At 40.7% G+C, this 1,153,433-nt stretch overlaps 6 protein-coding genes, 1 long non-coding RNA gene, 2 other non-coding genes and 1 pseudogene across 21 annotated transcripts; 4 read left to right on the forward strand and 6 right to left on the reverse strand.

Annotated features, from left to right (window-relative positions):
* Positions 1-334: 334 nt before the first annotated feature.
* On the reverse strand, positions 335-67,610 carry MCF2 (MCF.2 cell line derived transforming sequence). The gene is made up of 28 exons (XM_045880331.2): positions 67,526-67,610; positions 61,351-61,465; positions 59,908-59,998; positions 44,380-44,499; positions 43,473-43,589; positions 41,787-41,936; positions 39,821-39,954; positions 39,185-39,299; positions 35,982-36,101; positions 33,427-33,618; positions 32,294-32,485; positions 30,819-30,990; positions 29,491-29,538; positions 25,999-26,036; positions 23,111-23,199; positions 21,884-21,950; positions 21,062-21,177; positions 20,878-20,947; positions 18,763-18,855; positions 15,525-15,617; positions 14,731-14,856; positions 13,842-14,063; positions 7,984-8,076; positions 6,775-6,853; positions 6,151-6,217; positions 3,377-3,486; positions 1,626-1,738; positions 335-379 (listed from the first exon to the last, which is right to left on the reverse strand). The coding sequence occupies exons 1-28, from the start codon at positions 67,548-67,550 to the stop codon at positions 335-337; spliced, it is 3,012 nt and encodes a 1,003-aa protein (XP_045736287.1). The 5' UTR covers positions 67,551-67,610.
* Positions 67,611-128,648: 61,038 nt separating this feature from the next.
* ATP11C (ATPase phospholipid transporting 11C) lies at positions 128,649-306,293 on the reverse strand. 10 transcript variants are annotated; one of them, XM_064574641.1, is made up of 31 exons: positions 306,276-306,293; positions 305,284-305,382; positions 223,100-223,219; positions 216,716-216,805; positions 214,066-214,146; positions 212,085-212,192; positions 200,031-200,159; positions 198,147-198,250; positions 195,984-196,034; positions 195,005-195,069; positions 194,594-194,675; positions 193,477-193,627; positions 192,688-192,885; positions 186,959-187,120; positions 186,121-186,272; positions 184,843-184,914; positions 182,682-182,755; positions 180,645-180,748; positions 180,046-180,227; positions 178,567-178,830; positions 174,986-175,160; positions 170,322-170,424; positions 169,004-169,149; positions 162,936-162,995; positions 153,409-153,536; positions 147,947-148,082; positions 145,583-145,648; positions 143,212-143,315; positions 140,174-140,327; positions 134,014-134,118; positions 128,649-131,403 (listed from the first exon to the last, which is right to left on the reverse strand). In XM_064574641.1, the coding sequence occupies exons 2-30, from the start codon at positions 305,308-305,310 to the stop codon at positions 134,017-134,019; spliced, it is 3,390 nt and encodes a 1,129-aa protein (XP_064430711.1). In that variant the 5' UTR covers positions 305,311-305,382; positions 306,276-306,293; the 3' UTR covers positions 128,649-131,403; positions 134,014-134,016. The 10 variants fall into 10 exon arrangements, with proteins under 10 accessions (XP_064430711.1, XP_064430705.1, XP_064430706.1 ...); XM_064574635.1 differs by lacking the exon at positions 306,276-306,293 and adding an exon at positions 265,727-265,819 and having other exon boundaries at positions 305,284-305,489; XM_064574636.1 differs by lacking the exons at positions 134,014-134,118; positions 306,276-306,293 and adding exons at positions 134,791-134,881; positions 265,727-265,819 and having other exon boundaries at positions 305,284-305,489.
* Positions 270,313-270,437, forward strand: LOC123851766 (U6atac minor spliceosomal RNA). The gene has a single exon (XR_006792704.1). It is a non-coding gene; the product is annotated as a U6atac minor spliceosomal RNA (small nuclear RNA).
* On the forward strand, positions 305,603-714,854 carry LOC135361971 (uncharacterized). 3 transcript variants are annotated; one of them, XR_010406271.1, is made up of 4 exons: positions 305,603-307,589; positions 448,924-449,058; positions 630,367-630,446; positions 714,320-714,854. It is a non-coding gene; the product is annotated as an uncharacterized LOC135361971 (long non-coding RNA). The 3 variants fall into 3 exon arrangements; XR_010406270.1 differs by lacking the exon at positions 714,320-714,854 and adding an exon at positions 653,502-653,629; XR_010406269.1 differs by lacking the exon at positions 714,320-714,854 and adding an exon at positions 632,192-632,361.
* Positions 325,880-330,237, reverse strand: CUNHXorf66 (chromosome unknown CXorf66 homolog). Its single transcript, XM_045880449.1, has 3 exons — positions 330,150-330,237; positions 328,873-329,029; positions 325,880-326,940 (listed from the first exon to the last, which is right to left on the reverse strand). The coding sequence occupies exons 1-3, from the start codon at positions 330,235-330,237 to the stop codon at positions 326,025-326,027; spliced, it is 1,161 nt and encodes a 386-aa protein (XP_045736405.1). The 3' UTR covers positions 325,880-326,024.
* HAPSTR2 (HUWE1 associated protein modifying stress responses 2) lies at positions 440,922-442,275 on the forward strand. The gene has a single exon (XM_045870210.3). The coding sequence runs from the start codon at positions 441,103-441,105 to the stop codon at positions 441,976-441,978; it is 876 nt and encodes a 291-aa protein (XP_045726166.1). The 5' UTR covers positions 440,922-441,102; the 3' UTR covers positions 441,979-442,275.
* A 41,360-nt stretch (positions 714,855-756,214) lies between the features above and the next one.
* Positions 756,215-757,667, reverse strand: SOX3 (SRY-box transcription factor 3). Of its 2 annotated transcripts, XM_045870376.2 has the most exons (3): positions 757,407-757,442; positions 756,661-757,343; positions 756,215-756,573 (listed from the first exon to the last, which is right to left on the reverse strand). In XM_045870376.2, exons 1-3 carry the CDS (start codon positions 757,440-757,442, stop codon positions 756,330-756,332), a joined length of 963 nt encoding a protein of 320 aa, XP_045726332.1. In that variant the 3' UTR covers positions 756,215-756,329. The 2 variants fall into 2 exon arrangements, with proteins under 2 accessions (XP_045726332.1, XP_045726266.1); XM_045870310.2 differs by having other exon boundaries at positions 756,215-757,667.
* Positions 757,668-799,051: 41,384 nt separating this feature from the next.
* On the reverse strand, positions 799,052-799,155 carry LOC123851582 (U6 spliceosomal RNA). The gene has a single exon (XR_006792646.1). It is a non-coding gene; the product is annotated as a U6 spliceosomal RNA (small nuclear RNA).
* A 195,848-nt stretch (positions 799,156-995,003) lies between these two features.
* Positions 995,004-996,552, reverse strand: LOC123848290 (uncharacterized; annotated as a pseudogene).
* Positions 996,553-1,067,736: 71,184 nt separating this feature from the next.
* LOC123848345 (melanoma-associated antigen 10-like) lies at positions 1,067,737-1,068,825 on the forward strand. The gene has a single exon (XM_045880685.1). The coding sequence runs from the start codon at positions 1,067,737-1,067,739 to the stop codon at positions 1,068,823-1,068,825; it is 1,089 nt and encodes a 362-aa protein (XP_045736641.1).
* Positions 1,068,826-1,153,433: the final 84,608 nt, after the last annotated feature.

Consider the following 1,153,433-nt stretch of genomic DNA (forward strand, 5'->3'; position numbering starts at 1 on the left):
CATCTCTACACCCAACATGGGGCTTGAACTCACAACCCTGAGATCAAGAGTCACACGCTCCCCCGACTGAGCCAGCCAGGTGCCCCAAGTCCAAAAGTATTCTGAGATGAGGATTTTTCTAGCACAATATCTTACACACTGAATACGTGAATTTAAAAGGAGTACCGTGGCTAAAAATCTTTTAAATGAAAGAATTATGTGGCATTGATTCTGTGCACATGCAAAGGAGTTAACCTGAAAACAATATCCACATCACTTGGGCTTAAACGTCTTTTGAGAAGTACTTTTATCAAATGGGCTGAGGAGCAGATAGGGAAGAGCTACCTGCCATTTCCTAGAGTAGCTTCATCGAATTAGGAGCCATCTCTGACACCGGCCTCTCCAAGGAAGGCAGCACCCATTCTTTCTTAGTTTTTGACTTGATAAAGTGAGGCTAAGAGAGCATCTCATTCCAACCTGTTTTGCTTTTTGGCTTTGGCGATATTTGGGGGGAGGGGCGTGGTACAGGTGGTAGGATCTAGAATGCACTGTATTGCTCTTTTGTATGTTTTCTTTAGTAGCACAAGTCAGGGAGTGACGGCAAGAAGAGAGAGCTTATGGGGTTTTCTACATTCCCATCCTCGAGGATTAAAGTAGTCATCAACTCTGCATATTTGCTTTATTTTCTGACACCCGAGCTGGGAACATGCTGACTCAAGACCTAGCAGAAAACATTTAAACCCAAACTGGTTTCCTCTGATTTTCGGCTTGCATCTGAACAAGTGCCTCTCCCATCTTCAGACAGAATTCACGAGGGAAACCACCCTACACGTACGTATTATGCTCACTGTATTATTAAGAGAAAGAGTATTCTGTTACTTTTTTAAAGAAAGCATTCCAGAGTCGATGCTACGCAGCTTTGCGACTCCATTACACCAACATTAGAGCTGCCAAACTGAATGTGTTCCTCTGACGGGCACCAAGGAGCATCCCACCCTCCGAGCTGCTGACTTCAGGAAATTGCAGGTATATCCTAAACGGTCCTAACCCCCCCAAAATCTACTAGGATCCTAACCATACTGCACACTATTTCTTCTATCAGTTACCTTTACTCTAAAGAAAACTCCTTTAGTTTTACGGGGTGCTCCCTTGCTCTGTTAGGCCGATTTGGTATCACTAACACGTGTTTTGGCAGCCCACGAAAATATACTCCCCAGATGTTCTCAAGTAGTTTCATACGTGTAAAGTTTATTCCCTAGATTTGCCAATCTGGCATCTAAGCTGATTTTTAAAGTATATCTGACTCTCCTTCGTTCTCTGATTTTATCCCCTATGCTTAGATTGAAAACACAGTGGTCAAGTTCAGCTAAGATAAAACTGGTCGATATACAGAGACTGGAATGATGGACCATTTGTCTCATCAACTTCAGGAGGAGCACCACGTATAGCTCAAACGAGCTCTTGCAGACAGAAGTGCTTACTACTGAGTGTTCGTGGTAAGACTGGTTTCGAATCTTCTGGCGATGACATCTACCTAAATGACCTCGAGGACACGGACAAAAGATTGCCCCCGCATGCCTGCCTACTGCATCAGTAATACTGCCCTGAGAGTTTTTATTTCTTTATTTGAATATGTCATCACTAACCATTAGGGGCCTTTCTTCTTCTTCATTGTCATTGTAAGAAGTGAAGAAATAGTTGCTTGACCATTCCTCGGGGTCTTCAGAGATTTCTGCAGGTGAGGACACCTGGGTCCAAACTATAAGAAAAACATGGAAGGGGGCAGTTACTTAATGGTGCTGGGCCAACATAGGGAGAGAAGTAAAACTAACTATAATAATCAAGGCTGTCACCTTCAATGGTCCAAGAATATTATCTTTATATAATAAAGCCTCTGATTAGCCTGCACTATTTTAGAATTTCTGAAATTTCAGAAAAGGCCTGGAATGTCATATACTCCTTTTACTTTTTAGGATGGTTTCAAGTTGGAGTTGGTGGGACAGTTATCAAAAATAATAAGTTAATGGGGCGCCTGGGTGGCTCAGTCGTTAAGCGTCTGCCTTCGGCTCAGGTCATGATCCCGGGGTCCTGGGATCGAGTCCCGCATCGGGCTCCCTGCTCAGCAGGAAGCCTGCTTCTCCCTCTCCCACTCCTCCTGCTTGTGTTCCCTCTCTTGCTGTCTCTCTCTATCAAATAAATAAAAAATTAAAAAATAATAATAATAAGTTAAACAATGTTCCAGAGAATATTTACCCTTTCTTACAGAAAATAATCCCTTTCCCAAATTTTTTCTAGGGCATTTTTATCGGTCCTACTCAAATAGCACTTAGACCATCCTACCTAGTAATATTATTATCTTTAACTTGTCTTATCTCTCTTATTAGGCAGAGACCATGCGTTATGCATTGTATGTTCTCTAAGAGCCTTATGTGTAAGAGGTACTTAATTCATACAATATATTGAATTGACATAGATTAAGCAACCTAACATAGGCAGAGAATTAACAGAATCTCATCTTGGCCATACTAAACCATTCATGTTGTCTTGGAAAAGTCATGTCAGCTTTTTCTGATTTGGTTTCCTCATCTGTCAAATGAAGGTATTGGTACCAGGCTCTCTGCTGACTGCTCAGGGGGCCACCACGCAGATGACCCAAGGGCAGTGGCTTTCCGTTGACCAAGATTGTCACTTATTTCTCTTCAACGAGTAGAGAACCCCTCCAGACTCAGGCACCTTGCACTTCTCTAACAGTGATCACATTTAATTTTAATTGCTTGCTGAATTCTCTTCCTCCCCTCCTGGCTTCGTAGGGATGGCAGCTGAGTGTCTCTTAATTAGACTGTATGCCCAAAGCTCTGCACAATTCCCGGCACCTGGGCTGCGTTCTATTTGTTGAATTAAACACCTTGTTTGAAATCAGCTTAAATGAGATAAGGTGCAAAAGAAAAAATAAATATTCCAGCTGTAAATGACTCTTCTCTATTCATAACAGCTATGGTGTATGGGTCTTGTTCATCTCTGCACTATATAGCAGGGGTTCCCCCACACTTGAGCATGCATCAGAAAGAATCACATGGAAAACGTGTGAAATCACAAATGGCGGGGCCTCACTCCCAGAGTTTCTGTCTCAGGTCTGGGGCAGACCCAGAAAATCTGCCTTCCTTACAAGTCCCCACGTGATGCCAACACTACTGGTCAACCACCCCCCCCACCCCACCCCCACCTGCAGTGCCCACCAGAGTATCTTGCATATGGAAAACAAAAGAGCCTTATAAAAATGGCTTCACTCTGGTTTCTTTATACAAAGGTAAGAGAGAGGTAGATTTCCCGAGCTAACAATGGCAGAAAACAACGTGCACAGCCATGGGCCTCGCCTCCCTGGGGCGGTTACGCATACTTGTGTTAGCTTCAGCTGGAACCGATGCACCTGCCTCCCGGACTTCCACCAGAGCGCCACTGGGTTCTGGCTCGGTTTCCTCGGCTCCCAGAAAAGATCCGTGCTGCCTTCTGAAATAGTAAATGTGTAAAAATAAGTGAGCTTTTATCCAGTTTAAGAATAACAAGACATTAAAAATGGTATTTTTTCCCCACTGATACCGTATGTTAGGAACATGCTCTGAGGATCATTCAAACACAGCTGATTTCCCCCTTCATTTAAGTCTGTAGAATGATAGTTCACAATATAACAAAAGTTTAAATTTTAGGCTCCAAGCCAGCAAGGTCTCTCTTTAATATGCAAGGAAAAAATGCCTTCTGGACCCACGGCAGTTATATTGTTTAAAATTCCTATTGTGTGTTGTATTATATACTTGAAATTTGCTAAGAGGTAGATCTTTTTTTATTAATTATTCTATTGTTTATTGTTGTTAGCCTTTGCTTTTATTTTTTTTTAAGAGGTAGATCTTAAGTGGTCTCACCACACACACACACACACATAGAAGGATGGTTGGGCTTAATGATTCACAATGCATATGTATATCAAATCAAGTTTTACTCTTTAAAGATATACAAGTTTTAAGTGTCAACTATAATTCAATACAGTTGGGAAAATGTAAACAAAAAAATCCCATAAAAAGAGGAATGTATTGGTTCATGTAACTGAACGTCTAAGGATTAATGCTGAACACATACGGATCCAGGTGCTTAAGTAATGTCATCAGGAATCTGTTTCAGCATTGCTTTTTCTCTGTGTAGGTTCCCATCTCTGCTTCCCCGTTCCCCCAGTCACATGTGGAAGGAGAAATGGCCCTAAGCTCAGAGGCTTAATAGAACTTTTCATTTCAAAGAACAAAACCTCCTTCCTGATAGCTCCGATAAAAGTTGTGGCAATGCCCGTCGTAGTCTAGGTCGGACTACATGTCCATCCCTGAACTAGGAGAAGATAATAGTCTAGTCATCTGAGCTATATGGGCTGAATAGAGCAGAGAAGGTTCTTGAAGGGAACCTTCAGAAGGGAAAATCAGAAAGCTATAAAAAAAAATCCCTGTTGCTTGCTGTATGATCTTTTAACCTCAATGAATTAGGTAAGGTGTATATAAATGTCACTGAAACCTTAATCTGATTAATACTGTTGGGTTGTATCACCTACTGTAAAGTCAATTACTGTATGAAATCTAAAGACTTTCCTTCCGTGATCTATGACAAAAGATTGAGTATTGTGACTCTGGAAGATAAAGACTTCCACTGTGACTTTTAAATGATTTTCCTAAAGCCCCAGATGGGACCAGCACACTTTGATCCTGATTTTTAGCTACCTCTGAAAGGTAGTATGCAACAAAGAGAAAAAGAGTATTTTTATTTTATTTTAAAATTTTTTGAAGATTTTATTTATTTGAGAGAGAGAGAGAGAGCACAAGCTGGGGGTAGGGGCAGAGGGAGAGGGAGAAGCAGACTCCCCGCTGAGCAGGGAGCCTGACTCAGGGCTTGATCCCAGGAGCCCGGGATCATGACCTGAGCTGAAGGCAGACACTTAACTGACTGAGCCACCCAGGCGCCCCTTTATTTTAAATTTTTTAAAAGAGTATTTGGGGGGGGCAGCTGGTGGCTCAGTTGGTTAAGCTTCCGCCTCTTGATTTCGACTCAGGTCATGATCTCAGGGTCATGAGACTGAGCCCCGTGTCAGGCTCTGCACTCAGCATGGAGTCTGCTTAAGACTCTCTCTCCCTCTCTCCCTCTCAGAAAAAACAATCTTAAAAAATTATTTTTAATAAACCATTCAATGATCCCTATATCATGCAGATGCTGCATGGTGAATTTCTGTGCAAAGGCTTTGGAATCAGTGTGGGGATTCTTTCTGCATATATGCACATGATCTATGGGCAACTCCATCTTTTAGGATTCCTAGAGGCAGAATATGAAGACATCTCTAAACCAGCAACAGTGCTATCATTTAGGACCGCTACCTTCCTCAAAGATTTCACGGTTGTATGCAGGCACAGTGCCCTCCCAGGACCCATACCTCCTCTCTGACCACATAGAAAGAGAGGCCAGGGCGCCTGGGTGGCTCAGTTGGTTAAGCGACTGCCTTCGGCTCAGGTCATGATCCCGGAATCCTGGGATCGAGTCCCACATCGGGCTCCTGGCTCAGCGGGGAGCCTGCTTCTCCCTCTGATCCTCTTCCCTCTCATGCTGTTTCTCTCTCTCTCTCTCTCTCTCTCAAATAAATAAATAAATAAAATCTTAAAAAAAAAAAAAAAAAGAAAGAGAGGCCAAGCTGCCAGCCAGCGGTCTCCATCTAGGGACAGTGGAGTTGTGGGGCCAGCAGTGACTGCCAGTCCTTCATCACTCGTACCACTCTCTTTCTCCAGTCAGATGGGAGGTGACCAAAAATATTTTGAAGAGAAAACCTTGAGAGTGCAGCCACTTTTCACCTACATGCCCCTCCCCCCAGGATATACCGAGAACAAAGCATTTGTGATCATGTTTAAAAAAATTAGCCCAAACTCTCGTATTATTTTTAACATCAGGGGGAACAATGGGATAATGATTAAGGACTATCAGGCTCCAAGTATAAGGACAAAGCTGAGAAGATGATGCATTTAAGGAACCTGATGAGTTATTGCTAAAAGGGAGGGTAGTCTGTGTCCGAACTACTTGATAATGACGTTGACTCCTGTACATATGGAAACAGAAGATTGCAGGAGTGATATTTCTTAAAGAATAATCACTTACTCATCATTCCGCTGAGAAGAAAGCTGATCCTGTTCTGTTAACGGATTATGTTGCTTTCGTTTTTTAACTGTGAAAGAAAACAAAGCTTCTGAAAGCATCATTGAGAAGCCACACTTCTTCCTTGGAAACCAATGTCCTTCACATGTGCAAGTGCACGCACACACACACACACACACACACACACCATTCCTGTTAGAGTTAACCTTCGCAGGCTTGAAATAACCAGACGAAAGGCCAGTCTGGATTTCAAATATGGAAAAGGACTGAACTGTGTAATATTTTATCAAGAAATTCAGGCTTATAACCATCACCATGCCAACACTACCAAGCACTGATTCCTTGAGGTCCTTGGTAGAGTTGACTCATAAGAAGGGCTTAGAATTAATTTAACACAGTTCGTTTGCTGTATTATTTTGCAACTGCTTCTCAAGCACCAGGGTTCTCTTTCTAGTGTAAAGTTCATTTTCCAAAATAGTTTAAACAACCCCTTGAATCTTGATCTTCTTCTAATTAGTTTAACAAACCCTTTCGTTATAGTCTAAAGTAAGTATCAGCCCCATTCCCTGTACCAATTATCACAAAAGCTGAGTCAATGAGCTGTCACTGTACTTATTCTGAAATTACCTGTCATAAGTTCCTGTTGTTTCAGCAAAATGCTTCTTATTTCTTTTAACCATGTCATCTTCACGTCTACGTTTGGAGCCTAAGGATTTTAAAAGGGGAGGAGGGGAGGACATGTTTCCTTTGAAAAAGAACCCTTTATAATGAAATAAACGTCACTATGTATATCAAGCATGATCTACATCCTAAACCACTATATTCAAGTTCTGCCATTTTGCTTCTTAAAACTTCTAAGAAGCAAGTAAGTAGCCATCGGTTAGATGAAATAATAGTCAAAACCATTTCGAAACTGCCCTTAAAAAATAATGCTCAGAGAAAAAGTGAAATATAACCTAACTTCTTGTTTCTTTGCAGGAGGGTTCCTTTATTTTTTTATTTATTTTATTGGGGGGGGTCCTTTTAAAACTATAAATGCTTTTTATGTCTCATTTGGTAAGATAAAACAAGTTCTCTGTTTCTGAAAAGACAATCTGCTGCAATCTTGATAACTTACAAGGTTGTAGAAGGAGAGCAAGAAGTCTTATATCTAAATCAAGCCAAGAAAATGTGTTTCTATGGATTCTTATCACCTAATACAGAATTAAAACAAAGAAAAAACACTGAGCACTTTCGACAGGGTAACAGCACATTCGCCGGTCACAAGTCCTGATACAAATACTTATTGAGATGACAGCATCCTCTGGAAATTTTCTCATTCCTCTCCCCTTCCCTGAAACAGGTTGGACCGTACAGCACATCAGGCCAGGACTTTAAGGATATTTTTATTTTTTTTCATCATGATAAGTGTAGTCTTAAGCATATTTTTTAGAGACAAGGATCAAATGTGAACTGTCCCATCCCTGTGTCCCACATCAGAATGCCAAGCACAAGAGGAACCCAGAACCATTCTCAATCGGTAACTCTAGAAACCTGATGGGGACAGAGGAGCCATGTTCTTGGCTATCAAGCTAGAGTCGATAAGTATCCTGGTGTAGTTGTAAAACCTCAAAGCCCTAGACAGCCCCAAAGGCACTTCTCAAGTCAGAGAGAACATGTGCTACCAGAAAACTGTGTAACTGCTTCACAAAGATTACTAAATAATCTTTAAGTGATCTAGATGAAAGGAATGAGAACTTTTATAATAACGTAACCAACATTGTTTTTGGTTGCAAATTCAGACTTTTGTGTCTTAACACAGGTTATGGTTTCTAGAATAATATTTCAGTGACCAACCTGGACAATATAAACTTCTTCCTTGCCAGCATACCAGATTTCAAACTTGCGGTTATCACCTTTTACATATTCGGTGATGCCAACTTCATCCATCTGTAATATTTTGGTCAAAATTTTCATGAGCATTTTACTTGGAATATGAGATTACATTAAATCTACCCCCCCCATCATCTTCTAAGTGAACCAGAATTTCTCACTTGGCAAAATACACATTTTATATTCAAGAATATGAAATGATAAATACAATGACAGCCCTATTTAAATGTTTTCACTGAACCATGCACTTATAGCAGAGATTACATGCTCCATTCCAGTGATCGAAACAAATGTCATAAATCTGAACATCCAACTAGTCCCCCTATGATTGAATCCTACTATAAATTAACTGCACACAATTAAAACAAATTATCATGTCAAACACAGGACTAAAATTAAACATCAATAAAAAAGCTCATCCAAAATTAAGTTAAATGGTTACTTTTAAAAATCATTTGTCAGATAAATTTATCTTATAGATCATTACTTATCTCTATAGAAGTTTTATAAGTGACAAACATCCAATTTATGGGGTGGGGGAAACCAGCTGGGTACACAAGGCTCTCCTCTATTTCTACCAACCTCTCAGCTTCTCTAGAAAACAAATGATCTGTCATAGGAGAGTGAGATCTTGTAGCCAGTGAAATTTTTATACGCAATATCCCTTCCTTACCATGATTTTTCTTCTCTGTATGATTGTGCAGAGCACAAACTCTTCCATTTTCTTTCATCCTGTGCTGCTAATAGCTTGGTTAATTCCATTTTGAGCAATTTCCTTCCCTCATACACACATTCTCTTTTAGTCCTCTTCTGCCTCCTCTTTTTGTTCAATTCCAGTCTAATTATCTAAAGGAATATCTCACTCTCTGTTCCACTTACAAGCCCTCCAAACGGCCCTAACTGGAGCTGATAAGCATGAAAAGTACTGCTAGTGAGATCGCATAGCCAGGGAAAGAAAAGGGATTGTATTTAGAAATGAAAGGAGATCTATACATACAAGAGTCTCTGACACCTATCCTGAATGTAATCAGCAGTGACTTCCAGAATCTCCAAAAATATCTTCATATTCCTACTCAACTGCTCTAGCTAAACCTACTCTTGCTCCAGCATCAGGATTTAAGATAAATAATAATCTCATGTTCAATCTCTATTTCAATTGTGTTTCAACACATACTTTTCTCTCGGTAGCATAAGATGGATAGTGTGCGGGGCTCTGGAGTCTGAGAGGCCTGGGTTGGAACTTCATCACTGACCATTAGGAGCTCTGTGTTCTGGTGCAAAGTGCTTAACCTTTCTGAACTACGGTTTTCTCAATTATAAAATGGGAAGAATACCTACTTCACAGAGTTTATTAAGGGATTAAATAGCTTGCATTAAATGCCTAGATCATATAATGAGCTTTTTTAAGTATATGAGTTTGCTTTCTAAACTTTCCCTTATTTGAATTGCAAAACAGTTTTGTGATTTTTCATTGCATACATAGAGCACATCGTTATAGATTAAATGAGCTTTTTTGAGTTACCCTGGAAATCTAACCATGATGTCTATCAGACAATACCGTCCTGAGTTCCAAATGATTCACTTACTTCTTCCACTGGAATACAGTCCATTTGTATTTTGTGGATGTATATATTTTCTCAAATAACAAACTATAAAGGTTTTATTGAAAGGCTTTTAAATGTTATTAAATGTGACTATACCATGAAATGTTCACTATACCATGAAATTCACCCAGTTTTAGAATCTAGAGGCAGTTAAAGGTCTAACTATATGAGTATAGTTATATAATATACTATATAACATACTATAATAAAATAGCAAGATAACAAGGCTGATTCTATAGTCACATCCTAATTGTGGCCTCTGCCTTATCTTTCACATTTTCATTGATATTCCTGGTAGCTATGAATATAAATGCTTTATTATAAAGCATTTGATCTGAAGACATCTTGTTAAAAGTCACCCAGGGGGTCAAGAACTCTGCAGTTATGACCAACAACTACCAATCTTAAGACTTTTATTTCTATCTCTGGAATAGAGTTTATTTACTTCTTGGATTAGTATAATTTTAAAAATTGACTTTGAATCACATTAACAAAAAATATAGCTAAACTTAAGTGCTACGAAGCAGTTAGAAGCAAGATACTGTGTATAAACCAGTCACGTGGCTCTATCTTAAGAACAGTTTCTGAGACCAGAAAGAGTAGAAAGAAAAAGAGGATCATAATAGAATACAATTTATGAAAATTAAACTAGATGTACACAGAACATTAATATGCATTTAACAAAAACACACAAACTAAAGGGCATACATCAAATAAATTAGAATGGTTGCTAGAGGGGTAGAGAGGAAATTAAGTGTGGAGAATAAGGAATGAAGGAAGGAGTAAAAGAAGGAATGAACAAAACACAAGGCCTTTCAGCAGGGTACAGTAATTAAGAGCATGGACTCTAGAACCATCATCCTGGGTTTGAATCTGCGCTGAGCAGCTTACTAGCTATGTGCTCTTGGACAAATTACTCACTTCTCTGGAACTTGGCTTTCCCATCTTCAAAATGGAGTTAATAATAGTTCCTACTTCATATAAAGTTGCTATGTGGGTTAAATGAGTTAACATTGCTATTTATAAACACTTAGAAGAGTTTCTAGCAAATAGTAAGCACTGTGTGTATGTTTATTAAGTTAAAAAAAAAAGATGATAATAAATGCATGAACTGAGGAATCCAAAGAACTCAAATCTTGGCATTTGACTGTGACCTTAGGGCCTTTCCTTGGCATAGAGGTGGCCGACTTAAAATACAGCATGCAATCATCAGGCCATGGGGTTCTAGCCTGATAGGATGAAGTCAAGACAAGAGTCCACTAAAAGGGACAGGGAAGCGGCTCAGCAGTGGAGAGCATTCTGCATCCATCCTCTCTACCAAGAAGAAAACTCTGAAACCAGTAACCCTGATGGTTATGTCACACACTGACTAGTATTGCTGGCCAGCATTTAATCCTGGAATCTCACAATAGGAAAGCAAGAGGGTAAGCAGAGTGAGGCTTAAGAAGTCCACCAAACTTCCATCTTTCTCTGTCAGCAGAATCACCATTTTCCTAGTACACCTGGTCTAAATCTTTGCAGGCATCACTGAATAATCTTTTTTTTTTTTTATTAGAGAGAGAAAGTACAAGCAGGGGGAGCAGCAGGTAGAGGGAGAGGGAGAAGCAGGCTTCCTGCTGAGGGATGTGGGACTCGATCCCAGGACCCCGGGATCATGACCTGAGCCGAAGGCAGATGCTTAACCGTCTGAGCCACCCAGGCGCCCCCTGAATAACCTTTCTTATTAAAAATGCTAGGCGTGGGACGCCTGGATGGCTCAGGTAATGATCTCAGGGTCCTGGGATCGAGTCACTACATCGGGCTCCCTGTTAAGCATGGAGTCTGCTTCTCTCTCTCCCTTTGCTGCCCCCCGCCCCGGCTCATGCGTGCTCTCTCTCTCTCTGTCAAATAAATAAAATCTTTAAAAAAAATGCTAGGCATTTTTGGGAAACCAAAGAAAAATCACACTGATTTTTGTTCCTTCAACTGTCAGGTATTATTTCTTTCCTGTATCTAGTAAGTCACCAAGCCCATCTGTCCACCTTCCACTGAAATGTGTCTTGCAACTATCCCTCCGTTACCATGGTAACCATCATAGTTTGAATTCTCATGACTTAGTACCCTCTTTCCAGTCCTTCCTTACTCTATTGTACTTTAGAAACATTCTGTTGCCCATAATTGTGACAAATTAAAGGTAAAAAAAAAATCAATACAAACTGGAGATACTACATCTGGTATTGACTAGGTCACTCCACAAATACGAAGTTAACCAAATGCATTTGGGTCCAACGTGCCTATGGAGGTCAAGTCTCTTCCCCAGAAACAGATATATAGACAGCAAGAGATCTAAACCCCAGCTGAGATCAACTATAAAATCTTGGTTCTCTGTCAATGTTTATTAGAGACATAAAATAGACCAATGGAGATTTTGGGGACGTGGAGGTGGGTTGCTAATAGCAAAGGAGCAACTGGGCATCTGTTGTAAAAACAGCAAGTTTTAAGGAAACGTGACAGCAGGGCAAGTGGACAGTAGGAAGAAGTCCGAGACATAACTCTGGGCAGGAACTTTGTTACGAACAGCATGGGACTGTTGACCTTCTGGGGAGAAACAAAAGCGGGGCCTGCTTATCTGGTAGACTCCTGACACAAACACCTCAGGACACATTGCTTGTCCTCTTTATCACTGCTGCTGAAAACGTCATCAATTCGCAAATGGCTGCCAACAATGAAAGAACACGCTCATAAAAAATGACTCAAGCGATGGTGGTTGGAGAATCGAGGTAATAGTTTTCTCTATGTTCCAATTTTTCTATAACCACTATTATGTTGATTTTACACTTTATTTTTTTTAAGGTTTTATTTTTAAGTAATCTCTACACCCAACATGGGGCTCAAACTCACAACCTCGAGATCAAAAGTCACACACTTCACTGACGGAGACAGCCAGGCACCCCCGGATTTTACAATTTAAAACTTGAAAGATAAAATTAACTAGGATATAAAAAATATCAAATTCGCCAGCTATAGGTTTGTATGAATTGGAAGTTCCTCTTGTCAAATGTCAAAACCTGCTGGGAATATCACTGGATTGCCAATGACTCCCTCAAACAACGCTGACCTCATTTTAATACCAAACTAGTATTAGGACAAAAGGACAGTTTGGGTTATAGGAGAGAAGTTATAGGAAGGAAGAAGATGTGGGCAGGATTCAGCTGTAGGTGGCTTTGGACACCCAGGAGGGAAAGGGCTAAGGAATGGAGGAGGGATACAAAAAGAAAGGTGGGAGTATACTAAGCACAAAAGTTACCCACTTTTATTTATTTATTTTTTAAAGATTTTATTTATTTATTTGACAGAGAGAGAGAGAGCACAAGTAGGCAGAGAGGCAGGCAGAGGGAGAGGGAGAAGCAGGCTCTCCACTGAGCAGGGAGCCCGACATGGGGCTCGATCCCAGGACTCTGGGATCATGCCCTGAGCCGAAGGCAGCCGCTTAACAGACTGAGCCACCCCGGCACCCCAAAAGTTACCCACTTTTAAATTGCGTGGAGAAAAAAGAAGAAACTCCTTCCTCATCTCTCCCATACAATAAAGGCTCCCTGCTACCAAGACCATCAACTCTACCCAGTACCACTGGTAAGAGAGTGCTCATGGGAGAACCTGGGTCATTTCAAGTCCTGGGATTGGAGTGAGAGAGGAAAGGAAGGAGGTAAGGCTCTGCTCTCCCTCACTCTTATTTCAAAAGTTCTGTGTTACCTGACTTCAACACAAGACGTCTGCTTAAGCTTTTGTGGGCTGGAGGTGGATGAAGCAGGTGAAGGGGGTTCAAAGGTACACATTTCCAGTTATAAAATAAGTAAGTCCTGGAGATGGAATGCACAGCATGGTAACTTTCACTAACAATACTCTATTGCATATTTGAAAGTTGCTAAGAGAGTAGATCTTAAAAGCTCTTGTTACAAGAAAAAAAAAATTGTAACCATGTGTGGTGATGGATGTTAACTGGATTTACTGTGGTGATCGTTTTGCAATATATACAAATATCACATCATTATGTTGTACACCTGAAATGAACATAGTGTTGTATGTCAATAATACCTGAATAAAAAGATTTCATTTAAAAAAAGGGGTACACAACTAAAGTATAAAACCATTCATTTCACTTGCAAAGGTGTACAAACTTTATATATATATATATATATATATATGAAATATTATGTTACACAATTTAAATTGTCTTACTTTCAAACAGTGCTTAAAACTGTATGACGGGTATCTATCAGAGCCTTCTCCACTTTCAACACGCCTCTTACAAAAAACGATGGCTTTTTCATACAAGAAGAGATGCCGCTGCATTGGTTTGAATCTAGCAAAATCCTTCATTTTTGTAGCGCCTTTCTTGTGTCCAATCCAAACACTGAATGCGCCCTGCATTATCATCTTGCCCAGTTCATTTAAGTTTCCCTATGAAGGAAAATCAACACTCATCAGTACAAAGCACAGCTACATTCAGACCTCTGCCATCAACATGATACCGTTTAGCATGAGCCACTAAAACCCTGAAATGCAATTTGTACAGGTTTTACAATTTTATTCATCATAACTGTTTACATTAACACATACCCTGTGTCACACAGGTACAAAATTACAGCAGGAACGAGAGGCAGAAGAAACCTCCTTTTCCCTGGCTTCCTATCTCCATGTGGACTCTTTCAACTAGGGTAGCTCTGCCCATCTTCTCAAACCTGACTGGCGACTGACATCTACCAGAGCAAGCATCACAATTGGGCAGAGCTTACTCTAAAGACTTGATTTTTTTTTCCACATTTATCTTGGATTAGGGCAAGCAGCAATTCTGGGACAATACATCTCCTTAGAAGACCCCAACAGTTCCTTCAATCAGGGTATCTCAAGTCTGGAGCTGGAGGTAGGCTTTTAGGGACAAGGGGATATCACAAATCCATTTGGCTGCTGATCTGAAGCCAGTTCTTCATCTAGCACTGTCAATAATGCTGACATTTGGATCTCCATTTTTCTGCCCTTTTTATTTCTCACTTGGTTCCAGGAGACAAAGAAAGAGCTCTTAACATGTTTACCCACAAAACTGCAACAAGCATTAAAATTTACTCACAATATAGCCATTTATTGCAATCTGATGCATAGAGTCATTAACTGACTTCAGTAAATCCAGCATTGTGTCAAGTGCCTCCTTCAATTGTTCAAACCCTTGGCAGCCTTTGCTATATTTCAGTAGCTCCTGTAATTAGAAGTCAAGAATTAAACTTAATATCAGGCAGATATTAATAGCTGGAGAAAATGAATACATTTTTGGCTAACATGCTTTCAAGGAGGAATCTAAAGACAATGTCATTTTTGGAGTCATATCTTTCATTTGCTATTTGTCACATTAACCCTCTATTTTAAAAACTGTGTCAAAATTTGGGAAGAAATGGAATAGTGACTAAACAGTATCAAGTAAAGGGCACTCAGTGCTCTTGGAGCTGCAGAAAAACAGCCATTAGGACACACTAGAGATTGATTTTTAAAATAATTACACTTTTTTGGCCCTCCAAATGCAACAATTTGTTTTCTTTGTTTTGCATAGACCATAGAACGTGGTGAACATGTATAATATTTGTTTAGTTAATGATCGTAAAAGTTCTGCATTCGTTATACATACATCAATGTAACTTGTGTGGATAATTAAATAGCTAAAAAGACTCTAGAGAGTCTCTGCTTACATCTAGGCATCGGGCACTTGATCACCACAGTGAAGGAGGAAGCATACTGTTAACTCCAGCCTTCCCGTTCACTGAGCCTCCCTGCTCCTGGGGCTTCCTCACCAGCCGCTTCCTTTTTAATGGCTTTGCCACATCTGACCCACAGCAGTAAGTAAAGAAAGAAACAAATGCTTCGCGTAATTACCTTTAACAGTAACTGATATTTAGTGATTCGTTGCACGGGTTTGAGTAAATAGGAATCCAGACCAAGTCTGTGTTTTAATTTTCTTTGACATTCCTGTCATTAAAATATAATTATCAGTAAATTTAAATTAAGACATGTACCTGTGAAAATGCCAAGTGTACACTGATTAGACCCAATGCATGCAGGTTTCTTACATCTCAAGGAAAATCTACCAGGAAAGCCGCTGTTATGGACCGTATGGAAATTATAAGCGGCCATAAATGTAAAAAAAAAAAAAAAAAAAACTACTGTAAACATTATTTCAAGGATTTGAGAGGTAGAAAATGCTAAAATTTCAAATACAAATAAGTTTTTACATAAAATGCACATTGATGTGGAATGCTTGAAAGATGAGAAAACAATGAATGGCCAGAAATGAACATGATTAACGAAACATGACTAAAAATGTATTTAAGAAAATTAACAAAAGGCTCAGCTCCACAGGCCAAGGCCCAGAATATAAATCAAACTGGGTATGAGATTTTTTTAATATCACAAGAAAAATACAGACCTCATCAACTGGTGCTATAGTTCATCTGATTATTGGCTCAATGCCATGATAAATATCAGGGTCGTGACTTTGGGTCCTGGGAACGCTGTAGGGTCCATAATGACAGCAAGATGGGGCCGATTAGGATGAAATGTGCATTTAAGAACTACAGAACGCAAAGGGAGTAGGAGAGGATATACATGTGTAAGATCTGGGACCTGCCTCTGGATATGGATAAAAAACAATATACAATCTAATTCAAACAGTTAGGGGGTGTCTGGCTGGCTCAGTCAGTGGAGCATACGACCCTTGATCTCGGGATTGTGAGTTTGAGCCCTACGTTGGGTGTAGAGATGACTCAAAAAAAAAAAAATAAAATCTTTAAAAACAATTCAGTTAGCAACTTATGGTTAAAGATCATGGACTGATACATGCATGTAGCTCTCCTCACTCATGAAGCCCAACCAAAATGATTTTTAAGAGTCATTTTTACAAGACAAAACCCAAGGTTACAAAGATGGGAGAGGAAAAACCATCAACCAAATCTGGAACCTGGAAACCAAACTGACAGGTGGTAAGCAAGTGAGCACGCTAGAGAAAAGTGAATCTCAAGCTGACAGAGGGAAAAACTAAGGTACAACTAACTCAGTTTCCCCCTCCCTCCACAAAGAGTCCAGAATCACAGACATCAAGTACCCCTGAAAGTGAGAGATGAAGGTGTGTTTGAAAAAAATATGGTTGTTGAAAGTCTGTTTAAGTAGATAATTGTGTAAGACTGATGAATCACAGACCTGTACCTCTGAAACAAATAATACATAATATGTTAATAAAAAAATAAAGAAGGAAAAAAATAAATAAAATAGATGTCTAGGAAAAAAAAGAAGTAGATACTGGGAGAGGGGGCTAAAAAAGAAGTAGATACTAACAAGTGTTGGTGAGAGAGTGGAGCAATCAGGACCCTCATACACTACCAGAAGGAATATAAAATGGTACAGCAACTTTGGAAAACAATCCAACAGTTCTTCAAAAAGTTAACAGAGAGTTACCAAACGACCCAGCAATTTCATACCCAGGTATATGGCTGAGAGAAATGAAAATATATGTCCACAGAAAAAACTTGTACACAAGAGGTGGAAAAGAACCAAATTACCATCAACTGATGAATGGGTACATAGAAGGTCAAATACCCATACAATGGAATGAAGAACTGATAACGTGCTACAACGTGGATGAACTGCAAAAAAATGATGCTATGTGAAATCAGTCAAACACAAAAGATCACATATTTTGATTCCATTTATATGAAAGTTCAGAACAGGCAAATCTAGCAAGATAGAAAGTAGCTTATTAATTGCGAAGGCTGTAGGGGTTGGAGGAATGTCGGAGGTGTTTACTAAAAGGTATGGGTGGGTTTTTTGTGGAGTATGAAATTGTTCTTAAACTGACTGCAATAATGGTTGCACAACACTGTGGATATAGTAAAACTACTTAATGGCACATTTGGAAAGGGCAAATTATTTGGTATTTTCATTACATCGCAATAAAGCTGTTACAAAAAAAATTAAATGGGCATAAAAAGTATTTTTAAAAAGGGAGAGAAAGGGGGCACTGGGTGGCTCAGTTAAGCATCCAACTCTTGATTTTGACTCAGGTCATGATCTCAGGGTCGTGGGATCGAGCCCTCTATCAGGCTCTGTGCTCAGTATGGAGTCTTCTGGGAATTCTCTCTCTCTCTCCCCCTCTGCGCCTCCCCCTGCTCACACGCTCACACACTCTCTCTCAATAAATAAATAAATAAATAAATAAATAAATAAATCTTTATAAAACGTTTAAAATGGCAAATTAAAAAAAAAAAAAAAAAGGTGAGGAAAGAGAAGGCTCTCCAAAAGCCATGCCGCTATACATAACAGGATGGATGCCTCTCCCTCTGGAGAGCAGAAGAACGGATGTTTATCTGAAAAGAATGAAACGGAAGGCCTTTGAGCTGGGGAATAGCAGATCTAGTTGAAGACAGAGTACCATACTGAAAGCAAAGAGATTACTTGAATATTTATGTAGCCAATTAAAGACTCCCAGCCTTTTCCCCCAGCTTGGCTACCAGAACACTGACAACCAGATCCTTATTCACCAGGAAGCTCAGTGGGGGCTCTGCTTCTCTTCCTCCACCCCTCCCCCTGCTCATGCAGGCGCTGGCTCACTCTCTCTCAAATAAATCTTTAAAAATAAATAAATAAAATTAAAAAAAAATAAAAATTAAGTGAGTAAAAAAGACAATTGCAAGAAAAACGAAAGGGATGGAAAAGCAACCATCTTATACCACACGATTCATCTGAGCATAGGAATTACATAGTCTTAATAATTTAACACCATATATCTATATAACTATAACCATAGCGGATGTTTTGGAGGAAAAGAAGTCTGTGTATGTGTCCAGTGGTGAGGCAGAGGCAGTGAAGAGGGCTGAAGTAGCAATATAAACATGTTTTTTGGAAACATGGAGGTAAATACCAAAGGAAGTAGCTAAAAGAACTGAAAGTGATTGCCTCTGAGAAGCAGCATATATATTTGTGCGCATGTGCGTGTTTTGCAACAGGGTCAAATTGTTCTTTGATCTGTATTGTATATAACCGAAAGTAGAAAAGGAATTTATAAGAAATACCCCAGTATCTTCCAGAAGGAGTATATCCAATACCTAAATAATTACTATACCTGGAAAAAGGCGCATTCTGAATACTTCTTCCAAATTGCCTCTGATCTGGGTTTATTCTGACAGTATTTTGCATACATCTGAAAATCATCTTTCTGTGATAAAAAACAAATTCAAATGTATTATCAATTTGTGAATATGTTCTTTTCTTATCAAGAAAGGCTGAACAAGAATGAGTGGGGCCAAGCATTATAGAGAATGTGGCCTGAAGGACCTGCCACACTGGAGCCCTCTTTGTATTCCAAGCAAAGCATGCCCACCAGACTGAGTAGAGGGACACATAATTATCCCAGTAATTCCCTAACTTTCACTTACCAAGTCTGAGAGTTAGAGAGAGAAAAACCTTTTCCGAACTATAAAAACAGACGAATTTTTCTCATAATTATGAGCTAACAGGTTACAAAGAAACATGCTCTTTCCATGCTACTAGTCTCTCAGTTCCCTACTGAACGAAGCTGGAGCTAACTTCCAAGGTCCTTGATTCATCACTGGGGTATCATCATCATATTATAACCCCACTAGGCATCTGCCCATGCTATTCTCTCTGCTTGGAATCATCTCTCTCTGACCCTCATCTACCGGGCTACCTCCTACTCACTCTTTAACATCCTTCTCATGAGTCGTCTCTTCTAGAAAGCCACCATTTATACCTCCAGTCTGCGTAAGATGCCCCTCTTCTTGGCTCCTACAGGATCCTTTGTATATCCTTGATATAGCACAACTCACACTGAATACAATTATTTTTCCCCCTTTTTCTGTGGGAACAGTCTTGGTCTTGCTATCCACAGTGCCTAGCACAGTGCTTGGTGTATAGTAAGCGTTCAGTAGATGGGTACTGAATGAATGAACATTATCAATAGGCATTTACCAAACCAACAGTGGTTGCCAATAACTCTGCTCACCTTATGAGAGATACAAAGATATATAGGATACGGACCTTGCCTCAAAGAGTTTTTCATCTGGTTGAGAGACAGAATTCACAAATATGTGTCAAAATGCATAGCAGGGGCGCCTGGGTGGCTCAGTCGTTAAGCATCTGCCTTCGGCTCAGGTCATGATCCCAGGGTCCTGGGATCGAGCCCCCCATCGGGCTCCCTGCTCCGCGGGAAGCCTGCTTCTCCCTCTCCCACTCCCCCTGCTTGTGTTCCCTCTCTGGCTGTCTTTCTCTCTGTCAAATAAATAAAACCTTAAAAAAAAATGCATAGCAAATATAAAATCCCCAATGAGTAGCACAGACATTAAGTACTACACAAGTCCAAAGGAAAGAGACTGGTGTTGCTTAGGGAAGTCAGGGAAGAATCTGGCTATCACTCAAATGTGTTTAAAGTTAGAATATATTGAGAAATGTAATGACAAATAGTTTTTTCTTCACCTTATTGTATTCTGAGTCCACTAACACTCTCTGGGATAAGACATCTATTCGGAAGCTTTCAATGACCACCATTATCAAATTGACTCTCAAATCAAGATGGAACTGACTTTTTAGGAAGAGGAGGAAATAGATAAGCAGAGAACAGTCTAAGAAAAAATTCTAATGGAGGAGAGGTATGATTACAAAGTCTGGGAAGTCAATTGTGCTAAGCGTTCTCTTGAGACATGGAGAAATGAGCCTCTCTGAATGATCTCATAGAATAAAAAGAACAGACAGCCCTCTGTTTCACAAAGTTCCTGTGACAGATACCCTGGTGCTGAAAGCCAGACTACGTTTGAGGCTAAGCCTTTACACGTATTCGAGGGGAATGCCAAGGCATCTCTGAGGCTAAAAATTAACCAAACCAAGAATGGTTATGCGAAGGCGATTCCAAGTCTCACATCTTCCTAGCCAGGATGGTCCCTGGACTCCTGGGATCACCCAAAGGTCAGTGGTCACAAGCTGAGCCATTGAAGCATTTGATACCACGGAAGACAATGGCCATTTGCATGCTCTGGATACTTCACTGCATCAACTTCTGTAACAAAACTTGGTCTAACATTAAATACTTGCTGGAGTGAAACATAAACAAAAACATAAAGACATAAAAAAACAATACCTACTTTGTCTCTAAATCTGGTCCTATTAAATGAGCTGCTATTTTAGTGGCCCATATTTATATATTTTAAAATAATAATTAACAAACCCTTTCCAGGAAACAAGGTCCCACTCTTTCTGGAGCGTCAATGCAATTTTCCAGACTGTTCAAGAAAATGCTGTAAAAATTTCAGAGAAAAAAATGAGATAATTTTATGTGAAATACAATAAATTGGTCAATAGCCCTTTAAATAATAGGATGAAAAAGAAAATTCAATTCAGTGATTACATACTTGTTATGGAATTCATATATTTCTGCCATATTTCCAAAGAGAATATCCTTTTTATTTCTCAGGAGAAGTGGCATAAGATCAAACATCTCAGGATTATCCATCTCTGCTCTATAGCCCTACCCAAAATAAATACATTTATTCATTTAAAAAATATTCACATTAACATTTGTTTGGGCCACCAAAGCCACAGATACAGCAGAATGTATAGGGGATGAGTGGGTAAAGCTGTTGGTAATTTTAATAATCAAATCTTCCAGTACCCAAAGTTATCCATTTAAAAAAAAATTTTTTTTAAGAAAGCAAGACAAGGGAATCATGGTTCCCCACTCAACAGGTAGAATAAAGTGACTCTCTGGCCTTCAGAGTAGCTTATAGTGTAGGAAACAAAACAGAAACCAAGCATGAAAAAAGTACATTACAGGTCATTAACCTCTCCTCAAACTGGCAATACATGTTTAGGTTTTTCAGACCAAATCAATATTATGACATTTGTATCAAATGACTGTTTTACTCCTACTTTTAGTTCTTTACATCACAATCTCTAAATAGCACCCTGGGAATAATTATAACAATCTGCTGGATCCTTAAGAAAACAGCTTATCTCTTCTATAATAAAATCTGGGTTCCACAATTCTCACTACTGAGGGAGAAGCTGAACATGCACATTTCACACACACGCAGACTCAAACAGTGGGAGAAGGACCTACTGCTGGTGTATGACAATCAAGGAAGCAGATAGCAAGAGAAAACTCAACACCTCCTACTGAATGTAGCAGGAGAACATTTGGGCAGAGATGGGAAAATATCATTTGAGTCACTTACCAACAAAACAGTAAACAGCTCGCGAACATACACCCTCTCTGTCTGTATCAGTTCATTTAGGACATGGCTAAAGTGAAAAGACAATATTTATCAGTTATTTTGTTGCTTTAGAATTTTATTATGACCTTTCAATCATTCTCATTATAAATTGTCCAACGTAAAAATGGTTAATGCGTAGGAACTATCAATGGTTTTGGTTTTATCAACAAAAGACAAAATTAATTGTATGGTTTCTAGAATAAGTACCACCCACAAGACTCTAAAATACATTTAGAAGAAAGGAAATGGGGCTCAGGGCTTATTTTTAAATGAAAAAAAAAAAAACCACTTTATTTCTATCTCACTAAGCTTAAGAATCAATTTACTGGGCACCTGGGTGGCTCAGTTGGTTAAACATCCAACTCTTGGTTTCAATTCGGGTCATGATCTCTGGGTTGTGGGATCAAGCCCCGCCTCGGGCTCTGCACTCAGTGGAGAGTCAGCTTGAGATTCTTTCCCCTCCCTCTCCCTCTGCTCCGCCCCCCACCACTCTCACTCTTAAATAAATAAATTAAATTGGTTTTTTTTTTATTTGTGGGGTTTTTTTCCTTCTTACCACTGAGCTGTAAGAGTTGGTTTTTTTTAAGGTTTTATTTATTTATTTATTTATTTATTTATTTATTTATTTATTTGAGAGAGAGAGAGAGTGCAAGTGGGGGAAGAGGCAGACGGACTCTCAAGCAGAATCTCAAGTAAACTGAGCACAGGGCCTGACGTGAGGTTTGATCTCACAACCCTGAGATCGTGAGCCGAGCCACAATCATAAGTCAGTCACTTAACTGACTGAGCCACCAGGTACCACAAATAAAATCTTAAAAAAAGGTGAATATTCTTATGTCTAGAATAGTAACATAATTATATAAAAGTAAACATTCATAAAATAACATTTTATATCTACATAACCCTTATAGTTTTTGAAACATCTGTCTCATTCACTTTTACCTCTTTTACAAAAGAGAAAATGAAGATTCTGGAAAACTCTAGTTAATTTTTGAGTCACACAAACAGAGCATAGGTTAGCCAGCTCTAATTCTAGGACTTCTGACACCTCATCTAGTGCTCCTTTCATCAACCTAACAGAACCCCATTTTGTGATTTCAAAATCCAAGCACATTCGCCTTCAACACGGAATCAGAGATTCCTACTGGTAGATGTGTATATGAGTATATGTCAACAAAGAAAAGATACTTCTGTAAAACATCCAAGCTATTGTCATTGTCCAAACTGGAGGATTGACCAGAACTTCTCTTCTCCCGACAACCATGCACCACTTCAATCTGAAATGATGAAAATAAAAGTTAAATTAGCATCTATGTAAGTACAGTTCTTCTTGAAGAAAATCTAGCTCAAATTAAGTTTTCTCTAGGTCCTGTGTAGATAACTTGAAAACACTAGGATTATTTTTTTCAGGAATGACTTTGATATGTACTGGTAAAAAAAAATCTGTACTGGTAAAAAATTATTATAAAATTATTTGAGGGGCGCCTGGGTGGCTCAGTCGGTAAGCGTCTGCCTTCGGCTCAGGTCGTGATCCTGGGGTCCTGGGATCGAGCCCCGCAGCGGGCTCCCTGCTCCACAGGAAGCCTGCTTCCCCGTCTCCCTCTCCCACTCCCCCTGCTTGTGTTCCCTCTCTCGCTATGTCTCTGTCAAATAAATAAATAAAATCTTAAAAATAAATAAATAAATAAAAATCATTTGAGTTGCCAAAGAGGACGGATTTAAGATACTAATTAGAATTTATTTTACACACGGGGCGCCTGGGTCGCTCAGTCGGTTAAGCATCTGACTCTTGATTTCGGCTCAGGTCATGATCTCAAGGTCGTGGGATTGGGCTGGGCGTGGAGCCTGTTTAAGATCCTCTCTCTCCCTCTCCCTCTGCCCCTCCCACCACCTTCCCCCAACCCCCACTCGAGCTCTAAGAAAAAAATAATTTATTTTACACACTAAATAATGTCTCATTTATTTGGCACTTTGGGGAGGTGAGGTTAATTTGTAAAAAGTTGAGTTTCCAGATAACTAAAGTTTACTCATTGAAGAAAAAAACCCAGCTTTTTAACCTTAATGATTTTTGATGGAAATTTTCTAGGAAATATTACATGAATCCTTGAATTCTTTAACCAAGGATACACAACATCATTGACTCTCTAATGCTTCAGTGGTATCATCAGGAACATGAATGATGTGATAAAAATCTGATGATACACCCCAGGGCTAATAACATGTGGGTAACTAACTGTCTATTCTTTCTTAAAATGTTGATCTCTGTCTCTGCTCTCTGCCACATGTCAGTTTTTGCTACAAGTAACTTCCCTGGTCCTAAACCACTGTCTTATTTTGAAGGCTCTATAGGACTTGGACTGGCCTACTGAGTCAACTACATGAGACTTGTGGTGGTTATTTGTTCTTCAGAAGCCTTAGAATTATTTTCCAGGGATCCTGGCTGTATTTGGACTTCTGAGCCAGCAAAATGCCTGAACTCCAAGTAAAGGTAGTATTACTTTGTCACAAGTAGAACCCCAAATGAAGTATGAGATCTGTCAGCTAAAATGCATTTCCACAAAATATTACAAACACATGTGGAAAGGAACAAACATTTATTGACTATTTCCTATACATTGTGCAGGCACAGTTGTAGGTACTTAACACAAATCATTGTATCCAATCTTCCCAGCATTTGAGCAAGCTATGGCATACTTATCCTCATTTTACATATGGGAAAACTGAGGCTCAGAGAGGTTTAGCAACCGGGCCCAGGTCACATACCTAATAAGTGATGAAACAGAGTCAAGCCCATGGTGTGCTACCATTATGCTCCCTCTTTTTAAGACTATGCTTTGATTCATTCTATCTGAATGTACCGACTATCATCATTTTACTACTATAACTAAGACTGATGATAACGGTGCATACTTCTTCACTCATCAGATAGGTATGTATCATTTATTCCTAACAGGTTTCTGAAATACAAGTTTGGAAAGTTTCAAAACATAAATTTATACTTGTAAATGCCTACGGGTTGTGCAAATTGACTTGAATTGGAAGAACGTGTGCATTTTGGACCTCGGTTCACTAGCTACAAATCTCACCAAGAAAATGTACAAGAGCCACAGCCTCCTATTTCCCCCTGGAATATGTAAACGAATAAATCCACATAGAGGAACGTTAGGGTGCCATGAGTGGAAACTGGAACCGAAAGGCCCGTAAGACTATGGAATTTGGTATTCAGCCTGTTTCCTTCTTGAAAACAGAAGTTGTGGCTGTACAACGGGCCATTCACTAGCCTGCTCACAATGGTATACAACATGAAGAACGCTACCATATGCCACGCTTTTATTCGAAATACTTCCCAAATATTATTTTATGTTTACATGAACTCTATGATGAGGGTGATCTGTTATTATCCCCATTTTATAGATAAGGAAATGGAGTTCCAGAGAACTTACCCTAGGTTATATAGCCAGTAATTGATGGAGTTGGGATTAAAAGCCAGGTAGTCACTATCACTGCTATACTGTAACCACTTGGAGATATATGTTCTTGTCCTTATTTACCATCAGGAAGACACAAGGAAAATGTAGGGCCCTACAGTGATGATGAGGCTACTCTCTGCAGATACCAGAATATCATGGACAACTAAGAAGGAGTCTTGTATCAATCAAGAAACGAATAGATGTCTTTTTTGAGTCCAGCGTATGGACCATTAGAACCTGTCCTTTGTCCATGTCTTCTACTTACAGGAATGTAATCAGTTATGAAAGAAACCTCCTTTTGTAGAAAGATGCAATACTTATTTAAGTTTATTGAGGTGGAGTGGGGGGAAAGAGAAGCTGGGACTTATAGATGTTTTACGGAAATTAATTCTGAACTTGAGCCAAGACCTGAGAAACTGCTCATACACCTGGGGATATGCCAGGACTGCAATTAGACACAATGCAGCAACAGCTTTTTCTTTTAGATTAAACAGGCTCCCGAATGTACAATATTGGTTTAGTGGATTAAAAATATGGTTTCAGCCTCCATTCCAATTCTGCAACTACAGCCATAAAGCTAATTTTGAATTAATTAATGGTATTTACTTTTAAGTTGCTCTCATTTTGTCTCCAACTCTTCTTTCCTAGTAGAAAAATATGAAAGAGGAATTTCAAGCCAGAATTAAAATCAATACTTTTAATTAAAACGCATGCATGTTTATTAAATAGAGAGCTATGAATATTCTAACATATTTATATTAGTATTTTTAAATCACACTATACAAAACAGTTGACTGGTTAGATTCATCTATATGATTTCAACTTCTTACTGAGCATCCACTTTGCTACATCTTCACACATTCTCTGACTCATCAAAATTCCACATGATTGCCAAGCGAGCATGAAGGTGTTAGTATTTGTAATTATCTGCAGATTTAGTGTTCATTTTGACACATAAGCATTTAATCAGATTGTAGCTCACTAACTAACTGTATCCAAAAGAGTTTGGAAAAACATCTGTATTTAACTAATAACTACATGCCAGGCAGTTCTAAGCCCTACACACCCATTTTGGTTTTTAATCCTCAAATCAACCCTAACAGATAGTACTATTTCTATCCCCATTTCATAGATAAGTAAGTAAGGTTAGTGTCTTGTCCAAGAAGCAGAGGTAGTGTTCAACAACTTCATCAAAATTCTAAGCTTTAATCTTTCTGTTCTTCCTGTTTCATCTCTCCTTTTTTTTTAACATGTTGAAAGTGAAGTTATCTGTATTTTTTTTAAAGTTTATTTATTTGTTTTTAGTAATCTCTACACCCAATGGGGGGCTCAAACTTACAACCCAAGATCAAGAGTTGCATGCTCTTCCGGCTGAGCCAGCCAGGCACCCCTCCTTTTCTTTGTTTTGTCTTTCTGTTCTATTTACAGTGGGTGAGCCCCTATATTATTAAGCAAGGAGTCCAAATGTTCCTACAAACCCCAGGGCATGGTCCAGTGCAAGACCAGGTCATTTGAGTTCCTTATTTTCAGTGCTGCTAAAAAAGGCTGCCACCCACACAGGCTGCAGGGGTCTCTTCTCTCTCTGGAAGAAATATACTTTTTGCCCTTTCTTCCTTGGCAGGAACCACTGCAAGGCACACTCTGGGAAAGGCTACGCTATTAGGTTCTCTAAATTTTATACTTCACTTTCATTATTTAAAAATATATTTTAGGGGCCCCTGGCTGGCTCTTCAGAAGAGTGTGCGACTCTTGATCTCGAGGTCATGAGTTCGAGCCCCACATTGGATGTAGAGATTACTTTACATAAATAAACTTTCTAAAAAAAAGTAAAAATAAAAATATATTTTATAGGGGTGCCTGGCTGGCTTAGTCAGGAGCACATGCAACTCTTGATCTCAGGGTCATGAGTTCAAGCCCCACGTTTGGAGTGGGCCTACTTAAAATACATACATATATATATATATATATATACATATATATATATATTTTATGTATAGAACATAGCATAACATATGGAGATGCTGAATCACTATGTCATATACCTGAAACTAAAGTAACATTGTGTGTCAACTATACTCAAAAAAAAGTTAAAAATATATATATTTTATATACAAGCTTTATGTTTATAGCATAGTATATATAAATATGTAAGTTAGACTTAGTGGCAACTTACCACATAAAATCAATTTCTCAATGAACACTGATGTTCACCACTTTAAAGACACCTGATACACAGAGATCCAAACTTATTTATAAAGGTAACTGAGGGAGCCTTACTAATTAGCTTTACTAGTTAATTCTTTGCAACTACATTAAAAGATAAAAAAAGGAATAGATACACAACTCATGAGGAATGCAGCTTTTTCTGAAAAGCAAGGTAGAGAAATTCATTCTTTCAACAACATAAATAGATACATGAATAATGGTGCTGGGGATACAAACATGAACTGCACACAGGCCCTGTCCTCACAGAGTTTCCAGTCTAACAAGAGAGATGGAAAGCAGGCAACTACACGAAAGCGGTGAAGACACATGGCTGGACTTGTTACCTCACAGCACGGTCACTCAACCAAACTGGGCGCCAAGGAGGAGAGGCAGGAAAGAAACGCTTCCGTGAAGGAAGAGGACTAGGGACAGGAAGTCTGCTAGAGGAAAAGAAGCCGGCAAAGGGGAAAGGGAGAGGGAAGGAAATAGTGTCCCAGAGAGAGAACAGTAAAGTCTGATGGGCAAGGCGAGTAGAGGCATGTGAAAGGGAAAGTGGGGAGACAGGGAGACCGCTGCGGTTGTCAAGGCAACAGATGACATGAGCTTGGATTAAGAACTTGGCAGTGGGGATGGAAAGCAGCAGATTTTGTGACTGGTTAAAGGTGGGGCATGAGTGCAAAGGGGAAGCCAAGGCCCCCAGACTGGGACGACCAGGGGGAATCAGAATACTATTCACTGAGATGAGGAACAGAGGAAGAGGGGACGATTTGCAGGAGAGGCTATCAGGCTGGGCTATGTGGAGTCTGAGTTGCCTATAGGAAATTCAAGGAGGCAAATTGTAAATGGAGCTCTGAAGCTTACGAGAAAGATGCAGACTAGAGCTACAGATTTAGGAGCTCAAACCACATTTTACCCCTCACAATGTTCTTTGCTAACTTCCCTCTGTATTAAGTATTAATTCAGGGGTTAAGCGACTGACTCTTGATTTTGGTTCAGGTCGTGATCTCAGGATCGTGAGATCGAGCCCCGCATGGGGCTCTGTGCTCAGCGTGGAGTCGGCTTGAGATTCTCCCCCTTTGCCCCTCCCCCCGCTTGCACTCTCTCCCACTCTCTCCCTCTCAAATAAATAAAATCTTTAAAAAAGTTAATTCAACAAATATTTATTGCGTCCTGCTAGTTGCCAGGCACTGTGCTAGATATAGGATTCTGTTTGATGCAAATTAATAAAAATAAACAAACAAAAACAAACAAACAAAACCAGTTTGACTTACTGCATGAAAGATTAACACAATCTGATTTGACCAAATCTTATATATTTGGCTTAGCAATTAAAAGTCTTGAAGAATTATTTAGACCTGATTGTTATAATCCCCATTACTCACAGAGCAATGAGGTAAAAAGAAACAATGTAGCATAAATGATGTTTTGGTTTACTTTAGAAACCACGATAAATAATGGGTGAAATCATTTATCCAACCATATCATTTATTCAGTCAGCTGTCTTCTTCCACATAAATACATTAGACAGTCTTAAACTGAAGAAAATTCAAGCTACTCCCAACAAACGGTTGTACTGTGGTAGACGCAAGAGTCTCTAAAATGAAAGAAAGCTTGATTTATTTTAACATAGCCAATTGTTTTCCTTGGTTTCTTTTTATGGGTGGTCATTTGATGAGATTAGAGTTTAGAAGCATAAGCTACTTTTCAGATAGTCATTTTCCAAGGTAAGTTTAATGCTGGGAGAATACGGATGATTATTACAAAAAACAGGGAGAAAGTTAATTGTGGGCAAAATTCAAGAATGAACTGCTGCTGGTTTTAGATGTCAAACTGGTTTTTCACATGGACACAAACTCAGAAAATGTACAGAAGAAAAGTAATAAAGATGGGTACCTTGGGAAAAAAGTTTACATGCTTGAAAGAAAGAGTATCCAACTCCCACTGCAGAAAAAAAGTGTAATGCCATTAAATAAGAATACTGTAAGGTTTTTTCCTCTTTGTCTTCACAGCAACCCTTTCAAGTCACTAGGCATTATTGGTCCTATTTCACAAACAAGGAAACTAGGCTAAAAGAGGTTAAGTGAACTGCCCCAGGTCACACAGCCGATAAACAGAGCCAGACATCTAACTGTGCCCTGTCCTCTGCTAAGGAATATAAACCTATCCTATTTTTATTCCCATAGCTGTGGCTCTGTAGCCCTTTATTGGTTTTTTGGGTTGTTTTATTCTTTTGCCCTGTATCTTCTTAGTCAATATTCTTCACTTACGGCACTGTTCATAGTTTCATTTGTGAGTATATTTTTATATTTAATAACTATTAACTACATAACTTCTAGCGTCCTGAGTGACATGCTTTCGTCACCTCATTTTCATATGATCCATGCGGGGACTTGACCGAGGTTTTTATGCTCCTTATGCTTGATTCAAGCTTTCTCCGAATTTCAAAGCACTTCCCATATATTAATGAGGTCTCTGATCCTTCAGATCAGACAGACAAAATTTAGCTCCATGTTCACCCGTTCAACTAACTTAGGGCCCCAAAGGTCAAATTACTCTCCCCTAAGAGGCCCTGGCCCCAGAGGCAGCTCAAGGGAAACTTTGGGCAACAGAATCATCTTACTTCCAGATTAGTTCACCACCACAGTCAGGATAGCTATTTTATCCTACAGAACGTAGAAAGGAAATGGATATCACATGGTTAAAACTAGTCTACAAAGATTAAAACCAGAAAATGGACTCTAACTGTTAATTACTAGCAAAATTACTCTGTTTACCTGCACTTACTTAGAAAAGGCAATCCATTCTATTACCGAAGCCATTCACTTACTAGAAGCTAATAAGAACCAAGTAATAATCTATCCACGTAAGTAGTAAATATGTGTGTGCGTATGCACACACATACCCGTGTGTACCAGATTCATATGCTTTCCTCCACCTGCAGAAGAAAGGGGTGGGCTTGATGCCTGTAAAATGTTCACGCTCGTTGCAAAGTTGGGCCATTCAGTCCAGACTATCCTCATTCTGTACTACACTACGTTACTATGTTTTACTGTCATACAATAATCTTGACCATGACTCCTGCCTTGTGCAACAGAGTGTAAACGTGACCAAAGATGCTTAAATAAAATTTCAATTTATCAGGACTGAAGAATGCGTTCAGTATTTACATCAAGAGTAACAGACAACAGCAGGAAAAGAAGAGTGAACGTAAGATACTTTACCATGTTTAGGTGAAAACAATGATGCTCTAGATCTCATCAAATTGTCAGAAGCAGGTACCACAAACTGGACTGGCTTTACATGCCTGTCCGTCAGGTTCTTGAAACCGGCTTGTTGGTTCTCAAACACACTTCGGATGTGTTCAAGCTTCAGTTGTACAGTCTGCATTTGAACCTGCAGGTTGCACGAGACTTCTGTGAAATACTTTCTGAATTGAGGTCATTACAAATCTTATGACATCTCTCAGACCCAGACGGTCAAAAAATTAATTTAGAGTTTAAAATAGAACTAGAAAAAATTAGGAAAGCAACAGAAAACAGATGGATGCACTACCTTCACATGGTCATAAAACCAGAAGATCTCAACCAAAACAACTCGAAGAAATTGATCAAGCAGTCATGAAATAGGTCACTGTCTAAAGTGCGTTACCCATCATGGCTGGAAGGAGTAAGGGCTGGAAAAGGAGGCACGTTTAGCACAAGAAAGCCACCAGTTAAGCACTGTCAGAGCAGTGTGTGATGTGTTATCCTGCAGGACGTTCTACAGTTCTCTGTGTGGTGTAAAAAGCTCCTCCTAGACCCTCCTAGATGATTTGAGGCAGTTAGAGATTCGCTTGGTTGCTTCCAGAGAAATCACTTGGTTGTTGTGGCCACGTTTCTGATTTTCTGGGGTGTCCCCTAAGATCTGCAGCTAAGCATGGTTTTAGATCCTCTTCCAAACTTAAGAGTCAACTACACATTTTGGCAACAAATAGCATCACAAAATCTCTTAACTACAACGTAGTGAGAGTGCTTCATGACATCTCCAACAGGGTGGTCTGCAGTAACCCGTAGGTCTCTACCTTGTTAATACCAACGTCTGCTTGCACCCTGCCCCCAAGAAGCCCCAGATCATTTCTTTATCCCTTCAATCTCAAACTCAGTAGGAAAGCCAGATGTGTGTCCACACAGCATCTGTTGGTAGTAACTGCAGCAGAAAGACAAGACATTTGGAGTAGAATGCTCTTGACAAGGGCCCAGTATTGTCCTAAGATAGCTTTAGCCCCTTCTCTAAGGATGCACAGAACGATGTATATGTAAGAACTCCTAGTACGTGAAAAGAGTTGAAAAATAATGGCATCACAGCTCAAAGAGGATTTATTCTTCATTATATAGCAAGCATAAAGCCTTGGGATGCTTTTTTTTTAAAAAGTCTATTTATTTTTAAGTAATCTCTACACCCAACGTGGGGCTCAGACTGGGGACCCCGAGATCAGGAGTCACATGCTCTACCAACTGAGCCAGCATGACGCTTCAAGCCTTTGTATTCTCTGAGGCTTACCAGTGGTACTAATATCATGCCTCATCCTTAAGAAAAGCATGTAACTGCAATTTGACATAAAGTCAGCTGTGAAGTAGTAAAACTCTTGCCAACACTACTAGAATTACAGTTTTAAAACCATTTGTTCATTTGAAAAAAAAAAAACAACACCTCTTACCTTGAGTTCAGGAGATAAAATTACATCAAATTCATACTGTAGGGTATCAGGATCATAATTTATAAAGGGCAAAGCCATCTCAAGGAAGTTTTCAATGTCTCGGAGGGCTTTCTGAGCATCTTCTTTAGACTGAAACTTATCTATTTCCTGATTAGCTAGAAGGCATTCTCCTTCATCACAGCACTGACGAGCCTGATGAGCAAATCACACAGACACACACACACACAAAACCCATGAATGAATAAATAGAAATATATTTGTCCTTTAGGAGTGTTTACCAGCCCTGGCTTCTGTGAATCAGAGTTGTTTTCAGAGCTGTTAAAAATAAAGATATCTGGGTTCTGCCCCCAGAAATTCCGATTCAGTAGCTCTGGGCCCTAAGCCAGGCATTTCAATTTCTGCAGAGCTTCACAGGTATTTCTGAAGCACAGCCAAGGCTGGGAAGCACTGTACTTGTTTCATAACAAGGAATTCATTCTGCAGTGAAGAGTCTGACCATTCTCTCAACACTAAGACTTCAGCTGCATGCTATTTTTTCCCCAAATCAATAAGTGAAATATGAAATGCCTCGCAAAACATAAAGTGTGATATAAATGTGTAGTGACTGTCAAGGACAAGGATAAAAGTTTCCCTGCCAAAGAAGGAGATGTACAGATTAAAATGTTCATGTTCAGATATGACGTCTGTAAATGATATCCTCATTTGACATTCCACTTCCGAGGCCAGCTCTTCTCTTCACTGCCTAATTCTGAAAGGGGTCAGACCGCCAAGCCATGGAGCACTATCTTCCCGTCACTGTTGAATTTCTTATTGCGGTAACTATGAAGTGTGGGAGGAGTTTCTGGCTTTAGCAAAATGCCTCTAGGGCTTTGAAAAGTATGCTGCCTGCAAACTATCACCAGAGGAGAGGATTCAGAGATGTACCCGAAACCGAAAGGAAGCCATCCCAACCAGAAGCCAAAACTCTTACAATACTTGACTTGCCACGAGTACTGCAAAGGTACGTGGATTAAATGAATGTCATCAGAGCCAATCCTTCAACGTCTTACAAATATAATTCCAAAGCTCTCCCAGACAGACCTTTACCCTGTAACCTCTAAGAAAAAAAAATGATCTTCTTGCTCAGACACTACCTGCTGTAGGAGTTTGTGCATTTTGAAGATCCTGCTGAGTTGTATCCTTTTGGCTTTGATCTCATTAACCAAAATATCAGAAAGGTAACGTAGTTCATTGCACCTCTGGCAGATCAAATCAAGGGCATAATGGTGATTTGCAGCAAGTCTGTGTCCGTGTAATATCACAAACCGGGCCTTTGCTAACAGATCCTAATTTTAAGAAAGAAGTAAGACAAGAACTGTATGATATCTGTTCAAATAGAGAAGAAACAAGAAAGTAATTGTGAAGCAAATTGGTTTAGCAAGGCACAGAGAGTGCCAAAAATACGATTTGATGTCATACTTCTGCGGGCTCTAAGAAAGCTTCCAGTCACAGTCATTAGTTACTGCAGTGACGCCATCAGAAACATACGTATTTCTGGCACCAGAAACAGAAAATTAACGAGCCCGCTCAGAGTGTGGATGAGGTTTGCTTCTCCTGGTATGTACAGATTTAGAACAGAACTGCATCTATCCAATGAGGTACACGGGGGCCAAAGGAAAGCTAACGGATTTCATACCATCTCAGCCTTGGAAATCTCATTAGTCATCATCTACCTGACAACTTTACATACCTGAAGTGAACACCACCGGGTCTCCAAGTCAAAGGGGATCTTAGTGGCCTTGCCCCCACTCTATCAACTACTGGCATCCCCCCTCCCACCCTGGTCCCCCACTTGCTCCCGACATAGTGACTGAAATAAGTAGGTGGTCGGGAGTATCTGTCAAGGTAAAATAAGAAAAACTGAAACCCATAATGATAAAGTGACTAGCCTACCTAGCTGGCGGGAAACCCAGGGTTAAAACAGGGAGTTTTTTTCTTCTTTTTTTAAATGGGTACAGTTTCGGGGCGCCTGGGTGGCTCAGTCGGTTAAGCGGCTGCCTTCGGCTCAGGTCATGATCCCAGGGTCCTGGGATCGAGCCCCGCATCCAGCTCCCTGATCAGCGGGGAGCCTGCTTCTCCCTCTCCCTCTGCCTGCCTCTCTGCGTACTTGTTCTCTCTATCTCTCTGTCAAATAAATAAAAATAAAATCTTTAAATGGGTACAGTTTCAGATTTGCAAAATGAAAAATTTCGTTCTGGCAATCTGTTGCACAACAATGTGACTATAGTTAACACTACTGAACTGTATACTTAAAAATGGTTAAGAGGGGGAGCACCTGGGTGGCTCAGTTGGTGAAGCACCTGACTCTTGATTTTGGCTCAGGTCATAGTCTCAGGGTCCTGAGATCAAGGCCCGCATCAGGCTCTGTGCTGAGCGTGGAACCTGCTTGAGATTCCCTCTCTCTTCCCCTCTGCCCCTCCTCCCCCAGTTCATGATCACTTTCTCTCCCTCCCACTTTTTCTCTCTCAAAAAAATAATGAAAAAAATGGTTATGATAGTAAATTTCATGTTATGTGGGGTTTTTTTTACCACAATTAAAACTAAAAAAAAATTAAAAACAAACAAATAAAAACCTCAAAGTCCCCTCATTTCCAAGCCAATTTGCCTTCTCTTTCTAGTATGCCACAGAGATTTATAAACTGCCCCACAGTCACAACAACCTACAAGCATAATTCTAGAACTGGTCACCACAACTGTGGTCTCTCAAATTTCACTTTTAGATGCTTACGGTATACCCATGAATCTATTTGTTTGCTGGGAATGCACCTTAAAAAACAATGGCCTTGCTCTCACATATAAGACAAAAGAGCAAAGCTAGTTTGTTAACTATTAAAACTATGAGTCCAAGCCTTTAAGACCAGCAAAATGATAATTGTTGGCTCTTTTGATTACTTATTATCTAATCACCTATCCCAGGTACTGTGCTAAGTGTTTTGCCTACAACATCTAAAAGAATCCTCATAATCATTCTGCAAAGTAAGTCACTTTATCCCCAATTTATAGATGAAGACATTAAGGCTTAGAAAATTTAATTTACCCAAGGTCACACAGCTAGTAAGACTAAGCAGATTTATCTGTCTGAATCTATGTTTGCTTCAACTGCACATCCACATGATGGATATTTAAGGAATTAAGCTCTTGTATATTTCCATCATTTCCAAGTACCAAATAGCATTCTTTATTTTAAGATTTTATTATTTACTTGAGAGAGAGAGAGCACGAGCAGGGGTAGGGGGAGAGAGAGAGAGGGAGAAGCAGACTCCCCAGTGAGCAGGGAGCCCGACATGGGGCTCAATCCCGGGACCATGAGATCCTGACCTGAGCCGAAGGCAGACGCTTCACTGACTGAGCCACCCAGGTGCCCCCCTCAAATAGCATTCTTGATAAGACAGTTTCTAGCTTCTTCAAAATGATTTACACCTTTGTTCCTAATGGTGGGCCTGAAACCATTCACATCATCATCTCAGAAGCCACCTGTTACAACTACATGACTTGTCTGGCTCACATTGATCAGAAAAGAATACAGACCAGTATTATTAAACCAATTATACAGACTGTTGCTATGAAAGGTGGCCCATAAGGGTTGGTACTACTGAAAACTATCAAAATGTAACTATTAGAACAGTGAACATCTGAGATGTAATCTTACCTGAGAATTTCCATCTAAGTTTTCCAACTTCTTTATTTTTTGTTTTACTTGACCTATGTTCCCTGTTACGTCTGCCAACTCTGCTTGTTGGTTTAACATAAGTTCGACTTCACTCACAAGCTATAAACAGGAAAAAAAAAAAAACAAGTCTTAAAAGCATACAAGGTATTAGGCATTTTCCCTTAATCCAGTTTGATAGGAAATGCTATTTAAAAAAATGCAACATGGAAAAATGGCACATGTGGAGAATACTTTGTTATTTTATTCCTAGAAATTGATATACTCTATTAAAATCTAACCTCCTAGATCTCAGTGTGTGCTTATGATATATAAGATATCACTATGTACATAGGCTGGCAGGTATATGCGGACATGTACAGAAGCATATGCATGAGTATATACTTGCATATTATATTCCCAGGCTCTGTGGTCAGTGGTCCTCGGAACAAAGACCCTCTAGTAGTAATGAGCATACCTGGAACCCAGAAAAAGAAACCAGGGCTCCTCAGGCAAATGGCTGGTTCCCGGGCTAAGGCAGAGTAGGTACAAGATGAGCTTGGGATATCTCTTTATGCCAGAAAGTAAAGAAGTGATAACAACAAAAAAAGTCTGGACATGTCACAAGGACACAGTAGTCAGTCTGAAACACCAAAATAGTTAAGAACAGCAAAGAATTATAAACCATTACATAACTAGGAATTAATGAACCCCAAAATCAGATAAATAAAGAAACAGGGAGAAGGGAAGACTCTTGCGCCCAGCAGCACGCCTATGGGAACTGGGAAATATGGAGGGAACAATGGAGTTGGAAAGTAAAGACTGGTTGAAGCAAGCATCATAGTAAAGACTGGTTGAAGCAAGAATCACTAATTGATGCTAAACCTATGAAGAAATTTTGATAAGCAGCAAGATGTTTGCATGACCTTAAATTTTCTCCCCACCCATTTCCTACTAGTTACACGTGGGAGGAAAGTAATAATACAGTGGAGAACTGGGTAATCAGAGTGCACATCAACAATGAGGGGCAGGTGGACCTCACTTACCACCAGATGCGATACCCTCAGAAGAACACATCACTTATATAGTATGCTTGCTGGGTACACAAAGATTAATCTAATCGTGAGAAAATGTCAGACAAATGGAAAAGGAAGAGCATCTTATGTGAAAAAAGAACTGGATTCTTCAAAAATGGCAGTGTCATAAAAGACAAAGAAAGGCTATGGAAATCTTCTAGACTAAAAGTGACTAGACATGACAACTTATGCAATACCCAACCCTCTAAGGCTGAATCCTGTACTGGCGGGGGAAGAAATGATAGAAATGACATTATTGAATCAATTGATAAAACTGGAATACCAACGGTAGGTCATAGAAAGTGCTGCATCATTGTTAACTGTACTAAATTTGCTAACCGTACTGTGGTTATGCAAGAGGATATTCCTATCCTGTATATTCAGAAATATTTCAAGTTTGAGAATATTCAAACTTTTCTGTATGGCTGGAATTTACAAATAAGATTTTTTTAAAGTTAAGTTCCTACATATATATAGAACCTATTTGCAGGTGACCATGAGACACAGATCACATCAGTGAAATTCCAATCCAAGGTCAACGACAACAACACTGATTAGAGGCAACAATGATTTGAAGAAACAAAATAGCTACAGGACAAGAATTTTTTCTGGGTACAAATTAACATATAAGTAGAGGCCCAATGGGTGTGTTTGGGAAGAGCATGACTTTTGCATGTATTCGGTTGGGGAGGAGGGAAAGACACAAATACCTGGAAGGCCCGAGAGCAACTTGGCCTACTCTTTCCTTAAGGAAGGTTTCACAGAGAGCACCGCATTCCCAAATCTGCTGGCATCACAGAAGGCAAAGGGCTGGCAGGACCTGAGCCCCGTGTCCAGAACAAATGAAATACCAAGCATGTGAGAAAGTCATGGGTGGAAAACAGGCTGGCCACATGCGAGAGAGAAAAGCAGTGAGTTTTCCTTGGACCTCCTGGTAAAGTACTATGATAGAGACTGTGAGGAGCCTGACCATGTGTGATGTATTTTCCAGAAGCATCCAACTAGAAGGTACTTTTTTGTAACCTTTAAAATAATGTATAATTAGGGCGCCTGGGTGGCTCAGTTGGTTAAGCGACTGCCTTCGGCTCAGGTCATGATCCTGCAGTCCCTGGATCGAGTCCCGCATCGGGCTCCTTGCTCGGCAGGGAGTCTGCTTCTCCCTCTGACCCTCCCCCCCTCATGTGCTCTCTCTCATTCTCTCTCTCAAATAAATAAATAAAATCTTTAAAAAAAATAAAAATAAAGGGGCGCCTGAGTGGCTCAGTCGGTTAAGTGTCTGCCTTCGGCTCGGGTCATGATCCCGGGGTCCTGGGATCGAGCCCCGCATCGGGCTCCCTGCTCCGCGGGAAGCCTGCTTCTCCCTCTCCCACTCCCCCTGCTTGTGTTCCCTCTCTGTGTCTCTCTCTGTCAAAAAAATAAATAAAATCTTAAATAAATAAATAAATAAATAAATAAATAAATAAATAAAAATAAAAATAAAAATAAAATAAAATAAAATAATGTATAATTAGACACGATGCCGCTTCATACATCAGGCTTTTCATAGAAATAAATTACTGGATCCAAAAAAAAAATGTTTTTGTTACATCGTATTAAATATAGTCAGTATAGGTATATGGTATTAAAAAAAAAATCAGGAAGGAAGTGGGTATTATTTCCTTGGAAAGCTGAAAGGAAATTTCAGGCTGAAAACATTTTATATGTAAAATAAATTACAATAATAAACATCAGGGTGAACGGCAACTTAGTCCTGTCTTATATGTTAGCACTTAAATGCTTTCTTATAGGAAATAAGTAAGCAAGAAAGACAACCTGGGGAGGCAGGTGGGGGGATGGGGTAACTGGGTGATGGGCATTAAGGAGGGCACGTGATGGAGTGAGCACTGGGTGTTATATGCAACTGATGAATCACTAAATTCTACCCTGAAACTAATAATACACTATATGTTAACTAACTGGAATTTAAATAACTTTTTTTTTTTTTTAAAGAAAGACATCTGGGCAGGGTTCACTCACATTTGCCCCCTTTCCATCTCTCTCTGGGTATAAATGGGCATCTTGTGAGACTATATTTCTGATGATCAAGGAGTAAGAACCTCTGGCATAATGAAAAAAAAAATGTTAACTGACCTCTTGAAAATCCTGCTCGAACTTCCACAGTTGCAGATACTGTTCCATTTTTAATTGGTGTTTTTCCCAAAATCCATCAAAAGCTATCTCCATATCATGTACTTGAGTCAGCAATCTTAACAAAGAAAAGTCATTAGAATTCCTTCACAACAACGATTTGTCTTGTAGGTATGTACACAAACTTGGTCTGGACATTAAGAATTACAGGCAATGTCAGGGCGCCTGGGTGGCTCAGTTGGTTAAGCAACTGCCTTCGGCTCAGGTCATGATCTTGGAGTCCCAGGATCGAGTCCCATATCGGGCTCCTTGCTCAGCAGGGGGTCTGCTTCTCCCTCTGACCCTCCCCCCTCTCATGTGCTCTTTCTCATTCTCTCTCTCTCAAATAAATAAATAAAATCTTAAAAAAAAAAAAAAAAGAATTACAGGCAATGTCAGACACCGTGACACGTGGTCCATGAAGAGACCATTGATGTCCACGGAACCTCTTTTACAAGCAAACTACTCTCTTCCAGGGAAGGTGTTCTCAGGTTCCCAGAGGTCCAGGAATATTTTCCCACTTAACAGATGGCAGCAAATGTATAATTCCCTTTCAAAAGTATAAAATAAGTAACTCCAAACCAAAAGGAGAGTACTCACTTGTTAACAGTCTGCCAGTCACCGTTTACGTGGTGACGGTGTTCAAGCCTTGAACCGACAGCGTCTTCAATGCCAGGCACTTCCAGACTTGTGAGGAGGATTTTTCCCTCTTTGGTTACTGCTGTAATATCATTCTGTAAAAAAGCGCGATGGGACGAATTAGCCCGCTAGTCCCCTAATCTGAATGACCTAAAGAGAAGGAAGCATACACCTACAGCACGCAGAAGAGAAACAGCCGTTCTAGAACGGCCTTTACAGAGTATGTCAGTCCCACAGAATCTAAAACCCATGAGGATCTCCAAGAAGTCTCCGCCTGCTGAGATGGATGTTGCAATCAGTATTTTTATAAGATCTTTATGGGCAGAAGTACCTGGTGCTCCATTTGTAGTCTCCTCTTACTGGTAGAAAGTTCTCATTTATTCTATTCTACTAATATTTTTAATATGCTCCAATAAAGCAGAAGTAGCATAATGAAGTCTAGTACACTAGAAAGCATACAGCTAAAATAATATTTAATGCATATTCAAATAGAGTCTGATGCCTTTCCTACTAAGCCTTAATCATTACCAATTAGTGCCTGCCATACGTATGACGTTACTTCACGTTTGGATTAATTAATTCGTCATGAAGCATATGCTTCTTTCTATTCAGAAGGTCTTAACCTTGGTGGGTAGATTCTTCAGGCATCTAAGAGTGATCTATGACTTCCTTCAGGAGATCCAAGGGTCCTCTGAAATGTTAAGCAAAAAATTCGGGCGTACGTGTATTTGGGAACAAGTTTCAGGACACCACCACCAATATGAATAAGAACACAGACATGAAGAGCAAGTACTTATGAAGTACCAGCTATGTGCCAAACACTGTTGTACATACATCACATACTCCATTTCATCCTCACAGCGAACCTACAAGGTATGCATGCATCATCATCATCAACCTCATTGTGCACGTAAGGTAACTCCAACTCAGAGAGAGGGTAAGCAAATTCTCCAATCACACAGCTTAGGAGGGACAGAGCTGTCTTTCTTTGAACAGTTTTACTTTTAGATTATGATTCAAAATTTCAGTTTCTCTCCTCTTCTTAATTTAAAAATGTCACCTCAAAAAAATAAAAAAATAAAATAAAAATGTCACCTCTACATAGAGCTTGTACCTGTGAGTGCCCCCCAGCAAGCCTACTATCCTATGAAGGACATGAATTACTATACAGGTGCTTCTTTAGATCAATCTCTTTTTTTTGTTCAGATCATTCTTAAACTTTCTGGGGAAGGTGAATCTCAAAGTACTTGGTGATTGTCTGAATGGTGACTCAGAATCCTTCACAAGCCAACACTCCAGACAACTGGGCAGGAGGGCAAAATCAACTTGCCATCTAAGGTCTATTGTACAAAACATCAAAAACTAGTACTCTGGGGGCACCTGGCTGGCTCAGTTGGCAAAGCATGCAACTCTTGGTCTCAAGGACATCAGTTCAAGCCCCACGTTGGGTGTGGAGCCTGCTTAAACAAACAAACAAACAAACAAACTAGTACTCTATGGAAAAGAAAGCTTGTAATCATTTAGCAATGTTTGCCTTGGTCACAGGCCCCCTGACTCCTCCTCAAGTTCTCCTTCTCCATTTCACGTTGCACCTGTGGTGGATATTAAACTAGAACACCCGTCTGCCTTTTGATTCTCCAGCTTTCTAAATGAGAGGGCCTTTTGATAAGATAAAGAATACACAATAACAAAGATCACTATGGATTTCTACTTCCGGGGCACTTAAAAACTATTCTATCAACAAATAAAGAACTTCTCAAGAGAAGGCACCATTTGCAAAGGGGACACTTACATTCAACACATCCAGGACGTTCTCCCCTGTTGTCTCCCTATCCACCAATCAGCATGAAAAGGACATACACTGAACACCTTTCTAGGAAAAGAAAGACCATGGATAACTTTTGTTTGTTAACTCTATCAGACATACCTTTAACATGTGATACCTTTCAGCACGAACTGCAAGAATTTCTTCTATTGAAGGAATATCATCTGGTAGTTCTGTCTCAGCCAGTTCGGTTCCAAAGGACTGTAACACCTGAGCCATTTCTTTCACTGTGAGAGCAAAATTTTCTATAGCCTGCAAAGAGCCAGTGATCCTTTTAATTCCATGGAAACTGACAGCGTATCAATACCTGGATCAGTAATTGTGTTTACTTTTATTTAGCTCTGACAACACACATATACTATGACCTCTCCTCTGCTAAGGAAAGTTGGCATTGCCCTTGGCAATCAACTCTAATTTTGCATCTAAGCCTCTACAAAACTAATGTGAGGTTAAGAGTCTTCGTGAATGTCTTTTACCCAAACATCTGTACTTATTTCTTGAACACCATTGAAAACAATTTCTTTTTTTTTTTCAAGTTTCTTTTTTCTAGTAATCTCTACACCCAATATGGGGCTCAAACTCATGACCCCTGAGATCAAGAGTTGCATGCCCCTCCAACAGAGCCAGCCCGGCGGCCCTGAAAACAATTTTTTAAAGATGCCATGTACTGAGAAATTTGTTTTCAGCCTTTGTTTAGGCCTATCCTATTAAACTCTGCAAGTGTAAAATTGCTTTATACTAACTTTACTTCTGAAGAGATGAGAACATCAAAGCCACTTGACATTCCTTTATTATAACTTATGAGCAAGCATTAACATTCCAAACACAGCAAAGGACAAAGGTGATGGGGTAACAAACTGGTCACAACAATTCATTCAGGCAGAAGATTTGAAATTGTGATCCCAAAAGCTCTGTTGCCCTAAAATGTCAAGTAAGGTTGTGTTGTTGATTGTTTCCAAAATTAGTGACTCAGGAAAAAAAAGGGCAACATGTAGAGACCATATAAACCCTCTGTTTCCCATGCAGCTCAAGGTTATCTGCTCTTTTATTTACAGTTTCATAGGTAATTAAAGGCTAGACACCACTAACTTTGACAATACACTTCCATACGAGTGAACAGAACTGCTGAATGACAAATAAAGATGAGGAAAAAAGAATCCTGATTTAATTAGATATCATTTCCTTCAGAAGCGTTCCCTAATCTCTGGGATTTGGAGTAAAGATTCTTATACTATAAACTCACACCTTGAGGCATGGGGCCCTTGCCTATTTGTAAATTTCTAGAACAGAAGGAATCTCTGCTATAAATCTGTCTCAAAAGCATCACTATAATGAGATTAATAATATTACTTGCATTTTTGAGGGCTTATCTCATTTGATCTTCCCAATATCCCTCTGAGCTAAAGTACTATTATTTCCACTTTATAATTGGGTAAACTGAGAATCAGAGAGGTTCTATAACTTGTGCCAGGTTGTATAGCTAACAATAGCAGTGCCACGATTTGAACCCAAACCCTTTGTTTCTTCAAGTTACTACATGGCCACAGGAGGGGGTGGGCAGAGCATCATCTCCTTATTCCCTAAGCCTTTCCTTCAATTGCCATCCTCAGTGACTCTTCATCATTTCTAGATTATTCCCTATGGAAGAAAATCAAGATGTTGAATTATATGTTTTTGAAAAATGGGAGCCCCAGAAATCTGTTTTTCCCCAAGAGGAGAAAATTCTAGAACTAGATTTAAAGGTGAATATGAACTATAGGCTCTACAGTAAGGGCAAAAGCAACATACATTTCTGAAGATGATCCATTCACTGTGGCAGTACTGCAAGGTGCCGCCTAACTCAGGGGTTAATTGCTTGTCATCAATGTATGTCAGCAAATCACTAACTGAGCTCAGCATAACCACCTATATAAATAAGCAAGAAAGACACTGTTAACTGCCCTTCATGGCATCCCTCCATTCAACTGTACAATGAACTTTAGCATTCATTAGCACAAAGTTATCTTGTATAAATGGTTCCAACAGTTCTCTCCTGTACATCCCCCCACAGACGTATGCACTACTTTAAGTAATCACAGTTTTCATTTACAAAACATTTCTCTGTAAAGCAAAATTAATCTCCATAGAAACCCAAAGGCCTAATTCTCCTTGATCTAAAATTTTGCACCTTCTGAAAGAATGTTACGCCTACACCAAAGTAAAAGGGCTTTAATGTGGTAAGTTAGAACTTAGGAGGAGGGACTAATCTTGGCAAAAGTATCATAATTTATGAGGACTCTATTCCTGACCCTAAAAACGTATAAAAATAGCTTTAAAAAAAAAAGATCATAGTACTATGAACTAGCTCAGGATGTAAGTTCATGGGAGTCAAATACATAAAACACACACTCAATTTTTTTTTCTAAAAATAAAATGTCCTGATTTTATATACACACATGCACGCATATACACACACACATGTAACGTATGTGACATAGATCTTTTTCAAAAGGAATTGCTTGTTACAAACTGATTAGACTATTCCTTTATTTTAACAACAGAAGCAGAAGACTTTTAGGCGTTTCAAATTTATAGTTTGGGAAGACAAATTCTTTTTCTTTTAAATGCTCTGTGAGCACAGGTAAAACATCAACAGCATGGTACAAAGTCTTCATGAGAACTAAAGAAAGAAAACATTTAAATAATATACTCTTACTGGTAATTTGAGCATGAAGTCTTCCTGGCTAAATCGAAATCCAATGTCTGTGAAAGTTCGCTGAAGAAAACTGGTAGGACGCAGAACCAAAACCAAGTGCAAGTTCCCAGGAAAGGAAACCTGCAGAAAGAAGAAACACAGGAAAGAAAGAAAAAATTGTCAAAACATGCACTCAACTGAGCACGTAGCAGAAAATATGCAATTAAAGGAAATGACTTTGAAAGTAATAAAGGCCACTAAAAGAACAAAACTTTAAAAATGGATATTGATAGAATCTAAAAACACGGAAACAGAAATAAAACTAGTGTAAGGTCATCAGATCAGACCCTCGCAACGTCCACGGCATGGAATTTTCTCACACTACAGTAAATCCCAAGTTACAAAGAATTCTACCCTTGAACTTCATTTTAAAGTTAGTCATTTGCACTTGAACTGCATTTATTCCCTGGGAAACAGAATTAGGAGGCAGGCTCCTGGGATAACCCTAAAAGCCAAAGGGAGCTTCAACATTGTGTACCTGCACTAAACGGTGGAAGAAACCTGTTCTGTGGAATCCTATTTTTATTTTCATCCAAGCAACATTCACTGAGTATCATCTACGTGTCCGCTCCATGTAGTTAAGTGCACGCACTGTTAGCATTCAGTGTGCCCAAATTAATAAGATGTAGTCCCTCCCCAGCTTGCAAGAAAATGACAGTCTAATAGTGCAGTCCATCAGTAACTGTTAACTCTATAACCCAAGTTGATAAGTGAAACAAAGGAATTATAGAATAATATGCAACAGGAAGTGGTAGCACAGAGCATCCTAGACCTAGAAAGGTCAAAATGGTCTCTTTGAAGCATAAAAAGGAATTAACTGGATCAGAATTTCATTCCAGAGCACCAATGTTTCCCCCAGTTTCTAGAATACTGACAGGCAGTAGGTGGTCAAGGCATAATTGCTACAAGGAAAGCACTAGGTAAAATTAGTGAGAGAGAGAATAGTGTGGCCCAATATTAATAATAAACCACCACATATCAAATGCTTACTGTGTCAAGTATTTTGCCAACATTATCATAGAGCCTCTTCATAATAATCCTGTGAAGTAGTTAGGCCATCCTCTCTTACAAATAAAGTGAGGCTCAGAGACTTTAAGAATATAACTTGCCCCAGCTGGTGAGGTCTTAATCTGCACCCGAGTCTGCTCTTAATCACTGTGCACTGCCCCATCTCTTCAAGAGGTCCCAGTCAGGAAAGGTACAGGAAAATGATGCAGGGGAGTGTGGCAATGGGAGGTGGTATTAGAAAGATGGGCAGGAGCCAGATCAGGAAAGACCTTGGATTTTTCCCTGGGGGAAAGGGGAAACTCTAAGAGGTTTTAGGCAGCAGAGCAAGAGAATCAGATCTGCATTTTAGAAGGATCACTTTGGCCTTAGGAAAGGACGGATTTGGACAAGAGTGGAAACAGCCAGATGAGCTATGAGGCCGGTCCAGTAATCCAGACCAGGGTGGATGAGTTTAGGAGGTGCAATCTGCAAGACATGATGACAGAATGTGTCTGATAAGAAAGGAGAGACTGGGCCAGTCAATAACCAATCGCTCGAGTAATGGGGTGCATGGCATGACCCTTGCTGACATGGGGAATGCAGGAGAAGCAGGTTTTTTAAGTTTATTAATTTTTTTTTTTTTTTTTAGTAATCTCTGCACCCAACATGGGGCTCAAACTCACAACCTTGAGATCAAGAGTCGCATGCTCTTCCAACTGAGCCAGCCCGGCGCACCAGGAGAAGCAGGTTATAAGGAGGGGGACAAGATACTGATTCCCCATTCCTGGACACATGGGGCTGGAAGGGTCAGCAGGACATCCAGATGATGTCCATCAGACAGACGTGTGGACAAGTCCAGAGGGAAAGAAGTCTGGCCTGGGAATGTTGAGCTGGAAGTCATCAGCCCCCAGACAGCGTATTAAAGCAGAACAAAGACAAACATGACAAAAATGCTTAAAATAGAGCCATCTTTTAGGCATGCTGCAATATTAATAACGGAACAAAACTATAAAACAAAAATTAATAAGATACGGTGGAGACAGGGTTATATGGGAACTCTGCACTTTCTGTGCTCGATTTGCTGTGACCCTAAACCTGCTCTAAAAAATAAAATCTCGTAACAAAAAGAGTAACTTTCACTCAGGTATAAGACCTAGACTCTCGGGTAAAACACATTTGAAACTGGGGATTTTGGGAGGGGTGCCTGGGTGGCTCAGTCGGTTAAGCCTCTGACTCTTGATTTCAGCTCAGGTCTTGGGACTGCGCTCCGTGTCGGGCTCCGCACTCAGCACAGAGTCTGCTTCTCTCCTTCTCCCTCTCCCTCTGCCCCTCCTCCTGCTCTCTCTAAAATAAATAAATAAATCTTTAAAAAAAAAAAAACTGGGGAGGGGCGCCTGGGTGGCTCAGTCATTAGGCGTCTGCCTTCAGCTCAGGTCATGATCCCAGGGTCCTGGGATCGAGCCCCGCATCCGGCTCCCTGCTTGGCGGGGAGCCTGCTTCTCCCTCTGCCTCTCCCCCTGCTTGTGCTCTCTCTCTCTGTCAAATAAATAAATAAAATATTTTAAAAAAAATAAAAATAAATTGGGGATTTTTTTCTCTCCAAAAAAAAAAAAAAAAAAAACAGGGGGGCGCCTGGGTGACTCCATCAGATAAGTATCTGACTCTTGATTTCTGCTCAGGTCATGATCTCAGGGTCCTGGGATCAAGCCATGTGTTGGGCTGTGCACAGAGTCTGCTTGGGATTCTCGCTCCTTCTCCCTCTGCCCCTCCTGCTTGTGCACTCTCTCTCTCTCTCTCATTCTCTCTCTCAAATAGATAAAATCTTCTTCAAAAATTTTAAAAATTAAAAAAAATTCAATTTGAGGGTGCCTGGCTGGCTCAGTCGGTGGAGCATGGGACTCTTGAGCTCAGTGCTGTGAGTTCAAGCCCCACGTTGGATGTAGAGATTACTTAAAAAATCTTTAGGGGCGCCTTGGGAGGCTCAGCCGTTTAAGTGTCTGCCTCTGGCTTGGGTCATGATCCTGAAGTCCTAGGATCAAGCCCTGCATCAGGCTCCCTGCTCAGCAGGGAGTTTGCTTCTCCCTCTGCCCCTCACCCCACTCGTGTTCTCTCTCTCTCTCTAAAATAAATAAATAAAATCTTTAAAACATAAAATCTTTAAATTCAATTTGAGACGGTAATAAAACAACAACAGTTAAGTGGCAATGAGAACCACAGCAGGCAAGAGGACTGTGAGACTCACAAATAGGTGAAAGAGGTTAAAATCAAATCAAATTAATCAGTGATTCTAAATAGACACAAATGGTACAACTCATTACTCCCCCAGATGGCCATGTGTGTGCTACCCTCTCCCTTCATGAGAAACCTTTTCCCCTCTGCTGTATACTAAATGGTTATGTCCCTCAAAATTCATGTTGAAACCTAGCCCTCAGTGTGAGGGTATTAGGAGGTGAGGCATTTGGGAGGTGATTAGGTCATGAGGGCGGAGCGAGCATAAGGGCGTAAGTGTCATAAAAGAGACCCCAAGGGCGCCTGGGTGGCTCAGCCATTAAGCGTCTGCCTTTGGTTCAGGTCGTTGATCCCAGGGTCCTGGGATCGAGCCCCGTGTTGGGCTCCCTGCTCCACGGGAAGCCTGCTTCTCCCTCTCCCACTCCCCCTGCTTGTGTTCCCTCTCTCGCTGGGTCTCTCTCTGTCAAATAAATATATAAAATCTTAAAAAAAAAAGAGAGAGACCCCAGAGAGACCCCTCACCCCTTCTGCCACGTGAAGACGCAGAGAAAAGACAGCCGTGTCTGAACCAGAAAGCAGGCTCTCACCAGATACCGAATCTGCCAGCACCCTGATCTTGGACTTCCAGCCTCCACAGCTGTGAGAAATAAATACCTGTTGTTTATAAGCCAGGCTATGCTATTCTGTTACTGCAGCCCAAACGGACTGAGATAGCCTCTTATTAGTGTTAATATGGGTTCCAAATGAGAACTGCCATCTTTCTACCTGACCTTGCCCTCCCAAGGCACCTCACCGTGATTAGCAGTGGGATGAAAAGCTGATGTAAGGAGGACCCAAGTCCCACCCTGGGATTATTCAAACTGGTGCTGCCGGAGGAAAACTTGGAGGGGGCAGTTCCAGAACTGCCGGTGGCCACAAGCCCTGCGGCAAGAGGAAGCTTATCTCAAAGAACACAGCTAACATGGAAAGAGAACCAGAAGTAGAGACAGAGAGCCCCAATGGGATATATATCCTACCCTATAGTATGTACATAATGTGTATTTTATTTTATGCTAAACAGGGTACATACGTCCTATAGTTATTGTAAGGCTTAAAATAAACAATGAATATAAAGGCATCTGTAAACCCTAAAAAAATAAGAGCATTTTTAAATTTTACCTTGGATTCTTGGATCTAAAGGCAAGTGGGTTTAGGTAGAAAACTTGTGGAATATCGATAAAGGCTTGCTGATGGGGAGACTCTGACAGACTTGTAAGAACTCTGGACCTATTTTTAGATTGAGAGCATAGATTCTACTTCTATCCCATTCACTTTAGGAGTGAAGCCTTTCCTTCTTCTTCAAATAGGTAGATTCCCAAAATCATTATGATACTTACCTGTCTTGACCCAGCTTGCCTTTTCACTTTTTTTTTCTCTTAAATGAAATTGAAAGCACCCTACTTTTGCCAACACTTCAAGCAAAATTTGTTTTATTCTTTCATGGACTCTAGGTTGACCTGATCTCATCATCTTTTTCTGACTTTCCTTAACATTCATATTCTCTGGTATCACATAGGAAATCTCTAGATGCAAGGCCCTAGGGCTGACCAACTTAAAGCCTGGAATACTCCCCCACCTCCCAAATTGTCAGGGGGTACAGAGCAAAAAAGCAGGGTGAGGATACTATTAGAAACACAGAAGGCCATGTGGCAACTCTCTGCCCTAAGGTAAGGCCCTGGTCTCCAGCTTGCCATTCCTAGGAGAGCAACGCTGTCCCAGCAGCTAGGTCCAAGGACAACACAGGAAGGAACAAAGTTGAGAGGAGAGAAAAGCAGAAGCACTGCCCACAGAATCCATAGGAAAGCAAGTACAGACAGGGTTTGGGGGTATTCAGCTGCTTATAAGTCAGGGATCTTATGTTAGCTATTTTTTTTTTTTTAACATTTTAACCATTTTATTTTTCAAAGTTATTTATTTTTATTTTTACTTTTTTTTTTAAAGATTTTATTTATTTATTTGACAGAGAGAGACACAGCGAGAGAGGGAACACGAGCAGGGGGAGTGGGAGAGGGAGAAGCAGGCTTCCCGCCGAGCAGGGAGCCCGATGCGGGGCTCGATCCCAGGACCCTGGGACCATGACCTGAGCCGAAGGCAGACGCTTAATGACTGAGCCACCCAGGCGCCCCTATTTTACTTACTTTTAAGTTATCTCTTACACCCAACATGGGGCTCAAACTCACGACCCTGATATCAAGAGTCACACGCTCTTCTGACTGAGCCAGTCCGGCACCCCTGTTAGTTGTTTATTAAATCAGTTATTGCTTATAGGGTGCCTGGGTGGCTCAGTCAGTTAAGCATCTGCCTTCGGCTCAGGTCAAGATCTCAGACTCCTGGGATCAAGCCCTGCGTCAGGCTCCATGCTCAGTGGGGAATCTGCTTCTCCCTCTCCCTCTTCCTCTGTGCCCTCTCTGAAATAAATAAATAAAATCTAAAAAAATCAGTTACTGCCTATATTTGATAAAGTGGTTTATCCCAAACACTGACACCTGTAAAAAAAAAATCCTTCTAAAGATAATTCTACATTCTAATCAGATCATTCTTAAAACTTCCTATTTTATCATTCTCCTTCCTTAATTCCTTCAAAATGCTTAGTGATTTGCTTGTCACAAAAAGCCCATAAAAATTAGCATTTTTAAAGAAAATGTATTTTCAAGGATGAAAACTTCAGTTATTGCCTGTATAATTACATTTACAATGTTTTTCATTATATGATAATTTTAGAATCTTTATTTTGCTACCATGCAGATCTTCCTAGAACACATGTGCTCTGTTAGACTAATAGCTACTCTCAAATTTAATAGCCATTTGGAGCAATAAATACCTTGTAGGCAATAGCTATACAACCACCAAACAGCTGGGTAGCACTCCAACAATTCCATCTGAATGGTCAGTTATGTTTTTTCAGAAAATGAAATCACAAAGTTCAGACCCTGTATATGGTTTCTATCCCTCACGCCCATCAAATCCCACGTGCAAATCAGATATACTGGATTTTTCAATCCCGGTCCCCTTTACTTATCCCAAACCTAAATAGGTGCTTGCCATATTGTGCAGTTACAGCAAATCCACAACCTCACATGAATGACTACTTTTCATAGCTTTCTTTAGCAAAAAAAATGTATATATATGTAGCACAGGGAATATAGAAAATGAGATCGTATAGCATTGTACGGTGACAGATGGTAGCTACACTCATCGGGAGCACAGCATAACCCAAAGAAGCGTCCAATCGCTATGCTATACACCCGAAACTAATGTAACACTGTGTGTCAACTAGACTCAAATACAACATTTTTTAAAGTTTTTTTTTTAAGGGACGCCTGGGTGGCTCAGTCGGTGAACTGCCTTCGGCTCAGGTCATGATCCCAGGGTCCTGGGATCGAGCCCCACATCGGGCTCCTTGCTCAGGAGGGAGCCTGCTTCTCCCTCTGCCACTCCCCCTGCTTGTGCTCTCACTCTCTCTCTCAAATAAATAAATATATTTATTTTAAAGATTTATTTATTTGACAGAGAGAGACACAGCGAGAGAGGGAACACAAGCAGGGGGAGAGGGAGAGGGAGAAGCAGGCTTCCCGCCATGCAGGGAGCCCGATGCGGGGCTCGATCCCAGGACCCTGGGATCATGACCTGAGCTGAAGGCACGCTTAACGACTGAGCCACCCAGGCGCCCCAATAAATATTTTTTTAAAGAGTTGTTTCTTTAAGATTTTATTTTTAAGTAATCTCTACATCCACCATGAGGCCCAAACTCATAACCCTGAGATCAAGAGTCACATGCTCTCCCAACTGAGCCAGCCAGGCGTCCCAAATACAGAATTTTTAAAATACAGACACACACACACACATTCATATATACTCAGGACCTCTCAAGGCCTTATGGTAGAGGAAAGGAGACTGGCTAGGTGGCCATGGGTGAGAGTACTGCCTTTTATTGAAAGCGCTATTATAAGAATTATGATCATCATGAGCATTATTATGACATTGCGCTAAGTACTTTACATACATTAGGTTCTATTTTAATACTCATTTCACAACTAGAGAAACTGACTGTGGTAGGCAGAATAATGATTCCCCAAAGATGTCTACATCTTAATCCCTGGAACTTATAAATATGTTACTTTATAAGGCAAAAGGGACGTTGTAAATATGATTAAGGATCTTGAGATGGGGAGATAATCCTGGATTATTGGGGTGGGAACAATGTAATCACAAGGATCCTTATTAAACAAAGAGGGAGGCAGGAGAGTCAGAGAAGATGTGACACCAGAAGCAGCGGTCAGTGATGAGGATCATGAGCCAAGGAATATGGGCAGCCTCTAGAAGCTGGAAAAGTCCAGAAAATACGGATTCTCCTCTAGAGCTTCCAGAAGGAGCACTGCCCTGCTAATAACACCTTTCTTTTAGCCCAGTGAGACTCATTTTGGACTTCTGATCCCAGAACTGTTAACAGAATATATCTGTGTTGCTACTTTGGAGTTAAATTGTTACTTGTAGCTTGGGAGTGGCAGAATGAAGAACCCAGATTCATCTGACTGCAGAGCCAGACTCTTAAACAAGCTATGATTGAAAAATAAAAAGAAGATGAATTTTTTCATTTTAGCTTTCCTTCCTCTGGAGAAACTCCTAATGGACAGAAAAAGTAGCAACAGGAGGAATTTGGAGAAGCATAGCAAAGATGGTATAAGGATCAGGTTCAAGGTCGAGAGTCTAAACCTGAAACCTACAGCAAAGGTGACAAACATGAATGCCTACCATGTGTTAGGGGGACCACGTAAACATGTGAAGTAGGCAGGGCTTAATCAAAAGACAGCCTGAATGAGGTAGAAAATGACAACTCACACTCTCCCTAGATGATGAGAAGTAACAGGAAATGGTGGAGGTTCTGGTGAACTGAAAAGCTCTGGGGCTTGGGGGAGGGAAGGCACTCACTAGTCAGTTTCAGCTAAATGTAAGACAGAAAGTGGGCTTTGCCAAGTCATTGATTTCTCAAAAGAAGCCAGAAATCCAGATTCGTGTGAAACTTCAGGATTTTTAAAGATGGTGAACAAGTTCAACGTTTGTTAAAACAAACCCAACACATGTGCTCGCTTCGGCAGCACATATACTAAAACAAACCAGACACATCCTTGTATTTAGACACATTTGTCTAAACAAAATACATCTTTGGACTACCAGTTTGCAACCTCTGAACTAAAGTTTCGAGTATCTGAACATGGGCCAGTATCGATAATATGTACTCCTCTGTGATCGCTGGCTAGGAGAATCTTGAGGGGACAGAGCACTTGAGAAATTTTAACGTGAAAGGCCATAGGGATTTAAGATCGGGTTGCATGTATTCGAGTGTGAGCATACACATAGGTATAGAGAGTGCTTTTTTTCTATATGCAGATATTTGTCTAAAAGTTTCAAGATAATCCATTTTAAAACTAGCGTTTAAATGAACAAACAGCCTACCACCTCCCATAGGGCGTATCCAATGCACCTATCTGTCAGGAAAGACCACGCAAGACCATTGAGCTTTTCCATTTCAGTTTGGGGATACTGTATTTCTAAATTCTTTGGTATGCTGCTTTAAGAATCTCTAATCTGTATGGTTATATAAACATGAAAAAGCACAATTTCTATTTTTTCCACAAACTCTACATTTTAAAACTATAAATCGTTTTTGAGAACCTGTCAAAAAAGCAAAGGGATGTGGGCAAAGGTCAGCCTTATTTTGTTTTTATTTTCATAAAAAGAAAAAAGCATGAGAGAGGAAACAGTACTGCTTTTAAAAAGCTTCTTGCAGGCTTTTTTTTTTTTTTTTTGGAGTTTCAACATGTGACTGCTTAAAGGCACCTCAGTAAAATGAATATGCTGCCCACCTTCACAGGGCTCAGAGCCATTTCTCTAGTCACTGTGCACAGCCCCTCCCCCAGCCCTCCCCCAGCCCTCCCCAGCCCTCCCCCAGCCCTTCCCAGCCCTCAGTAGCAGCTCTTACTGGTTCTTCAAGTTAATGGGTACAGAATTAGCTAGCTCTCACCTTTCCCACCTAGAGAAAGTTTACTCCCTTCTCAAGCCTACCCTCAAATTCTCCAGTTACATGGCCCTTACAGCGGTAAGGACACCAATAACAACAAAAGGCATAAACTTGATGCATCATTTCACTACTAAAGTCTGGAAATTAACCTCATTTAAATCCTTTGTGCGGTATCTAAGAGAGGCAGTTCATACACCCTATACACACTTGTCAGTTACTCTAGTTATTTCTTTGAAAATGTTTTATACATCATGAAAGTTTGGTTCCTTTACTATAAAACAACTTCTGTTCCCACAGACTTTTTTTTGATCTTCAGGGCAAGGGAATGCAGTAATAATCAGAGGAACTCTTGATTGATAGCCTAGGACCCATGTCCCAGGCTTGGTACGTATACTATCCTATGCAGCGTTGGTAACACTGCAGTGAAGTAGGTAGTGTGGCCTTTCTACACATGAGCTAACTGAAGCACGGAGTGGGGCAGGGACGCATCCAACATTGCAGCTGGTGAGCGGCGGCACTTGGGCCTTTGTGAATCCTAAGGGTAAGCTCTTTCCAAGACATGTAACACTTCCCGGGACGTGTACTTAACAACGCATAGACTGAACGCACACTCAGACTTGCTGCCTAGCATTATAAGAACGACTTGACCTTAACATCTACGAAATGGGACAAATGTTAACAGTCACAACAAATTGTTGGACAGAGTTTAGCATCATGGAGCCCACTAAATAGAGACTATTATAATCCAATATCAAAACAGAATATAATGTTGAGGTGTGGGCATGTGATTGACCTTGATAAGGTCCAAACTATCTCTTCAGAATACCCTGGGAGAAATCTCATGACCTCAAACTATAAGAAAAGAATTTCCAACGTCATGAACTACTTATACACTCTTCTCCCATACCCCACCCTTAAAGAGTACAGAAAGTATGAGTTACTCCACAGACCTCCAAACAACTTGCCATGTAACCTCAGGGGCAGAAGAGTCCTGGGCGATACTCCTTCCTTGAGGTTTGCCCTTCTTTTCTGTTCTCATCCCCTCCCTCTCGATGGCCACTGTCTTTGCAATTTCCACCGAGTAACCCGTTTAAGCCCCTCTTTGGACTTTAAATCCACTGTCCCATCTTTTCAGGTGCTACCTATCTCAGCCTCCAAAATTGGCCCAACTCCAGAAATCCCGCAAGGTCAAACCACTGTGTCACCAGTGAGTTTCAGATTTTTCACTCTGGTCAAGCCTACCCATGTAAACAGAACAAATGTATCTTCCACTATAGTTCTGGACTTTGAACTTACTCCAATAAATTTCAGTTCAAGACATGTATTCGTAGGGGCCACTTAAAGTAATTCATTGAAGAGAAAAATGGAGGACAGAAACAAAGAAAAGTAAGAGAAACATACGCTCTTGTTTAAGGTCCAAACAAATGTCATCTTCATGGAGCCTTCCTCAGCGCCTAGAAGTTCTTTCACGATAGTTATTTATGAACGTGTCCTACCTTCTCTAACTAGACTGGAGCCCTTTCACCTCAGTAGCCATGCCACGGTCACCTTTGTAACCTACATTGTGTGTAGACTAGATAGGTCTATTCAATGAGTACTCGTGTGCTGTATTTGTGTGTATATTAACATATGTTCATATAGATGTTTTCTCAGTGCCAAACCTAGATTCATCTATGCATATAAAGGAATCTAGGTTTGGCACATACACAGGCATTTCCTGTGAGTTAGAAATTTTGTTAAAAGTCTGAAACTATTTATTCCCATAGTACAAAATCACGTGTAGAGCTGAAGATACAATTTCGTCAAAAGAAAAAGGATTCCGATCCTAAACTGCAATTTTTAAAATATCATTCTGTCCTAAAAGCTTTTTCAGAAAATAAATCATTCACTCACCCAATGATGTTAACACTCATCCAACACCAATAAAACTCTTACTGGTTTAGTTCCCTTATCTTACTTTTGATTCCAAATGTCATTTTTTTCCGAAGGCTGATTTTTACTTTCTTATGTTTTTGAGTGTTGTCTCGATTTTTTAAACAAGCAAGTATTGTATTTTGAATCATAACATCAAAATGTTGTTTTCAAAGAAAAAGAGTGGCATTTAAAAGACGACCAGTTATTAAATTAGCAGTGTTCTTTCACATTTCCCCAAAATACATCTAAATATCACTTTAGAAACTTGCTGGGAATCTAGTATTCAAGTGAAACAATGAAGGGAAAATTTTAATTAGAAAAGTGTTTGAAACCTATCTGACAGGAGAGATTTCTAAATTCTAGTCTATAATGAAAAGCGAGTCACTTTTTTCTCTTAAAAAAAAAAAAGAGTTGTCAACAGGCTAGAATTCTGCATCTTTAAAGTTTGAATTTGGAGAACAGAGGAAATCTGAAAGATTTCAAATCATTAGACTTAAAATTTTTCACTTGAACAGTAAGTAACACCCAGGAAGGGCTGCCTTTTCAGATGCTAATGAAGTCGGCTCCAGACCTTTCCATGATATCACACTCTACTTGACCATGGTGAAAGAAAGGATGAATCCTTTTGTTAGATATTATTTTCACTAGTGATTTAAAGCTACCCTGCCCAACAATTCAAAACTGTTCATATGGTCTTAAACAAATAACATGACTAATGAGGTTTTCTCATCAACTTGATCACATTTAGATTTTGAAATCACATTCAACCTCCTGGACTCCTTTCCATTTCCCTGTCAATATCTCAGTAATCACATCAATGCAATTCATACAAATACACATTTCCATTCTCTCTATCTGTCCTTAAAAGCCCCATTCAGCATCAGTTTGTGCTCTAACACCATGCTGCAGCATCCCTGCACTTGAACTTGGGAATACAGGCTTTCCAGGACTGCAGGCAGAGCCCTTACCGCATTCCTTCTGAACCTCATCTTGCCTCTCGGGGGAGTTGCTTCTGCCATCTCGCCTATATACAAGAACACTCTTCTTTTCCAACTGTCAATGCAACATTGATGAAATATGAGCTGCTTCTGGGGTAGTATTTAAAAGCGGCAGCCAAAAATCTCTATCAAACAAAGCTACGGTAGCTGCTTCCATTACCACCGCGGCAGCACTGCAAAAACCCCACTATCCCTGATTAGTCAGCTGACAGAGCCTTCCCGGCTGCTCATTGTAATTCAGAGTTGACACATTCCCCCAATTACTTAGCCAGATTGAGCCACATGGATTAGCTGGTGCCGGACTGCTCTAGAAGATCAGGCATGTCCTAAGAGTGGAGGAAGGAAGAAAAAAAAAAACAAAAAAAAAAAACGACTCTCCTCCTAGGGGCTTGCTGGGACTGGCTTTCTCCTCTGCGCAGTTTGATTTTTAAGGTGGAATGCTAAGAATCTTTGTGAAGGTAGTATTAACTGATACCTTTATTCTTGTCCTACCCGGATCAGTAACTTAAAATTCACTTCAGGATTTGGTGTTGTTTTTTTTTTTTAATTATTAAATTCTATTCAGAGTTTAAGCCTTGTGAAAGGTCAACGGTTTATGAAATTTTGATAATAATCCAGGAAGAACACACAAACTTTCTAATATGGCTAGGATTCTCTCCCAAATTGACATTTCCCCACACTGTAGAACTAAAAAAAAAAAAAAAAAACTTGTTTCCCAGGGCACCTGGATGGCTCAGTCTGTTGAGCAACAGTCTCTTGGTTTCAGCTCAGGTCATGTTCTCAGGGTCCTGGGACTGAGCCCCACCTGGGCTCAGGCTCAGTGCGGAGTCGGCTTGGGATGCTTTTGCTCTTCCTCTCCTTCCTCCTCAGCCCCTCCCCCAGTTCATGCTTGCTCTCTCTCTCTAAAATAAATAAATAAAAGCTCTTTAAAAAAATCTTGTTTCCCTATCATTAATTATGAAGTATAACCTAACTGCATAGTTTATTTTGGAATTTACAAATTAAGGTCTTCAAATTGAGCTGTATAATTATTTCAAAGATACTTGTTTAAAGTAATATACCAAAGATAGTTACATCTATCTATACAGTGGCAATTTTCACCAGAAATCTTTTCTGAATGTAACTTTTGCTCTTGAAATCAGCTTGCATTCATTATTTATCTTTAATGCAAACAGTGCCCAGTGGCTAGTCATGGTTGGGATGTAATTAATGTGCTCTTGAGTATGGGTATAGAAACTATACCACAAGTAGAAACATTTAACATGTTAAAAAGAAACAATGCTTAATCTATAGCCGATTACATGTCATCATCACTGGTGCCCCCAATCTTGCCTAGCACCATCAATTTGGCAGTTAAGAGAATGAAGGGACCCTGAGTGCCAAGCTCCATGCTGAATATGGTTCATACTTCCCCACTGAAAGACCATCCCTAGGGAAACAGAAAGGGGAGCTTCACCTCTCAAGAAATAAATCATTATTGCTCTGTTGACCCTCAACCAACAGAATCAAGACCAAATCTTATATTTCTCTTTTAGGAAAAAAAACAAGACTTGTTCCAAGTGGCCTATTTGATTAATAAAAATAAAACCTTAACAAGAAACTAATGCCATGTGCCAAACGGTCACTCAGTGAAATTTAATTTAATCAGGCAGATAGTTTTGGCCAAAAGAAAAAAGCTGGGCTGCATTTAAAAAAAAAGTTTTATTATTAAGAAAGTGTTTTATTTAGTATAAAAGAATCATGAACTGAAATCTCAACAAGCCCAAGGACGGATCTTAAAAGGCCAGAGCAAGGTAAATAAATAGCTTTTACTTAACTTTGACCCATTGACAGGGCTCAACAGTATATGCTGGGCAGATTTACTCTCTCCAAAGGAATTTTACTTTTTTATAAAAAAAAAAACACTGAATGTATTTGTCTATGCACAAGTCATTTGGAAAATGATAAAAAGCAGCAGGTGGAAAGAGCACCCATTGAAGTTCATGAAAATTCAATTCTTGCTCCGCCTCTTTTTGTTCCTTAGCTATTTGACCTCGGATTTATCACAAAACCTTCCCCTAAGTGTGTATACTAATGTAGTTCTCTCATCTATGGGACAATTATAATAATACCCGCCTGCAAAGCAAAAATATATTACATGAAGTCAAGGTTTTGCTATTTTATTTTAGTAACTTGTGTGAATTTCGTGTTAACTCTTCTCTCCATTGCTTATCGTTACACACTTCTGTTAAAGAAATAAACAAAAAAACCACTTTGATTTGCTAAAGATGAAGAATAAGCGAGCTGGGTATGAAAATAATGATCTCATCCATTTTACCATGTGAGCGCCAGTATATTTCTTATGCTCATTAGCTAGGTTAGTGTAGCAAAAAGAACACTTGGCTCAGAAGTCCAACAACTTAGATTTTTGGCTTGCCTTCACAACCAAATCAGCTTCCTCTGGTGAGAGTGGCCTCCCGTGTCAGTCAGGAGACAAAGAATTTCTGATGACTGATGATGTTGGGCTCTCAAAGAAAAAAAAAACATATTGATTCCCAGCTACTCTGGTCTGATAGAGGAAGTTAGCCACACGGTACTTCTGCAGACAGCCCCAGTCTTGCCAGCTCAGTAATCTACGGGCTCCTCACCTCCCTCCTCTTCTATGAAGAATGTCAGAGAACGCCGCTATAATCCAGCTGAGCCTAACACTGTGAAAGATCATCTTGGCTGGGGGCAGGACTGCAACTCTCGTATTTTTCTCTTAGGGAAACTGTTTCCTCTATCTGGGTCTTGGGAAGCTGGGGGCTAGATTCCGAAAGGGGAGATAAGTCATATTGCAGTTGAGTCACTTCCCTACTCTATCCCAGGGGGAGAAACGTCTAGAAAGACACACATCAAAATGTTAAGAGGTGTTTATATTTATGGATGGATGAATTACTGACTACTGTTTTAAACTTTCTTCTTTATACTTTTCCATATACAGTGAGTATACAACAGAGCTATTTCCATTAAAAAAAAAAAAAAAAGCTCGCATAAAAACTCACCTCGCTCTGAAAGGCATAGGGAACCATGAGTCTCTTCTCACTCATAACTTGAACCACTAACTACTCATTCTTTCCCATTAGGTTTTATTTTGGATGAGTTGTCCTCTACCAGCCCTTCTTCCCACTTTCCCATCTCACCATCCCATCTTTTTTTTATTGTTTCCATCGTGTACTTTTATTGTCTTCATTGCCTAATACCAAAATATTCTGTACTCCCACAAACAGAAAGCATTATGTAAAACAAAAATAAAAAGTTACTGAAGAATGCGTTGGTGCTTACTGAGATTTTCTGGAGAGAAATTTTGAGAGAAGACCATGTATCCAATCTTCGATCAAGAATAATAGTAAACCGGGAGTCAGATCCATTTTGCCTGCAAGATAAGAGGAAATAATGTCTTTCTTAGTAACTATCCAAATTTGCTAGGTTGTGTCCTTAATTCTGACTATTTCATTTACATTTGATGTCTTAACTGAAGATAAATTTGGATTGGGAAAGCTATCACAAAGTGCTATGCTGGAAAACCAATTTAATTCCATGTTCTACTACTCAATATTTAAAATTTCTTTTTTGGCACTAACATCATTCTTTTAAATAGTCAAGTGATAGGATAATGCCGATAGGTCACTAAAATGAATTTGACATACTGCAATCTTGGGTATGAGACAACCTTATAGACAGCTGTCCTTTATGATATCAGATTTAACTTTTCATGGCAATCCATCAAGAACTAATGATCCATCCATTCATTTATTCACTCAGAAAAACACTATTAAATACAGGTTTCTATCTCGTCTGTGCCTTAAGAAGGCAGTTTTATGAATAATAAAACTTTTATTTGCCCTAAAAAGACCTAAAAGACTTTCAAGCTTTAAGGGATGCACTACAAATTCAGTTTTCTGTGATATGACTTTTGTTCATGAAACTCTGTATTTTTACCATTGTAGGTTTATGGCCTCTTAGTCTTCAGGGTTAATAAATGGAAAATGTTTCCTTTAAAAATTTTTGTTTTCAACCTGGGGGCGGCCTGGGTGGCTCAGTCGGTTAAGCATCTGCCTTTGGCTCAGGTCATGATCTTGGGGTCCTGGGATCAAGCCCCGTGTCAGGCTCCTTGCTCAGCAGGGAGCCTGCTTCTCCCTCTGCCTCTGCCCCTCCCCTCCGCTCATGTTCTCTCTCTCTCAAATAAATAAATAAATCTTAAAAAAAAAATTAAATAGATAAGAATTTTATTTTCAACCTAAATAAAATCTTCAAGGAAGCTTTTGAAACTTACCTTTTAAAGCATTCTAGTCTCAAATGATTTCTAATATCAAGAAGTTCCTCCTAATAAATTCCAATATCACTTTTGAGTCCATTTAACATTTGGTCTTCATATTTTACCCTTGGAAGAATAGCTACCCTCACTCTGGGCTAGGAAGATTTCCTTTTACGCAAATCAAAGGTTTTACGTATGATCATCATTTTCAACCTACGTTTTTCTTCATGAAGACAAATATTTCTAGACTCCCAATTTTGTTTTCATAGATCCTCAGTATAATTTCTATAGCAACTTAGGTAGCTGTCGGCTTCCCGTTCTAAGTTTTATTTCTTATCTACTCTGAAGGTGAGTCTTATAATCACTTACAATAATAATAAGAGTCACACTAAAAAGCCATTTTCCTGTTATACATTCAAATGGGTATCTAACATGTAACAAATTCAAAGAAATGTAATGAAATGCTATACCTTGCAACAGATGTCAAGTAAGTCAGCACTTTTGCTATCACTTCTTCTGGTATACATCTGAAATTACAATTTTCTGGAAAAGTAATGATCCAATCATTATCCTTTCCCCGGCCACCTAAAACCGTATTAAAAAAAAAAAAAATCAACCAAATTAACAATTCATGTGACAGCAATGCAAGAAAGAGGATTTGAGAGGGGCAGGTTTGGGCCAATGTAACTTTTATAAGGATGATGGCCTCCACATAAAACAAAATGGCACCATGCCCCTAAGTTTAAAAAAAAAAAAAAGTAGCCAAGGGGCACCTGGGTGGTTCAGTCGGTAAAGCATCCGACTCTTGATCTCAGGGTCTTGAGTTCAAGTACCACAATGGGCGTGGAGCCTACTTAAAAAAAGAAGAAAAAAAGTAGCCGAGTAGTTTCTAAATGAAAACAGAATGTAATAAAGAAAAAAAGAGAGAGAGAGAAGGCAAAATGAGTGATTATAGTCAGAAGAAATTTTCATGGAATACATATAATAAATATAATTAAAAACACAGCTGACCCTCATATTGGACAACCAAGGATATTGGGAAATAACGGTTTCTATACCAATGCACGGGCCTCAATTCAAACTGGGCAACTTGATATAATCAACCACTTACAGCTATGGTGAGCCTGAAAGAATACAGGATATAAACTGCAGGAAATAAGTGCTGTTCTAATGGATTTGTCGAAGAAACAACATAAGCAGTAACAGCAACAATGGTTTAGGACTCTTACTAATGCAAAAAAACAAAGACCATGAATTCTCTGTGGGTTAAAATTCAGTGTGCACCCTACTCTAGAGCCCTCTACACAGCTTGGAGGATAAGGAACATTGAGAATGAAAGCCACCTAAGTACAAGGATGAGCCTCATACATGTTCAAGGTCCCACCCTACAACAGCTGGCCCAACAACTGGGCACAGAGTAGGTGCTCCATAAATATTTAGTGCTAAATGGAAGTTGAACGATTATTTTAGGAGGAAAGTTACAGGGTGGTCTTTGAATTTAGCTTGCTAATAGAAATTTTTTGAGAAGTTTAATTGTAATTCTCATTTGGCTGAATTTAAGTGAATAAAGATGTAAGGCTATAAAAAAATTAAATGTGCGGGCGCCTGGGTGGCTCAGTTGGTTAAGCGACTGCCTTCAGCTCAGGTCATGATCCTGGAGTCCCGGGATCGAGTCCCGCATCGGGCTCCCTGCTCGGCAGGGAGTCTGCTTCTCCCTCTGACCTTCCTCCTTCTCATGCTCTCTGTCTCTCATTCTCTCTCTCTCAAATAAATAAATAAAATCTTAAAAAAAAAATTAAATGTGCAATAAAAATATGTCAATTGCAGGGCACCCGGCTGGCTCAGTCGGAAGAACATGTGACTCTTGATCTTAGGGTGGTGAGTTCAAGCCCCACGTTGGGTATAGAGATTACTAAAAAAAAAAAAAAAAAATATATATATATATATATATATATATATATATATATATATATATAAAGAACTTTAAAAAATAAGATAATGGCAAAGGAGATAAAGTGGACTGATAGAAATACTTAACCCAAAATAAAGCAAAAATGGAGGGAAAAAAAAACCAAAGAACTAATGGGACAAATAGAAAACAAATAGTAAGATGGTAGATTTAAACCCAACCATATGAATAATCACAGTAAATGTAAATAATCCTGACATCCCAATTAAAAGTTGGAGATGATCAAATTGAATTGGAAAAAATCAAGACCCAACTATATACTGTCTACAAGAAACACACTTTAGTTTTTAACGTGATTTTATTTTTATTTTTTTAAGGAAGCTCTAAACTCAATGTGGGGCTTCAACGCAGAAACCCCAAATCAAGAGTTGCACGCTCTACCAAATGAGCCAGGCAGCCACCCGAGAAACACACGTTAAATATAAAGCACAAATGCATTAAAAGCAAAAGGATGGAAAAAGATATACCATACTAGTATTAGTCAAAAGGAAGCTGTCTAATTTTAGACAAAATAGATTTCAGAGTCAGGAATATTACTAGGTATTAAGAAAATCATTTGATAATCAAACCGTGGTAAATTCATCAGGAGAATATAACAATCCTAAATGCCTATGTACCTGATAACAGAGCTTCAAAATACATGAAACAAAAAAAATGATAGAAGTGCAAGGAGAAACAGTCAAATCCACACCTTCAGTCAAAAAATTTCACCACCAGGGCACCTGGGTGGCACAGTCAGTTAAGCATCTGACTCTTGGTTTCGGCTCAGGTCATGATCTCAGGGTCCTGGGATCAAGCCCTGAGTCAGGCTCTGTGCTCAGTGGGGAGTTGGCTTGAGATTCACTCGCTCTCTCTCCCTCTGCCCCTCCCCCTATTCATGTGTGTGCTCTCTAAAATAAATCTTTTTTTAATATATCTTTTTTAAAAATTTAATAAAAATAAAAAAATAAAAAATAAATTTCACCACCCCTCTCTCAATAATTGATAGAACAAGTAGACAGGAAATCTGCAAGGATACAGTACACCTGAGCAACAATCTTAACCAACATTTACCTAATTGACGTTTATAGAAGATTCCATCCAACAAAAGCAGAATATACATTCTTCCCTAGTGCACTTGGAAAAAAATCAAATTCATTCACTATCTTAATCTTTACCAAGGGAAACATGAGGGAGAGTCCCCATCCCCAAGTCATCTTTTTGAATCAAACTAGTTCAAAGTATTATATCAAATGATAAATCTTCTAGGCTTAGAGAGCAGGATGAAGATTATTATGGACAATGACAGCATCTACCCAAGAGTTTCAAAGGAACTCAAAGGAGAAACTGTACAACTCTAAACCAAGAGATACAGCAAATCATTAAACAAAGGGCCTCTATGGGTAGAGTATGGTAGGGTAGAGTATGGTATAGAACTAGTAATATGAGTAATATATAACAAGGGCACCTGGCTAGCTCAGTCGGTAGAGCATGTGACCCTTAATTTCGGGGTCATGAGCTCATTTATTTTACTTAAAATAAACACGTACAAAATAAATAATATGTGACATATAATTCAACATATATATGTATATATATAATATTTAATATAACAGACTTGCCAAGCAAGCTGGTAAGCACTCCAGTTAAAGACAGAACCAGCTAGCACTTAGGAAAGCTATATCTATCAAAGGAAAGAATGCTTATAAGTTCTTATAAGGGTAAATTATCATCAATCAGTCTATAAACTGTTATTACCACTGAGTGTTGCACTAGGTAGTAAATGTGTGAGAAAAGAACGAGAAGGGTTTATATTCTAAATTGGGAGGTTTTAATTATTTTTCCCACTGGAAACCCTTTCTTCAAAAGAACCAATATACTGAAGCATTTTGAAAACATCTACCAAAAGCAGATAAGGAAATTGTGGCAGAGGTCTGGGTGGGGGAACAAGCCTTGAGGGTCGTTGTGTATGGAACACAGTTGGGGATTTGGGGAAATCTCAAGAGTGACAGTATGTCACACATTTATAGCACTTATAAAATAAAACATAAAGCCACATTAAGTCACCACTAATTCACAATTACCGTTAATTATAATCACTAAAGCAGAGGCCAGATGAAAGTGTCCAATTAGGATCATCTATAAAGTAAAGGCTTGTTTAGTAAACTGAGCATGCTGATATCACTTTGGGAGCAATAATTAAACTACTTAAAAGGAATAAGATCATTTCTTATACTCTCAACTCCTAAGAAGCATTCATTTTCATGCAGACAATGCAAACTCATAAATTTTTCATATCTGTTTAATATAATAATGTTTAATGGTATAATTCAAATTAATACTTGAAAGTCATTTGCTTGTCTTTAAGCAAAACTTTCCCTAGATTTCTGAATGAGTCAAAAAGAGAGAGATGGTTTACCAGTTATATCTCTAAAAATAAGTAAGGCTATTGAGCTGCACTACTTAAAATAGCCAAAGGGTGGAAGCAGCCCAAGTATCCATCAATGGATGAATGGACAAATGAAATGCAGTACATACGTGCAATGGAATATTATTCAGTCTTAAAAAGGGAGGAAATTCTGACATATACTGACATACACAACTCGGATGGACCCTGAGGATATTATGCTAAGTAAAATAAGCCAGTTACAAAAAGACAAATCCTGTATGATTCCGTTTTATGTGGTACCTAGAACAGTCAAATACCCAGAGACTGAAAGTAGAATGGTAGTTGCCAGGGGCGACGGGGAGAAGGGAAAGGGGAGTTACTTTTCAGTGGGTACAGAGTTTCAGTTTTGCAAGATCAGGAGTTCTGGAGATGGATGGTGGGGATGGCTGCACAACAATGTGAATGTACTTAATGCCCACCAAACTGTACATTTAAAAGTGGTTAAGATGGGCTCTCTCGGGCCCTCGCTTCCAAGATGACCAAGAAAAGGAGGAATAACGGTTGTGCCACAAAGGGCCTCAGCCACGGCAGCCTATTCACAGCACCAACTGCGCCCACTGCGCGCCCAAGGACAAGGCCACTGGGAAGTTCATTATTCGAGGGCGCCTGGGTGGCTAAGTCAGTTCAGCATCCGACTCTTGGATTCAGCTTGAGGCATGATCTCAGGCTCCTGGGATGGAGCCTCGCATCAGGCTCTGCTTTGGGAGGGGAGTCTGACTGCGGAGTCTCTCCCTCAGCCCCTCCCCAACTCATGTGCATGCGCATGCACGCACAGTCGCTCGCTGCTCTCAAATAAATTTTTTTTTTAAGATTTTATTTATTTATTTGCGAGAGAGAGAATGAGAGAGAGCACATGAGAGGGGGGAGGGTCAGAGGGAGAAGCAGACCCCCCGCCGAGCAGGGAGCCCGATGCGGGACTCGATCCCGGGACTCCAGGATCATGACCTGAGCCGAAGGCGGACGCTTCACCGACTAAGCCACTCCGATTTACACCCGCGGGTGCTACCCCACCACCTCCACCGAAGCTCGGGTAAGGAATTAAGTCCTTAAGGACTGAAGAATAACTGTTCTCTGGAAAAAAAATAAAGTGGAGATCATACTTTAAAAAATGGTTAAGATTGGGGGACCTGGGTGGCTCAGTCATTAAGTGTCTGCCTTCAGCTCAGGTCATGATCCCAGAGTCCTGGGATCGAGCCCCGCATCGGGCTCCCCGCTCAGCGGGAAGCCTGCTTCTCCTTCTCCTTCTGCTGCTCCCCCTGCTTGTGCTCTCTCGCTCTCTCTCTGTCAAATAAATAAAAACAAAATCTTTAAAAAAAAATGGTTAAGATGGTCAATTTTATGAGTATTTTACCATAATTTTTTAAAAATTATATATAGGGCGCCTGGGTGGCTCAGTTGGTTAAGCGACTGCCTTCGGCTCAGGTCATGATCCTGGAGTCCCGGGATCGAGTCCCGCATCGGGCTCCCTGCTCGGCGGGGAGCCTGCTTCTCCCTCTGACCCTCCCCCCTCTCATGTGCTCTCTCTCATTCTCTCTCTCGCAAATAAATAAAATCTAAAAAAAATAAATAAAAAAAATAAAAAAATAAAAAAATAAAAATTATATATAAAATACACATAAATATACCAGTGCGCATATATATATATATATGAAAAGTAAACTTACTTTATCATGTGTAAATGAAACCCTAAAAAAACTCAGTATGTGCTCTTAATTAGGGTGACTTGACAGCATTTGCAAGAAACACTTAAATAATCAGAGCTATGGTGGAGGAGAAAATCTCCAAGAAGTCACATCAGTTGCCACCCTCTCTCTCAGTCTGCACCCACCCAGATGAACTCTACTTGCACCTATCATGGATTTCCAAAGGTGTGCCTGGAAGTCAAATGTACGAGGGTGGTAAGATTGTTTTCATCACATATCTAAACACACTTAAAACCTCCATCCTCTAAATGTCTATTTGTTTAGCAACTACGTGCACAATGCATAAATGTTTATCAAAATAGTGCTTCTCAGCATGCGACTCTTGATCTCAGGGTCTTCAGTTCAAGCCCTACATTGTGTATAGAGATTACTTAAATAAATAAAAACTTAAAAAAAATAAAATAGTGCTTCTCAATCTCTGTGTGTGTGCACATGCACACATGCACACGCATGTGTGTATGGCTACTTATTATATAAAGACCACACTCATTTTGCTAAGAGGTTCATACATTTATATGGTCTAAATACATGAAAAGTCTGCTTACCAGACAAGAAGGCGATATCTTGCATTAAGAAATGACTGATGTCCTTTGCACGGAGAAGCAGCTCAGTTTCTATGACAAACGAGAAACGGAGAAAGATGACACGAACGTTAGAGCACAGCTGGAAGCATCCACATGATTTCTCATTATGCTGAAAGGAACCCTGGGGAACCCGCAGACACACTGCTGATCTCCTCTCTCCTCCTCCCAACTACATGGCAAGCAAATCACACCCTTGAAAATATCACTGGGTAAGTAGGACCAGTGTCCTAGTTCTCAGAATCTATACCTAGGACATAAACTACTCTCACTCACCAGAAAGCCAGGGGCAAAGGTCCCAACTCCACAGGACATCCAGATTTATTTAAAGGGTAGATTGTCACATAGACACACGGTGGCAGACTGTCTTCTACTTCTGAGAATGCCTTTCATTCTGCAAAGTTTATTAGCAATTACAAAGCACTTCTCGGACCTTTTTTCTTATTGGATCCTTAAAATAACCCTGAAGAAGGTGTTCTTATTCCATCTTGGAAGTCAGGAAAAGCGTCAGAGAGAGTACAGTGGAGTGGTCAAGCGTGTTGCTTCAGGGCCAGACAAGCACAGGTTCAAATCTCAGCCTGTTGCATTTACTGGCCGTAGAAACATGTCCTTACCCTATAAACTGGGCAAGACAATAACATCTACCTCACAGGGTGCTGTGCCAAGTAGCTGCAAAGGAACTGGCATAGTAGTTGGTGTTCTGTCAACGGTAACCTATGAACTTGTCTTTGAGTATCATGGGTAGGACAACATCCACGCTTTGCTCAATATGTTTTAGTTGCCCCAGATCTCAAGGGCTAATTTGTAATGTTCCATTCCAGGGCACTCTCCAGGGGCCAAAAATCAAAGTCTACTACCTGCCTCTGGTCCATGAGCAAGGATAACTTTTTAAAGAAAACGGGTCATCAAACAAGGCTATTTTGGATGGTTGGTTTTAATGCCTGTGGTTCCACATCTCTGATAGAAGCCATATTTTCCACTGCTCTCTGATACAAAGGGCCTTCAAAGGCCTGGTATCGGGTGGGGTCAGGCTGATGACACATTACCCTCCTTAGTGCTCCTCAAATCGTACCACATGGATGCGGTTTACCAGAAGTAATCCTGCTCAAGGGCATTAGAAAAACAAGTTCCCCGTGAGTCCACAGTCGACAGAGGAATGGGTATCTGTTGCAGAATGATCCTCCCCTCACCTAAATACTCCTGATTTGAAAGGTAAAAAAAAAATTACGTGACATATTTATCTTCCTAAGACACAGACCATTAAAAATCTGCAATTTGTCAGGACATAAAAATCAATTCCTAAAACTGCCTTGTAATTACGAAAACAAGTAGACTCCTGATATGTCCCAGGCCAAGGCGCGTGCATTCACATTTCTGAGCCTCTACATCCAGACTGCTGAACAGTTATTCTTTTTTAACGCTGTAGGTCGCCTCGGCTAAAAGAATGTCTTTGTGGCAGCCGCACATGTGGGTCCCACGCTGACATGCTTAGGTATGGCGACGTGGAGAAGGGGTGAGAATGGGGAAAACGCAGAGGACTAGAAGTCTCTGCCCTTAGAGGCCTGCAAAAGTGGCAATGCTCCACGGGTGTCGTACTATTCCAATGACACGGCATTAGACATTAAAACATTCCTATATAGTAAGACCAAAATTTCTCCCCCATCCTGATCAGTAGGAAGATCTCTCGAGAGAAATCGATGAGTTTTATGTCAGATGACGCCTCTGGAAGTACTAACATCTGCAACTTGACTCCTCCCATTACCACTCAGGCTCGTGCACAACTCCAGAAACCGCGTCCACCTACTGTACAATTCTTTAATCCAGTCATGTAATAAGAAACACCAGGGCATAAAATAAAAGGCCAAGGGCTGAGAATGGAAAGACCTGGGCCTAGTGCTGGCTCAGCCACCGAGCAGCTGTGTGATCCTGAGCAAGTCACGCCCCACCACTTGCCCCACTGGCCCCCATCTCAGAAGTGAGGGCACTACAACAAATGCTTTCTCGGGCCCCTCACGTTCTAGGAGATTCAAGAGCAGGCAAAATCCAGAGTTACAAGGAAAACATACTGATGTTTCTGTAGTAAAATGTCTCCCATGACTGGGCCAAAACAAGTCACATTTCCATACTAATGGAAAAGGATGAGATAATGGTTGAAAGAGAAGATGTCACTACTTTAAGAAATAATCAAGTTCTGGATGGGAAACGGACTGAAGAGAGAGGAGACAGCAGAGGAAAGGAGACAGAAGACACAAGGTTATCAGTGAGTAGTCGCAAACACAAGGTGAGATGGTTGCTGGGAACAGAGAGAGAGACAAGGGACTCGGGACAAAGCTGACACTGAGTTACAGCCAGCTTCATATCTGACCCTCTTGAACTTCCACACACACTTCCTCCTGAAATATAAAAGTGAGAAGAAATATGATTTATAACGTTCCTTTAGCTGAGCCTTTAAACTCTTTTCATCTGGGCCTGAGAAATAAATAGCCTAGGTCACCAAAGCTGGATCAAGTTTCCTTTACAGCATGTTCCCAGTTGGCCAGATTCACATTTGACAGGGGCTTGTCAGGCTGGCCCATGTGGAAAGCTCAATTACACACAAATCAAAGGCATGCATTCTTATTTTGGACTAGTTGCTCAACCAAAAAAAGAGCTGAGTGGGAAGCCAAAAAAAGGGCACTAACTCCATAGGTAATCTGACAAACAGCCTAAAACCCCCCCATGGAGGAGTTCTGCAGCAGAGGTGAAGAACAGTTGAGCACGATCAAGTACAAACTGCAGACAAAAGACAAGAAAAGTGCTTGCCGACTCATTCAATCTACACATAGGATTAGGAAGCAAGAGAGACAAGCTTTTACTGCCTTGACCATAAATCACAAACTCATCAGTAATATTTCTTTTTTTTAAGATTTATTTATTTTAGAGACAGAGCGAGGGAGAAAGCACAAGTGGGGGAGGGGCAAAAGGAGAGGGGAAGAGAGAATCCCAAGCAGACTCCCTGCTGAGCGCAGAACCCGATGCGGGGCTCAATCTCACAACCCAAGTGAAACCAAGAGTCAGACGTTCCACTCACTGAGCCACCCAGGCGTCCCTAATATTACTTTTTTTTTAACTAATATTTATTTTATAGAACATAGTTGTACAGGAGCACCTGGCTGGCTCAGTCAGTGGAGCATGGGACTCTTGGTCTCGGGTCATGAGTTTGAGTCCCATGTTGGGTGTAGAGATTAAAAAAGAAAAAAGGATTGGGGCACCTGGGTGGCGCAGTCAGTTAGGTGTTTGACTCTTGGTTTCAGCTTGGGTCCTAATCTCAGTGTTGTGAGATCGGGCCCTGCACTGGGCTCACACTCAGCACGGAATCTGCTTGAGATTCTCTCTCCCTCTTTCCTTCTGTCCCTCCTGCTCGGGGTCTCTCTCTCTCTCAAATACATTAATAAATCTTAAAAAAAAAAAAAAAAGGATTTGTACAAATGAGGAGACAAGTTCAGAATTCAAATATGAAGAATTTAAAAGTCCTAAAAGGTATGGAAATAAATAATATATTTTAGATTAATGGTTCACAGAGGAGGCAGGTATACCCATCCAATTAGTTGATTCATTTTGGTTGTGTCACTTGCAGAGATGGAGAACACTTGTCACCTTGATACAAGGTGCCCTTCATAGTTTTTAAAGATTGATTTTGTATTCATTCACTTTTTTAAACAAACATTTATTGAGTACCTACTCTATGTTAGATACTGTTGAGTTTGGATAGTACAGGTTCCTGATCAAATACGTTTGTGAAATACTGAGTATTAAGCACACTGCAACACTTCCCAGCACATACACATACACACAATGCAACTCCTTGGGCTATGCATGCAGTATGCATACCTATTTGATGTACTCTTTTGGTTTATTAGTTGGTTGGTTAATTAGGTAGTTGGTTCATTGGTTTGTTGGTTTTTCCCCTCAGAGAGAGAGAGAAAAGACAAAGCAACAGAGAGAGAGAGCTATCGAGACTCCATGTAAAGAAGCATTTTGTTCTAAAAGTCAGATCTATTTGTAGATGAAATGACTGCCATGGTAGTACAGAAAGCAGCCCTTCCCTATCACAAATAGTGTTTGAACAAAGCCCAAGCTGCTTTGTAGTAAGGAGGCTAGCGAAGACAATCAAGTGTGTAGTTGGGTTAGAATAAATGATCTTTCATGTCCTACTTCTTCAAAAGTCTGCCTCCATGATAGTATCACCTTTCCAAGGAATTTAAATTCTACTGAGTTTATCAACTCCTATAAGGAAAATGATAGTTTAGAAAGTTAAGTAAAGGGCGCCTGGCTGGCTCAGTTGGTTAAGCGACTGCCTTCGGCTCAGGTCATGATCCTGGAGTCCCGGGATCGAGTCCCGCATCGGGCTCCCTGCTCGGCAAGGAGCTTGCTTCTCCCTCTGACCCTCCCCCCTCTCATGTGCTCTCTCTCTCTCTCATTCTCTCTGTCTCAAATAAATAATAAAATAAAAAAATCTTTAAAAAAAAAAAAAAACCTGTCCATTCAGCATGATGTCAACTATGTACATATTTAACAAAATCTGTAAAGAAATATACTTCAGTATTAATAGGGTTTTTCCTCTGGGCCATAAAATTCATTTGGGGGCCATATTTTCCACTTTTCTTTTGCAATGATCAAGTTCACTTTTTTAAGACTATTTTTTAGGGGCACCTGAGTGGCTCCATTGGTTAAGCATCTGCCTTCGGCTCAGGTCATGATTCCTGAGGAGTCCCAGGATCTAGCCCCGCATGGAGCCCTACATCCCCGTATAGGGGTCCTTGCTCAGCAGGGAGCCTGCTTCTCCCCCTCCTTCTGCTCCTCCCCCTGCTATGCTCTCTCTCTCTCTCACTTGCTCACTCTCTCAAATAAATAAAATCTTTTTTAAAAAAAGACTATATTTTTGGAGCAGTTTTAGGTTTACAGGAAAATTGAGGGGAGAATACAGAGAGTTGCCATATACCCCTTACCCCTACATATGCACAGTCTTTGCCATTGTCAACATCCCCCACCAGAGTGGTACATGTCACAATTGAGGAAACTAAACTGACACATCATTATCAATTGATTTTTGACAAGGACAAGACAATTCAATGAGAAAAGAACAGTCTTTTCAACAAATGGGGATGGAACAACAGGATATCCACATTCAAAAGAATGAAGTTGGGGGAAGAAAAGAATAAAGTTGGACCCCTACCTTACACCATATATAAAAATGAATTCAAAATGGATCAAACATTGAAACGTAAGATCTAAAACAATAAAACTCTTAAAATATAGGAATAAATCTTTGCGACCTTGTGTTAAGCAAAACCTTCATATGTATGGCATCAAAAGCACAAGCAAGAAAAGAAAAAAACTGTTAATTTGACAAAGTCAAACAATCCACAGAAAGGTAGAATATATTTGCAAATCATTTATCTGTTAAGGAATATGTATCTAGAATACATAAAGAATACTTACTAATCAATAATAAAAAGGCAAATGACACAATTAAAAATGGGCAAAGGATCTGAACACATATCTCCAAAGAAGATATAAAAATGGCCAATAAGCACATGCAAAGATGCTCAACATCATTTAGTCATTATGGACATGCATATCAAGACCACAGTGAGATACCACTTCACACTCATAATCAAAGATGGACAATAACAAGTGTTAGCAAGTATGTGGACAAATTAGAAGCTTCATAAACTGTACATAGGAATATAAAATGGTTTAGCCCCTGTGAAAAACAGTTGTGCTTAATTCCTTAAAAGGTTAAATGGACAGTTACCATATCGCCCCGCAATTTTACATGTAGGTATATATCCCCCAAAACTGAAAACAGGGGTGCCTGCCTGGCTCAGTCGATGGAGTATGCAACTCTTAATCTCGGGGTTGTGAGTTCGAGCCCCACACTGGGTGTAGAGATGACTTAAAAATAAAATGAAATATAATGAAATAAATGAAATATAATGAAAAAGAAAATGAAAACATACATCTACACAAAAACATGCAGAGGAATGTTAATAGCATTATTCATAATAAACCAAAAGGTAGAAACAACACAAATATCCATCAACTGAAGAATGGATAAACAAAACGTGATATATCCATACAATGGAGTATTATTTGGCAATAAAGTAATGAAGGACTGACACATGCTACAGCATGGATGGATCTTGAAAATACTTTACTGTGAAAGAAGCCATAAATTATATTATTCCATTTATAGGAAATACCCAGAATAGGCATAGAGAGAGAGACAGAAAGTAGATTCGTGGCTGCTTAGGGCTAGGAAAATGGGGCATTTGGGGGCATGACAGCAGAAGGATACAGAGTTTCTTTTAGGAATGATGAAATGTCCTAAAATTGATTGCAGTGATAGCTACACAACTCTGTGAATGTGTTAAAAAACACTGAATTTTAGACTTCGAATGGGTAAATTGTGTGGTAAGTGAATTATATCTCAATAAAACTGACAAAAAAAGAAATGAGGGGAAGAATTGGTGTTTGTAAGAAAAATGTTCCCTAGAGCAAAGGATGCACCTTTTCTACTTCCCCTTCCTACGGAATTTAATCATGAAAAACAAACAGAAGCCCAACTTTTGGAAATACACGTTAAGGAAAAAAAAAAGATGAAGGTTGTGCATAAAGATAAGCCACAGTGACATGGCAGCTGTATATGGCTTTTATCTTAGGTGATGTATATACACAAAATTCTGATTTTTTTTCACAAAATAAATATTTCTTTTTTTTTTATTTTTTTTTATTTTTTTTTTAAAGGTTTTATTTATTTATTTGAGAGAGAGAGTACATGAGAGGGGGGAGGGCCAGAGGGAGAAGCAGACTCCCCGCCGAGCAGGGAGCCCGATGTGGGACTCGATCCCGGGACTCCAGGATCATGACCTGAGCCGAAGGCAGCCGCCCAACCGACTGAGCCACCCAGGTGCCCCAATAAATATTTCTTATAGAGGTAATACAGCATAGTACTTCTGAGTACATGCTCCAGGGACAAAGTGCCTGGATTCCAATTTCAGCTCGAGCACTTGCAAGTTGTATGACCTTAGACAACTTGCTTAAACAGGTGCCTCAGTTTCCTTTATTGGTAAAATGACGAAAATGATAGTCCCTGTTTCACAGGGTGATTGTAATGAGTAAATTTGTTAATACAAAGACAAAGACTTGGAACACTGCCTAGTATGTGGTAAGTGCTCAATAAATATTACATTGTTAAAGAATAAGGAAAAACCAACATAATTTTTTTAAAGATTTTATTTATTTATTTGACAGAGAGAGACACATCGAGAGAGGGAACACAAGCAGGGGGAGTGAGAGAGGGAGAAGCAGGCTTCCCACCAAGCAGGGAGCCCGATGCAGGGCTCGATTCCAGGACCCTGGGATCATGACCTGAGCCGAAGGCAGACCTTAACGGCTGAGCCACCCAGGCGCCCCCAACGTTGTAATGTTAAAGGTTTCGTGTACAAGGGAGCATTCAGGAAGCGGCAGACAATGACTGGGTTAGCAGTGCGGTCCTACAAAGATTTAAATTCTCCCCTTCCCCAGTCACAAGTGCGCAGGGGCCAAAATACCACTTCCATCTTTTAGTTCATCTGCAAATAGGGGAATACGTCATGGTTCCTCGTTCCTATCTCAGGTCTTGCATACAGGAAAACTCTTAGAAGATCTCATATTTGAACATAAAACTTGAACTTTCGGGGCACCTGGGTGGCTCAGTCGGTTAAGCGTCCTCTGACTTCAGCTCAGGTCATGATCCCAGGGAGGGGGGCTCCCCAGGTCAGGCTCTGAGCTCAGCGGGGAGCCTGCTTCTCCCTCTCCCTCTGGCTCTCCCCACCGACACATGCTCTCGCCCCGCTCCCTCTCTCTCTCATCTCTCAAATAAATAAATAAAATCTTCAAAAAAAAGTAAAAGACTTGAACTTTCAAGTTTAAAAAACAGAGGAGCTTCCCTTATTGGTTACACGGGGAACTAAAAATGTTGAAAAACCTTCCTGTTACAAAACACAAAAGCATGGTGGGAAAAACAAAATTAAATTTCCTTTCAAATGCATGGCTAAACTGGCAGGAAGACAAGGAAACCCTCAGGCTAAAACCATTTCAAGGGCGCATATCCTGAGAGAGAAGCCAGTGGAGAATGATAGCCACCCTAGGGCATCGGCATTGGCCAGTTCCCAGTGACTTCAAACTTGGTTCAAACGGTCATGCGCTGGTGAAGATTCAAAGCCTAGAGCACTGGGAATCAGACCAGAGAAAATATAGGAGAGTATCTGTACCACCTGCAGACAGAACTTCTTATATAAACAGAATACAAGCAGTACAAAGCATAAAAGACTGATAATTTAGGCTACATGAAATTCAAGATTTTCTTTCATCAAAAGACATCATAAAGAAAATGATGAGATAAGCCACAAATCACGCGCAGATATATGCAATGCATACAGTGGCGAACAAATAGAATCAAGGATATATGAAAGATTATAAGTCAATAGGAAAAGACAAATCACCTCATAGAAAAGTGAAAAGATAACACAAACAGGCATTTCACAAAGAAGAAACATTTAAAAAGATCCTTGATTGCATTTGTAATGTGTGAAATGCAAATCTCAAGGACAATAAGATAATCTTTTATGCCAACCATTTAGACAACAATTTTTAAAAACTCAACATTAGCAAGCACCGAAATGTGCAACAACATAATCACAGATCTATTTTGGTTTTGGCCTTGGTTCTTACCACAGATTTCTTTTCTCATGAAGCATCCGTTTTGAAAGACCACCTTAAAAGTTGTTTTAGTGACAACAGTAACAGTAAGAGAACAAATCAGGTAGAGTTTTTACCCTGATAGAGCTGAAGAGTAAATACGATGACTTGGCCAGTCTAAAATGGAAAAAAATCAGATAGGGCAACAAAGACCAAAGAACTCTGAGGGTGCTTTAAAGACACTGTTGAATGTCCAATCAAACATTGGGAACTGTGGGCTGAGTACCTACTATGCATTCAACGTCGTTTTAGCACTTGTTTACACAGCCCATAATAATGAATAGGTTCCAGTTCGGGGAAGAACATCCACAGATCGGGCAGTCCTCAGATGCTCAACCTTTTAATTGCACTTTGAAGGAAGGAACCATGGGATGATTTTACCCCCAGTAGCACAAGGTGGAATTCTAGGGGAATACGGGAAACGGAAGGAAGAAATGAGAGGAGGAAGGAAAGAAGAGGAATACAAAACAGGAATCCACATTTCAACACGTTAGGTGTCTTTCATTTACCTATCAGCCACTCTAATCACTCATGTATTTCTTCTTTCAACAAACCTTCATTAGACTCCTATCTTATACCAGGCTCTGTGCGCTGCCGGGGTCACAGAAACCAGTTAAAACATTGGCCTGGGGGGCGCCTGGGTGGCTCAGTTGGTTGGGCGACTGCCTTTGGCTCAGGTCATGATCCTGGAGTCCCGGGATCGAGTCCCGCATCGGGCTCCCTGCTCGGCGGGGGGTCTGCTTCTCCCTCTGACCTTCTTCCCTCTCTTGCTATCTGTCTCTCATTCTCTCTCTCTCAAATAAATAAATAAAATCTTAAAAAAAAAACAACAAAAAAACCATTGGCTTGGATCCCACAGGGCTCTTCACCTAGGAGCAAGAGGCAGTGACAGCCCAGGGTGCGGAGTTAAAATAGTACTGAGCCCAGGCTGCTGGGTGCACACTGAGAAAGGACACCTAGCACTAACCCGATAAAAGGGATCACATGTAAAAAAAGAATAATAAAACAAAAGCAAAACCAGAAACAAATGGTTTGATGCCCTAACCTATGCTGAATAAATATCTCTTGGGACTCAAATTTCAGCATATGAGTTTCAGGTCATGACTCCATGTTACTCCAAGGTCGATGGACTCTGCCCTGCTTCCAAGGAGGAGAACAACATGGCGGTGGGCTGCCCCACCTTTTCACAGATGAGACACACTTGTGACCGGGTCCTGCAGATGAAGGGGAACTATTCATTTCTGCAACTTTTGCAAACACTGATGTTTATGTGTTTATGCACATGCATGTAGTACACGAATGTGAAAATTTTAAGTACTGCAGTTAAAATGGCTGGTTTTGAAAGTGCCCTCTTCCACCTTTAACATCACTTGCAAAGTCTGTCAGCAGCATGACGAAGCTCACAGTGACGGGAAAAGGTAAAAACTGCAGTGGGGAGCCTCTTCTTACTCTTCCAGCACGAAAGCTCTTTCATGACTTGATCGCGTATCTTAAAATTTGCAGCCCCTTAGGCAACTATACTCAAAAAATAAACGAAATAAAATAAAATAAATTTACAGTCCCCCCAAATTGACATAAGCTTTGCTGATGCCACAACTATGGTTTTTAAAAGCACTTTTAAAACTGTATTGGCATCATCTTCAAAACTGTAAAACTGTTAGGAAAATAAATGTCTTTGAGGGGTATCTGGCTGGCTCAGTCAGTAGAGTATGCGACGCTTGATCTTGGGGTTATGAGTTCGAGTCCCACGTTGGGTGTAGAGATGACTTAAAAATAAAATCTTTGAAAATAAGTATCTTTGAGGGGCCCCTGGGTGGCTCAGTCAGTTAAGCGTCTGCCTTCGGCTCAGGTCATGATCCCGGCGTCCTGGGATCGAGCCCCATGTTGGGCTCCCCCCTCAGCGGGGAATCTGCTTGTCCTTCTCCCTCTGTCCCTCCTCCAGCTTGTGCACTCTCTCTCACTCTCTCTCAAATAAATAAATAAAACCTTAAGAAAAAAAGAAGTATCTTTGAGTATTAGCTCCCTTGGATACTTCTGAAGGCACAGTTAAAAAAAAAACCCTCCTCATCACACAATTTTAAATGTTCCAATTTATTCCTTAACAAAAGAAATTTGGGGAAAAGGCATGTGAATCAAAGGGGCATCATCCTATTCATCCAAATCATCCTGATTCACTACCCGCGGTACAAAGGAGCAGGGACATGTTTGAACATGAGCTTCAAGACAAAATTTTACTACCAACCCTACAGCCACTGCCACCACTAGATAATTCAGAACACACTAGCTTGGCAATAAGTAAATATTAACACTAGCCTCTTCTTAAATTTTTATTGTAACTTCAGGCCTCTCGAGAGTAGCTATTTAAAGCACAAGCTATAAAAATAGACAAGATGACCCACTAATGTCAGAACTCACAATATCCGTGTAGACACAGGACTAAATGCCAGATCTCCTATGCTGTGGCTATTCACCACCTCTTGGGTTCAGAAAATCTAATTTTGAAATACACAGCACCTGCAATGGTAAATCCAATTAAAATGACTCACTTTGGCTCATAAGGCATGCAGAAGAACACACAACATCTGTTCGTGGTCCTTGGAATGTGTTAACTAAGGAAGCAAACCTGACCCTCTTTTGTGAACTGTCAAGTACAAAATGGCAAATAAAAACCAGGCTGGCTGCTACTTTTTGCTGTGATGACTCACGTGACCCAGCTTGCAATTGCACACTCAAAGCTGTCCCTCAAATACACGTAAGTGTAGGTGTCATCAAAGAGCCTAAGAATATCTAATCACAGCGCTTCCATTTAAACAGAGGAAAGATCATTGAAAATCATTCCCTATGGTTTTTCTCATCAGAGTGTATATTGAATAGCTGAAGAGCCAATGCTCCAACCCAACTAACAGTGGCACAACGGTGCAGATGAAGGCTTGAGGAAGCGAAAACCCACAACATCTCCCGAACGCGACAGTAACTGGCTGGCTGACAGAAGCAGGTGCCGACGCAGCCAAAGTATATTCGAAAAGGCAGCTCAACCACGATCGGACCAGACTTTCTGGCCGCAAAGTTATTTAAAATGAATACTCCAGTAGCATCTACAAGCTTTCTATTTTGCCTAGAAGCTTTACAAAGAGAGTCGTTAGCAACTTACTGAAAATGAAGTCAGTACATAACGATATGTAATACAGATGAAACATGTATATAACGATACACACATATGCACACACATATAAAAAAATCTATATAACTTGATTTTAAAACTCGATTTCCAGTGAAGAAAATGTTATCAGGGAACTGTCTTGGGCGGGGGGGGTGGGTAGTGATAAGTTGATTTTTTAAAGTTCGAACTTCTACTTCTTACAAAGTGAGTAAGAGATCATTTGACTATCAATAAATTAATAATGGTGACACTGAAATTAGATTTTTAAAGCCACTGGCTCTTTACATCCATAAATATATATCAGACAAATGAGGATCAATTTCTTAAATAATGTCTGTATTAGAATCTCCTGTTTAAAAAAAAAATCTGCCATTAATGTTCATTATTTTCCTAAGTAGAGGGAGGTGGTCTCAATATAAAATTGGGCCAGTCTCTATCAAGGAAATACAGAAAGATTAAATAAATTGTATGTACTGATTCAGACATAAGCAGTGTGAATAACTGTGGAAAGAATGCATCATTCTCGAAAACAACAGCTTCTCCATGGGTTTACTGAAAATATGAGCCCACTAAGACAAAAACTGGACAAATGCTTTCTTCAGGCTGGGAAGATGCAGTAGCGTCTCTATGCTCTATGCAAGGGAAATGTTTAAATAACACAATAGACTGACTTCACATATTTTGTTTCCTGTACTCTTACATCAAAAATTTCATGATGAAATCATTTAAAAATAAACACATTCACATGTAAGCCATGTATCAGCATACGGGGTATGAGCCGAGGTTGGTAAAATACCTAGATATATGTGGATTCTTTCATTGTTGTTCTCACCAGTTAGCAATAAGCTCCCTGAAGGCAGGGATTTTTGTCTGTTTTGTTGACTGAAATATCCCAACAGTGTCTAGCCCATAGGAGGTGATCAATTATTGAACTGAATTGAATTGAATCGATATATCTGTGTCCACAGAAAATTTCCTATGGCCACAGACCTGAACTGTTAGTAGTGTTTTCTTCCAGAGAGTAGGACTGGGCTAGGCACAAAGGTGACTTCCACTTATTAGTTTATGGGCATATGTTGTTTAGATGTTTTACAAAGATCAGATAAAAATAACTTAATTTAAACAGGGGCACCTGGCTGCCTCAGTCAGTGGAGCCTGCGACTCTTGATCTCGGGGTTGTGAGCTCCAATCCCACACTGGGTGTAGAAATTACTTAAAAAATAAAACCTTGAAAAAAATTTTTAATTAAAAATAAACACAGAAGAAAATGGAAAAATAAAAGATACTTCCTTTCCAAAAGCAAACAAACAAAAACCACTCCATCCAAGGGGAAAAATGAGTATCTAAGGCACTCGGCAAGGAGGAGAGAGCTAAAGAGAAGAAACAAGGTGAGAAAGGGATGAAGGGCTGAGGAAAATGAGGTGTGGCACGTGGGAAGGGACGGGGGAAGACCTCCACCCAAGAGCTTGCTGCCCCAGGTAGCAGGGCCTGGCCTAGCCTAGATCTCCAGCAGGTGTTTATTTCTGAGCAAGGCTATGGAGCTTTTCCATCCTCCTCCCCCACTTCAGATTAAAAACCACCCAATGGAGACAGTGGGTTTTCCTAATACAACAGCATCATGAATTCATTACTCGGAAACCCAATACGTGGAGGGAAATTTTCAGAGGGACTAAATCATTCCAGAAAGAGAACTACACATAGGAGGTGATTTACTGTAAGTAAAAATAGGGACAAATCAGTGTTTTTTCCTTCTTCAAGCAACAGCAGAGCTGGCTTAAGCTTACCTGTGTAGGCCCCGCGATCTATTTTCCTAAAAGACTGATTTTTTAAAGTTCGAACTTCTACTTCTTACAAAGTGAGTAAGAGATCATTTCACTATCAATAAATTAATAATGGTGACTTCTGCCACAGGGATGGGGATCACACACTTGACTGACAAATGGTCTTGTCCAGCCCGGAAAGGTCTTTACAGATTCCTAGTCAATGTGGTATCAAAACGCATGCCTCTCATTTGCCCCAATGTTGTCCCATCCTGGTCCCACACACACTTGCATACTGGATGCTGAACCACAAACACTAAGTCAATTGAGTTAGTGATTATAGTTCACTGTTTTTGTCTTCATTTGTGCTTTTGTTTTTCCTTGGAAAAACTCTTGTGGATATTTACATTTTTGCCTCTTAAGCTTTTAGCAGGGTCTCTAGAATAAGCCTCCTAATAGGAATGAGTTAATACACTGGAATCCTTCTACACTCATGAAAAACTACAGATGAATAACCACCCTAAATGAGCACTGAGGGGCCAGCATGCACCACAGTAAATAATTCCCAAATACCTTAAATGTGAATACCCCATATTTAGGAAAACCTCAATTGGTACAACTATAAAAGTGAAGAGCAGACACTCCCTAAACTGATCTATAAATTCAATGCGACTCCCGGCAAAATCCCAGCCATTTTTTTTATGCAGAAAACAACAAGCTAATCCTAAAATTAACATGGAAACACAAGGGTCCCAGAATAGCAAATGACAATCTTGAAAAAGAAGAACAAAGTTGAAAAATTCACACTTTCTGATTTCACATTTTCGTATGACGGCTACAGTAATCAAGAGAGCGATATAGGTATAATGATAGACTTAGGGATAGATCAGTGGAATTAAACTGAGAGTCCAGAAATAAACCCTTACATTATGGTCAATTGATTTTAAGCCAGGGTACTAAGACATTTCAGTGGGAAAGAATATTCTTTTAACAAATGGTGCTAGGAACACCTGGATATATGCACACGCAAAAGAAGAAACCCCTAACTCACATATAGTGCACAAAAATCAACTCAAAATGGATCAGACCTAAATATAAGAACTGAAAGTATAAAACTCCGATGAAAACATACGTGTAGGGGCGCCTGGGTGGCTCAGTCGGTTGAGCAACTGCCTTCGGCTCAGGTCATGATCCCAGGGTCCTGGGATCGAGCCCCACATCAGGCTCTCTGCTCAGTGGGGAGTCTGCTTCTCCCTCTCCCTCTGCTCATGCTCTCTCTCACACTTGCTCACTCTCTCTCTCAAATAAATAGACAAAATCTTTAAAAAAAAATAGGTGTGATTTTGTGACCTTGCATTAGGCCAGTGTTTCTTACATAGGACACCAAAAGCTCAGGAGACATAAGTCAAAAATAAGCCAACAAGTACATAAAAAGGTGCTCAACAGTAACTAATCATCTGGGAAATGCAAACCCAAACCACAGTGAGCTATCCATCCCCTCACACAGTCAGGACTGCGATTACCTAAAAGACCAGAAATAACAAGTACTGGGGAGGATGCAGAGGAAAGGGAGCTTCTGTGTGCTGTTGGTGGGAATGCAAACTGCCGTGGTCACTATGGAAAACAGAATGGAGGTTCCTCAACAAATTAAAAATAGAACGACCATAAGATCCAGCAATTCTACTTCTGGGTATCTATCTGAAGAAGACAAAACACGAACTCAAAAAGATATCTGCACCCCATTTTCATGACAAGAGCCAAGATATGGAAGCCACTTAAGTGTCCACCCACAAATGAATGGATAAAGAAAATGTGGTGTACATATATATCATGGAATAAATTCAGCCCTAAAAAGGAAATGCTGCCATTTGTAACAACATGGATGGACCTTGAAGGCATTAGGATGATCTCACTTATAGGCAGAATCTTAAAAAAAAAAAAAAAAAAAAAAGCCAGCTCATAGATACAGAGAACAGATTGGTGGTTGCCAGAGGTCAGGGTGGGGGCGGGGGGGAGGGGGGAGTGCATAGTATAAGGGGAGTCAAAATATACAAACTTCCAGTTACAAAATAAATAAGTCATGGGGATCTAATGTATAGCATGGTGACTATAATTAATAATACTGTATTGCATATTTGAAAGTTGCTAAGAGAGTAAATTTTAAAAGATCTCATCCTAACAAGATTTTGTAAACTATGTGTGGTGACTGATGTTAACTAGTGATCGTGACCATTTTGCAATATACAAACATCGTTATAGACCTGAAACGAATACTGCTACATGTCAATTATACCTCAATAAAAAAATAATTGAAAACAGAATCAAAACAAAGAAAGAGAAAAAGGGAAATTTGACTTCAAAGTTAAAATTGTTTTGTGCTTCAAATAAAAGCATCAAGAAAATGAAAAGACAGCCCACAAAATAGGAGAAAATATTTACAAATCAAATATTTGGTAAGGATTTTGAATAAGGACTATAGAAAGAACTCTTATAAACAGTAAAAAAAAAAAAAAAAAAAAGGAACAGCCCAATTTAAAAATGGGCAAAGAATCTGCATTGACGTTTCCCAAAGAAGATATACAAATGGCTAATAAGCACATGAAAAGGTGCTCAACATCACTAGGCATCAGGGAAATGCAAATCAAAACCACAATGAGAAACCACTTCACACCCACAGGGATGGCTAGAATCAAAAAGACAAGATTAACAAGACCTGGGAAGAAGAAATTGGAACCCTCACGCAGGGTTGGCTGGAATGTAAAATGTTACAGCCGCTTTGGAAAACAGTCTAGGAACTCCTCAAGAGATTAAAAACACACCCACTCTACCACCTAGGAATTCCACTCCTAGATATATGCTGAAGAGAAATGAAAACATATGTCCACACAAAAACTTGTATAAGAATGTTCACAACCATATTATTCACGACAGCCAAAAAGGTGGAAACTCGGGGCGCCTGGGTGGCTCAGTCGGTGAAGCATCTGCCTTCAGGTCAGGTCATGATCCCAGGGTCCAGGGATCGAGTCTCGCTTCGGGCTCCCTGCTCAGTGGGGAGCCTGCTTCTCCCTCTCCCTCTGCTGCTCCCCCTGCTTGTGCCCTCTCTCTGTCAAATAAATAAAAATCTTAAAAAAAAAAAAAAGTGGAAATTCAAATGTCCATCAACTGAAGAACAGATCATTAAAATATGGTGTATCTCCATACAACGCATTAATATTCAGCCATATAAAAGAATGAAATGCCGATCCATGCTACAACATGGATGAACCTTTAAGTGTTATGCTAAGAGAAAGAAGGCAGCAACAAGAGATCACATATTATACGATTCTATTTCTCTGAAATGTCCCGGATAGACACGTCTAGAGAGGTAGAAAGCATTGTATAGCATTGGCTACCAGGGGTTGGTGGGAAGAGCTGCGGGGAGGAAATGGGGAGTGCCACGTTTCTTTTTGGGGTGCTAGGAATGTTCTAAACTTCTGGTAATGATTGCACAAGTCTGTGATTATACTAAAAACCACTGAAATGTATACTTTAAATAGGTTAATTGCATGGTATGTGAATTATATCTCAATAAAGCTGTTTAAAAAAAGAAACTTGAATGAGATCCTGGCTCTCTTACATGGCTCTCTTGTTAAGAAAACTCCTTTCCGGGGCACCTGGGTGGCTCAGTCGTTAAGCGTCTGCCTTCGGCTCAAGTCATGATCCCAGGGACCTGGGAGCGAGCCCCCCACATCAGGCTCCTTGCTCAGCAGGAAGCCTGCTTCTCCCTCTCCCATTCCCCCTGCTTGTGTTCCCTCTCTCACTCTCTCTGTCAAATAAATAAAATCTTTAAAAAAAAAAAAAAAACTCTTTTCTGCTCCTCCTTGCTAGGAATTGATCTTGTTCCCTTTTCAAAATAACGCAAAAAAAAAACAACCCCAAAATCATGCAAAAATTTATCTGAAAACAGAGTAGACACATCTCCATAAAGTTTCTTTTTTTTTTTTAAATATTTTATTTCTTTATTTTGACAGAGAGAGACACAGCGAGAGCAGGAACACAAGCAGGGGGAGTGGCAGAGGGAGAAGTAGGCTTCCCCCGGAGCAGGGAGCCCAATGTGGGGCTCGATCCCAGCACCCTGGGATCATGACCAGAGCCGAAGGCAGACGCTTAATGACTGAGCCACCCAGGCACCCCTCCATAAAGTTACTTGAACGTAACTTTCCAGAGACAGAATACACATATGTAAATAGCATATATCTGTAAGTGTGGCTAAAAAGTCTGCTTTCCCAGAATCTGCAGGGTTAACAGCCAACTTAACTTCTTCATGGCAGAGATGACAATATCATCACGAAATATTTGAAAGGAAGTCAAAGAGAAGATACTCGATCCTTAAGAGTACATTTCAGGATATTAAAATGTCACTGTGCTATCTGGGGTACCTTGGAAAACCACGACTCAACTATTAGCTAAGCCCCAAACTTTACTGTGAGTGTTAAGTGGTCCTTCTTCCCAATATGCCATCAGCCTTTGGTTTTTCCATTAAAATATAATTTTTTAAAGAAAATTATACCACGTATTGAAAATGACAGGAGATAAATGAATAAAGGTCTTCTCGACTGGAAAGCAAGAGTGGCTGCTTAATATTTCTACTGGAGGAAGAGTAAGATGGGAAGGGATTCATCTATGGCATGAATTTAAACCACAAAACACTCAACTATGGATTTCGTGAAGCCAGAGAGGAGGATCAGTTACCACTGAAGCCGTGCTTTCTGTCCTCCTCACATAAATGTTGCTTTGGGGAGAGGTCATCCGCAAGCCTTCACAGTGGGCCACAAACAACAGTCTCTTCTGACTGATCTTTTCTCTCTCTGTGCTCACTCCACCAGGCTGTCAATACCACCCAGAAGCCTGATGGCTCACCAGTCTATATCCCCATCCAAGATCCCTTCCTTAAACGCCAGATTCCTATATCCAATTGCCCACTTGACACCTCCACATGGATATCTAATAGGCACCTCAAAGTTAACAGGTCCCAAACCACACTCCTGCTCCTCGTGATTTTTCCCACAGACCTGCTCCTTCTGCACGTATCCCGGTCTCCAATGATGACAATTCCTGCCATCCTGTTGCTCGAGCTAAAATTCTTAGAGCCAATCCCTGACTCCCGCTTTCTCTCATACCTTATAACCAAACCATTAGCAAATCCTTTTGGCTCTCCCTTCAAAATATTTCCAGAATCTAAGCACCTCCATTACTACCGCTCTGGTTCAAGCCAACATCATCAATGCTAACTGGTCTCCCTGCTTCGGCCTCTGTCGTACTTTTGACCTAGTCTCCACACAGCACCCAGAGGGACAAAAGTCACTCCTTTGCTCAGCACCTTCCTAGAGCTCCTCAACTGACTCAGGGTAAAAGCCAAAGTCCTTACCAAGTCCTATATGATCCAGACCCGTTAACTTTCTCACTTCACCTCTGTCTGTCTCTCTGTGTCCCTCACTGTCACTCTCTGTCCCTCTCTCTCCATCTCTGTCTCTCTCTCTCTCACACACACACAGCAATGTGAACACACTGCTTCACCTTGTCAGTATTCTCTCATCTTGGGGCCTTTACACCCACTGTCCCCTCTGCCTGGAACACCTCTGAGGACTCACTTCCTCACCTCTGTTAGGTCTTTGCTCAATGTCACCTTGTTGGTGCCAGAAGGAGCCAACCGGTCAGATCCTTACTTCTGTCAGACATAATACAATGAGGGGATGGTTTGGGTGAAAAATAAATAGTAAGAAGTGCTGTGACGCTGGCCTCTTGCCAGGAGCTAACTGCCTCCAAGACAAGCCGTTGGCAGCAACAGAGAGGGGAAACTCACCTTGGCACCAGTCAGATAGCAGGCATCTCCCCTTAAGGGGCTTACCTGTGCTTCTGCCCTGGGCCAGGTGAGGTACAGCTTTCTCACTGAGCCTTCAGAGGGTGCTTGTTTGAGAAGATGCTAGAATAGAGACACGTGCTTTCCTTGGGGGCAACTTCTAAGACTGCCATGCCTCCTCCGCCAAGCGCTTACAGGCACGCCTGAGAAATGCAATGGGGAAAATGCATCTTGATTTCCTGATAGATTTTTTTAAACATTTATTTATTTATTTGAGACAGAGCGAGAGCGGGGTGGGGGGAGGGGAGCAGAGGGAGAGGGAGAGAATCCCGTCAGACCACCCGCTGAAGCAGGGGGCTTGATCTCACGACCTTGAGATCATGACCTGACTTGGACGCTTAACCAACTGAGCCACCCCGGCGCCGCCCCCGATAGATTTTGAACAAACTTCGTTTGTTTTACGAGACACTAAAATATTACAATTTCACATACTGTAATATCTTCACTTACAGGAGAAACATAGGTTTTACCGATAACTTATTTAACATCATCAACCATCCAAAACACAACTAAGAAGTAGAAAAACAGAAAATAAAAGGCTTTTATGCAATCAGAATAGACAGCACAGAGTCCATGTGTTAAAGTTCATATACGTGAGTAGAAGTAGACCCCTCATGGCCCTACTTGTGGTCTACTTATTCATATTTTGCAGACGATTCTAACCGGTTATCTCCAGGCCCAGCTCATAGCGACACATTAGAAGGAGCAAGGGCAGAGGGGCCCGAAGATTAGGCACGAACTGCTGGTTGGCAGAAACAGTTAAAATAACAGCATCAAGAAACGACAGCTAACGGGCGCCTGGGTGGCTCAGTCGTTAAGCGTCTGCCTTCGGCTCAGGTCATGATCCCGGGGTCCTGGGATCGAGTCCCACATTGGGCTCCCTGCTCGGCAGGAAGCCTACTTCCCCCTCTCCCACTCCCCCATGCTTGTGTTCCTGCTCTCACTCTCTCTCTGTCAAATAATTAAAAAAAAAAAAAAAAAAAAGAAAAGAAAAGAAACGACAGCTAACGGAGAGGGGATATATGAAAAGATTAGAAAAACAGGCTTTACAAATTAAGGGGCAGAACCATCTGTGCCCAATTCAATGCAGGGACAAACAGCCCTCCAGACTTTAGGAGCCTTTGAGGCAACACCGTATACGGCACATTGAAATAACTAATGTTATTATAAGGATCATCTTGAATCCTCAAGAAAAGATGCAATTATTACCAGGTTCAGGAGTCAGCTGAGGAAATAATCTTTCTGAAAAGCTTCCCACCCAAAATGGTTACAGATTTGGGGACGGAGGATGGGGGGAGGAAGTGATCGAGTCCCCACAGTACTAAACCTCAGTGACTTTGAAAAATCAGTTATATGGAGCAACTCAGAGCACAGTGCTGCCTGGTAAATTACTCCCCGTCAGGGGAATACACTTGTACACCATATACCACATGTATAATGAATAATTAACTCCTGTTGTGATTTATACATCTTCTGAAGCTAAACTCTTACAAAATAAACCTTGCAGTGAACAGGTTTTCACAACTACTTATCTGAGTTATCTGAGGTTACCTTAGATCAGTATAGTTTGCATTCTTTTGTCCTGTAAGGAATGTAAAACATTTCTTTTCTTTTTCCCTTTTTTCCTCTTTTTTTTTTTTCCATCATCAGGTAAGGAGAGTGTGAGGGAGGGAAAAAAAACCTTTATCTGAGGGCAAGTTCAAAAGGTAGTTTTATAATAAATGTGGGCTACTTCTATGCTAGACTTTCTGAGTTATCAAGATAACCCATCTCATAGGTCCATTTGAGGAAAGAACTTCAATGAACTTCAGTGCCAGGATGGATGCCAGAGGTGAGAGTAAGAAGGAAGATTCCCTTCTTCCCAGCTCCAGACCTACGGGTCAGCTCTCTCTGAATGTTCCACAGAAAACACATACCCAAAATTGAACCCAAAATGTGCTCGTCCTCCTCCATCCAGTCACCCTAACCAGAAACCTGGAATTAACCCAGTCTCCTTCCCTGTCCCTCAAACCTCACGACCAGGCACCAAGTCAAATCTCTTCTACCCTCTCAATTCCCCAAGCTTGTCCTCCTCACCCAGGTCCCAGGACAAGTCAAGTCCGTGCCTTCACGCAGGCTTACTCAGCCTTCTACAGATGCCTTCTAACTGGCCGCCCTACTTCCGGGCTCCCTCTCTACCTCAGTCCACACGCTGTGGCCTCTGCGCAAACGCCAGAGCAAGAGTCATAAAAACAAGAGGCCCCACCAGGCACTGCCACTGTTGACCATGGTGCACACTGTCCACCGTACAACCCTAGCAAGGGCATTGTTCATGATGCAGTCTGTGTGAATGGAGCCCCCAAGGGTTGTGCAGTGCACAACTTGTACAACCACATGCAGCAACCTTGCTGTATTCCTCTGCTTCCTCCATTGGCTCCCCATTGCTACACAAATAAAGTAAAGCCCTTTAGGATGCATTGCAAGACTCTGCTTGATCCAGTCCCTGCCTACCTCTGCAAACTTATCTCTCTCCTGTACTGTCTACGCTTTATACTCCAATCATTAAAAAACAAAACAATTCCCCAAACCTACTATGCTGCTCCCTTTCTGCTTATTTTTGTTAACTCTTAGTTCCTTTGCCTCGAATACCCCTCTCCCTACCTATCCCCACCACACTCCATCTCCTATCCCCAATCCACCTGGAACTGGGTCTCCCTGAAGACTCAAAAAGAGGCAACCATTTCCTCTCTGGCTGCCCCCCCACCAAGCAGATACTGCACAAGCACGTGTAATTCAGTTTATTACACAGTACCATTTTCCTAGTAGTGAGTAGTTTATAAATGATCATTATTGAAACCATCTTTCAGAAAGTTCTGCACCACAATGAAAAGCTTTGTAAACATATTTTTAAAATATGTGAATATTTTTTAAATATATGAACTATATGTGAAACCCTTTTCACATGTAAAATGATTGTACTCTGGCATGTGTTCTAACAGGCCGGGTACACACCACTTCCAGGACACTTTGTTGGTGCGTTAAGGTGGAAGACGTGACTGCTAAAAAAGGCTGAAAGGCAGAAAACTACTGCAAGCCCGTGTAAAAACAGCCACATGCAGGAGCCTTCAAAACTTTGGAAAGGATGAAACTTCACCAACTATAGAAATAAGAGAAATGACTGGCTGTAGAAATGTCAGCTTGTATTTTCATAGCATAGCTAACTTAATTTTTGTGATAAAGCATACATATCTCCTATGGAGTTTTTTGGTTTGTTTTTTTGGAACCCTCAGGAAGATGCAGAGGGTAATGAGAACAAGACACAAAGTACTTTCCACTTTTCACTGAGCTGCACACGATTTTGTGTAGCATCCAAAAACCATTTCAGTTGCTTAAGACCTGAAAGAGTTTGTGTCCCATCACCACACTCCCCCTTAATGATGTATTACATATATAGAGAAAATACTACTGACCACCTCCAAAACCAAACAGGCAAGACCAGCAAGTTCTGTGTTACGAAGATGCATAGACGGATCCGGTGCATGGCCTCCTTTGGATTCGTGGATGATCCGGAATAAGGAGGAATATTTGGAACGTGTGTTGTGGCTACGTGCTTTGCAGAAAACTGCCAACTCTGTTTTTCGGACGCCAAAACTCCCCTTGCAGGGCTGAGCATCTGCTCAACGAAAACCACAACGGAGCGGAGGAAGACACGTCCATCAACAGCGGTACCTCGCAGACCTGTCTGAAAAGCCCCGGCTGAACTTAGGGTCCCAGAGTTGCACCCTGTTCGCGGGGTGCCCCCGCGCCCCAGTCTGCACGGTCCCACGGGAACGTAGCTCCCCAAGAGCCCCGGAGCCTGGCAGCTCGGACGAGGTAAACGCGGGTGCCTCGCAGCCATCCGGTGCCCAGGTCCACGTGACGCCGCTCACACCCCTTTCCCAAACCGCTGCAGCGGCACTGAAAGTTCTGTGACTTTGTTGGCTTTCTTGTTTGTCCTGTCAGCCAAACAAAAACTTCTGCCTTTGTAGCGAGGACCCCAGGAGGCAGGAAGCTCGCGGACCCAGCCGGAAAGATGCACGGCTCTGGGGGAAAGCCCCGTTTCTCCACCCCTCCTCCAACTGCGGGTCTCGGATTCCTGCGCCTTTTTGGACTCGGTTTCCCCCGCACGTGTTGCTCACCCCCCGCCCGCCCCGCTTTCCCGGCCTTCAGGGACTATTCGAAGGGAAGTGCAGGCCGGGGGAGGCCGGCTTCTGGTCGGCGGGATGCGGGCTGGGAAGAAGCCGCCCGGCCCCACCTGTCCGGTGCCACACGGCAGCGCGGGGGCCGGTGGAGGTGGGGGGGCACCCCGGCCCGGCAGCGGCGGAGACCTCCCCGCGCCGCGGCCGGCCCGAGGAACAACGGCCGCTGGCGGCCGGGGGCGCCCCTGCAGTGGGGAAGGGGGTGCAGGGTGCGAGCGCAAACAAAGTGTGCCCGCCTGGCGGCCGGGCCGGGACCGAAGCGGTGAGCGGAGGCGCGGGCCAGCCGGGCGGGAGCCGAGGCCGCCGGGGCGGCGTGCGCGGGGAGGGCACTTACCTGCGACGAAGACCGCTTGCAGGAGGCAGAGGTAGCTCTGGCCGTACTTCTCGGAAATCCTCACGCGCTGCAGGGCCATGGCCATGTCCACCTGCAGAGGGATGGCCTGGGCGGCCGGCACGAACGTGTAGCCGTCCTGGCTCGGGGGCAGGCCCGGGGTCCCGCCGCACGGCCCGGGGGCCTGGGGCCCCGAGGCCTGGCGCGCGTCCCGGGCCGCCAGCGTGGGCGAGCCCAGGTGGGGCCCGGAGCCGGCCGCCGCCATCCGCACGCCGGAGTCCCGGACTGCACCACCGAACTCCGCCCCGCGTCCGCCCCGGCGCAACCAGGCAGAACCGGAGGGGTCCCGCCGCCCCGCCGCCCGGGCCTGCCCGGCCGAGCCCGCTCGTGGGGACCGAGGCGCCAGAGGCCGGAGCGCGCGCGCGCCCAGGGCCCGGGAACTTGCGGGGAGTTTGGGGCTCCGGGGCACTGCCTCTGGCCACAGCCGCCGCGAGGGCAACTCCTGCCGGGTGCGCACACACGCCCCCGCTTAGCTTCGCGGAGGCTGAGAGGAGGCGGGGGAGGTGGAGGAGGGACTCAAGGAGCCTAAAGGGAGAACCCCTGCAGAGACGCCCATTGTCAGGGGAGGGGAGGCTGGGCTAGGCTCGCACACGTGGTGGGAGGAGACGGCCGGCCTCGCACTCCCATGGCAACTCTTACGAGTCTTGGCGGTTCCTCGCATCCCGGCCGGCACCTGCCAGGCAAAGACTCGCCGCGCGGGGGCGTCGCTCAGTGCGCGCACAGGCAGGTGGCCCTTTCGGGACGGCTGCCCTGGGGGGCGCCGGGAGACTAGCCCTGGACGGTCGGAAAGGGTCTGTGCTGAAGCCGGAATATGCCCTCCCCACCCCCAGCGCAAACGCGCGCGCGCGCGCCCACACACACACACACACACACACACACACACACACACACACACACACTCCGATTTCCTGGGAATGCTAAATCCCTTGCCGTCCAGATCCCTCATTCTCAAAACGCTGGGGTCCTAGGAAGCACCCGGTATAGACACCTGGGCTGCCATCCCACAGGGACTTGGGAATCTGAACACGTCTTAGAGCACAAGAGGATAGAGAGCACAAGAAAACAAAGGCAAGAGGAAGCGACTCCTTAAAGAAGCCAAGTGGGAAATGTAAGGAGCTAGAGCTCTTTCCTTTCCCCAAAGCCCCCCAAAATGGGGCAGAGGACAGATGGAATTCCACAGTGCTTGGAAGAAAAGGCGTGAGCAGGGCCTGTGGGAGCCCTCCCCAGGAACCTGCAGCCTGCTGAGGAGAGGCCAGGGGATGTCAGCATAAACACTGTTCCAGTCTGAAACCGAGTCAATGCCATAGGGATTCGCCCCAATTTTGCTTCAGTGCTAAAAGTCTTTATGGGAATTGCGAGTGCCATTTCTTTCTTTAATCCTTCTTCTTTTCAACGTTTTCTGTCAGGAAGGGTGGTCTGATGTTGTATATGCCAATTATTCCAGATGGATCTTTTAAACACTCTTGGGGAATCACTGATTTATACTTGAGGAAAATGGGTGCAGGCAAGTACACACAGCAAGAGTAAGCGAGGAAACGCGCACGCGCGCTCACACACCTCTTCCTTTAGCCCGTTTAAGCTCTGTCTGAACGTGTCAACAGGCAGACTGTTTTCCACCCCCTCTCTTGAATATGTGCAGAGGGGAGAGGAGCGACGGCTTATAATTGTCCCCTGTGTGGGGGCTAAGATGACAGTAAGCGTACCACCAGTGCTACACTTGCTGATCTTTTACAACTTTAAGTTAAAAATAAATAAGACCAGCATTCTATAAAAGTACTAGATGACTATACAAGAGGATATTTTTACAATCATGGGGTGGAGAGCCTTCACTTAGCATAATAAAAAAAGTATGTGATCCACATATGGAAAGATGCCCTGCTATATTGTCAAGTGAGGACAGATGCAAAACAATATTTAGAGTTGGATCCCACTTTGTTAAACACTACCCATGCATAGGCATAGAAAATGGTTGGGAACGGTATAAAGAGCTAACAGTGGTGATCTCTGGAGGGTGAGATTGGGAATCACTTGGTTATGGGGGAGCTCTTGCTTTTTGCTTTATAAGTAATTATGTTAAACTTTTTCAATGGCCAATTGGTAAGAATGTAGAGAATATTGAACCCTTTTCATTGTTGATAAGAGTAAAATATTTCAGTCACCGTGGGAAACAGTCTGGGAGTTCCTCAAAAAGTTAAATATAAAGTTAGCACATAACCCCAGCAATTCCTCTCCCAGGTAGCTACCCAAGAGGAATGAAAACATGTCTACACAGACTTGTACACAAATGTTCATAGCAGCATTATTGATAATAACCAAAAGGTTGAAACAACTTAAATGTCCATCAACAGATGAATGGATAAACAAAATGTGGCATATCCATACAGTGGAATATTATTTGGCTTTAAGAAAAAGAATGAGGGGCGCCGGGTGGCTCAGTCATTAAGCGTCTTGCCTTTGGCTCAGGTCATGATCCCAGGGTCCTGGGATCGAACCGCGCATCTGGGCTCCCTGCTCAGCGGGGAGCCTGCTTCTCCCTCTCCCACTCCCCCTGCTTGTGTTCCCTCTCTCGCTGTGTCTCTCTCTGTCCAATAAATGAATAAAATCTTTAAAAAAAATAAAAAAGACTGAAATTCTGAAACATGCTACAACATGGGTGAGCATTGAAAACAATCTGCTAAAGTAAAAGAAGCCAGCCACAAAAGACCACATATTTTATGATCCTGTTTACGTGAAGTGTTCAAAATAAGCACGTAGGTAGAGACAGAAAGTAGAATAGTGGTTGCCAGGGAATGGGGAGGATGGAGGGATTGGGAGTAAAAGCTAAGGGTATTAGAGTTCCTTTTTAGGCTAATGAAATGTTCTGAAATTGTGCTGATGAATGCTCAACTCTGTAAATATACTAAAAGTCATTAAATTGTGTGTAGTTTAAATGGATAAAATGTATGGTATTTTAATTTTATCTTAATAAAGCTGTCAAATAATATCCTTAACATGTAAGGAGTATTTATAAACTAATAAGAAAATGCAATGGAAATGGTCAAAAAATAGGAACAGATAACTCTCAGGAGAAAAATTTAAAAAATCTATATGTAAATGTTTACCTTCAATGATAATAAAAATTAACTTTAAAAATCCCAAGATACCATTTTTCACTCATCAAATTGGCAAAGACTTCTAATGCTCAACACTGGTTAACGTGGTCAGCCAAGAACGGCAGGAGTATAAATTGGTACGACCTTTCTGGAAAGTAATGGCAGTCAGTATTGAGAACCTTAAAATGTACATATCCTTTGACTCAGCAAATCTCCTTCAAGGAATTTCCCCTACAGAAATAATCAGCTATTTTGGCAAAGATTTACATATAGGGATGCTTTTCTACAAGATTATTTATCATAGTCCCAAATGGGAAGCAACCTACATGTCAAAGAATAGCAGGATTAATAAATTATGATATATTTATAAATTGGATTATTAAGCAGTTAATAAAAATGACATTCCCCCCGTGGTGATGAAATTGTTCTGTATCTTGATTGTATCAATATCAATATACTGGTCACAATATTGTATTATAGTTTTGCAAGGTGATGTCACTGGGGGAAGCTGGGTAAAGGGTATATGATAGCCTTCTGTATTCTTCCTTACAACTGCTTCTAAATCTACAATTATCTTAAAATAAAAAAATCTAGGGGCCCCCCGGGTGGCTCAGTCGGTTGAGCAACCCACTCTTGGTTTCAGCTCAGGCCATGATCTCAGGGTTGTGAGATCCAGCCCTGTGGCAGGCTCTGAGCTCAGCACAGTCTGCTTGGGATTCTCTCCCTGTCCCTCTGCCCCTCCGCTCCCCCCGTTTGCCTGCTCCCTCTCTAAATAAATAAATAAATAAATAAATAAATAAATAAATAAATAATCTATTTTTTAAATGACTTTGTTGAAGAATTTTTAAGAACATGAGAAAGTGTTCATGTTATATTATTGATTGGATTATCTGTATGCAGCATGAATATGAAGTATAATCTCAACTACATGCCATCTACAAGCATTGAAAAAAATGTTGGAAGAAACATGGAGTAAACAGATAGATAGACAGGAGATAGATAAATACATAGACAGGCAAATTGATAAAAGAGCGAGAAGACTGGGCTTGCATTAGCTCCTTCTGTGTCATCCATAGGACGGTAACAGTTTAATTTTACTGCGGACCCTTATTCGAAAGAACACTAACCTCAGGGGTTCTCAGGGCTGAAGAAGGAAATGCAGACTTATGACTGACTCTGTCTTCCCCAGTTTGTATAGTATGTCACTTCCCTATACCGAGTTGTCCTACAGAGCAGTCTTTGGGACCTTTGCTACAGGCCTTAAACATAACTAACATCTTTGGAAATAAGGTCCTTTGGGATTTCATTAATGTCCTTGGATGAAAGCTAAGGATGAACTAGATTTATAACAAATTCCTTTCTCTAGAACAGTGATTTGAAACAACTTCATCTCATTTAACCTGAATCCATAAATCTCATCCCTCCTAGGTAGAACAGAGGGAATTTGAGTAACAGGAAATATTATTTTATTATAGCAAATTAGACACAGGTTTTGAGAAACCAGAATCTCCGAAAGCTGAAAGTGGAAGGGGACAGTAAAATTAAAAGTTATCCTTATTTGCTCCTTATTACCTTTGATTTTGAGAAGATTCCGCAGAATTCAGGAAGTCTATTGACATGTGACAGGATTACCAAAAGAAAGCTCATTCAGAGAATAGAAATAACAGCAACCTCACAATCTGTATAGATTAAATATGATTATATATATATATTATCTATAAAGGGCTGCCACATTGTGCTACGTTCTTTGCCGTGTATGTGGAGGGTATCTGTCATTTTTGCCTGCCTAGCATTTATGTATTTCAATATTCCTATGGAGAATCTTCCCTGCCCCATTATATATTTTTTTAAGTTTATTTAAGTAATCTCTATACTTAACGTGCGGCTCAAACTCACAACCCTGAGATCAAGAGCTGTATGCTTGGCCAACTAAGCCAGCCTGGCACCTCTTCCCTGCCCCACTCTAAATCCATGTGTTGCAGGCAAGATTGCCAGTAACATACACAAAACACCCTTAGGAAGGTGACCCAGGTCTAGTAAATCAGTGTGTTCTGCCACTTGGCCACTGTGCTAGGCTTAAACCAATGAGATACCATCCCAGGGCTTTTGGGAACCAGTAAAAGGGAGAATACCTCTTCGCTGGGATTGTCAGTTACAGGGGTGAGATATGCCTGGGGCTGCAAACACGGCTTGCTGGAGAATGAAACCAGTGTGATGAATGCAGTTATTGGAACATCTGGATCCAGCCATGTCTGAAAAAAATACTCACCCCCTGGATTTTTCAGTTACATAGATCAATACATTTTCTTTTATGCTTAAACCTATTTGCAGTTGCGTTTCTATCATTTGCAACCAAAAGAACCCCAACTATATATCATGATTAATGCAACATATAATCTCATTTAATTCAGGATTGGCATCATGAAACCTAGATGCATGTATAAACCCAGAATAGCATGTTAAATACAGAAGAGCCTCTTTGACACCCTGGGCTAAGTAAATTCAAAGAAATTAAGTAGTTGATCTGAGTTCAGTCCTTGACATTGATTTAAAGTTCACCCCTTCTCAGGAAATTCCACAGAAATCTTTTCATTTGTTATTATTTTAAAAAGTTTTCAGTAGTTGCCATTTTAAAAGCCAAAATTTTGCTTCCCAAGGAAAACATTGTTTCAGAGGCAGATATTTTAATTTCTGTTGTTTGTTAAAGGAAGTGACTGCTTCTAACTTTGCTCTGTTCTGATTGCCTAATGCTTTTTCTTTTTTTTTTCCAGCTTTGAGTTATACTTGACAAATAAGTCAAATGCTTCTAAAATGCTTTAAGACTATTTCAAATGTAGTTATACTTTTGTGCAGCAAACAACTGCTCCTGTAAATGTTGGCAGTCCTTTTATGAAATGCTCTGGTACCTTCTCAGACTATGAGAATATATTGGGAATGTAGATGTCAAGTACTTGGGACAAAATTTGAGTCAGAAGTAGAAATTTGGAATCATTACTTCCCAATTCTTTAATTTCTAACTAGGACTGCCTCTTTCCACATCAGCTATGATGAGTTTCAGCCTAAACAATGAATTAGAAAGAGATTGTTTTCTGCTGAATTTCTATACTGTACAAACATTTATTAATATTTATTTACTTGTTTATTAAGGTGATTGGAACTCAAAACTGGCATCTGAAAAGGTGATCAAGTTAAACAGCTTGATTTTAAGAAAACCACTTTCACCAGAGTGGTTATATGGCTCACATGAGGATAAAAGAAGTAATAAATCCAAGCTAAGGTCCATAATTATACATATTACCTATTTTTTGTCTCAAAAATATATATCATTTGGTAACAATGACCAATGAAAAATACAAGACAAGTTATTTACTTCATATAATGCCAAATTTAAAGATCCAAGTCTACAAGATTAGCAGGTCATCATCTTTTTTTTTTTTTTTTAGCGATTATGTCTCTGGGGCGCCTGGGTGGTGCAGTTAGTTGGGTGACAGACTCTTGGTTTTGGCTCAGATCAGGATCTCGGGGTCATGAGATCGGGCCCTGCCTCGGGCTCACGCTCAGCACAGAGTCTGCTTAAGACTTTCTCTCCCTCTCCTTCTGACCCTCCCCCCTCTCTAAAATATATAAATAAATCTTTTAAAAATCTTAAAATAAAGATTTTATTTCTAAGTCATCTCTATACACAATGTAGGGCTTGAACTCACAACCCCAAGATCAAGAGTCACGCCTCCAGCGACTGAGCCAGGGAGGCGCCCCAGCAGGTCACCATCTGAATCTGATATAAGTGGAGTTGCTGTTATTAGCAATAATAAAAGTAATAAATGTACCTTCTTCACTTTCACACTTCATCTTCTTTCTTTTTTTTTTTGTAGGCTCCACACCCAGTGTGGGGCTTGAACTCTTGACCCTGAGGTTAAAAGTCCCATGCTCTCCCAACTGAGCCATCCAGGTGCCCCCTCACACCTCACCTTTATTCACACTTGCAAGTACTTCATCTGTCATCTCTTTTGGTCCTTCCAACAAACCTGTAAGAAAGACGCAGTTTGTTTATCCCCACTTTCTAGATGAGGAAACAGGTTTTGAGAGACTGAGAGTTGCTTAAGTTCATACTATTAGTTTGTAGCATAACTACAACTAGACTACAAGTAAGTCTGTTGACTAAATCTTAGCATTTTTTAAGATTATTTTATTTATTTATTTATTTATTTATTTATTTATTTATTTATTTATTTAAGAGAGAGAGAGAAAGAGAAAGCAGGAGCACGGGGAGAGGGAGAGGGAGAAGCATGCTCCCCGCTGAGCAGGGAGCCCCATGTGGGGCTCGATCCCAAGGCCCCGGGATCATGACCTGAGCCGAAGGCAGAAGCTTAACTGACTGAGCCACCCAGGAGCCCCTTTATTTTATTTTTTTTATATATATATATATATATATATTTAAAGATTTTATTTATTTATTTGACAGAGAGACACTGAGAGAGGGAACACAAGCAGGGGGAGTGGGAGAGGGAGAAACAGGCTTCCCGCTGAGCAGGGAGCCCCATGCGGGGCTCAATCCCAGGACCCTGGGACCATGACCCGAGCCGAATGCAGACACTTAACAACTGAGCCACCCAGGCACCCCATTATTTTGTTTATTTTTTAAAGATTTTATTTATTTGAGAGAGAGAGAGAGAGCATGTGCATGCATGAGCAACGGGGAGGGGCAGAGGGAGAAGGAGAAGCAGACTCCTCACTGAGCAGGGAGCCCAACGTGGGACTCAATCCCAGGACCTGGAGATCATGACCTAAGCTGAAGGCAGACACTTAACCAACTGAGCCACCCAGGCGCCCCTAGATTTTATTATTTTAATTAATCTCCACACCCAAGGTGAGGCTCAAACTCTTGACCCCGAGATCAACAGTCGCATGTTCTGCCAACTGAGCCAGCCAGGCACGCCAAATGTTAGCATTTCTTAAGTGAAAACAATCATACAAATGAATTGTGGTTTTCAAATCTGGAGCTTGAAAATATTATTCCAGACCAAAATTCTGTATTTCTCAGGCTTCCTCTCTCATAAAGGAATGTTAACACCTACAAAGTCTTGTCTCCCAGAATACCTGGCTGGCTCAGTGAGTAGAGCATGTGCCTCTTGATCTTGGGGTTGTGAGTTTGAGCCCCACTTGGGTGTTGAGATTACTTAAAAATAAAATCTTAAAAAAAAAAGTCTTGTTTCCCAATCCACGAAGAAATTCACCTATTAGTGATTGCAATGTCAGCGTTAAATATTCTAGTTAGTATACTATGTCTTTTTTTTTTTTTTGGTGACAACTTTATTGAGATACAATTTCACTTACCATCCAACCTTCCTACTTAAAGTATATAATTCAATGTTTTGTTTTTGTTTTTTAATTTTTGCCGGCGCATTTTATTAAGAAGGCTCATGGGAGGGGCCTGACTGGCTCAGTCAGTAGAGCATGCAACACTTGATCTCGGGGATTTAAGTTCAAACCCCACACTGGGTGTACACATTACTTAAAAAAATAAAATCTTTTAAAAAACAGAAGAAGTTTCATGGAGTAGGATCAATGGTTTTTAGCATAGTCACAGAGATGTTCAACCAGCACATACATACATATATACGTACATACATACATACATTTATTTATTTTTTTATAGTAAACTCTACTCCTAATGTGGGGCTAGAACTCACCACCTGGAGACCGAGTCCATAGCTCTACCACCTGAGCCAGCCAGGTACCTCATAATAATTTAATTTTAGAACATTTCATCAGTCCAGGGATACCTGGGTGGCTCAGTCGGTTAGGTGTCTGACTCTTGGTTTGGGCTCAGGTTGTGGTCTCATGGGTTGTGGGATTGAGCCCCACGCTGGGCTCCTTACTCATTGGGGAGTCTGCTTGAAATGTTCTCTCCCTCGGCCCCTCCCCACTCTCTCTCTCAAAATAAATAAATACATCTTAAAAAAAAACAAATATTTCATCACGCCAAAGAGAAAACCATACCCCTTTTAGTCATCACTTCCCAAGTTTCCCATCACCACCAGCCCCAAGCAACTACTCATCTACTTTCTGTCACTATGGATTTTCCTATTCTGGATATTTTTATGTAAGAGGAATCATATAATACGTGACCTTTTGTGACAGCCTTCTTTCACTTAGCATAATGTTTTCAAGGTTCACCCACGTTACATAGTACTGCATTCCTTTTTAAAATTTTTTTTTAAAGATTTTATTTATTTATTTGACAGAAACACAGCAAGAGAGGGAACACAAGCAGGGGGAGTGGGAGAGAGAGAAGCAGGCTTCCCGCTGAGCAGGGAGCCCGATGCAGGGCTCAATCCCAGGACCTTGGGGTCACAACCCAAGCCGAAGGCAGACGTTTAACGACTGAACCACCTAGGCGCCCCTTAAAAATACTTTTAAGTATTTATTCATTTACTTAAGTAATCTCTACACTCAATGTGGGGTTTAAACTCAGGACCCTGAGATCGAGATTCACATGTTCTTCCAACCAGAAGCCAGCTAGGTGCCCCAGTACTTCATTGCTTTTATGATGAATAAGATTCCATTGTATGTGTAGGCCACATTTTGTTTATGCATTCATCAGTTGATGGATACTATACTTTTTAATGCATAAATACTGAAACCTTGATATTTTTGCACTAACAAAGTATTTTTCTCCTTAGAATACTGTCATTTAAAAAAATCTAATCTTGAGATGTCCACAGAGAAGTATATCCTGCCTTAAAATTTCAAACCAGAGATACATTCTTTTTCGAAGTATTTTGATAACCTCTCTCCTCTGTGTAAACCCTTCCAAGGTTTCTTGCTGTTGTTGAAATGACTGATTCTGGGTTACTTGTGAAGTTGAGCATCTTTTTCTGTTTCCTAATCATCTATGTGTTCTCTCAGAATCTGTTTGTACTCTTGGTCAGCTTCCAGATGTCTCTTAGAATGGGGTGGAGGAAACTTAGAATGGGGTGCATATGTTTAGAAAAGGGCTGGGGGAGGGGCACCTGGGTGGCTCAGTTGGTTAAGCATCAAGATTGTATTTATTTATTTGAGAGAGAGAGAGAGAGAGAGCATGAGCAGGGGAGAGAGGGGGAAGCAGGCTCCCTGCTGAGCAGGGACCCCGACGTGGAGCTTGATCCCAGGACCCAGGGATCATGACCTGAGCCAAAGCAGATGCTTAACCAACTGAGCCACCCAGGCGCCCCTAAGCAACTGACTCTTGATTGTGGCTCAGGTCATGGTCTCAGGGTCCTGGGATTGAGCCCCAAGTAGGGCTCTGCACTCAGTGGGGAGTCTGCTTGAGATCCTCTCCTTCTCCCTCTGCCCCTCCTCCCACTCACACACTCTCTCTCTCTCTAATAAATAAATCTTTTAAAAAGAAAGAGAAGGGTTGGGGGAGAGGGAAGCTATGATGGGGGATTATGAGAGGAGAAAGATGGGTGTCTGGGAGGTTCTTAGGCCCAATTCCCAGCTTTTCCCTTTGAACTTGACCGCCTCCTTTTCCCTGATTTAGGTTCCCTCTGTTTCCCTCCATGCTTTTCACCCAAATCAGATCTCTTTTCTTAGGATCCTATCCCTCCTCTTCTATGATAATTTATTCTACTCAGGGGTCGCCTGGGTGGCTCAGTCGGTTAAACGTCTGACTCTTGATTTCGGCTCAGGTCATGCTCTCAGGGTTGTGAGATCGAGCCCTGAGTTGGGCTCCACGCTTAGCGTGGAGTCTGTTTGAGATTCTCTCTCTCCCTCTGCCCCTCCCCCTGCTTGTGCTCTCTCTCTTTCAAAATAAATAAATAGAATCTTTTTTTTTTAAGATTTTGATTTATTTATTTGAGAGAGAGAGAGAGAGCACAAGCAGGGGAGGGACAGGCAGAGGGAGAGGGAGAAGCAGGCCCCCCGCTGAGCAGGGAGCCCGATGCAGGGCTGGATCCCAGGACCCCAGGATCATGACCTGAGCCGAAGTCAGACGCTTAACGACTGAGCCACCCAGGCGCCCCAATAAATAGAATCTTTAAAAAAGTATTCTACTCAGAACCTTCTTTCTCAGTCATCCTAGCTGAAGGCAGTCAACCCAGAAGGTCAGACTGGCCTCATCCAAGCCTCCCCCAGGAGGAACAGCAAGTTTTAATAGTGCGAAGAAGATAACCATATCTCAATTTTTAATAAAATACTGATAGTTAGGTGTGACTTGCAATACCCTTGCAGCTGGAGGAGAGTTCCACCCCACTAACAGGCCATGGAGCCAGAGGCCTGGGATGTGGATTAAAGCCTGGACAGCCTGGAGCACTGCGCTGGGTCTCAGCCGCCTGCCCTGCGTCTGTTTCTGGCTGTTTCCATTGCAGACCCCTGCCGGGTCACTGTGGTTCTTAGGGGGCTGAGGACAGTCCTTTCCTCACCACCTTCCCAGTGTTCAACTGAGGCTATTTCATGCAAAAAGTAGCCTGAGTGGTTTGAAATTGCAGATGAAATGGTGCTATTTATTTCTCTTCTGTTCTAAGGGGCCACACTATTTTTGTTCATTAATTTTTAAGTCCACAACAATGAAGAGAATGGGAAAGGGTCTTTGAAAGGAGAAGAGATTTCAGTACAATTTGAAAAAGTCAAAAGTTGATAAAGACGAGCTTAAAAGCGAGAGAGCCGCAGAAGCAGGAGTGGATCAAAGGGAGCCCGCGTGCCCGGCAGAGGCCTCCAAGTCCTGGCATGTGGGACTGTCTCCCCAGTTGCAACCCTTACGCCTTACACCCCATTCCCACAGCACTCCTCACTCTTACCAGACAGCATAGACTTCTGGGCGGGGGGTGGGGATTGAAGGGCCTTCAAAAAAAAATTCCAAATTCGGCTTTTTAGGGGTCTCCTAGGATATGATTCTACTCACCTTAAAGCGAAGGCTTCTGGTTTCCCAGCCCTTCCAGTAAAGTCCCCAGCCAGTGTGCAGCCCCTCCAAGTAAACCCCCATAAACCTGGGCCTCTTTTTTAAATATTGAGCAGGCTGGCAAGAGTCAGTCAATGTTGAGGCAAATCACTGTAACGGTTGCTTTTATGTGTCACTTTGGCCAGGCAACAGTTACTCAACCAAACACTAACCTGGGGGTTGCTGTGGGGTATTTTGTAGAAGTGGTTAACATCTATCGTCAGCCGACTTGAAGCAAAGTAAATTGTCCTTGAAAACCTGGATGGCCTTAGCCCATCAATTGAAAGGCAAAACAGGTTTCCCCCAGGAAGAAGGAATCGGCCTCAAGCCCGGAGCATTAATGCCCGCCGAGACCTTCCAGCCCGCAGGCTCGCTCTGTTGATTTCAAACCTGCCTAGATAGACCCCCCAGTTGTGACTGCCTAAGCCAATTCCTTGAACTAAATCCCCGTTTCAGTCTCTGTCTCTAGGTCTCGACCTCTAGAAAGATAGGTAATTTCTATATGCATTACACACACACACACACACACACACAGCCCACTGGTTTCGCTGGTAGAACCCTGCCTCTAACTAATGCAAGTCACCAAACGCAAAGGGAGACCGAGCTCAACCCCGAAAACGGTCTGGCCACGCCCCTGCCTCCGCAAACTCCTCCCCTCCCGCTGTGCCGCCCTTGTCGCGCTTGGCTCCAGCCCCAGGGCCTCCCTGCTGCTCCTGCGACCCAGCATGCTTGGCTTCCCAGAGCCCAGGCCCCCTGGGGCTGCCTCCCACTGCAAAGGTTTGCCTGGCTTGCTCCTGGCTTGCTCCTGGCTTGCTCCCCCAGTGTACACGCGTCTCTGCTCAGATGTTCCCTCTTGCAGCGACACCTTCCCAGGCCGCTCTAACTTAAAACCGACACCCCTCCCCCATTCCCACATGCTCCATCTGTTACATTCATGGCAAAGACGACTTCCTGAAGTGATATATTTGCACACTTATTACTTCATTATCTGATACCTCCACTAGCCTGGAAGCGCCGGGACAGGGACCCTCTGTGTCTTGTTCACTGTTGTTACACCATCCCCTAAAACAGTGCCAGGTCCTTTATGTGAAGAGTCGATATATGGATGGATGGCAAATGAACAACTCTGTGGAACAGAGAACTTTAAAAACAACTCTAATTGCAAAAAAAAACCAAGAAACAAAACCACGAATTGATTATACACTGAAAGATTCAAGTCATTATTACAATCTGTAAACAATAATGGAATACTAGGAAAAGGAAAAAAATCGGAGCACAACAAAGAGCTTTTAGGAAGGCACCTGGCTGGCTCAGTGGGTGGAACCTGCGACTCTTGATCTGGGGGTTATGAGTTAGAGCCACGTTGGGGATAGAGATCACTTAAGAATAAAATCTTAAAAAAAAAAAAAAAAAAAGACAGCTCTTAGAGCCGAAAATGATTGGCAAAACTTCAAAAATTCCATGAAAAAGGGGCACCTGGGTGGCTCAGTGGATTAAGCATCTGCCTTCCGCTCAGGTCACGATCCCGGGATCCTGGGATTGAGTCCGCATCGGGCTCCTTGCTCAGCGGGGAGCCTGCTTCTCCCTCTCCCTCTGCCTCTCCCCCTGCTTGTGCTCTCTCTCTCTCTCTGACAAATAAATAAATAAAATCTTTTAAAAAATACAAATAAAAAAATAAAAATTCCACGAAAGGGCCAATTTTAAGCTGCCAACTCGATGTTACTGCACACTAGTTGGGAAGAGCGGCGCAGAATGGGCTCTCACAGGTGGTTTGAGCTGCTTCCAGCACACCATTGACAGGTGCAGGTAGGCTGATGTGTTAGAAGCTGTGATGTGCCAATCAGATCTCCCTTCAGGAAAGGATTTATTCTCCCATCTGTTGAAAATGCAGCGAGATAAAAGTCCCCAGCTGTCAGCCCCCTGTAGGGGTTGTCTCAGCGGAAAAGAGCCACCTAACTCAGAGGAAAAGAGCCACCTAATCCTGCCCAGGGCAACCCATATTCAATGAGTGAACAACACAGGGGATTAAGGTCCAGCTCCCTTGCCCCAAATAGGGACCACTCTGACAAACGACCCAAACTTCCAGTCGGGTTGGATGAGGAGACTTTACAGTTTTGACTTCTTCCTCTGGCCAGTCATCTTCCTTCTCTTAATACCCCTCCTGTATCTATTTTCCTTCTGATGGCATGAAGTCATCATATGTCAGCAAAGAGAAGAACGAGGAGCCGGTGTAGGAACTGAGGAAAGAAGGGAGAAGTGAAGTGGTTATTTTAGAGTGGAAAACTAGGTTTCTAAGAGAGTATAGTGGGATTATCTGACAGTGTTGAGAGAAAAGAGACACAGAGAATCAATTCTGGAGTCCCAATGTCACACAGGAACCCAAAAAAGAAAAAAGAAAAAAAAAAAAAAAACAGCAAATGAGGAAGGGCATTTCAAAAAAAACAGAAGAAATAAAAATTTTCTAGAACTGAAGAACATGAATGTTTGTATTAAAAGGGCTCATCAAAAGTAAAATGAGATGACAGGCACCTGGCTGGCTCAGTCAGTGGAGTGTGCGACTCTTGATTCCGGGGTTGTGGGTTCGAGCCCTGCATTGGGTATAGAGATTACTTAAAATCTTAAAAAAAAAAAAAAAAAGTAAAATTAGATGATTTTTAAAAAGAAGTACATTGGGGGCACCTGGGTGGCTCAGTCCATTAAGCATCTGACTTCGGCTCAGGTCATGATCTCAGAGTCTTGGGATTGAGGCCTGTGTTGGGCTCCGAGCTCAGTGGGGAGTCTGCTTGAGGATTCTCTCTCTCCCTCTCCCTCTGCCCCTCCTTCTGCTCATGCCCTCACATGCATGCTCTCTCTCATAAAGAAAAATAAATAAATAAATCTTTAAAAAACACCCTTATGAATTTTTAAGGACACCAGGGATATGGAGGAAAACCTAAATATTTGCAGAGGGAAAAAATCCCTTGCAAAAGAATAAGAATTAAAATGGCATTGAAATTCTCAGTAATAATACTGGATTTTAGAAACTAACAGAAAAATCCATTCAAAAATATGAAGAAAACATTTTTCAACTTAGAATTCTTTACTAAGCCAAAATCTCAAACAAATATGAAGGTGGACTAAAGATATTTTCAGACATCCAAATAATAGTACATCAAAAGCTCATCTTTCATAAACCTGTCGTAGAAAGTTACTAGAGAATGTATTCCCCCAAATGAAGTAAATCAGTAAAGAGGAAGACAAGGAATCTAGGAAATAATGATCCAGTCCAGGAGCTGAGATAAAGGAAATTCTAGAAGGAGAGATATACAGCAAGCCTGGAAGACACCCAGCTCAGATGGGAGAAGGACAGAGGCCTCTGAGAGAGCTGCTCCCAACTCTTTCCACCTCTTTCTGCCAAGTTTGGTGAACCTTAATTGGGGTCTTTTTGATCCACCTAAACAGGCTTTAAGAACTTTGTATATCAGAGAAAGAAAAATTGGAGTTTCCAACCCTTCATTCGTAGAAGACCTCCAGGCTCCTTACATAACTGTGCCCACTCCCTCCCCAGAAACTTTCTACCTCCACAGTCAATACTATAGAGCAAAAATAAAATGTAAAGCTTTTGTCTCACTAGACCCTCTGCTCAAAAAACAGAATGTGAGAAAAATCTAGGCAAATTCTAGTTATCCATCCAATGTAGTCCATACATTAAATCCCTCAAATCTATCAAAAACCTTGGTTTCATCATGATAGGGGGAAAAATCTGGGTTTTTTCCTCAATAAGAAAATTTTGGGGGGCGCCTAGGTGGTTCAGTCATTAGGCATCTGCCTTTGGCTCAGGTCGTCATCCCAGGATCCTGGGATTGGGCCCCGAATCGGGCTCCCTGCTCCACGGGAAGCCTGCTTCTCCCTCTCCCACTCCCCCTGTTTGTGTTCCCTCTCTCACTGTGTCTCTCTCTGTCAAATAAATAAATAAAATCTTTTAAAAAAAGAAAATCTTGGGGCACCCGGTGGCTCAGTCGGTTAAGTGTCTGCCTTTGGCTCAGGTCATGATCCCGGGGTCCTGGGATCGAGCCCTGCATTGGGCTCCCTGCTCAGCGGGAAGCCTCTTTCTCCCTCTCCCTCTGATCCTCCTCCCCGCTTGTTCTCTCTCTCTCTTTCTCAAAGAAATAAATAAAATCTAAAAAAAAGAAGAGGGACTCTCTATTTGGGCAGCTACCCTGTTACATTTTTCATGAACTTTAATTTTTAGGGGTATCGATTACTGTAGAAAGTACTACTAGGAATGAATCATGTCGTTCTGGCTCTAATATTCAAATAAATGAAAATAATGGTGTCATAAAAATGTGACAAGTGATATCATATCCTCTTAGAAGACTGTCCTCAAGACACTTGATTTTTGTTTGCTCTCTGAGGCTGTGCTTCTCAGCCACCTTCCAGGGACCAAAGTAGTTTCCAGGCATTGCGGTTCTGGAAAAATATTGTGTTGAAAATGAACTGGACAGAATTAATGAAAAGGCCTCTTTCCCACTGAAAATGAATAATTTGGTGTCCAAATTTACAAGCCAATCTTGGGTAGGTTCAGGCAGCACGGGACAGTTTCTCACATTCTAATCACTGTAGGGCTCAGAGTCCAAGACCCTTGGATTCCATGGGGACCCCACCATGGTACAGCTGTCCCACGAAGCCCAACAGCAAAGAGTCAGCTGAGCAGATCTGTTACACTAGTAACCCCAGCTTTACTACTGGCAAAGCCCTAATCCAGAATTGGGAAATCCCTGCCTTCCTTTCTCTGAGGTCCCTAACTATTGTAGAAGACACCAGAAGAGCAGACAAAGAACTGGCAAAGAAAGTTGAAGTTGGTTACCACAGTTTGTGTGTATGGATGCACCTTCACGAGAAGTGCACCAAGTCCTACAAATCAGTGGCCCTCGAACTGTGCGACTCTGGGGAACAGAAATGGAAGTGACCAGAATTCTATCCATGGTGGATACAATATTCCAGGCTGGACCCACTCTTGCCTAAATCCATTTCTTATCTTCGTCTAAGGCAAAAAATTCCTTACCACAAATGTGTGTCCTTAAGACAGTCGCTGCTTGCAATGTCCACAATAGCCAAACTATGGAAAGAGCCAAGACATCCATCGACAGATGAATGGATAAAGAAGATGTGGTATATATACAATGGAATATTATGCAGCCATCAAAAAGAATGAAATCTTGCCATTTGCAATGACGTGGATGGAACTGGAGGGTATTATGCTGAGCAAGATAAGTCAGTCAGAGAAAGACATGTATCATATGACCTCACTGATATGAGGAATTCTTAATCTCAGGAAACAAACTGAGGGCTGCTGGAGTGGTGGGGGGTGGGAGGGATGGGGTGGCTGGGAGATAGACATTGGGGAGGGTATGTGCTATGGTGAGCACTGTGAATTGTGTAAGACTGATGAATCACAGACCTGTACCTCTGAAACAAATAATACATTATATGTTAAAAAAAAAAAAAGAAGAAGAAGAAGAGAGCAGGAGGGGAAGGATGAAGGGTTGGGGAAATCGGAGAGGGAGATGAACCATGAGAGACTATGAACTCTGAAAAACAAACTGAGGGTTCTAGAGGGGAGTGGGTGTGAGGATGGGTTAGCCTGGTGATGGGTATTAAGGAGGGCATGTACTTCCTGGAGTGCTGGGTGTTATATGCAAACAATGAATCATGGATCACTACATCAAAAACTAATGATGTAATGTATGGTGATTAACATAACATAATAATAATAAAAAAAACAAGACGGTCGCTGCTCAATTTCTGTTTCCTCAGCCAACAGTAACCACAGTCCATCACGGCCTGCCTCTCTGCCTTCTCTGGGAGCAGACCCGTTCTTGCTCTTCAAATTAAACATGAAGATTTGGAAAAATGTTTCAAAACCAACCTGCTGTCAGCAACTCAAAACTTAGAGAAGCCTTGACTTGAAGGAGAACTCAAAACAATTTAATAAACCATACACTGTATCACAGTAAAGGAAGGGGCCCACAATTGTTTTATTTACAAGGACAACATTGGGGAAATGGAGCTTCCATTAAGAAGAGTTAGCCTGCCAGGTTCAAAGTAAAATATTTTTGCTCAAAATATACAAGAGGCTGGAACAGAAGATCTTTAATGTAGCTCCTAAACTTACTATATATATATATATGTATATACACATATGTATATATATGTATATATATATATGTATATACACACACACACACACACATATATGTATATATCCCTAAATGCTTATTTTTAAAAAATATTTTATTTATTCAAGGGCGAGCAAGCAAGAGAGAGCACGTGTGAGCCTGAGCAGTGGGGAGGGGCAGAGGGAGAGGGAGAAGAAGGCTCCCCGCTGAGCAGGGAGCACGATGCGAGGCTTAATCCCAGGATCCCGGGATCATGACCTGAGCCGAAGGCAGATGCTTAACCGACTGAGCCACTCAGGTGCCCCATCTCCCTAAAGGCTTATTAAAATATTATTGCCTTTACTTGGTTCTTTATACTTTTCTGTATTATCTACATATTTTAAAATGGTCATAGATTTAGCTTATAACAAGAAAATAGAAAACATATTTAAAAATAGACAACAAAATTAGACTCAAGTGATCCTTTTCTAACTTGTCAGGTCATGTCACTCTGTTCCTAATGCTCCAAATGTTCATAAAGTCCTTACTGAGGTTCTAGATGATTCCAACCTTCCCTACCTCTCTAATTTCAACTCGGACCACTCTCCCTTCATTTTGGTCACATCATGTTCCTGGTAGTTCCTCCAATGAGCCGTATAAGCTCTATCTCAGGGTCTGTGCGTTTGATGTCTCCTATACCCAAAGGGCTCCCTCTCTTGCTCATTTCAATTCTCGGTTCAAATGTTACCTTGTCAGAGAGAACTTCTCTCCAAACCATATCTAAAATAGCAGCTTGGGGTGCCTGGCTGGCCCAGCCCACAGAGCATGTGGCTCTTGATCTTGATCTATCCCCCAGGTTGGGCATAGAGATTACTTTAAAAAAATAATAAAATAGGGGCGCCTGGGTGGCTCAGTCGTTAAGCGGCTGCCTTCGGCTCAGGTCATGATCCCAGGGCCCTGGGATCGAGCCCCGCATCAGGCTACTTGCTCGATGGGAAGTCTACTTCTCCTTCTCCCACTCCCCCTGCTTGTGTTCCCTCTCTTGCTGTGTCTCTCTCTGTCAAATAAATAAATAATATCTTTAAAAAAAAATAAAATCTCTAAAAATAATAATAATAATAAAATAGCACCTGCTATCATTCTGTGAACATTTGCATTGATTACGTACTCATTAAAATTTCCTTTGTAATGTAAAAATATGCCATACATAATGGTAATTTGACAAAGAAAAACACTTGCAAAAAATATGATAAGATGTGCATTTTCTGTGGTGCTTGGCTGGCTCAGTCCGTAGAGCATGTGACTTGATCTTGGGGTTGTGAGTTCAAGCCCTGCTTTGGGTATAGAGATGACTTTAAAAAAATAAAATCTCGGGGCACCTGGGTGGCTCAGTCAGTTAAGCGTCCGACTTTTTTTTTTTTTAAGATTTTATTTATTTATTTGACAGAGAGAGGCAACACAAGCAGGGGGAGTGGGAGAGGGAGAAGCAGGCTTCCTGCCGAGCAGGGAGCCCGATGCGGGGCTCGATCCCAGGACCCTGAGATCATGACCTGAGCCGAAGGCAGACGCTTAACAACTGAGCCACCCAGGCGCCCCAAGCGTCCGACTCTTGGTTTCGGTTCAGGTCATGATCTCAGGGTCGTGAAATCGAGCTCTGCGCTCAGCAAGGAGTCTGCTAGAGATTCTCTCCCTCTGCCCCTTCCCCCACTCGCACGTGTGCTCTGTCTCTCTCAAATAAATAAATCTTTAAAAAAATAAAATAAAATCTTTTTAAAAAATGTGTATTTTCTTAATATGTACATTTGGTCATATATTTTGCAAGTGCTTTAAGAATGAGCAACCTATTAAGAGAATGGGCCAAGGAAATGTCATTGACAAAAGAAGAAATACACCTACATGTTTAAAATATTTAAAATACTTATTAATATTAATATTTATATTTATTTATAAATATTTTAAAATTCACAAATAAGCCAAGAAAAGCAAATACCACCAAGAACAAGAACTACTTTTTCCTCTAAACCAGTGGTTGGCAAACTTTTTCTGTAAAGATCTAGAGAGTAGAAATTTCCGTTTTGTGGGCCACATAATAGTCTCTGTCACACATTCTTCACTGTTTTTTTTAAATTTTATTTTATTATTATTTTTTTAATTTTATCATTTTATTTATTTGTCAAAGAGAGAGAAAGCACAAGCAGGGGGAAGGGCAGCAGAGGGGGAAGCAGATTCTTTGCCGAACAAGGAGCCCGATACGGGACTTGGTCCCAGGACCCCGGGATCATGACCTGAGCCAAAGGCAGACGCTTAACAACTGAACCACCCAGGTGCCCCTGTCTTTTTTTTTTTTTTTTTTTTTTACAACCCTTTAAAAGCAAATAGGTTGGGGCGCCTTGGTTGTTAAGCGGCTGCCTTCGGCTCAGGTCATGATCCCAGCCAGGGTCCTGGGATTGAGCCCCGCATTGGGATCCCTGCTGGGTGGGGAGTCTGCTTCTCCCTCTGCCACTCACTCCACTCGTGTTCTCTCTCATTCTGTCTCTCTCTCAAATAAATAAATAAAATTTAAAAAAAAATAAAGAGTCAACTGTACATGAAATCAATAAAATACCACCCAATGATTTCAAAGGATGCTGTATATCTGAATTAATTAATTCAAACATAGGAAGATCTTCATGGCTTTTCTTGGTTAGAAAAAAATATAAATATAGATCACATAAAATAGCATATAAAACATGATTCAGTTTATATAAAATTATACATATGTATGTATATATGTGTATATATCTAAGTTACACATATATATGCATAGAGCAATATTTGTGAAGACTATGGTTAGCTGGGGTGTTAGGACATTAAGTGACTCTCTTATATTATTAGGTATTGCTTGATTTTAAGTAGGTATCATCATTTTAATAATAAAAAAATACTTGGGGCACCTGGGTGGCTCAGTTAAGCGGCTGCCATTGGCTCAGGTCATGACCCCAGGGTCCTGGGATCGAGCCCCGCATTGGGCTCCCTGCTCAGCCAGGAGCCTGCTTCTCCCTCTCCTCTCTGCTTGTGCTCTCTCTCTCGCTCACTCTCTCTCGCTATATCTGTCTTTCTCTCTCAAATAAATAAATACAATCCTAAAAAAAGAAAACAAAACTCACTAAATTAGGAAAACTTCACATCAATTGAAATGCATTTTTGTGTGAAATGCAATAATTTTCTAAAACTATCCTTCTGGGGTACAAGGTGGTTCAGTCGGTTAAGCATCCGACTTTTGATTTTGGCCCAGGTCGTGATCTCAGGGTCGTGAGATCGAGCCCCTGCATTTGACTCCATGCTGGGCATGGAGCCTGCTCAAGATTCTCTCTCTCTCTCTGCCCCTCCCACCCTCAAAAATAAAATAAAATAAAATAATCCTTCTGAAATTATTCTTACAATACAATAATGGTAAGTATCTTTCACCATTTGAACAAATATTGTTATGGGTTTTGTTTGCTCTTTGGTTTGTTTCTTGTACTAACAGTAAAAAGTTACTCATCATCTTATGAATATTCTTTTAGGTAATCTAGGATCATGCATTTTAATCTCTGCCACCCCTTTTCTCAAACTCTCTGTGAACAATCACTGGCATCATGGTACCATGATATTCTCAAACCCAGGGCACAGAGCATAGAACTAGACGAGACTCAGCGCGTTGACCACTGTATAGGAGAAGCTAGGGGAGCAGAAGAGCAGAGAGAAGGTAGATGGTGAAGGGCATCAAAGTGCCCACTCAAAAAGTGCCCTGGGAACTCATATCACTATCTGTCATTTGCAGCCAAGCAGTCTTCATTTACCCCATCCTGCAAGCTTGCCACATTTAAAAATGAACATGTAGGGGCTCCTGGGCGGCTCAGTGGGTTAAGCGACAAACTCTTGATTTCGGCTCAGCTCATGATCTCAGGGTTGTGAGCTCGAGCCCCGTGTCGGGCTCCACGCTGGGTGTGGATCCTACTTAAGAGTCTCTCTCTCGGGGCACCTGAGTGGCACAGTCAGCTAAGCAGCCAACTCTTGGTGTCGGCTCAGGTCGTGATCTCAGGTCCTGGGATCGGGCCCTGTGTTGGGCTCTGTGCTCAGTGCAGAGTCTGCTTGGGACTCTCTCCGTCTCGCTCTGACCCTCCCCCGCCGCACGTACTCGCTCTCTGTCTCTCAAATCAATAAATACATCTTTAAAAAAAAGGTTCTCTCTCTCTTCTTCTCCCTGTGCCCCTCGCCTCCCTCTAAAAAATAAAATATAGGGCACCTGGGTGGCTCAGTCGTTAAGTGTCTGCTTTCGGCTCAGGTCATGATCCCGGGGTCCTGAGATCGAGCCCCGCGTCGGGTTCCCTGCTCCGCGGGAGGCCTGCTTCTCCCTCTCCCTCTCCCCCTGCTTGTGTTCCTGCTCTCGCTGTCTCTGTCTCTGTCAAATAAATAAATAAAATCTTTAAACAAACAAAAAACCATATATATCTATATATATGTAAAAAGAAAACAAACATGTAAATCAACAGAAATATCACAGCCCTGGTGTTCGGCATAGCACCTAACTTGCACCATGTTTCCCGCAAATGAGCAGCTTTTATGGATCAACACTGGTTATTTTAGTATTCAGATAAAAAGGGTTCACTGACAAAGTGGTAACAAGACTTTTCATTAAAGCTTTTACCTAAGAAATGGAAGTATTAAACTGTGCAAACTTGCTATACTTTTATTCTTTGAGAATAACTGATTTATTTTTGTGTTTGCATTTTTTGGATTATGAGACTAACACATGCTCATTGTAAAAGATTTCCAAACTATGGAAGAGTATAAAGAAACAGAAAAGCAAAACCCAGCCTCCATTGTGTTATTCAGTGACCACCATGGTTCATATTATAGCATTTTTTCCCAGTCATTTTGAGATCATAGTGTATAATTTTTAATATTTTATTTTTACTAAGCATTAAAGTGGACTCATATCCCAGTGGCAATAGCATCTTAATAAGTGTGAAGAAAACCATGTCTAGGCTTTCGATATCAAACTAGTGATGAAATTAGGTTAATAGATTACATGTGTACAATGTGTTCTTTCCTACCTCTGTCGTTAAAAATTTCACATAGACAAAAATTGCGTTTTCCATACCGCAAGAATAATCAAGGTAAAAAAAAAAAAAAGACGCTGAAATCCAAACATTGGATTATGCAGTACTTTCTTTCTTTTTTTTTTAGAGAGGGGGATGGGCAGAGGCAGAGAGAGACTCTTAAGCAGCCTCGATGCCCAGCGCAGAGCCTGACTCGGGGCTCCATCTCACAACCCTGAGATCATGACCTGAGCCAAAATCAAGAGTCAGACGCTTAATCAACTGAGCCACCCAGGCGCCCCGGGCAGTACTTTCCATCAAATGGCCAGAAGACTTCTAATAATCAAAAGGAGGGTCTTTGTGTGTGGGGGGGGAAGGGAGTATGAAATATGCTACCGGTGAACAAAATGTTACACCTTTTGATGACATTTCAGTGATTGACAAGAAAGTTAAAATTGCTATTTAAATTTTATATATAGGCCAATTTTAAGGCATGAAACGAAAGCAAGATAAAAATCTGTCATCTCTTTCTAGTTCCAAAAGTATTCAATAGAACAGATAATTTAAATGTCAGGAAAAGGTTTTTCAAAAGCTTCCAGAAATATTGACAAATTGCATAAATAACCTTTGCTTGACTAATATTTTTGTCATTTAAGACATATTCTTATCTTATTAAAAAAAAACACTGAAGTCTTTACATCAGTTTTACCTGTTAAACAACAGTACTGTACTATTCATAAAAGTTAAAGCAAATTTATATTTAGATTTCAATAGTACATGTTCATCCTTAAAGGTTATAATTTGTTTTAAATAGCACAGCCATCTGTCCTGTGATGGCTCACATCAGTTTAATTATTGGAGAATTCTAAGTGACATTTCTCCCACAAATGCGTGTCCTGCTCAACTGTACTGAAAACACGAGCTTTGACCCCATACTTCCCCCTTACCAGCAAATTACACTCTTGAGTTCACCATTTGTTAGTAGTATAATTCACGAGTGCCTGTCACCTTATATACTTATATATTCTATCATAAAGCAGTTATTACTTCTAGAATTTTCCCATTCATAGTTGTTGATCTGTTATTGTAATGAATACATATTTGCCCCATACATAATTTTCAATATGTAGAGCTGTGTGATAGATTGCCAGTAAGCAAAGTTGGTTATTTTTTTTAAGTAATCTGTACTCACAATGTGGGGCTCGAAGTCACGAGCATGCTCTACCGACTGAGCCAGCCCAGCTCCCCTGTGATACAATTTTTAAATGAGCTGGTGTGACCTAGGAAGACCAACAATAAATAAAACATGGGTAAATTAAAGAGCCCTGCATTTGCGCTCCAAAAACAATTGTACAATTATGGGATGGAGGTTGTAGTGTGTTCAATGGTGACCCCCAAAATATATGTCCATATCTTAATCCCTGGCACCTGTAAATGTGACCTTATTTGGTAAAAGAGTTTTTGCAGATGAAATTAAGGATCTCAGGATGAGATCATCCTGGATAATCCCTGTGGGCTCTAAATTCGGTGACAAGTCTTCTTATAAAAGAGATACAAAGGAGAGACATAGGGAGAAGAGAAGACCATGTGAAAATGGAGGCAGCAATTTGGAGTGATGCAGCCACAAACCAAGAAACTTCTGGAACCACTGGAAGCTGGAAGAGGTAAGGCAGAATTCTTTTTTTAAAAGACTTATTTATTTATTTGAGAGAGAGAGAGCGCGCGCACATGCAAGTGGGGGGAGGGGCAGAGGGAGAGAAGCAGACTCACCGCTGAGCACAGCACCCAACGTGGGGCTTGATCTCACGACCCTAAGATCATGACCTGAGCTGAAACTGAGAGTCAGATGCTCAACTGACTGTGCCCCCAGGTGCCCCAAGGCAAGGAAGAATTCTTATGGAGCCTTCCTAGCGAGTATTGTTATGTCAACACCTTGATTTCAGACTTCGAGCCTGAAAGAAAGAATACATTTCTACCGTTTTTGTTTTTGTTTCTTTTTTTAAGTAGGCTCCATGCTCACTATGGAGCCCAGTGTGGGGCTTGAACTCATGACCCTGAGATCAAGACCTGAGCTGAGATCAAGAGTCTGTCGCTTAACCGACTGAGCCACCCAAGTGCCCCACATTTCTACTGTTTCAAGCCATGAAGTCTGTCGTATTTGTTACACCAGCCCTAGGAAATTAATATAGGGACACATGGCTTGGCAACAGTATATGTGAAAATATCTGGCTGATAAAGAAAGCAAATGCAGGCTTTAGCCATAGCAATGGAAACAGTTAATAGATCAAGCGAAGTAACTTGTTTTACCATAGAGCTGAAATACTGGACTCTGTGCCTGGTGCCACATTTTAGGAGGGACGTGGATAAATGGGAGCCTTGTCAGAAACAAGTGACCAGGATAGTGATGGTTCTGGAAGGCTTGCCATACAAAAGATGAGTTGACAGCATTGGAGATGGGTATCCTGCAAAAGGGGGTGGATGAGCAGCCTGAAACACGTGAAACGCTGTCTTGTCAGAGGGAGACATCTTGCTTTGTGTCGCTCCAGGAGGCAAAATTGGGTCCAGCAGGTGGAAAGTAAAAACAGAAGAAAAGTTGTCTAACAAGTGCTGATTATAGAAATTCAACACACTGAAAGCATTTCAAAAGGGGAAATGTATTGGCTTCCTAATTCCAGACATATGGCATCTGGTTCTGCCTCTGCAGTTCATTGGTTTTTGTGATTCTGGACATATCATTTCCCCTTCTTTGGATCTTGGTTTTCTTTTCTTTTTTTTTCTTTTAAAGATTTTATTTATTTATTTATTTGAGAGAGAGAGAGAGTGTGTAAGCTGGGGGGGAGGGGCAGAGGGAGAAGCAGACTCCCCGCTGAGCAGGGAGTCGGACATGGAACTCCATCCCAGGATCCTGAGATCATGACCTGAGCCGAAGGCAGACGCTTCACTGACTGAGCCACCCAGGACCCCCCGGAAAGATTACTTTAAAAAAATTATACGAGGCACACCAGGGTGGCTCAGTCGGTGAAGCGTCTGCCTTCGGCTCAGGTCATGATCCCAGGGTCCTGGGATCGAGCCCTGCATCGGGCTCCCTGCTCAGTGGGGAGCCTGCTTCTCCCTCTGCCTGCCTCTCTGTCTCTCCCTCTCTCTGGCAAAATAAATAAAAATCTTTTAAAAAATTATATGAAAGGCAGCTGTTAAGGAAATGCAGCGAATGCAGCAGGGAGGCACTCAGTAAATACACTTAAAATTAAACTTCTGACTATGCCTAGCCCCCATCCTCCTGGGCTGCCTAAACAAATGAGTGAGTGAATGAATGAATGAAAAGTGTCCTTCTTTGGGTCCCCCTCCCCTTAGGGGGTATTCTATAGTTCTTGGAGCTAATGCAGTGTCGAGGAGTTGGAGACAGGGAAGGGTACCTATCCGGGCCTCAGTCCATCATCCACAGTTTACCACCCGAGAGGTCCATCATCCCAATTGCCATGATGTCTCCTATAGCCCGAAGGTCTCCTGGCTCTTGCCATGTTGAGGCTTGGAAGTCTTCTCCAAGGCTGGCTGGAAGGGAACCTGTCTACCGGGAGGTACCCTGCTGTTGTCCTCTGTTTCTGCTGTTTTCCTGAAAGCGCTGCTCGACATGACAGCCGAGGTCCTGCCTGCACTCCGCCCTCAGAGACCCCTTTCTCATTTCTCCTCCCAGCAGTCCGTGGAAAGGCTTCGGTAATCATATAATTTTCTAAGGCACTGCATGCCCATGATTCCCCTTTTCTCTCTCCTCTGAGAACCTTCTACATTCTTAATGATCTGCCTTTGGAACACAAAAGCCAAAGGTAAGCTACGCAGGTAATTTTGTTTTTCTGGTGCTATATATTTTTAAGGTAATGAGCTGGGGCTGGTTATCTGTCTGAAGATGGGGAAGGTAAAGGGGGGAAATGTGAAGAACAGTCTCCCCATATATTGTCATTTCTCTCTCCCCTCTGAGTTCAAAGCCAGTTGGGAAACAGGCTCAGGAATCAATCAGAGATAAAATGTATTCATTCAACACAAATTTGTTAAATACCATCTACCGTCCCAGCATTGCTTTAGGCACTAAAGAATACAGCAGTGCCCAAAGCAGACAAAAGAGCTATCTAGGATTTGCAAAGTTACATTTTATTTTCATTTATTTTTATTATTTATTTTTTTTTACAAAGTTACATTTTAAAACCTGACCTAGCCTGGGGTCAAAATGACCTTTCCTCAATTGAATTTATCCATTTAGTCAGATACTTAGTGGCTGAAAGACTGAACAAGACTCTACTGTTTCCTTTGCTGTGCAGAAGCTTTTTATCATTTTTTTAAAAGATTTTATTTATTCCTTTGAGAGAGAGAGAGAGCACATAAGCAGGGGGAGAGGCAGAGGGAGAGGGAGAAGCGGGCTCTCTGCTGAGCAGGGAGCCCGATGCGGAACTCGATCCCAGGACCTGGAGATCATGACCTGAGCCGAAGGCAGACGCTCAACCTTCTGAGCCACCCAGGTGCCCCAGAAGCTTTTTATCTCGATGAAGTCCCAATAGTTATTTTTGCTGTTGTTTCCCTTGCCTTTGGAGATGTGTCTAGCAAGATGTTGCAGCTGAGATCAAAGAGGTTGCTGCCTGTGTTCTCCTCTAGGATTTTGATGGATTCCTGTCTCACATTTAGGTCTTTCAACCATTTTGAATTTATTTTGTGTATGGTGTAAGAAAGAGGTTCAGTTTCATTTTTCTGCATGTGGCTGTCCAATTTTCCCAGCACCATTTATTGAAGAGACTGTCCTTTTTCCATTGGACATTCTTTCCTGCTTTGTCAAAGATCAGCTGACCATAGAGTTGAGGGTCCATTTCTGGGCTGTCTATTCTGTACCATTGATCTATGTGTCTGTTTTTGTGCCAGTACCATACTGTCTTGGTGATGACAGCTTTGTCATAGAGCTTAAAGCCTGGCATTGTGTTGCCCCCAGCTTTGGTTTTCTTTTTCAACATTCCTCTGGCTATTCAGGATCTTTTCTGGTTCCATGCAAATTTTAGGATTGTTTGTTCCAGCTTTGTGAAAAATGTCAATGGTATTTTGATAGGGATTGCATTGACTGTATAGATTGCTCTGGGTAGCATAGACATTTTAACAATATTTGTTCTTCCAGTCCATGAGCATGGAATGTTTTTCCATCTTTTTGTGTCTTCCTCAATTTCTATCATGAGTGTTCTGTAGTTTCTAGAGTACAGATCCTTTACCTCTTTGGTTAGGTTTATTCATAGGTATCTTATGGTTTTTGGTGCAGTTGTAAATGGGATCAACTCCTTAATTTCTCTTTCTTCAATCTCATTTTTAGTGTATAGAAATGGAACCGATTTCTGTGCATTGATTTTGTATCCTGCCACATTACTGAATTCCTGTATGAGTTCTAGCAATTTTGGGGTGGAGTCTTTTGAGTTTTCCACATAAAGTGTCATGTCATCTGTGAAGAGTGAGAGTTTGACTTCTTCTTTGCCAATTTGAATGCCTTTTATTTCTTTTTGTTAGCTCATTGCTGAGGCTAGGACTTCTAGTACTATGTTGAACAACAGTGGTGAGAGTGGGCATCCCTGTTGTGTTCCTGACCCTAGCGGAAAAGCTCTCAGTTTTTCCTCATTGATTGCAAATGACATAACAGATAAAGGGCTGGAATCCAAGATCTATAAAGAACTTCTCAAACTCAATACACAAAAAAACAAATAATCCAGTCAAGAAATGGCCAGAAGACATGAACAGACATCTCTCCAAAGAAGACATACAAATGGCCAACAGACACATGAAAAAGTGCTCAATATCGCTTGGCATCAGGGAAATCCAAATCAAAACCACAATGAGATACCACCTCACACCAGTCAGAATGGCTAAAATTAACAAGACAGGAAACAACAAATGTTGGTGAGGATGAGGAGAAAGGGGAACCCTCCTACACTGTCGGTGGGAATGGAAGCTGGTGCAGCCACTCTGGAAAACAGTATGGAGGTTCCTCAAGAAGTTAAAAATAGAGCTACCCTAGGACCCAGCAATTGCACTACTGGGTATTTACCCCAAAGATACAAATGTAGTGATCTGAAGGGGCACCTGCACCCTAGTGTTCATAGCAGCAATGTCCACAATAGTCAAACTATGGAAAGAGCCGGGACATCCATCAACAGATGAATGTATAAAGATGTGGTATATATATATACAATGGAATATTACTCAGCCATCAGAAAGGATGAAATCCTATCATTTACATCAACGTGGATGGAACTGGAGGGTATTATGCTGAGCGAAATAAGTCAATCAGAGAAAGACAATCATATGGTTTCACTCATATGTGGACTATAAGAAACAACACAGAGGATCATAGGGGAAGGGAGGGAAAACTGAATGGGACGTCATCAGAGAGAGAGAGACAAACCATGAGAAACTCTTAATGCTAGGAAACAAACTGAGGGTTGCTGGAGGGGAGGGGGTAACTGGTTGATGGGCATGGGGGAGGGCACGTGATGTGATGAGCACTGGGTGGTATACACAGCTGAGGAATTATTGAACACTACATCTGAAACTAATGATGTACTATGTGTTGGCTAATTGAATTTAAATTAAAAAAAAAAAAAAGACTGAAGCCGCCTCCTCCACCTGTCAATCTGGTTTCCTACCCCCAATGGGCTTACTGCATGGAAGATCCAGGAATGGAGATAAGAACACCTAGTAGCCTGCAAGCTGGCAGCTCTGAAAGAGAAAGGGCCAAAGTGGGCTGAACACACACACACGCGCGCGCACACACCCAGAGAGAGCAAGAGAGTGAGCGAGAGAATACCCCCTTCTCCAGGCTCACCAGTTAGCTACTTGAGTGGGTGGAAAGAGGAGCAGAAAGCCAATTCTACATACTTCATAGAGATGAGTTACCATTTTATGGCTGGAGGTAGGAACATGGAGAGGGAAAGTTATTCCCTTTGCAATTAATATTGTAGCTTTTTATCCAGACCCTCATGAATTGTTCTTGACTTTTGAATAAGATGTGCGTGAATTTATCTAGATACGCTTACTCTTCATTTAGCTCTAGTTTTTAAGCTCATTTTTTAAATGCCCAAGTGTCTCTGTTGTTACTAATTGAGAAGGCTGTATTATACAAGGGCCTTTTACTTCCATTAATCTGTGCATCCACAAAACATTATCTCTATCACATTAAATATATTATAGGAGTGAGTTCAGAATAGTTTCTCCACATTTATTTTCTTCATATGGGAAACACAAGGGGTGACATTTATCAAGTGGCTAAAATCTAGCTCCTTAAAGTTTTATCTTTTATGTTTATATACGGTTAATGATATGAAATTTGAACCTGGCTCCTTAAATCCTTGATGTGCTAGTTCTGAGCCTGCTTTCTCTCAGAGGCAGTCCTCACCCTTCCCTGCTCTGCTCTGTCCTGTAGGGATAGGGAATGACCCCCTCAAGCTGTTTCCCAGGCTCCCATGTTAGCTGGCTTCCGGCTGGGTCCAGCCAACAGGAAGCGCTAGCTGGAGGCTTGGGGGCAGGTGGGAGCCCAGTGTCTCTACCTCAGGCTGCAGCTCTAACAGCGGCTGAAACTGCTGTGGTCCCAGCTGCTCCAGACAGGCCCACCATGATTCCCATTTCTGCCAAAAGACCAGGCCAGAGGCTGCAGGATCTTTACCTCCTCTCTGTCCCCTCAAGCCTAAGAGTGGTTTTGGCCTCCTACTCTAATCTCTGGGTTGCTTTCCATAGAGCTCCAGTTGGCTTTTTAGCTCAGCCAACGTGTATGTAATCAATTCCCTGTATTACGTTCCTTTTATTTTTTAAAATATTTTATTTATTTATTTGACAGAGAGAGAATGAGTACAAGCAGGGGGAGTGGCAGGCAGAGGAAGAGAGAGAAGCAGGCTTCCTGCTCAGCAAGGAGCCTGACGCAGGGCTCGATCCCAGGACCCTGGGATCGTGACCGGAGCCGAAGGCAGGTGCTTAAATGACTGAGCCACCCAGGCGCCCCCATTTATTTTAAATACATGTAATGGTCTGTTTTCCAGTTTGGACCTTGGCTGTTGCTTTTGGCTTGAAAACGGTCTTCAGATCATGAAGATCAACTCCATCGAGTGAGTGGGGAGGAGTGTGAGTCACAGCAACCAGGGTAAGGAGCCTAAGATCATGACCTGAGCTGAAACTGAGAGTCAGATGCTCAACTGACTGTGCCCCCAGCGGTGATTTCAGGGAACCCACTTTTTCAAGGAATACCTAATAACATTTCCCAGGACTCTAATGTTTCATACAACCCAGTTTGGAAAATGCCAAATAATAATAATCTCAGCCAGGCTTTTGATAGGTGCGGGTGGAATCATTTCAGATCAATAATGCTGGCCATATTCCCATGTTCTTGTTTAAGTGATGTACATACTTTACCTTTTTTATTTAAAAGATTTATTGAGAGAGAGTGCGCAAGTGGGGAGAGGGAGAATCTCGAGCAGGCTCCCCAGTGAGTGGGGAGCCTGACTCGGGGCTCGATCTCATGACCCTGAGATCAGGACCTGAGCTACAATCACGAGCTGGTCGCTTAACTGACTGAGCCACTTGGCGCCCCAGTGATGTACATACTTTAGATACCAGGTGTAGGTGGCTAACTTGATGCCTCATTATTAAAATTGTAGGAGCATGCTTGTATTCTCACTCAGATGGCAGGCAACAGGGGTAGGAGGATAAAACATACCTTGGGAAACACCTGATTTAGTAGCACTGGAAGGAAACCCAGTTCAACACCATCAACTTTGATGAAAGGGAAAACCCAGGCCTGGGGCATTTTCTTTCTTTCTTTCTTTTTTTTTTTTTTTAAGGATTCTTAAGTAATCTTAAACGTGGGGCTCAAACTCACAACTCTGTGATCAAGAGCCACACTGTTCCACCTACTGAGCCAGCCAGACGCGCCAGGACCTGGGGTAGTTTGAGACTACCCACTTCAAGACTAAGAGCACTGGCATGAGCCCTGTTCATGGCTTCATTTGGGGTACAATGGCATCTGGCCCACAGGAAAATGATTACAGAAAGATTTGCTTTTTGATCATTCTAGACTCTGCAGGACATGCTTTTGGGGTTCTGCACAAACTGCACAGTGTGGTGTGGCAAGAAATGCATTGGTTCAGACCTGGGTTCTGTCTTGAGGGGTCAGGGCAAGATAATTAGCTCGACTGAGCCTCAGTGTTTTTTTGTTTTTTTTTTTTTAAAGATTATTTATTTGAGAGAGAGAGCACGAGAGAGCAGAGCGAGCACACGAGTTGGGGGTTGGGGCAGAGGGAGAAGCAGACTCCTCCTTGAGCAGGGAGCCCAACGAGGCGCTCGTTCCCAGGACCCTGGGATCATGACCTGAGCCTAAGGCAGATGCTTAACCAACTGAGCCACCCAGGCACCCCTGAGCCTCAGTTTATCTGTAAGAATGTGGAGTTTAATGATCTCCACATAGAGCTGTTGTGGAGATTAAATGAGGTATGTAAAAGCATTCCATGAAGTGTTATGCAGATAATAGCTAACAGAATTTATTTTAGTATTCTACAGTCAGCTCAATTTAATGTCCTCTCCCATTAATATTTTTATGCTTTGTGTTTTTTTTTTTTTTTAAAGCTCTACACCCAACGTGGGGTGGGGTTTAAACTCACAATCCCATTATCAAGAGCTGCGTATTTTATTAACTGAGCCAGCCAGGTGCCCCTGCTTTATTGTGTTCTATTTTTCAAATTATAACTTAGAAATAATTTCAGGCTAAGTTGCAAAATAGTACAAAAAATTCCCCATATACTCTCTATTCAGATTCCACAAAATCTAAGTCACAATTTCAAAAAATCATTTAACATTGATATAACCTATGATAGTATATAGCCTATATACCTTAGGTAAATTCACCAATTACCCTACTCATGTCCAATTTCTGGTCCAGGATTGAACTGAGGACAACATGGAGCACTTATTTATGTCATCTTCATTTCCTTTATCTGGGTATTCCTTAGTCTTGGTCTTTCATCATCTTTATACATTTTTTTAAAGTAGGCTCCATGACCCACATGGGGCTTGAGGGGCGCCTGGGTGGCTCAGTTGTTAAGCGTCTGCCTTCGGCTCAGGTCATGGTCCCAGGGCCCTGGGATTGAGCCCCACATAGGGCTCCCTGATCAGCGGGAAGCCTGCTTCTCCCTCTCCCACTCCCCCTGCTTGTGTTCCCTCTCTCACTGTGTCTTTGTAAAATAAATAAATCTTAAAAAACAAACAAAAACCCAAAAAACACATGGGGCTTGAACTCATGACCCTGAAATCGAAAGTCGCACGTTCTACCAAGTGAGCCAGCTAGGTGCCCCAATCTTTGTAATTTTTTTCTTTTAAATTTTATTTTTAAAGATTTATTGGAGAGAGGGAGAATCCTAAGCAGACCCCCCCCCCCAATTAAGCAGAGCCCGGTGTGGAGCTCAATCCCAGGACCCTGAAATCATGACCTGAGCCGAAGTCAGACACTTGGCTGAGCCACCCAGGTGCTCCATTAAATTGTTTTTAAAATCTGCTCGTTTACTATTGTTTTTTTAAGTCAGCTCTATACCCAATGTGGGGCTTGAACTCATATAACACCAAGATCAAATTGCATGCTCTACCACCTGAGCCAGCCAGGAGCCCCCATGATCTTTGTAATTTTGAAGATTACTGGTCATTGTGTAGAATTATCCCTCAGTTTTGGTCTATCATGCTTTCTTATGGTTAATATTAATAATTAGCATTAATATTGTGATGGCTTGTTTATTCATGCCATCACGGGTGGTATAATGATGGAAATAGTGTCCTGGTTAAGTGTATGGACTCTAGTCAGAATACCTAGGTTCAAAATCTGGCTTTGAGAGGGATGCCTGGCTGGCTCAGTTGGTGCAGCATGTAGTGAGTTCGAGACCCATGTTGGGTGTAGATTCCTGAAAAAGAAAAAAAAAAATCTGGGGCTCCTGGGTGGCTCAGTTGGTTAAGCAACCGACTCTTGATTTCAGCTCAGGTCATATTCTCAGGGTTGTGGGATTGAACCCCACACTGGGCTCTGCTTTCACACGTAGTCTGCTTGAGATTCTTTCCCTGGCTCCTCCTGCCACTCGTGTGTGCACTCACGCATGCTCTAAAGTAAATAAATTTAAAAAAAAATCTGGCTCTACCAGGTAGTGCAGGGTGGGACTGCTTAAAGGTTAAAGGTTGCTTTTCTCCTAAGTACTATTATTGGAAAAACACTGTTTTCTTTACAGCTCTCTTATGTGTATCCATCTTTTCTCTCCACTTGCCCCACGAGTCCATAGAAGTATCTTCCTGGAACAAGGGCCCCTTGCTAAGGGCAACCAACCTTCCAGGCTTGCCTGGAACTTTCCTAATGTCAGTAATTAAAGTTCCATGACCTGAAAGACCTTTCGGTCCCCAGCTGAGATGGTGTGGTATGCTGAGTAACAGCCCTCCAAAGATGTCCATGTCCTTCCTAATTCCTGGAACCTGTCGGTGTGTCACCTTACCACGGAAAAAGGGACATTGCAGATGTGACTTAAAGATCTCGAGATGGAGATTATCCTGGATTATCCACATGGATCTGACGTAATCACAGAGGGAATGCAGAAGGGTCCGATTCAAGAGATGTGACAGTGGGAGCAGAGAGATTTGAAGATGGACCAGGAAGGGATCGTGAGACAAGTAATCACATTTTTTTTTTCTTCAAGATTTTATTTGAGAAAGAGAACACAAGCCGGGGCGGGGGGTGAGGGGCAGGTAGGAGGGGTAGAGAGGGAGAAGTAGGCTCCCTGCCAATGTGGGGCTCCTTCCCAGGACCCCAAGATCATGACCCACGCCGAAGGCAGACGCTCAACTGACTGAGCCACCCAGGCGCCCCATCACAAAACCTTCTGAAAGCTGGAAAAGGCAAGGGAGGAGCTCTCCTCTAGGGAAAACACCCCCTGATTTTAGGATTTCCAGAATTATTATACATTTGTGTTGAAAACAAAACGAAAAAAACCTGGCTCTACCAGACGGTGTGACCTTGGTTTGTGACTCAGTTTCTTTATCTGTCAAATGGAGGAACATGAGTACCTACTTCATAGGACTGTTTGAATTATGAGAGGCACGAATATCTGTTGTACGTCATTAGAACACCACCTGGCACACAGTAAGTGCTGTTTAAGTGTTAACCGGAGGTAGTTGTGATTTTAGTGGCTTTACTGGAAGGAGGTACATCCTGGCAAATTGACGAAGAGACCAAAGCAGTAGCGAGCATTTTAACCATGAACATCCAACAAGCAAAGAGCCAGGGCCAAAGACCCTCTGGTCCACCAACAAGTGCACTGTCCCTTTCAGCCAGAGGCCGGCTCCTAGCACCTGCTCTTGAGGCTCAGAAGATGAGGACTTGCTTGAGTCCCAAGCAGTATTTCTTCAGCATAATAGGTCCACATACTAGGAACCGAGCCCGTGTTTCCTTGCCCAAAAGTTGCTGGGAAGATGTGTCAAATTAATTTCACAAAGTTGTGAAATAATTAGCCCCTGTTTTTCTATTTCCAGAACTCAGGCCTTCAAGCTTCATTAGTATGCGTCCAGCACATCAGCCATGGACACATCCACTGAATAACCATAGTGATAACCTCAGCCCCTAACCTTTGCATGTGCTTCTTGTTGAAGGGGCCAAACCACTCAGACCCTCACAATACTTACTTGACTGGCCAATCCTGGATAGACTCAGCAGTGAGGCAGCTCCCGGCAAAGCTGGATGGGGGAAGGGAAGGAAGCTTGCACAGACTAATTCTAAGAAAGTAGAAAGAATCTACCATACTTACGTCTCTAAAAATTTGGTAAATGACAACTACTCGTTAAAAAGATCAAAGCAATAAAACATCCCTTAATATAAAAATAGCAATGATTTCATCTGAATAACAAATGATATTTTACAAAGCAGTTTTGATCCCTTTACCTCGTTTGACCACCCCGACCTCCAAGACACCATTTTACAGGCAAGAAGAGGACCGAGAGGAAAATAGCTCGAAGTGACAACGCTGAACCCTTTAACTCACGTCTCACCTCCAAATACAGCACATTTCCCACTTACCAAAAAATAAAAAGGAGACACCTGAAACTAATATAACACTGTATATTAACTATGTTGGAATTAAAAAAACTTAATTAAAAAAAGGAAATTCACTAAATGTAGGTCAAAGACTTAACATGATCAGAAGGCTACACAAACATGGAGACTTAATGAAATGCAACCAGCCATGGTGGAGAAACTTTAGTTTTTTATGCGTGCACGCGCACCTTTGGACTAAATTTCAAGCGACTGTAGAATCGCTGCATGTTTGGATACTTAAGAATCAAATGATTTCAATGAGATGGAGACACAGACCATATATCACACTACCTCCAATGTGTGGGCAGCAGAAAGCACACTGCCAAGCATACACTAGATTTTCAATATGTATTTACTGATTTGGCTGCACTTTTCTCTATCAAAACTCCCACAAAAACTGTAACCTCCCCAAATTAGGTATTGCCCTAAAATGCCAGTCGAACGCATACAGAAACAGGCAAAGAGAAAGTTAAAAAACTATTCCCCATCACCATATTGCTTCCGTATTTTTATGTCAAACTGAGACCTTTCCAAAAAAAAGAGGCTAAAATATCAATCATATCATACCAAAGTTTATTGATACATCAAACAAAAATTTCTGTAATGAAAAAGGCAAGTTGCATTCATAAAAGATGGCATTCACAGTCATTATAGAAAGCAACGACATAGATGTAAAAAATTGCTTAAGTGAAAAATGTAATTTTGCAGTCCCATTTTGCAAGCTGAAAAATGATTTTGTTAACACTTGCATAAAATCTGCACATTTATATACTGCATGTTATTAAAAAATTCCATCACTAAATTATTATGAATTTTGCAAATTTAGGCCTACATTTATACTGTTGCTGGTGCAGATGTTGTAGATACGGAATCTATGTTTTACGTTTAGTAGGTTACACCTTCAAACAATGGACAACAGTTGTGAAAATTACAAGGACATCTTGATAGTTCAAAGTTGTTCAAATGATGGATATGTGATCCCATTATTACATTTTTCCCCATTCTCTGTCACAAAATAAGGTGGTTAGGTTGTAGTGCTAGGAATACTGTGGAAAGGCTTACTTTGAGTGATTACATCTGCTAACCCATGCTAGCCATTTTTTAGCTCATTAATAAAATATCTTTCAAAAAGGAAAGTCAGGTCCCTCTCAAGGATCTAGGCCATGATTTTCACCGTTGTGAATTTGAGCTACAGTGTAACGTGTAGCTGAGACAGGACTTTAAATCCCCCTTAGTCACCTTTCTTCCCGGCTGCGAGGAATTTTACATGCCACCAGTTATATTTCCACTGCCCTGGATGTTCTGATTATGGCAATCTCCAATGGTTTGTGCTCAACGAGCCTCTCTCTATATTGTGGATCTCTCATTTGTATTCACAGTCCCTGTAGTACTTATGTGAAACAACAATAACAACACAGGAACGACTCTACCACGAACAAGAACAACAAAAAACATCAAAAGCTTTCCTGGGTCTGATTTTTTTTTTTAGCTCTTTGGAATAGGCAAAGAATACACAGACTTTGTTTTCAGTAGATTACCTCAAATACAGGCGACCAGAACACAGCACACTTGGGTAAGCTGTGAATGACATCTAACAAAATACTCAAAAATAATACTGATAGATGAGAACAAATGAAATAATGAAAAAGGGGCATAATGATGGATAGGTTTCTGATATTTGAAATTATGTCCTTCCTAGAATTTAAGAAAAATTACACCTGAACATTAACACAAAATATATATGGAAGAATCAAATGTGCCATGTGGACCATATAAATACACTGGTACAGATTGAATTCAATACTTTTCTAAATCAAGGTATGATATAAACACTAATAATAGTACAGGCATGCCAGAAAGACAACCAAAAATGGAAACCGGTATGAAAACACTTTTTTTTTTTTTTAAAAAAGTAATCTCTATGCCCACTGTGGGGCTCGAACTCATGACCCCAAGATCCAAGAGACACATGCTTCACTGACTGAGCCAGCCATGCGCCCCTGAAAACACTTTTTAAGAGCCCATTTCAATCTAGTAGTCAAATGTAGCCATTTATATCCAAAAAAAGTGTGTTTAACATTTAATAAAAACATTCCACATTTATGTTTATGTTTTAAGTGAACTAATTAGGAGGCTAAAGCCTCCTTCTAGTCCAGTAAGTTGAGGACTTTACCAAGGTGAATCTCATGGTTTAAAGTTAGACCATCACCCAACCATGTTTGCTAAGAGAGAAAACATTCATGTTCAGAGTCACAGCTCTGCAGGTTGAATCACCACCGTCTTGGGATCGATCCCTCTTTCCCAAATTGGCAAGTTAAAAAAAAAAAAAGTGCTGCATGTATGCACAAAGACAGCCTCTTTCAAAAAATAACCATTAACAGTTATAAGCTATTTTTTCCCTCTCCACAAAAAATTATAGAAGATTGATGTTCAGATGGCTTTATTTTTTATGTAACTATGGTTTTGCCTATCTCACCTCAGATCCCAGTAAAACTAATATTGGAAAAAATCTGTTTTATCTTCACTCTCTTGACGGGCTACTTACTAAGCGATTGGAAATGTTTTTATTTTCAAATCCAGTAGCCACACACCCATCAAGTGGGATTTAATTCAGAAGAACAAAAATAAAATGAGCCATTTTTTTGATTCTCACAAAAATATCCAGGATGAACATTCTTTCCACATAAGGGTTCAAGGTATTTTTTGGGCAAGGATATTCTATGAAGACAAAATTAGCATGTGGGTGAACAGAAAGGATTAACCATTTAGTCTTCTTGTATGTTCAAGTATTCCTTTCATATATTTGAAAAAAAAAATAATTTAAGATGATCATTCAGCAGGAACAAGAAATGTGATCCAAACAGCCTATTTCTTCTGCCAGGCAAAAAAAGTAAGATTAGCAAAGTCTATTCATTCCCATTGTATGACTTCTACTTTATACTATTATATTTAGATCCATTCACAGAGTTCATGGGTTAAAGGAGCACCCATTGGGTAGTTATATTATTCTATCTAAAGCCAGAAATTCTAATTATTGGTGCTTTCAACTTTCACATGATTCATAACTTAGAGCTTTGGCCATAGCGGCTACTTAACAATAACTGCAAATGCTTGAGAGAGTCATTTGGTATTTTAATGGACATTGATTCTGAACCCTAGACATAAGAGAGTGGTTTAATTTGTTGCATATTGAGTATCCTGAGATGATAACTTTTTGTAGTTGTTTCTTCCTGCTTTCTTTTTTAGCTGTAACCATTGTCAATATGCTTGTAGGACAATAACATAGGCAGTTCAAGATTCGGATTCTGAAAAATTTAAAATATACAGAGTTAAAAGGTTTATTTTAACAATAATGTGAAGCCATCTGTTTAGCATTTTCAAAAATAAATCAAGTAGTAAATTTTGTAATGAGAGTAAAGGAATGATTTTAAAAGTGCCAAGTTTTATTCACATGCAGGGGAAAAAAAAGTGACACAATAACCAGTTTTTAATCCTTTCTTCATTTGTTAGCTGAATAGATTCAGACTTGCTTTTTGCTTTTGGAATGCTCCAGGGCTCTGCTGTCACTGTTCCCATAAGGACTCTAGTCCATGAGCTCCTTGAAAACAGGGACATTTTATTCTCCTATCTCCAGCACCTAGCCTAGTGTCTGGCACATAGCAGGTACTCAGGACACGTTGAATGAATGAATTGATTACTGGTTTTTTTTGAGGATGTGTAAATTTTGACAGAGGAAGTCTAAAGACATACTCAGTTTTGAAAGGCTGTTGTAAAAGTATTTTTCCTTTACTGAAAGCAACATGTTTCTTCACCATATAACGCTGAAGTTCATTTTCTTTTTGGTAGATCACATATCTATGAGTCAACGGATGCTTCTGTTTGTCTTATCATCTTTTTAGAAAAGCGACCACCAAAATGTCCCGAAATCTGTAGATTCTTCTCTGTCCTCTGAACATTATCAAATGCTATTACAGGGATAGGGCGTGGTAGGCCACCTGATCACAGAGTATAAATCAGGTATGTTGAGAAGTGGAACTCTTTGGTGTCGGGAGGGAGCCTTTCATTCTACACTCTAAAATCCAACCTTTTAAAACAGGAGTAGTGGAGGGCCTTAAGGGGTTTGCTATTTTCTTCCCATTTTGGTGCACCTTCCTTGCCATGACTGGACTAGAAGTCCTCTAGAATACGTCCCACTTCTTTCATGTTCCCTATTTTCCTAAGAGTCCTTCAGGTAGCAGGGTCATGGTGACTAAGCCTAACCAAAATAAGGTTGCTGTTCACATTGAGAACTTACAAAAGGAGTCACACAGTTCTCTCATAAAGGGACAAACTCGGTGGCTGAACTCCTTGCCAAATATTTTCCTCGGAGGAAAAATAAGGCTACGTGAAAAGATATTCGTGGAAGAAAGAACCACGTTCAAACAATTGTTTAAAAAATGAAACTTCCTCAATTCTATGTTCCTCATCCTTTGTCACTGTAGGATTTTAGGCCCTGGAGAGGCCAAAAGCAGAAGCAGTGTCTGCTGCCCAGCCTAGTCTCCCAAACCACAGACCAAGCTAAAGAAAGCAATCCAGGGGGATACAGAATTAGCTGGCAACAGTATAGCTAAAATGCACCATACAGCTTAGGACAAGGCCATCTGGGACGAAAGGGTCAAAGACTTTGAAGGCTACCAGGAAGCAGATCATTACTGAGGGAAGATATAAGCAGGTGAGTCACTCAATATGGGGAAAAAGATGCTGACTGGGGCAAAATGAGTCTGCTTCCCAAAGAATACCGTGGATGCAGACTGTGATAAGGCGTAGGAGATAGAAGAACCAAAGTATTCATGCCATTAGCTTAATTTTTATTCTTTGCTCGGGGGTGGGGGGGGGGTTGACAGCTGACAAAAACATGGGCCTATGAAGAAGACTCACACTTGTTAGCTCTAAAGAGAACTGAACTGCAATTTCATTCCTGATGATCACTAATATTTATGTGTGCATGAAAGATGGCCCTGCCCTAAGCTGTACTGAGTTTTTTCCAAGCTGGTAAGCTTGTAAACTTCATTCACGAATTACTCTGAATTCCTATGGGTGGAACAAGGGCCTCTCAAGGTCTGGGATGACAGAGGCCCCAGCAGTGGGAAACAAAATACACACAGAGGAGTCATTCTGAGTTCAAGGACTCCTCCCCATGGCTTATCAATTCTTCCCGACTATTTTTTGGGGGTAAATGAAACAATAGGTTATAAAATGAATTCACTCATTTTTGGAAAAAACAGTTCTGAAGCATTCTACATAATTAGGCTAGCATCCCCCTGAATAGCTAGGAAAGATTTTACCTTTATCTCTGAAAGTTGAAACATTTAGCTTGAATAAAACTTGACATTAAAAAAAGTGATTAGATTGGTTCATTAATTTTGGGGATCAGACATTTACGAGTACATTAGGTGTATACCTGCAAACACACAGACACGGCACATGGAGGTACAAACACACTGGATTATTTCCACATACTTCCCAAGAGAACATGCAATGCTTAATCGACTTGATATTATACAGATGCAATTTTGGAATATTTATTTTCAATTTTCTAAATGATCTTTTAAAATCCAAATGGAATTTCCTAATCAGTATTAATGAATACTGCCAGGACAACTTGCCCCTTACAAATTCAATGTATTTTTATTATATTTTTATTGCCCTTCAAGTTCTGCAAAATGCCTAACATTTTGTTGGGGGCTTAACAAATTTCAAATATAGATTTTCCCATATTCCAAGTAATGCATCTTTATATTTTTTTGTAAAGAACTGTATAAAGTTCACCACACCAACAGCAGAGAAAATTTAGAGAGTGGTATTTTCATTTTTTTCTTTATAATGCTGTTAATCTGTTTCTTTAAAAGCCAGCCCGCTTGTTTAACACTAGGTACCTGTTACAATATATTAGATTCATCTGAGAATGTTCGTAAAAGAAGAGGTCTGACTGAAGGTCTGGCGGATAATGAGTCAGATGCCCTTTTACAGCTCAGATTTCTCTGTAATAGTGAGGTAAAGATACTTAAAGCATTTGAAGACTGGTTAACCTACCTGGTGATAAAAACGTAGAAGAAAAAAATCATTTCCTATAGACTACTCTTTTGGCCAAAAGTACAAATGATTACACTACAGCAAATGCATAACATTTAAATGAATACACTGAAAGACCTAAGAAAGTCTCCAACTCGAACTGAATTGTTTTCATGGTAGAAGTATGCAGATATTAGTAGCATATGGCAAACTGGGGTTTTTGAAATGACACCAGTAGGTTGGTTATGTGGTAGATGAGTCAATATGGTTTGATTAGTAAACCTTACCATCCTTTTGGTGAACACCTCTGAGAGTTGTGCTGGTGCGTGAGTGTATCGAACAAAGAGAATTTGTGCAAAACATTCCTGTCTTGGTGAACAGACTAGCCGTGGCTTCTACCGCAGACCAGGAATCAATGGGACTAGAGATTCACAGTCCAAACATTTGAAAAGCACTTCCTCTCCAGTGTGACAATTTGAGAAGGTGAACAAATGATTAAAGGAAAATGACAAAATATTCTTTTAAGTATCAACAGAAGATATAAAAATGAGTAATGAGAAGTAATTTTTCATAAAGAGTCAGAAAATGGTGTCAAGCAAATGAGAATGCAAGCAAGTTGGTACATTAAGAAAGGAAATCACCTTATTCACTCCAAGAGAAACTGTGATTGCTGGAAGTTTGAGAAAGCATGAAGATAGTAGATGTTCCTGAGGAAGGGAGGCGTTTCGTTACCTTGATCACAATTGCACAAAGGGTGGAAAATTGCAGTAGAAGAAAGAGAAATGCGGAAACCAAAAAAAAAAAAAAAAAAAGTAAATATTCTCTGAAATGTAAGACATTTAAAAAGAAACCTTGAGAATTTGAAGTCGAAATGACATTAGTTTTGAAGGCATTACTCTCTGAAGTAACAGTCAAGTTAGAGTTAGGAATAGTCTCTATTATATGTGCAAACTACTATTTCTCTGTTTAACAGTTTAAAATTATTTTGTAAATGGGAAGATTGACTATTTAGAATAAAATAATTTTAAAATATGCTTCTCATTAAGGCTTATTTCTAATCATTAATTCACTAACCTACATTGTTCAGAATCCATTGGTCAGAGGGCTATGTTCAGGGTCCATCGGCAATCTAATTTTGAAGGAACTCTATGTCCTATCCAACTGAGCAGATACAATATGAAGGGACTGACTGCTCTTGGGCCCTTACAGGTTAAAAGCCTAACAAAACTAACATAACGGGAAGACATCTGGTGAAACCACACTTCAGTTCCATTTACCGCTGGACCCATGTTTAACTTCCTTTATTCTAACATAATTTCTTTGGTTTCCCCCTTTTCTTACAGAGACCTCTTTAAAAGGGTAGGCTAAAGAGCTATGAATTTCTCCTTTAAAATGCCTAGAAAAAGTAAAAATTGATAACTTAGAGTTTAATCAGAAAACCCAACAGGTTATTGTTTTTCTTTCTTATTCCATGCCTGAAGTTATAAGCTAAGTCACAGACTTGGTTTTGGCATTGCCCAAGCAAAACAGAAGATGAGCGGTCAACTACAGGGACGAGTTTAACAATTCTGCTAATTAAGATTACCCATATTATCCACTTAGTGACTAACAAAAATAGGTGTTAAAAAAAGAAACCAGCTAAAGTATCGTATGTATCTAGCAGAGTCTAATTAACAATAAAACTTTTAAAGGCAAATACTTTGACTTATTCATATATGTTTTAACATAACTGTATTTTTTTCCTGTTCATATTTTACCTTAAATAAAGTTGGTGACATGTTGGCAACATGCAAATTACCAATATATAGTTTCTGAGAAAAAAAATTTAAATTGTTCTGCCTTCTATTTTGTGGGCGAAGATCTCGCAACAAGATTAACACGATACCAAGTCCCCCACCCCCATGTTTAATATACAAGCCTAATTATTTAAGACTGCAACTATAAGCACATTTTGGTGCACTCAAAACCTTACATCCAACCGTCAGAGATAAAAGTACTTCTATGAAGCAGAAATTTTAGAGGTTAATAGATTAGGTTACTTTATAAAGGAAAAAGAAAGGGAATATGAAAGTACAGAAGGCAGTGGAGAGCATGGAAAGAGTATCTGAAGCAATCAAAAACTCATATAGCCAGCAAGTGGGGGGGGGGGAGAAGGGGAGAGAAAGAAGCGAGATAATGAGCTAAAAGAGGATGAAATTTCCACATTCCTTTGCAGTCATCTAGAGAGCTTTGACACCAGCTCAGGCTCAATGAGCAGTATGTCAAAGAGGCCAATGCATAAAGGTCCATCTCAACAGCCACAAGTTAGGATCCAACTTTTTGTCTAATCCAGTTAACAGGGCCATTATCCTTAGAACCCATGGTTGTATGGGACACTGTCAGAATTGCAATAGCAATCATCCTTGGCACCATTGTTATTAAAAGGTAAGTTATATTATCCAAAATTTTCAAAGTGCTTTCTCTGGGAATTTTGCTCAGACAGCTGACATTCTTCCTTTTCCTGTCCTCTACTCTGAAAGAGCTCCCTCCAGAATGGAGTATTTCTTCTTGTTTGTGCAGACATCCCATGCTAGGCATGGCCATGTGGCTAGGTCTATTCCCATTAGATTATAGTATTCCAGGGTCTAGTAGGCAAAGTCAAGCCTCCCTTCTGATAGTGGTAGTTTACATGGGAAAACTTCCATAAAGTTTGGAGGAGAAGTCCTCCATTGGAAATGGGAAGTGGTATTTACTACTTGGCCAGAAAGTTTAGGTGTTACTTCACTGATTATGAGAGAGCCCCCAACAATTGTGCTAGGAGGAGACTACAACTTTTTGAAATACCAGATATCCTAAACTTTAAATTTCCTTTCAAGTGTTATCTTGCTGTTCCACTGTTCGGTGCTCAGTGGCGGTTTCACCATAGCCTGTCAGGAGCACGGTGATGTAGCTTTGTCAATTTATAAGCTAAAGAAAAGCCTTATGATCCTTAATGACTGGATTTAACTCAAAAATTAACCACACTTGCTGAAAAGATAGCTGAGGAATAGGTAGCTTAAGCTATCCTCTGAGTTAAATGACCGAGGGAAACTATTTTTGAAGAAAGCAGAATTCTTTACAATGCTGACATCATGACAGAACTCAGCTGGGGTGGAGGCTGCCATCCCAGCCTTTATACTGGAGGCCATATCATCGACTCTCCTATCCTGCTTTATACCTGCTTACAGAAGAGCTCCGCATAAATCCCCTTTGTAACTTGAGAGCTCCCTGTGAGCTGGGGCCACATCTGACTCCTCCCTGAGTTACTGAAACCTAGCATAGTAGCTACCTTATAGTGGCCCCTCAGGCAACGTGTGCTGAATTGAACGGAATCTGACAGAAGGCTGCTTCTGTAATTGTTAAACGTAAAAGGCTTAGCACCCTTTTCCAAACGCCAGAGACATTTTCACTACCCACTGCTGAGTTCCCTTCTGAAAGCAACTGCCAAGACCCATAGGAGGACAGCACGGGCAGCCTAGTTGCCACAGGTCTTTCTGGCTATGTGCACAAAGGATCCAAGATGCTAACCGGTTGGAGTCAGGGGGATCTTCTACCTCTAGGTAGGGACACACACTTTACCCCAGTGGGGAGCCTGTCAGGTATGAGGCTAACCCAGTGTAAAAGAATTTTTTGCCTCTCTTTAAAAGTGAGGCCAATGCCTTAGCAAGGGATATTAAACCAAGTAGGAAGTCACCCGGGATGTCAAACTGCTGGTGATGGATACTCTTTCTCCTTCATCTTCAAAGTGGCTTCTGCTTCTTTGATATGGCCAAACAGGGCCTTATATAAACAGATGTGACATCAGAATAGCCTTGGCTGCCAGGTTTCCGTTGGCCTTTATGCATTCATATGCACTACTTTGCTCTTGCATTTTCTCACAAGGGAAAAAAAAAGGGGGGGGGGGCTAGAGCTGCTGAGTGCCCACAACTTTTTGTCTCATCTGCAACTCTGAAAAATCCTACAGTCTGAAAAACCATGTAGCCTTTCAGACATTGGATGTAAAGAGAGATGTTCATCAGTAGGCGGTTCAACACATGTTCTGGTTCAATGAGGGTAGGAATAAATGAATGAATGATCGAATGAATGAAGGTGATTATGGGAATTTTCCTGATTGTTCTAGCACACCAGCATGCCAAGCTATAGCACAGACACTAGAATTCCTCCTATCACGGACATAACCCATAGCAAACAAATTTCATGCTGAACCTCATGCTTTCAACAGAAGTTTGGAATCTCCTGTTTGCATGGAAAGAAAATGTTTTACGTCTTTATCCGTGACTGCTTTGTAGCATCCCTCCATTTAATTTATGTAAAAGTCACTGCCAGCCAGTGTCTAATTTTGTTTTTAAAAGAAAGGGCCTCGGGAAGAGGATAAAGATGGTATGTTTGAAGGTTTTGATTTCGGAGATTTTTGTATCATCTTTAGAGCATGAAGCCGGGAGTGAGCCATTACTTAGCATGAGCTCCATTAACCCAAATAAGAAAAACATTTAGGAGCATCCCAAAAGTGTACTCCCAAATAAGGGGGATAGAAGAGCACCTCAGAGATCCTTCCCAAACTGTCTAGGGTGACAAGGCACCAAACCACTTTTTCTAGGGACAATTTTTATTTGGCTTGATATAAATGGCCACTTGAGCCATTCTGGGAAAAACCTGTTGTATCATACCTGTTTTAACCCTGTTCAACTGGTATTAAGGTCTACGCAGACAAGTAAATGCCACTTTCCCATCCTAAGACTAAACAGCAGGCTGGAGGGAGTTAGTCAGGGGTCTACTGGAACTAGCTAGGCTCATATTAGTGGGTGCAGTGCAGAAACAGCGAGGTAAGGCCAGGTCTGACCACCTAACTGTACAGGAATCGGCTTGGTATACCCAAATCAATGTGGCTTATGCCAAGGGTAATCTATTGACTTTCTCACTGGGGCTGATACTGACTTATTGATCATGAAGGTCCTCTTTAACACAGCCAGTCACTAAAGATGTCCTCATTATAATCATTTTAGTTCCCCACATCTACATGATGCCAACCACTGGATTCTCTCAAATCAATAGGCCCAAACCAACATCAGAGAAACCAGTTCTGTGGCTAAACTGGTTGGCAAGTTTGATCGAGTGGGTCCAGGAGATATACCTTAGACTATTTCCTGAAAATATTGCCTTGGAGGGGCCATATGATGGAGTTGGTGTCAAGAGGATAAAAACAGGGTTCTGTTTGGCAAAATGAGTTAAGTGTTGGCAGGAATATGACATATTTAATTAACCTGTTGGTCAAAATTTGCCAGAAGTCTTCTTTTCCAAGCTAATCTACCCCTTTCACTTTAAAGGCTTTTTAGAAATGTTTAAAAGATATCAGACAATTAGGCTAGCAGATGGTAGTAATGTCTCAGTCCCACAAGGAATCAACAATTTAAACAGCAAAAATAAAAACACACTCATAAAACAAAATTTTCGCAAGTGTGTTCAGGAGGGTAAGGATGCAGAAATCACATCCAGGGATTTCTCTTTGGTTCAAATATACTTCTGGACAGACAGGGCTAGAAGCGACAGAGATTAAGCAGCACTATAATTAAAGGAAGGGGAAAGGTTTGAAAGAAGCAAATTGGGATTATTAACTGAAAAAAAAATCTGCAAACAACCCACAGGGAAATTTCTAAGGTTAAAGCTGGAATGTTGGTGTGGAAATTCCTGGTGTGAAAATTCTAGGCTAAAAAAAAACCCCAAACACCCCATTTTTTCCATTTAAAATTCCATATGGAGCATATGAGATACTCCATATGGATTGCTAAAGGTCACATAGAACACTATTAAGGAATCTACTTACCACCTGCATTGGATAACGAAGTTTTTACTATACTTTTTATGCAGAAGAGGAAATTAAGTGATGAACCTGTAAGGAGGGGTTTAACATGCTGTAACTAATGCAAATCTCTAAGCAAGGTTTTTAGTTCATGGCAGATACTGACGCCCCTTCCAAAAATAAACTTATAATATAAACTTAGTTCTTACCCTGGCACTTCTTCTTCTTACATTCTTTAATACTATCAGGAGAATCTCAGGGAAAAGGCTGATAAATATTAGAAGAACTATGGCCAACCATGTAGATACAGAAGACAGCATTTGAGCAAATACGAAATACATTCTCTGTTGTTTGAGAAAAGGCCTAGAGTGGAAAGAAAACACAGAATGGAAAAGAAATCAGTTCCTGTCATATGAAGCAGATGTGTAATTGAAACTATCTTTTGTATTTAAAGGGACTCTTCTAATTATACACATTAATAGAAATAATTTTCTTTAAGAATATCCCAAAAGTACTGAACAGATTTCATTTACTTAATGTTTAGGGAAAAAAGGAACGATAATTAAAGGGGAAGAATGACAGGAAAATGCATCTGACTTGAAAACAACCAAGCAATCAATTTTAAAACTGCCAAGTGGAGAATATTTATTTGCGTTAGAAAATACTGGAGCTTCAAAGATATTCAAGAGCAACGGTTAATTTTTATGCTAACAAGCATTTTATTTCCTCAGCTGTTTTGTTAATATGAGAATGGACTGTGCTCTACATTCAGAAATTTAAGACATTTTTATAGGCTCCCCCCCCAAAACTCTACGTAAAGATAGAAAGGACTGTTCAACTTCTCTCTCTACCATTCTTATCCACAAATATATACTGAGTATCCAGTGTGTGCCAAGTAGGTTGGCAGAAGAATACTGCTAAGAGGACATTAAGTCTTGGAGTCCAGAAATCTAGGACCCCTCGTTCTGATGTTGGATTTCATTCTAAGTCATCCACTGAACTGTTTGGTGGCCATAGAAAAGCACAGCCAGTTCCCCGAGCTGAGCCAGAGAGAGCCTCACTAGGCTAAATGTTGCTGGAAGCAGAGGGGGAGGAAGTGCAAGGTGGCTGATCAGGGTTGGGATGCACAACAGACTCTCCTTGGATTAGGAGCTCTAGGCAGATAATTCGTTGTCTCATTTATTATATTACGCACTGGGCTCACTGAAGATAAACTGGTTTCTCGTTAAAAAAAAAATTGATGTTTGTGCACTCTTATGTAACGTTAATAAAATCAAGCTTTTGGCTCTAGGTGTATGGGGACAGCGAGATGGAGAATTTAATGAAGTCTGGGCTAAAAAGGTTTTCCAGGGTCCCTACCATCCAAAAAGGAATTCTGCAGAACTCTACCCTCACTCTAATTCTGAAGGGCACCCTGACTTATTTTCTAGGCAGTTAACTGACCATAAGGGTCCAGTAGACAACGAACAACTAGTCATAGGATATTCCACACAGTACCCACAATACTCTGTGATTAACAGCTCTAGATTTTTCTTTTCTTTTTTTTTCCGTTTCCCCTGCCCTGCAGCTCTAAATTTTTCTTTATCTTGACACCTATGGTGCTTTAGAGGGGAAGAGTAAAAAACAAAAGATACTATTCTTGGATTGGGTTTAGAGCTTAGAAATCATCATTCTCAGGGCCAAACCCCAGAGGGGTGTGTCACAAATGCCTCACGGTTGAATGTGTCCAGAGATAATAGCTGAAACCAGCATCCAGCTGAAATCTCACACAGTTTCTGGTCATATTTTGCTAGTTGCTTTATAATTTTATATTCATGTAGTAGCTCAACTCAGCTCTACTTAAGGATAGCACTACAGGCAACAAAATAAAAATAGATATATTTCATTTTTAGCAAGCAGCGCTAATGACTAGAAACAGGTGTGACAAGGTCTTAATCATTTAAAGGATTTATTTTAATTAATAAGGAATAGTCTGTGGTAAGAGAAATTAGTTTGCTAGAAACATTTTATTCTTGCAGAAATTTTGCATTAGTTCATCGGATGTTGATTACACAGATTTATAGACAGAACTATGGTGCTCTGGGCAGAGTTACGGTTGTATATTACATGTGGTTAATCAACTTTGATTAATTTGTATATTATTAAAGAAAAGAGAGACTTTTGTCAGCTTCACCACTTCAGTAATTACCTCTATAGGTGCCCAATATATGCGTGATTACACTTTTTAGAACTGCTTAAGTGATTAGGTATTTCATATTTTTATTTCTTAAGGCTTTTATTTTAAAAGCTTTTCAAAACAGTAAGAATTTTTTCTAATTAAAGCTCAAGGGACAATAAACATGGCCTCACATCTCCGTGATACCATGGAATGTTTTGTCCAGTGAGAAAATGTACTCCTAGAATCGCAGCCTATGGCTTCCCCTAGCTATGCTCTCTGCTGCTGGCATCCTTGTCAAGAGAAGCCACTGATAAATGAAAACACCTATGATATTTAAAAACAAAATATAGGACTCTGGGCATAAGAAAAGGAGATGACAATCTAACTTATTATTTTCATTCCTTTTAACTCTCCCAATCACAGCTTATGTGTCCCTCTCACTAGATCCTAATCTCCTGGAGGGAGGCGTACAGTCTATTCATCTTGGTTTCCCAGAGTGCCTCACACTCAACAGATTCAGAATAAACATCTATTGAACCAAGATGAACTCAATGAACTTTAAGGCCACATTGTAGAGTCCGCCTTTACCCCACCCAAAACAATGAGATGTGATTTTAAGATACAACCCTCTGAATATTAAGTGGTATATATTCTTTACCTTGAGCACAAGTATAGTGGCAAGATTGACAGTAATATACCATAAAGACAGAACAGAATCCAAATGGATAATAGGGTATCTACTGGCTACTGTATCCTGTAGAAACTTCAGAGGATGACTATTTCCAGTGGAAATCACATCGAAGGGCATGCTAGAACTTGCAGTTTCACTTCACAGACAGATGTTTACATACCTTCAAGTGGAAAGATTTGGACAGGGGCTACATACTTTTGAATAACTTGTGTAAGTTGATATACTTGCATTTGAAATCTTACCTGAAATTAACTTCCAGCCCTTTAATACAGAAGACCTGCCATCTTATACAATCAACACTTTAAAAAAGTATAATTAATTTTTGCAGAGACAATGTACATATACATATATCTACTTTGTTATTTTTACATATTATTCACACATATACAGCTGCTTACCAAATAATTCCTCCCCAGAAGAATGAGAAAAATACATAAAAGGCTAAAGAACCCCAAATCACAAAGTGATTTATCCATGTCCAGAAACGAGTATCCAAGGCGAGCTGAAAAGATACAACACAGGAGATTTCATGATGGGTACATACTACACCAGGCAGTTAAGTACACTATGCTATCTGAGAACTTGCATACATTATGATACCTATGGGAGGATCTCGCTTGGGCCAGGCAACTAGAAGAGAGGGAAACTAAAAGAAGAACAGAATCCAGACTTTTCAAAGAGCTAGGGTAAGAACGAGCTAAGTTCTGTTCCAAGGTCTCCAGACCCAAGAGGACAGGCTTGGAGGTGTGATCAAGCAAGTAGCAGGTAGGTATGGGGCTGCAGATTCCTCACTACTGAAGGAAGGGCAGGCATTGAGGTAACTGTAATATCCTCAGACTGGAGCCCCAGGTCCTCAGGTGGTGGTGGCTGGGAAGCTGATGATAAAAGCAGAAGGCCTAGCTGGTGGAGGCAGGTATACTGAAAAGCAGTAGGAGGGGGAAAGGTTAGTTAGGAAGAATAGACAAACTACACAAAGGAGTCTTGATAGCTCAAACACAACAGACGGGGGTTATTAAATGCAAAGGCAACTAGCTCTATACACCTGGCACCATGTAGCAATGAATCATGGGCCTGACTATGTAGTGTGCCTTTCAATTACAAAACCGCTATCTAATCCATTAAATTAATAACATTTTCAGTTGCCTTAGATTTTAATCCCTCCCTGTTTCTGCCAGGGCTGATTGTTTCTTTAGATTGTGGCACCTGGGATTTTCAAATGCAATCTAAAAATAAAGAAGTATGTGGTCTGTTCTGCTTGTTTAAAATTTCTGGGCCACATGGACTGACATCCAGGGCATTTGATTCTTGAAGAGGAGGTGGTGTCTCCGTTTTTTCTTTTTCTTACTTGCTGTGACACCCTGGTCCTCGACTCCCTGTTCTAAGTTTCTTGTTCATAAGCAGGATGTTGAGAACATCATTAATGTAGACCAGGCTTGAATTCCCACCTCTGGGCTGCTAGGGAGAAGGTCACGATAATATCCATCCGAAGATGAGAGAATGAATGTCTTTTGAAGGACACATGAAAGATGCTACAGTAAGGCCAACTTTAACTACGAAGGCCACTTGGGAGCCCTGGGGCCATATGCAAGACCAGGGGAAACAAAGGTGGAGAAGCTTCCGTGTCAAATCATGATCCTGTGAAAGGTAATAATAAATAGCAACAACTAGCATCTATTGTTCTGATCACATTCTATGTGCCAGACACCACTCTAAATGCTTTATGTGTATTCACTAATTGACTTCCCACCAAAAATCCTAAGAGAGGAAGGTACTACTTTTATCTCCATTTTGTAGAAAAAGAAGAAATGAGGGTACTGAGAAACGAAGTCACTTGCCCCAAAATAGCAGCTAGTAAGTGGCTAAATGGAGATGAATTGTTTAACATCTTCTTTTGCAGTCCTACAATATTACTGAAATAGTAGATGAAAAATGCAAACATATGTTAGTTCTATTTGGTATGAGAAATGAATCAGGAATAAAAACTTAGAGGGGAAATGACTAGAGGTTCTTTGTCAATCATACTTCTGGGATTCTAGTTTTGACCACTGGGCATACTGGAATGCATTTATTCATTCTTGGATCCCAGGTGAGGTGCTTATTACTGGAATGATCATCAAAAGAATTTGATTATGCTTTCAAGTATAAGAGAGTCCCAACTCATAAGTCTCAAGGGTAGAATTCAGCAAGGCTTCAGAGTATATTACATGGCTGCATGTTAATGCCAATGATTCTTGTATGTTACCTGCTGTATATTGTTATGCATTTCATCACTAATATGGATAAATTTCAGTGATAAATACATTATATGAAATTTCATCACTACTGAGCTCTTTTGCACACATATCTTGCTCATGGATACCTATTCAACGGTCTTAAGTACTCCCATTCCTTTGAGGCCTGGTGTTTGTAAACATAATCTTAAAAACTATTCAAGTATTTAACACAGAAACACACACACACGCATGCACAGCCTATTTATATACTACTTATACTGTCCTGAAAGAAGAAACAGATTTTCAACTATGGTATATGAATTTTTTTTTAAATGAAACAAATTAAAGAAGATAGACAATATTCTGGAAAAAAAATGGATCACAAATAGCATACAAATGTCTAAATATCTAATATCATACATATTTTAGTAAGTATTCAGACTTGAATAACAACCTGCAATACAAGTAAAGAGAAGACAAAAAAGAGAGAATAGTGTGAGACCGGAAAGAATTACAAAAGTGGTGTTAAATATATTTGAATAAATAAAAATCTAACCTTCAGAGTTACAGTGAATACTAAGACTGTAAAAACAATGGTTCCAAAAGTCCAGTTTCCATATACCTGCAAAACATTTAACAATTACACGCACCATGAATACACAAGCCTGCTTATGAAAATAAAAAGGCAAATTTAATCTTGGGTGTAACTGCTAAAAATATGGCTATAAAATGTTTAGGGAAGTATCTGATCAAAAGATCAGGCCAAAATGTTGGATTTTACTGTGACCCTAAATTTTCTTGGACAGCTACAACACACTTGCAGTTGGTAGGGTTTACTTCCATTACTCCATGTAGTACCGAACAGGGAACACACTGGTATAATAAAGGCAGGAAAAAAACCCCTATTCCACTAACAGTAATGTTCCTCAAAACAAGTCATTTGAATGATTCACGGCTCTACAGAGTTTGATATGGGCTTTCTCTGTAATAAAGAACTAAAGCTCTCAAATGAGAACTAATTTGTAGACAAATGGACTCTTATTTTAAAAATAGAGTCTAATTTTTTGGCGGTAAATATTAAAGCTGTCAGCATGTGCACATTAAAGAAAAGCAGGGAGCATGTACAAGTCAATAACTATGGCAATGAATGGCACATATGCTTACCAAATGCTGTCAAGATCTGAATGCATAACATTAAAACAGAAAATGAAATGTAAAACGTTTTAAAAAATAATAAAAAAAACTAAGATTAACAGAAGCAAAAAAAAAAAAGGATTTGATCAAATCATACATGGTGCTCTGTTTAATCACTGATAGCAGTTCTTACACTTACTGTAATTTTAGCAAACATTTAGAAGGATGGTGACATCTATGGTCAAGTCTAATTTGGTTTTCACAAACCCAAAATGGGTAATGGATAAGACATAGGCTGGGCTGGAGCTCCCTAGGCGCCACCCAAAGAGTTTGCTGAGCAAATGAACCAGGTCAACGGGAGCGCAGGAGAGTACCCACCTGCTTTGCAGCAAGCTCTTTTTAAGAAATCATCAGCTCTTTATCATTTATGCGCCAAATAAAATCAAATGTGAAAGTCACAGAATCAGCCATAATGCTAAAGGGACCTGAGAGATCACAGAATCTAATCCCTTCTTAACTGACGTCCAAAGCTGACTTGGAAGGCTGAAATGACTGGCCTGCAGAGATTTAGCAGGGTACTTTCCTTGACCAGTGCTACGTGCATCTCCTTAAGTACTACATCTATTTCCTCCACAGTTACTCAGTGATTAATACTTTTTTTAAAGTAACCTTTATGCCCAATGCCCAAAGTGGGGCTCAAACTCACGACCCCGAGATCAAGAGTCCCATGCTCTATTGACTGAGTCAACCAGGCGCCCCCAGGGATTAATATTTCTAAGGGATTCATATTAAACGGACTTGTGTTAGTCTAAATTAGAAAGGCTTTGGACTGTAGTACCTAATTTCAGAGTATCTTTCATATTCATTGGGCCTATTACTTCTGTAACAGATGTTGACTGTGTAGGTTCTGGACAGTTACTGTACTCAGTAAATTATTTTTGAACCTTTGCTTTGCTTCACGTTATAAGGATACAGAATGAGTAACCATTAAACAAGAACCCCAGAAATAGCAAAGAACGAACATAGTGAAAGCAGAGGTGAAGCGGTGGGCTCAAGTCTCATCGTGTGGCTGTGGTAAGACCTTGGCCTATCAGCCGTGCTCTCCCAGAACACAGCCAGGGGAAAATCATCCCACTGCAGGTGCTGACTTATGTAGTCGCTGGCTAGGAAGGCACTGGTAGGATGAGTGTAGTCTTTCTGGAAAACACGATGCTCCCATGTGGAAGGGAAAGAGGAAGAGAAGGGAATCCGTCCCTTTAACTATCGGGCTAACGCTGCAAAGACAGGGTAGCTATGCCCTTCAACTCCAAGCATGAAAGGCCACTATCAATAGGAAGTGAGTGGGGCCAGACTTTTAAAACAGGAAAAGTCTGGGGGCGCCTGACTGGCTCAGTCAGTAGACCATGCAACTCTTGATCTTGGGGTCCTGAGTTCAAGCCCCATGTTGGAGGGTAGAGTTTACTTAAAAAAAAAAAAAAAAAAAGAGGAAAAGTATAGGAGGTCTAAATTCTGAGGTCCTAAGAACTCTGTACATCTATTAAAAATTACAGCCAAGTTAAGCTTCCAGAAGGTTTGCACAGAAGCTCTCTAGTTAGCCACGCACACGGGAAGTGGTTTCTTACTTCAATACTTCTGTTCTAAAAAAGTTCTAAGAACTAAATATTGTACCTCAAGAAAAAGTTTACAAAATGATTACAGCTAGATTATGTGTATGATAAATCCAGTACCTATAGAAAAAGAATAAGCCATGCTTACTATACCGAGATGTAATGAAGCATTTTTTTACCTTTGCATTTTCTTCTAGGGATGAAGTCTGAAAAAGAAAGTAAGTACCAAAGAAGAACATTGTCCCTTCAAATGCAGCTAGAAACGTCCAATATAAGAAGGGTCCCAACTGTAGCATGGCATTGCCAGAAATTTTCCTATTGAGAAATGGACAAAGAAACCACAGGTTAATGAATCTCTGTGAATCTCTGTAGGCTGTCTATTTAAAGATCCGGTGAAATGCCAAAAGTGCACACAGGTGTGACCCTGTTATAATGAAGAGAGGCATCCCCGAGGGACTGGAGGGCCATACTGATCTGCAGGTTCATCTCCGTGCAATTGCCTCTGGACTGAGGCACTGAGTAAATAGTCAAAAGCACTAAGTTTAAAATCCTGGCCACAGACAACAGTAACAACATCAAAAATAATTAGCTCCCATTTATTGAGTACTTCTTTTATGTCAGTAAACTGGGTTAAGAGTTTTATATATATTGTCCATTTTTATCCACGAAAAAACCACACGAGATAGGTATTTGTCAGTCCCATTTACAAATAATGAGACTCCGAAAGATGTATCAGAATGGTTCCCAAACTATGGTGCACACTGGAATCACTTGGGGGATCTTTAAAAACACTGATGCCTGACTCCCACCCTCATTCTGATTTAACTGGCATGAGGCGTAACCTGGGCATAAGGATATTTCTGAAGCTCCCCAGGTGACTCTAATGTGCGGAAAATTTAGAAACACTAGTGCAGGAGTGCGCCTGAGTTCATTCAGTTAGTAAGGGGACGCATTGATATACCGCCATAGATTGACCTGACTTCAAGTCATATGCATATGCTCTCAACCAAGCTACCATGGCTTTTCCAACTACAATTGCTAAGATATTTCTTTTAATCAAGATTTCTTCTTGGGAATGTAACCTTTTTTAGGTCTCAAGGTACCCTTTATATTTTTTCAATTGAGTCAAATGTTTCAAGCTGTAGAGTCATGTTTTCATAAATACTAGGTGGATCGAAACTTTAAAATCTGTTAAAATAACACAATCTTCTAGGCACAAGTCAGAGTGTTAAATATGGCTACTAATTCTAATGGAGCAGAGGTGCAGAAAGAAGATGGGCTTGTGCAAGGAATTCTTTTGGCTTCTATTTCAAATTGCTCTTTTTATTTAAGAGAGAGAGAGTGGGGCAGAGAGAGGGAGAGACAGAATCTTAAGCAGGTTCCATGCTCAGTTGAGGAGCCCGACGTGGGGCTTGATCTCATGACCCTGAGATCATGACCTGAGCCAAAATCAAGAGTCGATTGCTTAACCGACTGAACCACCCAGGCCCCCCTCAAGTTGCCCTTAACATTTATCAGAAGGTAGCTCATCACTCACACTGTTGCCAATACCATATAGAACATCTCTTGGCTTTATCGAATAAACACCTTTATAATGTAAATGCAAGTGATCCTTGTTCACTTAGTATTGAGTACTGCGGGGTTTTCTGAAAACATGGCAATTATGTAACTTTTACCTAATAGGATTTCCAGGTGCATGAAGGAATTTGAAATTCGGGGGATGCATGATGGCAATGTGTCAGTGTTTGCCCTAGAAAAACTGCAGAAGGAAAGAGGTGGCTGCTTCTCAGAAACAAGCTCCCCCCACACATAAGTCACATTGTCAAGGCAACTGGGAGCCACAAGGAAAGCACCTTCCTAAAGATTCTTTTTTTTTTTTAAGATTTTATTCATTTATTTGACAGAGCGAGAGAAGGAACACAAGCAGGGGGAGTGGGAGAGAGAGAAGCAGGCTTCCCGCCGAGCAGGGAGCCCGATGCGGGGCTCGATCCCAGGACCCTGGGATCATGACCCGAGCTGAAGGCAGATGCCCAACGACTGAGCCCCCCAGGCGCCCCCTTCCTAAAGATCAATGAGTGCCCAGCAACCACCAGTCCATGAGGCTTTTGCGAGTCACTGAATTTGGGCTGAGGCAAGAGTGAATCCTGTGTTTCTAGACTGTCTCTGGGAGCTACCTTACACACCGTGGGAAGTAGGGCAGGGCATCATGGTATGTTGGGTGACAGTCGAAGCTTTCTAGCTGCCCTCAAACGGATGACAAAGCTGTTGGAAACCCAGAGTATGACAGCTGCCATGACTGAGAACATGAGAGAAAATGAAGATTTGGGGGGCAGTCGCCCTGCCGCACAGGCCTGAGCACCTCCGTCTGATGGGAAGCGGCAGGTGTACCGGAACCTTTCTTTCACCTTTTAAAGCTGTAGAAGAAACAAACTATGCCTCTTCCCTCTCTAGAACAACAGTTTACTATTTAAATTTCTCTTAAAAGCATGAAAACATCCGAATAGATCGTTTCGTGTCACAAAATATTTGACAAGTGCCTGAGTCACTACGTCCCTGCAGGTGAAATTTGTAGTATGCCACACGATGCCAGCCACAATATTAAGTGGTACGGCTGCAGAGAGGGCCACAGAGGGTGACTAGGGCTTCATGTTTCCAAAGGAATAACTGGAGTAACAGAGCACTCTACAGTACAGTGACAGGCTGAGATCCGTGTAGCAAGTATACCCTCTGGAAAATCACCTCCACCTGTAGTTCCCTACCTCAAACTTCATGGACACCCTTAAAATAATTGGTACTCAACAGCTTTCTGCAGGTTTTCAACATTCTTGATGTATGAAAACGCTCAGCACAGCCCTGAAGTTACGTGGAGGAGGGTGTTAGAATAAGATTAATAGCTCCCATCTAATTGAAAACTATGTGCCAGGGACTGTTTTAAATTGTTTAACATGTAGTCACTCACTGAATCCTCACAAGAACACTGGGATTGGCTGCTGTTACCCACATTTTACCGAAGGTGAAACCGAGGCACATGACAAAGTCACACAGTTAGACAGGAGTGAGCGGGGACTGGAGTGCGGTCTGCTGGCTGGAGCTCTTACTGGGACTGAATGGGAGGGATTCCGCCCACTGCCGCCCGAATCCCACGTTAGCCGGAGCAGCTGCACTAGGGAACTTCACTTTAGTTTTGTCTGGAGACAAACACTGCTGGTCAGTGTTTGAAAACCGCCACGCAGCTGGGAAGCGCATGGGGCTAGTCATCAGGGGAACTAAATTCCGATCTTGATTTGGCCTCTAGTTACACCATGTGTCCTCAGGTGAGTCATTTCTGGCCCGTGGTTCCTCATTTAAAAAAGGCCATGGGAGCTGATGCTCTGTCAGATTTCTCCCAGGGCTTCTATGATTCCCCTCTAGATATAACTATCCCCTTGCCACAAATGCAAGGAAAAGAAGAACATGCTAATACCAGAAGAATGCAATCAGCAAACTCCAGATTGGGGTAAACGCTGCAAGATAAATGACCCAGTTTTGTCAACAAATAAATTGCCAGGTTAACCGACAGATCAAAACAGACTCAAGAAGCGTATTAACTAACTACAACATATGGACCTTATATTCTGATTCAAACAAGCATGCTATAAAAAGAAATGAGTCAACCTGGGGGCACCTGCATGGCTCAGATGGTTAAGCATCTGCCTTCAGCTGAGGTCATGATCCCAGGGTCCTGGGATTGGGCTCCCTGCTCAGCAGGGAGTCTGCTGCTCCCTCTCCCTCTGCCCCTCCCCACCATTCATGCTCGAGTGCTCTCTCTCCCAAATGAATAAATAAAAAATCTAAAAAAAGAAATGTGTCAACTGGAGAAATTTGAACCTTGACTGGATGTATGATAATATTATGGACTTTAACGTTAAAGTTTTAGGTATGACAGGGTACTGTTATTTTTTTTTTAAATATTTTATTTATTTATTCATGAGAGAGAGAGAGAGAGGGAGGCAGAGGGAGAAGCAGGCTCCCCGCTGAGCAGGGAGCCCGATGTGGGACTCGATCCCAGGACCCTGGGATCATGACCTGAGCCGAAGGCAGATGCTTAACCATCTGAGCCACCCAGGCGCCCCAGGGTACTGTTATTTTTTTAAGTCCTTATCTTTTTAGGAGATACTTACTGAAATAACTATTTTGTATAGTGTTTGGTACTGTTATTTTTTTAAAGTCCTTATCTTTAAGAGATACTTACTGAAGTAACTATTCTATATAATGTTTGGTATTTATTAAAAAATAAGTCTGCAATAGAGCAAACAGGGTTACTCATGAAATAGGATAGACCCTGAACTGATAATTATTGAAGCTATGAGTAGTGAGGATAGGGCAGTTCACTCTATTAACAGTATTTTTGCTACTACTGTGCATGTTTAAAATTTTCAATTTTTCCATCTTTAAAATAATGACAAACTTCATAAAGCTAGTTAAATCCAACAATTACTAAATGTAACTTTTATGAGTCATATTGGTTAAAGAAATCCCTTAAATTTGTGCACCTTAACTTCATACAAATAAACCACCTGAGTCGCTCTACTGCACTTGCTATCCATTATTTAGCAATGATTATCATCTGCTATAAATTAACATCTTCATCCTTAGGTGCAGGCTTAACTTATAAAAACCTAATTAAATCGTATGTTAAGCAACTGGCCAAGTACCCCATCCATAGAGAAAAGCATCCATTTACAACTGACACAAAATGGATATAATGGCTTGATGAGTTATTTTCTTCAGCAATACAGTTTTATTTATTTTTTTAAAAAGATTTTATTTATTTATTTGACAGAGACAGCGAGAGGGAACACAAGCAGGGGGAGCGGGAGAGGGAGAAGCAGGCTTCCTGCTGAGCAGGGAGCCCGATGCGGAACTTGATCCCAGGACTCTGGGATCATAACCTGAGCCGAAGGCAGATGCTTAATGACTGGGGCACCTGGGTGGCCCAGCAATACAGGTTTTAGAACGGCGCTAACAAAGTAGAGGAGGCTACGCTTCTGGGGCAGTTTAAGTCTCGGAGCACTTGAGTGGCTCAGTTGGTTAAGCAATCAACTTCTGGTTTTGGCTCAGGTCATAATCTTGGGGTCGTAAGATCGAGCCCCGCGTTGGGTTCCACGCTCACTGAGTCCGCTTCGGATTCTCTCCCTCTCCCTCCCCTTCTGCCCCTGACCTCACCCACTTGTGCGCACACACTCTCTAAAATAAATACATAAAATCTTAAAAAAATAAAAGAAAATCTAACATTATATCAGTTCAACCCATTATAGGTAGGAATCAATACTCTATAAATCTTCGTGTGTGCCCCCCCCCCTTTTTTGGTAGTTAAAATAATGTGTCTTCGTGTGAGACTCCAGAACTCTATGACAATGTAGGTTCAAGTTTTAGCAGTTAGTGATTTTGAACTAGATGGTTCACATACATTCATGGACAGGACCTACATCTAGGACATACACCATTTTCCTATTGAATGGTAGAGTTTAAGTAGCTAAAAATTCAGAACAGAACCATGCAATCAAATCAGGTGGGCAATTGTGTCCTTCCTACCTGTGGATGAAAAGAAATCCACGATTTTGAAAGTCTGTAGTGGTTTTTAACAGCGTGCTCTACTTACATATACAATCGGGGATCTGAGGTCAGAGTGTCAATGTTGACGTGCTGCTCCAGCAGGCTGTAGGCCAGGATGGGTAAGGATGTGAAGCAGATATTGTACATTGTAAGGTAAGCGGCATCATACAGTGGCTGAAATGACAAACAACAGAAGAAAAAACGTATGTGTTTGGAAAAACCACAAGCTGAATCCAGACAGTTTCCTTTCACGTTTGTCGTGATAGCAAAAGAAGTTTATAAATAAGGCCACTCTCACTGATAACTGTAGAAAAGAAATGAACATATTGTGATATATCATATTAATATATCCTCCCTTTCCACAGGATCTTATTCAGAATGTATACATGCTATAAGGTCTATTTCTAACAAATATTTACTAACAGATTTTGAAAAGATTTCTCAGTGAACAAAGACCAATTAAATATAAGCCTGGAACCCCTCAGGGAGACTGTGTCATCGTGGTTTTGTTGTTGTTAATATTTTACATAGTTTTAAGTATCACTATAACTTTCTCTAGGCTGTATTTATGATATTGAATGTGGCCATTTACTAAGGATTAAATAAATGTATTTGCAAAAACAAAGCTAAAAATAGGTACACAGGCATGACTTCCTTAGGCTCCAGACCCAAATCTCCACCTTTCTGTTGGCTGTCCCATAGGCATCTGCAACTCAAAATGTCTAAAACCAAACTCATTAACTTTCCCCTTAAATTTGCTTTCTCCTATGTTCTCTATCTCAGTGAAGAGCCCCTACAATGTTGCAACCAGAGTCCCTATCTTGGTGCCTGGCACCATCTGGGTGCTCAAGAAATATTTTGAAATTAGTGATTCTTCTATCTCACTAGCCATTTCTTTAGTCTCCTATTCTGCCTGAGCCCTCTGCTGGAGTGTTCCAGCACTCAAGTGTTTGGAACTTCATACTCACTCTCTAGGTGATCTCACCAGTTCTGTGTTTTAACACCATCCATTCACTGAACATTCCCAAGTATTTATCTCTGGCCCAGACCTGTCCCTGCGTATCTAGTTACCCACTTGTTACCTCTTGGAAATGTATTTCAAACCTACATCCAGAACTGAGCTCCTTAGCTCAAACCGGCTCCTCTTGGAAGTGTTCCCCATCTCAGGAAAGGGCAACTAAATCTTGGTGATCAAGCAGAACCAAAATCTTAGATTCATCCTTGACTCTTTTCTTTTTCATACCCACATCCAGTCAATTCAGGAGTGTTTACTGGCTCTACCTTCAAATATATTCAGAACCAGATCACTTCTCAGCATCTCCACAGTTACCACCCTGCAAGCTTCCTAAATGGCTCCCTACTTCTCCCCTTGATCTCCAGTCCACACAATGGCCCGAGTAGTTCTGTCAGAAAGTAAGCCAAATCAAGTCATTATTTTGTTCAAACTTGGCAGTGGATTCCTTTATCTCTGTTAAAAAAAAAAAAAAAAAAAGGTTCCTACAAAGGAGTGGCTATCCAGTCCCACTTCATCTGGCTTCTTCTGTCTGGCCTTCTCTCTTAGATCTCTCCTGCTCCTTGCTCATTCCACTCCGGCAGCAATGCCTTCCTCACTGTACCTCCAACATGTCAGGCACACTCCTGATTTAGGACTTCCTTTGAACTTGCTGTTGCCCCTGCCTGGAACACTGTTCCCTGCCTGGAACATTTTTCCTTTAGAGAGCCTCATGGATTACTCCCTCACTCACAAATATCAGCTCAAATGTCACTTTCTCAGAGAGACCAACCTTGATTTAAGTTGCTACTCCCTTTCTCACGGACATATTTCCCCTGTTATCTTGTTTTTTATTTTCCTATAGTACTAATCACCTTTTATCTTGTTACACATTTATTATTTTTACTGTCTCTCTTCACACTAGAATTCAAGCTCTACACGGGCAGGGATTTTTATCTACTTTATCAACAGGCATAGACTGAGAGAAACAAGGCAGCCCCTAACATCTAGAAACTGTCCTGGCACTCACAAGCTAGGCAATGGTGTTCTCCTGTCGAACACGAACAATTTCATCGAATAACAACATCAAACAAGGCTATTCTGTCACCATGACGGATCGAGACAAGAACATCAACCCATAATCACGTTGAACACAGAATATGAACATTGTCCAAATCACAACATTAACCAATATCCCTGTTCTGGCAAATATGGGTGACTATTGTTTCTTCACCAACGACAGTGGTAGCCTCCTAGTCTTCAAGCCTCCTGGTAAGATGCACTGAAATGCTTAGTCATAAAATTACCCCCACTTACTGATAGCACCCAATCTAGAGCAAGCCCCACTCATCTTAAACTTTTCCCCAAATAGGGGCGCCTGGGTGGCTCAGTTGTTAAGCGTCTGCCTTCGGCTCAGGTCATGATCCCAGCGTCCTGGGATAAACCCCGCATCAGGCTCCCTGCTCAACAGGAAGCCTGCTTCTCCCTATCCCACTCCCCCTGCTTGTGTTCCCTCTCTCACTGTGTCTATCTCTGTCAAATAAATAAATAAAATCTTAAAAAAAAAAAAATTTCCCCAAATGACCTAATTCAAGCCCAAATCTTTTTTTTTTAAAGTATTTTATTTTTAAGTAATCTCTATACTCAATACGGGGCTCGAACTCACGACCTTGAGATTAAAGGTTGCACACTCTACTGATGGAGCCAGTCAGGTGTCCCAAACCCAAATCTATGATTTTTCTAATACTCTATTCCCGAGAGGCTTCACTGTTCCTCATGTTACTTTCACTAATCTGTTTTTGTTTTGTTTTTATATCATTTATTTCTGCTGTAATTTTTATTATTTCCCTTCTTTTGCTGGCTTTAGGCTTTATTTGCTATGTTGTTCCTTTTCCAGCTCCTTTAGGTGTAAGGTTAAGTTGTGTATCTGAGACTTTTCTTGCTTCTTTAGGTAGGCCTGTATGGCAATATACTTCCCTCTTAGAACTGCCTTTGCTGTATCCCAAAGGTTTTGGACTGTCATGTGTTCATTTCCATTTGCTTCCATGTATTTTTAAAAATTTCTTCTTTAATTTCCTGGTTGATCCATTCATTAAGTAGGATGTTCTTTAACCTCCATGTGTTTGTGGTCCTTCCAAATATTTTCTTGTGGTTGACTTCAAGTTTTAATGCACTGTGGTCTGAAAATACGCATGGTATGATCTCAATCATTTTGTACTTTCTGAGGCCTGTTTTGTGACCCAGTATGTGATCTATTCTGGAGAATGTTCCACGTGCACTCGAAAAGAATGTGTATTCTGCTGCTTTAGGATGAAATGTTCTGAATATAGCTGTTAATCCCATCTGGTCCAGGGTGTCACTCAAAGCCCTTGTTGATCTTCTGCTTAGAGGATCTGTCCATTGTTGTGAGGGGGGTGTTAAAAGTCCTCTACTATTACTGTATTACTGTCAATGACTTTCTTTATTATTAATTGACTGATTTATTTGGGTGTTCCCAAGTTGGGGGCATATTTACAATTGTTAGATCTTCTTGATGGATAGACCCCTTAGTTATGATATAATGACCTTTTCCATCTCTTTTACATCTTTATGTATTTTTTATTAAAGATTTTTATTTATTTGACAGAGATAGACACAGCAAGAGAGGGAACACAAGCAGGGGGAGTGGGAGAGGGAGAAGCAGGCTTCCCGTGGAGCAGGGAGCCCGACGCGGGGCTCGATCCCAGGACGCTGGGATCATGACCTGAGCTGAAGGCAGGTGCTTAACAACTGAGCCACCCAGGCGCCCCACAGTCTTTGTTTTAAAATCTAGTTTGTCTGGGGCACCTGGGTGGTGTAGTTGGTTAAGTGTCCGACTCTTGGTTTCGGCTTGGGTTGTGAACTCAGGGTCATGAGTTGAGGCCTGTGTTGGGCTCAGTGATCATTGCAGAGTCCACCTGGGGCTCTCTCTCCCTCTCCCTCTGCCCCTCCCTTCCATGCTCTCTCTCATTCTCTAAGATAAATAAATAAATCTTAAAAAAAAAAAATCTAGCTTATCTAAGTATGGCTACTCCAGCTTTCTTTTGATGTCCATTAGCATGACAGATGGTTCTCTATCCCCCCACTTTTTTTTGAGAGAGAGAGAGAGAGAGAGAGAGAGTGTAAACGGGGAGGTGGGGAGGGGCAGAGGGAGGGAAAGAGAATCTGGTTTTTTTTTTGAGAAAGAATCTCAAGCAGGCTCCACACCCAGTGCAGAGCCCAACATGGGGCTCAGTCTCACAACTCTGAGATCATGACCTGGGCTGAAATCAAGAGTCAGATGCTTAACCAAATGAGCCACCCAGGTGCCCCCATCCCTTCACTTTCAATCTGCAGGTATCTTTAGGTCTAAAATGAGTCTCTTGTAAGCAGCATATAGATGGATCTTGTTTTTTTATCCATTCTGATACCCTATGTCTTTTGATTAGAGCATTCAGTCCATGTACATTCTGAGTGATTATCGAAAGAGATGAGTTTAGTGCCATCGTGTTACCTGTATAATTGGTGTTTCTGGTGATGTTCTCTGGTCCTTTCCAGTCTTTGTTGATTTTGGTCTTTTTTTTCCTTCCACTCAATGAGTCCCCCTTAAAATTTCTTTGCAGGGCTGATTTAGTGGTCATGAACTCCTTTTGTTTTTGTCTGTCTGGGAAGTAATTTCTCTCTCCTTCTATTCTGAATGACAGGCTTGCTGGATAAAGAATTCTTGGCTGCATATTTTTCCCATTTGGCATGTTGAATATTTCCTGCCACTTCTTTCTGGCCTGCCAAGTTTCTGTGGACAGATCTGCTGCAAACCTGATCTGTCTTCCCTTGTAGGTAAAGGACTTTTATCCCCCGCCCCCACTGCCCAACCTCACTGCTTTCAGGATTCTTTCCTTGTCTGTATTTTGTGAATTTGACTATGATATGCCCTGGCGATGGTCAGCTTTTGTTGAATTCAATGGGAGTTCTCTGTGCTTCTTGGATTTTGATGTCTGTGTCCTTCCCCAAATTAGGGAAGTTTTCAGCCATAATTTATTTGAATAAACCTTCTGCCCTTTTTTCTCTCTCTTCACCTTCTGGGACTCCTATGATACGAACATTATGTTTTAATAAGTCACTTAGTTCCCTAACCTATCTTTGTGGTTCATTACCTTTCTTTCTCTCTTCTTTTCAGCTTCATTATTTTCTGTAATTTTATCTTCTATTTCACTGATCTGCTCCTCTGCTTCGTCCATCCTTGTTTTTACGTCCTCCACTTGGGATTGCATCTTGGTTATATCATTTTTAATTTTGGCCTGACTAGATTTAAGTTCTTTTATCTCCACAGTAAGGGATTCTCTAATCTTCTATGCTTTTTTCAAGCCCAGCTAAACGTCTTTTTAAAATTCTAGTTCAGACATCTTAATTATATCTGTACTGATTAAATCCCTTGCCCTGAGTTCCACTTCCTGTTCTTTCTTTTGGGGTGAATTTCTGTCTCGTCATTTTGTCCAGAAAAGAAGAAAATGAAACAAAACCCCCCACAAAAAACAACAAAGAAAAACCCCCAAAAACAAGAATTCCCCCCCAAACCCTAGATCCTGGGTGTGTTTTGGTCTGCTTCTTAGAAGAATCTAGATCCCCAAATAAATAAATAATAAAAGTAAACAAAAAATACAAAAATATAAAGTATATACAAATAAAAATTTGAAAAATTAAAAAAATTTATAAAATGAATTGAAAAGAAAATAAATGAAAAAACAAAAAAATAAAAAGTAAAAAGGAAGCTAAATCCTATTTTCCCCTAGAACTGAAGCTTTGTAGCACTCTATGATCAGTAAACTTGGTGTAAGTGAGTTGTTTGTGCCGGTCTTCTGGGGAAGCAGCCTGTTGGGATGATTCTAAGGTGGACCTGTCCTAGTGGAAATGCGCCTCCAGGGCGTAGTGGGGGCGGGGCTTGGTGTAAGCAGCTCCGGATTCCACTAGGTGGTGCTGTTTTGCTCCCTGAAGGCTCTCAGCACTGATGGGTGGGATGAATATGGTAGTGTACCACTCTCTAGCCCTAGAGCTGAAAGTTCCCACCCCCCACTCCTCAGTGAGCCCTCAGAGAAGAGCAGTCAATCACTGATTTCTGTCAGAACCCTGCGTTCAACTGATCTGTGTCCGAGTTTTTTTTTTCCGTTAATCTCAGGCACACAACTGAGTTTCAAAACTCTGAATTTCAAGGACTACCACAGCACAGATGTGCGCTGCTCTTCTGGGGGAGGGTCTTGCCACACTTTTGCAAGTTGCTGGCCCCTGCCAGGAAAGTGGTCACATAAACGTGCAGGGGTTTGCAGTTTATGGCAAAACAGGGCAGAAAGCTGGCACCAAGAATCACTGTTCTCAGCTGGCTTCTATGTTCCTATGCCTGGGAACAGTGCAACCTGTTCTTGCGATCCAGGGGATCCTCAGACCATGGTGTCCCTCCTGGGATTCCACCCTGCTTTGCCACCTGAGCACCTTTAAGCTGGGCACATCCCCCACTGTAGCAGACTTCTAAAAGTTCTGATTTTTGCACTACGGTGCTTATAATGTTTTGCAGTAGCCTCCATAAACAGGCTCCCTCCCCGCCACTGTATCTACGGCTATATCTCCCCCAATTCAAATCTCTGCACCTCCTACCTTCCAAAAGGTGGTTGCTTTTCTACTTGTAGACTTGCAGTTTTTGTTCTCTTAGACCTCTGATTGATTTCTTGGTTGTTCAGAATGATTTGATAACTATGTAGCTGTGTTCAAGGGACAAGACATGCTTAGGGTCCCCCTAATGCTCCACCATCCTAACTCCCCTAGATTTAAACTCAGCAAAAATTATCTTCTGAATTGAGAAGAACCCCCAAATAGGTGTTTTGTTCCTTTTCATTTTCAAGGGAGAGGATTAGTTTGTTGGCACACAATACTATATTTTCATTGGAAACTACCCCATTTTCATAATGAGAAAATTGAAAACAACAACAAACATACAAACAAAAAGATTGCCTGGTGAGTAATTTCATCTTGAATTTCATTCAAACAAAAGAAGCATCAATCTACTTTTTTTCCATAACGGTACTTCAATGTTACATGAGAGATAATTATAATTCTTAGATGCATAATTAGGAGACAGAATGTCCTCAAAACAAACAACAGGTTTAGTTGATAATAGTTTCTTATTAAACCTGCTACAAATGTTTTCTTTTCACATAGGAAAAAGACCAGTACTATCCTAGCTTTGCTAAAGAAAGAGTTGCTTTTTGCTTAAAGAATTTGAATCCTGGTCCCATTTCTACATTCTCTGTAGCTTGCTCTCCAATTTCCAGGGTTGGAGAGAACATGTGACATGGACTTGAGTTGAAAAAGGCTGCCTACCTGTATGTACTCTAAACATATTTGCAATAATGGTTCCTACATCCAGCACTAGCACAAGGCCAAAGTAAAAAATAAAAATATTGCACATCACGCCACCACCTGAGAGAGACCTTCTTTTTACCCGATACACTTTTCCTCTAAGATGTCTGACAGTTCCCTCCCTCCTCTCCTTCAGATCTCTGCCCAAATGTCAACTCAGGGAGAACTTTCCAGATCATCTCTAAAATAGCAGACTTCTGCATTCATGCTCCACCAGTTTATAATGCTTTACTTTTTCCTTTGGAGCCTGTATCAGTACCTGACATATTTGTATGATTGCAGTCTCACCCCCTAACACTATACTGCAAGCTCCATGGGTAAGACTTTGTTTTGATCACTGTTATATCCCCAGCACTTAGCCTGGCATACAGTAGGCACTCAAGAGATACTCATTAAATGAACGGACCTACCATCTGAGCAACTGAGGAAGCCAAACATCAACTCCTATGGAAACCTCAATAGCTAAGGTAACCTAAGCAGACTCCAGGCAGACTAGGGTCTGAGTCTCAGATGGCTTTATAAGGAATAAGTCCTTTCCTCATATAACTTGTGAACACACTCCTTTCAAACTAAAAACAATGTTTTAACCAGATTAAGCCAATTTCCCTTTAGCATTCTGCTACAAAATTTGAAATGTCTTTTTATTTTTTGAAGATTTTATTTATTTGACAGAGAGAGAGAGGGAGAGAGGGAGAGAGAGAGACAGAGAGAGAGAAAGTACAAGCAGGGGGAGTGGGAGAGGGAGAAGCAGACTCCCGGCTGAGCAGGGAGCCTGATGTGGGGCTCGATCCCAGGACCCTGGGATCATGACCTGAGCTGAAGGCAGATGCCACCCAAGCACCCCTGAAATGTCTTTTTAATACCTGCACTCATCCACGAAGTGAGCATTTGACCAGTAGTAATCTGGATGTTCAGACAAAGCAGATTCATCAGAATTTAGAAAACTCTCTGTAACTAAGACTGTTAGTTTTTTTTTTTTTTTATTTATTTGAGACAGAGAGAATGAGAGAGAGAGAAAGAGCACATGAGAGGGGGGAGGGTCAGAGGCAGAAGCAGGCTCTCTGCCGAGCAGGGAGCCCGATGCGGGACTCGATCCCGGGACTCCAGGATCATGACCTGAGCCGAAGGCAGTTGCTTAACCAACTGAGCCACCCAGGCGCCCAAGACTGTTAGTTTTGCATACAAGAAGGCTGATGGCACTTCCTACAGCTGGTAGATGATTAATTCATAAAGCAACTCTGCTGAACTGGCACCACGGGCTTGACCACAAGACACTGATGTAAGAAAGAGCATACCCAATGAAGAGGCAAGTTCTAGGGAAAGAGAGCAATCACTTTCCATTCAGAAGAACATACTGTCTTAAAAATACTGCCAAGAAATTAGAAAAAAAATCTCTTCCTAGCAGGAGGAATGAAGTATGCCTTGAAATTTAGAAACTCGGTCTCTAATATCTGTGGTGATGTTACCACTAGCTCAGCATGGCAAAATCACTGAACTGTTCACAGATTAACTGCAAAATTTCTCAGTCATTGAGCATTCCAGCTCCTGTACTGGGCTATCCTTCCACTAGAAGTGACACAAGTTCCATTCCAGTTGTTAAAGCTATAAATGTGCATGCCCATCCCACCACTTAGGTATCAATATAACATATATCCTATTCTTTATGTAATAATAGATGTTCAGAAAACAATAAAGGACAAAAAAATGTAGAGTTGCTCAAGTAATCCAAGGCTCTATCCAGGGATCACAGCTTCTTGGCCAGTTGAAAGATCAACATTTTTCTAGAAAATCAAACTGAGAAACTGCAAAGGTGTGAGATTTTATTTGATGAAATATTAAACTACACCATTTTAGGATTATTGGAAAGCATGGTTTACACTGATTAAAAGGAATACTCTTAGGGTTATCTCCTTAAGGTATCTCCTCCAACAGGAGGTACCAAATAACTTTCAAGAAGAAAGGAATAATAAGAACATCACTAAAGCAAAGACATAAACATTTGCTATTGTCAAAAACCAGGGCAAGAAGATCAGCTGTTGAACCAAAGAATAAAAAAAAATAATAAAATTGTTTTACTTTGAACATACCTCTCTCATCTCTACAATCCAATACATAAAAAGGTAATTTATTAATGGCCAACATAAAGTACATTATAACAAATAACTAGGGAAACAAACCTGTTGTGAGAATCCACAGAAGAACTGGTACAAAAATTGTGGCAAAATGAAACAAAGGTTCTGGAAAAAAAAAAATGTAAAAGAGAGTTAGTTTTCACTTGAACTGTCTAAACTAACACAGGATATTGTACTCCAAATAGTCTACAGTCAATCCCAAGCCCTTCTAATCATAACACAATAAATCTCTATTACAGTTATAAGCAAACAACTCAAAGACAAATGATTAACTCATATTAATACCAACTTTTGCCTTACCAAGCAGAAAGAGGATCTCACCTTATGAGAACCTCTTGCTATTCTTCCTTGAGGGAAGACATAAGCTCATACAAACACAAACATTTAGGTATTACCCCTTAAATGCCAATCTGATTTGCAAAATCAACATAAGGCAGACTGACATAAAGCTCAAAGTGTACATTTAAATTAATGCCCATAAACAGCCAGGATGTTGTTACAGTGTATGTTGACACTAACAGTATCAACTAATGCTTTACTGTCTTTATTACTGCCTCATCAAACAACTGACGTATTATTATTGATCACCTATTATATGCAAAGACGGTACTGTGGGTAATATAAATAAATAAATAATAAATAAATAAATAAATAAATAAAAAAACCAAAAACCCAGAGCAAAGCTTCTTACTCCTAAGGGACTTATTTAATTGGGAGAACACTAAAAACAAACAGGAAAAAATGAAAGCTGAGAATTCATAACACAGTAAAAGCCACTAGGTAGGACTATAAATACGGAAATTAGTGTCTTCAGGCAAAATCACCAGAACTAGTATTTTCCAACGAGTGCCACCCGTCGTGGTAGGATGGGACCTTATTTGAGAGCTGTTCTCACTTGTTCATGATGTCTCTGGATGTCTCTTTGGGTAGCCCTTCAAGAGCCCGTTTTCGGGGTATGTCAGAAAACTAGTCTCTTTCCTTCTGTCACACATTCTCACCTAGCTAATTTACCAGGCTAGGAGGCTTGAAGCTGTTTTTAAAAATCCAATGCATCCTCGAAGGATGAACATCTGCTATAGCTGAGGGTATTTAGGTGAATATACTACAGGCTCTGGAAGCTCTTCCTAAAGAAAAGTGCTATACATGTATTGAATTAAGACCTACAGCATCGGCGTGTCAGAGCTCCCAAGGTCACCTCTTGAAAGGGGGACACTCACATGTATGCATCAATTTTGGGAGAATGCAAAACCATACTTAAAAAAAAAAAGTGCTCTGAGGTTGGAGGAGGCAGTACTCAGGGGAGTTACGGGGCTGCTTTGTGGGAAGGGAAAGTCTGACTCTCCCACTAGAATGTAAGTCCCCTGAGAACAGAGACTTTGCCGTCTTAGTCCTTATGAATCTTTAGGTCTTAAAATGGTGCTTGGCACATGGTAACACATTCAAACGTATCTACTGACTGCATAAATAAATAAATTAGAACTTGAACAAGGTGTTACAGATGGATAGGATATGTTGACAGCATGAACCAAGGCAAGGTGCATGTATTTTATTTTTTTATTATTTATTTTTTAAAAAGATTTTATTTATTTATTTGACAGAGAGAGACACAGTGACAGAGGGAACACAAGCAGGGGGAGTGGGAGAGGGAGAAGCAGGCTTCCCGCAGAGCAGGGAGCCCGACGAGGGGCTGGATCCCAGGACCTGGGATCATGACCTGAGCTGAAGGCAGATGCTTAACGACTGAGCCACCCGGGCGCCCCAAGGTGCATGTATTTTAAACATATAAGGTAGGACAGGGTCAGACCGTGGGGTGCCTTAAAAGACAGGCTAATCCTTAGACAATGGAGAGTGAAGTTTCTGGAGGACAGGTTAAATAGTGGCAGTTTCCCAACGTTGACTTGGCTGAATTATGCAAGGTGGATTGAACGGAGAAACAGATGGCAGGAACACCTGTCACTGAAGCACTTCAGGAGTGAAGCAACTGTTATTTGAAGATGCAATGGCAAGGTAAGAGGAAGGAAGGCTTTTCAGCCCAGCTCAAGAGGGTTGAAAGTATTAGAAATCACCCTGGGATAAAAGGCAGCCGTGGAAAAGGAATACTGCTAAGTCAGTAACTAAGGTGATAATGAGCGCAGAGATCCTAATGAAGACAAGAGGGCATTAGCTACACGAATAATTCCCTAAACTGGGAACAGGGATATGTTAATTACTGACCACAGGTAAACAGCCATTTTAACGCTTGTTTTGTTTTCCTTAACAGAGCATTCCTTCCATCTGGTGGTAAGTGCTTGAATTGCAGGCCAAAATCTTGAGGCAAACCAGGCCTCAGGAATGGGATCAGAGTGTTAGGCAGATATGCATGGCAAATCTTCATGGGCTCGCCTACTAGAGATAAGTAAGAGAATAACCACCTGTCCCCAAGTGGGGTTGTTGAATTACTTAGTTCAAGGCCTGACAGACCCTAACTGTGATGTACAAAAAGCCTTGGACTGAGAGTAAATAATCCTATTGTGGAAATCTAGCTCTGCCACCTTTGAGCTGAGGAGGGAAAGGCAAGTTTTGTAAGCTCTCTGAGCTCTGCTTTCCACATATTTTAAATGAAAATAATAGTAATTGCTCAAAGGATATTTGTGAGAACTAAGAAAATAATGTGCTTTTGTCAACAGCAAGTATCTTACACATACTGGGTTAATCATCATTATCATCATCGTCTATGTTTGGCCGGGATACCAGCTGATACTGGATGACAGGGTCCTGGCAAATCTGTAAACCTGGGTTCACACTTATGTATGTATGTATTTATTTTTCAAATTTTATTTTTAAGTAGTCTCTACACCCAACGTGGGGCTCAAACTCACAATCCCGAGATCAAGAGTCACACGCTCCACTGAGCCAGCTAGGCATCCCAACACGTATTTTTTTGAAAACGTTTTTTTTTTTTTTAAAAGTAGGCTCCATGCTAAACGTAGGGCTCAAACTCACAACCCTGTGATCAAGAGTTGCAGCCTCTACTGAATGAGCCAGCCAGGTGCCCCTCACAGTTATGTAGGTCTTTTCGAAAATAGAAAGCTAGTAAGAACAGGGATTGATCACAGAAAACTGACACACAAAAACAGTTGCTGTGCTTTCCTTTCTGAGAAATATAGGGCATGAAATCCAAACACCGTAACGGTTTGAATCATTTAACTTGCACACAAACTTGGTAATGTACCTACAAACTAGAATCTAATTAAGAGCTTTGGTAAATTCTCTCCCCTAGTAGACAAAAATGATTAGGCAAGCTCAGTCTAACATGAACTCTAATGCTCGGTGATAAAAGAAAACCAAGGTATTGTTGGGGAAATGACCTCAGTGTCCACCCATAGGGGTTTGGGATTCCACACCATTATCATGTTTTAGGTGAATAATTAACTGGGTGAGAAAACTGTTCACAATATATTATTAAGTGAAAAGGGAAAAGTGCAAAACAGTATGTTTTGGGACTGACTGCTAAAAGTATGGGGCTTCTTATGGGGTGATGGAAATGTTCTGGAATTAGATAGTGGCAATGGTTGCTCATCATAGCGAATACACTAAAAGACACCATATTGTACACTTTGAATGTATGATAGTGAATTTTGTTATGTGAAATATATCTCAATATAAAAATTGAAAAAAAAAACCAACCCAGTAGTGTATAAAAACAATATAGGGGCACCTGGCTGGCTTGGTTGGTAGAGCATGTGACTCTTGATCTTGGGGGTTTTGAGTTTGGGCCCCAGGTTGGGCGCAGAGCTTACTTGGAAAAAAGAAAAAAACACCAAAAAAACCCAAAACCCAAAAACAATGTCAACACAATTTAATTTATATAGAACAGGTCACATAAAATGTCACCATTGGTTCTCTCTGTGGGTATGATTATAATTACAGATGACTTCAAAACCTTCATTTTGGAAAAAGAGTTATATATAAGAGGGATTTGAGAAAAATCATTGTTGCATGAGTTTCCTTTCGATCACTAAGCAAGATTCTCAGAGAACCTCGTCTTGAGGAGAACCATGCCAATGTTTTACATACTTAAAAAATAATTAAAATCAATCAGGATTAGAGAGGAAGGACCAAAATGGTATGCAAACAAAAATTTAACCTAACTCTATTACAAATAAATAACATAACCACAATGAAATGGTGGAAAAGGAAAAAAAGTAATTTTGGAAATAGTATTTTGACTGTATACTCTAAGGCTAAAGACAAAAAGAAGTATATAACAAATAACTTCCTGTTACTCACAGGATTATGATAAAATAAATAATAAATAAACTGGCCAGTTTGTAGAATGTCCCTCAATTTGGGCTTGTCTAATGTTTGCTTATCATGAGAATCAGGTTATGCTTTTTTGGCACCAATACCATAGAAGTAATGTTGTAACCTGCTCAGTGCATCATATCAGGTATTGGTGCCAAAAAAGCATAAACTGGCCAGTACTCTTCGAAAATGTTAAGATCACGAAGACAAAGAAGATAGCAGTATTCCAGTGTAAAGAAGACTAAGGAGGGGGCGCCTGGGTGGCTCAGTCCATTAAGCGTCTGCCTTTGGCTCAGGTCATGATTTCAGGGTCCTGGGATCGAGCCCCGTGTTGGGCTCCCTGCTCAGTGGGGAGTCTGCTTCTCTCTCTCTCTCTGCTCCTGTCTCCTGCTCATGCTCTCTCTCACACTCTCTCTCCAAAATAAACTAAAAAAAAAAAAGACGACTGAGGAGGTAAGACAGCTAAATGAAATCATGAGCCTGAAACAGACCTCAGAGACTACCAGTGGGACCTTTGGCAAGATTCCAAGACTACATGTAGACTGGTTAATAATGTGCCAATTAATATCAATTTATGGGTCTTGATAACTATACTGCGTGTTATCTAAGGTGTTAACAGCAGACAAAGAGTATATGAAAATTATTTCACTAATTTCGCAATTTTTTTAAAGTCTGAAATTATTTCAACACAAAAAGTGAAAAAAATTTTAAAAACTATACTGAACAGAACACAGAACAAGAGATCAAGTTCTGGCCCTTGTCGGCTTAAAATGATTTTCATACTTTAGACATTATTTCACCTTCATGTATGCCAGGTTCATTAGGCATAAAATGAGTGGCTTGTACTATATTCATGGGACTCCAAATTGTGCTCTGAGGAATCTCTGGGCAAGACAAGGAGACTGAGCAAGGAAATAGCCCTGGACTCATCATCCTTCAATGAATGCAATTTTGCTTCTGCTTTACCTGTATAATTCCACTTGAAAAGAGTAGTTCAGAATACTCTTTAGGATAAAAAGGGAACCAACTATTGATAATACGATGTAACATGGATGAAGCATAAAAACATTATGCTAAGTGAAACAGGCCAGACACAAAAGAGCACATATGATTTTATTTATATGAAGTTCTAAAACAGGCAACTCTAATGTGCATACTGCATAAATTATACCTAAATTTATATATTTTATGTTGTAAGTATCACTATATATTGTATAACAATACAAATCAGATTAGTCATTGGTGCAAGGTAGAGGAGACTGGGAAGGAGCACATGGGAACTTTCTGGGTTGATGGTTACATGGATGTATACATGTGTCAAAATGGAAATGTGCACTTTTAATGGGTACATTTTACTGTATTTAAACTCCACTTCAAGAAAGTTGACTTAAAAATTTCATCCCAAATTGCTCGCATTAAAAGGAATTTCTAGTTTCTTTTTTAAAAATATTTTTTATTTGAGAGAGTGCACGCCTGTGTGTGGGGGGGGAGAGGGAGGGCAGATGGGGAGGGAGAGAAGCTCAAGCAGACTCCCCACTGAGCGCGGAGCCCAAAGCAAGGCTCGATCTCACGACCCTGAGATCACGACCTGAGCAGAAAGACCTGAGCCGAAATCAAGAGTCGGACGCTTAACTGAGGGCCACGCCACCCAGGTGCCCCAGGAATTTCTAGTTTCTGATTCATTAGATAGATTATGTTTTGTAGACCACAAATCTCAGTACTAAGACAGCAAAAGAACCGTGAAAAATGGGAGGAAAATCCTATGACCAAGCTGAGCCAATGCTGGGTTAGATGGTGATAAGTTCAATTACAAATATTTTGTTCCATACCTTATAGAAGAAATACTGTACAAGGTGTGCTATTCTCACATAATATAGATGTCCGTGAGCCAAGAGCAGTTTTTTTAAATGTTTAAACTTCGGAACAGCATAATCGCTATTCCTGGCTGCTTGCCGACCTTCTTTGCCTTTAATACCTGAAAAAGAGAAAATCTCTCTATTTTATAAAATAAACAACCTCCTGATTTGTTATTTTCACACTTTTAACTTGTTTATGTGGCACAGTTCACTCTGTAGTTTAAATTTTTTTAACCAAAAAGTGCTGTAACAGTGACAATGAGTCTTACCAATAAAAAGTAAAACTTAACTGGTAATTACTTATTTATAACATGATATAAAACAAATAGAATCATTGTTTTAATCATTACAAGGCAAAAATTAAATCTGAAAATTTATCTGAAAAAAAGGCACTTAGTAAGTGCATAAATGTACATGCTCCTAGACAAGGGGCTGTATCAAAGCAACTCAGAGACCTGGGGTTTGTGGTCCAGGAGCTCAAAACTGAGAGTTACAATGAGATGGTGAAGTCCTCTCACTGAATGAAACTCTGAGTAGTAGCCCAAGTGGTTCCATGAGCTCAAGCAGCTTTAGGCCATTTCCACACTGAATAACCAATGAGTACAACTGAGAGTTCCACACTAAATAGGGTTACTTCCAAATGGAAAGAATTTGGGAATCCAGAGTGCAGTAATAATAATTCCCAAGATACCTAGACCATTATTTCTTCCCTTCAAAAAAAAACAAAAACAAAAACAAACCAAACCTCCTGGGGTGTTAGGATTGCTGCCTATCAGCAGCCTGACATGGGAAAAAAATGGTGCAGGCAGGAGAAAAAGCTGTTGTTGCATGCCAACATATAAATTCGACACTACAGCCCAAAGCACCCATAAATATTGCCATGTGGAAAACCAGCCAACCAATTATCATTTCTTAGTCCCAAATAGTTAAGAATCTCAGAAGATAGAGTGCAGCAACATAAGCAGGCGATGTGGCCAGGGGCAGAAAATCAATAAAATTTCATGCATGCTGTTAAAGTGAGAGCTAAATGATCAATTGCACCGCCAGTAGGCTTGGGAAATTCACTTTACTTGGCTAATATAAAAATATCCTCTAACTTTGTATTGCTACGTTCCCACCGGGGCAGGACTTTGGGATGGACGTGTTAGATGAGGACCTTCATCAATGATTATCATCCCCAAATTAAAATTCAAGAGGAGTAACTAAGACATTCTCTCTAGAATATAAGACCACGCGACCTAACAAGCGATATGGATACCTTACAGCTGCCATCTCATTAGGTGGTTCTTACCTATTCCCACATGGGATTCCAAGATCATACTAACATCATTGGCACCATCACCTATCGACAGCGTTATTGGGCTGCCTTTTAAATTCTTCACCATTCTGACAATCTAAACATTAAATACAAAAGAGGTACAGAAAAGGTCAAAGCAGAATGTGAGACTACTACATTGTGGGTATATGCCTCGTTCACACTTGTAAATGGAGGCCTTGCAAACAAATAGAAAGGTAGTTTATGCGTATTACATACAATAGCCTTGAATTCTCAGAGGTAAAAGAATGTAGCATTTTAAATGTAACACCAGTGCCCACTATTTTTTTTTTTGTTTCCATGCATATACGAAGTGTCAGAAAACCTTGCCTCCTACCTATACTAAGAGGCCAACCTGTTTCCCTCTTTTGTCCTTGCTTCACGTGTCCTTTCAGATGGGGTGTTGAGTGTGACAGCGGAGACCAGAAAGCTGATTTGAGGTACCATGCATTAGGGCTACTGGAATTAAGAGTAGGAAGTGAGAGAACCATGCTTCTAGACCCTCTCCATCTCTCCTCCCAGCAGATACAACCACTCCCTTCGGCGCATTCCCCTATTCCCAGGGACTTCTCCGATGATAAATTCTTACACCCATCTAGCTGCCAACTAAACTTTACTAAATCTCCCAATGCCCAATATGATCTTACCTCTTCTACAGGTAGCTGCGTTTTTAAATGGGGGCATCTTAAAGGTGGTGAGATTTGCAGAAAGTTCTCTTGAGATATGTGTATAAAGCCTGTCACCACTATTCCCTGAGTGTCTCAAGATGTGTCAACGGCACAATGCAGCTCACTGCTGTGTTCATGGCGGGTACCGAATAAAAGAAATCTTCTGGTGGAGTCACTTTGTGCAAGTATTTGGGTAGGCAGCCACCCTCCCACCCCACGTTTTAGATAATGACTGCTTTATGTGTCACCCCTCAAAACCCTCTAGAATCTGGCAGTTTTTAAAAAGTGTATATAATTCAGAAGCTAACTAATGCCTTGCAGAAATTCTGTTCTCCGAATTGCTTTCACCAGTTAACATAAATAAAATCCATTTTCAACATAAGTGATTAAAAATAACTGACCCCGAGGCTAAGCCACCCCACAGTCTTTTCTTTAAACAAAATTCGGTCAAGTTTTAGTTGTACTAAATAGCATACAAAAAACCCCACATCCAATTCCATTTAACACAAAAATGCTGTTATTGTGAGATGCTGGCTTTCCCCCATTCCCTCCCCTCAACTTGGTTCTTTTAAAAAATTTTTAGAGACTCTCAGAAATAATCTGTAAATCAGTCAAAGACAAACTTAAAGAACCCGCACTAAACTTGTGTTTGACGGGCTACAATTCTGGTTAACCTAATTGCACCTGTGAAACTTGGGCAGCAATGATTTACACCTTAAGGAAGAAAAGGTGCAGCCAGGAAAGTTCTAGGGAAGGTGATAAAATTAGCAAGGGTGACAGCTTCTGCATGAAAACATGGATTAAGAAGATTAAAGGTCGTCCTTGGGGAAAGATAAAAAGATATATAGTCATGGACTATAAAATCATGAAAGATCTAGATAGATAAACATTTTTTTTTTTTTTAATGTGCCCCGGGTCACCTGGATTAAGAACTTCTCTTCAATCTCTAAAATAGCTTCATGCGAAAGAAATCAATTTGCCAAAAACTACTTATCGACCAAATACAACTGCACACAATACAATGTGCAATGTCATGTGCAAATATCCAAGAAAGACAGGCTGGTCACACACCTTAAGAAACATCTAATGGAATAGGAGAGATAGGGAATGAATACAAGAATATTAGATAATCAGATTAACAATAAACACTAACAGTGTGAGGTATCTGTGCAAGGGAATTTGTAACATTGTCGTCTAAGTTGTCCACATAAAAAGGCCCATGATGGCAGGAAGGGAGAGGACTCTACGTGCCACAGTAATCAGGAATGATTTTATAGAAGGAAGAGTCATTTAATCTAAATCATGAAAGATGGTTAAAGATCTGCGTGGATGGGGAAAAGGGGCTTGGAGGAGTATTCCAGAGGGAATGGCATGATCTAAGGCACATAGCCAGGTTAGGTACAATATATGCTCAGAAGACAGACTGGCTTGACCAGATCAATGAGTTTTCATATAGGGGGCATGGACAGCCATATCCGGGTCCAGATCAATAAGGACTGATGTTATGAAAGTGGTCACAGGCTGCAGGAGGAATAGGAAGAAAAGGCAAGACTGCAGGCAAAGAGCCAAGTTAGGTGGCTAGTTACAGGTGGAGTTCAACGAGCTGTTAAAGGAATCTGCATCTGCCAGGAAAGAAAAGATGAAAAAGACAACGTACTAGGAAATGGACAGAATTTGGTGACTGAAACCACATGGAAGGGTAAAGCATGGGGGGGAGTCACCAGAGATTTCAAGGTTCTGAATCTAGAAACCCGGAAGTACAGTGAGCTCAGTAACTGATGCAGAAGACAAGGAAGATGATGGGCTCTAAAGAAAGCTGAGTTGAGATGGTAATTACAACACCCAAGAAGACGTGTTCAGTAAGCAGCTAGAGAAGTAAAGTAGAAGCCGAAGTATTTGGATTGGAGAAGTGACTGGAAAATCACCTGCATGGACCTGACAGAGGAGTAGGTGATATCCTGGAAGATGGGACTATAGCGAAGGAAATAAAACGGGCCAAGGACTGAACTACAGGGAGGCTCCATATTCTGGCTAGGAGAAGCTGGGAGAAACAGTATGGGGTCAGGAATTCAAGTAATTGCCTGGGCAGTGGAGTAGCCAGAATCCTAGTGATCAATTTGAGCAACAGACAATAAATGTGGGGACGGGGCGGGGAGGGGGGGGAAGAGAGATTGCCTCTGACTAAAGGGACAGATTTCTCTGGCTGTGGTTCTGGTAGGATCCACTTCCTCAACTGGGGTTAACCAAGGCTCTGAAGGTTGAAGAAAAGAAAGAAGAGCACCTGATTGTGGTGGGGATTGAGAGTGAGAAGAAAGTAGACAGAGCAATGCCCTAAGTTAGGATGGGCTGTGTGTGGGCGCATGTGTGTGCGTGCGCATGAAGTAGGGGGTAGAGTTTGTGTAAAGGACAAACCAAGGACACAGCCATTCCTTGGGTCTAGAGCAAGCAGTTGAAGAATATGAAGAAGCAACACTAAGGCATGTGAAAGAATATAGTGTATACAGAAGTGAAAAGGTTTGTTAACTGTACTAAGGGCAAAAAAGCAAGCAAGGTGAAGCAGATCAACTCGAGCTGGAGGAGCTGGAAAAAACAGCCTATGGGAGGTGGCTCTTGAATTGGGTTTAAGTATGAGTAAAATTTCTGTTAGGCCAAGAGGAATTCAGAGAGAATTCCAGATGAGGAAAGCTTGGGAGGAAAGGGAGTACCAACCAACAGGAGTGGAGGATTCAGGTTGGACACAGAGTGACAGTGGAGTGACAGTGGACACAGAGCACGTAGAGACAAGACAAGGGCCAACAGGGATGAGCCTGAATGTCAGAATGCCCGTCATCCTCAGGGACTAGGAAACTATGAAAGTATCTGAGTAAGAATATATAATGGAAGAAGTGGTGTTTTAACAAGATTAATTTGGGAGCATGGCAAGAGATTGAAGGGGGATGGGTGAAAGCCAGGAGACTGACAAGGAAGCTAAATCACAGAGTCTGTGTGTGAAGTCATAGTGCTTGGACTGGGATGGAAGTGAAAGGTTTAAAAAGACGGCACCCAAATGAGACCTATGACAAAAGGTAGGATCAACGGGGCACCGTGACTACATAAAGAGTGCAGAAGAAGAGAAGGGTCAAAGGTCATTTGGTGACTTAGGGAGCAAAAAAAAATGTGGCGCTGGTGACAAGACTAATGAAGACAAGGGAGAAAACAAACTGGTCTGAAGGAGAAAATGACAAGATCGGTCTTGGACACTAGAATTTAATATGACAGCGGGGATTCCACATACAGCTGTCTAGCAGGCAGCTAGAAATACGAGGTTTCACGTAAAGGGAAAGTCAGTACCAGAGACTATCAATGAGAGTCACAGAAATTCGTGTTTAGAGAGACAGGCTATAAGCGAAAAGCAGAAGGAAGACTTAGCCCCAGAGAAAGATGATAATTAGTGAGAAGTGAGAGGATGACACAAAATAAAAAGACACTAGGTTGCCAAGTAGGACAAAAAAAAAAAAAAAAAAAGGCAAGATTGTGGACTACAGACAGAAACTCAGGGAGGAAAGTTTTAAGGAGGCTATGACTGACTGCGGCAGAGAAACGAGGAGAACAAAAGACAGCGCAATGGATTCGGCAAGGAGGTCACTGCTCTTCTCTAGGCGATCCAACGGATGTGACGCCATGACGAGAAGACAGAACACACGGGGCTAATGTCACAGGGGAGCAAGGAGCAGTGCGATGGATGCAGCACGCACCAAGCACTCATTAGAGAAGCTTGGAAGGCAAGGAACTGGACAGCCAGCTTGAGGGGACAAGAAGCATGGGGTCATTCACATGGGTGGGCAGAACTCTGAATTTGACTGCAAAGAAGCAGCAGCGTGGGAAGATGTAATAAGGTAAAAAGGGCTCTTTGAAGAAACAAAAGTGAAGTGAACATCTGCACATATGTGTATAGAAATCCCCGGAACGGAACATTAACTAATATCCAGTTACCTGGGCTTTCTGTAAAGGCGCCATCCGACAGCAGAGCACTGCGGTGCACTTCATACATATCTGCAAGAAAATGCTTTTGTAATTGTTAGAACTGGAGTCTTGACTAGAATTTAGTATGAGTGACAATGTGGAGCCATCGATGATTAATCCATATTCTTGATGTTCTGTCCATGCTCTGGAAAAGAAAAACAATGCTATAACTGAATCTCCTATATCTTTCTATTTTGAAAACTAATTGTTTTTAAAATCACAAAGAGGGTCCCGCATAAGAGTCATCATCAATCTGGTTCCCGAACCTATAAACTGCAGAGAAGCAACTGTCTCTAATGATGGCACAACAGAGATTTTTCCATGACATCTTTGAGACTCGAGCTGCCCATATAGATTCTAAATTCTAAAAGGTATTTAAAAATAATGGGCATTTAGCAGCTGGTCTCTGTGAAAGAAACTCAAGGGGAATTGTGGAAATTACAGTCAGTCAGTCAAACTCTGATATGAAGACAAATAATCAATTTCAAAACTTCTTAATAATAGAGGAAGAAGACAAAATGGCTTTGGGCATACAAATCACAGAAGACCTTTTCCTGAATGACAAAGCCTGTCAATAGACCTGGCTTCTCAAAAATGATGGAGAGCCTAAAAGACACAGTGTTCATTAAAAACTACCATACAATAATGATGTATGTTCCTTAAATCAGTATCATTTTATACTGGATTAGTGGTTCTCAACCATAGCCTTCCCATTAGAATCATCTGGGCAGCTTTAAAAAATTGCCCACGCCTGAGGTCTATTCCCAGACAAATTAAATCAGAGTATCTTGGGCAGTGCTTGGTTATTTATAGGTTTATGTTTCAGAAAGCTCTGTAGGTGATTCTCATGCATAGCCAGGACGACTAAGAGATATTACATTCCAGGAGAGACAAATATAACAGGTACAAGTACTTAAGAAAAACACATGGGAGGGGCTCCTGGGTGGCACAGTTGGTCAAGCGACCGACTCTTGGTTTCGGCTCAGGTCATGATCTCAGGGTTGGGAGATTGAACCCCATGTTGGGCTCCGCTCTCCCTCTCCAACCCCACCCCCACCCCCAGCATGCACGCCCTCTCTCTGTCTCTAGAATAAATAAATCTTTAAAAAAAAACATACGGGGGAAAACTTACAACTGAGAAAATTCTACCAATTAACATTTCATTTGTTTGTAATTAAGAAAAAAACAGTGATTAATCAATTTTTGTTCAGGGAATCTTGGGTGCCATTTGAACATGATCTCATCATTATCGATTCATTTGTCTAATTTTAGGCTTCTTGAAGCTTAATGTTGAAGGGAGTCTTGTTAAAATTCCCGAGAATTTTGTTCAAGTGTAGATTCTGACTCACTAGGTTTTCGGTGGGACAGGAGATTATGCATTTCTGACAAGCTCCTAGTGATAATGGAGCTGTTACTCTATGGCCCAAACGTTTGAGTCCTGAGAGCCTAATATGCTTCCTCATTCCTTTATTCCATATTCCCTTGGTGTATACTGACACTATGGTATTTTGTACTTGTCCATATTCTGCTTCATAATTTTAGAGGCATGTTTTATTCACTAATTAAAAAGATATCAATCATGTGTTCTCCTTTGCTCCTCTACTCACAGAGCTGACTTAATGTGCAGAGAACAGTGGCTCAATAACAAATCAAGCAATATTTATAAGCATCAACTCTTAAGTAGGACATAAAAGAAGAATGGGAAGAATCATTAACTCATCTTCCCTGGGAGAACAGAGAAACCTCCTTGAGGTGACAGAAATATACATGAGAGAATATACGCAAACAAACGAGATACTAAATGGCTAATATCCAGAGGTTGGGACAATACACACACCCAGGAAAGACCAGTGGAACTGAAAGACAGGGCAGAATGAGGCGAGGGGAGAGTAGTATGCGGAGGTGTGCTAGGAAAGCAAGGTGCAATGGTCCCTTGAGGTCTTTGCTGCGACCTCATTCTGTGTGTAATGGAAACCACTTCCCTGGCAGAAGGACTTAAGGGATTCAAGGCATGAGTTGCTAGGAATTTGAAGTGCAGCGCTAGTGGGGAGAATAGAAACCTGAATAAGGCTCGGTGGCTGACATGAAGCAGAAGCTGACAAAAGGGATTCTGGGTCTGATGCTTACTTATAGAACTTGAGGGAAGTCTGGGCCCAACTCCAAACAGATGAACCACAAGAGGGAATGTTCTGAGATGGTGAGTTCAGTTTTTCAGAAGCCCTGGCCTTTACAAAAGTACCCCAGAGCCGCTGAATGGTGCTGTGGACTGAACTGTGTCCCATGCCCTCCCCCCTTCCCAAATCCTATGTTGAAGCTCTAACCCCCGATGTGATGGTATCTGGAGATGGGGCCTTTGGGAGATGACTAGGTCTAAGTGAAGTCATGAAGGTGGAGCCCTTATGATGAGATTAGTGCCCTTATAAGAAGAGACACCAGAACAGCATCTCTCTGAGCCATGAAAAGACGCAGTGAGAAGGTAGCTTTCTATAAGCCAGGAAGAGGGACCTCACCGGAACTCGACCCCAGAAATATGAGAAATAAGTTTCTACTGTTTCAGCTGCCCAGTCTATGGTTATTTTGTTATGTTAGTCGGAACAGATTAAGATAAATAGGCAAGTAAAAATCCCGAGAACACAGTTGTTAAAAGCATGGGCTCTGGAAATGGACAGACTTGTTCTACCCCTTATTAGCTATGTGATCTTGAATTCAAGTTACTGCATCTCTCTGAGCCTTACTCTATCTGTAAAGTGAAGAAAATAAGAGAGCCATACTAGGTTGTGATGAGGACTTAGTGAGAATAATTATATGAAGTGCTAAATATGGTTCCCGAAACAAAGTGTATGCTCAAGAAATGCAAGCTAATATCATCCAGGAGGTCTTTGGATTTACTACGGGCCTATCCTGTGGCATTCCAGAAGAGGCAGTCGATTTGCTGATGGCCATAGTAAATTCCAGCAACTGGTTTAGACAAGGCTAAGTCTTGGTCAATGATTTCTGGGCATGGAATTATTATGCATCAGTGGCTTTCCTTGAGACGCTTAAGTTCTATAAGTTGTTCCTAAGCAACTAGTTGGAAGCAGAGTCGAAATGGCCATGTTATTAACAAGTATTTGGTTCCCTTCGGAGTTCTGGGCCATGAAAATCCAGAGAGAAAATGGCTCTAGGACCTCAAATTACAGGCAAAGTGTTATAGAGATCAGTTTCTTTACATTCAATTTAAGAGACCACAAAAAGGAGCATTTTTTTTTTTTCTTGACATGGACCAGGCCAGAGCTTCAGTGCTAAATACCCACACCCTAAACATGAAGAAATTGAACTACTTTTCTAAACCTGGAGAAATACAGGATTTTCTTTTAAATTAAAAGAGAGGTGGAAAGTGACAAATAACCTCAAATGAGCCATTGGCCAAGTCCTCAGGGAAGGTTTTAACTTATAAGGATAAAACACCTGCAGACAATGATAAATCATAGAAAACAGAGCCTTCTGCATACATAGCTGTGATTTACATTTATACTCATGCCTAAGTATAAGAAACTGATGCACTTTCTTACTTTTTAAGGCTTCTACTACTTCTAGGAAAATCATGCAGCAACTTCTTACGATATTCTATCAACAATTCATGTAATCGATCTTCTTTCCTTTCACTTTCTTCGATGGTTTTTGTAGTCAGTTCCAAGAGCTCAGTGCTGGTTTGGAAGAGGCGGCACGCATAGCAGGTGGATTTGGCTGTCTCCATCTTGTCCCCAGTAAGCACCCAGACTTTCAGACCTGCTGTATGCAGAGCTTCAATGGTCTCAGCTGCTTGATCTTGCAGCCTGGGAACACAAAGGAAACCTTGTTATCCTCAAAAATTCCTGACAGAGATTCTGTAAGAAGGCTTGCAAAAGAGAGTATTTTTATAATTCACAGCAATGCTGGAGTCCTGACATGTTATCAGTTGGTTTTCTTATATACCCTCTACTCCTTCTGGGACTGTTATCTCTGGCATGGTTTTACTTACTAAAATGAATTGCAAGCAGTGAGGTTTGGAAAAGCCAACGACATCTCTTTAGGTAAATGGTATCCAATGGCATAATGGAGAATCATCCCTCTTAGTTAAAATGTTCATAAACTCACCAAACATGCACTGTCACTTTACTGTATTTCATTAAATTTTACATCTCACCATACAAATACTTAACATGGTTCAAAACGGAAAGGGCCAAACACATTCCAGTGAGATATCGAGGGAAATTAGTGAATCCCCATTGCTGAGGAGCTTTGAGAATAGGAAAGCCAACCATCCCGAGTGAGAATTTAAGCATAAATCCGAAAGGCAGAGAAGAATACTTTCTTTGAGTTCCCTTTGGTCAGAGAGTAGGAAAGAAAAAGACTAAATGAATCCCACTGAAATTTCAAAACCTTCCGATGTGGCTGAATATATATATATGTATGTATGTATGTTTGTAACTTTTTTTTGGTTAAGTCTCAAAATTTGCATTTGTAATTTCTTAAAAACCCCTAAAATATTAAGAGTGTAAAACCTATTCTTTCAGGCAGATCAATGCTGAAGCCCTACAATCCTGTCTAGTAGAGCTCAGCCTGGAGAGTTAAAGCAAATTATTTGACAGTATGCAAAAACATGCTCTAGCCTGTTGAACCAGGTTAGAATGAGCTCTCATGTTGTCTGCTCTAACCCGAATTTCCTTTCTGCTCATTTCTGTCTGTCAAAATCTTACCACTTCTATCAGGCACCAGTGCAAACGATGTCTAGCACAAAGCTCTCAATACATCACAAGACTATTTCATAAATATCTGCATAAATAAATGGATGGCTTTGTAAACATTCAAAATATCTTAGCGATGACAGATTTGTTCTTCTAAGCCACAAATATTTGAAAAAAAAATCATTCCCACGAACAGTTCAAAGTCTGGTCTATCAACAGATCTGAATAGAAGATTTCAAAATTTGAGAATAAATTACCAATCTGAACAGATACCACCCTAAATGACTGGTCATTAAAATGACAAGAATATCATTTTGTAATTACTTGTCTTCCACTGCAGTGGCTCCAATTAAATTCATGTTTGTCTCAATATCATCAAAAACCTTTTCCATTTTTTCTTCTCTGTCTTGTAAGGCCATTTTTGCCTCGATGAGCTGTCTGTTAATTCTTTCATAATCATCTGGAGCGATTTCTTTGAAGGCTACACAAAGTGTCCGATACCCGTCCTAGGAAAAAAGTAGGAGATCTCTAGTTATCCAAATAATTGAAAAAAAAAAAAATCCCACATCGTTTCACCGCACAAAAGAAATTCTGATATGTTAGTTAGAAAAAAAAACACTAACAGACTGCAACTAAAAGGGTAACATTCACTTAGGTTCGGAATAGCAAAATAATAATAGCTCTTAGAGAAAAAAAAAAAGCAGAACATAAACCAAAGATTCTTGAAAAGTCTTCAAATCTACCAATTCTGAACAGAAACTTGCTCCAGGATACTGTTTTACATTAAAATAAGGAAAATAATATTACTAAATCCCCCAATATAAAAATAGACAATAAAAAATAAGCTAAAATTCATTCAAACATTTAAATAGCAATCCCATCAAATAGTCATCTTTAGCATTTCTAGAGAGATGTAGGCTCACCATTGCATTACGTTCCACATGGGCTTTAGTTAACTCAATTTCATGATTTTGCACCCTGGGGAAGACTGCTGAGTCTGCTCCTTTACAAAAGAGAAGTATGTCTCCTAAAATAAATAAAAAACCAAGTTCTCAACCTAGAATTTTAAGACCGGTATTGGGATTTTAATAACAGGTAACCATTAAGGTGGCCTCTCCCACTCAGCTACTGTGGATCCTGAGCCTGCCTGGCAATGCTCCCCCAAATGGAATGAGACATCTTGACCTTTACTCTCATAGGACAATGCCCACTACCTCTTAAGACCAAGATGGACACAAATAACTCAGGAGTGTACAACAAGTACCTCTGTTAAGATGTACTTCCTTTAAAAAAAAAAAAAAAAAAAAAGACGTACTTCCTTTCAGGGATCATGGGAGACTGTCCTTATGTCAAAGAGCTCCTTCTGAATTCTCTTTGAAAACGTTGTCAAGCATGTTCTAAAGTGCATACATGGCATCTACTGATGTCAAGGACCAAACCCACATGCAAATAAAACCATTTTGAATGAACTACAGAGGTTCCTTTAAAAAACAGTGGCTTGGTAGTTTGTACTGGAAACTTGAAAATAGCACTGTAGAATGTTAGTATAAGTATGGCCTTATATCAGTCCGTGCATCCGGCAAAGTAGTCACCGTTGAGCATTAAGAAAGACACTTCACCCTTATAAAGCAAAATGCTGAGTTCAAGAAGTTAAAAAGAAGTGTAGCTCTGAGGTCAAGGCCCTCAGCAGACCACTTCCCCAGATGTCACACCATTTGAGTAGAACACCAAGTATTTCAGATGTTAAGTGGTTTTCTTTTTTAATTTTCTCTCACACATCCAGTGTTTAAAAGTCACAAAACAAATTCGGCCTTCACATAATGAAATCAATTTCATGACCTGGCAGTCACATCACAAAGTATGAATAAAGTGGGAAATGTTCCCTCAAGGGTCTGTCTGTATCTTCCCATTCTCACACTGAGGAATTTGGGACAGATTTAATAAAAGGTAAATTACTAGGATATAAACCAAGGAAAATTTGAAAAACCACCTAGAGACAGTCACAGTCTCTCTCTCTCTCTCTCTTACATACACACACACACACACACACACAGAGGCGTATCTGGGAGCCTGCATATAAGGCACGAGTGCTCCCCCATGGCTCTTGCTCAGTCCGAGCAGAAGGTATCTCAGCTACCATGGCTCCTCCGAAGGACATGGGGGAACCCTGGGATGATGGTACTGCTTCTGATACAAAGGGCAAGCTTCCTTACTCTGTCAAACAAAGAGCCCAGCATGCTAGAGTAAAGCCACCATACCCTTTCCCAGAAGTCTGGCCCTTAGTCTGCCTGCTACCTGGAAGTAAAAAGCAGCAGAGAATTAGGAAGGTCAGGCAGGGAGAGCCAGTGACTCTCTACACTCGAGAATTCTACTGCTAGTTAATCTCAAACCACCCAACTGTACTGGGCTGCCACATGTAGACATTACTGGTGATTGGCCAGTACCACGAACTATAAAAAAGTCACCCTTTCAGTTTCTGTTTGGACACTCAGGACTGAAGAGTTCAGTTTCCAAGAATATGCATATACTATCCACTGACAATTTGGCAAACTGAACATATGTGCTTATATAAATACCTTAAGGCATACACAGAAGTTACTGCTTTGCATGACTTTAGGTAGTCATCTATTACTACATGAGATATTTTCCTTTTTTAAAATAACTGATCAACATACAAATCTACAAATGGAAAAAGAAGAGAAAGAGAAGAGAAGAAAAAGAGAAAAAGTCAAGTTTTTAAAAAGTATACCTGCGGGCGCCTGGGTGGCTCAGTTGGTTAAGCGACTGCCTTCGGCTCGGGTCATGATTCTGGAGTCCCGGGATCGAGTCCCGCGTCGGGCTCCCTGCTCGGCAGGGAGTCTGCTTCTCCCTCTGACCCTCCCCCCTCTTGTGTGCTCTCGCTCATTCTCCCTCTCGCAAATAAATAAAATATTTTTTAAAAAAAATTATAAAAAGTATACCTGCTTGAGTCTTCACAATGACACTCATACGACGACGGACAGAATCAAAGTTTAAGGTGTGAAGAAGTTCATACCTTTATGAGGAGAAAAATGAGAAAAAGAAAATACCTAGACCACACTGGGAAAAACAAACCGCCACAGAAACATGCTGAATAGAATTCTCCCCTTTTGGTAAGGGTTGCTGGCTGAGTGCGCGACTGGCACTTTCCGTTGGGACTCTGAAATTTTTCTGCACTTAGAATGTGGTGTCAGAGGATGCCAGTGTTGCTTAAGGGCTATCTATATCCTCGCATTAGATTACTGCAAATGGGAAGGGGAGAGTGACTACATAGACAAAGAGCTGCCCAGCCATGCCATTTCTGGAGGGGTCTAGAAATAGTCCCACCCTGCCGATTACTTTAATCATCGATGGGGTGCTTACTATGTGTTGAGCACAATGCTAGGTACTGGAAAATAGACATGAATCTGCCTGAGTTTCTTCCCTCAAGAGGCTCATCGTGTGATTAAGGGAAGTGGAGGGTAATGAGATGACTAACTCTCAAATCTGCCATACACTGTAATAAAGGAACTCACTGGGCAGATATGAAAGCACAGAAGGAAGATATCTGAAGGAAGGCTTCCTGGAAGAGGTAGTGTCTGGGTTGTGTTCTGCAGGAACGACATGATGAATAAAGGGTGTCATGGCATTGTGAGTAGAGAAAAAGGCATGTGCAAAAATATTTCACTAGGGGCGCCTGGGTGGCTCAGTCGTTGAGCGTCTGCCTTCGGCTCAGGTCATGATCCCGGGGTCCTGGGATCGAGCCCCACATCGGGTTCCCTGCTCTGCGGGGAGCCTGCTTCTCCCTCTCCCACTCCCCCTGCTTGCTTTCCCTCTCTCGCTGTGTCTCTCTCTGTCAAATAAATAAATACAATCTTTAAAAAAATAGTTCACTAAAGCTTGAAATCTAGTCGATAGCAGCACAGCAAGAGGGGTAAACAAGGGCTGGGAGCTGAGAACATTGTAGTCCATTTCAGGGATCTGGAATTTTATCCTAAGAGCAACAGGAATTTACTGAAGGGTTGAAACAGTGGAATGATATGATCAGATTTGTACTAAGCTAATAAATCAGATGAAACAATGCAGAAGAGTAAAAATAAGAGTTAATTATTACAAAAACATGGGGAAATATTTTCTGAAAATGAGCAACTTGGACGCACATATTTGACCTAAGAATATTTACTATGAAGCCTGTTTGTGATGGGAGTGAGCAGGTCACCACTTCTGGGATGTGTGTATGAGTAAGAGATCTACGTGTAGCAGGTCACCAGTTCTGGGTTTTGTATATGAGTAAGAGATCTACATGTAGCATATCATTTGGTGTTGACCAGATGGGGGCACTGTTGTGAACCGGCTAGAATCTGGACTCTAATAATGATCCGGGCTCCTGGCAGGCCAAAGAGCCTTCGCCTGGCTTTTAAGCATCACTTCCCAAAGGGGTACATTCCCCAAACACATCTACACATATTACAGGTTTCTGAGATGGGTCTCATGAGATGGTAGGGACCAGAGTAGAAGTCAGATAATTACATTTCAAGTTCAGATGAAGGAATTCAAATTAATCACAGAACCTAATTAAAACCTGCTATTAAGCCAAGGTGGTTTTGTTCATTGGGATCTCTGTAGAAAAAAAAACCCCAAAAAACCCCAAAACACTGCTGCATCAGGGTACTTGCCCTGGGGCTCACACTTGAGCACAGAGAACAAGACAAAGCTTCTGACACCAAAGCTGCCATGACTGGCTGAGCTTGCAATCCCAGTGACTGGCTGGGTTCTAGACAGCAGAAGGTTTCATGCAAGTTCATGGATTTTTTTTGCAATGTGTGCTGGAGACCTAAAATTGGCATCCATGTTTCAGAAAGAAAGTCCAGGCAGATTCTCACTGGGGCTATTGGACCCATATGTGAACCAAATAGGAATAATTTCCATGTCAAGTCCCAGTTTCTACCCCTCTATGAAAAATATCTTCTACTCCAACTATATTTACATAAAACTCCAAGTGGGAAAGCACAGTCTTACACATTTATGGATGTAATAAGTTTCCTTTGTTGCCCTTCCTAAATCCACCCAAGGTTAACTGTGGGGTTAAGACGTGATAAACATCAAACACACAGTGCTACTTACTCTTCTATTTCTTTTCTTTGGTTCTCTACTCTCATATGGCCATTCCGAATTCCTACAAATGTGAACCCATACCTGTCAAAAGCAACAAAAACACCTCTGTGTATCTCTAAAGAATGATTAATTTTCCCTTGCACTGGGGATACTCATACTTGTTTATTGTTTTCTTCTCTTTTGTGTGGGGAAAAAAAAATCAGTCTATAACTATACTTCCCTTTACTGGCTGAGATGACAGGAAAGAGGAAGTCAAAGCCCAGTCACGACTTGTAATCAAGAGGCAATTTGTAATTCCAATTCTATAGCAAACACATTGGGTGACCTTTTAACCACTTAATCATCTCAGGCCTCAAGGGTAAAACAGGACTGTCAGTTACAAAGTGATGCCAAGGGGTGCCTGGGTGGCTCAGTCGTTAAGCGGGTGCCTTCGGCTCAGGTCGTGATCCCAGGGTCCTGGGATCGAGCCCCACATCAGGCTCCCTGCTCGGAGGGAAGCCTGCTTCTCCCTCTCCCACTCCCCTTGCTTGTGTTCCCTCTCGCTGTCTGTCAAAATAAATAAATAAAATCTCAAAAAAAAAAAAAGTGACGCCAAAATTGCTAACAGCACTTCAGAAATAACATATGTTGTACAAAAATTGGCCATTGTTATAGAATTTGCAGAATATGAACATTTGGACTTCTAGTTGGTATGCATAAATACTAATGCAAGTTACATCTATGCATTGCTATTTTCTTATTGGTCTTAATTGGCTAGGTTTGGGGAATTTTTCACAAACTTTCAAATAAAGCAGTTCGGCTTTTTATTAAAGAATATTTATAAGATAAGGTTATTGAAGCAAACAGAGAAAAAACAACTCCAGTCCTCCTGTGATTTCACTTTCTCAGGAGAAGTACAAAAAGTGCTTACTTTTTTTTTTTTTACCCTTCAAAAATGCTACTGTATTTCTCTACAACTCATCTCAGGGTTTTTAAAACAGCCTTACTAAGGTATGACTGATACACAAAGAACTATACATATTTAATGTGTCCAATTTGAGAAGTTTGGACACGTTCAAACACCCGTGCGATCATTACCACAAACAAGGTAAGAGACCTATCCAACACCTCTCAAAGCTTCCTTGTGTCCCACTGGTGTTCTGTTGCTTGTGGTAAAGAACACTTAACATGAGATCTACCCTCTTAACAAATTTTGAAGTGCAAAACACTGTGTTGTTAACTATGGGTACAATGCTGTACAGCAGATCTCTAGAATTTATTATTCATCCAGCTAACAGAAGTGCTTACTTTTTAGCTCCTTTCACCAAAGCTATTTCATCTGGTGAAGAGGACATGTAAGTTAATTCAGCTGATTCTGTAGGTCCATCAACAGCATCATTTGTTTTAATTTCTACAGTATGACATAAACACAAGGCACGCAGAAAGAGCTCTTCTCGGTTCTGTTGAACAGTAACAGAAAAATGACTCTATTATATTTTCCCCTTGATCACCTGGTAGTCAGTGAACAGAGAAAGGGTATTAATGCGAGAAAATGTTGTAACCTCCAGCAAACTGAGTAGCAGAAATTTCTAAATCCCTAATACTCAAATGAGCTATATATCCTCCCTTGTACCTAACAGCATCCCTGGTTCTCAGCTAAAATACCCTAGAGGCTGTGTTAACTCATTCAGGCTACTGTGGTGCCACCTAATACTAAATCAGTGAATTCTTTATGGCCTAAAAGAGTTCATTCAGTATCCAATTCACAATCTGGCAATAGCTCAGGTGCAGGGAGACTTGGGCCCATTTAATGTCTAGATGCTCCTGGGACTTGAATGATTTGAAAAGACTTCATTCTCGAAGCAGCTCATATTTTTAAAGACAAAGCATAAAGAATTATGATCATACAGCCAGGAAAGTGAAATTTTTGCCCAAAAGCCATTTTCCACAATCCTCCCTATTTATAAATTCTACTCTTTAACAATTTCCAGAGGTGTTAGTGAAATGAGAAAGTTGAAGTCAAAAGAGCAAATGGTTATTCCAAAGTTGGTGTCATACACTCAGTCTTCATTTCTACTACACAAACTTAACACATGCACACATACATTGATTTCTCAAGGTAAAATGGTAATTCAGAAAATGCCACCTTATCTGCTTTGTCAAAATACGTTAAGGGTCCATCAGTTTGAGAGAGTCCATCAGTCTCCTGAGCTGCACCTTTGTACTTGTGCCCATCGATGCAGCACTCAATGAATTCCATGCTATTTTCAGTGAGTGTTCCAGTCTTGTCTGTAAATATATAATCCACCTAAAAACAAGGACGCAAACAGATGCAGTTTTACCTTCTTTAGTGTGATTAATTTTTTGTTAAGCTGTAAGGCAGGGCTCTTTTCATATCCGTAGCAAATCACTGTTTCTAAGACTTCTTGTCAAATGTCAGGTAATTACAAAAGCAATATTATGAAAAGAGTGGGACATGAATAAGAATATTTTTTTAAATTAAAAAAAAGTTTTTATTTTAAGTAAACTCCATACCACATGTGGGGTTCAAACTCACAATCCCAAATTCAAGAGTTGCATGCTCCACTGACTGAGCCAGCCAGATGCCCCTGAATAAGTATTTCTTTTTTAAAGATTTTATTTATTTGACAGAGAGGGGGAGGGAGGGAGGGAGGGAGGGAGAGAGAGAGAGCGAGCGAGCACAAGCAGGGGGAGCGGCAGGCAGAGGGAGAAGCAGGTTCCTCACTGAGCAGGAAGCCTGATGCAGGACCCAGTCCCAGGATCCTGGGATCATAACCTGAGCCAAAGGTGGCCGCTTAACTGACTGAGTCACCCAGGTGCCCCAAGAACAAGTATTTTTAAAGGCAGTGAAATAGTATCACATGTCCAAGGTAGACGCACTCAAATACAGAAGATAAATCGTAAAGATAAATGTGGCTATTTTATCAAACTAAGAAACTTACAGTTTATTACTTATCTATTTTGATGTAAAGAAGTTCTAAAATAAAAGTCAATTATCCAAGTGGGAAATAAGAATATACTGACCACTTATTACACACACACACACACACAGAAAAAATATTTGACAGGAACTAAAATTAACTAGGATGTAACAAAACTTTTCCTTGAAAAGTAAAATTTTCCATGAATATACTGGGTTGAAGTAAAATGCACTGTGTTCTATACTGCAGATAGAATCACAGAGTATGGATGGTCAGGGAAAATAATAGTATCAACAGTTACTTAATTAGGAGACACAGTAAGTCTTAAATGTTCAAAAACATAACTGAAGTTTCTTTCCACGTACTGTGTATATTTTTAGATACTCCTGAAAAAAGTTTCCAAGTTAAAAAAAAAAAAAACGGGGTTTATAATAATAGGTTAAAGTATAATGTAAGCAAAAAAAGTATAATACAAGCATTCTTTCATAAATAATGGAAAAAGTAACCATGCAAAATAAACCATTTTGAGCATTTCCATTTTATCTCAGTTTTTATCTCTTCTATTTATAACATCTGGCTTTTGGAAACCCACAATTTTATCTTCCTTTTTGGCAATTTACGCTTAAATAGTTAAAATTATGGGCTGACAGGAACAAGCATAAGCACAAGATGAAGGTTTTCATTATGTAAGGGAGAAAGAGATGAACTCCAGCAGTAGTTGCTTTCTAATTATTTTTCAAAGCTTTTCACGGTAGCAAGCACTGACACAAATATAGCATTTCAATCTTCCTTTTTTTGCTCTGTTAGCCAGCCAAGTTTGAATTCTCTCTTTAAATTAATCCAAGTGGTATTATTCCTGTATCATCTAGATTTTTCCAGTTCAAACAAAACTCTCTGGGACTTTTTTTCTGATCAAAATTAATTTACCGTCCTTTCCCCCTGAAGGTTCTCCTGGGTTACTGCACCTCCTACACTTGGATGAGCATTAACCCATTTAGAAATCTTTTATAAGTGTTAAAGGTGATAGTTTACAAAATATATCGCGCAATTGTTTCCCTACATATAACGTTTTGTGCAGTATGGATCTGCATACAATTACTCTCACAGGTATAGGCCAACAAATTATACCCTAACACAGTAATTATCAAATCATAGCATGCATCACACTCACTTGGAGGGCTTGTTAAAACTCAGATCGCTGGCCTCTATTCCCCAGTTTCTGATTCAGCAGTTCTGTGGCAGGGCTAGGTAATAGGCATTTCTAATTAAGTTCCTAAGTGATGCTGATGCTGCTGGTCCAAGGATTGTACTGTGAGAACTACTGCTCTAATATGTGCCCTATGCTCGGCAAAGGGGGAGGAGAGGATCAGCTGTTACTAAAAAGTATTCTCATATTTAGACGAGAAAGAGGACTAATAAGAGCGAGAGGCTGCTGCTTGACCAACTCTCAATAGTCTCTTCCTCTCTAGTGGTGGGTTTGAGCCTGCTGGAAAGGCACTTCTCTATCAGCAAGCTCAAACTCATCATCTTATGGATGTAAAGCCTAAAGTGAGACAGCTGTTCTAGGGTGGAAAGAGCCCTGAACTAAAGGTTCATGAAGGCATGGAAATGCCTATTTTGGTCAAAAGTTTTCATATCGTTCAACCTAATGGAACATTTGGACTGGTGTCTTGGCTTCACCACCTACTAACTTTGTGACCTTGGAAAATTCTCATCTCTGTAAACTTTAAATATTAACCTTAAATAACCAAGCCTGCTGCATAAGGCTGTAAAGAGTGGAAAATAAAGTATAATAATAAATGTTTATAAATTATAAGGTATCATATAGATGCAGATAGTCATTGCTGTTGACTTGACCAAAATCACACAGTACTGGACTCTTTCCACCATCTCACATGCCCTATTTTTCTAACCAATTATGATCACATTGCTATAGTTAGGTACAATATTTGTGTTTCCCTAACTGAATGGTGAACAACTTGAGGGTTTCTTGTTTACTTTGTAATAGTAACCTCAGTACCACCAACATATTCTTGCTATATAGTGTAAGTTCAATACATTAACGGTGGGATTGGATTATTGGAATCAGAGTATATACCCAGACACACCATGAGGCATAGCTGTAAGACTTGAAGGGGATATAAAGCAGGAGGCTGGGGTGCCTGGGTGGCTCAGTTGGTTAAACGTCTGCCTTTGGCTCAGGTCATGATCCCAGGGTCCTGGGATCGAGCCCCACATCGGGCTCCATGCTCCGCGGGGAGCCTGCTTCTCCCTCTCCCACTCCCCCTGCTTGTGTTCCCTCTCTCGCTGTCTCTCTCTCTGTCAAATAAATAAATAAAATCTTAAAAAAAAAAAAAAAGGCAGGAGGCTACCCCAAAATATTTTCAAGATGGGTTGAAACCATTTGGTTGCCTAAAGGACTGATGCCTGATCATAAAAGACTCCATTCTTTTCCAACTGCACAGTCTACTTCCTTTTTTTTTTTTTTTTAAAGATTTATTTATTTTAGAGGGAGGGGGAGAAAGAGTGCACGGGCAGGAGAGGCAGAGGGCAAGGGAGAGAGAATCTCAAGCAGACTCGACGCTGGGCACAGAGCCCGACTTGGGGCTGGATCTCACAACCTGGAGATCATGACCTGAGCCAAAACCAAGAGTCAGTTGCTCAACCAATTGTGCCACCCAGCCGCCCCTACTTCTTTTTGTTTCTCAAGTCAAACACTGTCCTAAACATATCTTCCCATTTTAAAAATATCAGTGTGGGTCAGTTTTTTAAAGTAGGCTCCACACCTAGCATAGAGCCCAATTCGGGGCCCAAACCCATGACTCCGAGATCAAGACCTGAGCCAAGACCAAGAGTTGGCCACTCAACCAACTGAGCCACCCAGGGGCCCCTCAATGTGGTTGTTTTAAAAGAGATTAAGCAAGTATTTGCAATGGTATTGATGGGACCTAATTGACACTGCTTTTTATAACATAAAAAGTCCTACAGATCTGAAATTATGACTCATCAAGGAGGAAACCAGTTACACTTAATTTTGTGTGTACTGGTCCATTGAATGCTAAATGGCCCAGGAAACTATTTCAAGACTTCGCATTTTCATTCAGGTAGTTTCCACACATATAACCTGATAATGAAGGCAAGTTGTTTTTACACCATATAAATTAAAGTGGTGGTCTGGCTATTAACTTAGTGATTTGACTAAATGACAATCACAGCCAGAAAGGCAGGTTTTGGTAGGGTAAAGAAGTGGTGGTTGAAATGAAAACTGTAGTTTCTTGTCACTGATCAAATTTACCAGATCATTACCCAAAGCTCTACTTTACTTTCGGCAGTGTGAGTACAGCCTGAATGATAGAAATAAGATTACATTGCTGAGGTGGGGATCTGAGAGATGTAAAGAATCTCATTTAGTGGCATCTGCCCTGGAGATCCTGCCTGTCTCTAGGGAGCATTAGGAGTCACGTGCGCCATGATGGCTGTTCTATTTGCAGTACCCGGGGCTATCGCCACATTCATCCTTGGGTAGGTGAATCCAGAGAGCCAGGCACTGGATCTAGAATAGGCAGATTTACTCAACTAAATCACCTGTCAGGGAAAGTTCACCAGAGGTGGCTTGTAACTCAATTTTTTTTTCATGCAACAATGCTGTAGATGGATGCTTCTTATTGGGACTAGAGTAGTTCTATTCAGACAGCTCTGTTCCTGGATGAAAATTTCTGGTTTAAAAAGGCTAACTAAGGTCAGCTGTGGCAGCTGAAGTCACCTTCAAAAGAATCTTCTGGGAACAATATCTAAGGGGAAAAAAACATTTGTTCATTCATTTCTTGTTCTATCCTTAGTGACTCAGTATCTCTGTGGGATGCAGATTCCACAGTCTGGGATCCTGGAGTCATGTAGTCAGGGCTCAACAAAAATGCTATCTGGAGTGTCCTTTCACCCTTTTGACTGTAGTTGCTAAGATGGCACTTCAGTTTAGGTAAGGCTGGGTAAAGAACAGAAAGAGCGGGGGCAGCAGGGGGCTAAATTCAGGAAGCGAGTTTTGAGGTATAGATGCAACTTGGCACCATTTAAAACAAGTGTGAGGCCCTGTTCCAGCCACACAGTTCCATTAACTGAATTTGCATCTCCCAGTCATAGAAATGACATTTCCACAGCCTTGACATTCTAAATATCATGAGAATTAAATGAAAGCCAAAAAATTCCCCCAGCTTGTGAAGATCATTACGTGACACACAGTAAATTCAGACAAAGGGAAAAACTTTCTCAATACTGATGAGAAAAGCACCTATGAAGTCATCATTTGAAGAATGACAGCTAGACTGCACTGCATTGGAAAACAAATGCACCTGGGTTAGAAATGAGGCCACAGCCTGGGTTGTGCTGGTATATAAAGCAAAAAGCATTTTGAGGAGTACATGCCCTCACATTTTGCCTTCATTTAAATTCCTGCACTGGAATCAACAACTCTGCTTGCTAGGAATGTATTCCGTCTGATCAGAAATGTACCAAGAAACGTCAATAGGACAACTCTGGTCAATGTTGCTTATGGAACAAAACCCAGTTACAAAATAGCTTTATTTACTACCCAATAGTCTATCCCCATATGGTAACAGACAGTGATGAAGACTTAACTACATGTGTCTGTTCCAAAGCAACAGCCCATAATCTTACACCATCACCAGGTGAGTTTTAAAGAAAATTTCCGTAACATTCAAATTTAATATACAAACTGGGATACTCCTCAAAAATGCCAGCAAAATAATTAAGGCTACAGCTATGAAAACATTGCTTGTCTTCATTATATGCCTGCTTTATAAAGGAATATCTGAATCACGTTTCCAAATGGGAAATGGTCACATATATTGGTAAGCCAGAGTACAAGAACAGGTATTTTCAAAATATTAACTTATTTTAAGTAAAAATACATTCTAACCTGACCAAGTTCTTCATTAAGGTCTGATGTGTTAACCAGGGCTCCTTCATTAATTTCGTCATCATAAAAGTCCTTATCCCATGAAATGAAGAAGGAGCCCAAGAATTTCTGCATTTCTACCGTGACATACATGGATACAGGAATGATAAAGTTGAATAGAACCATAAATGACAGGAAGTCAGTGAACATTTTCAAAACCTAAAACAAAAGAAATAGTTCGTGCAGATTAGATACACAGTTCTAGCAAACAAGTACAAAATAAAGAACTAGTTACCTTTCTATCTTTTTATATCAATGCTGAAAGCACTGCTCTTGCTATAAAGACAGTATGTGAAAACATTTAAAAACACCCTCAATTTTATCATTATACTTCAGTAAATGTGCCTGTTGACTTAACACTTTTTCACTTCCTTAAATTCTCTGCCCTCCCCCAATATGAATGTAGGATCAAAGTTTCTGTGTAGGAATCTATTTATTATGTTCTTATCATGATATATCACAACCTCATCATATATAGTCACATGCCAGAGATTCTTGCTCAGTTGTTTAAAAGTCTTAACTAAAGAGCTAAAAATAAGCACAGATGCCTAAAGTAAAAGAAAAAAAAAATACTATAAAACTTCTTAAATAGCTAATAGCTTAGGGCTACCATACAACCAAGAGAAAACACGGAAGCTAACAAAAAGTATCATAATCTGAACAACATTTCAATAAAGCGTGGCTTGGTCACAAAGTGCTAGAGTTAAAATTTTTAGCAAGAGTTAAAAGTTTCAGCATAAAACCAATTACCTTCAAAGTTTCCCGCTCTTTCTGAGTCTTTTGGTTATACCAAGGTTCATCGTTATAGGGGTTACTTTGCCAAACATACTTTAGAGTAGTGCATACTGCAGCTTTGGTCAGTAAGATAAATAAATACACAATCAGGAAGGCATTAATGGATCTGAAAAATAAGATATTATGGATTTAAAAACTATATATTTAAGATATCAACCACGTATAAATTAAATGGTTCAGTTTCCTTAACCAACTGAGCCACCCAGGCACCCAATGGTTCAGTTTCCTAAAGCTTCTCTCGTGTACAATGTGTAACCACAGCACAAGCTTGTACATATGAACTGCAGTTATCACTGCAAAAGCCTTATTCTCAGCTGGTAAAGTGGAAAAGCCAGTCCTGACCTGTTTGTTGGTCACCAATGCTCCCCAAAGTGCAGTGGCTGACTAGCTTAACACACCTTTTAAAAAAAAAAATTAGGATCCTATAAAGTGACAGGAGACACACACGCATACACAGTACCTACTCAACCCTTACAGAAAGAGTAGGTTGTTTCCATTTCCCCAAATCCTAACAATTTGCAGTAGAGGGTGGGGGAGCAAATGTGAAATCCTCAAATTTAGTATGGATTCTTCTAATCTGAAAGTAGGGCTATGGAGAGGGTGCCACTGATACATGGGATATCCATGGCAACGACAGAGCAAGGTCCATGCTGTAGCAATTGGCCTGAAGCTCTAGCAGGAGACTATTATCTACATTGTTGAACTTCCTTACACAAAGCAACTAAAGGAACCCAAACCACTATCTAGCAGCAAAAGGGAGTAAATTTGTATTTCAACTAAACTTTGCCCTTGAATAGCTCCACAAGCTTCGGTAAGTCACTCATCTCGGAGACCATTTCTTCATCTGTAAAGCAGACAGGCTAATAGGAGTTACTCTATGGAGCTGCTCAGAGGATTAAACAAAATCAGACATACAAATCACTGAGCACAATTCTAGAACATAAAAAGTGCTCAATGTGGTAGCTGCTATTATAATTGATGCTGTTTTTTGTTATGGTTGTTATTCGGAATTACTGAAAACTGACTATATCACAGTTTGACTGCTACTAAAGAAATGGTGGTGCACACTCACTTTTCAACAGCAGAACGCTTCTGAGATTTTCCTTGGTAGTTCAAAGCCATTTTGGTTTCCATCCCAGTGTAAACAGCAACTCCTAAGGAATAAAAGAAGGCAATGAAAACTAGGTGCCAACGAACTCCCCACCAACTTGGGTCTATCCATTTTTCCCATCTATAAAAGTAGGCATTCTTAACCTTAGTCTAGTCACCAGTTGACATATCATTTATAATATAATTTTAATTCTACATACTTTATTTGTCATATTTAAAGTTAGTTTATTTCCCATCTTATAAATTCCTAACACCTAAAAATAGGCTTAGACTGAATGGCAATTATCAGCAACGTCCAATTTGTAACATGCACTATTTATGCACAGGCTTTACAAAGCATATTTCTGATAAGGAGATCTTAAGAATTGTTCACCATATATCTTCTTGGTATTTTTTAGTGTGGCTCCTTTCAACAAGAGATTTTCAGGTCCCAAAGACCTAAATGAAAAATGAACACAGCTTATCCAAACAGCCCAATAAATATAGCATCATCAACTCTGCCCTAACACACATCTATCTCCAAGGGGTTCAAAACGTATCCTTCCACTTATATCATTATGCTTACTCCCCAGGATGAGCTGAAAGATCTTTCCCTCTGAACTCACTTGAGGGCACAGCACAGTTGGAAGCAGAGCACAAGAGTGGCCAGCAACACGCAGAGGTAATGAGGTGCACAGAGATAAAAGGATTCTGAGTCACAGACAGCAAGAACAGTACAGAGCAGTAGACAGCAAGAAACAGAAAAGGCGACAAATAAAAGACTGGGAAGCAGCCATCAAGGTGGGAAAGACACACTGACGTATTTAGAGAGAGTAAACCCGCCTTTGGGGCAATCATTGGGCGCCTGGCGTTTAAATTCCTTTTCAGCGTGTTTTATAAAGGCCAAGTGGAAAAATTGAGGTAATTAACTGGATGATAGAAGAGGGAAGAAAATATCCCTTTTTATATGAATTGCTTCATTATAAATGATTAGCCTTTCATTTTGCTTCAGTCCAAGTAATTCTCTCAGCTTTTTATCTACCGCCTTATCCCTCAATTACTCTCCCTTAGCCACTGTTCTCCAGGTGTACTCCCAATATAGTCTGCCACTGCACAACCAAGAACAAAAAGCACAGTGCCCAGGACAGATTTGGGAGTATCAGTCCAAGGGCCTGGAGCTCTGTGATTTTGGACACCATCAGCATCACCTGCAACACCACCCCCCTACTGGGATGCTGGCTGGTTAATCCAGGTTTATTCACCTCTACATCCTTTTCTATAAAGAAAAGTATCTGAGTATTTTAAGGGGCTTTAAAGAGAAATATACCCGGCCTCCGCCCGAAAAGGACAGATGAAAGGAACAATAAACTAACCTGGCAACCGCCTCAAGACTATTACTGTAGATATTGATTCGTCCAACAAACCTGCAAAAAGAACATAATGGCAAATATGTCTTCTATATCAAGGTAAAAATCTATACACCATGTAAATGGGAATGAATCAAAATACAAATAATACAAAAGAGGTAAGACTGAATGAACTACAAAAACCTATTATATTTCTGGAAAAAAAGTTATGCTGAACCAACAAGATGTGTAACATTTTCATATTATTTTAAAAATAATATTATGGATTATAAGAACACAAAGATTCGAAATCGATTTTCCAACCCTAGTTGGCACTGTGCATGCACAGAACACCCCCGCTCATTTATACGTTACATAAATAATTAACCTATTTTAGATTCATGTGAAGAGAGGTTTCTGGTGCTGACACACAACTTTCAAAACCCTTAGTTCAGTGGTTCTTTCACTCGTGCATGCATCAGACTCACTGGAGTGCTTATTAAAGTGGGGATTTCGGGGCCCCATCCCCAAGCTTTTGATTCAGGTGAGAATCTGCATTTCCAACAAGTTCCCAGGTGATGCTGTGCTGGCCCAAGGTCACCCTTTGAGAACCATTGCATGAGTCTTAGAGGGCAAACATTTTGATTACCATCTCAGAAATTTCCAACCTGTGTTTTTCGGCTGATCTCAACACTGAGCTTGATCTGATCACTTAATATGGTGAGGCACACCATAATCTGCATTTCTCAAAAAATGGCCTAAGGCGGCCTAACTCCTTAACAAGAGTTATGAGTATTTTATAATTTGCATCATTGTTTTTCAGAAAAATTGAACTATGATTACTATATAGACAAAGTATGATGGTCTCCTCATTTATTCACTGCGTATTAATAGTGCCAGTGCTGTGGTAGGTGCTGGAGACACACAAGTAAGCCAGAAAGACATGTTCCTTCCACTATAGACAGACAAGTTAACAGGGAATTACAATGTAAATGATCACCATTCGGGTGGTGGAAGTACAGGTATTCTCAAGTCACAAAGCAAGGGCACTCAATCTAGTCCAGAGAAATCAGGAATAACCTTCCCTGCCCTAAAATTCTCCTTCATATTTAAGGTAACTGAAAAATTTAGGCATTGCCATATAAACATGCAAAAATATATACTGGTCTCTAACACAGGCAGAATCAGTCACTCCTTTTTCTGTGACCCCATGGGCCTTTTACTCCATTCTATTGTGTCACTGTACTATAAGCCTAGCTTTAATATTTTATCTGCCCTGCAAAGTCTGAGCTCCCTGAAGGCAGGGAACAGCTGTTTTGTTTTATGGTCCCTGTTCCTACTCTCAGGGTGGATACAGAAGAAAGGAAAGAGGAAAGAAGGCCTGATGGGAAAGAGGGAAGGCATTGTTCTCGTAGTAGGATGAATACTTTGTTTTTCCACTACTGTGCGTTGGTGTTAAGCCACATCCAACCATTTGGTCCCCCATTATGACCAACAGAATTCATTAACAAGATGCCTGGCGTGGGTAATTGATGCCATCTGTAAGAGGGAATAGAATGAGATTAATTGGCCCACGTGGGGATTAAACTTGTTACTCTATCCTCATTAACAGCATGCTCTAATCAACCAAACTAACCAGTCTTAAAAATCAAATGCCAAATTTTTGACAACCCACAATGACGGTTAATCAGCAAATCTACTCCAGAAAGCCTAAGAATAGTAAAATAGGGGAAATTACACCATTTCATGGGTCCCTCAACTTAACTGTTTACCGCAGACAAAAAGCAGCCTATTTGCAATACTCAGTTCATCATAATCATCATAAAAAAGGATAGTGCATGGCCCCATATCCCCTTCCTCTCTTTAATGTTGGATGACATATCAAGTGGTTTATTTATGTTTTAATTAACTCGGATTAATGCATGAATCTGATAGAGCAGCCTTATGGGATAACATAACCTTAAAATTTGATATATGGTCATGTTTACAAATAACAAAAATAAAAGAAAAATCCTAAGTAAGGTGTCTGGGCCCACAATGATTTATCTTAGGCTGGTAGTGAACAAGGCTGATTTGATTCATTTCCCTGCCAGAAGGAAAGAACAGCTCATAAAAACACGAATGAAGGAGGGCTGGAAAGTGGTGGGTGTTTCTTTGCAATACTGGTGGCGAAGAGCAGGTGATTCTTACTTGTAGAGGTCAGGCTGAGGCTGCTCACATTCAATTGCTGCTCGGAGGGTATCAATGGACTCGGCTGTACATAGGGCAGTGGTATCCCGTACTGCATAATGTGTCTAGATGCAAAAGGCAGAAGAAAAAGCAAAACCAAGAAAAAGGGATTCTTTTCATAATCGTACACCCACCTTATTCCAGTAACAGTATGTTTTAGTAAGAGGCTTTGGCAGAATAATACAAATACTGATGCACATTTCCCACTAACTAAATTTTATGGTATTATTCTTCAAATATATTACAAATAATTAGAAAGATAACCCTGCTGCAAAGGGATTTAAAAGGTAATGAAAAAACTAAAAGCTTTTACTGATAGTGACAGCAGACAGAATTCCATTTGTAGCATGCATATCCTTAACTGAAAACCCAATGAAAAATTTAATCTATTTACTTTTTCTTCTATTTATAGAACTGAGACCTGTTATTTTGCTCACCATAGAGTATGGTGATATCAATGTATACACATGAATTGAACATAAATAACCACCCTTCGGGTCATAAGAAGGCTAACATTTTGTTAATAGAAAGAAAAAGCCTCATTAATACTTCCACTACAAAAATAGCATAATTAATGACTTTGAAAATGCTCAAAGAGGCTACATTTCATAGGAGGAGCAGTGATATGATGTGTCTTGCTTTAGTCAGACAGTTGGGATATTCTACTAGGGTATATTATGCACTTGATTTCCCCAGAACTCAAGGCAGGCTCCAATAAACCCATTTATAAATCATCAAAGGAGGGCTAACACAGACTCGAAGACTGCACCACTTACGCAGAAGGGAAAGCTGTTGCGTGGTCTTCTGGGAATATTACGGAACTGCCTGAGCTCTATTTAAAGCTCTCCCCTGATTGTGAAAACCTATGCACTTTTAGCTGATTTGATCGGATCAACTTAATTGAAAAAGAAATCACTTAAAAGTTTTCTTCCTCTAAACAACTTTTTCCCCTATTAGGGAATCTTTAGGTAGATTTCTTGATTTTTATCTTGACATTTCCTCAAACTTAACTTTGTTTTTGAACACTTTAAATGCACTAATGCATCACCATGCCCTTGAAGTACAGCTTTAGTCATCTAACAGGCATTTCAGTTCCTGTTTCACATACTGAGTCCTGGTTCTTGACTCCAGATGGAAAAAACAAGCAGAGAAAAGCCCTCAAGGATATATACAGAGGTGAGCACATTAGTGCCCTTCCTTAAAGGCAGCATATATAGGATACATCTTTATGCCCTGTGGAGCTCTGGACAACGGCCAAGAACTGATTGCCAGAAAGTACCACAGAAATAAGTTATCCTCCACTTTGAGCAAACTTACTTTAGCTTATTTATAATTCTTCCTAGTTGCAATGAACAAACATTTGCCAAACAAAACCCTAAGGTATTTTTTTAAAAAGCAATCAAACTACTCCAAGTAAGAGTTTCTATATGCCATGAATAAACATTTTTAAAGAAAATATTCACCACTTTTAAAATAAAAATAGACTGACGGTTAGAATACATGAAGTTATTTTTACAGTTACATAGTTTAAGCCTAGAACGACATTCATTTTAAAAAGCCAAAATAAAACATCGAATTGGATATGTCAGTATCAAATGCAAACAGTGCTACAAAAAAAAAAAAAAAAATGGGGTGGCTTTTATTTGGGGCATGGCTTTTCCTCACCGAATACCACACTTTTTCCCTAAAGTTGAGTAATTGCTTAGAAGTTCAAACACAATTATATAAAAGCTGCCTTCAAATACAAAATTTGCACAAATAGGAAAATATAAGATAAAAGACAGGAGCAGTACTGTATGATTATCCTGAGCTTGAGATGTTTACGCAAGGTTTACTTTCCGTTACCTTGCAATTGGATTCCCCATCAAGACTGGCTGTAGTAACGTAACAGGTTCCATCACTAGTGCAGGATGATAGAAGAATAAGATCACAGGGGAAGGTTTCATTTGCCTGTACTTCTACTACATCACCAACCTAGTAGAGAGAGAAAAAGAAATATAAATATTCTTAATTCTAAACAAAGCATTCATCATACCTCAAACTAAAGCCAAAAGAGTAGCAAGAGACCGCTCCTGCTCCTAGAAGAGTGCCTCAGCATCCCATGCCACGTGAAAGATGATGGAAGAATATTATTCAACATTCAGAATCCTCGGTAAGGTCACAAGGACTTATTGATGCAGTCAGATTACCTTACTACTGAACTTTAATTTCAAATAAACGATTTCAGTACCCGGGGACCCGTCTGCTCTCTGACATTTTTTGGCACTGCTGTTCGATAAACAATGACCGTTATCAGTTCATGAACGAATCCAGAAAAATTGCATGCCTCAACCCGAGCACTTCCTGAACACTGGGCAGCCACTGTCCTACCCTGCATCGTGCATCTTTCACTATGCTTTGCCTTCCATGTGCTAACGGCTATTACTGTTGGGTGCTGGTTCCCTCTTCAGTGCTCAGAAAAACTTAGCCGACTGGAGAGGCATCTGTTTTTCCCATAACATTCGACAAAAAAATAATTTTCAAATAGGTCACTTTCCAATAATTCATCTGCTATCAGAAGAATCCATTAACGGGCGCCTGGGTGGCTCAGTTGGTTGGGTGACTGCCTTCGGCTTAGGTCATGATCCTGGAGTCACAGGATCAAGTCCCGCGGCAGGCTTCCTGCTCAGCAGGGAGTCTGCTTCTCCCTCTGCCCCTCCCCTCTCTCATGCTCTCTCTCTCAAAAAAAAAAAAAAAAAAAAAAAAAAGAATCCATTAATATAGCCATGAGAAACGATTTCTTCTCAGCAAGTACACGAAGCTCAAGTATAGGAAAAACATGAGAAGAAATCATGAACCATTTCTAGTGCAGATGATTTAAAATGTAGGGAATAAATCATAATGGTTAAAAGGTAGAACTTTTTCTTAAAGATTTTACTTATTTATGTATTTGAGAGAGAGAGAGCAGGGGGAGGAGCAGAGGGAGAGGGACAAGCAGATTCTGTGCTCAGCGCGAGCCCAATGTGGGCCTCGGTCTCATGACCCTGAGATCATGACCTGAGCCAAAATCAAGAGTCAGACGCTTAACCCACTGAGCCACTCAGGCGCCCCAGAAGGTAGGACTTTGTAACGTGACTTTATGGCCCAGCTCTGCTGCTTCACCATATAAGCTCAGGGTGAGAGCCACAGATGATTAGAACTCCCTCACAGGATTGGTTTGAGCACAAAATGAGGACAGGTAAAGTGGTTAGCCAAGTACCTGGCACATTTTCACCATTTGATAATTATTACGAATACACGGCAACTACTTTACTCCCAACCTATGAATAGTCCTAACAGGTTTGGGGAAGGATATAAGAAATCGTCCAGAGTTCAGTGCTTCCCAAACTTTTTCATACTGTGGCACGGAGAGAAAATGCTAAGTGTCAGTTTTGTACAGTACCTCAGATAAAGGGAGGAAGCTGCTTGTGGCAGAAGACAACCCACTCTGGGAGGGAGTCCATATCTAGCACACCAACGTGGACACACTGGTTGTGAAATGCTGAATAAATGACACACACCTGTCTTCTATTTGCTACAGGATTTGGCAGAGAAAGATGGGGATTTCAAGACCTATTCCGAACAATTTTATTTTCTTGCCAATCTCAATCAGCAGCCAAGAGCGACAGCATCAGTAACTGATTTAATTTGTAAATAATATTTTGTTGGAGCTTTCCTTCCTCACTTACATAAACACTTATGTTGCTTACATAAAAAACCACAATCTACGATTAAATACACAGAAGAGAAATAACAAACAAAATCCTAAATCATCTTAAAAGAAGGAAACACCCATTAAAGGATGGAAGAGGATTCTTAGGCACCTAAAAACCACAAATAGACAATTTCTTCTACAACGTGTACGATTTGCTCAGATATGAACTATAAAGGTTCTGTACCTGGAGTGCAAGTTGAGGCTGGTGAGATGGCCAGAGGGCAGATCTCAGAGGGCTGGCAGGCCAGGCTCAGGGGGTTAGGCCTTACCCTAAGGCAAGGGGGAAGTGGGAAGGGGTTTTTAAAGAAAAAGAACAACAGGGTACACCGAGACATTCAACTGGGGCTGTTTCCATTTAGCATGCTAAAAACAATAAGAGAACAGATAATCTACAAAATTATGTGTTTTTTTAGTTCATCAGTGAGCTGAGGTTGCGAGGCAACCGAGTGAACCGAATTTCAAAGGGCGGAAAGTCCTTCTGAGGACAGACAGGAGAAATGAACTGTTTCACAACTGACAAGGCACAGGAGCCAGAGATGACTGCCATAAAAGGGCAGAAGAAGAAAAGCAATTAGATTTTGAACCGATTCTTAAAGGCTTGGTAGGAGCTAATGTGACAGTTTGAAATGTGCAAACCTGAGAGAAAAGAGGAGATCATAACCACTCATCATTTCTTCTTTACAGGCATCCATTGGGTGCTGGTGAGAAAACACGAGCACAGGAGACCCACAGGAGCCTGCCCTTACTGTATAGAATCGTGGACCCTTCTCTCGATTTGAGGCAAAAGCCATCTAGGTCTAGGAGAAAGGCAAGAAACCTTCCCTGGGCTAGTCTCAGGAAAACACCACTGCTAGAGGAGACACAGAATAAACACCATCTGCTGCTCGGGATGGGACAGAAAACCCACAGATATGGGGGCCCTAGCACTAATAAAAGGCGAAGTTCAAATGCCACTGGAGGTGGGGTGGGAGTACTGAGACCAAGTATTCAGTAGTGAGGCAAAGGTGCTTAGGCCCTGCTTAATACTGAGACTGGAGCAGGAGAACCAAGAAATCACTCTGTTCCTCCCAGGAGACTTGCAATATGAATAACAATAAGAAATAGCAATCTACTGGGGCAGGAGAGAAGAGAAAAGGCAGAGAGGGGCATCCAGTCTCAGGGACACAGACCTGCTGGAAGCAGCGGGTGGAACAGAAGTACTGAGCTAGGCCCTCTGGGCCCCTAGGCCCTACACAAAGCACGAGGCAATGGCAATGGAGCGCTCCTGGGATTGGAATTTCCAGTGGGATACTCAAAACAGCAAAAGCTACAACCCGACTCCCGACTAGACTGACTTACCCTTCACATTCATGGGCTGACAGAAGAGGCGTGCCCATTTGAGATCATAAATACTATTTACCTTGGTCTCTAGCACTGTTTCACATTCAATGTCCAAAAATCAATAAAAAAAAAAAAAAACACAAAAAAACAAGACACATAGAACACAAGATCAAAATGACCTAAGATCAAGATATAAAGGAGTCAGCAAAGGACCAGTCCAGAAATGTTGAGATTTTGGATTATGAAAAACAGGCATGTAAAAATAAAAATAGCTGTGATTAAGATATTAAAGTATTTCGTGGAAAAGGCAGACAACATACATGTGCAGGTGAGGAATTTGGGCAGAGATGGAAACTATAAAAAAAAAAAGGCAAAAGGAAAAGTTAGAAAAAAGATGTCCTTCCATGTGTTTATCAGCAGACTGGATACAAAAAAGGAAGTAATCAGAAAACCTGAAGAAACTCTTCCAATATTTCCAATACCAAAACCCATATTCTCTTCCTTACAAAGAACCATGCTTTTTACCTTGGAATTCCTCAAGCTCTCTTTGTCAGCTCTCTTCTCTATATTCTAGGATTTGATCCAGTCCCATGGCTTCATGTGCCATCTACATGTTGACGAAATCCAAATTTCAATTGCTAGCTCAAACATATCTAAGCTCCAGGCTTGACAATTCCATCCGGATGTCTAACAGGTATCTCAAAATGAACATGGCTAAAATGGAATTTTTGATTTCCTTTTCACTCCCACATCTGTCATTAAACCTATTCTTCTCCCGGTCTTCTCCATCTTATTTAATAACCAGCATTTTTGTTTAATAGCTCTATTTAATTCACCCAGTTGCTCAGGCCAAAATCAAGAAGGCTATCTTTACTCTTTTTTGCTTTGCTCTTTTTTGCTCCCTACATCCAGTACATCACTAAGTCCTGATGATTCTACCTCCAAAAAATATCCTGAATATATCCATATATCTTCACCATGAGACAGGTGGTACAAAGTTGTGGTTATGAGCACAATTCATAACCCAAACTTGTTTCAAATCCCAGGTTTTCCACTTACTCGTCATGGACAAGTTTCTTAATCTCCCTGTGCCTCGGTTTTAATATTTGTAAAGAGGGAATAATCAAAGTACCTATTTCATAGGACTGTTATAAAGTAAGGATTAAATCAGTTAATATAATGTGAAGGGGAATGCCTGGCATATTTATGTTATATATAAATGTTAATTACTATTTTATTATTGTCATCTCTACTACTGTCATCGTAATACAGGCTCCTACCCTCTTCTGCAAGTCACTCCCTGGCTTTGAAACCCTTCAAAAAATTTCCACTGCACTGAGGATACACACCAACTTACTCTCTTACTCAACAATAATCTACCCACTTCCCCAGGCAAGCAAGCAAACACTTACTTTTAGTTTATAGGCATTTCTTGCCACACACAAGTATTCCAGAAAGGGCCGAATCAAACAGCACTTTACACAAGAGCATCAACTGATTTAATTAAGATTATACCTGGTTGAGATCAGCCTCAATGCAAAGAAGCCTGATGAACAAAAGGTGGAAGATGGGGAGGGGGTCTTTCTAAGAGGGTGGGGGGTGACAGCAAAATCAGAAAGAGGAAACAAGAGAAAGGGAGAGATGTGGGAAACATTTACTTGCTTCACAATTTTACTTAGTGCCCTGGGAGCAACAGATTTAATGCTATGAATCATTTAGGCTGCATTTGGTTCTTATTCTGAGTTTCTAAGACCGGTTTGGCAACTTCGATCCTAACCACTCTAGTTGAGGGTCTTCTATGGGATGCAGAGAATGCAGAAAAGAAAAACAGGTGATATAAAGACATTCTAGGGGCGCCTGGTGGCTCAGTCGTTAAGCGTCTGCCTTTGGCTCAGGTCATGATCCCAGGGTCCTGGGATCGAGCCCCACATAGGGCTGCCTGGTCCACGGGAACCCTGCTTCTCCCTCTCCCACTCCCCCTGCTTGTGTTCCCTCTCTCACTGTCTCTCTCTCTCTGTCAAATAAAGAAAATAAAATCTTAAAAAAAAAAGACATTCTGGGGCGCCTGGGTGGCTCAGTCGTTAAGCGTCTGCCTTTGGCTCAGGTCATGATCCCGGGGTCCTGGGATCGAGCCCCGCGTTGGGCTCCCTGCTCTGTGGGAAGCCTGCCTCTCCCTCTCCCACTCCCCCTGTTTGTGTTCCCTCTCTCGCTGTCTCTCTCTCTGTCAGATAAATAAATAAAATCTTAAAAAAAAAAAAAAGACATTCTATGTCAATCTCAGGTAACTCTCCCACTCTATGCAGCCTTTTCCCCATTATTACTAAAAGAAGATGCAAGACAATTTACCTATCGCTCTGAATATGGAGAACTTATGTCCAACAATTCCCAGTATTTAATAAATAATTCAGCACTGATAATGCTTGATAAAAGTACAGGGAGGAGAGTATCATTTTTAAGCAATTCCTATCACAATCCTGAACCCTTCTGGAATGGTATTTTCACCTACCCTCTTCTCTTTCTGTTCCACCCATCTTCTTCCCTTGTTCTAGAGAATTTGATTTCTATTACCTTTCATATTTTAATCCATATTCATATAGAAATATTCTTTTAAAAATAATATCTTGCAGAGGGGCCTGGGTGGCTCAGTCATTAAGTGTCTGCCTTCAGCTCAGATCATGATCCCAGGGTCCTGGGATCGAGCCCCACATCAAGTTCCCTGCTCAGCCTGCTTCTCCCTCTCCCTCTGCACCTCCTCCCGATTATAAGAGACTACTACAAACAATTATATGCCAACAAATAAGAGAACCTAGAATAAATGGATAAACACCTAGAAACATACAACCTAACAAAACTGAATCATAAAGATATAGAAAATCTGAACAGACCCAAAGCTAGTGAGGAGACTGAAGCAGGAATCGAAAACCTCCCCCCCCACAAAAAACTGCAGGGCTAGATGACCTCATAGGAGAATTATGCCAAACATTTAAAGAAGTAATAACACCAATTCCTAAACTATTCTGAAGAATCGAAGAGGAGGGAACACTCCCAAACCTGGTGTATGAGGCCAGAATTACTGATACCATTTTACCAGGAAAAGACAGTATAAGAGAAGAAGACTAGAGACCAATATCTTCAATGAATATTGATGAAAAAAAAATCCTGAACAAATACTACTCAACCAAATCCAACAGCACATTAAAATGATCACACATCATGACCAAATGGGATGTATCCTTGGGAATGAAAGGATATACACAAAAATCAATCAGTGTAATGCAACACATAACAACAACAGACAAAACCTATTTAAATCATCTCAATCAATGCAGAAAAAGCATTTCGCATAATTCAATACTCTTTCATGATAAAAACACTCAATGAACTTAGAGAAAAAAAAAATGACCTCAACATAATAAAAGCCATATATGAAAAGCCCACAGCTAATTATCATACTCAGTGAGGAAAGAGCGAAAGCGTTTCCTCTAGTATCAGGAACAAAGCAAGGATATCCACTCCCAGCATGGCTATTCAACATTGTACTGGAAGTTCTAGCCAGAGCAATTACACACACAAACACACACACACACAAAGGCATACAAGTTGGAAAAGCAGTAAAATTATTCTGGTTTCCAGATGACATAATACTATACATAAAAAACCCTAGATTCCACACACACAAAAACCTGTCAGAATTAATAAATGAATTCAACAAAGTTGCAGGATATAAAATCAACACTCGAAATCATTTGCATCTCTATACACTAACAATGACCAATCCAAAAAGGAAATTAAAAAAGCAGTATCTATTTACAGTAACATCAAAAAAGATAAAATACTTAGGAATAAACTTAACCAAAGAAGTTAAAGACTTGCACATTGAAAGCTACAAAGGATTGCTAAAAGAAATCAAAGATAAAATAAATGGAAAGCCATTTCATGTTGAATTGGAAGACTTAAGACTGTTTAAATGCCTATACCATTCAAGCAATCTGCAAACTCAATGGAATTCCTACCCATATGCGAATGACATTTTTTGCAGACATAAAAAAAATTCCTATAATTCATATGGAATCTCAAGGGACTCCAAATAGCAAAAACAATGCTGAAAAGAAAACAAACAAACTTGGGGAGTCTCCACACTCCCAGATTTCAAAACATACTACAAAGCAACAGTAATTAAGATGGTATGGCACCGGCATAAAGACAAATATATAGACCAACGAAGAGAGAGCCCACAAACAAACCCTTGCATATATGGCCAAATGATTTTCAACAAGGGTGCCAAGACTATGCAATAGGGAAAGGATGGTCTCTTCAACAAATGGTGTTGGGAAAGCTGGATAGCCACATGCAAACAATGAGGTTCGACTCTTACCTTACACCACATACAAAAATTACTCAAAATTAATTAAAGACCTAAATATAAGGGGCACATGGGTGGCTTAGTCGGTTAAGCATCTGCCTTCGGCTCAGGTCATGATCTCGGGGTCCTGGGATCAAGCCCCATTTCGGGCTCCCTGCTTAGCAGGGAGTCTGCTTCTTCCTCTTCCTCTGCCCCTCCTCCCTGCTCGTGCTCTCTCTCTCAAATAAATAAATAAAATCATAGAAAAATAAAAAGGCCTAAATGTAAAACTTTTTAGACTCCTGGAAGAACATCAGGGAAAAGCTTTAGGACAATGTATTCGGTAATCATTTCCTGGACATACACCAAAGTACAGGAAAAAAAACCCTCAACATTAGAAATGGAAATATATTGGGGTGCCTGGGTGGCTTGGTCAGTTAAGCGTCCAACTCTTGGTGTTGGCTCAGGTCTTGATTTCAGAGTCGTGAGTTCGGGCCCTGTGTTGGGCTCCATATGCTGAGTGTGGAGCCTACTTAAAAAAAGAAAAAGAAGAAAAAAAAATGGAATATACCAAACTTAAAAACTTTGCACCAAAGGAAACAATCAACAGAATGAAAAGGTAACCTATGGGAGAAAATACCTGCCAATCATATATCTGATAAGGAGTTAATATTCAGAATCTATAAGAGACTTCTACAACTCAACAAATACCCCAGTTAAAAAACGGGCAAAGGATCCGAATAGACATTTCTCCAAATAAGATATATAAATGGCCAAAAAGCATGTGAAAAGATGTTCCACATCTCTAATCATTTGGGATATGCAAGTCAAAACCACAATGAGGGGCGCCTGGGTGGCTCAGTTGGTTAAGCGACTGCCTTCGGCTCAGGTCACGATCCTGGAGTCCCAGGATCGAGTCCCGCATCGGGCTCCCTGCTGAGCAGGGAGCCTGCTTCTCCCTCTGACCCTCCTCCCTCTCATGCTCTCTCTCTATCATTCTCTCTCTCTCAATAATAAATAAATAAAAATCTTAAAAAAAAAACAAACCACAATGAGATATTTCACACCCATTAGGATGGCCACCATCAAAATAACAGAAACTAACAAGTGCTGGAGAGGATGTGGAAAAGTCTGTAACCCCTGTACACTCTAAGTGCAAAGGTAAAATGATATATCCATTATGGAAAACAGTATGCAAGTTCCTCAAAAAATTAAAAACAGAATTACCATATGATTAAGAAATTTTATTTCTGGGTATATATCTAACATAATTCAAAGCAGGATCTCAAAGAGTTATTTGTATACTTGTGTTTGTCAGCATTATTTACATTACTAAGAGGTGGAAGCAACTCAAATGTCCATCACCAGATGAACTGATAAAGAAAAGGTAGTATAGGCATAAAATGGAATATTATGTAGTCTTAAAAGAGGGGAATTGCTGTCACATGCTACAACATGGATGAACCTTGAAGACATTATGCTAAGTGAAATAAGCCAGTCACAAAAGGACAAGTACTGTATGATCCCATTCATAGGACGTAGTTCTTGAAAGCAGTCAGTCATAGAAAGAGAGAGTAGAAAGGTGTTTACCAACGGCTGGAGGTAGGGGGAGTTCATGTTTAATGGGTATGAAGTTTTAGTATTACAAGATGAAAAGATTCTAGAGATTTGTTGTACAACAACGTGACTATACTTAACACTAATGAATTGTACACTAAAAATGGTTAGTTAAATGAGGGGGATGCCTGGCTGGCTTAGTCGGTGCAGCATATGACTCTTGATCTCAGGGTTGTGAGTTCGAGCCCCACAATGGGTGTAGAGATTTTTTTAAAACAATAAAATCTTAGGGGCGCCTGGGTGGCTCAGTTAGCTAAGCCTCTGACTCTTGGTTTCACCTCAGGTCATACTCTCATGGGTCCTGGGATGGAGTCCTGGCCTTGTGGGGTTCCGTGCTCAGCAGGGGGTCTCCCTTAAGATTCTCTTCCTCTGTTCCTCCCCAACCCCCCCAAATAAATAAATAAATCTTTACAAAAAATAAATAAAAACTAAAAAAAAAAAAAGGTTACATTGGGCCCTCTCGGGGCCTCACTTTCAAGATGACCAAGAAAAGAATAATGGTTGTGCCACAAAGGGCCATATTAGGCTGCACGTGGCCATGGTCCTCTGTGGCGCAACCACTGAGAAGTTTGTTACTGGGACCACAGTAGAGGCCACTGCCATCAGGGGCATTTCCAAAGCGAATGGCTTCCAGGCGTATGTGCGTCCCAAGCTGTGAGACTACATTACTGCGCGAGCGGCGCCATTCACAGCAACGTAGTCCAGGATGGCTCTCCTGAAGCATGGAAGGACCCAACACCCAACCCCCACCCCGATTTAGACCTAAGGGTGCTACCCCACCACCTCCACCAAAGCCCACGTAAGGAGCTAAGTCCTTAAGCACTGAAAAAAAATTGTTCTCTGGAAAAAAAATAAAATGGAGATTATACTTTAAAATAATGGTTAAGATGGTCAATTTAATGTTACATGCTTTTTTATCACAACAAAATGAAATAAAAAAAATAATACTTTGAGACTGGGATAAAATATTTATAAAAGACCTATCTGATAAAAGACTGTTATCCAAAATATTAAAAAAAAACTTTTAAAACTCAACAATAAGAAAATGAGCACTCTGATTAAACAATGGGTACAGACCTGAATAGGCAACGTCATGAAAGAAGATATTCAGATGTCAAGGACGCATATGAAGAGACGTTGAACACCATTATGTCATTAGGGGAATGCAAATTAAAACAAAAATGAGATACCACTACACACCTCTTAGAATTGCCAAAACCCAAAACACTGACAACGAATGTTGGCCAGGATGTGGAGAAACAGGAACTCATTCGGTGCCGATGGGAATGCAAAATGAATAGCCTCTTTGGAGACAGCTTGGCAGTCTTACAAAATTAAACATGCTTTTACCATACAATCCAATAAGCACAAATCTTTAAATAAATTAAAATCTTATGTCCATGCAAAAACTTGCACATAAATATTTATAGCAGCCTTGTTCATAATTGCCACAACTTGGAGGCAACCAAGATGTCCCTCAGAAGGTGAAATACATAAACTGGTCCATCTAGACAATGGAAGATTATTCAGCGCTAACAAGAAATGAGCCATCGAGACATGAAAATACACGGCATAAACTTAAATGCACATTGTTAAGTTAAAGAAGCTAATCTGAAAAGGCTACATACTGTATATGATTCTAACAGTATATTATGGAAAAGCAAAACTATGGAGAAAGTAAAAAGATTAGTGGTAACCTGGGGTTGGCGGGATGAAGGGATGACGAGGCAAAGCACACACAAAGGATGTTTAGGGCAGAGAAACGAGTCTGTATGATACTAATAATGGTGGATACTTGTCATTAGACATTTGTCTAAGGCCACTGAATTTGGAACAAGAGTGAATCCTAATGAAAACTATAGACTTTGGGTGATAATGATGTGCCAGTGTAGGTTCATGGATTGCAACAAAAATACCACTATGGAATGCTGATAGTGGGGCAAGTTGTACACATGTGGGAAAAGGGGGTATATGTGAAAACTGTACTTTCCTCAATTTTGCTGTGAACCCACAACTGCTCTAAAAAAGTAAGGTTTATTATCAATTAAAATACAATCTGTTAAAAAAAATACAATCTGTTAGGAACAAAACATATTGTCTGATATGGACAGGTCTAAAATCTTAATCAACTGGGATCTTATTAGGTAATAATCAACAATGATTAATTTGGGTTAAAAAATAACTCGGTTGATAGTAAAAAATAATACTATCTTAGAATTCTCATACATTGCTGGTGGAATGTAAAGTGGCACAGCCACTTGGTGGTTCATGAAAAAGTTGAACGTAGAACGACCATGTTATGTAGCCATTCTACTCCTAGGTGTATATCTCAAATAATTGAAAACAGGTGTTCAAACAAAAACTTGACCATGAATGTTCATACCAGCAATGTTCATAATAACCAACAGGTGGGAAAACTCCCAAATGTCCATCAACTGATGAATGGATAAAGAAAAGATGGTATAGCCATATGATGGAATATTTAGCCATAAAAAGCAAGAATTACTAATATATGCTACAATAGGAAGAGACCTTGAGAACATTACATTAAGTAAGAGAAGGCAGACCTTGAGAACATTACATTAAGTAAGAAAAGGCAGACAGAAAAGGCCACATAGTGTCTGATTCCATTTACATGAAATAATCTAGAATAGGTAAGTCCATAGAGACAGAAAGAAGATTAGTGGTTGCCAGGGCCTGGGAGAGGGAGGAAAGTGGCATGACTACTTAATGCCTATGGGGGTTATCTTTTGGGGTGATGAAAATGTTCTGGAACTAGATAGTGTTGAAGTTTGCATAACAATGTGAATGTATTAAATGTCACTAAACTGTGTATTTTAAAAAGCTGTGTTTTTACCACAATAAAAAAGATGAACCACAAAAATACCTTGATTTTTTCACTCTCTTTTCTCACTCGCTTTCCATTTTCAATAATGTAAACAGTGCTCTTGTTGACTTCATTGTCAGCTCTGTGTCTTAGCCAATCCTCATATCCCTAGAATAAAAATAACTACAGTCAAGCTCACATAATGCAGTGAAGTTGTTAATAAATTTCTATAGCTCCCTCTATGAGTCACCAGCAGATATTGATACTTATAGAATTAATCTCAACTCACAGTGCTAAAAAGACAACATTGTTCATTTTTACAGCAAAAACTAAGACACATTTTCAAAATACCCCTTAGGTAAATATTTACTGTGTTAAAAGGTTTCTCCATTCTACAGAGAAGTATCAATGAAAACACAGGCATCAGAACCTTAATATTCTTCAACTGTGAAAAGCTATAATTTATTCTTCTAATTCTACTTATTCAAATTAATGTTAATTTCTCTACTTTTTAATGTGACAATTTTTTTTCTGGGTTTTATTTTCTTACAGCTCTAATCACTTAAATATATTATTCTGTAGTAGACTGTTGGGAGTGATCATCGCTGAGGAAATCTAATTCCTCCCCAGGCAAAAAGAATAGAAAAGGCAAGTTAGGATTATTTTGGCACAGAATCCATGATAAGTTTTGGAGGTCAACTTCTCCACTGATTTGGTGGTAAAGGAAATCATAAACTGGTATTCATTTTTTAGAGTTAAAAGTAATCAGGGAAAGGTCTAATGGCTCATTTTAGTTTGTTTTTTTTGTATGAAGTAAATTTAAGCCAAAAGAACTAAGGAAGGAGGATGTTCATTTGTTTGAGCATGACCTCTTCTCCTTTTTTACATCACATTGCTTTTTTTCTTGAGAATAATGTCTGTACCTTTTCAAATGTAACTGTTTGAAAAAAATCTCTTGATCGCCTTCCACTTTTTTTCTCCAGTGCTATATTCATTCCTGTTCTGTCCCTCTTTATGACAATGCTAGGCTATCACTTCCTATGGCACTTTCTGTGATGTCAGTGAGGAAAGAAAGGCCCTAACATGAACTAGTATAGGGAGTAAAATGAATCAGTAAGAGCTTTTGTAAACCATACAGGCTATTCTTGGAACCAGCAATTCTATGATGTTAAAGAAAATAATCCTAACAGCCTAAGGCAAAGAACATTCCAAAAGTCTTTATTTAGCAACCAAACACTTGAAAAAATATTCTTGCAGTTTCTGGTAGGCAAGATAGAAGACCAGATAACCCCAAGAGGAAAGGTAACCTTGTTCAAAATAAAATTAAACAGACCTTCATTTTCGAAGTTCTTGAGGATAGTTTTTAAAGCTCTTTGGTAAGTACTGTCTAAAAGTATGTTTGCAATTAGTCAGGTCCTGTGGACTGTCCCAGTACATGATAAACGTTGCTAACCCACCCTTTACCTACCAGTTTCCCATTTGCAGTTTCAATTTTATGTGGAATTTTTCAAAGGTACCATCATATAGAATGGTCAAAATACTTCAAAGACATCAGCATCAGAAACCATGGCAATTGTCAGCTTTGATGAAAAACAAGAATAAAAGCCACCTCTGCCCACCACCCACTTTGGCAGCATCAGCGAAGAAAGACAACAAATTATCAAGTACTTGTGCTCTTGAGTTCTCTGCTTTAGGCATCAAGAAAAATTCACTAGAATGGGAATTTTTCAGAAAGATATGCCACACTGAAAAAAATTTATACACATTAAAAATTCACCTCTCATTTCCTGACTGAGCTGTACCTTCTACCTTCTTTCTTTTAAGGTTACAACCCCATAACACAAATACTGAGGAAAAAAGGGGCAAAAGAAATTAAAGATGTACCTTATGGTCATTTTAATATGTTTTCAATAGGAATCAAATATAAACTAAATCCATCAAGGATGCTGCCCACTATATAAATATGAAAAAGGACCTTTGGCAATGAAATTCAAAGCAGATGGGACTGAAATGCAGGCATAATTGTAAATAAGAAATTTACCTGCTTGATGGCTGTAACAGTTATAACAAAGAAAAGTGGAAGTCCACTGGTAACCGGGCTAGTCGGTGTGTCTACTGTGACCTAGGTAAAGAAATTAAATTGAACGTAAAAGGAAAATAAGCCATTCACTTATATGCAGGACTCATATGCTACAACCATTTCAGGTAGAAAAACAGACAAAACATATCCTGGTAACAGGGTCAATGTTGACTTTCATTAAAACAAAAGCCATCCACAGAGCAGTTAGTGTAAGGAAACAGTTCTAATTCAGGCTTAGGTTTCATTCCAGTTTGGATTAACGCCTTCCATGAAATAGAACCAATCATTTACCATCTCTTTGTTGAGTACCGTTCTTTCAGCCCCTGTGCTATCATTAGCCAGGCTCTAGAGATGTTGCTTTAAATTAGAGAATAGTCCCTGCCCTTGTAAAGCTAGCAGCTTACGGGAAAACAGTCAACCAAGTGAAATGCTGAAATCTTAAGAGTAAAGCTGAGTTAACTAGATGAAGTATGAGCTTTCAGGCAAGCACAGAGGACCGCATATACAATGTCTCTATGGTAGGAGCGTGGGGGTGGGGGGGCACAGGTAAACAAATAAAGGAAGCCAAAGGCAGGACAGAGTGTGGTGCAAGATGGGGCTGGAGAGGGGGACAGAGGCAAACCCAAGCAGGGTCCTCTAGGCTAGAGCTCATTGTTTATCCCACAGTGGGAGAAAACTAAAGCTTTTAGGCAAGGAGAGGTCCCATGAACAGAACTACATTTTGAGAAGATCATCCTCCCCAGTTTGTGGAAAATAGAATGTAAGCGGGGAGTCCATAATGCGAGTACAAGATGATGGCTTGGACAAGGGGGGCAGCGGCAGACATGGAAAGAACTTCCAGGGATAGTTCAGGGTTAAAATGGTAGGAATGGCAAGGAATTTTTTGTCGGGGTGATGAGAGATGACTTCTAAGTGTCTGGTGAACACGGCTGGGTAGATGTTGTCATTCACTAAAACAACAAATACTGAGAGAGGACTAGACCTGAGGGACAGAGGACCAGGAGTTCAATCTGACCCCACAACTCGCTCTCTTCTCTAATCCCCACCCAGGCCGGGCTCTGCCACATCCCCCGAGTTAGAGACACAGGCTTTTATGTGGCTGTGGGCCTTCGTGCACAGCCTGAGATACCCATCTGGCATTCTTCACCAGGTTAACTTGCGCTAATCTTTCAAGGTTTAGTTCAGATATCATCTAGTCTTTGAAGTCTCCTTAAGCTCCTCTTGGTTAGAAAGACATATTAACTTCCACTGTATCCACACAGCATGTCGCTCATGCTACTTTTATGACTTGTACCACATTAAATTAAATGGATACATGACTGTAACATACATTCCTTAAGGACAGAAAAGCCATATCTTGATCGTCATTGTATCTGCTAGAATCTTTGTTATCTGGGATACTGCAAGGCACACAGTAGGTGCTTGGTATACATTCGCTGAACCAAACTGAACTGCGTGGCATGCGACAAAGAATGACTCTTCTGAGCATAATTTTGTATGCAGTTTATTTTATGCTGTTTTGTAAGATATCTTACGACGGATCACTAGAGTAGCTCTTTTTCAAATGACCCATCATTTAAGACTGAAATTAGCTCTTTTCCATATCACAACCCAGATTGGTTTTAAGTAGCAGGGCTAAATTAAATTATAGCACCATTTACTCAAAGCCTCAAAGTGGATAAACAGAAGCACTTAACATTAACAAGGCATTTGATTTGAGCAATTTCATTGGGATGTTTCTGCTTCGTTTAAAAAATGAAACGAGGAAAAAATACCCTTACTGTAATAAAATTTTCTGGGGGTAATTCTGGTGAGGGAAAACTTATAATAGCTCATAGACTTAAAAGATGGAAGAGGCAATTTAAGATGCCTAAAATTCAAAACACAAAAAAAACATTAGCAGGAACATAGAGAAGATCAAGTCTACCAGGCTTTCACACTTAAAAGTAAATGAATGAGGAAGAGCAAAACTGGTATCAGGAAGAAAAGTGATAAATTTTCAATTAAGCTGAATCTGGTGTTTAATGAAGTAAAACTATTAATCTGAACTATTTTCAATTTTAATATATGCCACTGTATTTAATGGTACACAATATATGTCCTTCTAGGATGAACAAAGATATGAAATCCATGAAAGTTTTTAAAGAAAGTAACAAATTCTCAACAGGTTTTCTAATAAAAATGCTACTTTGGAAACATATAAAATCATGTAAATCTTAAACTGTAATATTAGTACTTTAAAAAGTTTTATTAAAACAAGCCCTGAAACACCTTTTTACACACAGGGCATTTTTTTTTTTTTTTTTTTTTTTAAGAAATGGATTGAAAATTTCTTTGGGGGGAAAAATTTGATTGGAGTAATTTTCTTTTTTTTAAAAAAGATTTTATTTATTTATTTGACAGAGAGATAGCACAAGTAGGCAGAGTGGCAGGCAGAAGGAGAGGAAGAAGCAGGCTCTCTGCCGGGCAGGGAGCCAGACGTGGGGCTCGAGCCCAGGACCTTGGGATCATGACCTGAGCCAAAGGCAGCCGCTTAACCGACTGAGCCACCAAGGTGCCCCTGGAGTAATTAAGTTTCTAAAAGGGGAGTGGTTGTTTATGGAGCTCTTACCTGCACAAGGAAAATGATGAGAAAATAAAAATTTGCAATTCTTCTAAACTGTTCGAACAGATTCTTTGGGAGGAAATTCCAAAGTGTATACTGTATGGGAGGAGGAAAAAAAGTATTATTAGAAAGGAAACTTGAAAAATCCTAATAGCAACTCATATGGGCCAGACTATCACAGTAATTTGAAAACATGTTAAAACCCAGACCTCACACATACAAATAAGCATACACTTAGAGGTATACTACATAAGAAATGAAGTTTTCATCTGGAGCATCACGATTGGGCCATCTAGTCCCCAACCTTTGCTTTCCCTGACCTGATCTAAATTAGGTTCCTTGTTAGGTGTTCTCAGGTCATCCTATACTTCCTTGACAATACTCGATACAGTGAATAACTATAGATGTGTGCATTTTTTATTAAAGTTGCTCCCTCAATAGGCAATAAGTCTCATAAGGACAGGTAATATTACTTTTCCCCCAACACCTAGCAGACACAAAACAGACATTCAATAAATTAGTTGGACGAATGAACGAACAAATTAATTCCTCTGGCTAAGCTAACTACTGGAGTCTGGATCATCATCACTGATATAACTCTGTCCCTATCAGTATCACCCCCACCTCCATGACATCTGAGGTGTACACATAACCCTGGGACATAGAGGGCTTTCACTTTAATCAACAACATACCACACTGGGCTTTGGTAAATGGTAACAGGTTAAAGGTTCAATGCTAAATAGTACATGGGCAGGAGAAGAAAACTCTTGGGCCAACTGTTGAATCACCGAGACTTTCTCACTAATATCTTAAGCTCAAGGACGAGGTCATCTAAAAAATCACCAAGAGAAGATGCATTTTCTAGATATCTTAATAAAGACCAGAAACCAGAAAGAAAGGTTTCTTAACCTAAAAGATCTAAATTATACTTAAATGATCTCCACCACAAATATGGTGAGAAAGTATCTATTCGGTAAGGTGACTGAAATGCCAAAGTTGCAGAGCATGACACAATATATGTGAATTTACTACTAACCTCTCTTTAGAAGGCTTATGGGCTCAAAAATTAAGGAATCCCAGGAAAATGAAGATAAATGGAGGCAAAAATATTCAGTAAAGGAGCTGCATTACAACCAACAGCCAACCTAGAAGATTCTTCCCCCCCAGGAGTCATGGAAGCGCCTCAAGGAAGCTCATTCAAAATGAAGTTCAAAATTACAATGAGATATCACCTCAAACCTGTCACAATGGTTAAAACAGAAAACACAAGAAACAACGGGTATTGGCGAGGATGTGGAGAAAAAGGAACCGTTCCTCTTGCACTGTTGGTGGGAACACAAACTGGTGCAGCCACTGTGGAAAACAGTATGGAGCGTCCTCAAAAAGTTAAAAATAGAACTACCCTATGATCCAGTCCTTGCACTACTGGGTATCTACTCCCAAAATACAAAACACTAATTCAAAGGGATACATGAACCCCTATGTTTATTGCAGCATTATTTACAAAAGCCAAACTATGGAAGCAGCCCAAGTGTCCATCGATAGATGAATGGATAAAGGAGAGGTGGTATATATACACAATGGAATATTACTGAGCCATAAAAAGGATGAAATCTTGCCATTTACAACAACATGGATGGAGTTAGAGAGTATAAAGCTAAGTGAAGTAAGTCAGAGAAAGACAAATACCATGATTTCACACATATGTAAAATTAAAGAAACAAAACAAAGGTAAAGAAAGAGAGAGAGAGAAAGACAAAATAAGAAACAGACTCTTAATTACAGAGAACTGATGGTTACTGGGGGGAAGGGGTGGGGGGATGGGTGAAATAGGTGATGGGGATTAAGGAGTGTACTTGTCCTGATGAGGACTGGGTGATGTATATGGAAGTGGTGGATCACTATATTGTACACCTGAAACTAATATAACACTGTATGCTAACTATACTGGAATTTAAAATCTTAATAAACAACAATGAAAAATAAAGAACTGTGTGGATATGCATCATTTGGGGAAAGAGAATCCACACTTTTTATCAGGTTCCCAGGCAGCTTGTAGTCAAAAACAAAAGGGATCAAAACCACTGATCCAGTCACGTTGAAGCTGATGTAGTCCAGGATCAGCACTTAACTGTCCCAATTACTTAAGATCAATTTTCTAAAACAATAAGCTAAACTCCCACAACAAGCTAACAGCTGAGTTTCTGCCTTGTTGACCTTCTGTTCCCTAACTAAGGGGTTTTTAATTAAACAAACAAACATTAGGGTCTGTTAAGAGTCCTCTATGGGGTGTTAATACATCAAAAGGGAACATTTTTGTTGTTGTTTCTAGGCCCCCACTGTTTGTTTACCACTGTTTTAACTTATTAAATTAACTGCTTCCTTGGGGAACTCTGATTATTACCATTATAGGAAACTATTGCTATATGCCCTCTTCTGTATCAGGTCATAAGCTATTAAGAGGTCAGGGAACATATCATAAGCCCTCTTACCACAGCTGCCTAGAACAATGTTTGGTACATCGAAGGCACAAGAAATCTTGATCTTAAGTGTTGGCCATTTACTCCACTGCTCGTTACCCATGTGAAGCAGAACTTTCTCTTTTTTAAAGTATCACTCTTTCTCCCATAAATTCGAAAGTTTAAGTAAAGGGAGTTACCAGGACACTCCCCCACTAGGATTTAGTAACTTTAGCTAAAAAGGTACCGTCCAGGGAGTTTGAAAAGATTCAAAGAGATGTCCAATAAATTCTACTGAAAATCTGAGTTTTAAAAATGAGGGAGAATGCTAGTGTAATTTTAGGCTTGAAGCTTTAATTCAAGACAGTCTTTCACATAGGAGTTCTAAATTTAACCTTGGGCATACCTTCAAAGAGTTAGGTGGAGCTCACAGATTCTTAACCCACTAAAGTGCCTTCAAGATTGAGGCTCTGAATTTTTAAAGAAAAAAAATGTGTAACGGGGAAATATGACGGAAACTAAAGATCCTAGCAGCAAGCAATCAGTGCTCATTTTGCTACAGAAGGGGATTTCCAAATTTCATACCAGCTACAAAATTCTGGTGATTCCCAGAGGTTCCTGCTGATTGTATTAAAGTAGGAAGTTTGCAGAGAACACGTTTTTCTATGGAAAGTATTGTGTTCCCCAAGAAGAAAAGAAGACTAATTTTAAAGATTGATTGATTGATTGATTGATTTGACAGAGAGACACAGCGAGAGAGGGAACACAAGCAGGGGGAGTGGGAGAGAGAGAAGCAGGCTTCCCGCAGAGCAGGGAGCCCGATGTGGGGCTTGATCCCAGGACCCTGGGATCATGACCTGAGCCGAAGGCAGACGCTTAACGACTGAGCCACCCAGGCACCCCAAGACTAATTTTAACAGTAAGTAAAATTTAAGGTAGGTCAAAGTGTTTATCTTCAGTGTTCCCTGCATTAATAAGACTTATTCCCAGTCTTTACTGGGAATTACTGGTGGCATTGGTAAACAGAAAGCACCTATTAAGGGAAAGGTATTTTTATCATCAAAGGGTTAAAAAAGGAAATCAACACTTGCTACGAAGTTGGAAGGCAGCTAACATATGCTATAAATTGTACATTTCTTCAATTAAAAGATTCTGGTGAAAATACAAACAGCCAAAAGACAATGTGAGGAAGGAAAAGTTCAAATTATGAAAATATTGGGGCGCCTGGGTGGCTCAGTCATTAAGCGTCTGCCTTCGGCTCAGGTCATGATCGCAGCATCCTGGGACCGAGCCACACATTGGGCTTCCTGCTCAGCGGGGAGCTTGTTTCTCCCTCTCCCACTCCCCCTGCTTGGGTTCCCTCTCTAGCTGTCTCTCTCTCTCTGTCAAATAAATAAATAAAATCTTTAAAAAAAAATTTAAAAAATTATGAAAATATTGTTCTCTCCAGAATGGACCCAAAGGCCTCTTTTAAAGAGAGATCATTCCACACAATCAATCAAAACACATGAGACTGAGGCAATCACTAGTACTGCTCAGGACTGTAGTAATACTAATCACAGAAATATAATTTAACAATACCACCTACCATTTACTGAGTCATTACTATAAGCCAATCACAGTGCTTAAACTGTGGATTACTTTACTTTATCCTCACCACAGGCCTCTGAGGTAAGTACTGTTAATATCTCCATTTTACAGATAAGAAAACTGAGACACAGAAGGGTTCGATGCCTTACTTTAAATTCAAACCCAGGTCTTCTGTCTACAAGGATGAAGCTCTTTACCACTACACTGGATGCTATCCTCTTCTAATTATTCATTGTATTAAGATTTCATTCTTGGGGCGCCTGGGTGGCTCAGTCGTTAAGCGTCTGCCTTCGGCTCAGGTCATGATCCCAGGGTCCTGGGATCGAGCCCCGCATCGGGCTCCCTGCTCCGTGGGGAGCCTGCTTCTCCCTCTCCCACTCCCCCTGCTTGTGTTCCCTCTCTCGCTGTGTCTCTCTCTGTCAAATAAATAAATAAAATCTTAAAAAAAAAAAAAAGATTTCATTCTTTTTCTGAAGTTAGTATACTGTCAATTCCTCTTTTTCTGCGCTAGAGCTTTTAGGAAAAAGCAGATCACTGGTAAACTAGATGACAGGTAAATTAGCAAAACTGTAAACATATAATATTTACAGAGAAAAGAGAAATGTTAGTCTATTCAATGTACAAATGTTCACTTCTTTATTCTGATTTCTAAAAGATATATACAGATACAGAGACATATATGCAAATCTGTTCAGAAACAAACTTTATTTGCCTCATGAGCTCTTAACTATTTAAAAAAATATCCTAATGTATCGTTTTGCCTATTGGCAAAACTGAAGCTAGATAAAATACGAGAAATATATTAAATATGAAAAGATTTGACAATTAAACAGAGTGTTCTAGTTCTTTTACAATGTGAAATCGTCAAGTATATTACAACAAAATGGTTATAGTTAGTTCAACGAAAGTCACTTTCCCATCAGTGTGTTACATTATCATCTTCCACATAAAACACTGTGGAAAACAGTACTTCCCTAGAAAGTATTTTAGATTTTGATGCAAAATGTGAGAGAAAACAGAGAAAGGAGCCCCAATAGCACAATGACGTGAAAAGGGCTTTTTATTCAGAGCCACTAGACCTTATAAAGCAGTTCTGCTCCTGACTTTATCGCTCACTCTGCTTGGTGACCATGGCACTAACTTAATTTCTCTGGGTTTGCTTTCTCCATCTGTAGAGTCAGCAAGTTGAACAGATAATCTCGCAGGATCTTTCAGTTCTATACGTCTATGATTCTGAGTCAAAGGACTACTACTGTTGTCTTGGATCCTACAGGGGAGTTACAATTTTCAATCAAAGGACTAGTCACTATCCTGGGCACAGGTATGAAAACTTCTGGCTGATGAGAGATTTTCTGCCATAAGATTCAAGATGAACAGGAAATAACAGACATTTTATCCAAAGACAGAGTGTTCTATAGGCCAATAGATACATGCTCATCAGGCAACAGTTTTCACTCATTCTGTCCATATTTTACATGTTAATCTCCTACTTAAGTATAATCTGTATACATCACTAGCTCAAGAGAAATCACACATGTGTTTGAAAACCAAATGTTAAATTTTTAAAGGAAGGCCATAATTTTGTTTCAGGTCCTAGGTGTTTGCAAACTTGCAGTGATCCAATTGTCACTAACATTTTATATCTGCCTTGCCAGGCTACGTGAAGTAAGGAAAATCTATCAAGATCTGTCAATCTATCAATTATCTGCCATTTAGCACCTAGTACCTAACCTGGTCAGCCAAAGGTAAAGATTAGCAAGCTAATATTAGTAGAATGAAGACGACTGGTACTAGGGACCAAAGAGAATGCTTTTACGTATGGAACATCAGCTCCATTTCACTGTTGAGGACATACAGACTTGGAGATTAATTTGGCCAAGGTCACAAAGCTAGTAAATGGTCAGGCCAGGAGTGTACTTGACGAGCTCCCCAGTGGAAGAGAAAGAGATATAAATGTCATTCTAGGATAGAACCCTCCAAAAGAATGTAAATTATTTAGGACCTAGTCCAAGCACTTAAGAGAAATTCAGGAAGATTTGGGCAAGTCAATAATTCCTAGTTTTAGCACCCTTTAAGGCTTAACGTAATATGTATCATCAACAGGCACTAGGAATGATAATGGAAAGCAAGTGACTAATATTTCAGCTATAACAAGACAGAGTGATACTTTTTAAGAAAAACAGCCTTTTGGTGGAATAATTACCACAGTTGGTATACGGTATAGGTGCGCATCCATGTATGCCTATATAAATAAACCAGCTTCCTTGGAAGCACAAGTGCATTATCTGGCTCACTATATGAATCACTACACGCATCTATTGAATTAAAAAAACAACTTACCTTAGATGAGACTATTCTATTATCACAAAATCTTTGTGCAATGTAAGCTTCTGTTTCTGAAACTGGATGATTGCCAACAAACACTGTGCGTGTACCAACTCTTTTCTCTTCTCCAGCACACTGACCAAGAAAAAGGGAGGAAAAGTCAGTTTATCACATTTGTCCACGCTTCTACTGAGCTCAGAATTCTTGCTTAAGCACATCTGACAATCCCCTAGAGAGACAAGAGTACCAGGGAGGGGAGAAAACCTTGTTAGGCTACTCAAACTCCAGTAGGCTCTTGGTTGCTGACTTAGTGAAGATTAGTGGAAGGGATGCTTGAGACAACTGTTCTGAGGCCAACCCTACTACTTTAAAATGTTTAAATTAAAAGAAACCCTAGAAATAAGTCAATCAGAGAAAGACATGTACCATATGACCTCACTGATATAAGGAATTCTTAATCTCAGTTAACAAACGGAGGGTTGCTGGAGTGGTGGAGGGAGGAAGGGATGGGGCGGCTGGGTGATGGACACTAGGGAGGGTATGTGCTATGGTGAGCGCTGTGAATTGTGTAAGACTGATGAATCACAGACCTGTACCTCTGAAACAAATAATACATTATATGTTAAAAAAAAAGAAGATAGTAGGAAGGGAAAAATGAAGGGGGGGAATCAGAGGGGGAAACAAAGCATGAGAGACTATGGACTCTGAGAAACAAACTGAGGGTTTTAGAGGGGAGGGGGTGAGGGGGTGGGTTAGCCAGTGATGGGTATTAAGGAGGGCACGTACTGCATGGAGTACTGGGTGTTATATGCAAACAGTGAATCATGGAACAATACATCAAAAACTGATGATGTATGGTGATTAACATAATAATAAAAAATAAAGTTTAAAAAAAATAAAAAAATAAAAGAAATCCTAGAAAAACAGTATTTTTACTGCCATTTTTCTTTCTTCCACAAAATCTCAACCATCACCATCACAGCAACACACTCCAAAGGTCAGATTGGGAATATTTAATTTATCACACAACAACTACTGAAGACCATCTTGCTAATTCCTTACCAGAGAACACAAAGCAGAATGCAAATTACTTCTGAACGGAAAGTAATTACTTGTAAGTATAGAGAAATAGAATGGCTGTCTTTAATGATGATCAACTATTTCTACAAAGAAAAGCTGTAGTTCTTTGGTTTAACAGGAAAGACATCCTTTGTGATTTCTCAGAGCCTACTGTCAAAAAGTCCCATTTCACACACTGTATCTCTAATGCCCCTTTTATTTTATTTATTTATTTATTTGAGAGGGAGATGGGGGGAGGGGCAGAGGAAGAAGGAGAGAGAGAATTCCCGAGCAGGTTCCACGGCCAGCACAAAGCCTGAAGCAGGGCTCGATCTCACAACCCTGAGATAACGACCCCTGCTGAAATCAAGAGTCAGTTGCTTAGACAACTAAGCCACCCAGGTGCCCCCCACTTTTATAATTTTTTAAAAGTAAGTTCTAGAAGTTCTAGAATCTACAAGTTCCAAGGTTGAGCTCCATTTTACCTTACCTTTTTATTTCACTGAGGCTTTACTCTGTTTTTTGTTTTTTAAAGATTCTCCAAGAAGTTTATTTTGCAAATTTTTTTGCATTTTATGTTTTTGGCTTACAGTGTTATAAAGAGAAAAATGTATACAATTTTGAACACTGAACTATTAATCATTTTCACATGAATTAAGATATACTTTATTTCTAATTGACCTTCAAATGCAGCAGCAGCTCATGAGTTTAGTGTAAGTATTCTTGCTACCCCATCCTACCCTGTCATTGAGTCAGAGTTCAAGATACAGATACATATACAAATACAAAACAGACACAAACAAGCCTTTTATGAAGTGAACAAATCTTTTATAATGTAAATAACGGTTCCCTTTTGGAACTTTCTATATCCAGTTCATGCCTTTTCTGAAATTGGGACATTCACACTTATTAGACACAATCTTCATAAAGCAAAGTGTTTATCTCTTTGCAAACTCAGGTAATTCTTTTTTTTTTTTTTTAAAGATTTTATTTATTTATTTGAGACAGAGAGAATGAGAGAGAGAGAGCACATGAGAGGGGGGAGGGTCAGAGGCAGAAGCAGGCTCCCTGCCGAGCAGGGAGCCCGATGCGGGACTCGATCCTGGGACTCCAGGATCATGACCTGAGCCGAAGGCAGTCGCTTAACCAACTGAGCCACCCAGGTGCCCTGCAAACTCAGGTAATTCTTGAGAGCAATATTTTTCTTATTGATCTGAAAAGAACAGTGTGTGGAAGGTCAAAGAGGAAAAATCACTTCAAATGATCAAAACAGAAGAGGTCTGAAAAATAATATACTTAATAGTGTAGGGAGAAAAATTTTAAGTATAGATTCTATGAAAATATTGATATTCAAAGGAATAGCTTTGGACCCATTGCCAAAAACTCAGATTTTTTTCTCAATTAAAACCAAGAGTATTTATTTAGGAAGATACATTAAGTCTTTGAAGTAAGAATGAAAGAATTGTACAATTTAATTTCTATATAAATGACTGAATATACAAAGTATCAAATATAAACAGTAGTGTAGCAAGAAAATAAATTGGCAGAAATAATCACTCAACCAGTAGCAATAATTAAGACCACCATTTGAAAGATCTTCTATACACCAAGAACGAAAAAAATGTTGTTATACGATTTTACAGCATACAACTGAATTCAATTCTAATTCATTACTATTATACTTTTTTCTTCTTCAGTATTAGTAGACCCACATCATCTCCTATCAATTCATTGTGTTTATTACGTGAACCATCACATGCAGGAAAGTCTTAGAATGCCAACACCGACAATAAGCTGCTTCAGTAAGACACAAATCTTCAATGTTTATTTCATTCACCACTTTGGGATTTTCCTCTTGTATTTTAAGATTAATCAAGCTTGGGGGTCCTGGGTGGTGCTGCCCATTAAGTGCCGGACTCTTGGTTTCGGCTCAGGGTCATGAGATAGAGCCCTACCTCGGGCTCCCTGCTCAGTCCCAAGTCGGCTTATGTTTCTCTCTCCCTCTCTGCCCCACCAAAACCCCATGCTTGCTCTCTCTCTCACATACATGCGCTCTCTCTCTCTCACACACACATAAACAAATAAATCTTAAAAAGATTAATCAAGCTATTGTTCTGTTGCTTTTCTTTGAGAGGAATGGACGAATTGCAAGGTAGCTAAGTAGTGCAAGTACACTAAAGAAAGGCAATAACCGAAGCCATTCTGAAACTGTGAGCTGAGTGAACCAGTAATGCTCTTGGGGACAGGGAGCTGCTTTAGATACGGGAAGCTGCACCTTCAGGATGTGGGCCAGCTCTCCAGTACCATCCTCCCTGCCAGCGACCACTCCTCTCTGAGACCCACCACTCTCCAGCTGAGCTGCCATGCCTCTACTCTGTTTTCTTACCTTAAATCAGGACAATACACATTTATTTTTTATTTTTTTTAAAGATTTTATTTATTTGACAGAGAGAGAGATAGCGAGAGAGGGAACACAAGCAGGGGGAGTGGGGGAGCCAGAAGCAGGCTTCCCACTGAGCAGGGAGACCGATGCGGGGCTGGATCCCAGGACGTCGGGATCCTGACCTGAGCCGAAGGCAGATGCTTAACAACTGAGCCACCCAGGCACCCCAAGATGTTTTTTTTAAAGATTTTTATTTATTTGACAGAGAGAGAGATAGCGAGAGAGGGAACACAAGCAGGGGGAGTGGGGGAGCCAGAAGCAGGCTTCCCACTGAGCAGGGAGACCGATGCGGGGCTCGATCCCAGGACCCTGGGATCATGACCTGAGCCGAAGGCAGACGCTTAACGACTGAGCCACCCAGGTGCCCCAGGATAACATGCTTTTAAAAAAAGATTTTATTTATTTGAGAGAGAGAGGATGGGGGTGGGGTGGGGGCAGAGGGAGAGGAAGAAGCAGACTCCCCACTGCAGAGGGAGCCTGAGGCGGGGCTTGATCCTAGGACCTTGTCATGACCTGAGCCAAAAGTAGACTTTTAACCAACTGCCACTACACCACCCAGGCGCCCCTGGGATAGTCTCCTTTGATGGTACTATATTATCATGTTTGAGACAGCCATATATTTAAGTCAAAAAAAGATAGGAACCAATATCCACATACATATTTCCATTATTTTTTAAAGATAATTCCCTAGCCCAGAACGTTTTAAAGTATGTAGGCTCAAGGATTTTCCTTCCTTTCAATGATCTATTTAAAAGCCAAAGATGTAATAATCCTGACCCCAAATAATCATTTTAAGCAAGACTACTTAGGGATTGCAAAGTTCTCCAAATGTCTGTTTGGATGTATTTCAACCTGAATTTTTGTACCTTTTATCAATATTATAGGGAAAATGATTTTTTAGTTTAAAAAGGTAAAAATCAACCAAAAGTATAGATAAGACCTCTTGACTCATCACTTTCATTAAAACTTATTAAATAATTATTTAGTGGGGTACTGCTTTCAAACTCTGAATCAATCAAAAAATGACTGGGATAAATTCAAGTAGGAGAGATTTAGCCTATATATATATAGGCTAAATATGTGTATATATATATATATATAGGCTATATATGTGTGCATATATATATATATATATATATATATATGTAACTTCTGGAATTCTACCCTGGCATGGGTGATAGAATCTCCATCCATGGCAATGTGGAAAAAGTAAGTATCTGTGGTAGACAGCTTAGCTGTTTACCCACTTGGCCAAAGACAGGGTATTATTAGAACTGACCATACAAGGTCCTTCTCATGCTAAGATTCCATGGTAAATTTTCAGACAGTTCCTGGTTATTGTTTCAATAAACAATACCTTTATCAGAATGGCAGCTACAGGGGGTGCCTGGGTGACTCAGTCAGTTAAGCACCTGCCTTCGGCTCAGGTCATGATCTCATGGGTTGTAAGACCACCCCACCCTGCACTGGGCTCCCGGCTCAGCGGGGAGTCTGCTTCTTCCTCTCCCTCTGCCCATCCCCCCTGCTCCTGCATGCAGTCTCTTTCTCCCTCTAATAAATAAAGTTTAAAAAAAAATGAAAAGAATGGCAGGTATATACATTTTGATTCAGGGACTGACTTCTTTTTTTTTTTTTTTTAAGATTTTCTTTATTTATTTGACAGAGAGAGACACAGCGAGAGAGGGAACACAAGCAGGGGGAGAGGGAGAGGGAGAAGCAGGCTTCCCGCCGAGCAGGGAGCCCGATGCAGGGCTCGATCCCAGGATCCCGGGATCGTGACCTGAGCCGAAGGCAGACGCTTAACGACTGAGCCACCCAGGTGCCCCGGGACTGACTTCTTTGTTTGCAACTATAATATACAAGGTCTGACATGGTTTACTGATAAGAGCACTAAATTTTCCATAATCTCCATTTTGCAAAATGTAAACAGAAAGTGAATACACCTTGCTAAAGTATAGCTCATTCTGCTTCACCCTTACCCTCACCTTCTGTTGCAAGTTATGATCTTTGCTGTAGTCTCTACAACAGACCTGAACCTTACAATGTACAGATCTGAGTTACAGAAATTGTCAAATTACTTGCCAGTTCTGCATATGCATATGTATTTACAACCTTTAATATTTGTATGGTTGTTTAGTTTTTCACACAACCAAGAAGAGGCTATAGAGTAAATAAGGAAGTTACCTTTTATGTCAATTCTCAAATCATTCTACAAATGGAAAGGAGGAAGAAAAGGAAAAGAGGTAGAGGGTCAGTGAAGCGGGATGTTTCCCGCACTGCTAATATAGATTGTTCCCCTCGGTTAACAGTGGCCACTGATTAGCTTAAAACAAAAATGAACTAGTAGTTCCTCAATTCTGAATTGTCTTCAACTTTCTTCTCTGGCAGGAACAAGCTTAACACAATTTGTCAGGCACATAATATTTTTATGAATGCCTTACATTTGAATGGCATTTACAGTTTTACTAAGAGCTTTCCCCATACATTATTTCTCTGATCACTTTCAAATAAGGCCTACCTGACCTCTAACTCTATTAAGTTGGAGAAAACGGATTGAAATTGCTGTGTAGGTCTGGGAGGCCGGGGGGCAGGGGGAGCTCCTGGCAGTGATCATTGTTAGATGATGAAAAGGGGGCCTGAGAGGAGCTGTATCATGTCCATTCCTGAGCATTTTTTAAAAAAGGGCAAAGTCTCCCCAGCCCAGGCAGATTTGGGTTTGCAGCTGCCTGGGACTGGGGCTGGAGTGGGGTGAAAGAGGACTTTTCCATGCCTGCTTCACCCTAAAATCTGAAGAACCTGCAATTTCTGTTGGAATTTGCTCTAACTTATAACACTGTTTAGTTTGCATAAGAATGGCAGTGCTGAACTCATGCGTAAATTTCACTGTAATTTTCCACTTGCTGCCAATGTTGAGTGTTAAAACAGTGGTTTTAGGTTCCTGTGATTGTGAATAATGTAGGTGCCTTAGCCAGGGCGGAGAAACTCCCAAGTAGGAATTTAAAAAAATTTCCCTTTTGGATGGCACACGATGTAGTCTGGAGTAGGAGTGTATGATTCCTGCCACCTCATAATGAATTTTAATTCATTAAGAGTCCATCCTGTGTTGAACTGCTTCCCATCCAAATGTCCTTAGAAATGACATTTTTAAAAACTGAAATATGCTGGCACAGATTCTATTTTAATGACACATCATACACTACAATAAAAAGTATGGGAAAATGTTAAAAATACATACTTATAATATATGAGTAACAGAGAGAGCAATTGTTTTTTTCAAGATAAAAGGCACCCTTTTGTGCCCTTGATTTATACTTCCATTGTATAAACAATATTGTGGTGGGGGGGAAGGTACCAAAACATAGTATCTCAATAAAATCAGTGAAATGGCACTGTTGTTCAACTAGTACCATCTTAAAATCCCATGCCTTTGGGGCGCCTGGGTGGCTCAGTCGTTAAGCGTCTGCCTTCGGCTCAGGTCATGATCCCAGGATCCTGGGATCGAGCCCCGCATCAGGCTCCCCGCTCAGTGGGAAGCCTGCTTCTCCCTCTCCCCCTGCTTGTGTTCCCTCTCTCGCTGTGTCTCTCTCTGTCAAATAAATAAATCTTAAAAAAAAAAAAAATCCCATGCCTTTGCTTGTCATAACACATAAAAAGCTGTTGAAAGTGTAATTTGTTTCTTGATTGCCTCTAGACTACTCAGTAAGAACTGAGAGAAAATAGAGACCTCAATATAAGACTGTCACTATAGAAGCTGGCACAGAATCTAAAGCAGAGCTCACATCCCCACCCTTTCCAGGTGCTTGCAGACTTAAAATTTATCACTTAGTTTTAGATCAGTGGTTCTTAATTCTGGCCACACATTGGCTTTAAGCACAACACCAATGCCTCGGTCTTTTATTTAATATTCAATTTTTCTGGAAGCTCCCCAGGTGAAAATACTAATTTGTAGCCCATGCCTGTGAAAACTGCTATACAATCTTTCACTTTGAATTAGTGACTGCTCTTACCTAAGATCCTACAAGTTTTTAGTATACCAGCCATAATCCATTTTTAAATTAAAATAATTTAAACAATTTGCTTTTCAAAGCATAAAAATACAAATAACCCTCAAATAGTGCCCCCTCCAATCACTTTGAGCTGTTCACAAAATGAGATTTCCCTTCAATACTTATTTTGCATGTGGTTAATCTACTATCAATTATTTAAATCACAGATGATGAAAATTACAGTACTTGATATAATGCAAAGCTACTCAAGTTATCAGCAAATCATCACTGATGTCATCCCTGGCAATTACAGCATTGTTTTTACTTATTTTTATATTTAAAAAATTTTTTAAGTAAGCTACACGCCCAGCATGGAGTCCAACATGGGGCCTGAACTCACAACTCTGAGACGGAGACCCAAACCGACATCAAGAGTCGGCTCAACCTTGGGGCACCTGGGTGGCTCAGTCGGTGAAGCATCTGCCTTCAGCTCAGGTCATGATCCCAGGGTCCTGGGATGGAGCCCCGCCTCTGGCTCCCTGCTCAGCAGGAAGCCTGCTTCTCCCTCTCCCACTCCCCCTGCTTGTGTTCCTTCTGTTGCTCTCTCTGTCAAAAAATAAATAAAAATCTTAAAAAAAAAAAAAAAAAGTGTCGGCTCAACCCACTGAGCCACCCAGGAGCCCCACAGCATTATTTTTATTGGTCATCAGACTGCTGAGTTATTAAAGCAAGTGTTAAGTATTTGCTCAGAAATGAACAAAAATGGATTATTAAAATTCTGAAAAGCCTGGCAGTGATTTAAAACTGTTCTCTGGGGGCGCCTGGGTGGCTCAGTCGTTCAGCGTCTGCTTTCGGCTCAGGTCATGACCCCAGGGTCCTGGGATCGAGCCCCGCGCATCAGGCTCCCTGCTTGGCAGGAAGCCTGCTTCTCCCTCTCCCCCTGCTTGTGTTCCCTCTCTCACTGTGTCTCTCTCTTGTCAAATAAATAAATAAAATCTAAAAAAAAAACCTGTTCTCTGCACCCCAGCCCTAAAGCTATTTTCTTTTATGAAGCACTAGTATTTTTGAACAGCATAATCAGCCCTAAAAGGGTCAAATGAATTCAAAATTCAAAGAAAGAACTAGCGTTTCATCAAAACTTCAGGTGTCTACTAAAATGCTCCTAAAAGTCAGTATTTTCTGTCCTAGGGTTGGAGGAGTGAGGTGCAGGGAGGAGAGCACCACAGTGCCAGGGAACATTTCCAGTGTATTAAGCCTCTTGGTTAAAATTGCTACAATGTATTCAGTGATCACATTGCTGAGGTTTCCAAGCCCACTCCATTATAACAAGCCAAGAAGAATAATCTTGATGTGTAATTGACAGTCATAACTGGGCCTTAAAATCGCACTTTTCAGATTTTGCTTTTGCAGCATCTTAAGTGATTAAGCTGTCTCTCTCCTTTGCCAGGGGTAGTGAAGCAAGACCAGGACAAGACACTTTGTGTTGTCTTGCCCTTAAAGCTTAATTATGGTCATATTAACAGAAAATCTCAAACACCTGATCAAAAGATAACTGAATATTCAAAGTACATCCCGAGATACAAAGATTGTCTCTAATTAGGCATTACCTGATGGCAGCACATTTAATTGAATAGAATCTGCTATAGGAAATGGATATTAAACCCCACAAAACCAAAAATCTGTATCAGCAGGCACAATGCTTAGGACTTAGGTAAGAACAATGCCTTCTTTGGAAACTCAAGAATCAGACTTAGGTTATCTAAATGTGATCCACTGAGCAGTTTAATTCCACCAGGGACAATTCTAAGTGTTCTCAATCTGATACCCCTCCCCACCATGTCTTTACTCCAAGAACCTCAGGGCTACAAAACTGTGGCTTTAAAGATGAAATATAGCTGTCTTTAGGATGGCTAATAATCGACAGATCAAAACTGCTGTAAGCATTCAGTAATTCAAGACTCTAACAGGGATTTTCTTAATGATTCAAAGATTCCTCCATTTACAGAAAGTAACCTGAGATTCTTAAAGTTCTGGCTGGGGCTCAGCAACTCCAATTTCCTTGTTGACAGCATTTCTCTTACCCTAGAGCTTGACACTATGCACACAAACTTGAGATGAACTCAGCATACAGGTCTATAAGGCTTGAGAAGTTACTTTTTCACTTTCACTATCCATAGCTACATACCACCTTGTACTCCAAACACTTAACAAACTTTAAAAAAGCTAAATAGAGGGGTACATAACTTCTAAGGATAGGAACAACACAGTGACGCTGACTGATAATCCTGCTAAGCCTTTACCATAGCCCTGGGGAAATGGATAAAAATGTATATGCAAATAGAAAGCAACAAGGCCCCAAGACCTCAAAGCCCAACCTGGCTGAAAAGAGATCAGAATAAAATATAGATCACAAACCTCAGAGGCAGGAGGGAAAGATGGGACCATCTGCATACCGACATGTGAAAATGTGCTAACACAAAGGCAGCTAAATCGCAGAGAAAACGCTGCAGATTATCAAGCAACTTGTACCAACCCCTGTGATCCTTGTGAAGTTTCTCTGAATACGGGAAGACAGCCAACTGTGGCTTGCGAGTTTCTGTACCTCCAAGGGAGGCGGCAAAAGAAAGCACTAGAAGGCTGGTTTGTTCCTTAAGACTCTGAAGCAACATGCTGGTGTCCTGGCCTCTGTTATCACACCATTTGACATCTTTTATGTTACTCTTCTCCCAACACCTGATTTGCCTTTGCAACTTTTGATTTCAAAGTATCATTTTAAAATATTAGTGTCTTGCACCACATAGTATTTTTTTTCATCTTGTAAAGTTCTTTTCTAATCCATGCCATAGATGGACCATGACAAGAAGTGGAAGTAAAAAAATCAAACTTTAGACAAAATTTCAGTTGAACTTTGGGTTCTAGTCAGGTAAATAGTTTAAGAGGAAGAGATACAATCTAGGCATTCGCTATGATACACTGAGTCACCCCACCACCAGAGAGTGACTATTACTGTATGTTGACATTTCAAAAATGTATAGCAAAATAGCTATATATACACACACACACACACACACACATATATTATATAGCCTAAGCAGATGGTTTTTGTGAAGTCCCTTGGGGCTGAAGGATTTTTTATCACTTTTTAGAGCTCTCACAGGTAAGGAAGTTTTATCTCAGCAGCAAACAGTAATGCCTAACAATGGCAAGGAAAGGAACCACTGGATATTAGGGTGAAAAATGCCTTTACCAATATCTACCTAGAAGAGACAAATTCTCATCCAAATACCACTTTCTAGGTCACCAGTGAAGAATTTTCATTACACTGTAGGAAAAGATAAACCCTGGCTAGAACAAAAAAATATATTGTAAAAGAGGTGTCTGAAGTCCCGAACAGGGTTTTATCTCTCATTTCAATGATAGAATCATTATTATAAAGGTGATGCTAAGTTTCTAGAAAAGTCTAACAGTTCAAATGTATGCTGGAGTATGTCCAGTGGAACCAATGAATGCATTTCCCCCCTGGTATTGTTAAATACTATACAGAAAGCAAACTAGCTAGAAAATAAATGTCCAGGATGTATATGTAATTGGTTTAAATAGCACATCCAAGGCTGTAGGTGTTATTTTAACATCCCCAACAAAAGAGGTAGGTAAAAAACAAGATTCCATTCTGGAGGAAGGTTGAGTTGAATAACCAAGAAAATAATGGGGAGGGGCTGAGTTGTGACTCAAGCCTCACAAAAGGTAGCCCCTTCTACGGTAAAGTATTTCTAGCCTTCCATTCAACCATGTTCTTGCGGCAACTTCTTGGCTCAAATTACAATGTCTTTAAAGAAATCTGTTCTTGAAAACAGCACCTTCTCTGGAGGTGAAGGCTTTTAGGGCAAGGAACAGGAGAAGCAATAAAGACATGACCCTGGGAAGTACTGTTGATACTTATGCTTATATTATACACCATATTATATCCCTATGGCTTAGGTGAGCCTCCACTTTCTTAACAGTAAAGAACTTAAAAGACTGCCTATTGTAGGATTAACAAAACACCCAGAGATCATCTTAAAGGACTGTAAAGGATATTTACTTGAGAAGAGGATGAAGCTTGCAGGTACTAACCAACTATGTGAATATTAAAATTCCAGGAACTGGGTCAGCAGCACAGAACTAGGCAATGGCCTCAACATAATTCAGGTGTAAATGTGTTATTTACAGGAAGAAAGTTTCTGGCTCTACAGAAGAGATGCAGGCAATTCTGAAGTCACCCCTATACAAAGGGACGGGGTGAATTATGGCCCACTGGCAGAGAATGCTTAGCCCTGAAAATACTGTTCCGTAACTTGCATGAGGAGGACTACAGTTGGCCAGGGAGGTTGTCAGGGGGCATGTTAAGTGAGGGCCACTCAAGGAGTCCGCTGGAGGCCGCTGTCTATAACATAAGCCATTAGTCCTTTGGAACTGTTGATCTGATGTCATGGATGTAAAATTAGCAAGCCATTTCTCCCTTTGTGGCAGAGCATATGGTCACTGATGCTGTCTCTAAATCTCCCTTCTCTCCTCCCAAAAGCTTTGGATTCGAAACTGCTGTGCACTATAAAGATTGGGTGCTGCTATAAATTTAATAGGTGACCTGTAATTATTCCTAAAACATGCTTAAAAGATTCATCATAAATTAGCAATGTGTAACTTTCAGTATATTGAAGAAAGACCACATCAAATAAATACTTGTTTTATTTATGGCTTCACTGCATTATTTATGTATATGATTATTTGTGTATAATAAAAATTGATTTGTGAAAAAAAATTTAGGGGGCAGGAGGGGTGGGAGGGAGACAGAGAGTATGAATCTTTTTATTTTTTAAAGATTTATTTATTTGACAGAGAGATACAGCGAGAGAGAGAGCACAAGCAGGGGGAATGGGAGAGGGAGAAGCACACTCCCCGCTAAGCAGGGAGCTGGATGCGGGGCTTGATCCCAGGACTCTGGGATCATGACCTGAGCTGAAGGCAGACGCTTAACGACTGAGCCACCCAGGCACCCCGAGAGAATGAATCTTAAGCTGGGTGTGGAGCCTGACTTGGGGCTCCATCTCCCAACCCTGAGATCATGACTTGAGCCAAAATCAAGAGTCAGATGGACACTTAACTGACTGAACAACCCAGGTGCCCTATTTGTGAAATTTTAATATACCTTTGGGTAGTGCCAACTAGGAATGCCACCATAAGATGGACTGGAAAGAATATCAGAATACATCACACAATGTTTCTCAAACTGCAGTACATGGGACAATAATGAGGTCCCTCAGACAAGGGGAAAGGCTGCTCCTATAATCCTCCCTCCTGGGCAATGCTATTCCTTTTTCTTTTTTCTTTTTTAAGATTTATTTATTTTAGAACAAGAGTGAGCACACGAGTGGGAGGGGCAGAGGGAGAGAGAATCTCAAGAAGACCCCAAGCTGGGGCACCTGGGTGGCTCAGTCGTTAAGCATCTGCCTTCGGCTCAAGTCATGATCCCAGGGTCCTGGGATCGAACCCCCACCTCGGGCTCCCTGCTCCGCGGGAAGCCTGCTTCTCCCTCTCCCACTCCCCCTGCTTGTATTCCCTCTCTCGCTGTGTCTCTCTCTGTCAAATAAATAAAGAAAATCTTAAAAAAATAAAAAAAAAAGACCCCAAGCTGAGCACGGAGCCCAACTTGGGGCTCGATCTCACAACTCTGGGAACATGACCTGAGCTGAATCTAAGAGTCGGACACTTAACCCACTGCGCCAGCCAGGTGCCCCTGGGCAATGCTATTCTATTTCTTACCTCTTCACGATCAGTAATATCGGCGAGGCACTCAGAGTATGAGGGGAGAGAATTGTTAAATTTGTGACAAATTCTCTCCATCTATGCCAAAAATAGATAAGGAAAATTAAGTGTTTGGCCATGATCCCAAGTGGGTGCTTCTGCTTCTGAGGCTTAATTATGAGAGGCAAGAAACCAGGAGATCTTGGTTCTAATTGCCTTCTACCGATTAGTCTGTGTGTGTATCGGGGAAGTCCAAGAATTGATGTCTTCCTAGGTAACTCAAGGAGAGCTTGACTAAGTAACCTAAAAAGATAAGGGGAACTGCGGCCAGATTTCTAGCAATAAAACATGAAATGTGGTTTTGGATATTGCGTCATTTGCCACCCATTTCAGCCCAGACCAAAAGAAACGAAAAAAGGGTGGCTCAGTCGTTAACGTCTGCCGTCGGCTCAGGTCATGATCCCAGGGTCCTGGGATCGAGCCCTATATCGGGCTCCCTGCCAGGCGGGAAGCCTGCTTCTCCCTCTCCCACTCCCCTGCTTGTGTTCCCGCTCTTGCTGTGTCTCTCTCTGTCAAATAAATAAATAAAATCTTAAAAAAAAACAAAAACAAAAAACTGTTCAAGGGTGGGAAAGAGATTACATATGAGGACAGAGTAATTTACAAACCAATACACATGAGAAGATAATGTATTCAGTATGAAAATTTATTCATAGGCTTCAAAGTAGTAAAGGAGGGAAAAATAAAAGAAACACAAGTCACCAAGACCAAGGAAAGGCTCATGTGCCTTAAGGGTGCTAATCTGGTACACTAAAAGGTACATTAGCTTTTGGGGGCTTTAAGGATGCCCATTTAAACCACCACAGTGTCGATTTATTTATTGGTAACCTTTACATGTAAGAAGATGAATGCCTTCTCAAATGTGCCTGTGACCCAAGGGAAACAGTTTACTCTTCTGATAAAATAGAATGAACTTTATGTCCCGGCAGTCAAGATACAAACAACCTCAAGTTAAAAACAGGTTAGGATTAACCGCCATTAAGAACAATTTAAAAAATTAATGGACCACTTAGAATTACAAATTTTACTTGTACAAAGGCTTTTTTTAACTATAAAATGAAACACACAGATATAAAACCACTTGAAGGAATTTTTATTAGAGCAGACACATTCAAAATGTATGACTTCTCAAAAACAAGCACTACTCACACTGAAGGTCATACCACCCCCAGACCAAACATTTTTTTGTTTTGTTTTTTACCAAATAGGACAAACAGTAATTTGAGGTTTTGTTCAAGTACATGATTGAAAATAGCAGTGAGATATTCCCAAAGCACACATAGGGGGTATTTAGAACAATTATAAGAATTTTACAGCCAACATTAAAAATACCTGGCAAGCTTTGAACAGGAAAAATGCTTTCAGCTAAATCATGAAACAGCACAGTGGTTGTAGCATTAAGTGATTGTTGCTCAGTGGAACACAGTAGATTAGTCGTGACGAGTACTCGATAATTAAATGTGCACAAAGACTCAATTCTCCTGATTGCAATGCATTTCACTCTACTTCACATTATTATAAAAGGCATATGTGTATGCAAATGTGTTAATACATTTCTAAGTCTCTTCTTACTCTACTTTGTAAACTCAGATATGATGTAAAACCTTCTAAACACCAACAAAGAAAAAACAATTACAGCATTAGTTAAGGGTAGAAAAATGGCAGAACCCAACAGAACACAGATAATTTTCGAAGGTTAGAAATTAAAATGCATCTGCACATGTTAGTATTATTACTGAGGGCCAATTATGGTGGACTGATGACTGTGGATGGGCAGGAATAATCTTATCGTGTACCTGAGTATTCTAAGATGGCCTGCTTCTATCCCTGTTTGGTTCACAGCCATTTGCTACAGTCTCTGCCCTAGATGAAAGGCAAGTAGGTACATTTCTTCCCTGGGTGCTGGGCACAGTTAGCCAAAAAAAAAAAAAAAGAGGAATAAAGGGAAACAGCAAGGAAATGGATAGAAGTATAAATGTGTTCACAAGGAAATGGATAGATATAAATATAAATGTGTCAAAACAAAAGAAAATTACTTGTGATGAGAATAGTCTTCTGTAAGATTGCATGGGGCTTCCTCATCATTCTCAATGCAACTCTCAAAAGATAACTCCAACGGAAGAGTTTGTAAGCAACATTATGGTGGGTAAGAGGAAAAGGTGGGGTTCTCCTAATAGTTGCAAGCTTTTCTTAGAAGGCAATGTACCAGAATGATGTTGGACACTGATTTTATGGATTTAGAATCCAATTCAGTCCAGTGTACACCTTTGAGCTTCACTGTAACTTTTCATAATATTGAGCAACAATGTGATAAGGTATCAAAGAATGAAATATTCACTGCGAATAAGAGGAGGTTCACTCATGCATTTAATTAATTAAATTAGATTATATTTATTTGAGAGAGAGAGAGCACAAGGGGGGGAGGGAAAGGGAGAAGCAGTCTCCCTGGTGAGCAGGGAGTCAGACACGGGGCTCGATTCCAGGATCCAGAGATCACGACCCAAGCTGGAGGCAGACGTTTAACCGACTGAGCCACCCAGGAGCCCCTCATTCATGTATTTTAAAGGTAACGTTCCTCTAGGATGGCTAGAATTTTAAAAAGACATGGAAAATAAAAAGTGTTGGTGAGGATGTGAAGATATTAGAACTCCCATACATTGCTGGTAGAAATATAAAATATAAAATAGTTCAGCCTCTGTGGAAAACAGTTTGGTGGGGTTCATCAAAAGCTAAACAAGGAATTAAGCATGAGCCAATTTTACTCTTATGTGTATACCCCAAAAGAACTTTTCTGAAAAGAGGTGTTCAAACAAAAACTTGTGCATTGATGTTCATAGCAGCACTATTTTCAATAGAGTCAAAAAGTCAAAACCACTCAAACATCCATCAACAGATGAATGGATAAACAAAGTGTGGTCTCTCCATCCAATGGAATACTATTCAGGCATAAAAAGGAATGAATTACTGATACATGCTACACAACAGGAATGAACCTTATAAACATTACGCTAAGAGAAACCAGACACAAAAGGTCATATACCGTATGATTTCATTTATATAAAATATTCAGAACAGGTAAATCCATAAAAACAGAAAGCAAGTTGGTGGTTGTCAGGAGCTGGAAGGAAGGCAGACTGGGGAGTGACTACTTAATGGTTATGAAGTTTCCTTTTGAGATGATGAAAATGCTACAGGATATGACAGATTTGGTGGTGTCACATGTGAATATACTAAATGCCACTGAATCATTTTTAAAATTATTAATTTTATGTTATGTGAATTTCACAATAAAAAAAAAGTAACACCTGTGCCTTATAGCAGGTCATGAGGCAAAATTGTTAATATAGTTGATGTCTCCATTCAACCAGTATTTACTGAGTCCCTACTATGCAAGATACTGTAAGTGATGAATAAAAAAACTGACACCGTTTCTGCCTTCAAGGAGCCTGGAGTGTAGTGGGGGAGACCAGATATTAATCAAATACTTACACAAATCAGCTAAGTAGCAGGATGGAAGGCTACACAGTGTTCGGAGAGCTGACCCAGCCAGGGCCACATGACCACCACACACAACACAAGCCTGATCAGACAGACCGCTCCTCCAGACCCCACTTAATAGTTTCCCACTGATCTTAAAACTGAAAATTAAAATCCTTACTCTGACCTGCAAGGTCTTGCAGAGCCAGGTCTCTTCCTCCTGCTTCTCCAACCTTGTCGTGCCCCAACCAAGCCTCTCCGCCTTGTTTTCTCTGTTACAGCCCACTGACCTTCCTTCCATCCCACTTCCATTCTTCCTGCTCCAGGGCTCCTACTCCACATCGAATACTCTTCCCTCACCCCTGTACCTTCTTAACCTGTAGTCACCCTTCAGATCTCTCAACTGTCACTTTCTCCTGAAAGCCTTTCCTGATGGCAACTCAAATGAAAAGAGACCAATAACCTTTTCTCCAAAGTCTGCTACAGAGAATTTACAATGAACAAAACAAAATCTCAATTCAGGTTTTCAAAAAGCCCTAACTCCAAGTCTCCCCAAAATTCTCCTCCGACATTCTGCCGAAGAAATCCTTTGTGAATTCCTTGACTTTGCATAAAGTGTGTTTTCTTAAACCTTCTGATTAGTTTCAATAAAAACAAGGCAGTGATTGTGACAATAAGAACTCTGTATAGTCTACTGACACAAGCTCATTAAACATAATTCAGTGTGGCTGGTTATTGTGATGCTTTGTTAACTGATTTATATACACTTCAGGCAATTTTATGCAGAGCAGTATTCAGATTCATCAATTCCAGTTGATTAAACAGTTGATTAAAAATGGGTGTTTATGGTCATTTCTGTTAAAAAAAAAAAAAAAAAAAGTCAGGCATCAGGCCAGGAATATAATCCTCAATGTAATATTGTTTCTGTGAAGAAAATCAGATTAGACTTCTATTACTTTGACTTCCATGAATATAACCTGCCATAATGTACAAGGACAAGTTGTAAAGGGTTTTCAGGAGGGCCCATCATCTAGCTAGTATGCACTGTGGAACAGAGGCTTGGTCCAAGGCAAACACAATTCAGATTGGCCAGCCACGCACTGTTCTCTTTTCAAGTCTACCTCATTTGATAATCATAAACTGGGGCAGGGTATTTTTTGCAGCATTGATTTCTCTGCAGGAAGAGCGCAGAGAACTATCACTAACATACAGAAAGTCCCCACACAAAAAAGACTCTGCTAAAGCTGTCAAAGGACATTTATACAATATTAAGATTATCCTGATGCTTCTGGGAAGTGAAAATAAACTGCATTTTAAAAATAACATCTCAATGATTAACATATTATTTATATAGTATTTGATGTAACAATTCGTAATGAAGCTTGCATAAAGGGTTTACTAATAAATAAGTAAACAACAGCATGTAACCAGCACAACTATTTCTTGGATCATAGCTTCCAGTCTTAAAAAACACTATTGAGAAATCAACACAAAATCCAGATACCCTACTCCCAGTGAAAACCAAGGCTAGTTTGTTTTTTTCAGTAGTTTTCAGGTTAATATGGCTGCTGGTACAATGGGCTGGGAAAGAAATCTATTTGTTCCAATGAAACGTCAAATAAGAAGATTAAAGCCCCACATTCAAGAGCAGCACAGCCATAAGGAAAATCTCTCCTTTCATCAATATTCAAAAAACAATCTAGCGAATAGTTCTCCCTTCAGTCTTTGCTATTCCTATGCTGAGGCTATAGTGGATCTTTTGTAGAAAAACAACTCAAACACACAAGTGGTATATTTCAAAATTTTTAGCCATTCTGATAGAAAAGGCAAAGAGCCAAAAAAAAAAAAAAAAAAAAGTTAAATGCTCTGGAGCTGACAAATAGTGGAACCTAGTAAGATTTTTTCTTTCTTTCTTTCTTTTTATTTTTTTTTGGTAAGTGGTAAGTAATTTCCCGAGGCGCGCCTGGGTGGCTCAGTCGGTTAAGCATCTGCCTTGGGCTCAGATCATGATCTCAGCATCCTGGAATCAGCCCTGTTAGGCTCTGTGCTCAGCAGGGAATCTGCTTCTCTATCCCCCTGCCCCCTTCTCTGATTATGCTCAAACAAACAAAGTAAGTGGTAATTTCCCTAAGGAAAAATCCCTCCTTTCTTCCTATTTCCCCTAGCTACCTATGTTTCTGAGACTGGGAAATCTCAGGTTATAACTCAAAGAAAATGAGCCCATGGCTTCCTAGGCCCCCACAAAGCCTGCCTTGCCCAAAATACACGAGCACATTTGCAATTCCAGACCCTCTACCTGACCCCTCCAAGGTTACCTCTCTTCCCTCTGCCACCCTGCCAGTCAACAACTTTCTCCCTTCTTTGACTCACCATTTGCCACCACGGGAGGTCATTAGTCAGCAAGAAGGGGCAGACTGGAGTACATCCCAATCATTTAGCTCCTCTGTCCCCTGTGTTAACTTCTCACTGACCTCTTAGCTGGGGTTGCACCCCAATTCCTGACACATAATTTCATGGGGTTGACCAGAGAACACAAGTAGGACATAAGAGAAGGAAGCATATAAATCCACATGTGGTACACTGCTAAGTAAATACAGAAGTAGGAAGGAAGAATAAGGTTGGCTGAAATGCAGAGGCTGACTAGGGCCAGATAGAGTTAGTCTAGGAAGATTTCCAGATTAATGCATGTGAGAGCCTTGGGGAACTTTGGCCTCTTTTAATCCAGACTATGATTAAATTCATTTTCAAATCTATTATATATTTCACATGTGCCATGTTCCAAAACTAGAATAGGGATACAATGACAAGAGGATTTTATTTTTAGCCACATACTGTGCTTGGTTTCAGGACTTCTCTAACACAAGCCTGACCTTTCCTATCCATTCCAACTACATTTTCTACTAGTAATCCTGGGCAAGGCGGCTCTGTTCCTACCAAACTGGTCTCCCTCCTCATTTTCTCTTATTATCTCAGTTTATTCCCAACTGCTGTTCCCCTGGACTGAAATTACCCACATGAGTCTCCTTGAAAGTAAACTGAAGGTTCAACTATGCGAAATTCAGCAGTCTAATCAAGAGACCCTGTGACATATGGAGGGCTGTAGGTACATAAAATTGGCAAACCTTTACATACTGACTTTTCCCTCAAGGTGATTACCCACTGGTTCTTGGAGCTCTTTGTCTTATTTTCCTAGATGGACAGAGTGACAGAAGGATTACAAACGATATGGCTCATCATTTAACTAAATAGCCTGGCCCCCAAATCAGTGTATCATTTAGAGCCATTTGAGATCACCAAGCTATAAACTGAGACAAGAATATAATTTGATCAAGTCTAGAGTCTCAAAGTTTAACTATCTCATAAATATCTTCTAATGGGTCTACTTTTGATGTTCAAAAATCAGAGGCACTCTGACACTTTCCATCCTAATGACGTTCTTTCAGAGAGCCTGGGTTCAAATCCTAGTTCTGCCCCTTACTAGCTAAGTGATCTTGGGCAAATTCCTTAACCACATCATGTCTCAGTTTCCCTATCTGCATAAATGTTGACAATTTATGAGACAATTAAGAGACAGTGCCTTCAAACACTAAATACGCAAATGTTAGTTGCTGTTATTACAGCACAGGGAAATAGCAAATTCTTTTGCTGCCACAACCAGTTGCTTCCAACACAGATAAAACATATCTACATAAAAAAAGATGTAATCCTAATACAAATAACTGAAATACATCTGCAGGGTTATTATACTTGCAATACAGTGGCACAAATGAAATCAACGTGAACATTTTCATAACCAGAATAAAAAGAGAGATACAATCTTTGTAAAATGGTAGGAGAGAAAGAAAGCATGCTTATAAAATCAAAGTGTTCATGGATATTTAAGTGACCTATGCCACACTGACCAGATAATACTTAATTAGCTAGCATATGAGCATAAGACAGAATAGTACATTTTGACTTTACTTAGGATTTCAATGGAACTAGAAGACCTATAGGTCATTCACAATGCTTGCAAAAAAAAACTAAAGCCAATTTCAAAAGGCTCCTCAAAGGTTATGGTAAATGACTCAGCTTGGGGTTGGAATTCAGGGAGAATCAGAGAGTGGAGGGCTCTGGCTTAAGCACTGGGTTGAAAGCAGAAATAAACAGCAAGTGTAATTAAATGTACACAGCTATGAAATAGCACACGTCTCTGCAACACCTGCAATGCAGGGAAGGCTGGGTGCTGAGAGTGAGAGTGTGAGAGGAAAGCACATACACAGGCAGACGGGGTGAGAAAACCTCCCATCCTGCCCTTTAGTTAGGGTAGGAGGACGTGGTCAGAGCAGCGACCTGCTGTGGACAAAGAGAGGCTGGAAACAGCTGGCCTCAGACATTCACCTTCGCCCATTGTTCCTTCACAATAAATCAAATGATATGTGCAGAGGGGGAGAGCCCCTAAACCAAAGGCCTATCCTTTTCTAAAACAAACAAATATTTAAAGAGCATCAAAAGAGCTAGGCACAGTGATAACCATCATTCCTATGCTAAACTTCTGCTTTGAAGAGATTTAGAGAAACTAGGGCGCTTGGGTGGCTCAGTCGGTTAAGTGTTTGACTCTTGGTTTCAGCTCAGGTCACGATTTCAGGGTGGTGGGATGGAGCCCAGAGGTGGCCTCTGTGCTGGGCGTGGAGCCTGCTTAAAATCCTCTCTCCCTCTGCTCCTCCCCCACCTCAAAAAAGTGAGAGAGATTTAGATAAATCGCCATAAATATTTCTGCTTTTCCATGAATGTGTTTAACAGTTAATCTTTACAAATCTTTGAAATCATTTTTAAAACATGCTTTTGCTTGCCAGATAGGCTGTCCCATTCATTTTTGATGTTTGAATGCATTTGCTTTGGGAATAATTAAGTTTAAGAAAGAAAACTCCTACAGCAAGAGGGAAGTTGTAGGTCTGTTGTGTGATAATCTCTACCATATAAATTTCATTATGAATCTTCTAATTTTAATGTGATCTTCCAAAAGGAAATTTGTCTTATACATTTATATTTAAAGGTTTATAGTAAAGGAGAACACATAGCTTTACCTCAGCCTCTAGCTGTTACCTGGTATATAACAAACTGGAGAAAGATTTGCCTTCTTAAATAATAGCCCCACCCCTAGAATTCCTTAAGAGCTAAATTGTAAGATTTTGTGGTATCAGTGGCTATAAATCTCAGTAATAATCACCACTGGACTTGGTTTAGCAGACTGAAGTCTATCTGATAATCAGGATTAAAGAGCTAATCAAAACTGGCTTTGTAAATGCTTAAGTAAGGCTGGGTTCAGCAATTGTCCGTGGCATAATGCAATCCACCAAGTAACTCCTAAGGTTTACTTTTGCCATCATTCTTTCTTTTTTCTTTATAAATAAATAAATAGATACATTTCTTTAAATGAATAAACACCCAAGCACCCAGTTGCTATAGTGAAAACAGGATTTGGGTTCTGATGGTGACCATAAAATACTATGAAGAAATTCCTTCATTTACTCCCAGAATAAACATTTAAAATTTGTAAAAAAAGAGAAGAAAAGAAAAGAAAGAAAGAAAGAAGAAAAAAAATTTGTAACTATGCGAGGTGATGGATGGGTTAGCTAATTTTATTGTAGTAATCATTTCTTTTTTTTTTTTTTAAAGATTTTATTTATCCATTTGACAGAGAGAGACACAGTGAGGGAGGGAACACAAGCAGGGGGAGAGGGAGAAGCAGGCCTGTCGCTCAGCAGGGAGCCCGATGCGGGGCTGGATCCTAGGACTCTGGGATCATGACCTGAGCCGAAGGTAGGCGCTTAATGACTGAGCCACCCAGGCGCCCCTGTAATCATTTCTTAAAGATTTTATTTATTTGACAGAGAGAGACACAGCAAGAGAGGGAACACAAGCAGGGGGAGTGGGAGAGGGAGAAGCAGGCTCCCACTGAGCAGGGAGCCCGATGTGGGGGCTCGATCCCAGGACTCTGGGATCATGACCTGAGCCGAAGGCAGACGCTTAACGACTGAGCCACCCAGGCGCCCAATCATTTCTTAATATATACATATTTCAAATCATTATGTTGTATGCCTTAAATTTACACAATGTTAATTTTTTTTTTAAGATTTTATTTATTTATTTGACAGAGACAGGCACAGCGAAAGAGGGAACACAAAGCACGGGGAGAGGGAGAGGGAGAAGCAGGCTTCCCGCGGAGCAGGGAGCCTGATGCAGGGCTTGATCCCAGGACCCTGGGATCATGACCTGAGCTGAAGGCAGACGTTAACGACTGAGCCACCCAGGCACCCCAAGAATTATTTTTTAAGATTTATTTTTATTTATTTAGAGAGATGGAAGAGAGCACTAGCAGGGGGAGAGGGAGATAAAGAATCTCTATGAAAAAGTAGACTTTTTGCTGACCATGGAGCCCGACGCGGGGCTCGATCCTAGGACTCTAGGATCATGACCTGAGCCGAAGGCAGACGCTTAACGACTGAGCCACCCAGGCGCCCCTGTAGTAATCATTCTTAAAGATTTTATTTATTTGACAGAGAGAAACACAGCAAGAGAGGGAACACAAGCAGGGGGAGTGGGAGAGGGAGAAGCAGGCTCCCACTGAGCAGGGAGCCCGATGTGGGGGCTCGATCCCAGGACTCTGGGATCATGACCTGAGCCGAAGGCAGACGCTTAACGACTGAGCCACCCAGGCGCCCAATCATTTCTTAATATATACATATTTCAAATCATTATGTTGTATGCCTTAAATTTACACAATGTTAAATTTTTTAAAAGATTTTATTTATTTATTTGACAGAGACAGGCACAGCGAAAGAGGGAACACAAAGCACGGGGAGAGGGATAGGGAGAAGCAGGCTTCCCGCGGAGCAGGGAGCCTGATGCAGGGCTCGATCCCAGGACCCTGGGATCATGACCTGAGCTGAAGGCAGACGTTAACAACTGAGCCACCCAGGCACCCCAAGAATTTTTTTTTAAGATTTTATTTTTATTTATTTAGAGAGATGGAAGAGAACACTAGCAGGGGGAGAGGGAGATAAAGAATCTCTATAAAAAAGCAGACTTTTTGCTGAGCATGGAGCCCGACGCAGGGCTGGATCTCATGACCCTGAGATCATGACCTGATCTCATTGAATTTAATATAGTTGGGAAAAAAAATAAAACTTGAAAGTAACACAAAGTATACCATAACTAGGGATTCTGGCTGCACTTCTAAAACAGCATGTTTATTGTTACAATTTATAATTTGAACAAAGCAGATTCACATTAATTAAAATAAATGTCAGGGTTGGGGGCAAGAGACACATAAACTAGAACTCTAGTCAGGCTCAGACCCAGACAGCATCTGCAGAGGGAAAAGACTGATGGGAGCAATTTCCAGGTCCTCCTGTGGCACTCCAGACTACTCATGTGGCATTTACTACAGATGTCTATCAAAAAAATTTGGGAACCCCCAAACCAATTACTTCAACCCAGGACTCTCATCCAACTGCCCTTCCTCATCTTCCGCCTCCTCTGTCCTTCTTTTCTCCATCTCCTCTTCCTAACTTCACTGCTCCACTTCCCTCCCTCTCTCCTAAACCACTGATTAAACTGTGGGCTATAGCATCTGCCATCCTTGTTAATCAAACCCTCTATATCCTTAACATCAGAAAACCTTCCCTATAAATACTTGGCTTCCCGGAGACTGGCTTTCTTTTCTTTTCTTTTTTAATAGAAACATCACTTGTATTGACAAGGTAGGGCCACAATGGACAGCTTCCAGAACAGAAACAAGACAGTGCCAAGATAATGGAGTATAAAATTGCAGCAGACAGGTTAATACTCTTCACTCTCATCCTCTCCCTCGCCACTATCCGCCCCAACCTCCTCATAATCCTTCTCAAGGGCAGCCATGTCCTCCTGGGGGCCTGAGAAAACTCTCCTTCCTCCATGCCCCACTCACATACAGTGAACAAAGGCACACTTGGCATACATCAGGTCAATCTTTCAGTCCAGGCAAGCCCAGGCCTCAGCAACGGCTGTGGTGTTGCTCAGCATGCACACAGCTCACTGTATTTTGGGAGACCTGGCTCTCTTCTGAAGACTCTTTCTCAAAGGGGTAGGAGTCAACCTCCTCTTGCCTCCCCACTGCTTATAGCGTCCATTAATCCAACCTCATGAAAAGTCCCTCCTCCCTTGGGGCTCATGCTATCTAGAGATACAAGCTTTTAACCCCTCTTTGTCAAGGATATCATGTCTCCTGGACATTTCCCTTCATGCATTTGGGTCACTGGCAGCCTTTCCATCCTATCCCCTGCCATTATCCTATGAAATTTTAATGTTCATGTGAATGGCCTACTCCATACTCCTTTCATAGTTCTTGGAATTCTCTATCTCTAGTGACCTTTACTATCCTTCATTATCTCTATCATGATCACATAGTGACAATGACTGTACACTTTGAAATGTGGCTTTTAATCTTACTCTCTATGCCAACTTTTGCCACACTGTTAGAAATTCCATCATTCACATGGTCAACTCACCCAAAAAGCTAGATTTTCAAGTCCCAGGCTTTGGAAATTCTATCATTCACAAGGACAACTCACCCAGAAAGCTAGATTTTCAAGTCCCAGCCTTCTTTTGCTCTAAGGATCTTCACCTCTGCTCTAGTCAACTACTCTTTGAACAGACTAGGATTTGTTATTACCTCCTGTTTCACCTCTGATACCTCAAAAAACAATAGCTCTCTCTCAGCTTTTCAGCTCTTTCACTCCCACTACAAAAGCTCTTTAAAATCTCTAGTCTCTTGATCCCACCCTATTTGTCAAACTCCTTACCTTCACTTCCCCTATGAAGTCTGAACACCATGCTCAGTCACGGAACCCATTCTCTCACTAGCCTCCTCAATTCCTTCCCAAACTGGCTTTCTGCCATGATTGACCATAAAGCCTTAAATCCAGGACCAATCATCTCAGAAACTGCTTTCTTTATTCCTGCATGAAGGAGTGAGAACTGCTTTGATAAAACCACACCAATATGAAGAATGATGCCATTACAAATTCCTCAGTGTCACTCCACAAACCTACTTGTCCTTGCTCATCTCACTATCCACTTACACTAAATGCCCAAAGCTTACCACACTCCTCTCTATACAGGAGACCTTGCTCCTACACCCCTTTAAAAAATCAGGGTCATCTGGTAGGCCTTTCTTCACATTTCCTTGTGTGTGCACATCAGTTTCCCCCCCTCACTTCAGAAGAGGAAATCTCCTCTCCTGTTTAAGACGGCTACTAAAGAGCTTCCCCCTATGTTCTCGATCACCATGTTCCCATCTTTTTGCACCAATAATTATCCCATCTCCCCTATATTGTTAATCACTTCACATCTACTCTCTATCTCCCCCATGGCTCCTTAGCTTAAGTATGTTAGGGTCCTTATTTTCTTACACTTCACACACTTTCCTTGACAGAAAACCCTCTTCCAGCCTTATCTCTCTCCTTCCCTACACAGGCCCAGTATTAAAGGTAAAGCTCCTTTAGGGCAGGGATTTTTTGTTTTATTTTTTGTTCACCGGCATACCACTAACGTAGAGCAGGGCCAGACACATAGTAGGAGTTCAATAAATAATTGAACGAATAAGTAGCGCCCTCAAAAGAATACATGCACTATGTCTACTTTCTCACCTTCTTTTCATTCTTTTAGCCCTCTGTCTGTAAGCTGGTTCCGGTGCCCATACTCCCACAGCTCTAACTTAATAAATTGAATGGACAGTTCCTTATTTAACCTCTGTAATACTGACACTATTAAACTATTATCTCCTTCTTGGAAGACCGTTTTCTCCTTTGCTTTCATGACATCACATCTCCTCTTACCTCTCTGGACATTCCTGTTAAGTCTCCTTTGTCAAATCTGCTTGTCCAGCCCCCCATCTTAAATGTCTAAATGCTGGTATTTCCCTAGATTCAGCCCTCAGCTCTCTGTCCTCCACCATTCTGCATGCTCTCTGTAGGTAACCTAATCTACATGCATGGCTTTAATCATCATCTAAATGCTGATGACACCAAAAAAAGGTATATTATCTTCAGCCCAGACTTCTCTTCTGAGCCCTACACACATAGGAAAACAATGACAACCACTGGCAATCTTGAGGGCTTACATTCCAAAGTATAATTCTAAGTTCTTTACATATATTTACTCACTTAGTACTCACAACCAACCTATTAGGAAGGTACTATTATTCTCACCATGTAAAGTTAAGGAAGTCAAGGTACAGAATGGAAAGGAACTTGCTCAAGGCCACAGAGCCAGCTAGTAAGCGGTAAAGCTGGTAAAATAGTGCTAACGAGTACTTTTCAAAATAAGAGTTTTATTGCTATATAATTCACATATCATAGAATTCATTTGTTTAATGATCCAATAGTTTTCAATATGTACAGTGTTATGCAACCATCCCCACAATCTAATTTTACAACACTTTTTTTCTTTAAGATTTTATTCATTTATTTGAGAGAGACAGAGAGACAGCACGAGTAGGAGGGGCATAGGAAGAGAGAGAGAGAGAGAATCCCAAGCAGACTCCATGCTGAGCATGGAGCCTGACTCGGGGTTTGATTGATCCCAGAACCCATGAGATCATGATCTGAGCCGAAACCAAGAGTCAGATGCTTGACTGACTGTGCCACCTAGGTGCCCCATAATTTTAAAATATTTTCACCACCCCCAAAAGAAACCTGGTACCCATTCATTAGCAGTCACTGATATGAGTACTTAAAAAAAAAAAAAAAAAGATTTATTTATTTATTTCAGGGAAAGAGAGTGAGAGAGAGGAGGGGCAGAGGGAGAGAATCTTCAAGCAGACTCTCTGCTGAGTGCAGAGTCCAACGAGGCGCTCAATCTCCTGACCCATGAGATCATGACCCTGAGCTGAAACCGAGTCAGACGCTCAACTGACTGAGCCACCCAGGTGCCCCATTTTCAATAATCTCTACACCCAATGTAGGGCTTGAACTCACGACTCTGAAATCAAGAGTCGCATGCTCTTCCAACTGAGCCAGCCAGGCACCCCTGATGAGTATTTTTAAGCTTTTACTTTAGAAACTGAAACTTTTTAAGATAATTACATTCAAGATAATTATATTCAAAAAACAAATAAATACAATCAGTTAAGCCAGTTAGGACAACAATAGTTTCTTTTTTTAAAAAAATGTACATATATTAGCTTTTACAATACAAAAGATTATTTTTTTCCATTTAAAAAGGGAGTCTTCTACCAGGATTGGATTTATGCATAAGCTACAAGAAATTCAAACAAGAAAGAGCTAAATATTCCTATACTTAGACAAATATTGCAGCCTTAATGTGTTACCAGAAGGCAGACACACTCAATCCTCACATGAATTAACAGTGAAAAGGAGAATATCTTTAGTAGACTGAAAAATGACCTCTCCTTACATGCACAATTTTACATGATACATGTGTCTAGTTACATGAAAAATGAAACCAATTGCTTAAAGGCAGAAGAGTGTGTAGATGGCAATTATCAACTGCATATATGACACAAAGGAAAAGAAACTGCTTAAGAGAATAAGGTGAAAAGGCTTTTTTAAAACAGAAGAGTTCATTAGCCTTTCAATGACTATAATTAGAGAGGGTATTCCCATGCTGCTCCAGGTGCAGAGATGCAGCAAGAGTAAAACTGTACTGTTGACCCCAGCTTTCCTGGCCCAGTGACTGAAAAGCACTAATGAGTGATTTCCAGTCTAATTTACCATTTAAAGGCTTGGGAAAGACCAAGAAAGAAAAAGCAATAGAATAGATATATAGTTTCTAAGTGATAGGAGAAAAGAACCACCACTAAAGAAAAGCATCAGTATCTAATTCTATGAAACAATTCTTTCACAGGTCTTATTTCTGGCTCTTCCCTTTCATATATATCGTGCTTCATTTGAGGTTCAAAATGTGTTACTTCCAGGTAAATCAGATTCAGATCCCACAACTCCTAATAACCTTGAAACCATCATTGGTGTGAAAGGGCAGCTCTTTATTCCCATCCGGAATGAAGTGTGATGAGGATGAACTCATCTACTGGAGACGGGAAGACACTTTGTTCAAGTCAACAATCATTAATTGAGCACCCTACTATGTCCTAGATTCTGCACTGGGTGCTGGAGACTAGAGAGGAAGAAGACGCTACCCCTTACCTCACAGTTAAGTAGGGGAGGAGACCTATATTTAATAAGGCAGAATATCAGGCTATAAGTAGTACAGCACGGATTTAACAAGATTGTTCTGTTTTTGGACCAAGTTCAAACTCCAATTTTTGTTCTAGAAAACATGGTGAGCCCAGCTGCAAAAACCATGTGAGTCATGGTAGAAAGAGATTAGTTCCAAAAGAAGTGGAGGGGGGGAAAGGGTAAATCTGAGAAAGCATGACGGTATTCCTTCACTCACTAATTCAGCCATTCCAAGTATCTTAAAATTAAGTACCTACGATCTGCCAGGTCCAGAGGATATAAAGAATAAGATTCTGTCTAATCTTCCAAGGAGGTCACAATTTAGTGAGCACAGCAAACAAACACTGATACTGCATGCAGACAAGTGGAGATAACAATAATAACGATAATAATGGTTGACATCTATTGAAGACTTACTGTATGCCAAAGTACTGTCCAGTGCATTTCATACATATTAACTCCTTTACTCCTTACGACAAACCTATGAAGTAGGTGGCTCTTAGTTTCCCCATTTTATAGATGAGGCAACTGAAGCACCAAGAGATTATATGACTTCTCTTACGTCAAGTGGCCAGAAAGGAACAGAGCCAAGATTTGCATGTTGATAAACTGACTCAAGCCTACCACCTTCACCCCAATACTACACTGTCTTAAACAAATGCATAAATCAAGATCACATCATCCTGGATAATAATCATCACAGCAAAGCTATGAAGTAGGTTTTATCATCCTCAATTTAGGAAGGAGGAAATTGAGGGGCAGAGAGGATAACTAAATCACTCAAAGTCTTCCAGCTGAGTAGCAGAGCCAGAATACAAATTGGAATCAGCCATAAATCTCTTTCTATATTAGAAACAGCAGCTCTAACCACACTGGAAAAGTAAACCACTAGGTATAGAGTTCTTCCAGAGTAGCAGCATTATACCGAAAACATATTAGAGTTTTAAAAATGCCTTAGGCACACAGTACCTCGGGGAGTCACACAGCAGTCACTAGTAATTCTTCAGGACCAGCAATACACACTACACTTTGATTTGTTTTGGTAAGAACAGACAGCCCCGGAGGAGAAGACAAGCAGGACAAAGGACTGACATCACGGTTCTGTCGACAGTATAGTTGATCTGCTGTAATTAGACTGTGTGCCACACAGCCCCTTGTTTGGTGACGAGAATCCTCTATTACTTGTGGACTTTAATTTCAAAGTGATTTTATCTATGAATTCTACCACTTAGGAAAACAGATTTGTTTTCATCATTCCTGAGAAGCATATCAAAATAGCACTCATTGGGGCCACACAGCAGCCTAAGTGGTAGGCAATTACGAAGATGCTTTAGTCAAAGGTAAACAACTGATGATACATCAAAATCCTACTTCAGAGCGAGAGGGGAAACTAAGAAGATTGTGTTTTTTTTTAAGATTTTATTTATTTATTTGTCAGAGAGCATGAGACAGAACAAGCAGGAGGAATAGGACAGAGAGAGGGAGAAGCAGGCTCCCTGCTGCCTGGTGCGGGGCTCGATCCCAGGACCCTGGAATCACTACCTGAGCCGAAGGCAGATGCTCAACCGACTGAGCCACCCAGGAGCCCCACTAAGAAGATTGTATTAATGGAAAATGCCACATTTCCAAAAATTGGTGAAGCCACAAGAAAAAAGAAACTCCTCAAAATACTTTTTAAAGGAAAAGTATTAGCAAAAAAAAAGTATTTTAACATAACTAAAACATATGTAACCATGTTGAAGATTCTTTGCATATCTAAAATAATTATGTAGTTTATATTACATAAAATGAATCACAGTGTATGTGTGATATACACATTATCGTTTTAGAGCTATTAATTTTTAATTTACGCATTGAATATCCTTTCTGGTATATTTTTAACTGCTTACGAATACTGCTACAAGTTTCTGAACTTTAAGAAATGCAAGGTTGTTTTTACTTTGTGCCAAGTTTTGAGAATTAGCAAAAACTTGCCAATCAGGACAAATTATCAACATCTGAGATGAATGACAACGGTCTATGATTTCTTACCCAAGTGTGTCACAGATATAAGACACTGGAGGTCAAAAACACCTTGGGTCAAAACCCTGGCCCTGCCTCTTAATAGCAAATTATGTCGTATTCGGCAAGTTACTTAACCACTCTGTCCCTCACTTTTCCTATATGTAAATTGGAGCCATACTATATTCCTAGAAGGATTCAACAAAATGACACACGTATAGTGCCTGACCCATACACAGTTGGCACTCAGTAAGTGTTAATTTCTATCACCCACCACCCACGTCTCCATTTTCTGGGGAGAAAAAATTAAATACTACTTTGCCAGATGGAGCTTAGTACACACACAGTTCCACTTTCCAAAATACCAAGATGAATAGTTTCTGCCTTTTCAGCATCAGGTTTCAGGAAAAAGAGTATTTGCCTATTCTGACTAGATGCCAGTCTTTACAAGCCTGGAACAATTTCTTTCCTACCTGCAAGAGATGGAGGGCTTTGAAGCTGGTGAAAATGAAGCAACGTGGGGCACCTGGGTGGCTCAGTCAGTGAAGTGTCTGCCTTCGGCTCAGGTCATGATTCCAGGCGAGCCCCGTCTCCAGCTCCCTGCTTAGCGGGGGTGGGAGGTGGGGGGGGTGGTGTCTGCTTCTCCCTCTCCCTCTGCCTCTCCCCCTCCACTCATGCTCTGTCTTTCCCTTTCTCTCTCTCAAATAAATAAAAAAAAGAAAACAAGAAAATGAAGCAATGAGTTAAAAAGGATCTCAAGTGACAGATCCACTAGCCCAAGCCCAGCCTGGAATTCTGTAACAGCATCAATATTCCTCAAAAACCGAAGGGGCTTCTTAAGCTCAGACTCTGAGTGGGCTTACTACTCTACTCTAATAAAAGACACAGTTCAAACATTCCCATTTTTGCCTAAAAGATTTATGGTTTTCCTTGAGGTATTCACATTATCTAATTATTTAAACACGGACTGCTATAGTAATTACTAAAAATCCCAAACACTAATATAAGTATGACAAAAGAGTTTGGATAAATCTTTTTAAATTCCATTCAAACATTTATTTCACAAAGAATTATTTGATACTTTCAAGTGTACAATACTAGACCTGGCTCTGGAAATGCAAAGATAAACATGTAGCTATACCGAGTATCTCTCTAAGGCCAACACCCTAAGAGAGGAGTAACAATAATACTTACCGAACACATACTATATACCAGGTACTCTTGTAGTATGTTATATAGGCCTATTTAACCTTCATGATAACTTTGCAATAAATATGACTATTAGCCCCATTTTACAGAAAAGGAGACTGAGGCATAGAGTAATTATGTAACCTGTCCATGGTTACAGATAAAAGGTCATGAGCAGGATATGAAGTCAGCAGTCTGGCTCCAGATAGTATACACTTTTTTTTTTTTTTTTTTTTTTTAGAGAGAGAGAATGAGCGCACATGCAGGGGCACAGGGAGAGGGAGAGAATCTTTTTTTCTTTTTTAAAGATTTTATTTATTTATTTGAAAGAGAGCGAGAATGAGAGAGCAGGAATGAGGGGAGAGGCAGAGGGAGAAGCTGACTCCCCGCTGAGCAGAGGCCCCGATTCGGGACTCGATCCCAGGACCCTAGGATCATAACCTGAGCCAAAGGCAGACGCTTAACCAACTGAGCCACCCAGGAGCCCCTGAAAACAATATTTAAACACATTTTTAGATATATATGTTCAAGTATGTGATGATGGTTTTCATTCTTATTGTTCCAAAAGTTCTTTTTACACTGGCTTTATTTCCACTAGTTCCATGAACTATCAAAATAAAACTTTTAATAATAATATCATTAGTCCAATTTTTTTTAAGATTTATTTCTTTATTTGACAGAGAGAGACACAGCAAGAGAGGGAACACAAGCAGGGGGAGTGGGAGAGGGAGAAGCAGGCTTCCCCGCGGAGCAGGGAGCCCGATGCGGGACTCAATCCCAGGACCCTGGGATCATGACCTGAGCCGAAGGCAGACGCTTAATGACTGAACCACCCAGGCGCCCCTCATTAGTCCAATTTTTAAAAAATAGCTTGCGTGGGGGCGTCTGGGTGGCTCAGTTGGTTAAGCGTCTGCTTTCAGCTCATGTCATGTTCCCAGGGTCCTGGGATCGAGCCCCACGTCGGGCTCCCTGCTCAGCGAGGGGTCTGCTTCTCCCTCTGCCCCTGCCCCCCACTCGTGCTTGTGCTCTCTCTCAAATAAACAAAATCTTTAAAAACAAAAATAGCTTGTGTGATTCTACAAATAAAAGTAAATAAAAATGTAGAAGAATGTTTAATAGCATTGTTCATAATAGTAGAAAAAGTAACTAAATAATTCCAAATGTCCATCAGGAAAGTACTATTTAAATTATGGAATATCCAAATAACGGGCTTCTGTGCAACTGTTAAAATACATGAGTAGCTTAATATGTACCAATATGAAATCATCTCTAACATATAGTAGGTGAAAAAGCAAATTGAAAAATATGATATATTGTATGACACCAACTGTATAGAAAAAATACATGCGTGTGCATGTGTGTGTTTATACACACACAAACAAATACAATCTGAACACCTAGACAAGAAATTTAACAGTGGTTATCTCTGGGGAATAGGGTTGCAACTGAAGCAGTGATGTCAACTTTTTTTTACCTTCTAGCTTTTTTTTTTTAAGATTTATTTATCTATTACTTGAGAGAGAGAAAGAGAGCTCGCACGCCAGTGGGAGGGGTAGAGGGAGAGAATCTCCAGTAGACTCCCCACTGCGCGCAGAGCCTGAGGCAGGCTGATCTCACAACCTGAGCCAAAATCAAGAGTCAGAGGCTTAGGCTTAACAGACTGAGCCACCCAGGCGTCCCTATATCTTCTAGTTTAAAAAATGTTTAACCACATATAATACTTTTAAATTTTAAAAAATCCTAAATATTGATTGCCAAAGAAATTTTTCTCAAACGTATCTATTCTAGTTACATAACATGCAAATTAAAGAGAAAGACCCTGGATTAAAAGAAATCAGTTACTGATTTTAGGATTAGATAAAAATTGATCTAAATTTTGTGTTATTAATAAAGTGCACTTTAGTCTGTGCTTGGCTGACACAACTTGAGTATTTTAAGACAACCCAAGGAATTCAAGTACGGGAGTAATATCTTTAAACAACTAAAAATGGATTCTGACACAGTAACTTTCAAAACAACAACAGCAGCATCTGAAATGATCAACAGTAAGCTTGATGTAGACTGAGACTCACCAAGATACCAGATAAAAATCCAACTTCATAACAGTTCCTATAATCTACCAAATACTTCCCCCCAACCCCCCCACCCCGTGGGTTTCTTGTGGTTCTATTGTACTGTCATCTAACCTGCTCTATGACAATTTTAAAGGAAATTTCTACTTTCAGGATTTTCCATGAAGGAAAATAGGGGTGGGGTGGGGGAACTTTATCTTCAAATGCTTGAAATTAAAGTATTATACCCCTATATCTACACAATACAATCTTCTAAGTATTAGTTACTTCTGGGCAATTCACTTAAAAAATTTATGGGAGGAAAGAGTGAAGGGGGGTGTCAGTGAAAAAGTGGGGCTTCAGCTTTCATAATCAGCACTTTTAGCATATAATGCTTTGCCTTGTCCAAAGCATCCCCAAATATACAATCTAATTATTTAAAGTTACTGAGCGTAATGGACTTTTAGTCTGATGCAGCAATTTGCATGAATTCATGTGACCAGAAATGTGTTTCTTTTCCAAAGAAAATGACCTCCCAAGAGTAAAGGAACCACCCAGCTATAGGGTTTGTTTTTCTTTTCAATGCAGCTTTCTTATCTCCAAGTTGCCAAATATGAATCTCTGTAGTTTTATATAGCAGGGCGGACCTCAAGTGCGTTAAGAGATCGAGTCGCACATTGTTTAAGGCATGCTAAATTCTATTTAAAATGTCTATGGCTTTTTGTTTCAACACTGAGTACATGTTTGTAAATCTGGGTTTGAGCTGTAATATATTTTTAAGGTTTTATATATTTATTTGAGGGAGAGAAAGAAAGAGCATGAGCAGGAGGGGAGGGGCCGAGGGAGAAGCACACTCCTGGCTGAGCAGGCAGCCTGAAGGCAGGCTCCATCCCAGGACCCGGAGATCATGACCCAAGCCAAAGACAGATGCCCAACTGACAGAGCCACCCAGGTGCTCCTTGATTTGTATTATTTTTACCTAAAAAATCAATAGCATGACAATGGAGATTAATGGTGTACTCTTAACATAAAAGTTAACTGGCTCCATCATAAGGACAGCAAGTAGAGTGGTAGTTGATAGGAGTTAGAGGGATGGGAGAATGGGGAATTATTTAATGGTACAGTTTTACAAGATAAAAAGAATTCTGAAAATGGACAGTGGCGACCTTGCAAAACAGTGTGAATGCACTTAATGCCACAGAAGCATACACTCAGAAGTAATTAAGATGGTAATTTTTGTTATGTGTATTTTACTAAAATTAAAGTACTTTTACAAAACTGAATTGGCTTGTTTCTGAAGCATTACCAAAAAAAGTTGATTGGCTCCAAGGACATTGGGGTTAGAGTGCCTCCAATGACTCCTGAACCAAGGCTTACTATGATTCCAATTCCTTGAGCCTGAAGACCATTAAGAACAGAAATAGAGTGCTGATGGGCATAGCTTGTCTGGATAACTTCCAGCTCTGCTCCTACATGACTTGGACAAGTCATTTAAACTTTGAGCTTCAGTTTCCTTCTCTGTAAAATATGGAAAATAATCCTACTTAAATCTTACCAGGTTTTTCTTTTTTAAAAAGATTATTTATCTGAGGGCGCCTGGGTGGCTCAGATGGTTAAGCATCTGCCTTCGGCTCAGGTCATGATCCCAGCGTCCTGGGATCAAGTCCCGCATCGGGCTCCCTGCTCCTTGGGAGCCTGCTTCTCCCTCTGCCTCTGCCTCTCTCTCTCTCTGTCTCTCATGAATAAATAAATAAAATCTTAAAAAAAAAAAAAAAAGATTATCTGAGAGAGAGCACGTGCACACATGTGAGTGGGGGGGTGGGGGTGGGAGGAGCAGAGGGGGGAGGGGAAGAAGAGGGAAAGAATCTCAAGCAAACTCCCTGCTGAGCACAGAGCCTGATGTGGGGTGATGTGGGGGCTCTATCTCACGACCCTGAAATCATGACCTGGGCCGAAGCCAAGCCCAGAGTTGGACGCTTAACCGACTGACCCCCCCAGGAGCCCCCCCCACCAGGTTTTTCTGCAGATTTACTGAAAGAATACCTGTGAGTACACATGATACTCAGTAAACCCTAGGTATTATTAGCAACCACATGAATATACAAAGTTGATTTTCCCAGACTGAAGAGAGAGGCATTGGTGCGCATTTTGGCAAAGGTGTTACAAGAGGACAAGCGGATGTATGTGGCTGTATACCAATACTCAGTACTGATTCCAGGTGTTCTCCCCAACAGCTGACCAATTATGGCGTTTGTGGACTCTAGGTTGAATCCAGATTTTCTCAAAGGATGCTTCTGAGAAGGTCAGCAAGAGAATCCCCAGGGAACTTGGTCAAAATGCAGAGCTCTCTGTCCCAAGCCAAACCTAGTGAATCCCAATCTCTGGGGGTAAGACTTGGGGAATCACATCCATATCTGGCTCTAATCAGACAAAATGAGGGGAAAGGGAAACCAAAGGGGATCTGGCTCTGCAGTAAGGCTTCCTCTCTTGCTTTGATTAACTTTACTAGCAGATGGTACATGGATCTTGACATCTATTTCCATGACCAGCCAAATGTCTTGTCTAATTTAATTTTTCTTCCCTCTCTTACCACCTCCTCCTCCTCCTCCTAATCTCATTCTTTGATGGAAAAGCATACCAGCCAAATTTATGACTCAATCCGCTTGCCATCATACCACTTTCATTACCAGTTTATTTACTTCCATTGTGGGAAAAGAAGATGAAACCAAATGTCATGTACTCAGAATAAAATTGCACAAACTTAGGTATATACCCGTTTCTGGGATCTACCTGGTTTATCAGCTGGCTCTAAAGTCTTGGTATTGGTCTTCTCATGCTCTTTAACCAAGGAAAGAAAAGCAACTTTGAAAAACCTTCCTCAGAGAAAACAAGATACCAACCTGGGGATTCTTTTGAGAACAATGACAATAATCCTGGAACATTATTAACCTGAAGAGTATCCTGGCCTTTGGGAATGTGTGGAATTTTCTTTAGGACACAGGAGGACAAGGATGGAAAATGAAAAGGGAAAAGTCACAAGCTGTCTCTGAAATGCTTTTCTCCGAGAAGTGCTTCTAGCTCATTCTTCCTGTCAAGTGAACAGCAGCCTTACACATTTTACCTGACAAGAAAACACAGTATTTCCTCTGCAGTTATCAGGAACTGACAAAAGAGCCAAATGGTCTGCCATCAGCCACTAAAACCTTCCCTGGTGCTTAGACTGTAACAGTAAGTAGGGCCATCTGGGGAAAGAAACAAAAGCAACAACACATCACCTTGAACCCCCGCACCCAACTTACTAGAAAAGTTATTGATAAAGTATCAAATGGAAGAAAACACCACAGCCACTTTTCTAACAGAGGAACATCAACAAAAATGGTCTTTTTTTCTGAAATGATTACATATACGCGATCCGAGAGAAAACCATTATCTCCAGAAGCACCCTACTAGCCACACCAAGTTTTTCAAGCTATCTTTCCACACAAAGCAGAACCTGAGGCAAAAAGTGCAGTTCAAATTCCTAATACAATGAACTTCTTAAGAAGAAGAAATCTAAGGGGCGCCTGGGTGGCTCAGCCGGTTAAGTGTCTGCCTTTGGCTCAGGTCATGGTCCCAGAGTCCTGGGAGCGAGCCCCGCGTCGGGCTCCCTGCTCCGCGGGAAGCCTGCTTCTCCCTCTCCCACTCCCTCTGCTTGTGTTTCCTCTCTTGCTGTGTCTCTCTCTGTCAAATAAATGAAATCTTAAAAAAAGAAAAAAAAAGAAGAAATCTAAGCTGCAAGTGATAACACATTTGCATCCAGAGCTTTACAGCAGGAATAATATTACGTATCTCAAAGGGCACTTTTAAACAGCACCTAGCATTTACTACAACTTAAAAATGTTAGCTGCTGTTATTGCTGTCAGTTTTAAGAGAAACTTACATGCAATAAAGTTTAACACAACCAAACATTCTAGATCAATCGTGGTAATTTACTGAAATGGAAAGTTGACTTTAAAAACCAAAATGCACTAAGAGAGTTCTTTAAAACAAGAAATGCTAGCAGGTGAGCACTGACGTATCTACAGACATACTAACAAGAGAAAACACACACACACCCCACCCCCCAACATCGTGCATCTGTGTTCCTCTCTGCCCATCTGCCCAAGACCAGCAAGGGCTTGAGGCTCTGCTGCTGCTGTCCCAGACAATTCCTCCAGGGTCCCTGCTCTGGGTTTCTGTAAGGCCCATGGCCCATGTGTGGTTATCAACTATTAAACCATTCCTGGGGGCACCTGGGTGGCTCAGTTGGTTAAGCTGTGTCTGACTTCAGCTGAAGTCATGATCCCAGGGTCCTGGGATCAAGCCCCATGTTGGGCTCCATGCTCAGCAGGGAGCCTGCTTCTCCCTCTGACCACACCACTCCCTCCTCGTGTGTGCTCTGTCTCTCAAAGAAATAAATAAAAGCTTTTATTTTTTTAAAGATTTTATCTATTTGACAGAGACACCCAGATGCCCCAAATAAAAGCTTATAAAAAATAAAAAAAACCATTCCTCTACTGACATTCTTAATGTCATTAATTGTTTATACTTGGATTTCCTTTTAGCACCTCAAACGGAAGTTAATAGCAATTAACATTAATGACTGCGAGCACCTGGGTGGCTCAGTTGGTTGAACATCTGCCTTCAGCTCAGGTCATGATCCCAAAGGTCCTGGGATCGAGCCCCACATCAGGCTCCCTGCTCAGCGGGGAGCCTGCTTCTCCCTCTGCCTGTCACTCCCCCTGCTTGTGCTGTGTCAAATAAATAAAAAAATTTTAAAAAAGAAAAAAAATTAATGACTGATATCATTTTAAAAGACACAACTTATCACCTTGCCAAGCACAGGCTGTATCCTTTGTGGTGATAACAACCTTTAAGGCGGCAGCCATAGGATAAATAATACCTGGGGCTGAGAAGATCCACAGGTCAATAAAAGAGCAATCTCCTTATTTGTGGCTCAATGAGAACCACTGACTAGGCTGCGGCCCATTAACCACAAGCTAAACATACCTAGTGACAGTACAGCTGACAGAGTCCTGAACAGAAGCAATAAAGAAGTTAACGAACTGACCAGAATCCAGGAAGATAATAGGTAACACACTTCCACAAACAAGCATGTGCCACAGATGTTTTGCAAAAGCCCACTGTGTTGCAACTGGGAACATGTTATCTTTCTTATCAAGAGGTAACACAGGCCAGTAAAAAGAACAAGAGTTATACATTTATAGTCAGGCTGCTTGGGTTTGAACCCTAGCTTTACCCCTTGAAAGCTTTAGGACTTTCCCTTGTTTTAACTTTCCTAAGCTTCCGTTTCCACTGAAAATATGGAGGGGAGTCAGGATATAATGCACATACAGGTCTTGGCACAGTGCCTGACACATAGCTGGTGCTCAATAATTACTAGTTGTTACCATGGAAACAATAAAAATGGTGTGTAAGTAGCCAGAAAAACCCCCAAAAGGCCTATTTTACCAATAATGTGGGCAAAAAGCAAACACTAAGAAAAAAACGGTAAAACCAAATACTGGAAATATTTGTTACTAACAAAATAAAATCAAATTTTCTTAAATGTGTTAACAGGAATACTTAAGGAAAAGCAAGCTTGATCACATGATAAAAGTATATGATTTCTGTGTCACTTCTGAAGAAAACAGGACACCCTGAAAGAGCTTTAAAAATTAGCTGCATAGGGGGCGCCTGGGTGGCTCAGTCGTTAAGCATCTGCCTTCGGCTCAGGTCATGATCCCAGGGTCCTGGGATCGAGCCCCGCATCGGGCTCCCTGCTCGGCGGGAAGCCTGCTTCTCCCTCTCCCACTCCCCCTGCCTGTGTTCCCTCTCTCGCTGTTGTCTCTCTCTGTCAAATAAATAAATAAAATCTTAAAAAAAAAAAATTAGCTGCATAGATTCATTCATTCAACATTGAGAATTTACTATACACTAATCAATGTTAGGTACCAGAGACAATGATAAATGGTAAAAACGGAAGTATGTGTAAAATGCTACAATGGGCACAGAGGTGGAAGGGATTCATTCTGGCCCAGGTATGTCCGAGAGGGGAGACTCAGGACAGCTTCATAGAAGAAATGACATTTGAGTTGGCTCCAGGACTTCATCAGGGAATGGGAAGAAAGAGAACTTCAGAAAGAGGGAAGAGCAGGAGCAAATACCTAGAAGATATCTGGCAAACCCCTAGAGGCATCTGAGTTACCTGGGAGCCTGCAAATAATCCAGTATTGCCAGAGACTAGGCTATTGGGAAAGAAGGAGTCATGGAAAGGAGGCTCCACTCCACGGAAGGCCTGAGAGAACCTGAGAGGAATTTCAGCACCCTTAGGTTTTAGCATAGAGGTAATCGAATAGGGCAAGACCGAGGTGTTTTAAAAAACAACCCCTTGGGACGCCTGGGTGGCTCAGTCGTTGAAGCGTCTGCCTTCGGCTCAGGTCATGATCCCGGGGTCCCGGGACTGAGTCCCACATCGGGCTCCTTGCTCAGTGGGGAGCCTGCTTCTCCCTCTCCCTCTGCTGCTCCCCCTGCTTGTGCTCTCTCTCTCTCTGACAAATAAATAAATAAAAATCTTTAAAAAATAAAAAAATAAATAAAAAACCACCTCTTGATAAAGAAATGCAAAAAAATAACTACTTTAAAAGTCAGGATAAGGGCGCTTGGGTGGCTCAGTTGATTAAGTATCTGCCTCCTGGTTTTGGCTCAGGTCATGATCTCAGGGTCATGAGATGGAGCCCTACCTCGGGCTCCACACTGGTCTGCTTGAGAATTTTTCTCCTTCTACCCCTCCCCCCCACTTTGAGAGCTCTCTCTCAAAATAAGTAAATAAAATCTTTAAAAAAAAAAGTCAGGATCATAGTTATTTTGGATGGAGGATGAGTTTATGATTGGGATGGGGCACCTGGAGGGACTTCTGGGCTGGCTTCAACATTCTATTTTTTTGATCTGGATGGAGATTTTAAGTATGCTTACCTTGTAATATTGTATTAAGTTACATATTTGGCTGTTTGGTTTTCTGAACCCTCGTATAATTTTATTTAAAAAAAGCTGAAAAAGCAAACACCCTCTTGTAACACTACGGTCAGACTGGGGAAAAGAGGGAACTCGAAGGAAGATAAGGAAAGAAGTATTGACTCTACATAAAAGATGAAGAGGGTCAGGGGAAGGACAGTGGGAGTGAGGAGGCGATACATCTTAAGAGTTGACTGCCAGAGGCTTAGAGAAGAGATAAGTAAGTTCAGGTTTGGACATACTGATACCTTTGGGACTTTGACTACTACTTTCCTCCCTTTTAAATTTATGGCTTTCCTTTGCCCTGGTACACATCTATTGACAGTAATATTCGATTCCCTATCACTCATAATTCATTTCGATTCATATTTTTGGCTTTCAAGTAGAAAAGACAGGAGTAGTTCTTGATGTAATGGCAAGATGTGGAAGAAAGGAGGAAGATGGTTAAGAGAGGAAAAAATGAAACAAGACGAAACCAGAGAGTGAGACAAACTGTAAGAGACTCTTAATCTCAGGAAACAAACTGAGGGTTGCTGGAGTGGAGGGGGGTGGGAGGATGGGGTGGCTGGGTGATGGACATTGGGGAGGGTATGTGTTGTTGTGACTGCTGTGTGTTGTGTAAGACTGGTCAATCACAGACCTGTACCCCTGAAACAAATAATACATTATATGTTAACAACAACAAAAAAATCTGTTTTCTGGGGGGAAAAAAAAAGAGAGAGAGAGATGTGTATAGACACACATAAAGGAGAAGCTCTTTGGTGAAATTAACAACCAGTAGTAATGAAAGACAGAGTAAATGAGTAACATCCCAAGTGAACTATTCTACTAAAATGGAAAAGCTATGTAAGGCAAAGGCTAGTAGGTCAAACTTCCCAACCACATCAACAAACACCAGGGAAGGGAATGCACCATGCAGCCATCTTTTTTTTCACATGTCTGGGACACAGGAGTTATCCGTACCTCAAGAATTACAATAGAAATTTGAAGGGGAGAGAGACAGGTCAATGAGAAAAAGAAGAGGTATTCCACAGCAGGTCAGAGTACAGGGTAGGAGCAAGTGGCTTTGCTTATATGTAAGCCAAAATGAACTGTCCTCACTTGAGAGAAGAGATGGATATCAGCAACTGTGTTAGATTAATTACTCTAGAGTGCCTTGCTGCTTTATCACAGAACAGGCACTCACCAAATGCATGAAAAACCAACTTGGATAATACTCATAGAGAAATATTAAGATTTTGCCCTCAGACCCCTGCTTCTACTGCATAATAATAAAACCTAGCTACCATTTATTGGAGAAATACTCTATGTTAAGCACAGTCTAAGCCCTTAGCATGAATTACCTGGTTGAATCCTGACAGCAAGCCCGTGATGGAGGTGCCATTATTCATCTCCAGACTGCAGGTAAGAAACCTGCATCCCTTCAAGTGGAAACTCTGGAGAAAGAAGACATGAGGGAGAATGCATAGGACAGACACAGACCTGGGCAAAAAGGAGCACCTGCTTCATACATGCTCCAACCCAGGGCACCAGGGTAGATCACTACATAGGGATAAGGGGCTAAATCTCTAGTTGCTAGTAGTGATTTTGTAGGACCTTCTCTTCAGCATGTCTCTTTCCTCTGGCAGTATGTGCTGGTGGCAGGCCGTTAGTGGTACTGAGATTTGGGATCCTGGCCAGCTGTTTCTTTCCATCAGAAATATGACCAACATCTGGCAGTCAGCAAACGTCAAGATGAATGAGTCTCCACTAATTCATACATTACTAAACTGGAGTGTCAAAACTGGTCAAATTCCATTACAGAATTACAGTTCAGCTGCAATGAATACTAAATACATATGAGCCATTGGGTGGGAATTTGAAATCTCTTTGCTCTATGGAAATTTCTATTCTGGTAGTAGTTGTATGAGATTTGATCTTTATCGCACTTTTCCTGGCAGCAGTAAAATTCCATTTCCATCAACTGTTTCCTCTCAGGAAAGAAGTCTCTCAGGAAATATTCAAAACATTGTTCTCAACAAAGTTCTCAAATATGAATCATTTTCAAGTGCCAGGAAGATACTCCTTCCCCCAATGTTTTGCATCATAATATACTTTCCCTAAAATGATGGTTTTTGGACACATTTGCAAAGAAGAAAAAGGCAGAATAAGTTCTTCATTCTTCTCCCGATATGGCTTTGCTCAAGCAGTTCACTTTGCCTCAACTTATCTTCTCCTTTAAATCTGTTCGTCCAAGTCCTACCAATTCATTCATTCAAACAATTATTTCCTGAGCACCTACTAGTTTTTTGGTCCCATAATACGTGGTAGGGGTTCAAATAAGTGTATTAGGAACCAGGCAGAAATTAGGGGACGGTCATTATAGGCAGTGAGGACCATCCTGTGACCTGCTGAGAATTTCCTTCAAGGAGAAGTTCCCTAGAAGAGGAAACATTTAAAGCTGGCCTTTTAAGGACACGTGAGAGGAGTAAGATGGAAGAAAGGCATTTCTGGAGGCTAAGAGGAAGGCCTCTAATTACAGGGAGCACAACTGAGCTGCTGCATCAGAAATTCATCCTAGGGCGCCTGGGTGGCTCAGATGGTTAAGCGTCTGCCTTCGGCTCAGGTCATGATCCCAGGGTCCTGGGATCGAGTCCCACATCGGGCTCCCTGCTCCTTGGGAGCCTGCTTCTCCTTCTACCTCTCTCTCTCTGTCTCTCATGAATAAATAAATAAAATCTTTAAAAAAAAAAAAAAGAAATTCATCCTAATGTCTGTGCTGAAGCTATACTTCCAATGGGCTGCACCTGACCCATGAGTGAAGACAGCAGGGGTAAGACTCCACTGACCTGGATTACCCAAAGGTTTTTCTGAACCTTCCTTCAACTGCACAGCAGCCTAGAAATCTTCTGCCTAAGCTACTCTCTCTTCTCTTCACTAGGGGTCAGACTTGCATCATGGACTATGGCACTCCCATCCTTCCCGTCTCCCTCCTCGTGGTCTCACACAGGTGGTGGTTTCCCTTAATAAAATCAATTTCTGCTTCTCAGAGGACCCAGACTAACACAGCATTCTCCAGAGCGCCCAGCATGAGTAGACACTCAGAGGCATGAAAAATCATGAGCTGCTCTGAGTATCCCAAGGAGTGTGGTATGTGCCTGGGGCTTGCTGTGGAGGTGTGGGTACAGAGGGCGAATAATCTGGGCCAAATCAGAGAAGGCTTTGTATGTCTGGTAAGAAACTTGGACAAGGTCCTCTGGGAGACAGGGAACCACCAGGAAGTTTTAAGCAGGGAAAGGGTATGTGTTTTCAAAAGATTGTTCTACTGGCAGAATGGAAGATGGACTAGAGGAAGAATAATATGGAAACATCTTTGTGTACGCTTCCATCTTGTCTGCTAGCTTGTGAAGTCCTAATGGGTGGAATAATACTTTTTTAAATTTTGTTTTAATCTCTATGCCCCTGTAATGATTAGAATAGTGTTTAACACAAAGCAGCTACTCAAGAGGCCCCAGCAAATCTATCAGGCTGGGCCTCACCTTACTGCCCAACATTTTAAATTAAACCACCTTTCAAAAGTTTAAAGACCAGCCTTTGAACATTGCTGCTGGGACACTGGAACTCTGTCTAACCAATCTAGAAAAAAGAGTTACATGTATGAAGGGTAGAAGTTACTCCCCAAACTTTATCCTCCGCTAATTAGTTATTTCATGAACTCTCTTTGAAGTCCGGCATATAATCACATTTGTTGATCCTAATTTTAAGGACAAAGGTCATTAGATATTTAGTTTTTGAATGTTTACCAGGTCAATGAAGTTTGGCATCACATCAGGATCAAGGCCCAGAGGTCTTATGCAAAGAACACTGAACAAAAATCAGAACTGGGTCCTGGATACTGGTACAATATTTAATAGTGATCTTTGAGAAAACATATTGCTAAGGTCTGGTTTTTTTTTCATCATAAAGGAGAAGACCTACCTTAATTTATAAGGTGAAAATTAAATTAGAAGATGTGGTCAGTGTGCTTTGAAAACAGTGTATGCAAAATATTGTATTGTCACTAATTTGTTAGCATGGTAAATCTCAAGTTAGGAGTTCTTACCCCCCACACCCCAAACAAACATAAGGGCAGTGGGAGGAGCCTTTTACAGATGATGAATATGTACATTACCCTGACTGTGGTGATGATTTCAAGGGTGTATGCATATGTTCAACCCATCAAATTGTGTACATTAAATATGCACGGTATTTTGTATAATGATCACAGTTCAATAAACCTGTTTTAAAGAGACTAATGATTACCAATTCTGATTTACACCACCACCACCAAGCAATGGTGTGATATTATACAAAAATTCCCCAAATACAATAGATTGTCCTTTACTTTCACCTGTCAAACAGCACACTTTTAGTTGGAAGGGTACTGCTAGGAAATCAAATAACAATGAGAATCAGTTCCCAGAAGCTATGGATTGCTGGAGCTGGAGCCAGAGTTGGAGTCAACAGCCCTCCTGAGGTCCTAGACACTGAAAGGTCATTTGACGATGGCCTGAGGCCCTTTCTTAGACTTAGCCATTTTTCTCATTGTTACCTCCCTGACTTGACTGGTGAAAACACAGCTCTTGGGCCCTACTTGTGATAATCAAAACAACCTTACTGAAAAAAGGAATCATTATCTTCAAACAGTCTGAAGTGACTTGTGTAAGTTAGAGAAGTGAGTTTCAATGACTCAGAAATGGTCAGACCTGCATGAGCCAAGGGACTAGAGCTAGCTATCCATGGTTGGTTGCCCATGTAAAATGAAAATGGCATCTCTAGTCCTCCTGGCTGAGACAATCACTTCTAGACCACACAAAGACCTACACAAGCACAGAAGTGTGCACATACTCATTTCCAGAGCCTAAAGCATTCAGCTGTATCTTTTAAGCCTTCCAAATCTGCAAAATGATTTAGTAAATTGGTATTGTTTTGACTTAGGGAGGAGGTAGGTAAAAAGTACAGGAAATTAAGTCCATTTTTATAAAAAGGAACTTGCTCTAGGCTATTTTGATAAAAGAACTAAATAAACTACAGAAATCATCCTAATTCCCATTTGGCATTTTCCAAACCCAAATTAATTATTTCCAGTTATAAAATGCATTTCATGGTAAGAAATTAATAATAATGATAGTAATAGATACCACTATATTGAGCACATTCTATGTGCAAGGCACTTTACAAATATCATCTGTATTCCTCATAACAACCTGTGCTAACAGTTTATATTTCAGATTTTTAAAAAGATTTGAGAGAGAGAGTGAGAGAGAGCGAGCACGTGTGTGAGTGGGAGGGAGGAGCAGAGAGAGAGAATCTCCAGCAGACTCCCCTGCTGATCACGGAGCCCAATGCAGGGCTTGATCCCAGGACCCGAAGATCATGACCTGAGCTGAAATCAAGAGTTGGATGCCTAACCGACTGAGCCACTCAGGTGCCTCTACATTTCAGATTAAAAAAAAAGAGTCTCAGGGAGACAAATGTGCCACAAATCAAGTAAATAACAGAAGAGAGATATAAAACCAAGATATCTAAGAGCCCAGATTTTCAAATGGCAATAAAGGGTGGTAGAACATTTCTCCCTTTCCTAATCTCACTCTCTCTCCCACCCTCCCTTGTCTCTGTCCCCCTGCAACACCCCCTACACATACATTCATTACCAGAGAGAGGCAATATAATCTAGTGGGCTGACAGGGGTTTTACCAAACAAACCTGCATTTAAGTTCTGACTAACCATTTACTGCAAGACTTCAGTGGTACAAAATATTTGTTGGACCTCAATTTCCCATTAAATAAGGTTAAATTAAATAAATGTACTCATTGCCTAGTACAAAGACACTTCCTATATTTGTTGCCCATCCCCTTGTTCTTTTGATAGCTTAAAGACCAAATGAAGATGAAGAAAAGCGCTCTACCTATATTACATTATAGGTAAGGTTAGAACTTCCCTTAATAAAGATGGAGGTGGCTCTAGTGACCTATAAAACACACATATGATTAAGGAATTGCCAACAACTTTGTGGCATCTAACCACGATTTTTATCTATAAAATGTAAGAGAATAGTATATAATGGTCACATGGGATTTAGTCTAGAAAAGCAAGGTTGGTTCAACATTCATAACTCAAGCAATGCCACTGACAATATGAACAAAGGAAGAAAATTCATACAATTTTTATATAGATGCAGAAAAAGTATGACATTTGTTCAACAGCCATTCATGATTTTTAAAAATACTCAGTTAACTAGAAATGAAAGGTAACTTCCTCAGCCTAATAAAAAACATCTATGAAAAAACCTATAGGGTCGCCTGGGTGGCTCAGTCGTTAAGCGTCTGCCTTCGGCTCAGGTCATGATCCCAGGGTCCTGGGATCGAGCCCTGCATCAGGCTCCCTGCTCCACGAGAAGCCTGCTTCTCCCTCTCCCACTCCCCCTGCTTGTATTCCCTCTCTCACTGTGTCTCTTTCTGTCAAATAAATATTAAAAAAAAAAAAAGAAATCAAGATACAAGTAGTTAGTTACATGTTCATGGATCAGAGGACTCAATATTATCAATATTGCAATTCTCTCCAAAATTCATCTATAGATTCAATTCAACTCCAACTCAGTATTCAATTCAACACTCAATAAAATCCAAGCAACCTTCTTTTTGAAGAAATTTACAAGGTGATTCTAAAAGTTATATGGAAAAACAAATAATCTAGGACAGCCAAAGCAGTTTTGAAAAAGAAGAAAGTTGGAGGACTCAAACCCACTGATTTCAAGACTATTAAGCTACCACTATTCAAAACAGTGTGATATTGGCAAAAGAATAAACACATAGATCAATGGAGCAGAGTAGACAGTCCAGAAATTGATCCACCCATATACACTCAATTGATTTTTGACAAAAATGCCAACTCAATTAAATAGACAAAGGACAGTCTTAGTCTTTCAATAAATAATGATGGAACAATGGGGTATATTTATATTTAAGTGAACCTCAACCCAAACCTCACTCTATACATGCAACTTGAAATTGATCATAGACTAAAATGTAAACCCTAAAGCTAAAAAACTTCTAGAAAAAAACTGAAGCAAATCTTCATGATCTTACATCTACTAATTACATACAGAACAGAAGAAACACAAACCATAAAAGAAAAAAATTGATCATTTGAATTTCATCAAAATTTACAACTTTTGCTCTTTGAAAGATAGTAAGAAAATAAAAAACAGACAAGCCATAGACTGGGAAAAATATTTGGAAAACAAATGTGATAAAGGGCTGATAACCAGAATATATAAAGAACCCTTAAAACTGTGTTAAAAAAAACTTGCCCAATTAAAAACAATTAATAAACACTTGCTCAAAATCATTAGTCATTAGGAAAAATGTGGAATTACAAAAAGATATCACTAGCTATCTACTAGGATGTCTAAAATTGAAATAGATACACAATAAGGATGGTGTCAAGGATATGGAGCAACTGGAACCTTACATTGCTGACAGCAATCAGCAACAGTACATTTGACATTTCCTTATAAAGTTAAAAACACACTTTCTAAAACCCAGGGATCCCACTCCTTGGTATTTACCTAAGAGAAATAAAGACATATATCCACATAAAAACCTGAATATAAATGTTTATAGCAACTTTATTCGTAATATAAAAAATTTAAATTATCCAAATGTCCATCATGGTGAATGGATAAACAAATTTTTTTTTTTTTTTTTTGGATAAACAAATTTTGATACATTCATATAATGGAATTCTACTCAGCAATAAAAGGCAGCAAACTATGGATAAATGCAACAACATGGATGACTCAAAAGCATTATGTTAGGTGCACCTGGGTGGCTCAGTTGGTTAAGGTTCCGACTCTTGATTTCAGCTCAGGTCATGATCTCAGAGTCGTGGGATCGAGCCCCATGTTGGGCTCCATGCTCAGCGGGGAGTTGGCTTAGGATTTTTCTCTTTCCCTCTCCCTCTGTCTCTGCCCCTCCCCTTGCTCACACTTGCTCGCTCTCTCTCTAAATAAATAAAATCTTTTTTAAAAAAGCATTATGTTAAGTGAAATAAGCAAACTCAAAGACTACACATTTTGATCCCATTTATATCAAATTTATATGAAATTTATATGAAATTCTAGAAATGACAAAACTATTATAGAGACAGAAATAAGAGCAGTAGTTGGCCATATAGGGAGGGGGTTAACTACAAAGGAGCATGAAGGAATATTTTGGGTGACAGAAAATTCTATTATCTTGATTTCAGTGGTGGCACAACCTATAGAATTTTGTCAAAATTCATAGATTCTAAATACCTAAAAAGGGTGAATTTTACTGTATGTAAATTATGTCTCAATAATCCAGAAAAACAAAACAAAAATGCATACCATCTCAGAAATGGCCATCTATTTTAGGCAGAGATCTACAACTAGTCAGAATGAAAAGTGCTGAGTTTTGATCATAAGTTTAAGAATCATGATTAAAGGACAGAAAGACAGGGAAGGCTCACAAGGATCATGACAGATTTGTCTGTGTCTCTTTCACTGCTCATTGATATGTAAAAAAGGGCTCGGTTAGGAAGTTGATTAATGCATAATTTAGGACTAAAATACCCCATTTGCTATTTATTTGAAACAAATCAACTTAAAATGATAAATGGCCACTAACTGTCCTTACCAACTGCTTGAGTTTGTAGAGGACTCACTTAAAACGACTGCTTGAGGAGACAGGAATGTTAAAGTACTAATTTTCTTCATTTTACAACTGTTCTGATTTACAAGAGCAGGGAAGCAGCATTTTCATTCTATGCAATTTCTTTGTCTTGATTTGAATTTTTTAGACTCACAGAAGCTTATCTTGGCAGCAAAGGCTGCAGGGTGCAAGAAGGTGAAGAGTTGCCCCAAACCCCCCAAAGGGCCTTTCTCCCTGTTTGACAAGTTATTCAGTGATAGTTGCAGGCAGGTGTCTAGTAGTGGATAAACCAGCGTGCAAGGTCCTGGGTTTGCAGGGAGCTCCTGTCAAAACAGTGGTAGGAGTCTTGTAAGCAAGCATTCTCAGAGCCCAAGACAGACCTAAACTGAAAAATAAACTGCTGGTGGTTACAAGCTACTCTAGACCAGGAATTGATCTCTGTTTTCAGCCTGACCAGAGCCTGTGCCAGAATGGGCAGCCAGGAAATATTTGTTGGATGAACAAATGAGTGAAGAAATGATTTATTCCTCCTTGTACACCATTTTCTCTCAGCTCTCAGTGCCCCAGAGTTCACCAAGAAGACAAGACTGGCAGTCGATCCAGGTAGCAGGAACAGCATATATGACAGAAAGGTAAGTAAGCACGATATAGCCAGGAAACTGCGCGAAGTTCTGGGGCACTGAGAATCTGGTGAAAATGGTGTAGATGAGACCAGAGGTAGGCATGAACCAGAAAGGCTGAGGTTTTGTAAGTTGTGCCAAAGAGTTAGATGTCAGTTTGAAGGGGAGACAATGTGAAGCCTATTAACAGAGGAGTAACACACCAAGATTTGCATTTAGAAAGATGATTCCAAGGGCAAGTCAAGGATAGACAGAGGCAGAAGGTAGAAGCAGAGGCATTCCCCGCCTTTCTTTTTTAGGTAGTTGAAAAACTGGTGGATCAGAAAGATGGTATTAATTGAGGCAGCAGAAAGAGACCCTTCACAAACCAAACCTTCAGTCGTGCAGAAGAAATGACCCATTCTCCTACCCATGGTATATCTCTAGTTAGTGATCGCGATTGCTTATTTCTCTATACCCCACTACAGTAGCATTTCCCGAAGGACAGGAATGGTGATACACACACACACACACACACACACACACACACTTACTTCCAGTGCTTGGCTAACAATAGATGTTTTAGTAACTGTGTTGGCTGACTGAATGAATGAGTAAATGAATGAATGAATGAATGGATAGTTTGGGCCCAAGAAACCATTAGAGAGCTTCTGTAAAATGTCACTGATGGGTTATTTTGAAAGTTGATAAGCTACCCATTACATGGAAAGTTGAACTGGATACCTTTGGAAGTGTCTTCCAATGTAAGGATTTTAGGATTCAAGGCCACTCTCCTGTGAAAGTAACAAATGGCTGAAAAGGGGCTATGTGAGATGTTCCAAAGAAAGCTAAAAAATTGGTCCAATGAAAAATGTCAAGGGGTGAGTTTGTTATATCAGGAAATAAAACAGCTAAAAGCTGACAGATTTTTTTGGGGTGCCTGGGTGGCTCAGTTGGTTAAGAATCTGCCTTTGGCTCGGGGTCATGATCTCAGGGTCCTGGGATCAAGCCCCATGTTGTCAGGCTCTTGGCTCAGCGGGGAGTCTGCTTCTCCCTCTCCCTCTGCACCTCCTCCTGCTCATCTTCTCTCAAATAAATAAAAATCTTGAAATAAAATGAAATAAAAGCTGACAGATTTTTTTTATAAAGGTCCTAGAGAAAGAAAACAACTGATTGTCATAATTAAGCTTCTGAAGGGAGGCAGTATGGTACACATCAGGCCCCTCCACATTAAAGGGAGGGAATATCAGGTGCTTGGAGTGTAAACCCAGAAGCAAGATCTAGAAGGAAATCGAAGTAGGCAAGAGTGCCTAATTAGAAAAGGAGAGCAGGCAGCAATAGGCAGAGGTCCACGTAGGTGAGCAGTGAGCACCAGGATACTGAGCAAGGAGAAAGCAGACAGAAGATGACAATAGGGAAAATATGGTAAAAAGCAATTAGTAAGCATCAACATCACCATCAATGTTCAGCAAAGTCCCAATGACAGGCATGGGTCTAGGCAAAGCTTAAGTTCCCAAGAGGCCTGGCTAAAAGAAAGCACATTCCTACCCTGGGGTACTGTACCTAGATTAGGACTTCACAGGGGTGAAAGAGAAGAGGGCTCAGTTTCTGGCACAGAAATACAAATCCAGTCTTAATCACAAGGAACTAAGCAAGAGAAGTCTTACAAAAACCTAAGCACACAAAGTCAGAATGAGACTAGCAGACATGCTGACCTGCTGAGCTAAGCAGCTTAAGGTTCCTGAAATTCTCCCCACCTCAGGACAGGCTGGGGCCCAAAGCCTGGTTCAGGGCTGACCTGTCCCAACTCTGTCCACCGGAGAGCTGTGAAGACATGGAAGTCAGCAGGGATCAGAGCCTTCCCAACATCTGACAGCATGAAGGCCATGAGCAGAAAATACCAATGAAAGAGAGAGACAGTAAGGAAGAGTAATACAGAATTCCGATTATAGACATCTCTTCTCTGTCCACCTTCTCCACCCACCACACTTCCCTAATCCAGAATACATTTTTTTAAAAGATTTTATTTACTTGACAGGACGAGACAGAGAGAGTACGAGTAGGCAGAGCGGCAGGCAGAGGGAGAGGGAGAAGCAGCTCTCCGCTGAGCAGGGAGCCCGATGTGGGGCTCGATCCCAGGACTCTGGGATCATGACCTGAGCCAAAGGCAGACACTTTAACCAACTGAGCCACCCAGGCGCCGCCAGAATACATTTCTTAAAAAGCTCTATGGCCCATAGCTATTACCCGGAAATCTATTCATTTTTATATCTGTGGCCATACCTAGAAAAAATAATTATTAGCCATCAGTTCCTTGGTCAGGACCCATGTCCCCAACTGCATATACAATGTTTTGTGGGAAGATTCCCACTACATTTTTCCCTAATGTACCATATCATGATCATGGAGGATCATGAATGTATAATTGAGGGGACAGTCCATATTGCTACTCTTCTTTCCCATTCTGAAACTCAGACTTACACATTCGTAAGGGGTTTAAGCAATGCTCTGGCCTATCTACTCTCACTGTAAAGATGAAAGTCTGAGGGCCACTGAGGAAAGTTACATAAAAAACTACCTCAAAAATTACACAACAAACTAGTGGCAGAGCCAGCGATACTATCCAGATGCCTTTGCTCCTTCCATGTTTGCCGTGTCAACAAATCTGGTAGAGATGCCAGTCATCAGGAAGCAAAACTGAGTTAAATGCATTCACTTCTAATTTTTAACCCTTCGCACTGAGCTCACACATAGCCCAACAGAAAATCTCTTTCCATCTGCACAGACATTCTTTGATACACTGACAGAATGGAAATCCACTAGAGGTTACACAATTTAGATTATCCAACTCGAAAGCAAGAGAAAGCCTCAAGCAACACCATCTGATTATGAGATTTTGCTGCTTTGGAGAATTAATCAAATTCATCCTAGAGGCTCATCTGCTGCGTGACACACTCATTCCTTGATATCGACACTCCCTAACAAATTTCAACACAAGATGTGCTGGTGACTTCTTTTCCTAGTACTTTCTGATCTTCATCTGTTACTATGACTAGCATTTGAAGAAATGTAAATAAGGAGGAGGTTGCTTGATCCCTAATATCTATATAATCCTTTGTACTTATATGAAAAGCTGGGGAGACAGGGTCTCATTTACAGGTATACTTTTCACTGTTATTTCTGAATATAAAATAAATGAAAAGAGAAGGTGAGAAAGTCTAATAACTGGCAAATCATGAATAACTGAGTTGCTATAACATTTGAAGAATGTGACTTAAATTATTTAACCATACTCATCTGTAATCAAATAGAATTTTGTTGAAAAACTTGGTATATTTAGAAAAGCTAAACAAATATACAGGGCACACCAAAAACTTAACCTTGACCAACTTTCATTACCTACAAAGTATAGGCTGTTCCTTAAGTATGGTTTATTTTTCCAATGAGTGGGCCTTGAATACAAAACCCTAAAATTCACCTAAAACCGCATTTTCTTTAACTCCCAATAATTTCTGTTGAATAAATAAGTGAAATGAACCACATTAATCTCCAGAATCACCGAGGTAAGAAAATCAATAAAAACCTCTGTTTTAAAAAAAAGAGTATCTTTACAGTGAAGAAACTTGACAAACACTGCCCCAGCCAGGTGATCAAGTTCATATATACATGATATATGATATATGATACTATACATGGTGGATATGATGCGAGAATAGCCCTTTACTTCTCTAGTCTTCTTCATAAAAAGCCATAACCCATGTCTTACCTTGAGGAAAACATTAGACAAATCTTAACTGAGGGATATTCTACAAAATCCCTAAACACTACTCTTCAAAACTGTCAACGTCATCAAAACCAAGGAAAGTCTGAGAAACTGTCACAGCTAAGAGGAGCCTAAGGAGATGTGATGACTAAATACAATATGGTATCCTAGATGCGATCCTGGAACAGAAAAAGGATATTAGGGACAAGCTAAAGAGAAAAGAAAGAAAGTATGGACTTTATATAATATCAATATTGGTTCATTAATTGTGACAAATGTACTGAACTAACTGATGTAAGATATAGGGAAATGGGGTGTGGGGCGTATATGCAAACTCCCTGTACCATCTTTGCAAATTTCCTGTAAATCTAAAACTATTCTAAAATAAAAAGTTTACTAACAGAAGTCAAAAACAAATTTTGAAAATGAGTACTGGAGGGGCGCCTGGGTGACTCAGTCATTGAGTGTCTGCCTTCGGCTCAGGTCATGATCCCAGGGTCCTGGGATTAAGTCCCGCATCAGGCTCCTTGCTCAGCGGGGAGCCTGCTTCTCCCTCTGCCTCTGCCTGCCACTCCCCCTGTTTGTGCTCGCTCTCTGTCAAATAAATAAATAAAATCTTAAAAAAAAAAATGAGTACTGGATTCTTAAATGTAGTGAATAGCTATGATATATAAAAGATATTAGACAGTGACATTGAGCAATCAAGAGTGTAAACCTAAATATTCTTTAGCTCTCTCTCCCTTTTTGGCATCTCTCTCAAATTCAGGGAGTCCTCTTAGATCCTATTAGCATTAATAAATACATGCAGCAAAAAAAAAAAAAAATCCCCAATTTTTTCTATTTGCCTTATGGCAGATGTGTTGTTTTCGGTTATATGAAATATATCTAATCATACTGAGGCATTCTGCGCGTTTTTTCCTCTACTGAGGAGTCAAACTAGCACCCCAAAACTATTAATAATGTACTAAAGGTTAACTTCAGCAAAAAGCTAATTGTTTACTTTCTGTGTGCCTTTCCTTCTGGAACCATCTTTCTGAGAAGTGCTTTAAATGTCTGTCAGAAGCCAAGAACATGAATTAGGGATTGGTGGGGAAAGAGGGAGTGAGGCTGCTGCAGGCCATGTTCCCATGTAGCTGACCCTGGTCATCTGTCTTTGAGCAAGTATTATCACTTGCTTGAACTCTTTCTCCATCATCCTTTGCTCCCTCTGAATCTGGTGATTTCTAGTAATGAACTTTGTTTATGACACATGCTGTATATTATTGGGTTTGAAGAAGCTTTGTGTTTATGTGAAGTAAAGCAATGTTCTTTTTCAAAGCTCTCAGTTCTTAAAATATCGGGACTTGCAAAAAGCACATTCAGGGTTGTTATTATCCCTTCAGATCAATAACTCAGTCACTGCTACGATATATTAAAAAAGGAGTTAGGAAGACAAGCAAATCTTTATAGAGTTGCATCTATTCTGGCAAAAGAAGCAGAGTAGAGAGGCACAAACATATTAAAGACCATTCTAGCAAGTGAGTTCCTGCCAAGCAAACAAATCCTGGGCCACTCTACCTACCTAAGTGTTTTCACAGTGGTTTTAGCTAGCCGGCAATTGAATTCTAGGCACAGCTACAGGCAAACAGAGGTGTGGAGGTTGAGGAGTGAGAGTGGATGTGGGCAACAGCTGGACACGGAAACATTTGCAAAACACATGAACTAACTGCCCCCAGCACAAATATTCATAAAAATATTCGTTAATTTCACATCCCTTCACAACTGAATACACTTCACAATTTAAATAAGCACTTGAAATATGTCAGTTGCATATACCTGTCTCTGATTAAAGTAAAACTTAAAGATACCACAAAATAATGGAGGAGATTCCACTCAGTAAGAAAGATGTTATCTGGAATCTCACATTTAAAAAACAATCTCTTGGGGCACCTGACTGGCTCAGTCAGTAAAGCATGTGACTGTTGATCTCAGGGTCATGAGTTTGAGCCCCATGTTGGGGGGTAGAGTTTAAGAAAAAATCTCTTAGGGGGCGTGCCTGGGTGACGCAGTCGGTTAAGTGGTGGACTCTTGGTTTCGGCACAGGTCACGATCTCAGAGTTGTGAGATCAAGCCCCACATGCCCTGCATCCCCCAAGTCGAGCTCCGCGCTCTGCCGGGAGTCTGCTTGAGATTCTCTCTGCCCCTCCCGCTCATGCTCTCTCAAATAAATAAGTTTTTAAAAAAAAATCTCTCAGAATATACTTAGTGTCTTATTTCCAAAGAGTTCAGTATGGAAAGGAGAAAAAATAGCAGCTTTACAGTGGCGGAATCCGGTAAACACTGCTTTAGACAAGTGATTTAAGGTCAACACCAACAGTGATTATGTTGAGGATATGTACTCTTTATATGGTGTGATGAAAATGGCACTTAACCTACCTCTCCAATCTTCCTCCCAAAACTCAATAGCCCCAGTCTAATCATAAGGAAAACAGTCAAATCCTAGTTGACAGACATAGTATAAAATACCTGACCAGTACTGCTCAAAACTGTCAACATCATCTAAACCAAGGGAAGTCTAAGAAAGTGTCACAGCCACAAGGAGTCTAAGAAGAAATGGTAACTAAACATGATGTGGTATCCTGGATAGGATCCTAGAACAGAAAGATATTAATGGAAAACTGAGGAAATATAAAGTATGGGCTTTAGTTAATAATACATCCTTATTAGTTCATTAATTGTGACAAATTGGGAAACTGCATGTGGGATATATGAAAACTCGACTACCTAAGCAACTTCCGTAAATCTACAACTATTCTAAAACTAAAAGCTTTCAAAAATATTTTAAAAATCTTTTCTTGGTTATCTCCCATCCCCATTCAAATCTTGTACTTCTAACCAATTATCAGAAAGAGAATCAATGAGCCTTGGACACCTGCTGTGTGAGAAAAAAACCTGAAATTAATTTTCTATGGATCACTTAATAGTGATTCCCACCAGGTGGAAATGGTTTGTTAAAATAGTGGCCTGGAGTCAAACAAGAAGCAAATTTAAAAGGCAAGGGGCACTTGGGTGGCTCAGTTGGTGAAGCATCTGCCTTCGGCTCAGGTCATGATCTCAGGGTCCGGGGATTGAGCCCCATATCGGGCTCCACACTCAGTGGGGAGTCTGCTTCACCCTCTCCCTCTGCCCCACCCCCAGCTTGGGCGCCCATGCTCTCTCTCTCAAATAAAATCTTAAAATATATATATATATATATATATATATAAAGTCAAAATCAAGGATGAGTGACCTTTAACAATGCAGTCAATCCATCAGCCCCCAAATCTAATCATAGCCAAGAATATGCACATCCAAACCTTGCTAATACTTCAAAATGCTTTAAATGTAAGTCTAGAAACTACGACATCCTAAGCTTTAGCAAAAAAACTTTTGAACCTGTATAATAAACATTAAAACAATTTCAAAAACAGAGCCCCAACAGGGGAATCGTGGGCATTATCAGTTTTACGATCATTTAAAAGTAGTTTATGGCCTATTGTTGGTCAGAAACAATGTAACTTAATTTCAAAATTGGTTTAAAACAGCACTTTCTATTTTATTTAGCTAGAGTCCATCTTTAGTTAATATACTTATAGAACACTGGTTCTCAAACATTATTATGCATCAGCATCACCTGGAGGGTTTGTTGAAACAAGGGTTGCCAGGCCCCCCACGCCAGAGGTGGTGATGCAGCAGGTCTGAATCAGAGGCCTCACAACTGCATTTCTGACAGCTCCCACCGTGAGCTGCTGTCTTTTGTCAACATTCCAACATTAGAAAACCTGTGATCCTAAATAAAATCCAAAACCAAACTGAAATGATTTGGAAATTTTCTGCTCTTTTTCTTTGGCAACAAATATTTTTTGAGCGTTTATTCCAGTGCCCAGCATTACACTAGACACTAACTCTAGATTTAGAGCAGCAAATAAGTACAAGCACACATGTCCTCTTAGATCTGGTTCTACAGGAGGAGGCAGCTAATAACCAGTTCCAAGACTCATTATTAATCACAACTGCAGAAAGACCTACTTAAGAGAAGTACAAGGGGCTATGCGACCCTGTGAGACTGGGTGGCCTGACCTCGGAGGCGGTAAGGGAAGGCTTCCTTTAGGAAGTGATGCTTGAGCTTAGTTCTGAAGGAGGAATACAAATAGGGTCTTTGGGGAGAGGGTTCCACACAGTGGGAGCAGTGTGCAGTAGGAGGGTAGAACCCTGAGGGAAGGCTGGTGTGACTGCAATGCACAAGGCAAGAGTCAGAGGTCAGAGATTTGCACAGGCAGGCAGAGCCTGGCAGGTCTGATAAGAAGGAGTTTAAATCTCGGAGTGCCTGGGTGGCTCAGATGGTTAAGCATCTGCCTTCGGCTCAGGTCATGACCCAGGGTCCTGGGATCGAGCCCCGCATCGGGCTCCCTGCTTGGCGGGAAGCCTGTTTCTCCCTCTCCCTCTACTGTTCCCCCTTCTTGTGCTCTCTTGCTCTGTCAAAAAAAAAAAAGAAAAAAAGAAAAAAAAGAAGGAGTTTAAATCTCACCCTAAGTGTGAGGGGAGCCACAAGGGAGTCTTAGCATGAAAATGACTTTAATGTAAGTTTTAAAAAATCAGTCTAGCTGCTTTGCAGAGATGGGTTAAGAATGGCAAGAGTGGATCTGAAAAATATTCAGGAGGCATAGTGTTGGAATTTGGTGATGGACTGCATAACATGGAATGAGGGAGAGAAGAATCAAGGGTAACTTCGACTGTATCATATGCTGTGAAGTGATCAGTGCTTTTCCAACCGGACTTGCGTTTTTCTCTGTGCCTAGGAAGAGACAACTCACAAAAATAAACAGTAGGATGACAGATCAGATGCTTTTCTTTTCCAAGAAGGGAAAATTCCTTTTGAGAGCATTCTATATTAAGCTCAAAGTAAACCTTATTGTCTCCTTTCACTATTGTGGAAGCAAAGACCAACAGGGTTACTCCTCACATTTAGAAGAGCATTTAATTTTTACCTTTTTGCATGGCATTTATCGCTTTTTGCCTTGTATTTTTGTTACATATTCTATGTACCTCATTCTCTTTTTCTAAACTGTAAGTTCTCTAATGAAAGACAATAATTACTACAACAATAAGAAATTCCAGAGACAATCTATGTACTGAAATCTAGGGGTGCTGGATGTGGGAAGGAGATTAGAGAAAAAACAGAAAATCCTTTTCTTTTGTCCCATTAACCAAATGCGTTGTCCTTTAAAAATGGTGCACAGGAGTAGAAAAAGGTGCTCATTATGTATTTTACATTGAAATATACTTAAATCAGCACTGGAATATAATGAAAAACATAGTGAAGGGTTGTAAAGCATTGCTTTCTGTAGCTGGAAAAACAACATCCTTTGGATGATCAAGGGGGAACACAGAAAATACGTCCATTCTTTTTAATGTCACCACATCCTTAAACCTGCACTGACAACAGCTGACTAAAATTCATGAGAGTTCTACAGCTGGCTCAGACCATAAATAATTCTTACTCTTAGGAAAAAAAATCCCCTCCCTCCGCAAAGCCCCCCCATAAAACAAGTATGTGCAACACTCTGAACTGAGTGTTGCAAAGGGATCTTAGTTCCTTCTTTCTCAGGGAGCCAAGCTTACCATCTTTTGAAGAGTCAAGACAAAATCCCGTAACCCAAAATCTGTTGACAAATGTCTCAGTCCAGGTCCCAGCATTATAACCCATCAATCCAGCATTCACTGGTTAAGACCTTCTTATACTGCTTGCTCTAAGTGAAACTGGCATAATGGTGCCTTTCCACTAACTACTTTCAGATAAGGTCTAAGGTTCGAGCATGTTAAAACCAGAAAAACCAACTCAGAATGGTTTTTCTTGCTCACAGACTTCATTCAGGGCTTTGTTCAAATGGCATCTTCTCAGTGAGGCTTTTCTTTGTCACCCTGTGGAAAACTGCAACCTCTGCCACCTGATCCTTCCTATCTTCCCTTCCCTGCTTCATTTTCCCTTCTTCACTCATCACCCGCATACAAGAGATTCCATCATTTATCTTGTTTATTGTCTGTTTCCCTCTCTACTGATTGTCCTCTCCTCCCAAATCTGTTCTTCCATTCTTCCTGAGCACCTGGGTTTTCAGCTAGAAACTACATTTTGTGTCTCCCTTGCAGCTAGGGTGGGCTGTATGAAAAGATTTCTCCAAAGGTATGTGTGTAATAGTGATGTGTGAAACTTCACTGGCCATTTTCATAAAGAAGTTTGCACAGAACCCCCTCTTTCCTTCTGGCTGGCTGCAACTTGAAAATCAACTGCTGAGGAAGGTAAAACTGCCCCATTAGCCTGGGACCCTGAATGACCTCACGGAACAGAGATGTCTCTTTGCTCCAGGCTATTACACCGGGGAAACAAACGCTTACCTTTTCTGGCCACTGCATTTTGGAGCTGTTAGATCAGTTTATCCTTTGCCCTAACAACACCCCCCCCCACATTAAAATGTAAGGTCAGGGGCACCTGGCTGGCTTAGTCAGTAGAGCATGTGACTCTTGATCTCGGGGTCGTGAGTTTGAACCCCACATTGGGGGAGGAGATTACATAAAAAAACAAAATCTTAAAAAAAAAAAAAAAGGTCCATGGGGGCAGACGTTTTTGTCTGTCTTGCTCACCAGTACAAGCTAGTAGAATAGTGCCTGACACTTAGTAGAGTATTCAAAAAGTATTTATGAATTGATTATTAGACTTTATTGTCACTACCCCTCCACATCTCCCAATCACCTTCATGGCTTCAAGAGGTCCAGATTACAAGATCCAAATTGCTCCCAAGACAGTGACCCAGAAGCTTCTATACCCATTTGCTTCCATGTCCCCACTCCGCCTCTGAGTGTGCCCTTTAGCCCCATGAGCCTCCTTTCAGTTTCCCAGTGTGCTGGGCTCTTGCCCAACTCCAGGCCTCTGAACAAGCTGGTTCCAGTATCTACTCCAAGTAGTCCCTCATTCCTTCAATTATCTGTTTAAATATTATCTCCTCAGGTGGAACTTGTTGGCTACTATTACCAAAAACAGACCCTATTTCTGTTTCTATTCATTTTACTCACAACTTATGAAAATGAGTTAAGTATAATATTTGTTGGCTTATTTTTAAATTGTAAATTAGATTATAACCTCCATAAGGACACGGACCACTTCTGTTTTTATACCACTTGGTTCCCGGTGCTTAGCATAGTGCCAGGCTGGTGAGAAGTCAATAAAGGGGTGAATGAATGAATGAATGAATGCACTAAAGATGACTGTTTGTTTTTAAATATTTTGAGGTAGACACGAGTTAAAGCATATGTAGCTCTCCATAAATGCAGTCTTCAAATGTCCTTGACTACCAGCCTGACAATAATGTAGGTTTCTATTTATGGGGATATAAACTAATGCATGTTCTGGTACACCTTTAAGTGCCAGAAAAATTATCATTCCTCCCTTCCACTTCAAGTTTTTAGCTGCTAACAACCAGGTGGAATTTGAAATGACTCCTATTGGTATGATGGACCAAGAGCAGCTTTTACCAGGATATCAAACTCAAACCCACACACCCACGAATATAACTGGAAAAATCTGAGTAAGATTGGTGGCTATTATCAATGTCAACACTCTGGTTTTGACATTATACTGGTTTTGAAAGATGTTACCTTTGGGAGAAACTGGGTAAAGGGTACATGAGGGCTCTCTCTTATTTCTTACAACTGCATGCATAGCTACAATTATCTCAACACAAATTTCAACTTCAAAATGCCGCTTCAACATAGAAACTCCAGGATGCTGCAGAATTCAACTGGTTACATTTCTGAAGAAAACCGGAAGGAAGAGGGTGGGGAAATGAGTGAAAGAGAAGTAAAGTAGGAGTGAACATGAAACTTCACAGTGGGAAAGATTATTACATTACACTGCACTCTCTGAAAATATAAGCACATATCCTCACCGTCTACTTCAGGTCACAACGTCAAAGAGTAAAAGTTTGTTATTAAAGAAAACCTAGTTCAAGCCCCTGCATTTTAAAGATCTGAAAAAGGAGGCTCAAAAAATAACCTGCCAAACTTGAAAACTTTTAGGAAAAAAAGGAGACTAGCTTTCCAATTTTGGCATAGTCAAGGATTGCTTAAACAAGATAAATAAAGCACTAACTTGTAAAGAGACTGAAATTTTAACTACATTAAAATTAAGAACCTGTTTATTAAAAGACACCAAACAAAATAGTAAAAGGACAAGTCACCGAGACAATATCTGCAACAAATATAACCGACAAAGGATTAATACCCTGAATATAAAAAGGATTCATAGGGGCACCTGGGTGGCTCAGTTAAGCGTCTGCCTTCGGCTCAGGTCATAATCCTAGGGTCCTGGGATGGAGCCCCATGTCCGGCTCCCAGCTCAGCAGGGAGTCTGCTTCTCCCTTACCCTCTGGCTCTCCCCCTGCTTGTGCTCTGTCTCTCTCTCTCAAATGAATAAAATCTTAAAAAAAAAAAAGGATTTGTAATTACAAGTCAGTCCAAAAAAGGTAAACAACCCAATAGGAAACAGTCAAAAGACATAAATATTTCAGGAGGGAAACATAAATGGCCCATAAACATATGCAAAGATGCTTAACTTCATTAGTCATCAGAGAATTGGCAAATAATAAGTCAATACCAAGTGTCGAAAAATATGAAGAAATAGGAATTCATACATTGTTAATGGGAGTGCATACTGGTAAAACCACTTTGGAGGGTAATTTTACCTCTTCTTGTACAGCTGCACATTTCAAGACCTGTCATTAAGTGTGCATGTCTTCTTATATTTACGCCCAAGTGTGTGTGTTTGCATGTGTATATGTGTAGCCTATACATACACATACACGGACTCACAGAGTTTCCATTATGAATATACACCAAAAGACACATATTTTCTGATAAGAGAAAAAAAACACTTGCAAACAACCTAAAGGTCCACTGACAGAAGAATGAATAAATTCTGGTATATTTCCAAATGAGTATTATTCTGTAGTGACATTGAATGAAACATAGCTACATAAAACCTTATAAGGAATCACAGAAATACAATACTGAGTAAGAAAAAAAACAGTATACCATTTCTATAAAGCTCAAATTAAGAAAACAAAACAATATAGGGGCGCGCCTGGGTGGCTCAGTTGGTTAAGCAACTGCCTTCGGCTCAGGTCATGATCCTGGAGTCCCAGGATCGAGTCCTGCATCGGGCTCCTTGCTCAGCAGGGAGTCTGCTTCTCCCTCTGACCCTCCCCCCTCTCATGCTCTCTCTCTCTATCTCATTCTCTCTCAAATAAAGAAAACAAAACAATATATTATCTAGGTTTGCATACATAGGTGTTAAATCCATTTTTTAAAGCAATGGAATGACTCCTAGAAATAGTTAATTGTTAGAGTAGAGGGGAGGCAGGAGGATGTGGAGGGGAGACAGGGGGATGAGACAATAAGGTAACACACAGGTAGACAGAATTATATTGGTAATGGTCTCATTCTCAAGTTAGGTGTTAGGTATACAGGTATTCATTTTATTATTATGCACATATTTCACATATATTTTGTATGCACCAAATATTACATTTTGCAAAGATAATTTCTTTAATATGGAAGTGATTTTCCTAAGGCTATACTGCTGGTGAATGGAGGCACCAGAACAGAAAAGTTTCCAGTCCCATACCTCAGAAAACTTCCACAATGCTAGCTGTATATTGGGAACTAAAGAGACAACTGTTGATGCAACATGAATTTCATGACTAAATTATTAATTCCAAACATGTATTCTATAAATCCATTAATGTCTTTTGACTGATTTCATTTGATTTTATTTTGATTACATTGCTTTCATTAGTATCTTTAATAAGTCATATGTAATGTGTCTAAATATGCACAAGAATTTTTAATTGCACTGCCTTATATTTCAAAACAGGGATATATATTCTACTGATAATTTCCATTAAGGTCTAGGGTCTAACCTAAATAAACAAATGATTATGACTTTTAAAATAGGTTTATAGAACTCCATTTCATGAAACTGGTCCCTTGCCATGGCTATTATCCTCTGGTTGAAACACTGGCTATAATAGACACAGCAAGCACCGAATTCTACTCCACTATACTACTGGTTCTAAAATTTATACATACAAATTGTCTACTTACTGCACCCTACTGTCTCTTAGCAGCTGCCACTCAGCCAATCCAAGGGCTGCCTGTCTATCTACTACTGTGCAGCTAATTGTGTTCATGAGTACACACGAGTAACAGCGTCCTTGGGAAATAATGTCAGGTGGCCACTAGCAAAAAAGACAGGGGTGCTGCTCCCCAGGAAGCCTGCCCATCATATTTTAGCATCACCAAAAATGCTCTCCTCCATTTGAGCTGTTAGCTAAAGGTTAATATAATCAGAGTTGAGTTTAATTCTAGAACATAGTACTAACAAAGGCACAGGTCTACATTTGATCCCTATTCAGGTCAGTGTAAAACCAAAAACTACAACCACTATTAAAAGCTAATGAACAGCACGAACAGCCTAAAATTTGTCATTGTTCCCATTCAAAGTATAGACAATTTAGTCTACACTCATTAAAGAAACTGAAGTTCGGGGTAGAGTATAATCAAATGAGCAATCAAGGGATGGAGACCTGAAGAATAATACTGATAAACAACCCAATAGAAAACATTAAAAAAATTCCACTGCTTGACTGTGAAGCTTAAAACATATACTACAAAATTATAAAGCTAGGAGAGAACTTAAATATAGATGACCCAAGAGCGCTCACAGAAGAGGAAATTGAGGACATAGATGACAGAGCTGGGCCTGGAATTCCGTATTTATGAACCTCCATTCACTGAATAATCTTGGACAAGCCACTTGTCCTCTCTCTGTCCATTTCCTCTGCTGTAAAATGAAGAGGCTGGACAACTGGATGGTCTCTAAGACTCTTTACCAGTTCTGGGACTCGCTGAGCCTTTACAGACCATGTAGCAGTCTGAGCCCCTCATTTGATAGATGGAAAGTGTAGCAAATTAGTTATTTATGGTAAGGTCTTTCATTCCTGATCTATATATACTTTAGATTGTTCGTTCATCTTCACATGATCACATAAGTGTGATGGTTAATTTTATGCATTATCTTGACTGGGACATGTAGTTCCCAGATATTTGGTCAAACATTCTGGGTGTGTCTGTGAGGGTATTTCTGGATGAGATTAATATCTGAATTGGCAGAGAGAGTAAAGCAGATTGTTCTCCATAATGCTAGTGGACCTCATCCAAAAATCAACCGAAAGCTTGAAGAAAACAAAATGACTGATTCCCCTCCCCCGCCTCCCCTCTCTCCCCCAGTAAGGGGGGGAACTCCTCCTGCCTAATAGCCTTTTGAGATGGGACATTGGTTTAACCTGCCTTTGGACTCGAACTGAAACACTGGTTCTCGAATTCAAACTTCCACTGTCAGCTCTCCTGGTTCTCAGGCCTTCCCACTTGGACTTTACACCACTGGTGCTCTTGGGTCTCTAGGTTGCTGACTGCGGGTCTTAGGACTTGTCAACTTCTATAATCGTAAGTCATTTCCTTAAATTAAGTTTATATGTATACATATACACATATACATGAAGTTTTAATATATATATGAAGAAACTTATTTATATATACCCATATAAATGACACCAAACATTAAATATATAGGTATTTACATGTCTGTAAACATACACACACACACACACACACACAGCCTGTTGACTCTGTTTTCTCTGGAAAACCCTATCTACAATAAGCAAATGCATATAATGAACGAATGCTTGTAAAGCACTTAAAACAATGCCAGGAACTTACCACTCTGGTTTTAGCTGTTATTATAATGATAAGACAAAGACAACTTACAACTAAATTCCACAAACCTGCAATGTATCACTGAAGCCAAGAATCAGTAATTCAAGGCACTGACTGGAATGATTATTTCTGCACACAGACAGCCTAACAGAACACAAATGCCTGTATTGAAGGCAAAATGAAAAATCAAAAAATAATAAAACCCATTTCAAATTTTGATCCATATAAAATAATAAGATTATTTCCATCCTCGTGTATTAAGGGCTTAAATCAGGCACTGAGGCATTAGTGACACAACAATAAGCAAAAATGGTCACAGTTCTTACCTTCATGAAACACTATGTAGAGGGAAGGTTGATACTAAATATGTTAGCAAAGGAATTTAATATACAAATGTAAAGCCAATTGTGGTAAGAGTATAAAGGAAAGGTTCATAATGCTATGAGAACCTGCAAACCTGGCACTGTCCGAGGGAAGGACAGGGACAGCTTCCTTGGGGAAATGATGATTAAGCTGAGCTCTGAGAAATGAGTAAGAATTGAGGCAACTGACTGCCATAGAGAAGTTTATCAGACAAGAGAGATGATATATACACACACAAAGGTCCTGTGGCAGACGGAACACAAAAAATTAGGAATATTTTTTGCATAAATAGAAAAACGCATCCTAAAATCCATACGGAATCTCCAGGGACCCTGGATAGCCAAAACAATCTTGAAAACGAACAGGGGCACCTTCGTGGCTCAGTCGGTTAAGATTCTGATTCTTGATTTTGGCTCAGGCCATGATCTCAGTCGTGGGATCAAGCCCCATGTTGGGCTCCATGCTCAGCATGGAGTCTGCTTGTCCCTCTCCCTCTGCTCTTCCCCCTGTTCTCTCTCTCTCTAATAAATAAATCAAATCTTTAAAAAAAAAAAAAAAGAATTAAGAACAAAGTTGGAGGCCTCATACTTTGTGATTTCAAAAGATATTACAAAGCTACAGTAATTAGAACAGTGTAGTACAGGCATAAAGACAGGCATACAGGCCAATGGCATAAAACAGAACCCAGAAATAAACCCTCACGTATATGGTCAAAAGATCTTCAAGAAGGACACCAAGGCCTCTCAATGAGTAAAAGAGAATCTTTTCAACAAATGGCACTGGGAAAACTGGATATCCACATGCAGAAGAATGAAGTTGGATCCTTACCTTACACCACATATAAAAGTCAATTCAAAATGGATTAAAAACCTAAATGGAAGACCTAAAATGATAAAAATCGTAGAAGAAAACAAAGGGGAAAAGCTTCAGGACACACTGGATTTGGTAATTATTTCTTGGATATATCACTACAAAGCCCAAGAAACAAAAGCAAAAAGACAAATGGAACATCAAATTAAAAAACTTCTATGCATCAAAGGAAACAATCAACAAAGTGAAAAGGCAACCTATGGAATAAAAGAACGTATTTGGAAACCACATATCTGATAAAGGGTAAATATCTAGAGTATATAAGAGTTAATATCTAGAGTATATAAAGAACTGCTACAACAGAACAACAAAAAGCCAAATAACTTGGTAAAAAATTGGGAAACCACTTTGAATACACATTTCTCCAATGATATACAAATGGCCAAAAGCATGGAAAAGATGCTTAACATCACTAGTCATCTGAGAAATGCAAATCTAAACCAAAATGAAATATTACCACACACCAATTAAAATGGCTATTAAAAAAGTGTTGGCTAGGATGTGGAGAAGTTGGAACCCTTCTGCAATGGTGATGGGAATGTAAAATGGTTCAGCTACTATGGAAAACTTCAGAGGTGCCTCAAAAATTTAAACATAAAACTACCATATGTTCTAGCAATTCTTATTCTGGGTATATAGCCCAAAGAATTAAAATCCTTAGCCTGAAGAGCTACTTGCACACCTCTGTTAATAGCAGCATTATTCACAATAGTCAAGAGGTGGAAACAACCCAAATATTCACCAATGGATGGATGGATAAACAAATGTGGTATATACATAAAGCCTTAAAAAGGAAGGAAGTCCTGTCACATGCTACTGCATGGATAAACCTCGAGGACATTATGCTAAGTGAAATAAGCCAGTCACAAAAAGAAAAATACAGTGTGACTCCATTTATACAAGGTATCTAAAGTAGTTAAATTCATAAAACAGAAATTAGAATGGCAGTTGCCAGGGGCTTGAGGGGAGGAGGGGTGGGGCAAATGAGAGAAATGAGGAGTTGTTGTTTATAAAGGGTATAAAGTTTCAGTTTTGCAAGATGAAAAAGTTCTATATATCTGTTGCACAAGGGTGTGATTATACTTCACTACAGAACTACACACTTAAAAAAATTTAGGATGGTAAATTTTATGTTACATGCTTTTCACCACAATTAAAATTTTTTTTAAAACTTTTTAAAAGATTTATTTATCTATTTTAGAGGAGGGAGGGGCAGAGGGAGACAGAGAGAGAATCTTAAGCAGACTCCAAGCTCAGCACAGAGCCCCATGCAGGGCTCGATCTCATGACTCTGAAATCACGACCTGAGCGGAAACCAAGAGTCGGATGCTTAACTGACTGCACCACCCAGACGCCGCCTCCCAAATTTTTTTCTCTTAAAAAAAGTAAGAATTGAGGAAGAGCTGTGGGACAGTTTGGCAGTTCCTCAAAAAGTTAAACACAGAATTACCATGTAACCTAGCAATTCCATTCCTAGGTATATACCCAAGAAAACATATGCCCACACAAAAACATGTACAAAAATGTTCAAAGCGGCAGCATTATTCATAATGACCATAACGTGTAAATAATCCAAATGCCCATCACCTACCTGATCAATGGACAAACAAAATGTGGTATATCCATTCGGTGGGTTACTGAGCCACAGAAAGGGATGTAGTACTGATACATGCTACAACATGGATTAAAAAACCTTGAGAACATCATACTAAATGAAAGAAATCAATCACAAAAGAGCAAATATTATAGGAGTCCATTTACATGAAATGTCCAGAATAGGCAAATCCACAGTGATGATAAAGTAAATGGGGGGTTACCAGGGTCTGGAGGGAGGGATTGGGACTAACAGCTAATAGGTACATGGTTTCTTTTTGGGGTGATGAAAATGTTCTGAAATTAGATGGCAGTAATGGTTGCACAAAATAGTTAATATGCTAAAAAATACTTAATGATGAATCACTAAATTCTACACCTGAAACCAACATTATACTGTATGTTAACTGGAATTTAAATAAAAACTTGAAGAAAAAAACAAAAAAAAACACTTAAATGTACACTTTAAAATGGTGAATTGTTGGGGCGCCTGGGTGGCTCTGTTGGTTAAGCGTCTGCCTTCAGCTCAGGTCATGATATTAGGGTCCTGGGATGGAGCCCCGTGTCAGGCTCCCTGCTCAGTGGGGAGTCTGCTTCTCCCTCTCCCCCTACCTGCAGCTTGTGTTCTCCCTTTCTCTCAAATAAAATCTAAAAAAAAATAATAAAATGGTGAATTGTTTGCTATGTGAATTGTATCGCCATTTTAAAAAGTGAACAACAACAACAAACAGTGAAGAAGAGTACAAGCTTATACTGGTCAGGTTTTTATCCAGGGAGCAGAGGAAAGTCACTGAGGGCTTTCAGACAGGCATTTGTAAAAGATCCCTCTGGTGCTGTGTGGAGGATACACTGGAGAGGGCAGGAGTGGATGTGATCATCTAATGCAATGGCCTGGGTAAGTGACAGTGGCAGCCTGAACTTGGATGGCAGTAGAGGTGGATATGCAAAGAAGTGGACAGCTTTGAGAGCTCTTTCAGAAACCAAACCTACTAGATTTGCTGTGAGATTAGATGTGGGAGATGAAGGGAAAGGCGGTATTAAGGATGACTGCTAGGTTTCTAGCTTGAACAAGTGGGTCAGGAATGGTGTCATTTATTGAAAGAGGAAGACTGAAGGAGGAACAAATATGAAAGAGGAGAGATGTTGATGGTTTAGACAAGAGTAACAGTCGTGATGTGAAAAAGAAAAGTACATCAACGTCGTCTGGAGATACACTGGTTGAGAGAATAGGATGTAATTCATGTTCCGGGAACACACAATGATATGGTCAAGTCTGAATGTCTACTAAAGAGCCTTGTTGTCTAGCGGTAGTGAAACAGAAGGGTACTGTAAGGAATGTGCTCCTGGACCAAGGCCTGATCCCCAGCTTTTTAAATCCAGTCATACCTTGGAGATATTGCAGGGTCAGTTCCAGACCACAACAATAAAGCAAATATCACAATAAAGTGAGTCACATTCATTTTCTGGTTTCCCAGTGCATATAAAAGTTACGTTTACTAGGGCACCGGGCAGGCTCAGTGAGTACAGCAATGTGACTCTTGATCTTGGGGTTGTGAGTTTGGGCCCCATCTTGGGCATAGAGATGACTTAAAAATAAAATCTTTAAAAATTTATGCTTACAGGGCGCCTGGGTGGCTCAGTTGGTTAAGCGACTGCCTTCTGCTCAGGTCATGGTCCTGGAGTCCCGGGATCGAGTCCCGCATCAGGCTCCCTGCTCAGCGGGGGGTCTGCTTCTCCCTCTGACCCTCTTCCCTCTCGTGCTCTCTCTCATTCTCTCTCTCTCTCTCAAATAAATAAATAAAAAAAAATTATGCTTACAATATACTGTAGTCTATTAAGTGTATAATAGCATTAACAATGTACATACCCTAATCTTAAAATTTTATTGCTAAAAACTTTTTTACTAAAAAAAATGCTAACCATCATCTGAGCTTTCAGCCAGTCATAATTACTTCACAGATTACCATAACAAACATAATAACGATGAAAATGTTTGAAATACTGTGAGAATTACCAAAATGTGACAGAGACACAAAGTGAGCAAGTGCTGTTTGAAAAATGGTGCTAATAGGCATGCTCAACCCAGGGTTGCCATAAACATTTGATTTGTAAAAACACACAATATCCGCAAAGCACAATAAAATAAAGCACAATAAAACGAGGTATGCATATAAATGACCATCAGTACTCAAGATAATAAACTATCTACCACAATGTCCCCACGTAGTAAAAGTTTCTGAAAGTAAGCATTATATAAGCAGGACAAATAACCATATACTACATGAAGCAGTGTCTTGAAATATTACCCCAGGTGCTTCCACCCTAGTTCCTACCTTATTGCTTCTGCACCAAGTCAGAAGACTGATGACCACCATCACTGAAGTCATGGATTTCGGAAAAGAGCCACAGAAGATTCCTGTGGCTATTGTTTTGAAGACCGAGAGCTGCCTGAACTCCCTTTTTAGTTTTCCCTCTTTTAAAGTTTAAATCTCACCACAGCAAACATAAGGCATTGAAGACCAAGGTTTTGGTCTTTCTCCAGCATTTGGAGGTGGAACCCATGCCCTCTGTTGACTTGTTCCACTGCTCTAAGTACCATAAGCAATAACAGGGTCTAATTGCTCCGGTAGATTGCTTCTTCCTGTAATGAGGTTGCCTGGCCCTAAAATTCCATGAACTTCAATACTTTGGGTCCCTTACCACCCAGTTCATATGCTACCTCCTCTACCAATCCCTCCCCCAGCCACAACAGAGTGAGATTCAGCGCCCTCTTCTGAAAGGCGGCCACACTTACTGTGTGTGCCTCTATAAAAGGAGAGCAGCACTGACTGATGACCAAATGCCTTGTAAGGAGGCTGGTCTTGTATGTAATCTTCTGTCTCTATACTAGACTGCAAGCTACTGGAGAGCAGGGCTGTGCCTTACATACTTCTACAGCACAAGCAGGGCACGAGTGTTCAAAGGAAGCCTGTGATTCACATGAATGTTTTCAGAAAAGAAGCCAAAGTTAATTGTGCACTATACTATAGACCCCTAAATCCATATTACTGCAAACTACATTAATTGTGAGGCTTAAAGAACATCCCTGCTGCTTACACAACAGGTGTAGCTTACATAATCTGCTCTACCCAGCTGTTACTTACTTGTGACAGTTCGCCTCTGGCTTCTGCTCCCTATTGATCTGTAGGATTACTACATCTTTCAGTATGAGTTTCTGATTTATTCCTTGCCCAGATCATAAAACAATTATTAATTTTCCTTTTTGATAACAGCAAAAAAAAAAAGAAGACTGAAACTTAAGAATAAGCAGAGATATCCCTGCGGTTTTTCATGACTGTAAAACTCAAAAAAAAAAAAACCACTCCTGGGTTCAAACAATATAAATATTGCCATAAAATGCATTAACCCAAGAATTTTATTCTTTTTTTCTTTTGGCAGGTTTTCCCTCCATAGTCATCCTTCACTAAATACTCTTCAGTATGCCTGCACTTTGGCATTGTGTTACCTCCCACCCCCAAATTTTTAAATCAGCTGCTGCCTATGAGCTAACAGCTAGCCATGTACAGAATGCAATGAGGTAATGATGCAAATGAGTGTTGGGACTATGGGTAAATGAATGGAACAAGGAGGGATGGGGTCGTTAACAAAAATCCAAAAGTCAGGAAAAAATGAAAATCCACGAACTTGGTGATGCTCCAGAGAGGAAACCAGCAAGTGTTGACGCTAAACTGGCAGAAACATCAATACTTCCTGGCTCCCCCACTGGGTGCATCAAGTTACCAGCGGGCAGGCTGCTCTTCTGCTGCAAGTGACAAAAAGTGAATGCATTCAACAATATGAAAAAGGATGACCCATAATCCAGAAGCATGGCTGCATGCAGCAAAGAACAGGGGTGGTGACTGCTGGGAGTCTCAGTCTCAACTCTGTTGATTAGCTTAACGACCATGGGCAAGTCACTTCCCTCCACTGAAAAATACCAGTATTTGTAACATTACTGTTAGGAAAGGGTTAACCTAGCAGGCCTGAGACTGCTGTTCTTAAAAAAAGGCCTGCTCACAAAGCTCGAAAGCAGCTGGGGGTTTGGATTTTGGGAAGGTTCCCACCACCCTAAATGGTTAAGAGTAGCCAGCTGTGCCTAAACTCTTGGTACAAACAATATGGTTTATGCTAAATCCTGTTTTCCTTCTGGGAGTCTGGAATTTTGGCACATACCAGGCAGAGGGGGTCTACATGACCAAGTCCCTGTAAAAACCCTGGGCACGGAGTCTCTAATGAGCTTCCTTGGTAAACAACATTTTATACAAGTTATCACAACTCGTTGCTGGAGGAATTAAGCACAACCCTTGTGACTCCAGTGGGAGAGGACCATTGGAAGCTGCACCTGGTTTCCTCTGGACTTGGCCCCATGTGCCCTTTCCCTCTGCTGACTTTGCTTTGTATCCTTTTGCTCTAATAAATCATAGCTGTGAGCACAACTATATGCTAAGTCCTGTGAGTTCTGCCAGTAAACCATGAAACCTGGGAGTGGTTTTGGGGACCTCTAACACAACTGGAATAGTGTGAAATAGTCTACCAAACATTTTCCCAACAACCTGATGAAGTATTATCAGATTCATTCTGTAGATGAGGAAAAGTAAAGACAGGTGAACAGAGAATGTACACAGAAAATAAATATTTCAATGTTTATGACATGGGTGCTCTTAAATTTTAGTGAATTTCAGAACCATCTGGAGTGCTTGCTAAAAATGCAGTTTTTCAGGGACCTATCACCTGAGACTTGGATTCAGGAGACCTGAGTCCTAGGAATCTGTTTACAATAAGCAGCCCAATGATTTTCTTTTTTAAGATTTTATTTATTTTTTAGAGCAAGTGAGAGAGAAACAGCACGAGAGGGGCGAGGGTCAGAGGGAGAAGCAGGCTCCCCGCTGAGCCGGGAGCCCGATGTGGGACTCGATCCCAGGACTCTGGGATCATGACCTGAGCTGAAGGCAGACGCTTAACCATCTGAGCCACCCAGGCGCCCAGATGATTTTTTTTTTTTAAGATTTTATTTACTTGACAGAGAGAGACACAGAGCGAGAGGGAACACAAGCAGGGGGAGTGGGAGAGGGAGAAGCAGGCTTCCCGCCGAGCAGAGAGCCCGATGTGGGGCTTGATCCCAGGACCCTGGGATCCTGACCTGAGCCGAAGGCAGACGCTTAACAACTGAGCCACCCAGGTGCTCCCAGATGATTCTTATGCAAGGAGTCCAAAGATGACATTTTGATCAACACACTGATGTCTATGAACCACAGTGCCCAATTTCCCAAGCTGGGCAGTAAATGGCAGAAACAGAATTTGCACCAACCCTTTTAACAAGGCTGAGTCTCTTTTCACAACAAAACTGCTTCCAAATCCCTTAAACTCTACAGTTCCTCTGGTCTGCTGTCTTCTTGCTAATGGAATCCACCCAACTAATGGCAATGAGGTACAAACAGGAAAGTATTTTACATTCCCAGCACCAAATACTAAGTGATATCCTGAATTAAAATAATGCACACTTACCAGGGAAAGCCAAAGACATACAGCTCTTGAAGAGTTAACACTGCAGCTTTGTTTTTCAGAAAAGACTTGATGTGCTGGTGGCAACAGAAAATATAAGCTAATGAACGGCATTTAACAGAAAGAATGTAAATTTGCTTATAATTTTAGAAGTTGAGGACAGTACATTAATTACAGCTTTTTATGTATGGCCAAGGAAGGGGGAGGTGCTAAAGATAATGTTTTGAATTAAGAAAACAGCCTCATGTAAACGCTAGTTTTTCTGATTACTTTTTAAGCAGGCATGAAATTACTTTTTTCTGATCATTTTCACCTGTGACCACAGAGTCAGACTGTGTTAACAATTCAGTTCAAAACAATACCGAAAGTATTTATTGAGCATCTACTGTTTACTTGATGCTACACTAGCTGCAAGATCATTATCAAGAAGATGGTTTGGGGGCGCCTGGGTGGCTCAGTCGTTAAGCGTCTGCCTTCGGCTCAGGTCATGATTCCAGGTCCTGGGATCGAGCCCCGCATCGGGCTCCCCGCTCCGCGGGAAGCCTATTTCTCCCTCTCCCACTCCCGCTGCTGTGTTCCCTCTCTCGCTGTATCTCTCTCTGTCAAATAAATAAAATCTTTAAAAAAAAAAAAAAAAAGAAGATGGTTTGATTTTTCCAGGAATACCTAGGCAAAGAAGAGACTAGAAAAGTACAGCTACCATAATACTTTAACATATAATGAAGGAGGCTAAGAAAACAAATAGATGCTTGAACAGGACAGGCCTCACTAATCCTCCTACATTCTATTTTTTTTTTTAAGATTTTATTTATTTATTTGAGAGAGAGAGAATGAGAGACAGAGAGCAGGAGAGGGAGAAGCAGACTCCCCGCCGAGCAGGGAGCCCGACGCGGGACTCGATCCCGGGACTCCAGGATCATGACCTGAGCTGAAGGCAGTCGCTCAACCAACTGAGCCACCCAGGCGCCCATCTCCTACATTCTATTAAATATATATGGGGCAAAAAAAATTGATGGCAATCTGTACTTCACAAACACAGATTAACCTCCCAAATCTGGATATCCATGGTCCAACATTATCTATAAGCCAGATAATCAAGAAGTCAGCCAAACCAGCAATCCATCCATACACTGCAGTCATCAAGGGGCTGTCTGCCAATGTGCTGGCATAGGGCAACCCACACCCATATCTGCAGTGCCGAATGCTCATTCATCATTAAACTGCAGTAGTGTTAACATATGCTGCAGTCATGCTAATGTTTGTTTTACAATCACCACTGATCCACCCTTGTACCAAGCCAAGAAGGTTAAGTGTGAAGTGAACAGAAATAAACTTGAAAACGGCACCTAGCTCACTTATGGAAGCCCAGAAACTCCCTCCACCCAATCAGAAAAGTTCTCTCAATCTCACAGTCCAGATGCAAAAGATTAATCCGTATAAAGCACTACAGATGTACAGGAAACTCCACCTCCTTGATGGAAAAAAAAACCCAGTTATTTTGTGTCCCATGCTTTCACCCTCTTTGGGGAGAACTGATCAACCATGTTAGACGAGCAATCAGCCTTGATGATTTTTTCCATAAACCAGTATATGAATTCACTCATGGGCTAGTTCTCTGCATATCATCCAGACACAGGGAAGTTAGTCATGGCTCTCCCAGGGGCCATTGGCCATCTTTTACCTCCCAGAACCCACTGCCCAGCCGGTGGTTAACTGGTAGAGTAGGTGAAGAAAACAAGCTCATTTGGAGAGCTGCATCAATATGAAAATGGCCAGTTTCACCTGCCCAAATCTCACCTCTGCTGAAAGTTCATTAAGAGCACGGGAAACTACCTGATTTGTAGGCACTCAATACTGCCCACTAATAAAGGGTTGAATTGGGGCGCCTGGGTGGCTCAGTCGGTTAAGCGACTGCCTTCGGCTCAGGTCATGATCCTGGAGTCCCGGGATCGAGTCCCACATCAGGCTCCCTGCTCAGCGGGGGTCTGCTTCTCCCTCTGACCCTCTTCCCTCTCGTGCTCTCTGTCTCTCATTCTCTCTGTCTCAAATAAATAAATAAAATCTTTAAAAAAAAAAAAAAAAAAAAAAAAAAAGTATTAAAAAAAAAAAAAATAAAATAAAGGGTTGAATTATGAGCTGTAGTCATAAACAGGAGCAAACGGTAAACCTATATAGAAGGTATTTAGAAGACTTTCAGAATTTTATGTTGCTTAATCAATAAAAAAAAAAAATCAGGAAAAAAGAAATTTGTTTTCAGGCTATTTAATATATAATTTAACAGCAAGTAAATAAATAGTATTTATTTCAAGTAATAGTGACTCAACCCTAAATAGGTTTCCCACCTTACACAGAATCAGACTAGCATCTATTTGCAAAAGAGCAGTTTGCCATGTATAGGTCACATTGAAGGGTCAAACGCAACAAATTCCTTTTTACCTGAAATCCAAACAACCAGGATATAACTGAGATTGTACACTCTTATTTTTGGTAGAAAAACAAATGATAAGTAAGCATACAACAGTAACTTCTTCATGAAAATCAAGTTTCACGGTACGTTATAGATGTGTTAGAGACAGTGTAGTCACCATGTCCTCTCTATCTATTGCCATGCATGTAATGATAATTAAAGCTTCTGAAGACAGGGACTTTGACTTGCTCACCCATGTGTCCACAGGGTCTATCATAGTGCCCTACACATAGTAGGTGTTCAGTGAATATTTGTTGAATGAAATAACGCTCTGCAAGATCATAAAATAACATAACCATCTAATAAAGATTATACTATGGTCAGCACAGGGCAAGGTCTGGGCTAAGGGTGCACCACTATCCCAAAATTTCCACTTGTTCACCAGCCTGAAAGGTCTCCAAACCCTGTCCTTTTGGGCTTTTAATGGAGGCTTCGTTACAGAGGCACGACTGATTAACTCATTGGCCAATGGCAATAGAACTCAATCTTCAGGCTCTCTCCCCTCCCCAGAGGTCAGGGGGTGAGACTGAAAGTTCCAACCCTCTGATCACAAGGTTGGATTCCCCCAGGCAACCAGCCCCCAACCGGAGGTGCTTTCCAAAAGTCGCCTCATTAGCATAACAGACACCTTTACTGCTTTCGTCCCAGGGAATTCCAAGGATTTTAGGAGCTCTGTGCCAGAAACTGGGAGAGACCAAATATATATATACATACATACATATGTCTTCTTATAAATCACAGTATCACACCTAATTAACTAGAACTCATTCTTCATAAGAAGGAATTTGCTACAAATATCACTGTCTTTAAGTAATAATTATTTATGTGAAACACATAAAAGCTGTTCATTCAAAAAATATTTATCGAACTCCTACTATGCACCTGGTACGTTGCTAACTGTTCCTGCCCCGAAGCTTTCAGGCTAGGGCAGCCTTTCTCAACTGAAATTCCTCATCTGTGGATGCATGCATAGGAGATAATTTATTATATGCAATGGATGCCCTAGGGCATGAGGGCTTAATTGTTAAAAAACTGATCTAGGGTGCCACACAAGTTAAAAGGAGATTACAGTAAGATAAAAAAGGTTGCTTTTAGTAAGGTCAAATTCAACTGTTAAACCTAGCCATGTATGGGTGAGTGGAGGGATGGGTGAAAAAGGTGAAGGGGAGGAAGAGTACACTAATCTTGATGAGCACTGAGTAATATGTGGAAGTGTTCAATCACTATATTGTACACCTGAAACTAATGTAAGACTGTACGTTAACTACCCTGGAATTAAAAAAAAAAATAACCTAGCCAGGTATGAACTACCTGGTAGGAGCCAAGATGCACGGACTATTTGTAAGGCTTGTGTGAATGCAAAAATACTGCAATACACACATCTGAATTAATTTCTAAACATAATAAAATGAACTCATCAATATTTTCCAGGCTCAGCAATGTCAGGCCAAGGGTTTTAGTAAAGTGAAGCAGGGGGGGAAACAAAAGCTTAATTACCCTGATAATTGAAGGAAACCGAGAACCTTCTTGCTGCAAAAAAGAAAAAAAAAAAAAAAAAAAAACAGCAATTACCTGAATTATTTTATTAACTGCCTCCAATATTGCTTCACTGGACTGGCCTTGCCTTGGACTCAAAGTAATAAATTAGTTATCCATTTCACTAATTATTTTAAATATTTTTGGTCTGATTTTGAATTTTCATTCCACCTTATGCAGTCTAATTGCTTTCTAGTCCTGAGCCTCTTTGATTCGACATTTTCTGTGTGATATTACTATATGCTGCATGCTTCATGGAACCAAAGCAGTTTGAGAGCTTCTAGAATCAGAGACAAATTTTTTCCAGTATTTCACTCACAATTTAAGCTTTCATTTATCAATGACATAGAAATTCATGCCTGTTTGATATCATTCTGACAAGCTAAATTGACAGCATCTACTTGGCCCAACTCCTCTGAATCTACTTTATCAAGGAATGTCTTCTTTTGAATCTTTAGCATGAAATAATGTCAAAAAGGTCTGGGGGCAGGGCACCTGGCTGGCTCAGTGGAGCACGCGATGACGCTTGATCTTGGAGTTGTGAGTTGGAGCCCCACATTGGGTGTGGAGCTTATGTAAAAATAACATCTTTAAAAAAGGGGAGGGGGTAACTCATTGTTTAGACTCTCATTAAGTCTTTAAACCCATGTGAAAATGCTCCTGCAATCATTAGGAATTTTATGAAGAGTAAAAGGATAATATAAAAGTCCCTGACCCCTAAGTCTCAACTAGTCCAGACTTCCAATTAGACATGCCTTTAAAGGAAATAAATTGTATAGACAAAGCTACTATTTTTTATTATATTTATGGAAAATGGAGATTTTGATTGGGAATAAGTGGTGCTTTTATTATACTCAGACACGCAACTCTTAAATCTTCTAAGACACCCCCTACATGCCTAAACCCTAAAATCCTACACCAAATCCACCAAATTTCTACCTCAAAACTGTCAAAAGAAAAGTCATAATTCATCAGAAAAAAAAAGTATTATTAATGGCAAGGAAGTCAAGGCCATATCTTTAAGAAATACAATGAAGTACTATTTCTTTTAGCTTGAAATTGGAGAACCTGAGGAGATGGCATTTTTAAGACGATTCAGCAAACACTACTGAGCTACAGAAGATGATGCTACTCCCAAAAAATATTTACTTCCCACCTCAGGTTTAAAATGTAAAGCCCTATGGCAACATGTATCTAGTTTTCAGTGACCAACAACTACAATCAACACCACTGTAATTTCTGTCATGTTCAAAGTCTATTTGAGATACATATAGGTACACACAGAAAACCACTTAATTTTGAAAGGAATTCACAGCCCTACTTCTGAAATACAAAAGCCATCATAAGACAGCACCCAACTTGGACTATATCTACATTGCCATGCAAGTCTCAAAGTCCAACCTAAATCTCAAACTGTAGCCTTCCAGTGATTTAAATAGGAGTGCTCTTCAAATAATCTCTACCAGGCAAAAGATGAGGACAGCAGACGTACTGATCTAGGGGAGATAAAATTTGCCCCCCTCCCATTTTCCAAGTCATCTTTAGCAATGAGTATTCAAGAACATATTTCACATTCAGTCCAATGGTTTGCAGATTAATTCCTTGCCCGAGGCCTCCGGCTCAGATACAACTCCTGAGAACCTTACAGCTTACTGCACTGGTACAAATTCCCAAGACTTCCCATAGTCATGGTTGCGCAGGAAAACGTGAGCAGTCGGGTATTTCAGGCGAACAATGAGGTCAAAGCTCATTTCAGTGTGAGCGTAAGTGATTCTCTGCAGAGATCTTGGTCGGGGATGCAAAGTACTAGCCTCAAACCTGCAGGCTGGCACCTCAACCACTGCTGCAAATTCTACTGCGTGCCCTAGCTTCCTGGGCCAGCACTGCTTAATTACCAGACCCTGATACAATGCAGATCATTCTTAGCAAAAGAAAATCAAAGGCGGCTTTTAGACCAATAGTTGGGTTGTATGGTTTCAAATGTTCAAACCCTTAAAAAAAATCGGGGATGTCAGCATCTCAATTTTAAGATAATGAATTCATTATGAACCAGAGTCCAGTTGTTTTCGCCTATTCAAGTGCCCTGTGAAAAGATTATCCTTCTCCAATTATTACAGTTCGCTCTGTCACCTTTCCCTTTTTGTCAGCCCCAACAACACTCCCAGATCACAAGAATCTAATGTGAAATACAACTATGAAGGACAATGCTTTTGTACCTTCTCAGGCTAAATGTGAGAAACCAATTTTCGTCCCTTGCTTTGGCAAAGCATCCAGTACAAGCCAATTCCTATAGATTTCAAGATGCTGGATATGTACAACCTCTTTTGCTCTGTGCCACAGGTAATCTCCAATTGCATAAGACAGGTTTCTGGGTGAGGTAAACATTTAGAAAAACATTAACATAGCACTACTGTGATAATATCCTCAAAAGGGATGTACAATTATTTCTTTTAGCCAGGGTTCATTCGTGAAAGTTTCAAATGCAGAAAAAAATGAGAGCAAATTCATCCGACGCCTGAAAAAAATGTTAGCAATGCTTTGATAAGGAATAATCACATGAAAAGGGCCAAATCGACAAGTTCTCAAACATATATTTTAATGGGGGTGGGTGGGAGCGCACAGCACTGAACCATTTTTCTGAACGACTGAAAAAAATCAAAATTTACAGATGAGCCCTTTCCTTCACATCATTGGCAGAAATAAAATCCTATTCCCGCCACCTCATCTTGCAATTAAGGAAGTTGCTACAAATAGCAGCACAGAAGTAAATGGTCCCGGCTTTGCTCCATTCTTAATGTACTCTCTAGGAGTAAACAGGTTACTCAAAAAAGTCAGTAGCCAGAAATCGCTTTTCTCGAATGCCAAACTCCCACGGAAATACAGTTCCCTTTTCTGGGGATTTGCAAGGGGTAAACGTGGACGGAGGAATTCAGCCGGAGCCTGCCTTTTCTCACGGGCTCGAAGTACGGGGCGTTCAGGGCTCGGTGAGGTTTCAGACGCCGCCGTGCAGCCTCCTCGCGTCTCCACATCCACCCAGCCCACCCTGACAATCGCCTTCGCTTTTATTATACCCTAAAGGTGAGCTTCTTAGGCTGGGTCTCCAAAGTTTGCTCAGCCTCTGGTCAGCAGACCCCCTCCCGGCCGATCCCCGGGCAAGGCTGAGTCCTGCCCTCGCCTCCAGCTCCCTCACTCCCCAGGTCTTTTTTTTGGGACACAGTGACAGGTCTAGGTTTACCTCCATGTGCTCGTGGCAGAGGAAACAAAAGAAAGCAACCTCCCTGATAATAAAACGCCATCTTCGACTAACTGGCAAACCGAGGGGCCCCTGGACCGGTCCCCCCACGAATCCCACCACCATCCAGCCGGAGGGCGGCCCCCGGTCGGAGACAGAGTTTGCAAAACCCCGGGAAGCTCTGGTTAAATTGTCCGGGGGGAGGGGGACTCTGGGAGCCTTACCTGCCTCCCCACCCCGGCCGCCCGGGCAACGTGGTTCAGTTAAAATCTAAAAGAGGGTGGTGGTGGTGGCTCCCACCGATGCAATTATCCCCTTAGAAAATTGCTCCGAAGGACCCAGCGAACGGCTGGCGAGCAAGCAAACCGCACGCGTGGAGCCGCAGCGAGTGTACTTACAAAACGATTAAAGCTCCGGCGGAACATCGCGACGAAGGCTGCCGGGCGCCGAGCTGGGCTCTACTGAGCTGTCTGGGAAGGTGCCGTCCACAAAACACACTGCGGCGTGGGCCGGCGGCGTGAAGCGGGCGGCGAGGCGGGCGGCCCCGCCACCGCCTGCCCTCCTAGGCTCTCCGCGCTTCCCCCGCCCCCCAGCCGCCCGCGCCCTCGCGCCCCCCCCCCGCCCCGCTCCCGCCCCACTCACAGCCCGCCCCCGGCCCGCCCGTCTCGGGGGCGGCGGCCCCGCCGCTCCCCCTGGTCTGGCCCCAGTACCGCCGCCCCGCCGCTCCCGCAGCAGCCTGCTGAGAAGGCGAGCCTGGCGCGCGGGGGAGGGATGGCGGAGGAGCACTAGGCTCCTCCCGCGGGGAGGGGGGCGCCCCAATCTCTCCGCCTGCGCCGGGCTCGGCACCCCGCTGTCTGCACTCTTCCCCGGCACAGCGCCACCGCCCGCCCTCCCTCCCCGCCGGCCTCGGCAGCTAGCACGCGTGCTTCCGCCCCACTTGGGGCACGGGGGACCCTCCCGGGGCACCCCGCGCCTCACCTCGCCTCAGCACCACACTACTTACTCCCCTGCCCCGGCCCTAACTCGTCCGCGGCACCGCTTCGCTCGCAGCCCTTTCTCGGTCCGCGGCAGCCGCTCTGCCCCGCGCTTTCGTCCCGCACCCGGGCTGGGGAACCACTGTGCAGTCCGCCGGCCCGCCCCGAGCACGCGAGGCAGCCGGGCTCCCCGCTACGCGGCGGGGAGGAGCCGGGCTCTCAGCGAGGAGTGGGGACAGGCAGGACACTGTGGAGACCCCAGCGGGGGCGGAGCGGGGGGATTAGTTATGAAAGCCGCCCCCTCCTCATCTGCAAAGGCGCGGGTCTCCCCACCACCCTCGCTTCGCTCCCACCTACGCAGCTTTCCCTCCTCCAGTTCTTTCTCCCGTCCTGCCTCCCCGCCTAAGCCGTCTTACTTCCACTTTCTCTATGAGGTTGTAAAGTCAGGCTTTGTGTCGCTGCCGCTGCGCAGCGGGGCGGGATTTCCCTCCCACCCCCCCACCCCAAGCCCCTCCCCCTGGCCCCCTCCTCCGCGCATCTCCCAGAGCATCCTGGGAGTTGTAGTCCAACCGTGCCCCCGTTCCGCCTCGTACTGCGGGCTGGGAGCTCCCCCACTCGCCCGGACGGGGTTTGCCCAAAGGGTTGAAGGAGGAAGCGGCTGAGACCGCTGCGCCGAACCGCGGTTCTCGGCTCCGGCTGGATGTGGTGGCCCGGAGTGCTCCGTAGATTCCCGCGGTGAGAAATGTGAGGAGGATAAATGAGGCAAAGCCCTGAATGCTGGGAGCCTTGCCTAGGACTCAAAATTTATGCTCCAGGAAACCCTCTACACTCTCGGCTCCTAGTTTGGAACTGGAATTTGTGAAACTTCAAAAATTAAATATAAAACCTGAATCTCGAATTGCCACGAGACCGGGCATCCCAACCCCCACCTCAGCCGGTTTGCACCGCCCTGTTGGCTTGCCCCGAGGCTGCTGGAGAAGAACTTTCAGATTCCTCTATAAAAGTAAAGATGAAATAAGTAGAGAGTTGAGAAACATTTACCCGAGCCTCCTGCCGCGCCACATTCTCCTGCCAGTTTCGAGCTGGGTTCAGGGTCAAGCTACACCACAGGCCTCCCCTCAGGTCGTGAAGGGCCTTTGCTGCTGGGCACAGGCGCTTCTTTTCCTCTCTCGGGTTTAGATTTATTTCAACAAATCTTTACTGGGCATTTTCTTTGTACCAGGCACTGTGCGAGGGGCTGGACACGGCGACTACTTAAAAAAGACCTCCCCAACAGGGTGCTTGCAATCTAATGGGGGGTGGGGGGGATAGCGACAGGCAAAAACCACGTTTGAAAGTAATGACTGCTAGAGTAGAGACTCCCAAGTGCTGAGGGAAATTCAGCAGAGCGATACTGCATCCCAAAAGGGGCTGGGGAAGCTTTCCTGAAGGCTCTGGAGATTGAACTGGACCTTGCAACGTGGGAAGGTTGTAGAGGGTGTGACCGAAGGAGCCCAGTGGGCAAAGTCCAGGCCGAGGGAGAGGTCGGTGAGAGGTCGGTGAGAAGGCGCAGTGCAAGCTAAGAAAAAGAACACATCGTCTTGGCAGACGCCCGGGATGTGTGGGTGGGGCGGCCCAAATGAACATTAAAACCCAACAGGATCTTCAGAAACACCCTCCGAAGTTCGAACTTGATTCTGTGAGCAATGAGTAGCCCATCCCCAATGAAGTGCCAATGCAGGAGACTTAAGGTACGTTCCCAAATAGTCTTAATTGCCAAGAAGTAATACGATTGGAAACATTCGCAATTCTTTCCCTATCACGGTTCCTTCTGTTTGTTCACACTTGAGGCTATATCTAATGATTTTTAAGATTTATGTTAGATGTATATTAATCAGATATTAGGATATTTATTTTATTGGCAAAATGGATCTAAGGTTTTGTTCTGTACTATTTCAAAGATTTATTTTCGAATAGAGTTTATTTTCTGGCTTTACTTTATTGAACACAGCAACTAATATAATTTAATTCACTAATTGTTGAACACCTACTATGTGGCAGGCACTTTTCTAGATACTGAAATTTGGAGGTGGAAGCAGTGATTATCATTTGTTCTAGGAATAAGTATAGAATTCTTATCAATAAAATACATCCTTATCAATAAAATAGGTAATAGAAAATGAATTTAGATGTTGGAGATGCAAGTACTTACTAGTAAATAATAAGTAATATCTTTCCATATACAATTTTGTTAAACAAAAGGAAAAAATGTACTTACAGATCCAAACAGATCAACTTCTAAAAAAAATTTTTTTTTCTTTTTTTAAGTAATCTCTACACCCAATGTTGGGAGGGTTCAAACTCACGACCGGGAGATCAAGAGTCACAAGCTCCAACGGCTGAGCCAGCCAGGTGTCTCTCAAACTGATCAACTTTTAAAAAAACTAGAGAATTAGGGGCACCTGGCTGGCTTAGCCCATAGAGCAAGTGACTCTTGATCTCCGGGGCATGAATTTGGAACGCCCCCCAACACTGGGTGTAGAGAATACTTAAAAAAAGAAAAAAAATTAAAAATTAAAAATTAAAGAACTAGAAATTATTTTGCAGTATTCTCTCACACACCATTGTGTATTATGTCACATGCCATTGCTATGTTGTCCAGCTTAAAAGCAAGGCATTTTGATCCCCCAAGATATAGCAATATTGCTCGTCTAATTTTCATTTGTTATTGTAATTCTGCTATCTCTGTGTCCTAATTATTTCATCACAACACCCATACTCATGGGTCCAGACTAATTTGCTTGACTATAAAAATGCAATACACAAATCAAAATATGCTCAGCAAAACACGAAATTTATGCAAGGTAATTTTTTCCCATATCCAAACCCAACTTGAAATTAGTTACTCTCATAAGCACCCTTTAGAATTACTTTCCTTTGTGAGCTTCTTTAAGACCAGAAGAAATTATTTTTCTTCTTTTCAGTACCTCTTCACAGTTTCCAAAGAAAACCTAGGTGTTGTAGAAAGCTGTTGTCGATGACTATGAAAAGCAAGCCCATCAGCCAGCATTTTTCATTTGGCCAACTGCATAAACAGAACTGCAAAAACTAACTTCCTCCTGACTAAACTGTCAGAACCCGTGGTATACAGCAACTCTTGTGGTGTTATCAGCTGACTTCAGCAGAAGCCCCAGTCTCCTGCAGGCAGGAATTCTGAGGAAGCAGTCTTCTGTCCTTATTACTATCGTGACTACATATAATGCTTACTGTCAGAAAAAGGGAAAGTGTTCTTCCTCCACTATTTCAATTCTGCTGCCCATTTCTATGCAAGCCCCTCAGAAGCCCTTCTCTATTGCTTCCCTTACTCTTTCCCACCTTCTACCTCAGCCCCTCAGAATTCTCACCATGGCAAATGGGCAGAACAACCACTAGGGCACAGGATGGCAGTCCACACTTGGGAAGGAGGGGAGCAAACTGCTTCTGGGATCAGTCAGTTGATCAGCAATTCAGGATCCCATCAGGAAGGGAATGGTGAGAAGGAGACACTTTTTCCATCTAATACTAAAAAAAGAAAAAAAAGAAAAAAAATTGAAGCTGTTATATCAGCATCTAAATCACTGCCATCAGCAAGTTAAAGAAATTTAACTGTCTGCTGAGCTTTCAAACATACTTCATAAGACTACCTTTTGCCCATTTGAAATTTCTTTCTCCCTTCCAAGTCTGGCCCTAACACTTACTTAAAACTGATTTTATCCATATCTTCCTAATTATTGGCTCTCTCCAATTCATTCTGCACACTGCAACCCCAGAAATCTTTGGAAGACAGATCAAATCACTCCCCTACTTAATGACTTTTCAGCAGCTTCTCATCACTCTTAGGATAAGTCCCGAATCTTGCCTGAACATCACCTTCTAGGCCCTGAATTCTCTGGCCCCTGCCTTCCTCTCTAGCATAAAGGTGGGCCTACTCTCCCTCTTAGTCACCAAGCTCCACCCCACTGGCCACCTTTCATCCCTTGAGTTCCCAAAGTTTCTTTTTCCTGGGCAGCTTTTGCACATACAACCATCCCCACTGGAATGCTTTCATGGACTTTGCCATTCACCCTTCAGATCTCAGTTTAGGTGTCACTTTGTCAGATAAGATCAGGGCTCCCTGTTGTAGTGCTCCAAATAGCCCATATTAATTACATCGAGGGCACTGACAAATGAGGTTAGTAATCATGGAGAACAGCAGAAGTCCAAAGGGACTGTGGATGATCTAATGTTGTTTTGCTTTTCAAAATGGAGAAGTAGGTATATTTTAGTAATCATGATACCAAAGGCACGCAAGTTAGAACTCTGACTATTAAAAGGATACCAAAGGCATGCAAGCTAGAACTCTGACTGTTAAAAGGATGGGGTATTTTAGTACAGTGGAAGAGAAGAGGCAATCTCTAGGAATCACAATGAATTCATTGAGATATAGTTTGGCCTTTAAGATTCTGAGAAAATGATTTCTAATTCAGAATTCTACATCCTCTCAAGCTACATGGGGAAGATAGACAGAGACTAGAGACAGAGAAGATGGTATGGCATAAGAAGAGTAAATCTTTATCTTCCATAATGAGTCATTAAGTCAAAATATATCAGTATAGTTATATTATTTAGAAATAAGGAGGTAAACATCAGGAGAAGCAGCTAAAATAATGAAAAGTACTTGCTTCTAGATGCATAGATTGAGAATGGAAAAGGATGGGATAAGAGACTTTTCTGTTTTCTCTTTATAAGTCTTATAACTAACTTTTAAACTATGAGCATACACTATTTTCATAAAAATAAAAATAAGTTTGAAAATACAAATAGCATTTGGACACGTAGACAGGAAGTAGGAGAACATTCTAACCAAGATAAATGGCAAAGATGTGGAGGTGAAAATATTCCAGTAAATGGTAAGTAGACCTGCCTACAGGAGCAATGGGTCCATGTTGAGGAGTAGTAAATGATATAAAGTTTATTTTATTATTTATTTATTTTTTAAAGATTTTATTTATTTATTTGACAGAGAGGGACAACAGCGAGAGAGGGAACACAAGCAGGGGGAGGGGCAGAGGGAGAAGCAGGCTTCCTGCAGAGCAGGGAGCCCGATGCGGGGCTCGATCCCAGGACCCTGGGATCATGACCTGAGCCGAAGGCAGATGCTTAACGACTGAGCCACCCAGGTGCCCCAAATGATATAAAATTTAAACCTCCCTTCTCAGGAAGCAACTAAAATATACATTCCATCATATGAGAGAGTAAAGCAAGAAAGAAGAATTCATGAGATCCAGAAAATGGGATGAACATAAAAGAGAGGTGAAGGAAATTCCTGGTATGATAATGAAAGAAAGTTTGAGGTAGACAGCTGTGTGGCACACCTAGGGAGCAGCCAGGCTAGTGGAGAGTGGGAAGATGGAGGGATACAGGAGGGATGTCTCTAGAGAAAAAAATTTTTGAAAATTAACTGATAGATTACCTGATGTGTTTGACCATGTTAAGAATAGTATTCAGAAAGGTTTTACAGTTGAATGGGAAATTAGTGAAGAATTAGTGACTGATACATAGAAAATAAAGCCAACTAGGAAAAACCAAGGCTTGTAACTCCAGGAAAAACTGAAAGTTGCACAAAAAAGTAAATGAGTCATGATAAAATGCTACTTGGCGGGGCGCCTGGGTGGCTCAGTCGTTGGGCGTCTGCCTTCGGCTCAGGTCATGATCCCAGCATCCTGGGATCGAGCCCCACATCGGGCTCTCTGCTCGGCGGGAAGCCTGCTTCTCCCTCTCCCATTCCCCCTGCTTGTGTTCCCTCTCTCACTGTGTCTCTCTCTGTCAAATAAATAAATAAATTCTTAAAAAAAAAAAAAATGCTACTTGGCTTCAAAGTGAAAGACATTTACATAGCCATAACAATGAAAACACTATCTTACTGATTTACCAAATTGCAAATCTTTTGTAGAATGAAGGGAACACAAGTTGGAAAGGGTGATGTTGTAAGAGGTCTAAATCTGTATCTTCCATAATAAGAAGACAGTCAGTACTATCTAAAACTTGAAAGAGCAAGAAACATCAGTATAAGTATATTATATAGAAATATATAAGTAAATACTAGAAGAAATAGCTAAAATTATTCAAAGTAGTTGCTTTAGTAGTATAGATCAGAAATTGGGAGAGATGAAATAGGGTTTGCTTTTTTTCTTTATAAGTCTTATTAATCTATTTAACTTTATGAGTATGCATCACTTTCAAAAATAAAAATTAATAAAAAGAGTAAATTGCATTTTGAAAGGGCAGAAAGGAAAGAGAGCATTCTAGCCAAGAGAAACAGCAAAGATATGAAGTAGTAAGTAGACATCCCTAGCAGAGTGTGGGTTCACAATGCAGAGCAGTGAAAGATAATTTTAATAGCTATCATTTATTGAGTACTTGCTATGTGTTAGGTACTGTGCTAAGCACTTTATATTACATTATCTCATTTATTCTCACTAACCCCATATGGTACCACTATTATCCTCATTTTATAGATGAAGAAATGGAGAAGTTAGGGAACTTGCCCGAAGTCACAGCTAGAAAATAGTAGAGCAAAGAGTCAAAAAGATCTACTAGACAGCAAATCCATACCCTTAAACACCATATTTTGAAGGCATAATTAACAACATTTGATCACTGATTTAATTTATGGGACAAAGGAAAGAAAGAGGTGAATTCAAAATGACTCTAAGGAATTAAGGCTCTGTGAGCGGGAGAATGATGTTTATTCATTTTAACAATTGACTACATCCAAGCAGCATGACGAAGCTATAGCAATGAATGCGAGCGATGTGATCCCTGTCTCATAGAGCTTGCCATCAGTCATACATAGGAGAATCATTTGTGGGAATATCAGGGGAGAAAATTGTGAGTTCAGTTTTAACTATGTTGAAGTAGCAATAGAATGCTTGAAAATGTCCAGTATGCATGGAAAATGTGGTATAAGATGCTCTAAACCTCAGAAATCTATCCCTGGTCAAGGGAAATCAGGACTAAGAAAAGCTATTTCATTTAATGCTTCAGAAACCATGCATGAGCTTTAAGAGTGCACTTTCAATGGTAGTCGGGCCAGAAGCCAGATTGTAGCTTATAGGTAGGTATAAACCATTCATTCTCAAAGCTTGATGGTTTAAGAAGGAAAAAAGATTGTACAATAATTAGGAGGGCCATAAGGATAAGCAACTTTTTTTTTTTTTCCCCAAATGAAAGGAGACCTATATATGTGTAAAAGCAGAAAGGAAAGGATTCTGTAGAAAGGAGAAGCTAAAGATTTCAGAAAGAGAAGATAATTGAGGAAGCAGGGTGTGAAATGAGGTAAGGGCATGTGGCTCAGGTTTGAGGGGTAAGGAGGGACACTTTTTCCTCTAAGATAGTAAAGAAGGCTGACAGGGGAGAGAGCGAATCAAATGGTCTTAGATTAAGAGGATGCATTGGAGTGAGCATCTATTTTTGAGCAGAACTTAGTTTTTGTGAGAAAGATCAATTGGGGAAGGAGGTGTAACCTCATAAGGAACCAAAGAATAAAATTTGAAGTTCAGATCTGAAAATTAACAAGCCCTTTGGGTACTCAACAGTCCTATTTCACCACTTTCTACTGTTTAAAATAATTGCAGATTGCACCATCCATCAGTCTTCCTGATCACTTAATTCAAATTTTATCTCACCCAGGCTAACATTTAGGTACTAAGACTCAGGCAGGATGCCATCAAAATCCATTAAAAATTGCTCTCTTCCCAGCAGTGATAGTGATGTAAACTCCCCTTAACAATCAAATCCAACCTTGAATTAATTAATATTTCTGTTGGTGTCTGTTTTAAGTAATATAGTTCTTACTGGCTCACTTTCTAGCATTTTTAATTTCATTTGGCACTCTTCAGCAAGTATTTAGTCTGTCCTACTTGAAGAAGTATTTGCCATTTTGGTTTCACTTATTTCTTGTCACAGGATGTAACTATAATACACTCACATGCACAAAACACATAACAAACATAAGAGCTTCTCGAGGGCAGGGCCATGCCTTATTTATCTGTATCCCTATTTCCAGGGAAGAGCATGACGTGTTGTTGAAGTTCAAGAAATGCTGACAAAGGAATGAATGATAATCTGTGTGCTGTTCTGGGGAGAGCCCTAAACTGAGATCCAGGAGATGTCAATTCTGGCTGTTACCTAGAGCTTCCCTTGGACCAATCACATACATTCTCTATACCTTATTTTCTCCATGGGAAGATGAGGGGATTGAATGATTTATTAAATTATTTCTGACTTACGAATTTTACATACCATTTTTAAGATGATAAAATTTCAGTTTTCCAAGTGGCACTATTTGGATTGCTATTTGAAATTTGTTCTAAGTCCCTGGCTAACCCATTGGTCACACTGCCTGTGAGTCAGAGTAGATCTGCCCCTCAGGTCATCTCTCCCAGATATAATAGACAATCAGATGTGCTATTCAAAGCTCTGTTCACTGGGAAGATTTCCCTTCCCTGGTATCTTTTTGGGGTACCCCATGGTGGGGTTGTAGTGCTGCAGTCATCTACTTTTACTTTCAGATGGTGCCAGGTTAACTATGCAAAGTTATGTGTAAACCAAGCTGATGTATTTCTTTTTTATCTTGAGTCATTTGGTCATAGGTAACTTACCAGGGGGCCACAGGTATGGATTGAGAAAGGGGCAGCCATATGGCAGGAGGAGGTGCCGTGGGAGTCTGGGCCACCTGTGCATGAAACTAACATATGCCTTCAGGGCTGCTCAGGCTCTGTCACCAGCTAGACCCCAAGACCTGATCTACTGCTCACCTGCTTAGACCCACCAACATTTGTCCCATATTTTTCCTTAAGCTCTTCTTTCCAGCTTATCTTTTAACAAGAGACCCAAAGGGCACAGCATCCTGTGGTGGAAACCAAAACTACCACTCAAGCAAAAGCAACTGCCTGGACAAAAGGTTACCCGTCAGCCCAGAACACCCAGACCAGCTGGAACTTAACTCCCAACTCATACCTGCACAGATGGACCATGGAGTGACCGACAGTTACCTTTACCTCATTATAATACTAAAAATCTCTGCCCAAGGAGGAGCACAAACCTCATTTACATAACATACAATGTATGTATAGGCATGTCTCCTTAAGGCTCATACGCCACCTTATGCCCACCTCTACATATGATGACAGGGCTCCCCTATCTCAATATTCATCCTAACCCTAAATTAAAGGGACCCACTCATCCTTGCTCAGGGAGTCACAGCTTTGGAAGTTATTCCCTGTGATCTCCCTATTTGCTGCAAATCAAGGTTCCCTTGTGCTACCACTCTACCTCGTGTAGTTTCTGTGATTCACCAAGGAGCAAACTCATATTAGTTCGTTACAACTCTATCCCACATATACACCTTCCACAGGATGATGGAATAGTTCTCAGCACACCAGACTTTATGGGCAGGCAGATTAGATGACACTGTTTATGATGTGCAGCCTGTGTCTTTATCCTCGCCTAGCCAGGCATTCAGTCTCCCCCAGAAAACTATCAGCAAACCAGAAGATTCTTCTCAAAAGGAGAGCTCCCAGCAAAATAGGAAATCAGTAGAGGTGAGCAAGACAGACATCCCAGCAGGTGTCTACTAGACTTTCTCAAACTCCCATGCCCTTCATTTTCAAACTGCCTCTTCCTAGCCCCTACCTAAAGAGCCCAGGGCTCTTCTGCAATCCTCCCTTATGAATAGAGGAATGGGATCTGATAAACCTCTTCAATCTAAGAATTTGGAGACTTTGAAATGTGTTTAGATGTTTATAAAGAACCACGGGGAATGAGCAATGCTGAACCAAAGTAATGAGTCTATTGTGATTGGGATTTAAGTATCAATAGGTAAACTATTTGGGTGTGTAGTGAGGTTTCACTCCCTGCTTTTCGGATCACACCTTGTGACTGCCAGCTACTCTGCCCAATACCTTCTTTACAGTTGTGGGGAGAGCCACATGTCATCTCTGCCCCACTCAGCCTACTTTTTGAGATTCAGTACCTCCTTACTCCACCCTCCTTATACCACACTACCATATCTGTGGTTTATGAGAATCTTCTTAACCAATCCTGGGTAGAACAGAGAACACCTACCAATTAAAAAAAAAAAAAAAAAAAAAGACCAAACCCACCAAATAAATTAAGTACTTACACAGTACATTTCATTAATCTTCAGAGTAAAACTGCTTCTTTTTCTATGTGTGTACATACATATAGATGGGACAGAGTCACCCAGGCAACCAGATAGAATGTGGACTTCAAAGGAACAATGGTCTTGTCATTCTTCACAAGAAGTTAATTAGCTCCTCTCCTACAGATCGCTTCTAAGACTCTGATTGGTAATGTCTCAACTCCTGCTCAGCTATAAAGTCATAATTAATAATTAGTCTATTTCTCTGGTAGCTGTCATTTCATGACTACTGGGCAATCTCCTATCATTAATGACTGTTTTACATTACCATGGGGCAGGCATACTTTTACCGACCCTCAGGCTTCCACAGGACGTTTTAGCCAGGTATAATCACTATGAGGTTCCATCACACACACTCCCCTCCCCAACCCAACATGGTTATCCAAATGAAATTCAATTAAAGGAATAGAAAAATTACAAAAGGGTTGATAGACCAATGAACCAAATATGTGTATATTTGTCAGGCAATAATTTTTTCTTTTTAAGTGCTCACTAGATCATTATCTCCTTTGGGCTGCCTCCATTAATTATTTCTCAGTCTACCACAAGTTTGGTGTTCCCTAAAGTGTAGGACTCTCGATAATTGCCCTGATTCACTCCCAATTTAGGGATAGTGCTTCCTGGATGGTGTATTTGTAATATGTACAGAGTCCCTGACATCAGCAATTTTGTATTTAATAGAGAGATGTGAGACTATTTCACTTTTTGGCAGTCTTTGAAGTGCCATATTTGTCAACGGTGAGTCCCTTTTCTGCCTCCATGCCAACCTTCGTTCTTGAGTTTGGCCAAGAAAGAATTCAGAGCCAAACTCTCAAGTAAGCAAGAGTTTAATAGCAGTTAACAAGAAAGTACACTCTCAAGATGGGAGAGTGGGCAGGCACAGAGATGGCAGTTGCACTGGGGGCTCAGGGTTGTCTTTTCTTTTTATGTTTGCATAGGCTATGGGTCATAAGTAGGGTGGTCTCTGACTGAGGTTGCTTCCAATCATCTAAGGGACTCCTCCTACTGGTCTGGAGGGGGAGTTTCTTGACCCTATATGGTCCTTGTTGGGACTGTCATGGCAGGCATCCCCCTTGAGGGTGGGGGGGTGGGAAGGTCAAAACTGCAGTGTATATGTATTTTAATGAAGCTCTAGGTTGCTGGTAGGGCAGTGGTTATAGGAAAGGATGCATGCGTATTCCGCCCCCCATCTCTCCCTGTAGTTTGGAACTTGGTTTCTTCCCTTTTAATCTATTGGAAAGTATTTGTTCCCTGCTCATATCTAACTAACTGCCCACTCTATCATATTAATATTAGTTATTGTTATTCATTATTATTATTCAGTGGGAAAAATCACTATCTTCTTTGGTTTAAACCAAAGCTATCTCAGGAATATATGGTAATTTCCCTAATCAGCTTTTGTTCTTGGCCCAGATCATAAACAATATTCATGATCTCGAATGTACAGAGAATTTATTTATAGCCTTGACATACTTTTCCATGAACTGTTTAAATATCAACATAGTCCAAACGAAGCCTGCCAGGAAAATAAATGATTTATATTCATTTCTGTGGGTGACCTTCCATAGAAAGAAATTAAGGATTGCATAACTATAAAGAATAGATAGAAACAGGCAAAAGTTCAACAAACTGCTGTGATTATAGGTGATGAAATTACACATGTTTGGGGTTTTTCTGTGTATCTTACATTTCCCTCATGTAGTTACACAATGACCTTTGGCATAGTTTGAGGAAGACGTATGCTTATTTCAATTTCTTCCTCAATTGTAGGGATGGCAAATATATGGCACATATGTTGTCACTCCCCACTCCCAAGTTCATAGCAGACAATGCTAGTCAATCTTGGTACTCTTTGTCACTGAATTTGGAAGTAATCCCATGATCTTTTGCAATCCTGCCTTCTGCACAGCTGTGTGACTAGATCAGAGTAATCACCTGAGATGGAAGCCTTTTGTCATTCTTGTTCTAACCTTTACAGTTCACACCTGTCTTAGTCAAGGATCAGTGGTGACAAGGAGTACAAACTCATTCAAACCAGTTTAAGAAAGGGACATTTATTTTAAGAATACAACAGACAATATTACAAATGTCTGGACTATGAAGAACAGTCAAGCCATAGAGTGATCGAAACTAGAATTGGCAAGCAGAAACAGCTTGCTTGCTCTTTCTCTCAGTGACCACATAGTGTCTCTCTTCTATGCTTCTCTGTCTCCTCTTTCTTTTGACTATTATCTACTTTCTACCTAACATGCCTTCCCAGCCCTACTCTACATGTTATTTAATTCAAGCATCCTCATAGTTCTCTCTCTAGAGTTTCTGTGTCTCTTACTGAAAATCCTCAAGAAACCACATCTGATGACCAACTAAGTTTTGGGCTTCTAGGAAGTAGCCAGTTGTCTACTTTTGGTTCTTCAGGGGAGTGGCTGTTAGGGGAGTGGAATCACATTGTAGGAAGGGCTGTCCCTCTCAGAAGCTATAAGCTTCTCCAGGTTAAACCTGAAGAAGTTGACAAATTGACTATCTAATCTGCTTACATATATTCTCCTATTTGTACCCCCTGAGTTGCCAGATAAAATACAGGATACTCAATTAAATTTGAATTTCAGGTTAATTGTGAATATTCTTTGACATATGCATACCAAAAAATTATTCATTGTTTATATGAAATTCACACTTAACTGGGCATCCTGTATTTTTTTTAAGATTTATTTATTTTAGACAGAGAAAGAGAGCATGAATGGGGGGAGGAGCAGAGGAAGAGGGGGAGAGAGAGAGAGAGAAGCAGACTCCCTGCTGAGTGCTGAGCCTGATGCAGGGCTTGATGTGGGGCTCCATGCAGGCCTCCATCTCACTACCCTGAGATGGTGACCCAGGCTGAAATCAAGAGTCAGCTGCTTAACCAACTGAGCCACCAGGTGTATTTTTATTTGCTACATCTGTCAATCCTATCCCTGAGTCCTCCTCCTTTGGACTCACTCCTTGAGCTGTTACAGTGACATTTTTCCAGTAAGTCAGTAGCTGTTATCCTTAGAGTGTGGGTAAAAATCCTAAACTAAAATATCTCTATTAGAGATTCAGTGTGGCCACAGCAATAGTGCAAGCTTAGAATATTGCACGTTTTACTATTATTGGCTCTATATTTGAAGACTTGCTATTTTCTTTCAGGCTGATCTTAGTAGAGATTTTTTTGGGGGGGTGGACTATCTCTTCCACAGAATAGAAGCTGGGGGCGCCTGGGTGGCTCAGTCGGTTATGCATCCGACTCCTGGTTTTGGCTTGGGTCATAATCTCAGGGTTGGGGGGATCCAGCCTCTCCTCAGGCACGGTGCTCTGTGCTCAGCAAGGAGTCTGTTTGAGATTCTCTCTCCCTCTGCCCTTCTCCCACCTCAAATAAATAAATAAATAAATAAAATCTTTGATAAAAAAAAGAATAGAAGCTGTTTGGGGACAGAGTCTGACTAATGTTACTTCTGTGTACATCACTCAATAGTGTTTAGAGCATCATGAATATATAACAAATGTCACAGTTGCAAAAAATAACTTTCCTGTAAGAGTTTCTTAAAAGAAGTTAAAGTGGTGTTGACCAGGACTTGTGGCTCTTGGGTAGGATTTGTTTCAGGTTTTCAGGACTACTCCTTCCTGTTCAATAACCAAATCAAAAACAATATAGTGATTACAGAGGCCTGATTTATTCATTCGTGGCTGGCTAAGACCCAATAACCCAACACCACGTGCCATTATGAGGTTGATTGTAGATGCCACTTACACTTTCCACTTAGGAAGGGGGCCTCCCACTTTCCACTAGAATTGTAATCTTGGGGCCAACCTGTATATTCGTGTATGGAGAGAGTGTCTACTTGCCCAACCCGCACAATGGATGAGGACCCCAGAGCTGTCTCACATACCCAGTCACAGGTTGTGCAAAGAGCAGGGCAAACATGAATCACCCTTCAAGGCAGTGACCTTATCTGCTAGTGACGTGTGACCTAATGCATGTTAACCTCTGAATAATCAGATTAGTCACTCCTTTTCCTAGGGGGAGGAGTCAGTGCAATTGATGAGTGTAAAGGACACATTCCTTCTTAAGCACTCCCCTCATATTTTTCTATTATTTGATCTTAACTATTTTTTAGGCAATAGCAACCTTTTTTTTTTTTTAAGATTTTATTTATTTGAGAGAGAAAAAAGAGAGAGCACATGAGTGGGGGTGGGGGAGGGGCAGAGGGAGAAGGAGAAGCAGACAGCCGCCTGAGCGGGGCTCGATCCCAGGACCCTGAGATCATGACCTGAGTTGAAGGCAGATGCTTAACCGACTGAGCCACCCAGGCACCCCTAGGCAATAGCAATCTTCACCAAGTATATTAGTTTCCTAGGACTGCCATAGCAAAGTACCACAAACTGGGTGGCTGAAACAACAGAAATATATTATCTCACAGTTCTAGAGGCTAGAAGTCTGAAATCAAGGTGTCAATAGGGTCATGCCCCCCTCTGAAGGTGCTTAGGGAAGGATCTTTTCCAGGTCCCTCTCCCAGCTTCTGGTAGTTTCTTGGCTTGTAGCAGCATAACTCCAAACTTCACATGGCATTCTCCCTGTTTGCTTGTCTGGGTCCAACTTCCCCCTTTTATAATAGCACCAGTAATATTGGATTAGAGGCCCACTCTACTTATGGTATGACCTCATCTTAACTAATTATACCTGCAATGACCTTATTTCCAAATAAAGCTACATTCTGAGATACTGGGGGTTAGGACTTCAACATATGAATTTGGTGGAGAGACATAATTCAGCCTATAAACCATGTATCTCTTGCAGCATCTCCTGGATTTCTTTCTCCTCTTATTCAAGTACTTCTTACAAAGTGTTTCAATGTGGAGGTTTGTGTGGCAGACCTTCTGAGGCCTTATGCTTGAATAAAACTTGATCCATATTACCTTGGTACAACAGAGGTATATAACAAAATGTGAGCTTTAGAAAAAGAAACTAACAAATTCTGGCATATATACCGGACCCATGGGATGTCATAGCCACACAAAAATATTTTTTCCATCCCGTCCAGCAGCAAGTACCTACTTAATGAATAGGGGAGGTGTTCTTTGGGAGAGTGGCTACAACATAAAAGTGATTTAAAGCTCTAGAGCACCATCAGTCTCTATTTTATACATGTATTGTTTGGTGCATGGTAACAGTAAATGAAACAAGAAAAGTGGCTTGAATTAAAGTATAGTAGTTCAGACTGATTTGCTGATAGTCTACTAGTCTAGCGATTGTCATATGGATCCTGAAATAGCTTACCCCTCATCACTTCAGTTTTTTAAGTGGGTATGTAATATGCTGTTATTATTTCTTTTTTCTTAAGATTTTTAAAATTTATTTATTTGAGAGAGAGAGAACACAAGCGGGGGAAGGGGCAGAGGGAGAGAGAGAGGGACAAGCAGACTACCCGCTGAGCAGGGAGCCCAACATGGGGCTCGATCCCAGGACCCCAGCATCATGACCTGAGCCAAAGGCTGACACTCAACTAACTGAGCCACCCAGGCACCCCTGCTCTTCTTATTTCTTATAGTAACCTCAAGTGATCAACATAGAAAGCTTTATTTTTACAATTCCACTCTTTGTCATTGCCGTTCTTTCAACAAAACTAAGGTTTATAAAAGAGACTTGTTTACACAACAGAGATATATTCCTTTTGCCAACAACTATCACTTTCAGAAGTTGACTACCTTTATTGTTAATAATCTATAATATCTACCGTTAGTTTTATAGTACATTAGAATTCTATTTAACTTAGCTGTGAATGCCTTTATATTTATTTAGATGAACATGTGGAAATTAAAGATAAAAACCTCAGTCACATTCTTATGTTCCAGTTTGTAGTCAAGCAATTTAACATTGATTTTCTTATTTATTTATTTTTTATTTTTATTTTTTTAAAGATTTTTTTTCATTTTTAAGTTATCTCCACACCCAATGTGGGGCTTGAACTCACAACCCTGAGATCAAGGGTCGCATACTATACTGACTGAGCCAGCCAGGCCCCCCTTGATTTTCTTATTTTGCAAAATGGCAGAGAGATACAATCCACTCTTAATATTTCCAGGACTGGGGCGCCTGGGTGGCTCAGTTGGTTAAGCGACTGCCTTCGGCTCAGGTCATGATCCTGGAGTCCCTGGATCGAGTCCCTGGATCGAGTCCCTGGATCGAGTCTCTGGATCGAGTCTCTGGATCGAGTCCCGCATCGGGCTCCCTGCTCGGTGGGGAGCCTGCTTCTCCCTCTGACCCTCCCCTCTCTCATGTGCTCTCTCTCTCTCATTCTCTCTGTCTCAAATAAATAAATAAAATCTTTAAAAAAAAAAATTTCCGGGACTAATTATTCCAACCATTCATCATAATAGGTCTTTGTTTCTTCTTTTACTCTTTGCAGTTACCTGCCTTTGGTCATTTCAATAAATTATTAAAAAATAGTCCATTTTGCTAGGAAAATAGGTGACTAAGGGAAGAGATTGATGATAGAGGATATATATGAATTTTTTTATTATCAGTAAATTTCTACTATTCAGAGAAAATGGCTATATTGTTTCTATATTTTATTTTTTAAAGTAAAATACTTATATATGACATTTGTCGCAATTTATTTTTTCTCCTTCCACAGTCTTTTCAATGTGTTTTTTTTTTTTTAAAGATTTTATTTATTTATTTGACAGAGAGAGAGACACAGCGAGAGCAGACACACAAGCAGGGGGAGTGGGAGAGGGAGAAGCAGGCTTCCCGCCGAGCAGGGAGCCCAACGCGGGGCTCGATCCCAGGACCCTGGGATCATGACCTGAGCCGAAGGCAGACGCTTAACGACTGAGCCACCCAGGCGCCCCTCAATGTGTTATTTTGATTCAGGCACATAAGGGGATAATTCTAAACAAGTAGAGCTCTCTGAAAGTTCTTAGATGTAAGCTATAATTAGCCCTTGCTTATTTTAAAAATGGCCCTTCCATGCATTATATAAATAATTGCAAAACTAATTAATCATGCTTAAACCTTGTTTTCTAAGGTCACAGCAGCACAGGAATAATTGAGGGTTGTATATTGAGTTCCAATTAAGGAGATACTTGGCTGAAGCTCCAACAGAGCTTTTTTCTGACTTCTCTTTTCCTTCCTTTGCTACTTTTAATTTTTAGGGGTTGCACGCAGTGTGGCAGGGACTGCAGGATTTGGGGAATTGATAAAGCTGAAGACTTTTACTAAGTCCCTGCTTGACATTATCATAAACATCCCATCTGCGGTGTATCACTTCTTTCTGGCCACTTAAAGATCTGTGATCCCTGGCACCATGCCATGATCATCTGGCATCCCCACCCCTGATAAAAAGTGGTCTTCTTGCTGAATGAAAGTTCCTTCAGCTCTTTAAGCTCCCCTTTCCCACTGGAGGATAGAAGGGAGGATCTCAAAGCATCGTTTCAGCTCCATGATGATATAGTTTCATGTAGAAAATATATGTGAGAAATGTTTGAAATCTAACCTTTTTAAGTGATGGGTTTTTAGAAAGAGCTGTACTAAATAAAAGGAGCAAAATATAATTCATTTCAGTCCCATAGCCAGGAGCAAGGTATAAGTTGTGGAGATGAGTGTTAAGGAAGGTGGATTCAACAGGAAGAGAGTGGGGATGGTCTGAGAGGGAAGTGCCACGTTTGAAATTGGCTTCACGGTGCCTTCTGAAGGGAGAATGGAAATGTAAGGAAACCATGGGCCCACTGAACACATGATCCTGACTTGCTGAACAGCGGAAAAGAAAAAAGAGCGAGATAGAAGGAAGGAATAAGGTACCATGAGAGATGAGACAATGCTGTAAGAAAGCCAGGAAGTAGAAGCTCTCTTACTTAAATCAGGACATTTCCAAGAAATACTGAAGACTGTCTGTTAAAGTGATAGGACTTAGTTATTTTAATTATTAGCTTGGGTGAGTTTCCACTAGTAAACTTTTTTTTTTTTTTTGCTAAAGTTCTTCTCTGACTCATAGTACATATTTTTATTACTTATTTTATACTGGCCTTAGTATGGAGCCCCCATTAATGCATTAGAATTTTGCATATTGAATGAGCTTCAAATATTCTATAGAATCCTACTCTATAATTAAATGTGGTTTAGAAGGGAACATAGATACTCATGCATATAACTTGTTCTTAAGATGTCATTATCATTGGTTATCACTGGCAGTTAGTCATTTTAATTAGATATTAATATTCACAGATTTTAAAGTATTACAAATCTCTAGGCTTCAAAATGGGAAAGGGAATAGAGCTTAGATTATTTGGTTTTGCCTACTAAGATGTTGGTTGAATTTAAACTGAAAACCATACAATTTCAACTTTTACTATTTTCGAGGCTACTAACAACTCAGATTAACTCCAAAATCTTTGCACAATATGAAGACAGATTAGCCAGTGAAACTGTAATTTTGAAACTCAGCCTCAGATGCTGTCAAATGCTGGTCAGATCATCTGAACAGAGCAGCCATTAAAAAAAAAATTAGGAGATGGATGGGGAAAATTGAATACTGACTGGATAATTGTTATTAAGGAATTATTGTTAATTTTTAGGTGAGATAATGGTAGTGTGTGCATGTACTTTTTTAAAAGTAATCTCTACATCCAACATGGAGCTCACACTCACAATCCCAAGATCAAGAATCACAGGCTCCACCAATAGAACCAGCCAGGCGCCCCTGTGTGTATGTATTTTTTAAAAGTCATCATCATTAGAGATATAAATGGGAAGGGGAATGGATAAGAGTATAAATGAAATAAGGTTGGCCACGTAATGATAACTGTTGAATCTGAGGAATGCTTATATGGGCGTTCATTATACTACTTGCTCTATCTACTTTTGTATACATTTGAACTTTTAAAAATAGTAAACAGTTTAAAATTTTAATCAGAACTTTCACTTGTATCTGTGAATTTTAAAAAGACCAGGCTTTCTAACCGAGAAAAATTCTAACCCTTTCTAGTTTGTCTTTTAAAAAAGGGCAATACCAGTAGGAAATCAAGTCCATAGTGCCCACAATGCTTTTTTTTAATTTATTTTTTTGTTAACGTGACCTGATTAATTTTTTTGCATTCAATATTTCTTTTTTTTTTTTAAAGATTTTATTTATTTATTTGACAGAGAGAGAGAGTGAGAGAGGGAACACAAGCAGGGGGAGTGGGAGAGGGAGAAGCAGGCTCCCCGCTGAGCAGGGAGCCCGACGTAGGGCTCGATCCCAGGACCCTGGGATCATGACCTGAGCCAAAGGCAGACGTTTAACGACTGAGCCACCCAGGCGCCCCACAATATTTCTTTTTTTAATTAAAGAATAACTGACATACAATATTGTATTAGTTCCAGGTATACAGCATAGTGACTCCATATTTGCATACCTTATTAAATGGCCACCGCAATAAGTAGCAGTGAAGGAGACAGTGATGTTAGAAATGGCTATCAGGAGTTTCCCTAACTCCACCAGAACTAAGCACACAAAAGCCGTTTCTGCCAAGCACTGGGCACTACAGGAAGACAGTCTTAAACTGTGAGGACTGTGTGTAACTATTAAAAAATCAACTTAAAAAAAAACTTAATTGGGTTGAGACTTCATGTGAGGGCTAATCCAAGGGAAATAGGAGTCCAGGGTACCCATCTTGCAATTCCTTTTTAGATTTGCATGTACGTGTATACTCATGGTTCCCATCCAAGTGACCAGATCTAAGTAAGACACATATAAGGAGCCTTTTGCCTCTAGAATGCAATAATAATTACAGTCAAGTCATTTGTTATGTCATGCATTTAATTACTATTTTTAAAATAAGTTGCTTCCAAGATGGGTAAGACTAATCTCGATAATGATTGCAAATAGACTTCCTGCTATCAGTGTTTTAAAGGTGGTGAGCATAAAATAGTTGGTATAAGTTTGCTTTATCACATGTGGTTTTTATTTTTATTGAGTCCTGAATTATCTTGGATGCCTTTAAGGATAACTTCATTGCATTTTATGTTGCAAATAATGGTTATCTCCCTATCACTGTCATCACTGTCATATGTCAAGATATCACTGCTGCTCACATTGTCACAGGATACATTGTCTCTGTAATCTCCCTTATGAAAGGACTTGGAAAAAGACTTCGCTTCACTTGGAAAAGGTGAGTTTTGAACATTTCTGTCCGTTGTCTCAGAAATATTGACCAAAGGCTCAGAAGAATTTCGGCAAACTAGGCATTTTTCCTTATAGCATCGACAAGTCTTGATTAACCGAGGCCTAGATAACATGCCTGCCTTACCTGTACTAACTGACCTTTTTAGATTACGATGTCTAGGGGATTTGGTTAGTTTCTGTAAACTGGATCGCCTGGGTGGCAAGGTTTGCTTTTGTGAATGGGATGGCTTGGTTGGCCTGACTGGATATTGTAGACTGGCTGGCCAAGGTGACCTCACTGCCTTATTTGGATAGGATGAACAGGCCTGGCCACCTAGCTTATGGGCATGAGCTAGCTTATGTGGCTTTTCTAGATTACGTGTTCTATATGACTTCCTTGGGTGGGTTGACCTGAATGTTTTTTGTGGGCTTGATGGCTTATGTAACTTTTCTCGACTTGATAGCCTGTTTAACTTTTCTGTACTAGATGATATACATTGCTTTCCTGGACTCGAGGGCCTGATTAACTTTTCGGCACTGGATGGTATGGATGACTTTTCTGCACTTGAGGGCCCAGAAAACGTGTCTGTACTAGATAGCATGGATTGTTTTTCTAGACTGCATGGACTGGCTATCCTGTATTCATTGAATGATATTTTGGATGATCTGGATGACTTGGCTGTCACATCTTCTTTCTTGAGCCTGAAAATATAGAAAATTTGGAATATGACATCTTAAAACAAAAGAGTACTATTGCTATCACCAGAAAACACAGGCTATTATGTCAGTTTAGACTTACTGGTTTTTTTTTTAGCTCTGGTAGAAAAATTGAACACAGTAAGAATTGGAGTATGGTAAAAGCCATGACTTGGGTTATAGATATGAACTCATGCTGAATACTTTTTATTTTTCTTGAGAGTATATTTCGGATGCATTAGATAATCATATAGCCTACATATGGAAGGACACAAAGTTGTTTCAAGTCTACTGTTGAGAAGGAGAGAGAGCTTCACTTATTCTAGAAATTAAACTTTAAAAAAAGTCACAGGGGGCGCCTGGGTGGCTCAGTCGTTAAGCGGCTGCCTTCGGCTCAGGTCATGATCCCAGAGTCCTGGGATCGAGTCCCGCATCAGGCTCCCTGCTCAGCGGGAAGCCTGCTTCTCCCTCTCCCACTCCCCCTGCTTGTGTTCCTGCTCTTGCTGTCTCTGTCTCTGTCAAATAAATAAATAAAAAAAATCTTAAAAAAAAAAAAAAAGTCACAGGTTGGGGGTGCCTGGGTGGCTCAATCAGTTAAGCATCTGACTTTGGCTCAGGTCATGATCCCAGGGTCCTAGGATGGAGCCCTTCGTCAGGTTCCCTGCTCATCAGGGAGTCTGCTTCTCCCTCTCCTACCCACCCCCCCGCCCCGTGCTCTTTCTCTCAAATAAATAAAATCTTTTTAAAAAAAGTCACAGGTTGATATGCAACTCATAGACAACTGTCACAACTTGTCATCAGGAAAGAATAAACTCTTTAGACCATATTCGCTGTTTCCTTCCTATCATATTTACACCATCAAGTTATCTATCCATGCATACTTATATTCACAATATTCCTCTAAAACTAAAGGAATAGAGCACTGGTGTATTTTAGTCATTGGTCCTTATATTGGGAAATTTTTAGGGAACCACTATATCAGGGCCAGCCTGATTCTCCTGTGTGAAAGGGAATGAGACAACGAGAACAACAGTGAATAATTTTTGCTATTATGTCTTAAAATGGTAGATTATCCAAAATGTTTTATTGTTTTTGGAATACAGAGACCCAACTCCCTCTCTCTCCCCTTCTTTATTTTCTTTTCAAAATTTTTTTTATTTTTTTAAAAGATTTTATTTATTTATTTGACAGTGAGAGAGCACAAGCAGGGGGAGTGACAGGCAGAAGGAAAGGGAGAAGCAGGCTCCCCACAGAGCAGGGGGAGCCCTATGTGGGATTCGATCCCAGGACCCTGCGATGATGACCTGAGCCGAAGGCAGTCGCTTAACCAACTGAGCCACCCAGATGCCCTCTTTTCTTTTCTTTTTTTTTTTTTTTAAAGATTTTATTTATTTAATAGAGAGACAGTGAGAGAGGGAACACAAGCAGGGGCAGTGGGAGAGAGAGAAGCAGGCTTCCTGCTGAGTAGGAGCCTGATGCGGGCCTCGATCCCAGGACCCTGAGATCATGACCTGAGCCGAAGGCAGATGCTTAACAACTGAGCCACCCAGGCGCCCCCAGATGCCCTCTTTTCAAATTATTTATTTAAATTCTAGCTAGGTAACATACAGTGCAATATTGGTTTCAGTCTCTCCCCTTCTTTATTCTCCCTGTCTTATTCGGATAGTCAAGCCCTCTTTTCCTAGACTCAATTTATAATGAAATTAATAGCCTGGGGCTCAGCTGAACCCTCAGTTAAGAGATAGCTTTAGAATACGCTAAAATTGATAACGTACTTGAGAATATTTAAGAGCTGATATTATTGAAGTGAAGGTATCCACCCACAAGATTAACTCTTTAGAAGTCTGGGGTTAACATTAAGTAACCACAACAGCAATGAAATCTCCACTATATGTATACACACAACTTACATTCTTAATTTAAGGGTGTAAAACTTACGTTCCTGCTTTGGGTGCCTCGTCGCTCATATAATTGTAATGGAGAAAACAAAAACAGGTAAAGACAAAAGCTATGATCATAATACCAATTATGATAACAAGTAGACATCTCCTAAAGTTGTCCATTTTAGTCTCCATTGATTCAACGTGCTTAGCTCCTGTCAAAGAGATTGTTTCACCAGAAAATGTGTTATCTTCCATTTGATAGTGATTTGCCACTAAAGGTCAAAATCAAATCTTTTTACCAGTGATTTTTTAAAGCATGATAAGTGTTCCACTGTCATTTTCCTCCCTCTATCACATCCCCAGCCACAGTCTAGATGCCAGATCTCTGGCTAATCAGTACAATTACCTTGGTTACCCCTGCATCATGGTTTGCTCACCCCATTACCTAGGTTTTTGAGTGTATGTATGTCTTGCACATGTGAATGAACTTGAGCGTTAATGTTTGTGTGTGAATGTATATGGTGGAAAAGGGGGTAGGACAAGAAAAAACTCTTGTTGAAGCCTACTATATGTTAGGTACCATACTAGATTAGTTGAGGGCAGGGGTTGGTGGATTTGGGTGGGGAAGGGGAGTGAAGGGGGACAATATGTCTATACCCTATGCTTCTGTGCTGCTTGGATTTTTCACACAGAAGTAAAACTCTCAGGTGTTTTCCTATAAATTCTTTTTTTTTCCTATTTTTTTTATGTTATGTTAATCACCATACATTACATCATTAGTTTTTGATGTAGTGTTCCATGATTCATTGTTTGTGTATAACACCCAGTGCTCCATGCAGAACGTGCCCTCTTTAATACCCATCACCAGGCTAACCCATCCTCCCACCCACCCCCAGAACCCTCAGTCTGTTTTTCAGAGTCCATAGTCTCTCATGGTTCGTCTCCCCCTCCGATTTCCCCCCCTTCATTCTTCCCTTCCTGCTATCTTCTTCTTTTTTTTTTTTTAACATATAATATATTATTTGTTTCAGAGGTACAGCTCTGTGATTCAACCGTCTTGCACACTTCACAGTGCTCACCATACCCTCCCCAGTGTCTATCACCCAGCCACCCCATCCCTCCCACCCCCCACCACTCCAGCAGCCCTCAGTTTGTTTCCTGAGATTAAGAATTCCTCATATCAGTGAGGTCATCCTATAAATTCTTAAAGACCTACTAATGGTAACATCCAAAAAACAGCAGATTTCTTAAACACAACTAGCTTGTCTAATTAAAGCTCAAGTACATAATATAATAGATCCTAATTTCTAAATTTTAAGGTTAAGCACATACCTGTAGTAGAAGATCCATTAGTTTGGTTTGTATTTAAACAACTGTTTGTCCAAATGGACAAAAGTAGGACATAAATAAAAAGATTCATGTCCAGGGATTTGTTCAAATGTTTCTTCTACCAAGGAAACTACTGTATTTGATAGGGTTCAGCCTGTTCTAGGAGTTTATGACATCATTATCATTTTGTGTCATATTCTGACAACATAATCTCACCATGGAGAAGCCCAAGCTTCTGTGTATAAATACTGTCAAATGATTTTTAACAATTTATTTCTCCACATCAAATATTCTATTAAATTCAAATCAAGAAGTTTGGGGCATTATTAAAAGTGTAGAGGGAGATATTTAGAGAAAATAAGGAAAATGGGATTGCTTTAGATATTGAAGAACTATTTCTCCTTATTAAATGGTAAGGGGACACTTTTCAGCCTTGTAGTAATTCTTAAGTGTTATAGGGATTAAATCATCCTGGGGTATAAGTCTGTAGGATTTTGTTGTTGTTGTTAACAAAATTAAGATATTGTAAAACAGTAGTAGTTAAAACAGTATGGTACTGGCATAAAAATAGACACATAGATTCAATGGAATAAAACAGAAAACCCAGAAATAAACCACAATTATGTGGTCAATTAGTCTTTGACAAAGGAGGAATGAATATACAATGGGAAAGCTGGACAGCCACATGCGAAAGAGTGAAACTGGACCACTTTCTTTCACCATACACAAAAATAAACTCAAAATGGATTAAAGACCTAAAAGTGAGACCTGAAACCATAAAAAATCCTTGAGGAGAGCACAGGTAATAATCTCTCTGACAATGGCTATAGCAACACTTTTCTAGATATGTCTCCTGAGGCAAAGGAAATAAAAGCAAAAATAAACTATTGGGACTACATCTAAATAAAAACTTCTGTACAGTGAAAGAAACAATAAAAACAAAAAAAACCCTTAAAAGTCAACCTACTAAATGGGAGAAGATATTTGCAAATGATTTATCCAATAAAGGGTTAGTATCCAAAATATATAAAGAACTTAGACAACTCAACACCCAAAAAACAAATAATCCAATTAAAATATGGGCAGAAGACATGAACAGACATTTCTCCAAAGAAGACATACAGATGGCCAATAGACACATGAAAAGATGCTCAACATCACTCATCATAGGGAACTGCAAATCAAAACCACAATGAGATATCACCTCACAGCTGTCAGAATGGCTAAAATGAAAAACACAAGAAACAAGTATTGGCAAGGTTGTAGAGAAAAAGGAACCCTCTTGCACTGTTGGTGGGAATGCAAATTGCTGCAGCCACTGTGGAAAGCAGTTTGGAGGTTCCTCAAAAATTAGAAATAGGGGCGCCTGGGTGGCTCAGTTGGTTAGGCGACTGCCTTCGGCTCAGGTCATGGTCCTGGAGTCTCTGGATCGAGTCCCGCATCGGGCTCCCTGCTTGGCAGGGAGTCTGCTTCTCCCTCTGACCCTCCCGACCCTCCCCCCTCTCATGTGCTCTCTCTCAAATAAATAAATAAAATCTTTAAAAAAAAAATTAGAAATAGAACTACTCTACAATCCAATCATTGCACTACAAGGTATTTTCCCCCCAAAATACAAATACACTAATTCGAAGGGATACAAGCACTCCTGTGTTTGTTGCTGCATTATTTACAATAGCCAAACTATGGAAGCAGCCCAAGTGTCCATTGATAGATGAATGGGTAAAGAAGAGGTGGTATATATATACAATGGAATATTATTCAGCCATAAAAAAATGAAATCTTGCCATTTGCAATGATATGGATGGAGCTAGAGAGTATAATCCTAAGTGAAATAAGTCAGTCAGAGAAAGACAAATACCATATGATTTCACTCATATGTGGAATTTAAGAAACAAAACAAATGAACAAAGAAAAATAAGGCAAACCAAGAAACAGACTCTTAAATATAGAGAACAAACTGATGGTTACCAGAGGGAAGGTAGGTGGGGGGATGGGTAAAATAGGGGATGAGGATTAAAGAGTACACTTATCATGATGGAAAAAAATAATAAACTGATAAAAAAGGGTGAAAGGAAAGTAACAATTACAATTCATATCAAGGTTTGGTATGATACAGAGAATCTCATCTTTTCCTCAAGATCTCATCTTTTCCTTGTGAACTATTAAGTTTCAGAGTGCCCAAAACTATTCTTTTATAATACAGTAACTGTTTTTTCACTTAAAAATAAATTGTAATGGGGTGCCTGGGTAGCTCAGTCAGTTAAGTGTCTGACTCTTGATTTTGGCTCAGGTCATGATCTCGGGGTCCAGCCCTGCATGGGGCTCTGTGCTGGGTGTGGAGCCTGCTTAAGATTCTCTTTCTCCCTCTGACCCTCCCCCCAAATTGTAATGATTAGTGAATGCCAGTGAAAATAATGATGTCTGTGGTTAATATAAGGCAGTAAAGATTAGAAATCAGTGTTCTTTTTTAAAAAAGATTTTATTTATTTATTTGAGAGAGAATGAGAGAGAGAGCACGAGAGGGGGGAGGGTCAGAGGGAGAAGCAGACTCCCCGCTGAGCGGGGAGCCCGATGCGGGACTCGATCCCAGGACTCCAGGATCATGACCTGAGCTGAAGGCAGTTGCCCAACCGAGTCACCCAGGTGCCCTAAAAAAGATTTTATTTTTAAGTAATCTCTATACCCAACGTGGGGTTCAAACTCACAATCCCGAGATCAAGAGTTGCATGCTCTATTGACTAAGCCAGCCAGGCGCCCCTAGACCTCAGTGTTCTTAATGCTTTGAAATTAATGTTGAAAAGCTGAAATTCATTCTTTTGATTAACTTGACTGCCACACTGAGCATATCTGTGTATTGCTCCCTTAAAATGTTCAATATTTGGTTGCTGATTAGAAGCTGTCTGTATTCAACTCCTCTATTGTTAATTCTGAAGTGTTATTTACACATTGTTATGGTGCACCTTACCTTGGTTCCTTTCTCTGTTTATTAAATCTACCATTTGACAGAATAAACACCAGGTAAATCAAAGAGGTGCCTTTGTTCTGTGTGGTTATTGTGCTGCTAAAGCAACTATGGCTGCTGCCACAAGTCTCCAGAATAAAACCTGACTCTGAGCAAGTATAAAACTCTAGGGACAAGCATAACCCTACCCAGGGTGGCTATCTATATTTTCCAATGTACAAGTCCTCAAATATACTATTTGAAAGGCAATTTAATGTTTTGGCAAAAAAAATGAATATTACTGAGGGATTGGGTCTTGTCAATTTTCCTAAGCCACAATAGCCACTCACAAAATTTAAGTTTTCTTTTTAAAAAAAAAAAGATTTTATTTATTTATTCGAGAGAGCGAATGTGAGTATGAGAAAGTGAGAGAGGGCACAAGCAGGGGGAAAGGGTAGAGGGAGAGGGAGAAGCAGACTCCCCACTGAGCAGGGAACCCGATGGGGGGCTCGATCCCAGGACCCCGAGATCATGACCTGAGCCAAAGGCAGATGCTTAACCAGGTGCCCCAAAATTTAAGTTTTCAAATAAAATAATTGAAATTAATTTTTCCCACCTCTTATACTTCAGTAACCTTATTTATCTGTCAGGAAAAAAAATTAAGGTTTGAATAGTTTTAACCTTTTTATTGAGCTGCTGCTAACCATCAAGCTGAAGCTCAGTCCAATCATTCATTTATTCAGTAAACATTTATGGAGTGTTCCTATAATGCAGATACCATGCTTAATGCTGCAGATCCCAAAATAGGCCAGATAAAAATTCCTGTACCCCTGGAACTTATATTCCAGCACAGAATACAAGTAATTACAAGATAGTGTGAAGTGGGCTATATTAAGACTAAGCACAGTCCTTGGGGAGAGAAAGATCATTCTAACAATGATTGGAAAGTATGGATTAGAAGGGAACTCAGTTTGTTGGGGAGACCACTAGGAAGAAGAGAGAAGATGGTTACCAAAATTGAGGTACTGAGGATAGAGATAAATGGATGAATTTTTAGAACTATTAAAAGAGATTGAATTGACATGATTTGGTTTGTGACTGTTCAAGGGAAGGAAAGGGAAGAGTTGAGGATAGTTCAGAATTCTGGCTCAAATAACTGAGTGACTATTGGTCCTATTCATTGAGACAGAGGACACAGGCGAAGTTGGAGCTTTGAGGAGAATGGGGGTAGTAGAAGTTGATGAGTTCAGTTTGGGTTATGTTGAGCTTAAGGTTTTTATAAGATATCCAAGTACACATGTCCAGAAGCCAGTTAAATATATGGACTTGAAGTTCAGAAGATGGATTCCAGGTGGGAGTCATCAGCATCTAGAACAGGCTTCTTAACACTTTTTGTGCCATTGGCAGTCTGGGGAAGCCTGTGAACCCTGTCTCAGAATAATATTTTTAAATGTACAAAATGAAATGCATAGGATTATAAATGAAGTGAATTATACTGAAATAATTATCAAATACAAAAATTGTGATGTAATACATGTAATTATTGACCCATTAAATAAAGAGATCTAGCGGTGGATCTAATAACTACTATGAACTGAAATAATGATAAGCATAAAAAATATTTTGAGATATTTGTAACAAATATAATATATTAAACTATATATGATTTATAATAATGGCAAAGTCACAGACTTTGGTTATACTACCATGGTTTGTTGCCTACATTCATAATTGGGAGAAATACTAAATTTTCATTAGAAATTGGTGAAAATAAAAAATCTGTTGGGGCACCTGGGTGGCTTGGTCGTTAAGCGTCTGCCTTTGGCTCAGGTCATGATCCCAGGGTCCTGGGATTGAGCCCCGCATCGGGCTCCCTGCTCAGCGGGAAGCCTGCTTCTCCCTCTCCCACTCCCCCTGCTTGTGTTCCCTCTCTCGCTATGTCTCTCTCTGTCAAATAAATAGATAAAATCTTAAAAAAAAAAAAATCTGTTTCTACCCGTTCAAGTTTACAAATTGTCTGAATTTGATTCATGTACCCAAGTCAGAAACCCAGTCTAGAAGGTAACTGAAGCCCACTGGAATGGATATGATCAACCCAAGGAGAGAAGGTAGAGAGGGAAAAGTGCCTAGGACCAAACCCCGAGGAACCTCAACATTTAGAAATTGAGTAAAGGAGGCTGATCTAGCAAAGAAAATCAAGAAAATCCATATGATTTCACTCATATGTGAAATTTAAGAAACAAAACAAAGGAGCAAAGGGGGAAAAAAGGAGAGAGGCAAACCAAGAAACAGACTCTTAACTCTAGAGAACAGACTGATGGTTACCAGAGGGTGGGCGGTCAAGGGATGGGTGAAATAGGTGATAGGGATGAAGGAGGGCACTTGTGATGAGCACCTGGTGATGTATGGAAGTGTCGAATCACTATATTGTACACCTGAAACTAATATTACACTGTATGCTCACTAACTGGAATTTAAATAAAAACTTAAAAAAAAAAAAAGAAGTGGCAGAAAGGTAGGGAGGAAAACCAAGAAAGTATAAGGTCCTAGAAACCATGAGAAGAGAATTGTTTAAGATATAAAGAGTAGTCAACATGAAAAATACTACTAAATGTCTGCAAAGAAGTTAAAACGGATTGAATAACGGAAAGGTCACTAGTGATCTAAGCAACAGCACTCTTTCGGTGGAAAGGTAGAGCCAGAGGCCAGATTTCAGTGGGTTGAAGAGTAATTGAGAGCTAAGTGAAGTCCGTTGGTGTAGACAATTCTTTCAAGTTTGACTGCCAAGGGGGAAAGTAGGGCGATTGCTAGAGGGGTATGGTAGCCCTAGGGAGTACATTTTGTAAAATGGAGAAGCCCAGCTCAAATAAAGCTGATGAGAAAGAGCTAGTATGGGGGAAGGTGGTGAAGCCACCAAACAGAGAGGAGATAGAGGCAGGCTCCTTAGTGGGGAAGTATAGAATGTGATGGTCAGAACTTCACTGCTCACAGTGGACAGAATTGCAGATCAAAAAGCTGTAATCTGATACAGAGCCATTGAAGGTGGGAGTAAGGATGGGAATAGGGGCTGGGGGAGGAATTTGAAGAATTTCTATCTGATGGCTTCTGTTTTCCTAGTGAATGACAAGGGGACTCATCCTTTGCGAGTAGAAGGGGCAGAGGTTTGAGGACTGGGGAGAGTTTTGGATTGATGCTATGGATAACAGAAAGACTGAAGAAACTATCTGATGAGATATGGTTGGGATTTTTGCCCTTTCTCTGGCTTAGTGAGAAAAATATGTTTCCCTTTAATGATAAAGTTATTTCTATGGTAGTTGATGTGTTTATTAAGCTAAAAAATTAATCAGCATAATGAATACTACTTGGGAAGTAACTAAGGGCTGCTACATAATGTAGCAGTCAACTTTCTAAAAAGTTTTCCCTGACAACCATATTCTGTGGATATATAACTAGTGGACCAGTACATACTGTTCAAGGAGCTGAATCATCTTGGAACTCTGAAGTCTAGGCCCTTAAAGCAGGGTAACCACAACACCTTTGCTTGGTAGATGCTCCAGTCTCCCTTTGTTCAGCCTGTCCTCTGCCTGCCTTAATTTCAGCTTCACATATGAACAAGGACAGTCTATTTGTAGGAAAATTTCCCTGAGAGGTGTGTGTGGTTGGAGGATTCTGTGGCAATGGGGAAAGCACAGTGCATTTTCCCAAATGGACTGGCTCTTTCAATTTTGTGTTGCATGACAATAAGTCATTCTCAAACATTTATTGAGGGCTTCTTATGTGCCTTTGGCATTTCAGTGGTAGAGACAATTGAGGGGAGTGGGAAAGGGACATTAAAAAAAACAACAGGCAGTGATAGATGCTATAAAGTTTCTGGGAAAGTCAATAACAAGTTTGATTTCATCAAGAGGGTCAGGGAAAGCTTTCCTAAGGAAGCAACACTAGGGCAGAGTTCTGAAATATGAGTGAGAATGAATTAAGAAAAGAATGTCCTAAGTGGAGGAGACATATAGGCAAAGGCCCTGTGGTGGGAGGGAGAGGAGCAAGTTGGAGACCCCAAAAGAAGGTAAGAGAGTGGAGACTAGAGAAGTTTGGGCCTTGTAGGTCAACTTAAATGCATTGGCCTTTATTCTAAGAACAGTGGGATTTCATTGAAGAGTTTCTGGCTTAGAGAGTGACATAATAAGATCTGCATTTTAGAAAAATCGCAGTAGCTGTTGTATGGGGAATAGATCGGAGGGGCACAAGTAGGAGAAAGTAGTAAGATAATTAGGAGGCTGTTACAGTAGTGATAGTAGATGGTGGCTTGAAGCATAGTAGTGTTGGTGAAGATGGAGAAAAACTGATGAATTTGAGAAATAGTTTGATGGTGGGTAGGACTTGATGGGTTTGCAATGGGACATGAGGTGGAGAGGGGTATCAAGGTTGATTATTCGTTCAACAAAAAAACTTGTCTATTATGTGACAAGTAGCTTTGTGTTAGGCACGGAGCATTCAAAAAGACATAGTTCCTACCTTCAAGGAGTTTGAAATCTAATGGGAGAGACAAGTAAATAACCAATCACTATGCAGCACGTGACAATGTCATGCAGGTGTGATGTCACAGGAACACACAAAAAGAGTATCTATTCAGAGTGGGGACCCCTGGAAGAGATGACCCTTGAGGTGAGATGTGTGGTTTTTTAAAAAAATTTTATTTATTTGAGAGAGAGAAAGAGCATGCGTGCGCAAAAGAGCACACACGAGCAGGGGGAGGGGCAGAGGGGGAGGGAGAGGGAGAAGCAGGCTCCCCACTGAGCAGGGAGCCCTATGCCACCCCGGGCTCAATTCCAAGACCCTGAGATCATGACCTGAGCCAAAGGCAGACACTCAACCAACTGAGTCACCCAGGTGCCCCTTGAGATGTGGTTTTTAATTCATTTGTTTTTTAATATGAGTAGGAATTCCTTGAACCCAAAAAGGAGGAAAAGAATGTTGCATTGCAGACAGATAAATCAACATGTGCAAAAAATTGTTGAGGGAATTTCTTTTACATGTGGCCAAAATGAAGAATGTGGGGAGAGATAGCAGGAAATGAAGCTGCAGTGGGTGAGCAGTGTAACCCTTACAAAAGGCCTTTCTTTAAGTCTTTTTCCTCATCTCTAAAATGAATAGAAAAGCAATAAAAAGACATGGCTTATAAGGGTAGCAGTCTTTGAAATCATACTTTTGGGATCATTGGAATAGAACAAAATTAAATATTCTTTGGAAAATGCAACTCACTTTTGCCCTGAAGCTCTAAATAATTCTGCTCAAATACCTTTTAACAGTATAAAGATCAGAAAATGTTATTTTTATACAATGTTATATATCAGTTATATCTCCGTAAAGACAGAAAGAAAACTAAAAAAGCAAAATTTTATTTTAGTACTTTTTAAATAATATGATCTTAATTTAGTGCTTATAAAGTTAAAGAATATATTTGTCAACTCTAAGATCAGTTCTTCTTCTAGTGATGAGTAGTTGGTAGACAATATCCTTTTTTAAACAGTATCATTGACTGTATTCCCTATGGTGTACTTTTCATCTCCATGACTTATTTATTTGACAGCTGGAAGTTTGTATTTCTTAATCCCCTTCATTTAGCATAATACCCCTCACATCTATCCATATTGTCACAAATGGAAAGATTTCATTCTTTTTTATGGCTGGGTAATATTTCATTGTGTGTATGTATATATACCATATCTTTTCTATCCATTCATCTATTGATGGACACTTAGGTGGCTTCCATGTCTTGACTGCAATAATGCTGCAATAAACATAGGGGTGCATATATCTTTTCAAATTAAGGTTTCATTTTCTTTGGGTAAATATCCAGAAGTGGAATTACTGGATCAGGTGGTATTTCTATTTTTAATTTTTTGAGGAACTTCCATAGTGTTTTCTATAGTGGCTACACCAATTTATATTACCACCAATAGTGCACCAGGGCTCCCTTTTCTCCACATCCTCACCAACATTTGTTATTTTTTGTCTTTTTGATGCCAGCCATTCTGACAGGTGTGAAGTAATATTTCATTATGGTTTCTCTTTTTTTAAAGATTTTATTTATTTATTTATTTTAGAGGGAGGGAATGTGTTCATGAGCAGAGGGAGGGGCAGAGGGAGAGGGAGAAGCAAACTCCCCACTGAGCATGGAGCCCAACATGGGGCTCCATCCCAGGACCCTGGGATCATGACCCAAGCTGAAGGCAGAAGCCTAACCAACTGAGCCACCCTGGTGCCCCCACTGTGGTTTTGATTTGCATTTCCTGATAATTAGTGATGTTGAGCATCTTTTCATATGTCTGTTGGTCATCTGTATGTCTTCTTTGGAAAAATATTATTTAGGTTCTCTGCCCATTTTTTAATCTGATTTTTTTTTTTTTTTTTGGTGTTGGTTGTATAAGTTCTTTATATATTTTGGATATTAACCCTTTATCAGATATATCATTTGCAAATATCTTCTCCCGTTCAGTAGGTTGCCCTTTTTTGTTGTTGTTGATGGTTTCCTTCACTGTGCAAAAGCTTTTTATTTTGATGTAGTCCCAATAGTTTATTTTTCTTTGGCTTCTTTTGCCTGAAGGGGCATATCCATATATATATTGCTAAGGCTGATGTCCATGAGATTAGTGCCTGTGTTTTCTTTTAGGAGTTTTATGGTTTCAGGTTTCACATTTAGGTCCTTAAATCCATTTTGAGTTCATTTTTGTGTATGGTCTGGGAAAGTGATCAGTTTCATTCTTTTGCATGTAGCTCTCCAGTTTTTCCAGCATCATTTATTGAAAAGATTGTCTTTTCTCCATTGTATATTCTTGCTTCCTTTGTCATAGATTAATTGACCATATAACTGTGGGTTTCTTTCTGGACTCTTTATCCTATTCTGTTGATCTATGTGTCTGTTTTTGTGCCAGTGCCATACTGTTTTGATTGCTATAGCTTTGTAGTATATACTGAAATCTGGGATTGTGTTACCTACACCTTTGTTCTTCTTCCTCAAGATTGCTTTGGTTATTAGGGTGTTTTGTGGTTCTTATAAATTTTAGGATTATTTGTTCTAGCTCTGTGAAAAATGCTATTTGGTATTTTGATAGGGATTGCATTGAATCTGTAGATTGCTTTGCGAAGTATGGACATTTTAACAATATTCTTCCAATCCATGAGCATGGCATATTTTTCTATTTGTTTCTGTTGTCTTCAATTTCATTGTTTAGTGTCTTATAGTTTTCAGAGTATAGGTCTTTCACCTCCTTGGTTAAATTTATTCTTAAGTATTTTATTATTTTTGGTGCAGTTATAAATTGGATTGTTTCCTTAATTTCTCTTTCTGTTACTTTATTATTAGTGTATAGAAATAGAACAGATATCTGTATATTAATTTTATATCCTACTTCTTTATGGAATTAATTTATTTGTTCTAATTTTTTTGGTGGAGTCTTTAGGGTTTTCTATATACAGTATCATGTCATCTGCAAATAGTGACAGTTTTACTTCTTCCTTACCAATTTGGGTACCTTTTATTTCTTTTTCTTGTCTGATTGCTGCAGCTAGGATTTGCAGTACTATGTTGAATAAAAGTGGTGACAGTGGACATTCTGTCTTATTCTTGATCTTAGAGGAAAAAAATTGAGTTTTTCACCATTGAGTGTGATGTTAGCTGTGGGGTTTTTTTATATATGGCCTTTATTATGTGAAGGTATGTTCCCTCTAAACCTACTATTTTTTTTTAAAGATTTTATTTATTTATTTGACAGAGAGAGACACAGCGAGAGAGGGAACACAAGCAGGGAGAGTGGGAGTGGGAGAAGCAGGCTTCCCGTGGAGCAGGGAGCCCGATGCAGGGCTCGATCCCAGGACCCTGGGATCATGACCCGAGGCGAAGGCAGACGCTTAATGACTAGCCACCCAGGTGCCCCTAAACCTACTATGTTAAGAGTTTTTTTTTTTAATATTTTATTAATTTATTTGACAGAGAGAGACACAGCAAGAGAGGGAATACAAGCAGGAGGAGTGGGAGAGGGAGAAGCAGGCTTCCTGTGGAGCAGGGAGCCGGATGTGGGGCTCCATCCTAGGACCCTGGGATCATGACCTGAGCTGGAGGCAGATGCTTAACGACTGAGCCACCTAGGCGCCCCAAGAGTTTTTTTTATCATGAACAGATTTTGTATTTTGTCAAATGCCTTTTCTGCATCTACTGAGATGGTCTTATGATTTTCATTCTTCCCCTTGTTAATATGATGTATAAGATTGATTGATTTGTGAATATTGTACCATCCTTGTATACCTGGAATAAATCCCACCTGGTTGTGGTCAATTATCCTTTTAATGTATTGCTGAATTTGGTTTGCTAATATTTTGTTGGGGATTTTTGCATCTATGTTCATCAGGGATGTCGGCCTATAGTTTTCTTTCTTTTTTTTTTGTAGGGTCTTTGTCTGGTTTTGGTATCAGGGTAATGCTGGCTTTGTAGAATGAAGTTGGAAGTTTTTCTTACTCTTCTATTTTTTTTGGAATAGTTTGAGAAGAATAAGTATTAACTTTTATTAAATGTTCCATAGAATTCACTTGTGAAGCCATCTGGTCCTGGACTTCTATTTGCTGGGAGGTTTATGATGACTGATTCAATTTTATTATTTATATTCAGTCTGTTCAAATTTTCTATTTCTTTCTGTTTCAGTTTTGGAAGATTGTTTCTAGAAGTTTATCCATTTCTTCTAGGTTGTCCAGTTTGTTGACATACAATTTTTCATAGTATTTTCTTACAATTATTTGTATTTCTATGGTGTTGGTTGTTATTTTTCCTCTTTTATTTCTGATTTTATTTATTTCAGTCCTCTCTCTTTTTTTCTTGTTGAGTCTGGCTGAAGGCTTGTCAACTTTTTAAATCTTTTCAAGGAACCAGCACTTGGTTTTGTTGACCTTTTCTATTGTGTTTTTAGTTTCTATTTTATTTATTTCTACTGTAATCTTTTTTTTAAAAGATTGTATTTATTTATTTGAGAGAGAGAGAGAGAGTGCATGGGGGCGGAGGGTCGGAGGGAGAAGCAGACTCCCGGCTGAGCAGGGAGCCCGATGCAGGACTCCATCCCAGGCGCCCTCTACTGTAATCTTGATTTCCCTTTTTCTACTAACTTTGAGTTTTGTTTGTTCTTTTTCTAGTACATTTAGCATAAGGTTAGATTATTTATTTGAGGTTTTTCTTGTTTATTGAGGTAGGCCTGTATTGCTATAAACTTCTCTCCTAGAACTGCTTTTGTTATTTCCCAAAGATTTTGGACCATTGTGTTTTTATTTTCACTTGTATCCATGTATTTTCTATATTCATTCATTCATTCATTTATAAGTAGGCTTCACACCCAGCGTGGAGCCCAACATGGGGCTTGAAGTCACAACTCTGAGATCAAGACCTGAGCTGAGATCAAGAGTTAGATGCTTTACTGACTGAGCCACCCAGGTGCCCCCGTCTCCATGTATTGTTTGATTTCCTTTTTGATTTGTTCATTGACCCATTGGTTGTTTAGTAACATGTTGTTTAGCTTCCATGTGTTCGTGTTCTTTCCAGTTTTTTTCCTTGTAATTAATTTCTAGTTTTATGCCATTGTAGTCAGAAAAGATGCTTGATATTATTTCAATCTTCAATAGGCAATATCTTAAAGCCAATATTTCAGAAATAGCTTCCAAATTAATTTGAATATTAACATCATATTCACAATGGCTACAGAAACTTGTCTTTTTTAAAAATTTTTATTTATTTTTTAAACTTTTTATTTATTTATTTGACAGAGACATAGCGAGAGAGGGAACACAAGCAGGGGGAGTGGGAGAGGGAGAAGCAGGCTTCCCGCTGAGCAGGGAGCCCGATGCGGGGCTCCATCCCAGGACCCTGGGATCATGACCTGAGCCGAAGGCAGACGCTTAACGACTGAGCCACCCAGGTGCCCGACACTTGTCTTTTTTTAACACAAATACATATGATTTTATTTGTAGGTTTACATGACTGGCGTGTTAGAGAAATTCATTTCACTAGAAATTCTGGGGTAGGATTTTGGGGGCACCTGGGTGGCTCAGATTGTTAAGCATCTGCCTTCTGCTCAGGTCATGATCTCTAAGTCCTGGGATCAAGCCCCAAGTCAGGTTCCCTGTTCAGTGGGGAGTCTGCTTCTCCCTTTCCCTCTGCCTCTCCCCCTGCTCATGCTCTCTCTCTCAAATGAATAAATACAATCTTTTAAAAAAAAAGAAATTCTGGGGTAGAATTTTGATTAAAATTGTGCATAAGAGATATACTTTAAAATCCCATTTGTTGCTTTGGATTTATTATTATTATTATTGTTGCCAGAGCTAGGCTGATGCCCAGTGAAGCACTTGCCTCTGGCACAAAATTTAAGGGGTGCTCAAACACTCAATAATACAGATAAATAATATTTTAATGCAATATTTTAAAATCAAAATTAATGTAAAAAATCCATGATGTACAAAATATCAAACATTTTAAGTAAAGATAAGATCTGACCCTGTACTTGCTCCCTAGTTCTGTCTCTACATCTTCATCCTGCAGAGCTATCCTTAGTCTTGTCCACTTTAGGAACATTTTTGTAAAAGATTTATTTATTTATTTGAGAGAGAGAGAGAGTGCTGCATGGCGGTGGGAGGGGCAGAGGGAGAGAATCTCAAGCAGACTCCCCGCTGAGCACGGAGCAGGACTTGGGGCTTGTTCTCTTGACCCTGAGATCAGGACCTGAGCCGAAATCAAGAGTTGGACAGTTAACCGACTGAGCCACCCAGGTGCCCCAACATTTTTTTTTTTTTTTTTAATATCCTTGTCCACTTTAAAAAGCAGAGGGGCAGGGTCAAGGACTCAGCCAGTGCTTTCAAACAGGGCTTTATCCTCAAGACCTCGAGAAATCTCTCTAGGTCATCTTCCCCAGGGCTGCGCTCCTGGGCTTCTGTTTGCTGATTTTCTTTTCTTTTCTTTTTTTTTTTTTAAAGATTTTATTTATTTATTTATTTGAGACAGAGAGAATGAGAGACAGAGAGCATGAGAGGGAGGAGGGTCAGAGGGAGAAGCAGACTCCCTGCCGAGCAGGGAGCCCGATGCGGGACTGGATCCCGGGACTGGATCCCGGGACTCCAGGATCATGACCTGAGCCGAAGGCAGTTGCTTAACCAACTGAGCCACCCAGGCGCCCTGTTTGCTGATTTTCTATAAAGAATGCCTCTTTCTGCTTTCTTTCTCGTTGGCTGTCCACAGCCGAACCCTTGCCACTTTCCTGATTTTCCCCCTTTTATATGATTGTCTTGCTCCCGAAGTTGGCCAGCATCGTTCCCATTGGAATCAGTAGTATTCAAGCTTGTCGTAGTTCCCACAAGGCAAGTTTGAATCCTCTGCCCTTTTCCTGGTGAGACACAGGAACAACCGGGCTGTGGTTTCTACCTCATGGTTTTCTACTGCCCTCCTCTGGGCCTTAATTGCCAGTGCAATCCCATCTCTGGCTTTCAATTTTTTTCCCATTAGATTTTTTTAATTAAAAAAATAATATATGCACCTTATAAAAATCTCAAGCCACACAGATGTATTTCAGCATTCCTTTATCCCTTTGGTTCTTCTGACCCCTTGAAAATTGTTCTAAATACTCCTTACTCATGGCCTGCCAAGATGCCTGAAATCTTCATCTTTATTTTTAATTGCATTTTAAAATTGCATGAGGAATATATTAGTCTATTCTCATTATGAAAAATAAAAAATACAGAAATATGCAGAATGAAAAATTATAGAATCCTTTCCTTTACTATGCCACTCTTTTGCCCTTCTGGAGATAATGACTCAAAGTTTCAGGTGTGTCTCTCAGATCTTTTTCTATACATTTACATATGTAACATACCATGTACATAAGGCACACACACATACTAAACAGAAATGGGATCATCCTGTAAGTATTGTTTTTTAGTGTTTTAAAATTTACACAACTGTTTGGACCCCCATGTTCACAGCAGCATTATTCACAATAACCAAAAGGTGGAAACAACCCAAATGTTCATCAACAGATGAATAGATAAACAAAATGTGGCATATGCATACAGTGGGATATTATTCACTCTTAAAAAAGAATTAAATTCTGAGATATGCTACAATCTGAAAGAATCTTGAAGATCTTATGCTATGAAATAAGCCAGTCACAAAAGGCCAAATACTGCATAATTCTACTTATATGAGGTATCTAGAGTAGTCAAATTCATAGAGACAGAAAGTAGAATGGTGGTTACCAGGGGCTGGGCAGAGGGGAGAATGCAAAGCTATTATTTAATGGGTACAGAGTGTCAGTTTGGGGTGATAGAAAAGTTCTGTAGATAGTTGTACAGCAGTCTGAATGTATTTAATGCCACTAAATTCTGCACTCAAAAGGGTTTAAATGGTAAATTTCATGTTGTGTGTATTTTACCTCAATAAAAAATAGAAAAAATTGCTCAACTAATACCTAAATGATTTCCTTGTAGAAGACTCACATGTAAACATTATATAATGTGTAAGGCACGAGTGACCCCATTGACTGCTTTCCCTCCTCCATCCTATTCTGCTCTCCCCAGATAATGGCTTTCAGACAGTCTGGTGTGTGTCCTTTCAATTACTTTTTTGTGCATTTACATACATTACAGAGCGTAGGTCTGGAGCCAGCCTGTGTTAATAGGGGCTTCTGAATGGGGGCTGCACTGAGTATTAAGTTAACTAATACATGTATAGCAGATAATACCTGTGACATTAAAAGCAGAAAGCAGGGACTGGAAGGAATTTGAGGATGGGGGCCAGAAAGGACAGCAGAGGAGCCCAAGAAAAGAAAGTGAGAGGCTGCCAATCAAATCTAACATTCATCTTTATGGAAAAAAAAAGTAGAGGAGATACAAGGAAACACAGATTGAAGCATAGTAATAAAGGAGAATTTAATACACTACTCTCATTACAAGACAAATCAAATAGACAAAGTTATTAAGGAGGTAGAAGCCACAAACGACATAACAGAGTCGATCTTGTCGATACATATGGAACTTTGCACCCCCTCTTTTTTCTCACAGCGTGATGACTTTTTTTAAATCTGCTTTGAACAGGGAATCCATTATTTTGGAAAAGTACTTTTCCACCCCTCAAGCTAGTCCTAATAAGGCCCAGCAATCATAAAATTCCTCCCTCCAAGCCATAAGGGTGGGCATGTAGCTCAGGCTAGACCAGTAATAGTTTTCTATCTCTGGCCATAGTGATTGGTTTGTAGCTGGCCATATGACCCCAGAGAGGCCAATCAGAGGTCTCCACCCAGTTTTTTCAAACAACTAGGATGTGAATTCAAAGTTGCCTGTGCCTTGGCCCCTGCTGGCTGGAGTAAACTAATTTGAAAGAATAAAACTGTCATAAAGAGAAACATCAACATGGATGATGGAGAGAGTTTTCCAAGGAGAGTCACAATTCCAGTTGTTCCTGAGGCCACTGCATCACTGCCTTTTTGGTGGCCTGATTATATGTATCCATATAGTCCCTCTTTTTATTTTGCTGATTGGAATTGGGCTTATGTCAATAGCAACCACAAGATTTTGAACTAATATAAATTGGTGTAGTGTGTGTGTAAACAATAGGATGATACCACAGGGGTCCCTGAGCTATAAATTCAGATCAATAGGCCAAAGGCAGGCCCAACATGCTTGGTCTCAGGACAGTAGCCCCCCATTTCACCTCTGTAGCACAGGACAAGCTACTGACTTAGAATGAAATGAGGCCAGTGTTTGCTGGAATTTCAAATTCCTCCCACCAGCAGTTACCAGCACACTTCCTCTTTGCAGACTTGAGCGTTTCAGAAAAGAAGACTGTTATCAGCTTTCCCTTCTTATGCCCCTGTGCTTGCCAATAAGACTTTCCTGCCAGTGCAAATGCATGTGTGTTCTCTCCTACACACACTCACAACATGTGTCCAAATGTGTACCCTCAAGGGCCTTCACAAACATATACATAAATATATGACACCTCTGGTGAGAACTTGGAGGAAGTATCTGTAGGACTAGAAATTATGTTTTGTTTATTTTTTGATCTCATATGCCCGTTAATGTGCTCTAGTTATTACCACATAAAGGGCAGAAAGCAATTTTGATCTCAACTGCCTGTCCAATCTCAATTTATTCAGTCACAGACATTAATGAGTTTGCAATAGGTCGTTTTCTAGAAGGTCTTGAACATCCCCAAAAGATCTTGACAGTCCAGTATCCATTTAACTGTTCTTTGCCTGTTCTGCCATCGTGTGGACAAGGAACACAAATGCTATGGAGATAATGATCCAACTTTCATTTGAAAAGTGTTCTAATGATTAGAGATATTTTTCCCTTCAGGGGTGGAGGAGAAGGGGGAAGGACACTGGGAGAAAATATGAGTCCCAAATCGAGGAAGATTGCTTGCTTTCACTGAATCTTTACAACCGGTTCAGGCGGGAGGGTTTGCTCAACTGAACGCAGCGTCTCTCTGAGGAGCTAGCACTTAGTGCTACCAGGTGTCAGGCAAAGAATTCCTACAGTAGTCTTTCCAGTGGCCAGCTAGGTAGGCATTATTACTGCATTATTTTCATTTTCAGATGAGCCTAGTGAGGCTCGGAATGGCTGAGTAGTATGCCCCGGTTCCCAAAGCTAGTAAGTAGCAGAGCCAGGTTGTTTTGAAAATAAAGGGGAGGGAAATACAAATAAAAAATTTTATTAGGACCTTACATACAAAGGAATATAAGTGATGTGTATATCAACTATGAAGTTAAATAATAAAATGAATGCTCATGAATCCACCAACTTCAGAAAAGAATACCGTCAATGCCATTGAGGTTCCTTGTGTGACCTTATGCTCCTGCCTCCCTGCCCTTGGATCCTGACTTGTTTTCATTTCCTTGAATTTCGTTAACATTTTATTCCAGAAGCATGTGTCCCTAGTTTTGCTTAATTCTGAAATATATAAAAATGGAAAGATATTTTACATTTCCTCTGTGACTTCCTTTATTCACTCATAATTGCTTTGACTTCCATCTGTGTTGCTGCATGTATTTGTAGTTCTTTTTTTCACTGATGTTTAGGCCTCTATTAAATGAATGTACCAGAATGTACTCATCTATTCTCTTATTAGTGGACACTTAGCTTGTTTTCCAGCTTTCCACTGTTACATCCAATGTTGCTATAAATGTCCATGTACCTGACTCTTGGTGCATGTGTATAAGAGGTCCTCTAGAGAATATACCTGGAGGAGAATGGCTGCATGATAGGGAATGTAAATATTCAACTTTTACATGATAATCTAAAATTCTTTTCTAAAGTGGTTGTATTAATTTATGCTCCCACCACAGTGTGTGAAAGTTGCCATTGGTGTAAATCTTTGCTATCATTTGAAGTTGCCAGAACTTTAAATTTTGGCCAAATTAGTGGGTGCAAAATGGTATGCCAGTGTGATTTTTAGGAGTTTGTAAAACTTGTATGTTTTCAAGTTTAGTGGCATGAAGCTGGATCACTAGATGAGGCAAAGAGACAGCATTTAGACCGAGGAAACCACTTAGGAAAATATCTTTGTCTATTCAAGTTGCTGTAACAAAATACCACAGACTGGGTGGCTTAAAAAAAAATAAATTTATTTCTCACAATTATGTGGGCTGGAAGTCTAAGATCAGAGTGCCACCGTGGTTGGGTGAAGGCCCTCTCCCAGGTCACAGACTTCTCATTGTGTCCTCACATGGCAGAAAGGACTAGGGCTCCCTGAGCCTCTTCTAGAGGGTCACTAATCCCATTTATGAGGGCTCCACCCTCATGACTTAATCACCTCCCAAAGGTTCCACCTCCTAACACCATCATATTGGGCATTAGGATTTCAGCATATGAATTTTGGGGAAACATAAACATTTAGTCCATAGCAGAAAGGATTCTCAGTCAGGGAAGAGGGTGGTGCATTTACAGAAAAGAAAAAAATTCACTAAGATAGCAGAATAATGAGTTTGACCCTGCCTTGTTAGCTAACGTCTCAGTACCTCACATCTTGCCTGACTTGACCTGTGGAATCTGCCAGAACCCACCTACCAGTCCTGATCTTTTCTGATCAGCTCTCAATTATTGCATCATATAATATGGTGAAATTGTGTTTTAACTTTAACCAAGCTGATTCATACTGGGTCTTATGTTTCTTATCTTTTATCAGATAGCTGTAACATTTGGATGAACTTCCAGAAGTTTATTTCAAAATATCTTTCTTATCATTCCATCACTAGTTCATTGCCAGTTCTTCTTTGATCATCAAGCAACTATTTATTTATTTGTTTTTTAGTTTTATTTCTCTACACCCAATGTGGGGCTTGAACTCATGACCTAGAGATCAAGACTTGTAAGCTCTACTGACTGAGCCAGCCAGGCATCCCTGATTATCAGGCAACTGTAAAATTGATTTTTGAAATGCATGTGGATTCACATGTGGAGTTCTGAAGGATGTGTGAGAATGAATTTTCAGGAATTTATTTTAGAACTAAAAATTATCTTTCATTTCTTTGGCCTAGAACAGGGAGAGTCCCTGTAAACTCAGCGGTTGTGAATTATGGTTATCTTTGTTCTTTGGGAGATTGAGATGCTGGTCAAGTGAGTCTGATGGTCTAGCTCAGGTTTTCCCCATTGGATTGCAACATATAGACGTAAAAAACAGAACCCAAGATAAGGATTTTAATGATCATGAACTAAGTGATGTTTGCCTTTGGCTCTCCATGGTAGCTAGAGTCTGATGATGTCCCTCAATGAACCACACTATCTGGTATTCATGTCCTTGTGCAATCCCGGCCACATTGACCTGTGGCTGGTGCTAACCAGTAGAATGCTGTGGAAAGGATACTGTGTTGGTTCCAGACCCCGTCTTTTTTTTTTTTCATTCAATATTTTTTCCAGATTTATTGAGATATAATTGACATATAACACTCTGTAAGTTTAAGGTGTACAATGTGATAAATTTGATATATGCATATATTGTGAAATGATTACTGCAAAATAAGATTATTTAACACAGGGGCACCTGGGTGGCTCAGTCGTTAAGCGTCTGCCTTCGGCTCAGGTCATGATCCCGGGGTCCTGGGATCGAGCCCCGCATCGGGCTCCCTGCTCCCGCGGGAAGCCTGCTTCTCCCTCTCCCACTCCCGCTGCTTGTGTTCCCTCTCTTACTGTGTCTCTCTCTGTCAAATAAATAAAAAAATCTTAAAAAAAAAAAAAAGATTATTTAACACAGCCGTCACCTCACGTAGTTACCTTTTCTGTGTTTGTGGTGAGAACTTTTAAGATTTACTTTCTTAGCAACTTTCTAGTATACAGTACAGTATTGTTAACTATAGTCACCATGTTGTTCTACCTTAGATCTCCAGAATTTATTCATGGTATAACTGGAAGTTTGTGCCCTTTGACCACTTTCACCCATTTCCACCAATCTACTCTGTTTCTATGAGTTTTTGTTTTTTTAATTCCTCATGTAAGTGAGAGCATATAGTGTTTTTATTTTTCTATCTGACTTATTTCATTTATTATAATTCCCTCAGGGTCCATCCATAATGTCACAAATGGCAGGATTTTCTTTTTTATGGCTGAATAATGTTCCATTCCACCCCCTCCCCCCTCCACTCTCTTCATCCATTCATCTGCCAGTGGACACTTAGATTGTTTCCATGTATTGACGATTGTAAATAACACTGCAATGAATATGTGGGTATAGATATTTCTTTAGGATGGTAATTTCATTTCCTTTGGATATATTCCCAAAAGTGGGATAGCTGTATCATATGGTAGTTCTATTTTTAATTTTTTTGAAGAACCTCCATATTGTTTACCATGGTGGCTGTATCAATTTACATTCCCACCAACAGTGCATGAAGGCTCCCTTTTCTCCACAGCCTCTCCAGGACTCGTTGACTCATTATCTCTGGTCTTTTTGATACTAACCATTCTGACAGGTGTGAGATGATATCTCATTGTGGTTCTAATTTGCATTTCACTGATGTTTAGTGATATTGTTCACATTTTCATGTACTTGTTGACCATTTGTATATCTTCTTTGGGAAAATGTCTGTTCAGCTTCTTTGCCTATTGTTAAATGTGATTATTTTTTGCTACTTAGTTGTATGAGTTCCTTATGTATTTTGGATATTAACCCCTTATCAGATAGATAGTTTGCAAATATTTTCTCCCATTCCTTAGGTTGTTGTTTCATTTCATTGATTGTTTCTTTTGCTGTATAGAAGTTTTTAGTTTGATGTCTCACTTGGTGATTTTTGCTTTTGTTTCTTATGATTTTGGTGGCATATCCAGAAAATCATTACCAAGACCAATGTCAAAGAGTTTTGTCCCTATGTTTTCTTTCAGGAGTTTTGTTTCAGGTCTTACATTTAAATCTTTAACCCACTTTCAGTTAATTTTTGTGAGTGCTGTAAGATAGGGGACAAACCCAGCTTTTTTTTTTTTTAAGATTTTATTTATTTGAGAGAGAGAGCTCATGAGCAGGGGGAGGGGCAGAGGGAGAAGCAGACTCCCTGCTGAGCAGGGAGCCCAGGCTTGATCCCATGACCCTGGGATCATGACCTGAGCTGAAGGCAGACTCTTAAGCGAATGAACCACCCAGGTGCCCCCAGACACAGCTTTTAAGAGGACTGGCCATTTCTGCTTCCTGTCTCTTATAATTCTCAGTTTGGGGAACCCTAAGCCAACATGTAAAATATTTAGCTACCCTTCTGTAGAGACCATGTGGAGAGGTCATAGGGAGGGGAGAGGTCCTGAGATCAAATGGAAAGACAGAGTCCAGTTTTATCAGGGTCCCAGATGACTCCAACCCCCGTTATCACGTGACTGTGGCTGCATGAGAACTCCAAAGTGAGACCAGCAGAACTTTCATGAAACCATGATAAATAATAGAATGGTGATTATTTAGAGCTACTAAGTTTCTGGGTGGTTTGTTATGTCAACCAAAATAGCAATCAGTATGTAAAAGTCTGGACCCAATTCCAGTGTGTATGTGTCTTGTTTGGGGGCAGGGAGGGTTCCCGCACCACCAAGCAATTCTTGGGTACCAGCTGGGTGTCCTACAGTTCAACACAACTCTGAGACTACCTACTCAGAGAGAGTGTCAGACTCCCCAGGTTTAGGGTTCAGTCCTGCAAGACTGCACCCCACCACCAATTGTAACTGCATCAACATGAGTTTGCTCCTTGGTTAGTCATACATAGAAACTACAACGGGTGGAATGATCGCAGAAGGGAAACTTGATTTGCAGCAAGTAAGGAGATCATGGGGAATAACGTCCAAAGCTGTGACTCCCTGAGCAAGGGTGAATGGGTTCCTTTTATTTAGGCTTAGGATGAATATTGAGAGGGGAGCCTTGTCATCGTATGTAGAGGTGAGTATAAGGTGACACATGGGCCTTAAGGAAACATGCCTATGCATACATTGTATATTATGTAAATGAAGCTTGTGCTCCTCCTTGGGTGGAGATTTTAGTATTATAGTGAGGTAAAAGTAACTATCAGTCACTCCATGGGTCAACCCATGGTCCATCTGTGCAGGCATGAGTTGGGGGTTAGGTTCAAACTGGACTGGGTGTTCTGGGCTGACTGGAATTCTTTTTTTTTTTTTTTTTTTTGGCTGGAATTCTTCATCAGGGCAGTCATTATTGCTTGAGGGGTAATTTCAGTTTCCATCACAGGGTGCTCTGCTCACTGGATCTTTCATCTGATTTAAGAGATAAACTGGAAAGAAGAGCTTAAGGAAAAATGTGGGACAAAGGTCAGCAGGTATAAACAGGTGAGCAGTGAAGGTCAGGTTTTGGGGTCTAGCTGGTGACATAATCACAAGTACAGATTATTACCTGTACTTCTGACTGACTGGCTATAAATCAGAGGTTCCCACAACTCCTTCCTTGGGTTTGATTAATTTGCTAGAGTGGCTCCCAGAACTCAGACAAACATTTTACTTTCTAGATCACTAGTTTATTTTATTTTTTATTTTTTTTTTAAGTAGGCTCCATGCCCAATGTGGGGCTTGAACTCACAACCTTGAGATCAAGAGTCACATGCTCTACTGACTGAGCCAACCAGACACCCCAAGATCATTAGTTTATTTTAAAAGGATACAGGTACAGCCAGATGGAGGAGATGCATAGTACAAGGTATGGGGAAAGGGCACAGAGCTTCCAAGCATGCCACTTTTCCCAAATCTCCACATATTCATCAACCCAGAAGCTCTCTGAATCCTGTCCTTTTGGGCTTTTATGGAGGCTTTAATACTTAGGCACTAGGCACGATTGATTAAATCATTGGCCATTGGCGATTGAACTCCATCTCAAGCCCCTCTCCTCTCCCCGGAGGTTGGGAAAGTAGGACTGAAAGTTCTGACTCTCTAATCACTTGGTTAGTTCCTCTGGGCAACCAGTCCCCATCCTTAAGTGCTTTCAAAAGTCAACTCATTGGGGCGCCTGGGTGGCTCAGTTGGTTAAGCGACTGCCTTCGGCTCAGGTCATGATCCTGGAGTCCCTGGATCGAGTCCCGCATCGGGCTCCCTGCTCGGCAGGGAGTCTGCTTCTCCCTCTGACCCTCCCCACTCTCATGTGCTCTCTCTCATTCTCTCGCTCTCAAATAAATAAATAAAATCTTAAAAAAAAAAAGTAAACTCATCGACATAAACACAGTTGTAGTGGAAAGGGGAGTTATGAATAATAAGACACTCATTTCACCTTTATGCTCTGAAACTATTTCAGGAACTGAGGACAAGAGACCAAATATTATGACAAAAGATGGTCCCATTGTTCTTATCACTTAGGAAATTCCAATTCTGGCTTCTGGCTTTCATTGTTCCTCTATTCCTTTAAACAAAATGACCTCATGCTGCCATATATATATATTCAGGACCCATAGCCATAAAGTACCTCTATATAAAATAAAAAATAACTGTAAAACAAATAAATCAAAATAAAAATAAAATGAGTGAAAAATAAAAAAATATAATAGAAAAATTAGTAATTCAAAATATTAAAAAATAAATTAAATAAAGGCTTTGGCAGTGCAACAGATAATCCTTAAGGTCTAGGTTGTGGAGTCAGATGGCCCTCACATCAAATTCCTGCTTGAAACTTTGGTAGGTCATTTAAGCATTTTGTGACTTTAATTTGTTAATCTGTCAAATGAGGTGTCAGATGGCAAAAATAATACAATTTAGTAATGAGTTTGATGTTCTTTATTTTTTCCTTATTTTTTAAAAATTCTAATTATTTTTTAAATTTAATTTCAATTAATTAACATATAGTATATTATTAGTTTCAGAGGTAGAGTTCAGTGATTCATCAGTCTTATATAACACCCAGTGCTCATTACATCCCGTGCCCTCCTTAATGTCCATCACCCAGTTGCCCCCCCCCCGCCAGCAGCCCTCAGTTTGTTTCCTATGATTAAGAGTCTCTTATGGTTTGTCTCCTTCTCTGATTTCATCTTATTTTATTTTTCCCTCCCTTCCCCTATGCTTCTGTTTTGTTTCTTAAATTCCACATATGAGTGAAATCATATGATAATTATCTTTCTGTGATTGACTTATTTCACTTAGCATAATACCCTCTAGTTCCATCCACGTCGTTGCAAATGGCAAGATTTCATTTTTTGATGCCTGCATAATATTCCATTGTATCTATATACCACATCTTCTTTATCCATTCATCTGTTGATGGACATCTGGGCTCTTTCCATAGTTTGGCTATTGTGGACATTGCTGCTATGAACATTGGGGTGCAGGTGCCACTTGATGTTCTTAAGGGCAAACATTTAATGGGTCGGGGGAGTACAGTGCCTCAGAGTGCAGTGGAGCGCTCTTCCCCAGGGATTTTGGGCAAGAGTGAGTTTTTTTTTTTTTTTAAAGGTTTTATTTATTTATTTGACAGAGAGAGACACAGTGAGAGAAGGAACACAAGCAGGGGGAGTGGGAGAGGGAGAAGCAGGCTTCCCGCCGAGCAGGGAGCCCGATGCGGGGCTCGATCCCAGGACCCTGGGATCATGACCTGAGCTGAAGGCAGACGCTTAACGACTGAGCCACCCAGGCGCCCCGCAAGAGTGAGTTTTATAGAACGTTAGAAGAGGCAATGTGGAAACAGCATGATTGCCTTGGGATTTCCTGGTAAGGCTAGCAGGACCTGTTTTATAGGGTAAGGTGAACTAGCTAAAGCTGAGTTGGAGGATCATGCTTGGTGTATGTTAGGTTTCTGGACAGTGAGGCATTCCCCATATGTGTGGGCCGACTTAGGTTTAGATTTATGACGTGGGCAAGGCCACTGGGAAGCATCCATTTTGTGGGTTCTGATATACAGATTTCCTTTATTAGGACAAAATGGTACCTATCTCTTCCCAGGTTTGTTATGCAGATAAAATAACCATAAACATCCTGATTGCTTTAAAGCTATAGAAATAGGAGCACATGGGTAGCTCAGTTGGTTAAGCATCCAACTCTTGATTTCAGCTCAGATCATTATCTCAGGGTCATGAGATTGAGCCCTGCATCAGGCTCTGTGCTGGGTATGGAGCCTGCTTGGGATTCTCTCTCTCCCTCTCTCTCTGCCCCTCCCCACTTGCATGTGCGCTCTCTCTAAAAAAATAATAAATAAATAAAATAAAGCTATAGGAATAAATGTCATTTAAAAAAACTATAATTCATTAATTTTTTGTTTTTTTCAGGAGTAGAATTTAGTGATTCATCACTTACATATAACACCCAGTGCTCATCACAACATGTGACCTCATTAATGCCCGTCACCCATCTAGCCTATCCCCCAGCCACCTCCCTTCCAGCAACCCTCAGTTTGTTCTCTATAGTTAAGAGTCTCTTTTGGTTTGTCTCCCTCTCTGTTCTTTTTTTTTTTTAAAGATTTTATTTATTAATTTGAGAGAGAGAATGAGAGAGAGAGCAGGAGAGGGAGGAGGGTCAGAGGGAGAAGCAGACTCCCTGCCGAGCAGGGAGCCCGATGCGGGACTCGATCCCGGGACTCCAGGATCATGACCTGAGCTGAAGGCAGTCGCTTAACCGACTGAGCCACCCAGGCGCCCTCCCTCTCTGTTCTTATCTTATTTTATTTTTCCTTCCCTTCCCCTATGTTCATCTGTTTTGTTTCTTAAATTCCACATATCAGTGAAATCATATGGTATTTGTCTTTCTTTGACTGACTTATTTCGCTTAGTATAAAACCCTGTAGTTCCATCCACATCGTTGTAAATGGCAAGATTTCATTCTTTTTGATGGCTGAGTAATATTCCATTCTATTTTATACACACACGCACACACACACACACACCCCACATCTTCTTTAAAGATTCATCAGTTGATTGACATTGGGCTCTTTCCATAATTGGGCTATTGTTGATAGTGCTGCTATAAATATTGGGGTGCATGTGCCCCTTTGAATCAGCATTTTTGTATCCTTTGGATAAATACCTAGTAATGCAATGCTGAGTCATAGGGTAGTTCTATTTTTAACTTTTTGAGGAACCTCCATACTCTTTTCCAGAGTGGCTGCACTATTTTGCATATAGGAATTTATTTTTATTAGATTATCAGCAATTAGCCAAACTAGCCTCTTGTGAAAGCTGAAAATTACTCAACCTATCCTCTCTCTGAATCCCAGTTTACATATAATTTGTAAGAATGCTGGCTATCTATTGCCTACCCACAACAAGCAGGTTATGGTCTGAAGAGTCACCATTCACTTGTGTTACTGTTACTGACCTATCTCCTATAGTCTTTGGCTTTTGTCCCTGCTTCAGGCACTGCCTGTCATTTGGGGACCTGCTTCACATTCAGCTCCAAGCCATTACCCTCAAGTATTTCATATACCTCGTCACTCATCTGTCACTACCTAAGACAATTTTTTTGATATTTGTTCATCTTCAAGGAACTCCCCAACTGCACTCTTGAGAGAGTGAGGGGAGGGGCAGAGGGGGAGGGAGAGGGACAAGCAGACTCCGTGCTGAGTGCGGAGGCTGATGCAGGGCTGGATCCCATGACCCTGAGATCATGACCTGAGCCAAAATCAAGAGTCAGATGCTTAACTGACTGAGCCACCCTGGTGCCCCAAGAAACCTACTTTAAATATAAAAATACAAATAGGTTAAAAGCAAAATGATGGAATAAGATATACCATGATAACACTAGACAAATGAAAGCTGGAATGGTTATATTAATATCAAAGTAGATTTAGGACCAAAGAATATTACCAAAGGTGAATGAAGTTGCTTCGTAATCATAAAAGGGTCAATTCATCAAGAGGAAAAAATAATCCAAACATTTATGTGCCTAAAACCAGAGCTACAAATATATGAGGTAATACCAGAGGAACAGCAAAGAGAAATGAAATTATAGTGGGAAATTGTAGTTCTTCTTCAATTATTGATAGAAGAATCAGGTGAAAAATCTGGAACATGTAGAGGAATTAAGCAATACCATGAACCAATTTGTCCTAATTGCCATTTATAGAAGATTCTACCCAACCACAACAGAATATACACTTTTTCAAGTGTCCATGAAACATTTACCTACATAGAACATACACCATGTCACAAAATAAATGTTAATAAATTTAAAAGGATTTAAACCATGCTGTTTTACAATAATGGGACTGAATTAGAGATCAATAACAAAAATGTATCTTGAAAATCTTCCATATAATTGGGAACTAAAGAACACATTTCTAAATAATCCATGGGTCAAAAAGAGATATCAGACGAGAAATGGGAAAGTATTTTGAAATGAATGAAAATGAAGATACAGCATACCAGAATTTGTAGGATGCTACTAAAAAGTGGTGCTTCAGGGAAATTTATAGCAGTAAATGCGTATGTTAGAAAAGGAGAATTGTCTCAAGTCAATGACCTCAGCTTCTATCATAAGAAACTAGAGAAAGGAGAAGAAATTAAACCCAACATAAGCAGAGGAAAGGAAACAATAAAGATCAGAATAGATGTAAATGAAATGTGAAACAATAACAAAACAATAGAGGAAAAGTCAATGAAACCAGATGCTATTGATTCTTTGAGAAAATCATAAAATTGATAAACCACTAGCCAGACTTAGCAGAAAAAAGAGAGAAGACACAAATGACCAATAACAGGAATGAGAAACGTTCTATCACTACAAATTCCACAGATACTAAAAGGATAATAAAGAAATATTACAAACAAATGTATGCCCATAAATTCAACAATTTAAAAGACAGAAATAACCAAAGCTCCACCAATTATTAGACTGAAGCCTTCAAGAAGTTAACTCCAGTGGCTAAGCATTGGTTTCTTTGTAAAATGGTGGGGTTGTTGAGGAGTAAATGAAATTCTTAGTTGCTATCATCATCATCATGATCATGATCATCATCATCATTTGGAATTCAGACTTGTATAGCAAATGAAGATCTGGATGCAACTGAGAAGAAACCATGTGATCCACAATCAGCTACTTTAGGAGCTGTTTGATTTGGTAAGCCATTCTCTTTGGACTCTGATCTTATTCAGTCTCCTCTTTCTATCTAAAAAATTTTCCTGCTCACTTGGGAGTTCTTACTGGTGCTTTGTGCATTAAAATCCTGACTAATCACATCAATAAATTGTGCTGATAAAAAGGTTTGTCATTTAAGCAACTGGAAATTTCAGTAATTCAGAATACCCAGGAAAAATAATCTTTAAAGCATTCTGTGTACATTCCTGGAACCTAGAGTGATAATTAAAATTCATTCAAAACATTTTGCTAACCTGTGACTCAAAAGTGTAATTTAAGACACTACTAATCAAATGATCACGTCTGGGTTTGTTTGCCTGCTGTGTATCTTTTTTCACCTGGGATTCCTCAGCTGAACATTGAACACAGAAATGTTTGAGTGACTATTTCCTCAATTTCTCCCAAGGAGAAATGACTCCCAAGGAGAAATGACTAATGCCACTATAGATACATAGGAGAAAAGTTAGTTCATAGGAGGGATGTCTTAGGGATTAGGGATTAATTTCCTTGCAGAACTCCAGTTGAAAACTGTTCATTTACAGAAATGAGAGACCATCCACCAACGTCACAGGGATGCTCTGGGGATTATCAAGATAAAGTCTTAAACTCATGAGAAGCAAACTTAATGCTGTACTCTAAGATGTCTTAAGTTTCTGATTCATTATGATTAGACTGAAAGTTTAGAAAAGGTTTATTTTGGGGGGCAACTGGGTGGCTCAGTTGGTTAAGCATCTGACTCCTGATTTCAGCTCAGGTCATGATCTCAGGGTCATGGGATTGAGCCCCGCATCTGGCTCCATGTTCAGTGGATGGAGATTCTTTCTCTCCCTCTTCCTCTGCCCATTCCCAGCTCACGGGCATGTGCTCTCTCTCTCTCTCTCTCTCTCTCTCAAAAAAAAAAAAGTTTATTTTTTGAATAAAGAACCTATGTTCACAATTTTATTTACTTTTGAAATAATTTGTTCATTGTAAGAATTTGTTTAATGGTTCTGAATTGTTTTTAATCTCTCAAATTAAAAAAATCTCTTTCTCTTTGATAGAGATGGCACTGTTTTTATTTTTTAATTTTTAATTTTATTTTTAGAATAATTAACTTAATTTTAATTGAAGTATAGTTGGCATACAATATTATATCAGTTTCAGGTGTATAGCATAGTGATTTGACATTTATATACATACAAAATACTTATAATGATAAATAAATGCAGTTACCATCTGTCACCATACAAAGTTATTACAATGTTATTGACTTTATTCCCTATACTGTACTTTACATCCCCGTAATTTATTTATTTTATACCTGGAAGTTTATACCTCTTAATCCCCTTTACATGTTTTGCCCATTCCCCCACCTCCTTCCCCTCTGGCAACCATAAGTTTGTTTTCTATTTATGAGTCTATTTCTGTTTTCTTTTGTTTTTTAGATTCTACATATAAGTGAAATCACATGGTATTTGTCTTTCTCTGACTTACTTCATTTAGCATAATACCCTTTAGGTCCACCCATATTGTTGCAAATAGTAAGATCTCATTCTCTTTTATGGCTAGGTAATATTCCATTACTCCCATATCTTGGCAATTGTAAATAATGCTGCAATTAACATAGGGGTACATATATCCTTTCAAATTAGTGTTTTTGTTTTCTTTGGATAAATATTCAGAAGCAGAATTCCTGGATAATATGGTATTTCTATTTTTACTTTTTGGAGAAAACTTCTTACAGTTTTCCACAGCAGCCGCACCAATTTGCATTCCCACCAACAGTGCATGAAGGTTCCCTTTTCTCCACATCTTTACCAATACTCGTTATTTCCTGTCTTTTTGATGCTAGCCATTCTGACTGGTGTGCAGTGATATCTCATTGTGGTTTTTATTTACATTTCCCTCATGGTTAGTGATGTTAAGCATCTTTTCATGTGTCTGTTGGCCATCTATACGTCTTTTTGGAAAAATGTCTATTCAGGTCCTCTACCCATTTAAAAAAATTTTTTTTCATTTGACTATAGTTGACACACAATGTTGCATTAGTTCCAGGTGTACAACACAGGGATTCAGCATCTTTATATGTTATGCTGTGCTCACCACAAGTATAACTACCATCTGTCACCATACAACACTATTACAATATCACTGACTATATTCTCTATGCTGTGCCTTTTATTCCCGTGACTTATTCATCAGATTGTTTTTTGGTGTTGAGTTGTATGAGTTCTTTGTGTGTTTTGTTTTTTTAAAGATTTTATTTATTTTAGAGAGAGAGAGAGAAAGAGAGAGAGCGTGCAAGTGTGAGCTGGGGGAGGGGCACAGGGAGAGAAAGAGATAATCTTAAGCAGGCTCCACACACTGAGCGCAGAGCCGGATGTGGGGCTCTATCTCAGGACCCTGAGATCATGACCTGAGCTGAAATCAAGTGTCCGCTGTTTAGTGGACTGAGCCACCTACGCACCGCTCTTTGTATATACATTTTGGGTATTAACCCCTTATTGGGTATGTCATTTACGCATATCTTTTTCCACTTGGTAGGTTGCCTTTTCATTTCATTGATAGCTTCCTTTGCTGTGCATGTTCACTATTTTAAAAACTGGAAACACAAAAAATATTGCTCAGAAACACACCACCTAGAGATAGTCAAATTAGCATTTAAGATGAATATCCACCCTGGTTTTTGAAAAATCATTTATATATATTTTTAATACAACTGATAACCTAGAGGTTTGAAATTTAAAGAATAGTTTTCCCTTAACATCATTCAGCACACAGACTTTTAAAGATGAAAGGGATTAGGAAGAGAAAACTGAGACCCAGGGATTGGAAATGATTTGCTCAAGGCAGAACTGAGCCAGGGCTGAGACTGCAGACTTCTGCTGTGTAGCCTAGAGAGATTTTTTGCTCTCTCTTCACTGTGCTGTCCATCATTGGAGGTCTGCTAACTTTGGGCTTTAATTGAGTATCTTTCTCCTTAAAATATCTTTCTCTTTTCCTGTCAAGTATGCTTTAGAGAAATCGGTTGGAAATTAGGGGCAGAGGGAATTTGGTTAACACACTGTTTAATTAAGCCCTAATATCATCTGTTCATTCAAAACAACTTTTGAGAACCTGGTTAGTTAGATTTTTTTCTGGCTCACTTTTTTTTTTTTATTAAAAATGTGTATTGGAAGGTCATAGTGCTAGTGAGTGAAATAGGCCTAATTGCTTTATAACATGTTTTTAATTTAATGTTCAACAAAGGCCAGTTACCCTACATGCAAATCAATAAACAAACAACCAAAGCTGATTGTCAGGCAGCGAAAAACACTGCAAGTTGATTGCTGCTGGCTTGGTTTCCTAAGCACAGTCTAATGCAATTTGAGATAACCTTGAAGCTTTACACAAGTCTTATTGAAATAGCTATTTTGAAATAGTTTAGAGTGGCTTGTAAGTGATTATAAATTGTGTCAGACATCTAAGAGTGCCTTTCCGAATTCTGACCATGTTTAGCAAGAGTTGAAGATCAAGCTCAGAAATACATCAGTGGGTAATAAAAAAGAAAGTGGGAAGGACTAAAACTGTGTGGTTTAAGGGGCACCTGGAAGGCTTTCTTGTCCAAAAAGCTCTTTCTCATCCCATGTCAAGTGCCTGAAATTCTTTCATTATCGTCTCAAGCCATGTGACTAAGCAACTGCCTTAGTGGGGATTAGTTATGGGAGCCTAGGTGAGGAGACCAAGAGGGACACAGTTGCTATGAAGGGCAGGTGGCTTCAGTAGGTGGTCTCCTTGGGTTCTTTCCAGCTTTGTGGAGACAGAGGTGTAGAGGCTATTGTCTAAAGTTTATTTTCCTTCTAAATACAGTTTACTTCTAAAACAAGTCACATTTTTTTTTCCCAGTAGAGGTTTACTTTATTTAATACACAATTCTCATGTACTATGTAAAAATGTTATGCTTTGCAACTCAAATTGTTTAAATGTACTGCTCTGCAAGTTCAATTGTGGATTTGAGTTTGCTTAAAGTGAGAACGATCTTAAAATTTAAAAAATGAATGCATTTTAGTAAAAGAAAAGAATTTCATCCCTATCTGAATGACATATATTTCAAAAGTCTTAAATTGCCCTCCTGAATCCTTAAAGCGTCAGAACAAAATCTATCCTTACAGCAATGATAACAGCTGTGTCCTAAAACTCACCTTCAATAGTGAGAAAGTAGATTAACATCACTGTCCAAAGGGTTAGGATGTGACCTGCGGTCTTTTGTAACTGCATTTTAATAATGTACGACCCTCCATATCTGTCTTCACCCAGCTTTGATGTTTTCTTACAGTGTGAAGGCATGAATTTTAAATGATCCATTAAAAAATATAACGAGTTACAATCTAGATATGTTCAAAATGTCTGATGGTACAGATTTAAACTAGTAGTGAAGACAGGCAGAATGAACTACTTTAAGAAAAAGAGCATAAGGGGGTGCCTGGGTGGCTCAATCAGTTAAGCATCTGCCTTCAGCTCAGGTCGTGATCCCAGGGTCCTGGGATGGAGCCCTACATCGGGCTCTCTGCACAGTGGGGAGCCTGCTTCTCCCTCTCCCTCTGCCTGCTGTTCCCCCTGCTTGTGCTCTCCTGCTCTGTCTGTCAAATAAATAAATAAAATATTTAAAAAAAAAGAAAGAAAAAGATCATAAGAATAGTGAATGTGACAGTAAGGTGTTTGTGGTAGATGAAATTATGCTATTTGTAGACCATTAACCAAGATGCTGTCTTAGAACAGTGACTTCATGGTTTATGTTTCCCCTCTGCTTTCTGAGTTTTCTTTTAATGCTGTTATAACATTTTTGTCAGTAGCTATGTTTGTATGTATGTATATTCTACATTGATTTATAAGGATACAATATTGTTTTTGCAAATTATAATTTTAAAAGTTGTCAGCAGGGAGACATTATGATGCAGTTGAATGAGGATTGGTTTGAGAAATCTGGGGACCTGGATTTTAATCCCAGCTCTGCCACCATGGTCAAGTGATATCCCCATTCTGTGCCTTTGTTTCTCCATGGGTAAAATGAAGAGGGTGGGCAAGTCTCCAAGATCTCTTTTTTAGCTTTAGTCCTTTTTTCTGTACATGTATTTAATGATCACTCAAAGTACTTAAGATTTTAAAAGGTCAATATAAGTTTAAAGATGGTCTCTACCAGAATTTTTGTTTGTTCTAGTTGGAGCAGGAAAAGTAACCCCATCTTTCTTACAGCTAATGCAACCATGCCAGAGCAGCTCTGACAATAGGCAAATACCATAGTGGAAGGGAACAATTGATAGGGCCTTCTCTTTATTGCACATATCCACTGAAAATGGTAACACTGCAGAAATAGACCAGCAAGAGGGAAAAGGGGACCAGTGTGTAAACATCAGCAAGCTCATAGAAGAAAGAGGAGAGATGTGAGTCTGGGCATGTCACTTGATAAATTCCACTTAAAAGCTGCCTTCTTTGTCAATAGTATGAAAGAAGGTGTGGGCTTTCAGCCCCAGGGCTGACACTGAGAAACTTCTCTGGGTTTAACTGCAGGGAGAAGATAGATAGAAACCTTTCATTTAAGGATGTAATATTAAGGTTGGTACTCTGAATTCTGAAATTCAGGTGTAGGGGCACCTGGGTGGCTCAATCGGTTAAGCATCTGATTCTCGATTTGGGCTTAGGTCATGATCTCAGGGTTGTGACATGGAGCCCCATGACAGGCTCTGCACTGGGCATAGAGCCTGCTTAAGATTCTTTCCTTCTCTCTCCCTCTGCGCCCTGCCCCCCCACCCCCCCGCTCACGTGCACACTGTTTTTCTCTCTAAAAAAAATTTAATTAAAAAATAAATAAAATTCAAGTGGAGAAAATGACAAAGTATGCTTCTATGATCTGAGTATTGTAGTCATGTTTGAACTCTTCTCATCTATGAACAAAGAAAGGGTTCATATTTGACTTTTTTTTTTTATTATAAGTGCCTTTAAACACATGGGGTTGGTTGTTTTTAACTTTCTATTTTGATATAATTTCAAACTTAAAGAAGGGTTGCAATAATATTAAAAAACTCCTATGTACCCTTTTCCAAGATTTACCAGTTACATACATCTTCCCCCTGGGTTAATCCAGATCCTCTAAAAAGCAGATGCCAATGAAGGATTAAATGTGCAAGAATTTTACTAAGGAAAATGCCTGTATGAAAAGAAATAAGGAGGGATCTTGGAGAATCTGAGAGTGTTATCAGACTGCAATGCAATTCTGACTCTGGATGAAGGAGACTAGGAGAAAAAGTTGAGTGAAAGTTTAATAGATTGCTGTCTGGTCTGAGAAATTCCCTGTCTTCAGGGAGTCTTTGAGCCAAAGTCAGTTGACAGAGGAGTTCTGCTCACTCAGTCCCACTAAGTCAGCATTGGGTAGTGGCCAGTGGGAGGCGTGGCCTTAGTTCAACAACCTCCCATAGATTGAGACCAGCAGCTGAGGCCCTTGGTTAATTATGTTCCCTGTAGTAGGAGGTCTGTGAGGTACACTCTATGGCCACCACCATCGGTCACACAGATAAACTCCACACGTTTGTGGAGTCGCTTCTGTGTAGTTCCCATGGACATTTCTTTCCAAGGGAGAGCTCAGAAGAAGGTAGAGGGATGGACTACAACCCGTGATTGCAGTGGGTCCTGGGGACACAACTGGCATTCATCCTCTCCCTCGTGTACTACCCATTCTAAATTTACCTGGCCCTCAGCTGTTTCTACTGCAGATCTTGGTCCTTACCTGGTTGGGACCCAAACCTTCGTTCTTGAGTGGTATGACTTTCTCTGCCTGGGCTTTCTGTATTTCTCTGTTCACAGTTACAGTGGGGCAAGGTAGTAATAGGAGGTATCCATATGGACCACCTGGGATACACACGTAATTCTTTCCGGCCGCCATTGTGTAAAAGCCGCCCTGCCTCCTCCAGAACACCGGGATCCATTACCCTTGCCGGGACAGTGACTCCTCCTCTTACCTTCTGGCCCCTGGGCACGAGGAATCCAAAGTGCCATAGAATCATCTCTGACTTGTAGTTCATTGGGAACCTTGCTGTGTCCCCTGGAAAAGTGTACCCACTTTGGGAAACAAAACATCCAGCCTTACAGAGCCCAGAGTTGAGGGGCCAGAAAGCATAAGTCCCTCGGTGGGTCATTAGGAGTAAAGGTAATTGGCACCACTCTACTTCCAACTCTAGGTTCCTGGATTCATGTATCCTTAATACTGGGGTAGAGCACCATAAAGAGGTCTGTGATTTAATAAAGACACTCTACCTTCAAGCTTTTCTCTCTGTTTTCAGAGTGTTTCTTCTAAGCTGACACTTCAGCAGTATCTTTAGAAAACTGTTCCAGCATTGTTTGAGACCAGCTACCTCTGCCTGGTATGGTATTTCATGTGACCAGTGGACCCCATGATCACTGGTCCATTCCATCACCTCCTTTGCTATAAGGGGGTAGTCTGGTTAGATGCTATGCTGTGTGGATATCAGGCCTATGGATCAGAAATTCTATAAGCCCAGAGATAGTGGAGCTAGCTGAAATTTCACAAGTAGGAAAGGCAAACTCATGTCTGGATAAGTACTTATCCCTGTGAGGATGAACTGCTGGCTCTTTTAAGATGGTGGGGGGGCCAATATAGTCCAACTTGCCACCGAGTGGCCAGTAGGTCTCTTCAAGAAATAGCATCATACAATGTTGGTCTGTATTGCAAATAAGTTGAGTGTTTAGAGGTAACAATACTAGATTGGATTTCTTAGGTAGGAGTTCATACTGCTAGGCTCATATGTACCTTCTGTCTTTGCCACTGTGACCATTCCATTCATATATCCATCTTGGAAGTTCTGGAGTAGGTGGTGACAATGGCTGGCTAATGTTAACTTGTTATCTTGCCTACTAGGTTGTTCAGTGCCACCTCTGTGGTGCCTATTTGTACTCATTCCCATATATCCATCCACATGCCTCTATACAGAACTACTTATCCCTGATCTTCTAGTCCTTTTCCTTTCAGGTCCTTGACACATGGTTAGCCATTGACCACTGCCTGATAATCTGTATATATTTTCACCTGAGGCCACTTCCTCATCTACACAAATTGGTTGACCAGGTATGCTGCTTGGTCAGGTATGCTCCCTAGTGTAGGCAGTCTGTGAGGCACAGTTACTTTATCATTCTGTCTCTCTTCCATGAACCATTTGAAAGTAACAAAGACTCATGTTTATTTACTCCTAAATACTTTAGGCTGTATTTCCTAAGAACAGGGACATTCTGTACATAACCACAGTATGATGATCAAAACCAGAAAATGTAGCATTGAAATAGTTCTATTATCTGAACTATAGTTTATATTCAAATTCAATTGTCCCAATAGTGTTCTTCACAGCTTCTTTTTTTCTGGGTCCTGGATCTAATCTAGGATATGCATTGCAATTATTTACCATGTCTCCTTAATCTCCTTTAATCTGGAACAATTCCTCAGTTTCTCTGGGTTTTTTTAGACCTTAGAATATTTGAAGAATATAGGCCTGTCATTTTGTCTCTAAATTTGCATTTTTCTGCTGTTTCCAAATAGTTATATCAGCAAGCGTAACAAAAGTAAGATAAAGTCATATAAAGAGGTACATGACCAAGGTCAGCCTTAGTCTCCTGGTTTAGGTAGTGTTATGGTCTGAATGTGTCCCCCTCAAATCCACATGTTGAAATCCTACTCCCTGAGGTAATGGTATTAGGAGGTGGGGCGTTTGGGATGTAATTAGATAATGAGGGTGGAGCTATCATGACTAGGATTAGTGTCCTTGTAAAAGAGGCCCTAGAGAGCTCCCTTGCCCTTTCTGCCATGAAGTTTACAGTGAGCAGGCCACCTAAGAGGAAGCAGGCCCTCACCAGACACCAGATCTGCCAGAGCCATGAACTTAGACTTCTCAGGCTCCAGAACTGTGAGAAATAAATATTTATTGTTTGTAAGCTACCCAGCTTATGGTATTTTGTTATAGCAGCCCAAATGGACTAAGACATGTGGTAACTACCAGGCTTCTCCACTGTAAAGTTACCATTTCCCTTTTGTAATTAATAAGTAATTGTGGGGAACTACTTTGATGTTAGATAAATATTCTTTTCTTTATCAGACTTTCACCCACTAGTTCTACCATCCATTAATGATTTCCTAACTCCCTCATTCCTTCTAGGTTTGCATTTTACTCTAAGGAAAAGCTTTTCCCTCTCACCCAGTAATTAACAATTTAGTTAACTAATGTTAAGTATGGACTCGTGTGTTCTTATTTTATTTAATGCATTATAACCCATTACTATCATTATTTGTTTTGATGAATAAATTATTCCACATTTAACCATTGGAAGCCCATCTGTAAAGATGTCTGTATCATTCTCTGACATTAGTTTCTGGCAGCACAAGAAGCCAAGGGGAAAGGATTGTTGCTTTTCTTTGTTGTTGTTGTTTTTTTTTTAGTGTAGTTGACACACAATGTTACATTAGTTTCAGGTGTACAAATTAGTGATTTGACAAGTTTATACATCATACTGTGTTCACCACAACTATAGCTACCATCTGTCCCATTACATTACTATTACAATGTCATTGACTGTATTCCTTAAGCTCTGCTTTTTATTCTTGTGACTTTCATTCCATATCTGGAGGCCTGTATTTCCCTCTCCTTTTTACCCATTTTGCCCAACCCTCCACTTCCTTCCCCTCTGGCAACCATCAGTTTGTTCTCTAATAGTTCCAATTCTGCTTTTTGTTTGTTTATTCATTTATTTTTTTTTTAGATTCCATTTATGAGTAGAATAATATGGTATTTGTCTTTCTCGGTCTGACTTATTTCACTTAGCATAATACTTTCCAGGTCTGTCCATGTTGTCTCAAATGGCATGCTCTCATCCTTTTTTATGGCTGTGTAATATTCCATTGTGTTTCTATACCATATTTTCTTTATCCATTTGTCTATTGAAGGACACTTAGGTTGCTTCCATGTCTTGGCTATTGTAAGTAATGCTGCAATAAACATAGGGGTGCATATATCTTTTCAACTTAATGTTTTTGTTTTCCCTGCCTAAATACCCAATAGTGGAATTATTGGATCATGTGGTATTTTAATTTTTAATTTTTTGAGGAAACTTTATACCGTTTTCCACAGTGGCTGTACCACTTTATATTCCCACCAACAGTGCATGAGGGAGGGTTCCTTTTTCTCCACATCCTCACCAACACTGTTGTTTCTTGTCTTTTTGATATTAGCTATTCTGACAGGTGTGAGGTGATAATCTCATGTGGTTTTGATTAGCAGTTCCCTGATAATGAGTGACATTGAGCATCTTTTCATGTGTCTGTTGGCCATCTGTATGTCTTTTTTGGAAAAATGTCTATTCAGGTCCTCTGCCTATTTTTTAATCAGATTGTGTTTTGGTGTTCAGTTGTATAAGTTTTTTATATATTTTAGATATTAATCCATTATTGAATAAATCATTTGCCTGGCTTCTGTGAGAGCTTACTGCCTTTGTGGGTGGGCCATGGCTTGTTTTTTTTTAACCACTCACTGCTTCTATAGTACCCATTGTTCCTGAAAAAAAAAAAAAAAGGTGTAAGAGATGTTCAACCCCATTTATAATGGGAAAAATGTAAATTAAAACCATGGTGTGTTGGAATAGGAGACAGAATGGTATAGTGTTTAAAAGCATGGTTATTGGAACTAGACTGCCTCTATCCAGATACAAGCTCTGTATCTTGCTAGCCATGTGACTTTGGGCAAGTCACTTAACTTCTCGTAGCTTCTGTTTCCTCATCTGTAGAAAGGAGTATAATAGTATTTGCTTCCTATGGTTGTTATGAGGATACAACGAGTTAATACATGTAAAGTGCTTAAAACAGAGCAAGTGCTTTGGAGAGCAGCTTGGCAAAAATCTAGTAAATTTGAAAACACGTATATCCTATGACCCAGCAATTTTGGATATTGGAATTGTACTAGAGATGTACAATTCCTAAGTACCTCTCTAGTGAAACTCTTAGAAATGGGCACAAAGAAACACGTATGAGAGTGTTTTTTCAGTACTCTTTGTAATAGTAAAATATAAAATAAAAATTAAAAAGTAAAACCACCCTAATTATCCCTCAGTTGGGGAATGTATAAGTAAGCTGTGATTTAGTCATAGAATGGAATGCTATATAGTTGTTAAAAATGAATGAACTAGGGCACCTACCAGGGAAACATTAATCAACATGAATAAAGTTTAGAAATAATGTTGCATGGAAGGTACAAAAGGGTAAAATATGGATCATACAATTTAAAATTTTTTGAGGCTGGGGCGCCTTGGGTGGGTCAGTCAGTTAAGCATCCAACTCTTGATTTCAGCTCAGGTCTTGAGCTCAGGGTTGTGAGTTCAAGCCCTCCATTGGGCTCCACCCTGGGTGTGGAAGCCTACTTAAAAAAATTTTTTTTTGAGACTACATGAAACTATATATTGCTTACATTCATAAGTATGAAAAGTACAAAAATATTCACAAAGATGATTCATGGCAACTGCAGGACAGTAGTTACTCCAGGAGAGAGATGAGGGGAGAGTGATGGGGTGTAGGGTTTTTACTGTATTTCTAATATATTATTTCTTTTTTAATTGAAGTATAATTGATATACAGCATCCTGTTATTTTCAGGTATAGTGATTCAATATTTTTATACATTATGAAATTATTTCTACAATGCCTTATTACCATCTATCAGTATACAAAGCTATTACAGTATTATTGACCATATTGACCATTGAACAACACAGGGGTTGGGGCACTGACCCCTGACACAGTCAAAAATCAGCATGTAACTTTTGACTCCCCCAAAACTTAACTACTGATAGCTTATTGTCAACCAGAAGCCTTACCAATAACATAAACAGTCAATTAACGCATATTTTGTATGTATGTATTGTATTACGTATTATATGTATGTATCATAATATGGCATATTTTGTATGTTATAAATTATATACTATATTTTTATAATAAAATAAGCTAAAGAAAATCATGAGGAAGAGAAAATACATTTACAGTACTGTACTGTATTGACACTGTAAATTTATGTTTTCTCTTTACAAGATGAATCATCCGTCAGTACCTACATCAATATTGTCTTATTTTTTAAAAAAATTTATTTATTTGAGACAGAGAGAGAGCATGTGTGTGTAAGCGAGGGGAGGGGCAGAAGGAGAAGGAGAGGGAGAGAAGCAGACTCCCCACTGAGCACGGGGCCTGACGTGGGGCTTGATCCCATGACCCTGAGACCATGACCCGAGCTGAAATCAAGAGTTGGACTCTGAACTGACTGGGCCACCCAGGCGCCCCAATATTGTCTTATATGATACAAAACGCTGTAGATAGTATATGTATTACTAACACTACACATCCAAAATGAAAAGATAATGTCTGAAAGAAATTTGTATTTACTTACTGGTATAATTATTCATGCATTGATAATGTAGGAGCAGCAATATTATTGCTTTCTGGTAGCCTAATGTAATTGATACGATTACTTCATGGTAGCCTAGCCTATACATTAATGAATGAATCATAATAAGATATTTATGACATACAGTATTACAGTCATATTCATAATACAGTATTGGAAACATTGTTACATTTTAAAATACAACCACTTACCTGTGATGGTAGTTTCTTCAATTATGAGAGAGGCATACTATACAGTAATGTAATTCTTTGAAAGCCAAGTTACAAAACAGTAAGCAAACTAACATATTATCAATTTTATATTAAATATCACTCACCTTATGCCTACATAAGGATACATACAGGTCTTGCACATGATATTCCACATGATGAAAACTTAGATGATGACACAAAAATGTCGCATACAATTGTTGCCATGCAGTGATTAGATTTTTCCCATGGAGACACACAAATACAACAGATAAGTTTATTAACTATACAGCTTGATGATTATTTACTGTTCATTAAGTGGAAGCGAATCATCATAAAGGTCTTCATCCTTGTCATCTTCATGTTAAGTAGGCAGAAAGGGTAGGAAGAGGAGGGCTTGGTCTTGCTGTCTCAGGGGTGGCAGAGGTGGAGGAGGTAGAAGGGGAGGCAGGACAAGCAATCATTTGGTGTAACTTTATGGAAATACATTGTGATTTCTATCTGACTTTTTTTGCTTTTTCATCTCTCTAAAAATGTTTCTCTATGGTACCAATCCTTCTTCCACTGTTCACTTTAGTTTCGGTGCCTGTGTCAGAAAAGGGTCTGTGTTGTAAAAGGAGTCAAAAGCAGTCTTGAATAATTGGACCCCTTCTGCCAGATTGTCTAATGTCAAATTGTTTTCCAGCATTGCTTCTTCTACATCTTGCTCCTCATTGTCTGGCACTCATTGGGAAGCACTCACCTCCATCAAGTTGTCTTCTGTTAATTCTTCTGGTGTGGTGTCTGTTAATGCTTGAATTTCTCCAAGATCCATATCTTTTTTATTTATTTTATTTTATTTTTTTATTCTTATGTTAATCCCCATACATTACATCATTAGTTTTAGATGAAGTGTTCCATGATTCATTGTTTGTGCATAACACCCAGTGCTCCATGCAGAATGTGCCCTCCTCAATACCCACCACCAGGCTAACCCATCCTCCCACCCCCCTCCCCTCTAGAACCCTCAGTTTGTTTTTCAGAGTCCATCGTCTCTCATGGTTCGTCTACCCCTCCGATTTTCCCCGCTTCATTCTTCCCCTCCCGCTACCTTCTTCTTCTTCTTCTTTTTTTTCTTAACATATATTGCATTATTTGTTTCAGAGGTACAGATCTGAGATTCAACAGTCTTGCACAATTCACAGCGCTTACCAGAGCACATACCCTCCCCAGTGTCTATCACCCAGTCCTCCCATCCCTCCCACCCCCCCCACTCCAGCAACCCTCAGTTTGTTTCCTGCAATTAAGAATTCCTCATATCAGTGAGATCATATGATACATGTCTTTCTCTGATTGACTTATTTCGCTCAGCATAACACCCTCCAGTTCCATCCACGTAGTTGCAAATGTATTTTTTAAAATATTTTATGTATTGATTTGAGAGAGAGAGAGATCATGAGTGTGGGGGGGAAGCAGCAGGCAGAGGGAGAAGCAGACTCCCCGCTGAGCAGGGAGCCCATCGCAGGATTTGATCCCAGAAACCTGGGATCTGACTTGAGCCGAAGGCAACTGCCCAACCGACTGAGCCACCCAGGTGCCCTAATTCTCCAGCTTTAGATCCTTCACCTTCCTTTTGCTTTAAGTTATCACAATGACTGCTTTTTCTTGAGTCATATTAGAGTCTATAGGTATGCCCTTCTTATAGCAATCCTGCACCCATGTAAGAGCTGTATTTTCTTTTTTTAAATAAAGATTTTATTTTTAAGTAATCTCTGTGCTCAGTGTGGATCTCAGACTTCCAACCCTGAGATCAAGAGTCACATGTTCTACCAACTGAGCCAGCCAGGTGCCCCAAAAGCTGCATTTTCAACACAAGATAAAAAGTTATTTCAGAAGAAGTGCAAAGTTTTCATGCCTGTTGGTATAGCTGCAGTAATGGCTTCACAATTTTCTTTTCTTTCTTTCTTTTTTTTTTTTACAATGGTCCTTATGCTGGATCCATTTATGTTGAAATGGTGGGCAATGGCAGCTGCAGACCTCAATCTATGGTACAAATCAAGCAATTTGACTTTTTCTTGTAATGTCATGACTTTTCTCTGCTTCTTGGGAGCACTTCCAGCAGCACTAGTGGCATGTTTTGTTTTGTTTTGTTTTTTAAGATTTTATTTATTTATTTGACACAGAGAGACACAGCGAGAGAGGGAACACAAGCAGGGGGAGTGGGAGAGGGAAAAGCAGGCTTCCCGCCGAGCAGCGAGCCCGATGTGGGGCTCGATCCCAGGACCCTGGGATCATGACCTGAGCCGAAGGCAGATGCTTAATTGACTGAGTCACCCAGGTGCCCCACTAATGGCGTTTTGTATGGGTCCCATGGTGTTATTGAAGGTTTACGGTATTGCACTAAACGTGATGGAAAATACACAAGAACTGCGAGAGATCACTTTTTACTGCTACATGCAATTTACTGGAAAGACAAATTGCTCATGTAGAGATGATTAGTGTCACATGGTATTTTAAGCAGATACAACACTTGAGGTCACCACAATAGCAACAGGAGGTGGCTATGAATTTATTACGGTAGTATAGTATGTACTACTGTCAGTTTTATGCAGTTATGATTTAATACTGCATCTTAATGAACATAGTGTTACATTTGTTTCAGCTGTACAATATAATGATTCAACATTTCTTATTTTTTTTAAAAGATTTTATTTATTTGACAGAGAGAGAGACAGCTAGAGAGGGAACACAAGCGGGGGGGGGGGGGGAGAGGGAGAAGCAGGCCTCCCGTGGAGCAGGGAGCCCGATGCGGGGCTCGATCCCAGGACCCCGGGATCATGACCTGACCTGCAGGCAGACGCTTCACCAACTGAGCCACCCAGGCACCCCATGATTCAACATTTCTGTACATCACTTAGTGCTCATCAAGATAACTGTGCTCCTAATCCCCTTTATCTTTTTCACTCTTCTTCCTGCCTACCTCCCCTCTGGCATACCTTTTTCTTAATTCCTCTGTGAGTTTTTTCAAATTGTCACAAACCTCCAAAAATTTTTTCAGTGTATTTGTTGAAAAAAAAATTCATGTGTAAGTGGACCCAAGCAGTTCAAGCCCTTGTTATTCAAGAATCAACTGTATTCTCTGTGCTGTTCACTATATTCCCATGATTTATTTATTTTATATCTGGAAGTTTGTACCTCTTAATGTCCTTCACTTATTTTGCCCACCCTCAACCCCCTCCCCACTCTGGTAGCCAATGTTTCTTCTATCTATGAGTCTGTATCTGTTTTGTTTTGTTTGCTTGTTTGTTTTATTTATTAGATTCCATATATAAGTGAAATTATATAGTATTTGCCTTTCTTTGACTTATTTACTTAGCATAAATATTCTCTAGGTCCATATATATGTTGTCACAAATGGCAAAATTTCATTCTTTATTATGGGCTGTGTAATATTCCTCTGTGTGTGTGTGTGTATTTGTGTGTCCCATATCTTCTTTATCCATTCATCTATTGATAGACACTTAGGTTGTTTCCATATCTTGGCTATTGTTAATGATGCTGCAGTGAACATAGAGGTGCATATATCTCTTCATATTGGTGTTTTTGTTTTCTTCAGATAGATACACAGAAGTGGAATTGCTGGATCATATGGTAGTTCTGTTTTTAGTTTTTTGAGGAAGCTCCATACTGTTTTTCATAGTGGCTGCATCAATTTACATCCCCACTGACAGTGTGGGAGGGTTCCCTTTTCTCCACATCCTTGCCAACACTAGTTATTTTTTGTATTTTTGATAATAGCCAATCTGACAGGTGTGAGGTGATAGCTCATTGTGGTTTTGATTTGCATTTCTCTGATGATTAGTGATATTGAGCATCTTTTCATGTGGCTGGTGGCCATCTGTATATCTTCTTTGGAAAAATGTCTGTTCAGGTCCTCTGCCCATTTTTTAAATTGGGTTGTTCTTTTGATACTAAGTTGTATAAGTTCTTTATATATTTTAGATATTAACCTCTTATTGGCTGTATGATTTGCAATTATCCTCTCCCATTCAGTAGGTTGTGTTTTCACTTCATTGATGGTTTCTTTTACTGTGCAAAAGCTTTTTAGTTTAATGTAATCCCATTTATTTTAGCTTTTGTTACCTTTGCCTGAAGAGACTGGTCCAAAAAAATGTTGCTGAGACTGATGTCAAAGAGCTCACTGCCTGTGTTTTCTTCTAGGAGTTTTATAGTGTCAGGTCTTACATTCAAGTCTTTAATCTATTTTAGTTTATTTTTTTTACATGGTATAAGATAGTGGTCCAGTTTCATTCTTTTGCATGTAGCTATCCAGTATTCCCAACCCCATTTATTGAAGAGACTGCCTTTCCCCCATTGTATATTCTTGCCTCCTTTGTCATAGATAAATTGACCATATATACTTGGGTTTTTTCTGGGCTCTCTATTCTATTTCGTTGATTTATGTGTCTGTTTTACATTATTTCTTAGAGAGAGAAAGAGCCAAAGCAAAAAAGGTAGAACAGTAACATCCAGTTAATTAGGTGGTGTGATTATAAGTGGCTATTTTAGCATTTTCTGTTTTTTTTTTTAAAGATTTTATTTATTTATTTGATAGAGAGACACAGTGAGAGAGGGAACACAAGCTGGGGGGGTGGGGTGGGAGAGGGAGAAGCAGACTTCCAGCTGAGCAGGGAGCCTGATGCGGGGCTTGATCCCAGGACCCCGGGATCATGACCTGAGCCGAAGGCAGACGCCTAACGACTGAGCCACCCAGGTGCCCCTATCATTTTCTGTTTTTTTCTATATGTCTGAAATATAATTAATTTGTAAATGTAATGTCTATAAAATGTGGTTTCTAAACTGGAACACATTATACAAATGTTAGACTATTATTATTAATGTGAATACTACCATTATTCAGGCAATATATGGATATGCCTTGACATGATAATGCTTAAGTCAGGAGACAGCAGGTACATAGTCCTGTGTAATGCAGGTACATAGTTCTAATGTTGTAATTTCCAATTAGCTGTTTCTTTAATCACATGTGGATAATGAAGGGTGATTAACAAAAAATAAAATGGCCCCAACCTGGAAAATTTCACTTAATGCTGGGAGCAGCAGTGGAGAAAACTTGGAGAAGATCAAACAAATGCCAATACAATTTTCCATCCTTAAAGTCTGGCTCAGCTAGCTCCTCCTCTATGAACCCTTCAGTGACCACCCTTCACCCCAGTCAGAATGTGCTTTCCTATGCTCTTGCAGCATTTCATCACATGTTGTGTTATTAGCTTTTTGTGAGTTCGTCTCCCCTGCTGGACTATGAAACTGAAAGCAAGGATATTTCTGTTTCACCTCTTGTATCCCCGGCTGAGAAGATCCTTCCTTACCCATACTTTAAGCCTCTGGTCAGGTATCACCTTGTTGAGGAAGCATTTCCTGGCTCACCTAATTTAGGTTAATCTTCTTCCTCTGTGTTCCCATATTACCCTATGCCGACTTCTGCCACAGTGTCTATCACACTGTATTATTATCCCATGTTTATCTTTCTCTCCATAGAGACTCTGAGCTCCTTGAGGTTAGGAACTGTATTCTCAAGTGTCCAGCAAAGGGATTGGACCATAGAAGGATCTTAGTAACGGTATATTGAATTGTATTTAGTTAAATAAGAAAATATACTAATCAACTAAAAGTCTTAATCTGTACATATGTAGCAGATGCTGTGGCTGGATTAGAGCTGAGATATAGCTGATGTGTGGAGTTGAGTTCTAATTGTCATTATTAATCTGGTTCTGAGCATAGAAGCACCTTTAAAAAAAAGCCATAACCTAGTGGAGGGTCTATACAGAAGTGACACTTTTCAAAGTTATCATAATTAACAGGGAAGAGTAATAATTTTGTGATGATCTTTTGTTTTTGTTCCTTTTTCTCAAGCCCTATCTGATCAACTGTTTAGCAGTAATGTATAGAATACACTAGCTGGTTAAACTAAATATCTATTCTGTTAGCTTTGGAATAATATTAACTAATATTTATTACACACCCAGTAAGTTCAAAGGAAGATAAATATATAGATATTCATATTTCATCCTTCCCAAAATATCTCCCAAGTACTTACTTAATGTTACCAAGTAATTACTTAATGTTAAAGATGAGGAAACAGACCCACAGTAACCTGCCCAAGTTACTCAGCACTTAAATTTGGGCAGGCTGAATACAGAATCAATGTTCTGAAACATCTCTACTATACTGCACTTTCTTTTTGGGGTGCCTGCCTGGCTAGGCTGGTGGAGCATGTGGCTCTTGATCTCGGGGTTGTGAGTTCAAGCCCCATGTTGGGTGTATCGATTACTTAAAAATAAACTCTTAAAAAAAATACTACACTTTCTTGTTAAGATATATGGTCAACAGACTCTAAGATGGCCTCCAGCGATCCCTGTGTCCAGGTAGTCACCCCCCTTGTGTGTGGGCTGGCTTAAGTGACTTACTTCTAACCAATAGAAAATGACACAGATGATGAGATATCACTTCTGTGATTAGGTTACAAGAGATTGTAACCTCTGTCTTTCTAGCTGACTCTCTACCTTGCTGGCTTTGATGAAGCAAGTTGCCATGTTGAGGAGTCCCATGTATTAAGAAACTTAGGATGGCTTCTGGCCAATAGCCTAGCTAGAAACTGGGTCCTCAGTTCCACAGACAATGACAAAGAAATGAAACTTGCTAACAATCATGAGTTTGGAGCAAATCCTTTCCTAGTCATCCTTCAGAAAGGAACCCAAGCCCAGATCAACACCTTCATTGCCGCCTTGTATGAAACTCTGAGGCAGAGGACCCAGTTAAGCAGTGCCCATATCCCTGACCTACAGAAATGGTGAGATAAGAAATGGATGTTGTTTAAATCTGTGAAATTGTGACAATTTTTTTATGCAACAACAGATAATTAATATGGCCATTAAAAATACTGGTGAAACTGGGGCACCTGGATGGCTCAGTCAGTTAAGCATCTGCCTTTGGTTCAAGCCATGATCTCAGGGTCCTGGGATTGGCTCAGGTCATGATCTCAGGGTCCTGGGATCGAGCTCCATGGTGGGATTCCTGCTTAGCAGGGGGTCTGCTTCTCCCTCTCCCTCTGCCCCTCTCCCCCACCTTGCTCGTGCTCTCTCTCTCTCAAATAAATAAATAGAATCTTTAAAAAATACTGGTAAAACTAAGTTATATGATAAATATCACACTTACACGAACTTACTATGTTATGCACTATTTTACGTGCCTCACATGTATTAACTCACTTAATCCTCCCAACTACACCGTGATGTAGGTAGTGTTACTACCTCCCTTTTCTTTTTTCTTTTTTTTTTTCTAAGAGAGAGAGAGGGGTGGGGAGAGATAGAGGGAAAGGGAGAGAGAGAATCTTAAGCAGACTCCACACCTAGTGTGGAGCCCAATGCGGGGCTCAATCTCATGATCTTGAGATCATGACCTGAACCAAAATCAAGAGTCAGGTGCTTAACTGACTGAGCCACCCAGGCATCCACTACCTCCATTTTCTAGGTGAGAAAACAAGAGGTACTGAGGTGTTTAGTAACTTGGTCACACGTCTATAAAATGGCAGAACTTGGATATTCATCCAGGCATTCTGGCTTTAAAAATCACATGCCTCAACCACTCTGCTATATTGATTCCAACGTCATACTTTCTGAAAAAGGTGAATGAGAGAACTTAGCTACTAAACTTTAATTAGAAATGTTATTCATGGGGCGCCTGGGTGGCTCAGTTGGTTAAGCGACTGCCTTCGGCTCAGGTCATGATCCTGGAGTCCCGGGATCAAGTCCCGCATCGGGCTCCCTGCTCGGCAGGGAGTCTGCTTCTCCCTCTGACCCTCCTCCCTCTCATGCTCTCTGTCTCTCATTCTCTCTGTCTCAAATAAATAAATAAAATTAAAAAAAAAGAAATGTTATTCATGAACATTTATTTTGAAATCATAATGTCTTAAAAACAGATATCATAAGGAAATCTGTTTTCATCTGTCACAGCTTTAGCAAGTAAGGTCTCCCCAAACGTAACCATGGCGTATGGGAGATTGGTATCTAAATAGATGAATCTTTGAACAAACTCTTAGATATGTTATCTCTTCTAATCTAACTAAACACTCAACTAGAATGACAGGCTCTACTGCACTTAACTCCTGAAATTCATATTATACTGGAGATAAAAACTGAAATAATTTACATATTTAGAATCTTGGTGTTTCATATTTAGTGCTGGTAGTTGGGAGGAGAGGGGAGGCGTTTGTATCCCAAACAAAACATTGAGATTGAAAAGAGGATAAAAGAAACATTAGCATAGCCCTGGGAAAATTATACATTATTTCCCACATCTTCCCTAGTATAAATATCTTTATACTAAGAAACACTTGTAGTCACCATAAATAACATCCATTATGATGGAGCATTTCTGTGTAGCTGACAACAGTGGCAGCCATCTACGGTCCAATATTTCAACATTTCTTCCAAAAGCAACATAGAACAAAAAGAAGAGAAAAATAAAACTACACCAAGTCATACCCTCACCATAACTGGAAGAAAAACAATATGTAAACTTCAAAATAATTGTAAGTAAAAGGAGAGGTAACACCAAATTATAGTGTGTTATGTCTCATGTTTCCTTGCCCTTCCACCTGCCCTCTTACAAGGTTTTGTGGTGAGCAAGTCTGACTGAGAAAACCTGAGGGGAAAACAGAAGAGGGAAAATAGCTAAAAAGCCTAAAGTTATATAAAAACCACCACCAGAAAGACCCAAGTTCACCCTAAATTTTTAAAACTGGTTAGGTGGAACAGAGCATAAAGTACAGGAAAGAAACTTACAAGCATGTGTGATTTGAAGGGGCAGTGTTTGAAACACATAGAAACACATAGATTCTGGGAAAGAAAAAAGGTAAAAAGCAACGGAGAACGCTTTGTCAATTGAGTGGTGAGGGGGAAAAGAAAAAGGGCAAAAGTTAGAGCTAACATGATGACAGAGAACCACAAAATCAGAGAGCACATGAACTCTCCCCATCACAAACGGAAACACAAATTTATTAAATATCTGGACTTTGTTATGCTGACAGAAGAGGGCGCCATTAAAGTAGGAATCTCATAAAAAACCACAATATAATAAATGAACAGCAACAAAAAGATTAGCAGGTCTGTACAGAGTTGTTGCTGAGAGAGAAATTTATAGCACTAAATACGTAAAATAAAAAAGAGGAAGGACCTCAAATCAATAATCTAAGTGACCACTTGAAATAAACTAGAGAAAGATTAAAATAAAACCAAGGCAGGTTCAAGAAATGAAATAATAAAGAGCAGAAATAAATGAAATTGAAAATAGAAAAACAGTAGAGAAAAATCAATGAAACAAAAGCTAGTTCTTTGAGATTATCTAGCAAGACTGAAAAAGATAAAAAGAGAAGATATAAATTACTAATATCAGATATTAAATGGGGGATATTATTATAGATCCTTCAGTCATTAGAGAATAGTAATGCAATACTATGAACAACTCTACTGACATAAATTTAAAAATATGGATGAAACGGAACAATTCTTTGAGAAATACAACTATCAAAACTCACATAATACAAAATAGATAATATGAATAGTCCTATAACTATTGGATTTGTAATTTAAAAGCTTTCATAAAGAGGGGCACTTGGATGGCTCAATCAGATAAGCTTCAGGACTTTTGATTTCAGCTCAGGTCATGATTTCATGTTCCTGAGATTGAGCCTCCCCCTGCTCGCACACTTTCTCTCTTTCTCTCTCTCAAAATAAAATAATAAAATCTTTAAAAAAATAAAAAAAAAATAAAAGCTTTCATAAAGAAATCTGACCCTAATCATTTCGCTGGACAATTCCACCAAACATTTGAGAAAAATTAGTATGAGTTCTGCACAATTTTTTCCAGGAATATCAGAGGACAGTACACTTGCCAACTCATTATATGAAGTCGATATAGTACCGTAATAACAAAACCAGACAAAGGCAGTACAAAAAAGGGAAAAGCACAGACCAGTATATCTCATGATCTTAGATGCAAATTTTCTCAACAAATCTTTGCAATTCTTTTTTTAGATTTATTTATTTATTTATTAAAATTTTTTTTTAAATATTTTATTTATTTATTTGACAGAGAGAGGGAACACAAGCAGGGGGAGTGGGAGAGGGAGAAGCAGGCTTCCTGCAGAGTGGGGAGCCCGATGCGGGGCTCGATCACGGGACCGTGAGATCATGACCTGAGCCAAAGGCAGATGCTTAATGACTGAGCCACTCAGGCACCCCTAGATTTATTTATTCATTTATTTTAGAGAGAGAGAGAGAGAGAGAGTTCACAAGCAGGGGGAGGGGCAGAGGGAGAGAGAGGGGAAGCAGACTCCCTGCTGAGCTATGGAGCCCAATGCAGGGCTAGACCTCAGGACCCTGAGATCATGACCTGAGCTGAAACCAAGAGTCAGACTTTTAACTGAGCCACCCAGGCGCCCCTCTTTGCAATTCTTACATAAAGAAAAGAATTATACATCATGATTAAGTGGGATTTATTCCAGGAATACAAGGCTGGGTCAATACTGGAAAATCAAAGTAATTCCCTATAACAGGCTAAACGAGAAAAATTCCATGATCATATCAATTGATGCAGAAAATGCATGTAACAAAATTCAACACTCATTCATGAGGAAAAAATAAAAACTAGAAAATTAGATATAGAGAAGAACTTTTTCAACTTGATAAAGAGTTTTATAAAAATTTTGCAGCTGTCATGATACTTAATAGCAAAAAATTGAGTGCTTTCCCCTTAAGATCAGGAACAAGACGAAGGATGTCTGCTTTCTCCGCTCTTTATTCATCATAGTAGCAGAAGTCCTAGCCAGCTCAAGAAGGCAAAAAAAGGAAATAAAATGCATACATATTGGAAAGGAAGAAATAAAACCAGCTCTGTTTTTAGGTTACATGATTGATTATCTATATAGAAAAGGAGTATAAAAGAAGTTTCTAGGGGCGCCTACCTGGCTCAGTCAGAAGAGCATCAGACTCTTGATCTCAGGGTTCTGAGTTTGAGCCCCACATTGGGTGTAGAAATTACTTAAATGAATAAATAAATATATAAACGTTTTTAAAGAGTGAAGATTTTTTTAAAAGTTTGTAGGATTAATGAATGATGCCACAGTGTACAAGATCAATACACACAAGTCAATCATATTCCTATATACTAGCAAAGAACATGTGGAAACAAAAATTAAAAATATATGCCATTTAAATCACTCCAGGGTGCCTGGGTGGCTCAGTTGTTAAGCATCTGCCTTTAGCTCAGGTCATGATCTCAGGGTCCTGGGATTGAGTCATACATTGGGCTCCCTGCTCAGTAGGGAACTTGCTTCTCCCTCTCCCACTCCCCCGGCTTGTGTTCTGTCTCTTGCTGTCTCTCTCTCTCTGTCAAATAAATAAAATCTTTAAAAATAAATAAATCACTCCAAAAAATTGGAATAGATATAAATCTAATAAAACAATTACAAGATCTATATGATGTATGCCGAAAATTTTAAAATACAAATAAAAGAAATCAAATAAATGGGAGATATAATGTGTGCATGGATTGGAAGATTCAACATAGTAGACATATCAGTTCCTCTCAAATTAATCCATAGGTATAATGCAATTCCTATCAAACCCCCAACAATATATTTTGTAGATATAATCAAGCTTATTTTTAAAACTGAAAAGGAAAAGGAACTAGAATGGCTAAAAAGAAATAAAGTGGGAGGAATCACTATTCCTATTTTTAAGACTTAGTATACAAGTACAGTACTTAAGACAGTGTGGTGTTGGCTGAGGAAGAGACACATAGATCAATGGAATAGAATACAAAAATCCCAGAAATGGTCCAACACATACCCTCAATAGATTTTTTGTTTATTTAAAAAAAATTTTAGTATAAAATTCAGTGGTTTTTAGTATATTCACACAGTTGTGCAACAATTACCATTATCTAATTCCAGAACAGTCTCATCACCCTAAAAAGAAATCAGGTACTCATTAGCAGTCATTCTTCATACCCTCCTTCTCCAATCCCCCAGACTTTGGCAATGATTAACTTACATTCTGTCTGTAGGGATTTGCTTATTCTGCACATTTCATATAAATGGAATCCTAAACTATGTGTCTTTTGTGTCTAGCTTCTTTCACTTAGCATTATGTTTTCAAGGTTCACCCATGTTGTAGCATGTATTAGTACTTAATTCCTTTTTATGGCTGAATAATATTCCATAGTATTCCATTTTGTTTATCTATTTATCAGTTGATGGACATTTGCACTGTTTCCACTTTTGGCTATTATTTTTTTTTTAAGATTTTATTTATTTATTTGACAGAGAGAGAGATAGCAAGAGCAGGAACACAAGCAGGGGGAGTGGGAGAGGGAGAAGCAGGCTTCCTGCCGAGCAGGAAGCCCGATGTGGGGCTCGATTCCAGGACCCTGGGATCATGACCTGAGCCGAAGGCAGACGCTTAACGACTGAGCCACCCAGGCGCCCACTTTTGGCTATTATTAATAATGCTGCTATGAACATTTGTGTGCAAGTTTTTGTGTGGACATATGTTTTGAATTCTCTTGGGTATATATATATATTATATATATGTTATATATAGGGGTATACATATGTATGTATTTTGAATTCTTTGGGGGTATGTGTGTATATATATATGTATATATATGTGTGTGTGTATATATATATAGGTATATGTATGAGTGGAATTCTTGGGTCATGTATGAACTCTATAACTTTCTAAGAAACTGTCAAACTGTTTTCCAAAGCACCTATAGCATTTCACCTTCCCACCAGCAGTATATGAGTGTTTCAGTTTCTCCACATCCTCACCAACACTTGTTATTGTACATCTTTTTGTTTTTTATAGGCATTCTAGGGGATATTAACTGTTATCTCATTGGGGTTTTAATTTCCATTTCCCTAATGACTAATGTTATTGAGGTTTTGTTTTTTTTATTTTTTGATATTGAGTTTTTAAAATGTGCTTATTGGTCATTTGTATATCTTCTTTGGAGAAATGTCTACTGAAATCCTTTGCTCATTTTTCAGTTGGGTTATTTGTCTTTTTATTATTGAGTTGCAAGAGTTCTTTATATATTCTGAATATAGATGTATGATTTTCAAATATTTTCTTCCATTCTGTGAACTATCTTTTCACTTTCTTTTTTTTAATATATATTTTTAAAGATTTTATTTATTTATTTGACAGAGAGATACACAGTGAGAGAGGGAACACAAGCAGGGGGAGTGGGAGAGGGAGAAGCAGGCTCCCCGCAGAGCAGGGAGCCCGATGCGGGACTCGATCCCAGGACCCTGGGATCATGACCTGAGCTGAAGGCAGTCGTTTAACCAACTGAGCCACCCAGGCGCCCCTCTTTTCACTTTCTTGATGGAGTCCTTTGAAACACAAAATTTTTAATTTTGATGAAGTCTAGTTTATCTTTTTTCTTTGTTTTTTGCACTTTGGTGCCATATCAAAGAAATCATTGCCTAATGTAATTGGTTTTTGATAAAGGATCAAAATCAATGAAGGAAGGATATTGACTTCGTTTTAAAAAAATTTTTTTTATTAACATATACTGTATTATTGGTTTCAGAGGTACAGGTCTGCGATTCATCAGTCTTATATAATACCCAGTGCTCATTACATCACATGCCCTCCTTAATGTCCATCACCCAGTTACCCCATCCCTTTACCCCCCTTCCCTCCAGCAACCCTCAGTTTGTTTCCTATGATTAAGAGTCTCTTATAGTTTGTCTCCCTTTCTGGTTTCATCTTGTTTTATTTTTTCTTCTCTTCCCCTATAATTCTGTTTTGTTTCTTAAATTCCACATATCAGTGAGATCATATGATAATTGTCTTTCTCTGATTGACTTGTTTCACTTAGCATAATACCCTCTAGTTCCATCCACGTCATTGCGAATAGCAAGATTTCATTTTTTTGATGGCTGAGTAATATCCCATTGTATATATATACCACATCTTCTTTATCCATTCATCTGTTGATGGACATCTGTGCTCTAGGAAGGATATTCATTTCAACAAATGGTGCTGGCACAGTTGGACAACCATAGGGAATAAAAAAATGAACCTCCATGTAAAGCTCACACCATATACAAAAATTAATTCAAAATGGATCATATATTTAAATGTAAACATAAAACTATAAACATTTTTACAGAAAACATAGAAGAGCATCTTTGGAAAATATGGCTACATGAAGAGTCTTAGACATAACACCAAAAGAACATTCCATAAAATAAAACATTAATAAGTTGGACTTCATTAAAATTAAAAGACTGTGGGGGCACCAGGGTGGCTCATTCGGTTGACTGTCTGACTCTTGGTTTCTGCTCAGGTCCTGATCTCATGGGTCATGGGACTGAGCCTGTGTTGAGCTCCGCACTCAGCAGGTGTCTGGCTTGGATATTCTCTCCCTTGCTCCTTCCCCCACTCATGTGTACTCTCTTTCTCTCTCTCTGAAATAGATGGATAAAACCTTTTTTTTTTTTTAAAGATTTTATTTATTTATTAGAGAAAGAGAGTGTGTGAGGTAGGGAGGGGCAGAGGGAGTGTGTGGGGGGGGTAGGGAGAGGCAGAGGGAGAAGCAGGCTCCCCACTGAGCAGAGAGCCCAATGTGGGCCTCGATCCCAGGACCCTGGAATCATGACCTGAGCAGAAGGCAGACACTTAACTGACTGAGCCACCCAGGCGCCCCGGATAAAATATTCTAAAAAAAATTAAAATACTTTGACACTGCAAAAGACTCTGTTACGAGGATAAAAAGAAAGTTACAGACTCTGAGAGAATATTTGCAAAACACATATCAACAAATGTCTTTTTTTTTTAAGATTTTATTTATTTATTTGACAGAGAGAGAGAGCACAAGCAGGGGAGCAGGAGAGGGAGATTCAGGCTCCCTGCTGAGCAGGAAGCCTGATGCAGGACTTGATCCCAGAACCCTGGGATCACAACCTGAGCTGAAGGCAGATGCCTAACCGACGGAGCCACCCAGGCACCCCTCAACAAAGATCTTAATACTAGCATATATAAAGAACTTTCAAAACTCAACAGTAAAAAAAAAAATCCAGTTGTAAAATGGACAAAAGACATGAACAGATATTTTACTAAAGAAGTGATACAGATAACTAATAAACATATGAAAAGATATTCATGCAAAGAAAGAGTGGTTGAATAAACTATGTTATCTCCACGAAATGGAATACTATGCTGCTGTAAGAAGTTCTGTGTGAACTGCTACCCTTATATAATAAAGAAGAGAATATAAGAAAATACATGTTTGTGCTCATTTATGAAAAAGAAAAACAAGAAGGATAAACCAGACACTAGGGAGATTGGTCACCTATAGGGGAGTGTGGGAACAGAGTGGAAAGAATGTAGGAATGGAAATGGGGTAGTAAGGATGGAAGAGAGTGACACACGTCAGAATATATCTTTTATATGGCTCTGGTTTTTATTTTTATTTTTTTGAGGTAGGCTCCATGCCCAATGTGGGGCTTGGACTCACAACTCTGAGATTAAGAGTTGCATGCTCTACTGACTGAGCCAGCCAGGTGCCCGTGGCTCTGGTTTTTAGAATCATGGTAATATTTCACATTATTCATCATGAGTGGATGCTGAAATAATGTTTCTTTTTTTACATTTATTTTTAATTTTTTTAAGATTTTATTTATTTGTCAGAGAGAGAGAGAGAGTTCACAAGCAGGGGGAGGAGCAGGCAGAGCAGGCAGTGGGAGAAGTAGACTCCCCGCTGAGCAAGGACCTGATCCCAGGACCCTGGGATCATGACCTGAGCTGAAGGCAGACACTTAACCAACTGAGCCACCCAGATGACCCTGAAGTAATGTTTCTAACATAATTTTCTCTCTACAATTCTTCCTTTAAAAACTTTTTTTTAGATCATAAAAGTAGTATAGGGCACAAAAATCTTCATAGCATTATTATTCATAATATCCAAAAAGTGGAAACATCACAAATGTCTACTAACTAAAGAACAGATAAACAGATGTGATAAATCTATACAGTGGAATATTACTCAGTCATAAAAGGGAATGATGTGGATGAATCTTGAAAATATTATGCTGGGACGCCTGGGTGGCTCAGTCATTAAGCATCTGCCTTCGGCTCAGGTCATGATCTCAGGGTCCTGGGATTGAGCCCCGCATCCGGCTCCCTGCTCGGTGGGAAGCCTGCTTATCTCTCTCCCACTCCCCCTGCTTGTGTTCCCTCTCTCACTGTGTCTCTCTCTCTTTTAAATAAAATCTTTTAAAAAAAATATTATGCTAAGTGAAAGAAGCCATTCACAAAAGGCCACATGTTGAATAACTCCATTTATAAGAAATCTCCATAGTAGGCAAATCAGTAGAGACAGAAAGTACATTGATGGTTGCCATGGGCTGGTGGGGATAGGAGGATTGGAGAGTAATGGCTTAAAAGGTACAAGATTTATTTTGAGGGTTATGACAATGTTCTAAAATGGATTTTTGTGAGTATTGCACAACACTGTGAATATACTGAAAACATAATTGAATTGTATACTTTAAATAGGTGAATTTTATGGTATGTGAATTATAGTTCAATGAAATTATAATAAAAATTAGTCATTGCTCACTGTCTTTTAGAATCCAGTGTTGCTATTCAATACATTTCTAATTTCCACCCCTTTGAATGTGACCCTTCTTTTCTTCAGAAGTTTTTAGAATCTTCTCTTTATCCTCAAGGTTCTGAAATTCCAGTGATGTGCCTTCATGTATTGTTTCATTCATTCTTTGTGATGGACAGCCCTCAGTTGGTCCTTTTAATATGGAGAGTGATATCTTTCAATTATGGGCAATGCTCTTGATGATTTCTTTGATGATTTCCTCCCTTTTATTTTCCCTACCTTTTCTTTTGGGAACTTCTAGGAGAGGTGGTATGATTAATGTTTAAGTGTAATGTGTGTGTGTGTTTTTTTAAGATTTTATTTATTTATTTATTTATTTATTTATTTATTTATTTAAGAGAGAGAGAGAGAGAGAGAGAGAGCACAAGCGGGGTGAAGGGCAGAGAGAGAAGCAGACTCCCCACTGAGCGGGGAGCCCAATGCAAGACTCAGTCCCAGGACCCTGGGATCATGACCTGAGCTGAAGGCAGACGCTTAACCAACTGAGCTACCCAGGCGCCTGAAGTGCAATGTTTTTGAAGCCAGGCTGCCTAGGTTTTAGATCCTGAATTTATCACTTACTAGCCATATCACCTTGTACAAGTTGCTTAGCCTTTCTGTGCACCCCCCACATCAGTAAAATGTGGATAATAATAATAGCATCTATCCCATAGGGTTGTTGAGAGGATTAAATGAGTTAGTCCATATAAAACATCTATGGCAGTAATCAGGACAGCATTTGCTATTATTATTCTATTAGTCCAATGTTAAATCTGGAAAGATCCCCTAAGCTTTTTATAATTTTTTCCTCCAATTTTCCATCTCTTTGGTATGTTCTTCCTTCCTTTCTTCCTTTCTTTTCTTTTTACCTTCTGGGAGAATTTTCTATCTTTATCTTCTAACTCTTCTATTTCAGCTATCATATTTTTAAATTTTTAAAGAATATTTATTTATTTGACAAAGGTGGGGGAGAGAGAGAGAGCACAAGCATGGGGAGCGACAGAGGGAGATGGAGACTCCCCACTGAGCAGAGAGCCTGATGCCGGGCTCAATCCCAGGACTCCAGGATCATGACATGAGCCAAAGGCAGACACCTAACTGACTGAGCCACCCAGGCGCTTGTATCATAATTTTAATTTTTAAGACATTTTCTTGTCCTAAAATATTCCTTTTCTATATAGTATTCTATACTTTTGATATGAGTAGAATACTTTCTGTTATCTCTAATGAGGATATCAAGTATAATGTTTTAAAGTTTTCTTCTGCCACCTTTATTGTTTGTGTCCTCAGAACCCCTTTGATTCTGTTGTTTGTTTTGTTCTCTCTCTTTAGCATTGGGAATTTTCTTCAAATGTCTAATGACCATGAGCTTATATATAAGCTTCAAATGTTGTATCTTGGGATCTTCTCTCTGGACCTATTCCTTTTTTTCCAGAGAAGACTTCTAAGCTCTCACCTGGGGTAGAAGGTGGGGTGGGAGAAATATCTGGGTGCTGACAATCTGGGAGCACGGTGGGAAAAAGGAGACTGAAGGTCCTAATTAGTCCACCCACCCACCTTCCTCCATTTTGAAGCCTGGGACCAGCCTTCTCTTGGGCTGTTGTTCAAGTCTGTGGCTGTTCTTGCTTGTCACCAGAAAATCAATTTCAGGTTTCTTGGATGTGGAGATTGGTGAGGGATAATGGCCAGGCTCTGAAGTTGGGGAAAGGGACCTTAGGGTTCCACTGTTTGTATTTTGACATTTAAATGTCCTTTATAAGTTTGAGCCCTGTGCTTCATCCCTGTTTTCCACTGTAACCCATGCCTCCATATCTGAGCCTCCTCACATCCTACAGGGTGAGCAGTTTACCTTCTGCTTTGTCCCTCCACCTCTGCAGATGCTCCAGCTATAGTGCCCTCCATGCCACCAAGTCAGTTACCTTCCTCCAGCCACAGTCTGTCTTTACAATTTTTGTTAAACCTTCTCTTTGGCTGTTTCCTCTCCTGTTCTATTTATCCATGTGCATATGTGTGTATATTTGTAATTACAAAAACAGCTTGGGGCGTCTGGGTGGCTCAGTTGTTAAGCTTCTGCCTTCTGCTCAGGTCATGATCCCAGGGTCCTGGGATCGAGCCCTGCGTCAGGCTCCCTGCTCGGTAGGAAACCTGCTTCTCCTTCTCCGACTCCCCCTGTTTGTGTTCCCTCTCTCGCTGTGTCTCTCTCTGTCAAAATATAAATAAAATCTGTAAAAAAAAAAAAAAAAGCTTTATTTTTTATTAAAAAAATTTGAATTTCATCCCTTCAAATCTGTTCAGGTTAGATAACCTTTCCTCTGGGGCGCCTGGGTGGCTCCGTTGGTTAAGCGTCTGACTCCTGATTTCAGCTCAGGTCATGATCTCAGGGTTGTGAGATGGAGCCCCATGTTGGGCTCTGTGCTGGACGTGGAGCTTGCTTAAGATTCTCTCTCTCCCTCTACCCCTACCCCCCTCTCCCTCTCTCTCTCAAAAAAAAAGTCTTTTCTCTGCCTTTCAGTGAAAACTCAAAACTGTCCCAGTGATTTTCTGATCTCTTTTTGAGGGGACGATAGTTAATGTCCTTTTTATCTTCTTAGTATCATGTTTATAGGATTTGGGGGAGGAAGGGGAGAGGATAAATGTAGTTGAATCATCACATTTAACCATATGTTCCTATATTGTATTGTATTGTATTACTTTTCTAAAGACAGTTTTAATGAACTATAATTCACATACTATAAAATTTACCCATTTAAAATTATACAAGTCAGTGATTTTTAGCACATTCATGGAGTTGTGCAACCACCACCACTATCTAATTCCAGAACATTTTCATCATCCCCAAAAGAAACTCTACCCATTAGCAGTTACTCCCATTTACCCCATCCCCCCCTCTCTCCAGCCCCTGGCAAACACTAACCTGCTTTCTGTCTGTATTAATTAGCCTACTCTGAACATCTCCTATAAATGGCATCATATGATATGTGACCTTTTTTGTCTGGCTTCTTTCTCTCAGCATAATGTTTTTGAGGCTCATCCATATTGTAGCATGTATTACTACCTCATTCCTTTTTATAGCTGAATAGTACCCCATTGCATAGATATGCCCTATTTTGTCCATTTATCAGTTAGTGGATATTTGGGTTGTTTTCACTTTTGGGCTATTATGAATAATGCTGTTATGAAGAGTAATGTATACATTTTTGTGTTGACATATGTTTTTAATTCTCTTAGGTATATACCTAGGAGTGGAATGCTGGGTCACACGGTAATTCTATCTTTAACTTTTTGAAGAAATGCCAAACTGTTTTCCACAGTAGCTGTACCACTTTTCCTTCCCACCAGCAGTGTATGAGGACTCTAATTTCTAATACATCTTTGCTAGCACTTGTTGTTGTTGTTGTTATTATTGTTATAGCCATCCTAGTGTGTGTGAAGCAATTATCTCATTGTGGTTTTAATTTCCATTGCCCTGATAACTACTGATGTTGAGTTTCTCTTCATCTGCTTATTGACCATTTGTATATCTTCTTTGGAGAAATGTCTATTCAAATCATATATCCATTTTAATTGGATAATTTATCTTTCCATTATTGAACCATAAGCATTTTTTATGTATTCTAGCTACAAGTCCCATATCTGATACATTTGCAAATATTTTCTCCCATTCTATGTGTTATCTTTCACTTTGTTGATAGTGTCCTTAAAAGCACAAAAGTTTTAATTTTCATGAAGTCCCATTTATGCATTTGCTTTTTGGTTGTGTGGGCAAATGAAACCATTGCCTAATCCAAGGTGATGAAAATTCATACCTATTTATCTTCTAAGAGTTTTATAGTTTTAGCTCTTACATTTAGGTCTTTGATTCATTTTGAGTTTATGTGTATGGGAAGATTTAAGGGTCCAACTTCATTATTCTGCTTATACATATCCAGTTGTCCTAACACTTGTTGAAAATACAACTCTTTTCACATTGAAGGGTCTTGGGACCCTTGTTGAAAATCAATTGACCATAAATGTCTAATTTTTTAATGGAATATGATTCTCATCTTAAAATTACATAGCAGTCCAATCATGCTCATGTTAAATATTAGAGTAGAATATACAAAGTCTCAAAATATTCCTCTTATGAACACTTTCTCTGGAAGCTATTGGAGGTTGTACTCTACTGAAATAAGAGAGTAAACCAAGAGAAAGGAAGACACAGTATAAGATCCAGGAAACCAAGAATCCAACTCCAGAGAATGGTGAGGAGAAGCCCCAGGAGTACAGTCATGTTCCAGGCCATAAGATAACTGGCCTAGTATAGTTGGAGAACAGAGAGCTGAGAGAGGGCAATCTTCAGGGGGAATATGGAACCAGCAGATTTTAGATGGGTTGGAGTGTTTGGAAAAACTATTGATAGGTATTTTACAGAACTGTTAAAACACTTGGATAAAAATAGCATTAGAAATCAGAAATCTTGGGGTGCTGGGGTGGCTCAGTTGGTTAAGTGTTCAACTCTTGATCTCAGCTCAGATCTTGATCTCAGGGTCATGAGTTCAAGCCCCGCATTGGGATCAATATTGGGCATGGAGCCTACTTAAAAAAAAAAGAAATTCAGAAATCTCAAAAAATGAAATACTGAAGCACTTATTAACTTTGGGGAAAAAATCAAAAGACTAACAATAATATGCTAAGACTAATAATAATATACTATTTTGCTTAGCAGTGACCAATAATTACATAGTCATAATCATATAAACTTGGCTACTCATTTAACCAAGAATTGTGAGAAATGGATTGAGGGAAGTGAAGGATGTGGCATTGTGTGTGGGAAGTATAAGAAAGCTAAATTCTTAATTATTGTAAAAGAAAGTTAATAGATACCATCTAAAATTGTTAAATACATAGATGTTTAGGCATACTGTTTAGATTACATAATATATAAACCAGAAAAAACAGTTAAAAACATAAAAATGTGTTGCTTCCTGTGAGGATGATGGGTAATGGTAGAGCAGCAAACTGCTGTTATTTGCTATCAGCCATGCCTCAGTATTATTTTAACTATGTGTATGTATTACTATGACAAAAAACGATTATTCTTTAATTCCCAAGAGGTCAGGAACCACAAAAGATCGCCCCCTCATAACATGGGCAAACAGCAAACCTAAACTTCACCATTGGTTTTCTGAGCTTAGCTTCTACGTGGGTGAAGTAGGTGGCAGAGAGGACAGGGCCTTGAGCCTTCTAGATGCCAACCTCTGATGATGTGAATTATGCGTGCAGGTGGCTTTCAACTGGCCAGCTAATTTCTGCAATATAGGAAATGACTGTAATTTCTGTTTCTGCATCTGGTCTCAAAAGAGAAAGTGGCCCCAATTGCCTATTGAATTTATGGAGATGAGATCTCAAGTATCTTAGGATAATTGTTGGATGAAGGGACAGGCTTTGCCAGAAAAGCAATTTTAGTACTTCCCCTCTCATAAGGTACTTTGAAACAATTTTTCTATTTAAAAATTTTAAAGTACCATATCTTAAAAGTCTCTTTTCTCGCCTATAACTGGCTTCTCTTTGTTAATGCATTTTAGCTTTAATTTTAGTTTACAATTTCACCAAAACAGGGTTCTATGTCCTTTCTTATTTGCCCTGCTTTATTGCTATGTGTTTGTCTTTCTACCTATGCCCCACATACATCTCCTGTTCTTGATCATTATATTTCTGTGCCTGTTTTTCTATTTCTCATCTATCTCTTTCATCACCTCCCTAAACCTTTTTTTTTTTTTTGTGGTGGTTGTTTTGCTTCATACTCCCACATTTTTCTCTCCATTGTCCATTCATTTAAGAAGTATTCATCGAGCAGCTATAATATGCATTAAAACATGACACTCCCTTAGACACAGGCTCTTAACAGTCTAATTGAGGTGACATACAAATGATGAATAGAAATAGTAATTAACTATACTTAATGATGTAATGACAAAATTATTTCTATACATGATGAATGCTACAGGATTAAAAAATAAAGGTAATACATGCTCATTGTAGGAAATTTGCAAAGTATAGAAAATATAAAAAAATGAAAATTGAGGCAGACTCGTTGGGTTGGAATCCTAGGTCTACCCTTATTAGCTCTATAGCCTTGGGCAAGTTGCTTAACCTCTCTGAGCCCCACTTTCTTCACCCATTAAATGGGGATAATAGTATTACTTCCCTACCTCAGAGGGTTAATAGGCTTACCACAGAGCCTAGTAAATTAAAGTGGTAGTAGTTGCAGTTGCATTACCACCCCTGCCAGCTTCTTGGTATATGGCCTTTTAACCTTTTTTTTCCTGACATAGGACTCTTTACTGTGGTTTAACAGGTTTTTCTCCAGGTTTCCATTTTTTTCCTAGATTATGCTTTATTTGCTAAGCTTATTAATGTTATTTCCTCTTCCTTTGTGTATCTAATTTCTCCTTTTTCTTTCTACCTATTTTTATTCTTTCTTTCCCATTATTTGCCAGTAGTCAGGCAAGAAATATTTACTGAGCTGATACAAAGTACAGATACGTTGTTAAGTCCCAGGGAGATTGGAAATAGGAGGTGAAGAAATTCATTCTTTTTTGGTAAATTTGCTTACATAGGGAGTCAGCCCTGACATAGGAAACAGGAGGACTAGGCTTTAGTCTCTAGTTTTGTCTCCTCTAGCTAGTGTGACCCTTAGAGGCCTCACCTTCTCATTCGTACAAATGGGTACATGAATGCTAGTCCTACATATGTCATTAGACTGTGGATCGTGAATGTCGATGAGCATTGTAAACTAGACACACATGGGAAAAATTGCAAGTACTCAGGTTTAGGGAGAAATTGGTTCCTGCCTTCTTTCCTGAGTGGGCAGGACAGCTCATTTTTATTTCTTTTAAAAAAATTTCTTCTTGGGGCGCCTGGGTGGCTCAGTCGTTGGGCGTCTGCCTTCGGCTCGGGTCATGATCCCGGGATCTGGGATCGAGCCCCGCATCGGGCTCCCTGCTCAGTGGGAAGCCTGCTTCTCCCTCTCCCTCTCCCCCTGCTTGTGTTCCCTCTCTTGCTGTGTCTCTGTCTGTCAAATAAATAAATAAAAAATCTTTAAAAAAAAAAAATTTCTGGGCGCCTGGGTGGCTCAGTTGGTTAAGCAACTGCCTTCAGCTCAGGTCATGATCCCAGCGTCCTGGGATCGAGTCCCGCATCGGGCTCCCTGCTCTGCGGGGAGCCTGCTTCTCCCTCTCCCACTCCCCCTGCTTGTGTTCCCTCTCTCGCTGTGTCTCTCTCTGTCAAATAAATAAATAAAAAATCTTTAAAAAAAAAATTTCTTCTTGAAGAAGATAGTTTTAATTAGTCTACTTGCCTTTAGTCACTTTGTCAAGAATAGTTGAATCTCTGGTCAGAATTACCCTCAAGCCAGACTGGTTTAATATACTAAACCAGCTAAACATTTGATGTTATGAATACTGTTATTACAGAAATGAAAATGCTGCCCTCTGCATAGACTAGCAGGAGCCCCCCACCTGCTTGTCTTCCACAGACAATTAGAATTCACTAGCCCTTGGCCTGGACTGATGAATTAATGTATTATGTATTTAGATTGGAGATTCATTTTCTGAGACGTTTTAAAAGCAGAAAAGACCAAGTGAAATTAACACCAGCTTGGATTTTGACAGATTTTAAAATGAACTTTTTCCTCCAGATTTTAGAAAACCAAATAAAATTCCCTCATTATTTTTGTCATCATACAAATGGACCATATTCCTATGTCTTAGATTTTGCTTTAAAATACAGAGAAGAATAAAATATTGGGAGGCTGTATCAAAAAAAAGCAAGGCAGAGTTGTTGTTCATTAGAGCCAGGTAACTGGTCATGGGGGTTAATTATACTATTCTCTCTACTTTTGTGTATGTTTGAAAATTGACATAATGAAAAATAAAAACAAAACAAATTGAAACAAAGAGGCCATATTCATTGTTTGTTGCAATGGCTTCCATAGGCATTTTCATGGCCTAAGAATTTTGTTAACTTAATTGGGGAATCTATAAAATCATGTAGAATTTTGAACTTCCCCAATCATTTCAGATTTGCTTTTATTTTATACAGAAGACCCCATGAGGGATATGATTGCTTTTTGTTGTTGTTATGCAGACAAGGGAACTTTGTGGTCAAGTGATTTGCCCAAGGTCACGTAACTACCTAGTACTAGAAGGTGGACTAGAAGCCAGGCTTCCTGACTGCCATGCTGGAGCTCATTTTACACAAATGTTGGAGGTACAAAATAGTTCCCAATTAAGTTTGACTAAGTCTTCTATAATTGCTGAAAGATTTTGTTCATATGACACCAGCATATTTTTTTAAAGATTTTATTTATTTATTTGAGAGAGAGAGAGAGTGAGAGAGAGAGAGAGAGAGAGAGAGCATGAGAGGGGGGAGGGTCACAGGGAGAAGCAGACTTCCTGCTTGAGCAGGGAGCCTGATGTGGGGCTCGATCCCAGGACCCTGAGATCATGACCTGAGTCGAAGGCAGACGCTTCACCGACTGAGCCACCCAGGCATCCAACACCAGCATATTTTTATATAAAATTTCAAGTTCATAAGAGCCTGATGATGAGTGAGGGGATGAGAAGCTGCTATTTGCCAAGCCAGGCACTGTTTTAGGTGTTTTATATTCATTTAATTACCCCTAAATCCTTAGATTTGAGTCCTGCCTCCTCCAACTCACTAGCTGTGGGACCTTGAACAACTTATATGACATCTCTAGACCTCAATTTCTTTTTTTTTTTAGACCTCAATTTCTTTATCTGTGAAAAGGGGGTGATAATACCTACCTAACTGGGGTTTGAGGACAGTTAATGAGATAATATATATAAAGTGCTTAACACAGTGTCCAGAATATACCAAAATTACTAAATAGATTATTTCTTTTAAAAAGGCAGGGTGGAAGATGCCTATTAAACTCAGGAGAGAGAACCCAAATTGTTCAGAGAACTGTCAACTGTCTGACATGGCTATCTCCAAACCCTCTCTCTGCTCTATTCTCACTCTACAGTTTATGATAGTCACCTTGTTTTAGTAACACAGACATGATCATGTTAATTACCTGCTCAGAACTCTTAAATGGCTCCCTACGTATCTCCAGATTCTTTGTCAGCCAAAAGCAAACCATTCCAAAGTTTACTGCCAAATTTGAACCTTTGCAACTCTCTGTAGAGCATAAAGACAGTGCTATGTGAAATATATGTTGGTGATAATTTAACAACTCAATAAAGTAGGTAAGAGCAATTTAATAAATGTGATATTTAAAAATATATCCTCAGGGTACCTGGGTGGCTCAGATGGTTGAGCGTCTGCCTTTGACTCAGGTCATGATCTCGGGGGTCCTGGGATCGAGCCCCACATCGGGCTTCCTGCTCACAGGGAGCCTGCTTTTCCCTCTCTCTCTGTCCCCCCGACTCACGCTCTTTCTCTCTTTCTCTCTCAAATTAAAATCTTAAAAAAACTATAAAAATATATCCACATATCTCATATTTCACATCAAAATTAATTCCAAGTGAATAAAAAAATAGAAACCATAAAAATGTGGATCAAAAATCAAAACCATGAAAATGTGAATACTTATCCCATTTCTTTATAGAGGACATGCTAAGCCTAAAAATCATAAAAGAAACTATTAAAATATTTGACAATATAAAACGAAAAGCCTCTACATGTCAAATATAAGAACAAGCTTGGAAAAATATTTGCCGTAAATATGAGAGAAAAAATAATGTCTTTAATATCTAAAGAGCACATACAAAATAATAAGAAAATACAATGGCTCTCAATGGGAAAATGACATTAATGAACAAGTCACAAAAGAGGAAATGTGAATGGCTAATAAACATATGAATAAATGTTCACCTGCACTAGTAATCAAAAATGCTAATGGAACAACAAGAGACCAATTTTCACCTATTAATTAGCAAAGATGAAAAAAGACAATACTCTGTGTTAGCAAGGGTGCCATAAGAAGGCCATTCATACGCTGATAATGGGAGGGTAAACTGATGCAGTCTTTTTGAAAAGCAATTTGGCAATATGTTTCAGGAACTAAAATATAATTCTACCCTTTGACCCGTAGTTCCACTGTTAATAGCAATCACTCCCCAGGAAGTAAGCCAAAATCTGGACAAAATTTATGCAAAGAGATGCTCATTTATAATAACCAAATTGTCAATCAACCTAAATGTCCAACAATGACCATGTGGGTACATACATTATTGTATAATCTTTTTTTATTTTTTTTTTATTTTTTTATTTTTTTATTTTTTTAAAGATTTTATTTATTTATTTGGCAGAGAAAGACACAGCGAGAGAGGGAACACAAACGGGGAGTGGGAGAGGGAGAAGCAGACTCCCCGCCGAGCAGGGAGCCCGATGCGGGACTCGATCCCGGGACTCCAGGATCATGACCTGAGTCGAAGGCAGTCGCTTAACCAACTGAGCCACCCAGGCGCCCCTGTATAATCTTTTTTTAAAAAAAACTATTTATTTGAGAGAGAGAGAGAGCGCGCGTGCATGTGTGCTCCTGCTCAAGTGAGAGGAGAAGCAGAGGGGGAAGGAGAGGGAGAGGCAGATTCCCTGCTGTGCAGGGAGCCTGACACAGGGGTTAGATCCCAGGATCCCAAGATCATGACCTGAGCTGAAACCAAGAGTGGGACACTCAACCAACCAAGACATCCAGGCACCCCTCTTGTATAATCTTAGCATAGAATATTACATAGCTATTAAAAGTTGTGCCTGTGGTGACTATAAATGACATGGAAAACACTTGTTATATAATGTTTCAAAATATAAAGAGTATATATCACTGTACATATATGTTCTTACCTATGTAGAAAGATATATAGGTGCACAGAAACAGAGGGAAGAACTGTTAATGTGGTAGATATCTCAGAGAGGCAAGATTATGCTTATATTATCCATGGAAAATTTTGTTTTACAAATTTTTTTACAATAGCCATGTATTTTTTGTTATTTAATAAAATGGATATTTAGAACAGATGCTACAGGCTACAAATAAGCCCTGTTATCAATATTTAACTTCTATTATTATTAGTGTATTTGATGTCCAGCAGATGGAGCTGCATCCCTTAACATTCAGCTCAAATTCTGGGAATATTAAAAATTATGGCCACATTTTCATGTTTTGTTTTGTTTGAAGGAAATCCCTTCTATCCTCGTAAAGGTTTTGTAAAGCATATGTTCTTTAAAAAAAAAAAAAAAAAGATCGCGTTTAAAATTTGTTTTGAGAATTTCGCGAAACCCCTCTGAGATAATTGGAGACACCCTGGGGTGCCACAAAAAGCAGGACTATGTAATGGATTTGGGGAACTAGGGAACTTGAGAGATTAGCTGATTGTGTGGGGCCACACAGGGAGTCGGGGCAAAGCCAGGAAAAACAAGCTGAGGGTCCTGTTCACTGGGCTTGATTTGCTGAGTAAAGGCATGGTAGGAAATTGTATTTTGATGAGTAAGCGCACAGGCTTAGCATTTCAGTATAATTTCAGAATTGAGGTTTTCATTGGTCCTTACCACACATTTAGGGTGGTGATGAAAAACACTGGTTGTGGAGTTAGAAAGACCTCGATTCCAAACCTAATTCTACAACTTCCTAGCTGTGTGACTTTGGGCAAGTCACTTCATCTTTATGTGCCTTATTTTTCTCATTTGTAAAACAGAGAGAGTAAAAAAAAAACCTACTCTGAGGGTTGTTATGAGAGTCAAATGAGATAATGCGTATAAAAGTGTTTGGCAAAGTGCCTGGCACATGGTAAGTACAAAGTAAATGTTAGCCGCGATTAACATCCATTCATTTATTCAACACACATTTTGGAATACTAACTATGTGTCAGACAGTGGGCTCCGCACTCGTGAGAGAGAGAAAATACACAGTCCTGCCCTCTAGGAGTTTAGGGACGGGATAGATAGTATGTGGAAGCAGTGGTGTGAGAGAGCTTGGAACCAGGATTTCTGGGTCTCTATCTGCCCTTGATTTATTTTAAGCCTCAGATAAATTACTTAATCTCTTGTTTTCCTCACGGTAAAACAAGGGGTTTGGATGAGATGTGATCTCTGAAATATCTTCCAGCTCGGAAACATTCTATGACTGTATTTCAAAGAAATTACTGAATGAGATCAAATCAAAGTTATTATCTTTCAAATATATTCACATTATGCAGTCTCTTCTCTGAAGGTGCAAAATTCTCATAATTAGGTAAAGGTCCAAGGGCAAACAGAATGATTACAGCAGAGGCTGGATAAGATACCCATCTCTGAGAGGTTAGTGTAGACAAAAATTGGTCTTTAAAAAATAAATGGGGTAGGGGGGTGTGAGGGATGGGGTGGCTGGGTGATGGACATTGGGGTGGGTATGTGCTATGGTGAGTGCTGTGAATTGTGTAAGACTGATGAATCACAGACCTGTACCCCTGAAACAAATAATACATTATATGTTAATAAAAAAATATGGGAATAGTACCTTGCAAAATATTATAGTTATGGTTAGTTTGGTTATCAAAGAATACAAATGGTTAATTTCCATTTTTACATACTTCACGGAATGCATTTGTGTGTGTGTGTGTGCACATGCATGTATGTATATGAGCATGTCTGTGCTTGGGGATAGGTTTGCTTTTGCTTTCTTGATTTTATTCACTTAAATCAGCAAGTGGCAAGCTTTTTCTGTGAAGGACCAGATAGCAAATATTTTAGGCTTTGTGGGCCACATACCATCTCTGTTGCTGCTGCCGCCTTTTCTTCTCTTCCTCTTCCTCCTCCTTCTTTTTCTTCTCCCCACCATTTAATAACAAAAACCATTCTTGGGGCACCTGGGTGGCTCAGTCGGTTAAGCATCTGCCTTCAGCTCAGGTCATGATCCCAGGGTCCGGGGATCGAACCCCGCATCAGGCTCCCTGCTCCGCGGGAAGCCTGCTTATCTCTCTCCCACTCCCCCTGCTTGTGTTCCCTCTCTGTGTCTCTCTGTCAAATAAATAAATAAAATCTTCTAAAAAAAATAAAGTGTTTAAAAAAAATTCTTAAATTCCGGGGTGTACAAAAATAGACTGAAGATTAGATTTGGCCTACAGGACATAGTTTGATGACTCTCATCTTATTTTTTTTAAAAGATTTTATTTATTTATTTGACAGAGAGAGACACAGCGAGAGCAGGAACACAGGCAGGGGGAGTGGGAGAGGGAGAAGCAGGCTTCCCGCTGAGCAGGGAGCCTGATGCGGGGCTCGATCCCAGGACCCTGGGATCATGACCTGAGCCGAAGGCAGACGCTTAATGACTGAGCCACCCAGGCGCCCCTCATCTTATTTTTTTTAAGATTTTATTTATTTGTGTGTATGTGTGTGTGTGTGTGTGTGTGTGAGAGAGAGAGAGAGAGAGAGCATGGCAGGCAGAGGGAGAAGCAGGATCCCTGCTGAGCAAGGAACCCGATGTAGGAATCCATCCTAGGACCCTGGGATCATGACCTGAGCCAAAGGCAGATGCTTAACCAACTTCACCACCCAGGCGTCCCGTGATGACTCTCATCTTAAATCAAAATTTTAGCCTCACGTCTCTACTGGTTTGGTTTTATAGAATCTTTCCATTCCTGCCCCATCCCACCTCCCTCAGGGCCCAGGTTGTTTCTCACCCTAGCCTCCTCTACTTGTTCTTGCACCTCTCACCCTGATTCTGCACCCTCCTGGCTTCCCATCTAATTTCCTCCCCTCTAATTCCAATGACACTCTGGTAACAGTGCAGCTCCAGCAGAAAGCATCACCCCTGAACCAAAAAGGTGGCTAGTCCAACAACAGATTGCTCCATGGGCAGGAACTTGTCAACACCCTTGTGCCATGAAACAATTTGCCAGGTTTCCTGGGCCCAGTTCCCTAACCATGGTTATGGCATGGACTTAGATTCCACCTAGGACCAAGCTTTTCATTAGTCTGCAAATACTTACTGAACATCAGTTATGTGCTTGGCATTGTACTCTAGACTGGACATGACAAAGAACAGTATGGCCATGGTTGTGACCCTCATAGAGCTTATACAACATAATGAGGATGATAGACATGGAAGCATTTCTATGTAATAATGGCAGAGTTTTTGTGTAATATTGCAAGAAGTACAGGGTGTTGTGGGAGCACAGAGGAGGACACCTAACCCAGATGCAGAGGTCATGGGATGTGGCACCCAGAAGAAGTGACACTTAACTCTAACTTCTAAGTAGGAAAGATATGGGGAGCCCTACATGAGAGCTGACCAGAGCAGCAGGCACTCTGATCTCCTTAGCAACTGGCTCTTGAGCTCTGCGTAGACCTTTGCTAATAGTAATCCTGTGCAATCTAGCCTTATTCCTTCAGACTGAGTGCCTGGTTTCATTCATACTTCCTAGGCTCTGTTCCCCAGAAACACTATATTAACAGCCCCCTGACTATGTCCTTACATCTAGAATACTGACCCTAACCTAATTCTGAAGGTCCATCTCTTCCAGGTAAAGCATTGTTGCTAAAGTGATTGCAATTGATCAGCCAATTGGCAAGAACAGTGATGACCAACCTTAATCAGCTTTCAATGATTAATATTGATACCAGCAATTACTCTTTTCAGATACTACACATTTGCCTTGTTCAGTGTGCTAGGTTGGTCATAAAGGAGAAAAGAGTAGAGCCCCAAGTTTAAGTGGGTATTTCCTATATGCAACATTTTAACTTTAAATTCTGAGTCCCCACGAAAATTGGTCAGAAAGGGTCCTCTTACTCTTCATTAACTACAAAATGAATAAAAGGATCTCCTCCTTTTGTGCCCCCTCGTGCAGGAGCTTCTTGGGAGGTATGTTAGCCTATTCATATGTTAATTCTGTAGAGCCCTCAATCTTTTCACAGAGGCCCTGTACAATGAGAGGGGAGTCTGCATATTTCAAAAGAGCAGCATATGCTCCTTAAGGTGAACGTGCAATATAACACTGCAGGGGAAATACAGTGCATTATTCTTTGCCCCTTTGCGGGGAGAGTTTACAAGCAACATTTGGAAATGGATGGCATTTCTCTATATAGAGATTGAATTTGACAATTAACCACTTTTTTTTTTTTATTGAGAGATGCAGGTCTCCTAAACTACTTTCCTTTTTTTAATGGAAATAAAAGAAATAAGAAATGAAAATTCCAATTCCTGGAAAAGCCCCTGAAGGGCCTTTCCCTGAAGCTGTTTAACTGTTCTTTTCAAAATGAATTTTCCTCAGAAAAAATTCTGAGCTGCCAGGGAAGTGGACAGTGTATATAACTTAATATTTGAAATCTCTCTCGTTCTTTTTTTTCATTATTAAATCTAATGCGTCTTATCACAAGAATGCTTAATGTTTAGGTTATAATTTCAGATATGCAAATGATTCATTAGTCGAGTATTTGATAATCATATTTCAAAAAATTTCTGATAGACATTAATTGCTTCTTCTAAAATTATATTCTAGTGCTCAGTAATGACAAACACTGTGTATTAATTTCACATGTATTAGAAATAATGATTAAAGTAAAATCTATTTGATGTAATGACCATTAGTTCAGAGCTGTTGAACGATGCTTCATGGCTTAAGATGAATAATAATGGCCCATTTTTCATCAGACAGATGTTCCATCTTATTGTAAAAAGAAGTTACATCATTGAAATAGAAAATGTAAAAGAATTAGAATATACCATATCACTAAGCTTGATTAGCCAAATTGAACAATTAATGTCTGAAAAGCATTAGCATTCATGATGCACTATGAGCTGTTTCCATGTTTTCTATGGGATCAATTTTGAAGAATGTTTTACACAGAAAAATTTAAAAAATGAAGTAGAAATCCATAATAACATGGCTCAGGTTTACATGGACTATGAAATGATGCAGTGTCAAGCCACAGTTTTGTAAAAATAATTTTTTTTTTATTTGAAAAGCAACTGTTAACAGTGGTTGTGTCCTGAGTGGGTTTTTGGGTGGCTGGGGGACAGGAGTGTGAAGGAGACTATTTATATTTGACTTACTTTTCATTCTTTTTTTTTTTTTTTTACCTTTTATGTCATGTACCATATGTATGTGTTGCCTATTTTTAAATAATTTCATTATAGACAATAACAACTCATGACCATATATTAAAGTGGAGAGGTAGTGATAGAAGCTATCAGCACAGGCTTTAGAGTCACACACACATGCACGCACGCACGCGCGCGCACGCTCCCATGCACACATACCCTACACTCTATACATACATAGCGGTTCTTTTCCCAGTTCTGCCTCTTTCTAGTTATAAGGCCTTGAGCAGGTTGCTTACCTTTTCTAAACTAAGAGAACCTGCCTCATGGGCTTGATATGAGGATTTATTTATTTATTTTTTGTTAAAAATTTAATTTATTTATTTGAGAGGGTGAGAGAGCATGAGCGAGTGGGGGGAGGGGCAGAGAAAGAGGGAGAAGCAGGCTCCCTGCTGAGCAGGGAGCCTTAAGTGGGGCTGGGACCATGACCTGAGCCAAAGGTAGACACTTAACCCACTGAGCTACCCAGGCACCCCTGATAATGAGGATTTAAATGGGTTTTAATGGCACCTGGCATATGTGCTCCATAAATGTTGTCTGGCATTATTATTTTACATCATACGAACACAGTCTTATCTAATATAACTGCCCCCTGACATCTATGACTTTCCTTCTCACAGTACCAGTATTAGAATCATGGCTTCTTCTCTTTGTAGTAAAATTTTTAAAAAGTCCTATGGCTTTTATAGTTAGACCACTATCATCCTCCTAACTCTTCTCTTACTTGTGAGAATTCATTTCTAATTAGTTGTAATTCTTGGAATTAGAACCTAGATCCCCTGACTCCTGGTCCAGTGCTCTTTAGATGTCCTTTTTAACAGAAATCTTTTTCAGCCAAGTTGGCTGTCTTAGATACTGTTGAACGCCCTGACCTTGTCAAGAAAACTGACTTTGCTGAGGACTTCATTTTGAATACAAAGGAAGAAATTCCAACAGCACTTCCTAGGCAGGACCTAATGCTTCCTAGTCAAAGTTTCTGCTACCCAATGGTCACCCTAGCATCTTCTATTGTACTGAGGACAAAAGACTGGGTGAGAGCAATTCTCCATGTGTTTTCTAGGTGCGCTTTCCCTCGGTTATTCTCAGCATGGCATCTGAACACAAAACAAATTTCCTTGATATTCTCTTTAGTTTTTTCAGTGAGTGTCAAAATTTACCACAAAGAAATTTGAATTTTTCAGTGTTTTCAGTGTCCGTTGGGAACAAAAGCACTTTAACCTGGTCACTTTGTCACCTTGACACTAAATTATCAATACAGAGAACAGGTGATCTTAAGATGGGTTGTAGAAATGTACAACTTTTTTTTTTTTTTAAAGATTTTATTTATTTGACAGAGAGAGAGACAGCGAGAGCAGGAACACAAGCAGGGGGAGTGGGAGAGGGAGAAGCAGGCTTCCCGCCGAGCAGGGAGCCCGATGTGGGACTCGATCCCGGGACCCTGGGATCATGACCTGAGTTGAAGGCAGACGCTTAATGACTGAGCCACCCAGGCGCCCGAAATGTACAACTTCTGAAACAGATATCAGTGTCAGAGTCTGGGAAATCTTTGATGATGTCAAATATAAGTTAGTCAGATGAATCGTTCTTCTTTCTAGACCTGCTTTTTAGTGGGCCAGCTGGGCAAGCTAGGTAGGATTGGGGCTGCAAATAAGGGAGCAGGTGCTTTTCAGTGCAACTGCCACTGGGACAGGTCTTGGGTTGGGCCAGGAGGCGGCAGCAGAGAGCAGGCCTATCAGTGAGCCTGGCAAAACCCAGGGTGGAGTGAATGAGTATGAGTGGGACCTCTGAGCAGAAGGGGGTGGGACAAAATGAGGATTTGAGGAGCCACTAGCTAGAACCTTCTGAACAGGAAGGCCAGTGGTTTTCCCCACTCCCCTTTGGAAGCTCACATTTGAGTAACAGAATCATACTACCAAGTTGCCTCTATTCCTGATGTTTTTCAGATTATTATTTTTTTTTTATTATTATGTTATGTTAATCACCATACATTACATCATTAGTTTTTGATGTAGTGTTCCTTGATTCATTGTTTGCGTATAACACCCAGTGCTCCATGCAGAACGTGCCCTCCTTAATACCCATCACCAGGCTAACCCATCCCCCCACCCCCCTCCCCTCTAGAACCCGCAGTTTGTTTTTCAGAGTCCATAGTCTCTCATGGTTTGTCTCCCCCTCTGATTTCCCCCCCTTTCAGATTATTTAAAGTCTGAAAATAAGTTGCCCTATTGTCACCATAAAACATGTAAATGTTTATATAGTTCCAGATATATGTATCCAAACACTGCCCCCCAGACTGCCATTTACACCTGGAATTGGCAAAAGAACTCTTCCTTTGAACTTTGGATCAGAATTTGTGGTTTGGAAAATAGGCTCCGCCTTCTGGGGGAAGGTGATCAGCCAGGGATAGGCTTTGAGAGATCTGGGGTGGGGAAGTATTTTGGAGTAACTCCTCAGATCAGATCACAGCAGGGGTGTCCCTGAGTTTTCAGGCATGCTAATGGGAGTGATTTTCTTCCAGTGGGCACCTCCAGCTCCTTTCAGAGTGTAAACACTCCTGAATTACCTAATGAAATTATACAGACCATATAATGCAGTAATACACACTGGAGTTAAGGCCTTGGACACAATGGTGAAGGGAGAGGGTTATAGAAAGTAGGAAGGAAAAATGAAAGAGGAAAGCTGGGATCACTGAAGTGAACCTGACTGAACCATTGCTCTCCTGAGGGCTGGTCCAAATCCAGAACTTTGTATATATGTATTCGGTAACTCTCTTCTCGATGTTTCCAAGTTAAAAAAAAGTTAAGATTGGTTAACCTTGCTGGATTAAGGTGTTAAAGGAGAAGCTTGACAGAAGAATAAAGATAATGACCAGTCTAAAATTAGAGTAGCCTTGGGCATTGGGGGGCTCAGTCATTAAGTGTCTGCCTTCAGCTCAGGTCATGATCCCAGGGTCCTGGGATCGAACCCCGCATCGGGCTCCTTGCTCAGTGGGAAGCCTGCTTCTTCCTCTCCTACTCCCCCTGATTGTGTTCCCTCTCTCGCTGTCTCTCTCTGTCAAATAAATAAAATAAAATCTTAAAAAAAAAAAAATAAATAAAAATAGAGTAGCCTTGAGGAAAAGCTCTAAAAGGACCAATTGGGGATTTTGAAAGGGAAGAACTTTCTGAGCACAACCTCTTTTTTTTTTTTTTTAAGATTTTATTTATTTATTTGAGAGAGAGAGAGCACCAGTGAAAGAGAAAGAGAGAGAGAGAGCATGAACGTGGGGGGGTGGAGGGCAGAGGGAGAGGGAGAAGCAGACTCCCCACTGAGTAGGGAGCCAGATGCAGGACTCAATCCCAGGCCTCTGGGATCATGACCTGATCAGGAGGTGGACACTTAACCGACTGAGCCACCTAGGTGCCCCTGAGCACAACCTCTTATGGATGCCTAAGGCCTGTGTTTGAGGAACTGTCAGAATTTTTTTTCCCTCCAAGCATATCAATAAAAAGTTCTCAGATATTTTTAGGAGTTGGGTATCTGCAGAACTGAAATACCTATGGACTCCTATTAGAAAGTTCTAGTACTTTCTTTCCAGGAAAATAATTCTTGGGGATGCGAGTTCCACTGCTATTTATTTTTTCAAGTGTACTAGTTATCAGACTGGCAATTAGGGCATTGAATTTGCTTCAGGATAATAAATAAATTGTTATTTACTTCACTAAAGACTGTGGGATGCAATAGTCAGAAAAGCTCCTTTAAACTGTCTAGATTTTTTTACCCCTAAAATGTGCTCTACTAGACAGATATAGACAGGGAGAGAGAATATCATATTTTATCATATTTTTTTAAAGATTTCATTTACATTTTTTAAGTAACCTCTACACCCAACTTGGGGCTCAAACTCAACCCCGGGATAAAGTCACATGCTCCACTGACTGAGCCAGCCAGGCACCCCCATATGTTTCATCTTTAAAAATTCACTATGGGCCAATAGCTTATAGGACTTTCTCTCTCTCTCTTTTTTTTTAAGATTTATTTATTTACGAGAGAGAAAGAGAGCATGCACATGAGTTTGCGCAAGCAGGGAGAGGGGCAGAGGGAGAGAATCTCTAAGCAGGCTCCCCACTGAGCATTGGAGCCCTATGCAGGGCTTGATCCCATGACCCACAAGAACATGACCTGAGCTGGATGCCCAACCAACTGAACCACCCAGGAGCCCCACTTATAGGACTTTCAATAAGTTTTTTTTATTTGTCATCTCCTCTGTGAAGCTGTGACACTCTGTCTAGGCCTCTATCCTTCATTGTACTTAAGTGATTGTTTACATGCCCAAGTCCCCCAACTGCTGAGATCCTTGAGGGCAAAAGCTGGATTTCTTTCATCTTCTTGTCCATAGGGCCCAGTGCTGGGCCTCGCATAGAGCAGACACTCATAAAATGTTAAGTGAAAGCATATATGAAGACATAAAATGTTTTCAGTTCTTTAGGATAAAAATAAACTATCCATCTAATAGCAAAATTGCATATCATGTTTAATTTCATGCCATTATAATTTTTTTCTGAGATCAGGTATTACTAAGACTACGGACTTTTTCCCATACCAAATCAATTTAAACTCTAGTCCCTTATACAGCATGCCATCTGATTGGAACCAAACAGCTTCATCTGTGCAGTTACCTGTCAAAGGGTAGCCAGAGGCAAAATTGAGAGGTGGATGAAGTCTATCTTCGATGTTACCAGTTTCCTCTTTCATTAGCCTTTAAACATGTTCTTCCACTGATAAGAATTTATTGAGCACTTACTGTGTACACAGGATTTGGCTAGACATCACAACAGAAGTACAGAAGTCAAGGAGACAAGCGTAACCAGCCCAAAACATTTAGAGAGAGATACATGACAAGAGACTAACTGCAGATGCTGAATTGTTGAGGTGTAGGTTCTAAGTGCTACAGGAGGTCAGAGGGAGGGGGAGAATGATGACAAAAAAGTATTCTGGGAAGGTGTCCTGAAGGAGATGGAGTTGGAGCTGGATCCTCAAAGATGAGGAGAATCTAACAAGGTAAAGGGCAAGAGGATGTTATTCCAAGGAGGGAGCTCAGTGTAAGCAAAGACCAGGAAGTAGGAATGAATTGTGCATGCCTTGAGCACAACAAAGTGGCTGCCCAACAACGGAGTACCTCTTGGGTGGTGCAAAGTCAAGGCTTGCTGAGGAGGAAGGTGGGATATGTGCGTGGCAAGCACCCTGGCTGAGTCACAGTGGGTTTCTCAGTCTTCTTACCCCTGGTTTCCATTGTACCTTTGCACTATCTGTATTTAGATGGTAGAGTTAGATGGATGTGGTTGTTATGAAGTTCTTAACTATGACAAATTTCCTTGTCAGTGCCAGCTGCTTCTCCTAGCCAATTACCACCCCAAATGCCTCGGTAAGCTTGCTGGATATCAAAGGCGATGGGACTGGCTAAAGCTTGAGTTTGGAGAGGTGGCAGGAGCCAGATTATAGAGAGTTCAAGACCCTATCAATAGAGCTTAGATGACAACAACACATTTTTATGATGCTTTACACCTTACCAGAGTGGCTCTCTTGTCATTTTTCTCCTTTTATCCTTGGAAGAACCCTATAGGGTAGTCAAGGAAGATATTTTTTATTTCTATTCTCATAGATGGGGAAGCTGATCTCTTAGCTTCTAGGTCTATTGCCTTTTATGGGCTCACAGGCAAGTTGAAAGAGACCAACATGTAAACATATAACTTTAATAAGCACTATAATTATTCAAAACCCCTCCAAAGAAGTAGGATCCCTGAGCTTTGGTATGTGGGGGCCTCAGGTAGGCATAGGAGGAGCAATATTTGCCTAGAACTGCCTAGAACTAGTGTGGAGTGCTAGGACAGCCAAGTTGAGAGACAACATCCTGGGGAGATGCCAACTCAAGGTCAATCATCTAAATGAGACATCAATTCAGACAGGCTAGGCAGAGAGGGAGAATCTGGATGTAAGCCAACAGGGTCAAAACAAGGAAAACCAGATAAGAAAAGGAGGGTTAAAACAGGAGGATGGGAGGCAGAACGTGGAGATATTCTCTGAGCTGTTGAGGGCAACTTCAATAGCCATTTAAATGATTTTTGTGGTCTTGGTTGTTTGTGGTGAGGCGTCATTAAAAATTAAAAATTTTGATGGAGCCTAAATACCAATATCCCCTCAGACCCCACTTCCTGCCCTGCTAAGGTAACTAGCTGGTGTTTTCCTACATTTGCCTGGATAAAGGCATTGTTGTGCTCTAAAGAATACATACCTTCCCAGGAGTTTGATTTGAATGATCTAGCCTCACAGAAATTTTCAGGGAGATCTGAGGTGGTTGTGGGTGGGGACTCCATATTGTGTACTAAACTGACCTGAATTCCAGAAACCCAGGCATTTCCAAAGTGGTCTCCCAATAAAGCTTACATATTTGCATAGCTATTGTGGCTGGCCTCCCTTATCTACCATCTTCCATAACTATGTGAATTTCTAGGCCAAATGGCTGGATTAATGCACAATTAAAGAAAGCTACTTTATTAGTCAGTTTAGGCTCATGGGTATGCCAGGGCATTTGCTGAGTCCCACTCCATGCTGTAACCTGGTCCGTCCTTTTAGTGTTTCTCATTCCTTTAGAGCTCCAGATGTAGGCCTTTAGACTAAAGTAATGATAGCCTCAGGGATTTAAGGCAACTCCATGGACCTAGCTCAGATTCACAGACATGAGGTAACCCAGTTAAAGGAACCATTGAGATGGGTGTGTATCTAGCATTCCATAAGTTGTGCTATTCTATAACACATTGTCCTTGCTTCCTTTTAGTTTTAGCCTCTCCTGTCTTGAGTTCTATGATATGACCTTCTTATGAAAAACTTAAATCCTCTATTTCATGCCACTTTTCTGCTAACTACATTGCTGGCGCCTCTGTAAATCCTACCTCATGTAATAGCCTCAAGTCAAGGGTCCCAGTTTATAATGAAGTGTTTTCAGATATGAAAGGGGCAAGAGAACTTACCTATCTCCACTGTGATTTGCAGTAGATCTGGGACCAAGATGGTGATCCTACCAAGCAAGTTCATTCCCCCTCCAGTGTGTGACAATAATACCTCAGTTCCTTTACTACCCCCCGAGGGTAGCCTGCTGCTCCTACAGAGCCTCAATCTCTTGGACCAGCTGTGGGAGATTGAGGTCCTTATACAAATAGACCATGGAGACCCTCCAAACTCATCCTTAGCAATAGGTGGTTAAAAGGGATGCTTCAATATCTTGGGAGTTAGCAAGACCTCTTATCAGCCATAATGACCGTGTTCCTCAAACATCCCAAGCCCCTTCCCTCCCATGGAGCCTTTGCACATGCTATTTTCTTGATCCAAAATGCTCTTTCTTTCTATCTTCATATGGCTGGATCCTTATTATCATTCAGGTTGTCCTTGAAAGAGCCCCCTTTGACTACCTTCATTAAGATAGCTCTTCACACACATATCATCACTGTCTTTGTGTTTACTCCACCTAAATTCTTTCCTAACACAGCTCCCTAAACTTATATACATATTTTTTTGTTCTTTGTTCATGGCCTGACTATCTAAAGAATCTAAGTTCTGTGAGGTCAAGAACTTTCTCATGTATAAACTGTTGCTAACACTCAGAACAGTGGCACACAGCAGGTATTTGGTATTTTCTAGATTTACAATTATTATTACTACTATTATTATTTTCATTATTATTATCAGGTAGGCCGAAGGAAGGTATCAAGGGAATGAAAGTCACAATAAGATTTTCCCTATCATCACTGACTACTCTCCCAGCCCTGAGGACCATGAGAAAGAAAAAAGCAAAAACAAAAATTTGAGCCCTGTGTGGTAAATTCAGGATGTCATGTGCCGGCCAAAATAGAATTCTTAGAGTCCTGGATGCCCACCATCCTCCATGGAACTCTTTGTGACTTATGTCTCCTTAATCCTCTGAACCAGCTAATTCTACCATGCTTCAGTCTGCCCCTTCAAGTCCTCTGGAATTAACATCACTTGTTTAACAAATTCACCTCCAAACTCAACCCTTTCATAAAATAGTCACTTCATGACTTAGCCTTAAGTGAAACTTGGTTCTGGGGCACCTGGGTTTCTCAGTTTGTTAAGTGTCCAACTCTTGATCTCAGCTCAGGTCTTGATCTCAGGGTTGTGAGTTCAAGGCCTGCATTGGGCTCCATGCTGGGTGTGGAGATACTTAAAAAAAAAAAAAAGAAACTTGGTTCTTCATAGACTATAACCCCAACTGTATCTTGAGCTGGCTGCAGGTTGTTTTCCCATACTTCATGGAACAGCAGGGCCAGTTTGTTCTTTACTCTCCAAAGCTACTTTCAGCCTATTGCTCCTCTACCCACGCATAAACTAAAACAGAAACAACAAATAACAATAACAAAAAACAAAACAAAAAACCTTGCTCCTTTTGAGACATATGCCAATCAATTTAACTTCTCTTTAACCTTCCTTGTTGCTGTCATCTACTGGTCTCCTAGATACTCCTCTGTGTTCACCAATTACTTTGGCAGTAGGTCCTTTCTTTCACTCTATCCCAAGTCTTACCTTAATTTGTTGCTGAACTCAACAGACAAAAAAACAACCCATCCAACACTTTGATCTTGAAGCTCCTTGACCTCCAATTCAGCCACCCACATCTTCCATCTCATCTTGGAAGTTTTCAGGATGCTAAATTTGTTCCACCTCAAGGACCACAACTTCAGACATTCCTCTCTGGCTACAATTTCCCAGCTTTTCAATTTACTCAGTCAGTTTTCCCCACTGCCTCCTCCCTCTACTTTCTTGCATTTTTACTTTCCTCTCTATCCATCTTACATAATATGGTCCATTACTGTAATTACTCTCTTGTCAAAATTCTTCATGACACTATTTTTAAAAAAGATTTTATTTATTGCAGAGAGCAAGAGTGTGTGTGTAAGCATGAGCAGGGGGAGGGGGAGAGGGAGAAGCAGAGTCCCCACTGAGCAGGGAGCCTGATGTGGGGCTCAATCCCAGGACCCTGGGACCACGACCTGAGCCGAAGACAGATGCTTAACTAACTGAGCCACCCAGGTGCCCCTCTTCATGACACTGTTGTCAATATAACAAACTTATTTGTGCAGGGATGGGCCTAGGGTGAGGTAAATGAGCTTTCCCTGCTACCTCTTCTTCCTCATCACCCCCAAAATGTAAGGAGGTACTCACTCTCAGGTGCCAATCCTACACTTGCATGACCCTGAGGATGAATGCCTCCTTAAATTTTGTGCCAGTAGAGGTGGGGTGTGGGAGGGAAGCTCACTTAGCTCACACTCTATCTAGGAAATTCCAGAATCTCTATGAATTCAATTAAATTACCTACTTTCTTTATACCCTTCTTGGATTGGCTGAGCACTGCCAGATAAAGTCACACAACAAGGTAAATTCATTCCACTGTAAATTCATGATTATTCACCTCAAGTGGTTCTTCAAACCTAGCTTAGCAATTCAATCATTCCCCACTCTGAACAATAATTATTTTAAATTTTTTCCACTTTCCTCAAACCTCTGACCCTACTATTCACCTCCATCTCTACTCTCAAATGATGACTCATATCTCTCTTAGGGAGAATAGAAGCCATCAGACACAACTCTCTTCAAATCTCCACCACTATATTTTTAATCTTGGCTGCATCCTTTTCCCGTGTGAAGATGATGTGTTATCTTTTTGCCATGATCTATTTTCCCCTCCTACCTTTTCTGGCATCTTCTTTCTTCCTCTATGTAAAATCTCTTCCTCTGTAGCACCTTCTTCCCATCAGCACTTAAACATGCACCCATCTTTTAAAAATATCTTTCTTTAGTCACATGTCTTTCTGCCAGACTACTGCCCCATCTCTCTGTTGACCTTCACAACTAAAATTCTTTTTTTTGAAGATGTATTTATTAACCTTAGGGAGGGAGGGAGGGAGGGAGGGAGGGAGGGAGGGAGGGAGGGAGGGAGAGACAGAGAGAGAGTAGGGGGTGAGGGGCAGGGGGAGAGAAGCCCTAAGCAGACTCCCCGCTGAGCACGGAGCCCAACATGGGGCTCTATCCCATGAGATTGTGTCCCATGAGATCACGACCTGAACTGAAACCAAGAGTCAGATGCCCAACCAACTGAGCTACCTAGGTGCCCCACAGCTAAACTTCTTTTAAAACATTTAACATACTTTCCCTTTAACACTCACCCCTCCATCAATCACAGTCTTCTCTCCGCCCACTCCACCAACCACCATCAAGACACTGCTCACACCAATGATCTCTTTCTTGCTAAAGCTAATGGAAACTTCCAAGCTTTCACTTACTTGACTTTTCATCAGCATTCAACATTTTTTTTAGATTTTATTTATTTATTTGAGAGAGAGAGAGAGAGCACGAGCAGTGGGGAGGGGCAGAGAGAGAGGGAGAAGGAGGCTCCCTGCTTGGGAGGGAGCCTGACACAGGGCTTGATCCCAGGACCCTGAGATCATGACCTGAGCCGAAGGCAGACACTTAACTAACTCAGCCACCCAGGGACCCCAGCATTCAACATTACTGATCATTTCCTCCTCAGAATTTTCTTCCCTTGTCTTCCACAACAACACACAATCCTGGATTTTCTCATATTTCTCTGGGTGTTCCTTTGTATTCTTTTTGTGTAGATTGTCTATTGACAGGTCATTTCCAATCTGTTTTTATATATAAAATATTACTGAGCCATAAAAAAGAAGGAAATCCTGCCATTTCTGACAACTTGATGAACCTTGAGGGCATTATGCTAAGTGAAATAAGCCAGATGGAGAAAAAAAAAAAGTAACTATGTGAGGTAAAAGATGTGTTTACTAACCTTATTGTGTTAATCATTTCACAGTATATACCAAATCTTCACATTTGTATACCTTAAACCTACACAAAGTTATATGTCCATTAGATTTCAATAAAGCTGGAAAAATATTTTAAATTTATTTTTCTTCACTTTAAAGTCTTAGAAGTACTAGTGGTTCTTAACTTTGCCTGTGTACTAGAATATCTAAGGAGCTTTTAAAAATTCCAGTGCCCAGACCAATATAATCCAAATCTCTGGGAGTGGGACCCAGACATTTGTATTTTTTTTAAAGATTTTATTTATTTTTCTTGGGGAGGTGGAGAGAGAGAGCGCACAGGCAGGGGGAATAGCAGGCAGAGGGAGAAGCAGGATCCCCACTGAGCAGGGAGCCCGATGCGGGACTCGATCCCAGGACCCTGGGATCATGACCTGAGCCGAAGGCAGACACTTAACTGACAGCCACCCAGGCGTCCCAGACATTTGTATTTCTTAAAGCTGCCCAGGTGATTCACTGTACAGCCACGGTTAAAAACCACTGGTTTTGATCTTAAGCATTCTCAAATTTATACCTTTCTATCTTTGTAACCACTAGTATCTGTCACCTGGATACCTGCCACAACTTCCTAACTGGTCTTCTTACATGTCTTCTTGCCCCTCCATTCCATTCTGCACTGGGGAGCGTCCAATTTCACAGTGTAGGATGCTCCTTTAGAGGGGCTGGAGCATGTTTCAACACATGGACACTGGTTTGGTTATAAGCTCTGTTTTGTGACTCTGTGTACATTACTTGATTCTCCTGGGAATAGGGAAAACAGTATTCACTTGATGGCGTTGTTGTGAGGTTTCAGTGAGTTAATGCATGTAAAGTGATTGAAACATAGCCTGGCCCATTGCAAAGGCTCAATAAATGTCAGCTATTAAAATGTAAATCTGATCATGTCACTCTACTTTTTAACACCTTTATGATAACCTCCAAAAATCCTTAACATTTCTTCCAAACTCTCACCAGCCTCTCACACACCTCTCCAGCCTCATCTTTGATCCAGCACTTCCCTTCTTGTGACCCACTTTGTCTTGTAATGACTTGCTCAATGTCAGTCTTAGACAAGCTAGAATTCAAGCTCCATGAGAGGAGGGGCCCAGGGACCATACTCCAATGTACCTGTATAGGTCCTAGCACATGGGACTCACTCCAGAAAGTTCATGGGATAAAGAAGGAATAAATTAATTAGTAATAAAAAGCGAAGACAAGGCTTGCAAGGCCAGGGGATTGGGTAAAAGTAGTTTTCTAACACTGCAGATCATGGGACTCACCTAGGGAGCTTGTTAAAAATACAACTTCCCGGGGTGCCTGGCTGGTTCAGTAGGAAGAGCCTGTGATTCTTGATCTCCTCAGGGTTGTGAGTTAAAACCCCACATTGGGTATGGAGATTCTTAAAAAATAAATAAACTTAAAAAAAAATACAACTTCCCAGCCACACCTATTCACCTGTACAAGTCTGGAGGGGATCCTGAGAGTGTTTAGGAAATGCTGGAAAAAAGATTTCATTTTCATGTAATATATTTATCCGTCTGAAAAATTGACATTCTATATGGGGACAACAATCAAAAGCCCGTACTTAACTTTCAATTACATGAATTTTGCTCCTGTGGCTACAGTTAGAGAATCTCATCTAGGCAGAGGATGCATTTATTGTTGGAGGGATCCAGTACTCAGGCAGACATTGCAGTATTTATTATTAAAAGTTCACATGAAGTAAAAATGACTTTTCAATTCAGTCTTCAAAAGAGTTGAGCCCATTTCCCTATAGGTGGCTATAACTTTGCCACCTACCTTTGCATACTGTCTAATAATTTGCAGTTTAGACTTTCATGCAGAGTCTCACAAAAGCCCATTAAAGTGAGTACTTAAAGACTTATTGCCCCCTTTAACAGATGAGGAAACTGAGGCTTTGAGAGTTGTAGGAAATGTATTTTACCCATGATTAACCTACTCTCTCAGAACCTGAGACTGGGATTGAATCATTTTATCTCCCCAGCATCCATGACAAGATCGCTGTTGTTGTGGATATTATCATGGTTATTATTAGCTCTAAGCAGTGTTGCGAATGTGTGTTACTTTATTGAAGAGATCCTGAAAATCTTGGCTCCACAAGGTCAAATAGTGAGAATCCTGCTTACCTTCTCTTCTTAGAGACGAGAAGGATTCAGTGCTTGTCAGCATTGAGCAGGGATTGTTAACAAGGCAACATTGTCCCCAAACGAGGAGAACATTGGTTCTTGGGTGATGAAAAAAATCACTTTATGTGTAAAGCACAGATATACATACAGCACATTAACAGATACACAGTGTATTTGTGCTATTAACATTTCATGAGGGGGCAATTAGGGGGAAAATATCTGAAAATACTCCTGGGGGTGGGACGGTGATAATGAAAATAAAAGTTGGGCTGCTGATAGAGGGCTGGGGGAGTTCTGCCTTTCAGAAAGGCTTCAGAAAGACTCAGTTTAATTCAGCACTTTTATAATTTAGTTGGCCCCAGCACCCCTTTGAAGCATAGTTCCTATGAAGAACATGACTGGGGAGATGGCACTGTGGCCTGCCAAAAGGAATTGGATCTGGATTCCATATTCACTCTGCTATAGATTCCACGTCAGCCAGATCATTTCAGGCCTTGTTCAGAGGTCCAGGGCTAAGAGCTCAGGCCTAAGGCAGGTTGCCAGGGTTTGAATCGTTTGAATCCTGGCTCTGACATATACCAGGTGGGGTACCTCAGGCTTGGGCAACACATTGAGTCTCACTTTGCTGGTCTGTCAAATGTGCCCCCTAGTAATACCTACCTCTAAGGGTTCTTGTCAGAATCCAGGGAAGTCATGTCTGTCAAGACATTGGAACAGTGTCTGACACCCAGTAAATGCCACCCAAGTGAACAGCAGTGCCTGGTACATAGTAACTGCTACCCAAGTATTGGTTAAATTAAACAAACAGCTCTAGGCCAGCCATTCCCCCACTGAGCAAACGTTTCTTGCCTGCTATGTTGAACACATTGTGTGATATGTGCAAGGGGCATGAAGACATGTCGGAAGACCCCTACCCTCAGGGATTCTACTGGCTTTCATGTGGGTAGGGGTATGAAAATAACTAGGACATAAAGCCACTAGTGTGTGTATAGTTAGTGTCGCAAGAGGTGCCCAATACTCTAAAATAGAGGGGGGAATGCATATACAGCAGGGATTATAAAGAAAGCTTCCATTAAAGAGGTAGGATTTTATTTGGGTCTTAAGGACATCATAGACATTGTGGTAAGTGGGGATTACTAGAAATGGGGTGGCAAATTATTAGCAGAGTGAAGAGAATGTAAAAACGCTGTGAGGGGGGAAAGCCCAAAGCATGTTTAGGGAAAGGTGATTAATCCAGTTTCACCACAGCATAAAGTTTGAGAAAAACCCAGCGGTGCAGACTAGAACCAATAATGATTCTGTAATAATTTTTTTTAGATTTTATTTATTTATTTATTTGAGAGAGAGAGCACAAGCAGGGGCAGGGGTAGAGGGAGAGGGAGAAACAGATTCAGCACTGAGTGGGGAGCCTGAGGCCGGGTTCAATCCCAGGACCCCGAGATCATGACCTGAGCTGAAGGCAGGTGCTTAACCAACTGAGCCACCCAGGCGCCCCTGTAATAATTTTTTTTAATATTAATTTTCCCCAGAAAGAATGCAGTGTTAGGACACCAGGGTCTGTGTCTGCCTTGTTATGTGCTGTATCCCCAGTGCCTAGCACAGAGCTTAGCAAAGAATAGGGTCTCAAGAAGAAAATGTTAAATGAATGATGAATGAACAAATGAAACAAATAGCTTTCAAGAAAAGATCTGAAAATAAAATTTGGGCCATGGCATCAGAAGAAAGAAGCTATTGAAGGAGAGAAGAATGTAAGATTAAATTTCTTAGAGCTAGGCTAGGTCTTTGGAAAGTATTCAAAACATATTCAAAGCATCAAAAACCAAAGGAATGTGAAGGTCCTCTGCCCAGGAGCCTAAATCCAAAATGAGCTTCTTAACCCAAACCCACAGGCCAGAAAGAGAAGGGAAGGGAAGAGACAAATGTGGGTAGGCAGCTGTCTCCATGATGAGCTGAGCTGGTGAGAAGCCTATTTGAGCCACAGAGGGGAAAGACTCATTGGGGGCAACATAGGCTTTAAGAGCCATTGCTGGGTATGAGACTCCTCTAACTATATGGATGCAGTGGGAATTTAAACCCAGGAATCCAGACAAACTCAACAAAGCTTGGGGCCAGATTGGAAGGCTTCTTAAAGATTGATATGCGTGGGTCTAGCAGTGGCCCAGGAAATCCACTGCCACCAAGCCTCAAGACTCATGCTGGCCTGAGGGCAGGGGTCACACTGGGTGTGCAGAACTGTTTGGATTGTAAGCATGAGGGACTGGGTGGAGAACACAGCAAAAATTGGGAGAATGGGAATGCTTCTGCTTTTGCAACAGTTGTTGTCCCTGTTGTTTTTTGACCTAGTAACAAGAAAGTTCCTATTTGGGTAGGAATATGCATCGGGTACTTGATTATGTCTGAAGTCAGATTGATAAACACACTGTAACCACAAGTTGAATTTTGTGTAGCCTGCTGGAAACTTGAAATTATGACAAAGTCAGGTCCTTTGGAAGCAGAAACAGACCAAGATTTTGTGCCACTTCCTAGATGTGGAACCTTGGGCAAATCCCCAGGTCTCTCTGTGTCTCAGCTTCGTCACCTGTAAAATGCAGATAGTAATGGCATCTATCATAGGATGGTTGGAAGGATTAAATGAAGTAATGTTTGGCACATGCTTGGTATGTGCCCACAAAACCTCTAAGGTAGCTGGCCTGAAGGATAAAGGACAGAACAACTGTGCCTTATCTGAAATCACAGAGCCAAAAGCATCTTCCATAAAGGGAAAAATTTATAAATTGGACCTCATCAAAATCAGAACATTTGTCCTGCAAAAGCCCAAGCAAAGAGGATGAAAAGACAGTCTACAGTCTGGGAGAAAATATTTGCAAACTATATATCTGACAAAGGACTAGGAATTCACAAGACAGTAAAAGCATATATTCAATCAAAAATTGGAGAGAAGACATAGCAAGGATGTGGAGTAAATGGAAGCCTCATGCCCTGTTGGTGGGAATGTAAACTGGTGCAGCCACTGTGGAAAACAATACAGAGGTTCCTCAAAAAATTAAAAATAGAAATAAATACCATCTTCCAGGGAAGATGGCAGAGTAGGAGGATGCTAGGCTCACCTTGTCCCATGGAAACACCTAGATAACACCCACAATAGTGTAAATAACCCAGAATATGACCCAAAGACTGGCAGAACAGACTCTCCACAGCTAAATGTAGAGAAGATGCCATATTGAAGAGGGTGGGAAGGGTGGAGACATGGTTGGGAGCCAAACTGACAATGCAGTACTGTCCGTGGGAGGGAGGGACTCAGAGGGCACAGAGAGAGGAGAGGAGCAGACCCCATACAGGCACCCCAGGCATAGGGGACCCACACTGGGAAGACAAATCCCTATAACATTTGGCTTTTAAAACCAGAGGGGCCTAACTTCACAAGTTCTTACATCAGTGGAGCTTAACAGCTGGAACTTTAAAAATCAGTGGTCTCATCTCTAGGAGAACCAGAAGGCCATAGGAAGCTGAGTCCCTGCCCCTAAAGAGACAGCCCTCCTGAGATATAGCATAGAAGCAGCAGTTGGAAAAATGACTAAGGGTATACAGGAAAGAGATTTACTTACTTTCTCAGAGCATGTGCTGGAAGGGCAGGGATTGTTAGGAGACTTCTCCAGAAAAGCAAAGCTGGAGGCATCACAATTCCAGACTTCAAATTATATTATCAAGCTATAGTAATCAAAACAGTATGGTACTGGCACCAAAATAGACACATAGATCAATGGAACAGAACAGAAAATCCAGAAATAAACGCACAATTATATGGTCAATTAATCTTTGACAAAGCAGGAAAGAATATCCAATGGGAAAAAGACAGTCTCTTCAACAAATGGTGTTGGGAAATCTGGACAGCAACATGCAAAAGAATGAAACTGGACCACTTTCTTACACCAAACACAAAAATAAACTAAAAATGGATTAAACACCTAAATGTAAGACCTGAAACTATACAAATTCTGGAAGAGAGAACAGGCAATTAATTTCTCTGACATGGGCCATAGGAACATTTTTCTAAATGTGTCTCCTGAGGCTAGGGAAACAAAAGCAAAAATAAACTTTTGGGACTACATCAAAATAAAAAGCTTCTGCACAGCAAAGGAAGCAATCGACAAAACTAAAAGGCAACCTACAGAATGGGAGAAGAATTTGCAAATGACATATCTGATAAAGAGTTATATCCAAAATATATAAAGAACTTATACAACGTGACACCAAAAAATAAATAATCCAATTAAAAATGGACAGAAGACATAAACAGACATTCCTCCAAGGAAGATATTCAGATGGCCAACAGACACATAGGAAGATGCTCAACATCACTCATCGTCAGGGAGATGCAAAGCAAAACTACAGTGAGATATCACCTCACTCCTGTCACAATGGCTAAAATCAAAAACACAAGAAACAAGTATTGGCAAGGTTGTAGAGAAAAAAGGAACCCTCTTGCACTGTTGGTGGAAATGCAAATTGCAGCCACTGTGGAAAACAGTATGGAGGTTCCTCAAAAAGTTAAAAATAGAACTATCCTATTATCTAATTATTGTACCACTGGGTACTTACCCAAAAAATATAAAACACTAATTCAAAGGGATACATGCACCCCTATGTTTATAGCAGCATTATTTATAATAGCCAAATTATGGAAGCAGCCCAAGTGTCCATCGGTAGATGAATGGATAAAGAAGAGCTGGTTTAGATATATGCAATGGAATATTACTCAGCCACAAAAAAAGAATGAAACCTTGCCATTTGCAATGACATGGACAGAGCTTGAGAGTATAATGCTAAGTGAAATAAGTCAGTCAGAGAAAGACAAATACCATATTATTTCACTCATAGGTGGAATTTAAGAAACAAAAGAAATGAGCAAAGGAAAAAAAGAGAGAGAGAGAAGCCAAGAAACAGACTCTTAACTATAGAGAACAAACTGATGGTTACCAGAGGGAAGGTGGGTGGGGGGATGGGTAAAATAGGGGATGAGCACTGGGTGATGTATGAAATTGTTGAATCACTATATTGTACACCCGAAGCCAACAAAACATTGTATGTTAACTATACTGGAATTTAAAGTAAAATTTGAAAAAAGAGAGGTGTCTGGCTGACTCAGTCAGAAGAGCATGTGGCTTTTGATCTTGGGGTTGTGAATTCAAGCCCCATGTTGGGTGTAGATAGCACAAATGGACCTGGAAGGTATTATGCTAAATGAAATGAGTCAGAGAATGACAAATATGATATGATTTCATTTATAGGTGTAATCTAAAAAGCAAAGGAAACAAACAGAAAGACAGACTGTTAAATACAGAGAAAAACGTGGTGGTTGCCAGAGGGGACCTGAAATTAGTATAACATCATATGTTAATTATACTTCAGTAAAAAAATTGGACCTAAGACATGAATAGTCATTTTACTGAGGAGGATATGCAGGTGGCAAATAAGTACGTGAAAAGATATCCAACATGATTAGCTCAACATCATTATGAGAAAAATGCAGAATGACTAAAATAAAAATAAAAATAAAGTAAAACTTAGCAAAACACCAAATGCTGGCAAGGATACGGAGAAACTGGATCACTTGTACATTGCTGATGGGAATGTAGTGGGAATGTGAAGTGGTACAGCCGTTCTGGAAAACAGTTTGGCATTTTCTTTTAAAAAATGAACATGCAGCTATAATATGGCCTAGCAATTTCACTCCTCGGCATTTGTTCCAGAAAATGAAGACTTATGTTCATGTAAAAATTTGTAAACATGAATGTTCATATCACCTTTATTTGTAATAGAAAAAAACTTGGAAACAGCTCAGATGCTCTTTAAGGGGGGAAATCCACCATGGAATATGACCGAGCAATGATACAAGTGAACTGTTGATACATGGAACAATCTGCCTGACTTGCCAGATGATGATGCTAAGTGAAAAGAGCCAATCCCAAAAGGTTAATACTCTAGGATTTTATTTATATAATATTCTTATAATGACAAAATTATGGAAATAGCAAACAGATTAGTGGTTTCTAGGGATTAGGGATGGGGTCTGGGACCTGGGAAGGGTGCGTGGAATTGTAGAAGGGCAACAGGAGGGATCCATGTGGCGAAGGAACAGCTCAGTATCCTGATTGTGGTGGTAGATCCATGAACCTACATATGTGATAAAATTACACAGAACTGACTACATACACACAAACATAAATGAATACAAGTAAAACTGGGGAAATGTGAGTAAGATCAATAGATGGTACCAATATCAATATGTTGGTTGCACTATAGTTCCTAAGATGTTACCCTTGGGGGAGCCTGGGCATAGGGTACATGAGATAGCTCCGTATAATCCCTCACATCTGCATGAGTATCCACAGTGATCTCAATAAAGATTTCAATAAAAAGTTATAAACAGTGGCAGATAAACTTAATTATAAAACCAAATCTGAAAGGAAAAAAGAAATGAGAGAGAACCTGTATGTTGGGCAGGCAAGTGGTAGAGCTGCCAGGCTACTTCAGGTCTTCTGGCAATTACTGCCTGGAGGACCATGTAAAGAAGCCTCGTCTGGGCTGGTGGGACAGAGTGTCTCATCAGTGGTGTCTGCCCTGCATGTAGGAGGAGGAGTCCTCAAAACAAGTGGGCAGGCAGTGGGGCCTGGTTAGTACTCTGCAAATACCGCCATTGTAGACCACTCCCTACAAGTTTGGTGAGGGTCCCATTAGTGAGTAGGCTTTTACACTAGCTGGCACCTTGAGGGATGGGAACCATAGCTCTTCTAATAGTGGCTGGTACTCATTGAACATGTTCTAGGGGCCAGGCCTTGTGCTGAGGGCTTTACATGAATTAATTTATTTGATCCTTATCACAGCCCCGTTGCTGATTTTCGAAACCAAGCTTTCTGGTGCCCAGATGCCTTCACCCTGGCCTATTATTAGGTGTTCTGCTTGCCCACTAGGACCTTAGCTGATACGTCGTCCTTCCTAGAGCAGCTGAGAGGTCCTTGGGATTGGGCTTTGAGCATCCCTTCCTCTCAAGCTTCTGCCACCTGTGGTCCAGGATTGCTGGCCAATTAGGAAGTGGCCAAGTATGACTCTGCATGGATCCTGGGTTCCCTCCACACATAACATCCTGTGGCCACACAGAAGTGTTGTGGGACAGGGATCCTGAGTAATGATAGTTGACATCTGTGGCACATTTACTAGGTGCCAGACACTGCTCAGCTCTGTCAAAGTGCCATTGTCATCCTCTCATTTCATCCCCACCAGCATCCTGTGAAATTGGTAGGATTTCCATCCCCCTTTTTCTGATAAAAGAGACCAAAGTGAATTTGCCTATGTGTACAGAGCTGGTTAGTGGAGAGCAGTGGTTTGCACCCAAGTGTGGCTGATGCAACAGCCCATGCTTGCCCTCAGGGGTCTGTCCACGGCCTAGATAGGTGTCAATAAGTACATGATAGATGAATGAAAGGCCACTCAATAGAGCCTGTCCTGTGGCAGTGCTAGCAGATCTCAGGATAAATGTCCTGAAATTAGGTAGCAAACTAGTCAAGTGGGGGTAATGGGCATGATCCCAGCTTACACTTAAAAGGTTCATCTCCTCAAAGAAAGCACCAAGGAAAGAGTTGTTGATGTCTGTTGAGCACATGCCGTACACCTAGTACTGGGCTAGGCACACTTGGGTGTACATATCAAGGATGAATGAGATAGGGTACCCTATTTAGGAAACACTCAGTGTTGTTAGGGAGGCCGGCGTCAGTTGTGAACTTCATGGTGTGTACCTGCTATTTCCATCTTATGGGTCCCCACTTATTCCCATCTTCTTGCCTCTGATTGCAATCTTGGCCATGCCTAGTATGCGTTTCCATGACCTACTGAGTCCGTCTCTGGGGGTGGGGCCCAAAAATCTGTTTTAATGAGCCCTCCAAGTAATTATGATGCACATTCAAGTTTGAGAGCCACTGATACATATAAAAAGGGCCTGGGATGTAGCTGTACTTCATAAATGGTCAAAAGGCTTATTTGGAATGGTTCTGATACTTTGTAGAACTGACTAGTCAAGAAATTGTAGCTCCTGGAAGAGGCGATGTGGACCTTATTCCAGTTTGCTCAGGACTTTCCTAGATATAGCACTCAAAGTTTCACATCCTGGAAGCCCCCTTAGTCCCAGACAGCTGATCATCTGACTGGTTAAAGACAGTATAATACACATCCATGTTTTTCCTGGTGTTGCCAGGTGTCATTATGCCCTGATTTTATAGATGGGAAAACTATGACAGAGAGAAGTTATATAGTCAGGAAGAAGGTGGTGGTGTCAGGATTCAAATCTGGGTCTGTCTCACTCCAGATCCTATGCTCTTAACAAATTCCTAGAAGTGGAATTGTTATGTCAAAGAGTATGTACGTGAAAAATTTCTAACTCTGTTGCTGAATGATTGTCTCAGAAGCACAACACATATTTTTATACACTAGTGTGTATTTGTGTATATATTAACACAATGTGTATATGACAACAGTATATAAAAATATATGTTTTCCCCATAAATCAACCAACTGGGCCTTAGGAACCTGTTTAATCTTTACCAATCTGATAGGCAGTCCTCGTGTCATTTTTGGATGTATATCTTTTGACCTTGTCTAATGTGCTCAGTTGGACAGCAGAACTGAGTGTAATTTGAGATAGGAAATTGAATGGGGCTCTCTTGGCTTAGTGTGAACTTCACTGAAGTAAAGTCCTGATACACTTCAGAAGCTTCTGGGGGCACCATCAAAGATGCATGTGTAAAAGCCTGTGAGGATGAATGTCCCATCTCATTGGTCCCAAGCAGACACTGGGATTGGAGAGTCCACTTTGTGAAGAAACTTGCTGGACTTCTCAGAGCCTCCAATGACATCTTCCTCTTCCAAGTTGTGGTTACCCTCTTGGAGATAGGCTGTTTAATGTGTAAGCTGATTAGGTTGCCTGGGAAAACAACATGTGGGGGTTTAGGCCACATGCTCTATCCCTCAAAGAGTGGTAGACAGGAACATTTGAGCTGTGACAGGAATAGGAGAGGGCAAACGAATTCAAAAGCATGAGGTTAGGGGGAGGTATATAAATGTTATACACGTTGAGGACCATGCTAATAAGTAAAAAATGGAAGCTGTGTTCCTGGGTAGAGTCCACAAAGATTTTGTGACTGAGATGTGGGGAACACAGAGGTGGAAGGAAAAAGGGAAAGGGAAATTAGGAGTTTAAATACATACAGCTTAGATTCTGAAGGGAAGAAGGGAGCCTTGAGAAAGACCGGGAGAGGGGAGGAGGAACCATCTTAGATGGCTAACGTTTAGAAGAAAGTTCCGTATGCCATCCTCCAAGGAGATAGCAGTTCGCATGGGTTGTGGATTCCCTGTACCCTGAATGTGGTAGCTTTCTGACATTATTGCCCACTTGGCAGACTTCCCCCAAGTTGACTCTGGGCAACTAGCATGGATAGGTACTTTGGTGAAGAGGAAACCTAAAATCTTTCCTTTTTCAGAAAATTTTCAACTCTATTGAGCTGCAGTTTATATACAATAAGATTTACCCATTTTAAGTGTATCAATGGATGAATTTTAATAATTGTTATGAAGTCATGTACCCACCATCATAATTAAGTTACAGAACAGTTCCATGACCCTAAGGAAGTTCCTTGTACCCATTTATACTCTTTCAAGACCCCTGGCCTGGCTTTCTGTCACTGTGCTCTTTTGTGTTTGACTGTTTACTTGGCAAAATATTTTTTGAGATTCATCCACCTTGTTGGGTCTATTGGTAGTTTGTTTTTTTTTAATTGCACAGTTCATCTCTTTATTAGTTGATGCACATTTGAATTTTTTCCAGTTTGGGACTATTATAAATAATGCTGCAATGAACTTTTGAGCGTATGTCTTTTCTGGATATATATTTTCATTTCTTTTGGATAGATACCTAGGAGTGGAATTTCTGGGTTGTATGTTAAATGCATGTTTAAGTTTTTATTTATATATATTTATTTATTGTATGTACATATATATTTATATATTTATTTTAAAATAGTATGGCAGGACTATATGTGTGTGTGTGTGTGTGTGTGTATACACATGTAGTCTTGCCATACTGTTTTGGTTACAAAAATACTGGTTACGAAAATACATACTGGTTACAACCACTTTGGATTCCTACCAGCAATTTCTATGAGAGATCCTATGCTCCACATCTTAGCCAAGATGTGGTATTGTTAATCTCTTTAACATTAGCCATTTGAGTAGGTGTATAGTGATGTGTCATTATGGTTTTAATTCACATTTTCTTAATGACTAATGATATTGAATATCTTTTCATGTGCTTGTTGGCCATCCACATACTTTTTTTGTCAAGTGTTTGCTCAAACATTTTGCCAGTTTTTAATTGGATTACTTGTCTTTTTTATTGAGTGATAGGAGATATTTTTTTTATTATGTTCAGTTAGCCAACGTATAGTACATCATTAGTTTTTGATGTAGTGTTCAACAGTTTATCAGTTGCCTGTAACTCCCAGTGCTCATCACAACACATGCCCTTCTTAATACCCATCACCTGGCTACCCCCTCCCTCCACCCCCCTCCCTTCTGTAACCCTCAGTTTGTTTCCCGAGAGTCCAGAGTCTCTCATGGTTTGTCTCCCTCTCTGATTTCTTACCATTCAGTTTTCCCTCCCTTCCACTATGGTCCTCTGCGCTATTCCTTATGTTCCACATATGAGTGAAACCATATGATAATTGTCTTTCTCTGCTTGATTTATTTCACTTAGCATAATCCCCTCCAGTTCCATCTATGTCGATGCAAATGGTAGGTATTCATCCTTTCTGATGGCTAAGTAATATTCCATTGTATAAATGAACCACATCTTTATGCATTCATCTGTTGAAGGACATCTCGGCTCCTTCCACAGTTTGGCTCTTGTGGACATTGCTGCTATGAACATTGGGGTGCAGGTGCCCCTTCTTTTCACTACATCTGTATCTTTGGGGTAAATACCTAGTAGTGCAATTGCTGGGTCGTAGGGTAGCTCTATTTTTAACATCTTGAGGAATTTCCATACTGTTTTCCAGAGTAATAGGAGATATTTATATATTCTGGATATATGTCAGATATAGCAAATGTTTTTCTTCCTGTCTGTGGCTTGCCTTTTCATTTTCTTTTTTTTTTTAATTTTTTTTAAAGATTTTATTTATTTATTTGACAGAGACAGAGATAGCGAGAGCAGGAACACAAGCAGCGGGAGTGGGAGAGGGAGAGCAGGCTTCCCGCCAAGGAGGGAACCCGATGTGGGACTCGATCCCAGGACCCTGGGATCATGACCTGAGCCGAAGGCAGACACTTAACGACTGAGCCACCCAGGCGCCCGCCTTTTCATTTTCTTAATGCTAAGTTTTGAATAACAGAAGTTTAAATTTTTTTTTGTGATTATTTATTTTTAAAGATTTATTTATTTGAGAGAGAGAGGGAACACAAACAATAGGAGGGGCAGAGGGAGAGGGAGAGAGAGAATCCCCAGGCAGACTCCCCACTGAGTGCAGAGCCTGATGTGGGGCTTGATCCCGTGACCCCGAGATCATGACCTGAGCCAAAATCAAGAGTCGGCTGCTCAACTGACTGAGCCACCCAGGCAACCCTTATTTATTTATTTTTGAGTAAACTCTACCCGCCATGTGGGGCTTGAACTTACGACTCCAACATCAAGAGTTGCATAGCTCTACTAACTGAGCTAGCCAAAAATTTTAAATTTTGATGAAGTCCAATTTATCAGTTTTTTTCCTTTTATTGTTTATGTTTTTGTGTCCTAAAAAATCTTTGCCTCCTGTAAAGTCTCAATTTTTTCTCCTATGTGAGGAGAAGAAACTTCTAGAAGTTTCATACTTTGGGATTGTACATTTAGGTTTATGTATGAACCATTCAGAGTTAATGGTTTTTGCCTGATACAAGGTTGAGATTGATTTTTTTTTTCCCCAAATGAGTACTGAGTTGTTCAGCACTATTCATTTCAAAAGCTGTCCTTGTTTTTTTATTTCCTTTTGTTTTTCTTGTATTTTCTCTCTATACTTGTACTTTAATGAGCTAAGGGTCTGTTGTCTCCATCTGTTAAGAACCCTCTGGACCTAGATTGTAAGTGAAAATGCTATCATTGCTTGAGAAATGGTGCTTCATTGTAAGGAATATCAGCAATTACATTTAACCATGGTATTTGTAGAGTTTTATGGGCAGGAATTCATGCTACCATATTCTCTGTGGTTTGTTAGCTTCTTGGAATTTTAGAAAGATAAAAAAAATCTGAGGTTTAAGTAATAGAATTAGAAGGGTGGTGAAAAGTCTCTTATCAGTTCTAGGGCATGAGGTCCCAGACTCCAAGTAAGCATTTGAGTGAGGTCCGTGTAGCTGGATGGAGCAGAACAGAAAAAAAAAAACCACAAAAAACTGTATATACGATTTGGGATTTAAGTTTTCCTGAGGGGGTGGTACCTGGCTGGCTCAGTTGGTGGAGCATGTGACTCTTGATCTTGCGGTTGTGGGTTCGAGCCCCACATTGGGTGTAAAGATCAGTTAAAAATAAAACCTTTTTGGGGGCTCCTGGGTGGCTCAGTTGGCTAAGTGACTGCCTTCGGCTCAGGTCATGATCCTGGAGTCCCAGGATCGAGTCCCACGTCGGGCTCCCTGCTCAGCGTGGAGTCTGCTTCTCCCTCTGACCCTCCCCCCCTCATGCTCTCTCTCTCTATCTCATTCTCTCTCTCAAATAAATAAATAAAATCTTTAAAAAAATAAAAAAAAATAAAACCTTTTTTAAAAAAGTAAGTTTTCCTGAGGGAACAGGTAAAACATATTTCATTGGTGCTTTAATTTTTCTTTTTCTTTCTTTTTTCTTTAAGATTTTATTTATTTGGGGGAGAGAGAGAGAGGAGCAGAGGGGGAGTGAGAGGGACAAGCAGACTCTGCGCCGAGTGCAGAACCCCACGCAGGGCTTGATCTCATGACCCTGGGATCATGATCTGAGCCAAAACCAAGAGTTGGGTGCTTGACCAACTGAGTCACCCAGGTGCCCTGGTGCTTTAATTTTTCTAAGGAAATAGAAGACAGATTTGGAAAAAGTATTATAAGGTTTATTTTTCAAATGTGATGATAAATTTGGTACATTTTCAAATACTGTGAATATTATCCAGTGGTCTGATTCCAAATTCTTGGAATCAAGATTCCAATATTATATTGGTCTGATTCCAAATTCTTAAGGATTCACTGACTGTAAATACGCTTCTATGCACACACACACACACAAACACACATGCTCACCCTGAGCCACAAACTCGTTGTCATCCTTATCCCATTTTCTGCAAAAGATGGTAAACAACTGACTATCCAATAAGAGGGGACTGCCTCAATAAGTTATAGTTATGGTATATTCAGTGGTCGTATAATAGAATATTATGCAGATATCAAATAGATTGTACTAATATAGAAATTACCTATACACATATGTATATATTAAATGCTTGTATGTATCTCCACATCTACGGAAATAAAAGCAGGTGTAAAGCTTTTTGTACAAAGGTGGTCACTCTGGTGTTATTTGTAATGATAAATATAAAAGTATAGTAATAAAAGTGTCCACAAATGGGAGGCTGATTAAATAAACATGGTATACTCGTACATGGGGATATCATGCTCTTGTTAAAGAGGATGAAGTAGGGGGCGCCTGGGTGGCTCAGTTGGTTAAGCATCCAACTCTTGATTTTGGCTCAGGTCATGATCTCAGGGTTGTGAGGTTGGGCCCTGCGTTGGGCTCTGTGCTCAGCCCAGAGTCTGCTTGTCCCTCTCCCTCTGCTCCTCCCCGGACTCACTCTCTCACTCTCTCTCTCAAATAAATAAATAAAATCTTTAAAATAAAAAGGATGAAGTAGATCTACATGTTATGTTTGGAATAATCTCCAAAAAATGCTACTATGTGAAAAAAAGAAGTGAGGAACAAGATAATGTGAAAAGTATGCACCTAGGTGTATGTGTGTGTTGCATAATCTGAAATGATGTATTAAAAATGTTAACAAATGATTGATTTTGGCAAGGAAAATATGGGGTCTAGAATTGAGGGAGACTTCTTTCCAGTGTGTACCTTTTTTTTCTATTTGAATTTTGTAACCATGTGCACATCTTACTTTTTCAAATGAAAAATGCCTTCTTCTGAGCATCTATTACCTAGAATTGAGATCTATTTTTATACTGTGTCAGGAGCTTGAATTTGGAAGATGGAAATTAATCATTTCCCTATCTTTGACCCTAACCATGTTGCTAACCTTCCACCAATCTTCTGATTCTTGATTTGAGGGAAGATAGTTTGGACAAGAGAAGGTGGGGATGGAAGGGCAAGAAGCAGAGTATAGAGTTAGGAATAGCATCCTAGGGTGACTTGAAAGTTAAGGATATATGAAAATTAATAAAAGGAAATCTCACTAAAGTGGAATTAGGAGGCCAGAAAGGGGAGCTCCCAGGGCGCCTGGGTGGCTCAGTTGGTTAAGCGACTGCCTTCGGCTCAGGTCATGATCCTGGAGTCCCTGGATGGAGTCCCTGGATGGAGTCCCGCATCGGGCTCCCTGCTCGGCGGGGAGTCTGCTTCTCCCTCTGACCCTCCCCCCTCTCATGTGCTCTCTCTCATTCTCTCTCAAATAAATGAATGGAATCTTTAAAAAAAAAAAAAAGAAAGAGGAGCTCCCAGGCCCTACCATTGGTGGTCAACTGCAGACCCAACAGGAAGAGACATAACCTTGCAAGTGTATACTCCTTTAGCTCCGACTTTACTACCCTTGGCAGGAGGAAGAAGGGTTTTCTTCTCTCCCAGAAGCAGCAGGCCAGCCAATAAGAAACTGTCACAACTCAGCCAATGAAAAGCCACTATACTTTGAACTACCAGTTTACTTCAATGGACTTTTTATTTATAACAGCCTTCCCAACTGCACCCTTTTCTCAATAAGAGAGCTTTCTTCTTTGTTCTCTGGACTTGTCTTGGTTTTGCAGTAGCTTGCATGTCCTGAATCATAGTTCTTTGCTATTCCTGAATAAACCCATTTTTGCTGGTACAATAACTGACAGCTTTATTTATTTTATTTTATTTTTTTAAAGGTTTTATTTATTTATATGACAGAGAGAGACATAGCGAGAGAGGGAACACAAGCAGGGGAAGTGGAGGAGGGAGAAGCAGGCTTCCCGTGGAGCAGGGAGCCCGATGTGGGGCTCGATCCCAGGATCCTGGGATCATGACCTGAGCCAAAGGCAGATGCTTAACGACTGAGCCACCCAGGCACCCCTGACAGCTTTATTTTTAAGGTTAACAGATACTACAAGTCGATCCAAAGCACCTAGTAAGTCCAGACTAATCGGCAACATGCTAAACCACTCATCCTCATCTATCTTTGAAGACCCCCAAGAATATTGGGTGTAATTTAGCTTGGTGGTTATTGAACCTAGCCTTAATCAGAATTACTTGGGGTGCTTTAAAATATCATGTTTTTACCATAGATATAACCTGCATACAGTTTTTTTAAAAAATGAACAGTATAGAAGAGAAAGAAAAGTTTCATGTTTAATGGCTAGTTTCCAGTCTCCAGAGGTAACCACTTTATTTCTAGTTTTGAGTTTTTCTGATGATTAATACCATTACTCTAAAGAATATGTTTCTATTTCCTACTTTATCAATTTTAGACAGCATTTTTTGACTCTCAAGAAAGATGATTTAGCATACTTATGCCACCTCCTTTACCTACTTCTGATTTTCCCAAAATTTTATTCGTTATATTTTTATGATATTCAGGACATTTTAGTGGTTACTTTTATAACATTAAATCATATACTTTAATTTTTATTTTTGTATCCATTAATTCTAGACAATATATATCAACACGATTTCAGAGATACTTTCCTACACTCTCCCTCCTCCCATTGCTTCTGACTTCTGTCACCTATAATATTATGTGTACATTATTAAGTTTATAACTACTGCCTAGGTTCAAATCTCAGCTCCACCGCTTGTTATCTATGTAATCTTAGGTAGATTATTGAATGTCTCTGTGCCCTCAGTTTGCTCAGCTGTCAACTGGAGGTGATAATAGTAGTATCTACTTCATAGGGTTGCTATAAGATTAAATTTTACTTAAATTGAAATAAATATTTCAAAGTACTTAACATAGCATTTGGTACATAGTAAGTACTTTTTAAGTGTTAAGCTAGAAAATAAAATAGCAAAATTAAAAGTGAAATGAAATATGTTTTACAATTCAAATTAAATCCTCAGTATGCTCTATCTATAACTTGATTTTAAAAAATAAAATTAAAATGCAAAAGACATGAAGAGACATTTCACCAAGGAGGATATATAGGTGGCAAATAAGCATGTGAAAATATGTTCAATATTATTAGTTATTGCAGAAACACAAATGAAAGCCACAATGAGATATCAGCATATATCTATTTATATCTTCTTTAGTTTAGAAGAACTAAAATTAGTGAGAATAACAAATGCTGGTGAATATGTGGTGAAACCTGATCATTCATACATTACTGGTGGAAATGTCAAATGGTACAGCCACTCTGGAAAAAGAGCTTGGCAGTTTCTTTAAAAAATTAAATATGCTAGCACTATACAACCCAGCAGTAACTGCTGGGCACTTATCACAGAGAAATGAAGCTTGAAGTTCACACAAAAATCTGTACACAAGTGTTCAGAGTGGCTTTATTAGTAGTAGTTTTATTCATAAACTGGAAACAACCCACATGTCCTTTGACAGGTGAATGGTTAGACAAAGTGTGGTACAGCCATATGAAGAAATACTGCTCAGCAGTAAAAAGGAAGGAAGTATTGATATAGGCAACAATCTGGATGGATCTCCAGAGAATTATGTTGAGTGGAAAAAGCCAATCCCAAAACATTGCAAACTGTCTGATCACATTTATATTATTTGCATATATTCTTGGAATTACAAAATCATAGAAATGGAACAGTTTATTGGTTACCATGGATTAAGGAGAGGAAGGGATGGGAAGGAAGAGAGTGTGGCTATAAAAAAGAAACATACAGGATCCTTGTGGTGATGGAACTCTTCTGCATCTTGATTGTATCAATGTCAATATTCTGATTCTGATATTGTTTTATACTTTTGCAAGATGCTGTTGGGAGAAACTGAGTATATATATATATATATTCTCACAACTGCATGGAACTTTACTTCAAAATAAGAAGTTTAACTAAAGAACCAAACAAACAACTCTCCCAATATTAACTCCATGTAAATATTATTCACAGCAGGACCAAGGAATGTGTTTGGACCTACAGAGAAAATTAATGTAATCATAGAGCTGTAAAAAAGTGCTGCTGGTAGGAGAACATTTCAAATGTCAAAGTCAAATGGATTATCTTTTCTTATACTCCTTCAATGGCTCAAATGATGCCACATTTTAGCATGCTTCCTATTAGAACTAGAATCATCATACAGCTTTTTGTTCTCCTTAGAGTTCCTAATTGTATTCCATTGTCAATCAAAAGCACAGAAAAATAGCTTCTGGTTTCTTAGTGATATAGGTTGCTTAGAGAATTTGCATCCATCTTAAGGATATTCTTCACTGAACCCTTTGACTTCTTGTTCTAATTACGACCTAATGCTTTCTTGGTCAGCTTAGCAGTTGTCATCTTGGGATTCCTTTAATGCTTTAAAATATAAATTCCCAGGCACCACCACAGACCAATTTAATTGGAGTTTCTTTGGGTGAGGTATGTCTGGCGTATGTGCATTTTTTAAAAACTACCCTCCCAGGCGATTTTGCCCATCAGATTTGAGAATTCATCTAGCTAATCCTGAGAGTCCTATAACTAATATGAGAAATATTAATAATAGATACTGTTTTTTGAGAATTTGCTATGTTCTGGGCATTGTTTTAAGGGTCAATGCATGGTCCTATTTAATCTTTACACAAGCCTATGAAGTAAGTACTATTATTATCCCTGTTTTAGAGAAAACTCAGTATCAGAGAAGTAAAATCACACCACTTTCAAGCTCCAGAGCCAGGATTAGAACCCAGGTTTGTCTGGCAATAAAATTTTGGATTTTAACCAACAAATTATGTTAATTTTAAAACGCCAAGTTATTTTACCTCTAGAGCTCCATAGGGCGTTGGAGCATAGGTAAAAGGACTGCGTATTGTCAACAAATTTTACAGCTAAAACCTGGCATCTTTTAATCAGTTAAATCAATTCAGCAAGGTCATTCTTGTGAGATACCCTAAGTATGAATAATGGACCATGGATCAAATGGGAAGCCCTTAGCAATTTCTTTTCGACTCTCATTATTTTGGATGGTATAGAAACAGTTCACAAACCCTACCAATAAATCTCTTAAAAGTTTTCCCATGTAAGCATCTTTAACAAAGTTTGTATCTATGGGTTATCTGTGACTTTTCCTCACATTTTCTCTGGCTTCCACAGATGGATAAATGAAGTTAGCTGTACTAATTTCTGAGCATTTGAAATGGAATACCTAATTCAATAGTTAGGAGAAATAAGAATAGCCTCCAGATGGCTTGATCACTTGGTACCTAAATACTGGAATCATATATTTGCCCACCGTAGAGCTGGACTCTTAACTTTTACAGATACCAAATATGACTCAAAACTATTCACATTTAAGAAGCATACTCTAGTATCTCTTAATATTCTGATATGGACTGATCTCCAAGATCTCTCACATTAAAAAACAAAATAGTGTATGTAGTATGCCACTACTTATATAAAAAAGAGGGGGCACATATTAATATTTGGTGATAAATACATTAAAATCTCTGAAAGAGATTTTCATAAGAAGAAAACAAAAGAAACATGCCCTAGTAATGGACACAAAAATAATGTTTAAAATCTAAATTTAAATTGTTAACGAAATGTGCAAAATCACTACACACACACATAATGGAATAGTGAATTTTGTGCTACATTAGACCACTGTATGCTTTCATACTGTATTGGTTGTTTTTCTTCTGTAATTTAAAAACCCAAACCAACTCTGCTAATTAAGCTCTCTGGCCAAGAGCTCACTTGGATCCCTGACAGTCCCTAGTTAAAGCTTAGTTTGTAGTTTTTGACAGCAAACCAAGACCCTCTTGTTTGCTTCAGGAAAACTGGCTGGTTTTAGTCCCTGGCATTATTTTAGCAGTACCCTCATTCCAACAAGTCACCAATCCTCTTGACCATGACTTAAAATTGTGCCAGAATTTTCTTGGTGGTTTTTTTGTTTGAGACAGGTAGTAGTAGTAGTAATGAAATTATTGTTAGCTTGGTTTTAATTTTTGACAAAATATCTTGGAAACAGGAATAAGGTGGTATATTGAGATGATAAAGCAAGGACAAAAGCAACTAAATCAAATTTACTTGAACTAATACATGTGTTTTTGCCATATATCTTAATTCTTTTATTTCTTACTCCTTAATTAGTCCATAACTCAGAAGGTGAAAACCACCACAGGCAAGTGACATTTTATGAAATGAATTGTTTAAAATGTACTTTTTGTGATAATGGCACTCGATGTGAATAGTATTTAGTATTTTTTTTTTACAATTTTACTTATTTTTGTTGGCATGTTTGGAAATAGGTAAAAAGTCTGAGTGAGAAACTTTCAGTACTTTTATTATTAAATGCACTTCATCTCTCTTTATGTGACTCCTTACCAGAAAAGAAATGGCCTAAGAATTTCCACCTGCCTGATATGACATTTGTAAAAGTCTTATAGTACTTTGATTTCATAAATATATTACCCAAAGTAACTAATTTTTATAACCCACGCCCCTTAAGGAGCCCAAAACTAAGCTCAAAGGGAGACCACAAACCTTGAAAAAAAACTAGAAATATTCCTTCTTTCCCCTCTATGGTCTCCTGGTGTCACTTAACTACAACTCCTCCGTCTGTGACCTTGAGAAACCTTGAGGCTAAATAGGAGGAGTAGAGTATTGAAGGTCATCCAGTCCACCACTACCCAAAAAGGGGAGCAAAAATTCATGATAACAGGTAAGTGTTTTTATAATTATGGCAGATGGTGATTGAAGCAAAGGCAGCTCAAAAGGGGAGACATGAGAAAGCCATAATTTTGAATGTTTGACATTTGTTTTGAAACTACCTTACTACCCTATACCCTTTACCATCTGTCTGTTATCCCTCCCAACACCCACCTCTGTCTTCCCACAGGGCTCCATTGTCTGCAGTTCCTGTTTCTCAGGGGCGGAGCTGTGGGAGGCAGCCATGGGTGCCATAATAGGCACCTGCGGCCAGCACAATGGGCTGTGGGTGCTTGTGGGAGAGACAGATTGATGTATTGTGCATGGGGGAGGAGGGCTGTCACTTGAATCCATGTGAACCCAGGCTTTAGGGGCAAGGGAGATTGACAGCTTTTGTAGGTTGCATTTCTTTTTCAAAGCTTGGCTTTAATAGACAGTAAGTTTGGGGCCCCAGGCTTTCACTCCCATAATTCTAACAGGGCAATCACGAGCATTCAGCATTTCTTTTTACCCCCCTTGTTACGCATTAAATGATTTCAGTAAAGGAATGTGCAGCATTAATTAGAATTTGTTAGCAGATACCAAGGGGAAAAGTTTCTTCACAACAACTATAGGAGGTGTCATTTGTACAAAGACTTTTTTGTTTTCTTTCCCCATTACATTATCACTGCAATATGTAAGGTAGTGATTCTTTTCATTTAAATTAAGTGGAAAGCTACTAAATCTTGTTTTATTCTCCAAAAAGAATAAGGTCCTTAACACTTATCTTTTAACTTCTTTCATTTCCTAAGGTTGGTGTTTACTTTTGCTTTCAGTCTGACCCATTTACTGATCTGTGTGGTTGTGTATCCAGTTTTGTGTACCATTTAGCTCTTACAATTACAGGCAGCCCACTACTGATATATAAGGATTGTTTCAGGTGAAAATAGATACCAATAATACTGAAAATCATTGACACACTGGAGCCCTTTTTGGTAATGGTACACTGAGAAATGCCAAAAAATTAGATTCCCCTAGGTTTGTGTCCCAATTTATTTTCTAAAACTATTTTTCCCTAGTTGATATTTAACCTTAGCTATGACATCAAATTTATGGGAGAATGGGGCAGCGGCCAAGGAATACTTTTTCCCATAGAAAACTCATTCCTAAATTATGTCAGTATTTTTAAACATCAAAAGTCCCCCCCCCCCCGCACCTTAAACACACACAGATAGCATCATTTCCTTATAGCTAGTTAAAATGATCTTAGGGTTTTTTTGGTTTTATATTGTTTCTATTTCCTATTCTGATTTTTATTCCTGACGTTTTAGACTTATATGGGAACAAAATTAATCTCAGATGGGATATCTTGTAAATGTGCTCTTTGCCACCTGAAGAACTGATAAAAATTAAAAATGTTGGCTGTGATTTTTCTAACATCTCTCCCATATAAAATCATTTTCTCTATGGAAGGAGTTGGAGGCTAATTGAATTAGGATTTTTCCCATTCATTGTTTTATTTAAATGTGTTAAGGGCAATAGTGAAAAATATTAGAAGTCTACCATTATTTCTCAGGAAGAACATATTCCCACACAGTTGTCTGGCTCTGTCTATTATAATAACTTGGTGCAATGGTTTTAAAAGTAGTGGGGTGATAATAATTAGGGTGTGCGACACAGAAATTTCAATGCTGGATTCAACATTTCACCATGCAGGGCATGAAAATTGCCGACTGGGGCTAGTCAGCTCTAAGTACTAATTAACTAATTAATCAGGTGCTGAGACCAACTGAATGGAGGATACCAGCCAGACAACTCAAGCCCAAGCAGAGGGTTGTGCTCTTTCAAAGACAGTGCAGTCTTTCTTCTTGGTTTTTAACCCAATCAAAAATGAGGGGAGAAAATAGGATATCGTGTCCTACTGTCAGTCATTTCAGTCTAAGCTTTTTACGTAGAGAAAATAAAATAAAAACATGTGCCTCTGATAATAACTGTGAGGCACTGTATGCAGCGCAACCCCCAAAACTCTGGCAAACTCCGTATCTCCTTGGCCATGAACTATTTCAGGGCTGGTATATGTGGGTGTGTGTGGGAGGAAGGGGATCTGCCTTCTTGGAGTTTTCTACAATATATATTTTTTTAACATTGGAGATGAGAAATGTATTTCTCTTTTTGGACTGATCTAAGGTCTTTTGCCTCATCCCTTGTTTATGTAAATGAGAAGAGTCCAATTACACATATGGAAAAAGGGTTTAATGAATCGTGAAAAAGCCTGGTTTGCAGAGAAAGGGCACAATCCCCTCTTCTTCTTCTCTTTTATAATTTAACTTAGAAACATGTATTTCTTTTAAGGAAGATGATAAAGCTTAATGATTAGATCATTTTATTTTATATACTAATTTTCATATTTGGGAATTATTAAACATATTTTGCTAGAAGATTTAGCTTCCTTTATCTTTGTAAGGCTTCATAGAGACCTAGTAAGTATTGTCTACAACAAAAACTGTGAAATTCTAACTTTTTTCCTAAATTAAAAAACTTATTACATGTTAGTTCCTCCCATTTTTTGTTATTCTTAGCTCAGTGATAATTTTTCTTAACACAGTTTGCTCTGGAACTGTCTGCACTGAAAAAGAACTGCATCATTACAGGAGAGGAGGGTTGTTATTGAACCCAAGGAAAAGACTTTAGTATCACATAGGTTTAGCTTAATTTTGGTATTATTCTGATGTTTTGCCTAGCTAGAATTTTTAGGGTGTTGAATTAGGTAAGCTTTTTTTTTTTTTTTCCTAAAAGACAGTGAATTTTTACACTAGAGCAGAGAATACCGTGTTTGAGATTTCATTTTCCTATTTTCTCTTCCCTTACTTCTTCATTTGGAATTTTCAGTAGTTGAAAGACCACAGAGAACCCCCAACCCATTTTTTTTTAATGACAAAAACCTTGCAAGGATACTGAGGGGAAAAAATTACTACCATTTCTGACGTGACTCTTAGATTTGGTAAGTATGCAACTAGCCCGGAAGAGGTGCTTTGCAGCGACAGCAGGAAAGTTCTAAATCACGGCTGTAAGTGCTTTTCAGAGACCTAATCCAGCAACCTCATTTGGCACTTGGGGAAACTGAGGCCCAGGAAGCGGGGGGCGGGGGCAGAGTTATATGATTTTTTTTCCTCTACAAAATACTGCGTCGATCAGCGGAAAATACTTTTCTTGGGTACCTACTATGTAGAGGGCATTGCTGGGATTCAGACTGCTTGCCTATTCACGGGGGCCATGGTCTTTCCACTCTACCCACTCCCCCCCCACCCCCCGGCCTTCCCGGATCGGCGCCCTGGATGTGATCGACACCATGAAGTTGCCCCATAATCCTCTCTGGCAACATAGGATGTAAAATTTGATCAGCTCATTGGATGAAGCCGACAAGTCTCAAAAATGTGTGAAAAGGGGGCCAAGTGGTAGGCAAGCGCCGCGTTGAGGCAGCGCTCCAGCCGGTCCCCCTCCGAGTTCTTGGTGCGGCAGCCGCGGCGGAGCGGGGGTTGGGGCCGAGCTGCGGGACCGCGGCCGAGGCGGCGGCGGCGGCGGCGGCGGCGGCGACCGAGGCGGCAGCGGCGGCGGCTGCGGGGAGGCCGCGGCGCCATGGGGGGGGCCCTAGGAGCGGACTGCGGGGCCGGAAGGGGGCAGCAAGGCGGCGCCGGCGGCTGCGGAGTTATCTCCGCGGCGTAGCTGGGGGCCGGGCCGGGCCGGGCGGGGCGGGGCGGGGCGTGCACCAGGGCCGCGGGCGGCGCGCGCCGGAACAGTTGGCCTCAGGGCCCCGCCGCCCGCGCGACCGCCCGCCGGCGCACGCGGAGGAGGCGGCGGCCACAGAAGGAGGAGGGGAGCTCGGAGCAGGAGGTGAGGCGGAGGTGGAGGAGCAAGAGTAGGCGGAGGAGGAGGCGGCGGTGGAGGAGACGAGCGGCCAGGAGGAGGAGGATGGAGGAGCAGCCGAAGGAGGGCGAGGCCGAGGTCGCGGAGCACTGGTTCTCCAAGTGGGAACGCCAGTGCTTGGCCGAGGCCGAGCAGGAAGAGCAGCTGCCCCCTGAGCTGCAGGAGGAGGCGACCGCTGAGGCAGCGGGGCTCAAGAGCGAGCAGCAGAAGCTGTGGCACCTCTTCCAGATCTCTGCCACCGCCGTGGCCCAGCTCTACAAGGATTCCGGGTGCCCACAGCCAGAACTGTCCATGTGGGACCCCTTCCAGAATGCGGCCATGGCCGTGACCAGTCTCTACAAAGAGAGCGGGGATGCCCACCAACGAAGTTTTGACCTGGGCGTCCAGGTTGGCTACCAGCGTCGCATCAAAGACGTCCTGGAGTGGGTGAAGAAGGGCCGAAGCACCATTCTCCGCGAAGACCTGATTAGCTTCCTGTGTGGCAAAGTGCCCCCCGCACCTCCATCATCGCGCACCCCCAGGACGCCGCCAAAGCCGCCCGCCGCGGCCACCGGCCAGGCCACAGCTACTGAATCCAGTTCGTCTGTAGACGTCGACCTGCAGCCCTTCCACGAGGCCATCGCCCTGCATGGCCTCAGTGGTGCCATGGCGAGCATCAGCGTGAGATCTGGTGCACCCGGCTCCCCGCCTCAAGCCAGCAATGGCGTCGCCAACAATGGCGTCACCACCAATGGCGTCGCCACCAATGGCACCGGCGGCGGGCGCCGAAAAAGTAGCTTCCTCGAGGACGACTTGAACCCCTTCAACTCAGAAGAACTGGCCCTCCGCCTGGACAGTGGGGGGACCCGCAAGCGCACCTCGGCCCAGTGCGGGGATAGTGTCACAGACTCCCCAACCCACAAGCGCAACCGAATGGTCTGAACCGTGCCGTTGGCCGCCAGCCGCCATGTTATTTGAGAGCTAACTCGACCTTCTACATGCTTGTCGAAAGGATGCTCGAGACCATCGTTTTCTTCTCAAAGTTAAACAAAGATTTCCGTCAAGTTTGCCATAAAGAAACTTTTAAAGTATTCTAGAAGAGGCCTCGTATGACTCTGACTTTCCCAAAAATATAATTCTAGCAGAGAACAAGTATTATGTAGTAGTTAGCAAGATCAGAAAAAACAGAAGTATCTGGTCAAAGCGGGAGCCTGGTTTATCTTGTTCACAGTTATATTCCTTAGCACTTAGCACAGTTGCTGGTGCTCAATAAATGTTTGTTGAATGAAAAATGTGACCTTATTTAAAAATCTTAAAGGGGAAGGACTAATAGGTGTTTACTTGGTTATAGGATACTTTTATCCTCTATTATTTGGTTATTTGCTTTAACCATTTTTTGCCAGTTCAGTTACATCTTATCAAAATGTAAAACTTGACATCTTGGTGAAATCTGGAGTTTTCTATTTTTGCTCCACTTTACCATGCACCTAATTTGTACAAAGTGTGCAAGTAATACATATTAGGCTGTGAGGTGCTTTTTAATATATATATATAGCTGCTTATTATGGTGATTATGTGATGGTATAAAGGGGTGCTATAATGGTTGGGCAGGTAATACTTGATATTGAGTCAATTCAGTGCTCTTTAGGAAAATTAAGCCAACAATTGAGATCCTGAGATCAAAGATGGTGGCCCAGTGGTGCTCCTTTTTCTGAGGAATGTAAAAAGTTCCTTTTCCTAAGGTTACATCTTTTTGGTAATCTCTGTTTTGAATTGGAAGACAGTAGTCAGAATGCACTGGGTTTTATTTAAGGATACAGCATGATGTAACTAAAAGAGCATGAGCTTTGTATTAAAAAAGGACCAACAGTAAAGTCCCAGTCCCACAACTTCATTGCATTATTTTGGGCAAATCACTTAATGTCTCTTGACCTCAGTTTTTCATCTGTAAAATGGAACTGTGTGTCTCCTAAAGTAGTCATGAGGATAAGATGACATCGTAATTTAAGTATCTAGCCCAGTGCGTACCACCTAAAGGTACTCAATAAATGTTCTCCCTTCTCTATAAGTAAAAGTCAGTAAAACATTAAAATCTACTATATTTTAGAAAAAGCAGGAAAACAGATCAATTTAGAAATAAGTAGAATCTCTGTGTTTGAACAGGAAACTACTGTTCTGATAGTTGAAACTTGCTTAAATATCCCAGGTCTTGTATTATAAGTGTGTTTAGCTCATGAATACTCAGGATTGTCACTCTGCATATTAGGGCAGCCTTGGAGTTCCTGAAATTGCCTGAGGGATACACCTTATAACTGGAGTTATGAAAGATCTACTTCCTCTGGCCTGAAAAAATATGGGGAGGGGGGTAAGAATGGAAAGGATTTGGAAATGAAAGTCCTAGGGACACCTAAAAGGCCAAAGTGGTTCTGAATAGGGGTGGGTGGAGTGGAGGTGATGAAAGAGTCCGTGTGGAGGCAGAGGAGGTGACAGTGAAGTTATGGAAGGGATGGGAGGAAGTTAAAATATACATATCTCCCCCAGGCTCTTCCAAAGCAAGCATATAAAATATTGTAGATAGTTGAGTAACACCTTGCCTTTAGGTTCATATCAGAAGGTTGTCTCTGTTTCATGAGTGTGGGCTTTGGAGTAGATTTGTAATCAACGAATGCATTAAAATAATACAACAAAATAAAGTGAATTCCCGGATAGAATAAAAACTTGCTGTTGAGGCAATCTTCACATACTTACTGAGGCACTGTGCTAGGTCCTGAGAAGGGATGTAAAAAAAACCCCAAAAACCAAACCAAAAACAATCTTTATCCTCAAGGGGCACATCCTAACTTGGAAGGTAAATTAATGTAGTGAAAAAAGCACTTCTAATTGTAGGAAAAGCACCTAAGGACTGTGCGGAAGAATTCAGAGGAAGAAGGTCCTCCTTGCCAAGAGGGTTACAGCTTCTGGAGGAAGTAGCATTTGAACTGGGCCCAGAAAAATGTGTAGAAAGAGAGGGCACAGGGGATACCAGTAGGGGAAGAGTATCTGACAAAGTTTGAGAAGGAGGGAAAAACAGTAAAGTGTGTTCGGGAATCACAGGAGCTAGGGAGGGGAGGCAGGGGCCAAATTATATTTGAAGGTCTCAAATGCCTGGCCCAGTACTTTAGATTCTATCCTAGGGCAGGGGATGATACCACCCCCTTTAGGAAGATAGCAGGATGCCTGGATGTCCAGCAGGGAAAGCACAGGGTGTGCCTATAGGATGTTACTGGGGACATTGCCTTTTGGTTAATCAGGGTTGTGGGGATGTTTACCCTGACAGGACTTTCTCTGGGAAGCCTTTGCTCACTCATACCCTCCCACACCTCAAACCATACCAGGTAGGAGGCACCCCCAGTGTGCATTCTGTACTGCTTCTTGAAGACTGAGAAAGCCTTTAATTCCAGCTGCAGAATCTCCTGGAGGGCTAGTCTTGAAAAAACAAAATAGTCATGCCTTCCCTTCTGTCATTCTTCCTGCTTCTTGTGTCCCAGAGCCGTCCTCCAGTGGAATCACTGGGGTGTTAGGGGCTGCAGGACTGACTGAGCAACCACAGTAACTTTAACAGGTAGGTATGGAGAGTGGTAAGAGGGCATGTCAGTATGAGGGAAGGGACCTCATTTGTCTTGTTTTCTTCTGTAATTCCCAGTGCCTAGCACAGTGCCTGACCCATATGGGTACACAGTAAATATTTATTAGATGAGTGGATGAGTGAGCCCCCATCCAGACTCAGGCTTAGCTATTTCCTTTCTCCCTTTGTTTACTTACTGCCCAGGAAGGACACCTGAAGCCCATACTCTAATTTCTAGATGATTTCTCCCTGCATGCCTTTACCCTTATTCCTAACTATCAGATTCAGCTTTTTGAAAAGTGGTCAGTCTCATGACCACCTCCCTTGGGAATATCCTGAGTTGCTTATGAAGGTAGCAGCTCCAGGTGAATTAAAATCTCAATAGGAGGGTCCCTGAAGCGACCCTCTTTCAGGAGGAGGCCTCAGTAATTGTGATGCCTGGTAAAGTCTGAAGCCCCTGAGCTAATTTCTATGTGTATATGCATGTATGCATGTATGTATTTATCCTATATTGAAGGGCCTAAGAAGTGGCTGTTGAGACAGTCAGCAGTCTTGTCACCTTAACCTTAACCTTCCACGATAGCATGGTTAAAGAACCACAGAGAAGTCTGAAACCCAAGGGACCCCACTGTGAGCTTTGTGATTGATTCAAGGAGCTAATTTAAAATTGATCATTGGTGGTGAAATTTCTGTGCAGGCTTAAAGTTATTCCCTCCTTTTGTACTTACTATCTTTATCATCACTTTGCATCTCTCCCTCTTTTTTTTAAGTTTATTTAAGTAATCTCTACACCCAATGCGGGACTCAAACTCACAACCCCGAGATCAAGAGTCGCATGCTATTCTGACTGAGTCAGCTAGGCATCCCTCACTTTGCATATCTCATAAATTTTCCTTCTAGGAGTGCAGATGAGAAGACTGAGTCTAAAACTTGTTGTTAAATGAAATCTCCTCATTTGTGTCCTTTTATAGGAACCTGAGAAAAGCCTCTGATTTCCTAACCTCTAGCTGACTATTTTATCCATTAAACCACTGCTTGCTAGTCAAAATTCCTTACGAACTGAGAGTTAGGAAACATTGCCGTGAGATCATTTTGCCGTTTACGAAATGATGATTGAGTAGGGGGTCAGGGGAGGGTTTGTTGTTGATCAGCCCGGGCCTTCATGGAGGCTTACAGAATTCCTCTAGTAGCATATGCATGGTGGGATCCTTCCTAAGTTCAGAGCCAAGAGGGACCTTAAAGATCATCTAGGGCAGGGTCAACTATTGAGTTTACAGATGGGACAAGTGACCTCACCCAGGAGGGCTACAGTGACTCATTGGTAAGACTAATACCACATACCAGGTTCCAGTCCATTGTTCACTGTGCCTCCCTGAGTTATATTGTGTATGACCTTTTAATTAATATGCTGATGATTGAGTGGGGCTAGGAAACTTGTACTATGAGGCCACTCTGGCATGGCAAGCATACTGTCTTTACTGTGTTGTGTTTCTTTGGGGGAAGCTGTTGGCCTTGTGCATTCAGGGAATACAGGTCATCCCTTGCCACCAGCGCACTTCAGCCACCAACCAAACAGGACTACTTGAAATTTCCTTTCGATCTTCTCTGGACTCTGGCCTTTTTAATTTTCATACCTTCCTCTCCCTTCCAAGTTGGGGTTAAAGTCCCCTCCCCAGAGTTCTCATTTTGGACTCATCACGGGAATTGTCAGTTTGTGTCTGTCTGCCCCACTAGACTGCAAACCATTAAGTCTCATCCCAATGGGGTCTCTTCCCTAGGGAGGTGTGTACACATCTCCGTTACTGCATGTGTAAGTTAAAAAGACATATTCAAAATTATACAATACTTTTATATTTTTTAATGGAAGAATTATTTTTGTCATAAAATTATATTATGGGAAGGAAAGCTCAAAATAAAACTTTGGAGGAGCAGTTTTATTCTATGGGGCATTATGTGTGCTTCCTCAAAGAAGTGTAGCCTATAATAATAAGTTATCAACATTCCTCCTCATTTGTAGATATGATTGTCATATCTCAGGCGTCAGTGGCAAGCCCACGGGATCCGGGTTTAAGTTTTGACTTTCCCAGTGACTTGGAGCAAGTCAGCCTTTTTTGCTTTTTATATATGAAATAAAGGAGTTAGTTATGTTAGATGATCTTTAAGGTGTCCACAGCTCTGGCACTTTCTGATCTGTGATCTAATTCAATAGGCAGTGGTAGCAATTACCCTCTTTCTGTGATATTCTCATTTTGATAATCTAGTGTCCGACTAGCTGAGCTCCGTGAGCTCCTTGAAACAAGGACTCCCAGGCTTCCTCTCTCTTTTGGTTCCATCTTCCTCAGCAGGTCAAGAATTAAAAAAACAATTTTGGGGCGCCTGGGTGGCTCAGTTGGTTAAGCGACTGCCTTCGGCTCAGGTCATGATCCTGGAGTCCCTGGATCGAGTCCCGCATCGGGCTCTCTGCTCGGCAGGGAGCCTGCTTCTGCCTCTGACCCTCCCCCCTCTCATGTGCTCTCTCTCTCTCGTTCTCTCTGTCTCAAATAAATAAATAAAATCTTTAAAAAAAAAAAACAATTTTGAATGCTTAAGGGGCTTTTTACGGGCAAATGCCCCCTTATTCAGGCATTATTCTTTTAAAAAAATAATAAGTTGAGCAGTACGATGTTACACAGAGAAGTTCATAGACTCAGTGGACTAAAGGGGGACCTAGAAAGCCACCCAGTTCACATGCCCCAACTCTGGTGAGAACAGGAATGGAAATCATCCTGGATCCGTGGCTTACTGTCTTCAACTTAAACATCTTTTAGGAGAGTCCAAAGCCGCCTTCTTCAGGAGCTACCAGGCAGGTCTTTCTGAAAACAATCCCAGATTCCTCAAAATGTAGCCTGGTGTGCTGTTCTCTTCTGTTGTAACCTAACTGCAGGCAAACTGGCCGTCCATCTCAGTGGAATAATCCTGCATCTTTTTATAGCTTTTGTGTCCAAACCTTGGCTTTAGACATTTAAAACAATCTAATTTTCTCTCTCTCTCTTTTCTTTTCCAGCCTCTTGGTTGGATATAATACTATTTGTTTCTATGATTCCCAACACGGCCAAAAAAAACCCCGCCTATGGCACATATTATATAGTATGTTTTATATTTACCCTCCTACCCCTAATAGTAATAGAGACCCTGGTTGCAAATTTCTCATTGTTCTTGAAATCCCAGGCTTTCTTGACACCAGTACCCAATTTTGTGTTTAAGTGTGAATATCTTAAATTGGAAGCTTATGGGAAAATTGGGGGAAATGTTAGATCATTAAGAAAATCATGTGCTGAACCACGTGGGAGCCTCTTAAGTACAACTTTGGTGGTCATGACCCTGGCCAGAAGGGGAAGCCTGTGATGTCACCCCTTCCCTGAGTCCCAGTTTCACGGATAGTATCTTTGAATGGAATTGTCTGAGGGAGATTGTTCCTTGTGAAAAGTTCACATGATGGAGTTTGAAGAGCTTGTTTCACCCGGAGCCCAGCAGGACAGAGTGGTTTGGAATGCAGCATTCAGAGTGTTCTGTTTGGCTGAAAGCTGTCACAGGGAACAAGTACTTAGCAAACAGCATGAACAAGGATTTGAACTAGAAAATGAGAAGGGCCTTGACAACATTGTAATAGTGACTTGTCTCCTCAAAAACTGCTCAGTAGTACACAAGAAGGTGATAAAGAAGACTAGGAAAATACATAAATACATTTGGGTCTCATTCAAAACAACCTAGTATAAGAGTGTCCTAATATGGGTAAAGTTTGAGCAGAGGTTACTGGGTCACTGTGGCCATCTCCACTTTACTATAGCTGATTGGATTTTTACCTCTTAAGGCAATAGCCTCAGACTAAGTCTGTGCCTACAGGATGTCCACACAACCTGTTGAAAATAGATCGATCAATCAACTGCTTAGTCTGTTTTCACAATGCTAAATGCCTGGGTCAAATGTTTTTCTTTTTATATTTCCCTGAATTAACTGAATAGACTTGTTGATAATGCTCTTGGCTTTTCATGTCTTAAGTGGAATTATGTGTAATTTAACAGGGCTGTTCTCTCAGTATTTACATTGCCTTTGCTTAAAAATTGGTTCTTCCTATGTCTTTTTTTTTTATTAAGGTATAATTGACAACTCCAACTGAAAGATGTTTAAAGCGTACAACATAATGATTTGATGTACTTACACATTGCAAAAGCCCCCCACCCAAATAGTTGGTTAGCGAGTTCTTCCTATTTCTTAAAGTCTCTTCTTAATTTTCCCAATTTCAGGCGCTGTCTGTGCCTCATAGATGGCACCTAAATCTTCGTGGCTGATGAAATGTAGCTACCGCAGGTGTGTGCAGTAGTCGAAGGCTTTGTTATGATGCTGTCTCAGGGATGCGACAAGGAGCCCTCCTGCTTAAGGTGAAACATAGATATAAGACAGTATTTATTACAATGAAGGTTACATTTATACCTGATTCCTCTCTGTGATGGCTGATGCTCTAGCAGGGATCCAGTCGTTGCTATATAAAGGGCCAAGAGAGCACAGTATCCACCCTCAATACATGGTAATAGACTCAGTGGAGAGTTTTAGCGTTGTGTATGGACATACCCTGGTTCATTGACTTCAGTTTAAAAAGAGATCAAATCCAATTAGACAACCTCTTCCAAATTCAATTCACTTCAATAAACATTGTTAGGATGCAAGGCACTGTGCTACCTCATGCAAAGCATTTGGATTTTATTTTACCTTTTCAGTTTGTTGTGGCATCATGTCAGCACAAGTTAAGTTGGTACATATTGAGGTTTTGTTCAGAAACTTTAAGAATGCCTTTTCTCATTTTAACTCCTGAAAATTTTAGAATTCTCTTCTCTGCTTGGAAGGCCTTCATCTGGAACTCCTATTCCTTGCTTGGGTACAGACTTAGGTATTTCAGAGATGAAGACGTAGTATTGTATCTGTGCTTTGTGTCATAGCCCTTTGGTTTTTGGGGTCCTATTGGTCTCAAGAGGAATTAGTGGATGTGCTAATTAGTAGCATTTAGGTTGTTTTAATGATAGATCCTCTTCTGGGGGCTGGTTTCCAATGTTAGTGCTGTCCACTGGAAATATAATGCAAGCCACGAGGTGCCTGAGTGGCTCAGTTGGTTAAGCATAGGACTCTTGATTTCGGCTCAGGTCATGATCTCAGGGTCCTGGGATCGAGCCCTTTATTGGGCTCCCTGCTCAGCGGGGAGTCTGAGGATTCTCTCCCTCTGCCCCCCTCTCTCATATAAATAAATCTTTAAAAAAATAAATAATGCAAGCCACACATGTAATTCTAAATTTTCTAGTAGCCACATTAAAAAAATAAAAATAAAAAGGTGAATTACTTTTAATAATATATTTTATTTCACGCAGTATATCCAAAATATTTTCATTTCAACATGCAATCAATATAAAAATTACTAATGAGATATTTTATATTGTTTTTTAAATCTTGTTCTAAGTCTTGGAAATTTGGTATGTGTTTTGTATTTACAGTATATCTCGATTCAGTCTTGGCACATTTTATGTGCTCAATAGGCACATGTGGCTAGTGACTCCTGTATTGGACAACACTGTCCTAAATGGACATAGTCTCCAGATGGCATGGAACTTAAAACTCAAGTACACTGACCTCCCTTGAGGGATTTAACAACCATACTCAGCTCCATCAAGAATGTGAATCCCTATTGTCAGATCTGGGATCATCAACCACACCTTAAAGCTTGAAATAGGGTCACCTGGGTGGCTCAGTTGGTTAAGCGACTGCCTTTGGTTCAGGTCATGATCCCAGGGTCCTGGGATCGAGCCCCGTGTTGGGCTCCCTGCTCCGTGGGAAGCCTGCTTCTCCCTCTCCCGCCCCCCCGCTTGTGTTCCCTCTCTTGCTGTCTCTCTCTGTCAAATAAATAAAATAAAAATCTTTAAAAAAAGCTTGAAATAGATAGTTTTACAGTATAGAAAAAAGGGAATACTTCTCTTAACAGTAAATGTATGTTCTCATTCCCTTTAACAATCAGCAGTCCTGACTGAGCAACTACTATATGTAAGGCAATGTGCTAGGTGCTGTGAAAGATACATAATGATGACCAAGATGTGGTTCCTGACCTCAGGAGCTTAGATTATACTTTTGTGAGTGAGGCAGTACACAAGATTATGAATACACATATGCACGTGCACACACGCACAGACATACTCTAAGATAAACTGTATTTTAGTGAGTGTCATACTGGAGGCATACCACTTATATTAGGGGCACAGACTAGGGAGAGTTTAATTCCAACTGAAGAGATTTAACAGCTGATTATGGAAGAGGTAACTGAACTGAGCCTTAAAGGATCAAGTGTTTTTCAAATCTAATGAATTACAGCATATACAGAATCAAATTTGAAGTAGATCCTAACAGAGTCGAAATTCACTGATCACCCCGGGGATTTTCTGCATGCATTTTCTGCACTGGGTCAGTCTTCAGTGAAATTATTTTCCAACCTCACAATGTGCCCCTAGGTGCCAGTGTCAGAGACTCCACACAGGCTAAGTTAGCTCCAACTGAATGTGGCTTTTCCGATGTTACCTGACTAGTTCATTTCCTTTTCAAGCCAGGGCTCCAACTTTAGGCTATTTGATTAAAATTAGGTTCTTTGAGGTCCAACTTTCCTGTTACATAGCTGTTGATTTTCCTTTCCATTGTTGGCTTTGGAAGGGGGAGTAGGGAGCATTTAATTAGTTGTTATGCTTATCAGCTTTATTTGTCAAGCATTTTATAGTTTACCAAGTGTTTTTGCATAGATAATTACATTCGATTCTTTTAGTTTCTTTATCTGACACCAGTACAGGTAAGGAAACTGAGGCCAAGAATGGTATATAGTGACTTGACCCCAGTTGCTTGGCTAGTGAGTGCTGGAGCTGGATTCAACCATGGTCTTCTGACTTCCTGGCCAGTGTCCTTACCTTGCTTTTTCACTTTCCCCAAGTCCTACCTTTCAAGTGCTGAGAGACAAGAATGTGTAGGCTAGCTCTCTTTTAAATATTTTAACGAACAAAAATCCAACCACTAACAATAGATAAATGAGAGAGGGATTATTCACATTGCAAAACAATTATTCCATTGGTTCAAAAAGTGAGCTCCTCTGGAGGGGTTAGCATACAATTTCATTTACAAAAATATCTTATGCCCCATAGCTAAGGAGGGTGTTTATTAGGTGAAGTAAAATATGAAGCTGGCAAGAGTATTTTCTTCATATGTCAGTTTTCTATTTCCAGAAATGTGTTTTAACCTGAAACCTCTGAAATCAGTGATGAATTACAAATTGAGTAGTTTTTTTTTTCTTTTTTTCCTGGTAAAACACTCTTTTTCATACTCAACGAGTTTCACAGGATGGAATGCATTTTATTTTCCAAACCATAAAAGTAAAAAGTAAAAACCATTGCTCTGCCTTTAGGAAATTTTACTTCTAGTTCCTTGTTTTGGTGAAACTCCTTCTAGTTCTATTTTCAGTGGTATTCTGAAGAAGCATCAGCCTTAACAATGGCGTGGAAGAATCAGATCTGACATACAATGCAACCAATTAACAAGAAAACCCTAGAAACAGCAAAACCTACTGGCATGGGTCACAACCTTTTATATTCCGTATCTTATTACCATTTGATATACATCGAGATGAGGCAAATAAGCAATTTTAATGGGAGAGAAATGAAACTTCAACTGCATTAACTATTGACCTATAACATAATAAGAAATGTTATTCATTTTCTTCAAAACTGCAATGTTAATGTATGGTTTTCATTGGAAAATTAAGATCAGCAGATAACTGCGAAAATTAGGGGAAGAGATGTACTATTAAAATGCTATGTGATTGAATTTCCCTAAATGCAGTATGGCTATCTAAAAAGAGACCTCTTCTTAATTGAAAGCATTTTCAAATGATAAAAGGTAGAGTGCTGAGTAAATATTTCTGGAAAGTTTCTGTTCTGACACATAGAGGGTTTGAGTGCTATTTTGACCTCTTATTAGCATTCCCTAGCAACATCCACCTCCCATACTTGGAATTCCTGGAAAGGTTTTAACTGAAATTATAGTATTTTTCTGCCCAAGAAAGGAAAGCAACATCTTTAACACAGAAGGGATTGTGAATGTAAATTAGATTAAGTCCCAGGGTGGTACCCTGAGGTAACATGATGCACTTCCACTTCGATGCATATATTGATTGCTGAAGAAATTTCGTATAAACTGAAATTTGTATACCAAATTGTGAAGGAACTCTGGACCAGGAGTTGAGAGACCAGGTTGTCAATCCTAACTTGCCATGCCTTCTCTGGCCTTTCGTTTCCTCATACATAAGATGAGGGGAAGGTTGGATGCAACAATATCTTTCTTTTTCTCTCTCTAGCTTTATTGAGGTATAATTGACAAATAAAATTGTAAGATATTTCAAATGTACAACCTGATGATTTGGTGTATATATACACTGTGAAAGGGTTTCCCCTACCTCATCGGGTTAATTAACACATCCATCACCTCCCATATGTGCCTTTATTTTTTATGCTGAGAACATTTAAGTTCTCCTCTTAGCTGATTTCAATTATACAATATGGTGTTATCAACTATAGTCGCCATGTGTTATCAACTGTAGTCACAATGTACAATCTCTTTTTTTTATCTCTAAATTCTACCTCTTCTTTGCTTCCATGCTCCTACACGCAGTACACACTACTTTTCCTTGGTCATGTGATTAACAATCCTTCAGGTTCACAAGTGGAGTAAAAATGCTGCTTTGGGGAAACTTGCCATAGTAACGAAATTTCCATTGAGAAAATAGAACCATGAAAGGGCAACATTTCCTATGTAGTTTTATCCCCCAGATGCCCTTGGACTATATGGCACTTGCATATATTAGTGATGCAAATCTGGGAGAAGAGCAAGACCAAGATGTTATGACCAAGACACTCGATTTGCATTGGAATGCCCCATGCAAACAGCACATCAGAACTCATGAAGTGGCATTTGGCTTGAACTCTTGGAAGGCATGCCAATCTACAAAGAATCCAAACGGCAAATGTTGGGATGAGAGCAGTCCATTGTTCTTCTCTAAATGCAACTTGATACTGAATCTGAAGAGAATGGAAAAAAGTATGAATTTGATCATTTAACTAAAGTCATTTCCCCTCTGTGGGCACCAGTGACCTCATCTATAATATGAGGACATAAAACTTGGACATAGACCTTCCAACTCTAACATTCTGTGTTTCCGTTTGAATTTTTTTTTTTTTTTACAGGAGTAGGTTTAACACTTGTGTGTTGGAGGGAAAGGGGAAAGCAACTTCTTTAAAAAAAAAAAAAAGATTTTACTTATTTCTTTGAGAGAGAGAATGTGAGTGAGAGAGAGTGCACAAGTCAGTGGGGGAGGGGGAGAGGCAGAGGGACAAGCAGAGAGCCCCGGCTGAGCAGGGAGCCCGTTGTGGGGCTCGATGTGGGGCTTGATGTGGGGCTTGATCCCAGGACCCTGGCATCATGACCTGAGCTGAAGGCTGACACTTAACCAACTGAGCCACCCAGGCGCCCTGGAAGAAAGCAACTTCTGAGTTGAGGGAGAGTTCTGAAAGAATCAAGGTTCAGGGGTGCCTGGGTGGCTCAGTCATTGGGCGTCTGCCTTCGGCTCAGGTCATGATCCCAGGGTCCTGGGATCGAGCCCCACGTCCGGCTCCCTGCTCTGTGGGAAGCCTGCTTCTCCCTCTGCCAGTCCTTCTGCTTATGTTCCCTCTCTCGCTATATCTCTCTCTGTCAAATAAATAGACAAAATCTTTAAAAAAAAAAAAAAAAGAATCAAGGTTCAAAGATAGACTTCACTGCCTTTCCAGTTTTGTCCACTGTTTGCTGCCCTTTTCCTCTCAGGTTAAAGGACTAACAAAAGTGATGGATACTATATGTGCCTGTGTGTCGCTGGGCTATTAAACCAGTAATGAGAAAAGCGAGTACTGGCTTTTGGATTCCTGGCTCCATCTCTGTCTTCCTTTTCTGGCCTCTGGTCATCTCATTGCCATCTTGCAAAGCTGCTGCAAGGATCAAATACATCATCACGTCTCCTAAACACTTGCTGTTTGGAGGGCAGGATGGTAGTGACATGGGGGCAAAGTGAATGCTGCTTTACAGGTTTTATTTATTTAATTTAACAAAAACTTATATAAAGCTCATTTTTGCCAGGTAGTCTTCTAAGAGTTACAAATATTAACTCATTTAGTTTTTTTTTTTTTTAAGATTTTATTTATTTATTTGAGACAGAGAGAATGAGAGACAGAGAGCATGAGAGGGAGGAGGGTCAGAGGGAGAAGCAGATTCCCTGCCGAGCAGGGAGCCCGATGCGGGACTCGATCCCGGGACTCCAGGATCATGACCTGAGCCGAAGGCAGTCGCTTAACCAACTGAGCCACCCAGGCGCCCCAACTCATTTAGTTTTTATAACATGGATTATAAATTAGGACCTAATACCATCCCCTATTTTACAGAGGAGGAAATTGAGGCACAGAGAGGTTAACTACATTGCCTAAGGTCAAACAGCTATTGACAGTAGAAACTAAAACCCAAGCAGTCTGGGGCAGCCGGCTGGCTCAGTCCATAGGGCATGCAACTCTTGATCTTGGGGTCATGAGTTTGAGCCCCACGTTGAGGATAGAGGTTACTTAAAAAAACTAAAATCTTTAAACGCAAAACAAAACTAAAATCTGAGCAGTCTGGCTCCACAATCCATGCTTTTAACCTCTATGCCTATGGGATATCGAGTTGTCTGGTGTAATTCTCCATGTGCCTAACTCTGAAAGTGCAATAGGTTTTGTGAATAACTTGCAGGCCTCAGCAATTGGACAGCCCCATGGCCTTCCCAGTCCTGTCAACCTGATGTAGACCTAGATCCCAGGAATGTTACATTTCCCCAATCCTGGGTTTACCACTGTCGAACTCTTTCCACCCTTCACACAGTGGGATTTTGTGTTCTCTGATTTCTGTCCTATAGGTTTTCCTAAGTTTTCAGACTGCCTACAGAATAGCAAATGTTCCTGTAAGCCTGTTGGTTTGTTCAAACAGCTGGTAAATTGAACAAGGAAAGACAGTCATGTCAATAATAGCTTTTGTTCATTGAACAGTTACTATGTGCCATGCACTGAGATAAACTCTTTGCATGCATTATCTTGTAATCCTCCCATTAAACTTATGAGATGGCTTCTGTTATTATCCTCATTTTATAGATGAAAAAAACCAAAGCTCACACAGGCCAAGTAACTAACCCAGGGTCACACTTTTAAGTACCTGGTAGAGCCAGAATTTTGATTTGGGCCATATCTGATCCAAAGCTCTTGGATGTAACTTTTACTTTATACTTTATACTGCCTCTAGCATTTTTCTGGGACTATCCAACCCATTCCACATGTACATTCTGCAGCTGCTTGTCCATGTTATTATTGACATGCTCCATTCTGCCTCACTGGGTCATAATTTTAATACAAGGATACTATTCTGTTATAATATCACAAACTGTTTTGGGATTGTAAGGGAGCATTTACAAATCTTGGCCATAACTGGACATCTTGTGTAATGGATCTTCATAAGTGCCACCTTGTCTTAGAGAAGTTATGAAAAGAGACTGTGAGAGGATTTAACTAGGCCAAGGGGATGAGGGCATGCCATGTATCATACTACTGTGGGTTTTTTGAAGGTGGAACTTGGGTCTTCTGTTGGAATGGACCTGAATAGAAAGGAAATAAGAATGTCATGAATAAAATGCAGGAGTTGTTATCATAGCAGATGGAAACATCTCTAGGGCTTGTGATTATACAATATTCCTCCCTTTTTTTCCTGCAGTTTGGTTGGAAAGCAACTGAGATGATATTAAAGCTATGGATGATGCTAAAATATCCATATGAGAAGGCTAAATTAACCAAACCATACTTTAAAACCCGTTTGACTTTATTAATCTTTGTAACTTAAGTGACACTCCCAATCAGAAGGGATTCTATATGCCTTGGGTCTGACTCTAATTGCCAGTTAATAAAAATTCCAGTATATCCTTAATCAGCCAATTAACTGACCTAACAATTATAATAGGGAGAGAAGGTGGGAGGGGTCGAGACTGGGCATAACAAATCCATCAAGGTGGAGTAGAATTCTTCAGAGGTTAATGGTGGACACCCTTTAAAGTAAAAGGATTTTCTTCTACCTTGATAGGTTCCTGTTTTTCTTTCCTTTGTACCTTCCCTGACATTTGTAATTGTTGGAACCCCTAATTGGCTGATTAACTAATTATGAGAAGGGGTGGAGAATGGCTTAAAGATGTATAGAGTGTGTATTTTTTAAAAAACATGGTTCTTTATTCTTTGAAAAAATATTTATGTGAAAATAGTTCACTGCAGTTTATTATTATATGAAATTTAGAGCATCTTTTTTTTTAACTGTAACAGTTGCCTCCTAATTTATAAATTCCACAACCTTAACATATAGAGTGAGATTGAAATATAAGGTGAAAAGTCTGACATTGAGGAAGGAAGCCAGTTATTTTCTTACTTGAACGGATCTTCATAAAAATTTTAAATAACAGTAAAACAGAAACTGTCTTAACTAAAAGAGTATATTATTGGGACAGAATTCTATTTTTATTTGTACGCTGAAAATTGTAATACATCAAAAGTCCTGCAAAAAGTGTGCATGTAGGTAAAATTCTCTTCTCATTTATCATTTACCATTTTATAAATATTCTCAGAAGTTGAGGATAAGAAAAACAGTTGAGGATAAAAAGAACTGATTTTGCTCCAAGAAACTCTCAGTTGGTGGGGTTTTCCTTGGCAGATGCAAGCACATTGTTTTCTATATATTTGCCAACAGTAAATTCTGGAAAGCTGCCAGAGGAAGCGCAAGGTGGATCTGCTAAATCTGCTCAAGCCCCAATCCCAGAGTTGTAAAGCACTCTTTAAGATTTCTGAATTATATGTAATAATTGAGTACTTTTATCACTATTCATCTAGACTTTTGTCACTGGGGTATGGAAATAGAGCATTTTAGAATTGGAAGGAACCTTAGAGATCATCTAGTTCTGCCTTCTCATTGAACAGAAGAGGACTCAGAGGTCCAGAGAGGGGAAGGGACTTATTGAAGGTCACAGGAAATGTTCTGGCTCAGCTGGAAGAAGGTCTCCGGATTCCCAGTCCTGTGTTCTTTCTTTTCTTCCTATCTTCCCCTTAAAAAAATGATACAGAAGGCCAGAGGGCAAATGCCAACCTCCATATTCTGTTAGAGACTGTTTTAATGCAAAATCTGTTGCGCTCTGAGTCTGGTTTCCTTCATTTTTTAATCATTCCTCAATGGCCAACTCAGAAGCCATATGTCTAGTTTTATTCTTCTGAGTCCCATCCCTCTTTCACTAATGCATTATTAACATGTCTTTTTCTGTCTTGAAATGTTCTCGGGGTGGTGGGGGGAGGGAATAACTGGGTCCTGAATTTGGAAGTGGAAATGACTGTAGGATCTATTCCTTTTAATCTGATGGTTAGGAAGTGCTGCCCTCTCAGTTCTCCCAAGATCCTGCCTAAAAGGATTGTTCAAAATAGTTCTTCTCTAATGCTGTTATAAACTCCACTCAGCCCTGCAAGGTATATGTATCTTGTTTTTCATTTGTCTTTTTTGTTTGGAGGGAGAGGGTGTTTGTTTTTTGTTTTCTCAGCTTTTCGTTGTGTTTTGTTTTCAATCTTTAGGCTTTAAAATTTATTTGTGTAGAGACTTCTCTTATTTTTCTTACTAAGGGCTAGTTTCCCTTGAGCTTGTAAATTGCTTGTAAATCAAGATCTGATTAGGAAGTAATATATTCATCTGTAACTCCTGCATAAAAGTTATTCAAGTATTGTGACAAAATAAGTGTTGTTTACTTTATACATTTTCTGCAAATTCTAAAGATTTCGTCTAACTTAAAGGCTCTCATGGAATCTCGGGGATTGTGGCTTGCCCACTGAGAGTATAAAGGCTTGCTAAATTAAGTTGATTTGCCTGTGAAAGAAATGCTTCCATTATTCATGTCAGAAGCCTGTCACATCAAATTGAGGGAGTGGAGAAAACCCTTTTTTATCAACATTTAGAACCAAGAAAAACCAACCATTGAGGGCCTGAATTTCAATTGGGGAAAAAGTCAGGCTGAAAGCAGGGTTCAAAAAAAAAAAAAAAAAAAAAAAAAGAAAGAAAAAAAGGGCTGGGTATTTGTCTAATGTTGAAAATCAGTAGAGGAGATTGATTTAACTTTGGCCGAAACTTTTTATATAGACAGACAGAATGAAACTTCTTAAAGCAGCAAGTAGTACATACAATCTTGGTGTCTTTCATGTGTAAACTTGTCAAAAGTAGTTAAGCTAATTCAAATTTAAATCTCCTTGAATTCCTATTCTTGGACGCTTAATTTGTTTATTTTAAAGGATTTAGGAATGCATTTCTTGGGGGTTACTTTTCATACGTCTATGAATGTATTTTATTTTTCAAAGTTCAAGATTATAGGCTCTGGTGTGTGATTAGAAGTTGTATTAATAAGAGAAGGAAGACAGGCTGGTCAAGGACCAGCGCGCCCCCCCCCCCCCCCGCGCCTTGTTTGTATCAGGTATGTGAGCATTTGTCTCTGTGTGGATGAATTGTATACATGTACACCCCCCCCCCCCCACACACAACTTCAAATGAAAAACAGGTCATTAAGAGAATAACAGAACTTGGAACAGTAAAGGGAAGACCATTTCCCAGGACAAAATATCTTCATGCAATTTTAGTTTAGGAGGATTCTCTTGTGTTTGCCAGGATAGTAGATTTTGTTAAGTTTTAAGTATTTGAAAAGCAATTATAATATAGGAGAAATTATTTGATTATTTATGTAATGAAATCTGATTCTCACTTTTTTTTTGCAATATTTGATTTCTCATAGCATATGCATTTCAAATGGTTGCATGACTCAGTAAAGTCAATCACAAGAACAAAGTTTCTTATTTTTGCAGAATTAATCCTTACCAACCCTCATTTACCTTGAATATGTTTCTACCATTATTATCCAAGTGATACTCTTCAAATGGCAATTTTTATCTGATTTACAGAAAACATCTTTTGAGCTACTGAAAAATGTAGAACATCATTTTCTATATTTCTTAGATCTATTTTTGCAGCTTTTAACCTAAGTTTTACACCAAGAAAATTGCTCCAAGAATGAAAAATAGGACAATTTAAACTGTTTGAAGGGATTCCTGCTTTCCCCCAACCTTTTAAAAAACGAGGCCTGAAATCCTGTTAAAGAATAGGACTGAATCTTTTTCTCTTTTTTTGGTGGGAGGTTCGGCAGCACTTCAATCCTAAGTTGAATTTTATGCTTAATTGATATTTGTGTTCTAGTGGAAATAAGAGTTGGTTTGTGGTGTTCCCGTACAAAAGTAATTACTTCTCCGATTGACTGCAAATATGTGCAGGTTGTAGATGGGGGAGCAATGAATGAAATAGAGAGGCAATTGTACTGTGGAGGGCTGGAGAAGACAAGGATTAATGGTGAGCAGAATTGTATTTTGGTGTTCTTTCAGTAACGTTACAATCTCTCTGAGTGAATGCTGCTAACAAGGAACCTATGGGGCAGAGGTTTGGAATGGGGTGGAGGCGGGGCGTGTGGGGGGTTGTGAACTGGTAAAAACAGAGAACCATGTCAAAGGAGGAATTGAATGTCTAACCTATGTATGTTTACAAAAGTACAAAACAAACAAAATAACAAAACAAAACTTTCTAATTTGACCTGTGCTTTTTTAGATCACGAAACCACCAGAGGTCCTATTGTGCAAAACCCCAGTCCCTACTTGCTGGCTGCTTCCAACCATCAGAATATAGATTATTGTCTGGGGAGGCAATCTAAATGGGTGTGCAAGAGGCACTGAGGATGGCACTTGTGAACTCTTCAAGGTTTAAATTTTTTTCCCTCAGGAGATGTTATCATTTTTAGTTAATTTTCAAATCCTGTTAGTGTTGTTTTTTAATGAACGAAATTTGAATTATGTAGAATCATAAAATGATAGCTTGTTAGAACTGGGAGACCTTTAGGAATTGGAGAGAGTTAACCAATCTTATAGATGAGAAAACTGGAAGCTCAGAGGGGAAGAGGGACAAAGTTAGCATCAGAACCTTGTTTTTCTAGGGGCACCTGGGTGGCTCAGTCGTTAAGCGTCTGCCTTCAGCTCAGGTCATGATCCCAGGATCCTGGGATCGAGCCCCAGTCTGGGCTCTCTGCTCAGTGGGAAGCCTGCTTGTCCCTCTCCCACTCCCCCTGCTTGTGTTCCCTCTCTCGCTGTGTCTCTCTCTCTGTCAAAATAAATAAATAAAATCTTAAAAAAAAAAAAAGAATCTCGTTTTTCTCATCCCTGGGCCAGTGAAATTCTCACTAGTTTACGCATGACTAACAGGTGCTGTTTTCCTCCACTTGTCGAACAATATGGAAATGGACCATATTAAATAAAAGTTAAAGGCCTCTGCATCCCCGAACCCCAGAGATAACCATTCACAGCTAAGTGTATTTCTTCTGCACTCCCCTCCCCTAATACAAATATAAACGTCATTATTTTACCTTGTATTTTTCACATTTTCTTGCTTGTTTCATATATGTATATATATATATATATATTTGATGTCTAATGTGCATAACGCATAATATATAATTTGCTCTGTGTGATCCTGTAGATTTTCCAATGTATATTACTTTTAATCAATATTATTATAAAAATTAATACATTTACGTTATCAAAGCACATGTACATTGCAAAAAAAAAAACCCTACAAAATCACATGCAACAGAAAATGAAACTCTCTCCACCTTCCCCTACTTTATAATCCTATTCCCCTAAATTCCCGCTATTAACTAGTGTATACCCTTCAAACTCTAATTACAACGTGCACACATATAAAATTTATTATAGGGCGCCTGGGTGGCTCAGATGGTTAAGCGTCTGCCTTCGGCTCAGGTCATGATCCCAGGGTCCTGGGATCGAGTCCTACATCGGACTCTCTGCTCCTTGGGAGCCTACTTCTCCCTCTGCCTCTCTCTCTCTCTCTCTCTGTCTCTCATGAATAAATAAATAAAATCTTTAAAAAAAATTTATTATAGATTGGGATCAGACTTTGCACGGTACTCTGTAACTTTATTTTTCCACTCAGTAACATCTTGTGAACATTTTTTATGTGAGCACAAATAAATCCACCTTATCTTTTTTAAGGGTTCCATAAAATTGAATTGTATTGATTCTGATAAAATTGGGTATCTTTTTGTTTTTTGATATTTTGTTGGTTTCTTCTGTGAACTCCCTGTTTACATTTTTTGTTGTTGTTATTTTAAAATTGATATGTAGTAGCTTTCTGCATTGTATGGCTAGTAGCTGTTTGCAAATATTTACTCCTGTTTGTCATTTTTTTCACCTTTGTTTCTGGTGTCTTTTTCATTTCTATACAGAAGTTTTAAATTTTTATGTAAGCAGAGCTGTTAGGTTTTTCCTTGTTATTTCCTGGCCCTGATGTCAAGCAAAGAAAGACCTTCCAATCCATGATTACAAACAAAATACAAAAAGCCTCTCTTTTCTTCTGATGCTGGTGTGGTTTTAAGTTTTTACACACTTAAATAGGCAAGGCTCACAGTGATAATGGTAGATCTCCTTTTCTCACCACACACGCAAACACATGCACCCCCCCCCCCCCACAGAGGTAACTATGGGAGATGAGAGATATGTTAATTAGTTTGTGGTAATCATTTCCTGCCATATACATATATCAAAACATCATATCACACACCTTAAATATATGCAACTTTTGTTAAAAATAAAAAATAGCAGGGGTAGTGAAGTAGGAAAGGCTGTGTTTAAGTCATTGCTCTATTAATTTCTAGCTGTGTAACCTTAGGCAGATCATCTTTCCTCTCTGTGCTTTGATTTCCCCATCTGTAAAAACGGTTTCAAAATAGAGTCATTCCAAGTATTAAACAAATTAGAGTTAATGATTGTAAAGAGCCTAGCCCAATGCCTGGCACACAGTAAGTCCACAGTTAGTTATAGCTATTATTCTTATTTAAGTTTGTGATAAATCTGTAATAAATAAAATAATTATTTTGTCTATAATTTGGAAAAAAATAGAATTCTGAGTGGAATTACATTAAGCTCATAAATAATCTCTGGAGACTAACATCTTTACCAAATTGAGTCCCCCATGCAAGATTTAGGTCTTTTTTTCATGTACTTCTTTGGGATTTTATCGTTTTCTTAGTATGGGTCTTATACGTATCTTGTTATCTCTTTTTTTCCTGGCTATTTCATAATTTTTATTGTTATTGAAAATGAGAGTAATTTTTATTGATATTGTGAATGAGATTTTTTCTTTTCATTACATCTGCCAATAGGTTATTGCTGGTATAAAGAAAAGTGAAAGTGACTGTTTTTATGCTTGCTTATGATGGGCCCCCTTACTGAACCCTTTATTAATTCTAATAGTTTATTTTCTTGAAGACGGTTGTATCATGTGTTCTCCCTTTTAAACATTTATTATTCATTTCCTTTTATTGTCTGATTGCAACAGATAAAAGATTGAGAACAATATGGAGGCAGTGACATCCTTGTCTTGGTTTCAATTTTAATTTTTATTGAGCATTGACCTTTATCATGATATTGCATTGGTTTCTGATACTTTTGTATTGACAAAGATGTTTCTATTCTTACGTTTCCTGGGTTTTATCAGAGGAATGGCTATTGAAATTTATTAAATGCCTTTTTGGCACATAATGGGATGACCTTTTTATTTATTTTTTACTAAAAAATGTTTTAAAGATTTTATTTATTTATTTGAGAGAGAGAGAGAGAGAAACATCAGCAGGGGGAGAAGCAAAGGGGCAAGCAGACTCCCTGCTGAGCCCAAAGCCCCATGTGGGGCTGGATCCCAGGACCCTGAGATCATGACCTGAGACAAAATCAAGACTCGGATGCTTGAGCCATCCAGGTGCCCCATGACCTTTTTATTTTTTAAAAAACTCTCATTAACCAGTTAATGTAATGAACTTCCTTATGTTGAACTATTCTTACATTCCCAAATTAAAATCTATTTGGTTATAGTGCATTGTTCTCTTATTGCACTGCTGGCTTTGATTTACTAATAATTAGGATATATGCATCTAAATTTTTAAGTGAGATTGAATTAGTATTATCATCATCAGGTTTTGGTACAAGTGTTAAAAATCTTCCAAATTTATCGAATAAACTTTTTCTACAATCTAGAATAATTTAAATAACACAACATTTACTCATTTCCCAAACATTTGAAGAATGCAAGATTTAAAACAATCTTTTGGTGATAGATGTTTGATACACTTTTTGAATTCTTATGTGACTTTTGTTCTACTTATAGTGTTTGTTGCTTAAGTCAATTTTGCAGTTTTATGGTTGCCCAGAAAATGGTCCATTTTATCTAGTTTTCAATGGCATAAAATTATGCATACTATTTTCTTTTAACTTGGAAGAGTCTCTTCTGCATCCACTTTATCATTTCTATAGTATATGGTTTTGATTTGTTTTGTTTATCTAGTCACTTTGTTTAAAGGAAGCCATTGATTTTACTAATCATATCTAGTTTTATGTTTTTAAAATAATATATTAATTTCTGTTTAATTTAAATTGATTTCTTCATCATACTTTGTTTTGCCTTCCCAATTCATTTTTCTAGTTCATTTTTATTTGAGTATGTTCCTTCTGTATTTTCAGTCTTTCTTCTTTAATGGTAGAATAGTTTAAGGCTATGGGTTTTCCTCTGAGCATGATTTTCATTGCATCTTATAGGTTTTGATCCTTTTCTATAGTCTTTATATTGTCTGTAATTCAGTTTTGATTTCTTCTGGATGGTTCACACCTACTTTTTTATTATTAATATCTTGTGCTATTTTTTAAATTGTGGTCAGGCAATATAGCATGTAAAGCTTTAGAGTTTTTAGCTTTTCTTTGAGGCTAATTAAAGTGTTCTATTTTTTTTAGAAGTGTTCTAAGAACATTTAAGGAAACATATTGTCTTCAGGATATAAAATTCTTTCTATATTGATTAAAAATAAGCTTACCCAATGAATTATTTAAACCTAAATTGTAAAATTCTGAGAGAGGCCGCTTAAAATTTCCCATATGATTCTAGGTTTATGAATTATCTATGTGTTTCTAATATATTCTTTGTAATTTTACCCTTAATTATTATGAATTATCTCTTCATGTCTCATTTAATCCTTTTGGCTTTATAGTCAACTTTGAGATTAATATGGCCTCCTGTGTCTATTTTATTTGCTTTGCCTGGTATATCTTTTCCCATATTTTATTTTATTTTTATTTTATTTATTATTTTTTATAGAGGGAGGGGGGCAGAGGGAGAGGGAGAGAGAAAGACTCTTAAGCAGGCTCCACACCCATGGTGGAGTGTGAGGCAGGGCTCCATCCCACAACCCTGAGATCTCTGGACCTGAGCTGAAATCAAGAGTCAGATACCTAACCCATGAGCCACCCAGGTGCTTCTCTTTTCCCTTATTTTAATGACTGTCCTTACTGTATCAAATTATTTTAGGTATTCCTCTGGTGAACAATTAATAGCTAGATTTAAAAAATTATTTTACTTAGTCTGAGAGTTTTGTGTTTCAATAAGGAAAATCAGCACATTTGCATTTATTGTAATAGCTTATTTGTTCCCTATTCCTTCTATCTTTTAAAAAATATTTTCTGTTTAGTATGATTTCCTATTGTTTTCCTTAATTTTATTTTCTCAAGTTCACTAGAACAAACAAGTTTCATATTGTCCAGTTTTTCCTCTTTAGGGTAATTAAAATTCTACTTCAAATTTCTGTTCTATCATTTTCCTTTAAATGAGTAACAACATACTTGAACCTGTATTTCTCCATCAATTAAAAAAGTTAAACAGTAATTTTGTCTCTCCTTCCCACTTCACCCTGACAAGATGAGAAATTTATTATACTTTTACTTTATCCCTTGTTCCCTCTCACTGGTATTGGATTAGTCTGGAAAATGAGCTCTGGATTAGTATTACACTCTCCCCTTATATTATAACTCTATTTCAAGAAATATTTGTTAATAGAGGCATTACACTTCTTGATCATATGACAAGGAGTGATTTGTGTTTAAAATTTACTGGTTTATTTGCTTGTAACTATTTTTATTTTGTCTTCTCCTGCTTTGAGGTGTTTACTTATAGTTAATATCATATTAGCTAGATTTAATAGCTAGAATGTATCTGTGAGTAAGTGTTTTTCAAAGATTTATTCATTCATTTGAGAGAGAGAGAGTGAGGGAGAGAGAGTGCCTGCAAGTGGCGGGGAATGGGGGGGCGGGGCGGAGGGAAAGGGAGAGAGAGAATCAGAGAGAGAGAATCCTAAACAGACTCCCTGCTGAGCCACAATCCACCCTGGTGCTTGATCCCAAGACACTGAGATCATGGCCCTGAGCAGAAACCAAGAGTCAGATGTTTAACTGACTGAGCGACCCAGGCACCCTGTGAGTAAATTTTTGACCTGTTATTGGACACTTGGGTAAAATTTTTACTATATTTGCTTTATCTGTTTTGGAAATATTTTAAAATAAATTACAGACCTAATGATGTTTCACCTGTACATAATTTCTATGCGCTTTTCTAACAAAAAGGACATTTTTTTCTGTACAAGTGCAATGCCATTAAGAGTTTTTGCTATTATGACTAATGCTACTATGAACATTTGTGTACAAGTTTTTGTGTGAACATATGTTTGAATTCTCTTAGGTAGATACCTAGGAATAGAATTGCTGGGTCATATGGTACCTTTATGTTTAACCCTTCTAAGAACTACCAGACTGTTTTCCAAAGTTGCTGAACCATTTTATATGGCCACTACCAGTGTATGAGTATTTGCATTTTTCCACATCCTCTATAACGCTTGTAATTGTTGTCTTTTTGATTATAGCCATTCTAGTGAATGTGTAGTGGTATCTCATTGTGGTTTCAATTTCCATTTCCCTGATTGTTAATGGTGTTGAGTGTCTTTTCATGTGCCTGTTGTGCATTTGTATATCTTCTCTGGAGAAATACTTATTCAGATTCTTTGTCTATTATAAAAATTTGGTTCTTTGTCTTTTTATTACTGAGTTGTAATATTTTAATAAATATTAAATCAAAATATTTTTATTTTATTAACAAATTAACAAAGTATTTTGATTTTGAGAGCATATACTTTATTTTTTCTTTTCTCACTTGTAATATTGATGTCCTATGTAAGGAATCATTACCGAATCCAAGGTCATGGAGATTTATATCTATGTTTTCTTTGAAGAATTTTGCAGTTTTAGCTCTTCCATTGAGATCTTTTATCCATTTTTTAAGATTATTTGTTTATTTGAGAGAGAGAGAGAGGGTAAGAGAGAGAACATGAGTAGGGGGGAGGGGCTGGGGGGAGGGGCAAAGGGGCAGAGGGAGAGGGAGAAACAGAGTCCTCACTGAGTGGGGAGACAAACACAGGGCTTGATCCCAGGCCCCTGAGATCATGACTTGAACTGAAGTCAGATGCCCAACCAACTGAGCCACCCAGGTGCCCCGAGGTTTCATCCATTTTGAGTAATTTTTGTATATGGTGTTAGGTAGGGATTCAACTTCATTCCTTTGCATGTGGGTATCTAGTTGTCACAGCAATATTTTTTGAAAAGCAGTTCTATTTCCTTTGAATTGTCTTGCCACCCTTGTCAAAAATCAATTGACCATGGATATAAGGGTTTATTTCTGGCCTCTCAATTCCATTGATCCATATGCTTATCCTATGCCAGTACTATACAGTATTAACTCCTCTAGTTTTCTGAAATTGGGAAGTGTGAGTTCTTCAACTTTGTTCTTTTTTAAGATTATTGTGGCTATTCTGAATTCCTTGTATTTCCATATGAATTTTAGGATCAGATTTAGAGTTTTTGCAAAAAATGCCAGTTGGGATTTTTGATGGAGATTGTGTTGAATCTGCAGATCAATATGGGGGAGTATTGACATGATTTTCCAATCCATGAACACGGGATATCTTTTTATTTATTTAGGTCTCCTTTGATTTCATTTAGTGATTTGTAGTGGACAGGTCTTGCATCTCTTTTGTTAAATGCATTTCTAGCTATTTTATTATTATTATTATTATTATTATTATTATTATTATTATTAAAGATTTTATTTATTTATTTGACAGAGAGAGAGACAGCAAGAGAGGGAACACAAGCAGGGGGAGTGGGAGAGGGAGAAGCAGGCTTCCTGCAGAGCAGGGAGCCTGATGTGGGGCTCGATCCCAGGACCCCGGGATCATGACCTGAGCCGAAGGCAGATGCTTAATGACTGAGCCACCCAGGAGCCCCTATTTTATTATTTTTGATGCTTTTATAAATGGAATTATTTTCTTAATTTTATTTTTGGTTTGTTCACTGCAAGTATATAGAAATTCAATTGATGTTTGTATATTGATCTGTATCTTATGAGATTTCTAAACTCATTTATTATTAGCTTTAGTAGCTTTTTGGTGGATTCTTCATGGCTTTTTCTATGTAGGATCATGTTATCTGCCAATAGAGATAGTTTTAGCTCTCCCTTTCCAATTTGGATGCCTTTTATGTCTTTTTCTTGTCTAATCGCCTCCTAGAATTTTAGTAGAACATTGAATATAGAACCGGTGAGAGCCGACCACCCTGTCTTGTGTTGGGATCCTCTGGGGAAGGAATTCAGTCCTTCACCATTAAGTATGATGTTAGCTGTGAGTATTTTCCCTTCATTTAAACATTTATCTTGGTTTTGTGTGGAAAATTCTTTTTCTTCACTTCACATATGCAAGTATAGACCACTAAGTTTGGGAAACACTTTTAACTCTGTGACTCTATGCTTGTTCATGCTAAGATTGCAAGCAGTGCAGAGATGGACAAAGCATAAGACTTGAGATGCTAAACATCCCTGTGATGCTTTCTTCACATCACTCACATGTGTAGAGAATGGGACCAGAAACCAGGTTTTTTGAGTGTTCACTCTCTAAGGCAATAAAAGCATCATTCCTTCCCCTAACCTTGGCATTAAAGAGTTCCACAATTTTTATGGCCATTTCACAGAGGAACAAATTTCCAAATTTGAGAAAAAGGAGGAAAAAAATAATTTTTGGTCTCATATATTTTTTTTCACCTCTGTGAGGTCTTCCAAAATGGCTTAAAAAAAAATCCCACCCTCTTTTGAAAGCACTAACACCCACTTTCACAAAAACAGCAAACTTTAGCTAGTGAAACTGTATCACCTATTCCAACCCATGAGACATTTATTAAAAGAAAAAAAATTAAAGCACTATCTCTTGCAAACCCCAACAAGTCATACTAAATATTCAGTGCAGGCAAACAACTCCCAGGAAAAACCAAGAGACATTCGTTTTCCCTGAAGGGCTTGCACTGTCAGAAGCCATTTTGCTTCTCAAGTCTGGTGTCCTAGCAGACTAGCCATGAACTTGTAGGTGGAATAGTTTCTGGTGCCTCCCTCTAGTCTTTCTTTTCTTGTACTTCTAAAGCCTATCTTCCTTCATCTGATTTTTCCTTAACTATAAAATTGTTGTTCTTTTTGTCCGAGAAAGCAAATACCAGTCTCATTATTCTGCAGTTTTCCCCTTTATAAAAGGAGAGCAAGGCCAGCCATCATTTAACTCAAGACAATTGTTGCTGTGAAGAAATGTAAGGACCAGACTTGCCAGAGTCTCCAAATTTCTAAGAGAAGTGAGAATACATATTTTTACTGGTTATTTGCCCATTTATAATTTTTGACAAATTTTTAATTTTTCAATCTGCCATAGGCTATGTGTAATCTCTAGTTCAGGTCCAAGTGGGAAAGGCTCAATTATCTTTTAAAGTGATTTTAAAAGTAAATATTCTATGTTTACTCATATATTTTCCATTTCAAGTATCCTTCATTCCTCTGTGTATATCCAGATTTCCATCTGGTAACATTTTCTTTCTGCCTAAAAGACTTCCTTTAACATTTCCTGTATTCCAGTTCTGCTGGTAATGAATTCCTTCAGCTTTTGTATATATGAAAAAAGTCTTTATTTTAAAACATTTTTATTTTGGACAATTTCAAACATATAGAGAAGTAGAATAAATAGCTCAATGAACACTCATATACCATCATCTAGATTTAACAGTTGTAATAATTTCACTATACTTGCTTTATCTATTTTTGAAATATTTCAAAATAAATTATATACATCATATTTCATCCCTACATATTTTTACACGCATCACTAACAAAAAGGACATTTTTTCCTACATAACCATAGTACCATTATCACATCTAACAAAATTAACAATAATTCCATAATATCCTTTAACATCTAGGCTGCATTTAAATTTCCCTGATTGTACCAAAAATGAGTTTTTATAGCTGGTTTATTCAAACCAGATTCCAATCAAGGGTCATTTGGTGGTTATAGCTTTTAAGTCTCTTCTAATCTAGAACAGTCCTGCTGTGTCTCCACCTTTTCCCCCCATGTGTGATATTGTGATTTATAATAAATATATATTCGATCTTCGGCTCTGTTTCTGGCCCACAGCTCCTAAAAACCCTTGGGATTTTCAAAGCAAGAGCAAAAAAAAAAAAAAAGTGTCTTTTGTTATGTTAATAAGGTGACTTACAGAAAGCACCTAAGGATGGGGGCTGGTTGTCATGGGAACCAACCACGTGATTAGAGGGTTGGAACTTTCAGTCCCACCCCCCACACCTCCAGGGAGGGGAGGGGGGCTAAAGGTTGGATCAGTCACCAATGGCCAATGATTTAATCAATCCTGCCTATGTAATGAAGCCTCCATAAAAACTCAAAAGGACTGGGTTGGAGAGCTTCCAGGTTGTTGGAGATCTGGGGAGAGTGGCATGCCTGGAGAGAGCATGGAAACTCTGTGCCCTTTCCCCAGACCTTGCCCTATGCATTTCTTCCATCCAGCTATTCCTGAGTTACATCCTTTTATAATAACTTAGTGATCTAGTAAGTAAAATGTTTCTCTGATTTCTGAGAGCTGCTCTGGGAAATTAATCAAAGCCAAGGTGGGGGCCATGGGAACCTTTGATTTATAGCCAGTTGGTCAAGTACTGGGAACAACTCTGGGGGAAGGGATGGTCTTGTAGGACTGAACACTTAACCTGTGGTATCTGATCCTATTTCTGGGTAGATAGTGTCAGAATTGAGTTTAATAGCAGCACACCCAGTTGGTGTTTGGAGAGTTGCTTGTAAGGATGTGTGTGGGGAACCTCCCACCCCACATCTGCATTTAGTGAGCAGAACACAAAAGATCATGACATTGACTTCTTTCAGATACCAGGTTAGCTGTCCTGTGGAATGCCCTACTTTCTGAGGTTTTCTCATGGTTTCCTCATGGTATTAACTTGTTTTTTTTTTTTTAAAGATTTATTTATTTATTTATTTGAGAGAGAGAGTGAGCAAGAGAGAGAGAGAGAGCAAGCACAAGCCGGAGAAGAGGCAGAGGGAGGGAGAAGCAGACTCCCCGCTGAGCAGGGAGCCCAGTGCAAGGCTCAATCCCAGGATCCTGGGATCATGACCTGAGCCCAAGGCAGACGCTTAATGACTGAGCCACCCAGGTGACCCTAACTTGTTATTTTTTAAAAAATATTTTATTTATTTACTTGAGAGAGAGAGAGAGCATGAGCAGGGGGAGGGGCAGAGGGAGAGGGAGAGAATCCCAAGCAGACTCCCCGCCAAGTTGGAGCCCAATGTGGGGCTCCATCCCACAACCCTAAGATCATGACCTGAGCTGAAATCAAGAGTCAGACGCCCAACCAACTGAGCCACCCAGCCACCCCTAACTTGTTATTTTATCCTCTGTATTTCATAGAAACTGCATATTAGAACTAAGAGCTTGATCTGGTTCTGGTTAAATATTTTTCTGCATGAATAATTCAGAGGTGATGGTGTACACATCAAGGAGCACATAGTAAATGGCACATAAGTCCCACTATCAGTGATAACAAGATTGAACAGTGGGTTTAGGTGGTGACAGACTAATACTTCCATTGTAATATTTTCTTCCTGGTGATTAACACAATCAGTGGAGTGATACTTTGGCATCATCGGAATATCCAGTTTTCTATCAGCTTTTTACCCAGTGCTTTATAAATCCATTGCTGATTTTGGCTTGAATTTATTATTTCATTATGGCTAGGAAAATGGTGATTTTTTATTTCTATCACCCCTTCTTCAGTTATTGGCTGACAATCTTCTGAAAGAACTTTTCCTTGTTGACTGTGTCTGTTAGTTTATTTTATGTTTATATTTATCAATATGGGTCTAAATTGCTCAGTATTGTTGACCTCAGGAGACCCAGTGGGGGTAAGCTGGCAGGTGGTTATTGGACAAAAGTGAGTCTTTCTCTCTGGTAGTCCAGTTGTAACTAGATTACTTTGAGTATGGAGGGGAAGGTTGAGAGCCTTGTAGACAGCATCCTTGATCTGCCTTGATCTTCCCATTGGAGGCCTCCTGTTGGAAAGATAGATGCCACCTCTGAAACTTTCCACTGTGCTTAAAGGGGACTAGCTGGTGTTTTATTTCTTCCCATGCACATGGAAGTAGAACTACTTCTTTTCATTTGCCCACTATGGCTTGGTTTGTCGTAGGTACTATATAAAGTACTTTGTGTGCGCTGACTCAAGGAATAGTCACAACAACACTTTGAGGTAACTATTATTTCCATTTTAGAGATGAGGTAATTGGGGCTCTGATGGTTTAATTAACTTGCCTAGGATCATATAGCCAATAAATAGAAGAACTGGGACTCAGACCCAAGTCTGTAAGATTCCAAAGTCTATGCTCTTAATTCCTCAACTCTATAAGATTTGGGGGAAGAAAAAAGGCCATGACAGAAGAACAAGTCCATACTTGTTTCTTTTTTAAAAAATTTTATTATTATAGTGTAGTTGACATAGAATGTTATATTAGTTTCAGGTGCACACTTGTTTTTTTGAAGGAAGTTCACTGGCTTGTAGTTTCTTACTTGGGAAAGAACATGGACCAGTCAAGGGAGCCAGTGATTGGATCTTAGTTATTTTTGTTAGGACACTTAATTGTGAGAGCAAACCAATTCAAAGTCCTTTAGGTAAAAATGGATATCAGAATCCATGGACAGTTTGAACAACCCATCCACAGGAATAACTTGATCCAGAGAATTGAGTACAAATAAGAATCTCTGTCGTTAATCTAGAGCAGTGTATGGCCAGACTCATCATCTCTGGTTGTGCACACTGACTTTCTTCTCCTCCTGACAGAAACCATGGCTGTTGAGAGGGTGCTAGACAATTACATCTTATGATTTTGACTGATTTGCTCCTCAATTCTGGTTTTTTTTTTTTTTTAAGATTTTATTTATTTGCGAGAGAGACAATGAGAGAGAGACAGAGAGCATGAGAGGGAGGAGGGTCAGAGGGAGAAGCAGACTCCCTGCTGAGCAGGGAGCCTGATGTGGGACTCGATCCCAGGACTCCAGGATCATGACCTGAGCCAAAGGCAGTCGCTTAACCAACTGAGCCACCCAGGCGCCCCTCAATTCTGGTTTTTAAAAGTTTTCAGGAAGGACTCTGATTGATCCAGCTTGGCTTAAGTGTACAGCCATGTGGGGTCATGTTAGACTGTGGTGATTTCCATGGGAACTACATGTTTAGATTAAGGGGAGGCATGGTTCTCCGAATCTGAGGTGGGGGTTACTGGTCCTAGCAGAGAAGGTACTATTTAAAAATAAATAATAGCTGAGAGCAAGGGAAAAAAGCCAGACTTCTTGGGTAAAGAGATGACAAATAGAGACTCCTTTCTTTAGACTTTGCATCAAGTAGTGACTGGAGAAGGGGAAGGAATGTTGAGCTAAGAAACTAGGAGCCAAGGAGTGCCTGGATGGCTCAGTCAGTTGAGTGTCCGACTCTTGATTTCAGCTCCGATCATGATCTCAGGGTCATGGGATTGAACCCCATGTCAGGCTCTGTGCTCAGTGCAGAGTCAGTTTGGGATTCTCTCTCTCCCTCTCCCTCTGCACCCCCCCCCATCCCATTCATGCACACACACATGCTCTCTCTCTCTCTCTCTTAAAAAGAAAAACTAGGGGCCAAGCCATACCTTCACTCATGGGCCCTGGGAGCTTATTTCATTTTCCCAATAGTCCCAATTTGGTAAGCGAGGTCATCATTATCTCCATGTAGCAGATGAAGCAGTTGAGACTTAAGTTTTTTTTTTTAAGACTTCTTCAGTTTTTAAGTGACTTGCTTAAATTCATGCAACCACCAAGTGGGGAAGGTGGGATGTGAATGCAACTCTGTGTAAACTATGTGCTTAATTGCATCCCTAAAGTATGATATGAATGTATCAGTGAATTTCTGGCCTGGGGAAAGTCATCTCTGCCCTAAATGAGACTTTGCTTCCTATTTGTATGCTTTTTAGTAAGGAGTGTGAAGTATGAGATGCAGACCTTTATTTTCTTTTACGAGTACTGTGGTGGCCATGAAAGGCACCTCTCAGATCTCTGACTTCAAGGAGCCTGGTGAATGATGATCTCAGTTGCTGAGCTCTGTAATCCTCCACTGCATTTGCGTGAAACCAATTTTCCCATGGGCTGCTCCCAGCCAATGACTGAATACATCATGGATACTAAAGCAGACCTACTTTTGGGAGATACAGAACTCCTCTAAAGGGTGACTTTGGCTCAAGAACTTTCTGTTGGTCTTGTTGAAATTTTCTTAGAACTATACTGCAGTGTAAGACTTTTCATACCCAACCATCCTTCCTTCCCTCACTCCTCCACAGAGTTAGATATGTATTACTGTCTGACAGCTCTTGAGCCTCTTCTGGCTCTCTCCATATACATGGTGTATTTCCCCTCATATGTATTTTCTCCAATAATTCCCTCTTGGTATCTTCTCCTTCTTGGTGGACCCTATTTCCTGTTGCACTGAGACTTCTCCAGGTAAATAATATCTGGAAATAAGATGAAAAGGCCAATCAAATAAATGGATAATGCAAAGAGAAAGATAGACTGCCAGAATGGAACTGTTGAAGAAAGACAAATGGCCAGTGTATCATATGCTTTGAATAACTATTTTTTTTCAGGTGATGGTGCAATTATAATTTGGTTATGGGTACTAAATTAATATGCATAATAACAACTCCCAACAAATAGTTTCATTAAAACTCTTGTTTGTAAATTGGAACAAATATAATGCCTCTTGGTTGGTACAAATCAGAAGAAATATGAATGCCTCTTGGTTGGCACCAATTCTGGAAAGATTAAAGATGAATGATGGCCACAACTTTCTAGTAAGGATATAGAGAATTATTTTTCATGGTTGAAAGAGTTCCAGAAAAAAGAGATTATTTTCTCTATTCTGGGTTAAAGAAAGTAACTGTGTTTTAGACTTTAAGACTGGATTCTATATATTATTATAACTTCTAGGCAGCTGTAAGGTGAGGGTTTGGAAAGAAGAGGGAAAGGGGAAGGAAGATGTAATATAAATGTCTGATGATACATTTGGATAGGAGCTGAACACCAAATACTCTACCTGCATGAATTGGTAACATTCAGATTTTCAAAGCTTATTAAAAAATCACCTTAGATTTCTCAGTAGCCACATGTAACAAAGATACACTTGTGCCCATATACTTAAATTTTTACAAATTCATAGAAAATGAAATCATGAAATGTTCATTGAGTGCCCTACTGTGTGCATAGGAGTTTGCAAGGAAGCAGGAATATTGCAGAGAACAAGACAGATACAGAAAGGTGTTTGTGTGACATTCTTTACTTGTCCATGGCCCTGCTGTGCTATTTCTGTACTTAAGAAAAATGGAAGTTCACAGTAGAAATGTTCAATTAACTGTTAAACACTTTTGCCAATTAAGATATCATTTCCAAATCTGATGGATGAATTCAAAATATCCAATTCATTCTAATCATCAGGTGGAAGAACAGTCCTACCCTCAAGGAGAAAAGAGCAGATAAACATGTAAATGAACTCACAAATCTTTAGAAGTACTCTGCCCAAAATGACCGAATATTAATTTACAAAGTTTTCCATGTGTTAAATGATGAGCTGAATTACAGTGAGCAAGGCGACATTCAATGATAATCTAGTTATATTTTATTTTGTAGCATATTTAATAAATAGTAGATTATAAGCATAAGACACTGGGGACATAGCTAGAACAAGAAAAACTTTGTTGAATGTCCAAGGGCTAAGTCTTTGCAAGAACCACAATTGCTCATCCAGTCTCCTTTTCTACACAGTGCTTGCTTTTCTTCCTTATACTGCCTCTATCCATAAGCAGAGTATAATCTTAGAACCTAAGTTATAAATTACCAATGCCAGAAAAAGCTTTCCCTGACACTTAACCCTTGTGCTGACAATAAGGACTGCACCTTGAGGACCTCCAACTACAGGGAGCATAATTGACCAAGAGTCCCAGCTGATGTGCTGTGAAATCTGTCTTCAGGGTTACATTGAGGCCATGTTTTTCCTGGGTTGCTCCCGGTGAATGATTGAAGACAGAAGGATGACTAAGGCTAAGGCTGGCTTCTTCCTGGGAGGCGTGACTCTTCTTTGACTGTGACTTTGGTTTAAGGAGTCCGCCACAACAGCTTTGTGACTTCCCTTAGGCTGCATGGCAGTCTTGGGTGCTACCATCCAATCTTTTCTCCCTCTTTTCTTCATTCATGTCAGACTTGCATCATGGTCTGATGACTCTCCTAGTGTTTCTCTGGCTTCCTCCCTGTTTTCTCTCACATAGGCATTTCCTTTAATATAATCCTTGCTCCCTTAATCCTGTCTTGGCCTCAGGTTTCAGAAGACTCGAACTAACACAACCCTCCCTTCTCTGAGGTACCTCTACAGTTTTCCTCATTTCAGTCTTGAATGGACACTTATTTGTTGTTTTCACATCTGTCTTCCATATTCTACTCTGACCTCCTGGAAGGTAGGGTTTGTTGTGTCTTATTCATGATTTTATTCTCGGTGTTTAGCATGTTTTACGTACATCACTATTTGTTGGATGAATGATGAATGTATGAAAACAGAAGGGTTGTTAGGAGCCACTCAATCACAAAGATGTGATTTCAGATCTTGAATTTGCTGCTTTAGTAGCCCTGTGACCTTGAGCAAGTAAACTCTGCCTCTTTTTCCTAATATATTTTCTGTTTCTATGGATTTGCTATTCTGGACATTTCATATGTGCTCTATGTGTTTGACTTCTTTCACTTAGCATGATGCTTTCTTTTTTTTTTTTTAAGATTTATTTGTTTATTTGAGAGAGAGAGAGAAAGAGTGTGCATGCGTGTGAGTGGGAAGAGGGCCAGAGGAGAGGGAGAGAGAGAGGATGTCAAGCAGATTCCCTGCTAAATGCAGAACCCAATGTAGGGCTCTATCTCATGACCCTGAGATCATGACTTGAGCTGAAATCGAGTTAGATGCTTAACTGACTGAGCAACCCAGGTGCCCCAGCATGATGCTTTCAAGGCTCACACATGTGGTAACATGTATCAGTACTTCATTATTTTTATGGCTGAATAGAATCCCATTTTGTGGATAGATCACATTTTGTTTATCCATTCATAAGTTGATAAGTATGTGAGTTGTTGCTACTTTTGGCTATTATGAATTATGCTGCTATGATCACTTGCGTGTAAGTTTTTCTGTGAACACATGTTTTCAATTCTCTTGAGTATACATATATAGAAATAGAATTGCTAGGTTATATGGTAACTTTATGTTTTTTTTTTTTTTTTTTTTTTTTTTTAAAGATTTTATTTATTTATTTGAGAGAGAGAGAATGAGAGAGCACATGAGAGGGGGGAGGGTCAGAGGGAGAAGCAGGCTCCCCGCCGAGCAGGGATCCCGATGCGGGACTTGATCCCGGGACTCCAGGATCATGACCTGAGCCGAAGGCAGTCGCTTAACCAACTGAGCCACCCAGGCGCCCCTGGTAACTTTATGTTTAACTTTTTGAGGAACTGTCAAATTTTTTTCCAAAGTAGTTATACCATACCTTATTCCACTAGGTATGCCAGTTTCTCCACATCCTTGTCAACACTTGTTATTTTCTATTTTCTTTTTCTTTAACTGTAGCCATCATGGCAAATATGAAATGGTATCTTGGAGTGCTCTTGATTGGCATTGTCTTAATGACTAATGTTGTTGAGCATCTTTTCATATACTTATTGGCTATTTGTTAAATCATTTACCCATTTTTAATTGTGTTTTTAGTCTTTTTATTGTTGAGTTTAAGTGTTGTTTATATAGTCTATACAAGTTTTTCTTAAATCAGATATATGATATACAAATATTTTATCCCATTATGTGGGTTGTCTTTTCACTTTCTTTATACTGTTCTTTGACCTACAGAAGTTTTTAATTTTCTTTTTTTAAAGATTTTATTTATTGATTTATTTGAGAGAGAAGAGAGAGATGGAGAGCAAAGAGGGAGAGTGAGAGGGTGAAGCCAACTCCCCACTGAACAGAGAGCCCGATGTGGGACTTAATTCCAGGACCCTGATATCATGACCTGAGCCAAAGGCAGACGCTTAAATGACTGAGCCACACAGGTGCCCCCAGAAGTTTTTAATTTTGATGAAGTCCACTTTATTTAATTTTTCTTTTGTTGCTTGTGCTTTGGATGACATGTTTAAAAAAAAAGTTGCCTAATCCAAAGCCCTGAAGATTTATGTCCATGTTTCCTTCTAAGAGTTTTATAGATTTAGTTTTTTTTTTTTTTTTAAGATTTTATTTATTTATTTGACAGAGAGAGAAACACAGCGAGAGAGGGAACACAAGCAGGGGCAGAGGGAGAGGGAGAAGCAGGCTTCCTGCAGAGCAGGGAGCCCGACGCGGGGCTCGATCCCAGGACCCCAGGATCATGACCTGAGCCGAAGGCAGATGCTTAATGACTGAGCCACCCAGGCACCCCCTAGATTTTTAAAATTTAGATCTTTATCCATATGGGGTTAATTTTTTTTATATGGTATGAGTTAGAGGCCCAAATTCTTTTTTTTTTTTTTTTTTTTGCATGTGGACATTCAGTTGTTCCAGCACCTTTTGTTGAAAAGACTATTCTTTCTCCATTGAATGGACTTGGCACCCTTGCTGAGAATCAATCAATCATAGATAGATGGCTTTATTTCTGGACGCTCTTTTCTATTTCATTGATCTGTATGTTTATCCTTATGCCAATACCACATAGTCTTCATTACTGTAGCTTTGTAATAAATTTTAAGATTGGGAAGTGTGACTCCTCCAACTTTGTTCTTCTTTTTCTTTCTTTTCATATAAAGATTTATTTATTTGAGAGAGTGAGAGAGCAAGTGGGAGGGTGGGGCAGAGGGAGAGAATCTTCAAGCAGACTCCCCACTGAGTTTGGAGCCTGACGACGTGGGGCTTGATCTCACAACCCAGGAGATCATGACCTGGGCTGAAACTGAGAGTCAGATGCTTGACCAGCTGAGCTACCCAGGCTCCCCTTTGTTGTTCTTTTTTTTTTTAAATTAACATATAATGTATTATTTGTTTCAGGGGTACAGGTCTGTGATTCATCAGTCTTACACAGTTCACAGTGCTCACCATAGCACATACCCTCCTCAATGTCCACTTAGCTTTGGGGCACTGGGCTGGCTCAGTCAGAGGAGCATGTGACTCTTGATCTCGGGGTTGTAGGTTCAAGCCCCACGTTGGATGTTGAGATTACTTTAAAAAATAAACTTTAAAAAAAGTCTGTTTCTTGGTTTGTCTCTCTCTTTTTCCCCTTTTTCTCATTCATTTTGTTTCTTAATTTTGGCATATGAGTGAAATCATATGGTATTTGTCTTTCTCTGACTTATTTCACTTAACATTATACTCTCTAGCTCCATCTGTGTTGTTGCAAATGGCAAGATTTCATTCTTTTTTATAGCTGAATAATATTCCATTATATATGTGTGTGTGTGTGTGTATAATATCTTCTTTATTCATCAGTCAGTGGGTACTTGGGCTGCTTCCATAATTTGGCCATTGTAAATAATGCTGCTATAAACAGAGGTGTGCATGTATCCCTTTGAATTAGTGTTTTTGTGTTCTTTGGGTAAATACCAGTAGTGCAATTACTGGATTGTAGGATAGTTCTAGTTCTTATTTTTTGAGGACCCTCCATACTGTTTTCAACAGTGGCTGCACCTGTTTGCATTCCTACCAATAGTGCACAAGGGTTCCTTTTTGTCCACATCCTCACCAATACCTGTTGTTTCTTTTGTTTTTGATTTTAGCCATTCTGACAGGTGTGAGGTGATATCTCATTGTTTTGCTTTACATTTCCCTGATGATGAGTGATGTTGAATATCTTTTCATGTGTCTGTTGGCCATCTGGATATCTTTGGAGAAATGTCTGTTCATGTCTTCTGCCCATATTTTAATTGGAATATTTGTTTTTTGGGTGTTGTCTAAGTTCTTTATATATTTTAGATACTGTCCTTTATCGGATATATTATTTGCAAATATCTTCTCCCATTCCGTAGGTTGCCTTTTAGTTTTGTTGACTGTTTCCTTCACTGTGCAGAAGCTTTTTATTTTGATGTAGTCCCAATAGTTTATTTTTGCTTTTGTTTCCCTACCTCAGGAGACACATTTAGAAAAATGTTCCTATGGCCAATGTCAGAGAAATTACTGCTTGTGCTATATTCTAGGATTTTTATTGTTTCAGGGCTCACATTTAGGTCTTTAATCCATTTTGGATTTATTTTTGTGTATTGTGTAAGAAAGTGGTTCAGTTTCATTCTTTTGCATGTTGCTCTCCGGATTTCCCAACGCCATTTGTTGAAGAGACTGTCTTTTTCCCATTGGATATTCTTTCCTGCTTTGTCAAAGGTTAATTGACCATATAATTGTGGGTTTATTTCTGGATTTTCTGTTCTGTTCCATTGATCTGTGTGTCTATTTTGGTGCCAGAACCATACCGTTTTGATTACTACAGCTTGGTAATATAACTTGAAGTCCAGAACTGTAATGCCTCCAGCTTTACTTTTCTTTTTTAAGATTACTTTGGCTATTTGGAGTCTTTTGTGGTTCCATACAAATTTTAGGATTGTTTGTTCTAGTTCTGTGAAAAGTACTGTTGGCATTTTGATTGGAATTATATAAATGTGTAGATTGTTTTGAGTAGTACAGATATTTTAACAATAGTTGTTCCTCCAATCCATGAGCATAGAATGTCTTTCCATTTCTTTGTGTCATCTTCAATTTCTTCGATCAGTGTTTTATAGTTTTCAGAGTACAGGTCTTTCACCTCTTTGGTTAGGTTTCTTCCTAGGTATCTTATTATTTTTGGTGCAGTTGTAAATGGGTTGTTTTCTTAATTTCTCTTTCTTCTGCTTCATTATTGGTGTATAGAAATGCAACAGATTTCTGTAGATTGATTTTTGTGTCCTCTGACTTTACTCAATTCATTTATCAGTTCTTGTATTTTTTTGGTGGTATCTTTACAGATTTCTATAAATAGTATCATGTCATCTGCAAATAGTGAAAGTTTTACTTCTTCCTTACTGATTTGGATGCCTTTTATTTCTTTTCATTGTTTGATTGCTGTGGCTAGGACTTTCAGTACTATGTTACATAGGAGTGGTGAGAGTGGACATCCTTATCTTGTTCCTGACCGTAAGGGAAAGGCTCTCAGTTTTTTCCCATTGAGGATAATGTTAGCTGTGGGTTTTTCATATGTGGGCTTTGTTATGTTGAGGTATGTTCCCTCTAACCTTACTTTCTTGAGGGTTTTTATCATGAATGGATGTTGTACTTCGTCAAATGCTTTTTCTTCATCTGTTGAAATGATCATATTGTTCTTATTTTTTATTTATAATCTTTTAAAGATTTATTTATTTGAGAGAGAAAGAGAAGAGAGCGAACACTCAAGTGGGGTGAGGGTTAAAGGGAGAGGGAGAGAATCTCAAGCAGACTCCCTGCCGAGCCTTGTGCCCGACACAGGGCTTAATCTCACGACCCCGAGATCATGACCTAAGCTGAAATCAAGAGTCAGATGCTGGGGCACCTGGGTGGCTCAGTCGGTTGGGCATCTGCCTTGGCTCAGGTCATGGTCTCGGGGTCCTGGGATCAAGCTCCGCATCAGGCTCCCTGCTCAGCAGGAAGCCTGCTCTCCCTCTTCTCCCTGCTCATGCTTTCTCTCGCTATCTCTGTCTCTCTCTCTCAAATAAATAAATAAAATCTTAAAAAAAAAGAGTCAGGGGCGCCTGGGTGGCTCAGTCGTTTCATGTCTGCCTTCGGCTCAGGTCATGATCCCAGGGTCCTGGGATCGAGCCCCGCATTGGGATCCTCGCTCTGCGGGAAGCCTGCTTCTCCCTCTCCCACTCACCCTGCTTGTGTTCCCTCTCTCGCTCTATCTATCTCTGTCAAATAAATAAATAAAATCTTAAAAAAAAAAAAAAAGTCAGATGCTTAACCAACTGAGCCATCTAGGCATCTAGGCACGCTGGTTCTTATTCTTTCTCTTGCTGATGTGATGTATCACATTTGATTTGCAAATATTGAACCACTCTTGCAACACAGGAATAAACCCCACTTGATCATGGTGAATGATTTTTTTAAATGTATTTTTGGATTCAGTTTCCTAGTATTTTGTTGAGAATTTTTGCATCTATATTCATCAGAGATATTGGCCTGTAGTTCTTTTTTAGTGGTATCTTTATCTGGTTTTGGCATCAGGGTAATGCTAGCCTCATAGAATGAATTTGGAAGTTTTCCTTCCTTTTCTGTTTTTTTTTTTTTTTGCAATAGTTTGAGAAGAATTGATATTAACTCTTCTTTAAATCTTTGGCAGAATTTGCCTGTGAAGCCACTGGTCCTGGACTTTTGTTTGTTGGGAGTTTTTTGATTACTGATTCAATTTCTTTGCTGATAATTGGTCTGTTCAAATTTTCTATTTCTTCCTGTTTCAGTTTTGATAGGTCATATGTTTCTAGGAATTTATCCATTTCTTCTTGGTTGTCCAGTTTGTTGGTATATAGTTTTTCATAATATTTTTTAATTGTTTGTATTTCAGTGGTGTTGGTTGTTATTTTTCCTCTCTCCTTTGTGATTTTATTTATTTGTGTTCTTTCCCCTTTTTTCTTGGTAAGCCTGGCTAGAGATTTATCTATTTAATTGATTTTTTCAAAGAATCACCTCCTGGTTTCATTGATCTGTTCTACTGTTTTGTTTTGTTTTGTTTTAGTTTCTATTTCATTTTTTTCTGCTCTAGTCTTTATTATTTCCTTCCTTCTTCTGGTTTTAGGTTTTGTTTGTTGTTCTTTTTCTAGCTCTTTTAGGTGTAAGTTTAGGCTGTTTATTTGAGATTTTTCTTGCCTCTCGAGTTAGGCCTGTATTGCTATAAAATTCCCTCTTAGAACAGCTTTTGCTACATCCCAAAGGATTTGAACCATTGTGCTTTCATTTGCATTTGTTCCCATGCACTTTTTAAATTTCTTCTTTTTTTCCTGGTTGACCTATTTATTGTTTAGTAGCATGTTATTTAACTTCCACATATTTGTTTTCTTTCCAGATTTTTTCTTGTGGTTGACTTCTAGTTTCATAGCACTGTCGTCAAAAAAAATGCATGGTATGACTTCGATCTTTTTGAATTTTTTTGTGGCCTAATATGTGATCTTTTCTGGATCCATGTGCACTTGAAAAGAAAGTGTGTTCTGCTGTTTTAGGATGGAGTGTTCTGAATATATCTGTTAAATCTATCTGGTCCAGTGTGTCATTCAAAACCATTGTTTCCTTGTTGATTTTCTTTTTTTTTTTTTTTAAGATTTATTTATTTATTTGTCAGAGAGAGAGAGACTGAGCACAAGCAGTGGGAGCAGCAGGCAGAGGCAGAGGGAGAAGCAGGCTCCCCACTGAGCAAGGAACCCGATGTGGGACTGGTTCCCAGGACCCTAGGATCATGACCTGAGCTGAAGGCAGACACTTAACCAACTGAGCCACCCAGGCATCCCATCCTTGTTGATTTTCTGTTGAGATGATCTGTCCATTGATGTAAGGGGGGTGGTAAAGTCCCCTACTATTATTGTGTTATTATTGATCCTGTATGTTTGTTGTTAATTGTTTTATGTATTTGGGTGCTCCCATGTTGGGTGCATGAATTTGGGATTCCCCTTTATGATTATATAGTATCCTTCTTTGTCTCCTGTTACAGTCTTTGTTTTAAAGTCTTTTTTGTCCAATGTAAGTATTGCTACTCTGACTTTCTTTGGTATCCACTTGCATTAAAAATGTTTCTCCAGGGGCACTTGGGTGGCTCAGTCATTAAGTGTCTGCCTTCAGCTCAGGTCATGATCCCAGGGTCCTGGGATAAAGCCCTGCATCGGGCTCCCCGCTCTGCAGGAGGCCTGCTTCTCCCTCTCCCACTCTGCCTGCTTGTGTTCCCTCTCTCACTGTGTCTCTCTATGTCAAATAAATAAATAGTATCTTTAAAAAAAAAGTTTCTCCAGCCCTTCACTTTCAATATGTAGGTGTCTTTAGATCTAAAATGAGTTTCTTGTAGTCAGCATATAGGTGTCTTGTTTTTTTATCCATTCTGACACCCTATGTCTTTTTGATTGGAGCATTTAGTCCATTTACACTCAAAGTAATTATTGGTAGTTATGTATTTATCGCCATTTTATTACTTGTTTTGTTGTTGTTTCACATGAAGATTTTCTGGGATCTTTTCTTGTCTTTCTCTCTTTCATGATTTGCTGGTTTTCTTTGGTAATGTATTTGGATTTCTTTCTTTTTATTCTTTGCATATTTGTTAGTGGTTTTGATTTGTGGTTACCTTTAGGTTTGTACATAACCTCTTCTGCATGTAACAGTCTACATTAGGTTGATAGTCATTTATGTTTGAACCCATTCTTTACTCTCTCCTCCCCACGTTTTAGGTATATGGTGTCATATTTCCATCTTCTGATTTAGTGAGTTCCTTAACTGATGTTTTTACAGAAATATTCTTTTTTACTGCTTTTGTGTTTCCTACCTTCATACTGTCATTTTTCAGTATTTTCCTTTCCATTCAAGGAGTTCCTTTTAATATTTCTTGTAGAGGTGGTTTAGTGATCATGAACTCCTTTAGTTTTTGTTTGTGTGGGAAACTATCTCTCCTTCTCTTCTGAATGGTAGCATTGCTGGATAAAGTATCTTGGCTACAGGTTTTTCCCATTCAGCATTTTGAATATATCATGCCACTCCTGGCTTATGAAGTTTTTGTTAAAAAATCTGCTAGCCTTATGGCTTTTCCTTTGTAAGTTAATCCCTTCTTTTGTCTTGCTGCTTTTAAGATTTTTTTCTTTATCACTACATTTTCCAAGGTTAATTACAATGTATCTTGGTGTGGGTCTGCTTTCATTGATTTTATTGTGTGTTCTCTGTGCCTCCTGGATCTGGATATCTGTTTCTTTCCCCAGATTAGGGAGGTTTTCAGCTATTATTTCTTCAAATAAATTTTTTGCACCCTTTTCTCTCTCTTCTTCTTCTGAGACTCCTATAATACGAATGTTATTATGTTTGATGGAGTCAGTGAGTTCCCTAAGTCTAGTCTCGTTTTATATAATTCTTTTTTCTCTCTTTTGTTCACTTGATTACTTTCCATTACTCTGTCTTCTAGGGCATTAATTTGTTCCTGTTCTTCCAGCCTGCTGTTCATTCATTCTATCAAGTGTGTTTCTCATTTCGTTTATTGAGCCCTTTACTTCTGCTATGTTAGGCCTTATTTCTGTATTAATGGGCTCAGTGATGTCCTCCACTCTTTTCTTAAGTCCAGTGAGTATCTTTATGATCATTGCTTTAAATTCTCCATCAGGCATGTTACTTATATCTGTTTTGCTTAGATCTCTGGCCATGGTCCTGTTCTGTTCTTTCATTTGGGACAAATTCTTCTGTCTTCTCATTTTGTTTAAGGCTCTGTGCCTGTTTCTATGTTTCAGGAAAGTCAGCTACATCTGTTCTTGAGGGTAACTTCCTTATGAAAGAGAGGTCCTGTAGTGCCCTGCTGTGTAGTGTACCCTGTTCCCCAGGGCCTGGTGCTTCTAGGCATGCCTCCAGTTTGTGCTGTGTGCACTCTACTGTTGTGTCCTGGCCACTTTATCTTTCAGGCCTGTCATCTGCAGAGGCTATCTTTGCCGGTTGTGGCAGTGTTTGGTTCCTGGCCTCAATGTGGCATGTTTTACCTGGGTGTGCTGTGGTCTGCTTGTGAAATAAGACACAACATAGTAAGTGGTAGGTAGCTTACTGGTACTGGAACCGTGGCTTGCAAAACTCCCATTGGGAGATGCAGTGTAGGCAGGGGTTTGTGTTGGTCTTCTGGGTGAGGGGCCTGCCATTCTGGGACTGAGGCAAGTGTACTGGGATGGACAGTTCTTCTGGAGCATGGGGGGGGGGCAGGGCTTGGTATAAGCAAGTTAGGTAGAGAGTGTTGGTGCACTGGTTCCCACAGGTGGCCCTGTGCTTATGCTGAGGGACAGGGGAGGGAAATGGCTCCTGCCAGTTCCTTTTTTCCTGGAGGGGTCTCTCTATGAATGTTGCCTCTCTGGGACACACTCTGAGATGAGCAACTAACCTCCCCTCTGGTGTCCCAGACACTCGAAAGATCACTGTTTCCACTCTGTTCGCCCTGTGTTTTCTTCAAGAGCAGCCCCAATGCCCTTTGAGCTCTCCCAGAGCCCAGGATGCTGACCTTTAAAACTCCAGGCTTGAAGCCCTGCTGGTTGCAAGAACTCATGAAATTTGGGCCCTCTTGCTTTCCAAGCCAGTTGCTATGAGGATTCATCTTTCCTTTGTCCTCCCCTGTGTGCTAGTCTGTCTCTCACCCTTCTCTGTGAGCGTGGCTCTCTCACCACTGCATCCGCCATGATCTATTTCTCTTCCAAGCTGCATCTCCGTACTTCCTACCTTCTTCTATCTGGCCTTTTCTCTGCCTTTGGTTGTGAAGTTTGTTCTGCCAGTCTTCAGACGGGTTTCTGGGGTATTTCGGATGATTTGATAGTAGTCTAATTGTATTTGTGAGACAAGGCAAGGTAAGGTCCTCCTACTCTGCTGCCAACTTCCCTTCTCCAAACATTGTTTTTGAATTTTATTTATTTATTTTTTATTATGTTCTGTTAATCACCATCATCATTAGTTTTTGATGTAGTGTTCCATGATTCATTGTTTGCGTATAACACCTAGCACTCTATGCAGTACGTGCCCTCGTTAATACCCATCACCAGGCTAACCCATCCCCGCAACCCCTTCTCCTCTAGAACCCTCAGTTTGTTTCTCAGAGTCCATAGTCTCTCATGGTTCATCTCCCCCTCCTATTTCCCCCCCTTCATTCTTCCCTTCCTGCTATCTTCTTTTTTTTTTTTTTAACATATAATGTATTATTTGTTTGAGAGATACAGGTCTGTGATTCAACAGTCTTACACAATTCACAGGGCTCACCATAGCACATACCCTCCCCAATGTCTGTCACCCAGCCACCCCATCCCTCCCGCCCCCCACCATTCCAACAACCCTCAGTTTGTTTCCTGAGATTAAGAATTCCTCATATCAGTGAGGTCATATGATACATGTCTTTCTCTGATTGACTTATTTCACTCAGCATAATACCCTCCAGTTCCATCCATGTCGTTGCAAATGGCAAGATTTCATTCCTTTTGATGGCTGCATAATATTCCTTTGTGTGTGTATATATATATATATATATATATATACACCACATCTTCTTTATCCATTCATCTGTTGATGGACATCTTGGCTCTTTCCACAGTTTGGCTATTGTGGACATTGCTGCTATAAACATCGGGTGCACGTACGCCTTCGGATCCCTACTTTTGTATCTTTGGGGTAAATACCCAGTAGTGCAATTGCTAGATCATACGATAGCTCTATTTTCAACTTTTTGAGGAAGCTCCATACTGTTTTCCAGAGTGGCTGCACCAGCTTGCATTCCCATCAACAGTGTAGGAGGGTTCCCCTTTCTCCGCATCCACCAACATCTGTCATTTCCTGACTTGTTAATTTTTGGCTGGCTGTTCTTGCTGATCTTTTGGGCAAGGGGCTTGTTGCCAGTGGTTCCCAAATGTCTTTGCTGGAGGCGGAATTGCCCTGCCCTTGCCGGTCTGGGCTAAGTAATCTGCTCGGGTTTGCTCTCGGGAGCTTTTGTTCCCTGCAAGCTTTTGGTACAGCTTTGGAGGACAGGAGTGAAAATGGCCACCTCCCAGTCTCCACCCCGGAGGAGCCACGACCTCGGGGCCCCACTCCTCATTGAGCCCCCAGAGAAAAGCAGTCAATCACTCCTGTCTCCCCGGTCTCTGGCCGTGCTCCGTGCTTACCCTGCCAGTGACCGAGTATTTCTATCTCCGGCCCCCGACCCCGTTTGGAGTCTCCAAACCCAGCAGATCCCTGTGGTGCGCTCCCGTGCTGCTCCTCCTGGGGGAGGAAGGGGAGTCTCCCCGGATCTGCCACTTGTTGCGTCCCTGCTGGAAGAACAGTGGCCCAACTGTGCTGTGGATCACGGTTTATGGCAACCCTGAGCTGAGAGCCCGCTCTTCGGCTCCATCTCTGCAGCCAGCTTCCCCGCTCTAATACCTGGGAGCTCTGCTGCACTCAGGCACCCCCAGTCTTTCTGTGACCCCGAGGGTCCTGAGACCACACTGTCCCAGTGAGGGTTCCACCCCCCGCTTAGCCACTGGAGCGACGTCCCTCAGTGGAGCAGACTTCTAAAAGTTCCAATTTTGTGCTCCCCTGCTCTATCACTTGCCAGTAGTGGCTGACGAAGGCCCCCTCCCCCACCGTCTATCCTCCCGAATATTGCCTCGGATTCACTTCTCCACACGTCCTACCTTCCAGAAAGTGGTCGCTTTTCTGATGAGAGAGTTGTTGCTATTCTTTTCTTCGATCTCCTGTTGAGTTTGTAGGTGTTCAGAATGGTTTGATCCCTATCTAGCTGAATTCCTGGGACCAGACAAAATTTAGGTCTCCTACTCCTCCACCATCTTGCTCCTCCAAGGATTATTTTTTAAATGTCATGACTGTCATATTCTTTCTGGTGGTATGCAGGATGGACTGGAATTGGTGAGGTCTATGGTGACACAGGCACTTCAGCCTCCCTTCCAGGAGCCCGTGGCTGGGGAAAGCTTCCCAAGTGGTCTATGTGGGCCGCAAGGAACTGGGCCCAGGAAGTGCCATCACCGTTGTCACCGCACCTTGTCAAGGGGGTGCCTGAAGAGAAGTCCTGGCATCGCTGAGGGAGCACCGGGCCTGCTTTCGTGTAGGTCCTTCTGGACGTGGGAGCCCGTGGTCCTGAAGTGCATTGTATTTTAAAATAAATTTTCTTTTTCTTCCTTTTTAAATATACAGTGTGGGTTTAAATTGTTTCTTGTTTTTTTGTTGAATAAATTTTAGTAAGAGACTATTCAATTTTTTTCTTACATTTCCACATCTCATTGAATTGTGCTAAAGTAGTCAAATAATACTGTTTCCTGCAAGATTTTCAGTAGAATATCTTGTTCTTACTATGAATGCCACACCAGAGATAAATGTGGGCAATTCCCTAAGTTTGAAATAAAAACCTCAGTTGGGATGATAGTTTTAATATATGAGAACCTTGATTTTCCTTTGGAAATTGAATTGGAAATATGAAGGATTCATAATTTTTCATACCATTTAAATTGAATATTTTTCTGAGCGTTTATAGGCTTCATTTTTTTAGGTAAAAACATTATAAAATGTACTGTCTCAACCATTTTTAAGTGTACAGTATAGTGATGTTAATTATATTTACATTGTTGTGAAACAGATCTCCAGAACTTCATCTTGTAGGACTGAATTCTATACCCATTAAACAACAGTTCTCTTATGCCACCTCTCCCTAGCCCCTGGAAACTAACATTTTACTTTCTATATCTGTGATTTTGACTATTGCACATGCTTCATATAAGTGGTATTTTACAGTATTTTTCCTTTTGTGACTGGCTTATTTCACTTAGCTTAATGTCCTCAAGATTTATCCATGTTGTAGCATGTGACAGGATTTACTTCTTTTTTTTAAGGGTGAATAATATTCCATTGTATGGATATACTATATTTTCTTTACCTGTTTATCTGTCAATGGACATTTAGGTTGCTTCCATCTCTTTGGCTATTGTGAATAGTGCTGTTATGAATAGGAGTATGTAGATATCTCTTTGAGACTCTGCTTTAAATTCTTTTGGCTTTATATATGTATATCCAGAAGTGGGATTGCTATGTCATATGGTATTTGTATTTTTTAAAAAAGATTTATTTAATTGAGACAGAGAGGGGGTGTGGAGGGAGAGAGAGCATGGGGGAAGGAGCTGAAGGAAAGAATCTCCAAGCAGACTCCCCACTGAGCATGGAGCCCCATGTAGGGCTCAGTCCCACAGTCCATGAGATCACGACCCGGACTGAAACCAAGAGTTAGACACTTAACCAACTGAGCCACCTAGTTGCCCCAGTATTTCTATTTTTAAAGGATCAGATTTTTTTTAAATATATAATTCACATATCATAAAATTCACCGATTTAAAGTGTACAATTTAGTGGTTTTTAGTATTTTCACAATGCTGTGCCATCACTGCTGTCTTATTCCAGAAGTTCTATCACCCCAAAAAGGAATCTGAACTTATTACAGTTACTCCGTACTTCCCCCATCCTCCCCAGCCTGAAGCAATCACTAATATACTTTATAGATTTTCCAATTCTGGTTATTTCACATAGATGGAATCATACAATATGTGGTCTTATATGAATGACTTCTTTCATTTAGCAGGATGTTTCCGAGGTTCATGCATGTTGAAGCATGTATGAGTACTTTATTCTTTTTATTGCCAAGTAATATTCCATTGTATGGATAGGCCACATTTTGTTTATTCACTTATCATTTGATAGATATTTGGCATTGCTTCCAGTTTAGGGCTATTATAAATAATGCTTCTGTGAATAATTTTATGCAAGCCTTTGTGTGAACATGTGTTTTCAGTTTTCTAAAGTATATACTTAGTAGTGGAATTGCTGAGTTACTGGTAACTCTATGTTTAAATTTTTGTGATTACTGTAGCTTTATAGTAAGTTTTGAAGTCATAGTAGGAGCCTGAGTCAGACTGTCAAAATGTTTTCCAAAGTGGTAGCACCATTTGACAATTTCACCAGCAATGTATGAGGGTTTCAATTTCTGTACACTTTTATCAAAGCTTGTGATTTTTACCTTTTAATTATAGCCATCCATGTGTGTTGAAGTATCATCTCTTTGTGATCTTGGTTTGCATTTCTCTAATGACTAATGATGTTGAGCATCTTTTCATTCTTATTGCCCACTTCTATATGTTCACTGGGGACATGTCTATTTAAATTCTGTTCTAGAACAAAAAGTTTAATTAAAAAAAAAGCCTGGACCAATGTTCTACAGATCTGTGATATAAATGACTTGGTCTTTTGGATTTGGTGACTTGCCCAATGACACACAGTGGATCAGGGGTAGAGATTGACTCCCCTACCCCATGCAGCTCTCTGCTACCTTTTGGTCCAGCAAATTACTTAATGTAGCTCACTGTGGTGGGGTACAGGGAATCAAAGTCTGTGTACACAGGCAGACCTGGGTTACATCTTGGTTCCTCCACTTCCAACCTTTGTAACCTTGGACAGTTGAATTAAGGTAGCTAAGCCTCAGTTTCCTCCTCTGCAAAATGGGGATGCTAATAGGACCTGATGTACAGAGTTGTCCTAAAGATTAAATGGTATGATGTATATAAAGTGCCTGGATATTTGTTTGCAAAGGAGATGATCATCTACATAGAATCTTCCGAAGGATTGACCAAAAAAACCCTCTTGGAACTGAAGTGATTAGTCATAGGATGCAAGGTTAATATATAAAAGTTATTGCTTTCCTATAGACCAATTGGAATTGAACAATTGGAATTAAAAAATTAAAAATCAATACCATTTACAGTATCACCAAAATTCAAATTCTTATATATAAATCTAGTAAGATACTTGTAAGCTCTTTATGTGCACAACTGCAAACCTCTGATGAAAGAAATAAAAAAAATCTAAATAAATGGAAGGATTATCTCATATTCATGGTTTGAAAGACCCAATATTATTAAGATGTAGTTCTTTTCAACTTGATCTATAGATTCAATGCATTCCCAAACAAAATCACAGCAAACTATTTGTAGATATAGACGAACCAATTCTAAAGTTTGTATGAAAAGGCAAAAGGCCTAAAACAGCCAACAATATACTAAAGACAAACAAAGTTCGATGACTCAGGCTCCTACTATGACTTCAAAACTTACTATAAAGCTACAGTAATCAAGACAGTGTGGTGCTGATGAAAGGATAGACAAATAGATTAATGGAACAGAATAGAGAGCTCAGAAATAGACCCAAATATAGTCAACTATTCTTTGACAAAGGAGCAAAGGCAATTCAATGGTGAAAGGAAAGTCTTTTCAACAAATGGTACTGGAACAACTAGACATCCATTAAAAAAAAAAAAAAAAAAAAAACACCGAGACACAGACCTTCTATCTTTCACAAAAAGGAACTCAAAATAGATCATAAACCTAAATGGAATGTGCCTGGCATGAGGCAGGTGCTCCATCAATGGTCACCATGGTTATTTGGAACTGTTTTGATGCTTTGTTGAGTTGGCTGGCCAAGAACTTGTGGTATTTGAGGGAGGCTGAGTGGGCCTTGCAAGAGGCCTGGGTTTCCCCCAGAGTGACCAGGGGACCATCTGCATCCAGAAGTCACATGGGGTCTTTATTACAAAGGCAAATTCCTGGGCCTGATGCAGACTCAGACTCTCTGTGCCTTTTGTGTTTTTTTGTTTTTTCTTAAATAACATCCTCAGGTAATTTTGATGCATATTAAGGTTTGAGAATTTTGGGTTGTAGAATTTAGCCTTGATAAGAAGTCTGTCACCACTTGAGTTCCAATTGCAGCCCCACCAATTGCTATGGCGTAATGGAAGGGAGAGTAGGCTCTGGATTCAGAGGAACTTGGGTTTGATTTCTGCTTCTGCCCCTTATTGACAGTATGACCTTAGACAAGGTACCCTCCTCTTTGAGTCTCAATTTCTCTTTTGCTAAACGAGGAGAGTAGATTAGTGGTTCTTGCCTCCAAGGCTTGTTGGGAGGTTTAAATGAGATAAAGCCTGGCCTTGTGGGTGTTCAGTGTCAGTTGAATTACATTGGAACAACCAGCCAAAGGAACTCAGTAGAGTGGGGAAGAGGGAAAGGGAAACAGAGTACTTGGTTAGTTGTGAGGGAGCTGTGAAGGGGGACCTTGGATAGCCAGAGGGTAACGAGTGGGCCATTCATAGTGTCACAGGACAGATGGAAGCGATACTGGGCAATTCAGTGGTTTAGCATTCTTTGGGAGCTGGGTGCCTGTTCTCAGACAGAAATGGCCCTGATAGTGGAGATATTTGAGGTCTGAGTGACTGCCTGCTTTCTGTCTTCAGAGTGTGAAAAGCCAGTCATAGACCATAGATATCCCTTTCAAGAACTGGCATTTTTTAAATGGAAGCTTGTTTTTAATGTATACTCTTGGCTTCTTCAAGATGAGAAAAAAATTCCTGAGCCCCCTCTGCTGGCTATACTGGAGAAGAGCAGGTGAGGCATTAACCAGAATGATCCCTAAAAACATTCACACTTTGACCTGGACATACAGACATCTACAATTACAGAAACAGAGAGCCATATGCACTCACATGTCCTTACACACAGATTCCACACAAAGACATGCACAAATAAGTACTGACATAGCACACAACCCACATTAGTGCTAGGTGTTTGATCGTACCAGCTTAGGCCTCAAACAGACCATTTAGAGCTATGCAACCCTGGGCAAGTTTCTTTCCTTTTTCTCCCCAGATTTACTGAGGTGTAGTTGACAATTTAAAATTGTATATATTTGGGACACCTGGGTGGCTCAGTCAGTTAAGCATCTGCCTTCAGCTCGGGTCATGATCCCGGAGTCCTGGGATCAAGCCCCATAACGGGCTCCCTGCTCAGTGGGGAGTCTACTTCTCCTTCTACATCTGCCCCTCCCCCCAACTCATGTGTGCGCAATCTCTCAAATAAATAAATAAAATATTAAAAAAATAAAATTGTATGTATTTAAAATGTACAACTTGATAATTTGATATACATATACACTATGAAATATTCAATACAATGAAGCTACTTAACATATCTACCACCTTACATAGCTACCATTTTCTTGTTTTCAAGTTTCTTAACTTTTTTGTTACTTTAAAATGTATGTATATACACAGACATGTAAGTCTAGCTGTGTGTATATTTTTATATGTGTATGCATATCTATCTATATCATAATGTATGAAAAGGTAAGCACGTAGTAAATGGAAATTATTATGCTTTTGTTATTGTTGTCAAATTCAGATTTTCAAAGCTTCAGTTTTACTAATCTGTAAATCGTGTAAATTAGGAGTATTAGCAAATGTTTATATGTGTAAATTAGGAGTATTAGCAAATGCTTATATGGTGCTTACTATGTGCCAGGCACTGTTCTAAGTGCTTTCTATGTATTTTCTCATTTAATCCTCACAACTTTATGAAGTAGGTACTATTGTTACCCTTGTTTTACAGATGCGAAAAATGAATTTCACAAAGGGTAAGTGACTTGTCCAGTCATACAGCTAATATGTAGAAGAGCTGAGATTTGAATGCAGGCAGCCTTGGTTCCAGAGAATGTTCTTAAACAGTAAATTATATCTGCCTCATGGGTAGGATTAAATGAGATGTTGCATGAAAAGTGCTTAGCTCGGCACATCATAAACACTCAGTAAATACCAGCTATTATTATTTAAATTTGAACATTGCCACCCTAACAACAGACATACAGATCTTCCTCCACTTACGATGGAGTTATATTTAGATAAACCCATTGTAAGTTGAAAATATTCTTTTTTTTTTTTTTTGGAGTTGGGGAAGGAGTAGATGGAGAGGGAGAGACAAAGAATCTTAAGCAGGCTCCATGCCCAGCATGTAGCCTAATATGGAGCTCGATCCCACAACCCTGAGATCATGACCTCAGCCGAAATCAAGCGTTGGATGCTTCATCTACTGAGCTATCCAGGTACCCCAGGTTGAAAATATTCTAAGTGGAAAATTCGTTTAATACACCTAAACTCTGAACACCATAGCTTAGCCTACAGTTGGGCAAAATCACCTAACATAAAACCTATTTTATTTATTTATTTATTTATTTATTTATTTATTTATTTATTTATTTGGCTCCATGGGGGGCTTGAATTCACAACCCTGAGACCAAGACTTGAGTTGAGATCAAGAGTTGGATGCTTAGGGGTGCCTGGGTGGCTCAGTCGGTTAAGCATCTGTCTTCGGCTCAGGTCATGATCCCAGCATCCTGAGATCGAGCCCTGCATTGGACTCTGTGCTCGGCAGGGAGCCTGCTTCTCCCTCTCCCACTGCCTGCCTGTCTGCCTACTTGTGCTCTCTCTCTCCCTCTGTCAAATAAATAAATAAAATCTTAAAAAAAAAAAAAAAGAGTTGGATGCTTAATTGACTGAGCCACCCAGGCATTCCTCACAAAAGCCTCCTTTATAATAAAATGTTGACTATCTCATGTAATTTATTGAAAACTGTGCTGTAAGTGAAAAGCAGAGTGGTCGATAGGGTACAGAATGGTTGTAAGAATGGGTTGTTTACCCTTGCAACAATGTGGTTGACTGGGAGTTGTGGCTTTGCTGTTGCTGCCCACTATCACGAGAGAGGATTGTCCCCCATATCTCTAGCCCAGGAAAAGATCTAAATTCAAAATTCCAATTATGGTGTCTATTGAATGCATATCGCTTTCAAACCACCATAAAGCTGAAAAATCATAAATCCAACCACTGTTAGTTGGGGATCATCTGTATACACACATGTAGGCACATATAGAGAGGTTAACATACAGATGTGCACACACATGCAAATATGCAGATGTAATCATAGACACATAAAAATGTATTAATTCATTCAGTATAGTTATGTATTTAATGATATTTATTGAGCACACATTACATTGTGTGACTGGAGCTCATCTAGGTACTGGGGATACAGCATTGAACACAACAAATAATCCCTGGCTTTGTGGATCTGACATTCTAGTGGGTGAGACAGACAGACAAGATTTAAAAAAAAAAAACTGTGTAGTTGGTTAGTGACAAATGTTCAAGAGAAAATATGTGGGATAAAATGATTTGGGGATTGACATTTTAGGTAAGGGTGGCCAGGGAAGGTCCAACTAAGAAAACAGTTTTTAAGTAAAGAGCTAGAGAATAGGAAAGAGGAAGTCATGCAGCTGGGATAATAGCTTCCAAGGGTGAGGAATGAGCAAGGTCAAGCACCCAGGACTGAGAGAGAACCTAGTGTGTTCGACTGGTAGTGAGGAGGCCAGTGTGTCTGGAGTGGTCTGAACTCAAGGGAGAGTAGTAGATGAGTGGTGATGGACTAGATCATGTAGGTGTTTGTAAGCAGTATAAAGACTTACTTAGGACCTTACTCTAAGATTCAGAACTATGACAGGATTTGGAGCCCAGGAGTGACACGATTTATGTTTTAACAGGATCAATCTTTGGCTGCTCTTTGAAAATAATCTGAAACTACTCAAAGGTTAAAGCTCACAGACGAATTAGGAGACAACTGCTGTGGTCCAGGCAAGACACAATGGTGGGTTGAGCCATGATCAGAAGGGAAGTGGTCTGAGGCGATGGGTTCTGGATTTATTTTGAAAGTAAAGCCAACAGAATCTGCTGTTAGATTGGATCAGGGTTGTGAGAGAAAGAGAGGAATCTGCTGATAGATTGGATCAGGGTTGTGAGAGAAAGAGAGGAGTCAAGATGATTCTAAGACATCTGGCCCGAGCACCCACAAGTGCAGAGTTGCCACTAACAGATGGCAAATACTATAGAAGGAGCTGATTTATGCTAGAAGATTGGAGGCTGGGTTTTGAACATGTTAAGTTTGAGATGCCAATTGGATGTCCACGTGGAGACACAAGTGTGTACTTGAGTGTGCAAGTTTGGAGTTCAGGGAAGTTTGATCTGGGGATAAACATATTTGTGAATTGTTGGAGAGTAAATGTTATTTAAAGGCACGAGACTGGATACAATCACCAAGGGAGTGAGTATAAATAAAGAAAAAAGGTTCAAACACTGAGCCCTGAGGCCACCACAAAGTTAAGTCAGAAGATGAGAAGGAGCCAGCAAAGGAGATGAGAAAGGGTGGTCAGGAAAATAAGAAAAGAGGGAGAGTGGAGTGTGGTGTCCTGAAAGCCAAGTGAAGAAAGGGTTTCTAGGACTGATCAATTGAGCCACCATCAGTATTGCTGATGAGTCAAATAACACGAGGTGTGAGAACTGACTTTTGTATTTGAAAATGTGGAGGTCGCAGGTGAGCTGGAGTAGATCAGTTCAGAGTGAAATGGTGAGAGAGAAAGCCTGATTGAAATGGATTCAAGAAGAAATGGAGAAAAGGAAAGCAGGGAGTATAGATAACCCCTGATCAAAGGGATGGAACCAAGAGTTGGAGGGGAAGTGAGGTTAAGAGAGTTTTTTTTTTTTTTTTATTGAGAGAAATCCTGGTGTGCTTGTAAGATGATTGGAATGGCTCAGAACTGCAGGATCCAGTAGAGAGGAGAAAGTTAATGATGGAGTAGAGAAAAGGAGGTATTAACTGAAGGCATGGCTTTGAGTGGGTAGAAGGAATGGGACTGCATGTACAGGTGGAGAGATTAATCTCAGCTAGGAGCCTATAATGTTCCTCCCTAGTAACAGAAGAGAAAATAGCATATATGGGCAAAGATGCTGAAATGCTCTCAGAGAAACAGGAGGCAAAGTCATCAGCTAAGCATAGGGGTGGCTCTTTAGAGAAGAAAGCATGCTATGTTCTTCAAATAGATTCTCAGAATGAATACACTTAGAGACTATCACGCGGTTTGGGGGCAAGTTTAACATCCCACCTGAGGTTAGTGGTTATGAATTTAAAGTGAAAGCAGAGGAATCATTGTGGTTTTTCCCCAGCTCCGTTCAGGTACACAGGTGCAGGCACAGAGGAGGTAAAGCATGGGATTTAACCAGGATGATTGCTTACGTAAGTGCCACAAAAGATTCTAATGTGTGACCAAAATAATTTAAGCTGGGTAAAGAGAAGAGAGGACATCGGATAGGTAGACAGTGAGAAGGTGGTAGGATCAATGAAATGGAGGTCTCAGTGGGGTTAACAGATTCCTGGATTTGTAGTGTAAGAGGGATTGAGGTGAAAAGATAGGAGGTGGTGATCAGGGAGGGTGATTATGACATTGAGACTGTGGACGATTTGCAGTTGCTGATCATGGCCAGGCCTAGGTGTAGTTGCTTAAAAATGGCTCCAAGTTCTTTGCAGCTCCTCCTATCGAAATTGGAGTTTTTCCTGTCCCTTGAACCTGAACTGACCCTGTGACATGTTTTGACCATGAGAAAGAGGAGGAAGTTTCGGTGTATTATCTCTGAGCCTCAGCCTCAAGAGGCCTGGGGGCTTCTGCTTTGCTTTTTTGGTATGCTGACACCACCACATCAAAAAAACAAAACAACACAATACTTTGAGGATGAAAGATCACATGGAGAGAGGCTGGGCCATCCAACCATCAGGGGCATGAGTGAGCATGGGTGAGACCAGTAGAAGAACCAATCTATAGAATCGTGAGAAATAATAAATTGTCGTTGTGTTAAGCCACTGAGTTTTGGAATGGTTTGTTGTGCAGCAACAGATAACCAATACATAAAAGTATGCCTGTGGGAGTGAGTGGCTGAGGTAGGGTCAAGGATGCAGTGTTGGTGGGGGGAGTTCAAGGAACTGAGAGGCCAGGTTGTGGGGAGAATCCTTTGTGTGTATTTTGCAATTGCTAGGATTTGAGGCAGGAGTCATGTTGGAAGGAGTGACAGTGTGCCAGGAGTGAAAAATCTTCAAGAAATGAGTGGGTGTGATTTGCAGCAGTATGGCGTGAGGAAATGAGATCCCAAGCTAGGGATTTTTATGCAGCTGGGTGTGTTTTATAGGTACATACAGATATATGTAAATATTTATGTGGATGTTGTACACACAAACATACAGATTTATGTCTAGATAGCTCATAGACATGTGCTGCAGATCTGTGTGGACAGATACAGCAAGCAAGAAAATATGCACACAAGCACACATAAACATGGTCATGTACATGTGGAGGTGTTATGCATATACCTATGAACTGGAGCCCCATGTGCACAAACATGCACCCACATAAGCATACACAGAAACCTAGTGCATACGAACATTTATGCAAATGCACAGACACACAAACATGTAGGCACACAGTGACAAATACAGCCATACAAATACACTGCCTCACTCAGAGAGATGTGTGGAGAACCTGCTTATACACACCGGTAGCACGCGGATGTCTAGACGCATGTACTCATCCAAATGTTAGCATGGACGCGTGGGCATTGATACACAATATGTACAACCACACATATGTACAGCCATAGAACATTCACGTATGCACACATGTACCTAAACACACACACACACACACCAGTTAAATCCACACATTCACCAGAACAGAAATGCACACACATATACAGATACAGGCACCGAAACGTTTGTGGCCAGACACAACACGTTTGACCACACACACGAGCACCTACATGTTCATGTAGATATACGAGCCTATACACATATATGTACTCACAGGCGAGAGAGGCCCCCGTACCACCAAGGCACTCGTGATGCTTTTATTCTATTTTGAGAGTACTTTTAGATTCAGATTTGTGTTCTGCCTGTGTTTAGCAAGCTGTATACCTTGTATAGAGCTTGTATTTCTACTGTATAGCAGCCCCTGGACTCCTGCTTCTTTGGGGCAGGGGACAGCTGGGGCTGCAATGAGAGCAGACCATGGGGCTTGTAGAAATGCAGTGGGAAATGGGGCTGGACACATAGTGCCTTTCATGCTTGTAGCAGCAGAGAGTAGTGGCTAGGAGTACGGATTTTGGAGTCTAATAAGACCCAGTTCAAATCCAAGCTTTCCCACTTATTAGTCGTCTTAGCTTTTATTTCTCCAAGTCTCAATTCCCTCGTTTGGAAAATGGTAGTAATAGCAAATCGCCTCCAAGGGTTTTTGTGAGTAGTCATTGAGTTAATGCTTATAACACTTTGAACAATGTGTGACATGCAGTTAATTGTTAGTATTAGCTGTCGTTAGTGTTGGTGTTTGCACTCAAAACTCCCTCAGTTGCCTGCCAAGAGTTCTGAATTCCCACCGTTAGCTCTACCTGTTATTTATGGCCTATGTCTTCAGGGATCCCTGGGAGCAGAAAGCAGTGGCCTGTGGGGACAGGCCATGGAACAGATCAGTATTGTACTTATGGGGTGGGAGAATGAATGAAGACAGGGCTCAGAAAACTCAGAATAAAGGGGACTTTCTGGGAGGGGCAGGCCTAAGTGAGATGCTTCCACTAGAGGCCTTAGGTAACAGGGAGCCTAAGACAGAGCTGGGGTTCTTCAAAGCCCTCTTCCAAAGGTCAGCCTGTAGGCTCCCAGCCTTCTTCTGTTCCTGGTACTGCTGTGAGGGATGGACACTGAAGGGAACAGCTGTACCCGTCTTACTAATTGTCCCAGGGCTGTGGTGGATCAGAACATAGACCTCTTCCTAGGCCCTCTACCTTTTAAAATTTTTTGAAAAAAATGAGGAAAAGTACACATATCATCAGGATACAGCTCAAAGAATTTTTATAAACTAATATATCTGGGTGAGCAGCACTCAGATCAAAAAAATCACAAAATGACCAGCACCCCTGAAATCCTGCAGTTGCTCCCTTCCAGTCACTATACCCCAAAGATAACCACTAGCGTGGGTTCTTGGTTTTCCCATGTTTCCAAATGAAATCATACAGCTTATCTTCTTTTGTATCTGGCTTCTTTTGTTCCAAGGGGGATGTTTATGAGGTCCATCCTTATTGTGGCACATGTCAGCAACTTGTTCTTTTTTTATTGTTGTATTGTATTCCAGTTTGAAGATGTGCTATGCTTTATTTATTCACTTGAGTAGATTCTAGTCTGGAGCTATCAGGAATATATATGAATGTTACAGTACATCTTTTGGTGAACAGAACCCTGTCCCTTATTTTTTATTTATAAATTTTCATCCTTTATAAGGGCCATCCTCAGCTAGATAAACTCTAGGCTCCACAAAACATGGATCTTATCCTGCCCAGGAACCAGGCTTTTTGAAGCTTACCAAAGGCTGTCACATGGCACAACTCCAGGAGACAGCATTTTCTTGTGTTGTACATGACTGGCACCCCTAGGGCATAATACAATGGGTCCCATGCCCCCTGGATTTGTGCAATGGGCAGCTCTCCACCACTTTATTCCCCATCTATTCTCAGGAACTGGAAGATGGTTAATTTAACTGAACTCAGAAAGACCTTTTGTCAAAATCTCTTACCTTTATGTCCTTTTTGGTTTTGAATCATGGGCACAGAATCACAAGAGCCATGGGTCAATCTAAATAGTGCCAACAACCCATCAGCTAATTCTATGGGAATAATAAAAAAGAACCCAAACAATTACAACAGGTGTTTGACTTTATAGAAACTTAAGCATGGAGCTCTTGTTTGTTTTTTTTAACCCATTAAGAGGTTTTTCAGACATTAGGTAGACACTTTTCAAGTCTCTTCCAGCCCCTTTGGACATTTAGCAAAGGAGAAACAAGTGGGTTTTGGAAAGGGAAGTTTTGTTTAAAAGCGAGGCCCCAGTTTCTGTTTCTGCCCTATGTTCCTAATGTAAAAGTGGGGAGCATGTTCTCTGGAGGCAGACTGAACTGCTTTCAGTCTCTGCTTGTCCAATTCTGAGCTGGGCAAGTGGCACAAGCTGTCTAGGCCTCAATTTCTTCCTCTGAAATAACTCTTTTCTACATTATGGGTAGAAAGCAAGGGGATAAGAAGGGGAGTCCTAACCACAGTGGACTGAGCAGCCTTCTCTACCTATGGCAAAGAGAGGGTGACAGGTCCAGAAATGGAGTATGGCTCCATGGGCTCAGGCCAGGCAGCCCAGCCCAGCGCCCAGCAGGTGGGCAGAGGAGGGAACTCATGAATTCCTACCTGCTGAATGCAACGGAATGTGTCTTGTTTGGGCAATTTAGTGTCTTGGGGATTTTGCAATTGGACAGAGCACAAGGACATGAATCCTTGAGCAAGATGCTTCTCCTGAGGACCCAGCAAGGGCTCTGTAGTTGCACAGAACTGAGTTCAAGTCTTGGCTTTGGACTTTTCATCTTACCGTACTATTACTTTGATATCTTACACTCTGAGCCTTGGTTTCCTTATCTGGAAATTGGAGAATAATAATTCCTGTCTCACAGGGCTGCTACAAAGATTAATGAGACCATACATGGAGAAATGATACCTTTCACCCCATTTCCTCAAGTGTTTTCAGATCTCTTGAGTTTCTGCCTAATGCATTTGTTCTGAACTGCGTCAGACCCCATGCCCCTTGGGTGAAACACCTGTTTTGAAACCCTGAAAATAAATGCATTGATAAGATAGCCCCTTACTACTCAAATTTGGCCCATGGACCAGAAGCATCATGGGCATCACCTGGGAGCTTGTTAGAAAAGCAGAATTTTGGGCCAATCTCAGGCTCACTGAATCAGATTCTGTATTTTAACAAGATCCCCAGGTGGTCTATATGCACAATAAAGTTTGAGAATCATTTTGATAATGTACTTACACTCATAATTAAATATAAAGAAACAAAGTATTCTAACTGTAATATAAAGGGAATATAGAATGAAAGTAATTGTAATAAAATGGTTTTCCATGTACAAAGGCTCACACTCAACTATAGTATGAGATGTAATGAAGTCATTGGATGCTTGTGCCTACGTGTAGACTCAGTGTGAAGGTAATAGCTCTGCCTGCAGAGCTCATAGACATGTGCTGCACTGTGTATCAGTGACCAAATTACCAAAATACCATAAGCGTTATCACAGCTGGTGATGTTTTTTTAAGATTTTATTTATTTGTTTGAAAAAAAGAGCGCACAAATGAGGGGGAGGGGCAGAGGGAGAAGCAGACTCCCCGCTGAGCGGGGAGCCCCACACAGGGCTCCATCCCAGGACCCTGAGATCATGACCTGAGCCAAAGGCAGATGCTTACCAACTGAGCCACCCAGGTGCCCCTCACAGCTGGTGATATTTTGAAATGGTGGGCAGCTTTTGGTAAAGTACTGAACTAAACAAAGTATAGTGCAATCTTTCCTGGATATATGCACCATTGCATTCCTGGAAAATGCAGTGTCTATTAAAACCAGTGTATATGTAAGAGGAAGTTAGGTTCAATATTCCAATAGTTACAAAAAGGCCTTCCCACTACATGAAAGTTTGATGAGACCTTCACAAGTCATGTGTGAGAGCAGTGGGGGAAAGAATAGTTTCTTCAACACATGGTGTTGGTAAAACTGGATATCCACATGCAAAGAAACGAAACTGGACCCCTATCCTACACCATTCACAAAAATGAACTCAAAATGGATGAAAGACTTAAATCTAAGACCTGAAACCATAAAACTCTTAGAAGAAAACATAAGGAAAAAGCTCCTTGACATTGGTCTTGGCAATGAGTTTTTTGGCTATGACACCAAAATCACAGGCAACAAAAGCAAAAATAAACCAGTGGGAGTACATCACATTAAAAAGTTTCTGCACAGCAAAGGAAACAATCAACAGAGTCAAAGGCAACTCACAGAATGGGAGAAAATATTTATAAGTGATATATCTGATAAAGGATTAATATCTAAAATGTATAAGGAGCTCATATAGCTCAATAGCAAAAAACCAAACCAAACCAAACCAAACCAAACAAAACAAAACAAAAATCCGGTTGGAAAATGGGCAAAGAACCTGAATAAATATTTTCCAAAGAAGATATATAAATGGCCAACAGACACATGAACAAGTGATCAGCATCACTAATCATCAGGGAAATGCAAATCAAAACCACAATCAGATATCACCTCATACCTGTTAAAATGGCAATTATCAAAAAGGCAAGAGATGAGTGCTGGCAAGGGTGTGGAGGAAAGGGAAACCTGCCGTACTCTTAGTGGGAATGTAAATTGGAACAGCCACTGTGGAAAACAGTATGGAAGTTCCTTAAAAATTAGAAATGGAGGGGCACCTGGCTAGCTCAGTTGGAAGAGCATGCGACTCTTGATCTCAGGGTTATGAGTTTGAGTCCCACGTGGGGTGTGGAGATTACTTAAATAAATAAAACTTAAAAAAAAATTAGAGGGGTGCCTGAGTGGCTCAGTCAGTTAACTGTCCAATTCGTTTTTTTTTTTTTAAGATTTTATTTATTTATTTGACAGAGAGAGACAGTGAGAGAGGGGAACACAAGCAGAGGAGTGCGAAAGGGAGAAGCAGGCTTCCCGCTGAGCAGGGAGCCCGGTGCGGGGCTGGATCCCAGGACCCTGAGATCATGACCTGAGCCGGAGGCAGACTCTTAACGGCTGAGCCACCCAGGCGTCCCAGACTATCCAATTCTTGATTTTGGCTCAGGTCATGATCTCGGGGTCATGGGATTGAGCCCTGTGTTGGGCTCTGCACTCAGCATGGAGTTTCCTTGGGATTTTCTCTCTCCCTCTCCTTCTGCCCCCCCCACTCATGCTCTTTCTAAATAAATAAGTAAATAAATAAATAAAATTAGAAATGGAACTACCACATGATCCAGCAATCATATGGCTGAATATATATGTGAAGGAAATGAAATCAGTATCTCGAAGAGCTATCTACACCGCCATGTTCATTGCGGCATTATTCACAATAGCCAAGATACGGCATCAACTTAAGTGTGTCAGTGGATGAATGGATAAAGATTATACAGTGGAATATTATTCAACCACGAAAAAGGACATTTTTGCCATTTGGAACAAACGAACCTGGAGGGCATTATGCTAAGTGAAATAAGTCAGACAAAGACAAATATTGTATAATCTCACTTATATGTGGAATCTAAAAAAAAAAAAAAAAGCCAAGCTCATAGAAACAGAGAATAGAGTGGTGGTTACCAGGGGCTGAGGGGTAGGGGCAATGGGGAGATGTTGGTCAAAGGGTACAAACTTCCAGTTATAACATGAATAAGTTCTGGGGTTGTCATGTACAGCATGGTGACTGTAGTTAACAACACTGAACTGTATACTTGAAGTTTGCTGAGAGGAGATTTTAAGTGTTCTCACCGAAAAAAAAAAGAAAGAAAGAAAGAAAAAAAGGTAGCTATGTGAGGGAATGGATGTGTGAATTAACTTGATTGTGGTAATCATTTCAGAATGTATACAGATATCAAATCACCACATTTATACACTTTAAATATGTATAGTTTTATGAATCCAGGGGTGAAAAGAGGTCATGTGGGGCAATTCTTTGTCATTTGAGGTTGTGTCTGGTTTCCTGGTCTCCAACCACTCAATGGCAGTAGTGACTCACTCAGTCACTGTACCAATCAAAAGTGCCCTCCAGTTTTTCTGGTGAATGTCCCCTAGGGGACGGCAGTGACCTCATGAGAACCAAACGTATCTAAAACTGTGGAAGCCTAGAGTGTCAGAATGGAGTGGAGTCCCAGGGAGCCTCCTGACCAATCCCTCAACTTTTGAGATGGGAAACCAAGGGCCCTTTCTGCCCTTATCCCTTTCCCTAGAGAAGGTTTTTCTTTTATTTAATGTTTCTTCTCAGTTTTGTGTCATATGTTGAGTAAGAATATACGTTTTTTGTGTTTCAAGTAAGTGTAGCGTACTTGATTTACAAATGAGGAAACCAAGGCTCAGAGAAAGGATGAGGCTTACTTGACAGATTAATTTGCTGAGGTCCCTGTCCTGATGGGGTGTTCTATAGGTGCTTGCAGTTTAAATAAAGTTGTTAATGATTCAGTTCTTCTCATTTCCTTCTTCTCTTTTCCAGGTAGATATTCTCTTTTCCTTTGACCATATCCAAATATATCCAAAACAATGGTGCAAATGTTGAAAATTAACATTTCTGCAATGAAATATGCAAAATCTTAAGTAGATTCCCTCACTGTGGGATTTTGCAGGTTATATCCTATGTAGAAATGAATTTATTACCAATTCGTACCACAGAAGGGTTTTAGGGATGCTGTGAATTGACTCATGCCTGTTTCCGGGTCTTTATGAAGGCAGTTTGCTGATTGAGAGCACCACAGAGGCATCAGATGGATGTAGACTTGAGTCCTTGCTTTATCATTTCCCAGTTGTGGGACCTTAGGACAAATGAGTTAACCTCCCTGAACCTCATTTACCTTATCTGTTAAAATTATGAATAGGGTAACTACTTCCAGTAACTCTAAGTCTCTCACTTTCCTAACTAGGCCAGGATGCTTCATACCGCCAAGTCCCTCTGCTTATCATTCCCTTCCTCCATTATCCTGAAGAACTACTTGCCTTTCAAAGCCTTGCATGATGCATACTTCTCTGTGACTCTTCTCCGACCACCCCCCCGCACCCCCGCACTCAGTTAGTCCTGCTTACTTTGGGCTCCTCCAGAATTTTTTACAGACTTCTATTTAACCCTTATCTGTCATGCTGCAATGATTGGTTTACAGGTCTGTCTCCTTCACTGGACTGTGAGCTCCTTGAGAACAGGACTGTCTTACTCATCTTTGTATCCTTGGTGCATAACTCAGTGTTGGCTCAGAGTAAGACCTCAATAAAGCTATATTTGAATATCAATATCAATTACTATCACCATCACTTTCCTTCCTGGCATCTGTTGTCCAGAACCATACCATTTGTTATGACACTAAGTCATTTTCCTCCTGCTGCTGATTGCTCTTGAATTGTTTCGTAGATGTAACTCTGGGCTCCCCAACATGACTAAATTCCATGAGAGCAGGAAATTCTTGTATTTCTTTTTGTGTAGTGCCTAAGCACACATAATAAGTTGTCGACCACCACGAGTTTGATTTTTTAAATTTTTTTTATTTTTTGACAACCATTTTATTTTATCATTACTTTTAGAGACGGTGAGGTGGGGGAGGGACAGCGGGAGAGGGAGAGAGAATCTTAAGTTGGTTCCATGTCCAGTGCAGAGCCCCATGCGGAGCCTGATCTCACAACCCTGAGATCATGACCTGAGCTGAAATCAAGAGTCAGACACTTAACCGACTCAGCCACCCAGGCGCCCATGCTGTTGGGATGCCACCATTTCAGTGGCATTGCATTGACGGCAATTTGCCAGAAAAATAGGAATCTCTGCTTGGGTGGAAATGATCTCCTAGGCTAGGGGATTCTCTCTTGCACTCAGCTAGTGACAGTGGATTTTGTCATTACATATGAGCACCAGCAAAATTGAACTTGCTTGGTATTTGGACTCTTGCCCAATGTTGATTCCATTTGGTGAGCACAAACATCCTGATTATACAGGCAGTTATTCCATTTTGGAGATTGATATGGACAAAAAAGATATTAGAGCATATAGTAAACCCTTGAGAGGCCAGTCCATAGAGCTATTGAGGGATTTGAACATTTAATGAATGAGTAGTTTTACAGATTATTGAATCTGAGCATCAAAAGACAGTCTAATCTTTATGCACTTACAAATATTTGCAGATCTTTTCAAGATCAAGTCTGGCATTATCAGTTTCTGTGCTGCATATTGTCAATATCCACAGTGGCCCCAGAGGAGCCTCTGCTGGCAGGAGTAATGCTGTGCTATGTTCAGCTCTGCTGGATCTCCATAGAGGGGGGCAGGAATGCCTTGTGGAACAATGCCCTGGGCTCCCGAGAGCAAAGAATGAAGGGCAGCCCAGTTTGATAACCACATTAAAGCACTACCAACATCTGTTCAAGCCAAAGACAACACTATCTCTAGGAATTAACCTTCTGAACCACTGAATCATTACCCTCAGCAGAGCGAAAGTTGGACAACAAGAGCCTATTTGTCAGTGGTTCCTCAGAGAGACGTGGTAAGCCATATTTTACTGCAAACAGCGTGAGAAGGCCTGGCTCGGCTTTATACATTTTAAACACAGAATATATTTGTGTGGGAAACAAGCAGACAATGAATGTAAATAAACTTTTGATGATACCTTGCGACTTTGAGCATTTATCCCACTCCAGAACAAATGGACCATGGAGCATTGCCCCAGAGAATAGAATTTCCTGGATTTGTACTTAAATGTTTCCTTCTTATTTTAATGAAACACTAGGTATCGATAATGAGAGTATTAACAATGTGCAAGATGTACTTCACATTTGCACTAATAGAAAAATTCCAGCCCTCTGCTGAAAGTAATATAATTCACTGTAAGTGTAAAAATAACTAGTTGGATGAGCTTTATGCAGCTGCATCAGATGGCGAGGGAGGCAAGGAGGACGGAAGGGGAAAATCTAATGACAAAAAATTTTACAACAGAAGCAAGCATAGAAAGCTTGTCATCAAGACTTTAGAAGACTCTGGAATTTGGAGGTGTGTTTCTTATAATAAAGACTGGTTGCGGCTTACTATGATAGGTTTTAAGCCTTCTGTCACACTAATTGAAAAATCGATGTCCAGCTTTTTTTCTGATATATTCTTTTTTTTTAAGTAGGCTCCATGCCCAGTATAGAGCCCAATGTGGGGCTTGAACTCATGACCCTGAGACCAAGACCTGAGCTGAGACCAAGAGTCGGATACTTAACCCACTGAGCCACTCAGGTGCCCCGATTTTCAGATATATTCTTAATTGCAGTAAGCCATCATTAATAGATATGAGGCTTTTTTTTTTTTTTTTTTAAAGTAATCTCCACCTGGGGCTCCTGGGTGGCTCAGTCAGTTAAGCATCTGCCTTTGGCTCAGGTCATGATCCCAGGGTCCTGGGATCGAGTCCCATATCGGGCTCCCTGCTTTGCGGGGAGCCTGCTTCTCACTCTCCCTCTGCTGCTACCCTTGCTGGTGCTCTCTTGTTCTCTCTCTCATCAAATAAATAAATAAAATATTTTTAAAAAAATTTAAAAAAAGTAATCACCACCCAACATGGGGGCTTGAACTCACAACCCAAAGATCAAGAGTCACATGCTCTACCAACTGAGTCAGCCAGGTGCCGCAATAGGCATGAGGCTTTTATGCCAAATATGCCACAGAAGAGTGAGATTAAACTGACCTTTGTCCTTAGATTAGTGCCTGAGACATATGTATTTTGTTTTGTACTTATAAAGTACTTACTATGCACTATTTTATTTATTTATTTTTTCGCTATGCATGATTCTGAAAGAAACATATCAATACTGTGTGGTAACTGACATCTGTAATTGCTATAAAAATATTCTTATTTTTTGATGATTCAAGTATGTAGATTATCCATATATAGTCTACATAGCATATATAAAGTATATACAAGTATATGTCATATATAAAGTACATTATACATATATATAAAATACATAAAATATATACAAAACATATAGACTTACTTTATTACATAAAGTCAGTTTAACCTGAGTGAGTGGCATGATATCTTTGAGTCAGTGCAAAATAGCGTGAGACTATGTTGGGTCTGGGTAGAGAAGGCTGTATTGGGAAATACCACCCTTACAATTACCTAAGTGGACCCCCCCCATACAAGTATGGAGGAAGAGCTCTGTTTTAGTTCTAGCCTCTCAATTTGATCTGGATAGCAGATTGTAATGGTAGAAAACATAACTATGCTCTGGGAGGCTTGGAACACAGCAGGTATTTAATGAATGTTTTTGAGTGAGTGAGTGAGTGAGGGAATGAGTGAATGAAATAAAACTTTGGATGCAGGATGCACTTGCCCAGTGGTTCTGCCAACAAGGACCATGGACTCGGGGTCCCAAGACCCTTCACGGGGTTTGTGAAGCCAAAACTATTCTTATGATAATACTAAGACATTATATGCCTTTTTTCACTGTGTTGACATTTGCACTAAAGGTACAAAAGCAACAGTGGATAAAGCTTCTGACATGTTAGCATGAATCAAGGCAGTGGCACTGAGCTGTGCTAGCAGTCATTGTAGACTTTACCACCACTCACAGGGGGGAGAAAACCGTTTTAAGAATGTCCTTGATGAAGCAGCAAAAAAAATATTCATTTTATTAAATTTCGAGTCTTAAGTACTTGTATGCATAAATCACTTCTGCACACTGAAGTGCAATGGTTGTCTTGAGGAAAAGCACTCGTGCAATTGTTTGAATTGCATGCTGAACTAGCTACTTTTTTTCCCATGGAAGACCATTTTTTCACTTAAAAGGACAACTGATGGAAAAACTATGGTTATTCAGACTTGGGTATTTGGCAGATATTTTCTCAAAAATGAACAAAGTAAGTCTGTCACTACAAGGAAAACAGCTGACAGTACTTGTTGCCAATGATGAAATTGGAGCTTTCAAGCAAAATTAGAATTTTTGGACAACTGTGTCCACCACTGTGAGCTTGACAGTTTCCCAGCAGTGAAACAGTTTGCTGATGCTACTGGTGATGATATTAACAAATGTGTTTTTTTTTTAATATTGTATAATTAAAAGTGAAAATATTTGGAAGATCTTCACAACTCAGAAATCAGTATTTTTGAAATGATCAGTGTACAATATTTTGATAGCATGCATGAATCAAAGATCAATGCAAAATACAACAATGCCTGGGTGGCTCAGTTGGTGGGGCATCTGACTTTGGCTCAGGTCATGATCTCGGGGTCCTGGGATCCAGCCTCATGTCTGGCTCCACACTCAGTGGGGATTCTCCTTCTCCCTTTCCCTCTGCCCCTCCCCCTGCTCATGAATTCTCTCTCTCTCTCTCTCTGTCAAATAAATAAAATCTTAAAAAAATACAAGGTAGATCAATGGACTTTGGTATAACAGAGTATGTAAAGTTCATTGATATGATTTCAAACTCCACATTGCAGATGACCTTTAAGAAACTATCACTTGCTGAGTTCTGGTTTAATATCAAAGAAGAATATCCACAATTGTCTCAAAAGGTAATTAAAATGCTGCTCTCTTTTCCAAAAACACATATTTGTATGAGACCAGATTTCCTTCATATACATTAGTGATAACAACATATTGCCACAGATTGAAATCAGAAGCAGATATGATAACAATGAACTATCTGAAAAAGAAGTAAAGAAAAAAATCCATTTATAATAGCATCAAATATAATAAAATACTTAGGAATAAATTTAAGACTTTTTTTATTTGATCTTTATTTTTAATTAAATTAATTAATTCTTAATTCCAGTGTAGTTAACATACAATATTATATTAGTTTCAGGTATACAGTATGGTGATTCAACAATTCTGATTATTACTCAGTGCTCATCATGATAAGTGTGCTTTTAATCCCCTTCACCCATTTCACACACCAACCCCCCCAACCTCTCCTCTGATAACCATCAGTTTGTTTTCTATAGTTGAGTCTTTTTTTGGTTTGTCTCTTTTTTTTCTTGTTCATTTTTTAATTAATTAATTAATTAATTAATTTATTTATTTATCAGAGAGAGAGAAGAGGGGGCACAAGCAGGGGGAGTTGCAGAGAGAGAGGGAGAAGCAGGCTCCCCGCTGAGCAGGGAGCCCTATGCAGGACTTGATCCCAGGACCTGGTATCATGATCTGAGTGGGAGGCAGATGCTTAACCGACTGAGCCACCCAGGCATCCCTTTTTTTGTTTTGTTTTGTTTTTTTTAAAGATTTTATTTATTTATTTGACAGAGAGAGACACAGCGAGAGCAGGAACACAAGCAGGGGGAGTGGGAGAGGGAGAAGCAGGCTTCCCGCAGAGCAGGGAGCCGTATGCGGGACTCGATCCCAGGACCCCGGGATCACGACCTGAGCTGAAGGCAGACGCTCAATGACTGAGCCACCCAGGCGCCCCCTTGTTTTGTTTTTTAATTAAGGATAAATTTAACCAAGGCGGTGAAAGATCTGTACACTAAAAATTATAAGAAATTGATGAAAGAAGTTGAAGGAGACACAAAAAACTGGAAATATATTCCTTGTTCACAGATTGGAAGAATTACTGTTGTTAAGATGTCCATACTACCCAAAGCTATCTATAGATTCAGTGCAATCCCTATTGAAATTCCAATGGCATTTTTCACAGCCATTAAAAAAAATTCCTAAAATCTGTATGGAACCACAAAAGACCCTGAACAGCCAAAGCAATCTTGAGAAAGAAGAACAAAGCTGGAGAAATAACATCTCCTGATTTCAAACTATATTGCAAAGCTATAATAGCCAGAATAGTATAGTACTGGCGTAAAAACAGACACACAGACGAATGGTACAGAATAGAGAGCCTAGAGACAAATCCATGTGTGTGTGGTCAACTAATATCTGCCAAGGAAGCCAAGAATACTCAATGGGGAAAGGATCATCTCTTCAATAAATGATACTGGGAAAACTGGATATTCACATGCAAAAGAATGAAACTGGATCCCTGTCTTATGCACAAAAATTAACTCAAAATGGATTAAAGACTTAAATGTAAGACTTGAAACATAAAACTCCTAGAAGGAAACATAGAAAAAAAGCTCCTTGATATTGGTCTTGACAATGATTTTTTTGGATATAACACCAAAAATGCAGGCAACAAAAGCAAAAATAAACAAGTGGGACAACATCAAACTAAAATAAAAAGCTTCTCTACAGCAACAGAAACAATAAAAAAATGAAAAAGCAACCCATGGAATGGGAGAAAATATTTGCAAATCATTTATCTGATAAGGGGTTAATATCCAAAATATATAAGGAATTCATACAAATCAATACAATCCCCCCCCAATAATCTGATTTAGTATATGTGCTGCAGAAGGTAGCACCAATAATCTGATTTAAAAAATGGGCAGGGGTGCCTGGGTGGCTCAGCCAGCTGAGCGTCTGACTCTTGGTTTCTGCTCAGGTGGTGATCTCATGGGTCATGGGATCTGGGATCAAGCCCCACATCAGGCTCCCTGCTCAGCGGGGTGTTTGAAGAGTCTCTCCTTGTGCCTCTCCCCTCACTTGTGCACCCACTCTCTCTCTCTCTCAAATAAATAAATACATCTTTAAAAAAAATGGCAGAGGACTTGAATAGATATTTTTCCAAAGAAGATATACAGATAGCTAACAGATATATGAAAAGGTGATCAACACCACTAATCATCAGGGAAATGCAAATCAGAACCACACCTGTCAGAACAGCTGCATCAAAAAGACAAGAGGGGCACCTGGCTGGCTCAGTTGGTAGAACATCATCTTGATCTTGGGGTCATGAGTTTGAGCCCCACGTTGGGTGTAGAGATTACTTAAAAATAAAGTTAAAGGGACACCTGGGTGGCTCAGTCGGTTAAGCGTCTGCCTTCTGCTCAGGTCATGATCGCAGGGTCCTGGGATCGAGCCCCACATTGGGCTCCCTGCTCAGCAGGAGCCTGCTTCTCCCTCTCCCACTCCCCCTGCTTGTGTTCCCTCTCTCTCTTACACACACACAAGTAAATAAATCTTAAAAAAAAATAAAATTAGAAAAAAGACAAGAGATAGTGAGCGCTGGCAAGGCTGTGGAGAAAAGGGAACCCTCATGCACCGTTGGTGGGAATGTGAATTGATACAACCACCATAGTAAACAGTATGGAGGGTCTTCAAAAAAATTAAAAATATAATTACCATATGATCCAGCAATCCCACTTCTGGGTACATATCCGAAAGAAGTGAAATCAGTATCTTGAAGAGATATCTGCACCCCCATATTCATTGCAGCATTATTCCTAATGGTCAAGACATGGGAACAAACTAAATGTCCATCAATGGATGAATGGATAAAGCATATATGTGATTATATATATATATATATATATATATATATATATGTATCTCACATATAATATTATTTAGTCATAAAAAAGAAGGAAATCCTGCCATTTTTGACAATTGAGATGAACCTGGAGGGCATTATGCTAAGTGAAATAAGCCAGACAGAAAAAATAAATACTGTATGATTTCACTTACATGTAGAACCTAAAAAAGGTGAACTCATAGAAACAGAGTAAAATGGTGGTTGCTAGGGACTGTGAGGTGGAGGAAATGGGGAGACATTGGTCATAGAGTACAAGCTCCCAGGTATAAGTTGAGTAAGTTTTAGGTATTTAATGTGTAGCATGATGACTATAGTTCATAATACTGTGTTATATACTTGAAAGTTGCTATCAGAGTAGATCTTAAATGTTATCACCACACACACCCAAAAGGTACTTGTGTGAGGTGATGGAGGTGTTAACTAACCTTATTGTGGTAATCATTTCACAATATGTATGTGTATCAAATCATCGTGTTGTGCACCTTATATTTACATAATGTTATATGTCAGTAATATCTCAATAAAGCTGTAAAAATAAGTAAGTTTCAGAACAAAGAGAAGTCGATAAGAGAATCCAGCTGTTTTCTATTAAGTCAGGTATTAGAGATTTACAAAAATGTAAAACAAAGCCACTTTTCTTACTCACTTTTTTGTTTTTTAAAATAGTCAATTTTCATAAAATGTGTTAACATGTAATATGTTTAATGTTATTTTAAATAAATTAAATATATTTTAAATTTCCATTTTAATTTCTAACATGGTACCTATAGAAATATAACCCACACAAACAAAACCTCTTTGAAATTGTCAATAATTGTTAAGAATGGGAAGAAGCCTTGAGACCAAAAAGTTTAGTAACTGCTCTAGTCAGTGGTTCTCAAAGAGTGGTCCCAGGACTATCAACATCACCTAGAAACTTATTAGAAACACCGCCCAGGGGCGCCTGGGTGGCTCAGTTGGTTAAGCGACTGCCTTCAGCTCAGGTCATGATCCTGGAGTCCTGGGATTGAGTTCCGCATCGGGCTCCCTGCTCAGCGGGGAGTCTGCTTCTCCCTCTGACCCAACCCCCTCTCATGTGCTCTCTCTCTCTCTCTCTCTCTCTCTCATTCTCTCTCTCAAATAAATAAAATCGTAAAAAAAAAAAAAAAAGAAACACCGCCCACTCCAAACCTATTCAGTCAGAACCCCTGGGGATAAGGCTGAGCACTCTGTTTTAACCAGCCCTCCAGGGGGTTCTGATGCTGGCTAAAATTTAAGAAGTGGCCTTAAAAGTTGGATTTGCTCTGCACCAAACCCTGGCCCCACCTATAGATCGGTGTCCATAGTTACCTTAAGGTCTGATGATTGGGGATGTTGGGGAAGCTGACTTCCCAAGCCAAGTCTTGTAAACTGGCATTTACTTTGGAGTCATAAACAACTTTTACCCTAGTTCCCCATTACTTGCACCATAGCCACTTAGGTGAGTACCACCAGGGAACTTGCCAGAACATCTCTTAAGTAGTGCCTTGGCAGGGGAGAGGAAACTGTTGGTAGAGCTTTAAGGAAGTAGCATATAACATTATGCTTTCTCTTTGCCCCCTGCCTTATATGTGTTTCTACCACAATTCTTTTTTTTTTTTTAAGATTTATTTATTTTAGAGAGAGATGGGGGGAGGGAGGGGTAGAGGGAGATAGAGAATCCTCAAGCAGACATCCCGCTGAGCAGGGAGCCCTACGCAGGGCTCAATCCCAGGATCCTGAGATCATGACCTGAGCCAAAATCAAGAGTCGACTGCTAACTGACTGAGCCATCCAGGTGCCCCTCTACCACAATTCTTAATTGAGCTCATTTTCAGAAGCCCGAGACCAGAATAAGTTTTGTAATATTGTTGACATCATCTGTTGCCATGCTCTGTCTCCCTTCCTGACAACTGGGCACTGCTGAAGCAAACTCCTGAGGCCAAAGAGCTGCCCAGCATTTTCTTAACACAGCCTTTGGTGGCACCGTTCACACTCTCTGCAGTACCTTATTCTACTCCTTCACTGCCCTGTAGCATTGAGTCTTGGCTTCTATCTCATCAAAAAAAAAAATGGATTAATATACTTACCCATTATATACCCAGCTATCTAAGCAAGAAAACTGGGTATCATCCTTAACCCTTTACTCTCCATCACCCTGCTGACAAACCCTGCCTATTCTGTTTTCCTCCCACCCATCTACCCCTTCATTCATTTTTCCATCCTCCCTCCCTCCTTCCCACGTGAATTTCCCAGAACTTATTAGGGAGTCAGCAGAGTAAAGCAGTTAAGAACATGGCTTTTGGAGTCAGATTGCCTGAGTTCAAATCCTATCTGTACTAATTTCTTACCGTGTCACTTGGACAAATTTCTTAGCTTCTCTGTGCCTCGGTTTCTCTAACTCTAAAATAAGCATTATGATACTAATGGTATGTACCTTGTAGGATTGTTGCAGGAATTAAACAAGACAAGTATAAGATGCTTGGAACAGTACTTGGCCTATTTCATTTAACAAGCACTTCCATGTGCCGCACCCTGTTCTAGGGTATACAGTGGTAAATTAACAATGCTCTAGTTCAGGCCCCAGTGGTCTCTCCTGTGGTCTAATGGCATCTTTCTCTTTACTGGTCTCCCTTGCTCCTTCCAAACCCCTTCACCACCCAGCAGATAGAGGAATCTTTTCTAAATATCAATTGGATCATGTTCTCTTGCCTAAAACCCTTCAATGGCCCTCCATTGTCTACAGGGTACAGTCAGCCTCTGCCATGGTGAACAGCTTCTTCCTGAGTACTTCTTGATTTAGCCTGTATGACCTAGCCATACTGATGCGTACTTGCAGCTTCTCTCCCTTGTGTTCCCATTGTACTCTTCCTCTCCCTGTTAAACTACCTACCACTTTCATTGTGCTAATCTCTTTACATACCTATCTCCTCAAATAGACTTTGAGATTCTTAAGAACAAGGACTCTCTACTAGTCATATTTGTGTTTCTGGGGCCAGTACAGAAACCAGCCAAGAGAGAACGGTTCACACTGTTGGAACATGTGAATGAATAAACAAATGAGTAGCCTCTTCAGGCTCCATCTCCTTGGAATTCTTCCTCAGAACTTAATGGTATTTTCTTGTATGTGGATTTTCATAGGCCAGCCTGGACACTGAACATTTTCTCAAGCAGGGCTTCTGACCTAGGCTATAAAGGAGAATCTGCTGAGGAGCTTGTTACAGTGCAGACTCCTGGGTCCTCTTCCCTGGGGATTATAATTCATAAAGTATGAGGAAGGGCCTGAAATCTATAGTTTAACAAGATCCCCCTGGGCCTGTGATCATCAGCCAAGTTTAGAATTCACAGACTTTAGTGAATCCAACTCCCTCCTTTTACAGATGCGGAAACTAAGGCCTAGAGATTAAGTGATTTGGTCAATATTTGTCACATAACTTGTCATTGGAAGAGCTGGGATCCACTCTACCAGTGTCCCCTCATGCAATTTACCCAGAGCAACTCCATTTTTATCTGCTCTATTTGTGGGAGTTCAGCAAAGGAGGGATTTGTGGTTTGTTTTTTGGTTTTTTTGCATTTGTAAATATTTTATTTATGAACTTCTTTTTTTTTTTGTAGTTTTTAATTTTATTATATTATGTTAATCACCATACAATACATCATTAGTTTTTGGTGTAGTGATCCACGATCCATTGTTTTCCTATAACACCCAGTGCTCCATGCAGTACGTGCCCTCCTTAATACCCATCACCAGGCTAACCAATCCCCCCTCTCCCCTCCCCTCTAGAACCCTGTTAGTTTCTCAGGTCCATAGTCTCTCATGGTTCATCTCCCCCTCCAATTCCCCCCCTTCATTTTTCTCTTCCTTCTCCTAATGTCCTCCATGCTATTCCTTATGTTCCACAAATAAGTGAAACCATATGATAATTGACTTTCTCTGCTTGACTTACTTCACTTAGCATAATCTCCTCCAGTCCCACCCATGTTGATGTAAAAGTAGGGTATTCATCCTTTCTGATGGCTGAGTAATATTCCATTGTATATATGGATCACATCTTCTTGATCCATTCATCTGTTGAAGGGCATCTCGGCTCTTTCCACAGTTTGGCTATTGCTGACATTGCTGCTATGAACATTGGGGTGCATATGGCCCTTCTTTTCACTACATCTGTGTCTTTGTGGTAAATACCCAGTAGTGCAATTGCTGGGTCATAGGGTAGCTCTATTTTTAAATTTTTGAGGCACCTCCACACTGTTTTCCAAAGTGGCTGTACCAACTTGCATTCCCACCAACAGTGTAAGAGGGTTCCCCTTTGTCCACAACCTCTCCAACATTTGTTGTTTCTTTCTCTGTCCATTTTTGCCATTCTAACTTGTGTAAAGTGGTATCTCAGTATGGTTTTGATTTGGATTTCCCTGATGGCTAATGATGATGAACATTTTTTCATGTGTCTGTTAGCCATTTGTATGTCTTCTTCAGAGAAGTGTCTGTTCATCTCTTCTGCCCACTTTTTGACTTGGTTATTTGTTTTTTGGGTGTTGAGTTTGAGAAGTTCTTTATAGATTTTGGGCTTTGTTTTGTTTTGAAATGAGAAAGGGTGCAGGCTTGAGGACCCCTATATCCTATATTCTAGCATGCTCACTGCCCTTGCTGGAGGGCCCCTTACACACACCTGTAGAAAGGCAGTGGGGTGCAATGGGTTAAGGACTGAGCAGAAGCGAGAGGGTCTGCATTCTCTCCTGGCTTTGTCACCGAAAGGCTGTGTTAAGGCAGAAGTCACTTCACTGCTTTGGTTCTGCGTTTCTTCAGTTGTGGAATGGGTACAATCAGGTCCACCCTGCTTAATGAGCAGGGTTCCTAATTGGCTAACATGTTTATTTTCTCCATAGCACCAAGCACAGAGCCTTGCCTGCAGCAGAAGTAGCAATACATGTTTGGAGAATGAATAACTGCAAGTGTTTGGGAAATGAGAAAGTATTCCACGAATGTCAGCTATTATTAATAATAAATTCAAAAGCCGGCTGCTCCAGTTGCTTGGCCTTAATAGTAACTTGATTCAAAATGGTTCCTTACAAGACCACACCACCTTAACAGACCTTTGTTTCTGAATGTAAGAAAAGGACAACTTGCACTGACCAGTCATGTCTACAAGATGTCAAAAGAGCCAGCTAATTTGGTCGATTCAATGAAAAAGCAAGGCCAACAGTATTGGGCATTGTGTTTCAAAGGAAGCTAAGTGGCTCGGAGCCTTTTCCACTGCTGCTCATTGGCTTGACGTTATGTACACACAGCTATCCTTTCAGTTTCCACAAAATGGCTTATTTTCATTTCTGAAATGGCAGCCACGTGGGAGCCTCTGGTTGCTGTGGAGAAGGCAGGGAGAGGCCCAGCTGGTTGACGGCCACTGGGCTCCTCCAGCCCTCCGCTTTGCCTTGGCTACTGTTGGGAGGCGGGAGTCCAAGGTTTTTATAGTTCCTCTCTCGAATTAGTGCCCGCAGACTCTACAGCTATGAACATGCAATTAGTCTTTGTTTGTGCACAAAAGGGAGCTTGACCCTTGCCCGTCTTTGATTGGCATGTACAACTCTTGTAGCTACTTACCTAAGGCCCTCTCCAAGGAGCACAGCGTCTTGTTCCTGCACCTGCCTTCAGCTTTTCTCTTTTGTGACTTGTTTTACATAATATTCGGCCCAACATGCAGCAAGGTTGCAAGGATGAAGGCATCACGCAGGCACAGTAAGATTTCCTGTTTTTCAGGGAGGTGGGGGAGTAGGTGGGAGGGAGGTTTGAATCCGTAATCTGAGTTTTGGATAATTGCTGAGCCCCAAAACACTTAGCAGGAGCCCAAAGAACTGGTTTTTCTTAATAAATGAACACTTTGCTTGCTTTCAAAAGCAGACCTCCCATGTCATGGAAAACAAGCTGTATGCACAAAGCTTTACATTTCTTGCCGGGTTCACCTGCTTTCTTACCAACATAGAAACTTTGTAGTTTTTTTTGAAAGACAATTGCTATGAAAGACATGCAATTATTGTGGTCAGAAAATTTCTCTCTAAACCATGCTTTCCGAGATACTAGAAGAGTGTTTGTTAGCAGCCTGAATGAGTTAAATACCATGGGGATGGATTGCGTTTTCAATAAATGTTTTTGAGGAGCCGTATTTGTTTTCGGCACACTCGTTTCTTACTATCCATGCTTAAACGTGCTGTGCCATATGAGAATAAACTACTCAGCTATGGCACTTGGGGAAAAACTCCAAAACATATCTGGTTTGAGCTAAAAACCATCTCAAATTCCCAAATCTGCAGAGATTATTTAATAATTGGTTCAGCACAATATTAGCTGTACTTTTTGGAGGGGCTGTTTAGGTTCGGGCATGGTACTTGTTGCTTTATACATTTTTTTGGTCCCTAAAACAGCTCTCCTACCCAATAATACGTTGGGTATTGTTGTTTCCAATTTATAGAAAACTGTTGTCCAGAGATGTTAAGAGACTTGGCCATATTTGTTCAATTGCTGAGAGGCAGAGATGTGGGTTTGTTCCTCCACCGTATGCTGCCGAGACCTTTAAAAAAACCAAAAGAACACACTAGATTTTACACAGTCAAGAGTTTTGTCTTTCAAAGTAGTCACCCTGGGTGCCTCGATGTACTTTCCAACAATGTGACTATAGTTGTCTTTAGGATGCTACTTGCGAGCTGATTCATGCATCACATGGGAACATCTGCCTCACTCCCTCTTATTCACACTGCACTGTTGACCATCTTGGCGTTGCCCAGGTTGATCATGTACTTTTTCACAAAACCTGACTCCCAGTCACTTTTGGCTGTTTTCAAAAACTGCCAGCTCTGATGGCAAGGATTTGCCAAAATCGAGGACATTCAGAAGAAAGTGCCTCCAGTTCTAGAGATGATTCTAGAATAAATGTTTGTTCCCAAAATGGCTGTGACAGTATGGTTGCCATAGATGTGTATGTTTCCAGCCTTCCTCTGAATGCGTGAGCGCTGATGTGCTTAGGGTCGCAGAGAATAGTAAATAGGAGATCGCCCTTTGGCATTATGCTTCCTGAGCTTGAATCCTTTTGCCACCAGGTTATTAGCTACATACCTTTGGGAAAGTTATCTAAGTGCTCTAATCTTAGTTTTCTTGCCTGTACAGTGAGGATAATAATAGCATCTACCTGAACAGGTTTGCTGTTTGGATTGAATAGTAATATGTGCCATACCCTAGGTACATAGTAAATGCTCAATAAATGTTAGTTTCCTATGCTTGCTTCTTCTGCTGAGATGCTTGGTAAAACAAAGTCTTTCTTTTTATAGTCTGTGACTCATAGAGGGTTAGTGCTAGAAGGGCCCTTTAAGATAATCTTATCCAGTAGTTTTCAAACTTTATTTTAACCGTGGAACCTGTAGTTCAAAGGAAAACTTAGATGGAACCGAATAATTACAACAGCCAAAGTGCAGCTCCCAGGTTAGGTGGGTGGGTCCAAGGTGGAAGGGAGCAGAGCTCCAGTATTTCAGGCTCTGCTTTACCTCCCCCACTCAGTGTGAATTGTGTTGTCATCAGTGAATCCTACTTCTCCACCCTTCCAACATGGTTTTCAAAGGAAGTCCTGCCCACACTTTAAAGCTCCACTTAAGTGCTAAAACGTACACAATGCATTGTCAGAAAGAGTCAGCCAGACTTAATCTCTTCTTTTCCAGTTCTCCATTGGCAATGTGTCTTTATTTAGCAAATTTTGCCTTAGAGTTATTTTATCTATACTTCATATATATACATACATATATACACACATATATACATATATACACATATATATGTGTATATATGTGTGTGTGTGTATAACATGTATGTAACCCTTAGTAAGTGCCAGGAACCGTCCTAAGATTTGTATGGATAAACTCATTTAATCCTCTCTATACCTATTCTTTACACCAAGTTTTTTAAGGCCAGGGCCCATGTTTGAAGTATCTCTGGGTCCCCCACATTGGGGGATTTACATATAGGAAGCCCTCAATGACTACTTACTGGGTTGTTAAATAAATGGCTAGAAATAAATCCAAATCCTACCAAGGTCTAGGAAATCAAGGGAAAGATTACCAATAAAATGTATTCTTTGCTCTTTTAAAAGTCATCCTCTTAAAAAGTAACGAGACACTTCACAAATCCAGACCTCATTGATTTATGTCATCCTGGCATGATGTGCTTGCCTGATTTCTTAAGCAAATATAGCCATTCTAATCCTCCTTTGGCCCTTTCTCCATCATTTGAAGGAAAAGGAGGCAGAAAAACTATCTTCCACACAGTTAATACCTGAAAATATGCCAACAATTTGAAAACCTTTAGGCTAGGTTCTAAAGCATGCCTACGGTAAAAAGCAGAAGGTAGGGTGAATGTTCTCAAACATCTGTTTTAGAAAGTCAACTGAAGAAACTAACAACGGGAACTTTATTTAGAACCACAGAAATGCTATACCTTATAACGGGGAATAGTGGAGGGGATAAATATATTGGGTCAAATTCAAGTGAGGAAAAACAACATAGAGAATAGCAGGAAAATGTAAGAAATTCAGGGCAGTCTTTCTTCTGACATTATTATGTGGGGTTCCTTCAATGGCTAATTACCAAGCATAGTAACATAGGAGTCAGAGTGATCAGATGCCACAGTACTTACAAAGGAGAAATTTGTTTTTGAATAATATGCAAGCATTTTAAGTCTTATGTATTTAACTTTATATATTGCATAAGAGTATATAAGATGTACAGGAGACATTATTTTGCATTCCATAAATATAAAGAAACTAGGATGCATAGGTTTTTAACTCATACTTTAGTGCCTTGCAAGTGGTATTGGTCAAAGATTGATCATCAGAGATGAGGCTGGTAGGACTTTCGTTGGATTTAAGATATAATATCAACATTTAGAGGAGCTAGTCCTGCTGTGTTTGTTTTTAACAAGGATTTGTCCTATTACTTCATAATCATTCAATATTCAATTCTTAATGGATGATAAGAAAGGAAAAAAAGCAGGGCCCTAACGATGGTTGCAATCTCCTATTGGGAGGCCAGTGTAGAAATACTTTTCATGTTGTGGATCTGGGATCAAAACATAGGCTGGTGCACATTTAACTTTGGCCATCATCAAGCCAGAGCTTTGAGGCTTTTCAATCGTGTGAACCCAAGTCTCGAAGAATCAAAGGATGCCAAATTCTGTGCAAACAGGGGTTGGTTTATGCATTTTTAAGAGAGGGGGGCTGACTTGTATAACACTGTCGCAAAGACTTGAAGCTGCCGATTCTGAATGAAATGACGGCTCCAGAAAGAAGAAACTGTGCTCTGAAGGCAGCAAAAAAGACAAATAGCATGTTTGGTTAATACTTGTTCTTGCTGGGGCACCTGGGTGGCTCAGTCATTAAGCGTCTGCCTTCGGCTCAGGTCATGATCCCAGGGTGCTGGGATCGAACTCTGCATCGGGCTCCTTGCTCAGCAGGAAGCCTGCTTCTCCCTCTCCCAGTCCCCCTGCTTGTGTTCCCTCTCTCGCTGTGTCTGTCTCTGTCAAATACATAAATAAAATCTTAAAAAAAAATACTTGTTCTTGCTAGCAGGTAATGTAACATTTAGAGGAAAAAAGGCAGCAAAATGATTATCTTTGGATCAAATTTTTAAGAATGTCACCAATTAATATTCCTTCTACAGAATCTTCTCAAGTATTCTGGGAAAAATTCCCCAGAGAAGCCCTTTTGAATTCTATGACCTCAATAGTATTCCCACCCCTCTGGATTTGTTGCAGCAAACACGAGACGACATTGTAAGGCAGGATGAGAGAAGGCTCTGTGATAGACTATCTCCTAGATTAAATCCAGTTTTATGGGGTCGGGTTCTGTGTGATCTGTTAAGGTTATGTTTTGCATGCACTTTAGAAACCATTTCCTGTACCAAGATATCATTTGCGGTTTGTGGTTGTTTCCATAACAAGTTTGCCATTCTGGCTCTTCTCCAGAAATGTGACCTCTTGATAACACCAGTGGCCCTCATCTGCGGTGTGGCTGCACCTTGGGGTGGCACAATCAGTTGGGAGCTGGATTGCAAGTAATTTGTTCTTACTCATATGTAAGGGTCTGGGGCTTGTGAATAATTGCCTGTTTTAGTAAATTAGACCTTGTCTGAAGTTATCCTTATGAAAATGTTGCTCTCATCCACTTGTATTCTGACATGCTTGCCTGGTTGGGAGAGAATGAGGTGGGAATTTGCATAATGTCAATTAAGCTTCTGGGAGCCAGCTCTGTATGTGTGCATCTTCTATCATGTGTCCCAGTGGATATAAGGCTGAGAATGGCCATGCTATTCCATTGTTTTCTATGAGAAACTCAGATATGAATTGGATCTCCCTTCCAGGAACATAAGCTCACCCCAGGCCTGCTTGCTTATCCACTGCACTGCTTCTACAACTCCTAGAGAAATTAAGCAAGGGCTTACGCTAACTAGGGGCAATTTTAATCCTTCAACTCTACTTAGACGGATGAATAAGTGAGGCCATTCATTTGTTTAGTCACTCAACGAACTCTTATGGAGTCTTTTTTTAATGTACCAAAGCACTACTTCATAGGAGAGAATTTGCACCTGGTGACACTTAAAAGATAAGTTGGATCTTGTTAGTTTGAGAGGAGGGCATAGCATGAGCAAAGGCAAGGAGGGGGAAATGGAGTTTTCACAGAAGAAAGACAGTCCAGAGTGTTTGAAGCCCAGGGAATTTGGAGAGGTCTTGAGGTATAGTAGCTGGACTGTTTGGAAGGATCCAGCCAGATGGCTGAGGGACCTAATTCAGCCCCCAGTAATTAGAACTCAGAAGTGACTGTGTTGCTTCTCTTTATAATTTGCATTAATCTGTCACAGTATGTCCCATATAAATTCCTGCTAACATGTCTGAATGTGAGTTTTCTGTCACATGGAAAGATTATCAGCATCCCTGGTCCAGTTTTGCCCCACAGACCTCTGACTCTTGGGTATGGTGCTATTTTTCCACATTTAAAAAATGAAGATATAAGTCACACACCATAAGATTTACTCATTTAAAGTAATCAATTCAGTGGTTTTCAGTATACTCACAAAGTTGTGCCATCTTCACCACAATCTATTTCCAGAACATTTTCATCAATCCAAAAATAAACCCTGTACTCCTTAGCAGTCACTGTCCAATCCTCCCCTGCCTTAATCAACTTTGTTTCTTTAGATTTACCTGAATAAATATTTTAAATATTTCATATGAATGGAATCATGCAATATGGAGCCTTTCTGTCTGACCTCTTTCACTTATAATAATGTTTCCAAGGTTCATCCATGTGATAGCATGCACCAATGCTTTATTCCTTTTTTGGCAGACTACTATTCCATTGCATGGATATACTACATTTTGTTTATCTATTTGTCATTTGACGGACATTTGGGTTGTTTCCACATTTTGGCTATCATAAATAATGCTGCTATGAACATTCATGTACCAGTTTTTGTGTGGACGTATGTTGTCATTTATCTTGAGTATATACTTAGGACTGGAATTGCTGGGTCGTATGGTAACTCTGTTAACTCTGTTTAACTTTTTGAGGGACTGCCAAACTGTTTCTCAGAGTGGCAGCACCATTTCACGGTCCCACCAGAAATGTATGATAGCTCCCATTTTTCCGCATCCTTACCAACATGTGTTATCTTTTTTTATTATAGCCTTCCTAATATGTGTGAAATAGTATATCATAGTGATTTTGATTGGCATTTTCCTTTTTTTAAAAGTTTTATTTAAGTAATCTCTACACCCAACGTGGGGCTCGAACTCATGACCCGGAGATCAAGAGCCGCATGCTCTTTCGACTGAGCCAGCCAGGTGCTCCTTGATTGTTATTTTCCTAATGACTAATGATGTTGAACATCTTCATGTGCTTGTTGGCCATTTATTCATCTTCTTTGGAAAAATGTCTAATCAGATTTTTTGTCCACTTTTCAATTGGGTTATTTGTCTTTTTTATTATTGAGTTATAAGAGTTCTTTATATATCCTGGATACTAGATCTTTATCAGATATATGATTGTAAATATTGTCTCCCATTCTGTGGTCTGTCTTCGCCTTCTTGATGGTATCCTTTCGAGCACAAAAGATTTTAGTTTTGACAAGGTCCAATTTAGCTCATTTTTTTCTTTTGTTGCTTGTGGGGATGGAGCTGTTTTAAAGGAAAGAGCAGCCCATGGAAATGGCCACTGGCCAACTGGGGTTTGCTAGGGATTGACATGTGGCTGGAATACCTTTAATCCTATTACTGGATTTAGATAACATTTTTGAATTAGATAATCACCATCTAGTTGCCAACATTTCTGTGGTTAACTTGGTGTATATAGGGACCTGGACAAGAATGAAAAGACTGTCACCTCTGGGTCTCTGTTTTAAGGGCCCACAGATGGCAGGACTAGAATAGAAACCTGAGGGTTGGGCAAGAGCAAGGGCATTTTGCCACGCTTAACAGCAGCTTTGAACTCAAGGGTTGATTTCTAACTCTCTGTTTAAACCTTTGGCCTTGATTTGAATCAAATTTGCACTTGAAAATAAAGAGGGCCCCCACTTGTAAGATTGTAAGGAACATTTTAAATTATGAAAGTGGTTAAAAATCGTACACAGTTTAAAAACTGAGAGAAAGCTGTTGGCAACTCTAGCTTGGGATCTGGCTGTATATGAAACAGCAAAGCAGTTCCGAAGTTTTGAAACGTGAGTTCAGGGGTACCTGGGTGGCACAGTCAGATAAGTGCCGGCTCTTGATTTTGGCTCAGGTCATGATCTCAGGGTCATTAGATTGAACCCTGCGTGGTGCTCACACTGGGTGTGGAGCCTGCTTGAGATTCTCTCTCTCTCCCTGTCCCTCTGCCCCTCCCTGGCCCTCTCTCTCTCTCTCTCTCTCTTAAAAAAAAAAAAGTGAGTTCATGGTTGGGGAGGTGGGAGGGGCAGGTGAAATAGGTGAAGGGAATTAAGAGTATGCTTGTGATGAGCACTGAGTAATATACGGAAATGTTGAATTACTATATTGCACACCTGAAACTCATATAAAACTGTATGCTAACTATACTGGAATTAAATTTTTTTATTTTTATTATTTTATTTTATTTTTTTTAAGATTTTATTTATTTATTTGACAGAGAGATAGAGAGAGAGAACAAGTAGGCACAGAGGCAGGCAGAGGGAGAGGGAGAAGCAGGCTCCCCGCTGAGTAAGGAGCCCGATGTGGGGCTCGATCCCAGGACCCTGGGATCATGACCTGAGCCGAAGGCAGCCGCTTAACCGACTGAGCCACCCAGGCACCCCTGGAATTAAATTTTTTTAAAAAGTGAGTTCATGGTTGTGCTGAGTAGATCTTTGCTAATTTCTGCTCTTGAGGATTTCTCTGCCTCTGAGCACCTTCCTCAGAGAATCTTCAACTCTCAGAGTTGGTAGGAATCTTGAAAGTCATCTAATCCAAACTCCCACCCCTTTTTCAAATCTGTTCTCCAACAATGAGTGGAATGTGGCAGGGAAAATGCCAGTAAGAAGCATGAGGGGATGGGCGGCTTAAGGATCTTATGCCTGCTTCAGAAATGACATACACTAAAGGAAGGGAGAGAAATGAATTGGAGAAGAGGGTTGAGTGAGAGCAAAATAAATAGGGTTTGTAAAGTCTAAGGAAGAAGGCCAGCTTCTGAGATTTAGTTGTTTCAAAAGGTGTCATTCTCCCAAATTCCTGCCAGTTATACCTCATCACTTTCTTCTCTGGGGTCCTGTCCCATTTAATGAATTCTATTCTAGTGCTGGTCACTATGTAATCTGTGAACATATCTTTGTGTCCTTCTAGATCAGGAGCTCCTGGAGAAAAAAGCTATGGCCTAACTCATCTGTGTAGCCTTCCCAGTGCCTGACTTAGGGACTTAACTGGCAGTTTGTGACATGGCTGCAAATTCGGGCTTTAGGGTCAGTAACGCTGACTCTTGGCTTCAATAGCTCCAGGTTGGAAATCCTTACCTGGCTTGGACTGCCTCCGTGCCTTTAGGCAAGTCATTTAAACTGAGCCAGTGACCTCATATGTAAGATGGAAAGGATAGTAGCTCTTCTCTCTCTGAGGGTTTTTTTTTTTTTTTTAACATTTTATTTTATTTTTTAAGTAGGCTCCATGCCCGGCGTGGGGCTTGAACTCACGACCCTGAGATCAAGAGTCCCACACTCCACTGACTGAGCCAGCCAGGTGCCTCCTCTCTCTCTGAGTTTTAAGGATGAGAGCTGAGCAGAGTTCTTGGTGCTTGACAGATGATTGTTACTGAGACTCGGATTAGCAGGCCTCCAAAAATGCTTGCTGGGATTATTTGCTTGGGGCAGGTGGTAAAGCCCCAAACCCACGAGGCACTACTCCAGCTGGCTGCCGATAGTGCTAAAGCTGTCCTTATTTCTTGAGCCTCAGAATGGTGACTTCCTGACTCTAGTCAACTGGACTACCCACGTTAAGCTAACTTATTAGTACATAGCTCTGTTGTAAAGCAGACCTGTTTGGTTTGGTTTACCTGTCCCTTAATCTGGGGTGACACGTTGGGTTTCACCAGTGTTGCACCCCAGCTGCTGCCTGAGGAGACAGGTGGAATTCATCCTAAGGAGTCAGGAAGAAAACCTGTGTTCCTTGTTCTCTTCCAGAGCCTGACTAGGGATAACTTTTACCCCTGGGGCCCTTGGGTAGTTTTTCTCAGACAAAATGGCAGGCTATTTTGTTATTGGTAATCATAAGCATAATTGTGATTGCTATCATGAATCATTTCTTCAACAAATGTATCCATGCCTACTCTCTGCTACCTGTTAAGGGGAGAGGAATGAAAGAGATACAGTCTTGTCCCAGGAGAGCATTCGGTCTAGTGTAGGAGGCCAGGGATTACAAGACAGTGTGGTGAGTGTTGTGGTGGGGGAAGCATGCAGCATGTTATGGGCGCACAGAGGAGGGGCACCATTCTCATCCCTGCGAACTTTTCAGAAACTTCCTGGAGGAAGTGCTTCCTGATCTGAGTCTTGAAAGGCAAACCAAGTTATTAGACAAAACCAAGAATGGGAATTCAGCCCCATTAAAGGGAGAGAGGAGTTTGACTGCAGTATAAGATGTGAGGAGGGGAGCAGAGTGAGATAATAATAACAACAAGAACAACAACAGCAATTATGTTATTATACTATAATCTATTTATATAATATATAGGTATTTTTAACATTACTATATTATAATACATTGTATTATTAATTACATATAATATTAACTTACATATTATTGTTATATTATTATAGCAGGTGACAATAACCTAGCATTTACCCATTCAACGACTGATAACCCATTTAAGTGTCAAAGCAAGAAAGCTAATAATTTTAACAGCTAAAATTTAATGAGCACATGTTGTACACCAGGCACTAGACTGAATGCATGATCTAAGTTAATCTTATTTTATTCCCAGTATATAGACTAGGCAACTGAGCTACAGAGAGATTTAAGTCATGGGCCCCAGGCCACATAGATAGCAAATAGCTGAGCTGGGATTTGAACCCCAATACTTTCTGATTCTTGAGGCTACAGAGAGGCGGCTCTTCCCTTTCAGTGCCTGTTGGGCAGGCACCACTATGGTGAAAAATGATCCCACATTAGGCAAGATAGCCAGGACACTAAATCAGCCTCTTGGAATTCTTTCTGGAATAAGGCAGGTTGTAAGAAAGTAATGCACACCCAAAGGGATCCTGAAGCCAACACAGAGGTGAAAATTGATTACTTCTTTTTTTTTAAAAAAAAGATTTTATTTATTTATTTGACAGAGAGAGACAGCGAGAGCAGGAACACAAGCAGGGGGAGTGGGAGAGGGAGAAGTAGGCTTCCTGTGGAGCAGGGATCCCAATGCTGGACTTGATCCCAGGACCCTGGGATCATGACCTGAGCTGAAGACAGACGCCTAGCGACTGAGCCACCCAGGTGCCCCTGATTACTTCTGAAGAAGGATCTTTCTGTGCAAGACTTGACAGGGTTCAGAAAATGTTATTAGGCAGAATCTCTGCATTTGTGAGAAACTCCGGGTTCCTGGAAGGTCTGTTTTAGAAATACCAAAGTCCCGTCTAGCCAGAGTAAACAGAGCATTACAAATTGGGTTCCAATGCCAGTGGTGAGGAGCTCTTTGTATAAAAGAGCTCAATCTTCCTTCCAGGCCATCGAAAGCCAATTTCCTCTCTGGCAAAGCTTGCCCTGCTTACCCTAGGTTGCATCCAGCTGCACTCCTCTGGGACTTGGGACACCAGCTCTGCAACTTTGATTGTGGCTGGGGCTTCAGCTCTGTTTGCTCTTATACCTGAATTCTGGCCCTGGCTCTCACACTGATGAGTTGTGGGACTGTGGACATGTCCCTTACCCTCTGAACTTTCCTCACCTGTCATGTGGAACTATTGGTACTCCCCTTGCCTACCTCACCAGACTGTGGGGGATGACATGAGGTGATATGCAGGCCAGGGCTTAGAGGATACAAAACACGAAATAAACATGAGGGGTGATTATTGTTCTCTGTCCATTTGGCTTGTTTCCTGCATTGACATTTTTAAATTCATTAAGGGCAGGAGCACAGCTTTCTCCCGACTTTTGGGAACTTAAACACATGAGTCTGTTAGTCCTGATGAGCATTTGCCCAGAGGCCATCTTTGTGCTCTGCCAAGCTACTTCATGAGGCCTTAGCAGCTGTTTGTTTCTTTCATATTATTATGATTTCATTTTGTAGAGTTTCTAGAGAGTGCTTCAACCCCCCACCCCGACCCTGCTTCCTTTTGAAAATAGTGGCTCTTGGTTGTCCTCTGCGCTCTTGAATAGTAGCAAAAGCCCCAAGCAGGCCCGAGCAGACTCCTTTCACTTGTGTGGGTGAGCACACTAATGGCAGTAATTAATTGTGCGGGGCAGGGCTTTGTAAACTAAGGACAAGTGAGTGAGTCATGGTACACAGCCTGACCCCCTCACCTGGGCAGCCTCTGAGGACACCTGCCTCAGATCATTAAGGCTCCTTGCCCAATTGAGTCTGACTGCCTCTGCTGGTGGGGGTGAACAAAGCCAAGCATTTACTAGCTGGAGTGCAGAGATGAATAGAATTAGGCTCTTCGGCCAGGCCTGGCCCAGACAGCTGCTCATGCAAAGGGGTTTCAAATGAACGTGTTTCTATTTAGAGCGTGTATGTTTTGATTGAATTTGAAGAAAAGCATGAGGTGGCTCCCCCTTTGGAAAACAAACTAATTATGTACTCCCATGTTGTCTGGTGGTCGGAAGCCGGACATGTCCACAACAGCACTTCATGGAAAGAATTTTCTTCCCTGGTGAACGTGAGACTTGTCTGTAGGACCACAGCTGGTGCTTTTTCAAAATTACATGGCTGGTGGCTTAAAAGGATCCTGTAGGGAAACCTTGAGCAGAGTAAAGGTTCTTTTTGTTGTTATTGTTGGAAATTACCACTTCATAATTTTTGTGGTCTATTAATTTGAATCGGCACATATTGGGTTTTCCCTGGAATTTGGATATGGGGTCTAGTAAGGTGATTTGCTCTTCTGTGTGCAGTTGAAAAGGTTCCAGGGAGGGAAGAGCTGGTGGACCAAGTGACACCCCAAAGCGGTTATTGGACTGAACCATTTGCATTTCCATTCAGGTCATGCTGTCTCGGCCAAGCTGTTGACTTAGCACTGTTTTGACTTGGGTGGCTTTGACTCTTCCATTCAGGCTTTAGAAACATCATTGAGTTAACAGGCCACACACCAATTCACCCTTCTCCCTCCCTACTCTTCAACCCCTTTGTGTTAGATAAGGAGGCCTTTCCCTGCTACAAAAAGGTAGCAGGCCTAAGTTTCCATGAGCTCTATGCCCCTTATACCACCCCCAATTTAGTCTTTGTGCAAGGCTGCTTTTGTTTCCCTCCAAGAATTAAAAGTTAATTGATACCTCAAATGGATGTTGGTCACAAAGCATTTCACCATCCAATGCAGTCCTGCATCCCATTAGATTAACCCTCTTCTTCAGTTCATTGTAAATAAACATCCCACAACAAAAAAAGCTTACCTACCTGAAGAATTGTATTCATTTGGGTTCTGCAGTGGGGCTAAAATTCTATGACAATGTCACTGGGTTAATTAATTTAGATTAATGACTCTTGGAGCCCTGTTTTCCTTTGCCTTCCCTATTTGTCACAGACTGCTGAAAAAGTATTTCCAAATGTCTGAATTTATCAGGTTATCCAGAGTTCTTCCAGAGATGTGTAGTCATCTTAACCGTAGACCTCTAATTGCAATACTGCAAATCCTCCTAAATGAATCAAATATTGGATCCTGATGTGGTGATCCCATATAGATGGACTGTACATTCATATTATTCTGATAAGAATTTATTTTCAGAGAAGTGAAATATGTGGATTTTCTTCCAAACATGGAAGAAAAAATTTCCATAGGGTCTACTAAAGGTGCAGTGGAATTCACTCGATTAAGTTGAGAAGTCAAGAAATAAAGAGCACACTTATGTTAGACTTGTGCTGTTACTCCAAAGTGCACAAGAGTGCACATCAGTGTTCTGACCTGTCCTGGCAGAACCTGGGTCTCAATAAGGTGTTCTGGAATTTTGATGCTTAGAGATAAGGAAGCTGTTATTCATGATAAACAAACCTTCCCCATTAGCTAGTTTTTGTTAACTCTTAGCTAAGGCCACACAAATAGAATAATTTTTGCTGCCATTAGAAAAATGGTTTTTCTTTTTCTTGTAGGTTGAGCTAATCATTAATTCAGTAACATGGTGGAAGGGCTTGGTGGGCATTTAATATATGCTTAATCAGGGTTCCTGTTTCTATTCCAGATGGTCCCACCTGCCACATAATGTTTCCCACACCTCTTAGCGTATCAAAATGAAACCATGACTTCTCCAAAGAAGTTATACAAATGGCCAAGAAGCACATGAAAAGATGCTCAACATCATTAGCCATAAGGGAAATGTAAATCAAAACCACAATGAGAGATTATTTCACACTCAATAGAGTGGCGATAATCAAAAAGTCAGATATAGCAAGTGTTGGCCAAGATGCGGAGAAATTGGACCTGTCTTATATTGCTCGTGGGAATGTAAAGTGGTGTAGCCATTTTGGAAAACAGTTTGGCAGTTCTTCAAAATGTTAAATATAGTGTTACCACATGACCCAGAAGTTCCATTCATAAGTATATACCCAAGAGAATGGAAAAACGTATGTCTATACAAAAACTTGTACTTAAATGTTTATAGCAGCATTATTCATGATAGCCAAAAAGTGGGAACAACCCAAATGTCCATCAGTGGATGAGTGGATAAACCAAATGTGATATATCCATACAGTAGAATATTATTCAGCTCTGCAATGGAATGAAGTACCAATACATGCTATAACATGGGTGAATCTTGAAAACATTGTGCCAAGTTGAAGAAGCCAGACACAAAATGGCACATCTTGTATGATTTCATTTATGTTAAATGTCCATAAATAGGCAAATTCATAAAGACAAAAAGTAGATTAGTGTTTGCCAGTGGTTAGGGGAAGGGGAAAATTGTGTGTAGGGGGATGATAGCTAAGGCCTATAGAGTTTGTTTTTGGAGGGGGTAATGAAAATATTCTAAAATTGATTGTGATGATGGGTGCACAACTCTGTGAATATACTAAAAGCTATTGAACTGTACACTTTATTTTTTTTGTAGTCTCAAGTGTTTATTTAAATTGAATTGTACACTTTAAATGGGCAAATTGTATGGTGTGTGAATTATAGCTCAAGAAAGCTGTTAAAAAAATTGAAACCATGATTTGGGACTTAGAAAAGCAGTCTTTTGCCTACCACATTCAGGACCTTAAGAATAACCAAAATAAGCCATAAGCAAGACCACGGTATGTGATTTTCCTTGCAATGGGTACTCAAGGGCTTAAGTGTGTTTCAGTGGCTCAGTCCTTTAGTCTACATTCAGGTGGAAACAAATCAACCCCTGTTAGTTTTCTAAGCTGTACATAAAATTCTAGTTGTATTTTGTATTTCAAAGTTTTCCAATTTATTAGTTCAAGTGATGGTATAAGGTTACAGTTGGTGGGTTGAGCTTTTTAGCCTTTATAACATTTCTCTGAGTTGCAGTCAGGTTTGTTGGAGCTCTAAGCTGGTAGCGGGAGACACTGAGACTTGCATACTGAGATGTTTAATCATAAAACAAATACTTCCTTCTGCAAGGAGAACCATCACCTACACTTGTCTACCCGAAGATTTAAGCCGTTTGGAAATATCAGGCCCTTCTTTACCTTAGTACCAACCTCTCCTTGCTCAGAAAATGAAGCGGTCCTGTCACTGTGGCACAGAAACTGAAGGGATTTACTTACCAATAAAAATAGTGACTAAGGTTTTTGAGTTCTTACCATGCATCACGTACTGTGATTTACGTACATCATTGTTTAATTTTCACAACCCTTCGGATAGATGTTATCATCCCTACTTTACAGATGGTGAAACGGAAGCACATAAGGTCACACATCTACAAAGTCTTAAACCTGAGATTTGATCCCAAGTCTGTGTGATGCCAGAGTCCTGCCCTTAGCCACAACAGTGTTATTATGCCCCTTAGCCTTTCAGACCACTTAATCAATTTTTTAAATGCGTGGGGTTCCTATGGCTCTATGACAATAGCATTGATTCTCAAATGGGGGTGTTTTTGTCCTCCAGGGGATATTTGGAAATATCCGGAGGCAGTTTTGGTGGTCATGACTGGGGTTTAGGGTGGGAAATGCTACTGGCATTTAGTGGGTAGATGTCAGAAGATGTCAGGGATGCTGCCAAATAGTGCAGTAAGAGGATCACTAACGGGCACACTGAGCCATTTTGGAGCTGGAGATGAAAGGAAAAAATCAGCAATACCGATCCTGCCTGTTTTCAGTTTTGACATTTTGTTCATTATAGATTTTTTGGCATTAATTTTGATTTAAAAATATATTAAAATATTATTTATCTTCATTACTAAAATTTTTGGTGCCCCCTTCAATTTTGTGCCCAAGGCAAGGGCCTCACTACACTTGCTTGCCTCACCCTAGTCCTGGCCCTGCTGCTAAACATTCTTCAATGTAGAGGACAGCCCCCAAAGCCAAAAATTATCTGGCCCAAAATGTCAGTCTTGCTGACATTGAGAAACATTGACTTGAAGTATCGGAGGAATTTTCCCTATGGAAGGGCAAAGAGGAGTAAAATGGAAGTGCAAATACTAAACTATTACTATAATCTAGGGACTGCCACATATGTTTTATCTCACACAGGTGTTATCTAGCCTTTGCCGAACCCACCCCAGGAGCCACTAGGCTGCCCTGCCCTCCAGCATCTGAGCTGTCATCTAGCTATTAATTAGGTCATTGAACGGTGCTTGCTAAGGTCACAGAAAACAATGCACCATATTGCTCCACCTATACTTGTAGGCTGGGTTTTATTTCCCCCAACCACAAAAATATGTTTCAGATCCTCTCCTGATAAATTTGGGGGCCATTTTGCTAAAGATTGTCGCTGATGTAACATTTGGAGCTGTCAGAGGACGCAATCAGTTGTCGCAGTTCAAGTGCTCCAGACTGTCTTTTCTGATGTAATTTAATAATTTGATAAGGAGTGTTAAACTAGTTTTAAACCACACAACCATTCTTAGCAAAAACTCCCTGTAATCGTTTTCTGCTACTCTGATTGGTAAACCAAAGATAGTAGGAAGGGAAAAATGAGAGGGAGGTAATTGGAGGGAGAGAGAACCATGAGAGACTATGGACTCTGAGAAACAAACTGAGGGTTCTTGAGGGGAGGGGGGAGGGAGAATGGGTTAGCCCGGTGATGGGTATTAAGGAGGGCACGTACTGCATGGAGCACTGGGTGTTATAGGAAAACAATGGATCGTGGATCACTACACCAAAAACTAATGATGTATTAGTATGGTGATTAACATAATATAATATAATAAAATTAAAAACTACAAAATAGATACATGACCTTGGGCAAATTAGTTAACCTTTCTAGGCCTCAGTTTTCAGGGCTGGGCAGGATAATATTACGTAGCTGGTTGAGGCATTAGGGGGAGAATGAAATGTGATAGGTTGTGTAATCTAATACTCAATGAATGTTAGTTCTGTTCCCTCCTGGGAAAAGTGTATCAGGACAAATGAATTTTATTCAAAGGAAAGGCTTCGTTGTTCTGATTTTTTTAGAAATATAAGGCTTACTTCTCTTTGGAGACAATAAACATTTCATCATCTTAAGCTGAAATAACAGCAAAACGGCTGTAACTTGAAAAGTTCTTAGAAGTTTTCACTATGAAAATCCATTAGAACATCTTCCCTTCCACACTTCCCATCACTTTAAGGCTAGCAAGCTGTTAATTTATTTCTCCAGTTTTTCCTGGAGAAAGTAGATCTTTACCTTATTCCTAAAGCCATCTGGGCTGGTTTAGCTCAGTCAGAACCCAGAGCCAATGAGGCCAAGGTCAGGGCTGGATCCCCATGGGGAGCAGTTAGCTTTGCTCCCTTCTTTGGCCCGACCCTGCTTCCCTAAACCCTACCAGCTGGCTTTCCACCATGTGTTTGCTCCAAGGAGGGTGAGAAGAAGAGTGTGGCTGTGGACCCTCACTACCAGCAATACAGCTGAAGGCCTGAGTGTTTATATGAAAAGCCGGCATGGGAAAACCAATTCCCCAATTCCACTGGGCCTCAAGGACAGATGATCAGCACCGATGGTCGTATAAAGGCACCAATCACAGTACAGTGTATAATTATTTTCTTCCTAATTTATCCCCTTTTCCTGAATGACTGGCCCCATCAGAGAGTGGCAGCCACTTCCTGATGCTCTGACATGGTCCTTGGTCATTTAAGGCTGCATAACCGATGCCTGCTGTTGTCAGCAATGCCATGGCAAGAACCTTCTGTGAAGCTTGAAACCAAGGTTAAACGTTGGGAAGAGGCTCTTGTTAGTAGCATCCCATTACTGTTGCTATGATACATTTGGTGCATTGACTACAAGGCATCAACAAAAAAACCTCCTGATCCAAGGTGGAGACAGTTTTTCATGTGGCTTTTGATTCGTCTTCTGTTGCATCTGTGTCTTTTAAAGGGTATTTGCTAACCCATTACACCTGTATCACAGAACAGCACGTTTTACCATTGTGGTTGTAAACAGAAAATCATCACCCCAAGCCCCCAGTAAAGAGACTGTTTCTCCTAGGGCTTTTTACCTATCTCACTCATTAGTATCAAAACAGAAATGAAACCAATTTAAATCTTTTCAAAAATAGGATCTCATTTGTGCTCAAACGTCATCTGCAGTGTTTACAACCTATGGGCCTTCTACTCCTTTTGGAGGCATTTCTAGTAGCACCATATGTGTAAAAAAAAAAAAAGAAACTGTATTTTGTATGAATACAATTATATACAGCTCAGGTAAAGAAATGTCAGAGGGAAGACTAAGAACATTTGGGGCATGGCTATTTATTATGGAAAATTTCCAACATGTAAAAAAAGTAGATTAATATAATGAATACCACCCCCCGCCGGTACCAATCACCCAGTTTTCATGACCATACTTGTTTCATCTCTATCCTAACTTACCCCCCTTCCTGATTATTTTGAAGCAAACTCAAGATATCTCATCTATAAACACTTTAATAGATATCACTACAACATAAAGACTTCAAGGACATTTTAAGTAGATTTGAAAAATGGCAGAAACTCATGCGGTGGGGGGGAAATATTCTGAGTAATGTTGGCTCTCCTAGTACCACATTTTTTGCATCACAGACTTAAAACCTGAAGAATTGACTGAAGGGGCCACAAGGGAACAGGATGTTTGGAAGTCCTCAGAGGACTGTCACTAGATGAGGCAAAGATACATACCAAGGTGGGTAATCCAGAAGAAGTCTGCCACCAAGCGGTCCTGCAGACTGTAGCTGGGAAGAAGTCAGAAAGAAGAGTTGGGTCAATGATAAGAAGAGCAACTCATCAAAAGGAGTATACCAAGTGAGGGGTGCCTGGGTGGTTCAGTTGGTTAAGCGTCTGCCTTCGGCTTTGGTCATGATCCTAGGGTCCTGGGATCGAGTCCCGCATTGGGCTCCCTGCTCAGTGGGAAGTCTGCTTCTCCCTCTCCCTCTGCTGCTCCCCCTGCCTGTGCTCTCTCTCTCTCTCTCAAATAAATAAGTAAAATCTTTAAAAAAAAGGAGTATCAGAAAGGATGAATACCTACCATTTACATCGACATGGATGGAACTGGAAGGGATTATGCTAAGTGAAATAACTCAGAGAAAGACCATTATCATATGGTTTCACTCATATGTGGAATATAAGAAATAGCGCAGAGGATCATAGGGGAAGGGAGGGGAAACTGAATGGGAAGAAATCAGAGAGGGAGACAAACCATGAGAGACTCTTGACTCTGGGAAACAATCTGAGGGTTGCTGGAGGGGAGGTGGATGGGGGGATGGGGCAACTGGGTGATGGACCATTGAGGATGGTTCGTGATGTGATGAACACTGGGTGGTATACGCAACTGATGAATTGTTGAACACTACATCTGAAACTAATGGTATACTATATGTTGGCTAATTGAATTTAAATAAAAAATAAAATAAAATAAGAAAGGGAGTATACCAAGTGAGATTTGAACATATTGTTCTTATTGCTTTAAAAGTTATCCTGAAATCAACATAATGGTTGCCAATATTTCATGAGCACTTGCTATATACTATGTACAGTTCATGGATTATCTCCTGTAATCCTCAAAATATCAGTGCCATGTACTGTTATTATTCCCATTTTACAGATGAGGGAACTGAAGCCTAGAGAGGCCTGAGGGTGGGGCTCTGATCCAGATGCAATCAGTCTGACTCTAGTGCCATGTTTGTAACTCCTATGCAGTTTTGCCTTTCAACTCGCTTCGAAAGTAGTAGATTAATGGTTAAGTATAGCTGTTTTAATACTTCTGTTTTTGACCAATGAGATTTAGAAGATGTATAGTCATAAATTCATGGGCACTTGGCCTTTTCTGAATCTCAGCTAAAGCTCATACCTGGTGATTTGGAACACATGCCTCCATTCATTTATTCATTCATTTGACAAACATTATGTGAACAAGACACTGTGCCATATGTCTGGATCATTCCTGCCTGGGTGAACTCTTGAGTGCAAACTCTTTGCTCTAGGATGAGTGTACCTCTTTCAAAAGTGAAGAATGCCAAATTTAAAGTTTGAATGTGCAGTCATTTGGACTCTTGGTTCTAAGTAACAGAGACCTACATTATCTAGTTTAGGCAAAGAGGAAGAATTTATACAGACCCTGGGGTTTTCAAGGAGCCCAGGGAAGAATGCAGATGGACTTCAGGAATGACCTGGGACCAGACATTGAGTTAGTGGTTGGGACTTTTCTTTCCCTGCTTCTCGTCCCTGCATCTCTCTTATGTCAGCTTGAATCTTTCCTTCTCTGCTCCCCAGGCTGCATGACAGTAGATGGCTATCCCTAGCACCTGCATGTCATTATAGGTCCAGCTACTCAGTGGAGCCCAAGTTTCTCTTCGTCTCAATTCCAAATTCACGGACAGCTGCCCACCCTTGGGCCGGTCACCTGTGGTCAAGGAGGGGGTCACACTGTACATACATGGCTGCCAGTAGCCACCCCTGTAAATGTGGTATGAAGAGGGAGGGGTAGTATCCAGGAAAGGAAGAGAGAGGGGAGGCCAGTAAGACAATCTAATAGGCAGTCAATGAAAAAGTGGTAACAAATACTATAGAAGCACATTAAAATACATGTATTCAAGTTTCTAATACTTTTTTAAAGATTTATTTATTTATTTGAGAAAGAGAGAGTTGGGGGAGGGACAAAGGGAGAGGGAGAGTCTTAAGCAGACTCCCTGCTTAGCACAGAGCCCGACCTGGGACTCCATCTCACGACCCTGAGATCATCTCAAGACCTGAGCTGAAACCAAGAGTTGGATGCTTAATCGACTGCACCACACAGGCAGCCCTCTTATACTTCTTTCTGAGATGAAAATTAGTAAGCAAAATCAAATAATACTCAAATATGTGCCATTTGTCCACAGGCACAGTCGTGACAATTATTATATACCATGTATCATAGTATCAAATGACTTGTCTTGATTCTAGATAGAACTATTTGAAGTCTGTCAGTTGGACTACCAAAAAAAAAAAAATTCTCACTGAATACCTCCCATGGTCAGTGGAACATTTTTCAGTTTTATTTCAGGTACCTACAAGTTCCTAAATAGGAGAGGAAACTTATAAACCTTATGCTTACCGAAGGTCTTGAGACTGTGAAAGGAATTCGTCCTTTACTTTTCTACGGTTGGGAGAATACAATGAATGATACATGTCCCTTAGCACTGGTAATTGTGCTTTTAAAAATAGTAAGAGTTCCAGCTCTAAATTATATTCAGAATTAACCTAATAATACTCAAAAATATGCATTGTATTCTTATAATGGGTGTCTTTCACCTTTTAGCATTAGCTAATATGTCATTATACCTCACAATACTGCATACTGTATACTTGACTTGGCCTATAACTGTGCTATTGAAAGTGGGAAAAATCTCATTTCCTAGGTGCAGTGGTGATTTTCAGCTATTCAAACCTGTTTTATACTCAGTGAAGGAGATGCTAGCAGTTATAGCATGAGTCATCAATGGCCTCAAATATTTGGCCAGTGGGATCTGGCAGCAGTTAAGAAGATGCAGGCTACATGGAATTGAACAGGCTGTCTGTGTTTTTCGTCCCCTCTTGGGAAAGACGCATCTTTTGTCAGAAGAGGGGGAGGTTCAACTCCTCAGGAAGGAGCTCTGTGCAAAAAGAAGCTGACTTTCTAGTTTAGACTCATGAAAAGTCATTGAGGGGATGCATGTAAATAAGGGTTGTGGGGTCAGTCCTTCAGTCTTAAAGCCAGAATGATGCTTAACATTCCAGACCATGGCCTTCCACAGACCACCAGAAGCCTCTTTAAAGGCCACCTCTGCCCTGTTCCCACCCTGTTAGCACAAGGTGGAAATTCCATTTTGAGGTCTTTAATAAGAACAATCAATAACATTTTTATACTGCTTTACCATTTACAAATCACTTCCATGTGCATTTTCCTATTGGATTAGAACCATACATTTTACAGAGAAGGCTATTTGGCATAAGAGAGAAGACATAACCTGTCTGTGGTTACAGTGCCAGTAAGTCACAAAGCCAGGACTGAAATCTAGGTTTTTCACTCCAAATCCTGTTCTTTCCCAAGCATACACACATTGGTTCTCTCATGGGTGTGTATTGTTGGGAAATCTCTGGGCCAAAGGGTACCATGTCTTCTTGTGTCAAAGGAACTTGACAAGATTTAAGGACAGTTGTGTAGAGCAGGGATAAGGAAGTTGCTGTGTCAAAGCCCAAAGTTTGGTAAATGAGTTACCATAGTTAATAATACATTAAGATTCCTCACAATTGCATCAAAAAACACACTTTGGAACTTTCAGGAGTGATGTGCAGGAAAAATAGAGCCTATTCAGATGAGAAGACCTTTATTAGTATTTACTTACCTAGCTCATCTTCCTGTTCTCTGAGCACCCCATCCCCCTGAAAAAGTGGGAAGGACATTGGGAGGTTAACATTTTTAAAATACATGATTTTATTCAGATTTGTCCAGACAGCAGATGTAGGCAGCTGACTTTGGGGAAATCTCTAGAATCACCTTTACAAAGTGAGCTCCATTTTATGATTTTAAAATTACTTGATTTACAAAAACCTGGCAGTCTTCTCTAGGAGCACAGCAAATAGTGTGAAGGGAGATCAGCCTGTAGTTCTAGAATGTTTTCCTTACAAGATTTTGTTTGCCTTTCTGTTATTCTCTGCCTTGTGGATGCTGCCGCCAAGCTATTGCTTGTCTAATTTTCAATTATGAGCAGGAGTACATTGGAGACTTAGAATTATTTTAACTTCTCCCTTACAGATTCCTAACTAGAGACACCACCGAGGACACAAGCCGAGACATGCTGTTGAACATGCTGTTGAACCTCTTTAAGTTTATGTAAACACTAAATATAAATACCAACTTCACTGCACCCCCTTCCCTTCTGGAAAGGAAAGTTCTCGTGCTTATGCAGTCAGAATTTTCTACATATAAATCCTAGTGAAAGAGGACCAGGATTTTAGTGGGTGATAATAGTTCCATTATGGCCAGTTAGTTGCCTCTTGATTGTGTAGCAGAGTGAACCCTTTGCTTGATACATTCCCACCTGAACCAAACACTGTTATCTTCCTATTTCTTACACCCTTTCCCACTCACCTGGAACCGAACACTTCCCTTTGTTGTATCTTATCTAAGAACAAGGAAATGCCACTAGCTACAGGTAAATATGACCTTTGTGAACTGGCAGAAACCTTCCTCAATGGGATGGCTTGGAGCTCTGGTTTCCAACATGAGATTCATTTCAAAGTGGCCTAGTCAGAGTTTATACTTAACCATGGATTCCTTGGGAGTTGTGGTGGTTTGTTGATGCAGTTGTGCCTAATGCTAGTAAAAACTATATTACTTGCAGTTACGGAGATTTTGTTAAAATTTCTTAAAACAAGGAGTCAATATTAAAACACTGAAAAAATATAATTAGTGGACTTTGTGATAGAAACTAGTGGTACTGACTGCTAAATGGGGCTTGAACTCACGGCCCTGCGATCAAGACCTGAGCTGAGATCAAGAGTTGGTCACTTAACCAACTGAGCCATTTAGGGAAATGGATATTCTTTATAAAATGTCATCAGGGGTGTTTGGGTGGCTCAGTTGGTTAAGTGTCCAACTCTTGATTTTGACTCAGGTTGTGATCTCAGGGTTGTGAGATCGAGCCCTGAATCAGGCTCCATGCCAAGCATGGAGTCTGCTTTAGATTCTCCCTTGCCCTCTGCCCTTCCACCCAATCATGCTCTCTGTCTCTGTGTCTCTCTCTAAATAAATAAATAAAATCTTTTAAAAAGTCATCAAATTCATATATTTAGGAAGTTGTAAAGATAAATTGTTGTATAAAAATAGGGTTGCCAGGTAACATACACAGTGCTCAGTTAAATATGAATTTCAGATAAACAATGAATAATTCTGTATAAGTCTGCCCCATGCAATATTTTGTACCCACTTACACTAAAAAATTTTTTTGTTCATCTGTAATTCAGATTTAACTGGGCATCTTGTATTTTTATTTGCTAAATCTGGCAAGCCCAGTAAATAACACCTATTTCTCCACGATATGAAGCCATCAGATCAAATATCAGTCATTCTTAACACACAGCTCAATTGAAACAAGCCTGTTAATAATGGGCAACTGACTGGAAAGGAGTATGTTTCAGTGGAATGTCTATGAGCTAGTCTATTTTACAAATAATGTTAGGATTGTGCATAAAGAAGTATATGCTTTTATTCATTCTCAGAGTTCAGTGATTCCATATTGTAATTAACCAGTTTCTAGTAGACCACTCTGCCGTCTCATGTATGGGTGACACTAGAGGGAGGTTGCAGATAACTAAAGGGACCTAAATATTTGATATATTTTTGTTTTGTTGTTGTTATTTATTATTTGTATTCTTAGCAGCAGCAGCAACAATAACATAAGGGCTCACTATGTGCCAGGCTCTGTACTTTTAATGCCTTTTCTCAGGTTGATGCCTTATAACAGCTTCACAAGTAGGCTTTATTATTATTCTCCTTTTCAAGAGGATGAATCTGTAGCTCAGAGAGGTTATATAATTAGCCCAAGAGCTACTTGGCTGAACGAATTCTAGAATTCTAAGTTTCTAATCACTCTGCTGAATTCCTTCTGTAAATCGCAAACTCCGTACAGAAGTATCTCAACTTAAGATATGGGCCATGCGAAATTAAATATCTATGGTATGGATTCATGTTGCAAAGTTCTGCCTGGAGTTTTCAGAACTCCCAAACAGTATAATACCAATTTAAGGACATTATACTTTAAGAATCAAAAAACTGTGAGGAAGAACTCCGTCTCTTCAATTTCATAATTTTATTTTGTCTCCCATTCCAGAAAGCATTTCAAGCAACTTGATAACTTTTATGCTATTTATTTTCTGTCGCGATCAGGTTTTTTATTTTGCTGGAAATGTGCTACTCAGTCATTTATTTAGCAAACCCTCTTAAGGCATCGCTGTGCTCAACTCTGACCCTTAAGGAACATCACCTAGTCTGGGAGGGAGACAGTTAAAACAGAATTATGACAAAGTCATCTCTCAAAAACTTGGAAATAATCCAGAGATTAAATCTGTTCCAACACAACCTGAAACAAGAGGAAAGACAATATAAATGATTTCCACCCATCCCTGACCCAATTCAGAAATTACCAGAAGTCTTGTGTTTTGCGAGATGAGGGCAGTAATCTCTTCTCTGTTTTGTACTTTACCTCTGAGCTCAGTGTTAGCACCCTCTGGGCTTCCCTCCCTTCGAGAAAGAACTGGCTGCACTTTCTCAGCTGCCCCTTTTGTCACCTGATCTAGGATAAAAAGGAATTGGGAACTTTTGATGACTGCTCCTGCAAGACCACAGCTGATGGACTGCCCTCAGGTGGGAAGATGAGCCTCTTGATGGATAACCTCGCTTAACCAGATAGCCTTCCCATTAGATTACATTCAAGATGTGCTGGCTCCTGTCCTTCCTCCTCACCTGAGTGAAATTCCACAGAGTTAGAAGAACTCTAATTTTCTGGATGAGGAGATTGGGCCTCAGAGAAGGGAAGAGACTTGCTATAGGAAACATAGCTGGGTAGTTACAGAGTCACGACTAGAACCTGGGCCTTCTGATTTCTAGCCTAAAAGTCCTGGTCTCTTACTGTACAGCTTTGTACTGTCTTCAGACTTTGTGTGGGTCCTCACAGTCACCTCTTTGGTCTAGAAAAAGATAATATGGAGTCTCTAATAGAATGTAGCCACCATTTACCAAGAGCAGAAGCATGCCCAGTGATGAAATAAATGACATAATCTTTTGGGTTAGAGAACATTCATAGCTAAAGGCACAAATTTGAAGCATAAATTAAAATAACAACTCTTCCCCACCAAAACAAAGCAATTACTGGTTTGATATGATTCCTGGAGAAACATCTTTTAAAAAGTGGCTTTTGGGGGGCCCTGGGTGGTTCAGTCATTAAGCGTCTGCCTTTGGCTCAGGTCATGGTCCCAGGGTCCTGGGATCGAGCCCCACGTCGGGCTCCCTGCTCCGCGGGAAGCCTGCTTCTCCCTCTCCCACTCGCCCTGCTTATGTTCCCTCTCTCGCTGTGTCTCTCTCTGTCAAATAAATAAATAAAATCTTTAAAAAAAATAAATAAATAAAAAGTGACTTTTGGAGTTCATTGAAGGAAGAAACTGGAAAGCTGGGGATGGAGGCACAGTACTAGCCAGTGCAGAAAGTGGGTTACAACTGGGAAACTATAATAATACCCTAGTCACTTGTGTTGATTGGGAAGGCGGAAGATGGATTTCTCTTTAAATGCATTTTCATTCTTTATATATGTGTTCTGAGTAATAACATTTGATCCCCGACTTTATGTGAGCTCTCTGTGAATAAACCAGAGCTGTGACTCAACTATTTGAAAATAGCTAGCCAGAGAAAAAGACAATCAGCACAGTTATTTGGTAATGCATAGACCAAGCTGAATTTATGTAGCATTTTGTAGATCCTACTTTGGTCAGGCAAGCCAGGATCAATAATGAACATTTCCCAAATGCTTTAAAATTATTCATTGATCACAATAGCACATCTGTAAAGAGATATCCATATGAGAAGCATAAGGCTGTGATCTGTTTAGAACAGACCACCTGGTCCCCAATTGGTAGCCCCCAATTTACAAATGAATCATGTCCTGTTCCAGACGTTAGTATGTAAGTCAGTCAGAAACCTGGAGCATGTTTTCCCACAGAACCAATATTATTTATGATGGTTTGTTCTTTCGGCTAACTGGCAAACACTCTTGCCCTTCAATTACACCAGGGGCTGGCTTACAAGTCTATTTAAGTCATGGTGTAATTGACAGGCAATAGTGTCACCAGTTAGCCTAGCAAACTAAATAGAGGTGTGAGATCCGTATTTCTCAGAATATACTGACACGAAATTGATGTGCGGGTGCTATGATTCAGATTGCAGAACTCAAAGTCTACCTACCTAGAACTCAAATCCCCCAGATTCGATCTGCCCCTATCATTTCTCATTTGTAAAGGGCTAAGCTAGAGTAGTCTGGTGAGGCAGCTGCTGTAGGGAGACCCGGCGCCTGAGCAGCCAGCCTGGAGAATTCTCTGGCTAGGACACTGCCACTCATTTGTTCTGCGATATTGGACAAGTGACCCCTGTTCCCTGAGTGGCACTCAGGAAAGGAGAGTAAGACCCATGGGGGGAGGGGGGCGTGCGCCTGGTGTGCTTGGGCTCTAGCTGATGTCCTGTCCCATCCTAGCCCCACTAGTTCTACCTGGAGAAGGGGATGCAGGAATGAAAGAGGACTCATGAAATAACAAGGTATTCAAGTTCCTGTTTTTAAAATTAGAAATATATATATATGAATATAGAAGCAATACGTGCCTGTTGTAAAGAAAATTGTGACATAAAAATATTAAAAGGAAAGTAAAATCTTTCCATAATCCCACCACCCACAGATAACTACCATTAATATTTTGGTGTATATGCTTAAATGATTTTTCTGTTTGTGAGTGTACAGACACCTTTTAAGAATTTACAATAGGATCATCCTAATATTGCTGGATGACTTCAAAAACTCTCAATAATAGCATATTGCAGATATTTTCCATGTTAATAAATATAGATCTACTTATTTCAAAAGATTAGAAAATATATAAGTAAATAACTATAGATCCACATGAGCATTTTTAGCCACCACTTGGTAACCCGTTATATGGATAAAGTGTCATTTGTTTAACCACTCCCCAACTCCTTTTTAATAACGCCATACAGACTGCCATACAGACTTTCCTACTTGGTTTATGCTGGCTCTGGAGAGCTATTGTTAGTATCTGCTCCCAAATTTGCATTCAGTGGGGTCACACTGGTAGCTTGAAATGGCCATCGAGGGTGTATTGACACCACAGAAATTAACAAATGCTACAAATCGGGGCTGTTTCTTTCTCTCTCTGCCAGAGAGCTGCTTTACTAGCACAGCACACAGAGCCCCTCAGCTCACTCTCTGCCCTCACTTTGCCTCGCCCAGCTGTTCTGGTGAAGGGGGGGTGGGTGGGTGGATGGGAGAAAAGGAACTGACAACAAATAATCACAGTAACAACCAGTCGTCACATGTTGATAACAGACCCATTGGTGGCTAATGCTCCCATCCCAAAGTACAGGCATTGTATCTTAACAATGGTGTGTAAATAAATAATAATAAGGTTTTAGAGGCCAAGTGTTTTGGCAAATAAATTAAAGCCGGGTTATCTGTTAACCTAGTACCAAGTTTCTGATTGAATAGATTACAGATGAGTAGCCAAGCCAGGACTAAGAAGAGTCTAAAAGAAGACCACAACTGGTGGTGGTTTTGCTTTTCGTTTTGGATTTTTGTGGTTTCTGTCAGGGAAAGAATGCTTGCCAGTAGAAAGGCTCCTGTGATCCCCAAATGATTGTTGTATTTATTGCGGGACTTTAAACCCTGTGGGTACAATACCAACGATGAGGGATGGGACTTTTGGATTCTTCTTTTCTGGTCAAGGTAGGACTTAGCAGTTTCTAGTTTTGGGAAGGAGTAGAAAAGAGGGCGAAAGAAATATGGGACTTACTATCATTAGGGATGCCATAGACATGTCACTTCACTTCAAAAAGCATGTTTTGCTTTTTGCCATGACAGAATAGCAAGGATATAGTGTTATAGGACACCCCATTAATCTAAGGGTTGTTACCTGCATCAGCTCATGTTTCTCTGTCCCTGACACAACACAGTACCTAGGGCACCTCAGAAGCTGTATTCTACATTCCTTCCCCCACCACTCCCACATTACTTTTAGCAGCATAGTGTGGTGGTGAGGAGTGTATTCGGAGCCTGACACATCTGGGTTCAAAGCCCAGCCCTGCCACTTATAAACTATGTGACCCTGGCCATGTTTCATAAGATCCATTTTCTGCCTTAGTTTCTTTAGATATAAAATGGGATGATAATGTGCCTGTCTTACAGTGTTGTAAGACTCAATCGAAATGATGCATAACAAATGCTTATTACATTGCCTGGCATTTAGAATAAGTTTAGTACCATCATGATTTTCCTGTATCGGTCTAGTTCTTTCCATACATTTTACAGTAACACTATCAGAAAGGCCCTCCTGACGACTTTCATATGCCCCCCGTCTAGGTGCTCTTTGAAATGATCCAGCCCCTGCTCTAACAAAACTCATCTCCTGCTGAGCACCACACACACTGTCTAGTTCATCTCAGCATCAGCTCTTTCTCATGAAACAGATCCTAGAATTTGTCTCCATCCTCCTCATCCTTCTGAGCCTATCTCTTCCAGGGAGCCTTCCACAATCACCCAGCCCACAGTGCTTTCATACACTCACATAACTGACGTTCTCCAGCTGTTTAATTCCTTCTTCCTCTCAGAATCACCCACGTGGCCCTGACTCAGGACAGCTCTGGAGCTGCTACAACAGAATTGCATCCAACCCCTGTGTCATGTGATTCCTGCTCCAGATTCCTAAGACACAGCAGACCTACATCTATCCAGCTGTGCATCGGAAATAGGTTTGCCAGATTTAGCAAATAAAAATACAGGATTCCCAGTTACATTTGAATTTCACATAAGCAACAGATGATTATTTTTAGTATGAGTATATCCCACATATTGTGTGGAGGAATCCTTACATGAAACACTATTTATTGGTTATCTGAAGTTCCAATTTAAGGGGGTATCCTATATTTTATCTGGCCATCCTAACTGGGAATTGAGAGAGGAGAAAACAAAAGCTCTGTGACAAATCCTGCATATGCAGGTCCTCTGAGACAACTGACTCATTAAACACTCACCTCTTAACCCACACTGTCACCCCGGGTTCTCTGTCTACCAGGGCCAACACGGACAGTTGGGCACTGGGCACTCACAACGTCATTTGGTCTTCATAATGTTGACATCAAGACATTATTTTTTAAAGATTTTATTTATTTGAGAGAGAGCGAGCAAGAGAGAGCACAAGCGGGTTGGGGGAGGGACAGAGGGAGAAGTGGACTCCCCGCTGAGCAGGAAGCCCAATGCAGGGCTCCATCCGGAGACCCCAGGATCATGACCTGAGCTGAAGGCAGGTGCTTGACCGACTGAGCCACCCAGGAACCCCTCAAGACATTTATTTTTAACCATTTTCTGGCAGATGGCAGTAAAGTGTCTTAATCTAACAAAATCAGCCTATTTTGACAATTTTTTTGACAAATGGAATTAAGTATCTCAAGGAAGGGGCACCTTTTTCTAGTTTACACTAAGGTGTCGATATGGCCAGTGGTGACCCTGTACCCATTGCAGATTAGCCATGAAATGTGCTACAGGGTTTTTCAAACCATGAGTTGTGACCCATCAGTGGGCTGGAAAATCATTTCAGTGGGTCGCAACCAACATTAGTCCTATAATAATAATGATGATGATGATAATGGACTAGAATAGAATATCAGTGTATTCCATGCAACAAATGTGTTTTTGGAAGTTTTGATTTTATTATATATGTTTTGTCTCCTGCATGGTGATAAAAAATGTATTCTGATTGTGTCATACTGTCAAAAAGGTTTGAAAAGCACTAACCTGGTGGTAAAGACCTTGAAATCTTGAGATCAGCAGATCAGGGTACAATTTTTGGCTCTACTACGTGATGCTGTGTAACCTTAGGCAAATGACTTGACCTTTCTGGGCCTTGGTTACCCCGTCTGCAATTTGGGGATAATAATTGTACCTGCCTCACGGGTTGCTCTGAGGATTTAATGAATTAATCCCTGCAAAGCACTTAGCACAGGGCCTGGCATATAGCAGGGGATCAATGCAGTTTTTGCTGTCATTATCAGTGATTAGTCAAGAGCTGAGAGGGTTGAAACAGCCAGGCTCACTAACTGTGGGTGGACAGTGACAGCTGACAACCAGATGTGGAAAGAAAGAGAATTCAGAATAATGCAAAAGCAGACGTACAATAAAGGATATTCATATTGATGACCCTGAGTCATCAGGAGAAAGGTTAAATTATGCCCAGAATGTTCCATTGAATAAAACAAATTTGTAATACATTTAGAAGCCGTTTCCAATGAAAATTATCAAAATAAACAGGATGAACACCTAACAGAAAATATCAGTTAATTGGGCAATTAATTTATATGGAAGTTCTGGTTCCACCAAAGTTCTGGTTCCACCGTATGTTCAGATAAGTGAGATAGTCCAGTCCTGTGTTTTTCCTGTAAGCATATCTTGACTCCCAGCTAGGTTGCAGGCTCTCTGAGGACACAGACTGAATTTTGCATTCCTTCTGGATCCCCCACAGAGTTAGCATGGGGTCAAGCACACAGCTGCTATACCTAGGCTCCCCATTCCCCAGGCTAAAATGTGGGGGCAGTCCCCCACTCCATATGTCAGATACTTCTGCAAACTGGCCCAGGTACTAGTCCACACGGTGGGTGGAGGGGTGGTGGTCTTCCCTTCATCTTGCTCCTAGCTTGCTTTGGGAGATGAGAGATGGGAGCAGGGATATTAAGTTTGCAACCCTTCTTGTTCATAGGCATGTTACTGCTCGTTAATACTTGCCAGATGCTCACCTGTGTGTGTGTGTGTGTGTGTGTGTGTGTATGAGAGAGAGAGAGAGAGAGAGAGATTGAGGGAGAATGCATTATGACTTCAGAGGTCTTTATTAGACGAGTGGTTCAAAATTCTTTTGAGTACCAATACACCTTTTTATTTATTTATTTTTAAAGATTTTATTTATTTATTTGAGAGAGAGAATGAGAGAGAGAGAGAGAGCACAAGAGGGGGGAGGGTCAGAGGGAGAAGCAGACTCCCTGCTGAGCAGGGAGCCCGATGCGGGACTCCATCCTGGGACTCCAGGATCATGACCTGAGCCGAAGGCAGTCACTTAATCAACTGAGCCACCCAGGTGCCCCGAATACCCCTTTTTAAAAGAACAATCATTTTTATTGAGCAAATCAAACAGCTAATCTTGGGGAACACTTGATAAATAAATTTTTAAAAATCAGGCAGTAATCACTTCCAAATCCATTCGGGGTCTGTGGCGCAGCAATGCAATATTCATTTAGAAAGACCAAGGTTTCTCTCAAAGTATGGACACATGTGAAAACCCCTTTTTAATGTTTGCCATTTTTTTAAAGATTTTATTTATTTATTTGACAGAGAGAGAGAGACACAGCGAGAGAGGGAACACAAGCAGGGAGAGGGGCGGAGGGAGAAGCAGACTCCCCACTGAGCAGGGAGCATGACACGAGGCTCGATCCCAGGACCCTGGGATCATGACCCAAGCTGAAGGCAGACGCCTAACGGCTGAATCACCCAGGTACCCCAAATGTTTGCCATTTTCATTCACCCTCCCAACTGCCACAGCAGTAATAGGTGTACTATTAGAATTTGGTGGTTGAGAAAAAGTACATGGGCAAAAAGTAACTATGAATTCAGTAGCACTTTAAATGAATCAATCATAGCTACCTCTATCTACATTAAAAATATATAGCACACATAAGAACTGGTCACATTTTTAAGTAAATTGCTCTGATAGCTCCTTGTATTATTTCTTCTTGGCAGTTGCATGACGTGTAATTATTTTATTTATTCATTTGTGAACTGCTGCTCATCTGTGGCTGTCTCCTCCACTGCTCTGTGAGCCCCATGAGGGACCACCTCCACTTCTACTTGCTTGTGTTTCTCCAAGACTCAGCACGGTACCTGGGACCCGATAGACGCTAATTAAATATTTGCTAAATGTGAGCGAAGGTAAAGTTTCTGAAGGTCTTTGAACCCCTGCTATTGCCCTGCTGTCACTCAGGGCTGATGTGGGCCAAAGCTCTGAGCCTGCCTCTGGGGAACGTTAGAGGAAGCAGGGGACTTGGTCCCACTTAAAAACAATTGCTAAATGTGGACATGGATGACAGCCTTGCTAATGCAGCTTCTGGGCTTCTCTGTGGTTGTAGTGGAGCCAATCAAAATTGAGCTCGCCTAAGTTCTCCAGAAGGCAACAGCCAGCACCCTTCTAGGTGAAACTGCACACACGTGGGTGCCAAACAATGCCTGTAGAATAATGTTATTCAGCAAATACAAGTACAGTGTACAACTGGGAGATAGAACAGGGGATCTAGGGAAAAAAAGAAAGAACAGGGGATCTAAGTTAGTCACAGGGGCAAGGAGATGATGTTTGAGCCAACGTCAAAAGGATATGTATGAGAGTTTTCTGGGCCCTGAAGTGGGAAAGAAGAGAGAGTGTGCTAGAGGGACTGAGAGAAGTTTGGTGGAGTGCCTTCCAAGGGTACTAAGGGTAAATCATTGGCAGTAACCTCATCAATTAAAACAAACGGTAAGAGCAAAAGATTCTGATTCCAGTTATATTACACACAGTACTTCAAACGACCCATAGTCATTCAATGCATCCTAAGTAAATCAATGGAGCGAATGGGGGCTGGGCCCTCGCTCAGTGCCAGGTCCTACATTCAGGGAGAGAGCCTGAACGAAGCTGTGTGGCTGACGGGCCCACAGCTGCGGCAGAGCCACGGCCTTGGAAACGAGAAGTCCAGTAGGTGGAAAGGACAAGGGTAGAGAGTAACAGTAGCTCCAAGTGCTAGGACCAGTCCTGGCTGCCGCGGCCCGGTCCATGTCCGCCTCCTCCAACTCACTCACCTGCTTATCTCAGGTGTCCCTCTGGCCCCTGCTATTAGTGCCCGCGATCTCTCATCTGCTCAGGTGACGTGCTTAACACACAAGCGACTGGATGGCAAGTCATTGCACCCCTCTGAGCCTCCATTTGCTCACGCGTCAAATGGGGACACTAAGTGCACCTACACCTTATATGGCTGGAACACAGCCAAGTTCATTTGTTTACCTACTGTCTATGGCAGTTTTTGCACTACAAGGCAGAGCTGAAGAGTTGGGACAGACTCTTTGTGGCCCAGAAAGCCTAAAATAGTTACTATTTGGCCCCTTACAGAAAAAGTTTGTAGATCCCTGCCCTAGAATGCCCTCCCCTTTCTCCTACTTCAGTAAATCCCATTCATCTTTTTTTTTTAAATTTTATTTATTTATTTGACAGAGAGAGACACAGCGCGAGAGGGAACACAAGTCGGGGGAGTGGGAGAGGGAGAAGCAGACCTCCCGCTAAGCAGGGAGCCTGATGCGGGGCTCAATCCCAGGACCCTGGGACCATGACCTGAGTCGAAGGCAGACGCTTAACGGCTGAGCCACCCAGGCGCCCCCTTCTATAGATATTTTAAACATTTAACCAATTTAATGGAACCCTTACTTTTGAAGGGGAAACTGCATTGTGTGCCCTTTCTTTCTTGAGGCCACTTTACATTGGCGAAAATATGGGCACATTATTTTATTTTCAAAATACAAATGTTAAATATAAGTTTCTTTGTCAACTGAAACTATAAAAATTATGGTCATCATTTCTGCTCATTTTTCTTATCCCTACACCTACTCTTTTTTTTTTTTTTAAGATTTTATTTATTTATTTGACAGAGAGAGACACAGCGAGAGAGGGAACACAAGCAGGGGGAATGGGAGAGGGAGAGGCAGGCTTCCCGCGGAGCAGGGAGACCGACGCGGGGCTCGATCCCAGGACCCTGGGATCATGACCTGAGCCGAAGGCAGACGCTTAACGCCTGAGCCACCCAGGAGCCCCGGTTTCTAGTTCTTGAGATGCAACACTGAATTTTTATTTCTTATTTTGAATCGGTAACACATGCATACGGTGTAAAATTCCAAAAGGGGAAACAGTGAGAAGTGTATCTCCCTCACACCCAGTCATTCCTGCCACTGCCTACCCACTTGCCGTCCCCCAAGGGACTGCTGTTACCCGTTCTTAAGAGAAAATGTCCCCTGAGGGGAATTGTCAGGTTCTTCTTGTGTAAAATAAATGAATAAATCTATAATAAGTAAACAAATAAATGAATATTTTTCTACTTTTCATCCCCTTTGAGACATAACACCAGGAAACATCTTGCTGACCGTTCTTTCTCACTCCTGCCTGTTTGTAGCCACATATGTGCCTGTGCACACACATGTGCACGCACACGCACACACAATTACACAATTTTACCTAGATGGGACTATTAAATACAAGTTTTCACTCTGGAAATCTTTTTTTTTTTAAGATTTTATTTATTTATTTGAGAGAGAGAGAATGAGAGACAGAGAGCATGAGAGGGAGGAGGGTCAGAGGGAGAAGCAGACTCCCCGCCGAGCAGGGAGCCCGATGCGGGACTCGATCCAGGGACTCCAGGATCATGACCTGAGCCGAAGGCAGTCGCTTAACCAACTGAGCCATCCAGGCGCCCTGGAAATCTTTTTTTAAACAACGGGCAGCCTTTGCTTCTTATACTCCATACTGTCCCTTCAGAGGTAACTGACGTGAATAACAATCCATGCTTGCATAATTATACAGAACACTTATATTACACATAGATAAGGGATGTTTTGGACATTTGATTTTACAACAGTGGCATGCTAGTATATATACTGCCACATCTTGCTTTTCTCATGTAACAGTCCACCACAGAAACCACCTAAATTTGTTAAATGGTGGTATAAAAGGCTATGGTTTGGATGTGCAATTAACTCAGCCATACCTCTTCTCACAAACATTCCTTCCACTTCCAGTGCTTTTATTTCTTTTTTAAAAAATATTTTATTTATTTATTTATTTGAGAGAGAGAGAGATGAAGAGAGAGCACAAACAGGGGGGAGAGGGAGGAGCAGGGGGAGAAGCAGGCTCACTCCTGAGCAGGGAGCCGGATGCGGGGCTCGATCCTAGGACCCTGGGATCATGACCTGAGCCGAAGGCAAACGCTTAACAGACTGAGCCACCCAGGCGCCCCAGGTTGAAGTTAATTTTAGTAGATAATACCAGATTCCTCTTCAGATAAGCTATAAGAATTAATTTTTTTCACCAGCAATATATGAGAGTGCACTTTCTCCAACATTTCAAGCATCCACCTTGGTAAAAAAGCAAATTTAGGACAATGCTTCAATTTGTGATCAGCTATGTGTTGGCTTACATTGTGAAATACTTTTGAACATGGAAAATAACTTGAGTAGACTCAACCTCAAAGCCAGAGCCCTGAGGAGGAAAATGCTTTGACTTTATCCATTTTATCTTAATTCAACTTGGGTTGACAATAGACATGATAGCTACCAGTTGCTAAGAGCTTCTTCTATATCCAGCATTGACTAAGCACTCTCTCATTTAAACCTGAGAGCTATGAGGAGACACTCTTATCACTTTCACTTTACAAATGAAGAAATTAAGGCACAGAGAAATTTACAAACTACCAAAAGTCACACAGCCAGGAAATGACGGAATGGGTCTAAGTTCGGCACAGGACTTTTAACTACAGTGCCACTAGACTTTGATAGTGTGGGTACCTTTGGACTGCTGGAGGTCTGAGGCTAGGCCTGATATTTGTAGAGGTGCACCTTTGCCCTTTATAGAGATAATGAAGAATAATGGGGGGATATATCCAAGGTCCAAGTGCCCCATGCTTGGACCAGGGCAACTGGATGTGGGTGGCTCTGTCTTGCAGCCCTTGAGAGTGTCCAGCCCCTCCTGAGGGGCACAGAGTGTCCCCTTAACCAACAAAGATCATGGTCCTAGGATGAAAGGCTAGAATCGATGTGTGCAGCAGGCATTGGGAGGCTGGATTTTTAAAGAGTTTATTTATTTATTTGAGAGAGAGAGAATGAGAGACAGAGAGCACGAGAGGGAAGGGGATCGGAGGGAGAAGCAGACCCCCCGCTGAGCAGGGAGCCCGATGCGGGACTCGATCCCGGGACTCCAGGATCATGACCTGAGCTGAAGGCAGTCGCTTAACCAACTGAGCCACCCAGGCGCCCCATGGAGGCTGGATTTTTATCTCCTGTCCCCAGGCAGAATTTCTGTCATTCAGGAACTGGACATCTTTCCTGAGATGCTCTCCCTCCACAGCCACTTTGCTGCCAGAATCTTTCCAGTCTATCTCAGCAAAATAAGGCAGGCTTCTGGGGAATAAGTATCAGAGCAACTAATCGCCAGTCCTCAAGTGTGTTTTCATCCCAGCAGCTCTGTTTCTGTGCTGACAGGACCAGATCAGGATGCATTCTTTAATGTCATGGCGATAGCACAAGTACTTATGCAAATGGATTTGCAGAGGTCATTAATTTCCTCAGTACAGAATTCCAGCCAAATCTTCCTTGTGAGAGTGAAGGACACATTACAATTCTACCCCAAGAGATACTTACAAAGAGTTAATCAGATGCAGATTGGTTCATCAAATAAAGGGAATCACTGATATTAACGCTTTGGCTGGAAATTGTTTCACCTTGAAAGGGTAATCATAACTATCATTTATTGAGCACCCAGTAAATAGCAGATGATTTACATACATTATCTCATTTGATCTTCACCACAACCCTAATGAGGTAGGTACCATTACTGTACCCATTTTGCAGATGAACTAGTTGAGGCTGGGAGGTTAGGTGGCTTTCTGTCTAAGATAATACACTGAGTAAGTGGTAGAAGCTGGGGTTGGAAACCCGTAGTTTCTCAGCCTTCTGTAGCCTGCTGTTCTGCTGTCAGCCTGCTCAGGCTTCTGGAGACATTCCCTTTTCTAAGACAGTTGCATCTGAGCATCATCAGACATCATAGTAACAATAGTTTCCACTTATGAAAGACCTACTATATGCTAGGCACTTCATATCTATCCTATCCAGTCTGAGTACTCTTAAACATGCGCTTTTAGTCTGTTCTCTGTCACTCCATCTCTAGAGGTGAAGTTTCCCTATGCAGAACAAAATTACATGCTTTATTATTCTCAGAGATGACTGTTTTCACATAGCTCATCCCAGATGGGTCTTGTGTTTGAGTCTTATAAAGCATAAACAAACTTAGCCATTTGCTCTTGTCTCTCAGCGCTAAGGAACATTGCAGAAATTAGACTGACAGACCTGTTGACCAAAGTCTTCAAGGGAGAGTCTTCTTGTGGTGAAAAGTGGTGATGACCACTAAGCACATTAGAGTGCAGGGGTGAACAGTGGAAAGACACCTGATTTTCAAGACAGAACCTCTAAAGACCCAGCTCTCCCATTTGTCAGCTGTGTGCCCTTACATAAGGGAATGTGCAAAACCTTTGTGAGCTCACACAGTGTAAGAGGTGATCAGAATGGGAATTTCCATGTCCCCAATCAATCTTTTTCATAGCAGAACCAAGGGCTGCAGGCCCCCAAACCTTGCCTTAAACCTCACTCCCTTCTGCCTACTGGGCTCTAGTTCTCTTTACCCATTTTGCCTGAAATGCCCATCATATAGAGTAGTCAGTGGTACTCAGTCCTGACTGAACATTAGAATCATGTGGGGAGCTTTTAGGAGAAGCTATATTTCCCCAAGCACCCTGTGACATATGATTTATATACATCATCTCATTTGATTTTCATCACAACCCTAATGTGGGAGATACCATCATTGTGTCCATTTTATAGATGAGAAAATGGGTTTTGTTCTCACCCCAGAAAATTTTATTTCATTGACACAGGTCTCAGAATTTTTTTAAAAAAAGCTTCCCAGGTCATTTTAATGGCAGTCAGATGTGAGAGACCCTGACTGAGAGACCAGTGAGTCTTGTTATGGGCTGAATATTTGTATTCCCCCCAAATTCATGTGTTTAAGCCCTAACCTCCAATGTGATGGTATTAGGAGATGGGTCCTTTGGGACTTAGATTAGGTCATGAGGGTGAGCCCCTCACAATGGGATTAGTGCCCTTATAAGAAGAGAAAGAGCTAGCATACTCTCTTCTCTGGGCACACACTGAGGAAAGGCCATGTGAGCACACAGCAAGAAGGCAGCCATCTACAAACCAGAAAGAGGGTTCTTACCAGGTACCAAAGCTGCCAGCATCTTGATCATGGATTTCCCAGCCTCTAGAACTGTGAGAAATACATGTCTGTTGATTAAAGCCACCCAGTGTGTGGTATTTTGTTATAGCAGCCTGAACTGACTAAGGCAGGTCCGAACCCTAGCTATACATCAGAATCACCTGGGGAGCTTATACAAAATCCACATTCCTGGGCCAGATCCCAAAGGCAGTGGAAACCACAGAGTTGGGTAGTAGAGGACACTATGTTTCTAGAGACCACTGCTAAGATATGACTCATAGAAGAGGAGAAGAGACTTGCGCCACTGCCAAATCCCTAATTTGGATCCTTACTGACCCTCTTCATTGAGTGCTGCAGGAGCATTCTGCCTGATCTTCTGACCTTGATTCTTGCTCTCCTCTAATCAGTTCTTTACTGTGACAAGAGTGATGTTTCTTTTTTTTTTTTTTAAGATTTTATTTATTTGACAGAGAGAGACACAGTGAGAGAGGGAACACAAGCAGGGAGGAGTGGGAGAGGGAGAAGCAGGCCCCCCGCGGAGCAGGGAGCCTGACGCGGGGCTCGATCCCAGGACCCTGGGATCATGACCTGAGCTGAAGGCAGACACTTAATGACTAAGCCATCCAGGCGCCCCAAGAGTAAAGGAGCACCTTTACTCAAAACCACCAAGGTGAATTTCCATTTCTAGAAAGAGAAAGATGGAATAGATGTACTTTTCCCTAGTCCTTCTGATAATATCAGCTAAAATCCTTGGACATTAGCTATAAAATAAATGTAAGAAGACATAGAAAGGTGGAGAGCAGAAGACAGACCAACTAGGGATCTTGGGATGTGAAGAATGATATGGTAGTGAGTTCTCTGGATTTTCTTGCTGACATATATATCCCAGACTTGGAGCTAAAGACAAAAAACTTACCAAAATCTGTAATGAAAGAGGAGACGTCAGTAGAGAACCTACAGACATCAAAAGGATAATACAATTACAAACACATACATTTAACATTCAAGATGAAATGGATCAAGTTTTCAGGAAAAAAAAACCTATCACAACTTATCCAATATGAAATAGGTAATTTGAATACCACTATAATTATTAAGGAGATTGAATTCATAATTTAAAACTCACAAAAAAGAAATGTCCAGAGTCAGATGGTTTCACTTGAGAATTCTACCATACGTTTAAAAAAAAAATCAATAGTAATTCTTCACAGTCTCTTCCAGAAAGAGAAGAGAAAGGAACACTTCTCAGATCAGTATACAAACCTAGTATTAACCTGATATCAAAACCAGACAAAAAATGAAAAGTAAAGACTGATATCCCTCCTGAATATAGATGTAAAAATCCTTAACAAACCATTGGAAAATAGAATTCAGCAATATATAAAAATATAGGAATATATACCTTTGCCACATAGGGTTTATTTTAGGGATTCAAGGCTGGCTCAACCTTCAAAAATCAATTAAGGTGATCCATCACATCAACAGGTTAAGGAAGAAAAGTCATATAAATTGATGTAGTAAAAGTATTTCACAGAATTTAACTTACTTCTTTTTTTAAAGATTTTATTTATTTATTTGCGAGAGAGAGCACAAGCAGCGGGGAAGAGCAGAGGGAGAGAGAGAAGCAGACTCCCTGCTGAGCAGGAAGCTGGATGCAGGGCTTTGGTCACAGGACCCTGGGATCATGACCTGAGCCCAAGGCAGACGCTTAACCTACTGAGCCACCCAGGTGCCCCTGAATTCAACTTACTTCTGATAAAAACTCTCAAGAAATGAAGAATGGGGGCAACTTCCTTACCTTGATAAAGAGCAACTACAAATCTATAGCTAACATCACACTTAAAATAATGAAAGAGAGAATGCTTGTCCCCAAAGATTGGGAATAATCATAACTCTTATTCAGCATAGTAATGGAAGACCTATCCAGCTCAATAATGCCAGAAAAGAAAATATAAGGCATACAAATTGGAAAAGAAAAATATCTCTGTTTGTAGTTGATGTGATAATCTACATAGAAATTTTTAAGGAATCTACATAAAAATTCCTAGAACTAAAAACCGAGTTCAGCAAGTCACAGGATACAAAGATGAACTTACAAAAAGATGTCAGCAAGATGGCAGAATAGGAAACCCTTAACTCTCCTTATCTCCATGGATCTACACTCTGAGAAATCCAGAAACTAGTTGAGAGGTTTCTGCACCCCAGGCGAGTGCAAAACCAGCCACATTAAAACTGGTAGGAAAATGTGAGACACCCACTCACCATAGTCCCCAGCACAGCGACATATGATTGGGAGGAAACTCCCAGCTCCCAGTCTTCCTGGGGAGGGAAAGAGCTGGACTGTGCATCAGGTGTTCCAACTTTTCTGGGTGCTGCCCAACAAACTGGCTTCTCTCTCACATGTCTCAGAGCACTGACAGAGCTTGATGTGCTAAACCCCTGGGGACTACAGAGAAGAAAGGTGGTGGTTTGAACTAATGTGTGACCACTTGCTACAGCTCCTCACCCCAGCTCGGCACAGAGCAAGTGGGCAAAAAACTCCTGTTTCTCTCTGAGGAGAGAAAGAGTTGGTCTACACATCCAACATTCTAGCTTTCCTGGGTGTTACCCAAGAAAGTGACTCCTGTCTCTCCTGTCTTGGAGTGCTGACTGGACCCAGCATATACTAGATTCCAGGAAGTTACAGAGAACAATGGCAGCAGTTTGGACTAGTGTATGGGCACTTACACAGTTCCTTCCCTCAGCTTCATCAGAATGAGCAGGTTAAAAACCCTAGCTCCCAGCTTCTCCTTAGGGAAGGAAAGAATTGGATAGTGTATCTGACATCCCAGTTTTTTCAGGTACTGCCTGAGAGACTGGCTTCTGTTTCACCTTTCTCAGAGTGCTCTAGGACCTGGCATATGCTAGACTACAGATAAAAAGGCAGCCATTTGAATTATCATGTGGGCACTCACCATAGCTCCTCCCCTTGCTCAGCACAGAGTGCATGGACAAACTCCTCCAACTTTCACCTTCTCCCTGAGGAGGGAAAGAGTTGCATTGAATGTCAATCATTACAACTTTTCTGGTGACTGCCTGAGGGACTGGCTTCTCTCTCACCTGTCTCAGAGTGATGACAGGACCTAGTGTATTCTAAATGCCCAGGGTCACTGGCAACAAAAACAGTGGTTTGAACTAGCACACTAGTACTTGCCACAGCTCTTCCACCCAGCACAGAACAAGTGAAAGAAAACCCCCAATTCCCAGCTTGTCAATGGGGAAGGATAGAGTTGGACTGCACATCCAATGTTCCAACTTCTCTGAGTGCTACCCACGGGACTGGCTTTAGTCTCACCTGTCTCAGAGCACTGATGGGACAGATCTGACATACTCTAGATGCTTGGGGGACACTAAGAGCAAAGACAGTGGTTTGGACTAGCACAAAGTTTTGAGGGTCTCACAGAATCTCTAATCAGGCTGATTGGTAAAGGTTTTCTATTGTAAGAGGCCAATCTATGAAGAGTGGGAGAGGTAGGATTTTTCCCAATGTGTAGATATCAACACAAAGAGTCAAGGAATATGAAGAAACAGGAGAAATGATCCACACAAAGGAACAAGATATAACTCCAGAAACTGACTTTAATGAAACAAAGGTATAAAAGTACCTGACAGAAAATTTAAAATAACCACCATAAAAATGCTCACTGAACTAAGGAGAACAATATATGTACAAAGTGAGAATTTAAAGAAAGAAATAGAAAGTTTTAAAAAAACCAAACAGAAATCTTAGAACTGAAGAATATAATAACTGAACTGAAAAATTCAGTAAAGGTTCTACAATGGAGTAGATTAAGCAGAAGAAAGAATTAGCAACTCGAAGACAGGTAATTTGAAATTATCCAGATAGGGGAGCAACAAGAAAAAAGAATGAAGAAAATTTAAGGGACTTTATGGATCACCATCAACTGGACCAATATATGCATTATGGGACTCTCAGAAGGAGAAGAGAGAAAGGACCCGAAAGCTTACTTAAAGAAATAATGGCTGAAAACTCTCCAAGTCTGAGGAAAGAAATGAATATCCAGATCCAGGAAGCTCAAAAACTTCTAAATAAGGTGAATCCAAAGAAGCCACACTGAGACAGATTACAATCAAATTGTCAAAAGTCAAAGACAAAGAGAGAATTTTCAAAGCAGCAAGAAAAAAGTGACTTGTCATGAACAAGGGAACTCCCATGAGACTGTCAGTGGGTTTCTCAGAAACCTTGTGGGCCAGAAAGGAGTGGGATGACATGTTCAAAGTGCTGAAATTTAGAAAATGTGCCAGCCAAAATACTGTATCCAGCAAAGCTGTCATTCAGAAATGAAAGAGAAGTAAAGACTTTCCCAGACTAATAAAAGCTGAGGGAGTTCATTACCACTAGACTTGCCTTACAAGAAATGCTAAAGGGAATTCCTGTTGATATAAGATGATGCTAAACAGCAACACAATGGCATGTGAAAATATAACTCACTTGTATAGACAAATGCAGAATACTGTATTACTGTAACTGGTGAATAAATCACTTTTAATTCAAGTATAAAAGTTAAGGACAAAAATATTAAAAACAACTATAACTATAAAAGTATGTTAATGGATAATATAAATGGATAATGTAAATAATAAATATAAGTAAATGTACAGCATAAATACGTGTAAGCTGTGATATCAATAACATAAAGTGTAGGGAGAGAGTAAAAGTATAGAGTTTCTGTATACAATTGAAGTTAAGTTGTTATCAGCTTAAAATAGACTGTTATTATGATAAGATTATTTATGTAAGCCCCATGATAGTCACAATGAAAATGCCTATAGAAGTTACACAGAAGAAAAAGAAATCAAAGATAATTAACACAAAAAATTAATGAAACACAAAGGAAGGCAGCAAGAGAGAAAAGAAGGACAAAAGAACTATAAGACAGATGGAAAACAATGAACATAGTGAACATATAGATCCTTCCTATGTATAGTTTAAATGTAAATAGATTAAATTTCCCAATCAAAAGCCATAGAGTGGCTGAATGGATTAAAAAATAGATTCAACTAGGGGCGCCTGGGTGGCTCAGTCGTTAAGCGTCTGCCTTCGGCTCAGGTCATGATCCCAGAGTCCTGGGATCGAGCCCTGCATCGGGCTCCCTGCTCCGCGGGAAGCCTGCTTCTCCCTCTCCCTCTCCCTCTCCCTCTCCCCCTGCTTGTGTTCCCTCTCTCGCTGTGTCTCTCTCTGTCAAATAAATAAATAAAATCTTTTAAAAAAAATAGATTCAACTATATGTTGTTTGCAAGAGACTCACTTTAGATTTCAGGGCATACATAGGCTGAAAGTGAAGGGATGGAAAAAGATATTCCCTGCAAATGTTAACCAAAAAAAGGAGAGAAACCATGAGAGACTATGGACTCTGGGAAACAAACTGAAGGTTACAAAGGGAAAAGGGGTGGGGAGATGGGGTAACCGGGTGATGGGTAATAAGGAGGGCACGTGCTGTGATCAGCACTGGGTGTTATAGGCAACTGATGAACCGTTGAACACTACACCAAAAACTAATGATGTACTGTATGGTAGCTAACTGAACATAATAAAAAAATTATTTTTTTTATATAGGTTGGCTATACTTACATCAGGCAGAATAGACTTTAAGTCAAAACCTGTCACAAGAGACAAAGAAGGACATTACATAATGAAAAAGTCACTTCAGCTTCGTGGCTGCCTGGGCTCTCTGGCCAAGCTTCCTGGTTGGGCAGGGCTGGAGGCTCTGCTCTGCAGTTGTACACAGCTTCTGACTTAGCTCTCTGCCTAAGCACAGCTATAGGATGAGCTCTGTGGCTGCTACTGACTATTAGCTTGGGACCCCAACCAGGAAGAGCTGTCAACTGAGCTCTCTGAGCAATTAGATACAGTGGTTTGGCTCTGCACATAGGCAGAGCCACTGGCTGTGATCTCTGCTTGAGTAGTGCTGCTAATATGAATATGGTCCGTCAAGATCTGTGGGCTCATTTCTGTAAGTTCCACCCCCTTCTCCATCTATATTTAATCCCCAATAGTCCAGTCTCACCAATTCCCCCAGTGATCCTTGTGGGGCAAGATCCAAGTGGGCCTCCCAGGGGGCATCCTGCAATGCTGGGGAAGCTGGATATCTGCCCTGGACTCTCTTTTTCCCAGTGGAGAAACCGTAAGCCCCAGGGGACCCTCTTAGTGCCACACTGTACTGTCTGGGAGGATGCATTCAAAATGAATCCTTTCCCCTTACCCTTCTAATACAGTTTTTCTTGCTCTCTGTGATCCAAAGGGATGCTTCAGCCTCACCTCCAGGTTCTGGAATTTTCAAAAAGGTAATCTTGTTTATGGATAGTTACTAATCGATCTTTTTGTGAGGGAGACTGAAGTCAGGAACGACCCATTCTGCCATCTTGATCCTTCTCTCCCTCCTTCCTTCCTCCCTTTCTCCTTCCCTCCCACCATCCCTTCATTTCTTTGGAATACCTTCTTACTTTCTGGTGCTTATAAGATACTTCAGTATCATCTTGAATGTTTCTTACCCCAGTTCTGGAATGAGCCATTTCTCCTGAGAGCCCTGGTTCCTTTTATTGTAGAATAGTATTAGAAACCAAGATCTGCATGCTACATGTACTCTTTGTTACTAGCATGTTATTGCTTCTAGGCTCTTTAAATGACAGAGCAAGGAAATATATGTGTATATACTAACCTGCGTATATACACGTATTTATAAATATTTCCAAATGAAACTTGCCACTTCCTGCTTCAATTCTGCAGTCTAGGAACATCAAACTGCCCTAATCTTACCCAAACTTACCCTGCTGGTTGTCACCTCTTGGCTCTTGTTTATGCTGTTACTCTGTTTTGCTTTTCCTGACATCTCCAATCTGGATTCCAGTGACCTCCATTTGTGCTTCCGTGACACATGAGCATTCCTTTATCACTGCACTATTGTGCACTATTTGAATGACATTCTGTCTCTCTCCCTACTCAATAGATTGCGAGCTCCTTGTGGGAAGGGACTGGGTCTTATCAATTATGCTGTACTCAGCACTTGTCTTAGGCTTTGTGTGTTCATCATCTCTTAGAAAAGAAGGTGAACATTCACTGTCCAAGTACAACTAGAATTTGTTCATAAATTGATTCCTTCAAACAAGGAATTGTATTTATTTGAATTAAATGGTTAATTAAATTTATTTTTAACTTATTTTTAAAAATTGAGCTGGAGAGGTGTGCCTGGGTGGCTCAGTTGGTTAAGCATCTGCTGTTGGCTCAGGTCATGATCCCAGGGTCCTGGGATGGAGCCCCGCATTGGGATCCCTGCTCAGCCGGAAGTCTGCTTCTCCCTCTCTCTCTGCCTCTTTCCCCTGCTCATGCTCTCTCTCTCAAATAAATAAATAAAATCATTTTTAAAAAACTGAGCTGGTGGGAAATCGGAGGGGGAGATGAACCATGAGAGACTATGGACTCTGAGAAACAAACTGAGGGTTCTAGAGGGGAGGGAGTGGGGGGATGGGTTAGCCTGGTGATGGGTATTAAAGAGTACTGAATGGAGCACTGGGTGTTATATGCAAACAATGAATCATGGAACACTACATCAAAAACTAATTATGTAATGTATGGTAATTAACAAAACATAATAAAATTTTAAAAAACTGAGCTAGAGAGTTGTTTTGGCATTGCCTAACTGGAATTTAATTAGAGAATTTAGACTATCAATATTAGCAGAAATAATGTAACGGTAAAAGTAGCCTCAAAGGAAAGAGAACCCATTGGATGGTGTTCCACTTTTCCTCCTCCTCATGCCCTGGTACACACCTAGTTAACAAACAAACAAACAAGAAACCCAATTCTTCCCTGACCTCAGCAGTTGGCCCTAAACATCACCTTCTCCTATGTCAGGCCTTAGAGAGGGCTTTGCCTGGATGTTATTAATGAAAAAGATAGATCATACCTTCTTTCCACAAACTCCCAGAGTGTAGCTGTGTAAGCGGTTCCACTTTGCCTTTTACTTTTTTACATTTTGGAAATAGAGCTTAGCATTTTTCTTGAATTTTCAATCAGTTCTGTAAAGATTAATACCAATTAATGCAACAATATTCTCTTATGTGTCATGCTGAGTGCTGACTAGACAAAATAGGAGATGGCTCCAGCCACTCATTTTTGGTTGGAAGGATTCTGTTCTGAGTCCCCTTCACTGAGGTGAAGAGGGGCGTACAATTATCTGCTTTAATGACAAGCCTAGGGTTGAGCTGGGTCAGGGATTTTGGTACCTGCTCACTTTCTCACATCAGGAAACAATTTCTAAACATGCTGGCATGGATTTCCCCTCAAGTTAGCTTGACATAATTCTGTTTTTCAAACCAAAACATATTGGAGCTATTTTAACTCTGATGTGACTCCAGGAATAATATTGAGAAGGGTATTGTGAAAACCTGTATTTTGGAGAGTTTTATCTTGTGCATAACTGATGTGACCAATTTATAATACAAAAGACTTCAGCAATCAAATGATACCAACAAATTTTGCTCTAACAGTTCTCTGTGTAAACTTTCTTTTGTGAGAACTGATGAACAATAGATCACTATGTAGGAATCAACAGTACCAATGAGCAAGAATCAGTTTATTCTTACTTTTAGTTGAATCAAAAGATAAGTCTCTTTTGAGTGCTTTATAGATCTGTAAATTGTATACCAAAATCAGCAAGATTTTGAGAATACCAGTATGCTGTTGATAAATGACTGGTGCTCTGCCAAAGCAGGACCTATAACAGGGAAGGCATATCCGCCATCAGGATTTTGCCTTCAAAAACTACATTTTTTAACTCCTACTTTAAATAACTCCAGTTGAAGGAAACAGATTGGTGTAAGTGTGGGTTGTGTTTTGTGACTGGCCATCATAGTTTGGCCCTTCTAGGAATGTAGGGAAAAAACTAGCTTTTTAAATAAAGCATCAAAATCTATAAGCTTTTCAGGCCAACAGTTGATTCTAATATGAAATGGCTGAAAGGAAGGTTACTCATCCTACATGACCCAGATGGGGTGTGTGTGTGTGTGTGTGTGTGTGTGTGTTGGGCAGGAAGGAGTGGAAAATAATTGCAGAAAAGCACAGTATCTCAATTCTTTCACATGAGCTTGTCTTCTTAGCCCCTTCTAACATTACCTCACCCTATTCTGCTTTCCATGACTTTACTTGTTCTTTGCTCATGTCCCATCATTCTAGCCCAGGCCCCATTCAACAACTTCATTACACAACTATGATAATAGTTATGCATATATTGAATAATGTACTTGTGTCAATCTCTATGGTAGGCACTTTACATACATGATAATATTTAATCTCATAGGAATAGATTTGGAGAAATAACCAGGAACCAGATCAGGTAGGGACTTGTTGGCCACCAGGAGCAATTTAGATTTTATTCTGAGGGCGCCTGGGTGGCTCAGTTGGTTAAGCGACTGCCTTCGGCTCAGGTCATGATCCTGGAGTCCCGGGATCGAGTCCCACATCGGGCTCCCTGCTCAGCAGGGAGTCTGCTTCTCCCTCTGACCCTCCCCCCTCTCATGCTCTCTCTATCTCTCATTCTCTCTCTCTCAAATAAATAAGTAAAATCTTAAAAAAAAAAAGTTTAGATTTTATTCTGAATGTGAATGTCATTAGAAGGTTTTAAGCAGAGCAATGATATAATCTGATTCACACCATGAAGTGAACTCTCTGAATATCTGGTAGAATGTTGACTGGGTCAGGAGCAGAAATGTGGAGACCAGTAAGTAGTTACTGAAATGATCCAGACAAAAGAGAATGGTATCTTTGACTGTAGAGGTAGTGATGGAAGTGGTAAAAAGTGCCTGGATTCTGGATATATTATGAAGAAGAGAGTTGACAGTTCTTGCTGATGGATTTGATGGAGAGTGGTGAAGAAAAGAGGTTTAAGGGTGACTCCAAGGGTTTTTGTTTTTGTTTTTTGCCTGAGCAACTGGGTAAATGGTGGTACCATTTACTGTGATGAGGAACACTGGAAGAGGATTTGGAGTGATAGTGAAAATCAAGAGTTCAACTTTAGGCACATAAAGTTAGAGATGCCTATCAAACACCCAGAGGAGGGGTCAGGTAGGTAGTTGGATATATGCATCTAGAGCTCAGGAAAGTTCACTACACTTCTCCCAGTGTTGGGGGCTAGAACATTATAGGAAGCTACTGACCTAGGGGGTAGAAGACCAAAGAAAAACTTCTGTTATAAGGGCCTGAATCAAGTTGCCACTCCCTTGCCATATCTTCAGTATCATTATATGTGACAGAAGTCCTGAAAATATGCAATAAGACCTGTTTCTGGACTACAGTCCTGGGAATTACGTAGGATCAGCACAGAATGCCAATAAAAGGAAGCATGGAGCATAGACTGTGGGAGAGGAATGAAATTATATCCTATTCAAATGAGTCTTCACACCAAAATTTTAAAATACATGAAAAAGATTGACACTAAGAAAGACCACCATGGAAATAAACAATCAGAATGTGAATTCATTCAAGATGAAATGATTTTATGGAAAGCGTCCATCAAAGATTTTTTTAAAGTATGTTGGGGATGCTCAAGGAAGTATACAAACAACTTTAATTTAAAAATAGCAGGAAATTAAAGGGGTGCGTGGCTGGCTCAGTTGGTGGAGTGGAGCGTGTGATTCTTGATCTCAGGGTTGTGAGTTTGAGCCCCATGTTGGATGTAGAGATTACTTAAAACTAAAATCTTTTAAAAAATAAATAAAAATAGCAGGAAATTATGGAACAAACAGAAAATAAACAAATGAAAGGTGAGATCAGATGGATATGAAAGAACCAATTGGAAATCTTGGAAAGGAAAATAAAGTCATTTAAATGCAAACTCAAGAGAGTATATACTTGGGATTGGACACAAAGAGAAAATAGCCAAGTGACAGTACTGAGGAATGCTAAATGTAGCACAAAAAGAGAAAGATATATTTTTTAAAGATTTTATTTATTTGACAGAGAGAGACACAGCGAGAGAGGGAACACAAGCAGGGAGAGTGGGAGAGGGAGAAGCAGGCTTCCCACTGAGCAGGGAGACTGATGCGGGGCTCGATCCCAGGACCCTGGGATCATGACCTGAGCGGAAGGCAGACGCTTAATGACTGAGCCACCCAGGTGCCCATCAATCTTTAAGATTTTATTTATTTATTTATTTATTTATTTATTTATTTATTTATTTAAGACAGAGAGAATGAGAGACAGAGAGCATGAGAGGGAGGAGGGTCAGAGGGAGAAGCAGACTCCCTGCCGAGCAGGGAGCCCGATGCGGGACTCGATCCAGGGACTCCAGGATCATGACCTGAGCCGAAGGCAGTCGCTTAACCAACTGAGCCACCCAGGCGCCCAAGATTTTATTTATTTATTTGACAGAGAGAATGAGAGAGAGAGAGAGAGCATGAGATGGGGGAGGGTCAAAGGGAGAAGAGCAGACTCCCTGCTATGCAGGGAGCCGGATGCGGGACTCGATCCTGGGACTCCAGGATCATGACCTGAGCCAAAGGCAGTTGCTTAACCAACTGAGCCATCCAGGCGCCCCATAAATAAAATCTTTAAAAAAAATAATAAATAAAAATAAAACAGTGAAGAGAAATGAACTATATTGAGAGGAGTTCCAGAGGTGGTGAAGAAGATTGCAGAGAAAGAGTATTTGCTGATGTAATAGAAAAAATTTCCAGTATTGAAAAAACACCTGAGTCCTTAGTTCTGGAGTGTACTTTGGGTATTGAGAAGGATAAATGAATATAAATACACAGCCAGGTGCATCAAAGTAGAACTGCAGAACATTAAGGATTAAGATAATACCTTAAAAACTACCAAAAAGAAAAGATTGATTTTTTTTAGATTTATTTTTTATTTATTTGAGGGGGGTGAGGGGCAGAGGCAGAGAAAGTCTCAAGCAGACTCTGCACTGAACATGGAGCCCAATGCGGGGCTCAGTCTCACAACCCTGAAATCATGACCTGAGCTGAAACCAAGAGTCAGATGCTTAACTGACTGCACCACCCAGACACCCCAAAGATGGATTATTTATGAAAGAATGACAATTAGACTCACAGTAAAAAGAGTATTGTCTTTAAAGTGTTAAAGAGAAATAATTCTCAAGAGTGAGGGTAGAATAAAGTATTTTTAGGCATGCAAAGACTCACTAAGTTTAGAGTCCAGAGACCCTCCATACAGCAACTCTTAAAAGATGTACTTGCAAAGAAGGAAGGGAGGTTAAGATATAAAAAAGAGGTTAAAACAGAAATAGGTAATATATTGATATATTTAATTAATTGGATATAAAAGCTGTTTTTTGATGTTTAAATAAATGTAAAATTAATGCTTTAGACAAAATAAATAAAATGAGTGTTCAGTTTGTAGTTATGCTAAAATCTGTCATATTCAGTAGGGGGTTGAAAATTCTAAATAATTTCAGGCTCTGTCAGAAAAAGGTATAACTTTGTATGTCCTTAAAATATTAAGGATAAGCAGTTTAAAAAGATAGAAATAGTATCTATAGCTTCAAAATTTACAGAGGAAAAATATATAGAAACTTTATAAATCCAACTGAATGCGGAAAAGGAGAAAATGAAGCGAAGAAAGTGATGCTAACAGAAAACCTATTTCTAAAAATGTCAGCAATCACTATGAATGTGAATAGATTAAATTTAGCTATTTTGAAGAAGAGACTGTCATATTATTTATGAAACAAAGTCAAGCTATATGCTGTTTGCAAAATACCTAAAGCCAAACCAACAGGACATTGAAATTAAAGACATACAGCAAATATATGCCATCTAAATTTTAACCAAAAAAAAAAGCTAGTGAAGCAAAATAATATCAAACAAGATAGAATTTGAGAGAAACTGTGTTAATAAAGATAAAGAGGAACATTGCATAGAAACACATCAATTAAGATGTTATAATGGACTTGTATGTTCCTAACAACATAACCTTGAAATATGTAAAAAAAACCCAGCTAGATATAGAGGGAGAATTTAATAAATCCATAATTAAAATAGGAGATTTTAGCATGCCTCTCTTCAAAAATGGAATGATCAGGGGTGCCTGGGTGGCTCAGATGGTTAAGCGTCTGCCTTCGGCTCAGGTCATGATCCCAGGGTCCTGGGATCGAGTCCCGCATCGGGCTCCCTGCCAAGCAGGGAGCCTGCTTCTCTCTCTGCCTCTGCCTCTCTCTCTCTCTGACTCTCATGAATAAATAAATAAAACATTTAAAAAAAAATGGAATGATCAGTTGGGTAAATGTCCAGGAGAGAATCCAAAATTACTCAGTATATTAAAAACCAGAAAAAAATTTCACTCCCGTGGGAAAAGATAATCAACGAATGCCAAATGCCAAGATGATGTAGTTGTTGAAATTATCTGATAAAGATTTTAAAAGCAGCTATAAAATGCTCTAATAAGAAAAGGCAAATGATTTTTAAATAAATGGAAAGACAAAAAAATCTCAGCAAGAAGTAGGAAATATAAAGAAGAAAAAAATGGAAATTTTAGATCTGAGATATACAATAATCAAAATATAAAAACTCACTACCTGGACTCAAAAGTAGAATCGAGGTGAGAGGAAAGAGTAAGTGTTCTTGAAGAAAAATCAATAGGAATAATTCAATTTTAATAAGAGAGGAAAAATTATATCTAAAAAAATATACAGGGGTTTAGGGACCTGTGGAACAATTCCAAGAAGTCTAACACTCATATTGTCAGAATCTCAGGAGGACAGGAGTGTGTGGGGCAGGAAACATATTTGAAGAAATAATGACTAAAGACTTTCAAAATTTGGTGAAAGATATAAACCTCGAGATTATAAAAATTCAGAGAACCTCTAACACTATTCATAATAGAAAAAAACGATAAATTAGCCTTCATTAAAGTAAAAATGTTAGTTATGAGAAAGACACTGTTAAGAGAATGAAAAGACAACGTACAGCCTGGGAGAAAATATTTGCAAGTCACATATCTAACAAAAAGAACTTATAGCCAGAATATGTAAAGAACTTTGAAAACCTAATAATAAGGAAACAAGCCATTTCAATAAAAAGAGCAAAACTTTACAAAGGAAAATATATGTCTGGCAAATAAGCACATTAGTCGTCATAGAAATGTAAGTTAAAACCACAATGGGACACCGTGACTCTTATATTAGAATGGGTAAAATTTTAAAAGATTGCTTCCATATCTTGGCTATTATAAATAATGCCACAATAAGCATAAGAGTGTATATATCTTTTCAAATTAGTGTTTTCACTTTCTTTGGGTAAAAAGATATGGAAGCAACCTAAATGTCCATCAGTTGATGAATGGGTAAAGAAGATGTGGTATATATGTATACACTACATATATACATATATATATACAAATACATATGGTATACATATATACCATATACATATATATACACATAGACAAGATTTTTTTCTTTTTAATGGCTGAGTAATATTCCAATATTCCCATTGCTCAGCCATAAAAAAGAATAAAATCTTGTCATTCACCACAACATGGATGGACCTAGAGGGTATTATGTTAAGTAAAATAAGTTAGAGAAAGACAAATGCCATATGATTTCACTTATATGTGGAATCTAAAAAACAAAATAAATGAACAAACAGAAATAGACTCATAAATACATAGAACAAACTGGTGGTTGCCAGAGGGGAGGGGGTGGAGGGGATGGGAAAAATAGGTAAAGGGGATTAAGAAGTACAAACTTCCAGTTATAAAATAATTAAGTCATGAGGATGAAAAGTACAGCATAGGGAATATAGTCAATAATATTGTAATAACTTTGTATGGTGATAGATGGTGACTGCACTTATGGTGAGCACTGCATAATGTATAGGGTTGTTGATTCACTATGTTATAGATCTGAAACTAATATAGCATTGTATGTCAACTATACTTCAATTAAAAAAAAAAAGTAACAGGATTGTGGTAGAGAAAGGATAAGACAACCAAAGGTCAAAAAAAAATTGATTTACATTCAGGAAAAAAAAAGATTGATCATATCAAGTGGTGAAAAGGTAGAGGAACTGGGACTTTCATACACTGCTGGTGGCACAATCACTTTGGAAAAGAGTTTGGCAGTTTCTTTTCTTTTTTTTATTATTATGTTCAATTAGCCAACGTATAGTACATCATTAGTTTTTGATGTAGTGTTCAACAATTCATTAGAGTTTGGCAGTTTCTTAAAAAATTAAATACCTACATGTGTTCTAGCTATTCCTAGGTATTTACCCAAGAGAAAAGAAATCATATGTTCATACATAGACTTGTACATGTATGTTTCTAGCACCTTTCTTTGTAATATCTAAGCACTGGATGCAACAGGTGAATGGACAGTGTATGGCTAAAAAAATTTTTGTGGAATACTACTCAGCAATAAAAAGCAATGAACTACTGATATACACAATATAGAAAACTCAAAATAATTATGTGCAGTGAAATAAGGTAGTCACAAGAGTACATGCTCTGGGATTCCATTTATATGAAATTACAGAAAATGTAAACTAATGTATAGTGACAGAATTCAGATTAATGGTTGCTTGGGGATGGAGTGGTAATGGGGAGGAGGGATCATCAAGGTGCATGAGGAAACTTTAAGGGATTATGGTTGGATACATTCACAATTTTGATTTGGTGTGATGGTTTACCAGATGTATATGTATATTGAAACTTAACAAATTGCATGCTTTAAACATAGGCAGTTTATTTTTTTAGTAATCTCTGCACCCTACATGGGGCTTGAACTCACAACCCTGAGATCAAGAATCTCATGCTCTTTCAACTGAGCCAGCCAGATGCCCCTATAGAACATTTTATATATAATTATCACTGTAAAAATCATAAGGAAATTTTGAGAAGATCAAAACACAAACTGAGGGTTGCTGGAGGGGAGGGGGTTGGGGGGATCAGGTGGTTGGGTGATGGACATTGGGGAGGGTATGTATTGTGGTGAGTACTGTGTGTTGTGTAAGACTGATGAATCACAGACCTGTACCCCTGAAACAAATAGTACATTTTATGTTAATTAAAAAAATCACATGCAAAGTTACGATTTAAGCAACTACTAAATCATACAACCAACGTAAGATTTTATTTTGATTTTTATTGTAGTATTAAAATAATGAAAAATTAAGGAATACATTTCATGTTTAAAGATATTGTTTATGGGGCGCCTGGGTGGCTCAGTTGGTTCAGCTTCTGCCTTCAACTCAGGTCATGATCTCTGGGTCCTGGGATCAGGCCCCGTGTCAGGCTCCCTGCTTGGTGGGGAGTCTGCTTCTCCCTCTGCCCCTCCCTCCCACTTGTGCACACACATGCTCTCACTCTCTCTCAAATAAATAATTAAATCTTTAAAAAAAGATATTGCCTAAATTCAGTAAAATATTTATTTTCAAATGAAGTAAAAGTTTCATTACACCCCAAAATTTTCCTCCTTGAATTGCACACTTTGTTTCACTGATTTAGACATCAATAAAAACAAGTGATTACATGAAATCACAGCTAAAGTAACTGAAGTTGGTCTTTGTCTTTATAATCACTGTGCTATAATTTTTAATTTAGAATCTACTTTTTAAACATGGGATATGTATATTATATATGACCACAGGGATTGCAGTCTGGAAGTGTGCTCAAAGCAAGCTCAAATGATTCTAAATGGTTAAGAACTTTAGGAAAGAATAGCCTGTGCCCAGGGCCAACTATTTAATGAGGATTTATTAAATTAACTTCCTTATAGAATAAAATGATTATTAAAACATGAATTCTAAAAATTGGCTAATTTGGACCTTACATATATATTAAAACTTAATGTTAACCACAGCAATCTTTTAGAACTTAGAACAAAAGAGGATTTTTTGGGGGGGAAATTTAGAAATGGTTTGTTATGGTGCTAATAAAAACAAGACTGCCTTTTACTGGGTTTTGTTGTTCTTATATTAAAATTCTCTGTGGACACTGTTTCCCTTTATTGCCTGCAGGTGGGCAGACCTTTCCCACTGCCCTACCCATGGTAGGCCGCTCCTCCACGCCAACCTTCTTAACAAGAAAGTGGCCTAATTGCTCTTGGGTTTGTGGCCTCCAAACACCATTATTTTAGTGTGTGGGGGTGCTGTTGGGGACTTTCTATAGGGTGAGCTTTTTTGTCCCTCTGAAGGCCTTTAGTGGCTTACAGAATTGGGTGGAGTACAACATACACCACAATGGCATAGATGACCCAGAAGTGATTAAGTGACCCGGAGGTGATTAGGTGACCTGGAAGTGCTTTTGTTGTCTGCCTTTTTGGGTGGAGCATCATTGTCACCCACCGCACATTAAACCTTCTTCTCATCTGGGTTCTGGTAATCTCAACTCTGACTTTGTGCCCCCTCTCTACATCAAACACACATAGAACCACCAAAGCTCTTTTTCTTCTTGTCTATGGGACAAAGTGTTGAGAAAATTTGTCTTCAGTTCTCAGTCCTCACCCAGTCCTTATTCCCAATGTCTGGCTAACTGTGGACCTGCCAGTCTGGCCCCTAACCCTCCAGAACCTCACCTCCCTCCCTACTCACGTGCCTGTCTCTTCCCTTCATTCTTTCTCTTCATCCGTCACAGGCACACATACACATGACCTTTTCTCAACTTGTTGATACTCCTTTTATCAACATCTGTGTACCATGTTGCTCTAGATTTGGTCCCTATATGTTTGACCAATTCTCCACAGCTGCTTCAGAAGATGCTGCAGGTAGTTCTAGGTTTCTGGCCCAGGCTTGGCATTTGCTGGCTGCACAAGATGTTACTTGGGATGGTTGTATTTTCCAGTGCTCCATGTTCCCACTCTGCTCATTTTCATTGTGTGCCTCATTCAGCTCGTGGTAACAGACGAATATCGTAGGCCTTATTGCTTTTTTACGAATTCCTGAGCAAGAGGGGGATGATTGAGGAGTTTTTTTTCTCAAATTCCTTTGAAGGGGTCTTTTTGCCTTCGTGGTTTTCTTCTGGACCTGGAAAGGCAATAGGGTGAGTCAGCATGGCATTTGTTTTGGGGAAGAGGGTGGGAATGTATAGGAATGGGGCTTCATAAGTGGGTTGAGGGCTTCATGTGGGTTGAGGAAGGAGTTTGTGTCAGGCAAGGGTAGGGCAGGGGGCTTGAGGAGACCTGTGGGGAAGAAGAGCATGGATAGGATCATCTGACCTTGCCACTGCCTTTGGTCTTGGGTTGACAATGACTCTTCTTTTCCTTCTTCCTTTTGGTTCTTGGGGCTGGTTGTGCCATGCTTACGTTTGGTTGTTCTATACTTATGCTAGGCTCTTCTGGTGTGCAGATCTTACCAGCCATATTTACGATTCCCAGTGGTCTACCCCAGGGCTCCTGACCAATGAGGAGTCACATCCTTCAGCATTGTTTGGTCATCGAGCCAATGGTAGTGATGAAGTGGCTTGGGCATCACAAAACACTGCTCCTGACGCCTCTGTGGGGGCAGGGAGGACAAGATGCTGTGATTGGAGAAAAGGAGTGTTTCCTCAATACCCCCTGAAGATCCATCCCAAAGTGACCTGCTCCCCCTCTTCATCTCCCCATGTTCAAGTCTAGTGGGTGTTATGGCAGGGAGTGTTTCCTCCAAGACGTTCCCCCCAACCACCTCATTCAGTGGTTCATTCTATTCTCTCCCATTCTTTACCATAATCTACCATTTTGGATATCTTACCTAAAATCTCTCCAAGATAATGTGGCCTTATTTAATTTTCTGGGGAGATATGAATCATTCCATTTTCCTCCAACAAATTTCCCTTTTGTGCCTGTTTTTGTATGGCTCATGAAGTAAGAAAGTTTTTTTAACATTTTAAAATGATTGAGAAAAAAAATCAAAAGAATATCTCATAATGTAAAAATTATATGAAATTCAAGTCTCAGTGCCCATAAATAAAGTTTTATTAGAACACATACACTCTTTCATTTAAATATTGTCAATGGTTGCTTTCAGCTACCCCAGAGTTGAGTAGTTGTGACAGACTGTACAGCCTGCAAGACACAAAATATTTACTATCTGTCCCTTTACAGAAAAAGTTTGCCAACTCCTGCTCTTTTCTGTTCCATTGATCTATTTGCCTATCCTTATGCTAATACCACACTGTCTTGATTATTGCAATTTTTTTTTTTAAGATTTTATTTATTTGCGAGAGAGAATGAGAGACAGAGAGCATGAGAGGGAGGAGGGTCAGAGGGAGAAGCAGACTCCCCGCCAAGCCGGGAGCCCGATGCGGGACTGGATCCCGGGACTCCAGGATCATGACCTGAGCCGAAGGCAGTCGCCCAACTGACTGAGCCACCCAGGCGCCCCGCAATTTTATAATAAGTACTAAAATGAGCTAGTGCAGCTTATCCAACTTTGTCTTGTTTAGAGCCCTTCACATATTATATTTATTTTTTATCTTTTTATTTTTATTTTTTTAAAGATTTTATTTATTTATTTGAGACAGAGAGCGAGCACAAATGGGGGTGGGGAGGGGGAAAGGGAGAGGGAGAAGCAGACTCCTCACTGAGCAGGGAGCCTGAAGCGGGGCTCAATCCCAGGACCCCTGGATCATGACCTGCGCAGAAGGCAGATGCTTAACTGACAGAGCCACCCTGGCGCCCCTATATAAATTTTTAAATCAGCTTTTCTACAAATGTTAAAGCCTGCTATGATTTTATTGTAATGGTGGTGAATTTATAAATCAATATAGGGAGAATTAAAATCTTAACAATGTTGAGACTTTTGACCTGTGAACATGTATCTCTCCACTTATTTAGGTCTTTAATTTCTGTCTGCAATGTGTGTCAATTTTCAATATACAGCTCTTACACAATTTTTCTTAAATTGATTCCTAAGTATTTTATATTTTGATTTAGTATTTTTGTATTCTTTGGGTAAATACCTAATAGTGCAATTGCTGGATTGTAGTGTAGTTCTACTTTTAACTTTTCGAGGAAGCTCCATACTGTTTTTGTATTATTGGTTTTTTTAGTTGTTGTAGGGATTACAATATGCATCCTTAACCACATTTTACACAGACATAAATTATACCAATTAATGTATAATAATATTACAATAATATCATTACACTTATGTCCCTCTTTTTAAATTTATTTTTATTATTTTTATTTTTTTATTATTTTTTAAAGATTTTATTTATTTACTTGACACAGAGAGAGAGAGGGAGAGAACAAGCACAAGCAGGAGGAGCAGCAGAGGGAGAGGGAGAAGCAGGCTCTCCGCTGAGCAGGGAGCCCAATGTGGGGCTCGATCCCAGGACCCTGGGATCGTGACCTGAGCCGAAAGCAGCCGCTTAACCAACTGAGCCACCCAGGCGCCTCTCCCTCTTTTTTTTTTTCAAGATTTTATTTATTTATTTGAAACACAGAGAGAGAGAGATCATAAGCAGGGAGGAGGGTCAGAGGGAGAGGGAGAAGCAGACTCCCCGTTGAGCAGGGAGCCCAGTGCAGGGCTCCATCCCAGGACCCTGAGATCATGGCCTGAGCCGAGGGCAGATGCTTAACTGACTGAACCACCCAGGCACCCCAACACTTATGTCTCTCTTGTCCTTAGTGCTATCATTGTCATATATTCTACTTTTACTTAAGGTATAAAACTCAAAATACATTTTTGTTATTTTTTGCTTTAAACATTCAATTGCCTTTAAGAAATTTAACAAAACACTACATCAAAAACTAATGATGTACTGTATGGTGACTAACATAACATAATGAAATTAAATTAAATTAAAAAATAAAATAAAAATAAAGATATGAAACGGTGTTGGGTATTAAGGAGCACTTATTGCATGGAGCATTGGGTGTTATAAGTAAACAATGAATCATGGAACACTACATCAAAAACTAATGATATACTGTATGGTGACTAACATAACATAATAAAATTAAATTAAATAAAAAAAGAAATTTAACAAAAGAAAGAAAAATTGTGTTTTGTATTTATTACCTATTTAACATTTCCAATGCTCTTCATTGCTTACTTATATCTGAATTTCCATCTCATTATCATTATCCTTCATCCTGAAAAACTTTCCTTAGCATTTTTATAGGGTGGATGTGCTGTCAGCAAATTTTCTCAGCTTTTGTTTTTCTAAAAATGTTTTTATTTTGCCTTGAGTTTTGCAAAGTATTTTCCTGGACATAGATTTATATATTGACAGCATTTTAAACACTTTAGCACTTTAGTGATGTTATTCTTTGATTTTCAGGACTCCACTGTGTCTGATATGACACAATGTCTGATATGAAGCCATCAGTAATTCTTATTATTTCTCTGTTCTTAATGTGTCTCTTTTCTCTAACTGCTTTTAAGGCTTTTTCTTTATCTTTGTTTGCAGCAGTTTGTTTATGGCACTAAGTTTAAGTGAGATTTTCTTTTGGGGGTTCACTAATTTTCCTGGGTCTGTGGGCTGCTGTTTTTGGTCAAATTTCAAATTTTTTTTTTTCTGACTCTTTCCCTCTCTGGAATTACAGTGTCATGTATCTTGGAGTCCTGGGTATTGCTCCAAAGGTAATTGAGCCTCTCAATTTTTTGCAGTGTTTTTTCTCTTTTTGCATCATTTAGGATGATTTTATTACCCATCTTCAAGTTCGTTGATTCTTATTTCTGTTGTGTTCCAATCTACTGTAAATTTTTTAAAAATCCAATGAATTTTTTATTCAGATATTATATTTTTCTGTTCTAGGATTACCATTTGGTTATTTTTATAGCTTCTGAATCTCTTCTGAACTTTTCCATCTTTTCATCCATTCTTTTCCTGTATATATTTTTTATTGACATAAAATTCACAAAACAATTATCTATCCATTTTAAAATGTGCAATTCAGTGGCATTTGGTACATTCACAATGTTGTGCAACCAAAACCTCCATCTAATTATGAAATATTTTCATCACCCCAAACAAAAGCCCTGTACCCATTAAGCAATCACTTCCAACTTCCCCCAGCTCCTAGAAACCACTAATCTGCTATAGATTTGACTATTGTAGATATTTCATACAAATGTAATCATATAATATATGATTTTTGTGTCTGGCCTCTTTCACTTAACATAATGGTTTCAAAGCGTGTCCATGCTGTGGCATGTATTAGAACTTCATTCCTTTTTATGGCTGTATAATAATCCAGCATATTAATATACCACATGTTGTTTTTCCATTCATCAGTTGATGGAAATTTAGATTGTTTCCACCTTTTGACTATTGCGTATAGTGCATCTATGAATATTTGTGTGCAAGTTTTTGTTTGAATAACTGGGGTTTTTTCATTGTTATATGCATAGGTGTGGAATTGCTGGATCACATGGTAACTCTATGTTCAACTTTTTGAGGAATCACCAAACTGTTTTCTACACCATTTTACATTTTCATCAGCATTGTGTGAGGGTTCCAATTTCTCCATATCTTTGCCAACATTTGTTATTGTCTCTCTTTTTTATTATTGGCATCTTGGTGGATGTGAAGTGGTATCTCACTGTGATTTGATTTGTATTTCTCTAGTGATGTTTCTCTAATGTAAGTTAAACATCTCATTTGCTTATTGGCCATTTGTATATTTTCTCTGTAGAAATGTTTATTCAAGTCCTTTGCCCATTTTTAAATTGGGTTGTTTGTCTTTTGGTTGTTGAGTTGTATGAGTTCTTTATATAGTCTGGTTACTAGACCCTTATCAGATATATGATTTGCAAATATACTCTCCCATTCTGTGGTTTGTCTTTTCACTTTCTTGATAGTGTTCTGCAAGGAACAAAAATTTTAAGTTGTGATAAAGTCCAATTTATCTGTTTTTTTTCTTTTGTTGCTCATGCTTTCAGTGTCATATGTCAAAATCTTCTGCCAAATACAAGATTGTGAAGATGTATACCTGTTTTCTTCTTAGAGTTTTATGGTTTTCACTCTCATATTTAGGTCACTGATCCATTTAGAGTTAATTTTTATGTATGGTGGGAGGCAGGCTTTCAGCTATAGCTTTAATTTATTTATTCAGGTTAAATCAGCCATTGCTAGTGGTTTCTTGGGAGGAAAAAAAAAATTCCATTTTGAGAACTGCCATAAGCTCCATCTTCTGCTGCTTAATTACTGCTTTGAACATGTCTCAGTCTACCTGAAGAAGGGATAGCACCAAGAGCTCCAAAACCATTTAGTTTTACATTTGACATCTTCAGCCACCTAACACCAACCTGCATTTTCAGGTATATCTCCTGAGTTTTCTCTAATTAGATCCTGTAAGCCAGGCAAAAGTGCCTGCTTATTGTCCATCCCTACCTCAAGCTCAGCAACCCTTTCTTTTGTAAGTATCTTGCTAGAGGCTGTCTGTCTCATATACCACTGTATCTCCAGCATCTAGCATGACGCCTAGCACACAATAGTGAAGTCACTCCTTACACATGGGATGGGTCCTAGAGTCAGTATGTAAAATGAAAATCATGTGGTCAGAATTACTTTTGATGATGCCTTAGGGAGGTGCCATAATGGAGAATGACATCCTTCTCTCAGAAAGCCCAGCCTGACCAGCCTTTTTTTTCAGTGTGGATACAGATCGCTGGGTTGTTCTTTTTTTTTTTTTTTTTTTTAAGATTTTATTTATTTGACAGCGAGAGACACAGCGAGAGAGGGAACACAAGCAGCGGGAGTGGGAGAGGGAGAAGCAGGCTTCCCACGGAGCAGGGAGCCCGATGCGGGGCTCTATCCCAGGACCCTGGGACCATGACCTGAGCCGAAGGCAGACGCTTAACGACTGAGCCACCCAGGCGCCCCTGGGTTGTTCTTTTTGATCCTCAGTTTAAGTAGTTGGCTTGCACTTCCAGTTGGCCATACTATATGAAAAACATATATTTTTAAACAAAAGGATGATACTCAGCAAAGCAAGCTGTTCGCACTAGGAGTCTGAAGAATAGATTCATGCCTGTTATCTCATACTTGATCTGGGGTATATATTAATTGAGTTTAATGGTGGGAGGATTTGCCCATACTATTTAAACAGCTCTCTCCTACTGTGTATTGCTGAATTCATGTAAGTGAAATATGCCTATGAATGCCAGTATCATAGACACTCAAAAAGTTTCTTTGCATGAGTGACTTAATTAATTAATGCTGTTCTCTCTACTTGAATGTCTTCTTTTTGTCTCTGCCTATCAAAACCCTATACACTTTTCAGAGCTGAGATGATGACCCACTTATCCCCCAGCAGGCTAATTATTTCATTTACTAGGTGTCTACTCTGCAGCAGACAATGCAAAACACCTTATATGCTTTGCCCTCCTTAAATCCTATGAGAGAGGAATAATGAATTTTTTTTCCTGATTTAGGTATGACAATACTGAGATTTAGAGAGGCTAACTACCTTGCCCAAGGTAGGTGTCAACTACTTTGTTCACAGCTGTCTCTTTAGGGCCAAGAACAGTGACTGGCATATAATACATGCTCAACAAATATCTATTGACTGCATGGAATGACTGTCAGATTCTAAGCCTGTATGCTTAGCTTCTCTGCCAGGGCTTCTTGACCTTTTTTAACTCATGGCCCCAGTCATACTTTCTTACTCTATTATCCACATATTGGCCCCAGCCAAGAATATCTTGTGGATCTTCATTTGATTTTAATTTGTAATTCAAGACCTATAAGTATCTTAAATGTTTTTTTCAAAATACATCTGCTCCTAGAGAGTCTGACATGCTTCTCAGCTCCTGTGATTCTTCCTCTTAATCCTCACAGCTCCCATAAGATGTAAGGCCGCTACTACCCAAATACCATTTAACAAGACATTGCTTTCTGTTCTGAGGACTTGAATACATATCTCCCCTCCTCCCTTAGGTAGATGCTAACTGACCAGTATCACTCTCTGAAGCATTCATTACTGAACCCTAGTCTTGACAAACTAAATGTCTAGAAGATAATTGTTCTTCTGCCAACACATTCAGTACCTTGACGGTCTGGACCAAAGTATGTCTGAGCCTTGCAGTCCTTCTGGTTTCTCTCACATAAACATCCTGCTGCCCAAACTGAGAGGACCCGGCCAAAGGATGATAATACTTAAGTCTGCCTGGTCAGGGGAGGCTATGTTCTTTGGTAACTGGCAATTTTTGAAGCATCAGAGATGTACAAAATATATTTTACTGTTGACTGAATGTGCAAAAGAGAAGGTAGAAAAAATGACTTCTTAAACACTGATGTGATCTATTTAGAGCTTCTGGTTTATTAATGATGTAGACATATCTGCTCTCATTGTTTCATGGAACCCTGGATCATTCTGAAGTTCTGGTGTAGAAACATTTAGCTTTTATTAATTAGAAATAGAGAGACATAATGATAATCTATCAACCACAGTCTCTCATCTTTTTAAATAAGCAGGTTTATGGTGAGATTTGCAAACACAGAAATCATGGTTAGAAGGGACCATATAGTAAAAGGATCTAAGTTTCCACTCAGGAAATTATAAATGGTAAAATATTGATCTGAACTGGGTAGAAATGACTAAACTAGACTTCAAACAGAATTTTTCACAGGCTATATTTATATCATTCCTAGGCAGGCAATCATTTTGATTATTACAGTGAAGGATCAGGAGGAGTGGGTGGATAGACAGATTTTGGCATTGCATACAATAAGTGTTTACTGGATGCCATGTCCTTTAAGTGTATTATCTTATTTGTTTCTCACAACTCTGGGCCGTAGATACTGTTTTCATTCCCATCTTACAAATGAGGAAACTGAGGCTTGCAGATTGTGACTTGTTCATGATCATAACCTGGAAAGGAAGAGCTGAAATTTGAATCCAGATCTAACTCCAGCTCTTGTGTTCATTTTACTATACCACACTGCCTCTCAGCGGCCTTATTAATCTATGATAATAATAGCCAACATTTATTGGGCAAAATAAAGGAAAACTAGATGCAGTACTTGTGCTTTATCTATAATAGCCACCGTTTACTGAGTGCTAGGCATGGTGATAAGGGCTTTACATATAATAGCTCATTTAATCATCAAAACCATTCTGTGAGTTATTGATATTCCCATTTTACACCTGAGTGCATTAGTGCTTGGGTCGGGGGTTTAAGTAACTTGCCCACGGTTACTCAGCTAGAAAGTTTCAGAGCCAGATTTCAAATCTAGCTGTCAGTTGCCAGAGCTAGAGCCCATATATTGCTAGTTCAAATGTGAATATGCCTAAGAATCACCAGATGAAGCTCTTAAGAATGTGGATTCTTTGGCCCCATCCTTGAGAATCTGATTGCATAAGTCTTTTTAAAATAATTTATTCCAGCTTTATTGAGCTATAATTGACAAATGTCATATAGGTGGAATCCTACAGCCTTTTCAGACTGTCTTCTTTCACTTAGCAATATGCTAACTGTAGAGACAATAAGAAGATCAGTGGTTGTCAGGGTTCAGGAGGAGGGTGGAATGAATAGGTAGAGCTTAGGGGATTTTTAGGGTGGCGAAATTATTCTGTATGATACAATAATGGTGGATACCTGACATTATGCTTTTGTCAAAATGCATAGAACTGTGCAACACAAAAGTGAAACCTAACGTAAACTAATGACTTTCATTAATCATAAAGTGTTGATATTGGTTTATCAAATGTAACCAAGGTACCACACAGATATAATTTTCTTTAATGGCTCTTCTATCTGAGTAGTTTTGGCCTCATAGACCAAGTTGCAAAGTGTTCCCTAGTATAACAGCCTTCTTGGTTCTCCTCCTGACATAGAACCTACATACTACCAGTGAACTGGGATGGGGGGAGATCAGGGCCCAGTATATTTGGCCTGCTGTGCCTGGGATAGAGCTTCTGCCCTACAAGTGCAGTCTGGGTACAGAAAAGGACTGTGGGCTTCTCTGCTGTGCTTGCGTAAAATATTTTCTGTAACACAGACCTGGGGCCTGCCTCTCCTAGAGAGACTCACTCCATGGCCCTAGACTGAAAGCTGAGGGGAGAGCAGTTCCTATTTTCCTGACTGCACCTGCCAGAAATAGAGCTCTCAGAGTAATTTCTTCCAAAATGGAGCTGGTGGAGGAAGAAGGGCAGAGCAGATGATTCAAATGCCACAAAGTCGCTTACCATGACTTAGTAGATTTTCTTAAATGTATTTGTTTCTGTTCTATGCCCTTAGGACAATTTCTGGAGACCTTAAATGATTATTTTTACAATTTTTCCCAGGTACCTAGTTGTTTATTAGGGAGTCAGTCCACTGCACTCCTCACTCTGGAAATCTTACATAAGATTTTAACTTCTGTTATGTTAGCAGAATCTCTCCCTTGCTGACTTGACTTTGAGTAGCTATGTTGTCAGTCACTATATGGAAGAGGCTATGTTGTCACTTATTCTCAAGGAACTGAGGGCGGCTCTGAGTGACAAAAGATAAAGCAACAAAAAGCTGAGACACTTGGTCCAGAAGGCAACAGAGAACTGAATTCAGTCAACAAACATGTGAGCTTACAGATGAATCCCCAGCTGAGCCTCAAGATGCAACCACAATCCTAGCCCATACCTCGATTGTAGTCTTTGTGAGATCCTGAAGCAGAGGACCTGGCAAAGCTATGTCACGACCCTTGACCCACAGAAACTCTGAGATCATAAATGCCTGTCATTTGAAACCACTGAGTTTGTGGTCATTTGTCATGCAGTGATAGATAACTAATATGATGGCATAAAATAAAATATATAGGGTCACACATTATATTGGAATACAGTTATAACATTTTAAAAACAAGTTTGCGATATAATGTTATGTGTGCTTCTTTATTAATGCATTAAATAACAAGATCTAGCAGTGGATCTAATATTTGCCATTATTTAAAAGAACTGATGAGCTGGGCACCTGGGTGGCTCAGTTGGTTGAGTGACCAACTCTTGGTTTCAGCTCAGGTCATGATTTCAGGGTCATTAGATGGAGCCCTATGTCAGGCTTTGTGCTCAGCATGGAGTCTGCTTGAAATTCTCTCTCTCCCTTTCCTTCTGCCCCTCCCCTGCTGTCTCTCTCTCTCTTTCAAATAAATAAATAAATCTTTAAAAAATATAAAAGAACTGATGAGCATAAAATATATTTCAAGGTATCTACAACAATAGTAAGGTGAAATGAAACTATGTGTGATTGCTTTTGGTGACAGATTTACAAGTAGTGTTAACACTACTGTGGGTTTTGCCTACATTCATACTTGAAAGAAATGTTAAATTTTATTTAGAGGCTAGTGAAAATAAGGATTTAGATTTTCCCTCTCCTAAATTACACAGGCACCCTGCATTCTATCCACAAAACCCCAAAGTTAAAAAACCTCTGATACAGACTCATTGCTGGTCCCTGATATCTGTCTTTTCTATTCCTGTTTAAGTAGCCTCTCTGCCCTAGGTTGTCCTTTCTCCTTTCCTAATATGTCATCTGGAAGTTTCCTCTCTCTTGCCTAAACTTTTTTTAGGGGTGTGTTTGTACCAATTAATTGAAAATAATTACAACAAATTTAGTATCTCTCAAACTTTTAAATGCACATAACTTGGACCAGAAATTCTGTTTCTAGAATTCATCCTGTGGGTGGATAGAGATAAATGTAGAAGGTTATTCATTACAATTCTGCTGGTAATGCTAAACAATGAAATGTACATCAATAGAAATTTTGTTGTATAAATTACCATTGCAACTATTAAAAAAGACAAGGAATTATATGTACTGCTAAGACATGAACTTCAGGATTTATGAAGCAAAAACAAACACAGATCAGAACACTATGCATTGTTTGTGCATAGAAATTTTTGGAATTACACACAGGAAACATTAATACTATGTACCCATGGGAGACAAGAATAAGGACCTCAGAGTCTGAAGTTGGAGGGACATGTAAATTTCATTGTATACTTGTGGTTCCCAATTTGTGCGCCAAGTTGCCCTGAGGCACTGGAGGATAATTTAAAATTTCAAGGCAAACATGGTGATACTAAAAACTGTGAAATTGTGAAAACTACTAGGTAAAGGTAGTTCGTAGTTTCAACATTAGATCATGATACTTTCCTTTCAATGATGTTATATCTTTGCCAATTTGAGTTTTGGGCAGTTGCTGTGATAAACTAACAAATGACCCTGTTAGATCATCTAAAAGACACCCCATTATAATTCAATTTATCATTATCCTGAACTGACTGAAGAGGCCCTGATAGTATAGGTAAAGAGACCCAGAGGATATTCTCATTACTGGACAAGGGAAAATGTCCCCAAGCCCCCAGATAGTATTACTATAAGATTAGTTAGATATCATTATCAATTTATGTTTTAGAAAATCAGGACTTTGTTAGGCATTGTTAGTAGAAGGAGTTGACTTTGAAAGATGCTCAGATTAAGGTAACAAGATGTGATAATTGAGGAAGAATAGAGAGAGGATTAATGTGCATATTTCTATTGTGGAAGCCATTAAGGGCTCATGGCTGCCTTTTGAGATAGAGCAGCTCCATATTTCTGGTTCATCCCCTTTGATTGAAAGTGTTTTTACTAGACTGACCAGATTTCCTCATTGCTCTGTCCTCAGGCAGAGGGACTTCCTCTAACTATGTTGAAGCTAACTATAGGAAACCGGGGGTCATGGTCTGGCCTCTTTCTTCCCTGGAGAGTTGTGTAGGGCCCCTGATTCCAGGAACTTGACTGAGGTTGGGCACCCATTAAGACTGTGGCACAGCCAGGACCTCAAAGTAGGTTCTCTGTTCTAAGTTCAGTGCTTTATCAATTCAATGTCACTGCCTCCAATGTGAGAGCATGAGGGACTGAAGTTTCATGCTTAAACTAACTGTAGACTTCGGAAGTCCAGCCGACAGTGATAAAGGTCTAATTGTGAGACTTCTCTGATCCTCAGGTTCCTCACCTGTTTGATGGGGATTATAATATATGCTCCATGGGACTTTGTGACAATTAAGTGACATAATTTGGGTAAAACACTTAATGTAGTGTTCTAGCTCAGGGTACATTTTCATTAAACATTGAGCCCTACTCTTGGCTAAGAGCTTGATCTCTGGAGTCAGTAACGCAAGTTTCCAAGTTCCAGTTTTACTACTCACTAGATGTGTGACTTTGAGCTGGTTATTTAATGTCTCTGAGCCTTGGTTTCCTCCTCTGTCTCATAGGATTGTTGTGAGATGCAATGAATCATGCATGTAAAGCAGTGACTACAGTGCCTCTCATAGAGGAAGTGATCAACTTTAGTTTATGTTACATGATTATTGATGGTGGGGCTACTAAGGGAAATGTGATGTGAGTTCCCTGCCTGGAGCAATCTTGACCATTTAATGGCCAAAGACTACCACTAGAACTTGTGATTGGGGTCCTTCATGTCCTATGTTTCCTCCTCTTCATCTCCTGCACTCCAGTTAATCCTATTCACAGATTCTTCCTTCATACTCAGAAGTAAAGGGCCAACAGCAGAGAACATTACTTCTCTCAGGAGGATTTGCATTTTTCAAGGGACCAGTGTAAGGCCGAGCCCTGGTTTAGAGCCGAGTTTCTCAATCTCAGCATTCCTAACATGTTGGGCTGGGTAATTGTTGTGGGGGACTTCCCTGTCCATTGCAGGATGTTTAACAGCATCTCTGGCCTCAACTCAGTGCCCTTTACAAGTTAGGACAATTAAAAATATCTCTAGACATTGTCCCATGTCCCCTGGGAAGAAAAATCACCCATAGTTAAGAACCATCAGTTTAGAGGATTCTGTGAGGAGGTGAGGTATTCCAGGATATCTTAAAATCACAGCAGGGATTCTAAGTGTAAATGCCTGCAGGGGGCAGGAAGAGATGGAAATGCAAGGAAACAGAGGAGTACAATGCAATAAGGAGTGGTGGGGCTTGTGGCAAACTAGAGAGTATATGCTGCATCTAGAGTCATTCAAAAGCAACATTAAAAAAAAATCTCTATGATCCAGACAAAGCACATCTGAGGGTTAAAATGAACTGCCACTTGGGAGCCCCAGATGTAGACTGCCCCTTAGAATGGCTCCACTCTGGCACATGCTCTCTTCCTTTGGGCTAGTGATCCCCCTCCCCATTCTGCTATTTCCCTACCCCCCCCACCTCCCTTTCCTGCCTTCAAAATAAGGATGTCCCTAAGTAGTCAAGGCATATTAGGTCATCCTAAAACATAAAATTACTTTTAAAGTCCCCTAAAACTTCTCAAATACATATGTGCTATCCAAATGAACAAATTACAAAGACTAGCCAGTAATTTGAAGCTGCCTATATGTGGAAAGGATAATGACATGTACGAATAGTAAAGGCAGGAAAGAAAATCCACAAAAGAACAGCAGAAAAAGACATAGATCAGAATGTTAACAGGGATTGTGTCTGTGTGGATTTTTTTTCTTCTCTATTTTTGCATTTCTATATTTTGAAAAAAGTTTGAGTTATACTGGGAAAAGCCTACACTTGAGAGGAGAGTGACTCTGTGCCATCCCGGGCTTGTTCAGGTGGGGAAGGTGTCATGAAATCAAATAAATGATAAAAATTCCAGTGTCCATGCTAGCCCTCCCCATCCCCACACTGCTGGAGGCATCGTGTCTGATGAATAACAAGAGGACCTGAAGTTCCCTGCGTGTGGTTATTAACATTAATAATAATTGGAACACTAATCTCTGCCCACCGCGTTCTGTTCTCTGGTTGCTTTCTGCTGCTTCTTAATGACGCGCTTTTGCTTTTCCCCATGTACTCCACATTATACACATGCTGTACTGCTCTACCTTCGCTCGATTTATGCATGTCTCTAGCAGATGGTTGGGCCAGTCCACCTCCGGTGCTTGTTTAGCATAACAGAGAGCTCCACAACTGGGGCCGCTCACAAGGTTCAGCTTGCATTTCTGGATCCTGGTAGGGTGAACACACTGGGTTCAGGCCAGCACTTGCCATCTCTGACCTACCTTTGCAGCAATTAAGACTGAGTTTTCCTATTCGCTTTTTAAGAGTTGTTTTTCCTCTCTTTTTATTCTATCCCCCTAATCCTTTTTCTTGGTGTTCCCTAATTTCTGTGAGACTTCCCACGGTGGTGGTAGGGACAGGGAATTTTCTAGGAAAAAAAAAAGCCATATTGAAAATCCAGGATTAGAGTCCCCACCTAATCTCTGATTGAGTCTTGGTGAGGATTGGAGGGTCATCTCTCACTTACCCATCCCTTTTCCCTGTCTAGAGAAAGATGTACCACATCAACCATAGTCTTGTCAGCATGGTAGGAGTTTTGAACCCGTGAAGATATGAGCCATTAAAGAAATTGGAATTGACCTCAAGTAACACACTTCCAGTCTTTTGAAGCATGTGGAGTAGTTCAAGTCACTTCCCAGGAGCTTGGTCTTCTGGCTGCCTCAATTCTGAGTTGCGCTTCTCCCCATGCTCTTAGCACATTGCTTTTAAACTCCTGCAGGTCTAAGGAGTACTTATGGATGCTTACTATGACAAAACTAGCTTCCTTTTTTCCCCCCATCTGATCTGGGTCCTAAGATCTTTTAGGCTTTTATGTATGAAGGAAAAATTTCACCATAAGGACATCTGAGGATTGAAGGTTGTTATTGTTATAGGATGTTACAATTTTTGCCTTAATGACTTAAGATGCACACAGCTTGAGATGAGAGCTGTAAAGTGCCAGCCTGAAGTTTACTGTAATATGTTATTTCCATGTGCATTGAAAAAATTGATTTCTAATTCATAAACTACATCCCCAGATGCCAGTCATTACGTACTTTTCCAGTTTCAGCTTAAAAATACTTTGAGCAATGTATTCACAGAAGGGAGGAAGTGAGGGGGGTTGCTTTCTTCTCACCCCAGGTGAAGAAGGAAAAAATGGAACTTTGTGGAGAGGAAGCCAAGAAAACAGTTGGGGTGGTGTGATTGTTGGGGGAGGAGCCTGGGTAAATGGTGGTCCCCATATATTTTCAGGACGGCTCTTTTCTCTCCAGAGCTGGAGGAAAATCAATATCTTGTTTTCAGATGGGTAAATGGAGTCGTCTCTTTAAAGTGCCCCGGTCAGTTCACCACACGTCGGGCAGCTGCTGCTTTCCAGGCTGCCCCGCGATTCCCAGGCTAGGAGGATTGACAAGGCGATGATAAACTAACGTGCCCCCTCAGCTCTGGGTGTGCGCCATTGTTCCCGCAGCTGAGACCCTCTGCTGCTATTTGCTTTCTCCCACATACATTATTCAACAGCCCAGGAAAAGGCCAAGAACCTCTTTCATTCAGGAATTCTGTATTAAAATAATCAATTTCAAACTGAAGCCGGGAAGGCCAGCTTGCTACAGGGAGAGCCTATTAATAAGCCACCAGTCTTTTCCATTTGCATTGAACTCATGCTGTATTGTGGTAATATGGGATTATTTTTTTTTCAGTTTCCTCCAAGAAACTAAACATCACATTGGTTCTCCTGCTCTTTCATAAAGAGCATGTAGAAGAGCTTCTTCGTTTGATCCCATCATTAATAGAACACTAGAGGCCATATTTGTGCCTGCTACTCTGCACTGGCTAATTCTGATTTTAAAAGTACTTTAAAAAAGCCATTAACTCTCCATGAAATGTAGCAGGAAGAAAAGTTTTCAAGTGTTTTGTTTTCCATTCATTGGCCTTACATTTCTTGTCTTGCCTCTCCTGCCCCCTGCCTCTAACCCTCCCCCCACATACATGCACACATACACGCACACACACGCACACACACATACACACACAGAAGTTGTGATATTCAAGCACCAAGCCAAAAAGTTAGGAACCTCACATATATAAGCCAGGATAAATTTTAAGTGCCTTTCAGCAGCACCATGAGATGCTCTCCCAAATAGGTGGGAGCTTTTTCTATCTGGTTAATAAAGAGTTAATCAGAAACTCCCTTTTGTGGCTGCCTTATTGTCAGAATTCTTTCTAAGTTTACATCAGTTCTTTTTCATGCCATTAAACAACTCAGTGACCAAAAAGTAACTATTAGTAATCACCATTATGTAATCAGTTCAACAAACATTTATTGAACACCAACTGTGTATACAGGAAGTCCGCAGATCGTTAACTTGGGGCACACCATGATGAAAGAGTTATGATTCCCCAAGTGTCCCATGAAACATAGATTTTTTTTTAATAGGGTTGCCAGATTTGGCAAATAAAAATACAGAGCACTTAGTTAAATTTGAATTTTAGAGAAATAAGTAATTGTTTAGTATAAGTGTTGTTCTGTGCAACATTTCAGACATACTTATACTGAAAAATTGCATTGTGTATCTCAAATTTAACTGGGAGTCCTATATAAGAATCCCTGTTCTTTAAAGGAATTCTTGCTGTAATCTTGAGGTTTTTGATATTGCTGTTTTCTACTTCCCCCTCACCTCCAAAGCTTAGAATAGAAATTGATTCACTGAAGGCTTGGTTAGTAGGGTTCATGTTAATCAAAATTGTACTTTTCCATGTGAGAAGAAGCTTTTTCAACTAATTTATAGAGAGGTCCTCTTTTGTCTTTTTTCTTCAACAGGTGGCATAAAATAAATACTTTTCAAATTTTTGTAATAAAATAAATTATTAAAAGTCCTAAACTATTTTAAAGTAATCCTAAAATAACTCATAAAAATATATATTCCTATCCTAGTAGTTGATGGATTTTATAAAAATAAAGAAAAGTCACCCAGAATAATTCACTGTGTAGCCTATACTGTGCCAAGGACTGCTAAGCATTAGCAAGACAAAGCAGAGGCAAATGTATCCATGGAAGTGCCCAGTGTAGACAGTTAATGAATAAGAGCTACCACTGACTATGAGCATGTCCTAGCAGAGGAGAGACCCACAGGAGCAACTCCTTGCAACCAGTGGTAGGGGTCCATCCCGGAAGATAGAGGACTGCATCAGCCTAGATTCTGCAAAGTAGGTAAAGTGAGAACTGCCAAAGCACACGACTCTTGTCTACAAGGATAAATTCTGGTTAATTCTTTAGGGACAATCTAGGTGCTGAGGGAGCTAAGACACAGTGACTGCCCTCCAGGAGCTCAAGGTGGAGTTGTAAAAGGCAGACATAGTGCGTATAAGACAGAATAGGTGTCAAGAGATTGGACATAATAGCAGGCTTATTTATTATAGGCATACGATGTGCCAGATACAGTGCTAAACACTTTACATGCTTTGTTTCCTTTATCCTTATAATATCCCTTTGAGGTTCCCCATGTTCTTCTTTGGAGACTCAAAGGAGGGAGAGAACTCCTCTAAAAATTGAGTCTTTCAATGCAGCAAGTATATGATTCTCTTTCCTGTACCATTTATCTAATTTGTCTGATCCAATGCTAATAGTATATTGATTTAATTAGATTTCAGTGGCTTTATAATGTGTCTGGATATCTGGTCCTACAAAATGACATTTTAATTTATTGAGGAAAAAGGTGATTTAATAAACAATAATATATCTGATGTCTTTCTAGAGGAAAATAACATTGCATGGATACTATCTTCCATCATATATTAAAATAAATTGCAGATGAAGACTGAAATATAAACAAAGTAATAAAAATCTTGCAGGAAATTCCTGGAGATTACATGGACAAAACAGGAGACAAGGCTGGATACTCAGAAGCTATAAAAGAAAAGATGGACCTACTAGATATTTTTTAAAAAAGATTTTATTTATTTATTTGACAGAGACAGTGAGAGAGGGAACACAAACAGGAGGAGTGGGAGAGGGAGAAGCAGGCTTCCCACCAAGCAGGGAGCCTGATGTGGGGCTCAATCCCAGGACCCTGGGACCATGACCTGATCTGAAGGCAGATGCTTAACCAACTGAGCCACTCAGGCACCCCTGGACCTACTAGATATTATATGAATTTACAACTTCTATATGGCGAAAGAAACTGTCAACAATGTCTACAGATGAGTAATAGATTTGTAAAATTATTTGTAATGCACAGGATAGACAGAAGGCGTATCTACAGTATACAGAGATGTCTTGCAAATTAAATAGAAGGGGCTGAACACCCCAAAATAAAAATCAGCAAAGGATGCGAGGAGACACATTCACAGAATGGTAATCCAAAAGGCTAAGTAAACTTATGACAAGATGCTCAAATTCGCTAGTGTCAAGGAGCCTCAGACTAAAGTAATAATGTAGTATCAGGTTGCATCCATCAGACAGGTGAAAATTTTTAAAAGTGATATTACTTCCTGAATGGATGTTGAAAGATGCTGGGATATGCTTTACCTAGGCAATCCTGCTCCTGAGACTATGTCCCATGGAAATAAAAGCACAGTACACAAGGTTCTATATACAAACATGTTTATTGCAGCATTGTTTGCGGACGCACCCCCCCACACACCCCCATTCCCCCCCAAAATGAAAACAAAGAGAATTCTGTAAATAGGGAGGATGCTTGAATAAATTAATAATACAGTTGACCCTTGAACTACATGGGGGTTGGGGCACCAACCCCCCCAAGCCATCAAAAATTCACACATAACTTTTAACCCCCCCCCCAAACTTAACTACTAACAGCCTACTGTTGGCTGGAAGCCTTACTTATAACATAGGCAGTCAATTAACATGTATTTTGTATGCTATGTATATCATGTACTGTATTCTTATAATAAAGTAAGCCGGAGAAAAGAAAATGTTATTTAAAAAAATCACAGGGAAGAGAAAAAGAAACCTTTACAATACTATACTGTGTTTATCCAAAAAAAAGCTGTATGTAAGTGGACCTGTGCAGTTCAAACCCATGCTGTTCAAGGGTCAACTATACATCAATGCAGTGGAATGTTATGCAGACATCAACAAGAATGAAACAGAACTCTACCAGTATGTATGAAAATAAGATGCAGAAAAGTGTGTTAAATATCTCATTTTTATGAAATATGTATTTTAAGGTGTGTGTGTAATTTGTATATAATTATTTGGCCAGGAAGAAAAATATGAGAGGACACATACTGAATTGTTACTGTAGGTTAGAAGGCTAGAGTGGACAGGGAGAAGGGGGGAGTAAATCACAGGGGGAAGGAGTGAGCCCTGTACAAAGGGGAAAATACAAAGACCGCACTAAAGAAAAACCCCATATATGTGTGTATTTTTCTTCTTTAAAAAAAGTCTAGGAATCTGTTCTGCAACGTCTTTTCTGTATAGCCCCAAAGAAGGTAATCATTGTTAGGTCTATTGCTGGTGCCTGCAGCTGTCCACATGTGTGCAAGGCAAGCTCCTTCGCTGACGAAGAATATTCCAGTTGCTGTGAAGTGGACCCTTCATTAGAGTGCGGAGACCATGGTTTTGCCCAAGACCACGAAAATGCGGGGGGCACATCCATCCACTTTAAATAATGCTTTTCAAAGCTTCACTACTAGTTAGCAAGAATAGCTAGTTAATATGGGAAGCCCCCCGCCCCATGTCCCACATATAACCCATCTCTGGATCATGTCATAAATTATGGAATTGATTTGAGGGTTGGTCCTCTCTGCCTTTGTGCCAAAATTGCTCTGACCCCTAGCATTCCGTTTCCTCAAATTCCATCTCAGTGGTAGGCTTCTGGAAACTGTGTGGGCTTGTCCTTTAAATAAAACGAAGTAAGAAAATGTATCCTGGAAGAGTTATATCTATGCTTCATTTCTAATAAGATGCTTGCAATGGGTAATGGGAAACTTCCCATTTACAGTTCCTATGGCTGAGAAGGAGGTTCGTCACATCAAAAAAATATATATATATCAATCCAATACAAAGATGCAGGAAACAGCCTTCTTCATCTCTCCAGGAAAAAATGACAGGAGCCTGAGCTGAGGCTTTGGCAGTGGGTGTGGAAAAGACAGTCTGTTTCTCAAAGCCATGTGAGTATTTTGAAGGGGAACTTAGGTAGTAACATTTATAGAAACAGACAAGTCTGGAAGAAGAGTAGGTTTGGGGAGGTGAGAGATTTTTGACTGTCCACAAGTGGAGTTGGATATGCAGGCCAGGTGACAGGCATGGGGGTGGTAAAGGTTGAGCAGGGACTTGGAAATGTGAGAGTTGGACACAGGGGAGAGGTAAGGTCTGCAAAAGGTGAAAATAGAAGCCTGAACTGCCAAGAGTCTAGAGAGGGAAGGAAAGAGGAGAGCCAGAGACTGTAAATATCACGTCATGTAGGAATGGGAGGAGGAAGGATAAAGGTGTTGGGAGACGTGGGACAGGGAAGCTGGAAGTAGAAAGGGGTGGTGTCTGCCACCAAAGCCAGGGTTTTGTGCAAGAGCTTGATCAGCGCAGGCAAATGCTGCGTACGGGGTGCAGATGTTAAGGACAGGTGGGGAGTACTCGGAGCAGGCAATTACAAGTAGTGATTTCAGAAAAGCATGCCAGTAGTCGACTTGAAAGCCAGATCGTGAAGGTTTAAGGAGTCATTGGTAAAGAGGCAGAGAAAATAAATGTAGACCACATTTACAAGATGTTCATGGTGAAAGGTGGTGGCAGAAAGAGCGTAAGATTAAGTGAGAGCAATTTGGAGCAGTAGGAATGTGATCATATGTAAGGGTCAAGAGAAAGGAGCCCAAGTGAAGGGAGAGACAGCACTTTAAAAGGGATATAATTAACAGATAGAGTGATGTCCCTTGGCAACAAGGGAAGCAAGCCTAGGACAGGGGAAGGAATACACGTTTCTTTAAGACTTGAAAAAGAGGAAAAGGATGAGTGAGTGGGAGGATGGATGGGTGGGTGCAGAGAAAAACGCTTAAACAATGTTGGTGATTCTTCTAATTATAAACACAATACATGTCTGTTTTAGAGAAATTGGAAAATGCAGAAAGTTGAAAAGAAGATGGAAATAACCTGTGGTCCCATTACCCAAGGATAATATTTGTTTATATTTCTATATATTTTTTCTATACAAAGGTTTACTTTTATCTTACAAATTTGGGATCATAGTGTATGATTTTGAATGCCCTTGCCTTAATTCTTGCTGAATGTATTTGAGCATTCCTCATTCCCATATATATTCTTTGAAAACAGCACTACTAATGGCTGCAAAATTGAAAGACTGTGACACATTTTGTTTAACTATTTTTGTCTTAGTGAGCAGTCCCGTGCCCAGTTTATCAATATTATAAATAACACCAGTATTCTTAGGAAGGACTCCCAGAGGATAGATGACCAAGTAAAATTGTGAATTAAAAAGAAATTCAATAGATTGCTTTCCAGAAAAGGTGTATCAGTGTATACTCCCAGCAGGGAGTGTACCTCACCAAGTGTGGATGTTATGAGAAAATACACATAAACAAAAATGTCTTTCTAATTACTAGGCCAAAAACATATGCTATTTTAATCTGTATTTCCACTATTACGTAGAGAGTTTAACATTTTAAATATCTTGATTAGATTTTTATATTTCATTTGCATACCATCTACTTTTGGTCTTTTGTATTTTTTTTCTATTAGGCTCTAGGTTTTCCTTACTTCCTTCTACAACCTCTTTACATAATCAGAATACCTACCAACACTTTGTTATATTGTTTCAAAGCAAAAATCTCAGTTTTTGATTGGTCTTTTAATTTTGTTCATTGCATGTTTGATCTACAAAAGTTTTCAATTTGAATATGGTTGACTATATTGTTTTTCTTTTTGTTTTTTTTTTCTATTTCTTTTATATTAAGAAAGTCCTCTTGGGGTACCTGGGGGGCTCAGTCGGTTGGGGGTCTGCCTTCAGCTTAGGTCATGATCTCGGGGTCCTGGGATCGAGCCCCGTGTCAGGCTCTTTGCTCAGTGGGGAGTCTGCTTCTCCCTCTCTCCTGTTCATGTTCTCTCTCTCTCTCTCAAGTAAATAAAATCCTTAAAAAAAAGAAAGTCCTCTCTAGCCCCAAGATATTTAAAATATTCACTTTTATTTTTATCTATGCATTTATGGTTTCATTTTCTCCACTAATTCTCTAAATCACCTGAAATTTATTTTTATGTGAAATATGAAGAAGTGATCCAATTTTATTTCATCATAGTTAATCAGTTCACTGAACACCATCTGTACATTATATTTCATTTTCTTTCTGATTTGGGATACAACTTACTCTTAGACCAAAAACCATTTAAAGATGTGACAGTCTTTTTCTGGACTGCCATGCATTCCTTTGATCTGTCTTTCAACTCTAGTTCTGGTATTGCATTGTTTTAATTACTGTAGCTTTAAACTGTGTTTTAATATTAGAAGATAATTGCTAGTTTCTCTAGCCTATTGCTTTCCAACTTAGAACCTCTCAAGTTTTCCTTATAAAAATCCTGCTGGAATGGTTATGGGAGTAGCATTAAACTTACAACTTACTATGGGAAAAGTCAACATCTTGGCACTCTAGTATATGGGGCAGCACAGGGTATTGGCGAAGTGTTCAGCCTTGAGAGTCAGACTACTTGGGTTCAAATTCTGGCATTACTATTCCCTAGCTGTGTGACTTTTAGAAAGTTACTTAATCTTTCTGTGCCCCAGTTTCTTTTGGGGGGCTGGGGAGAGGAGGGAGGGGAAGAGGGAGCCTGATGCAGGGCTTGATTTCACGACCTGAGATCACGACCTGGCTGAAATCAAGAGTCGGACACAGTTGGATGCTTAACTGACTAAAGTCACCCAGGCGCCCCTGTGCTCCAGTTTCTTAATCTTAAAATGAGAATACTAATTGTACTTACTTGTAGGGTTTGTATACAGGTTAAGTAAATTAACACCTGTGTAAACAGGAATTTAGGACCGCACATGACACATAGTAAGCACTAAGTAAAAATTAAGTATGGTATCTCTCCATTTTTTAAAGTAGGTTGGGACCCTTATGTAAAGTACAGGCAGTCCTCTCTTTGCATGGTTCTGATATTCACGATTTTCACTTACCATGATTTAATTAAATAACACCAGTCTGCCAACAACATGGTTGAATTTCAGTCACCATGGTATATTAACTGAGTAATTGCATAAAGTACAAACTTAGGCGCTATCTCTTCAGTTCACAAATTCACTACATAAATAACAAAAGCACAGTGTGATTAGTGAGCAATCATATCATTTCTTTCAAAGTCTGTTGGTGATTATTCACTGAGCAAAACTGTGTAGTTGTGTTGTCTCTTTGTCTCTCAGTGATAAACTCATGTAACATTTTATAAAAATGGATCGTCAAAAGAGTGCACAAAGATAAAAGTGCATCAAAGAAACAAAAAATGATATTGCTAGAAGTGAGACATAGAACATAAATGAGGTTACAGACAAAATAGCTAAACTTGGGAATTTGAGAGAGCCTAGAAATGCAGCCCCAGGAATTTAGTGAAATTATTGACATAAATGGTGTTATGAAAAGTTGTCATGACGAAAAGGATGGAGATGTTCCAGAGACAGTGACACCAGCAAACACCTACATGTAGAAGGGACTTCTGGAGATATTTCACCACACTGAAAATGCAAAGGATCATCCGAATTATCCTTTATCCAAACCTTAATTTAAAAGGAGTTTGACAGGTTGTTAAGCTGTAGAAAATATAGCTCACTTGTATTGTAAGTTATATGAGGAGAAGAAAAGCAACTGGTAAAACTGACATTGGTTAGTTTTTTTTACAAAGTAATGCAACACTTTAATTCTCAGTGTTCCTAATGCTTAAATGGCAGTGTACTAAAAAAATAGTAATTTAATTTTTTTCCATTCCCTTATAAATTTATAACAGAATAGACAGTAAGAGAATTTTTAGTATTTTGATAAAAATGTTTAAAGATCATAGAACAATTGTAATTTTCCCCATTGATTATTAAGATTGCTTTGCACGGTTTCCGCATTTATGGTCTGTTTTACGGTTCTATACTACCTTGTTTATAACTTTTTCATATAGGCCATACCATACACACATTTCTCTTTTTTTAAGATTTTATTTATTTATTTGAGAGGGAGAGAGCACAAGAGCAGAGTGAGGGGCAGAGGGAGAAGCAGACTCCCCACTGAGCAGGGAGCCCCATGTGGGGCTTGATTACAGGACCCTGGGATCATGACCTGAGCCAAAGGCAGATGCTTAACTGACTGAGCCACCCAGGTGCTCCTATGCACACATTTCTTAGTAAGATTGTTCTGAGTTGTTTTAAATTTATGGTTGCTGTTCGGAATGGGATTTGTTTTTATTATTTTGTTTTGCTTTTATTATTTTTTAATAGAATATTGCTGATAGATAAGACAGCTCTTGCTTTTTGTATATTTACTTAGTGTCTGAGTACTTTAAGCTCCTGCTATTTCTTTTTATTTTATTTTATTTTATTTTATTTTATTTTATTTTATTTTATTTTATTTTATTTTATTTTATTATGTTGTTAGTCACCATACAATACATCATTAGTTTTTGATGTAGTGATCCATGATTCATTGTTGTCGCTATTTCTAACAGATTCTTGTTTGATTTGGTACCTGTCCCCTGGTAATTATGGCTCCAAATTCTAAAAGGAACAGATGCGTAAAAAAACAAAACAAAACAACACTCTGGCTAACTCAGAGAGAGGGCTGCTTGCCTTCTTCTGCTTTGGAGATAGGTCCTTGTTTCTGACAGCATAGCCCAGTGGGCTTGTTTCCAAAGCATTCTTGATGGCATGGCAGATCACCCTGAGTTCAAATCTCCAATAGCCACATACTAGCTGTGTGATCTCAACCCTGTGTGGACTAAACCTTACTGAGAAAGTTTTCCTGAGATAGAGGGATTAAGTGAGATATTGCATATAAAACACCTCTCTGGGAGTTAGCACAAAGAACAAGCTCAAGAAATGTTAAGTATTATTATTTTATTATTTTTTATCTTTTTGTATTGAGATATAATTGACATATAACATTATTAGTTTCAGATGTACAACATAGTGATGTGATATTTGTATATACTGCAAAATGATTACCACAGTATGTCTAGTTAACATCCATCACCACACATAATTACAAATTTTTTTCTTGTGATGAGAATTTTTAAGATCTACTCTCTCAGCAACTTTCAAATATACAATACAATATTATTAACTATTGTCACCATGCTGTATTAAGTCATCCCCATGACTTGTTTATTTTTTTAATTTTTACTTATTTATTTTAGGCAGGGGAGGGGCAGAGGGAGAAGGAGAATCTTAAGCAGGCTCCACGCCCAGCACGGAGCCTAACTCGGGGCTCCATCTCACGACCCTGAGATCATGACCTGAGACAAAATCAAGAGTTGGACAGTTAACTAAGTGAGCCACCCAGGCTCCCTGTGACTTGTTTCTTTTATAACTGGAAGTTTGTACCTTTGAATTCCCTTCACCCATTTCACACCACCAGTCTGTTCTCTATATCTGAGTTCAGTGGGGTATATGTGAGATCATATAGTATTTGTCTTCTATGTCTGATTTATTTCACCTAGCATAATTCCCTCCAGGTCCATCCATGTTGTCACAAATGGAAAGGGTTCCTTATTTTTTATGGCTGAATAATATGCCATTGTGTGTGTATACCACATTTTCTTTATATTTTATTATTTTAAAAATTATTATTACTTACAAACAACTTCTTTTTTCCTGGCCCAGCTATGCTGCTTCAGAGCCCATCCATGCTTTGTTTAAGGACATTTCTGCCAGGACTATGGCAGATGGTTGGGGTATGTTGCTGGTTTTCAATGTCATTGCATGTCCTTATCTCTGTGATTTCTTATGTATTTAAATGAGGAAGGTGGCTTCCATTTTAACTCAGAAGTCAATAAGAAGAAATTATGAGTTGGAAAGAAAGGTCTGGCATAGATATGTCTTCTCTCATTCCTCCCACGTTTATTTGGTTGCTAAGTCCTGTGAGCTACATCTCCAGTGCTTCTTGTATCCATCATTCCCCATCCCTTTCCATTCTCATTGTCTTATATCTGGACCTCGGCTTGCCCTTTAACCTCTATAATAGCTTCTATTTTTTTTTTTAAGATTTTACTTATTTAGAGAGAGAAATAGAGTGCGAGCAGGGGGAGGGGGCAGAGGGATAGAACCTCAAGGAGACTCTGCGCTGAGTGTGGACCCCGATGCAGGGCTGGAACCCAGGACCATGAGATCGTGACCTAAGCTAAAATCAAGAGTCAGTCGCTTAACCAACTGAGCCACCCAGGCACCCCTCTGTAATAGCTTCTAAATAGATCTTTCTGCCTCTCTTCTCTCACTACCATTACCTAGACCTTGTATCCGGAAATTCCTTCTAAACCCTTCCGCAACTCACCTTCTCACCATTGCTAACACCATTAGTAGCCTCACCTCTAAACGTGCCCAGTTACTCCCCATTGTTCAAATATATCTGTGCTTTTCTACTTCCATGTGTACTCACATTGTTCCTCCAGCCTAAAATTCTCACCTCATCCCACCTCCATCTTTTAAAACCCTGCTCATTGTCATATGCCCTGCCTTCATGAAACCCGTCTTGATTTTTCTTTTTCTACTGTCTCTCTCAGAAATCAGAATAAATCATTTCTTCTTCCATGTTTCAAACGTACTTGCTTGTACTTGTTTCCTTAAATTAAGTTCATCGTTCTTCTTAGAAGTAGAGGAGATCTCCATAAACTTAAAGTTGCTCAAGCACAAGAGCCATGTCCTCAGCATGTGGAGAGGTCCTAGAGGATCTCTACATTATATTGTATTTGTCTGCTTGTCTTTCAGCCAGCTCCCCACTAGCCTCCCACATTTGAAGAAGGGTAAGAACTGTGTCTTGTTCACCACTGTACCCCCAAGTGTCTGATGCAGATCCTTGCACATAGTAGGTGCTCAATAAAAGCTTGCAGAATCAAATAATAGCCCTCCCACTTCACTGACCTCTTCAACCCTGTGATTTGGGCCTCCTGTCTACTTCATCAACTACTGCTATCACTTGGAACTGCCTGCTTCACCTCTCAGAATCTTGAACTCTGAAATGCCTTCCAGTTACCAAAACTTTCCATCTTTTGGCGGCCTTGTTCAACCCCATTGCTGTGACTGATGGCCCCCTGACCTCTCTCTATTCTTCCAGTCAGTCCCTCTCTGACTTCCCTCACCTCCCTTCTCAGCTCAACATTCTGTTCTGTTCTTTCCAGAACTCTGGCTAGGGTGGGGTCACTGGGGCACAGAAATTTAGAGGGCACCGCATTTTTCTCCCACCACCTCTCTGGTCTCTGTTGGAAGCCTCACCCTGGCCCCAGGCCAGCCCCCTTGGCAGTCGCAGAGATGGATGGAGCTAGAGGCCTGAGGTCAAGGGCTGGGAGCACACCAGCCAGGGGACCTTTTGTGCACAGGGCTGCCCCTCCCCCTTCCAAGAGCAGCTTCCATTGAAGAGAAGGCAAGTTTCATGCTGCTTGCCCCGGGCGCCAAAAATGCTAGTTAGGGCTCTGGTTCTGTCCTCCCTTCCCTCACCCCTTGACACTGTGCCAATCTCATGCTGCTTTCCCTGCTTCAGAGCTACAGCAAGCCCTGTCACTGGGCTTCCTGGGACCACCACCAGTTCCAGCTGTCTGCCCTTGGTGGATGCTTGATGGCTAGCAGCTCATCTATCCTTTTAACTGCTATATGATGACTCTTGGGGAATAGTTGTATTGGGAATATTTTGTTGCAGGATGCAACAGAACACACACACACACAGGGAGAGAGAGAGAGAGAGGGAAGAACCTGAGAGTGAGCTGACAAAAAGTTCCTCTCAAAGCCTGTTACCTCATCTGTAAAATGGAAATGATAATAGTATCTACTTTATAGCATTTTTCTATGGTATAAAGTGCATAGCAGAGTGCCTGGTACATACAACAAGCACTCAATAGATGTGAGTTCCCTTCCCTGAGTTTTGAATTATCCTCCTGCATTTACTCTTTCCAAGACTGTGGTGAGGATTACATCAAACAAACAAACAAACTAGTGAACCCACCTGCTATAGTAGGTTTAATAACTAGACCAACTCCAGAGGCCAGGCAGCAGCTCTTCTCCCCTTACTGTCCCCTTCTACACCACACCCCCTCAATACCACTGAAAGGCTCCTAAGAGAATTTCCCTTTCAGGATCTAGAAACTCAAAACTTTTTGAGCTGGTGCCAAGAATGTTCACTGCAGTCAATTTTGTCTATCATAAAGAGGCCAGCCTTGGGTTTCAAATTTTGCCACTGAGTGTTGGTCTCCTCCTTGACTGCAGTGGGAGATTTAAGTGCAGTTGAAATCAAAGCTATTTCTTTCTATCAGTGGGTTTTTAAAAACCCAGGGACATTCTTATCCATGTTTTTGGAATTGCAACCAACTCTAAGGTCAGGTTGCAAAAAAGTGAGACCATTATAAGATTCTTTACTTTACTTTTACCCAAATGTGTTTCTTTTCCAAAGCCCAGCATTCTATGTGCATGTTCATTATATGTTGTTTCCAGCTGACTTACCCTTTAGAAAAGTCAGAGCCACAGGAAATGCATGCCCTAGAAGTGACTCGGTCACTACAATAGCACATATCCTGCACACTTAACCTCCAAGGAAATTTGGCCTGTGGGCTCACCACTCCACGTAAACTAAACCAGGCTCTATTTCCTATGTCTGGGAGCACCTGATTTTGTTAACATTTTGTTTATTTATTATACAAGAATGATGTCTTAAACTAGCTCATAGCATTTTCAGAGCAAAATATTTTAATTTTGTTAAGGTCTGATTTTTCAACTTGTTTCCTTTATGGTTTGTGCTTCTGGTGTTAAGTATAAAAACCCCTGGTCCCAAAGATTTTCCCCTATGTGTTTTTTTTTTCCTGAAAGTCATATATTTGACATTTAAGTCTATGACCCATTTTTGTATAAGGTGTAAGACATAGATCGAAGTTCATTCTTTTGCCTATGGATGTCCATGTGCTCCAGCATCACTTGCTGAAAACACTATATCACCTCCATTGAATTGCTTTGCATCTTTGTGAAACATCAGTTGGGCACATTGGTATGAATCTATTTCTGAGTTCTCTATTCTGTTCCATTGATCTATGTGTCTATTCTTTGGCCAATACCACATTGTCTTGATAACTATAGGTATAGACTAACCCTTAATATCAGGTGGAGTGATTCCTCCCTCTTTTTTCTTCTCTTTATTAAAGATAGTTTTTGCTACTCTAGGGTCTATGACTTTCCATATAAATTTTAGAATAAGCTTGTCTATATCTACCAAAATCCTTGCTGACATTTTGATAGGAATTGCATGAAATCTATAGATCGGTTAGGGAAGAATTGACATCTTTACTATGGTGAGTCTTCCAATCCATGAACACAACATATTCCTCCATTTGTTTAGGTGTTCTTTGATTTCTTTCATCAATGTTTTATAATTCAAGCATACAAGTCTGTACATGTTTCATTTTTCTTAAAGTAATTGTAAATTATATATTGTTTTTCCATTTTGGTTTTCAGATGTTCATTGTTAGCATAAGGAATGCAACTGATATTTATGTATCTAGTATCTTGCAACCTTAATGAATTAATTCATAACTTGCAAGAGTTTTTGTGTCAATTTCTTGGGATTTTGTATTTATACGGCACGTCATCTGCAAATAGGGACAGTTTTTTCTCTTCCTTTTCTTCCTTTTCAGTCTATATGCCTTTTGTTTCTTCTTCTTGCCTATTGCATGGCTAGAACTTCTAGTACAATGTTGAGTAAGAGTACTGAAAGCTAACATCATTGCTTTGTTTTAGATTTTAAGGGAAAAGCCTTCAGCCTTTCACCATTATGAATGATGTTCACTGTAGGTTTGTAGAGCTCTTCATCAAGTTGAGGTGGTTCTTCTTCATTCTTAATTTGCTAAGACATTTTGTTTTGTTTTTGTAAATTATGAATGGTTGTTGAACTTTGTCAACTACTTTTTTCTGAATCTATTAATATGATCATTTGATTTTTCTTCTTTAGGCTGTTGGTATGGGGATTACATCATTTGATTTTTTTTCATTGATTTGAATTTTTGGATAGTGAACCAGCCTTGGTTAATAAATCCTATTTGGTCATTGTTTATAATTCGTTTCATACATTGCTGTATTTGAGTTGCAAATATTTTTATACATTGCTGTATTTGAGTTACTAAGAATTTCTGAGGATTTTTGAATCAAAGTTCTTAATAGGTATTGGTCTTCAGTTTTCTTTTTTCTTTCTTTTGTTTTTGTACTGTGTCTGGTTTTGGAATCAAGGTAATGCTTGTCACAGAAAATGAGTTGGAAAGTGCTTCCTATTTTATTTTCTGAAAGAATTTGTGTAAGATTGGAGTTTATTCTTTAAATATTTGGTAGACTTCTCCAGTGAAACCATCTGAGCTTGGATATTATGTTTTGGGGGGAGTTTTTAATTACAAATACAATTTCTTTAATGGTCATACAACCATTCAGGATGCCTATTTCAACTCTGTTGAGGTTTGATAATTTGTGGTTTTCAAGGATTTGTTTCTGTTTCATCTAAGTTGTCAAATTAATGAGCCTACAGTTGTTTGTAGTCTTCCCTTATTTTTCTTTTAATGGATACATGCTTTGTAGTGATATCCCTGCTTTGTACCTGATGTCGTTTGTGTCTTCTCTCTTTTCATCTTTCTCAGTCTTTTATTGATTTTTTTTCAAAGAACCAGTGCTTTGTTTCATTGATTTTTCTCTCCTGTTTTTCTATTTTCAGTTTTATTTATTTGTTTGCACCTTTATCATTTTCTTCCTTCTGCTTGCTTTGGGTTTATTTTGCTCTTCTGTTTTTAGGAGTTAGGAATTTAGATGATTGATTTGAGATATATCTTCCTTTCACATGTTAGCATTTAGTGCTATACATTGGCCTTTCCACACTGGTATAGCTGAATCCCACATATTTTAATAGGTTTGTTTTCATTTTCTTTTTTTTTTTTTTTGTATTTTCATTTTCATTCAGTTCTCTACATTTTAAAATTTTTGTTTGAAACTGCCTCTATGATCCATGAATTATTTAGAAGTAATTTCTAAATGTTTAGAAAATCTGTTATCTTTCTGTTATTGATTTTTAGTTTGATCCCACTGTGGTCAGAGTATATACTCTGAATGATTTCAGTAATTTTTTTTTGAAAGAGAGAGAGAGAGAAAGTATGCAAGTGGTGGTCGGGGGAGGGGTAGAGGGAGAAGGAGAGAGAGAGTCCCAAGCAGGCCCTATGCCCAGCGTGGAGCCCGATGTAGGACCCAATCTCACAACCCTGAGATCATGACCTGAGTTGAAATCAAGAGTCAGACGCTTAACCAACTGAGCCACCCAGGTGCCCCTGATTTCAGTTCTTTTAGGTAGCTCGTAGTGTTTGAACACTGTGAGAAATAGCATTTTTCCATATTTGAGGCATTTGGGGAACACAGTGCTGCATGAAGAGATGCATAGTTCTTTTTGTTGGGGGACAGGAAGTTATTACTTCTTGAGCACCTATTGCTCACTCCCTCACTGAGTGCTTTACATACATAATTTTGTCTAATCCTCTCAATAACCCTTTGAAGTCGCTACTATTATCAACCCCATTTTATTTTATTTATTATTTTTTAAAGATTTTATTTATTTATTTGACAGAGAGATAGCAAGAGAGGGAACACAAGGAGGGGGAGTGGGAGAGGGAGAAGCAGGCCTCCTGCCGAGCAGGGAGCCTGATGCGGGGCTCAGTCCCAGGACCCTGAGATCATGACCTGAGCTGAAGGCAGTCACTTAAGCGACTGAGCCACCCAGGCGCCCCAACCCCATTTTGAATATGGGAAAACTGAGACCAGAGAGTTTAAGTGACTTGCCTGATTTCACTTGGCAAATATGGGATTTGAATTTTGGTCTTTCTATCTTAAAAGCTCTTTACACTAGAGAGTTACAGATGAAAAAAACTGCTAAGGACATGAGGAATAAAAGGTAAAATGGGACCATGTCCTAGAAAAGCAAGCAGGCAACCAGTTATCCAATGTTCCTCTTGTTGCTGCTTTTCTATGATGATGTTTAGATACCTATGTCAATTTGATATTTAATTTTTAAAATCTTAATTCAGATTATATGGATTTTTTTGCACCACACAATGTCAAATAATTAGTTTGATTATAATAATGTAGAGTTTAATGGCTGAGTGTCTTAAGATGGGTTGCTGTATCTGTACAACAGGGAGCAAAATACCTACCCCAAAGAGTATTAGCACTGAGATAAGGGATCTGAAAGTGTTTTCACCATCAAGCACTATTCAAATATATGGGATTATTATGATAATAGAGATGATGCTTATGTTTCTCTAGGAGCCAAGGCCCTTGTCCATGGTGTAGAACAAATGTTTTCAGCCTTGAGGCCACAGGCCTCATGGGTAGGCTTCTCTGAGACTGTGTGTAAACAATAGGGGAAGATGCGTTTAGGGGTGGGAGACTTATCATCTCCTCCCAAAGAGTATTTGAAACTGACTAGCTGAGTAAATGAATGAATGAAACAGGAATGTCTGACCATGTGATATAGGAAATAGCACACAGTCACTGACTTCTGCATACTGAAGTGGCTTTGTCGGGTGTAACCAACCTGAAGACAATTTATTTTCTTATCCCCAGACTTGAACGGCCTATATGCTACTTTCCACCTGAACTGAGCTTAGCAAGAAGCATGTTCACAAGACTGTGTGTATACCTGCATAGGAAGCTTCAGGCATTTTACAGATGAAACAATCCTCCTCAAGTTTCCATTTTGAACATTTTTTTAAAGATTTTATTTATTTATTTGAGAGAGAGAGAATCAGAGGGGGGAGGGTAAGAGGGACCCTCCACACTGAGCAGGGAGCCTGATGCGGGACTTGATCCAGGACTCCGAGATCATGACCTGAGCCAAAGGCAGTCGCCCAACCAACTGAGCCATGCAGGCGTCCTCCATTTTGAACAGGTCTGTACCTTAGCCAATTAGGAACTGAACTAAGAGAATTCGGTGCTTGGAGTGTTACCATGGAACAACTGAGGACATAAGGACCGTGACACCTCTGCTATTGGTGTAAAAGCGCCCCCCTGCCCCATAAAGTGACCTTTACATGGCAAAATTGGTCTGGACCAAGCAACACATTGTAAGGGGCACAGAAGAAGCTCAATGAATGACTCAGAATCCAGGTGATGAAAGAAGAAGATTCAGGCAAACCTGGGAGAGATGCAATTTCTTTAGCCACATTTGGATAAGGAATTGCATAGCTCTGAAGATAGGAGGTATTAGAAATGATGTAAGGGCTGACCAGTTGGCATTTATGAGGCTTGAGTTAGCCTGGCAGGACAGCTAGACCTCAAGGGCCTGTGTTGGGGTTGGGTCTCAGGACCCAGGCTGTATCAGACCAGGTGTCTGTCTGGAATGACTTGAAGCACATGGTCATGGTCCCAGAGGAAAACCGAGATAGGTAACTTTGTAGTATCAGTCATTGAGTGTGAGGGGCTAGAAGTTTGCCAAATAAAATACAGGATGACAGTACTTCATGGGAAATACATATACTACATATTAAAGGAACATGCTGTATTTTTATTTGCTGAATAGGTCCAGAGATAGGACCTGAGGTAAGGAGACTAGTAATTCTCAAACTTTTCTTCTTCTTTTAAGTAGGCCCCAGTGTGGTGCTTGAACTCATGACCCTGAGATCAAGACCTGAGTTGGATGCTTAACTGACTGAGTCACCCAGGCACCCCTTTAAAAAAAGTTTTTTTAAGTAATTCTCACACTTGTGCATACGAATCACCTGAGAAGTCAGCAGGTATGGGATGGGCCTCAAGCACTTGCTGTTCTAAAATGTTCCCAGGTGATGCTAATGATGTTGGCCACAGACCATGCATTAAATAGCAAGGGACTGGATAGTTGTGTCAGTTACTGATTGAGGTGCCTTTCTCATTCCACAGTAAAAGTTCCATCATTACCAACTAACTCTTCTGTCATTACCTCAAACCCCAAGTGAAAGAATGTCTTCGGCAGTGTTGCAGATAGTGTCTAGAGGTGCCTGGAACAGGTGATAGATTTGGAATCCAAATTGGGTAGACAAGGCAAGCAGAAACTCTAACAGAATGGAGCAATAACAGAATTCATTGCTCTAACCCAGTAGTTGCCAAATTGTCTGCACATTATCATCACCAGGAGATCTTTTTAAAAATTCCAGAGCCTATGCCTTCCAAGACTAACTAAATTACAATCTTCGCAGGGTGGGTGGGTTGGAAATGGGCACGGTATTGTTGAAGCTCCGCAGGTGATCCTTATGTGCAGACGATTTGGGGAACCACTGTTCTAGTGCCAGTACTGGCAATGAGAGCATCTAAGCAAGAACAAAAAATGTTTTTATAGTTCCAAAAAATGAACTGGAGAGGTAAAGCCAAGCAGACGGGTCTAAGGAAACTTCGTTGGCTTAAAAGAAAGCATAAACTCTTTTTTTTTTTTTAAGATTTTATTTATTTATTTGAGAGAGAGAATGAGAGAGAGCATGAGAGGGAAGAGGGTCAGAGGGAGAAGCAGACTCCCCGCTGAGCAGGGAGCCCGATGCGGGACTCGATCCTGGGACTCCAGGATCATGACCTGAGCCGAAGGCAGTCGCTTAACCAACTGAGCCACCCAGGCGCCCGAAAGCATAAACTCTTAAGCAATTCTCAGAATAACTACTTCCAAGGCCCTCTCTTGGATGTTCTGATTGGAGATTTCTGGAAGCTCCAGGGCCTGACTTTGAAGTGTCAAATTTCTGGTCCCTCTTGGACTGACTACAGTTTCAATTTTCCCTGTCACCCGCACCTTCTACCTGACATTGAGCACAAATATTTGGAACTGTGGCAAGTCATCCGCTGATACTACTTGGATGTGAAAGCATGGGGAAAAAAAACACTCTGTCTACGCAAGGTAATTATATTCTCTCCTCTTACTAAAACAAAACAAAAACAAAAATGTAAAAAAACACTTTTGCTTTCTATAGCACTGGTTCTCAAACTTGGTTGCACATTTGGATCAGCTGGGAAGCTGGAAAAATACTGATGCATGGTCCTACCCCCAGAGATTTTAACTTAATTGATATAAGGTGCAGAATGGGCTTTGGGTTTTTTGAAAAAGCCCCAGGTGATTCTAATGTTCAAAGCATTTGACTACGACTGGTAAAGCGCTGGGGCTTATTGATTTTGTGTTCCCAAACAGCAGTGTTAACATAACTTGGGAACTTGTCAGAAATGCAAAATCTGAGAACTCACCCCAGGCCTAGACATCCAGAATCTCTAGGGGTTGGGCCCAGCAATCTGCGTTTTAACAAGCTATCCAGGTAATTCTAATGCTTGCTCAAATTTGAGAACCACTCATTTAGGACTGAGGCAGTCTTCTTAAACTTCCTTGGCAATTTCCATTTTTTCAAGATGGTAATCATATGAGTGTACATGGTGCTGATTATTGATTTAATATCCTCAGTAGTAATAACAGGAAACATATGTGCCATACTAAATGAAGTAATATATAAGGTATATATATATATAAAATGCCTTCACTACTTTTTTGCTACCATGCTTTCACTTTCTCTCTCTCTCACTCACACACACACACATGCACACACCCAAGTCCTGTGCAATGACAGAGAGTAGCACTGAAAGTTAGGGATGAAAGGAACAGAAGAGGTAAAGACTAAACAGAAAGTTTAGCTTGAAGTATAAGCTCAGAGATAAATTAAAATTGACTTGAAAGAGTAATGCTTAGTAGAAGATTGACAGAAGGAGCTGGGAACAACCATAATGTTTACATATGGGTGGATCCCCAAGCCCAGTCAGTTTCTGCCAATCAGTGGTTCTTAGCCATTTCATCATGCCACCTTTTGGGCCACACCCTAGCCTGGATGAAGTCTAGGAATTGTGGGACTTATTTCCCAGTCGTCTGCTCTCCAGGGCTCGGTATGACTTTTAGGCAAATCTCTTAAGGGGCTTGAAGTTTTCCCCAGTTTCAGTATGTGAAAGATATGTGCCTATTCTATTCCTATAGTCTGCCCAGGGGAGTATCTCTCCTGAGTCTTCCCGGCACTGCTCATCCACTCCAGAGCTCTAGCCACAGTGGAGACGAGATGGACAGCTGCTGTGCAAACCAACAGGGTACTTTAACTCTCACTGTTGCTTGAGCCAGAGGGAACCTGAGTCTGGGACTAGAGAATCTTAGATTGTTGTGGGGGGTGGGGGGGACAGACAAGGGAAGGACATGAATGTAGCCATCTTTATCTTTAAGACTCTCCTTTTTCCCTCAGCCAAAAACACATGCATGCTTTTGGTCCTTAAAACTTTGTGATTCTGAGTATTCAAACCTGTTTTGTGCCATTTACATAAAACACATTAGACATTGATGTAATTTTTATGAGCCATACACAGGGAATAACTTCTTTGTAACTATTAACATCAGGCTTGTTGGGGGCCTCCTCTAGACAGTTTCTACAAAAAGACAATATTGACAATAGAAATTTCTGGCTAGTATAAACTTTAGAGATCTCATTTTATGGACCAGGAAGGTGAGACTTAAAATCATCAGTTATTTGAAGACCAAGTTCTTAACCGTGCCCTGTTCTGGACGTATCTAACCCAAATACGGACACTTCTCTAAAACTTAATTTTCCTCAAGTTCGTTCTTTACTCGTGAGTTTAACACATGCCTTTTGTAATGCTCAAAACCATGAAACTGGCTTTGCAAACCACAGTCAGGCTGAGGGGCATTTGGGCTGTAAGCCTTCCCTTCCTGATGATTATGAACATGCCTATCAGCTAGTAGCAGAGATGAGCCTTAGAAGGGAATTGTTGCAAGTCTCTCTGCAAAAGTGTGATGAACAGTATTTGTTATAACTGTAAACATGCTATGTTAACTGTTTGAACCAAGTCTGTTGAACCCCAAAGTTTAGAATAGCAGCAGACCCCACATCGATGACTTCCCCGTTTGAGTGAAGATATGGCTCTGACTCTTGATACATGGTCCTCAGGATTGTAATCTTGAAATCTTTTCCTCCCATCCTGGAGGCACACTTTTTGGAACTCCTTTTATCATCGGTGGGAGGGGGTGGGTTGAAAGTCGCGTCTGTACGTGTTTTCTGTGCTAATCTGAGAGCTGGACTCAACCCCAAGACTTGGGTCACTTACACACAGAGATCTCATTGTGAGGGGGGAGGAAAATGGCAGTTCCTCAGCTGCACTTTGAAATTCTGCATTAAAAAAAACCCACTAAGTATTCATAAGCCTCTTATTTAATGAATGAATCCCTTTGTTGTTTATATCCTTCACAACTCAGGGAACAAATAGGGTTTAGTTGCTAGAAAGTGAAAACTTCAAGCTCATCAGAATGGGGGAAATAGTAGGCAATTTAGATAACAGTGGAAATGGCTCCATCCCAAGTTCTTGGTACCTGCTCCTAAGGGCCAACCAATGCTATCTTTTTCAGTGTCTCCACCTCCACTCTAGGGCATTCTTCAAAAATGGGCGGCAAGATGTTGACCAGCATAAATCTGTATTGAGCTGGTGATGTGCTCACCTGAAATCAGGAGACAGAGGAACAGATCAACCAGTGAGGTTTGGTAATTGGCAATTGCCAGTGACTGGCCTGACTACTTTCTGCCACGTGCCTTCATCTTGCTCCCTCCTCTTGTGTCTAAGATTGGCATTTACTTCTCCAGAATGAGTAAACCACCGAGGAAGCATTTTAAAGATCCAACTCTCTCAGAATAGATCCAAAAGAAAACTCTGAGTCCACATGATTTCAAAATGGAAATGGGATAAATTCATTCTTGGGTCCTCCCACTCATAGTTTCAAGAAGCTCTTCAATATTAATTAGTAAGCTGTGAATTCAGTTCTGTGCAATTATGATGAGCCAGTTTTTGGAGTATGAAAGAGCTAACTTATCGTATTTTTGAATTACTCATCTAGAAGCCCGAGTATTTTTGTATTTCCATATTTCTCGAGTAGCACTTAATTTAATCTTAGCCCCATTTCTTTCAATAAACCATTGTTGCGTCTCATAAGCAGCACAGCTTCTTCCTCTAACTCATCTCCCCGTGAAATTGGTTTAATGAAGCAGAAAGGTATGAAGCATTAGCAACAGTGGAATCCATGTGGTAGCACTTCATTTTTCAGAGGCACTCACATTTCCACCCTAATTTATAAAATCAGCACACAAATGATTTTTATCACGGCCATTACATCAGTATAAATTACTGCCTTTTTTTTATAACACGGCAGTTAGTCAAACTGTTGAAATGATATCTATTAGTCAAGGATGGGGGGAGAGGTGGGTAAGAGTTAGTGAAAATGAGGGCTGATGGTTGTCTTACAGAAACACTAATATTAATTTACCATAATGAACACCGATGGGGTATTTTGCAGATGTACAGATGAAAATTAAATGCACAAAGTGAAGCAAATGGGTCAATTTGTTCAGGACAAAGAAAGGGACCTTCAATAAACAAACGGTGCTATATAGAGACAGGCAGCTATACAATTAGTCAGGCACTCCCCCTGTCCGGTGGGCAGGCCGCAGCCACCCTGGACAGGAGCCATTGTGGTTCCCTCCCGCGTGGGTGTCTTCATTTATCTCATTGTAGGAACTGTCATCCTGGTTTTGTGCCCTGCAGCCTTGCCATGTCAAATCCATCCTGCCAGAGCCTCCTTGGAGAGTAATACCCACTGGCATCTCTTCTTTTCACCATTTGCCACCTAGGTCGCTTGCTAGAACCTAGTTGCCCTCCTTTCAAGTTTAGGGAAACCTCAGGCATCTGACCTCGGTAATCTGGGCATGTGATCATTTGGGTGGGATTGGGTGGATGGTTCCCTTTGCTCCCCGCTGTGAACCACAGTTGACTAAGCAAACAGTTGACTAGTTAGACAGTTTCTTTTGGAGAGAGGGTATGGAAGGATGGGTATAGGATGAGTTTAACCTTAAAAGAATAAATTGCTCATGTATTTCAGAAGTGACATTTAAACATAAACAATCTGTGTAAAAATTGGAAGTCATTCTTGTCCATGGAATGGTGTGGTTGCTCTGGGTATGCTTCTGGGCTGTGAATTCTACCCAACAATAATTAAACAATATTGAAAATGCATTCCCTGGGGCACCTGGGTGGCCCAGTCGGTTGAGAGACCACTTCTTCATAATAAAAATAAAAAAAAAATTAGTTCATAAAAAAAAAGAGAGACCACTTCTTGGTTTAGGCTCAGGTCATGATCTCATGGGTCATAAGATGGAGCCATGCCTGGGGCTCCGCCCTCAGCAAGGAGTCTGCTTGAAGATTCTCTCCCTCTGCTCCTCCCTCCACTTGCACATGCTCACCCTCTCTCTCTCTCTAAAATAAAATAAAACTAAATCTTAAAAAAAGAAAATGCATTCCCTTCTTCATACTGGCTTCACTATCAACCTACCAGTCTAACTTAATGAGAATATATAAAATCTTTATGGGAAATTCTGAGTTCTATATTTATTTAATAATTCATTCCATTAACAAATATTTATTGGGCATGTGCTATATGCCAGGGACAAGGCTAGGTGCTTAGGATCCAATGGCAAATGAGCCTTCTAGTGGAGAAAGCAATTATTGAACCAGTAATTCCAAGCAAGGTTTATGGGGCTCCTGAGGTTGATTGTAATTCCACATTGGTTTCTATTATGCCTTATTACTCAAGGCCAGGGTGTATGCAAGGAATATGAACTTATTGATCATAGTCAGTGACCATGTCTGTTTAGGTCTTGGTAATTTCTGAAAACCAGGTGCATACTGGTCTTTACCAAATTTGGGATACTATTGAATGGTATCAAAGTACAACTTAATATTGATTTTTCAGGTCTGCATCCTACAATCCAATAAAGCCTGATATTTTCAAAGAAACAGCTCTGCAGCAGTTGGGAAATAGGCTTCAATGAAATTTGGCCCCCTGGTAAACATCACAACTATTTGCTTGTATTGAATGAGGTCAGTAGTTCACAAGCCCAGTAATCTTATTAGACAAACCAAAATTAGTGAAATTTGGTATCAAAAGTTCTATAATAGAATAAGAAAGGTAGAATCTATCTTTTTGCTTTGCTTTTTCATTGTTTGAGATTTTATATATATATATGTATATATATACATACACACATATATCTCCTGATTTTATTGACTATCCTCATCTAAATAAGAGGAAGGGTCTCTTCTTTAGATGATGGCCTTAGAGATGTAACTAATTCCTTAAGTACCCTTTCTTAGTCATAAGCCATGGAAAGTATCACATTCTGCCAGTGCTTTTAGACCAGGGGCTAGGATACTTTTTCTGAAAAAAAGGGCCAGATAGTATTTTTAGCTTTGTTGGCCATACAGTGTCTGACTCAATTCCACTGTTGTTACACAAGAGCAGCCATAGATAATACATAAATCAATGAGTATGGCTGTGTTCCAATAAAACTATATTTACATCCTTTTTATGACTGTGTAATATTCTACTGTGTGTATACATACCACATTTTTCTTATCATTCATCTATTGATGGACACTTGGGTTGCTTCCATGTCTTGGCTATTTTAAATAATGCTGCAATAAGTAGGAAGTGGACCTGAATTGGCCCATAGTCCATAGTTTGCCAACCCTGGTTTTAGAGCATAAGAAACTTCTGTGGTTTCGGGAAAATAAAAACAAATGGAGGACAGGTCAGCAAAGCATGGTCATGAAGCATTATCAAGCTACACTTATAAAGAGGTTCCTTTTGCTTAATTACTCACCCTCTCACTGCTTAGGAAGCACAGTTCCTAATTTACAGCTGAACTTGAGCATTATGTAAGACCCTCGGACCTGAACTTATTCACCTAGCTTTCTTCCCCTAGTTTGTATATTCTTCCATAGCATCATCTTTTTCTGATCTTGGCTTTTAAGGTTTTGATTCATGGTTTGCTATATATTACCTGTTGTGCTTGCTCTTTATGGAGATAATGTCCTTTCTGACTGGTTTTTCAGGCCTGACTCTTGGGCTCCAGTTGAAACTCATCTCCTGACATTTCCCTTTGCCTGTAACTCAGATTTCCCAGGCCCCACCATGGGGTATTTGTTCAGCTCATTTCTTTCCTAGGATTCAACCCTGTTCACCTTCTCAGATGTTCTTTCTTCCATCTCCTGCTTTGATTGACTTATCCTTCTCAGCCCTGAAGAGGTATACAAAGGTGAGTCTAGTATCACAATGTGATACAACATGAATCTATGCTCCTGGAGAGCCCCAGACTGCAGTAAAGAAACACAAGGGGCACATCCACATTCATGCTCTCTCTCATCTCTCTCCATATGTGCACATGTGTATACACACACACACACACACACACACAAATATCAGCACTTACTATTGCCAAGCACTCTGGTGAGTGTTTTTACATAATTAGCTCATTTAGTTCCCACAGGTACTCTGATAAGGCATGCATTACATTATTAATATTATAATTGTTATTATTTTATCATCATTATCATCTCCATCACTTCCATTTTACAGATGAGAAAACTGAGGCCCAGAGCAGTTTAATTAACCTTCCCAAGGTCAGACAATGAGAGAAGGTAGCAGAGAGCAGATTTGTACTAAGTTTGATTGGAACCAGAGCTTGTGCTCTGATCATCAGAACAGCAGAGTGGTTGGTTGCTCTGCTGCAGTAGTTGCCTCAGAGATTCTAAGTAACAGAGACTTTACTGCTAAAGGGTTGAGACCCCTTCTTGTCTTTCTTTGCTTTTTCTTTTTTTTAAAAGATTTTATTTTTAAGTAATCGCTACACCTAATATGGGGCTCGAACTTACAACCCTGATATCAAGAAGGGCATGCTCTACCGACTGAGCCAGCCAGGTGCTCCTCTTTGCTTTTTCTAGGTTATTGTCCCTCTATCTCCTGGCTCTACTTCTAGAAGTCCACAGCCCTTACAGAAACCCACTCCCCTGTCCTGATCCAAGCCTCTACAGTGAAACAATGGCTTCATGTGGACAACCTGCACTATGGTCACACAAAATGGGTTTGATTTCTGGCTCTGAACCTTACTGGTTGTATAAACTGGGCAGGTTACTTAACCTTTCTGAAACTCAGTTTCTTCATTTTTAAAAGAAGGACAATAATAGAACTTACCAGACAGGGTTGTTAGGAGGAAGGAAAGAAATAGTATACGTAAAACCCTTGGACCAATGCCTGGCACAAAATATTGCTCAACACATGGTGGCTGCTATCGATATTTCTCCACCCACCTCAAAGACCACTGCCCCTCCCCAATGATTTTCCCCTCTCCCTTACCATCATCCATGGTAAATATATCATCTATTTAGGCACTTGAGGGACTCCCTGACTTTTATACTCCAGGTGACCTTTATAGCCATTTACTTTCATCATCATTCTCTCAATGGTATATTTTTATTTATTTTTTTCAACTAAGATCTACTTTCTTTTTAGGGAAAAATGTGCTGAGTGATTTCATTTATATAATAATCTTGAAATAATAATTTTTAAAAATGAACAGATTAGTGGTTGCATGTACAGGAAAAAAAAAATCAGAAACTGCCCCTGAGGAAGTTCAATATTGGACTTCCTATATAAAGACTTTAAATCAACTGTCTTAAATATGCTCAAAGATCTAAAGGAAGCCATGGAAAAAGAACTAAAGGAAACCAGGAGAACAATGTCTCACTGAATAGAGAATATCAATAAAGAGATAGAAATTATAAAAATGAAGGAAATAGAAATTCTGGAACTTAAAAAGTATAAAAACTAAAATGAAAAAGTCAGTAGGGGGGTTCCACAGCAGATTTAATCAGGCATAACAAAATAATTATCAAACGTGAAGATAGGTCAATTGAGATTATCAAATCTGAGGAACATAAAGAAAAAATAATGAAAAATGTACAGAGGCTAAGAAACCCAAGGGAGACCTTCAAACAAATGAATATATTGTTAATGAGAATCTCAGAGGAAAAGAAAAAGAAAGGAGCAGGAAGAATTGCTGGTATAAATTCAAAGAGATCCACACCAAGACACATTATAGTCAGATTGTCAAAATAAAAGCGAAAGAGTAAATCTTAAAGTCAGCAAGAGAGAAGTAACTCATCATATATAAAGGATACTCAATAGGATTAACAACCAGTTTAACCTCAGAAACCATGATGGGCAGAAGGCACTGGTATGACATATGTAAAGTGCTAAAAGAAAGAATTGTAAACCAAAAATTCTATATCCCACAAAACTATCCTTCACAAATGAAGAAAAAAATTAAGATATCACAAGATAAACAAAAGCTGAGTTGTCACTAGTAGATCTACCTTATAAGAAATGCTAAAGGGAGTCCTCTAGTCTGAAATGAAAGGACACGGGACAATAACTAGAAGCCAAAGAAATAAGGAGGAACAGTAAGATAAATGGAAAAGAGAGTAGTATTGCATTTTTTGTTTTAAATTCTTTTTTTTTTATATGATTTAAAAGGCAAATGTTTAAAATGATAGTTATATATCTTTGTTAATGGACACACAATGTCTATAGATGAAGTTTGTGACAATAACATAAAGGGTGGAAGGAGCTGTAAAGGAACAAAATTTTGCATACTGTTAAAGGAGGTTGGTCCTAATGTAAACTCAATTGTTGCAAAGTTAAGATATTAATAGTAATCCTCAGGGTAACCACTAAGAAAAAAAAAACTAAAAAATATACAGAAAATAACAGAATCAAAATGGTACACTAGGAAAAAAATCAGTCACAACAGAAGGGAGTAATGGAGAAACTAAGGAGTAAAAAATAAAAGTATAAGACGTATAGAAAATAATTAACAAGGGGAGCCTGGGTGGCTCATTCAGTTAAGCGTCTGCCTTCAGCTCAGGTCATGATCCCAGGGTCCTGGGATCGAGCTCTACATTGGGCTCCCTGCTCCACGGGAAGCCTGCTTCTCCCTCTCCCACTCCCCCTCCTTGTGTTCCCTCTCTTGCTATGTCTCTCTGTCAAATAAATAAATAAGATCTTTAAAAAGAAAAAAGAAAGAAAGAAAATAATTAACAAAATGGCAAAAGTTAAGTCCTTTCTTATCAGTAATTACTTTATTCATTTTTAAGACTTTTTTTTAAGTAATCTCTATGATCATCATGGGGCTCAAACTCACAACCCCATGATCAAGAGTTGCATGCTCCACAACTGAGCCAGCCAGGTGCCCCAGTAATCACTTCAGATAAAATGGTTTAAACTCTCCAATTAAAAGGCAGACATTGGCAGAATGGATAAATAAACATAGTCCAGCTATCCATCCATAGAAGAGAAACTTTAGATCCAAAGACACAAATACGTTGAAAATAAAAGGAAAGGAAAAGACATTCCATGCAAATAGTAACCAAAAGAGCCGGTGTGGCTATACTAATATCAGACAAAATAGACAATCTCTCTTTCTCTAAAATAAGTAAGTAAATAAATAAATAAATAAAATCTTTAAAAAACAGAACTACCGTATGTTCCAGCAGTTGCACTGCTAGGTATTTCCCCAAAGAATACAAAATACTAATTCAAAGGGATACATGCACCACGATGTTTATAGCAACATTATCTACAACAGCCAAATCATGGAAACAACCCAAGTGTCCATTGACTGATGAATGGGTGAAGGAGATGTGAGATATATATATATATATATATATATATATATATACACACACACACACACACACACACATACACACACACACACCCATATATGTACACATATATACACACATGTATGTATATAAGTGAATCCGAGGGGATATTTGGGAGGATAGGCGGCAGGGGAGGGGGCCTCCATCAGCCGCTACCAGCAAGTGATAAAGCAGCGGAGCACAAAATCGGAACTTGTAGAAGTCAGCTCCGCTGAGGGACGTCGCTCCAGTGGCTAAGCAGGGGGTGGAACCCTCTCTGGAACAGCGTGGTCTCAGGACCCTCAGGGTCACAGAAAGACCGGGGGTGCCTGAGTGTGGCAGAGCTCCCAGGGATTGGAGTGGGGAAGCCGGCTGCAGAGACGGAGCTGAGGAGCGGGCTCTCAGCTCAGGGTTGCCATAAACCGTGATCCACAGCATAGTTGGGCCACTGCTCCTCCAGCAGGGACCCAACAAGTGGCAGATCCGGGGAGACTCCTCTTCCTCCCCCGGGAGGAGCGGCGTGGGGGCGCAGCGCAGGGATTTGCTGGGTTTGGAGACTCCACACGGGGTCGTGTGCCAGAGATAGAAACGCTCGGTCACAGGCCAGGTGAGCACAGAGTGTGGCCGGAGACCAGGGAGACAGGAGTGATTGACTGCTTTTCTCTGGGGGCGCACTGAGGAGCAGGGCCCCGAGATCTCAGCTCCTCTGGAATGGAGATTGGGAGGCCTCCATTTTCACTCTCATCCTCCAAAGGTGTACGGAAAGCTTGCAGGGAACAAAAGCTCCCGAGCGCAAACCCGAGCAGATTACTTAGCCTGACCCTGCAAGGGTGGGGCAATTCTGCCTCCAGCAAAGACATTTGGGAACCACTGCAACAGGCCCCTCCCCCAGGAGATCAAGCAAGAAGAGCCAGCCAAGACCAAGTTTACCAATCAATGAGAACGGCAGAACTCCAGCGCTAGGAGAATACTGCACATAGAATTCATGGCTTTTTCCCCATGATTCTTTAGTCTTTCAAAGTTAATTTTTTTTTTAACTTTCTTTTTCTTTTTTTTTTTGAATTTTTCTTTTTCCCTTTTTCAGCAACATCTTATCAATCCCTTTATTAAAAATCTTTTTTATTTTTCATTTTTAGAGTCATATTCTATCCCGTCATAGTAGTTAACCTTATTTTTGGTATATATATATATATATATATAAGTTGTTCTCTTTTTAAAATTTTGGGATACAGTTTCTTCTAACAGACCAAAATATACACTAAATCTCTAGTGTATGGCTTTGTTCTAGTCTCCTACCTGATCACATTCTCTCCCTTTTTTAAAAAAATCCTCTTCTTTCTTTTTTCAACCAACTTCTTATCAATTCCTTTTATAAAATCTTTTATAATTTTCATCCATACAGTCATATTCCATCCCTTCATTGTATATACCCTTATTTTTGTACAGATATCAGCTTTTCTTTCTTTAAAATTTTGAGAGGCACTTTCTTCTAACAGACCAAAATATGCCCAAAATCTAGTGTGTGGCACTGATCTATGCACCAGCCTGATCATATTTGATCATATTCTGTTTTTTCTTCTTTTTCTTTTTTTCTTTTCTTTTCTCTTTTTTTCTTTCTTTCCCTTTCTTTTCCCCCGGTTTCAGGTCTCTTCTGATTTGTTTAGTGTATATTTTTCTGGGGTCGTTGTTACTCTGTTAGCATTTTGTTCTCTCATTCATCTATTCTCCTATGGACAAAATGACAAGATGGAAAAAATCACCTCAAAAAAAAGAACAAGAGGGTGCCTGGGTGGCTCAGTTGGTTAAGCGACTGCCTTCGGCTCAGGTCATGATCCTGGAGTCCTGGGATCGAGTCCCGCATCGGGCTCCCTGCTCTGCAGGGAGCCTGCTTCTCCCTCTGACCTTCCCCCCTCTCGTGCTCTCTCTCTCTCTCATTCTCTCTCTCAAATAAATAAATAAAATCTTTAAAAAAAAAAAAAGAACAAGAGGCAGTACTGACTGCCAGGAACCTAATCAATACAGACATTAGTAAGATGTCAGAACTAGAGTTCAGAATGACAATTTTAAAGATACTAGCTGGGCTTGAAAAAAAGCATGGAAGATATTAGAGAAACCCTTTCTGGAGAAATAAAAGAACTAAAATCTAACCAAGTTGAAATCAAAAAGGCTATTAATGAGGTGCAATAAAAAATCGAGGCTCTAACTGCTAGGATAAATGAGGCAAAGGGAGAATCAGTGATATAGAAGACCAAATGATGGAAAATAAAGAAGCTGAGAAAAAGAGATAAACAACTACTGGATCATGAGGGCAGAATTCGAGAGATAAGTGATACCATAAGACAAAACAATATTAGAATAATTGGGATCCCAGAAGAAGAAGAAAGAGAGAGAGGGGCAGAAGGTATATTGGAGCAAATTATAGCAGAGAACTTCCCTAATTTGGGGAAGGAAACGCATCAAAATCCAGGAGGCACAGAGAACCCCTCTCAAAATCAACAAAAATAGGTCAACACCCCGACATCTAATAGTAAAACTTACGAGTCTCAGAGACAAAGAGAAAATCCTGAAAGCAGCTCGGGGATAAGAGGTCTGTAACCTACAATGGTAGAAATATTAGATTGGCAACAGACCTATCCACAGAGACCTGGCAGGCCAGAAACGACTGGCATGATATATTCAGAGCATTAAATGAGAAAAATATGCAGCCAAGAATACTATATCCAGCTAGGCTGTCATTGAAAATAGAAGGAGAGATAAAAAGCTTCCAAAACAAAAAAAGAACTAAAGGAATTTGCAAACACGAAACCAGCCCTACAAGAAATAGTGAAAGGGGTCCTCTAAGCAAAGAGAGAGCCTCAAAGTAACATGGACCACAAAGGAACACAGTCAATATACAGTAACAGTCACCTTACAGGCAATACAATGGCACTAAATTCCTATCTTTCAATAGTTACCCTGAATGTAAATGGGCTGAATGCCCCAATCAAAAGACACAGGGTATCAGATTGGATAAAAAAAACAAGAACCATTGATATGCTGTCTGCAAGAGACTCATTTTAGACCCAAAGACACTCCCAGGTTGAAAGTGAGGGGGTGGAAAACCATTTACCATGCTAATGGACACCAAAAGAAAGCTGGGGTGGCAATCCTTATATAAGACAAATTAGATTTTAAACCAAAGACTATAATAAGAGATGAGGAAGGATACTATATCACTTAAAGGGTCTATCCAGCAAGAAGATCTAACAATTGTAAATATCTAACATGGGAGCAGCCAATTATATAAGGCAATTAATAACAAAAACAAAGAAACACATCAACAACAATACAATAATAGTGGGGGACTTTAACACCCCCCTCACTGAAATGGACAGATCATCTAAGCAAAAGATCAACAAGGAAATAAACACTTTAAATGACACACTGGACCAAATGGACTTCACAGATATATTCAGAACATTCCATCCAAGAGCAACAGAATACACATTCTTCTCTAGTGCCCATGGAACATTCTCCAGAATAGATCACATCGTAGGTCACAAATTAGGTCTCAACTGGTACCAAAAGATTGGGATCATTCCCTGCATATTTTCAGAGCACAATGCTTTGAAACTAGAACTCAATCACAAGAGGAAAGTCAGAAAGAACTCAAATACATGGCGGCTAAAGAGCATCCTACTAAAGAATGAATGGGTCAACCAGGAAATTAAAGAAGAATTAAAAATAATTCATGGAAACCAATGAAAATGAAAACACAACTGTTCAAAATCTTTGGGATGCAGCAAAGGCAGTCTGAAGAGGAAAGTATATAGCAGTACAAGCCTTTCTCAAGAAACAAGAAAGGTTTCAAATACACAACGTAACCCTACACCTAAAAGGGCTGGAGAAAGAACAGCAAGTAAAGCCTAAACCCAGCAGGAGAAGAGAAATAATAAAGATCAGAGCAGAAATCAATGAAATAGAAACTAAAAGAACAGTAGAACAGATCAACGAAAGTAGGAGCTGGTTCTTTGAAAGAATTAACAAGATTGATAAACCCCTGGCCAGACTTATCAAAAAGAGAAGAGAAATGACCCAAATCAACAAAATCATGAATGAAAGAAGAGAGATCACAACCAACACCAAAGAAATACAAACAATTATAAGAACATATTATGAGCAACTCTATGCCAGCAAATTAGATAACCTGGAAGAAATGGATGCATTCCTAGAGATGTATCAACTACCAAAACTGAACCAGGATGAAATAGAAAACCCGAACAGACCTATAACCACTAAGGAAATTGAAGCAGTCATCAAAAATCTCCCAAAAAACAAAAGCCCAGGGCCAGATGGCTTCCCAGGGGAATTCTACCAAACATTTCAAGAAGAATTAATACCTATTCTTCTGAAACTGTTCCAAAAAATAGAAATGGAAGGAAAACTTCCAAACTCATTTTATGAGGCCAGCATTACCTTGATCCCAAAACCAGACAAAGACCCCATCAAAAAGGAGAATTACAGACCAATATCCCTGATGAATATGGATGCAAAAATTCTCACCAAAATACTAGCCAATAGGATCCAACAGTACATTAAAAGGATTATTCACCATGACCAAGTGGGATTTATCCCTGGGCTGCAAGGTTGGTTCAACATCCACAAATCAATCAATGTGATACAATACATTAACAAAAGAAAGAACAGGAACCATATGATCCTCTCAATAGATGCAGAAAAAGCTTTTGACAAAGTACAGCATCCTTTCTTGATCAAAATTCTTCAGAGTATAGGGATAGAGGGTACATACCTCAATATCATAAAAGCCATCTATGAAAAACCTACAGCGAATATTATTCTCAATGGGGAAAAACTGAGAGCTTTCCCCCGAAGGTCAGGAACGCGGCAAGGATGTCCACTATCACCACTGCTATTCAACATAGTATTAGAAGTCCTAGCCACAGCAATCAGACAACAAAAAGAAATCAAAGGCATCCAAATTGGCAAAGAAGAAGTCAAACTCTCACTCTTTGCAGATGATATGATACTTTATGTGGAAAACCCAAAAGACTCCACCCCAAAATTTCTAGAACTCATACAGGAATTCAGTAAAGTGGCAGGATATAAAATCAATGCACAGAAGTCAGTGGCATTCCTATACACCAACAACAAGACAGAAGAAAGAGAAATTAAGGAGTCCATCCCATTTACAAGTGCACCCAAAACCATAAGATACCTAGGAATAAATCTAACCAAAGAGACAAAGGATCTGTACTCAGGAAACTATAAAATACTCATGAGAGAAATTGAGGAAGACAAAGAAATGGAAAAACGTTCCATGCTCATGGATTGGAAGAACAAAAATTGTGAAGATGTCAATGCTACCTAGAGCAATCTACACATTCAATGCAATCCCCATCAAAATACCGTCTACTTTTTTCAAAGAAATGGAACAAATAATCCTAAAATTTGTATGGAACCAGAAAAGACCCCGCATAGCCAGAGGAATGTTGAAAAAGAAATTTGGTGGCATCGCAATTCTGGACTTCAAGCTCTATTACAAAGCTGTAATCACCAAGACAGTATGGTACTGGCACAAAAACAGACACATAGATCAATGCAACAGAATAGAGAGCCCAGAAATGGACCCTCAACTCTATGGTCAACTAATCTTCAACAAAGCAGGAAAGAATGTCCAATGGAAAAAAGTCTCTTCAACAAATGGTGTTGGGAAAATTGGACAGCCACATGCAGAAGAATGAAACTGGACCATTTTCTTACACCACACACAAAAATAGACTCAAAATGGTTGAAAGACCTAAATGTGAAACAGGAGTCCTTCAAAATCCTAAAGGATAACACAGGCATCAACCTCTTCGACCTCAGCTGCAGCAACTTCTTCCTAGAAACATTGCCACAGGCAAGGGAAGCAAGGGCAAAAATGAACTATTGGGACTTCATCAAGATAAAAAGCTTTTGCACAGCAAAAGTAACAGTCAACAAAACCAAAAGACAACTGAGAGAATGGGAGAAGATATTTGCAAATGGCATATCAGATAAAGGGCTAGTATCCAAAATCTATAAAGAACTTAAACTCAACACCCAAAGAACAAATGATCCAATCAAGAAATGGGCAGAAGGCATGAACAGACATTTTTTCAAGGAAGACATCCAAATGGCCAACAGACACATGAAAGAGTGCTCAACGTCGCTCGGCATCAGGGAAATCCAAATCAAAACCTCAATGAGATACCACCTCATACCAGTCAGAATAGCTAAAATTAACAAGTCAGGAAATGACAGATTTTGGCAGGGATGCAGAGAAAGGAGAACCCTCCTACACTGTTGGTGGGAATGCAAGCTGGTGCAGCCACTCTGGAAAACAGTATGGAGGTTCCTCAAAAAGTTGAAAATAGAGCTACCCTACGACCCAGCAATTGCACTACTGGATATTTACCCCAAAGATACAAATGTAGTGATCTGAAGGGGTATGTGCACCCCGATGTTTATAGCAGCAATGTCCACAATAGCCAAACTATGGAAAGAGCCAACATGTCCATCGACAGATGAATGGATAAAGAAGAGGTGGTATATATATACAATGGAATATTATGCAGACATCAAAAGGGAATGAAATCTTGCCATTTGCAACGACGTGGATGGAATTGGAGGGTATTATGCTGAGTGAAATAAGTCAATCAGAGAAAGACATGTATCATATGATCTCACTGATATGAGGAATTCTTAATCTCAGGAAACAAACGGAGGGTTGCTGGAGTGGTGGGGGGTGGGAGTGATGGGGTGGCTGGGTGATAGACATTGGGGCGGGTATGTGCTATGGTGAGCGCTGTGAATTGTGCAAGACTATTGAATCACAGACCTGTAGCTCTGAAACAAATAATACATTATATGTTTTAAAAAAAGAGAAGATAGTAGGAAGGGAAAAATGAAGGGGGGGAAATCGGAGGTGGAGACAAACCATGAGAGACTATGGACTCTGAGAAACAAACTGAGGGTTCTATAGGGGAGCGGTGAGGAGATGGTTTAGCCTGGTGATGGGTATTAAAGAGGGCACGTACTGAATGGAGCACTGGGTTTTATATGCAAACAATGAATCATGGAACACTACATCAAAAACTAATGATGTAATGCATGGTGATTAACATAACATAATAAAAAAAATTAAAATAAAAAAAAAGTAAAAAGACAACCTAAAGAATAGGAGAAAATATTTGTAAATCATTTATCTATTAAGGTTCTAATATCCATAATATATAAAGAACTCATAACTCAACAACAAACAACTTGATTAAGGAGTAGTCAGAGGTCTTAAATAAATATTTCTCCAATGAATATAAATAAATAGCCAACATGCTGGTAGTGGGAATGTGAAATGGTGCACTTTGGAAAACACTTTGGGTCCAAAATGTTAAACATGGAATCACCATATGAACCAGCAATTCCATTCTACAATAGAATTGAAAAGATATATGTAAACAAATGCATGCATACAAATGTCCATATCAGCACTATTCACTTTAGCCTCAAGGTGGAAAAAAAAAAACCAAATGTCTAGCAACTGATGAGTGGATAAACAAAGGTGGTATATCCATACAATGGAATATTATTTGGCCATGAAAAGAAATGATGTACTGATACATGTTACAACACGGATGGACCTCTAAAACATGCTAATTGAAAGAAACCAAACAGAAAAGGTCACATATCATATGATTCCATTTATATGAAATAATCTAGAATTGGGAAATCTATAGAGACAGAAAGCAGATTAATGGTTTCCAGGGGCTGGGGGAAGGGAGAATAGGCAGTGACTGCTTAATCGGTATGGGATTTCCTTTTGGAGTGATGAAGATGTTTAGGAATTAAATAGAAGTGATGGTTGCATAACATTGTGCCTTTGAATTGCATGCTTAAAATGTTTAATTTTATGTTATGCAAATATAAAATAGATTTAAAAAGCGATCACTCTAGGTGCCATGAGGAGAATGGATTTGAAAATAGCATGAATGGAAATGAGACCAGTTAGAAGGCTATCGCAGTGGTCCAGATAAGAGATGATGGTGGCCTTAGTTAAGATGCTGGCAGTAGGGATAGAGAGAAGCAGATTAATTCAAGTTATTTAGGAACCAATGTTTATAGGACTTGGTGGCCAATAAGATGAGGTATGCATGACAGACATTGAGGATGTCTCTAAGGGTTTAAGGCCGGGCACCTAGTCAAACAACAGCACCATTGGGATTAAAACCCATTTTACAGATGCACAATTAGAGAGGCCATTGGCTTGCCCACTGTCCCACAGTGAGCCAGTAAGGGAAATATGCCCAGTAGTGCTCTCCTGCTCTTCTGACTTCTGGTTCAGGAGCCTTTGCACATAATACAGCAAATATGAGTACTGACTTAAAGAAATCACCTGAATATTTTCAAAAACTGTATAATTGAGATCTTATTTGCCTTCATTTTAATACCTGTGTTTGGAATTCTAAAGTTTTAGCCATGACCATATTCTGATGTAAATACATCTCTCCTCTCTGAGCCCCCAGTGTCTGCCACCTCCCTTTATTATGCTTTCTATCCAAGATTGACAACCCTGAAAGGCCCTTCTTTTATTGACCTTTCCCCTCCATCAACACAATCCAGGAAATGTAATGTAGCCTTTCCTCTGCTCTCTGAAACAATATAATTGTAAGGGACTGAATTTCTGCAGCTTCGAGCCTTCTGGTGTTGAAATAGAGATGAGCCACTCAGAGTACCCCAAGTATAGGGATGAGTAGAAGAGGCTTTGAGCTTGGGGGCTGGGCAGGAGAAAAGAGACAAAGCACGTGACCCTATCATGGGGACCTCAGTCCCAGGCAGCAGGAGGCAGTGGGGGTGGGAGCACAGCAAAACCTCAGCTGCTGGAGAGGAAGAGCCAGGACCTTTTGTCTCATAATGTATGGAAGAGTGTGCGCATGTATGTGATGATGATGATTAAATGGTACATGGTATCAGCGAAAATTGTCAGCACGGATGCTGATTAGGGATGCTGAAGAACTAATAGTATGGAAGGAAACTGGAAAAATTGGGCTGAGTGTGGAAAAGGAATACTAATTACAATCATTTATGCGAACTGCTTACCATTTATGACTAATTACCACCCAACACAATAACCATTAGGTATATCATTAAGTATGTGTCAGATTAACTTTGTTGTCAGTTTTATTTGTGATTAGAACAGTAAACTCTGCATGTATGCTTGCACTTAATAGTTTGTTGCTCATGCAAGCACGGCTGTCAGCTCACAATTTAAAAAAGCATTATGTTAGGGCTGGAGCGTGGCAGGCTTTGAATTCCAGGCTAAGTAGTTTGTAGTTAATTTAGGAGGCAATGGGGAGCCCTTACAGAATAATCAACAGGGAAGGTACATGATCAGTGCTGTACTTCAGGAATCACAGACTGGCAGGGCTGAAAGATTCCTTAGAGATTACTTACCCAGTGGTCACCATCCAGGGGGCACTGGCAACCACACTGAAGGTTCTGGAGGGATTGTCAAGATTTCAGAAAGACTAAAGGGAGTCATGCATTTCTCATGCTGTACATGTTAAGGCTGTACATTTCAACTACGATGTCAATTTTATTTGTTTTGGGCTAAAATTGATCAAACTGGGACAGTGATCAGAAGCATTGATTGGCAGTTATGAAAGTCTGATTATTTTTATTTTTTGAAGGTTTATTTATTATTTTAGAGTGAGAGAGTGAGTGGGGGGAGGAGCAAAGGGAGAGAACCTCCAGCAGACTCCCTGCTGAGCGCAGAGCCCCAACAAGGACCGTGACTTCGACAGTGGCAATGACAACAACAACACAGGGCTTGATCCCACGATCCCAAGATCAGGACCTGAGCTGAAATCAAGAGTTGTATGCCCAACTGACTGAGCCACCCAGGCGCCCCTGATTATCTTTTTTTAATGGGAAAACAAATTAATTGTTTCTTAGCAAATGAAAATTTTAACATTAGATTTTTTTTTTTCTAATCATGGACTCTACAAGTTAAAAACAAAAGGACTTTTGGATTGTGAAAAAGTTGGGAACCTCTATTATAATCCAACCAATCCTTTCATCTACAGATGGGAAAACAGAGCCTAGAGACAGATGAAACTTGCTTTAGAGGAAGACGGACAAGTGGATTTGACAGTACTAATGGAAGGTAAGTGAAACTAGATACCACAAAATCAGTACCAAGAGAGGTGCCTAGATTAGGGTGGTAGAAGCCGATCTACAAAGGAGAAGGGCAGATGGAGAAAATGAAAAGGCAGCATCAGACAGGAGCACTGGTTGGATGTGGGCAGAGAAGAAGAGAGAGAAGTTGAGGAGGACTCTAAAATTTCCAGTGTGACTGAATGGAGCAGTGATGGCATCATCAGCAGAAATATAAAAAGCTGGAGGAAGAATTGGTTTTCGAGTAGAGGGGAATCGTGAGTTTGGTTTTAGAACATATTGCCCATAACTTGTAGTGGTGCATTTTCAAAAAGAGCATGATGATAGAAATTGGAAACACGTGGGGTTGGCTTTTCATAAGGAATTTTTCCTTTGACTCTCGTTTTCCATATCTATAGGTCTAGGGCAATAATATCTGCCTTATAGAATTAGTGAGAGGGTTAAATGGGAGCAAAAATAGAAAATACCTAGCACAATATCTAGCCAAGTGGCAAGAGCTCATTTCTCTTCTCTGGGGGATGTATGGAGATAGAAATGTTTAAGAGGCAGTTAAGAAACAAGGGAGAGTTCAGGAGAGATATCAGATCCCAAGTTATATGTTTAGGATGCAAAAATGTTTTATTTTTATTTATTATATTTTTAACTGTGAAACACAGATAGTGCTTTCCCAGGGTTTCTGGGAGGATGATGTTGCCAGGACATAATACAGGAGAAGCCACACTTACTGAGAGTTTGGGAAGGACTCTAGCAAAGGAACATGAAGAAATGGACAGAGGGGGATAGAGAGCACACTGTCAATGAAGCCAAGGGAGGCAAAATAATTTGAAAGTGGAAGGTGTGGTCCATGGGGTCAAAGGCAGTAAAAAGATCTAGAAAATGAAGACAGAGATGAGGCCATTAGGAAGTCACTTTTATTTTATTTTTATTTTTTTTAAAGATTTTATTTATTTATTTGACAGAAAGAGAGAGCACACAAGCAGGGAGAGTGGCAGGCAGAGGGAGAGCGAGAAGCAGGTTCCCCACAGAGCAGGGAACCCAATATGGGACTCGATCCCAGGACCCTGGGATCATGACCTGAGCCAAAGGCAGATGCTTAACTGACTGAGCCACCCAGGTGCCCAGGAAGTCACTTTTAGAGACCTCAGAGAATTTGGGATGAATTAAATAAGAGGCTAAGTAGCAAGTGAAGGTAAGTCAGTAGAGACAGTAAAGGAAAAGGAACCCTTTCAACATGGACCATGAAACAAGAGGGATAGAGGCGACAGTAACTCAAAAGAGTAGCAGCTATAAGGGAAGGTTATTTCAGGCTACTTAAAACCTGAGCATGTTGTTGGCCAAGGGAATGATAACAGTGGAGAATAGACTGATAAGACAGAAGAGACAGGTCATATTTATAAAGCAAGGTCTCTTAAGAAGTTATTCATAGGCAGCCCCAGGCTGTGGTCACTTTAAAGATGTGCTTAGTGGAAGGACCAAACGTTTAAGCCAAGAGAAGTCACCTGAGGTCAAACCAGAAGCAAGAAATCCATTGGAACTGTTTGCCTATACTTGTGAACAAACCACCCTAAATAAGGAGCTACTCTTCTCAGTGTGCAGGGTACCTTGCATGATTTAGGGACTCTGAGTATGGCTCCTTAAGGCAGGGAGCTCAAAATTCTGTTCCTTAGGATTTTTCGATGCAATTAAGCTTTAATGACAGAGTAATTGAAATTAAACCTTCCTTTCTCTTTAAAGTATGGAACAAGACCCAGATGTTTACTTTTACTATTTAACATTATTCTGGACATACTGGATGATGTAGTTAGGAAAGAGGAAAACAAGAGGTTAAAAAAAATTGGAAGAGAGACTTCTGGAATGGCCATGAGAGAAGCTTTGGCACATTACCCCGGCAAAACAACTATTTAACAGGTAAAAATTATTAAACACACACACACACACACACACACACAAACATTTAAAGTCTCTGGAAATTGGAGAAATGTTTATTCAAGATAATCTACTAAATCTTGGTAAGAAAAATGAGAGTCTGTGTCATTTAAGCCAAATCTGCTCCCAACCCCCACCTTACCCCAGGTTAGTGATAGCAACTCTATCCTTAGGTGTGGCTAAGAAGATGAGGGCTCTCTCTGCCCCAGATTCTAGTCCAGGGCTACTATTTCACAATCAGAAAGGCAGGCTCAGGATAACCTGTGTGGCTCAGTCAGTTAAGCGTCTGACTCTTGGTTTCTCCTGGGGTTGTGATCTTGGGGTTGTGAGATGCAGCCCCATGTTGGGCTCCATGTTCAGCCTGGAGTCTGCTTGGGATTCTCTCTCTCCCTCTCCCTCTGCCCCTCCCCTGCTCACACATGTTCTCTCTCTCTCTCTCTCTCTCTCTCTCACTCAGAGAGAAACGGACCACTGTCCTACCCTGGGCAACCACCAGTCTACTTTCTAGCACTATAGATGTGCCTCTTCTGGGCATAGCATATAAATGAGATAATGTGATATGTAGATTTTGTGTCTGGCTTCTTTCACTTAGCATAATGTCTTCAAGGTTCATTCATGCTATAGCATGTATCAGTACTTCATTCCTTTTTTTTATTGTGGTAAAATATGCGTAACTTAGAATTGACCAATTTAACCATTTTTTTTTTAAGCTACAGTTTGGTGGCATTAAGTACATTCATACTGTTGTGCAACCATCACCACTAACCATCTCCCAAATTTTTCATCATCTGTACCCATTACACAATAATGCCCAATTCCCCTCTCCCCCCATCCCTGGTAACTGCAATTCTACTTCTATGAATTTGACTGTTGGGGTTACCTCATGTTTGTGCAATAATACAATATTTGTCTTTTTGTGTCTGGCTTATTTGGCAGAATCATAGTCTAGTGTGTGGAGATACCACATTTTGTTTACCTGTTCACCAGGTGATGGACATCTGGGTTATTTCCACCTCTGGGCTATTATGAAAACTGCTGCAATGAACACCTGTGTACAGATTTTTGTGTGGACATATGTTTTCATTCCTCTTGGGCATGTATTTAGAAATTGCCAGGTCACATGATAACTCTATGTTTAACCTTTTGAAGAGCTGCCAAACTGTTTTCCAAAGTGACTGCATCACTTCACATTCCCAGCAGCAATGTGGGCTGCCGATTTCTGTCATCCGTGCCAACACTTGCTATTGACTTTTTAAAAATTATAGCAATCCTAGTGGGTGTAAAGTAGTATTTCATTGTGGTTTTGCTTTGCATTTCCCTAATGACTAATGATTTTGAGCACCCTTTCGTGTGCTTATTGGCCACTTTTATATCTTTAGAGAAATGTATATTCAAATGCTTTGCCCATTTTTAAATTGGGTTGTAGTTTTATTATTGGTTTGTAAGAGTTCTTTATATGTTGTAGAAACAGGTCTCTTGTCAGGTATATGATTTGCAAATATTTTCTTCCATATTGTGGGGTTGTCTTTTTACTTTCTTAATGGTGTCATTTGAATCATAAAAGTTTTTAATTTTAATGAAGTCCAATATTTCTACTTTTTTAATAGTTGTTTACACTTTTGGTGTCATGTCTTAGAAACCATTGCCTAATCCAAGGTCATGGAGATTTACACTTATTTCACAAATAAAATACACAGGATTACTGAGAAGATAATCACATGGAAAAAGTTATCCAACTATTTGAAAATCTGTAATATAGTTGTACATAGATACAGGTATATCTTTATGAACTTAGTAAATAACAAGATTTATTGGTAGGTCTATAATTTTGAAGTAGTAATGAGCATGATGATATTTTGAGATATCTATAAGTCTAATGTGATAGGAAAGTATCTGTGATTTCTATTGGTGACCAAGTCATAGGTGTTGTTGATGTTACTTTGGTCTGTTGCTTACAGCATGACAAAAGGAACTGCTACATTTCAATTAGAGGTTAGTAGAATTAAGTTGTAATTTTTTCCTACCCAAGTTAATAGATTCTCTGAATTCTACCTGTGGATCCTAGGTTAAGAACCCTTACTATAGATAAAGTCAAAGCTCCAAATGAATAAGAATACTGTAAAATTTCATTCTAAGGTAACCAAGCAAGATTTACCTATAAAATCCAAATGTTGAGTAATCAACAAAAAGGTAAAAGTAATGTTGAAATGATGACAACTGACTTAGTCTTAACTATTATCTACCTTGGTTGGGGACGATTAATTCAGTGTAGGAAAGTATTTTGGTAGTCCCTTCCTCTTCAAATACAATATTACTATCCTTTTAATAACTGGACTAATGGGATTCAAATTTTATCTAAATACTCTAATTCACTCTGATTCCAACTAAATGTTGAAAACATACATAATTTACTTTCTGGTTGGATTTATTCAAACTGTTCTCAGAAGAGATGAGTTTGTTGAGGCAACCAGCTGCTCTGGGCATTCTCAGGTAGAAAACTGTATTCAATTGTAAAGGGAAAAATACCAAATACTAGAAATAGATCACAGAAGAGAGTGTCTAAGGGAAAAGTTTAATAAGGTGTTATATTTCCTAGCTCACTGGAAACAGATGCCTCCCTCTAATAATCTGTTGATATATTTGCTACTATTATGGTTTTGAATAGTTAATGCATTTACATGGTTCAAAAGTCAAAGTGATATAACAAGGAATCTGGTCTGGTAAAAGTCTGGTAAAAGTCCATTTACCCTGCCCCCCAATTCTATAGGCAGTGATTCTTTATGAAATGAAAGCAAACATCTGTGTTTTTACCCCTTTCTTAAACAAATGACAACATACTATATATACTGTTTTGCACCATGCACTTTTCTCTTAATAGTATATCCTGGTGAATTTTCTATATCAGTGTAGTAAGAGTGTCCTCATTCTCTTTTACAGCTGATGAGCATCCTATGGTGGGAATATACATGCCATTGTTTATTTCACCTATTCTGTCTGACAGACCCTAGAATTGTTTCCAGTCTTTTCTATTTGTGGGTCTACTTTTAAACTTTTACAGGTTTTATTTAGAAGTTGCTTTAGTCTAGACTCTTTGTGTTGTAAGTGGCAGGAATTTGATTTAAATTAGTTTAAATAAAAAATGGGATGCTTCCTACTGAGTGGTAACCCAGCCTTCCCTCCTTTTTGCCCATTCATACTAGCATGAAACCTTTGCTTTTACAACACACATCTGGCCTTTATTTCTCTTCTTTACCCATAAGCCCAGTACAATCCAAGTTCACTGCTTGGCATCTCCTTGATCTTAAATCAAAAGCAGAGTCAAGCCCAGGAATCATATGTCAATCCTATTATAAGGTGGCCATCCAGATGATTCATAGCATGCCAACATAAAGGTCTTGTTTAGAGAAGCATCAAAATAACATAAAATTAAAATATTCTCATGGAGACCTCATTTCCCAGAATCATTTCTGGAATTCCAAGTGGGGAAAACACTGGACTTCAGTATGTTTTCAGGAACATTTTAGGTGCAAAACTAGGAGTCTTCTAACACCAAGAAAATGAGAATTTGATCCAAGACAAAAATAGGCATTTCTGAATGACCAGACTGTTCCCCAGTATCTACACTTGAGATACTTACACAAGTTAGAAAGTATTGCTACCACAAGAAATCAGGTTAGTGGGTGGAGAATTTGGCCTGGCCTGCATCAAAAAGTTCATCCCAGGGGCACCTGGGTGGCTCAGTTGGTTGAGCCACTGCCTTTGGCTTGGGTCATGATCCTGGAGTCCCGGGATCGAGTCCCGCATCGGGCTCCCTGCTCAGCGGGGAGTCTGCTTCTCCCTCTGACCCTCCCCCTTCTCATGCTCTCTCTCAAATAAATAAATAAAATCTTTAAAAAAAAAAAAAAGGTCATCCCACCCAGTGGATGGAGAACTTTTTTTAAAAAGATATTTTAAAGGGCTGGAAAATAAGATCTATATGAAGAAAGTAAAATGAATTGGTGTTGTTCAGTTTGGGGATGAAAAGAATGAATTAGAGTTGAATATATGAATCAAGATGAAGATCAGTTAATCTCTGTAGGAGGAAGAGAAGATAAGTGACCTTCACTTGCAGGCAGATTATGAATGAGGAAATGCTCTCTGATAATTAGAACAATGAGCAATGGATGAGGATTAGGAGTCCCTTTGCTTAAAGGTAAAAAAGCCCCATCTGTTTATGTGTGGAAGATGATAGTCAAAGACTCTTGGAGCTCTCCTTTTAAGCATAATGGTAATGTTTGTGGCCCTCACTAAGGGTTGAGGTAAACTAGAAAGGAACTATGGATACCTTTGGGGATTTGAATCAGTAGACCTGGCTTAAGAAAAGATTCACGGGGCGCCTGGGTGGCTCAGTTGGTTAAGCATCTGCCTTCAGCTCAGGTCATGATCCTGGAGTCCCGGGATCGAGTCCCGCATCGGGCTCCCTGCTCGGCGGGGAGTCTGCTTCTCCCTCTGACCCTCCTCCCTCTCATGCTCTCTGTCTCTCATTCTGTCTCAAATAAATAAATAAAATCTTTAAAAAAAAAAAAGAAAAGATTCACATCTCTTCCCAAAATCTATTTTAGCTGGTAAAAGATTTAAATTACAGGTGTGTTCATTTAGGAAATGGCTGGAACTCTTAGAAGAGAGAATGATGAGTTTTGCTGCTCTTAAAAGCAACTATGATAAGTTTCATGGTCTCATTTAATTGGATAAATTTCCTGGGGTTAACCTTATCTCAGAAGATTCTGCAAGACATACAACTTGACATTTTATCTATTTGGGGTTTTTTCCCCCAAAATCAATCCTTGTGCCATATACCTAGGGTGATCTTATTTTCTGAAAAATATTTGCAACATATGGTTTGAGAAGAACATGCTTAGGAATAGTGGTATGGCTTATCCTATTTATACAGTCAATAATTATTTACTCTGTACCTACTGTATGCTAAGCACTATCCTAGCTACTTGGAAAACAGCAGTGAATCACACATAAAAGCTTTCTGCCTTCATGGAACTTACATGATTGTGAGGGGAGAGAAATTAGATAAACAATAGATATTTAAATCTAAGTAAATTGTGTAGTATGTTAGATAGTAATAAGTGCTACTGGAAAAAGAAAAGGCAGAGCCTGGCAAGGTGGATCAGGCATGCTGGGTTGGGAGCAGGAAGTAGGTTGCAGGATTAAGTAGGGTGGTTAGCACAGTTCTGTATGAGAAAATCAGTTTTGTTAAAAAACTTGAAAAAAGTGAGGAAAGGTAGACATCTGGGGGGGTGGGGGGAGAGACCTAGGCCAAGGGGACAGCCTATGGGACAGCAAATGGGAAGGCCTTGAGACAGGAGAATGGTTGGTGTGTCCACAGAATAGCAAGGAGGCCAGTGTGGCTGGAGGGGAGGGAGTGAGATCAAGAGTAGTAGTAGAGGAGGGGCAGATCATGAGGGCCTTGCAGATCATAGGAAGGGCTTTGGCTTTGACTTAGAGGAAAATGAGAGTCATTGATGTGTTTTGAGCAAGACTTGTCGGATCTGATTTCTGCTTTTAAAAAGATTGCTTCTGCAGCTTTGCTTAGAATAAACTGAAAGTAAGTGGGATGTATGGTTTCCATACCCATGGATTTACCAGAGTTTAGTTAAATAACAGCACCACCCAACAGCACGCTTCAAATTTCAGTTATCATCACATACTAACCGTGCAATTGCATGAAGTACAGATTGTGCTGACTGCTCTTTTCAGTCCACACCTCACTACATAAATAATGGGTGCCTATAAGGATCAGTGACCATTCACGTCACTTCTTTCAAAGTCTGTTGGTGCTTGGCGTTGCCGATTCATGTTATTCAGTTCATGCAGAGAGCAAACCCTATACTTGTGTGTCACCTTCTCGATTCACAGTGATAAACCCACGTGACATTTGACAAAAATGGATACTCGGAAAAGGGGGAATTGGCCAACACAGAGGAAAGCGCAGCGAAGAAACCAAAACATCTAATGCTGAAAGTGAAATTCAAATCAAAGGTATATGGAGTTATAGAAGAAATAGCTGACTGTGAGATCATAGCAGTGTTGACACTGCCACCATTCGAGAGACCCTAGATATGCAGAGGAACTTATGTAGAATTACATAGAGGAACTTTGTGAAGGTGAAGCTTCTAACATAAATGAGGAAAGTTGCAACAAAAAGAATAGATATCCCAAAGGAAGTGACACCAGCAAAAGCTCACACTGAAGGAATCCATGGAGGTATTTCACAATATCAAGTGTGCAAAGGATAAAATGCTGGAAGCTGATCCAAACTTTGAAAGGAGTATGGCAGTTTACCAAGGCATGAAAAGATGTTCTCTTGGTATTAGAAGTTATGCGGAGAAGGCAAGTACTGTTCAAACCACCTTTGATATGTTTTTTACAAAGAAATAAAGCACTCTGTCAACATTTCTAATTTTTTAAAAAGATTTTATTTATTTATTTGACAGAGAGAGAGACACAGAGAGAGAGAACACAAGCAGGGGGAGTGGGAGAGGGAGAAGCAGGCTTCCCGCGGAGCAGGGAGCCCGACGCGGGGCTCGATCTCAGGACCCCGGGATCATGACCTGAGCCGAAGGCAGACGCTTAACGACTGAGCCACCCAGGCACCCCAACATTTCTAATGTTTTAAATTACAGTGTCCGAAACAAATATTAGTTTCACAATTTTTTCATTCTCCTATGTACTGATAATGAAACGGACAGTGAAGGAGTTAATGTTTTGAAAAAAAAATTTGAATGTCAGAGAACAACTGCAGTTTCTCCCACTGAGTAAGATTGCTTTGCACTGTTTCAGCTGACAGTCATTTTCAACATCCTCCACTGCCATGCACAGTGAGGACTGCCTGTACTTAGTGATGATTAGATCTGGGGTTTGACCTTGGAAGTGAGTGGCTACAGTGAGGTAGAGATGATCTTGTAGTTGAAGGCTTTTTGGTGCTCCTGTTCAGTAGAAATTCTAGAACCCTCAACAGCTGTGAGAGATTTATATCAGTGACTTGTTAATAAAATCAACCCAACAGCTTAGTAGTGTGAGGAGAGGTGCCAGGAAGGTCCCATACTCCCAACCCTTCTCTCTCTTGTTGCCATTGTACTGTAAAATGCTGCCATTAGAGATTTAGGTCTTCAGGTTAAGCCTTGCCCTTCTTGAATTGTTAAAACCTGTGTACCTGAAATGGTAACTATGTGAGGTGATGTATGTATAAACTAATCTTATTGTGGTAGTCATTTCACAATATATATGACTAGCAAATACAAATAAAATATGTATGTGGAGGGGCGCCTGGCTGGCTCAGTTGTTAAGCATCTGCCTTCGGCTCAGGTCATGGTCCCAGGGTCCTGGAATCGAGCGCTGCATCAGGATCCCTGCTAGGTGGGAGGCCTGCTTTTCTCTCTCCCACTCCCCCTGCTTGTGTTCCCTTTCTTGCTGTCTCTCTCTATCAAATAAATAAATAAAATCTTTAAAAAAAAATATGTGTATGTGGAAAGACTCCTATAGCAAGTAACTGCTCTAGGACATTACAGGAAAGGGTTACTGAGGTTCCAGAAGGGGCATCGTTTTAGAAAAAGAAAATAAATTTGGCAATATGTAACAAAAGCCTTAAAAATGTGTGTTCCCTTTGACCCAGTAACTTCACTTATGAGAGAGTCTATCTGAAGGGAAGAAGACTAAAAATTATGAACAGAATTGTCATGTTATCTTTTATAATAAATGTTAGAAATAATGGTGGGGGGATGTGTAAGTAAATGTATAATACATGCAAATGATGTAACATTATGCATCCTTAAAAATATATTTATAGGACGCTTGAGTGGCTCAGTCATTAAGTGTCTGCCTTCCACTCAGGTCATGATCCCAGGGTCCTGGGATCAAGCCCCACGTTGGGCTCCCTGCTCAGCGGGAGGCCTGCTTCTCCTTCTCCCACTCCCCCTGCTTGTGTTCCCTCTCTCTCTGTCTCTGTCTCTGTCTCTGTGTCAAATAAATAAATATTTAAAATGTATAGATATATTTATAAAGATTGGGAATTTTCTTTGGGTTATCATGAAAATATGGGAAGTGATGAGTTTGTGAAATAATATAAATTGAGAAAACAAAAATACAAAACTATACTGTGTGATCTCATTACAAGTGCATAGAAAAAAACTGGAAGAAAAGATGCCAACATGTTATTATGGTTACTTCTGGGTATAGGAATGGCAGGAGATTAAAATGTATAAAATAGGGCGCCTGGGTGGCTCAGTTGGTTAAGCGACTGCCTTCGGCTCAGGTCATGATCCTGGAGTCCCAGGATCGAGTCCCGCATCGGGCTCCCTGCTCGGCAGGGAGTCTGCTTCTCCCTCTGACCCTCCCCCCTCTCATGCTCTCTCTATCTCATTCTCTCTCAAATGAATAAATAAAATCTTTAAAAAAAATAAAAAATAAATAAATAAAATGTATAAAATAAATGCATGTGAATTGTTAAAAAAAATAATAATGCACCATAATACTGGCTCTAAAGCAGGATTTCAGACTAGCCGCATTGACCTTGAGCAAGTTCTCTAGCCTCTCTATGCCCCTGTTATCTCATCTATAAAATATGGGTAACAGTAGTATTGACCTCCTAGGGTTGTTATGGAGATTACATGAGTTAATACTTATAAAACATTTATAAGAATTTCTAGTATATAATAAGTGCTCAATAAATGTTAGCTATTAATTTATTGATGTGCATACACTTGTAAAATGAAAGGATTTTTTTCACTCATTTTCTACATTTTCACTTGTATATACACAGGAATTGTGTATATATGTGTATATATACACACAACAGTGGGGTTTATGATGAATGCAATTAAACAACTTGCTGTATTCACTAAGCAATATATCAATATATTGTGGACAGTCTTGTACATCAGTAATGTAGATCTACTAATTTTTTTGTAATGGCAGCATTAGTGTTCTATATTTTATTTAACCATTTCCTCACTAATGGAGCTATAGCTTATTCTCAAATACTGCTGCAGAGATTCGACCTTATACATATATTTTTCTGCACTTATATGAGTATCTTCATAGGACAGATTCCTAGGAGTGAAATTTAGTCAAAGGATATGTTGTTGATAACAAGGACAGATATTTCCAATTTCCCCTCCAAAGAAGTTGTACTAGTTGACCAATGCATAAGAATGCCATTTTTCTCAGAGCTTCATCCACTCTGGATATTATCAGTCTTTAAAAATTTTCCTACCTTTTAGGCAATATGGTATCTTATTAGGGTTATAATTTGTATTTCTCTGATCACTACTGAGGTTGAACATATTTTCATATGTACATAGGTCCTTTGCATTTCCTCAACCGTGAATTGCTTGCTCAAGTCCTTTTCTGTGAGTTCTTTTCTTTTTTATTTATACTTCTCTGTATTTAAAAAGAAAGAAAAATATTTTCTATTCTTTAAGTAACCTTGTGCTCCATTCTTTATCAACCATACTAGCAGAGGAAAGCATTTGCTCAATCCAAAAGAAAGGAGAATGTAAATGTATATATTTTGTTGAGTCTCTTTTTGGGGGAGGGGGCCGGGAAAAAAATTTACCTGCTTAATTCTGCTTTTCTCAACCTAATATTAAGTGATCCTTTTTTCATTCCCTGGGCCTCCACAGTTGGAAGACGCTATTTGATCATTTCAAATGCACCATGGACCTCTAACACATTTGTCTAAGTCACTGAAGAGTAAACTTTTAAAATTTAACTCAAGAATTCTGTAGTTTAAAAAAAAAAGGGTTTTGTTTTTTTTTTGAGGTTGATCCAGAAGGAAGTGGAGGGCTGCACAGATATTTGATATATTCAGGCCCATTCTAACAACCCATTCTAACCATTCAGGCAGATGCATTTTTTTTTTCTTTCAGAATTCTTTCAGAATGACCTCATAATTGAGCTGCCCCTGTAGGCTCAGCATTGAAGAATAATGAGTTTTTGAATGATGAGGAGGACATGTTTTGAAACAGAAGCAAATAGTGCTGATTATTTACAATGCTGCCATCAAGGGAATGTGAGCTAGAATGGCTAGAAATCCTCCTGTGATTGGAGCTGGGGATGGCCATTGCAAAGAGTCCAGAGTGGCAGTGGCCTTTCCTAAGTGTCCTTGCTCCCATTTTTCCTTTACATGAGTAACATGCTAATTGTTGGGTAGCAGAGAGGCCAGCCCAAGCTGATTAAAAGTCTGGCTTAGTGACAATTTAGTTCAGTTCCATTTCTCCTGAATGATACTTCAGTTGTTTAAGGAAAAAAGGCAGGGGTGGGGAACTATCCTATCCTTAGTTATCACTAGTAACATAGGCTTACGGACCTTTCTGTAGCCATAGTATTTTACAGATTTTATTTATTTATTTGTCAGAGAGAGGGCAAGATAGCACAAGCAGGGGGAGTGGCAGGCAGAGGCAGAGGGAGAAGCAGGCTACCCGCTGAGCAGGGAGCCCAACTCGGGGCTCGATCCCAGGATCTTGGGATCATAACCTGAGCTGAAGGCAGATGATTAACTGACTGAGCCACCCAGGCATCCCTGCAGCCAAACATAGTATTAACCTCAGTAAATCTGATGCCTCCTAGACCCTTTTCACTCACATATTATGTGAAAAGACGTTCAGATGCTTTCTGACATTCTGATTCAGTGTCTTGACTATTAAATTCAGCTTGAGCATTGTGTGTAATCTTGGATTCACCAGTGAGCAAGTATTTACCTTGACCATAATTTGTATCAAGGGAATGTTATTTCAGGAAACAGGTTTAGATCACTAGATTCTTAGGCCTTAAAGGTCATCTAATCTAATCCCCTGCTGAGCCTGGAAAATCCCTTCCAGGTCTTTCCCTGCCCCTTAGCTCCCTCCAAGTGCAGAGGTAGTCTCTTGTCAGCTCGAATCTCTCCAGTGACATGGAGATCACTGTTGTATAAGATAGCCCAATCCATCTTGAATAGCTCTGACAGAAAGGCTTTTTAATGAATGGAAATTTTTCTTCTGGTAGATTCAACTCATTGATCCAATGGGAGTCCAGAGGTGCCTTCCAGAATGGGTCTGAACTCTCTTACGAATCACATACCTATAAATAGCTCTTCCTTCTCTTTCCATAGCTCCACCCCCCCACCACCATTCAGTCTAAATGTTCCCAGATTTTGTGAATTTTCTTGTAAGAAGCTTCTTCTCTAACATAATCTTCTCTACATGGCCTCCTTCTTTTCCTCAAACATGAACAGCATATTCCTGTCTTGGGGTCTTTATCCTTTCTCTTCCCCCTACCAGAAATGCTCCTCCCTCAGATAATAGCAAGATTTGTTTCTTTACTTCATTTTGTTCAAGTATAAGTTCCTTAGAGAGGTCTTCCCTGACCTTGTGTCTAAAAGAACCCCCACCTCATCTCCATCACTATCCTTTTACCCTGATTCATTTTTTTCATCATGCACATCACTCCCTGAAAGATAATTATATATCTGTTTATAAGTTTGTCTATTTCTCCAGCTAAATGTAAGCACCATGAGGACAGGGACTGTTCATGTTTTATCTAACACATAGTAGACGCTCAGTAAACGTTTATTGATTGACTCAATAGGATATGTTTTTTGTTCCTTTCACTATCCCAGTCACTCTCCTGACTTTCAGTATCCCTCTCAAAGTGCAATGGCCAGAAGTGACAATAGAAATCTAGCTATGAGGGGCACCTGGGTGGCTCAGTTGGTTGGGCATGCAACTCCTGATTTTGTCTCAGGTCATGGTCTTGTGGTTGTGGGATTGGTTGGGCTCTGTGCTCAGCAGGCAGTCTGCTTAGGATTCCCACTCTCCCTCTATCTCTGCCCCCCCCCCACCTCTCTTTCTCTCAAATAAATAAATAAATCTTTTTAAAAGGGAATCTAGCTATGAGCTGACCAAGGCAGAATAAAGCAGAAAAAACACATTGTTCAGGCAGTGAGTGTACACCATGCAGCAAACACCATACTAGATCATGGACATATGACACTGAACAAGTTCAATATCGTCCCTGACTCCAGAGAACTCACTGTCTAGTATCTTACAGATGTCCTTCTAGCATGATGAGGGCTTAAGGTCACATTTGCTCTTAGGGCAGCCATATCACACATTGCACTGGAGAATTTACAGTCAAAACTTAAAGCTCCTTATCATGAGTTCTTTTTGTGCTCAAGTGCAAAATCATGTATTTACTCTATTAAATATCATTGAGTTAAATTCTGTCCATCATTCTATTAAGTCAAACTATTTTAGGATCTTAATTCAGTCATCCAAGATACTTGCTAGTCTTCCCAGCTTTATTTCATATCTAAGTCTAGTAAATAGGCTTTCTATATATACAGATCATCAATTAAATCATTGATCAAGACACACTTCTATAGCACACCACCAGCAGATTACTTCCAACTCAAGACCCAAGTGATAGTCCCTTCAAATGCTTTGATGCTATCCAGATTTTCTGCCCACCATGTTTCCATATTTACCAATCTGGAAACCCTGTCAAAGAAGGAGTTAAAGTTAGACATGCCTTGTTCCTAGTGAACCCATGTTGGGTCCCAAAGATCATTACTGGCCCTGGCAACCACTATAAATTCTATTCAGTTCACCTAAACCACCCCTTTAATATTCCATTTGATGGTCTTATTTGATATAAACATCATCACAAATTTATCATGTCCAGAATCTAACTTTCTGCCAGTTTTGAAAATCAAAGTATCTATTTCCTTGATTACAGATCCTCTCTTATTTGCCCTGTTTCCTCAAAATCTGCCATGATAGCATAGTATTCTGTGTGCGTGTGCACACACATGTGTGCATACATGCTCTTTTTCCTAAGTTCTCTCCACTGGGAACACAGTCTTCTGAGTAAGGAGTTTCAAACTTATTTATGTAGCATCTATGCAATCTCTTACACTCTCAATTTTGGGCTTCTGCTGCCTCTCACTAAAGTTCTTTTCTAACATTTTCAGTCTTAAGCTCATTGTCTTTTTCAGAGAAGACAACAAATTTGGGGTTCTGCAGCTCCTGTCTTCTATCAACATTATTCCTTTAGTCCTAAGGAGGATACCTCTCCCCTGACTTTGTTCTTACTCAGAACATAACTCATGAAGTCTCATGCTTTCATCCTAGACATTTCCTCCTAGCCTCAGCTCATTGAAGACTTTGACCCTCCTGACATTATTCACATCAGCTGGTGATCCTCTTCTGGTTCATTCTTTTTTATTTTTTATTTATTTTTATTTTTTTATTATGTTAATTGCCATACATTACATCATTAGTTTTTGATGTAGTGTTCCATGATTCATTGCTTGCGTATAACACCCAGTGCTCCGTGCAGCACTAAAGATTTTATTTATTTATTTGACAGAGAGAGACAGCGAGAGAGGGAACACAAGAAGGGGGAGTGTTAGAGGGAGAAGCAGGCTTCCCGCTGGGCAGGGAGCCGGATGCAGGGCTCGATCCCAGGACCCTGGGACCATGACCTGAGCCGAAGGCAGATGCTTAATGACTGAGCCACCCACGCGCCCCTCTTCTGGTTCATTCCTAATCTCCTACCACTCTCCCCACACTGATCCAGCCACAAGCACCTCTTTGCTGTTCCTTAAAGATGTTAAGCATATCCCCAGATCAGGGCCTTTTTATGTTCTGAACCCTTAGCCTGGAATGCTGTTTCCCCAGATGTTTGCAGGATTTGCCCCTCACTTCATTATGTCTCTTTCTAATTGTTTTCTCATTGGAGAAGCCATCCCTAATACCATTACTGGAATAGCACACACATATACCCACTCCTGTGGTCACTCTCTGCCCCTTACCCTGCTTCACTTTTCTTAACAGTTATCACCATCTGACACATTTCTTTGGTTACTGTCTTGTCCCACTAGAAAATAAGTTTCACAGGGACAAGGATTTTTGTTTATTGCTACAACAGTGCTTGTCACATAATAGATGCTCAATAAATATGTGTTAAAATTTAACGAGGGCTGCGTGGGTGGCTCAGTTGTTTAGGCGTCTGACTCTTGTTTTTGGCTCAGGTCATAATCTCAGGGTCGTGTTGTCGAGCCCCCACCCCCAGCCCCCACCCCTCATTGGGCTCTGCGCTCAGCAGGGAGTCTTCTTTAGATTCTGTCTCCTTCTCCTTCTGCCCCTCCCCTGCTCACACTTCTCTCTCTCTAAAATAAATAAATCTTTTTAAAAAATTAATGATTCCTAGGTATTTCTCTTAGAACATTTTTCCTTGAGACCTACTTATGATTTTTCCACCTTCAATATGACTCTGAAGGTCCTAATAAGAAATAATTCTGCTATGAGAATAATGATTAGAAAAATGACTGGAGGGGCTCCTGGGTGGCTCAAGTTGGTTAAGCATCTGCCCTTGGCTCGGGTCATGATCCCAGGATCCTGGGATCGAGCCCTGCATTGGGCTCCCTACTCAGTGGAGAACCTGCTTCTCCCTCTCCCTCTGCTGCTCCCCCCACTGCTGTGCTCTCTCTCACTCTCACTCTCTCATAAATAAATAAATAAATAAATAAATAAATAAATAAATAAATAAATAAAATCTTTTAAAAAGTGACTGGAAATAAAACTTAGATCCTGGACTTCCTATGACTCGATCCATGTGATACACAAAGCCAACCTGAAGGTCTAATGTGGGGCAATACATGTGGGATTGCAGTACTCATTGGAATTTAGTGGGACAAGCCTAAATCCTGGAGGCAGAAGGGGCTGCCCTATCTAAAAGGAGCATATTGTGGGGTGGCTCATTCGGTTAAGCCTCTGACTCTGGATTTCGGCCCAGGTCATGATCTCAGCCTAGTGAGATCAAGCTCCCTGTTGGGCTCTGTGCTTAGCGCAGAGTCTGCTTGATATTCTCTCTCCTTCTCCCTCTCCCTCTGCCCCTCCCCCCACTCATGCACGCACTCTCTCTCTCTCTAAACAGATAAGTAAAATCTTTTTTAGAAAAGGGATCATATCTTCTAGAAGAGGAGGTAAAGTCATAGTGTATATTAAATTGACATTCACTTAGATTTATAGGTACTGACATGGAAAGAAGTCCATGGCATTCCATTAAGTAAAAAAGGCAGAAAATAGAATAACACGTACAGTAAGTTCCATTTACACACTATTGGAGAGAGAGAGAGAGAGAGAGGGATGTCTTGGGTCTGAGGGATTTTAATATTAATATGGTTATCTCTGGATGGTGTCATTTTATTTTAGATTTTTAAAAAGTTCTTTTTGTTTCTGAATTGTTTGATTTTCTTTTAAAACAGTGGGTGTGGATCATTTCCCCCAAATAATGGAGTTTTCTTTGAAAGGTCCACAAAGAACTGAGGAAAGTGGTTGCCTCTGGAGAGTAAATGGAGAACTAGTAAAAAAAAACAGAGGGAATCTCAGTTTTTACTCAATTTGCATTTATACTAGTTGATTTTATACCATGTGCATATATTTAAATAAATATTATCTTAATATTATATATAATTATTTTTATTATACTTATATTTTAAAGAAATATTTTAAGAAATGTATGCACATATTACTTATACATTTATTATTTTATTGTGATATAGTATTTTCAAAGAAATATTATTTTTTAAGAAATGCATAGGTTTAGAAATCTTTGAATCTGAGAATAGTTATTACAGGTATTCTGTATGAGATGTTATAGGCCACCTGACCATAGAGGAGCTGGGAAGTTATTAAATTGTGCTGCCAATTTCCCAAGCCTAGAGAAAACAACTAGAAGGACTGTGGCTTTATAACTAATTCTAACCAACAGGGGGAATCTTTTGGGAAGTAGAAGTGATAAAAACCTAAAGAGAGAATGAGCAAAGGTCTTTGACCTCCAGAAGGGGGATGGCTGAGAAAAGTCTGATGTCCAAGTCCATAGCCTGAGACTCTACAAGAAGACAATTCAAGAGGGTTGGGAAGCTCTCTGAAATGCCACTCTGACTGCAACTATAAATGATGTGGATAGAGGAAAATGTGGGACGATTCTTTTTTTTTTTTTTTTTTTTTTAAAGATTTTATTTATTTATTTGAGACAGAGAGAATGAGATACAGAGAGCATGAGAGGGAGGAGGGTCAGAGGGAGAAGCAGACTCCCTGCCGAGCAGGGAGCCCGATGCGGGACTCGATCCCAGGACTCCAGGATCATGACCTGAGCCGAAGGCAGTCGCTTAACCAACTGAGCCACCCAGGCGCCCTGTGGGACGATTCTTAAGTCAGCCAGAGAATGTGTATTCGAAGTCGTAGAGAAACTAAGATTTTTCAACATGAATTTTTTAAGTGAAAAGAAGCCTTTTTTAGTGGGAGGGGGCAGACAGTAACCAAAGAAATATGTCAGATGGTAATAATTGATAAAAAGACCAAAGCAGGGTAAGGGGGCAGAGAGTAACCAACAGGAGTGGGTATATGTATGTATTCTTTCTGCTATGGCACCAAGGAGACAATTGGGCAGACACCTGAATGAAGTGTGAGGGCAAGCTCTGCAAATATCTGGCCATTTCAGGCAGACAGTTCAGAAAATACAAAGGCTCTGATGTGGAGATAGACTTGGCATCTTTAAGGAATAGCAATGAGGTGAGTGGAATAGTAGAGTACAGGGGGAATAGTAGGAGATGAGCTCAGAAAGGTAGAGGAGAGCCAGATCATAGAGGGCCTCATAGGCTATAACAAGAGTTTTGACTTTTATTCTGAGATGGATCATTATTGAGGTTTTGCGCAGAGAAGTGGCACAAAGTGACTTATGACTTATCAGGATCACTCTGGCTGCTGTGTTGAATAGATGATTGGGGACAAGAATGCAAGCAAGGGGGACCACTGTGGAGGTTACCCTAGTAATAGAGGTAAGAGATGTTTGTGGCTCAGACTGAAGTGTCAGTGAGAGGGCTGGGGAGACAGGGTTACATTCTAGATATATGTTGAAGGCAGAGTCAATAACATTTTTGATGGGGTAGATGCAAGATGTTAAGAAAGAGAGAAAAGATATAGATGTAGTGAAAAGAAGGGGCACATGCACCCCAATGTTCATAGCAGCAATGTCCACAAGAGTCAAACTGTGGAAGGAACCAAGATGTCCTTCAACAGATGAATGGATAAAGAAGATATGGTTCATATATACAACGGAATATTAGCCATCAGAAAGGATGAATACCTACTGTTTGCATTGACATGGATGGAACTGGAGGGGATTATGCTAAGTGAAGTAAGTCAAGCAGAGAAAAACCATTATCATATGGTTTCACTCATATGTGGAATATAAGGAATAGTGCAGAGGACCATAGGGGAAAGGAGGGAAAACTGGGAAGAAATCAGAGAGGGAGACAAACCATGAGAGACTCTAGACTCTGGGAAACAAACTGAGGGTTACAGAAGGGAGGGGGTGGGGGAATGGGGTTAACCGGGTGATGGGTATTAAGAAGGGCACATGTTGTGATGGGCACTGGGTGTTATATGCAACTAATGAATCATTGAACACTACATCAAAAACTAATGATGTACTATATGTTGGCTAATTGAACATAATAAAAGAAAAATAAAGAAAGAGAGAAAAGCCAAGGATAACTCCACAGTGTTTGGTCTGAGCAAGTAGATGAATGGTGATTCCATTTATTAAGATGGGAATAATTGAGGGAGGTTCATGTCTTAGAGAGTGGGGTTCAAGATTGAGATTTAGACATAATGAGTTTAAGATATCTACCAAAGAAGACATCCAAATGGCCAACAGACACATGAAAAGATGCTCAACATCACTCATCATCAGGGAAATGCAAATCAAAAGCACAATCAGATATCTCACACTTGCCAGAATGGCTAATATCAAAAAGACAAGAAATTACAAGTGTTGGTGAAGATGTGGAGAAAAGGGGAACCCTAGTACACTATTGGTAGGAATGTAAGTTGGTATAGCCACTGTGGAAAACAGTATGGAGGTTCCTCCAAAAATTAAAAATAGAAATACCATATGACTCAGTAATTCTGCTACTGGGTATTTACCCAAAGGGAAAAAAAAACACTAATTCAAAAAGATAATGCACCTCTGTGTTTATTGCAGTATTATTTATAATTGCCAAGATATGGAAGAACCTAAGTGTCTATCCATAAATAGATAAATGGATAAAGAGGATGTGGGGTGTGTGTGTATATGTATAGATGTGTGTGTGTGTATACACATACATACAACAGAATATTACTCAGTCATTAAAAAGAATGAAATCTTGCCATTTGTGACAACATGGATGGATCTAGAGGGTATTATACTAGTGAAATAACTCAGAGAAGACAAATACCGTATGATTTCACTTGTACGTGGAATCTAAAAAAACAAACAAACAAATAAACGAAAAGCAGAAACAGACCCATAAATACAGAGAGCAAACTGATGGTTGCCAGAGGGGGAAGGAGGGGCAAAGGGGGATAGGCAAAATTGGTGAAGGAGAATGGAAGGTCTGGGCTTCCAGAATGAAGAAGTCATGGGGATAAAATATACAGCATAAGGAATGTAGTCACTGGTACTGTAATAGCGTTGTATGGTAACCAATGGTAGCTACACTTGTGATGAGCACGGCATAATATTTGAGTTGTTGATTCACTATGTTGTACACCTGAAAATAATGTAACATTGTGTGTCAACTACAATTTTAAAAAGAGAGAGAAAAAAAGATATCTATTAGGTATTCAAGTGGAGATGTTGAGTTGGAGGTAAATACATGAGTGTGGAATTTAGGGGCATGGTCTTGTTTAGAGAATAAATTTGGGAGTTCCCAGCATATATATATTTAAAGCCAGGGGAATGGAGAAACAAGTGAACAGGGCTGCTAATTAAGCTTTTCTTACCACTGCCATCCCCCTTCCCTTTCCCCTGCCTTCCTCACACCTGCTTGCCCTGCTCCTGGACCAGAGAGGTAACTCATCGTTTGGACATATTTCCTGCACCTTTTCAATATGCTTTGCTTGGAGACCTCTGAGTTAGAGAACAGAGTAGTTCTACTCCTTTGACCTTCGTATGACAAAAAACCAGAGGGGTTAGGCATGGAGAGAAGGTATTGAATACAGGCAAAACAAGCAACCACTTCCAAGGCGTGTATTCGGGGATTCTGAGAAAATCTATTACCCCCACCCTGCAGTAGCTACCCTATCATTCCTTTAGTGAATCTGGAACTTTTACTGTTGTTGCAAAACCATGACCTCTAGAGGGAAAACCTCACAAAAAAGCACTTTAGAGAAAATCAACTGTTCAACCAATCTGCTTTTTTAATCGAGGGAACTTCAATGAAGAACCACAGAAAATATTAAAATTATGCTTCACTATCTTGTAATGGCTGGTTTTAGAGGGGAAAGAAGCAACAGGGTCGAAGTGACACCTTTCCCCACACAGAGCAGAAGAAAAGGTGAGGGAAAGGGGTGCCTGGGTCTCCAAGTCGGTTAAACATCTGACTCTTGGCTTTGGCTCAGGTGGTGATCTCAGGGTCGGGAGATGGAGTCCCACATCAGGCTCCTCGCTGTTTGCAGAGTCTGCTCTCTCCCTCTGCTCCTCCGGCACGTGTGTGTGCGCTTTCTCTCTAAAATAAATAAATCTTGGGCTCCTGGGTGGCTCAGTCATTGAGCGTCTGCCTTCGGCTCAGGTCGTGATCCCAGGGTCCTGGGATCGAGTCCCACATCGGGCTTCCCGCTCTGCGGGAAGCCTGCTTCTCCCTCTCCCGCTCCCCTGCTTGTGTTCCTGCTCTCGCTATGTCTCTCTCTGTTAAATAAATAAATAAAATCTTTAAAAAAATAAATAAATAAAAATGTTTAAAAAATAAATAAATCTTAAAAAAAGAAAAGGTGGGGGAAGTCACATTACCTTCCTATTACATACCAAGCACTGTGCTCAGCTCTGTACGTGTATTAGCTCCATAATGAATCCTCCCAACAGCTCTGTGAGGCAGCAATTCTTGCACCCATCTGTAAAGATGAGGAACATGAGGTGCAAAGAGTTTAAACCACTTGCCCAGATTCATATATCTAGTTACTAAGTGGTAGAGTCAGTAATCCAGCCTGGATTCCCCTAAGACCCCAAAGCCTGTGTCCTCCTCCATCTGTATGCTGCCCTGAGCAGGCACAGCAGAGAGGCATGCGGGGGTATGAGTGTGTTAATCCAAGGCCACATCCTGGGGTTCTGGGATTCACAGTATTTATTACCGTTACCCACCTCTTTGAAATGTTGATTAGCCGTTGTTCCCAGTTTGTCAAGTGCTTTCATCCTTAAATCTTTAAAGGTTGTTTTTTTTTCCCCCCCTAAATGGGACAACCACCATTTCACACCAAGCTGCAAACTCTTTTCCACCCTCAGGCTAAATAAGCAGGAGTCATCCCAGGTTTAGGTAAAGCCCAGTGATGGACCCTATCAGGCCCCCATCCTCCCAATGGTGAAGGTTTAAATACAGATGTCCCTGGCACTGCAGAATGCAGTCATATGAGTTTCTGACCTTTTCAAAGGCCAACATATATGGGGGTGATGTCATATTTGTACCAGAGACCATGAGAACCTGGAAGCAGGCTGGCCCCAGCCAGGAGCGCATGCTCCTTCATTTGTGCACATCACCCCCAACTAGGTGGTTCTAAGGCAATTTAAAAGGAGGAGGTGACTTTAATTTAGTGGCAGGGGACCGACCTGTGCCGCATCTTAACAGATTGTGTGACTATTTGGCTGGTGGTTCGGCGTCGGGGAGTCAGAGCGGGATCTGTATTCTGATGGGTAAAGTAGAACTGCTCATTCTGGAGTTTGTTGGGCCCCAGGGAGTTTCCTTCTGTCTTCCTCACCTGGGACCCATTAACTGTATTGAAGTAGAACTTGGGCCTCCAAGACAATCCAGTGGCCCCATCTAGGTACAGGCAGAACGGTCTAAAGTCTTGATGGCATTCTTTTCCTCTGAAGTTGTTAGAATGAAACAGTGTGTCATATTTATCCCCTCCTCTGCCAAGAAACCTCTCCCAACGTTGAGATTAATTTTCCCCTCATGCTCCCATAGCCCTTCACTTGCACTTCTATTCCAGTGTTTCCCAGCGTCATCCTTATTAGCATTATTTATGGGCACGTCTGTCTCCTCTTCCAGATCATGAGCTCCTGGAGGGCAGAAACTGGAGTTTATTCATCTCTATCCCCCACGGACTGCGTGCAGGGCCCTGCACATCGTAAGCCCTCAATAACTGCTTGTTGAATTGAATTATTACTCTCCTCCTCTGTTGTTGTGATTGGCATTCATTCATTTAGTCCATTTGCCCCTTAAGAATGTTCTGCCAAGACCCAAAAGTAAAGACTCACAAGTACAAAGAGACACATTTTTAACAGTTGATGGTTTGGGGTGGTTTTATTTTAAATGGGCCCAAATGAAAAGAAACGTTTTCTTAGGTCTTGCCAGCCAGACAGAAAAGGTTATCAGCAGATTAAGAGGAGTGTTCTCAAACAGCATCAAGTGTCTTTCAGTGTGCCCAGTGGGTGGAGGGCTTTATGTGGCCGTGAAAGCTGGAGAGAAGGCTACTTGGATTCATTCTGACATATGTCATATTTTCAAGAGAGGTGTTGAAAGCAGAGTCAAACAAACAGCCAGTCAAAGTGCCGCTCAGTGCACTGGAATTGGCATTACATGAAAGTGTTAGTGAGCACCTCAGTGAACAAGGTTGCCCCCAGCTCTTCCCCAGGAGCTACTTGAAAAGTTGAGAAGGGTACGGGAGTTCTCATCACATAGCCACATTCCCTCCATTGTAGGCTGTGTAGCCGGCCCCCCGAACACTTTGTACCGACTACATTCTAGCTGTCAGGTTGAGTTGATCTTCAAATCAATGATGCTGTCAGTTGAAAACAGCACATCTTTATAGTCTGACACATTTAGGAAACTCCATGGCATATAAAGTGCAGATTCCGCCCCCCCTCCACCCCACCATGACGTGGAGAGTTGAAGATCCAGTTGTCTATCAGCGCCAAAGGCAAGGGCTCAGGCAGGCAGGCAGGTAGGCAAGAGTGAATATTTACTGTGCACCCACTGTGTGCCCGGATCCTGAGCCAGTGGGAAGCTGAACAGACATGGTGCCAGCCCTTGTGACCTTTACAGCTGCGGGAGCCGGTAAGGTGTGTAGATGGAAGTGGAGAAGGGGTGGGGAAGGGGGGGCGGGATGAGCATTAAAGAATTACATATGTGAGGAACCAATTACACATATAGTAAGAGCTCTGATGGAGATGCCAAGAGAGCCCGTAAGAGAAAAGTTGGACCTGGGCCAAAGGGCCAGGGCAGGCTCTTCTGAGGGAATACGGTTTAAACAGAGATCTGAAGGATGAGTAGGAATTAACCAAGTGGAATCCCCGTGCACATGTTGGAGGGGGTAGTGTTTAGGGAAACAGGATAGCACTGCAGCAGACTAGATCAGGACACATTTGAGGATCTGAAAGAAGGCATCGGGAGTTGTGAGAGATGAGTTTGGAGAAGTGAGCAGCTGCTGGATCACCCAGGACCTCACTTTTTTATTTGGGGCAGTTGGGGAAAGAAGAACTAAGAAATCACTTTCAAAGACTATTCAGCAATTAAAAGGAATGGACTGCCAATATATACGCTATAGCCTTAAAATATTATCTGAAGTGATGAACACCGGTCAGAAAAGACCATGTGTTATGTGATTCAATTTACATGAAATGGTAAGAAACAGCAAATCTATAGAGAAAGAAAAGCAGACAAGTGGGGGTGGGAATGGGGAATAATGGCAAACAGGCATAAGAGATATCTGGGGGGTGATAGAAAGGTTCTAAAATCGAATCATGGTGATGATTGTACAACTCTGCTAATGCATTAAAAAACCATCAAAGCACATACTTAAAAACAAGTTAATTGGAAGTTTAAAAATAAAAAAAGAAACGAGACTTCTGCTCCCATGGGAAGAATATGAGACACATTAAATAGAAGACATGAGACCCATGGACACAGAGAACAAACTGATGGCTGCCAGAGGGAAAGTGGGTGGGGGGGGATGGGCAAAATGGGTGAAGGGGAGTGGGAGATGTAGGATTCCAGCTGTAGAATGAATAAGTCATGGGAATACAAGATATAGCTTAAGGACTCTAGGCAATGATATTGTCATAGCAATGTATCAGGACAGATGGTAGCTACGCTTGGGGTGAACATAGCATAATATATAAACATGTTGAATCACTTCATTGTACACCTGAAACTAATGTAACATTGTGTGTGAACTATACTCAAATGAAAAAAAAAAAAATAGAAGGACCCTTCTTCCCCTGCAGCCTAAACCTACCCCAAGGGCTAGGCAAGTCTTAGACTCCACTCTTAAGTCTCTACAGGCAAAGGAGGATGTCTGTTTATTTAACTTGGTGTGTTTAGCTCCACATGGACAGTGGGCACAAACAGATCATATCTGCAGAGCTATGAGTTGGGCACACAGTGGGAGTGGTTGGTTATTCAAGGGATGGCTGTCATCTTTATAGGTGGGAGAACAGAAGTGTCCATGACCAGCCATGGGAAGAGAGTTATTAGAGCCCAGTGAACATCTCTGTTTTCCAGAAGGCATACTCTCTCGTTGGTTCCTGGCCAGAAAGCCAAGGGAAGCTGGGCCATGATAAGAATTAGGAGCTAACTGCCCGTCCAGATGTTAGGGGGGCAGTGCCATCATTTACAAACCTCCGTGGTCCCTTGGCCTCTTCTGAGGGCAGCCTCCATCTGTTAAGTCTCAGCAGCTTTCATGGTAATAATCACCTAATTGAGGAATTGAGAGTGAAATCAGGGGGAAATCTGTGGCTCATTCACTAGAATAGTGACTTCCCTGTACCTCAGATGAGAGACAAAAGATCATAACTGATTTCCTGCTCTTCCCAAGGGAATGGTTTCTAATAGTCTAAAGCAATCAAGCAACAGAATGAATTGGCTTTCCGACCCAACAGTCCTTAGGGAAAGCACTATGAAAGGCCACCAAGTTGTTATATTTGTATAATTAAATCCAACACTTTGATCAATTTGATGAGGACAGTGTTGTCTGTTGCCTTTGAGATCTGTAAGCCAACTCTCTTCTCTGACTGTGCTCACTCTCTAGCCAACGTTTGTAAGACCACAGGTTTGCCCATATCTTGCTTTCTCTCCAACAGATTTTGGAAAGACAAAAATGGAATTGAAGGAAGTGATAGGAATGCAAAGGGGAATCACCTCAAATGCATTTCTGAATTGTAGGCACACTCCATAATCCATCTGCTACTTGGGGAGGGACTTCCCTTGTGCCTTTCCATGAAATCCATGTTGACTTGAAGGACCAGACCAACAGACCCTCTAACTTCTATTTGCTAAAGTTAACAATGAAGCCCACAAAAAACGGGTACGGTTGAACTAGACCACTATCTGTTGCTGATGAAAGTTGCACGAAGGGTCTCCATTCTGCCATGGAGGTGCTCACTGTGGAACTTTGGTTTGACTGACTTAACACTTGGATGCTTTGCTCCCTCTGCCTCCGTCACCCCCACACCCCATTGGGTTAAGAGCAGAACTACACCTTTTGTATTTACTGGCTTCTCCTCCTTGTCTTCCTTCTGACCATCTAGGAGGATACCAAAGGAAGAGAGATTCCTTATCACTACTTGAATAGAATACCAAAAGTTAAGAGTCAGAACTTGGCAGCAGATAAACCATTTCCTGGTAAGATGACCTTGGGGAAGTTATTCAACCTCTGTAAGCCTTCCTTTATTTGTAAAATTGAGATAATAGAACCAACTTCACAGGATTGTGAGACTAAAATAGTAGTAGTTTGAAACCTACTTTACATACTTAAAACACTGCCTGTATCACAGTAATTGTTCATTCTCTATTCAAGCAGCTGCTGGATTAAGTACCTACTATGTGTAGACAGTGCTGTGGGGCATATGGTACATAATGTGGAGTTTATCTGAGTGTATGAAAGGCAACATGGTGTAGTGGAAAGAACTTGAACTTGGAGTCAGAAATCTGGGTTCCAATCACCACTCTGCCTCTTAACTTCTTGTGTGACCTCAGGCAGGTTACATGAAGTCTCTGATCCTATTTCTTCATCTGCAGCATGTGAAGAACATTTTATCTGGTTCTGCTGGTAATTAAGTGAGATAATGCACATGAGAGCCTCACAAATCTACTGAGAGCATGTCTGTAGCTTAGTACATAAGGGATGAATAAATGTAAGACTCATTTTTCCTTCCTCATTAGGTATAAATCCTCAACCTTGGTCCATCTTAAACCTTGGGAAGTAACTCTGACATTCTAGCTCTTTTGAAGATTGCTGAACCAATATTCTGTGTTAACGCATTATTTAAATATCATATGTTAGAGAACTCAAAAATGGAGATGGACATGGAATCCAGAGCAACAAATTGTAAATTTGGAAAAAAGTTCATCCAGATGTGCCACTCAGAAGACGTTTGGCCTTGGGCAAGTCACCTCACCTCTCTCCGCTACGTTTTCCTCATCTCTAAGATGAAAATAACTCTAGAATTCACCCCATAGGGTGGCTGGGAAGATTCACTGAAATAAAGCAGGGAATGTGCTTCATCCCATGTCTTGCACTTATAGGTGCTCCATCCGTGGAAGTAAAATGATCACTAGTATTAATATTCAGAGAAGAAAATCAGAATCAAATTTCCAGTGCATATCTTTTCTAGTTGTTTGGCGGTCATTATATTAGGAAGGAAAATTAGGCTATTTTGAACCATATTGCTCATCTTTGTGACTTGACATAAAAAAAAAAAAAGACAAAAAAACCCAGCCACGTCCTCCCGCCAAATGCACCTTCATGTCTGGGGCAAAGACAGATTCAAAGCTGCCGCTGCTCGCAGTCATGATGTCCTTGTGCCTAACTGAGGCACAAGAACGCTACTGAGAAGATTTAGCAGGCAAGGATTTGAAATTATCAGTCCCTGTCCGCTCTAATTCTGCCTCTTTGTACCCAGTAAACCAGGGTAAAAAGTGGATTTTTATCACTTAATTTGCAAAAATTCCGTGACAAACATTTTCTGCCCCTACAGTGTGTCTGAAACAGCGGCTTCATTTAAATGTTTTCCACTTTTACATTTATCTTCTCTCTGCTCATAGTTTATTGGAGGCTTTGTGGAACACCCTGGTTTCTCCCTTTGATGAGGGGCTTGCATAATGAGACTCTCAGAGGTTCCTTCCAGCTCTGACATTATGCGTTTTTAGGGATGTCCCTGGGATTTTCAAGAATGCATGCAGTGGGGTTTCCTTAGTAAAGATCCTTGTGAAAGAAGGTTATGTCCACCTTTCCTTGTATAATCCCGTCAGAAACTTTGGGAAATCACCAGGAATAATTAACACATTCTGGATGACGCGTGCTTAGCTAATTGGGCTGAAACACAGGGTTGGTTAGCAAGTTGGCTGAGTGCCAGGTAGCAGGTGTCTGCATAGAGTCAGACTGATTCTTTTTTCAAAGAAGGGAAGAAGGCCTGTGCATGTTTTGTTTTTGAGAAAGTTTCCCTGGGTTTTGCCCTATTCCCACCCTCATTTGAAAATGCTCAGGGCAAAAGAAAACCAAGTTTATTAGCACTAAAATAAAGATGATTTCTTTTTAAATGTAGTTCTGTTTCTTTTCACCATTTTTGGTCTGGTTTTCAAGTCAGTTCATGTTCCTGTGTGTCGTTATTTACCTCTTGTTTTAATCAGAGGCACACAACCAGGATCATTTTATAGGGTTTTGCCTTCAGGCCAGTTGGACTGGGCCTTTTTACAATGGAGATTACTTTTCCCAGGGTATTCCCAGTTGTTTAGTATTTTGCATTTCCACATTAGTGTATCATTTGCACCTTTGGGTTAACTTGTAGTTTGGCTCTTCAAACAACAAATTTACATTATATTCACTTTCCTCCATCCAAATATCATAAAATTTCTATTCATCATAAGCCCTCCAAGGGAAGGTTAAGGGCGGTCAGTGAAGGGTCCATGGGTAAACGTGGATATTTAAGCAGGATTTCTGGATCTTGTAAGTGGGGAACAACATTCTCTACATACCACTGATAAACAAGCATCTCTGAATATGCATCTGAATCCCTGTCTCTGGGGCTCATTTGGTTAACTGCATACTCCATTCTAAGGAGGGAGGACTTTCCTCAGCCTGAACAATTTGGGCCAGGGGAACGTTCCCATGAGTTTCTGGCATCTTGCTGCAAACAATAGACACTCACTTGAGCTAGCACTGTAAGGATTCTAGGAGTCTCACAGAACTCTGCAGCAGGAAGTGGGAAGGCACATCTACTTCCAGCTTTACTTCCAACAGGGCTTTCTTGGGCATTCTCCCCTGGTCTATATAAAATGTCTCCCAGTGTTCAGAAGTCCCCAGGCCACTGTGCAAAAAAGAAATAATGTCATTTTAGAAAGGCTCTTGGTGGCATTATTTACATTTTTAGAGAGAAAACAAAGTGGGCGGGGTGGGCAGGATCTCTGCCCACCCTTCTAGCTCTGACTTATTAGGATCCTGCACATATCTGGACATCTCTTAGAAGATGTGCTGTTAGGTACCAGGTTTCCTCAAGTATACAATTTGATCAGTTCGATAGACTCCATGAATCCCACTGGGTATCGGGCAGTAGTTGCAAATGACCCACTCCTGGACTAGCGGGATGGCATGTTTGTGGCACGTGGGAGGCACCGTGGCCTTCTCTTGGCAGCATCCACAGCCACAGCTCTCAGAGTTGGCCTCCAAATCCTTCTCGGAACTGACAAATGAATCAACAAAATGTGGTGTACCCATACCATAGAATATTACTCAGCCACAAAAAGGAACGAAGTACCAATACATGCTACAACATGGGTAAACCTTGACAACATGATGCTGAGTGAAAGAAGCCAGACACAAAAGACCACATAGTCTATGATTCCATCTATGTGAAATGTCCAGGACAGGCAAATCCGTAGAGACAGAAAGGTCATTGGTGGTTGCCAGGGGCTGGGAGGAGGAAAGAATGGGGCATGGGGTTTCTTTTTGAGGGTGATGGAAGTGTTCTGAAATTAGATTGTGGTGATCAATACATAACTCTGTGAATACACCAAAGGCATTCAATCGCATGCTTTAAAAGGGTGAATTTTTGGTATATGGATTCTATCTCAACTTTTTAAAATCATTCCTAGCACAGCACTCTAGGAAACCATGCCTAGTGGAACTAGCATGTGTCATCAGATTTGAAGTTTGCTGTTTAGCTTTTTAATTCTACCTGTGCTTGGGTTGAGATTCCCCTCTAGCTACACACTATACACTTAGAGACCTCTGGGCCTTTGCTTCTGCTAGAATGTTATTGCCATTTCTCCTCCCTCTGTGAAGCCTCCCCTAACTCTTTCCACCTCTATCCTCACCCTTGAACAATTAAATGCTCCCTGCTCAATATCCAACAGCACTTTGTGCATCCCTCTAGCCCAGTCCAAATCATAGTTGTATTGTGATTGTCTCCTGAGTCCTCAGAATTTCCCTCTTGACTATTGTCCTCATTTCTGCACCTACAGCCCCTCCACAGAGCCTAGTCTAGAATAGTCTTCCTCAGAAAATGAATATAATATGGTCCCATCCCTCAGGATTTCTGGGAGATTATTAGGAGGAGACAGACACTCAACTAACTACAAAAGCATGTGCCCCAAATTAGACACTTAGATATGTGGGCCCTGGAGAAGAAAAATGATTGGCCTCGCCTATGGCAATCAAGGAAGAAACCTTACAGAGGAGGGGACATCTGAACTTAGCCTGAACATATGAGTAAGAACTCTCCAGATGAAAGAATGTCCAATGGAAAAAAGACAGTCTCTTCAACAAATGGCGTTGGGAAAATTGGACAGCCACATGCAGAAGAATAAAACTGGACCATTTCCTTACACCACACACAAAAATAGACTCAAAATGGATGAAAGACCTAAATGTGAGACAGGAATCCACCAAAATCCTAAAGGAGAACACAGGCAGCAACCTCTTCGACCTCAGCTGCAGCAACTTCTTCCTAGACACATCGCCAAAGGCAAGGGAAGCAAGGGCAAAAATGAACTATTGGGACTTCATCAAGATAAAAAGCTTTTGCACAGCAAAAGTAACAGTCAACAAAACCAAAAGACAACTGACAGAATGGGAGAAGATATTTGCAAATGGCATATCAGATAAAGGGCTAGTATCCAAAATCTATAAAGAACTTAAACTCAACACCCAAAGAACAAATAATCCAATCAAGAAATAGGCAGAAGACATGAACAGACATTTCTGCAAAGAAGACATCCAAATGGCCAACAGACAGATGAAAAAGTGTTCAACAGCACTCAGCATCAGGGAAATCCAAATCAAAACCTCAGTGAGATACCACCTCACACCAGTCAGAATGGCTAAAATTAACAAGTCAGGAAATGACAGATGTTGGCGAGGATGCGGAGAAAGGGGAACCCTCCTACATTGTTGGTAGGAATGCAAGCTGTTGCAACCACTCTGGGAAACAGTATGGAGGTTCCTCAAAAAGTTGTAAATAGAGCTACCCTATGACCCAGCAATTGCACTACTGGGTATTTACCCCAAAGATATAAATGTAGGGATCCGAAGGGGTATGTGCACCCCAATGTTTATAGCAGCAATGTTCACAATAGCCAAACTATGGAAAGAGCCCAGATGTCCATCGACAGATGAATGGATAAAGAAGATGTGGTGTGTGTGTGTATATATATATATATATATATATATATATATATATATATATATATATACACAGTGGAATATTATGCAGCCATCAAAAAAAAACCCGAAATCTTGCCATTTGCAATGACATGGATGGACCTAGAGGATATTATGCTAAGCAAAATAAGTCAATCAAAGAAAGACAAGTATCATATGATCTCACTGATATGAGGAATTTGAGAAACAAGACAGAGGATCATAGAGGAAGGGAGGGAAAAATGAAACAAGATGAAACCAGAGAGGGAGACAAATCATAAGAGACTCTTAATCTCAGGAAACAAACTGAGGGTTGCTGGAGTGGAGGGGGGTGGGAGGGATGGGGTGGCTGGATGATGGACATTGGGGAGGGTATGTGCTATGGTGAGCACTGTGAATTGTGTAAGACTGGTGAATCACAGACCTGTACCTCTGAAACAAATAATACATTGTATGTTAAAAAAAAAAAAAAAAAGAACTCTCCAGATGGAAAAACGAAGTGTGGTGCTGGGGGGTGGGGAGATGACTTCTAATATTCCAGGTGGAGGAAATAACATGAGCTGGGACAAACATGTCAAAGTTCATGGCACATCGTAGGACCTCAGAGGTGGGCTGGTTATGGCTGGCAACTGGACAGGGTGATCGGGGCCAAAGAAAGAAAAGCTTTTAGCACCATATGAAGAAGTTTAGACCTCTTTCTGTGGGCAGTGGGAAGTCATCAGAGATTTTTTTAAGAGTGACATAATCAGATGTAAATTTTAGTATGAGTAAGAGAAGACCTGGGGTTGGACTAATATGAGGAGGCCAAATAGGGCACTATTTCAATAGCCCAGGCAAAAGATAATGAAAATCAAAAGAAGGGCAAGCTCCTGTGATGTAAACTGCCTATTGTGAGTGGCCTCAGCCCTATAACAACAGGGAACTCAATTCTGCTAACATCCCCAAAGCTTGGAAGAAGATCCCAAGTTCCAGTCGAGAATCCAACTGCCAACACTTGGATTATAGCTTTGTGAGAATCTGGCCAGAGAACGCAGCCACTCCATGCCAGACTTCTAACCTTTAGTTCTGTGAACTAATAAGTGTGTATTGTTGTAAGCCACCAGGTTACAGTAATCTGTTACACGGCAGTAGAAAACTAAAGTAAGACCATTCATCATTCATGATTAAATTTACCACTTACCGTTCATGATAAAAAACATTTCAGCAGGGACGCCTGGGTGGCTCAGTTGGTTAAGCGTCTGCCTTCAGCTCAGGTCATGATCCCAATGCTCTGGGATCGAGTCCCGCATTGGGCTCCTTGCTCAGCAGAGAGCCTGCTTCTCCCTCTGCCCGCTCTGTCTGCCACTCTCCCTACTTGTGTGCTCTCTCTCTCTCTCTGTTTCTCTCTCTGGAAAATAAATAAAATCTTTTAAAAAAGCCATTTCAGCAAATTAGGAATGGAAGAGAACTTCCTAAATTTGGTAAAGGGCTTCAATCCCACAACTTACAGTGAATATATATTTGAGTGGTGAAATATTGAATATTATCTTCTTAACAATGAGAAAAAAGCAAGGATATTTGTTACATCACTTCCAGTTGACATTGTGCTTGAAGTTCTAACTAGTGCAAAAAGGCAAGAAAAAGAAACAAAAGATGTACAGATTGGAAATGAAGAAGTAAAACTGTCTTTATTTGACATGGCATGATTATGAGTGTAGAAAATCCTAAGGAGTCTATGAAATAGCTATATAAATGAATAAATAAACTTAATAAGGTTGCAAGGTCGATATACAAAAATTTATTGTATTTTTATATACTAGCAACAAACATTTTGAAAATTAACTTTTTGAAAGTGATACCATTCGCCATAGCACCAAAAACATAAAGTACTTAAGAATAAATTTACAAAGAATGTCCAAATGAAAACTACATAGTACCACTGGGAGAAATTTTTAAATATCGAAATAAATAGATATAACATGTTTGTGGATTGGAACACTTAATATTGTTAAGATCATTTATGCACAGACTGATCTACAGATTTAATGCAATCCTATTTAAATTCACTATAGGTTTTCCTTTCTAGAAATTGACAAGCTGATTCTAAAATTTATTATAAATGCAAAAGGTCTGGGTGACCGGATGATGGGCATTAAGGAGGGCATGTGTTGGGATGAGCACTGGGTGTTATACACAACTAATGAATCGTTGAACACTACAACAAAAAGTTATGATGTACTCTATGTTGGCTAACTGAACATAATGAAAAATAAAAAAATAATAAATGCAAAAGGACCTAGAATATCCAAAAACAACTTTTTGTTTTTATTATTTTTTAAGATTTTATTTTTAAGTAATCTCTGCACCCACTGTGGGGCTTGAACTCGCAACCCTGAGATCAAGAGTTGCATGCTCTTCTGATTGAGCCAACCAGGCACCCCCCAAGAACAACTCTTTAAAAGGAAGAGTTGTGTTGGGAGGCTTATACTACCCAAATTCAAGACTTACTCCAAAGGTAAATCAATCAAGACAGTGAGGAATTGACCTAAGTGCCTGAGTGCTCTGAGGCACTCAAAATGCATCACACAGACATCCTTAAGGAAGAAAACATGAGCTTGGGACTAAGAAGATTTGGGAACAGGTTCTAGCTCTGCTACTCACTGACTGTATAATGCTAGGCAAATCACCAGTTCACCCTGGGCACATGTGTCAAACATACCTTAATTACAATTCTTTACGAACTTGAAAGAATATTGTAAGACACTATATTGAAAAGTGAGGTGTAGTTTATACAATACTGTGCCCATGTGGTTTTCCCCACCCTGGAATCTCAGCTTACAGGTGGATGAAATATCAAAGTCACTCGTGCTGGAGGGGTAGGAGAAATCAAAGCTGCATTGGGCTGAGGGGTCCGTGGAAATGGGCAGAAGCCACAGCAAAGGTGGAGAGTGAGTGAGAAAACCCCAGGTACTTTAGATGGGGTCACAGTGAAAAAGCAGCCTACCAGCAGGAAATACCTCAACTCTTCTTCAGCACCTGGTGAAAGTGTGAGCCTGAGGCCCTTCCTAGAAGCTCCAGAAAGCTAGTGCAACATCATGACATGTGGAATCCAGCCCTACACAGGCATAGTCCTCACTGTGAGAAAGGGCTCATGCCTGCAGAAGGCTTTGCCTAAGTTCTAAGACACTAAGAGAACCCCGATTTGGTGGTAGGAGTGCCTACTGCCCCCATGTAACAGGCATTCTCCAATCTCATGAAAAGCTGCCTCGTGGTCATATACTCAGAGGAAATGTTGAGTTAAACATTAAAGGGTTGTGTTACTTCAGGACTTCTCAGCGCCTTTAATATGCCAAGGTACATTGTGACGTTCTAAGAAGGGTGTTAGAGAATGAAGTGATTCCCAAACCTATTTACCACTGAATTGCTTTGTTATTTTTTTTCTCCCAAACTAGCCACACCTCTTAAAATCTACATGGAACACATGCTTTAAGTGAGTTCATTTTATAGCTGTAAAGAGTAGGGCCCAGAGAGGGGAAGGGACTCGCCGAAGTCATGCAGCTAGATACTGGTAGAGCCAGAACTAAAACTTGGCCTCCCTGATTCTGAGACCTCTTCCACACCACAGACACTCTGCAGACTCCCTCTGGGCTCACTTCATTCCTAAGTGATTTGAATGCAAACCGCAACCCAAACAACAGGGAGTATTCTTGATCGGAGAGTAGAAAAATGGTATAGGGAACTTTCCTAGATGTCATCTCTCATAAACAAGGCTGTGGTTATTTGCACCGTTCCTTGGCTCATTATTGAAGCTCCAGCATACTCATTAGCTTTGGAATTAGTAATGTGCCATGAAAATGATGCTTGTCAATCAGCACAATCAAAGCGAATCACTTTGGGATGAGGTTTTCCCCAAATAAATAGCAGGGGTTTTTTGTTTGTTTCTGATTCAAAATAAAAGGCTTCTTTAGAGCTAGAGCCATGTGTGGCTGACTTTCCATGGGCATGGAGCCAGTAGGAACATGGAGTGGTAGTTTTGAACTCTTGCACTAGAGCCCTGGTTCTCAAAGTGTAGTCCCTGGACCAGCAGCATTGGCATTACCTGGGGGCTTGGGAAAAATGCAAAATCTTGGGCCCCACCCCAGACCCACTGAATCAGAAAGTGTGTGGGGGGGGGGCGGCAATGGGTTTTCCACCAGGCCTTGGAGGTTATTCCTAATGCACACCCAAGTTTAAGAACCACTACATTAGAGAAAATGAGACAATGAGTCGAAAGACAAGAAAGAAAGGCTGTTCAAGGTCATGTGTGAGACCCAGGCAAAAGACATACCTTGGAACAGCATGAACAACATGAAGGGGTTTGTTTTGTTTTGTTTTGTTTTTTTCAGGTTCTGGCCTTTGAACGAAGTGGGGATTAGGTAATAGATGAGATAAACATTAAAAGCCCATTAAGAAACAGGAAGAGATGAGAAGGAACCCAACATAGAGAAGATGCATGAACATGAGAGGGTAAATGCAGACCAGAAAAGGAACCCGTTTGGCCGGAGGATGCCTTACAACTGAGAGAATGCATGTTCTGATTTTTTGGTTTCAGTTTGTTTTTTTAAACGACCCGTTGACATAGTTGGGTGTCTGCAGTTCTTAGAATACCGGAGGCTCTCAGGAGAGTATTGCGGCTCTCTGGTGGGAAGCCAGGAAGTCAGGAGATATTGTCTGCTTTTCGATCTGCCACTGACTATTAGTGTGAACTTAAGAAAGTCACTTAATCTCTCTAGACCTGTTTCCTATTCCAAGAAGTGGGAATGAACATCTCTGCCCACTGCTAGCTTTGGGGTCTTTTCTGTTGCCCTTAGATGCAAATTACAGGTGCTTCAAAGCCTGGTTAACAGAGAGTTAAGGAAAAGAAACATCAGTGTCCCAGGCCCTTGATTTATCCCTGACTTTGTGGTTGTCCACAGTGCCTTCATTTCAGTGACTGCAAGGATAAGCAATTGAGAGAGCCCCATCTCCCCTCCCCCACATAGCCTGGAGATGCCTACCTATGCAAGAAACCCCAAACAGAGAAAATGAAAGACCCTGCCACCCACCTCATTTGTGGCACCATCCTCCCAGTGAATTCATGTATAGCAATAAATATTGATTGCTAACAGTTCTTGAAAAATTACTTTGTGTTGGGCATTGCTCTAAGTAGCTTCTGGGTGTTAATATATGTGACGTGAGAAAGTGTTCTAGATCAAATAACTTGGAGAAACACGGAGTTATATAACATTAAAAGGATTGCTTTACTGCAGGACCTGTTAGAGCCTTTAGTTACATGCCTGGCTGCATTGTGACTTTCTAAGGACGGGTAGTATGCCATGATTCCCAAACTTACTTTCCATTTGACTGTTTCTGGGTTTTTATTTGCTTGTTTTCCCCCAACCTTCGCACACCTATTGAAATCTACCCGGAACATACTTATTTAACCATTTGAGATAGGGACAATTACTACCCCTATTTTATAGAGAGGAAAACTGAGGCTCAGAGAGGTTAAATGACGTGCCCAGGGTCACACAGTGAGTAAGAGGCAGAGCCGGGATTCCATCCTGGGCAAACTGATGCTAGACTGGCTTTTGACCACAATGCCTACTGCTGCTTTTATAGAAGAAGAAGGAGAAGGAGAAGGAGAAGGAGAAGGAGAAGGAGAAGGAGAAGGAGAAGAAGAAGAAGAAGAAGAGCTAAAATGGATACAGCATTTACAATGTGGCAGGCTCCATGTTGAATGTGGTACATGCATTATGTCATTCACCCTCTCAACAGCACTGGGAGGCACGTGCTACTCTTGTCCCCCATTAATATGAAGTTATTGAAGCTAGAGAGGGTAAATAAGTATACCACAGTCACACAGCCTGACTATAGTCAGAATTTGAACCCAGTTCTGTCTGGCTCTAAAGCCCATGCTTTTAACCACTAGGGCCTGCTTCTTCATCTAGACACTTTCATGACCCCCAGTGACTGAGAACTGTTGTGTTAGGTGGATCTAGTGGTACTTGACATTTCCCTAAGTGACCATGGCAGTGGAGACAGGTAATTCTATAGAGGTTGCTAGGCAATGCCTAGAGGAAAAACCAAAGAGGAATCTTGAAATCTCTCACGGTGTGTGGTGCCCCACAGGAGCTACTTCGCCTCTGCCAGTGAGGGGTTGGCCTGAGGCTATGCCCCAGACTCCCAGATGTCAAGCAGAGGCCTTGCCCTGGAATGAGGACACTTTGTGGACCCTCTGTTGGAGCACCCAGCTTTGAGATGGGCTCCCACGCAGTCCCAGCTCATCTATCTCACAGAGAGGCAGCCAAGCCCAGCCTGTGGCCTGCTGTATACACATGCAAAGCCGGCTAACCACTTGCTGTATCTGGTGGCTGGCAAATCCTGCTTCATGCAGGCTGAGCTGATTTTGAAGCAGGGCAGGAGCACAAGCAACTAAAAGACACCCACTCTGCTCTCCCGAGCCAAGTGTGGCTACAAATGGCAGACTCTGCTGTAATACTGGCAAAGCTAGCTTCATTCCCTGGGAGGATACAGGCTGCGACCCACTGGAAAACACTTAGGTGTGATGGTACCAGGACAACCCCCAATCTCACAGCTCTATAGCTTCACCTCTCTCTTGCTAAGCCTTATGAAGAAATGTGTTCTGGTGCCCACTGAGAGACCCCTAATAATAGTGGTCTCCGGGCAGCCAGGAATTGTACAGACGTGGCCTTTGCTCCAATAAGCCCGGCTATCGACCCACTCCAAGCCCCCTGCTGGGAGGGCTCGTAAGCTAGTTAATCAGCATGAGCAGGCACTGTGCTGGACACTGGGGATAAAGTGGGACACAAGTCCGAACATAGTTCCTGCTTCAAGGGGGACAGGTTTAGTATGCGAGACAAACATGAAGTGAATATTACACAGTTTCTTTGATGACATAATGAACTCCTCAAGGAAGTTAGAGGGCAAGCTCTTGCGGGTGTTTCAAACGCCCGCTCTCTGTGCTACCCGTGGGTGCTGGGTCTTCCTTGACTGTAAGTCCCAAGGCTGTGGCTTTGGCTGTAGTCATCAGCATTGCCTGTGGGCAGTGAAAGCAGCTTCTGGTCCTGGCTCACCAGTGCTCAGAGTGCCAACAAAGAATACTAACTGTCCAGAGAGCTTCTCAGGTTATTTGGCAGAGGAGCTAACCCCAAGGACCAGTAATCTGAGGACAGGGCCTAGTACTGATTCTCAAGCACAAAAACGGGGCACTGTGACTTAATAAGAACCATCAAGGTCCAACGTAGTAATGGTGGGTGATAGTACCAATCCCCCTTTATCTAGAGGCCTGGGGGTTGTGTAATTTAGGAGGTCAGAAAAATCAGTGCTCTCTGTTCTTCCTTCTACATGAGTCCCAGACTTCGTTGCTGACTCCCTGTCTTCTGCTCAGCCTCGTAATATTGGAGAACCTCAGGGTTTGGTCGGTTTTCAGCTTCTTTTTGCTATATACACACTCTCCCTAGGTAATCTCATCACATCCCATGACTATAGATAATAGCATCTTTTGATGACTTCCAAATTTATATTTTTAGGCCAGATTCACATCTCCAGCTGCCTAACTGCCGTTTCCATGTGGATATTTAAAAGGCTTTTGGAACATAGCAATTGCAAGACTGAACTGTTGATTCTCCCCCAACAGTTTTCCAGTCTTCCTTGGCTCAGTGAATGGTACCACTATCCATCAAGTCATTGGAGCCTCTCTTTCCCTCAGGCCTCCCATCCATTTCATTAGGAAGTCCATTGCCTGTATCTGTAAATATATCCCAAAGACCATCATCTTTTCTCCATATCTACTGCAATCAGCCTAGTCCAAGTCATAATCATCACTTTCCTTTACACCAGCAATGAAGGCCTTCCCTCTTCTGCTCTTACTTCCCTCCAGTCCAGTCTCCACAACTGTGATCAGTCATCTACCTTCAATGAATATCATCAAATCATGTCATCCCTCTGCCTAAAACCCTCCAATAGCTCCCTATTTCGTCTTGAATAGAACTCAGCGTCTTTACCACAGTTTAGAAAATCTGTATGATCTGCTTCTAATTTTCTCTTCCACCTCATCTTGTGCCTCCGCTTCCTTATTTATCATATTCCTGCAACAGTGGCCTTTTTTCTGCTCCTTAAACATATGACACTCTTTCTGGCCTCAGTGCCTTTGCACAGGCTGCTTCCTGTGGCTGGAATGCTCTTTGACCTCACACTTCCTGTGTCTGCCCTGTTATCCTGTCACTGCCTCAGAGAAGCCTAAAGTAGGATTTTTTTTCTTTCTCAACTTCTTACCTCTTTTCTTCATAGGTTGTATCACAATTAGTTGCTTTTTTATACATTTATTGGACTTTACTGGGGCAGTGAGAGTCTGTCTTCCCAACTAGAATGTAAATCTCCTGGGGGCCACTACCACTGGAAGGGGTACTTAGAAATTAAAATATAAATTAATTTAGAAACAATAAGTCATTTCCATCAGGCTTATTACATTTGTTAAATAATTCCCAGCTTCTGTAAATATCAGGCTCTTCTTCAGCATCTGAAATTATTTGATTTACTTATGTCTGGTTCATTCCTAATGTTCCTGGAACTCTTCTCTCAAAACAAATGATTTATGGGTATTTACACCTTCCTTTATTTGATGTGAAAATGATAAAGAAATTTTGTGAGTCTATCAAGGTTGGAAGTGCCACTCCTTTTCCCCCATGTTAATGACTTTCAAAGAAAGCCGCGTGCTATCATAGAAAGAGCACTCACTGGCTTTGCGGACAAACAGAAGAAACGGCTGTCAATCTCAGCTCTCCCACTGACAAGCTATGTGACCTTGCAGAAATTACTTGACTTCTCTGAGCCCCATTTTCTACATAAGAGTCATAATACCTACTCCAAGGTGGTTATTTTAAAGATGAAATGAGACTAGGGTCATATAAAGTTAGCTGGCACGTAGTGGGAACTCAGTGAAAGTTCATTCTTTTCCCTTCAGGGCTAGCCACTAAAGAAAAACCATTACTTCTTCATTACTCTATTTTTAAATGATATTTCCTGGGCTACCTACGTAATTTTTGGTTTGGGGTTACATGGCTTCTTTCTAAATATCAAATTCACCCTCCAAATAGGCATTTTGTCACCATTGCAGAGTGTCTTGAGAATGTGGTGCAAACTCTGGAGCTGGTCGCCCAGGATGGGTTTTAAAATGTTTCCACAGTGGCAGCACCACTGAGGCAATTGGCCAGACCCTCATGGGCTGCCTAGGTCCCCACACATTTGCAAAAACTGTCGTATCAGCATCTAGGTCCATGATTTTCCAGGCATATGTTTAGATACGAGACCATCATTTCAGAATGAATCCAACTTGCTTCATGCATGTACAGAGCCTCTTTGACTAAGACTATCTTTGTGGGGAGTATTGCCGGAGCAAAGACCCTACACTGGCCAACTCTGGGTAGGCCCTGTGGCCTGCTAATAGGACTAGTTCACACTCTGGGACCATCTTGAACTCAAGAGTGGCCTTGAAGTTAAAGGATAAAAGCAGACTTTAGAGGAGTTAATGAATGAATTCATGCTGGAAAATGTTTCCCTTGGGCCAGAACTCCCATCGATTTTGTTCACATATCCAGTCCCCGATTCCCAGAGGCCTCTAGTCACATATGACAAATGGCTGGTCATCCAAGCAAAGTGACCTGCCATTCAATAAACCATATCTCAACCAATTTAGAAGACAGCTCGTTTTTCTCCTTAGGGATCTCTTCTCCCTTCATCTGTATGAATATCCCAAATGCAGTCTACTAAGGCCTTTACCCCTGCTGAGGGAAGACAAGCTCCTCTAACCCGCCTGCAGGACCTTTCTTCCTTGTCGAAGGATCTTGGAAGGGCTCTAAAGGTTTTATTGCTTCAAGTTAGGCTTGGCCAAATTACTCACAAGTGCTGAATCCTCTTAGGGGTGTCAGCCTAAGGGAAGGAGACCTATTCAGACGGGGGGCCTGCATTGAGACTGCCGACAAAGACCAATTAGTCTTGATTGTGCTAGCTGCATTTGGAAGGTGACTGCCCTCAGACCACCAACTCGTGCCACCAAAGTGCTCATCCCACCCAGAAGTCAGCTGCTTTCCCTCAGTTCCCACTCCAACTTCACATGACCCCTGGGTCAAATGCCTCCCTCTCGCCCTTGCTTTCGCTCCTGCCAGGTTGTGGAGAGTGCTCTTCATCCCAACTGCATTCTTTCCCCCTCGGTCTGAAAGCTGGTCATGTTTGTATGATTGCCATGACAAATGAAGCAATCTAACCTTCCCTGTAGAAAATCCCTGCGACTTCATTTTGATCTATTTTGCCTCTTGGTGGCCCAGGTTGTAAACTTCATTTGGAGGAATTCTGGTCTGTCTTTAGATTATTCACCTATTTATGAGGTTATACATTTCTGTGAATGGAAATGTATTTAAGCAGTGAGATGATGTCTTTCGTCGAAACATCAGGTACTGAGCACCTACAAAGTACAATGTAAGTGTGAGGGCTTAGCCACTTAAGTCACAACTTCTGCCTCTCCAGGACCTCACTGCCCATAAGGAGATAAAGCCAAGTACATAAATGACCATGATAATGATCCCTGCCTTTCTTTAAGCATTTAGTATGTGCTGCCACCATGTTAAGTGTTATACATATTTCATTTAATCCTCATGGGTACACCATCCTTTATCTGCAGTTCTAAAATGCAAAGCTTAAAAAACCCATAGTTGATTCATAGGATTTTTTTCATAACTGATTTGGCAGCAACAGTTGAACTGAACTTTTTCACGAACTGACCTGAGGCTATTTGTCATTTTTTTTTTTAAGATTTTATTTATTTGACAGAGAGAGACACAGCGAGAGAGGGAACACAAGCAGAGGGAGCAGGAGAGGAAGAAGCAGGCTTCCCGCCAAGTAGGGAGCCCTATGCGGGGCTCGATCCCAGGACCCCAGGATCATGACCTGAGCCGAAGGCAGATGCTTAACGACTGAGCCACCCAGGTGCCCTGCTATTTGTCATTTTATCCCACTTTATGTAATCATTCATTTGTTTCACTGTAGAAATACTAACGTGTTTGCTTTCAAGCCCTATCCCAGACCCCCTAGCGGTGTCTTGTAGGACATAAAACGTGCCCTATACTTTTTAAAATCCCCAAATTTCTGAATTCCCAAACACTCGTGGCCTCAGGATTTTTGGAGAAGGAAACAGTATAGTTATTGTGTCCAATTTGAAGCCGAGAGAAGTGACACAACTTTCCCATAATCACACGGCCAGGAACTGAGGCGCCAGGACTGAAACCGTTTTGTCTGGATCCAGAGTCCATGTGCTTACCCCCTGAGCCACACCAGCCTCTCATCAGAAAACAGCGTATAGCAACAATCATTAGAGAGACTCAGATTGAGGGCTACGGGGAATTTGAAGAGGAAAAGGGGACCTCCCATTGGGGATTTAGTCAAAACTGCAGGAAGAGAGGGAGAGTGCGTGTGGAACTGTATCTTGGAGGAAAGAGTGATCCGTGAAGAAGAGAAAGTCATCTAGCCAAGGAGCATTTGGGTACCTAAAGAGGCAGAGCTGGCCAGGGAGAGGAGAAGCTGGGAATCAGAGTGAGAAGATAGGTGAGGAGCAGAATATGAAGGGCCAGGAGCACTAGAGTGAGGAGTTTTGAATGAGAACTAATTATGTGCCCCTTGCAGATCCCAAAGCACTTACCGGACATCATGTCATTCTGCCTCCATTCTGCCTTAGAGGAGCAAAGAACAGATACACACGTCCTCATATATTTTTGCTGGCTCTCTTTTATTTTTTTTATTTCACTTTATTTTATTTTGTATTTTTTATGAAGCAGATTAACAGGATGTGCTGAAAAGGCAGCCAAGAAAGTGAGGTAGTCAGGAAGAGCAATGGTCATAAACATCGATAGTAGAAGGATCTGTGCAGGGCTTTGTTGCTTCATTGTAAGCAGGGAGTTAAAATTTAACCAAGGAACTCATGCCTCACTGCAGCTGGTAGGGAGTCAGTGGGAACCCGGCCGGCACCCCCATGATAACTCACAATCCCCCTCCTTCTGCGCTTAAACAACTGTCTCCAGGTCTTCCTCCTCCTCCTCCTATTCAGAATCCCAGTAAAGGTCTTAGGGGAATATCTCCATTACCAGGGATTTAAACCTAGAATCCAAATATGTCCTCTTTTGTCATGAATAATCAAAGTTCTAAATTGATATTTTAGAAATCAGGTCCAGTTCATGAGTAGTGAATTGAGTGTGTCTAATTACATTTTATAGTCATTTAACAGCTGTTAATAATGTAATTTTGTGTTATGCCCAATTTGCACTGAATTACTTTAATGACACACATTGTATTTATTTTCCTTTTGGTGTAACAGTAATCAAACACCAGGGAATCAACTTGGACATGGAAAGAAAGAATTTATTATTTTCATAATTTTGAAGAAAAGAGATTTAAAAGAAGAGTATGTCGTAAAAATAAAAGTAGCTTAACATACATGAATGCATTGTTTTCTCTGGCATTTCTTAAGGAAAAAAAATAATGTAATGAACACAATACATTTGTTTCCCATCCAAGTCGGTATTGTTTGATGTGAACCAAGAGTTTGCAAATACACATTTGACTGACAAGCTAATGAGCTTCGTCCTCCCCTCACCCCCAAAAATATCTTTCTGGACTGAAAACCCAGATTTCTGAGTTTCTGGTGTATGAGTTAAAGAGACACAGCATCCATTTAGATAGACTACCCCCACCCCCACCCCCCAAAAAAACTTACATGTCCAAGGTGAGGCTAGAGGAGAGAAGCAATATAAAAAAAGAAAAACAAACAGGAGGGAATACAGCTTTAATAGAAGAAAAATATAAAGCAGGTAGGCAAGTATTTCTCCCACGGGTTAGAAGAAACTTCTATATGACATCTTTATAAGGGTGAAGAGAAGGCCAATTTGGGGATGAAAAAAATTGCTAGATAATTGGAAAGGTCCATTACGAAAAGGCTACTCTGTATTTTTCCACTCACTTTAAGCACTTAAGACCAGGCATTTAATATTATACCCACATGTAAGTGTTTTCTGCAGCCCACATAGGCCAGTGCCCTTTATATTTGAAATGAACTATAAGAGTAGACCAGAAAGGAGTTCTACCTGTCTGTGGGATGCTGGCTGCCATTACTCCAGCCAGGGCCTGACCGAGCATGTTCTGCTTTTGCCCACTGGCCTCCTGTGACCTGCTTGGGAGGAACTACAAATGGATGGGCCTTCCCTCCAGGAGAGTCAGAGTTATTTTGCAGTTTGTTAAGAGTAGGAGGCTAATTTCATCCCCATTATTGCTCTGGCCCCAGTGAATGGGGCAATGGTGTACCAAGCGGGGCTGGTGGTGGGAGAGGTCCACCCCAGGTGCAGGCAATAAGCGGGGGAGGGGTGCATTCCCTGTGGAGAATTCAAAAACAATAATAAAACTGACTAAAAGTCGGTCAGCTTTTCATGTTCATCATGTGCTAGCCATTCTAAACAATGTCAGTGATAAAACACTCCTTCCCGCAGGGTTGCCTGCCCCCACTGCTGCCTCCCCCCCTTGGGTATTCCATTGAGTTGGGGGGTGGGGGTGGGGGTGTGATCCCTCACATACCGGGAGAGTTACAGAGCCCCAGTGTGTACCCTTGTCTTGTCACGGTGGGCATTACTGCATCATTGTGCGGCTAGTACCAAAGCTACTCTTCCGTCAGCCTCCTGATGGCCCTGACTAGCAGCTGCCGCTCCTTTACCCCTGCTCTTTAGCTTCTGTAGGCTTTTCTCACCACCACAGTGGCTCTTGCCAATGTGTGGGTGAATTCTCTCCCTGCCAATGTTTGCAGTTCTTTATTAACTTCCTAAAGGGTGTTGTGGCTCCTTTAGTTGATGGAGCCTTCTCTTGAGGAATTTAGGACAACTTGCCAAGGGCTGGCTTGAGGGTATTTCAGTGACACCACCTGATATTTTACTCTGCCAACAATCAGCCACTGTCCCCCAGCCAAAGCTCACGGCCTTTGGCTCTTTCCTGCTTCAGGGTGAATTCTCTCCTTGCGCAGAGCACTGTTCTCAGAAGTTGGTGGAGGAGGGGATAGACTTGAGGCTTAATTCTGGGGTCCTGGATACCAACTCCAAAGTTCTCTTCACCTGGCCATTCCTTCAGGGCTGTTTTGGCACAGAGTTGCAGATTTGACCGCATCTGTATGTCATGGGGAGCGGGCAGTATCTATGCTTGAGTCAAGGAGCATGGAAACCTATGTAATTGCCTCTATAATCCATAGAAATACAGAGGTCGAGTTAACTGAAGACAGTCTTGCATTGGATTTCTTGATGCACCTCCAGTACAACAGATGGTCTTCTTTTTCTTAATCTGTTTTTGGATTATAGGTCCCTTTGAGAATCTAATGTAAACCATGCACCCTCTCCTCAGAAAAGTGCACCCCTCTGCATATGGTCAGAATTTTCAATGCCACTTCCTTGGGTTCGGTTATGGGAGTCTCTGAACCTCAGATTAAGAACTTCTGGTCTATTTAGTGCCATTGTATTGCCTGTAAGGTGAATCATGGAACACTACATCAAAAACTAATGATGTAATGTATGGTGATTAACATAACATAATAATAATAATAAAAAAGAAATCCTGGTCTAGCAAGTTCTCCTTATCTTGCTGCCCCTCACTCCCCAGAAACATATCCAGGGTGATCTTCCACATTAGGCACAGGGAGCACGGAGCCTAGGGGGTTCACAGTACTTTTAGGGGCCCAATGATAATGTCTTTTTCAAATTTTAGTTCCAGTGTAGTTAACATACAGTGCTATATTAGTTTCAGGTGTACAATATAGTAATCCAACAGTTCCATATATTACTCAGTGCTCATCAAGACAAGGGCACTCCTAATCCCCTTCACCTATTTCCCCCATCGCCCCACCCACGCTCTGGTAACCACCTGTTTGTTCTCTATAGTTAAGACTCTGTTTTTTGACTTGTCTCCTTTTTTCCCCTTTGTTCATCTGTTTTGTTTCTTAAATTCCACCTATGAGTGAAATCAGATGGCATTTGTCTTTCCCTGACTGCTTGTTTCACTTAGCATTATACTGTTTAGATCCATCCATGTTGTTGCAAATGGCAAGATTTCATTCTTTTTTAGGGCTGAATTATATTCCATTTTATATATACACCACCTCTTCTTTATCCATTCATCTATTGATGGACACTTGGGCTGCTTCCATAGTTCGGCTATTGTAAATAATGCTGCTATAAACATAGTGGTGCATATATCCCTTTGAATTAGTGTTTTCATATTCTTTGGGTAAATACCTAGTAGTGTGATTACTGGATTGTAGGGTAGTTCTATTTTTAACTTTTTGAGGAACCTCCATACTGTTTTCCACAGTGGCTGCACCAGTTTGCATTCCCACCAACAGTACAGGAGGGTTCCTTTTTCTCTGCATTCTCACCAACATTTGTTTTTAGAGTTTTTTATTTTAGCCATTCTGAGAGATGTGAGGTGATAGCTCAGTGTAGTTGTGATTAGCAGTTCCCTGATGATGAGTGACGTTGAGCATCTTTTCATGCGTCTGTTGCCCATCTGGATGTCTTCTTTGGAGAAATGTCTGTTCATTTTTTCTGCCCATTTTTCAGTTGGATTATTTGCTTTTTGGGTGTTGTGTAAGTTCTTTGTATATGTCATTTGCTAATATCTTGTCCCATTCGGTACGCTGTTTTTTAATTTTGTTGGTTGTTTCCTTGGCTGTACAGAAGCTTTTTATTTTGATGTAGTCCCAATAGTTTATTTTTGCTTTTGTTTCCCTTGCCTCAGGAGACATATCTAGAAGGATGCTACTACGACCAATGTCAGAGAAAATACTGCCTCTGCTCTCTTCTAGGATTTTTATGGTTTTAGGTCTCACATTTAGGTCCTTAATCCATTTTGAATTTATTTTTGTGTATGGTGTAAGAAAGCAGTCCAGTTTCTTTCTTTTGCATGTAGCTGTTTAGTTTTCCCAGCACCATATGTTGAAGAGACTCTTTTCCCCCACTGCATATGCTTTCCTGCTTTGTCAAAGGTTAATTGACCATATAATTGTGGGTTTGTTTCTGGGTTTTCTGTTCTGTTCCATTGATTTATGTGTCTATTTTTGTGCCAGTACCATACTATTTTGATGACTACAGTTTTGTAATATAACTTGAAGTCTGGAATTGTGATGCCTCCAGTTTTGTTTTTCTTTTTCAAGGTTGCTTTGGCTATTCGGGGTATTTTGTGGTTCCATACAAATTTTAGGATTGTTTGTTCTAGTTCTGTGAAAAATGCTGTTGGTGTTTTCTTAGGGATTGCATTAAATGTGTAGATTGCTTTGGGCAATATAGGCATTTGAATAATATTTGTTCTTTCAATCCATGAGAATGGAATTTCTTTCCATTTCTTTGTGTCATCTCCAATGATAAGGTCTTAATTTCTTCTAAAGTTGGAAGAAAAAATTGAACTATTACATCAAAGAAAATACTTTAATAAAATATAACATATTCATTTTTGCACTAATACAGTAGTAAAATATAAGTTTTAATATTTTTCATGGAGGAAAGGGCCCACAAAATAAAAGTGCCTAGGATCTGTGAAAGTCATAATACAGCCCAGAAAAGAACTGTTGTGGCTTTGTGAAGATGGAGGCTAGACTTAATTGTTGCATGTGCATACCTTTCCCTGCAGGAAGACAAAGGGTCTGTAGCACTTTCTCACTGGGCTGATGGCAGAGCCCAGGATTTGGAATTGGGGGACCCAGATTCCAATCTTGACTTAGTCGCTGACTGCTTGTGGGACCTTGAGCAAGTTATCTTACCTCTCATTTTCTTCATCTGCTAACTGGGGATAAACCTAAAAATTCTGCCTTGACCCCAAACTAGGGTCTAATACTCTGGATGTGTAACAAGAAAATTGATGCTAAAGAGTGTTCCATAACCTTTAAAGAACAAGAGATTGCAATTAATTGCATGATAATCACAGATTGGAAATCGTAGTAATGAGATCCACCCTAAGGTTGCTGTTCCTATTCTTGCTGTTGTTGTATCTCACGGATTCCCAGGATAGTGGAGAAAAGGAGGACCCCGGAGGAATGTCTAGAGACATAAACCCACAGGCCAATTTATAAAATATGAATATAAGGTAACAAAGCTAGTTTTTAGATAAAGATGAAATTTTTCTGAATCTTGTGTAAATAAGTGCTGTCATTCTAAGTTGTTATCCTAGATGATTATATACTTTTCTCAGCCATGCTATTTTTATAACTCTCTCTGAATTGCCTTCTGACTTAGATTATAAAATCCATGCAAAAATCTTTATTGTTTGTGAAACTGGATTTAGAACTGGCAGATCTGGTTTCAAGCCTCAGCTCTGGGGCTTACCAACTATGGGACCTTGGGCAAGTCACTTTCTCCCTCTGAGCATTAAGTTTCTCCTGTATAAAGTGGGAGTCAGACTGGATAAAAAATTCCGGACACATGACCTGGAAGCTACCCAGTGACAAAGCTGCTTCTTTCTAGCTCATGTACGCCCTAGTCCACCTCTCTGGTGCCTATGCAGTCTTGAAGGCCTACCAATTTACTTTAGGGCCTAAAGAGTGAGCACTGCTGGTGGTGACAGCAGAAGCTGCCTCTGAGGGTTTAAAATCATGTGTTGGTATCCCTACAGGTGGATTCACTTTTGGCCCTGCAAAGACAACAGCCACTACTTCAATAATAAAGTTTACTTTCTCTACACATGGTACAGGAGGGCTTAATTTTGGGACTCCCTCTCAACCAATTGCAAGTACACCTTCTTCTGCCCTGTTCTCACTCAGTAACCCAATCCCAGCTACACAGACTACAGGATTCATCTTCACAGCATCAGTTGCATCAACTCCTGCCCCAGGAGGAACTAGATTTTCCCTAGGAATACATGCACCAAAATAAAACTTGAGTAATACTGCTTCCACACAATCTACAGTGATTGCAGGGGTTTTTGAGCTGGGTACCAACAACCTTACTAATGCTGTGGTCACCAGTGCCGCCAACAAACCAGGTGACAGCGTCCACTCCTTTTGCTTTTGGCTCTACTACCAGCTCTGCTGCTTATTCTGTAACAACCACAGTGTTCTCATTTACCAGCAGTAATGCATCCTAGCCTGGGAACACAAATTCCAGTGTTGTCTCAATAGGGGATGCTGCTCAACCAACAGCATGTGCAGGATTACTCCTCATTCCTGCTACCCAAGCCTGTTCTCTGAACATAACAGAATTAAACTAGAAATCAATAACAAAAAAAATACTAAAAATTTTTTAATCCCCAAATAGTTGGAAATTAACAGTATACCTTAAGTAACTGAAAAGTCAAAGAAAGAAACCACAAAGGAAATTGGAAAATATTTTGAACTGAATGATAATTACAGTATTTTAAAATTTATGGAATGCAGTTAAAGAGGTTAGAGGGAAATCTATAGCTATAGTTAGCCTGGGTGGCTCAGTTGGTTAAGTGACTGCCTTCGGCTCAGGTCATGATCCCAGAGTCCTGGGATCAAGCCCCACATCGGGCTCCCGGCTCAGCGGGGAGCCTGCTTCTCCCTCTGGCCCTCTCCCCTCTCATGCTGTTTCTCTCTCACTTACTCTCTAATAAATAAATAAATAAAATCTTAAAAAAAAAAGAAAAGTCTACAATTTAGTTAGAAAGAACTACAATTTAGTTAGAGGTCTCCAATGAATTATCTAATTTCTACCTTAAAAGCTAAAAACAGAGAAAACTAATCCCACAATAAGTAGAAGAAAAATAGTGAAGATAAGAGTGGAAATTAATATAAAAGAAAGCAGACAATATAGAAAACAAAACAAATGTTTAGAAAGGAGGAAGTGAAATAGTCTTAACAGAATATTATGTACATAGAACTTTCAAAGGAATCTACAACAAAAAAATATTGGAAGTATTAAGTGAATTTAGGTAGGATGCTAGATATTAGGTGTATTAGTTTTCTATTACTACAAACTTAGCAGCTAAAACACAATGTATATTTATTATCTCACAGTTTCTGTGGGTCAGAAGTCTGGGTACAGCTTATCTGAATCCTCCGCCTAGGATCTCACAAGGGTGTAATCAAGGAATTGGTCAGGGCTGGGTGTCTATCTGGCAGTGTCAACTGAGGAAGAAGCCACTTCCCCGTAGATGTATGGCCTTGTATTATTTAACCTCCCTATAGGTTTATTACCTCATCTGTGAAATGAGATCATAATACTTGTACCTAAGTACTTAATAAATAATACTTATTATTAATAATCTCCATGGTGTACTTGAAAATTTGGCTGAATAATTTTGTATTTGTTGGTCACACACTTTCAGATTCTGGAATAAAAATGCTGTAATATCTCAAATATCATAGTAATACCTTATTACTTCACATAATACCTCTAGAGTGTTAAATTTGTAAAAGTTTTAAAAAAGCAATTAGCCAAACAGTAGAAACCAACTGAGGGTAAACTCTCCTTTTTACTCAATGGTGTCTAAGTATTTGAGATTTGAGATTCTTTTCCTCTCCAAAAAATATCTCATGGCTGCTAAGTCAAAAACTTTAGAAAATGACTTGGATAGAGGTGTGTGTTACAGCTAGGCTACCCCCACAACTATAGCAATTCAAATCAAATTTCTATGGATGAAAGGAGAGACCATAATTGCCAGACCTCCTTACCAGAAACTGGTCATTGTGTCTGTATTAGTGATTTGATATTCCTCAGTAATGGTAGAACTTCAGTAAATATCTTATACTACTTCAGTTAACTATAGTCAAACTTGTGATGCCGAGAAGGTATTTTCTGTCTCTCTCTCTCTCACTGAAATCAAACACCCAGTCTTTAAATTTTCACCTATTGCTGTATCATCATTTCCATGTGAGAACATCCTTTATTATTTCCAAGAGTAACATATCATTACAAACCTTCAGTGACAATAAAGCAACAATTGAGTATTAGTTTCCACCATTTCTATGGTAAGGATTTAAGGTAGGAAGTATGCCATTACAAGAGTTAGCTTCTGAAGGACTATATTGGGCAATCGAAACAATGATATATTGTTTCTTAGGAACACTTAAAGTCACTAGAAAAGAACTAGAGCATACATGAGAATTTGGGAGGGATGCTGCACTTTCAAGATTGATGTGATTGGAATTGGTTGAGGAGACAGTGCAGATGAAAGTTATCCTGAGTTTCCCCGCGTGGTCTCCACAATACACAGAGGACTCTGGTGGAACCAAAGCCACCATGGAACACCTGTTCCACCTGCCACTACCTTTAAAAGTTTACTAAAATTAAGGGAAAGAATGGCCCTATTTCAGAAGACTCATCCATGTCATCAGTAAATTCATTCATGACACCAACTAGAGGTTGATCTGTGTTATATCTTCAACCCCAACCTACAAATGAGCAGCTTTTGGATTACCCAGAAGTTCTTCATGGGCCATATTAATGGAAACTCCTCAGTCCTACATTGTCATTGCTATCTGCTCTGACTCTATACATTCAAGCCAGCCCACCCTATTCATGTCATATCCAGACAACAGCATGTAAATGCAAGTACTTCAGAATTGTTTTCTACCACAACCCAACTCTCTTCACTTTATTCCCCAATTTGGTTCTGTTCTGTTCAAGTTCCTCCTAGCTCCTGACTCATGATGTTCTTTAATGGCTAAGGTTTGTAGCCATCTTTTTTTTTTTTTTCTGTTCCTGGCTTTTATGAATAGGACTTTCCCCTCAGCTTTGGCCTTTGGGATTCAAACTATGGCACTAGTCCAACTGTTTTAGGTTCTGTGATATATCTGGGTTCTGTTAATATATCAGAAATCTTGTAGTGCTCCAGTTCCCATCTGGTGGGTTTGGCTATAAGTGAAGATCTGAAAGATTGAATCCTGATCAAGTGAATTAGAGAAGATTTGGGAGAATACTGAGAAAGGATAGAAGGTACTGGGTGGGACATAATATTTACCTCAGAGTGGCAGACAATAAGGATTGTTCACTTCTCTTGCTGTTAAAGCATCAGCCTTCATAGCTACATTGCACTAATAGTGGCTGCTAAAGATGAGGGGCATTGCCATGAAATGCCTGTGGTTGACTAATGGCCACTGCTTGAGAAAGCCTGGATGGCCCAGGTTGCTGATTACTATAATGGGAAAAACATTGTCCTACTCATGAATTTCATCAAATCCTTGTCCTAGTTAGGAAACTCAGAATGTTGGTCACATATCACTGAGTATCTCTGAATAGCCTTAATTATGACATCCAGGCCCTCCCCTACAAAGCAGATCCTCAGAGCAGAGACTGTCACCCACCAAGCTCAAGACTGTCCAAATTGTCATGTTGGAAATTCCCTCTTTGAAAACTTGGGCAAGTAGAAGGCTTCCAACTTGTTAGGAAGGAAGAGCTCCTGCACCATGAAATATCACAACTTTAGACAATGATGATAACTGTAGTCTCTAAAATGTCGTCACACGTGAGTTGTCCAGACCCAGAATCAACATTGCTGTGCTGAGTGAAACCAGACTTCCTGTTGAAGGGCAGCCCCTGAGAAGGATTCCAGCTGCAGTTTTCCTTGTAGAGATCTCCACCCTCTAGCATGAAGGCTATCAGGTGTTGGCTTTACAATTGGACAATCACTTGTCTCAAAACTCCCCAACATGCTGAGAGGTATTAGTGAACTTCTGGTGACCCCACACGTACCCTTCAAACTCAATTCCAGTACTTCTGACCTGGCATTAGGACTTGGAATGATGGGAAAGAGAAATTGGATCTAGATGAAGGTAGTGTCAACAGAGAACAAGCTGATTGTCATGAGGGAGCTTGACCAGAGTAGGAAAATCATCTGGTCTTTCAGGAATGAAAACTAAAATGTACCTGGATTTCCCCTCACCAAATGTTGCAAGCAGCAATTCGTGATCACTAATTCCATCTTCTGCCTACCACTTAGGGCAAATGCCAGTTGGGTAAAAACAAAGTTTTTAATAGTTATCACCAGGATGTCATGCTTATCAATGGGACCAGCAGAACACTAATGTCAACAAAACCATTTGAGATTCTGAGTGCTGTCCTGATAAACATCTCATTTGCTTGCTCTGATCCCAACATGCAGAAGACAGTCACTAATTTGGAAAAAGAAGGGGAGACAAAAGAGGGTGGTCCTACCCAAGTGCATGAAATGTCTGAGTTGTAGAATACTTTAATGACATAGAAGAGCATGTGAGCTTGGATGAAAGGAGAAGGAAACAGATATTGTTTAGGTGGAGAGTGGCTAAGAGTGTGGGCTCTGGAATCTGAGATCCTGGATTGTAATCCTGACACTACCACTGACTAGCTGTGTGATCTTGGATTACTCACTTGCAGTCTAAGTTTCCTCATCAAAACCCAGGGATATAACTCTCTACACTTTCCATTCCATTTTGCTGTGAACCTAAAACTGCTCTACAAAATAAAATCTATTAAAAGATTGACCCAAGGATAATAGTAGTACCTGCCTCAAAGATGGTTGGGGAGACCACGTGTATCAGTTATGAGGTCATTGTCTCTCAGCCTGAAACCCATCCATCTATACTCTGCTTTGTGATGCTGGGACAGGGACCCCACAAGCCACATTTCTTTTTTGCCAGCTGGCTTTCTGGTAGGCTGTGCCCATGGAGACACTAGAAGAAGACTGTAAGTCTGGAGCAAGAAGAGATCTGCTCCTATCTGGGTGCTTCTTGTAGGTTTTATTTGCCAATGTATACCACCCTGACAACACTTCTTCACTCCAGCAGCTGCGGTTCCTACTGGAAGCAGTAGCTGAATCCAGCTTTTCATTTTTCTAGCACTTGCAGAACCAGCCTTATCACAGCTCCCTCAGAGACACCAGCTCTAGCCTCTTCAGAAATCAAGGTCTCAGCTTCACGGGGCCACTCTTCCAAGTTGAGTCAGCAGTACCATCTGAGCAGTGCCCTCATCTCAGAGGTCTGAGTTTCAGTTCCTCAGGGTCCCTGCTTTAAGCCTCTACGTTTTAATAATTTCAGCCTCTTCTCTTTGTTCCTCCAGGCACGGTTGCTGCTACTTGCAGTTGCTATCTATGTGACACTTTTAGACATGTTTCCTTTTACCTTTTCAGTTACCTAGGAAACAACTTTATTATGCCTAGTTACCAATTCTTTATAGTAAACTCTCTGTTCCTAGAACTGATGTGGTTTCTGTCTCTGACTGGACCCGGATTGATATACTATATTGCTAGCATTTATTGAGTACCTGCTATGTGTTAAGTCCTGTTATAAGAATCGTATATGTTTTCACTAATCTAATCTCACTCCCAAACATGGTGTTAAAGTACTATGAAGGGAATATCACAATGCCTGGCCCATAGTAAGTATTCATTTAGTGTTAGCCACTCTTTTCGTTTGGGTAATGCCTTAAACAGACCCTGAAACAAGGACTCCTAGGTTGCAGGTGGTTTATTGGGGAGGTAGCATAAGTCATGAATTGGGGAAACTGAAGCAGGAAGGGATAACAATAACCAGTAATATGTGCATTGATGAGCAGGTTACTGCTATGGACAAGTGGGGCTCAATCCTAATGGGAACCCCCTTTGAGAAGGCTACTATGACATGCCTCTGAAGTATCCCATCAGAGCACAGGGAGGATGGGCATTTATATACCCTGTCCCATCCCCCACAGGCACTAACTCCCCCACATTTCCAAGTTAGCCAAATAGATAAGGGGCAAGGCATTAAGAGCATCTGTTAAAGCTATTATTATCCTTATGGGTGTAGACTATGGACTGGCCTGGTAAAGGCCATGAAAAATGTTTTCCTAATACAAATCACAAAACTGACACAGAAGCAAGGGGAGAGTATCAACAATGTCTCACATGTAATAGGCATTCAGTAAGTGTTTGTTTAACTGAACTATTGATGGTAAGATTCTGCCAGGAATGCTGTTTGACTAACAAGAAAACACTTGGTAAAATTTTCTCTTGAGTAGAGTAGAATTTTCCTTGAGTAGAAGGATTTAATTCTAACCCACCCTCCCCCAGCCAAAAGTTAACTGGCTATTAGAATATAGCAGCAACCATTGAGGATTGCTAGCATGTCACCTTGGAACTCAATATAGTAAAGGAACTAGACAGTCACATCCCAAAGATGGTCTTTGTTTAGAGGTATATGGGATTATATTTTTAGTATGGTAAATACTGAAACATATTTACATGTTATTCAAGGAGAGGCTGAAGGTAATAGGAAAGACAAGGAATAATGTTATGGAGCTGAGAAGGGATTCAGGGTACAAGGGAAGAAATTAGCCTTCAGAAGTAATAAGACATACTTTTTCCATGAGATGGAAAAGAATGGTGTGGCTGAACATAAATACTGTGTGTGGTAGGGAAGAGGGAAACAGCATTGAGGAAGTTCTACCTGGTAGCTCCAATTCTCTTTCTAACTTAAAAAGACTGAGGGTAAGGGAAAATGAGGGTGGAGGTAATAGGATAGTAATCTTAAAGAAAATGTTGAGAGGAAGTCAGCAAGATGGCAAAATAGGAGGTCCCCTGCTCATCTTTCTGCTCAGTGACAGTAATTTGGCAGCAGACATGGACAAGAGTACATCTCTGGGAGCTTTGAGAGATCCAGCCACGGGCCAGGAGCAGTCTTGTCCTCCCAGGAGCTCACCAGGAGTCATGTCCATCCCAGCCCCTGAAGGTAGACCTGCCAATTTCTGTCCCACTGAAGATCCTAAAAAGACCTTGTAATTCAGCTGTAGCTCCTCTCAGCTGCAGCCCAGGCACAGTCCTTCCTGCCCAGGGTCTGGGTAGGAGACACATACATCCTTGCCCCCAAAGCAGGCCTGCTGATCTCTGTCCAACTGCAGATCTTAAGGCAGGCATACACCCAGCCCCAACCCCTCCCAGCCATGGTCTATGAGCATTCTTGCCGGCCCAGGGACCTGCCAAGAGACATGTCTATAAGTTCCACTGGAAGCAGTCCCAGTGACCTTGATCTGATGGTGGAGCCTGAAGTAGTGACCCAGTGACTTGTCACCAGCCCCTTTCAGCTGCAGTCTGGGAGCTGTCCTGCCTGCTTAGGGACCTGGCAGGAGACACGCTGCTCTGTGTTCACAAAGGTAAGCCTGCTAACCTCAGTCTGACTGCAGATCCTGGAGCAGCCCTGTGACCCAGCTGTAGCCCTACTTTGCCAAAGTGCAGGAGCAGTCCTGCCTGCCCAGGAACCCAGCAGGAGGCACACCCATCCATGTCCCTGAAGGTGGGCCTGTAGACCTTGGTCCCAGCAGTGGGCCCTGAAGTACTGTGACTCAGTTCCAGCCCCTCTCAGCTTTAGTCCAGGGCCCCACCCAATAGACCCACCCAGTGACCCACAGAGGGCCCTCCCAGGGACCCAGCAGGAACCACAGCCATCTGTGTACATGGTAACAGGCACACAGTCTGTTGACTCAACTGTGGACTCTGAAGTGATCCCTTGTCCCAGCACCAGCCCTACTGACCAAGGTCCTAGAAGTAATTCCATCCTACTAGAGATCAGAATCCACACCCATCCAAAGCCCCTGATAACAAGCCCACGAACCAAGGACCCCACTGTGGATCCTGTAGCAGCCATGTGATCTGGCTCCAACCCCACATGCTTGTTACCCAAGGGCAATACTATCAGCCCAGAGACCCATCAGAGGAAGGTCTTTACCTGCCAAAACCAGTCTGCAAAGACTAGAAAAGTGTTTGCCCTCTCAAATGCAGAGACACCAGCACAAGGCTACACGGATCAGGAAGAATCAGGCAAACATGACACCACAAAAGGAAACTAATAAAGCTTGAGTAACAGACTCCAAGGAAATGGAGATCTGTGAACTGGTGACAAAACATTCAAAACAATTATCTTAAAGAAGCTCAATGAGATGCAAGAGAACACAGATATGCAACTAGATGAAATCAGGGAAACAATGCATGAACAAAATGAGAAATCTGAAAAAGAAATTTAAACCAAGAAATCTTGGAGCTGGAGAATATAGTCACAGAACCAAAAAATTCAATAGAGATTCAACAGAAGAACTGATCATGCAGAAAAAAGAATTAGCAAACTTGAAGACAAGTCATTTGAAATTAGCCAGTTAGAGGAACAACAACATCAAAAGAATGAAGAATGAAGAAAGCATATTGGACCTATAAAACCATCAATAAAATGAGTATATGGCATTATGGGAGTCCCATAAGGAGCAGAGGGGAGGCAGAAAGATTACTTAAATAATAGATGAGAGCAGGCCAAATTTTGGGAGGGATATAACATCCAGAGATATATGAGGCTTAAAGGACTCTAAGCAAGATGAACTCGAAGATTACCCTAAGACTCATTATAATCAAATTGTCCAAAATCAAAGAAAAAGAGAGAATTATGAAAATAGCAAGAGAAAAGTAACTCAATACATACAAAGGAAACCTCATAAAGCTATCAGTGGATTTCTCAGCAGAAACCTTGCAAGCCGGGAGGGAGTGGGATGACATTCAACGTGCTAAAAGAAAAAAAAAACTGCCAAGCAAGAATACTATGCCCAGGAAAGCTGTCCTTTAGGAATGAAGGAGAGATAAAGACATTCCCAGACAACAAAGCTGAAGGAGTTCATCACCACTAGACCTGGCATACAAGAAATGATAAGGGAGTTATATTTGAATTGGAAGGATGTTAGGTACCAGCATGAAAACATATGAAAGTATAAAACTCACTGTTAAAGTTAAGGATATAGTCAAATCCAGAGTACTTTAATACTATAATGGTGGTGTGTAAATCACCTTTAATTCTAGTATAAGAGTTAAAAGACAGGGGTGCCTGGCTGACTCCGTCAGTAGAACATGCAACTCTTGATCTCCTAGGGTCATGAGTTCAAACTCCATGCTGGGCATGGAGCCTACTTTAAAAAAAAAGTTAAAAGATGAAAGTATTAAAAATAGCTATAGCTACAATAATTTGCCAATGGGTGTGCAACATAAAAAGATGTAAATTGTGGGGCGCCTGGGTGGCTCAGTTGGTTAAGCGACTGCCTTCGGCTCAGGTCATGATCCTGGAGTCCCGGGATCGAGTCCCGCATCGGGCTCCCTGCTCGGCGGGAAGCCTGCTTCTCCCTCTCCCACTCCCCCTGCTTGTGTTCCTGCTCTCGCTATCTCTCTCTCTGTCAAATAAATAAATAAAATCTTAAAAAAAAAAAAATAATAGCCAAAAGTGGAAACAGTGCAAATGTCCTCTCATGCTCTCTGTCTCTCATTCTCTCTCTCGCAAATAAATAAATAAAATCTTAAAAAAAAAAAAGATGTAAATTGTGCCATCAGTAGCATAAAGTGTGTGCAGGGGGATAAAAATGCAGTTTTTGTATGCAATTGAAATTATGTTGTTATCTGCTTAAAATAGATTGCTATAAGATATTTTATGAAAGCCTGATGGTAACCACAAAGCAAAAACCTACAGCATATACACAAAAGATAAAGAGAAGAGAATCAAAGCATACCACTCTGGAAAATCATCAATTCACAATGGGAGATGGCAAAGGAAGAAGAAAGGAGCAAAGGAAATACAAAAAAGCCATAACACAATAAGACAGCATTTGTAAGTCCTTACCTATTGATAATTACTTGAAATGTAAATGGGTTAAATTTTCTAATCAAAAGGCATAAAGTAGCTGGATGGATAAAAACAAAAGAACAAGACCCAACTATATGCTGTCTATAGGAGACTTACTTCAGCTTTAAGGACACATTGACTGAGGTTGCCAGAGGGCAGGGGTTGGGGGAATAGGTGAAATAGGTGAAGGGGATTAAGAAGTACAAACTTCCAGTTATAAAATAATTAAGTCATGGGGATGAAAAGTACTGTATAGGGAATATAGTCAATAATATTGTAATAACTTTGTATGGTGACAGAGAGTAACTATACTTATCGTGGTGAGCATTTTGTAATGTATATAATCAGCGCATCACTTTGTTGTACACCTGAAACTAATACAATATTATATGTCAACTATACTTCCATTAAAAATTAAAAAGCACAGGGACGTCTGGGTGGTACAGTTGGTTAAGTGTCCAACTCTTGGTTTCAGCTCAGGTCGTCGTCTCAGGGTTGTGAGATTGAGCCCCACATTGGGCTCTGTGCTCAGTACAGAGTCTGCTTAAGTTTCTCTCTCTCTCCCCGTACCCCTCCCCCCACTCTCCCAATTAAATAAAGAAATCTTTTTTAAAAATTAAAAAGCACAGGTGTTTGCTTGAAGTTAGGGACACAGCAGGCAATGTGACTGGCCCCAAGCTGCGGAGTAGGAGGCCAGAAGGAGATCTCTTCCACAGTTCAGGGCTGAGATGGATCCACTCAGGTAGTCTTGTTCTGTTACAGTCCACTGGTCCCTGCTGGCCATGTCTCAGCATATGACACAGCTGAGCCAATGTCTTGTCTATGACCATGTCAAGTGAACAGAGCTGTTGCTTCCACCCTTGCTGCCATCCTTGATTGCCTCTGCAAAGACAGGAGGCACAAGACGCTGGAGCTGTGTCAGTCAGCATGCTGCCCAGAAAGAACCCTCCTGCCCCACCCCAGAACTACCTAGTGCCAGATCTAATCCAATGAGGGGATTTTCTGGGACAGCATTCTAAAACAAGTTCAGTGCCAGCAGGGAGGAGACCAGTTTAGGGAACTAGTGTGAGTGGGAGTGAGCCTCCAGAATTGCTGAGCACTAGGCATCAAATAGGAAGAGCTGGAAGAGACAGAAGAGAAGAGAGACTAAGTGAGGGGGCCAATGTAAAACCAGAGATGAAAGGATGTAGAGAAAGGGCTGAAAAGTTCTGTTTGAGGTCTGAACCCCAAGAACTTTGAGTTCTCCATGGGAGCTTCATGTAATCTCACCAAATGGAGCAGATCTATCAGAGCAACAGGACAACCTGGGCCCATCTCCCAGAACTCCCCAAGGCTTCAAGCATATTCCTTGTGCCCAGATGGGCTGTGGGCTCCCCAAGAACACTCTTCTCTAGCTGCAACCTCAAGACGCCAGCTTTAACATCTGGCCTTCATACAAGATACAGGGGCCCTCTTAGAATAGGCACAGTGTTTTTCATGTGAGGACATCCTGGGCGTGGAGAGCTTGGGATCCTTGGATCTGCCACTGGACATTCCCCTGGTGTGGATTTTGGCAGGAGGGATCCATACTGGGCAATAGTCCAGTGCAGACAGTGCTGGCCAGAATCCTGGTTCCCTGACCTGGCCCACTGCCCTCCTTGGCTATCAAACAAGGTTTGCAGAGCCCACAGACATCCGTGCCCATTGGAACAGCTAGGGAGCTGCAGGATCTGGAGACACAAGAGGGTCCCTTTTGTCTCCTTCTGTCCTCACTAATGACCTACGTACCTTCCCACGATGGCAGCTGGAGGATTGGCCTCTGACCAGAGGAATACAAAGCTGTTCTTCAAGGGGTGGTCCAGCTATTGAGAGTGAACACACAGGTGCCCATGGGCGGCTCTTACCCTCACCCACACTCCTAGCTGAGACAAGGGCCGTGAGCCAGGCCAGGGTAGCCATGTCCACATTTTGGAAGACATGCCAATTTGGCTGTCAACCCTGTGTCACTGCTAAGATGTGAGCTGTGGCAGGCACACCCTTCTTACCACTTTCACTGAATCTTTGGCATAATCCATTGCAACTTACACATGGCATCCTCCGGTTGGTATGCCCACCCACGTGGGGAGTTCCCAAGGATCTTTGAACCCTTGCCCTTAAATCATCTCACCTGCCTGCTCCTTCCCTTGGGCAACTCTCTTGGGCAACCACACCACTCCTCACTCTCTCCATTCTTCTCTCCATTTTCTTGACCCCACCCTGTCTCCCAACACACACACACACACACACACACAGTTTGTCACAAGACCAGTGCAGTTGGGTTATTTTGTGCCATCCCTTCTGAGAGCTGTTTCTGTTCGTCAATGCCCTCTGTCCCTGAGCGTGGCTGTCCCCATAGTTCTGTGCCTTCCCACTCCAAGTATTACAGCAGATGTAGGATACAAAGTCCCCTCTCTTAACCAATCATGGATTCAGCCCAACGGTAAGGGAAACATCCTGCAGATGTGTAGGATGTTTTGCCTGCCCAAGTGCCTCACAATGACTGGATGTGGTCAACAGGGCAGCTTGGGTTGGTACATTTGAGAGGAGGAGACGGGCTTCAGAGAGGGGTTCAATGATTTGCCCACACAATTAGCGACAGAAGTAGATTTCAGGCCCTGATGTGGAGTTTTTCTTCTCTACCTTTCCACTACAATGCTTCTCCAAAGACAACACCAACCAAAGTGTGGCCCAAGGACTGGTGGCAGTTCTAAGAACTGTTTGTTGCTAGTCCATGACAAGATGAGGAGCTTGTGGCTTGCTAGGAAAATAAAATATCAACTAAACTAAACAGCATCTTAGTGATGCAGTCGATTTACACTGGCACAAACTCTCTAAAGCAATGCCACCCCCATGCCCCACAGTCCTGGTGCTGAGGGCTGGCCAGCATGAGGCTGGACCCCTTGCAGAACCGGGCTTTGCCTCCTGTGGGAGGGGAATGGGTTGCAACAGAGGCTGAAGGCACAGGTGGCATGGTCGTGGAATAATCACAGCCCTCCAAGGGTGAAGATGACCCAGTGCAGCCCAGACTTGGCCCAAGCCCAAGCCTGGAGAACAGCGCTACTCCAAGAGCCCGGCTGCAAAGGCTTTTGTGCTTTTGTTTACCAAGTTTCCTCACCTGTAACGCAGCTGTGCCAGTCCCCGGCCTGTTCACCCTCCAGCCCCTTCCTAGCTTTTTGCCTGCATCTCTGCATGTGGCAGGGGGACTGACCCCTGCAGGATGTTTCCCAGAATGACCTTCCACTAGGCCCAGCCTGTGAGAGGGGCCGGCTGGAAACAGGCAGGAAAGAGGAAGGGAGAAGCCGCGGAATTTCTTCTGCCTTCTTCTCTGCATCCCAGGGCAGCCAACTTGTCCCAGTTTGTCCAGGACTCTGCTGGTTCTAGCGCTGGAAATCCCAGGTCTTGGCACCCCGGCAGTTCTGGGAGACCCGGGAGGGTTGCTTTCAGCAGTGTCTTCTCCAGGGACTGGGTCACTGCTGTGGCTCCAGCTCATGCTGGAAGGCTCCTCCCTCCCCTGTCCCAGAGCAGGCTGTGCTTCCAGCCTCCGCTGGGCGCCTCCTCCCCTGGGCTCTGTAGCAAACTGCCCTCCCAGGGTCCCTTCGGCTTCCCGCCACTGCCACTGTCCGGGTGGCTGCTTCAGCCTTCCCGGGTTCTCAGCTCTTCCCTCACCTGGGACACCAATTCCTTCTGTTAATTCCCACTGCCGCTGACACTTGAAGTGGTTTCTGTTTTACTGCTTAGACCCTGACCAGTGCCACGGGGACAATGGTACTGACTTTATAGCCTTATCACGAGGATTAAATTAGTTACATAAACCACTTAGTGTAGCGCTTGGCACATGGTAATTGCTTGTTAAATGTGAGCTGTGTGGTGTGAAATAACATTTACTCGCACTTGCCATGTGCCAGGCTCTCTGCTAATCACTTTACACCCATTATCTTATTTAAGCCCTATCACCCTTATACCTGGGTTAACGTGTTCCTGAGTTAATTGCTTAGTAAACCTGTTTGTGTTTCACACCTAGCAATCCCCAGGTTCTTCTGAAGCCCTCCCCCTTGTGACACCAACCATACCGTTGATGTAGTGAGCACGCTCTCAGGCTCTTGGGACACAAAGAGAAATGAGACAGTAACTTGCACACGACGGACAGTCTCTTGGAGGAGACTGGTGTGTCCGCCAGCTGATCTGTCCCAGCGCGGGGTGGGCGCTGCCATGTCAGTGGGAACAGCTGTAGGACAGAGGGGTGCTGGACTGTCTGGCTTTGGATCTAGGTTCTGCCGCGTTCTACACCTGTGGCCACCTACCATAAGGAAGAAAGTTCTTTTTAAACCCTCTCTGCCTCAGTTTCCTCCTACGGCAAGAGTATTATTTTCATGGTACCTATCTCATAGGGGTTGTTTTGAAGATTAAAAGAGTTAATATTTTCAAAGTGCTTAGAATAGGGACACCTGGGTGGCTCAGCGGGTTAAGCGTCTGCCTTTGGCTCAGGTCATGATCCCGGGGTCCTGGGATCGAGTCCCGTGTCGGGCTCCCTGGTCAGCGGGGAGCCTGCTTCTCCCTCTGCCTGCCGCTCCCCCTGCTTGTGCACTCTCTCTCTCTTTGTCTCACTCTCTCTCTGACTCTCAGACAAATAAATAAATAAAATCTTTTTTTTTAAGTGCTTAGAATAGTGGCTGGCGTGCACTAAATACTATGTATTTGTTAAATAAGAACCAAATCAATAAGGTGAACCCCTAGTAGGAGGGAATCTAGAGAACGGTGTCATCTGAAGGCTTCACAAAGGAGGTGACATTGGAACTGAATCTTGAAGAAATAGCAGAAGTTTTTCAGGTACAGAAGAAAGCATCTAAATCACAGGAAAATTATGCACACAGGTATAGAGTCGTGAAAGGGCCTGGTGTATCTGAGGAGTGACGAGAAGTGAGTAGCTGGAGTTTGGTAGTAGGAGAGGAGGCTTGAGATTTATTTTGGGATACATTGGACAAGGCCTTGAGTGACATGCTAAGGAATTCAGGTTTTATTTTGAGGAAGGGAAGAGGAGGCAAATAGAAGGTTTTAAGTTGGAGAGGGTGAAATCATCAACTTTGTTTTGTTGGCATGTCATTCTCATGTCACTAGAAGCTTCGAGCTGAAAAACCCAGTTCAGTTGTAATAAAAAAATATAGTAGAACCAAGTAGCCCCAGATTGGAAACAACCCAAATGTTCATCTGTAGAATGGACAAAGAAATTGTGTGGTATATTCATACAGTGGAACACTACACAGCACCGATAATGAAAGAGTTATTGCTATATGCAAAGAACATGGATGAATCTCCTAAGCTTGATGTTGAGCAGAAGAGCCCAGGCACAAAAGGGTAAATCCTGTCTTATTCCGTTTGTATAAAGCTCTAAAACAAGCAACACTAATCTATGCTGTTAGAGGTCAGGACAGTGGTTTACTTGAGGGAGGAGTAGTGACAGAGAGGGGACCCAAGTTGGTTTTCCGGGCTGCTGGCAATGTTCTGTGTCTTGAACTTGACCTGGGCCCTGAATCCACATGCACACACATTTTACAATCAAGTTCAAGACACAGAATACTTGTACATTAAAGCAACAACAACCACCTTTTTAGTGATGTATAATATACATACAGAAAAAATCCACTTCTTGTTTTAAAGTACAAGTGGGAGACATTCAACCCTGCAGAGATCCAACTGCCCCTTGACCATTCTGGGATATAGGGAAGCCGTGAACACAGGTGTCCTTACAAAGCTGGTGCCCCCAAGAGAGATGGGCCCTCTTTTAAGTGTTGCCAGATGACCCCAATATTATGCCTCTAGATGCATTCAGGAGCAAGCGGCTGGTCTGCATCATCATTATGTGTTTCTAAAGACCAAATTTCAAGCACGTTAAACACTGCTGTGAGAAGAGATAGGAGGAACCAGGATTTGGGGTGAAAATCAAGGGACACTTTAGCCTTATCTGTAATGGTTTACATTTTTACATGGAAAATGCATTCCAGCATTCCTTGTATATTTACACTTACCCAGAAATAAGGCACAGCTCTGCCTTGTCATTACATGGTGATGGAGACTGCTGGATAACTAGGATTGAAAATCGCTGGGCCTGGGTTATTGTCATTGCTAATTAATGGCTTGTGTTTCTATAGTGCCCTGTGGATTGACCCTTATAACACCTCTGTGAGGTAGACGGATGGTGTTGGGAACAATATGCAGGTAAGGAAACTGAGGATCCTAGTAGTTACATGAGTGGCCCCTGGTCAAACAACCAGTTGGTAGAAAACTGGTATCATCATCATAGTCCAAGCCTTTGTTATCTCTTGCTTGGACAACTACAATAGCTTACTAGTTGTTTCCCAGGATTTACTATGCTCCCCAATAAATTGTCCACACTGAAGCTAGAGTGATCTTTTAAGAATGCTGTGTCACCCCTTGGCTTAATACTCTTCATTGGCTTCCCAGTGATCATAGGGTAAGGACTCAAATCACCAACAGGACTTACCAGGCCCATCATTGCTGGGCCCCACATGCATACCTCTCCAGCCCCATCACGGTGCAAGAGGGCCCCATCTCACCACGTTCCTTCTTGTTCTTTATGCTCCAGCCAAATTGAGTGTCTAGTCCCTGAAACCTGCCATACCCCCTGCAACCACAAGGCCTTGGCATGTGCTGTTCCCTTTGAGGTGGATGCTCTTTCCTTCCCCTCTTTGCCAAGTTATCTTCTATTCATCCTTGAGATACCAATCAATGATTGCTTCTTCACAGAAGTCTGTGTTGACTTTCCTGAGTTAAGTCCTCCCATGACAACTTCTTAGAGAACCATTGGCTTTTACTTTCATAGGCTTCACCACAGCTGTGATTTGCTACTGATTTATTTTTTCATTGTCTATCTCTCCCACTAGAATGGAGGTTCTGTGAAGATAGGAATCTTGTCTTGTTGACCACTCTTTCCATTAGTTCCATGCCTGGCAACTTGTAAGCTCTAGGTTGATAGCTAGTGAATCCCTGCAGGAATTAGTTATATTAATCAGCAACTGATACATTAATTCTATCATGGAGTCTACACCTGAGTTCCAGTGGGGGCTCCGTCACCCTCTGTTTAAGCTTCAGCAAGTCCCACTCCTCTCTGAGCCTCAGTTTCGCCATTTGTACAATGAAAAAGTTGGACCAGCTGATCTCTGAAATCTCTTCCAGGGCTAGATTATTCTCAAACTGAGAGTCAGGAAACTAGCTTCCCTATTTTCTCCTTGAAGCTCTGTGCTCTGGCTACAAAAAATGAGATGGAAACTTGTCAAACATTTCAGTTTGACATGGGTCACTTTCTGTGCCTTCAGCAGACACCTGTTGATGGGTGGACTTATCCAGTTAAGGAGCCCCATTCTCCTTGTTTCCCTTCAGCGTTATTGCAGTTTGAAGTTATGTTAGTCTTTTCAAGGAAAAAATAATTCCAAGAGACTTAACAAGTGACTGCCAGTTAACTAGAAAGGCAATTTTTTTGAAAACAAAAGGCCGTTTTTTGAAGAATTGTAGAAGTTAAAACATAGGAGAACCTGGGTGGCTTAGTCGGTTAAAGCGACCGACTCTTGATTTCGGCTCAGGTTATGATCTCGGAGTTGTGAGATCGAACCCCGGACTGGACTCCTGCTGGACGGGTAGCCTGCTTAAGATTCTCTGTCTCCCTCTGCTCCTCCCCCCTGCTCTGGCACACGCTCTCTCTCTCTAAAAAAAAAAAAAAAAAAAAGAAAAGAAAGAAATTAAAACATAATTAGAATAATCATCTCATGGTTTAGAGACCAAGCCTTGGCTCTGCTAAGTTCTTACTGGCTATGTGACCTTGGACAAGTTACTTCAATCTGCTGATTTCCTCCAACCCTCCCTGTAAAATGGAGGCAATAGCAGAACCCATCCCAGAGGACTGTCATAAGGATCAAATGACAGGATGTATTTAATCACATAGTTAAGTACCTGGCACACCATAAACAAACCTTCAACAAAGCGTGGCCACTCTAGTCATAATTATTATATGACAACACCTAAAAAGTTTCTTCAACTCAGGCTATGAACACAACAGAGCATTGCATGCTCAGGAACGGGGCGAGCGGGGTCTCGTTTGTTGTTAGGAGCCAAAAGATTCCACTATTTGAGTAAAGAGAACATTAAACTGAGGAAGTATGTGGTAGGGGTTAGGAGCAAGCATTTTAGCCCCTCTGATCCTTGGCTTCCTTGTTAATACAAGAGACCCTAATCACATCACCAGGTTGTAAATTAAGGTTAAATGTCATCATGCCTATAAAGCGCTTGGCGTAACCTGGCACATAGCGCTCAGTAAACGGTAGCCTCTGTTACTGCAATTCTTCTTCTTCTTCTTCTTCTTCTTCTTCTTCTTCTTCTTCTTCTTCTTCTTCTTCTTCTTCTTCTTCTTCTTCTTCTTCTTCTTCTTCATTATTATTATTATTATTATTATTATTATTATTATTATTATTCCTCCTCCTCCTCCTCCTCTTGAGCTAGATAGAGCCTTTGCAGCCCTTGGTGACGAGTGCAGGCGGCTGAAGTTAGAGCTCCCGGTGATCATCCAGACCGGTTCTCAGGCTTCTAAATTCTGTGTCAAGTGAACTTCTGGGCCATTTAAAACACAAAAGGCGCCCCCCCCCGCCAAGTGCCCCGGATTTTCAAAGGGAATGCCGGTGCTTGGAAGAAGTTGTGATGCCCCGGGCATCCGGGGTGGCTCGGTGGGGAAGCCCGCGCCGCGCGGCCCCCAACTCCGGCCCGGCGGTCTCGGGGGCGGGGGGGGGGGGCGCCCGGCCCACCGGCGCGCCCGGCGGGGGCACGGGCGGCCGGGCGTCCACTCGGCCAGGCCCCTGGAGGTGTTCCCAGGTACCCGAGCCTCGCGGCGTTTTCAAGTGCTGGCTGCGGAGCTTGAAAAGGGCCCGCCGCTGGGCCGGGCGTTTTGTGTTTGCCAAACAAAGCATGAAGGGAGAGTGAGCAAAGGGGGCGGGCCGGGCGCGGCACAAAGGCCGGGGGCGGGCCCCGGGCTGGGGAAATACAGTTCAGTGGGCCTGAATTGATACGCTCATCCCCCCCGAAAGCCCCGGGCTGGGCGATCACAGGGCATGAAGGCCTAGCAAAGAGCACTCCGCTGCATTGATCCAGTCCCGAGCGAGCGAGCGAGCGAGAGGCTGCCAAGGGGAGGAGGCACGGGTGGGGAAGGAGGGCGTCCGCGGGGGTCCGCAGGGGCCGTCGGCCGCAGATTAGGCGCTTTTCTTGGAAATGAAGGACTCTCCCGGCCTGAGCCAGGGCCCTCCAGATGGAGCGTGCCCTCGAACCGAAGGGCCAGGGTAGGAATGATTCCCGGGTTTCTGTGCGGAGCGGACACGCCGCGGGGTCGACCACCACAAAGATGCTCTCTCTTCCTCTTCTGCACGAGGTGGAGGGGAGTGGCTGAGCCTTCTCCAGGGCCCTCCCCAACCACCCCCCACCCCTGCATCCTGTGGGTCAGGGGATGCACAGATGCCTGTGGTCCTCCGCCTTGCTGTGCTCCTCACAGACTCCGCATCTACACAGTGTCTGCCTCTGTTTACTGGTTGGAGGGAGGGACAGATTGGATGGACGGAGGGAAGGACGCGGCATAGATGTGTGGCTCAACCAGATGGGTTTCTGTTCCCTTCGTTCTTGCCTGACGAGTATTTTTGACTGTGTGGCATTGTCTCCTTTGAACATTTTGATGGGGGTTTTATTTTTCTATTTGTACCACCTCGTGTTTTCCAGATCATTGAACATGGTCGCAAATCTTTTATATAATTAGAGAAAACATCAACAAACATTGTTGCTACTAGAAATAAAGCCAACGGAACAGACTGAAGAGGGACAGGCTTCAGAGAGGCTAAGACGATTCCAGTGTAACTCTTCTCACGGGCGTGGGCCACGATCACCCCGTACGTAACACAGGACCTGGCACACAGGATTGAAAAATAAATGGCTGGGTCTGCCGCTACTGAAATCCAGTGCCACTGAACAAACGAAATAGCTGAGGTTCAGAGGGGCTAAGTGTTGCGCACCCAGGACTGAAATCTGCCAAATGCAAATCCATCCCCGCCGCCCCATACAATCCTGAAGGGCTTCTTCAAATACCGGCCATTTCATTTCACTCCTCTGTGTTCATTTCTGGACTCTAAGGCCCCAGATTTCCTTTCTGAAGACACAAGGTTTTGTTTGTTTTTGTCGTAATGACACACTCGGCATCATTAAGTGTCCGTGAAGAGGAATCTTTTAGTTGCATTAGAAACGTGGTTTGTGGCCACTGAGAGCCTTGGGAAACGAAGCTCTCCTAGCAGGAAGAGGCAGGCTGCTAATGAACCGGCTTTCTGGGGGTGGGGTTTCTGCATTCTCCTAGGGCTGACTTTAGCATTATTGCCAAGGAAAGGCTTAGGCCCTGTCTGAACGACACTGTGATTTGTGAGTATAAACAGTTTAGATCTAAGCAAAGCGGTTCTTACCCAGAAAGAGTTTCCCATCCGTAGCGCCTTCCCTGACTTGTAAATCGGAACTGATACAAAATACTTCAAACTTTGCCTTGATTTGAAGTTTACTGAGAGAATCAGGCCAAGTAATTGAGCAAAAATATAGTTTTTGATGTTAAGTCAGTATTGCTTAAACCGTTTTATATGAAATCCTTGAAACAGTTTTGCACCATAATTTATAGGAATTCCTTTTAAAAAACATGTCTTTATGTTGATGTCAGTTTGTTTTGCTTGCAAGTATCCTTTGCCAGGATTATATTTTCACTGGAAACATTCATCATAGTAATGAGTATCAATCTACTACTTTATTTTTAAATTTAATTCTTACATGTGGTTTTGTGAAATTCTTAAACATCACATGAAATATTTTTCATAAAAATGCACCGTGCAAATCCACACTGATTTAGCCCATCTGTTTGGATGAACAATTTCTTGGCTTTAGTAGGAAAGAGAGCATGAATATTTCCTTGCAATATTTTTCCTTCCCTGAAACACCCATGAATGAAATAAGACCTCAGGATTGCGTGAGATAATTTACATACTAATTAGGTAGCATGGTGGAGGGGGACAGTGGGTGTGGTCTTGAGCAAGTTGCTCATCCTGCCTTAGGTCTCAGTTCACTCACCAGTCCAAATGCTGAGGGCTATTAAGAGGCTAAAACGAGATGTGTATGAAAAGAGCCTGGCATGGTAGGTGCTCAAGAAATGTTCATTCCTTTTTACTACTCACAACAGCCACCACTGTCCTCCTTTATAAAAAGGATCGGTTTTCTCACCTATAAATTAGGGATAATGACACTTACAATAAAGGTAGCACAGTATAGAATATTGACTAAGAAGAGCATGGGCTCTGGACTCAGATTGTCTGGATTTAAATCTCAACCCCACTATCAACTGTGTGATCTTGGGCAATTTAATCAATCTCTTCCCCCCCCCCCCCCCCCATTGTTCTACTGTGTAAGGAGCGGGTGGTCAGGGGCTGGTCGTAGTACCCATCACCCAGGGTGGTTGTGAGTATTTAGTGAATTAATGCACCCAGCATAGACCTTCTTAACCTTTTTATGCATGGCTTCTTTTGTCAGTCAAAGCCTCTGGACCCCTTTTCAGAATAATACTTTTAAATGCATAAATACAATACTTCAGATTACAAGGGGAAATTAGTTATAGTGAAATAAATGTATCAGTGTATTTTATTTTTTAAAGATTTATTTATTTATTTGAGAGAGAGCGAGAGCAAGAGCGAGAGAGAGTGAGAAGTAGACACCCCAGGAGCAGAGAGCCCGACGCGGGGCTTGATCCCAGGACCCTGAGATCAGGACCTGACCCGAAGGCAGACGCTTAACTGACTGAACCACCCAGGCGCCCCAGTGTCAGTGTATTTTAAAAACAAATTTGTGGTATATGTGCTTCCTTAATAGTGCATTAAATAAGTAACAAGGTTTAGCAGGCTCATATCTGCCATTATTTCAAAGCAATAATGAACAAAATGGTATTGTGAGATTCTGGCGACTGCAATGTACTGTAAAAATATCTGTGGGGCGCCTGGTTGGCTCAATCGGTTAAACCTCTGTCTCTTGATTTCGGCTCAGGTCATGATCTCAGGATCATGGGATCGAGTGTTTCCCCCCCCACCCCCACCCCCCGCCATCAGGCTCCCTGCTCAGAGGGGAGTCTGCTGGAGATTCTTTCTCTCTCTCCCTCTACTCTTCCCCGTGCTCTCTCTCTTTCTCTCTCTCTCAAATAAATAAATCTTTAGAAAAAATGTATCTGTGATAGGGGTGCTTGTGTGGTGCAGTCGGTTAAGCATCTGACTCTCGATTTCAGCTCAGGTCATGATTTCAGGGTCGTGAGATAGAGCCCCACGAAGGGCTCTGTGCTGGGCCTGGAGCCTGCTTAAGATTCTCTCTCTGCCCCTCCCGCCTGCCCTCCCTCTCTAAAAAATAAATAAATAAATAAAAAGCTACTCTTTATTTTAAAAAAAGTATCTGTGATATTTCTACTGGTAATAAAGTCTCAGGTATAGCTAATATGACTTTGATTTGTTACCTACATTCATAATTGAAGGAATGATTGCTTTCAGTTAGAGATTAATGGAAATTAAGTTGTAATCTTTTCCCATCCAAATTGATGGACACCAGATTAAGAACAAAACTCTGATTAGTACAATAAATGCCCGCTATTATCCCGTTAGAGGGATCATGTGGATCATGTGGGTTGGGTGAAATAATGAACGTGACAGCCATGGCAAACACCGGGCATTCGATACATGGAAACTGTTTCCGTTGTTTTCACCTATCCGCCGCTGTTGTTGCATGAAAGCAGCTATAAACATTATGTTTTTAAAAATGGGCATGGCTGTATTCTGATAAAACTTTATTTACAAAAACAGGTGGCCAGGGGGCAGGATTTGGCCCATGGGTCATATAGTTTGCTGGACCTGGCATTAAAACATTGTTCCCTGAGGAATGTGAAATTCAACTTAAAACATTTCAACTTTTCATGTCTTGTCAAGTACTTGGCACAAGACCCTACTGGGAAGTGCTGTGAATACTCTTTAGAAGAACCAGAAATTGTTCTACAAATGATAACTAATCAAAATAAATGGAATTTTCTTGGCCTGTTACCTGTGATAATATCTAGAACTGCCTTGTCTATGAGGACATGGAGAAACATAAAGCCAACAACAATGATGACATGAGTAATTAGAACCAGCAACATTCTAATATGTGAGGAAAGCAAATGACATGGAAACTATTAGTGACAATACCACCTTGTGTCTGGAGCTTTCTCCGAGGAGCTATAACTATCTTGCAGCTGTTACCTGCTTGGCACACTATAGATGTGCAGTAGATACTTGTTAGTTGAGTGTCCCCTGTGGTCCTGATGAGTCTCCAAGGAGGAAGAGAAGCAAGCATATATTCATTTTGAAATCTTAGTACTTCCATTGCATAATGTTTTGGTATTGCTAGGGTTGATGGAAAAAAAGGTAAAACAAAGTGAAATGAGGGTGCCTGGCTGGCTCAGTTGGAAGAGCATGTGACTCTTGACCTCGGGGTCATGAGTTCCAGTCCCACGCTGGGTGTAGAGATTACTTTAAATAAATAAATAAACTTAAAAAAAAGGCAAAGTGAAATGGTTTGGTGTTCATGGAAAAGGAAAGAATGGAAAAGGAAAAGTACTGGAATGGTTGCTCTTCAGATAGAAACATCTCAGGGCAACAAACATACTAAGTGCAAGGTGTGATGGTGAGCTAGAGGGAAAGAAAAAATATAGCCATTGGCTTTTGCTCCTCCTACAAAAGAGTTAGGTCATGTATCTATGACAGAGAAAGTGGTTGTGTTAGGGGATGAGAGATGACAGCATAGGATCAGAGACGTTATGTTCCAGCCAGCTGTGGAAGTAGGCTATCTAGAGCTAATATCTCATGGTGTCCTTTTTTTCTGGCCCCAAGGACATCTATTTCCTATTCTCCTGTCTTGCTTAGTATCCGACTTCAGTTGGGCGGGGGTGGAGGGGTGGAGAGAAAGCTCCTTATACAAAAGTTACCATGACATTGTACACAAGAGGTCCCCCACTTTTGGTGGATATGGTCTGACCTTAGACTACTTCAGACACAAACACAGCAGACGCTAAGCAGCTCTCAGTGTATGACTTTATATTTTAAATTTTTTTTAAAGATTTTATTTATTTATTTGACAGAGAGATAGAGAGAGAGAGCACAAGTAGGCAGAGAGGCAGGCAGAGGGAGAGGGAGAAGCAGGCTTCCTGCGGAGCAGGGAGCCCGATGCGGGGCTCGATCCCAGGACCCCGGGATCATGACCTGAGCCGAAGGCAGCCACTTAACCAACTGAGCCACCCAGGCACCCCACAGTGTATGACTTTAAACAGATTCCCCTTCATGGGAGAAAAAAAAAATTCCGAGACTTCAGTCCGGGTCCCAACACTGGAGACTGCCCTCAGCTGTAGAAGTCACCAGTGGTTCCTGCATCCTCTGCTTGCCTGGGTGGGACTCTCCCTACTGCATCTGCCAGGGCATTGGAGCACAACTGTACTCTTGTCAGGCTGAGCTACAGCGCTCGGAAGATGTTCTCCCAGAAATCCTGGTATCTGGATCCTTGAGTTTTAGAGCTGTCCTAGCCTACCTTTTCAGTTTTCTGAAGCTGTGGGGCCTGCCTCTGCATCACACACAGAAGTGGTCTGGGAATTCGTCTCCGTCAACCGGGCACTGTTCAGAGCTTTGGGCCTGAGCCCTTTCACACTCTGCACTGGTCCCCACTGCTCCTGGCCCCACTTCTCATCGGCAGTCTTACCTTTACCTTCCATACCTTGTGTTCCGTTTTGCTTCCTCAGCAAAAAGCGGTGGTTAGCTTCTTTCCTGTTACCCAACTTCCTTTTACCTTGTGGGGATGGGGCTCAGTGAGGCTTCCACAGTGCTAGGGTTGATGGTGACAGTACCCTGGATAGAGCGGCAAAGATGCCCAAATCAAGAGAGTGTGCAGAGAGAAGTAAGTGGGAACTCGAAGTCAGTAAGCCAGAGAAGGGCATGGGACTATGTCATAAAGCTGGGTAGGCAGTGGGGAGCAGTTATTGAAAGCCAAGCTGTGTGGCCAGGGAGTGGAGGAAATGGGAGCAAACATTAGCATGTGGAGGAAGTGAGTAGGCAGGCAAACCTAGCTAGATATCTGAAAGGAGTGTATTATGTATGGCCAATTTGACCCCTCCTCCAAATAGGGCGTGCTACGTGGGGGAGGGCCAAGGGGGAGACCACCACCGTGCCAGTCAAGGTAGGCCAACTTACACTGTGGTAACTACCTACCATTTCAGTGGTTTAAGGGAACACACGTTCCGCTCTGCTCACACGCTACCTGTCTTACGTGGGTCAGTGTGGCTTTGCACCACATAGTCACTCAGAAACCTAGACTGAAAGTACCTCTTCCATCCTGTAGCTACACTATCAGGAACACATAACCTCTTTGGTGGTCATCTAGAAAGAGAGTTGTTTACTAGTGATTAAGTGCTCTGGCCTGGGGTTGACTCCTGTCACTTCTGCTCATGGTCCATTGGCTTGAACTAATCACATGGTCTTGCCCAACTAGAAGGGGTCTGGAGAATGTGGGGAGCTCATTGATATTTGGTGAGCGCTAACTGAGCTACAGGCAGCATTCGGATGTCAACGGCTGCTCCAGGGCCTTGACATTGACAGAACCTCTCCACGGATGGCACTTCGTCTGGGTTTACTCCAGTCACACGTGTGGGTCCAAGAAAATTAACACTTCTAGTACAACAGCCCATGTGCTGGCTTCATATAACATTACCTTATGGGACAGCAAACTCTGGGTTCTAAACAGTTGATTCACAAATAGACTTTGAAAGCTTGCCTCTTAGTTAAGAATGTCCTTAGTGACCTCAAGCCTAGGATAGTCATGTGGTAAAGTTGTGCCATGAGGAGGGAGCTGTGGTGGTTTTTAGTAAACTTCTCCTCCCATGGTCCCTATCCCTGTCAATGGTACTACCGTGTAGTCATGTACACAAGCCAGAAGCCTTTCCAGCCTTCTCTGCCACCGATCTTTCTCTCACTCACTAGGCTTTGACCCCACTGACCTTTCCTCTGCCACTCATGCACTCCAAGCTTGTTCTCGTCTCCGGGTCTTTGCATTTGCTGTTCTCTCTGCCTGGCATACACTTCCAGTCCACCTCCATCTGTATTTAGCTCTCTCTTACCTTTAAGTGCATAAATGAACCACTGTGCACAGCGTGGTCCACAAAGCATGAGATCACCACCACTGGCTGGTGATGCAGGGGGAATCGCTAGAATGTGAGCTCTGTGAGAGCAGGGACCACTGTGTATCCACTGGGATCTAGTAGGAGCTCAATAAATATGTGCCAAAAGGATGAATGGTCAGAGCAAGTCACCAGTGAGGGCAGTTATAACCTCTTCTTCACTCCCATAGGCTTGGAGAGGGGTATCACATGTGACCTATATTTAACTTCACCCTCAGATGGGGCCGTGTAAGGGTGGAAGTGGTCTCCTTGAGTTTCTTCCCATGCTTTTGCCTCGTCCTCTGGGTGAAGAAGTCAGACTGAGGAGCAGCTTCAGTGATTTCTTTTGCCTATGGCTGGTAAGCAAATAATTGACCACAGGCACCTGGGCTCAGGAACTAGAAGTGACAGACTGAAACCTTTCCTGTTACTTTTTCTGGGAAATTTCCTTTTGATATATTCGTTTCAGAATCATGCACATTGTTTCAAGCACACAACCTTCTAGTACGTTAAGTTCAATATCTGCCTCCTCCCCTTCCCCACATTCCCCCCACCACCAGACTGTAAACTACACGAAGGCAAGGATTGTATCTCTTTTGCTCATCACTCTCCCCAGCATCCAACAGTGGGCCTGGCAATTGTGGGTGGGTGTTCAGCCAGTGTTTGCTGAATTAATGAATGAGGCCAGAGATGGGCTACCCCTGATTCCTGGTTTCTAAGCCATGTAATGTCGAGAAGAGAAATCTGCTTTATTTGAACTATGGCTCCCTAGTCACTTGGTTTACTGTTTAGTTAAGGTGGATCAAACTGTACTGAAAGGATTTCACCTGGCAAGACAATTGATCTCACTTTGGTGATCTCAGACCGGCCACAAAAAGTGTCACTGTGGTCTTAGAAAACAAAAATCCCATATAACTTTCAACATATTTAAAGTGATATACCTCTTAAACATCATTGGATCAAAGAACAAATCAAAAAGGAAATTTGAATATGCCTTGAGACAAATGAAAATGAAAACATAACACCAACAGTTATGGGATTGGGAAAAGCAGTACTAAGAGGGAAATTCAGGGGTGCCTCGGTGGCTCAGTTGGTTGAGTATCCGACTCTTGATCTTGGCTCGGGTCTTGGTCTCAGGGTCATGGGTTTGGACCCCACATTGGACTCCACGCTGGGCATGGAGCCTACTTTAAAAAAAAAAAGAGGGAGACTCATAGCAATAAATCACTTCTATTAAATTGGGGCACCTGGGTGGCTCAGTTGGTTAAGTGGCTGCCTTTGGCTCAGGTCATGATCCCAGGATCCTGGGATAAAGCCCCGCATCCAGCTCCCTGCTCTGTGGGGAGTCTGCTTCTCCCTCTGCCTCTGCCCCTCCCCCTGCTCCTTCTCTCTCAAGTAAATAAATAAAATATTTTTAAAAAATAAAAATAAAAGGGAAGAAAGATCTCAAAGAAACAATCTAACTTTATATCTCAAGTAACTAAAAAAAGAAGAAAGTACAAAATTATCAGAAAGAGGAAAATAACAAAGATTAGGGCAGAAATAAATGAAATAGAGATTAGAAAGATAATTTTAAAAATCAATGAAATTAAGAATTGGCTTTTTGAAAAGATAAACAAAATCACCATGCCCTTAGCTAGATTGAGAAAAAAAGAGAGGACATAAATAAATAAAATCCAAAATGAAGGAAGAGACATTGCAACTGATGCCACAGAAAAAAAAGTTCTTTTTTTGTTATGTTAATCACCATACATTGCACGCGTGCGTGCGCACACACACACACACACTGGAATATTACTCAACCATAAAAAAGAATGAAATCTTGCCATTTGCAACACCATGGATGGAGCTAGCGAGTATTATGGTAAGTAAGTCAGTCAGAGAAAGACAAATACCATATGATTTCAGTCATACATGGAATTGAAGAAACAAAACAAAGAAAAAAAGAGAAAAACAAAAAAACCAGACTCTTAACTATGGAGAACAAACTGATGGTTACCAGAGGGGATGTGGGTGGGGGGATGGGTGAAATAGGTGAAGGGAATTAAGAGTACAGAAAGAAAGAAAGAAAGAAAGAAAGAAAGAAAGAAAGAAAGAAAGAAAGAAAGAAAGAAAAAGAAAACCTCCTAACAACCAAAACTCAGATAGCTTCACAGGTGAATTCTACCAAACATTTAAAGAAGAAGTAATGCCAATCCTTTTCAAACTCTTCCAAAAAATTAAAGGGGAGGGAACACTTTCAAGTTATTTTATGAGGTCAGCATTACCCTGATACCAAAGCCAGACAAAGACATCACAAGAAAAGGAAACTACAGACCAATATCCCTGGTAAATATAGATGCAAAAATCCTCAAGAAAATACTGGCAAACCAAATCAAACAGCATATTAGAATATTAGAAGGATCATACACCATGACCAAGTGAGATTTATCCCTAGGATGCAATTAGTGGTTCAACATATGAAAATCAATTAATGTGATACACCACATTAACAGAATAAAAGATAAAAATCACACAATCATCTCAATAGATGCAGAAAAAGCATTTGACAAAATTCAACACCTTTTCATGATTAAAAAAAAAATCTCTCAACAAACTAAGTATAGAGGAATGTACCTCAATATAATAAAGACCATATATGGCAAGCTCACAGCTAACACAGTCAATGGTGAAAAATTGAAAGTTTTCCCTCTAAAATCAGGAACAACACAAAGGTGCCCACTCTTGCCACCCCCATTCAACATAGTACTGGAAGTCCTAGCTAGAACAATTAGTCAAGAACAAGAAATAAAAAGCATGCAAATCAGAAATGAAGAAGTGGAATTGTATCTGTTTGCCAATGACATGATCTTATATAGAGAGAATCCTAAAGACTGCATTAAAAAAAAAAAACTGTTAGAAAGGGTAAACAAGTGTGGTAAAGTTGCAATATACAAAAATCAACATTAAAAAATCAGTTGCTTTTCTTTTTTAGGATTTTATTTATTTGAGAGAGAGAGAGCGCACGCATAAGCTGGGGAAGGGGCAGAGGGAGAGGGAGAGAGAATCTCAGGCAGACTGAGTGCAGAGCCCAATATGGGCCTCGATCCCAGGACCTGAGCTGAAACCAAGAGTCAGTCGCTCAACCAACTGAGCCACCCAGGTGCACCCCCAAACCAGTTGCTTTTCTATACACTAACAAAGAACTATCTGAAAAGGAAATTAGGAAAGCAATCCCATTTACAATAACCTCAAAAAAAACCCTTAGCAATAAACTTAACTAAGGAAGTAAAACACTTGTATACTAAAAACTACAAAACACTGATGAAAGAAATTAAACAAGACACAAGCAAATGGAAAGACATTCCATGTCAAGCATTAATAATGTTAAAACATCCATACTACCCAAAGCAGTCCACAGTTTTGGTACAATCTCTATCAAAATCTCAAAGGCATTTTTTACAGAAATAGAAAAACAATTCTAAAATTCATATTTAACCAGAAAAGACCATGAATAGTCAATCAATCTTAAGAAAGCATAAACCTGGAGGTATCATACTTGCTGATTCCAAAATATAGCATAAAGCTCCAGTAGTCAAAACAGGATGGTACTGGCATAAAGACAGACATACAGACTAATGGAAAAGAACAGAAAGCCCAGAAACAATTCCCTGCATATATAGTCAACTGATCTTTGGCAAGGTTGCTAACAATAAACAATGGGAAAAGAACTGTCCCTTTAACAAATGGTATTGGGGAAACTGAGTATTTACATTCAAAAGACTTTTCACTGGACCTTTATCTTGCGCCATACACAAAAATCAACTCAAAATGGATTAAAGACTTAAATGTAAGACCTGAAACTATAAAACGTCTTGAAGAAAACATAGGGGAAAAGCTTCATTACATTGGTCTTGCCAGTGATTTCATGGATATGACACCAAAAGCACACAACAAAATAAGAAAGAAACAAATGGGATTGCATCAAACCCAAAATCTTCTGCATGGGAAAGGAAACAAGTCATCAGAGAGAAAAGGCAATCTATGGAATGGAACAAAATATTTCCAAACCATATATGTGATACAAGATTAACCTCCAAAATATACAAGGAATCCTTATAAGTCAATAGTTAAAAAAAAACCACAACAACACACCCTGACAACCCAATGAAAAATGGGCTAAGGACTTGAATAGAAATTTATCTAAAGAAGACCATACAAATGGCCAGCAGGTATGTAAGAAGTGCTGAGCATCAATAATCATCTGGGGAATACAAATTGAAACAACAATGAGATATCACCTCACACCCATCAGGATGACTCTTATCAAAACAACAAAAGACAACAAATGTTGGCGAGAATGTGGAGAAATTGGAGCCTTTGTGCACTATTGGTGGGAATGCAAAACGATGCAGCCACTACAGCTTAGAGGGTTCTCAAAAAAATTAAAAATAGAACTACTATATGATCCAGCAATCACACTTCTGGGTATTTATCCAGAAGAATTAAAATCAGTAGCTCAAAGAGATATTAGCCCTCCTACGTTCATGGTAGCACTATCCACAATAACCAAGGTGTGGAAACAATCTCAATGTCCATTGACCAGTGGATGGATAAAGAAACTGTAGTATATACATAATAATGAATACTATTCAGCTTTCTAAAAAAGCAGGAAATTCTGCAATATTCGATAACATGGATGAACCTTGAGGACATTATACAAAGTGAAATGAGCCAGTCACAGAAAGACAAATACTTCATGATTGCACTTACATGAGGTACCTAGAATAGTTGAATTCATAGAATCAAAGAGTGGAATGGTGGTTGCCAGGGCCTGGGGGAAAGGAAATGGAGAGTTACTAACCAATGGGCATAAAGTTTCAGTCAAGCAAGATGAATAAATTCTGGAGTCCTGCTGTACAACATTGGACCTACAGTCAACAATAATATATTGGACACTTAAATGTGTTAAAAGTAGATCTCATGTTAAGTGTTCTTTCCGCAATAAAACAAAATAGAAATAAATAAAAATAAATTTTAAAAAGGACATTAAAAAGTGATATACCTCTTCCTATGATAATGACAGTGATGGTAATAGTAACAACATTAGCTATCATTTCGGTGCTTATTATATACGAGGCGCCTTGCTAAGAACTTGTATGCATTGCCTCATTCAATCTTAGCAACTTGAGCTCCTTTCTCTCCAGGGTTTCAGTTTCCCCCTGTAAGAAAGTGAGACACAATCAGGTGGTAGGGGCAGGGATCTGAGGAGGCAGAAGCTGCTGATTGATTCCCCTGTCTGGCTTCCAGTGCTGAAGGTAGGGCATTAAAAATACATCCCCAATCTATTCAATGCTGCCAAAAGGAAATATATCCATTTTCTACTTACCACATTGGAGTTGCTTTAAAAATAATTCCCAGAGGAGCTCCTGGGTGGCTCAGTAGGTTGAACATCAGACTCTTGATTTCGGCTCAGGTCGTGATCTCGGGGTCGTGGGATCAAGCCCTGCAATGGGCTCCATGCTCAGCACAGAGTCAGCTTGTCCCTCTCCCTGCGCCCCCCCCACTTGCTCTCGAGCGGTGTCTCTCTCTCTCTCTCTCTCTCTTGCTCTTAAATAAATAAATAGAATCTTAAAAAAGGGGCACCTGGGTGGCTCAGTCAGTTAGGCGTCTGCCTTTGGCTCAGGTCATGATCCAGGGATCAAGCCCTGCATCGGGCTCCCTGCTCAGCGGGGCGTCTGCTTCTCCCTCTCCCTCTGCCTCTCCCCCTGCTTGTGCGAGCTCTTTCTTTCTCCCTCTCAAATGAATAAATAAAATCTTTTAAAAAAGAATCTTAAAAAAAATAATTCCACTGAGAAATTATATTCCAGTGGAAAAGTCTAAGTGGAATAAATGTAGGAACTACCAGCTGTTTTCACCTGGGAGAAGATACTTATATAGCGACAGGTGGATGATTTCTCGAGGCCCACGGGCCTGACTGTCAGATGTTAGATAGATGGTCACGCTGCCTTCCCCTCCCTTCTCAGGTTCTTTCCAGAGAGGAAGATGTGCTAGATATGGCACGGACACTTCCCTCTTGAACCTGCCTGTGTTTGTCCACCTGAGCCTTGGAGGTGTTTACCTCGTTGTGCGAGCTGGTATGTTGAGGTACACAAATGGAGCCCTCTTGTCCCCCACTTTCAGCTTCTGATGAATTAGTGTGTGAGGCATCATTGTGCAGTACTTTGAATTTGATTACTGTTCTCTTTGATTTGCCTTTTTTCCCAAAGCTTCCTCAAATTCCGTTTAAGAACCAAGACAGTGTGTACAATTTGGCAGCTAGGAATTTGGGATTTAAGAAGTCACCTGCATAACACAGCATATCTACCTATAGTCTGTGGGACTAGGTTCCTTAGCTTCATTTGGACCTGGGTACAGCTGACCTGAATAATGAAACAGGGGGCCCAAAGTTATGAATCCCCTCTGAGCATTGCTTCATTAGAATCCCCTTACAAAAAAAGAAATGGGACTCATCTCATCAGCTCGATTTTATGGCATCTGATTAGACCACTATTTTCTCAGCAGGTCTCTTTTCTTTAAACTGTTGACTATGGATGGCCTGCTGAATAGAATGAACTTTGGACCACTAAATTGCAGCATTATGGTTATTTAGTGTAATTTATGAAAAACGAGAGAAGCCATGATCACTTACTTCTTGTTGCTAATGATGTCTCCATTTATCTGAACAGGTATGGGTTTGGAATATCCCTCCCACCCTGATACTCATCCTGGAACACTTCCCAATTAGAGACCCCAAAAATGTCATTTAGAGGTACAGACTCTACAGATGATAAATTAAAAATTAATAGGACCTGTACATGAATTTATGCACACCCACCATCAGCAGCCTGTCTGGAAAGCTATGCATTTTTACTGTGTTCACCTCATAGGTCCCTTCATTCAGTGTTTGACTTATAGTTCAATGAATTTGGTAAAAGCCTAAATGGGGTTTCAGTGTCATATACTGAATGGTGCATCGCCATCTCTCTGTTTTGAGATATGAGGGAAAGGGTAGAAATCATGTAGTATTTATTTAAAGCCTTGTGATGATTAGAGTAGTACAACACGCACAATTTTCTGGCTAGTGGGAAATCCACGGTCACACCTGCATTGCGAATAAAGAAGCCATCATAAAACAATTGCCACTTGAATTGATGATCTTCCTGAATATTGACTTGTAGACACGGCATATCACCTACGGCTAGATGCAGTCGTCTCAAGCAACCAGGAAGGAAGAGTGTGGTATGGTGGGGCGGCAAGCAAGGACGGGTGCATTGCAGTGAGCCAGAGCTGGATTTGTGGGCCAGTCCTATCATTCATGGCCTTGTGACCTTGGGAAAACTTTTACTCTTCTTTTTTTACTCTTCTGGAGCCTTGAAAGCTTTATTTGGAAACAGGGATGGGAATGCCTACCTCTGTGGGTTCTTCAGAAAAGGGTTCAAGGAAAGAGCACGTGTAAAGTGCATAGCTCAGTACCTGATTCACAGTGGACAGTCAGCAAATGTTCTTGTACATTCCCTTCTTCCAAGGGAGTGAAACCCAGATTTAGGGCTCAGACCCACTTTACAGTGTCTGTGGTCATTATTGGAAATCTCAAGAAATTTCCCAAACAAAAGTAGTTTCGTTCAACCTTTACTTCAGAAGTTAATATTAGAGTTGGGACGTCTAGGAGGTGGGCAGTGGGGTGGAGGTGTATAACAAACCCAGACATCCCAGAGTCCAACTACAAAGGAGTCTCTTCTCTGGCAAAGCTTTTCTCCTCTTTTGTTCAAAGTGACAGTGAACATGGGCCAGATCAAATAAATAGCATTACCCTTTGCTACTGGCTCATTTGAGAGGGATGACGAAGTTTGTTTGCCTTTGTGTGGGCCGACTCACATAACCCTGGCACTGACGAATATTCAGTATGTCTTTGTGTTTTCACGCAAGTAGCACCAGAAAGTGGTCAGCTGATTTTTCTTGGTTCTTAGAGGGACACCTGTAATTCTGCTGGTGCTCGTGTGCTGAAAAGGGGGGCCTTAATAGGGAGGAGGACATGGAAGAGGGAGCATGGGAGAGGAGGCATTTTATGCTTTATCAACACCTGAATGCTGGCACTCCCTCAAGATTCTGTGGTTTCATCTCTACTTGACCACAGGCGTGCTCCTTTAAAATTCTGTGTTTTAAGTTAAATTGGTTACAATTGATCCCCATCCTGCAAGGACTAGCCCAATTCTCAACACAGTCCTCTGGAACAGTCTTACTCTGTCTAGATTCTGTCTTGTCTCTCAACTCTTCAGGAGCTGCCAAGGAAGAAAATTCCTTCCAAAAGCTTTCTGTGGCAACAACTGGAACCTATTGAGAGTTCGTGCCATGGTTTTCATCTGGCTTCGCTGGTAATCATTGTTGGTGCCATCCTCCATGTCTCTGGGCTTGTGTCTCTATCACGAGGACTTCTGCTAGAGCAACGCCGCCGGTTTCGCCACACTCCATCTGGTTGGTGCAATGGGGCAGAAGAACTAGGCATGCCCAGCACAATCTCTCCTGTCACATCTGCTTGCCTGCCCAGAGGGTCCTTTCTGCCGTGCATACTGCGTCAGCTCTGCACCAACGATTCAGCAGCGAGCAAGACAAGACCTGGGCCCTTCTCTCCACGAGCTGATACCATTTCGTGAGGAGTCGGAAAAGTAAATAAACAAGAAAATACCGTACAAGTAGAGGGTGATAATCCCAGTGGTAGGGGTGCACCCTGGGAGCATGGAGGAGGTGCGTCTAACCAACTATCAACTGTATCATCAAGTGTCAAGAGTCAGGAAATTCGGGGCGCCTGGCTGGCTCAGTTGGTAGAGCATATGACTCGTGATCTCGGGACTGTAAGTTTGAACCTCATATTGGGTGTAGAGAGTACTTAAAAATAAAAAAAAAATTCTTAAAACAGAATCAGGAAGTTTAAAGTTGATAAATATTGATTGAGCAACAACTTGGGAGTCGCTCTTGCAGCATGCTTTGTAAGCATGCCCTCTGGGCCAAGTCCTGTGCTAGGAACTGGAGAGATAAAGAAAAATAAGACACAGGCCATGTGTTTAAGGAGCTCACAGTCTAACAGGGAAAGCCTCCAAGTAAACTAAGACTTTCAGTACAGTACAGAGATGGGGTCATGTATAAAGAGCTGGAGGAAAACAGAGGAAGGGCCATGAATGCAGCCAACCCGAGGGAAAAGCATGGTCAAGAGTATGGAGATTGGCCTGAGCATGGAGTGTTGAGGGGTGAAGTTTGGATGATACACAGGGGTCAGATAATGAAGAACCTTCTATGCCATGCTAAGGAACTGAGAAACTTGGACTTGATTCTGTGTAAAAAAAAAAAAAAAAAAAAAATCAGATGGGGATGAGTCTAAAGGCAGGGGTATAAGCTAGGAGGTACTGAGCTCTGAAGGTCCAAGGGAGAGTGCCTGAGAGCCTGAGCTAAGCCAGGAGGAAAAGAAAAGACAGCAGAGAGATGTGAGTTGTTTGGGTGATGGACTGGATGCGTGGCTGAGAGAGAGGAAGGAGTCTATGATGACTCTCGGTTTTTCTGCTTGGTGTCCTGCCGGTCCTCGAAATATAGGAGGAGCAGGAGTGGTAGAGGTGGGAAGGGGATGAGGAGCTCAGTTTTGGACATGCCGATTTTTTTTTTTTAATTTTAGTTAGTGAACATAGAGTGCAATATTGGTTTCTGGAATAGATTCATGGATTCATCACTTACATACAACACCCAGTGCTCATCACAGGTGCGCTCCTTAAGGAATAAAGAGGGCATCTGTGGTATCTAGCATCTAGCACATCCCCGACCGGCCTCCCTCCATCAACCCTCAGATTGTTCTCTATCGTTAAGACTCTCTTATGGTTTGTTTCCCTGGACATACCAAATTTGGGGTCTCCCTGTATCACTCAGGTGTAACAGCGACTTCCAAAGAAAGAAATCTTGCAAAAGATATGAGGCTTGCTACTTGCTCCTATTTTCTGAGCTAAGCTTGGGGTGTGTCTAATGCGGTCATCTTAAATAGACCTAGAAGAGACATCACAGCAGGCCTGAGACCAACAGCAAGACCTCTACCAGGTAGAGAGTGAAAAAACGAAGCTCCTCAGGCCCTCTCGACCTGCCCTGTGTCTCTCTAGTTGATGTTCCTGCTATTCCAGTGTTGCAGGTGTCTAAGTAACTCTGCCGCAAAGTACACCAAGAAGGAGATTAAATGGGCAAAATGGTCACAAAATCTACTTTTTTTTGGACACACATCGTGGCTTCTGTGGTAAGTGAAAACAGAATAAACACAAACACAAAAGAAAGGTTGCAGGCCCACGTTCTTCTAAAATAACATTCGAGGGGAGGAAAAGAAAAGTGTTGATTTTGCTCTTGTCTTACTTTTCTAGTAACTTTATTGAGATCTAATTCATACCATACAACCAGAGCCTCTGATGTCACTCCTAAGACGGCACACTTTGGGGCATGAGCAGAGTCACCTGGGATAACCATGGTTTAGCATGACTCTCTTTGTCCCTCTCCCTGATATCTCTGTAAAGCTGTCTGCCTCCTTCTGTTAGTCTACACTAATTTCTGGCTGATTTCTCTATTGTTTTCAACAATCCTTGAGGCATAAATTGCTGCACGGTTTGATTCAATTCAATTCAGGCTGAGTTAGCTTCGTGATGCAAGTTTTTGAAGTTTGTTTTAACTCCAGAAGGGCTCTTCCTAGCTGGGTTATCTCTGGTAAACAATATGGCCTGTGGTTTAGCTTGTTGCTCTTATAGAGGGACCAGCCTCCTCCTCCCTGCTCACCATCAAAATCTCCGTTGTTTCTAGAGCGCTTTTAGTTTTGAATTTCCACAGACTCTTTCAAATAAAGTCAGTTCCTTTGGGGAGTGCTACAAAACTTAACTGTTCTTTTTTTTTTTTTTTTAAAGATTTTATTTATTCATTTGAGAGAGAGAGAGATAGAGCACAAGCAAGAGAGGTAAAAGCAGAGGGAGAGGGAGAAGCAGGCTTCCCACTGAGCAGGGAGCCCCAGGACCCTGAGATCATGACCTGAGCCGAAGGCAGATGCTTAACCATCTGAGCCACCCAGGTGTCCCCCAAACTTTCTGTTCTTATGAGCTGAGTCTCCCCCTGAGCCATTGCTTTGAGCATTGAACAGGGATGGGAGCCTCTGGTCTCCTTGGCTTACCTCTCCCAGTGTGGAACCTCTGCCCTATAAGCTGGTAGTGGGTAAAGGTGCTTAGGACCCCTGTACTCTCTCCAAGATATATAAAAGACACATATAACTCAACAGCAAACAGAAAAACAATCTGATTTTTAAATGGGCAGAGGATCTGAATAGGCATTGTTCCAAAAAAGATACCTAGATGGCCAGCAGGTACATGAGAAGGTGCTCAACATCACTGATCATCAAGGACATGCAAATCCAAACCACAATGAGATATCCCCTCACACCTGTTAGAATGGCCATCATCAAAAAGACGCGAAATAAGCATTGGCAAGGACGTGGAGAAAAGGGCACCCTTATGTATTGTTGGTAGGAATGCAAACTGGTGCAGCCACTGTGGAAAACAGTATGGAGGCTCCTCCAAAAGTTAAAAATAGAACGACCACATGAGCTAGCAATTGCACTTCTGGGTATTTCTCCAAAGGAAACAAAAACATTAACTGGAAAAGATACCTGCACTCCCATGTTCATCTGCAGCATTATTTACAGTAGCCAAATACAGAATCAGTCTAAGTGTCCAATGACAGATGAATGGATTTTTAAAATGTGGCATGCACAATGGAATATTACTCAGCCATAAAAAAGAAGGAGATACTGCCATTTGTGACAACATGGATGGACCTGAGGGCATTGTGCTGAATGAAATAGGTCAGACAGAGGAAGACAAAAACTATAAGATCTCACTTATTTGTGGAATCTAAAACAAGACAAAACTCACAGATACAGAGAACAGCAGTTGCCAGAGGCAGTGGGTGGAGGGGGGGCAAAATGAGTGAAGGGGGTCAAAAGGTACAAACTTCCAATTATAAAATAAGTAAGCTCTGGGGACCTAATGTACAGCATCGTGACCATAGTTAATAATACTGGATTGTATGTCTGGAAGTTGCCAAGAGACTGGAACTTCGAAGTTCTCATCACAGGAAAAAAAATTCCAACTGTCTGTGGTGACGACTCTTCCCTAGACTTGTGGCGACCACTTTGCTTTATATACATATATCAAATCATTATGTTGTGTACCTGAAACTAATATAATGTCATAAGTCAATGATCTTAATTTTTTAAAAAATTAAAAATAACAAATAAATAAATAAATATTTGAAAAGAGATAACAATGGAGAAAGCAGATGGGCTACATGGCTTTTCATGGTTACCGGAAAACACAAAATGTGATCTCACAGATGACCAGGTACCAACCTGCATGATCTTCTTTATGCACGGAGGCATAAATAATAGCGGGTTTCCAAAGTAATTTGGAATAATTTTGCACCTTTAAAACTATAATCCTTTCCTGAGATACCAGCAATGTAATTTTCACAAATGTAGTAAAATCAATCAATTCCAATCACTTGAACAAGACACTTCCTGTCCATTCTAAATCAGCTTGTAGCCGAGGAAGGAGACCCAGGTAGAAGGAAAAGTGTGGCCTTATTACTGCCTTATGATTATGGTCAAGCTTGACTCAGCTTGAGTTTAATGACTCAGCTTCAGTTACCTCATCTATATGTTGTGTGCGTCCATTAAAAGAACTTACATGAAAATTCTTAGCAGTGTTTTATGAGAAAGAAGGCCTAGAATGCTAGGGGATGTTTCATATGTCTTAAAATGGGCTTATTTTAGGGAGATGGTATACTTCTCCACCAGGGTAAAAAGAAAAGTTGCTTTTTGCCTAACAAACTTAGTTTGACTACATGAAAAACTTTAAGACATGACACGGGACTTAATAATATTACTTTTAACACAAATTTGGCTAATAATTCAAAACTAAGATGTATTCTCTCCAGAATGCAACCCAAAGGCTATGTTGCGTGCTTTAGGGCGAAGTGCACGGACTTGTGCCTGGCCGCTTGGGTTCAGATCCTGGATCAGCCACTTTCTAGCTGTGAGAGCTTGGGCAAATCACATAACCTCTTGGTGCCTCAGCCAAATGAGGATAACACTTTATGGCTGTTATGAGGCTTTAATGAATTTAAAGACGAAGAGAGGCATAGAGCAGAGCTGACCCACAGCAAGCACCCTGCAAATGAGAGCGATGATGAACATGATGTGAGCTTGGATATTTGTCCTTGTGGAAAGTTCTCATCCTGTCCCAAATAAATTCCTTCAGATTTCCTAAAAAATAGCCTCCCTTTCCTCAGAGAGGCATCATGGAAAGACTGTGGAAAAAATATCTCCAATTCAAAGCCATTGGTCATCAAGATGACCAATGTGAGAAAAGGCAAATCCGTTGTTCTGGGCATCAAGTCCCTGGAAATGTTGGAAGTGACAGCATGTCTGATCAAGTGATGCCATTCAAGACATTTAGCCAAGGGTGATGCTCTAGGATGAAATTAAAAGGAAAATGACAAATAAACTGTGGCAACTAATCAATACATAGCCCAGTATGGAATCTAACGCAGTCTGTTTCAAGAGCGGGACCTGGATTTTGCAGAGCCCGCCTTTTTGTGGTCAGAATAGGGTTTTGTTATAATCATGTTGAGAATTGCAGAGATTAGTGCCCTGAAATCATTGTCATTGCAGTATGAATATTTATTTCTTTTGTGTTCCTTAATAGTTGGAAAATGAATGATAGATATGGAGATGGGTAGACAGGTATACAGTTGTTATTGGTGTGATCCTATTTCAATAGTGCAGTGGAAGAAATTCATTTGAAATTGCACTGAATTTAAAATAGGGCTGGAGAGAAAGACATTGTCAGGGCTGTATGTGGATTCCAGATTAAACATAAAAGCAGAAGTCTATGCCTTTTATCTTCTGATTTATCTACCTTATAATAATTGTTACTTTATTTCAGACATGGTTCTCGGGGATCAGCACCTCAGCCCTGTCTCCCCTTACAATCATTAATACCCTCTTTGGCATAAAATCCCGCATTTTCATCTTTTGCTCTAAAACTGATTTAGTGGCGTTGGTCGTCTCCAGAAGGGATTGCTAACTGCCGACCAGAATGAATGACTATAGGTCAGGCCACCAGCCCTTTCGGCAGGCACCTGTGGGGTAAGGGTTGGGGGCATTGAACACAGCACTGGGAGGTGAGGCCCTCACACAGCGCTGGGTGGCACCCCACAGGCCCACTGCCTGCTTTTGTAGTTAAAGTTTTATTGGACCACAGCCATGCCCGTTCATTATGTATTTCCCATGGCTGCTTTCACACTACAATGGCAGAGGCGAGCATTGCAAAAGAGACCATCTGGCCCACAATGCCTCAAATATTTGTCATCTAGCCCTTTACAGGAAAAGTTGGCCTTCCGTTGCACGAGACGGTTGTTTGCGATTTACAGTGTTCTGATGTGCTTAAAGTTCCTGGGCAAGAATCTAAACTAAACCCAGCAATACTTGCTGCCGTGATTTGTTGGCTTAGAGTCAACTCTGAGCAGGTCTGGCCGAAACTAATGAAAAGGCAGTTCTCGAAAGCAGCCCAACAGGGTGTCCCTGTGAGCCTTCGCTTATGCGGTCCCTCTACCTGGAACGCGCACCCCATTCCACCTCCTCATTCTTTCCGGCCTGCCTCCTGTTGGGCCTTCAGGATTCTCACCAAATCAATCCTGCTTTGTGAAGCCTTTCCTCACACCAGACCCCAGGCAAAAGGAAGCTTTCTCCAGTTTCCAGGGCTCATGGTACAGAAGCCCGCCACACACCACCACCCATCTGCTCCACTGTGAACTCTGCAGAGCCAGCAGCAACGTTGTATTTGTCTCCGTCCCCAGCCTTGTAAGACCCCGTCATTCGTCGGATTTTCCCTAAGCTGTTAGCACGTCATCCCCACACCGCACACCTCACCGCTTGCGTCCCTGTTTCGATTCTTACCCTCTGTGTCTGCAGCTAGAGTGGACTTCTAGGGTAATTCACGTCAAGTCACTCCTCTGCTCGAACCCTACACTGGCTTGGACTTGGCATAAAATCAGAAGGCTGGCCATAGCCTGCAGGGCCCTGCATGACCCAGTTCCCTGCCTGCGCGGCCACCATCGGCTATCTCTTCCTGCTCTTCTCCTTGCCAGCTGCATTCCAGAAACACTGGTCTCCTTGCTGTTCTCAAACATGCCAACCGGGCCCTCGCATCGGGGTCTTGGCATTGGCTCTTCCATCCTCCTGGGCTACTCTTCTCCCCACATAGCTCGCTCCCTTCATTCACTCAGGTCAGTGCTCCAATATCACCTCCTCAACGAGGCTTTCCTTCTTTGAAGGAGGAAATGGGCCCTCTGCCGCTGCCTCCTTAAATCCATATTGCTTTACCGCACTTATCAGCTCCTGTCAATACTCTGCGTACCCACTTCTGTGTTTATGACCTGCCTTTCTCACCAGGCTCTGCGAGAGTTGGGGCGCTGTCTTGTTTACTGCTCTAGCTGCAGTCTTTGGAATAGGGCCTGGCATCCAGTAGGCGCCCAATAACCAAGTGAATGGAAGTCTGTCTGCCTGTTGACCCTGGCACCACTCCCACCGCGTTTTCACCATCTCCGTGTCACAATAGGTGCTCATAGCAGTGTTTCACGAGTGAGAAAACGTGATAGGGAAAGCATGGGTTTTAGGATCTTAGTTCAGATTCTAGCTCTACCAGACAGTAGCTGCATGACCTCTCCAGGCCTTAATTTACTTGGAGTTAATAAGTGGAGAATTACGTCCACAACACTGGCTTGTTGTAAGGAATAAATGAGATAATACATATGTTGTGAATTATTTTTTAAAGACAGGCCACAAGGGGCGCCTGGGTGGCTCAGTCGGTGAAGCGTTGGCCTTCGGCTCAGGTCATGATCCCAGGGTCCTGGGATCGAGCCCCGCGTTGGGCTCCCTGCTCGGTGGAGAGCCTGCTTCTCCCTCTCCCTCTGCTGCTCCCGCTGCTTGTGCTCTCTCTCTCTCTCTGGCAAATAAATAAATAAAATCTTTTCTGAAAAATTTAAAGACCGGCAACAACATGTTATGAATGGTGTAATCCCATTTTTGCCAACGTGTGTTTGTGTTTAGACAAATGTCTGTAAGGGGCGCCTGGGTGGCTCAGTCGGTTGGACGTCTGCCTCTTGGTTTCGGCTCAGGTCCTGATCTCAGGGTGATGGGATTGAGCCCCGCAGGGCTCCACGCTTGACAGGGAGTCTGCTTGAGATTCTCTTTCTCCCTCTCCTTCTGCCCTTCCCCCTGCTCGCGCTCTCTCTCTTCTCTCATAATTAATTGATTGATTGATTGATTAAGTAAATAAAATCTTTAAGAAAAATGTCTGTAAGAGTATAGCCCAAAATGTTAATGGGAGTCATGACTGGTAGGCTTAGGAGTGATTTCTTTTCTTATTTATAATTCTGTAGCTTTCTGTTTCTTTCTTTTTATAATGAGGTGCATTGTTTGAATTATCAGAAGGAAAACGTCATTTGAATTTTGAAAAAAATGAAACGAAAATAAGACCCATGCCCTTCCCACCACACAGTCCTGCCCAGCTCCTTTGGGCCCAAAGAGAAAACAAACAAAAAGCTACAGGGGCGGGGAGAAAACCCTGATGAGCGCGTTGACAGGGGAGGGCGGGCAGGAAAGGAAGGTAGGCAGGAACTGCGAGGAGAGAATTAGAGCCGAACTAAACTCATTGTCCCTGGTAGACCATTTTCCTTGCTTAGAACAGGTTGGAAAGAGGGGCAGGGAGCTTGGAGTATCGGCATCGTGCCTCCGAGTCATGGGCAGAGCATGAAATGAGAGCGCGTGCCCACGGCCAGGAGAGTGTGTGGTGGTCAAGGACACTTCTGGAGCCGGGTAACGTGGGGGCAGAGCCTAACTCCTGCCTTACTGACTGACCGATGGCCTTACCATGTTTCAACCTCTATTTCCTCCTGTCTACAGTAGGGAGAAGCATTTAGCCCCGGCAGATTTACGGTGAGGACTCAGGGAGCAAATGGCCTGCTGATCTCTAGGAAGTACTGGGTTTGGTGTCCTACTTTGTACCAAGGCCCTGCACCCCACCCCCTCGGAATGGAGAATAAAGGGGCGCAGGGGAATAATGCCTCTTCTAACTCCAGCCGCATTTTCTGGGGCCTTGTAGGCGGTGGAGAGCCAGGGAGGAGGGTCAAGGGCGGTAGGGAGGGAGTCAGCACTGATTCTCTTTGTGTGGCTGCACAGGTGTGGGAGGGAAGCCATGTCCCCGCCTGCCCACCCGCCCCTGAAGCAGCCACTGTAGAGCAAGAAGCACTTGGCCACCTGGCAGAGAGTGGGGACTAAAGAAGACGGCAGGGCCGGGAGGTACGACCTGTGCCAGCTGGGCAGGGGTGGCACGAGAGCAGCCGTGAAGAGTCCTAAGGTTTTGTCCAGACTTGCGTGCAGCTGGTGCCCAGAGCTCGATGAGATGAGTGCCTTGTCCCCCCAGCTCGCATTCCTCCAGCTCTATAGAAGCCTGGGCTGCTCATCAAGCTGGAGTGGATTTTATTGTTGTGGACGCCGTTCACCACACAACACAGAGGGTGCAGAAGCCGGAGGATTGTTATGTTCCTCCTCTGCGGTATTAAACGCTTCAAGTCGTGATAAAGAGGTTATCGGGGTGTGTACGATCCCCTCCCCCTACCTCCTTCCTTCTTTCCATAAGAGCATATTGAGGTGTGCCGTGTGCTGGGCTCTGAGGATGCAGACAGGAACACACCCCGTGATCCGCCGTGGAGGAGCAGTCGAGTAGGGGAACCAGGTAGGGGCCAGGCAGTTAGAGTGCCCTGTGTGCAGGGGGTCCCCCAAAGGGAGCAGCGACAACACCTATGAGGATGTGAACATCTCTACTTCCCACTGGAGGCCTTAGCTCGTTCCTGAAGGAGGTCAAGGAGTTTACCCATGGCAAAGGCCTTGAAATAGGTGGCCAGCAAGTGACAACTGAGTCAGAGTAACCTAGACATGTCCAGATGCCAGGAGGGACACTATCAATGCAAGACAGTGAGCCACATGAGTGTCCCTGTGGAGGCTAAGGGCAGTTAGAGTCCATCTTTTAACTTGGGGCATTCAAGCCCTACTGACAAGCTCCCCCACATCTGGCCTCAGTCTCCCTTTCCAACCTCATTGCCATTATCCAGCCCCCTCCTCTAGCCCCCATCCTACTCTATCCACATCACCAAACATGCCTTTCCAAGTATAGTCCCATTCCCCAGAATGCTCTTCCCCACATCTGTCTTTGGCATAGTCCAATCAACTGGTTACGGCCAAATTCGTCCTCAAATAAACCTGATCTTTTCCTTCCCCTTTATGCCCAGGACACTTAATACTTCTGTTAAGAACTTGACACAACCTTCCTTGTATAGGCAAATGTTAAAAACACAAGCTTGGGAGTCAGGAGACCAGACTTGGAAACACTTACACCTGTGTGACCTTAGGTAAATCTACTAATGCTTTGAGCCCTGTTTCATCCTGTGTCCTAGAAATAACAATAATATCTACTTACTAGAGTTATTTTTAGGATGATATGAGGTATTACATGTAAATAATAGTACCTGACATATAGCAAGCACTCCATAAATTATAGCTATTTTTGTAATAAGGCCCTATAATCCCCACCCTAAACTGTGAGCTACTAGAGGTCAGGGACTATTATTAATCTTTGTACTTCTCTTTAGTGTAGTGATTAGCACATAGGAGGTGCTCAATAAAGTTTGATCCGACCTTGAATCATTGTCTTGAAGATACTGGGGCAATCCTGGGGTACTCCAAAGTTCAGGTTGCTGATCTAGGATATATGCATAACCCTAACAGTGTAAGACCCATACATTGCCTACACTTACCAAATAGCCCCCAGAGTTGGGAAAACCCCCCTTAAGGGTTGACTGGGGACGGGTATATGCTTGAAAAGGCTTTTTTTTTTCAGGCCATGAATGGAATACTTGGCATTAAACCAGTATTACTTGAGTGGAACTAATGGGATACTTAGGGTGAGAGATCATCAAAGCCCCCTCATTCCCTAGAACAGTCACATGAATTGCCCATGAGCAGGTTAAAGGAGTGCTCCAGACTTCTGGAAGAGATGAGAGAGGAAAATGAGCCACTGCGATCTGCTGGGAACAGCCCAACGAACCAGTCGGGAGGGGGCAGACGTGGAGGAGCAAGCCCATGCTTCTGCTGAGAACCCTACAGGCTCTTGGCGAGGAGGCAGGTGGGGGCCAGTGCTAGTGCTACTTAAGACACCACCTGGGCCTGTATGGATGGGAGGAGACAAACAAGAGAGGGACAACCCCTGCCATGTGCTGTGACAGGTCACACTCTTTTATGAGTCTACAACTCCCTGAATAGACTTTACACACAGTTCTTAGCTCTGATTCCTTCATACCTCTCCATTCGTTTTGTCTTTGCCTCAGTTTTATCATCTATTTCTTTTTCCCCCTTGTTGAAGTTGATACATCTCTGTGAGCCACAACCAGTCTTTTTTGGAATGATGCAAAGCATAAATAAATAATATATATTTTTTAGATACACAATCTCATTTGACACAACAATCCTGTGACTTGGATAGGATGTCTTCAGAGAGTATGCAGCTTGGGAAAATCTTCGGACTCCAAGCCCAATGCACTTTCCACCCACCAATGACCTGGGGATTGGGAATTGACTTGGCACCAAGCACATTCTGCCAGTCCTATGAGGAGAGCATTGCCATCGACACGGATCTACAGGTGGGGAATCCGCTGCTCACGAAGTTAAGGTAACTAGATGCAGTCGTTCAGCAGAGCAAGTAGCAGAGCCTGGATTCTGTCCCAGCCAGTACTCACTGGCCTCGCACCTAACAAAGATAGGGAGCTCACTGGTGAGGGTATTAGAGGCCACATCCTGCCATCTACTCAGTCTGCTGTTCTTCAAGTCCCATGGGTCTGTAATAACAACACGAATAAGAGCTTACACGCCTTGACCACCTACCAGGTGCCAGGTACCAGACTAAATCCTTGAATTTCATGATCTCATTTAATGCTCATAATAATCCTCTGAGGCAGGTACTATTTTGCTGCCTTTTCTCACTTCACTCCCTCTCCCTGTGTGACCTCATCAATACCCACAGCTAGTTAGTATCTATCCTCAGATGGAAGAAAAACGCTTTCATCCAGCCCAGACTTCTTTGAGCACGCCAGACCAGTATTTCCAATTGCCTACTTGGCTTCTTACTTGAATTTATTCGTGCATGCATTTGGCAAATATTTATTGAGCACCTACTGTATAGCCAGCACAGTTCTAGATGCTGAAGACTGTAATAATATATAAAATAGACAAAAATCCCTTCCTTGTGGAGCTTATATTTTGGTGAGGCAAACACAAGAAGTGAGAAAAAATACAAACTATCTAGATAGTAAGAAGAGCTAAGGTAAAAAAATAAAGCTGAGAAGAGACTATGAAATGTTGGAGGAGTGTTGACATTTTTGGTAGGGTGGAAACAGAAGGCCTCACTGATGTAGTATTTGAGTAAAGGAGGTGAAGGAGGGAGGGAGATAAGGGAGGCCTCTAAAACACCTCCAAATCAGCATGTCTCAAATCCAACCCCCCATTTTCCCCTCAAAACCTAATCCTTTTCCAGTGATCTCAATTTCAAGAAATGATCCCACTATCTACCTATTCAAGCCAGAAACATAAGCATCATCCCTGACTCCACACTTTCTCCCTTCCCCACATCTTTGTCACCATATCCAATCCATCACCAAATTCTGTTGATTCTACCTCCTAAATGCTTCCCCCATCTCCATTATCATCACTATGAGCCAAGCCACCACCATCTCTCACCTGCTGCTTCTACTCTGGCTTCCACCTAATTTGTTGTCCTCACAGCAGTCAGAATGACTTTTTTAAAACTCAGATCTGGGGGGTGCCTGGGTGGCTCCATTGGTTAAGCATCTGACTCTTGATTTCACCTCGGGTCTTGATCTTAGGGTCATGACTTCAAGCCCTGTGTTGGGCTCCATGCTAGGCATGGAGCCTTCTTAAAAAAATTTTTTTTAATAAATAAATAATAAAACTCTAATCTCATAATGCTTTCACCTTGCTTAAAGCTTACCAAGGCATCACATAGCTCTTATTGGTAGGATGAAGACCAAACTCATGACCTATATGTGATATGACACCAATCTCTCCAGCCTCTTTTACACCAGTATTGCCTCCCACACACAAACACACAAACACACACCCACCATGCTAGCTTTATTTGAGAATCTTAAACAAGGCATGTTCTTGCCATGATAAGGACTTTTAACATGCTCCTCCTCCTTCTTGTAACGTCCTTCTTTACCTGTCTCAAGCAGACCTCTCTTAGTTACTACCCCCTTCAGAGCCCAGCCTCCTTTGATCTTGATGACGTCACATTTTCCTGTTAACAGTTTTTCATGACCCCATGGATTTTCCCTTTCTAGCACTTTTGCTCATGTAATTTTACACCAATATGTCTATTTGATTATTGTCTACCTGCCCCACTAAAGTGTTAACTCCGTGAGGATGGGGACTTATATGCTCATCATTGGATCTTCAGTGCCTAGAACAGTGCTTAATACTTAAGTAGGTGCTCAACAACTGTTTGTTGAGTGAGTGAAACAACAAATGAATGAATCACCATTTCATAGATGAGAAAAGGAGGCTCAGAGAGGTAAAGTATATCACTCAAGGCCACATAGCAAGAGCAGGGACTTGAGTCTATATATGTTAGATTCCATCTCCCATATTTTTTCTCCTGCTACTTGCTGCCTCTTGTTTTATGTTTTTAACTTCACAAGTTGCATGTGAATACATTCATGCTGTAAAAATTCAAACCATAAAGACTTGTAGAGAGTAAAAAGTAGAATTCCCCTGGCCTTGCCCCTCCTGAGCAGTACCACTGTTAACACCGTGGTATCTGTATCTCCAAGGCTCCTTCCCTGCTGGTACAGTGTGTCTATATACCTGTATCTCTATCTATTACACACACACATACACATGGATAGACATAGTTTTATTGAGTTTTGTTTTTCACATTGATGGATCATACCAGGTGCATCCTTCTGAGATTTCTTTTATTAACTTAACATTATACTCTAGAGATCTTTTGATATCAGTACATCAGCCTAGCACACTTCTTTGAGAATGTGGAGTGATACTTAAAATGTACAAATGCCATTAAGTCACTATTTTGTTATCAAAAGAGAGTCAGATAATAATATTTTAGTGTAGTTTCTCTAGTATATGTCACTGTGCTACATTTTAGGGATCCACAGATGAGGAAGACTGTTCTTGTCTGTATCCTGTCAGCATAAAGCTAGGAGGCATGAGACAGCATGGCAGACTCAGGGCAACAGAAGTAACTTTGGATTATCAGCTCCTAAATGCAAAGGCAAATGTGGGAGAGGCAGAGCATGGGAGATAAGTAGGGGCTAGATCATGTAGGGCCTTATTTATTATGTTAAGGAGTGTGGACCTTATCCTGAGGGCACAGGGAACCATGTAAGGATTACTGGTTAGGAACGCGTTGGCTGTAAGTAATGGAAAGTGTGCTGATATATGTTTTCTCAAATGTAACAAGAAGTCTAAAGACAGGCCGTCGCTGGTTTGGGTTCAGAAACTCCGCAAAGTTCTTGGAGCCCAGGCACTATCTTCATATTCATCACTGTGAATGTGTTCACTTTCACCCTCATGCTTATTGCCGCAGAGTCACAAGATGGCCACCACGGCTCCAGGCATCATGTGCACGTTGAAGGAAGTGAAAAGGGGAAAAGGATTGTTCTCAGGAAAGCAAAAATTTCCCGCAGAACCCCTAGCAGATTGAAGCTTATAACTCTGGCTAGAATTGTGTTATATGGCCCCCCAAGCTTCAAGGAAGGCTGAAAGAATTAGTATTTAGTTTTTCTAGCTTCTGTAACAAGGGCACATAATGATCAGGAACGGGTATTTAGGTACCCAGCCAAAATGATTTGCTTAACAGCAGGATTTTACTCAGGGAATTGGCAGGAACTAACCTATCAGGCACCCCTGTCCCTGTGGTGCCATTGTGATTCTAAGAGATTTGTTTGGCAACTCTGAAATGTTGGGAAATTTTTCAGGCCTGAAAAATTGCATTAGCACTCAGTCTCATATGTCTAACCTGACAATATCTGTCAAGAGAATTCCTGGTGGTGTACAAGGAATATATGATGCCCTTTTCAAAGTCGGATATTGCCACTTTCACCTGGGGAAACTTTCACTTTCACTTGGAATTGTAGCTGTTGGCCTAAGGCTGTCTTGGAAAGCCCATACTGTCAAGACACAGTTCTACGTCTGCTCAGGAAGGATCTGATTGGAACTGGTTGAACTCATAGGACTGTGTCTGCTGCCGTGCATCACCTTTTGGCCAGTCTCACTTGGCACTTGTGTGTATGCCCTGTCTGGGAGACTCAGAACCCAGGAAATGCCACCACCCACAAAAAAGGAAGATCAACTGGAGTCAGTCTCTGTCAAGGTCCAGGAAGAAGAATGTACTCATTATTCAACCTGCAAGGGCTACCCTCCCGCATTACAAAGATGAAAACAAATGGGATCCATAACCCGTTTTTAAAAAGGAGAAGAAAAGGAGGAACTGGGAGTTCAGGCTCTGCTGCAGTCTGTTGGCCCCAGCACTCAGCACTCAGATGGGAGGAGACAGCTACTTCTTCCCACTCTTTTCTTAACCTCCTCTGTCAAGTCAGAGGGGCTCAGGTATTCATGAATCTGGACCGCTCTAGAGAAAATATCCTGGATGGAGCCCATGAGGGGAATACTTTAAAAAATGACTTTTCAGGGCGCCTGGGTAGCTCAGTTGGTTAAGCGACTGCCTTCGGCTCAGGTCATGGTCCCGGAGTCCTGGGACCGAGTCCCACATCGGGCTCCCGGCTCAGCGGGGAGCCTGCTTCTCCCTCTGACCTTCTCCCCTCTCATGCTGTTTCTCTCTCTCTCTCTCAAATAAATAAATAAATAAAATCTTTTTTAAAAATGACTTTTCATATGTAGTTGGGGGCAATTAGAATAATCGACAATGTTTTTTGCCCTGTGTGAATAGTTTAATAATTTATCCATTTACTCTTGGCCTGACCTCCCCAGAGCAAACCAGGACAACCTCATCTTGTAAACCAGAATGTGGATGACTCAGACAGAGTATCCTAAGCTCTAGACCCCTTTAATTCCCAACTCCCACCCCTCCATATTAAGGACATATACAAGTTTTTTAGTTGCCTTTTTATCAAAATCCTGAGTAGAGAGAGTTGGCTAAGGTCACTTTTGCTCTGAGAAATTAACTACCTAAAAAACTATGGAGCTTTATAAAGGACAAGTCCACCCAGACACCCACCTCCATCCGTGTGTGACTATCAATTCAGACTTCATAAGTGACCTGTCCTGTTTACATCAATCAGTGTTACTCCTTCTTTGCATGAATTACCCAATCTCATGACTATCTGGAAGCCCCCGGTCACTATTAGAGCAAGGGTCCCAAATGGCAGGATCTTCTGGCCCAGTAAGAGCCTGAGAATCTATAATTTAAAGAAGTGCCTCCGATTATTCTCATATGTAGGCAGGTTTGGAAACTAGTTAACCTAGAGGTCGTTCCAGAAAACTGGAAAGACATGATGTGGTACAAGGTAAATTTCTTCCAATAGGGATTACTCACCACAGAAACATCCAGGCAGGAGAACACCTCAGTCCTGCACCCACGTATCCATTTATCCAGCTGATCATCTAGGCAAAAATTATGTTTTACAGAGTAGGTCAGGGTAAGATTGACTTCTGCTGCAGAGTAATGGGAAAACTAACAAATCTTTAGGAGGGGAGTGACATCATCAGATTCATCAAATCACTCTCACATCTTCTACTGTCCCAAACTGAAACTGGTTCCTGGGTCTTTTCAAGGTCTTCAGGATGGTAAAACCTATTGCCATCTTCCCTTAAGTAAATGCATGTATACATATCCATTCATTTGACAAATATTTTATTAAGTACTTACTATGTGTTAGACATTTTAATGGGTTCCAGAGATATAGTGATGAACAAGCAAGGCAAGAATCCTGTTCTCATGGGGCTTTCCCTATTTTTGGCTACCACCCTGTGTTGCCACATTCCTATGCAAGCCTGAGAAAGATCCCAACATCCACAACAGAAGTTTAGTAGTGCAAGTGAGCTCTGATACCTGGTACAGTGGACTTGAGGGTGAATAGACTAGAAGGGTCAGCATGTCTAGAAACTGGCCTCTGACATCACATGTGCTAGCATGATCTTAAGATGGCGTGGTTAGCATGGCAGAGACTGCTAGTTGTTACTCAGTATTTCTTCACTCCTTCTATTATAATAACAATATTTTGCTGGGCACATGATCATCCAGAATGAAGACTGTATTTCCAGCCTCCACTGCAGAGCTAGGTTTGGCCATAAGACTAAATTTCGGCTATTGGAATGTAAGCAGAAGTGACATGTGCAGTATCTGGGTTGTTGCCTTAAATGGAAAAGACATTCCTTACCCTTCCCTTATTCCCCTCCCCACTGGCTAGACATCATGGTGAACCACCTTTGACTATACAGATAGAGTAATATCCTAAGGATGGCAGAGTACCATGGTAGAAGGATCCTGGGCTCCCGGATAATTCAGTGAGCAGGGTCACTATACCAGCCCTGGGTTACGTACCTCCAGATGGTTACATGAGAGAGAAATCAACTTCCATCTTGTTTAAGCCACTCTTACCTTGGGTTTCTGTTACAGCAACAGAACCTACATCCTAACTAATCTGTGTACGTAAGAAACTCATTAGTTACCTGAATGACAATAGATTCAGTGGATTGGTGAAGGCAAAACTTATATGGTAGTTATGGAACATGGAAGAAGCGAGGAAGTAGAGATGGTGAATGTAGGCAACTCTTGTAAGAAGGTCATCTGTAAGAGCAGGGACAGCTAGGGCAGTAGCTATAAAAGATGTTAAGTGGAGAGAAGAATTTGGTCTTGGTGGTGTGGCGATGAGAAATTTGATCATGTTTCCCAGATTATGGAAGGCTCCAACAGAGGACATGAGATAGAAATACAGAAGGGGTGAAGGGAATTGATGGAAAGGAGTCCCTAAGGAGTCAGGAAGGTTGAGCTCCAAAGCCCAGGTTAGAGAAGGGAGATCCAGTTCTTCGGAGAGGGAACTGATAAGGAAAAGGTGAGTGTGGGAACAAGTGAGCAGAGGGCTGCTCAGGAATCCAAGGGACAAATAACGATCTTAAGTAAAGGTGGTTGTTTTCAAATAATATGAACACTTGTGGGAAGCAATTCTTACCCTCTGAAACTCCTCATATGAGGAATCTCTAGCTCTCTGATACTCTCTTACACAATCCTACAATGAACTTGCAGAGAAGATACTATAATTATGCCCATTTTACAGATGCAGAAACTGAAGCCCAGAAGATACTATAATTATGCCCATTTTACAGATGCAGAAACTGAAGCCCAACTAGGTGAAGGGGTCAATGGAAGGGCACGCATACAGTGAGTGGAAGAACCATGACTTGAACTGAGGTCTAAATACTTCTCACATGTGTGCTCATTTTGCCTCAGCTTTAAGAATGAGTAAGATTTCAATGCAGATTTCAATCTTGAAATGAAGTGTAAGTAGACAGAAGAACTGCAAGTGCAAGCAGACAGTAGATCTGAACAGTTCTATTTGTTTTAAAGATCTTTTTATTTATTTGAGAGAGAGTAGGGGGGAGGGGCACAGGGAGAGGGAGAGAAAGTCTTAAGGAGACTCTACGCTGAGCACGGAGCCCGACTCGGGGCTTGTTCTCACCACCCTGAAATCATGACCTGAGCCGAAACCAAGAGTCTGATGCTTAACTGACTGCGCCACCCAGGCGCCCCTGAACTGTCCTATTAATGAGCTTCACTGACTAACCCTTATGGAGCGCTCCACCAAACAACAATAGAATACACATTTTGTTGAGGACACAGGAAACATGAACCAGGATAGACCATATTCTGGACTACACAATGAGTCTCAGTACATTCAGAAGGTTTCAAGTCATACGAAGTCTGTCCTCTAATCATGAGAATTAAAATAAATTAAAAATCAATGATGGAAAGATCTTCTGAAAATGCTTAAATATTTAGACACTAAATAACATATTTTTAAATGAACCATAGGTTAAAGAGAACTCAACAGTGCATTTAGAAAGTAGTTTGAATTGTGCACATGAAAGCACAACATTTAAAAATTTGCGGGAAGCTGCTAAAGAAGTAGCTATGGGCGAGGATTTATATAGCACTAAATGCCTGCAGTAGAAAAAAAAAGAAGGTCTCAAATTGTTGGCCTCAGTTTCTTCCTTAAGACACTAGGAAGAAAGAGGGACGCCTGGGTGGCTCAGTCGTTAAGCATCTGCCTTCGGCTCAGGTCATGATCCCAGGGTCCTGGGGCTCCCTGCTCAGCGGGAAGCCTGCTTCTCCCTCTCCTACTCCCTCAGCTTGTGTTCCTGCTCTTGCTGTCTCTCTCTGTCAAATAAATAAATAAAATCTTGGGGCGCCTGGGTGGCTCAGTCGTTAAGTGTCTGCCTTAGGCTCAGGTCATGATCCCAGGGTCCTGGGGCTCCCTGCTCAGCAGGAGGTCTGCTTCTCCCTCTCCCACTCCCCCTGCTTGTGTTCCCTCTTTCGCTGTGTCTCTGTCAAATAAATAATAAAATCTTTAAAAAAAAGAAACTATAAAGGAAGAACAGTGAGCTTAAACTGCACAGAATAGGCAAATATGTCAATAGAACTGAATAGAGAAGGAGTTGGCAAACTTTTCCTTAAAGGACCAGATAGTAAATATTTTAGGATTTATAGTCTCTGTTCCAACTACTCAACTGTTCTGTTTTGGCACAGAAGCAGCCATAGACAATATTTAAATGAATGAAACCTATATGTGTTCCAATAAAACTTTATTTATGGACACTAAAATCTGAATTTCATAGAAGTTTCATGTGTCATGAAATATTTTTCTTTTTCTTTTTTCAACCACTTAAACATATAAAAAACATGCTTAGCTTGAAGGCCATATAAAAACAAACACATAAGAAAAATTTGTTGACGGCACGTGGGATAATTCACATCTCTACAGAGACTTAAATATAGTCACATTAGCTTGGAGGAATTTTAGGTGAGACTTCCAAAATACTAGGTAATGAGAAGGGTGGGAGAGAATAGGATGAATCACTGACTGATAGGGTGGCTGTAGGGAATGACTTGGAGAAAACACCTTCTTTCTGCCATATGGGCCAACAGAATTGAACATGGGGAGAGGAGGAAGGGTGGCAGGTCAGTTTGGGAAGGCTCTTTATGAGGCATTAAGGAAAACCCCTCACCCCAACCACAACAGCTTGGCCACCACAGGGTTACCATAGGCTGGGGCAGTGCCTTGATAACCAGACAAAGATGAAGCGTAAGGTTCCTCATTGCTCTTTGGAAGGTATATATAGGGAAGGTAGGAGGTTTGGGGTAAACCACTGGGAAACATTGATGTAGCACAGATATGGACCAACTAGCCTCAAGTGCTCAGGAAAGGAAGAAGAGAATGACCCCGTGTCAATGCAGGTACAGAGATGGTGACAAGGTCAGATGACCCTACCCATGTTCCTCTTTGTCCCCATTGATGCCTCACCTAAGACCCCTACTCTGTCCCTGCTTGGCACAAACCTCCTCCCCAGCCTGCACCCCTTTTTATGAATCCTCCTTCCCACCCAGTCTCCATCCTTTTCCCCCAAATGCCCTGTGTGCTCAGCATGTTGCCCTCCCAGGTGCAAAAGACAACCAAGCAAGTAAGGATGTCCTGCAAATGTGTACCTCCAAAAGATCCTCTGAAATATCTATCACCTGTTCAAGAAAGCACAAGTGAGAAACAAGGCCAACAATATTGTCTATTAGCACATCTTGAATAAGGAACAGAATCAGAACCAAGAGATCCTGGAGAACGCCACCAATCCAAGCAATTCCCTGTACATAATGAGGCCCAGAGACCTAGAACTATCTGTTTCACCTCCAGAAGAGGCTGTAGAGAAATGGTTAACCTTGTAGAGACCAAATCTTAACACCTGCGTGGTATACCAGTAGCGATGATTAAAATAAAATCAATAAGATTGGAAAAGAGAAGTGTTTCTTATTTCTTTCTTTTTTTTTTAGAGAGAGAGGGAGAGCAGGGAGGGGCAGAGGGAGAGGGAGAGAGGGAATCTTAAGCAGGCTCCACGCGGGGCTGGATCTCACAACCCTGAGATCGTGACCTGAGCCAAAATCAAGAGTTGGACGCTTAACTGACTGAGCCACCCAGGTACCCCACTTTTTTTTTTTTAAGAGAAGTGTTTCTGTTTCTCTGTGAATTCTCTGATGGGAGGGAGGGAAGGAAGGGAAGGAGCAGGTGAGTGAAAAGGAAGGAACATGGGGTCCTGCAGGTCTGGAGGCCAGATAGTCAGCCAGACTTTAGCCAGAGGAAAAGGACAAGGTCAGGGCTGGGCAAGGAAGGCAAATTTCTTCAACACTTCATCCCATGGGCAAACGGGAAAAAGGACTTGGTGTTTTTGTGTGTGTGTGTTGGGGGGAGGGCCCAGATGGGTTGAGGTGTGACAATATGACAACGACACTCTTCCCCCAAAGATGACAAAATCACCTCCCAGCCACCTACCTCATGGTGGTGTATGTTGTACCCCACCTGGTGCTGTAAGCAACTAAAGGCCCTTAGGGACCAAAAAACTCACCCCACAGAAAGTCACTGACAGCACCCCACACACTAAAATAATGGTGTCTGGAGGCCACAAACCCCACATGAATTAGGAAGCTTTCTTTCATTGAAGTATAATTAATATACAATGTTATAATAGTTTCAGCTGTGCAACATATTGGTTCAACGAACTATATATTACACAATGTCACCATCTGTCACTATACAATGTTATTACAATATTATTGACTATATTCCTATGCTGTACCTTTCATCTCTGTGACTCATTTATTTTATAACTGGAAATTTGTACCTCTTAATCCCCTTTACCTATTTCACCCACCCCACAACCCACCTCCCCTCTGGTAACCCCTGTTTTGTTCTCTGTATTTAAGAGTCTGTTTGGTTTTTTTTGGGGGGGGGGGTTTGATTGTTTATTTGTTCATTTGTTTTGTGTTTTAGATTCCACATGTAAGTGAAATTATATGTATTTGTCTTTCTCTGACTTATTTCACTCAACATAATACCCTCTATGTCCATCTATGTTTTGCAAATGACAATATCTCATTGTTTTTATGGCTGTGTAATATTCCATATATATAAATAACTTTATTTTATTATATATAATATATTATATTATATACATATTATATATGTTATATATATATAATATATTATATTATAATATATTATATATAATAAATTATGTGTGTGTGAAGTTTAGTTACTGTGTGTGTGAAATTTATTATTATATATATAATAAATATATTTATTTAATAATTTATAATATAATATAATATAATTATAATATAATATAATATATATATATCACATCTTTTTTATCCATTCATCTATCAGTGGACACTTGGGCTCTCATCTGTATGTCTTCTTTGGGAAAATGTCTATTCAGGTCCTCTGCTCATTGTTTAATTGGATTTGGGGTTTTTTTGGTGTTGAGTTGTAGAAGTTCTTTATATATTTTGGACATTAACACCTTCTTGGATATACATTTGCAAATATTTTCTCCCATTCAGTAAGTTGCCTTTTTATTTTGTGGATGGTTTCCTTTGCTGTGCAAAAGCTCTTTACTTTGGTGTGGTCCAGTATTTTATGTTTGCTTTTGTTTTAAGGCACTTTCTGATTAAGAAGCTTGGGATGGAGCAGTGGCCTACCAAGGATGGAATAGTGAAAGCCACCTACCCTAAGTGCAGGCAATAATAGGGAGCATTGTCCACAGAGAATTTTAATACCAGAGTTCTACTGAGTAAAAGCTGGTCTTGTTTTTATTAGTAGACATACACAATATTTCAAAATTTACCTTGGGAAGTCACAGGCCCCTAGAATAGCTTAGACAGCCTTGAAAAAGAGGAATAAAGTGCCTGGCTGGCTCAGTTGGTTAAGCATCTGCCTTTGGCTCAGGTCATGATCCCAGGGTCCTGGGATCAAGCCCCGCACTGGGCTCCTTGCTCAGTGGGGAGCCGGCTTCTCCCTCTCCCACTTCCCTGCTTGTTCTCTCTCTGTCTGTCAAATAAATAAAATCTTAAAAAAAAAAAAAAAAGAAAGAAAGAAAAAGAGGAATAACATAGGAAGAGTCACTTTGCCAGATATGAAAGCTCACTCCAAAGCTACAGTGATCATGACAGAGTGGTATTGGCAGTGGGATAGATACATTGATCAATGGAGCAGAATAGAGAGGTCAGAAATGGGCTCATAAAAATGAGCCCGAGTGATTTTTGACAAAGGTACAAAAGCAATCCAACACCATTTTCAACATATGATATTGGAACAATTGGACATCTGTAGACAAAAAAATATTAATATGTAACTAAACTTCACACCTTATGCAGACATTAACTCAAATGAATCACAAACTTGATTATAAAATGTAAAACGATAAAACTTCCAGGAAAAGAGCACAATAGAAAATGTTTGGAACCTAGGGCTTAATCAAGCTGTTCTAGATTGGAGACCTAAAGCACAACCTGTAAGAGGAAAAGGGGTTATGGCCTCATCAAAACTAAAAAGCTCTGTTCTGGAAAAGACCCCATTAAGAAGATGAAAAAACAAGCTACAGCCTGGGATGAAGTGTTTTGCAAACCACATATCTGATGAAGGTCTACTATCTAAATCTTTCTCAGAACTCACCAGTAATAAAAATAACAACCAAAAAATCCAATTAGAAAATGGTCTGTTATGGAAACAGTTCATGTGTGCTCAGTAGCTGCTGGTGAGAAACTAAGCCACATGAAAGAAAAGTGCTTTCTTAAGCAGACATTTCTTTAGTTCTCTAGTGAGAAGGACCTTTCTGCCAACATATGGATGAGATGTCCGGGGCCGTTCTGGGGTCAGTGAACACCCCTAACTGGGAAAAAGCATGCTGAGAAAGCAGTTGAAAACCAATCCGGCAAATTTAACATCAGCTCTCAGTTCTGCAGAAGCTGGGCAAAGTATTTTAATTCTTTTGATTCACACTAGATATTCTCATGTTGTATATCGTCATATGGCTTACATTAATCATGATAGGAAATTATGTAAATGGTGACCGCAGTTTTGAAGCAAAGATTGGAACTCATTGTCTGCCAAACACAAACGTACTTACAGGTATAGTGAGCCTTTGAACTCAGGACCGGCATTGTACATGTTATTATATTTCTTTATGTATGCATAGTGGTGTTTCTTGAGCACCCAGTATGTGTACATATTTGAATTTTTAAATACATTTTTAAGTTTATCTAGACATTCATTTTCATGAATGAATGAATAGATCTCAAAACAAATTCTGAAGAATGTTTCGTTTTTCCCAAAGGAAAGGGAGGAAAAAGAAAGTGGTGCTTTTCACTCTAGATGAAATGTTGGTATTCCCAAGTAGAGTTCCCTTGGGTCGTCAATGAGGATATGGGGCATATTTATTTTAAAATTAATTTTTAACATCGTATGGAGGCAGGGACTCTGAGCGGGCAGTTAAGGGCCCTAAGTCCTAGTCCAGGCTTGACCATCCTGGTGTGATCTTGACAAAATCCCATCTCCTTGTGGGCCTGCATTTCCAATCTGTAAGAGGAAGACTTTGAACTAGAATATGACATCTCTGGCCCTTCCATAGAATTCTATGAATGTGTGTGTATGTGTGTGTGTATGTGTGTGTGTGTGTATATCCTTCCATTTATCTACTTCAGAGAATAAAAATGCTTTAGCGTTCAGGGTATATAACCCAAGCTGTTACATTTAATCTCTGCACAACTAAAGATGCTCTTTCCTGTATGTTTAAATACAAGTAAAAGAAAAGACTGAATAAATTCCATGGTGAATTACATGGTCAGTGAATCACAAGAGTAGAAGCCCTTGGAATTTTGCAGCTACTGGTAGATTCAAAGGATGTTGCTGAGAGGCAAGAGATTTAGCAAGTAGTTTTCCTGTTTACTGAAACCTGGAAGGTGTTGCTAATATTTGGGACAAAAATAGCACAGATTGTTTAATTGAACAATTAGATTCTGGGATTTCATGGACTTTCTAGATTTTAAAATCATCATCTATGACATGCAACCATGTCTGTCTTGATTTTGGTCTGGCCCTGAGTTATTAGAAGAGTTAGCCACTCTGAACTAGGTGGCTATGAGGGGTTGCGACTTAGAGGGGACACTGCTGGTGGAGTTCTCATCCCTGATGGATGTTTTCTAGTAGCTCTGTAAGGGCCTAGGTCTAACTATGTAAGAAGTTGACTCAGCCCTTTAAGAATCCTTCCCTGAAAAGAACTTCTGAAAGTATCTCCAGAGACCATCTTGGAGAAGGAGCCCCAGCCTCTGTCAGGAGCCTGTCCTGGTGGCGTGAGGCCCTCACCATCTGAATCACTTCTTTTTAGAGCTGACATGATTCCTTTGGGTAAGTGCTCAAGCTGCAATTCTGGGTCTTGGATCAAGGGGCCTAAGAGCCCAGTGTGCTGGTGACTTTACTTCAGTGTGGATGGAGAGTTTGGTATGGATATGAGAAGAATAAGGTTCTGATGACATGCCAGGAATCAAATGGGTACAAGTCCAGAGGTAGCTTATATAAATATACAGGATTGGAAGGTGAACCTGACTAGAAATCTGTGTCTCCTTCACTCTATTGTCCAAATGGGGGAAATAAAAATAGAAGTGCGTACTTACTCAGTGATCAGAATTAGCTTTCTTTAATTCTAAGTGGCAATCCCGGTGTAATATACACACACACACACACACACACACACTATATATGATAAACATCTATTATATATTTATTTATATATAAATTATTATATATAAATTATTGTCACATATATTTCATATATCATATATCACATATATATTTCATATTTCATATATATCATATATAAATAATTGGGCCCAGCTACCTCCACAGAATAACAGCTAGGAAGGCTATGTTGGATGACAAAATCAGGACCTGACAATGCAAGCTAGATTGAGTAGCTGAATTATAAAAAAATATGAAATTTAAGGTGAGTCGACAGTGCAGTGTGCTTGTCCATGGACTTCTGGACTGGTGAAACTTGCTCTCTAGAGTGGGGAAGTGAGTTCTACACTGCTCTGTGCTGGTCACACCCCACCCAGGAGGACTAGTGTGTTCAACTCTGGCTGCTACACTGGGCTGGTGGATGGAAAAGTATATATTGCAAATGTTTGTGAAGAGAGACACCAGAATGCTGACAGGGACCTAGAACCATCCAAATGAGAAAGAGCTGAGGGGAGTGAGAATAAGCAGCCTGGAGATGAAGAACCTTAGAGCCCAGGGCTGCCTTGGAACAAATGCAGAGTAAACTCTTTAAGTCCCAACTAGGAGGAGTGGGTGGAAGGTGCAACACGGAATAGTGAGTAAGAGCTTCCCTAGTCGGGGACTCGTTGCTCCACATGGTAGTGATTTATTCATCCCTGAAGGTACTCATGCTGGCCCTCCACTTGGCTGGGACACTGAGGAGGAGACTCAAATCGCACATGGATGTGACCCTGTGATCCACAGCATATGACATAGGACCCTCCCCAACATGTGGAAATAGTAGAATATCTCCTCGAGGGCATTCATGTATAGATCTATAGATGTAGAGGTATATAGATATATAGATGCCTAGATATATATCTCAGATGTAAAATTCAGTAGAAAAATATGGTGTCCATCATCTACCAGAAAGGACACAAAGACATCCTATGACATTCCCAGATCCAAAAAAGGTAGAATGCTCCTGACTAAAGTTGACATGGTTGCCTATTTTTTAGCAAGTGCAATCCTGCGCAATGCTCTCTTGGGGGGTGGCTTACCTCCTAGTCTGCTGTGCTCTTTCATAGCCTAGGCCCTTCCATCCTCCCCAAATGAACTGCAACTGAAGTGCTGACAAGCTTGAAGAAAGTGATCAAAAGTAGACTGAAACTCACTGTCGACAAGAATGTTCTTATGTGTGGCTGAGTTGAGGGACATCTGAGAGTTGAGACATCAGGAATTGCTCTGAGTAAACAAGTTCCAATCCCCTGGGAAATTGTCTTTCAACCTCATTTGTCCCTGAGAAACGTCCATCAAAGACTTGCTGTGGCTCTGTGTCTTGTCCTGCAGACTGACACCCCCTCCAGACATGGTAGTGCCAGCTTGCCCACCAGTGGAAACGTTCTTTGGATGGAAATAGTCATTTTTGTTGGTGACATATGATCTTCTAATTTCTGGGGATGACTTTTTAAACATTTCTATATCTCTAGGACTTTTCTTTCCCATCTCTCCTGTCCTTTTTCATTCCAAATGAGTTATTTTTCTGTGAACATGTCTTTACAATGAAGACACAAAAGAGTGCTTTGTAAGAATGGTGAAATTCGGGTTCTTTCAGACAAGGAGGTGGGGAGCCTTTTTTTCAGCCTGCAGGAAAGTTGTAGGACAAGAGTTGACCTATTTATTGGGACTTAAGCTAGAGCTAGTCTTTTTAGCCTCTATTTTTGATTTCCTTCTTTGCCCTGCTGATTTAAATCTGTCCTAAAGACATGATGAAAGGCATGTGGTGTGACATCTGGAACATGGTAGAAAGTGAGCTGAAAAAGAAAACGACCAATTCTTCATTCTGTGGCAATGCTCCTTAATGAGTGAGCCAAGCACTGTGGCTTTCAGGCACTGTTAGACTCACAGGGAACCTTCAAGAATGTCTCATCTTGCCCCCTCATTTAGTCAGCACAGAACTGACTAAGCTAAGTTCACAAAGGCTAATGAAGTGCAGACTTCAGGTTGTCCAATGGCCTGTTAGGTACTCTTTCTACTGCACCGAGACCCCCACCCCCCATATGAAGAAATCACACATTTGCAATAGAGCAGGCCAATGACTCTATCAAGATTTGTGGTTTGAATAATAACCGCCACTGTTCCTTGAGTACTTTATGTGTGTTATCTCATTTATTGGGTTACAACATATAATAAGGAGTCTGACTCCATTTTTAATGTTTGATTACTGACAGCTTTTACGCCTCACCACTCCCTTTCCATTGTTCCCTACATCTGGGCAAGGTGATAGGAAAGCTTGGGAGCCCCCTCCTTTAGTGACAGCAGGAGATTCAAACCATACAAGCCCCTGCCCACGTGTTCGGGAGCCCTCACCTCTGCCCACCCCCAACCGCCATAAAACCCTGCCCAGTCTCCTTCCCCTGCTCTCTGACGCCATTTTGGAACCAACTTGCAAAGTCTGCTCTGCTCTCCCCAGAAAAACCCCATTGTGTATATAATAAACCTCTTCATACTGTGTTGGTGTGTGTTTGGCATCATCAGTCTTGACCTTGGAACCAAATATGGGGTGGATGGCCACAATACAACAACTCTGAGGTAGATGCTGTTTAGTCAGCATTTTACAGATGACGAAACGAAGGCATGGTGAGGTCAAAAAAATGCACAGAGGCCATGAAAAGGCTTACAAGGTTACAGAAACCGCTTCTGAAGATAACATCCTGCTAAGATCTTAGTTCAGACCTAAGAATATTCTATGGCTAGTGTGTGCTATTGAAATATAAACAAAGGATCTCAGATGGATCTCTGACTTCTAGTTACAGTTCTTGCCCAAGATCACCCAGCTAGTAAGTGATGGAGCGGGGACTGAACCCTGGGCACTGGGACTCTGGAATCTACACTCTAAACATTTCAAACTGAGACCTGTCTTACTGCAAATCCTGTACTCTTTCCGCTGCAGCAGGGAAGTAAGCCTGGGTTACATGAAGCTGTTGAAAGGCTGCTACATGATAATAATAACAATAATAATAATAAACCACGTCGTGTGCTAAGTTTTTAATTTAATCTTTATTATAATTCTCTAAAGTCGATACCGTTATTATTCCCACTTTACAGTTAAGGAAATAGGAGGCTCAGAGAGGTTAGGAAACATGCCCAAGATCACACAGCTAGTAAGCAGAGTAGCTGGCTTGGAAAGCTCTGTGGGGAGATGTACTAGAGGCCATAGTCTAATGTTCATTTGGAATGTGGGCATTTTGGATGCTCGCAGGTCTGGAATAATAAAGGTAATATTTTCTATGTATTGAGTGACAAGCCCTTTGCATGCATCATCCCACTTAAACTTAGACCAACGCTATAATGTAAGTACTACTTTTATCCCCATTTTACAGAAGGGCCACCTGAGTCTCAGAAAGGTGAACAAGACATGATCAAGGAAAGCCAACTAATGGACAGACCTTGGGAGGAGCTAGACTTGAAGTCCGTCTGATTGCAATGCGCAAGCTCTGAAAGACTTACTCGCTGGCTGTAGAGTTTGAGCCCTAGTTCTCTTCTCTGCCCATGGAAAGGACACAATATCTAGCAAGGACCTAAGCCATATCTTTAGGGCTGGAGAGCACGGCCAGCTGCCCTGGCCGGCCCTCCCCCCCATCAGCACCTCTTGAGCTGGTGCCGCGTAGGCCTCCTCAGCACCTCCTGTCAGATTCCTCGTTCTGGCTGATTTCAGGGACTGTCACTGGCGTCGCCATTGCTACTGTAGCTCCTCAGGCGGCACATGCTGCCGGTCCTTGTTATCTCTGGACAGCTCTTTTTGGTATGTTAAGGGTTTATTCAGTAGAAGGGGAAGAAGAAGGAAAGGAGAACCTTCTGCTGACCATACTTGGCTGCTCATGAATATCCTGGAGTCCGGAGCCCTGGAAATGGAAACCCACGTAACCCAGAAAGGAGAGTGCTGGCTGGCCTTGCGGAAAATGGAGGCGGATACAACTGCTGGTGGGGATGGGGATTGGGGGGCGGGCTCCAGAACCCTCCTCAGGGAGCCACAAACTCCCACAAGCAATCTCTACCTAGCAACCAAAACCGAAAAGTGAACTCAGTTTCTTCGGGTTTCTTTAGCCAAGATTAGAATGTGATTCTCACTACCTTGCCATAAAGGAAGTTCATGTTCTCACGAGTTGGAGACAGTACGAGGACTTACGTGGCCCCAAAGAGGAATGGAGAAGCGTCACCTGTGAAGTTATTATTAAACTTCTGTTTTTCCCGCCTTGAGAGAATCATAGATGTGGCGGGGTGGGGGGGGGGGGGGGAGAACAGCAGGGAGCCTAGAAGTAGTGAAGGCACTTTGGCAGTAGAGGCAAGAGCCCTTGAGTTGATGTGAGCAGGTCTAGCTAGGTTCATCGGTTATTCCAGATCTGCCACTGAGTAGCAGTGTGACCTTGGACAAGGCCTCTCCTTTCTCTCCTCAGGCCATTCAAGTCTTTCCTCATTTGAACTTCGGTCATCTGTGCCCTTTGGTTCTTTTCTCTTTTTAAATTTCTTACAGCTCTAGCATGATTTGATTTTATTTAAGAAAATGGCAAACCTTCATCAAGTATCTCATGGTATGTGCCGGGCACAGTGCAAGTTCCTCAAATAGAGCAACATCCAAAGTGCTTGCGGAGCACAAAGCAGGGAGAGTCAGGGCAAGTGTCTCAGAGGAGGTACCTGAGAAGCTGTGCCCTGAAGGATGAGGGGCAGAAGACTAGACTAGACTAGACTAGACTAGACTAAACTAGAGAGGAACATACTCTTCACCCCATCTGAAATTTTGGAAAGGCTGGAAAGAACCTGGTTTGTTTCTAGGAACCTGGAGGGAGGTAGGTAATGGTAGGAAATGAGGCCAGAGAGGCAAGAAGCCAAGAACAGATCATGGAAGGCCTTGAACGGCTTGTCAGCTGGTTTGGACTTTGTCCTGTGGGCAGCACAGGTTGCCAACAGAGGTTTTTTGGAAGTGAAATCACATAGTAAGATTGTTTTTGCAGGAATATTATTCAGGTCTCAGTGTGGAGGATGGCCCGGCGTGGAGAAATACTGGGGGCCTGGAGGTCAGTGAGGATGCTAGTGCGTGAGTTATATTCCAGACAAAGGACAAGGGCCCTCTGGTGGACAATGATTCCACCTCCCGATATTCACACCCTTGTGTAATCCCCTCCCCTGGAGTGCAGGCTGGACCTACTGTCTCACTCCTAAGAAGGGAATATGGCAAAGGTGACGGGATGTCACTTCCAAGATCAGGTTACAGAAAGACTGTGACTTTCCATACCAGCTGCCATGTTGTGAGCTGCCCTATGGAGAGGCCCACATGGCAAATAACTGATGTTTCTGGTCAAAAGCCAGCTAGGACCAGTGGGCCTTTCCACAGTCACTTGAGTGAGCTTGGAAGTGGATCTGAGGAAGGCCAACAGCCACTTCAGTGACCTTGAAAGCAGATCCTACCCCAGTGGAGCCTTGTGACCCCTGGATTCCCAGACAACACCTTGACTGCAGCCTTGAGAGAAACCCTGAGCTAGCTCAGCCATGCCTGGATTCCTGGCCCACAGAAATGGTGAGGTATAGGTGTCTGTTGCTTTAGACTGCTGACATTTGGGGTAATTTCTTACACAGTAATGGATACATAATACAAGCCCCAAGTAAGGCAGGGGGAATGAAGAATGCATGGATTCTGGAAATGTAGGAGGAAGTTGGATTGGAGTGTGAGGGGAAAAGAAATGTCTAGGCAGACATGGGTGCAGTTTAATTAGGGTGGAAAATAGAGTAGAAAATTTTGCTTTGGGAAGTGAAATGATAAGTTAGTTTGGTTCTGTCCAGGTTTGGGGGCGCATGGGACACTACAGTAAATATATTCAAGAAGCAGAAGGATCCAAAGGTCTGAGGCTCAGGAAAATCATATGGACTCGGCTTTTGGGGTGATCAATGCAGAGGTGGCTCAGGAAGTACAGAGACCAAGGCTAGACTCTGGGGATATTCAACAGTTAAGAGACTGTCTTTCATCATCAGATAATTGTTGTTCTGTGTGTGTGTGTGTGTGTGTGTATCTATGTATATCTTCTTCCAAGCAGTTACCTCCCATTCTAAAATACTTTTCCTTCCTTGCAGCTATTTAGGTCCCAGTTTCACCTCACTAAAGACTCCAAACATTACTGGACCACTCCATCTTTCAGGTTTACCAAGCCCTCTCCAAATGGCCCAAGTTCCAGTTGAAAGAATACCATGCAAATCTGCTGCTGATTTCCCACTGTTCGTAATTATTGGCAACACCTCTATAGTTCATACGCTTTCACACTCAGCCTAATTTATTCTTTTCACAGAAGTCGTATAAAGTAACGTGGCAGGAGAGCTTATTACAGGAAGAAATACAGTACATGGAAAGTCTAGATGATGTCAAGTTGACCCGCAGATCTTTTCAGGGGTTGGTGGTGGTGAGGGTGTTTCTAGCTAACCTGCAGAATGTAAACAGAGCCTGCAGACAGACTGAAAGACAGCTCTATCAGCTCTGCTGGAGGTGTTGACATTGCTATCCTACCCAGGGTGTGAGCACAGAAGCTTGTTACCATGCCAAATTCTGGGGAACTGCTTGGGGCTTTGACATTACAGATATCCTGTTCCTACACATTGAGACTCCTAGAAGAATCTTAATGTTAGAAGGCATCTTAGAGGTCTTTTTAGACCAGAGTGCACAGGCTAATTGGGAATGTTTCAAACTATGTACTTGCAAAAAATCAATGGTAGTTTAATTGAGCAATTAATAAAGCAACAGAATTCCTTTCAATTGAGCGGTATTAGTAGATGGAATTGCCTTTTATTACCATACAAAGCCACACTAAATTTGATGGAGCAATAGTTTGTTTGAACAAAAGTGATGTGAATATGGGGGCGCCTGGGCTGGTTCAGTGGGAAGAGCATGCGACTCTTGGTCTCAGGATCGTAAGTTCGAGCCCCACATTGGGTGCAGAGATTACTATACAGCCCCTTAAAGATTTTATTTTTCAGTAATCTCTACACTCAACGTGGGGCTTGAACTCCCAACCCCGAGATCAAGAGTCACATGCTCTACCGACTGAGCCAGCCAGGTGCCCTGAAAACAGCATATTTAAAAATAAATTAGCTCTTGGGACGCCTAGGTGGCTCAGTCAGTTAAGCGTCTGCCTTCGGTTCAGGTCATGATCCCGGGGTCCTGGGATCAAGCCCCGCATCAGGCTCCTGGCTCAGAGAGAAGCCTGCTTCTCCCTATCCCTCTGCCCCTCCCCCCCACCCGCTCATTCTATCTCCAATAAATAAAATCTTTAAAAAAAATAAAAATAGGGGCACCTGGGTGGCTCAGTCAGTTAAGCGTCTGCCTTCGGCTCAGGTCATGGTCCCAGGATCCTGGGATCGAGGCCCTTGTCAGGCTCCCTGCTCCATGGGAAGCCTGCTTCTCCCTCTCCCACTAACCCTGCTTGTGTTCCCTCTCTCGCTGTGTCTCTCTCTGTCAAATAAATAAATAAAAATCTTTTAAAAAATAAATAAAAATTTAAAAATTTAAAAAAATAAATGAGTTTTGAGCAGAGTTGCTACCACAAGAACCTAACTGGAGATTTTATTTAGGTTTTTAGTAACTGAAAAAAATTATTTTGTTTTTCTTTTGATAATGATTTGCCTTTCTCCATCTACCGCCAGCTGAGAAGAGGTTCCTGGTGGAGGTAGATGGACACATGGTAACTTATTAAAGGCAGCTTAGGAGACAGTTATAAAAGGCACTGAACAGAGCCAGGATACCCAAATTCTAGTTCATTGACTCTGGCATTAACAAGTTGTGTGACCTTGGCATATTCGTGTCCCTCTGGGCCTCCGGTTCCCTCTATACAAAACGAGGGTGCTACACCGGTGATTTCTGAAGCCTCTTCCTGCTCTAACAGCCCAGGCTAGGAAAATGCATTCGGGTTTGAGGTGGTGCCCGGTGTGTACTGCAGCCCCCAGTGCGACCCTGGTTGCCTCCCAAACACCTCTCACACCACCATCCCCCAGGGTACTGGGCTTTTATTCTTTTAAATAGCTGCTTTATTGAGATATATAGTTCAATACCATAAAATGTATCCATGTAAAGCATACAGTTCAATGGTTTTCAGTATATTCAAAGAATTGTGCAACTGTCATCACAATCAATTTTACATTTTTATCATCCTCAAAAGAAACCCTGGACCCATTAACACTCACTGCCCACTTCCTCTCAACTGCTCCAGCCCCGGGCAACCACCAGTTTACTTTCTGTCTCGATGGATGTGCCTAGTCTGGATGCTCACGTGAATGGAATCGTACAATATGTAGTCTATTGTGACTGACGTTTTCAGGGCTCATCCATGTTGTCATATGTATCAGTACATCATCTCTTTTTTTAAAAAATAAACTTTACTTGGGCACCTGGGTGGCTCAGTCAGTGAACTGTCCACCTTCGGCTCAGGTCATGATCCTGGGTCCTGGGATCGAGTCCCACATCGGGCAGGCTCCCTGCTCAGCAGGGAGTCTGCTTCTGTCTCCTCTCCCCTCCCCCGCTCCTGCTCGCTCCCTCACTCTCTCTCAAATAAATAAATAAAATTTTTAAAGTAAAGTTTACTTTTTGCAATAGTTTTAAACTTACGGAAAAATTGGGAGGATAATACAGAGAGTTCCCATGTATTGCCATACCCAATTTCCCTAATCATCAACATCTTATATTGGTATGGTGCATATGTTACGTTAATGAACTAATATTGATATGTTATTCCTCAATAAACTCCATACTTTATTCATATTTTCTCATTTTTCCCCTAAAGTCCTTTTACTATTCCAGGATCCTATCCAGGATACCACGTGACATTTACATTACATTTAGTAGGTCATGTCTCCTTAGACTACTCTTGGTTGTGACAGTTTCAGACTTTCCTTGTTTTTGATGATAGCTTTGAGGATTGCTGGTCAGATATTTTGTAGAATATCCCTTAATTAGGATTTTTCTGATGTTTTTTCTCATTATTAGACTGATTATAGGTTTTGGGGAGGAAGATCACAGAGGAAAAGTGCCATCTTCATCACATCACATGGATGATACACACTATCAACAAGACTTATCACTGTTGATGTTGACCTTGATCTTCTGGCTGAAGTAGTGTTTGTCAGGTTTCTTCACTGCAAAGTTACTTTTTCCCCCCTTTCCATACTATGCTCTTTGGAAGGTAGTCACTTTGAGTGGCCCACACTTAAGGGGTGGGGAGTTACACTCCACCCCCCCCCAAGACAGGGCAATTACATAAACTATTTATTTACATAAACTATTCAGACTTCTGCACTGGTTGTCTCTTTGCCTCCCCTCATTTATGTATTGATTATTTATATCAGTATGGATACATGGATATTTGTTGTATACTTTGGGTTATAATTCAATACTACTTTATTAACTTTTTTGCTCAAATTGTTCCAGATTTGGTCATTAGGAGCTCTTTTAGTTGGCTCCTGTGTCCCTTTGACACATGTCCATCATTGTGGTGTGTCCATCCTTCCTTCCTTCCTTCCTTCCTTGCCTTCTTTCTTACCTTTCTGTACTTTCTGGCATTACAGGATGCTCCAGACTCATTTTGTATATTTCTGGCCCCAGTCCTAGAATCTAGAATCATTTTCCCAAAGAGTCCTGGTTCTTCTCAATGAAGAATGCTATTAGAAGCTAAAACCTGGATACTAGGTGTGCTTGTTGCTACTGGGGGGCCCTTACCCCTAGGCCTTCTTATCAGTTGACAGAGCTGGGTAATATACATATGTATACTAAACAGTATGTATACAAGTACTCAATTCCTTTTTTTAAGATTTTATTTATTTATTTGAGAGAGAGAGAGCACAAGATGGGGGGAGGGAGGCAGAGGGAGAGGGAGAAGCAGACTCTGTGCTGAGCAGGGAACCCAACCTGGAGCGTGGGGCTCAATCCCCGGATCCTGGGATCATGATCTGAGCCAAAAGCAGAGGCTTAACCGACTGAGCCACCCAGGCGCCCCTCAATTCCTTTTTATTGCAGAAAAATATTCCATTGTATGGATATACCACATTTTATTTATCCATTAATCAGTTAAAAGATAATTAGGTTGTTTCTACTTTTTGACTCTTATGAATAGTGCGGCTCTGAACATTAGCGTACAAATTTTTGTGTAGATGTATATTTTCATTTCTCTTGGTTTTTCCTAGTAGAATTCCTGGGTCATATGGTAACTCAGTGTTTAATCTTTTGAGGAACTGCCAGACTGTTTTTCAAAGTGACTTTACTATTTTATATTCACACCAGCACTGTATAAGGAATCCAATTTCTCTACATCCTTAGCAACACTTGCTATTGCCTATTTTTAAATTACTACTATAGTCATCCTAGTTGGAGTGCAGTGGTGCCCTCTGTGGTTTTGACTTGTACTTCTCTGATTAATGATTCGAGCATCTTTTCATGTGTTTGTCGGCCACCTGTATATTCTCTTTGGAAAAACACCTGTTCAAGGCCTTTGCCCATTTTCAATTGGGCAATTTTTTTTTATTATTGAGTTTTAAGTTTTTATATAGTCTAGATACAGACCCCTTATCAGATATATGATTTGCACATATTTTCTCCTATTCTATGAGTATCTTCAACCTTCTTGATCATATCCTTGGAAGCAAAAGAGTTTATTTTTGACCAAGTCCAATTTATCTATTTTTTCTTTTGTGTTTATGCTTTTGGTGTCATATGGTTTGTTTATTTTTAATGGTGATGTCTTATTTTGCCTTCTTTCCATAGTAAGAACTGGCCTCAGCGATGAGGAACATGACTTATGATGGTGGGAAGTACAGAATCTGACCAGAGAGCATAAGTTCCTCCCTAAAGAGTCAACAGGCTGCTAACCAAGGTGATAATCATAACTAACACATACTGTACAATGGCTGTGTGCCAGACACCGTACTCAGCTCTCAGAGCATCTTTTTTTTGAATCCTCACAACAGACCGGAGACATCGTCGTTCCCACTTGACATCTGAAGAACTTGCAACTCAGAGTAAGTAATGTCCTCAAAGCCTACAGCTGGCAAGGAATGGAGCCAGGGTGGCAAATTCAGTCTTGATTTTCATGGGCTTGCACTGATCCCATTAGCTTCAAGCCCCCACAGCCCTCATTCCTTAAACATGCAGTAAACACTCCACATACTTTTTAAAAAGATTTTATTTATTTATTTGACAGAGAGAGACACAGCGAGAGAGGGAACACAAGCAGGGGGAGTGGGAGAGGGAGAAGCAGGCTTCCCGCGGAGCAGGGAGCCCGATGCGGGGCTCGATCCCAGGACCCTGGGATCATGACCTGAGCCGAAGACAGATGCTTAATGACTGAGCCACCCAGGTGCCCAATAAATAAAGAGAGAGAAACAGCATGAGAGGGGATAGGGTCAGAGGGAGAAGCAGGCTCCCCGCTGAGCTGGGAGCCCGATGTGGGACTCGATCCCAGGACTCCGGGATCATGACCTGAGCCGAAGGCAGTCACTTAACCAACTGGGCCACCCAAGTGCCCCAGGAACTATGATTTACTTACTCAACAAACATTGCCCAAGGGAATCCTGGCTGGGGTTGAGGGAGGGAATAGTTGAGCTCAGAGAGATGGGCAGGAGTTGGATCAAGCAAAGCTTTGGAGGAGTTGGGATGATTTTCCAAGAGCACTCAGTATGGAGCCACTAGAAGGTTATTAAGATGGGAAGCGACAACGATAGGATTTGTGCTTGAAAAGTTGGAGGGAACGTTCTGTGGAGAAAGTGTGTAGGGGAGCAGTGGGGAGCAGAGTGGAAGCAGGAACAGGTCAGAGGCCCTGGCAGTGGTCCGGCAAGAAATGTCAGCAGTGTGGATTAGGATGGTGGCCATGGGGAGGAGAGACACAGCACACTGGGTTCCATTCAGCTGGTGGGTACTCACCTAGCCCTTCCTGCACCTGGCCTGGGACCCAACCTAAGGCCTTACTTTCTGCCCCTCTCCCAAAAGGGCAGTGAGGGTTGCTTAGGCCCCCAGGTTTATGTGCCCTCTGCTTCCTCAGTGGCCCCTGCTTCCCGCAGCCCTGGCTCTTCAGCTTGGCTCCCAAGGAGGTCTTTTTTCTCCAGTGAGTGGGTCTGAAGAATGAAGGAGCCGTCACTAATCTGATCCTGCTCCTGCTTACTGAGGAGGGCGCCTGGCGGGGGTGTTGCTCTGGTGTCCTGTCCTGCCTGTGTTCACTGCAGGCCCCAATCCGGAGGAGAGCTGGAGGATTACTGCTCCTGGGGCTCCCTGCCCCCTCCTCGCCCCAAAACAAATGAAGGGAAAGCTGGAACTTTCTTCTTTCACATGGGGACATATTTCTGTATTTGTGTTAGGGAAAGGATTATTCTAACCTGCCTTTTCTGGTGATAACAGGAATACAATCCTATTGGAGGAAATTGGAAAGTATGAGAACATAAAAGGAAGACTAACCAGTATTCATAGTACTACCCTGCATTTTTGCATGTTTTTCCAGTCATATATCCTTATTGTTAAATAGGTCATACACACTGAACATACTTTTGTGTATTGTGCTCTTTTCACTTTGTGTTTTAAACGTTTCCGTCATTAAAATCTCTCCGCACACAAGTTTAAATATCTGCAAAGAAGTCTTTTTTGAAAACATATTTTAAATAACCTTTTCCTATTTGTTGGACATTTGGGTTGTGCATAACTTTTACCATTATAAGGAGTTCTGTGATGAACATCTGTTTATAAATGTTGGTCTGCATTCTGGATGCCCTCTCCCTGGGTAGATTTCTAGAAGGGAGATTAATGAGGGGAGTCGTATGGAGAGGACAGGAAAGAAAATCTTTATGTGGGATAATTCTCACCACAAGGTAGCTTTGTTCCTGTCAGCAGAAAGCTAAAAGATGGGCTGGTCTTTTCCACTGCGTAAGGACCCTGTGCTCCCCATCCCAGATCACCATTCACCTAGCAGAGGCTACTAGGAGTCTGTGTCAGGAATTATCTCTTTTCTGCAGAGACCCCGCTGCATTACGGGCTTAAGAGGCAGCTGGGGCTGGGATTTCAGGGGTTTCTCTCTGTCTTGTGATGGAACAGAGAGCCCTGCAGGCCTGGGAGTCTGGTTCTTCTGTGCCCAGCTCAGCAATCCTGAGCGCTGTTTTCCCGCAGGGGCCAGTTTTGTCTTGTGAAATAAGCTAGAAGAGGCAGGAGTTGGGGGTTTGACCACTTAGGAGCAGAAACCTTATTTTAAGTTAAATCTTACCAGAACCCCAATCTGTACAACAGATGAAGGGGCAGTTGTCCTGCAAGAAGTGTGTGTGGGAGGAGTGGGAGCAGGGACGGGTGCTCTAGTTTGAAAACTCTGGCCTGGAGGATGGAAGTTTCACTCGGGTTCAGTTCCCTTCCCTTCCCGGACGCTGAAGTTGAAAAAAAAAAAAATCTTTCATCTATATTTAAATCCTGCAAATGTGCTGATCGATGAAATCTTTTTTTCTTAAAGACAATTTGGAAATCAGACAAGTGGAGCACAAAGACATGGATGCTCGGAGAGGGAGTGAGCAGTATATGAAACCCGCTGAAAGGGTGACCCTGGCACTTCTAAGAAGGCAGCAACACAATGGACTCTCGGAGAGAAGGCGCGTCAGTTTATTCCCGCGTTGGCACCGCCCCCTCAGTGGGGCGGAATTGCTTGTTTTCACCCGCCCTTTCCTGGAGTCACTGCAGACCAAACTTGGTCCACAATTGCTAGCAATTTGAACCCAGAGTAACCTACGGCCAGGTATTTTACTGAGGCCCAAACACTGTGAAAGATATGAATAGTGGGGTGGAGATGACAAGAGAGTTTCCTCCCGCCCTGGGGACGTTGGAGCACCGGGGCGACGGTGTGTGTGTGGCCGGGGGGGGGGGGGGGTTGGGGGGGTTGGGGGGAGTAGTGAGGCTCACCGACCTGGCCACCTGTGGGTTGGCTCCCATCCCAGCGGCAAGTGTTGCAGCACCCACCAGCCAGGAGGGGCTCGGGGTCTGTGACCCCGGGATGGGGAGTGGAGGGGGTGGTACGGAGACCTCGGCCGAACCCTGTCCCGGACGCAGCAGGCCCGGGAGGAGCACCGGGTGGAGGGCAAAGCGCAGGGGTCTGTACATCACCGCCGGTTGCCCTCCCACCCCCAGCTGCAAAGTACCGGGCGGGGCGCGGTGGGGTGGGGTGGGGGGAGACAGTGCCAGCGTCTGCGGGGGAGGGGTGGCGCTGCCTTCTCCGGGAGACCCGACCTTTCTTGGGGAGGCGTGGTGAGCTTAGTCTCCAGGATCCGCAGTGATGTGTAAAAAGCGGGCACGACCCCCGAAGCGGCAGAAAGCCTCCGCCCCTCCCCCTGAGGCCCGCCCAGGCCCGCAGGTGAATGGCTGGCCCGCACAAAGGAAGCCGGTTGGAAATGTGGAATTCGGACCAATTTATGGGAGATTCTGTCGCCCAGAGCCCCAGCAGACCTCAAGCAAAGAAACCTGTGATCAAGAGTGGATGAGGATAAGACCAGTGCACCAGGCCAAGCTTATTGGAAAGACCGAGTTTAGTTATTCTGGGATAGCGAGGTAACAGGATTAAAGGGATTAAGGAAATCACCTCAAACAGCTGAGGAGGGGGTAAAAAAACACTGGTTCTATTTGTTTTCTTCCTAGGCCCCAAACAGATACACTGGGGCCGTGTGGCCGGGCGCGAAACGAAAGGCCTTTCGGGGGGCACGGTGGAATGCCTAAGGGTCAGGGATTGGGGGGAAGTGGCGGGGGGAGGGAGGAGTAGAAAGCGGGCTCAAGGTTTGGGATGAGAGAGAGCCTGTTCTAGAAAACCAATAGGTGGTCTGGGTTGACAAGTCGAAAGAAAAAGCCGCCGGAGGAGTTTTAGAGATCTTTTAAAGTCTGAGCTGGACTTTTTAAAACCCAACCTTCTAGTGTTGAATGCTAGCTCCGCCGCTTCAGCCACCACGGTTGAAATGCACTTATTTCCTGCTAGGGATTCCTGTAACCATTTATTTTTTAATAGGATAATTGAGATTTCCGAAGGGTTTTCGTTTTGTAAATATTGCAGCTCGGCTCAAATGTCTTCCCGCCCCAGTGCACAGAGGTAAAGGTGCTCCCTCTTTGGGCCCGTTTCCGCGGCCGCGGGCGGCCCCTCCCCGCCCCGCGTGGCTGCTACCGCAGGCACTCCTTCGGCGGACGCTCACCGCTATCAACAAGTGCGTGGCCGCGGGGTGTTGGGCTCCGCGAGCGGGGGGCCGGCTCCCAGCACACGCTCCTGGAAGACCAACCGCTTGCTCCTTGGAGTTTCCGTAGAAAGGATTGGGAGCTGGAGTGTTTTGGATGACCGGGAGTCAGAAACCCTCTCAGATCACGCTCGCTCCCCCCCCTTCCCCCCGCAGGACGGGACCAAGGCTCTTAATACCGAGAGATAGTCCCCTCCCCAGCCCGCGCATATGTTTCAGGCCCGCAAAATTATCAGGACTCCATTATGTTGGTTATAAAATTTATTGATCTCTCATTTAGGAATTAAGAGTAAAACCTTGAAAAACCTGAAACAAAATAGCCCCTTCCCCACCACCCAAACGAAATCCGAATACATTAGCGCGACGAAATATCAAACAGATCACGGCAGAAATCACCAACTCAACAGCCTAAATGCGGACTGGACAGAAGCTGTCCCGCGGCCAGGGGCGGCGAGGCGGGAGACGCACGCACACCTGGCTATAAATTAACATTGGCCTGAGCTGCCGCGCCACTCCGCGCGGCCAGCCCCCCAAAAACCCACCAGGAAAACCGATGCAACGCGTCGGGGCGGGGGGAGGAGGCGTTGCAGTTCTCAGGCCAGCCTCACCCGAGAGTACGTTTCTCCTATTCACTCACTCCTTGGCTAACAGTAAACTAACGAGACAACGTTTTCAAATGCAACAGAAAAACCCAGGAACGCAGGAGGAGGAGGAGGGGGGCTGTTTTTTCTCTGCAAACATCACAGCGATTCCCAGCCTACAAAAGGGGAGGGAGGGGCAGCGGCGAGGGGTAGGCGAGCTCTAGAAAGTCCCATTTCCGCTGCTCCGGACTTCTTTTTGCTTTCGTACAAAACCCGACAGCTACAGCAAAACTTTCTGTCCTCCCCATCATCGGTACAAGGCAACAGTCCCAGGCAAGCAAAGCTAAACAACAAGGCGTCCCAACTTGGGGGTGCGGGGCGGGATGGGGGCGGAGGGGCGGCGCGCGCAGGCGGGCGCTCAGATGTGGGTCAGCGGCACCGTTCCGTTGACGGCAGTCCCAGCGCCCTGGTAGTGCTGGTGTACGCTGTGCAGGCGGCCGCCGGGCAGCGGTGAAGCGGCGTCAGCCGCGTCCCCGCCGGGTGGCAGGTACATGCTGATCATGTCGCGCAGGTCGCCGAGGCACGCACGCTGCGAGTGCGATGTGATGGCGGGCGGCGGCGAGCTGGGTTCGGTCTTCACCACCGTGCCCATGGGGCCCAGGCTCATGGCGGCGGCGGCGGCGGCCGCGGCGGCGGCGGTGGCGGGCTGCTGCCCGTAGGCGGCGGCCGCGGCAGCGGCGGCCGAGGGCGCCATGCCCCCGTAGCCCGAGGCGGCGGCGGCGGCGGCGGCGGCGTTCATGTAGCTCTGGGCGCCGGGCGGCATCATGGGGCTGTACTGCAGGCCGGCCATGTCGTAGCGGTGCATCTGCGGCAGCGCAGGCGGCGGCGGCGGGCTGCTCATAGTAGCGGGCTGCGCGTAGCCCAGCTGCTCCTGCACCAGCGAGTACGCGCCGTTGGCCCAGCCGTTCACGTGTGTGTACGTGTCCAGGCGCTGGCCCACGCCCACCGGGCTGCTGGCGGCGGCGGCGGCGGCGGCGGCAGCAGCGGCGGCGGCAGCGCCCGGGGGCAGCAGGCCGCCGGGCAGGGAGTACTTGTCCTTCTTGAGCAGTGTCTTGGTCTTGCGGCGCGGCCGGTACTTGTAGTCCGGGTACTCTTTCATGTGTACGGCGCGCAGTCGCTTGGCCTCGTCGATGAACGGCCGCTTCTCGGCGTCGGTCAGCAGTTTCCAGTCGGCGCCCAAGCGCTTGCTGATCTCGGAGTTGTGCATCTTGGGGTTCTCCAGGGCCATCTTGCGCCGCTGCCCACGGGACCACACCATGAAGGCGTTCATGGGCCGCTTCACGCGGTCCTGGTCGCTGCCCCCGCCCCCGCCACTCGAGGCCCCACCGTTGCCGCCGCCTGCGTTCGCGCCGCCGGCTGCGTTCGCGCTACTCTTGCCTGCGCCGCTGGGGGCTGCGGGGCCGCCTGCGCCTGCCGCTGGGGTGGGTGGCCCCACGGGGTTCTTGAGCTCGGTCTCCAGCAGGCTGTACATGGCCGGGGCGGGAAGAAGGTGCGCCAGAGTGGCGGGAGGAGAAGGCGCTCCCGGGGCTGGAGCGGCCACGGTGAAAAGGCCTGGGGACTCCGTCGGAGGGGCGCTCGGGGGCCGGTGGGCCAGCGGGTCAGGCGGGAAGGGCAGGCTTGCCAAAGTGCTCCGCGCCAAGTCGGCAGGAACCCGCAGGCTACTCGCACCTGATGCGTTGTCTCGAGCTGGCCGCATTCGCAGTCTGGCCGGGCGCTCGCCGGGTCCCTTATATACCTGCTCGGATCCCCCGGGGTTGGGACTCGGTCCGCCCCTCGCCACCGGGAGGCCCCGTGATTGACAGGCTCACAGTGATGCGCCCTGGCCAATCATCACGGAGTCCCCGTTCGGCCCCACTGGAAAAAAAAAGTTCGGGGAGCCCTTTCGTTCACCCCCACGCCCCTCTTGGGCCTGGTGACGTGATGAGAGTTATTCAGGAGGCGGGAGTCCCAGAGAGCCGCTCAGAGACCACCAATTAGGGTCTCAAAAAGTTTGAAAGAACGAAACTCGAGGAAGTGACGGAGGGGGGAGGGGGCGCGCGAGCAGAATTGGGGGGAAGGGGGGCAGAGGGGCGCCCACGGGGTTCAGAAAACAACTTTGCAGCCGCGTCAGGACCGAGCAGTGCCTGGTCCCGGGGCCACCCTGCAAAGCATCCCGCTGTCTGCGCGGAGGTCCTCCGACCGCTTCTGCTGCAGCGCTAGGGATACTGGGCATCGCCAGTTACCCGGGAGAGCTTGTGGACTCAGGACGCAACGGAGGCACCCCGCGTTGCGGGTCCAAGAAGCCCTCCCTAGAATCGGCCCCTGTCCCAGCAGGACCCTCTGCCGGGAAGTCGCGGGCCTGCGCTCCCAGGACGGAGCCGGGGTCAGGGACCGGGGCACGGGAGACAGGCTTCCGAACCGCGGAGCGCAAGGGGGCTGTGGGGCTCTCCGCTGGTTTGAGTGAAGGCGAGCAGTCAGCCGCCTGCTGCCCGAGCCGGGCGGAGGCGCTCACATGCGGTGGCGCGGACAGTGTGTGTGTGGGGCGGAGGGGGTGAACCGGCCTCGGCTCTCTCGCTCCAGGCCCCCGCTTAGCGGCCCCTTTTTGTTTCTGCTCTCTGGCCATTTCGGTTTTTCCAGTCCGATGCCCCTGAGGGGGAGGGTCGGGCCCCTTGGAAAATCCGTTTTCATGGCAACACGGAGCCTCTCCAAGTGAAAGAAAAGTTTCTTGGAGGTGGGGGGGGGGGGGAGGGACGGTGGCCGGAGTGGAGCCGAGGCCGTCCTCCGGGCGGACCGCCGGGCCCCCTCCACTGGCCGCGCACCTGCCAGGACCACTGAGCGCTGCTCTCGCTGCGCAGCCGTGCCGCCTCCCCGCGGAGCAGGCTCTGCTAACGGATTCCGTCCTTCTCCTTTTTTGTTTTACAGCCATTCCTGGCCAAAGCCTCGAGACTCGAGCGGGACATTCACCCGCATGTCATGTTGTCTGCCAAAGACTAGTGTCTCGGGAACCCCAGCTACGGGGAGAGGGAACCCGGACAATCGCCTTCGCCAGCCTGAGCGAGTGGCACAGCGTTTGAAACTCCGGGAGCCGCCCGAGGCGACGGGTGGGAAGGAGGAGCGAGCCAGGCAGAAGTGGCAGAGACTGAAAGAAGGTGTCCGCGCCGTGTGGTCCCCTTCCCCCAGCCTCGTGGAATGATGAGGAACCAAAAGAAAAGCGTAAATCCTAAGTGTGAAAAAAAAAAAAAAAAAACCCCAAACCAAAAACCCAGGCTTTTAGCTCCTTAGCGCTAATGCAAAACCAGGCGATCCGGGGACATCTGCACGCTGGGAGCTACCCCTCTTTCCTGCACGAATTTAAAAGTATACCGTTGTGACTTGGGAGGGGGGTGGCGTAGAGCAGGCCAGCCTCCTCTGGGGTGGGCGGACCGCTGGCACTAGAGTCCTGGCTCCCAGCCGGCATCATCTTCTGGAAATTTTGCGTCTCTAAACCAGCCCCTTAAGTTTGGGTTCCACCTGTCTACGTTCTCTTGCTTTTCTGGCCGGAAGGAAGCAAATGTCCACAGTCAAGGGCTGCAGTCCTTTGAATGGATGTACGATTTAGGGTTTTAAAGTAAACTATCTGGAATGGTTCTGTGTATGGATCTTATGTCTGTGTGTCTGTGTGTGTTTGTGTGTGTGCGCGCGTGTGGACGGGTGTGCACACTTAAGCTGACACAGACTGGAAGACGTGTCTCAGAAAACGGAATGATTTGGCGATCTCCACCAGCACTTGGTTTTTTTTGGCAGAACTAGCTGATAAAGTCCATTTTTTCCTGGCCAAACCCACCTTCTCCCAAATAAGTCAATGTGCGGTAACCCTGCCCGCCTGCCGCCTTCTCCAGATGCCCTCTCGGGTTCTCTGGGCCTCTGAGGCTGTTGCTAAGTGAAGCGCGTTTTAGGAAACTACCCAACCGACGCGCGGCCTGGCGTCCAGTAGCCTGACAGATGTCAGGATTCTTTCCAAGTTTTAGGACCCAAGTAAGCCGTTGTGGTGACAGCGCCTGGGCTGCATATTTCCCAAGGCGAGGGATGCGGCGCTGGGTCTGTACTCCTCCCCGGAGCAGATTAGGGGGGGGGGGGGCGTTAGTCACTGCCCCCAGCTGTTTGTCATTTGATCACAACTAGCCCGCGGTTTAGGTGAGCTCATTTGCACATTACATCCTCTGCCAGTATTCCGCCAGGACAGACATCTTCTCCCACAGTCCTGGCTTCCCTCGGAGGCCGCGATTAAAACGGTCTCTGTGCCTGGTGACTCCGGGGTGGTCTGCACAGGCCCAAGCAGGAGTCAAGCCGAATTTCCTTCAAAACATTTCCGAGGAAACGTCCTCAACCCAAACCGCCATTTCAATAGTCGAACAAGGTCATTGCAGGCGTGGGGAGGTGGGGGGAAGGCTGGAAGGAAACCCGTTCTCCTGGTCCACTAGCAGTGCAGGCGCAAGCACCAGCCGAGCGGCGCGATCTTAGCTGGGGGTCGGGAGAAGGGTCGCGGCAGGTACTGCTGCCCGAGGGGCCTCGATTCAGGAGGGGGCTGCGGGGAGGCAAGACAGCCAGCGGAGCCAGAATCCGTGTCTCTGACACGAACTCTGCACCGAGTGAGGGAAGCAAGGGACACAGCAGGATCCAAGACCAGTTCTTTCCATCCTCTTCCGGAGAAGAGAGCGCGTTCGGCAGCTCTCTTGCCCTTTGGGGCCCCCGGCACACAGAGCCCCGGATGGCGGGCTGGGAACCCGGCCAAACACACCCTCCCCATTCCCTTTGCCCTCCCAAGAGAGCTCCGGCTCCCTCCGACTGGGGCTGGGGCTGGGGATCCCAAGACCCAGGGCGTGGCAACAGCGCCGTTTGTTGGCTTCGGTTGGAAACTTCACCAAGAGGCGCCCCTTCCCGCCCTCCGGGGCTTCGAGGTCGCCCCAACCCTTTAAGGAGAGGCAGCTGGTTTTGCCGCCGGGTAGAAGTGGTGCTTATCCTTAGAGGGCTGGTTAGCGCGAAACTCGGGGGACCCGGGCTCTAGCGTGTTGGCCTGGCGGGCCCCGGGTGCATAGTGCGCTCCCACTCTTCCATCCTCCGGGTTTCGAGCCTTGGCAGAAATCAGGTGTCCCGAGGGCCTCATACCTGCAAAGTATACTTGAGCAGTTGTGCCATAGAGCTACTGGTAGAGCAGAGTAGGGGAGGGGCTATCCCATCACTCGCGGCGGCGGGGGGGTCGGGGGGGGGCGTTGATTCCTTCTCAACTCATCGGGGACCTTTCTCGGGGTCTCCGGGTCTATTAGGACCCAACTCTTGGAAGAGGTGCCCTTTGCGTGCATCTCGGGACGGGGTGGGTGCGTGTCGGTGCCCACTCTGGGGGCTGAGGCCTGACAATAGGGTCGAGCAATCAATCGCCTTGTACAAGAGCAGCAGAGCCCAGAGAGCGGTCTGGTTTTGAGTAAGTGCGGAAAAACGTATCCGGGCGACCCTCAGAAACGCTTTGCTTTCCAGCCAAAAAAAAGTTTGCTTATCCAAAGGCAGTAATTCCTCTTTCTTCCTTGAGAACATCCCTTGACTATCATATACTCTGGCTCCTAGCCAACATCGTGTATTTAGGCCAGACTGAGGGCCTTGGTCAAGAAATCAGAGGCGGGGGTCTGTTGTAGAACCATCTCTTATAAAAGGTCGGAAAGGTTACCAGCACTCCAAGGAGATGGAAGAGACAGCACCTTCTAGTTCTCAAAGCATTCAGTTGGTTCCTTCTCCCCCAACCGCAGTACTGCGCTCCCTGCTCCGCAGCTTCCAATGAAACACTTGTTCATACAGGTCTGGGAAGGAACTTAAGATTCTAGGCTGGCGGGGGTGGGGTGGGGGGGGGGTTAGGTTGCAAACAATAACCTAGTTGATGCTCTCTAAAGAGAGGTTTTATTGGGAGCTACCGAGGTGTGTGGTGACATGGTCCTGGAGGTACCAAAACGTCTCCGGTGGGCAGTATAACTGTATTGTTGCTCTTTGGTGTAGCTATTTTGGGGAGGGAGGGTGAACTTTTTAAAAGCGAGTTTCCGAAGTTGATTTACTTGGTTAGCTGAGCTGTAATTTATAGACACACTGGGAATCCCCTTGGCCCACACCTTGGCGCTCAGTTGCAAAGATCCCTTCCACTCTCACCGGGTATTAAGATATTAATGACCAGCCGCTCTTTTCCCTAGGTGCGGAGCAACTACAAGGAATTTGACAACCTTTGCCTTCAGCGCCCTCTCGCCGACCTTACAACCTGAGCACTGCCATCTCCCCAGAGGAAGGAGGGCCCTGCCGGGGAACTGGGTCCCGCTTCCAGAGGGTCTTCCGGGTCACTCACGGTTGTCGACCTCTTTGCCTCCACCCCCCGCCTCCGCCTCCCCACAACTCTCCGCACGCGCTCAGCCCTTCAAGCTGTTGGACCGTACCCCTGCCGGGCAGCCTCCCAGAACCCGGCACCCTACGGCCAGGCCTGCCTTCCCACTGGGCCTGTCTCCTTTCCCACTTCCTTCTGTGGCTGCGAAGGCAAGGCCCTCTACAGCGGCGAGGTGGCCTGCCGGAAGCCAGGGCCGGGAAAACCATCTAGAAATCGTTATCAGTAGGTAATGTTGTCTGAGTTACTCCACACGCTTATTCCGCCAGCGGGGGGCACGGGTCCACTGGAAATGCTCCCCCGGGAAGGGTGCCTGTACCATCACCGGACCAACAGGCGCCGCCGGTGTGACCAGGCGAGACCATCGGCCCCGACCGCTGGGGGCGCAGGATGATGGCGGGCTGGGGGCAGGGGAGAGCATTCTGGAGAACATTCTAAATCTCAAGGCAGCATCCAGCTGTTCTTTCCCCCCTCTCTTTTCTCTTTTCCTTCCTTTCTTTCTTTTCTCCTTTCTTCTTTTCTTTGAAAGAGTGGAGAGCTGTGGAATTCGATGCGCGAAATTTCAGTGTTCTCTTCGCCTCGCTTTCTGGCCGTCATTCCTTTTCCTTTCATTCGACCTTTGTCGCACACCTACTGTGTGCCATGCTGTGCGCCAGGCACCGCACGGGACCCGCTCTTAAGAGTCCCTTGGCGGCGGCCGGACGAGCCTCCGCGGGGTCGTCGGCGTGGTGCGCCCCGCTCCGGGGCCACGCGCGTTCCCTGGAGCGCGCGCGCTTTCCCGCGGCCGCGCCCAGCCGCGCCCGCCGAGCGGCGCACGCACCGGCGCCCGCGTGCCTGGAGCTCCGGCCCCCGTGCGCCCCGGCGCCGCCGTCTGAGTGGCGGGTGTTCGAGGCTCCGGGGCCGCTGCTCGCGACGGAGAGCCGGGCGGAGGACGCGGCCCGGGGACGGCCAGCGTGCCGCTGCTTGTCAGGTATGGAGGTTGCCTGTCCTCAGGCCGACCCGATTCCGTGCGGGCCGGCGGCCAGACGGGGCGACAAAGCGAGGTCTGTCGGGAGGCCTGGCCGCGCTGGCGTTTTTGGCGCCTAGGCCGCCTGTCACCCCAATTCCATTTCTCCGGAAAGCGTCGCTGGGTTACGACCTCGAGGCTTTTCTAATGTGATGTTTGTGTAATTAACACCGTCTCCCCTTGTTTCTGAACATATTTCCTCCCCCAGCACAGCCCAGCTTTCACGTGAAAAAGCAACGGGAAGAACGTCCCAATAACCCTTTTTAATGGGAAAAAACTGCCCCTTTTGTGGAATGGTTTCTTTACAAAGCCAACAACCAACCTTATTTTCTAGTTCCAATGGCTATCCCTTTATGAGTTATATTATTAAAGAAATCCGACACTAATTGTGCCGATTTAACTTGTTAATTAGTTGCAAATAAACTATTCATTAGTGGTAAAATAAAATAAAACCCATGTGCCTAGATATCATTCCACATTCACATATTGTAGTGTCTGCATAGCATAGGCATACTAAATTAAGTTCCTAAAAGGTTTCTCCTCAGGATAAATAATTAAAATATATTCTACTTTAATTGACATTATAGAGGACATAAATGAGCTTTTCCTTTTAGAAAGAAATAGCCATTTCTAAATAAAGCTTGCAGTCTGGAGAATGGAGGCTTCAGCCAAATGAATAGTCATTACTACCTTTTCAACGACGTGGGCCTTTTGATCAGAAAAGAAATTAGCTCTAAAAAACAGACAATGGAAGCCTGCCCTGCAATAGGAAGAAAATTAGACGGCCAAGGCTCTTCACAACACCTATTTCTATAAACCATAGAGCTCCTTGCTTTTCAATTACAGCTGTTCATTTCATATAAGGAAAGGGGAAAAACAGGCCTCTAATGTAAACTCGCTTTCACCATAAAGCTTTGCTCCTGGCTCACAGCCAGGCTGCCTACTTACTATTGTTTTTAGTCCTCTCATCAATTAGCTAATACTATATATTTTAAATGACTCTGAGGGTATTCACAGACTCCCTCCCCCTTCCCCACCCAGACAAAACCCAAGCTGGACTCCCATGAAAAGGCTACCATTCGGTGCACGGACACTTAAATGTATAAAGTTTAATGTTTTTATTGTTCCCCAAAGAAAAACCATATTGAAAACCCTGCTTTGTTTTTTCCCCCTATATTTCTTAGTCCATTATTGAAAGACCCAGACGAGGTGATGACAGGGGAGGGACATAAATGAGCAGCTTTCAGTATTGTTTCTAATTGTCCACAGAGCTAAATCCATCATCTCCAGATAATTTTTCTGTGCCTGTTAGACCATAATTTGGTTTATACATTTTTGTGTTTTAAACATATGGATTTTGAAATTTGCTAACCCCATTCATTGGTTTGGTGTCATTAGATATAATTTCATTTTTAAAAAATTACAAAGTCTTCATCTGTTGGTGAAATTATCTGGCCTGCAAGAAGAAAAAAAATCTCGTTTGTAGGGTGTGCTACAAAATAAAACCTTCAACATACATGAAGTAATAATACGAGAAAAATATTTGGCAGGAAGACCAGGGAGTCTTACTAAGCCTTTGGATGCATGTTGTAGAAACATCAAAATGGAGTTATAGGCCGGGAAGGCTTTGCTTCTTTTTAAATTAGAGTATTTATCTATCTGACCTTTATCAACCTCTATGTAAATTCTTTGGAGAATTAAGCAATAGTGCAATCCTATAGGGTTGGCCTGGGAATGTACTGTTTGGAGTTGTGCTCATAAAAGGACTGAGAATCATCTTTTAAAGTTCAATTAAAGGTAATTGATTCATTCACTATAAAATAAAAAATATTTTTCCGTAACTATAAAATCACTTAAATAAAGTAACACAATTAACTATGGACTTATCTCTGATGGGTGTCATTTCTTTTATCCTTTAAACAGCTTAAAGATAGTCTGCCGACATAGAAGGAAGGAATGGACAAGAGTAGAGACACTAGGATGGCTATCCAAAGTATTTCTATAGAGCAATTACAAAAAATTGTTACCAAAATGGTTCTTATGTCCCTGTTTTCAGCATGCATTCCTTGTTGAGGTTGCTTCCATTTAGATGGCTTCCTACCATAATTTTTTTAATATCGAGTACATTAATGTGTTTGCCTTTTGCTTTTGAGCATTAACTTTTTTTGCTGCTTTGTTCAAATGGATGTCAGAAGACTTACCAAAAGCATTTTGCCTGAGAGTACAGACTTGCTATATCCCGTTTTCCTTGGCAGCCTGAAGAAGGGACTCTTTCTTGGCAATCAAATCCCTTGATTCTCTCTACCTGTGGGTTCCTACAATAGAGGCTAAAGTCTTACCACAATGCAAGTGTGAGACTCTTCCTCTTATCTATTGCATGTGAATAGTGCCTGTTCTCAGAAAGAATTTTACAGAAGCTGGGGGGAAATGGCCACCTTCAAAAGGTGAGGTTTAGTAGCAGAGGTCAGCGGTGTGTGGTTGCATATCAATAACCTGGAAGTTGTCTAGACTGACTGAGAGCTTCATGAGTATTTTGTTGGGTCTGGTCTTACGTATTACAGCACTTAGTGTTCATTTCGGAAGGAGGAATCAAGTATGTTGTGGGCAGTTGGATTGAAATTTGGGGGGATACCGTAGGTGCTGGCAAAGATACCTGAAGCTTTACCCGCAGCTTTGGAAGGGGACGATATGTTCAGGAGAGGAGAGAGAAACTTTTCTCAGGATGTTGACATGAAACAGAGCCTGTCTGTTTATACTCTCTGTATGGTTTGGGCAAGTTGTTTTTTTTTTTTTATTGCGGTATAATTGACATATAGCATTATATTAGTTTCACTAATATTTTGCATAGCAAAATGATTCAATCTTTGTTTATATTGCAAAATGATTGCCACAATAAATCTGGTTAACATCCATCACCACAAATAGTTACAAATTTTTTTTCTTGTGAGGAGGACTTTGAAGATCTACTCTCTTAGCAATTTTCAAATATGCAGTACAGTATTATTAACTATAGTGGGCAAGTTTACTAATCCCCCTGAACCTCAGTTTTCTCATCCTAAAGGGGTGGGTAGTCAGGCCTTTTTCACTGGGTTTGGGTGGAGATTCAATGAGATAAGACAGTTGAAAGCACCTGGCACTCGTTTTAGCACAGAGCGAGCTCAATTAAGAGTTGTCTTGTTTTTCAACTAGGCTTTCTTATTCCCTTGAAACGGGATTGAAAATTCCTCTAGTGTGGGGGAGAGGGAACCCTGCCACTTTTCTTACCCCTTCCATGGCTTTGCACAGATGTTTGTGGAATGAATCATAGTCCTTGAGAAAGTCCTTTTTGAATGAAAGAAAAAAATGAACTAATTACTCCATGGTTCCAATTCTGCATCATGGTCTCCTGCATTTGGGCACTGTCACTTGAGATTGTTCCTGTCAAGGCTCTCTAGAGAGCACTCACTGAGATGATGGGGGCTTTGGTTTGTGACAGAGGGGCCCCTTGTATTTTAATTCTGAGATAACATAAAACATTCTTTATAGTAGAGGCATACTTGCTGTTAAAAATACACAATTAGTGTTATATGGATCTTAAATCTTTTATTTTTGCTTAAGACGTAAGTTTTAATATTTTTTTTTCTTTCCAAGCTCAATAGAACGTGTATTCTTTCTACAGATTGCATCAGGAGTCGTGTTGAATTAGGAGAGAAGTCTTGTTTAGATTTCGTGGCTTTTATATTTTCTCTGAGGTCTCAGAAATAGGCCCAATTGGCCAAGCCAAATTAAAAAAAAAAGTACCAATCACCCGCAGAGATTAAAGTCTTATTCTTTCTCACAGTGACTTCTAAAAAGACTTAGAGAATTACGAAAACCATTTTTAAATAAGTAAGCTAGAGAGACTTCGGTTCAGATTAAGAGTAATTCTGCAGTTAGTCCGTGCCGTTGCATTTGAAGAAAGAGATCTAGCATGAAACTTGGTTGACACCTAGTAAAATTCTTGCTGAAAGATTAGGTAGGGCTCTGATGGATAAACATACAGCACAGAGGAATGGTTAAGAGCCCAGAGCTGGGTCGGTCTCTGGCCTTTAATAGAAGTTAAGCTTCTCAGAGCTTCAGTTTCATCTATAAAAATAGGAATTGATTGGATCACTACATCAAAAACTAATTATGTATGGTGACTAACATAACATAATAAAATAAGTAAATAAGTAAATAAATAAAAATAGAAATTGATAATACTTACTCCTTAAGTTGATTGTGGAAAATAAACAAATTATGTAAATAAATACTGAACTCAGTGCCGTAAATGTTAGATTCTCATCATCACAGCAACCTCATGAGCCATGTAGCACAGATGCAGGCAAACTTATTTGTATTTTACCAGACAAGGAAATAGTCTTAGAAGGATCAAGTGACTTGTCCAAAATGGTGGATCTTGTTTGCAACGTCAGGCATGGGAAGGCTTCCTCTTGACCCCTTGTCCACTTGTCTTTCCATCAAACTACAGTTTGCTTATACTTTGGCAGTGACTGTATTGGGTTGCACAGCATACAGTGTTATTGATACTGTACTGAGAAGCATGCCATTATTTCCTCCTGTATTTAAATAAAGTCCCTGATGATGGCCAGATGTCTTAATAAACAGTGACAAATGGCAGAGGAAGAATGAGGAAGGACCCTACATCCCCTCAGTTGTTTCCCCAGTGGAGGGCTGGAGAGAGACATCACCAGTTCCCAAGATGCACTAATTAGAAACATTAAAATCAACACTGAGTCAGATTCAGGATTAGATAGGTAAACCAATATGCTAGTGTGAGCTTCTCAGTGCACACTAATCTCTCATGGGATGCTTATTTCCTTTCATTCTTAGGAGTTAAAAGAATCCCATATTTTGTTCATCAGCCCTGCAGGTGGGCCTCACGTTGAAAGTCCTAGCAAAGCAGTCTGATGACCCAGCATCCAATTCACCAACAGTGACCTCTTACTTTTCCCAGTGTTCAAGTTAATCTCTTGGCTTATCTCATACACATGCAAAGGTGGGTTTGCCAGGGGTTCTAGGAAATTGCAATGATGGTGACCATTTATTGAAACCTACTATATGCTGACACTGTACAATGTCACTGTATGTGACGCTGACACTTTACAGATGTTATCATGTTTATTTAAGCCTACCAGCTGGCTAAGGTTACACACACAGTGGCAAACTTGAAGATTTGATCTACCTGCAAATGATGGGTTCTTTCCTCTGCACTGACCTAGGAGGGCCTGGTTCCCTTGTTACGTGATTTTGGACAAAGCCCCTTCCTCTCGCTGGATCTCACTTTCCCCATGAGTGGAATGAGGGGGTTGGATTAGATGCTCCCCCCCTCCTTTTTTTAAAGTAGGCTCCATGCCTGAGATCGAGAGTTACATGCTCTACTGACGGAGCCAGCCAGGCATCTCTGGACTAGATGCTTTCTAAGGGCCCTTTCCCTTGCAAGATTTTGAAGATTCCAAGATTCCAAAAGTTCTCACATGCCATTTTTAGTACTAAGTAACCTGAAGTGGTCCTTGATTTTCCTCAGAAACGGTCATTCTCCTAGATGTAGTAGTGAAGTTATCAGCCCCACCACCTCTGGCAGCAAGCAAAGGCTTGTAGAAATAGAACAAGCTAGGAAAGCTCGATTCCAGATCTTTATCTACAAGAGAAGGCATTCCAGTCTGCTGTGGGCCGGGGCAGGAGAGCCTCCGGGATTGTGGTACATACTGAATGTTTGTATCCCTCTCAAATTTATATGTTGAAGCCTAATCCCCAATGCATGGTATTTGGAGGTGGGGCCTTTGAGAGGTAATTAGGTCATGAGGATGGAGGCCTCATGGGAATGGAATTAATGCCTTCATAAGACGAGGCCAGAGAGCTAGCTCGCTCTCTCCCAAGTGCAGATACAATGACAAGTCAGCAGTCTGCAACGAGGAAGAAGGCTGTCCCCAGAACCTGACCATGCTGGCACCCTGATCTTGGACTTCCCAGCTTCAGCCCCATGAGAAATAGAGGTCTATCGTTTAAGCCACCCAGTCTATGGTATTTTGTTATGGCAGCCTGAGCTGCCTAAGACAGTTGGAAGAGTAGAGGGATCAAAAGGTGACCTAGAGCAATCCAGCGTTGCCAGCGACATACTCTGCATCTTACGTGAGCTTTACAGGGATTTCAGGAGGAGGAAGACTGCAGGGATCTCATGCCTGCCCCTTTCTGATCTCTTTAGCTCCAGCTCTTTTGTCCCACCTCACCTTGCCTCTAATGCACTGTGAGGAATTCCTTCCTAAGTGTTCTTGATCAAGTTCTGCTCTTTGCCTCTGTCTTTACACATTTGCTTCCTCTACTTGGAGCTCCTTCCCTAACTATCCTCCCCTCCTCCTTCCATTATATGACTAGATGCTACTCAGTCTTCAAGATTCAGCTCCAGTCCCATTTTGCATAACATCTTTTCTGATTTCTCCCCCAGCCCCAACACTCCAGGCTGGGTGAGGTGCCTTTCCATGATGCTCCCAGACCACCCATGTGTTTATTTTCTCAGAGCTCTTGCCACGTTTTTAATCACCATCTGTTTACCTGTCCATCTCACCTCCTCACCGTGACTTCCTTGAGGACAGGGACCTTCTTCCTTTCTGGTTTCTTCAGCACTAGCCCAGAGCCAGGTGCATGGGAGGCACTTAATCAGTGTGGGATAGTTGGAAGTGATTAGGACCCTCCATGGTAGACACTGACATGGGTTTTCATAGTGCCAAATAACATTTGGATCCTGCCCTCAAGGAGTTCTCAGCTCAGTAAGAAGTAGCTGGTCATCCAGGAGGCAGGTCTGGCATTGCTTGGGGGGCTAGGAAAGCATGTGGCATGAAGGCATATTCAGGAACATAGCACTGATTGGCCATGAGTTTCCTGCTACTATTCCCGCCCCCCACCGCCGCCGTATGCATCGGGTGCCCTGGCCATCGTACAGATTTTATCCATGGAGGTGGTGGGGAAAGGGGTAGGGAGCTCATATGGCTGTATGTTCCATGTTCCTTTTGCTGAACTGTGTGCCTTGGCACAGGCCTGCATCTGTGGGTAGGAAGAGGTTCCTTCCTTTGTTACAAAGGCATTCTCTACTCGCCAAGCCATGCACCTAAGCAGCTGCTTGCATCCAACCAAGGAGGTGCCTTGTTTTCATTTCCACAGTGGAGTCCTGTGGTGTAATTCTGATGTTTTGTATCTCAGAATGAATAGAACAGTGGATACTAGTGTGCATCAGAACTTCTTAAACCTGCCACTGTCGTCCTGAGTCTGTCCTCAAACTTCCAGCCGTACGGATGGATGTAAGTGTAGTCTTGGGCACTGTAGAGGAGAGGTGTTCACTCTGTGCTGATGGATGTCAAAACTGGAGATGAGAAGAGTGCCCATAGTAATCTCCACAGGCTCAGGCATTTCTCTCCTTGAACTTGACATTAGTGCTGAGAGTCAGGAGCAGGCCCTGATTAAATTGGAGTGAGGATATTCAGAGTTCAAGTTCTACTTAATATGCCATTTAAATCTTGTTGAGTCTCAGTTTTCAAATCTGTAAAGTAGAGCTCGCTGTGTGTGTGTGTGTGTGATCCCTTAGCTTGAATGCTATGGCCTCCCATGGTAGAGGATCACGTTGAACAAATGCTTCTCAGTTTGTTGTAAGCCTTTGATCAATCTTCAGAATCTTTGAATGATTGTCTTTGCTAATTTTGACTAGTTTAATAGATGCCTCTCCAGAGGACAGACTTCTCCAAGCCATTCCCAATGTTGCTAAATCTCTTTGAAGAGTTTTTAGCAGGGGAGTGACATGGTTAGATTTGTGGATTGGAAAGCTCCTTCTGGCTGTTGAGTTTAACTCCCGGGTGCCTTGTATCAGTTATGATAATGCGTGTGAAAATTCCTGGTATATGCTTGGTGCTCGAGAGATCATTTTGGTTGTTAAATTGTTTCTTATCATCTCAAACATGACCTTAGGGGAAATCACTTCCTGACCCTGGGTCTCAGTTTCTCCAACTGTAGAATGCAGGTGATCTGTTTTGTTTGTTAGTTTGTTCATTTGTTGGTTCATTATGATCTTTGGTTCTCTCCTTTCTCTTAGTGACCCTCAGCCCAGATAACCTGGGTTCTCCTTCACTCTATTTCATTAGAGCTTTTATATCTTTCACCTGACATAGTTTCCATTTGATTTTGGGATTTCAATTAAGTTTTTTAAATACGTAATGGTATTCTCTGAAAAGAGGCAGTTATAGTGGGTGGCCTCCAGGAAGAACTCTGTAAATGAGAAAGCAGACCCCATTTTAACAGGCTTTGTGGTTGCCTTTTGTCCTCATTTTAGTAAGTTAGCCCTTACTTTTGAGGAGCTATACTCAAGGTTCATGTAGAGATTAGATGTATTATCTGACATCATAAACTTTCATTTTGGTAGGAAGGAAATAATTGGTTGCTCAGCCATTTACAGTTCTATTAAGTCAAGAAGCTACGCTGATGCTAGTTTTGTTAAATGCTCATTTTTAAAATCAGTTGCTCTGCCTTGGAGTGTGGACGAGACAGACGCTGCTCTCCAGGAGCTCAATCTATTAGAAGAGTAATGGAAACAGACGGAACAAGCCATTTTGTCTGGGGTGTTTTAGAAAGGATTCTTGGAGAGGGTGGGCTCTGCGTTGTAAGCCATGCCTCGAAAGGCACAGATGTCAAGGATCCCTGATGAAGAAGCTGCTAGCACAAAGGCCACTGGATAGGATAGTGTAAGGCATGTTTGGGAAACGGTAAGTTCAGCATGGCTGGGAGCCAGAAGGAGCCACGGTGTGAGGTGGGAGTTGGGGCTAAATTGTGGAGGACACGGAAGGCCAAACTGAGGACTTTGGCTTTATTCTTTGTGCATTGGGGCTCTCGCAGAGTCGCTCCCCACCGCCCCCCTGCTGCCAACCTCAGGTAGGATTTGCATACAGTGTATCAACAAATTCTGAACAGGAGAGTAATCATTATAGGAAGGTTCAAAATCAGTTATCGATGGTAATGGAGAAATTTGGACTTTTTTCAGTTTTCTGAGATATTCATCAAAAACAAAATGCCTTGGTAAGTGTGAGTGCACAAGAGAGGCAATGTGGAGAAACTGTGAGGTACTGCCCCCCAAATCCAGAGACTGGAGTAGTATTGTGCCCACAGTGTCATCTGAGGCAAGTCACTTCCCTTCTGTGAGCCTCCACGCTCATCTGTGAAAGGGGGATGAACATTGCCTTCTCAGATGGTTATGTTAATTAAGTGATGTAATAGAGAAAATCTTTTCGTTAACTCTAAAAAACTATCTGTATGGGGTGCCTGGGTGGCTCAGTTGGTTAAGCATCTGTCTTTGGCTCGTGTCATGATCCCAGGGTCCTGGGATCGAGTCCTGACAGGGCTCCCTGCTCAGCGGGGAGCCTGCTTCTCTCTCTGCTTGTGCTCCCCCTGCTTGTGCTCCTTGTGCTCTCTCTGCTGCTCCCCTGCTTATGCTCTCTCATGTTCTCTCAGTGCTCTCTCTCTGTCAAATAAATAAAATCTTGAAAAAAATAAAATAAAATAATTATCTGTAAGTAAAGAATCGTTTCTATTTTTTAATATTTCAATGAAGCTGCATTCCAAAGTAGAGATTCCTGCAGGCATTTCAGCCCATTTAGCCTCAGGCCAGTGGGGGGAGGAGTTGCCTCCCACTTTCACTTCCCACCCCAACCCCCCCACTTCCTTACAGTTTTTTTTTAATTTTGTACTCCCCCACAATCAACGCAGGTTTAACATTTTTCTCCAGAGTAAGTATCTTTCAGCCTAATTGTGTGCTCCCACTAACCAATTAGCTGCAGAGCCTTTATTCATTTCATTCATTCACTCTGTAAGTGTTATTACTGTATGCCAGACACTCTTCTAGGCACTTGGAAGACATCAGGGGACAAAACAAAACTCTCTGCTCTCTGGGAGCTTACATTCTATTGGTGTGTGCGCGGTGGGAGACAGGCATTAAATAGTTAAATATGAGAAAGTTAAATACGTGGTATATGAGAAGCTGATAAATGCTATGGAAAAAACTAGGGCAGGGTGAAGGGGGTTGGGTGTGCTGGGTGTGAGAGCAGTTTACAATTTAAATGAAAAAAAATACATAAAAGGACTTTGTAAATGGGAAAGCTTTAAACAAATGTTCAAGATTTATACTTTTAGACAAGTTCGAAACTGCCAAAGTTGTCTGCATCTTTTTGTAGGATCATCTCACTTTAAGGAACTTCTTTCATTCAGTCAGTCATTTTGGTGGATGGGGAGCTGGGTGGACTAGGTGATGGGGATTAAAGAGCACACTTATGCTGAGCAGTGAGTAATGTATAGAATTGTCGAATCACTGTATTGCACACCTGAAACTCATATAATAATGTATGTTAACTATATTGGGATTAAAATAAAAAACTTAAGAAAAAAATCAGTCAATCAGTCAATATTTATTGGATGCCCGCTTGGTCAAATGAATTAATGCTGAAGATAATAATGATAGCTATTATTATGGAGTGTCTACTATGTTTTAAGCATTATTTACATAGAATCTCATTTAATTCTTGTAAGAACTCAATAATGTAGGCATATGTTGTCCCCAAGTGAGCAACACTTAGAATGTAGGCAGCAAGTATAATAAAGGAAACCCTTCTTTCTGAAAACCAAAAGTGGGAATAAAATGGCTTTGATGGGGACTACTGATGTCTTTCAGATTGGTAGGGTCAACTGTTTATCAAGTTCTGGCACTGTCCCCCTTCCATTGCCTTTGGTGCCATTGCTTTATTAGAAGTCTCCAGTAGACTCAAGATATGGTTGTTTTATTTATTTATTTTTAAAGATGTTATTTATTTATTCGACAGAGAGAGAGACACACAGCGAGAGAGGGAACACAAGCAGGGGGAGTGGAGGAGGGAGAAGCAGGCTTCCTACTGAGCAGGGAGCCCGATGGATGTGGGGCTCAATGTGGGGCTCGATGTGGGGCTCGATCCCAGGACCCTGGGACCATGACCTGAGCTGAAGGCAGACTTTTAACAACTGAGCCACCCAGGCGCCCCAAGATGTGGTTTTAAAGAAGTTTTCTTACCAGCTGCTGGGTTAGGCAGATTGATGTGGTGGGTCATCAAGCTTTATTGTACATAATTGAGGACCCACTGTACTGAAATCCTCAGTTTTGTAAGGTGAAGTCATGTGCCCCTTCCTAAGAGAGGAACAGTTTTAAGGAAATTATAAGAATGGTTGAACCTTTTAGCTTTTTTCCATTGTAGCTACTAAGTTCATAACAAGTATAGTGTCATGTCCAAGTTGGAAGCTCTAAGGAAGAGAAACCTCAGCCTCTAGATTGCATAGAGGTAACTAATCAGCTAAGAGGAAATGAGGATGAGGGACTTGGGAAGACAGGCTGATGAGGAGTCCTGCTTACGCTTCCAGGCCAGGCTGACCCGGGTTCAGTGAGGAGAAGGACCTAGTGCGCACTGCAACCCTCCCATCCTCCAGCCCTCCTTCCTTCCAAGTGCTGCAGTTCACCAAGTATTCGGCTGTTGCTTATGTGGAGATCCAGGTAGAAATGACGATTTGCTTTCTGCTGGAGAAACCAAAAATAACCAGAGAGTGGGCTATTAAACTCTGCCAGTTCGGCTCTTTCAATTTATAGCTCTTAAATGCATGGTCTCCTTTCTGTACCCAAAGCCACTGCTTTTACCACCTCTTTACTGGTGTATTAAAAGAGCTTCTTAATTCTACTTCTTTCTGATATCCACTTTAACCCTTTTACCTGTTCTGAGCTATTCAGGGGCTATCTACTTAGTGTAGAATAAAGCTAGACTCTTAAATGTGGCATGTGAGGGTCTTCGCGATTTGATCCCAGCCTGCCTTTCCCTTCTTCCCTCCCGATTATGTGACCGGACCTTTCTGTTTCAGTTCCAGCTTTAACCCCTCCATCCAGGCAGCTGTCCCTCGTCCCCTGGCATGGTTTTGTGTGTGGTGGATTCTGTGTATCACCTGTACATCACGTTCCTTTATCTGCACACTGTTTCAAAGTACTTGAGACGAGCATTATTCATTTTGTCTCCCAACTGTTTTATTCCTTTGGCCACCACATCCAACTATGAGTCACTTAGCCCTCTCGTCTCCACCGACATGTCCTGCATCCCCCTGGCGCACCTTGCATTCATTTTCAACTCAATTCAGCTCACGCCATTTACCAGGCAGTGTGGTAGTTTCTGGAAGTAGGAACCTGAGAAAGATGTTGTTGTTTTGTGGGTCTCCCAGTCTAGTGGGGAGACTGCAGGGGACAGAAATTCTTCCATGCTGTCTGTAGAGCCTGCAGATAGCTTTGGAGTCGTCTTTGCTCCGGGTCTTCAGCAGGAACAGCCCTACTTGATTCTTTCATTCTCAGGATTCTGTAGAAGCTTTTGTTTGGGTGGGAGGCAAGGGGATCCCACTGCAAAACAACAATTGTTTGGATACCATTTTAAAGTAAGAAATACTGTGTTAAGCACTATACAAACAGTCCAAACAAAAGAGAGACACCCTGTCTTTTTGTTTGGCAAACATCAGTTTCTTTGGTAAGCCCCCGCCAACCATCTTGACACTTTCGGGGAGTTTGGAGGTAGGTGGGCGAGTGCCCTTCCATCTACCTTGCTGAGTGAATACCCTCCCTTTTCACCAGTCTATAATTCAGAGGTCTTTAAACTTTGGGGGAGAGAACATGTTAGCTACCTCAAAGCAGTGAGTCACCCTGGAAAAAATTGTGCTGCGTTCCCTGTTCCTGGGGTGGCCTTAGCGGCTCCCTTTCTTTGTTGACCTCAGTGAGCGCCCTGACCACAGGGAACACTCTGACCACATTGAGGGGGAGAGGAATGCCCTTGCTGGGTTTATATTCGGCAGCTCCCATATCCCCACAAAGGAATGTGCCTCTTGAGGGCATGGCCTCTCTGTGTCCTTGGTGCCTGGCAGAGCGCCTGCAGAGAACAGATGCTTGTTCAGGTTTGAGGAAGGAAGGGAAGAAATATAAGGGGCGGGGCTGCAAGCGGGAGACATAGAGGAAAACCTTGACCACAGAGTGCCACCCATTTCCCAGCACAGTGCCTGAGAGATCATCTGGACCTGAAGAGCTGAGTGGTAAGGGGAGTGGAGAAGCATGTCATGAGGGGAGAGGAGAGCATGGGCCAAGGCACTCTGAGATTCTACTTCCAAGCCTTCTGGATGACTTTTGAGGGGACGCACTGCTCACCTGGAATCCAGTCCTTCTCTATTACTAGGCCTGAACAGAGAAGGGGCAGCTTGTCTTTGAAAGAATTTCCTCTGTTAAGTGGGGACTTGAATCCAGAGAAGAGATGTCACGATATTCCTAATTCTAGGAAGTTGTCACTTGACCCAAAAGGGTTTTTAGGATGGTACTTTAGGAAAGGGTTGAATGTGGCCTTGGGGAAACTAACGTTTCCAGAGTACAAGCTCAAGGCTCTAAGATACTTTCACTTATGAGTTTCTTTACTGACCCTTCATCCCCCTCTCCCCCAACCGCATGCCCTGCCAGGAAGCCAAGTCGAGGCATGTGATGGTGTCTTCAAGGCAGTCACCTTTCTAACTTGTTAAAAGTCAGGATTCATGTTTGAATCTAGAGCCGTGTGCTGAGAAGGACAAATTTCTTCAACATTTACAGCCACCATTTCATGCCACAGGAGAAGTTTTTTTTCTAATTCTGATTTAGAGTGACATTCTAGTTACTAATGTGCTACGTTAATCTAGTGATCTTTAGTAATTAATGTCCTGCTTTATTTATTCTGCTTTGGCCACCTTGATGGTAACTTAACGATTCTTTACCCAGGGAAATCACTGTTTTATCTCCCCACCCAGTCAAATTTTCTGCAAACTTTAGATGTGAGAGATATGCAAAAATGCATACCTATCATTAGGAAAATGTCTTCATTAACACATAAACAATGGTTCGTTACCCACCAATGTGTTAATGTATGTTAAACCCATCTATTGACATGCAAATTCTAGTTTGCTCACCCCGGGTTTTACCTGCCCCACTCACCACTAAGACCTTTGAGGAAGCCCTCTTTGAAAAAAAATGTTTCTAGTTTTTGTGTCCTGCAGTTTCCCTAATGGACAGAATTTCAATAAGCAATGGATCTGTAGGATGACTAAAGAGCTGAGGCTTCTACTGAAAGAAGCACTTGCCTGATACAGGAAAAATCAGTCACCCTCGTTTTCATAACATATTAAGCAATTGAATTTTATTAACTATATTTATCCCGTGAACATCCAGAGAGGTACAAGGAGAATCACAAAGGATACATTTTAGAAATCTAAATAAGCCTGCCTTCATATTTAATGCCCACCACACTAGAACCAAAAGATAATAATATATCTTTATTATTGCCACTCATACTTATTTCATTTATTATCGAAACTGGGCAAGAGACCAGCTCGGACCGATGTGCATTTGAGCACATGGCTGTTTGTCAAATGGGCCGCAGAATCTACTCACTGCCTGCCATAGCTGTGGGGGAGGAGAAAGGGGAAACTTTGTTTTCAGAAATGCTGTCACTTTAGCAGAAATTGACTTGTCTGGACAAGACAGTTTGTTTGCTTTTATTGTCCTCAAACTACTCTCTGACTCTTCAGCTTGTCTTAAATGTTTGATTAAACACGGGGAGAATTGTCAATATCACTCAACTTCTAAGTCATTAAACATCCTAATCCTTCACATTCCTTGCGGCTGAGGCCATTTTCTTTCAGATTTCCCTCCAGCAATTGCGGGCTTGTGTCAGCTGCCAGGAGGGAGGGTTAGAGCCTTTACTTGGGCGCTTGCAGTCTGGTGATCATCCTGTGTGAGGGAGATGTAGAGCTTGACTAGAGATTTGCCACTCGTTGACGACTGAATAAAAAATAAGCCGAGGTTAACACATTCTGAAGCAGATGCAAACCCACGTATGCAGTTGCTTCACAACAACTCCAGTTTACCCCAGTGTGCTCCTGCCTGCGTCCCCCAAATACGCATGCAGTGGAAGAACTTCTGTCATCGGTAGTCAGGATCCCAGTTGTTGAAACTGGAGAAATTAATGTATTCTCTTGAGCCCAAACACCTGTTCATCCTGTATCCCCTACCACGAATAATCAGTTCTCATGATTATGATAGGCCTGTTGAGAAAATTGCCCATCTTCTTGTTATAATTTTTATGCATACTCAAAATGAATATTTAAACTGATTTGTCAAGAGCTATGTCCAGTTGTTAGGTTTGCACAATGGTATGTGAGTAGGGCATACACAAAAGTGGGACTTAATATAAAAAGAAAATGCTTGGAATTTCTCAGTCTCATCCTAATGAAATACCATGAGCCATATCCACCCCTCCCCCCCTTTTTAAACACCCCTGGTCACAAATATATGCTCGAAAAGATAATTATCATAAGGCATCTATATGATTACAGATTACTCGATTGTAAATCCTTCTTTGGCAAAATGACTTGATTGATTTTGGAATTTGAACCTCTTTGTGACACGGCACTTAGAAGTGACCATTTCAGCGAAGGCAAAGGGGAACTTGGGCGCACTCAGAGGAGTGCTGCGTAAATAAGGGGAATCACACTGAATTGCCAAAGATTATTTTAATGGCTCGAACCCCTTCCTGTTACAATAATTACAGGAACATCTTTAAGCTCTTCTCTGAAGAACTTGTGAATTGAAATAGAAACTGTTTTAATGAATTTAAATTATTTTAAAATTTGTATTAGAATTTTCAGGATGAATGATTTCTGTGTTGCCCTCCTCTGTTCATTAAGGATAAGCAGTCTTTAATGCATTTTCCTTCTATAATATGCATATTATTTATACAGTTATATATAGCATTGTGTCACTTAGAAACATACCTCTTAAAGATGACTGTCGTTTTAGGCAAAATATGCATAAATCAGTTTTCTAAAAGGCTACATTTCAGAATAACAATTTTTTTCCTTTTGAACTGCAAAAAAAAAGGTCTAGCTGTAATTTCTGCTTGTAAGTTTAGCTAAGTGGTGACAAATATCAGACTATTTTACACATCAGAGGATAGTGATGCATCGGTTTCCTGATTCTAAAAGCCCCGTTAGTGGTCGCAATGGAAATGAAGATTTCTCTCAAGCACCTGCCTGGAATGGAAGTCCTTCCGACAGACTGTGCATAACCTCTCATTAAATCAGCATGCAGAGGACTAACCAGCAGATGCTGCTGACATGAACCCAGATGTAATCTCTTTAACCTTGTCCTGTAAGGCCCGCACAAGTCGTGACCGGGGAATTCAAAGTAAATTAGGTTTTACATGAAAGTCTATAATCTAAATTCAATTTGATTAAAGCAGTGCCTGATTGATGTTTGTAGTGAAATATTCCATTGCAGCTATTAGCAATGTATTTTTTTATTTGAACACCTAAGTTTATTTTTTCACATCCATATTTATCCTATTTTTATATGTTAAGGTGGCCAGTTTTCCATCATTGCCCTGCCCCAACATTCTTAAAATGAAAAGACTTTTAAAGGGGGATGTAAGCAAAATAACTGTTTATCAAAATGATCCACTGAGAGGACAAACGTATTATCCAATTTCAGGAATTAATGGGAAAAGGGTCACTTAACAAGTCTAAATATAGTTGTTCTCTATGTTGGTAATATTTTCTTCATATTTCATATCAGGGTATTAGAGCTCCTTTATTACACATAAGCCTCATCCTGCAACTATTTTGTTAAATTAATCATTCTTGTCAACACAGTTTCTCACGGAAATTCAATCAGCCATAATAAAAATCATCAGTCATTATCAGATTTTCTACTCTGTTATGTTTTTACATTTCTTGTTCTTTTTGTAAACTTTCTGTTTTTCACTATGTAATTCCACCTTCTGAGGATGACCTACAGAGAGTTTAAAACATCTTGGCTGCTGCTATTTTTGAGCTGGGAGCTGAATTGCAGGAAATTTTACAGTTTGTTTCTTAAAGCTAGGTTTTTTTCCTTTAATGTCTTTAATGTCTGCACCCTATTGCCATAACCTTCAGGGGTTTGAATGAGCTAATGCCTACAAGACCCCAACTCTCTCATAGCTGTCACCCAGAGATATGTGCTTGACCTCAGTGTGGTCCTGAGAGGCCGGGTGCAGGTGTGGCTGAGATGGTTGCTATCAGGGAATTTTAGGAACACACTCAGGAGGGAGAAACTGAGAGAAGGCTAGTAGTGTTTACAGTGTGGGGGCCCCAGTGCACTTCTGGCTAAGTGAGCACTGCCTTCTAAGAATTGCTCTTGATATTGATTTGTGAAAAAGTCAGTTCTATTGTTGATACTGAGAACATAATTTTGCTCTTTGTTGTCCTTAATGTAAAGTGTCCTCCTCAGGCAGTGGTTGAAGTGTCCTGGAAAATTGGAATGCAGACTGGGTTGGGAATCCAGAGACTGGAATTCCAATACTGTCTCTTACCTTTTGATAGCTAGCTGTGTGGCCTTGGGCCAGTCACTTTCATTAGATGGCTATTTATGCTACTTCACAGATATGTTGCTCATCCTTTTAAAAATTTATTAATTGAATTTTTTTAAAAAATTACTAAGGTATAATTTACATTCAGTAAGGTGCCTAGATCTTAAGTGTAGAGAAGGATTGGTTTCTATTTATTTACTTATTTTTATTCAAAGATTTTATTTTTATTTTCTTTTGTTTTTTTAAAGATTTATTTATTTATTTATTTGACACACACACACACACACACACACAAACACAGAGTGCACACAAGCAGGGGGAGAGGCACAGGGAGAGGGGGAAGCAGGCTCCCTGCTGAGCATGGTCCCAGGACCCCGGGATCCTGACCTGAGCTGAAGGCAGATGCTCAACCCACTGCGCCACCCAGGCGCCCCCTAAAGATTTTATTTTTAAGTAATCTCTGCACCCAACGTGGGGCTCAAACTCACAACTCTGAGATGGAGTCGGATGCTCTACCGACTGAGCCAGCCAGGTGCCCTGAGAAGGATTGATTTTTAAATATTTATACACCCATGCAGCTACCACCCAGATCAGGATGTGGGATGTCCCCAGTACCCCAGCAAACTACCACGTGCTCCCCAGCCACTCTGTTGGACTGCTATCACTAACTGAAATTTGAGCTGGGCATTAACATGTGAAAGTCTTGATATCATTTAGCTGAATCTGTTTGGAATACCATTCACTCAATAAGTGGTTAATATAAGTATACATTTATAAGTATTATGCATTATGTTTATTATAATGTTATATATATTTAATGTTTATTATCATATGAAGTATATAAAATAGATTTTATATAAATATGAAAGTATGTGTATGTATATATATATTTTTTTCTTTTTCCTTTGGGATTTACTCTGATTTTTCTATAGTCTCCTTGTTTCAGCCAGTGAGTTCCTAAGTAGCCTATTGCTCCCTGATTCTTAGACTAGTCTGACTGTGAAATCAAAGCCCAGAGGGCCCTCCTGAGGCACCTGTCAGCCCAGCAGTCCCGTCAGGGCCAAGATTCCCCAGTGCTTGCCTCAGCATTCTAGGTTTCAACCTGGTATCTTGGAAAAAGGCAAAAGGAACTGTTTTTATATGTGCCACTGGATATAGTGTTAAACTGGTTAACAATAGAGCAACAATGTGTAATCCTGATGTAGTGCTTTAGGGTTTTCTAAAGCATTTACTTCTACATTACCTTCTTGAATCTTCACAGCCACTCTGCAAGGCCGGTGCTATTCCCTTCTTTTGCAGAGGAGGCTAGGGGAGCTCAGAGAGTCAAATGACTTGCTTGGGATCACACAGCCAGAAGTGGAGGTATTTGAATTCTATTTTAGTTTGTTCTGAACTCAGAACCACCTAACACAGCAGAAAAACCTCTAGAATCTTGGCCCTGTGTTCCAAAATGCCATCCTTTCTCCCCTTACATTTTTTTCCGCAGGAACATGGCCTATAGGAGTTCCTGTTTCTCTGCTTTTCCCTTTCTATCTCACACGGCAGTGGTACCATGTGGTCAAATGATTCCATAGGGACATTATCCCCGAGCTGCTGTGGAAGGAAATAATTAGTGTGAACTGGAGGCAGTGTCCGAGTGAAGCAATAGAGTCTGGCCTCGTACTCTGAGGAGTAACTGGGGATTTGTGGGCTGGTCCCCAGATATTGCAGTGCCCAGCAAGGGAGGCTGCCCACTAGGATGGCTGTCTGCTCTGAGTATTCTCCCCTTCTGTGAGTGAAGTGGGGCTGGGAGGGAAGATTGTCTTGAACTGCCCTGTCCAGTAAGGTAGCTACTAGTCACATGTGGCTATTTCAATTCCAATTTTGATTACTTCAAATTAAATAAAATAGAAAAATCAGTTTGTCAGTTGCACTAGCCACATTTCAAGTGTTCCACAGCCATGTGGTTACCATATTGATCAGTGCGGATATAGAATGTTTCCATCATTGCAGAAAGTTCTCTTGGAACAGCAGTGGTCTAGGCCAGTGATAACCTTCAACCTTGGTGTTCAGAATTCTCACTCAGCAGACTTAGGAAGGGTGTATTGCAGACTGTCTGCATGCCTCTGCGGATTCTCACCCTTTACCCCCACTCCCTCCCTTATGTCCACTACTTTGCATCCAGGTAGCCAGTGCCTCAGGAAGAACCTTTTCCCAGTTTTGCCTCTTTTCCTTGAAGGTGGAGGCATGTCTTGTGTTTCAGAAGAGGCAACAGTCTGTTGTCGTTGTTGCTAAAATAGAAGGGAATCCAGTCTTTGCGGGTCTTGAAAATGGGATGAGAATATAAGGATCCCCACTTGAATTATATTCCTCTTAGCCTACCTTTCTCCACTTTCATTGAACAAGATAATTTCTTAGGAAATTAAATACTTAGCCAATATGAGACTAACTTCCCTTTCCCCAGTTAGGTCTTGCATGCATATTTGCAGCTTTTGGGGAGAAGGTCATTCATTGGGACCTTTTGAATTTTGGTCATAGGGTCATGAAAATCTTTTGAATTTTGAGAAAGAAGGTCACGAGCATCTTTGAATCACCTTAGATTTTAGGATGCAGTTTGTTTGTTTGCGATGCCAATAGAGATTTTCATATTTAGAATGGCTCATTAGTACCAGGAATTAAACCCTTTTATTAACGGCAGGACATCTTAAAACAATCACTAGTCATTGTTAAAGTAAAGAACAGCTCATTATTTTTCATATCTTAAAGATTGAACCCTTCACCATGATTAATAAAGGATAGTTGTTATCTGCTTTGGTCACAAAAATTCATGTACAAAAGAAACACTTTGGCAAATTAAAAGTTAAATGGTAGCATGAACACTTGTATCTGTGCTGCTAATTAAAAGACTTAACTTATTAGGGTTTGAGGTGGGGAGCAAAAAAGAAACAAACAAGTATAATTTGCCAGATTAATTTTATGGTCTGTTCTATTTAATCAAACTATACCTTTTAGTGAAAATGACAAATCTGAGTTGTCAGAATGTGGTAGATAAGGAAGATAAAGGTCATATATTTTAATGTCACAGAAGGTCTTATTAAAGGAACCTTAATTACATTAGGTACCCATGAAACATTAATTAAATACTGTCTGAAATAATTAGGTCCAAGTTACTGATGGTTTAATTAAACTCAGTTTCTTATTTTATAAGAAAACTAAAGGTCCAGTATCTCTTTCGGCAGCATAATTGATAGTATGTCAAAAAGGCAAATAGTAACCTTGACCAACCACAGAGAGAGGGTGATATGGCTCACGGGGCCTTGTATGCATTGACTCTATTCTCCATGGTGGCCCGTGCTGCTTCTCAGCTGTTGGGTAGCAAAACATGGGTGCCATAGACTAGGGGAAGTGGGTACAGTATCGAATCCATATTCGTGGGTACAATAAGCGAATCCATCATCAGCGCCTTGAAAAGTTTGTGCCACATGTGCAGAAGAGTGAGTAGCCTTCTCTGTGCATCTTTTCCTTTTTAGAAATACATCCTGCCTTTTGTCGCCTCTGCACATTGTATCTCAGAAATGCTAGACACCCCTCTGACCATTTGCAGTCTGCACAGAGGGTATCGTGACGCTGAAAAAGACTGCCCTTAACCCCACTCCCGTATATTTAGTACTCTGTGTCCTAAAATTCATCTCCTTCTTTTGTCATATGCCTTCCTAGTGAAGAGAATGGGCTTTGGAATCAGACTGCAGGGTTTGAATCTCAGCTCTGCCACAGTGGTGTGACCTTGGTGAGTTACTTCTTTGCATCTGTTTCCTCATCTGTAAAATATTATAAGTAATAGTAGCTACTTAACAGGGTTGTTATAAGGATAATGCTTTAATGTATATAAAGCATTTAGCACAAGTGAAAAGTATATGGTGAGTCCTAAGAAATGACACAGAACATTCTGTGGTCTACAGGAGCATGAGGATTTGAGGCCCAAGTTGAATTAGTTGGATGTAGGTGAATCCAAGTGGAATGCTAATTTAAAAGAACTTGGAATTTGCCAGAAGAGAAAAGGATGATACAAAAGCAAGAATGTAGCTGGAGATTTTATGGGCTGATGATTCGAAAGGAGCTTCAGATTTGTTTTGTATTTGTTTTTTGGAGTCTCAGGCTGACCAAGCCATCTCCTCCTTCTGTGGGGAGGACACGTTGAATGTTGATGATGATTTGGGTGGAGAGAACAGCTTTAGTCCTATTCACTACACTCCAGGAGAGCTAGCTCTTCTTTCACTTTGAATGAGACAGACATTATCAGGATAATAGTTTTACAGTTTTTAAAGAGCTTTAGCATACGTTATCTTATTTACTCCTCTCAAAAGCTCTGTGAAGTAGGTACTACCAGTAGCCCCATTTTACACATGAGGAAACTGTGGTGTAGAGAGGTTAAGACACTTGTGCAAGCTCACACGTAGCTCCGGGGATTTTGACTCTGTGCGTGCGCTATGATTTCTGTCCCTGACACCAGCCTCCCTGAGCTCAGTCCTGTGTTTGGGGGTGGGGGGAGGACCAAGGCCTGTGGGGCTCAATCTTACCAGTCCCTGTGAGCTAAGAATGGCTTTTACATTTTTAAAGGCTTACATAGAAGAAGAGGGAAAAGGATGAGGAGAGGGAGGAGGAGGAGGAGGGGGAGGAAGAGGAGGGGGAGGGGGAGAGGAGGGGAGGAGGAGGGGGGGAGGAGGAGGGGAGGGAGGGGGAGGAGAAGAAGAGGGAGGGGGAGGAGGAGGAGGGGGAGAGGAGGAGGGGGAGGGGGAGAGGAGGGGAGGAGGAGGGGGAGGAGGGGGGAGAGGAGGGGAGGAGGAAGGGAGGGAGGGGGAGGAGAAGGAGAGGGAGGGGAGGAGGAGGAGAGGGAGGAGGAGGGAGCAGCAGCAGTGACAGAAACTGAATGTGACCTGAAAAGCCTATTTAGTGCCTGGCCCTTAACAGAAAAAGTTTGCTGACCCCCCTTTAAGTGCACTGCTTCTCAAACTTTGATGTGCGTAGGAATCCCCTGGGGTCTTGTTCAAATGCAGATTCTGACTCAGTGGCTCTGGGCAGGGCCTGCAGTTCTGCATGTCTAACACACTCCCATGTGATACCCATGCTGCTGGTCCTTGGACCACACTTTGAGTCCTAAAGGTTGTGCCACACACCAACTCCATGCCCCTAAACGTGCTCTTTACTTATAGGAGCATGCAGTAATGACTCTTCTCCATTTGTCTGTATCCTAGGGAATTTAACTTCTTTTCAGTGTTCATAGCAAGGAAGCTTTCAGCAATTCACCTTTAAAACATCCTGGATCCTTTTCCTTCCAAATGGTGATGACTTCTGTCTGCTACCTCTACTAGTTTGTCAGCTTTATATGCCAGGAGTGGGATGCACTGATGAGGAGACAGAGAAGAATAGGACTTGGTCCCTGGCCTCCAGGAGTGTCTTGTTGAAGCCCACCCACATTGCTTCATCTGGGCTCAGCTGTTCTCTTTCTTCCTGCCTCTTTAGCTGCGAGTTCCATTTCCATGGTAAGTGTCCCACGGAGGCCCTGTTTTCCCTTCACCTGGGGCTCTCATATCTGCTATGGACTCTGGGGCCTTCCTCCCAGCTCTCCAGACTTTGGCTTTGGCCTCTTCTTTGCTCCTTTCCTGTCCCATGTCTCACTTGCCTAGCAGAACCTTTCTTCATTTTCTTTTGCTCATTCCCGGGTATGGTGGTCTAGTCCATTTACATACAACTCATTGCATAACTCAGCACCAAGCCTCAGGAATCTCCTTTATCATTTTTTTAAGTAATCTCTATACCCAACGTGGAGTTTGAACTCACGAGATCAAGAGTCACATGCTTTTCTGACTGAGCCAGCCGCGTGCCCCAGGAATCTGCTTTATTTATTTATTTTTTAAAAATATTTATTTATTTATTTGAGAGAGAGAGACAGCGCATGGGGATGGAGGGAGGACAGAGGGAGAGGGAGAGGGAGGAGGGGAAATTGACTCCCTGCTGAGTGCAGAGCCCAATTTGATTCCCATAATCCCAAGATCATGACCTGAGCCCAAACCGTAGGTTGGATGCTTAACCTACTGAGCCATCCAGGTGCCCCAGGAATCTGCTTTAGAAAGAGGGTGGGGGTTGCCTGGGTGGCTCAGTTGGTAGAGCATGTGGCTCTTGATCTCAGGGTCATGAATTCCAGCCCCATGTTGGGCAGAGAGATTACTTAAAAAAAAAAAGAAAGAGGGTGGGTTTCCCCTTACAGAGTATGCTCAGTTCCCTCCTTGTTTGAGTCTAATCTACTTAGATGCCAAGCATGAGGCATAGGACTTATTCCATTCCTTTTTCACACAATGTCTTGTAAATTCTGAGCACATGTTAATTACATATATGCCACAACCATCAGTTAGTACAATAGTTGGTCCTCAGCAGTGTTTCATAGTTCAAGGAAAGTTAGCATTCTAGACTGGAGCATAGCAATCCTTACTCCACAGAGTAAGTTTCTCTGACTGTCATCTTACCAGTTAGCCTCCAACTTTGACCTCCGCTGCATGGTCCATCTTGCTGTTGTACCCTTCGTTTACTCTAGAAGTCCTGTCATTGTGGCTGAATGGCTGGCATGGGCCCAGAAGAGTGTCGCTTTTGATGACAGTCTTATCCTTCTGACTCTAACCCCACCTGTGCCAAACATCTCTCAGTTTTTTCTGTTTTGCACCCATTAAACAAGCCTTCCCATTCACCAGGCCCCCCATTTCCACACTGATTGAAAGAGAATCATGGGCTGTGAACGCTGGAAGAAATATACAAATAATCAACCGGCTGTGACTGCCTCAAAATAAGGGAAGAAACTGAAGCCCAGAGAAGAGAAGCGATCTGCCCAAGGTCACACAGCACATAGTCAGTGGCAGAACAAGACTAAGATCCTCACCGATCTGAAAAGAACAACAGGTGAGGATTTTATTTATTTATTTATTTTTTATTTTTTATTTTTTTTAAAGATTTTATTTATTTATTTGACAGAGAGAGAGAGTGAGAGAGGGAACACAAGCAGGGGGAGTGGGAGAGGGAGAAGCAGGCTTCCCTGTGGTGCAGGGAGCCCGATGGGGGGCTCGATCCCAGGACCCTGGGATCATGAGCTGAGCCGAAGGCAGACGCTTAACGACTGAGCCACCCAGGCGCCCCAACAGGTGAGGATTTTAGTCATGCTAAATATGTTGCTCATATAAAGTGCTTCAATTTTAAGAATCCATGACATGTTAGAAAAATGTGAATGCCTGTGTTTTTTAAAACTTACTGTACATTTAACTGTGCTTTACTAATAAAGCAGAACAGTAGTAATCTTCATGTTCCCATTTTTTAACACATTTTTTTGGCCATCATTAACTGTTGTGGCTTTTTTTCCTCACAGCAGATCTCATTCCCCAGCTAATCTTTCACACACGTATTTTTAAAATAGTATTCTTTTTGAAAAACAAACAAGGCCTCTTTAACCAAGTATATTTGACTTTTTGATTCTTGATAGTAGTACATATAAATGGAAATCCAACAGCCTCCTGCCATGAAACCTCCAAACCCAGTGAAACCTCAGGGAGATGGTGAACCTAAACCTAGGAAAGAAAGAAATTTAAAAGCCAGCCAGGCTGCCATGCATCCAAGCGTTTGCTCCTCTAGCTCTATCAACTTAATCCCCTCGGCCATCTTCCTCCCTTAGGCCCTGTGTTTATCTCTCAGTGAGGCCACATAAAAAAGGGAGAAAAGCTTGAGGACTCTGACTTGTGCAGAGACCTCAGTTTCTCAGCCTGGTCATTAGGTGCATAGGATGTGAGAAATAAGTCACAGTTTAGAAAATGCTTCATTTTAAGTAGTGAATTTTTTTCTTTCAAAGCAATTAGATTTGGTTCCAGTGAAGAGCTTTATTGACTCTTTCTTTCACACAGTTTTATTTTGCTTTCTACCAATGAGAAAACAAAGTTGGGGGGCCAGGGAGGGAGTGTATTGTTTTTATTGCTTTGTTCAAGTAGAAACATTCAAAGTTAGATCTTTTACTTACCTTTTTGGGTTTGCTTACAGCTCAATATGGATATTCTTTTTTTTTTTTTTAAGATTTTATTTATCTGAGCGAGAGAGAGAGAGAGAGAGAGAGAGAGCATGAGCAGGGGCAACAGGGAGAAGCAGACTCCCTGCTGAGCAGGGAGCCCGATGGGGGGTTCGATCCCAGGACCCCGGGATCATGACCTGAGCTGAAGGCAGACACTTAACTGACTGAGCCACCCAGGTGACCCTCAATATGGATATTCTTATAAATTGCTGTCATAGTTTGGTCAGTGACCACACAAATGGTAGTTACGGATTGATTTGCAAAAGCAAAAAAAAATTTTTAAAGAATAAAATAATTAGGTGCTGTACTGTGGCACATGTGGTCTTTTATTTGCACGTTTGCCTTTACTCAGGCTGTATTAAATCCCAAAGAGATAAGTAAATCTTTGATAATTTACTTTAGAAATCACCTTTCAAACTGGGAAGGAGCTGCATATGTCTGCTATGTTAGGGGTCGGTCAGAGACCCCAACCAGAATGCTATGTGTTGTTACTTTGGATGGCTGGTCCTCTGACATGGGATTTGACTGTAGAGCCCTTTGATGCTCTTTATACTGTGTCCACAGTGAAGCGCATGCACGCGGAGACCCTGTCAAGGGTTCTGGGTTTGAGACAAAGGGACCACAGCAGAGGAATGAATGAACTCTAGGAGTCTGATGGCTTTGTGACCAACGTAACATACTGTGGGATGTCTTGCTCTTTCCCCCTTCCCGGCAATATTCCTCTTAGATTTTAGAATGTTGCTTCATTCACAAAGAAGCAGTTTGTAAACAGAGGTGTTCTCTCTCTTATTCCCTCCCTGTTTCCCTTTTTCCACTCAGGTTCCCAACTGATGACAGGCTAAGGGCCCTTGTTTCTTTTCTCTTTCTGTCAAGTTAGATTTTGACATGTTTGTTTGCTGAGAGTAACTCAGTCCCCGTGGTTCCTACTCCATGTGGTGTGTTTGGATTCAGGGAAGACTCTGCCTCATCTTTTCTAAGCCAGCCACCCCCGAGCTGAGCATGTCACACAAGCTGAATTAACTATGACAGTTCCCAAAACAATAGAAAGCTCAGATATGCAATCCCCTATGACTTACCTTGATATGGAATAGAGAGTAGTTCAGCAACTCAATGCAATTTTTCGTTTGAAGTAACAGAAATCTTAAAAGTTATCTGGAGTCAGTTGCCTGGCCCCTGCTGGGACCTTGTTTACCTGAGGGTGGAGAAAAAAGGCCCATTCCAAGCTCAGGAGCCCTCTGCAAAAGCAGGAAATTATTTGCTGGCAGCTTTTAGAGAGGACCCCTCAGGAGGAGCAAAAACCAGCATTGGGAAAGAAAGGCAATTCCAGATCAGCATATTCACTTTTCATTCAAGCCTGGCAAAAGAAAAAACAAACCAAATTGGGCCAAACCCCATGTAAAGGTAACCCTCCTCACAGAGCCTTAACCCTTCACACAGCAGGTAAGTAGTTTGATTAGTTGTCACTGCATACTGTTGCAAAGCATCCCCTCTGTGAGGGCTCCAGCAAAACTGTAGGGGCCCATGGACCTGGCTGGACCCTGGGAACCCACACCCAGCCCGGGAGCCCCAGGAGGCAGGTTTCTCCTCAGCGCACTTACCTGCTGTCCTGCCCACTTTGCCACAGAGCTCTTTCCTAAAAAGAGAGTGGCCAATGAATTATGGAGCAGGAATGTAATAACTAAGGTAGAAATGTGTCCTGTTATCAGTCACACACATTCAAGCAGATGGGACTATAAGCTCTGGGATCTTCTCATTCAACCAAGATTGCTTCATACAAAAGTTGACTGAAAGCCATTGTTGATATTCAACGTTTTTTAAAATAGCCAAACAGACTAGACAATAAGGCATTACAGAAAACTTGGACAGGAGGCTGGCTTGGAGTCTGGTTTAAGAAAGAAACATGCTATTGAAAGTAGCCAACAAACACACATTTCTGAATGTTTAATTTATTTGAAAATAAGAATCAACTTTACCATTCATTTATTTTCCTCCTCCAAAGCAGCAAAGACAAGCAAAACTCAATTTCAGTTGCTCGTTAGGGTATCTCTGCAGTCTTCCTTTTTCACAATGAAATTCTCATGCATAGTAACGCTATGATCCTCATACTGTTTGATGAGGCAGGGAGGGGGCTAAGAAGGTGCCTTAAATGGCCTTTTATAAAGGAATCGGAGCATTTAAACATGTCCTAGGACTCTTACAAAATCACTCATTCATTCTTTAATTCATTCAGCACGTATTTGTTGAGTGCTCACAATGTGCCACAGGTACACAACAGTGAACGGGATCAACACAGTCCCTGCTAGGGTCATCATCCTCCCCGTTTGCCTGACACTCCTGGTTTCCTCCTGGGAAATCCCTCAGTCCTGGGAAAACTGGGGTGGTTGGTCACCCTGTCTGCTTCCTGGAAGTTAATAATCCATGGATTCCTAAGAAAGGTGGGGCTGAGTCTTGGTACCAGACTTGCTCCTTATCAGCTCTATGATCTACAGGACACTTCACCGAGCCCTCAGTTTTCTCATTTATAAACGGGAAAAATAATATCTACTTCAAATAGTTATTTTATTTTTTAAGGATTTTATTTATTTATTTGAGAGAGAGAGAGCAGGAGCAGAGGGAAGTGGCAGAGGTAGAGGGAGAAACAGACTCCCCACTGAGCAAGGAGCCCAACGCTGCTCGATCCCAGGACCCTGGGATCATGACCTGAGCCGAAGGCAGACGTTTAACCGACTGAGCCACCCAGGCGCCCCAAAAGAGTTATTTTAGGATTCTATTTATTGATTCTATAGGAACTGACTGCAGTAACAGCATTTCAGTCAGCAACAAAAGACGGAGACATAGCTATAGATGTCCCATTGGCTCTGCAAATAGGAAAGGCTGCTCTATGCTTTGCCGAATGAGGGTGGAACCTGCCAGAAATCTGGCTGTAATATCTTGTTACTGGTGTTTAGATGAGGTAGGTTCTCAGGTCCACAGTGCTTTGTTGGGGAAAGGGACTGACCCCCAGAGAGAGGACCAGCTGGTAATTTAACCACTTTGCTGGCAGGTGCAAAAAAAAAAAAGAAAAAAAAAGGCAAGTACCTTATTCTCAAAGTGGGGATTTAGGATAAAGATGAAAACATTGACTTGAAAGGGGGACACATAATTTCACATTAACCCCCACTCCTGCTGGGGGATTGCTTTTCACCTTCCTTCTTTAGGGGTCTCATAAAGATTCCTTTTTATCTTTGCCAAGTTCTCTTTCCCTTACCTATACTTTGTAATCTTATTTAACATTCCATGAGCATCTGTTAGGCACCCAACATATACCAGGGACTGGGAGGCATAGAAGAAGCAGACTTTGTTCCTGTCTTCAAAGAGCTGACAGTCTAGTTGGAAATATACACACACAGTTTTTTAAAAAGTTTTTGATTCTTTCCTCTCTCAACTGTCTCTCTTTTTTTTTTTTTTTTGAAAGTAGCTGTAAGGTATTTATAGTCTTCCTGACTTCGAATATCTCTCCTTCCCCACCTAATTTAACTTTACCTTCCATCCCATGCATACATCTTGTCAGGAACAGCTGACCTCACAGGCATTACTGATGGTGGTTTTCCATTGCCAATGTAGCTTTTATGACTGAACTTCATTCTGAAGTTCAACCTACTAATGCTGTAGGCTATCTCATTACTAGTTGGTAATAATGCCATTTTTAAAGCTTGTCAGGGGAGAAAGACTCTTGATCCCCAACCCCCACTCCTGATGTACAAAGAGGAGAGGGGCAAATTTCCTATCCCTTTTGAACTGTTTGCAATAGGTAACCTCCTAACATCTCATCAGCAAGTTGAAGAACTAGGTCCCAAATGGTGATGGAAGAGTATGATGGCATGAACCTTGCATGTGTGCTTATCATTAATTCAACCTATTTGTTGACTTTTGTTTGTGGGCCCCATGCTCAGTAATGTGGGATTCACAAAAGGAGGAGGAAGAGGAATCATGTTACGAACTGGCCAGAGAATTGGGGTTAATGCTTTTATAATGAGACCAGGACGGGCTCTTGTGCCCTTCATTACAATAACACATTCGCCAAGCACTCCCACACAGTGCCAGGGACTTTTCCTATGTTGGTCATTTATATTATTTTTTTAAAAATTGTTTTAAAGATATTTATTTATTTAGAGTGCGAGAGCAAGCACAAGCAGGGGGGAGGGGCAGAGGGAGAGGGAGAAGCAGGCTTCCTGCAGAGCAGGGAGCCCGATGCGGGGCTCAATCCCAGGGCCCTGGGGTCATGATCTGAGCCAATGGCAGCCGCTTAACTGACTGAGCCACCCGGGCGCCCCTGTGTTGGTCATTTAATATAAAAATGTATAGCATCAAATACTGCTCTGAAGGCACTTATGATTGTGGGCTACATTGGCAATGGAAAACCACCATCAGTAATGCCTGTGAGGTCAGCTGTTCCTGACAATCATGTGGATCTGCAAAAAAGAAGCATGAGGTAGCACGTAAAGGCCAGGAGGTGCGATGGGGCTCTAGGAGGCAGGAAAGCATCAGGGAAGTCTTCGTGGGAGCCACCTGCTTGGTGGTAGAAGCAGGCATAGTATGTCTGCAGATCACTGAGTAGCCTTGTTACTAGAAAACCAATGATCTTCCCCCCTCGTTTCTTTCACACCTTCAGAAAAGCCATATTGAGTCATGATCAGCTTCTGTTATGGTTACGGGCAGCTCATGAGCTTGTGTCCACCCTCGGTATTTTTCTACCTCTTTTTCTCACCACAATCTCCATGCCAACTACACTCAAATATAGGTTTTGGAAGTTCTTTTACAACTTTTGGTTACACCCATGTCTGCAGTGTTTCATTATTATAGACTGGTGATGATTTGAATCCTCTCCTTGTGTTTTTTCGTCTTCCAAACACTGCATACACGGGCAATGGGTAAGTACAAGTCTACGGCAGAAGTACAAGTCAAAATGACCTTTCTGATTCACCTCTTCTATCACATAATAACTGTAGCATTACTACTATCCTAGCTGTGATGTTCCAGGTGCTTTATACACATCATTGCTAATTTTCACACCATCCCTATATTTTAGGTGTTATACCTGCATTTTATAGATGAGGAAAGGAAAGCACAGAGAGGTTGTTAACTTGCCTGGGGTCATCCAGGCTGTCGAAAGTTTACAGGAACAAACACTACCAATACATTGTTAGCAAAGTTCAGAGAACAAGCTCTCTTGGTGTGAGGGAAGCTCCGTGGTCCTACCAAATTTTTTTGGCTAACAGTCTATTTAAGTCTGTGTTTTCACCCACCTGCCATGAGAAAACCCGGATATTTTCCATGTTTGGGTTCAACTTCTTAAATTCCTTGGTAGCAGGTGGTTTGTCCTACTACCACTTGAGGTGTGCTGTTTTAGGGAAAATTGTATTTTGTCTTCAAAAATATCCATAGGTTGTCTACCCACTGGGCTCAGATGCCATTCATTCCTCTTGCAGGTGGTACATGTTGCCCATGATCTCTGTGGCAGAGCCGGGTCTTGTGACTTCACATACTATGCATGCCATTTCCGGTGTATGTACCTGTCAGTTCTGCCACTACACCCAGACACTCTCTCAAATGTCATTTTCTGCCCTAATTTCCTGGCCAGGACAGTGGGTAGCTGGACCTTTTAGGATGTCTCTACTTGCAGCCTACTAGTCATAATTGTAAACCATGGTCAAAGAAAATGCCATTCTTACCTTTTCCCTGCCCTTTGGTAAATATGAGTCTCAGCTCAGCCCCTTAGACCCTGCATTTTAGCCAGTGTTGAAGACAGTCTATTTCCCTGCTGGTGCTAACCACATTCTTCCAAGCTGCAATTTTTTGCCTGGGAATAACTACATTCTTTTTTTTTTTTTTTTTTAGAGATTTTATTTATTTATTTGACAGAGAGAGGGCAAGAGAGCACAAGCAGGGGGAGCGGCAGGCAGAGGGAGAGGGAGAAGCAGGCTCCCCGCTGAGCAGGGAGCCCAACGTGGGGCTCGATCCCAGGACCCTGAGATCCTGATCTGAGCTGAAGGCAGACACTTAACCGACTGAGCCACCTAGGCGCCCTTGCATTCTTTTTTTTTTTTTTTCTTAAGATTTTATTTATTTATTTAAGAGAGAGAGAATCTGAGGCTCCAGGCCCAGCACAGAGCCCTTTGCAGGGCTCGATCTCACGACCCTGAGATCATGACCTGAGTCAAAATCAGGAGTAGGTTGCTTAACCGACTGAGCCACCCAGGCACCCCATAACTGCATTCTTTAATACTGCCTCAGGGAAGGAAAATGGGAAGGGGGAGAAATGTCCATGAATTTCTCTGTTGATTCAGAAAAGGCCTGCAGTTGATTCAGAATGGTACAGAAAAGTACCTGCAGCTGATAATGTTGGAACATTGGAGACATTTCCTGTTTATTATGCTGATGAGAGGGGGCGAGCCCAGAAGGAAGAGGGAAAAAGCATTTTGTGGCTACATTTACCTCATTCAAGTGCTTGGGATTAGGCAAGAAATGTAGAAGAGAGGCCACTTGGCCTTGGGAGCCATTATGAGAGTACCGGGAGCACCAGTGCCTGAGAGCAGGGGATCTGGGTGGGGAAGGAGGCAGGCTCTTTTCATTTCCAGGCCCGTAGTTAACCCTTTCTCAGCTCGTGGCATCTCAGTAATTGCTTTCCTTTTTTCTCTTCCACCTGGTCACAGAAGATGTGGTGTCAGGAATTTTTAATACAATTTCAGAATGACCCTGAAATTGTGTGGTGTCTGGGGTCACCTCGTGAAGCTCAGAGAAAAGACCGGCTTTCTTCTGGGGAATTCCCAGGAATTGATTTATCTTAATGAGATGGAGATAGGTGTGTTGCTCACACCTGACCCTGTTGTATATTTTTCCCCATCCCCTCTGGGACGAGCACTGAGTAATTAAGGTACTGAATAATTAAGAAGGAATCCCTCATGTTCCCTTTGAAGTTCAAAACAAGGACATCTTTTCCATTCTGATTGTTCTTGTTACTTGGCCTGTCCTATTACTAACCCACTTCTCTGCTTCACACACAAGGACATAAGAATTGGACCAAACTTGCAATTCAACAAAGATTTTTGAGTGCCTACTCTGTGCTATGCATGCATGTTCCTAGGGGCTGCGGTACAATAGTGAATGGAACAGTTAAAAACGCTAGTCCCTGTAGATCTTATACTCTAGTTGGGCAAAGACAGACAATAAATACTAGCTTAAATAAATTAGTGAAGTATATGTGGTCCCTCATACCAGCCTGAGGGTGAAAGAGACACTGAATCCTAATTTAGAGTCATTCTGATTCTTGGCGTCTACCACCTAAGTTCTTGAAACTCTTGGGTTCTTCTCCCCCTTGAGTACTTTTTGTTCCTTAGCACACCACCAGTTTTTTTTTTTCTTTAAGATTTTATTTATTTATTTATTTGAGAGAGAGAGAGCGAGAGAGCACATGACTCGGGTGAGGGCAGAGGGAGAGGGAAAAGCAGGTTCCCCACCGAGCAGGCATCCCGATGTGGGGCTCCATCCCAGGACCCTGGGATCATGACCTGAGCCAAAGGCAGATGCTTAACCCACTGAGCCACCTAGGCGCCCCAGTGCACCACCAGTTTTAACTTTTAAACTTCTTGGCACAGTCTCTTGCTGTGACCATCATCGGTTACATGGGCTAGTGCCTTGTCACTCTACAGCCTGAATCATTGCCACCACCACTGTGACTCTTGCTTACTGTTGGAAGGATCTTTTTTTGCCTTACACTAGGCTGATCATTCACCCCTGCCCAGATTGGGGCAGGGAACTTTTTTGCAGGCAGCTGGAGTCTCATCTGCCTAGTCCCAGGTACAAGGTTACCCTTCTCTCTCTTTATCTACTTGTGGCAGCTTCTGACTTTATCCCCTCTGGCCAGATTACCACTTCTCCCTACATCCCAGATTCAGTCCTTACCTGTGACTTAGTGTGATGGTGTTCCAAATCATGCTACTTTATAATTATAGGTAGAGATCTGTTAACTTTTGTTGGTTCTTTTATTTTATTTTATTTATTTTTTAAAGATTTTATGTATTTATTTGACAGAGAGAGACACAGCGAGAGAGGAAACATAAGCAGGGGGAGTGGGAGAGGGAGAAGCAGGCTTCCTGCTGAGCAGAGAGCCCGATGTGGGGCTCGATCCCAGGACCCTGGGATCATGACCTGAGCCGAAGGCAGACGCTTAACGACTGAGCCACCCAGGCGCCCCTTGTTGGTTCTTTTAAAAATCAGTCATTATAGGGGCGCCTGGGTAGCTCAGTTGGTTAAGTGGCTGACTCTTGATATCAGCTCAGGTCATGATCTCAGGGTCCTGGGATCAAGCCCCTCTTTGGGCTCTGTGCTCAGTGGGGAGTCTGCTTGAGGATTCTCTCCCTCTGCCCATCCCTGTGCTCACGCTCTCTAATAAATAAATAAACCTTTTAAAAAATTAGTCATTGTATTTTCTAAAAATAAAAATAATATATGTTCACTTAGTAGAACTTGGAGCTAATAGGCAAATACAAAGAAGGAAACCATCGCTGATAATACTAACACTCAGAAATACCTAACTGGCAACAAGGCCAGTTTACTGGACATGCAACCTGTGTGGTCATACAGGGTTCAGTGCTTAGAGGAGCCCCACACTTGGTTTAATGATCTGCTGCTGCTGTCTTGACATTCTTAATAACTTTTGAACAGGGGCTGCACGCTTTCATTTTGTACTACTAGGTCCTACTAATTATGTAGTCAGTCCTGTCTCCTCTTAACATTATTGGTATAACTCTTTCTGGTGTTACCTCTGTCCATGTGTTGGTTTTAAAAATAGTTGGGATTACACCGTTTGTATATTTCTGAATGCTGCATTTTTCATGTAACATTATGATATGCAAGTGTTCCTATTTCATTAGCTATTATTTGAAAGCATTTCCCCCCCCCAATTTTAATTTAACTTCTAGTTAGTGAACATAGAGTGCAGTATCGGTTTCAGGACTAGAATTCAGTGGTTCATCACTTACACACAACACCCAGTGCTCATCACAAGTGCCCTCTTTAATGCTCATCCCCCATATAGCCCCTCCCCCACCCCACCTCCCTCCCAGCAACCCTCAGTTTGTTCTCTATCCTTAAGAGTCTCTTAAGGTTTGTTTCCTTCTCTCCTTTTCACCCCCTCCCATATGTTCACCTGTTTTGCCTCTTAAATTCCACATATGAGCAAGATTCTATGGTATTTGTCTTTCTTTTCTTTTCTTTTTTGGTATTTGTCTTTCTCTGACTGACTTATTTCACTTAGCATAATACACTCTACCTCAATCCACATCATTGCAAATGGCAAGATTTGAAAACATTTTGTTTTTAATTTTTTTAAAGATTTTATTTTTAAGTAATCTCTATACCCAACATGGGGCTTGAACTCACAACCCCGAGATCAAGAATCACATGCTCTACTGACTGAGCCAGGTGGGTGCCCCTGAAAGCATTTTATTTTATTTTATTTTATTTTTATTTTTTATTTTTAAAAAAATATTTATGAGAGAGAGAGAGAGACCACAAGCAGGGGAAAGGGCAGAGGGAAAAGCAGGCTCCCCGCTGAGCAAGGAGCCCTATATGGAACTCAATCCTAGGACCCTGGGATCATGACTTGAGCCAAAGGCAGATGCTTAACCGACTGAGCCACCCAGGCATCCCCCTGAAAGCATTTTAAATTGATGAACGATATTCCATGACTTCTGTAACTGTTTCCCCATTGTTCAGCTTTTAGATTGTTGGTTGATTCTTGGAATCTTGTTTCATAGCTCAGTGCCTAGAACATTGTAAGTGCTAAACAAATGTTAGCTATTACTGTGTCCATTGTCTCTCAGTTTTTTGTTTTTTTTTTTAAACCAATGAGAACAAGCCTTCAGATGTAGATACCAGGATTACCTAGGTAACTTAATAATGGAAACATGACTAGGAAGCTATGCAGATGTCAGGGGGCCATTGAAGTCCGGTCTCATGTCCAATGGCAGAGGATCTGGTGGGAGGCCAGGAGAACCTCTCAGGTGTCTTCAGGGCCCCTGGCTGCTAGCAGCAAGGCACAGACTTGGAGCAGGCACCCCAAGTGACCTCTTCAAACTCCACCATTTGTTTCGCTAATCCGCAAAGGGTGGAGGCTTGCTGGGGAACTGCACAAAATAGGGAACGCTTCATGCATTTGCATGTCATCCTTGCACCGGGCCATACTAATCCTCTCTCTCATTCCAATTTTAGTATAATTGCTGTGGAAGTGAGCACTCTTAGGTATTGTTTTTAAAGATTTTATTTATTTTAGGAGAAAGAGCATGCTTGCGTGAGTGAGAGGGGCAAAGGGGGAGGGAGAGAATCTCAAGTAGACTCCTAGCTGAGTGTGGAGCTCAATGTGGGGCTCAGTCTCACAACCCCGAGATCATGATCTGAGCAGAAACCAAGACAGACACTTAACCAACTGACCTACCCAGGCACCCCACGCTCAGGTGTTTTTGAAAGAGTGTCAGTGGTCTCTCAAGGATGGAATTTAGTCTGTTCTCCAGATTTCTAGTGTTTTCTGACATCATCCAGAAACTGGGCCACTGGGTTTTCTCTGCTGGGATAATGAAGGCTTTGTTCCATCAGCCTGGTCATGATATACTGCAGAAAGTTGGAGCCTGGAACTTTACACCCAGAACTCAGATCTTAATTTCCATTGTCATTCCTGACCCATCCTCTCAACCACCAATACAACTTTAAACACAATTCTTTTTTTTTAAATTTTATTTTATTATGTTAATCACCATACATTACATCATTAGTTTTTGATGTAGTGTTCCATGATTCATTGTTTGCATATAACACCCAGTGCTCCTTGCAATATGTGCCCTCCTTAATACCCATCACTGGGCTAACCCATCCCCCCACCCCCCCCCCCTAAAATTCTCAGTTTGTTCTCAGAGTCCATAGTCTCTCATGGTTCGTCTCCCCCTCCGATTCCCCCCCTTCATTTTCCCCTTCCTACTATCTTCTTTTTTTTTTTTTAACATATAATGTATTATTTGTTTCAGAGGTACAGGTCTGTGATTCATCAGTCTTACACAATTCACAGTGCTCACCATAGCACATACCCTCCCCAATGTCCATCACCCAGCCACCCTATCCCTCCCACCCCCCACCACTCCAGCAACCCTCAGTTTGTTTCCTGAGATTGAGTCTCTTATGGTTTGTCTCCCTGTCTGGTTTCATCTTGTTTCATTTTTTCCTCCCTTCCCCTATGATCCTCTGTCTGGTTTCTCAAATTCCTCATATCAGTGAGATCATATGCTACTTGTCTTTCTCTGATTGACTTATTTCACTTAGCATAATACCCCGTAGTTCCATCCACATCATTGCAAATGTCAAGATTTCATTTTTTTGATGGATGCATAATATTTAATTGTGTGTGTGTGTGTGTATATATATATACACCACATCTTCTTTTTCCATTCATCTGTTGATGGATATCTGGGCTCTTTCCATAGTTTGGCTATTGTGGACATTGCTGCTATAAACATTGGGGTGCATGTGCCCCTTCGGATCCCTACATTTGTATCTTTGGGGTAAATACCCAGTAGTGCAATTGCTGGGTTGTAGGGTAGCTCTATTTTCAACTTTTTGAGGAACCTTCATATTGTTTTCCAGAGTGGCTGCACCAGCTTGCATTCCCACCAACAGTGTAGGAGGGTTCCCCTTTCTCCATATCCTTGCCAAAATCTGTCGTTTCCTGACTTGTTAATTTTAGCCATTCTGACTGGTGTGAGGTGGTATCTCATTGAGGTTTTGATTTGTAGTTCCCTGATGCCGAGTGATGTTGAGCACTTCAATTCTTGTTGGACCTTTGGAATTCAAATAAGTTCTAGAACTGGGCAGTTCCCTAGAAAAAATTAGAAATCCCCCTACCTTGCAAATGAAGACTCTAGACCAGAAGATAAAGGTTCAAAGGTTCTGTTTGTAACTGTGGAGACAGAGGGGAGATTTGAGCCTAGTTATCTGTCCATGGGTGTTTTTACTCCATCGGTAATCAACAATGTTCAGTCATCAAGGTGCATGGTACACTACCTTTTTTGAATTAACCTAAGAGCTTTTTGAAAGTGGTAAGAGCAGTAAGTACATAGCCCACGATGGCGTTTTGAAGGTGTGTCTATGCCCTTGTTCTTTGTCCCTGGTCGTGGGGAATTCAAAGGTGGGGTAGGGGGACAAGGCAGGGACAACTGTTAAATTCACTCCTGTTGAATCAGCTTGCTGTATCCTTAGTGAAGGACAGGGCTCTTGCAATACCCAACAGACACTGGATAAGGAAGAGGAGTCAGTTGCTCATTGGGCATTAAAGATGCTCCAAATTCTCCAAAACAGGTTTCAGCTGCTGAAGACAGGAAAAGGGTAGAAAAATAGATTGGCTTTGGCTTTGGGTATTAGGGCAACAGGTTTTTTTTAAATTAAGGTTTAAATTTTAATTCCAGTATAGTCAACATAGAGTGTTATATTAGTTTCAGTGTACAAAATAGTGATTCAACAGTTCTATACATTGCTCAATTCTTATCATGCTAAATGTACTCCAGCAGGTTTTTTTTTTTTTAAATTTCTGCTCGTTGGAAGTTCACATTATTATCATGATCTTTTTATGTAATTTTATAGAGAAAGAGATGCTTAAAGGGAAAAAAAAGCCAAGCATGTTTGAGTGGTTTTTTTTGTTGTTGTTCTCAGTAGGAATGGTAATGATGGCTAGGCAAATTGCTTCCTTGACCTATAGTCCTAATCTGTCTCTCTGGCCTCCACATCTCATGAGCATAGAGAGGAAGCACTATTTTTTTTTTTAAAGATTTCATTTATTTATTTATTTGACAGAGAGAGACACAGCGAGAGAGGGAACACAAGCAGGGGGAGTGGGAGAGGGAACACAAGCAGGGGGAGTGGGAGAGGGAGAAGCAGGCTTCCTGCAGAGCAGGGAGCGCGATGCGGGGCTCGATCCCAGGACCCTAGGATCATGACCTGAGCTGAAGGCAGACGCTCAATGACTGAGCCACCCAGGGGCCCCGAAGCACTATTTTTTTGTAAAAGCTTTTATTTACTTATTTATTTGTCAGAGAGAGAGAGAGCACAAGCAGGGAGAGCGGCAGGCAGAGCAGGCAGAGGGAGAAGCAGGCTCCTTGCTGAACAAGGAGCCCAATGCGGACTGATCCCAAGACCCCGGGATCATGACCTGCGCTAAAGGCAGATGTTTAACCAACTGAGCCACCCAGGAGTCCCAAGAGGAAGGACTGTTAAATTAAAGTAGCTGGCCTGTGGAATACTGTACCTTCTCCAAAACATTCTCTGGCCCCAGAAACCATTTTGTTGTAGTGGTTCAACTAGATGCTAGAGAAAGTGTGATTTATTCCCCCCAAATATTGCAACCTGTGGGGGTGCAATTTTTCCTTCTGTGCCCACACCCATGTGACTGGACACAGTAGTGACACTGCTAAGAAGCTTTACTGGATGTTGACATTTATGAGAGGTGAGCATCCAGGCCAGGCTTGGAAGAGTTTATTGGCATGGAATCAAGCCTGCCTACCTGGTGTGAATGAGGCCGTGGAACAGGGCATTACCGTGAGCCAGGCAAAGCACAGAATCCAGAAGGCAGGCTGCCAACATACAGTCAGGGCTCAGGCTGAGTTGGAGGGCAGACATCTCTCCTTGCAAAAAGAGACCACCGGGGCCCTGCCTTGTTCTCCAGATTTCCAGAGTGAAGTACTGAGCAGGTCAAGATGGCAAAAGAGAGCCAGAGTTTCAGAATAGAGATCCAGCTACAGGACTGATGGCAGAAATTTGGGGTCTAGTGTTGACAGTGAGATGGAGGGCCAGTTCCTAGCATAGGGGCACAAGATCAGTAGGCCTGGCAGCAAAAGCTGACCTGATGCCAAGTCCCCCCAAAATTGCACAGGGTGCTGCTTTAAGGCCACCATGACTAGGGGCTGTGACACTGGTCCAGAGCTTCAAGCAGGGGGTGAGCCTGCAGGTGGAGACAATGGTTTGGAGAGGGGGCTGCTTGGGCAGAAACCTGGGCAAGTTGTTACATGCTTTCGGGAAGCATAAGGATGATAGGAATTTACATAGGCCTTGAGAAGAGTAAATTATTTCATTTTAGAAATAATTTCATCTTCCTATTGATCATTATACATATTTACATATACATACACAGTTCTGTCATTTATTGGTGTTTATACCCAAAAATTCTCTAATTAGATCCTAAGCTCCTTTCTTTGCATAGTACACTTTCTTCTGAGGGTGAGTATGCTAGGCCACGTGGCCACCTAGAATTAAATACTATTTTATTGCAGCCTATGGAATAATAGGTTTGCCTAATATTAAAGGTTTTCTCTGGGGCGCCTGGGTGGCTCAGTCGTTAAGCATCTGCCTTCGGCTCAGGTCATGATCCCGGGATCCTGGGATTGAGCCCCCCCCATCGGGCTCCCTGCTCAGCGGGAAGCCTGCTTCTCCCTCTTCCACTCCCTCTGCTTATGTTCCCTCTCTCTGTGTGTCTTTTTCTGTCAAATAAATAAATAAAATCTTTAAAAAAAAATAATAGGTTTTCTCTGTCTCCTTCAGAAGCCTCTCAATTCATAAATTCAAGGTAAACCTGTTTTCTTCCACATAAAGCTTTACTCTTTGTTAGGCTTTAATAGACCAATGTGACCCTGAACTGCGGACTCTAAGTTTTTTTTAATCTGTGCTACTGGCTGGGTTAGCCATGGTGGGGGAAGGTGTGGGGGGAGCAGGGAAAAGAGGGGTGGGGGATGGAAAGGAAGAGGCACTGTGGTTCCAATAAAAAATAACCATTATGTGCAACGAGTTTTTCATACCTCAGTCTATCCAGCCTGCATTAGGTCAATAGTTCTGGTGAGCCGTGCAAGACTCACAGTGATATGCATGATTCTGGGATCAGATTTCGAACCCATCCAGTCTTGTTTCACCCCCCCACACACACACTTTCCTGAATGGAACATGCCAACGGTCGGTGAGCTGTGGGGGCTTCTAGCTAGTTAGCAGCTGCCCCTAGTCAGTTGTCAAGTAACATGGTGCAAAAAGAGCTTAGAGACCCTCTCTGGAAAAAGGAATCTTTCATGACAATCTGTTTATTCAAGTCAAACAATGAGAAAACAAAAGACCTAGAAAGTTAAGATTTCAATGGCAGGGGTGCCTGGCTGGCTCAGTGAGTAGAGCATGTGACTCGATCTTGGGGTTGTAAGTTCGAGCCCCATGTTGGGTGTAGAGATTATTTAAAAATGAAATCTTAAAAAAAGAGATTTCAATGACAATTTCTCCTTGGACTAGAAAGCACTTAAGCATTAGAGTAAAGATATTTGGTGCTGTCGTGGTCATCCTGGTGCTGTCATGTTCAAGCTGTGCAACTTAGGGTAGGCCTGATGATGTCTCTGGGCCTTAGTTTCAGTAGAATGTTGTTTATGATAGCTGGCTCACTGAGAGGTCAATGGGATGACATGAGAAAAAGCCTAGCACAGCACCTGGCACACAGTAGGCACTCAGCAATTATGTTCCTATTTGTTATGTGGGCACGGATTGAAGCTTCAGGCCTCAGACAATGGCCATTCTTTACAGGGCTGTGGCAGGACCAGGTGGGACCTGATTTTAGAAAATGCATGTGTGGAGTCGGGTAGACAAAAGCCCCTTTTCAGCTCCTGCTTCAAGATGACCACACTCCATATGGCTTCACCTGCTGCGCACTGTTATAATTGCAATCAGAATGGATCTCATTAGGGTTACAATGGCCCAGGAAAATGAAGAGTGGTTACCATGGCCCACTCCCTGGGTCTCCCAGCCAGGCGGTCAGAAAAGAAACAGAGTCGAAAACGTTTCCTGTAATTACAGTCCCCAACATAGCACCCCGAGGTGATTAGGAGCTTAATAAATAGCCTTTGAGAATTTTTCTGTCTGCCAAGTGTTTATTACAAATAAGTGGGGGTCTTATTCAATGGCCATGTACATACCCCCCACCTCCCCAAATGACATACAAACAAGCTTGGTGTAAGGGGACCAGTGTGGAAGGAAGTAGGGAGCTGTAGCTGCATGTTTCCTGCGTGGACTTACAAAGACTTCCTAGTTGAATTAAGTGAATTAATACCTATTTATAATGGGTCTATAGCAGTGTTTGTCCCACAGTGAGTGCTATCAGGTGTTTGCTATGATTAAAAAATAACTCCCACTACGCTCTGCATGTTAATAGATTACCAATGGCCACTTTCTCAGTTTCAGGGTGGGTGGAATGAGAGCAGGCACGATAATTTACCTTGGGGAGATATTCGAACTTTGTCAGATCTTGTGGAGAGGACAGAATGGGTGTGGATCATTTAACTCTTCATTGACCAATGGTTTGGTCCTTGTACCATATGCCTTCATATCAGTTTGGTTTCTTTTCTGGGCAATATGTCTGCAGTATGGGTATCTACACCAAATGAAAATGGTGTCTTTTGGCTAGGAGCTGGGGATTTTTTTCTAAGGAGAAGGAACCTAGCACATGATTTAGTCAGTCACAAATTTTTCTGGAAAAGCAACAATAAACTCTCAAAGCAATAGCACCAATGTGATTTAAACAAGATTTAATAATGTGTGCATACTTAATAGAAAGATAGACTATAGATATATGCATATATATTTCTCTACCTGTCTATTATACTGATTGAACTGTGTTAAAAATTTTGCCTTATCTGTCTGGTGTTCCTTACCAGGATGAAGTAAAAAAATGTCCTTCACTCACCCTGAACTTTTTAACTGGAGGCTGAAATCTTGTGCTGCCGTGCTCAGCTCTCATTCTGGTTGTGTTTCGGGTGTTAATCGCTGCTTTAGCATTAGAAGCCCTCACGGTACCTCTGCCTGGCTTACTTTTCAGAGAAAAGGCCTTAATTTGCTTGCTCAGCTATTTCCTTTCATTCTTAACACTGCCTGTGCTTGCTGCCGCCTCCTCTTGTGTTTCATTTTTGTTCCAGGAAGAGATGGCTTTTCATTTCTCTCTGAGTAGTGAGTGTCCTGGATGGGCCTATCTGCATACAGAGCTCTGGAATTCTGTGATGTGGCGGCAGATCCCTCGGGTTCTTTTTTACGAAGGCTCTTAAGCCCCTGGGAGAAACAGCAAAGTGGCTTTTGTCATTGATACTTGGGTTCCAAGGACACTAAGATGAAAAACTTCCCCCATTCCTCTCACCATGCACAAAGAATGGGTGGGGGATGAAGGAGGTCTCTCAGGAAGTCAGAGAAGTCAGACTGAGATGGGAGAGAATTGAAGGGCCCCAGAGCCATTTGGTGCCCTGGTAGAGAGTTGACCTGTAGAGGTGATAGAGTCCTGGGGAGGGGGGGGCACAAGGAGGTGGACACTGGTAGCCTAGCTGTGCGGCTCAGCTCCTCCTTGGCATATGGAACTGTCCAGCTGAAGAGGCATTAAAGGAGCTATGACCACTTCTGGGCCAAACCTCCTAAGATCAGTTGAGAGAGCTATCATGCTGGGAAGGAAAAAGTCAGCTTCCACATGCAACAGGAAGAGAGACAACTGTGGGTCACAGGAGCAGAGTCTGTGATGGTTGCCACAGTGGGAGCAGTGAGAATGACAGAAGCAATAGCAGCGGTGTTATAAAGTAGACCATTGGTGGTCCTAAGCCTGAATTACGATCTGCTACACAGTCCAGAGGGAAGCATTTAAGCAGCAGAGAGCTGGTGGAGTAGAAGAGTGGGCTCAGGGCCATAATGGCAGACTGCTTTTAACCAAATTTTATTGAATGCCTGTTGTGTGCCAAGCATCGTTTGAAGTCCAGTTCCATGAGGCACATCATGTTTAGTTGTCCCATTTGGGAGATGCTAAGATTACTTGGTTCAGAGAGTGACAGCCTGATCCATCCACCCAACAAACTGTTATGTAATGATTTAAGCGGCCAAAGTAATCTTTGCCTAGGAGTGGGCTAACTCATTCCTTTAAAAGTCAATCCTGCCCGAACAAGATAGTACCCTGGCATGTGTGGCCACTTGGCTAACAGTAGGGACACGTAAAAAAAAACATAGCCACAGTATCATTTTGCATATAGTAGAATAAATAATACTTCCTTAATAATATCATACACTCCATAGACAAATTCCCCTGATTGTATAAAAAATGTTTTGTTTCGTTTTTAGGTTTGGTTTGTTAGAATCAGGTGCCATCCTGATCTATATACCAGCCTGATCATATTTGATCATATTCTGTTTTTTTTTGTTTTGTTCTGTTTTTGTTTGTTTTTATCTTTATCTTTTTTTTTTTTTCTTTTTCCTTTTTTCTCTCTTTCCCTTTCTTTTCCCACTGCTTCAGGTCTTTTCTGATTTGTATAGAGTATATTTTCTGGGGACATTGTTACCCTGTGAGCATTTTGTTCTCTTATTAATCTATTCTCCTCTGGACAAAATGATAAGACGGAAAAAATCACCTCAACAAAAAGAACAAGAGGTAGTACCGACTGCCAGGGACCTACTCAATACGGACATTAGTACGATGTCGGATCTAGAGTTCAGAATCATCACTTTAAAGATACTAGCTGGGCGTGAAAAAAGCATGGAAGTTATTAGAGAAACCCTTTCTGGAGAAGTAAAAGAACTAAAATCTAACCAAGTCAAAATCAAAAAGGCTATTAATGAGGTGCAATCATATATGGGGGCGCTAACTGCTAGGATAAATGAGGCAGAAGAGAGATTCAGTGATATAGAAGACCAAATGATGGAAAATAAAGAAGCTGAGAAAAAGAGAGATAAACAACTACTGGATCACGAGGGCAGAATTTGAGAGATAAGCGATACCATAAGACGAAACAATATTAGAATAATTGGGATCCCAGAAGAAGAAGAAAGAGAGAGGGGCAGAAGGTATAATGGAGCAAATTATAGCAGAGAACTTCCCTAATTTGGGGAGGGAAGCAGGCATCAAAATCCAGGAAGCACAGAGAACCCCTCTCAAAATCAATAAAAATAGATCAACGCCCCGACATCTAATAGTAAAACTTACAAGTCTCAGAGATAAAGAGAAAATCCTGAAAGCAGCTCGGGGATAAGAGGTCTGTAACCTACAATGGTAGAAACATTAGATTGGCAACAGACCTATCCACAGAGACCTGGCAGGCCAGAAAGGACTGGCAGGATATATTCAGAGCACTAAATGAGAAAAATATGCAGCCAAGAATACTATATCCAGCTAGGCTGTCATTGAAAATAGAAGGAGAGATAAAAAGCTTCCAGGACAAACAAAAACTAAGGGAATTTGCAAACACAAAACCAGCCCTACAAGAAATATTGAAAGGGGTCCTCTAAGCAAAGAGAGACCCTAAAAGCAACATAGACCAGAAAGGAACACAGACAATATACGGTAACAGTCACCTTACAGGCAATACAATGGCACAAAATTCCTATCTTTCAATAGTTACCCTGAATGTAAATGGGCTAAACACCCCATTCAAAAGACACAGGGTATCAGATTGGATTAAAAAACAAGACCCATCGATATGCTGTCTGCAAGAGACTCATTTTAGACCCAAAGACACCCCCAGATTGAAAGTGAGGGGGTGGAAAACCATTTACCATGCTAATGGACACCAAAAGAAAGCTGGTGTGGCAATCCTTATATCAGACAAATTAGATTTTAAACCAAAGACTGTAATAAGAGATGAGGAAGGACACTATATCCTACTTAAAGGGTCTATCCAACAAGAAGATCTAACAATTGTAAATGTTTATGCCCCTAACATGGGAGCATCCAATTATATAAGGCAATTAATAACAAAAGCAAAGAAACACATTGACAACAATACAATAATAGTGGGGGACTTTAACACCCCCCTCACTGAAATGGACAGATCGTCTAAGCAAAAGATCAACAAGGAAATAAAGGCTTTAAATGACACACTGGACCAAATGGACTTCACAGACATATTCAGAACATTCCATCCCAAAGCAACAGAATACACATTCTTCTCTAGTGCCCATGGAACATTCTCCAGAATCGATCACATCCTAGGTCATAAATCAGGTCTCAACCGGTACCAAAAGATTGGGATCATTCCCTGCCTATTTTCAGACCACAGTGCTTTGAAACTAGAAGTCAATCACAAGAGGAAAGTCAGAAAGAACTCAAATACATGGAGGCTAAAGAGCATCCTACTAAAGAACGAATGGGCCAACCAGGAAATTAAAGAAGAATTTAAAAAATTCATGGAAACCAATGAAAATGAAAACACAACTGTTCAAAATCTTTGGGATGCAGCAAAGGCAGTCCTAAGAGGAAAGTATATAGCAATACAAGCCTTTCTCAAGAAACAAGAAAGGTCTCAAGTACACAACCTAACCCTCCACCTAAAGGAGCTGGAGAAAGAACAGCAAATAAAGCCTAAATCCAGCAGGAGAAGAGAAATAATAAAGATCAGAGCAGAAATCAATGAAATAGAAACTAAAAGAACAGTAGAACAGATCAACGAAACTAGGAGCTGGTTCTTTGAAAGAATTAACAAGATTGATAAACCCCTGGCCATACTTATCAAAAAGAGAAGAGAAATGACCCAAATCGAGAAAATCATGAATGAAAGAGGAGAGATCACAATCAACACCAAAGAAATACAAACAATTATAAGAACATATTATGAGCAACTCTATGCCAGGAAATTAGATATCCTGGAAGAAATGGATGCATTCCTAGAGATGTATCAACTACCAAAATTGAACCAGGATGAAATAGAAAACCTGAACAGACCTATAACCACTAAAGAAATTGAAGCAGTCATCAAAAATCTCCCAACAAACAAAAGCCCAGGGCCAGATGGCTTCCCAGGGGAATTCTACCAAACATTTCAAGAATTTTTTTAAGATTTTATTTATTTATTTGAGAGAGAGAGAATGAGAGACAGAGAGCAGGAGAGGGAGGAGGGTCAGAGGGAGAAGCAGACTCCCTGCTGAGCAGGGAGCCCGATGTGGGACTCGATCCAGGGACACCAGGATCATGACCTGAGCCGAAGGCAGTCGCTTAACCAACTGAGCCACCCAGGCGCCCTCAAGAAGAATTAATAGCTATTCTTCTGAAATGTTCCAAAAAATAGAAATGGAAGGAAAACTTCCAAACTCACTCTATGAGGCCACCATTACCTTGATCCCAAAGCCAGACAAAGACCCCATCAAAAAGGAGAATTACAGACCAATATCCTTGATGAACATGGATGCAAAAATTCTCACCAAAATACTAGCCAATAGGATCCAACAGTACATTAAAAGCATTATTCACCATGACCAAGTGGGATTTATCCCTGGGCTGCAAGGTTGGTTCAACATCCGCAAATCAATCAATGTGATACAATACATTAACAAAAGAAAGAACAAGAACCATATGATCCTCTCAATAGATACAGAAAAAGCATTTGACAAAGTACAGCATCCTTTCTTGATCAAAACTCTTCAGAGTATAGGGATAGAGGGTACATACCTCAATATCATAAAAGCCATCTATGAAAAACCTACAGCGAATATCATTCTCAATGGGGAAAAACTGAGAGCTTTCGCCCTAAGGTCAGGAACGCGGCAGGGATGTCCACTATCACCACTGCTATTCAACATAGTATTAGAAGTCCTAGCCACAGCAATCAGACAACAAAAAGAAATCAAAGGCATCCAAATTGGCAAAGAAGAAGTCAAACTCTCACTCTTTGCAGATGATATGATACTTTATGTGGAAAACCCAAAAGACTCCACCCCAAAATTTCTAGAACTCATACAGGAATTCAGTAAAGTGGCAGGATATAAAATCAATGCACAGAAGTCAGTGGCATTCCTATACACCAGCAACAAGACAGAAGAAAGAGAAATTAAGGAGTCCATCCCATTTACAAGTGCATCCCAAACCATAAGATACCTAGGAATAAATCTAACCAAAGAGGCAAAGGATCTGTACTCAGGAAACTATAAAATACTCATGAAAGAAATTGAGGAAGACACAAAGAAGTGGAAAAACGTTCCATGCTCATGGATTGGAAGAACAAATATTGTGAAGATGTCAATGCTACCTAGAGCAATCTACACATTCAATGCAATCCCCATCAAAATACCATCCACTTTTTTCAAAGAAATGGGACAAATAATCCTAAAGTTTGTATGGAACCAGAAAAGACCCTGCATAGCCAGAGGAATGTTGAAAAAGAAAAGCAAAGCTGGCGGCATCACAATTCCAGACTTCCAGCTCTGTTACAAAGCTGTCATCATCAAGACAGTATGGTACTGGCACAAAAACAGACACATAGATCAATGGAACAGAATAGAGAGCCCAGAAATGGACCCTCAACTCTATGGTCAACTAATCTTCAACAAAGCAGGAAAGAATGTCCAATGGAAAAAAGACAGTCTCTTTAACAAATGGTGTTGGGAAAACTGGATAGCCACATGCAGAAGAATGAAACTGGACCATTTCCTTACACCACACACAAAAATAGACTCCAAATGGTTGAAAGACCTCAATGTGAGACAGGAGTCCATCAAAATCCTAAAGGAGAACACAGGCAGCAACCTCTTTGACCTCAGCCCCAGCAACTTCTTCCTGGAAACATCGCCAAAGGCAAGGGAAGCAAGGGCAGAAATGAACTATTGGGACTTCATCAAGATGAAAAGCTTTTGCACAGCAAAAGAAACAGTCAACAAAACCAAAAGACAACCGACAGAATGGGAGAAAATATTTGCAAGTGACATATCAGATAAAGGGCTAGTATCCAAAATCTATAAAGAACTTATCAAACTCAACACCCAAAGAACAAAGAATCCAATCAAGAAATGGGCAGAAGACATGAACAGACATTTTTCCAAAGAAGACATCCAAATGGCCAGCAGACACATGAAAAAGTGCTCAACATCGCTCGGCATCAGGGAAATCCAAATCAAAACCTCAATGATATACCACCTCACACCAGTCAGAATGGCTAAAATTAACAAGTCAGGAAATGATGGATGTTGGCGGGGATGCGGAGAAAGGGGAACTCTCCTACACTGTTGGTGGGAATGCAAGCTGGTACAGCCACTCTGGAAAACAGTATGGAGGTTCCTCAAAAAGTTGAAAATAGAGCTACCCTATGATCCAGCAATTGCACTACTGGGTATTTACCCCAAAGATACAAAAGTAGGGTTCAGAAAGGGTACATACACCCCGATGTTTATAGCAGCAATGTCCACAATAGCCAAACTGTGGAAAGAGCCAAGATGTCCATCGACAGATGAATGGATAAAGAAGATGTGGTATATGTATACAATGGAATATTATGCAGCCATCAAAAGGAATGAGATCTTGCCATTTGCAACGACGTGGATGGAACTGGAGGGTATTATGCTGAGCGAAATAAGTCTATCAGAGAAAGACATGTATCATATGACCTCACTGATATGAGGAATTCTTAATCTAAGGAAACAAACTGAGTGTTGCTGGAGTGGGGGGTGGGGTGGGAGGGATGGGGTGACTGTGTGATAGACACTGGGGAGGGTGTGTGCTCTTGTAAGCGCTGTGAATTGTGCAAGACTGTTGAAGCTCAGATCTGTACCTATGAAACAAATAATGCAATATATGTTAAGAAAAAAAAAAAAGAGGATAGCAGGAGGGGAAGAATGAAGGGGGGGGGAAATCGGAGGGGTAGACGAACCATGAGAGACGATGGACTCTGAGAAACAAACTGAGGGTTCTAGAGGGGAGGAGGGGAGGATGGGTTAGCCTGGTGATGGGTATTAAAGAGGGCACGTTCTGCATGGAGCACTGGGTGTTATGCACAAACAATGAATCATGGAACACTACATCTAAAACTAATGATGTGATGTATTGTATGGGGATTAACATAACAATAAAAAATTAAAAAAAAAAGAATCAGGTGCCATCAACACATTGCATTTGATTGGTATGAGTTTTAAGTCTCTCTTTGCTCTTTTTATTATAACAGCATCCCTCCACTCCATTTCTTTATGTCATTTATTTGTTGACAAAACCAGTTTGCTTTTTTAGCATTGCCCACATACTGGATTTGGCTGATTATATCTGTTGGTGTTGTCCAACTGGCTCCTCTGTACTCCATATTTCCTCTAATTAGGTAGATACAGAGGCTTGATTAGATTATTACTTTATTACTATTATTATTTGGAAAAATAATTTCATAGTACTGGTATATTTCCTATTACAATTATCAGGAGGCACATATTGTTTTGCTGTCCAACTTTTTAGTGATGTTAACATTCATCAGTGGGTTTAAGTATTGGCAACTTGATCCATCAATTATAAATTTCCTGTCAAGATTTCACCAATGGTTTGATAATTGGTGATGATCATTTCCTAGATCCATTATTTCATAGTCTGTGAAATGGTGATTTTCTAAGTCTATCATCCTTTCTGTATTTATTGGCAGGAAGTTTTCCACGAAGAAAGAATTCTCCTTATCAACTATTTGGTTACCCTGAAATGAAGTTCATATAGGGAAGGCATGATAGATGCTTTGTTCTTTCCTTTTATTTAACAATTTTCAAAATAATGGGTAGGTGCCCTGGTAAACTCTAATGGTGAGAATGGGAGTTTTTTTGAAGTATAATTATATACAATGTTGTATTAGTTTCAGGTGTACAACGTAGTGATTCAACTATTCTGTACATTACTCAGTGCTCACCACAATAGATGTAATCACCAATGTTATTACAATATTATTGATTATATTCCCTGTGCTATATTTTTCATCTCCGTGATTTATCTATTTCATAAATAGAAGTTTGTGAAACTGTTTTGAATTCATGGCTTTGTTAATAATCACCATTTTTTTAATCCATTGAAGTAATTTTTTTAATTTTTAAAAATTTAAAAATTTATTTTTTTAAGTAATCTTTACACCCAATGCGGGGCTGGAACTCACGACCCCAAGATCATGAGTCGCATGCTCCACTGACTGAGCCAGCTGGGTGTCCCGAAGTCACTGGTTTTTTGATGCTCAAATTTTCTCATTTTTGGCCAATGGGAGCTCTTTAAAGTTGATTTTGGGTTTATTTTGACAGATCTTATTAGTGTTTGATAGCTTCCTTGCTTACTGGGAAAACAAGATGTTACAGACCCATCTTGAACATTTATTGCTCTAACCTAGGATCAGTTATTTCACCAAGGAGACTTGGCTTCTTTGGGAGAAAACTCTATTTAGACACTACTATCTGTATTTTGGGATGCTCATTGCTACTGGGTTGTCATTATTTCTAAGCCTTTCCAGTGAGCAGAACTAGGAACTGTGTGGTTTTTAGAAAGAGAAAAATGAATCATGAGCTTATACTGATGTTTCTGATTCAAATTAAGGATTACAGGGTTTTCAGTTAATTCCTTTGATTTTTTTGTTCATCTCTCTTTGCTGTTTTTTCCATGGTATTATACATGTGAATGTGTAGGGGTACATGCATGTTTCAAAATTATAATACCAATAGTACTGCAATGTGACTAATGAATATAATCTTCATATTTATCTTGTTTGGGTTTCACTTAGCATTTTAGATCTGTAAATTCATGTCTTTACCGTATTTGGGGGAATTTTAGCCATTATTCATCAAATACTCTTTATGCCATATTTTCTCTTTCTTCTCCTTCTAGAACTCCAATTACACTCATATTAGATTTTTAAAGGCATTTTAAAAATGTCAGTCAAGGAATGATGCATGCTACAGATTAATCTTTACATTTTCCCACTTGGATTTTCAAAGAATACCACCATTTCAACCCCCATTGAACATGGCACTTGTTTTTTTCTTCCCCTGCTAATTTATTCCAGATTTTTCAAGTGTTTTATTCAGTAATGATGCTTTCTCCTGCACCTCAGGTCTACTGTCTGTCTCCAGAGTAGCTAAAGACTCAATTAGGAGCACTGTGCATTTGGATGTCAAACTTTTTCACTGTTTAGATTCTTCAAGTTTTTTAAGCAGTAATTCTCTCACAGATAAAGCTTCTGTTCTCAAAGATGAATAGGTCTTATTTTCTAAAGAATTTGTGATTAATTTATAAGTTTCAAGGAGAATTTCAGCCAAAGCCTCAGGATCTGCATGTTCATCTTCCAAAAGCATTAATCCCTGAAAAAAGGCATTCACTGATTGTAGGACTCCTAATTGCACTTTCCACACGCTCAGTTTTAGCCATTCACACATCACTTGCACAGCTCCTGATGATAACAACATTGGCCCTCCAGTTTGGGGCCCCGCTTTGCCCAGGCTCTCAAAGGCTCCCAAGCAGAGATTCCAACTGGAGCTCTTTTTCCTTCACATTCCCATCTTCATTTTTGGTTGTTCCAATGCCAGTGCTTTCGGGTGAGTTCTGGATAAGAGGTATGACAATGTCGAAAACTCCTGGAATCTCTTTTCTTTGGTGGCCTTCAGAACATCTGCTACACAGCTGATTGCTATGATCTTGTCTTTAAGATTCTCTTTGCAACACTCCTTCAGAGCAGCTTGGAGAATTTCACTTGTGCTGGGTTGTTTGGGCACAGGCTTTCCTAGCTCTGTACTGTAAGGTGTCACCACACAGGCAATGACTTTTAATAGCCCTTCCTTTCCTGCCCATGTTCTTCCGGCTAGGTCTTGCAGTCATGTGGTTAGTATCATTTCCAGATATGGAGGTACTAGGGACTGAGACTGCAAAGCCTTCTGGGTAATGGCAGTCAACTCCTGCAGGTATAACTGAATGCCACCAAAGGAACTAGGTACATTTTCCTGCCACACTTCAGTCCATAAGTTATACTCCTCTTTTTCTGATTTTTCCTTATCAGCAATTTCATGCATGCAGAAATGCCAAAGGCAGAACTTTGTTGGTATTGTTCTTCAGTACATCAGGGCTGTATCATCCAGTAGCATCCACAGGTCACTGAGTTCTATTCATTAAGAAAAAGAAAACCCCTTTACTATATGTACTTCAGATTTGATCATTCCCATTAAGCTGTCTTCAAGTCTACTGATTTTTTCCTCTGTCAAACCCATTCTGCTGTTAAGCCCATCTAGTGATTTTTAAAATTTCAGATATTGTATTTTTAGTTTTAGAACTTACATCTGATTCTTTTTCATAGTTTGTATGTCTCTGCTGAGATTTCCTATCTTCTCTGTCCTTTACTTCATTGGACATAGTGATAATAGTTGCTTTAAAGGTCTTACCTAATAATCTCAACATCTGGGTCATGCTGGAGTGAGTCTCCAGTGATTGCATTTTCTCTTGTGAATGGGTCATATTTTTTCTGGCTGGCATGTTTTCTGTTGTGTGTTCTGCAATTGTTCTCATGTATGTACATGACATGTGTTTTCTTTTCCTGGATACTTTTAGGATTTTCCTATTACAATTGGTTTTCAGCAATTTGATTTTGATGGGCCTTGGTCTGGTTTTCATTGTATATATCCTGTTGCAGATTCTTTGAGCCTTTCTTTTTTTTAAGATTTTATTTATTTATTTGACGGGGGGAACACAAACAGGGGGAGCGGCAGAGGGAGAAGCAGGCTCCCCGCTGAGCAGGGGGTCCGATCTCAGGACCCTGGGATCATGGCCTGAGCCAAAGGCAGACGCGAAACTGACTGAGCCACCCAGGCACCCCTCTTTGAGCCTTTCAATATGTTGTTTAGCGTTTCTATTAAATTAGAGAACATTTTGGCCATTTTCCCCCTCAGATATTTTGTCTCCTTTATTCTCACTCTTTTCTCCTGATATTCTAAATATATGTATATCTAACTACTTGATATTGTTCTATAGGCCAAAAACTGTGTTCATTCTTTTTAAAGATTTTTTTTTAATTAATCTCTACTCCCAATGTGGGGCTTGAACTCACATCTCTGAGATCAAGAGTGCATGCTCTAGGGTGCCTGGGTGGCTCAGATGGTTAAGCGTCTGCCTTCGGCTCAGGTCATGATCCTGGAGTCCCTGGATGGAGTCCCACATTGGGCTCTCTGCTACTTGGGAGCCTGCTTCTCCCTCTGCATCTCTCTCTCTCTCTCTCTGTCTCTCATGAATAAATAAATAAAATCTTTAAAAAAAAAAAAAAAGAGTTGCATGCTCTACTGGCTGAGCCAGCTAGGCACCCCAATTTCTTTTCTTTTCTTTTCTTTTTTTTTTTGAAGATTTTACTTATTTTTAGAGTGTGTATGCTCGAATGGGTGGAGGAGCAGAGGGGGAGGGAGAGAGCGGGGAAAGAATCTCAAGTAGACTCCATGCCCAGCACAGAGCCTGACATGGGGCTCAATCTCACAACCCCAAGATCATGACCCAAACCAAAACCAAGAGTTGGATGCTTAACTGACTGAACCACCCAGATGTCCCTCTTTTTTTTTTTTTTTTTTAAAAGTAATCTCTATGTCCAATGTGGGGCTTGAACTCATGACCCCAAGATCAAGAGTTGTATGCTCTACTGACAAAGCCAGCCAGGTGCCCCTGTTCATTTCTTTTTAGTCTATTTTCTCTCTGTGTTTCAGTCTGGATAGTTTTTTTTTTTTTTTAAAGATTTTATTTATTTGACAGCGAGATAGAGAGCACGAGTAGGCAGAGCGGCAGGCAGAGGGAGAGGGAGAAGCAGACTCCCTGCTGAGCAGGGAGCCCGATGTGGGGCTCGATCCCAGGACCCTGCAATCATGACCTTAGCCGAAGGCAGATGCTTAACTGACTGAGCCACCCAGGAACCCCCAGTTTGCATAGTTTTTTTGCTGTCTTCAAGTTCACTGATTTTCTGTGGTGTTTAATCCAGTGAACTTCATTTCAGATATTGTATTTTACAGCTTTAGACATTCCATTTTATTCTTTTTATTATCTTCCATTTCTCTCCTCATTATGTTCATGTTTTTATATAAACAATATTTGATCATACTTAAGAACCATTTCAGAGTTCTTGACTGCTAGTTCCTTGTCTCTGTCATTTTTTTTTTTTTTTTAAGATTTTATGTATTTGTTAGAGAGAGAGCCCAAGCAGGGAGAACGGTAGGCAGAGCAGGCAGAGGGAGAAGCAGGGAGCCCAATGCGGGGCTCGATCCCAGGACCCCGGGATCACGACCCGAGCCGAAGGCAGACGCCCAACCAACAGAGCTACCCAGGTGTCCCGTCCCGTCTCAGTTATTTCTGAGTCTGTTTCTGTTTCTGTTATTTTCCTGCTGCTTGGCATGTCTGGTATTTTTTGATGAATTGCTTGACATTGGGATTTTTATGTTGTTGAGTGCTAGATTTTGTGTATTTTTTATTCTGTGTGTTTTGGACTTTGTTCTGTCATGCAGTTAATTCACTTGTGTATCAACTCAATCTTTTCAAGGCTTGTTTTTTTTTTTTTTTTTTTTTTTATAAATGTATTTGAGTACAGTTGGCACACAATGTTGCATTAGTTTCAAGTGTAGGGCGTAGTGATTCAGCTTCTCTATACATTATGCTGTGCTCCCCACAAGTGTAGCTACCATCTGTCACCACACAATGCTATTACAGTATCATTGACTGTTTTCCCTATGCTGTGCCTTTCATTCCTGGGACTTATTTATTCCAGAACTGGAAGCTTCTAGCTCCCCTTCACCCATTTTCCCATCTTCCCATCCTTCTCCCCACTGGCCAAGGCTTGTTTTTAAATTTTGTTAGAGAGACTTAAAAATAGCATTTATTCTAGGGCTAATTTACCTTCAGTATTAAAGTGTTACCTTTATAGATTCTCTGCTTGTTCTCTAAAAGTTCAGTGATGACTCTTCGCTTTGGATTTTTCAGAAATCAAAATGACTCTCCAACCTGTATGAACTCTGGAAATTCTTCAGCTTTTAGTTACTAGTCATTCTTATCTTTTCTCCCAGTGTAGAATTCTGAAGCTGTTTTTTTGTTTGTTTTGTTTCGTTTTGGTGTAATTCCCTCTTCCAACTGCTTCAACCTCTCAGAACTCTGATTTTTGTCTCTTTAAATCAGCAAGCCCTCCATGCTCTGCTTGTATCCTCCTCACCCCATTCCCCACTGTGGTCCCCATAGTGCTTCCCTGTAAAAAAAATGTAGGGTAATTGTGGGGCTTACTTTGTATCCCTCTTCTCTTCTTGCAGGGATCACAGTCTTGTGCTGCCTATTGACTAGTAACTAAATGCTTTGTTTCATTTATTTTGCACAACTTGCCAAATGTTCACAGCAAGAGGACTAATTTAGTCCTAGTTATTCCATCATAGCTGGAAGAAGAATTCAGCACTGTTTTTTTAAAAATGATTTATTTGTTGTAGAGAGAACTAGTGAGAGCGCGCACACGCACGAGCGTGGAGCGTGACGTGGAGCTCAATCCCAGGACCCTGAGATCATGACCTGAGCTGAAACCAAGAGTCAGACGCTCCACTGACTGAGCCACCCAGGCGCCCCTCAGCACTGTTTTTAAGGTGTAATTGTGTTGTTATGGTTCACTCAAGAGATGCCATCCACATAGAGTACGATGTGAATGTCTGGAGTTGTGCAGCACAGCTTCCCTAGGTATATATCTGGTCCGTTCTTCTAACTGCTGCCTGGCATTTAGTAATTTATATCCACCACCCATGTCTAGCCTCTCTCCCAGTTGAAGATCCTCTCCATCAGTGGACTAAGTATGGAAGATTCTTCTCAAGCATCTCTGTGAGTTTGCTCATACAACAAGGTCACAAAAACTGGTTAATTTTCAGAATTGTGCAAAGCTGGTTGTTAAGCACAGTATTAAATATTAAATTGTCTATAATAACAAGTGGATAAGTTATAGCAAAATCAAAGGTAAGAAATACTCAAAACTCTCATCACTTCATAATTATTTCACTCTATCTTATGATTATCTTTGTTCTTAAAGTCGTTTGTCTATTCCATTTGTATTGTAGAAATACTGTATAATGGCATGCTTCTGCATATTTCTTTCCACCTTCATGTTCAGTGACATCACATTAGTAGCAAAAATCAGCAAATGCCACAAATTAAGGTTTGATTTACTGCAGGAGTCGGCAAACTGGCTGCCCAACCTACTTCCTATTTTTGCCCATTTGTTTCCATAATGTGTATGACTGCTTTTATGCTACAATAGCAGGGTTGAATAGTTGTGACAGAGATCGCATGGTTCACAAAACCTAAACATTTATTTGCTGGCCTTTCGCAGAAAAAGTTTGATGGCCCCTGATTTGTTGTTTTCTTGATTGTCTAGACTTAGGAAATGATGAAGACACTGTTAGCACTACAATTAAGTTTAAAAGTATATTGCGTTTGTAGCTGTTATGTGTGAATAGCACAGAATTTTGAGGAAATATTCCTCCAGCATATGAAAACTATTATCTGATTCAGCAAGGAAGTTGCTCACGTCATTGGCAAACATATGTACATCTTCATTGTTTCACTTTTTGTCTTCTTCCTTAACATAAGTTAAAATATTAAGGAACATTCGTATCAGCACTACACTCCTTCCAGTGCAACCACAGGCTGGCTATAGATGCAAGATTTTGGCAAAAATCAACAAAAGCATTCTGTGAAAATCAATTGATTATCTGGAAGTTACAATAAAAAGTATTGTATATTTTATTACTTGTAAAGTGGTTGCTATATGCCTTGATATCAGTTAAGTTTATAATAAACCATATGTGGTATATATAATATATATAATATTAACCAACATACATAGTATATATATTTTATATGCATAGTAACAATATATATATAATATATAATATAATGTTATTTTTTCTTCCTGGAGAGCTGGTTGTAAACACTGTAAGCAGGGGTGCCTGGGTGGCTCAGTCATTAAGCATCTGCCTTCGGCTCGGGTCATGATCCCAGGGTCCTGGGATCAAGCCCCACATCGAACTCCCTGCTCTGCCAGAAGCCTGCTTCTCCCTCTCCCACTCCCCCTGCTTGTGTTCCCTGCCTCGCTGTCTCTCTCTCTCTGTCAAATAAATAAATAAATCTTTACAAATAAACACTGTAAGCATACCACAGGTTTGCACATATTAAGATCCCATCAGAAAATACATAAGTATTTCAGTTTCCCTTATTTCTGCTAACACTTGGCAGCATCCAGTTTTCTACTTTTTGTCAAGTTAGTAGATATAAAGTGATACTTCAGTGTTGTTTTAATTTGCATTTTCTAAATCACCAATCTGTTTGAGCATGCTTTATTACTTGTTAGGCTTTTGTACTTTCTCTTCTGAAAATTTGACTGTGTTTCTATTGGGTTCTTGTCCTTTTCTTATTAATGAGTAGGAGTCATTGATTATTCTAGCTATTAGTCCATTTTGGCTTTCAACATTGTAAATATCTTCCCTCAGTGTCTCATCTTATAACTGTGTTATTGATATCCCTCATTAAACATAAATCCTTAATTTTTATGTGATCAAATTCATCATATTTTGCCTGGTATTTTATATATTTGAAGTATTTTTAAATAAGTTCTTCTCCACCTTTAAGTCATAAAGATACTCTTTTCTTCCATTAATGTTGTAGATTTTACCTTTACATTTTGGCCTTTAATCCATCTGGAATCTATCTTTGTACATGGTGTTATGCGAGGATTCTGGTTTATTTTTCTCTGTACAATAGTGAGTCAGTTTTCCTTCCAACATCTACTAAATAACTTATCATTTCCCCATTGATTTATAATGATAGTTGTATGATATATACCATATATAAATGGTCTAATTTTTATTTATTTATTTATTTTTATTCTTATGTTAATCCCCATACATTACATCATTAGTTTTAGATGAAGTGTTCCATGATTCATTGTTTGTGCATAACACCCAGTGCTCCATGCAGAATGTGCCCTCCTCAATACCCACCACCAGGCTAACCCATCCTCCCACCCCCCTCCCCTCTAGAACCCTGTTTTGTTTTTCAGAGTCCATCGTCTCTCATGGTTCGTCTACCCCTCCGATTTCCCCCGCTTCATTCTTCCCCTCCCGCTACCTTCTTCTTCTTCTTTTTTTTTTTTTCTTAACATATATTGCATTATTTGTTTCAGAGGTACAGATCTGAGATTCAATAGTCTTGCACAATTCACAGCGCTTACCAGAGCACATACCCTCCCCAGTGTCTATCACCCAGTCACCCCATCCCTCCCACCCCACCCCCCACTCCAACAACACTCAGTTTGTTTCCTGCAATTAAGAATTCCTCATATCAGTGAGATCATATGATACATGTCTTTCTCTGTTTGACTTATTTCACTCAACATAATACCCTCCAGTTCCATCCACGTCGTTGCAAATGGCAAGCTCTCATTCCTTTTGATGGCTGCATAATATTCCATTGTATATATATACCACCTCTTCTTTATCCATTCATCTGTCGATGGACATCTTGGCTCTTTCCACAGTTTGGCTATTGTGGACATTGCTGCTATAAACATCGGGGTGCACGTACCCCTTCGGATCCCTACTTTTGTATCTTTGGGGTAAATACCCAGTAGAGCAATTGCTGGGTCATAGGGTAGCTCTACTGGCAAAGGCGGTCCTAAGGGGGAAATATATAGCCATCCAAGCCTCACTCAAAAAAATAGAAAAATCCTGAATTCACCAACTAACTCTACACCTTAAAGAACTGGAGAAAAATCAACAAATGAAGCCTAAGCCACATATGAGAGGAGAAATAATTAAGATTAGAGCAGAGATCAATGAATTAGAAACCAGAAACACAGCAAAGCAGATCAATGAAACTAGAAGCTGGTTCTTTGAAAGAATTAATAAGATCGATAAACCACTGGCCAGACTTATCCAAAAGAAAAGAGAAAGGACCCCAATTAATAAAATTATGAATGAAAGGGGAGAGATCATGACTAAAACCAAGGAAATAGAAACAATTATTAGAAATTATTATCAACAACTATATACCAATAAACTGAGCAATCTGGATGAAATAGAGGCCTTCCTGGAAACCTATAAGCTGCCAAGACTGAAACAGGAAGAAATTGACAACCTGAATAGACCAATAACCAGTAACAAGATTGAAGTAGTGATCAAAAACCTCCAAAAAACAAGAGTCCAGGGCCTGATGGATTCCCTGGGGAATTCTACCAAACATTCAAAGAAGAAATAATACCTATTCTCCTGAAGCTGTTTCAAAAAATAGAAACAGAAGGAAAGCTTCCAGACTCATTCTGTGAGGCCAGCATTACCTTAATCCCCAAAGCAGGCAAAGACCCCATCAAAAAGGACAATTTCAGACCAATATCCCTGATGAATATGGATGCCAAAATTCTTAACAAGATCCTAGCTAATAGGATCCAACAGTACATTAAAAGGATCATCCACCACGACCAAGTGGGATTTATCCCTGGGATGCAAGGGTGGTTCAACATTCGCAAATCATGGTCAGTCTTTTAAAATCTATATTCTACCCATTCTCCACCTTCTATATTATTTTGAAGAAAGCCCAAGACATATCATTCTATTTGTAAATATTTAAGTATGTATCTCTAAAATATACAGAATTTAAAAAAAATTCCAATACCATATCACAACAAGAAGAAAAGAACACTAACTCTTTGACAACATTAGGTTTCTAGCTGGTGTTCAAATTCCCAATTATTTCATAAATGTGTGTATAGTTTTTAATAGTTTGAATCAGAATCCAAATAAAGTATGATTCATTGATATGTCTCTTAAGTTATTTTTAATTTACTGATTCTCCCCGCCATCTTTCTTTCCCTTTGTATTTCTTTAAGGAAGAAACTTCTTTGTCCTGTAAACTTTCCCTGTCTTGATTTTGCTGAATGCATTCATATGCTGTTATTCAATACATTCCTTTGTTCTCTGTATTTCTTATAAATTCATCGTGGGATCTAGAGGCTTGATCAGATTCAGGTTTGGTTTTTTTGAGAAGACTACTTCATAAATGATGGTGTGCTCTTCCATCAGGATGCTTAGTTATCTTTATTTTTGTGATTATCTGTGTCCAATTACATTATTTCTTTTTTTTTTTTTTTAGATTTTATTTATTTATTTGTTAGAGAGAGAGCCTAAGCAGGGGGAGTGGCAGGCAGAGCGGGAGAAGCAGGCTTCCCGCTGAGCAAGGAGCCTGATGTAAATGAAATCTGATGTAAATAAAATCTTTAAAAAAATATCATTCTTGCTTGAGGCCTGTCCATTTTGTTATTTTTTTGAAGAATCAGCTTTCTGTTTTTTATTCTTCAACTTCCTTTTTAAAAAATTCATTTCACTGATTTCTTCCTTTACTTGTATTATTTTCTTCCTCCTATTTTTCTTTAGGTACACTCTCTTACTCTTTTTTCAACTCTTTTTTTTTTTTTAAGATTTTATTTATTTGACAGAGACACAGTGAGAGAGGGAATATAAGCAGAGGGAGTGGGAGAGGGAGAAGCAGGTTTCCTGCTGAGCAAGGAGCCCGATGTGGGGCTTGATCCCAGAACCCTGGGACCATGACCTGAGCCGAAGGCAGACACTTAACGACTGAGCCACCCAGGCGCCCCTATTTTTTCATCTCTTGATGTAAATGCTTAGTTTATTTAAAATTTTTATTTCCTTTTTTTAAGATTTATTTATTTGAGAGAGAGTGTGTGTGAGTGGGGGGAGGGGCAGAGGGAGAGGAGAGAATCTTAAGCAGACTCCCCACTGAGTGTGGAGCCTGACGTGGGGCTGGATCTTAGGACCCCAAGATTATGACCTGAACTGAAATCAAGAGTTGGATGCTCAACTGACTGAGCTGCTCAGGTGCCCCTAAAATTTTTGTTTCCTGATAAATATATTGAAAGCCTTAAAGTTCTGTGTCTCACACATTTTTAACATGTGATATTTTAGTTGCCCTTGAGTTCTAAGAATTTCATAATTTTATTTGTGATTTACCTTTTTAACCCAATATTTTTATAGTTTTATAGTTCTATAGTAATATGTCACTTTACAAACATATGAGAGTACTTTTTTCTCTTTCATATCTCTCAGACTCATTTTCTAATTTACTTGAGATATTTTTAACTGGCTGCATAATTTTATTTTTCAGGAATTAGCAAATTGCACTTTTTGAATGGACTAAGACCATGGAGACAAGGTTGGATTAAGGTATAGTGATCCTATGTTATTTGGCCAGGTCATCTGAGCTGAAAAGATTTAGCACTTAAAAGGTGAGATCTTGATTAGTTAGAGGTAAACTTGAATTGAATTCCCCCATCCTTACCATGTGATGTTCCCAAGGAAGAATAATGAGAATAACTTATATGTGCTCTTTACCTCATTGTTGATAAAATCACTTTTTACTGCGGTCTTCCCAACAGCCTGGTGAGGTAGATAGGAAAGTCATTTAACCACCGACTTCATCTGTCAGCCAGCATTAAAAATACTTCCAGACCACTGTGGATTGCTGTGAGGATTAATTAATTAGAGCCAATAATCCTTTCTCTCACTTCCTGAATGGGTTGTGGTGCTCTGGTGAGATAATAGATATGAAAACACAAAGGCATACCGCCATCTGAGCAATTAGTTTGGTAGTAGAAGCAGTCACTTGCTTCTACTCCCATATTCTTCCTTGCGTAGGGCACATTTAGAAGAGGCTGGAAAAAGATACCATAAGTTAGCACCAGCTCTATGGCAGGTACCTGATATATGTGTATCAATTGATCAGATACCAAGAGGCCTAACTGGCACCAGGGACATCTTGGGAGTGCAAGCTGTGCAGTCACATAGAGCCCCTGGCTCCCAGAAGGACCCCATACTTGTTTTAATGCTTTGCTATTGTCTTCTTAAAATTCATAGTAATGTTATCTTTGATCTGTATTTTGTAACTGAAGTCTGATGAGACCATGAAGTGTGCATGTGCTTGGGTCTACAGGCATGGAGGGTGATGTGGGCACAAATAGGCCTTCTGTGCAGTCAGGGGCACATGGGGCCCCAGAGTAGTCAGGCTAGGAACTGGGTCCGGATCAGTGCTGTTGATGGTGTGTGGTAGGAGCCATAGCTGCAGGAGGGAGTCGGGATTGCACACTGGGGAAGTAGTGGGGCTCATAGTGGGGGATGGGCTTGCCTGGCTGTCCCTGGAGCTCAGTCCTGTGGGATTTACACAAATATTAACTCTCCAACCTGAGTGCTGGGACAAGAACTGCTTGCCCTTGGACATTAAACTTGGGCAGTAAATTATTACAAAGTAGAAGTATACACATGGAATTGTAGTAACACATATATAAAGGAGCTATGAGAATTCTTCAGAGTTTAGAACCTCTGGTTTTGAAAACTGATGCAACATTGCAAAGCAAATACCCACCGGCTTAGAAATATAAATTAAATTTAAAGATCATCCTATTCAACAGAAAATAACACTGTTTTCATATGAGGCTTCAAATGAACCAATTATTAATAAGGAAGGTGATTTTTAAATTAATTTTCCTTGTAACTGAATATAAGCAATAGGATGCATAAACAGGAGAAGCCACTTACAGTTTGTTGTACAACCCCCACAAGTTACAGAAAGTGTCAGAGGAAAAATGAAAATACTATTGTATAAATGCACATTTAAAATTAAATTCAGATATGAAACTGGTTAATATGATGAGTTAAATCTTTTTAGAAAAATTGTTCTATGTGAATCATCAACTCTAGATCTGCTAAAATTTATATATTAATCCCAGTGTTGCTGCAGGCCATAAAATACTCTTATCAGCTCCAGTAATGGTTGCATCAGCAGGAAGACCCTTCTCTAAATTTGAATCATCAAAAATTTTTTGTCATTTGCATTTGCCAAGAAAGACTGATGGTACTTACAGTTATGTTGATTGAAAAAAAATTTTCTAAAAGTATAAATTTTGATGACCTAATAAACAAGTTTCTAGAAAAGTCAGCCAGAAAAATCTTGTGCTTAATCAAGGTATCAAATTAATAAAATATTTGTATTTATTGTGTTCTATATTATGACACCAAAAATATTTTTTGCAGTTTGTAAATTTATGTTGTCAATCATTATGGTAGACAGAAAAATGTCCCCTACTTCAACACCCACACCAAAGGTGTCCGTGTCCTAATCCCCAGAACCTTGTGAATATGTTACCTTACAGGACAAAAAATCACTGTGGTTGTGATTAAACTCAGGGCCTTGGGATGGGAAGATTATCCTGGATTATCCAGGTAAACCCAGTGTCATTGCAAGCGTCCCTATAAAGAAACGAGGGAGGAGGGAGTATCCAAGAAGATGTGGTGAGGGAAGCAGAGATGAGAGATATGAGAGACAGGACAGGGAGAATGAGAGAGATTTGAAGACGCTATGCTGCTGGCTTTGAAAATGGAGGAAGGGGCCACCAACCAAAGAATGCCTCTAGTAGTTTGAAAAGGCAAATAAATACTTTCCTAGAGCCTTCAGAAGGAATGTAACCCTGCTGATATTTTGGTTATAGGGCTTTTGGCCTCCAAAACTGGGAGGTAATACATTTGTGTTACTTTGACCTACTAAGTTTGTGGTAATTTGTTACAGCAGTATTAGGAAATTGATATACCCATTTATCACTATTGCCCCTGTTACATTTTATAAATAATGAAATACTTTTGTTGTTTCAAGTTTTTATTTAAATTCTAGTTAGTTAACATACAGTGTAATATTGGTTTCAGGAGTATAACTCATTCAATTACATAAAACACCCAGTGCTCATCACAAGTGTCCTCAATACCCATCACCCATTTAACCCATCCGCCACCCACTTCCCTCCAGCAACCCTCAATTTATTCTCTATTGTTAAGAGTCTCATGGTTTGGGACACCTGGGTGGCTCAGTCAGTTGGACGTCTGACTCTTGATTTTGGCTCAGGTCATGGTCTCGGGGTCATTGGATTGAGCCCCATGTCAGGCTCCATGCTCAGTGCAGTCAGCTTGTTCCTTTCCCTCTGCTCCTCATCCCGCTCTCTCTCTCTCTCTCTCAAAAGCAAGGGGCTTGCATTTTCATTTTTCACTGGGCCCCACAAGTTATTTACTTAGCCCTACTTTTGGGACACTTGAGGGGAACTGTGCAGTAAGCAGTCTGAAGCTCAGGAGAGTGGTCTGACCTCAATATAAAGATTGGGAAACTGTCAGCATGTTAGTTGTAACCTTGAAAACAGATGAAACCACCCCAGAAGAGTGAAAAGAGTGGTGATCCTGGGCCCACCCATTCCAAATTACATATATACACAGAGCTTGCTTGCTTGCTTGCTTTACTTTTGGTCATTTCCTTATCTACAAATAGGGATAATATTTTATATATACATTTCATATACTGGTGCTTTTACTTCTGTGAGATAAGTTCCTAGGAGTGGCTCAGGGATATGCATTTCAAAAATGAAATAGTAATTTTCATTTCCAGTAGCAATGGATGGGACTACTCACTATTACTTTAATTTGCATTTCTTCAACTGCTGGTGAGCATCTTCTCAAATATTTGCCAACCATTTGGATTTGTTCTGCTGTGAATTGCTTGTTTTCCTATACGCTTTCTCTCCTTCTAGGCCTCTCTCTTTTTATTATTTTAAAAAGAATATCTACATTCTGGCCAATACTTGTATTGTCAGTTATTTTAATTTTAGCCTTTCTAGTGGCTGTGAAGTGGTATGTGATTATAGTTTTAGTTTGCATTTCTGTGATGACTAATGACATTGAGCACCTTTTCATGTGCTTACTGGCCATTTATGTATCTTCTCTTATTAATGTCTTTTGAAGTTCTTTGATCATTTAAAAAATATATATATTAAATCTTTTACTCTCCTAAGTATTTAAAATATATGTGTATGTAGGTGTATATGTATATTTAACTAGTATATCAGTTGTCTATTAAATTTGTTTAGGATATATTTTACTATGTAAAATCTTATTTTTTTTCCATTGTGGTAATATATCTAACATAGAATTTACCTTTTTTAAAAAGAATTTACCATTTTTAAGCACACAGTTCAGTGACATTAAGTACATTCACATTGTTGGGCAGCCATCATCACTATACATTTCCAGAACTTTTGCATCATCCCAAAATGAAATGCTGTACCCATTAAAAATGATTAAAATTTTAAAATAGTCAATAGGGCTTTTTTTTTCAAGTGTCTGTTCTTCTAGTCTTTTTTTTTTTTTTAATTTTAGTTAGTGAACATACAGTGCAATATTGGTTTCTGGAGTAGAATTCAGTGATTCATCACTTACATACAATACCCAGTGCTCATCACAAGTGCCCTCAATCCCCATCCCCCATCTAGCCCAACCTCCACCCACCTCCCTCCATCAACCCTCAGTTTGTTCTCTATCTTAAGAGTCACTTACGGCTTGTTTGCCTCTCTCCTTTTTTTCTTTTTCCCCTTCCCATATGTTCACCTCTTTTGTTTCTTAAATTCCACATATGAGCAAGATTGTATGGGATTTATCTTTCTCTGACTTATTTCACTTAGCATAATATACTCTAGCTCCATCCGTGTCATTGCCAATGACAAGATTTCATTCTTTTTGATGGCTGAATAATATTCCACTGTATGCATACACACCACCTTTTCTTTATCCATTCATCAGTCGATGGACATTTGGGCTCTCTCCATAATTTAGCTATTGTAGAAAATGCTGCTATAAACATCAGGATGCACATACCCTTTTGAATCTGTATTTTTGTATCCTTTTGGATAAATACTTAGTAGTGCAATTGCTGGATTGTAGGGTAGTTCTATTTTTAATGTCCTTCTAGTTTTTTGGGGGGGGGGAATGGAAAGAGAGGGAGAGAGAGAATCCTAAGCAGGCTCCCTCCCTGTCCAGCATAGAGCCCAACATGGGGCTCGAGCACATAAGACTGAAATCATGACCTGAGGTGAAATCAAGAGTTAGACGATTGACTGACTGAGCCACCCAGGTGCCCCATCTTTTAGTCTTGATTAAAAAGTTCCCTGCACCTCTAGAGTATAATATGATTTCTTAGTTTCTTTTTGTATGAATTATTTTATTTTTATGTCTAAATATTTGATCCACCTAGAATTTATTTTTATACATGGTGTGATGGAGGGCACAAACTCCACTTTCTAACAAGTGGAGTGCCCAATATATGTGTCAGAGCATACATTAGGTAAAATATCTTTTTCCCATTGAATTAAAATACTGCCTTTGTCTTAAACTCTCATAAATACTGGGATCTATTTCTGGGCACTTTGTTACACTGATCTAGTTGTCTATTTCTATAACAACATCGTATTTTTTAGTCAGAGTTTAATATCTAATAAATCAAATTCTACCCCATCATTCTCCTTCATAATTATCTTGGATATTCTCAGACATGTATATTCCGATGTGGATTTTAATATTAATTATTCAATTAAAAACACACAAACCTATTGGGGTTCTAATAGGTATTACATTACATTTATATATTATTTTTGAGAGAATTTACATTTTTATAATATTATTTGCTTATCCAAGAAAATAGTGTGTCTTTCTATATTTTCCGATTGAATTTTATGCCCTCTAATAAAATTAGTATAGTTTTCATTATCTAGTTTCTGTACTTCTCATATTTATTCCTAATGTTTGTATGCATGCTTTTGTCAGTGAAATATTTTCTCCCATTTCCACTTGATTTCTTTTGTTCAACTTAATGTATATGAGATTCATCCATGTTGTGTTTATATAAGTCATTTATTTACTTTGATTATGAGTAGTATTTCTGTGTATTTAATGTACTACAAGTTATCCATTCACCTGTTGATGGACATTTGGTAATATGAATAAAGCTGCTGTGAACAACCTTTTACAAGGTTTTAAAAACATGGATATATGTTTACATTTCTCTTTGGTAACTACCTAGTTGTGGAAGTTCCTCTAGATGTATGTTTAATTTTATAAGAAACTACCAAACTTTAAAAAAAGGTTTATACCATTTTTACACTCTCACCAGCAATGTAGGATAATTCCATTTGCTCTGCATCCAGGTCAACATTTCATACTGTCAATCTTTTTAATTTTAGACATTCTAGTGGGTGTGAAGTGGTATCTCATTGTATTTTTTTTAAAGATTTTTTATTTATTTATTTGAGAGAGAGAGAATGAGAGAGAGAGCACATGAGAGGGGGGAGGGTCAGAGGGAGAAGCAGACTCCCTGCTGAGCAGGGAGCCTGATGCGGGACTCGATCCAGGGACTCCGGGATCATGACCTGAGCCGAAGGCAGTCGCTTAACCAAGTGAGCCACCCAGGCGCCCATCTCATTGTATTTTTAAAATTTATTTATTTGAGAGAAAGAGAGAGAGAATGCATGCACGGGGGTGGAGGGGGCAGAGGGAGAAAAACTTAAGCAGACTCCATGCTGAGCGCAGTGCTGATGCGGGGCTTGATCCCATGACCCTGAGATCATGAGCTGAGCCAAAATCCAGAGTTGGACCTTTAATGGACTGAGCCACCCAGGTTCCCCTCTCATTGTTGTTTTAAATTGCATTTCCCCAGTGACTACTGCTGTTGAACACCTTTTTTTTTTTTTTAAGATTTTATTTATCCACTTATTGGACAGAGAGAGAGAGTACAAGTAGGGAGAGCAGTGGAGGGAGAGGGAGAAGCAGACTCCCCGCTGAGCAGGGAGCCCAACGCGGGGCTCAATCCCAGGATCAGGGGATCATGACCTGAGCCGAAGGCAGACAATTAACCCACTGAGCTACCCAGGCACCCCTGAACACTTTTTCATGTACATATTGGCCATTTCTTGGTCTTTGTTGGAAGTGTTCAAATCTTTTGCTAATTTTTTTGAGTTGTCTTTTAATTATTGATTTGTTAGGGTTCTTTTGTCAGTACTTCATCAGTTGTATGCATTGTGAATATTTTTACCCATCCTGGGAGGGTTTGTTTTCTTAACCATGTACTTAGAAGAATAGATGTTTATAATTTTCAATGACTTTCAATACGTTTATTGTTTTTTAAGATTTTATTTATTTATTTGAGAGACAGAATGAGGGAGAGAGAGTACAGGAGCAGGGACAGAGGGAGAGGGAGAAGCAGACTCCCCTGCTGAGTAGGGAGCCTGATGCGGGGCTCGATCCCAGGACCCCGGGATCATGAACTGAGCCGAAGGCAGACCCTTAATGACTGAGCCACCCAGGTGTCCCAATGACTTTCAATTTATCATTTTTTTTCTTTGATGCTTTACTGCCTTTTGTATTCTTGTTAAGGAATCTTTATCTACTTCAAAGTTGTGAAGATACACACCCATTTTTTTTCTAGCAGCATTATAGATTTAGCTTTTATATTCAGGTCTATGATCCGTCTCAAATGAAGTTTTTAAGTTAAGACATAATTTGCACACCATAAATTCAGCATTTCAACGTATACAATTCAGTAGATTCACAAGGTTATTCAAGCATCACCACTATCTAATTCCAGAACATTTTATCTCCCCCCTAAAAGAAGCCCTGTACACATTAGCAGTCATTCTTCATTCTCCCTTCTCAGCATTTGGGAACTGCTAATCTATTTTCTGTATCTATGGATTTGCCTATTTTGATATTTCAAATAATACAACCATGGAACATGTGGCCTTTTGTGTCTGATTCTTTTATTTAGCATAATGTTTTTAAAGTTCACCCATGTTTTAGCATGTACTAGTACTTGATTCCTTTTTATGGCAGACTAATATTGCCTTGTATGGGCATACCCCATTTTGTTTATCCATCGGTTAATAGACATTTATGTTGTTTCCACTTTTTAGCTAATATGAATAATGCTGCTATGAATATTTTTGTACAAGTTTTTGTATATACATATATTTTCCATTCTTTTGTGTATATACTTAGGTGCACAATGGCTGGATCATTTGATAACTCTTGTTCAACCTGTCTTCTCTGTATTGCTGTAGTGCCATTATCAAATATCAAAAAATTGTATATGTGTGGGTTTATTTCTGGGCTCTATATTTGATTCTATGTATTTATTTAAAAAATTTTTTTAGGAGCGCCTGGGTAGTTCAGTTGGTTAAATGTCTGCCTTCGGCTCAGGTCATGATCCCAGGGTCCTGGAATCGAGCCCTACATTGGGCTCCCTACTCGGTGGTGAGCCTACTTCTGCTTCTCCCTTTGCTGCTCCCCCTGCTTGTACTCTCTCTCTCTCTGTCAAATAAATAAATAAAATCTTAAATTTTTTTTTTTATTAAGTAAACTCTATTCCCAACATGGGGCTCAAACTCAACCTTGTGATCAGGAGTCACATGCTCTACTAAGTGAGCCAGCCAGGCACCCCAGTACTGTGTTTTATTTTATTTTATTTTTTATTTTTTATTTTTTATTTATTTATTTTTAAAGATTTTATTTATTTACTTGACAGAGAAAGACACAACGAGAGAGGGAACACAAACGGGGAGTGGGAGAGGGAGAAGCAGACTCCCCGCCGAGCAGGGAGCCCGATGCGGGACTCGATCCCGGGACTCCAGGATCATGACCTGAGCCGAAGGCAGTCGCCCAACCAACTGAGCCACCCAGGCGCCCAACCCCAGTACTGTGTTTTAATTTACAGATTCTATGCCAGTATCACAGTGTCTTGGTTATTATAGTTTTATTTTTTTTAATATATTATTTGTCAGATGTCAGAGAGAGAGAGAGCAGGAGCAGGGGGAAGGGCAGAGGGAGAGGGAGAAGCAGTCTCCCCACTGAGCAGGGAGCCTGATGCAGGTATCAATCCCAGGACCCTGGGATCATGACCTGAGCCAAAGGCAGACGCTTAACTGACTGAGATACCCAGGTGTCCCAATTATTGTAGTTTTAAAGTAAATATTAAAATCAGGTTATGTGTATTTTTTCCACTTTGCTCTTTTATTTCAAGATTGTTTTGGCTATTTTATATCCTTTGCAATTTCATGTAAATTTTAGAATCAGCTTGTCAGCTTCTTCCAAAAGGTCTGCTGAGATTTTTATTGTGATTGCATTAACTAAATTTAGAAAAAGTAGACATCTTAATGATATTGAATCATCTAATTTTTGAATTTGGTATATATCATACTTTATTTCACTCTTTTTAATGTTTTTCTCAGCAATATTATTTCTTCCTTAAATGTTTGATAGAATTGACCAGTGAAACCATGAAACTCACTGGTCCTGAGCCAGGAGTTTTCTCTGTGGAGCATTTGCTTTTTTAAAATCAGCTTTGTTGATGTATAATGTATAATAAAACTCATCTATTTTAACTGCATAGTTCAATGAGTTTGACAAATAATGTCCTCTTCAAATAGAGTTTTACTTTCTCCTTTCCAATCTCTGTGCTTTTTATTTTATTTTCTTACCTAATGCCCTGGCTAGAACCTCCAGTACAGTGTTGAATAAAAGAAGTGAGAGCAGATATTCTTGCCATTTCCTTGATCTGAAGGGGAAACCATTTAGTGTTTCATTGTTAGTATAATGTTTACTGTTGTTTTTTTTAGAAGGCCTTTATCAGTTTAAAGAAGTTTTCTTTTATTCCTAGTTTTAAGAGATTTTTAAAAAAAAGATTTTATGTATTTATTTGACAGAGAGAGCTCATGAGCCGGGGGAAGGGCAGAGGGAGACCCAGACCCCCGCTGAGCAGGGAGCCTGATATGGGACTCAATCCCAGGACCCTGGGATCACAACCTGAGCCGAAGACAGAAGCTTAACTGACTGAGCCACCCAGGCGTCCCTTAAGAGTTTTTTTTTAAATCATGAATGAGATTTGAATTTTATCAAATGATTTTTTAGTATCTGTTGGGTTGATCATATAGTTCTTCTTTGTTATTCTCTTAATATAGTGCCTAACGCTGAGTAAATTTCAAATGTTAAGTCTACCTGGCATTCCTAGGACAAACCCCATTTGATCATAATATACTAACATTTTTATGTATTGCTGGATTTGACTTGCTAAAATTTTGTACATCCATGAGGGATATTGCTATGTAGTTTTCTTTTAATGTCTTTGACTGGTTTTGGTATCAGAGTAATGACGGCCTCAAAAAATGAGGTAGGAATGTTCCCATTTCTTCTATTTTCTTGCTAAAATTATAAGAAACTGAAAATCCTAATTTTGGGCAAGGATTTGGAGTCCCTGGAACTCTCATATATTGCTGGTGTGAGTTTAAATTTATTTAGTCACTGTTTGGCAGTATCTCCCAGAGCTTAACATACATCTGCACTATAACCCAGCATTTTAACTCCTACCTATACACTCAAGAGAAATGAGTGTTTATGTCTATCAAAATATATGTCAAGAGTATTTATATAAGCTTTATTTATAATAGCAAAAACTGAAGCAACCCACATACTCAAGAGGAGAGTAGAGAAATAAGTTATGATATACTCATACAATGGAATTTTAGAGCAATAAAAAAAGCAAACTACTGATACATTAATATGGATGCATCAGAAACATAAATGAAGCCAGACCCAAAGAAAACACTCTGATTCCATTGATACAAAGTTCAAGTATTGACAACACTAATGTATGGGTTTAGAAATCATCATGATCAGCTCTGGGTGGAGGTGGATTTTGACTCTGAAAGGGTCATGAAGGATTCTCTTGGGTGATGGTAACATTGTATATCTTCCCCTGGGTATTGGTTACACAGGTATTACATAGGTAAAAATTCATAAAGCTGTACGTTTAGGATTTAGGTGTTTTACTGTATGTGATTTATATTTCTAATACAGTAAAACATTATTCTTGCTCAGATTTCAGTGAGCCCTTCTCATCTTGCCAATTTTATTTTTCTTTACTTAAGGGAAGTTTTTTCTTTCTTTTTTTTTTTTTAAAGATTTTATTTATTTGACAGAGAGAGACAAAGTGAGAGAGGGAACACAAGCAAGGGGAGTGGGAGAGGGAGAAGCAGGCTTCCCGCGGAGCAGGGAGCCCGATGCGGGGCTCGATCCGAGGACCCTAGGATCATGACCTGAGCTGAAGGCAGACGCTTAACGACTGAGCCACCCAGGCGCCCCAAGGGAAGTTTTTTCTTCTATTATTTAGTTATTGCTCCTCTTGCGTGTTCTTTTTCTTCGTCCTAAAATTCCTTTTATTCATGGGTTAGGTATTCTGGATCCATTTGTTTTCTGAGTCCCTTTTATATTATTTTGTATTTTTCTTCTTTTTTTTTAAGATTTTATTTATTTGAGAGAGGGAGAGAGACGTGCTTGGCAGGAGGAGTGTCAGAAGGAGAGGGAGAAGCAGGCTCCCCACGGAGCAGAGAGCCTGATGCAGGGGCTCAATGTGGGGGCTCGATTCCAGTACCCTGGGATCATGACCTGAGCCGAAAGCAGACAGTTAACTGACTGAGCCACCCAGGCGCCCCTATTTTTCTTCTATTTTTGAAAGATTTCATCTACTCTCTCTTCCAGGCATCTGATTTTTTACTTGACAAGCAATCAGCTTCTCCTTCAATTTATCTGAATTTACCTTCTTCAATTTAACTGAATTTTAAAATTTAAATATACTTTCTTTTGTCCTGAAAGTCTTTAAATTTTTAATATTTATAATTGATTGTCTTAACTGCACGTTTTCTTTTGTTTAAGTAATGATTATTTTTTTCTCTTCTCCAGAGCAGGTCTGTTTTACTGGAGAGTTACCTGTTGGCAGTATTTTATTCTTTCACATTCTGGATGTTGTAGTCCCTTAGGTAGCAGGGTGATGATATAATTTATCATCAAGACTTGAATGCATATGGGGACTATTAATAATTATACCAGTATCAACAAGGGCTGTGTCATGGTAACCAGAATATATGGTCACCACACCCTTAGGTGCCAACTTATGGCTGTGTGTCTGGTTTAGATGCTGGAGAATGATGAACAGCAATAAGCATGACAATGATGGGAAACTCAGAAATCTTGGTTCCTGGGGCTGGTCTGTGTACTGGATAGTGAGTTGCTAGGCTCCAGTCATCCAGGTTGCAAGGACCAGAATAGAATCTCAAAAATGTCAGTGTCAACAGAAAATCCAGTTAGATCAAGGCTGGAAAATATTTATTGAATTCATAAGTAAGAGATACTGGTCTCCTTATGGAAAACAGTTTCAGTAGTGTAGTAGGGGGCAAAAGCCCTATTGTAGTGGGTTTTAGAATGAATGAGGTGTTAAAAACTTAGATGCCAAGTTTTATATATTTTTCCTTTGAGGGCGGGAAGGGATGATATTAAGGACACAAATGAGGGTTTGGTCTTGAATGGGAGGAAGGACACCCTATTCTCTGAATACGGAGATAAGGATGATATCAGGCCTCTTATGAGTTAAGTAGGCTTACATTTTAAAAACATATATTGAATTAATTTATTAAACTTTAAATTCAGAGAGTATTAGAGGATAGACACTGAAAAGTTCTGTGGCCACCCTGTTCTCTTCCCTATAGGTAATTATGCTACTTACTTTTGTAAAAAAAAATCTATAGAAGAATAAACAAAAAGTAAATAACATCATTGACTGTAGGGAGGGGAACTGGGTAGCTGCAGAGCTTTACAGTTTTAATGACCCCATACCAGTCTATTATATGGATGTACCACATTTATTTACATTATTCATTTATCTTTGGGCATTTATATTGGTAAGAAGTTTTCTTTGTTATAGATAATGTGTTTTTAAAAAATATCCTTCAACAAAATATTTTTTACAGCTCTGATAATTTTCATAGACTATATTCCTAGTATTCCTAGAAGTGTATTTACTGGATTAAAGCTGTATGTATTTTAGAATTGTTAGGTTCTTGGTACACACTGACAAATTGCTTTCCAGAAGGGTTGTAACAGTTTACATTCCTATTAGCAATGTACAGGTATGTCTGTCTCACTGCCTCCTTCCCAACCTCCCCAACAATGCTATCTTTTTTTTCTTTTTTCCAGATTGATAGGCTGAAATTTGTATCTCAATTTTGTTTTAATATATACTGATTAGATTATTACTGTACTTGAATATCTTTTCATAAGTGCACATGCCTTTTTAATTTATTTTAATTTTTTGCATGTCTTTTATTTTTCAATTTATTGATTTGTAATAGCTCTTTATATTGAAAGGATATCAATGCAAATATTATTTCTCTCTATAATATTGCTTTTTAACTTTATGATGGTTTATTTATTTGTAAGAAAGTTACATTTACTAATGTTAAATACATTATACTCCTTTTCGTTATGCTGTCTTCTTTTGAAAGTTTCTTAGATAGTCTTTGCCTATCATGGGGTCAGTTAAATATTCAATAAATATTTTCCTTTCTTATGGTTTCATTTTCTACTTTTTTGCTCTGTAATTATTTTAAATTCTTTGGGGCATAAGATGTTATAAATTAGATCTAATTTTTTTCAAAGATAACCATAATTGTTTTTTGGTTAGTCAATGCCAGGCCAACCATAGGCTCAAGGTCACAGTAAAAAACACTACTTTTAAAGAATGTAGTTGGTGTGGAAAAGATTCAATATGTGGTAGTAGGGTGAATCTTTTGAATGCTGATACCTCCAGGCTGAAAAATGTAAAAGGCAGTGGATATGAGACCTTCCCTCATTTGAGTTGGTAAATTAATCACTTTTTGCAGACTGAATTCGCTGGCTTCCTCTGTAAAGTAACCAGGGAGGAAACTGGGAGCTAGAGTTGTGGCAGTTTGTGCTGGTTGTGCAGTAACCAAGGATGTCCAGTAGAGGGAGCAAGTGGGGCTGAAATTCCAGACCAGGCTTTACTTTTAATGGTTGGAGTTGCATTTCTTGGGGGAGGGGTACATTTTTCTGTTTCACACAAAGGAACCTTAGAGCCTGGTGGTGCCCTGTGGTGGCAGGGTCCACTCATTTGTATCCTTGATCTTCTGTATATTCTTTGCACTGTTTTTGTTTGCTCGTTCAGTAGTAAATCAAAGTGAAAGCAAACAAAACAAATCAGAGTAATTATTCTTGCCAGTTTTGGAAACTTAAAGTCTTTGTAGTCTATCTTAGCTAATTTTCCAACATATGTTTTTGAATTATCATTTTTCCCCTTAATTTGCAATGTAAGCTTTATTTATCCCTCCTCTCCCCAGAAATATCTTTACCTTGTTTACATTTTATAATACAGGATCATTTTGAAAAATTCAAAAAATACGGAGAATTGTGTCTACCTGTCAGAAAGAGCCATTGCTAACAATTTGTTGTATATACTTCAGACCTTTCCATGTATCCATAAATAGATATTTATTGTATTATATATTTATATAGCTCTATCTATCTCTCTATCCTGATTGGCATTTATATGTGTTTAGTTCTTTATTACCATAAACCATTCTGCAATGGTTATTCTTATACTTGCAGTCTTCATACACTGGGGCTCTTCTTTTTTTTTTTTTTTAAAGATTTTATTCATTTGAGAGAGAGAGAGAGAGCCAGCAAGTGAGCATGCGTTGGGGGGAGGGGTAGAGGGAGAAGCAGACTCCCGCTGAGCAGGGAGCCCCACATGGGACTCGATCCCAGGACCCTGAGATTATGACCTGAGCCGAAGACAGACGCTCAACTGACTGAGCCACTCAGGCACCCTGGGGCTCTTATTTTCTTAGGATAATTTGTCAGACATGAAATTGCTGGATCAAAGGGTATGCCCATTTAAAGTTTTTTTTTTTTTTTAAATATATTACCCCCAGAATGATTGTACCAATTTATACTTCCACCAATGATATAAGAGTATGTTTCTTTCCTTATTCTCGTGCCACCACTGGATAACATCATGCTTTTTTATCTTTGTCAATCTGATAGGCTAATGGATATTGGTATAAACCTGGTGCTCAGTAAATATTTCTTGAATGACAGTGGTTTAGTTTTTATTTATTTAATTATTTGTGAGTTTGACCATCTATTCCAGGCCTCTGCAGACTTTTCCTGTAAAGGGCCAGATGGTAAATATTTTAGACTCTACAGACCACTAGGTCTCTGTTGAACTTACTTAACTGAATCATTGTGGCAGGATAGCATCCACAGACAATATGTAAGTGAACATCTGTGATTGTGTTTCAGTATATACAGAAACAGGCAGTAGCCAGATTTGGCCCAGAGGTAATAGTTTGCTCACTTCTGATCTATTCATGTTTGATGGGTATTTAGAATACTTTTGTGAACTGCTAGTTTGTATCATTTATACACTTTTTAAATTGGGGTTTGTTTCTTTCTTGCTGATTTATAAAAATTCTTTATTCTGTTTGGTCACAAAGTCACAATGTTAGCCCTTTGTCTTATTTTGCAGATGTTTTTTAAAGATTTGTTTATTTATTTGAGAGAGAGAGAGCGTGAGCATGATCATGCAGGGGGAAGGGCAGAGAGAGAGAGAGAGAGAGAGAGAGAATCTCAAGCAGATTTCCTGCTGAGCACAGAGCCAGACATGGGGCTCGATCCCACCACCAGGAGATCATGACCCGAGCTGAAATCAAGAGTCAGACACTCAGTGGACTGAGGCACCTAGTTGCCCCTGCAGATATTTTTGCCCAGTTTTTCATTTGTTTACTAACCTTGCTTATGGTCTCCTTTTCTCTATAGATATTTTTGTTTTTTATGGAATTAAATCTGCCAGTCTTTTGCTTTATAGTTTCTGGGTTTTGTGTCATAGTTAGAAAGGTCTTCCTTACTCCAAAATTATAAAAATATCCTCCTATATTTTATTCTACTGTTTTTCTTTTAATTTTTTAAAAGTATTTGTATATTTATTGTTATTTGGTGACAGGGATATAATTTTATTTTTAAGAGGATAATCCATCATTTATCCATTGATTTAAAATACCATTTTTATTATATACTGATTTCCTATATATGCATAGGTCTGTTTCTGAACTCTGATTTTCTGATTTATGCCTTATGAACTATTTTGTGTTATTTTATATGTCATCTGTTTCATTACATTTTCTAATGCATTACTGCTTGCATAAGAAGTCTGTTGAGTTTATATATATATATTACTGATTTTTTTATTGTTTCTAATAGTTTTTCTCTTGAATTTTCTAGGCTGTCATACCATTATCTGCAGATAATGATAATTCTGCCTCTTCTTTTTCAAAAGAAATACCTCTTATCTTGTTGCACTGGCTAGAATTTATATGATAATGTTGTATAATAGCAGAGATAATGGATATCCTTATTGTGTTCCTGATTTTAATGAGAAGGGCTCTTGTGTTTCATTGCTAGGGATGCTTGATGGTTATTTTTGATAAATATTCTATCATGTTTAGGAAGATTTTTTCTATCCCTAGTTCATTATTTTTTTTCAAAATAAGGATGGATGTTGAATTACCAAATGCTATTTTGCCATCTATTGAGATAATCATATAATTTTTCTCCTTTAACCAGCTTATGTAATACATTATATCAATAGTTTTTCTAATATTGAGCCATCCATTTTCTTTTGAGAGGAATCAACTTGGTCAGAATGCATTCTTCTTCTTGTTGTGTTCTAATATATTGCTGGATTATATTTGGTAATGTTTTATTTAAGATTTATTTAAGATATATTATATTCTTAGAGAGGTTTAGTCTGACAATAATTTTCTTTTTTTGTGCTGTCTTTGTCAAGTTTCGTATTAGGTGTTTGCAAACCTTGTGAAATGGGAATGTTTTCATGCTCCCAATGATATAGAAAATTATATAGTTAAATATGATATAGTTAAAATGATATAGAAAATATCTGTTCCCTGAGAGAATTATAAAAATGATGTATAAACCCTGTGGGTTTAGTGCCCTTTGGGGGGCAGATCTTTGTCAACCTATCCAATTTCATATTTAGTTATTATTCATTGTAGATATTTTATTCTTTTGGTTGCTTGTAGTAACTATATTTTCCTAGAAAATTACCCATTTTATCTAGATATTCAGGTTTGTTGGCAGAAACTTATACATACTGTTCTCTTATTTTATTTATTTTTAAAAATTTTCTTTATTTAGTTGAGAGAGAGGGAGCACAAAGGGAGAGGGAGAAGCAGACCCCCACTGAGCAAAGCAGACCCCCGCTGAGCAGGGAGCCTGATACGGGGCTCAGTCCCAGGACCCCCGAGATCATGACCTGAGCCGAAAGCAGACGCTTAACCCACTGAGCCACCCAGGTGCCCTGTTCTCTTATTTTAAACTCATTTCTAATTTATGGGTATATTCTCCTATTCATTCTTTCCTTTGTATTTATGGAGCACATGCTATGTGCTGGGTATTGTGCAATGGTTTCTGGCTTTCATGTCATATTCAGTAGCAAACAAGACAGATGAAATGCTTGTCCCAATGGAATCTCCATTTCAATGTTGTGTATTTGTGTTTTCTTTCTTTCAAAGTGTTACTGTCTGTTTTATTGATATTTTCATAGGAAAAACTATTTTATTTATTATCTTTGCTGTTCTTATTCCTAAGTCATTAATTTCTTATTTTATTTCAGTGTCGTATTAAAAACATTTTTTGTTATGGGAGTTTTTTTTTTTTAAAGATTTTATTCATTTGTTTGACAGAGAGAGAGAGCACAAGCAGGGGGAGTGGGAGAGGGAGAGGGAGAAGCAGGCTCCCTGATAAGCAGGGAGCCCGATGTGGGACTCCATCCCAGGACCCCGGGATCATGACCTGAGCTGAAGGTAGACGCTTAATGACTGAGTCACCCAGGCGTCCCCTGTTATGGGAGTTTTAAAATATACTAAAAAATAGGGGCGCCTGGGTGGCTCAGTCGGTTAAGCGGCTGCCTTTGGCTCAGGTCATGATCCCAGGGTCCTGGGATCGAGTCCCGCATCGGGCTCCCTGCTCTGTGGGGAGCCTGCTTCTCCCTCTCCATCTGCCTGCTTCTTTGCCTACTTATGCTCTCTCTGTATCTCTCTGTCAAATAAATAAATAAAATCTTTAAAAAAATAAATAAATAAATAAAATATACTAAAAAATAGAGAATAGTATAATAGACTCCCATGTATTTATGTTCAACAATTAACAACTCATGGCTAATCTTGTTTCATTTATATCCCTAAACCATTGCATTTTTTAAAACAAACCTCGAACATCTTATCATTTCATCCACAAATACTTCAGTAATACTTATCTAATAGATAAATTCTCCTTCTGAAAATATAACAATACCATTTTCACTCCTAAAAATTAACAATAATTTCTTTTTTAAAAGATTTTATTTATTCATTTGAGAGAGAGACAGAGAGAGCAGAAGCGGGGGCAGGGAGCAGAGGGACAAGCAGACTCTCCACTGACTGGGGAGCCTGACACAGGGCTTGATCCCAGGGCCCCGGGATCATGACCTGAGCCAAGTGAGCCACCCAGGTGCCCCCTCTTTTTTTTTTTAAACTTAACACAGGCAGAGGCTGGTTACCTCAGTTGGCTAAAGTGTGGTACTGATAAAGTAAGCTCTACGCCAAACATGGGGCTTGAACTCATGACCCCAAGACCAAGAGTTACATGTTCTACCGACTGAGCCAGCCAGATGTCCCTAAAAATAATTTCTTTTTTTTAAAGATTTTTTATTTATTTATTTGACAGAGAGAGACATAGCGAGAGTAGGAACACAAGCAGGGGGAGTGGGAGAGGGAGAAGCAGGCTTCCCGCGGAGCAGGGAGCCCGATGTGGGACTCGATCCCAGGACCCTGGGATCATGACCTGAGCCGAAGGCAGACGCTTAACGATTGAGCCACCCAGGCGCCCCCTAACAATAATTTCTTAATATTATCTGTTATCAAGTCAGCATTCAAATTTCCACAGTTGTCTCATAAATGTCTTTTAACAAATGAATCAGGACAGGGTCCACAAATTGCATTTGGTTGACAGTTTCTTTCCCTTTCTTACTTTTTATTATGAAAAATTTTAAACATATAGAAGAGTAGAATAGTACAATAAAAATTTGTATACCTTCCACCAGATTCAACATTTGTTAATATTTTACCACATTTGCTTTTCTTGCTCTCTCTCTCCATGCACATATATATCTGTTCCTGTATTATTTTAAAGGAAGTTGTAGACTTCCTGATATTTCAGCATATTCAAGTAATAAAAATAATCTCCTAATACCTATAATGCCATTATAATTATTAACACTAATTCACTAATGTAATCTAATATCCAGCTCATATTCAAATTACTGCCACTTGTCTCAACATTTATTTATTTATTAAAGATTTTATTTATTTATTTGAGAACGAGCATGAGCAGGGGGAGGGGCAGAAGAAGAGGGAGAGAATTTCAAGCAGACTCCCCACTGAGCAGGGAGCCTGATGTGGGGCTCCATCCCAGGACCCTGAGATCATGACCCGAGTGGAAGGCAGACACTTAACCAAATGAGCCACTCAGGTGCCCCCTTGTCTCAATATTTAAAAAAAATAATGGTCATGTTAACAGACATAGATGCCAACTTGAAGGGGCTCCTACTGGCTAAATCAGGGACAATTTGATCATCAAAATAAATAATGAATAAATTAAAAGTATGATTAAGAATGGGTTATTTACATAGTTTAAGAGTATCTCTCCCACTCCCACTAAGTGCTTATTAATTACAATGGAAAAAAAAAACAACTTCAGAAGAGAGAAGCCTGGCTGATATTATACCCCCAAAAAAGGAAAAAAGAAAAAGAAAAAGAATGTTTTTATTTTAGCCATTTTTTCCCCAAATCAATATCCAATTAAGTTCAAGCATTGCAAATAAAATGGTTCTTTAGTCTTTTTAAAACTATACCAGTTCTCTTACCCCTCTCTTTTTCCCTTGCACTCTATTTGTTGAAAAAGCATTTGTCCTGTAGAATTTCCAACGTTCTAAATTTGTCAGCCTTGCCTATTAACACAAGCATTTTTTTAAAGATCTTATTTTTTATTTTTATTTTAAAGATTTTATTTATTTATTTGACAGAGGGAGACACAGCGAGAGAGGGAACACAAGCAAGGGGAGTGGGAGAGGGAGAAGCAGGCTCTCTGCTGAGCAAGGAGCCCGATGCGAGGCTCCATCCCAGGACCCTGGGATCATGACCTGAGCTGAAGGCAGACACTTAACGACTGAGCCACCCAGGCGCCCCTAAAGATCTTATTTTTTTTTTTTTTATAGATTGTATTTATTTATTTGACAGAGACAGAGAAAGCGAGAGCAGGAACACAAACAGCGGGAGTGGGAGTGGGAGAAGCAGGCCTCCCGCCGAGCAGGGAGCCCGATGTGGGACTCTATCCCAGGACCCTGGGATCATGACCTGAGCCGAAGGCAGATGCTTAATGACTGAGCCACCCAGACCTCCTAAAGATCTTATTTTTTAAAGTAATCTCTGTACCTGACTTAGGGCTCAAACTCACAGCCCCGAGATCAAGAGTTGCATTCTCCTCTGACTAAGCCAGCCAGGTCCCAACACAAGCATTTTGGCTTCCTATTTCTTGCACAATGTAGTCTGAAAAAGTCACTTAAATTTAATATAGCCCTGTTTTAAAAATATTTTCCATAATGCTAAAATTTCAAACATATCCGAAAGTGGATGGAATAACACTGTTTTTTAAATGTTAGTTTTAGGGACACCTGGGTGGCTCAGTCTGTTGGGCATTTGCCTTCGGCTCAGGTCATGATCCCAGGACCCTGGGATCGATCCCCTTGTCGGGCTCACTGCTCAGCGGGGAACCTGCTTCTCCCTCTGTCTCTGCCTGCCACATCCCCTGCTTGTGCTTTCTCTGTCAAATAAACAAATAAAATCTTTATAAAAATAAACGTTAGTTTTGTTTACCATTTTATTGCTTTTTAAAAATTGAGGTATAGTTGACATATGACATTGGATTAGTCTCAGGTGTGCAACATAATGATTTGATATTTGTATACATTTTGAAATGATCACCACAATAAATCTAGTTAACTTCCTTCATGTTGGAATAACACTGTTATAATGTGCTTCTTTTTAAAAAGTATTTGGTTATTAATCGTTTATAGATATATTGCTTTCCAAGAAACTAGTCTCTAAACCAAAACAGTTTGATTTTCAAGTCAGTTTGTGTTTAGATATGCCCAAATCCCTAATATTTGGATCAAGAGAATACTGCATTTGCCAAGAATAAATTAGGAAATGAGTTCTGCAAGCAAATGACCCATTGTTTTCCTATAGGCCGGTACTTAGGTCCAATAATCATTTATTGGGTTATTCTTGGCAAATTATATGTCTTAGGGGTCAGATTAACCTGGGGCATCAGATTAATATTGATAAGAGAACACTGATTTTTTTCTCTGCCCTTTTAATATGGACCAGGGAAACCTTATAAATCATAGGCGAAGAACAAATAAAAACACATATGAATGATGAATACTTCAAATATATCTTGTCTTCTTTTCACTTAGAATCTTTTTTTTTTTTAAATAAGATTTTATTTATTTATTTGAAAGAGAGAATGAGAGACAGAGACCACGAGAGGGAGGAGGGTCAGAGGGAGAAGCAGACTCCCCGCTGAGCAGGGAGCCCGATGCGGGACTCGATCCAGGGACTCCAGGATCATGACCTGAGCCAAAGGCAGTCGCTTAACCGACTGAGCCACCCAGGCGCCCGTCACTTAGAATCTTTTTAATAACTTCTAATTCTTTCAGTTTTTAAGTCTGAAACATTTTTCAAGTTTAATTCCAGTTTAGACTCCTCTTAAGGTGAAAGTCACTACTCTGATTGCATTGTCATAAATTTATTTCTTTTTTATTTTATTTTATTTTATTTTATTTATTTATTTGATACAGAGAGAATGAGAGAGAGAGAGCACATGAGAGGGGGGAGGGTCAGAGGGAGAAGTGGGCTCGCTGCCGAGCAGGGAGCCCGATGCGGGACTCGATCCAGGGACTCCAGGATCATGACCTGAGCCAAAGGCAGTCACTCAACCAACTGAGCCACCCAGGTGCCCATAAATTTATTTCTTGAAAAGTGCATTTCACACTCACGGTCACAATTTTCTCCAATAGTACCGTAATGGAGAGTCAATTTTGAATACCTACAGAGGACTCTTATATCACAGGTCATCAGTCTCCTTAGAACAAATTCAGGAATGGAGCTTACTCAATTTTGAGAATCCTTTGGGAAAAAAGGAAAATATAAAATTATACTTAAATTAGGTATGGAAATGAATATTTATTTAGAATGAGACTTCTTTTTTCTGAGTTCTTTTTAGTCAATTTACCAGATTACATACAAATGCTTTCTGATTGCACCTTATTGCTACCTAGGACACACCATAGCTCCCAATAACTAACTCCCAGCACTCATGGGCTATGCAAGTGAGGGGTGCTGAAACTCAACCTGCATGTGGAGCTTAACCATAAATCTTTCTCAGCGCCAGATTGCTTAGCTTCTGAGTGTGGTGTACTTGCAGTATGATTAATTCATCTTTTACCATTGTAGTTTAGATGAGAGGTGTTGTGGGTTTTTGTTTGTTTTGACAACAGGGCTATTTCAGGGGTGTAAGAGCACTACACAGGGCTCCAGGCTCAGAAGGGCCCTGTGTTTGGGGTTCAGTGCTTTGTGATCACCATGTTGAAAATTTTTTAAAAAGATTTTATTTATTTATTAGAGAGCACAAGCAGGGGGGAGGGGCAGAGGGAGAAGCAAAGTCCCCACTGAGCAGGGAGCCCGATGTGGGGCTCGATCTCAGGACCCCGGGATCATGATCTGAGCTGTAGGCAGACACTTAACCAACTGAGCCACCCAGGTGCCCCTTGAAATTCTTAATTTAATCTTTGGATCTGTGTTTCATAAGTAAGTTCCAAGAGGACAGTGGAGAACATGCCAGGGCCCTGGAGCTTCCTATGATGCCCCTTCCTCCTTCCACCACATCCCTGCAATAGATTCTTGGTGATTTGCTTCCTGCCCCCTGGTGCCCTGCTCCCTCAATTCCTGCTCCTCACATTCTTCCATCCCCACTGCCCAGTGACTATTGCTACCCTCTGCGTGAGGTAGCAAATGAACTGTGTCAGCAGGAGACCCATGTTAGGCTGTCACCCTCCACTCAACGTGGTGGCTTGGACCTGGGTTCAGGGAGGCCCAAGGTTGGGTGCATGTGCCCTGGAGCATCTTGGGGTCTGGGCAATGAGGAAGCTGTTTCGCCCTGGGCTAGCAGAGTCACTGTGCATTCAGCAAGTGGCGTGAGGTGTCCACTCATCCACTCCTAAGCCAGGTACCTATGGTGTCCTGCCACAGAGGTTGCAACCCTTGCAGGTTGTCCATCTGTTTTGGGTTGGAGCTGCCTGCCTGTGGGAAGGGAAGATCTACTACTGCATTTTCATTTTGCACTGTGCCCTGCAAATTGTATAGCCGGCCTTGACAGCAGTGATTTAATACTTCTCTGCCCTGGGGCACCTGGCCGGCTCCATCTGTGGAGCCTGCAACTCTTGATCTTGGGGTTGTGAGTTAGAGCCCCGTTTTGGGTGTGGAGATGACTTAAACATAAAATCTTAAAAAAATACTTGTCTGTCCTGAGATATGAGACCGTGTTACCCTAAGGATCCAAATGGCCAGATGTTTTCTGTGTATGTATATATGGCACACCAGACCATAATGGGGGGTGGTATGTGACAACAAGCCAAAATCAATTAAATGTTCTTTGAACACAGTGGAATTCAGATGCTTGCCTGAATTTAACCTTTTTTTTTTTGGAAAAAATATGTTGGGTATGCTCACAAGCTCCTATGAGATATTAGGGGATTAGAAATATAGGTGACCATTAGGAGGTTGGATATAGGTGACTTTTAAGAGGTGGAAAATTTAAAAATCTAGGGATGAACTAGTTCCTAGTAAAATAAATTATGATACATTTACATAAAAATGAGGTATATACGTGTGTGTGTGTGAATATAGACTGTGTCTGAAACAAATATTAAGAGAGAAAAAGGAGGTGCCTGGGTGGCTCAGTCGTTTGAGCATCTGACCCTTGATTTCAGCTCAGGTCATGATCTCAGGGTTGTGGGATCAAGCGGGATTGAGCCCATTGGGCTCTTCACTTAGTGGGGAGTCTGCTGGAGATTCTGTCTCTCCCCCTCCCCTCCCCCTGTATGTGCACTCTCTTTCTCGCTTTCTCTAAAATAAATAAATCTTTAAGAGATTTAAATCTTTTTAAAAATAATAAATAGATCTTTAAAAAGAGAGAAAAAGGATGCAAAACGGGATATAGTGTATGATTGATTTCATTATGTTACAGAAAGATATAGACCACATTTCATCACTTGTAATATTTTTCTCATTTTATTATCTCTGAAATCTTCTTTAGTGTCTTTGAACTGCTTCTTGCTATCACCAGGTGGTAATTGTGTTGTAATTTGCATTCCCTGAAGTTGCTCAACACCTTACAGAATAGGTATCAGCAGCATAGAATAAAATCCCAGAGACACCAGTGGAGCACTTTAGCACAGAAGAAAATATTTTGAGGAAAAATAGGGTCATCAGTGACTGACTGAAAATGTGATTTGAAAAAGCTGGATAAGTACAATCTAGAAATACTGCAACTAATTTATTTCAGTTACCTTTTTCTTTTGATGCATGTACAAGAAACATCTACATCTAAATAAGTCTAAAAATCTCTGACAATAAATATAAGATAAAGACTGATAACAAAGCATTATATCATCATTAATCAGTGTTTCCTAGTGGTGCATCAAATAGTGGGCATTTTTAAATCTATAGTGTCTTAGAGTCAAATGCAATAATTAAAGTGCAAATTAAAATGTAAGATATATATTTTTATCCAGTAAATATATAGATTTCTGGGAGGATGTGCAAGATTTGAGCTGGGAATGAGATGAGCCAAAGCCTGTCAGGAGCATTGTCAATGAATACAGTTGAATTATTAAAAAAAGCAAATAACATAAAATGGACTGGGAGCTCATGATCGACTTTTCCTGTATTGCAAAATAATGCAAATTAATCTTAAAATCAATGGTCTCACAAGTTAAGCATTAAAATCGCTTTCACCACAGTGTAAAATGATAGTTTATGGGGGATAAAAGGAAGAAAAAAGATTAAGTTTGAGGAGAATTGTACCTGTCCTTAGATTATTTACCCTATTGCGAAATGCAGTCTCACACTTGACCATGTCTAGACCCAGACCGTGGAGCAAAATTCTACCCATCCAGGTTGGAGTATCTTGGGGACTTTTATAGACCTGTGGTTGGTTTTTAAGCCATTTTCCTTGAACTTCTCTCCTCCACTAATAAATGAGCTTGGTTTGTATTTGTTTTATGTATTATAATTACACATAAGATTGTATTTGGGAACAAAATAAACATTCTACTTCTTTGCTAAAACAATGTTTGACAGCTACCCCTCCATGGGCTGAGGTTGCACGGAGACAAAAGAAGGGATGATAAAGTGTCAGAATTATACCTGGGAAGACAGAGTGTTTATCAACTCTGAAGGCTGAAGGGCTTGTATAAGAGAGGTGAAGTAGGTAAGCTTCAAGAGAAAGACAAAGAGGTGTGCATTAGGTGTCTTGGATCAGTCAGGGATCAAGCTTGTCAACAGAGCCTTGTCCAGGGTGGTCCTTCCAGTTGTTAATCCTGTCCTTGGGGATGTGACACTGCCACTTCGAGGAGCCACACAGAGCCGGACAAAAGCAAACTCTCCTTGCGGTTCATGGCATTTACAGACTTTGAGGATTATTTAAGTCTATTTATTTCCCATATTACCTTCTTTTTGCCTTGACATTGTGTCCTTACTCTGCAGTGGGTGGACCAGCTTGCAATTCAGAGTGCAGCGATTAAAAGCCCAGGCTTTGAAGTCACATAGACTTGGTTTATGGTTCTGACAGTTAAAAAGCTGTGTGTGGCCTGAAGCAGCAGGTCATGTGACCTTGGAGGCTCAGGTTCCACATCTGTAAATTGGTCAGTGTCCTCCCAGTTTGCTAAGGTTGCCGTGGTGGTTACATGACAGAAGGTTTGCGAAGTGCCTCCTGAACGTTAGACGCTCAAGCAATAGTACTATTCCTGTTGTTCGGGGACTACCCGTCGGTATTTGTCCATTTAATTTCCCCGGCTCTGTGGCAACTAAATAAATGAAATAGATGCACAACTGAGTTGCCTCACCTTTGTGAAGATTTGGCATTCCTCCCCTGTGATCAGCTTACTTCTTCACTTTCATGCATCTGTTCTCCATCTCCTAGGATCGTTGTGATGATTAAACAAGGCAGTGAGCACTTAGCAGAACACTTGGCAAATGCTAGTGACTCATTAATTGTTAGCTACCCTCAGTGGACCGCCCCACTTTGCTGAGGAGGAATCTGAGGCACAGAGAAGTGAAGTAACATGGCCGAGGGTCCACAGCTAATAAGTAGCGCAGACAGAATTTGACTCCCACTGGTCCACTTCCACACCTGTGCTCCTAATCTCTGCACTCCATGACCTCTAATTTAATCTGAACCCTTGATAAAGAGCCTCGGCATTGTTTTGGGTGAGGTAGAAAGCCTAGCTCTGTGCCGAAGCCATGAGCTTATTCATAAACAACCGAAGAAGTAGCAAGTCACCAGTGGAGACGTGATCTTGCTTATGTGTACACAGCCGAGGCAGCTGAGCCGGCCGTGACCCCCACCAGTGTCCCCTTTCTTAGGCCTTTCTTTCTGTCCTCAGGTGAAGTCTTTTCTGGGTCCTGTCCACTCTGAGGGTTGCTGCCCCAAGGCCACAGCTTTCTTCCGTACGAGACTGCCCCGCACAACAAATCTCTGTGTGAAAGGTTGCACCAAAGAGGGCTGGAAAAGAAGTGGCTTCACATGCTCTGTTGCAAAAAGACTAATTGGCATTTTTATTCCAAACGGGGGGAAAATTGCCTAATAGCAATCACCCATGCAAACCGTTCATTCTTGTTTCAGCTCAAAGGCCTCAGGTGGGGGAAACAGCTCTTGTTCGCTCTGTGGTTTGTGTGGTAGAGATAGGCGGATGCAGTTGGAATTCTATGTATAGGCACTCCCATCACCTACCTACATGAAATGTACAAAATCGGGCTGAGATTTTTCCAGAGTCTTGTGCACATGTATTTACTATAATCTGACTAGATGATGGAAGAGTTTTAGGCATCACTGAAAAACTGGGTGATTTTTAGAGTTGAATGCAAAGCAGATGGCTGTGATTTCTACCTTAATTCATCCAGTTGAGGGGTGCCTGGGTGGCTCAGTTGGTTAAGCATCCGACTCTTGATTTCAGCTCAGGTCATGATCTCAGGGTTGTTAGATTGAGCCCCATAATGGGCTCTGTGCTCAGCAGGGAGTCTGCTGGAGATTCTCTCTTTCCTTCTCCCTCTATCCCTCCCCTCAGTCTCTGTTTCTCTCTCTCTGAAATAAATCTTTAAAGCAATAAAATAAAATCTTACAAAAATAAAAAATAAATAAAATCTTTAAAGAAAAAATGGAGATCTTTGGAACTCAATGAAAAAAAATAAAAGCATTTCTTCAGGTGGCATATGGTATCTGGATTCGGAGGACTTTGTGGTGTAGTGGATAGAACTGTGTAGGGGGCATCAGGACGCCTGAGTTCTAGCCCTCATTCTGCCATCCACTCTCTATGAGGCAGCTGGTGTGTTGCTTTTACTTTCCCGGGACTCAGTACTCTGTCTCTAAACTAAAGGGCTGGACTACAGCATCTCTGAGTCTCTATGTATTGCACATAAATTAGCTGTTACCCGATTGGTTTCTCATTCATTATAGAATGCATTCTTCTCATTCCAAGGGATTGGTGGGGGAAGAGACTTTTTGTTTCTCATAAATTTGGGAAAGCCTGTAGGATATCTTGGCTTCCCTTTACTGGGTTGATGTTTCGTTTTCTGTAGCCCCAAAGCAATTTATTACAATAGACTTGCTCTGTGGGTTTTTTTTTTTTTTTTTGCAAGGGGTGGGGTATTTAAAAAAATTTTAATTCCAGTATAATTAACATACAGTGTTATATTAGTTTCAGGTGTACAATATAGTGACTCAGCAATTCTATACATTACTCAGCGCTTATCATGGTAAGTGTACTCTTCATCCCCTGTGCCTATTTCACCCATCTCCCCATCCATCAGCTATGTGGGGCTTTATTTCCTGTAATATAACACAGAGAAAAAACTTTCTGGGTTTATCGTAATGTAACAGTATTGGACTACCTATGCCTTTTCCCAAATTTTGAACATCATTAATGGACAAAGAGCGGCCACAAATACCCTCTTGCACTGTTCAGTTTGTAACAAAGAGCATTTGAAAACTTTTTCTGGGGTAGGTATATAGGTGATGATTCTGTGCTACTGCTTGTAGGAAGTTCTTGGTAAATTGATGAATGATGACACATATAGATGATTTTTGAGTCTACTTCTTGCTGTCAAGGCCAAACTCCTAGAATTCAGTCTCTGTCAGGAATATCCAGTAGTTTTTTGTCAGAGGATTTGGCCACCCTTTTGGATGTTAACTAGTCATTTGGTATACCTCCCAAATAGTTTTGAAACCCTTGAAGATGTGTAATCCAGCCAGCCAGCCAGCCAGCCAGCCAGCCAGCCAGCCAGCCAGCAAATGTTTACTAAGCCCTCCTCTGTGGCAAACACTGTTCTAATACGACATTGAACACAAGCGATTAGAATCTTTGACCTCATAGGGTTTACATTCTAGTGGGGCTGTGGGGTCAGTGGGGAGATAGACAGTAACCAAAATTAAGAAGAAAGCATATAGTATGTCATATGCTAGTAAGCACTCTGCAGAAAAGTAAAGCCAGGAAAGGGTGTAGGGAATGGTGATGGTAGGGATGGCAATTCTAAATTTGCTTAAGCTATTTTGGAAGAAGCTGACATTTGAGGCAGTATGAAGTGTGGTTCCCAATGTGGGCTCTGGAGCCCAAGTTCCTGGGTGCAGATGCAGGCTCCACTGTTTACTAATTGTGTGACTTTGAGCGAGTTACTTCCACGTTAGGCACCCCAGTGGTCTTTGCCCTTGATTTTGCCTCTGCCTGGATAGTTCTTCCTCTGGATCTTCATTTTGCTCATTTGTTCACTTCATTTAGGCCCATGCCCAGGTCTTCTTATGAGAGAAAGCTTCCTTCGCTGCACTATCCTTCCATCATTTCCTTACCCTTATTATGCTTAATAAGTGATAGTTATTGAATCTGATGCCCCTCCCTTTTTAAAAGATTTTATTTATTTATTTGACAGAGAGAGAGTATGAGCACGGGAGAGGAGCAAAAGGCTCCCCTCAGAGCAGGGATCCTGACTCGGGACTCGATTCCAGGACCCTGGGATCATGACCTAAGCTAGATGTGGATGCTTAACCGACTGAGCCACCCAGGTGCCCCGAATCTGATGCCCCTTATTGGGATGCCAAGTCCCATAGATGTGTTTCCTACTGGGTGAACAAGTCCTGCTTTGGATTCATTTTAAATCAATCTCTGACAAATTTCAAGTGGTATCGCCTTGTTTAAGGAGTCCAGGATTGAATTTATGAGCCTGGATTTGTGCATGAGTTTGTATACTTTGCTCTGACAACCAGCTCTTGCCTCCTCTGCCTTTGCCTGTTTGGACTAAAGAATCCAGATATTTGGAGCAGATTCTCAGACCCTCAGACATTTGCCACCCTCATCTCCCCTCCAAGGTTACTATGTTTGTTGGTGGTCAATATGTGTTGCAACAATAGGGTTCAAGTTAGGAGAGCTTTCCTAAACTCTATCTTAAGATATCTTTAAAAAATTATTTCATCATAAACACTTTTTATTAGTTTCAGAGGTAGAATTTAGTGATTCATCAGTTGCATATAATACCCAGGGCTCATTACATCAAGTGCCCTCCTTAATGCCCATCACCCAATTATCCCTTCCCCCCCACCCACCTCCCCTCCAGCAACCCTTAGTTTATTTCCTAGAGTTCAATGTCTCTTATGGTTTGCCTTCCTCTCATTTTTCATCTTATTTTATTTTTCCTTCCCTTCCCCATGTTCATCTGTTTTGTTTCTTAAATTCCACATATGAGTGAAATCATACGGCATTTGTCTTTCTCTGACTGACTTGTTTCACTTAGTATAATACCCTCTAGTTCCATCCACGTCATTGAAAATGGCAAGATTTCATTCTTTTTGATGGCTGAATAATATTCCATTATATATCTATCATCCATTGATAGACATGTGGGCTCTTTCCATAGTTTGGCTATTGTGGACATTGCTGCTATAAACATTGGGGTGCATGTGCCCCTTTGAATCACTATGTTTGTATCCTTTGGATAAATACCTAGTAGTATAATTGCTGGGTCATCGGGTAGCTCTATTTTTATCGTTTTGAGGAACCTCCATACTGTTTCCCAGAGTGTCTGCACCAGCTTGCATTCCCACCCACAGTGTAAGAGGGTTCCCCTTTCTCCACATCCTTGCCAACATCTGTCATTTCCTGACTTGTTAATTTTAGCCGTTCTGACTGGTGTGAGGTGGTATCTCACTGTGGTTTTGATTTGGGATTTCCCTGATGCCGAGTGATGTGGAGCATTTTTTCATGTGTTTGTTGGCCATTTGTATGTCTTCTTTGCAGAAATGTCTGTTCATGTCTCCTGCCCATGTCTTGACTGGATTATTTGTTCATCATAAACGCTTTTATTGTTGAAATTATTAATGACAATTTAGAGTTGGTGAAAGTGACTTCTGGTAGTCCACAACATCTTCCTGCCAACCACCCCTGCACACCCCACTTGCCCACTGTGAACACAACAAAGAAGGCGGAAGTTGAGGCAGAGATGAGCGCCTCTATTGATCACTCTCTCACCTCACACTACCTTTGTCTTTTCAGAGTTCATCTAACTAGCTTAAAAATTAACTGTTCTATCAATAGACTGTTTTGGCCCCGAAGGTATGTTTATTTCTACAGTGCCTTGCAAAGTTCCTTGCACACAGTAGGTACCCAGTAAATGTTTGCTAACTGAATGAACCAACCAACCAACAAATGAGTAAGTGAATGTTGAAATCTTACTGTGCAGTGTGGCTATTTTTCCATGCCCGTCAGGCCACTCCCTGTGCATGCCCTGAATGAGCTAGTTGCTCTAACATTATATGGATGCATTTGAGTTTCTTCATAAATGGCTTCCTGATGCTGCTCTCTTTTTGCCGATCTGGAGAAAGTTAGAGGCAAGCCCAATGGAGGAGATGATGTTTCTTTCCTGCAATGAGTTCTTCACCTCAACCAGATTCTTAAGCAGAGCATTTTGCTCTTGTATCTACATTGCTGTTCACATGCACCTCATTCACTCATTCAACAAATATTTATTGAGTTCCTACCATGCATCTGGCACTGATTCTGAACCCTAGAGATAGAGCTTTGAACAAAACATTTGTGGCTCTTGTCCTGCCATCTGCTTAGAGAGACAGACAATAAACACACCCACATAAATAAATAAGGACACTATCAAAAGTGGTAAGTACTAGGAATGGGTGGATGGGATTGAAAGTGATTGGGAGACTACTGTAGACTGTTCAAGGAACTTCCCTGAGGGAGTGACACTTAAAGTGAGATCTGAATGGAAGTAATCATGCAAAGATCAGAAAGAAGAACATTGTAGGCAGAGGGACAAACTAAAGCAAAGGCTTTAATTAATTAATTAATTTAAAGTTTACTTATATTTTTTAGTAATCTCTAAACCCAATGTGGGGCTGAAACTCAAGACCCTGAGATCAAGAGCTGCATGCTCCTCCAACTGAGCCATCCAAGTGCTCCCAAAGGCTTTATTTAAACTGTAATAGAGGAATACAAAGAAGATCTGGTGGCTAGACTATAGTGGGTGAGGAAGAAATGATAAGTAATGAGGCCAGTGAGCTGGGTGGGGGTTAGATCACAAAGGAACTTCATGGTAAGGAGTCTAGATTCTATACTAAGTATGATGGGAAACCACTGGGGGAGGTGCCTCAAGCAAAGGAGTGACATGATCACATTTTTATTTTGCAGTGATCACTGTGTCCACCATGAGGAAAATGGATTATAGAGGGATAAGATTGGGAATAGGGGACAGGTTGGGAATATTAAAGTAATCAAAGCAATAATTAGTAGCTCAGGCAAGGGTAGTAGTAGTGGAAGTGGCAAGAAGTCAGGTTTCGTATATATTTTTGAGGGTAGAGCCATCAGGATTTGCTGATGGGTTGGATGTGGGAGTTGAGGGAAAGAGAAGAAACGAGTAAGTTCTTTTTAGCTTGAGCAACTGGGTGGATGGTGATGTTATTTAATGAGAAAGGGCAAAATGGGAAAGAATTTGTTTAGATAGGGCATCAAGTTTTATTTCGGTCTTCTTACATTGAGGTGTTTAGCTATCCATGTGAAGGTATTGTCTGGTCATATTTTAGATATGCCCGCACTGGACAGGAGAGAAGTCAGAACTGTGTCTTCATTCATTCATTTAGGAATTTATTGAGCACTTATTATGTGCCGGGCACTGATAAGGTCAGGGGATACAATGTTGAACAAAATAGATAAAGTCTCTGCCCACGTGGAACTCACTTTGTAGTGAGTGGTTTCAGACTGCAAGAAACAGTGAAGCATATAAACAAGACCTATTCAGAGTATGATAACTGCTATGAAGAAAATAAAACAGGGTGGACTGTAGAGGGTCTTTCCAGAGTCTTAACTCTTTCTTTAGTGTTAGTATTTTATTTACTAACAAGAGTAACAATAATTCATTTAATACTACTGTGTTTTAGGCCCTGTGCTGAATCTGATCTCAGAGAGATGAAAAAAATACAAATAACCTTCGGCCTCAAGGAGGTCCGTCTGGTGGAGGAGTCCTGTGAATACAGGGCAAAATGAAATGAGTGCTTTATACAACAAGCAGTAGGTTTTGAGGGTTTCTTCTGGGGGAATTAGGGAAGAGTTCACAGAGGAATTTGAATCGGGTCTTGAATGGGTTGCAGTTTCAGGGAGGCTTATTGCCATTTAAGGCAGACATTCCTAGGAGCTGCAGTTGCCCTAAGGCCTCTGGGCTGCCTCTAGATGTGTCACCAGGGATGTTTGAGCATAGGCTGAGTGCTTACTTGGCTGAGATGTAGCAGAGAAGATTCATACATTGAACAGACAGCAGATTGGACTTGCTTGTCCTGAATTACCTTCCAGCCTGAGAGTCTGTGATTCTGCTGTGGTTAAAGTGCTGCAAACCAGATTATTCTCTTTTATATTTGAGACATCTCTTCTGCCCTCTGCAAAGCTATTCACACAATTAAACTGTAACTTCCTCTGGCCAAGATAAGCCAATCGTATCTCTGAATAATCACAAATTTGAGATGGGTATGATAAAAGCAATAAAGTCTCATTGTTGAGTGTTCCGCAAAAGATGTAGTCCCCTGTGTTTGGTATGGAGTTAGGGGCCTTACAGGGGCTCAAGCTTATTTCTGCCTAAAAGTAACTAAGACAGGTGAGCTTGAAATCTTTAGCTCAGTTCTTGATCTTGCTTCATAGAGTGTGATTGGTCATGAAATCACATGTGAGTCTGTTTTGTATTTCACGTATGTGATGGTTTCTCTATTATATTGACCATGTGTTGCAGAATGATGCATCAGTTACAACATGTTATTTTATTTGTGGGGCCCTTGGACCCCTTGAATTTAGTCTGTAAGCTAGCATGGCCATTGTTGTTGGAGGCCAAAATTAATGAACTAACCTATTCTTTAAAGGAGTATAAGTTTTGACTTAAATTTACAGTCTACAGCCTTTGGTCAGCTTAACACGTAAGTCTAGTTCTATTTTCATTCTTTCAGGGCTTCCAGGCTGTTTCTCTTCCTAGTACCAGAGGAAATGAAGTTTGTTTGACCTGGTGTTCAAGCCTAATGCCTGGGTCTGGCCTCAGCTGCCCTTGTAGATGGTCTACAGATCCCTGGCTTCTCATTCCCCTGGGTTTCTGTTGAAATCTCTTCCCCTAGGCTCACTTCTTAGATTGCCATCTTTTGACAGTTTCTTAAAGTTGAATAATGTTTTTCTGGAGTATTCCAAGCTAGAGAACTTCACTTTCTAATTCAGCTGGCACTACTGATAAAGACTGTAGGCCAGAGAAGAGAAAACCAAACTGATCTTTGTTAGTATTTCTCCTCAGCAACAAAAACATGAGACAATTTGTATTGGAAACTCTTTGTCTGGTTCCTCCTTTATCCCTTCTTCCAAAAAAAATATATAATGCTATTTTCTCAATGATTTTATTCTTCTAAACAACTGTATATGAGTTACCAAGCTCAGACCTTAAGGTAGAACATCAAGGCCCAGAAACTTACTTGGAAGTCTGTGTCATAATCCAGTGTTCTCAAAAACTTCTCAAAATCAAAACTAATTCAATAAAGTATGTTAAATACCATTTGGAGTGTGTGTGCGTAGCGGAAGAAGGAGTTTATGAGCAACTGACCACACAAAGATGGAGTTTTAAGACTCAGAGAGGTTAAGGGTTCTGAGAGAAAGACAGCAGAAGAGGAGAGTTAATAGTGGGGCTGGAGGAGGTGGGACATGCCCAGAGCATCACCATCATCAGTCATTGCTGCTCTGGGTCCTCTTGCTTGATTTCAGAGTAGGCCCCTGCAGGGAGCCATGTCCTTTCTGCAGTCTTTCCCTCTACAGCTCACCTTAACTATGACTGTTCTTCTCTTGGAGTCATATTTTGGTACTGTGGAGCTGGTGGTTCCTTTTCCTACATGGAATGTTTGGTCACTAAAGCGACATGTCATAGGAACTATTTGTGTCCCTCTCCTTATGACAGGCTGTGTGTGGACAACCATACTGGAGTGTGAAAGAGCATCTCTTGGCAGAGAGCTCACAGCACCTAGAAACCCCCAACCTACAGGAAAAAAAAACCCCAAAAAACTAGGCAAAAATAAACCAAACAAACCCAGAGCTAGAGATTTTGTTATTCTTCTTTCAACTCTATGGGGAATAAATGAAATTGTTTCTTTTTTTTCCATGTTGTGATTAGCTGTAAGCTCCACTTTAAAAGACAATAGTCTTGCTCAAAAGTTGCTTTAAAAGATTTTTTTTTCTTGGACAATAAGCGTCCTAATAAAAAACAAGCTATATGCAAATAAAGTCATTTCTGTTTCTGGAAGTCACGTTTATAAGCACCACAAATACATTTCAATTGATAAAGGAAGCAGTAGGTAAAAATGTGTAGTCAAATACTTCCTGTTCACTACCGACATATACATATTTTTCTAGTACATTGCTCAATTGTGAAATCAGGGGGAAAGCATGTAATAAACATTTTTTGCAGCAAATTTTAGTAAAATATCTGTAAAAAGAAGACCAAATATACCAATGTTGAATATTACAATGTATTTGATTAATTTTTTCTTCTTTTAATACAAAATTGTCAGATAATCTTGTCCTGCAAAAATACTACATTTTAAAATTCAGTGTGGTGCTATCAGGCACCCCCGGTCTCTTCGAGCTATAACTGGTACCGAGCTCGTGCTGCTTGTCAAAATTTAATGAGAGGGCCCGTTCTAAAATAATTGAATTTTCATATCAGAACGAACCAGGATTACTCAGACAATAAAATTGCTGAGTCCTGTACTGTTACCGGCAAATACCTTTTGCTTTGCTCATGAAATCAGTATGTAAATGTTCAGGGTTTGTATTTAAGGCATCTTAGGCATTTGGAGTTGTAGTACTAGCAATAATTTCAAATGGTGCCGGTGATAAGTAGCTGGTTTTTTATAATGTTCAAAGTGTAATTTGTTTGGTGAATCAGGATAAGCATTTGGTTTATATTTTATATAAATGTTAATGCATTTGCAGTTTAATTATGTTTCTTAACTTTTAACATTTCAGAAGTCAAATTTGAAGACTAGTCCATCAGCTTGTCTTGCTTTCATAACATTCTGAAAAATGGGAGCACCCCCATGCAGTGAGTTTGAAAAGTAAGAGGTGCCTATGAAGTTCATGACGGTATGTTTTGGGAGCTAGGAGTACTGATAATGAAGTGGAAGAAATGCCATGCCTTAGGTGTGCCCTCCCCCATAACACTGAGCTCTTTGAGACACAGCTTTGGACCTGAGAGCCCTCTATCAACAGTAAGGAAGACACCTTCAGGGAGTGGCTAATTTATTTCTTTTATGATAATTGAGTTGGAAAGCGACTATGAATAAAGTAGTATAATTTCAAAAATTAACGTGGGTATCTGTAACAATGCAATGATTGAGGGTATCAGGACAGAAATGAGCTCTTTCTGGTGTGATGGAGAAAGTTGGTTTAAGAAGTTATCTTCCACATGCTTATTTTTAAAAAGGTTTTTAGCCTTTAAGCAAATGTATACACCACTCAAAAAGTTAGCTCTGTAATTTGCAAGAGATAGCAACCTTTGTCCAAACCGTGATTTTTTTTTTTTTTTTACATATCTCCTTCATGACGTGGCTTGGTTTAGAGGGAAGAGGATTGGATAATGCAGAGAGGCAGGAGACCTAGCTTTTTCTTTCCTTCCCATCACAGACTGTAAAGATCATCAAACCACAGCTCACAGGCCAAATATGACCTGTTGCCTGATTTTATAAATAAAGCTTTATTGGAACATAGCTACAATCATTTATTCATGTATTGTCTATGGCTGCTTTCATGCTACAATGGCAGAGTTGAGAAGTTGGAACAGAGACCATATGGCCCACAAAGTCTAAAATATTTACTATCTGACTCTTTACGGAAAAAGTTTGCAGACCCCTGATTTAGGCCTTGGGCAGATTACTTCTCACTTTTCATTGGTGGTGCTAGTGGTGGTGGTGATGATGATAGCTAATATGTACTGAGCACTTACTGACTGTGTCAGATACTGTCCCAAACATTTTGCATCCATACACTCACTTAACCCTCACAGCAACCCAATATTACAGCATTCTCACTATCCTCATTTTGCAGATAGGGGAAAGGAGAAACAGAGAGATTGAGTGACATGTCCCCCCGATCACTTGGCTAGTGAATGGCAGAGTCAAGGAAAATTGGCTTAAGAACTTATGCTCCTTTTATTTTTAATTTATATTATGGAATTTTCAAGCATACATAAAAATAAAGAGTGTAATGAATCACTAGGTACTCATCACTCAGCTTCAATAATTAATAAGATGTTGCTGTTTTTGTTTCATCTACTATCCCTCACCATACCTCCCAAATATGTTTTTTTTTTAAAGATTTTATTTATTTATTTGAGAGAGAGAGAATGAGAGACAGAGAGCATGAGAGGGAAGAGGGCAGAGGGAGAAGCAGACCCCCTGCTGAGCAGGGAGCCCGATGTGGGACTCGATCCCAGGACTCCAGGATCATGACCTGAGCCGAAGGCAGTCGCTTAACCAACTGAGCCACCCAGGCGCCCCCTCCCACATATTTTTTAATGGATGCAGAGCAAATCTCAAACATCATTTGATTGCACCTTCAAATAATTCAATATGTATCTCTACCAGATAAACTTTATTTTTTAAAAAGATTTTAAAAACTTATTTATGTGAGAGAGTGAGCACATGAGCAGGGACAGAGGGAGAGGGAGAAGCAGACTCCCCACTGAGCAGGGAGCCCAATGCGGGGCCCATCCCAGGACCCTGGGATCATGACCTGAGCCGAAGGCAGACAGATGCTTAACCCACTGAGCCACTCAGTCACCCTACTGCCCTACCAGATAAACTTTAAAAAATGTAACCAAAGTGCCATTATGATATCTAACAAAATTCACAATAATTCCATAATATCATCTAATATCCAGTCCATATTAAAATGTTTCTGATTGTCTGAAGTTTTTCTTTTGTCAGTTGATTTGTTTAAATCATCACCAAAGATCTACTCATTGCATTTAGAAATTATGTTACTATGTTTCTCTTACTATATAATGGCCCCTACCCCTGCCATTTTTTATTTTTTAAAAATGGATTCATTTGAACTATGGAATGTCCCACATTCTGGATTTGAGCAGTTGCTTTTTTTGGTGCAGTTTAACTTGTTCCTCTCTTTCTGGAAATTTTTTTATACTCATGAGTAGATTTAGGTGGTTGATTAAATTAAGAGGTGTGTGTGTGTGTGTGTGTGTGTGTATGCAAGCACATTTTTGGGACTTCTTCATAGTTATCGATGTGTATTTCCTATTGTATCATATTAGGAGTCATATAATGTCTGGTTGTTACTGGTAAAAAGTGGTGCAAGCTGGGGCGCCTGGGTGGCTCAGTCGGTTAGGCGGCTGCCTTTGGCTCAGGTCATAATCCCGGGGTCCTGGGATCGAGTCCCGCATCGGGCTCCCTGCTCAGCGGGGAGTCTGCTTCTCCCTCTGCCTCTGCTGCTCTCTCGCTGTCTCTCAAATAAATAAGTAAATAAAATCTTTAAAAAAAAGTAATGCAAGCTTTCTTCAGTGGGTTCAGGTGGTGTCAGCCCAATTCAGCCTATGAAGTTTTCCCCATCAACTTTTCTCCTAGTGGTTTTATCATCAGCTGGCGATTGTTTCCTAGATCCATTATTTCATTGAGAATTGCAAAATGGTAATTTTTGGATTTTTTTTTATTCTTCCATAAGAACGTTCCCTCTTCAACTATTTGGCTGCTCTGAGGTACAGTTTATAAAGGAGAAGCAGAATAAATGCTTAATTTTTATTCTTTATTTATGAATTTTTTATTGTGATAGGTTAGTATCTTAGCAGCTTCCAGTAGTGACCACTGATTATTTTGGTGTTATTTAAAAACGTGTGGAAATGTCACTTATAAATTACAGTTTTAGTGCTACTCATGCTACTGGATGGTCACTGCTCTAGACTTTTCAGTGGATAAAGCTAAGAAATATGTACTTTATAGAAAGAGAATACTAAATCATGAGTTCTTTCTTTCTTTCTTTCTTTCTTTCTTTTTTTTTTTAAAGATTTTATTTATTTATTTATTTGAGAGAGAGAGAGAGAGAGAAACAGCATGAGAGGGGATAGGGTCAGAGGGAGAAGCAGGTTCCCCGCTGAGCCGGGAGCCAGGTGTGGGACTCGATCCCAGGACTCCGGGATCATGACCTGAGCCGAAGGCAGTCACTTAACCAACTGAGCCACCCAGGCGCCCCGAGATCTTTCTTTCTTTTTAGAGAGAGAGCATGGGGGTGGAGGGGCAGAGGGAGAGGAAGAGAGAGACTCTTAAGCAGGCTCCACACTGAATGTGGAGCCTGAGGCAGGACTCATTCCCACCACCCCAAGATCACAACCCAAGATGAAACCATGAGTTGGACGCTCAAGTGACTAAGCCACCCAGGCACCCCTGAGTTCATTTTGATATTTCCAATTTAAGTATAAGATTTCAGGATTTTTACTTAAATTTTTTGATTTTATATTTGAGTCTCTTTTTTCTTATGCCGAGATTTTTGATTCCTAGTGATAACATACTTATTTGCTCTATCTTACAGTTTACATAAGGTAATTTAAAAATAACACTACCAACATTAACAGTAAGATAGTTTAAGTTTTCTATTCTCTTAACTCTATCCTGAATGGCTTCTCAGTAAAATGGGAATTATATTCCTGGATCTGCCTGAAGTTCATGTGCGGAAGCAGGTGATATGTACCTCCTTCTATGAGATTTCTTGTAAATCAGTTTGTTTTTAGATAGTTTCAAAAATGTGTGAGATGGTTAGAGTGCTTGTGTTTGAGCCAGCAGGTCCCGGTTCCAAGTTCTTCACTAGGCTTTGACTCCGAAGTAATAATGATGTTTTGGTATAAGAACATATACCCCTCCAGATACTATAAAGCAACCAAACATCACACAAAAAGCTAAATTATAGGATGACTTACATATTGTGTATTGCTTTCTGATATATAAACCACCTTCATAGATGTTGTCTCCTTTGGTCCTCATATCTCCCCTAGGTGGTAAGTACCATTATTATTGCTATTTTCCAAATGGGGATCAGAGGGATTAAGTACTAGTCCAAAGTGGAATCCTCTACCACTATGAATCTGAGGTCTTTGGATTCATGATCTAACATTCCTTCTCATACATCAAGCTAGTCAACATGTCCTAGGATGATATCTGCAGCTCAGTAGGGGTGGTCCTTTTAAGTTCCCTGGAACAGTCTCCTGGGAAGGTCTAATGGTCCTTTCCTTTGATAGCTCTTATGTGGTCAGGTGCAGAGCCCAAGGTATGGACTTGAGTGCCCATCATTTTTAATATTTCCATTGCTCTCCCGTTCCCGTTCTTGCCCCAGCTTGGCTGTTTGAGTTGTTTGAAGGAGGAGGAGGAGATCTAGTGAAACTTCTTCCTCCAACTCAGAACGTAACTGCAAGAGCCATGCCTGGCCTGGCATCTACTGGAGCAGCTGCTGCTGTGGTCACCTTCCACTTCTGCTCCATGTGCCAAAGCCAGCAGTAGACATTGTAAGGGAACATCCTACTCTTTTTCCTCTGCTGTATCAGATGGGGAGTTCAAGTCATTTCATATTGGTGACTATTCAGCCAGAAAATAGCAGTAGTTTTACCAGTGTTACCCAGACCTATTGAAATGCTAACTTATTTCTCCTCAAAAACTTCTTGTGTGTTGATTTCAACTGTAGCTTCCCTGAAATTTATGAAACCTCAGAGAAATAGGTGCATTAAGCACAAAATATAGCCAAGTGCACGAAGTAGAGGGTCTGTATTCTATTAACGTTCTCCAAGGAGCTGGATAGTGTCTGAATTGGACCTGAAGGGAAGAGTATTGGAATGTTTGAGGGTCTGCCACAATCGTTGTATGCCTATAGTTTGAGCAAGGTAGAGGAGAGCTGGAAAATCTCCACTGTGTACCTGCCTACCCAGATGAGCACTCACTCTGGGAGGCAAGAATTGTTATTTCCTTCACTGTACCAGCAACCCCCCCTCCTAATTCTCACAAGGGATCTGGAAGCAGAATGTTTGGGTTCAAATCCTGACTTCACCAGAGTACACGTTTGGGAAAGTTACTTAATCTTTCTGTGCGTCTGTTCTCTTGTCTGTCAAACCTACCTGATATGGTTGTGAGGATCAAAGAGCTAATTTCATAATACATAACACAGAGCTTGGCACATAGCAGTCACTCAACTGCTGGATTTTATTATTTATCATCAATGTTATTGTTATTGATTACTGTCATTATCATCATCTTCATCAAAGCAATATATTATCCCATATAGTGATACAAATCAAAAGTAGCAGTGGGACTTTTTACTCTCCCATTTTAGTTACTTCCTTAAAAAGTGTGAGTGTTTCTTTAATAATGAGCATTAGTTAAAAATGTGCCCTTCCCCAACCTTGCAACAGCCTCCAGGTTATTCCCTCTGCTCCTACTCTTCAGGGCTTCAACAGCATCTTCATCATCCCCTTCCTCAACTTCCTTTTAAGTAAAATGCCTCAAAAGAATTGTTTGGATTCATGGTTTCCAATTCCTCTTCTCCCCTTCACACTTGAACCTACTCTAGCAAGGCTTTAACTCCTACCACTGAAAATACTGTGCTCAGGGTCACTGGTGACTTCCATATTGCCTTCATATTGCCACCTGTAAATCAGTGGCGGGATGCCCCACGTCTGCTCCTCTATCTCTTCTCTATCAACACAGTCTATTTCAGTGACCTCATCCAATCCTTGACTAAATATTGCCCAACCTCCACTTTCCTGATGATAAATAATCACAGGTTGTGGGGCGTTGTCAGTTAAGGCTGCCTCTTGCCCTGCCATCCTACCTTTCCCTCCTATTGATCCTGCAGCCCTCTCCACCTCTCCCCCATTCTGCTCTTCTCAAGCCCCAGTCTCCCCCTGCCCCTTACCTTCAGCAGAGGCCCTCCCCTTATCTGGAGGATCCAAGCTCCCCAAATTTCTCTCCTGCATTTTCCTAATGAACCTGTGCCCTCCAAAGTCACTGATGACTTCCTCCCTGGCCAAATGCAGTGGCTTGTACATTCTTTTTCCATGACCTCAAAGGTGGCATTTATTATTTTCTTTCAGGGTGGCTAGGATTTTGGTAGTGGTGGTTAGGGGAGGGAGGAGATGTTCAGAAGTCATTCAGCACTCAGCCCTGTGGATACATTTAAGGATCCGACTAGGTCAGTATGTAAACAAACAAATGAGACTAAGAGTGACCACCGTTCCTTCATTCACAAGCTCTGGTCACCTTAGAAGTGCTACCTGTGGGAGGAGATGCAAAGATGAGTAAGATAGTCCTGACGCATGCAGCTCTTGATCTAAGGAGGCCGATGCATGTTAGGAGGCCAAGCAGCAGGTAAGGAGCAATCTAAATCTAGTGAGTGGTTGAGAGGACTTTCTTCGGACTCAGACAAACATGAACTCCAATCCTTCCTCTTTCTTACCAACTTTGTGACCGTGGACAGGCTATTTCACATCTCTGAGCCTCAGTTTTCTCATCTCTAGAAAGGGGATGGCGGCAGTACTTACTTCCTGGGGTTTCTCTAAGAATGAAATAATCCAATGCATGCAAAGTGATTGTACACAGCAGGAACTTGGTGAATTGTAGCTGTAATCCCCTTTATGAGACATGTCAGCATTACCTGACTCTTTTCTGTGCTGGTACAGACATCACTGTCAAAGTTTGGATCTTTATAGGTGCTCTTAGAGTTAGTTCTTTTTCCTTCTATTCTCTTGGATCCCAGGCCCTTTGTCTAGAACTGTGCTGTCCACTACAGTGGTCAGCAGCCACTTGAAATGTGGCTGGTCCTTCGCATGCAAAAGAAAATAATGTAAAAGACCTCATAAAATATTAATAATTTGTTTATATTGATTATACATTGAAATAATAATTCTTGGATGTATTTTCTGAAATAAAATATCCTATTGATTTCATCTGTTCTTTTTTACTTTTTTTGTTCACTGTGACTGCTGGAAAATTTCAGAATACATGTGTGGCTTGGATTTGTAGCTCACATTGTAGTTGATTGGACAGCACTGATCTAGAAGCCGCATTTCCTGGGTCCATCTCACTTTCCCCTTCAGCAGCATGGTGTTTGATGAGATTCTTCTCATCCCTCTAGACCTCTTGCCAGTGACTCTTTCCCCTTCTCTCCCTCTTTGCTTCAAGCAGACAGTCAGCCATCCCTCCTACTCTGTCCTGACCCCGTACCTGTAAGTTGTGCTGACTCCCATAATCCCCTGGCCCTAAGGAGCAGCAAAAGGAGCCCATGGCTTCTCCTGGGCTATTGGTGGATTTTCCTTCTTGGTCTCCTCACAGCATTTAGTTCATCCCTCTGCTTCAGCATTGCACACATTGGTTTCTAGTTAGAGATTTAGAGACTCGTTGAAGGCCTGTACTGTGTCTAGTTGACCTGTGGTCCCCAGTGACCAGGGTAGCATCTTGCAGAAACTGTGTGCTTATTAAGTACTGCAGGGACTGCAGGACACTCTCAGGCTGTGTTCCCTGCTGCTGGTGGCTCCTAGCAGTCTCGTCCTAGTGTTGCATGACCTCCAGTGTCTCTGGTGAGGTTTCATCCAGGGGTGTCCCTTACCTTGCTTGCAGCCCATCCGGTAGCAGTTCTGGTATGCAGCCTGGTGGTGGGTAGCACGGGGAGGTAGCTGAGCTCCCTTGAAGGACAGCTGGCTCTATGGCCAGTGTGTAGAGAGTAGCAATAGGCTGCCTCCTGCCTTGGTTGCAGGGAATTTGCCCAGTCTGCTTTGTGATGGGCATCCTTCCAACTTTGTGGGTGATGCTGCCATGTTATTTGTGGTGAGTAAATGATGCACAGAGAGCAGAGTGGGTAGAACCTTGGCAAATGTGGGTTTCCTAGCAACATCATTAACGAAGCCGAACCACCATTCAGTCAGCTTTGCCTCCTGTGGCCCGATACCATGGTGACACCACACTCTCTCTGGCCACTCTGTAAAACTTGCACTTATGGTTCTCTGTCTTTAGAGGGACTGGAGAGAAGGATCACTTAGCAGTGTGCTAAGAAGCTAAAATCAATGGCAAATTTCTGCTTTCTTCCTGTCTCCCCTGAGGCCTTTGACTGTGTGCTTTGTATGATTTATTTTCTGGGGATGGACAGCCTCATAACCTTTCGTCTTATAAATGTAGAATTTTTGCTGAAGCATCCCATGTCTCTCTGATCATGGTGGCTGAGAGTAAAAATTTGTTTACACCAATGAAAATGTATAGTATTTATTTGGCTTAGATTCCATCCATTTTTAAAAAGGGATTCCAATCCCCATTGAATTCCTTCTCCAGTGTCCCAGGAATTGTCAAGGAGTGTTTGAGTGTGCTTGTGAATGACTTCTCCCAACAACTGCATGGCATCTGCTAGTTTCTCCTGTCCTGTCCTGGGCCAACTACTATAGTGATTCCTAAACCTTACCCTGTTAATAAACCCTGACTTTTTCTTGCCCACGTTCATTTTCCACATTTGTCCTAATTATCTGGCAGTGAGCACATTTGGCTTCTCTTCCAACTCTAAGCTCTTAGGACAACACTCAACCATGGCCAAAACCCCTATGACATAACAACAGGTGCCATCCCCAAACCTTTAAAATTAGGTTAAATGGCAAAGCCTTCATAGAAAATGAAGTACCTTCATTATTCGAGATATAGTTGCTATAAAGTCGTCATAAGGCAAGAGGACGGCATTTCTTCCAAGACGTGGTAAAGAAAGTATCCTAGCCAGGAAGTTAGGAGCCTTGGTCTCAGCTCCCCTTCCTCACTTCTTCTTCCTCTTCCTCTTCCTCCTGATTCTCCTATTATGGTAGTCCCATCACTCCATGACTCAAGTCTGCAGGGGCTGGGCCTTGGGATAATCTGAGTGATAGGCACAGTGATATTTTTAGAATAATGCCCTTCTCTCTTCTTCCAAACTGACTTATTAAACTTGGACCAAATTTTAGCACACCAGCTCTCCTTCTAATGGAAAATTTCTTTAAGAAGAGGCTACCGAGGGGCGCCTGGGTGGCTCAGTCGTGTAAGCGTCTGCCTTCGGCTCAAGTCATGATCCCAGAGTTCTGGGATCAAGCCCCGCATCAGGCTCCCTGCTCAGTGGGAGGCCTGCTTCTCCCTCTCACACTCCCCCTGCTTGTGTTCCCTCTCTTGCTGTGTCTCTCTCTGTCAAATAAATAAAATCTTTAAAAAAAAAAAAAAGAGGCTACCGAGTCCCTCAGTCAACCCTTGGTGGCCCTGGCCCTATTGGTCCTCTAGATAGGCTAACGCTGCCAAGCTCAGATTCTGTGCCCCTGCTGTGGAGGAAGGCCCATGAGATTCCTTTTTTTTTTTTTAGTATAAATATTTATTGAAGTATATTCAAGAAAATCCAAATAAAGAAGATTCAAATTGATATAAATTGTCATGGATTGGAGAAGTGAATATTTAAACATAATAGTTGATGTATAGATTCAGCGCAATGGAGAAACAACAGGTTTTTGTTTTTGTTTTCCCAGCTTTATTGAGATATACTTGACATAAACCTTGTGTACCTTTCAGGGTTACAGGATGATTTGATATGCATATGTATTGTGAAATGATTATCACAATAAGGTTAGTTAACATAGACATCACACCACGTAGTTACCTGTGTGTGTGTGTGTGTGTGTGTGTGTGTGTGTGTGGTGAGAACATTTAAGATCTAGTTTTTCAAAGAAGGCCTTTCCACTGTAGAATAGTTTAAATCCCTAAAGGTTTTTCTCTATTTAAAGCTGAAATCTGTTTCCCTAACCCTTGATCCTAGCTCCTATCCTCTGTAGCCAGACAAAATAAATAGACTATTTTCCCTTCATGGTAGTCCTTTAACACATTTGAAAACAGCTCTTAGAGCCCTCTATCTTCTTTCCCCTAGTTTTCAAAGCAGTTTTCTTCACATGCCATTGTCACTCTCCTCTGTATGTTCTCTTGTTTTATAATGCCCTGTTGTGAAACTCAGAAATAAATCCAGTTCTCTAAGCATGATCTGACCATCAGGAATAAAGTGGGAATATCATTTCTCATGATTTGAACTCTAGACAGCACATGCAGGATCTTTTATTTTTTAGGAGCCCTTAAGTAACATGCCCTCTCTATGATCCTGCCCTCCTATGATAGAAGCTCAGAACTTCAAACACCAGCCACTCATTCCTCCGGTACTCCTTGCAAGAGCAGTGGGGCCTCAGTGGGGTCCTGGGTGAGCTAGATGGCCACTTCTCACTGTGATGTCCATCCAACATTCATGTCAGCAACAGCGGTGTCCACACTAGACATACCAAGTTTGTTGTGTGATTTTTGGCTATGGTGGTAGCTGTTGCCAGGTCCCCCCCTTTCCCTTTTTCCAAACTATTTCCTTAATGGCTAATGATGTTGAATATCCTTCATGTGCTTACTTGCCGTCTATATATTTTCTTCAGTGAAATGTCTCTTTGTGCCTTTTTAATTTTTTTAAAAAAATATAGCACAGCCTTTATTTTAAAATTTTTTAATTTTTTTAGTAATGTCTATACCCAGTGTGGGGTTTGAACTCATGACCCCAGGGTCAAGAGTCGCATGCTCTTCTTACTGAGCCAGCCAGGTGCCCTTATTAATGCCTTATGATTACAAGTATACCATAAAGAGGGGCACTGGGGTGGCTCAGTCAGTCAAGAACATCCAACTCTTGATTTCGACTCAGGTCATAGTCTCAAGATTGAGTCCTGTGGTGGGCTCCATGCTCAGCAGGGAGTCTGCTTGAGGATTCTCTCTGTCCCTCTGCCCCTCCCCACTGCTTGCATGCACTCTCTCTCTCTCTCTCTCAAAAAAAAAAAGAAAAGAAGTATACCATAGAGATACACCATTTTCTAGTTGGATTATCTGCTTTTTTTAACCACTAACTTTTGAGAGTTCTTTATATATTCTAGATTCTTGTCCTTTGTTGAATATATGGTTTGCAATATTTTCTCCCACTCCGTAGGTTATCTTTTCATCCTTTACATATGAGCTTTCACTGAGCAAAAGGTTTCATTTTCATGAAGTTCATTTTATTAATTTTACCTTTTATGAATCATGCTTTTGGTGTTGAAGAAAAGTGTAAGAACACTTTGCCTAGCCCTAGATCCTGAAGATTTCCTCCCATTTCTTTTTTCTCAAAGGTTTGAAATTTTTAGAGGTTTTTAGACATTTTGAAAAGTTTCTAAAAGTTTTTCCTAAAAGTTTTAGTTTTACATTTTACATTTAAGTCTGTTCTATTTTGAGTTAATTCTTGTATGAGGTATAAGGATTAGGTCAATGATTTTTTTTTTTTAAGAATTTTTCTAAAAATTTTTTAAGATTTTATTTATTTATTTGAGGGAGGGCAAGAGAGAGTGAGGGACAGATAGAGCAGGCACACAGAGGGAGAGGGGGAGGGAGAAGCAGACTCTCCACTTAGCAGAGAGCCTGACGCGGGGCTTGATCCCAGGACCCTGAGATCATGACCTGAGCCGAAGGCAGACGCCTAACCCACTGAGCCACCTGGGTACCCCCGTCAGTAATTTTGTTAAGTTATTTATTATTGTTATTTTTTGCCTATGGATGTCTAATTGCTCCAGCACCATTTTTGGAAAAGACTATCATTCCTATTACACCTTTGTCAAAAATCAGTTGGGCATATTTGTGTGAGTTTATTTCTGAGTTCTTTATTGTATTCCATTGATTGGTGTCACACTATCTTGATTACTGTAGCTAAATAGTAGGCCTTAATATCAGGTAGAGCGATTCCTCCTTCGTGATTCTTTTATTATTCAAGATTGTTTTAGCTATTCTAAGGCTTGTGCCTTTCCAAATAATTTTACAATAAATATGTCTATTATCTACAAAAAAAAACCTTGCTGAAATTTTTACAGACTTACATTGAACATATATATTAATTTAAGAATTGATGGTTTTAGTATGCTGAGTCTTACAATCTATGAACACTGTATTTCTCTCCATTTATTTTGGTTTGCTATCTTAATGGGTTGTCTTATATTTGATGTATAAGCATTTGTTACATATTCTTTTTTTTTTTTAAAGATTTTATTTATTTATTTATTTGAGAGAGAGAATGAGAGACAGCACAAGAGGGAATAGGGTCAGAGGGAGAAGCAGACCCCCCACTGAGCAGGGAGCCCGATGCGGGACTCGATCCCGGGACTCCAGGATCATGACCTGAGCCAAAGGCAGTCGCTTAACCAACTGAGCCACCCAGGCGCCCTTGTTACATATTCTTGATACAAGTCCTTGGTCAGGTATATGCATTGAAAATATTTTCTTCCAGTCTGTGGCTTAGTTTTCATCTTCATTTTTATAAATGCATTTTTTAAGATAACCTCTATACCCAACGTGGGGCTCAAACTCACAATCCCAAGATCAAGAGTTGCATGCTCCACTGACTGAGCCAGCCAGGTGCCCTACCTTTTCATTTTCTTAATAGTGCTTTTAAGAGCAGAAGATTTGCATTTTGACAAAGTCTATTTTATTATTTTTTTTCCATTTATAGTTTTTGTTTTGTATGTCCTGTCTAAGAAATCTTTGCCTGCCCTAAGATCACAAAGATTTTCACCTTTGTTTTCTTTAAGAAGCTTTATAGTTTGAATTCTTTTACATTTAACTCCTGCTATCCATTTTGGCTTTTTGTGTGGATGTGAGGTAAAGGTTGAAGTTTACCATTTTTATATGGACATGAAGATTTTCTAGCACCATTTATTGAATAGGCTACATTTTTCACATTAAATACTTGGGCCTCTTTGTTGAAAATCAATTGAACATATATGCGTTGGTCTATTCGTGGTCCTTCTATTCTGTTGCATTGACCTACTTGTCAGTTCTTAAACTATTACTATACTATCTTGATTATCATAGTTTTAGAGTAAGTCTTGAAATCAGATAGTTTAAGTCTTCCAACTTTATTCTTTTTCCCTCCACAGATTGTTTTGGCTATTCTAAGCCCTTGCAAATTCCATATAAATTTTATAATAAGTTTGACAATTTCTACAGAAAAGTTTATGAAGATTTCATTGGGATTGTATTGAATTTATGAATCAATTTAAGGAGAATTGACATCATAATGATATGGAATCTTCTAATTCATGACTATAGTATACATCTCCACATAACTAAATCTTCATTTATCCTAATCTTAGTAATTTTCAGTGTAGAGATCGTGCATATCTTTTGTTAAATTTATTCCTAAACATTCAATATTTTGATGTTATGTTAAATAGAAATTTTTCAATTTTATTTTTGAATTGTGTGCTGCTACTACATTATATAAAACATACAGTTGATTTTTGTATATTGACCTGGTATACTATGATCTTAATAAATTTACTTCTTAGTTTATTTACTTATTTTTTTCTAGATTCCTTAGGGTTTTCTACATAAATGATTATGTTGTCTGCCATTTATTTCTTTTACTTGCTTTATTGCAATATCTGGAATGTCCAGTATAATTTTAAATAGAAGTGATGGGAGCATACCTCCTTATCTTGTTAGTGGTATTAGGGGATTGATGTTCAATATTTACCATTAAATGTGATGTTCGATGTAAAACCTTTTTTGATATTGTTTATCTGAATGTGGAAGTTTCCTTTAATTCCTAGTTTACTGAGAATTTTTATCATTAATGGATGTTGAATTTTGTCAAATAATTTTCTGTATCTATTGAAATGACCATGTATGTTTTCTCCTTTGTTGTGGTGAATTATATTACTTAACATTTTAAGTAAAACCAATCTTGTATTCCATATATATATCTATTGATGATGATGTATTATCTTTCTTATATATTACTGAATTCAATATGCCAGGGGTCAGCAAACCTTTTTCTATAAAGGATCAGATGTTAAATATTTTCCGTTTTGTACACCATATGGCCTCTGTGGCAACTATACAACCCTGCCTCTGTAGTCAGAGACCTTACATGATTGAATGGACATGGCTGTGTTCCAATAAGACTTTTGTTTACAAAAACAAGTGGCAGGCCACATTTGGTCCATGAGCCATATTTTGCAAACCTCTGTGATGTTTTATTAATGATATATACATCTGTTTTCACGAGGGAACTTTTCCTTTCTTGGAATGTCTTTGTCAGGTTTTGAAATCAGCATTATATTGGCCTCATAAAATGAGTTCAGTAGTGTTCCCTCCTCTTCTATTTTCTGATAGAATTTGTGTAAGATTGATATTTCTTCCTTAAATGATGGAACTTACCAGTGAAACTATCTGGACCTGAGCTTCTTTTTTATGGAGAGATTTTTTTTTATTACAAATGCCATCATTTTCATGGATATAGGGTTATTCAGATTTTATATTTGAGTCTGTTTTGAGAAGTTGTGTTTTTTAAGGAATTTGTCCATTTCTTTTGTTATTGAATTTATTAGTATAAAGTTGCTTGTAATTTTGAATTATTAGCCTTTGAATGTCTGTAAGTTCTATAGTGATGTCTCCTGTTTCATTCCTTTATTGGAAATTTGTATTTCCTCTTTTTCTATCTGGATCACTCTTGCTAAACACTTATCTGTTTGAGTATTCTTTGCAAAGAACCAATTTTTTTGTCATCTAAGTTTTCTTTTTTAATGATTTTTCTCATTCATAGATTTATGTACTTATTATCTCCTCGAGTCTACTTAATTTGGATTTAATTTGCTCTTTTCTTCTAGCTTCTTAAGGTCAAAGAAGCTCTAAAACCTGACTCTTAAACGTTTTTTATTTTCTTTTTAAAAAATATTTATTTATTTATTTGAGAGAGAGATAGAGTGTGAGCGAGTGTGTGCACAACTGTTGGGGGAGGGGCTGAGGGAGAAGGAGAGAGAGAATCCCAAGCAGACTCCCCACTGAGCACGGAGCCCGACAGGAACTTGATCCCAAGACCCTGAGACCATGACCTAAGCCGAAATCAAGAGTCGGACACTCAACCAACTGAGCCACCCAGGGATCCCTTTTATTTTCTAATATAAGCATTTAAAGCTATATATCTTCCATCAAATGGCACCTTACCTGAAACCCTAAATTTTGATATATTTTCATTTTCTCAGTTCAAATATTTTCTAATATCTTATGTGATTTCTTCTTTGACCCACAGATTATTAAATCTATGTTGCTTAATTTCTGAATATTTAGTGTTCTACATAGGTGTTCTGTTTTTGATTTCTAATTTAAATTCATTCTTTTGGTCAGAGAATATCCTCTGTATGATTTGAATCATTTTAAAGTTGTTGAGAATTGTTTTACAGCATATAATATGGTTTACCTAGATGCATGTTCCTGGTATATTTGAAAGGGATATATATTCTGCAGTTGTTAGGTGAAATATTCTATGGTGACAAGTTTGTATTATTTTCTTTGTTCTTCTGTACCTAAATTTTTTTTGTGTTTGTGCCTGCATTTAATTTTTTTATTATCATCGGCTTTCAAGGAATTTTATTATGATGTGTTTGATGTGGATTTCTTTATGTTTATCTTGCTTGGGTTTTGTGAGCTTCTTGGACCTATAGATTTATGGTTTTTATCAAATTTGGAAAATTTAGGGACATTATTTCCTCAAATATTTTTCTGCATATATATATATATATATAATTACCCTAGATTTATATTTGATATCTAGTAAGAGCAATTGTTCTTTTAGTGGAAAATTGGGAGAAGCTCTATTAACAGCTGTCAGCCAAATGCTATTATAAGTCAGAATCAATTCTGTGCTTATTCTGTAGTTAGCTTTTGTTGTCTTGTGAATCAGTATACATGACAGAGGAGTACAGATTTGTGGCTTTATACTGAATTAATGAGCAATACATTACTGTGTGCAATTTTTAAAAAAGTGCACATGTAATATACAAGTGCTGAGAGATCCAGAGTAAAGAAATAATTGATTTTGGATTGGGTTAAAGAGCACATTTTCTTTTTTTTTTAAAAAAAAGATTTATTTATTTGAGAGAGAGAGAATGTGTGAGAGAGTGCAAGGGGAGGGGCAGAGGGAGAGGGAGGGAGAAAATCTTCAAGCAGACTCCCTGCTGAGTGCGGGCTTGATCCTAGGACGCTGAGATCATGACCTAAGCTGAAATCAAGAGTTGGCTGCTTTACCAGCTGAGCCACCCAGACACCCCAAGGAGGAAATTTTCTTAGGAGAGGTGAAAGTCATCAGCAAATGGGGAGCTAAGTCTTTAGTAGGTGCATCAATACTTCATTCCTTTTTATTTCTGAATAGTATTACATCATGTGGACATATCACAGTTGGCCCATACACCTCCTTTTTGGGTTATTTTCAGTTTAGACTATTATAAGTAAAGCTTCTATGAACATTTATGTATAAGTCTTTGTGTGGACATACATTTTCCTTTCTCTTTGGTAAAAATCTAGAAGTAGAATGACTGGATCATATGGTAGGTATATGTTTAACTGTTTAAGAAATGCTCAACTATTTTCCAAGATGACTGTATCATTTCACATTTTCACTAGTTGTGTATGAAAGTTCCAGTGCTCCATATCCTCACCAACAGTTGGTATGGTTAGCCTTTTCAACTTTAGCATTCTTATGGACTTGTTGTAGTATCTCATTGTGGTTTTAATTTGCATTCCCTAACAACAAATTATGTTGAGCATCTATTCATGTGAATTTTTGCTAGTGTATGTCTTTTGATTATGTGACTGTTTAAATCATTTTCTTATTTTTTACTGGGTTGTTTGATTCCTTATTATTGAGTTTGAGAGCTCTTTATACATTATCAGTACAAGTCCTTTATCAGATATGTGACTGGCCAATATTTTCTCCAGGACTGTAGCTTGTCTTTTAACTCTCTTAATAGTGCCCTTTTCAAAAAAGATTTATTTATTTATTTGAGAGAGAGAGAGTGACAGGAAGGGCAGTGGGAGAGAATCTTCAAGCAGACTCCCTGATGAGTGCAGAGCCCAACAGGGGCTCGATCCCATGACCCATGAGATCATGACCTCAACTGAGACCAAGAGTCAGACGCTCAACCAACTAAGCCACCCACACACCTCTTAATAGTGTCTTTCAGAGATCAGCTTAATTCGAATGAAGTTTAATTTATCAATTTTATTTCATTACTAGAATGTGCTTTTTATTGTATCTAAAAAATTGATGAATAACTCAAGTTAATAAATATTTTCTCCTTTTTCTAGAAATTTTACAGTTCTGGGTTTTACATTTAGTTTTGTGATCCATTTTGGTTTAACTTTTTATATGGTGTGAAGTATAGATCAAAATGTAATTATTTATTTTTATATATGGGTATCTAATTTTTCCAGACTCAATTGGGGTTTTTTTAGAGATTTTATTTATTTATTTGACAGAGAGAGCGAGAGCACAAGCAGGGGGAGCAGCAGAGGGAGAGGGAGAAGCAGGCTCCCTGCTGAGCAGGGAGCCTGATGCGGGGCTGGATCCCAGGACCCTGGCATCATGACCCGAGCCGAAGGCAGATGCTTAACTGACTGAGCCACCCAGGCGCCCTCAGACTCAGTTGTTGAAAGAAGTTTCCCCCCCCCATAATCTTCCTTTAAATCTTTATCTATAGTCAGTTGTCTGCATATACATAATGTGTGGATCTCTATTTTGTTTCATTGGTATATTTCTTTTTTAAAAACATTTTATTTTTAAGTAATTGCTACACCTAACGTGGGACTGGAACTTATGACCCCAAGATCAAGAGTCACATGCTTCAGCAACTGAGCCAGCCAGGCACCCCACACTGGTATATTTCTGTCATTATGCCAATACCACACTGTCTTGATTATTGTTGTTTAATTATAAGCCTTGAAATGAAGTAATATAGACTTCCCAACTTTGTTCTTATTTTTAAAATTTCTTCTGAATATTCTAGGTTCTTTCATGCTTTCAATTTCTATTTAAAAAGTTTCTCTGAAATTTTGACTAAGATTGTATTGAATCTTCAGTGTTTTAGGAAGAATCAACATCTTAACAATATCGAATCTTCCAATCCATGAGCAAGGTATATATCTCCGTTTATTTCATTCATTTCTCTCTGCAATATTTGTAGTTTTTAGTGTACAGGTCTTATTTTGATATATTTTGTAGGTTCATATGCAGTTGTTAAGAAATAACACAGAAAGGGGTGCCTGGGTGGCTCAGATGGTTGAGCGTCTGCCTTTGGCTCGGGTCATGATCCCAGGGTCCCCCTGCATCGGGCTCCCTGCTCGGTGGGGAGCCTGCTTCTCCCTCTCCCTCTGGCATTCCCTCCACCTGTGCTCTCTGGCTCTGTCTCTCTGTCAAATAAATAAATAAAATCTAAAAAAATAAATAACAGAAAGATCCCAGTGTATCCTGTACTTAGTTACTCCAATGGCAATAATTTGCAAAAATGTAGTACAACATCACAATCAAGAAATTAATATTGATACACCTACAACATTCAGATTTCGCCAGTTTTACATGCGGTTCATATATATGTGTGTGTATTTAGTTATACGTGTTTTACCATATGTGTAGATTTGCATGAAGCCCACAACAATCAAGATTTAGAAGTGTCATCACCACACGGATCCTTCCTCTTACCCCTTTAAATCCACACTCATTTTCCCCTCCTCCCAGTTTTGTAACCCCTAGCAACCATTAATCTACATCTCTAGAATTTTGATGGTTCAAGAAATTTCTATAGTTGAAATCATATTGTATATAACCTTTAAGGAATTTTTTATTATTTTTATTTTTTAAGAGTATTTATTTGTCAGAGAGAGATAGAGAGCACAAGCAGGGGGGGCAGCAGGAGAGGGAGAAGCAGGCTCCCTGCTGAGCAAGGAGCCTGACGTGGGGCTCGATCCCAGGGCCCTGGGATCATGTCCTGAGCTGAAGGCAGATGCCCGACTGACTGAGCCACCCAACTGTCCCTTTAAGGGATTTTTTAAAAGCATAATTCCTTAGAGATGTATCTAGGCTGTTGTGTTTATCAGTAGTTATTCATTTTTTTAAGTTTTTATTTTAATTCCAGTTAGTTAACATACAGTGTTAAGTTAGTTCCAGGTGTACAATACAGTGATTCACACTCCCATACATCACCCGGAGCTCATCACCACAAGTGCACTCCCTTAATCCCCATCATCTATTTTACCCATCCCCCCTCCCCTCTGATAACCATCAGTTTGTTCCCTATAATTAAGGGTCTGTTTCTTGATTTGTCTCTCTTTCTCTCTTATTTTTTCCCTTTGCTCGTTTGTTTTGTTTCTTAAATTCTACATATGAATGAAATCATATGGTATTTATCTTTCTTTAACTGACTCATTTCACTTAGCATAATACTCTCTAGCTCCATCCATGTTGCAAATAGCAGGATTTCATTCTTTTTTTATGGCTAAATAATATTCCAGTGTGTGTGTGTGTGTGTGTGTATCACCTCTTTTTTTTTTTCTTAAATAGGCTCCACACCCAGCATGGAGCCCAATGTGGGGCTTGAACTCATGACCCCTGAGATCAAGACCTGAGCTGAGATCAAGAGTCAGATGCTTAACCGACTGAGTCCTCAGGTGCCCCCCAACCTCTTCTTTATCCATTCATCAACCGATGGACACTTGGACTGCTTCCGTATCTTGGCTATTGTAGATAATGCTGCTATAATCATCAGGGTGCATGTATCCCTTTGAATTAGTGTTTTGTATCCTTTGGATAAATACCCAGTAGTTCTATTGCTGGATCATGAGGTAGTTCTATTTGTAACTTTTTGAGGAACCTCCATACTGTCTTCCACAGTGGCTGCACCAATTTGCATTCCCACCAACAATGCAACACGGCCCTTTTTCCTCTACATCCTTGTTGGTACCTGTTGTTTCTTGTATTGTTGATTTTAGCCATTCTGACAGGTGTGAGGTGATACCTCATTGTTGTTTTCATTTGTGTTTCCCTGATGATGAGTGATGTTGAGCGTCTTTTCATGTGTTTGTTGGCCATCTGAATGTCTTCTTTGGAAAAATGTCTGTTTATGTCTTCTGCCCATTTTTAATTGGATTACTTAGTTTTAGAGTGTTGATTTGTATTAGCTCTTTATATATTTTGGATACTAACCCTAATTACTAACTAATTATTGGATATGTCATTTGAAAATATCTTCTCCCATCCCATAGATTGCCCTTTAGTTTTGTTGATTGTTTCCTTCACTGTGCAGAAGCTTTTTATTTTGATGTAGTCCCAGTAGTTTATTTTTGCTTTTATCCCCCTTGCCTCAGGAGCCACATCTAGAAAAAAGTTGCTACAGCCCATGTCAGAGGTTACTGCCTGTGTTTTTTCTAGGATTTTTATGGGTTCAGGTCTCACGTTTAGGTCTTTAATCCATTTTGAATTTATTTATTTTATTTTTTTAATTTAAAAAATTTTTAAAGACTTTATTTATTTATTTGAGAGAGAGAGAGAGAGCATGAGCAGGGGGGAGGGGCTGAGCAGGGAGCCTGACACAGGGCTCAATCCCAGGACCCGGGTATCATGACCTGAGTGGAAGACAGACACTTAACTGACTAAGCCACCCAGGTGCCCCTATTTTTTTATTATTTTTTAAGGATTTATTTATTTATTTTAGAGAGAAGCACACGGGGAGGGGTAAAGGGAGAGGGAGAGAGAGAATCCAAGCAGACTCCCTGCTAAGCAGAGTCCGGTGGGGGGGCTTGATCCCAGGACCCCGAGATCATGACCCAAGCCAAAATCAAGAGTTGAACACTTAACCAATTGAGCCACCCAGTTGCCCCATTTTGAATTTATTTTTGTGTGTGGTGTAAGAAGGTGGTCCAGTTTCTTTCTTTTGCATGTTGCTGTCCAGTTTTCCCAACATTATTGTTGAAAAGACTGTCTTTTCCCCATTGGATATTCTTTCCTGCTTTGTTGTAGATTAGTTGACCATATAGTTGTGGGTTTATTTGGGGGCTTCCTATTCTGTTCTATTGACCTATTGTCTATTTTTTGTGCCAGTACATGCTGTTTTGATTACTGCAGCTTTGTAATATAGCTTGTGATGCCTCCCGCTTTGTTTTTCTTTTCAAGATTGCTTTGGCTCTATGGGGTCTTTTGTGGTGCCATACAAATTTTAGAATTGTGTGTTCTAGTTCGGTGAAAAATGCTCATGGTATTTTGATGGGGATTGCATTAAATGTGTAGATTGCTTTGGGTAGTACAAACATTTTGACAATAGTTGTCCTTCTAATCTATGAGCATGGAATGTCTTTCCATTTCTTTGTGTCATCTTTAATTTCTTTCATAAGTGTTTTATAGTTTTCAGAGTACAGATCTTTTACCTTTTTGTTTAGGTTTATTCCTAAGTATCTTATTATTTTTGGTGTAGTTAGAAATGGAACTGACTCCTTAATTGCTCCTTCTGCTGCTTCATTATTGGTGTATAGAAATGCAACAGATTTCTGTACATTGATTTTATATCTTGTGACTTCACTGAATGCATTTATCAGTTCTACCAGTTTTTTGATGGAGTCTTTCAGGTTTTCTTTTTTTTAAATTGTATTTATTTATTTTTAGAGAGAGAGTACACAAGAGTGGGAAGAGGGGCAGAGGAAGAGAGAATCTCAAGCAGACTGCTGAGTACAGAGCCTGACACAGGGCTCAGGTTCATGACCCTGAGATCATGACCTGAACCAAAACTAAGAGTTGGATGCTTAACTGACTGAGCCACCCAGGTGCCCCTCAGGTTTTCTATATAGAGTATCATGTCATCTACAAATAGTGAAAGTTTTACTTATTCCTTAACAATTTGGATGCCTTTTATTTCTTTTTGTTGCCTGATTGCCATGGCTAGGACTTTCAGTACTATGTTGAACAAAACTGGTGAGAGTGGACATCTCTGTCTTGTTCCTGACATTTGGGGAAAGGCTTTTCTTTAGATGTTTGGTATCATTCGCCTGTGAAGCCATCTGGTCCTAGATTTTGTTTGTTGGGAGTTTTTTGATTAGTGATTCAATTTCTTTGCTGGTTATTAGTCTATTCAAATCAACTATTTCTATTTCAGTTTTGGTAATTTATATGTTTCTAAGAATTTATCCATTTCTTCTAAGTTGTTCAATTTGTTGGCATATAACTTTTCACAGTATTCTCTTACAATTGCTTGTATATCAGTGGTGTTGGTTGTTATTTCTCCTTTCTCACTTGTGATTTTCTTTGAGTCCTTTCTCTTTTTTTCTTGATAAGTCTGGCTAGAGATTTATCAGTTCTACTGATTTTTTTTGAAGAACCAGATCTTGGTTTCATTGATCTGTTCTATTGATTTTTTAAAAAATTTCTGTCATTTATTTCTGCTCTATTATTTATTATTTCCTTCCTTTTGCTGATTTCAGGTTTTGTTTGTTGTTCTTTTTCTAGCTCCTTTAGGTGTAAGGTTAGGTTGTTTATTTGAGATTTTTTTTGGTGGGGGGGCTTCTTAGGGTATGCCTGTATTGCTATAAACTTCCCTCTTTGAACCACTTTTGCTGCATCCCAAAGGTTTTGGACCAATTTGTTTTCATTTTCATTTGTTTCCATGTACTTTTTTATTTCTTCTTTTATTTCTTGGTTGACCCATTAATTATTTTGTTAACATGTTATTTAACCTCCATGTATTTGTGGTCTTTCCAGATTTTTTCCTGTGGTTGACTTCTGGTTTCATAGTATTATGGTCAAAAAATATGCATGGTATGATTTCAATATTCTTGAATTTGTTGAGGCTTGTTTTGTGGCCTAATATGTGGTCTATTCTGGAGAATGTTCCATGTGCCACTGTAAAGAATGTGTATTCTGTTTTAGGATGGAAAGTTCTGAACATATCTGTTAAATCCATCTATTCCAGTGTCTAATTCAAATCCATGGTTTCCTTGTTGATTTTCTGTTTAGATGATCTGTCCATTAATGTTAATGGGGTGTTAAAGTCCCCTACTATTATTCCATTATTATCAATTATATCCTTTATGTTTGTTATTAACTTTTATATATTTGGGTGCTTCTGTGTTGGGTGCATAAATATTTACAGTTGTTATATCTTCTTGTTGGATCGTTTGTCCCCCTTATTATTATATAGTGTCCTTCTTTGTCTTGTTAGTCTTTGTTTTAAAGTATACTTTGTCTGATATAAGTATTGCTACTCAGACTTTCTTTTGACATATGTTTGCATGATAGATGTTTCTACATCCCCTCACTTTCAATCTGCAGGTGTCTTTAGGTCTAAAATGAGTCTCTTGTAGGCAGCATATAGATGGGTCTTGCTTTCTTATTTATTCTGTTACCCTATGTCTTTTGGTTGGAGCATGTAGTCCATTTATATTCAAAGTAATTATTGATAGATATGTATTTATTGTCATTTTATTATTTGCTTTGTGTTGTTTCAGAAGATGTTTTCTGATTTTTCTTGTCTTTCTTTCATGGTTTTTTTATTTAGTGACATATTTGGATTTCTTTCTCTTTATTCTTTGCATATTTATTGTTTTTTTTTGATATATGGTTACCATTAGGTTTGTATATAGCATCTTCTGCATATTGCAGTCTACATTAAGTTGATGACTGTTAAAGTTTGAACCCATTCTTTCCTCCTCTCCTCCCCACGTTTTAGGTATATGCTGTTATATTTTATATCCTTTTATTTTGTAAGTTTCTTGACTGATTTTTTTTTTTTTACAGAAGTATTCATTTTTATTGCTTTTGTGTTTCCTATCTTTATACTGTCACTTTTGGTCTCTCCTTTCCAGTCAGAGTCTCCTTTATTATTTCTTGCAGGGCTGGTTTAGTGGTCATGAACTCCTTTAGTTTTTGTTTGTCTGGGAAACTTTTATCTCTCCTTCTATTCTGAGTGATTACTTTGCTGGGTAGAATATTCTTGGCTGCAGATTTTTCCCATACAGCACTTTGAATACATCATGCCACTCCCTTCTGGCTTGTGAAGTTTTTGTTGAAAAATCTCCTGCCATCTTTAAGGGTTTTCCCCTGTAAGTTACTGTCTTCTTTTGTCCTGCTGCTTTTAAATTTTTTTCTTTATCACTATATTTTGCCAATTTAATTATAACCTGTCTTGGTGTGGGTCTGCTTTTGTTGTTTTTGGTGAAAGTTCTCTGTGCCTCCTGGATGTGGATATCTGTTTCCTTTCCCAGCTTAGGGAAGTTTTCAGCTGTTGTTTTTTCTTTTTTTTTAAGATTTTACCTATTTATTTATTTGAGAGAGAGAGAGCCAGAGAGAGAGAGAGAGCATGAGCAGAGGGGAGGGGCAGAGGGAGAAGCAGACTCCCCACTGAACAGGGAGTCAGACGTGGGGCTCGATCCCAGGATCTTGGGATCATGACCTGAGCTGAAGGCAGACACTTAACCAACTGAGCCACCCAGCACCCTCAGCTGTTATTTTTTCAAATAAATTTTCTGCCCCCTTTTCCCTCTCTTCTTCTGTGACTCCTATAATATGAATGTTATTACATTTGATGAAGCCATTGAGTTCCCTAAATCTGTTCTCATTTTGCATAATTCTTTTTTCTCTCTTTTGTTCCACTTGATTACTTTCTGTTACTCTGTCTTTTAGATCATTAATTTGTTTCTCTGCTTTTTCCAGCCTGCTGTTCATTCCATCAAGTGTGTTTCTCTTTCATTTATTGTGCTCTTTATCTCTGCTATGTTATCTCCATGTTAAGGTCTCCCTCATGTCTTCCACTCTTTTCTCAAGCCCAGTGAGTATCCTTATGATCATTACCTTAAATTCTCCATCAGGCATGTTACTCGTATCTGTTTTGCTTAGATCTCTGGCTGTGGCCTTGTCCTGTTCTTTCATTTGGGATAAGTTTCTCTGTTTTCTCATTTTGTCTGTGCCTGTTTCTGTGTGTTAGAAAAGTCAGCTATGTCTCCTGTTCTTGAGGGTAATGGCCTTATGAAGACGAGGTCTTGTAGTGCCCTGCTGTGTAGTGCCCTCTGCTTCCTAGGGCCTGGTGCTTCCAGGAGGGTCTCTAGTGTGTGCTGCGTGTGCTCTGCTGTTGTGTCCTGGCTGCTTTGTCCTTTAGGCCAGTCGTTTGCAGAGGCTCTCTTTGCCTGTTGTGGACAGTGTTAGATCCCTGTTGAATGTGGCATGCTTTAACTAGGTGCGCTCTGGTCTGTTTGTGAAATGAGACCCATCACCACCACTGCTGGAGGTGATGCTCCACAAAACTACCACATTGGGAGACATGGTGTTGGCAGGGGTTTGGGCCAGTCTTCTGGAGGAGGGGGCTGGCCATGCTAGGCCTCAGACAAGCATGGATTGGAAGGGTGGTTCTTCTGGAATTTGGGGGGTGGGGTGGGGGCAAGACTGGGTGTAAACAAGTTAAGTAGTGAGTGTCAGCATTGCTCTGGTCCCCACAGGTGGCCCTGTGCTTATGCTGAGGGGTGGGGGAGGGAAATGGCCCTAGCCAGTTCCTTGTTTTGGGGGGGGGGGGTCCCTCTGTGAATGCTGTCTCTCTGGGATACACTCAAAGATGAACAAATAACTTCCCCACTGTGTGCCCCAGGCTCACTTTAGATCTCTGTCTTCGTGCTGTGTCTCCATGGGCTGTTTGCCCTGCATTTTCTCTGAGAGCAGCCCTAGTGCCTTCTGAGCTCTCCCAGAGCCAAGCACGACTGACCTTAGAACCCCAGGCTTTAAGCCCTGCTAGTTGCCAGAACTCAGGAAATTCAGGCCCTTTCACTTTCTAAAACAAATTGCTATGGAGATTCATTTTCCCCATGCACTCCCCTGTGTGCTAGTCTGTCTCTCACCCTTCTCTGTGACCATGGCTCCCTCCCACAGCAGTGGCTATGATCCATTTCCCTCCCAAATCATGTCTTCATACTTCCTACATTCTTCAATGTGGACTCTTCTCTACATTTAGTTGTAGTTTGTTCTGCTGGTTTTCAGGTCAGTTTCTGGGGTATTTAGGATGATTTGATAGTTATCTAGTTGTATTCTTGGGATGAGGTGAGCCTAGGGTCCTCCTACTCAACCACCATCTTCTTCAACTCCCAGTAGTTATTCATTTTTTATTGCTGAGTATTATTCCACAGCATCACAGTTCCTTTAACCATTCACCCATTGAAGGACATCTGGGTTGTTTCAAGTTTAGGGCTAGTAGAAATAAAGCTGCTGCAAACATTTGATTAAGCATTGTGTGTGAGCACATATTCCATTCTCTGGGATAAATGCCCAGAAGTGCAGTTGCTGAGTTTAATGGTAATGGCATGTTCAGCTTTGTAAGAAACTGCCATATTCTTTTCCAGTGTGGCTGTAGCACTTTATATCCCTACCAGCAATATATGAATGATCTAGTTTCTCTGTATCCTTGACAGCATTAGGTGATGTCCCTATTTTTTTGACAGCTCATTGTTTTTAATGTGTAATACTTGAGGTACAAGACAATTTCATCTCACATTGTTATAAATAAAAGAGAAATCGGATCAGTCATCAAGGGCTCCTGGGTGAACAGCATCTTCATAACTTCCATGCTTATCATCTTTGCCTCCTGGGTATAACTTAATAAGATCATCAATTCAAAGAATGGTAATTGTAGCTTCCATTGCAATTATACCCATAACTTTTAACCATGGTTGATTCAAATACCCCTGTTTGTTTGTTGTCCAAAGGTTTACCATTGACTAATCAAGACATATCCATTTTAGATTTTTGTGTTCTGGGTTTGGTGTCACATTTTATTATTTTAGCCATTCTGATAGGTGTGCAGTGATATCTTACTGTGGTTCTAATTTGCATTCCTTTGATGGCTAAAGATGTTGAACATCTTTTCATTGCTTTTGTCATCTTCAGTTAAATGTATGTTCATATTTTTTGCTTATTTTGTAATTAGGTTATCTTTTGGGTTTTTTGTTTTACTGTTGAGTTTTGAGAGTTCTAAACTTATTCTTCATCTAAGCCTTTGTTGGATGTGTAGTTTACAAATATTTGCTTCCAATGGGTAGCTTGTGTTTTCACAGTCTTCTCAGAATCTTTTGAAGCATGAAAGTTTTAAATTTTGATGAAGTCAAATTTATTAATTTTTTCTTTTATTGTTCATGCTTTTGATGTCAAATCTAGGAATTGTTTGTCTAACCCTAGGTATCAAAGTTTTTCTCCTGTTTTTTTTCTCAAAGTTTTATAATTTTACATTTTACATTTAGGTGCATGATCCATTTTGTATTAATGTTTGTATAAGATGTGAGGTTTAGGTCAAAGTTTGTCTTACCTATGGCGATTCCTTTTTTTGGAGCTTCTAAATTATGAATTTAATTCCTTTAATGGATTATAGGACTATTCCAATTGTTTATTTCATCTCGGTTTTTTCAAAACCATCTGTTCTATTTCCTGAATTTATGAGTGTAAAGTCATTCATTTTCCCTTCTTATCCTTTTACTGGCTGCAAGATCTGTAGTGATATCCCCATGCTTTAGTCCTGATATTGCTGATTTGTATCTTCTCTTTTTGTAATTTACTTTTAGTAGTTTTTTTTTTAGACAAAGAGAGAAAGTAGAGGTGGAGGGGCAGAGGGAGAGGGAGAGAGAATCCCAAGCAGGCTTCACGCCCAGCACAGTGCCCAACACGGGGCTTGATCTCATAATCCTGAGATCATGACCTGAGCTGAAATCAAGCTTCAGACACTTAACCAACTGAGCCACACAGGGATCCCTAATTTTTTGTTTCTGGTTTTTTGAGAGAGAAAGAGTGCAAGTGGTGGGGGGAGGAGGAGAAGGAGAGGTAGAGAGAGAATCTTAAGCAGGCTTCACGCCAAGCACAGAGCCTGACATGGGGCTCGATCTCACAACCCTGAGATCATGACCTGAGCCGAAATCAAGAGTCGGACACTTAACTGAGCCACGCAGGTGCCCCTATCTTCTCTTTTTTAAAAAAACCTAATTAGCCTTGTTAGAGTTTATCAATTTTAATGATTTTTTTTAAAGAATCACCTTTTTTCATTAATTTTCTCTATTTTCTTATTTTCAGTTTCATTGATTTCTGCATTTGTCTTTATCATTTCATTCTTTATGTTTGCTCTGTGTTTATTATGCTTTTCTTTTTTCTAGTTTCATGGGGTAGGGACTTAAATTATTGAATTGAGTCCTTTACTTATTTCTAACATAAGCATTTAGTTCTATAAATTGCTCTCTCAGTACTACTTCAGCTGCATTCCACATACTTTAATAGGTTGTATTTTCATTTTATGATGAAAATTGAGAGGGAGGCAAACCATAAGAGCCCCTGAACTCTAGGAAACAAAATGAGGGTTGCTGGAGGGGAGGTTGGTGAGGAGCAGGGGGATGGGGTAATTGGGTGATGGGCATTGAGGAGGGCACTTGATATAATGAGCACTAGATATTGTATGCAACTGATGAATCACTAAATTCTACCTCTGAAACTAATAATACACTATATGTTAATTAAATTGAATTTAGATTAAAAAAATTTTAAAAAGTGGGATTGCTGGATCATATGGTAGTTCTATTTTTAATTTTTTGAGGAACCTCCATATGGTTTGTCATAGTGGCTATACCAATTTACATTCCCATCAGCAGTGCATGAGAGTTCCCTTTTCTCCACATCCTTACCAACATTTGTTATCCCTTTTCTTTTCGGTAATATCCACTCTGACAGGTGTGAGATGATATCTCTTTGTGGTTTTGATTTGTATTTTCTTGATTTGCGATGCTGGCCATTTGTCTATCCGCTTTAGAAAAATGTCTATTCAGGTCCTTTACTCATTTTAAAATCAGATTTGTTTGTTTGTTTGTTTTTTACTGTCAAGTTGTAGGAGTTCCTTATGTATTTTGGATTTTAACCACTTATCACATATATGATTTGCAAATATTTTCTCCCATTCTGTAAGTTGCCTTTTCATTTTGTTGATCATTTCTTTTGCTGTGCAGAAGGTTTTTAGTTTGCTGTAGACTTACTTGTTTATTTTTGCTTTTGTTGCTTGTGCTTTTGGTGATATATCCAGAAAATCATTGTGAAGATCAATGTGAAGGAACTTTTTTCCTCTTTTCTTCTAGGAGTTCTACAGTTTTAGGTCTTGCATTTAAGTCTTCAACCCAACTTGAGTTAATTTTTGTGAGTGGTATAAGGTAGGGGACCACTTTCATTCTTTTGCATGTGAATATCCAGTCTTCCCAGTGCCATTTATTGAAGAGACTATCTTTTCCAACATTGAGTGTTCTTGACTCCCTTGTCAAATATTAGTTGACTATATATGCGTGGATTTATTTCTGGGCCCTTGATTCTGTTTGTCTATTTCTGCATCTTTTTCTTGAAACAGGGGACAAACTTATGCTTTTACTATGGTATCAATCTGTTTAGCTATCCAGTTTCAATTTCATCTTAAATTATATTTTTAAAGAATGAAATCTTGTCATTTGCAGCAACATGGATGGAGCTAGAGAGTACTATGTTAAGTGAAATAAGTCAGTAAGAGAAAGAAAAATACCGTCTGATTTCACTCATATGTGGAATTTAAGAAACAAAACAAATGAGCAAAGGGGAAAAAAAAAGAGAGAGAGGCAAACCAAGAGACAGACTCTTTTTTTTTTTTTAAAGATTTTATTTATTTATTTAAGACAGAGAATGAGAGAGAGCACATGAGAGGGGTTAGGGTCAGAGGGAGAAGCAGACTCCCTGCCGAGCAGGGAGCCCGATGCGGGACTCGATCCAGGGACTCCAGGATCATGACCTGAGCTGAAGGCAGTCACTCAACCAACTGAGCCACCCAGGCACCCCCAAGAGACAGACTCTTAATTATAGAGAACCAACTGATGGTTACCAGAGGGGAGGTGGGTGGGGGATGGGTGAAATAGGTGATGGGGATTAAGGAGTGCACTTGTCATGATGGGCACCAGGTGATGTATGTAAGTGTTGAATCACTATACACCTGAAACTAATATTACACTGTGCGAACTAACTGGAATTTAAATAAAACTTAAAAACAAATAAAAACAAATTCTGAGACATAAAATGTTGAAATTCGGGCTTCTTACTAAAACACATTCCTAAGGGTTCATATTCTATCTCTGGACAATAGTTCCCAAAAATATTCTGATAGGGGACTAGTGGGCTTCCTTCAGGGGAGTGGATGAATGAGGGATATTCCAAGAATTGAAGAGAGTTTGTGAGCCCAAACCAAATTCTACAACTATGGCTCATGGCTGTGGATTCAGGTCCTAGAGCACCAATATCTGAGTCACTTTGGGCAAATCATTTTCCTTCTCAGAGATTCAGGAAAGAGTTTGGTGCTCTTTTTTTCACCTAATAACATGGGATAATAATACTTGCTTTCTTTACAAGGTTGTTTTTATGCACAAAATCATATAACTGAAGTGCTGTGTGCAAAAGCATGTTACTGAAATGTATGTGTGTGTGTGTGTTCAAATGCTCTCCATATGATGCCCATGTGGTGTGCACACTCAGATTTTCACATCTAGAGTGTAATTGCTATAGCCAAATTGGCTCACAGTGCTTTCTTTTCTTTTTTCTTCCTTTTTTTCCTTTCCTTTCCTTTTCTTTCCTTTTCTTTTCTTTTCTATTCTTTTCTTTTCTTTCCTTCCTTCCTTCCTTCCTTCCTTCCTTCCTTTCTTTCTTTTTCTTTCTTTCTTTCTTTCTTTCTCTTTCTTTCTTTCTTCTCACAGTGCTTTATGATACATGAGATTCATGTCACAGAAGGTACCATGTGGCTGTAAGGGGAAAGGGTGGTTGATAGATCCCTGTGAAAGGAAACAGGCCAGTCTGAGTCCTCTTGATAGAGTAGAAATGGCTCTGTAGTCCAGTTGCTTTGGGGAAGTGATATGGAGTATTCCTGCTGTCTCCCCTTGCCATATGACAAGCTTTATGGAAGTATGCCATTTACTGAAATGCACTGTGGCCTGGGTCTCAGGAATTTCCCACCCCTGCCTTTCTCTGTCTATGTTGTTACTTCTGGGGAAACTGTGTCTGAGATATAGTATTGTGCTCTACTTTGGTAATACCAAAGGAACCCAGAAAGAAATTCCAAAGACTCAGAAACAAGATGGTTGGGAGACAAAAACTCCAGCATTGCCTAGGTAGCAGGCTCAAGAAGGCTTTTGTGCACATGGTATGGTTTTAGGGCCATCTGGCCATATAGTACTCACTGTCTCCCCTCTTCTGGCAAATACCAATTTCTTTTAATTTTGAAAACACTGAAAAAGACCTTCCTTACACGGAAAAACCCTTCTCTAGCTTTTAACTTTTATGTAAAGTGTTGAATTCCAGTTCTGAATAGGAGTATAGGTGATTCCAGTTCTGAATAGGAGTATAGGTGATAGAGAACTTTTCCCACCAGTACTTTGAAACTCATCTTTTCTTCCACATCTAAACTTTTTCCTCTTATCAACTTACCTTAGACCCTAAACTCTGTGGGGTCACCAAAATTCTCTCCCCTACATTGCTTAATATTGTGAACTTTGAAAAGTATTTTCATTTATATTAACTCATCTGATTCCTAACCCAGAGTGATAGAGTTATCACAAATTTTCTTTTGCTCTAACTTTTGGATTTGTGCCTTCCTATTCATTTCCCACGGCCACTCCTTTCCCCAGATCTTTAGCACCTCATTTGTATGGGCTCAATGGCTCCTTTGGGAGGACATTGACCACTGAGATACAACCATTCTATTCTGAAATCTGACTTTTAGCTATATCTGGAATGGTTCACATCACCTCCTTAGAGGCATCAGGCCTAAAAGTCTGGTTGCCCTTCTCTTCCCTCTGGTATTGCTGACACTTGAGTATACACACACATAGATGTAATATTTTCATTCACCAGATGTTCGTACAGAGATTCTGTGATTGTAGAAATGAAAAAGGCTTGAATGGCTAAATCATAACCACAGAGGTGCAGAAGCGAGTATTTTGATTTGAGTTCGGCCATTCTGAACCTTTGGCCTCTGATAGTGGTTCAGTCACTTAGCTGTTTTATGTCTCTCCTTATGCCCGGTCCCATTTCAATTTTGAATTTTCTTAATATCACTTAACTCACTTCTCTTTAAAAGCTATTTTGTAATAATATGTCATTTATATGTAAACTTATGACTTTTTCTTGTTTTCAATAAAAGAATGCTCATTGGTATGTATCAGCTGAAATATGGTTTTTGTCATTCTACTAAGAGGTAAAGAGTCCCTAATATGGTCTCTAAGTCCTAAAAGACTTTAATACTTCTTTGCTTATCTTTGATCAACTTGGTTATAGAACTCTAATTATATAAAAAAATGTAACTATCATAATGTCAACCACATTTAACCTTCTTGATATCCCATGATTCTTTGCACTAAGGGCACAAGGCCAGGTCTTTGCTGACTGCTTGATAACTGAATGAGTGATTATTCTCCTTGTTAATGGACAATGATATAGAAAACTCTTCCATATGTACAGAATATTAATGAGAAGCTGCACAAGCTGAGATAAGACTATAAGATGCTGCAAGCAATCACTTATAAGAACATTATAAAAAATATTACTCGTCAAGGATGTAGCCAGACTGGGGGTCTCTGTGTGACGAATGAGGAGGAAAAGGGCAGGGCACACTCTTACCCACATGAATGAGTAATTTGCAAACAACAGTGTTTCTTCCATGATTTCTAATATTGAGTTTTCCATTAAAATTTAAAAAAGTACTTTGTGAGATAGCATTGCAGATTTTGAAATGGGGAGGGGAAACATCTTGCTTCCTTCTCAGCCTCTTTAATGCTTTCTTTGCCAGCTACAGTGTGTCAAGCATTTGTCCTTCATGAAAAATGTCACTAAGAAGACTGCTAAAGAAATTTCAACCAACCCCAAGAAACTGGTCTATCCATTTTGTTTTCATTTTGGGGTATTGTTTCTAATTGGAAAACTTAGGAAAGCCATTCTTCTCATCTGTTTTTTTGGGATGATACACCAAAAAAAAAAAAAAAAGAGGGAATGTTCATTGGATGTTGTTTAATTCTCCACTTCACTTCACTTGGGCTCTGTAAATAAGATCTCTGATTTAGTTCTAATGGATGCATGAGATGTCATAGCCACAAGGGGCTGAGAGACCATCTAAGCCTGTTTTTCTCAATTGAGTAATGTAGACACCACTTTTAAAAGAGGAAAAATTCTGACTGACCCCCAGTGTCACTTAAATTATTTTTAGAATGCTATTAAAGTAAGAATGTAATAATATAAAGGAAATTGTAGTTTAACATGTAATATATTGATACATATAAATATGTATCTTTGGTAATGCACATAAAACTAGGTATAAACTTAGAACCTATGTGATAATCACTTTCTCCCACTCCTTCTAGTCAAAGGAGGACACCTGCATCATATATAGGGCCTTTGTTTGGCAGGAACATATCTTTTATCTAACACGCCCACCTTTGTGGGGCTTTTGTCTGGCTTTTAACAATTACAACAACACTCTACTCAGTTACCATTCAACTGCTAACACAAACACATAAATGGGCAGAAAAATAGCATGGCAGTACTTCATTATAAGACTATACCTTTGGAAACTTTAAAATAAATGATCATAGTAATGGAAAAACAAAATTGGAATATTCTAATAGCAACAATCACCCCTAATACATCTGCAGAGCCTGGTCTGAGAAACATCAACCCAGACCAGTCCTCTTCTTTTACAAAAGGAGAACTGTTAAGCAAAGTCATAAACAAGCCAGAAGTAGACCTGGAACCAGAATCTAGAACTGAACCAGTTTCCCGACCCTGGTGCAGTAAATTTTCTGCAAAGCAATACTGCTTTTATTTGTATAATTTAAATTTACTGCATCTAAGGGTAAAGTCAGAATAACACCACTTTGCGTTATCTCCCCTGACGTTGGGAGTTTTATATCACTTAGGGACTCACGAAGTTTAGTCTGTTTACTGTTGTTAGCTGCTTTTTATGTGAAGTTGTATTTGTTGTAGCAATAGAATTGATGTCTTATTTTTATGTTGATGCTATTAGTATTCAAAGTATGAGGGCCAGGTGGTAATAGGAAATGTTTCTGCAAAAAAAACAGGTAATAGGAAATGTTTCTGCAAAAAAAACAGTTCTGGCTCTGGCTGAGGCATTGTGCACTTGGCCAAAGCAATGAGTTTAGCTAGTTGGAACAGTGACAAGTTCTAAGACTTATAGATAGTCGTTATTATTGAGGTCCTAAATCCCACCTTTGGGTACAAAACATACAGGTCGCTAGATGAGGAGCTAACCACATTTCCTCTCTCGACCTCAGTTTCCCTATGTGTAAGATGAGGCTGTTGGTGAAGTGGTCTTTTAGAACTTTCAGCTCTGCTATTATATGATGATATAAATGAGCAGATTGTTGCTGCTCTGCCCTTTTCAATTTCCCCCTGTGATTTGGTTCATATGATATATAGCATATGAAATATGATATATCCAAGCAAAATACAGTTTGCTCTGAGATATTTTCTGATGCCCTTAAAATCAGAGAGATATAAATTGTTTCATGCTTCATGATTAGGTAGATTGATCACAACTTCAAGTGGATTCAATTTTACTTGCTATCCCTCCTATCTTATTTTGGTTTTTAAATTTAATTTAAAGTTTTGAGTGAAGTACTATGTTCTACATGTATAAAGGCAGAAATTACAAGAATAATTTGTTGTTGTCACCATCAAATGAAACATGCAGTGATGTTTATGTGACACCTTGAAGGATGGATAGGATTTGGAAGACCAATAGATAAAAATGGAAGGCATTTGAAATTGGGGAGGAGGCTGGTATATTTGTGAAATACCAAAGAGCAAGGGAGTGGTGGAGAGTAGGGAGAAAGGCAAGTAGGGCTTTTGGAGAGGAGCCAGGCTGCTGAGGGCCTTAAATGGCAGGCAGAGGAGTTTGAACTTGATAAGCAGACAAAAGAATTCATCAGGGCTCTCTGCTGCCTGCGTATAGATGTTCTCAGAGAAGCTGAGCATTAAATATTAAGTCCTGGTCTAGTGCCGGTCACATCAGTTGGTTTTGTTTATTCTTTGAGGATGATGTGTTTTTTCCCTCCTCTAAAACTCCCTGAGCACTTTGACCCCTCTTGAGGACTACTTTGGGTGACCTTAAAAAACTCACTTGGACTTTAGTTTCCTCATCTGTAAAATGAGGGCATGAGAGTAGATCAGATGGTCATGATTCACTCTCAGTCTCTCTGTCTGTGTCTTTGCTAAGCAGCTATCACCTCCCTGTGTGCAAGTGGGAAGATACGTGTCGTTTGGGAAAACAAATCCTGCAGATGATTCTCCTACCAACTTTAAAATCATTAGACTCCATAAATTATAAAAGTTTTTCCCAGCTCTGGCATTTCCGATATACAGTTCTAGTTAATGAAAAAAGCAATCTATTTGGTGACTTTGGAGAGTATAGATAAAAAATGAGTCCTGTTTTTAAAAGGTATGATCCTTTTGGCTGCAATTAACAGAATACCCATCTAAAAGTGGCTGAAAGAATGAGGACATTTTATTATGTCACATCCAGAGGTAGGTTGTTCTAGAATTACTTAATTCAGTGGCTCAATACTGTCCTCAGAGCTCTGGGGTTTTTTTTTCAATCTTTCTACTCTTTCAGTCTTTCTACAATCTTTCTGACTCTATGTCATCTTCAGCATCTTCAGGGTGATGATGTCTCCCCTCTTGGTTGCAAAATGGCTGCAGCAGCTCCAGATATCATATGCAGAAAAAAACTATGTCTGATGAAGGGAAAGAGGGGGTATTTCTTATTTTTTCTTGTATTATGCAGGAAAACCTTCCCTAGCCAACTTCCCTCAGGTTCCATTGGCCAGATAAGCAATAGTCACATACTCATTCTTAGCTGCAAGAGAGGATTAGAATGTGGGTATATAGTGAGAGGTAATTCTGCCTGAATAGGAGAAAGGGGGAGGAAAATGGGTGTTGGGAAAGCAACTAATAGTGACTATCACATATGTCCTTTTTCCAACACTTATCTTATTACCACCTCCCCCCTTCCTTTATGTAGCCGCTGGCTAATTAAAGCTAGGTATTTAGCATAAATCAGGGCTTTTGTGAATTATCTGAATAATTAGAGTCATTGTAAGCCCAGGGCCCTTATTTTATTTCATCTAAAAGTTTAATGATAAATGGGCTTCTGTTGCCCAAAATGAGCTTCTCTGGTGCCGAAACCGGATGTAATTTTTTATTGAATTGGGCTTTAGGAAAATAACTTAAAATGTACAGGGATTGTGCTAAAGAACAGCTTAAATTCTCAAAATTTTTTTTTGCTTTACAAATCTCCATCAGCTACCAAAAATAAGACCAGATTAAAGGGGTATGTGAATATTTAATGTAAAATTAGGAATATGTTGCTAAAAATCAGGAAAGAGTTTAGAGGTATGACCATGAATAAATTGTGAAATATCAGCTTACTTCTCTGCTACAACACTGACCTAAAGAAGCTTTTCTGTTTCCCCAGCAACCTCAGAAGGCATTAGCTTGCTTCCCTCAGAGTAAATTAAATGTGATTTTCAAGTACTACACTTCATTATTTCAGAAATCACAATACCTTGCAGAAATAAGAACATTTCATAAATCATGTTGGAGTTTATTTTTAAGCCAGAGCAGATAAAGTATTTATTTGGGAATTTTTTTTTTCTTTTAAGTCTACTAAATTTCCAAGAACTTATAAATTACCTCCATGAGGAAGTGGTAAATGGGACATAGTATGTTCAATTTATTTAAAATACATTAGTGATTGCCCAATCATATTTTTTTAAAAAGAGTTTTATTTACCAGGTACACGAGAAAGATAAAAACCACATCTCAAATAACTACCTAACTTTATGATTAAAAGCTCCAGAGGATAAAAATCGTATGAATGCTAACAACCCTTTTCTAAAGTCAAGTTCTCTTGTTCATGCATCCTATCACTTGTGAACAATGTTTCCCCGAATTTAGTGCCTATCTTATGTATGTCATACACACATGGGTACACCCACATACACACATTCCATGTAGTGTGTACCCAAAAGTGTTATATTTTAAATTTTGGATAAATGATTATTTTAACATCTGAGCTATCTCTATCCAGGTCAGTTTTTTAAAAATCTTATAACCAACTTATTTTTTAAACTATTTAATAATCAGTTTTTAAAGGGCTTTTGAATTTAACCTGTATCTCTAATACTTATCCCAGTCTGCCTTAGATGGGATTAATCCAGGTACACAATTGGCTCCTTACTAGACTGTGAGTAACTTGAGAATGGGGTGAGTATTCTGTTTATGCACCATCTGTGGAAGTAAGCAAGGTGTCCTGAGACGAGTAAGTCATCAATAATGGTTCTTTAATCAAACTGCTTAGCATATGGCTAGAGCTAAGACTTTGCTTTCTCCAGAGCAGTGGTCTCCAGAGTGTGCAAGATAATCCATCCAGGAAGTAGAAAGGAAATATTAAAACTTGCATTTATTTTGATCTTAACAAGAAATAAATGGATCTTCAGTAATAGTTAATATGTGATTTGCTAGTAGTCCGAGCTTATAATTTAATATGTATAATGAAATATGCCCATATTGGGAGCACATGCTCAGATTTCATCACTGGGTAAGGGTAGAGACTACAGAAGTTTGGAGACCACTGCTTTCGTTGTAGAATGTGCAAGTAGGCTAGATTCCTGATATGGGAGGCACACTGCCCTCCAAACCTTCCTAAACTGCTGACAGATGCCCTGAATTCTTCCACATTACCTCTTTCTTTAGTATAGTCAGGAGTATGGACTGGGGAGTCAGTCACATCTGGACTTGAATTCCAGTGCTGTTACTTAGTGTTATATGACCTTAGATAAAACAGTTTACTTCTCAGGCTTCTCATCTTTATTTTTTTTTTTTTAAGATTTTATTTATTTATTTGACAGAGAGAGAGACAGCAAGAGACGTAACACAAGCAGGGGGAGTGGGAGAGGGGGAAACAGGCTTCCCGCTGAGCGGGGAGCCTGATGCGGGGCTCCATCCCAGGACCCTGAGATCATGACCAGAGCCGAAGGCAGATGCTTAACGACTGAGCCACCCAGGTGCCCCAGGCTTCTCATCTTTAAAATGGGTATAAAAATGGCTATCTTACAGGGTGGTTGTGAAAGTCAATAGATATCAAGTAATTAATATGTGGTTAAAACTCAGCAAATGGGCGCCTGGGTGGCTCAGACGGTTAAGCGTCTGCCTTCGGCTCAGGTCATGATCCCAGGATCCTGGGATCGAGTCCCGCATCGCGCTCCCTGCTCCTTGGGAGCCTGCTTCTCCCTCTGCTTCTCTCTCTCTCTCTCTCTGTCTCTCATGAATAAATAAATAAAATCTTAAAAAAAAAAAACAACCAAAAAAACCCTCAGCAAATGTTAGCTGCTTTCACCATATGTTAAAATGTTAAACATGTAAGCTGTTAGATATCAGTCATCAGTACTTTTGCATAAATGAGTTTGGTATTCTTTTTTTTTAATTGTGATAAAAACACACATAACATAAAATTTACCATTTTAGCCATTTTAAAGTGACATCATGCTCTGAATGTGTCTTCCAAAATTCAGATGTTGAAATTCCAACCCCAAAGATGGTGGTATTAAGTGGTGGGGCCTTTGGGAGGTACTTTGAATCATAAGGATGGAGCCTTCATGAATGCGATTAGTGCTCTCATAAAAGAGGCTCCAGAGAGATGTCTAGTCCCCTCCGCCATGTGAGGACACAGCGAGAAGACTATGAACCAGGAAGAGGGCCTTCTTGAAAATACAGCCATGCTGGTGCCTTGAGCTCGGACTTCCAGCCTCCAGAACTGTGAGAAATAAATTTCGGTTGTTTGTAAATTACCCAGTCTGGGATTTTGTTATAGCAGCCTGAATGGACTAAGACAAGCACTGAGTATATTCACAGTGTTGTGCAGCTGTTACCACTAGCTAATTCCAGAACTATTTTATCACCACAAATGGAAACCCCATACCAACTAAGCAGTCACTTCTTAATCCCTCCTTCCCCCCAATCCCTGGCAACCACTAATCTGGTTTGTGTCTATATGGATTTGCCTATTCTGGATATTTCATGTAAGTGGGATCATACAGTATTGTGGTCTTTTATGACTGGCTTCTTTCACTTACATGTTTGCAAGGTTAATTCCTGTTGTAGTATGTATCAGGAGTTCATTCCTTTTAATGGCTGAATAATATTCCATTGTATGGATATACTACATTTTGTTTATTCAACCATCAGTTGATGGACATTTGGGTTGTTTCCACCTTTTGACTATTGTAGATAGTACTGCTGTGGACATTTGTGTAGACATTTTTGTGTGGACATATGTTTTCAACATATATATACCTAGAAGTAGAATTGCTGGATCATAATGGTTGGAGCTTGAACATTCAGTCTGGGGTCTCCACATGGGAGGACATGAGGATCCTCATGTAAGTGGGACAGCCTGGGTAGGAGTGGGAAGAGAAGAGGGGGTGGTCTGGGGACAAGGGGCTGGTGGTCTGGGGACAAGGGGCTGGTGCTCCACTCACTGCCACATTCTGACTCAGCACTCCTAGGAATTTCAGAATTCTGTATATGAAACTGGCCTTCTGTGATGCTGCAGGTGCTGTCATTTCATTTTACCAGGAATCTCAGGACACATCTTTTTGTGCAGAGCACATCTTCAAGGAGGCTAAGTGTTTCCCTTGTAAGATACTATATCACAAACTCCTTCTAATCCAGGGGAGGAGGTTATCGATTTTCATATTCTACTGGAAGAAGAAGCCTCATCACATTGTTGAAGTGGGTGTTGGGGGAGGATAGGTAGCACCGCCAGGAAGAGACTCATCTCATGTCTCTGCTCTCCTAGTACAGTGAGTTACCATGATCCATTATCTCCACCCGAGCACAATGGCCTTGAACCAGGAGTTCCCTTGAATTCCAGCCCCAGGATTATTTTTCAGAGACAGGTAGATAAGTTGGACCATCCTACATTATTTTCCAAAAACCTATATATTTTTTCTTAATTGAGTAAAACTGAAAGTCCCACTCTAGGGGCACCTGGGTGGCTTAGTTGGTTAAACATCTGACTCTTGGTTTTGGCTCAGGTCATGATCTCATGGGTTGTAGGATCAAGCCCTGCATCCGGCTCCCCACTCGTCGGGGAGTCTGCTTGAAGATTCTCTCCCTTTGCCCCCCAACTCCTGCACTCTCCCTCTCTCTCTCTAAAATAAATAAATAAATCTTTAAAAACAAGAATTAAAGAAAGTCCCCCTCTAGCTACTATAAAATTAAAACTTCCCTGATAACTTAAGCTGATATCTGGCTGAAGATAAGGACAGAAGTCTTAATTTGTTCTTCAATCTCCTAAAGTCTTTTTTCTTTTTGCACTCACACTTAGGGTTATTGAAGTCACAGATAACATTTTGTTATTTTAAAGGAATTTCCTATTATACCAGGTACCCAAACCATGGACTTTACATTTGTAAATGTAAGATGGGATTCCCTTCACCTACTCAGGACTCTTCCTGAGTACTTCCTGCTCCCCTGGGACCTTGAGGAATAATGGGGTTTCTTGGTCAGTGATGAGATGATTTCCTCACAAATCAGCTGAGTTTGTGTGAGTCCTTCCTGGGGCCTGAACCTAACTAAGCCGGGCTTGAATGATTCCTTTACCTCTGATACTTTCCTAAAGATTGTATTGATCAGTTATTAATGTCAAAGACATGCATCTTATAAAACAAAACAATGCCAAATACAAAATAAATCACCTCATTTATTCATTCACCATACATGTGTTTGGCCCCAGGCCTCAGCTAGGGGATGGGGATCTAGAAGATGAAGGCATGAGTCTCTGCCTAAACTAGGAAGACCCTGCAAGATTATGTCATTTAACAATTGTGATGCCTATCTTTAAATTTGTAAATGTAAGAATTTACAAGACCTGGAGCAAAACAAGACACAGTGTCTCATCGTTGCTGAACTCTGTGGGGCACCCCAAATGCTTAAAACGTCAAAGGAGGGGGGAACTCCTCCGAAGGTGTGAATTTGGTTTAGAGAATATTTGAGAGAGCATATGCTATCAGGGCAGTAAATGGTTTGACTCAAACAGCTACATGGACGCACAATAGTTGTGGATGCCTTCCTATACAGAGCAATTGTGTCTGTAAGGTCATCACCCACATGCTTGGGGCTGTTTTGAATCTTTTAAGTGTGCTGTATAAAATACAGTATTTGTGTGTGCCCTGTTCACAGAACCCCCGGGAAACAGTATTCTAGTGAAGCTTGCTTCTGCTTGCTGATGAACTATTGTTGAAGCCTCATGGAGTGTCAGGAGTGAATTCAGAGAAGAGAGAGGTGCTTTCTGGCTGGGATAATTAGGAAAGCTTCATAGACAGGCTGAGATCTGAGCTAGATCTGGAAACCCATTGCACAAGTACAGGATGGAAGAAATGGGCCTAGCAACCAATGTGAAAAGGGGTTGGGGGTTTTTAGTCCATAGTAAGACCATGGTTTAATATATTCCTTAACACTTTAGCATACTTATATTGGGGGAACCGTGCTGGAGATTGGGAGCTGAATTAGGCATGGTAGTGCCCTGGGGGTGCTCACAGTTTAGTTGGGGAAGATATGCTAATAGCCGTTAGAGGTGGGAAACTATCACCTGTCACTGGTAAGTAATTAGAAGGCCTGGAGCATAGGGCTCAATCACTGAGGGCCTTGTCCAACATTATAGGGCTCATGCTTCATCATACATGAGTCAAGAGTGCAAGATGTGATTGCCCAAGAATTTATCCAATTTCCACTGTTTAAAGATGTCATCTGTTGCTTACAACTTGCATCCCTAATCCAAAAAGATCTATGTTGGAAAAGAAAAGTGCTTTACATTAATTGTATACAGTTACTTCTCAGACATTAAAATGTAAAAACAATACCTCAGAATTGAGGGAATATGTGGTTTGATGTAGGGGTGAATTAATTGAAGTTTAGGGTCTGTAATGATGGAGATGGTGCTTGTTGGTGGATCATAATACCCCCATGTGTCTTTTCTGGTTCATTTTAAAGGGACCATTTAGACAAACTAAGTGCATGGGGAGAAGAGTGACGAGACTAGGGAAGGACTTTAGCATTTCCTAGATGAAAAGGATGCAGGCATCCCCCGTGCTCCTGTGTACTCCACACTTCATCCATCCGCTGCTCTCAAGACCCAAGTTTTATCTGTCTTCTCCACTAGATTCTGAAATTTCATGAGGTAGCGAGTGCTGTTCCCCGCTGTATCCCTAGCACCCAGCACACCGCTTGTGCTGACATTTGGCATTTAATAGGTGTTGAATGAGTGACTGGGGGAACGAGAGCCTGAGGCATGGAGGTGGAGACGAGGAGTGCAAACTGCTGGTGGATCTTGGGGAGGCTGGCACGCGGAGCCAGAGAATGAGGCCCAGTAGGTATGGAAAGAAACTGTAGGGAGATAGAGTGGTCTCCAATAAAGAGAATCCTTATCTTCCCAGTCACCTAAAGATAAAACAGTATTTATGTACTGGACCAGTTTTTAACCTTCTTTGGGGGCAGTCTGATGAAACCTGTGGTCAGTCTTCCCAGAAAAAAAATGCACGTACACATGTACAAGCAAAGCTTGCAGATAATATCGAAGGGTTCAGCCGACTTCCCATAGCCTGTTTGTGGACCCCATGTGAAGAATCCCATTTCCATCACCTCACAGTTAACAAAACACCTTCATGTACATTATCTCAGGAGTAGTGACACTCTGGGGAAAATAAGGCTGGACAATGAAACCCATAGTGCAGGTGAAGAAAATGAAGCCCAGAGAGGTTAAGCCATTTGCCCAAGGTCACATAGCCAATAGATCCTGGAACAAGGATGTGAGTCTAGGCACACTGGACTCCAGATTCCAGGGGCTCTTGTCTCCGAGTCTCCGAAGCACTCACACAGGCTGCTTAACCTCTTGGCCACCACAGGTGATGTGAGCATCGACAGAGTGGCTGTGAAACACTTGATGAATGTAGAAAATACTTTACAAGTCAGAGAGTACTGGGTGCGTGTTTGCCATCAAAGAGGCTGAAGAGCACGGCAGGAAAGGGGATGGACTCTGGAGACAGACTCTCCAGCCTTGAATCTCATTGTAGCCACTTATTGGATGTGTGATCTTAGGCTATTTAAGCTTCAGTTCCTTTATCTGCCAAATAGGGGTGATAATAATATCTTCCTGTGTTAGTGACAGGCTAAAATGACACAATACGTATACGTGCTTAGTACAGTACCTGGCACTTGGTAAATACCCAATAAACTTTAGCTCTTCTCAATAGATAACTAGCGCTGAAGTGGTAACTGAACCACTTACGATTTGAAGTAATTTTTATTTCCGTTCATCTCTGAGGGAATCCTGTCCCTCATGACTGGTACTGTAAGTCATAAGGGATTTTTCTCTATCTTTCTCTAAACATGAATATGCAGCTTTAACCTTTGCCGCACTGGATACTGGCCTCTTCAAGTTGGGGTTTTTTCTTTTAAGAGTAGGTGTAGGGGGGCGCCTGGGTGGCTCAGTCTTTGGGCGTCTGCCTTCGGCTCGGGTCATGATCCCAGGGTCCTGGGGTCAAGCCCGGCATCGGGCTCCCTGCTCGGCGGGAAGCCTGCTTCTCCCTCTCCCACTCCCCCTGCTTGTGTTCCTGCTCTCACTATGTCTCTCTCTGTCGAGTGAATAAATAAAATCTTAAAAAAAAAAAAAAAAGAGTAGGTGTAGGGATAAGAAAAATGAGCAGAAATGATGACCATAATTTTTATAGTTTCAGTTGACAAAGAAACTTATATTTAACATTTGTATTTTGAAAATAAAATAATGTGCCCATATTTTCGCCAATGTAAAGTGGCCTCAAGAAAGAAAGGGCACACAATGCAGTTTCCCCTTCAAAAGTAAGGGTTCCATTAAATTGGTTAAATGTTTAAAATATCTATAGAAGGGGGCGCCTGGGTGGCTCAGTCATTAAGCGTCTGCCTTCGACTCAGGTCATGATCCCGGGGTCCTGGGATCGAGCCCCGCATCCGGCTCCCTGTTCCGCGGGAAGCCTGCTTCTCCCTCCTCCACTCCCCCTGCTTGTGTTCCCTCTCTCGCTGTGTCTCTCTCTGTCAAATAAATAAATAAAATCTTAAAAAATATATATCTATAGAAGGTTTAGAGGTATTTGTAGAATAAGTCAAGAATTGTCACTTTGGGAATGCTGAGCATCAGGAGAAGATAAAGAGTGGGGTAGCAGCTAGTGTGCTGGGAACTGTGTAAAACGCACAACTTCTGACACCCTACAGTAAAACAGAAGAACCATTAGGCCTCCCTTGCTGATTTTGTCCTTGTCACTAATATCTGTAAATTTCCTTTTCCGGCAGATAGTTGTTAGATTTGGAAAGACAGTTGGTTAATAGGCACCTTCAGATTTGTATGGCAGATAACATTTAAATCGGAGTGGGCACAAGGATGTTTTGACAAAGTGTACATTATCTCAGGAGGAGGGTTTATGTTACCACTTTTTCCAGCAATGGAGTTTTCTAAGCTTTTTTCTTTCCTCCTAATAAAAGCAGTTGGAATGTTGTTTGGTTATATGTGGTATTTGTAATTACAACCTACTCTATATGTTTTTGTACACTACTGAATTGTATTAGGCAAACTACTGGCAAAATTCATTTGGCTTAAATTCCAACTATCTTTAATTTTATTGGGTTTGAGAACAATTCTTTTAGGTTTTGAATAACATAAACCACCAACCAAGATGTCAAATTTACTATGTGATACTTTATTTTTTCCTTCCAGACTGCAAGTTTCTTCACTTTTCAAACTTTCTATAGCTCTTGCAAGGGAGACAATCAAAGGCAGAAAATTCATCCATATTTTATAAATGGAGTGGAGACTTAGAACTCCAAGTGTTGGTTATTAAGATGATGGCATCATTTTCATCTTTCTATGTAAAGTGAGGTGGAAAGTTCAGACAATTATCTAAGAGTGGAGAAGTCCCATATTTACCTCAATTATTTTGTTGAAAGGCTGGCTAACTTCCTTCCTTGAATGTCATGATCTGGGATCCCTTGATCAAGGCCAAGTTTACTTATTCTGAAGTATAAAGTGAAGTATTCAGCTATGCTCTCTGAATTCAGTGTCTTTCCTAGCTTGATTTCAGTACTTTATCTGTATAGTGGGAATACCAGTGAAGTTCATAATAACTGCCTACATTTCTAGGAAAAATACACAGTTAGCAGACATTTAGTATTTTAAAGCAACCTGTACAATGATTCCTTAAAGTTCAAAGTGCTGTTGTTTCTGTTTGGTTTGGTTCTATTCCGTAGCATACAAAATAGTGCAGATATTTAGAATGAAAAGTGCCTGACTGTGGCCTATGTTGGAATCATCCTTGAGGCATCATTGTTAATTAAGGGGACTGACTCTTGAGCTCCTCTATTTCTGAATCTTCATATGAAATAACAGGTGAAATGATGAGTACTCAGGGGCAAATGGACTCTGTGCTTGTTGAGTAGAATAGTGTTTTGTTTACCTGGACTTACTTAATTATTCCTGTCTCTGTTGCAGATAGTACACGATAGAATCATTGTCTTATTTTTTCTTTCTCACCCCACCCAAATTTAGTCCAGATATTTTGGACAAACTTTGGTTTGTCTCTTATTTGGACACCAAAGCTGTAGAGTGATGTGGGTGAGATGGTTTGTCCAGAAGTTTCACATCCCTTTAGGAGATTCTCGGCAAGGACTGAAGTCACAATTTCCTTTTTCCTCAGTATGAGGGGGAGATGTAGCATAGGTTACTTGATATATAGCTGGGAATCTTGTGGTCTGTTGTGCCATCCAAGTTGGGAAATCAGTTTAATTCACTTCAGCTATAAGTAATTCTGGAGAATGTGCTACCTGTCCACCTCCCATCTGTTTCCCAAGCTCAGCCCTGTGCACAGTAGTGTCTCTTCCCATCCCAGATGCAAAAGACACTTGCCACTTGCTGAGAGAGGGTGTTTGTCACTCTGCAAGGAGAGGGCCAGAGTTGGAGGTGTGTGGGGTGGGAGGTCACTCTTGGGTCAAGATTACCTAAGCATTCTGTTTCAAGACTCAGCCAAGGATCCTGATAAGGTGTGCGGGGAAATGTGGTGAAGGAGTTCAGAAAGTCCTCTTGCACTCACCTAGGCTGCTCTCAAGGCAGTTGGTGTGGGGCATGGCACAGCTCTTAGAGACTTAAGGTTGGGAGAAAGCCACACGGAGCTGTGGAAAGGGCTTGGGATTTGGGGTCACTGGGCCAGTACCCAAATCCCTCCTGAGTGACTTGAAGCAAGTCACTGCATCTCTCTGAGCCCGCTAACTTCACAGTGCTATGATGAACATCTAATCCAACGATAAACTTCAACGCATTTTTTTAAGATTTTATTTTTAAGTAATCTCTATACCCAAGGTGGGGCTTGAGATCAAGAGTCACATGCTCTACCGACTTAGGCAGCCAGGCACCCCCTGCAAAACATTTTCTAAAACCACTAAACATTAAACCAATATTAATGTTTTGTGTGAGAGCTCAGGACTGGAAATGTACATTTGAGCCATCAATATAAATGTAAGAATGAAAGCCTGAGGGCAGTCTTATGAGCTTTTTCTGTCATTTTAAATCCTTAGATTATCAGATTTTATAAAACCAGATTTCTTCTATCAGTTTTGCTTCTCGCGTTGTTGAACTTCCTTAATAGTCTTTCCCCTTGACGGTGATTTTGGTCCCTTGCCTTATAAAGCCATAATCCTGGCAGGTAGACTCTACATTTATCGGTTCGAAAAGAGATTTCTGCTGTTTGGCCCTGCCTCTCTGTCCTTTTGCTGTATGAGACACCTCTTCTTGAGCCTTCAAAGTTAAGCTGAGGAACCAGCTAGCCCAGCTGGCCTTCTCTGCCCTGATACCTGAAAGGACTTGCCCAGCAGTGTGGGGCACCAGGGAAAGAAACATAGGCACCAAAGAAGGGCTGGAACTTGAGGGAACTCCCAGTCATTCTTGAGTAAGAGTGGCAGAGAATGCCATCCCACTGAAGGCGGCTCAGGGACTGGGGCTGCAGCTGGGGAAGGGTGGCAGGTGTATAGTCTGCCTGCTGTCCAGGCTGAGAGCAAGAATGAAAATGAGAATGGAGGATTAAGGTTGTAGATTTTGGCTCTTCCTTATTTGGGACTTAAAGCTCATAAATTTTAGTGATTATTTTTAGCAGGTCAAATAAATGATTGAGTGTGGGGGCAGGAGTTGCTGAAAAGTACAAACTACAGCTAGATTAAATTGTCTACAATACATAACTTGAAACGGTCATTTCATTTCCGACTGTGGCTTTTGTCACATAGCAGGCAGTGATTTGTTACGTTATTTTAATGTTAGCTTTCTGAAAACATCATAAATCGATAATTTAGACTAAGTATTTAAAATTGCTAAGAATCTTCTGTACAACAAAACAAAACAAAACCTGGGACACGCTAGTGAACAGCAAGAAAGGCTATAGCTGTAAGTGTGGATGCTTAGAAGTAAGAGGAATATCTATTCTATTCCCTGTCATTTTTACGTACTATGAAGATTCAGAGTGGTATTATTTGGCAGGCGGTATTATCTGGAGGCAGGTGTTAGACATGCAATTATCATAAAGACTCTATGAGGAGGATGACCACATGATACAAATTTATCTTTATTCTAATATAGTTTACAGAGTTTTTTTCCTGACAAATTACACTACACTTTATGGAAATGTAACATTTTGTATGAATGGAAAGGATAAGCCTGGTTGCATGCTAATGAGGGAGACAAAGTAGCCTCACTCTTATTTGCAACTGGCCCAGACCTTTCCATTAGCAAATTAAAATCTGTTCAAATTTATTTACTAATATATTAGGAGAAGCTTCAGGCTAACCCCTTGACCTATATTATATAGCAAACAACTGTAGCAGTGAAAATAATTAATAGCATGTAATGCACCTCCTGTTTATTTCTTCTTCATGTCCAGGGGTCAGCTGTATAGTGGGTTTGCCATCTGCATTTGGTTACAAGCGTATATTTACTTAAAAATTATCAATTATAGTTTTAAATGGCTTTCCTTAATTGCAGCCTTCTTATTCAAGTGTGATACATATCATATGTATGCTTTGTGTTTATTTGTATATTATATCACCTGCTCCTGACCAATTCTGAGAGGAGCCTATTCATTTGAAAATAATGTCTCCTGAAGCCTGTTATGTTGTTTGTGTTTACTGCATAATCACAACAGCCATGGCTTTGTTCGTCTTCATTATACCAATACTGAAGCGATTAGTGATGTTCACTTTATATATCTAGGAGAAACCTTCTCTTGATTATTTTGTGGGTCCGTATAAGAGAGGTTTGGTCCATTAGCAAATGGACCTGAAATTTGCAATATGAATGTCGGAGTCTGCAAGTCTTTCCAGGGGTATATGAGCAGACTGGGCTTTGCTGACCTCTGCTGTCTATTTTTAAAGGCAGCGGTAGGTTTTCTTGCTGCAGAGTTGTTTTGAGGCACTGTTGGGTGTCTCATTCTACCGAGAAGCTGCTGATCACAATTTGGAAAGAAAAAGTGCTGTTGGGATAACAAGCGCATATAGATAGTACCAGAAGGACTACCAGAGCGCATGTAGATAGTATCAGAAGGACATGATCTCGGTCTCACCCGAGAGTGGAGCTCATGCACCTTTCACAAATATCATTCAAAATTTGGGGCCAGGAATTCTCATACAGGCAGTGTTATCCTTTTGTGGCATTTTCCCCAAGATCTTTGTGAGAAAATTTCCCAATATCTCATTGGTTCAGAATAATATCTATGCTGGGATGATTTTATGATGAGAGGGTCCTCCAGGTAAAATCAGTCTCTAAGAGAAGAGGCAGAAATAGAAGTATAGCTTGTGGGAGTGGCTGGGGTGATTATTCCGACTGAGTAGCTGGGGGACTGCGAGACTTCCGATTTCTGTCTGACAAAGGTGAAAGGTGTATTTCCTTATAGTTATGATCCCAGGGAATTATATTTTCCTTTCTCTCTGAAATTCTCCAGGTGAAGTTTTTTTCTGGCTGTAGTCTACTTGCTTGTGAAACTTGGAAGCACTCATAAGTCAGGGTGATGAAAAGTCAGGGCAAGTTCTTGGATGAATGCTCTGCAGCGTCCATCATGTCAGTAACCCCCACATTTCCAGATGCCAAGAAGGAGGACTAAGGATGGTTGCTTTTTTTCTTGTCCACAGAAGCAAAATCCTGTCACAGGGTAAGGATAGGTGTGGTTCTTTTTCCTGTTTCTGCCTAACCCAGGCTGGACAGATGCCTTGAATCACAGCAGTCCATTTTGTTGTGTAATATTCCCAGTCTACAGGGATCCCCCAAATACCCTGTGGAGTGTTGGCCGAGGTAGTTATTGGCCTGTTTCACAGGTCGGCGAACAGGTACAGAAATTAAGGGACATGGATAGAAGTCCCTGGATGTAAACCTGCCAGATGTGAAATAGAACCTGAACCCACAACTTCAAAGGTTTCAAAAAGACATTTAGACCTGGGAGGATTCTGAAGTAAGAGATCCTCGGGAAATGCATGTCACACGCTAGTACCATCTCTCTCCCTGGCACCCCTATCCCTTTGTTCCTTTCTTCCCTTACCAGCCTCCTACTCTGTCCCCCAAATTTCTGGCCAGTGCCTTTCATCCTGCTTCTCTGTGGCAACCGCGATAGGCTCTTCCCTTGACTCTGACTACTCAGAGCCCAGGGAGCCATGACAGGCCCCTTCCAGGTTTGGATCCATACTCTTCCTCTTTTGAGGTGAAATTCAAAGACTTGCTTCTATCCTATGAGAAATGACTCTCTTGATAATTAAAATGCTGTGCTGCTGCCATAAGTGAAAGTACTTTTGCTGTCAGATTTCGCCCCCTTTCCCTAATGGCTATCAGCTTCCTCTCTACCTGTAGGATTAAGGTCTCTATTGAGAGGTGGCATAGGAATATAGGCTCTTAGGTTGTTCCTTGACATGTTGCAATCAGTCTTTTGATTATTCTGATTGAGTGCTTTCTCTGCAGTAATAAACTAGAGCATTGGACCTAGTTTGGTGGTTCTCACTCTCGGGGCTATACCAGGCATTTACTGTGGACTGAATAAATATTATCGCAGAAAATAAACATACTGTAGTTTTTTTTAATGTATATAAGTACTGTCATGCTTAGTTATATACAAATTGACTTAAAAAAAAATATTGTTGACTTGGGGCACCTGGGTGGCTCAGTCGGTTGGGTGTCTGCCTTCGGCTTGGGTCGTGATCCTGGAGTCCTGGGATTGAGCCCCGCGTCAGACTCCCTGCTTAGCGGGGAGCCTGCTTCTCCCTCTCACTCTGCCCCTGCCCCTGCTCCTGCTCTCTTGGTCGCTTGCTCTCTATCTCAAATAAATGAATAGAAATCTTTAAAAAAATTATTATTGACTTTATAGTAGCAGTCTATCAGTTAAGAGTTTCTAAATGAATCGGTACCACTATTATGTGGAAGACAATGAAACATTTCACTGTTAAAATGACATCCTAATATTAAAAGAGAAACAGAGAGAGAGAGGAGAGAGAAAAGACAGAGAGAGAGAAAATCTAAAGCAAAAAGACGAAAAGAACTGAGCTGGAATTCAGAGGACTCAGTTTCTAATTGTGGTTTAGTTATAAATTCTGGATTCATTATTTTTTTTCTTCCAGTTTTTTATTTACTTTCTAGTTAGTTAACATATAGTGCAGTATTGGTTTCAGGAGTAGAATTTAGTGATTCATCCCTTACATAGAACACCCAGTGCTCATCATCACAAGTGCCCTCCTTAATACCCATCCCTCATCTAGCCCATCCCCCACCCGCCTCTGTCCAGCAACCCTCAGTTTGTTCTCTATCATTAAGTGTCACTTATGATATGCCTGCTCCTCTCTCCTTCTCTCTTTTTCCCCGCCCTCTGGATCCATCATATACTGAGTGATGTGGAACAAGTGAGTTCTTCTCCAGTCCTATGTTTTCCCAGTCTAATAAAAAAAAATCATTATTAATAGATATTTACTGAGATTCCATTATACTGCTAAAGTGTATTCAGTACTTATAAATATGCCATTCATCAGCCTTTGAAATATTCATAGTGACCCTGTTAGGTGCAGGTATTACTATCTCTTCTTTCATAAAAGGAAAAAGAGGTATATAGAGAAGGTATTTGTTCTTTCCTATTATTTTAGAATTTTTAGAACAAGATCTTTACTTCATTTACAATTTGCCATGGCATGCAGTTAGGATTTCAGTTAATTTTATTTTTCCAATTAAAGTTGATTCTATGATTACTGTTGACTGAATCCTTTTATCACTGATTTTAAAATCAACCTTTATCATATGCTTAAATTCCTAAATATCCAGGATCTGATCCTGGACTCTATTCTGGTCTATTGATCTGTCTTCCAGTCCTGTGCCATTTCCCTGTTTCAATGACTAGCTTAAAATGTTTTGATATTTTGTAAGGCATGTGTAATTTATTTTTTCTTACTATTTCTAGAGGTTAAAAAAATACAGGCCATTCTCGCCCATTTTCTCTTCTGGATGAATAATTAGACTGAGATTTTCAAGTTTAATGGGGAAAAATGCATTGAATTAAGATTACTTTGTGGAGAACTGACTTTTCCAGACCATGGTAGATGTCTTCATTTATCCTTATCATCTTTCCGGTCCTTCAGTAAATTATTATCATTGCATTCATGTATGTCTTAAGCATTTTGTGTTAGGTTTATTTCTGGAGATGATTATTATTGCTATTGTGAATAGGTAGAGCTAGCTTTTGAATGGTGGGTAAAATTTGGATTTGGGAAGCAAAATTAGCATAACTGACGGTTTACCGAAGCAAATAAACATGTAGTGTCTGGGAAATGTTAAGGGTTAATTATTGGGTGGTAGAACCTATATGGGTGGGTCCCTATTATCTCCAGGATAAATTTTACTGATAATACTTATGTTACCTCCTTGATAGGGCATTTACGAAGGCTCTTGAAATGTGTGATATATATGGAAATCAGTCTAGACTAATGCAAAATTACCAGAATAGTTACTTGAGGACTGTTTAAGTGTTAGATGAGCACATTCTGACACCTTGTGGTCATTTAGGGGTATGTGTGATGTTGTAATTCCATTGGTTGAACTGAAGGCGTATGGATTGTCCACAGAATCATATTTAGAGCTAAAAGAGAGGTTTAGAGATAATCTAATCCAATTTTCTTGTTTTACAAATGAGGGAAGTGAGGCCCAGAGAGCAAATAGACTCTTCCCAAGCTCACACATCTGCTTACTAACAGAGTTGGGATCAATTTTTCTGACCTCTTGCCTATTATTCCTTTTACTATATCATGTTCCATTTGCCGATTTCCTACAATTACAGAAAAAAGGGAAGGAACTAAAATAAAATTATTATAATTTTAAATCCCAGAGATATATCTCTATATAATTTTGATGTCATCTCTGAGTGATTTAAATAATTTATGTGTATATGTGTTGGGGTGGCGGTGGTGGTGTTTTCTGAGGTTGAGAGAAAAGAGTAGGACTGGTTTCTGGGTGTTCTTAAAGCTGAGCTGATTGTAAGCCCTGAAAGACTCAGTCATTCTGACACAGTGCAGTGGGTCTATAAACACTTGGAGCATCAGGGACCTAGGATATTTTTCAGGTTATTCACTGGGTTTCCTTAAGGAGGCCTCCATCTCGGGGCGCCTGGGTGGCTCAGTCGTTAAGCGTCTGCCTTCGGCTCAGGTCATGATCCCAGGGTCCTGGGATCGAGCCCCACATCGGGCTCCCTACTCCGTGGAGAGCCTGCTTCTCCCTCTCCCACTCCCCCTGCTTGTGTTCTCTCTCTCGCTGTGTCTCTCTCTGTCAGATAAATAAATAAAATCTTTAAAAAAAAAAAAAAAAAAAAGGAGGCCTCCATCTTCCAGGAATGGGTCTGCGTTAGTACACCTGCTCTTCTCAGCCATTGGAAGTGTAGTCTCGGCCTAAATGTAGCATTGGCTTCAGAGCATAGCAGCTGGGGCCATTTGTCAGTTTCACTCTCTGGTGATGTGAATGGTGCATTTTCATGACTACTGGAGTCCTCCTGTTGCTTCGCCCAAATCTACTTCTCCACACAGGTTCAGGGAGAACCTGCTCTATGGTTCTCATGTACTTTTTTCTGAGAACTCAAAAGAGGGAGGTTAGTGGGATGACCTCCAGCCCTACCCACTGCAGCCGATCTGGGGGCCGTAACTGTCACCCATCTTCGCCCTCCTCCACTATCCATTCAAAATTCACCTCTTCCTTAGTTATTCCTTAGTTATTTCCTCAGCAGATCTTGGTGGCTTACCTGGTGGTGTGAACCAAACCTTCACTCATGAGGGCTCTGAGACCTTGGAAATCACACCCGTCTGAACCTCCATTCACAGTTATAGTGGGGCAAGGCTACCCAAGGGGATCACGTGAGTTCCACACATAATTCCTCCTGGCCCCCTTGTGTAAAAGCAGTCCTACCTCCTTCTGCCGATAAGGGTCAGTTATCTCTGCCAGTATCATGACTCTTCTTGTCTGGTTCTTTGGCCAATCCAAAGTGCCCTGGCATCAGCTCTGTCTTGTAGTTCAACAGGACCTTTGCTGTGTTCCCTGGAGTGTGTCCCCTTTGGAAAACAGGACCTCCAACCCTGCAGAGTTCAGAGTTTAGGAAATAGAAAGTACTAAGTTCCCCATTCAGTCACAGGGAGTCATATTAAGTGGGGCCAGACCTGCTTTTACTCCTTAGTTCATGATCCATTTATTCTTCCTAGTGAGGACACAGCACTATATTGAGGTCTTTAATTAATACATACACTGCATTTCTCGGGGTGGCACACCATCCTTTCAGAGCATTGTCTCCAAGCTAGTGTTTCAGCTATGTCTTTAGAAAGCCATTCCAGCGCTCTCTGTGGCTGGCTGCTTTTGAAAAGTATGGTATATTATATAACCGGTAGGTCCCATGGTTATGGGGTCCACTCCCACACTTCCTTCCTTGTGAATTGGGTCTTCTGGTCCATGCCTGTGCATTCTGTAAGCCCCAGGATAGTGGTGCTGGCTGAGGCTCTGCTAGCAGGAATGGAAAACTCATTGCCAGAATAAGTATCTATCCGTGTGAATGTGTATTGACAACCCTTCCAGGACGGGAGGGTCAGATTATCGTCAATTTAAACCAAGTGGCTAGTTGCTCTCTTTGAGGAATAGTACCATCCCAGGAGCACAGAGTTGGTCTCTGTTGCTGACAGTCTGGACATTGAGAGGTAGTGAAAGCTAGTTTGGCCTTGGTAAGTGGGAGTTCATGCTGCTGGGCCCATATGCAGGCTCTGTCTTTGCACTGTGGTTATTCCGTTCCTGTGCCCATCCTGACAATTCTGGGCTGGCCAGTGACAATGGATAGCTAATGTCAACTGATAAAGTTATTTTTCTACTTAATAAGTATAGTTTCCTAGTAAATTTTTTAATTGGGAAGTATAAGTCCTCCAATTTTGTTCTTCTTCAAGACTGCTTTGCCCATTATGGGTCTGTTACATTTTCATATAAGTTTTGGGGTCAACTTGTCAGTTTCTGTATTTAAAAAAAGCCTATTGACATTTTGATAGAGATTGCATTGAATCTATTGGTCAATTGGTCAATTTGGGGAGAATTTCCATTTAATGATACTGTGTCTTCCAATCCATGAAGATTGAATGTTACTTCATTTATTTAGATCTTCTGTAATTTCTCTCAGCATTGTTTTGTAGTTTTTTAAAAAGTTTTTATATATTTTATATATTTGTTTGAGAGAGAGAATGAGCGAGAGAGCACAGCAGGGGGAGCAGCACAGGGAGAGGGAGAAGCAGACTCCCCACTGAGCAGGGAGCCCGACGTGGGGCTCGATCCCAGAACCCTGGGATCATGACCCGAGCCAAAGGCAGATGCTTAACCAACTTGAGCCACCCAGGAGCCCCTCTTTTTTTTTGTAGTTTTTAATGTACAAGTCTTACACTTGTACAAGTGTTTTTATCATGAGGTTTTTTTCTTTTTTTTTCATGGAAGGGTTTTGGATTTTGTTAAATGTTTTTCCTATGTCTATTGACATGATGTGATTTTTTTCTTTATTCAACTAATATGGTGTATTACATTGACTGATTTTTCCTATTTTGAACCAACTTTCCTATCTGGGATAAATCCCATGGCCATGGCAGATAGTCCTTTTTGTGTGCTTCTAGATTCAGTTTGCAAGTATTTTGTTAAGGATTTTTGCATCTATATTTATAAAGGATATTGGTCTGTAGGATTCTTTTCTTATGATGTCTTTGGTTTTGGTATCAGAGTAATATTGGTCTTACAGAATGATTTAGGAAGCGTTTCCTCCTCTTCTAGTTTTTGGAAGAGTTTGTGCAGAATTGCTGTTAATTCTTTCTAAATGTTTGGTGAAATTCACCAGTGAAGCCACATGGAACTGGACTTTTCTTTGTGGGAAGTTTTGGAATTACTAATTCAATCTCTTTTCTGGTTATGGGTTGACTCAAACTTCCTATTAATTCTTTAGTCAATTTCAGTATTTTGTATCTTTCTAGGAATTTTCCCATTTTATCCAAATTTTCTAATCTATTTGCATACAGTTTCTCATAACATTTTCTCATAATCTTTTAATTTCTCTAAGGTCAGAGGCGATGTCCTCTCTTTCATTCCTGATTTTGGTAATCCACGTCTTCTTTTTTCCCTGTTTAGTCTTACTAACGGTTGTCAATTGTTCATCATTTCAAAGAACCTGTTTTGATTACATTGATTTTCTCTTATCATTTTTCTCTTTCCTATTTCATTGATCTCTACTTTCCTCATTATTTCCTTCTTTTTGCATCCTTTGAGTTTAGTTTTCTCTTCTTTTTTTATTGAACTATAATTAACATAGTGTTATATTAGTTTCAGGTGTACAAGATAATGATTCATCAATTCTATACCTTACTCAGTGCTCAACATGATAAATGTACTCTTGATCCCCTTCATCTATTTCATCCATGCCCCCCACCCACTTCCCTTCTGGCAACCACCAGTTCTCTGTATTTAAGAGTGTTTTCTTGTCTCTTTTTTTCTTTGTTTCTTAAATCCCATGTATAAGTGAAATCATATGGTATTTGCTTTTCTCTGAATGACTTATTTCACTTAGCATTATACCCTCTAGGTCTATTCATGTTGTTGCAAATGGCAAGATCTCATTCTTTTTTATGGCTGAGTAATTTTCCATTGTACATATATACACCACATCTTTATCCATTCATCTATGGATAGACACTTAGGTTGCTTCCATATGTTGGTTATTGTAAATAATGCTGCAATAAACATAGGGGTGCATATATTTTTGAATTATTTTTTTTGTTTTCTTTGGGTAAATACCCAGCAGTGGAATTACTAGATCATAGGGTAATTCTATTTTTAATTTTTTGAGGAACCTCCACCCTGTTTTCTACAGTGGCTGCACCAGTTTGCATTACCACTAACAGTGCAAGAGGGTTCCCATTTCTCCACATTCTTGCCAACACTTGTTGTTTTTTTGTGTTTTTGATTTTGGCCATTCTGACAGGTGTGAGGTGTTATTTCATTGTAGTTTTTTTTGCATTTCCCCGTGATGAGTGATGTTGAGCATCTTTTCATCTGTCTCTTGGCCATTTGTATGTTTTCTTTGGAGAAATGTCTAGTCAGGTTCTCTGCCTTACTCTTCTCTTTTGATTTGTCAAGGTGGAAACTTACTTTAATGTTTGAGATTTCTCCTTTTCTAATATGATGTTTAAAGCCATAAGTTTTTCTCTAAGCACTTTTTTGGCCAGATTCCACACATTTTGATATATTGTGTTTTTGTTCTTGCTCAATTAAAAATATATCCATATTCCCGGGCACCTGGGTGGCTCAGTCGTGAAGCGTCTGCCTTCGGCTCAGGTCATGATCCCAGGGTCCTGGGATCGAGTCCCACATCGGGCTCCCTGTTCGGCGGGAAGCCTGCTTCTCCCTCTCCCACTCCCCCTGCTTGTGTTCCTGCTCTCGCTATCTCTCTCTCTCTGTCAAATAAATAAATAAAATCTTTAAAAATATATATATATCCATATTCCCTTATGATTTATGATTTGACATGTGACCTGTGGGTTATTTTTAAGTGTATTATTTAATTTCCAAATATTTGTTGATTTCCCAAATTTTCTTCTGTTGTTGGTTTCTAATTTAATTCCATTTTAGTTGAAGAACATACTTTGTGTAATTTCAGTCTTTTATTTATTTATTTTTAAAGATTTTGTTTACTTATTTGAGAGAGAAAGAGAACAAGCGGTGAGGAGGACCAGAGGGAGGGAGAGAGAGAGAGAGAAAGCAGACTCCCTACTGAACAGGGAGCCCAGTGTGGGGCTCAATCCCAGGACCTGGAGATCATGACCTGAGCCGAAGGCAGACACTTAACCGACTGAGCCACCCAGGCACCCCAATTTCATCTTTTAAAATGTATTGAAATTTGCTTCATAGTCTAGTATTTGATATGTCCTGGAGAATGTACTGTGTGCACTTGAAAATTCGGTTTTCATTTCATCTCAACAAACTGCTGTTGTTAGGTGGGGTTGTATAGATACCAGGTCTAATTTATTGATAGTGTTATTCTCATCTTCTATATGCTTGTTAATTTTCTATCAATTATTGAGAGGAAAGGAGGGTACTGAAGTCTCTATTACTATTGAACTGTCTATTTTTCCCTTCAATTCTGTCATGTATATTGGGTTTTTAGGTATGTATATTTATTTTAATTGTTATAACGTCCTGCTGAATTGACATTTTACTATTATAAAATGTTCCTCTTTATCTCTAGCAATTTTTGTCTTAAAGTTGCTTTTGTATTATATTAGAATAGCCACTCCAGTTCTCTTTTGCTTACTGTATGTATGGTATATCTTTTTTTATACTTCTACTTTCAATCTGTTTGTGTCTGAATTTAAAGTGCTTGTCTTGGGGGCACCTGGCTGGCTCAGTCAGTCTTGATTTCGGCTCAGGTCATGATCTCAGGGTCATGAGATCAAGCCCTGCATTGGGCTGTGTGCTTGGCATGGAGTCTGCTTGGGATTCTCTCTCTCCCTGTGCCCCCACCCCCCTCGCTCTCTCAAATAAATAAATAAAATCTTTAAAAAAAGTAAAGTGAATGTCTTGTAGATAGAATATAATTGGGCTGTATTTTTAAAATTCAGTCTGAGAATATGCCTTTTGATTTATGTTTAATCCTTCTGCACTTAATGTAATTATTAATAGGATTGGATTTACCACTGCCATTTTGCTGTTTTCCCTATGTCACATATCTTTTTTGTTCTTCTGTCTCCTTTACTATTTTGTTTTGTGTTAAATACTCTCTAGTGTACCATTTTAATTCGTTTATTGATTTTTTACTGTATAGTTTGAATTATTTTCTTAATGATTTCTCTGGGGATTACAGTATGCATCTTAATGTATCACAACCTACTTTAATTAGTGCTAACTTAATTCTAGTAAAATATAAAAATTTTCCTTAATGTTGTTCCATTCCCTCACTACTCCTTTGTGGTATTTTTTTCATATATATTATTACATCTTTATATGTTATAAACCCAACCATGTAATTTTATAGTTATTATAATTTGGCTGTTAATCTTAAAGTGTTTCCCTATGTGTGATGAGTCTTTTTCTTTTTTTTACTGCTTTTAACACTTTGATTATAGGGGGCACCTGGGTGGCTCAGTCAGTTAAGTGTCTGCCTTTGGCTCAGGTCATGATCCTAGAGTCCCGGGATCGAGCCCCGTGTTGGGCTCCCTGCTAGGTGGGGAGTCTGCTTCTCCCTCTGCCTCTCCCTACCCCCTGCTTGTGCTCGCTCTCTCTCTCTCGATCATTCTCTCTCAAAAAGCAAAAACAAAAAAACCCCACTTTGATTATGAAGCATTAGTTGTAAATCTCTGTGTTTATCCACTTGGAGTTTATTGAGCTTTGTGGATATGTATCTTCTGAGGGCAAGCAGCCTCATACGTGTATAAAGCCTTCCAGGATACCAGAGATATCTGGTAGCTTATCAAGGCTCACTATGACTATTTTGTTTCTCTTTAAATTTCTGGCTGGCATGTTGCCTGTCCCAGTCGTTTACCACTAAGGTCTGTTATTTTTGTCAGCGCCCCTAGGCTGTGGGCTTATTCTCAAGTTAGTGCCCTCTGGCCACAGGGCAGTAATTCTACAAGAGCTGGTTGGGGATAGGAGCTCAACATCCAGGACCCAAAAGTTCAGTGCGTTCTCTTATATAAATGCTTTTCAATCTGTTGTGTGCCTTTGGTCAGTTTACAGAGTTTTGAAATGACTGTTTTTGACAACTTTGTCCAGTTTTATCATTTCCTTTGGGGAGAGGATTTGCTGAGCTCTTCACTGTACCATTCCCACAGTCCTGCTCCCTCCCACATCCCCTTTATTCCTTTTTCTACGAGCTCAAATGTTTCCTTCTTGTCAAATATTGGCCATAGCTTTCTCCAGGCTAATAAAATACCCCCAGTAACATATGTGCACCCACGGGATCCTCACTAGGGTGTTAAATCTTGTGTCTTAAGAAAGTACTCCCAAGTCACTGAATTTCCAATGATTAAGTCTTATATTCCAGCCCCCTGGAACAAATAGCCTCAGAATCCCATCTCAGGAATACTCCTCTATGCATCTCATGGATCGTACAGATACATAGAGGCTAAGTTTTGCATCATTTCAGCATATAGTCACATTCCTCACTTGTCAGGCTTGGCACATCATCATCTGTGTTACACTGGAGTTTAACCCCAGCTATTGGTCTCAGGACGTAGTCAGGAGAGGAGGTGAAGGCAGATCCTTAGCATAGCATCTGTAATCTTGCAAGGAAGAAGCCTCTGCAGCATTTTCTAGCACAGCAGAAGCACCTGCACGTACTAGGGACGGTTAGGCCACCTCTGCAATCCCATATGTTCAAGGCAGGGGGCTGCAGAGCTGACATCTCCAGGGACTTCCATTCAGAGAGATGCTCTATTTTCCTAGTTCAGTGTCCCAGCTTTCCCCCCCACCAGGTCCCTAACATTTACATAACTTATCTTGGCCAAGCATCTCTGACCCTGCATCTTTAACAGTTTTTAGTTGTGTTTGCTCTTCACTGCAGGAGCTAACAGCCTCTTTGTGAGCTACTGCTTAGGCTTTGTTCTCACACTTAGCCATTAACTGCTTGTTAGAGGCCCACAGACTCTCATTATCCCTCTAAAGGGCATCAGTAGAACTTATCAGTAACTGGCCAACTCTTTTTTTTTTCTTTAAGATTTATTTATTTGAGAGAGAGAGCGCGTGCATGCAGCCGAGGGAGCCCAGAGGGAGAGAAAGGGAGAGAAAGGGAGAGAGAGAAGCTCTAGCAGACTCCCTGCTGAGGGATTGAGGGGCTCAATCCCAGGGCCCTGAGACCATGACCTGAGCTGAAATCAAGAAATGGCTGCTTAATCAACTGAGCCACTCAGGCGCCCCTCCTCTGTGTAGGCACTATTACACCCGTATCTCTCAAACGCCTGAACCATTACGGCTGCATTTCCCTCCGCTAAGACATTTCTTGGGTCAGCACTGGGGAATCTTCAGGAATTATACCACCACTATCCGTGTTCCGTCTACCAACCCGGATGGTGTCCTCCTCTACCGGGTAGTGAGTGAGCCGGTCCCCAAATCCAAAGCCTCTTGCCTGTTTTCTCAGACCACGCTTGGGACTATTGGTGCAAGTTGAGGTCCCCAAGAAGTAGATGCCCAGATGGGATTAGACAAGCAGAGAATTATTAAGAGGAGGCTGGGAGAGCTGAAAGATCACAATGCAGGTTCCATCCTTATGAAGGAACTTGATTAGGAAAAATGAATGAGAGAATCTTAGACTAAGAACAGTTCTAAGGACGTGTGGCAAGGCCAGTGGGTGGCAATGGGGGTTTTTGAACTAAAGCTGGCTGTCAGAGGTGTTCGGCATCAGTCAGGAATGGGCCTGCCTTGCTCAGTCACTGCCTCAGAGCAGCTTGCAGAAAGTGTGGCTTTGGTGTAAATACAGCGATAGATTGCAGAGCACAACAGATGAGCCATCAGTGAAATGTACTCCCGGTGGTCAGGAGTTCTGAGAGGCACAGTACGGAGAGATTTCATGACTACCACACCTATTCTTTATGTTCCTTTAAATAACTTTTCCAGCTTTTCATTTTTACTTCATCTCTTCTTTTCAATACTAATCTTCATTTGCATTTCATAATTAATATTTAGGCAAGGTGTTACTGAGTTACTAATTGTTAGGAGTAAAAGTGGAAACAAAAAGAGTCAGAAAAAAGTACGGAAAGATAAAGGTGTGAACAGTAGAATTTCAAGGGAATATACGCTAATTGTCAAAAAGGATGCTGAAAATTGAATTTTAAAATTGTTTTCCCACTTTCCTCAATTTATAAAGAATATAGAAAAGGTTTTTTTTTTTTTTAAGATTTCTTTTTATTTGGGGCACCTGGTTGGCTCAGTCGGTTAAGCATCTGCCTTTGGCTGAGGTCATGAACCCAGGGTCCTGGGATCGATTCCCATATCGGGCTCCCTGCTCAGTGAGGAGCCTGATTCTCTGTCTGCCCTTCTCTCTACTTGTGCTCTCTCTCTTTCTCAAATAAATAAATTAATTAAATCTTAAGAAAAAGACATTTTTATTTTAGAGAGAGAGAACACGCGCGGGGGGTGGGGCAGGGGCAGAGGGAGAGAGAGAATCTCCTGCAGATTCCCTGCTGAGGAATTGAGGGGCTTAATCCCAGGACCCTGAGATCAGACCTGAGCCAAAACCAAGAGTCAGATGCCCAACCAACTGTGCCACCCAGGTGTCCCAAGAATGTAGAAAAGTTTTTAACATATGCTAGAAATAACATTTAAAATTTTTTTTCTATAGAGTATGACATGGGCCATCTATTGCAGTAAATATCCATTATCTCTTTGTCTCTTGGGCCCTTTAGTCCTTTTGAATGCCCTTCTTTTTTGTTGTTGCTGTTAAAGATTTTATTTATTTATTTGACAGAGAGAGCGAGAGAGCACAAGCAGGGGGAGCAGCAGAGGGAGAGGGAGAAGCAGACTCATCTGTGAGCAGGGAGCCCGATGCGGGGCTCGATCCCAGGACCCCGGGATCATGACCTGAGCCGAAGGCAGATGCGTACTGACTGAGCCACCCAGGCGCCCCTTGAATGCCCTTCTATGTATGCCTTGAATTATCAGCGGTAACCTGTGCATGACTTCACTACTTAAATGTTTTCACTTTAGATTTTCTTAAACAGGTAACTGGAAATCTTAGAACTTTTACACAATCAGGTTTATATGATCATACTGCATTCCTATTGCTATTAATAATGTAGAATATTTTTATTATGACATGCCTCTAAAATAGGGGTCTTTCACTGGTCTTTTGTTGCATTCACATGTTTTCCCTAACATTCTCTGATGTTGTTTGCACAAGGATGCACTTTGGTGGGCTTGGGTCACATTTCTTCATCAGATCAAAGCAGTTGGCATGGGTGGAAGAGGGGCCCATCTGTGTGTGTTCCTATGTGCAGGAATAACACAACTTCCATATGTCTGCTTATGGGAAATATTTTGTCTAAGGAAACAGTTTGTTCACAGCATCCTGTTTTAGATGTTTAGAATTTCCCTGCAAAATGAAGCAACCCAATAAGCTGTTTGTCCCTCAGTATAACTTGATGAAAACAGTTCTTTTTCTGTAGCTGTGAATATCTTAATATTAATCTTTATTACCTTTAACTGCAATAAATCCCATTTAACATTGTCATTGAAAAATCAGCTTATCATTGCTAGCTTAGCTTTCATGTAAACTTGAATCTGATAACTTAAATTGGTAGCTTTACTGCTTGAAAGAACTTTTCTAGCAACTTCTCAGTTTCTGCACTTTACATCTTTGTCTTCCTCGATATCTTCTTCCACCACTGATAATAGTGTTTTAACATTTCGATAGAGCCAGTTAGGTGGAAGTCTTTCCTCAAACTGTTCGTGACAACTAGATACATAAATATATATAAATTTAGGAATAAATTTTAACTGGGAATTATCATCTTAATCATGTGGCCATTTTACCAGAAGGATGTACAACCATCTGTATGAATCTCTAAGTCTCTTGTGGGTGTAGGTTAGTGGGGAAGGAGGGTAGGAATGGACCTTTAAACCATTATAGTCAGTTCTCAAATTTATGTGCTAAGTAAGAGGGGAGTGGCTCTGATAATCCCAAAGTGTGGATCATCTAACAGCTGTTTCTCATTATTCACTGTTTAAGTGGATAATGGAAATTTTTATTTTTTCCTCACATACTTATGTTCTTAATTCTGTTTGGCTATGTAATAAAAAATATAAATTTTTGACTTAACTTATTTGAGTTCCAAGAGCTAGGAGTGGGAGGAGGGCAGGCATTCCAGAAGCATGCTGGTTGGTGGGAAGAATTTAGCCTGTATTAAACTTTGTTAAAAATACTCAAGAAATTGGGGGCACCTGGGTGGCTCAGTCGTTAAGCGTCTGCCTTCGGCTCAGGTCATGGTCCCAGGGTCCTGGGATCAAGCCCCGCATCAGGCTCCCTGCTCAGTGGGAAGCGTGCTTCTCCCTCCCCCACTCCCCCTGCTTGTGTTCCCTCTCTCGCTGCCTCTCTCTGTCAAATAAATAAAATCTTTAAAAAAAAAAAATACTCAAGAAATTGGGTAAGCCAAATAGGGAAACTATAAGAGATTACTTTAGCTCACCTCCTTATTTGAGCACTGAATGATCAGGGGAATGTTCTTTCAATTTATTTTTTATTTTTATTTTTTAAAGATTTATTTATTTATTTGACAGAGAGCGAGCACAAGTAGGGGGAGGAGCACAAGTAGGGGGAGCGGCAGGCTGAGGGAGGGGGAGAAGCAGGCTCCCACCGAGTGGGAAGCCCTATGTGGGGCTCGATCCCAGGACCCTGGAATCATGACCAGAGCCCAAGGCAGACGATTAACGTCTGAGCCACCCAGGCGCCCCCTTTCAATTTAAATGTTAGGGAATTACTTTTGAAAATTTTATATTTATTTTGATATTTGTGCACACTAATGAAATGTACATTTGAATAAATTGAATCAACGTAGATTGAGATAATCCAGATAGCTAGATAATCAAACTAGATAACTCAGAAACAAACATTCCAGTTACTTTTTGTCAACAGCAGGGTTTCTTTGAGTTTGTTTTCCATTTTATTTTGTCTATATTTGCTTACTTCAAAGTAGTCCTAAAATGGCTACATGAAAAAATAGCTACACTTACATGGCAATATGCTCTGTTTTTTTTCTACTTAATTTTAGTTGGACAGATATGATATACATTTTTAATTAATTAATTAATTTTAAGATTTTATTTATTTATTTGACAGAGAGAGAGAGCACGCAGGGGCAGGGGGGACAGGCAGAGGGAGAGGGAGAAGCAGACTCCCTGCTGAGCAGGGAGCCCGAGATCATGACCTAGCTGAAGGCAAATGCTTAACTGACTGAGACACCCAGGTGCTCCTGTGATGTGATTATATTTGAATGCTGGAGTAGGAATCAGAATATGTGGGTTGTATTCTTCCTGGTAATATGAGGAGACATCATGGCTCACTTTTGTCTAATGCTAATTTCAGTTTGATAATACTACTTGAAAGAGCTTGAACTTGGCCACAAGCTTGATATATGCAAACAGTGTGATCTATATTCCAAAAAAACCCTCTTAATATTATCACAGGCTGAGCTAATAAGAATAAGTATCTAGAGAAAGAGAAGGTGGTCATCCTTTTCTGGTCTGCACTGTTAAGACTTCAGCTGGAATAGTACGTTCATTTCGTGACACCACATTTTGGGTGGGTCATTGGGAAGATGTTCGGTTTCTGGACCCATGGCTTTCAAAAATTTTTGACCATGATCCATGATAGGAAATACATTTTATATCACAACTCGTGGTGTGTGTGTGTGTGTGTGGTATAATAGAAAAATATCATAAAATATCTATACATGTTATAGTTTTTATTTAAAGTTTTATTTATTTAAGTAATCTCTACACCCCACATGGGGCTTGAACTCATGACCCCAAGATCAAGAGTCGCATGGTTGTGCTTCACTGACTGAGTCAGCCAGGTGCCCCAGTGATAACAATTTAATACATGTGATATTTTCCATTCCACTAAGTAATGTTACGTTATGATTCATTTTTAAACAATTGATATTATGAAACAACTCAGGAGCACATCCCCACATTTTGGAAAACACTAATCTGAAACATTTATTTGACTGTAATAATTTAGTGATTATCATCATCATCATTAGTTGACACTAAGCAGCACCTTAGTTAATATGCAATTGCTTATCGAATAGTGTATACTGTTCAGTATACATTTATATATTGCAAAAAATAGTCAATCCAACTATCAGAGGAAAGTAGGTGGCTAGCTACATACACAATTAAAATGACTTCAGTGAGAGCTGGTCTATGTGGTTCCACTGCTTAAAAGGAAGAAAGTGTTGGAGTGCCTGGGTGGCTCAGTTGGTTAATAAGCATCTGCGTTCAACAGGGGCCATGATCCCAGGGTCCTGGGATCCAGCCTGCATTGGGCTCCCTGCCCAGCAGGGAGTCTGCTTCTCCCTCTCCCTCTGCCCTTCCCCCTGCTTGTGTCTCTCTCAAATGAATAGATCTTAAAAAAAGAACGTCTCAGAATTTTGTCTTAACTTTGTATATCAGTGATGTATTTGTCAATCATATTGTTATTCCCACAGGGGAAGAGAAGAAAAAATCAGATACACCTAAAAAAATCAGAAATACCATTTTGATTGATTGATGGATGTTATTTACTTGAGAGAGGGAGAGCATTTTAAATAAAAATTGAAAATACCATTTTAAACAAATAAAGAATGGAGACTACATTGCAGTCAGTGTAAACAAATACAAATTAAATTCCCACTTAATGCCTGGCTCCCTTATTTCATGTGCCTCCTGTCCCTATTCAAAGCACCTCTCTCCTGCATTGTTGAGCATCTGAATTCCTAACTCAGAATGACACTTGCTACAAATTTGGTTGAAAAAACAGCAGCCATACTTTTCTGATTAAATGATGCATTTATTGTTTCAAGTGCCATATGAAAGGGGATTACAGGGCACTTTTGGATTGAATTTTACAAATCCATATTCCCAATATTCCATTTGATGTATCGCTTTGGTATAGCATATGCTATATCATCATCTCTCTGGGTTTTTGTCTCTTTGATAATACTTTCATTTTTCATTCCACCTGAAATAAAAAAAACACAGGAATTGCTGTTGGTAAACATTGAACCCAAGAGCAACAGATGAGGTAGCACGTTTTAGCAGCACTTTGGAGGAACCTTACCATAAAGGGACAACAAGTTTACTGGAAACAGGGCATATAGGGGGCACTGAGGGAGGGGGATGATGGCAGATGTGCTGATGGAAGTGATCCAGTAGAGAGGAAAAGGATAATGTGTTGGGGACAGAATTTTGTGCACGGGTGGAAGGGTTGGCCTTAACGTGGCTAGCTCATCTGTGACAACAGGAGGGAAGGCAGAGGATAGGTAGAAGGGGGGGTGGAGCCGTGGGAGCTGGGGAAGTTCTCTCTCTTAGTGAAAGAAAAAAAAAAAAAAAGACCGTCACTTGAGTGGGAGGCTGTTGGAAAATATACTAGGGATTTGAGAGGAGAGGAAAATGCATGAGGATTCTAGATCAGGAGAGGAAATGGACTGGGAAAATGGACTAGTATATTTCTTAGGAAATAAGTGCTAGAATTTAAACGCTGGGGCAAAAATAGTATGCATTCTTTTCTTTTGAAAGATACAATTTACCTTTATAAAAGTTGGACCCATTTCTACTCTTATAAATATGAGCTCACCTGTTTTCCTGTTCCTTTGCCAACACAGTATATTATCAAACATTTTGATCTCTTTCAATATAATATTTGAAAACTCTTATTTTGGTGTACTTTTAAATTTTAATATTATACACGAGGTAAGCATCTTTTCATATGATTACAAGTCAAAAGTTACGAGAGACATTTGGATTTTTCTAGGGAACTACCTCTCAATCTTTTGAGGCAAACAATTCTACTTTCTGTCTCCATGACTCAGCCTACACTGGGACCCCCAGCAGCTCAGGGTAACAAAGATCTTAGAAGAGGTGTTTGGTTTTGTCTAAGCTCACAAGAAACAAGTAAGTGTCAGCATAAGGACCATAACCCAGTCCAGTTCTGTGCTTGGTGCGTGGGGAAGGCAAAGGTTTTGGAGCAGGCAAGCGGTGAACCATTCACGTGTGAGCTTTAGGAAGATGAACAAGCCCGTGTGTTTGTGATGGATGATGATGGATGAGGAGCAGTGTGGCTTGCTCGTAGCCAGCAGTTAGCGAATACACAAAGGAGAAAGAGAAAGGACACCTTCCAGGAGGGGAGCAAACTGGCAGGCACAGTGGTGGCTTCCTGGCTCTTCGTACTCCGAGTCAAGTGGTCTTCTAGAGTTTCAGGAGAGAAGGCCAAGACAGAAGAGAAACTGCCAGAAGGGCTGCTCTTAGGACTGCTGTGTGTGGTTATGTAATTTGTGTGCAGCACAAAGGTACCTAGTGGGGGAGAGTGGACAGTAAGGCTTGAAAACCAGCCTGTGTTCTGTCTGCTATGCCAGGAGCGCACAGGGCTATGTAAGTCCGGAGAGGGTTCTCATTTCTTAAATGTCCAACAAGAGGAGGGGTGTGTGTGACTCATTCGTTAAACCAGCCACCTTCTCCCAAATCCATTTGTCCTGAAGGGGTATGTTTCTCTAATTTGCACAAAAGTGCTGTGTATGCTAGTGGTGGCCACATTGGTGCCCTCTGCAGTCATGCGGCAGTGATCTTGGCGATGGCTGTGGGTCCTCACCCACCCTCCCAGGTCCTCAACTTCCCCTGATGTCCCGGGAGGCAGGGCTCCCAGTTAGAAGGCTGTGGAAGGAGATCTGAGGGAGGTGACAGGTTAGAGATAGGTTTAGGGAGCTTAGGAAATAACTTGGAGTCATAGAAGGAGCCGGAAATGTTTTCCTGTAGCTAAAATGTTAAATGTTAATGAAATTAATGGAATCTACTCCACGTCCAGTAGAATAATTTTACGGTATTTGCAAATATTCACATCAAATATTTGCCATCATTAATAAAGAACAGTAAGGATAGAGTCCTTTTGGTTTCTGGTCTGCTTTATTGTAGGTTAAGAAGCCTCTTCATCAGAAGATAAGAAAATCAGTTTCAGGGAGGGGTGAAGACTAACACTAGTTAAATGTTATTATATCATGTAGATATTATTTACTTTATAAGGAATTGAATCATTTTTGCATGCTGCATATCTCCAACAAATATTCACCTTCAGACTACAGATTTTTGGGTATTGATTCCTGTCTTTTGAGATAAACAGAATTCTCACTAGCATTCAAACAAAAAAAAGCAAAGCAAAGCAAAAGACAAATAACTTTAAAGAAAGCTGTACACTTGCAAATCATCTATGTCTGGACTAATATTCTCTGCTCCCAAAATATGTGCATCAAATTACAATTATAGTCATGTTCGTATGGGCAGGTTAGGAATGAAGATTTTGTGTGTGCCAACCAAAAAAAAAAAAAGGAAAGAAAGGAAAGCAGTAACCCCTAAAGAGAATGTTCAGCTTAAAGACACAGAAGATTATAGTATTTAACTTCTGAGCAAATACTCATCTAATTTTTATGACCAAGGCTGATAAGCAATACACAGGCAAAGACAGAATCACATAACATACAAAAGAAGAGTTAGCCTTCATTTTCTTTTGAAATAACTATAATCCCACTGGATGTGAATATCGCATTGATTTACGTGAGTATTTTGATGTATATTCACTGTCTTCATAGCTTTCATTGTTTTCATTTGGTTCATTTGGCAATCCGTTGAGTTTTATGGGTACTGCAAAATATTTGTAACTGCTTACTATTTTGAAAACTTTTACCAGGAAAATGTAATTACCCCAAGATGCAATTTTACTTCCCCAGTGGCTAGTGTTACTTTTTTTTTTAAAAAAGATTTTATTTATTTATTTGAGAGAGAGAGAATGAGAGAGAGCACATGAGAGGGGGGAGGGTCAGAGGGAGAAGCAGACTCCCTGCCGAGCAGGGAGCCCGATGCGGGACTCGATCCCGGGACTCCAGGATCATGACCTGAGCCGAAGGCAGTCGCTTAACCAACTGAGCCACCCAGGTGCCCGCTAGTGTTACTTTTTAAGCTTATTGTCCAGTTAATTTTCACTTACTGGAATAAGACAAGTGTAAATGAAGTTGGCATTCCACTAAAAACACAAAAATAAAAAAATAAAATAACTTTGGCATTTTCTCCATTTAAATATTTTAATTCTACTATCAGAAAAAGTTTAACTGTGGTCCAGTTATCTGCCCTTTCTCTATCCTTTGATCGAAGGTGCTCTGCTCCCTTCAGGATTCTGAAGTACAGCCACTACTAATATGAGGTCAGCTCCTATCACCATAATAGTATTACCTCATAGAATCAAGCCAGCCAATGGGGTGCCTGGGAGAATGAAGGGGCAGGCCTAAAGGGTTGTGTAGGGCCTGTGGATATAGGGTAATGAGACTAGACTGTCCTCAGATTATAGTTCAGTAACAGAAGGCAGACAGGTAGCAGTGATAATTCACAATGACACACATCACAAGAATCAGATAGAGGAGGGAGTAGAATGTCAAGAGGATGGATTCTATGCTCACAATGCCTGGATTCCAATCCTCGTCCCTCACTTATTAGTTGACCTTCCGCTAGCTATTTGCTCTCTGAGTCTCAGTTTTCTCATCTATAAAATGCGATAAAAATAGTACCTCCTGCATATGGTTATTGTGATGGTTAAATAAGATAATCCATGTGAAGTTCACAGAGCACTGTCTGACACTGAACACATGTCAGCTGTTTCTATTATATATGGAAGTACTTACATGCATAGGAAATCAACAACTCCGTGCACTTTTAACCTCTGAGGTGTTATTCAGAGACCTAAACCCAAGTGGCTACCTCCCAGTTTATTTTGTGGCAACAAATTGGATAATCCCAAAATGTGAAACTGGAAATGAAAAGTGAATGGCACCCAAGGAGGTTGTTGGCCCTTACCCTGGCCCCATCCAGAAGTTCTCATTATGCACAAAGCAGTTTCCAGCCATGTAGAAGGAAGTGAGCCAGTAGGTCTTTGGACCCTTCCTCCAACACCCCATTCCTGTCTTCTTCCCCTCATTCTCTGGCTGTGAATGACCTGCGTGAGGCCTTGGTCCTAACTCTGTGTCTGGCCTGAATTCTCAGAATTACATCTCTGACTCATTCTTTCCACACTGGTTTGCCTTTAGACCTGGACTGATCCTGCTCTTTGTTCCCTTTTGACTTAATCAGTGCATAAGTCAGGATTCTACCAGAGAAACAGATGTCATATATATATATATACACATACACACATGTGTGTCTTCTGTCTACATAGGAGATATCACATATATATTTTCTATATCTGTACCTATCTATCTATGAATTGGCTTACGCAGGTGTAATTTTTTCTTCAGAGAAGCCCCAGTTTTGCTCGTAAGGCTTTTCAACTGATTGGATGAGGCCCACCCACTTTGTTGAGGATAATCTCTTTTACTTAAATTGATTGTTAATCATATCTACAAAATACCTGCACAGTAGCACTTAGAGGAGCGTTTGATTAGATAACTAGCTTAGCCAAGTTGACACATAAAGCTAACTAAACATTATACTCAGTTTCTCCAAATTCCTCCGAGGTCCAGTGAGCACCTTGCTCCCCTTAGACTTGGTCCGTCCCTTGGCTTTAATATGCCATGCCCTCAGCCTAGCTGGCTAACCCTACCTACCTACAAGGATATGACTCTGTATTAATGATATTGACAGAGGGGTAGAGAGAAGCATGGGTTAGAGGGCCATTTAATTCTATTATCTCATTTTATAATCCCTCTGTAGTTAGAAGCAAGGCTTTATTTTTTTGGAAGATTTTATTTATTTGACAGAGAGAAAGAGAGAGCACAAGCAGGGGAAGTGGCAGGCAGAGGGAGAGGGAAAAGCAGGCTCTCCGCTGAGCAGGGAGCCCGACACAGGGCTCGATCCCAGGACCCCGAGATCATGACCTGAGCCGAAGGCAGACGCTTAACCGACTGAGCCACCCAGGCGCCCCAGAGGTAAGGCTTTAGTAAACAGGCTTGAGATAAAGTAATGCTGTATAGGTGATATATAAAACAGTTCACTGCAGATAATAGTATGTTGGGAATCTTCTAGTCCAGTGATTTCTGAACCTGCCAATACATCCTAATCCTGTAGAGAACTTTAAAATATAGATTCTCCAGTACCAACCACCCAAGACCTACTAATTCCATGTCTTTAGGGAGATACTGCATATATGCACTTGAAAAATATTTTTCCTAGTGATTTTGATGCCCCTGATATGGTCTGGCCTCTTTGTGTGACTGATGAGGAAACTCTTACAATAATCTTTCAACTGATCGATGCAGCTTATCCATTCTGTCTTTCAAAGCACTTCTCTTACTTCTAGGAAAGGGTTCCCTTTAGGGTAAATTCTCTGCCGTAAGATTAATTATGCATTTTCCTTTCCTTCACTCTCTCCAGTTGGGCTACAACCTCCCACAAACAGTCGCAGCTGCATTTCAGAATCAGACCAGTCTGGCCCCCAGAGAGGGTACTAGAAGGGCCTCTGTACCCATATGCAACACTTGCTAGCTTCAGTACAATCCGGCTTTTGACCATAAATCTTGGCTATTTTAACCGAGCTCCTATCTGTTCTTTGTGCTAGTGACTGAATCCATGGCCTGGCTTCACCACCATCAGGAGTAGGGTTTTGCCTTTTTCCTAAAAGTTCTTCTTCTTTAACAGAAGTCCTGCCCATGAACTGAAGTCCATATGGCTGGACCTAAACACTACTCTTTCCTTATTCGCCTTGCTTCCTTCCTGTTTCCTTACTTTTCTGCTTGTTCGGTCTCTGTCATCTGGCTCCCACCCTCTTTTTGCCACTATTACTCTTATTTCTATGATCTTTGCACCTTCTGTCCTATGGGAGGATAATACTAATTCATACCTGTGCCTCACTAAATTGCTATGAGCAGATTAAGCGTTATAGTCTGGAATTCTTTGGATATGTGCCCAGCTCTCCTGGGTTATTGGTGTTTTGCCAGGCTGTGGCTGAGCCCACTGTAGTGCATTTGTCTGCAGTGTGGTCCATTCTGCAGCCAGAGTAGGGGGACCATAGGCAAGACACCTGACAGTGCCTCATGGCAGCATGAGGCGTGTAGGAAAGGAGAGACCGCAGGATCTGGCCTAAGACTGAGGCCGGAGATGGAGGAGAGGCATTGGTGGCATAGAGGAGAGGCATCATCATAGATTGATGAAATAAATCAATTACACTAGTACAAAATGGAGGAAGATAATTGTTTTAACAGAAGGGTATCATGAAAAAGCTCTGGAAATTTGAGTTCAACACAGATCTACTTACGTACGTACAACAGCACAGCTACTAAAAATAGTTTAAGCAATCCTAGGCTACATTGGTTTTCTTTAATCTTTACAACAATTCAATATGGCACAAACATTAATAGGTATCAACTCCCTTTTATAGATGAAGATACCGGTGTTCAGAGAGGTGCAGTGACTTGCCCAAGGCGCGCAAGGTATCCTCAAATACTCCTGTGGTTTTCATTATCATTTATAGGGTGATGACTTCCAGTTTATATCTCTAGTTTACACCTCTCCTGTGAAACTCTGTCCAGCCTTTACGTCTCCAAAAGAATCTCAAATTCAGTATTTCCGAAAGAGAGCTCTTGATTCATACCTTCCTCCCTCAAATCTCTTCCTCCTCCATCTCCCCATCAATGACCTGGCACCACCATTCACCCAGTTACTTATGTCCATAACTAAGAGTCATCCTACATTTCTTTTTTCCTTTACCTAGATTTTATTTTCCCTTATTACAGTGCTAGCACCCCATTGACTCTGCCTCCAAAATATGTCTTGAATTTGAACTCTTTTCACCACTCCTTCTGCTTCTACCTGAATTAAGCCATCAATATCTTTTGCCTGGACTTTTGAAAGATACTCTTCACAGATCTCCCTGCTTTCACAACTTGCCAAGATATAGTCTGTTCTCAGCACAGTAGCCAAAATTATAATTTAAAACCATAAATCATATCATGCAGTTTCCCTGATTAAGTCCTTGCAATAGATTCCCATTGCAATTAGATATCTGAATTTATTACCATTTCCATTAGGGTGCTGAGTGATCCGACCCTTGTCCACCTTTTTGGCCTTATTTCCTACCTTTTCCCATCTTTTTGTTCCTGGACATGTCTGGCACATTCATTCTCAGGACGTTTGCATTAGCTCTTCTCTCAGTCCAGAAAATACTTCTACATATAATTTCTTGCTTTACTCCTTACCTTTCAGGTCTCACCTCAATGACACGTTCTCAGAGTGGCCTTTCCTGACCACCTAAGGATGCTCTGTCATGTTATTCTCTTTTATTTTCTTTCTACCACTCATCATGATCTTATGTTCTTATTATTTGTTTGATTCCTTGTATTTGTTTCTCTTCTCTATTAAACTTGTAAGCTCTTTTGAGGGCATGGACCTTGTCTGCCTGATTTATTGTACCACAGCACCCAGAGCAATGCTTGGCTTTCCCCACTATCCCGTAATATTCTGTCCAGAGAAGAATATTCAACATGGTGAAAAATTTGGAAACTTAATGAGGAACAGGTCATGAAATTTCGGTGTTTAGTCTGGAGAAGGACAGACTGAGGAGAGCCATGTCAGGTTCATCACCAGTGATATTACTCTCTTGTTCATTTCTGCTCTCTTACTTTCTCCCCAATGTTTAGTCATTGATGCTTCTAGTTGGGTTAAAAATAAACTCCAGGGGCCCCTGGGTGGCTCAGTGGTTAAACGTCTGCCTTCGGCTCAGGTCATGATCCCAGGGTCCTGGGATCCAGCCCCGCATTGGGCTCCCTGCTCCGCAGGAAGCCTGCTTCTCCCTCTCCCACTCCCTCTGCTTGTGTTCCCTCTCTTGCTGTGTCTCTCTTTGTCAAACAAATAAATAAAATCTTTAAAAAAAAATAAACTCCAATTCTGGGCCTTCTTTTCTCCTTATAGTGAAAACCTTTGAATTCAGAAGAAAAGTGCACTTTTGTCTAAATGCTCAGCAGAAGAGTTGAGCTTCCCTATGCAGCCTTCTGTGATTTTATTTATGCTGTACTTGCACTGTATGATCTCATGCTAGAGACTGTGTTCTGATAGATGCAAATAACTGGAAAATTCAATTGAATTTCCTTTTATGCAAAAAAGTAGTTAAGTGTATTCTCCTATTTCCTAGGCATTAGGTTGCAAACACCATCATCTTTTTTCATATCTCCTGATTTAAAATAAATTAGAGCCATTTTCATAGCAGTACCGGGCGTGGGAACATCAACAACACAGGATACAACCTCACTGGAATATAGTTCCAATTCTGCCAGTCCTTCTCCAGATACTGGTTCCTATTTTTCCACTGAAATATGTCCTGACTAATCCTTGCAGTGGGCGTGGCGAGTGTGGCTCTGTTGCTGAGTCTGTTAGTGTGATCCAAGGGTCAGCTCCAAAGACCCATGTACCTCACACCATGCCGTTGATGACCTGCCTGAACAATCCAGAGTCCAAAATTACTCTCTTGACAATCCTTCCTAAACAGTTTATTTCAAATATTTTGTTTAAATTGGATTGCATTTTAATCAGGAAATGATTTAGATCAGGCCTAGAATAGAGTCACTCCTTTGGTGTAAATATTCTTTCCAGAACTCTCCAGTGAATATATTTATAGCTTACTTGGAAATGGTAACACTCTAGAACACAAGATAAAACTGTAATTTCCCGTTCTCCTGCTATCTGTTCCCAGAGTCGATATCACGATTGTAATAGCATAATAAAAGATATTGGGGAGGTTGGGCCTGAGAAGTTATTTTTGTTGTTTAAAAAGAAATTTCTCGGGGCACCTGGGTGGCTCAGTCGGTTAAGCGTCTGCCTTCGGCTCAGGTCATGATCCCAGGGTCCTGGGATCGAGCCCCGCATCGGGCTCCTCACTCTGCTGGAAGCCTGCTTCTCCCTCTCCCACTCCCCCTACTTGTGTTCCCTCTCTCGCTGTGTCTCTCTCTGTCAAATAAATAAATAAAATCTTAGAAAAAAAAAAAAGAAATTTCTCATCAATCATTCACTGAATGGTTTTGGCAGCTACTGAAAATTGTTGCCTAGATCCACTGTTTTGTTGAGGGTTGCAAAATGATGAGTTTTTTTTTCCTAATTTTTTCATTCCTTCCATATATATTAGCTGGAAATTTGCTTAAAAAATGAGCTTCCCCTTATTAACTACTTGATTTTCTTGAAGTGCAGTCCACACAGGAGAGTTAAGATAAATCCTCGAATAGTTCCCTTTAGTTATCAACTTTTAAGAATAAGGGGGTGTTACCTTAGTAACTACCAATGCCGACCAATGATTTGAAGGGGTTAATTATGATTTTTACATATTTGATGCATTGCTGTCATTTCAGGCATTTTTTAATGTTTATTAGGAGCCCCTTCATGGTGGCTTTTGAATGGGTCTGGAAGTTTCCATCAGGTAACCAAGCAGGCAGGTCAAATCAAGAGCTACTACAATGGGATGTCTGGGAGGGAAAAGGGGTGGTTGCTGAGGGCCAACTCTACTTACTTGGCCTGAAGCAATATGTTGGACTCACAATGAAGCCATATAATTTTTTCTTCATGATTTGTTACTCTTTTATTTATGACTGAGTGATTACTTGGGTGCCTATGTTTATCTCTTCATATTTACTCTTCGTTTACCTCTCTATGTAATTTTACTACACTGAGCACTGTCCATACCCCACCCTCCCCCTGGCACAGTGTTGAACAGAAGTTATTAAAGTGGACATCACTCATCATATTTCCAATTTCAGGAAGAAAGCTTTTCGGCATTTCAACAGAATGTATGACTCGTGTGTGCTCTTTCTATGTACACACAACACTACCCCTACCCCAGCCCCCATGCACATTTGTAGATACTTAAAAAAAAATTTTTTTTTAGAGAGAGAGAGACAGTGTATGAAAGTGAGGGGGGCAGGGGCAGAGGGGGAGAGAGAGAGAGAATCTTAAGCAGGCTCCACGCCCAGCACACAGCCCGATGCGGGGCTCCATCTCACAACCCTGAGATCATGACCTGAGCCAAAATCAAGAGTTGGACACTTAACTGACTGAGCCACCCAGGTGCCCCTGTAGATACTTTATTGCCAAGCAATGATGAAGGCTTGGTGACAGTGAGCCAAATGGACACAGACAGTCTGTTACGAGTACAGCAAAAGCAAGATCAGAAGGTCAGCATGGTGTCAGCTCTACACATACTTGATCCCACAGAATGATAACCAGAGGGACAAGATGACAGATGACAGGAGCAGTGAGGCACTCTATCATGGAGGAGCTGTTTCCATATTACATCTAGTGGGTTGTATAGCCTGAAGTTATACCCTAAGGGAGGAAGCAAGGAGGAAAGTCCCATGCCTCACCAGAATTGGGGAGATGGATAAGAAACTCCCTCTTGGGGCGCCTGGGTGGCTCAGTCGGTTAAGCGACTGCCTTCGGCTCAGGTCATGATCCTGGAGTCCTGGGATCGAGTTCCGCATCGGGCTCCCTGCTCGGCGGGGAGTCTGCTTCTCCCTCTGACCCTCCTCCCTCTCATGCTCTCTGTCTCTCATTCTCTCTCTCAAATAAATAAATAAAATCTTTAAAAAAAAAAAGAAACTCCCTCTTGGCAGCCCCCCCCCAAAATAGGAAGGTAGTGAGAAACAGTCTTCACAAGACTGCTTGTCTTGCCCTGTTCCAGGGAGGATCCCAGGGCATTTCACCAAAACTTAGGTCAGCTTGCAGTTGAGCTTTGCTGATGGGACCGATATGGAGATGTTCCAGGTTGTTAGGACACCTGAGCAGATGCATTCCCCTCTAACCAAAGACAAATAATGAAAATTAAGGAAAACTTTTAACTGTATCGATAAACAGTAATAAAATACTTTTACTTTTATTTGTTTATTACAGTAACATTATAGTAATATATATTTTTTAAAGATTTTATTTATTTATTTGAGAGAGAGAATGAGAGACAGAGAGCACGAGAGGGAAGAGGGTCAGAGGGAGAAGCAGATCCCCCGCTGAGCAGGGAGCCCGATGCGGGACTCGATCCCGGGACTCCAGGATCATGATCTGAGCCGAAGGCAGTCGCTTAACCAACTGAGCCACCCAGGCGCCAACCTTATAGTAATATTTAATGGGTCAGTTGTCAAAATTGTGCTCTCTAGAAATCCTTCAATGATGGTAAATCAGAATTTTACCACTAAATGGCGCATGACAAAATTCATCATCCAGTTGGTCAGTATGGAAAGCTTTCTCTAAATGAGAGATTATAAACAGTTTTTTGTTTGTTTGTTTTTTAAGATTTTATTTATTTATTTGACAGAAAGAGAGTGAGAGAGAGAGGGAGGGAGCAAGCGCAAGCAGGGGGGAATGGCAGGCAGGGGAGAAGCAGACTCCCTGCTGAGCAAGGAGCCAGAGGTGAGGCTCAATCCCAGGACCCTGGGATAACCACCCGAGCTGAAGGCAGCTGCTCAACCAACCGAGCCACCCAGACGCCCCTAAATGAGAGATTATAAACCTAATTGTCATTGATTCCAAAATGTATATGAATTTTAACTTTAAATACAATTGTTATGCAATAATAATTTTTTAAAAGATTTATTTGAGAGAGAGAGAGAGAACGAGTTGGGTGGGGGGACAGAGGGACAAGTAGACTCCCTGCTGAGCAGGGAGCCTGATGTGGGGCTTGATCCCAGGACCCTGAGATCATGATCTGAGCCAGAGTCAGATGCTTAACCGACTGAGCCACTCAGGCACCCCTGCAATAATTATTTTTAAAAATATTTTATTTTCCAGGGGCGCTGAGTGGCTCAGTCATTAAGCGTCTGCCTTTGGCTCAGGTCATGATCCCAGGGTCCTGGGATGGAGCCCCGCATCGGGCTCCCTGCTCAGCGGGAAGCCTGCTTCTTCCTCTCCCACTCCCCTGCTTGTGTTCCCTCTCTCGCTGTGTCTCTCTGTCAAATAAATGAATAAAATCTTTAAAAAAAGATCTTTAAAAATTTTTTTTATTTTCTGGACTTTAGACCAAAGAATAATACAGTAAAAACTTGTGTATACTTAACCTAGATTTACCAATTATTAACATATTGCCACATTTGCTTTATCTATCTCTCGCTACGATTTTTTCTAAAGCATTTCAGAGTAATTTGTAGACATTATGGCACTTTGCCTCTCAGTACTTAACATGTATCTCATGAGAACAGATCCATCCTCCTATATTATTGTACCAAACAACTTTTACAGTGATCTGATATTATCTAGTCTGCATTAAAATGTCTCAGTTGTTCCTGAAATGTCTGTTATAGCTGTTTTATTTTCTATACAGGATCTAATCAAAGATCACATAGTGCATTTGGTCATCATACTTTTTTTTTGGCCATATCTTTTTAATCTAGAACAGTTTCCCTTCCCATCCTTTAAAAAATATGACAATTTTATACAGATAGGTGTATATATTTATTTACATATTAAAATACTTAATAGCATATTCAAATATTTAATATGTATGTATTTACTTCCTCCACCCCCTGGGAGTCCAGTATTTTATAGGCAAACAATGTAACAACCCTAATTATAAATGTTACCCAAAATTGATGAAATAGAAAAAATATGTTAATAAAATCTCTCCATTTCTAAAGGCAGCAATTCCATATGTCATGTATAATAAAAACCCATATAGAAGTTTTTAGGGTAGTCGTTCATTAGATTATGAGCTTTTAGAAGGGAACAGACTGTGTTTTATTCTTTTTTTTTTTTTTTTTAGATTTTATTTATTTATTTGACAGAGAGAGAGAGAGCGAGAGCAGGAACACAAGCAGGGGGAGTGGGAGAGGGAGACGCAGGCTTCCCGCCAAGCAGGGAGCCCGATGTGGGACTCGATCCCAGGACCCCGGGATCATGACCCAAGCCGAAGGCAGACGCTTAACGACTGAGCCACCCAGGCACCCTTATTCATTTTTATAATCTCTGCCCACCACACAGTATGAGACTCAGTACATGTTTGTGGAGTGAATTAATGATTTGCTCTTTTTTATTGTGGTAAAGTATACATAACATAAAATTTAACATTGTAACTATTTTAAGTGTACAGTTCAGTGGCAATAAGTACATTCACATTGTTGAGAATGGTTCTTTTTTTTTTTTTTTAAAGATTTTATTTATTTGACAGAGAGAGACACAGTGAGAGAGGGAACGCAAGCAGGGGGGAGTGGGAGAGGGAGAAGCAGGCTTCTCGCGGAGCATGGAGCCTGATTCGGGGCCCGATCCCAGGACCCTGGGATCATGACCCGAGCTGAAGGCAGACGCTTAATGACAGAGCCACCCAGGCGCCCCGGGCATGGTTCTTTTTTAATAACCTAAGGGATATGTGTTAATTGCAGAAAAGTTATTAAATAGACCATCAAAAAGAAAAATGATCTAAACTCCCATCAAATTCTACCATCCATAGAAAACCCAGACATAATCACTCTTAACATTTTGGTGTAGTATCCTTCCAGACTTTTTTGTGTACGTTTATTCCTATCCACATAAGTTATGTGATTGCATTGTACATATTGTATAATAACCTGCTCTCATTTCCTTAACATGTAGTCAATATTTTGTCATATTAATGTTAATATTTACAGATAAGTGGGTTTTGATCTAGTTATATTTCATCCACTGTTTTTATGCCATATACCTCTAGTAGCCATGCTGATGGGTGGGAGTCATGATGACAGAGCTAAGGACACAGGTGAATTCTGAGCTTTTTTTTTTTTTTCTGAGCATAGTGGATAATAACAACACTGGTTTAGGGCCTGAATTTCTGTGTGTAATTTGGGGATTGCAGAAGGGGTTAGGCATCTTTCGCTGAGGCCCATCTTTAGGTCAGGGGTCTAATGAGAGTATTGCACCAAGGGAGGGCAGAAGAACAGTCCCTGTCATTTGAATGGAATGTCATTCCAATCCAAAATCTTCCTCTGGAGAAATTGTTACTGAAGGCCTGACACTCCTTATTACTTGCCTGGGGAAAACACATACTGAACAACAAAATGCTCCCGGAGACTAGACCTTATCAATGTTCTCTGATGCCTAGTAGGACCACTGCAGAAAAAAAAATATTAATGAGACTGTTGCTAGGAGACAGGAGAGCCAAAAGCCCATGACATTGTAGGGGTTCCACTGGAAATCAAGACAATTTAAGTAGGTTATAGATCAGAGGTTTTGCTATTAAAATCTGTTCTTTGATGAACATGTACTTTTTAGCATGTAACGTTTAATATGATTTTATCCTTTCGGAGGAATTTGAGGATAATTCCAGGGCATTTCATTTCTTTCCATAGAGTGAATCCCTTCTTCAGAGCACAGCTCATTTTCAAGTGGTTGCTGCTCCTTTTCCCCCCTCCCCTTCGGCGCCACGGCCTCAGAGCTGGTGGAGAGGCAGAGCGCAGGCAGTGGTAAGTAGCTGAGAAATCTTTTGTAAAATAGATACCCAAAATGTGCTTTTAAAGTGGCAAGTTTTGATGGAATAGAATAATACAGAACTGTGTAGGAATTCCTGATTCTAATCAGCAGTATTGGGAAAACGAATTAGTTTAAATTCTAAATATTCCATGGTCACTTTACTAGTTTAAAGCTCATTTCTTAAACGGCAAATGAGTTGCTAGAAGGAAATATAGAGATCTCCCCTTGTGAATCTGGTAAGGTATTTCCCAACGCATGACTTGATGATGTTACTAAAATGAGAAAGTGCACTCGGAACAGTATCTCAGCCTTACGATGTTTGAATTAGACTTGATAGAATGGGTTACGATTGAAAATGTGCTCAGATCTGAGTTCCTGTCCCCATATGGAGAGAGCATGAGAAAACTGTTACTTTGCAATGGGAAGGATACCATACCTCATTTTTTTTTTTTTAATGAAGAAAATCATGTGACTGGATGTCTGTACAGGAGAGAAAATGAGGAGGGCAGCCTGTAATGTTCAGCTTAATTGCTTCATGTGAGAGATGAACATGTGTTGAATGGGAAAGATTAAAATTTGGTTTTAGGATGAAAAATCATGAAAAAGAAATAATGAATATTGTGACTGCCTTTATTTTGAATAATTGATTTGTATTAATGGACATCAATTTGTACAGTAAAGGCAGAATATCCTCAGTGCTTCTTTATTTGTAAAGGGCTGTGAGAAGGATAGCAGAGATTCCTATCAGAAAAGCTTTTATGTTTGTTTCAGAAATGTGCCTGAAAATGCGTAAGCTTTTGTGCCCCCTTTCACCTGGAAATCACATTAGTAGATCCATTTCTGCAAGAAATAAAAAGAGCTGAAGTGGTGGTCTTTTTATTTCTTTGAAATTCAGGTTTTTTGTCCCTTCAAGAGGACGGAGGAAAAAAAGGCAGATTTTTGAGTTAGATGACAAACAGCAATCAAGGAGGAAAAATAAGAAGGAAACGCTTAAAAGAAAGCTCACAAGATGGGCCATTTTCCAAGCCAGAAATGTCTACGGGTAGCATGCTTTGCCGGGGGAGTGGGGGAAAGCTTGCTAAATGCAAAGGGAGGGGGAAGTTGAACTGAGCACTGCGGCAAAGAGAATGACTGACGCATCCAGGGACATGTGACTATTCTCTGGTGTAGTGAAGAAAATTTTCCAGGAGTCCATCTTGTATAAGAAATTCTGTACCTGCTAACATGCAAATAATACTGTAATCTTCATGTAATACGTACTGAGTTTGCTTTGCTGGGTCCTCCATTCGTACATAGGTACATTTAGGCTGTTTTTATTCTCTTTATTCCTAGACTTTATCTTGCTCCCACTGCTTTTCTAGCACTTATTAAAGTAGCTTCTTAAAAAGGCTATCTTTCCCCTTTATCATAAAAAAAAAATCACACATTAATTGTTTAAAATTTGGAAAAATTACTTTCAGTCCCTCTTTCCTGAATACATACAAATAAATGCATAGAAATATATATTTATATACAAAATGAAAATTATATGTACATGTAGTTTTCAGCTTGCTTTAATAATCATTCAACAATATATTGGGAGCAATTCCTCATATTTTTAAGCATTCCACAAGAAGGCAATGTTTCGTGGATGCATAATTTCTGATCATAGAGTTGTCCCACTAAATGTCCAGTTATTGAATGTTTAATATGTGCAATTTTTGCTGTTATAATTTAAGGAATATCTTTCCATAGAAACCTCTGTGTGCTTTTCTGTTTTTTTTTTTTTTCCCCTAGGTTCGTAGACGTGGAATTTCTGGATCAAATGGTATGAACCAGTTTAAGATTTCTCCTCCACCACCACCTTATACATTATCACCTAATTTATTTATCATATGTGGTAAAAACATTATTTCCCAGTGGTTTGCCTATTGATTTTGTATCATTTATGCTGGGTTTTTTTTTTTTTTTTTACATGTTGCAGCTTTACATTTTTAGATATCCACAGCTATCAATTTTTGACTTTATGATTTATTTCTTTCCTTTGATAAGTATATTGACCTGTATTTTTTTCAGTTATTTCATTGCTTCATTTTTTACAATTAACTCTGATTCATCTGGAATTCATTTTGGTATGTGGTATGAATATGAAGTAGGATCTAATTTTGTTTTTTTTCCAAATAGGACACCAATTGTTTCAGCATCATTTATTGAATAATCCAACCTCCTTCCACTGATTTGAAATGGCAACAACTGCTCTCCCATTAGCTAGGGTATAGTGTCCACAGGTCGGCCATTTTCTTTCTACCCAAGATGGTCACATTCCACAATAGCACTCCTACCTTCTTGCAGCTTCTGGCAGCATTCTAAAACATCATATTCGTGCTCATGCCTTTCAGGAATTCTAGGCACATGCAGTTGAGGGCAGTGGTTTTCAAACAGGATTTTTAAATTTTAAATTTTCCAAAATTGTATTTTTATCAGATGCTTTTTACAAATTAAAATTGAGGAATCCGAAATATAGAATCACTGTTCCAGATGTGCTATTCCTCTTGGACACAGTTGGCATCCTAATTGTGTGTTTAAAACTGCCCCCCGGGGTTAGTGTTACTCCTAAGGTTCCTCCTTCAACCTCTTTTTTTACTTCTCAGGTACTCAGAGAATTAAAGCTGTCTGGACTCCTTCCCTGGAATTTTCTAGAATGGTATAAGAAGGAAATGTAAGAAATGTATGAGGAGCAAAAATAAATAATGTCTGCCAGCCTGTTGCTGGCAGTAGTCTGATCTAGGGATTCAAAGAAGGTAGGATGAGTCCCAATCCATGCCATCACTGCCACCATCTCTTGTAGGTAGACACACCCCAGTGGTTCACCTCTGTTCACTGTAGGCGGAAGGCTCCAGCATGAAACACAGACTCTTAGTGGGGGAAGAGTTAAATGTTGCTCACAGAAATCTTTGATTATTAAAATCACCTGCCACCCACTGTTGACCGCCCCACCCCCATCCCCACTCCCACCACAGCCTTCTTTCTCTATTGACTTCGGACTCTGGCCTCTAGGCTTTCCTGATTCAGGAAGAAAAATAGGGGATTTTGGGTGGAAGGATGCCTTGCCCGCCCTTATTGCAAGGGGCTCATTTGGCTCACAACCAGAGCCCTGGTCATTTCTTGACTTGTGCATTTAGGCTGTGATTTGTTTGTGACTGGAGGCTGGTTTCCCTGGCAACAGCAGCTTGCCAGGGCATGCGCATTTGCTCCTCTGCAGTGGCTGAATGTGGCTGTGGCGGTGGGGGGGGGGGCTGTTGTGGGGGCCGACGTCACTGAAGGAGTTCTCCTGCAGTCGTGATGTCAGTTTCTCTGGGCTAAACTGCCATCATTATTGTATACAGAGCATTGTGTTATTTTTTTAATACTTGGAAGGCTTTGAGCTACTCCCTTTTCTTCCAAATTCCCTGCTCTCAATATACCCAGCAGTGACCACGAAGTATTCCCAGTGTTTGAGGCCACTGACACCCCCAGGGCCCTAAGGGGATTCATGATAGTGGGGGCACGGGAAACAAACTGCCTGGTTTCAAACCTCTACCTCTTGCTAGTTGCATGACCATAGTACGTAGGGCTTCCATTTTCTCAGGCGTAAAAGGGAGATTAATAATAGCACCTTTAGAACAGTGTCTGTTACATAGTAACCACTGTGTAAGTGTTGGTATCATTTGTAGCTATTAAAGGAGAATTTGCCCTGAAACAGACTTGCGCTGCAATGTACAAACTTACCCTCTATTGTCCACTGGTCAAATAACACACACACACACACACACACACACACAGACTCTACCCATGACACATGGACAAGTACCGCAGCAGAAGGACTTGCCCCATAGCACACAGACATCCCCCATATCACTCAGATTTACCCAAAGGCACACATATTCTCCGCAAGGCAAAAAGCCTCACCTAAGGGACACAGACCTGCCCCACGTGACACAGACTCACTATTCCATAAAGACTCTATCCATGACACACACACAGTCCCCGACATCACAGACTGCCCCGATATCACACAGGCCCTTTGCCTAGCACAGTCTCTCTAGCGAATACAGACTCACTTCACACAGACAGGCCCTGCAGGATACAAACCCCCACCATAGAACATGGTCTCTGCCCATGGCATATAGACTCCCCATGGCACACAGATTCTCCCCACGGCACACAGATTTCTCCCAGTGCCCCACTGACTAAACCCATGGCCAAGATTCTCCCCAGGGCACAGACTCCCCTCACATCCCAAAGATACTCCGTAGAGCACACAGATTCCTACCCCTGCGCAGGGCACACAGCCTTAACCCATAACACATAGATGCACCCTAGAGTACCTGGACTCTCCCCAGAACACAGTTCCTGGCACAGCTTGGAGACCCACACAGAGGGACATACTCTCCCACAACAGACTTGCCTCATGGCACATAGACAAGCACCACAGGACACAGACCATCCCACAAGGACCCAGACTTGCTCCATTGGTTACAGACATTACCTAAATCACACAGACTCACCCCACAAAACACAAACTAAACCCATGGCATAGAGAGTCTCCCCACAACACACAGATTCTCCCCACAGCCAAAAGATTGTTCCCATAGAACAGTCTGCCCCACAAACTGAGATGTCCCACAGCACGCAGACACTCCCTACAGCATATAAATTTGCCCCACAAACTTTCTCCACGGGACACAGGCCCTCCCCACTTCAGGCAGACTGGTCCCAGGGTGCACAGCTTCTCCCCAAGACACAGACTTGTCCCACAGCACAAGGACTTGCCCCTAAGAACACAAACTAACCCCACGGCTTGAAGACTTACCCCATGGCACACAGATTTAACCTACAGCCCAGACACTCTCCACAGCCCTCAGACAAGCTCACCCCACATCACAGAGATGCAGTGGTATATCTTACAGCACATATATCCCCCTGCGGTGCACAGGAATTGGGTCACAACACCCAAGCTCATCCTACTGTGCACCCGTTCACTTCACAACACATGCAGCTCCCACACGATACAAATACTTGCCTCATGGTGCACTCACTTGCCCTGCCGCATCTCGACCTCCACCATGAGGCGGTCTCCACACAATGCGCCCTGTGGCCCGGTGTCCACAAAACATGCCCCCAGTTCCTTAGACACGCTGCAATAAATAGACGCCGCCCATGGTGCCCAGCAGTGCACCACAGCATGCACATTGGCCCTACAATGGACAGACTTGCTCTATGACAGACACACCCATGCCACAGCTGTGCTGAATCTGTCTCCAGAGTGTCCACATTCGCCCCTCAGGGCACAGTCACGGGCATGATCCAGACTCCGCTCGCTCATTTCACAACACAGATGCAACACACAAACACATCCCACAGCATAGTGCTCCACCCCCACAGTGCACGTAATTGTGTCACAACACGCGTTTGTCCTGCAGATTCATCTGCCCAAACCCACACTCCTTATGGTGGCTGTACATTGCAAACACGTGCCCCAAACATGTGCAGCCATTTGCTCTACGACCCCCAGAGCTGCCTCAAAGCACGTAGACTAGTTTCACTGCTGCCCATAAGCAAGAGATGCTCAAGCTGTGCACAGAATTACATCAAAATGCACAGCTTCTCGCATTCATATGCATACTTGCCCCGCAATGCACACAGACACCATTGAACACTGAGACTCACCCTAAGTGTGCAGGCAAGCCCTTCAGGGCAGAGACTTGTCCGACAACATAATCACACTCACAAAACTTACAATTCATGGGTGTGCCTAGAAACACATAGATTTCTTCTGTAGTGCACAGATTTGCATCATAACACGGACTTACTCTAGAGTGGAAAACCGACCGTTCACGTAAACTTTCCCCAGCACATAGACAGACACACAACACACATATTACCCCTGTAATGCAAGTATTTCCATCATAGTTTACAGACCTACTTTACCATATTATTGAGCTACAACTCTGGCCTGCGACAGAGATACAACTTCTGTAGTGGTTAAGAGCAAGGCCTCTGGACACAGACTCCCTGGGTTAGGATCCAGGTTCCACCCCTTTCTAATTGTATCACCTCGGGTAAGTATGTTTCTCTGTTCCTCAGTTTGCTTCTCTGTAAAACAAAGATAACAATAGTACCTACTCAAAAGGGTTGTTGGTGAGGATTAAATGAGTTATGATATGTTAAGTGCTTAGTCCAGTGCCTGGCACATAGGAACTCTTGCAGTTGTTAATTTATATTACTATCACCCCTCCCACCCCACCACCATTACTATTAAAGGGAAAAGGTATTTGATCTACCCCAAATACCTAGAACCTGACAACACAAAGACTCACCACGTGATACATAGACTAGCCCCAGAACATGTACAAATACTCTATAGCACACAGATAGCCCACCACAATCCCCGCCACACCCTACAGAACACAGACAGAACCCTAAGCCAGATGCCACTCACACAAGACAGAACTGTATCACAATCAAGAAATTTGCTATACAGTGCACAGGCTTGCTCCATTTTATACAAACTCATCCCACAATATTCAGATGCACAACACCCAGCCTCACCCTACAAGGCACGGACACACAATACAACACAACACAATGCAACACACACGCAAACACGCATGCATGCATCCTGCAACTCAGTGATGTACCCTATATCACACCAACACACCCTCCCACACTCAGATTTTTGTTTTATAATGTGTGGATATATCTTCTATTCACAAACATGCTCCTAAACTCATGCTCCTAAATTTACAACACTGTGCCATGATCCAAAGACTCCTCTTGCAACACACGGACACAGCCAACAATTCAGGGGTTCCCCATGATGCAGACTCATTACAATACACAGACTCATCCAAAGACACCTAGACACGCTCTACAGTACACAGATTTGCTCCAGAACAGCTCAGCATGTACACATATAGCCTATACGATGCATGGAGTCACATTATAACACACAGACTAAACCCACAACATAAGGCCTTTTTATAAACTAAGGCTTGCCTCATGAATCACAAAAACACTCCATGATACAGATTACATAGCCCAAGACACCTAGTGGTGCCTCAGTATGTACAGAGAAGCCTCACAGTGTTCACCATCACATAACACACACCCTCACTCCACAACGCACACACTCATCCCCCCGCAACATGCTTGCTGGCCTCTATTGCACAAACATGTTCCACAACATGAAGACACTTCCCATGAGTGCAGAAAGGCGCCAAAATGCATAGATGCATTCCATGAGGACATACCCATGCACATGCACACACACACACACATTACAACACACAGAGGCATCCTACAACGCACAGACCGCCTCCCCCCCCATGTAGCAATGAGCCTCAGAATACCTGGAGACCCCAACAACATAGACACATTTTGCACAGCGCACATGGTCCCACCATGACTCACAGAACTTCATTGCCACATACAAACTTCCCCCATAAAGCAGACTTGAGCAATAACACCCAGACTCACTCCACAAGGCACGGATACGTGCCGTAATCCAGGGACTCGACTCACAAGTAAGCACACCTTTCAAAATAGGTACTCATGCAAACACACAAAATCCTTTGACAATCACAAAATCGCATTCCCTCACAAGTTTCCTTTAAAGCAGAGGCTTGGCATACCACTTACACAGTTGGCCCACAATAGAAAGCCTCTCCACACAGGGCAAACATTAACACTTCGACATCCTAACCATATAAAAGAATGCCCTTTCAACGAGACCATCCCACAATTCACGCAGAAGTCCCCTATTACTTGGATGAATGTTATAATCCCTAGCCGTTCTGTAACCCAAGACATGCCACCACACCTAGACATACTCCACAAGGCCCAGAGACATGCCACAAGGACAGCGCACCCCCAAACAAAGGGGCGGTACAGATTGTGGTTAAAAGCTTACACTTATGATTCAGATTGCCTGGGTTCCAATCCCACATGTGTTGTTTACTAACTGTGTGACTTTGGCAAGGTTTCATAACCTCCCTGTGCCTTATTTTTCTCAGGTATAAATTGGAATAGTAATGGTACCTACTTAGTAGGGCTGTTAAGAGTAAGAGAGTGAATGCCTATACAGTGTTTAGAACAATGCCGGCACAGCATTAGTGTTATCAATGTTAGTTGATCTTGTTGTTGCTATTATTGTTGTTGTTTCTACACAAGGACCTGGACTATGATGGTAAGACTTAATCTAAAATCATTAGAATCAACCCACAACACATGGAGTATACCCCCATAAAGCCCAGAATAACACCATAACTCACACTGTCACCGCCCTTTGCTTACAGTTCCCATAATGAGGGCACTTAGCCCACAACACCCAGAAGCAGCCACCACACAGTCTCTGCAAAATGCCTAGACTCATCACACAATACCTAGACACACATCGCAGTGCATAAACATACCCATGATACAGACCAATTAGCCACACAGACTCATCAGCTGAATGCACCCTATCATATATATCACTTTAAAATCCCTAGAAACAATCCATAATGCATAGACTTCTCCAACACACAGAATTGTATCACGCCATCCCTGTCAAAACCCACAAGTATCACCTGTATACCCCAAGTTGCTCACAATGCTCAGACTCACCCCATAATGCAGATTATCTTTCCATAGGATTCAGACCTGCTCCACAACCTACCAGCTTGTGCCTCAGCACACAGATAGCCCCAAATCCCACGAACAGATCTTCTATATGCAGAATCATATGACAAGCAGATGCACCCGGCAATGCCTGTATTAGGCATAGAACCCACACACTGGCTCCAGTAAATACCTTCATTTCACAATACCTACAACATACGGAAACACACAGAGCCAACACACAATACCTTGACATGCCCTACACTGTACAGACCCAGCATTACAGTGCGGATTCCTCCCACACAGTAGAGAATGGCGTCACAGGGTGCCATCTTGTCCCACTGTGCACTCTAGCACCCGCACAACCCACAGCTCCCCAAGGGAACAATTACATCACAGTGCAAAGGCCCCAAACACTTTCAGTTGTCTCCACATAGTCCCCTGAAAGGTATGCAGGACCCATAAACCTCAAAAACAACCTATAACCACAGACTTATACTACAATCTGCAAACATGTCCCATAATGCATTGATGTCTCCCACAATGCAGATGTCTGCCTGCATGTCCCACACTCACATCATAACATTCAGAGTCAACTCACTGTTCACAGATTACAACCCACAAACTTGCCCCACAACATACAGACATGCCTCTCAAAGTATGGACATAACCCTAATCCACAAACTCACCCCCTAATGCACAGAATAGTCACACAGTGCCAAGGTATGCCTCACAAAGCCCACACTGCCACATGATATACATAGGCTTTACACAGCACAGTCATGCACCACAAAACCATGTATAAACCCCAACAAAGTCCAGATAAACCCCACAGTGCATAGGCCTGCCTCATAACACAGACTCTCCATGCAGAGGTTGGAATCACAGTGCATGGACTCACTCTACACAGCTGATTTGCTCCACAACGTATGTAGTCACTTCACAATGAAAACACTAGAACCACAACACCAAGGTTCACAGCAAAGCATCCTCCCCGCCCCCACTTCTCTACCACATAGAGGCCCTATAATACATAGATAAGCCCCTCAACTCACAGACTTGCCCGTCCACACCTGGACACGCCATACAATGCATAGACATGCCCCACAATCCAGACAGATGTCAGAACACTTTGTATATGACACACACATGCCTCATATAACTTTTAATCCACAATGTGCAGACTCATCCCGTGCAGCACAGGTCCACCCTCCTCAGTTTGATCTAATATCACAACCCTAGATTTGTCCTCGGACACAAAGGCATATCCTAAGGTGCACAGACATGTGTCACAACATCCAGAATCACCTCATGATACCCAGATTCACTCCACAGTACCCAGAAACACCATATCATTAATGCACAGACAGAAATACACAGCATGCAGACTTGCCTCAAAAGCACTTAGCTGGGCAACAATGCACAGACGTGCCCTACAACAGAGACATGCCTTACAACATACCCTCACCTTGCCACAAAAACACCTGGCTTACAGGGAGGATAGGAGCAACAGAGCCCCTAGACCTGTTTTGCTGGACAAAGACACATCATACAATGTGCATCCACAACCCATTACACAGACTTTCTAGCTCCACCGACAACTAGCTCATTGTGCAGCATACAGAATTGCAAAAAACCCAATGCACAGACACAAATGCACAACTCAGACTCTTCCCAAAAAGCACAGAATCATATCACAAAGCACTGATATGCCCCCTACAATGCACAGTATCAAGTCACAATGGGGAGATGCATCTCATGTCCCAAGACTCTTCCTACAATGCAGAATCCAGCACACCTTCCAGACACTTGAATGTGTCGCCATGTGTATGCATGTGAACAGATGAGTACGTGAGCCACAATAGTGTGCACACAGACATGTACACACAGACGTGCAAAATCCTCATGCAGATGGAGTCCTTGTATTATGCAGCAACATAAACATCTGCACACAGACACATATGCATTCACCCAGAGAGTCACCCAAAGAAATTCATTCTCATGGAGACGGGTTTTTGCAGATGCACTCACACGTGCCCCTGTGGACATGCAGATGGTCACACAGACATACACAGACAAACGGAGGTGGAGGAACTGATGGACGAACACTGAGGCCTGCACGTGTGAATATAGAAGCCCGTAGACACAGATAAAGAGGCCTACAGCAAGAACGTATAGCTACAGACACAGCGACTGACACTCAGACATACACACAGACATTATGTCCACACAGACATACAGACATGCAGCTACTCACACAGATGAACCATTGCAAGCAGCAAACATGAGGACTAAACATTTCCACATAGAGAGAGATGCAGAGATCTGCACATGGGAATACAGGTGTAGTTCCACAGACTTACGTATTAGAGAGAGACATGAGTCCTGCCTCCAAAAAAGGCAAGATTTCACCTACTCAGATGGTGACACACTCCAAACCTCTCTTACAGGCACATGCACACAGAACTTCGTAAAAGCACTTGCCTATACAGATGTATGAGTGCACACGCAGATGTCCACTCAGATGCCAGCTGTACCCGCCAGAAATACACAACATCCTCAGGATATAAAAGGAAGAGACATACACATATATCTACAGACAACACAGACCTAAACATGGTAAAAAAAAAAAATACAGACATATCCACAGGCACACAAAAGCACAGACGTGTACCTTCACATGTCAACATATATACACACTGGCACATGTGTACATACACACAAATGATCTACAGATGTACTCTTATGCCCATGTGGCACTCAATCCTAAATGTACATCAAATATATGAATGATCTGCCAACATAAGCATATAGATGCATACATGGACTTAGTCATGCTGCAAACAGAAACACAGACATATGCACAGACATGGAGACGTAAGCAGAGATTTATACATATGAAAACACAGAGACTCAGGTATTTAAAAAAGCACACACAAATAAACACTTTTCCAAAGGAGGCTGTGACTTTTAATGTACCTTTTTCTTAGCCTCTTCAAGAGAAAATGGAAATTATTGAGTTCCCTATATGGCTATACAGTATAAAAGCAGATGTAGAGAGATTTCCAGAAAGAAATCTGAAAGATCTGGGTGCACAGAACCACAGGCATAGAATCACACAGAAGCACAGAAATACAAATGTGCACAGCCAGATACAGGAAGATACGTAGATGCATGCATGCACACGCACACGTGCACATGTACACACACACACACACACACACACACCACTGAAACATCACACAGTATAATACTTAAGGGCATGGCTATTAAATTGGGGGAAAAAAAAGCCAAGCCTGCATTTTCTTACTAACCCAATGATTTGGGGCCATTTTCCTGCTTTCTCACCTGTAATTTGGGGGTAATATTAGCACCTATCTTTTAGAGTTGTTTGAAGATTCAGTGAAATGAAAGTCATAGCCTTGTGCTTGGAATGTCATAGATACCGCTGATGCTTTTTGGTTTTACCAGAGGTGAATTTCTTAGCTGCATAAGGTTTGGGTTTTGTGGTCAAACTGCATGGTTATATCATAGAATGTCTTAACATTATTTGTAAATGGTATTGATGAAGGGTAGATTACCTTCATAAGCAAGGCCATTTCTGAAATTTTCAGAGATGTCAAGGGCTTATTACTGTCCCTGGCAAATGGAAATAAATATTTCTTGCTGTTGTTTGTTGTGATTGTCATTGTTATTCATGTCCTTTTCCCGTTTGCAGGAGGAGATTGGACGATTGAGAGAGCTCTTGGAAGTGGGGAAGAGGGCTTCGTTCCCAGTGTGTATTTGTCACCTAGTGACCATAGTGAGTAAGTACAGTGTTTATGGATTGCTCAGAAATATCCCTAAAATTTCACCCATTGCAGGGTTGCCTAACTGCCCTGGCAAATAAGCTAGTATACTTCAACTTATAGTGGTTTCTGGTATATTCAGAAATTAAAAATATTAATAAAATAAAAGAAATCTTTCTTTCTAAATTTCCTTTCCCCCACTTAGTTTTCCTCTGGGCTTCACTGAGACTGTGTTCTATAGCAGTGGTTTTCAAACTTTCTAATTATAGGCCTGCTAAAATCATTTTGAAAACTATCAACTCCATCACCCATCTTGAAGTTGGCATCTGAAATTTCTTACCATAAGTTTGTTTGTAGTTATTATTTCCAGCGTATTACACTTATACTTTTAAATAAAATGATTTAGTCACATTTGCACATTCATTCAGTGAACTAAAAATACCATAGGATCTTGATACTCATAATTGTTGATTTAAAAACAAAGAAAAAAAAAATGAAGAGTCAGAAATTTTCATGATCTTATCTCCTTCAAATCACTGTTCTATTTAAGTCCACTCAGTAATGTATCCTAACGTAATATATTCTTATGTTTAAAAACCTTTCATTGGTCATCCTACTATATATCTCTGTGAAAAGTATATATGGATTGAAATAAGTGTTCCTATAATGCTAAGCCTATTAAATATTAAACTTTTTACCATTAAATTATTAGTAGTATACAGTTTATCAGAACCGTATAAAATATCACATATTTTGATAAGTAATTACTAAAAATGAAAACTCAAATTTGGTTGGAAATGCATCCCTTAAGTGCATATGATTGTTCATTTTCCTCCAAGTCAGTTCATGACTCCGAGGATGACTGTTACTTCTAATGAGACAGTACAGTATAAATTTTATTCCTATTTTTCACTTTTAGAGCCATAAGAACTCAGAAAATTTTGTTCCCATAAATAAGTAGAAGGGAGTGGAATGAATGTCCAAACTGTAAGTCAAATATCACAGTAACTTGTCACTGAAAATAAGTTTTCATGATTTAAATTTTTTAATTAAAATTTAAAATTTGTAATGGACAACTTGATTAGGCTTATCTTTAGTTCCATGAAAGCAAAGAAGCCCCAATTTATGAAAGGATTTCTTACTGAATCATTTATTTCTGAGTTTCTGGTAAGTTTACCAAAATGACTTTATCAAGTTTTAGCAAATGACTATTATATCTATCATACTTGCATTTTGAGGCATTATTTTTAATCCAGTGTACTTATAAAAGGTTGGAAAAATCAAAATACTTAGATCACTATGCCTTAGCCAATACAAACATTTTGATAAAGTGCCTTTGATTTATTATATCCTTTAAATATAAAACTTTGAGGCTGCAGATTTGGATCATTGATTTCATAGAAAATATTTATAATATAACTTAATTGGCAAAGGCAATGTCCATATCAAAATAATCGGCCAAATCAACTGTACCTTCACAAAAAGTGTTCTACTTCATTTTTCACTGGAAAAGTGAATTGATATGCATTTTGAGGAGCATTATTAAAACCACAGAGAAATCAATTATGGGACACCTTTTGTTAGTTTACTAACAAAGTAAATAGATTAAAATTATAATGAGATTTTTATCTACTTCAAAATAAATTAAGAGATTAAATGATAATTTTGTTTCTCATGTGATTTTAAATTAAACAATGTAATATGTAGCTAACATTATAATTCATATATAAAACGAGGAATCTGATGGCAGGCATTATTTCCTTTGGCAAACATGTATGCATGTGTTCTTAGAACTCTGGTATTGGGTTTTTGAAAATAATTAACTAAGAATCATGTACAAAAATTTTAAAATCCATTAATTTTATTAGACCACAGAATCAAACTTTTCAACCGTATTTTATGAAAGAGGTAAGTATATATAGCTAAAGAATAATTGGTCTGGAAACTACCATATTCTGGTTTTGATAATGGGAGGTAGAAAATATATAATTATTTATAAAGTGAAATGAGGATTGACTTTAATTGGAAAAGATACTTCAAGATACAATCTGAGAAAACAGGTTTTAAGTAGTTTAATTGAATGATGTATCTTATCTGAAAGAAATCATATACAATTTCTATGTATCAGTTTTACCAGTGTAAACGTTTTGTGGTATAGGAAAACATTCTAGTTACAGTTAAAAGAATCAGCATCAACAGTATATACTGCCATTAGTTAGGAGGTGCATTTCTTTCCAGTTAATGATGCATTTAAGTGATCAGTATTGAGAATAGTTGCAAAATAATGCTTAATTTTAAGGATGTGGAAAAAAATTTGTTTTTAGCCAGATCAATTATAGTATAGAAGACCCATGAGAGTTAAGAATCTGAGAGTGGATCCCATGCAAACTATCCCTGCTCACATACTCCTTGAAAAGATTTCATGTACCAGTAACCTAGTTTGAAGACCATTGCTCTAGACTATTTTGAGCAGGATTGCTCCAGAACAATGTATTGTTGTCATCGTCGAGATAATTTATCATAGTTCACATGCACAAGAGTGCTGTGGAAATAGCTGCCACTGTTAAATTTCTGCTGAATGCTTCTGTGTTTGAGCAAGATGTTCTGGAAGGGCTTATTTTATTTTACTGATAAATGTATGTATTGACTAGCCCTATGTTTTCCAATATGGGAACCACGCGTGGCTACTGAGCATTTGAAATGTGGCTAGTGCGAACTGTGATATATCCTAAGTATATACCAGATTTCAGAGACAGGGCAAACATAAAGAAAATGTTTCACTAATCTTTTTATATTGATTCCATGTTGAAATAATAGTATTTTGGATATATTGAGTTAAGTAACACATATCATTAAAATTAATTTTACCTACTTTTTAAACTTTTTAAAGTGTTGCACATGAAAATTAAAATTACATCTGTAGCTTGCATCATATGTGTTATATATGGTAGTGTTGCTCTAGGACCTTATGTTGGAACTCTTGAATTTCCTCTAAAAGCATAACCACAGAAAAAATTGTTTGACATCAGAATACCAATATACTGGACATAGCCGGGACCTCTTACTAGTGTTTAGGTTTTCAGGTTGGGGAATTTCTAGTTGTAATACAGCAGGGAAAAGTAAAAAAAACAAAACAAAACAAAAAACCCTCAATATTCCATTAAGGATATTTAAAAAGTAGTCTTTTATTAGTACCTAGGAATTTTCCCAGTATGAACTTTGGATGGCTTCTAAGTGGGTGCATGTGAAGCTTTTCAAACTCTTCAAAAATGTCAGGGGCATAGATTGCCTTCTATTAAAGATATGAAGTGTTTCATCACATTTGAGATGCTTTTTTCTGTAATTATGTTTATGTAACACTAAGAAAGAAGACAAACGCCTCTAAATAAGCTATGATGCAATGCTTTCATATCAATAGAATTGTGATTTTGTACTTACTGAAAGCTCTTTTTGGCTTCTCTTACTGAAAGCTCCTTTTGGCTTCTCTAGATATATATGTTTCTCACATGTCATGATATTACAATAGCCACGCGCAGATTTGAGTATATGCAGGTGATGACAGCTCCCTTTCAGCTGCCTCATGGCTGAGAGTGACTGTAACATGCACCTGATTATAAGACGCATTCTGATTTCAGAGATGTGAAAAAGGGAAGAAAAGATACATCTTAGAATTGGGTAAATATGGTAAGTCCTTTGTCAGGAAAAAAGGACCATGGAAGATAGAAAGCAAACCCCAAGACATCAGCCTAGCGAAAACCCCTCTTCTCTGTATTACTGTATTTGTGAAAAACAAAACGTGGCTCTTATCTAAACATTGATCACAGTGCACTTGAATACCATTGCATTCTACATTTCATCTTAGCTGTTTGATGGTTTTCTTAGCATTCTTTTCTTTGTCTCCCGGCTTGGGGGTGGGAATCGCGATGGGTAGAGTATGGCTTGGGACAGACTGGATCTCTCCAGCCTGAAAAGGTCTAGCAGCTCTGTTGTGAGAACCACTTAGCCCAGTCTTGTGTGAGGCTGTGCCTTCAAAGACGTTGTTGGCTCTTCATAAGTGGGCTAACAGAGGGAGCCTTTCTCCTTGTCATGGCTTAGTTTAATTTTAACATGTTCATTGTACCCTTTCTTGACTGAAGGGCTTGAGAGCAGGAGGAATGGCGATTGAGCCATTTTTCTAGTTCTTGTTTTATATAGTATTCAGTAGGGTCCGCGAGATGAATCAAAACTCCACAGGAAGTACATTATCTCAAGAATCAATGAAAACAACCCTAGATTTGCTGTCCAGGAATTGTGACACATCTCTGATTCCGATGATACTCTTGAAGATATGAGATTTACAAATGGTAACAAAAAACAGAAGTTTTCATGAAATGAGAAGAATAAGAGAACCGATACATGTTTCCTTCATTGTCCCTACAGTTCAACATTATACTAAGACTTTTACGTATCTCTTAAGGGCTCCAAAGCAGAGCCAGCTTCACGGACTTGTGACTTGTGAGTCTCATAGGGCTCCCGGCTTGGTTTAATGCTCTGCTGTAATGGTCTTGAAATTCTTAATACATTTTGAAGAAGGGTCCCCACGTTTTCATTTTGCACTGGGCCCTACCAGTTATGTGGCTGATCCTGTTCAAAAGGGGATACTTGCCAGAGAATAATTAACTGAAGTCGCAAAGTTAAATTAGAAGCATTGCTTTTCTAATGTTGTGCACTGAAACTGAATTCTTTCTGTCAGTACTCGTAAACATACCCATAAGCTACTTTTGCTGTTGTTGTTAGGAATGATTGTTGTAGAAGTAGTAATTGGAGTCCCTTATACTGACTCCCTCATTTATTCATACGACCTGCGGCATCTTCTGTGTCTCTATTTTTTTTTAATTTTTTAAAGATTTTATTTATTTATTTGAGAGAGAGAGAGAGAGAGCATGAGTGGGGGAAGGGGCAGAGGGAGAAACAGACTCCCTGCTGAGTGCAGAGCCTGATGCAGGGGCTCAATCCCAGGACCCTGGGACCGTGACCTGAGCCGAAGGCAGATGCTTAACCGACTGAGCCACCCAGGCGCCCCAAATTTTTTATTTTTTAAATTGTTATTTATTTGAGAGAGAGAGAGCACAAGCTGGGGGAGCAGCAGAAGCAGACTCTCTGCAGAGCAGGGAGCCCCATGCGGGGTTCAGTCCTACGACTCCAGGATCATGACCTGAGCTGAAGGCAGATGCTTAACCGACTGAGCCACCCAGGCACCCCCCAAATTTTTTATCTTTATTTTATTTCGTTTTAATTCCAGTATAGTTGACATACAGTATTATATTAGTTTCAGGTGTACAATACTGTGATTCAACACTAACATACATCACCTGGTGCTCATCAGGACAAATAAACTCCTGAATCCCCATCATCTGTTTGACCCATCCCCCCACCCCCTCCCCTCTGGTAACCATCAGTTTGCTCTCTATAGTTAAGAGTCTGTTTCTTGGTTTGCCTCTCTCTCCTTTTTCCTTTGCTCGTTTATTTTGTTTCTTAAATTCCACCTATGAGTGAAATCGTATGGTATTTGTCTTCCTTTGACTGACTTATTTCACTTAGCATTATACACTCTAGCTCCATCCATGTTGTTGCAAATGGCAAGATTCATTCTGTTTCATGGCTGAATAATAGTCCATTATGTCTATATACCACCTCTTCTTTATCCATTCATCTATCAATGGACACTTGGGCTGCTTCCATAATTTGGCTATTGTAAATAATGCTGCAATAAACATAGGGGTGCATGTATCCCTTTGAATTAGTGTTTTTGTATCTTTGGGGTAAATACCCAGTAGTGTGATTACTGGGTCATAGAGTAGATCTATTTTTAACTTTCTGAGGCACCTCCATACTATTTTCCAGAGTGGCTGCACCAGTTTGCATTCCCACCAACAGTGCCCTAGTGTTCCTTTTTCTCTGCATCCTCACCAACACTGGTTGTTTCTTGTGTTTTTGATTTTGGCCATCCTGACAGGTGTGAGGTGATAATCTCATTGTGGTTTTGATTTGTATTTCCCTGATGATGAGTGATATTGAGCATCTTTTCATGTGTCTGGTGACCATCTGGATGTTTTCTTTGGAGAAATGTTCATTTCTTCTGCCCATTTTTTAATTAGATTATTTGGGGGTTTTTTTGTTTTGTTTTTTTTTTTTTGGTGTTGTCTGTGTTTTTTATGTATTTTGGATACTAACCCTTTATCGCATATGTCATTTGCAAATTCTTCTCCCATTTTGTGGGTCACCTTTTAGTTTTGTTGATTGTTTCCTTTGCTGTGCAGAAGCTTTTTATTTTATAGTGCCAATAGTTTATTTTTGCTTTTATTTTCTTTGCCTCAGGAGACCTATCTAGAAAGAAGATGGTATGGCAGTTGTCAGAGACGTTACTGCCTGTGAACGTTCTCTTCTGGGATTTTTATGGTTTGGGGTCTCACATTTAGGTCTTTGATCCATTTTGAGTTTATTTTTGTGTGTGGTGTAAGAAAGTGGTCCCTTTTTATTCTTTTGCATGTTGCTGTCCAGTTTTTCCGACACCATTTGTTGAAGAGACTGTCTTTTTCCCATTGGATATTCTTTCCTGCTTTGTCGAAGATTAATTGACCATATAATTGTGTGTTTATTTCTGGATTTTCTATTATGTTCTCTTGATCTATGTGTCTATTTTTATGCCAGTACCATACTGTTTTGATGACTACAGCTTTGTAGTATAGCTTGAAGTCTGAAATTGTGATGCCTCCAGCTTTGCTTTTCTTTTTCAAGATTGCTTTGGCTATTCAGGGTCTTTTGTGGTTCCATATAAATTTTAGGATTGTTTCTTCGATGTGTCTCTATTTTTCTCATCTATAAAATGGCAGTGCCATTACATCTGCCCTTCTTAACCGCAGATGAGGCTAATTTAGAATCAGACTGAAATGCCCATGATGGTACTTGTGAACCATAAAGGCTGAAACAGATGTAAAAGATTATTACCCTCCCCGATATGGAATCTGGGGGGCAACCAGATGCCCGGGGGTCCTGGAGGCCTGAATTGGGCTCAACAGTGAGGCTGCTCTGGCCCATGACTATAGAACAGGTATCCCAGGGGGGTCCTAAAGCCAGAACATCAATGCCCCTGATATTTCAAGAGCCCAAGCAGCACATCACCTTGCTGTCCAAAGGGCCGGGTCAAGGCACTTGGATGGAAATCACAGATATGCAACAGGGCTGGAGCGTTGAGACTAGAGGAGAGGCATCATAGCTGGGAAAGATCCTCTGAGCCCCTGGGGCACCTGCAGCTACATCCGGGGTTAGGGAGGGAACAGCCAAGGGTGCTAGCCACCTCAGACTGCCACAGAAGTTTTCTTATTGCCCAGGATGGAAGTGAATTCAGAGTTGCCATGACCTGAGTAAGAAAAGGAAACTTTTGTCTCCATTGTGTGAAGGAGCTCATTTTCTCTGATGTAAAGGGGAAAAGTGGCACAGCAAAGACCTTGAGCAGGTCAAGAAATACTGTGTGGCTTTTAAGTATGCAAGAATGCCTGTCAGTGACTCCCATGGGACGTACTCAGGGTCTTATTTACACAATTGCAGGGTTTTGCTATAGTGCAGTAGAGAGAGGTGAAGCTAGCACTTCAAATGAGGTCACAGAAAATGCCACTCAGAATATCTTGGCAATGTCTCCTGTAGCTGATGGGACATGGTGATCAATAGTTTGTCTTATTTCATGTATCAGAGATCACTAAAGACTGTCTCTTATGGGGGGCAGAAGCAAGGATAGGCACGTAGCTTTTTAGGAATGAGTGTCCGGGAGAAGGCTGTTTTCTGGCTAAGAGGATACACTGTGTTTGGTTGCACAGTTGGGAAATAAGGGGTTACCGTGTTGTGCCAGCGTGCAGGGGCGAGTGGCTGGGATGTCTTTGCATTACTGTGATTTTTTTTGCATCTGAGTTTGCCCACTAGGTCCGGGCTATGGCAAGGGCCGAAGACCTGGTAAACCAACAGCAGAGAGCCAATATCCGGGCTGTGATTGGTTCAGATCTGAGATTTCCAGCTACCTAGCAACTTGGCTTGAGGGTGTCTGTGTAGGTATCCGTAATTGACTTAGATTAAGCTCTACTCAGGTTGGGATAAGAGCACTCTTTTTGGGGGGGGGGAGGGGGAGAGAAAGGAGAGGGGGCAGAGAGAGAGAGAGAGAGAGAGAGAGAGAGAGAATCTTAAGCAGGTGCTACGCCCAGTGCAGAACCTGATGCAGGCTCCATCTCACAGCCCCGAGATCATGACCTGAGCCAAAATCAAGAGTCGGACGCTTAACTGACTGAGCCCCCCAAACCCCCGAGATAAGAGCTTTTTTGAGCTACCTGTAGCACTGCCTGAAATCCCTCCTGTATTCCCAGACCAACCAAGAGAGGCCATACCCATTGGCGAAGGTAGGTTGGGAGTTTAGCAAAGATCTCATTTGTAATATAGGAAGATTTCTAGTGTTTCTCTTAGGACCCCACTTGAGGCTGAGGACCAGAGAAGGGAATATGATAATATAGTCTTTGAATTGCAAAGAACCCTTAAAGGCCGTTTAGTGCCGTCCTTATATCTCCATTTTGAAATCTGCAATAAATAGTTTCTTCTGCCTTGGCCTGAACATCTCCAGTAATGGGAAAGTCAGGTTTCCTGAGGCAGCCCGTTCAGTCTCTGGCCATCTTTATAGTTCTGCCTCATGTTGGACTGAAATCTGCCTCCCTGGGATGCACATTCTGACCCTGGGGCAAGTCACTTCCTGCTGACACATGGCTCTTTTGATCATGGAAGACAGTGCCTATCTCATTGAACTCTTCTCTTTGCCTAGGTTAGTCTCTCTCTGCCATTCCCCATTTGACACTTTTGGCCCCTGTTACCCTTTTTTGGCCCCTGTTACCCTTGGGTTGTCCTTCTCAACAGGGCACCAAAAGTCAGGGCACCCTCTCACCAGCTGCCAAAGTCTTGCACAAGCTGACCGCTTTCTCCTTAAGCTGAATATCATCTCTCTAGTGACCACATGACATGTATGGTCAGATTGTTGACTCACTCAGAGTTTCCAGACAGTCTAAACTCACCTTGAAGAGGCCTGAAACCTGCTTCACTAAGGACTATAGGGGGAGGGGCGCCTGGGTGGCACAGTCGGTTAAGCGTCTGACTCTTGGTTTTGGCTCAGGTCCTGATCACAGGGTCGTGGGATCGAGCCCTACATGGGGCTCTGCACTCAGCATGGTCTGCTTGTCTTTCTCCCTCTGCCCCTCCCCCATCTCTCTCTCTCTGTCTCATAAATAAGAATAAAATCTTAAAAAAAAAAAAAAAAAAAGAACTACAGGGGTAGCCAATGCTTCTGACCAAAATATTTCCCTTATTGAAAATTAGGTCCACAGGGAGGAACAAAGGGAAGGGTAGAAAGTTATCAGGTGTATTGTCTTTTGTTAAGAGCTTTAGTATCTGTTTTTCTTCGACGTAGCCCTAATTTATGTATATATCATTTCATAAGGAGTCTGGGAGCCTGGGAAAATATGGAACAGTGAACCTTAATGGGGTTGAGAAATTGTATTAATCCCATGCATTGCTCACAGTGAAGCAGGAGTGAGCTTGAAACTTCCTTTCTCTCTTTATGTCCCCCTCCCCTGCCACAGTCTTAGGAACGAACAACGTTACCTATAAGTAGAGGAAAAGAGGACTCAGTCACTAAAAAGTAGAGCAATTTGATTTTTTTCTTCCTCTAGATTTTAGCTAATAAGCTCGTTCTAGTGCATGGGCTGAAAAGTGTGATATGTTCTGTATCTAATTAACTCAGTACTAATCCCCAGTAGAATATAAAGAAGGTGTAATGTGGTAGATTCATGCTTCATATAAATGAATAAAAGCAGGATCCAGTGTGATACTACTTTTTGAGAATGTTCAGATTCCTGGTTTATATAATCAGCACACATCACAGTAATCACTCACTTAAAATTATGTAATTAACACTCTATGCAATGGTTATTTTACAACAAGAGGGGTGATAGCTACAAATATATTTATGGACATAGTAGAACACACTATTTAGCATTGGGAATGTTCTGGAAAGAAGAGCCATACGGGTGAAGGGTTTGCTTGCATTGTACCATATTCACAATGACATATTCTGCACCCCTCACACACCTCCTTGGCATTCACTACATTAACTGTTCTTTCTTCCTCTCTTCTGGGGACTGGAGTTCCTATAGTTTCGAATCTCTTTGCTTGCCTTTGTCCTACCTTAAGTATTCTGAAGAAAACAGCACGTAAGCTTCAAATACCAAACTGTTCATTTTAAAAAGGAAAGATAAATGCATTTTCCCTGCATAGTTTTCTTAGTAGGAGAAATAATCAATACAGTAAGAAAGCTTTATTTAAGTAAAGGGCGGGCTGAGCTGAAATTTGTATTTTTTCAAAGTTTGGAAATCTCTGGCCCACTGAGTAAAGAATTATGTTGGAATGCTTCGGATCTTGGCCTGACTTTAGATGCATGGTGAGCCTGTGAAAGCTGGTGTATCGACTTGGATTGATCGAGAGCTGACATAGAAGAACATAAAGTATTAACTTCCACTCCCAAAGAAACCACTGCACTTTTCGTTTTAACAAAACTTGACTAAAGCTATGAGCTTCAAATTTAAATATGCAGGAACCTATGTTTCTTGTGTAGAGAAAGTGAAGCCATGAGGCAGCAAAATATTTCGTTTAGTTGCAATTTAATGGCAGCAGGAGAGCCTTTGATCTGGGAGGGGTACAGATCTCGTCCTCTGTACGTTCAGCCTCCTTCTCTTCCCGCAGCCTATCAGTTAAGGGCCAGTTCCCTGAGGTAATTCTATCCAGTTTATCCAGACGATGAACGTCTTTATTATTGAATGCCAGAGAATTACAGTTTACCCCAGTAGTATTTACTGGCAACACCCATGTTGAACAGGAAGGCAGAAAACTTGGATTCATCATCTCTACTACCTACTGGTTGGGTAATCTTTATCTCATTACCAGTTTTCTCATCTGTAAAATGAGAAGAACAAGAATAGTTGCTCTGCCTACCTCACAGGGTTGTTGGGAATACAGGCTAGAAAATACGTATAAACACATAAATTTAATGTGATATACAGTTGTAAAGTATTGTTAATTGTAATAAGAAGCATAAATAACTTTTCAGATGTGGAAAACAATACTTAACATATTTAATAGGGGTGGCTTTTACTGCCCCAGCAAAGTGACTAAAGCTGGAGATTTTAGTGTGTACTTCCATTTCTTAGATAGAATTTGCAGACATCTTTTGATATATTTTATAAAGATAACAATAATTCAACTGAGTTAGATGCCAACCTATTTCTTAGAATCGGTCCCTTTTCTTGGATGTATAAGAAAAGGTGGTTTCCCCAATTCTCAGATGACAAGCCTAGAACATGTCAGACAAGAGGCAATAGTCCCTGTGATATCTCCCGAGTGGCCACAGTTATAGGAATATAAAACTTTTTTTGTCACTGAGAGTTTCCTAAAATTCTCTAATTATCCTGGGTAACAGGGATGGGAGAGTCTTTGTGATGCATTTTATTTACCCCTGGCTCAAAGAGAAGCAAATTGGCACACTTTGTAAAATAATGGAAACTAGGGAAAGAGGTATTGCAGCTTGCAGGGGAAAACGGGTGGGTCCTAAGCACACAGGTACCCATGCCTGGAACTTGAGATCAGTTCCCCGAAGGAAGACTTGAGGAGCCAGAATACAAGAGCAATTTGAGGCTGAGTGAATGACCCAGACACAAAAGAAGAGGGAGACGCACAGTAGTCAGTGTGTGCCCAGGTGGACCGGAAGTGGACCCCAGAGTGTCTATAAATTACAGGAAGACATGGGAGAGGAGGAAAGAGAAATCATATCGGTGGGTAACGACTTGGAAAGTATTTTAAGTTTTGCAGCTTAAAAACTGCAAAGCTGCCAAACTTAAAAATGACTATTGATAGAGGACTGTTCAATCCACAAAATCATCACTGTGAGTCCAAAGGGAGATGCGTGTGAAGTAAAATAAGATCTGAAAACCTCAATTGGTTTGCCGGTGAGCAGAATAAATTTTGAAGAGGCTTCAGTTTCTTTCCACGGATGGATGAACAATTTGCTGAGGTGGAGTTTCAGAGGAAACAAGAAGATTAGCTTTGTATTTGATGCAGAGTATTAAGGGCTTCCTAAAGAGATTAAATCAAAACCTGATTACAGTCCACTAATGCTTTATTAATGTAGCATTTTTTGCTTTTCAAGTCTTTCATTTAAACTTGTGTTTGTGAATATTATTAAATTTCTTGGGATTAAGGACTTTTAAAGCCCCTCCTTTACAAAGCCCTATTATTCAGTTCTCTGCGGGGGCTCAGAGAGCCCTCTACACACTCACCCCCACAGCCAGTCATTATCGTGGGGGGGGTGCTTAGGAAAGACAAAGGGGAACCCAAACAGCTTTGGCAGAGGAACTGGGCCCGGGGAAGAGACACGTATGCGGCTGTTGCGGCTGTTCCTTCACCTTTGCCATACCATCCCCTCATCCCCTCTCTGATTCCTGGCTGCTGATGATTCTGGGGACGGGGCTCAGCCTCTTGAATGAGCTTGCCAGGGCTCCTGATCTGGAAGTGTAGGCTTTTCTCCCTCCCTTCCTTGGCATGCCTAGAAGGCTCCTCTTCCTCCATTTGGCTTCAGACTCATCCCCTCCTTCAAGGCTCATCTCAAATGCATCCTTCTTGTCCCTTCCACCACAAACAAGAAACAAAATCTTCAGTGGTCTTCGGCCTTCCCGGCACTGCCTGCCCAGTGGCAAAACTTAAACATCTTATCAGCTCCAAGGTCGAGAGGGGGAGGAAGTGGTGAGCAAAGGTCCCCGGCATTCTTGTGGGGAAAGGCTTCTCTGTCCCTAACGTCAGCAGTCCTTCCCAGGCACGGCCAATGGCTTGTATCTTCCTCCTCTGGCTCATGAACACTGGCAGGTTAGCTGGGCTCTGTGCAAGCCCCATAATGAGGACTTTCTTGCTTACTCTGTGCAAATACTTGAATGTCTTGTAAGTGTACCACTGACTGCGAAGGCTGTCTTTCCCATTTTTGGTAAAAATTCAAGCCCAACTCTTCTAGGGTACTGTCAAGTTGAACAAGCAAGAACGCATTACTTTTCTGGGTAAATGGGGATTTTCTCACCACTGTGTAATTAAAGCAGAATAAAGGGAAAAAAAATTGCTGTGGAAGCCAAAACTGTAGCTTTCATCCTTAAGGGCTGATTTCAAGCGTTGGAGTTTATCAAAACGGCCTGTCTCTTCATCCTGCCTCATCTGTGTGTCCCTTTCTTATTTTGACAGATGTAGTCAAAATTATCAAAAAACAAATTATTCAGATATAGATCTATAAAAGGTGTGTCTCCCATAATATTGCATATGCATGTCTTAGAGCACTTAAGAGTTTTTGATATAGTTCAGCTATTTTTATATTCCCTTCTCATACATGTAAGCATCTTGAGGGTAGAAGGTGTATCTCCTTTACCTTTGTGTCCCTTGCAGGGCCTAGTATAGTGCTCAGTCAACAATCGAATGCGTGAAGGACAGAATCAGTGTGCATGTGTCTGTTTGTATCTATGGGTTGGCTCTTTGCTCAGCTATGAGCTGTAACAGTGACAAGCCATTGAGAAGCCAGTACTGAATGGGGCAGAACTGTCTCCGGGTTAAGCCTAACCTAAACCACAGAAGAGAAAATTAAAGGAACAAAAAAAGACCCAAACACATTGACCCATGGCTCTCTCTGGTATACACAACTGCATATTAGGGAAACGCATGCTGTTACTAGGCATCTTTTTTGGGGGGAAACACTGCAGTTACTACACACTCCTGAATTTTAGGCAGTTTATTATTAGTATTAAAGTAACTTTTACTGACTCTTATTTCCTTAAAGAACAGATGAAAGACTGAGGAGGTTTGTGTAACCAACAAGTGGCCTTTAACACCCCTGATAACGTTTTGTTTAACTCAGGTCTGTTAATGAGGCTTCTGATTGCTCCGGCCAGATGTGTGGATTGTTTCAGAAATCAGTCTATTCATCTGGGAACCTCTTGAGTTAATTTGGCCCTGTGCGTGCTGAAATTGACAGTTGAGGAGGCATCAAATAAGCTGTCCAAAGCCTGCTGTACCAAAATTAAGAAAAAAAAAAATCCCAACAAAGTGAAAATTCTGTATTTGAATTTCTAACATAAAATGAAAAGCTTCTGATGAATTTGTTTTATTGAGCATTAGAGAAAATACTTCTTTGCTAATCAAGAAAAAGGAGAATTAGGACAGATGCCACCTTTTCAACTACCAGTCTTTTTCAGGGTAGAGAGAATGGCCAAAGATTGCAGAGCCTTTGTGCTATAACAAATTATCAGGACCACCTGGTACAAACCTTCTAGCTCTGGCCCTTCCAGTGACTCTGTAGATGAAACATTGTTTTATGACTTTATATAGTAACCATCCTGGAATGGTAGCCAACAGGGAGGTAGAAACCATAGCCGTTTGAACTTACTCACTTGTAGCTGTGCTGTCTAGGACACAGCATATACTCTATGTATAAAATACACAGCACACTTCCAGGATTTAGAATGGAAAAAATTATTCCATTATTTTTTTATATTGATTCCATGTTGAAATGACAATATTTTGGATATATTTGGTTATATAAAGTTTATTAATTTCCCTGTTACTTTCTACTTTCTTCTTTGTGTTATCTAAACCATTTACAGTCATATCCATGACTCATAGTATATTTCTCTTGGACAGTCCTGGCCTAGAGAGTTCCTCCTTCTCCATGGGACCTGAGTCCAGTTACTTAGAAAAACCTCCCACGGTTGAAACCATCTAACCTTGTGGTTCTCAGCCTTGAGCTCACTTTAGAATCACATGGGGATCTTTTAAAAAATACTGACCACCCCTCGCCAACTTATGATTCTGATTCACCTGATACAACTCATAGGGATCTTTCTTATATGCTCGGAATTCCTTCCTTAAGGCTATAGGTGGTGTTGTCATAGAGGTGGACTCTGTTAGTTGAGTGCCGGAGACACGTATGACCCCGGGCTGGACAGCTGCTGGATGAAGGGGGAGGCAACACTGAAACAGGCTTCGCTCAGACCCTCAGCTAGTTATTAAGAGCAAAAGGACCTTCTCCTTAGCCCTTCAGTTGTTAAAAATCAAGCAAACAGGTGCGCCTGGGTGGCTTAGTCGTTAAGCATCTGCCTTCGGCTCAGGTCATGATCCCAGGGTCCTGGGATCGAGCCCCACATTGGGCTTCCTGCTCCGCGGGAAGCCTGCTTCTCCCTCTCCCACTCCCCCTGCTTGTGTTCCCTCTCTCGCTGTGTCTCTTTCTGTCAAGTAAATAAAATCTTAAAAAAAAAAAATCAAGCAAACAGACACAAAACAGGAACTCGAATTCATTCTGTCTTAGCTGCTGCTGCTTATTTGAGGTTCTGAAAATCAGCTTATAGCATTCCATCTGGCCTCCCAGGGAGATGCTTGGCTTTGCTTGGTCTGTTCTCAGAGAGGAAAATGGGGCTCAAGGAGTATGACCATCTCTTTGGTTAAGAGAATTCCTCCTGCCAAATTTCGGCTATTTTGTTTTATTTTTGTTTTAGTGAGGAGATTTTTTTTTGGGGGGGGGACCCTTAGGGGTCTAAGGAAGGGAACATAGAAAAGGCCGTTTCATTGGACTTAGGCTGCCCTCTAGAATGGAGCAAGCGGCCATCAAGTTCTTGTTGATTCCTAGTATCATACGCTGCATTTTCTAGCCTGACCCTCAAATTCTGGGAGTTGCCTTCCCTGGTCTTGTCAACCCTGAGTGCTCATTAGAGTCTCAGTTCTTTGTGGCGAGGCCCCGGCTTTTAAATCAGACCCTACTGAATTGTCTCTTGGGGTCTGGGGAAGTCACAGTACTTCCTGACTCTAGGGCTGCTTGAAAAAGAGGTGCTGAGCCCCTGGGAACATGAATGGCCAAATGTGGTGCCGCCGACAGTGGTGGTGATGCTGGAGAGTTAATAAGAGAAAAGTTCCGGTCAATAATCCCGTGTGTCCACGGTACCCTGAGGCTTGACCATTCCTCTCTCTGCCTAGGTGTTTTGATTAAATACCACTTCCCAGAGTTAAGATTAAGTTAAAGGTGTCTATGTTGTCCGAGTTATTTTGGAGTGACTCTGCCACTTACCAGCTATGTGACGTTGGGCAAATAATTTCTCTAAGCTCCGCTGTACAGTAGGAATCATCACAGTACCTACCTCGTATTCCTGTGAAGATTTAGTGAGTCACCTGGCACCGTGACGTGCCCAAAAGAGCAGCTGAGGAAAGGTTTGTGGGGTGAATAGATGAATGAATTTACAAATATGAATATTACAGTCAAAGTACATGCTTACAGAGATGCCCTCTTTTTGGATCAATCTACAAGTACCAGGGTTTAGTCTGCTAAACTAATTACTAATGCCCTGTCCCCTTCTCTATCAAATATTTAGACTCAGTGTACCTCCATTCCCCTGGCATTTCCATACAGTAGATTCTAGACATAGATGGAGAGCTAGAGAAAGCATCTTTTTTAAAAAAAAAAAAAAACGTGGTTTGACAGATTTTGTTTTTAAGATTTTATTTATTTATTTGACACAGAGAGAGAGAGAGAGAGAGAACAAGTGGGGGGAGCGGCAGACAGAGGAAGCCCAATGTGGGGCTCGATCCCAGGACCCTGGGATCATGACCTGAGCCGAAGGCAGGTCACCCAGGCACCCCTAGAGAAAGCATCTTCTACCGTCAGCTTTGAGGCTCACACTGGCCAGGGTACATGTTCTATGTTACAGAGATATTTTAGGGGATCAAATTGTTCTCAGATGTGAAAAATGATAAAGACAGGTATTTTATAGCCAAATATAAGTAAATTCTACTAAATAAGGAGCTACTGAAATGAACAAGCATTGAATTCGATTGGTAACCAGGAATTATATACTACATTGAAACACGTACATTTTAGTGCTTGAAGAAGAAAGTGGGATTCTCTGAACTGCTTGTATAACCTCTGCCCCCCCAAATAGAGCAAGTGGGTAACTAGTAGCCCAACTTTTTCAAGAACAGCTGTAAGAGGATAGTGATATTAACTTAACAAAGAGATATTACATGGACCCAGGCATTTAGATTTTTTAATGTCAGGTGTGGTTTGAAAAGATAACATCATGCTTTTTTACTGAGGATAGATTTTCTGAAAGTTCATCTTCTTGCTATAGTCATAACCTAAATGACACTTGAATGAGACTTTGGAAAGAATAAGATTGGAAACCTCTTGGATTAAGAGATCGTTGTGGCTACAATGAGTAAAAGTGACATATTTTGAAGTTAGCTCCAGTTTAGAGAACGTCAACCCTGATGTAATTAATTGGAATTCCAATTTTATTTATTTTATTTTTATTTATTTTTTTTGAGGGGGTTTCGCAAAGGGAGAGGGAGAGAGAGAATCTCAAGCAGGTTCTACACCCAGCATGGTGCACAACGCAGGGCTCGATCTCACAATTCTGAGATCATGACCCATCAAGAGTCGGATGCTCAACCGACTAAGCCACCCAGGCGCCCCTGGAATTTTAAAGCCAGATCACCTCCATGGCTTCATTTTATTTTTTTTAAAATTTTATTTATTTATTGGATAGAGAGAGAGAAAGAGAGAGCGAGCGCCCAAGTAGGCAGAGCGGCAGGCAGAAGGAGAGGTAGAAGCAGACTCCCCACTGAGCAGGGAGCCCGATGCGGGGCTCGATCCCAGGATCCCGGGATCATGACCTGAGCTGAAGGCAGATGCTTAACCAACTGAGCCACCCAGGCACCCCTCCACGGCTCCATTTTAATTTTTCTTAATCCCATAGATCATTTTCTTTTGGTGTCTCCACCATAGGAGCTCTATGGAGTGGGGGACGGGAGCAGAGAACATTAGGACCTCTCACATGTGCAGGGACAAAGTGAGAAAGAGAGAAAACAGGTGCGACTAGAGTGAGGGAGGCTGGATGTATGGCCGGCTCAATGGGCATTGCAGGGAACTGGGTCACAAAGTGAGTTGGGGCCCTCCCCTAGCCCCTGCGCCTGGGTGAACATAAGGAAATATGCATTTACCATGCCATTATTTTATTTTCAATTTTGTTAACAGCTTTTTAAGTCAACATGATATTTTATAGCAATTAACTGTAATTACAAATCTTAAAAACATTTTTGTGGATAATTACATGCTTAATTGTTGTTCCTTCATTTTCATTTAATTCTAAAAGAAATTAACTCTGCCATTTTGACAAGTGCTTACTGTTTTTAAAACTGACTATGAATACTCTATTACTGAAATTTGTAGTTATACATCCTCACAAACTTTCCCCCAGTCTGAAACTGTCGATAACTGTTTGCTGTCTGTCCCCCATTGGCATGTCGGTTGCATACTACTCTAACACCCAGGATTGCCTGGAAGGGACTGTCACCGCTCCACTCTAGCAGTGGCAGACTAGAGAAGAATAGGACGCCAGGTTTTCTGATGGTGGTCGTTTGGCCACTTGGCAGCAGGCCACCAAGTGAGTTATTGATCGATTATAGCTCAGCCTATTTGGATCGCCAGGATTGGCTTCCTGTCATCAGGCTACTAAAACTGTGTGTTTGGGGAAGAAGAAGAAAATGTAAAAGCACTAGTAGGCTGTGTAAATTAACAGGCTTACACACTACCTCAAGGAAAAGATCATAGGCATTGACAATAGGGTATCTACCAATAGGGCATCTATGGGAGAAATCCTGACCCCTTGGACTTAGATGGGTTGAATGAATCTCTGCAATTCAATTAACTGGCCCAGATAGCATCTGAAATGTTGTTTGTGGTGGGGAGGGATAAAGTTAAACAGTACTGATGAGGAATGTCAGTAAGTGTTATATTTGCACCAAATTCTTAGTAGGAGGGGCAGAATAAAGGTGAGGACATAGAACACGTATGACCAAATTTCAATTCAGATGCTTACTAGCTATGCGACCTTCCACGATTTTGTTCAGACCGATAAATAATGTGGGTAAAAGCATTGAGGATAGTAGTCGACACCTAGAAGGTTCTTAGCAAATGTTCTTTTTCTTTCTTTTCTTAAATCTTAGAGTTGTGTCATTCTATGAAGAACTCAGCTTTGAAGATTACTTCATTCTGAGATATTTTATTTTTCACTTATTTATCAGTTGATGGCATAAAGATGACCCATTATTAACCTGTAGACCCATACAATTTTTTATGATATTTCAACACTTTCCTACCATTGCATTATAATACAAGCTTTTTAATTTATTATTTTCCTTATCTTATGGTGCTAAGATGATGTTTTTAATCATGTGAAAGGAATACCAGCTAGGATTGGAATATCATCACACTGGCAAATGGATGCATAACTTTTTAAAAGATTTTATTTATTTATTTGACAGAGAGAGAGAGTAGAAGCAGGGGGAGCAGCAGAGGGAGAGGGAGAAGCAGGGGTCCCACCGAGTGGGGAGCCCGATGTGGGACTCAATCCCAGGACCCCAGGATCATGACCTGAGCCAAAGGCAGATGCTTCACCAACTGAGTCTCCCAGGCGCCCCTGGATGCATAATGGTTTCACAGAATGTATACAGGTGTTGTATGAACATGAAAATAGTTTTTACTTTATGGGTTTTTATCACTTTGTCCTATTCTCTTGGAGGATGGTGATGCTTGTTTTCCTAATATCTCCAGTAGCAAAGCAAAGAATAATGAATTGCCTTTAACGTCAGTACTGACAGTGATAAATGATGGCTGCTAGTTTGTGTGGGTGTGAGTGACCAGTCCCGTAGCTCACTGCCCTTCCATCACACACAGCTCACCTCAGCCTTCATGGCTGAGTCCCATCCAGTTCTGTCTTCTTCTTCTTCTTCTTCTTCTTCTTCTTCTTCTTCTTCTCCTTCTCCTTCTCCTTCTCCTTCTCCTTCTCCTTCTCCTTCTCCTTCTCCTTCTCCTTCTCCTTCTCCTTCTCCTTCTCCTTCTCCTTCTCCTTCTCCTTCTCCTTCTCCTTCTCCTTCTCCTTCTCCTTCTCCTTCTCCTTCTCCTTCTCCTTCTCCTTCTCCTTCTCCTTCTTCTCCTTCTCCTTCTCCTTTCTCCTTCTCCTTTCTTCTTTCTTCTTCCTTCCTTCTTCTTCCTTCCTTCTTCCTTCTTCCTTCCTTCTTCTTCCTTCCTTCTTCTTCCTTCCTTCTTCTTCTTCTTCTTCTTTCTTCTTCCTTCCTTCTTCCTTCTTCCTTCCTTCTTCTTCCTTCCTTCTTCTTCTTCTTCTTCTTTCTCTTTTCTTCCTTCTTCCTTCTTCCTTCTTCCTTCCTTTTTCTTCCTTCCTTCTTCTTCTTCTTCTTCTTCTTCTTCTTCTTCTTCTTCTTCTTCTTCTTCCTCCTTCTTCTTCTTCTTCTTCTTCTTCTTCTTCTTCTTCTTCTTCTTCTTCTTCTTCTTCTTCTCTTTTCTTCTTCTTCCTTCTTCCTTCTTCCTTCTTTCTTCTTCCTTCCTTCTTCTTCCTTCCTTCTTCTTTCTTCTTCTTCTTCCTTCTCCTCCTCCTCCTCCTCCTCCTCCTTTCTTCTTCTTTCTTCTTCTTTTTTTAACATTTATTTACCTATTTGAGAGAGAGAGAGAAAAAGAGAATGAGTGGGGGGAGGGGCAGAGGGAGAGGAGAGAGACTTTTTTTAACTTTTAAGGTATTGTTTCAGGGGTACAGGTCTGTGACTCATCAGTCTTACACAGTTCACAGCGCTCACCATAGCACATACCCTCCCCACTGTCCATCACCAGCCACCCCATCCCTCCCACCCCCCACCACTCGAGCAACCCTTAGTTTGTTTCCTGAGATTAAGAGTCTCTTATGGTTTTCTCCCTCTGGTTTTGTTTTGTTTCATTTTTTCCCTCCCTTCCCCTATGATCCAGAGAGAGAGAATCTTAAGCAGACTCTGGGCTGAGTGCGGAGCCCGACATAGGGCTCAGTCTCATGACCCTGAGATCACGACCTGAGCTGAAACCAAGAGTCAGACACTTAACTGACTGCACCACCCAGGTGCTCCAACCTTCTTTCACTTATTCTTTGGGACCACCTGTGAGCCCATCATTAAGGCTCTCCATTCATTGTGATGAGTCATTCATTCAGAAAATATTTATTGAGTTCATTCAGTGGACCAGGAATTATTCTAAGTGATGGAACCATGGAGATGTCTAAAGGCATAGCTCCAAACTTAAGATGCTTATAGTCTAACAAAGATTTAAAAAATGTCACAAGGAAGAACAAGGAGCTATTGGTGTTCAATTGGGAGAATTCAGGAAGGGTTTCACTCATTCACTCATTCATTCATTCATTCAACAAGCAAATGAACAAGAGCTTGTGCTAGGCTGAGGTTAGAGAGACAAAGAAAACACTGTCTGCCCTCAGGGAGTTTACCTTCTAGGGGGCAGATACCCAGACTAATGATAGCACCCTGGAGTAAGGTTAAGTATTCTAGACAATTAAGGTAAGAACAAAGTGCTGAGGGAACCTATGAGTTAATATATTTGGGGACCCAAGGAGTCATGGATGAAGCAGAGGTTGAGCTGGGTTTTCTTTAGTGAGTTTATAGTCTAGTGAATGTGACTGCTCTGCATGTGAATAATTCCCATACCAGGTAAAAGTGCCAAGTGCCCTAGGAGAACTTCACACAAAGGGCTGTGAGGGAGGATAGAGGGGTGAATGTGTTTACTTCTAGCCGGGGCCTCAGAGGTCGAGGGGCGCCTGGGTGGCTCAGTGGGTTAAGCGTCTGCCTTCGGCTCAGGTCCTGATCTCAGGGTCCTGGGATTGAGCCCCGCATCGGGCTCCCTGCTCAGCGGGGAGTCTCCTTCTCCCTCTCACTCTCTCTCTATGCGCGCGCTCTCTCTCTCTCTCACACACTCTCTCAAATAAATAAAATCTTTTAAAAAAAGAGGTCAAATTGCAGCTGGGCCTTAATGGATGAGTAGACGTTCAATAGGGGAAGGGGTGAGAGAGGGGAGGAGACAGCAGGAAGAGCATGAATGCAGGCATGGCCTGTTACTGGGAAGGCCTTTGGAGTGGCGAGAGTGGACGAGGCTGGGCGAGGGCACGGTGCAAGGAAAACAGGAGATGCGGCTAGACTGTGGACGGTAGGGAACGCCGCGCTGGGTCACTGGACTTCGTGGGGTAGGCAGGGTGTCTTTTCTTCTTCTGACTCTGCTTTGGGATTGGGGCAACATTAACTAAAGCTAGGGCTCTGGAGTCGGGCTGGTGGGGTTCAAATATTGCCGCATCCTTCAGTCCTTCACATTCAAGCCTACTAGAGAAACTGAGCAAGTCTCTTAGGGTCCCTGGGCCTTGGTTTGAACATCCGTACCCCACAGCTGCAGCCCATGAGGATTGGTTTAGCTCGTGCATAGCAGGAGGGCACACTGCATGTGTGGCTTGTTGGCGGCAGCAGGGGTAACCAGCACAGCCGTGATGGAAACAGGAGCAACTTTAGTGAGTTCTCGTGCTGCGGACTCGTGGGGACATACCTAGGATGACCTGACTTGCTGGAAGAAACCAGCAGGGATCCTCAGGGGCTGTTCAAGAATGACTGATACTGTCCTCTTGGCGTAATTGTTAAGGTATACCTGCATTCAGCCGTGTACTAGCCACATATATAACCAGGCCTCAGCAGTTTAAAATGGCCCAACCAGAATGTTAGCTTCCAGAACAATGGGGGCAACCAACAAAACAGGTCCAGGACCATGTCCAGGGCAGAGCTGCAGAGAGCTCCTCTATCTCCGATACAAATCACAGCATCAGCAGAGCTTGCAAACAGTAGGGATTACCTGTCGATAAACTGAAGGTGGTGCTGGGCGCCTGCGTGGCTCAGTTGGTTGGGCGTCTCACTCTTGCTTTGGGCTCAGGTCGTGATTTCAGGGTCAGGGGATCGAGCCCCACATCGGGCTCTGTGCTCAACGGGGAGTCTGCTTGAGAGTCTCTCTCTCTCTCCCTCCGCCCCTCCCCCTGCTCATGCTCTCTCTCTCTCTAAAATAGGTCAATAAATCCTTTAGAAAAAGTGAAGGTGGTGAGAAAGTCTGGCAGTCAAAGAATTGAACGCCTATGTCCCAGGTGCCTTAGTTTTCATACTCCTACCTCAAGCTGAAATTTTAGTATGAAATTGTGGCTATTTGCAAGTAATCCTACAGTGTTCCCACTGGGGGCAGGCTCACAAGAAACAGGCGCAGCCTGAGAACCATGATCTGCAAAGTTGTGGAAACTGTTCTTTCTCGTGTTGACACTTGGTGCATTTTTGGACACACTCGGCAGTACAGCTGCATTTAGCAGGTGGCCTGGGATTTCATATATTCCCACTGTGTGTCCAACTGCAGATCCAGCAGATGGATGTCATCGTAAACGTGACTCTTAGGGGGTTGCCCTAAACTTTCGTTATTGAATCTGGTTCCTGGTCATCACTAAGCGCATGGGCTGCTGTTATAAGACAGAAGCACTTTAGTAACTCCTGGAAGAGCCCACAAATCTCCCTTCTCAAATGAGCTTTAGCAGAGAAGACTCAAAATTTCCTTTGCAGATTCACAACAAGCCTCTGGAAGTTCCTGATACACAGAGCAATTAAAGTGGATCTCTTTTCGAGACCTCTGTGTCTTACACTCTCAAAGCTCTATGCAAACATCATTTTGTAGACCTAAAAGTAAGGGAATCGTATTGCACTGGAAAAGTTATGAGTATAGGTCTTAATCAAAATGGATTTAAAGTTGGCCGGTGGCAGTTATCAATAGCCAGCCCTCCGAGGGTCAAGCAATGAGTGCTTCTGCCCAGTTTTTGCACCTTCCATTAGAATATGGGTCTTGACTCCTACCCTGTTTTTGATAAACACTAATTAAAAATTTGCCTGGAAAAAAGTTGTATGTGCCTCCTTTGAATTTTTTTTTGAGAAGGGATATTTTGGATGGCTCATGTTTTTTTTTTTTTTTTTTTTTTTAAGATTTTATTTATTTATTCATGAGAGACAGAGAGAGAGAGAGAGAGAGAGGCAGAGGGAGAAGCAGGCTCCCAAGGAGCAGGAAGCCCGATGCGGGACTCGATCCCAGGACCCTGAGATCATGACCTGAGCCGAAGGCAGACGCTTAACCATCTGAGCCACGCAGGCGCCCCATGGATGGCTCATGTTTGTTTAAAAACACTATTCATGGAAGTTTCCTAAAATAAATGTACTTGTGGCAAATAGACTTTCAAAATCATTCATAGAGCAGAGCTAGACATGTAGAAACAAGGGAACTTAAGTTCAGAGGAGTTCAGTTTAGCAAACAGAACATGGCACTTGGGTTTGAGCCACCTGTATGACCCTGAGTAAGCTAATGGGCAGACTCGGTTTCTTCCATCGGAAAAATAAGGCAAAGGTCTGCTTAGAACACAGCCCTTGTCCTGAAAGAGGATTAATTACAATACTGTATGGGGAAATGCTTTAAATCACAAGCTGCTCTTCAAGTGTAAGGAATTACTATTATCACCATTCAAGGTCCTACCCCTTACAGCTAGTTAAGTCAGTTTGTCTAAATAAATAAATAATCATTCACTCCTGCCTTTCCCCACTAGATGGCAGGCGAGTCACTTGGTAAAATACTGTTCAGGTGAGGGATCTACGAAGCGCCGCAATATTCCAGCAGTGCAGCAATGGACAAAGGCTGAATTAGAACTTGTGAAGAGCGGAGACCACATGTATTGTGAAAACAAATCTCATTCAAACGCCACTGGTTTTCAGTTCACCAAAATTTTGTATCTATGAAAACACGATCCTTTTGACTAATGAGAAAAAAGACAGCTAAGTGAATAATTGCTGCAAATAAGGAAGTGTTTAGACCACTCAGAGTTATAGCTACCAGACTTAATGGTTATTTATAACACCACTTTACAGGTAATGGTTTCATCCATATCAGGAGTCGACAAACTGCTTCTGTAAAGGGCCGGAGAGTAAATATTTCCGGCTTTGCCTGTCAATCCATTTCTGTTGCATGGACTCGACTTTGCCTTTGCAGGCTACAAGCCCGAAGACAGACTGAGACGATAAGAAAATGAGTGGGCTTGGCTGGGTTGCAATAAATTTTAATTATGGATGCTGAATTTTGAAATTCATATAACTTTTACTTACCACAAAATACTATTCTTCTTTTGATTTTTTTTTGACCATTTAAAAATGTAAAAACCATTCTTAGCTCAAAGACCATACAAAAAACGGCAACAGGCCTGATTTGTTTCCCAGGGAGTCGTTTGTAGCTTCCTGGATTAATACGTTAATAGTCATAATTATCAGATTGACAGTCTCCTCAGGTAACGTAAATAAACTTTTTACTGCTTTCATGATAAATATTTCAATGTGGCTTATTATTTTTTTTTGCATGTACAAATTCCTGAGAATGCTTGTGATATTTTTGCATACCTATCCATATAGCCTTGTGTCTTGTTTGTTAGACTGACTATAAAAAAAAAGAATTCAAGTAGTGGATGCATTGTTCATAGAGTTGCCAGAAAAAAAACAGGACGCCTCGTTAAATTTGAATTTCAGCTAAACAACGAATAATTTTAACATAAAAGTTTGTTCCCTGTATTGCATAGGGCATACATCTATTAACAAAGTATTTGTTGTTTATCCGAGATTTCAGTTTTAACTGCATGACCTGTTTTTTTATTGGTAAATCTGCCATTTCTTGTACTTACGGATTTTGTCCATCACTCATTTACTAAGGCCTGAAAAATAACCAGAGATCTGAAGGCAGGACTCCTGAAGTGAAATAGGTCTTTAGAGAGTTGAGGGAAATGTGCATCTCACCCGCCACCCCCCCCCCCCCCCCCCGTTGCGTTCAGCATACCTTAACACATTCCAACAACCGTGCGGCATTAACACGTTTCTCACATCCCATTTTCCAGGAGTATTTGTTTCCATTCCGAGTGCCAGTCTCCTTGAACAAGCCATTTTAATTGCTTCGTAAGAAACCCAAAGTAACCTGTAAACCGGCACTTGCGAAGAGCTTCAGAGAAATTTGAGGTCTTATAAAAGGGTTGCGTGGGAACAACAAATCCAGTCCTCCCAGGCTGCTGTTCTAGGGGACTGGGCTTACTTCCGGGCCAGTTCCCCGCAGAAACTCCACCCTTGTCTAAGCACGTTTTCGTACCTCTTGATGGAAATTTCAAGTGTGCACAAGGCAGCGATGGGTAGAGCTTGCTTTAGACGTCTTGTTTTTGTTTTTGCGTATGCACCTGTTAGGATGCACTTCTGTACCAACCGTTGACACGTATTTCATTTGCTTGGTGACTTTTCACGAAAAGACATCGACTGCTAAATCCTGCCCTCAGATTTGCCGCCTGCCCAAGCGGTCAGGCGGGTCAGCGACTTTGACCGCCGTGGAATAACGACCCTTTGCGGAGGTTCATCACTTCGGCCTTGACGTGGCTAATGGAGAGTGCCTTTCGGCTGCCGCCGCTGGAACGGGCCGGGCCGCGGGGCAGGGGGGTGGACGGAACGGTGTAACACACGCGGCGACCGGGGCGGGTGGGGAGTGGCCGCACGCGGCCTCCCATCCCTGCGTGGGGACGGGCCCCCCTGGCGCGGAGGGAGGGGACGTCGGGCGGGCGACAGGGCGCGGCGGGAGGCCGCTGGGGGCAGGCCTCTCCCCGGGGGCAGCCGGTTGGTAAAGGCGGCGCCGGAGGGCACGGCTTCGGTGGGCGCAGTGCGAGGACGAGACGCATCGTCCCCGCGGGGGAGCAAGCAGATCGTATCTTGGCGGTTAGGAGAGGAGCTTGGGGGGTTGGGGGGCGGCTGGAGCAGCCAGAGCCTGGTAAAGCAGCGTCCTTTCGGCATTCCCGCTTTCACGAGGGGCTGCCACAGATGACCCGTCCGCGCGCCGCCAGCCCAAGCCCGCCTCTTGGGCCTCCCGCTGCCCCGGAACCGCGGCGGCCAGGGCTTCGGCTCCCACCGCCTGCGCCTGCCCGGGGCGGTCGTTTACCCCGTTTCTAGCTGCAAAATTAAGGCCCTCACGTATCCCTCACTCCAATCCCCGAGCCTGGGCTTAGGGCAAATCTAGTGAGGCACCTCGGGCGCAAAATTTAAGGCGCGCGCGGGGGTTGGGGGTGGGGGCGCACCGAGACACCCAGTAATTAAGATAAAAATTAATGCAATATCTTTAAAAATTCAAAGTTAATGCAAAAAACATTACATGATGAACAAAACATGAAAATGTGAAATAAAGACATGATCTGACCCTGCTGTGACACCACTTAGCCACACTGGCCTCATCCTAATCCCAGGCTCTGCAAATCAACCCTGAAGTGATTCCCTCCTCTCTCTGCTCCCAAGGCCTGGACCTCTGTCCTACTTCTCATTGGCTCTTTCTCTGCAATGAGTTCGGTTTTTATTGTGTACATCCCTCCCTGGCTGGGCAGCAGGAAGGAGACCCAGCTGCCTCACCACCCTGTGCCTCCAGGAGCGAAGCCCGGTTCTTGGCTCACTGAGGCCATGGGAACAGTATGGAGTTTGGAGGAGACCGAAGGTAAGAGCTTATGCAAGAGACCCAGGTTGCAAAGCTCTGCACTGGAGGCACCAAAACCCCACAGAAGTAAGGCACAAGAGGAAGCTGTGCTCCCTTAACTAGGGCTTAGGAACCCATTCAGAATTGGGTTGAATATAAATGTTTTAAAGGAACCACAAGTAGTGGGGAAGGACTTTGGGAATTATTTTGCAGAAAGAGGGATCCGAAGTGCTTGGGGACACCTTGTTCCTCTCCAGCAGGCCATGAGCGTTTCCTGGCATTGCAATTCAGTCTGAATTTGCAATGTACGGGCACCTTTAATGAGGATGACACTCCATACTTTACAGTGCATCTCCCCTTTATTATACCTCATTCAACTCTCTCAGCCGGCAGCCAGGCACAGTGCTGGGTGCTGGCTCAAAGGGCTTTCAATTGTCATTATCCCCTAGAACCATTTTTATGCTGACCTTGTGTTGTTTGCTGTCCTCATGGCTGAGAGAGGGACAAAGGGCACATCTGGCCCAGGCTGAGGAGATGGCCTAGTTATATTTCAGGTTGGGACATGGAAGGCCACTAGGTCTGACTGCTGGATTCCTTAAAGGGTTCCTCCCTCTTGTCTTACACAGGCCAGTGAAAATGAGGTAAAGAGGAAGAGCAAATGAAGGAGATTAGGAAACTATTGTTCATATTTATGTACCTTTTCTTAAAAAAAAAAAATCTTTGGAAGCTTTGGGTGTCTCCAGTCCCTCAAAAGACCAGGGAAAAAGGGGAATTTGTCTGATTCCTTGCCCAATTCCTGGCCATTTGAGACGAGTTTGCTTACCTCGAGGAGCTACTGAGTCAACATTCTGCTTAATACAAAGGGGAAGAAACTGAGGAAGTGCAGACTCCGGGGGCCTTGTCCTGCAGGACGCAGGGCTGACCACCTTGGCAGTCGCGTTCCTTCCCTGTCCCGGTGTAGCTATGCCATGCTGTAGCCAGCAGAGGGCTCTGTTGCTACACAGAATCCGTTTGACTTCTTGGGGCGGGGAGAATTTTCAGAGCTATAAAAAATACTTGGATCCAGTAAGAAACATGCATGATTTTCCATGAAATATTAATGTGAAAAATACATTATTATTAAGAACTTGTGGATGTCTATTTGATTAATGACCCATCGAACCATGGAAGGAAAGAAGATGTTTCATAACTGTCGTTATCAAACATTAAAATAGCAAGAAAAAATAGCAATGTGATAATAAATACCATCATGATATACCTAAATTATTTAGGACACAAATAGGACTTTTTCTTCTGGGAATGTGTGTGCTGAGACCTAGTAACAAGGAAGAACAGATCTGCTTTATCCGAAACATCTTCTTTTTGATTTTTTTAAATTTATTACAAACAAACCCTTTCATTAATAGCAGGACAGTTAAACGTAACTCCCATCTCACCAACGAAATCTGCCATCTGAGGCCTTCTGTGATTTGCCTCAACAGACTTTTCAACTTTGTGCTTTACTATCCACTTCAGCCACCCTGTCTTTCGGCCTCATCTCATTTTGCCAGCATTTTCCTGCCTCTACCATGACCTCTTCTTACTTCCCACACATGTGCCCTCTTCTTCACACACTGGAAATCCTGCCCTTTCTTCAAGGTCCAATTCAAATCCTGACTTCTGTGAGTGCTACCAAGGCATTCACAAACGATGGAACACGGGGAACCAGATGGCACTACAGTGAAATGTCATAAAGAAATCAGAATAAGTACAGGAAGGAGGCTCTGAGAGCTCTGGTCAGGACTTCAGAGCCAGCCAGTGCTTCAGATATAGCCGGAGAGATCAGGGAAAGCTTCCTGGAAGAGGTGGTGCTTGAACTAGTGCTGAAGGTTAAGGAAATCTGGAGGATTGAAATCGCCCCTTATCTGGCTACCGTGTCGATGATGTCATGAAAGATCAGCCTGGGAAAGTAGGCAGGCACCATCATACTGAGGGAGGTTGGACGTTCTTCGATAAGCCACCGAGACTCCTGGTGCGGTTTAAAATGGAGGCAGTATTGGATTAGACCCATAGTTTAGAAAGGTTGCTCAGGGGGCAGTGCGGTCCCTAGGTTTGAATGGCAGGCAGACAACTTGCGAAGCTACACCATTCTTCAGATGAGGAAAGAGAAGGGCCTGAACCAGGGCAGATGAAGTAGAAATGGACAAAAGGGGGAGGATTAGGCCCCAATAACACATGTTTGCAATTCTTATGGAATGTGTGGCTTTTTGCCTTCTATTGTGTTATATTTGCCTTCCCTGGGAGACTAAGTTCCTTGAGATCAGGGTTTTTTTCTCAGTTCATTTCTTTATTCCTCATCTCACATGGCCTTATACATGATCAGCATGAGTTGACTGAGGAGAAAATGTCTGAAATTTTTTATCATGAGGGTTTGCTTTTGAAATGCTCGATTTGGGCTCCTTGGGCTCAAAAGTCATCTGCGTGACAGCTCTGCTTATCATCTTAGCAAACGCCTTGTGGGTAGTTTATACATTTTGAGAGAAAATAAGATTTCTCCTGGACCTCTCACCGTTGGCTACCATTTATGGGTATGAGACTTGAAAAGGTAAAATGATTCAGAGGGTCTGCACTTTTTGAGCTCGCCGCTTGAGTGTGTGTGTTAAGATTTGTGAAGGGGGAAACCGATCGCTCTGCACAGCTTGTATGACAGCAAATCCCTTGAGACCAACTGTCCTTTCAAAGCAGAGGCTGTGATGAACTCACCCCGGGTTGTCCAGACAAATCCTCACTGGGCGGGGCCTGTCGAGAAAGTCTTCCTTCTCCGTTGAAATGCCGCCGACAGAAAAAAACATCCTGAGATCCTCCTGCCCTTTTGGGTCCCTGAGCAGTGTGCACCTCAACTCAAAGCTCCATCAGCGAGGCTTTATTTCTCCTGAGAGAACATGCCGGGCATCCTTGGACTCACGAGGGCTAGAAGAATGACGTGACACCCTCAATCCTTGAGATACATGTACTTGAGAAGGGGTGCACGTGATTGCGTCGCTATTTAATAGCGTCCTAACAGCTTCCGGGCTCTGTACGGCTCGCAGAACCGAAAGGTAGCAGGACATTTATTTCAGAGGCTTTACTCTTCACACTAGCTTGATGCCAGCATCTTACTAAAGTGACATATCCTTAGAAAGGGCACAGAACACAAGGTGAAACTCTGACCCAAAGTGAATGTTGTGGGTAGAAGGCACATTTTATCCTTTGAAAGTTGGTTGAATGAAGTTTTACCCAGGGATTTAGTTAAACATATAGTAGTCATTCCTCCTGCCCTGGGTGATCTGTTTTTATGCTCTTGTTTGCTCCTTATTTCCTTTCATACATCTCCATCTCTTTTTAAAAATATTTTATTTATTTATTTATTTATTTATTTGAGAGAGCGAGAGCGAGAGCACGTGCACATGAGTGGGGGTAGGGGCAGAGGGAGAGGGAGAGAGAATCTTCAAGCAGATTCCCTGCTGAGCACGGAGCCCAACGCAGAGCTCAATCCCACAACACTGAGATCACAACCTGAGCCAAAACCAAGAGTCAGACATTCAACTGAGCCACCCAGGCGTCCCCATCTCCATCTCCTGTATGGTATAGAAGAGAGTTATTAGTATAATAAAGTTAAACAGTCCCCAGGTTCAGGTAATCTGGTTTTGGATAAAATTGCTATTAAATCTTCTGTTCAAGTTTGGTAGAGAAAAAGGAGACTTGGAAATTGAGTCTCCTATCTTTAAACTGATATTGAGATTCAGGCTTCGTGATGCCTTAGTATTTAATCTATTGATTTCAAGCAAGGAAAATATTGTATTTAAAGTGATTTCGCTCCAGTGATCAGTTGTTCTTTAGTTGTAATTCTGAATCTTGTATTTAACCTGAAAAGCCACTGACACCTATGTGATAGTGCCCAAAATGTACCCATGAGGCATGGGATTATTACCTCATGCACACATGTGCGTGCACACACACACACCCCCCACGCGCACACACTTTTTATTATGAGAATGTTCAAATCTACGGAGAAGTGAGATAGTGAAATGCATGCCCACCTACCACCCACCCGGACTGAACAATGGTTAACATTTTTTCATAAAATAAGTGACTAGTTATATGTGTATTTGCTTCAGCTCCCCCCCCCCCCCAAAAATATTTGCCAACATTACCACAGTTCTGTTATTGTACCTAATGGAGTTAACAATAATCACCTATTCTCACCCAGCAGCCTACTCATATCCAAGTTTCTCCAGTTGTGCCAAAACTGTGAGTGACTGGTAATTCTTAGTGAGGCCACTATGGGAGGGTCAGAGATCTGAGAACTGGATATTGTCCCTCAGTTGACAGAAGGCAGGAGTATAGACTGGTAGCAGAACAGAACTTAAGCCAGCAAAATGTATAGTAGTTAATGATTCATTTGGAAACACTCCCCTCCTCGAGCTATACTAACCTCCAGAGAACATTGAGCCATCAACTGGAATCAACTTGAGCCTCCAACTTGGTCATCTTGGGGCTCTGACTCGACCAGAGCCCCTGTCTCTAGTATGGAGGGGAAATGCCATTGAGAGAGGCCTTCTGACACCCTTGTAGATGGACGCTCAGTTATTCCAAACACCATTCACTGAGTAGTCCATCCTTTCCTCATACCTTGAAATAATACCACAGAGCTGTAAAAATAATGAAGGAAAATATGTGAACATATTTTTATCATCTTAGGGAGGGGAAGCCTTTTCAAAGCAAGGCATGAAACATTTGACTACATAGAACATTTGAACCCTCTTTATGGCAAAAGACAAAGTTAAAAAGTAAATGGCAGGCTCGGATAAAACGTTTGCAACATAGAGTTAAAAATAAGAGTTCCCTAATATGCTGATAGTGCCTACAAATCAGCAAGAAAAACATTCTAATGTGGGCAAAGGATATAAACAGACAATTTAAAGATGAAGAAATAGAAATGACTCACCATATGGAAAGATGATTAAAGAAATGAAAATTAAACAAAAATGAGCTACCTTGTTGTTCACCTTCTGTTTGGCACAAATTACAAAGATCGGTAATATTTCATGTTGGTGAACATACGGGAGAAAAGACTCATCCACTGTTAGCGAGCATACAAATTGGTACAGCCTTTGTAAGGGCGATTTGGCATATATTATTATTCTTCCAAATTTCTGTTTCCTCGCTAATGTAAAAGCTACTCAGGCAGCCTGCCTCTGTTCCGGGCTTCATTTCCTATTTTTGTGTCTGCTTTCTCCTAGATGGTGATATTTGTGCTTCTCAGCTCAGCCTGGTGGCCTAACCTTAACTCCCGAGTTCCATGGTCCTGTCACAACTGCAAGTCATTCTCATACAAACGTTGAGTTGACCTAGTGTGCACCTTTGAGAGTTTTGGAACAATATTCAAGTTTAAGTCACCATCATGTCATCTTGCTGACGATCTCATGGGAAAAGACCAACACTGGGGCTGCTTGCTTCTGCCCTTGGTCTTCCACCTGTTCTTCCCTCTGCTGCCATTGATCGCACACACGTGTTGTCATACAAAAGCTGTTTCGCTTTTCTTTTTTGTCTTGTGAATGCTGTCCTTGGCTTCGTATACATCACAGATTAGTGTCGTGTGCTGCACAGTGATCTAAAAACTTTCAATACTTGTAAATTTGCATAAGTTTGGGTAAGAATGGCATCCAAGCAGCAAACCAAGAATACAGACGATAGAAATGCAAGAAGAGCAACGAGGGCAAGAAAAGGGATGTCTATAGCAAACAAAATGAAAGTTCTTGAAATGCTTGATAATGGTGAAACTGAGACCTCTGTAGGGTGTTTTTGGGGTGTTAATAGATTTATAATTTGCACAGTAAAGAAAAATGAGAAAGCTGTTGGGGCCAGTGTATTGAGGGGCACACCAGAATCATTGAGAAAATCATACATAGCTTGAAATGTCAAAGGAGAGACAATGGAAAAATTGGACATGGGTGGCTTCTAACGCAGAGAAAGCTGAATAGGCCTCCTCCTGTATGCATCATCTGCCAGTGAGAATCCCACAAATGCAAGTTTCAGTTTCGATCTGGACCAAACGTTGTAACATTCATTGCCAGTAATGGGTGGTTGGATAGCTTTGAGAAACGCTGTGGTCTGTGTGACAAGAAATGGCTGGCAGAGGAAGCGGGTCGTGAAGCTGCCGCCAAGTATCCTGAATACCTGAAGAAGCTGAGGAAAATGGCTGTGTCTTCAGCGCCGATGAGCCGGCCCCGCGCCAGAAGCGCGTGCCTACTTGCACATCTATTGCAAAGGATGAGAAAAAGACCAGAGGCCTCCAGCCCAGAGAAGACAAGCTCAAAATTTTGTTTTGTTCCAGTGCTTCTGGCGACTTTCGGATTAAATCCATGTTGCTTCACAGATTCCAAAATCCTTGCCCTCTTCAAAAAGAATGCTAAAGACACTTTTCTGTTTACATGGAGGGAAACCATAAAATATGGGCCACTGAGAAACTCTTTTTCGGACTGGTTTTTGAAGTGTTTTGTTCCTGAGGTTAAACTATATTTAAACTGAAAAAAATCATGAATTCAAAGTGTCACTGATTCCAGACATGGCTCCCACTGACAAAAGTGCAATAGTAAACGCTGATCCTCATGTTCCAGTCATCTCCATTCCCCCAGGTACGACTCCACTCCTTCATCCCGTGCATCTGGGAGTGCTAAAAATTGTTCATGATGTCCTGGACTTGGCGTACATTTGATTTCCTCGCAGATCAGATGAGAGAGACCCCGGAACTTACTGTGAAAGTAGCTTGGCAAAATTTCTCCATTTGTAATGCTTTAACGATAGTAGAAGAATTGGTGAGAGAAATAACACAGTCACCCCCTAATGGAACCGGGCAGCAACTTCAGAACGAGGTTGTAACGGACTGTGAAAGTTTTCTTCCAGTGGTAGAAGAAATTGAAAGTGTTGTAGCATCTGCAAAGCATTTGGGGGGGGGGGGGCTGTAGGATTTGAAGACATTGAATGAAGTGACATTTTGCTGAACTGTGAGATTCTCACCCTCAGAAGACAGTTGAGACATTTTTCCGAGATATGATCATATCAGAAATTGATAGAAGAGGTCAGCTTAGGGAAACATCCAGAACTCGAAGAATGTTGAAGCAGCCCCTCTGCACATCAAATGGCTGTAGTGATTCAGAGGAAGGCGAGCCTTCGACGGAGTATTTATTGACCCACAGGCAAGATTGAAATGATTACCCACAACCCTATAAAGCAGTAATAAGAAACCTTCAAATGAAGGCCAATAAGTCCTTTCCCTCTGTTTGCTTCAACAGGGGAGAAGAGGCTGGACCTTCGGACCTCGTCATTCCAACCCTTTCCACAAACAGCCGGCAGAAAGGCGGAAGATGAAAGTAGTGCAGAAGACTGAGCTTACGTATCTCCAGACAAAACCCAAGTGTCTTGATTCTTCCCCCATATCTGCGTTTGCATTGACGCCATGATTGTCCTCACCTTGAGGTCAGAGAGAAATAGAAATTAATTGCCCAGTAATCACTACTGCTAATGTAAAATTAGGAAAAGACCAACAAGCTTCAGTTTACTTGGTGTTTTATTTGAGGGAACAGACCAATTGTCTGGGCTGTCTTAATACTCCCTTGCCTGCCCCAGTTTTCCCCGAAAGCTTGTGAATCCCTCCCACACAAATTCCTCTACTTCGAGGGTTTCAGGAACTCAACTCTCATACCTAGGGAGGGGAGCTACTCTACTTGGCTGCACAATTTGGCTTTGTACTCTTGATCCTGAACTTTATTTTAATTCTGATTCAGCCTAACTTGTATTTCAACAGAAAGAATCTAGACCCTTGCCTTTTACCTGGTTTGGTATCAGTGCACTTGCTTTGCAGCGCTTGTGTGAAGTAGCTATTGGTCAGTCCCGAGGGGCAGTGCATTTAGAATGGACTCCTGCATTTACTTTGGTATCTAATCAAGGAGCTTGTAGAAGCTGTTAGAGTTCATTTCCATAGATCTTGTCTGTTCTCATATCTGGTCTTTGCGGGGATCTGAACATTTGACTATCCTCTGGGAAAGCAATTCTGACTGAAACTTCTTCCCTAAAGGTGGTGGAAATCAGTAATCCACCCCACCCCTAGCCTGGAGGTCTGAACGATGGGTTACCTATACCTGAGTTTGACGTGATCAGAGGAAAGGGGAAAAAATACAAAAGTTAAAAGGGCTTGCTTGCATAGTTACAGTTGAGATGACAGACATTCCTCAACAGGTTCAAAAGAGGCAGATGAGAGTCAAAAACTCATTTTCGAGTGCTGTGGATCTAGTGACCCCCCCCCCGCCACACACACACACACACACACACACAGTGCCAGAGAAGCTTACACGCTTGCTCTAAGCCATAGTAGTTCTCAATGCATCCAGATCAGGTTGGGGAGCTTTAAAAATTACAGATTTCTGGGACCTGCCCCTGGATGTGCTGAATCAGGGATGGGGTCAGCATCTGTTTATTTTGAAAGCTCCTCAACTGATTTTTTCATACAGCCGTAGTTGCCAACTGCTGTTCTAAGTCTAAACAGAATTGTACTAGAAAATACAATGCAAATGGTAGTGGGCCCAGGAGCTAGGAAACCTTGATTCCAAATTTTGACTCCACCACCAGCTCAATGGATGGTCTTATTCAAATCACCCTACTCTTTCCTTATCCGTCAAAATGAGAGATTAGGACCACTTGGTCTCTAAGGTCCCTCTATCTCTGACACTGTTACCTTCAGAGAAAGCTGCATCAGTCTCATTGGTTGACTTTGAGTGTACCTGAGCCCTTTCACAGAGACCAAGGTAAGTAGTATTGTTGCTGCACTGTGTTCTTGATATTTTAAAAATTGTGCTTCTGGTTCAAATTTGACCATGGTTTAGTCCCTTCCAGAAAAGTGAGTTAGGCACAGAAAAAAGAGAAACAAACATAGCATCAATTTCCTGAAAAGAAAGACAGAGGGGACCTCCTGTGAGTTTCTTATTTGTAATAATTGCTACTTTTCTTCTGAGTTACAGGGCTTGGGGCAAATAATAGATATTATGAGGAAAACACCTTAACATGTTGTATCTATTGTTTTCATAAACCAAAGCAGAAAGAACTCTGTCAGGGTTGCTGTTCCAAGGTTCCAAGGATAATTGGTGTATTCTTAATCATATCTAGAGGTAAATAGTTTTAAGTCAATGATTGTTTTACCAGTATAATCAGTGGTTCCATATGCCTTTAGAGAATGTGGTTTCCTGATAATTTTACCATTCATTGAGATTACTGCCTTGGCACTTTTTTCTCTTAATTTGACCAGAATTAGAGAAAGCAAATTTAAGTTGAAGAGCAGCAACCGGGAACCATTAATAGAAAATGCTACAATGGGTAACTGACTATTATATGAGTTTAGTTGTCATAGGAATGCCTAGACTTTGGCTTGATAAGATGCAAACGTTTGCCTAGGGCCCAGGCCATTTGAAATAAATTATTGAGATAAATCTAATTCTTATTTAAGGAAATATCCAGTTAAAGTAGTCTAAGAAGTATCATTGATGAGGATAAAAGCCAGAAAATTTCAATATGGCTGAATTTAACAAGTGAGCAGAACTTACAGGCAGATTTGAAAGTTGGTATGGGCTAAGTGGTAGAAATAGAAGTGCATGGCAATATGGCCATGTAACTGGGTGTTTCTTTTTTTCTTTTTCAAATTAAGAATAGTCCCCAAAATTGGCAAGCTGAAATTTCTTTTAGAAGATTTTACACACAGTTTGAGTGAGAAGAATTTTCCTGTTGTCAAATGGTTCAGGTAAATTCTTGTGTTCAGTATTATGAAGGTCATGGCAGTTTCTTCTTTACAGACATATTTAACCACTGGCAAAAAGAAAAGAAAGGAAAAGGAGGTGGGGAGAAAGAACAGCCCAAGTTGCTGAATTTTGTAGAGAGTATTAGAAAACCGGTATTACATTTAAAAAGAGGCTTTTGTTTGTTTAAGATCTTTTAAGTTCAAAATGCAGAGAAGTCTCTTTAAACCACACATTTGGATTACAGAGCTGCCACCACCTGAATGCTAATAAAGGGCTTCGAGGAGAGTGTGTATAGTGGAAAGGAGTGTGTGAACCATGTTTGTGCTATGGAATACACTAATCACTGAACTTTACATGGAGTTACCTTTAATGGTCTCGATGTCAATGTGCTATGCATGTTTACCTAAGAATCAAAAATAAATTGTGGTACGAACAGAGTGTATATGTTCTTGGGAGCCATAAAATCCAATAGAAAATAGATGAAAGGCTAAACAGTACATTACCATGAACAATGAATGTTGAGGAATTACATATGAATCTAGTTGTGCTCGAGACATCGCACTTCATCTTTCTTGCATTACTATGTAAAGCCAGTGATATAATTAACCCGTTTTTGCAAACACCTAGAGTTGGCTCTTGGTCACTTGGCAGTGATGTGATGAGGACCATAATGAGAAGAACATGGGACTTAGGTAAGGGGGCTTTGCTACTTCTTGTCTGCTCTGGGCGGGGCACTTCCTCTCTTTGGGTGAGTGGTGCTTAGTCCTGGCAGGATAACCCTTGCGTTGTTGGGGTGTGACAAGTCAGCCTAGGGCCGAGGCTGTGGAATCAGACCTGCTTTCAGTCCTGTCCCTGCCAGCTACCAGCCATGTTACTGGGGACATGCCTCTTAACCATTTCAGACTTGAGTTTCTAATCTGTAAAACGGGGTCAAAAATACCTGCATTATAGGATTGCTATGAGATTATAAGAAATGCTTAGTACAGTGCCTGGCACATAGCAAGCGCTCAATAAATTGTTGCTATTATTATCATTATTATTATTATTAGCATTATAGAGCTAAATATGATAGTTTACTCCTGTCTTTGCAAAATCTTAATATTTTGATATTTTACCTAATTTCCCTCAAAAAATGGTAGCATGATGGTTTTAAGAAGAGAGAAGGAATAAAAATGGATTTTCAGTATTTTTCTTTGCTTGTGAAAGAGACCTGAAACAGTAATTCCTTTGTCCCTATGTTACTCTTTGACCTACAGCTTCATTTATATATGATTTACTTAGAATGTAGTTATCATTGCATGATATTTATTTATATAGTGGTTACTTTTAATGACTTTTTTCACATGGATGTATTCCTATTCTCTAGAAAATAATCCATCCACTTGGTTCCACTTTTGAGATAATGAGGTCACACTGTGTTAATAGGAGCTAAAGATAAAACTATGCAGGACCTACTTTGCTTAAACCACCAAGTTACTAGCTTAGCTGCCTTTGAGAGAAAATTGGGATATCCAAGCAGTGTTACTAGGTGAGGACAATTCGTCATAAGTAGCTTCTGAACATCTTTGTTATTTCATGTATTCTGATAGCATTCAAGAAGCTTAAAATCATGCTTTTCAGCATGCTGAATACTCATCATCATCCCAATGCTGGATCTGTAGAGAAATAGGGCTGTCACTGCCTTATCCCTGGGCCCCCATTACCACTTCACCTGGATGATCACGGTGGCCTCATAACTCACATCCCAACCCTTTTACTGTTTTAACTGGGAGACTTTCATGTCCTAGTGTGTACGTAGGTGTGTGTGTGTGTATATATATATCTATATCTAGATAGATAGATAGATAGATAGATAGATAGATAGATAGATAGATAGATAGATCGATCTGTTAGTCTTCAGCACTTTGCTGCTTGACAAACATTCCTTGTTTAGAGTTCTGATTCTGGTACTTGGTTGTTCAAAAATCTTCAGTGGCTGCCCATTTTCTGTGTATTCCACTACTTAACCTTTAAATCATGACCTGGTCCCAGTGCTCCAGAACCGGTTTTGTCTGCCAGTGTTCTCTTTCATAGAATATATGTGATAGTCTGTGTCTTCCTCGGCCCCATCTGACTAAGCACTAAGGATCTTCAGCCTACAACTCAACCCTGATCTCTTAAGTTTCTCACTTAAGCTCTGGTGGGTAAGAACAGAAATTAAACTTCTTACCTGAAGCCAGAGTGCCTGAGATGAGACTACAAAGCTGTAGTCTCCTTCCTCTTCTCCTCCATCATTACAGACACCTAGAGGTGGCTCTTGATTAGTTGGCAGTGGTATGAGGAGTGCCCTAATGAGAAGAACATGGGAAATAGAGTGAGGGCTTTGCTACTTCTTGTCTGCCCTGGACTGGGGACTCCCTCTCTTTGGGTGAGTGGTGCTTAGTCCTGGAAGGATAGCCCCAATCTGAAAAAGTGCCTTTCTTCTTTAGTTTTCTTTTTAAGTTTCCAGCCTACCAAATTAGGGTATCTGCACTGAACCCTAGCCCCCCTTGCCTGGGGTCCTGGATGCTACCCATTTAATTTTGGCTCTGAATACAAATATCCTTATTGGGTCCCTGAAACAAGTAAGTGGAGACCTAAACTCTGTTCTTAGGTTCTTGCTAGCCTCATGTCCTGAGCATCATCACATACATAGTATGTTTATTTACCACTGGGCTTCAAAGTACTCTATCCATTCTTTTGCATGTGAATGCTAGCCTGGAATGTACTTAATATACTTACTATACCCTAGATTTGGCATAAAGAGCTGGGCCTGGCAAACTAAGGCCCTTGGTTAAAATCTGGTCCAACTGTTGTTGTTTTTTTTTTTTAAATAAAGTATTATTGCAACAAAACCATACCCACTCATTTATGTATTGTCTATGGCTACACTATAATGACAGAGTTGGATAGTTCTTCCAACAACTCCACGTCTTCCAATAGAAACCATATGGCCTTTAAAAACTTAACTATTAATAGAAAACATTTGCTGACTCCTAGCTAAAGCTAAGTAGTTCTCCAAGCCTTGATATTGCTTATTCTTTGATAATTCATCATTTCCATCCTGTCAAACAAATGGACCTAGAAAGCTAGTTCATTGAGACCATGAAAATAGGTTCCAACCCATTCAAACTACTTGCTTTTATTTGAATTTCCTGCTTCCTCTTTGTTGTCTTCCTAAAATGTCTTTTCTCTGTGTTTTGCTTTTTAGGGAAAGAGATGTCATAGGCATAAAGACTATTGGAGTAGCCTTATGATAGGTCTTTAAATGTCATACCAGGGCCTAACATGAAAGTCTTTCAACATCGCCAGTATCTGTCAACATGACCTTCTAGCATCTCTAAGATTAAGCCTTTCAATTCTTTAGTGTCTCTAACATCAGGTTTTCTGAGCGCCATAGCTTCCAACATCTCCAATTGCCAGATCTTCTAAATGTTAAAACACTCAATGTCTTCCACTCTCTGGCCTGAAGCATCTCCAATGCGGGTTTTCTAATCTCGATATGGGGGAAATTGAAAGTCTAGGTCTTCTACTTTCTCTAACAATCAGTCTTCAAGATCCAGGTCTTGTCTTTCTGGGTCCAGAGTTCTAAGTTGTGATTTTTCTATGTTCCAAATCTTCCAGTGTCTCCTATATGCAGGTCTTCTAGAGTCTACGTGTTTCATTGTGTCCAAGTCCAGCTCTTCTAATATCTTCTAGTGCTTACATCATTCAGTTTGTACAACCTTCAGTGTCTCCTAAATTCTGGTTTTATAGTGTCTCATTATCACCAGTTCTACCATCCAAGTCTTTCAATATCTCCAAGAACTGGTCTTCCAATGTTTAGGTATTCCAACATCCCCAGTGTCTGGGGTAAAAAACCTAGGTCTTTTTACATCCTGACATCTTAATGTCCAAGTTTCCTAATGTCCAGGGCTGCCAACACCCTTGACTTACATACAGCATCATGAAAATTTCAACTTCCAAATTTTATGTCTTAACACAAATGTGTCAATACCCAGGTTTTCCAAATGTCTCCCAATATCCAGGGCTTCTGATTTAGGCTTTCTGAATGTTTAGATCTTCTGTTGTCTATATCTTCCAATGTTTAAGGCTTCCAAGGTACAGGACTTACAATGTCTCTAGTATTCAGGGCTTCCAATACCCATGAATTCCAACATTCAGGGTCTCCAAAGTCTCCAATGTCCAGAATAACCAATGTCCACCAAATCCAAGGCTTCCAATGTCTCCAACATCCTGTGCTTCCAATGTCTCTAATGTCCAGGGTTTCCAATGGCGCCAGTGTCAAGGTCTTCCAACAACTCCAGGTCTTCCAGCAACTCCAAGTCTTCCAACAAATTCCAAGTCTTCCAACAGCATCAAGGTCTTCCAGCTAATCCTTGTCTTCCAGAAAATTCACGTCTTCCAGATAATCCACGTCTTCCAGTAATTATAGGTCTTCCACAAAATCTGTATCTTCCAGGAAAATCCATGTCTTCCAGAAAATCTATGTCTTCCAATGGTTTCAAGGTCTTCCAGACAATCCACGTCTTCCAGCAATTTCAAGGTCTTCCAGCCAATCCACGTCTTCCAGAAAAAACTTTGTCTTCCACCAAATCCAAGTCTTTCAATCAATCCAAGTCTTCCAGCTAACTTATGTCTTCCGGAAAAATCCAGGTCTTCCAGGCAATCGACGTCTTCCAGAAAGAAATCCAGGTCTTCCACTCAGTCCACGTCTTCCAGAAAAATCTATGTCTTCCGCCAAATCCATATCTTCCGGAGAAATCCAGGTCTTCCAACCAATCCATGTCTTCCACCAATCCAGTCTTCCAATCAGTCCACGTCTTCCAGACAAAATTTATGTCTTCCACTAAGTAAGTCCAGGTCTTCCGGTAAAGCCACGTCTTCCAGAAAATTTATGTCTTCCACTAAATCCAGGTCTTCCAGTAAAGCCACGTCTTCCAGAAAATTTATGTCTTCCACTAAATCCAGGTCTTCCAACAAATATACGTCTTCCTAGAGATCCACGTCTTCCGGAAAATCCATGTCTTCCAGTAACCTCCAGGTCTTCCAGCAAATCTACGTCTTCCAAACAATCCAGGTCTTCCGGACAATTTGGGTCTTCCTGAAAATCCACGTCTTCCAGAAAAGCCATGTCTTCCAGGAAATCCATGTCTTCCAATGACCTCCAAGTCTTCCAGAAAATCCATGTCTTCCATCAAATCCATGGCTTCCAGAAAATCCACGTCTTCCAGCAAATCCTTGTCTTCCAACAAAGCTGTGTGTCTTCCATCAAATTCATGTCTTCCAGCCTACCCACGTCTTCCAACAAAGTTACGTCTTCCAGAAAAATCCACATCTTCCAGAAAATCCACGTCTTCCAACTAAGCCACGTCTTCCAGAAAACCCTTGTCTTCCTACATCTCCAGGGCTTCCAGCATCTCCAGGGCTTCCAGCATCTCCAGGGCTTCCAGCATCTGCTCGTCTTCCGGCATCTCTGCATCTTCCGGCATCTCTGCGTCTTCCAGCATCTCTGAGTCTTCTGGCATCTCTGCGTCTTCCGGCATCTCTGCGTCTTCTGGCATCTCTGCGTCTTCCGGCATCCCTGCGTCTTCCGGAATCTGCTCGTCTTCCTGCGTCTGCTCGTCTTCCGGCATCTCTGCATCTTCCGACAACTACCCAGTCTTCCAACAGCGGGCTCAATATCCACGTCTTCCAGCGTCTCCAGGGTACCGGTCTTCTAACATTCAGGTCTTCCAGTGTCTACGATATCCAGGTATTCTAACATGTTCCATAGTCCAGGTCTTCTGACCTTTCCCCAGGTCCAGACCTTTTTAAAAGGAGTCTTCCCAAGTCCGAGCCTTTCCATGTTCAGATCTTTCCACAGACAGGTCTTCCAACACAAATAATCCTGCTTCCAATAGAATTAGCCTCAAAAAATTTAATAAGGCATTCCTTCTTATAAACCAGATTCTATGGATCAACTGTATTGCAGCTTAATAGTGTTTTTTGCTATTAGGATTTGTGTATTTATTTACAACTTTTTAAGATGGTGTACATAAAACATCTATAAAATAAACACATCGATGGGATTACTGTGATAAATTTTGCTACTTTGCTAATGCTTATAGTGTTTATATAGTCAACTATGATTAGGTACAAATGAAATTCTTATTTTAATGAAAAAAATTCGTTTAGAGACTATTTATTATTTTAGATAATGTTAATACAGTGTATTTATCCATTTCTTATACTGCCAATTTTTGTTTGGTCTTATGTGACTAGTTAATAATAATAATAATAATAACAACAACAACAACAACAACACTTAACAGCATTTGCTACATCCAGGCACTGTTCTAAGGTCTTTACATGCATCCCCCTCATTTAATCTTCACAAGAACCCACTGAGGTGTAGGTACTATCATCTCCGTTTTACAGATGATGAAACTAACACAGAGGGGAAGTAACTTGTCCAAAAGACACAACTAATAAATGAGAGAGCTAGCTAGCCTGTTGAACACAGCTAGCCTGTTGCCAGAGCCCATGATCCTAACCACTGTGCTATAATATCTGCTGTTGAAAGTGAAGTTGAGAATTATGGGATCCAAACTTGATTGCTCCTACTTTATGTGCAGACTATTATCAGATCTTACGTACAAATGGTCTTACTTTATCCTGTCACTATCAGAACCTATTTGTATTCACAGATCTCATTCCTCCACTAGCTACTATTATTCCCTTGCCCATGTATATGGAACTAGACACAAACACTTCCTAATACAATTTTCAGTTTGGGCAGAAATAATATAAGGAAGCACTGAGTTCAAGTACCATTTGCTTTAGAATCATTTTCACAACTCCATGCTTTGAGTACTGGTGCTTGAAATTTGACTCTCCCATCTACTTTAATCCCTTATCACTGACCATTCTCCACTTTGCACCTTATTATCTAGACCAATAAACATTAGTTTGTTTCTGACCTCTAGGATTCACCTGTTTCTTCAAATATCACTGGCCTCCTAGATTCCTGACCACTGCCTTGCATTCAGCTAATGGTAACTACAACTCCCTAACTCCCAGCATGCTGACCTAGAGAACTAACTACTTGGTTCTCCAAGTCTCAGCTCCTACCAGGTGCTTCCAGCAACATGGCTACCATGCCTCTGGCTGGCAAGACAAACATCAAAGCTACATAATGAAATTATGGTTAGACAAAGAATCTCTAAAGATACAGAATCATCTACATAGTAATACAAATGAATCATAATAATAGTTATTATTAAAATTGAAATACCTTCCAAATGCCTAGTGACTTATTTTGCAAAGTGCTGTCATTTCATCCATCATTCATCTACTCATTCATTCAACAAATATTTATTGAGCGCCAGCTATGTGCCAGGCATATTTCAAAGGAGCTTAAAATCACCTAGGGAAAACTGACAGTGTACAAATAATTGAACAATTATTTATCAGTTGTTGCAAGGCCATGAAGGAAAAGTAGGTATAGGATGCTGTGAGAGTCTAGAAAGTGAAGGAAAGCATTCCTGAGGAAGAAACATTTATGGTGACTGAAGGATCTATTTTCTTATTTGATTATTAAGATGGATGTTTTTATATCAGTTTTACCTAATCAGGTTAAACAGCAAGTACTAACAATGGGCATGAGATCCATGTATTTTGACTTCTTTTTTTTTTCCCTACCACTCCATGCTGCCTTAAAATATATAGTAAGTACGGTTTGGACAATATATATGAAGGGATATAGAAATGTTGGTACTCTTTGACTTAGTATTTTCACTTCAGTGAATATGTTCAAGGAAATCATCTAAAATGTGGATAATTCATGCACAAAGATGTTCCTCACATAGTTATTTGGTATAGAGAAAAACAGAGAAGCCTAGGGGTCTAACTTTACAGGCATGATTAAGTAAATGTGCTATTTCCATGTGATGGCATATTCTTTCATTAAAATATTTATGGTATGTTGGTATTATATACTGTTAAGTGAAAAATCAGCATACAAGATTATATAAAGTGTGATTGCAATTATCTTAAATATATATAATCAGAGACAAATGACTAGAAATAAACACATTAGAGATTGTGAACTAATTATCTCTAGGTGGGTAAGATTATGTGTGATTTTTGTTTACTTCTTGGTGTTCCTTTTTTTTCTTCCAAAGTTCTTACAGTGTGAAAATATATTCAGGAAAAATATTTAAATGATTGTGCATAAAAAGTTCATTATTTATTCATCTTATTATAATGTAATCAAGTTTTACTGTTGAAAACACTTCAAAATAAAAGCAAGCAAAGTGAAAAAATTAAAATCTCAAATAAACTTAATACTTAGAGATAATTGCTATAAAGTTTTTGGTGTATGTGTTTCCACCCTCTTTCACAGACATGTTTATTCTCTTTTATGAAATGGAATTGTACTGCCATTTAACCTGTTCTTTCCACTTAACAATAAATTGTAAACATCTTTCCATGTCAGTAGCTGTGAGTCTACGTTCTAATTTTAATACATAACTTATTTACTTTAGCTCCTTTTGGTGGGCATTAGGTTCTTCCCAGTTTTTTTTGTATTCTAAAAACTGCTGTGATGAGCACATACACTACACAAGTTGTGCAGAGCACAGACTGTGTCGTCCTGCATGGTGACCCTGCCCATGACTGTGTGCAAATTTGGTCAGCTATTACTTTTTTTTTTAAGATTTTATTTATTTATTAAAGAGAGAGATCACAAGCAGGGGGGGAAAGGTAGAGGGAGAAGCAGACTCCCCGCTGAGCAGGGAGCCTGACACAGGGCTCGCTCCCAGGACCCCGGGATCATGACCTGAGCCGAAGGCAGACGCTTAACGACTGAGCCACCCAGGCACCCCTAGTCAGCTATTAGGATAAATTCTTAGAGGAGAGTTGCTGAGTCAAGGGATATGTGCATCATGATGCTTATCAGAGCAAAAAAATTATAAGCAATCCAGACGTCCAACAATTGGGGATGGTTAAATAAAATTATGTGGTAACTATATGATGGAATACTATGCAGCCATTTAAGTTTATACCACAGAAGAATATTTACTGAAATGGGAATATGTCCATAAGATCCCATTAGTGAGAGGAACAGGTCACATGAAAGTATGTATTATAATATTCAAATTTTTAAAAATGAAACTATATAAATGTCCTCAGAAGAATATACACTAATATGTTAATAGTGAAAGTCCCAAAAGGAAAATGGCTAAATTGTGGTATATTTAGACAATGTAATATTATACAACAGTGAAATGAATGAACTACTGCTAAACATAATCTGGGTAGATTGTACTTCTATAATGTTAAATTAAGGTATCAAGTCCTGGAAGACTACATATAATAGGATATCCTTTCTATATTACTCAAAAACAAGTAAAACTAAATGTTACATTATTTAGGTGTACATATATATTTGGGATTAAAATATTTTATTAAATAGCAAAGGAGAATCAAAAAATTCAGGATAATGGTCACTGGGGCTTAAGAAAGGGGCTTGGAATAGGAGGGGATCATGGAAATGGATTGAAGTTCTTGTCTATATTCTAGTGCTCAGGTTCAGTGGGTGGGTGGGTGTTCATTATATAATTTATAATTTTAATAAATTAAAAGCATGCCATTGACTATTAATAATTGTATGAGTATTATGAAAATTAACTAAAATAATTTAATGGATAAAAATAAAAGAGGGCCATGCATAGATCAATGAGACTGTGTGTGTGATCTATGACAGTGTGCGTGGATTACTCATAATACAATTCAGTGCACTCAAATTTCATGAAATTTTCTTAAGCAGTTATCTTCTGGTGGTTGGAGTGCATGGGCTTTTTATTCTCCTGTGGCTCTTTATTCTCCAAATTTTCTATAGGGAAAATACAATATTATATTAATTGAAAAACAAGCCCTAAATTACATAGAGTAAGATATCAAATACATTAAACATGCATAACAGGGACTTAAAAAGTATTGACATGTTAATAACAATTGCCTTTGTGTAGTGAGATTTCACATCATTTTTTTTATGCTTTCTTATACTTGTTTTTTAATCCAAATGTTATGGAGTAAGCTTACTTTTTTGTTGCTACAAAAGTAGCATATATTTATTATAAAAGTAAAAGTGCAGTAGTATATAAAGCAACAAGTGAAAGAATCCCTCTCCCAGTCCCGCTGTCCAGAGACAGCCATGCTTATTTGTTTGCTTTGTATCTTCCAAGTACTTTTTCTCTCTATGTGCTTGTGTCCTTGGTGTGTTTTATAAAATGAAACCATCCTATACATAGTATTCTACAACTTGCCCTCCCCACCCCCTGCTCCATAGAAAGTCATTGTTGTAATAGCTAGTAGAATGCTATAGTAAAGTGTACTATATAATTTACCCAACTCTTTCCACATGATAAATCTTTAGATTGTTAACAGTGTGTTTACTATTACAGATAATGCTATAAAAAGCATTCTTTTTAATCTATCTTTTGCTCATTTAGAAGTATTTTTACAGGCTGATACTGTAGAAATGTAATAGCTAGATCAAAGAATTTGAGCTAAATTGCCCTCCTGGCATGGTGGACACTATCATTCTTTTTAATTTGTCAGCATTTTGGATGAAAAATCCAATCTCATTCCATTAAGTTATTTTCCCCTAATCACTAGTAAAGTCAAGTACCTTTTAATGTATTTATTAGCTATTTGTATTTCTTCTGTTGGAGAATGCTTGTTCATGTCCTTTGCCTGTTTTTCTGTTGAATCATTTGTCTTTTTTCTTGATTTGTAGGAGGTCTCTGGATATTAGAGCTGGTATCCTTTTTTCTGCTCTCTGCCACAGATGTCTGTCATCTGTCTTTTTAAAAGTTTATTTATGGTAGTATTGCCCTAAAGATCTAATTATGGAAATAGACAAACATATTAATCTTTCTTTTGTAGTTTCTTGGTTTTGTCTCATACTTAGGTAGGCACCTGTATTTCAACATTTTAAAAATGCTCTCTATTTTTTTTGAATATGTTATATATTTTTTATTGCTTAGTGCTTTAAGCCATATGTCCATATGGCATTGATTTGTGTGTGTGTATGTGTGTGGGTGGGTGGGTGGGTGGGTGTGCTGGAAAGCAGGGACCTATGTGGTGGTGGTTTTTTTTTTTTTTCAGAAGAGATAGTTTTCCTAATTTATTTACTGTATTTATTATATCTGCACTAATTTGGAATTCTTTTTGAATCATAAATTATATGGGTATGCTTATGTTTCTTTTCTGTTCAGTTTTGTCTTTTACTGAGCTACTACCTCACTGCTTTAATTACTCTAATGTTATAATGTGTTTTGAAATCTGATGGGACTGCTCTTCCCCCTTCATTGTTCTTTTTATTTTTCAGAATTTACTTGGCTATTCTTGTGCATTTCTTTTTTCAGATGAATTTTAGAATCAACTCGTCAACTTCTATTAAAAAAAAAATCCCTTGAATTGCCTCCAACCTTTTGTGTCAAGAACTGACATCTTTACGATACAGAGTTTTGCGTTTGTCTTGTATCCAGGCCTCATATTAAACTCTGTTCTTAGCTCTGTTATTTTTCCAGTTAATTAGCCTGAAGTCCTAGGTACACAGTCATGTCAGTTATAAATAATGGAACATTTGTCTTTTCTTTGCTAATGTTTGTATCTATTTTTTTCCTTCTACTACATTGATAAAGATCTTATGACTTATAGGACAGTGCATATTTATATTGATTAATAAAGAGCAGGCATCCTTCTCTTGTTTTTGACTTTAACACAAATACCCTTTTTCACTTTAAAATATGATGATTGCCATTAAAAAAATTGATGATCGCCATTGTTTCAGATGGATAACCTTTTTCGAGTTACAAGAATACCCTTCTAGTCTTGATTCCTGATTGACTTATAGTTTTGTCAGGAACAGATATAGAATGGTATAAATGTCTTTTTTTTTTTTTTTGGCATCTGCCAGGGTGATAACGTGGTTATTCTCTTTAATCCATTAATGTGGCTAATGACACTATTAGGTTTCCTAATGTTGAGATATGCTTGCATTCTTGGAATTACATTGAGTTGTTAGTGGTGTTTTGACTATGTCGATCTTTGATTTAGGATATAAAACCCTATATTAACAAGTGCCTAGAGCAGTGCCTCCTTGCCTTTTTCACATCGTGGCACACTGGGGTAAATGGGCAGGATTGCTGAGGGCAGAGGCGGCTGGCTTCTCAGGCTCTGCATGTTTGCCCCCAAGGCCTTGGGAGATAAATGACACCTACACCCCATCCACAGCACACTTGTTGGGAAACTCTCATTTATAGTTTTCCTCTGTGTAATGTCCTTTTCCTGATTTAGTATCATGATTGTGTGTACTTGCGAACAAACCTGAATTTTTTTTTCTTATTTTACAGTGTAACTTAGACACAAGCTGTTCCTTTGAAAAGTTGGTAATACCCATAAAACCATTTTGTCCTGGTGCTTGTGTGGGGAGAGGGAGGGTAGAGATATAGATCTTCTTTCAGTTTCTTTTTTATGTGTATGAATTTTTATTCTTAAAATTTCATTTATATTTTTTATTGAAGAATAATTAACACACAGTTCATATTAGTTTCAAGTGTACAATATAATGATTCAACAATTCTGTACATGTTTCAGTGATCATTAAGATAAGTGCACTTTTAATCCCCTTTATCTATTTCACTCATCTCCCCCAACCACCTCCCTCTGGCAACCAGTCTGTTCTCTGTATTTAAGAGTCTCTTTTATGCTTTGATGATCAGTTTATGTAAGTTTTCCACCTCTCCTTGGGTCAGTTTGTAAAACTCTTCCATTTCATTTGGATTTTCAAATGTATTGATTAGAAATTGTACATAATATTTCCTAATGTGTCTCAATTTGCATATATGTGACTATATTCCCCTTTTTTTTCTTTTCCTTAGTTGGTCTGTTCATAGATTTATATATTTTATTTTCAGTTAACTATTTTTACAAGTTGTTTTTAAAATATCACTTTCTGCTTTTGTTAATACTTCTTTTTATATTCTTTGGTTCTGTTTGATTTCCTTTTAGATTAAATAGGTGAATGCTTAGTTTATTTATCAGTCTTTCTTATTTTAGGCTTAATGCATTTAATGGATAAACTTCCCTCTGGATACGTGTTTGACCGTATCCCCTAGTTTCCACCTGCAGTGCTGCCATAATCCTTGTTTTGTCACTTCATCTGTAGTTTTGTTTTCCTTTTTAATCCAAGAGTTATTTAGAAGTATTTATATATTTCAGCACAGTCAGGTTTTAGTTGATGTTTTTTCTATCCCTTTTTCCCCCCTTGTTACTACTTACACTGTCTCATGGATGGAGAATATTTCCTGCATGGATTATACATTTTGGAATCTTTTGGTGTCCTAATGTAATAAACTTTTATAAATATTCCATGGGCAGTTAAAGCAAATGTATATTTTCTTTTTGTTTGGGTAATAGTATATCATATTTCTATATACTAAATCAAAGTTGTTGTTACTCAGCTTTTCCCCTTTTATCTGCTTGATCTAAATTTTTGACACAAGTATGTAAAATCTCCCACTTATTTTATCATAGTCTCTTATTTCTAGCCTTTTTCTTTACATACTTGAAATTCTTTTTCAGTGCATTAAATTTTGTGATTATCTTATTGGATTGTATTAGTTCGCAATGTAAAGATACCTTCTTTGACCCATTTGATGCTTTTTGCCTTGATATTTCTTTACCACCTTTACTTGATTTTCATTAGCATTTGTCTGGTGTATCTTTATCCATTTCAATATTTTCAGTTTTTCCATGTTGTTTTGTTTAGGCGTATCTTTTCAAAACAGTACGTGATTTTTTTTTTTACTCCATCTGGAATGTCTGCCTTTTAATTCATAATTAAAAACTTTCACATTTATTACAATTCTGTAATATTTATTTATAATTCTGTCATTTTTTTTCTCTTGCTAGATTTGTCAAGGTGCATGTCTTCCTTTCCTATAGTAGTTTAGGAGTTTGAAATATTCTTCTTCTTCTTCTTCTTTTTTTTTTAAGTAGGCTCCATGCCCAGCGTGGAGCCCAGCGCAAGGCTTGAACTCACGACCCTGAGATTAAGACCTGAGCTGAGATCAAGAGTTGGACACTTAACTGACATCCACACAGGCGCCCCTGAAATATCACTTCTAATGGTGGTGGCACATATATAAATATATATGTATTTTTTTTACCTTTTATACTTTTGTATCATTAAAACTTTTAAAGTGAGCACATAATACCTTTGTAATAAAAAAAAATAAAGCAAAGCCATCTGCTTTTAAATGTGCCTAGTATTTGTTCATTCCTTACCAGTCTCCTGCCCCTTGCTCAGGCTCACATCATGGAGATTTTATATCCTTCCACTCCTGTCCATCCTGTTTATTGCTGCCAGGTTATCTTCTTAAAATCATTTTCTTCATATAACTCAGTTCCTAATTAAATCTAAACTTCTCCACCTGACATCCAAGTCCTCCATGACTTGCCTACATACCCATTCCTGTTCTCTGCTTGCCTGCGCATCTACTCCGGTCAGACTGGTATCTTCACTCCCTCGCGTGTCAGCTTTTGTTCCTTCCTTTACTTTTATTTTGTTCTCTACTGTTTTCCTAGCTCTCCTGAGTCCTACCCAACCACGAAGACTCTAGATACCTGTCCTACAAAATAAGTTCTTCTTCTGTCCTAATAGTTTTCCATTACAGGACTGTGTGCATCTTCAGGGAGCAGAAACATTTCTGGTCACAAAACTGTGGGAAGAGACTTCATTTTTGACCATGAAACCCTAAAGCATTTGTTTACTGAAAAGGGACATTTGGACCATGTCCTAAAATGACTTAACTTTGAGATTGATATTAACCCCTCACCCCAAATCAAAGGTTTCTTTATATATACTGTTTCCTTAATGGCAGTGCTGGTCAACCTCACCTCAATTTTAAGACCTTTCCCCAGTTTCTGAATCCTCTCTAGCAAAGGATAGTCAATCTTCTGTTTCCTTGAGAATTGTTGGGGGCCTATCAAAATTTAGTCTGTGACCTTGAGCTCCTCTGGAAGTTTCTAGAAGCTGCTCTAGGCCTGATGCCTCAACAGAGCCTTTGCTTGCATTTCAGTCAGCGTGGCCATTCTTAGTGTAGACTCAAGTCTTAGACTCAAGCTAGCAATGGGACGCAAGAACTCTAGGCACTAAAGAAACATATTTTCTTATCAATGCCAAGAAATAATCAGTTATGTACTGCACTCCTACCCCAACAAGACAAGGTCTTTAGCATGCTTTTTATTTCCCCTACCACCTCTTCCAGATAACTCTGCCCCCAGAGTTCCTAGAAGGGAGTACATCTGCAAGCAGTATTTTCCTCTTGAGATGGAGTTCTGCTGTATCAACAAAGCTGAATTCTTGATGAACCACTGCCCCTTGTCTAGACTTCAAAATACTTTTGGATGCTTACACTATGCTGTTCCTATTTTAGGACCTTAACTTAATAGTTTATTGAGACAACATGTTTGCCCAGTTTCATGGTTAGCACCAGGTCTTCTCCCTTCTTGCATGCATTTCTTATTTTTAGCAAATAAAACATGTCCCCCCCACCCAGGTGTGGTATAGAGTCTCAGTTTTTTCATATCTCAGCAAAGCTTCTCTTGGGTATGTAGGATCCCTGGGAGCAGGTAGCTACAAAATTCCACTATGGGATGGGGTCTGGACACATCGAAGCTCACTGTACTGCTGCCTTTTTATATGTGGGTATTTTATATGTGGGTATTTACCGCCTATTTATATTGAGGATAAACTCACCAAAACATGTGCCTCCATTTTGAACCAAACTCAGCATCAAAAAGGTCCCGTCCTCTTCAGCGATGTGAAACATGAGGGTGAGCCCAGATGCTCGTGCTGTGTCTGCCCCCAAGTTCCTGGTAGGTGAGAGACACAGATCTGATTTAACATCCAGACTCAGGTGGTCCTGATCCTGAGAATTGCAGTCACATGTATTTTACACAACTTGTTTCTTGCTCACTTTATATTGTCCCTTTTGAGCATCATCACAGACATTTGGCCTTTTATAGACTCCACTAGTTCTAGGGGACCATAATCACTTTTTTAACGTTCAAATTTTCATAGACCAGTAGGAGTGATTTTATGTTGACTCGTGTCACAACTGAGGCATCTTTGAAGGTGTCCCTCGCTGCCTTAAAGAACAGGATGTTCCAGGCAGGTCTGAAAGTATGTTGCTCTCTAAGGACCCCAGTTTCTTTTTAGTGAAAAATTGAGAGACCAATCTCAGGATGCTAGGAGTGGAAATTATTTCACAAGAATGCTTGAGGTGGAACAGGATAGCTACTATCCACTTTCATGAAGAATCAAGAGGATTACTTTTTTCAAACTATACCGCAGGTTCACATTATTGCTTTTAAGTCACTGTTTCTTTTTACCAGGTTTAATGAGGGCTTTATTAATCCAAATTTTCATTTGTGTTTTTGTGCAGCCAATTTTTTCTCCTTTTCTACTGATGTTATTAAACCGTGCGATGTATGAAACCATACCACATGTTCAAATTACAGCTAGCCTCAGTCCCAATTTAGCAGCCTTCATTTTTCTTTCTAGTAGCATATGTTTCTTCAAAATGGTTGTAAGTTGTATAGCTTCAAACAATCTCCATCAGTATTCCTCAAACCCCAGCTGTCTACAAAGAAAAATCTTTATCCAGGGAATTAAAAAATGTAGGACATAAGTAGTTCAAAGTGGATATTGGGCAGTTATCTGAAAATTATCATTAATGCTTTATTTTTATGGGAACTAATGTTTTTTCTGTTGAGAGCAGTTTTAATGTTGAACCCCAGTTTATTAAAGGCCTTTAGATAAATATAGATATTTATTATCTTAGTACTGTACCAGTTTACCTTTGCAAATAGCAATTAAGAATAAGAATATCTGAAAATGTAGCCAATGTCAAAAGTAGTCAGACTTAAATTTTTATCCATGAAGTTTGGGTGGGTTTATTTCTGTACACATGTATAATTCATATTTAGTTTGTTTACCATAAGCACCAACACAAAACACCAGAAAACTAAGATAACAAACTTCAATTGTAATTTTATGTTCATTACATTTCCTTACTGTTCTTTTTCTCACCCTTCCCCTCTCCACTAATCCAGGGACTGGTATTATTTGCATGTTTTCTTATTTATAAAAGGATAAAACAGCCATTTAAAGTCTTAAATCAAAGATCAACATGGATTAAGATGTCCCATCTCTGTGAGCCCAAGTTTGAATTTAGTGGTAATTTAATGACTACCCCAATAAAGATACACAAAGTCACCTTCCAGATTACTTTGTTGATAGGGCCTTATGCTGCTTCCATATTTTGGTGTGATGAACCACTTCAAAATTCAGTGGTTTAAGTCAATAACCTTTTATTATCATGAGCCTATGAGTTAGCTGAGTATTTCTTCTCATTTTTTGCTAGACTCGTTTATGAGTCTGCAGTTAGCTATGGGTTAGTTAGGAAGCTGTGGTGATCTTGGGTGGCTCTCTCACATATTTGGGGGTTTGCCGGGATAACCAGGCTCTCAATCACATGATCTTTCATCAGACTAGCCCAGGCATGTTCTCATAGCATGGCAGAGTTCCAAGAGGGAGAGTAGAAGCGTGCAAAGCTTCTCAAGGCCTATGGATGGAACTGGCACATTATCACTTATTCCACATTCAGCTGGCCAGAGTAAGTCACAATGGGTCCCAGATTAAAGATGTGGGGGAACAAAAACGTCACCCTTTAATGGGAAGAACTGCAAAGTCACCTTGCTTACAGGTATGGATATAGGGAATCCATTAATGATGGCCATCAGCTGTGGATCAGGTACATAGCTATGCTGCTCTTGACTGTGCCTTCTCCCATCTTTGGGGGTCACTAGCACTATCCTACCCTAGGATGGCCCCAGCTGGGACAGTTGGGGTCTGTTCCACATGTTTTCTTGCTTTCTAGCAGCCTTATTCTTATGACATAGCAGGAATTGAAGAGATGATTAGAAGGGACCAAACCCTTGAGGCCTAGAGATGGAACTGGCCCCTCATCACCTCTTCCACATTCTGTTGGCCAGAGCAAATTATAGGGTGCTACAGAATGAATGTCTGTCTCTCCCAAAATTCATTTGTTGAAACCGAATCTCCAATGTGAGGGTATTTGGAGGTAGGGCATTTGGGAAATGATTAGGTCATGAGGGTGGAGCCCTCGTCAATGAATATTTCCAATTCAGAGACTATTTTCAAATAGTCTCTGAGTTACTGAAATTTGTCTCTACTCTCATGTTGGCAAGATGGCAAATTAGGAAGTTCCAATGCTCATCTCTCCTACAAAAACAATGAATAAACAACTATATGCCCATGAGAATAGCTCTAGGAGAGCTCCAGAGTATAATAGAGAAGTACAATAAAGAGTACAACAAAGACAAACACAACAACAAAATGGCAACAGTAAGTTCTCACTTATCAATGATTACTTTGAATGTCAATGCATTAAACTTATCAACAAAAAGGCATAGAATGAATAAATAAACATGATCTAGTGATCTGCTGCCTATAAGAGAGAATCACTTTAGAATTAAACACACATAGGCTGAGAGTGAAGGGACAGAAAAAGACATTTCATGCAAATGGTAACCATGAGAAAGCAGAGGTGGTTCTATTTATATCAGACAAAATGGACTTTTAGGTCTAAAACCGTCTCTAGAGACACAGGTCATTATATAATGATAAAAGGGTCAATTCAACAAGAAGATGTAGTAATTACATACACACCCAACATCAGAGCATCTAAATGTATATTTATGTTTTATATATAACATATATAATACTTATATATAAAAAACAGATCTGAAGGCAGAAATTGACAGCAATAAATAATAGTAAGGGACTTCAATACCCCCACTTACAATAATGGATAGAAAATCCAGACAGAAAGCCAATGAAGAAACAGCTGACTTGAATAACACTACAGACCACATGGCTGGGGGTTGGCTGGGTGTTGTCTTGATGACAAGTGTGACTGAATCTCAAGCCAGCCGAATAGCCTGAACTTACATGGCAGTCAGGGGTTTCAGGAATAGCAAGAGAGCAAGCCCTGATGTGCAAGTGCTTTTAAAGTCTCTGCTAATCTTTGCTAATATCCCAGTAGCCAAAGCAAACCACATGGCCAACCCAGAGAGAAAGGAGCGGCAGTATAGAGTCCACTTCTTGATGGGAGGATCTGGGTTACCACATTGCAGGAGCAAGCATGCAGAAAGGGGAATAACATTTTTATAATTTACCACACTCCTCCTCTCATGTCATCCTCTACCCCTCCTCTCAGCACTTACTCTACTCCAGACAAACCGACCTCCTTGTTTTTCCTTAGAATGGCAGACATGCTCTCCCCTCAGCACATGCTGATCTCTTGGCCTGAAATATTCTTCCATCAGATATCCACATAGCTAGTGCCTTTGGCTCCTTCAGGTTAGTGGGTTAACAATTTTTCTGTTCTTGGCTGGAATCACTCATGTGTCTGTGATAATCTGGTAGCTCAGCTGGGTGCTAGGAAGGCTTCAGCTGTAATGGCTTGTGTCTGCCCCACATTACTTCTCACCCACTAGCAGACCAGACTGGGCTTGTTCACATAGTAATCATAAGGTTGATTCCAAGCAAACATAGAAGCACGGTCAAGGCCTCTTGAGACTTAGTTTGGAACCAGCACAATGTTACTTCCATCACATTCTGTTGGCCAAAGTGAGTCAGAAGGCCACATTATCAGATTCAAGGGGTGGGGAAATAGGTTCCACTCCTCAATGGGAGGAGTTCAAAGGCATTGCGAAGGGGCAGGAATACAGGGAGGGGAATAATCGTGGCCATTCTTGCAAGCAATACATCATAATGTGCCATTTTTCAGTATTTTTCTTCAAAACAATAGTCTTCAGCTTAAAGGAGTGTATCTTTCGTTACTCCTGCAATTATATTTTCCTATCTCTCCTTTCTCTTCTTCACCATTTGGAAATTCTCTCAGACAGACATTGACTCACCTGTATCTATTCTCCATCCCTCACAGCGTTTCTTTCCCAGCTTTGCTCTCTCTCCCTCCACTCCTCCCCAATATGTTCTAAAAGTGTACTTTAATGTCATCTTCCAGACAGCTAATTTGATTTCCTGCTGTGTTCCTTCTGCTACTTAGACTTCTGTTTGAGGGAATTTTTTTTTTTAATCTGGCAATTATATTTACAATGTTCACAAACTGTTTCTTTTACAATTGTACTTTTTTATTCCACAGTAGCTTGTTCTATTCCTTTATGGATACAAAATCCTCTTTTTTTTTTTTTTTAGTTTCAAGTTTTAGTTTAAATTCCTGTTAGTTAACATACAGTGAAAAATTAGTTTCAGGTGTAGAATTTAGTGATTCAACACTTACATACAACACCCAGTGCTCATCACAAGTGCCCTCCTTAATACCAGTCACCCATTTAGCTCAACCCATGTCCACCTCCCCTCCAGTAACCCTCAGTCTGTTCTCTATAGTTAAGAGTCTCTTTTCTGGTTTGCCTCACTTTTTTTCTCCCCATGTTCATTTGTTTTCTTTCTTAAATTCCACGTATGAGAGTGAAATCATATGGTATTTGTCTTTCTCTGACTTATTTCACTTAGCATAATACGGTCTGGCTCCATCCACATCATTGCAAATGTCAAGATTTCATTCTTTTTGATGGCTGAGTAATATTCCTGTGTGTGTGTGTGTGTGTACATACCTCTTCTTTATTCATTCATCAGTCAGTGGACATTTGGGCTCTTTCCATAATTTGGCTATTGTTGATGCTGCTGCTATAAACATTGGGGTACATATATCCCTTTGAATCAGTATTTTTGTATGTTTTGGGGTAAATACCTAGCAGTGCAATTGCTGGGTCATAGGGTAGTTCTATTTTTAACTTTCTGAGGAACCTCCATACATTTTCCAGAGTGGCTGCACCAGTCTGCATTCCCACCAACAGTGCAAGAGGGTTCCCCTTTCTCCACATCCTCACCAACATCTGTTGTTGCTTGTGTTGTTCATTTTCAAAATCCTCTTGAATCTCTCTCTGAGAACTTTTCCCCAAAGTTTTCTTGTTTCTTGCGTTAAGCCTTGGGAGTTAGTTCCTCTATTCTGCTTTGCTTCACTTTTTCATGCTGTTCATCATCTTCAGATAATGGGCAATTATTTTTCAACTGGCCGGCCTCTTCTGAGCTGTTCCAGTTAATTATTAATGATCATAATGTGACTACTATCCTTGTTGTTACTCTGGATCACATAATATTGAGTTATCTGTTTGAGAAAAAATTCAGTAAAAAATCAGTGCCCGTAATCTGGAGCACCTGCTCTTGTGACTTTCAAACAGGGGCTTCTGTTTAAGCACTGTGTGATTTTTGTCTCCTTGGCATCTTAATGCATATGGGAGGGCTTTCCTGATTAGCAGTCATAAAGGGCTGTCACTGAACCTCTGCTTTAGCTGCTTTGAAGCAGATTTTTGTGAGGGTTAACCTCCTGACCCCCAAAGTGAAACTCCTGTATTTCAAATAGCCTATTTTTTGAGCCAGACTATTCTAAGCATACCTTAACAAATTTGGTGAAAATTCATTCAACCATTTTCTTGTGATAGTGATATGTGTTTGTAAAAATATTCAACACTGTATTGTTCATAATTTCAAGTAATTCAAAACGTATTTGAAAATCATTTGGCATATTATATAGCATATATTCTGATATATGTGTGCTGGAAAGATGCACCATTATACTGTTTGAAATTTCTAACCATGTAAAGCTTTTTAAAAAAGGTCATCTGGTGTTAACTGGTAGTAGAGTTACATGGAATTTTTGTTTCCTTCCTTATACATTTTATTTATTTATTTATTTATTTATTTATTTATTTATTTATTTATTTATTTATTTTAATTTAGATTCAATTAGCCAGCATATAGTACATCATTAGTTTTTGGTGTAGTGTTCAATGATTCGTTAGTTGCATATAACACCCAGTGCTCATCACATCACATGGCCTCCTTAATGCCCATCACCCAGTTACCCCATCCCTCCACCACTTCCCTTTCCACGACCCTCAGTTTGTTTCCCAGAGTCAAGAGTTTCTCATGGTTTGGCTCCCTCTCTGATTTCTTCCCATTCAGATTTTCCTCCCTTCCTCTATGATCCTCTGCTCTATTTCTTATATTCCACTTTATGAGTGAAACATATGATACGCTTTCTTATACATTTTAAATTAAGAGAAAAGAAATTATTTAAAAAGCCAATTTTGCAATATTAGCTCAACAATGTAAAAACGCATAGAAAAAAATGGGAGAAAAAAATGCCAGGTCTCTCCTCTGAACTCTTAGAAGGCTTATTGTGCAATATTACTCATTAAGCACATGTTCTTCAACATTCCCAACTAAGTGGTGTTATGGGGAAGGGCTTCATGTCTTAAAAGTATTGTATTGTTTAGAATGCCTAGTGCAAAACTGTCCTTAGGTAAATACATGATGGTTGATGAAAAAAGTGACATAGCTTATTTTATGACACTGAGTGGACTGGTTATTTCACAGGTAAACTTGCTCTTTTGCTATCATGGAGGCTTACATAGTAATGGATAATATGAAGAAATCAATGCACAGAAAGGTTATATACCTTGCCCAAGATCATGTAGCTCATAAGTGAGACGTTTGGGATTTGTACTCAGGTGATCTTGCTCTGGAGCTTGGGGTGTTTACCAATACACACTATGTCAAATGGCTTGATAGATTCATCTGGTAAAAAAACAATCAGCCCATGTACATTTTAACAGTGTACTACTTACATAGACAGCAAAAGCAAGATCTTTATACTGTCAGCTCCCCCTATCACTTGTTCCACAGGGGGACACTGAAATCAAAGGGGCCTGATGAAAGGCAATATGAGTAGTAAGATACCTTGTTCCTGAGGGGCCAATTCCACACCATAGCTAAGAAGTTTTATAGCCTGCAGCTCTCCCTTAAGGGGGTTGGCATGGAGCAAGCCTTAAAACTCTACTATCTAGCTAAAAATCTGGCAAGTGGGCAAGGAAGTCAGCTCATTTGAGTAAGTGGGAGATGTAAACAAGGAAATAGCAACAAGCTTCAGGTTTTAGTTGAAAAGGCTAAGAGGCAAAATGCCCTGATGATGTGGGTGAGGAGCTTGATCTTGGTTTACTGAGCATCATGTAAAGTCTTAAGGGTTATACAAGGCTGAGGTGTCCTTTAAGGACAGCATTGTGTCAGAATAGCTGTTGAACCCAAATCAGGGAAAAAGTTTAAATGGTTATTATAGGATTACATCATTTGCTCTTGAGAGTTCAGGAGGATATATTGTGGCAATGGGTTTCTATGAAGTCACTAAAAAGACCCATGCCCTTATTGCTTTGAAATTGCATTTTTGAGATGATTTTTCCACTTACTTAGTTTCTTAGTTTGCCTAAAATAAAGTAACTGGGGCGCCTGGGTGGCTCAGTTGGTTAAGCGACTGCCTTCGGCTCAGGTCATGATCCCAGGGTCCTGGGATCGAGTCCCGCATCAGGCTCCCTGCTCTGCGGGGAGCCTGCTTCTCCCTCTCCCACTCCCCCTGCTTGTGTTCCCTCTCTCGCTGTGTCTCTCTCTGTCAAATAAATAAATAAATAAATCTTTAAAAAAAAATAAAAATAAATAAAAATAAATAAAATAAAGTAACTGGCCCAATTATCTTTAGAATGCTAGAATGATTCTGTAGATAATTTCTTAATATGTAACATTTTAATATAAATCTAAGAAACCACATATGAAAAATTATGTTCATAAATAATAGAAAATGCCTGTAATGTGGAAGTTCTCCCAGATTATACTTCTTTTTCTTCCAAATATGAATGTCATGGCTGAAGACATAACATAAGTTAATATTCATAAATGTTAATATTCATAAATGGGAAATTCTTGCAATGAAGCCTGGTTAGATAATGATTTGCTTCAGAGAAGAACCTTGGAATTAACCAACCTCAAACAGGGAAAATATATACTGAAATGCACACACACACACACACACACAAGATCCTAAATTTGGAAAAGCATTGGACAAGGATCTGGAAGACTCCTGACTCCAAGACTAACTCACTGATCTGAAACATTTCCTTGCCTTTGTGGCTTAACTGCACAATCTCTAAGAGATTTTTAATTTTGACATACTGAATCTAACATCCTCATAATGTACCATGGCTCATTAACTTGTTTTTTTCTAATAATGTCCTACTGATATCTCACTGTTGAACTGTAATTGTTTATTATTCTGATAGTGTCAATTATTGAGGATAATGAAACCCATAGAAGGAAATGCATGATTTGTACAATTCACACGCTTGGACAGATCTCAATTACTGCTTCCTAAGAAGCAATAATGGTTGTGACAAACTAATAGGACTTTAGTCCAAACAGAGAATCATGGTCCATAATGAAATTATAAAAAGACTCCAATTAATGAGTTTGCTTTTGGACATTTCCTGTTTACAAATGTTAGCTCGCTGGGTTTTTATAAGTGATAAATATAAAGTAAGTGCAAATTTGAGAAGTGCATTTTAGGAGGCACCTCCAAATCTCTGCGTTTTTGCTTTTCAACAAATAGATCTTATAAGGGCTCCCTGGCTATTAGGAATATAGCATATGGATACACAATCTTGACTTTCAGAAATGTCTTTTTAAAAACTCTAAGGCCAAGCTCTTCACTTATTTTTATTTTTTTTAATTGTCAAAGGAATTAAGAAGCAATTTCTGGTTTTATACTTCATTGCCTCTGAGCTGGCTTTCCTGTTTAATTCCTGTGCTGTATACATTCCTAATAATTTAATATTTGAAGTATAATAAAGCTAAAAAGATGCAGACATCCTGATATGGGAAATCAAAATTGCAATCAAACTATCGTCTGAGTCACTCATCAGGGAGAGATCTTTTGAAGTGTTATTGTAAGTAATAAAATTGCCTTAGGGGGTTTCTTTCAACAGGTTCAGTTTATTTGACTACAAAGGTGTTGTATTTGCCTAGAAAGGCATGCCTTTTGACTACAAAGACATTGTAATTGCTATTTGACTGAAATATTTGTGTCCCCTCAAAATTCCTGTGTTGAAACCTAATCTCCCATGTGAAGGTATTTGAGGGTGGAGTCTTTGGGAGGTGATGAGGTCTTGAAGGTGGAACTCTCATGAATGGTAATAGTGCTCTTCTTTTTTTAAAGATTTTATCTATTTATTTGACAGAGAGAGAGAGAAAGCACTGGTAGGCAGAGAGGCAGGCAGAGGGAGAGGGAGAAGCAGGCTCTCCACTGAGCAGGGAGCCCGATGCGGGGCTCGATCCCAGGACTCCGGGATCATGACCCGAGCCGAAGGCAGCCGCTCAACCGACTGAGCCACCCAGGCACCCCAGTAATAGTGCTCTTCTTATAAAAGAGACCCCAGAGATCTCCCTTGACCCTTCTGCTATGTGAGGACACCTTGAAACGGTTGCAGTCCATGAACTGGGAAATGAGTGACACTGAATCTGCTGGCACCTTGATCTTGGACTTCCCAGCCTCCAGAGCTGTGAGAAATAAATATCTGTTGTTTAAATAGCCAAACTATGGAGAGAGCCCAAATGTCCATTGACTGATGAATGGATAAAGAAGATGTGGTATATATACACAATGGAATATTACTCAGCCATCCAAAAGAATGAAATCTTGCCATTTGCAATAACATGGATGGAGCTAGAGTGTATTTATGCTAAGTGAAATAAGTCAGAAAAAGACAAATACAATATGATCTCACTCATATGTGCAATTTAAGAATAAAACAGATGAACCTATGAGAAGGGAGAAAAGAAAAAAGGGAGAGAGGGAAAGAAACCATAAGTGACTCTTAATGGTAGAGAACAAACTGAGGGGTGGATGGAGGGAGGTGGGTTGGGGATGGGCATTAAGGAGGGCACTTGTGATGAGCACCGGGTGTTGTATGTAAGTGATGAATCACGGAATTCTACTTCAGAAATCAATACTGCACTGCATGTAACTAACAAAATTTAAATTAAAAAAAATCTGTTGTTTATAAGCCACCCAGCCTATGGTATTTTGTTACAGCAGCCTGAACAGACAGTAACAGAAGGAAATATTAATCTTGTGACTTAATTTAGCCACATGAGCGAGAGAAACATATTGGTAAAATAAGCAATATCGATGATGGTGAGAACCACAGTCTCACACATAACACATGACTCTGGTGTGCCAAGCACACAATCTACTTTTTTTTTTTTAAAGAATGCTCTTAAATTTATTTGGTCACTGCATTTTTTTAAAGTAGGCTCCACACCCAAGGTGGGGCCCAAAGTCATGACCCTGAGATCAAGAGTCACATGCTCTAAGGACTGAGCCAGCCAGGTGTCCCCCCCATTTACTTTGTTAAGGCAAATATCATCTTCATGAGTATAATTTTTTTCAAGATCATATATAATAAATTTCTCACAAGATCTATTTGAAACTGAACCTTAGGAAGGCGGAAAGGCAGCTGGTAAGGAGAGCGGTGACTTGGCTTCTCTTTCTAACTCTGCCACGTTTTAAAAATGATTACCTTGGTCAAGTCCTATCCCTGCCATGGTCCTCAGTTACCTCATTTGTAACTTGAGTAGGTTAGACTGGAAGCCTTTAAAGGACTCTCAAAACATGATCCCAGGCCTACTGCATGGCAGTAAGTTTTCACCTGATGGGTTATAAAAGAATATAAAAGTATGAGTCCTTTCCTTAGTTTTTGCAGGCAAAAAGCACATAATTCCAGAGACCATCATTTTATGTTCAATGAGGAGAACTTACTTTCTTGCTTAACACTCACATAGAGCTTACTCTATGCCTGGCACTGCCCTAAGAAAATTTTAAATACTGGTTAAGTGTGTTTAACCCTCATAACAGCACTGTAGATAGAAGATGCTTTTATTGTCCCCATCTCATGGATGGAAAACTGAGGTACAGAAAAGTTGGATAATTTGCCCAAGGACATGCAGCTAGTAAGTATCAGAGTTGGGATTCAAATCTAGACAATCTGGGGTGCCTGGCTGGCTCAGTCAGAAGAGCATGTGATCTCGGGGTCATGAGTTCAAGCCCCACGTTGGGGTAGAAATTACTTTAAAATAAATAAATAAATAAATAAACAAACAAATCTAGACAATCTGGCTCCAGAGTCCATGCTCTTGAACATTATTATGTACTACCAACTTATGAAGAGAGTGATTAAACGTTTCTAAAACTTGATATTCATAAGCTAAAATCAGCACATTGCTTAAGTTTATTGACAATTCAAATTCAGGATTGTAAGGCTCCCACAGTGCATGTTCACACACAGCTTGCTGCTGGACCTCTCATGGTTTCAGGAAGGATATTTAAATAGCAACCCATTTTCAAAGTTGTCTTGAGTGGCTTGTATTTACCATGGCCATTTCTTTGCATTTTAATTTTAAATTACCATTGGTGTGCTCGGGTGAATATTTTCATCAGGAGTGTGCCTTCCTCCATTCTCAGCTTTCATATCATTCCTCCTCAGGCTCACCAGCAGTAAGAAAGAGGCCCACTGCTGAGCCATGTAGGTCTTGATGTCCTCTCTCTCAGCTATCAAAGACTTAAAGCTTTGAGATTACTTCTTGCAAGGGCTCAGATTAGTGCTCTCATTCCCTTTAGGTCCTGTATTGGCAGAGTGAGGAGGATAGGGGAGGTGTTTATTCTTCCAGTTTCAACTTATTCCTCCAGTTACTTGTAGGCAAATTCAGGAAGACCTTGTACAGTGGAAGGTAGGCTGAGGTTAATTATATGGTGCCCTATTTTCACTGCTCAAAAAACAATGCAGGTTGCTATTTGAAATCCAGTTTCTGGGGCACCTGGGTGGCTCAGTCGTTAAGCGTCTGCCTTCGGCTCAGGTCATGATCCCAGGGTCCTGGGATCGAGCCCCACATCCGGCTCCCTGCTCCGCGGGAAGCCGGCTTCTCCCTCTCCTACTCCCCCTGCTTGTGTTCCCTCTCGTGCTGTCTCTCTCTCTCTGTCAAATAAATAAATAAAATCTTTAAAAAAAAAAAAAGAAAAAGAAATCCAGTTTCTAATTTTAGTGATAGAAAAAGAAATATGGTTCAGTTTATGCTTTTTGTTTTTCTAACCATTACAAAATTCTTCACAAATCTATGACTTTTTACAACAAAATTTGTAGTTCCTATGAAACTACATGTCTGAGATTTAGGGACATGCGGCAGGTACAGAAATGAAATATTGATGTATCTAGTAAGTCTCAAATTAGAACAATTTCCATGACAACTTATTCAGTCTTCTTTAATAAAACATTTGCACAGTTCATATACAGAATAAACATTCTGTTGTTTGGCTCCCAGTATATTATTTTGTGTGTGAGATGTCATATGTTTCAATTATGGTATCACATGCTGATATTTTTAGATGTAACAAAATAATGCTATTACTTGACTATAAAATAACTGTTGAGTGCCAGTCTCAGCCTATTGGTAATCAGTGTTGTGGCTGGACCGGCCCTTGTGGTTTTTATTATGATTGTAAGATATCCTGAGCAATAACCACTATGAAACCTTGAAAAAAAAAAAAGGTTTATTACCTACAGGTCCTAGAAATTACATTGCACACTTAGGGCCACACAGCAAGGATGAGGGGTGTTGAGAATGGGGTGTGGAGTTCTACTTTTATTGGGGTTGAGGGTGGGGCCTTAGGATTTTGCTGTTTCATTCTTTATTGGTGAATATAAAACAAAAGGGCAGGAATTTAAATTTTAGAAGAGTTTACAAGACACCCAAATGGTCAGTTATTGAAATCAACCAAGATCTCTAAAACAAAGGAGTTTGTGAGGGACAGCGGAGGACCGCCTCTTTATCTAGGCCTGTGGCTGGCAATGTGTTTATTCGAGGTCGTCATCTTTAAAGTGCATCGGCATCTAAAGATCGTCATCTTTAAAGTGGATGCCTCAGCAATCAAAGCTTCAGTCAGGCCCTTGCATTACAAAAAAGAAAAACACAATTGTGAGGGCTTGCACTATAGTAACTCATAAGGAAATTAGGTCATTGGTCTTATCATTAACAAAAATACACACATAGATTAATTCGCTTATGTATGTCCATTGATATCATCATCAAAAACAACAAATATAAATTATGCCCCTACTATAAGCACTCATACAATGAGGTATGCCATATGGACCCTTGAGGGCTAAGGAAGTGCCATCCAGTTGGAAAAAGAGGATACGTATGTGAAGCAAGATGGAAATACCCAGGGTCCAAAGCTCCTTTACCATTAATGGTAAAGGAGTTCAGAGAGCTCAGAGAAGTGACTGGTTGTTGGGGATGGGCACTTAAGAATGGCTATGAGAAGGAGGTAACCCTTAAAATAGATGCTGAATTTTTCCTGCTTCTCCTACCTAAGCCTATGGAAGGTGCTGCATCAGGATAGAAGTTCTCAAGAGTAGAACCCCAGGACCAACATTGGGCCATAAGGATCCTTCTGATAGGATCTGAACGATTTCTCATTGCAGATTCTTCCTTTGATTGCTGTAGACAAATGATACCAAATTCCAAAACTTTCATTTTATGAATAACCAGAGGCAAACTATACTAACTTCCTAAGTAAGATATTAAAAGATTATCAAAGCTTGGTATTCATAAACTAAAATGAGCACATTGCTGATGTGTCTTGCAGACTTAAATTTGGGATTCTATCAAGAAGCCTGATAGGTGTTAAGCAACATTGTCAAGCACCCCCCTGGGCATGCTCACACATAGATGTTGGAGTCCCCATGGCTCTCAGGAGTATACCTGGTCAGCGATCCATCTGCATTTTCATTATTGTCTGAGTTGATTGTAGTTTTCTGTGGCTGTTTTCTTGCCTTTTCATTTTAAAGTGCTATTGGTTTAGCCCCATAATTATCTATTTGTCATGCATGTTTTTGTTAATCTTTGAAGTGTGTTAATGGCACATGGTTGCATTAAGTGTTTGTCCCAACTTTTTGCAATAACTAGACTTTAAAACATGCGTGTGATACAATCTAAATATGATTACTCATACTCTAAGTGTCATGGTAAGTGTATACATGACTTCCTCCCAAATGTGTTCATACAATAAAGCTTCATTGTTCCAATATTTGATCTTTCATTCTGTAAATACTTATGGAAACCCTACTGTTGTTCCCCTCAGCACCAATGCGCCACAACAAGCCTTTCTCATCTCAGGAAATGACTTCACAGTCTACCCAATTGCTCAGGCTAAAAACTTAGGAATCAGCCTTGATACCTCTTTTCTCCTTATAGGTCACATTCACCCCTTCTAAGTAAGTCTTGTGACCTCTCTGTCTGCAAAATATATCTAATCACTTCTCATCATCTCCACTCTTAGTCCCATAATCTGAGCTAACAGTGTCTCTTGCCTGAGTTATTGCAATAGCCTCAAAATTAGTGTCCTTGTCTCTTCACAGGACTGTCCCAAGTTCATCCTACCCATAGCAGACAAACTGAATGTCTTAAAACATAAATCAGACATACCACTCTACCACTTAAAATCTTTTCAGCACTTCCCATTCACAACCAGAGGAACATTCATTCTCTCTTTCTGGCCTGTAAGGCTTTCCACGATCTGGCCTTTGCCTATCATGCTAGCCTCATCTTCTACTCTGCCCCACATTTCCTGTTTTAGCCATACTGGCTTTCTCCTTCATGGTTGAACATGCCAATATTCCCATCTTAGGGCCTTTTAACTTGCCGTTCTTTCTACTCGGCATGCTTTTTCTTCATTCTTGCAAATGGGTGACTCCTTCTTATCATTCAGGTCTCAAGACAAGCATTTCCTCCTCCTTACAGAAGCCTTCCCTGACCACATAAGCTAAAGCAGCTCTTCCAGTCACTCTCTGCATCACCCTGTTTTCATCTCCACAGCACGCATCGATACCTGAAATTATCTGATCTATTCACGTAGACATGTGTATTCCTGTCTCTCCTCACTGGAGTCTAAGCAGCAACTGTCCTTTTCACTGCTCTATCACTTAGGGGGCTTTTAATTCAAGCAACAGAAGGTCCAATTCAAACTGACTTAAGCCATAAGGAGATTTCCCATTGCACATTACACGAAGTCCAGAGCTGAGTGATTACAGCATTGGCGAGATCACCGATTTAGCAATACGACCAAGGACCCAGGTTCTTTCTACCCACATACATTTGACCATCTTCAGCCTCAGACTTACCCTCTCAGGGTGGAAAGATGGCTTCAGTGGCTCTAAGAAAAGCAGCCTCATGAAGCACCACCCAGAAGCCTGAGGACACAACCTCCCTTCCTTAAGTCTCTTTTCAAGGCTGAGGAAGTATTTCCCAAAAGCCTCCCAGCATCCTTCCCCTCACATTTCACTGGCCAATAAATTTATTGACTGACCTACTATGGTAGATACACATAGCCATGAAAACAAGCAAAATCCTTAGTCTTATGTAGTCATGTTTACGGGGGTTACTGAGGAGATGCCCTTCTTCCCAACCAGGTTTGGAACAACTTGAGAAAGAAAAGAAATGGCACATGGAGTCGAATATCATCTTTATAACCTTCAGAGGCCAGCTTGGAGGATGTGGCCTTAGATCTGTTAGTGAATGGAGCTTGCTAATACAGAACACTGAAATAGGCAAGTTTGCCCACCCAGTCGCAGCTGCACTAAGCTGAAAAAGCTCCCCCGAACCTCTTAAAGAGGCAGAATTCCTGGAGTAGCAGACAGAAGCTAGAAGCAAGGAGAAGGAGGCCAGCACAGAGCTTGATCTTCCCAAATTTACCAACTGGATAAATCACTCCCCTTCCCCAAGGTAGACTGAGTAAAGGAATGGAGAGAGACCAGGTGACCAGGGATGTACTTAGGGAAAATCCTTCCAACCTGAAATCAGAAGTGGGGGAAAGGTATTCCCCCTTTAACAGAGCTTACCTAATTCTTTTTGAATTTCTCTTCCATTGGAAAATGGATTAGGTAAGGTAGGTGGGCCACAGTGTTTTTTTTCATCCTGAGAAGGCTTTGGAAAATAATATTTTAGAAATGCTTTCTAGAAAAACTTGTTACATAAAGGCATACTGTAATAGAGTGTGAACCAGTGCATGATATAAGTGTATTTTGTTTGCACAAAGTGTGCATGTTATATACCAATCATACAATTTTTCTTGGCCCCCAGCAATTTGTTCTCTCTCACATGTTTCACATATGGGGCTTCCACGTGTGACAGTTTGGGCCAAGATAGACCAGGTTGTTCTCAGAGTTTCTGAAGTAGCAGAATCAGAGGGTATAGCTAAATCTTGGTTGAGAAAAGCAAGACTTCAGTGTTGGAAAAAATGGTATCAAGTTTCAGGTCCAAGATGTGAATTTATAAATAGGGTAACAAGTCACAAGGGTCAATGCTAGGATGAAAAGGATTGGTTAGGACACTGAATAAAGGTTGTGAAGCAGAACCGAACAGAGACTGTAGATAAATGTAAGGATGCCCCTACATTGTGAGTGAATGTGGAGGTGGCCTGAATCCATGCTGTGGACATGATTTCTCGAAGGAGCTTTGCAGGGCTAGATGTCAAATGTATTCAACACATACTCTGTGAAATCTTGGGAAGTAGTGGATTAATCATCCTTCCACACTCCCTTGTATTGTCTGTTTAAGTCAAGTGTATGTAGAGTTGGGTAGGAAATGGATTGCTCACATGCTATGCTGGTTAGAGCAAGCTTCTAAACAGTTTTTACAACCACGTTGGGAGCTATGGAACAGCAGTGTTGCCTTGGAGGTTTCTAGGTTACCTGTATCAGCATCTTGTTCAGACTGGGCTCTAAAATTGTATGGGAAGGGATAAGAAGATTCTCTGAGTCTCTCTGCATACTGAGGGCTTGGAAATAAGGCTCACATTTTGGGGGTTTTTTGTTTTTTTGTTTTTTAAATTTGAGTATAATTGATATACAATGTTACATTAGTTTCAGGTATACAACATAGTGATTCAACAACTCTATACAGGCTCACATAGTTTTTACAGTCATTACATATCATATCAAAAAAGGCACGTAGGTGAGTTTGCAAGAAGTGCCCAACACTTCTACCCTAGTGAGTTTCTGGTAAAATTGTTCACTCAGGTTTATGCGCAACAACCTACAGGAATGTTCAGGAGATTGTCCTCCCTCCAAATTTTTCTGTTGAAATATCCAATAAGATTTATCTTTCAGAAATGTCAAGAAATGTGTTTTTGATTAAGATGGTGATTTTCTTTAAGAATGGTGCAATCAAATAAATCTGTCATTTAGAACTGGCCTTCCAAAGGGACATTTTGTTCAAAAGCTTGATATCTGAATTGAGGGAGTTTAACAGTTAAGACCTACATGTGTTTCACTTTCTGCAAATTTTATCTTTTATTTTCATTGATGTCTAATTAGACAAAATTATGGAAGTGCTAGCATTTTGATTTTAATTCCTCTGTTAAATAAGTAATACAGTAGCTATCCTGCCCCACAGGGAAGAATATAATTGAAATATTGAATTCATTTCTTTGATACAGAAATAGCAAGAGGTAATGGCATACTCTGACACCATAGCTGCTTTTTGGAATCCCTGGGAGACTGGGTGGGCTGACGTAACAGTGCCACATTTTTGTTAGAAACAAACATTTCCTTCCTGTTATTTCTTTGTCAAAAGCTATTCGTTTCTACTGTAGTTTGTTTCAGAAGTTTCTACATCTAGCTAATGTAAGAGTATCTTTGAAGTCGCTTATGAAGCTTTGTATACAAAATAGAGATTTAAAAAATAATATTATACTGTACTTTGCTTTATAAAACAACGTAGTCCTCTAATGAAACAGAACACTTCCAGAGTCTAGGAGTGGTTTATTTAGGGGCAATTTGGGACGGGAATGGATAGACACAAAATAGAACATAGTTATTATGAGTTGGCGATGTCAATGGTGTATCTACGACATGGTCCCACGAATTCCTTGCTAAGCCTAGCGGTGACAGTGGTGATAACTGCTATTGTGGGGCCATTAGTCCATGTAGCACACTGTTCTGTGATTATTTATGTGTCTACATCTCTCTCCGCAGTGTGAGCTTTTCAAGGTCACGGTCCATGTCTTATTCATTTCTCTATTCCCTGAAGTGGTCAGCTCAGTGCCAGGCCTAACACAGTTGCTCTGTAAATGCTTGTTGTTTGCTTTGTAGAGGAAAATAGAACTGTATTGATTTTTCTTATTGTGATGTCAGAGTTTTCAAACCGCAGGCTCCACACTAAGACTGAGGTATTAAAAATTTGTACCCTCAGGGCGCCTGGCTGGCTCAGTCGTTAAGCCTCTGCCTTCAGCTTGGGTCATGATCCCAGGTCCTGGGATTGAGCCCCGAGGCCCTCATTGTATCAGGCTCCCTGCTCCGCGGGAGGCCTGCTTCTTCCTCTCCCACTTCCCCTGCTTGTGTTCCCTCTCTCTCTGTGTCTCTGTCAAATAAATAAAATCTTAAAAAAAAAAATTTGTACCCTCTTCTTTCCCCCATGCCTATTTTCTTTTCCTAGTAGATGCATACCCTTGATTTCAGCTAGGGGATCCATCCTATTGTAAACTTTATGTGCTCAGGATTGTACACACTTTTAACTTCTCTGTATATTGGGCTGATATTTGCGGGCAATGATAAGATGGAGGATGTTCAGGTCTTCTAGGTCTTCCATGGGAAAGAACTGTGAAAGCAACCAGTTGTTAGCTCATCAAATTCTTCCTGCTCCTTTTGGGCCTCAGAGCTCAAGGCCGCTGGTTTATTGAGGCTTGTGATCTACCCTTGCCAATGAGCGTAAAAATGATTTCCAGCCCAAATCCCATTTTGTTAATTTGTGAATCAAACATCGGTTGTGCCTTAGACAAAGTTTTTCTATATTTTGTAATACAAGTATATGTGATGGGAGTGGGAATGGGGTGATATTTGATGTGTTCCAATAGCAGAAGTGTAACAGTTTCCCACATGTCTGTTTTTGGCAGTTTGTTAACTAACAGAGGCTGCCTGATATAGAACCTGGTGTGAGGCTCTTTGCCTTGAATACTTTCTTTGCTATTTTTCTTCTGGCATCATTGCCAGTGCCTGGCACCAGTGGATCCCCTCCCATTTTCCGAGCCTTCCTGAGTTATCTATCAAATAGTAGTGCAACTGACAATTCAAGGTAGATGATGCCCAGAAAACAAACATACTAGAACTTAGACATATAAGGATATTCATTTCGTCCTAAAGATCCTGCCATTGCTCAAACTGTGTTCAGAATTCTTCTTGCTTTTAGAGGCAGTCATCCAGCCAAATGAAGGCATTTTTCTTATAACTACTTTAAAATATATGTTGGACTGAGGACATTATTACCTACCTGATTCAGCGGTTTGGTTGGGTCACTTTTAAATATATACAAAAATTTTTTAAAAATGGGTTCATAGAAGAAAGAGTTGCCACCATTGAGGAGAAACAAAAGAGCCAAACAACAAACCCTCTGAAGTCTCATCCAAATGAGTGACAAACACCCTTGGAGTTCTGGCAGCATCCCTGGAATCACTGCATGGCTTCTTATGGAGACAAATTTGAAGGTAACAACAGTCATGTCCCAAACTGAATATTAGGGAATGAACCCCTGACACCAGGAAAACTGGGGCATGATCTACATAAATAGCTTATTGCCCAGGCTGGACTCAGTGGGGTGAAATCATGCAATTACTTTAATTTGTCACGAGTGACTTTCAAATCCATCCCATAACATCTCCCTTCTTGCTCTTGTACAGAATCTCAGGCAGGTTCCATCACTTTTTCAGTCCTGTAGAGTTTTTAATGCACAGTCGCAATCTTAAGAAATAAAAAGCTCAGTCAGGTAAAAACGAGAACTTAAGTCTTTTTTGATTTAAAGATACTCTCCTATCTTACAGCTCCCCACCCAACCTGGACTCAGAAGCATCCAGTAGGAAAGTTGGAGCTGTTGCAGGTTGTGTTCCCGGGAAGCAGACTCTGAGATGGAGATGAGTGAGCAGGCCGTTCATTAGAGAGTGCTCTTGGGATCAACACCTGTGGGTAGGAAGGGAGGGGAAAGATGCAGGATTGGATAGGGGAAGAAATTGAACTGCAATGCATCTCAGTGTTCTTGGTCAACCCTATGGGGAGCTCTGAAGCTGAGATGACCCTTTAGACTTGTCCTGAGTTGAGCGAGGGGACCAGGCCTTTACACCTTGCATTGATCAGTCATTGCATGACAGCCACCTCTGAAGGGGCATGTGACCTGAGGCAAGGTAGCTTTTTTTCAGCTGAGGCAATCTCCTATAAGGGGCTGAGAGCTGAGGGCTGTCAACTCACAGCACTCCAGGAGATAGGGGAATGAGTCCTTCCTTCCTGAATGAGGAGCTGTGCAGCACATCATGGAGTCCACCAAAGGGGCATAGTCAGTCTTCCATTCCTCTTAGCTCTTGCCCTCCTATTCTTCCACCCATGATAGTATTTCTGGCTTCACTCAGATCGTCCAGATCCAATGGATAGAAGGAAATGGACAAGACCTTCCTTGACTGCTGCAGTGTTAATCCTACGTTGGCATAGCTCTGGGGGTGCTGCATGCCCCAGTGCTGCCTCTTTTCCTTGTGAAGTGCTTTTAAGGATTCTCTGGAGTCACCCCCCATGGGACATTCCACTGCACCATCTTTACCAGGGGTGATAGATCCTCAGAACTGACTACTTTTGACTCCTCCCACCACTCTCCTCCTGCTTCTGACAGGACATTTTCTTTGGAGATATCACTGCCTTGGTAGCCAGATCTCTTGGGTTGGGTCCTTTCAGGATGGCTCACACTCATCGACCTTCCTCAGTGTTTACTGTTGCCCTCAGAAAACACTTTTTCCCATTAAACTCTGGCCATGCCTTCTGCTCTCCACTTTTAGCCCACCCTACCCTGCCTTTCATCTTTAGACTTGCAGGTGACAGTAGGAACCAGCTCATATATTCTCCAAACTCGAGGGGATATATGCCAAGCTCTCCAGGTGGTTTTCGTGAAGTCTCCCTACTTGGCTTGAGACTACTACCTCCTTGGTTCTGGTCCCTGTGCTTGGAGTAATACAGGATGACCTGTGGTTTCCTTTTGAATAGTTAATGCATTAAATCCTAATGAGCTGGCAATTCAGTGAAATCTGCAAGTTTTGAGGGAACTTGTGATCTCTACTGCATTTCTTAAATAATTGAGCACCATCCCCACTGGAGGTACCTACCCTTCTATGCAAGCCAGGGCTTGTGTATGCTACCTTTATAGGAATAGGGATAAGGCTGTAGGCTTGGCGTATCACAAAGAGGGCGCTTGTCCTCTGCCATGCATTTCCAATAGGGAGTCTAGGATGCTCTAGCTTTGTATGTGTGTGGAGTAGGTGCTGCCTGGACTATGTGATCTCATCATCTCTGAAAGGCACTTGTAGGGAGTTGGATTGGCTACAGTTTGTTAGTATATGATCAGGGGTGTCTTGAGTTGGTGAGGATGAGTGGTTACACCTTAGGGATATGTGTCCTAATTGTGGCAGTCCGAAAAGTTTGAGAAACTCCGCTATAGTTAAATGAATATGCTTTTTAGTGTCAGAAGAATTGGGTTTCCGCTCCAATGGTTATGCTTTGGGCTAAATCACATGACTTCCCCGAAACCCATTTTCTTCATCTCTAAAGCTGAATAAATAATAGCAACTCTATTAAGCCTCACAGGGATGTTCTGAGGACCAAATGTAATGACACATGTGAAAGTAATACAGTAGAAATATAAAAAATATTATATAAATTTAAATTTAAAGTGTTTGAACCTGCTTTGCACTAAGGATGAGAAAGAAGCCTCTGATTATGTTATACTTTTTTGATGTTATTCTGGCTAAAGTGTAAAAACTCAGATGGTTACATAGTTATACACTCTGACCACATTGAAAAAAAATCTTTAAATGAAATAGGGTAATTTTTCAGGAAGATGTAGAAGCTGCAAGTGGCAACCAATGTCATAATTTGCAACTAATAAGACCTTGCATTATCTGAAAAAGTTACTTATTTGGAACAGTGCTCCAGGTAATCTAATTTGAGATCATTTAAATGTCAGTAAATTAAGGGGCCCAGATGATTAAATATAGTGTACAGATATTAAAAGCTGCAGGGATGAAGGGCAAGAACATTATTCTCATTCTGCTTAAGAACTGCTACACAGAGTTCTTTTTCTTGTGTAGTAGATATTAAAAGCTGTACCATTTATTATACATTTCTGAAAACTCAAGAGTGGACTTGGAAATGTGGAAAGGAGAATGATGCATTTTGATATCCTTGAGATCTTTGAGTGCTTTCCCTTGTCTTCAAAGGAAAATTCACTGAGAATTAAGTTGTAGAAGGTGTTGTAGAATTCTTGAAATTTGCAGCTATGGTGTCCATGCCAAGATCCTCTTGTGACCACATTAAATTACTGTTTAAAACCTTTATTGAATGATGCCTATGTCCTGGGCCACAGATATGAAGAGAGAACGAATCCACAGAGGAATGAGGTATGATTCTTTCCGAGGGGTGTCTCAGTCTTGGGCAAATATTCCAGAACTTTATCTGGTGAACTTGTGAAAATGCAGATTTTTAAGCCATCATCTGCAGAGTTTCTGATTCCATAGGGCTGAAGTGGAGCCCTGGAGTCTGAATTGCTACCAAAAACTCCAGGTGATTCTGATCCACGCTCTAAAAAGCAGTGGTCTACAGGGAGCAGCAGATGTGTACAAAGAATTGTGGTAAAATAGAAATTTAGAGCCCAGTGGGAGTAGAGGGAATGGGGAGATGACTTGTCACTGATGAAAGCTAGGGAAGTCTGCAAAAGGAAGTGTGGTTTGAGCTGGGCGATGAGGAGTGGGCAGGAGTGCTGCAGGTGGATGTCATGAGGTGGGGGCGGGGAGAATCAGAGAGGAGGCCAGAGGAGGCATTCCAGGTGGAGGGTTAGCAAGCAAAAATCTACGGATGTGAAAGCACTTGGGGAATGGCAAATAATCTGGTAAAGCTGATTGTGAAATGCCTATAGGATAGAGGTGGAAGATAGAAGAAAGCGGACCGAGAACTGTGGAGTTCTTTGAGGGATTCTGACTTCATTTTATTTATTTATAACCCCAGGTTGGCTCAGTCTGCAGGGCGAGGAACTCTTGAACTTGGGGTCATAGGCTCAAGCCCCACCTTGCCCGTAGAGTTGACTTAAAAAAATTTAAAACAAATGTTTTTTAAGTTTTAAATTTAAAACAAATGTTTTTTAAGTTTTAAATTTAAAACAAAATTTTTTAAGTTTTAAATTTAAAACAAAATTTTTTAAGTCAACTCTACTGGCAAGGTGGGGCTTGAGCCCATGACCCCAAGCTCAAGAGTCCCTCGCCCTGTTGACTGAGCCAACCAGGTGCCCCAGAGGAGTCTGACTTCATTATAAAGACAAAGGGAGCCTTTGAGGTCTTTTATGGAGGAGCATGGCATCATTCATTACCTTAGCTTTCACTAGTAACTCCTTAATTCCTTAGAACAATCGTTTAAGATTGATACTCTTAACCCCCTTTTACAGCTGAAGAAACTGAGGCTCAGAGAGATAGTCCCTTGTCTGCGGTCTCGGAGCCAGTACGTGGCAGTGGGAATTCAAACTCAAGTTCCTAACCACAGTCATTAGGTGGTTCTTTTGGAGGTACACGTAACAGGCAGTGTGGGTGCTGCTCACCGCAATGGGGAACACGTCCATTATTCATCATGTGATAAAAGGTTGTTGTAGACAATGTTAGGCACTCCAGTTTGTTCCATAAATTAAAAAAAAATCAGATTACAGAGTTTAAAAAGTTAAAGTGTATTACAAGTCTTGAAAAGAAAAACAGGAGTCCCTTACCCTCACCCCTAACTCCTGTCCTGTTCTCCTCTTCTCCAGAGGCAACCACTTTGATCTTTTTCAGCTTTTTTACTGGTCTGGAATATGGACTATTTTCATATTCCTTAGTTATACGCTTCTACAGTTATTTCTTGTTTTGTACATTTTACACATCATTCATTAAGTTGCAACTATGGAAACAGGATTTATTTTACTTATGGCCCCCTACACCTACACCCCCATTCTGTCTATAGTTATAATTTAAAAAATCAACATTATCTGTGCAAATGTTATTTTGATGATGTAAATATTGTACATAGCTGAGCCATATAGTGTGCTGTAACTATTAAAAATTGTACAAGTTTACTTTCCATAGAGTTCATAATTCCCTTGTTTTCTCTTTGTTTTATTTATATACTACTCCCTACAATTTCCCTAGACTCCCTACCAGACCACAAAAACCACTTGTTACAGTCACACATATCAGGTGTTCTTCCAGTCCCTACTCTCCCTTCCTTCACTCTTCCCCCGACCTTTTCCTGTCCTGCACCCCACCTTCCCCACTCCAATCTGGACTGCTTGCTCTCTAAGCCAGTTCTACAACTGCCCTCCTGGGGGTTTTCCTTCACCATTGGCTGGGGGGATTGTCTTCACGTCTTTCTTATGTTGATCCTCAGCTTCCTGAGCTCCACCTCTTATTCATTCTTGGTTTACTTCTTTGTTTGGGTGCAGTCCATCTGCAAAGAACTTGCTAAGAAGGTGTGATATTGCAATTTATTGTAAGAAATTTAGATGTGGTCTTGTCCCAAGCACAGAACTCCTAAAAACGCTTGAAATTTCCTAAGTGATGAGAGCAACAAAGGTGTCTTTTGTTATGTTAATGAGGTGACTTTTGGAAAAGCCCCTAGGTAATCTAAGGATGGGGGCTGGTTGCCAGGGGAACCAACCCCGTGAATAAAGGGTTGGAGCTTTCAGTCCCACCCCCTGACCTCCGGGGAGGGGAGAGGGCCTGAAGATTGAGTTCAATCACCAATGGCCAATGATTTAATCAATCACGCCTGTGTAATGAAGCCTCCATAAAAATCCAAAAAGGACGGGTTCGGAGAACTTCCGGGTTAGTGAACCAGGATGCATCCACGTGCCGCCTTGCCGGGCCCCAACCTCCACGGGGACAGAAGCTTCTTTGTTCGGGACCTCGCCCTATGTATCTCTTCATCTGGCTGTTGATTCGTATCTTCTAATATCCTTTGTAATAAAGCAGTAATCTAGTAAGTAAAATGTTTCTCTGAGTTCTGTGAGCCGCTGTAGCAAGTTAATTCAAGCCGCGGTCATTGGAACCTCTGATCTATAGCTAGGCAGTCAGAGGTTCAGGTGACAGCCTGGACTTGGCAACTGGCATCTGAAGTAGGGGGTGGAGGGCAGTCTTCGGGGCCCTTAACCTGTGGCGTCTGACACCATCTCCAGATGGATGGTGTCAGAATGGGGTTGAAGTGTAGGACATCCAGCTCGTGTAGGAGAACTGCTTGGTCGTGTGGGGGAAAAGCCACACATCTGGGGTCCCGAGTGTGAGGGTGGTTAGTAGTGGGAGAGTAAAGAAGAAACACAGGAGGGAAGAGACTGAGGTTCTCCCAACTTGGGAAGATTCATGGGGTAATAACTGTTTCTGATACCTTGAATCTTGAAAGAGTCTTTATTCTGATTTAACACTTGATAATGATAGTTTGTGCGGAGCACTCAGTGCGTCCGCTTAATATGGAAACATGCCCTTCTGTTTGGGGAAGTTTTCTTGCTTTATTTCTTTCATTTCCTACCCCTTTGCTTTCCTCATTCTCTATTTCTGAAACTTCTCTTATTGGGGTGTGGGTGCTCCTCAATTGATTCCTTAATTTTCTTACATTTAGTCACTTTATTCTCTTTGTCTTTAGTTCTACTTTGGGGAAATAGTCTCGACTTCATCTCCTCCCACCTCTAATGGATTTTAAAATTTGGCCAGTATGCTTTAAATTTCCAGGAGCTCTTTCTTATTCTCCAGTATTGTTGGTGTTCCTTTGGAAAAATAGCATCGATTTAATATTTTCATAGATTCAATATTTCTAATCTTAGAGCTATTAATTATAAATATTCTAAAGTTTTTTCCCCTACTTTATGGATTGTCTAGTTCCACTGGGTTGTTTATTTTGGTCTTTTCTTTCATGTTGGAGACTTTCTTTAGATTTGCTGTCCATTGTATTTAATGGCTATGCACAAAAACCTGATAAGCTTTTGTTTATGAGTGGGGGTTTTTGACTGGTAGCATTGTAGGGCAATTAATAAGGGACTATCAGTATCTCTCACTCTGGAGAGAAATGCTCCATTCTTCCTGGGTGATAGGAATTTAGCTAACAGCATTTTGGGAGTCAAGCAAGGAAAAGGGTCTATTGAGGCCCCTTGCCATTCAGTATTTAGACTTTCATGTGTCCTTTGTTTTCAGCCTTGTGTCCCTAAGTTGTTGATTTTCTCCAGAGTATAAATATAAACTTCCCTTCTGTCTAGACAGAGGGGAGAGAGCCAGGATTTGCCAGGAGGGAAAGGAGATCTGTGAGTGTAGGTGCTTATGCAGGTTTTCAGCCCCACAGTTACCTCCTGAAACAGAACAGTCTTTGCTGACCTCCGCCTCTTGGTTCCACAAATATTTATTGAGTGGCTAGTATGTTACAGATGCTACCATCCACCTAGAATAAAATGGTGACTAAGGACAAATGTAGTCTTTGCCCTTGTGGAACTTATGGAGAAAGAGACCCTAATTATAACTAAGACAAGTGCCAAGAAGGAAAAGGAAGAAGTGAGAAATCCAGAAATAACAGCAAATAATAAACCATAAACACTAATAGCCTCTTATCCCTATACTGAGATTTGACCTAGTTAGGGAGTTCTGAAGCTTTAGCTGAGATCTGAAAGGAGAGGAATTAATTAGGGGCCAGTGGGGTGTGGGAGTATAGGTAGCCTCAAGGAAGAGGGAACAACTTGGGGCAAATACCTGTGGTGGGAAGCAGCCTAGAAAGGCCTGAAAAACGTCCACGGTGACTGCGGTGTGGTGCGGGTGAAGCTGCATTCGGTTGTGATCATATTAATGTTCACTAATCAAAGCTCTAAATTGAAAATCAAATTTTTCTTTACGCCTTTACATTCACCATTCTAGTCATAAATATTTGTACAAAAATTTAAAAAATCACTTCACTTACTCTTTGAGTAACTCTTAATAGGCTTTCCCTTAAATTTCTACCCTAAATACATTTAAAATTTAATAAATTGGATTCCCGTAACCCTTCCCAGTGCTTGACAGGGTAATCTTACATACCTAATAAGGAAAATGTTTCTAAGCCCTATATTAATGCTTACAAATTTAATTAGTCACAATTATAATGGTAATAAGTCACATTCTGATAAGCTTTTGAGTTTATGTACACGTAACAAAATTATCTTACCCTTTTCAGTCGTTTAATGATAATTAAACATCAAATTAAATCTATCATTTTTAGAATCTCTAATAGGTCCATTTCTATTAAATGTTTCAAATACCTTAAATTACAAACACATACACAAATTATCATAATAACAAAATGTATTCCTAAAATGAAAAGTTATTTACTGAGGGTTTGATTTGCTTTGAGATTTATATACTTAATGCTATATTTTACTACTTGGATTGCCAGATTTAGCTGATAAAATATGAGATACCTCGTTAGGTTTGAATTTCAGATGAACAACAAATAACATTTTAGAAACTGAAATTTAACTGGGCATCCTGTATTTTATCTGGCAACTCTACTGTGTTTGCAAAATTACTTATACAACTAGGAGAGCAGAGTTACCATCTCTGATGGTCTGTACTTACTTGCTCAAAGATTTTGCCCATAATATAGTTACAGGGTCAAAGATTTGTAACCATAATATGGGTACAGATTTAGGGATCTTAGTCAGAAATTCGAGAACTGGCTGCTATTTCATAGATGATTCTACCTGAGTCACAGTTTAACATGCTGAGCTATTTCTAATTACCTGATGTGACCCTGCTATGTCCCTGGTGGCCCCAAGCCCATGCATTTTAACTGGGATATAGCTTTGCGGCCCTGGACGTCATAGATTATTTGGATGTTTTCTAGGTTTCAACATTACCTAATTTTTATTGTAACTGGGTTAAACTTTTAATATCCTTTGAGTTGGTGGAATCATAGGATTCAAAGTGATGGAATTAATTCTGTATGACTCAGACCCACTCTGTCCCAAATATGACCATTCAAGACCTTAGAGGCCACTGGAATAATCTGGCGCTTTTTTCCCCCCTAAGAGCAATGGGGAGTCATCAAGGAGTGTAAGGAACAGTGTGACCAGATTTTCATTTTTGGGGGAAAAATCAGTCTGGTTACTGCATGGAGAATAAATAGGAGGGGTTTGAAGTGAATGACAGAGACCACTCAGGAGGCTTTTGCAGTAAAGGAACTGAGAGCTAATGATGAACTTGGTTGATGCTGATGGAGAAACAGGTGAAATTTGAGCTATTTTGTAGGCCAAATCAATAGGACATGGTGATGGATTGAATATAGGCAGTGAGAGGGAGGTTATTAAGTTAGCATGGCTCCCAAGTGTCTGGTGTGAGTGACTGGATGAACAGTGACACCATTCTCAGATAAGAAAACAAGGAGGAGAAGAGCAGTTAAATTTTTGTTTGTTTTTGGCAAGGTAGGGGAGAAACAGGAGTCTAGTTTGGGCATACTGAATCGAAGATACATATGGGGCACATAGTGGAGACGGTCAGCGAACATCTGGAAATGCATTTCTCGATCATCCAACTTTGGCTATAGAATCCAGAACTTCCCATGGCAATGTAATTATAGTCCATGCTTTCAAAGGCTTTCTACTACGCCCATATTTCACAAAAGAAACCTGTGATGTACAATGTGTCCAAAATAAATTTCAGCATTAGAGCTGCTGTTCTGACCTTGAACATTCTGCTCTCTTGTTAATTTGGTGATGATATTTTTAAAAAAATGTCACTCCATCAGTAGATCCAGGGTAGTACCCATATTTTGGGAATTACATGTATTTACTTGAACCAGTATTCAGAAGAACACTATTTACATGACTTAATTTAGTCTTGAATTTTGTGCCTTGTTACTCTGTTTAATGGTGCTAAACTATTTAGAAGAAGCAGGTAAATAATAAATCTTTAAGCTTGAATGACCTGTTTACAGTCAATTGACTTCTACCTTCAGGAGATGGGAAATTAATGAACTCTATCCTTTCTGTGACAACAGATTTTACTCAGTTATTTTCAAGTTGTTGTGAACAATTCGTATACCTTTTTCAATTAGCCAGGACTTCCTGACGATGTTTTTAGGCATCAGGTAGTGGATCCTGGCTCTTCAGGACATAGGTTTGTGGTTTGTACACTTTGCTGGTATGTCTCATGTAGACAGTGGCTTGAGCGACGTTTTGGTCTATTTCTCACTTTGTTTCTCCAAGTCCAAGTATCTTTCATTCTTATTCAGAATAAGTCATTGGAGTTGTTCATGGCAGTTTTCATTCTTTCTTCTTTTATTTATTTTGTGTAGGAAATCTTAGGATATTTGCAAGGATAGAGTCCTAAAAATAACTTGTCTCTAAAGTGAACTTTTATGATACTATGCTAATCATTTTTATTTTTATTCAGCTGTGGGAAACCACTCATCTGTTCTAGTCAAACTATTTTTCTGATTACTGAAAATGAGGATATAATTATTATTTATTAACTACCACCAGTACTTTTTCTGGAATACAAAGTATTGCTATTTCTATACAACTTTTGACTAATTAATTAGAATGTATGCCCATATTACCAAGAATGTTTGTCTCTATATTTGGAAAGAGGACAAGAACACTTTTAGACTTCTTAACATAGAAATTCTTTGCAGGCTTGGTTCCATAGCTTGTCTGGACCTCAACAAAACATCTTGAGAGTAAATGGCTCACTGATGATAGATGTTGAATAAGTATTCAGTGTCTGGTAACCTGAGTTCTTCTTTTCCCAAATGAAAGATAATCCATGATATCATTAAACAGTTAATCAAATTAGTTGTGATACAGTTTTCAGGAACCAGGAGAGTACAGCAAGGAGCCTTTCCAACCTTGTGGTTAGATTTTAGAGTATGCTGTTGGCTAGAGCAGGATCAGGGGTAAGATGATTCCCATCAAGTTCTAATGATCTACAAAGAATCAAGCCAGAGAGGGATCGGAGTTGGGATCAGAGCCAGAAGAAAAATGAAAAAAAGCAGGTGTTGAGAACAGCAATCCAGAATAAAATCCAGTGGGAGAGACAACATGTGAGATGCAAACAATACAAGGGAGGTCTCAGGAAGAAGGGGGGCAGGTCCAAGTGAAGTTGTAATACTGTAAGAGACCACTTTGACTGGGGCCAGCATGTACATCTTAGGCTTAAAGTTTCCCTTTACTCCCCTGGTCATAGAAAAATCCCCAAGAGATCATGGGTGCAGGTTGAGGGAAGTGTAGCAGTATGACAGGAGGCAGATCAAGACAGTTACCACTCTGCTCATGCAACCTGTGCCTTCGGTGGCTGGAAGTTACATTTGACACCCAGGCATTTGGGGCCCACTAGGCAACCAGGCAAAAAATTAGGCTATTTTTTGGGGGGGTGGTGACTGACCTTATATAGGAGAATAAGGGAGCTGCAACATGTAGTGGGGCAGAGAAGCGTATGAAGGGAGCCTGGGGGAATCTCCTGGGTTGTCATGTTCTATAGTGCCCAGAGATAAAGCATAATGGTCTATTACTGAAACTATACAAGTAAGGCGACTGAGAGCTCAGATCCCTCAGGACTGAAAATTGGATCATACCACTCAGGTAAACATATTAAATAGCAAATAGCTGCCTACCCAAGGGTATTGATAGGTGCCAGAAAAAATGGTGTTTATAAAGTCTTATGAATTATATATTTTATGCATACTTAATGCAAACAATATTGAGCATGAGGTGTTTAAATAGTAATTTCCCAAACTAGTTTGCCTTGGTTGGTGGTGACTGTATTTTATTCTGTTACCCAGGAAGTATCAGAGCACTTTACAAAAGGAAAATCTTTTATTTTTTATTTTTTTAAAAAGATTTTATTTATTTATTTATTTATTTGAGAGAGAGAGAGAGAGAGAGAGAGAGAGAGAGAGAGAGAAACAGCATGAGAGGGGATAGGGTCAGAGGGAGAAGCAGGCTCCCCGCTGAGCCGGGAGCCTGATGTGGGACTCAATCCCAGGACTCCGGGATCATGACCTGAGCCGAAGGCAGTCGCTTAACCAACTGAGCCACCCAGGCACCCAAAAGGAAAATCTTTTAAATTTGGATTCCAAGTAGGAAGAGACTTCCAGCCAAAGTGGATATAAATTCCTGTCTCTTCCCCACCCCCAACTCTTATCACTTTGTTCAGATCCATGTGGTGTGTTGGGGAAAGAATACAGTCCTCCAAAAGCCCTTGAATGCAGAATGCACATTAAGGAAATAGTTGTTCTCACCCCTTAAACCTCACTCTCTATCCCTCTCCTGAGGTCTTTTGTTTCTGATCCCATGGCCTATCATGGTAGCATGTGTCTCGAATCTCTCCTATCATAAGCTGATGGCAGACATCACTAATCAATTATGACATGCTTTCCCATTGAGATAGACTGGTTATACATTCCTCAACACAGTGTTCCAGATAGCTACTATAAATTGTTTGTCTTGGAACTTGAGATGAAACCTATTTGATGTCTTGGGTCTATAGCAGCAGGAGAAAGAATCAACCAACTGTAGGAATGCCTGATCACCTGCTCACTGATTTCTTAGTCTGCTGACAGTTAAAAGTATAAGGTTAAACAGTTGTGTCTATATATTCTAATGCTAGGAGGGAAAAGAAAAACATGCAGAGTGAGGGCAGTAGAGCAGAGGGCAAAATAAGCCATTAACTAAACGAGGACAGTATTTTTCCTAATTCACCCAGTATTAGGAAGGACTGCTTAAAAAGCACCCATGGTGTTAAATCAATAGCTTATCACCCATTTGATAACAGTGACCAATTAAAGAGTACCAGGAAGTGCACTTATATGGCCACTTATCACCCAGAGAAGAGGTAAGGTGATTACACGCAAAGAAGAAAACCTACTACAGCATGCTTAGAAAGTAGTTCAGTTATACTATGGGATTATAATACAGGCGATAATAAAAACACACTATTAAGAATACTAGAAGCCAGAAAAAAACCTCAACAAATTCCCTTTAATGTTAATCCTAACTAAACTTGATTCTCCCCTTACTGAGCTATAGCAACCATGCCACTAACCATCAGCATCAATGGAATCAAGACTCTTCAGACCCAGTTGTTTTTTCCAGCTCCACCAGACTTAATAGCCCCACACTTTCTGAAAGGAGAAAGCTTTCTATACTGCTCACATCTGATAGTCTAGCAAAATTCAGCTCTTGATTCCTATCTAAATTCAGTGGACGTCTTTATCTTGGCAATGTTACGAAGGATGAATATGGGGCTTAAAAAAAAATCAGAACCCTTAACTTCAAAAACGTTCCATTAGAAAACCACATACCAATTTAAACTTTGCAGCAGGCAAATGAAATGTTTTTGGAAGTCTTTCCCAAGAACTGCTTCATAGCATGCCTCTGAGCCAAAGAATCACACATAATCTTATAATACCATAATGTATTTTTCAACCTAAAATGATAATGTCCAGTTTATTCACCTTCTTTTTTGACTATCCTTGGCCCTGAGAGACTTCTGGTAGTTTCCAAGAGGTAAATTCATCCTTAGGAACCAAAGATTGTCAGACTATATTACCAGTATTTGAAGATGATCCTAATGAATAGCTCCCCCAAAGTCCTTTTTTTTTTTTTTAGTTTTTCTCCCCACCTCCAAATATTTTGTGCAATGGTTGCTTCCCTGAAATGTTTGTAGCTTCCTCATGTAAGAAATTTGTAATATTTATTTATTTATCCACTTAGTCATTTGACAAAATTGTCAAAATACTGATACCTACTCTCCAGGTAGATTCCCTCTAGAGGCTGAGGATGTAGGAATAAGCCAAAAAAAGTTTATGCCTTCCTGTAACTTATAGCCAGGAGAGGGGAGACAGACAAAAGGAAATAAACACAATAACTCAATAATATATAATGTCAGAAGGCAATAAAGGGCCGGATTATAGAGTTATGTAGGTCACTTGGCTGTTATTAGGAGTAATTTGGGAAGCCAGTGAAGGTTTTTGAGTAGAGGTGCTTCATGACCAGATTTGTATTTAAAAGAATCACCCAGGGCACCTGGGTGGCTCAGTGGGTTAAGCATCCAATTTTTTATTTCAGTTCAGGTCATGATCTCACGTTATAAGATTGAGCTCCGCGTCAGGCTCCACCCAGTGTGGGATTCTCTCTCTCTCTCCCTCTTCCTCTGTCCCTCTCCCTTTTCCTCTAAATAAAAAAATAAAAAAAATCACCCTGGGAATTCCACTTCTGGTATGTCTGAGTAATTCCTACTGGACCTGGTTTTCCATAACAACCATAAACTCTGGAAAAAATGGAAGGCAAGCAGGAAAGTAAACAAAAGCAGGGGATTGGGGGTCATGGAGGGGTTAAAGCAATGGCATGGGCTGAGATTCCCATTTTCAGGCTTCTGCCCAACAGCAGGCTGAAATCTAAAGGTTGAGAAGGAAGAAGCCCTGTGAAGGCTGGAGGCAGGAAGAAACAGAATTCCAGGCTTTGGGAGCATCATGGCCAGACACTCAGGCAGAAATGAGCCTGGTGTTTTCCAGGAAATGAGAGGAGACCAAATGTGGAATATATTAATGGGCAAGGGGGCAGATTTATAGTAAAACAATAAATGCCCTAACATTTATTTTATACTATCTCTACAAAGCTAAAGAAAAAGCATTAACATCGATCTCTATCTTCAAGGAGCTTATATCGGGGAGACAAAACTACTAAGGTCAATAAAACAACTAAACATCAACATTAGACAGCATTTAGTTGGCCAATGCTTTGAGTTTTCAAATCACATGTGCATGAATCTTCTCATTTGACCCTCACAATAGCCTGATGTGGCAGGTAGAATTAGTGCTGCTTTGCTTAATTAACCTGGCTATTCTCTCTCTTCCCTCTGATAAGCCTTATGAGGGCAAGGGCCATACCTGTTCTCCTACCACTGTACCCCCGGCACTAGGCACAGCTCTGTTAAGAGAAGTACTCAGTAAATCTTTGTTAAATCCATGTGTTTTACAGATTGGAGACTCAGGGCTTTGAGGGAAAAGGACTTAAATGTTCAAGGGAACACAGCATGTCTGTGACAGAATCAACTAGAATTCATGGCTCTAGTTTCCCAGGCCAGTATTATAACTTGACCAGTGATTTTCATATCTCAAATCTCCTTTCTTTTCTTTCTCTCCTCCCCTTTTCTTCCTTCCTTCTTTTCCTTCCTTTCTTCCTTCAAGTAGCAGAACCCTTTGTTTTTAAACAAAATTTTATTCATATGGATGTGGAAAACAGACAAAAATGTCAGTTATAAATGCATTATATATTTTTTATAATTTCAGTGTCATAGGATTTATAATGTTCATTGCTGAGAATGATGAAAGTTGTTTTGATGGACACAGAAATTAGGCATCAGGCATCTGGCTGACCGTGGCATTCATCCAACTTTATTAATGGATTTTGTTTGGAATGCCCAGTGTTGAGGAAACATCCAGATGAATCATAAGAAGTGTTGCAAATGGTCACAGGTGTTAAATAGCATGCCAACAATCTCCGGATACTTAAACTTGACTGATTCTGAAACATGAAAGAAGATTAGGAGAGGACATCTTTATTTTAAATTTGAATCATTAACAAAATCTATTAATTCGTTGACTAATATCATTAATAGGGTCTGACAAGAAGCCCCTACGGAAAGCCTGCTGCAATACTTTACAGTATAGTAATAGTCTTATAATGCAACATATTATATGTACCTTTGTAATTGTACGACTGGCTATAATGTAGAAATCGAGAACAAGCATTGATCATGTGACTGTGCCTTGTCTTGCATTTCACTGGGCCCACTACTTGCATTCTGTGATCCTCTTTTCTTTTGCACAATTTTATATGAGTGGACCCGTATAGTCCTAAATTAACATGGTGAGTGAAAACCTAGAATTTTTCCAACCAATGACATATGTTCAAGAGGTTCAAATCCATACCTGATCTGACAGTAAGAACTGTATTTTGAGATGGGTCCCCATACCTCTTGTGTACTACATAAAGAAATACATCTATGGCTTTCAGTGTGCTCAAACATGGTATGTTTGAGTGAGCATATTATGTTTACTGCAGTTTTAACAAAGAGTTTAGAGTGTTTTTCTAAAATTAAATTCGATCCAATATATTTGTACCCTTGAAGCACTTCAAAGCAATCCAAGAGTTCTGAAGAATTCCATAATCCAGGCCCTGTAGCACTATGCTTTACCCTAAACTACCTCAAACTGTCGTGGAGTGGGCAGATATGGTGTGACTAGCACTAGCAATGAGGAGATAATGGAGAATTTTCCTGCAGTGTTCAAAGCATGGATGTGCATTTTTGCCAACTCTCTCAGGCATAGCCCCTAGAAACAAAGCAGTAGCCTTTTGTTCTCCAGTTGAAATGTAATTGCTCTATCAAAATTTAGTGGGGGAACTGAAGGAATATTTGAATTTTTATAGTGGTGTTAATGTTCTTTCCCTTTCCAGTTAGTTTATCATCGATTTGTAAAGAGAGATTCTGGAACTTCAAGAGTTGAAGGTTTTGTGATCAAATTAGGTCATCTGGTTTCATTAACTTAATACTGCATAAATCTTTCTCAGAAAGATTTGTCACTAATGCTTATTAGCCTTTATATTAATATTTTTTCAATAAAATAAAGCTGTTTTTACTGTTGTAAAATGTACAAGTTCCGGTTTACAAGGAAAGGGAGTCAAACCTATTTTGTGGGGAAGGGTAAATGCGTGAGGGAGACAAACGAAGGAGTTGAACTGTAATTAGGTGGTTTGCCTTTTCCTGCCTTGACAGACCTGAGGTACAACACCTCCTAGTAATGGTGGTTCACAATGCAGTGATTCTCAGAGGGGGAATGGGGCCATATAAAATTCTGAAAGGCCTTGTGTGTATAGCTCCAAAAGACCCCCATTCCTCCCCAGGGAATTTTAATATGAATGTTCTCTCATTGATTCTCAGCCTTCTGAAATCCTACTTTAGCTTTCTGGAGTGTGCCTCTGGAAAGACTTCTCTGACCTTTCCTACTCTTATTTGTCAACCATTCATCCCTTCTCCGAACTTCTACAGAAGCTATAGAGTCCATACCATTTAACCTGGCTGAGTGAGTAAACTGAATAGTATGATAAAGTGCACTTTACTAAGAGTTAGAAGACATGGGTTTTTGGTTTGTGCCCATGTGCCCCCAGTGGGCAAGTAACTCAGTTACTTTGATTCCCATCTGTTAAATGAGCATAGTAGTAATTCTACCTGCCTCACTGGACTGTTGTGAGGGTAAAATATGATTCTTACAAATATATTTTGGAAACCAGTGTTTAGTTTTTTCATTGACATCAGCAGTTTTGTCTACCTGACATGATTATAAGCACCTTGAGGACAGAGATTAACTTTAATGTTTTTTCTTTATCTCTTTGTAGTGCTGTATATATGACAATATTTAGAGCATTTATTGTTTTTACAGTTATCATGTACATATAAATAGTGCTTCATAGTTGCCAAAGCATTTTCACATACCTTATAATCTATGGTGTACCTCCATTTTTATATGCCAGAAGACTGAGGTTTCAGGAGTCACAGTGACTTTCCCAAGGCCACACAGGTCGTAGGGTTCCTGGACCTGTCATATGGGTCTGCAGATTTGTAGTCTATGGCTTTTTTCACCGTGTGACTATACCTTCTGAAACCTGGCTACTACCGAAGAGGTACTTTATTCTAGGTAGTTCATGAAGTTCTGGTTATAGAAGGAATTTGACTTTGTAAACCATGTCAGTCCTCTGAGAGTGACATTATGGATTTTCTACAGCTGGCTGCACCTGTGCCTTTGACAGCTTTATTTTCTTTCATTATAACAGCAAGGCTAGTTAGTGTATGGCACATGCACAGAGTGATGCATGGTTTGGGGCTTCTCCATTTCAACGCAGCTAATTCTTAATTTTTGAGATTGTGGATTTTCCAAGGTCTCCATTGGGCTGTTTTTTGTTTTTTGTTTTTCCTGCTGCTGCCTACTTTTTGTATAGCATAAACTAGAATTCCAGTCAGAAGGTAAACAAGTAAGGGTGAGAGAGGGTGACTGATTTTAGTCCAAGATGTGATACTTTTTCACCACCCTGCACAAAATGTTTTAAAGAAGTTGAGGGGCACCTGGGTGGCTCAGTTGGTTAAGCATCTGACTCTGGATTTGGCTCACATCATGATCTCATGGTTGTGGCGTCGAGCCCCGCTTTGGGCTCCGTGCTCAGCGTGGAGTCTGCTTGGGATTCTTTCTCCCTCTGCCTCTCCCCCTGCTCTCTCTCTCTCTCTCTCAAAATGAATAAATAAAATCTTTGAAAAAAATGTTGAAGTTATTGGACAAGAATGCATTTTTAAATTATCTAGAAATTTTTCCCCTCCACGTTCTCCTGGTCCTAATTTAGTACTGACTGTGCCATCCAAATTAATCCCAAACAAAAGTAAACAGTCATAAAAAAACACTGCACCCCAATTATTATAATTAAAATCTGAATTTAGGTCAAAACGTGCTCCTTAAATCACCCTAGAGTTTGACTAGGAATGAGTATAGTGGTGATGGGCTACTGACAAGTCCTTCACACAATTCTCATCAATTTCTATAATGATTTTGACATTTCATCAAAGCTCAGGAGGAAATGGAGCAATTATTTATTTGACTTCAAAAATCACAGTGTGTCAGAATGTACTCAAGTGACTACAAATGAAATGCCTTGAGAGAGAAGAACTGCATTGGGTGCATCACAACTGAAATTAGAGCAAGTGTCAATATGTCAGCTGCGAAGTGACAGGTCTTACACAAGGCACTTAGGGTTAATGAGTGATCTTTCATTTGGCCAGAGTAACCAGAAAACTTCAGAGATGTGAGCTTATCTTAGAAAAAGCTAGTTAAAACAAGAGTCTAGAAGAAGCTGGTATAGTTTAAAGAGCAGCAAAATTTTATCATAATGGTGTTAGTAATAATAAAGCAACTACCATTGATTTGGTGCATACTATGTGCCAGGCACTTTACACTAAATTATAACCTGAATTATCTCATTTGTCCTCAGCTCAACCTTGTGTTGCTCCATTTGCTACCGAGCAAACAAAGGCTCAGAGAGTGAAAAGCTGGGATCTGAACTCCTGTTTATTATGTTCCAGAGCCCAGTTTTCTAACCCTTCACCTACTACATGGGTCTTGAGGCAGATCTGACATTTACTGCTGTGTGACCCTGGTGAAGACACTTTCTCTCTCTGAGAATTTCTCCACCTATTAAATGAGGGGGCTTGACTGTGGGTTTTCCTATCTCTAGTCTTTTAAGAAAGAATGGGTATATAGACTCTTGAATGGGGTAAAGTGTTGTAGAGAAATGGGGGGAGCTGGTGTGAAAAGGGTGTGCAGACTACATAGGAACTCAGAACTTGGATAGGCACTCTTGCTCTGTGATGTGAGCCCCTCTTCTTTGGGTCAGTTTGTACCTTTCTCACCAGCCTTCTTTGTTCTGGGCTTCAGAAAGCCCTAAAGGGAGGGAGAAGAGTATCTGGACATGAGGAGAGAAGGCTCTCCTTTGGCTTTTCCTCTTATTAGCACAGTAGCCTCTGGAGGTGAGCACATCCAAATGGTTTGGATCTGAAGGAATGAAGACCAGGAGAAAGCCCTACACTGAGAGTCAAGAAACTGGCAGTTGAGAAATGCTGACGTGGAGACAAAATATTTCCTTTCTTCCTTTTTCTCCAGCAATTGACAAATTCTCAACGTAAGTAATTTAATATATAATGTATCTTTAGTTTTGTAGAAAAATTATACATGTAAAAAACAAAAAATAAAAGCATCCACAATCCCAGTGCTTAGAGAACAGCTCTCAATATTTTTGTGTATGTTGTTCCAGACTCAATGTCCAGATAAAAATAATCAGGCTATCACTACAGCATTTCATAATCTGTTTTTCCCATTTGAGGAAACCTTTCTGATCATCTTTATAACTGTGTTCTAGGGCCTTGAGTGCCATAGGGGTACATACTACACGTATGTCCTTGATATTCCAGTCTAGAATACTTGTTATTTACACAAATAACAAGTTCTACTACAGATATTCCAATGGTGGGTTCCAAAGAAATGTATGTAACATATTCTGAGGCAGTTTCCTTTCTCATTCAAATATTCCAGAAGGTTTTTCTATTTCTCAGCAGTTTGGGACAAGAGTGGGGTGGGGGTGGGAGACCCAATCCCATTATTCAAATTGCTCTTTTATATGATGATCGTTTGATATTAGTTATCTAGACTGAAAATGGAAAAGATAACATGGATAATTCTACATTATTGGTCTCTGACCTATGACTGGCAGCTCACTGTTTACTCACCAGCTGTCTTTGTTGATAATACTTTTGAATCTGTTAGTGACTGATTATGTAGTTTTATTTCTCATCACATCTATGAGAAGGAGCTACTCCAAATTTTACTCTTCTTTTTTCCTTTATCTCAATTTGCCTTTTAAAGGAGTAATTGGTGTTATTTTGTGTAGTCCTTGTTCTCTAAGGTGGGTCCCTTTAAATTTTAAGGATTCCCTTGGTCTTCTCAAGGCCAAGCCAATTTTAAAATACAGTTTTCCTGAATAATACATTTTAGTGTTCTGAGAGAGGCAGGATTCACACTCCTGAGGGGCAAAGATTTCTGAAAGCTCCTTTGATGGAAACTATGGTTCACAATGATCAAAGTCTCCTCCCAATCTGTTACTTTCTTTGAAAAGCTTAAAAGCACATTGTTCCTCCTGAGTGTATCCCCTAGAGAAACTGTTGCACATCTGCACAGAAGACATGTACCAGAATGTTCATTGTAGCATTTTTAGTAATAGCTAAAAATTGTATCAGTGTTCTGTCGATGGGAGAACAGATAAATAAATTACATATATTTGTATAGGTAATGAACTACAGCTACATCCATCAGCATGGGTGAATTTCAAAACTGTCAAGCAAAAAACTGCTGAATGATAAATATGGTAGGATGCCATTTCTACAGAGTTTAAAACCATGCAAAATGTATTTGGATAAGCTAGGTTATGCTGCTTTAACAAACATTTCCAAATCTCAGTGGCTTAAAGCCATCATATGTCCAGCACAGCTTATCTGGGGCCTCTGTTCATGGGTAACTCAGAGTCCCAGGCTGATATAACCTTCACCTTATCAATGCTTCATTGATCACTTCACCAGTGGGAAGCAAATCAAGTGTCTTGCATGGTAGTTCCTAAGGCATCTGTCTGGAAATGATACATTGCATTTTCACTCATATTTCATTGTTCCAAAGTAAGTCACATAGCCTCATTGAACTTTAAGGGGACTGGGGAGTCAAATCTCACCATGTGCTTTGAGGAGAAAATCACCCCAAATGTTTGGTGAATAACTCCAATAACTACCAAGCTAAAAAGCTCTATAATGCATATGGATACACAAGTATAGCAAAAAAGTATACAGATTTGAATGAAAATATTGAACACCAAATTTAGTTGAGTGATACCTCTGTGGAGGGAGGAAAGGAGGGAAGTGGGGTGGGATGAGAAAGCTGGATAACCGGTGTCTGCACTTCAGTTAACTCTCTACCCTTCTCCACTCTGCTGTCTGCCTGGAGAGGCTGACCTGTGTGGACTGCATCAGTGGGTTCTCCATTTAGACTATGGGAAAGCCAGTAGGAGATCAGAAAGGGAGGAGAGTATTCTCCTGGCTCCCTCTCCGTGAGGTCACTTCATACTCTATCCTTGACCAGAGGTCTCCACAACTCTTAAAGAGGCCAATTCTACATGATTATTCTGTGGATTCTAGGCACCTCTCCCTTTCTTATCCCTTTGGGCCTAGGGGTGGTAACAACTTAGTTGCTGCCAGTCCCAACTTTCTGTAGGATCCACTGTGGTTCTTTTACTCCCCACACCTTCATAAATAGTCCCCTTTCCATCAAACTCTCCTGGAATGATCCCATACTGAGTGTTATCATCATGTTTTTTGTTGGGACCCAGATGGATACATAAAAATAAGTAGGGTTCATTTATATCTGTCATATGTATTACATATAGCCCATATCACATATTAACGTGGTAAGTTGTTAGCACATAGACATTCATTATAATAGTCTCTGCTTTTTGTATGTATAAAATATTTCATAATTAAAAAACAAACTGTAGGGGCACCTGGTGGCCCAGCCAGTTTATCGTCTGCCTCAGGTTCAGGTCATGATCCTGGGATCCGGCCCTGTGTCTGTTCCCTGCTCAGTGGGGAGCCTGCTTCTCCCTCTGCCCCCCCCCATTTGTGCATGCATGCGCTCTCTTCCTCTCTCTCAAATGAATAAATAAAATCTTTAAAAAACACTGTAAAAATTATGTCAAAACACTGTAGACATCACAATGCCCCCCAACCCTTTAAAATGCCCCCCCTTTTTTTTAATAAAGACCATTCTATGGACAGTTTCTTCAGCATGGTGATCAAACTTGGTTTTTATTCCCTTTTCCTTTGTGATTTTTCTTAGTTTCATAAAAAAATACATAGTTGGAATTCTGTTAGGTTACCTCTGAGTAGTTTCTGGTTACTCTATGAAACATGTAATACTTGTAACACATGTAAAACTCATGGCCAATAGGCATGTATCTCCCTGTGTACCTACCAGTTGGCCCTTTTCCTACCAGTTGAATTGTATGCTTACCAAGAATCATTTGTATGTATGTGTTCACAAATCTTTTTATATGTTAATTAAGCTTGATCTCCTAATTATTTAATTAAATATGAAAACCAATGAAATATAACTGTAAAGAGAAAGTTTTTTTCTTGTAGGAATCCTCAGATAAAAGCCTTGGAAAGACACAATTAAAGTGAGCCTCGAAAATAAATCTGTATTAATGAGGTGTGAGCAGGAAAATGAAAAGATTTGGAAAAAAATTATAAAAAATAGAAGCCTTCTCTCAGATTGTTTGGCAAGTAATTTTTTTAAGTTATTGCGCCAATTCAAATAAATGTAACTAGAAATTATAGTGTATTTGCTATGAGTATGCATTTCATAAGAAAGTTGAACAGAATTCCAATCACTGGTTGCATCTCAAAGAGGAGACCTTGGCTTCACAGCAAAGGACTGATAAGAGAATGTACACTTTCATGTTTTATGTTAAAAATATGAAGACAGCTATAAAACTCTGATGAAAAATTTTTTTAAAGATCTAAATGGAGCTATTTCATGTGCATGAATAGGAAGACTCAATATTGTCAAGATAATCAGTTCTTTCCAATTTCATCTATAGATTCAATGCAATCCTAAGTAAAATCCCAGGAAGTTATTTTGTAGACATCAACAAAGTGATTATAAAGTTTATATGGAAAGTAAAAAACCCAGAATACTAACACAATGCTGAACACAATGCTGAAAGAGAAGAATAAAATTGGAGGACTGATACTACTCAACTTCAAGATTTACCATAAAGCTACAGTAATTAAGACAGCATGGTATGGTAAGTGAACAGAAAATTTATCAATGGAACAGAATAAAGAGCCCAGAAACAGACTTGATTAGATAGAGTCAACTGACCTTTGGCAAAGAATCAAAAGTAATACGATGGAGAAAAGTTCCAACAAAAAGTGATATATGCACCCCAATATTTATAGCAGAATTATCAACAATAGCCAAATTATGGAAAGAGCCCAACTATCGACTGATGAATGGATAAAGAAGAGGTTGTAAAAACATACACACTGAGGGGTGCCTGGGTGGCTCAGTCATTGAGCATGACCTGCCTTCGGCTCAGGTCATGATCCCAGGGTCCTGGGATCGAGCCCCGCATCAGGCTCCCTGCTCTGAGGGAAGCCTGCTTCTCCCTCTCCCACTCCCCCTGCTTGTGTTCCCTCTCTCGCTGTGTCTCTCTCTGTCAAATAAATAAAAAAATCTTATAAAAAAAAAAAAGACACACACACTGAAATATTACTTGGCCATGAAGAAAAGAATGAAATCTTGCCATTTTCAACATGGATGGAGCTAGAGAATATTATGCTAAGTGGAATAAGTCAGAGAAAGACAAATACCATGTGATTTCACATATGGAATTTAAGAAACAAAACAAATGATCAAAGGGGGAAAAAAAGAGAGGAAAACCAAGAAACAGACTCTTAACTATAGAGAACAAACTGATAGTTACCATTGAGATACCACTACACAAGTGTTAGCCAAAATCCAGAAGACTGACAACACCAGATGCTGACAAGGATGTGAAACAACAGGAATGCTCATTCATTGCTGGTGGGAATGCAAGATGGTACAGCCACTTAGGAAGACTGTTTGGCAGTTTCTTACAAAACTAAATATACTCTCATCATATGATCCAGGAATCATGCTCCTCGGTATTTACCCAAAAGAGTTGAAAATTTATATCCACACAAAAGACTGCACATGGATATTTACAGCAACTCTATTCATAATTGCCCAAACTTGAAATCAACCAAGATGTCTTTCAGTAAGTAAATGGATAAACTCTGGTACTTCCAGACAATGAAATATTATGTAGAGCTGAAAAGAAACGAGCTATCAAGCCACAAAAAGTCATGGAGGAATCTTAAGTGCATATTACTAAGTGAAAGAAGCCAATCTGAAAAGGCTACATACTGTATGCTCTAAAAAATAAAGTCTATTAAAAATATTTAGTATAATTTTTTATTCCTGTTTTGACTTTTTAGACTATTTGCATTACAAGGTCTTCTAAATTTACATAGAAAAAAAGACTGAGAAGAAATATATCAATATTTTAAAGACCCTTATCCCTGCGGGGTATATTATAGGTGAATTTTTATTTTCTTTACATGTTTTTTTCATTTTTCATATTTTCTATAAATATTTATAACCTAAAGGTTATCTTAAAAATGTTGAAAATAACATGGATGAGTAAAAGTAGCCTAGACTACAGGGTAATTCTTTAGTATTTACCTCCAGAATCTTTCTATTGTTCTGACAGTTGTAACATTTAAGCTATATTTGAAATTAATATCCTGTCCTGGTGTAAATACTTTGATATCCCAGCAGGTTTTTGGTCTGTTTTTTTGTCCTTTTGCCATGAGGAAATAGCTGCCTGAATAGCTGGTTAGACTTGAGCTTGTTACTTATAAGAAGAATCACTCTTAGAAGAAGAAAAATGCTCTTAATCTGTCACTCTTTTCCATTCCTACCTCAACTGCCCCAGTTAATATTCTTACGATTTCTTGCTTCTGCTAAAAGGAGTTCCTTTCTGTTATCCATATGTTGTGTTATGGGTTCTAGAAAATTTTATGTCTTGTAAGTATGGCAAAAATTGCCTACTTGTTGTAAATATCTGTTTGCTGGGAGATATTCATAATGTTGGGTTTATGCACTGTCTGTAAATCCACTCCTTCCTCTTTTGCCTGAAGATACACTTGGAAATAGATTGTTTTCATCACTTAAGTAATTTTCCATAAAATATCAGAAATAAGAGGAGATAGGAGTACACTCAAGTGAAATGTATTGAGTATAATCATGTATGTGTACTACAGAAACTGAACTTGGGGGAAGAAAGGAGTAGATTTCTCACAAGATGCTCCAAAGGAAACAGAAAATGTCACATTTTAGTATAGAGAGAAAATGAGTGGAGTGTTCAAAAGCTGTAACAACCAAGGGGTGCAACTTTTAAGCATCTACTTGCTTCTAATAAAATACCAGTTAGTGCCAGAATGAAGCTAGGATGTGGTCTTTCCTAAGTTGCCTTGTCCTCAGTTGGCTTGTCCTAGTCAGGTCACCTTTGGCTGCCACCATGCAATTCAGACTTCTAGCACAATGATTCCTTTGGTGAGGAGAGGCATGGGTATTCTGATGCTGAAAGCAACCCTCAGTGCCCCCATCACCATTTATTTCTACCCTTGACTACTTATATGTCAATCTGTGCACTGAATTCTGGAATGTACAGTCTAGAAGGGAAGACTCACATATACAAAATTATGCCAAGCCCAGGCAAACTGATTGGCAATAGAAGGCAAAGTACTGCCGGTACATGTGGGTAAAGAGAGAATACAGTTTGGAGAATGGAGAGGGGAGTAGTGGCATCTGAGCTGATCCTTGGACAACAGGCACTGAAGGTTTGGTGACAAGCCCATTTCGTTTGGCATTTTGGCTTCCTGAGGCTTGATTATCCCACCAGACCAAGAAGTTTGATTTTTGAGACAAGGTTAGAGCTGTAAGAGCTGTGCTTTAAGAAGAATGCTCTGCTCTTGAGGGTGAAGTGCACTGGGGAAAGGGTAAGACTAGAGAAATCTCCTTTTTCTGTTAACCCTCCAACCTTATCATGCCCCAGTATACCTCCATTTGGCTTACTTTCTGAACAAGTAGAAAAATCATAAAGCACTTAACTCTGCTCCAGCTAGCATCTGATCTTTGATTAGATGCTCACATTAGAACATTTTTCAGTTTCTCATTTTCCTGGATCCTGTGGGTCCAAGAAGAAAAAATACAATCATGTAATATTACAAAAGTATCAGGGAGATCAAAGTTTCTGATTCTAGCCTTCATCTTCCTTATCTATAATACATTAATAAAGTATGAACAATTATGGAAAATATAGTTTATGTGGACTTTCTGAGTGTGGAGTTTCTACTGTTTTCTGTTTTATGGATTTTTTTGGCATCTGTAGTTAACTTTATGTTATTAGATTTAATAGAGGTGAACAAAGAGACATAATTAACAAACTTCTGTTATTCTGACTTTGGGAATCATTCTTGACACATCCCTTCCTCATATCAGAAGAATAGCATGAGCACAGGAAAAGCAAGATATAAATTTGCCTTTTTCCCCTAGGTACAACAAGTACCTAGGAATATGGTACTGCCCTCTAGCCTCCATCTAGATTTATAAAATGTTGGGAAAAGTATGCATTTGTTTAGAGACTGTCTCTGCAGTTTATATTGCCTGGCCTCAGCATCTCTTTCCCTCTAGGGAACATCTCTTAACTTCTTGGAAGGATATTGCTGCCTGCCTCAGTCAAACCAAATAGTCTCAGTAGAGTGTCCAAGTGTCCTTGGTCACAGCGGTAGTCACACGAGAGAGAATGGGAACATTAGGGCAGCCATTGTTGAGGTCTCAGTTCCAACTGTTCTAAGGCTAGACACACCCTCTGGTTTGGTTCTGTGAACCAATAACTTTTCCTTTTGTATAAGGTTAGAAGAGTTTGTTACTTATAAGAAGAATCACTCTTAGAAGAAGAAAAACGCTCTTAATCTGTCACTCTTTTCCATTCCTCAACTGCCCCAGTTAATATTATGATTTCTTGCTTCTACTGCTAAAATAGTTTCCTGACAAGCCTCCCCATGTTCACTGGAAAAGTGAATATTTAATTATATTTCATTTATTTATTTATTGGTTTATTTATTTGACAGAGAGAGAGAGAGCACAAGCAGGGGGAGCAGCAGAGGCAGAGGGAGAAGCAGGCTTCCTGCTGAGCAGGGAGCCCGATGCAGGGCTCCATCCCAGGACCCCGGGATCATGAGCTGAGCCGAAGGCAGACGCTTAATTGACTGAGCCACCCAGGCGCTCCTAACTGTATTTCATTTTATTGCAGGTTTATCTTCATGGATGTGTGACCTGTGCAGATGCATAGAGCCCCATTCTTGGAAGGGCCTTGTTCTTGGTTTAATGCTCTGTTGCTAATATCTTAAACATCTTAATTCTATCTTTGATCTTGTTTTCTGTAAATGAAGTGTGATGGGACAATGAAGCTTGTGCATGAGTAGGGGAGATATGCTAGGCATGAGCTCAGAACTACAGGCTCAATGGGCTCAATGGGTGGCAGGCATGTGCATGCCAAGCAGTTGGCATGGCTGCCTTGTGCATACACACATACCTGGTGCAGTCCAGGGTGCCATGGGTCCTCAACAGGGTAACAGCTGGAATCTGAGCTCATACTGGGGGTAGTGATGGTAGCAGCAATAGCAGTAACAGTGATGGCAGCAGATGTGAATCAGGGAGAGAGGTATTCCACATGGGGGGGGGAAGTGCTGGGACCAGAAGTGGGAGTTCAGTTTGCCCATCTGTCCTCATAGCCTGTCCCTGTAGCATATGCACAAATATTAATTCTCTGGCCTGAATGCCAGGACAGGAGCTGCCTGTGCTTTAGAAGCAAATTTGATAGTAAATTATTATAAAATAAAAGCATATAAATGGATATTGTAATAACCATTTCAGGAAGTTATTAGAGTTCTTCAAGGAGTTTAGAATTTCTGGTTTTGAAAGCTGCAGCATTGCAAAGCAAATATCCACAGGCTTGGAAATAGAAATCAAATTTCTAGATCATATTTCACAGAAAGGAATAACATTTCCATATGAAGACTTGGATCTTAATGTATCTGTTTCTCTGGTTGAACAGTGAAGAATACAGTGATCTATGGGGAAAAGCCAAAGACTATAAGTGTTTCCAGAAGGAAGATACTAAGATAATGAAAGGTATAGACCAGTGCTGAACAATAGTACTTTTTGCAAAGATAGTGATGATGGAAATGTTCTCTTTATCAGCGCTTTCCAGTACAGTAGCTACTAGCCACGTGTGGCTACTGAGCACTTGAAATGTGGCTAATATGACTGAAGAAGTAAATATTTTATATTAAATTTAAATAACTACATGTGGTGAGTGGCTAACGTAATGGACAGCAAAGGTCTAGACATCATGATGTATGGGAATCTCCTGAAAAAAAAAAAAAAGAAATGTTTACTATGGGTAAGAAAAACTTGAGGAGAACATGTTGGCTATTTTTAAACATCTGAAGGGTTGTCATGTGGTTGCTTAGGTACCCTCATTGTGATTTCATAAAGCAGAAATAGAACTAATGAATAAATTGTTACACAGGGACCAGTTATGAACTTTATATAAAGAACTTTCTAACAGCTAGTGTGTCTAAAACTGCAATGGGTGACTAGACTAGATGCCCTTCAAGGTCCCTTTCCTATGCTGTGACTCTATGATGATATGATCTAAAGGTTGGAAATGATGTATTATGGAGAGAATTCTGTTTCCAGCCAGATATCCATGTATTACTAAGGTCCTTTAGGACACCCAGGCTAGGTAGCCTTATCTATTTTTCTATTAAATTCTGGGTGAAATATATTCTGTCAATCTCTGAGATTAATAGTTCTATTTTCTACTCACTGTTTTTGAGAAAATTCCATTACTAAAGTAATTTGTGGGGGGAAAAAGAACTAACTTTTCAAGACCCTTTTCTTGAGGCTATCAACGTATACATTCCATGATTTCTTCACTTCTCAGCCTTCATAGGTATCTAAGATTATGTCTCTAAAACATTGACAGGTAAACATTTAGAATGATCCAATTCCTAGGTTAGGTAATGGTCGGTGCTCATTACTTGAAGTAAGAGTGTAATCTGACTAGATGGAAGCAGTTACCATAATCAATTTCTGTGTTTGTGTTTGTGCAATCATGCCTTTTGTGTGATACTCAACTTTGGAAAAATTACGAAGTTAAAATAATTACATATTTAAGAATTAAAAAGCATTGGCAAATCAAATGATCTAACAAGAGATATTTACGGTGCATACTCTGATCCAAGCAATATGCAAACAGTGGATATAGTGGGAGACCTGGCATGGTCTTTACACTCATAGAGCCTATAGTCCAGCGGGAGATAGACAAGTAAACTATCAATTACAGCTTGGATATTAATGCATGATGATAGTGGGTGCCCATAGAAGGGGTATGGAAGGATAAAGAAGGGCACCTAAACAAGCCTGGACTGAGGAAGGTACGGGATGGGGACAGGAAACATTATTGAATACTTTTATGTAACAGTTTAGATATGATTTTTCTCATTTAATCTGTCAATGTGGTATGCTTGTCCTGGACTTACCTGCCCTTAGATCCATCCCTCACTTGTCCTCTGGTCTGCCTTATAATATACACAGGCTGAATCCTACTAACTGCAGCTCTTGGGTTGGCCGACACTTTGCTATCTGGCTTCTGCCAACAGGGAAACCAGTTGGAGATTAGAACCTAGGAGGATGGAGCAGCCAGAGTTTTTCTTCTTCCTCTGCATTAGGTGGTTTCCTCTTCAATGGCTTCATATTTTCCATGGCTCCAGCCCAGCAGGTTGATTCACCATGGCTCCAGATCCTGTTGAACCCAACACCTAGGCTCCAGAAACACTATCTCCTCTCCGTCCTTCCAACCTAGAAGTGAGAATGACTTCTTGTTGTTGCTAATTATTGGATTCCTTGACTTGCCGGTTTAGCTTCTTCATCACTTATGTAACTAATTCCCTGAATTAAATCGTCTCTGTTAAAGATTTACCATGGTTTCTATTTTCCTGGATGACTCCTGACTGTCACATGTGTGGCCACTTATAGTGACAGATTTTCTAGTATTAAACTTCATCACATTCCTGGGATAAGCTCAGTTCTTTTACCAGCAGTCAAATATGTTTAAGTTTCTCCTCTAATTAATAGCTAAATGAAAACAAAACCCAAAATACCCTTGGATCTTGAAACCTCTTCTAAATAACATTCTATATCTCTCATCCTCTTCGTATCCTACTCAAAAACAATTTTTACATTGCCTAGTTTTTGTATATATTGAAAAATTCCAATAATAGGGTGATATATTTAACTTTACCTGTGTGATGCAGCCCACGTGCTACTTAGAGGGAAATATAGCATGAAATAGATGTATTAGAAATAAATTTTAAACATCCAAACCATTCAAGAAGCTAGGGAATAAATACCATTAAATCTAAAGAATTAAAAAGTTAGGAAATAATGAAGTTAAATGCATAAGTAATAAGGTAGAAAATAGACCCAAATAATAAAGCCAGTTCTTTGAAAATACATATAAAATTAGACAAGTTTTATAAATATGATCAATTACTAAAGAGAAAGGTAGAAATAAACTATAACTTAAATTGTACAAAATACAGATGCAGAAAGATTTAAATATTATAAAAGAACACAACAAATATCTTTCCCTCAGGATAACCAAATGGTGGACAAGGAACAGTTTCTACATATAGATAATAAACTAAGAAAGAATGAGAGAATGATCATTTTTCAACCCCTAAGGGATTAATGGATAAACACGATGATCATCAATTACTGCAAGCATCAGCACAAAGAGAGACAAACAGACATGTTGCACCTCCTAACGGAAGTGCACAGCATCACCTATGGAGTAATCTTGCAAAACATAAACCAAAAATACAAAAAAAAAAAAAAAATCTGATCAAGCTTCTACCTCTAAATAGCAATGTAAAGAAAAACAGGGGGCCGAGGAACACATTAAAGGACACCAAAGTGTTGTAGTCTGCAAAATTCGGACTATGGGAACCAGGACAGAACGTAAGACTTGTATTATTATTGTGTAACAATAAAAACTGCAGTGAAAAAGAGGTGATGTGTGGGGAAACCTGTAGATTATAAATGATTTAGGGCACCAATTGAGCACCAATTCAAGGAAACTGGTTTTAAAAAAACATGTAAGTCCATCAGTTAAATGTCAAAGATAACTGCATCTTTTATATCAATGACTTAATTTTTTAGGATTATTGTATTCGGTTGATATTTTATAAAAGAGTCCTTATCTTTTAAAAATGTAAACTGAAATACTTAGAGAAGGAATGGTGTGATGTCTTGGGTTTGCTTCACATTATTCTAGCAGCAGAAAAAGGAGGTGGTAGATGGGGGTATAATTAGAGCCAGATTGGCCATGCATTGATGATTGTTGATGCTGAGTATCAGGCATATTGGGTACAGTATACTATTCTTTCTACTGGTGTGTATGTTTTAGGATTTCTGTAATTAAGTTTTTATTATAAATATGCCATTAAACTTGAAATCCTAAGTGAAATGGACCACTTTTTAGGGAAAAAAATGGCCAAATTGGTTCATAAAGAAATAGAGAATTCTAATGAAACGAACTGAAACTGTATTCAAAGCTCAAGTAACCCTTACGTGTTCCAGGTCAAGCAGTTTTGAAGGCCAATTCTTCCAGATGGTCAGGGAGAAGTAAGTCACCATCTCATGTAATCTCTTCTAAAGCATACAAAATGATGGGCAAGTATTCAGCTATTTCTCCCAGGCTGGCTCTCCCTGATTGAAAAACCGGGTGAGGACTCCCCATGAAAATAACACTTGAGCTAAGCTTGCTCACACAGCAGTAAATATCTTAAATAGATTAATAGCATATTCAACACAGCACTGAATTAAATGTGCAAACAGACTATATCTTAGGAATGAAAACACGATTTAACATTAGAAAATACTTTCCATTGTAATTCCCTACATTAACAAATCAAAGGAGTCTATTAGTTTGCTAGGGCTGCCCTAACAAATTACCACAGCAGACTGGGTGACTTAAACACTAGAACTTTATTTCCTTATAATTCTGGAGGCTAGCGGTCCAAGATCAATGCAATGGCAGGGTTGGTTTCTTCTGAGGCCTCTTTTCTTGGCTTGCAGATGGCTGTTTTCTCCCTCTATCTTCACAAGCTCTTTCCCTTATGTGTTAACTGTGTTCTAATCTCTTCTCATAAGGACACCAATCATTCTGGATTGGGGCCCACCCAATGACCTCGTTTTACCTTAATTACGTCTTTAAAGCTCCTGTCTCCAAACTCGGTCACATTCTGAGCTACTAGGATTTAGGAATTCAACATATGAATTTGGGGGTACACAATTCAGCCCGTAACAGAAGAAAAAAACCATTTGATTACATTAATGGGTACAGAAATAAAAAACTTAGAAACTCAGCACAAGTTCATGGGAAATCTTTTAGCAAGCTAAGATCACAAGGGGATTTCCATTGCCTGAAATCTGCAGCATCATGCGTTAATGTGAAATGTTAGAAGCATTTACATTAAAATCTAGGAAAAGACACAGATATATGCTATCACCTCTACTATTCAAAACAACACTGGAACACAAAGCCAGAGCTGTGGATATCTAAGTAAGAGGTATGAATATTGAAAAGAAAGATACTATTTGGTGATATGATCACCTATGTAGAAAATTCTAAGGAATAAGCAAGTGGAATATTCAAATGAATAAGAAACTTCAAAAGATAGTGTAAGTTCACTATAGCAAAAGCAAGAACCTTGCCACACAAAAGCAATAATCAATTAGAGCATGTGATAGAAAATATCTCATTCACAACAGCAACAAAATCCAAAAATTATCTTAAATGCATCATTACAAAAATGTATGAGATCTTTATGGAAGCAACTATAAAAGTTTACTAACAGGGCACCTGGGTGGCTCAGTCGGTTAAGCATCTGCCTTTGGCTCAGTCATGATCCCAGGGATCGAGTCCTGCATCGGGCTCCCTGCTCCTCGGGGAGTCTTCTTCTCCCTCTGCCCCTCTCCCCTGCTCGTGCTCTCTCTCTCAACAATAAATAAATAAAGTCTTTAAAAAAAAAGTTTACTAACAGATTCAGATAAAATAAGTCCCAAACAAACAGAGCAGTATATCATATTCATTGACGGAATACACATCATCGTAAAGATGTCAATTCTTATTTACAGACTTAATGTCTTACCTGTAGATATCAAGATGACAATAGAGCTTCAGCTACTGTCTTCTCCCAGAATTAGGCCCGGAAAACTATAGAAGGGAGAATAAAAACAAATATCAATAATAAAATTTAAACAACAAAACATGAGAAACCCCTAGGGGAGACTGAGGACTGTGTTGAACTAGTACTTGTGTTTGGGGCAAGGGAGTTCTGGGCCTAAGAGAAGTTGGGGAGACTTTGTAGCTTGTAATAATAGAAGGCAGATGGCAGGATAGGAAGGAGCAAGCCTTTTAAACTTATCCTGCTTCATTGCAGAAATCTGAGACTGCACCTCAGAGCACAGATGCCAGGAGCCCTGGGGTAATGTCAGGACAGCAGGGAAGATGGGGTTGATTGAGGCAGTGTGACTCCAGTCTGCTAATAATCATCTGAAACCATACTAGTGAGTAAGGACTGGTTTTTAAAATATTTTAGCAGAATATAAAGTATGAACTAAAAACGGAATAGTGGGCATCACAATGAATCAACCATAGTAAGGATAGGTATTTTTTCATGAAAAAAATATATTACATGTACACTTTGGAGAGATGTACAATGTATAATATATTTCTCACTATGAATGAAGGTTATAAAAAAGAAAATCACTGCACTGGACAATGCAATATCAGATAAACTCAAAAGAGGTAGGACCTTCCCAAATCATGCTGTTCAGCCTCTTCTATGTAGAAAGTAAATTTTTTAGAATAAAAAGTTTCCAAAGTCTAAGTCTGGCTGGTGAAGAAACCTTATGGGAAGTTGGGCTTCTCTGTCATGGGTGCTGCTACTACCCCACCTGGCATCTAGCCTGGAACCTGAAACTATTCTCTGTAAGAGTTGCACTTGAACAAATGGTCAGAGCTGGCAGGAAGGGGTAATTTCCTACATGGTATTTAATAGAGAAGCCAGGATACAAGATGAGGACTGTCAAGAGAGAACTAAGGGGTCCACCCATTCCAGAACAGAGGGTATCCCACAGAATCCTGCCTCACTGCTGGTGTTAGTTCTGGGAGACTGCAGGCAGGGGTCCCAGGCTGAGCAGCCCTCCCTCATTTCCAGCTTGGTGGTCTCAGGAAGCTGGGGGCTTTGGTCTGAGGGTGGCAGACAGGTCAGCAAATGGAGGAATCCAGACCTTGCTAGTTGACAAGGTGAGGACCTGCAGGAGTATTTGAGGGCCTGAAGAAACCTGCCCTGTTTCTGTGGTTAGCCCTGGGACTGGATGTGCTCAAAAGAAGGGAGGGGCCTGTCCCCGCCAAACATCAAGGTGAGGATCCTGAGGGAGGACTAAATAGACCCAAGCCCCAGATAGAGGAAGTGCCACAGAATCTAGCCTTTTACCTGCTTTCAGCCCTGGGAGGCCCTAGAGCATGGTGGCCAAATGGGGTGTCCCCTGACGTCTCACTAGGGCATCAGGGAGAGGTGAGAACTTTGATGTGAGGGGCCCAGTTTCATGTCAGCAGAAGGGAAGGGACTCAGGCTCTGCCAGGCATCCAGAGGAGGATCTTGAGGGAGGACTGTGAAGACTCCCCAGACTAAGGGGAACCCACAGAAAGCTGCTCATGTAATGAGAATGGGGGATCCCAGGCAGGTCAGTCAGGCAGAAGTGTCCCCTCTTTCGACAGAGGGAGTCTCGGAAATGAGGGCCTTGGACTGAGGGGTGCATCAGATCTTCAAAAGGGAGGACATGCAAGCCCTGTCCTTAGTAAATATAAATGCCCTGGACACGTCCCAGGATATGCCTACAATCTCAGATGGGAGGGTGGTGACAGGGAGCTTGCCCTGCACCTGACGTCAACCCTCAGTTGCCCTGGTGCAGAATAGCCCATAAGATGCTCCCTCACTTCCACCTTGATGTTCTTGGGAAGGGGAAGGGCTTCTTCTGGGGCTGGTGAGCTCAGCTCCAGAGAGGGAAGTGGCTCAGGCTGTGCCAGGAGTCAAGATGAGGACCCTGAGCTAGGACTGAGGGGTTTTTCCGCCCCAGACATCGCCCTACCCATGCAGTTATCCCGGGGAGACCCCGGGCAGAGTTCCCGTATGGGGCGTGTCTAGACTTCCGTATCAGGAGTGAGGGACTTGAGGCTTTCTCTGAGCGGAGCAGACAGGTCAGAAGAGAGGAATCCTAGGCTCTGCCAGGCTTCGAGGTGAGGACCCTGAGGGAGAAGGGGGAGGCTTCCCCTGGCACGGGGTGGGGGCCGGGCTCTGCCCTGCCGGTGCCATCAGTCCTAGAAAGCCGCGGGCACGGGTGGTCGGATGTGGCGTTCTGTGACTTTCGTCTTGGGACTCGGGGGACGTGAGGCTGCTTCTGAGGGAGCCTGACTCTGTCAGGGGAGGGACGAGTCCCAGGTCTTGTCGGCACTAGATGAGGACCCTGAGGGGGAGCGTGGGGAGCCCCCACCACAGATAAAGGGGCCCCCACTGCCACCTTGCCCTTACTGTCAACCCTGAGAAGACCAGGCTGGGTCCCGGATGTTCGGGTTCCTGTCCTGTATCTGAGGGCCTGAGGGGCGGGGCTTCAGATCACCAGAGGGAGGAGTTGTAGGTCTAGCCAATCATTGAGGTGAAGACCCTGGGGGAAGGCGTGAAGGCACCACCCACTGCCTCTAGCTCCGCCCTACCCCTGCAGTCACCCGGGGAGACCCCGGGCAGAGTTCCCGTATGGGGCGTGTCTAGACTTCCGTGTGACAAGTGTGAGGGACTTGGGCCTAGCTCTGAGAGGAGCAGGGTTAGGTCAGAAGAGAGGAATCCTAGGCTCTGCCAGGCTTCGAGGTGAGGACCCTGAGGGAGAAGGGGGAGGCTTCCCCTGGCACGGGGTGGGGGCCGGGCTCTGCCCTGCCGGTGCCATCAGTCCTAGAAAGCCGCGGGCACGGGTGGTCGGATGTGGCGTTCTGTGACTTTCGTCTTGGGACTCGGGGGACGTGAGGCTGCTTCTGAGGGAGCCTGACTCTGTCAGGGGAGGGACGAGTCCCAGGCCTTGTTGGCACTAGATGAGGACCCTGAGGGGGAGCGAGGGGAGCCCCCACCACAGATAAAGGGGCCCCCACTGCCACCTTGCCCTTACTGTCAACCCTGAGAAGACCAGGCTGGGTCCCTGGATGTTCGGGTTCCTGTCCTGTATCTGAGGGCCTGAGGGGCGGGGCTTCAGATCACCAGAGGGAGGAGTTGTCGGTCTAGCCAATCATTGAGGTGAAGACCCTGGGGGAAGGCGTGAAGGCACCACCCACTACGTGTAGAGGGCCTCTAGCTCCGCCCTACCCCTGCAGTCACCCGGGGAGACCCCGGGCAGAGTTCCCGTATGTGGCGTGTCTGGACATTTGTGTCAGGCGTGTGAGGGAGTTGAGGCTAGCTGTGAGTGGAACCGACTTACGTCAGAAGAAAGAGGAATCCTAGGCTCCGCCAGGCTTCGAGGTGAGAACCCTGAGGGAGGAGGTGGAGACGTCCCTCCACTGAGATGGGGGCTGAGGCTCGCCCAGCCATCAACTCTGGGAAACCCCAAACAGAGGTGGTCAGATATGGCATGTCGTGACTTACATTTCGGGAGCCTGAGGACATGACACTTTGTCTGAGGTGCTTCCGACTCAGGTCAGCAGAGGGACAGCCTCAGGCATTTCCGGGCACAGGGTGAGGACCCTGAAGGAGAGTGGAGGCTCTGCTCACTGCAGATGGAGGTGTGTGTGGTGGCGGGGGGGCGGCAAGCCGCGCCAAGCCCTTGCTGTTAGTGCTGAGAAACCACAGGCACGGGTCCCGAATATTTTGTCTCGATTTCCATTTTGGGAGTCTGAGGGACGTGAGACTTGTTAGAGCTGCACTCGGGTCAGCGGAGGGACGCCTCCCAGGTCTTGCCCGCACAAGGTAGGACCCCGAGGGAGGAGACCTCTCACCACAGAGTGGGTGCGCTGCCCCCACCCCGCCCCTTTTGTCAGCCCCGGAGGCCCCTCTCAGGGCCCTGGATGTGTTGTGTCCAGACCCCCATCTTGGGAGTTTGAGAGACGTGAGGCTTTTTTTGATCGAAGCAGATTCAGGTTGCCAGAGGGAGAAGTCCCAGGCCGTGGCAGGCATTAAAGCGAGGACTCTGAGAAAGGACCGAGAGGAGCTCTCACTGCAGAGGGGTGCCGCAACCCTTCTCGCCTGTCCCTGTTGTTTGCCCGGAAGGCTCCACGCAGGCCCCGGTGTGATGTATCCAGGTGTGGTGTATCTGGACGTTCATCTTTGGAGCCTGAGGGCATGAGGCTTTTCCTGAGGGGGTGCAGGCTCACGTCAGTAGAGGGAGGAGTCCTAGGCCCTGTCAGGCATCAAGTTGAGGACCCTGAGGGAAAAGTGCAGGGACCTCCCAGTCCAGACTGTGGGGGCCCCTTATGAGCCTGCCCTTTGTGTCAGCCCTGAGGAGACTTGAACAGGGCTGTGGAGCACAGGGGCAATTCTTTATCCCCCGACTTACTTCTCTGGCATCTCAAGGAGATGGTGGCCATGGGTTGAGGGGCCAGCCTCAGGTCAGCAGAAGGGAGGGTATGCAGACCCTGTCAAGAATAAATATGAATACCTGGGCGCCTGGGTGGCTCAGTCGTTAAGCGTCTGCCTTCGGCTCAGGTCATGATCCCAGGGTCCTGGGATCGAGTCCCACATCGGGCTCCCTGCTCGGCAGGAAGCCTGCTTCTCCCTCTCCCACTCCCCCTGCTTGTGTTCCTGCTCTCGCTATCTCTCTCTCTGTCAAATTAAAAAAAAAAAAAAAAAATCTTAAAAAAAAAATGTTTAAAAAAAAAAAAGAATAAATATGAATACTTTTAGGATGGATAATGGGACCTTCTACTGCAGACAGAGGGAGTCTACTCTGCCCCTGCTGTCAGCCTCGGGAGGACTCAGCAATGGTGGTCAGATGTGGTGTGCCCTCAGTTCTTCCAGGGAGTGGTGGGGCTCGTCTCATGGCAGTGAGGCCTTTGTCTGAGGGGGCAATATGAATACCTTAAGGGAAGACAGAAGATATCCTCCCACTGCAGAACAGATGGGATTCAGCCCCTGCTGTGAGCCCTAGGAGGTGACAGGATGTGGCTTCTCTTTACTTTTGTTTGGAGGTTCTCAAGGGAATGAGGACCTAGGTCTGAAGGGGCAAGGGCAGCTTCATAAAGGGAGGAATCCCAGGCCCCACCAGGGTTCAGTTTAAGGACTCAGGGCACCCCCTTCATCAGAGCAGATGGGACCCAGTGCTTCTCCACCCTTGCTGTCAAGGGTCCCAGAGAAGTGAAAACCTTGGTTTAATGGATGTAGCCTGAGTGCAGCAGAGGGAGGAATACTGTGCTCTGCCAAGTATCAAGATGAGGACTCTGAGGGAGGATTTAGAGGACCTCTCATCCTATAGAGAGAGGTCTTACAGAAACTTGCCCCTGCCTAATGGGCCCTGGGAGGCCACACAGCAGGGTTGCCAAATATAGTGCTTCTTGATTTCCACTTTGGGAGTCTGAGGGAGGTGAGGCTGTTTCTGAGGGTTGTAACCTCAGGTTAATAGAGGGTACAGTCCAGGCCCTGCCAGGCATCAAGGAGAGGACCACGAGGGAGGATTGAGAGGACCTTCCACCCCAGATAGATGTGGTCTTGGTCTACCTTGAAAATACCCCAAGAGAGAGGAGGCCCCAGCCATGCCCTGCCCCTCCTGTCAACCCCAGGAGTCCACAGGCAAGGTTGGCTAGATGTGACATTTCCTTACTTTTGTCTGGGGGAGAGTCTTAGAGAGGTGAGGACCTTGGTCTGAGGAGGTGACACATCAGTTCAGAAGAAGGAGGAGTCCCGGGCTCTGTCAGGAATCAAGGTAAGGACCCTTGGTGAAGCCTGAAACCACCCCCCCTCCCTGAAAAGAAGGACGTCACAGAATCTCAGCCCTGGGAGGATCTGAGCAGGGTGGCTGGGTGGGAGGAACTCTCACTTCTGCTATAGACTCTACCAAGAATCAAGGGGATAGAGGGGCTCACGGAGGTGAGGTCTTGGTTGGAGGGGGAGACTTCAGGTCAGCAGAGGGTAGGATAGGCCTTGCCAGGAGTACAGGCAGGTGTGGCTGGATTTGGTGACTTTTTACTTTTGTTTGGAGTATCCCAGGGAGTTGAAGGGCTTGGTCTGAGCTGGTGACATCAACAGAGGGAGGAATCCCAGGATCTGTGACAAGTCAAGGTAAGGTAAGGACCTTGAAGGAAGACTAAGGGCACCCCCAACCCAGACAGACGGAGCCTCACAGAAACTTCACCCTGTCCCCACTGTCCACCCTGGGAGGATCTGGGTAGGAATGCCCAGATGTGGTACATCCTCACTTCCTGCATGGGGTAGGTGGAGGTATCTCTGAGAAATGAGACCTTGGTCTGAGAGGGTGATTTCAGGTCACCAGAGGAAGTGGGCCCAGGCCCTGCCACAAGTAAAGAATACCTTGAGGGAAGACAGAGGGAACCCCTCCCCCAATCTGGGACAGATGGGGTGTAGCCCCTGCTGTCAGCCCTGGGAGACCCTGGGAAGTAGTGGCTGGCTGTGATGTCTCTTCACTTTTGTCTTGAGGGACTTGGAGCTGAGGTCTTTAGTCTAAATGTGAAGGCAGGTCAGCTGAGAAGCCACATCAGGTCAGAAGAGGAAGGAGTCCCAAGCTCTACCAGGAGTCAAGGTAAGGACCTTTGGTGAAGAACAAAGGTACTTCCCACCCCAGAAAGAAGAGACCCCATAAAGACTGGCTCACTTCTTTTCTCAGCCCTGGGACAACCCAAGCAGGGTTGCCTGGATATAGTATGCCCTCACTTTCCCAAGGTGAGGGAGGTGTCCCAGAGAGGTGAGGTCATGGCCTGAGGGGTGATATTCAGTCAGCAGGGAGTAGCCTGGGCTGTGCCAAGAGTAAAGATGAATGCCATGAAGGGAGGATTGAGGATAGTCCCACCACAGAACAGGTGGGGCCCTCCCCTTGTTGTCAGCACTGGAAGGATCTAGTAAAGGTGGCAAGATATGGTGCCTCTTCATTTTTGTGCAGGGGTTCTCAGGAAGGTGCAGGTCTTGCTCTGAGGAGGAGACACATCAGGACAGCAGAGGGAGGAGTCCCAGTCTCTGCCAGGTTTTAAGATAGGGACCCTGAGTGAGGACTGATGGCATACACAGCCCTACCCTGCCCCTGCTGTCAGCTCTGGGAGGTCCTGGGGCATAGTGAACAGATATGGTGTGCCTTCAGTCCTTTCTTGGTGGTCTCAGGGAGGTGAAGGCTTGTTTTGAAGGGGCCAGACTTAGGAAAACAGAGGGAGGAGTCCCAGGCTCTACCAGGCATCAATGTGAGGAATGAGGGTAACCCTCAGCTAGGAGAGAGGGATTCTCACAGACTTTGGCCACCCTTGCTGTCATCCAGGGAAGCCCTGGGCTTTTATGGTCAAATGTGTTGCTCTTTCACTTCCTTCTCATTGGTCTCAGGAATGTGAGCTCCTTTTCTGAAAATTTTACCTTACACTAGCAGAGGCAGGGATGTTGGGGAGGGGTTGGCTGCAGTGGCGTGGTGGTGGTGGGGGTAGTGGGCAGGCCTTGTTAGGGGAAAGGTGAGAACCTTAGTGAGCACAGAGGGGATCATCCACTGCAGGATAGTAGGGATCTCCCAGAGCCTGGCCCCTCCTCCCCTGTTCAGGGCTCCAGAACTATGAGGTGAGGTCTTGGTGTGAGGCACATGTCCTCAGGTCAGCAGAGCAGAGGAGGCCTAGGCAGTGCTAGGAGCCAAGGTGAGGTACACACCTTGAATGTCTACTAAGGACTCCACCCATGTCAGAACAGAAGGGACCCCAGAGTGCCCAACTTCACCTGCCCACAGTCAGCTCTGGAAGACTTGAGCTGTGCTGGCTGGCTGCACCCTGAAGCGCTTTCTTATATCCTCCTATAGGTTTCTAGGAAACAAACTGTCCAGGAAGACAGAAGTTCTGTGAGAACCTAGAGCACCCCCCAAAGAGCCTGTAAGTTGGCCTTTGTCAGAGCTGCCAAGGGTGTTTCTCTGCTGAGACTGCTAACCCTCTTCCTCCCTCCCATAGGCCGGTGGTACCCCATCTCCCATTGTCTTGCTCATACTTCTTGCTACTGCCAACAAGAGTCATCATGCCTCACTCTCCAAAGCGTCTACGCCTCACATTTGAGCCAGACTTTCAAGCCCAAAGTGAGATACAAGGCCTAGAAGTGGCAGATGTTCTTGTAGCTGAGGACGAGGAGACTTCCTCTATTTCCAGTTGCTCTTTCAACTTCTCTTACCCCTCCACCTCCGCCTCCCCGCCTTCCTCTCCTGTGATCCCAGTCTCCCTAGAGGAGGAGGAGGAAGAGGAGCCTGCTGCAACCCTGAGTCCTCCCCAGAGTCCTCAGAGCTCCTGCTCCTTCTCTGCATCATGGAGCACATCAGAAGGAGTCTCCAGCAGCCAAGAAAAAGATACAAGTTCCCCTTACACCTCAACAGACACTGAATCTTTGCCCAGAGACCCACTAGATGAGAAGGTGGCTGATTTGGTACATTTCATGGTCCTCAAGTATCGGCTGAAGGAGCCTATCACAAAGGCAGAAATGCTAAAGTTTGTCATCAAAAGGTACAAGAAACAATTCCCTGTGATCTTCCAGAAAGCGTCTAAGTGTTTGGAGGTGATCTCTGGCATTGATGTGAAGGAAGTGGACCCCACCACCCACTCCTATGTCCTTGTCAACTCCCTGGACCTCACCTGTGATGAGATGCTTAGCGACAACCAGAGCATGCCTAAAAATGGTCTCCTGATAATCATCCTGGGTGTGATCTTCATAGAGGGCAATTGTGCCCCTGAAGAAGACATCTGGGATTTCCTGAATGTGATGGGAGTGTATGCTGGGAGGGATCATTTCATTTATGGGGAGCCCAGGAACCTCATCACCAGAGATTGGGTGCAGGAGAATTATCTGGAGTACCGGCAGGTGCCTAACAGTGATCCTCCATGCTATGAATTCCTGTGGGGTCCCAGGGCTCATGCTGAAACCAGTAAGATGAAAGTTCTGGAGTTTTTGGCTAAGATCAAAGGGACTGACCCCATTTCCTTCTCATACTGGTATGAGGAGGCTTTAAGAGATGAGGAAGAGAGAGCCCAGCGCAGAATTGGTTCTGTGGATAATACTACTTCCATGTTCATTGCACAGCATTGGTCAGCAGCTTCTCCTGCCCCAACTGAAGAGTGAGCCCAGATCTTCATGCTGTATTTGAAGAGGTCAGTCCTGGCTCTGAGTAGAGGAGGGTCAGGGTCAGGCTGGGGAAAACACAGTATACAACTTTGTGTTCTTCTTCTATATGGATGATTTGGAAGTTTATCTTTTTTTTCCTTTTGGTATTCTTCAAATGCTGTTTTTTTAATAAAATGTTTATTAGCTTTAGAATCTAAGTATGTAAATGAATTTGTCACACACCTATTGCTGTTTATCAGATTTAAGAATATTAGTTTTGATATTTTACAAAACAAACTGGGGAACCTTCCCTCTTATTTTGTGATCTGGAACAAGATAACATGATACTGGAATAGGAACTTCCTTGGAAATGTGAAAGAAAATGGAGAAAAAATGTAAAATGTGGTTAATTTTTGGATTCCCTTAATCACTTTAGTTATTGTTCTGTAAAATTAAAAGATACATATCTGGATTTGCTTGGCTTACTGAAGAAAGTAGGCATAATCTTAATAAATCTTATTTTAAAAAACCCTGCTTACTGACTCATTTATTCGCCAAACATTAATTGGATATTTTCTCCTTGGAAAGCACTGTGTTAATAGTGGAAATACTAGGATAAACAAGACACACCCCTAATCATAAAATGGTAGGTGCTAGGAGTAGCAATCAGGAAGATGGTGAGATGTCTTCTAATACCTAAAGAACAAGTAAAAACAAGGAGTGATGAGGTAGATCTCCAGATGCGAGCAGTCAAGTAGAAATGCCCAAAGCTGAGGCAATTTAGGGCTTTGGGAAACTGCAATTCCTGCTGTGGGTGGTAGCAGGGGCCAGTCTGTCAGGTGATGTGTTCTAGAAGTAACAGAAAAGCCTGGAATAGAAAACCGCTTACTAGTTCTTTTTGTATCATGGATAAGCTGGAGAAATCTCCACCTGGAACGAGTATGGAAGATATTCTGAACTCTTGTCTCAGTGTAGTTAACACAGCGCACTTAACTAGGTGTCCTATATACATCATCTGCAATGATTTCTTGAGAATAGAGTGATACTCCCTTGAGGTGGTATCCAGAAGCCACTAAGCTAGCACTCTTCCCTAGCCAGAGGGAGCCAGAGCCCACTCCATTAGAATAACATTAAAGGTAAGGTTATCTTGAGTGTAATTTGGCTAAATCTAAGCAGATCTAGGTTTTGGTGGGAGTAAAATGATTGAAAATAGTGTTTTGGATGGATGAACAGCTAGGAGGGAAGGAAGGAGTTGGTCTTTGACTCAAATTTTGGGAACCTTTTAGTTATATCAGCTGAGAAAGACTGACACATAGCCAAATTATATATCCTCTAAGAGGGAAAATTTAATGAATTTTATTTGTGAAGCAACATTTTTGCCTAATTTGACATTCTGACTCCTCTTGAGCTACATATTATCTGAGATGTCCTGGATGAGCACAAAATCCCAGAGGAGAGGGCAGTAGGGTCTGGGGACAAAATAATATTAGAAATAACTGCTATTTACTAAAGATCTGATAAATGCCAGGCACTGTACCAGATACTTTACATACATTCCAGTTGTCTTAGAAGACAGGGCTCATCAAACCCATTTTACAGATGATGAATCTAAGGCTCACAGCGACTGGTAATTTCCCCAAGATTATACTGCTAGTAAGTGATGTGGCTGGGACTAGAACCCTGGTCTGAATTCATCTAGGATCCATGTTGGTTCCACTCATAGCCTGAGGCAGGTCTTCTGTCGCTTAGCCAATTCTTCCTGCTCGGCAGGAAGCCTACTTCTCCCTCTCCTACTCCCCCTGCTTGTGTTCCCTCTCTCGCCGTCCCTCTCTCTCTGTCAAATAAATAAAAAAATCTTTAAAAAAAAAAAAAACAGACATAGAGAAGGGGATGTGAAGAATGGAATCAGAGATTGGAGTGATGCATCTGAAAGGGAAGGAACGTCAAGGTTTATTGGCAATCTCCAGAAGCTAGGAGAAAGCCATGAGATAGAGTTCTTCTTCAAAGTCTGCAGAAGGCACCAACTTGCTGGCACCTTCATTTTGGACCGTTGGCCTCCAGAACTGTGAAAGAATAAATTTCTATTGTTTTAATCCAGTCAGTTTGTGGTAATTTGTTACGGCAGCCCTAGGAAGCTAATATATGGTCATCCCCCCTGGGTGTATTTAAAAACCTCTCAGTGTTTTCCAGATGGGCTTGTGAGTAGGGTCTGATGTGATGTGTACTGGTTATTGGGATATAATTCTGAAGTCAGATTATTTTTGAAACCACCCTGATATTTGCAGTAGGATTTTAATGGGATGTATTTTTTGGAATTGTCCACTGAACACATACACAGATGAATGAGTTTACCATGTGGTTAAAACCCAAAGCCTCAAAACAAAATAAAAAACAAAACAGGAGTTGAGATGGTGGAGGAGTAGAGGGACCCTAAGTTTGGTCTCTCAAATACAGCTAGTTATCAATCATTCTGAACACCCAAGAAATTAATCAGAGGTCTGGGAGAACAAATACTGCAAGTCTACAAGTAGAAAAATGACCACCTTTTGGAAGGTAGGAGGTGTGGAGACTTGAATCTGGTGTGATATTGCTGTGGATATGGTGATGGGGACAGAACCTACTTAAGGAGGCTACTGCAAAGTATTATAAGCAGTGGAGTGCAAAATCGGAACTTTTAGAAGTCTGTTACAGTGGCGGATGTGCTTGGCTCAAAGGTGCTCAGGTGGCGAAGCGGGGCAGAATGCCAGGTGTGACACTGTGGTCTGAGGATTCCCTGGGTCACAAGAAGAACAGGTGGTGCCTTAGTGTTGCACTGTTCCCAGGCATAGGAGTGTGGTAGCTGGCTGAGAGCAAAGAGTCTAGGTGTTGGCTTTCTGCCCTGTATTGCCATAAACTGTGAACAACTGCATGGTTGTACTGACCACTTTCCTGGGACTGGTCAGCAAAAGGCAGAAGCACGGTGAGACCCTCCTCAGGAGGAACAGCAGGTCTGCACAGCAAGAGTCCCTAAAATTTGGAGTTTTGAAACTCAGTTGTGTGCCTGAGATAAAAAAAAAGCTTGGACCCAGGCAGGGTGAACACAGGGTTCTGATGGAAAACGGGGAACCAAGAGTGATTGATTGCTCTTCTGTGAGGGCTCACTGAAGAGTGGGGGGTGTGAATTTTCAGCTCCAGGGCTAGAGAGCTGGGTGCCGCCATAGTCATCTGGCCCATCAGCGCTGAAAGACACGAGGGGGCAAAACAGCGCCACCTAGTGGAGTCCAGAGCTGCTTACACCAAGCCCTACCTCCCTGCGCTCTCGAGGCACATTTCCAATAGCGCCAGTCCCCCTGAGAATCAGAGCAGCAGACTCCTGCCCCAGAAGACCAGCACAAATAACTTCACACCAAGTTTACTGATCATAGGGTGCTGCAAAGCTTCAGCTCTAGGGGAAAATAGGATCTAGCCTCCTTTGTACTTTTATTCTTTATTTTATTATTTTTCACTTATTTTCTTATTCTTTTTAAGTTTTTATTACTAGATTTTAAAACAAAGTCTGTAATAAGAGATGAAGAAGGACACTATATCATAATAAAGGGGTCTATCCAACAAGAAGATCTAACAATTTTAAATATTTATGCCTCTAACTTGGGAGCAGCCAAATATATAAATCAATTAATAACAAACTTAAGAAACTCATTGATAATAATACAACAATAGTAGGGGACTTTAACAACCTACTCACAGCAATGGACAGATCATTTCTAAGCAGAAGATCAACTAGGAAACAAGGGCTTTGAATGACACACTGGACCAGATGGACTTAACAGATATATTCAGAGCATTTCATCCTAAAGCAGCAGAATACACCTTTTTTTTTTAAGTGCACATGGAACTTTCTCCAGAATAGATCACATACTGGGTCACAAATCAGGACTCAACCTGTACAAAAAGATTGAAATCATGCCATGCATATTTTCAGACCACAGTGCTACAAAACTTGAAGTCAACCACAAGAAAAAATTTGGAAGGACCACAAATATATGGAGGCTAAAGAGCATCCTACTAAAGAATGAATGGTCAACTAGAAAATCAAAGAAGAAATTTAAAAATACATGAAAACAAATGATAATGAAAATACAATAGTCCAAAACCTTTGGGATGCAGCAAAGGCAGTCCTAAAAGGGAAGTATATAGCAATACAGATCTTTCACAAGAAGCAAGAAAAGTCTCAAATACACAACTTAACCTTACACCTAAAAGAGCTGGAAAAAGAACAGCAAATAAAGCCTAAATCTAGCAGGAGAAGAGAAATAAAGTTTAGAGCAGAAATCAATGATATAGAAATTAAAAAAAAAAAAAAGTAGAACACATCAATGAAACCAGGACTGTGTTCTTTGAAAGAATTGACAAGATTGATAAACCCCTAGCCAGACTTATCAAAAAGAAAAAAGACACAAAATTATGAATGAAAAAGGAGAGATCATAACCAACACCGCAAAAATACAAACCATTATAAAGGAATATTATGAGCAATTATATGCCAACAAATTAGGCAATCTGGAAGAAATGGATAAATTCCAAGAAACATATAAACTATCAAAACTGAAACAGGCTGGGGCTCCTGAGTGGCTCAGTTGGTTAAGCATCTGCCTTCAGCTCAGGTCATGATCCCCGGGTCCCAGGATTGAACCCCACATTGGGATCCCTGCTCAGCAGGGAGCCTGCTTCTCCCCCTCCCTCTGTTTGCCACTCCCCCTGTTTGTGCTCTCTCTCTCTCTCTGTCAAAAAAATAAATAAAATTTTTTAAAAAAGAAAAAAACTAAAACAGGAATAAATAGAAAATCTGATCAGACCCATAACCAGCCAAGAAATTGAATTAGTCATCAAAAATCTCCCAACAAACAAAAATCCAGGGTTGGATGGCCTCCCAGGGAATTCTACCAAACATTTAAAGTGGAGATAATACCTATTCTTCTCAAACTAATCCAAAAAATAGAAATGGAAGGAAAACTTCCAAACTCGTTCTATGAAGCCAATATTTTACCTTTATCTCAAAATCAGACAAAGACCCCACCAAAAGGGAGAATTACAGACCAATATCCCTGATGAACATGGATGTAAAAATTCTCACCCAGATACTAGTTAATTGGATCCAACAGTACATTAAAAGGATTATTCACCAGGACCAAGTGAGATATATTCCTGGGCTACAGGGTTAATTCAGCATCTGCAAATCAATTGTGATACACCACATTAATAAAAGGAAGGATAAGAACCATATGATCCTCTCAATAGATGCAGAAAAAAGCATTAGACAAAATACAGCATCTTTTCTTCACAAAAACCCTCAACAAAGTAAGGATACATGAAACATACCTCAACATCATAACAGCCATATGTGGAAGACCCACAGCTAATATTGTCCTTAATGGGGAAAAACTGAGAGCTTTTCCCCTAAGATCAGGAACACGACAGGGATATCCACTCTCACCACTGTTGTTCAACATAGTACTGGAAGTCCCAACCTAAGCAATCAGGCAACAAAAAGAAATAAAATGCATCCAAATTGGCAAAGAAGAAGTCAAACTTTCTTTCTTCACAGAAGACATGATATAGTATGTAGAAAACCCAAAACACTCTACCAAAAAATTGCTAGAACTGCCACATGAATTTAGCAAAGTCACAGTATATAAAATCGATGCACAGAAGTCTGTTGCGTTTTTATAACCAACAATGAAGCAGCAGAAAGAGAAATCAAGGAATTGATCCCATTTACAACTGCACCAAAAACTGTAAGATAACTGGGAATAAACCTAACCAAAGAGGTAAAAGATCTGTACTCTGAAAACTATAGAACACTTATGAAAGAAATTGAGGAAAACACAAAGAAATGGAAAAACATTCCATGCTCATGGATTGGAAGAACAAATATTGTTAAAATGTCTATGCTACCCAAAGCAATCTACACATTCAATGCAATCCCTATCAAAATACCACCAGCATTTTTCACAAAGCTGGAACAAACAGTTCTAAAATTTGTATGGGACCAGAAAAAAACCCGAATAGATAAAGTAATGTTGCAAAAGAAAACCAAAACTAGAGGCATCACAATTCCAGACTTCAAGGTGTATTACAAAGCTGTATTCCTCAAGACAGTATGGCACTAGCACAAGAACAGACACATAGATCAATGGAACAGAATAGAGAACCCAGAAATGGACTCTCAACTCTATGGTCAACTAATATTCGACAAAGCAGGAAAGAACATCCACTGGAAAAAAGACAGTCTCTTCAACATATGCTGTTGGGAAAATTGGACAGCCACATGCAGAAGAATGAAACAGGACCACTTTCTTACATCATACACAAAAATAAATTCAAAATAGATGAAAGACATAAATGTGAGACAGAAGTCCATCCAAATCCTAGAGGAGACCACAGGTAGCAACCTCTTTGACCTCAGCCACAAAACATCTTGCTAGATATGGCTCCAGAGGCGAGGGAAACAAGCAAAAATGATCTATTGGGGGGCGCCTGTGGCTCAGTCATTAGGTGTCTGCCTTTCCCTCAGGTCATGGTCCCAGCATCCTGGGATCGAGCCCCGCGTCAGGCTCCCTGCTCAGCGGGGAGCCTGGTTCTCCCTCTCCAACTCCCTGTGCTTGTGTTCCCTCTCCCTATCTCTCTCTGTCAAATAAATAAAATCTTAAAAAAAAAAAAGAACTATTGGGACTTCATTAGGATAAAAAGCTTTTGCACAGCAAAGGAAACACTCAACAAAACTAAAAGGCAAACTACAGAATGGGAGGATATTTGCAAATGACATATCAGATAAAGGGCTAGTATCCGAGATCTATAAAGAACTTATCAAACTCAACACCCCCCCCCGAAAAAAAAAAATCCAGTCAACAAATGGGTAGAAGACATGAACAGACATTTCTGCAAAGAAGACATACAAATGGCTAACAGACATATGAAAAAATGCTCAACATCACGCATCATCAGGGAAATACAAATCAAAACCACAATGAGTTACCACCTCACACCAGTCAGAATGGCTAAAATTAACAACTCAGGAGACAACAGATGTTGGCAAAGATGCAGAGAAAGGGGATCTTTCTTACACTGTTGGTAGAATGCAAGATGGTGCAGCCACTATGGAAAACAGTATGGAGGTTCCTCAAAAAGTTACAAATAGAACTACCCTATTACCCAGCAGTTGCACTACTAAGTATTTATCCAAAGGACACAAAAGGCTCAAATTTTTAACATTAAAAAGGAAAAATAAAGTAAGATGAAAATAGGGAGGCATACCATAAGAGACTCTTAACTCTAGGGAACAAATTGAGGGTTCCTGAAGGGGAAGTGGGTGGGGGGATGGGGTAACTGGGTGATGGGCATTAAAGAAGGCACTTGACGTAATGAGCACTAGGTGTTATACGCAACTGATGAATCACTAAATTCTCCCCCTGGAACTAATAATACACTATGTCAACTAACTTGAATTTAAATAAAATAAACAAAATGAAACAAACAAAAAAATAAACCAACACATCCCAAAGCCTCCCTCATAAATGGTAGACAGGAAAAGTCATGCAAAGTTCTGTGTAAGCAAACATCTACAGAGGCTGAATTCTTTTTTTTTTTTTTTAATTTTATTATGTTAGTCACCATACAATACATCATTAGTTTTGATGTGGTGATCCATGATCCATTGTTTTCGTACACCACCCAGTGCTCCATGCAGTATGTGCCCTCCTTAATACCCATCACCAGGCTAACCAATTCCCCCTCCTCTCTAAAACTTTGTTTGTTTCTCAGAGTCCATAGACTCTCATAGTTCATCTCTCCCTCCAATTCCTGCCCCCCATTTTTCCCTTCCTTCTCCTAGTGTCCTCCATGCTATTCCTTATGTTCCACAAATAAGTGAAACCATATGATAATTGACTTTCTCTGCTTGACTTATTTCACTTAGCATAATCTCCTCCAGTCCCATCCATGTTGATGTAAAAGTTGGGGATTCATCCTTTCTGATGGCTGAGTAATATTCCATTGTATATATGGACCACATCTTCTTTATCCATTCATCTGTTGAAGGGCATCTAGGCTCTTTCCACAGTTTGGCTATTGAGGACATTGCTGCTATGAACATTGGGGTGCATATGGCCCTTCTTTTCACTACATCTGTGTCTTTGGGGTAAGTACCGAGGAGTGCGATTGCTGGGTCATAGGGTAGCTCTATTTTTAAATTTTTGAGGAAGCTCCACACTGTTTTCCAAAGTGGCTGTACCAACTTGCATTCCCACCAACAGTGTAAGAGGGTTCCCCTTTCTCCACAACCTCTCCAACATTTGTTGTTTCTTTCCCTGTCCATTTTGGCCATTCTAACTGGTGTAAGGTGGTATCTAAATGTGGTTTTGATTTGGATTTCCCTGATGGCTAATGATGATGAACTTTTTTTTCATGTGTCTGTCAGCCATTTGTATGTCTTCTTCAGAGAAGTGTCTTTTCATATCTTCTGCCCACTTTTTGACTTGATTATTTGTTTTTGGGGGGTTGAGTTTGAGAAGTTCTTTCTAGATCTTGGATACCAGCCCTTTATCTGTAGTGTCATTTGCAAATATCTTCTCCCATTCTGTGGGTTGCCTCTTTGTTTTGTTGACTGTTTCATTTGCTGTGCAGAAGCTTTTTATCTTGATGAAGTTCCAAAATTTCATTTTTGCTTTTGTTCCACTAGCTTTTGGAGATGTATCTTGAAATAAGTTGCTGTGGGCGATGTCAAAGAGGTTACTGCCTATGTTCTCCTCTAGGATTTGGATGGATTCCTGTCTCACATTGAGGTCTTTCATCCACTTTGAGTTTATCTTTGTGAATGGTGTTAGAGAATGGTCGAGTTTCATTCTTCTGCATGTGGCTGTCCAATTTTCCCAGCAGCATTTATCGAAGAGACTGTCTTTTTTCAATTGCATGTTTTTTCCTGCTTTGTCAAAGATTATTTGACCATACAGTTGAGGGTCCATATCTGGGTTCTCTATTCTGTTCCATTGGTTTATATGTCTGTTTTTGTGCCAGTACCATGCTGTCTTGGTGATCACAGCTTTGTAATATAGCTTGAAATTGGGCAACGTGATGCCCCCAGCTTTGTTTTTCTTTTTCAACATTTCCTTGGAGATTCGGGGTCTTTTGTGATTCTATACAAATTTTAGGATTGTTTGTTCCAGCACTTTGAAAAATGTCATTGGAATTTTGATCGGGATAGCATTAAAGGTATAGATTGCTCTGGGTAGCATAGACATTTTAACAATGTTTATTCTTCTGATCCATGAGCATGGAATATTTTTCCATCTTTTTGTGTCTTCTTCAATTTCTTTCATGAGTGTTCTGTAGTTCCTAGAGTATAGATCCTTTACCTCTTTGGTGAGGTTTACTCTGAGGTATCTTATGGTTTTTGAGCTATTGTAAATGGAATCATTTCTCTAATTTCTCTTTCTACAGTTGCGTTGTTAGTGTATAAGAAAGCAACTGATTTCTGAACATTGATTTTGTATCCTGCCACATTACTGAATTGCTGGATGAGTTCTAGTAATTTGGGGGTTGAGTATTTTGGGTTTTCCACATAAAGTATCATGTCATCTGCAAAAAGAGAGAGAGTTTGACTTCTTCTTTGCCAATTTGAATACCTTTTATTTCTTTTTGTTGTCTGATTGCTGTGGCTAGGATTTCTAGTACTATGTTGAACAATAGTGGTGAGAGTGGGCATCCTTGACGTGTTCCTGATCTTAAGGGAAACGTTCTCAGCTTTTCCCCATTGAGGATGATATTCGCTGTGGGTTCTTCATAGATGGATTTTATGAACTTGAGGAATGTTCCCTCTATCCCTATACTCTGAAGAGTTTTAATCAGGAAAGGATGCTGTATTTTGTCAAATGCTTTTTCTGCATCAATTAAGAGGACCATATGGTTCTTCTCTCTCCTCTTATTAATGTGTTCTATCACATTGACTGATTTCCGAATGTTGAACCACCCTTGCATCCCGGGGATAAATCCCACTTGGTTGTGGTGGATGATCCTTTTAATGTATTGTTGGATCCTATTAGCTAGGATTTTGTTGAGGATTTTGGAATGCATATTCATCAGGGATATCGGTCTGAAATTCTCCTTTTTGATGGGGTCTTTGCCTGGTTTGGGGATTAAGGTAATGCTGGCCTCATAGAATGAGTTTGGAAGTTTTCCTTCTGTTTCTATTTTTTTGAAACAGCTTCAGTAGAATAGGTATTGTTTCTTCTTTGAATGTTTGGTAGAATTCCCCAGGGAATCCATCAGGCCCTGGACTCTTGTATTTGGGGAGGTTTTTAATCACTGCTTCAGTCTCGTTACTGGTTATTGGCCTATTCAGGTTGTCAGTTTCTTCCTGTTTCAGTCTTGGCAGCTTATAGGTTTCCAGGAAGACCTCCATTTCATCCAGATTGCTCAGTTTATTGGCATAGAGTTGTTGATAATAATTTCTAATAATTGTTTCTATTTCCTTGGTGTTAGTCATGATCTCTCCCCTTTCATTCATAATATTATTAATTTGCATCCTTTCTCTTTTCTTTTGGATAAGTCTGGCCAGTGGTTTATCAATCTTATTAATTCTTTCAAAGAACCAACTTCTAGTTTCGTTGATCTGATCTACTGTGTTTCTGGTTTCTAATTCATCTATCTCTGCTTTAATTTTAATTTTTTCTCTTCTAATGCGTGGCTTAGGCATCGTTTGTTGCTTTTTCTCTAGTTCTTTAAGGTGTAGAGTTAGTTGGTGAATTCGGGATTTTCCTATTTTTTTGAGTGAGGCTTGGATGGCTATGTATTTCCCCCTTAGGACCGCCTTTGCAGTACCCCATAGGTTTTGGACCGATGTGTTTTTGTTCTCATTGATTTCCATGAATTGTTTGAGTTCTTCTTTGATTTCCTGGTTGACCCAAACATTCTTGAGCAGAGTGGTCTTTAGCTTCCAAGTGTTTGAATTTCTGCCAAATTTTTTCTTGTGATTGAGTTCCAGTTTTAGAGCATTGTGGTCTGAGAATATGCAGGGAATAATCTCAATCTTTTGGTATCGGTTGAGACCTGATTTGTGACCCAGCATGTGGTCTCTTCTGGAGAAAGTTCCATGCGCACTTGAGAAGAATGAGTATTCTGTTGTTTTAGGGTGGAATGCTCTGTAAATATCTATGAGGTCCATCTGGTCCAATGTATCATTCAAAGCTCTTGTTTCCTTGTTGATTTTCTGCTTAGATGATCTGTCCATTGCTGAGAGTGGAGTATTGAGGTCTACAATTAATGTATTGTTATCAATATGACTCTTATTTTGGTTAACAGTTGGCTTATGTAGATGGCTGCTCCCATGTTGGGGGCATAGATATTTACAATTGTTAGATCTTCTTGTTGGATAGACCCTTTAAGAATGATATAGTGTCCTTCTGTGTCTCTTATTACAGACTTTAGTTTAAAATCTAATTTGTCTGATATAAGAATTGCTACCCCAGCTTTCTTCTGAGGTCCGCTGGCATGGAAGATGGATCTCCATCCCTTCACTTTCAGTCTGGATGTATCTTTAGGTTCCAAATGAGTCTCTTATAGGCAGCATATGGATGGGTCCTGTCTTTTTATCCAATCTGCAGCCCTGTGCTGTTTTATGGGAACATTTAGGCCATTCACATTGAGTGTGATTATTGAAAAATATGAATTAATTGTCATCATGTTGCCTGTGAAGACGTCGTTTTTATAGATTGTCCGTGTAAATTTCTGTTGTAGATCACTCTTGGGGTCTTTTTCCTTTTATAGAACCCCCCTTAATATTTCTTGCAGGGCCGGCTTAGTGGTCACATATTCTTTCAGTTTCTGCCAGTCGTGGAAGCTCTGCAGCTCTGCATCCATTCTAAATGAAAGCCTTGCTGGATAAAGTATTCTTGGCTGCATGTTCTTCTCATTTAGTACCCTGAATATGTCTTGCCAGGCCTTTCTGGCTTGCCAGGTCTCTGTGGATAGGTCTGACATTATTCTGATGTTCCTCGCTCTGTACGTAAGGAATCTCTTCCTCCTAACTGCCCTTAAGATGGTTTCCTTGGTTCTAAGATTTGCAAGTTTTACTATTAACATGCGGGGGTGTTGGCCTGTTTTCCTTGATCTTGGGAGGGGTCCTTTCTGCCTCTAGGACTTGAATGTTTGTTTCATTCCCCAGATTAGGGAAGTTCTCAGCTAGGATTTGCTCAAATCCATCTTCTAGCCCTCTCTCTCTCTCCACTCCCTCCGGGATTCCAATTATTCTGACATTGGAACACTTCATGGTGTCACTTATTTCTCTGATTCTATTTTCGTGGATTCTGAGTTGTTTTTCCCTGGCCTCCTCTTTTCCCTTTTTATCTATTATATTGTCTTCCAGGTTGCTTATTTGTTCTGCCTCAGTTACTCTAGCTGTTAGATTATATAGATTGGATTGGATCTCATTGATAGCATTTTTAAGTTCTGCCAATTCAGCTTTCATTTCTGCCCTTAGAGACTCTATGCTGCCATTAATTGATTTCTCCATTCTAGCCATTGTCTTCACAATTGCAAGCCTGAATTCCAGCTCCGACATCTTGGTTATATCTGCATCCATTTGTAAATCTGCAGCATAAGTCATAATCTCTGAGTCTTTTCTATTTTGGGGGCTCCTCCTCCTAGTCATTCTGTTGATGGGTGTTTGAGGGAATGTATGGAGTCCAAATTATTGACCAGAACCCAAGCAAGATGCACCTGTTTTCTTGGGACCTTAGGGTTGCTGGCCTCTTATTTTCCCAGCCTGTCTTCTGTGGGAGGGGCCTGCCGCACTGTTACTCAGGCAACCCTGTTTGGGCGGAGTTGCCCTGCCCCCTGTGGCGGGGGATGGGCTCCGCGGGAATCAGTTTTTGGGGCTTTTGTTCTCTGGCGGCTTTCTGCGTCTCTTACATGAGTCAGAGCAGAAGAGACCATTTCCAACCCTCTGCCTCAGAGCAGAGAGACCACAGTCTGTTCTTCAGTGAGCTCTCCAGGCCACACTGTCTCCGTTTCTGTCCGTGCTGCCAGAAACTGCAGTGTCCTGGGTTGTGCGCCCCTCTGCGATGCCCCCAGTCCTGCCTCCAGGTCAGGGCACGTCTCTGCCCTTTGTTCTTCTAAAACCGCCAGCCGCTCCCAGTTCTCGAGCGCGCGACCCCGCCCCTCCGGGTTTTCGTCCCCGGGGGCTGCAGTTCGCAGGCGCGACCCCGCCGCTCCAGGTTTCCGCCCCAGGGACTGCCCTAAAGTCCTTTCCCTGCCGCTACCGGTCTGCGAGTCTGCGCCCGTCCCCAGTGCGTGAGGCTGTCACTCACCGGCGGTGTAGGGTCCCCACGGCCAGGCACCGTCCCGCCGCCGTTTATCCTCCGATATCTGTCCGCAGAATCCCGGCTCCCGGCTTCATACCTCAAAACCCACTGCCTGCGATATTCTGTTTGTAGAGATCCAGATCATCTTACATCTCAGGCTGGTTTCGTGGGTGCTCAGAGTGGTCTGGTAGATATCCAGCTCAATTCTGGGGACCAGCTGAAATAGGGTCCCCTAGTCCTCCGCCATCTTTCCTCAGAGGCTGAATTCTTAAAATCTTTGGAGTCCTTCTAGGAGATGAAGAATGGTTCCTTAGCAGACATGCCAGCTCTGATTATAAAAGAAAAAAACACTCATTGTTAGGGACTATATGTTTGTGTTCTCTCCAAATTCATCTATTGAAACCATAACCTCCAATGGGGTAGTATTAGGAGGCCTTAGGGAGGTAATTAGGTTTCAATGAAGTCATGAAGGTGGAGCCTCCATGATGAGATTAGTGTCCTTATAAGAAGAGAGACTCGAGACCTCTTGGCCATTTGATGATAAAAGGAGAAAATGGCTGGCTGGCTGCAAACCAGGAAGAAGGTCCTTGCCAGACACAGAATCTGCCAGCACTGTGATCTTGGACTTTGTAGACCCTAGAACAGTGAGAAGTTTCTGTTGTTTAAACCACCCAGTCTATGGAATCTTAGTATAGCAGCCCAAGCTAATTAAAACAACCATCTTTCCACTGTTCTTGTCTATGTACCTGTCCCGCAGGAAAATCCTGGTTTGCAGTGTGCCAAAAGGTGTTCATGAATGTACAATTATGTGGAAGGTAGCAGAGGCTCATAAATTAATATTTTGACCATGCATCACAAAGAAGGAGAAAATTCTGTCTGCTGAGATGATAGAGGTTATTGCAAAAGGCAGTGCAGAAAAGTGCTATTGAGTGAAGAAAGGTGAGTTCTCCCTGCTAAGATTCAGAGCACGCCTTGAAAATTAGATGTGATCCTGTATTTGAGAGCACCTGTTGCATAGCAGGCTCTTTAAAAAGTTGATGAATTTCAAGGCAAATTTGGTTTTCCCAGAAACTCCTCCAAGACTGAAGAGGGCTGCAGTCATCACAAGTTATAATAACTTTTTCTTAAGCACCTACTGGATGACAGTTTCTGGGAGAGATTTTAAGTGCTCCTCCACATCTGTCTCTCTCTTCTTGGGTGGCCCACTTGTAGGTAGGAGCCAGTATGCCATTTCCATGCTTTTGCTCATCAGCAGCAAACATTCGGACCCCGTGTTGAGATGTAGAGCTACAAGATGGAAGCAGCCTGGATTCCTGAGTTACCTGAGAGCAGAAAGTCCCTGCCAACCCACGTCGGAATTTATGTGAATGATAACAACAAAAATTTTGTCGTGTTAAGCCACTTATATTTCAGGTTTTGTCTATTGCATCAGCTAGCAGTTATTTTAACTGATTAACACACACCTCCTATTTCTGGTTTTAGGCTTTTAAAATATTTTACTTACAAAGGTTCATACAGTCTTGTAAAAAAATCTAAAAATACAAATCAATCACAATTCTCCCTTTTACAAAGTTCCTCCAAAATTCAGTGCTCTTCTCAGAGTTCACCACAATTAACAATCTGGTGTGTATTATTTTAAAGCTTATTCTAGGCATATATGTATATTTCCTTTTAACATTCTTGGTAATGATATATATATTAACCTTCCAGTTTCCTTTCCTTTTAACATACTTGGTAACCTGCAAAGGATATGAATATTTAAAATTTTTAATAAACATTACCAAAACTGTGTTCCAATGTTTTCTTACAAATTGCTATATGTGAATATTGTATACTCTCACAAACATTTTACTAATCTTTTAAATTTTGGTCAAAATTATGAGTGAAAACATTGTGCCAATGTTATTTTAATTTGTGTCTCCCATTTTCTCATTAGGTTAAGCAAAAAATTAACTTAATCTCTCACCCATATGAAGTTGGATTTATGCAGTGATGTCCTGAGTAAAGAGAACCTGGGCATGATTAGAACCCTGTAATGTCATCAGGACATTTTTCCTTTATTTGAGAAGCAGGGATTCAGCCAGAATGACCAGGAGCCAGGGAAGGGGACCAGACAAGACACGCTTCATCAGTGAGGGGCATTGAAAGCATCCTGGGCAGAGCAATTGCCAGAGTCCACAAGGGAGACCACATGCAAAACCAAGTCCAGAGAGCCCCTGGCAGGCTGGCAGTCAGGGCTCTGAGTGCAGAATACAGTGTAGGGAGAAGAGTCCAGAAGGAAAGATGGTGGGGAATCTGGGTGGGTGGTATTGGACACCTTACATGAATAAGTTTGGGAAATCGTGGAATCATCATTACTGGCTGGAAGTCTCAGTGTGGTCTGAGTAAACAGGTCAACTGGAGGAGTGGCCCTGCAGCATGCCAGACACCAGCCCTTACATTCGGACCATGCTAAGTTCTGTCAGGAAGAGCACAGCTGCTCCCTACATCATCTGGCTGAGCAACAGTCTTGAATACTCTTGAGTACAAGGGTCCACTGCACCCTTGCTGGTGTCCCAGGGCTGAGAGATGCCTTGGTGCCTGCTGGAGGCTGGGATGTGTCTCCTCTGTGCACAGTGGACCCCTCTGTAGAGGCTGGGGCTATGTGAGTGAGTGGGGGTGGTGGCTGATGTCTGACAGTTGAGACAGACCAGAAACACTAGTGAGTAGGGGAAGAGAGTGTGCACCAGCAAGGAAGGGGGGGTTGGAGGAGCAATGCCTTGGGACTAATCACTTCAGTGATTCTGCAGGTAAAGGGCTGGGTGTGGGCATGCCTTGAAATAGGTCTGGGTGTTATCCCTGGCTCAGCTGCCTCCCCCAGATTCTGAGCTGTTGGCACAGTAGAGGGCAGATGTCCTATGGCTATGACTGTTGGTCTACATTGCCACCAGACAGAGGATTGGCCCAAGGTGCAGACATTTGCAGGGTGGATGGAAACCCATGGAAATGGCACTCTTCCTTCTTAAACTGACTGGGGATAAGGGGATTTGTGGGGTCCAATGCAAGAAGCACAGTGTACTACTTGTTGAGGGTATCTCCACCTCAGAGATGATGTTTGTATGTACGGAGGAGATGTCCCAAATGACACTCTCAGTGAAAGTTTCCCATGGGAATTCGAAAGTTCTGTGAGCAGCTGTAGCACTTTGGGCTTCTTCCATGTGGTCAGAGGGCCCAGGCAGGGGGCAGGCTCCACATTTTGAATCATCGAATGTGACCCTCTTGCACCTTGATTAATTCATTCATTATTTTCATTTACTGCTTCAACAAGTATTTTTTGAAAACGTAATGAGTTAAAAACACCAAGTACACAGAGCAAATGAAAATGACAAGGCACTATAATTCAGGCTGTGGGTGGGAGAAGGTGAAGAGACAGATTTTAGGGTAATCCTGTGAAAGGGTGTTGGAGAGTGTATAATGATTCTGAGTTCTGAAGGTTGTTGACTAGGTAGAAGCTGTTCCTCTTACCTGAGATCAAGGACAGAGGAAAGTTTGTGGTGATTGGAGTTAGGGGTAGAAATGAGGAAGGGTGTGGCAGATGAGGTAAGTGTGGGTCATGTCAATGGTGAGGTTGAGAGGGCTGTCCAGGTGAAGCTGTCCAGTGGGCAACAGGAAACATGGGTTGGACTATCAGGAGAGGGACTTGGGTTGGAGACTAGATTAGGCCACATCAATAGGGTCACAGAGTTAGCAGCTAAAATCAAAGTTTAATAAATCCAGGAAGACTTGAAAGGGAAAAAGTACTCACCCAGTTTAAGGAAACAGGAAAACATTTTCTGGTGGATTTCTGGGTGAGTACTTTTAAAAATATGTATAACTATATATGCTTATATATTTACATATATATACTTACATATATACATATATATACTTTTATGTGTAACTATACTTATGTATATACTTTTGTATATGACATACACATACACACACATATATATGTGCATATGTATGCATATATATATACCTGTGTATTTGTGGCTAATATTATATATGCAGTGATATGAGTTTGCAGTCACACATCTGCTATTTCAGGTCACTTTTAAGGCTCTGCTCTTGGCACTGTTTGAGCAAGTTTAAGCTTACACACACCGATTACCCAGACACTCCTCTAATCAAGTGTGTCTGTTTTAGGAAGCTGGCGGCTCTGCAGTAACTAAAGTTTTTCATGACAAACAGAGCAAGGGACTGGAAGTTGATCTTGGATCAGGGTCCCTGGAGGCCATTTCTCCATGAGCCATTCTATATCTAACTGGTGGACGGTGGTCATCAAAATTTTAGACATGAGAATTCTCATTTCAACTGAAGCCCTCTACAGAAGTCCAATCCACAAATACAAGTGTTTTAATCATCTTCTAGTCTCCCTATTGGTGAGTGAGGGACTCCTGCCTTAGGTCTATGGGGATGGTTGAGCATATGACATCTGACAGTATGATGAGATTGACAGTTTATTAATTACATGTATTTACAGCTCAGGGGAGGAGGACACAGCATGCCATGCAGGGCCACACAGGGGTTGCACTCGGGAACAGCGAACAACCCAGACTGTGGGAGGTAGATGGACTTTGAAGAATCAAGACAATGGGATGACCCCTGGTTCCCGCAGCAGGATGTAAATGGTTTGCTTGAATAGTTTTGCAGGCTGGCAAGGAACTGAAACCTACTCAAGGATAAGTGAGAACTGAGCTCGGTTTTCTTTGTAAGGAGGATTATTTGGCTAGGAGACCTTATCTGCAAGAGCAGAGTGGAGAGGGAAATTGGAAGTTAGATTATCCAAGTCCCTCCCAATTTCCCAGATGTCAAGGCAGCACATAATACTGAGCCTTAATTTTGGGTCTTAACACTACAATGACCAGGTGTCTGGGTGGCTCAGTTGGTAAAGCGTCTGCCTTCGACTCAGGTTCTGATCTCAGGGTCCTGGGGTGGAGCCCCACGTTGGGCTCCCTGCTCTGCTCCCTCTCCCTCTGCCCCTCTCTCTGCTCATGCTCTCGCTTTCTCTCTCAAATGAATAAATAAAATCTTAAAAAGAAAACAAAACAGGGCGCCTGGGTGGCTCAGTTGGTTAAGCGACTGCCTTCGGCTCAGGTCATGATCCTGGAGTCCCGGGATCGAGTCTCGCATCGGGCTCCCTGCTCGGCAGGGAGTCTGCTTCTCCCTCTGACCCTCCTCCCTCTCATGCTCTCTGTCTCTCATTCTCTCTGTCTCAAATAAATAAATAAAATCTTAAAAAAAAAAAAGAAAACAAAACAAAACACTACAATGAGGAAAGCAGATCAGTCTGACTGAAGTGAGGACTATAATCCCTGAGTCCTGCCCACTCAGCACCCTTACCTCTTCCTTAGGGACAGTGGCCCTGTCACCCAACCATAGAACTCTAGGTTCCCTCTGAGCACTGCGGGGAAATCCCTGTGCTAGAAGCCCCTTCCCGGGCCATGGACTGTCACGCCCCTCACAGGCATCAATCTGTGCGGACTCCATTCAGCCCAATGCACTGAATCCCAGTTTTGCTGCCTGGCTCTCCAGCATCATCAACAACTTGTGAACCCCAATTTCTGTGTCTCCAGCGTATCTCACCACCCTATTTCTTGTTCCCAACTCCTCACTGCCGCACCCCTGACCTAGACACACACTGGCACATGCTGTCCTACCCACTCATCCAGTCTCGATTTTCAGCATGGGACCAGCTGCCTTCCTTGTAACCCACTATCCCCCCTAGGATTCTGTTAGGATTTTTCACAGGCTCTTCCTTCCTGCTGATGCCAGTCCTTGTCTCTTAATTCCTTCCTTCCTTCCTTCCTTCCTTCCTTCCTTCCTTCCTTCCTTCCTTCCTTCCTTCCTTCCTTCCTTCTTCCTAGCTTTGCTTCAAACTCTATTCTGCAAAGAGGCCCCTGCTAGTGCATTTTCCTGGTTGCTTCTCAGCACCAAATAACATAGAGGGCCTCCCCTGACTTTGTACTCATGCTTCCTTCTTTTCAAAGTATTTTCAGCTCATGTTCCAGCCCCCTCAACAAGAGCAGGGAATTTTGCTCATTTTACTTTCATCTGTTGCCTCTGCTCCCCCAACATGGCCCACAGTCCCCTTGACTGATGTTCAGGTTGCCTAATCTCAACCAAATCAATAAAATCAATAAAAAATGTGTAGCTTGATACCCTTTGACTCAAGTGGTTCCTTGAGTTCTTTATTCAAGGAACTGAGAAAAATAATTTTTTCTGGGGTTTACAGCATTCCCTCTAGTCACATTGTGTTCACACTTTAAATGATGAATGTCTTTGAAATGCCTGCTATGTGTGGGCTCACCTGGTCACTGTGCCAGGGTCTTTATGTACAAAGAAGAGAAGAGCCAGCCTTATCCATTGTATCCCAGAATAGTCAGGTACACAAAACCTAACAGTATAATCTTCTCCCTTCTCGGTCTTCATATAAAATTGTCATAAATTTTACTTTTATATATGTTATAAACCACTGCATACATTGCCATTTTCCTTTAAACTATCAATTATCTTTTATTAAAGACATTTACACAATATGGAAAATAGCTCATATTTACTCAGGTAATTGCAGTTATATTATACCACATGGTTGCAATTTCCACATAGTTGCCCTTCATTCCTTTGGAGATCCAGATTTTTTTTAAAGATTTTATTTATTTATTTGTGTGTGTGTGTGAGAGAGAGAGAGAGAGAGAAGGCCCACAAGCAGGGGGAGCTGCAGGCAGTGGGAGAAGCAGGCTCTCCAAGGAGCAGTGAGCCCGATGCGGGACTTGATCCCAGGACCCTGGAATCATGACCTGAGTTGAAGGCAGACGCTCAACTGACTGAGCCACCCAGGCGGCCCTGTAGATCCAGATTTCTATCTGGTATCATTTTCTGTCTGCTTGGAGGACTTCCCTCAACATTTCTCATAGTGCACATCTGTTGGTAATACATGATTTCAGGTTATATCGTTCTGAAAAGACCTATTTCACTTTTGTTTTTGAAATATATTTTAACTGGGTATAGAAATCTAGGTAGAATTTTTTTTCCTTTTAGTACTTTAAAGATATTGTTCCACTTTCTCTGGTTTTCTTTTTTTTGTGTGTGGTAAAATTCACATAATAAAACTAATCATTTCAATGGTTTTAAGGTGTACAAGTCAGTGGCACTTGAAGTACAATCATCACTACTATCTATTTTTGGAACTTCTTCATGACCCCATACAGGAATCCCCATCCTCATTAAGCAATTGCTTCCAATTCCTTCCTTTCCCCAGTCCCTGGCAACCACTAATCTGCTACCTATCCTAATGGGTTTTCTTACTCTGGATATCTCATATAAATGGAATCATACACTATTTGAACTTTTGTGTCTGGGATATCACTGTTTTCACAAAAACGACTGTCATCTTTGTTCCTTTGTAAGTAAAGTGAGTCCCTCCTGCACGACTCCTTAAAAGATTTTCTTTTTAGCACTAGTTTTAAGCAATTTGATTATTATGTGAATTGACATAGTTTTCTTCTTTTTTCTATTTTTCAGCTGTATTGAAGTAAAATTGACAAAATTTTAAGATATTTCATGTTTACATCATGATGATTTGATATATGTATACATTATGAAAGGGTTCCCTTCATAGTTTTCTTATTTGGGGGATTCTTTTAGTTTCTTGGATTGTGTGCTTATAACTTTCATAAAATTTGATAATTTTTCATTCATATCCTGAAGATATGAATTTTCTCTCCCCATCCCTTTTCCTCTTTTGGGATCTTCAAATGTATGTATATTAGGCCACTGGAAGTTGTCTCGGTGCTTAATAGTGCTCTATTCATTAGTTTCATTTTTTTCTCTGATTTGTTATCCAAACTTTCTATTGCTTTATATTCAAGTTCACGAATCACTTAATCTGCCTTTAATCCAAACCAGTGTATTTTTTCAACTCAGACATTTTCATTTTCATCTCTCAAAGTGCATTTGTCTTCCATGTCTATATTTAATAGGCTTAAACTCTCCTCTTGTTTCTTGAAAATATGGAATACAGCTTTAACAACTGTTTTAATGCCCTTACCTACTAACTCTATCAATATGTGTCATTTCTAGGCCAGTTTCAGTCAAGTGAATTTTCTCCTCGTTATGAATCCTACTTTCTGGCTTCTTTGCATGCCTGGTAATTTTAATTGGATGCTAGACCATGTGAGTTTTACCTTACTGAGTGCTGGGTATTTTTGTATTTCTATCAATAATTATCCTTGAGCTTTGTTCTGAAACACACTTACATTACTTGGAAATAGTATGATCCTTTGGGTTGTATTTGTTTCCTAGAGCTGCCACAACAAAGTACCACAAACTGGGTGGCTTAAAACAACAGAGATTTATTGTCTTACCGTTCTGGAGGCTAGAAGTTTGAAATTAAGGTGTCAGCAGGGTGGGTTCCTTCTGAGAGTTCTGAGGGTGAATCTGTTCCATGGCTCTCTCCTATCTTCTGGTAACAGCCAGCAATCCTTGGTGTTCCTTGGCTTCTAAGTGCATCACTCCAGTTCCTGCCTCCATCTTCCCATGGTGTTCTCCTATTGTGTCTCTGTCTTCTCCTCTTGGAAGGACACCAGTCATATGTGACTCATGCCCACCGCACTTCACTATGACCTGATCTTGACTCAATTAATTACACCTGTGAAAACTATTTCCAATAAGGTCACATTTGCAGATAATTGTGTTAGTATTTGAACCCATCCTTTTAAGGGACACAATTCAACCCACAACACATGCTTAGTTTTTAAACTCAGCTGGGAAAGATCAGAGTAGTGTTTAATCTATAGTTAATATTGCCAATATTGCCTCATTCCTAAGGCAAAATCCTTTGAATATCTCAATCAGTGCTCTATGAATTAGTCATTTTACCACTCTGATGGGAACAAGAACAATTCCTAGCCCTGTTTGAGCTCTGGAGTTTTCTCTCTGTGCAGCTCTCTCTTCTATGGTATTCTGTCCTTCAAATTCTGGCCTCCCTGGACTCCTTGGACACCCAGCTCCATCTCGTCAACTCAAGGTGACTACCAGGTTCCCCCTCTTTGCACTGTGACCTGCAGTCTCTCTCCAGACAATAAGCTGCAGCAATTGTCAGCCTCACTTCATTTGTTTCCATCTCCGAGATCATGGTCCTTTGTTGCCCAACGTCCAAAAAATTGAAAATCATTGTTTCATCTGTCTTATCATTCCTTAGCTGTTTCAGATAAGAATATCAATTTGGTCTCTGTTATTCAATCTTGGGCAGAAAGAGAAGTCCTATAATACAAATTTAAAACCTAAAATATCTGGTATGACGAATATCCTAACAATTCAAACTTACTCAAGTTAAAACCAAGATTGAAAGACTATTCATATAGACACACAAACAATGGGGAGAATGCACAGCAACTAGCAACAAAGTTTTCCTCTTGCTGTTGAAACTATAAGTGATATTTCTATTTTCTTATTGATGGCTTGAATATTTTCCAACACTTCTGAACACATAAAAATTACCTTCATAATTATAAAATATAAATCTTTTAAAATGTGATATAGACTACCAGAAATAAACACATATTCTCTACATGTTTGGTTTTTTTGTTTTTTGTTTTTTGTTTGCAATATTGATCATACTCTTGCTGGATTCTATTTAGCCTCTGGCATACTTACCACTCGCATAACTAGAAAGAAAAAAACTCTGAAGTCCAATGAGTACACTATGTGAGTCATCCAATTTCCTTCACACTTTCAAGTATAACAATACACAGGTAGTACTCTGTCTTGTTTTTTAAGTCTTCCTTCCAGGAAAATTGTTAACTTATATTTTAAAAAGGAAAATTATATTTATATATAAACCATATTCTCCATGACATGATTGGATTCAATTCTGATATGAAGAACTACATGTAGGCAATATTGGTAAGAGGAATTATAATCATATTAATTATTATGAATGTTGTTTATATGTATCTTGTCAATGATTGTAATAAACAAATTATGTTATTTGAAAATATTTTCTTGGTCATAACTACCATTAAGTCCAAGTCATGCCTGAAAATGTATTTTTATTTAAACATTCCTTGATTTTCATAAGATTTACATAAGAACAATCACCATATTCCTTCAGATTATTATTCAACACAGTTACTTAAGCTAACACATGACTACCTTTCACAAAATAAATTTGATGTAAAAAGAACTATGATTCATGGTTTTGTTAATATTTCTCTATTGGAGAGATTATTTTCTTGGTTGTTAGCTATATATTTTTGCATTTACCATTCTTCAATTTTAATAATTTCATTTACACATTGTCCTAACAAAATTATTAATGTTTTCTTTCACATTGATTTTTATTTTTGTGTCTCAGAAATGTTCTCACCACTGTATTATTTGTTCTTTATTCTTTTCTTTTCTATGTTAGAAGAACCACACATCCTCTTTCCTCCTCTGAGCATTTTTCTTTCTTTATATTTTGGCTCATGGCCCTCCTTCTAAAGCTCATCAATCCCTGAGTTCTACCAAATGATTTTTATATAAAGGTGTTTCTATAGATATTCAGTTGTAAAATATATGCACATTATTTTTTCACTGGAATAAACTTAATATTTTTATTTTTTCTTTTTTAATATGTGAATTCATATTTTCTAAAAACAATGGAGTAATAAAGTATGTAACTTGTTGAGGCTGGCTTTTCCCACTCAGTAAAATGCTTTTGAGAATCATTCAATTGGTTTTGTGTATCAGTGGTTCATTCCTTCTTATTGCTGAGTAGTATTCCCTTATGTGGATGCACCATAGTTTGTTTATCCATTCACCTGTAGAGGGATATACTTTGGCTGTTTTCAGGCTTTGGAAAACATGAATAGAGCTGTTATAAACATTCGTGTATAGGTTTTGTTTGAGCATAAGTTTTTATTTCTCCCAAGAATGGAATTTCTGAATCATATGGTAAATGTGAGTTTATAAGAAATTACCAAATTGGGGGGAGGAGCAAGATGGCAGAGGAGTAGGAGACCTGGATTTCATCTGGTCTCAGTAATTCAGCTGGATAGGGATCAAACCATTCTGAACACCTATGAACTCAACAGTCGATCAAAGAAAAGAGCAGTAACTCTCTGAACAGAAAAGCAACCACTTTCTGGAAGGTAGGACGTGTGGGGAAGTGAATCCAAGGCAATATTCAGGAGGATAGATGGCGGGGGAGGGGGCCTCTGTCAGCCACTACTGGCAAGTGATAGAACAGGGGAGCACAAAATCAGAACTTTTAGAAGCCAGCTCTGTTGAGGGATGTCGCTCCAGTGGATAAGCAGGGGGTGGAACCCTCGCTGGGACAGTGTGGTCTCAGGACCTCGGGGTCACAGAAGGACCAGGGGTGCCTGAGTGCGGCAGAGCTCCCAGGTATCAGAACAGGGAAGCCCGCTGCAGAGATGGAGCTGAGGTGCGGGCTCTCAGCTCGGGGTTGCCATAAACTGTGATCCGCAGCACAGTCGGGCCACTGCTCCTCCAGCAGGGACCCAACAAGCAGCAGATCCAGGGAGACTCCCCTTCATCTCCCGGGAGAAGCGGCGCCAGAGTGCACTGCAGGGATCTGCTGGGTTTGGAGACTCCACACGGGGTTGGGTGCCAGAGATAGAAACGCTTGGTCACAGGCCAGGTGAGCACGGAGTGTGGCCAGAGACCGGGGAGACAGGAGTGATTGCTTTTCTCTGGGGGTGCACTGAGGAGTGGGGCCCCAAGTTCTCGGCTCCTCCGGGGCAGAGATTGGGAGGCTGCCATTTTCACTCTCAGCCTCCAAAGCTGTACCAAAAGCTTGCAGGGAACAAAAGCTCCCGAGCGCAAACCCCAGCAGATGACTTAGCCTGGACCGGCAAGGGTGGGGCAATTCCGCCTCTGGCAAAGACGTTTGGGAACCACCGCAACAGGCCCCTCCCCCAGAAGATCAGCAAGAACAGCCAGCCAAGACCAAGTTTACCGATCAGTGAGAATAGCAGAACTCCAGCGCTAGGGGAATACTGCATATAGAATTTATGGCTTTTTCCCCATGATTCTTTAGTCTTTAAAGTTAATTTTTTTAAACTTTCTTTTTCTTTTTCTTTTTTGGAATTTTTCTTTTTCCCTTTTTCAACCAACATCTTAGCAATCCTTTTTTTTTTTTTAAAGATTTTATTTATTTATTTGAGAGAGAGAGAATGAGAGGCAGAGAGTACGAGAGGGAAGAGGGTCAGAGGGAGAAGCAGACCCCCTGCTGAGCAGGGAGCCCAATGCGGGACTCGATCCTGGGACTCTAGGATCATGACCTGAGCCGAAGGCAGTCGCTTAACCAACTGAGCCACCCAGGTGACCAGCAATCCTTTTTTTAAAAAAATCTTTTTTATTTTTCATTTTTAGAGTCATATTCTATCCCTTCATAGTAGTTAACCTTATTTTTGGTATATATATAAAAGTTGTTCTCTCTTTAAAATTTTGGGATACAGTTTCTTCTAACAGACCAAAATATACCCTAAATCTCTAGTGTATGGCTTTGTTCTAGTCTCCTGCCTGATCACATTCTCTCCCTTTTTTTAAAAAACCCTCTTCTTTCTTTTTTCAACCAACTTCTTATCAATTCCATTTATAAAATCTTTTATATTTTTCATCTTTACAGTCATAGTCCATCCTTTCATCGTATTTACCCTTATTTTTGTGCATACATGTTTTTCTTTCTTTAAAATTTGGGAGGCACTTTCTTCTAACAGACCAAAATATGCCCAAAATCTAGTGTGTGGCATTGATCTATGCACCAGTCTGATCATATTTGATCATATTCTGTTTTTTGTTTGTTTGTTTGGTTTATATTTTTCTCTCTCTTTTTTTTTCTTTCTTTCCCTTTCTTTCCCCCAGTTTCAAGTCTCTTCTGACTTGTTTAGTGTATATTTTTCTGGGGTCGTTGTTACCCTGTTAGCATTTTGTTCTCTCATTCATCTATTCGCCTCTGGACAAAATGACAAGATGGAAAAAATCATCTCAAAAAAAAAGAACAAGAGGCAGTACCGACTGCCAGGGACCTAATTAATATGGACATTAGTCCAGAACTAGAGTTCAAAATGACGATTTTAAAGATACTAGCTGGGCTTGAAAAAAGCATGGAAGATATTAGAGAAACGCTTCCTGGAGAAATAAAAGAACTAAAATCTAACCAAGTCGAAATCAAAATGACTATTCATGAGGTGCAATAAAAAATGGAGGCTCTAACTCCTAGGATAAATGAGGCAGAAGAGAGAATCAGTGATATAGAAGACCAAATGATGGAAAATAAAGAAGCTGAGAAAAAGAGAGATAAACAACTACTGGATCACGAGGGCAGAATTCAAGAGATAAGTGATACCATAAGACAAAACAATATTAGAATAATTGGGATCCCAGAAGAAGAAGAAAGAGAGAGAGGGACAGAAGGTACATTGGAGCAAATTACAGCAGAGAACTTCCCTAATTTAGGGAAGGAAACAGACATCAAAATCCAGGAGGCACAGAGAACCCCCCTCAAAATCAATAAAAATAGGTCAACATCATGACATCTAATAGTAAAACTTATGAGTCTCAGAGACAAAGAGAAAATCCTGAGGGCAGCTCAGGAGAAGAGATCTGTAACCTACAATGCTAGAAATGTTAGACTGGCAACAGACGTATCCACAGAGACCTGGCAGGCCAGACAGGACTGGCATGAGATATAATCAAAGCACTAAACGAGAAAAATATGCAGCCAAGAATATTATATCCAGCTAGGCTGCCATTGAAAATAGAAGGAGAGATAAAAAGCTTCCAGGAGAAATGAAACTAAAGGAATTTGCAAACATGAAACAGCCCTACAAGAAATCTTGAAAGGGGTCCTCTAAGCAAAGAGAGAGCCTCAAAGTAACATAGACCAGAAAGGAACACAGACAATATACAGTAACAGTCACCTTACAGGCAACACAATGGCACTAACTTCATATCTTTCAATAGTTACTCTGAATGTAAATGGGCTAAATGCCCCAATCAAAAGACACATGGATCAGATTGGAAAAAAAAACAAGACCCATCGATATGCTGTCTGCAAGAGACTCATTTTAGACCCAAAGACACCCCCAGATTGAAAGTGAGGGGGTGGAAAACCATTTACCATGCTAATGGACATCAAAAGAAATGGGGTGGCAATCCCTAAATCAGACTAATTAGATTTTAAACCAAAGATTATAATAAGAGATGAGGAAGGACACGATATCATACTTAAAGGGTTTATCCAACAAGAAGATCTAACAATTATAAATATCTATGCCCCTAACATGGGAGCAGCCAATTACATAAGCCAATTAATAACAAAAGTAAAGAAACACATTGACAACAATACAATAATAGTGGGGGATTTTAACACCCCCCTCACTGAAATGGACAGATCATCTAAGCAAAAGATCAACAAGGAAATAAAGACTTTAAATGACACACTGGACCAAATGGACTTCACAGATATATTCAGAACATTCCATCCCAGAGCAACAGAATACACATTCTTCTCTAGTGCCCATGGAACATTCTCCAGAATCGATCACATCCTAGGTCACAAATCAGGTCTCAACTGGTACCAAAAGATTGGGATCATTCCCTGCCTATTTTCAGACCACAGTGCTTTGAAACTAGAACTCAATCACAAGAGGAAAGTTGGAAAGAACTCAAATACATGGAAGCTAAAGGGCATCCTAATAAAGAATGAATGGGTCAACCAGGAAATTAAAGAAGAATTAAAAAAATACATGGAAACCAATGAAAATGAAAACACAACTATTCAAAATCTTTGGGATGCAGCAAAGGCAGTCCGAAGAGGCAAGTATATAGCAATACAAGCCTTTCTCAAGAAACAAGAAAGGTTTCAAACACACAACCTAACCCTACATCTAAAGGAGCTGGAGAAAGAACAGCAAATAAAGCCTAAACCCAGCAGGAGAAGAGAAATAATAAAGATCAGAGCAGAAATCAATGAAATAGAAACCAAAAGAACAGTAGAACAAATCAATGAAACTAGGAGCTGGTTCTTTGAAAGAATTAACAAGATTGATAAACCCCTGGCCAGACTTATCAAAAAGAAAAGAGAAAGGACCCAAATAATTAAAATCATGAATGAAAGAGGAGAGATCACAACCAACACCAAAGAAATACAAACAATTCTAAGAACATATTATGAGCAACTCTATGCCAGCAAATTAGATAATCTGGAAGAAATGGATGCATTGCTAGAGATGTATAAACTACAAAAACTGAACCAGGAAGAAATAGAAAACCTGAACAGACCTATAACCACTAAGGAGATCAAAGCAGTCATCAAAAATCTCTGAACAAACAAGAGCCCAGGGCCAGATGGCTTCCCAGGGGAATTCTACCAAACATTTCAAGAAGAATTAATACCTACTCTTCTGAAACTGTTCCAAAAAATAGAAATGGAAGGAAAACTTCCAAACTCGTTTTATGAGGCCACCATTACCTTGATCCCCAAAGCAGACAAAGACCCCATCAAAAAGGAGAATTACAGACCAATATCCTTGATGAACATGGATGCAAAAATTCTCACCAAAATACTAGCCAATAGGATCCAACAGTACATTAAAAGGATTATTCACCACGACCAAGTGGGATTTATCCCTGGGCTGCAAGGTTGGTTCAACATCCACAAATCAATCAATGTGATACAGTACATTAATCAAAGAAAGAACAAGAACCATATGATCCTCTCAATAGATGCAGAAAATGCATTTGAGAAAGTACAGCATCCTTTCTTGATCAAAACTCTTCAGAGTATAGGGATGGAGGGTACATCCTCAATTTCATAAAAGCCATCTACGAAAAACCTACAGCGAATATCATTCTCAATGGGGAAAAACTGAGAGCTTTCCCCCTAAGGTCAGGAACATGGCAGGGATGTCCACTATCACGACTGCTATTCAACATAGTATTAGACGTCCTAGCCATAGCAATCAGACAACAAAAAGAAATAAAAGCATCCGAGTTGGCAAAGAAGAAGTCAAACTCTCACTCATTTTTCAGATGATATGATACTTTATGTGGAAAACCCAAAAGACGCCACCCCAAAACTGCTAGAACTCATACAGGAATTCAGTAAAGTGGCAGGATATAAAATTGATGCACAGAAATCAGTGGCATTCCTATACACCACCAACAAGACAGAAGAAAGAGAAATTAAGGAGTTGATCCCATTTACAATGGCACCCAAAACCATAAGATACCTAGGAATAAATCTAACCAAAGAGGCAAAGAATCTGTACTCAGAAAACTATAAAATACTCATGAAAGAAATGGAGTAAGACACAAAGAAATGGGAAAACGTTCCATGCTCATGGATTGGAAGAACAAATATTGTGAAGATGTCAATGCTACCTAGAGCAATCTACACATTCAATGCAATCGCTATCAAAATACCATCAACTTTTTTCAAAGAAATGGAGCAAATAATCCTAAAATTTGTATGGAACCAGAAAAGACCTTGAATAGCCAGAGAAATGTTGAAAAAGAAAAGCAAAGCTGGTGGCATCCCAATTCCGGACTTCAAGCTCTATTACAAAGCTGTCATCATCAAGACAGTATGGTACTGGCACAAAAACAGACATATAGATCAATGGAAGAGAATAGAGAGCCCAGAAATGGACCCTCAACTCTATGGTCAACTAATCTTCGACAAAGCAGGAAAGAATGTCCATTGGAATAAAGACAGTCTCTTCAACAAAGGGTGTTGGGAAAATTGGACAGCCACATGCAGAAGAATGAAACTGGACCATTTCCTTACACCACACACAAAAATAGACTCCAAATGGTTGAAAGACCTCAATGTCAGACAGGAGTCCATCAAAATCCTAAAGGAGAACACAGGCAGCAACCTCTTCGACCTCAGCCACAGCAACTTCTTCCTAGAAACATCGCCAAAGGCAAGGGAAGCAAGGGCAAAAATGAACTATTGGGACTTCATCAAGATAAAAAGCTTTTGCACAGCCAAAGAAACAGTCAACAAAACCAGAAGACAACCGACAGAATGGGAGAAGATATTTGCAAATGACATATCAGATAAAGGGCTAGTATCCAAAATCTATAAAGAACTTCTTAAACTCAACACCCAAAGAACAAATGATCCAATCAAGAAATGGGCAGAAGACATGAACAGACATTTTTCCAAAGAAGACATCCAAAGGGCCAACAGACACATGAAAAAGTGCTCAACATTACTCGGCATCAGGGAAATCCAAATCAAAACCTCAGTGGGATACCATCTCACACCAGTCAGAATGGTTAAAATTAACAAGTCAGGAAATGACAGATGTTGGTGAGGATGTGGAGAAAAGGGAACCCTCCTACACTGTTGGTGGGAATGCAAGCTGGTGCAACCACTCTGGAAAACAGTATGGAGCTTCCTCAAAAAGTTGAACATAGAGCTACTTTACGACCCAGCAATTGCACTACTGGGTATTTACTCCAAAGATACAAATGTAGTGATCCGAAGGGGTACGTCCACCCCGATTTTTATAGCAGCAATGTCCACAATAGCCAAACTATGGAAAGAGCCAAGATGTCCACCGACAGATGAATGGATATATATACACAATGGAATATTATGCAGCCATCAAAAGGAATGAAATCTTCCCATTTGCAATGACGTGGATGGAACTAGAGGGTATTATGCTGAGTGAAATAAGTCTATCAGAGAAAGACATGTATCATATGACCTCACTGATATGAGGAATTCTTAATCTCGGGAAACAAACTGAGGGTTGCTGGAGTGGTGGGGTGTGGGAGGGATGGGGTGGCTGGGTGATAGATATTGGTGTGGGTATGTGCTATGGTGAGCCCTGTGAATTGTGTAAGACTTTTGAATCACAGACCTGTACCTCTGAAACAAATAATACATTATATGTTTAAAAAAAAAAGAAGATAGCAGGAAGGGAAGAATGAAGGGGGGGAAATCGGAGGGGGAGACGAACCATGAGAGACTATGGACTCTGACAAAGAATCTAAGGGTTCTAGAGGGTGGGGGGGTCGGGGGATGGTTCAGCCTGGTGATGGGTATTAAAGAGGGCATGTACTGCATGGGGCACTGGGTGTTATATGCAAACAATGAACCATGGAACACTACATCAAAAACTAATGATGTAATGTATGGTGATTAACATAACATAATAAAAAGAAAAAAAAGAAATTACCAAATCATTTTCCACAATGGCTGTACCATTCTACATTCCCACTAGTCATGTATGAGAGTTTAAGTTATTCTTCATACCTGATTGCACTATAGCACTTAGTAATGTACATATATATATTTAAAATTTTAGTTATTTTCAAAAGTTATTTAACTATTTTAAATATTTACTTATATTTAAAAATTTTAGTTATATCATGGTATAAAATTGTGGGTTTTTAAAAAAATTTTATTTATTTATTTGCGAGAGAGAATGAGATAGAGAGAGCATGAGAAGGGGGAGGGTCAGAGGGAGAAGCAGACTCCTTGCTGAGCAGGGAGCCTGATGTGGGACTCGATCCCAGGACTCCAGGATCATGACCTGAGCCGAAGGCAGTCGCTTAACCAACTGAGCCACCCAGGCGCCCTAAAATTGTGGTTTTAATTTGCATTTCTCTAATGCCTAATGATGTATAACAAGTTTTCATTTATTCATTTGCCATCTGTATGTCCATTTTAATGAAGTGTCAATTGATGCTTTTGCCCCTTTTAAAAATTGGGTTGTTTTCTCATTTTTGAATTTTGAGACCTCTATGTATTCTTGATACAAGTCCTTTATAAAATATTAATTTGAAAATATTTTCTTCCAGACTGTAGCTTGATTTCTATTCTCCTAACAAGTGAGTTCCTCAGAGCAAAAATTTTAATTTTGAAGATGCCAATTTATCATTTTTTTTTTCTTTTGTAAGTCATGCTTTTGGTGTCATGTTTAAGACTTCTTTCCCTAATTTTGGGTCATGGGGAAGACTTTCTCTGGAGCTGAGAACTGATCTTCCATTTCCAACCAGGTTGAAACTGGTAGTCCTAGGACTCCCCTGCCAGGGTAATGTTGACAGGGATTAGCAGGGAGTTAGCCTTCACATTCTCTGCCTGGAAAAGTCAGGCAACATTCTAATTCCCCTACAAGGTGCTGTAGATAGTAGATAGCTGATTTTCCATCTCCCAGGAGGTGCTCTGATTCCCCTTCAAAGGTAACATGAACAGAATGCTGGGGCTACTCAACCTCTTCTCTCCTGCATGATGTTGAACTAGGCAGTCTGAAGCAGAGCTATTTGGTACTCTACTTCCCCTCTCCCCTCCACTTTCCTTGTATCATTGGGGCCAGTGGTGAGCTGAGAACCTACCCTATCCTACAGCAATAAAATAGGAAATAGAATAACTAAATCAATTTTGGGGAAAAAAAAATAAACTAAACCAGTGTGAAGTGTTAGTTACTTTTTCACATTTGCCAGGAAGATGTCAGCTCAGTGAAAGAGGGAGTTGAACTTCCACTCTATCTGTCTGGAATAAGGCTGTGTAGTCAGTACCCTACTTTTGCTGGGGAGATATTGGAGGGGACCAGAGGGAAGCCGAACATGGACACCCACAGGGCCTTGCTGTACATTTCAACAGGGGAATTGCTTCCTAAAAAGAAAAAGTAATAGGATCTCGAGTTCAAAATATAAGGTCCACAATGTGCAGGATAGTATTGGAAGTCACCTTTCATACGAAGAACCAAGAAAATAAAAATTTGAGTGAGAAAAGAATTGGGAGATGCCAACACTAGGTGAAAAAAATGCTGGAATATCTGACAAGGATTTTAAAGAAGACTTCATAAAACTGGTTCAACAGGCAACTACAAATTTTCTGTAAACAAAATAAAAGAGGATTTCAGGGAAGAAATAGAAATTATGAAAAAAGTAGCAGATAGAAAATATAAAATTGAAAATATAATAACTGAAGAATCTTGCTGTATGGGCTTAGTAGTAGAGTGGAGAAGACAGAGGATAGAATCAGTGAACTTGAAGAGATCAATAGAATTTACTGATATGAAAAGCAGAGGGAAAATAGATTGACCTTATAGATATAATCATCAAAATCCAGTCAGGAGACTTTTGCTTTTGAGAATATGGAGTAAATGTATTTTACCTATTATTCCTGCTAAGAACAACTAAAAATACTAGATATTATATTTAAAACAAATGTAAAAATACACTGAAAATTGGAAAGAAGAAGCCAGATTGGCTAGGGGCCTAGGGATCTGAGGAACAGCAAAGTGGTGAGTTCTCTGAGTTTCTTTTTGTCTTGCATCATATATCCCAGACTTGGATCTGAAGAAGCCAGCAATCAGGAAATGTCAATGGATGCAGACGAAAGAAGTCCCAGCAAAAGCCTGCTCCCTCTAACTAAAGGACCAGGAAAGGGGCAGCCTAGCAAGACAGAAACCTTTTAGACAATAACTGCTCTACTCCAGTCCAATACCACAGAAATAATTGCAACCCCATCCCCACAAACACCAGTCAAGGCTGAGTGGGAACAGAGACTTCACCTTCACCAGGCTGTAATGAGGCACTCCAACCCCCTTGCCAGAGTGGTGTCAGAGAAGGCCAAATGGCAGTTGTCATCACCACTGAGCATCAGCAGTGATAGTGGAGACCACTTGGGGGCCTGGAATTTTACGCCATCCAGTGAGAGGATCTGAGGTAACCTTCAACCCTTGGATATGAATAGAAGCCAAATTGGCAACCTAGACTTCTACTCCCACCTGTCAGTAACAAGGTGGTCACACCCCCTTTTACCTTGCCAGAGCAGTGTCAGAGAAAGCCAGGTAAAATAAGGTTTAAACAAGATTCAGAGTGTCATAACATAATACACAAAATGTCCAGATTTCCACTAAAAATCATCATACCAAGAACTGTGAAGATCTGAAACTGAATGAGAAAAGCCATGAATGGAGGCTAACAACAAGAGGATAAAAATATTAGAATTATCCGACAAAGTATTTATTTATTTATTTTTTAAAGATTTTATTTATTTTTTAGAGAGCAAGCGAGAGAGAAACAGCATGAGAGGGGAGAGGGTCAGAGGGAGAAGCAGGCTCCCCGCTGAGCCGGGAGCCCGATGCGGGACTCGATCCCAGGACCCTGGGATCATGACCTGAGCCGAAGGCAGACGCTTAACCATCTGAGCCACCCAGGTGCCCACTGACAAAGAATTTAAAGCAGCCATCATAATAATGTTTCAATGAGAAATTATGAGCATGATTAAAACAAATTAAAAATAGCCTCAGAAAAAAACATAGTTTCAGCAAAGAAATAAATGATGTAAAAAAAAAAAAAACAAGCAGAAATTTTATAACTGAAAAAATGCAATAACAAAAATAAAAATCCAGTGACTGGGATAACAGCAAAATGTAGGTGACAGAGGAAACAATCAGTGAACTAAAACAACAAACTTGAAAAAAAAAAAAACCAGAGCAGTAGAAATTATCCAATCTGAACACAAAGGAAAAATAGACTAAAAAAGAAAGACTAAATGACTTGTGGAAATATAACAAAGGATCTAAGTCCATGTCACTGGAGTCTCAGAATAAGAGGAGAAAGAAGGGGCTGAAAAAAATACTTCAAGAAATAATGACTAAAAATTTTCCAAATTTGGTAAAAGACATAATCCTACAGATTAAAAAAGCTGAGTTAATCCCAAAATCTAAATAAATACACACCATACTTATTGATCAAAAGACTCAACATAGTCAAGATGCCAGTTCTCCACCAAATTGATATACATGTTTAATATAATTACCGTAAAAATCTCAGCAAGATTTTTTATAGATATAAACAAGATTATTGTAAAATTTATATGGAATGGCAAAGGAAGTAGAATAACTAAAACAAATTTGGAAAAAAGTAAACTGGTAGGAATCAGTCAACTCCATTTTCAAGAATTATTTTTTTGGCTAACTGAACATAATAATAATAATACTATAATTATTTTATAGCTACAGTAATAAACATTGCATAATGTTGTTGGAGGGATAGACACATTGATCAATGGAATAGAATACACTACTCAAAAATAGACCCATATGAGTATACCAAGATGATTTTTGACAAAGGTGCAAAAGCAATTTAATGGAGGATGAAGAGCCTTTTCAACAAATAGTACTGAAATCCATAGGCAAAAAAGGGAACCTTGACCTAAACATCACAACTTATACAAAAATCAACTTAAAACAGATCATGAACACAAATGTAAGATGAAAAACTATAAAACTATTAGAAAAGAAATAGAAGATCTTTGGGATCTAGGGCTTGGCAATGAGTTCTTAGCCTTGACACCAGAAGCATGGTGCATAAAAGGAATTCATAAATTGGATCTTCTCAAAATTAAAACTCTTGCTCTGTGAATGGTCCTGTTAAGAAGATGAAAACATAAGCCACAGACTGGGAGAAATATTTGCAAACCACACATGTGATAAGGAACTCGTATCTAGACTAAATAAATAATTCAAAATTTAACATCAAAAAACAAACATCCAGTTAGAAAGTGGACAAACAACATGAAAAACATTTTACCATGTATATACAGATGGCCAAAAAGCACCTGAAAAGATGTGCTAGCTATTAGGGAAATTCAGTTTAAAGCCATATTAAGACATCATTACAGGGGCGCCTGGGTGGCTCAGTTGGTTAAGCGACTGCCTTCGGCTCAGGTCATGATCCTGGAGTCCCAGGATCGAGTCCCGCATTGGGCTCCCTGCTCGGCAGGGAGTCTGCTTCTCCCTCTGACCCTCCTCCCTCTCATGCTCTCTGTCTCTCATTCTCTCTCTCTCAAATAAATAAATAAAATCTTAAAAAAAAAAAAGACATCATTACACACCTACCAATCATGTATAAAATTGTTGATGGGAATGTAGAATGGTATAACTAGTCTAGAAAACAGTTAACAGTTCCTTAAGTTAAAAAACAAAACAAAAACCCAAGCATACACTTACCACATGACCCAGAAATTGCACTTCTGGGCATTTATCCCAGAGAAATGAAAAATGATGTTCATGGAAACCTGTACATGAAAGTTTATAGTAACTTTATTAATAAAAGCTCCAAACAGGAAATAATCTATATATCCTAGATTGGTTAAACAAACTGTGGTATATGCATACCATGAAACAGTACTCAGCAATAAAAAGGAATGAACTGTTGATAAACACAACAACTTGGATGGGCCTTTAGAGAATTTTGCTGAGTGACAGCCGATTTTAAATGGTTACATACTGTATGATTCCATGTATATATCATTCTTGAAATGGCAAATGTATAGAAATGGAGATCAGATTATTGGTTGATAGGGATTAAGGAGGGTTGGGGCAGGAGGAAAGTCAATGTAGCTTTTAAAAGGCACATGAAGAATTCTTTTTTTTTTTTTAAAGATTTTATTTATTTATTTGACAGAGAAAGACACAGCGAGAGAGGGAACACAAACGGAGAGTGGGAGAGGGAGAAGCAGACTCCCTGCCGAGCAGGGAGCCCGATGTGGGACTCAATCCAGGGACTCCGGCCGGGATCATGACCTGAGCCAAAGGCAGTCGCTTAACCAACTGAGCCACCCAGGCGCCCTCACATGAAGAATTCTTGTGATGTTGGAAATATTCTCCATTTTCACTATATATTGTAATAAAGTTTTGCAAATTGATACTCTTGGAGAAACTGGGTAAATGTAAACGTGATATCTCTGCATTATTTCTTATAATTTCATGTGAATCTATAGTTATCTCAAAATAAAAAGTTTAATAGTAAAAACAAAATCCATTCTAAGAAATTTATATGAAAAATGGCCCTGTTTCTTCAACAAATAAATTACAAAGGAAAAAGAAGATGGAGAAGGAAACTATATATTTAAAGAAATTTAAGAGACATATCACCCAACTTCAATACTTGAAGCTCACTAAGATCCTGATATGAGCAAACAAACTTTAAAAATAATAAAAATAGGAAAAATTTGAATGTTTACTGTGTATCAAATGATATTAATGAATTATTTTTATTTTAAGTGTAATAATGGCATATTGGTTATATTTAAAAATCAGTCTTTATATTTTAGAGATACACACAAATATTAATTGGTACTCTTTCAAGTGTTTGCTTCAAAATAATTTGGGTGATTAAGGTGGACAAAATTCTCAGATGGCCCCCATGAATCCCACCCCTGATGACATGCGCTCTATAAACTCTTCCCATTGAATATGGGTAAGACTGTGAATATGATAAGATATTGCTCCCATGATTATGTTATGCTATATGGCATAAGACCTTTTCCAGATTTAATTAAGATACCTAATAGGCTGACTTTGAGTTAATAAAAAGGAAGATTTTCCTAGTTGGGTCTGACCTAATGAGGATAGTCATGAAAAGAGACAAAAAGCAGCAGCAAATGCTTTTCTGCTGTCCTTGAAGAAGCAAACAACAATGTTGTAAACTGCTTATGCAGAGGGCCACATGCCACAGATTTGAGAGCGCTCTCTAGGAGATGAGAGAAGCTGCTGGCTGATAGCCAGCAAGAAAACAGGGACTTCAGTCCTATAACCACAAGGAATTGAAATGTGCCAGCAATCACATAAGCTTGGCAGAGAGTCCCAAGCCCCACATGAGACTGTAACTCCAGGCAATACTTTGCAACTTGGTAAGACCATGAGCAGAGAAACCAGTTACACTATTCCTAGACTTCTGACTTTCTGTCAGATAATAAATGAATGTTGCTTGAAGCCTCTAAGAATGTTGATAATTTGCTATGCAGCAATAGAAAACTAATGCAGAAGAGTATAGATAAAACAAAATTGGCCGAGAGTTAGTAATAGTCGAAACTGGGTGATGAATACATGGTTTGCATTATACTGTTCTCCCTACTTTTATATGTTTTTGACATTTTCTTCAATAACCACTTTTTAACATTCTCATGGTGTTTTATAGCCTGAATATTTGACTTGTGGGAATTGGCAGAGATGGCATGATCTGTATGGTTTATTGCCTTCTTTGAGAGGGTAGAACCTGAGCCCCAATCCCCACACTTCATTAAAAAGAAGTGGACCTGGGACTTCTGGGAAAGAGGACAGAGTAGGAGGATCCTGAGCTCATCTCATCCCACTGATAGACCTAGATAACACCCACATCAGTGTAAATAACCCAGAAAAGGACCTGAAGACCAGAAGAACAGACCCTCCACATCTAAATGTAGAGAGTAGGAAGGGCAGAGACAAGGTTGGGAGTCAAACTGACCCATGGGAGAGTCCTCAGGAGGGAGGGACACCACAGGTGTGGAGAGAGGAGAGGAGAGAACCTGCACCAGGCACCCTAGGCACAGGAAGCATTGGGAAGATGAATCCTCATAAAATTTGGCTTTGAAGGCCAGAAGGGCCTGACTTTGTGAGTTTTTGATAATCAGTGGGGCTTAACACCTGGAACTTTAAAAATCAGTGCTCTAGTAAGCGCTGTGAATTGTGCAAGACTGTTGAATCTCAGATCTGTACCTCTGAAACAAATAATGCAATATATGTTAAGAAAAAAAAAAAAGAAGAAGAAGAAGAAGAAGATAGCCGGAGGGGAAGAATGAAGGGGGGGAAATCGAACCATGAGAGATGATGGACTCTCGAAAACAAACTGAGGGTTCTAGAGGGGAGGGGGGTGGGAGGATGGGTTAGCCTGGTGATGGGTATTGAGGAGGGCACGTTCTGCATGGAGCATTGGGTGTTATGCACGAACAATGAATCATGGAACACTACATCTAAAACTAATGATGTAATGTATGGGGATTAACATAACAATAAAAAAAAAATCAGTGGGCTTAGCTCTGAGAGAGCCAGGAGGGTGAAAAGAAATGGAGTCCCTGCTCTTAAAGAGATAGCACAACAAACAGCCCCACTGAGATATAGCTTAGAAACAGCAGTTTGAAAAATATTTGGGGTGCACAGGAAGGAGTTTTATTTAATAATATCAGAGTATGTGCTGGAGGCTCAGGGAACTTTGGGAGACTTCTTCAAGAACAAAAGAGCCAGTGGGTGCCATTTCCCTCCCCTGTCCCCCATTCTAGATACATAGACACCTGCAGGAATCAGCGCAGCACCAACACACTTCACTTATCTTGCTAACAGTGCGCCCTGCCCCTGCATGCTTCTGTGGATCTGCCCCATCCAACCTGGCCAGACTCAGCAGATTTCCTGGGTGGTTGCAGCTCCCCTTCTGCAGTGGACCAGCACAGATCTTGCTGGCACTGTGCTCTCCTGTGGACCTGCCCCCTCCAATATGCCCTTGACTGGAGCCCATCCAAAGTGGTACCACAAGTCTAGTAGTGTGCAAGCAGCTCCAACAAGGATCAGCGGCACTCCAAAGTGACTCCTGCCCCTGGGATAGGGGAAGATGACCACACACACCAGTCTGACTGTAGGCCCCAGCAGTGGGCTGAGGGCAGACCCTGAGTTTGACTAAAGGCCCCACCCACCAATGAAAGTTTCTCAAGGGACAGCACAGGGAGAGCACCCTGCAGTTTGATGGGACTGCAGCTCTGGCAAAAGCCTGGTCTGACCCAACTCAAGCCCTAGGTGGCTGTAGACTGGCCCACTAACAACACTGGGCCCAAACCATGCCCACAAACAGGCAAAGAGAGCCATTGCAGACAACTGGACTGAAGGCAAATGTGGCTCAGCCACAATGGGGAACATGCAACACACTTAGGAGATACCCTTGAAGTGCCAAGTTCTGGTGGACAAGGAACATTGCACTGCAGGGCACCACAGGACCTCTTCTTCATAAGGCCACTACTTTCAAGAGCAGGATATGTAGCTGATATTACTAACACACAGAAACAGACACAGAGATTTAGACAAAATGAGGAGATGGAGGAATATGTCCCAAATGAAAGAACAGGACAAAATCACAGCAAGAGATCTAAACAAAACAGAGATAAGTAATATACCTAATAGAGAATTTAAAGTAACGGTCATAAAGATACTCACTGGACTTGAGAAGAATGGAGAATCTCAGTGAGGTCATCAACAAAGATATAGAAAACATAAAAAACCAATCAGAGATGAAGAACTCAATGATTGATATGAAAAATACACTGGAGGGAGACTAGGTAGACTAGAAGAAGCAGAAGAATGGATCAGTGACTTGGAGGGCCAAGTAATAGAAAGCAATCAAGCTGAACAGAAAAAAATAAAATATGAAAATAAACTTAGGGAACTCAGTAACACCATCAAGCATAATAACATTTGCATTATAGGGATCCCAGAAGAAGAGAGAGAAAAGGGGGCAGAAAATTTATTTGAAAAAATAATAGCTGAAAACTTTCCAAATCTGGGGAAGGAAACAGAAATTTAGATTCAGGAGGTACAGAGAGCCTCCAACAAAATCAACCCAAGGAGGTCCATACCAAGAAAAATAGTAATTAAAATGGCAAAAAGTACTGATAAAGAGAGCAATTTAAAAGCAACAAGTGAAAAGAAGACAGTTACATACAAGGGACACCATAAGGCTATCAGCTGATTTTTCAGCAGAAACTTTGCAGGCCAAAAGGGGTGACATGATATAGTCAAAGTGCTGAAAGAAAAAAAATACTGCAACCAAGAATACCCTATTCAGCAAGGCTATCATTCAGAATAGGAGAGATAAAGAGTTTCCCAGACAAACAAAAGTAAAGGAATTCATCACTACTAAGCCAACCTTACAAGAAATGTTAAAGGGGACTCTGTGAGTGGAAAGGAAAGACCATAAACAGGAGTAAAAAAAGTAGAAAGCACAAAAGGAGTAAAATTAAGTATATCTGTACAAACCAGTCAAGGGATTCATGAAATAAAAGGGTGTAAAGTATGACACCATATACCTAAAACATGGTGGGGGGTATGAGTAAAAATTCAGTGCTTTAAGATGGGTTCAAACTTAAGCGACCATCACCTTAATATAGACTGCTATAAGCATAAGATGTTAATATATAAACCTAGTGGTAAATGTAAATCAAAACCCAGTAATAGATATGCAAAAAATTATGAGAAAGGAATCCAAGTATACCACTAAAGAAAGCCAGCAAATCGTGAGAGAAGAGAGCAAGAGAAAAAAGGAATGGAGAATAACTACAAAAACAACCACAAAACAAGGAACAAGATGGCTATAAGTACACACCTATCAATAATTACTTTGAAAATAAATGGAGTAAACACTCCAATCAAAAAACATAAGGTGACAGAATGGATAAATAAACAAGACCCATCTATATGTTGCCTATAAGAGACTCATTTCAGACCTAAAGACACATGCAGATTGAAAGTGAAAGGATGAAAAAGTATTTATGCAAATGGAAGTAAAAAGAAAACTAGGGTAGCAATACTTATATAGGACAAAATAAACTTAAAAAAAAAGGCTGTTAAAAGAGACAAAGAAGGACACTATATGATCATAAAGGGAACATCCAACAAGAACATATAACAATTGTAAACATTTGTGCATTCAACATGGGAGCACTCAAATACATAAAGCAGATAATAACAAGCATAAAGGAAGTAATCAATAGTAATGCAATAATATTAGGGGACTTTAATACCCCACTTACATCAATGGATACATCATCCAAATGGAAAATCAACAAGGAGGGGCACCTGGGTGGTTCAGTTGGTTAAGCCTCTGATTCTTGATTTCAGCTCAGGTCATATCTCAGAGTCCTGAGATCGAGCCCCACATCAGGCTCCACGCTCAACACGGAGCCTGCTTGAGATTTTCTTCCTCTGCCCCTCCCCCTACTCTCTCTCTCTCTGTCTCTTAAATAAATAAATAAATAAATAAAATCTTTTAAAAAATCAACAAGGAAACAGTGGCTTTCAATGAAGCATTGGACCAGATAGATCTAACAGATATATTTAGAACATTCCATCCTAAAATAGCAGAATACATATTTTTTTCAAGTTCACATGGAACATTCTTCAGAATAAACCATATGTCAGCCCACAAAACAAGTGTCAACAAATTAAAAAGGATTGAAGTCAGGGGTGCCTGGGTGGCTCAGTCAGTTAGGCATCTGCCTTTGGCTCAGATCATGATCCCAGGATCCTGGAATCAAGCCCCACATCGGGCTCCCTGCTCAGTGGGGAGCTTACTTCTCCCTCTCCCTTTGCCTGCCACTCCTCCTGCTTGTGTTCTCTCTCTCTTTCTTTCTCTCTCTCTGTCAAGTAAATAAATAAAATTTTTTTAAAAAGATTGAAGTCATTCCATGCATCTTTTCTGACCACAATGCTATGAAGCTAGAAATCAGCTACAAGAAAAAATTTGGAAAATACACAAACACATGGAAGTTAAATAACATTCTAGTAAATAATGTGTGGGTCAACCAAGAAATCACAGAGGAAATAAAAAAAATACATGGAGACAAATGAAAATGAAAAAACAACGGTCCAAAAATCATTGGGATGCAGCAAAAGCTGTTCTCAGAGGGACGTTTATAGAAATACAGGCTTACCTCCAGAAGCAAGAAAAGTCCCAAATAACAACCTAAACTTACACTTCTAAAGAGCTAGAAAAAGAAGAACAAACAAAACCCAAAACCAGTAGAAGGGAGGAAATAATAAAGATTAGAGCAAAAATAAATGAAATAGAAACTAAAAAATAATAGAATAGATCAATGAAACCAGGAGCTGGTTCTTTGAAAAAAATCAATTACATTGATAAAACTTTAGCCAGATTCATCAAAAGAAGGAGAGAGAGAGGACTCAAACAAAATCAGAAGTGTCAGAAGAGAAATAACAACCAACACCAGAGAAATACAAAGGACTATAAAAGAATATTATGAGAAATTATGTCAAAAAATTGGATAACCTAGAAGAAATGGATAAATTCCTAGAAACACATAACCTACCAAAGCTGAAGCAGAAAGAAATAGAAAATTTGAACAGTCTGATTATCAGCAATGAAATGGAATCAGTAATCAAAAAACTGCCAGCAAAGTACAGGACCAGATAGCTTCACAGGTGAATTCTACCAAACATTTGAAGAAGAGTTAATACTCATTCTTGTCAAACTATTCCAAAAAATAGAAGAGGAAAGAAAGCTTCCAAATTCAACTGATGAGGCCAGGATTACCCTGATACTAAAACCAGATAAAGATAGTACAAAGAAGAGAACTACAGGCCAATATCTCTAATGAACATAGACAGAAAATCCCAACAAAAAATTAGCAAGCCAAATCTATCAATACATTAAAAAAATCATTCACCAAAATCAAGTGGGATTTATTCCTGGGCTGCAAGGATGGTTCAGTTTTTACAAATCAATCAATGTGATATATCATATCAATAAGAGAAAGGATGCAAACCATATGATCATTTCCATAGATGCAGAAAAAGCATGTGACAAAGTAAAACATCCATTCATGATAAAAATCTACCCTCAGCAAAGTAAGTTTAGGGGGAACATATCTCAACATAATAAAAGCCATATATGGAAAACCCACTGCTAACATCATTCTCAATGGTGAAAAACTGAGAGCTTTTCTCCTAAGATCAGGAACAAAAAAAGGATGTCCACTCTCACCACTTCTTTCAACACATTACTGGAAGTCCTAGCCACAGCAATCAGACAAGAAAAAGAAATAAAAGGCATCCAAATTGGTAAGGAAGAAGTAAAACTTTCCTTATTTGAAGATGACATGATATTATATATAGAAAACCCTAAAGACTCCACCAAAAAGCTACTAGAATTGATAAATGTATTCAGTAAGTTTTCAGGATACAAAATCAATATGCAGAAATTTGTTGCATTTCTATACACTAATAATAAAATAGCACAAGGAAAAATTAAGAATACAATCTCATTTACAATTGCACCAAAAATAGTAAGATACCTAGGAATAAACTTAACCAAGGAGGTGAAAGACCTGTACTCTAAAAACTATAAAACGCTGATGAAAGAAATTGAAGAGGACACAAATAAATGGAAGGATATTCCATGCTCATGGATTGGAAGAACAAATATTTTCAAAATATCTATACTACCCAAAGCAATCTACACACTTATTGCAAGTCCTATCAAAATACCAACAGCATTTTTCACAAAACTAGAACAAATGATCCTAAAACATGTATGGACCACAAAAGACCCCAAATATACAAAGAAATCTTGAAAAAAGAACAAAACTGGAGGTATCACAATTCCAGATTTCAAGATGTACTACAAAGCTGTAGTAATCAAAACAGTATGGCACTAGCACAAAAATAAACACATAGATCAATAGGACAGAATAGAAAATCCAGAAATAAACCCACAATTATATGGTCAATTAATCGTCAACAAAGCAAGAAAGAATATCCAATGGGAAAAAGTCTCTTCAACAAACGGTATTGGGAAAACTGGACAACTACATGCAAAAGAATGAAACTGGATCAGTTTCTTACACCATACACAAAAATAAACTCAAAATGGATTAAAGACCTAAACATGAGACCTGAAACCATAAAAATCATAGAGAGCACAGGCAGTAATTTCTCTGACATTGGCTCTAACAACCTTTTTCTAGATATGTTTCCAGAGGCAAGGGAAACAAAAGCAAAAATAAACTATTGGGACTATATCAAAATAAAGACTTCCTGCACAGCAAAGGAAACAACCAACAAAACTAAAAGGCAACCTATGGAATGGGAGAAGATATTTGCAAATGACATATCCAATAAAGGGTTAGTATCCAAAATATATAAAAAACTTAGACAACTCAACACACCAAAAAACCCCCAAAACAATCCAATTAAAAATGAACAGAAGACATGAATAGACATTTCTCCAAAGAAGGCATCCAGATGGCCAACAGACACATGAAATGATGCTCAACATAATTCATCATCAGGGAAATGCAAATCAAAACTGTGATGAGATATCATCTCACACCTGTCAGAACGGCTAAAATCAACAACACAAGAAACAACAAGTGTTGATGAGGATGAGGAGAAAAAGGAATCCTTGTGCACTGTTGGAGGGAATGCAAACTGGTGTAGCCATTCTGAAAAACGGTATGGAGTTTCCTCAAAAAAATGGAAATATATCTACCATATGATCCATTAATTCCACTACTGGGTATTTATCCAAAGAATATGAAAACACTAATTCAAAAGAATATATGCACCCCTATGTTTATTGCAGCATTATTTCCAAAGTCAAATTAGGGAAGCAGCCCAATTGTCCATTGATAAATAAAGAAGAGGTGATATATATATGTATCATATATATTACATACATATATGATATATATATATAAAATGGAATTATATTCAGTCATAAAAAGGATGAGATCTTGCCGTTTGTGACAACATGGATGGGTCTAGAGGGTATTAAGCTAAGTGAAATAAGTCAGAAAGAGAAAGACAAATGCCGTATGATTTTACTTATATGTGGAATCTAAAAAACAAAACAAATGACTAAACAAGCACAAAGCAGAAACAGACCCATAAACACAGAGCACAAACTGATGGTTGCCAGAGGGGAGGATTGGGGGGTGGGTGGGCAAAATGGGTGAAAGGGAGTGGTAGATACTGTCTTCCATTTATGAAATGAGTAATTCCCAGTAATAAAAGGTACAGCATAGGGAATAGGGTTAATGATACTGTAATAACATTGTATGGTGACGGATGGTAGCTACATTTGTGATGAGCACGGCATAATGTATAAACTTGTTGAATCACTATGTTGTACACTTGAAACTAATGTGACATTGTGTGTCAACTATACTTCAATTAAAAAAAGAAGCAAACCTGGTGTTCTCAGCTAAAACTCATCTTGCCTGCTGCCTTGTTGGTCATTCTTTAGCTCTTTTCCAGCCTACAGTAACTGTAAAGTTTTGATATGGGAGGGTAAGTGTGTACATGTGTATATATGAGTATGGGCATATGTGTGTGTATATGTGTATGTATGAAACTGATGAATAAACCAGTAAAATAAAAAACTTAACAAAGTAGAAATAGAAATTGTTTTTAACTTCAGGCATTGTTTAGATAGTTAAAATTCCAGAACTCTACCTATAAATCTATAAACTCACCTCTTTATAGGTATCAAAGTTAGCTGGTGAAAGAAAAATGGAAAAAGGGATCAGTACCTTAGCTGGGTCTACCAGTATGTCAAACATGAAACTTTAGGCCACCTTAAACTTTGCTTTCTCCTCTTATAAAGTATTACCTGCTAAATATTAAAGTTAGTTAGCAACCTTCCATTTTTCCTTATATAAGATAGGACCAAAACTTCCTGCTTATCTACCTTATCATTTTTTTGTGTGTGTATATTTACAACCACCAGAAAGTGAAATGCCACATCTATTCCTCCTTAAAATAGCAGAATTATCCAAGAATTACACTAGAATTTATATCATAAGTGACAGAGATCAAATTGCTTTCTAAAAAAGTCAATTCATGGAAACAGAGAAGAATAGAATCTATTCTAAGCAAGTATTCTTTCTCCAATAATTGCACCAAGAAGTTAAACATTTTCCATTATAGAAAATGCACTACCTCTTCCCTGAGCAGCAGCAGTGGAAGTGGCTCGGGGCCCTTTCACTTCCCCCAAACATTTATCATTTTTCCTCTATTCATTGATATGGGCAAATGATGTTTTCACAATCTTATATAAATTGCTATGCAAACGTAGCTTCTAATCTAATTCCTTAGGATCCACTTGTGACTAGAGTGCCATCTCTAAATCTCTTCTAGGTGAAAATTACGGAGTTGTCATTATTCTTAAGAAAGCATACTGGGTCTCAGTAAGAAAGAGTACTAGGTCTCATCCAGTTTGACTATTGGAATACATATTCTGACACTGAGCCAAAGTTTATTTCACTCTTCATTCTGCCCCTAGTCCTAGTTTTCTACCCATATCAGGACTGCTGGGAACAAATAAACTGACTTTCTGCCCCCCCAAATCTTGACACATCTAAAGTTCAACTCTCATGTGTGTTTCAAAGAATTTTAAGTGTCCCTGAGAAGTCTGCAAGAAATGGCAAGTTTGGGCAGAGGTTACTTATTTATTGCCTAATTGGTTTAAGGTTGGGCCACACTTCTTGTAACGATTCCCCACAAAAATGAAGCTCCCAATGGGGCTGGGAACAATTAAGTTAATAATATAAACTTCTGAGAGAATCATCCATCGCAGCAAGAAAATCAAAAATGCAATGCTCTAGGGGCCAGATTTATGTTAAAAACACAGATCATGAAGCTGTAAACAACTCTACAAACATAAGGAGAGTAAGGTTAATCTCCTTGGAGGACTATTAAGGTAGTTGTTTGAAGGTAATATATGACTATGACAAAACCCCTCAGAAATCTCCTGGAAAAAAACGATCATCAGTTCAGGACTACAGTGAAGCTATAAATATTTCATAACATCATGCTGAGTCCAAAAAAATTTCTTGGATTTCCAGTACCCAGCCTCCCTTCTTATGTAACTTCCTCCACATGAATGTTCAGACATTTTGTAAATGGCTGATACATTCAAAACAGGCAGCAAAAGGAACTGAAAACCAGGACTCTACCAACACACACAGATAAGAAAAAGATGGTTTAAACTTCAATTTTTACCTGTGTGAACCTGCCTGTATTGATACTAGCGAGCACCAAAAAGAAAAGCAATTTAGGCAAAAAGAAAGTGAAAGAAAACCAAAAATCCAAAAACTTTACCTTAAAACAATCACTGACTTGCCTTTCACCTCCTGTGAAGGAGCCTAAAGTCAGGAATCTCTTCCAGGTCTGAGAGCTCATTTGTTTTCATTAAATTTGCAATTTTTGAAAAGGACCATCTTGCTTGGTACAAAGGCCCAGGGAGTGTGGAAGTCCCCAGATGACATTTAATGATCCTCTCCTATTTGTAGACCAAAAAAAAAAAAAAAAAGAATTAAACTTGTACTTCAGGCAAGTGCCTCTCTAAATTGCAAATCATTCCCACACTAAGGACAGCTTAGGCATAAAAAAGAAAGAATGCTTTAGAGTAGATATAAATTAAATTATGTTTCAGAATATTTCATCTTTCTCAAACATTTACTGAGCACCTACCATGAATTAAGTGCTATGGTAGCACTAAATATATAAAGTCACAATTCATACCATTAAAGGGCTCACAGCATAGAAGAGGCAGATGTAAATTAGTTCTTATAATACACCAAGAGAGTTTTTAGAGACTGATGAAACATAAAGTGTTATGAGAACACAGAAGACATGATGCTTGGAGGACAGCATCACAGAAGAAGTGATGTTGTTGCAGAATCTTGACAAATGGTTACAAGTTGGCCAGGAGAAGAGAAGACATTCCATGTAAAAAGAAGAGATTTGTAAAGGGCACAGCAGTCTGAAATAAAATAATGTGCTCAGGAAATATAACATGTGGTTTTGTCTGACGGGATATATAAGATACACAAGCGGAAGGAGGCATAAGATACAAGCAAGAAGAGAGAAGGCATAGGAGAAGATTGAGGCTTTCTCCAGAAACAGACCCATAAACACAGAGAACAAATGGATGATTGCCAGAAGGGCCGGGGTGGGGGTGGGGGATTGGCACAATGAGTGAAGAGGAGTGGAAGGGGCATCCTTCCAGCTAAGGAATAAATAAGTCATGGGGATGAAAGGTACAGCATAGGGAATATAGTCAATGGTATTGTAATAGCGTTGTATGGTGACAAATGGTAGCTACACTTGTGGAGAGCATAGCATAACATATAAACTTGCTACATCACTATGTTGTACACTGAAACTAATGCAACATTGTGCATCAACTATACCTCAATTGAAAAGAAAAGAAAAGAAAAAAACAGTTGAAGAAAACAGAAAAAAAAAAGATGGAGGCTTTCTCTATTCTTTCTCTTCTCCTTCTGAGTCTTCAGTGAGAATTGCCCTAAACAGTCTATTCACTGAAATGTAGATTTTTTTTCTAGAATGTACCTCCAAACTCTTCCAGCCCCTGCCCATTGCCCAGTTCCAAAGTTGTTTCCTCATTTTAGGTATTTGTTATAGCAGCAACCTCACTTCCAGTACCAATTTTCCATTTTAGTTTGTTCAGGCCACTATAACAAAATACCACACTGGATAGCTTATAAATAACAAATTTATTTCTCACAGTTCTGGAGGCTGGAAGTCTGAGATCAGGGCAGCAGCACAGTTGGATGAAAGTCCTCTTCTGGGTCACAGACACACAGACATCTCCTTACATGGTGAAAAGGGGCAAGGGAGCTCTCTTGGGTCTCATAGTTTTATAAGGGCATTAGTCTCATTCATGAGGACTCTGTTCACATGACCTAATCACCCTCCAAAGGCTACACCTATTAATACCATCACATTGGACATTAGGATTACAACATATAAATTTTGGGGGGGACACAAACATTCAGATCACAGCACACTGTTTGCAGTGTGAACAACTGGAGGGTGGCAGTAGTAAAAATGGGGAGACCTGTTGGGAAACTATTTGAACAGTAAAGACAAGCATTCATAAGAATTTGACCTAGAGTGATAGCGGGAGTGGGAGAGTGGAAAGATTAGTGTACACTCACCAACACTTTGTATGGTCAGCCTTTTAATTTCAGCCATTTGTTAGGTGTGTAATGGTGTAACATTGTGGTTTTAATCTGTGTTTTCCAAATTACCACGTTGAGCATCTTTTCATGTGCTTATTGGCCATTTTTGACTCTTATTTGTTGATATGTTTGTTCAAATTTTTTAACCTATTTTTATTGGGTTATTAGTTTTCTTATTGTTGAGTTTTGAAAATTCTCTCTATATACTGGATATATGTCTTTGATTAGATATGTGATTTTCCAGTATTTTCTCCCAGGCTTTGGCTTAACATTTTCTTAACCATTTAAGAGAAGATTTTTCTTCTTCTTCACATTTAAGAGAAGATTTTTAAAATTTATTGAAGTCCAATTTATCAATTTATTTTTTGTGAATTTGGTGTTTTGGTATCATATCTAAGAAATTATTGTCTAACCTAGGCTCAAAGATTTTTTTCCATGCTTTGGTCTAGAAGTTTCATAGTTTAAAATTTACATTTAGGTCTATGTTTCATATTGAATTAAATTTTGTATATGGTGTGAGGTATAGATTTATTTATTTATTTATTTTTAACTTTTTTGCACTTGGATATCCAATTGTTCCAGTGCCACTTATGGAAGAAAACATTCCATCACAGCAGTATTGCCTTTGTGTATTTGTTAAAAATTAGTTGTCTGTATATGTATGGGTTTATTTCTGGACTCTGTTTTCTTCCATTGAACTGTCTATTATTATGCCAATGCCATGCTGTATTGCTTAATATAGTTTTATAAAAAACCATAATATCAGGCAGTACACCTTACAACTTTGTTCTTGTTCAAAGTTGTTTTGGCTGCTCCAAATCCTTTATATTGCCACATAAATCTTATAGTCGGCTTGTCAATAGCTACAAAATTTTTACTGGGAATTGAATGAGTTTGCATTGAGTCTATAGAGGAAGTGAGGAAGAATCAACATCTTAACAATATTGAGTCTTCTAATCCATGAATATGGAATACGTATCTACTTATATAGCTTTTTAAAAATTTCTTTCATCAGTGCCTTGTAGATTTCTATGTACAGATCATGAATGTATTTTGATAGATTCATATCTAAATACTTCACATTTTAGTGCTATTGCAAATGGTATTTTTTATTTCAAATTTTAATTTCCAGTTTTTCTTTGCTGGTATATAAGAATGCAATTGACTTTTGTATATTATCCTTACATCACTTTGTATCCCACAACATTGTTGAACTCACTTAGTTCTAGGGGTTTTGTGTATATTTAGATTCCTTGGGATTTTCTGTGGAGACATTCAAGTCATCTGTGAATAGAGATAGTTTTATTTTTTCCTCTCCAATATGTATGCATTTTATTACTTTTTCTTGCCTTATTGCACTGGCTAGGTCTTTTATTTTTAAGTAAAAAAATATTTTATTAAGGGTTCTGGGATCAATTTTCAATGATACATTGATAGGGTTTCTAGAAATTACTTACTGAGTGATGAGACTGATTATTCAAAGGGACTCCAACATTTCTTGGAGGAGGTTCCATTGCGTTGATGGAATGAGGGTAAAACCATTGATGTTCGTCACTGAGGCAGGAGTCAATAGTAAAGTCCATCCCCTGAATTGAAGAGAAAAACTGGCAATTTTTTCAGAAGGTAGTGTGGCATGCAAGTAATATTGTACTTGTAAATATATCAACTGATATTGCAGAACATCTATTATTTCATTTGATGCTTGGAATAACTCACAGATTTTGGTATTATTAACTTCTTTTTACATATGGGAAAACTGAAATTCAGACAATAGAAGATTCTACCTAAACTTACAAGTACTTATGAGTTTTCATTCAATGCTCTAAGAATCACTGATCTATTTAGAAATCCTGATTTATGAGTTGGGGAAGCCCTGGCCTCTTCTGTAAGTGCTAGGACCAGTCTATATTACGTGGTAGTTTTATATATTGTCCTACTGGTTTGCAAGAGTTAGAATAGAAGTTTCTGACAAACTGTTCTTTTGCTTTTATGTAATCAATTGCACATCAGGGAGTTGTACTTTTTCTGACATCTTGACCCTTTAGACACGACACGGTGAGTACCTGATTCTTTGATAGCTGAGCAGATAAATGATTTCCACTAAGTTATTCCCCTGCCCCAACACTCTGTGGTTCTGACTGCAAAGAAAGTTCAAGGACACAGAAGTGCTTCTGATGGATGAAGCTTTCAAACAGAGTCTAGGGACCCCAGGGTTGGACTTGATCTTGCTAACAGGTATAGAAAATGCCTCAGTTAGTGTGTTTCCATTTCCATTCAGGAAACCTCCAGATGCACTCTGGGTTAGTTTGTGTATGATTTATGTCTTTGTTTCAGTGATCTTGGCTTCAAATAGTAGTCCAAGTATGTCTCTTTTTGGAAAAAGCCTTCACAGATCCTACTATTTTGTGTTCTGACTTCCTTTTGCACCTTTAGGACAGCATTTCTCACTGCTTTATAAAGGAGTTGTAGTAGAGATATTTTGGTTTTACAGCTTCTCCCTCCCTTCCCCACCAGGCTGTGTGTTTCTTGAGGACAGGGTCCCTGTCTTATTGATCACTGTATCACATATGTTGAGGGAAGGGGTTCGGAACCAGTGTGGGCACTGAATAAATATTTGCTTAATGGAATTGAAGAGTAGTTTTTTGGTTCTAGATATATGCAGCAACAAAATATCCTTTCAAGTTAGTTTCATTATTAGACTTGTTTTCTGCATAGTGAAGCAGAGGATAGTATGAGACTTGGGTGGCAGATACCTCTAGGCAATGTTTCTAGTGACCCTATTAGGAGGAGAAAAGTTGGAATTGTCATTTTTTTCCAGTTAAGTTGTCTCTTGTTGGGGCATACTCCTTACAACTCATTGGACCATATAGTCAATGTGCTCCATATGCTCACAATGTGAAAGACAAGATAGGCCTTCTAAAAGCTTGTATTCTAGATGGATTATAAGAAAATAACCCAATAAACAAACAAAAACATAATTACAGGTTGTTTTGATATGAAAGAATGAACAGGGTGGTGTGTTAGAGTGTGGTGGGGAAGTGGGGTGGAAAGACTTCTCAGGAAAGACCTCTCTGAATACATGACATTTGTCCTGAGATTTAAATGATCAGAAAAAGGCCAGTCACATGAAAAGCTGAGAAAAGAACACTCCAGGTAGAGGAATCAGCAAGCACAAAGATTCCTGAGGTAAGAAAGAACTTTGCTGCTTTGAGGAACAAAAAGGAGGCCAGCGTAGTTAAAATGAGAAGAGAGGGATAAGGCAAGATTGGAAAACTAGCAGGGGCACATCCTCTGAGACCATGTAACCCATGAGAAAGACTGGGAACTGTACTCTGAATGTGATGGGAAACCACTGAGGGGATTTAAGCAGGAGAATGATATGATCTGATTTATGTTTGGGAATTAACTGGTGATTAGACTCAGGTGTGAGGGGCAAGAGTGAAAGCAAGCTGGTGAGGGATAATAGTGATTTGGATTATCATGACAGCACTAAGGATGGAGAGAAGTGCATGGGTTCAGGGATATATTTTGAAGGTAAATTAACAAAACTTGTTGGATTGGATATAAATGATTAGAGAATGGAAAGAATCAAGGATGGTCTCTTGATTCTTGGTTTGAGCCAAGGATGGATGGTAGTGCCATTTACTAGAACACAAAGACTGAGGAATGAGTAAGCATTAATTTTGGAGTGAAAAATCAGGATCTTGGGTTATATTGAGTTTAAATTGTAATAGAGAACTGTGTGGATATATTAAGAATAAAGCAATCTGAAGTTCATAGAAAAGGTCAAAGCTGAAGCTATAAATTTGGTATATGGATGATAATTAAAGCCATATGCTTGGGTGAGATTTGTTTTAGAGATAAAGTAGTTTTAGAGGAGAGTACTCCTCAATACTGGGGCTCTTCAACAATGAAAGGCCAAGAAAAGGAAGATGATACTGAGGTTTGGCCAGTTGGGTGTGAAGAAAATCAGAAGAGTGTAATGTCTTGAGTGTTGAGAGATGAGAGGGTTTAAAGAAGGAGTGTTTAAGACAGAAACAAAGAAGGGTCCACTGGATTTGGAAGCATGGGGATCATTGGTTACCTTAAGAAGAAGATTAGGAATTCAAGTCAGTTACTTCTAATTTCTCAAAGAAGAATAAGGTGAAGCTATCTGCTGAGAGTGTGTGAGTGAGGCTATAGTAGGTTTGAGGAAAGAAGGAAAGGTACAAAATGGATATGGTGAAAGCAAATTTGCTAGGGAAATGTAGGATTGCTGGGCACTGTAGATTGCCCATGTGAGGCTTATGACAATGGATTTAAAGAGAATTTTCCCAAGCAATTTTCAGCTGTTGACAATGGATTTAAAGAGAATTTTCCCAAGCAATATTCAGCTGTTAAGTTTTACATGTGAGGAAGTGGTATTTTTGGGTTCAACCGAGGTTGAGATTTTACTCCTTGCTTAGAGGGATAGAAGGGCTAGGGTCTAAGAAAGAGAGTGATAATGGAATCCAATTTGGATAAAGAAAGGAGGATGTAAAAATGGTGATGGGACTTGAAAATGCAATGGGGTCAATGGATTGGAGACTGTAAGTTGGTTGAAAAATTGTTGGAGTGGGGGTACAGGAGGAAGATGAGAGGTTGAAATCAAAATTTCAGAAGTGGTGCAGTTATTTATAATGCTAAACTTGAGTATGTGTACATGAGAGTAAGTGACTTAGGTGAGGTGGAGGGAGAAAAGACCTGGAGAAAGTTAAGAAGCTGCGAATATACAGTATTGGACATTCCATGTATGTGGTTATTGACATCACTAAACATTATGACTGGCAGAGTTGGAAATGGTGTCAATGAACCATAGCCCAAGTCTTTAATGAATGAAAAAGAGGCACTGAGAGGTCGGTAATTGGCAGCAACTAGGAAGGGTAGCAGGTGGTTTTGTCTGATGCCCTGGGCTTTAATGGAGCTTGGGATTTTGAAGAAAAGACATGATTTTGAAGTAGCAGTGAGGAATAAGTCTGCGCCTGGCTCTGGATTCTAGGATTATGAGAGAAAAATATTCACCTTTGACAGCTGCATGTTCTCATGGGACAGCCAGGTCTCAATAAAGGTAAGGGGATGGAGAGATGGTTCTAGGAAGGGGTTGAAGATATAAGAGAATAGATTAAATAGGAAACAAGTTCCCAAGAATTTAGAAAGGACAGGCAGGAGACTGAGTCAGATTAAGAAATACAGAAAGGAGTATAGGGAGGAAAGTCTAGGTGAGAGAGGTAAACAGGGATGTGAAGCATTATGAAACCAGTCATAATTTTTTATGGACAAGTGGGCAATATGTTCAAGTTCCAGATCCAAATATTATACTTAGTTCAATGGTTTGATAGTTGTCTGTATGCGATTTGATGGCCTTGTGGGTGAGTAGGCAGTCCTGCAGCTTATCATTTTGTACCTATCCAGAGCAGGAAGTCATATGATGGACACTCTCTTCCCCTAGTGAAATAATTGAATCTTTCCAAAAAAAATAGACTGGGAGAGGTTCTCTTTGTGCTTATGAGTATGGAGAAATGGTGGTACCTGATGTATTGCCACTGAGCTCTACACCACTTGGAATGTGTTTTCTACTGAGAATGTATGACCTCTCATAAGCCAAAGAGATATAAGGTAAACGTTCTGCTTTCAGGCATTGACTCCACTCCAGAAATACAGCCAAACTCTGCTCTGATAGAGTTATCTTTGGTGCTTCAGAAGTATACTGCAAGGACACATGAGTGTTGCTTTGGGATTACAAGGAAGTTGGGTTACATCTTACCCTCCATCACCTTATGGCTGGATGGCAATTATTATACCACCCTTCATGGTAGGATTCTCACTTTCCATTCTAGGGGGCCAACTACCCTCATTCTTCCCTCTACTTATTTTCCCATCCTACCTTTAGCCTCACATTCCTCCTCTAGAACTGGGAAAGGCTTTCGTTTTGGCCCACATTAGAGGTACTTTCTTTTAACTCTGCCAGGTTTCCTAGGGCAGGATTGGATCTGTCTCCACCAGCTCCTGGACAGTATTTGCTGACTGTGATCATTCCTTTACCTTGACAGCTCTATCCCTGGTTTCCATTCTGACGTATATTTAAGTACACTTCTTTTAAGTAGGCATGAATAAAAAAAAAGGTGCACAAATCATAAGCATGCAATTCCATAAATTTTCACAATGTAAATACACTTGTTTATGCATCAATCATATCAAGCACCCCTCAGGCCCTCTTTATGGTCCTTCCCTGTCACTATGCCCCTCCTACCAAAGTAACTACCATCCTGAATTTTATACTACTCTCAGCGTCTTTTTTGCTCCACTCCCAGCCTTCTCAGTAGACTTAAAGAAGGTTGGTTATGTCTACCCAATTTGCAGTCTCCTTAGAGAAAGCAAGACTATATTGTAGACTTTCTGATTTTGGATATTTGAAGCACTTCATCCAGCAACTCAAAGTCAATATTCTTTCTTAGTTTGAATGAATCCAATTATGAAACCTATAAAAATAAGATGAATTTCTCCCATAATGCTTGGGCAGCAAGAGAGACATTCTGGTGTTGGTGGGATATGTTTAGGCATGGTTACCAAAATGGTGTGTTACTACAAGAATTGTCCAACTATCTACAGTCTGGCTTAAAATGTTATATAAGCTAATTTCAAGGGTTTTCTAGTTTGACTAGGGTCTAGATAAGTTGCTTATGGGGACAAGGTATGCTTATACTTTTGTGCTTAATAGGTATAGATATTACATTTGGATTTAACATTCTCCACCATCTTGTACCTCATGCTCCAATCAGTTCCAAAATTACTTTTCTTCTCACATTCACACATGATACTATGTTTCCCTCTCATCTCCCCCTCACCCCTACCATTACATCTCTGATCTCATGTCCTATTGCTCTCCCTCTTTTTTATCCTGCTCACACCTCAAACATGCCAGGACAGCTCCCATCTTGGATCTTTGCACTTGCTGTTCCTTCTGCATGGAATTCTCCCCTATAGCTATACAAATAGCTCACCCCTACGTTTCTTTAAATTTTTAAATTAATTGTCACTTTCTCTGTGAAGACTTTTTTGGATGTTTCTATCTAATATGTTAATCCTCATTCCAGACATTTTATTTTCCCTTTCCATGCTTTATTTTTCTCTCCATGAGTGCATGAATATTTGTTCATCTGTTTTGTTCATCACTGTATGTGTAACACCTAGAACAGTGCTTGGCACATAGTAAATATCAATATCTGAAGATGGGATCACCCTATTGAAGCAACGTTATCTCTAACTGAGCCCAGGCTGACAACAAATACTAATATGATGATCTACTAGAACTGCCATCCAGTGCTGCTTCATGGCACCTAGTTTTGCATATAAATGAATGAGTAATTACCAGTCCATAGTAGAAAAAGTATGCTATACATAAATTCTTCAAACCTAGTTATTGGTGCTCACTGTAACACCAATAATCATTTATTCAGGTCCCTGTTGTTGAACATAGAGATTGTTTTCAATCTTTGATGCTATAAATAGTGCAGCAATAAGCGTCTTTGTATTATAATCTTTGTTTGACTTCTGTTATATTAATTTTGGTATTCCTTGTATACCTAAGGCAGTTTTGTGCTGATGAAAGCCAGTACATAATTGTTGGTTACATAGAATTAAATCCAACTGCCTAGAAATGCTTGAGGTCCTGTAGTCAGTTACCACTTGCTGTTTTCCATTTTCTGCCAGTGGTAGATCAACCAGTCATCAAGACTTGGGGGATATTTCTTTCATTCAGCACTAAATAAATTTTGAGCATATGTTATATGTCAAACACTGTTCTAGGCACTGTGGATAGGTGCACTCCTATGTGGAACATAAGGAATAGCAGGGAGGGAGGAAAAACTGAATGGGAAGAAATCAGAGAGGGAGACAAACCATGAGAGACTCTGGACTCTGGGAAACAAACTGAAGGTTACAGAAGGGAGGCAGGTGGGAGGATGGGGTAACCGGGTGATGGGTATTAAGGAGGGCATGTGTTGTGATGAGTACTGGGTGTTATGTGCAAATAATGAATCATTGAACACTACATAAAAAATTAATGATGTACTATATGTTGGCTAACTGAACATAATTAAAAAAAAAAAAAGAAAAAATATGGCCTGGATCTCTATCCTCATGGAGCTTACAGTCAAGTAGGGACAACAGTCCTTAAATAGACATGTATGATGTTCAATTTTGTATGTCAACTTGGCTAGGCTATAGTGCAGTCCAGTCAAACACCAGTATAGATGTTGCTATGGAAGTTTTTTTTAAGAAGATGTGATTAACATATAACTTAGTAGGGGTGCCCGGGTGGCTCAGTTGGTTAAGCATCTTACTCTTGATTTCAGCTCAGATTATGATCTCAGGGTTGTGAGATCGAGCCCCACGACAGGCTCTGTGCTGGGCATGGAGCCTGCTTAAGATTCTCTCTCTCCTTCTCCCTCTGCCCCTCCCCTGCCACTTGTGTGCGTTATTTCTTTCTCTAAAAACAAACAAACAAACAAACAAACAAACAAACAAAAAACCTATGTAACTTAGTATACCTTGAGTAAAGCAGATTGCTTTCCATGGTGTGGGTGGGCCTCATCAAATCAACTGAAGGCCTTGAGAAGACAAAGACTGATGGTTCCCCAAGGAGAAGGAATTAATCTCAAGATTGTGACAAAGATATCTTGTCTGTGTTTCCAACCTGCAGAATTCAGACTCAAGACTCCAATATCACCTCTTACTGAATTTTCAGCTTGCTGGACTGGAGAACTCTAGCACAACATGTATGTAATTATTTAGATATAGATTATGATAAGTGCTATGAATTGTATGTCTGTAAGTGGGACCTAATGTAAATCAGCAGTCAGAGGATTCCTCTTTAAAGAAGTACCTTTTTAAAAAATTGGCTAGATACATAGAAGTTTTGCAAACAAAGAAGACAGATTTGTGAAAGGAGAAGTAACTCAAAATGTGAACATTCTATGATGAAAGAGATTGGTTAATTTATGGTTGGAGTGTGTTGAATGAGCAGGTGAGTGGTGTAATATGAGGCTGGAGAGTCAAGCAGGGGTCAACTATGCAAAACTGTGTAAGTCATGATTGTGACATTTTCCTGAAGGAACGTTGTAGCAGTCTGGCCTTGGGAAAGTCACTTAATCTTCCTGAGCCTCTTTTTCCTGATTTGTAACATGGGGGTAGATAAGAAGTCAATCACATAATGTATGAAAAAGACCTAGCCTAGTGCTTGGCACAGAATAAATGCTCAAGCCATGGATACTGTCATTCTCTTCCCAGTTAAATCCTACCCAGTCTTTAAGATGCAATTCAATACCTGTGTTCTCCATGTGGACTTTTTGGACAAATCCGGTATGCCCTGATCTTTTTCTTCTTTGAGGTTGAATTGTGCCAAGAGTCTTTTTGAGGTTCCCCCTTTATTGTTTCAAATCTGTTACCTCCTCCAGCTTATTTCTAAGTGGTTCAAGGATAGAACTTATGTCTACCAATTTTCTGTAGGCTCTGTTTCACCACAGTAATTTGTTTAAATGGCTGGTAACTTGTGCTTTTGATTGCTTTTCTCATGGTGAGTTCCCTTTACTATATCACTTAGCCTTTTTGGCCACAGGCACACTTTTGCAATAGGGTCACCTGGGGTTAGAGGCACAGTTAGAAACCTGGAAGGTGAGTAAAACCCAATTGGCTTACATGGGAGACAGAAGCCAGGACCTTCACCTTGAGGACAAGGAAACATATGAATGACCCTTCAGGATATGGCACAAGCATTTTGGATTGTCATACTTTTATAGCTTATACCACAAGACATCATTCAGGCTCGCTTTCTACCTTTTGTTCCTTTTGTTTGTTTTACTTTCCCCAGAAGATCTGATAAAGCTATGCCTATGTTTGCATCTCATTTCTCTGTGCTGTCTTTTATGGAGTTGTTTTGTATGAGTATCAAGGAGGAAGAGTAGAGGCCAATGATTCAGATTTATTGTTATAAACATTTAATTTGTTAAGTCATGAGCAAACTTTAGAGAAGTTCAGCTTCCTGTCTTTCAGTAAAGGAAGAGAAAGAATTACCCTTTCAGCCTACTTGTCATTTGCTCATTCCCAGGCTATTTCTGAATGCCAAGGCCAACCTGTGGGAAATCCCAAAGTTTTACTGGCTCTCATTCTCAGCAGGGCTGGGAGATATGTTTCTATATACCTGATACTTCCTTCAGCTACTAGGGGAATTGTTTTTTATGCTAATCAGCATATTTCCAAACTTTAACAGCATACCGAAAAGCCTTAAAATAATAATATACCTCTCTTCCTATTTGTATATAGCAAATATTTCATACTAAGTTGAACATGGAATGTGGAAACTAGAAAATCACACAATAGCAAATTTTAAGTTGAAGAATTAGATGCATTTAAATTACTTAAAGGAATGATCTGGTTAGCAGTTGTTATCACTAAAGTTGCAGTTCAATTTAACATGGCAGATGCTCAATAAAGTCAAGCATCTCCTTTTCTTAGAGGCATTTTTTTTTAAAGATTTTATTCATTTATTTGAGAGAGAATGAGATAGAGAGAGCATGAGAGGGGGGAGGGTCAGCGGGAGAAGCAGACTCCCTGCTGAGCAGGGAGCCCGATGCGGGACTCGATCCCAGGACTCCAGGATCATGACCTGAGCTGAAGGCAGTCGCCTAACCAACTGAACCACCCAGGCGCCCACTTAGAGGCATTTTTTATTTGCATTGGTTTCTACTGCCAGCAACTCTGAATCCTCAGGGAAGAAACATTAAGAGCTAAACATTGCTTCATAAGTCAACTAGTTTCTGTTTGTTGTATTGGCTGAAATGATGCTGGATTTTCAAGTCAGAATTTCATCAATGTTATTGGGTGACTGTTCTTGTGATTTAAAAAAAGATTTATACTATTTAGAATAAAGGCAAAAAATTAATTAAATGGGTCATAGGAACATGAAAAAATTTGAGTTTGACCCCCCAGATCTACCCACTCACTGGCTTGCCTGACCAGAGGCAAGTCACTTATTTGTTTTTTGGAATCTCTGTTTTCCATGGGAATCATTAACATTTTGAGTAGTAAAGGAAATAATAGATATGTGAAAGCACCTGCCTAAATCAGAACAGGAATCTGAAAACATATTGGAAATCACAAGACTGTATTACAAATCATAACTATTTTTCATTGGTTATTTACTAACTACAAAAGCACTTTGAGGTAATTATTTTCTTAATCTCTAAAACTTCACCTTATTGTCATATTTTCATGTTCCTCCCTCATGCCTATTCTGAAGGAGAATATAAACAAAGAATAATTTGTTTGTCATCCTAAATCTTTAGGGTTTTCTTTTTGTTTATTTATTTGTTTGTTTTTCTTTGACAGAGAGATGGAGTTTGTCTGTGGTTATAGCAAAAGCACAAATGTCACTTCCTTATTTGGTCATTAATTTCCATTGTCTCTGCCAACTACATCTTTTATTAAAACAAAACTCACTGGCTTATGCTTTACCTATCTTTGGGGACATTCTGATATTTCTTTTGTAGTGCTGAGAGAGAAACACTTGGCCTTTTTACATGTCCAATACCACACTTGCTACCTTCTGGGCATTTAAAAAAATGTGTGTATTATCATCTCTATTTCTATTAGTAAGAGTCTTCTGTGTATTGCTGTCTTCTCTTAAGTTTTGAATAATATACGTCATATACCCTCCTCCTAGAATGACTCTGTCACCCTGCTGCAGCCAGGATATATTTTATGCCTTATCTGGCCTTTCTAGATCCTCATAGGTTTGCTCACATTTCTATTAACAAAATTATTCTCACACTAAAATGCTACCACCATGTCCATATCTAATCCATGACTGAATTGACTGTTATTGTGAATGTGCTTGGCATCTGCAATTTCTGATATAGTTTAAAAATATGAATATCCCTTTGCTCCCAATAACAATTTTAGATCTTCTGCAAGGCACATAGCTTTCCTCTATCTGCATGCTAATTTAATAAATCCATTTATTGCCTCCTAAAGTAGTTTGCTTAACAGGAACAACGTATCATATTTCCATATAAAGTGCTTATAAAAATAAGATGGAATAGAGTGTTTCCAGAGGTGAATGATTATGGGGTTGAGCTTTCCAAAGCTACAAATATTAATTTATAAAATTATTTCAATATATTTCAAATTATTAACATTGCATTGAAAATGTTATTGGCTACTGGCTGGAACTTGACATAAAATGTTTCATTCATACAGCAATTTCATTTCATAAGCTTTTGTTAAAATGGTCATTTATTAAACTTGGACAGGGGAATATCTTCTTAGGGTATTCTTTCCCTAGTTCTATTATTTTTTCCCCTTTGAAGTTTTTACTTAGATTCCAGCTAGTTGATATACAGTGCAATATTAGTTTCAGGTGTAGAATTTAGTGATTAATCATTTACATACAACACCCGGTGCTCATCACAACAAGTGCCCTTCTTAATACCTATCACCTATTTAATCCATCTCCCCACCGACCTCCCCTGCAGTAACTATCAGTTTGCTCTATTTAAGAGTCTGTTTCTTGGTTTGCCTCTTCCCCACCATGTTCATTTGTTTTGTTTCTTTTTTAAAAAAGATCCTTTTTCTTATCTTTTAATGGCAACAACTTATACATTTTTTCTTTTTTTAAAAAAATGTATCCATTTATTTGAGAGAGAGAGAATGGGAGTGGGGACAGGGGCAGAGGGAGAGAAAATCCTCAAGCAGACTCCCCACCGAGCATGGAGCCTTACTTGAGCCCTGATCCCAGAACCCTAAGATCATGACCTGATCTGAAACCAAGTCAGGTGCCCAACTGTTTTTTTCTTAAATTCCATATATGAATGAAATTATATGGTATTTGCCTTTTTCGGACTGACTTATTTTGCTTAGCATAATACTCTGTAGCTCCATCCACGTCATTGCAAATGGCAAGATTTCATTCTTTTTATGGCTGAGTAATATTCCATTACATATATATATACCACAACTTCTTTATCCACTCATCAGTCAATGGACATTTGGGCTCTTTCCATAATTTGGCTATTGTTGATAATGCTACTATAAACATTGGGGTGCATGGATCCCCTCAAATCAGTATTTTTTTATCCTTTGGGTAAATACCTAGTAGTGCAATTGCTGGATTGCAGGGTAGTTCTATTTTTAACTTCTTGAGGACCATCCACACTGTTTTCCAGAATGGATGCCCCAGTTTGCATTCCCACCAAAAGTGCAAGAGGTTCCCCTTTCTCTACATCCTTCCCAACACATGTTGTTTCCTGTGTTGTTAATTTTGGCCATTCTGACTGGCGTGAGGTGATATCTCAGTGTATTTTCCTTTGTATTTCCCTGATAATGAGTGATATTGAGCATCTTTTCATGTGTCTATTAGCCATCAGGATGTCTTCTTTGGAAAAAATGTCTACCATGTCTTCTGTTCATTTTTTAACTGGATTATTTGTTTTGGGGGTTTTGAGTTGTATAAATTCTTTATATATTTTGGATACTAACCCTTTATCATATGTCATTTGCAAATATCTTCTCTCACTCCATAGGTTGCCTTTTAGTTTTGTTAATTGTTTCCTTTGCTGTGCAGAAGTTTTTATCTTGATGAAGTCCCAATGGTTCATTTTTGCTTTGCTTCCCTTGCCTCAGGAGACATATGATTCTTTTAACATACTGTTGGATTCCATTTACTAGTATTTATTGAGAATTTTTGCAACCATGTTCATCAGGGATATGGGCTTGTAGTTCTCTTTTTTAGTGGAGTCTTTGGTTTTGGTATTAGGGTGATGCTGGCCTCATAGAATGAATTTGGAAGTTTTACTTCCATTTCTATTTTTTGGAATAGTTTGAGAAAGGTATTAACTTTTCTTTAAATGTTTGGTAAAATTCCCCTGGGAAGCCATCTGGTCCTGGACTTTTGTTTGTTGGGAGATTTTTGATTACTGATTCAATTTCTTTGTTGCTTATTGGTCTGTTCAAGTTTTCTATTTCTTCCTGTTTCAGCTTTGGTAGTTTATATGTTTCTAGGAATTTACCCATTTCTCCTAGGTTGTCCAATTTGTTGGCATATAATTTTTCATAATATTCTCTTGTAATTGTATTTCTGTGGTGTTGGTTGGTATTTCTCCTTTCTCATTCATGATTTTATTTATTTGGGTCCTTTTTCTTTTTGATAAGACTGGCTAGTGGTTTATCAATTTTATTAATTCTGTGAAGAACCAGCTCCTGATTTCATTGATCTGTTCTATTGTTTTTTTTGTTTTTTTTTTTTGCTTGTTTGTTTGTTTCTAGATCATTTGTTTCTGCTCTAATCTTTATTATTCCCTTCAGCTGGCTTTAGGCTTCATTTATCGTCCTTTTTCTAGCTCCTTTAGGTGTAAGGTGGGGTTGCATATTTGAGATTTTTCTTGTTTCTTGAGGTAGGCCTGTATTGTTATTTACTTCCCTCTTAGGACTGCTTTTGCTGCATCCCAAAGGTTTTGGACTATTGTATTTTCATTATCATTTGTTTCCATGTATTTTTAAAATTTCTTCTTTGATTTTCTGGTTCATTCTTTAGTAGCATGTTGTTTAACCTCCATGTATGTGTGGTCTTTCCAAATTTTTTCTTGTGGTTGACTTCAAGTTTCATAGTGTTGTGGTCTGAAATTATGCATGGTATGATCACAATCTTTTTGTCACCCAGTATATGTTCTATTCTGGAGAATGTCCCATGTGCACTGGAAAAGAATATGTATTCTGCTGCTTTAGGATGAAATGTTCTGAATATATCTGTTAAGTCCATCTAGTCCAGTGTGTCATTCAAAGCCATTGTTTCCTTGTTGATTTTCTGCTTAGATGATCTGTCCATTGATGTAAGTGGGGAGTCCCCCACTATTATTGTATTATTATCAATGAGTTCCTTTATGTTTGTTATTAATTGTTTTATATGTTTGGGTGCTCCCGTGTTTGGTGTAGAAATACTTCCAATTGATAGATATTCTTGTCAGATAGTCCCTTTTATTGTGATAGAGTACCCTTCTTCATCCCCTGTTACAGTCTTTGGTTTAAAATGTGGTTTTTCTGATATAAGTATTGCTACTCTGGCTTTTTTTGACATCCATTAGCATGATAGATGGTTCTCCATTCCCTCACTTTTAATCTTCAGTTGTCTTTAGGTCTAAAATGAATCTTGTAGGCAGCATATAGATGGGTCTTGTTTTTTATCCATTCTGACACCCTCTATCTTTTGATTGGAGTGTTTAGTCCATTTACATTCAGATTAATTATTGATAGATATAAATTTGGTGCCATTTTATTACTTGTTTTGTTGTTGTTTCTGGAGATTTTCTCTGTTCCTTTCTAGTCTTTGTCACTTTTGTTCTTTCCACTCAAAGAGTCCCCTTTAATATTTCTTACAGGGCTGATTTAGTGGTTATGAACTCCCTTAGTTTTTGTTTGAGAAACCATCCCTCCTTCTACTCTGAATGATAGCCTTGCTGCAGCCTTTTTTGGCTGCAGATTTTTCCCATTCAGCACGTTAAATGTATTATGCCACTTTCTTCTTTGTTGCCAAGTTTCTGTGGATTGATCTTCAGCTAGCCTTATGGGTCTTTCTTTGTAAGTTAGGGACTTCTTTTGTCTTGCTCCTTTTAGGATTTTTTCTTTATCACTATATTTTAAATTTAAGTACAATATATCCTGGTGTTGGCCTGCTTTTGTTGAATTTGATGAGAGTCCTCCGTACCTCCTGGATTTGGATGTCTGTTTCCTTTTCCAGATAGAGAAGTTTTCAGCTATAATTTCCTCAAATAAATTTTCTGCCCCCTTTTCTCTCTCTTCTTCTTCTGGGACTCCTATGATGTGAATGCTATTATGCTTTATGAAGTCACTGAGCTTCCTAATTCTACATTCATGGTTTAATGTTTTTCTTTCCCTCTTCTTTTCAGCTTCATTATTTTCCATTATTCTAGCTTCTATATCACTTATTCACTCTGCTGTTTCTTCCATCCTTGTATTCATTACATCCAGTCTATTTCGTATCTCAGCTATTGCATTTTTCATTTCTGTTTTTTAACTCTTTTATCTCTGTGGTAAGGACCTCTCTGAAGTCTTCCATTCCTTTCTCAAGCCCAGCGAGTATCCTTAATGACTGTTGCTTTAAATTCTCTATCGGGCATATTACTTATATCTGTTTTGATTAGCTATCTGGCCATGACCTTTTCTTGTTGTTTCATTTGTGATGAATTCCGCTGTCTTGGCATTTTGTCTAAGTGTCTTCTTCTCTGTGTTAGAAAAGCCTGCTATGTTCCCTGATCTTGAGAGTAGTGGCTTTATGAAGAAGAGGTCATATAGTGTCCAGGGCCTGGCGCTTCAGGAATTGTGTCTGGGTGTGCTGTGTGCACTCTGCTGCTGTGTTTTGGCTGCTCTATCCTTCAGGTCAGTGGTCTGCAGAGGCTCCCCTTGCCTGCCTTGGGAAGTGTTTGGACCTTGGCCAGAGTGTGGCAAGTTCTAACTAGGCATGCTCTGGTCTGCTTGTTAAATGAGACCTGATGCTACTTCCACTAGAACTGAATCCTTGGAGAATTCTCTGGTTGGGAGACGTGGTGTATGTGGTGTTTCTGCTGGTCTTCTGGGAAGGGGTCCACTGTGCTGGGACTTGGGCACACTTGCCCAAGAAGGGCAGTACCAGCAGAGCACATGGGGTGGGACTTGGTATAAACAGGTTAGGCAGCCAGTGTTGGCACTGTCTGTTTACTGAAGCTGATTCTGTGTTTATGCTGAAGGGTTGGGGAGGGAAATGGTGCCAGCCAGCTCCTTTGTCCTGGGAGAGGAGCCTCTGTGCTTGCTGCTTTCAGGCAATCCCTCCCAGAAGAGCGAATTATCTCCCCCGTACATCCCTGGCATTTTTCAGATTGCCATTTTCATCTTGTCTCCAGGTTGCTTGCTTGCCTGGAGCAGCACAGTGCACGTTGGGCTGTATCTCAGCCAAGCTTACTGACTTCTAAAACTCCAAAATTTAGGGACGTGGTGTGGTGGGGGCCTGCACTGGTCTTCTAGGGGAGGGTCTTGCCACACTGGGACAGATGCAGGTTTGACTGAGAAGGGCAGTTGTGCCAGAGCACAGTGGGGTGAGACCTGTAGCAAACAAGCAAGGCAGCCAGTGTCTGGGCAAGCCACCTTCAGCAGGTGGATCTGTGCCTATGCTGAGCAGTGGGGGAGGAGAATGGCACCCGCTGGCTTTTTGTTCCCAGAGAAGGATCTCTGTGAATGCTACTTTTCACAGATGTGCTCCAAGAAGAGCAAACAATCTCTCCCTTGTGAGCCTTAGATGATCCTCAGATTGGGCCATCCTCCCCCCAGGTTGCTTGCCTGTCTTCTCTCCAGAAATAGGGCAGCACTCTTAAGGCTCTATTCTAGCCAAGCCTGCCAACCTTTAAAACTCCAGTCTTGGGATGCCTGGGTGGCTCAGTCGGTTAAGCATCTGCTTTTGGCTCAGGTCACAATCCCAGGGTCCTGGGATTGAGTCCCACATCGGGCTCCCTGCTCAGCGGGGAGTCTGCTTCTTCCTCTGCCTGCCACTCCCCCCGCTCGTGCTCTCTCTCTCTCTGACAAATAAATAAAATCTTAAAAAAATATTTTAAAAAGTAAAACTCCAGTCTTCAAGCCCTGCTGGTTGCAAGAACTCACAAAATTCAGCCCCTCTTATTTTCCCCACCAGTGGCTTTAGGGAAGTATGATCCCTTTGTGATTCCCCATGTGCTCCTCTCTTTGTTGCCTTTCTCTGAGACTGGGGCTCCCTCCCCTCCACAGGCAGCACACTCGATCCATTTCTCTCTCAAACCATGTGTCTGCACTTCCTACCTTCCTCGATGTGGCCTCTTCTCTCCCTCTAGTTGTGCAGTTTTTTCTGTCAGTCCCCAGGTTGATTTCTTGGGTATTCAGAATGATTTGATAGTTATCTAGCTGTGTCCAAGGGATGAGACAAGCCTAGGGTCCTCCTACCACACTGCTATCTTAGCTCCTCCCTTGGGTATTCTTTCAATGTATTCCTTTTGACTTCATACCCCCACATCCAGAAATATTTCCTTGATGACATTGCATTCTATATTTATTTACAATATGGTAAATAACTGCCATTTTTGAAGAAAAATAATCTAGCTATCTGAGTTGGATCTTAAATACAAACCTCTCTAGAAAGTGATTTTTTTCCTCTGTTGAAGGACCAGCAACCAATCAATCCTTATTAGACCTTTATGGAGCACTCCATTGTTGGAAAACATATGGTAGGTACAGGGTTCTATGGGAGAGGCAATGAAGTATGAACCATGGCATATTACAGACACACATCTATCTCTATAGGTATCAGAAGTGATTCATAACATGGACTTATTTCATCATACTTTAGTACTCAGTATGTACCTTGATCTGAATCATTTTAATTCTGACACCCCCATCACTTGTGTATATGTGCTAACCTGTTTGTACTTCAAGTGCTATAGGTTTAAAGTGCTATTACAGAATTTTGCAAAAAGCTAATGTTCTTTGGTAAAATTGTTTCTGAGTGATAGAATGGAGTTTAAAACTAGGGCAAACACCCAATCCAGCAGATTTGTAAAGTAGTCCTGTTTTGCACCCAAGTCAATAATCTAGCTTATCTCAAGCTCTAGAAAGGACTGGGAAGCACCTGAGGATTTGGCAAGTCTTTGGTGGTGGAAGTTGGGGTGTGGGTCTCAGATTGAGGGACAATATGATGCAGGAAAGCTGAGAGATAGGCGTGGTGTGGGAGGGAAAGAGGCTCATTGTATAGATTAGGAAGGTAAATTTTTGTCAGATGATTTGAGAAAGTCAAACTGATTCATTTACTGACATTCTTAGAATTGAAAATCTGTACTCTGGAAATATTTTTTTTAAGATTTTATTTATTTATTTGAAAGAGAGAGAGCGAGAGAGGTGAGCAGGGAGACTGATGTGGGGCTCAATCCCAGGAACCCTGGGATCATGACCTGAACTAAAGGCAGATGCTTAACTGACTGAGCCATCCAGGTGTCCTGGAAACATTGTTTATCCCCATTTGTATTTTGTATTTGTATTTTATGTCAATTTAATTTTTATATTTCCATGGCATGTAGTAAAACTCTTGGTTAATGTCACTCTGCTCCACTCTTCGAAATGGATTCTTGTCTAAATGTAGACTGGCATTTTAATAAGGGAGTCTTGTTGGGAAATAGAAGAAGGAAGGCATTAGGGGCTGACAGTAGAGTCAACCATTTTATTCTGTGAACTCTTTGGGGCCTCTTGCTTTGGAATTCAGGGACATCTTGGTGCTTTGTTTAAAAAGGAAGGCCATCCCTTATTTGTGATACAGTGTTCTTGGGTAGGGAGTGCAAGTTATCTCTTCCACTAGGCTCCAGTAACACAGGAAAGCCCAGGCTGGACTTCAATTATACTTTGGGACCAGAGTAGATCAGTGATCTACATGCACTCAATTTACTCATTTATCATATACCAAGTATTAACTGAGTGCCAGGTACTGTTTTAGGGTGAAGGGATAATGGGAAATGAAACAGGCAGTCCTTGCCCTCATAGACAATAATAAGTTATTTTACTTTGATTTACATATTATCATCTGAGCAACGGAGCACCAAGAAAAGTACCCTTGGCTAAGAATAGTACCACTAACAGCCAGCTAAGGAGCCCCAAATTCTCCTATTATGCATTTAGTTCAGCATTTATCAAGTGTCAGCTGTGTTAGGCCCTGTGCTAGGAACTAGAGATCTAGACGACTAAGTTCTTTGAGACTTACCAGTGGAGGCCTCTATTAAAACCCATGTATTATCTAGGATGGAGAATATGTTTACTATCAATTTAGAGCATTTCAACATTAATCAGGTAATTAGTCCCTGGCTAATGCTGGGCCCTAATTAAATTATATATAAGACATGGGCAAGTTCACTTTATTAGCTGTGTGTATATGGCAGCAGAGTCAGGTAGGAGGTGGGGGGATGGTACAGTCCTAAAGCATGGCAGGCTACATATCAAACTTGGAAGGGGAAATATCTTCTTAGGGTATTATCTCCATGTATTTCTTTTCAAAGAACCAGTACAAAATGAAAATACAGAACCCCTTGTTCAAAAGGCAGAAAAAAGTAACATTAAAGGAACAAAAATATAAAGCTTTTCCCTTTAAAAATAATTGATTACTTATGAAATATATTAGGAGTAATAGTGATATATGAGTAAGAATATAACCTTTGAAAATGCAAATAATAATATTTTGGTGTCATAATTTGATAAATACAATAAATGATAATGATAATATTATCAGCATATCACAGGACTTCTGGTTCATGTTTCTGCAAACTTATTAATTATATAATCCAAATTTATACTTATAACAAGTCTCTTTTCTTTTTTTTTAAAGATTTATTTATTTTAGAGAGAGAGAGAGAGCACTTGCGTGCACAAGTGGGGGAAGGGGCAGAGGGAGAGAGAGAATCTCAAGCAGAATCCCCACTGAGCACAGAGCCCAACATGGGGCTCAATCCTAGGGCCCTGAGATCATGACCTGAGCTGGAATCCAGAGTCGGCTGCTTAACCTACTGAGCCACCCAGGCACTCCTAAACAAGTTTATTTTCAATCGATAAAATTGAAAGAATCATCAATTGTTCTTGGCAAATGCAAGATTGCAAGTAATTTTCAATGATTTTTAATTTTGAGAAGGATCTTTCTGCTGATGCAACTGTTACTAGAGATGTTAAGAGTATTTTTTAGGCTGTGACAACATTGGAATAAATTTTTAATGAATCATTTTGAAATACAAATTTTAGTGCATTCTGAGCTGATGAGTCTCATGAAAGAAGTTTTTCTAAAAAGATGCAACTTATCATATAAAAGATAGAGGGAGAAAGAAAAATGAGAGAGAGGCACACATATGCAGAATTCTATCTTTACAGAGGTAGGCCTGCATTCAACTCCTGACTCCTCTCTTACTAGATGAGTGACCCTAACCAAATCACTTAAACTCTGTGGCCCTACATTTTCTTTTCTGGAAAATGAGAATAATTATGGTACACGACTCTTTTTTGTATTAATCAACAAATACTTCTTGAGAACATATTCTGCATCTGGCACTGTTCTAGGTGCTGGAGGCCTCATGGGCCTACATTCTTGTAAGGGAACACACAAATAAAATATGTAAGAGAAAATTTTAGTATATCATATGGAATAAGTGCTGTAGAAAGAAAAGCATGAAAGGCTAGGGACTACTGGGGTAGGGAGAAGAAAATCATTTTAACTAGAGTGGTCAGGGAAGGCTTCTCTGATTAGATAGTATTTGAGCAGAAATCTGAAGGTGAGGGGAAAGGCCTTGCAGATTCTTAGAAAAGAGCATTCCAAGGAGAAAGCACAGCAAGTGCAAAGACCAGGAAGAGGAAGGGAACCATATGGAGGGCAGTTTGGAAGATCATGCAGGCCTCATAGGCTGCTGTCAAGACTTTGGTTTTTACTCGGAGTGAAACTGGGAGACATGGCAGGGCTTTGAGCAGAGTGGTGGCATAGTGTAATCCAGGTTTTCAAAGGATCACTAGGGCTGCTGTGTTGAGAATAAATTGAGGTAGGAAAAAGGTGGAAGGAGGGAGGCTAGTGGGGGAAGTGATTGCCATAATTGAGTGAGAGATGATGAGAAATAGTATTGAAGGGGGTTAAAAGTGGGCCTACCCTGGGTAGATTTTGATAGCAACATGACAGGATTTTCTGACAGACGAGGTGTGGGGTCAGAGAGAAAGAATGGAGTTGAGGAGACTTCATGTTTTTTGGTCTGAGCAACAGAAAACTTCAATGAGACAATAAACGCAATCTGCTCAGCACAGTGCCTGGTACGTAGTTGGTGCTTGATCAGTTCCTATCATATCTAGATGATCCTCAGAATCCATGAGCCAATGCATACAAAATAGATCACATCACTATAATAACCTATATTTCCTTCACTCATTGCTCTCCTAGCTTGGCTCACCAGTCAACCCTCCTTCACTTACATTGACATTTAAGGAGAGAGCCCTAGATTGATTGTCAAGAACACAGGATCCTAGTTTAATGCCACCGCTGGCCTGTTGTGTGATCCCAGGCAAGCCCCTTCATTGCTCAGCAACCAGGGGGATTTACTGACACAGTAGAATCTAATAACATCCGCACTACCTAGCTCACAAGGTGGTGGGCCCAAGACAAAACCAAACTGCCAATCATATTGATGTAAAAATGTACTGATTGTAAAAGTGTTAAAGAAATGCCAGATTATTAAGTGGGAATGTTCATTATGATGCTGTTTCTGTGGAGATTTTAATTTCAGATAGGAAAGACTGGAGCTGTAACTCTTTTGGTTTTCTTAGAATAACATACTTGAAGTCACTCTGACTGATAGTCTTAGTGCTAAGCATCTACCATCTTCCATGGTCACCCAGCTAGAAAGTTGGGAAGCCAGGATTCAAAACTAAGTCTGACTCTAGAACCCACTCTTTGAGCCAACAGGTTCTACTGACATTTCTGATTAACCCTGGGAGTGGTTGTATTCCTGAGTGTCTACCTTGAGAAACCATAACAAACTCATGTGTGTGCCCATTCACAGCCCACAGTCCCACAGCCCTTTATAGCTTTAAAGTACTTTCACAAACATGATCTCCTTTAATTTTATATTAATTGAGTTTCTATTCTGTTCTAGGCACTGTTTTAGGCCTGAACATGAAATGATGAATCAGATGGTGTCCCTGTCCTCAAGGTACTCATAATAAGGTGAGGGAAACAGACTTGTAAATAGATAGTCAGCATACCAAACAATAAAGAGTATTCTGTTTCTTTAGACTTTTAGCCAACGTGATGGGTATTAGTGGTTGGTCAATTTAAAAATTGATTAAATTGGATAATTATAAAAAATTATATATACATACCTGAAATATTCTATTTTAATTTAAATACATACATGTATATACTTGCTTATATTTTGATACAGGTCTAAGACCTTTTCTTTGATTATGGATCTGCTGAGTGAAGTTTCCCTCCTCTTTGTTGCTTAACTATATCCATAATGTTTTACTTACGGTTTACAGTGTCAGCTTCTTTGAGTTGGAACACAAAATTAAATAAAAAATGTTTGGAAAGCAATCAGGGCACAGAATCTTAGATTTTAATGATTTTTCACAAATAATTTATAGTTGCCTCTCCCACACTTAAATTTGATAGCGATTTTTTAGTGAGTTTCCTTCCAAAACAATCATCTCAGTATTCATAGACATAGCAACTCTTTGTTTTTGCACTCATCTGGTTTTTGGGGGGTGGTATTGACATAACAGTTAACTAAATTATGGAATTATAACACAACAGGCATAAGCAGGTTTGGGAACAAACAATACCGATTTTCCTTAGGCATATAGCCCACTTGGTGGGAGCAAAAGTGAGCAGTCATTCCACTGGGCTGCAGTGTTGCCTAGTGACTACCCTGGTTCAAACCACGGCTCAGGGTATTGCATGCTGACTGTGAGCCATTTACTTAATTTCTCTGGGCCCAGTGTTCTCATCAATTAAATGGGGGATGATATTGGTGTTATTGTGAGGATTGTATGAGTTAGTACTTGTAGAATTCTTGGAGCAGTACCTTACATAAACTTTAGCTGTTGCCATTTTCAGGGAGTAATCGATCATCTGTGAATTTCCTGAGGTCACTAGTTAGTATGTTTTACAGGGGGAAGGAAGCATTTCAGTTGTTTGAGCAAGTCACTTAAATAGAGTTTGATTAAGTTAAGAGTATCAGTGAGATACGGATGAATTCTGCAGGGGTAGATTGAAAAAAGGCTTTACAGCAGTGGTTCTAAACTCTGGCTATACGTTAAAATCATCTAGAGGACTTTAAAAATGTTTTAGTATAGACATCGAACCCTAAACCAGTCAATTTGGGATCTCTGGGAGTGGTCCCAGCCTCCCGGGAGATTCCAATGTGCAGCTATAGGAACCACTTTACAGGGAGGTGTGATGGTCTTACCCAAGGATGAGTGAAATTTCAGTAGAGATGCTGGTAATGACTCTGAGGTAGGTGGCGCGGATGCTTTTACCTTCGTGTTTTCAGATGAACAATCGGGGGTTTCCAGAGGCTACATTCACACCATCAGGGCAGGGATAATGGCCAAGTCTTCTAACATCAGAGACAATGGCCTTTTCTACAACTCCAGGCTGTCAAAACTAAGAAGGATTGAAGTAATTAACAAGAGTTCAAAGAAATCCGCTACATCTTTTCAGAGTAAAAATAGTCACATGTTTTGTGTAACTTTTGAAGTAAAATAACACTGTGACCTTTTTCATGCAGATCAAATTTACATTCATATTCTTTCCATAATGAGAACTGTTTTCTATGATCTGGATTATAATTAGAAGCTATATGAAAAGAGTTTTTGTTTGGTGTAAGTGTTTTATGGCACAAATATGATAAAAGGCATAATATTTAGTAAACTCTGATAGATTTGGCCATTTGTTTTTTTAAATTTATGCTAGCAATGCTAAGTAAAACCGATTTTTATTTTTCCACTGTTATTTTACCTAATGTGCAGTGAATACAGTAAATAATGTCATATGAGAAGCCCAGCTAGAGCAGAAGCATACCCTTGAATAGCTTAGTGGTCTATTGAAACACCCATCCCCACCCCCCACCCCCCCCCGCCCCCCACACACATACTGAGTTTCTAAATATAAAACATTCTAGCTAACTGAATTAGAGCAATAAAAATAGAGAATATTTCAGAAGCAAGCAAAAATCATATTGCACTAAGATTTAATTGCAATGATTTTAGAAGTTTCTCTTTAGATGTTTATAGACACAGCATTGTACATTTTCTACAACAGTAAACCAAAATAACAAAGTTTAAACTTTTTTTTTTTTTTAGGGGAGGGAGTGGGGGAGGGGCAAAGAGAGAGGGAGAGAGAGAATCTCAAGCAGGCTCCATGTCCAGCGTGGAGCTGGACACAGGGCTCCATCTCACAATCCTGAGATCCTGACCTGAGCCGAAATCGAGTCAGATGCTTAACTGACTGAGCCACACAGGTGCCCCCAAAATACAAGGTTTAATCGAGGACTTTGAAATAAGTAATTTCTTTGTGGTGATTTCATAGTAGAAAATTCAGCTCTTTTTTTTTTTTGCTTGAATTTAAAAATGTTAATTTTTAAAAGGCTTCTGAAGTAGAATTACAATTTTAGAAAGGCTAAAAGTTTATCCTTGCTCAATCACCAGGTAGGGTTTCCTTCAAGCAACTGTAATTTATACCTCTTCTGGTATGACCTGGTTAGTCATACGAGGAATCTGACTGAATAAGAACAGAGTCAATGTCCAGACTTTAATGTGAGGAATGGCTACAAGTACTTGAACTTTTCACTTGGTTGGTGTATTTGTTTCCAGTGATTTTAACACATCACCACAAAGTGGGTGGTTTAAAATAACAGAAATTTATTCTCTCATGGCTCTGAGGGTTAGAAGTCTGAAATCAAGGTATCTGCAGGGCCACACTCCCTCTGGAGTCTCTAGAGGAGTTTCTTCCTTTACTTTTGCAGCTTCTGGTGGCTCCAGGTCTTCCTTGGCTATGGCAGCATCTCTTCAATCTCTGCCTCTATCTTCACATTCTTACCTTCTCCTCCGTAGGTTTGTGTCCCCTTATGTTTTCTTCTTAGGAAACTTGTCATTGCATGGGGGGCCAATCTGGATAATGCAGGATGATCTCATCTCAAGATCTTTAATTATATCTGCAAAGACCCTTTTTTTTTTTTTTCCCCCAAATAAGGCAACATTCACAGGTTCCAAGTATTTGGATGTATATGTACGTATCTTTTGGGAGGTTACCATTCAACCTACTCCAGTTTCTTTTAGTGGGTTCAGGCTGTACTATCTGCTCAGAAACATTCAAATAACTAGGAGAAGCATAGAAATATGTCAATATCCTATTTGCATAATGAAGATCTGGATGTAGTTTGGTTAGCTATGGTAGCATGTTTGACCAAAACACAATGTTTAACTAATCAACTTCCACATCTTTTAGGTTTGCCTGTAATCAGCATAATCCCATAACTTAACAACCTATAAATGGGAAATTGGAAGTCAGGGCATAATTGAAATTTCATACAACAGAAAATACGTAAATACTTCTTCCTCTTTTTTTTTTTTTTTTTGGTTTGTTAGTAACCCAGAACTTTAATAAGCATGGATAATATCACTGGAAAACAGGCATTCCTCAAACTCAAAAGTAAAACATTGACAAATGTGGCTGACTCGTTGTATTGTGCCATTTTCAAATACTATTTGTAAGTTCCTGAGGTGTTGAAGGATCAAATAAGGTGGTACATTTGAAGTCCTTTATAGATCGTGTTATATCATTCTAGTGTAAGGAAATGATCATTGTTATTTGTGCAGGGGTGGGAATAAGTACAATATCATAGTTGGACACTATCAAATAATGCCTGCTAAGTAGAAGGTAAGGACATTTTTGTTCAACACATCAAACAGGTTTGTACCTAGTGGGGGTAGTCATGGGAGTTTAGTGTCTGCTCTTAAATCAATTTAACAGGTTATACTCATCATCAGGGATGAATTGAGTTTGCATTAGAGACAAAGCTCCTTATATAGGAAGTAGGTGAGTCAGCAAGATTAATTCCTTATTGCTTGATTTTTGTGCACTGATAAGAATTCATTTGGGCTGTAAAGATAGATGAAAATCTCAGAGGAAATGATTATGAAATGAGGGAATGTAAAATCCTAGGGAAATAAGAACCTGTCCGTGAGATTAAGAAATAATTTTTGAGAAAGCCCATCTTCCCAGATTTGAGGCATATAGTTGTGAAGATTCAGTAGAAAGAAAATTCATAGCTAATGTAATAACACAAAGTTAATTTTCCAACTTTAAACAATCAAACCTCATTTTTGCCCTAAATAAATCTTACCTGAAAGTCCAATACATAAAACAGATTAAAGTGAAGCTGCTTTAGTTGGATTTTATGAGGGTGGGGGGCAGGAATGAGGGGCACAATGGATATCTTGGTGTATGTGTCATTGTTGCAATTTTGTGCTACGTGTGTGATTATGTGGTGAACAGAGAACACTCCAGGCTGGGGCTTTGTTTCGTTTTACTCATAGTTGCATCCCTAATGCCTAATACAATGCCTGGAACTCAATATATACATGTGTTGATGAATGAATAGATGGTGGGGGAGCTAAGAACAGCTAATTGGGGGGGGTGCCTGGGTGGCTCAGTCAAACATCCAACTCGTGGTTTTGGCTCAGATCACGATCTCAGGGTTGTGAGATCGAGTTCCATGCTGGGCTCCATACTGAGCACGGAGTCTGCTTGAGATTCTCTCTCTTCTTCTGTCCCGCTCACACGTGCATTCTCTCTCTCTCAAATAAATAAATAAATAAATCAGATCTTAAAAAAAGAAGAGCTAATTGAACCAAGTTAGTTGAGTGTCAATATCTCTGACAGCAGTGAAGGCAGAGATGATTCTTTTTCTTCCATGCCAGCATTTGTCACCCAGGACTGTCATCCACAGAGAATGCTGCATTTCAGTGCCTGGCACAGTTTCTGGAACATAGTAGGTTGCAGTAAATGTTTGTTAAATAAATGGTACTCAGAAAATATTAGTTGAATGAATGAATGAAGTGAAATGAATGAATGAATGAATGTCATATGATAGAATGAGGATTAGTGGTTTCATTTTCTGCCTTCAAATAATTTAAAAAACAGCTAAAACAAAACTTCACGAAGAATCCTAATGGAAGCCTCCTAGGTGTCCTTTAAAAAAAGTCTCTATTAAGTATAAGTTTCACTTTGCTTATGTCAATTCCCCAGAACTGTATTGTCTGAAAATGTGACACATCATAAAACAGCTGGAGCCAACGGTGGTGCTAAAGCCGTCTTCACTCAGTACAGATGCTGACTTACAATTATCCCCAGGAGACACCAGTGCCCCAGATATGGACAGCTCCAAAAGAAGTATGCCCAGTTTGGAAGAATTGTGTGCCTGTAGGAAACACAGGGGCTCTCTATTTAAGAAGAAGAGGTATAAATTACAGTTGCTTGACGGAAACCCTACCTTGTGCTTTAGCTAGATGTGTAAGCAATGTGCCATTTGATCTACAGTGTGTATTGTGGTGAGACATTGCCTAGGATGAGAACAGATCGATTTGCAGTTTAACTAGTCATCCAGAGCATCAGCAAACTAGGGCACCAAAGTCATGCCACAGTGATTTTGTACAGAATTTCCCAAGGACCAAGATAACTGTTGCAGTGTGTGTGTGTGTGTGTGTGTGTGTGTGGTGGGGATGGGGATTCTGGGCAGCACCTATCACTGGAGCTTCATCTGATGAATCTCCCTTTTGAGCTTCCATATGTGAGAGTATCAAAAGGCTGTGATTAACTGCCTCAGTGGGTGGACTTGGCCCTGGGGAGAATGAGCCAACTTGTATTTCAAGTGGTGATCTGCAGCTGAATGGCTCTGGGGTGGCTTCTAAGTGGCCCATAGATGGGTTCAGAATGAACACCATACAAACCTGGGGTTGTTTTTTTGATATATTTTTCTCAAAACAAGCAAAATTTTCTAAATTTATACATGGTTATTATAAAAATATAACTAATGCAAAATTATATATATAAACAATTAAAATGTCCTTTCACCAACCAGCTTCATCAACCTTATCCTTACAGTACCCTCCACCCCACACACATCCTACTTTTTTGCTCAGAGGTAACCACAGATGTCTCCTTGGAATCATTGGTATGAGTGCTCCCAGGCCATTTTCTATTTATATATGAGCATAACAAGGTGACCCCCTTCCCCAAATTCATATGTTGAAGCCCTAGTCTCCAATGTGGTGGTATTTGGAGCTGGGGCCTTTGGGAGGTAATTAGGTCATGACAATAGAGCCCTCGTGAATGGGGTTAATGCCCTTATAAGACACAAGAGAGAGGTTCTCTCTTGGCCATGTAAGGGTACAGTAAGAAGGTGGCTGTCTACAAATCAGGAAGGAGGCTCTGACCAGACACTGAAGCTGCCAGCACCTTGATCTCAGATTTTCTAGCCTCCAGAACTGTGAGAAATAAATTTCTATCATTTAAACCACCCAGTCTATGGTATTTGTTGTAACAGTAGAAACTGACTGAAATGTACATACACAAATACCTACATAGGATCATACTATGCATATTTCACTATGACATGCTTTTTTCACTTAACAGTATGTCTTAGGCATACTTCCAACTCAATAATCAAAACAAAAAGATAGCTTCAGTTAATAATAGTTTGGTGTGGGGCACCTGGGTGGCTCAGATGGTTAAGCGTCTGCCTTTGGCTCAGGTCATGATCCCAGGGTCCTGGGATCGAGTCCCACATCAGGCTCCCTGCTCCTTGGGAGCCTGCTTCTCCCTCTGCCTCTCTCTCTCTGTCTCTCATGAATAAATAAAATCTTTAAAAAATAATAATAATAGTTTGGTGTGTATCCTTCCAGACTTTTTTCTATACATATATATGCATATTTCATTGGTTTTGGTTATTTTTATAGAAATGGGATCATGCTATATACATTAGTATGTTAACTTGTTTTTTTTTCCCCCTAGTAGCATATTGTGATGATCACTTCATGTCAGTATACCTAGGCCTTGCTCACTCTTATAATAATAATGAACTCTTAATAATAAGTGATATTATTTCCCTAGGTAAAATTCCTGAGTCAAAGGATTTGTACATTTTAAATCCTATGAGATACTGTCAAGTTGTTCTCCAAAAGGTCTCTTTTCTCAAAACCTTGCTAACACTTGATATTGCTAGACTTCTTATTCATTGCAAATCTGACAGGGGAAAATTATTTCATTGTTATTTTAATTTGTATTTTCCTGATTACTAATTAGGTTGACCTGCTGCTTTATTTTTAATTCATAATTTCCATTCATATATCATTCTGCTTCTTGGTGGTTCTCCCCTTCTCCAGTTTCTTCCAGATCTAGGTCAGCCTGCATAATGCTACCAAGTGAATTTTCCTAAAGTTAGTTCTCATCACTTTACTTTCCTGATCAAAAATCTTCTCTTCAATCCATCAGATATTTACTGAGGTCCTGTTATGGGCCATGACCTGTGCCAGGCTCACAGGGAGGGGCAGTGATGGTTCACGACCAATAATCTGTCTCCTAGTTCAGGAAGCAGTTCTCTCTTCACTCTCCATCCCTCCCCTGAGTTGTGCAACTAGCCCCCAAGTCCAGAATCCTTGAAACCTCCCTCTTTTTAAATAACTTTGGAATGGTCCTCTCCATACTTCAGGTCTGTGGAATCCAAGCTCATTTTTGCTGATATGTGAAATGCATGGCCATATCCAACAAAATGGGAATGATTCTGAAATGTTCTTTTTTTAAAGATTTTATTTATTTGACAGAGAGAGACACAGCGAGAGAAGGAACAGAAGCAGGGTGAGTGGGAGAGGGAGAAGCAGGGAGCCCGATGTGGGGCTCGATCCCAGGACCCTGGGATCGTGACCTGAGCCAAAGGCAGACGCCCAATGACTGAGCCACCCAGGCGCCCCCTGAAATGTTCTCTTAACTCAATATTTGCAGAAAGGAAATTATGCCTCTTTCTGACACTGTCAGCCTAACACTTGAGCACACCCCGCTTTTCCCACCCGTTTGCAGATTGATGTGGTGTCTTGTCCAGGCTAGCAATTTCTGCCTCCCTTTAGTGGTGCTCTTACCAGATGGCAATGTCACTCAGTTGGATCTCAAATTGTAGAATGTCCTGTTGACCCTGTAGAACATCCTGGGTGGGGTGTCTCGGGCAATACCAGGAGCTAAGTCCTGCACGTGGTCAAGCATTTGGAATCCTTCATTTTGGTCTCAGAGAGAATCACAAGCCTTTTGTTAGCTGGATAATTGCTCTCCCCACCCCCACACCTTTGAAACTGCCATCAGAGTGCATTGTTCAGGAATAGCAATGGAAACAAAATTGTTTTTTTAAAGAGTGAAGTTCTAAAATGTGTTATTTTTCTGCCACTTTCTAATTCTGGAAAAGGATTAGCACTAATCACTTCTTTTTAATTTCCAATAAAGCATTTTAGGTGAAAATGTTGATGAAATGTAGTCTGAACTAAGGGAGGGGAAAGCATTGACTTCAATGGGGCTTCTCCACAGTAATTGGTACTTCATAAGCTTCATTTGTGACAGACATGGTGAAATTTGTCGAAGAGATAAAAGCTCAAAGAGATGGAATTGGCATTTGGCTTTCCAGCTGTCTCTTTTGAAGTATACTTCAGAAGGTTTAGTAAGTAGAAACTGTTTGAATTAAGATACTATTTGCTGTAAGCTTACCGATACAGTCTTTTTTTTATGTGGTATAGAGATGCTTGTAACCTGATGCTGAGTAGTCATTACTGCCAACAACCAGAAATCTGTCTCACAAACCCACTTATTTTGTGTGTTAGTTGGAAGATAGGCAACTCCAGAAAAGTACAGTTCTCTGATCCTCAGCAACCACTGAAGGTGGTAATTAATGAGAAAAAGAATCGAGGTGGACCAAAGCGAATTGCATTCACACCCCAAACAGTGCTCCAGGATGTTTATACATAACTGCTCAGACCAAGCTGTTTTCTTTGCAGACAAACAAAGCTTCAGATTTCTACAACACAAAGTCTAAGACCTCGGTGATAAGAATTAATCTGAACTCAGAAGATTTAAGGCTTAATTAGAATTCTGATCCAAGACAGCAGACTGTGTGAACTGCTGTTGCTAAACTGTACTGTGTAAACATTGCATACTGATGGAGTTTGCTTGTCAACTCGACTGGCATTTCTGTGAGGTAAGCTTGTCTTTCTGTCAGCCAAGTGCATCATGGGAAAAGATCAGCATCTCAAAGGAATGTGATCTGCATGTGTAAGGAGAGAAGGAAGAAAAACCCTCAAAAGAAAGGAGCTTTTGCTTGTTTTCCAGTCGTTGGAAGGTTAAAAAGAAGGTCTTCTAACAATGCATTTTGGCCCAAGGATAGTGAGGCTTTTCTTTCTAAGAACTGGAAGACGAACACTTTTTAAAAAAATTCGAGGGATCCTATCTGTAACCCTTAGCAAAGCAAAGAATTCAGCTATGTTTTGAACTCTTCCCTAATCCCTCCTGTGGAAATCTTTGTTTTCTCATATCTACTACCTCAGCCAATTTATCGAAATCAAGAGGCGTTTTTAAAAAGTAAGCAGCAGTGTAGCATAGGCAAATGTGAACAGAGGGATTGTCTTCAGATCCTGACTCTGCCACCATATCACCCTGAGCAAGTCACTTCATCTCTCTGTACCAGTTTCTCAGCAATTAAATATTGTCATAGGAAGGTACGTCACACTGATACGAGGGTTCAGTGAAGTCATGTATGTGAAAGTCCTGGCACTTAACAGGTGATTAAGAAATGTTTGTTGAATGATTTGAGACAACTGATATTTGTAAAAGTTTGTCTTCTCAATAACATCCTAATGTCACTGTGATGTCTCTGCTCTAGTGTAGACTGGCTTTTCTATAAGCTTCTGAGACCAGGGACCGTATCTGTGGGATTCTTTGTTCTCAGCTCTGTAGTATGCATTGGGTTTTTAATAAACAATTTTGCTTGCCTCTGCTCAGCAAACAAGTTTCTTCTTCCTACTTATCCCTCTGATCCTTTGACCAGTACGTTCCTCAGCATCGTTTGTCTGTCAGTTTCAGAGATTATCTGTTGCAGACAATTTGGGCCAGGTTGTTGTTGTTGTTGTTGTTTTTTAATCATTGTTTGTGAGGGATTTATTTCAGTACAAGCACCGAAGAAGAGAGAGGGAGCAAGGCCTAATACAGAGCAGGCATTCAAATATTTGTAGAATATATTAGGTGCAGGTGGGTGCACACATAAGCAGAAGGGAACAGGAATGAGGCAAAAAGAGAAGGAGGTAATGTTGGCGAACGCCTATTACAATTACTGAATGTTTAGTACATGCAGATGAGGACGCTGAGATCATACTCAGATCTGCAGTCTTATCTGGTCAGACATGTTTCAAAATTCAGAAACCTCTGGATTTTAGAAAGATATATGGTATGTATTCCATAGATTACATAACATCTTCCACAGGTAACTCTAGCGGTAATGCCACATAGTCAAATGCACTAATATTTATGCGTTGAAGTATATGAATAGTCACACCTAGCGATATAAATAAAGACTACAAGTAGCTCCATATTAGTCCAGATCAAGCCAGGTATTGCTGCCAAATAAGTTACAGAACATATTTTTCAGGGCTTTTTTGATTTTGGAATTTCAGATAAGGGATTGCAGGCCTGTGGTGGGTAGTAGAGACGAGTGAGAACCCAGGGGTGTCAGACTCCAGCAAAGGGCCACTTCCTTGCCGTAGGAGTTCCCCGTTGCTGTTGAACAAGTTACTACAAAGCGAGCAGCTTAGCAATGCAGATGTGCTCTCTTACAGTTCTGGAGATCGTAAGTCCAAAGTGGATCTCCTTTGGCTAAAATCAAGGGGTCAGGAGGGCTGTGTTTCTTCTGGAGACTCTAAGGGAGAATCTATTTTCTTGCCTTCTCCAGCTTCTAGAGACTGCCCACATCCTTGGCTCATGTCCCTTCCTCTATCTTTAAAGCCAGCAATCGCAGGTTAAGTTCTTACATCCCATCACTCAGACCTTCTCTTGTGCCACCCTCTTCCATTTAAAGGGCCCTTGTGATTACCTTAGATCCAACAGGATAAAGCAAGGTGTACTAACCAGGGTTCTCCAGAGAAACAGAACCCACAGTGTGTGTGTGTGTGTGTGTATGTGTGTAGAGAGAGAGAGAGAGAGAGATTGACTTAAGGAATTGGCTGATGCAAATATAGAGGCCAGCAAGTCCCAAATCTGCAGGGTGGGCCAATAGGCTGGCGACCAGGGAAGCACCAATGTTACAGTTCAAGTCCAAAGGCCATCTGCTAGAGGATTCCTTCTTGCTTAGAAGAGGTCAGTCTTTTGTTCTATTAAGGCCTTCAGCTGATTGGATGAGGCCTGCCCACATTTTGGAGGGCAATCTGCCTTACTGAAAGTCCACTGATTTAAATGTTCTTCTCACGCAAAAACACCTCTACAGAAAAATCCAAAATAACGTTTGATCAAATAACTAGGCATTGTGGCCCAGACATGTTGACACTTAAAATTACCCATCACATAGGCTAATTTCTCCTCTCCGGGTCAGTAGATTAGTGGCCTTTCCATCTTCAACCTAATTTTACCTTGCCAGGTAACTTAACATATTGTCATTCCCAGGGATTAGTTCATGGATATCTTTAGGACCATTATTTTGCTTACCACAGTGTGGTTGTGTAAGTTGTGCACAACACAGTTCCAAGGGGAAAGCACTCACATAGATTGCAATTTCAATAGTGCCCTCTGAAGTGATGCAAAGTGGAGTTCCTTTTCCAGAGCCCACTTGCCTAAAAAAAGCCATTGCACATACCCTACCAGGGAGAAAGTATAGTAAAACTTTTTCCAGGCTCATCCTCTGGAAAACATGGTGATAATGGCTTCTGCATAAATATATCCGCTAGTTCCATAAGAACTGAGATGGAGCCAGGGTCCCTAGGGAATCACCCACCCTGTGATGTGCAGGAACACAGTTAGGTTTTCAGTTCAAAGT

This window comes from Mirounga angustirostris, unplaced genomic scaffold (genome assembly GCF_029215605.1).
Source record: "Mirounga angustirostris isolate CCGP_5_RB_7025 unplaced genomic scaffold, mMirAng1.0.hap1 SCAF_11, whole genome shotgun sequence".
Lineage (NCBI taxonomy): Eukaryota > Metazoa > Chordata > Mammalia > Carnivora > Phocidae > Mirounga > Mirounga angustirostris.

Bases quoted from the DNA above. Each gene is read 5' to 3' on its own strand.
- MCF2 (XM_045880331.2), bottom strand. From the start codon at position 67,550: ATGCAAGATATCGCCTTCTTGTCTG. The intron at 36,102-39,184 runs GTCAGTTAACAT...TCCTGTTTATAG, and splicing joins TCGAGCAGGATTTTCAAGAG to CTTGTGAGTGAAGTCGAACT. The intron at 14,064-14,730 runs GTGAGTAAATTT...TTTCCTTCATAG, and splicing joins TTGCAATAAATGGCTATATT to GGAAACTTAAATGAACTGGG.
- ATP11C (XM_064574635.1), bottom strand. From the start codon at position 305,310: ATGTTCCGCCGGAGCTTTAATCGTTTT. The intron at 198,251-200,030 runs GTAACGGAAAGT...TTTTGCATCTAG, and splicing joins ATGGGGAATCCAATTGCAAG to ACACATTATGCAGTACGGGA. The intron at 162,996-169,003 runs GTATGGAACAAA...TTTTTTTTCCAG, and splicing joins TACAGTATTTCTTCTATAAG to AACCTTTGTTTCATTTTGCC.
- CUNHXorf66 (XM_045880449.1), bottom strand. From the start codon at position 330,237: ATGAATCTTTTTATTTATGTCCTACTTTTGTCCATTTGGACAAACAGT. The intron at 329,030-330,149 runs GTATGTGCTTAA...TCTCTTTGACAG, and splicing joins TAATGGATCTTCTACTACAG to GAGCTAAGCACGTTGAATCA. The intron at 326,941-328,872 runs GTAAGTTTTACA...CTATATTTTCAG, and splicing joins GAGGCACCCAAAGCAGGAAC to GCTCAAGAAAGAAGATGTGA.
- HAPSTR2 (XM_045870210.3), top strand. From the start codon at position 441,103: ATGGAGGAGCAGCCGAAGGAGGGCGAGGCCGAGGTCGCGGAGCACTGG.
- SOX3 (XM_045870310.2), bottom strand. From the start codon at position 757,667: ATGCGGCCAGCTCGAGACAACGCATCAGGTGCGAGTAGCCTGCGGGTT.
- LOC123848345 (XM_045880685.1), top strand. From the start codon at position 1,067,737: ATGCCTCACTCTCCAAAGCGTCTACGCCTCACATTTGAGCCAGACTTT.